At 40.5% G+C, this 1,153,433-nt stretch overlaps 3 protein-coding genes, 2 non-coding genes and 2 pseudogenes across 23 annotated transcripts in view; 5 read left to right on the top strand and 2 right to left on the bottom strand.

Moving 5' to 3' along the window:
* Positions 1 to 29,157: 29,157 nt before the first annotated feature.
* LOC129522610 (U4atac minor spliceosomal RNA) lies at positions 29,158 to 29,291 on the top strand. The gene has a single exon (XR_008666919.1). It is a non-coding gene; the product is annotated as a U4atac minor spliceosomal RNA (small nuclear RNA).
* A 31,441-nt stretch (positions 29,292 to 60,732) lies between these two features.
* On the bottom strand, positions 60,733 to 61,168 carry LOC129522123 (60S ribosomal protein L27-like). The gene has a single exon (XM_055344279.1). The coding sequence runs from the start codon at positions 61,166 to 61,168 to the stop codon at positions 60,836 to 60,838; it is 333 nt and encodes a 110-aa protein (XP_055200254.1). The 3' UTR covers positions 60,733 to 60,835.
* A 226,622-nt stretch (positions 61,169 to 287,790) lies between these two features.
* On the bottom strand, positions 287,791 to 930,494 carry MAGI1 (membrane associated guanylate kinase, WW and PDZ domain containing 1). Of its 14 annotated transcripts, none has more exons than XM_055342847.1 (25): positions 929,500 to 930,494; positions 538,446 to 538,562; positions 414,063 to 414,182; positions 399,856 to 400,062; positions 391,496 to 391,697; positions 384,312 to 384,394; positions 379,336 to 379,371; positions 373,782 to 373,839; positions 371,109 to 371,248; positions 368,468 to 368,560; positions 363,203 to 363,385; positions 362,016 to 362,636; positions 330,509 to 330,540; positions 319,927 to 320,143; positions 315,957 to 316,040; positions 312,980 to 313,071; positions 311,230 to 311,422; positions 307,910 to 308,212; positions 304,654 to 304,857; positions 297,022 to 297,115; positions 296,819 to 296,879; positions 295,740 to 295,883; positions 292,908 to 293,046; positions 290,787 to 290,875; positions 288,657 to 288,848 (listed from the first exon to the last, which is right to left on the bottom strand). In XM_055342847.1, exons 1-25 carry the CDS (start codon positions 929,807 to 929,809, stop codon positions 288,786 to 288,788), a joined length of 3,885 nt encoding a protein of 1,294 aa, XP_055198822.1. In that variant the 5' UTR covers positions 929,810 to 930,494; the 3' UTR covers positions 288,657 to 288,785. The 14 variants fall into 14 exon arrangements, with proteins under 14 accessions (XP_055198809.1, XP_055198812.1, XP_055198814.1 ...); XM_055342848.1 differs by having other exon boundaries at positions 304,654 to 304,854; XM_055342834.1 differs by lacking the exon at positions 290,787 to 290,875 and having other exon boundaries at positions 287,791 to 288,848; positions 379,336 to 379,374.
* LOC129522649 (U2 spliceosomal RNA) lies at positions 563,169 to 563,289 on the top strand (annotated as a pseudogene).
* A 143,241-nt stretch (positions 930,495 to 1,073,735) lies between the features above and the next one.
* Positions 1,073,736 to 1,093,610, top strand: LOC129522124 (40S ribosomal protein S2-like; annotated as a pseudogene).
* LOC129522663 (small nucleolar RNA SNORA64/SNORA10 family) lies at positions 1,092,932 to 1,093,005 on the top strand. Its single transcript, XR_008666955.1, has one exon. It is a non-coding gene; the product is annotated as a small nucleolar RNA SNORA64/SNORA10 family (small nucleolar RNA).
* A 2,847-nt stretch (positions 1,093,611 to 1,096,457) lies between the features above and the next one.
* The window catches only part of SLC25A26 (solute carrier family 25 member 26), a 128,538-nt gene continuing 71,562 nt past the window's right edge, over positions 1,096,458 to 1,153,433 (top strand). For 2 of the 6 annotated variants that reach the window (XM_055342689.1, XM_055342688.1), the window contains exons 1-5: positions 1,096,458 to 1,096,651; positions 1,110,030 to 1,110,186; positions 1,114,956 to 1,115,065; positions 1,128,786 to 1,128,890; positions 1,130,391 to 1,130,438. In XM_055342689.1, the coding sequence (XP_055198664.1) occupies positions 1,096,619 to 1,096,651; positions 1,110,030 to 1,110,186; positions 1,114,956 to 1,115,065; positions 1,128,786 to 1,128,890; positions 1,130,391 to 1,130,438 (453 nt within the window). In that variant the 5' untranslated portion in view covers positions 1,096,458 to 1,096,618. The remainder of the gene's footprint in view (positions 1,096,652 to 1,110,029; positions 1,110,187 to 1,114,955; positions 1,115,066 to 1,128,785; positions 1,128,891 to 1,130,390; positions 1,130,439 to 1,153,433) is intronic. The other 4 variants (XM_055342692.1, XM_055342690.1, XM_055342694.1 and 1 more) reach the window with 4 other exon arrangements.

Below are 1,153,433 nucleotides of genomic sequence, written 5' to 3'. Positions count from 1 at the left end.
TGGGTTATGGGGACTGGGAGATACAGACTTCTAATTATGGAATGAATAAGTCACAAGAATAAAAGTTACAGCATAAGAAATTTGGTCAGTGATATTGCTATAGTGATGTAACAGGACAGATGGTAGCTACACTTGTGGCAAACATAGCATAACTAAAAACTTGTCAAATAGGAAGCTGTACATCTGAAACCAGTGTAACATTGTGTATCAACTATACTCAAATAAAAAAACAACAGAAAAACTCAAAGCAAACAAACAAAATTACATTGAGTCTGTGGATTGATTTGGAGAGTATTGCTATTTTATGATTAAGTCTTCCAACCCATGAACATGGAAAAAATTCTCATGTATTTATGTCTTCTTTAACTTTTTTAGGCAATGCTTTATAGCTCTCAGAGTATAGGTTTTGTATTTCTTTGATAAATTTATTCCTAAATATTTTATTCTTTTTGATGCTAATGTAAATGGAATTTCGTTTCTTAATCTTATTTTTGTTTAGTCCATTACTATTGTATAGAAATCCAACAGACTTTTTTTTCCAATTGACTCCTATATATTGATCCGTGTCCTACAAATTTGCTGAACTCATCTATTAGCTTATATATATATACATTTATATATATATAATTTTTTTTTACTTTTTCTGGTTTTCTCTATATATTAGATCATGCAATCTGCAAACAGTTTGACTTTTTCCATTTCAATTTGGATGCCTTTTTAAAAAAGGAGAGAGAAAGGAAAACCAAGAAACACACTCTAAACTATAGAGAACAAACTGATGGTAACCACAGGGGAGGTGGGTGGGGGAATGGGTTAAATAGGTGATGGGGACTAAGGAGTACACTTGTGCCAAACAACAGGAGTTTTATGGAAGTGTTGAATCACTAAACTGTACACCTAAAACTAATATTACACTGTATCTTAACTAACTGGAATTTAAATTAAAAATTAAAAAAAATAAAATATACCTCATTTAGAGAGAAGAAAAGGAAAAAAATTGGATGCCTCTTATTCATTTTTCTGGTCTAATTTCTCTGACTAAAACCTCAAGCCTATTGTTAAATTAAAGTGGCATAAATGGACATTCTTGTCTTGATATTAGAAAAGTAAAATGTTAGCTATGGGTATATTGTAGATGTCTTTAATCACATTGAGAAAAAATTCCTTATTTCCTTGTTTATTAAGGTTTTTGTTTGTTTGCTTTCAAAAAGGAATTTTGGATTTTGTCAAATGCTTTTTCTGCATTTACTGAAATAATTGTATGCAGGTTTTTTTGCCCCTGGCTCTATTTTTTAAAATTTTTATTTATTTATTCATGAGAGACACAGCAAAAGAGAGAGGCAGAGACACAGGCTGAGGGAGAAGCAGGCTCCCTGCTAGGAACCTGATGTGGAACTCGATCCCAGACCCCAGGATCATGCCCTGGGCCAAAGGCAGATGCTCAACCGCTGAGCCACCCGGGTGTCCCATTGTGTTCTATTGACACAGTATATAACATCATTAATTTTTAAATATTAAGCTAAGTTTGTGTTCCTAGGATAAATCCCATTTTTTGAGAGACTTTGTGAAAAAAAAAGGGTATTAAGCCTTTATTTTTTTTAAGATTTTTTTAATTATTATTATTCATTTGACACAGCAAGAGAAGAGTAGAGGGTCTGAAGGAAAGGGAGAAGCAGATTCCTCACTTTTGTAATTTTTAATTTAAATTCCAGTTAGTTAACATACAGTGTAATATTAGTTTTAGGTGTACAATTTAATGATTCAACACTTCCATAAAACCAATAACTGACATGGAGCTCTAACCAGGACCCTGGGATCATGACCTAAGCTGAAAGCAGACATTTAACCAGCTGAGCCACCTAAGAGTCCCAGTACTGAGTCTTTGCTAGAATTCATCACTGAAGCCATCTGGTCCTTGCCTTTTCTTTGTGGGAATTTGTACACTTACTAATTCAATCTCTTATTATAGGTTTCTTTTTTTTTTTTTTTTTTTTTTTTTTTTTTTTTTTTTATAAATTAATTTTTATTGGTGTTCAATTTACCAACATACAGAATAACACCCAGTGCTCATCCCATCAAGTGTCCCCCTCAGTGCCCGTCACCCATTCACCCCCACCCCCCGCCCTCCTCCCCCTCCACCACCCCTAGTTCATTTCCCAGAGTTAGAAGTCTTTATGTTCTGTCTCCCTTTCTGATATTTCTCACACATTTCTTCTCCCTTCCCTTATATTCCCTTTCGCTATTATTCATATTCCCCAAATGGATGAGAACATACACTGTTTGTCCTTCTCCGGTTACTGTGGCCAAGTTCAAAAAGGGTGTTGCCTGAGTTCTTCTCTGGGATTTTGATGGAATCTTGTCTCACATTTAGATCTTTCATCTATTTTGAGTTTATCTTTGTGTATGGTGCAAGAGAGTGGTCCAGTTTCATTCTTCTGCATGTGGATGTCCAATTTTCCCAGCACCATTTATTGAAGAGACTGTCTTTCTTCTAGTGGATCGTTTTTCCTCCTTTATCGTATATTAGTTGAGCATAAAGTTCAGGGTCCACTTCTGGGTTCTCTGTTCTGTTCCATTGATCTATATGTCTGTTTTTGTGCCAGTACCACACTGTCTTGATGAACACAGCTTTGTAGTACAACCTGAAATCTGGCATTGTGATGCCCCCAGATATGGTTTTCTATTTTTAAAATTCCCCTGGCTGTTTGGGGTCTTTTCTGATTCCACACGAATCTTAAAATAATTTGTTCTAAGTCTCTGAAGAAAGTCCATGGTACTCTGCGCCTTTTGATGGGGTCATTAAGCCCATTCACGTTCAGAGTTACTATTGACAGATATGAGTTTAGTGTCATCATGATATCTATTTAGTCCTTGTTTTTGTGGATTGTTCCACTGACCTTCTTCTTAAAGGGGAGTTTTAAGAGTCCCCCTTAAAATTTCTTGCAGAGCTGGTTTGGAGGTCACATATTCTTTCAGTTCCTGCCTGTCTTGGAAGCTCTTTATCTCTCCTTCCATTTTGAATGAGAGCCTTGCTGGATAAAGTATTCTTGGTTGCATGTTCTTCTCATTTAGGACCCTGAATATATCCTGCCAGCCCTTTCTGGCCTGCCACGTCTCTGTGGAGAGGTCTGCTGTTACCCTAATATTCCTCCCCATGAAAGTCAGGGACTTCTTGTCTCTTGCTGCTTTAAGGATCTTCTCTTTATCTTTGGAATTTGCAAGCTTCACTATTAGATGTCGAGGTGTTGAACGGTTTTTATTGATTTTAGGGGGGGATCTCTCTATTTCCTGGATCTGAATGCCTGTTTCCCTTCCCAGATTGGGAAAGTTTTCAGCTAGGATTTGTTCAAATACATATTCTGGCCCTCTGTCCCTTTCGGCGCCCTCGGGAACCCCAATTAAACGTAGGTTTTTCTTCCTTAGAGTGTCATTTATTTGCTTTAATCTGTCTTCGTGGTTCTTTAATTGTTTATCTCTTTTTTCCTCAGTTTCCCTCTTTGCCATTAACTTGTCTTCTATGTCACTCACTCGTTCTTCCACCTCGTTAACCCTCGTCGTTAGGACTTCTAGTTTGGATTGCATCTCATTCAGTTGATTTTTAATTTCTGCCTGATTGGATCTAAATTCTGCAGTCATGAAGTCTCGTGAGGCCTTAATGCTTTTTTCTAGAGCCACCAGTAGCTGTATAATGGTGCTTCTGAATTGGCTTTCTGACATTGAAGTGTAATCCAGATTTTGTAACTCTGTGGGAGAGAGGGCTGTTTCTGATTCTTTCTTTTGAAGTGAGGTTTTCCTTCTAGTCATTTTGCTCAGTGCAGAGTGGCCAAAAACAAGTTGTATTGGAACACGGGGGAGTATCACTGGTCCGTCCAGCTGGTCTTCTGGGGGAGGGGCCTGTTGCGCTGATTTTCAGGTGTTAGCACTTGGGGGAGCTGCTCTGCCCCTGCCTGCTGCAGGGCTCAGCGGGGGTTGTTTACCCCGCCAGGCCCCAGGAGGAACAGCAGCAGTTGCTACGGCAACTCTGGAAGCCTGGATTCAGCCTCCGCAGGAACTACGGGGCTCGGGGCTCTCGGCTCTCCGTCCGCAGGGCCTGGAGGCTCCGGGGCGGGGCCGCTGATCTGCTCAGCTCGGGGCAGGAGCGTCCTCGCTGTCTCGGGCCCTCCCGGCCTCTGCCTGTCCCGGGGGAGGCCGGATCCTGGGCTGTGTCCCGGCGCCCTGTGCTCCGGGGCCTGCGCTGTGGGATTCGCGCTCCCGCCCCGCAGCCCCCTCCGCGGAGCCGCCGCCCGAGCCCCACCGAGCTGCTCCGGTCGGTCCCCGCCGTGCGCGCTGCAGCCCTTAGGGAGCTCGGAGCACTCTCCCGCGCGCAGGTCGTAGTGTCCCAGCGAGCTCCCTCGCCTGCTCCACTCTGCAGCCCTTTCCGCCCGCCCGGGAAGGTTGGTGCAGCTCCTGCTCCTCCGGGACGGGGCTCTCCTGTCCTGGGGACACTCGCCCCGGCCTCAGCCCGGCTCCTCGCGGGGCCCCTCCCCCTCGGAGGCCTTTTGTTTCTTTATTTCTTTTTCCCCGTCTTCCTACCTTGATAGAAGTGCGAACTTTTCTCACTGTAGCATTCCAGCTGGTCTCGCTTTACATCTCAGGCCGAATTCGTAAATTTTCAGGATGATCTGAAGGTTATCTAGGTAATTTGGTGGGGACAGGTGATTTGGGGACCCTGCTCTTCCGCCATCTTGCCCCTTATTATAGGTTTCTAATCAGATTTCCTATTTCTTATCAGAAAGGGAGACAGAACATGGAAGACTCCTAACTCTAGGAAATGAACTAGGGGTGGTGGAAGGGGAGGAGGGCAGGGGGCTGGGGGTGACTGGGTGGCGGGCACTGAGGGGGGCACTTGACGGGATGAGCACTGGGTGTTATTCTGTATGTTGGCAAATTGAACACCAATAAAAAAAAATTTATTATTAAAAAAAAAGATTTCCTATTTCTTCTTGAGTCCGTTTAGATACATTATATTCTTCTAATAATTTGTCCATTTCATCTTGGTTATCTAATTTGTTGGCATATAGTTTTCCATAATATTATTTTATTATTTTTATTTCTGTAAAGTTATTAGTAATATCCTCTTTTTCATTCTTTACTTAGCAGTTTATGGTCTCTCTCTTTTTTACTGGTCAGACTTAGTAAAGGCTTATCAATTTTGTTATGTTTTTCTAAGAAAGTTGAGTATGTGCACAGTCACCCTAGAATACCAGTGTTTCCATAGGGACTCTCTTTGCCTCTTTCTCTGAGCTTTCTGTTAAACTGCCTCTGTTGGTATCACACCCTGTTGTTTGGCTATACTAATTGTTGACCTATTGTGCTACTGTTTTTGGCAAGGTTCTCAAACATAAATTGCTTCATGGTCTGATACAAATAAATTCAGGCCCCTTTGGAGGAATGTGTCTCAAATGAGTTTTCAGCATTGTTACAGCAGCTTTGGGCTTCAGCAAAACCTAATTCTAACATACCATCCTCAACTCTTGATTTGGTGACTCACAGTCACCCAACTCCTCCCTTTGTAGACAAGGAAATTGAGATACAGAAAATGGAAATACCTTGTCCAAGATCACTTCTGCTACAAAGATCAGGGTTCAGAAGTCGTTGTTTTTTAACTGCATGCCATATTTCCTCCATCTTTTCATGTGAATTCAAGAAAGACATTCATTTTACTATTTTCCTAAGCCAAATCTGAGCAAAAGTTAAATATTTATGGTAGCTTGGTTACAAAACTGGTGGTAGGTCTCCACTTCTCCATGACTTGGTGCCCTCTGCAATGTGACTTTATAGTAAAAATCCTTTTCTTTATTGTCTTAATGTGAGCTGGCATTGTAATTTTCCTTGTCCAATAAAATGTGGTGGAAGTGAGGTGGTCTCAAATCCCAGGCTAAGCCTCAATAAGCCTAATGACTTCAGCTTTCTCTTAAAACTTTGAAATATGGGAACAAGTCAACCATAGACTATTAGAAGACAAAAATTGTGGTCTACTCAATGTATTACCCCAAGGCAAAAACCAGACAACCACTAGAGATGTAAAGGAGGCCATCCTAGACCAGTAAGCTCCATCCTCCTGCTTTCTGGTCACAAGCACCTGAGTAAGCCAGTCAGTATCAGTCAAACGTAGCTCAGATCAGCAGAATGGCCCAGCTGACCTAGAGACCCTGGAACAGTGATAATAAGTGATTGTTGTTCAAACCTTTCAGTTACGAGGAGTTTGTAACAATTGCTCATTGATAAAGCTGCCAAAAAAGAACAGCATCAAAATATGTCATAAATATAAACTGTCTTGAGATTATATGAAATTTGGAAATATTTTTACTTCTGATCTCATCTAAATGTGATACACATAAACTAGTGGTACACAAGATACTTTAAAAATATCATAAAGAAACTTTTAAAATTTTAATAGAGATTGAAAGAAATCACTGGTTTTCTAAGAACAATATTCACTTAAAGCTGTTGCCTTAAATAAACTTTTTAAAGCAGAAAAGCGTTAAAGATAACATGTAAACAATGGCACAGGTGGTAGGCAGAAAAAGCAAAATATGTGAAGCAGCGAAATAAAAGGAATGCCTGAGGTTTGGAAAACATTGCAGCAAGGCAGGTGACCTGAACTTGGCTGTGGCATCTAATGTTTAACCCAAGTGCTATATCTAAGCATTTGGCAATCCTTAGAGAACCCTGGCCTGAAGGGATTTATGTTCTAAGTGTGGGATGAGCATGAGGCATATTGATGTGATGAAGAAAACCATCTTGTCTGATAATCCAGTTTCGTAGACCTAGGTCTATATCTGTATGTGACGAGCATATATACAGACACACATTACTTAGTGTTTACACAGGGTCTTATCTGAGGATCTCATTACCCTTCACAGGCTTTAATTAAACCCCACAATACCCCTGATGAAACAGCTATTATTTTAGATGGGTAAATTGAGACACTTAATCAAGGCTCCTCAAACTGATGAAACAATCTGCCTACAGACAAGCAGGAAATGATCTAAGCTGTGAATAGAAGCTGCTAGTCTTTCTCTTAGGTTCCAACTCTTCCACTTTACTGCAGAGCCTGAGGGAAGAGATGATTACCTCTGTTTTGTTTAACTGTTTCTTAGAGTAGCCTAAGATCTTCTCTCTCCCTGGGCCTTACATTATAGTAGGAAGAACAACTTACTTGCCTTTTTTGCCTGTTTGTTTGTTTTCTTTTTTAAAAAGATTTTATTTATTCATTCATGATAGGCAGAGAGAGAGACAGGCAGAGACACAGGCAGAGGGAGAAGCAGGCTCCATGCCGGGAGCCAGACTCGGGATTCGATCCCGAGACTCCAGGATCATGCCCTGGGCCAAAGGCAGGCACCAAACCGCTGAGCCACCCAGGGATCCCCTGCTTGTATTTTGATAACACAGAAGTTCCTTATCCTTCCCCATGGAGGCTATCCCAAACAAGAGCATTTTTTAGGAGTGTTGTAGAAGGATCTACGTATTGCATTATGATAGACACCAGTATTCTCTGCTTTTAGGGAGCATTTAACTCCTTTATCATAAAATGCTTTGTCAGTGTAAATAAGCTTGAAGCTGCCCATGTTCCCTGTCAGAAGTAATGATCCATGGTCAAGCATTATTCTTGGCTTTGTTAGATTTCCTGGAACCATGAGTTCAAATCCTGCCAGGTCAGTTTAGGCCCTTATCCTTTCAAATTAGATATATGGAGGAGAACACAATTTACCATGCTTAGCTAAGACTTGGGAAAGCAAGAGTCTAATTTAAGTTCTTTAAGAAAACTTGTTGACTTTACCTTGGACCACTAGATCAAAGCTAAATGCTGCTAGGTAAGCAGCCCTTTAAAAGGACTAATAATATTTTCTTTTGGAAAGTTTTGCCACATTCTTTCAATAGAAACTATACGTTGTCTAGGATATCAGATTATTTTTCTTGTATTGTTTATCTTGAACTGTAATACACAGGCATACATGCATTTTGATGGTTCTTATGATGTATTATTTACTTTTATCTTTTGCTAGATGCTCATACTGACCTAGAACCAGTGATGACTCAGAAAGGTACATAGGAAACAGTCACTAGGAGCCACTGAAAGTGTAGGAGGAAGATGGTCCTGATTATGACCTTTCACATCACTTTTGTTGACTTTGGAAAAGTCTCAACTAATCTGTATTTTAGTATCCTCACATAAACTGAGGATGATAATCACTGCCCATTTCATAAGCTACTGTGAACAGAATGTATATGAAAATGTTGTGCAAACTATGGAGAATTATGAAGCTATAACATGTTATTTATGTAATGACTCTTAGTATACTCATTACTTATATGTTACTGTATGTTGTCAAAGTCCATCTGAAAAAACCATGTGCTACTGCTAAATAATTCAAATTCTTCATGTGGTGTTTTATTCAGCACACTACTTTGGTTACAAGTGATAGAAACTTCAACTTACACTGCCTTAAACAGAAAAGGGAACTGAAAGGCTTGCGGCAAGATAAAATTAGAATAATGGAATTATCATTGATTTTTCTATGCGTGTTAATAGCACTGTAGTTATGCTTTAAAAAACCCCTCTGTTGGAAATACAACATATAGTAATTATGGGGAAATGAAATGATGTCTAAGACACTTTCTCTCTTTGTGTCTCTGTGTCAAATTTGGTAATTTTCATGAACATTTCAAAGATTTCATTACTATATTTGTTATGGTGACCTGTGACCAGCGACCTTTGATGTTACTATTGTAATTGTTTGGGGTACCACAAACTGTGTCCATCTGAGATGGTGAACTTAATCTACAAATGTGTGTATTCTGACTATACCACTGACCTGCCATTGCCCTGTCTCTCTCTTTCTCTCTCCTCAGGCCTCCTTATTCTGTAAGATACACAAAAATATTGAAATTAGACCAATTCATAACCCTACAGTGGCCTCTAAGTGTTCAAGTGAAAGGAAGAGTCACATGTCTCTCACTTTAAATCGAGAGCTAAAATGGATTAAGCTTAGTGAGGAAGTCATGTCAAAAGCTGAAGTAGGCCTCTTGCACCAACCAGCCAAGTTGTGAATGCAAAGGAAGAGTTCTTGGAAGAAATTAAAAGTGCTACTCCAGTGAATGCATCAATAAAAAGAAAGTCAAAGAGCCTTATTGCAAATATAGAGAAAGTCTTAGTGGTCTGGATAGAAGATTAAGCCAGCCCCAATGTTCCCTTAAGCCAGAGCCTATCCATAACCAGTGCCAACTCTCTTTAATTCTCTGAAGGCTGCGAGAAATGAGGAAGCTACAGAAGAAAAGTTTAAAGCTAGCACAGGTGGCTCATAAGGTTTCAGGAAAAGTACCATACAAGTACAAAGTGAAGCAGAAAGTGCTGATACAGAAGCAGCAGTAAGTTATCCAGCAGATCTAGAGAAGAGAATTCATGAAGCTGGCTACACTAAACAACATATTTTCAATGTAGATGAAACAGTCTTCTATTGGAAGTAGGTGCCATCTAGGGCTTTCATAGCTAGAGAAGAGAATGCGTAGCTTCAAAGCTTCATAGGACAAACTGACTCTCTTGTTAGGGTCTAAGGCAGCTGATTACTTGAAGTTGAAGCCAATGTTCACTTACCATTCCAAATATCCTAGGACATGAAGAATTATGCCAAATCTACTCTGTCTTTGCTCTATAAATGAAACAACAAAGTCTGGATGACAGCACATATGTTTACAACATGGTTTACTGAACAGTTTAAGCTCATTGTTGAAAGCTATTGCTCAGAAAAAAAAAAGATTCCTTTCAAAATGTTACTGCTGATTGACAATGCACCTCAACATGCAAGAGCTCTGATGGAGATGGACAATGTGATTAATGTTGTTTTCATGCCTGCTAACACAACATCCATTCTGCAGCCCATGAATCAAGGAGTAATTTCAAATTTTAAGCCTTATTATTTAAGAAACACATTTTGTAAGGCTGTAGCTGCCATAGATAGTGATTCCTCTGATGGATCTGGTAAAGTATATTACAAACCTTTGGGAAAGGATTTGCCATTCTAGATGCCATTAAGAACATTTGTGATTCATGGAAAGAGGCCAAATATCAATATTAACAGGAGTTTGGAAGAAGCTGATTTCAGACACCATAGAGGACTTTGAGGGGTTCAAGACTTCAGAGAAGGAATTGCAGATGTGGTAGAAACAGCAAGAGAACTAGAATTAGAAGTGGAACCCGAAGATGGAAGTGAATTGCTGAAATCTTATGATAAAACTTGAATGAATAAAGAGTTGCTTCTCATGGATGACCAAGAGAGTGGTTTCTTGAGATGGGATCTATTCATGGTGAAAATGCTATGAAAATTGCTGACATGACAACTAAGCATTTACAATATTACATCTACTTAGTTGACAGAGCAGCAGCAGGTTTTGAGAGGACTGACTCAAGTTTGGGAAAAAAAAAAGTTATTGCATGCTACAGAGAAATTTGTGAGAGCCAATCGATGTGGCAAATTTCATTATTGTCTTAATTTATGAAATTGCTGCAGCCACCCCAGCTTTCAGGAACCACCACCCCAATCAGCCAGCAGCCATCAGCATTAAAAGACTACAGCACAGTGTCGTCTGACTCACCTTATTGCAATATTCACTTTATTCTGACATGTGTTTTATTGCAGTGTTCTGGAACTGAACTCATGATATCTCTGAGGTATGGCTATATTGCTGAAATGCAGATAATTGCTAAGCCCACATGATAGGCATAAGTCAAAGTGGGAAGTTCATTATGCTGACCTCTCTACTTTTATGTATATTTGAAAATATTGATAATAATTAGTTATAGGTATCAGTTACCACTTCTCTGTCCTCAGCTCTCTTTTCCTCACTTGGCTGTGTCCTCTGAGGTGAGCTCTCTCCTTTGGTGACAAATAGATTCTTGGGGCTGACATCATTCTTACAACTAAAGATCCTTAAGAAACTATGGTACCATTTTTTCCCACTGGCTTCAGCAAAATTCCCAGAAAAGTCTGATTGGGTTAACTTGCGCCACCTCTCCATCTTTGAACTAACCATGGTTGCTTAGGGACAGAGTGTTCTAATGTGGTAGCTTAGAGAATATAAGGCACAATAGTGCAGGGTGACACTGTGCCAGCCAACCTGAGTTCAGATCCTACCTCTGTCACCCACCACGGCTGGACAAATTCTTTTTTTTTTTTTAAGATTTTATTTATTTATTCATGAGAGACACACACAGAGAGAGAAACAGAGACATAGGCAGAGGGAGAAGCAGGCTCCACACAGGGAGCCTGATGTGGGACCGATCCCCAGGACTCCAGCATCACGCCCTGAGCCAGAAGGCAGACGCTTAACCGCTGAGCCACCCAGACATTCCTGGACAAGTTCTTTAAGTTCTCTGGACCTCAGGTTTCTTGTCTATAAAATAAGGATAATAATAAAAGTACCTGCCTCATGCTGTCCTTGTAAGAATCAGAAGATTAGTACATACCAAGTGACTGGAACAGTGCCTGAAATGTAGTGAGTCCATTAATACTAAACAAAAATATAGTATCATTTGCCAATCCTTGTAGTGGTAAAAGTCAAGTCATCCCTATGAGAACCAAATGGGATAGGTTACCATTAGTAAAAGGAAGGTTAGATTCCAGGAGATAGACATATGAGAAAACATACTGGTCGGACAGAAATTCTACAAATCATAAACATCCCACCATCACATACACCTAAGTTCATTGGAGTAGTAAAACTTTCCTTCATAGAGAATTCATAGATAAGCTTCATTCTAAAGCTGGTAAAATGGCTGTAAATGCCAAATTAGAAGGTTGTAAACTAAGGTCCATTTCCTAGATATCATTTAAAACTCCTTCCTAGGAGTATTCATTTACATGCAGACAGAGCATTCATCAACATTAGTCTTATCTATTATTAAAGTGGGCTTGGTGGGACTTTAATTTAACATCCTCTGGCAATTGATCCTTGACTTAGAAAATTGAAGCTTCCAGTCTCCTAAAAAGCCCTTTAATTCAGATATTTCACTAATTCCAATATTGTTATGCTATTTCTGCTGAGAAGCCCATCCTAGATTTTAAGCATATTGAAAGTAAGGACTTCATTATTCATCATTTTATTTTAGCATATCTGGCATAAAGAATTTATTCAAAGATATATTAACTGGCTCTGGTAAATGAGAAAGATACAGCCTATCTCTTTATGGGTCACATGTTTAATAAACAAATAAGACAATATTAAAAAGTACTAAGAATCTGAAAGGAGGCTGTTACAGCTTGAATTCCAGAGAGATATGAGGGCATCTGTATTAGTCCAGAAGGCAAGAATACCCTCCTATGGAAAGGCAGTTAAGTTGAAACTTGAAGGAATTGATTTGGGGGAATTGTTGCAGAAGACTCACTCCAGGCAGAAGGAGCACATGTGTGAGAAGAGCTTAAGGATTAGGAGGATTGCAGTAGTAGAGTGACTTATAGAAAGGAGACTGAGCAAAATATTCTATAAGCTCCTTTAAACAAACTAGTATTTGACCAAGTCAGTCATGGGGCATGTCATAAGGGGTCTGGTCCTTTCTCACCAAGCCTGGAAACATTTAAGTATGATCTAGATGTGCTGGCCATGAAAATTCACCTCTCAGATCTATTGCAGGGAACGCAATTTGTCCTGGGACCTAGCACAGGAAATCTGACCTACCATGCTTTGCGCCGAGGCCATTCTTCCCATTTGCTTCCAGCCAGTGACTGAGCACAGCCAAGACACGGAGGCAGATCTTTTCCTGGGAGATAGGAGCTTTTCTGTTGGGTGCACCTGTGGCTGGAGGATTCCCCGTCAACCACACTGAAGAGCACTGCACTTCCTATGTAGGCTTCCTTCCTTCCCTCTTTTCTCACAGGGTCAGATTGCATGCAGTCTCCCCTGATTCCTCTGGCTCCTTCCTTCACAAGTATTTCCCCCATTATAGTGCTTGCCCATCTAATCCTGTCCTGCTGCCTGCTTTTCAGAGGGCCTAAGCTAATACTCCAGATAACCAAATATGTATCGGAAAGGAGATGGCACAATCATTTAAAAAGAATTTTTTCCAGGTGGCCAGTTAGGCATAGACATGGAATCCCAACAACTATTTAATGAGTTCCTTTGTTAAGTTGGAAGAAATAATCATGGGCCATTTTGTAGAGGGTTTGTAATCCAAGAGATAGGTGGGCAGAGGGATGAAGGGGGAAGACATGTGAGGAAGACAAGTGAGGAGTGAAAAGAAGAAAAAGATGAACAGGCAGATGGGGAGGAGTGGAGGTAGATTCAAAAACAAAGGAAATTTCATGGGGACAAGGGAAGGAAAAATATAATACCCTTATTAATTCTGTTAGAATGACAATCTCTTGTCCTTGAAAGGCCTACTCTTCTATTTAAGAAAAAGGTTTCATTGCTATAAATAGAAGGAAATTTATGCAATCACTTAAATCTAGGACAGAGAGAGGCATTCTTTCAGGAAAAGGATATATAGGAGACCAGCCTTTATATCGTATGGATTTGCAGATTGAAAGAGCCTATTATAAGTAATCCTGCATATAGCTTCTCCAATTAGTATTCTCATTTCTTTGGGTAAGCACCCAGTAATGGAATTAGTGATTATATCATTTTTCTATTTTAATTTTTTTTAATTTAAATTCAATTAATTAACATATTATCAGTTGCAGAGGTAGAGTTCAGTGATTCATCAATCTCATATAATGGTCAATGCTCATTATATCATGTGCCCTTCTTAATGTACATTATCAGTTACTTCAGACCCCAATCTCCTCCCTTATATGCACCCTATGTTTATTGCAGCATTATTTATAATAACAAAGGAATGGAAACAGCCCAAGTATCCTTTCATAGATGAATGAATGAAGAATATGGATGAATATTAGCGATGAGAAAGAATGAGATTTTTGCCATTTGTATAAACATGTATGGACCTAGGGAGGATAATGCTAAGTGAAATATGTCAGAGAAAGACAAATGCTGTATTATTTCACTCATAAGTGGAATTTAAGAAACAAAGGAAAAGAGGACAAACAACAGACTTCTAAATACAGAGAACAAACTGGTGGTTGCCAGAGAGAAGGTGAGTAGGAGGGTGGGGGAAATAGATAAAGGGGATTAAGAGGTACAAACTTCCAGTTATACAATGAATAAGTCACAGAGATGAAAATACAACATTAGGAACATGGCCAGTAAGATTGCAATAATGTTGTTTGGTGACAGATGATGACTATATTTACAGTGAGCTCTAAGTAATGTATAGAATTGTGGAATCATTGTGTTATACACTCTAAACTAATATACACAGTATGTTAATTATAGATATAATACAATCAATATATATAGGCATTTGAGAACCAAAAAAAAAAAAAAGAGCCTAACATTTGGAGTTTAAACTATCTGATTACTTTTTCCAGATGTTATTTCTTTGGAGACCAAGTCACATGGGAACCTCTTTGCCTACCTTCCCTTTCAGGATCCAAATATCCCTCTCCAAATATTCAGAAGCAAAATGTGAAGAAGCTGAAAATGATGACAATCTATGCCTGATGCGAGACCCAAAAAGAAATCTGACCTGGGGAGGTGAGTATAAGGATGTGAAATCTGCACTGCCTGCTGTGCTAACCACACGTGGCTATTTGCATTTATATTTAAGTTTATTATAATAAAATTTTAAAAATTAGTTCCATAGACACACTTGTGACATTTCAAGTACACACTAGCCACTTGTAGCTAGTAGCTTCCATATTAGAGAGCCACATAGAGAATATTTTCATAATCCCAAAAAATTGTTTTGGACAAAGCTGTGTTAAATAGACAAAAGTGCCAATGGGAAAAAGAGATGGAGGGCCAAAAAGTGAGGGTCCAGGAGAGTCTTGCTCTGTGGCAACTGATTCTAGGGTTGGCCCCATGCCATGACCAAAATTCTTGGACATGATAAATACATTAAGAAAATTCCTCCCACAGATTTAACCTGTCATGGAGTCTCTGAGAATGGGATTTTATAACTTGAACCTTAAATTTAAAAGTATTCTCTGTATATGCTAACAAAAAGAAATTTTAACTGACTGTCATGTTTTCCTTCTAGAAGAGTTTCTTGACCTTTGCACTATTGGCCAGAGCATTGTTTGCTGTAGATTAATTTTTTGTTGTGGACTATTCTGTACAGGGTAGGATATTTAGCAGCATCCCTAGATGATATTAGCATCCCCACCTCCCATGGCAACAACTGTAAATGTCTCTAGACGTGGTTCAATGTCCATTGGCAAGAAAAAACCACCCCCCTATTGATCTAGTATATATGGTGTCTGTAATATACTAATAATATATGATATATATACTGTAATATACTGATATGGTCATAGGCCTGGTCAGAGAAGTAATTGCCACCTCCCCACCTAAGCTATAACCAAGCAGTGGCCTATGACTGACCTGGCAAAATAACACTTTGTTTAGAGGAAGCTCATAAAATGATTTTGGCCAGAAGGATGAGCTAACCTCATAATAAGTACTTGAAGAGAGAAACCACCCCTCAAATGCATAATGTGTACCATGACTGAGATTGACTTAACTAGGATGAAGAAATCATATAATTTGCTATGTCTACAGATATGTAAGTAACCCAAATGTGTGTTTCTTTTTTTGGTATCAAAAGATAATTCTAGAATAAAATTCATTGTCACAGTCATTTTAAAGTACATCTACACTGTCAAAAGTCTAAATAACTACATTTTTTACTCTCTAAAAATGGAAGGCACTAAATAATACAGCACTATGTTTTAACCTGAAGATTTTCATACTCAATTCTAACTCAAAAATATATTTCCTGACATCCATGCTTTATAAAATAATTCCCCTGTGATAATTATGTACTTTGAGTAGAATTACCAATGCACCTGTCTTGAATGCTTAATATATTCTATGGCAAGTGCCTTGAGAATTTTCAATTCTGTTGCTGCCAAGAGAAAGAGGTATTAACTATTCAGAATGAGATGATCATATTAGATTTGTGCATAAAGAAAATCACAACTAAGACTTTAAGACTTAAATGGGTTTTTCTCCAGAGCCTACTATGTAGCTACTATTGAAAGAGTATAGATTCTTCTACTCCTGTTTACCAGGTCTCACAGTGCCCCAGCCTAAACTACCTGTTGTGACTTTAGTTCCCTTTCCTTTTTCAGCCTCAAATGGACCCTTAGAGCAACCAGGTATTCCTTTATTTATCACTTTATAATTTCCAAACAGGTGTCTGATCCAGGCATTTTTTTCTCTTCTGAAGCCGAAGTACAACCCTTCATCCTCAAGTCTTGGAGGACACACTGTCTGATTTTATGAAAATGGTGGCCAGCACCCTTGTCCACAGGTCAACCTTGCCTTCTCTTATAGGAAGAGGGATGCTCCTTCTCCTTGGTGTCAATCTTAGGGACAAAATGAACCTCCATGCTGGCCCCTGGAGAGAATGCATTCCTCAGAAGTCCTTCAGATGGAGAGTCAGTTCAAGAAGGGGTAGACCTTTTTGGACCACTCAACATAAAAGCATATCTTTTCATTGTTATTTGCAAAGATGTCAGCTTGAATTGAGAGCTGAGGAGCAAAGTGAGATTTTGATGAGCTGTTGTACTTTCCATTGAGTTGCCTCATCCTCAGTTTATAGCATATCAGATAGTGTCCTAGAAGTTTGTTCTTTCTTTGAAAAAGAAACATCTGATAATGTAAGTAAATGTGCTTATGATAGAATTTGTAATACAGAAATGTATAAAGAAGATATTTGAATCATTAACAATATAACAATAGGTAATGATTATTAAAGAATTACTGTATACCAGTTTCTGTGTTAAGCATTTTATAAACATTATCCTGTCTTTATAATAAGTCAGAGATATCAGCCATTGATATGGGTACACTTTCCTCCAAGCTTTTTTTTGTTTTAAAAAATAGACTTTATTACAACAGTTTTAGATTTATGGGATCTAATTTAGAAATTAAGAAGATAGTATAGAAAATTCCCATGTAACTAAAGCCAACTTACCCTATTATTAACATATTATACTAGTATGACACATTTGTTAGTATGACACATACTAGATACTATTATGATACACACACTAGTATCAGTATTGACACTTTATTATTAATTAAGACCTACAGTTTATTTAGATTTCCTTAATTTTTATGTAAGTTCTTTTTCTGTCCCACTCATTGTACCACATGTTAAAAAGTCATCATGCTTCTTTAGGCTCTTTTTTGGCTACAACAGTTTCTTAGACTTTCTTTGTTTTTGATGACCTTGACAGTTTTGAGAACAACTGGTTAGGTGTATTACAGGATGCCTCTCAACTGGAATTTTCTGAAGATTTTTCTCTTGATGAGACTCAAGTAAGAATTTTTTTTTAAATTGTCATTAGTTGGAGTTGAATTGTATGAATTCTTTTTCTGCTAGTGAGACAATCATATAGTCCTCTTTAATTTGCTTTTGCAGTTAAGTACATTATCAGATTTCAAATGTTATATAGAGTCCTGAGAAAAATCTACTTCATCATAATTTATTTTTGAAGCTGGGCCTATAATTTTCTTTTCTCATACCATCCTTGTCTGGTTTTATTATTGTCTTCATCCATGTTCCTTAGGAAGCAAACTGTGGGATAGAGCTTTATGTGCAAGAACTTTACTCGGGAGGCTCTCATGATCAATTCCTATGGGGGCAAGGACAAGAGTCAGAGCAGAAGTGTAATGCAGCCTCCACAGAGGCCTCAACAATGTAAATAGGATGGTCTTTCCAAGCTGTCCCAATGTAATTCAGTGGGGCAGGGCTCCTGTACCATTGCATCTACTGGTCTTGGATGTGGGCCCAATGGACATTCCTGGAAAGGCACTCAGCTGTGAGTGGCCAGCAGCCACCAATCCCAGCATCTGGGGAAATGTATGCTTTGGTCTTAAAGGGGGGGCCTGGGAAATTTGCCATAGTGTCCACCACAGTAATCAAGAATATGCTTTCCTCAATACAGGATTTGAGGAGGTTTTCCTTCTGTACATTGTTAAACAATTTGCAGAAGCTAGAAGTTATCTATTCTGTTGATGGTGTGGTAAAACTTAAAAACCATCTGGGACATGAGTGGAGGAAGGGAGAGGGAGGAGACTGCATACATGTTTGACTCCCAAATCAAGTATTTTAATAGCTATAAGTTCTTTATTCCCACTCAAATCAACATTGGTAATTTATATTTTTTCTAGAAGAAAACCATAATCTTATGTGTTATCAGATGTATTAGCATATAGTTATTCATAATAACTCGTGATATTTTAAGTCACTACTATTTAATGATGTCCTTTTTTTCTTCAGTTATGTTTTTGTGTGCCTTTCTTCTTTATTGTTTGTCCACTTTATTAACCTTTTCAAAGAATTATACTTTGTTTCTGCAGATGATCTCTATTGCTTGTTTTCTGTTTCACTAATGTTTGCTCCTATTTATTAGCTTCTCTTCTCTTTCTTTGGGTTTACTCTATTCTTTTCTAACTCTTGAGTTTTGGTCTCATTACTTTTCTATTGTTTTTCTTTTTTAATATGCACAATGTGCCCTCTGAGTACTGATTTAGCTGTACTGCATATGTTTTAACTAACTGTAATAGAGATTTTAAGTTGCCCTATACTTTCCTTCCTGCCCTCATTCCTTTAAAAATAAAACAACAACAACAACAACAAAACACTCAATCATTAGGTAAGCATATGGTATCCCAAATAAGGATAATATTTCTTAGCTTCTCTTGCAGCTGCAATGGCTATATTTTGGAAACAGGTAGAGATCAAGGCTCCTAAGACATTATTCTAGGATTTTCTGAGGAATAGGGCCAATCTGTAAGCAGACATGAGTTACAGAAACTCCAGGGTGGTCAGTCATGTAAATGCCTGGTCAGCTTTGTAACCTGTTTGTCAGGCCAAGAGAGTACAAGAAATGGTACTGGCTAGATCCTAGTATTGCTGCAGGTGAGGCCGGAGAAGGTAGACTCTTACCAGCTAAAATTTGCAGAGTCCATTATGAAAAGAGTGTGAGGAATAGATACTGGGAAACTATTGGCAATATCTGCCATAATTCCATACAAACTACAAACACACAGGGGATGAAACCATGTGATCTTGCTTTGAACAATGGAGATGTAAGCACAAGCAATACACATATCTTTCAATTCATATCTTTAAAAAGAATGACCATGCCCTCTTCTTCCATTTTTCTTCTTCCCTATTGGCAAAAGTCAGCAGGATGGCTGAAGCTGGAAGTTACATGGGGCCATGAGATGAAAAGAGCATTTGAGGATGGCAATAAGCTAAAAGGCTCTGAGAAAGACAGGACCTAATTAGAGTTTCCTTGGAAAACTTCTCTAGATTTTCCCTGCCTGAGAAATTGGCATCAAACATGGTCAGGGTGAGTCATAGGAGCTGCTCATCATGGAGTCCAAGTGCCTACTATAAAGGCAGGGAAGGAATAATGCCAGTAGTGATAGGCAAAGCAAATTCTAACTTTACCTGCAATGTTTTATTTTTTACAGATTGATATAGTATTTGCAAAATAAATATTGATTTTATTTATTTAAGATTTTATTTATCTATTTATGAAAGACACAGAGAGAGAGGGAGAGACATAGGCAGAGGGAGAAGCAGGCTCTCCCCTGATCCCAGGACCACAGGGTCACGACCTGAGCAGACGCTCAACCACCCAGGTGCCCCTAAATATTGATTTTTAAAACCTACAAGAAATTTTTTTTTAAATGGAAGAGCAGAATATATTCTGGTTGGCCTGACAGGCTCTGGTTGCATAAGAGCTAAATGTAGCATCCTGGACAGCAGCATGGTGAGTAGTACAGGGTGAGGTTTGAGGGCACCCACAGGGTAGCAGGGTAGTCGCAGCAGTGTGTTTACCAGCTCTGATAGACTTGAATAGATCTGCCCCACCTCTTCCCAGCTTTGAAACTGTAGAGAAACCTCTGTTTTCCCTAACCCATAGGGCTATTCTGAGGTTTTAATGACACTGTAACTATAAAGTACTTTACTATGCCTGGCACATAGTGAGTACTCAATTAGTGACTGCTATTCTTATTTCTAGAACTTTGTATCATTTACCCAGACCTAGAGTCTTCTCCTTGCCAATGTCTCAAGCCCATGAATTTCCTTTCCCTTTTTGCCCTGCCCAACAGGGGAAGACTTGACTTAGGCTTGCCACCAAATTCTAACACTGTCATAAGTTTCTTTAAGCTTAAAGATTCAGCTTCTAAGAAAAAAAGATCAGTTCTCTGTTTTATGGAAGCTTAAGGTTCAAGTTTTTTATAAAATGGGTTTACATTTAATGACAAGTTCCTGTGCTATGAACATGTCATTGTTAATATTTGTTTCTATGGTGAATTGCACTGAACAACAAGGTATTCAGACAACCTGATGTCATGGAGGGAAAAAAGCTTTCTTTACTTCTTATTAATTCTCGACTCCAAGTGCCCTTTGCACCTCTTAGCTCACTATTAGATCAGAGTAGTTATTATTATTACTAAAACATAAGGTTAACATTTCCATCATCACTGGGGTCAAAATTTGCATACTTCTGCATAATTCCTGTGCACAGCTGCTTGTATGCTCTGCCTTTCATCTTAGTTTGCACAATTCATCTGGAATTTCTTAAAACTGGACTATTCATAATAGTCTTGAAAGAACTTCAGGGGGAATGTTGAGTTCAACATTTTAGCAGCATCCTTCACTTAAATAAAAAGCTTCAGAACCTCTTGAAGACATGAACAGTTTTGACTGAAAAATCTAATATCAACCACATGGGCTAAATGATTGCAGAACAAACTTTTTATTGCATTATAAATCTGCCGGAAACAACAACAAAAAGGGTCGTCAATCTCTTCCTTACTTCTTCTTGGCATTTTGAAATTACACTCTTTTCCTTCCTTGTTTCCCAAACAAAACCAGGATATTCAACATTGTCACAAATTCTATTTGTCAGTGATGTTCCTTTGATAAGCTGTTGAAACTTGTAGGCCAGATGAGAAGAAATCACGTAAGAACTCAAGCCATTTTTTTAAATCAAGATTGACTAAGGGACTAAATGACTTCCACTTTATAGTGGAATCAAAAGAAATTGGTCAACAGCCATTATGTGAAAAGAAGGAAAGGCAGCTTAATAGAGTAGCTTAAAAGGAAGGACATTTGAATTGTAGCCTTGACTTTGCCTATAACTTGACACATTTTCTTCAGCATATTGCTCAGCTTTGCATTAGTCAGGCCTCTTGGTTTCAAGTGATAGAACTCAAGCCAAGTGGTAAAAGAACAGTGGAGCAGAGGTAGGACAGAGCCACTAACTGACTCACATAAAAAAGTCAATGAGTATATTGGTTCAGGTGTGGCTGGATGCAGGTACTCAAATGAGGTCATCAAGAACATGTTTCTCCTTATCCCCCACATCCCTTTTCCTGTAGGCTGACTCCACTCATGGGCAGACTTTTCACATCCTGTGCAAAGACGGTTATCAGCAGTTCCAGCTTATGTCTATCAATTCAGCAATCCCACTGGAAAGAGACATTTTCCCTGTTGTTTCCATAAGTCCCATGGTCTTTGGAAAAACTGTGGATTTCAGACCCAACTTTGAACTAATAAAAAATGTAAGTTGGTCAGATCTAGGGTACATGCATCACACCCCAGATGGACTGAAATTTGAGAGGAGGTATTCACTCAATGGAAAATTAGGGCTGTAACCAGAAAATTAGGCCAGGAGATGCATGATAAACAGTGGTCAGGCAAAAAAAAAAAAATAATAAATACACTTCTAGTTCAATCTCTCTTGGATTTCAAGTACTCCAAACATTATATAATTCAGAAGTGATTATGTAAAGTTTTTATTTACTGTAAGGCTCAAACCACAATATTTTTAAGAAACTTCCGAAAAAGAGACGGCTGATTGGAACCCAATATCCATTCTCCCACTCTAACTTTAGTAATAAAACCCCCTAACTTGTGATAGGAGCATAGCAGTCCACAAAAGACTATTATTTCCCAGGCTGTTCAAGTGTAGCCATATGACTGGTGTAGTAGTCTGGATTACGGTTTCCAAAGATATCCAGGTCCTAGTCTCTGAAACATTTGAATGTTCCCTTAGGAGGTAAAAGACTGTAGATGTAACTGAATTAAGGATCTTGAGATGAGAAGACTGTCCTGGATTATCCAGGTGGTTCCTAAAGGCAATCACCAGTGTCCTAATAAAATGTCCTAATAAAACTGGTGCAGCTACTGTGGAAAACAGTATGGAGTTTCCTCAAAAAGTTAAAAAAATAGAACTACCCTACAATCTAGCAATTGCACTACTAGGTATTTACCCAAAGGATACAAAAAATACTAATTTGAAGGGATGCATGTAACATGATTTTTATAGCAGCATTATCAACAATGGCCAAATTCTGGAAAGAGCCAAAATGCCCATCAATGGATGAATGGATAAAGAAGATATATGTAATGGAATATTACTTAGCCATAAAAAGCATGAAAGCTTGCCATTTGCAATGATGTGGATGGACCTGGATAGTATTAGGCTAAGTGAAATATGTCAGTCAGAGAAAGACAAATACCAATGATTTCACTCATATGTGGGATTTAAGAAACAAAACAGATGAACATAGGGGAGAAAGGGGAGAAGCAAACCAGAAAACAGACTCTTAGCTACAGAGAACAAACTGAGAGTTACTGGAGATGAGGTGGGGTGGTGGATGGGTTAAATCAGTGATGGTCATTAAGAGGGCACTTATTGTGGTGAACACTGGATATTGTATGTAAGTGATGAATCACTAAATTCTACACATGAAACTAATATTACACTGTATGTTAAGTAACTAAAATTTAAAACTAAAACTTGAAAAAGAAAAAATAAACAAGCACAAATAAATAAAATAGAGGCAGAGAGAGATCGCATACAGGAGAAGGCAATGTGAGCATGCAGAGATTGGAGTGATGCAGTCATAGCCTAGGAGTCACCAGAAGTGAGAGGATGAAAGGAGATTGTCCCCTAAAGCCTTCAGAAGCAGTGCAGCTGTGTGGATACCTCCATTTCAGCCAGTGAATCTGAGAACCATGAAAGTATAAATTTCCATGGTTTTAAGCTATTAAATTTGTGGAGACTAACAGAGCAGATTAAATTTGTGGTGATGTTACAGCTGCCATAGGTAACTAATAAGATATGAACAGAAATGGAGGTGTCCAGCTTCTGGCTCTTGCCCTTTAAGGGAAAGGTGCTTACCTCCTTCCCCTCTCTCTTTCCCCTGTCCAACTGGCTGCAATGCCAATGTGCTGGTGAGCCATCTTGTACTACCACCCATTCTTGAATAAGGGGAACATGCCAGGAGGGTATAACCACAAGATAGAAGGAGCCTGGATCCCCAATATCTAGTTTGAAATCTCAATTTAAGAGATAAATAAAACTCTGTCTTGTATAAGCCACCATATTCTGGGGATCTCTTATTAAGGCTAATCTATAACCTAACAAAATTACCATTTTTGTCTGCCATGAAACTGCACTCTCAAGACTTCAAACTCCAGGGAGAGTAATTAACTGAAAACCCAGAAGCTACCATCTGAAATCCACTACCACACTTGCACCCAGCCCTCACTTCCCACAAGGTGCTCCCACAATCTGAGTGTGGCCGGGATACTAAAGAAGGTTTATTCTTGGGCGACATGGAGCCCCTTTAACAGCTAACTTTGGCTAAAGGACTCCTCAATGGTTTTATCAAAGCTCTTGAGACGGCACAGCAATCTCAGATGTTGAGTTCCATCAAACTCCCTTTCTCCTCACTTCACTTGGGGGAGATGGTTTTGCCATCCTATGGCACTCCGAATCTTACCAGCTCTTCCCCCATTCTCTCTCCCAGATGTCCCTCCTAATTAAATTCTTGCTCATTTAATCCCATCTTGGCAACTGCTTCTCAGACTAATACACTATCTCTTCACAAAAGTTCCAGAACAATGAGATCCACTGGCAAAGTAAGGAAAAATAAGAATCTTAACAAGTAGTTAAAGCATCTTGTCATAAACATATTTACCCAAGGTAACTGTGAAATGAAGATTTGACAATCTTATACTTTACTTTCCCTAAATAACCTCTTGATCACTTTCAAATTCTCTCCTGCCATTTGGAAATAAATTAGATGGACGACAACATTTTCTCTCAGGATTTGGCAAACTGCGTATTATTGACTATCCCAAATGACTGAATGAAAAATAAAATTCCATCAATTATCTAATTGCTTTATTTAAATATCAAACATCTGGAGTTTGACGATAAGCAGGTTAAGAATTCAGGACGACTAAATTTTTCATTAATCTTTGGCCTGATTTAACCTAGTGTAGATGCAATCTATTAGCTCTGAAGTTCTGCATATTTGCACGCGTGTCTTGGTGTGTGCTAATCGCTTCTCCTGGATGTACAAATGTCCATATAATGTGCATTCTTGCATAACTCCCCCATTGAGAAGTCATTGCTGTATTCCACTTCCATCTATCACCTGCAGCTTTAATTATAACATATTTCTTTCTGCTTAGTATGTTTGTCTTTTGGATTGTCATACTTTTCATATCGAAGGTTTTTTTTTTTAATTTATGAGAGAGAGAGAGAGAGAGAGAGAGAGAGGCAGAGATACAGGCAGAGGGAGAAGCAGGCTCCATGCACCAGGAGCCCGACGTGGGATTTGATCCCGGGTCTCCAGGATTGCGCCCTGGGCCAAAGGCAGGCGCTAAACCGCTGTGCCACCCAGGGATCCCTGTCATACTTTTTATTCATGTTAGTAGTCCCATAATTATTGCTGGCATATCTGTTTTATCACACATTTGCTGAACTGAATCAAATGTGAAAAAGTTGGGAAATGCATGCATTAATACTGCAGGAGACTAAAGTTTCTTCAACAGATTCTGGCACAGGAGTTGGGAACGTCCCTCCTGCAGTGGTTATTGGAATGAGAAAATATGTCATTGAGAGGATCTCAGTAAATGAAATATATATGCTCTTGACAAAGGCCTTGAACACAAAACAGAGAAGATAAAATTGGGAGTGATGAGTTCTAATCCTTCCACATGTGGTATATTTACAAACATGACAACTGAGGCAAGACTTTCAGAGGCATGCGTTACTCATTGTTGGATGCAGAGGGTGAGTGTGTGTTTGTTCCTGGGGGTGAGAGCTGTGCACTGCTTTTCTATCTATTATCAGACAAAAACAAAGTTTTCCTACTACACTTCTGAAAACAGGTTAGAATATCTTACTTTAAATGATTACAGTGGAGAATTGTTAATAACACAGCTTCCACCTAAACGTGTTTAGGTCTCACAGGGTTTTTTTTGTTTGTTTGTTTGGTTGGTTTATTGTTGTTGTTGTTCTTGCTTTAATTAAAAAAAAGACACAATATTGGGTCATGGTAATAAGAAAATATTACTAGAAAAATAATGACTTGTTAGAATGTTGATATATTAGTAACATTAGACTGGGAGGTAGAAAACATGGATTTTAATTTCTACATCTGAATTTGTCACAAAGAGCCATGTAATTTAAAGACCTGGCAATCTAAACTGAGACCTGGCAATCTTATCTATACAAATGAAAGAGTTGAAGTGTTTCAGAAGCTGAAAACTGGTGGATAATGGGCCAATTGCTGTCCAAGGATGTGTTTTCTTTGGCCAGTCAGCATTTTTTTAACTAAATTAGTTGCTTGACTCTAACTCTAGACATTTTGCCAGAAGAAGAAATACAATTTCTGGCTTCTTTTGAAAAATCAAAAGATACAACCAACCTCATCTTCTATTTCCATATGACAACCACTGGGTAAAACCCATATTCCCCAAGTATACCTTTATTCATCTATGTCTGACTATACTTGGCAGACATTTGAATGTGTGACTCCTACACTCGATGATATGAAAGGGCCTATCTAAAAGTCTATAAGCCCAGAATATAATTAAGAGTCTAGAAATAGAGCCATATATTTATAGGCAATTGATGTTCAACAGCGTGTCAAGACAATTCAATGTCTTTCAACAAATGTTCCTGGGACAACTTGATATCTACATGTAACAGAATAAAGTACTCCTTCCTCATACCATACACAAAAGTAAATTCAAAATGTATCACAAATCTTGATGTAAGAGATGAAACTATAAAACCGCCAGAAGAAAATATAGGAGAAAAATTTAATGATCTTAGATTAAGCAAGGTTGTCAAAAGACAAAAGAAAAGTAGATAAATTAAAGTTCCTCAAAAATTTAAAAACTTTTGTGCTATCAAGGATACCATTAAGAATATGAAAAGATAACCTACAGAATGACAGAAAATATTTGCAAATCATATATTTGATAGGATACTCATATATGGAGTATAGAAAAAAACTGTTACGATGCAAAAATAAAATAACAAATAGCCCAATAAGAAAATGATGAGGGATCTGAGTAGACATTTCTCCAAAGAAGATACACCAATGGCCAACAAGCACTGCAAAGATTTCAACATTATTACCTATCAGGGAAATGCAAATAAAAATCATAATGAGGGGTAGCTGAGCAGCTCAGTGTGTTAAATGTCTGCCTTCAGCCCAGGTCATGATCCTGAAGTCCTGGGATTGAGCCCCATGTCAGCTCTCTGCTCAATGAGAAGCCCGCTCCTCCATTCCCCTCTCCCTCTGCAGCTCCCCCTGCTTGTGCTCTTTCTCTCCATCAAATAAATAAACAAAAACTTGGAGGAAAAAAGGAAAGATCTGTGTGACTACAGTGAAAGATGTATCATAGTGAAAGATGACTTCACACCCAATAAAATGTCTATAATCAAATAGATGCTAACAACTGTTGGAAAAGATATGGAGAAATTGGAACCCCCATATGCCATGTAAGAATGCAAAATTTTGTGTCCACTTTGGAAAATGGTCTGGTAGTTCACCAAAAGATTATATTTAGAGTCACTACATGACTCAGCACCTGCACTACTAGAGAAATGAAAATGTATATCCATAATAAAATATGTACATGCATGTTCACAGCAGCATTATTCACTACAGCCAAAGAGTAGAAACATCCAAATGCCCATCAGTTGATTAATGGATACACAAAATGTGGTATTTGGTGGAATATTATGTGACAATAAAAAGGAATGAAGTACTGAAACATGCTACACATGGATCAACCTTTAGAACAGTGTGGTAAGAAAAGAAGTCAGATGCAAAAAATGCCATATATGACACGATCTCATTTACATGAAATGTCCAGAATAGGTAAATGCGTAGAACAGAAAATAGATTGATGGCTGCCAAGAGTTAGGGGTAGGAAGAACAGAGAGTAACAGCTAACAAATATGGGTTTTCTTTTTGGGGTGATAAAAATATTATGAAATTAGGTAGTGGTAATAGGTGTACAGCTGTGTGAATATGCTAAAAATCACTGAATTGTACACTGCAAGAGGATGGATTTTATAATGTATGAATTATATATCTCCATTTTAAAAGTACATGAGCCTGCAGTAGGATCTAAATTTTCATCTCCATTATCCCTGTCAACATTATCTACATCATCAAATTTCCTTCCCCAGTGATAGGCTAACCAGTATAAGCAATCAATTCCATTTTAGCATGAAACAAAGTGAATTATGGCTAATGTTGCAATTAATTTTACTCATGAAAGAATAAGACTTGAGCCTCTTTTTTTTTTTTAAAAAAAGGAAACTTTGAGGAAATTTTTAAGAAATATATATGTCTACCCTTCTTTTGAAGTTTGACATTTTTTGTATTGTTTTTCTCCAATAAACATCTGAACTCTATAGGACACATGAATATCTCTCCTTTTGTTTGCAGGCTCTTTCTAGGCAGGGAAGACATATCCTAATAAATGACGAACTGACTCATTTAAGCTCTAACATCCTGTTGAATAATTACCCTTAAGACTATCAACTCACTGTCTTTTCTGAACTTCAGATCAAGCTGGGGCATCTGGAAAATGGGCAGTACCTACAGAGACTCATTTCAAGCCCCCTTCTTCTCATTCCAGTACTTACAGATGAGAAGAAAATAGCCAATTGTCTTTTAATGGAACTATAAGAAAAGCCAATCTCCAAATTGTAGAGCAATATATCAGCAAGTAAGTTATACCATCCATTTGATATTCTTATTTTTGACCAAGCACAAAAAGTAGTGAATTATGCAACAGTATCCAACCAATCTGGGCAAAATTCAAATATTAAAGGTGAAAACATGTTTGCCCTTTGAAGGGGGTTCCAGTGGAAATGACAGATACAGTTATTTGTGAGCATATAATGAGAAGTGGGAAGAAATGTGTTATTTTTTTAATTGGCTATTTCAATTGGTGGATTAGAAGGAGTGCTGATTCTCTCTCTCTCTCTCTCTTTTTTTTTTTTGGCAGAAAGTTTTCCTTTGTTTAGAAAAACACCTTTATGAATGTCCTCAACCCCCAGCCTAGATAAGACATCCAGAAAGAGAAGAATAAAGTTGATTTAGGGAATAAAATAAAAACGGTTCCTTAAAAAGTAACTTCCCTAATGGTGTTGGGTAAGAGGATGACTTCATATCCATTCCTTGGTCCTGCCCTACGCACTGTGTTTAACTTGTCCTCTGTGGAGGGCAATAAACAGACTCCCTAACCCCCTGGCTTCCAGTTGGGTTCTGCCAATAGGAGGTAACTGCCAAAGACTGGAGAGTGGGAGGGGAGTGAGTACAGGGTGTTTATTCCCTAGGCTCTCTTTATGCTAGGCCTCTGGCTAGCAGATGCTAAGCAACCCTCTGCTCTAGGGTCCCTTCCCCTCAGGGTCCAGAGACTGTTTCTCTGTCCTGGTCCTTCTGGCCCAAAAGCAATGACAGCTCCCTGCTCTTCTCAGCCACAGGGTGCTCCAAAATGCAGTCTGCTATAAGCAACATATATATTCTTGAAAATCATCATGCTACACAAAATTTTGCAAAAACTACCAAGAGGTTTATGGGGAAATGGAAGGCACGCACAGACACAAAATATCTATGACATTTTTAAAACAGGGATCTAATAAAAATAGTTGACAGTGTTACACTTGATTGTGACATGATTAAGAAACACGCAGAGAAATCATCCTTTTCTTGAGGTTGCACTACTGTCCAATGAGCTCCTAGTGAGGGCAGTATTGCTAATGCCTTAACAAGAAACACTCAGAGACGATACATATTTTACCTTGAAAAGACCTTGGAGTTTGCTTGGAAGTACATTTCATGTGGGTTGCAGCTTGGGAACTGTTGCATAGTGGCAGCAGGAAGTGAATCTGAAATGTGAAAAGAAGTTCCTATAGCAGGTGGGAATGGTGTGGCATGTGACAAGGTGGTGAACTGAGATGTAAAGTGGATGTTTAAGGGAAGGAGTGTGCATTTTGTGTGTTTCTCCACTGTTTGGTTCAACTGGGTGCAGATTTCTGCATTCACCAAATGCTTTTCATGGATGTAATCACACATAAGCAAATGCAAAACTAGGTCCAAAATGTTCCAGGAGATACCAACGGCATTGGGATAAATCGGTGTTTTCAAAAGAAGTGTTATAACAGAACTGATTGTACGTAGTTTATTTCCCTACACTTGGCCTATGGCTTTATAAATAAGAGTGCCTTCACTACATTCTTCTCAATGACCACATTTGAGTATGTCTTGTTTCCCAGCCAAATGCAGCGAATTAGGACAGTCTGGGGACAGGAGCTCTAGCAATATGGTGGGAATCCAGAACATGAGACTACAAATACCCTTTAAGAAATTCCTATGGGAAGAAGTAGCCAAGAAACTCAAAGACAATGGAGTGCCTTAATAAAATTCTAGTTACTTCATGTTGTATCCTATTTTGGAGTCCCTGCCACAACCTGCCCCACTTGCCCTTACATGCAACAGCTCTGTGTTAGTGGGCCTTTAGGGAATGGAAAGTGGGAAAATCATATGTAGAACATAAAGATGGGCAGGAAGGACAAGGTCACAATTGCTGAGAGGAAACAACTGAAGCACAAGACCCTTTCCCCAGAATAAATCAAAGAAAAAGCTTGAAAGGCACCAGGCAGTCCATGTTCTGCTAATATGTATGTAGCTCTGTTAAGGGCCATTCACTGATACAGAATTGGACTCCACATATAAGAATAATGAATATAGCTTTTACTTCCACATTTTCCACCAAGAAAAGCCTCTCAACAATATTTTCCATTTCAAAGGCACTTGTTCTGCTAGTAACACAAATTTAGGAGTGAAAATAGTCAATTTTTTTCTCTCTTCAACAAGCCCTTTTTTTTTAACCTGAGTCAGAACATAAATATAACCTAGGCTTTGCCCAACAAAATTACATTAGCCATAGAAACATGCCACATGAAGGGATTATTAATCCTCAAAAAAGTCTTGGCAGAATTTGATGAAAGCTGAAATGTATTTTCACAGATGGTTGTGCTATGGGGTATTTGATTTGAAAAATATTAAACAAAGCAATACCCCATTTCTGTTTTATTCCCTGAAAGCAATTATTACATGAAAAGGTAGACAGACAGGACACAGTTAACAAACAAAGACTAAAGAGTTGTCATCAGCTTAGAAATGTTCTGGAAAATAAATGAGAGCCACTTGCCAATAATATGACTGTAAAATACAGAAATAAAAAATCTATATTGCGAACATACACGTACTTATAGCCCACATCACAGTTTGATGAAGCAAGAGATAAATGGCCCAACATTGATTGTTTTTACAGGAATACGACAACCCTCCAAAGAAGAGAAACAGAACATCTCTCCATTCACATAAAAAGCAAATTACAGATGGGGAAAAAAATTCACTACTCTCAGAGCAAGATTCAATTAAAAAAATATGTCTGGCTTTGACAGGGCAAATTCCAGGCGTAGTATATTTTCATAGAAGTTGGTCCTAGAGGAAAGATTTCAGTGCTACAAAAGCCTATGGAACTTTTCACAGCTTGTCATAATTTCTCTGTAATTCTAAACAAGGATTTCCGCCTCCTTAGCTCATATTTTTCCCCTAACTGATCCTGCAAGGTGGTATTAAGCTTCTGACAGTGTTCTTCCTTTCTGAAAATCACACTGCATAATAGCTGCATGGTAGATATTGAATAATAATGCTGCCTTACAGCAATGTAACATATAGTGCTTTACCAAAGATGGTGTGTGTGTGTGTGTGTGTGTGTGTGTATGAGAATACACATGATTAAATGACAAGATGAAACCATGAGAGAGGCAGCATGTTGTGTCCCGTGCAATGCTCCAAGAACAGCACAACATGATTTAAACAAAACACTACTCTCTAACTCTGGGACATCCATTTCTATCTTCAGAAACATTAGGCAGCAGCTGTTGTCTTTACGTTGTTCAAAGGTTGAAGCCAACACAAAGAATCACTGAAAGTCACAGGATTTTTGAGTCAAAATTTCTGCACACATTCCCTCTGGCTTGTCACCTTTCATCCACTTTGTACAGAGTACCATTAAGAATTTCTAGACATCAAGTTCTGGTTCTTGTTACAATGCTCAGAATGGCTGTCAGTGGACAGGATAAGAACTCCAGTAGTCAGGCTTGAATTGTGCGAATAAATACACCCATTTGGTTGTTATCAAGCTGTTCCATTTGTCTTATCATTTCATTCTTTGGTTGACACTGTGACCCTTGGAAAGCCAAGGAAGGTGTTTCTTCAGTTCTTTACCCTCGACCTCAGGGCAGCATGGCCTTTATTCTCTGTCCCCTTTTGCCCTGTGGAGATAATTGCCTACATTTTGGTGCCTATATTACATATGTTTCAACCTGTTCTCCAAACGTTAACTGTTTGGGATTAAAATAGTTTCTACGAAGCATTTTCAGCCTTTCCTTGAACTCCTGCCAATGTATGGCTCTCCACAGAAAGGAAAATGCTGAGCATTAGAAATGAAGTGAGGATTAGTCAGAGCAGATAATAAATAGCACATTACTGCATGTGGCAGAACCAAAAGAAAAAGAAAAGAAAAAACAACAACTTGTTTGTATTTTAGTAATTTAACCATGACAACCATCTGAGGTCCTGGTAAAGGTAGCAGGAATGTAGGCCTAGGTCAAGAAAGAAGGAAGGACCAGAAGGAAGCAACAGCATGGATATCATATCAGATCATCAATACTATGTATACATCCAAATTATGAAAGGCCATTTAAGTATTCCTGTGGTGCATTGAATGCAAATATTAGTGAAAGTAATAAATGAGGTAATAAATCATGATGATGATAACAAAGCTCGGAGTTGGAATGATGTCTGCAGGATCCAGTCTTCCAAATATTATGTCAATGAAGGGGAAAAGCAAATTCTATCTAGACCTTTTTCAGAGTCTCTGCAGGTTGGATGGAGAGTGGCCTGCCTGCCACTTGGGAAAGGAGTACCTATTGGTAATATAATAACAGACGTTACCACCACAACTAATCTAATCAAAACCAAGAACAAATAGAAATCTATATGAAGCTGATGTACTGCTTTCATCTCCATATTAGAGATGAGAAAATCGAGACGAGAGGTTAAGCAATTTGCCAAAAGACATATAGTTGACAGATGGGGGGAAGCAAAGATTTAAATCAAAGCAGTACAGCTCCTGAGAAAACCAATGCAATGGGCTGGGAATGCTGTGGCCTTTATGCCAAGTACAGGAGGAGGCATTTAGCCAATCACTCATGCTTTCCTTCATACGTTCAACAAATACATAATGGAGACCTACTATATGCCTGGCATTAATGCTAGAGCCTAGGATTTAATGATAAACAAGCAGAAGACCTCCCTACTCTTTTAGAATTTAGCCTAGCTGGGGAGATTGGTGGAAAAATTCAGGCTGTTTATAGAGCTTGGAGGAAAATATATTAAAACGGATGTGTAAGTTTAACATGCCTCAGAATTGCAAAGCGGGTTTATGAAAACACAGATTTCTAAACCTCATCCCCCCCAGTTTCTGATTCAGTAGGTTTGGGTCTAAGCCTAAGAATTTGCATTTCTAACAAGTATCCCAGCTGATAACTGCTGACTTAGGAGCTATACTTTAAGACCACTGTTCTAAGGGTTATTTGGTTGGGAGAGAAATATTCCTTTACGTTGCACTGTGCATCTGTTGGAGGTGATCCTGTGCTTAGAAAGAATAGTCACTGACTATATAGATTCAATTTAAGGCCGGCCAGGAAGGTTCTCTCACACTGCCTTAAAATGTGGACATGCTCCTTAGGATGAGTAACACATCCAGACACCAACAGCCATTCACACATGGGGCTGGAGAAATGAAACATAGATTTGGTAGCTTCTGATACCATTGAGTGGAAAGAAAAAGTAAAATATGAGACCACAGAGTGATGACTTGAATACATTACTGATGAAGTGAAAAGCAACATTTAAGACAGTGACCCTCTAAAGGCATGGGGTGCTAACAGTAAGAAGAATACCACTGCAGGGGATTTTTACCCAGTGGTCCTTGAAACACATCCCAACCTTACAGATGATATGCTATCATTCAATTGATAGGATGATTAAAATCACATCAATTGCATGAGTCTGATTTCAACACGTTTGAAAAAAAAAAGCCTGAGTATTTTTTTTTTTTTTTTGAAACATAGCCTTCTTGTCCATTGGATAGATCCATGGCAAAAGTTTAAAGAAATATTGGGAAAAGGCAATTTCTTTCAAATCCATATGTGGATACAAAGGGCAATATTATCTGTAAGCAGAATAATGATATATATATATATATATAGTGATTTATATTTATATATAGTAATATATATAATATTTATATATAATAATATTTATATTTATATATATATAATTTCTTTTCAAAAGAGAGTTAACAGATTAATGCTACAGGACAGGAGGGCTTCCAATGCAGAAAAGAGGACCACATGAGTTAACATTTGGCTGACCTTTCCACATTAAGTAGAATGAATTTATAACATCGGGGTGCCATTTTATTATGCTCTACAAAAAGTCCTTTGCTAAAGGCACTGAGTAACCTAACTAGTTACATAAATAAATATCCCACCTCAAAGACAAATGCAAGTGATATGGAAAGTCATTTAAGACTTGGTTATCTGTAAAATCAGCATCTGGTTACCCATTGTTTGTCTTGGCCAGACAATTACAAGCTAACTAGTTTTGCCGGTAACCGAGTTTCTAAGATGACAGCCCACAGGCTGAACCTGACTCAGATGTGATTTGTTGACTTGTGGGTTTTGCTCCTTGTTGCTGTGCTCTTAAAAGTTGAACATGAATGGCTGAAATGGAACACTTGCTCTCCTCTTTGCAACCTTGCCTGTCGCTCTATAATATCTTTTGCCTGGATGACAACTTTAATTTGCTGGCAAACCCCCTGAAGAGATTTGAGGGTTTTTACCACTGCTATCTAATTCCAAAATCACTCTTCAACTCTAGCACGACTGTCCTGTTAATTCCAACTACTTCATAATCTTTCTGCATTTCACCAGTGGAAGGACAGGTTTTTCCATAAGAACTGTAATGGTTCCTGGATGAGTGATATAATACTATATAAATCTTTGGGAGGAAGTTAAGTTTCTCAGCAAAAGTGCAGAATTACCTTGTTGTTCATGCTATAGTCTAAATTGTTGATCTGCTTTAGATTGGCTTGGAAATTTTAAGTTGATTAAATGAAATGTCATGACTGGGAAGTATCTCGATTTTAGCAAAATGGGCATATCACCACTAGACATGAATTAGCCTAAAGAATACATCAAGTTTTAGGAGGTTCAGAATGGATTTAAAAAAAAAAAAATTGAGAAGGCTGAGAGAAAGTGAAATGCCCCAAGGCATGTTCATTTTTATTCTGTAATGAATAGGAAATATACTGCAGTAAAAGCAGCATTAATGATTCAAAAACAGCTGGAGATATTGAAACAGAAATTAATCCTACTTACCTAACTCTTGAAACTAGTAAAAGCCAAGGTGGGGTTGAAAACTGGCACCTGAAGGGAAATGGACTATTGGTGCAAAGCTCCTGTGACCAGGCATTTGTAGGCCACTCACACACAAAGCAGAGCCTCTACGTGGCAAATCTCTCTAATTAGAAATAAGTGGGGTGCTGGTTCCTCAGAATCACAGTAAAATCTGAAGTGTGGACACTTTTTAAGGAGAGATAGTAGTATTGCTTTCAAGGGCAAAGACTCACAGCAAATGACTCTTCAAGGACAGGAAGGTCCCACTGCATCTGCTAAAGGGTAAAATCATTTGTAGCTGGCACATTCATTACACACCTGGGGCTGCCACTCAGGTTGTGTCTATCACTGTAAAATAGTTTGATTTTTAAAAACTATATATATCTCTATCTTTTCTAGCCTGTTTATGTGATGGTTTTCTTCAAAAATGGTAGGAAAGAATTTTTTAGCCCAAGCTCTCTCCTGGGTGACAAATTTCATAATACCGGTGTCCACATTGAAGCTGTCACAATGATCTTAAAAGTTCTTAGTTATAATTGGAGAAAAGCTAAAAACTAAAACATGTATGTATGTATGTATGTATGTATGTGTAAAATGTATTCTTGCCATCTTTTATGTTTATGTAACTTTAAATTTTTTATTATGCTTGAGACACTATGTTACATTTATTTCAGGTGTAAACATAGTGATTCAACTTTTCCATATGCTATGCTGTGCTCACCCCAAGTGTAGCTATCATCTGTCACTATCCAACACTATTACAATATCATTGTCTGTATTCCCCATGCTATGCCCTTTATTCCTGTGACTTCTTCACTCCATAACTTGAAACTCATATCTCACTCTCCGTTTTATCCATTTTGCCCATCCACCTCCCCCCTACTCTGGCAACCAACAGTTTGTTCTGTATATTTACAGATCTAAATCTGCTTTGTGTTTGTTTATTCATTTGGTTTTTTTTAGATTTCACATATGAATGAAATTACATGGTATTTGTCATTCTCTTACTTATTTTACCTAGCATAACACTCTGGGTCCTTCCATGTGATTGTAAATGGCACGATCTCATCATTTTTTATGGCTGCATGATATTCTATCATTTTATATATACTACATCTTCCATATCCATTTGCTGTAACTTTCTTGATTGAAAAGACTGAATTCTAGGAGGCAAGTCTGGCCTCCAACTGTTCATTTTGTGTTTTTCTTCCTAAGTGTATTGGGAAGCTATGGGCATCAGGACCAGGGTCTTTACTCACTAATGAATTTGGTGGTGACATTTAAGCTAAGAGAGAATTCATCTGGTAGCTCTGTTTTACAGATGATAGATAGATAGATAAATAGATGATAGATAGATAGATAGATAAATAGATAGATAGATAGATAGATAGATAGATAGATAGATAGATCCCTAAAGCTATTTTGGATGGGAGAACTATATTCATACCCAAACCTATTTCAACATCAACTCTTAACCAAAAGGAGTCTTAATAGAATTTCTAAGACCAAAGCACTTGCTGAATTCCATACCCAATGACTCAAGAATGAAGTGCTTATGAAAGAACAGATTACTTCCGTATGTTTGCAAAGGTCTTTGTGTTTGGTTTGGGTCAATGTACACACAGCTTGCTCAGAGATCCTGAAGAAGACCTTCTGGGGCTCTCTAAAGAGGAAAGAAAAGAACTGACCTCAAGTACATGCTCAGTCCCACACCCTGAATGATAAGCTTTATGTTTGTAATGTGTCACCTTTTCTGTGAGCCTTTGCTGAACACCCTATTTAAAATTCTACTCCTTCCTCATTAATTTCTCTCCTTAGCCTTTATCACTTTGCACTATAAAATTTACTTATTTTATTTTTGTCTTCTTCTACTAGAATATAAGCTTAATGAGGTTAGGAAATTTTGCCTGTTCCTCACTGCTTTATCTCTGATGCCTAGATTGTCCAGGCAGGTGATAAATACACACCAATCAGTGCTGAATAAGTGAACAATTGAATATAAACATCTACACATATAATCCAATTGTCTTGTGTGCCAATGACTCTGCATCGGGAAGACCTGGGCTGGAACACTAACTCTGCCATTTACAAGCTACGTGGCTTTAGACAAGGGACAATCTCTGAGTCTCAGCCTCTTCATCCCTGAAAGACAGATAATGATAGTTCCTTCCCCATAAGATTGTAGTAACAACAACAACAACAACAACAACAACAAAGGACATGTCAGGATGCCCTTTAGCATGGTCTTAGGCACTCTGTAGAGATACTGAAAGTATTGGCTGCTATTACTGCTGCTGTTTTTATTCTTGAACCATAAACTGATGCAGAATACAATCTGCACGTAGACAGAATTCCAAGTCTACATATTTCTTCCCCCATCTTGTCTGAGAACTCTGACATAGAAGTAGAAAGAAACTGATTAGTGAAGAAGCTGCCTTAATCTTGCTCATGTTTTGCAAAACCATCTCCTAGGACTGGGGAGCAAGGAAGGCCTCCTACATGTGACCCACTGAAGGGCAGGGTGCAGCAGCTGGCCTGCCTGCCACTGAGTTGTGTGCTTTGTAAATCAATAGGGCATTTGGGTCTCAGGCTGTCCACTCTGTTACCCTCCTGAAGTCTTAAATACACTTTAAAAGCAATTATTTTGCTCCTAGCTTTGAGAAGGAGGACGTGAAGAGAGGCCTGGCTGAGGCAAAGATCATATTTCAAGGCATGTCAGGGACCAAGATCGATGACGTGCAGATAACAGTGGAAATGGATGTAAAACATAACCTCAGGTAGACTCATGACCAGGCCCACACAGAGTTCTCCCCCTGCTTCAGAATCAAGAGGAAATGGAGCCACAGCATTCAAAACAGGGACAGAGTGCTACAGAATGAAAGAAGTCTCAATGACACCCACTATTCAGAGCTCCTGGGTTAATAGTAAAATCTTAGTACCATGCTGCACTGCGGTTTTGTGCACACAGAGCCTTCCAAATAATGCCTATTTTCTTACTTGGTATTCTCTGTGTTTAAGTGCATTAATATTACCAATAAAGGCTACTTTTTAAAAGGCCTCATTCTGGGGCATCTGGGTGGCTCAGTCAATTGAGCATTTGCCTTTCACACAGATCATGATCCCAGGATCCTGGGATTGGGCCCCACATTGGGCTCCCTGCTCAACAGGGAGCCTGCTTCTCCCTCTCCTCTACTGCTCCCCTGCTTGTGCTTCCTCTCTCTCTCTCTCATTCTCTGTCAAATAAATAAAATATTTTTTAAAATTTTAAAAATACATAAATTAAAAGCTCTCATTCTATGTTTAAGAGCTTGTTTGGTGCCTTGCAACAAGCAGTTGAAATAGGAAGTACTAATTCGTGTGCACATTTCACAGAAGGGGAACTAAAGAAGTTAAGTCACTTTTCTGTGATCGTAAAGCTAGTAAGTAACACAGTCAGAATCAAAACCTAGGTATGATTCTAGCTCCTATATAATTAAACACTCTGCTATGTATTATAACACCACAAACTAAATTAGGTCCCCTATAATGCTCTCATAGCTCCTTTACTTTTCTTCATAGTATGGACTTAAATTTGTAAATAAATATGTAAGTATGTAATTACTTGCCTAATAGGTGACTCAATATTAGACAGCACATCTCTGTTATTATTTTTGGAGATCACTATATTTGCAGCCCAGAGCACAGACAGAAGAGAAGCTCAGAAAATATCTGTTGAATATCTGAGTAAAGATTAAGTGGACATAAATTGAGATTTCAGGTCAAGATGGAAATTCATTTAGTTTTTTAAAATGAAAAAAAAAAACACAACTCATTTATTCAGTGATTTTCAGATACCCTTCTAAGGATAAAATCAATGTGTAAACGTTTCTAATAATCCTTCACATAGATATTCTGCAATAACATGGGAAATTCAAAAAATTCTACAGCTTACTCATTTATTGTTTGACTCTTCCACTAAATGGCTGCTGAGTTGTGTCTATCTTATACCCTCTCACCTCTTTTTCTTCTAGGTCTTCAAAGACACTCACCTAATATTTGTGGCATGAACCAATAAAAAATACTACTGATCAGTTATTGTGATGTTTTAATGAATAAGAATGCTAGCAATGTCCACAATAGCCAAACTGTAGAAAGGGCCCGATGTCATGATAAAGAAGATGCGGTATATATAGAGAAAGAATGGAATACTACTCAGGCATCCAAAAAATGAAATCTGACCATTTGCAACAATGTGGATGGAACTAGAAGGTATTATGCTAAGTGAAATAAGTCAATCAGAGAAAGACAATTATCATATGATCTCATTCATGTGTGGAATTTAAGAAACAAAACAGAGGAGCATAGAGTAAGAAAGCAAAAAATAAAACAAGGCAAAACCAGAGAGGGAGACAAACCATAAGAGACTCTTAATCACAAGAAACAAACTGAAAGTCGCTGGAAGGGAAGGAGGTGGAGGGATGGGGTAGCTGCATGATGGACATTAAGGAGGGCACTTGATGTAAGAGCATTAGGTGTTATATAAGACTGATGAATCACTGAACTCTATGTCTGAAACTAGTAATACACTTATGTTAATTATTGGATTTAATTTTTTAAAGACAATAAAAATTAAAATGCTAGCACCTTTTTAAATGCACATAAATCTTTTCTGACTGATATGACTTTTGAGATTTTCAGCATGAATTACTTTGTGAATTAATAACATACACAACACAACAGAACAATGTCAATCCTCTTCGAGGACAAAACTTTATGGTCATGAACCCACGCAAAAGAGAAAAAGCCTTGCTGTTTTAGTTTGGTTTTCCCAAACAAAGTCGGGAGGTAAACCACAGTTTCTGACCACGTATGTAAACATTTGGAAAACTGGCTGAAATTGCTTACATGTAAACAGCAAGAGATTAATACGATGCTTTTGAAACTGACTTTAATGAGTCCTGAGAGATCTCACCACACAAAAAGCTAAAATCATTGTTCCCAGAAATTAATAAAAGGAAAATAATGTAATAATGCATCATATTTTTCTCTTAGCAAAACAAAACAATAACAAAAACAGCAATAAAATGGACAAAACAAACAGAACACAAAAGAACAAAAGATGCTGGAGGGGAGGAATGGTGATGAAGTAGAAGTATGGAGACACATGATATGAAATAGGACGAAAAGCATTCTGGTTCAATGATAGGAAAATGCTGAATGAAAGATGGGATACAATGAGGGAATGAAAGAATAGAAAGAGAATAGATATAGAAGCAGAGGAATCCAGCTCCCGGCTGGTGAGTCAAATGCCGCAATAATCCCATTTTAATTATACCGTGAGTCTCATCTCTGCTATTTGTTTAATTTTATTCTCCTCAGCAAATACAGAGACAGCTGTTTCCCTTTTGACACAATTATCTTTGTCTAGAAGCTTTCGAAATGTCCCTTTGAAAGGTTTGCAGAACTTACAAGAAGCCTGAACATATTAAGTGGCAGATCTTTTGGATTTTAGACAAGGAAAGCATTTTTTTTTTCAAGGCCGTAAATCTGAAAGCCAGAGTATCAGGGATGATAGAACAAAACACTTTGAAACTCACTTTCAAACTCAAAGTAGGATGAACTGTAGCACTTATTTGGTGTTGGAAGTCAGCAACCTGGACATTAGTTTAATGATACTGTGAGTGAAAAATTGACCCAATGTGTCCACCCATTGGCTGACCAGCAACCAATCAGGCTGTCATTAATGAGAGTTTGATCTGAGATATTCAGAATCTCTAGTCAATTAATGATGGCACTGGAATATAAAGTCAAGTAGATTTTAGGATGAGTGGTGACACTGGCCATGTCAGTAAAGACACCGAAAGAGAAAACTAAGGAAGCTAGTCAAGAGAGAGAAAAAATTAAAAGATTAAAAAAGGGTGATGGGGGGAGACCTGAAGGAGACAATAAGGCTAAATGTGCGGCCTCAGAGATACAGAAGTATCTTCCATCCCTAACCACTTGCCACCTACTATCTCACAAAGATTTGAAATCCAAATTTGTGACATATAGTGGTTAGTATTTCTAAGTACCAATTCAAGGCATTTTCCATACACTGTTTCATTTCATCCTCAAACCACCCTATGAAGAACTATTATAATTCTCATTTTACCGATGACAAGACTGAGGTTTAGAGGGATTTAAGTAATTTGTCCTCCCACATCTCATGATTGGTGACTGGTAGCAAAAGGGTTAAAACTCAGTTCAGTCTGATAAAGCTCACACCCTCAAACCCAACTATATTACTTGTATCCATCAATGACCTTTCCCTTTACTTGCACAAGCTTGAGAGTTTCTCTTTATAGTAATCAGCCACCTCCAATTAGAACAAAAATGCAAAACTTCAAGATGTTGGAAAAGGAGGAAAGCTCACTACATACTGAGGTTATGATATGGGTCAAATCATGTGGCCCAAAAGCCCATTACCAGCTATGGAGACCATGAAAAGATCAATGGTTGCCAGAGGATTGGGGGTAAGAGGGATATATAGAACGCAGACAATTTTTAGGTCAGTGAAACTATTCTGTACAATACTGCAGTGCCGGCTACGTGTCATTATACATTTGTCCAAACCCATAGAATGTCCACCAAGGGTGAACCCTAATGTACACTATGGACTTGTTGATAATGATATGTCAGCACAGGTCCACTGATCACAGTAAGTACACCCTCTGATGAGGGATGTTGCTAGTGGGGTGAGTTGTGGCAGGGAAGGGGGCAGGGGGCATTCAGAAGTCTCTGTACTTTCAACTCAGTTTTTCTGTGAACCCAAAACTACTGTAAAAATGAAGCTTACTAATTTTAGAACATTCTTTTAGGTATAAGGAATCAGCTTTTAAGTATTTTTTTTCTCCCCAACTTTTTCTTTTCCAGATTTTTACACTCCCCAAGTTGATTGATATAAAAGACACTTTTTGCTAAGCTTAGTGTCCTGTTGTTCTCTCCAAAAAGTGTGCTAACACTTTTTAAAAGATATGAAGTAACTTAATATAATTTCTTAAACTGCTTAAGAAAAGGATAGGGAGGGTATATTTTCAGTAATAAAGCAAATGAAGCTGAGGAGTCAGATGCCTATGTTTACTACCAAGTAAAATGTCAGAGGGCGTTTACATTTGCCAAATTCTTTGTGTGTATCTCTAAAGCTGTCCAGATGTATTAGATGAACACAGCATGACAATGGTCATACTCTCTGCTCTATATTTCACTTCTGTATATTGGATTGGCCTGAATATAAATGAAGGCCAGAATGTTCATTTAAATGCAGTACTGGGTGTGCCTTTTGAACAAGCTGTCTAAAAAGGATATCCCTTTCCACACACTTGATTTTCCACATTTTTTTTCCTTTGGCTAGGTAAGGTTTCTGTTGTAAAGAAGTGAAGAGAAATTTGAAGGAAGCTGAGGAGAGGGGAAAGAATATCCGATTTCAGCCTCCCGTAGTCAGATGGCTAGCTTGGGCTAGGCACTGGCCCGATGAAATTGAAAACCATATTATTTACATCACAGGGTAAGTAAGGTAATAATAAGGTTGTAAGTGGGATAGAGATATGGATTATCATTAGAATCTTTAAATGCTTCTGGAATTTGTTGGATGATTCTTGGAAATTGTTTCCAGGAAGAACCACTTTAAACATCACTTTAGTTGAAGGGGAAAAGTGGTTATTTACCATGTACACAGTACTTCCTTTCTCATGTAATGATCTTTTTTTTTTTTTAAGATTTTATTTACTTATTCATGAGAGACACAGAGAGAGAGGCAGAGACATAGGCAGATGGAGAAGCAGGCTCCCTGCATGGAACCGATGTAGGACTTGATCCCCAGACCTGGGATCATGCCTTGAGCTGAAGGCAGAGGCTCAACCACTGAGCCACCCAGGTGTCCCTCATGATAATGATCTTTACAATCTTACTCTCCCACTCTGGATCTTCTGATGAAGAACCTAACAGAAGGTGCAGGACATGAAGCTCTGAAGGTGACTACAATAAAAGAGGCTACCCACTCGCTCTCTACCACAGAATCTTCACCTCAGGCCCCAGTGTGGATGTGGAGCAGGTTCACTCAACAAAAGGGAGGACAATAAGAGAGGTGCTCCTGCACCATAGCTGGGTCCTGGCCTATACACAATAGAGTGCAGAATGGAACCAAATGGGGATAAGTTTACCTCCTTGAACTGGTAAAAATTATAGGTTCTTTGTCCCCATCTCTCATTCTTTTATTTTGTTCCAAACATCAGAGACAAGTTTTTCATAATCTATTTAGAGACATACACACAGTTATATGAAATAACCTTTGTGAAAGAATGGTTTGTAAATGAAAGAGACTTTCAATGGAGAATATGTGGGTCTATTCAATGGTCTCCTCCCTGTTAGCAGGTGAACAGCATATTTCTAAGGAAAGATGCCCAGCCGGAGAACATATGCTACAAACTGTGATAATCAGTTCCTCCTGAAAGGAAATAAAGCCACTAAGCCAAGCCAGGATGTCTTAGCACCAAAGTAGAGAATTTTATAGAATGAGGTATGGCAGCATGATGCTGAGGGGAAAATACGAGAACAGGAGGCAGAGATCATCCACAAACTAGGACCACTAGGCAAGCAGGGCACGTCAAGGCATAGTGACAGAGTGTGCAGGAAAACCCAAAAATGAATAAAGGGTGTCACGGTGAGCAGGGCAGGTAGCTACAGCATCTCCAAGAGCCTATAAGTACTGCAGACACTTTGGCATGAAACTTTTTCATGCCAAAGTGGAGGAGTGGAGAAGGCTCCCAGCAGGCATCACATAGCTCTTGTCATCTAGGGGAGTGGTAATCAGTAGAGGTTTGAACCCTGAGAGATGAGGATTAAGACTAGGAAGACCATGGAATTTATCATCCCAACAAGGTCAGGACAATTTGGAAGTGAAATAAGACACTATTAATAATTATACCAAGCATAAACCAGACTGTCTTGCACAAACTGGGACATGCGGGCTCTCTACCAAAAGCAAACAATGCTTTTCCAAACCATGCCAAACACGAGTTGGCCCTGATCAAGCCACGGAGGCTACAAGTTAGGGCTCTAGAGTCAACTTCCCTGGTCTGAACACAAATGCTGCTGCTTATTAATCATTTGCTCTTGGACAGGTTGTTTAACCACACTGTGCTAAGATTTCCCACTTGTAATAGCAGTATCTGCCTCACAGAGTTGCTGCAGGGATTAAAGGAATTCGTTTTCAAAAGCTGAGCATGGTGTCTGGCACATAGGGGCATCTGGGTGGCTCAGTTGGTTAAGCGGTCATCCCTTGATTTCGGCTCAGGTCATGATCTCAGAGTCGTGAAATCAAGCCCCACATGGGGCTCTGCCCTGAATATGAAGCGTGCTTAAGATTCTTTCTCTTCCCCTACCCCTTTCCCCTCTGCCTGCTTGTGCTCTCTCTCTCTCAAAAAAAAAAAAAGTCACTTAATAATAATGTCATCATCACCATATGAAATATGTGCCAATATATGTAAGGTGCCTGGAACCCCAATATAGAAGCATTTAATTTAAATGCATGAGATAGGAGAAAGGAAAGGTTTCAAAAATTTTCCTAGAAAAAAAGTGATAGAACACTTACTTGATTCAGTATTACAAAAATCTTATTAATTCCAATCTCACTGATTTTCTTAAAAATATCTGTGGCTACCTAAACAAGTGTGAAGTAAAGTGACTGATGCAAAATGTATGATTATCATGTTTGTATAAATGTTCAGTAGTCCAGATTACAGTGGAAAAATCAAACTCTAGTAGAATGACATTTCTATGTCTCAAAGAATTAGCAGTTCTGCATTCATCCTTACATGTTCTACCATTTTGTTAATGCAGGAAACCCTAAATAAGGAAGCAAGGCTTTAGCCAATCTCAGAGTCCCTGACTAACCGGGAAATACATGCAACCTCCCTCTTTCATTTTGGTATTTCAGGACCTCAGTCTGACCTATCACCTTTAGCCTCTTTAATTTATAAGCATTCATTCTGATAACACCAGTTAAATTTCATCCCTGATGATAGGTAGCATTTATTAAGCAATTACTGTATGCCAAATGGAATGCTAAATGTTTCATGTAAATTATTTCACTTAAACTTTGAATGAATCTATGATCTTGGAGGACTCAGTCATCCCCGTTTTATAAGGAAAGGCCCAAGAGAGGTAAATAGTCACCCAGGGTCACTGACCTAGGAATCAAACATAATTCAGTCTTAACCCAAACTCAAGCTCTTAAGCCCTACCGTAGTAACTATACAATTAGCTTCAGTCTTTGTGTTCTCAGGTTATTCACAATGAACAACAGTAGATAGACCTACACAAGTTTTAACTATTTTTCTCCCTGGCCAGTATTTTTGGATTCACAAACATACACCTCTCCCCAACATTGTCATCCCCTCAAGCGATACCCCTCCCCCACCCAATGCCTAGTTTAACCTCACAATGGAAAGTTTTACATAAAATCTGCTGCTCCCTTTACCAATAATTCCCCTGCCTTACAGAATGTTCTCTCCTCCTGCCTTACAGAATGTTCTCTCCCCCTGCCTTGCAGAATGTTCTCTCCCTGGCCACAGAAAGAAGGGATCTGTTTGATTTTAATCACCCTCCTTACAATCCCAGCTTAAGGGGATACAGGTAAAAACAAGAAAAGGAGTCAGCTGAAAAGACAAAGTTCTTGGCTCCAAATTAAAAACAATTCTGAACACTCCATATCTGAAAAACGTGCACATGATCCCTGGGAGGGCTTGGAAAAGAGCTGCCCTCTTACACTAATACATCAACTGTCAGTCTCTTTACACTAGAGGTTTAAAGACACACGCTGTTCTCGTTATGGAAGACGTGTTCTTCAGGGTACATCTGTAGCAACTTACCACTACTTCAAAATCAGTTGCAAATTTCATCTAGGTTTGGAATTCAACATTTATGTATTTCTTAGGCATATAAAATGATCTTAAATGAGAGGATATGTATAAAAACCAGTGAAAAGTTAAAAGTCTGTCTTTTTTTTTTTTTTTTTTTTTTTAAGAAATAGAGTACTAGAGGGGAGAGGCAGAGAAAGGGAGAGAGAGAGAATCCCAAGCAGACTTCATGCTCAGCATGGAGCCTGACACCGGACTCAATCTCACAACCTTTAGACCATGACCTTAGCAGAAATCAAATCAGAGGCTCAACTGCCTAAGCCACCGACACCCCTAAAAGCCTCTTATAAATACAAGTATTGTTGTTATTGGAAGAACATTAGCTATGTAATACAAGTCAATCTCTTATACAGTATACACCCAGAGAAATGGGTTATGCCTTTATTTTTTTAATGTTCTGTTTAAGATTTTTATCGCTTCTTGGCCTTTTGGCTAAGATCAAGTGTAAAAAAAAGTAAGATCAAGTGTAGTACCTGTTCTTATCAATATATTTAAGATTTTTTTTCTATTTAAGATTTCTTTTAATATTTCAAGTTTTTATTTAAATTTTAGTTAGTTAACATATAGAGTAAAATTGGTTTCAGGAGTAGAGGGTTTTTTTTATTTAAATTCAATTTAGTTAACATATACTATATTCTTAGTTTTCAAGGTAGAATTTAGTGATTCATCAGTTTCATATAACACCCAGTACTCCTTACATCATGTGCCCTCCTTAATATCCATCACCCAGTTACACCATCCCACTACCTCCCCTCCAGCAACCCTCAATGTGTTCTCTATAGTTGAGACTATCCTATGGTTTGCTTCCCTCCTTAACTTTCAGTAAATCTGACTTTAAATGAAATGCATTATTTTCATATATTTGTTTTATCCTCTCAGTGTTGACATATTTTAAATTAATGAGTGAATCCATAAGGTACTGAAATGAAGCAGTGTGGTGTCCTCCAAATACAGTCACCAGTTATCTGTAATGCAACTGACTAGGATAAGATATGCAGAAAGTAACTCTTTACTATTACCTCTATGACCTTTTCAGCTCAGGCCACACTAATTTGAACATTTCAATTATTCAGCCAAGTCTGTGCTGAAGCTTTTCTTTCTGTTCTCTGCGGTGAAACTAGTTGTTTAAGCAAATGAAAGTATAAGTAAAATAAGAGCTCAGAGGAGAAAGTTTAAAATTTTTTATAAGTCTTGAATACATTCCCATTCAACAGAACAAGAAATGTAATAATTAAATATAGGCAATCACTTATTATCTAAACTTATATAACTTCTTAAAAAATTCTTTAGTGCTTGCCCAAAGGTTTGCAATATATATATTTGATTAGTCAATCCACCTTCAAATACCAGGAAAGTGCATCACATGGCACGTCAGATGGCATTTAAATTGCTTTTATTATATAATACATGGAAATGAAACTAAATTTGAGCTACAATTCTCTGCATTCCGGTCTATTCTCATTAATTCAGACTGACCACTCACTTTGCCTCCCTTTACTCTTTGAGTCTGGAATATAGGAAATGTTCTGTCTTGATTTGAGTGAGAGTTACACAGGTGAATACATGTGTAAAAATTAATTGTGTCCTTTATTATATATATGTTACACATCAATTTTTTAGAACGTGATACACAGCATAAGTCACCATCAATGTTCTCCCCACAGGCAGTACCACATTACAGAAAATATGGATGGAGCATATTTTGAAGGTTGTCTGGGCTCCTTGTGTCAACACTCAGAGCTCAAGAGTCTGAAGTCTCTGCTGATCAGTTATCATCACTCCAGTCCTAGAATGCCTTTGTTGTTCCAGCCAACCCACTTATAGATATTGTCTACTGTTCAAAAAAAGCCAGACTCAGACCAAGAAAGAGGTATCTTGCCAATGAAACAATAACTTACAGCCCACGTGGCAGCTGGGGGATGGTAGTGGGTATTTCGTATCCTAGTCAGAAAGAATTCCATCTTAATAATGACGGGAAATCCCAGCAAACTGAGAATCATCCACATTCACTTATTCATCAAGCATTTATTCCATGCTCATTATGTGCCAGACTCTATGGAGGAATACACAGTCATTATTCCAAGGAGATCATTATATTTGGGAATAAACAAACAATTACAATGTACCAACCCAATAAGTGTGAGAGAGGGAATTGCAAGTTCTTTCAGTTGCTTAACTAAAAAATCTAGGAATCCTGTGAAGGGGTACAAAGAGTTGTTTAGTACTGACAGAAATATTCTATATTTCTGTATTTAATGGTAGTTTCACAGATGTAAACATCTGTCTACCCTCATCTAGCTGAACACTTTAAATCAATGAAGTTTATTAATAAGTTGATTAAAGTTTAAGTTAATTAGTCCTTTCTCTCATCCCAAGCTTATATGTGTGATCCACCCAACATCTAAAAGCAAGCCCATTCCATCCACTCTTGCCCATCACTACCACTTTTGTCCCTACCACCACCACATGTGGCCTGATGACCATGGTAGCCTCCTGACTAGTCTTCTAATTCTGTTCTTCTGACATAAAACCCATTCTCCACATCTGTTTTATAATGTAAATCTAGATCTTATTTCTTTGTTTGAAACTCTCAAATAGTTTCTAATCACAAATCACACATAGAATAAAACTCAAATTCCTTACCAAGACCTCCAAGATGCTACATCAGGAACTTTAAACCCTTTTGGTCTGAGGACCAAAAGTTACATTCCTAAAGATTAATGAGAAACATCAAAAGCTGAGATAGAGCTACTGACATTTATCATATTACAAATTAAATATGAGATATTTTTATGTCTCTTTTAAAATAACTGTTAATGGTTGCTCTAGAATTTATATTATATTCAAAAAATATTATACCACTTCACATGGCATGCAAGGAAAATTCCTCTCTCCTTTTTGCTATTGTTTCATACATTTTACTCCTCTATGTTTTCCATAAATAAACACATTACAACTTGATTTAGACAATAAGTTATCTTTCAGAGCAATGTAAATGAAGAAAAAGAACTTGATACTTATGTTCACTAATGCCATTTCTTTTTTTTAAGATTTATTTATTTATTTATGAGAACGAGAGAGAGAGAGAGAGAGAGAGAGAGAGAGGTAGAGACACAGGAGGAGGGAGAAGCAGACTCCATGCCGGAAGCCCGATGTGGGACTCCATCCTGGGACTCCAGGATCGCGCCCTGGGCCAAAGGCAGGCCCTAAACCGCTGAGCCACCCACGGATCCCCACTAATGCCATTTCTAGTGCTTTTCATTTCTTCACAGAGAGCCGTTTTTATCTGGAATCAGATTCTTCTGCTTAAGGAACTTCCAGTAACATTTTTTATAAACAGATTCACAGGTAATGAATTCTCTCAGGCTTTATTTGTCTGAAAAAGTCCTTAATTCTTTTTTATTTTTGAATGATAATGTCTGCTGGGTATAGAATTCTGGGATGACATTTGTTTTCAGTGCTTTAGATATAATTTCATTGTCTTCTGCCCTATGGAATTCTGATAAGGAGTCTCTTTTAATTTTTATCTTTGTTTCACTTTATGTAATGTATCTTTTTATTCTTATACTACATTTAAGATTTTCTCTTCATCTTTGGTTTTCAGAAACTTGAGTACAATGTGTCTACATTTTCTACATTTTCGTTTTTTGATTGATTTTGTTTTGTATTCCTACTTGGTGTTCCCTAAGTTTCTTAGATCTATAATTTGGTATCCTTTGTTAATTTTAGAAAATTCTCAGCCATATATTTCTAGTATCTTCAATTTCATTGATTCTTTTCTTTTCTTTTTTTTTTTTTTTTTAAGATTTTGTTTATTTATCCGTAGAGACACAGAGAGAGAGGCAGAAACACAGGCAGAGGGAGAAGCAGGCCCCCTACAGGAAGCCTGACGTGGGACTTGATTCCGGGTCTCCAGGATCACACCCCAGGCTGCAGGCGGCACTAAACCTCAGTGCCACCGGGCTGCCCCATTGATTCTTTTCTAAACTCTATTGATTCTACTGATAAACTTATCAAAGGCATTCTCTGTTTTTCATCTGCAGCATTTCCATGTGATTGTTTCTTATAGTTTCCATTTCTCTTGGGAAGTTCATCATATGATATTGTACATTGTCTATTTTTTTCTACTGGAAACTTTATTTTTTTTTTACAGATTTTATTTATTCATGAGAGACACAGAGAGAGAGGCAGAAACACAGACAGAGGGAGAAGCAGGCTCCATGCAGGGAGCCTGATGTGGGACTTGATCCTGGGACTCCAGGATCACACCCTGAGTCGAAGGCAGAGGCCCAGCCACTGAGCCACCCAGGCATCCCTCTACATATTAATCATATTAATGTTAAATCCCTTTAGATAGTTTCAACTGAAGGACCTGGTTTAGGCTTCATGCCTTTCCCACAGAGGTGGTTGTTCCCCTCTTCCAGGCATGCACAACAAAGGAGCTTTGCCCTGGACTCTAATTCTGCCTCCAGTCTTTCTCATGAGTACCCACTGAGGTCTATGAAAAAGACCCTGTGAGTAGATGTCAAGTCTTCATTAAGAGGCTCCCAGGCTTTTTATACTTCCATATTAGCCATCCCTAGCCTTTATCCCATTTATTAAAAATTTTATCTACCATTTCTCTTATCAGCTTGTATGGTTCATATACCACCTCTCATTGGAGGCACCTGTCTTTATTCAGATTTCAGATAATTTCATTGTCCCAAATCCTCACACATTTGAGGGATTCAAGAAAAATTGTGTGTAGCCTCTGGAAAACTTTCATAGGTTCATGAGATAATGAAGTGAAAAATACAAATAACCCTAAGTATTATTATAAAAATCACTTTAATGTGGCAGACTCTCTGAATGGCTTTGGGCATTCTGCGTAGTCTTTGAGGCTTGATATCCTCCATGGTGCAATCTCACCCACCTTTCTGACATTATCACCAAACACAATCACAGTGCAGTGTAGTTTCTGCACTACAGCCAGTCATGCTGGTTTTTTCATTCTGCCTGCACATCAAGCTCTCTGATGATCTAGATGTTTGGCCTTCACTATTTACCCCATATAAAATGATGTCCTTTGCATCTTTGAAGGACTGACTGCTTGTTATTGTCCAAATTTCACCCTGAAAGTATCTCCTCAAAGAGATTTTCCATGATCACCTCAGTCTAAAGAACCTTTATACACATATCCACTTTAAGACATTTTATATCATATAACACTATTTTCTTCTTTCAAAAATTATTTGGATTCTCCATATTTTTAATTTGCTAATTTTATATCTTTCTCCAAAATGTTGGTGTGTTTGCTACAATATCTAGAGTAACTAGAACAGTCTCTGTTGTATAGTAGTAACTCTTCAAAATGTATGTGAATAAAATGTCTTAGATTATTTTATTGACCAAGCAGTATCATCATTATCAAGCTAATTCTGTCTTTTAAAATTATTAAAAACAGGAAACAACTCCCAAGGGGTTGTTTCACTGGCCAGGTATAGTTAGTATATAGTTGGAAATGTTCTTTGAACTGAGTTGGTTTTTAATCTAGGCCCAGTTGAACTCACTTCAGAGACAGGCTTAGCCACCAGAGACATGGAAGCATGGCTGAGAATCTAAAATATGATTTCAACACATGATAAAGTGAGGCTGTTTCAACAGCGTGGGAGGTGCTATTCCCTAAACAGCCAACACTGGTTTTTCTATATCACACTACCTGGCAAATCATTGTTTTCTTTTCAATAATCTTTGGCTTACCATCCTTAGGCAATGTGAAAAACTAAAAGGGAAACTTTGAGCCAGGAGGCTGGTGGAAATCCCCTGGTTTGAAACTGTGCTCTAACTGGATCCCCAAAATGATATTTTAACAAATAAGGTGTCAGGAGTGAATGTAGACTCCAGAACTGGGAAAAAAAAACATGATTAGGTGTCTGATTAATCTCATGATGCTTTTTCCCCTTATGGAAGACTATGGAAAATTAAAAAAGAAAAAGAAAAAGAAGAAGAAGGAGCACAGCTCTTCTTAAATGTGATTTTTGTCAAGAAATTAAAGGCTGATAATTTGGGGTTTGTTTTTCACAAATTGAATGGAAGCTTTAGAAATAAACTCATACTCAACTCTCCTAATGTAATTGATCACTTTTTCCTCATCTGTCTGATTTCAAATGTATGTTACCAAGTGGCTGAGTCTTTCTTTTAAGGTGTTGATTAGGGCACATAAAGAAGGGTGATTAAAAAGAAAAAAACAAAAGAAGTGATCCATGCCTGCCTTCACTGGTGTAAAAAGTCTTCAGCTTAAGTCCTAGAGAAAGGACATAATATGTTAGGGAATGAATATGGGGCCAAAATCTAACTAATTCTTTCTTATTTATTTATTTATTTATTCATTCATTCATTCATTCATTCATTCATTCATTCATTTATTTCATGCATGCATGCATATTAAGTAATCCAATATACTTAACATTGAGACAAGTGCTGTGCTAAGTGATCAATGGTGAGCAAGACAGAGTTTCTTCCTAATAGGCTTCAGAATGTAGGAAGAAAATGAGGATATAATTATATATGCAGGATACTATACAATGTAAAATGGAATATGCTATGAGGAAAATTAATAATTGGACATATAAGATTATAACTCAGAAGAGAGGGGCACCTGGATGGCTCAGCGGTTGAGCCTCTCTGCCTTTGGCTCAGGTCATGATCCCAGGGTTCTGGGATCAAGTTCTGCATTGGGCTTCCCCCAGAGATCCTGCTTCTCACTCTACCTATGATTCTGCCTCCCTCGCTGTGTCTCTCATGACTAAATAAATAAAATCTTTAAAAAAAAACTCGGAGGAGAGATCAATAGTGGAGATGAAAATTGGTGGGAATCAACATACAGGTGTTTTCTTAAGGCTGTGACGAACAGACTGCTGACCTAAGGTGACAGAATAAGTACAAGACACAAGGAACGAAAGAACACTATGATTTATAGTGCGGTTCAGAGGTGAAGAAGCCAGCAAATAGGGTTAATTTAAAAACATAGGAGAATAATCAGGAAAGGGCCATACCACAGAAACCAAGACAGAGGGTTCAAGGAATGGATATTAATGTTAAACAGTATGGAAAGGTCCAACAAAATGAATACCTAAAATGGGTGTTGAATGAGACAATGTGGAGGTCACTAGTGACCTAAATAAGATCACTTTTTTTGGTGCAATAGAAGCAGAAACCAAATCAAAGCAAGTTGAAGAATAATGGCAATTATCTGGGCCAAGTTGAACTGAACACACATCTAATTCACTTCCTTTCAAAACTTTAGTAAGGCAACAACAGGGTTGTTTTTCTTGTTGTTTTTAAAATATGCAAGCCTAGAAGGATGGAGAGAACTGGAGAAAAGATAACAGCAACACAATTTGGAAGCTTGAAAGCGAGAGATGAGTGGCAACTGGCTTAGCAGATGCAGGAAAATTGAATTCCAAGCTACTCATGAGAAAATCTGAGCACAAACCAACTGACACGGCAGAGTCCTCAACAAACACAGGAATTAGCAATAGCTAGTGACTTTAGAACTAAAGGATTTGGGAAGTTTACTAAAACAAAAAGGACTGGGTCAAAGTTCGAAAAGCAAATGCCTAGATTCTCTCCATTTTACCTTGTTGAGTAACTATCCTTCTGCTCTACTGTAGAAGTCTAGAGGATTTTTCTGTATAGAAAATAAAACAGAAGTTCTCTGGATTAGTTGAGAAAACCAGTGCTTCATGAACACAAGGCAGATTAAATGACCATATGCATATTCAGGGGCACCTGGCTGACTCAATCAGTTAAGCATCAGACTCATGACTCTGGGTCAGGTCATGATCTCATGGGTGTAAGACTGAGCCCAGTCACACTCACTCTCTCTCTCTCTCTCTCTCTCTCTCTCTGTTTCTTTCTCTCTCTCAAATAAATAAATAAATAACCAAATAACCATATGCATATTCAATGCTGAATGAAGAGATTCCCTATCTTTCTTTTCTTTCTTGGCTCCAAGATCACAGGGATCCAGAACCTACTCCTTGAGACTCTTCCCAAGGGAACCTGATCAAGTCAAGGGAAAGAAGACCTAAAGATACTTACATTGAAGATTCATGCAAAAATAACCCACCAGGATGCCCTGAAGTACAGCTCAAAGTTGACAAGTGTAGCCACGCTTTCAGGGTATCCAGTTGGTCAGTGTCCCCAACTCTCAATCATAAGCATATGGTCAAGATATATGGAAGACAGAGACCATTAAAATATATAGGGGAAAAAAGCAACTTAAAGGAAATGGACACTACACAGAAAGTAAACTTCAAAAAATTACCATTTTTAATACCCTCGAAATGATAAAAATAAAATGTGTGTATATATATATATATGAACATATATATGCATTCATAACAAAACAAAATGCTCTTAAAAATTAAATACATGTTAATAAAAATTTAAATATCATGCAGAATTGGAAGACATAATTAAGGGAATCTCTCAGAAAAAAATAGCAAAAATATATATACAGGGGAAAAACAGAAGAGGAAAAAACAAGAAAACTAAGAAAAAATCCAGGAAGTCCAACTTCGAAGAAACAGGAGTGCCATAGATGAAAGAAAGGAGTAGAAGTCTTCAACAAAATAACTCAAGATTTCCTGAAGGACATTAGTAATTAAATTGAAAGGCTCACTGAATGCCAATATTAAAAGATTAAATAAACACATCACTGGGGATAAAGAATCTATGCATTTTCATAAAGAACAGGAAAAAATAATAGGTAAGAAACAAAGCATTAGAAATCAGAATGTCTTTGAACTTCTCAAAGTAGCACCGGAAGCAAGAAAAATTGTTTTCAACCTAGAATTCTGCACTCAGTTAAGCTAGGAGTCAAGAATGAGAATAGGAAGGTCACAATTAAATATGCACATCCTCCAAGAAAGGTACCTTCTGTATAAGCCTTCTTCGAAAGCTACCAAAGGATAAGTTCCATCAAAATTGAGAAAATAAACTAAGAGAGGACTCAATCACAGGAGAGAGACTAAGGAAAGAATCCTGGGATGTCAGGGATGGGAGATTCCAGGGTGACAGCCAAGCACCAAACAAAGAAATCTGTGAGTACAGATTTGTTCAGTGTGACTATGGAAACAGAAATCCTAAGGCTGCCATTACCAAGATACCCACTGCCAGTTTATCCTGAATGAAAGATGGAATGCCCCAGATTCTTAACTGCACTCGGCCAGTGTAAGCAATGTTCTGACGAGTTCCTGCTCCCCTCTGCCCTTGACACATGGATCAGCTGAGGACTTTTCACCATACAAAATAATTCTGCTTTGACATACTCCTTGAAGGGAGGTCATGGTTCACTTAAAAGCAGAATATACAGAGCAGCCCAAATCTGTTGACCATATTTCTACTGATACTAGAATCTGTGCCAATGCTCCAATGTGGGGAGCCCTGCTTTCCTGGCTCTCTGCTAACCTTGTTCACTTATTTTACAGAAGAGACTCTTATAAATTTTTAAGAAAATTAAAGCCAGGCTATGACCCAGAAATGCTATTGGGCCTCTCTTTCCTGAGCCCTTCCTCTAATAATGACAACATTGCCCTTTGCTCAAACAGCAAAGCTTATGTTTGCTTCGGAGTTTTTCAAAACCAAACAACAGGTTACTACACATAAGTGTGATAAATATAAAAGACAATAAGTGGAAAATTAACACAAAAGTCATTATATGCTTACTTTGGGAGCAGGGACCGGGAGAGAGGGGCCAGATTGAGGAAGGTCACATAAGAATATGCTAAGATATGAAAGGTATAGCATTCTACTTCTCAAGTTAGAAAATGGGTATATGGGTGTTTATGGTTTTTTTTTATTCTTTAAACTGTATGCATACACTTTATATACCTTTCCACATATGCAATGTACATTTGAAAGTTTCAAAAATATTTTATCATGAAAAAAAACGAGAGGAAAATTGAGAACTGGAGCTATTACAGTTTGCTTATGAAAGGAAACCAAAAAAATGAGGTAAGAGCTAGCAGAGAAGGTAGAGACAAGCAAAGATTTTATTCTAGTGAGAGATTTGAAAGTATGTTTTCATGATTAAGTTTTTATCTAATAGATATTTTGGTGATGTCGGAAATAACAGGAGCACCAGAGAGGCAAAGACCATTTGTAAACTTCTTGTCTATTGCTCCATAACATAAACCCCTAACCACAGCCATTTGTTCCATTATATGTAATTTACTTGAAAATATTTTAACAGATTTTGTAATATACAGGTGTAAGAGTATAAGTTAAATCTAATCTAGAATCTAAAGTCAGGTAGATTAAATCTGAAGAATACTAATCAGGTTAGTTAACACTTGAAAAACCCTAATAGAAGTCCATAACTGAAGAGTTCTACAGCAAGCATGTGAAGTGTTTCTATGAAAAGTTACACCAAGGTTACATCAATCAGCCTAACAGATGTTAAAAGTAAATTTTTCATTGGTGAAGTGAATGGTATTCAAGATATGTAGTAGATTTCAAATGCTACAGAGGAGCTTTCACCCTTACAAAGGCAGGGTATAAGAATCCGGTAAGCCCAGGGGCCTGACAATGCTACCATAAGAAGAGCATTCATATATTTATACATACATCGTGTACGTAAGATATCATGGCTGTTTCTGCTACCTGATACAATGAGGTCAGTTAATCCTAACCATCAGGGCACACCATATTTGTCTTGGAGTGACTCTTTTACTGAGGATGTTGGCCAGAGAACCTAAAAAAGAAACAGCAACAGGCTTGTTTGTAAACGTTCACACATGGGGCAGAAATTGGTTTGAGCCGTGCTCTCAATAATGCCATACCACCTGATAGAAAAATGTATAAGTAAGTGAAGAGGTATCCACTTCCCACTCAGCTCTTATTGTCAAAGGTCACCAACATTTACTGAATGGTCTTGATAAATGTCAACGAATACGTTAAGTTCATTTGTGATACTTATGCAGCCTACTCGCTGGATAAACCACACTCAGATGCAACTTTCTTTTTGGATTAAGACCTTTCTTTTACTGCCTCTTGCTTAAAATGTCCTGTCTTCTCTTGTACACTAAGCCCACTCATCTTAATACATTATAATTATATAAGTAATTAGATAATCCATACTGTAACAATTCCTGACAACTCAACTGTCTGCTCCTAAGTAGCAGAAACTTTATTGCTCAGTTTTCTTAACTGCAATAACATAATAACAAGAATCATCTCTATCTTTCACTCTTGTACTAACCATGTGCCAGGCACTGCTCTATATGTTTAATGGGTTAACTCCTATAATCTTCACAGTAGCTCTAAATGGCAGGTACCATCAACATCCACATTTTACAGAAGAGGAAACTAAGTTACAGAACAGTTAAGTAAGTTGTTTAAAGTCACTTGGCTGTCATTCAAACCAAGCCAATTGGGGACTGGAACTCAAACACTTAACCACTATTGTGAGACTTCTAACCTGCAGAACTGTAAGATAATAAATTTGTGCTGTTTTAATTCATGAATTTTTGTCATTTTTTTGTTATATCAGCAATAGAAAACTAATACAACTTATATTCCCTCCACACCCATTCAAACCACAGGCACAATTCTTTGCATATACATATTTGCTAAATTTATTACAATTACCAAAAAGGATTTAAGATGTAGAAATCATAAAAATATAGTTATCATATGGAAAAATTACATAAATGTGAACTTCAAAGAGGGAAGGACACAAATCACAGAGACCAGAGAGCTCGATTCTAGACCTCATTTCATCTAGAAGTGCCTGCATGACCTGTTTCTAATTTCTTTGGGCCACAGATCCTATGTCGAAGAATAACGGAGTTGGACCAAGTCATCTTGGACTTTTTTCAGGTATTAGAATGTCCCTCTAAATGTATTTTCTATTTATTTGGATCAAATAATAATGTGTCCAATATTTCTTTGAGGTAGTCAAAATATATCATCAAGAGCAGGGCTTATAATCAGATTCATGATGGAATGCACAAGGAAATACTCAAAGCTGACCTTAAAGGACCACTACCTAATATAAACCCAAGGTTTCCTCCCTCTACTTTAACTGATCCTGCTCAGTGGCTTGCCATTCATCACAGAAACTGATCACACAAACCACAAGGTCGTTGATCATATTTCTTGAGTCTATGCATTTGTATAACCTCATTGTCTCTATAGAGTGCGCAGAATAAGAATTTCTGACAACATCTCTTTCTCTGCTGAAAAATAATAGACGTTTGTATAATACCAATGATACTGGTCTTCTGATGGCCAGCTTAGTGGTTTATAGTTTCCAATAGAATATGCTTTTATGTATTGTCTTTCAAACAGTACTGTTACTGTAAAATATAATGGGAGAGTGTGCTGGGGAGCAGGAAGGGGACAGAGAAGGGATAAGACAGAGGAAATAGAGGTTACAGTTGAGGGGGCTGGGAGATGCTTGAAGCTATTTGGCCTGGTGTCCACAATTGACAAAACCATTTAAATTTTTGTGGGTTTTGCAGCTCCAGCTAGAATTCACTCGAGATAATGAAAAAAATCTATGAAAATTAGATTCAGAGAACTGAGCAAAACAATCATTATGTGCAGAAGACTGGAGTTCTCAGGACCAAACTCTGTTGCAAATGTTTGTGCAGACAATGTAGTTGGAGCACGGTGTACCTTCTGCACAGCCATGGAGAGTAGTCAGTGATGAGCAAAACATCCAGACAAGGAAATCCCTGCAAAGTCACATGAAATTCTTTCCTTAGCAGTGAGATTATATCTAGTTTGAATTGTAGAAAACACGGCCAAGACATTTTTCTTGCTTTGAGTATCTTAGCCTAATGAGGGGATAAGGATATGGGAGGAGAGGAAAACTTTATTAGAGACACAAACATTGTCAGGTGACCAGGCAGAAAAGAGACACAAGATATGTTAACAGAGATTTCTGGGAATGGATCCTTTGAGTATCAAATGAAGCCAAAGTATAGGGCAGGAAGAAAAAGGAAAGAATGACCAAGAAGAAGGGAGAGAACAAAAAGTGATCGAAATTTTGGAGAAAGAGAATAGAAGATACTAACGAGAAAATACAAGAGAGGAAAGGAAATAGGAAACACAGAAGATGGAGGCTTCCTTCTGTCCTTCCAAGGGTAGGGTGGAGATTAGCACATTCCAAACCTGTCTTTAGAGTCTAACCCATCATTGCCTCCACTTTCTTTTCTTAGTTTTTCCTAGGCCACAGGGAAGGGGTGGGGGTGAGGAAGAGAAGCTGACAGAAGAGACCTTCACTCCCATGTTAAGAGGGATACACAACTTGATCTTCTATCCCACCAAGACAGCAAAAAAATGAGGTTTACAACAAAAGGTACTGTTATAAGACAGCACGCAACGGGTCCCCTGAAAGGAAATCAGGGTGCTCTCAGAAAAGGCAAAAGAGAGTCAATGGAAAAAGGCAAAATATATTGACAACAGAAATGATTTTTTGAGTCAGTCCTATCTTACACTGAACTCTAGCCACTCACAAGTTAGTGAGAGAGAACTGATAAGCAAGGATCCTAAAATAAATATTCAAAGGTCTGTTAAAAATGATTTTTTAAAAAAATTTCCCCTGGTTTCATCTCACAGATCAAGACTATTAATAAAAGCTCAACACATTTTTCTTATGCTATATGTTCCTACAATAAATTCCTAGATTAACTGAACTCTTCTTAAAATTCCCATTAAAAACATAAAAACACTGATTTTTCATCCCTTGAAATTAGCTATACTTTTAGTCTTTTTTGTAGCTTTTATATTTATGTTTTCCTGTGTTTTATACTATGCCTACTTTTTAAGAATTAGATATCCTAAATTTTTTCACGCAGAAACAGAGTGATGCTTTTTGCTTTTGGCTCATGACATTAATTTTTTAATCTGAAAAAATTTCTTTCAACACTTTTTCTGCATGATAATGTTATTTAGATATCCCAAAATCTGTCATATTATATTGTTTTACATCTAAAATTATACACAAATGCACTTACAAATGACTACATGACATATATATATATATATATATATATACTGACAGATATATATTCAATACTTACCTTATAGATAAATTTTGCCAGACTCTATGTGAAGTAGATGATTATCAAGATGATTGTCTTATAACTTCAGGATAATTGTATACTTATAAGGACTGATGTCTAGAAATGTTAAATGAAAAAAAAAGATGCACAATATACACAGTTTGACCTTATTAAATAAAAAAAAACATAATTGTAGATGTGTACATTAGTCAGGAGCTGATTGGTTTTGCTGTGGTAACTAATTAACCCTGAAATCCTAGTAATTAAATACAACAAAGGTATGTTTTTCTCATAGTACATGAATCACACAGATGTGCAGGGAGAGCTCTAATCTCCACAATCATTGGAGACCCAGGCTGACAGAGGTTCCACCATTTTGAGTCTGCACTATTTGGAACACGGGGTCTTCTTAATCCTTGCAAGAAAGGAAGAAAGCATAGAGAACACATACTACTATTTTATCCATCAGCCCAGCTGACATATGTCACTTCTGCTTACAACATAAGCCTAAGCTATTCATATGGCCTATCTGAGCTACAAAGGGACTGAAAATGGGAAGAGCACATGGGTATCAGTTAGCAGTAAGTGTTTCTGACACATTATCCAAAATGCGACTAAGAAATTTCAGAAGGAAAAACAATATTTAATGGGTATCTCTGAGAAGGGAAGTCAGATTAGGGAAAGAATGGACACAAATTCCACATTTTATATGATACACTTCCAAAATGTTTGTATTTTTTAAAATTTATTTTTAATGACTGAAAGAAATCTAAAACCGCAGCTTCTGGAAGAACCACTTATTCTTGCCAGTCTTGTACCTCTCCTCGAACTTGACCTTGGCCTCTTGTCAGGCCTTGTGTTTAAGAGCAGAGTCTCTGAAGACATCCTTGTTGACGACAGTTTTGTCCAAAGGGATATCCACAGAGTACCTTGTGGACATGAGGTGATTGTAGTTATAAACTTTCACAAAAGACTTGATCTTTGACCTCTTGGCGATTTTCTTCTTGCCCATGGTAGCTGTCACTTTTCGGGGATAGCGGTCAATTCCGGCCACCAGAGTATGGCTGTAGGGATGGTCTGAGGTGCCATCATGGATGTTCTTTACGATGACAGCTTTGCGTCCGGAGTAGCGTCCAGCCAGGACCAGCACCACCTTCCCGGGTTTCATGAACTTGCCCATCTTGACACCAGCCACTCGAGCCTACAGCCAAAATGTTTGTATTTTAAAGATAAAAAGCTAGATTCACATTGGCTATTAAATAAAATATTTTAGACACTGTTAACGAGTTATTTTATGATAATCCAGTTCAAATGAAACTGGTAAATAAGTGGTTAAAAGACAATATACAAGGAGTTTCCATCAATGGCTCAGCTTCAAGAATGGGTCTAGTTTTCAGGGATCCGCCAGGGTGCTCTATGATTTAGTGGCTGTTGTTTGATCAATGGCTGAAATGATAGAGTGGAGAGCTTGCTGATTAAGTTCATGGATAAAGCTATGTTAACTAAAACTTTGAGAGCCGTGATTAAGATCCAAACTAACCTGTCAGAAGTGAGCTATGGCCAAGTGTGAGGTGTGAGTGTACTTGGGAAGAATGGATCTCTGAAAACAGCAAGGGTCAGACAAAAGTACTTTAGTGCCTCTGGATTCAGTGTAAATCACATGCCAGATGAATGTCTGGAATAAGTGGGGTTACCCCAAGAAGTGTGGCACTACTACAGCATTTCAAATGTTAAGAGAAGACAAGATTGAAAAGACAGGAACATTCAGGGCTTGCTGTATTCTAGATCATTCATTATGAAAGAATATATATTTGCTGAATATGATGGACTATGTCTGTCCATGTACTATGGAGGCAAATAAGGCAGTCATTAATCATGGTCCTCAGGGAGTTTGGAGACTAGCTAATTTCTTTACATTCTTCTCGTTCTTGGTACCTAGCTTGATTGTTCTCTTAAGGTGCTGTTTTTCAAAGTGTGGCCCAGGACCCAGCAGCAACAGACTCTCCTGGGAGCTGATAGGAAATGAAGACTCTGAAGCCCAATTTAAGGCCCACTGAATGAAAATCTGCTTTTCAAACAAGGTTTTCCCACATGGTACATATGAACATTCAAACCTGGGAACAAAGGATCTAAGCTCTATCTACCTACCCTATGAAGGAGAAGAACTCCTCACTTGCTCTGTCTTCTCATCTTTGATGTTGTCTAAAATGAACAGACTAGAGAACAGAGAGGTAGAAGGGGCTGAGCAGATACACATAATGAAGAGATGAGCAGAGGGAGGAAATGCAAAGAGATGCAAAGAGAAAGAGGTGGGCAGGGTGATTCTGTGGGTGCATTTAAGGGGGTGCAAGAAGGGAGAGAGATGGAGGGCAGTTGTAAATAAATATGGAGAGAGATGGGGAAAGCGAATCTGAGGAATAGCTGTGCACCATTCAATGACTGTCCATCAGCCATTTTTTTGAGAGCCTTCAGAAAGATTTGCATTTCTTTTTCACTGTCTTCAGGTATCTTTACTGGTGATTCTTCTATGTGAAACTAGGAGAGAAGGGGCCAGTATGGACCTCAGCTTGAGATGAGTCACATATTTGCGGGCTTTCCTTGACCTTTTTTAGACTGTAGGGTGGGAAAAAAGTTAGAAAGTAACTCATAAAATACATTTTTAAAATAGCTTTCAGATTAGGAAAAACAATAAGAGAAACTCTTCTTGGCTCTTTTGCTCTTTTTGATGCTTGTTTGATTTGAGCTCACAGTTGGGTATTTTTATGACAATAAAAACAAAGAATTTTGTTTTACTTTAAGGATAGTCTCAGACACTGCATTACCTATATGTGATCCTGTTTGACTTAGACATATTACTATGCATTTAACTTTAGCACAATTTCAGAGATCCTTATAAGACTAGGTATGCTTTCTCTCTGAGGTGGTATTTAATTTACCTATGGAAAAAAGCCTTTATAACATACGTACACATATACACACATGCCCCACATATACCATTGATGAGAAGAGTGTTGAACTTCACCAAGATATGGTATAAGTACTTAATTTTTATAAGAGTTATTGTCACTAATTGCTGGCATAGATATGACTAAAGTCCTTCAGATTAAAAATAGAGGAGAGGGATAGAGTGAGGAAGGGAGGCTGCTGATCTGAGTGTTCTTTCCAATGACCTTATCAAGGTTATAATATTTCAAGTGTTTCACAGGTTATAATACAAACATAGTGATGGGAAAAAAAATTATGTTAGGTTGATTGCTACTCTCGAAGCTAACTATGTAAACCTCCAAGACACAGCACTGTGTCTTGTAGCAGACATTTAAATCCTCAGGCCATGCTTCACTGGCCCAGTGTTTTTTGGCTTGTGGTGTTAGCATATGAATTCTAATTACAGTTAATACATTAATCCTAGGTACTGATCTTCAATCCCTCAGCCACCAAATCCATTGCAGAAATTGGCCAAAAGTCAAGGCCAGGGAGTTTTAAGAGAAAATAAAATGCTGAGAGGTACAAATCCTGTTCCTTTTCTGCTTAAATGGTTTCTCATGGCTCTTGGGATTAAGGTCAAAATCTTTAGGATGAATTGCACAGTCCTGTACAACCTGGCAGCTCCTTAGTTCATGCTATACCCACTTCTCCCTTAGCTTATCGCTCTTTAGCAGTACTGGCTTTCTCCCACCATGGGGGTCTTTGTTTAGATGACTGTCCCTTGCCTGCTGCCTTTCTAACTCTCCTTCATCCTTCAAGTTGCAGTGTAAACAGCAAGTCCTCGGGAGAAGTCCACTTTCAACACTCAAAGCAGTTCCCTATGTTATGTGATCATGGAACTCTACCTTTCCCCTAATAACATATACCACAATTGCTGTTATACTATTATATATGCAATTGTTCTTTCTGACTGCCTCCTCCTAGGCTTTAAGCTTCTTAATCCCAGGAGAGTATCTGTCATATACAGACTCCAGAAATATTTGTTAACTGAATGAATGAAGAGATGAGCCAGTTCCATAAGCTTCACTTTACATCTTTATCTGCACTTTATACTTTCTCTGTACATCTCTAATAGCCCCTCTTACCAATATTATAATTTCTTAAACTGTCTCCTCCATTTAATTGTATGATCTTCAGGCAGAGAGTTTTGTCTGCTTCATGTATAGCTCAGGGCTTGGCTCAAATAAGGTAGCTCAAAGATAAACTGCTTGCAGACACATAGGAGGAAAACACGGAGACAGAAGACTGATGACAAGAGGAAGGAAAAAAGGTAGGGATATGGCAAAAAAAGAAAAGGAAAACAACAAAGGGTAGAATTTCTAAGGTCTCAAAAGCTAGTCATTACCTAATTTTTAGGAAGTCCTTAAAATAAGTTAGATGAAATATAAATGCAAGAGAAAATTCATGATTAAAACCTTCCTTTGGAAGAAGAAAAACCTTTTGCAATCCTTTTGGAGTGCATGCCAAACAAATGTGGCATGCTGACAGCATATTATAAATAATACTGATTAAAAAATTGTTTTTATAAAGACAAACAGAAGGCTAAAATTCCTGCTGGTAATATTCAAACCATTAATAATTTTGATTTCAGATTAATACATTTTTGGGGGAAGAATAGAGGACTTCAGAGGGCATTTTAAATAGTTAGAAACCAATGTATTACCACTGGTATTAATGATTCTTGAGAAAATTAATGATGTCACTTGCTTTGAACAATATGAGGACCAGCTGTAAGTGGTACAAAATTAAGACAAATGACTAACTGTTCACATGCAAAACTCAGACTTATTGAGGAGGACTTGCTAGGCAGCCCCAGATTGTGAGACTAAATTATTAGCCCATTTTAACTGAAAGTGTGAAAAGACTTTGCACAAGTACCATTGCAAGATGGGCCTTTGCCAGTGGTCTTGTCCTAAGCTACAAGAACTTCACCCAAAGTGTTGTTATGATGCCACAGCTTTCAACTGTACATTGCAGATATTTTATTGCTGACATTTTGTATTTTTATAAAACATGTTCAAAATGTGTTTGGCTGTACTCAATAAATGGTCCCCTTCAGAAAGTCTCCAACCCTCTTATATTTAATGGGGTTTTTAAAAAATTTTTACACTGTGTGAAGAATTTTTCATTAATACACTTCTGTTGACAATCTTATGCTTTTTGGAGAGAAAATGGAAGCAATTAAACCTCCTATTAAATGCTCCTTCACATTCAAAAAAAAAGATGTTGGAATATCTTTGACAGAATCCGAAGTCAAGTCCAATAAATCTCCAAAATAAAATCAAATCCTATTAATTTTACTTCCAAAATACATTTTTAATTCACTCATTTCCCATTACCTGAGCTACTACAACAATCTTCTATCTGGATTTCCAGCTTGTATCCTTAGTTTCTTCAATCCATCCTCCACATGTCAGCCCAAGGGAACTTTTACAAAACAGATCTGACCTTATCTTCCTTTATTGATTTTCCTTACACTTAGGATAAAGCAAAACTTTTATCCTTAACTAAAATGTCTTTCCATCCTCTCTAAATTCATCTTTTATTACTCTTCATCTATCTTATATATATTTATTTTTATCTTAAAATTTAAGGTTTATTAACACCACACACACATTTACTCTGGTGTCCTCACTCATCTTGAGTCATTTCCTCACAGTAAATGTGGTACTTATCTAGGTAAGGCTCAGCTCCTGTGGGTTTAGAGGTCAGCTGGAGGAGTTTAGATGCTATTTTCAATGAGAGGAGGAGGCATTAGAGGGTCTTAGTTAAGGTATGAACTGATCTGATTTATATTTTTAAAGAGTTCACTCTGGCTCTGTGTGAAGAATGAAATGTAAGGAAGCCAAATGGCAGCAGGTGAGAACCACTCTAACAGACAATAAAGTTTTTAAAACCCAATGCCAAGCTCAGAACTAAAGGGAGAGTGATACTTGGTTGTTGAATGAAATTAACAATGAAGAAGCAATAAACAGTAGCACCAAAGAATGAGTCAAAACCAGGGGTGACTTATAGCCCATAGAAATTCACTCCACATCCATTTGTGACCCTTTGAGTCAGAAATCAGAACCACTGACCACTCCTGTTCTGGATGTCAGCCAGTCATGTGCTCATATTTCAGACAGAGTGCATTTTATGATTAATCTTAATCCTCCTACCTTCCATAGACATAAATCATATAAACGTTGTACTGGAGGAGGAGAAATGGTAAATGATCTCTCCAAACATCCCCTTTAAATTTCTCCTGATGAAAGCAAATTTCCAAACCCATACATTGAAGTGGAAGCTGAAAGGTGGTAAACAAATACCCTACTTTTGTCCATGAGATCTCAGAGGTGACCCCCTTGTCTCTCATCACTGAACAAAGGATATAACACAGACAAGATCTATACTCTCATTCTTGCCTCTACTTCCATCCAACTATAATCCAAAAGCCAGAAGTTGCCCAGGTTAAAATATTAGACTGCTGGTCTCTTCAACTTGAGTCCTCATGCACTTTCTTTTTCTTTTCTGCACCTCATTTTTTTCTCTCTTGACAGGGATGCCTCTCTCTGATTTGCAAATCTCCTTCCAGGGGCTGTCTAAATGGCAAGCTTCTTTGATCTATAGCACAGTCAGAGGTAGGATCTGTATTTCCAACATCCAGCATAGGCTGCCTACTTGTTGATATTAATCTTCTGCCTTTGCCAGGTATAGACAATAGGGGTTGGAGAGTGTTAATCTGAAGATTCACCAGACACCAAGCTATAAATCTGTCTTAGGGTAGGTAGACTTGTGGCATTTTCGATTTGCTCCTCTAAGAAGACTCTAGGCTCTATTTGATCCTCCATTGCCTTTGCCCTGAAATATTGAATTACCCACAACTTTGAAATTTAGTTTCTCCAGAGCATCTCACATCCAGCAAAGCTGAGAACAAAGGCAGCACCCATTCACTTCAGAAACTGAGTCAGAAAACCCAAGGGTAGACATTGTACTGATACGATATTTTGTTGTCTTGAGGTGTTTTGCTTTCCAGTAGAGTAAAGCAAGGGAGATGTTTCTCATTTTATAGCCAAGTCCCTAATGAGCAATGCAGTATTGCTTACTACAGCTGGTTTCAGTATATATGGATGCTTTTTGAAAAAAATCAAACTTAAAGTGAAAATTCTCAATTAGAACTCAAATTAAAGAATACTACCAGAGTACTGTGTACCAGTACATTTTCACCAAAACCAGTTATTAAGTAGCAAACCTGAAAAGTTTCCTTTATACAAATTGATAGGCTGGGCAGGTACACTTACGAAATTAAAGGCAGCATATTTTGTCCATAAGCACAAATGATTAATTATCTCCTGGAAAGGTGATTTCATATTTTTGTGTTGACTTTTGTTTCCCCTGAGATGAACTGGACTGTCAATGTGCGTGACTAGAGACTTAAAGATCATTTTTCCCTCTCTCTCTCTCTCTATCAAAGAAATCTTGGAGATTCTAAATAAGTCACATCCCCTATTTCTACTTGTTCTGGCTTAAGGAAACACCTATCTTTTGATTCTGGTCCTATGGATAAGCTGTCAATTTAAGATACCTTCCAGTGCTACAGCTTTGAAATTAGGCAATTCTCATTGAAGAATTAAAGGAATTCTTTCCTGAATTTCTCTAGTTCCTTTTTACCCTTGGAATGATCCATATGTTGACATCACTAAAAGGGACACCCCAAAGTATATAGAAGGAAATGTTTTATTTCACATTCCAAGAAAGACATGGTTGTGGTAGGAAAGAGTGCCAATATCAAAAGGGCAGCCTTCCACAGGAATGTGAAGTTCTATAAGGGCACAAGTGACCTCTTCACAATCTGTCCTCCACTATGTGCTTTCTATTGGAAGAATTCATCTAGAACTGCTCACTTTGCCCCATCACTTGCTAGAGTTTTTTAACTAATGATTTGGGTCCCCCCCCTTTTTTTTTTTTGTTTACCTATACATGAAGGAGTAGACCCTGAATACTCAATTCAATCTCAGCTGTAATATGCCTCATTTTTTGTGTGTTTCAATCTCCAGGCTAATTCTGTAAGTAATTTGTATTAAGGTAAGCCTAAGTGAGAATTTCGTGAGTTTTATTTACATGGTATATTTACATTCTAACTCAAATTTGGGGCTCTAAAAAGCATGAGAAATAGACTTTTCTATGCACATATGCACACACATAGTTTTATGACTCATTGCATCATGCCAAAATGGTCAGTCCCACCTTATTATATCAGCCCTGGAAATGAAGTCTGACTTTTTCTTTACTGATGAAAGCAGTACTCAAAAAAAGCCTTGTGACCTTAGGATTATAGTCTTATAAGAAATGAACTGTAAACCTATGCACAGAAGAGGCCAGCATCTTGTAAGCCAACAGCAAAGATTTGGGTTGCAATTTTTGCTACAGTGCACTTTGTTGAATAAAATTAGTTCAACATTCCACATCAAATACTCATGCAGATTTCAGCCCTTTTAAAAACTGGTAACCAAGAAACACAGCTTAAGAAATAAACCTCATATACAAAAATAACCTGGGAGGAAAGGAAAACAGTCACATGTTGTAAATATACTTTGATAGTACTGTAAATTGTGAAACAGATTAGTTGAGTATCCAGAAACACACAAAACTGTCCTCTAAATTGTTCTTCTAATGTACCAGCTCCCCATTGACTCATTACCAAATTATTTGCCAGTAAATGAATTTTCTTTTCTTCAAGTGCTTTTGGAGCTAGAAGGAGTTGGCACTGATGAAATGCTTTCTGAAAGGAGAAAGGTTATATCCACATGACCCTGTATTGACTGGTTATAAAGCTGAAAAATTCTGGTGAACCACAAGGAAGTTTCCTCTTTGTGTAAACCAGTGGTTATGAGCCATTTCTTTTGCAATACCCTCTTGACTATTCTGAAATAGAATTCACAGATAATATAACACACCAACCTATCACTAAAATAAATAAATAAATATGAAGGAGAAATATAAAGGAGAAAAGTCACTTGTCATAATATATTACACATTTCAATATCTGCATGTTTGGATACTAAACTACAGTTCATGATAAAGGAGTCAGCTGATTTCATCTGTGCATAGGCACACAAAAGCCACAGGTACTCTCAATCCTTGGAACTAACAAAAATTGGACCTACATATTTCTCACACAACCCCTAAAGGGAGGTGCTTTTACATTAGCTATTACTACATCTTTATTTTTTTATAAATTTATTTTCTATTGGTGTTCAATTTGCCAACATATAGAATAACACCCAGTGCTCCTCCCGTCAAGTGTCCACCTTAGTGCCTGTCACCCAGTCACTCCCACCCCCCGCCCACCTCCCCTTCCACCACCCCTAGTTCGTTTCCCAGAGTTAGGAGTCTTTCATGTTCTGTCTCCCTTTCTGATATTTCCCACTACATCTTTAAATTGTTGGTTTGATAGTCCCTTTTTGATGTTATTGCTTTCTGGTTTGATTAATCATTGGATGAGCCACTGGTGAGAATTTGGAACCACAAACTTTTAAGGTTTTTTTCATCTCTGTTACTAAGTATAATACTCTAAAATTACAATTCTAATGAACAGAGCTCAGAAACTTGCTCAATTTCCATAGCCTGCCCCATGATCACACCTATAAAGGAAAATAGCAAAAACCTAAGGATAAGAGAATAGAATAGTCCCTATTCTCCCTTCTGTTAGATCTCTGAAACTCCAAAAGATGACTTCCTTGTGATATCTGAGTTTGGAGAGCAGCTTGCTAGTGTTCAGAAATGGACAGTATCATTCTTGAGTTTCCATATTGAATTCCATTTATTACTATGGCCTAAAATATTCGAAATCTTCTGTACCTCACCTATGAAGTGGGGATACAATGGTATAAATGCTCTCCCCTACTCTAAAAGGAAATAAGTTCTATTGGGTTTTACTAGGCTTAATACTACCTGAGAAAGAATAAGGAATCATTTCCTTTGGGTGGTTCTCATTAAGTTACCCCAGAATAAAGATCAGTTTTCATTTCTTTTCAGGTAAATCACATAGGCAAAACAAAAAAAGTCAAAACACTCAAATATATCAACCACATATTTCCTTCTTAGACCTGTGATCAGATCCCATACTCAGTAAAGGTATCAATATTATGTACATATATGTGTGTGTTTATCATGGTATGCCATACACATGATCCAGGTATTCAGGTTTTGAACAATTTGCTCTATTTTACTGCTTATTTACAAGAAGATACCTTCCTGTCTCTTGGATAATTTGCCTCCTAAAGAGAACAGATAATTTCCAGGTTTCTATAATTGGCCCTCAAGCAGTCAATAGCTCTCCTCATAATCACAAGAAAGCTGCCACACAGTTCCAAATATCATATGTGGATGAAACAAGATATAGCAAAAAAAAAAAAAAAGTGCCTCTTAATTAAAGAGTGAAATAGAACCTTCTGGAAAAGTTCTTTCTGAGAAGTCCTCTAGACAACCTATCCTCATTCTTTATTGACCAGTTCTAGATTTCATGCTTATTGCTAAAATTATTTCTGAGAGGAATTCCTGATTAGATCAAACAAATAAAGATTCACCCTTTGGTTGGAGAGAAGGTTCTCTTTCCTGAAGGAATTATCAGTGAAGGCGGAGTTCTAAAGAGTAAAGGACATTTTTTTTCTTTTTTGGTAAGCATAGGAAAGAAGGCAAACAATATAGTTTGCTTCTAGGCTGCCCATCATTCTTCTCTCATAGATAAAGAAACTGAGCCTCAAAGAGGTTAAGAAACTTGCTGAAGTTCACACAATTAAAAGTGGCAGAGCAACTTATCTGACTCCATAGTCCAGGATTAACTATCGTTTGATATCTCCTTTTAAATTAGAAGCTATAGGGATGCCTGGGTGGCTCAGTGGTTAAGCGTCTGCCTTCAGCTCAGGGTTATGATCTTGGATGGAGTCCCACATCGGGTTCCCTGCATGGAGTCTGCTTCTCCCTCTGCCTGTGTCTCTGCCTCTCTCTCTCTCTCTCTCTCTCTCTCTCTCTCTCTCTCATGAATAAATAAAGTCTAAATAAATAAATAAATAAATAAATAAATAAGAAGCTATAGTGAAAGAATTAATATAATCAATTTTCAACCCCCATGCCCATAATTACTCATAGTTCTAGCCTTCCTAATAGTTCAATGAGTATAAACATTATTATATCCTATCCTCAGACCTGGAAGTGGGCTGGAGTCATTACCAACATGACTAAATGTCCCTAGATGAATAAATTATAGAAAGAGCTTAAAACTAAAACAAGAGTCCCTTGACTCCCAGGCCAGGTTTCTCACCATAGATAAACAAATTCCTTATCCAGGACACTAACCATTCTTCTATGAAGTTCATCCAAGTAAACTGCTCATGGCTCCCTGGTAAATAATAGGTTATGACATTAACCTAGATAGAAAGAAACTAATCTGATAAAGGAGAAGTATGGTGTGGTTTTTCCACTACAATGGGACAAGTGAGAAGTTATGGATACAAATCACAGTCAAATCAGAGGGCTTTTAGATTCCAACCCCTAGTTACCCCAAGTCCTTCTTATAACCCATGCTATCTTGAAGAAGAAAGGAGTAAGGTATTCTATTCTACTTTGTCCATGGGACAAGATTTCTTATGACTCAATCTGTTGCTTAGTCAATCAAAAAAGCATCTTAGTCTGTTACTCCCATGGAATGAGACAGAATGATGTTGTGGTGGGGGAGAAAGGGAAAACCTAGTCAGGAAAAACAAACCCTACATATCAACTGCTCTAAGTGTGGCCTGTAGTCCAATAACAAAAGTCTTAATTTCAGAGTGTTGATATAAGAGTATCCTAGCTAGCAGGTAAAGTACAACTTCTCTGTGAAAAGAGGGCCCCCCAAATCATTACCTTCTCTTCCCAAGTATCTATTTGACCCTTTCCAAAAGGTCACTGTGCAAGTCTAAAATCTATGATTTGCAGATGGAGATTGGCAGGGTGAACTGAACCACAAGGTCTGTCATTAAACAAAACACAAATGCACTCACCTCTGGTCACCAGTTCAGATTCAGGGCAGCCTACTCCTATGGCTGGAAGGTGAGAGGAACACTTTGGTAACTAAAATGAGTGGGGGATATAAGTTTAATGAGCTGATGACTCTCTAGACTTTCATTTAAGGTATTTGTAAGTTAGACTATTTGTACTGTTCAAAGATGGTATTTGTGTATTAGATATTTTGTGCCGTTACATTAAAGTATGCAGGGACTGACCTTAAGAAGCCACCATAAATCAGATCTTTACTTTCTATCCTTTTTCTTTGTTCAAAGAGGGGGACTTATATCCCATTTACAACACCTCTGCAAAAAATCTACCATGCTGCAGCTTAGCTGTCACTTCTTCAAAGCGACCTTCTTGAACCATTAATCTAAAGTAGCCATCCAACACTTTCTTCAAAGTCCTTGTCTCCAAATGGTTTTCCCTTACATTTATGTTCTATTTCCCCACAACAGAGTATAAACTCTGTGAAAGCAGAGATCCAGTTAGGATGAGCTTCCTCTGCTGATCATAGAAAATCAAAACTAACAGTGGCTTAAACTAGATAAGAATGTATTTCTCTCTCACATACAGGAAGTCCAGAAGTAAGCATTCCAGGGCTGGTCAGGTGGCTACAAGATCTTCAAGGTGCTCAGACTCTTTCAATCTTTCAAATTTCTGCCTTTTTGCTTTCAGCTTCAGTCACTTCTGTGTTTCAACCAGTAGAAAGCATAACTAGGTGAAAAGAGGCAATGCCATCCCTTCCTTTAAATATATACCTGCTTGTATCTCATTGGCCTATACTGAATCACATGGACATAATTTCTACAAGGGAGGCTGGGAAATGTAGTCTTTATTTCTGAACAGGCCCAAAACACCAGAGATTCTATTATTAAAGAAAAAGGGGGAAACTAATACCAGAGTGCAATTAGCAGTTGCAAACATACCTGTCTTATTTGTTGCTCTCTACCTAAGACCTGGCTAATGTTTGCCTATTAAAAAGGTCCAAAAAGCCATCTGATCACTGAAAATGAATGAATGAAAGCATTTCTTGGCTTATACAAAGACCTCCTATTGCTGGTAGGATGAAGACCCAAACTTTAAGATGACCTACAAAGACTTGTATGATCGGAATCCTATAAACCAAGCCAGTCTTCCATCCTTTCACTGTTCCCTCTATCTTTTAGCTCTAATGATATTGACTTTCCTCAGTTCCTGCAACACTCCAGGTCTCTCCAGGTCACTGTACATGCCATTTCCTTTGCCTAAGATGTTCCTCCTCACTCTACCCTACTCTTATCTTATTCCTTTTCTTCTCCAACTTCTAGAAAAGTACTCAAGGTATAGGAGATACTTAGAAACTAGTTCCTGGTTGACTTAACTAACATGTATTTCCTCAGAGAGAGCTCTCTAATTCTCTAGACTGAGCTGGTATCCTCAATATATATTCCATAGCAACTTGAACTTTTCCTTTGTGACACTATGTACTCTTAAAATTATTTATTTAATGACTTATAAGTATTTATTAAGTATCTGCCATCTTCCCTGGAAGAAGACTCTGAAGGGCTAGGATTATATCAGTCTTATTCTCTGCTACATCTCCACAGCATAGAAAAGTATATAGCACATACGTACTTTGTAAATACCTGCTGACTATGGATGAATGCCTAATTTGTGTAAACTACTATGTGCAGCTTTTGCTGAATAAACTAAAATAACTATTCTTTGTTCGCATATAACTAATGTTCTAACAAAGACAAATAAGCATAAATGCACATTCAGGAAAATACTATGCAATAATACCTGATTGGACTAAACAGACATTTAATAAGCATCTGCTTTTTGTAGATGAGTAAAAGTATCACCCTTCAAGGAGCTCACAGTGTAATATGGAGTATGAATTGCTAATCATCTTGCAGTGTTTATTTTCTACTTTTTTCCTTTAATAATAGATTATCCACCAGGAATAGATTATCTATTTCCTTTAATAGATTATCAAAGCATCAGTGGAGCACACGGCTGCCTTGCTAGAAACTACCTTTTGCAGCCTCCCTTTAATCAGGTATGAATGTGTGACCAAAATCTGGCCAAAAGCCTGTGAATATCAGTGATACATGCAACTTCATACTATGATCTTCTAAAGAAGGTGTTTGCCCTTGTCTTCCCTTTTCCCCTCTCCAGGTGGCTGGGAGATAACAATAACTAGAGCCACTTCCTTGGACCTAGAGATAGAGGCTCCATGGTTAGGATGGTATAGCCAATATAGACTGTTCATTGTTTGTTCTCTGAGAGGGAAATAAAACTTTCATCTTATTTAAGCCACTATAATTTGGGGTCTCTCTCTGTTACTGCAAGTTAACTTATATCCAAATGGGGGGCAGACTTAATAGAGTACATTAAGTACAATAATAGAAGTATAGAGGTAGAGCCTAGTCTTACCAAGATATTAACATCTAAGGATGAAATTCCTGAATCATCTAAATCACTTCTAGATCACTCAGAACGCACCATAATAGTCAATGTTTCCCATAGACTTTTAACAATTCAATTTAATTCCTCCAGAGTATGAGGAAATCTTAATTACCTCCTAAACAAGGTGTCAGATATCACTGTACATGTTGTTGAAACCCCTGAAATCATTTACCCATTCTTCCTCCGTGTTTTGCCTTTATATTTGGACAAATTTCATCCACTGCCTAAAGCAACTGGGGCCTCACATCTTGTGTTTGCTTAAAATCATGTAACTCTGGTGGACATATAATGGTCATCCATGGAGGTGGCCTAGAGAATTTAGTGCTTAGCTCTGTGTCTATGAAGTGGAGCATGGGATGTTTTAGAGAAGAGCTTTATAGGATTCCACACAAAAGGTAAAAATTAATCTGTTGGGCAGCCCCGGTAGCTCAGCGGTTTAGCACCGCCTTCAGCCCAGGGCCTGATCCTGGAGACCCAGGATCAAGTCCCACATCGGGCTCCCTGCATGGAGCTTGCTTCTCCCTCTGCCTGTGTCTCTGCTTCTCTTCTCTCTGTGTCTCTCATGAATAAATAAAATAAAATAAAAATGAATCTGTTCATATCTATAATAAGACATGAGATTCAGGATATTTAGCTTATTGGATTTGTTGAGGATCCTGTCTGATTCTACCTTGTATAACTTTATATATCCCATCACTCATGAGTTGCTCTTCAGAAGTTTTGATACATCTCGATGATCATCATCATGAGTGCACCTGTACTGATTAGGTCCCCATTTTTATGAGACATGTAACATATTGTGACACAGGCTTTGTCAAAGCAGTCAGTAGAAAATATTTCATGTTGTCTATAATATGCTACTTACAAGAAAGACCTGTAAACTCCTGATTTATTAGACAAGTCGGCCTTATTTCAATTCCTTCATATAATAATAATCTTTTTAAACCTTCATGAAGATCAAATTATAATTTATATGGCTATGGGTGAATGAGCTATTTGGAAAAGCGTAGCATGCCCCTGCCCTTGAAGGAAACAAAATGTCACCTAAATGGTATTTGTTTTAATTTTTTACTTTAGCATATTCAGTTGGCTTATAATGAGGGTTTACTGCAAGTGAATTCATGTCCTGTTTCAAATCTGCACTGCATTTTCTTTCAAAACAAAATCTCAGAATCTATACCATGTCACACTTTTCTTCTGATATCTTGTGAAGTTGTGGCACTGATAATATGACTTATCTATCTCAACAATCCAATGATCTCCCTGTGATAGATTATCTGCAAAATAGTTTCCCATAGTTCCACCTACCCCTGACACACATGCCAATCTTACCACCAGAATGGGGAGGTGGGAGTCTATTCCCCTTTCCTTGAAACTGGCCTCATGACATACTCAGACCAAAAAATGCAGCAAAAGTGACATTATGTGACTTTTGGGCCTGTACCTTAGAGACTCAGCTGATTTTCCTTTTGCCTTCTTGGGATCCAGCTACCATGTGAAGAAGCATTATCATTGAATGATGAGAGACCATGAAGAGAGAGAAAGAGAGAGTCAATCTGTCCCCTGCTGTTCCATCTACCTAACCTGAGGTTTCAAGGCATGTGTATGAGGCCTTTTGACTCCTCTACCCCCAGTTAAGAGGACCACAGGGAACAGAGACTAGCCAAGCTTTGGCCAATGTGAAGAACTGTGAACAACTAAGTGGATGTGGTTACTTTAAGCCACTGAGTTGTGGGGTGGCTTGCTATATAGCCATGATAAATAAAACAGATGAGGGAACTGAAGCATAAAAGGCCACCACAATTAGTCAAGCAGCAAAGCTGGGATTTGAACCCAGGCAACCCGGCGTCAGAAGCCACACCTTTAATCACTATTCTGTGATGACTGCTTGGCTGTAAACAAAAAGCAAGGCAGAATGAGAAGGTAGATCAAAACCACAGTCTAAGAGGCAGGTATGAATAAACAAAGAGGAAAAGATAATAAACAAAACAAAACAAAACAAAAGATCATGCCAGGGATATGAGATAATAGAATCAAGAAAACTATATAGGAAACAGCATGGTTTTTGACATGTATTTTTGCCCTTTAACCCCTGTGTGGGGCAGGAAATGTTTTACTTAATCTTTAAGCATGTATGCTATCCCTTAGGAATCCCATAAACCAGGCAGCAGTTAAGAGCTTGAACTCTGAGTTCAGTATCTCCAATCTCAAACCCCTTCATCTTTGCTGTGTGCTCTTGTCACACCATTTAAACCTCTGAGTCTTCCTCTATCCATCTGTAAAGAGCCATAATAATTTTGTCTAACTCAAAACTTGTTATAAGGATTAAGTCGAATAATAAATATACTTTTGGTTAAATCTCAGCAAATTCAGAGTTATTATTTGATGAGGACCTACTTCACACTCTGGCCAGAGACATTCTACTGTACATCTTTGGCAGTGTACCTTATTCAGTTTGGTCTCAAATTTTCCACATTCTATTTCTAAATCCATGTGCAGTGGCAGCCACCAGATGTCTGTCCTCCCACATGGCTGTAGGGTAACCTCTCGTCATGCACACACTGCTAAACTGCCATACCTGTTTGGCCTACAGGTTCAGAAAGCTCTATTTTAAGTCCCCAACGGACTGCTGAATCTGAAATCCCCCTAACCAATCCAGGAATCTCATTTCGTATCTCTTGCCATGTTAAACAGTAAATAAATTACCCTCTGATCAAGGCAAAAGCTCTTTCAAAAGGGCCGTCTCTTTCCTTTCTTCTTTTATCATCAATCTTTGTTGCTAGTCAGGTCATTTTTTTATAATGACATCTAAGCTCTCTGCTCCCATGGGCTTCTGATACAGTCTGCTCTCTCTTAGCCTATAATGCTCCTGTCCTCCCTTTCTTTTCCCATTATCTCAAATTCCCCAACCACTAGAGTGATACCAACAAGCTGACAACTCACTTGGCTGCCAGACCTCTTCTAAGGACTATTAATTTGGCTGGTTCAAAAACAACATGCCTTACCACCAGATGCAATTCTTTTCCCTTGCTTTTCATTTTCCAAGCAAGGTGCCTGCAACTTGGAGTGGGTGTGATGGATTGTTTTTTTACTTTAATTCACTCTAGCATGCATGAAGAAAGCATGAGGATCCCAGTTCCCTCGACTGATGTACCAATCTACTCCAGGAGCCTTCATTTTTGTTCCTAATCACATTTAGGAAGATTTGCCCATGATGTACAATATTAGTAATCATCACATTCTGCTTGGGGTGATCTTCTTTCCCTGAGTTTCCTCAGACTCAAGTTGGAGCTTCATCCTCTGAGCTGGGCTGTCTTGAAAACCATTCCTCACTTTTTGATTTCACCAGGCATTTTTTATCTTTTCCTTCTTCTTGGGATATTATGAGAAACTTAACTTTTAGAAGAAACATTCTAAGAGAATCTAGCCCAATCAAGTAACAATGCTTCACATTTCCAAGAGGAAGAAATCATTCCTACAGCACAAAACATCAGTCATTTCCAGCAACAATACTGGTAGCACTTCCAGAGGGTTTCCATAGAGATAGAAAGGACATGTTACTCAGGAAAGGAAAGGGGAATTAAATCCAATGACATTTGCTCACTCTATGAAAACTTGAAAAACAACAGATGAAAAGACAAATCAAAAATCTCTTACAAACCTATTTTCCTCAAACAGATGAGAGAGATGGAGGCCCAGATAGAGATAACCCAACCCTGCCAACTACTGGGATAATAAGGAAAGTCAATGAAAGTATCAGAAAAATAATAAGATATTTTTGTTTCAAAGCCATTTTCCATATTTTTATTACAAAGTACATAGAAATTATAGGGTAGGTCTGGGGATTAAAGGAAAATATTTTCTTTGTTCACAGAATATCAGATGAACAGATCACAAAAAAAATGTGAGGGTCTTCCTTTCTTTGGCATCTGGTGCATGGAAAGCTGGAGCAGAGAAGGAGAGTCAGGTAGAGATTAGGAATCTGGTGATAGAAATGTTGCAGCCTCTTTCTAGTTGAAGATGACTTTCTTAGCAGAAATTCAGCACTCCAGACGTGCCCCTCATGAGGATTCTCATGTCCACCTCACTCCCTCTCTACTGACTTGGCTGTGTACAATGCCCCTTCAGCACAGGTGACATTGTGATGCCTCAGAGGCATTGTTCTTATTAGTCCTTTCTTTAGAATACCTGACATCATCCCTTCTGACAAATTCCTCTACTCCTTGAAATCCTGTTTGACCCACAGAGCCAATTCAAATGTATTTAGTATCTCTATGGACACATCTTTGGTACATCTAGCTACAATTTCTTGCTCCTTCATTAGAATACTATCATCATTAATACAGCTATCACTCATAAAGTTATTTTTTGTGTGTTCTCTTATTAAGCAAACACATTACTCAGGGTACTTTTGGTGCTAATTACTGTCTGCTTGAAGAGGCAGGGAGCATATAGGGAAATGAAACTTGACTCTTAGGGAAATGTCTATCAGAACATTATTGTCATTATCATTATTATCAACAATTATTTAATTGGTGCAGTTGCCCCATGGCTGATACATTCACTGCCCACTGTGCTTTCCTATATTTTCCTGTCCTCTACATAAAAGTAGGCTGCATGACTAGCTCTGACAAGTAGGGTATGAACAGATGTGGCATGTGTCTCTTCCAATCTGAAGCATTTAAGAGGTGAGTAGTGATGATCCCCTTCTTCTAGCTCTCTTTCCTTTTCCTGGAAGGTGTGCATTGAAGTGGCAATGTCACAAGATTGAGGTGACTTGGATCACTGCTGAGCCAGTGAATGGATAGTAGTTGCCCAGGGGAGCCTCTGACTCATAGCAGATTTTGTGTGAATGAGAAATAGGCCCTTGTTGGGCTGAACACCTAACTTTTGGGAGAATTTGTTAGTGTGACACCACCTGTCCAAATCAATACATACCTAAGAGACAGGGGCCCTTATCATCCCCATTTATAAATGAGAAAGCTGGTGCACCAAGACTAAAGCCATGTTTACAAGGTGGGAACAGAACCACATTCCCTCATTTGAATCATCAGATCAAAACCAGACCAACATGGCGCAGTGGAAAAATGTAAAGCTTATTGGCAAAATGATTACTGAGAGAAAGCCACCATTATCACTAATATGAAGATTTACTATTGTACTAAATCTAAATGACAACCAAAAAAATCATGGTAGAAGGGAAAATTGGAATCTTTCATAGAGATACACTGATTCACTAAATTGCTTCACCCTCAATTTTTTTCTTTAATGATTTTAGACATTTGCATGTATTTCATGAATATACCAAGTAAACTCTGAACATCATCTCACCCTAGTGAAACTACTAAATTTTTGTATCAGAGAATTTATTGATATATTCATTCATTCAACATATATTTGTTATTTGTCCATAATATGCTGAGCACTCTGATAGCCACACTGGGTTTAGCAATGAAAGCCAGAGGCATAATCTCTACCCTCGAGGAGTATTTACCTCAAGGAGTCTAGTGGAAATGGGAGGTCATAGGTCATCAGACAGACATGAATGGGTATAAAATTGAAGACAGTGTTCAATGCTCTAAGGAAAGGGAATATGGTTCTATGAAAATATTTGATGATAGAACCTTACATGGATGGGGCCATGGAAGTGTTATTTGAAAATCTGGAACTTGAACAAAATCTAGATGACAAGTCACAGTGTAACATGAAGTCAAGGTGGGAAAAGAGGAGAGCATTCTAGACCAAAGAAACAGCACAGATAAAGGTTCAATTTCAGTAAAGAACACTATGAAGAACTGAGAGTCAGTGTATAGGACCTTGGAAAAGTCATGAAAAACTATTGAAAGATGAGACTCAAAAGGTAAGCAGAGACTAGACAATGGAGAAATTTTAGTCCAGGCTGGGACAGTCTTCTGCTTATTTAGCACCCACATGGCTTGGGTTACATTGCTTGAGGAAAGGCTCTAATTGTTCTCTTAAAATCCTTTTCATTCTTCTCTTAATAAAAGAACACTTGCTTTTTCAGCTGTGTGCAGGTAAAATCCACATTTCCTAGCCCTCTTTACAACTAGTTAAAACCTTGGCCCTAAGTGGTTTATGGGATATAAGCAGTAGTGGTTTGGCAACTTATAGGAAGTTTCTTTAAAAGAGAGAGTGCCCTTTGTGACTCCTTTCTCTTTACTGTTGGCTAAAATACTTATGTAATGGCTAAAAGCGAGCAGCCAGTTTGGACCATGAGATGTACATGAAAAAAGAAACTACATGTGACAGGAAAATAGTATAGAGGAAACCTTGTTCTCTGATGTGACATACTGTCCCTGGATGGACTTCCTCTAGCTTCTTAAATATGAAAAAATAATTTACTTCAACCTTCTTTAAGCCATTGCTGTCTGGGGATTTTTTTCTGTTATTTCCATCTAAATGCAACCTAATCCAGGGCTGCATATTAAATAAACAGTTACTAAACTTCTCTAAAATGCTATTGCATGATTTAGGAAATTGACATAATCATAACAGGAAGATAAATTTTCCCTCAAGAATTCTAAGTGAGGAGGATCAAGGTCCGTATATATTTTAAGCAAAATATTTGAAGGGAAAAATCATATTTTAAGAAGAAATGCTGCATAACAAATTAGGAGATGTCCATTAAGAGGGAATCATTAAAAAAAATTCTTCAAGGCACTGGATACTTCTCAGCAAGTCAGCTTCTTTAAAAACTAAATTGCAGAGAGTAGAAACACATAGCCATCTTCTAACAATCTGAGCAGGTCTGCTCGGACCGTGACAGCTAATGACTAGAGGAGAGCATCCTGCTGCTCAGCCTTCTCTCCACAGCATCATGCCACATAGTGGTGCCTTCACTCCTCCATTGCTTCCTTCTCTTCCAACAGGACCACCCCCTGAGCAACACTAAAGTATCCCTTGGGAGTCCTGAAAACCTGGGTGGCAGCCTTTTGCCACTACCTTTCTCTGTCTTCTCCTGAACTCAAGGAAAGGGCTGTGTCCTGACATTTGCATGGGAATGAGAGCTGCAAGAGTGCCATCACCACTAACAGGAAGGCTCAGCCTGTAGAAGAAGTGGCTTTGTGCTGGTCGCAGCCTCTATGCTTCCTTCACTAGACAAGATCTGCCAGAAAAAAAGGAGAATGAGAAACCAGACTCCTGCTTTTGCAAACCCCATCTTACAGATGAGAAGACCAAGGAATGGTGAGACTAAAGTATTCCAAGGATTCAAACTCAGGTCTCCTCATTCCCAATATAGTGTTCTTCCCATTGCAATGCTGTGCTTCTAGAAGAATGAAGTATAAAATTATATAAGAATGTAGAAAAGCCCCTAATCCTAACAAAATAGGCTCCTATTTCATATTGAATTTGTCCCCCAAAAAAAGATATGTTAAAGTCCTAACCCCAAATCCCTCATAATGTGACCTTATTTGTTAATAGCATTATGGCAGGTGTAATTAGTTGAGATAAGGTAATACTGGAGGAAGATGGACCCCTAATTCAATATGACTGTTGTTCTCATAAGGTGGAAGCCACATGAACACGGAGACATACAGGGAGGACACCATGTCCTGACTAGGATTGAAATGATGCATCTACAAGTCAAGGATGGCAAGGATTGTCAATAAACCACCAGAAGCTAGGAAGAGGCAAGGAGGGGCTCTTACCCATAGGTTTCAGAGGGAGCAGAGCCCTGTGGGCACTAGCCTTCAAAATTGTGAGAAAATAAATATCTGTTGTTCTAAGCCACCAGTTTGTGGTGGTTTATTACAGCCACCCTCAGGAATTAATATAATTCACATTTAGACACATCATCAACAAGAGAGAAGCATACATAGTTTAATGTCTGGTAGAAATAGAAAAGCACCCATGTGGAATTACTTGGCCTCAAGCTGTAACACCAATTCCCTGTGTGACCATGGGCAAGTTAATTCCACTCTCTTTGTCTCCACCTTAGCAACAAAAAAGTAGAGATGGTAATAGTAGCTCCCTTATAGTTTCAACTAAAGGTTAAATCAGGTAATGCAGGTTAAAATACATAGCACAAACAATACAGAGAGCATAATAAGGACTCAAAAATGTTATTATCGCCATTATTATGAATTTTTCAAGGTAGACTTAAACACAAGACAAGGAAGAACAGGAAATTAATTCATAAACTTAACAGAGAGATGGGGGCAAGATGGCGGAAGAGCAGGGTCCCCAAATCACCTGTCCCCACCAAATTACCTAGATAACCTTCAAACCATCCTGAAAATTTACGAATTCGGCCTGAGATGTAAAGAGAGACCAGCTGGAATGCTACAGTGAGAAGAGTCCGCGCTTCTATCAAGGTAGGAAGACGGGGAAAAAGAAATAAAGACACAAAAGGCCTCGGAGGGGGAGGGGCCCCGCGAGGAGCCGGGCTGAGGCCGGGGCGAGTGTCCCCAGGACAGGAGAGCCCCGTCCCGGAGGAGCAGGAGCTGCACCAACCTTCCCGGGCGGGCGGAAAGGGGCTCGCAGGGAGTTGGAGCAGGACCCAGGAGAGCGGGGATGCCCTCGGGCTCCCGGGGACACTAACAGACACCTGCGCCGCCGGGAGAGTGCTCCGAGCTCCCTAAGGGCTGCAGCGCGCACGGAGGGACCGACCGGAGCAGCTCGGAGGGGCTCGGGAGCGGCTCCAGGGAGGGGGCTGCGGGGCGGGAGCGCGAATCCACCAGCGCAGGCCCCGGAGCACAGGGCGCCGGGACACAGCCCAGGATCCGGCCTCCCCCGGGACAGGCAGAGGCCGGGAGGGCCCAGGACAGCGAGGACGCTCCTGCCCCGAGCTGAGCAGATCAGCGGCCCCGCCCCGGAGCCTCCAGGCCCTGCGGACGGAGAGCCGAGAGCCCCGAGCCCCGTAGTTCCTGTGGAGGCTGAATCCAGGCTTCCAGAGTTGCCATAGCAACTGCGGCTGATCCTCCTGGGGCCCCACGGGGTAAACAACCCCCGCTGAGCCCTGCAGCAGGCAGGGGCAGAGCAGCTCCCCCAAGTGCTAACACCTGAGAATCAGCACAGCAGGCCCCTCCCCCAGAAGACCAGCTAGACGGACCAGTGATACTCCCCCGTGTTCCAATACAACTTGTTTTTGGCCACTCTGCACTGAGCAAAATGACTAGAAGGAAAACCTCACCTCAAAAGAAAGAATCAGAAACAGCCCTCTCTCCCACAGAGTTACAAAATCTGGATTACACTTCAATGTCAGAAAGCCAATTCAGAAGCACTATTCTACAGCTACTGGTGGCTCTAGAAAAAAGCATTAAGGAGTCACGAGACTTCATGACTGCAGAATTTAGATCCAATCAGGCAGAAATTAAAAATCAATTGAATGAGATGCAATCCAAACTAGAAGTCCTAACGACGAGGGTTAACGAGGTGGAAGAACGAGTGAGTGACATAGAAGACAAGTTAATGGCAAAGAGGGAAACTGAGGAAAAAAGAGACAATCAATTAAGGGACCATGAAGACAGATTAAGGGAAATAAATGACAATCTAAGGAAGAAAAACCTACGCTTAATTGGGGTTCCCGAGGGCGCCGAAAGGGACAGAGGGCCAGAATATGTATTTGAACAAATCCTAGCTGAAAACTTTCCCAATCTGGGAAGGGAAACAGGCATTCAGATCCAGGAAATAGAGAGATCCCCCCCTAAAATCATAAACTTAACAGAAGTCTCAAGAATCAACCTAATGTTCACGAATATTACGAATGGCCCAATAAGGTAGCTACTAGAGTACATGTTACTATTTAAATTTAAATTAATAATAGGAAACAAAAACTTTAGTTTCTAAGGCACACTAGCCACATTTTAAATGCTTAATAGTCACCTGTGGCTAATTGCACTACTATATTGGCCAGAATAGGATAGAACATTTCTAATATTATAAGAAGTTCTATTGGACAGTAATGTCACCACCCTTGGCTGCATTAAGGCCTAAGGTACAGACTTTGCAGAAACAGAGGCCAAGATGTCAAGGGTGTGTTATTTTCTTTTCAGCTTATAATTTCCAATGCTGTATCAGTAAATGGGCATTTTAAAAAATCCCTTTATAGGTGGCAAACATAAAAGTCAGTTCTTATCACAACTTCAAATAGAATTCATAGAGAATTCATAGCTACCTACAATTTTTCATCTACAGTTGGATATGTTAGAAGCCATGAAATGGAGTGTGTATTAATCATATGATTACCAGGATATGAATAGCTTCCTTAACAGTATCCATAAAAATGGAAAGGCCTTTGAATTTTAGAAACAAGAATTGGTACAAACACATGTAAAATGAGCCCCAAACTCACTCCAGATTAAGAGAGGCCATTCTGGTGTAACATGTTGACCACACAAATACATTTTAAAAGTTCAGCACCTGGGATGGATTAAAAACCACATGGAGGACTATAGCCAAAACAAAGAAAATACAACAATAAGTGATAGAACAGAAATCAAAGTGACAATATAGTTTACAAGTCTCCAGTGAGATGTCGCCTAAAATGCTTTGTTCATTGTAATTGGCCTATCAAGAAGACATTATACAATGAAGGCCCAAGAGACAGCCCACGATGTCTCTAATCTTGATAACATTTCTGGAAGGGGAAAGCACATAATAAGCAAATCATTCCTGTCTCAACTGAGAGGGAAATCAGACTTCAAGAAAAGGCAAATCAAAATAAAGAAAAAATAAGTTTGGTTTCCTACAAATCAGAGAAGACATTGAAAAGGACAAAGTCTTGGACAAAAGCCCAAAACTTTTAAAGAAATCACTTAATCCCAAGAATAATATGGTCATGGTGCAGCTGAGCAGAGGTGTGGATAATATGGACTTTGGGTCCCACTGAGCCTTTTACAGTAAGAGAAAGGGCTGACCAATGAAAGTGATAAGGCACAAATATGTATTGGAAGTAAACCTAAAGGTTTACTGTGGAAGCCCAGTGGCCTTTTATTGTCCAGCCATGCCTTATCTTACAGACATAACCCACCAGCAAGTGAGTTCCTAGTGCAGATTGTGAATACCAGGGGTACCTGCTACAGTTGCCCTGTCAGGACGTCCTCCGCTTTGGGAAATGATCACATCCTTCAGTCTTCTACATCAACTTTTATGGACTCCCCAAGTTCTCTTCTTTCTGTCTCATAACTGTTAGTATGGGAGGAGCATACCTCAGTAAATTTCTTCCATCTATAAAGCCCTCTCTCTGAAAAGGGAAAAAAAAAAAGAAGAAAAAAAAGATTAATGAAAGAGAAGATGATCCATACAAAGGAAGGGGTCAGAGAAAGAACACCTAAAGAAAGAGCCTTACTTAAGAACCTCTTCTCAATACAAAAATCACCATTGCCTCTCTTACAGCTCAAAGAGAAATTGCAGCAATTTCAACACCATGGGAACAACCCATGTTCCACATTCCTTTCCTATTACACCTGTGTGCCACCTGGATAGATGTGCTCATCTTCTTTCCTGAGAAGGTTTCTATACATATCAAGGTAGCTTCAAATTAAAGGCATGCTGCAGGTAGGGAAACATACAATCCAACTCTGAGATGTTCCTAAGGTCAGACGCTGAGCCAGTCCTACCATCATTCAATACCCAGCAGCTAGAATATCCCTTCTATGTATACTGTAGAAACACAAATAATATATTGCATAATATCTTTCTAGACACTTCTTTGTGACATAAAATGTTTTTTTTCCCCTCTACCTGACCAGGAGGTTCTAGCTGGCTGTTCAGCCAGCTAGAAAGTATTTTTTTTAAGATGGTGTATACATGCTGCAAGATAATGACTAAATTCAGTGACAAAGGATGAGGTTAGTAAAAGGCAGTAGTATCAGAAAAGGTTAAAACTTCTATGTAGAAATTCTAAGAACAATGAATAGCTCAATAACCCATCAGAGCCATAGAGTTTGCTGCTTTTGTAGCATATTGGTGATGACATCAGAAGTATGACAGTCCAGTATAAAAGAGATATCAGTTTTAAATCAGCCTGGGCCCCTGTCTCAAAACTTCAGAAGCTATTTCTGGAAGATCTCAACTCCCAGTTCTTCTTTTCTCTTCTGCATGTCTGAATGGCTTCCTGATCCCCACAAGAGGACATCCAAATGAGAATACCTGGGGATTTCATTTGCTACACATAAACCTTATCTGCCAACATGTTATAAAGAGCGGTCCATACAACCAAACTTCATTCATCAGTGATCCACATGAAAGACAAAATCATTGGGTAGATCCAAGGATAAGCATAATTCACTAGCAGTACTAACAAGATAATCCTAAAAATAGCAAAAATTACTGTGTGCTTATGACATACTTGGCTCTTTTCTAAGAAATTTACAAATAAATCTATTAATCCGCACAACATCTCTATGAAGTATGGACTATTTTTATCTCCATTTGATATATATAAGAAACTGAAGCATAATAAGTTAAGTAACTTGCCCAAGATCCCATAATACCCAGGCACAAAATATCCAGAGACTGTGCTCTTGACCACTAACTCTCCTGTTTGCAAAGGGAAATAAATGTAACTACATCCTTGTTTCTCTTAATAAAACACAAGAGAATGAGAGGTAGCATTAGAATGAGAACTTTGAATTCACATGAACATGTTTTTAGAAATGAAATTATCTTCAGATATTAGCACAGAGAGGCACAGATTAATACCAAATGTTTTAAATCTTCTGCACAGCAAAGCAGTCAACAAAACTAAAAAGTGACTTAAAATGGGAGAAAATATTTGAAAATGACATATCTGATAAAGCATTAGTATCTAAAATACATAAAAACTTATAAAACTCAATACCCCCCAAAATGAATAATCCAATTAAAAATGGACAGAACACACACATAGACATTTTTCCAAAGAAGACATCCAGATGGCCAACAAATATGTGAAAAGATGCTCAACATCACTTGCCATCAAGGAAATGCAAACCAAAGCCCACAATGAAACATCACCTCACACCTGTCAGAATGGCTAAAATCAACAACACAAGAAACTACAATTTTCAGTGAGGATATGGAGAAGAGGGAACCCTCCTGCACTATTGGTGGGAATGCAAACTCTGAGAAACAGTATGGAGGTTCCTCAAAAAGTTAAAAATAGAACTACTCTATGATCCAGCAATTAATTGCACTACTAGGTATTTACCCAAAGAATACAAAAATACTAATTCAAAGGGATAGATATACCCAAATATTTATAGCAGCTTTATGTACAGTAGCTAAATTATGGAAACATCTCAAGTGTCCATTGACTGATGAATGGATAAAGAAGAGGTGGGGGATGTGTGTGCGTGGTGTGTGTGTGTGGGTGTATAAAATGAAATAATAAATATTGAAATATATTAGGAATGAAATATTACTCAGCCATACAAAAGAATGAAATCTTGCCAATTGCAATGACATGGATGGTGCTAGAGAGTATTATGCCAAGCAAAATAAATCAGAGAAAGAAAAATACTATATGATTTCATTCATATGTGGAATTTAAGAAACAAAATTTAAAAGCAAAGGGAGAGAAAACAGAGAGAGAGAGAGGCAAACCAAGAAACAGACTCTTAACTATAGAGAACAAACGGACAGTTACCAGAAGGGAGGGGGTGGGTGGTAGCAATTAAGGAGTGCACTCTTGTGATGAGCACCAAGGAATGTATGGAAGTGATGAATCACTCTATCATATACCTGAAACTAATACAACATTGTATGTTAATGACCTGAAATTAAATAAAAACTTTAAAAAATATCAAATGACTTGAGATACCACTTCTACATGTGTATCCTAGCTTTGCAGTCAAGTTCAGTGGAAGGTATAAAGCAGAATTTTTCCAGTGAAAGACTGTAGGCAGTTCTCAATTACATGTGCTATTTAGTCCACATAATATTTTCACATATTTAAAAAATCTGCTGCCAAAATGTAAAAGCTGAACATTTTTACATTTTCATAGGCTTAGGAGATATATCTGCTTTATACTCAGTCCGAAATTTCAGACTTTTCCAAGAGAAGCAGGTTTGTCAATGCCCCCTCATGCAACCCTTAGAGCTAAACTACAGGTCTGTCCTTTAGATAGGAGCATGGACTTGAGTTGGCCAAAAGCACTACCACTCCCTATTGCCTTATACCGGAATATTCTCTCATTTCTATTTCCCATGGCAACTTCATAAAGCATCTGAACTTTTCAGCCCCAATTTAGAGGAAAGGAGAAGATATTAAAGAGGAAAAGATTCTGAACCAAAAGGCAAAATAAAGGAATTCCCCCTCTAGCTGTGGCACTGCTAACACCACCTCATCCCCCCTACACCCACTCTTTAAATGCGAGGCCAGTCTAGATACCAAAATTGCACAGGTTATAAAACTTAGATAGGAGATTGAAGTGGTAAATGTGATGTCACTGCAGTGAGAAATGGCACGGTTATAAAAGCTGCCTAGGACACTCCCTACCTGTGCATAGCGGGACAAAGAAAACTGGCCTGGTGTGGTTATATGGGGGTATTCACACACCTTTGAAGCATGCAGGCAGTTGCCAATGTTGCTTGTCATTGGTGTATTTAGTTTACTCTTCAGATAAGAGGAAATAACTTTTCCTTTCACTCTGCAAAGTTCTAAACTTCCCAATTTCACATCCGGTTCTTTGCTTTTTATTTACTCATGCCTATATGTGCAAATTCATTAATTCATTCAATAAATGAGGATGGAGCTATGGGCACTGTGCCAGGAACTGACATAAATCTAAAGGTGAAACAGTGGGTAAATGGGAACTAAAGCAAGCTTTCACAGATGGCTGTCATTGCAAGGAAGGTTATTTGCAGTATCTGAAGGTCACAGTAATTAGCTGTGGATAACTGATACAACCTTTCTCTGGTGTACATCCCAATTCTTGAAGGAAATTACTGTGTTTCACAAAATACTGAGGATGATGGGCTTTTTATGGAAAAAGCAGAGTCAGAGCTTCACGTTAAGATCAAACATAAGACAAAATCTCAAAGGGTGAGTAGATTGAGGAAGCAGAAAGCTAAAAGCCAAAGTAACTAATAACCTCATCAGAACACACAAGTGGGCTTAAGCACGCATGTCTGCTCTGTGCTCAGTCCCATTTCACAAATAGGAGGGTGCTTATTTCAGTACTCTTTCCAGGGGTCCCCTTGAATTTATAGGGGTTCTAGGAGAAGTAAGGGAAGGTGCACTCATGAATTGTTCCTGCCAGATAGTCCCTGCTAAGGGTACTTCAAATACTCTTTCCTGAAGATTAGACTGTCAGTCAGCTGGAGCTATTGGCATATGCCATGTGAAGTTAGTAATTTTGTGGGAGTGAGCGCTGTGTTAATAAATGTTCTGATCCAGTGCTTCTTGGAGGGCCAATTCACCAAGCACCTCCTCAACAGCTCCTAGGTATTGCCAAATCCCAGAGCCACAGGTTTTAGGCTCCTTTCTCTGTGATTTTCCTCCCATAGATTAACACTCAACTCCCCACCACTGTCAAAGCCTTTGTTTGGCCCACCAGAAAACTATTGCCTTATTTAAAGCAGAATCTAAATTCAGCATGCCAAAATTTAGTTGTCATTCCCTTCAGGAGAGGGTGGGCTTGGTTTTTAAAATAAAATTGTTTAATCTCACATCATGGAAGTGAGGAAATATTTATTTGTCCTCTTTCAGGAAGAAAATCTCACAAATCTCATTCTCAGGTCAGCTGAACAACCTCTTCCAAAGCAAAAGCAGCAACAACAACAAAAGATTTTCCATGTTACAGGGTGGCAAACTTTACCTACAATTCATGTGTACTGTGTATGCAAACTCACCCTAAAGATAAGCTAATGGAGTTAGGAAAATATTCTACCTTTTTTTTTTAACCTCTTTATTTTGTTAGAATACAGTGAAAACTTGAATACAAACCAACAAAGTCTTCTTTGGCCTGTCCCCTGGCCAGGAATAATCATAGGGGTAAAGCAATACATTGAATTCATACATCTGAATCCCAGTTCAGAATTCAATTTAGATACTTAACCACTGTGTGTCCTTGGGCAAGTAACTTAACTTCTAGAAGCCTCTATTTTCTAATCTAGAGAATGGGAGTGATAAAACCATAGTCCTAGGTAACATACCAGGTATCATGTCTGGACAAGCACCCAGCACAGTGCCTGGCAGGGGCAGGACACATAAGTAATAGTAATGTCCCAGCACAGAAGAGACAGTAACTAAAGCCAGAAGAGATGGTTTTCATCTATTACATTAATGTTTAACAACATGCACAAAGAAAGACAGAAGCTTCAGCTGTTAGTACAGCTATGTTTAAAAAAATAATTTTTGGAGAAAAAAATAAGACCAAAGACACATACCTCAAAAATTTCACAAAAACTAAATAAATGGAGAGATAGTCCATGTTGATGGATAGGAAGGCTCAGTACTGTCATGCCAGTTCTTCCCAACTTGATCCATAGATTCAGTGCAATCCCAATAAAAGTCCCAGCAGTTATTTTACGGATATTAACAAACTGATTCTAAAGTTTACATACAGAGGGAAAAGATGCAAAATGACCAACAAATGGAAAGAGAACAAAGTTGGAGGACTGACAGTACCTGACTTCAAGACTTACTATAAAGCTACAATAATTGAAACAGTGTGGTATTGGGAAAAGAGTAAATAAATGGATCAATGAATAGAATGCCCTGAAGTAGACCCACACAAATGTAGTCAATTGATCTTTAACAAGGAGCAAAGGAAATATAATGGAGTAAAAGACAAATGGATCACGAACCTAAATGTAAAATGCAAACTATGGAAGTCCCAGAAGGTAACATAGGAGAAAATCTCGATGACTTTGGTATAGTGATAACTTTTTAGGTACAACATCAAAGGCACAATCCATGAAAGAATTAAAAGTAAAAAAACAAAAAAAAAACAAAAAAAAACTTCTGCTCTGCAAAAGAAAGGGCCAAGGGAAGTAGAAGATGAGCCACAGACAGGGAGAAAGTATTTACAAAAGACACATCTGATGAAGAACTGCTATCCAAAATATACAAAGAACTCTTAAAACTTAATAATAAAAAAAAAAACAGCCCAATTAAAGAATAGGCCAAAGACATTAGCAAACACTTGACCAAAGAAATATGTAGATGGTAAATAAGCATGTGAAAAGATGCTCCATATCCTATGTCATCACACAAATACAAACTGAAGAAACAATGAAATACCACTACACACCTATTAGAATGGCCAAAATCCAGAACATAAAGTACAAACACTTTGGAAGACAGTTTGGTAGGTTCTTGAAAAACTAAACACAATTCTTAGCCTACAATCCAACAATCACATTCCTTGGTATTTAGCCAAAAGGGTTAAAAACCTTATGTCTGCACAAAAACCTGCACCTGGATCTTCATAGCAGCTTTAGTCATAGTTGCCAAAACTTGGAAGCAACCAAGATATCCTTTGGTTCATGCATGGATAAACTGGTCCATCCAGACAACAGAATATTATTCAGCACTAAAAGGAAATGAGCTATGAAGCCATGAAAAGACATGGAGGGAACTTCAATGAGTATTGCCAAGTGAAAGGAGCCAATATGAAAGGCTACATCCTATATCTTTCCAGCTATATGACATTCTGGAAAAGGTAAAACTGCTGAGACAGTAAAAAGATCAGTGGCTCCTGGAAGGAGGCAGGAGGAATAAATAGGCAGAGCCCAGAGAATTTTTAGAGCTATGGAAATATTCTGTGATACCATAATGATGGACACATGTCATTATACATTTGTCCAAATACCAAGAATGAACTATAATGTACTTTATGGACTTTGGGATTATGATGTGCCCATGTAGATTCATCACTTGTAACAAATGTACCAGTTTGATGGGGCATGCTGATAATCAGGTAGCCTGTGCAAATATGGAGGCAGAGATATATGAAATATTTTGTACCTTCCTTTCAACTTTACTTGGAACTTAAAATCTTTAGAAAAAACAGTCTTGGGCAGCCCGGGTGGCTCAGCGGTTTAGTGCTGTCTTCAGTCCAGGTTGTGATCCTGAGGACCTGGGATTGAGTCCTATGTAGGGTTTCCTGCATGAAGCCTGCTTCTTCCTCTCTCTGCCTGTGTCTCTGCCTCTCTCTCTCTCTCTCTCTCTCTCTCTCTGTGTGTGTGTGTGTGTCTCTCATGAATAAATAAATAGCATCTTTAAAAAAACAAAGTCTTAATTTAAAACAAATTAAATTGTTGAGCAACATTGATTCATTCAGCTGGTCTATCTTGAGGAAAAACTTCATACCAGATGAGAACTAAGCACTCTGGGTATAATGGTGAAAAAGATTCAGTTAGTTTCTATTATCATGAAGCTATGGGGAAATAAAGATAAATAAACAAGTAACAATATTAAAGTGGGGTAGTGCTCAGGAAAGTAGAAGATATTCTGGAAGTGTATGCCTAACAAAGACCCCTTTGGGGAAAGCAACTTTCCCAGAGGCAGGGCCACCTGTGCTGAGATCTTAAGGCAGGAAAGAATTAGCAAAGTGAAGAACATGGGTAACAACAAGTACAAAGGTCTGGAAGTAAAAGCAAATGAGCCTTTTCAAAGAACTAAAAAGAAATCGAGGAAGTCATAGAATGCAAAGGAGCCAGCAGGTGTGCTCAGGGGCACAGGGGGAGGTGGTAGTCCAGGCTCAATAGAGGGGATTTAATTCCAAATATAAAGGAAAGCTCTCTATCCTGTTGCATTGACCTATGTGTCTGGTTTTGTGCCAGTACCATACTGTCTTGATGACTACAACTTTGTAATATAGCTTGAAATCCAGAATCATGATGTCTCCAGTTTCATTTTTCTTTTTCAGAATTACTTTAGCTATTCCAGGTCTTCCATGGTTCCATAAAAATTTTAAGATTGTTTGTTGTAGCTCTGTGAAAAATGCTGGTGGCATTTTGATAGGGCTTGCATTAAATGTGTAAATTGGTTTTATAGACATTTTAACAATCTTTGTTTTTCCAGTCCATGAGCATGGAATGCTTTTCCAATTCTTTGTATCCTCTTCAAGTTCTTTCATCAGTATTCTATAGTTTTCAGAGTACAGATCTTTTACTTCTTTAGTTAGGTTTATTCCTAGCTTTCATATTGTTTTGGGTGTGATTGCAAATGAGATCAATTCCTTGATTTCTTTTTCTGCTGCTCTGTTATTGGTGCATAGAAATGTAACAAATTTCTGCACATTGACTTTATATCCTGCAACTTTGCTGAATTCATGTATGGGTTCTAGCATTTTTTGTTAGAGTCTTTCAGGTTTTTATATAGAATAGAGCATCATGTCATCTGCAAGTAGTGAAAGTTTGACTTCTTCCTTGCCAATTAGGATGCCTGTTATTTCTTTTTGTTGTCTGAATGATAAGGCTAAGACTTCCAGGACTATGTTACATAGTAATGGTGACAGTGGACATCCTTGTCTTGTTCCTGAAATGGACCCACAACTATATGGTCAACTAATCTTTGACAAAGCAGAAAAGAATTTCCAATAGAAAAAAAGAGAGTCTCTTCAATAAACGGTGTTGGGTAAAATGGACAACACGTAGAAGAATGAAACTGGACCACTTTCTTACACCATCCACAAAAACAAATTCAAAATGGATGAAAGATCTAAACGTGAGACAGGGAACCATCAAAAACCTAAAACAGAACACAGGCAGAAATTTCTTTCACCTTTGATATAGCAACTTCTTATTAGGCATGTCATCGGAGGCAAGGAAAACAAAAGCAAAAAATGAACTATTGGGATTTCATCAAGATAAAAAGCTTTTGCACAGCAAAGGAAACAATCAATAAAACTAAAAATCAGCCTACAGAATGAGGGAAGATATTTGTAAACAACATATCTGATAAAGGGTTAGTATCCAAAATCTATAAAGAACTTATCAAACTCAACACCCAAAAAATAAACAACCCAGTTAAGAAAGGAGCAGAAGTTGGGTGGCTCAGTCAGTTAAGGGTCTGACTCCTGATTTCAATTCGTGTCATGATCTCAGGGTCCTAGGATCAAGCCCTGTATGGGACTCTGCACTCAGCACGGAGTCTGCTTGAGGATTCTCTCCCTCTGTTTCTCTCTCTCTCTCTCTCTGAAATAAATAAATCTTGAAAGAAAAAAAAGAGAAATGGGTAGAAGAAATAAATATACACTTTTGCAAAGAAGACAGAAGACATAAATATACACTTTTGCAAAGAAGACATCTAACATGTCTGTTAGAAGGCTAACAGACAGATAAAAAGATACTCAACATCATTCATCATCAGAGAAATACAAATCAAAACCATGATGAGATACCATTCACACCTCCAGAATAACTAAAATAACAACACAAGAAATAACAGATGTTGGTGACGATGTGGAGAAAGAGGAACCCTCTTGCACTATTGCTGAGAAGGTAAACTGGTGCACCCATTCTGGAGAACAGTTTAGAAGTTCTTCAAAAATTAAAAATAGAACTACCCTACAATCTAGCATTTGCACTAGTAGGTATTTACCCAAAGGATACAAAAATACAGGCTCGAAGGGGTACATACACCCCAATATTTAGAGCACCAATAGCCAAAGATGGAGAGAGCTCAAATGTCCATCAACTGATGAATTGGCAAAGAAGATGTAGAACATATATACAATGCAATAATACTCAGTCATCAAAAAAGAATGAAATCTTGCCATTTGCAACAATGTGGATGGAGTTAGTGTTTTATGCTAATGATATAAGACAATCAGAGAAAGACAAATACTGTATGATCTCACTCATATGTAGATTTTAAGAAAGAATACAGATGAACATAAGGAAAGGGGGAAATGAGAAAAGGAGAGAGGGAAACAAGCCATAAGTTACACTTAAATGACACTTACCAACAGAGAACAAATGGAGGGTTGATGGAGGGAAGTGGGTGGGGGATGGGCTAGATGGGTGATGGGTGATAGGGACTAAAGAAGGCACTTGTGATGAGCACTGGGTGTTGTACGTAAGTGATGAATAACTGAATTCTACTCCAGAAACCAATATTGCACTATGTTAACTAAAATTTAAATTAAAAAAAATGCAATGGAAAGCTATCAGGGAGATTTCAGCAGGAAAGTGGCTTATTTTAGGGTAGTGTGACTATGGAAGATCACTTCCCCCTTGGTATTTTGATTTTCTAAAATCTCTAATAATGAGTAAGTACTACTTCTGTGATTTAAAAAATTAACAATTTCCTATAAGAAGAAAGAAATACACTAAGCCATACACCAAATAGGCCCTGTTGAGAGAGGAGGTCAGTGATCTGAACATCATTTACATCACCAAGAAAGCAAACCAGCAATGTAGAAATGGAAGAGAATTAAATACAGCATCTCTGGCTCTACACATCAATCAAAAGATTTAGCTCAAGTGATATGCAGACTAGGCTCTAGGCACTTCAACATGAAGTTCTCAGGGATTAATATCTTGAAGATGTCAGAGAAAAAAGCAGGAAGGAAACTTAGAGACGTAAGTGGTTTTCAAACTTAGGAAAAGACTTTTTTTCCTTCTTTAAATGCAGTTATGAACATAAAATACGTAAAAGATCACTTGCAGTTTGAACAGGATGGGAAATGCAGTAGGGAAACTAACTGTGATGACTTGATCTCCTTTATTTCCTAAAGTTAATTCCTCCCCAGGACCTCAAGGCCAGGGCTCCTCAATACAGCTCAAAATGTACCCACCTCTATTCAACATTTAAAAAGCTGCAGCACACAGAGGGGAAGCTGAGCATTTAGTGCTGCAAAGGATTTGTATAAGGGTTAGTATAGACCAGGGGTGAGAACCCAGGTACATGTTCTGCATTCATTCTGGTTTTCTCCATCCAAAAAATGGATAAAAATGTGATTGCCTGTTCAAGGCAAAGAACTGGAGTGACAGCTAGAGCGGGGTATCTCTTTATGGACTTCCTTACCTCACTTCCCAGAAGCCAGTCAGGTCTGCAGGAAGTTACACTCCACCCTCCCAAGGATCTCCTAGGCAGCTCTGTAGTTTGCTTTGGGTTCCAACTCACAGAGCTTAAACAACAACAACAACAACAACAAAAGGGGATCTTACTGGCTCAGTTATGAGGGACGGCTAAGGTCAGTTGTTCCTGGAATGGCTAAGTCTCAAAAGACTCTCATCATTTCTTGGCTGTTTTCCTCTGATCTGCTCCCTAGTGAAGGCAGATTCTCTCTACCACCATGGACACTGACAACTCTGAATTTAAGTTTCCTGACATCTAAGATCCTAAAAATATGTACAACTCTTACCTGATAATTCCAGCAAAAGTTCTCAGGAAGGCTTGACTTAGGACAGATGTCCATATATACCTAAAATAATCTTTGTAATCTGTTGAAGTTGGATTTTTGGATTTGCCTCGCTTGAGTCTGCGCCCACTCCAGGAGCCTCAAAGTACCATCATCCCCACGTAGGGGATTGGGATAAAGACTGGGAATTAGAGGTTGGTTATTCCTACATGGATACTTGGGCTTCTTTTATCTAAGAAAAGGAGCAGGGGATCCCTGGGTGGCGCAGCGGTTTGGCGCCTGCCTTTGGCCCAGGGCGCGATCCTGGAGACCCAGGATCGAATCCCACATCGGGCTCCCGGTGCATGGAGCCTGCTTCTCCCTCTGCCTATGTCTCTGCGCCTCTCTTTCTCTCTCTTCTCTCTCTCTCTCTGTGACTATCATAAATAAATAAATAAATACAATTAAAAAAAAAAAGAAAAAAAGAAAAGGAGCAGGAATGCTTGACCAGCAAATATAAGATATATCCTTGACATTTCATGTCTGTACCAAGTCATTTCCTACTTGCTGAAAGTGGAGCTATTTACGTAAAAGGCCACTCTCAGAGATACACAGAATACCACTTGTCTGTCTACTGTTGTAAAAAGTCAAATATCACATGCAATTCTGATTGAATCAAACCCCAACAAAACTAGGTTGTATCTACTACAACTGAGATAAAATGAAATCAGCTGAATTAAGAGATTTCTATGTTTTACTTGCAGTGAGATTGGTCCCAAACCATTTCTGAAAACCAAATTGTAAAGCTGTACTAGCATTTATTCCTTGTCTCTACAGCAGGTAACTATAGAAAGAAAGAGTACTTGAATGCATATTACTAGATTTATTATATCCACCTTTAGGCTAAATAAAACCATTCAAAGCCTCCAAACAGGACAAGAATTGTACATACCAAATTTTAAGATTTTTTTTTTACAAAGGCCACAGTGGAAAATTATGTGCCTATATGCAATTATGATAAAATTTATGGTTAATTTTTTTAAAGAAATATCATCTTTCAGAGCACAGAAAAATACTTAGCATCTGCATTTGCCTTCTCTGGACCATTGGCATGAGGAATAAGGTCAAACGCATATTTCAGAGCTTAGACATTTCAAGTGTTCTACTCCTTGGGTTTCCAAAATAGCTCTCAGATTTCTTCAAAGGTTTATTCACAAAACAGAGCTAAAATGTAATGAGAAAAGGCTGAAAGAAAAGCTCTAACCCAAAGACATCAGGTGGCTTTTGAGAAGCACTTTAATGACAAAGCTGAAATCGACATCTGTTAGCACCTTTCATAATGCCCCTTGGATAATGCACTGAATCCATTTAACTCTTGGCATCCAACAAGAAGGGATCCTCCAGGTCCAGTAACTATTAGATGCTCTAAACATAAGCCATGGAGTGGCTGTGATGAGAGAAAAACAAAACAAAATGAGGTAAAATGAAACTCACTTCTCTTTGCTCCTCCTGCCCTGGAGGGAAAGATGACGAAATCCACACAGGCTAACTCACTGCACAAGGAAACCGTGGGTAAAGGCCTTAGGTCAACCCAGGACAGGAGAATGACATCTGTTAATGTTTGGGGATGGTAACACTCCCTTGGGACCTTTAGAAACAATGCCAGCTTTGAAACAGTGCTGGTCACTTCTCCTCCCCTTCTCCCCATATAAACAATATCCTTCAAACTTTAATAATAAGAACCAAACCTCATGCCACACTTAACATGGCAACTTAGCCATTCAGTGACTTTGCCGAGGAGAGCCCATTTTTTTTAAAGTAAAAACTTTTCTCTACCAAGCCAGTAGAATACAACAGTTTAAAAAAGACACATAATAAGTAAATTCGAAAAAAATAAGTAAATTCAAGTATTGTATGGCTTGAGGATTGAAATTTTATCTTCTTAAACCCAGTTTGACAGAATCTTTATTCTCATTTGTATTTACTCTGATAGAGAACAATCCAAGTACATCCAAGAGTATGTAAATACATTTCTTTTACCCATAGTAGAACACATGTCTGTAAGTACATCTGTGGGAGAAGTAGCTCTGAGGGAATATTGTGGAACACTGAGGTTTGTGCCTTTATCTCAAGGCCTCTAGTCTTGCTCTTTTAGCTCGTATTTTTTGAGGGCCTATAATACATGCCAGACACTGGGAGTATAAAGATAGCAAAAGTTCACCAGCAGGGAAGTCAGGGAGATAAACACATAAAGAAGTGATTACCATCCATGTGACTATTTAAAGCAATGACCAACAAAGAAAGGAAGGCTAACTTAGGCAAACAAGGCATTATTAGGGAAGGTTCCTTGGGTAGCTATTCTTTGAGGGTTAAGAACTCACTAGGTGGAAAGTAGTGTTGAGTGGAATGGGCGGAACAAAGAGCAGGGAGTATATTCTAGACTAGAAGGCTAGAGAAGACCAGTGGGATCTCATCTCAAATCCCAACTCTAATTGATTGGGCATGACTGTTCGAGGTGTGGCAGGGAAGAAGAATGAAGCTCCATTGAAGACATTATTGAAATCCCACTCTATGATCCACCCCATAATCCACTCAATTTGCCCCTGCCTTGAATTCACCTATGATCTCAGTGGACAGTTCTTTAATAGGCTGACAGCCTCCCATTTCAACCACTTGGAGCTTTCTGCTTATCTGAGAATTTTCTGATTCTTTAAAAGGCCAGGGGCAAAGCAGCCAGGAAGTATGGATGATTTAATGCCTACTTGGGCAATCTTCATCCAATGAGGGAGGAATAGGATTTGGTGTAAAGATATGCAAACTTCCTGTTCCCTTTGTCTCACAGTTCTCAGGTACAAACAATAATCTTCAACGTTTCTCTGATGGGACTGAATCCGGTTGCCCACATTTACATACCCTTTATGGACTTACCTGTCTTCCCTCACTCATTTTCCTCACTCATTCATTGAAGCTTGCAGGGATCACCTTTCACACATTATGCATGAGTTGACTATTGGTTGGTAACAAATTCAGCAGCCCAAAACAACAATAAACATTGATTATCTTTTATAGTTCCTGTCAGGAAACCAAGAGAAGCTTATCTGTGTGGTTCTGGCTCCTGGCTTCTCATGAGGTCTTAGTCAACTGAAGACATGAACTGGAGCTGGAGCATTCACTTCTAATCTGGTTCACTCAGATAGCTACCAAGTTGATGCTGAGTGTTAGGGAGAGGCCTCATCATATCAAATTCTCCATAGGGTTGCTTGAGGGTCCTAATACCATGGCAGCTGGCTGCCCCCAGAAGAAGGAATCCAAGAGAGAGCAAGGCAGTCATTTCAATGTCTTTTATAACTTTGCCTTTGAAGTCACACATTTTTTCTATACTTCACTTCTGCAGTATCCTACTGGTCAAACAGGCCAGCCTTATGCAATATGGGATGGAACTACAGAAGGGCATGGATACACAAGGGAAGCTAGGATCATTGGGGGATATCTTGGAGGCTGGCTGTTGTGTTTTATGTTGGGGTTCAACAGTAAAGTTTATCTCAACCCATTAGTGATGTATGCACTGAATGAGATATGGAAATGTTATCATCCATTCATGCATGCATAGGGACCTGTCACCCTAAAACTCCTGGATTTAATCTCCAAAACTTTTAGAGATTAATTGGATTAATTTGATTAATTCAGAGATTAGTTCAATTATGATCAAGGTCTGAAAAAGCACTCCCATTTTTAATGCATTTGTTCCAAAATGAGGCCAACTCCAATTTCCCACCAATCTAATTCTTCCTTTTGGGATTCAAATTGCTGAGCAGATCTGGAACAATACCATTCCACCTCATTTAGAAACATTTTCAAAACTTTCAGTTGTTTATGACAATGCTGGGCTACTTTGGTTACCAATACAGGTTCACAATTCTAAAGAGATTATTCCTCCTAATTTGTAATTTATATGCGTTCTTTAGCAAAACTAGTCACTAGGAAAAAGCAACAGAAAAACCTAAATTACCCTTCAATATTACCATATTCATAGCTACATGGGAATTCCACAACATAAATCAGATCTAAACAAGTTTTGCCCCCAGATTCCTTAAAATGTAAAAAATGATGTAGATTATTCAGTTTGCAGATGACAGTTCAGAGCCTTCCTCTTTGTCCTCTTGTGACAAACTTAATATAAATATGTCCAAAGTAGAATAATTGTCAAGTAGCAAAAGAGGTTCACCGGGAGAAAGAGTTATACTTGATCTATGTTTCAACCTCTTCCTGAAATAACTTGTCAACCCTTGGCATAAACAATATCCTTAGTATGCTCCCATGGAATATTTAAATTGCAATTCTATTTCACAATTACATTTCCTCAGGTATACATCCTTGGTTATAGCAAGATCATATGAGCAGGTAAGACTTACTAGCAAACTCAGAGCAAAATATAAATACTTGTGCATATGAACACCTAAAAACTAAAGTTTCAAAACTCAAACCGTTAAAATTTCTTATGTGGACCCTCTTTTTAAAGATGCACTTGGTTATTTCTAACTGCATTTAAAAGCATCCCAAAATTAAAAAATAAAAAAATAAAAGCATCCCAGCAGGATATTATCTATTCATAATATATTCTTGTGCATCCCAGAGGTTGGGAATAAAACGTTAACTTTGGAATGTTAGAATAAAATGTGAACATTAAATATATAAAAATATTTACCTAGAGAGAAATGAACCAAACCAACAAAAAATACAAAGGAATGGTTCAGGTCCAAAGTCATCTTCATTGCCAAAAGCTCAACTGCTTTGTTGATTATTATGTTTTATTTTGATACTTGGTAGAGGCGTCTGAGTTTTTCTTTTTCAAGGAGACACCAATCTCTTTTTAATCATTCTCCAACTTAAGAAAAAAAAACCATGCTTAAACTCTGAGAGGTATAGTCTTTATTTAGGATGCCAGGAAGACAGATTTTAATTAATTTAATCACAGTGAAATCTCAACATCTAAAATAATTACCAGTACCTAGCCAAGAAACTATTATCTGTTGAAGGTAATCAGTAAAAGGGAGCCAGACTGGTCAGTTAAGAATCTAACAAAAGCCTTTTTATGGTTGCTGATCAAGAACAAAATCATCAGGCGTGGATTATTCTGCCTTAACTTCCCTTTCTCTTCTTCTCTGCCAACCCAAGTGCAGTGTAAAATGACCAAAGCAACTTGGATGTATTTATGGGTGAATCCCATCTCCATATGGTGCCAGTGAAGAAATCTGTTTTATTTACCTAGTTTATAACAGTGAAATGTGATGCTTATATTTTGTTTAATATGTGTTTGCTGTGTTGCAAAATAGTTTGGCTCTCTTAAAAATATAAGTTAGAAACAACTGGGTTCTGCTGAGTCATTCATACACATAAGCCCTGAGAGCATTAATTGAAAACAGCTGGGGAGTGACTTTTTTCTAATAACAGCTTTATTGAGATATAATTCATCATAAAATTCACCCTTTTAAAATGTACATCTCAGTGTTTTTAGTATATTCACAAAGTTGTGCAACCATCACCACTATCTAATTCCAGAACATTTTTATCACCCCCAAAAGAATCCCCATGTATTAAACACAAAAAGTCACTCCACCTCGTACTCCACTCCACCCCTACTATAATCTACCTTATATCTCCACAAATCTGTCTATGGACATTTCATATAAATGGAATGCTACAATATGTAGCCTTTTGGATGGTCTTCTTTCACTTAGTGATGTTTGGAGGTTCATCCATGTTGTAACATATACCGGTATTCACTCTTTTGTAGCTGAATGATATTCCATTGTATACATATACCAACTTCTTATATATATAGAAAACCTAAAAGCACCACAAAAATTATTAGAATAAATGAATTCTTAAAGCCGCGAGATACAAAATCAACATACAGAAACGATTTGTGTTTCCATATACTAATAATGAGCTATCAGAAAGAGAAATTAAATGATCTTATTACATTTAACCAGAGAGGTGAAAGACCTATAATCTGAAAACTATAAAACATCAATGAAAGAAATTAAAAACAACACAAATAAATGGAAAGATAATAAATACCATGCTTATAGATGAGAAGAATTAATACTGTTAAAATGTCCAGACTACCCAAAGCAATTTACAGATTTAATGCTATGCCCACCAAAACACCAATGACATATTCCCCTGGGTGGTTCAGTTGGGTAAGCATCCAACTCTCAATTTTGGTTCAGGTCATGATCTCAGAGTTGAGATGGAGCCCTGCGTCAGGCGATGCACTTAGCAAGGAGTCTGCTTCTCTCTCTCTTCCTCTCCTCTGTCCCTCCCCTTGCTTGTACATTCTCTCTCTCTTGCTCTCTCATTCTCTAAGTAAATAAACAAAACATCAATTTGAAGAGATCTATGCATCCCTATGTTCATTACAGCATTCTTTATAATAACAAAGAAATGGAAACAACCCAAGTGTACACTGATGGATGAATGGATAAAGAAGTAGTATCAGTATACAAAAGAATACTACTCAGCCATAAAAAGAATAAATCTTTCCATTTGTAACAACATGGATGGACCTAGAGGATATTATACAAAGTGAGATAAGTCAAAAAAAGACAAATACTGTATAATTTTACTTATATGGGAATCTAAAAAACAAAACTGATGAACGAGTGCAACAAAACAGAAACACACTCATAGATACAGGAAACAAACTATTGGTTATCACAGGGAGAAGGGTTTCACAGGTGGGGGAGTGGGGCAGGCAAAATTGGTGAAGGGAATTAAGAGGTACAAACTCCTAGGGATAACAAATACAGTATAGAGAATATAGTCAACAATATTGCAATAACTTTGTATGGTGACAAATGGCAACTAAACTTATTGTGGGGATCATTTCATAATGAGTAAAACAATCAAATCACTATGATATATACTGAAACTAATAGGTTATTATATATTAACTATAATTCAATTTAAAAAAAAAAATGAGTCCGGGGCAGTCGTTGCTGTGATTAACACTGTTAGTTTCCTTCTGACTCAAAGTCTTCCCAGATTTAAAAAACAAAAAAAAGTAAGAAAGAAGAAAGGGAAAATCCTTTTTTTTTTTTTGTTTAGGCTTTACTGTATCAAACTCCTAGAAATAAGTCGTATTTTTTCTGAGTAAATCATGTTAATTCTTATCCCAATTGTCAAATACATATTCCTTTTCCAAACTCCCTTGCAACTAGGAGTGGCTATGTGGCCCGGTTCTGGTAAATAAGACATAAGAGAACATCATTTGAGCTTCTGAAATTCTCTCCACTAATGAAAGGTGACTGTTCTCCCGCATACATCTGCAAAGGATGCTAGGGACATAGCGCCTGAAACTGTGGCAGCCATCTTGTGACCATGAGGTTACCAACACAAGGTAAATGAGTCAGTTCACTCAGGTTGATGGAAAAATCTTGGGCCTTTAATACTATCATTGAGCCACAGAATATTCTTTCAGAACTCTGTGCTAAGTAGTACATGTCACTATGATTTAAAACAAACAAGCCAACTTACAGACAGACCAAATGGTGGAAATTGAATGTGGATTAAGCTTTAAGGGAGTTCCAAAGCCATTTCTCACCTCCAGGGGCTGTCATAGTGCAAGCCTGTTGGTTTTCAAGGCTACTGGGTTCAGGAAGAGAGTGAATTACAACAAGTTTTAAAATGCCATAAATCTTGCTGCTCTTGCCAAGATTCGGCCATTTTTTAAAATAAACCCTTCCTAGATTGTTGCAAGTTTTCAATTAATTCCAGAGATCCCCAAAAGTTGATTTTGACAGTTTTTGGCAGTGTTCTCATTTGTTTTATGGAACAGTGAATTTTTGGAGGTCCTTATTCAACCATTCCAGAAGCTGGCCAAGGGCTCCCTCCCCTTTTTTTGGAGATTCCTAATCCAGAATTTTTAAAAGAATAATCAAAAGTAAGATTTTAGCCAGTTTCCTTGGAGAAAAAAATGTATTTAATAGGAAGCAGGCAAGTGGAGTAGTTGTCAATTCTAAAAAAATAACAAGAAAAATCAATGTGCCCATTAACCTAAATTATTGAAATTTTTTCAAGGGGCACAGCACACTCTTTGTACTGAGTTTCTTGCCCCTTCAACTTATCACTAATTCAGAACCAAACAGGATTGGAAATGATATTTTCATTATACTAAGCATGCGAATGCTTATTTATATTTCTTCATGGCACTTACTAGTGAGAATGAGGAGGGGAGATTCCTGATTTTTGTTACTTTTTCCATGCCCAAAGGATGTGTCAATTGCTGTGCTACCAAAATGAGGCATGTTGTGGCAGCTACCAGAGATGAGGCAACGTGCTGAGAAAATTAAACTCTTTCAGACTTGTCCTAAAAATCTTAACCCTTTATATGATAGTAACACCTCGGAGATTGTCTCCAAATCCACTAGAGGAGACAAAAAAAATGCCAGTGCTAATAGTGATACATACATTATTGCAGTCTGGATTTTATAGGGGTAAAGCGTCTCTCTCTCTTTCTTTCTTTTTGTCTGTCTGTCTTTTAGGATAGCACTTAATACCCAACTTTCAAGGTTATGTGAAATCTAAACATTCGTAGAATATTTCAATATAATTATCGTATTTAATAGCATATTACGTAGCAACTGATGGCCTTGGAGAATTGATTGTTATCACTTTTGAAATTCGTTGGTGATGTTCATAGAGAGAGGGTAGTAGAAGTTACTCCCCTTCAGATATCTCCAAAGAGCAACACTTGCTCCTAAATTTACAGTCCGGGCACCCAAACCAACAGCTGCTTCAGTGTGATGGAAGCAAAGTGAGATTCTCAACTTAGATATCTATAAGCTTTGAGGCAGAATAAAGGTGTACTATGTTCCTTTCTTGATTCAGCTAATTGCTGAATGACATTTTAATAAGCACCTGAGATAGGACAAACCTGCTATTTATATTAAAATCAGCCCCAAGCTGCAGACAAGAATTCTGACTAGAGAATCCAACAGGAACGCCCCGATACCAAAGTGGGGCAAAATGAAAACACTCTAATCACTGTATATCTTTGAAGTCCATAAACAAGGGATAAGAACACTTTCTCCCCTTCTTCTAAGAAGAATCCATTCCAAAGGCTGCAGCAAGGATAATTTCTGTACATGCTGTTAAAATCCTAATTAGAAATTTCAACTTGAAGATTCCAATAGTTCTTTGCTCTCGTTTTATCTGAACTAACATTTTAGACAGTTGGTTTGTGATCTTCCAGAAAACCTTGTTTCAAGATAAGCCCTTTCATCTTTTAAATGGCTTTGGGGCATCCTTCTCAGTGCCAGGAACACAGCCATCCATTTCACAAATGAGGCCAAATGATGACATTACTTGGCCTTCTTTCACAAACATCCTTCCTATCCACAGCAAAGCAGTGAATGTTGCAATGGCATCCGGAGCCTACAAATTGTCTCTGTAAATCTCTACACACAAGGAAACCAATAGATGTTTTTAGAAACTCAGAGTTCCCCTATATACTAATAAGCAGAACACACTGGGGAACAGAATGTGCTGGAGGACTCCACTTCTGTGAAGAGTCTTATTATGATCCCTTGGGCTTTTTTTTAGTTCAAAGACTGAATCCTGAGAAAAGACAATTTTCCTCTGAAACAGGCAAGGTAATCCTTGGCCAATATGACCTTGAACAAATCACCGAAGCCTTATTTGCTTCCATTCTTTATATACAAATAGAATAATAATAGTACCCAGCCCAAAGGATTGCTGAGGCATAGGTTTATTTAAAGCGCCCTACCCCTGTGCTGGCTCCTAATCAACACCCAATAATTGGTAGCTCTGATGATGACAAGAATTGATGACTGGTAAGGAAGAGGACACTGACCACTAGCTGATATTGAAACTTAGCTCAGAAAGTGCCTATTCTGTTGCTCATCTCCTTTCACTCTCCCTTGCAATGTTTCCTTCATCAGCACTCAAAGAGTTCACATCTCCCATAAAGAAAGAGAATCAACAATTTAATAAGTCTAAATGTCAGCAATTGAAAGAAGACTAGAAGAAATAATGAACAAATTACTCAATAGAGAGAATCCAGGTGCTGGAGCATCTATGTGGAGCCACTTTTTGTGGGTGGCCAGAGAAGGAAGGAAGGAAAGAGACCAAGTAAAAAGCAGAAGAAACAGCCCAATGGGAAGCCTACGTGGATAGCTGGTCTTTGTAAAGTCGATTCATGGGCATCACTACAATGTCAGAAGACTGAGCCATAGAACCTTTCCTAGTGTTGTGTAATTACACTATGACACAAAGCAACATAAATGCAGTTCTCCCTTCCAAGCCCCCAGCACTCCTCCTCTTAATTTTGCAGACTGGTTACTCAGTTTTTGGTTAACTAAAAAATTTCTTCCCTGTGCAGAGGTTCACCTATTTATTAATGATAATACAACTCCTCTGAAAAATAAAGAGAAGCATTTAATTCTAATTCATAAGAGAAAGTACATTTATAGCTATTGTAAAGAAAAGTAAGATCTAAGTTTCTAACACTTAAATTCCAAGGTTTTCTTGACAGAGTGGGAAAGGGTTTTTGTTTCTGTTTAATTTCAAAGATGTTGATGTTGACGATTAAAACTATTTTTTTCTGGTTAACATAAGGAATATAAGTAACAAACAGGAGTAATCATATAGAAGTGGAAGCCCAAAGACTTGGATTCAAATTCTACCTCTGCTTGAATGAGCTGTGCTAGGGTAAGGAAGTCATTCAACTTCTCCATGCTCAGTTCCAGAAAATGAGAGCACTTAATAACGTATTTTATTTTGTCCACATGTATTTTAAAATCTTTATACCTGCTTATCATTAAAAAACACAGGCGTATGTTGAGGTAACAGCAAAAGCCCCTGCCAACTCATTACTGACAAATCTCACTACCCAGAGGTAACTGCAAAGAACAGTTCCTATGCACTCATATATATAAGATAAAGACATATATTTCACCAGAAAAAATAATGATTCTACTATATGAACTAATATGCAATTGCTTTTTTATTCCTAACAATATTAAATAAGTTCCATATCAATGAGTCCAGGTAAATGAACGTTATACTTTTTAAATCATATGTAACATTACATTGTACATGGCTTATTTAACTTTTCATCTATTTGGAAATTTAGGTTGTTTCTTTTTTTTTAGCAGATACAAATATGGCAGCAATGAACATTCTTGGACAAATATTTGTGTGCACTAGGCTCTTATGCCTGTTGACAATGGGTATTTTAGAATGCTTCTCCAAGAATAATTCTTTTCTTCATTCCTAAACCATATTTTTTTTTTGGTCTAAAAACATGTTGTAGAGAGCGTTATCAAGTGATTCTGAATGACCTCTCTCTCTCTCTCTCTTAAAGAAATAAAGATGCAAATATAATGACATTTTACTGAAAATCTGACAGAAACCCTAAAGACAAATTTTAGGACTGTGTTGTTTAATATAATCAATAATGGGATACAGTTTAATTTGTCAAGCCCCTCAGAATTTTAAAGAAATATTTGGGACTTGATGAATGAGAATAATAACAAAGTAATGGCATATGGGGGGGTGGATATTAATTACCTAAAGAAAACCATACAGAGCTCAGCTGAGAAGACAAATCTCTTTTCTGACTGACAAAGAGTGAAGAGAATAATTTAACTTCAAAGCCAGAACAAAAAATTCGCTACTCACCATAATTTAGGAGTAAAGATTGACAGTTTGCCACAATAGTTAATCTCCTGACTCACATTCAAGGCATTGACTAAATAGAATACCATCACTTATAGCATGTCCTAAAACTAAAGAAATTTGCTATTGGAGATTTTACAACTTCCTGTGTTTAAGAAAAAAGATCCCTAAAAAAATGAGATGTCATTTTAGTTGTTCAAGTCCCTTTCAACTTAAATACTGCATATTATATCAAGTCAACAGAATATGGTGATTAAAACCAGTAAAATTTACTACAAAGGAAATAGAAAATATGATGGATGGCATGTTTACCCATTTCTGAAGGTGAAGCATCAAGTGGAAGAAGGGAAAGTCATATAAGAATGGCATGCCCACCATCTTGTTTTCTTCCAACACTGCATTTATCCAACATCTATTTATCTTTCACGTGCTTTATTTTTGTTGGGAATATCCGTATTAGAATGAGAAGCATTTTTCTACATGTGAGGGAAGATTTTCAAATTAATAAGTTACCAATGCATCAAAATTTTCGGAAAGGAATAAAAAGAGTACAACGAGAAAATTATCAAACCCAAATCTTTGAATAGACACAATATATATTTTTCGGTTTTTATGGAACCTTCTTGAAAGGTGGTGAAGTGAGTCCAAGAATCATTCTTGTTGAGCCAATTAGTCACCCCAGCTAGTGTTTTTTTCTCTGTAGCTGCATCACTGAGAAATTTCCAAATGTGGCCTATTCAAAGAGCCTAAGGCTGATAGTTTCACAAAAATTACAGTCTTTATGGCTCTGAAATTATTTATATTAATGCACTCTGAAGAAAATATTGAGTCTATTATAAGGCCATATAACAAATAACTGAATTGGAAGTCTTTATGATTTCATAATATTCAACCCATGCTTTCTCAGTATTATGTATACTTGTGAAACAAAAGTATTCTACAGGTTTCTAATATTTTAAGTGTTTCAGAACTATTCCTATTAGTGTGAAATTTCCAACACAGATAAAGAGATATGTTTCTATAAATCTCACAGAAATGCTTATCTTAGACACTAATGTTCCACTTAGAAATATGTCAAAAAAAAAAAAAAAAAAAGAAACATGTCTTTGAGGCATCTGGGTGGCTTAGTCAGTTAGACATCCAGTTCTTGGTTTCAGCTCAGGTCATGATCTCAGGGTCATGAGATTGAGCCCTAGTAGTGTTCTGTGCTCAGCTCACAGTCTGTGTGAGATTCTCTCTCTCTCTCTCTCCCTCTGCCCCGCCTATTGCTCACTCTCTCTCTCCATCCCTCCCTTTAAAAGGAATAAATAGGGGCACCTGGGTGGCCAATTAAGTATCTGACTCTTGTTTTCAGCTCAGTTCGTGAGCTCAGGGTCATGGGATAGACCCTGTTTTCCCAGGGTCCCAGTTAGCTATCCCTCTCCTTCTCCCTCTGCCCTCTTCCCCACTGGTACTTGCATACTCTCTCTCTAAAATAAATTAAATCTTTAAAATAAACACATATATATAAATCTTTAAAGAAGCTTGGATTTTATACAGTGCCCGCTTTCAAGACAACTCTCTTCTGATGTTTTCTGTTATTACCTGCCTGACTTCCATTCACTCATCTTTTGCATCCTCATTTTCCCTGTACCATGCTTTCCATCATCTCAGCAGGATGACGTCCATCATCTCCATAGCTCCAGGAGAGGACAAATGATTCAAGTGTGACCAATCATGGCATCATATCCCTGGGAATATAGTGATTCGTTCAAGGGTGAACAAAGTTCAATCCAGGCTGCTTATAGCCAGTGAGCTTCAATACCAGGATTCCATTTTGGAAGAGAGACTTTTTGTTTCCATGGGGGTTGCTTTTAATTGATGCCTACCTTCTCAAGCAAGCCTTTCCTTATTGAGCTTTTGGCTACCTTCTCAATTTGCTAGGAGCTCTTAGAAAATTAAATCATCTTTAATCTATTCCACTCTTTTTTTTATTATTATTATTTGCTTTCATTATTTCCACTCCCTTCAGGTTCTTTTTTTTTTTTTTTTTTTTCAAATTTTACTCTGGCCAGCCGTCTCCATGTCTTCTTAGTCTTTGGAACTACAGTCCAAGAATCATCCAGAGAACAGAAATTTTTTTTTTTGCTTCACAAGGATCAGGATCTAGGCACCACATGGCATTTAGTTGGAGAGTATTTACATGTTCTTTTTTTTTTAGATTATTTATTTATGATAGACATAGAGAGAGAGAGAGAGAGAGAGAGAGAGAGAGAGAGAGAGGCACAGACACAGGAGGAGGGAGAAGCAGGCTCCATGCCGGGAGCCTGACGTGGGACTCAATCCCGGGACTCCAGTATCGCTCCCTGGGCCAAAGGCAGGCGCTAAACCGCGGAGCCACCCAGGGATCCCCGTATTTACATGTTCTTTACAAAAACAACAAAACAAAAAATAAATGAAACAACTATAATCAAAAAGCAGCCAATCCAGCACTTCTTTTCTTTTTTCTTGAGGCTTAGCTTCACATTCTGCAAAACAAAGCAATTTACTGGCAAAGTGAAGCTCCTGTGTCAGTTACAACTCTTTCTCTTGCATGGGGATAAAAACTCAACTTGAACTGACTAAAATTTTTTTAAAAAGAGAAGTTATTGGCCTCTTTTTCAGAAATGCCCAGGATAGAGGTTGGCTTTGGACATAACTAGATTCCAGGCAAAAGATATTATTAAGACAAATTGTCATTTCCACCCTGTTGGGTATATGGTCAGAAAACTCATGGTGACACTAAAAAATTAGAGTTCACGTACCCCTTGTGGAGAGAAGAAAAGAAAGCACATGCAATCCATTCATTCATTTATCTATCCCTCTTTCTCTCCACACGGTTGTTTCCTGGTTATAAATACATGTCAGATCATGGTGCCCTAGTCATGGAGGCTACAGATCACAAGTCTATGTGACTTTCCAATTCATCTCTCCAAAGTTAACTAATCCAATCATTATGCCTGATTGCAAAAACCCTGAAGAGAGGCTCTCAGGGGGACCATCTGTGTCTACCTGTTATTTGGTCAGAGGAGCCATGAAAACGACTTCTTCTGGGCTGTAAGGCAGAGAGTCTCAGAAAGCTGAAGGGCAAAAGAGAAAACCATAGACCTCTCAAGCATAACACAGTCTCCACCACAATACCTAAACACACTTCAAAGTCACTGAGGGTCTTGCTATTATGCCAACCCATTCTCCCATGTAGTTAGGGATGGAAATGAAGTTGGACAACTTTCTCCTTTCAGGCTAGTCAGAATTCTGACTTCCAGCCTCTCCTACATATTCCTAAAGTGCAAACTTGCTCACAGCCCACTGACCCAGGGAAAGGAAATCTCTCAGAACACTCTAAACACAGATGAGTCCAGTACAACCCCTGGCCAACTCCAGCTGATATTCTAACAAGTACCAGATATGTCAGATACAATGAGTTCAAATGTGGACTCCGTCATTACTGGCTAGGTTGTCCTGGGCAAGTCACTCAACTTCTCCTTGTCACATTTTCTTTGCCTAAAATGTAACTTTCATGGGGATGCCTGGGTGGCTCAATGGTTGAGTGTCTGCCTTCGGCTCAGGGTGTGATCTGGGGTCTGGGGATCGAGTCCTGTATCCTCCTTCTCCCTCTGCCTATGTCTCTGCCTCTCTATGTGTGTCTCTCACAAATAGAATTTTTTTTTTTAAATTATTTAATTATTTATTTATTTATTTATTTATTTATTTATTTATTTATTTATTTATGATAGTCACATAGAGAGAGAGAGAGAGGCAGAGACACAGGCAGAGGGAGAGGCAGGCTCCATGCACCGGGAGCCCGACGTGGGATTCGATCCCGGGTCTCCAGGATCGCGCCCTGGGCCAAAGGCAGGCGCCAAACCGCTGCGCCACCCAGGGATCCCACAAATAGAATTTTTTTAAAAAAAAATGTAACCTTCATGGTCTTTGTGGTCTCTCCTCTATAATATTCTGCAGCGATTTCCACAGTGGGCCCACTGTGCTCTAAATTTTATGCTGTTAATGCTCCAAATTTTCTACTACCAAGGATAACCCAAATTATTATGTGTACCAAAAAAGGAGCATCAGTGTGGAAATACAAATCTGAGTTCTCAACCCAGCCTCAACCCCAGTCATTGTGTCACCTTAAGAAGACACTAAACTTTAGCCCCCAGTCGTCACATTTAAAATGAGGGAATTAGAGTAATTGTCTCCATGTTTCCTTCCAGCATTATTCTAAGAATACTCCTGAAGTGAAACAACTATTTTAAGACTGGATATGAGGCAATTTAAATGTTATCGTCATGGAAAGATTAAGATGTCTTTGTTAAATAAAGGAAGTACCAGGATGCTGTCAAATATGGAATTCTCTTGTATACATGTGGCTAGAGAAAAAATTTAAGACAGCAACTTCTTAGCAACACTTCCGATCAGCTGAGGTACTATCCTGAGAGAATATAGTTCCTCATTAAGATTTCCAGGCCCAGTACAGAAGAGAATATGCAGAACATTTTCCCTTGGCGTATGTTGGTGTGGTGTCTTTTGTGGGTCGGTATTTTTACTCTCTTGATTCCACTTACTGGTTAACTACTAATTGTTTCTTTGGCCTAGTAGTAAGCCCCATTTGTGATTTAGAAGGCCGATTCCAAAGCAATCTTTGTTTTGTTGGAGGCAGAGAAATTGGCTTCCTGAATCGTTTGGCCTTTTGGGTTCTGGAGGAGGCTTAACCTGAGCAGAATATTATATGTCTGAGTAAGGAACCGAGCAGTCCCTGGGCTGCCACAACCATATATCTATGGTATACCAGGAAATATGCTTTTGCTCAAGAATCATTTTCAAGTCACTGCCCAGGCCTTTCCACAGAAGCAAATGCCACTCTGTCATTATTTTCTCCCTGCCCTGTACTCCAGCACAAATACATTTCCCTACAGCATCAAACCCTCTTCTGCAGAGACTCCATCCTGACACCATCCCATCAAAATAACGAACAGAGGACATCTAACTTCAAAGCAAGGACTAATTTTGAGTGTGTGCCCTATTTTGTGAGCCTAATCACATCTTCTGTGTAAAAGGCAAGAAACCAATTAGAAATGCAAAATGCATAGATGGGTATGAATGAGGATGACACATGACACTATAGAGAAATCTGGAGCGCAGGAAAACCATTTGTTAAGCACAGACTACTGGATGAGCTTTAAATGCATCATCAGATTAAATCTGAATAAGAATTTTGGCTAGGAGGTCGCCCAGAATTTCCTCTTTCCTTTTTTTCCTTTTTTCCAGGGTTTCAAAGCAACTTGCCCAAGGCTGATTAGAAAGTAAGTAGCTGAGCTCTGATCCGAACCCAGGTCCATCTCACTTCAAAGCCTATCTATGCTTTTTGCCTTAGCCTCAAAATGCCCCAATGCCATTTGATATAATTGGGAGAGCACGGGCCTCGTTTCCTAATTTAGATTCACACTAATGCATATTGCAGAACGTTTCCTATATAAGGACCAGTGTTTCTTTCTACAGCATTTCCAGAATGCCCCCCGGAAAGTGAAATGAAATTGTCCTGCAAAAAGAAACTCTGAGAGGCCATTTCCATTTTCATACCTTGCTTGCTTGAAAAGGCAGATTACACTGTGCATTCAAAACAAAATAGCTCCCCCTACAGTTTTCGCTGCACCCAAGGTCCTAGGCTTTGCAAAGGAGGAGGAGGGAACCCACGGGTCAGACACTAGGCTGAGCTGCGCGTTGGCTCCTTACCACCAGTCCGTCTGCTTAGAGAGGACCAGCGGGTATTACTCCGCATGAGACGATGTCCCTTTCGCATTTTTCTCAGTTTCAGCAGGATAAATCCATGCCGGCTCAGAGCCTTGCGCTGGTTCTGAGTGGCCCGGCTGCAGCGAGCCTGCTTCCTAGAGGCCGACCTCCCCCCTGACTTGCAGTGCGTCGCTGGCAAAGGCCTTCTGTCCGCCTTCCAAGGCCTGAGATTCCTCTGTGACATCACGAGGCCTCCCTCCCCGGCCCTATTTGGACCAGGGCTCAGCCGTGCGTCAGCATCACCCCGGGACGCGGCCCGCGCGTTCCCACGGGGCTGCAGCGCCCGGGAGCACCGCGGATGATGCCACCCGACGGGAGCTCCCCTGGAGCGTCCTGGGGGGCTGGGGGAGGGCTGGGAACGGCACGAATGTGAAGTAGCCTGATGCCATTTGCTCTCATCATCATGCCTTCTGACGACAGCTGTCTCCCCCGTCTGATTCCCTCGCCTGGAGCATTTCCTAGGGAAAATGGGTGGGAATGATGGGGACAGGGGGACCCTTCAGATGTGCCCATGTGGAACCCACCTAAGTGGATAAATGAAGTAGGTGGGTAATAGTCGGGGCCTCCCGTCCTCCCTCCATCGATGATGTTAAGGATAATCAAATGAGAAAATGCACCTCAAAGGGGGCCCTGTAAAAATTTTAAAACATAGAAATAGTAATAGCTGCTACATCATGATTTCTTCCCACAGGCTAAGCACCGTGTTAACAACTTTACATGTAACATTTCATTTAATTCTCAAAACAGGGGATCCCTGGGTGGCTCAGCAGTTTAGCACCTGCCTTTGGCCCAGGTGTGATCCTGGAGACCCAAGATCAAATCCCACATCAGGCTCCCTGCATGGAACCTGCTTCTCCCTCTTCTCTCTCTCTCTCTCTCTCTCTCTCTCTCTCTCTCTCTCTCTCTCTCTCTCGGTGTTTCTCATGAATAAATAAATAAAATCTTTAAAAAAAAATTCTCAAAACAGGCTTATGAGGTCAGTTCTACTAGACCCATTTTGCAGAGGAGGAAACTAAGAAGTCAAGTAATTTCACCAAGGTTATACAGGTATCTAAGACCAGAGTATAAAATTGAACCTATATCTGTCTGACTCCAAAATCTATGCTCCTAGCACTCTGCAGTACTGCTTCCCCAAAACAGAAATGCCAGTTAAGTAACAACTTACATTAGAAAGCACAATCGGATAAAAATCTTGAAAGAAAGAAAGAAAGAAAGAAAGAAAGAAAGAAAGAAAGAAAGAAAGAAAAGAAAGCACAATCGGACTCCAGAAATGACCATCAAATACTCAGATACTTAAGACAATTGCAATTTTTTTTTTATTCATTTATGATAGTCACACACAGAGAGAGAGAGAGGCGCAGAGACACAGGCAGAGGGAGAAGCAGGCTCCATGCACCGGGAGCCCGACGTGGGACTCGATCCCGGGTCTCCAGGATCGCGCCCTGGGCCAAAGGCAGGCGCCAAACCGCTGCACCACCCAGGGATCCCGACAATTGCAATTTTGAAATGAGCTTGCTTTCCTCGTAAGGGTTCCTGTTCATCAAAAATTTTTCTCTCACTTTGTTGAAGGGATGTGACAGTTAATGTATACAGAATGATCTGTGACCTTATGAGCATTTCCATGCATGCCATTGGATTAGCTACCTCCAGGAATCTGTGAGAAACAGAGGGCTGGCATTATTATTATTCCCACTATCTAGACGAAGCAACCGGCTTAAGGCAATTAAGTGACATGGCCAAGGTCCCAGAGTTTAAAAACAATGCCTCCCGATTCAGTTCACAGCTTTTTCTAGTCCCCAGAGATGCCTGACTTGGGAACAGAGGGTCACTCCAATCTTTCTACCTTGAGCTCAGCCAAACCCAGTCCTCTCCCAGACCCACTCTCCTCCATCTCAGTTAAAGACATAACTGTCTTTTCACCCAGACACCTCCATCTGGGGCCAAGATTAAGTCACTTATTTGTGCTAGTCCTCCCTGCCTACCCACATCTGACAAGTGGCTTCTTCAGAAAATTCCCCAAGTGTTCAGACCAGCTGAAAGTGATGAGCAATGGAGAAAATCACAAGGCAGGAGGGATGGATGGGAGTGTGGCAGACTAAACATCTGGGGATGATACTGCCTAAATTGGTGAACATATTTTAAACAAGGAGCTTAGTTCAAGCCATGGTTACCTCTCCCATGTCAATGGTATCAATGGAATGACCTCCTCAGATTTCCTGTGGCACCCAGTCTGGCCACTCAGGTCCATTTTTACAGTGAAGCAGTGTAATCTTGCAAAAATGCAAGTCCCTTTCCAGCTTTCAGCTTTCTGAATGCTTCCTCCAGCTTTTAGGCTTGAGACACCAAATCTTTAGAATAGTATCTGACCCCGGATATTGGTCCAAATTCTTACATCGCTCCCCCAATATGGTGCCTTTCCACTCCGGTATTCATCTTACTCTCTTTACCCAGTATACGAAAATTCTCTTTACAACTTCCCTGACAATAACCCCCAACCTATGCTTGGGCATCTCCAGGAACAGCCTGGAAAGACAATCATCCCCTTGATAAGTACACCAAGTCATCATTCATGAGCTGAATCCCAGTCAGCTCCTGGAGTCATAGAAATCTGGGTCCAAATACCATTCTATGGCACACTTGGCTGTGTGAGCTCTGTCTCAGAGGCTTGGTTTCCTCATCTGAGAGGTGAGCAACCTCATAAAGCTACTGTAGCAAGTAAATGAGAACACGTGTAGAGTGATTCTAAGTGCCTTCTTGTACACAGTAAGTGTTCAATAAATATTAGTCATCATTGTCATCATCAGCATCATCTCTTTCCCCATGTTCCTTCCAATCACTTGGCTACACACTCCAAGTGTCTTTAACCAACATCCTCCTGCCAAGTTTGTGAGAAGCTTACTGACCAGGACCACAGGTCATGCCCAACTTCCTTCCACTAACCCATGCCCACACCTCATACCCATGCACATAGACCAAAGAGTAAGTTAATTTCCCGGTTCAGTTGCTTTTAGAAATGGATTTCTAACTCAACCTAAGTTTCTACTACATCAACCCTATAGGTGTATAGGGAATTAAAGAGAAGGTAGATGACAAGCTAAGGCCAGGGGCAGCTACATAAGAACTTTCTTTTTAACAGAAGGTTGGAGAGATAAATAACAAAAAACCTGATGCGGTACTCAGATTGTGTTTCAGATTCACAGCAAAAAAAATCAATATGGTCTCTGTCTTTTCTTTCAGGATCCCAAATGCTTCCTACTTCAAAGCATATCATCTGCTTAGTTACTGCCTTTCACAAAGACACAAAGCGAGACATTAATTTGTGTGGCATGAACTGAATTTCCAAAAGGAATATATGGGGAGTGTATACGAGGAGAGTCTGTGGATACCGATGCAGTAAAGCACACCACCTTGCCTGGATGATGTGAGTAATCTTGCTCAGCGGATGTAGGTAGATTCTAGCACTATTTCATCACACTCAAGTCGACAGCAAAAACACCATGCCAGATGCATCATGAAGGAGCATCATATTTGCTTTGTACCCACAGCTGCTTCTAACCATAAAGAAGTGGTTAAAACAAACTGATAAAACTGTGGGCCTGACTATATTGTTTTACCCAAAAACAGCATAGCAACCACAGTGATGAAACAGACAAGAGAGGGAAAAGAAATCAGTCTTTAGGGCATAAATTTAGGTAGTTCACAATCACCGTCCAAAGAACCCAGTTCGTTTTGCCTTATCACCTCAGGAATACAGCCAACTCAGGGCAAAGAGAAGAAGTTAATTTCTCAGCTCCTACTCACATTACCATTGCCTCTCCCTCCTCATCCCATCAGGGTCCCCATCAGGTTTTGCTCTAAGCAAATGAAGCTCATGAGAAAGTTTACTGGAACACCCTTTATCTCCATCTTCATGGCCTCTCATCCTAACCATTTACACCTTTATGTCCTCAAGGCACTAAGCACATTGCTAGATAAAGGGCTGGTACTCTGTTGATTACAAGTGACAGAAAGTAAACTTAAATTGGTTACATTACACTGGAACATTTGGGTTCAGTAATGGGGAAGTCCAGGGTTAAACTGGCCTCAGAGGGAGCTCAGTAACATAGACAACGTGATTACATCTTACCATCCCCTTACATCTCCCAACTCTGAGTCTATCCTCCTTTACTATAGATTGGCTGCTTCTTAGTAGCCAGACTCAGTGATTGGAATGATAAAGAATGCAGAAAACCTCCAGGTTTCTATCCTCTCGGCTTAGTCACTCCAGAGCATCTCTCTATATAAAATTGCAGGAAAGGACTCTGATTGGCCTGAACTAGGTCATGCATTCATTTCTGCAGCGATGGAAACAGCTAACTAGGATTGGCCAGGCCTACTTGTGGGCTCATGCAGGCAGCCACAGGGCTAGGTCTTGTGATTGGCAATTCCTCACAACCAGAACAGTTCCCACAAAAAAGAGGTGTGTTTTGTGTTCCCAGAAGGTGGGTGGAAAAACAAAAATAGCATCTCTTCACCAGCTTATCTCATTAAGGCTTCGTTTTCGGGATAGTCACACACTCTGACCCTCTTGCACTTTAATTGATGACTTTTGTTTCCCATTAAATATTCCCTGTTATAACCCTTATAAAGACAGACTTTTTGGACCACATCTTAAAGCCTCTCTTTACCTCATTTTCATATTTAAAGAAATTCATCCTAGCAACCACAAGTAAATAAAAACAAATTAAATGTTCACTACATTTTGATATGGAAAAATACCAATTCAAGAATCACTCTTGTAACTCCCAGAAAAATATTCTTTCTGAACATACCCTCTTTCTCAAATTCCAAGATACATGAAGGTGGATCTCAAGGTCAGGCACCTGCCCTGCTCTAACACCAACAATTGCTCTCCTAATCTGCCCCACTTTTCTTTTTCTTTTTTTTAATTTTTATTTATTTATGATAGTCACAGAGAGAGAGAGAGGCAGAGACATAGGCAGAGGGAGAAGCAGGCTCCATGCACCGGGAGCCCGACGTGGGATTCGATCCGGGGTCTCCAGGATCGCGCCCTGGGCCAAAGGCAGGCGCTAAACCGCTGCGCCACCCAGGGATCCCTCTGCCCCACTTTTCATTTTCCCCTTAATATATCTATTATTTTCCTCCTACTATCTGTTCTTTGTCCTTTCTAGAATCTCCAGATCTCTAGGTCTCACCATTGGAAGTGAAGTATAATAAAGATCAAGAAGCCAGGGATCATGACAGAAATCTACTTGGTACAATAGGAGAAGTACTGGAACCAAGCTGGCAAAGTCAGGTTTTTCTTCAGCAGGTGATGGAGGGATAGGTCTGTGAATGTTTGCATGTTGATCGATTCTACACTCTTCACTTCAAGTCCAGCCACTCATTTCAGCAACTCACTCAAAACCTGGCAGTTATACAAAGCATGTAACATAGACTATATTCTCATGAAATGTTACACAATAAAAGGCTTTGTAGCTAAATAAGTTTGGAAAATGTTTAATATTATATCCCTTTACTTGAGATGTATGATGCATCTTAAAGACTGTGACAAGTTCTACAATAAAAGAAGATGTTTAACTTATTTTGGTTGGCATTTCAAAAACTAATTTATTGATAAAATTCTTCAAGGTAACACCTATTAACAGTCTTTGGGTTGTACTTTAAGCATTGTAAAGCTATGAGATTTGTGGATAATAATGCCATCTCGGGAGAGCTTCCGTGTTTTTGGAAGGCTCACTCAAGCAGCAAAGCTCTAATGGTGAAGGTGTTAGGCGCATAGCTGGGCAGCATTCCATACTTGGAAACAGGATCCTCTGATAACTAGTGATCATCACCCCTATTTGTCTTAAAACAAAACAATATCTCCATATGACATTGTGGAGATATTGGGCACCATGGGTAGGAGGGAAATATCTGTGAGCCCACTGCAAGGCCTCCTTCCCATAAAACTAGTTTAGGCTTTCACAGCTCCTATTGCACCTTGGGCTTGTTAGCAGTTTCCAATAAAAAGGACCAAGTTTTGTTTATTGGTATTTCAGGAAACTTCTCCAAGCTCCTCCCTTTTTTTTTTAGTCCTCTTAAAAATGCATGTCTTCTATCTTGCCATGTCTGGTTGAGAACGCGTGGCTTTGGACTGGGTTTCTATGTTTCTGCCTAGCCCATAAAATGTAATGTTCTGTTTCAGAGGTCTAGCTCCGACGCCAGATCTAGCCTCACACCGTGAAACTATACGTCAACTTCACCCTCTTAAACTCAGATTCCAGAACCCTAGCTCAAGGATGAACTTCTAACCTACCACTGGTCTGCAAAGGAAATATAAAAATTCTTCTTTAAAACACCTTATACATTTTACCTGGTTCTTTTGTCAGACTCAATGCTTTCTACTTGCACTACAGTTATACATAATATACATGACCTAAATCTCTATGCCACTGCCTCTGAGATCTCAAGCTTCTTGAGGACAAACATGTCTTTTATTTTTTTCACATCTTTCATAATGCCAAGATAAAGCCGACTGCATACAGTAAGTATTTAATGAATGTTTATGGAATCCACAAATAGGAGAATGAATGATCTTTTATAAAACATATGGAATGTTGCTTTTGAGGACCAAGAGAAAAGATAACAGATTTATAAAAGCTATAGATAAAAGTAAGATAACACATCTTGTTAATTTAGGATTCCCTAATTCAAAAGCTGTGTTAATTCCCATAGGGTGGTGATTTTGCTTGCCTCTCTGCACCCCCAGATCCATCTGGTAATGTCTAGAAATATACCTCATTGCCACAACAGGGGTGAGGGGAACAGAACTTTGGCATCTAGTAAGTAGAAGCCCAGAATGCCACTAAATATCTTACAATGCACAGGAGAGCCCCCCACAACAAAGAATCCTGACCCCAAATATCAAGTACCAGTACTAAGAAATCCTGCCTTACAGATCAGGCAAAAAAAAAAAAAAAAAGCCCTTCTTTTCATCGCCCAACAGCAAAAGCTTTTTAAAGTAATTAATAGCCTAAAAAGATCGCAAATAGAATTTAAGCTTTTTCAAGTGCAGAAAGTCACCTGATTTACTTTCCTCAAAGAGTGGTCTTCATTATTATTATGACTATTCCACTCTGTAATCACCCAGAGTGCTTTGCTCATGCTATGTGTTTGACCAATTGCTAAATTGGATTGCTTAAATGCTTTTTCTTCTTAGTGTTGCTTTTGTCTATGTTACAGGGTAGGAACCAAATTTAATTCCCCAGTCATAGGACAAATATTTACCACAAACAATAGCATTCCAACGGTTTGAATCTCTAACTGCCAGAATGGCTTCTAGAAAAGAAATTGTAAGCACAAATGCTCAGTTAGTATTTAAAGATCCAATTGCTCATAAGCCAGACAGTACATGCACAAATTACTGCTTTCTTCACTTGACAACTGCTGTTTTTATCTTGACACATCCACTTAAAAATTATTTCTGACAAGAATCTTAACAGCTTTAAATAAGTCTAATTAAAAGTAATACATTTTTGCTAGAAAAGTGTTTGAAATTATACAGTATTGCACAGTTGACTTTTCAAATCAAGTTACTGAGTGCGCTAGTAAAATGCCAAAAACACCTCCACTGACATATGGCCTCCTATCAAAGGAAAACATTTCTAATATGTGTATGGAAGTTGCTAACTGCAAAGTTATAGGTGGTAAAAAATGCTTAGAACTTTCCTGTGGTGTATCATCGCCATGTCCTCAAACATTACTTTATTTAAATGTGGTAGGCAGCTTCTGATAATGATCACTGGGGTTTCCTATGAGCCCCACCTCCTGGTGCCCACATCTTTGTGTAACCCCTTTGTGTCAGTGTATATCAGACCTTGTGACTTACTCCTAGCAAAATACATATATATATATGTATTTAGCACAGGTGATGGGATGTCATTTCCATGACAGAGTTACAAGAGAGTCTAACTTCCATCTTACTGGCTTTCTCTCTGCTGCTGGTATTTTCTCTCACCTTTTGTGTCCTTACTACCATGTTGTCAGTTGCCCTATGGAGAAGCCCACGTGGCAAGGAACTGAGGGTGGTCCACTGCACAGAAGAAGCTAAAACTCAGTCCAATGACCCAAAAGGAACTGAACCCTCTCAAAAGAAAGTGAATGAGCTTAGAAGTGAATCCCTCCCAGATAAGCCTTGAGATGACTGCAGCCCCGTGATAGACCCAAAGTCAGAGGGCCTTCCTAAGTTCTCCTGGACTCCTGTCCCACAGAAGCTGTGAAATAAATATATTGTTATTTTCAGCTGCTAAGTTTGTGGCAATTTGTCGTAGAGCCATAGGTAACTAATACACAATATAATATGACCTCTAAATCTTTCTCATTCTTTTAAAATCTTTTCATACATGAAAGGTCCACATTTCCTGTTCCTTGATGGATATTTTTTATGGTTCCATCATTAAAAAAAAAAACTCTTTATGCTCTTAAACTAAACTGTTCTCATCCTTACCTCCACACCAGTATTTTGTCCTGATGTCTATATTTTTCAAAAGCTTGCTCCTTTACACTCTTTTCTCCTCTACTCCAAAGCCCAAATGAATGGAACAACACATGCAATCTTGGCCGTCTGGGTTGAGAGCATTGGTGTTATCATTAACTTTTCCATTTTCTTCATTGACAATCCTACACACAGCTGTGATACCCTCAAACTGTGCCTCTTTTCTCCACAAAGGCTCTCACATCCCTCCTTCCTTTATTATTTCCTTATGTTAGAACTGTTATAATTGTCCAAAATAGATTTCTTCTCCAATTCACTTTGTACATACAAAACCAGATTACACCCCCTAAAAATACCACTTCTTTCATTTTACCTGAAACTTTTGCTGAAAAATCATGAGAAGACATGTTCATGTTTGGAGAAGTACCTTTGACCATGACATTCAATCTCAAAGTGCCCCTGGCATGCCCATTTCTATCCCTTTTGTGATCAAGGCCTCATGAAAGCTGGACTTTCAAGGTTCAGTTTTGTCTACGTCTTAGGGTCAAATAAAACAGCACAGCCATTTTGATATAACATATCCATCAAAGCTGCTGTTACAAGTCAGGGTCCCAGGAAGTGGACTGCAAGGTGGAGATAATTACTAGGAGAGAAGATTATTAGGGAGTCCCTCAAGATTGATGGTGGTAGGGAACAGGACTGTGCAGAAGGAGACACTGGGTGACCATGTAATCACTACAAAAGCCTCAGCCTTATTCAGATTAGCTTCTTTAATCACAGAAGCCTAAAGCCTGGGAACAATTCAAAATTGTCCATCAACAAAATCAATTATGGTACATTCAGATGAAGAATACTATGCAGCTAAAAAACAAAAAGCAACAACAAAAAAACTACTGTTTATTCAACAATGTGGATCACTTTTCACAGACATGGCATTAATCAAAAGAAATCAGACACCAACGGGTAGTTACCATATGATTCCAATTCTATGAAGTTCAAATTCAACAAGTTATGAAACTAACCTACTGTGATAGAGATCAAACAGTGGTTTCATCTTAAGGGAGAGGGAGTTACAGACTGAGAAGGTTTAGGACCAAATCTTGGAGCTGTGGGGGTGCTCAGAACATTCAGTCTCAATCTTGGTAGTTGTTATGTAAACATAGATAGATGATGGATAGATAGATAGATAGATAGATAGATAGATAGATAAGAATTCGTCAAACTATGCACTGAGTATTTGCATATTATAATGTGTTCATGGGTTTTTTGTTTTTTATTTATTTACTTGAGAGAAAGAGCACGAGCCAGGGGGAGAGGCAGAGAGACAAGCAGACTCCCCACTGAGCAGGGAGCCTGCCAAAGAGCTTGATCCCAGGACCCTGAGATTGACATGAGCCAAAGGCAGACACTGACTGAGTAACCCAGGTGTCCTGTAGGCACATTTTAAAGGAGAAAAATCAGTATCAGCCAAAACAAAATAACAATTATCTCAGGTGAATATGTCTATCTTCCTCAGCTGCTGCAGTCAACTTTTAAATTTTCAGAACTATAGGGCTATATGTATACCTCTACACATAAAGTATAGGATACCTGTGCCAATACTAAGGAAAGACACTTGTATAATGACAATAGTCATCTCTGGCCACCTCAATTGCATGTAATCTTCATTTCCTCATTTTACCTCTTCTACTGAAAAAAATGAATATCAATTGTTTTTTATGTTAAGGGAATGAGTGATGATTCTTTTAAAATGCATTATAATTTACTGACGGATGAGCTAAACGAGAAAGGCAAAGCTGAAAGTGAGGTTATAAACACCGTAATCACTTAGAGTGTGTGTTAAACAGCGAAGGTGAAGGAGATTATCTTTTTCAGGACAGGAGACTAGAGATCAGTATCGAATGCCAATGGTGAAAAGGTGCCATTTTAAAAACCAGCTGAAAATACCCAAGCTGAAATGATCACATCACAGCCTGAGGGCTGACAAGCAGTTAGGGATTTCTGGCAAGCAGCAGGCAGAGACAGAGGGGCTGTCCCCCCTCACAACAGGGCTCTGAGCTCCCAGAAGCCCAAGAGAGAACCCAGTCCTCTGACAGTGACAGGCTCTTGCCCTGCTGGCAGCCTCAGATGCTGCACAGAGGACAGGCAAGACAGATGCAAAGCAAGAAAGCCTGTTCGTCATTTTCAGATGTAAGAGTAACAGGGACGTCAGCCCTGTTTTCTGGGAATACCCCAAGTAAGCCACAGTGACAGGTAAATAAAAAGGGGTGTGAATTTGTCAGATTCCAAAGGCTTCCAGTCACTCTGACTCAGTGCCTACTGAAATCATTTCACAAGGATCAGACTATTCCCAGATCCCTTTACGTGGAAGCAACACGTTTTCTGCCAGCACAACTCAGGATCCCGAATCCCCAGGGACGGCCAAAGGAACACAAACATTTCAGTGCAGAGTTCTTATAATAAATAGGAGGGAAAGGATTCTTTCTCTCACAAAGAACATTGAAAGCTCACAAAAAGAAAAAAGCTTCAAAAGTTCTTCAACTTTATTTCTAGTAGAACTAAAATACTAATAAAAATAATAACTTGTGGTTTTGGATTAGGGAAGGGACGGGATCCCTGGGTGGCTCAGCGGTTTAGTGCCTGCCTTCAGCCCAGGGAGTGATCCTGGAGTCCCCCACTGGGCTCCCTGCAGGGAGCCTGCTTCTTCTCCCTCTACCTGTGTCTCTGTCTCTGCCTCTGTGTGTGTGTGTGTGTGTGTGTGTGTGTGTCTCATGAATAAATAAATAAAGTCCTAAAAATAAAAAAAATTTTAAAAAAAGATTAAGGAAGGAGACAGAGTAGTGACTACAAAAGAAGCCATTTGCCTTTGTGGAAGCAAAAAATAACCTCGTGGTTAAAAGGACTAGCACTGGCTGCAGGGCCTTGGTCAATTTAGCTCACGAATCAGCTTCTTCCTACATAAAGTAGGGAAAATGATAGCATCCATCTCATAGATTATTGTGAAGAATGAAGGAAATAATGTATGTCGTGTACACTAGTACAATGCCTAGCACTTAGCAAGCACTTGTTAACAACATATACTAGATGATATGTGCTATTGCCATGGGTATAGACCGTTCTCACTATGGCTTCTTTCGACATTTCACTCTAGCTTTATTCCTAGTGTAAACTTTTCTTCCATGCCTCTTATTTTATCATGTCTTCCTAAAATAGACTCTAGCCTTATGAAAAGAACACATGGCAAGAGCTAGCCCAAACCAACTGGCACAAGGTGATGGTAAATACAAATTCCATAGCCATTGCCAACCCTAAGAGATAGGAGCCTAGTGAAGACAATTATAAAAAGTCAGCTTACCTGGTTTTTCCCATTGGAGAGTCATTGGAATCCTGACTCATAAGATCTCTTACGATCCATTTGCCCAAGTATCTACATATTCAAGAATACACATCTGTTTTTTAATCACAAATCAGAGGTTCATAGACAATGATGGACTCCATATTCTATAAGGAAACCTACATTCTATAAAATTGGCAATAAAAGACGGTCTCTAACCACTGCTCACTAAGGAATTGATGACTCTAAAAATAGAGTTGAGGAAACAGTTCCCATTCTATGTCTGGTAACAGAAACTTTCTACTTCCGTTTAGGTATTTGCATAGTATCATAGTGAAAAGGGTGGACTTGGCATCGCATTGCGTAGGATCCTAAACCCAGTGCTTGTACTTGTTAGAGGTGTGACTTGGGCGTGTTATTAACATCTCTGTGCCTCAGTTTTGTCAATAGCAAATGAAGTTAAGAATAGCACCTGTCTCAGTAGATAATTATAAAGCAGTAAATAAACTTATCTACAAAAAGAGAAAGTGATTAGTGCCTGGCACGCAGCAGGTAATCTTCAGCTATTTTTTTTATTAATTAATTTGTTTAAACGATTCCTCCTACTACTTTTTTAATTTATATTCAGCTTAGAAATTTCAAGGTAAATTAAAAGGGAGAATATTAAAAATCATCTGCTATCCGACCTCCCAAGATAACCAGTTACCATTTTGAAATTTTTTTCTTCCAATTTGCTTTTTAAACAGACAATTTTAACTAAAGCTAAAGTGTACAGGGTATCGTGTAACCTAATTTGCTTCCACTTAAGTACCGATTATTGAAATGTCATATTTTTCACCTAATCGTACTTTGTAGAAAAAAATTCTTGTCATTAAATATTCCCTTACAACATTATTGTGCCTAATGCAAGATATTACATTGCCTCAGATTATTTATTTAATCGTGCTGCTATTACTGGATATTTAGAAGGTTTCCAAATGTTTACTGTTTTTTTTTAAAAAAAAAATCATTGAACACCCTTGGAGCTAAGTGCTTATGCAGATCTCTGATGTTTTCCTTAAGGTAAATTCCTAGGAATGGAATTTTCAACGTCCAAGGGGAATAAATGTTATTAAAGCTTTTGGTATATTCAATGGATATCTATTATAATGCATTTTTTTTTCCCAAAATTCTCTTTAAAATTCTGGCTGGAAATCATGCTGCTACAGTTCTTTGTTTCTCTAAGCAACAGGATCCTTTTTCAGTTCTATTGTAAGATCTACATTCTCTTCTGTGTGGCAATAGAAAGAGCTTTTTTTTAAGGCCATCTTGGTTTACGTTTTTAATAGGAAAGGTTTTTAAAGCTCTAATAGAAAAAAAGAATCCTTTCCTGTTGCCCTTAAGCTGGAAATGAATTATGCAAAAATATGATACCCTCAATACTTATTGTGCAACCTCTGGCAAGAACATCCCTAGACCTTCTCTTTTCACTACTTGAAGCTCAGGATTTTGTATAGTTCTCTGTTCACCAGTTTGATGCTCAGCAACAGTGAAGAGCTTCAAACTCCTCATGATGATCTCTCCACTTTCCTTTTTCACTTTCTAAATGAGAATGTTACTTTTTTGTAGGCCAAAAAATTTTTTTCACATGAAATCCCCAAAATTCAATATATTTACAAACCCATGCACATGCCTAATTTCCTCTAGTGGTTTCTCATTGGAATTAGAATAAATCTCAACCCCTCACACTGACATGCAAAACCCACAAAAGACAGCTTCTGGCTATTTCTCTAACTGCTCTGCTATCTCTCTCTCTCTCACACCTACCAAACTTGAGTCACATCAAACCTTTTTTCAAGTCCTTTGACACTCCAAGCACCTTTGGGGCACCTGGGTGGCTCAGTCAGTTGAGCAGCTGCCATGGACTCAGGTTATGATCCCTGGGTCCTGGGATTGAGCCCCATGTTGGGCTCCTTGCTCAGTGGAGAGTCTGCTTCTCCCTCTGCCCCTCCCCATGCTCATGCGCTCACTTGCGCGCTCTCTCTTTCTCCCTTAAATAAATGAAATCTTAAAATGACAACAATAATAACATTCCAATCACCTTCTTAAAGACACTAGGCCCTATGCAGGAGCTGTTCCTTCTGGTTGGAATGCTTTTTTGCTTCTTCTTCTCATTAGATCATAGCTCAAATGACATCTCCCCACAGACCTTCCCTGGCCATTTAACCTCAAGATGCCTCTCATTCACTCTTACATTACCTAGTTTAAATCTCTGCAGTATGCTTGTCATTTTCTGATCTTAAATAATATCAAGGACTTAAACTATTTTGATTTCTGTTCTATCCTTAGGAATTAGTGCCTGGCACACAGTAGCTGCTCAACAAATATCTGTTGGGAAGTTTTGTTGAACTGATTTTGAAAAAATGTGCTTGTCCTATCCTTTTTTGAAACTTCCAGCAAAAGTTGAAGGGAATGTTGTAATAAGAATAAGGTGAATCTCTATAAGAGGACCATCTATTCTTAAAATATATATATATATATATATATATATATATATATATATATATATATATATATAATTTATTTATTCATGACAAACAAGGAGAGAGAGGCAGAAATATAGGCACAGGGAGAAGCAGACTCCCTGCGGTGAGTATGATGCAGGACTCGATCCCAGGACCCCAGGATCACACCCTGAGCCAAGGGAAGATGCTCAACCACTGAGCCACTCAGGCATCTTGAGGAGTATCTATTCTAAAAGTAGCCTTAGGAAACCACTTGCAAGTAGATCTGTAGCATAGAAAAAAAGTTTAGAGGCTTTAAAAGGCACAGAAACCTCCTAATCGTCACAAAGGGATGGAAGGGGGATCCCTGGGTGGCGCAGCGGTTTAGCGCCTGCCTTTGGCCCAGGGAGCGATCCTGGAGACCCGGGATCGAATCCCACGTCGGGCTCCCGGTGCATGGAGCCTGCTTCTCCCTCTGCCTGTGTCTCTGCCTCTCTCTCTCTCTCTCTCTCTCTCTCTCTGTGTGTGACTATCATAAATAAATAAAAATTTTTAAAAAAAGGATGGAAGGAGAGAGGGAATAGGGGCTGGAGTAGAAGAGAGAAAGGAAAGGAAGAGGAGAGATGGGAAAAGAGAAAGGAGGAAGGAGGGAAAGAAAGTCAATTCAAAGTGGATCTTCGAAATAAACAGGTGGCACATATCTTTTTGAATTAGTGTTTTTGAATTCTTTGGATAAATACCCAGGAGTGGAATTACTGTAGCATGTGGTAATTCTATTTTTAATTTTTTGAGGAACCTCCATACTGTTTTCCACAGTGGTTATAAACAGTTTGCATTCCTACCAACAGTGCATGAGGGTTCCTTTTTCTCCACATTCTCACCAATACTTGTTGACTGTCTCTTTTTTTTTTCTTTTTAATTTTAGCCATTCTGACAGGTGAAAGGTATCTCATTGTGGTTTTGGTTTTCATTTCCCTGATGATTAGTGATGTTGAACATCTCTCCATGTGTCTATTGGCCATCTGTAGGTCTTCTTTAGAAAATGTCTATGGAATTTACTCAGCCATAAAAAGAATTTCACATATTGCCATTTGTGAAACATGGATGGACCTAGAGGATATAACACTAAGTGAAATAAATCGGTCAGATAAAGACAAATGCCATATGACCTCACTCATATGTGGAATTTAAGAAACAAGCAAATGAGTAAACAAAAGGGGGGGAAAGAGAGAAAAAAACTCAAAAACCCAGACTCTTACAGAGAACAAGCTGGTGGTTGCCTTAGGGGAGGTTGGTAGGAAGATGGGTGAAATAAAGAGAATTAAGAGCATACTTATCATGATGAGCACTGAAAAATACATAGAATTGTTGAATAACTACACTGTACACCTGAAACTAATATAACACTGCATGTTAATTATACTTAGAAAAAGAAAAAAACAAAACAAAATAAATGGGTCTTTGAAATGCTCTGTGATTGAGTTCTTACTGAGGCACAGGCCATATGTGATAGGCCCAGAGAAAACAAGAATGGTATAGGGCCAGGCAACTAAGGAGAGTTTCAAGGAGGAATTTGAACTGAGCTTGTAGAATTAGGAATGTTTTTTTTTTCTAATAGAGATGAAAAAGAAGGAGAAGAAAATCAAAGCAGACTGAACAAAAGCAAGTAAAATTAAAAGTGCATGACTGGGGGGATCCCTGGGTGGCTCAGTGGTTTAGAGCCTGCCTTCGGCCCAGGACGTGATCCTGGAGTCCCGGGATCAAGTCCCACATCCAGCTCCCTGCAAGGACCCTGCTTCCCCCGCTGCCTGTGTCTCTGCCTCTGTGTGTGTGTGTGTGTGTGTGTGTGTGTGTCTTGTGAATAAATAAATAAAATCTTTTTTTAAAAAGTACATGACTGGTTCTAAGAAATAGAGGTCATTTTGAGGAGCTGGTATGTGAGGTGCAGAGTGAACCCCAACTGCTAGCTTGTATGTCGTAAGCACCTTCATTCCCCATGAGCAGTTGCAAGGCCTGGCCAATTCTGACACGTAGAAAGAAGAGAGGCCAGTTCATGTAGTCCCCATTCTTACTGGTTTCCTCTCTTATTTTTGTTCTTTTTCTTGACATCTTTATTGAAATGAAATACACATGCCACCTAATTCACCCATTTAAGGGCACAAGTCAGTGGCTTTTAGTATGTTCACTGACTTGTGCAACCATCATCACTGTCTAGCTCCAGAACAACTTCATCAACCCAGCAATAAACCTCATAGTCATCAGAAGCCAATTCTCACCCCACCCTCCATCCTGGGGCAAACATGAATCCCTTTCCATCTCTATGGACTTGCCTATGCTGAACATTTCATATAAAAGGAATCTTATGATATACAGTCTGTTCTGACTGGCTCATTTTACTTAACATAATGTTTTCAAGATTCATCCTTACTATATTAGTACTTCATGCTTTTAAATGGCTGAATAATATTGCATTGGGCAGATATACCACATTTTATATACCTATTCATCAGCTGATGGTCACTTGGATTATTTCTACTTTTTGGCTATGTGGGTAATGCTGCTATTAATATTTATGTACAAATATTTCTGTGGACACATATTTTCATTTGTCTTAAGTATATTGGATGGAACAGAATTGTTGGGTCACATGGTCAACTCTACATTTAGCATTCTGAAGATTTGTCTGTTTTCCAAAGCGGCCACACTGCTTTACGTTCCCACCAGCAATATATGAAGCACTAATGCTCTACCTCCTTGCCAACATTTATTATATCCTTCATTTTGATTACAGTCTTCCCAGTGAATGAGAAATGCTATCTCATACTTTTTATTTGCATTTCCCTAATGACTAATGATATTAAGGAACTCTTATTGTGTTTATTGGCTATTTTATTCTCCTCAATCTATTCCCTACACAGTAGGGAAAATGATCATCGTTCACCTATACAAGGTCTCAATATCTCTTTGATTAGAACATTAAAAAGCTACCCCATTACCCTTAAACTAAAATTCAAATCCTTCCCACAATATACTAGGTCCTGCATGATGTTACAACTTGCAAATATTGTATTAATGCCCATGTTTCATTTTTGGGTGTGTGTCAGTCTTTCCAGTTTGGAAGAGCAGAAATCATGTCTGCCTGTCCTCCATGAATCCCCATGCCTAGAACAAAGACTAGCACATGGTAAAACAAATGCTCATCAAATGTATGAATAACTGGGAAACTAAAAGAATAAATGACTCCCCCACAAAAAAGCTAGATAATGCACAGTACTCTGTGGATGAAAAGTGATATAAATGTGTGTCCTTCATTTGCTTAGATGGAATAATAATGGTATATTAATGTCTTTCATAAAAAATATGTACTAGCCCTTCTAGAAGTAGAGAATGTAATGAAAGTAGACATACTTTTTATAGTCAATCCAATTCAATCACGGTCCCTACAGACTGTTGTCTGCTGTTGTGATATTTTCAAACAGCATAACTCATATGCACGTGCTGTACATTTGTCACTCAGCAATATAAAAAAAGAGAGAGAATAAATTAGTCAGGCAACAAGCCTATTACCATTATGCAGATTTATAATGCAGGCTTTATTGCACAGACCGGTACTGATGTATTTATTCTGAATCAGTTAACAATGAATGTGTAACAGCCAAATGAAAGTGTCAGCCGTTCCATTGTGAGTCTGTGTCTTAACACATTCCATGGGTATTGTGATTCTCCCAAAAGTCAGCCTTTGTTCAATAAAACATAAAAGTCATTTTGAACTATGCTACAAGGTTCAAGTTTCTTTGGGATTTTGAGGTTGCTATTGCCACACCCTGAGAAATTAGTTTAAGGTAATTGGAAGTTAATAGAGAAAGAAATTATTCATGCCATATGTTACATAAAATGAAAAACCATCAGTTTGATGGCTTGTGATCTTTGATGTGGAAAGCAACTTTTTTCCTTTGCCTGTCTAAATACATGATTTTGAGAATTAAAAAGAAAACAAAAAAGTAGTTCTCACCTAAGCCTCACTGACCTATTCCTTCTTGGAGCTTACCTTTCTATAATTTATTCCCAAGAACTCATCCTGTACTCTAGTTTTATCTCCTCCATAAAGATTCTGATCAGTCCACTGCATCTCCTAAACCATCTACTTCCTGCTACCTTCTCAGTCACCACCCAGGTTTAAGCTACTCTTACTTCTTTCCTTGTCTCCTCTGTCTCCTTCACTCATGACCCCTCCAGCCACCCTCCACCTACCCACGCAGGCCATGTCACTCTCCACCATTATTGAATGAATTAACCAATAAATGAAAGACTAGCCCATAGGGGGAGAAGTGACAATTCTATAATAATCTCCTCATGTTCATAAAATATTTGTTCATATTCTCAAATCAGCACGTTGATGAGGATGGGTAGGAATATGATCCTAATTTCCATTTCACAAGTGAGACCACGCACCCAGAGTTATACACCTGGTTTGGGAGCAGAGAGAGCCAAGACTCTGACTTGAAATTCTGAATTCTCTGTTCAATATTCTTTCCACAGCCCTGTGTTTTCTATGCTTTCCTGGACACCCTCCCCCTACACACACACACACACACACACACACACACACACACCATTTCAGGTGAAATCTAGGGTACCTAATCTGTTTCAAAATAAATCTAAAAGCTATTTATGTTTTTCTGCCTTCAGACCAAGAAAAGCTATTGCTGGAACATCTGTGATGGCAGAAATATACAAGTGGGAGATTATTTCATTTCCCAGATAGAGCCAATCATGCTGCCCTCAGAACTGCCCAAGAAGAAACTCCCAATAACAGAACATGCACGCAACTGAAATTATCACAAAAGCCATTGAGATAAGAAAGCCATCATCTCCTTTCTAAAGAGATACCTCAAATTAATGTTCAGCTGAGTGTATCTAGAAAATGGGAAAGATTAAAATGCTCCTTGATACTTTTCTTCCTTTCAAGCAAGTTATTAAATGAGACAGAACTCTTTATGAGGCCTATTTTTCTTGTAGTTCACAGAAGCAACTTATAAGATGAGGAAAGGGTACTGATTATGTAGGGCAAAGGACACTGAAGCCAAGAAAGGAGAATGGGGAAATTTTAACAAAAAATAGGAAGGAGAGAATCTGTTATTCTCTCCTACAAAAATACATGTTAGAACAGAAGGTAGGCAGGGTACACAATACCACAAAGACTGTCATTGTGGTATCTTATTTTTTTATGAATCTCTTAACCTCCTTTCTCATCAAGGGCAAGAATGACACCTATATCTTCTGGATAATGTGGTGAGGTAAGCACAAGGGAGAAAACACTTGCATGGGGGAACTTGAAGGAGTTGGTTACCATCTGGCATGGCCTCCAAAACCCTGGTCCTAAAGTAACCTCAAGAACCAATGGGAACTAAAGGAAGATAAAGTAAAATTATCCCAGACCAAGGAGCCAAGTGTGAAAAACAAAAGGGATGAATCAGAGCTTGAGTCAGGATACAGATGAAGTTCAAATCTCTTCCTCTAGACCACTCTCCTTGCTTCCACCAGTGTATAGTTACAATTTCTGCCTCATGGGCACCACACCCCTCCCATTCAGTTCCTCATTTTACCCTTGGGTTCTAAGAATGGGAAGTTGTTTTAAAAAAAAAACAAAAACAAAAACAAAAAACCATTTAAGAGGCCTAGGTAAATGGCTTCAGTGAAGCCCTGATAGCCAGGACCATGTCTCCACCCCATTTCTGTCACTCTATACCCCTCTGTTTTCACCAGATGGAAGGACATCCCTTTCTCTCAGTTCTTCAAAAAAATGTTTATTGCCTCCTCCTGGAATGTTTTTTTTTGTTTTCTTTTGTGTTGTTTTGTTTTTAGTTCTTATCCCTCCTTGGGTGCCTGCCTTGACCCTGTCCCCACTCCTCCTCCCCACCAGACCTGGTTAGTTCACTTCATCTTATGTTTATGATATTTATCACAGACACAAAAATAATTAATGAAGTAATTCTAATTATTTGTTGTTTGTCTTCCCTGTGAGACTAGGCATTCTAAAAGGGCAGGAACATGATCTAATTTTCCTTACTACAAAAACCCAGTGCTTAACTCATTGCTTGGCATATTGTTAAGTCCCTTGGTAAGAAAATGTGTTGTTTCTTTTGCTACCTGTCACCTTTCAAAGTCTCCCCACCACACCATCTTTCTCAAGTTGTAGCCAGTGTATACCGACTTGGAGATGAAACACAGAAGACCAGAAAGAGGTTGTTAAACACTAATGACCAAGAGGCAGTAGGGTGGTCCCTCTTCCAAAAATAATCTATCTTGTTAATATTTACCATCACCCTCTGGGACATAGCCGGAAATTTAGGAATCATTCCTGATGCCTGTCTCTCCCTCACCCTCACATCTAACCCATCACCTAGGACTGTCATTTTTATCTTCTCTACTGCTCTGCCAACCACTCTCCAAGTCCCCTACAGGGCCCGAGTCCAAGCCACTATTCTTTCCCAAGAGCAACTTTCTCCTAGCTGGTCTCACTGCTTCCCTGCTGCTCCTCTGCCTCCACTTAGCAGCCAAAGTGGCTCAGTGTCATATGAAATATCTACCCCACTACAGCCCTATCTTCAGTGACATCCACTGTTCTTAGGACAAAGAACAAAAGCCTTAATTGGTCTATGGTGCCCTGGTATAGCCACTGTGCACGTGACCCACTTTATTTAGAGCCACTTCCCAATGTGCTCGGCCAGCTCCAGATCATCTTCCTGTCCTGTGGCCACACCAAGCCCTTGGTGTCACATGACCTTGCACAAATGCCCCCTCAAGCCACAGTACTCTCTCACCCCCTTCTGTCCCATTAACTCCTGCTCGTTCCTCAGATTCCAGCTCAACTGCTCCACTGGGGACAGCCTTCACTGACCACATCCCCTTCCTGTGTCCAGAGGCAGTTTCTTTCCTTTTCAGGGTTCAGATACGTTTCTAAATGTTTCTAATTATGTACTCATATTTGAGTGCATATTGAGTAATGCCTGTCTTTTGTACAGACTCGAGTTCTTGGACAGCAGAGACTTGATATTTTCATGTTCACCATTACATCCTCAACATGTACACAGTGCCTAGCAAACAGAAGGTACTAAGTAAAGTTTTGTGATGGATGGATGGATGGATGGATGGATAAATGAATAAACGATGGGAGGTGCCATTTGTCCATTGTCTAGGCCGAACATCACAAAACCCCTGCAGAAGCCAAGCAGATAACATAATAATGTGAATTAAGCTGGGGGTTAGTAAAATGGAGTGTTGGAGGAGGCATCGAAATTTAAAATTTTCTTGAAACCCTAGGTTGATCAAATATTTTTTGGCAACTTTTAATGTGGGCCATTTAGGAGACTGTTCCAGGAAGCTCCTCCCTCAAGTCCCACCTATTTACCCTCACAGAGGAAAAAGCGCTTTGTTGCTGACAGGTTACACTCACAGTCTCCCCCCATGACCCCTGCTTTCAGAAAGCAAGCTATTAAGGCTATCCATATAAGCCCAACTCAGAGAAGAAGGCTCTCCCATGCGCTAAAAGCCAGACACCGGGGTTCCCACATCCACTTTTTCTGATTCATTTCATGAAGTTTAAATGACTAAAAGAGGCTTCAAATTTAAACATGTGGTATAAGCCCAGCAATTCATTTTAAAAAGAAAAAAGTTAAACTTTGCAACAATAGCATGAACACAAAAACATTTCCTGGGAGCAAAAGAATTGTGGCTTTGAAATTCTGCCTTTTATCTTCATGGGAAAAGCAAGTGCTTACAAACTGGAAAAAGTAAGTTTCTTCTTGGTGAACTCATAGGACCTTGGATCTTGCTTCTTCGCAACCTCAACTGTTTTACCAATCTATGTCTTGACCACATAGAAATGTTGGACTGAAAAATCAAGGCCATTTCCCCTTATCTTTCTTATTTTTTTTTCTGTGAAGAAGATCCAATATATTCTAGGTTTACATATGATTTTGGAAAAATTTTGCCATTACAAGTCTGTTTTCCTTTAACTGCAAACCATCCGATTCTGATTTTCCCTTGCCATAAATCTGAATTTTACTACATTTTATCTGAGATTCACAACAGATGGGCTATGAACCAAGAAAAATACAATGGGGAGAGGGGAGAAAAAAAATGCAGTGTTGGGTCAAAAGCCACACAGAAGACAGAACAACTCTCAGGTAAGAGATTATGGGGATGGAAGAGGTAGTCCCAAGAAAACAAAAAATGATCTGACAAGTAACTCTAAATGATGAAGAATATTTTCTTAATAAATCTATAGGAACATCTGCATTACCTTTAGTGTTATTGTAACCCAGAAAGAGAGAAGAGAAAGAGATACCTTGGCATTATTTCAACCATATTTTATGTCCCGCCATCAAGGATTTCTGTTCTCTGTATCCTTTTTTGGTCATAAAAGAAGCAATGATTTTCAGCGATGTTAAATCCACCAACTCCCTGCATTGGATTCAACCCTGCATTTTCCCTGAAATGTAAATCACTTGACAAATTTTTAACCAGCCTTGCAAAAAAAATGTCATGGAAACCAATGTCCACTCAAACTCAAATCTAGCCCATCTAAGCCATCTAGGACAAGTGAGAGCAGAGTGAAGTGACCAAAGGAGTATTTTAAGGTTGGTTATGCTAAAATTCATGATTAAATGCAGGAGAGCAATTTATACTATGATACAAAATATCTAAAGAAGTAAAGTTGAATTCATCATATATATATACTATGCCTGCATGATGCCAAAAATTGTACTTGAAAGTCAGACATTAAAACAGCTGTCTTCACATTAGCAACTTGCGATCTCATTTCTGTAGGGTCCTCAGCCTATGAAACTTCTCCGATGTACACTACTACCTTATTTTTTTAATCCCTGAGTAGAAATTCAAGAATTGCTTTTATCTGATGAAAGGATCCCACCTTTCATGAGAAAAACTACTAATAAAACTTGACTTTCGGTCAAAACCAAAACTTCATTTCCAAAAATCTCTAGAACACAGTCTCCTGCAAACTTAACAAAACATTCAGCTTAATGCTTTTGTTGTTGTTGATAGTGTTGTCCTCAATTTTTAGAAAGATTTATCCCTTCTGTATTAAAAGCTCGTTTTGGTCACAAGTAGCAATAATTCCTTGAATGTTGCTGTGAGTTGAGAGAACAAAAATATATTGTGGAACTCAAGTGCAGGAAATAGTTAAGGGAGGATGGGACACAAGAACTAAACAGCCATTTGCTTGATCTCTTCCTCTAGCTGCATGATGTTCTGTATTTCTGTATAGTCGACTTCATTCTGTCTCTGTAAAGCAGCTTTCTCTGTCACTCTAGGCATGTGATGGAAACTGGCCACTCCCACAACTCACAAGTTTGCCGGTTCCAATCCAAATGATGAGAAAGACTACCTTTCCTGACTCACTTTTCAAATGGAATCTAACTACCAATCAGCTTTGAGCAGAGGGGCAAATTTTCATTGTAGAGCAATCTGAAAGTACTCAGATAAATTACATATATGCATTTCCAGTGACCTAGAAATTCTACTCCAAGGAAAATTTCACCCAGGTTCATAAGAAGACACTAATAAGGATGTTCTTTGTACACTGTTTATAGAGGCAAGGCATTGGATGTCCACTACTGGGAGAGGAGATTAAGTAAAATTTAATGGTTCCAAATCACAGAGTACTATGCAGCAGTTACAAGCAAAGGACTGCACACAGGCAGACAGGAGATCTTTGTTGAGTGCAGGTGCTCTCACACACACTGTAGGCCTCATAGGGACACAGTAGAAGTCCCAGAGGGAAGAGCTGCAGAAAGGTGTTAGACACAGTTTCCCTTTATCACAGTATCTCATGTAGAAATGTTCTTGGGCCAGAGCACAGCCAAATGTATCACAGGTTATGCTCCAGGAGGGAGATCTCTCCCTTTTTACAGGGCTTTGAGAGCTGCTTTGCATGAGGCAAAAGAAGGCGAAAGCAACCCATGTATAGGCGCTGGTTTATCATGGGAGTTGCATGCCCATGCTAATGGTATCTGGTGAACCTTTTGTGAAAATGAGGGTGGCTGCAACCTATCCCACTAAGGGACAGGAGAGGAGCACCCAGCCCCAGCCAGCTCTTTTTCAGTTAACAGGAGGAAAACACTGGATCCTGAAGTTGACACAAAATCTTAAATGCACAATGCTTAGTGATAAAGGTAGAAAATAGATTATTCCTAAAATCACAAAAAGTACCATTTGCATAAAAGGGAGTGAGCATGTATAAATGAAATGGAGTGAGTGATGAACAAATAAAACAGAAGATCTTTCACAGAACAAGGATGATAATGTGGCACCAACTGCTGAGTACAATTAACTGAAGCCTTTCTGCTGGGGGCCCAACATAACAAACAATTTTTTTAAATAAATAAGTAAAAGACTTACACAGCTGCAGTTTTAGAAGGGCCAGGGGTCCTGGGCTGAGAAGAAAGACCTGTCACTAATCATTTGTACAGACATTAAATACTGATTCTGAACCAGAAATGAAGGTTGTTTTACAGAAAAACTGGAATGACCTTTTAATAACAGCCTATCTTTGTCACTGGGATATTTTTCACTTACCAGTAGAATGCTAGGAAATAAGATTAACTCTCCTTTCCTTTGAAGGGGTAGTGATGGTGAAATCAAATATCCTCTTGACCTCAAAAATCATATAAATAACAGCTCAGCAATGTAATGCTTCATTGTTGTCAAGGAAAATCTTGTCCATGAGCAGTTAAGCATTTGTTGAGAAAGAGGAACAAGAAAATATCTGGCAAATGTTTTAATCAATCACTACAGCTTAGAAATGTGTCTGAAGGCACATGGCATAAATTGATTTTTAGATTTCTGATCTTAAACTCTTGAGTATGCTCAATATCTGCAAGAACATATCTATTTCAATGCTCATCATTTTTTTTTTTCAAATCAAGTTGAAAAAAAAAAATCAAGTTGAAATGAGTCAAAGGTAGCCTAATGTCAAAGAGTGTACTTGACTAACATGGGACAAGTCAAATTTCCCATGTGGGAAGACAATGACACACTGGATTTTCAGGTATGAATTTTGAATCATACACCAACTTGTATTTCCGACTTTTGCCTTATAGCAACAGACCAGGATTGACAAAGAAAAGGTTTCAGAGTGGGGGGCATGCCAAGTAGAGCCAAGCTGGGGTTGGAAGAGCACTTGAAAACAGGACTGCTTTTTTTCCCTGGAACCTCTTAGGCTCACAGAGAACAGCTGATTGGATCTGTAGGAGAGAGGCCCCTGGCCACTAAGAGGCAGGCAGAAGGTCACTAGTTTAAAGACATACACAATGTCATGGTGACCCCTCCCTTGGGTCTCAGTCTCTACAATTTATAGTTTGGTTGTTTTGTGACCCGGAGGAGTTTATTGAAAACCATTAGTTCTCATTAAAAGACTTTTTTTTTTTAGCTCCAAGTTTTTTATGGTTCATCTCTAGAATTTTTATAAAGGGCACTATGTTTATAAGACATCTCAACACCCAGGAACTTGGCTGAACCAAGGCAACTTTGGGAAGTAGATAACATCTGTTTTTCTATACCAAATCTATCATTCCAGTGCTGCTCTATTATTAAACCCTTCCCTCCCCAACTAGATAGCCCTTTCCCACACCCTGTATTCTTCGTCCTCAAATACTTTTTACTGCCTCCTCCCCTCTTTGGTTTTTGCTAGGAGACCACTGATAATAGAATGAATTCAGTGTAAAAGAGTCAGTAGATGCCAGTCTCCCCATATTCAGGTTCTCAAAGTTAGGGGTATCCCAATGAGTGGACCTGGTATTAAATAGCATCTGCTCTGACAGTTTAGTGTCCACGCCATATTGGTTGTTGAATACTTTACCACCTCGCTGCATGTAGGGCTTCTGCAAGCTCCATGTGCCATTCCTTCTCTTCTCTCCAGTCTCTCTGCTTAGGTACCCCTACCCAAGATTCTATCTCAGTAACCAATGCCAAAGTGAATCACTGTGACCAATGAAAAAATGTGTGGCAACCTGCAGGTGTTTTGTTTTTTTTTTTTTAAATCTTTTTTTTTAACTTATTTTTTATTTATTTATGATAGACATAGAGAGAGAGAGAGAGGCAGAGACACAGGCAGAGGAGAGGGAGAAGCAGGCTCCATGCACCGGGGAGCCTGATGTGGGATTCGATCCCGGGTCTCCAGGATCGCGCCCTGGGCCAAAGGCAGGCGCCAAACCGCTGCGCCACCCAGGGATCCTCTGCAGGTGTTTTGATTCAGAAGAAAATATCTAAGAACCAGAGCCTAAATTGGTATTGCAATGGTTCTCAAGCCTGGTTGCAGATTAAAAAATTGTGTGAAAAACTTTTTTTTTTTTTTTTTTTTTTTTTACAAATACTGATGCCCAGTTCTACCCTATGGCAATTAAATTATATTTCTCATGGATATTGAATGGCATAAATATAAAGGCTCTCCAGGTAATTCTAATATGTAGCCAAGGTTGATAACTACTGGGTTGCTGTTTCCAAGTGGAATACCATATCAGTGCTTCAGGGTCTACAATGCTTGAGCTCAAAAGAAAATTTTACAAAGGAATTCAGGTACTCTATCTTAGTGGAAGAAATATTTTGGATGAGTTTGGATATCACATGATGTAATCAGTTTCTTCTATCTAGGCATGAGATGCCAGCATTTTATCTTGAATTCTCATTGTATTTAACCAACAGGGAAATCAGACTGGCTGAAGACACCGGTGAGAGGTAGTCTAGTACTTGCTGGGGTGTGTCTGATGAAAGCCTTCTCCAGACAGGCAGTTATGTTCATGCATGGAAAAGCAAACTCTATGGTACTGTGCTGTTGAGCATTGAAATTAAAAAAAAAAAAAAAAGCAAAATCTATACCCTTAAGACAATCTACTTCTTCATGCTTGATTTACTCTACTTAAGTTTAGTTCATGCTGGCATTTCTATATTAAATTGTTTTTCCTGCTGTCTTATATTTTAAAGCCCTTTGAAAAGTCCGACATTAAATTGGCCACACAATAGTAAAATTGGGAGAGGCAGACTCCCTCCCACCCTCTTTTGTTAGCATGATTGTTTTTGATTAAGTCAAGTCCAAAATGAAAACCACAGGGGCCTTCCATCACAGACATCTATCATAAGCCATATTGAAGGCATTCTCAAAATCCTATTAGAGGCCCTACCCATGTGGATGCAGAGAAGTCTGCTTGGAAATTCTGATATCTCAGAAAAATTTCTAGGGAGTCAGGTTGGGGATGGGGGTCCAGGCAAGGATCATTAAATTAAATGGTTCAAGATAAAAGAAATGCTTCCTTAAAATAGCACTTCTTTTTCAATTAAAGTTTTTCCAAAATATCACCACAGAATCCAAGTGATTGTTTAATTTTTTATGGGTGCAGTGTTTCTTCTTTCAGTTGCTTTTGTTTATAATTGTATTTCTATCTTGATTTCAATGCCTCCATGCCAAAGATCATATACCATACATAAAGCAAAGTTTTTCCCCAGAGGGCATAGCGGTCAAGGGATCTTTATGTGACACAGAAACTGCCATATATTTTCCTAATCACCAACAATAAAAATAAGAAATGCAGCAATCATTCGGTCTGCTTAGCACAGATGCTTACTGGCAGCGCCTTGTTACCAGGTTTGGCTTATGGAGTCTAGCTCAACCTTCTTTATAAAACAAGCACTCATCGAGTCTTAGTAGGTATTAGGCATGGTTCTCTGTGTTTTCTATCCATTTTCTTGCTTAATTCTCACCGCAGATATTATTCCCTTCATTTTACAAATGAAGAAACTGAGTTCCCAGTAGTCAAGCATACTTGCTCAAGGCCAATATAGATAGTATGCAGCAGACTCAGAGAGGAGAACCCGATTTTCTCCACTAAAAAGCCTATTCATTCTCAGGATCAACTCAGTATTCCCTGTGGGACAGAGATTATTAAACAGAATCTTAAAGCAAAAGCAAGTGTATGCATATCTTCTGTCCTGAATCCTCCCAGGGCCACCTTGGAAGATACTGCAGTGAAGGAGACTGGTTTGGGGGGGGGGGGGGCGGGGATTAAATCATCCATGTCAAGCAGGGTTTCTCTACCTCTTACTATAGAAGTTTTGGGCTGGAAAATTCTTTGTTGTGGGACTGTCCTGTGCTTCATAGGATGTTTAGCATCCCTGTCCTCTGCACACTAGATATCAGGAGCACTCTCCTCCCAGTTGTGATCATCTAAAAAGACTCTAGACATTATAAAATGTCTTCTGGGACAAAATCAACCCTGGCCAAGAATGACTGTCATAGACTAAACTGAGAATGGTGGGGTTTGGAGTTGTACCAGGAGAGCAGCCTGGCCATCCTATCCATTAACAAGAGGCTTTAAATGAGAAGTGGAACCCAAATAGACAGGAGTCAAATCAAAGGTGAATGGGATGCTACTGGGAACAGAGGGGTTTGATTCTCATCTAAGGCATTCGTGTGCCCAGCAGATTGACTGGATTGGAGTCTGCACTTTCCCCCAAGTCAGTGAGTCATCACTTTACAGATAGCTTCTGTTCCCATTCTTCTAGGAGCTGTCCAGTCGGTGTCACCTTGCTATGTCTGGTTTATGTTGCATCCTGATAGATTGATTATCTGCTCTGTACTGTGGTATATGTTTCCCATATCTCAAAAGGAGAACAGAGGGGCACTTGGGTGGCTCAGGGGTTGAGCATCTGCTTTTGGCTCAGGGCCTGATCCTGGGTTCTGGGATCAAATTCCACATCGAGCTCCATGCAGGGAGCCTGCTTCTCTCTCTGCCTATGTCTCTGCCTCTCTATCTCATGAATGAATAAATAAAATTTTTAAAAACTTTTTAAAAAATGGAGAACAGAAAGATGAATGGATAAAGAAGATGTGGTATATGTATTCAATGGAATATTACTCAGCCATTAGAAACGACAAATACCCACCATTTGCTTCGACGTGGATGGAACTGGAGGGTGTTATGCTGAGTAAAGTAAGTAAATCAGAGAAGGACAAACATTATATGTCTCATTCATTTGGGGAATATAAAAAATAGTGAAAGGGAATGGAGGGGAAAGGAGAAAAAATGAGTGGGAAATATCAGAAAGGGAGACAGAACATGAGAGACTCCTAACTCTGGGAAACAAACTAGGGGTGGTAGAAAGGGAGGTGGGCAGGGGGTGGGGGTGACTGAGTGACAGGCACTGAGGGGGGCACTTGATGGGATGAGCACTGGGTGTTATTCTGTATGTTGGCAAATTGAACACCAATAAAAAATAAATTTAAAAAATAAAAAAATGGAGAACAGAAAAGAAAGAAGTAATAGACTCAGCAGAGGTAAAGTCTTGAGGTCAGTGTATAAAATCTTGTTCCTAGTCTGGTTTCCTTCACGGCACAGATTATTCTTATTCTATAAAACATCTGTGTATCTGGATTCCTAGGACTTTTAACCTAGCATTATGCAAAGCACTGAGCTCCCCACCTAAGGAAAAATAGGCAAAATAAGTCACAAAAGTCAGTTCTTTACATCTTGGGATGTTAAACCTTCAGTTAGAATGAAGACCCTGACAAGCTCCACATAAGGAATTTTAACCTGAGCACTGGGCCATGTTAGCAAAACAGAGTAACCATGACATGTATTTAATTTATTTGTTGGTCTTGGTGCCCTGGTTGTCTTTATCTCCCCAAATGTTGGTTCTGGTGGAACTGCAGATACTTTTCAACTCCAGTTCAACACGATACCCGGGATGAATGCAAGCCATTGCATTAACAGCTGATAACAAGCAAAGGAGTGGGCATAGGAATGTTCTTAGATTCCAACGGCATTTTTTCCAGAGCGGCTCTTTCACAAATCCATCTGCAATTTGTTTTCTGTTTCAAATAAGCTCAAGACATCAGGCTCTGCAATATTACACACAACATTGGAAAGCTTTACAGCTTGGTCTTTTCAGGGTCCTTTTGCCTCCTGCCATCCCTGGATGTCACAGGAGGTGTGTTCGCTTCATTGTCATGCAACAGGATGCTACTAAGTTGGCTACCAGCCACTAGAGCCTGGAAATGATATTCACACCACACGAACACTTCTCCCTTGGCACTCTGAGGCCCAAATTGAACCAATGAAATTGTGTGCCTGCTAGAAATAATTCCAGAGGTTTCCCTCAAGTGAACTGAAGCCTGGACCCAAGTGTGGCCTCAAAAAATCTTCCTGCCATTGAACTGAGCCAACAGAATGAGTTATTTCAGGCAGAAGAACCTCCTTTGAGCTCAGGACCTCTCTGCCATTGCCAGATGACTCAGAGGATGAATCTGATTTTTCCTCCTTTCTGCTAATCTTCTTTCTGATGTTCAGGCCATATGCGTGTCTCGCAAACATTTTTATAAGTTGGATGGCAGGGAAAGAAACAAAGCAGCTCATTCTCCCATTCCACCCCTATAGATATCTTCTGTGAAATAAGCCTCAACTAAGAAATCATTGGCTGAAATAGTCACATTGTGACTTTTCCCTATTCAGGATCATGCCATCCTTTAGTTTTATCAATAACTGTGGGTTACCAAGTTCTTACATCCCACCCACCCACCCACCCACCCTGGTGCTTGGCATAGAGGCAGATACATTGGGAGTGCTTGAGGCACATGTAAACCAGAAAAATCCTGCAGTTTGCTATGGCCAGCCAGACTTTACAGAATGGCAGTCAAAGAAGTACGGCCCAGAAATCAAAAGGAATTCAAGTACATGAATCCTTTACCTAGTCACCCAAAGAAATGTCAACTAGGAGCCCCCTAACTGGTCTCTCTGTTTCCTCCCTTACTGTCCTACAGTCTAATTTCCATAAATCATCAAATGGAAATTGGGCCATGTTACCCTTCAGTGTAGAATCATAAAATCCAAAGTTTTATCATGGCCACCTCACACTTCTCATCTCCTCCCTTCACATTCTCAGTGACTCTGACCCAGACCTCTGGTTGTCTTTCTTTTCTTCAAATGTACAGAGCAAGTTCCTCTCCTTACCTGGTTCAGATATCCACTGATCAGGGAGGCCTTTGCTGACTGGCCAGCCAATAAGGTCCTCTTCTAGCCTCTCATCCAGATTTTTCTGTCTCCTTTATCCTTACTTTTTTTTCTTGTTATATTAAATATTAAATGTCCATCAGTTTATTTGCCATCCTCCATAAAAGGTCAATTCTGAGAAAGCAGAGACTTTGTAGGGTGACCAAGGAAAGCTTCTCTGAGGAGGTGACATTTGAGCTGAGACTTTAATGACCCTCAAATGACACAAGGGATCAAGCTAGCAGAAAAGAGCTCCCGTCAGGACATAAACAAAAGATTCTGAGATAGGACTGGGTTTGGCAATTCTGAGAAACAACAGGGAAAAAATATTTAATAATTTTATAATAATTTATTATTGCTGGCTTCTTTTCTTTCTGGAAACAAAAAATGCACTTCTCTTTCTAATGATGTTCATTGAATTTTATAAAATTAGACAAAAGTTTTGTGTTCCTATGGATTTACAAATTCCCTCTTATGAGCACAAACATTCTCTGTAGTAAGAAATGTGGGGCCAATCAGTATTTTATGAAAGACAGTATGTCTGAGGAAAAGAAAGCCTCAATTGCTAATCCATCCCTCTTCTAGCCCCCAGGAAGATTTTTACCTGGACCTTTTAAATGCTTTCTCCCAGTCTAAGTTTGTCTCTAACCCTTTGAGAAAATAGGAATTAAGCAAATGAAGTGTCATCTTGACCAATATCGAAAAGCCTGCCTTACAGAGCAAAGAAGTGAAGGCCTAATTCTCTAGAAGAATTAAAAAAGACAGCCCAGAGGCCTTTCCTCAGAGAGACTAAATGCTAATTCATGGTTACTCTAAGTCTCAGCATTACTGGATTCATTTCCTTTTATTAGAGAGAGATAGTATTAAAGAATCTTTAAAAATGTGCATGAGGGGCAGCCCGGGTGGCTCAGCGGTTTAGCGCCGCCTTCAGCCCAGGGCCTGATCCTCGAGACCCAGGATCGAGTCCCGCATCGGGCTCCCTGCATGGGGCCTGCTTCTCCCTCTGCCTGTGTCTCTGCCTCTCTTTCTCTGTCTCTCATGAATAAAAAAAAAAAATCTTTTAAAAAAATGTGTATGAGTTACACATATCAAAGCTTAGAGTAAGGAATTCCCTGTCAGGAAATACCTTTTGTATAGATGAGAGAATTCAGGCCACATGTTTGTCATTTGATTATGCCAAAAGATCTGGGTTGGTCATGTTTTTAAGGTGATTTGACCTCTTTATGTCCCTCTGAATAAGGAGCCATAGGGGAAACCATAGCCATCTATCACCCAACATACAGAAAGGACCATATAAAATCTTTCACCTCAAGGTGATGGCAACTTATCTGCTGTCTCTCCCACACGTTTGCATTACAATTTCATTTTGCTAAAAATATTATTAAGCATCTGCTATGAACAAGGCTTACTATTCACTGATTAAAATTGACTTGTTTCAGTGATTCTTAATAGGACGAAGCTATTAGAAGTAGGTTGGATGGGGGAGGGTCATAAGTAGTTTGAAAAAAGAATATGGGTAATAACCCTATTACTTTCATGGTATAAACTAAAGAAATTAAAGCTCAACCAAAATCTTCTTGCTTAGAGGCCTTGTGCCAGTTGACCCTAAACCCTGAAGCTCAGTAATTCTACCTCTTTTCCTTGTCCTTCCCCGCTAGAGGATATTCAAGCTTCCTATAGCAGCTGTCTGGTTGTCAACTCCTATGGGCTTCTCAGTCTCTCTTGCATCACCCATATAACCAATTCTCTGCCTTAGATCCCCTTGATTTTAAATATTACCTAGAGTGTCCTGTTTTTCTGGTTGGATCCTAAGTTATACACAGACCATATGCAACATGTCCATGGTCATAGTCAAAAGAGGTAAGGCTGGGTCTGAAATTCAAGTCTGTGTACCTCCAGTAACCACATTCTTTCTACCACTTCTTGCTGCTTGGATAAACTAATTCATTCACCAATATTTAAATAAAATAAATAAATAAATAAATAAATAAATAAATAAATAAATAAATTCACCAATATTTATTGAGCACTCACTCTCTGATGGGCACTGTGCTAGGAAGTAGATAAATAAGATTCTGAAAGCAAGGCTTATGGCTGACAAAGATCTCAGAGGTGGCCCTAGTTTGGACTCTCTGTTTATAGACTAAAGGCATTAAGAGGATTCCCTTTCTAAGGGTCAGCCTGGTTCATTGTTCTCCCTGCATTTATGGCCACATACTCCATAGGAGAACTTCAGTCCTGAGGGGATGCTTCACAGACTTCAATGTCTAAGAACAAATCACAAGAATATCCTAACTTTAGAAAATGACAATATTTATTTACTTCAACTTCAGAAGAGGCGCATATACTCAGAGGCAGTCAGAAAGTATCTGAACCCAATTCTCACCATCCCGATTCACAGATACATCCTGCCTGAGCACAGGTGTGTTCTCCTGTTTGGTTGGGTCCTCACCCTACCTCCCCAATGGATATACACCAGTAAAAGTCTAGCCTCAGCTCTACAAGGTTATGTAATTCAAATTTTGACTGCTCCCATAGAAGGTAACCCCCAGATGATATCATGAAACCAGCTTGCTTTTCTTCCTCTTCCTATATCCTACCAGTAGAGGAATGGGATAATCATAAAGTCCATCTTGCATGTCCCATCTCTTCCTATATCTTATCAGCAGAGGGAGAGTGGAAACATATGGCAGTGACACAGAGGCAGTGGGGAATTACTGAGAAGCCGAGCACATCCATTTTCATGTTTATGGGGCTTAGTCAATCTAGAAGGACTACATCTAGAAGGACTTTGGTAAGATACATATATAGGAGGGCTTTTGTTTTGTATGTGTGAAGCTGAGTGCCTGGTTTTAAGGCTTATGGGTTTTAGATACGAGTTCCTGAATGTATTATACTCCATGCCCAATGTAGCCAAAGAAGATAAAGCAAAGATGACATAACTTGCGTAAAGTCACAATCTAAACTCTTGCAAAAAGAGTTGATAAGGCCAGCCATTAAAGTTTTTCTCAGACAGTAAAGGATATCTGCTTCATTTGGCTTTGCTAATAAAACATTTTAAACCATTTATTTATACATACAGACACATACACACACAATTGTATGTTTAGAAAGCCTCTGGAGATATACTATAAATAATGGCATGAAAGAAGATTAGGCAAACTTAGAAAGCAAAAAACAGTTCAACAATTCAGAATATCTTTTTTCAATAAAAATGCTGATTTACCCAAGAAAACAAGCCCCTAAAGATATTTAGGAGCTTCTGTATGCACAGGAAACACAATGGTCTATAAATGACCAAGCACGCTGCCCTCCCTTCAGTGTGAGGATCACTGAAATCAATAAATTTTTTAAAAGCACACACACATACTTCGATGTGTATGAATTTTCATTAATTTCTTTAAGATTTTATTTATTTATTCATGAGAGGCACAGAGAGAGAGAGAGGCAGAGACACAGGCAGAGGGAGAAACAGGCTTCATGCAGGGAGCCTGAGTGGGACTCGATCCCAGGGTCACCCTAGGCCAAAGTCAGGCGCTAAACTGCTGAGCCACCCAGGGATCCCCCTGAATTTTCATTATTAAATCATATGTTTCTTTGGGATTTGCAGTACTGATTAAGAAAATAAATGTAATTTTTTCTACTCTAGAAATTAAAAACCTCAATCCTTGGATTGATTGAGTGACTTTATCACCTTCCTCTGTCAAACACACTTAGGTCTCAGCCAACTCTTGACCTCATCTGGGAATAACTCATAATAAGTATTGACTCAGACAAATAAAAATTATGTTTTAAAATTTGCATGTGATGGCATAAAAATGTGTCCACAAATTCTTTGATGCTCCTCTCATTAAGAATATAATCTCTTTTTTTAAATTAATTATTTATTTATTCATAGAGACACAGACAGTGGGAGAAGCAGCCCGACATGGGATTCGATCCCGGGTCTCCAGGATCACACCCAGGGCCATAGGCAGCGCTAAACTGCTGCGCCACCAGAGCTGCCCAAGAATATAATCTCATTCCACTCCCCTTTGAACATGACTCCCTTCTAAGGAAGAGAAGACAGTGGACTTCTGTGTGACTTCTGGAGCTGGATCCATAAAATGTACCTGGCTCTTTCTCTCCTCTTGGAGAGACATAGACTCCTCTTTCCTCTCTTCTTAGACATAGACTTCTAGAACCCCAAACCACCATGCAAGAGTCTGGTTACCTTATAACCGCCATACTGGAGACACTATATATATATATATATATATATATATATATATATATATATATATATAGAGAGAGAGAGAGAGAGAGAGAGAGAGAGAGAGATGAGCAAGAAATTCCAGCTGTTTGAGTCTTCCAAGCCCAAACACCAAATATATGAGTGATGATGCCTTTAAATGACCCCAGGTTAGCCACCATCTGTTTTAACTGCTTTAATGACCCCAAGTGGGAAATATCTAGCTCATCCCTATCATCCCACAGGACTGTGAAAGACCTAATATAAATGATTATTAATGTTCTATGCCATCAAATTGGGATGATTTATTTTATAGCAATAAATATCCATAACATCCTGAGAAATAAATTGTTATCTTTCTACATGGTGGATCTCTGGTATTTTTTAGCTGCCTGGTATTTTTTGCCCTTTTAGGAACTCTTCCCCTCCCCAATTCCATGTGATTTTTCTGGAATTGTCTACCAGGTGACTTGGAGTTCTCAGCCCCAGGGACAGATAGTAGCCCGATCTGGCCAATCAGAGTAGCCCACCTTGCAGATAGTGATCAATCCAAGCCAGGAGATGTGTGACCCTGCAGAGCCAATCAGAGACCCATGGGGGAATCAATGCAGACTCTAGAAGAAAGAGATGTTGCCTTTTCTCTGGATTCTCTGGGATGAGATTTTTGCAGACAGGAAGAAGAGAGCTGTCCTAGAAATAAAGATAGGACAAGAGAGTGCAGAGTACAGAGATAGAGGTGTGGAATGCAGAGAGTTTGAGGCAAGGAGACAGAGAGAGCAACTGAGTCATGAGGCCTGAAAAACCTTGCGTGTAGTCATAATGAAGCCAGGTTCTAGTTCCTTAGACTTTTCACACATGGGAATTAATAAACCCTAATTTATGGTTAAGCTAGCTTGAGTTTGGTTTCTGACACTTGCAAAAAAAAAACACTGTTTAATTAAGTATGCTTTTAGAAAGAAGGGGTCAGGAAAGAACTAAAGAGACAGATACAATTTTAGCAGAAATTAATTACAATTATAATTATTCATACAAATGTTACATGCCAATGTTGAAAAACAAAATATGCAATTCATTTTTAATAGACATTAACATACTAAATCCAAGTGAAAATAAAGGAATAAAACTACAAAACTGAAGAGTCAGGATAAAGATTGGAATTTGACTTAATAATTATTTTACTTTAGGATACAAATGTTACTTTAAGATCCAAAACTTAGTAGTTGAAAACATTTATTACCTCAGAGTTTCTATGAGTCAGTTATCCAGGAGCAGCTCAGTATCCAGAGCAGCTCAGTATCCAGAGCAGCTCAGCTCTTGTCTCAGTATTTCTTAGTCTACAATCAAAGTGTCATCCAGAGCTGAGGTCTCATCTGAAGGCTCAAGTGGGGAAGGATCCACTTCCAACCTCACCTATATAAGTTCTAGTAAGATTTATATCCTCATGGGCTATGGGCTGAGAGTCTCAGTTCCTTACTGGATATTGGCAATAGGACACTCTCAGTTCTTTGCCACATGAACGTATCTGAAGGGCAGCTCACAACATGGTAGCTGGCTACTATCAGGATAACCAAATTAGAAAGAAGAGAGTAAGGGCAAGACAGGAGTTATAGTCTTTTAAAAGCTAATCCCAGAAATGACTCATAAGCACTCAGCCTTATTCTACTCTAAAAAGTATGTCACTAGGTTCAGGCCAGTCTTACACGAGGGCATGAATACCAGGAGGCAGGGAGCATTGAGAGCATTTTAGGAGCTAAATATACCTACAGGGAAACTCTCACTCCAAACTGAGAGGTCAAACTTAAAGCCACACATGTCTTATGATAGAGTTGGTACAGAAATTGATGGTGGTCAAAAAATCCTTTTAGGAAATTGAAGGGAAGGATTTTCTAAAAACTAGATCAATTCAGAATTTCCATATATTATAGGATTCTGGTCAACAGTAGTGTCAGAAAGTGAAAATTAGATTGGTCTCCTTTCCTTGTAGTTTATTGGTAAATGGTTGAAGAGTAGGAATGGTGGGTGGTGTTTATGACGATACTAGATCTTCCCCAAGCCTCAGGTATGCCAGCATCAAAAGGTTCTTGGTCTGAAGGAAGATTGGCTTTGGACCAATACTTTCTCACACGTGCCAGAAGAGTTTCTATTATCTGGTCCCACTACTTAATACAGGTATGCTGGGGATCCCTGGGTGGCGCAGTGGTTTGGCGCCTGCCTTTGGCCCAGGGCACGATCCTGGAGACCCGGGATCGAATCCCACGTCGGGCTCCCAGTGCATGGAGCCGGCTTCTCCCTCTGCCTGTGTCTCTGCCTCTCTCTCTCTCTCTCTCTCTCTCTCTCTGTGACTATCATAAATAAATAAAAAATTAAAAAAAAAAGAATACAGGTATGCTTTGGGTCTGCAGGAATGGTAGCTATAGTGCAGAGTAGATGAATCTGATGGAATTAAAAGCTATCTGCTTTTAATCACAAGCTATCTGCTTATCAGAAACACTTGAGTCCTGCCCATTTCAAAAAATATTTCTCCCTTCTTCTTTCTAGCCACTAATTACTCCATAAAATCCTGTTTAGCTATTGTAAATATGTTCCTCCAGCTAAATGAATCTGTAAAACCAAAATGACACCAGTAGAACAGCTTTTGCTAAGCTTTTAAAAGGGACTATCATTACACATATTTTACACAAGGAAAACAATGCAATAATTTGATAAAAATTATTAAATATATAATTTCAAAAGAAGCTTTAGACTCTAGGGTGCTTTAGTCTAAAAATAGTTATACTTTTTTTAGAGAAGCATCTATAAATGGAATTATTCATCATTTAGTTACTTTTTCCTCCACAGAGAGAGGGATATTCTAGATTTTGCATGTTTGCTACTTATTCTTGGATAAGTGCCTCCAATTTTCTCACCTATATAAAGACAATATTAGATTGCCCCTGAAGAACAATGGGCACTAGATGGTAGCCTGCAGATCTCTCTTGCAAGCATATTTTCTGTGTGGGAAGGCCAAAGTTGAGGTAAAGAGTAAAGCAACAACAGAGAATTTTCTCAGCTTGATTCAAGTTGTGTACATGTCAAATTCATTCAAGAACACAAAAAATAACCTGCCATCTACCTATTAAACCAAGATATGTGATCTACAGAGAAATACCATATGTCAGCAGAAAGCTTTGCTATGAAAGTGCTTCCATCATCAAAATACCAATATAATAATTGATACTTTACAGTTGGTTCCGACCTTCAAAATTATAATCAACCCTCTTGATGTTCCTTTCCAAGGTGGGTTTGAACAATTTAAGCACAAAGACTAAGACTTGGAGTTTTCTGTGAGAAGTAGCTTGGATGTTCCTCTCTTTTCCTATGACCTTTAGCTCAAAGAATGCAAGGAAGGTCAGAAAGTGGAGACACTGTCTCCACTCTGTGGTCTCACTCAGTGTGTCCATAAAAGGCACCTCACGTGGGCAGGAGACTACACTGGTTAGAAAAGCTGTCTGGGCTTGTAGCTAGATAAGTAACACCATAGGCACCCAACTCCAGGAACTCCAAAGTGGAAATGGTCCTTGAAGCCATTTTGAAGTGGCCGTTTGAATATACAATTCCACTGGATGCAACTGTGACCAGGAACATGATAACCAAATGCTTGGCTTATTGGTCTTCATTCTTAGATCCTCCAATTTGGATGGAAGAGTCCTATCCTTTCCACCTACCTTTGGGAACACCATGCTTGCCATTTCTATATTCTAGCTCTCCACCTTGTAGGTGGTTCTTAGTTATGAACTACTAAGAACTTCCTATCCGTTTTTTTTTTTTAAGTTTATTTATGATAGAGAGAGAGAGAGGCAGGCAGAGGGAGAAGCAGGCTGCACGCACCGGGAGCCCGACGTGGGACTCGATCCCGGGTCTCCAGGATCGGCCCTGGGCCAAAGGCAGGCGCCAAACCGCTGTGCCACCCAGGGATCCCATCCTATCCGGTTTTAAATTATTTTTAGCAATTTTATCTAAAGCCCCATATTACACATTATGGTTATCTCCAAATATTCATTTCATTTCTCCCCCACTGGGAAGCAGACATACAGTTTGCAAAAATGTACCACATTCCCAAAACCTCTTTCAGGTTAGTTGTGCCGACATCTTTCACTTCCCACAGGAGACAGGCTGGTGGTAAAAATACAGGCTATGGTGTCAGAGAGCCTGAGTTCTCAACTAGTTCTGTGTCTTACTGTCTCTGGTCTTCATTTTCTTCATCTTATCACATTGAGGATAATCATGGTATCCACATTGCAGGCATGTTGCAATGATTAGATGAGATCATCTCAAAATGATCAAAATATAGTATAATACTAGAATATAGTAGGGCTTGATATAAGGCAGTAGGTACCATCATTATATTGGATATACCAAGGTCATGGGAAGTGAGTCTCTACTTTCAGAAACAAAAAACCTCAGAAGGGGGGTCCCTGGGTGGCCCAGCGGTTTGGCCCAGGGCACGATCCTGGAGTCCTGGGATCGAGTCCCACTTCAGGCTCCCTGCATGGAGCCTGCTTCTCCCTCCTCCTGTGTCTCTGCCTCTCTCTCTCTCTCTCTATGTCTATCATAAATAAATAAATAAATAAATAAATAAATAAATAAATAAATCTATCTTTCTATCTATCTTTAAAAAAAAAAAAAGCCCAGAATGCAATACTCTGGGGATACCATTAAGAAATAATAAAAAAAAAAAACTCAGAAGGTAGCAAAGCATTAGATTTCAAATTAGACTATACAAGTTGAGTGAGAAAGAGCTTGAATGGGCCTGTAGCTGGGCAATTGCCTTGTGGGTCCTGTGGTGAGAGTAATGGATGAACAAGGAAAACACCAGCTCCTGGGCCTTTGGAGCTATTCTTCCCCCAACCTCTAGGAGTCAATAAGAAAAAAGTTCTCGTCCTAAGGCCAAAGAAACTTTGGAGTATCAAATACAATCCCCTAAGTTTACAGATGATGAAATGGAAGTCCAGCAAGGCAAAATAACTTGTCCACAGTCATGCAACTGGTTTGTGATAGATGTAGTGATGCAATAAGATCTCCTGACAACCAGGCCAATATTTTTTACCCACCAGCCAGGAATCTAATTAGCTTTTTTTTTAAAAAAAAGATCTTATTTATTTATTTGAGACAGAGAGAAAAGTCAAGAGAGAATGAGGAAGAAAGAGCACGAGCAGGGTGAGGGACAGAGGGAGAAGCAGGCTCTCTGCTGAGCCGGAATCCCAATGTGGGGCTCAATTCTGGGACCCTGGGATGACTTGAGCCAAAGGCAGTTATCAACCAACAGTCACCCAGGTGCCCTAATTACCTTTGGTTGCAATGGTCTCATGAAAGTGTTCAAGATGTCACAAACTGCAAATCAACTTGATGTATCAACAAACCACAAGAAGTAAAAAGAGAAATGTGGACCACAAGTTTATTCCCATCAGTGAGGACAGAAAACAAATATACTAAAATTTCCAAACAATTGAATCATTAAATAGAATGTGTACTTAAACTAGGGCATCAGTCTATATATAAGACAGACTAAACCACAGAACACAAACTGGATATTGGCAGAATAGGGAAAGGTGGGATGTTAACAAAAATGGTCCAAGCTGGGGCGCTTGGATGGTGCCATCAGTTAAGCATTCAACTCTTGATTTTGGCTCAGGTTATGATCTCAGGGTTATGAGATCGAGCCCCATATCAGGTTCCATGCTGGACATGGAGCCTGCTTAGGATTCTCTCTCTCCCTCTCCCTCTCCCCTCACCCCCCATTCTCATGCATGCTCTCTCCCTCACTCTCTCTCTCTAAAAGTAAGGAAAGAAGGAAGTGAAAGAAGGAAGGAAGGAAGGAAGGAAGGAAGGAAGGAAGGGAGGAAGGAAGGAAGGGAGGGAGGGAGGAAGGAAAGAAAAAAAGAAAAGAAAAGAAAAAAGAAAAGAAAAGAAAGAAGGAAGGAAAATGATCCAAGTTAAAGCAGAATTAAAGGTACTCTCATCTACCCCAAATTTACCACTTTGGCCCTTAAAATTGCCACAAGATTTGGGACACAAAGACCTGAATTTCAACTTTCTTCTACTTACTAGCTATGTAACTGGAGCTAGTTACTTAAACTCTCAGAGCTCCAGATTCTGCTTCTATAAACAGGAGATAATAACATCTGACTCACATGGTTGTTTTCATTAAGCATTAGAGAAAAACTGTTGATGATGTCTAGCATGGTGCCTAGCCTATGGTGTTTGGCACTGCTTCTTTCAAACCAGGTATATCCAAAGATATTCATTTTCTGGAAAAGCAGTAATTATCTGTTATGGAGCAGGTCCTTCCTAATTGGGATCTTGTTTTGTTTTGTTTTAATGATTTTTCCAAATTAAATAGAGAGCAAGGAACTTGTTTAGATTACAGGGTCACCACAAAATAGCTGTGACTGTAGATATGACCTATTTTCAAGCTGCCACAGCATAATTGAGAATATTTTCTTTGTCTTGGAAAGAAACCAAAGCTAAAAGCCTCCTCTCCTCTGTTTTGTGGGTCATACCAACCAAAGTAGCCACTTTTGACCACCATGAGGCTGTAGCCCATGCCTCATGCCTGGGATCCCCCTCTAGAAATCTTGCTTACTGACCAGCATTACTGAAGTTTCCTCTAGTTATAATTAAAGGTCCAATAAATGTGATCATAAATGCATTTGTGATGCTATTGATGCAAACTCTAATGCCATCTGTTGGTGATAGGTAGAGTTGATACACTTCTGGTCCAGTACATGGCTTTGTTGAATTGTACAACAATTTGTGGTAGATTGTCTCCAAAACTGGTCACTAACTCCTCTTATCAGAAATACTAAAGGAGGTCCGTTAGGCTGAAAGAAAGTATTCCCAGATAGTAATTAGAATCCATACACAAGGGATGCCTAGGTGGTTCAGTGGTTGAATATCTGCCTTCAGCCCTGGGCATGATCCTGGAGTCCCAGGATCGAGTCCCACATTGGGCTCCCTGCATGCAGTCTGCTTCTCTCTCTGCCTATGTCTCTGCCTCTCTCTCTCTCTGTCTCTCATGAATAAATAAATAAATAAAATGTTTATTAAAAAAATGAATCCATACACAAAAGAGCAAAATATATCCCAGCAAAGATAATAATGTAGTTATAAAAGATTGCATGAATAATTATTTCTTTTACTTTCTTCTCTTAGCTAATTTAAAAATCAGCTATACAAAAAATGTGCATATGCTTTATAGTTAGGCCTGTAACACATAGAAGTGTAAGTGTAGAAGATTAGACATATCACAAAAGTGGTGGGTCGGAGTCAAGCTGTACTAGAATAAGCAAATCACACCAGATGATAATTTGAATTCACAGAAATGAAAAGAACTACAAAATGGTAATAGAAAGGTTAATCTAACAAACTCTATAAATATTTTTTCATCTCCTTTCCCTCTCAAGTTTGTTTACAGACATAAAATTACATAAAGTAATAATTATGACAATGTATAGCTGGGTTTATAAAATGTATAGATGTTATATGTATAATGATAATAGCACAAGTGGGAAGAGGGAACAGAGCTACATAAGAATAATGTCCGTATCTCACTGAAATTACATTTATAACAAATATAGAATAGGCATCTAGGCGGCTCAGTGGGTTAAGCATCCACCTTCAGCTCAGGTCATCATCCTGGGGTCCTTGAATCGAGCCCTATATCAGGCTCCCTGCTCAGTGGAGATCCTGCTTCTCCCTCTCCTCTTGTTCGTGCTTGCTGTCTCTTGTGTGCTCTGTCGGTCTCTCTCTCTCAAATAAATAAATAAATAAATAAATAAATAAATAAAATCTTTAAAAATATAGAGAAATAAATTCTGATAAATTCAGATGTATGTAGTAAGCCCTAAAGCAACCACCAAGAAAACAACCCAAAAATACATAGTGAAAAGATTATTAAAGGAAATAAAATATTTCACTAGAAAATATTCACTTAAAGCAAAAGAAAGAATAGAGGAACCAGGAAAACATGCATTATGTAGAAAATAGAAAGTAAAGTGACACCCATAAATCCCACTATGTGGTGATAACATTAAATGTGAATGGATTAAGCAACCCAATTAAAAGGTAGAGATTGTCAGACTCATACAAGAACAAGACCCAATTGCCTATAGGAGACACACTTTAAATTCAAAGGAGATACAACAGTTATAAACATCTATGCACCTAACAACAGAGCCCTAAAATACAAGAAGCGAAACTGACAGAATTGTAGGAGAAATAGACAATTCAACAACAATAGCTGGGGGTTTCAGTGGTTTACCTTCAATAATGGACATAATATGATATCAACAAGAAAAGAGAAGACTTTAATAACAGGATAAATGAAGTAGACCAACAAAGAACAGAGAAGGTACATTCTTCTCAAGAACACAAAAAATTCTCCAGAATAGATCATATGGTAGGCTACAAAACAAGCCTCAATAAATTCAAAAGAATTGAAATAATACATGGCTTGTTGTCTGACTACAATTGAATGAAATTATAAATCAGTCAATGAAAGAAATTTTGGAAATTCACAAATATGTAGAATTTAAATAACCCTCTCCAAAATAACCGATGGATTAAAGAAGAAATCACAAGTGAAAGGAAATACTTTGTGTTGAATGAAAGTGAAGACATAACACACCCAAACTCATGGTACACAGCTAAGCAGTGTTTAAAGAGAAACTTATAGCTGCAAATGACTATATTTAAAATAAAAAAGATCTGAAACTAACAGCATAGCTTTCTACCTTAAGACATGGGCAGGGGGAGTAAACTAACCCCAAAACAAGCAGAAAGTAGGTAGTAATAAGGATTAGAGGAGAAATTAATGAAATAGAGAATAGAAAATTAATAAAGAAAATCAATGAAACTAAAAACAAGCCAATAATTTCTCCCTCCCTGCATGTACACATAACTCCTCCCATCAACAGGTGGAAGTCTACTTATCCTCCATTTAAACCTGGACTTTCAGGACACCTGGGTAGCTCAGCAGGTAAGCATCTGCCTTTGGCTCAGGGCATGATCCTGGGTCCAGGATCAAGTCCTGCATTAGGTGCCCCGCAGGGAGTCTGCTTCTCCCTCTGCCTATGTCTCTGCCTCTCTCTCTGTGTGTCTCTCATGAATAAATAAATAAAATCTTTTTTAAGAAATAAATAAATAAACTTGGACTTTCATTGCAACTTATACTGACCATATAGGACATAAATGACAGTTAAAGAGGCCACCATGCTACATAAGTCTAGGCTAGCCTGCTGTGAGAAAGATCTCATGTAGAGGCCATGGAGGATAAGAAAACACAAGGTAAAGAATCAAGGCTTCCTAACCCTCTGCCAGCACCAAGACCACACACGTGAGACAGGGCTTCTGGAGCCTTACATCCCAGGCTAGTCATTAGTTGAGTGAAACTTCATGAGATATCTGAGCCAATATCATGTGGAGCAAAATATCACTTGGTCAACCAACCAAAAAAAATAAAGATTATAAATATAAATATAAATATAAATATAAAATAACACATTGTTATATTAAGCCACTAAGCAATATAGACTGAATATAGTTTTTAGGTTGAAAGCTTATACGTAGAACTTCTAGTACACTAATGTTGACTAAATTTCAATCCCATTCCTTTATACTATTGAAGACAAAAGATACATGGTCTTATGTTTCAGTGGTCTTCACACTTCCATAGATCAAACTAGTTGAAAGGTAAGTTTCTCTGGTTGAAGTAAACATGGCAGTGGAAAGCCACTTAGAAACCACCCATTTGCCCTCTCTAATTACCCCTCAGAGTTTCTCACTACTAGAATCTTGGAATAAGCAAATCTTATATCATATGAAGACTCATGATTTCGGCTGATAGTATCATTTTATAGATGAGGCTCAGGAGGATAAAGGGAGCTACTCAAGTCATATACAAAGCTACTGGCTGGGGATCCCTAGGTGGCTCAGCAGTTTAGCACCTGCCTTCAGCCCAGAGCGAGATCCTGGAGTCCCGAGATCGAGTCCCACGTTGAGCTCCCTGCATGGAGCCTGCTTCTCTCTCTGCCTGTGTCTCTGCCTCTGTGTGTGTGTGTGTGTGTGTGTCTTGTGAATAAATAAATGAAATCTTTTTTTTTTTTTTGAAATCTTTTTAAAAAAAAAAAAAGGTTACTGGCTGACTTGCAATCAAAGTCTGGTTTCGTAAGTTTAATTCAGTACTTCATCCTCGACAGCAGGGTTTTCCTGAAAACTATTTTATTTTGTGCTCACTTTGGGGCCATTTCTCATTGCTACAGGCCAGATAGAGTGTAGCAATTTAAGACAAAGACTTTGGAGCTTTATTCCCTTATTAGCTGTGTGACTTTAACCTCTCCTAACCTTTCCCAGCAGTAGAGACCAAAACTGAGAAGTCCACTTCTCTGGGTGATCTGCCAGTTACCTAGTGGCAGGTTGATTACATTGGACTGCCTCTATCATAGAAGGGGCAACATTTTGTTTTTAGTGGCATAGACATTTATTCTAGATGTGGGTTTGTCTTCCTTGAATTCAATGCTTCTGCCAAAACTATCATCTGTAGACTTAAAAAATGCCTTAACCACATGTATACTATCCCACACAGCAGTTCTTCTGATCATGGAACTCACTTCACAGCAAATGAAGTGTAAAAATGGGCCCACACTTATGGAATTTAGTGGTCTTCCCATGTTTCTCACTCGTCTGAATTGGCAAGCTTGTCAGACTGGTGGAATGACCTTTCAAAAATTCAACTACAGCGCCAACTTGCAGAGCTGAGACAAGGTTCACCAGAAGACTATGCTCTGAATTAGCATCTAATATATGGTGTTCTTTCTTCCATAGCCAAGATTTATTGGTCCAGAAATCAAGGGGTAATCCAATAGCAAATATCCCTAGTGATTCCTAGGAAATTTGGGGCTTCCTGTCCCTGAAATCTTATCCTCTGTGGAGCTAGAGACCTTAGTTTCAGAGAGAGGAATGCTTTCACCAGAAAACACAATAATTCCATTAATTGGAAGTTAAGACTGCTACCCAGCCACTTTGGGCTCCTCATGTCTCCAAATTAACAAGGAAGAAGGGAGTTAGAATGGTGGCTAGGGTGACTGATTCTGATAACCAAAGGAAAACTGGACCTCAACTCCACATGGAGGTAAGGAAGGGTATGTCTGAATATAGAAGATCTTTTAGAGTGTCCCATAGTACTACCTTGCTTTGTGGCTTAAGTCAATGGAAAACTATAACAAAGTCAAGCAGGACTGCTAATGGCCTAGTCCCTACAAGAATAAAGGTTTGGGTCATCACACTAAGTGAAGAACCGCAACCAGCTGAATGCTTGATGAGGACAAAGGGAATATGGAATGGATAGTGGTGGAAGATGGTTAAAAATACCAGTTATGACCATAAGACCAGTCAAATAAATAGAAACCATAATTGTCATTAGAAACAATAAAATTGTCATTTTATTACAAATGCAAGCCTACATTGTAAACAAATATCTTTTTCTTCCCCCTCTCATCCCCTTATCATATATTCCAAGATATTTTAAATTCACATTATAGTACTTAAGTATTATTAACTCTACATCATAGTATTTAAGTCACATATCAAGAAGAAAAGGGAACATCACCCTAAGGCGCATGCTTTTTGGATACGCAAAACATAGGTATATTACATTAGACAAGTGTATATCCTTGTTATTGCCTTTATTTGGAAGTTAAATATAGTTTAAGGAAATGTGTCTAGGGGCCAAGTTGACAAGGGGTGGATTGTAATTGTTAATTTTATGTGTCAACTTGGCTATACCATGGTGTCCAGTTTTTGGTCAAACACTAGATGTTGTTGTGAAGGTATTTTTTTACATGTGATTAGCAATTAAATCAATAGACTGAGTAAAGCAGATTACTATCCCTAATGTGGGCCTCATCCAATCAGTTGAAGGCCTTAGGAGAATAAGACTGGAGTTACCAGAGGAAGAAGAAATTCTGCTACCAGGGAGACTTGAGTTGCAAACACCAACTTTTCCCTGAGTCTCTAGCCTGCCAGCCTGCTCTGCAGATTTGGGGCTTGCCAGCCTCCAAAATCTCGTGAGCCGTTTCCTTAAATCCATCTCTCTCTTTCTTTCTCTTTCTCTCTCTTACTTTCCCTCCCTCCCTCCTTCCTTCTCCCTTCTAATAGAATATGATAGATAGATAGATAGATAGATAGATAGATAGATAGATAGATAGATATTCTCCTATTGGTTCTGTTTCTCTGAAGAAACCTGACTAATATAAACACTACATAAGCATGTGCTATTATATTATTACAATATACTTGATTATTTTAGGTATCTTTGTATGGCATCTCAAATTTCCTTTAGACTATAATATCAATTTTTGTCCATGGAACTCTTCAAATCACATTATAGGTATCAATTTCTCTTTACTAAACTGTAACACCTTGGGAACAAAAACTTTGGTATTCATCTTTATATTCCTGTAGCAAACAGTAGATGATCAATAAATACTTTTGAATAAATACATGAAAGAATGGATGGAGAAATTCTTCCTTATAACAGACACAGAAGTCCACTTACTCTTAGTTCGTGTCACACAGGTTCGATCAATTCTGTCAATGTAACTGATGGCTACATGTTGGTTATGCTAAAGGACAAAAAGATTGAAAGCAGCTATTTCAGTGATGAATCACTTACCATAGAATCCATAACTGCCTTGACATTCTTTAGCTAACATTTATTAGCTAAGATTTCCCAAAAGATCTTAATCATAACACAAAAGAAATCTATTCAGGGTGCCAAAGTCAGTTACTACAGTATAAGCTGTCTTCAGGTTGAGGGTGCTTAAGAACTATGAGGGCATGCTTTGAAGAAATGTGAGCAGCTCTCAAGACTTCATGACTTCTCAAAACCAAAGAACCGGAGCCCTTGTGCATCATCCCTCTTTAACTTAATGTGGTGGAATCAACATGGCAAGTGCTTAACTTACTGCAGCCAGGCTACTTTTCATAGTAGCTTGCTCTATCTTTTAATTTTAGCATTTGCTACATTGGTGCAAAACAGAAGACAAGAAGGATATACAGAACAATGAGCATCTACTTCCATGAGTTAATGGAAGTCAATTGCTGGAATCTGAATAGAAACAGTCTTGTAATTATCAATGTAAAAATTGGTAATAATAATGATAAATGATTTTCTAACCAGCAAGGGTGAAATCACTCAACATTCAAAACTGACACATCTTCTCAGCCAGGATTAGAGGCTCAACTTTTTAGCTGTTTTGGAATCTGACACTTCTCCTGCCATTTTAAAGAAATGAGCTTGAGGATTGAAGAAACTTGGCTCATGATGAGTTGTAGAATCCCAGACTCTCAGAAGGTCAAAGCTATAAAAATAATCTACATTCAATCTCTGTAGAGAGTTTGATATGGATCGACATAGAGATATGTTCAAGATAAATTGTCAAGTTGAAAACAATTAGTTGTAAGACAATACATATAGTATCCATTTTTCATAAACAACTGCAAAAATAAAAACAAATAGAAAATACGTTTTCTGGAAAATACGTATTCTCCAAAATAAAATAAATAGAAGATATGTGTTGTGAGTAAATCTAGAAGAAAGTACCTCAAGATATTAACAGTGATTATTTCTGAGAGACTACAGGTATATATAGTGATTATAAAAACAGCACCTATTATTCCCCGTTCCTGTTTGTATGCTGCTTGTAATGTGATTTTACAACTCCTCCCATCAAAATGTGGTATCAGTTTCTCCTCCCCTTGAATCTTGCCTGGCCATGTGACTTGCTTTAGCCAACAGAAGCAACAGGAGTAACGTTGTGACAGTTACAAACCTTGACCTCAAAAGGCTTCCATTTGCTCTTTTAAGGTCCTGCTCAACCACTATGAGAACAAGCCCCAGACCAGTCTGTTGTGGGATAAAAGAGATAGAACCCAAACATCCCATTGCTCTACCTGAAAGCCAGACCCCCAGATTTGCAAATAAGTCTATCCCAGACCAGTCAGCCCCAGCTGGTATAAACCATAGACACATAGACAGGTGAGCAACCTCCAGTGTGATCTCCTAAGCTTGGACCAGATCAGCAAAACTAACTAAACATTTGGAGTCATGAGCAATAAAAACACTTATTATTTCAAGTCACTGGATTTCAGTACAAGTAGTTACATAGCAACAGTTAACTAAAAAATTTGGACACAACCTAATAATATTCTTATAATGTAAGAATTTTACAATGAGCATCTATTACTTTTTTTCACGTATTTTTTAATCAAATGGTGAAATAAAGTTTTTGTTTTCTTTTAAATGTCTAGCCCTTTATTTTTTTTTTAAGATTTTATTTATTTATGAGACACACACACAGAGGCAGAGACACAGGCAGAGGGAGAAGCAGGTTCCATGCAGGGAGCCCAACGTGGGACTTGATCCCCGATCTCCAGGATCACACCCTGGGCCGAAGGCGGCGCTAAACCGCTGAGCCACCTGGGCTGCCCATGTCTAGCCCTTTAAGGAGAAGAAAGCTGAAGTCCTGTAGGGGAATAGCCCAGTAAGGTAGGAACTCTGGATGCAAGGTATAAAAACATAATTCAGAGCTTAAACAAATCAACTAACATACTGATCCTGAGGCCCTGAGTGGGATATTTCTGGTTTCAGTAATGTTTGAGTTTAGGTAATCAAATCCTATTTATCTAGGATATGTTTTTCTCTTCTTGTACACCTTTTCTCTTCTGGTTTGGCTTCATTCTGAGGCAAGTGATTCACAGAGTGAGAAGACAGCCATTCATAGATTTAGTACCTTCCCGTGTGAAAGAGCATTCTTCTTCCCTAAAACCTTCTTCCCTAAAGTCTCAAGGATTCACTCTAATCAGCCAAGTTTGGGTCACAGGCCATCTCTCACTCAATCCCTGTTGTTCTTATTACTCAAGGGTATTCATATCCCACCTCTCAGTCAGGGATGCACACTGACAGGAGAAGGGGCAGTTACTCATAAAAATGGGAGTGCTATTATGCTAAGAAGGAGAAAGTGTGTGTTTGGTAGGGGAAAAAAAAAAAACAAAGGCTCACAACACCCAAGGACACACAACTACTAAGCCAAGTTCCAACTACAACCCTCAGGTCTTCCAAATCCCAGCACCACACTGGAAAAATCCACTCTCCATCCTGGCATTATATGGTATATATGCATCTGTACGCTCACACGCTCCCTCCATCTGGCAAGCAGTCTAAAAACACTATGAAATGTTCTGCTGTTTGAGACCTCGTGACAAAATCCTGTGCTTTTACAAATTAAAGTGAAGTAACTAAAGCCCACTATTGGGAAGCAACACAACTTGTTCATACCTTCAATAACCATCCTGTCACCACCACTATCTGCCTATGTCTCTTATCAGCATGTAAATGAAAAGCAATACAGACACCCTAAAGGAGGGTTAAATTTAATTATCATCCCACAACCTATTTGGCAACCTTCCCAAGCAGAGTGGAAAAGATGCCTTATCACAGCAGACCCAAGGGCGGGGGGACATTATTTGAAATATGGGATGAACTGAGTTCCTGAAAATAAAAGCTCTAAAAGGGTTTTTACTCAGTAACTGTCATGCCTTTCTCCTATTGTTTCAAAATATTTACATACCATCACATTTGCCACAAGCTCTTGTAGCAAAGCCTCCTGACTCACTTTCAAGTAAAAGAAAATTAAGACCCAGAGAGAAACCAACATGCTCAGGGTCACTGTTTAAGTAGACATGTGTCAGCTCTGACCATCCAGGAGTGGAAAGAAATATGACCTACAAAGTAGGAGGTAAAGACATTTTTCTTCCACATATTTTGACATCACATAGACAAAGTTGGTAAATATTGGAAAATATTTGATGTTCTCACCATCCCAAAATAAAATGCCCTCCTCCTCTGATTCATTTGATAATTAATCACGGACTGCCTTCTGGCATTTCTTCTTTGGTTATTTTGAACTGAGAATTAATCTTTATACTTTACTTTTCTCGTGTTTGCCATGTCTCCCAATTAGATTCAGTGCCTTAGGGGCAAGGACTTTATATTAAGCCAGCAAAGATGAGTAGATTGCTTCCTGTGTGCCATCTCCAATCAACTACTCGTAGCTAGTGGGGTGTTGGGAAGTTTGGTGCCAGGGCTCTGTGGGAAAGACAGCTGAGGTTGTTGGTAATGCCTGCAATGGGTTTCATACGGTGGGGTGGGGGTGACTCCAAGTCACCCGGATACTTGTTACCTTGCAATCCCAGGCCTCAGCTCCTTTCTCATTGCACCCCAAAGCTCCATATCTTTCATAAAACATTGATCTGTATTCTTTATCTAAGATTTAAACCTTTGTGTACGTATGGAGAAATAAATGTTAGGTAAGTATCCAATGTATACACAGATAGTTCTTTTTTTTTTTTTTTATAAATTAATTTTTATTGGTGTTCAATTTACCAACATACAGAATAACACCCAGTGCTCATCCCGTCAAGTGTACCCCCCAGTGCCCGTCACCCATTCACCCCCACCCCCCACCCTCCTCCCCCTCCACCACCCCTAGTTCATTTCCCAGAGTTAGAAGTCTTTATGTTCTGTCTCCCTTTCTGATATTTCTCACACATTTCTTCTCCCTTCCCTTATATTCCCTTTCGCTATTATTCATATTCCCCAAATGAATGAGAACATACACCGTTTGTCCTTCTCCGGTTACTGTGGCCAAGTTCAAAAAGGGTGTTGCCTGAGTTCTCCTCTGGGATTTTGATGGAATCTTGTCTCACATTTAGATCTTTCATCTATTTTGAGTTTATCTTTGTGTATGGTGCAAGAGAGTGGTCCAGTTTCATTCTTCTGCATGTGGATGTCCAATTTTCCCAGCACCATTTATTGAAGAGACTGTCTTTCTTCCAGTGGATCGTCTTTCCTCCTTTATCGCATATTAGTTAAGCATAAAGTTCAGGGTCCACTTCTGGGTTCTCTATTCTGTTCCATTGATCTATGTGTCTGTTTTTGTGCCAGTACCACACTGCCTTGATGAACACAGCTTTGTAGTACAACCTGAAATCTGGCATTGTGATGCCCCCAGATATGGTTTTCTTTTTTTAAAATTCCCCTGGCTGTTTGGGGTCTTTTCTGATTCCACACAAATCTTAAAATAATTTGTTCTAAGTCTCTGAAGAAAGTCCATGGTATTTTGATAGGGATTGCATTATACGTGTAAATTGCCCTGGGTAACATTGACATTTTCACAATATTAATTCTGCCAATCCATGAGCATGGAATATTTTTCCATCTCTTTGTGTCTTCCTCAATTTCTTTCAGAAGTGTTCTGTAGTTTTTAGGGTATATTTTGAGAACCATTTGAATGGTAAATGGTTCTCCAACCTTTTATTTTCAGGTTGTAGGTGTCCTTCTGTCTAAAATGAGTCTCTTGTAGACAGCAAATAGATGGGTCCTGTTTTTTTATCCAGTCTGAAACTCTGCGCCTTTTGATGGGGTCATTAAGCCCATTCACGTTCAGAGTTACTTGAACTTCTTCTTAAAGAGGAGTTTTAAGAGTCCCCCTTAAAATTTCTTGCAGAGCTGGTTTGGAGGTCACATATTCTTTCAGTTCCTGCCTGTCTTGGAAGCTCTTTATCTCTCCTTCCATTTTGAATGAGAGCCTTGCTGGATAAAGTATTCTTGGTTGCATGTTCTTCTCATTTAGGACCCTGAATATATCCTGCCAGCCCTTTCTGGCCTGCCACGTCTCTGTGGAGAGGTCTGCTGTTACCCTAATATTCCTCCCCATGAAAGTCAGGGACTTCTTGTCTCTTGCTGCTTTAAGGATCTTCTCTTTATCTTTGGAATTTGCAAGCTTCACTATTAGATGTCGAGGTGTTGAACGGTTTTTATTGATTTTAGGGGGGGATCTCTCTATTTCCTGGATCTGAATGCCTGTTTCCCTTCCCAGATTGGGAAAGTTTTCAGCTAGGATTTGTTCAAATACATATTCTGGCCCTCTGTCCCTTTCGGCGCCCTCGGGAACCCCAATTAAACGTAGGTTTTTCTTCCTCAGGCTGTCGTTTATTTGCCTTAATCTGTCTTCATGGTCCTTCAATTGTTTATCTCTTTTTTCCTCAGTTTCCCTCTTTGCCATTAACTTGTCTTCTATGTCACTCACTCGTTCTTCCACCTCGTTAACCCTCGTCGTTAGGACTTCTAGTTTGGATTGCATCTCATTCAATTGATTTTTAATTTCTGCCTGATTGGATCTAAATTCTGCAGTCATGAAGTCTCGTGAGGCCTTAATGCTTTTTTCTAGAGCCACCAGTAGCTGTATAATGGTGCTTCTGAATTGGCTTTCTGACATTGAAGTGTAATCCAGATTTTGTAACTCTGTGGGAGAGAGGGCTGTTTCTGATTCTTTCTTTTGAGTTGAGGTTTTCCTTCTAGTCATTTTGCTCAGTGCAGAGTGGCCAGAAACAAGTTGTATTGGAACACGGGGGAGTATCACTGGCCCCTCTAGCTGGTCTTCTGGGGGAGGGGCCTGTTGCGTTGATTTTCAGGTGTTAGCACTTGGGGGAGCTGCTCTGCCCCTGCCTGCTGCAGGGCTCAGCGGGGGTTGTTTACCCCGTGAGGCCCCAGGGGGAACAGCAGCAGTTGCTATGGCAACTCTGGAAGCCTGGATTCAGCCTCCACAGGAACTATGGGGCTCGGGGCTCTCAGCTCTCCGTCCGCAGGGCCTGGAGGCTCCGGGGCGGGGCCGCTGATCTGCTCAGCTCGGGGCAGGAGCGTCCTCGCTGTCCTGGGCCCTCCCGGCCTCTGCCTGTCCCGGGGGAGGCCGGATCCTGGGCTGTGTCCCGGCGCCCTGTGCTCCGGGGCCTGCGCTGTGGGATTCGCGCTCCCGCCCCGCAGCCCCCTCCGCGGAGCCGCTCCCGAGCCCCTCCGAGCTGCTCCGGTCGGTCCCGCCGTGCGCGCTGCAGCCCTTAGGGAGCTCGGAGCACTCTCCTGCGCTCGCAGGTGTCTGTTAGTGTCCCCTGGAGCCCGAGGGCATCCCCGCCCTCCCGGGTCCTGCTCCAACTCCCTGCGAGCCCCTTTCCGCCCGCCCGGGAAGGTTGGTGCAGCTCCTGCTCCTCCGGGACGGGGCTCTCCCGTCCTGGGGACACTCGCCCCGGCCTCAGCCCGGCTCCTCGCGGGGCCCCTCCCCCTCGGAGGCCTTTTGTTCCTTTATTTCTTTTTCCCCGTCTTCCTACCTTGATAGAAGCGCGGACTCTTCTCACTGTAGCATTCCAGCTGGTCTCTCTTTACATCTCAGGCCGAATTCGTAAATTTTCAGGATGGTTTGAAGGTTATCTAGGTAATTTGGTGGGGACAGGTGACTCGGGGACCCTGCTCTTCCGCCATCTTGCCCCTCCCCCCCACAGATAGTTTTAAAAAAAAAACTGTTTCCGATCAGAAAGTTACTACGGACTTTACACAGTAAATTTAGAAAATAAAGGGGAAATTACAATAAATATAATAAGATTAAAACTACTATCATGCTACCCAGAGATAACCACTGATAATATTTTGGAGTGCTCTTTACCAGCTAATTTATGTTTCAACTTGGATTCTTCCCTGTGATATTGTGATTTATAATAAAGAAATACAGGGATGCCTGGGTGGCTCAGCGGTTGGGTGCCTGCCTTTGGCTCAGGTCGTGATCCCAGGATCTGGGATGGAGTCCCGTGTTAGGCTCCCTGTGAGGAGCCTCCTTCTCCCTCTGCCTGTGTCTCTGCCTCTCTCTATCTGTGAATAAATAAATAAATCTTTAAAATATATATATATATGTAATAAAGGAATACAGTAGTCCCCCTTATGTGCAGGGAATATATTATAAGACCCCCAGTGGATGCCTGAAACCACAGATGGCCCAAAATCTACATATACTATATTTTTCCTATACACACCTACCTGTTCATAAAGTTTAATTTATAAATTAGGCACAGTAAGAGACTCACAATAAGGACTAAAAGAAACAATTATAACAATACACTGTCGCAAAAAAATTATGTGGTCTTTCTTGAAACATCTAATTGCACTATACTCACCCTCCTCCTGACCAAATGAGAAGATAAAATGCCCACATGGGGAGATAAAGTGAAGTGAATGATGTAGACATGGCAACAGATGTAAGTAACAGTAGGCTTCCATTGACCTTCTGATGGTTCCTCAGAAGGAGGATCACATTAGGCTTCTATTGACCTTCTGACCAGATTCATCAGAAAGAGAACTGTCTGCTTCCAGATTGCTGTTCACCTCAGGTAACTAAAACTGTGGAAAGCAAAACCACAGATAAGGTGGGGGAGACTATCCATATATATTTGATCTCTGTCCTATTTCTGGCACCACTTCTGAAATCCTTGAAATTTCCTGTGATAAGAGCCATAGCTGTGTTTTTGTTATGTTAATAAAGTGACTTTTGGAAAGGTAACTCACAGGCCTGGGCTGGCTGCCTGGGAATCAACCTCATGAGTAGAGGGTTGAAACTTTCCCATCTCATCCCCTCACTTTTGGGAAGCGGAGAGTAACTGGAGATTTAATCAATAACCAATAGCCAATGATCCAATCATGCCTATGTAATGAAGCCTCCATAAAAAAGTCAAAAGGATGGGGTTTAAAGAGCTTCCAGGTTGCCAAACACAGAGAGGCAGTGGAAGAGTAGTATGTCCGAAAAGGGCATGGAAGCTCCCCATTTTTCCTGGGCCTTGCCCTATCCATCTCTTCCATCTGTCTGTTCCTGAGTTATATCTTTGTGTAAGAAACTGGTGATCTAGTAAATAAAATTTTTCTTTGAGTTCTGTGAGCCATTCTAGAAGATTAATCAAACCTGAGGAGAAGGTCATGGGAACCTCCCATCTGTAGCAGCTCTGTCAGAAGCAGGTGACAACATAGGCTTGTGATTGGCATCGGAAGGGAGAGGAGGAGGTCTGTAGGACTGAACTCTTAAACTGTGGGATCTGATGTTATCTCTCTAGGTAGACACTGTCAGAATTGAATTGAACTGTAGGACAGCCAGTTGATGTCAATAGCATTGCATGTTGTCGGTTTAAGGAAGGCCCCTTGCCCCTCCACACACACACACACACTGGAATTGGATTTAGGAACCAAAAAGACTCCCAAATGTGGTTCAGGCCAGTATATATTTTTAGATTGATTTCATCACTTAGCATTGAATCTTGGACATTTTAAATGTAATCATTCTTCCAAAAATTTTTGTTTACTCCAAATATTCCTTTACATGGATTTCCATGTGTTGATCTCTAATTTATTTATTTTGATCTCCAATTTATTTACGGTTCTATTTGTATTAAAGTATATTGGTTTTGATGATTTAAATAACTATAACTTTCCCCATAACAATAGGACTTCTCCCTGCATTATTACATTAAAGGAAACATTTTCAGGAGTTCATCTTCTGAACCGGAAAACATCCTGAATTCAAACCCAGCAAAGATAAGAGTATGGCTTGCCTATACCATTGGAAAAACAAATGATTTTATAAGAAGAGGAGAATAATAGGTTAATGTGTGTCTATTTACATATAGCCTAGAAGCAAATTATGCTTTTTTCTTTAACTGAATTAAGAATGTGCATTAAAGCCATCTAGCTATCTTTCCTCATCCCCCCCTTAACTGTCTTCAGAATCCTCACATCCTTTTTTAGAATGTTTTTAATTGAAATAGAGTTGGCATATTAGTTTCAGATGAATAACAAACTGATATAACATTTATATACATTATGAAATGCTCACCACAATCAATGTAGTGACAATCTCTCAACACGCAAAGTTATTGCAATATTATTGACTATATTCCCTATACTGTACTTTTCATCCCTATGACCTATTTATTATTGATCATAAAAATTGGAAGTTTTTACCTCTTAACCCCCTTCACCTATTTCCTCTATTCCCTCCATCCCCTCTCTCCTGGCAACCACTAGTTTGTTCTCTGTATTTATGAAAATGTTTCTTTTTTCTTATTATTGTTTGTTCATTGGTTTTGCTTTCTCAGATTCCACATATAAGTGAAATCATAAGCTATTTGTCTTTCTCTGTCTCATATTTCATTTAGCACAATGCCCTGTAGGTTCACCCATGTTGTCATGAATGGCAAGATTTTTATTCTTTTTGTGGCCCAGTGTATATATAAATTCCATTCTGTGTATATGTGTTTGTATGTATCACATCTTCTTTACCCATTCGTTTATCGATAGGCACTTAAGTCATTTCCATATCTTAGCTATTATAAATAACTTTACAATAAATATAGGAGACTGATTTTATCTTTCTGAATTAATGTTTGGGTTTTTTTTTTTTTCAGGTAAACACCCAGAAGTGGAATTACTGGATCGCATGGTATTTCTACTTTTAGATTTTTGAGGAACTTCATACTGTTTTCCAAAGTACCTACACCCTTTCACATTCCTATTGAGAGTGCACAAAGATTCCCTTTTCTCCACATCTTCTCTAACCCTTGTTGTTTCTTGTCATTTTGATACTAACCATTCTTTAGAGTCTCCACATCCTTGAAGCCAGGGGGAAAAGAGTCATACCATTAGCAGAGAACTTCATTAATCTCATGGCAGGTAACACAGTCTTCACATTTCATTTAGAGACTGTTCCACAGAAGTTGTCTTTGAGGATAAGATTAAGGAGAAAGAAGAGCCAGCAAAGACTGGAAGATTCTAGCAATTATCGAAGGTAGGTCACTTGTAGGCTTCTTTACTTTTTCATAGACCTAAAAATAAGCTTTAGACCTAACAACTATTTTTTAAGTCACCTAATTTTGATCTATATTAGCAGTTCCTAAATTTAACTGTGCATAATAATTACCTGGGGGCTCATTAAAATTCACATTCCCAGGCCTTACACCAGACCTTCTATATCAGAATTTGGGGGTGAAGAAAAGCTGAAGAATCTGTAATATAAAAGTTCCCCTAGGTGGTTCTGATGCAACCTATGGGAAACCACTGTTTCAAAACAAACAAGTGGAATTGAAAATCTCAGCCAATAACTTGCTATTCAGTCTACTTGATTTGATGTCAAACAAAGTGAATAACTTATCTTGATGTAATAGGCTTCCCCAACCCTCAAGCCAAATAATATATATATTAAACATTAACATTGTGTTCATCTATGTCCTTGGCCAACGGTTTGCAATTCTTTCACTATCAAACTATTGGGCTCTGATAATTGGTCCTCCACACACATCCCAGAAATTTCTATAAAATCCTCAGAAGCCAATGGGCACATCTAAGAAACAAGAAATAACTAAGATTATCAATCTGTTTATATAGATCCAGTCAAGGACAAAGAACACTGATATTTTAGTGACCCTAACTGCTTCTAGGAAGGGGAAAATATACCATGTCTGGTTGACATTTTGAAATACTAAAAATAGGTCAAGGATCTTCATCCACTAATTTCTACTTATGAATCCCTAGCTGGGTTTTTGTTTTGAGGAGATATTTTTTTAATGGGAAAGAAACATATAAGGCATATCCTTACTTAAAAAAATTACAATGTGATGAGGAAAAGTAAAATGATTCCAAATATTATGAAAGGAAGAGTATAAGACATCACATAATCAAGGGGTAAATCTCCAGTACCAGAGGACTTTGGTGAAGAGAAAAACTATGTGAGATTTGGTCTATATAATTACATTAGCCTTGCAGATGGCACCTTGCCTGCAATTGTAGTTTCCTACGATGTCTATTTTTAAATGTCTCATTATAATACCATCTCTGGAGCCTGGATGTGTTAACCATTTGTGTCTGCAGATATATTTGGAGAACTTTTTTGAAAGCCTAATTTCAACCATAAATCAATTACTTAGAACTCTCAACATAAAATCCATTTAAAGAAGGAATTATAATTCCCCCTCTCCTTCTAGCTATACTAAGATAATTTTTCACCCCAGCAATCCAATTCTGAATTGTCCAAAAGACAGCATTTTCAGAAGAGCTGGGCACAAATAATAGAGAGCAGACTTTGATCAGTTGCAGTCAATTCACTGTCATTTCAGAAGAAAACTTCTGTTTTAATGCAATAGAAATGTGAGCATTTAGAAAACAAACACTACTGAGTAGTGCTATATGTAGATACAAATATATTTTAATACTAAATATACCCAGAATATTTTTATTACAGAAAAGGGATTTTATTTAATATACCAGAATATATACCCAGAATATTTTTATTACAGAAAAGGGATTTTATGTCTATAGTTCCACCCACCAGAGAGAAGCACTGTTAATACCTTGATACATAACTTTCCAAATTTTTTCCTGGTATATATCACACACACACACACACACACACACACACACACGCACAGATATGTATATTACAAATATGATAAAATTAAAATATTATAAAATTACATATATTTCTGTAAATAAGAGATCATCCTATACATATTGTAATTTGCTTTTCTTACTCTACACATGAACCTACTTTTCCTACATAAAAAATCTTCATCTATAATATTTTTAGGGGTAAGTTGAATTCTATTATATGGATCTGTGATCATTTCAACCAATGACCTGGAGGGCTCAGCAGTTGAGCATCTGCCTTTGGCTCAGGTCGTGATCCTGGGGTCCTGGGATGGAGTCCTACAAGGGGCCCCCCCCCCGCAGGGAGCCTGCTTCTCCCTCTGCCTATGTCTCTGCCTCTCTCTTTGTGTCCCTCATGAATAAATAAATAAAAACTTTAAAAATAAAAAAGAAAATATTTTCACTAGTATTGGTTATATTCTCAGGACAAATTTCTTATGTGGAATTTGAGGGCCAAATGTGTGCTTGTGATACATATAATACCAAGTAATCCCTAGCCCCAGTCCGGACCTATTTGCCTGAGTTCTGTGCATGAGAAGGGAGTAATTATACCACAAGCCAATCTTTTCTAAATAATATAGATCTCCTCTTCTAACATACATTACAGTGTTAACAGCTGAAAGAACTCTTTCTTATCACAAGTGAGGTTGAGAAGGTCAGTGGGGTGAAAAGGGGGAGAATCCCCACCAGACACATTCCATTCATTCATTCCATAAGCATATATTAATCATCTACTTTGCGCCAGGCACAGTGTATAGTAGTGGGAATTCAAAGTTTACTGACCAATGTTTTGAACAGAGATAATCACAGATTCTCACAAATAACCCTGGAATGATGTGATATGTGCTATATGAGAGTCATATGCAGTATGCCCAGAAAACACAAAGGTCAAGGTGACAGGCTCTACCTGAGAGGTCAGAGTCACAGGTTATAAAGAAGTTTCTTATTCTGATCCTAAGGGAATAAGAGTTTTCCAGGGGAAAGAATAGGGGAGGAACATTGCAGTCAGAGGGGACAGACACACAAAGACTCAGAGGCCTGTGTGAGAATGGCACATTCTGGGAAATGACCAAAAATGATGGCTATGGTAAGGGAACACAGATCCTAGCTAGAGATAGGACATGAGGATGGAAATGTGGCCTGGGTCAGACCTGAAAGTTTCCTAAATGTCATGCTAGGGACCAAGGACATCAAAAGTCTTTTGAGAAATCTTTTATTCTGAGAAAAAAAGTCTTTGAGAAAAAGAATTTTTATCTTTACAGACATGATCTCCTTTGATGAGACAATGAATAGTTCAACATAAGGTTTTGGAGTCATACTTAGCTGGAGATAGTATCTACCTCACAGGATTGTTGAGATGATTAAATAAGTTGACATTTGTAAAAATCTCAGCACAATGCCTAAGCTATACCCTGCACTCAATAGATAGTAGATGTTGTAATAATGAGCATAATACATTGTTATCAATCCCCCCCCCGGCAACCATTTGAAGGATGCATGAGGGGGAAAGAGAGCTCAAAAGGACTAAGTGACTTGCCTAAATTCCAATAGGTGGAGAAGCTTGAGTTCCACATCAAATTATCTGACTCGAAAACCAGTGCTTTTTAATCACAGTGGATAGCCTCCAGAATGTTCGAACTGACCAGTACAGTTTTCCCTGACATTCAGCCCAGATGGAGGTAGGAAAGAAAAATAAAACAGCACATCTCCCTCTCCAACCTCTCCAGGAAAGCCAAACTAAAAGAAAAGCCAAAGTTGGGCTAACTATTAGTCTCGTTTAAAATCATGTCAATAATAAGATTAACACAGCAGTAATAGCAGCAGCATTACCAACCACTACCTTTCACTGAGAATTCATTAGGTGCCAGGACCCACATTTTACATACATTATGCCATGTAACAACCCCCCCAAATTAAGTACTATTCTGCAGATAAACAAACTGTAGACCAGAGAGGTTTAATTTGCCCAAAGCTACAAAAATAGTAAGCAGGAGAGTCAAACGTGAGCTACATCATTCCTAAGCTAGTATTTTTATCCCCTGTAAATCTTTTGTTCAAACAAGGCAGAAAGCTCACCCTTTTAACAAAAAGGAATATTCCATATTTTGACAGGAGCCATAACCAGCTTTGAGACAGGCTTCCCCCCCCCCCGCCCCCCAGAGCTGATACTTACATATTGGGCTCAGGAATCACTAAGCTCTTAGGCCACAGATTGACCATGACATGCTGCATGACCCTTGGAGAAGGATGACCTCCCTTTGGAAGGGCCACTTCAGGGAAAGGCTCTTCGCTACTGTAACAGGCTGATAGGAACATCTGCAACTGAGTTTCACTGCCTGGCAGTGTGTCTAAGGCTGGTGATGAATGGAGGGCAAGAGTGACATTTACTAAATCAGGTTGTATCCTCCATACAGAGGAGTGAAAAACTCCGGTAAGCAGGAGTGATTCACTGAACCTGCTTTGGCAATCTGTGAAGACTTTATTCCAGACTCACAGCAGGGAAAAACATACTTAAATCTTGCCCACGGAGCTCTCCCAGAATGAAATCTATCATATCTCTGTAGGGAAAAAGAGAGGAAATCAGCCCTGCAATTGTGGGCTGTATCCAGCCACCAGTCACTGCTGTCAGTATTCAAAGATCCCCCCTAGATGTGTGATGAGATGCTACCCACCATGTCTGTGCACGCAACACAAAACTGGCTTTTGGGCAGGAAGGCTCCACTGGGCAGTGACCTGCTTTGATGCAGTGGAAACAGTCTCAGTGCCCAGAGGATGAGAGAAGAACTTGGTTTAAAGGCTATAAACTGTCAGGACAAATAAAAGCTGGATTCTAAAAGAGAGAAAACACCGCATCCATTTCACCTCGTGGTCTGCCATTGTCTCCTGAAGCTGAGCGTGTGCTTGCTGGGAGATCCAGGCTCCTGTGCAGTGGAGGCAGGTCAAATACGTGGTGGTACTCATGGGTAGGGAGAGGCAGGAGAGCTTAAACAACTCATTATCACCCCATCCCCTTCTCTAACCTTATTCTTATATGATAATATGAGTCCTAGTAGTTGCTGAGCCCTCACTATGTACCAGAGATCATGCAAGTTCTTCAATTCTAATTCTATTTCTAATTCAATTCTAATTAACTTTGTGAAACAACCCTATAAAATGGGACTATTATTATCCCTACCCTACAGAGGAGGTCATGAGTGCCTTTGCCAGGGTTTATACAAAGCTTTATAACATGACCATGAGGCTTTATCACTTCAAATGCCTACACTTGGTTCTGCTTTCAAAGATCATTTCTAAATTATTATTTGTCCGGAAGGAGTGATTCTGTACCATTATAGATTTCCCAACTCATTTCCTTCACAATATTTATTGTCCTGTCGACATATCTTATTTCTTCTTTGTATACTTATTATTATCCTGTTATCTCCAATAAGCTGTAAGCTCCAAGAAAGCAGGGATCATGTCATGTTCGACAACCCCTCACCAGTATTTAAAACCATGCCTTACAGGTACAGGGCTTTCACGACATATTTGTTGAGGGAAGGGTGTGCCATCAATACTCTTGGTTTAAGTAGGTACATGTGTCATGAGCTTCTCAGAGGTAGGATCCTGAGATGCCATTCATCTTTGTGCTTTACAGTCTATCTCAGGGCCCATAATGAGCATATAATTAATGCTCACTGCCATATAGTATAGTCTTAAAAGCAGGGATTTGATTTTTTTGAGCAGAGAGACCTGAGCTCAATTAATCATAAATTGTGTGACTTTGAGAAAATTAAACAGTCTTCTACCACCATCACAACATGTATAAAATGACAGGATTATGCAGAGACTTATATGATTAAAATCCTGGCATCTAGTCATATCTGAACATTAGTAGTTTAGTTCTTTGTCTTCTTTGTCTGGGGTAATGTCAAGCATATAGCAGACACTTAAAAATGGAGAATGACTGGAGGGAAATTAAAAATCAGTGTTTGAGAGATGGGGCTCCTGAGAGCTCCAGTTCATGTGGCCAAGAGCACCCAGCGCAGAGCTGTGGTTAGCTTAGCCCACTGTAGTTGGCTGAATGATGGGTCTCCTCTCTCCCAAATTCATGTCCACCTATCTGAAAATAGGATCTTTGCAGATGTAATCAGTTAAGAGTATCAAGATAAAAACCTGGGTTTATGGTGGCCCTTCTTCCTTTTAAGAAAAGGAAAGAACACAGAGTAACAGAGAGCAGAACACAAGTCCAAGAAGAGGCAGGGATTACAGTTTTACTGCCAAAGCCATGGAGTACCAAGAGCCATCAGAAACTGGAAGAGGGAAAGACTTTTTCCTCTAGAGCCATTGTAGGAAGTGTAGCTCTGCTGACACCTTGATCTAGACTGCTGGTCTCCCAGAACTATGATAGAACACATTTTAACCTATGTAGTTAGTTTATAATGATTTGTTATGGCAGCCCTAGAAAACTCATACAGTGGTGAATGTAGATACTATTTGAGAACATAGCTTCACTTTAAATGAATAAATAGGCAGACAGATAAGTAAAAATAGAAGCCATTCAGGTACTCTCTTCTGGGAGCAAGCTTAATGAATGAAAGTCTTAATTCATAGACAAGATAAATTAGAGAGTAAGGACCTCCTCGAATTGATTCATCACAGGGTCTCCTTAAAAAACAAGATTCAATTTAGCAAAATGTGTTTACCCACAAATTTTCATCTCACATTTAGTGAGCAAAATAAGATATAATTATAAAATCCATTGCCCTTGAATCAATTACAATCCTTTTCTTCACCTAGTAAAAAAAAGATGACCTGTGTATTTATCAGGCATCTCTCTTTGTGACATTTTTTATGTAAGCAAATTATTTCTATAAAGCATAACATACATACAGGAAAGTACCCCACATATATGTGTATACCTCAATGAATTTTTCAAAATTATTTACCTTCATGTAATTGGGCAAGAAAAAGGATGTAACCAACATTCTAGAAGCTTCCCTCCTGACCTCTCCCAGTTACTACTGCTTCCCCATGAGAGGTAGCCACTATCTTGACCTCTAATGCTTTTGATCAGTTTGGGCTATTTTGACTATATATAATGCATATATATTATGCAGTATTTGCTCTATGCCTGCTTGTTCATCCCACATTATATCTCTGGGACTCATCCATGTTGTATGCCTAGTGGTTTGGGTTTTTTGGATTTCTGTGTAAATGTAATGCAATGTTTTAATCCATTCTAGTGTTGAACAAATTTGGGTTCATTCTAATTTTGCAGCTATTAAATATAGTGCTTCTATGAACATTCTTATATCTGCCTTTACATGTACGATGTACATGTAAATACATTTTTTGGGATATTCAACACATTTAGGGTAAAATTACTGAGTCATCATACATATATACATATATGCATTCAGTTTTCCGACATGCAGTCACTTTTAACCATTTTGGTGGATTTGTAGTGGTATTTCCCTGTAATTTTAATTTGCATTTCTATGGTAATGAATGATGCTGGGCACTTTTCAAATACTTTCAAAGAGTGACCCTCCATTTGGTCATCCTCTTTTGTGAAGTGCCTTACACATCTAGCCATCTAACAAAAAAAATTAGGTTGCCATCTCTAACACATTTTTTTAAAGATTTTTTATTTACTTATTCATGAGAGACACAGAGAGAGGCAGAGATATAGGTAGAGGTAGAAGCAGGCTCACTGTAGGGAGCCTGATGCGGGACTCAATCCCAGGACCCGAGGATCACAACCTGAGCCAAAGGCAGATGCTCAACCACTAAGCCACCCAGGTGCCCCTCTAACACATTTTTAGTTTCAGGTTTTCCACATAAGTATTTTGCAAAGATCACATGATAAAAGTCTTAGCTGGCCTACTGTAAACAAGAGGCCGGCAACGGGAATTCTATTTTGCTAAGTGATCAGACCACCTCTCTTTGTTGCTGGACAGATCAGAACCTTAAACAAACACAAATCAGCTGAGTGTTGAGGCTAGAGGTCCATTTTGGCCACAAAACTGGAGACTACTACTACAAACATGTTATGGAATTCCCCCAATAACCATTGGAGAAGATTTTAAACCCTTAATTTCCAAGTCAGCAGCAATGTCGCTCTCCTTTCTCATAAGTAATTTAAATGCCGCACAAATGATCTGAGGTTCTTATAACCAAATTGATTGAGGACCTCCACAATGCTCATCTTTTTCTCAACTTGTGGGAAACTCATTCATCAGTGATCACGTTATCTTGATAGAGGTGAGGTATTTCCAATGGTAAGCCTCACAATGTTCCTCTATGTCCTTTCTTTTCTGAATAAAGAGAATTGATTGTCTTTCTAATTTTCACTTTGCTTTTAGAGAAAATAGTTTGTTATAAGTGTGATTAGTTGGCTTAGATCTGGCTTCTGTCCTTACCGATGCTCTATTAATCACTGGAATGACCAATTTGAACTAGTTTGTCTTTGTTGATGGTAAAATGATACAATCTTCCAAAATTTGGACTGTGCAAAATGTATCTAAAATAGTAGTTTGAGTTCTCTTAAAGGGTGAAGAAACTTTTGTACTCAATAGAGAGATCACAGTTCCTATTGGCATTTCAGACCTTGAACCCAAAGGCAGCTATGCAGAAAACCCTGGGGGAAAAATCTGCAGAATTGAAAATGCAGTCCTTGGGCATTTTTATTAGGTGAGTTTCCCAAATACCATTTTGAAATGTTACCTGTGAGACACCTCAGAGCAGACTGAGTCTCAGGGAAAACTAGCTATAAATCAGGAAGGGCACATTCTCACCACTTAGCAAGTCAATTCCTGCAATGACAGCAGTAAGTTTCTACCTGGGGTTTCTACCCTGAATCTAGTGCTAGAGGTAACCAAAGAGGGTGATAAATGGCTTTTTTGGTTCTGCTTGCAAAATATATCCTAGTAAAATAACAAAAGATATGCACAAAGATTTGCAGGTGAGGATAGTCATACGAATATTATTTATCATAGTAACATATTGCCAATTACCCAAATACTAAACAATAAAATATTGGAGTTATAGGTTTTCCTTACTTTTGCTTATACATACTTCTATTTTTCCATAATAGCATATATTTCTTGTTTAATTAAAATATGTTTAAAAATCAGTGATATTAAAATTAAGTGAGATAAATAAAAGACTATAGGAGAGCAATTGCAAAGAGGTGTTTCATAATCTTTAATATAAAGCTTTAGGTTGGTGCTGGATGGACCTGAGTTTCCAATTTAAAGTGATTTAAAAAAGGCTTTAGAAAAGGAGGATAATGGGTGGGGGGCACTTGGGTGGCTCAGTTGGTTGGGCATCCAACTCTTGATTTTGGCTCAGGTCATGATTTCAGGTGGTGAGACTGAGCCAGCACAAGGCTCCCTGCTCAGTAGAGAGTCTGCCTGTCTGTCTCCCTCTGTTCCTCACCCTGTCCTCACTTATGCACTGTCTCTCTCTCTCTCTCTCTCTCTCTCTCTCTCTCTCTCAAATAAATAAATAAAAACTTTTAAAAAAATGAATGAGATCATGAGATAATAGCTAAGGCAGCTGGTTTCTACAGGGGCTCTTATTTGATAGAAAATAATAATAATGGACTTGTCCTCAGGTCTAGTGATGGTGACCATTTAAGTGCTATTAGATGTCAGGCCATGTGCCACACCTGATAGTTATTTGTATCACTCAGGCAAAGATGTAAAGCAGGCATGTTCTGTGATCAACACCTCCATCTTTCCTGCAACTCCATCCTTCCTACCTACACTATTTCCCCCCACTCCCAGGCTTCTGAGTTGGGGGTTGAATGCCACCATGCTGCCCTCCTATTCACAAGAATTATTACTTCATCTCTGCTAGTCAGCTGGAGCATTATGGACCTTCTTTCCTGCTTCCCAGTCATGTTATATACAGCAAAGTCATCCTTCCTTCCTTCTACCCCTCCTTCCTTCCTTCCTTTCCTTCCATCCCTTCCTCCTTCCCTCCATCCACCCATCCTTCCCTTCCTCTTTCACAACTGCTTACTTGCCTTACTGGAGTCAAGATCCAACCCAGGCAGGCCAACTCCAAAGTCATGCTCTTCACTTAATCTGCTTTATTATCTTTGGCACACACAAAAGCTTTGATCTATACAGACACGGGTTTAAATCTTTGGGCTGCCAACTTCTAGCTGGATGAGGCCTTGGGCAAATCACTGACCTCCCTATACCATGCTGCCATTATATGTAAACATGAGTTTACTGATAGTAACTGTTTCATAGGCTTAATGTGGGGGCTCAATTAGGACAGTAAAATCTCTTGCATAAAACCTAGCATTCAGACAATTCAGTTGAATTGATTATAATCAAACTAAAATATTAGCCCATCAAATCGGGTTTCTGAAAGAAAAATTTATTAAGTGTTAATTGCAGCATTTGGAAAGTGTCCGAAAACAAACCACATAAAGGGAGTCATTTGGTATGTATATAAACACAGAGTTTCTGTTGAGGTCAATTTGTCCCCAGTCATCCCAAATTATTATTTTATAAAGACCTAATTGAGGGCCTTCTGCTCTGGGAAGTAAGCAATTCCTCTAGCAAATTTTTCTCTGAACTTCCTCTCTCTCTGGAGTATAATCTTCTGTCTCCTTGATTCCTCCCAGTAAGATTTAAAACGGGATATTATAACATCATACTAAAAAACTTGGCACAGTATTTGATAGAAGGACCCTCTGAGATCATCCCTCCTGGAGCTTCTCAATCTTTAATGTACACACCAATAACCTGGGGTTCTTGTTAAAAATGAATCTTTTCATTCAGCAGATTTGGTCTGGGCCTGAGATGCTGCATTTCTAAGAATGCATAGATGCTATGCTGCTGGTTTAAGGCTCATACCTTGAGTAGCACAGCAACAGAGTTCTCACATGTCCCCACAGAGCTGAGATACCATGGAGCTCTTAAAAAACTGATACCTGGTTTTCACCCCCAAAAATTCTGATTGCCCTAATAATGCCTGAAGCCTGGGCAGTGGGTGCTTTTACTGTTAGTGCCCGTACCTACAAGATTCTTAGGTGGAATGGCAGCACATTTATATTGAAGCATTCACAGAAGTGCACAGAATATACTATGATCTCCAGAAACAATGGAGTAGATGTTTACGCATATGACACAGACTGCCTTCTGCCAGGTAAAATCCCCACTCCAGGGCAGCCCAGGTGGCTCAGTGATTTAGTGCCGCCTTCAGCCCAGGGCATGGTCCTGGAGACCCAGGATCAAGTCCCACGTGGAGCTCCTTGCATGGAGCCTGCTTCTCCCTCTGCCTGTGTCTCTGCCTCTCTCTCTCTCTCTCTGTGTCTCTCATGAATAAATAAATAAAATCTTTAAAAAAAAATCCCCACTCCGGGATAACTGCCCCTTCCTCAGTATTTACTCTGCTACCAACTACTTTGGTAGAAGGCACATCTATTTCATTTTACTGTAAGCCAGCCTTCTGGGGCAGATATATCCATTTCACATATGGCTCTCAAAAAATTAAGCAATTTTCCAGGCTAACGTTAATAGTGAGAGGCAAAGCTGAGATTAAAAACTAAGTCTGTCTGATTGCAAGTTTTGGCACTCTGTTTTTTATATTTTTAACAGCTTTATTGAACAATAACTGACATATAATAAACTGCATACTTCAAGGATATGATTCAATGAGTTTTGAAGTGTGTCTACATCTGTGAAATCATGGCCACAATCAAGAAAATGGTTTTGTCTTTCTTAAAACCTTTCCCACGCTTTTTGTCATTCCTCTCTCCCTGAACCCACCCCACCCTGGGGAAACCACCGATCTTTCTGTCCCTACACTCCAGAGTTTTATGTAAATGCAATCATAAACTGTGTATCCTTTTTGGCTGCTTTCTTTTACTCAGCAAATTGATGTTGAGATTCATCCTTGTCATTGGGTTTATCAATGGTTCACTTCTTTTTATTGCTGAGTAATCATCCATGGTATGGTTATACCACTATTTGTTTATCAGTTCATCTGTGGATGAACATACGGATTATTTCCAGTTTGAGATTATTGCAAGTAGCACTGCTATGAGCATTCCTGCAGTATCTTTGTGTGAAAATATGCTTTTATTTCTCTGGGATAAGTACCTGAGAGTGGAGTGGCTGGGTCATATATTAACTGTATTTAACTTTTTTTTTTTGCATTTTTATTGATTGATTGATTGATTGATTGATTGATTTTATTGGAGTTCAATTTGCCAACATATAGCACAACACCCAGTGCTTATCCCGCAAGTGCCCGTCACCCAGTCACCCCAACCCCCCACCCACTTCCCCTTTCACTACCCCTTGTTCATTTCCCAGACTTAGGGGTCTCTCATATTCTATCACCCTCACTGATATTTTCACTCATTTTCTCTCCTGTCCCTTTATTCCCTTTCACAAATTTTTATATTCCTCAAATGAATGAGACCATATAATGATTGTCCTTCTCCGATTGACTTACTTCACTCAGCATAATACCGTCCAGTTCCATCCACTTTGAAGCAAATGGTGGGTATTCATCATTTCTAATGGCTGAGTAATATTCCATTGTATACATAGACCACATCTTCTTTATCCATTCATCTTTCGATGGACACTGAGGCTCCTTCCACAGTTTGGCTATTGTGGACATTGCAGCTAGAAACATCAGGGTGCAGGTGTCCCGGCGTTCTACTGCATCTGTATCTTTGGGGTAAATCCCCAGCAGTGAAATTGCTGGGTCGTAGGGCAGATCTATTTTTAACTCTTTGAGGAACCTCCACACAGTTTTCCAGAGTGGCTGCACCAGTTCACATTCCCACCCACAGTGCAAGATGGTTCCCTTTTCTCCACATCCTCTCCAACATTTGTTGTTTCCTGTCTTGTTAATTTTCTCCATTCTCACTGGTGTGAGGTAGCATCTCATTGTAGTTTTGATTTGTATTTCCCTGATGGCCAGTGATGCAGAGCATTTTCTCATGTGCTTGTTGGCCATGTGTATGTCTTCCTCTGTGAGATTTCTGTTCATGTCTTTTGCCCATTTCATGATGTATTTAACTTTTTGAGGAACTGCCAGATTGCTTTCCAGAGTGGCTGCTCCATTCTCCCTTCTCACCAGTAGGGCATGAGAGGCCTAGTTGCTCCTCGTTCTCACCAGCACTTGGTATAGGTTAGTCCTTTTAATTGTAACAGCCCTGATGGACATGGGGTGATACCATGTTGTATGTAGTTTTGATCTGCATCTCCCCAATAATTAATGATATTAAGCATCTTTCCATATGCAAGCTTTTACATTCAACAGCACTGTTTCTCAAACAAATACAAAATGGGTCATTTTAAATGTAAAGATAAAGTCAGACCCATCTCCAAACTTTAAATAACTTTTATAGTAATAATTATTTTTATTATAATATTAACAAAATACCAGGACAAAACCAGGCAAACGTTTCTTTTACTTATAAATTTCCTATGATGATACAAAATTTAAATCCAAACAAAACTGGGGATCCCTGGGTGGTTCGGCAGTTCAGCACCTGCCTTTGGCCCAGGGCGTGATCCTGGAGTCCCGGGATTGAGTCCTGCATTGGGCTCCCGGCATGGAGCCTGCTTCTCCCTCTGCCTGTGTCTCTGCCTCTCTCTCTGTGTGTGTCTATCATGAATAAATAAATAAAATCTTTAAAGGTTAAAAAAATCCAAACAAAACTAAAAATTTACACTAATATAAATAATAATATGAGAGGTGAAGACTCTGCTGACCCAAAATCCCCACTTGTAAATTCACTTAGTTGTCCATACGGTACTCCATGATATTATGTAGCCTTTTCTGGGCAGGAATTTATAATTTATGGGTAAAGTCTTCCTTTGCTTTTTATCCTGGGACAATCAAAGTAGTTCTTCTTGGGCTCTGACACAGTCATAAACACCAATGCAAATGTGGGCACTGGAACTACATGGCAATACTTGTTTATAAGGAGAACCAGATGACTTAGAACACACTTATATTGTTTTGCTAGATTTTCATCAAAAGGAAAACCACAATATTGAAATACCCTCATAGGAAACAAGTCATCCCCTAACGATAGGGCTATGAATTGCAGGCTTTGGTACACACCCCAGCTAGAAAAGCCCCACACAGTGATATGGTCCCCTGTGCTGTCTTGACTTAACCACACATTCCCTTGTACCCTTGTGCACAAGGAATATTGGGAGTACAATACACTGGGAGAACATTGGGAGTACACTGTCCCACAGTGCTACTGACTCTTCCAACAAAGTATATTCCATTGGGTCACTTTCATTTCTGCTCCCCCACCATTGAAACCCTGCAAGGAAGGCATCACCCCAGATTGCCCATGAGGAAAATGAGGCCAACAACTCTAGGTGAGTCTTCCCATATCCACAAAGCAGAACCTGGTGGGGTCATGACTAAAGCCCATTCTTCCAAGTCTAAATTACATACTTTTTCCTACATCCCATGACTTCGCTGGCATTATTACTAGGAAGAAACATTCTGGAGAACATACAAACCTGGGACTTTTTAAATAGCTCTTCTTATGATCAAACAACCAAATGTTTTCCACCCATTTCATCTCCACTAATCCACAACAGACTCAGTGCTCTTTCCCCTATAATTCATGTCTATTTTTCTTCAATTGTCTCTTTGTCCTCTTCAATAGAAAACACAAAGTCTCAGGCACACAACTGGGTATGACACAATCCAGCTGCCACCCACCACGCAGCTACTGCCCATCATGTAAAAACAGGGATCCCTTCCTCCCTCATTCCTACAAGCAAGACCCTGGTGTCTTGTTTATAATCATGCCAGCTTTCATTACCATCAGGACATTCACAAATGTCATTAAGGATGACACATTTCGTTTCCAGGTGCAATTTTTCAAATAAAACTCACAAAACAATTGCAACAAAACCATGACAACTGCCACCCATTGTTTCATGCCAAGCGTTATGCTAAAAGCTCACACGTGCCTCATCTCCACACCCTGCTCCTATGAGGCAGATACTATCTTACTCCCATTTTGGAGACTGTGAAATGAGTTTAAAGAGTGCCAAGGGTGCACAGCTAATAACTACTGGAGCCAAAATCAAATCCTACTTTTTAAGTGCCAGTAACACATGCATTGCATCATTATGCTAATAGTATATTCGAAAACTCATTCCCAATTTCTCCTAGCTGTAGGGAATAGTTCCTTCAGCTGGACATTCATAGGCTTTCAACTGCCTCTCTTACCCTACTTAGCACTTCTAGCCTCGCACTGTCTTGATTTGTGAGTTGGCCTCACTGTCATTGGGAGTCTCAGACATGGCTCAGCACATTACTATAGCTACAATACACTTTTAGTAAATATCTGCTCATTTGTTTGGCTAGCTGGCTGCACAGGTAGGCTGGTAGACGGAGAGGACCTAGTTGATTTCATCTGCTTAGCATTCTTATTTCTGGAACTGACACCCACTGCCATCACCACATATTCCACCTGTGGTCAGCCATGTTGCCCACTCCCTCACTGTTCACAAGAACAAAACTACTCCAGAATTTCCCTGCAACAGCAATGGACCCAAAAGGGGCAGGTGATCCAAGCAGATGTCTTCCCTGTGCTCATCTATGGACACAGGTAGGGAGAAGTACCTCTTCCTTCTGGGATGACTTAACTGAGACAGTATAACTTTGACATAGTCAAAGCTCATTTTTTCCTTACCTTGAAGGGAGAGCCTGCACATAGGATGAGGGAAACATCATTTGAACCCCTGGATTCAACTAGCCATTGCTCTAACATGAACCTCCACCATGCTTACAGTTAAGTGAGCCATGTTTGGCTTGTACTCATTTTAAGTGTTGGCCAATTTCAAGTATCCTAAAAGATATAAAAAAATCAAAGGCCTCGATAAAGATAGTTTTATTTATACAAATTATAACTCTTTGTATTATCACAAAATTGGTGGTGGTAGATGAGAAAGATAGAGATGATACACAGGTATTATGTAGTCTGTCATCATCCACAAGTCAAATATCATTTAACATACCTTAGGAATCACGGTACTCACAGGAGTTTTCTCCTCTAGTCTCTTACCTGTATTCTTATACGTTTTTTAAAAAGCAATTTATTTTCTCACCTACATGAATAGTCCAGAGGTAAAGCTGATCTCAGAGTAGACTCAAAAACTACCATCAAGGACCTGGGGCCTTCCTATATCTTTGGTTTGGTTCCTCCCTTTATGCTCAGGCTTTACCCTCAGGCTTCACATGTTAGGCCTTGGTGGTTCCCAGCTCTCTCTTCATGGATGCAAAATGGCTGCAGCAGTTCCAGCATCACCTCCTCATTCTGTATGATCCAGAGAAGGAAGAAGAGACTATTCCTGAAGCCCTTACAAGGGAGTTTGGAAGAAGTCAAGCTATCAATCTCCTACAATCATGTAATCCCATGATTAAAAAATGGAAAATTGATTTTTCCCAAAGCAAAACTCATGTATTTTATCATGATGGGAGGGCAGGACATACATACAGATACACATACATATGCAGAGAGCCCTAGACTAACAGACAAAGACACAAAGAGAAAAACATAAGTATGCCAACAATTAACCATTGTTAAATCTAGAAATGAAAGGTATTTGGATATCCACTCCAGGATATAATTTGTCAATAACTATATGTGTCTGTAATTTCCACAATAAAAAGTTGATGGGGAAAAAAGAAGGTATTAAGGCCATTAGTTCTGTCCACCAAGTATTTTTAGCTTTCTGCCCTCAAGTTACATGGTGACTTTATGCTTCCTGGTTCCTTTGAATTTAGATATGGACAAGTGACTTGCTTTGGCCTATGAAAAGTGAGTGAGCATCACCTGAAGAAGCTTTGTAGAGCTATACCTGATTCTCTTCGTTTCATTCCCACCGCTGCAGTAACTAAGGAAGCATATATTGAGATGAAATCTCCCCTAACCAGGGTCTCTGAGAGAATGTCTGAGAACAACCTTCCCAGACAAACCACAGTAGACATGCATCTAAGCAAGAAATAAACCTTTCTTGTTATGCATTACTAAGATATTGGGTTCTGTGCTATAGAAGCAACATCTAGGTCATCCTGAGGGATAAAAAATAGATCCTGTGCAGGAAAAAAAATACTCTATCCTTTAAATAACAGAGAGCTTTAAACATAAAGTTTTAACTCCTAGGCTATTCTTAAATAGGAACTCTCAAGCACACAATCAGAGCCAACTAAAAATACTGATTTTGTTGTTTCAAGTGATCAATTACATTGGTGGCCCAACACCAAACACAGTGTGCTCACTCTTTTAAGATATCTGTACTGTCAAATAATATTGGGAAAATGATTCCAATTGCCATATTCCCTTCTTTCCTATCCACCAAGCAGTATCCCAGTGTCAAAACAGCTGGCAAGAACCTTTGTAAAAGGCTAAAATCCATCCTATTAGCAGATTGTTTGTGACTCAGCAGGCGGGATGCAAGCAGCCAGCACATTATAAGGCAGATCACTACCCATTAATCTAACTGAGACAAAGGAAGGGGACAAATGTACCTGGCTTTCAGGAAGTTTCCAAGAAGAAGTTCTAATAGGCAAGTAGATTCAGCAATACCAACCAGGGAAGTAAATGACTTCTCTTTCCTACTTAGGGGAAATCTTTCTTAACTACTCAAAACCCTTTGCACCAATTCCACAAGCATTACCTGTTGTGGCAAGTGGCACTTGGTAAGTCATATTGGATTTTTTTTTAAGGAGCTCAAGTGACTACTCCAAAGAGAAACCACCTAAAAGTGGAGAAGTCACCTAGAATCCAAACTATTTGGAAAAAAAGACTCTGAGAACAGAGGAAGAATAAGTAAATGGGTTGATGGATAGGTCTGTATTTTTTAGAAGGAAATGATCATAGAATTTTTGGTTAATGACAGTGCGATGTTAGCTGCAACACGGGAGTGGCCCTCACCCACCTTTGAGAGCCCATACCTCTCGGCAACTCCTTTAGCAGCAGCATCTGAAGCCTTCACATTTGTCTATGTTACTTTAGCAGCCATATGATTTGGAGCAAGTTGTTCAAAATTTCTGAGCCTTAGTTTCTCATCTATAAAACAGGAATAAGACTGTTGAAAGATTAAATGAAATCACAAGGTAAAGTGTTTAGCAAGGCCTGGTGCATAGTAAGAGTTCAATAAATGTTTAGTGGCTATAATTACAATGTTTATGTCTTCCTTGGAAGGAACTTGTGTGTCCTTTCCGTGTGTTGGCTAGCCTTTTCCTTTCTAACTCTTCAAGGACTTACATCATTATTTTCTTCCCTCTTTAATTCAAGGACATTGAACTATGTGCCAGGCTCTGTCCTCATAAGTTAGTGACAATGATGAATGAGACAGATTTCCTTGTCCTCAATAGACAATACACAGAATGTAATGTGACCAGAATCTAATGCAAAATGTGGCACCATGGAGGTGGGGCACTGAGTTGGCCTGAGTTCCCATAGTCACAGCCTGAATAGGTGATGTGTGAATCCTCTCTGTAGGTCCAGCTCCATTCCCAACAGGACCTGCAAACGCCATTCTACAGATGCTAGGAAACAAGTAAAATGCCCCATCCAGCTTTCAGGGCTATGAAAATTGGCCTGAAGAAAAGAGGTTCAGGAGGCATGGACCCTAGACACTAAGAGGCATTGGGACAGGATACTTGAGGCAGGCATCGTTTTCTTGCTTGTATTGAAGATATTCATACTAAAAACCATAAGGATAGATCTTCTATTCCAATGACATTAGGGAAAGAATTCCAACTGCTGTGTTTCCTTCTCTCTGCAATTTCTGCACTAGACATTTCTCACTGCATGTTCGTGTTACAAAGCTTCATTGGACAGTCTCCCTACATTTCAAATCTGAATTTATTGCTTCAGCAAAACCTGTACATTATATTAACATGACCATACATCTTGATTTGGCTAGGATAGTTCTACATTATGCCTGTTATTCCAGTGTAATTATTAAAGAATTACCTTTTCCTTTCAAAGGCGTCCCAGCTTGAATGATAAATTAGCAATTACATAATCGACCTAATTTTAGTAAATCTCTCTAAATTTTTAAAAAAATAAGTGTATTTTCATGTTGAAAATACCTTAAAATTGCAAAAGAAGTTGAGCTCATTTTTAACATCATGTATATCACAGATTGAAAGAATCATAGCAATAATAAAATTACTTACCATTTATTAAAAAGTAAATGTGCTAGTCATTATGCTAAGGACTTCCCTCATTTTATTTCATATGTAAGACTTATAGTTTCATTATGACTAGTTTCTACAGGTGTAGAAATGAAGCACACAACAAGGAAAAGATTTTTTGAGGAATCATCAAGGGGTAGGTGGAAATACCCTGCCAAGGGAAAACAAAGTCATGGTAACCAGAGGGAAGAGGGAAGATGCTAGAAGATGAAGCAAGCCAATAGGGACAAAGTCCAGACACTGAAAACAGCTTGATTCAAGGCCAATCATGCTCCTTGACTAGCACCTTGCAGAACTTGAAACACTGACATGCCTCAGCTTTAGAGCTGAATCAGACATTCAGCTGGTCAGATGCCTAAGGAAAGCCCTGAAGTCCACTGACACTGAGATACAAACCTTTGCAATAATTAAGTTTCTTCTCAATTATCTCCCAGACCCCATCTCCAGCTTTTTCTTGCCCTTGCACCATCTCTCTAGAGCCCTCTAGAACATTATCAAATTCCAAATATAAGTATGACTTTTAAAATACAAAGGCCATTAAGAACAGATTCAAGGTGTCATGGCCTGCAATATACCTGATACAGCTTGGTCCTGAGGACTAATTTCTCATCTCTTCCCAGCTTTGTCTTTTGGCTAAATGAAGTATGGTCCATGGATCTGAGCCTTGGAAGATGGGTTCTGATCTTGTCTTTTGCATTATTCACATTCTTACAGCCACTAGCTCAGGATTCTCATTTCCAGCATCATGATTAATTTAATCCTTTCAGGTTTCCACAAGGAATCACATCTTCATGAAGTTTAATTTAATGTAATTTAACGTAACACTGCCCCCTTGTGCCTCACCACATGAGGGGCCTTTTTGGGGGGAAATTATTTTTAATTAAAAATAAAACATATAATTTCAGCACTTTATTAACCATTATGCTGAGGAGGGAAGGGTGTATTTCTTGTTTACCTCCATTCATCATTTAGCCAAGGCTCTTGTTACATTGGTTTCCATCATTGCTAACTGCTGGCCAAGGAAATCAGCTCTAAGGGGCAGACTTCAACATAAATCCACATGTGATTATTTTAAAGTAGCATATGGACGGAAATAGCAAACAATAATCCAGGCTGCCCAGGAATGAGGAGTGCAGGAGAAACTGAGTAAGAAATCAGGAAATGAAAAGAAAGTTATTAAATAGACTTGCCACAGCTGGCTTAGTGATTTCAATAGACTTGGTTAATGGGAAAAACAATCAGAGAGAGCTCTTTAATTGCTTTTCTGCTGAGTTCCTTTCCACATCTCCATGTTTGCAGAGATTAATTAGGAGTTCCAATCACAACCTAAAACTAAACTCAATAAGACAGATCAGAGAATTAAAAAAAAATGGTGGCATGCTCTGGAGATTTCTGAGCAATGCATCTCATAAAATTGATGGTCAGCGCTTCTGGTTTGCAAAAGATTACTTGTAAAGAATAAGTAATGTAAGGGCAGAACCTAATACCAAATAACATACAAATTGCCACTTTGTGAGTCCTACTCCTAGCTCAAAAATCGAGATTTGGTATTTTTCTCTTGATTTGCCACAACTCAGCTCTCTGGGCAAGATATGGATAGGAAAGTGATCCGGAAAACTTTGGATGTTCTATAAATCACCGAAGCAGAGAGGAGGCAGCCAAGTCAACCTCTGAGATAAGGTGATACAGATAGATACTGCATAAAGTAGCCTCTGAAAGTATAATCGTCACTCTTCCAGGGACACAGCTTCTGAGAACTGTTCCATTTCCATTTGGTTTTCAAACTCCAGCACCATCTCTGTGATTATTTCAGAAGATGGACACATTGGCCTGTGATAGATGTCTGAGGACTGAGTACATAGAAGGGATGTCTAAAAAACTAGTCCATATGCATTACCCACCCTTAACTCATCCCCTCCTAGGCCAGACTTTGCTTTCTGATGAGCTCTTTTTACCAAGTTCAGAAGCTCAGAAGCTTTGGCTTTGCGGAGGGCTGTGGACATTCCCCATGTCTGGAACCCCCAGAAGCCCCATTTCCATTTATATTTTATTCCTGAGTTTTGTTTTTGTTTTTAATATTTTGTTTTAAGTGTGCCCCCTGCTGGTCCATGGTTTCACACAGAACCCCATCAGGGTTCTATGACCAACAAACAAAAGTGTTTGGACAGGTTATGATCAGCTCATCTTACTTAGTTTAGCAGGTAGGGACCCGTTTCCCTGAAGAGCTCTCACTCTCCCTGAGGAATCAGACCTTGATGGTGGTAGGGGAGGAGACCAGGGGAAGGAGAGGAGAATCTTTTCCAGTGGGAGGCACAGCAAAGGTGAAAATCAGAATAGAAGAAGGAGTTCAATGTGTTGGGTAGATTTTAAAACATAGTTAAAATCAAATAAGCAGGGAGGAGACTGTCACTAGATGAGACTGGGAAGATCCATCTTGTGACTTTTTCAGGAGAGACTAAGAACTTTTCTCACGTATGTATTAGCAGGCTCCCCGTTCTTGATCCTTGGCATCTCCTTTCCCAAGGCACACAAAGTTCTGCACCCAGCAGCTCCCTCCACCCATCAAGTAACATCTCTACCATGCAGCTAATCAATATGTGTCACACGGAGAAGTGACTACAAAAGCTGATGAGCCACGTAGTTTCTGAAGTCTTTGTAGACTACCGAGCCCATAAACTCTATAGATGGTCTGAGTTCAAATTCAGAGTCTCACCGTGATTTGTAAAGCTTTCCTCACCAGGCTTTTATGAGAATTTAACAACACCGTGAAAGTTCCCAGAATGCCTAGAGTGTCATAGCAAGATAGCTTTCTCTATCTAGCATTTGCGTTTTGATCATGGCATAAAGATTTAGGGCGAAGGAACAAATCCCAGTAGCATTTTAAGTAAAAGGGATTATGCATTTTGTTCACCTTGGAATCACATGCAGATCTCCAGCTTGGCACACCAAAAAGCCAAGTTTACTATCTCATGAAGTAAACTGAGGCACACTTCATAAATCAAGTAGCCTGCCTTGGACAGAAATGACAGTATTTATCTTATCTTGGAGGGGGCACTGAAAGTGTGGGGTTCCTTTGTCTTTTCTAAGTGGCTTATATTTATTTTTGTTAATGAACATGAAAGGCGTTTGCAATTTAAAAAAAAAACATTTTTTTAAATTTAAACTTAAAACTTCATTGAAGGATTCTTCAGTGAATTTTTTAGGACTTGGATATTTGCAATTTTTCTTTACTTGCAAATTTTGAATGTTAAAATTATTTCACTCCCTTTATCATATACTATGCACATTTTTCCTTTGCAGCAGCATTTATTACTATTATATGTAGAGTAATGATCACATTTGCCAAAGAAATCATTAGCTATTACGTATATATAGCACTGAAAGAGACCATATACATGTGGTGGAGTAGGAGAAACAATAGGAAAGGGGCACAGACTGATAAGATCCACAGTTTTAAATCCAGAAGGAGAGAAGAGTCATATCCTTAGATAACAACTGCACAAGGGGAGAAAGAAGAAGTACCATCCAAGAGATAGAGACCGGTGGCTCTTAGCCATCAACGTGCCTCAGAATCACTTGGAGAGTTTCTAAAAATATGCAGATGCCTCTGTTCACCTCTAGAGATCCTGATTCCATGTGTCAGAGACAAATCCCTATATTGTGATTTTGTAAAGGACCCACAAATGATTCTGATGTGTCCAAGGTTGAGAACTACTACAATAGCTAGATAGGTATGGAGATTCAGAAAAGTATGAGGTTATTCGTTCTTGTAGAGAGTGAGAGTGTGGATTTATGGAAGAGATGACATTTTACATGTACATAGTTTTAAGATGAACGTGGGCATAAAACATGTGATGTCATCCATATAGCCAGCTCCAGATAAGCATATAAGTATTGGTCATCCTTAACTGAAGAAACCGGGTAAACATGGTAATTACCCCGCATAGGATATTAGAGATATTCAAAGACAACAACCAAACGCAAGTGTGCAAGAAGGCACCAGATAGTCTACCAAGCAAGAGTAAAGCACTGTTTGATGGATAACGGAAAGGGCTGAAAATACTGTTGCAAGCTTAGAACTCATACAATCCTGTAGTTCTAGAACTACAAAATGACAAAATGGAAAAGCATATCCCATTGTTATTGGAAATGCTACTTTCAGCTGAGAAGAGGGCAGATGAACGATGTGAACATGACGACAACACTGACTACACCATTGTCTTCCTTGACTATCCCAAATTGAAAGAGGGTAGATGCTCTGTCTCCCTAGCCTTCTGCCTTTTTGGGAACATGAGGCAATGCTCCAAACTCTACCATTAAACACTCTATGTTTCTATTTCTTTCCATTTAGCTTCCATCACATTTATGCTTTTATTTGAAGTACTGGAATAACAATGAGCATCTTTGGAATAGTACTAAATTTGGAGATATGTCTAATTTTGATTTAGTGAATTGTATTTATGTAGTTTAAAGTCATTTCCATGTAGTAATGTGAAGGTACTGAGCCAGAGGTCATATGTCAATATAAACTTTTCCTATAGTAAACTACACCACAAATACGTGAAAAAGAAAAAAATTAAAATATTTAGAACCAGAAGCTTATATGTAGAAGATTCTTTCTATAGTTATAGCTTATATACAAAAGTAATACAAATAGAAGTTTGCACGAATTTGACAATATTTTTTAAAACAATGTTTAAATGTATGCTATTGCCACATGTGAACCTGAAACTAACTTTTATAAACCACAAATAATAAAAATTAAATTTTGGTCAAATATGCCAGAGAAAACATTGAATTATCCTTGTATCCTCTCCTTAAAAATAATATGATAAAAGTATCATATGAAAAGTACCAACACCCTTTTTGAACTTGGCCACAGCAATTTCTTGCAAGATACATCCATGAAGGCAAGAGAAACAAAAGCAAAAATGAACTATTGGGACTTCATCAAGATAAAAAGCTTCTCCACAACAAAAGAAACAGTCAACAAAACTAAAAGATAACCTACAGAATGGGAGAAGATATTTGCAAATGACCTATCAGATAAAGGGCTAGTATCCAAGATCTATAAAGAACTTATTAAACTAAACAGCAAAGAAACAAACAATCCAATCATGAAATGGGCAAAAGACATGAACAGAAATCTCACAGAGGAAGACCTACACATGGCCAACAAGCACATGAGAAAATGCTCGGCATCACTGGCCATCAGGGAAATACAAATCAAAGTCACAGTGAGATACCACCTCACACCAGTGAGAATGGTGAACATTAACAAGACAGGAAACAACAAATGTTGGAGAGGATGTGGAGAAAGGGGAACCCTCTTGCACTGTTGGTGGGAATGTGAACTGGTGCAGCCACTCTGGAAAACTGTGTGGAGGTTCCTCAAAGAGTTAAAAATAGACCTGCCCTACGACCCAGCAATTGCACTGTTGGGGATTTACCCCAAAGATTCAGATGCAATGAAACGCCGGGACACCTGCACCCCGATGTTTCTAGCAGCAATGTCCACAATAGCCTAACTGTGGAAGGAGCCTCAGTGTCCATCGAAAGATGAATGGATAAAGATGTGGTTTATGTATACAATGGAATATTACTCAGCCATTAGAAACGACAAATACCCACCATTTGCTTCAACGTGGATGGACCTGGAGGGTATTATGCTGAGTGAAATAAGTCAATCGGAGAAGGACAAACATTATATGGTCTCATTCATTTGAGGAATATAAAAATTAGTGAAAGGGAATAAAGGGAAAGGAGTGAAAATATCAGTGAGGGTGACAAAACATGAGAGACACCTAATCTAGGAAATGAACAAAGGGTAGTGGAAGGGGAGGTGGGCAAGGGGTTGGGGTGACTGGGTGATTGGCACTGAGGGGGGCACTTGGGATGAGCACTGGGTGTTATGCTATATGTTGGCAAATTGAATTCCAATAAAAATAATTTTAATAAAATAAAAGTACCAGGGTTTAATATGCAAAAATAGAAAAGTACCTTAACTATAGAGATGCATCAGGCAGTTAACCAATAAAAGTACATTGCTTTTTCTGGATTCCGTGTGATGTTTGGGGTATTTATCAGCTTTTTGAAATGTATAATGTGTTGTGATTTTTTTCTCATTAAAAAAATCTGTGTTCACATCACTATGAGTTTTTGCCTCTCCTGAAATTCACAACCAAAGAAGCATCAAGCCTTCTAAATGTTGCATCTAGTCCCTAATCAGAGGATGGCAAGAAATACTATGTTTTTTATTTATCACATCAAATTGTCTAATTCCCAGTGGTCAGCTTGTCATGAGATCAGGAAATTCTCAGTCACTATTGGGGCTTCTGGCTACCAGAAACACCAAAGTCCCAGGGTCTTATCCAGCCCCAAGCAAGGAGAGTGATGTGACACTCTGTTCATCTGCTATGGCATCTATGGCACACAACTCCAAGTAGAGATTCTATTACTGCCCTGTTTTGCTGTGTGTATAGCAATCTTAGACAAGTTTTAGAGCCTTGGAGCTTATGGTCCTTTTCCTAGGTTCCCTGTGTAGACATCACTCTTTCCCAACCCAGGAATATAGCATTAGATGGATCTGCCAATCTCAGTCCCCAGTGAGCTTCACCATGTTTAGGAAGCCCAAATTCCTAGAAATACTCCCTTATTCTCTATCCTTGACCTCAGTCTTCCTCTGCCCTAGAAACTCGGACTCTTAGTCTCATCTCTTCTACAAACTTTTTGAAAATGCAAGAATAGTATTGTCTTCAGGCAGCATTGGCTCTCAATCTAGGAGCTAAAAAAACAAAGTCAAAGGAAATATCAAAGACCTGGTGACTTTTCGGGACAGAGAAAAATGGAAAATATAGGGAGAACACTGAGAAAAAAATATATATATATATTCAATTGGTATCTTAAATTGAAAAAATAAATCTGACCACGCCACTCCCTAAACTGTATTTTTTCAGTGGCTTGCCGTCCCTTATTAAATAAAGCATCTATCTATTGCTGACAAGACCACTTATATTTTGCCCTGCTCAATAAACTCCGTAGAAGTGCTTTACAAATTATAACGTGCATCAAATTACCTGAGGGTCTTGATAAATTGTAGATTCTAATTCAGAAGGTCTAGAGTGGGATCTGTGATTCTGCAGTTCTAACAAGTCCAAGTGATGCCCAGGCTCTGACCTCAAGGACCACACTAAAAGTAGCAAGACATCACTGCTTTTTCTTCTGAGCATCCTACGTGTAATACTCTCCCACCACATCACACAATATCATTGTTTCCTAGTGGATATACAATTACCTGCCTTAGAATACCTGGGGCCTTTTCTCAAAGGGCTGGCTTCCTAGATCTCACCCCAGATTTACTGGTTCAGAATCTCTATGATGGGTTCTATCAAGGGCTTTTAACAAGCCCCTTGTTATCCTTCATAGTGTTTAGCAGTCATTGCTCTGACTTCACTCATGATTAACTGCTCAAAGTATTGCTAAGGTACCTTTCACGTTCCTGACCCCAGGCCTTCACAGACACTGTAGCCTTCAGTGTCCTTATCCAGTATCACGTATCACTTTTCACCTGCAGTCTGCACATTTTACCTGCATTATTTCCACTAAACCTTCAGAAGTCTTCTTGGTCCCCAGCCAATCTAGAGTGAGTACACTCCTGTGCTGCTTTCAAGCCTTCTGTGAATACTTTGATACCAGTATTATGGCTACTTCCTCATCTCTCTCACAGCCTGTGAGCTACTTGAGGGCAGGATGTTATATATATATATTCTAGACCTGGCCTCTAAACTGTCCTGCTTGATCCTCCACATTCTTTCTCTTTCTCTATCTGCAGGCTAGGTCATGCTAGGATGCTTCCAAAGCCATGTTCAAGATGGCAGAGCTACAGCATAGATGAAGCCAAGGTCCTTGGATGTGATAGAAGTACCCATTTTCATAGAATCTTTGCATGAATGAACAGTAATATTGCACTGTGTTAAGCCACCAAGATCTCAAGACTACTTTGGTATAGCATGTTATAGACTGACTTCCCCAAATTTGTTTTTTTTTTAATTTTTATTTATTTATGATAGTCACAGAGAGAGAGAGAGAGAGAGGCAGAGACACAGGCAGAGGGAGAAGTAGGCTCCATGCACCGGGAACCCGACGTGGGATTCGATCCTGGGTCTCCAGGATCGCGCCCTGGGCCAAAGGCAGGCGCCAAACTGCTGCACCACCCAGGGATCCCGACTTCCCCAAATTTGTATGTTGAAATCTAATACTCAAAGTGGTGGTACTTGGAGGTGGTACCTTGGGGAAGTGATTAGGTCATGATGGTGGAGCCCTCATGAATGGGATTAATGCCCTAGTAGAAGAGATCAGAGAGCTAGCCCTCTCTCTTGCCACCATGTAAGGATACAAGTTCAGTAGTCTGCAACCCAGAAGAGGGTCCTCAACAAAATTTGACCACACTGGTACCCTGATCTTGCACTTCCAATCTCTATAACTGTAAAAAGTAAATTTCTGTGGTTTTCAAGCCCCGGATCTATGGTATTTTGTTATAGCAGTACATGTAGATTAAGAGATAACACATGGCATCACTTAAACTGGCAAAACAACTAAATTCCTTAAGTGCTGAATCAACCAACCCTGAAGTCCATCTATCTGTATACTTCCTTTTTTTAGGCAAACTTTTTAAATCTTTAAGTCCATTTGAAGTAAGAACTTTTGTTACTTTCATTGTAAAAAAGAAATTCATATCTCTACAGCTCCTACTTTTGTATTTGTATAAACAAACCCATCAAGCTGTTCACAGAACCAAGGCTAGGACCCACTCTGTTAAATAAGTATAGAAGTATAGAAGGATTTTTTTTTTTTCACTCCCCAGGAATGGTCTGCTTTCAAAACCTCGCTTGTGATTTTTCTGCCCCCTATTGGCAAAACCTACATCTGTGGATATTTTTGTTTGATGGGTTCAGTGAATTCTCCTAACCAGCATCCTTTCCCAATCAACCAAGGAGCTAAAGCAATGTGGGATTTAACAGTAGGCATTCTGAAATACTTCTCCAGATAAATCGATTGATCAGAGCTCCTTGAGAAGTCCCCTCAGATCTAACAAAAAACTAGATTTGAGTCTTAAGTCTTGAGTCTTATCTTCTGTGTTCTTGGTTTAGGGGCCTCCTTTAGGAGGAAAGTCTTTGTGACACACTTTTATCTGGCCCTAGACAAAGGACCACAAGCTTGGCCTGTCTCCCACTGCAAGTATTTTATCCTCAGCCTTATGGCTCCCGTGTCCCACCTAGGATTGATGCATCAGAAGATCCACCCACACTCCAAAGGCTACCAGACTACCTCAGTTAATCTTCCTGCAGATACAGCACATGTAGAGAGAAAATGTATAGGATTTACAATGCTATCGATGTGTATAGCATTCATCTACATATCATCCCTTCTCATGGTATTTTCCTTTATGAAATTAAATATTTTTTTCGGAGCTTCAATGCATTCCTAAAACATCTTCTCCTTACTGCCTTCCCACATTAAAGTTCACTACTAACTCTTTTATGAATTCTATTATGGTATCTACTGTCCTTTGACATTGTTCATCAATGCAGCAGGGTCGAGGGGTGCAAGGGGACCTTGGAGCCAGACTACATTGGCTTATTTCTTGGTTCTATCACTTACTAGCTTTGTAACCTTGAACAAAGTAACCTCTCAGGGACTTGATCTCCTCTTCTGTAGAAGGGGATAATAAAATTGACTTCATCAGGTAGTAGTGGACACTAATTGAGGAAGTTCACTTAAAAGAATGCCCAGAACAGAGGCACAGGGGTGGCTCCCTTGGTTAAGCATCCAACTCTTGGTTTCAGTTCAGGTCATGATCTCAGGGTTGTGAGATCAAGCCCTGTGTCTAGCTCTGTGCTGGGTATGGAGCCTGCTTATGGTTCTCTCCCTTTGCCTCTCCCCATTCCTCACCCACACTATGCTCTCCTCTCTTTCCCTCTCTAAAATAAAAGTGCCCAGAACAGTCTAACAGTGTAAGTGCTCAATAAATACCCATGTAGCTATTTGTAAATCTCTCTCAGCTCTTTTTAGGGATAATAAGCCCTTGAGGTGAAGAACAAAATCTTAGCCATCTTGTAATCACAGTGGGAGGCCCTACATAATGTTCTGTATGTGTTGATTGATTGAATGAATGAATGGGAAGTAATTGAAGGAGTTTCTGGCTATGTCTATGGCTAATAAGCAATTATTTAGAGATTCTTCCCACTGAAAATCTTAGCTTTATAGCCAGGGAATTCCAGTCTTTGTGTCATCTGCTATAACCCAAGACAGCTTGGTTTAGTTTTCTCCATACCAGTGAGCTTTCTGATGCCTTTCCTGCTCCTACCTCCATCCCTAACACCTGCACCCTGCTCCCTGGTTGGGGTGAAAACATCCCACCTGTCCAACCCAAGGAAATGGTTAAGTCAGTCGAATCACACTATGAGGTCACTAAAAAGATGGGTTAGATACCTTATCCTTCTATAGAAAGATGTTTGTAATTAACTATTAAATGATAAAATCATGCTATAAAACTGTATTATAGAGCACTCATTTTGGTAAAAATATATTTTATATACTATATGGCCAGACCTGTGATTTTCACCTACATATCAGACCTTTAAAAATGATCCTTGCCCATGCCCACTCTAGACCACTTGAATCAGAATCTCCAGGGGTGAGGTACAGCCATTAGTATTCCTTAAAAGCTCCCCAAGTGATTCTAACGATATAAACTGATATCTTATCAGTGGCTGTCTCTGCCTGGCAGGGCTTTTGGTGTTTTTATTTTCTTCCCTTTGCTTATCTTTTTTTTTTCTCCTATAAACATGTATTCCTTCTGTGATAAGAAAAAAAAAACACATACACAATCAAAGTGAAGGGGGGGAGGGTAGAAGAACAGAGGCAACTTTTAATATAGGCTAGCCCCTTACTGGAAGGGAGGGAGCTGTAACACTTGCATACTGTACTGTTTAAACTGCCATTCCACAGGAACTCATAGGAGGGGCTGGGGGGCAAAAACACACCACCGTACTACAGATCAATGCCAAGCAGTGGAGAGATAATTAAATGATAAGCTGGCAGCCCTAAAACACTGGACTCATTTTTGAAGTTTATTAACCTTCTTGTTGGGTAAAGCCCAGCTTTAACTGTCAATTGTCATCAGAACTTGACTGAAACTTGAAAGAAGACACATGGAATGAATGCACAGGAGTCCCCTGACAGTCCTCAAGACTGTCTGACAATAAAGCAGATGCCAATGGCTACTATATGAACAGATAAATCCAATCCTTTCTGAGGCCCGGAATTTGAAATTAATCTCTGAGTTTCTCTAGGTAACCATAAATTCTAGGAGTAGGATGGGTAGAGAGAACTGAGAAAGCCCACCAAAAAACATGTGTGGGGCTGTGGCAAGAGCACAAGTGGAGGTCCACATACTATAGGTCTATTTTATGAAGCAATCTAACTGTTAAATAAAAGGAGAATGAAGAGACACGGCAACCAAATGTAACATGTAGTCCTGTTCATGACTGGTTCATTCCACTAGAAAAAAGCATTATCTTCTTTTGACTCCTCTTTTTAAACTACTCATGTTCCTGAATGGGATTAACACATTCTATTATCTATGATCCATTCATTCATTTATTTGACAAAATTTTACCCATATACTTAAGAAATATTTTAGCACCTATTATACCTCAGGGACTCTGCTAAACAATAGGGATATGTTGGCAAAAAATAATAATAATAATAATTTTTTTTTGTCTTGCTCCTAGCCCTTCTAGGCTTTTGATCTAGTAAATAAAAAAAGACACAAATCAATCCAAAAGCAAGTAACTATAAAATTCAAATTGTAATAAGTATTGCAAAGAAGAGTTGCTTAGGGGCTTAAGTGTCTCATGTTGGCTCAGGTCATGATCTCAGGGTCCTGGAATTGAACCCCACGTTAGGCTCCCTGCTCAGTGGGGAGTCTGCTTCTCCCCTCCCCCTCCCTCCATTCATACTGGTTCACCCCCTCTCTCTCTTAGATAGATAGATAATATCACAAAGAAATAGATAATGTCACAAAAAATATATAATAGAGGAACAGACTTTGGGGCCAGTGCAGATAAAAGGATAAATGGAATATACATTTACTCAGAATGAAAGAAAGGAAAGACATATAAAATAACTTTATTACGGTGTGTTAAGTCCAATAAGAGTAATGTGAAAAAAATACATTGGGAGATCAAAGAAGGATTTGATCTTAATATAAAAATCAGGATATAAAATAATTGCCACCTGATCCAAATTTTTAAAAATGAGTAGGCAAGGAAGTGTATCCATATCCGAGAGATTCATACAAGTAAAGGCAGTGGTGGTATTAGGATTAGCGGGACAAAGTCTTGTTAAGAAAGAGGTAAATGAGGGCACCTGGGTGGCTCAGTTGTTGAGCATCTGCCTTTGGTTCAGGGTGTGATCCCAGGGTCCTGAGATCGAGTCCCACATGAGGCTTCCCATGGGAGCCTACTTCTCCCTCTGCCTGCATCTCAATCTCTCTCTGTGTGTCTCTCATGAATAAATAAATAAAATCTTAAAAAAAAAAAGAGGTAAATGATGTGATGTGATGAGCCCTGGATGTTATATGCAACTGATGAATTACTGAACTCTACAGCTGAAACTAATGATGTACTATATGTTGGTTAATTTAATTTAAATCTTTGTAAAAGAAAGAGGAAAATGTCACAGTATGCATGCTATACAGGCTCCTGAGAAAGGACAGTAGGAGTTATGGCTTCAGGAACGGATTAGAAGTGCATTGAGAAGGACCAAAAATGTGAAGCTATTAAAAGCTTGTGAACAGTGGAGTTGAATAGCTACTTCTTTGTCTGAAAGGTAATCATAGTCATCTAGAGAACTAAGATTCCAAAATGCAGAAGGAATAAATGAATAAATAATCAAGTCCTACCCCTACAAGGGTAACTGTTAAAGACTCCCTAGAAAAGTCCAAGACAGAATCGAATGTTTATTGCTGAGGTGGCCACCATAGTTTTAAATGACACAAACTCATTTACCCAATAGCCACCCCACTCTCAGAAAGGGCTGAACTGTCCAGACTCCCACCCACAAGGAGCACCAATTTATGTCTAAAGTGAGCCTCTTGGCATCCCTCTCACAGACCTTTTACCACATGAAATGTGGATTGCTGAGGCACCTGGGTAGATCAGATGTTTAAACGTCTACCTTTGAATCAGGTCATGATCCCCAGTTTCTGAGATTGAATTCCATATCTGGCTCCATGCTAAGTGGGGAGTCTGCTCCTCCCTCTCCCTCTCCCTCTTTCCCTCTCTCTTTCTCTCTCTCTGTTAAATTAATTAATTAATTAATATCTTTATAAAAAATAAGAAATGGGAATTGCTGTGAAATGCTGCAAGCTCTATGGTCATTTTATAGAGATAGTTTCTAACTATAAATACAGGAGGAGGCACATCAAAATATATTAATTCACATGCTTTATGAGTCAGAACACTATACTGAAAATGACAGAAATTCAACCATAACTAGTCTAAGCAAAAGGGAATTTATAGGATAATATAACCAAGGAATCCAAAGGTTCAAAGACTCTGGCATAGTTTGAACCAGAGGTTCAAGCAAAATCAAAGAAATCTGTATCACCTTCCATTTCTCAGATCTTCCTGAATCTGTTTGGCTTAGCTGCATTTTCAGATACATCATCTCTTTATGGCAAACCATCACTCGTGGCTTCACATTCATGTCCTGCGTGTTTAGAATTTCCAGTAGTGGAAACAAGCTTTTTTTCACGGCTCTAGCAGAGGAGGCTTGGAGAAGACTCTTACAGAACTGAAATGGATCGAGTATGCATCTAAAACCAATCATAGTGCCTAGAGAGATGGGTTCATCTAATTGGCCAGTTTGGATCAGTGTCTACCATTGAGTAAATTGTTCCACACAGAAAAAAATTAAAAGAAGTTGTGTTTCCATTAGAAACAGGATGATGCAGTACCAAGCAAACAGAAACAACAAACATGATTGATTTTGCAAATTGGCTCATGGTTTTCTGCTCCAATCCCCTTGTAGCCTGCCCTACTGGATGCCAAGATGGGAAAGCTAAAACACACATCCCAGACTCCCTTACAGCTCAGATGTGCACAGGGAAGCTTCTGCCAGCAAACATACTCATGCAAAATTTAGCAGCTTATGTTGTTTATTCTGGCAAGTGAATTCATGGAGGCATTTTGGTGAAATAATTATAGATGGTCCCCAGCTTCATAGGTAGCAAGAGAAAGAATTCAGGGCAAATAATTTGCTAGTAGAGGTCACAATCGAGGCAATTCTTTCTCGGAGTCAACAGCAGTGGTACAACTGTCTAATCATTGCAGAGGTTGTAGCTCCCTTGGAAAAGCACTTCTGTAATGTAGTTTTGGAGAACTTCCATGAAAGCTGAGCCCCCACAGCCTATCCCTTCAGCCCTTCTGAGGATTTTGTAAGCCCCTACATCTTTGTATATTCAATCCCTTTCTTTTTTTAATATATTTATTTGACAGAGATTTTGACATAAGCTGAGTGAGCAACAGAAGGAGAGGGAGAAGCAGATTCCCCATGCAGCAGGGAGCCTGATGTGGGACTCAATCTCAGGACTCTGCCCTGAGCTGAAGGCTTAACCAACTGAGTCACCCAAGTGCTCCTCAATCTCTATTTAAATCAGTTATATTTTATTATCTACAGCTGGACCCTGGCCAATGAATGCAGTAATCCACCATAATTTCTGAATGGTGTTCTATAAGAACTCTTGTTCTGTATTCTTAACATAAATGATGAAATCATGGAATCAAGTTCAGTTATTCAGTTATTATATACCTCTCATGAGCTCATTCCATTACTGATGGGCCTCAGTGGTTTGAGATATACATTTTTATTCTGACATCTTACCACTCACTAATGCTCTCTTCATCCACACCTAACTAGTTAAACTCATCTCTTAAGATGTTAATTTTAATTACTATGGTTTTCAATTCCTGTGTTTGTATTTGATTCCTTTCTTTTTAAAATCTATTGTGTCATTTTCCCAGTCTCCTGACAAGATTTTTAACATTTCAAGCATAGCTAGTTTAAAATGTGTTTGAAGGATGCCTTGTGGTACAGTTGTTGAGCATCTGCCTTTGGTTCATGGCGTGATACCATGGTCCTGGGATTGAGTCCCACGTTGGGCTCCCCGCAGGGAGCCTGCTTCTCCCTCTGCCTATGTCTCTGCCTCTCTCTGTGTCTCTAATGAAAAAATAAATAATTTTTAAAATTTAAATAAATAAATAAATAAAATGTGTTTGATCTTTCCAACATCTAGACAGGACCTATCTTTGTTGTGTCTACTGCTCTGTATTTAGTCGTGGGTAGGGTAGTCTCATATGTGTGATTATCTGTGGCTTTAAATACAATTGCCTATAAATATCAAAGGTGTCCAAAAAATAAATAAATAAAAAAAATCAAAGGTGTCCTCAGAAATAGTTGGAGAACTCAAATCTTGTTACTTTCTTCTAAAGAGGATCTTTATTTTACTTTTGTCAGGCAACTAGAGGCAGTAGAAATCTAGGATCACCTCTCAGGAACCACCCAGATCATGCAAAGATGAGCCGTGGACTCATCAAGAGGCCAGGTTTCCTGGTTCACATTTTTCTTCTTTTCTTTTTTTTTTTTTTTAAGGTTTTACTTATTTATTTGAGAGTGAGTGAGTGAGTAGGTAAGAGAGAGAGAGAAAGAGAGAGAGAGAGAGAGAGAAGGAGCAGGGGGAGGGGCAGAAGAAGAAGCAGACTCCTGGCTGAGCAGGGAGCCTAATGTGGAGGCTGGATCCCGGGACACTGGCATCATGACCTAAGCCAAAGGCAGATCCTTGACCAACTAAGCCACCAAGGCACCTCAAGATCATTTTTAATGGAATGTCCACATTTTATAAAACAAATGTTGTAAGGTGCCTCAGAATGTTTTGGTTCACATTTTTCTAATTGCAGAGTAGCTCTTTACGTTTCCAACACAAACCATAGTGTTTTTACTAGTCCCCTACCCTTGGAGGGTCCTGAACTCTAACTTTGGTCTTTCTGGCCCCATGAGACTGCCAGTACACAAGCCCCCAGGTACACCATTTAGAACCAGCAAGGGCATCCAGGTAAAAGCAGTCAAAAATGTTGGTCTCACTCTCTAGAGTGCTTCTATCTCCTATATCTTGGCCCCAAAATTTCTCATAACCTAGTTAACTCTCCTAAGTCCTCAAACATATTATTCTATATATATAATATTTTCTCCAGATTTCTGGCTGTCATCAGCAAAAGGATTGTTCCAAACTACTATATCTGCCATAATCCAGGGACATATTACTTTTCTGGAATCTAGAGGTAGCTTTTCAAACTCAGTCTAATTCAGGCTATATGGAAACTCAACAGAAAATGAGAAACTTATATAGAACATTCCAACTCTTTCACCCTAAGTGGTAGAAAATCAGCCCAGGTCCACTTAAGGAATGAACCAACCGGGGATCCCTGGGTGCCGCAGCGGTTTGGCGCCTGCCTTTGGCCCAGGGCGCGATCCTGGAGACCCGGGATCGAATCCCACATCGGGCTCCCGGTGCATGGAGCCTGCTTCTCCCTCTGCCTGTGTCTCTGCCCCTCTCTCTCTCTCTGTGACTATCATAAATAAATTTTAAAAAATTTAAAAAAAAAAAAGGGAATGAACCAACCATTTTGAGGAAGTTAATGGCTAAGAACTTTTGTCTTTCCTCAGACAAACTCTCCTATCAAGGAGTGTTCTTTTTATGGGAAGACAGGCAGTTTTCACACGTGAGGCAGCTGCTAGAAATGACTTCATTACAACAACTGCTCTGCTTTCTCCTCACTCTTAACAACCTGAGAGGTTCTGGAATGGTTCTCCCAGGAAGCCTGTGTGTTGTTTTTTTTTTTTTTTTCACCTGTCATATTTCATTTTTAGTCGTCAGGGCAGAAAAGATGTGTTTTGGGTGAAAACAATTTTCTCTCAATGAGTAACAAAAAAAATAAGGAGGGGGTTCAACTCAAACATGTCTTACAGAGAAATTAAATTTTAAAGGAAAAAGAAACTTGGTCATGTTTTATCTGTCTTGTTTTGGGATTTTGCAAACAAACAAACAAGCAAGCAGAAAACACTCCTCCAGAGGAGCTTATGCCTACTTTTATTTTTATTTTTTTTTTTTAAGAATTAACTTTTTTTCATTCTCATATGTGTTTTTTATTTTTATTTATTTTTATTTTTTTAAATTTTTATTTATGATAGTCACAGAGAGAGAGAGAGAGAGAGAGAGAGAGAGAGAGAGGCAGAGACACAGGCAGAGAGAGAAGCAGGCTCCATGCACCGGGAGCCCGACGTGGGATTCGATCCTGGGTCTCCAGGATCGCGCCCTGGGCCAAAGGCAGGCGCCAAACTGCTGCGCCACCCAGGGATCCCCTTATGCCTACTTTTAATACAAAAATCTGACCTAGTATAAGCCCAGGTCTCTTCATAGTCACTTGAGAAATTATTTGCTTCTGTCATGACACTGAAGGGTGATGATCACAGAGCTTAAAGCCATTTGAGCAATGAAAAATCATGAAATAGCACTGAGGGAAGCCCCAGATTTTCTGGTTTAGTGTTATGGGGAAATTTTTTTTTCTTTTTTTTTTTTCCATTCCATTCTATAAGAAATAGTGTCCATCCAGCCTGTTCCTTTGGCGGACAGATTCATCATTGCTGAGGGGTCAGAGAGAGGCTCCCATGGAAGAGTAGGGGCTGTAGTGTTGATTGTATTTATTAAGCAACCAAGGATAAAATATTGGTTGCAGTGTTGCAGAGACTACACAAAATGATCCGTGAAAGGCTGTAACTTTTAACATGTTGGGGGGAGGGCAAGAGACACTGGTCATCAGAATTGCCCAGAAGAAAGAGTTATTATTTGTTGTTAATGAGAGGCCCTATAAATTACTGACATAAAAGTGATATATAGGGCAATGAAACAGTCCAAGGATTAAGAAATTAAAAGTCAAATAAAATGAAAGTTAGATAACATAAATATCTAGACCTTTGAAAGTCAGTTTTTCCATATGAGTGTATGTAATAAAAAAAAATTTTTTCCCCAACAAAAGTAAATTAAAAGTGAGCTCAATGCCCAGCTTTGTCACTCACTAGTGGTATGAGTTTGGGCACATTTCATAGTCTTTCTGCACCTCAGTTTGCTCATCTCTAAAATAGAGTTAATGGTGATTGCATGGAGTAAGCCACCGATATCACTATTGTTGATACTACCACATTATTATTAAGTTAGCTTGCCATGAAATCCAAAATACAAATGACAAAATGAAGTGGCCCCTGTCAAACTGATATTAGCCAAGGAGGAAGAAAGGAGAAAGTACAGTGTTTCAAAGCATTCTGATAAAACATTTTAAAATCAAAATCCACTACTTCATATCCAGTAGTGTTGAGGACAGTGTCTAACATTTCCCTTTGAACTGCTGATTTCAAAAAGAAATATTTTTAAACAAATAAAATAGTAGAAAGCAGATTATATAGACTGAATATGACTAACTTCCAGAGAAACAGAAGTCTGTGTGCCTAGTCAGTTATGCAAAGGTGACTTTGCTCTCAGATTCTTAAGAGAATAAAGAACATGTTGCCTTGGCAGAGAGCTCTTTACACAAGCAACTGTGTATGTTCTCCACCCATTTCTCTTGACATTTCCACCCTCACATTCTTGGCAAAGTCAACATCCACATGCCTCTTGATCTGTATTGTTTGCAAGAATTCTGGTAGCTTAGTCTGCTGGATGAGATACAGTATTGGTTCTCTTCACATGAACATGGCAAGACCTCTTCTTGATTGGAATGAAACTGGAAAGGGCTATTATTGTCTGTATAATTCAAAAAGCCAAGATGTCTATGGGCATCAGCACTGTGGAATTCAGATGCTCAGATGACATCCATTAGGAATTAGTCTTTGTCATGTCTGAACTCTGTTTTCCAAGGTGGTGGCTGGCTCTACTCACATTAGCAAGTTGACAACCAGATGCTGATCTACTAGGTAAGAGAAGCAAAAAGAGAGAAAGTTCCTTTTTTTAATATGTCCATCATATATCTTAAGGCTAATTTTTACTGGATTGACTGAGGTCCAAGACCATGACTGAACCAGTCACTGCACCAAAGGGGAAAAAATATTTAGCCACACCTCAATTACATGCTCATCCCAGATAACAGGGAGTGCGTGTAAATTGTATTCAGACTACCAGTCTAACTGTGGGTACAGCAACCCAAAAGAAAGAGATGTATGCTAGCAGAAGGGATACTGTACATACAGAATAACAATTATTGCATGTACCAGGTTTCCCTGGCTTGGACCCACTCTCTTCTCACACTCCTCTGGACACTCCCTTCCAGTGAAGCCCAGGAGCTATCCTTTCTCACCTCCATCACTCATAAAGGTAATCTTCACTCATCCTGTAAGACTGCTCAATGATTACTTCCATTAAGAAGTCTTCCCTGACTATTCATATCACCATAGTTCCAGGCTGGATTAGGAGATCCCAATGATCATATAATTCCCTTTGCTTCTATCACAGTACTTACACAATCACAGTACTTACACACTTACATGCCTCTGCTCCTTGACCTCTTGAGCACAGAGACTATCTAACTCACTGTCATATCACCTGAAGCATTTCACATATAGTAGGCACTCAGTCCATGCTGAGTGAATAAATCAATGAAAGAAATTTTAACATAAGGTCAGATGCCGAATAATTTTACACATACAAACACAAATGCAAAATACACAGATGGTCTTCAAAATAGCTAACAACCCATAAATTCACAGACCAATCATAAAGGATGCTGGCTCCAGGACTGGGGCAGTGGAAGGGATGCACCTTCCATGACCCAAGTGTTACCACTTCAGCTGCTGGATCATGGTGGAATCAAAGGTTCCAGGGGTGGCAAGAGGAGCACTCAAAGTCATCAGCTATTTACCAAGTACTATGCAAATATTTCAATATTTCATCAGCCAGTAGAATTGTGCCTACCATTAGTAGATACTACCAGCTATCTATGTATATAAGTGTATTTATACGTACAATAGCTAATACACGTGTGTAGGTATGAAATATAAATTTGCATTTTATACATTCTCAGAGCCTAAAATTTCCAGGGGTATTAAGGCAGTTATCCAGACTTCTGAGAGATATACCTTTGCCTGTAAAGACACTATAACTCTCCTTTCCATTATACTTCCCACCAAAGAAGCACCTGCTCTGACTTCAGCTCCCAAAGCAACGGGCCCCCAAAGATCACTTAGAGATGGCTCAGGCATGATTCCAGTCTCAGTGGCACCTGCTCATCTCATAATCAATCCAGTCATTCTTACAGCCTTCCCTCAAACTTACATTCATTTCCTAAAAGAGTTTAAAACCTTCCCCTAAAAAGATGGAACAAACATTAGGAGCCTTAAGTGATCCAAAGGTGACCAGGTCTGGGAAAACCTTCAGGAAAGCTCATTTTGCATTCACAACGGAGGCAGCAGTGGTCAGGTTCTGCTGGTGGGTGAATTTACAACATATAATTCTTTCAGAATGAGATATGCAAATTAAATCAATTAAATCCTGGCTGTGCTTGGCCATTCTAATGCACACACTCATCGCCACATTAATTGAAATGGCGCTGAAGGAGCCTTAAATTCAGGGTAATAAGTTGTGTCTGAGATAATCAACAGGCGATGCATTCATATTAGGGCTGAATAGGAAGAGCTGGTTCTAAATCATTCAGGAATCCAGCACTGCATGTGAGAGAGGCTAGTCATGTGGCACTGATAACCAAAAAGGAGCTCCATTTTTCAATTCTACTGGCAAGAGACACAATTTGTTCAGGAGAGGCGCTATTTTCCCCCACTCTGGACACTGAGCAGTCATGAGGGTGAGAAAGAGCAGTGACTGAGACTTTGCTACATAAGAACTCGAGGGAATGAAATTTCAGAATAAAACCAGACCAATAGCTAGAAGCCAAGCAAGAAAATGACTCTATACATGCACATACCACTTGTAGATCAAGACAGAAAGCTGAGTGTGACTCTGGATTTCTCCCATTCTAACTACCCCTTCCCATGAGCTAATCCATTAGTAGATCCCATTTTTACTGTCTTCTCATTATAGCCCTAGACCATCAGCCTCTCCTGACCTCCATTGGCACCACCACCATAGACCACGCATTACAGTGCTTCCCCTAAACTTTTGTAATTGGTCTCTCATTGGTTTGCTTGACTTCAATCTCTTCTTCTATAGAATCCATATGGGCTTTTATAAGTAAAAATCTGATTCTGTTACCCCTTGCTTTAAAACCCTTCAATGGTTTCCTGTTGTACTTTGAATGAGTTCCAAATTTTGCATCATGGTCCAGTTGGCCAAGCACAATAGGCCCCTTCCTGCTTTTCTGACTCTGTCTGGATGCCCAATCTTCCCACTGCCCCCTCCCACAGTCATCCCCCACTCGTGCATTTTCGCCACACTAGCCACCTTTCAGTTGCTTAAACATACTAAATTCTTTCCTCTCAATGCCATTTCCTCTACCTGAGACATTGTTTACTACTCCTCCCAGCCTCATCCTTGACTTCTTTGTATGGCTGGCTCTTCTGATCTTGCTGGTCTCACCTTAAAGATGACCTCCTCCGTGAGCCTTTCTCTGACTACCTTATCCCAAGAACATTCCTGTTCTGCTTCAAGCCCAGTGCCATGCAATATCATCTCTCCAAAAAGACACTTTGACACCCTCTTCTAGGGATTGCATGTTATCTCCTTTAGCTTGTTTCAAGAAACTGAGAAACAGAAACCCCAATTTTTTACCCTGGCTGTCTCAAGGCTGTAGATGCTGCTACAGTAGCAGTGAGAGATTAAATACTTGGAGATATGCTCCTGCTGGGATCCATTTCCTCTATCAACAGGCACACTCCAAAAGGAATAGCATTTGGATGGCGGGGGACCCACTTGAGCTGATTTGCCTTCAATCCAGTCAACAAGGCAAGGCAATTTAGTCTCACATTTAGTACCACTTACTTTGCTAAGTACATTCTAACAGTTTTAATGACCTAACCTAGGGAGCACTCTGTCTACATATAAGTTGATTGGTTGAGAACTTTGATTTTCCCACTGGAGACTTCACTATTAATCCATGATTTATTAAGCCATTAGTCAAAGATTTCAACACCCCAAACATGCTGTCATTAATACTTAAGCTACCCTCCTATGTCTTGCCCTTCCGTACCACATCTTGGAATGACTTCTGGGAGTTGCTGCCTCTAGATATCTGTCCCAAGAACCACTGGCATCCCCATCTCACCTCATATTCTGCACACAGCTTCAGTCTTGAACTGTGAATTATCTGTCCTCAGAGCCCTTGGCAGAATTGCCACCATAGCCTTAACCAACTTCTAGACTTTTTCATCTGATGCTACACATCTTGGCCCTGTAAGAGCTTTTAATATGCCCTGTGGCAGTTTCCCATTTTTCTCAACTAATTATGAGACTTGATCAGATTCATCTTCTACAAACTCACTCATTTTTGCCATTATGCTTGAGGATATGATGCAAAAGAGGTGACTATATGATGGGTGCCACTTCTCTGCCAAACATGATCCATCAAATTTTTCATTTCTATAGTTGCTTTTAAGTGTATTTTTAAGATAGAATTTTACTTCTTTTTTTGGCATCTTCCTCAGGTTAAAAAAGTGAAGTCTGGGGGAAAAATTAAAATCAACTCATTATTACCACTGCCATATCCTGATAAAAAGATATTTCATCATACTAATTCGAGTAGAGGTAATAAGCATTACTCTAGAACCCAGTTTTCCTACTTCCCTCTTTCTCTTTTTGCCATTTATACCCTATATCAATCAGAATTCCTAGTGCCAGAAACCAAAACCAACTCCCGACGTCTAGAAGTAAAATGGAATTTATTGGATGGAAATTGGAAACTCGCAGAATCAACCAGAGATCCAAAAAAAAAGGATTGGAAAATGTTAAGGACCATGAAACACTGGGAAGCTGGGTTTGGGGAATATTTGGGCAGTTACTACTGCCACAAAACTTAAAAGATAGCTACTTTTACTGCTGCTGCCGCCACCTAAGTGAATGCTAATGGACCCTTATTTTTTCCATCCTCAGCTCAAGATGTAAAATCTTTGGTGCAAGAATATGACAGGTTGAGCTAGCTCACGTGCACATGCCCTGGAAGTCAGGCAATATGGAGAGAGGAAAACTAGCCCCAAGAATGAATGCTATGGTGCATTACAAGCTCCTCTCTTCACAACCCAGGCCTTCATCCCCCAGCAGCTGGGGATGTTGTGCAGACGGCTCTCAGATGAATCCCTCCTAAGTAATCACCTTCCACTGGGAGGAGCTACCTCACCCAAAGTATATTCTCTACAGGGAACATCCTGTATTCAATGGCTGGTGGATATAGGAACACAAAGTCCTGATCCCTGTGCCTCAGTTTGTGACATTTCTGAAGGGCCATCCCAGACTCAGACCTCTGCATGGAGTTGGCTAACGTGTCAATGCAAACTATATCATTGTTCAACTACATCCTCTCCTGGTCTGTTTTCATCACCCCATTAAAGGTGTGGTTCCTAATAATGCTCCTACAAGCAAATAACTATTTCAGGGTCTGTCTTCAACTTATGACAGCCTCCCTCAGCTTCCCTAAGAGAACTGCACTTAATAGGAAAGTCTGTCATAAATAAGACAGGGCATGGATATTAGGTAACCAAAGCAAATGACATATGTTCATGTCATGCCCAAGTATTTTTCATGTCCAGACACTGCCATTAGCAAGTAGTTTACCTTTACAGTTCTGTTTTTTAAATCCTAGAAAATTCCTATGAAATCCGATGAGTTTCCTCACCCTCACTCATCCTTTTCCTTCCCCATGCTGCCTTGTATATCTCACTCCTTCTTGTGTCTATAGCTATATATTTGTATATTTCTTTCAGGGAGGAAGGTAAGGGGAGAGAGAAGAAAGGAGATAGGGGTGGGGGAGAAGGAAGGAGAGGTATAAGATACGATCTTATTTCTGTTTATCCTCATGCTCTTCTCCCTTCCTATCTCTACCAGTATTCTGATTTGTATTTCTGATTTGTAAAACCAATCCCCCACGTATGAAAACCACTTGAATGGTTCAAAGTGCTTTAACTGATCTGATCTCACAAAACTATCACAAAGAAAGTAGTACACCTATTGTTACTCCCATATTACCAATGGTGAGACTTGTCTTGGATATGAGAGTTCATCCAGATTCATTTCTCCATCATGCCCTTTGAGAATCTTCCAACCCACATTGACCTTCTCTAAACTACAGCAGTGACTGGTTTATACACCAAACTCCATTCACAGTGTCAGGTATGATTCTCCTGGTATTCCTTGCATGGACCTGTTTGGTTCCTGCCTGGCATTCTCATTCTCCAATCTACCCTACTCTGCCCCAGGCTAGAGATAAGTTTCCAGAGGGTCAGGGCTCCATCTTGAGGCCTACCAGCACTTGTAAAAGGCTAGAGACCCAGGACCCAGTCCTGGCTTTGGCACTTCCTTGACAGTTGACCTTGAACAAGTTGTTTAACTCTTATGAGCCTTAGATTCCTCATCTATGAAAGGACAGGCACCTACTTTTTTAAATTATTGTGAGATTAAATGTACCATTTGAGAAAACTTCTATCATCAGTCACACAATAGCCACTTAATAAGGGATCGTTTTTCTTTCATTTTCACTTGCACAGTACTAGACACACCACAGGCATTTCATGAATATTTATTAATATACTATTAAAAATTGATGAGGGGCATCTGGCTGGCTCAGTCAGGACAGCATGCAACTCTTGATCTCAGGATTGTGAGTTCAAGCCCCATATACGACATAGAGCTTACTTTAAAAAAAATACAACAAAAGAAATGATGGACATAAAGTATGTAAGGAAATAGAGAGTGGTCTTGAAAACATTTAAAATTGTATTTAGGGCAGCCCGGGTGGCTCAGCGGTTTAGCGTCACCTTCAGTCCAGGGCGTGATCCTGGAGACCCGGGATCGAGTCCCACTCAGGCTCCCTGCATGGAGCCTGTTTCTCCCTCTGCCTGTGTCTCTGCCTCTCTCTCTCTCTCTTTCTCTCTCTCTCTCTCTCTCTCTCTCTCTCTCTCTCTCTCTCTCTGTGTGTGTCTAATGAATAAATAATAAATAAAATCTTAAAAAAAATAAAATAAAATAAAATTGTGTTTAGTGTTTACTGCATGCCATACCTAATATATATTTCAGTCTCATCATCTATTACATAGCACCAGGTAATCCCTCTGCTTTCCCATCAACCATGCATCCAAAGAAATGGCAGTCTGTATGTCTGTTATTGTACAAATCATCACAGCCTGTTAATACATACTGCAATGTACATTTTATTGAAACACGGTATTTTATAAACCAGGAACATGTCTCATCATGAGGATGTGTTAACTTCAGCCCAGAGAATAAGTGATTGTTCAAAGTCACACAGTCAAAAAATAGCAGAATAGGAGCTAAAATCCAGATTTTGTGAGTCCAGAACCAATATTTTTTTTCCTCTAGTTCACAAATGGATAGTGTTATATCATAATCAGCTCACCTTTCTCTCAGATCCATGGGGCAAACTCTGTGTTATACACCAATACCATATGAGATTAATGTTAATTTTACTTGAGAGAACATTTAGAGTCATTTGGTTGCCAGAAATGGAAATCCACTCAGACTACCTTAAATAAAAGGAGTTGGGTTTTTGTGTGTGTGTGTTTTGTTTGCTTGTTTGTTCAAGATCTTAAAATCTCAAGGCTGCTAAGAAACCAAGAACCAAAAAAACTAGCCCAAATCGAGGAAGCCATGTTATCTGTTTGCTTTTCTCCACTCTTCACCACCACATTATCTCCTGGTGTCTCAATTCCCTAGTATGCATGTTCTTCTCAAAGCCATTATTCTCTGCTTCTTTGTAACTGAAGACTGAAACATGACTACCTGAACTTTCTTTTTTTTTTTTTTTTAAATTTTTATTTATTTATGATAGTCAGAGAGAGAGAGAGAGAGAGAGAGAGAGGCAGAGGGAGAAGCAGGCTCCATGCACCGGGAGCCCGATGTGGGATTCGATCCCGGGCCTCCAGGATCGCGCCCCGGGCCAAAGGCTGGCGCTAAACCGCTGCGCCACCCAGGGATCCCCTGAACTTCTTTCTTGCTTCCCACTTCCGACAGCACAAACTAGCTCACTATCATCCTTGTGTCCCAATTCCAAATTCCCAGGTGAGAACATCTGATTAGCTGAGCCCAACCAAGGGGAGGACTCACTTTACTCAGGTGCCTATCCTCACCCAATCTGCTTGGAGTCATGAAGGAGTTTAATTATGTAACATAATGAACGGCAATGAGTTGTGTCTTTGTGTGTGGAGGGGAACACATTACCAGGGAAAGAATAGCCCAGAAGTAGCACTGGAATAACCTTGGATGTTTATATTAATCATCTGGCTTCTCCCAAACATCTCAATGATGGATATCTCCATGTATGCACTATGACCATCAACTACAGAGAGATGTGGACTCAAACAATGCTGCAGTCATGGGGCTGCACCACTCAAATCTCCTTTCAAGAGAGGCACTAGCATCTCAAAGAGATTTGCACTCTTGTGTTCATCACATTTTTCACAAAAGTCACCAGGTGTAATCAACCTAAATATCCATCAAGAGACAAATGAATGAAAAATGTGGTATATACATACAGTGAAATATTATTCAGCCTGAAAAAAAACATGAAATTCTTACACATTCTACAACCTGGATGAACCTTATGCTAAGGTAAATTAAGTCAATCATAAAAAAGATAAATATTGCATGATTCCACTTATATATCTACAGTAGTCAAACTCTTAGAAACAAAAAATAGAAAGGCGATTGCCAGAGGGTATGGAGGGGTGGGATTTGTTCAATGGATATCAAGTTTCTATTTTGCAAGATAAAAAAGTTCTAGAGATCCACCGTAAAACAATGTGCACATAGTTAACATTACTGTAGACTTAAAAATGGTGAAGATGCTGGGCACCTGGGTGGCTCAGTCAGTTAAGCATCTGACTCTTGATTTCAGCTCAGGCCCTGATCTCAGGGTTGTGAGATCGAGCCCTGGGTGGAGCCTGCTCAGGATTCTCTCCCCCCTCACCCATGCATGTTCAATGTCTCTCTCAAAAAAAAAAAAAATGATGAAGATGGTAATTTTATGTTCCATGTTTTTTTACCACAATAGAGAGAGAGAGGGAGAGAGGCACATGGAGTGCAGTTAACTGTGAGTCTCCTATGAGTGTCTTCAGAATTGGCTTCAGTTTTCAGCTCCTTAGACATACCCCAGTCAATGACAAGGCACAAGAATGTCACAGGACTAACCAACACTGGATGCCTCTACAGGTAAGCCTTGTACCAATGCTCTGTTTGGGCTAGCCAAGATTCTCAGAGCTGTCCTACATTCTCACGCTCCCCTACTTTCCTTCCCCCTCACCTTTCATAGATGTCAGCTCTCCTTCATGGTCTGAACGCTTTTCCTGACTATTCTTCCTTCCTTTCACTTGTCTTTCATTGATATTATACCCAATAAATCACTTACATTTCTACCTCTACCTTAGCATCTACTTCCCAAAGAAGCTGCCTGTCATAGATGACTAAAATGTCATACCAAGTTCTTTCACACACCCATGAGAGAAAAGGGAGTGCACATACGTGCATATCCACTATTAAGGAAGCCCCTCTGAAAGCTAACCTGACACCCCAGACAGTTTTAGCTCTTCTCTGTTTCCACTGCATCTTTCATATCTCCATCACATATTACACTCATAGTTGTGTACAAGTCCAGGATCCCACTACAATCTGCTCTTTGAAGGCTACAGGCACACACATCGATTTATTTCAGTATATCCAGCACCTGTCAGGGTACCTGGCAGATAGGACATGTTCAGGAAATATTTGAGGAAGGAAAGAAGAAAAGGCAGGATGGGACAGTACCAGAAGGGTTAAAGGACAGGAACCATTCTTGGTGTATCTCAGCACACAGCTGATGCTCAAAAATGCTCATCCATGAGCTGTACACAGTTGTCTTCCCCTTCCTGTCATCCACCAACAGCATATTTATTAAAAATATGTATTGAGTGCTTACTGTGTGCCAGATGGAGAGCGAATGTCTCCACACACCTTTGGCATGTGGTCTCTGTCCTGAGCATTGAAACACAGGGATATTTGATTCTCCTGTTGTCAGCTGGTATCCATGCTTTCCCCAACTCTGTTTGGCCAACCAAACATCCTGGACACACTGGATTCTGGCAGAAGTGAGGATGGGTAGAGTCAAAGCTCAAGAATATAGACATTGATGTCACTGAAAGTTCTCCCAGGTGATAAAGAGGAACATTCTATTTAATGACCCATTGGTTATTTTCACATACAGCCTGAGCTTTCTCGTCACTGGTTATGTTGACCTTTCTTGAAGCAAAGATTTACACTGTGAGTATATTACCTGTTTCAAATAATCTGTTTATAAATGAAACAGTGCCTTGGTGCGTGGAGAGGTTTGCAGACATGGTGACCTGAACCTTCCTTCTATTTGAGGATTTTACCTCATTTATGTCATGTAAAGCTTTTAGAACAATTATCCCAAACATTACAAAAATCTTGGGACTTTCTTCAAGAACAAATACTACTAAATATAGCCTGATTTCAGCTCGATCTTTAAAAATTTGTTTTGCTGACTCATCCTTGCTCTGGGTGAATTTCTGAGCCCCAGAGTGGAGTGACCAGTAAGTGATGGAGATTACTTCAGTTCAGTGTCCCTTAGCAACCATAATTTCACTTTCCTGTTGCCATAACAACCATAGCATGAATATCAAGGTCATCAAGCCCACTGAGCCTCTCTCAGGAAGCTGACTCCTTCACACTCTCCAGGCTTCTCTTCTCTGTTTGTTCTCATAGGAGATGTTTTATGGGAAATGACATTTGCTTGTCCCTTCCTCCATTCCACATTACTTTAGAAAGCAATCTATTTAAATAAACAAGATACTTCATAATAAAGGAGATGTAAAGACTTTGCCTCAAAGATTGATAGAGCCACTGTAATCTGATATGCAAACTGTGCTATATCTTCAAATGGTTCTGTTAGTTCTTGGTTTTTATTAATGGAGAGACAATATAGAAGGGATGGGGACGGTTTTGAAATTCTGAAAGTCTTGGGTTCTAGCATGACATTTGTCACAATCTCTATATTCAGGTAGGTTCTCTAGCTTGCAGTTTTTTGGGGGAAAAAAAGGAGGTAGGCTGATTGATGATTTCCAAGGTCCCTTTCAGTTCTTGAATTTGTGAATTCACATCTCAGTGCATCCCATTTTGAAAAAGTTTGCTTTTAAGTGGTAAACTGAAGCTAGTCAAGTGGAGGGAGGCTTGTCCACCTCCCATAGAACAATCGGCTTTGTGAAACAAAGGCAAAAGGACCCTCTCAGTATGAGTTTTCGTGCTCATTCCTACATGCGCGTGGTAGAGTTGGCACTCCAGAAATGTTGAATCACCACGAATAATTATGCGACAATGAAACTTTCCCTTTTTTGTGTTCTCTTAAGAATTATAAATAGTTGACATTAAAAATGGCTCTTCGCCTCAGCTCTCACCCCAAAATCAGAGAAATTAGCTGGATATTAGCACTTGGAGATAGTATAATTTCATAGTTCTATTACAGCGCACAAATAAATCTCCCAGCAAAACTGATTTTACTTTTGGGAAAAGAAGGGTCTACTTGGGCCCTTATAAGAACAAGTGATTCTTAGCACATTCCAGATAAACTCTAGTTGCCAAGCTTTCCTAGTCATTATTGTTAATTGCAACCATCTTCTGAAATTCTGTACTGCTCGTCACGCGATGTTTCAGTGTTCATCAAATAAACTTGATTTCAGGACATATGCACTATACTGAACCAAAGACCTCACCCTTTCCCCTTATTTTTTGTTGATAGTTGGAAAAAACATTCCATTAGTTGCGGATAGTTCTTATTCTAGTGTGGCTTTTTCTATCTGCCAAAGTGTTTATGGTATTATATGCTTTTCCTTTTCTTTTTTCCCCCCAAAAGCAGTGCTAGCTGGGACTGATGTTTGAAACGATCATCTGACCCTTTGCTGGTTCTGCCAATCCTTACCCACATCAAAGTCTTAAAGCTTGCTAATCATGGCCTCGCCCCACCACCCCTGCAGCCGGTGTGGACAACTTGAGAAGCTGCTGGAGATAATATGGCACCAAGAAAACCACTTATGTACTTGAAATTTTCTCTCCAGGGAAAAGAAAGGGCACTGCAAGAAAGAAGGGCTGCTTCCTTTTGCCCTTGTTTCATCAGTTCTTTCTCTCGGGAGGAGAAAAAAAAATGACTCTTGGCAAAGGAGGCAAGACACCTGGAAACTAGTCAATGATTTCCTCCTGGAGGCACAGAGATCTGAATAGTGTGTTCAGTAGAATTGGAAGGGGATGACAGACACAGCACAAATAATAAATTCCTTATAAAAAATGCTAATTAGAAACCGGTGCCTGGCACATAGTGGGCACTTAATAAATATCTCCAGGTTGCATACGTGAATCCCAATGTCAGTAATGAGCATGTGCTAAGTGCAGGCAGAAAAAAGTTGCAACACTGAAGAATTAAATCAAAGTCATACACTCATGGATGAGTCATATAATTATATCACACGTTTATCATTAAATGGCAGTTTTGCATTTCACACACTCTCACTGGCACTCAGAATATCCCTATGAGCAGAGGACTTGTCTATTCCCATTTTATAGGAAAAGAAGCTGAGATGGAAATTAGGCAACTTGATGAAAATCATATAGCTCGATGCCTATGGAATTGGTGCTTAAATTTAGTTGTCCTGACTCTCGGCCCTGTGGCTTTACCTGAGGGTAGAAGCTTTTCTACAAAGTGGATGAATTTGGAATTAGAATTCTTTACCTATAAAATACAGTTAAAGCAAAAAAAAAATTTTTTTAAACAAAGGCATCAGTTAGGATTCCTGCCTACAGGCAAGATAAACCAACTGTGACTACCTTCAATGCAGAAGGATGTAAATGGCTCAGGATCAATGGGTGACTGGAAAGGGTCATTTGGGAATGCCAAAGGTTCTGAGAACCGATTTGCTGGAAGCAAGAAGTACAGCAACTCTCTTCAGAAAGAGTCTGGTCAGATCACTGTGGGTGACAGCACTTGTAGTGATTCCACTGCCAACAATGGCCATGAAAATCCTTTCAAACACTTTCTTTATGCTTATATCACTACTTCAAAAATAAAGTCCCAGGAGACAATGTCTGATTGGCTAAGCTCAAGCCACACATCCAACTCCTGGCTCTCCCAGAAAGCAGGTAGAAGGGGGGATATGCCCAACACCTTCCCAACACCCTCCCCAATTTTTGTAGCAGGACAGTGGTACGTGGGAAGCCCACATCCAACAGAGGAGGAGTAATTCTCCAGGAAAAAAAAGCTGATAGTATTAGGAATATGAATGAACTCTGTGCCAAAATGAAAGTCAAGTGCTTGCAATTCCCTGTTATAGATGCCAACCAAAAGAATTTTACTGGGACGCCTGGGTGGCTCAATCAGTTAAAAGTGTCTGCCTTTGGCTCAGGTCATGATCCCAGGGTCTTGGACTCAAGCCCTGCATCAGGCTCCCTGCTGAGCAGGGAGCTTGCTTTCCCCTTTCCTCCCCACTTATGCTATCTCCGTTGCTATCTCTGTCTCTCTCTCAAATAAAAAAATAAAATTGTTAAAAAAAAAAAAAAAAGCGGGGGTGGGGGGAGGTGATGCCTGGGTGGCTTAGCAGTTTACCTCCTGTCTTCAGCTCAGGACATGATCCTAGAGTCCTGGGATCAAGCTCTACATCAGGCTCCCTGCATGGAGCCTGTTTCTCCCTCTGCCTATGTCTCTGCCTCTGTGTGTGTGTGTCGCATGAATAAAGAAATAAAATCTTTAATAAATAAATAAATAATTTTTTTAAAGAAGAAGAATTTTACTAGGAAGTTAAATCATGAACATATAAGACTGGGCCACTTCCCATCACTTGGATACTTCTTGGGGTCCCAGGGTAACATAGCAAAAACACAGCTAGTAGGATACATAGAATCCTACTGTGTGAGATGTGCTGGCATCAGGGAAGGACTCAGATTAACTCATGCTTAAGGAAGCAAGATGCTACAAAGCCTTGCACTGGGTAAGCCCTACTCTGAGCTGTACTGCCTTTCCTAATGCCTTCCTAGCTCCAGGTGCTCTCCTTCACTATTATAAATCGCAGCTCTTAACTATCAGACTTAGAGGTCTGTTGGCACCACACTGAAAAAAATGTAACTTTTGCTTGTCCAGCACCTTTTCATCTTCTTTCCAGAAGTAGCATCTGGGTTCTGGTAGGAGGCACAATATCTCCTCCATACTCAGACCGCATCATGCTGGTGGGGCTGCCCACATTCTGCTGATCCTGGGATGGGCATGACCAAAGCCTGGACAGCTCAAACAATCCTCCCTCCTGGCAGCAGTGATTGGTTCAGGACATGGGCATGTTAACCAAATTGGGCCAATAATTCTCAAGTCTGGGACTTCTGGTGGGAAAATTGAGAAAAAGTAGCTTTTCTATACAGATGACTCAGTGGTGAAGATACCATCCACAACTGGTGGCAGTCTGTTCCCCATAATGTTAATAGATAGCCTATACATGAAGAGAACAGAAACTGAGCTGAGAGAGGGAAAAAGCAGATTCTGATCCACACTGTTTGAAATTTGGAGGCAGTCAGTCTTGTATCCATTCCCAAAGCTACACCTGGATTTGCAATTTTGTGAGTCACTAATTCCCTATTCGTGACTTAGTCCTTTGGAGTTGTATTTCTCTCCATGCTTGTCCTCCACAAATACAAGAACAATAAATCCATCCATTCATTCAGCATATATTTATTGAGTGCCAGGCACTCTGCTAGGTACTGAGGACACTGTAATGTGCAAAACAGACTCGGACTCTACAGTCTGGGGGACACATTAGTCAAGTAAATACACAGATATAAATATGTTTTGAAAAACTGATGAGTGCTAAGAAGGAAAATATAGAGCACTTTGAGACAGTAATAAGGCCAACCTGGCTACTTCCTGGACATGAAAGGGATTAGAAATGTTGACCTGTAAAAAAAAGGGGGGGGGGAATATCAACCTGTAAAAGAGGATGCTGCTGTCAGACAGCAATAGAGGGTTCTCTTCTGGAGACATTAAGGGAAGTGAGAAGATCAAATGAGCGAGGTAAAGCAGTTTGTACCCAATTGTATTTGAGCATCCCTCCCTTTTTTTAATTGTTAAGAACACATAACATGAGCTCTACTGTCTTAAATTTTTAAGTACACAATGCCATATGATTAACCACAGGCACAATGTTGTACAACAGATCTCTAGAACTTGCTCATCTTGCTTGACTGAATGCTTGCACCTACCGAAGAGGCAAGTCTCCATTTCCCCTTCCCTCAGCCCCAGCAACTATCATTCTACTCTCTGCTTCTATGCATTTGACTCGTTTAGATTCCTCACACAGAGCAATGGTGCAGCGTTTGTCCTTCTGTAACTAACTTATTTCACTTAGTGAAATGTCCTCCAATTCATCTGTCATGTATGGTTGGATTTCCCTTTTTTAAGAGCTGAATAACATTCCATTGTATGTATATAACACAGTTTCTTTATCCATTCATCCATGAGGAGCAATAAGGCTGTTTCCACTTTGGACAATTGTGAATAGTATTGCAATAAATGCAGGAGTGCAGGTATCTCTTTAAGATCTTGATTTCAACTCTTTTGGGTCCTTTTAAGGCTTCCCAACATAGACCATGGACACAGAGCTAAGAATAAGAAAATGTAAGTGTTCCAGAGCAGGGAATACAATCTAAACTCCAAAAGAAGAAATTTCAGAGAGAAAATTATAAATGAACCCCAAATTGGTCAGTTTGTTTCCAACAAAAGACTGTGGGCATTTGCCCAGGATATCTTATTTTACCAGTTTTGGGCTAGACCCTGAGGGAGGCCAAAGGAGAACCATAAAACACCCTCATTGTCCTTAAAATGCTCAGTGTGTTTGTACAGAAGAAAGAATAAGAGTACTCAGTTTATCCAAGGGCACAGTGGTGTGAAACCATGTTCAAGGACAGTGATTTTCAGCAGAGAGGAAGGAGATGCTTGATATTTGAAAAAGCATTCAACATCGCACAGACATAAAGCTTATTAAAATGTTTATGGCTGGTGCAGATCCACAGAAGATAGTGAAAAGTACTGGAGGAATATGTGTTTTTAAAAGTTCTAGAAATTCTTCTTCTAAAGGAGAGATTCAGGGCAGGTACAGAAAAGATGGATGGTAGCACTTGTTAGTTATGAGAGCTTGTAGGTCAGATGATCCAGGGTTCAAGTCGCAGCACTGCCTCTCATCAGCTATAACAAATGAGACTCTGGCCATAGGACTTCACTTTTTTGGGTATCAGACACCTCTTTTAAACAAAAGAGATAGCAGTACTGCCACTCTAGGGAGTAGTTGTGATGAGATGGGATAGTTACTGGAAAGGACTTTTGTGTTTTTTGGTACACAGTAAATATTCGATAACTTTTAGCTATTATCATTACTATCATTGTTCTGGGCGTAGATGGATGGGGAAGGTGTTGAAAGATTTGGCTCTTAAAGACTAACATTGTCCTAATTGCTAATAATAATAACTAACTCATACAGAGTATTGATTACATGCCAGACAATTATGCTGAGCTCTTGCCATGTTAATCCTCACTCACCACACAATGGAGAGGACCACATCTAATGGACAACAGCACTGAAGTACAAGAGAAGTTACTGATCTAGGCTCACACAGCTAAGAAGTAGCAAAGCAGAGTTTAATCGTCTTGGGCTGACTCAAAATCCCCTGGCTTTACCACTAGGCAGTCATGCTCAAGGTAGGTTCTTGAGGCTATCTAATCCTCAAATCCTGCATGGATTTTTCCAAAGATTTTATCTCAGAAGCCTCAACCAAGTCTCCTATTCAACAACTTGTGGTAGGCCTATGAATCAGTATACTTAAAGTTCTCCCATGGGGGTTCTGAAGCTCGAAGAAATTTAGAAACCCTAGCTTTAGAGGACCATGATCCTGATGACCCTACCTGGCAGTGGCAGCTATGCCCCAACCACCACCAAAGTCTTCAGAATAGACAGTGCTGCATCTTCCACCAATTTCCGAGACTTTTTTTCCTGCAGTACTAACTCATTTGGGACCACATATAACTCAGCAAGCAGGGATCATTCCAGGTGCCAGTTCCCTGCATCAAAGTCAAGACCTTCCTTTGCCCAGACTTAAGGGCCACTTAAATATTAATTTCAGTTCCATTATAAATCACAAGCTGTAGCTCATGCCCACAGTCCTTTAAAATATTTTGAGCTAACTCAACTGATGAAGTCTGTGACCCAGCTCTCCCTCAACTTACCCCACTCCCTCCTAAAATGTTAGGCTATCCATTAATGACCACCCTGATCCCCCAGATCATGGTTGAGCACCAGCCTCTCAATTACTGCCAAGGAGATAGTGAACACTCTTTATGTGATTTGGAGCCAAAAATCCCAACCATGATTCTCTGGGCAGGCTCAGAGCAGAGGAGTTAACTGCTTAAGTGGTCTTGTTATGTGCTTGGTACAGACTCACTCCAACAAGTAAAAGCTCTACTTGATTTTCTGGAAACATTGAGAGTGAACTTTGTCCCCAATGGGCCATCTTTCCCAAACTGGAAGTTGTTACCTATATTCTGTAAAAAGCACCAGAGCTCAGGGCTGTAAATATGTGCCTGCCAGCTCAGTCCAAAGCTATCACTTTCAGTATGTGACCTCAACAAGTCATCAAAGCGTGTGGAACCCATACCCACAGATTAATAACTCAGGCAAATATACTCAACAGCACTCAACGTCAATGCAAACCCAGTAAATGTTTAATCCAGGCCAGGCATTTATATGCAGTGGAACCATTCAGCTGCTAAACTCTTTCCCCTGTGCTGCTATGATATCCCAGCAGTCATTGCTGCCGCCCGCAGCAGCAATAAACCTTGTTTAGACAAGTGTTTGAAGCACATTGTTCGCACAACAATGGAAAGAGAGACACTGAGCAAAAGCTCCAAGCTTTGACTGATGTGTGATACAGCCTAAGGTGACATATTATAAAATATTTAGTTGAAACAATGCACATAGCTGGAGCTCTTATGCAAATATAAACATAGCATCTTCCTAGCAATTTCCTCATTTTCTGCTGGTGGTTTTTCTGCAATATTGCCTTGACTCCATCCTTCTTGATGGTGTACTTTTGGGGACTTCCTCCACTGTCATTGATGTATTTTCAGTACAGATTTTTAATTCTATTAAAGACAGACCTTAAACTCTGAATCTAGAAGTGATGTCCTTTGAAATACAACAACACCTTATTTTCTGCCCAAGGGAAGGCACAAGTGTAAGCAATGCTATTTTGTGGCAATTAACTTCACTCTGTGAAAGGGGTCTCTTCAGGATGTATGTGGACAAGTGGGAAAGTGAGCACCCTTCCAGCCCCTCACACTTGCACCGCCTGCCCTGGAATATGTATTTATTTTTATTTTGTTAAGATTTTATTTTTAAAATAATCTCCACATCCAACATGGGGCTCAAACTCACAACCCTGAGTTCAAGAGTTGCAAGTCCTACTGACTGAGCCAGCCAGGTATCCCTGGAATATGTATTTAAAACAAATTCTCAGCCTATTAAACACCTCATCCTTGAATTACATACGAAAGGGCAAACCAGGAAATTGAATGGAAGTGGGTAAAACATGGAGAATGTCTAAGATTTTTCTATCCTTATTTGTGATTTCTCTCCGTACATGTGTACAGAGAGAAAAATATAACTGTGCTGTTATTTATGTGTCCTGAAATTTAGACTTTTGTGCCATCAGGGAAAATTATTCTCTTCTGATAAGACTTGTTTCCACATTTTTACAATCTACTCCTTGCCCCTATTTTTATTATTTTTTTTTTGTTTTTGTCTTGTTGTTGTTAATGGCACCTTCAGGATTCACCATGTACAGCTGATTTAATTCTCAATATCATAGTGATTAAACACATTTACTGACAAACATGAGTTGAGCATATCCTCTGTGATGAGGACACAGTCTTTATTCACAAAAAAACTAAAGTAAAGGGATCCCTGGGTGGCGCAGCGGTTTGGCGCCTGCCTTTGGCCCAGGGCGCGATCCTGGAGACCCGGGATCGAATCCCACGTCGGGCTCCCAGTGCATGGAGCCTGCTTCTCCCTCTGCCTGTGTCTCTGCCTCTCTCTCTCTCTCTCTCTCTCTCTGTGACTATCATAAATAAATAAAAATTTAAAAAAAAAACTAAAGTAAAAATAAAAAGGCATTCAGCTCCACCTGCCCTCATCCATCCACAGGAGCAGCATGCCCTTCATGGCAGTCACCAAATCATCACCTGTGGATCACTACTTTCTAAGATGTCATAGCAACCTCCTAGTTTCTGTTGTTTATCTCTTTGGTCTACCTAAAGCCAACAACAATCCTTGAGTTGAAAGCACAGTGGGCCATGGGATCTAAAACCAGAATAAGCGAGATAGAAAAAGGAAAATAAAACTTAACGAACAGTGGGTGGAAGCTTGCCCTACTTCCTCTTTCGTTTCTCAACAGCCTTCCACGTGCATTTGGAGACCCACATGGTACTGGGAAGCTAAGTGCACCCCACATTCTAGCAGGGAGCTTGTGACCTCAGCTAAGCCAACCTACACATTCCATCCTCCAAATCAGTGATTGGTTCAGGAAGAAGGAGATGTTTAAAAAAGGACGTGACTATGAATGGGACAGAGATCCACAATTAACAGTGGCTTACATAAGATCAAGGCTTATTTCTCTCTCACATAAAATTCAAGCTGGCGTAAATATTCTGCTCTGTGCATGCATCAGGGGCACAAGTTCCTTCTATCTTGTAGCTCTTCTATTTCGAGACTTCTGCTCTTGTCTGCACAGGCCCGAGACTGCTTGCAACAAGGAAAGCACCCATGTTTTCTATACGTTAGGACAAAATGCCAAAACTGCACACAATGCTTTCGCTTACATTTCATTGGCTAGAACTCAGTCACGAGGCCACACTAGCAGCAAAGGGAGGTGGAAAATATGTTTTTTTTTTTTTTCAGGCATAGATGTGCCTAGCTAATATTCTATTATGAGGAAAGAAGTGGAGGATGGAAAGTAGAAGTCAACCAGTAGTCTCTTCCTGGCATGTGACCTGAACTATTCCAGATCCTCATGTTTTGGCTTGGAATTCAGGAAAACAGGTGCATATTCTCCCTCTGGACACATGAATGACAGGAGTAATTTTTACAATGGTAAGAAAACCAGTATCAGAATGAAGCTGATGCACAGAAGAGTGCAGAATCAAACAAATCCCAGGGGAAAATATCTAGGTATCTGGTGACATCAGAAAACTCTGGATCAAACCACATCTGAAGCTCTATCTCCAGATTTTCACTTACATCAGCCAGTAAATTCTTCATATTTTCTGAAAAAGCTTGAATTGAGATGTTCTTGTTTGTAATCCAAACATCCTAAGGCTCAGAGAAGGGGACACAGAAGGAGATGAGGATAAAGACTGTGAGGTAAATGGTGAAAGAAGCCAGATGGCCACAAACACAACACCTGGACAAAGGACTTTCAGAAATATGACAAGTACAACTATTTAAAACAGAAGAACTGAATATTAGCAAAAGCAGGGAATGACACAAATGTTATGAAAACTTGTTAGAATAAAGGATAGATGACAAAGCATAGCTCATATTGAGAAGCCAAGAAGTATATTTTAAATAATTCTTTCCCAAACTGCTCTTGTGGATGTGACTGCACCATCACATCACACTCTAATCCGCTCTCTTGCACAGAAAAGCCTGTTGGGTGAGATCATGTCTTGAATATAAAAACCTCACTAGGGGGGCACCTGGGTGGCTCAGTGGTCGAAAATCTGCCTTTGGCTCAGGCCATGATCCTGTGGTCCTGGGATCGAGTCCTGGATCAGGATCCCCTCAGGGAGCCTGCTTCTCCCTCTGCCTATGTCTCCACCTCTCTCTGTGTGTCTCTCATGAATAAATAAATAAACTCTTTAAAAAAACAACAACAAAAACACCTCACTGGGTTAGCAGTTATTATTCCAGGTCAAAGCCTTGGGTAGATAGATGCCCCTGGCCTTGAATCTTCCACAGATTCTATTGTGGTGGTCAATGTGAGGCCTTGAAAATGAATTCTGTAAATCTTCCAAGTACCTACTTTCAGGCTCCTTTAATTCATGGCCCTGGCGATAAGAGCAAGCAATTATGAGCCTTTTGGCCTCTATCGTCCCCTAAGATCATCATCAAGTTATTAAGCAAAACTTAACAACATAAATGACGATTAAATAGACACAATTTTTAGAAAACTATGCAAGGAGTTTGTTTTTCCTAGCAGAGAACTCCAAGTGGAATAAGACATGTTTTGAATAAAAAGGGAATTTAAATGTTGAGAAAAAATAAGAAGGAAGTGATTGTGTTCTTCACAGTCAGAAGTAAATTAGAGGCAGAGTTGGAATTGCAATTCAGATCTACTCACTGGAATAGACATTCCACCCAAAATGCCTTCCATTTTATTGATTTCTAGACTGAGAAGACATATATACTAGGAGTAAGCACTGACAGACATATGCCTTAAAATTGGTATTCTCCTCCTGCAAAAGGTCATTCAGATTCAAAAACAAAGCCAGACACTCCAGTAAATATTTTCATATATAATTTTGCATATGAGACAGGTAGGAGATGAAGCAACGCTGTTAAGAGTGGAGATTATGGAGGAAACTCATCCAGTCATTCCACAAATATTAATTTCTCCTACTGTGTGCCACAAACTACCCTGGGTGCTCAGGATATAGCAGTCAATAAAACAGATAACAGAATCCTGTCCTGAAAGCCCTTAGGTGGGGCTTATAGCTAAGAAGAAAACCATATAAGGGAGCTGAGGAGATCTATGATAGCAGGGGAGGAGGGTTCCTTTTAAGCAGAGTCATCAGGGGAAGACTTTCCAGAAGATGACTGTGTTGGTTGTCTCTTGCTCCATCAAAAATTGCCCCCCCACACTTTACATCTTAAAATTACAAACTTAGTTTCTATGGATTAGGCATCTGAGAGCAGCTTAGATGTGTGGTTTTGACTCAGGGTCTGTCATGAGGAGGCTATTAACTGGGACCACAGGCATGTGAGCCTTGCCTGAACTGGAGAACCTGCTTCCATCCTTGTTGGAGGCCTCAATTTGCTACACTAACTTCTCTGTGTGCTTCTGAGAGCCCTTCACAACATGGCAGTTGGCTTCCCCCAGAGCAAAGGATGAGAGACAGAGAAAGAGACAGAGAGAGAACCCAAAAAGAAAGCCCAAGTTTTTATAACCAGATCCCAGGAGTGACATGCCAGTCTTTCCCCTGCATCTTCCTGGTCTCAGGGATTCAACCTGAAGCATTGTGGACGGTCACTCACAAAGGAGTGAGGAACAGGAGGCCAGCTCACCGGGGACCTTTCTGGAGGCTGGCAAATCCTGACACTGAGTAAATATCTGAAAGAGGTGAGTTGAAATTCACAGAACTTCAGACAAGTCACTTAACTTTTACAAATGTAGCTTTCTCATCTACATACTAGAAATTTTCAAAATATTTGTATTGTAGTCATGTTGAGAAGTCTAAGATGAAGCAAGTCAATTTCTTTAACTCAGTGCCTGGCATTCCATAAATGGGCAATACCCGTTAGCTATGATTACCATTATCATTGCTATTAATGATTGTCACGATCATCCTCATCTTAGAAATAAAGAACTGAGGCTTTAAGATTTAAATACTCACTGATGCTCATGCCCCTGAAACAGATGATAATCACATTCAAGCTTTCCCAAATCCAGTAGCTTCCTTTCTTCACTGAGATGCCTCACCAATACCCAGAAGGAAGCATATGAGTTTTGAAGACTAATCTGAAGCAAGAATTAGAAAATTGGAATGACGTGAGGAAAGAAAGACAAAAGAAGCCTCAAAATGTACCCCACTGACAAGAACCAAAGGGGACCATCAGGAGTGCTTTTAGCTTAAGTGGAAAACCCAGTTCTCTGTGTCTTAAACAAAAAGTATGACAGTAGATAATTGCTAGCTTTGATTATGGCAGTTACCTCTTGGCTTTTTGTCTTTGTGCTTATTGCCCCGTAGTTACAAGATGAGTGTTGTGGCTTCTGGCATCACGACCACAGTTCAGGAAAGGAGAAGGAGGTAGCACCAGCTCTGTTTCCCAAGATGCCTCAGCTGACTTGCACTTTCACCTAATTGTCTAGAGCTGCGTCAACAGCTATTAATGCAAGGTTAGGAGGCAAAGGCATAGCGTAAACCAATCACAATTCACTCCCAGACCTAGACACATTACTACCCAAATAAACAAATAAAATCTGGGCTCTGTTTTAAGGAAGAAGAAATGTCTTTCTTAGGCAACTGAGATTTTCTGCCAGTCAAGTGGATTCCCTCGAGAAGAAGTAACCATCACACATGGTTGTTTGTTCTGCACTTACCAGGTTAAATCCATCCAGAGTAAAATACGTCCATGACAACTGAGAAGTGTTACCATAATTTGCTTGCGTCTACATCAGAGATATGAAAATTGCAGATGAGCCCCTGGGCAAACACCCACCTGAATACTGGAAGCACTTAACCTTGTTTTTGTGGTCTCTCTCACAGGCAGAGAAGAGATAGCTGGCTTTACCTTAGTGAAAGCTCTTAAAGGGCACCAAGCAATAAAACCACCTTGCAACTCAACCAACTATACCCTGACCGCCCTGCCTACTTCTGACCTAACTCTCCCCACCCGCTGTGATCATGCTGCCCACTATGTCCATCCCTGCTAATTCAGGGTACTAGTTATCACCCTCAGTAGGTAGCAACAAATGTTCTCACAATTCTAAACCACAGGTATCATACACATCCTCATCTAGCATAGAATAAATCATTCCTTAAATTATTTTTACAGTTTGATGTTTTTTGTAACTGTTTTCCATTTTCTGGGGGCCAGAGGGACCCCAGACACATTCTACAGTGTACAAGTTCTCAAAAACTAACATACATAACAGACTTGATGAAAAGTAGGACCTTCTCAGATGAGGAAATGAAAGCACAACACAGAAGAATTTTTAAATTAATTCGGAGAAAGCAGAGGATTTTTAAAAAAATCTCCTTACAGTTGAAGTCATGAGGTGATGTGGCAATGTTAGGAAGAACAAAGAAAATCAGAATTTCTGAATTCTAAGCCATGTTTGTCTAGCAAAAAGCTCTGAGGTATGAAGAAATGCATCTATGCTAAGGCTGAGATATTTTCGGCCAACACCCTAAGTTTGGGTGATGGGCATGGGGTTGACCAAAAAATATGGTGTTTTGTGTGGAAGCACTTTCTAGGTAGCTACGTTGTATTGTGTGGTAAGTCTGTGGAAGATGCTACATTGTGCTCTTCACCTCATTTGAGTGCAATCTACCTAGTAGATAATGATGCCGCGATTTTATAGTTGGGGAACTTGGGGATTAGAAGAGCTAAAGTGGAAAAAAAAAAAAAAGAAGAGCTAAAGTGTCTTTGTGTTGTGTGTTGATTATATAAATAAAAAAATAATTGAACTAAGATTCAGGTTTGGATCTATGGCTCTTTCCACCATGAGATTATTGTTTCCAGTTCAGAATCACACAAACACGTGCACTTAATTGCAGTGTCTATATTTATATTCTCTAGCTTGCCTGCTTTTCAAAATATCTCATTGTCTGTCAAATCTGCCCAAAATAATACTTTAGAATCTTTATTTTTTTAAGACTTTTAAAAAGATTTTATTTATTTATTCATGAGAGACACACACACACACACACACAGAGAGAGAGAGAGGCAGAGACACAGGCAGAGAGAGAAGCAGGCTCCACACAGGGAGCCTGATGTGGGACTCAATCCCGGGACTCCAGGATCACACCCCCGGGCAAAGGCAGGCGCTAAACCACTTAGCCACCCAGGGATCCCCAAGAGTTTATTTTTTTTAAGTCATCTCTATACCCAACGTGGAGCTTGACTAACAACCCCAAGATCAAGAGTCACATGCTCTACCCACTGATCCAGCCAGGTTCCTGAATATTTTAGACTCTTTAAACAAAACTCAACAACCTACTCCAGTATCTCTGTCTTCCTCCGTCAAATTCACTATTTTAGAAAGACACACCTGCTCATACACACATGTATATACAGGAACACAGACCATTTGGGATCTTATTCTTTGGGGTGAATAAAGTGGCTGAAACAGAATACAATGAAAAAAATGAAAAGAGCAAAATTGCTGAAGCTACAAAACTTTTAGAAGCCAATAATCTTGGGACAGAGAAGCTTACTGACGTTTTGGATAGATACGGAAATCGAAGAGGTTGGAATTATGATGAGAAAATGATTCTGCCTTTTCAAAATGAGAAGAAGGAGAGAAAAGAGCAGCATAAGCCAGGGAAGTAATTATACTAAGATACATTTAGTCGCAGAAAAAGTTCTTTGATAACCAGAAAATACCACATTATAAAGTGAGAGATTTAATACCCCTAAGTCTATTTCAGATAGAATCTTTCCCATGCTGGAAATAATTGAAAAACAGAGTCATGCCATTGACCACTTTATGGCTTCTTTGATTTCTCCAGGCTGTTTGAAGAGTTGAATTCTGGAAAGGATTTGAAAACTGTGCATACCAACCCTGACCAGCTAATTGCCAATGAAGAAGAATGAATGACTCTGCAATTATATTAAAGGTGAAAGAGGTCCCAGGGAACAATTCTAACCAAAAAAAAAAAAAAATGGACTGACAGAGGATAAAAACATGATTGGTGACAGCCGTGACTATTAAGATGTTGAGCCTGAGTTCAAAGTGAGGACAAGAGCAACTTTATGTTTGACAATCTGTAGACAAGGTCATCACCCTCTACCAAGTACATACCGACTTACTCAGATATGATATTCCATTTCATATATCCTTTCTTCAACCCCCAAAGTTTTATAAATGCTATCAGATCTGTTTACCATGATATGTACCTGAATTTGGCCTTAAGGTTTTGCATCCAAGCCATTAGTTTGGCCATTGTCAAGGTACAGATAGATTTATGACAGAGGAGCACAGATAGACTTACTCTTCTGGAGTGGTAGGTGGTTAGTCACCTTATGGAACTCATTAATCCCCAAAGCTGATAGAGCTCGAAAATAGAGATAGATTGCAAGCAGGTTTTGATAATTCTTGGATGACAGATCATAATGGGTTATTTAAAAAAAAAAAAGAAGTCAAACAATTATCTACTGAGCCTCTATGAAAGTTGCCACATAAAATACAGAACACTCAAATGTGAGTTTCAGATAAAGAATGAGCAATATTGTCATATAAGTATGTCCTATGGAGTATTTGAGACATAGAGTAAAAAAGGTATATATGTAAAATTTAAGTGTGACTGGTTATCCTAATTTGTTTGTTTGTTGCTTGTTTGCTTGTTGTCACTAAATCTGGTAACTCTAATCTCTATTGGTGTCAAGTCCCAATCTCATGTGGGATTAGTTTCTTAATTGTTAAGGGGGAAAAAATGCCTGTCCTAAGATTCATTATGGAAAATCTCTTAAGTCACTCAAAGTAAAAACTACTGGATTTTATATCATGGTACTATTGCTCGGTGATTCCAAAACAGACCATTTTCCCTCAGTGTTGTAAAGTTCTCTAAGTACAAGTTGTTAATATTTCCCAAATGCTTCAACATCCCTGACACATTCCAATGAATAATATTTTCCATTTACTCAAATGCATCAGTTCCATTTTTTTCTCCCTCAAACCCCTTTCTCCTAGAGCTTTCCACCCACTCCACTCCATTCTGGACCTCCTGGTATTCAGCTGACATCCTGGGTCTTTTCCTTTGCAATTCTCCTATTTTGGTACTCCTGAATTCCATATTTGCTTTTGTTGTTGTTGTTCACCCAATTGTTTATAAGAACACGCCCTCCAGAATCTTCCTGGGGAAAGCTGCCCTAAAAGTAAATATGTTGAGTCCTTGCAAATATGACAATGCCATCTGTCCATTTTTCTTTGAAGAACTGAATAGAATCCTAGCTCAAAAATCATTTTCACAGGCGCCTGGGTGGCACAGTTGGTTAAGCATCCAGCTCTTGGTTTCAAGAGAATCTTGAAATCTTGGGGTCGTGGGATCAAGCCCCACATCGGGCTCTGCTCTGTGTGGAGTCTGCTTGAGATTTTTCTCTCCCTCTCCCAGCCTTTCCCACTTGTGCACTCCCTCTCTCTCCCTAATAAATAAATAAGTAAATCTGGGATGCCTGGGTGGCTCAGCAATTGAGCATCTGCCTTTGGCTCAGGGAGTAATCCTTAATCAGGGGATCAAGACCCACATTGGGATCCCCAAAGGGAGCCTGCTTCTCCCTCTGCCTATGTCTCTGCCTCTCTCTCTGTGTCTCTCATAAATAAATAAATAAATAAATAAATAAATAAATAAATAAATAATCTTTTAAAAATAAAATATATATTTAAAACAAAAGAAAATCATTTTCACTCAGAATTTTGTTGCTCCATTGCCTCAGGTTTTCAGTGTTACTAATGATGAGAAATCTTATGCCATCCTGACTCCTACTACTCTACACATGACTTATTTTTTCCCTCTTGAAGCTTTTGGTACTCACTATTCAATCTTTGGGTTCTGAAACCTGGAAATGGTATACTTTTATATGGGTCAGATCTCAGCCCGAGGGCTGGGGACTTCTATGAGTTTCCCAGGGCTGCCGTGACAAAATACTGTGAGCTCGTGGCTTAAAGCAACAGAAATTTCACCTCTGACAGTTCTGGAGGTTAAAAGTTTGAAATAAAAGTGTCAGCAAACTTGGTTTTTCTGGAGGTTCTGAAGGAGAATCTGTTCCATTCCTCTCTTCCAACTTCTAGTGGTTTCTGGAAATCTTTGCTCTTCCTTGGCTTATAACTTAATCACCTCAATTTATGTCTCTGTAGTCACATGGCCTTCTTCTCTGTGTATCTCCTCTGTCTCTCCATGTGGCCTTCTTATAAGAACACAGCAGGCATTGGATTTAGGACACACTGTAAACCAGTATGCCCACATCTTAGCCCACATCTTAGCTTAACTAATCACATCCATTTCTTTTTTAAGATTCATTTATTTATTTGAGAGAAAGGGGAGGCACGGAGGAAGAGGACGGAGAGAATCTCGAGCGGACTCCCTACTGAGCACAGAGCCTGCCATGGGGCTCAATCTCACAATGCTGAGATCCTGACATAAGCCGAAATCAAGAGTTGGACTTTCAGCTGGCTGTGCCACCCAGGTGCTCCTTAATTAATTATATCTTTAATGACTGTTTTTCCAAATGAGGGCACATCCTAGGGTTCCAGATAAACATAAACTTAGGGTGTATGTTATTTAACACAAATAGGGTTCATGGGTCCCTTTTATTCTAGAACTCTCCTTCACTTCCAGATGTTTTTCTTAATTAATTGATGTCTTCCTTCCCTCTCTTTTCTCTGGTTTTGCTCTCTGAAATTTTTGTGATTTGTATCTTGGGCCTAGCGGAATCATCCTCTACTTTTCTCATCTTTTCTCTGCTGACCCTTTTCTTTATTTTTTTTTTTTGTTATATCCTCCTATGCACTTTTAATTTCAGCTCTGTTTCCATTTCATTTCAGCATTGAATCTCCAAACATTCTTTCTCTTCCTGAGATTTTCCCCCTTTTTAATAGCCTCTCGTTCTCATGCCGTGGATGCAATATCTTCTAAAAATCCCTGAGGATATTAACTAGTGGCTGTTGTTGCTGCTGTTAATGTTATGGTTTTTAAACTTTCCTTGGTTCTTGCTTTGTTTCTTTTTTTCCCAGGAAGATGAAAACATCTCTTTGGCAAGCCGAAGTCTTTCCACAAAGATGTAGCATTTCTCTGTTGCCCCTACTAAAAAGTGAGATGCTGTAAAAGGAAATTGAGGTCCCTATGTGTAGGGATGGGGTTGGTTTGGGAGGAGCTGCAGTGCAGGGTGATGACAAAATAAACCACTTCTCACATTCAATTTCTACAGAAAATACATGCTCGGCCTCTTGTCAGGGGTCGTCGCCAACAGAGCAGGGAATCTGACCTCTTGTAGCACCATATAATTTTTTTTCAACCAATTTCCCCTTTTATTCACCCCTGCCCTTGATAATAGCTTGTTGGATGAATTTAGAATTAAAAAAAAAAAAGTAGTTACTATTTTTTAGGGCTTAGTGTGGATCTGGCATGTTAGCCAACTTAACTTCCATTTCTACTATTTGAGACCACCACCAACCAAATGTTCCCCACAAATACTGTTTTTGGAATGATGATAAGAATGACTCAAAGTGTCCTATCTCATACGATATGAAAAGGAAGAGACAGCATTGGCTGATCGTCTGTCAAAGCTATCTTGGAGAATTCTAGAACACATATGGGGTGGAAATACAATAATAATGGGAGTTGAGAAACCCCTAAATGTCCAGGAATGGAATGCGGGCTGGGAAATAATACTGGTGCTGGACTCCAAGTAGCAGGTTGCACAGGATGGGGAGATCTGAGTTTGAGGCCTAGCTCATGTGTCTTCCCATCAGTTCTGGCTCCATTTCTGTCTCATATGGTTGCTCTGAATCTCTCCCTTGCTTGTGATTTTCTGGAGAATGTCACATCACATTAGATACAACCCCAGTGCCTTCACATCACAAAGTGCCTCAGACCAAAGATAATATGTGAGCTCCTCTCCAGATGGTTTAGAAAAGAGTGAGGGGGGAGTGGTGGGCAAGTGGGTTCTCACAGCATCTTTAGAAATTGACTAGATTGGACTTGGGCCATCACAGCTTTGGGGGTTGTTTGTTTGTTTCTTTCTTTTAAACCCTCTGCCCCTGCCCCTGGCCGCGTAAGTAATTTGCTGGCTAGCTTTCTCTCTTCCAGAGTCCCCTCTGCCTCTTTTTCCATGGTGGCTCCTGAAGGTTCTCAGATTCATACTGTGTTATGAGCAGAATTTACTTCTCTTTGTCTAATTTCTTACCTTAAGGACCTGTACAGGGACCACCGTTTTACTGATAAATGACCTATTTATATATTTTGCTAAGCAAAAGGTCAGCCGATCCGGGGCACTTGGGTGGCTCAGTCAGTTGAATGGCCAGCTCTTAATTTCAGCTCAGGTCATGATCTCAGTGTCCTGGGATCCAATCCGCATTGGGCTCCATGCCTAGCATGGATTCTCTCCCTCTGCCCCTCTCTATTCTCTCTCTCTCTTAAAAAAGAGAGAGAAAGAAAGAGAGAGAGAGAGAGAAAGAAACTTTAACTGATCTTCAACAAAGAAATGTTACCACTCCTTAAAGAGACAGATATTACTGTCCATGTTTGACCTGTAAAAACAAGTTTCATCTTTCTCATATCTCTATAGCGTGGTTTGTGGAGATGGATGCGTGTGCACATACACATACATACACTTTGCATGTATATGCATATGTGTGTTAGAAATATATATTATACGCACAAACTTGCATGCATATACATAGAAAGGAGGAGAAATTTGGAATGGTATTTACCAAAACTCTTAATGAAGGAGAATAGAAGCTCTCTCTGAAAGGTGTCATTAAAGAAGAGCTTTGGTTTTCCACATTTTTATAGGGATGTATTACCCAAATAATGAGAAAATAAAAGCAAAAACATCTCCATTTAGAAAACAAGTAAAATGTGTATGTGCCAGATGAGTAATAAACATAAAAAATCTAAATGGGGCCACAGAGAATTTTTTTAAAAGAACAAACAGATATTTATAATGGAGAGAAAGTCATAGGCTTAAAAAATGTATTAAACAGAGAATAACACATCTAAGGTAACATTCCAAAAATAACAAAACAGAGTTCCTAAGTGCATTTCCTGAAGCATGAAAAAATAGAGCTAAAGGTTAACGAAAAGCCAAGGTGAAGGAAGTTAGCTGTTAAAACCTGCAAAATCCATGTAATCTGGAATTGCATTCATTTTAAGGAAGTGGGCGGTTCATACTTCCCCTCCTAATTTACTTCTTCATGGTATCTCTGGTTTCTCCACTGGATTACTCCAGCACAGATCAGTTTCTTTCTGGAAACATGTTAAATAAATTAAGTAAATTAGGCAATTTGGTCGATTTTATGGAGACACGGTGATTATGTATGCAATCCCACATCTAGTATAGACAAAAGTAAAAGTCCAAATTTCACTGCAGTAGTTGCCATATGCTCACTTCATTTCTCCTTAGCACTCTCAAGTTGGTGATACCATTAGAAAAAAAAATATGACCCTCAAGAAGTCAGAAATGATCTCGAATGTTTTAAAAAGAAAGAAAAATAATAGGGCATAAGTCAAATAAATGAGAGAAAAATTCCTGAATGTCTCAGGGTGGGGTTTTTTTTTTTTTTTTCTGACTATAAGAGAAAAAATAATTAAAGATGATTCTTTAAAATGGTGATGAGGTCACAATGACAGCCAGGTTATCTGGACAAGTTCTCCCACTGAAAATGGCTGAAATGGCAGCATTAAACATTTGAAATTATTTTATTTTATTTTATTTATTTTTTTTTTAATTTTTTTTTTTTTTTTTTTTTTATGACAGTCACAGAGAGAGAAGGAGAGAGAGGCAGAGACATAGGCAGATGGAGAAGCAGGCTCCATGCACCGGGAGCCCGATGTGGGATTCGATCCCGGGTCTCCAGGATCGCGCCCTGGGCCAAAGGCAGGCGCCAAACCGCTGCGCCACCCAGGGATCCCCAAATTATTTTATTTTATTTTTTAAATTTTTTAAAGATTTCTTTATTTACTTATTCATGGGAGACAGAGAGAGAGAGGCAGAGAAACAGGCTCCACGCCGGGAGCCTGACGTGGGACCCAGTCCCAGGACCAGAATCACACCCTGAGCCAAAGGCAGACGCTCAACCACTGAGCCACCCAGACGTCCCAAACATTTGAAATTATTTTAACAGCATCAAGGAGCTAACAGAATAGAAAGGGAACACCAAATAAGCACTAATGTAAGAAAGGTGAATGGAAAAGTTCAGAGCTGCGTTCGCTCTGAAAGCCATTTGCCAATGTGTGCTTTGGATGGCCTTGTGGGATGGGGGTACAAGAGCTAAATTATGGGGCCTGCTCCACACTGTGTGTCTGGTGAACCACCTCACATGCACATTAAGCTGAGATCTCAAAGGGCCAGGCTTCAGGGAAAGATAACCAGTCTAGCCACCTACCTCCTTGCACCCTGGCAGTTTTCAGGGAGAGTATGGCACTTTGGCACTGAGCAGAGCCTGAGAAAAGAAAGGGAGGAAAAAAACAGAAATAATTGTCTGTGAAAGTGTGTCAACCATGGATAGGCTTTCTCAAAGATTTATAGCCCCAATTTTGCAGCACCTGACATCCAAAAATATATAAACAATGATTTCAACTTAAAATAGTTTTTCAGGGGTGCCAGTGAAGTGTCCAACTCTTGATTTCAGCTCAGCTCATGATCTCTGGGTTGTGAGACAGAGCCCCGAGTCAGGTTCCACGCTCAGTCCAGAGTCTGCTTGAATTTCTCTCTCTCTTCTCCCTCTGCCTCTGCCCCCACTCACAATCTCTCTCTCTCTCTCTCTCTCTCTCTCTCTCTCTTTTTCTCCCTCTTTCTCTCTCTAAAATCTGGCCAATGAGGTATTAGCTCTGCTGCCACATGAAGTTCCCCACAAGCTCCTTCAGCCTTTGCACTTCCATCTCCTTCCTGCCTGGAATGCAGATATAATTCCTGAATGTGTGGCAGCCTCCTTCTGAGCGCAAAAAGAAAGCCACACCAAAAGGCAAAAAAGGAGCATAGAGGAAGCCTGAGTCTTTGTTCACTGGACTGCCATGTTAACTTAGTACTACCTACTCTCGGAAGAGAGTAGGTGCTCCTGTGAGACAAATAGACCTCTCACTAATTTAAGTTTTATAGATTTTTTTCATTATAAACTATATTAGGGTTCTCTAGAGAAAAAGAACCAACAGGATGTACAGAGAGAGAGAGAGAGAGAGAGAGAGAGAGAGATGTGTTATAATGGATTGGCTTGCATGGTTATGGAGGCTGAGAAGAAACAAGTTCAGCAGTTGGCCAGCTGGAAACTGAGAGGGTTAATTCCAGTCCAACGCCAAATGCCTGAGAACCAGCAGAGCTGATCGTGTAAACTCCAGTCCAAAAGCTGGCAGTCTTGGGACTTAAGAAGAGCCAGTATTTTAATTCAAGTCTAAAGTAGGAAAAGATCTGTCCCAGCTCAACCAGTCAGGCAGGAGTTCCCCTTTCATCACAGGAAGGTCAACCTTTTTGTTCCATTCATATCCTCAGTTGATTGGATTAGGGTCACCCACATTAGGGAGGGCAATCTGCTTTACTTAGTTTACTGATTCAAATAATCATCCTATCCAAAACACACTCAGAGACACACTCAGCATAATGTTTGATCAAATATCTGAGCACCCTGTGGCCCAGTCCAGTTGACACATAAAATTAACCATCACACAACCAGTCAGAGGCAATCCTTAAACCCTGGTCTGGACCATCTCATGGATACCTATAAATAAAACCCAAGGTCTCATTTAAGATTATACTTTTTTATGAGGTGTCCCTACATCTTATAATTTTACATTTAGAATAGTGAATAGTGAAGAAAATTGGCTACTGTGGCTTAAAATGTTGGCTAATCCTCAAAGGATAGCTATAGCAAAACTCTTGGAATAGGTAGAGAAAACACTGCCAGTCCCTTCCCAAGCAATCCTTCATAATTGCTCCCCAAAGAACTCTGAAATCTCCAGCATTCAACCTGGAAAATGAGACATGAGCCACAGATCCCAGCACTGGCCCCAAGAGAGAGAGCAGAACCATGTACCTCATCAGCACTACAAAAGCTTTTATGATGTGAAATTACGTTCTTTTTTGATCATTTTCCCTGATAACTTTTGATTTTGCGTGTAATGAGTATGTAAAGCACAAGCTTATTTGTATATTAGAAATGGTTTCATGTGCCCAAAAGAAAGATCCTAATTTACATGGGACACTTACTCATTTATTTACTTGTTGGATAAATTACTGAGTGCATTCTAAGTGTTAGGCTTTGAGGACACAAAGCCAGGAAACTTGTAAAACATTTAAAGGGTCAGCTCTGTCCTCTAAGAGTTAATAATCCAATATTAACCCTGATATATATGTAAATACCTCATGGCACAGGATAAAAGAGTTAATCCAGAACACTCTCAGACAGAGAAGTATTTATGTCACATACAAATTAGCTTAGCATTGAAGTTAACATTTGCAAATAAGAGTAATTGAAAATGTAATGAAATGAATTTCTACATAACCTTCCAGTTCCAGTACAGCTAAGTGACCCTCAGCAGGTTCCAGAGCCTCTGTGAGCCTTTCTCCCCAAGAAAAACAAAGATAATATCTAACATTGCAGATTCTTTAATGGTTAAATAACAGCTTTTAAAATATGTAGCACAGTGCCCAGCACAGATTAAACAGAAAATGTTCACAGCTGCTTCTACAATTATGACAATTGCCTGAACAATACAAATCTCATTAGAAAAGTCAAGGTTTTGCATACTGCATGTATATTCAAATTTCAGAGACTTACCTTTCTCCCAAGAGTCAGGGTCCCTAAATTGTCCCTAATGACTCAGTTCTCATCAAGGCAAAATGTTTTATTTAAGCAGATAGTATGGAGGCTGAAAGTATAGAAAAAAATTAAGTGATTCTTCAAATCCTTTTTCCAGTCACTAATTAGTTATATATCTGCTTTGTGTTTTCAACTGCCAGTCTTATAAAACCCAATATTCACTTCATCTTCCTTTAAAATAAGCAATTCTAAAGAAAAAGTTACTGAGAAAATCATAAGGAAGAAAGAATACATTTACAGTACTGTATGGTTATTTATAAAAAAAATCCACAGATAAGTGGACCTACATATGCCCAAGAGTCCATTGTGTAATTCTTCAAATATGATTACATGCAATACCCCACTCTCTAATCTTTTCTGTTCCAAAAGCTAACAGTAATTTTCTGAAATGAGATTGTCACTTACCTATTCAAAATTCTTCAAAAACTTAATAAAATAAAATTCTTCAGCACAACCGAAAAGGCCCTTAAAATAGTCTTAATGCTCTAAAGTAAGTAAAATAAAATAAATAAAATAAAATAAAATAATCATGGTCAATATAGTTAAAGGCATTGTAATAGCATTGTATGGTGACAGATGGTAGCCACACTTGTGGGGAGCATAGCAAGATGTTTAGACTTGGCCAATTACTACACAGCATTGTATGTCAACTATACCTGAACTTAAAAAAAAAAAAGTAAAAAATACTTCTATAGTACTCAGCATTATTTTCTAGGTTCTTCTTTAAACACTTTCATATTTCCATTTAACATAATACTGCTTTTATTAATTTGTCCACTCATTCAAAAAATACATGGTGTTAGCACCTACTATGAGCCAGGCAGTGGTCTAAATTAAACATGTTTAATAATATCACTAAAAGGGGCACCTGGGTGGCTCAGTGGTTAAGCATCTGCCTTTGACTCATGTCATGATCCTGGTCCTGGGATCGAGTTCCGTGTCTGGCTCCCCACAGGGAGTCTGCTTCTCCCTCTGTCTAGGTCTCTGCCTCTCTCTGTGTGTCTCTCATACATACATACATACATACATACATACATACATACATACATACATAAAATCACCTACATACACATAGTTTCTAAGCCCATGACCCTAGGTCAAGGCTGTTACTCCACCCATGGCCCACGATGTCTTCCAGACCTTCTCATGTCATGCACTTTCCTAGCCAATGCTAAAGCTCCATTCCTTAAAGACAGCCCATAACATGAGTATCCACTAAACTCCCATCTTTAGTGATAGATTATGGTTCATCAAGATTTTTTTTTTTACTTCTGCTTCCATTCTTTAATCCACAGTCTCTGGAGTTAGTGGGTCTCAGGACAGACAGAAGTATTGATGCTTAATTTTGGTGGCTAGAAAACTCTCCATGTCAAAGTGTGATTGAACGATAAGTCATTCCCCTGACACAAATGAGGTCTGGGGGCAATGTGCTGATGACACATGAAAAGGGGGCTTTCCAGCAAATTCTTTAGAATTTTCATCAACTCAGCAGGTAGGAAAGCTTGAAGATCTGCTCAAAGCCTATGTTTATCAGGGACATATGCGCTAGGATGTGAGCTATCATTTTTCCAAGCAAGATTTTAAATTCCAAGTACTTTCATGTTACAGGACATGAAAGGCTCTGAGTATTCACTGCATGAATTACAGCCGGCCTCTGCATGGGGAACCGGTGGGTAATTCTCTGTACATCAAAGATGTTGCCAACAAGTTCTCCATCTCTTTCTCGACGTTAATGCTGGCCTTGGCTGATCCCCCAGGAAAGACTAGCATAATGTGTTTTTAAACGACCTTTTTTTGCCTTATGTAACATTCACAGATCAGGTATTCAGAAAAACCTTAGCAAATTTCTGGGAAGAGTTGAAAGCATGTATTGTTTCAGATGTTCATCCTCTCGTTCTTGGAGAGAGGAAATAAACACATTTCCAAAAACTTTTTCAGAAGTTCCACAAAACTCTCAGAAAGCTGAGAAATATTGATTCCTCCCAGGCCAGCAGCAGCGTCCCACACGACTGTTTAATGAATAGTGGCAAAAGGTCTATATTGATGTCCTTTCCAGATCGTCTAATTCATACCCAGGAAGGAACTCGCCCAGTGGGGACTTGCCTCTCTGTTTAATCAACCACCAGCATCCTCACAACCCAGGCGTGATGATAAAGCACGTTGCTGGTGTCCCGGGATGGTCAGCAGGTAGGGGTGTCCTGGGTACTCCCAGACTTTGGGATTCTCTGCCTCTCACTCTACCTGTCTCATGCTCGTCTGTCCTTCTCCAAAACAATCTGCTTGATTGAGTGTCTCAGTGTCTCTCTCTCACTCTCTTCCTTCCTTCTAACTTAATTTCTTTATCACTCTGTGTCTCTGTATTCTGCCTCTTCCTTTTTTAAAAAAAGATTTTATTTATTTATTCATGAGAGACACAGAGAAGCAGAGACATAAGCAGAGGAAGAAGCAGGCTCCCCGCATAGCACCTGATGGGGACTCGATCCCAGGACCTAGAATCATGCCCTGAGCCAAAGGCAGACGCTCAACCACTGAGCCATCCAGGTATCTCTTTCTCTGCCTCTTCCTGTTCACAGGTCTCTCTCACTCTCTTGACGTTCTCTCCATGGAGCTTTCCATCCCTCTGTCTTTCTCTGTCCCTCTCTATTTCTCCATCTGTCTCTTTCTCTCTCATCCATGGGCATGCATACACAGACAGTCAATGGCATTATCATCCTGTCTTTATTTTTAACCCCAATAGATAGAGTGTTACATGTCCCCCAGACAATTACAATGAAAAACAAGTTTCTATACAGAGAAATGCCATACATTAGAAAACAAAATTCCAATATAAACAAAAGGGCAGTTCTTCATTATCCTCTGCATCCAAGATTTGACTTAAGGACCCAAAGATGTAATGAAGTCTCCTTCTTGTCACTTAATAATTCAAAATATCCCTAGAGAAACCCTCACATCCATAGGTATATCAATCGTTGGGTGTAGATTGAATAGGTTATATAATTTATGTTTGAATTTACTATTTTTTTCAAATCTGTATAATTCAAATATATGTCATGAACCCCTGAAACTGTAGGCAATTTTCTGCTTATTAGCATTTTTCCAGAAAAAAGTCCATCGCTTTCAACAAGATTTTCAAAGGAGTTCTCATGACAAAAAGAAGGAAAAAGAAATCTAATCACCAATGTGGTTGTCATTTTCAAAAATTATAATTTTTTTAAAGATTTTATTTATTTATTCATGAGACACACACAGAGAGAGGCAGAGACATAAGCAGAGGGAGAAGCAGGCTCCCTACAGGAGCCTGATGCGGGACTGGATCTCAGGACTCCAAATCACGAACTGAGCCGAAGGCAGACAGACACTCAACCACTGAGCCACCCAGGCATCCCAAAAAATTATAATTTTTTTGTAAAGATTTTACTTTTTGTCAATATATACCTTATTAACCAAGAGATGCTAGTAGGCATACACCCACCATCTTATGGAAGTTCACAAAACATTTTAGCAATTAAAACAGTGCAAATAACTGTTTTAGAGGCTCATAAATTCCGCCTACAGGGAACTTTTTCACTTGGTACTGCTGTGATTTTTCAATCTTTTCTGTAACACTCAAGAACTATTTATGACAGAGTCCAAATAAGCTCCATCTCCATAAATTTTTACCTTCCTATTTCCACAAGACTCTTTTCTAGCATAGCTCCTTAACGAGACACTTAGAAGAGAGGTTAAAGACATGATGCATTTAGCAAGTGGTACATTCTCTTCTCTACAATTAGTCCCACAGAGGAGGTGTATTAGAGAAAAGGTTGGGAGGTTATCTATTGTCTTGCCTCTCAATGCAGGATGAGTTTGTGTGTTTGGTTTCAAGTCCCAAAATAATGAAACTATAGAAAATGGGCAAGGTGAATTCAATGTAGATACTTCACTTTACATGCAATTGTCATTTCATTTCTAAAACACTCCTAAAAAGAAACAATTGCTCGGGAAATGAGTATCTGAGCAGAGAATTGAAAACAAAAATGGGATTCTAAGCAAGGAGGCCAGGAAGTAACAGGAGACCACAGAAGACAATATTCTTTACAATGTAAAAGAAGTTTTACAATGCCAAAAGGGCAAACCTCTCACCGTGGACTTCAAGGCCCCCCAGAATGTGGCACTAATATCGCCAATATTTTTCAGCAGCCAGTTTAATCTCTTCCTCTCTCTTGAACCCATGGGAGATTTAAGAACTCTCCATGTCTTTGCTACTGTGGCAAATAGGCTACAAGGTGGTCCTCATGATCTCAGTGTGACTGGTATTCACATCTTTGCATCATTCTATCCCTTTCAGTGTGTGCTTCAAACCAACAAAATATGACAAAGGGATGAGATGTTACTGTCATGATTTGTTATGGTGTGTAGGACTCCATATTGCCAGCAGATTCATTCTGGAACACTTCTTTCTCTGTCTGTCTGTCTCTGTCTGTCTCTCTGTCTGTCTGTCTCCATTGTTGACTCAAAAGAAGCAACTTGCCATGAATCCTACAGCCTCAAGGAAGTGAAATCTGCCAACCTCTTAATAAAACCCAGAAGTGGACTGTTTCCCAGTTGATCCTCTGGTTAGAACCCAGCTCTGGTCAAACCTTGACTGTAGCCTTATGAGATCCTGAGCAGAGAACTGGGCAATCTATGCTCAAATTCCTGACCCACAGAAACTGTGAGATAGTAATTGTGTGTTGTTTTAAGCTGATAAGTTTGTTACACAGCAGAGAAAACTAGTGCAGAAAGTACTGTGCTCTCTTTCTAGAATGTTCTTCCTCCTTCTTTGAATCCTGTCCGTTTGTCAAGAATCAGATCTAAAATGTCTTCTTTCATTCCTCACCTAAAAGCTGACAATTTATCCCAGGGTACCCTTAGTTTGATTTTTAGCCTCTTCTTAATATCCCTTTCCTACGTGGTCTAATTGTCTTGCAGGGACTTCTCTATATGCTTCCATGTAGATCACCATGACTTCACACAAGCATCTATATAACCCACTCCCTATGTCTGAGGAGTTCGTTATGGTTTTTGTAGTCCCACTTCCCTGGGCCCATCGCTCCTCCTACCACTCAATTCTCTTCCTCTTCCCACAAGAAAAGCAATTTCTAGCATCTCTCTGAACTTTAATGACACCCCAGCTTTAGACTTGTGGTTTGGTTTCTTCTCAGCTCTGAACCCAAGCTGATTTCCCCAGATAACCAAACACTCTCTCACAAGCTCCGGAGTGTCCAGGCTTGATTATGGATCTTCCCATCAGCAGGCATAACTCTGTAATCAACTCAACAAGGCTTTTCCCATTGGCACACTGGAGCAAACAGCTCTCAGACCAGAGTCTCATCAGGCACCTGGCCATCTTTTTAAACACTCAATACTTGAATGCAGGAAAAGATGAGCCAGGTTTGAGTCCACATCTAGGTCACAACAGATCTACCTCACTTTATTCCACCTGTACCCACTAAACGTCAGGTGAGTGTACAGTTGGCCTCTAGTGCCCACAGGATATTATCCAGTGCACATTAGGATAGATGGGAGTATAAATTGGGAAAGCCTTTTTTCAGGGAAAATTGGATTATCTATCAAAATATAAGAGTTTATACCCTTTGACCAAGCAATTCCACTCTAAGTGATGTCATAGAAAAATACCCTCACATATATTTGTAGCTGTGAGGGTACAAATGGCCATATATATATACATACATATATATGGCCATTCAATAGAGCATGGTGTTTAGAGTAAAAATTTGGAAAACTGTTGAAGATGGATGAAAGCATTTTTTCCCATACATTCACACTGTGGGGATAAAAGGAGTCCTGAGAATTCCCTATTCATCCTGTTAAGTACAACTAAGAATCCTAGACATTATATATAAAACAAACATAAGGAAATGCTCAAAGGAAGGAAAAGGACAGACCAAGACCAACTAGAAATCTAAAATCAAAGGACATGGTGGTCATTGCCCTGGGCTTGCCTTTTACCTTGTATATCCCCAAATTGGAGCTGAAGAAGTCAACACCCAACTTGAATATGAATGTTTACAACATTCCTAGTAGCCAAAAACTGGGAACAACCAAGATGCCCTTCAATGGGTGAAAAAGTTAAACTATGGTATATCCATATGTGGAATATTACTCAGTGATGAAAAGGAACTATCACTACACACAACTGAATGAACATCCAGAGACTTCCACTGAGGGAAATGAGTCAACCCAGAAAGGTTACATGCTGTACTATCCCATTTCTGTAACATTCTTAAAGTCATAAAACTACAGAAATAGAGAGCAGATAAGTAGTTGCAAGGTTTAAGGAGGGGGCAGGGGCAGGAAGGAAGCAGGAGCAGCTATAACAGGGCAACATGAGGGGTCCTCAGGGCAGTGGGAATGCCTGGACCTTGACTGCATCCATGACACCTTTTTGGTTTTTATGACACTTCAGTGTTACAAGACATTACCATCAGATGACACTGATAAAGGGTACACAAGATCTCTACGTGTGATTTGTTTCTGCATGTGAATCTATAATATCTTGAAATTAAAAGTTTAACTTTTTAAAAAAGGGAATAGTGTCTCTAAGGTCTCCAACATGTATTGCTCAAAATTGTAAGTGTAGAACATTACCTGCAATATAACCTCATTTATATTAACAATATATATTTACAAAGATTTTATTTATTTACTCATGAGAGACACAGAGAGACAGAGGCAGAGAAACAGGCAGAGGAGAAGCAGGCTCTCCGTGGGGAGCCCGAATCAGGACTTGATCCCAAGACCCTGGGATCATGACCTGAGCCAAAGGCAGATGCTCAACCACTGAGCTACCCGGTGCCCCTGTATTGGCAATATTAACTAACTTTTATAGAGAGAACTTGGCCGACAGGCACTGTTCCAAGCCCTTCACTAGCATTTGTTTGCTCACACTTCAGTATAAGCTTATGAGGTAGGCATTGCTGTTACCTACATTCTACAGAGAAGGAAACCAAGCCTCAGAGAAGTTAAAGAGTCCACCCAAGGTCATTTAACATAGGATAAAGCCAAGATTGGAACTCCAGCCACCTGACTGTAGGGTTCATCCCCTATACCACTTACTGCATGTTTCTAGTTATCAGCCTGAAATGGATTTCTAAATGAAAATGAATAGAAAAGGGTCTTTATAGATACATATGACCTGTTGTGTCCTCCTAAGCAAGCTTTATGGGGCGGGTGGGGGATGCTGGCTCTAATGTGTAGCCTTTGCCAGCTTCCATGGTGCAAATAAATAAAGCTTTCATTTAAAGCTACTAATGTGATGTCTCTGAAGACAAAGTTTTTAGGGGCCAGCTTGAGCATATATCACTGTCGTGTCCTGTGTGTCATACAGCAAATCAAAATTATGGTGCCCTCAGGAGAAGCGGAATGAAGGTTAAAAAAAAATAGAGTGATTTATACTTTGTATTAATTAACTGTTTACAATGAGATTACACACACTGCTCATGCATTTTAAAAAATACAAAATAAAAACAATTTAAGGGTATATCCTGTTGTCTTAGAACATAAAATCCTTTATGGCCAAAACCACTTCCAACATATTCCATTGTTCAGAGTATATCAGGGCACCTTTACCCCAAGGAAACTCTCTATGTCCCCTTCTCAGGACATAATGTCTTTTTAGGAGTTTGGCCTTGGCCTGGTTCCTGCTGCAACACCAGTCTCTCATCCCACAAACACTTCAGCCTCAAACTGCTTGCTGTGCATGGTCACATCACTCCATCTTTGTTCATGCTGCTTTGCATTCTGGGGATGCCTTTTGCATATCATTTCCATACTGATGCTCCAGAGTGGACATGAAAACTCCCACTAGACTGTACTCTTTGTGATAGGAAGGGTCGTTTCTTACCCATCTTTTTTCTCATTTAGTCCTCAGAGCAACACTACATGAGAGGTTCATTTATCATCTACATTTTACAAGTAAGAAAACTCTGATTAAGAACTCATTTGATGGCTAAAACCAACAACACAAGAAACAACAGGTGTTGGCAGGAATACAGAGAAAGGGGAACCCTCTTACATTATTGGTAGGAATGCAAACTGGTGCAGCTACTCTGGAGAATATGGAGGCTCTTTTAAAAATTAAAAATAGAGGGCAGCCCCAGTGGCTCAGCAGTTTGGCATCGCCTTTGGTCCGGGGCATGATCCTAGAGACCCGGGATTGGGTCCCGCATTGGGCTCCCAGCTTGGAGCCTGCTTCTCCTTCTGCCTGTGTCTCTGCCTCTCTCTCTCTCTCTCTCTCTTCTGTGTCTCTCATGAATAAATAAATAAAATCTTTTTAAAAAGTAAAAATAGAGCTACCCTATAGTCCAGCAATTTCATTAAAAGATATTTACCCAAAGGATACAAAAATACAGATTTGAAGGGGGACATGCACTCCAATGTTTATAGCAGCATTATCAACAATAGCCAAACTATGGAACAGTCCCAAGTGTCCATCAACTGATGAATGGATAAAGAATGGAATATTCTTTATCCACACACAATAGAATATTACTCAGGCATTAAAAAATAATGAAATCTTGCCATTTGCAGCATTGTGGATAGAGCTAGAGTGTATATACTAAGCAAAATAAGTTAATCAGAGAAAGACAATTATCATATGATCTCACTCATATGTGGAATTTAGGAAAGAACACAGATGAACATATGGGAAGGGTTTAAAACAAAAAAGGAGAGAGGGAAATGAGCCATAAGTGACTCTTAGCAATAGAGAACAGACTGAGGGCTGATGGAAGGAGGTGGGTAGGGGATGAGCTAGATGCATGATGGGTACTAAGGAGGTCACTTGTTGTGATGAGCACTGGGTATTGTATGTAAGTGATGAATCATTAAATTCTATTCCAGAAACCAACATCACATGAACTAATAAAACTTAAGCAAATGAAGAATTCATTTGAGATGTATTAGTTCTCTATTGCTACATTAAATTAAAAAAAAAACTACCTCAAAAGTTAGTAGCATAAAACAATATTTACTATTCATGGTTTCCATGGGTCAGAAAGCTGAGCACCACTGGATCTCTGGCTCACTTCTTTCGAGGCTATAATAAAGAGTCACTAGGGCTGCAGTCCCATCTCAAAGCTGCGCTGGGAAAGGGGCCACTTCCAAGCTCACTCGTGCTGTTGGCAGAACAAGGTTCCTGCAGGCTGTGGGACTGAGGCTCATCCCTTCCTTGCTGACTGTTTCACCTGCTCCTTTGCCACACGGGCCTCCCTATCGGGCCGCTCACAACCTGGCAGCTTGTTGCACCAGAGGGAGCAGGTGAGAGGAAGCAAGGAGAAAAAGTACAAGCAAAAGAAGAAGCCCATCTTCAAAATCTAATGTTGAAAGTGCTATGCCATCACTTTTGCCACATTTTATTCATGAAAGCAAGTCACTAGGCCCAACCTTCACTCAAGGGAAAGAATTACATGAGAGCATTGAAACCAGGAGGTGGGGATGGTGGACCAGGAGGTGGGGATGGTGGGGAGCCATTTAGAAGCTGCCTATATCCAAGGGTGCACAGCTGCAAAGGGACAGACACAGATACGCATAACATTTCCAGTATTTCTACACGAATACACAGCATATGGTAGCCGCCTATGTACGTGGCTGCTGTCCTCCGTCTTGCCATATGCATCCTTTTGATAAATACGTATTGGAAGCCTATGATGTGGTAGACAGTGTCCTGGAAGCTGCAGAACCAGCAGCTAACAAACAGACAAAATGAAAAGTGTAAATGATATCAGATGACAAGGTAAGAGCACAGAGAGACGGTGAGAGAGGGAATGGTCGAAGAAGACCTCTCTGAGAGCGGCCATGAGGAAGTGAGGCAGGAATCCATGTGGGGATGTAGGGAAAGAGAGTTCCAAGCAGAGGGAACAGCAAGTGCAAAGGCCCTGAGGAGGACAAAGCCTGATGCTCAAGGAAGAAAAAGGAGGACAGTTCAGCATGAGGGAAGTGAACAAAACAGAGAGGAAATCAGAGAGGTTGGCAAGGTCTTGCAGACCATCATAAGAAACTTCGGTGTGTCAGGAAGCCATTGGAGGGCTAAAGGATTTCTTTTTAAGACTCAGTCATGTAGGAAGAGACCAAAGTTTTTTTGAGCCCCTTTCTGACCCTCACCATTGTCCTGACTTTGACAGATTTTTTTTCATCTGTTTCAAAGGAAGGAGAATTTATAAATCATCAGCATGTGACACACTCACACGGCAGGGTTCACCACCACGAACCTAGTCTCCTTGCGTTGAAGCCTCTGCTCATTTTCTCCTCTTGGCTTCATTTGGGAGTTCAGCAGACATTGCCAACAAAGGGATATTTTTTCCTCATTCTTTTTCTAAGCGGACGTCCTCATTTTTCCGTGAACAAACACCACCCAGTTTGACTAAGAACACACAAACACTAGCCAGAATGAAGTCCAAAGCCCAGTCAGATGAAAACAAAGATGAGCCATCTGAGCACCTGTGTAAGCAAACATTCCCCCCACCATCCAGTACACACACAGGGAGTCCTTACAGTTTCAGGAGGCTTTGTGCCATATATGTCTTTCTAAAGCTATGCTTCTTGCTTCATCCTCTTCTTTGGATTTGAAGTAAGGAGAGCCACAGGTCTGTTGTTCTACAGTGTAAGTAGAAAGCTGGGTTTCTCAGCTGTGGCACTCAATACTTTGGCCTATACAACTCTTTGCTGTGGGGACTGTCCTGTGACTGGATGTTTAATAGCATCCCTGGCCTCTGCTCACCAGCTGCCAGTAGCACCTCCCCAGTGTGACAGCCGAAAGTGTCTCCAGACATTGCTAAATGTACCCTGGAAGGCAAAATTGTCCCAGTTAAGGACACTTTCTACAAAGGCTCAGGTATATGCCCTGGGGAAGCTACTGATACTCTTTGGCCTTCAGTTGTTTACCTGGAGAGTGGGATGCTATTTGCATGCCTTAGGAGAGGAAATCAGATGATATGATTCTGTGAGATCTCTGCCCAAGATTCATGCTTATGTGCATCTGTGATGCTTAATGAAGCCATTAGATTAGATTGAGAGCATCTCTATGAAACCCTGAGCACTTGAGGAACAGAATGGAATCTTACACAACTCTTTGTACCCATGTCTAGCCTAGCATGTGACATGGAATAGGTCCTCAAGAAATACTAGGTTAATGATAATTACATATTACCCACACTGTTCTTCTCATATTTGACACTACTAGACTTCTCATATTCAGCACACAGTAGGTATGTGTATGACCATACCATAACATAATGGTGTCATGTAATATGGTGAGTTTAAAATTAGGCTCTTTGTTAATTCAAAGACGTTTAAGTTTACCAACTTTATTGGTCACTTACAGTGATCCAAGCACTAGACAGATGGATACACATGAGACATGGGTTACAGTTGCTTATATTTTATAGAAATTAAGTCATTTCTTGCTTAGAGCTCTTCATGAGATGGGTTATACATTTTCCCACCTTCCTGACTGAATCATATGAATAAGTGAATCCAGTGATGGTTCATCTTGATTGCCAACTTGGACACATACTGGCTTCCAGGAGAACTAAGCTAGGAATGATTCCAAGGCCACATTCAAGCTCATGCTTAATGTCTTCCATAGACCCAGTCTGAAGAAATGGCAGCTGACCATGTCTGATTCAACATCATCTTCTTAGTCAAGATTACATTGTAAATATGACCCACCATCTCAGTAAACAATAGCTCCATCATTGCCTTTGCTTGGGCCAAATCCTTGGAAGCATACTGGACTTGTCTTTTGCTCTCACAGGTCACATCCCAATTGTCAGCAAATGCTAATGGCCCTACTAGCAACATACAGCCACTTTCATGGCTCCTATCCTCATGTAAGTCATCATCATCTGTTTCCATCTCTTGGAATGGATGCTCACCCAACTCCTGTTCCTCAAACCTTCCAGAAACCCTCCCAACTCAGAACTTTGAGCCTAGTGCCCCTTATTAGCATGCTTTTTTACCAAGTAAACTCGGCTTTACCCCTCACCTTCTTCACCTTCTCAATGAGGCCTCCCTCTGCCTTCCTATTTACAATTGCAGCTGTCACATCTTTTCCTTCTTCTGATCCCTTTTCCTTGACTTGCACTTGTAATTCACCATCAGTTGACATCCTATATATTTGTATTTCTTATTTATTTAATGGCTACATCCCTCCACTGAACATCCTGCATGAAGACAAAGATTTCTCTCCATTCTGTTCACTGTTATACCCCCAGCACTGAAAACAGTGCAAGCACTTAGTAACTGCTTATAAATATTCATCAGATGAAGAGTAAATAAACAAATAGATGATCAGGGCTATAATTCAATGATATCCAGTGATTGTTGGTATTTGAAGAGCTACTTTATCTCTACACTAAATGACCCTATACTATAACGCTTTGGTTTACTTCACTGTAGTCAATTAGTCTGTTCAGAGCTGTACTAATACATTAGCTTATCAGCCACGTGTAAATTTTTACATTTAAATCTACACTAATGAAAAATAAGTGAAAAATTTAGTTCTTCAGTCACATTAGCCATGTTTCAATATTCAATAGCCCCATGTGGCTGGCGGCTGCCATATTGAATAACACAGGTGCAGAACATTCTCATCATTACAGAAAGTTCTATTGACCAGCACTAGTCTAGAACACCCACTCTGGCTCCCCAAAAGTAAATACTGTAATTAATCTACTGATTTGAGAGGACAAAAAAATCAGCATACTAAAACTATATACAACAAGAGCAAACTATATCTCAGTCAAGGTCTGAAGAATTCTCCCAGGAGACTGAGAGTCTGGACTTCCTGACCCCCAAGGATCTTTTCTTCCTTCATTTTGGCTTTTTGTTGTTGTTTCAAAGCAATGAGTTTGCCAGGTAAATGGCCTACAGATAAGTGAGTTCCTACAGTATCACCTCTACCATATAAAAATTGCCTCCTTAACTCAGAATTCCATTTTGCCAGTCTTTGAAGATAAAGGACACAAGATGCAACTATCAGAAATGAAGCTAGGGTTGGGATAGAGTCTCTTTGTGGCTGGGATTGGAGGAGGGTAAGTGGATGGAAAGAAAGGAAATAGACCAATGAGGAAGGTAGGGGGACAGAACGTTACAACATCAGTAGTAGATGACATCCACAGTGTGGGATAAACAACTAAGAGAAACCTGGTGCAGACTTATTATTTACAGTTTGAGATTCCTGGCAACTCAGCGAGAAGAGGCATGTGAATGTGAATGGCTACCATCAGCTTTTATCTCAGTGGGTCATGAAACCCATGAACTGCTTCATCACTGATACCTCTTGTGCTCTTTAAATAATCCAGCAAGCCACCTGCAGGCATCAGGGTAGGCCAACCTCCCTGGAAAGGAAGTTCCCCTGCCTACCTTCACTGTGTCCTTTCCAGAGGACAAACAGATCTGTCCCTGCTGAGGGAAGTCAGTCATTACAACACTTGTAATGTCCCCTTTACGAACAACCTCAGTCTCTCTCCCTCTTTTTGCTTAAATTATAAACTGCTTTCAGATCCTCTAAGGAACTGAGCCTATCCCTAATTGACAATGAGCCTTGAGATCCCTCAGGGTGAAGATCTGAGGTTGAGTTCAAACGAACTACCAGTTCAACCTGACCTAATTTTAACCTTGCTAAATAATGATAGGGGAAAAATTAAGCAAATTTTTTTTAAAAAATGCTCAAGATGTCTTTTAATTTGCAATTAAAAGTTATATATTTTGAAAAAAGTTATATGTTTTGAAAAACAGACCATGTTTATTCCACTTCTTTTTCTAGTCTGGAGAATAGCTTTGGTATTTCACAAACTGTCCTTGTTGTTTTCTGAAGACCAAATGTTTAACATGGTGACTTTTTACTGCTTAACGTGTGTTTCATGAATAATACAACCGTGTCCTAATCTCATTCATGATTAATTGGTTCTTCCTTTACCTGTGCCTCCGTTCCATATCTCAGGAAGCTGGCCAGTGGATCTTTGAGGATTCTGCATAAGTCTCATTCACCTTTTGTGTTCCATGCAGTGCCTCATAAAGAGTCTGATTGTGAACAAGCATGCAATTCTTCAATGAATGAATGAATGGGAATGAATGAATGATGACAGAGTAACTAGGTGAAGGGTCATCACAGGTGCCTATGGAATGGCCAGGCTTCGCCTGTGTGTCTTCACTTCAAGAATGCTCTCAGGTTCTGCAGCTGGAAACACACTTACCAATGGAACTTGCTTAGTGTATAGGATAACATGACTTGCCCCCAGCTCAGGGGTAATTAGGAACGGACTAAGGAAAGGTACTATGAAAACACCGCAGGGTGGTGTGCAATACAGCTTTCAGACAATGATAAGGACCCAGACAAATGCCATGTCCTTGAAAGGGGAAAAAAAAATACTAACATTAAAAAGTGTGGACTTTGGGACTTTACCCACTTTTTTCAGGCAAAAAGCATTTGGATTAATCAAACATACCAGGAAACAAAGACAAGGAGGGAATGTTCCCTTTTAAACCACACGTTAGCTCTCAGATAACCTTGACTCAAATGGTTCTCATTACTCTTGTGATTTCTAGGTAGCACAGTGAAATGTAGTCTGGGCTCTAACTTAACAGGCCACCAAGCAAATGTAAATGCCAAAATGGCTAATATTGGAGACTCTGCAAAGGTAGAGCAGTGGCAGGGAACCAGTATGATTTTTAAAGTCATACTCTTCGCTCTGCCACATACTGGACCAGACATGGCCGTGAAACCCAGCCAAGTCACCCAACACATTCTGTGCTTCAGTTTTCTCATATGCAAATGGGGATAATAATAGTATCTATCTTGTGCCGTTGCTATTCAGATGGAACAAATTGACCAATGGAAAGCACTGAGAAGAGTGCCAGTCATGTAGTAAATCATTAAAAAGTGATTGGAGAGTGTGATGAGAATGACAATGATGGTGATGTTGGAGAAAGTGTACTCTAGTTATAGATTCCAACCTGGGACATAGCTGGTAATATGGATGGATCTGGATTGTGTTTTTATGTCCTATTACACACTACAGATCAAGGTGTTCCACTGTATTTCCACATAGGCATCCACATGTGAGATGATTCCACAGGACAGATGTTTGGTCCATCACCACAAAAGTGGGAGGCAGCAAAATATAGCATCTTTGAGTCAGATTGGCATGAGCTCTATCAGTTATTATTCATGCAGTGTGGACAAATTAGTCACCTTCATACCGTTTCCTCTTCCACAAAACAGAAATAAAAGCAGTGCTTATTTCTTAGTACTGTGGAGAAGATAAAATAAAATAACACATGTCCACATTTTAGTCTTCGGTGCAGAAAAAGTGTTCAGTAGAAGCTAGCTAGATAATTCACCCTTCTGGTTAAGACGCTGATGGGGAACATCAACCTGCTTCTGTGACTCTATCACAGGACTTTGATTCAAAGAATCATCAACTCTCTGAGCTGGAAGAGGCCTCCAGGATCATTTACCCAAGCTCTTTTCTCTACAGAAGAGAAAATCTGAGGCCCAGAGAGAACAAGTCACTTGTCCAAGTTTACCCATTTAGTAGAGGCCGAACTGGGATTAGAAAGTAGTTCTCCAGGGGCACCTGGTGGCTCAGTCAGTTAAGCATCTACCTTCAGCTCAGGTCATGATCTCAGGGTCCTGGGAGCACCCTCCACCCATCCACTGAGAGTTCCCTGCTCAATGAGGAGTCTGCCTCTCCCTCTCCGGATACCCCTCCGCACTCATGCTCTTTCTCATGTAAATAAAATCTTTCAAAATAAATGGAAGGAAGGAAGGAAGGAAGGAAGGAAGGAAGGAAGGAAGGAAGGAAGGAAGAGGATAGTTCTCCATATTTCCTGGTCTAGGGTTCTTCTAACAACATCTGAACTCACCCGCCAGGAACACAGCCCTCCTCATCCTCAGACACCGTTGCTTGGCTGCATCTCACTGTAGCAGATGCTCTCACTGCCCCTGCATCCCTCAGCATTGTTGCTCAGCCACAGCTTCACTTCTGGTGGGACATCTCTGGGGTAGGCTGTACAGTGTGCCCCAGGGATTCCCCCGGGACTGAGGCCCAGCAGCCCCCACAGGTAGCCTCCTCACTGATGTACTTCATGTCAGCCTTCTTCTTTTCCCTGTCTCACTTCCTCATCACCTTCCCGGTGCTTCCTGGGGTTACCCTACCAATAAACTACTTGCCCTGCATGGTGGGCTTCTGGAGGAATGCAGCCTGAAACACTCACAAATATGATGACTATCTTAGGAGAGGGGAAATGGAGGGGTGTCTCGGCAGCTTAGTTGGTTAAGTGTCTGCCTTCCACTCAGGCCTCAGGTCATGATCTCAGGGTCCCAGGATGGAGCCCCGCTTCCAGCTCCCTGCTCATCAGGGAGTCTGCTTCTCCCTCTGTCCCTCCCCCCACTCGTGTGCTCTCTTGCGCGCTCTCTCATGTGTTCAGTGGCTCTCAAACAAATAAAATCTTAAAAAAAAATACAGGGAAAATGGAGAACTAAAACAATGTTTAAAAAAGTACAAAATAAACACATTGTTTGGAGAGTACACACATACAATCCAGGCATCGCAAAGACTAGAATCGGAAAGTACAGACTGGTCATGGGAGCTCCACAGACTAGAGAAACTCAAGTTTAAGGGCTCTGACACGTCTCTGGGCTGCTGCTTCAGTCAATGTCAAAGCGCTGCACCACAGCACAACACAGAACCTCTCTCCATCAACAAGTACCTCTAGCTCTGCCAACTCAAAATATCCTGCCTGTTTTCCTTTTGCCCTATAGATTTCCCCTCCTCCCTCTGTGTATTCTTCAAACATAAATTCCCAACCTCAGGAAACTCAATCCCCCATTTGCCTCCCCAACACACACATGGTGAGGGAAGTCCTTCCGAGTGTTTCTGCGCTGAAGCTGCAGAGCCAGGAAAGCTGCTTCAACTTCAGGTTTCCATACCCTGATGAAACAGGACAAGCTACTTCACCACGAGGACCTTAGGTTTTCTCACCCATAAAATGGGAGATTAATACTTGCCTCAAAGAAAGTCACAGTGATCAAACAATACAATGTCTGTAAAACGCATTCTGGCGCACAGAATTGCTCAACAAGCAGCAGCAGTCATGAAGCTATGCTGTTGTTGCTGTTGTTGTTATTATGGGAGGAGGTGGCAGTGCTGGGGGTGCTGGGGGTGTGTTGTAACTGGTGTTGGTGGGGTGGTGGGGGAGTTGGTGTTCTTGTTGCTGCTGCTGTTGTTATGTAATGAACTCACTCATTCCCTCCAAAGACTCCTTCCTACCTGAGAGGCAGACTCTCTTCAGTGAAGGATTTCAGAAGCAAGACTTCCTCCCCTTTCATCATGAAAGACTCATTTAGGGTCTTTCTTGGAACAACTGAGGGAGGAGGGAAACAGAAGTTCCTCTAAAAATAGAAACAGCATGCTAACAAACCTGAAGGGAAGAGGCCTTCAAAACAAAACCAAGGACCATGGAAAATTAAAAAAAAAAAAAAAAAAAAAGCTATTGTGACAAAATTTAAAGCTTCCTGCAAAAATGACGCATGGTTCTCTGTTTCTAATTTAAGTTTCAGTGAAGCTTGCTGAAGATCTTGAAGAAATGACGTCATTTCTCCTTAGTCGTCTTTGTAGTCAGGACAAGTCAAACTCACACAGGAAATTCAACAGGGAGCTGAACAGCATGATACCTGTTTCAAAATATGACGACTGTGGAGTCAGAATTCCTCTGTTGTGCACTGAGAGAAGGAAGTATTATTTGTAACCCTACAAAAGCCCATCTAATAGAATGAACATGGTAGAGCAAAAGAAACTAACAAATAAATAACTTCTGTTTTGGGGTAAGTTAAGGCTGTCACAAATAGACCTAAAATGTGGAGTAGCACAACACAATAGAGCCTTAATTTGTGCTGTGTAACAGTTCTGGGTAGGGAAACCAAGTGGCAGGAGGTCTTTCCCATTCAGTCATTTAGGGACCCAGTCTTGTAGAGATTCTACCATCTTCAGTAAGGAATTTCCATGGATGCCTGGGAATTGTCTCCAATTGATCCAGCTGACAGGGAAAAGAGCCTGGAGAAATGTGTGCAGGAGCCTTTTGGGCCAGGGCTGAAGGGACAGCATAGCTTCTACAAACAGCCCATTGGCTAGAACTTGATTTCATGATCTCGTGGTACTTGAAAAGAAGGTAAGAATTTTGGTGCTTAGTCAACAGTTTTTTCCATGGAACTGATCTTGATCCAGATTTTGATTCAAAATCCATGACTTCAAACCCTAGCGGCTAGCTGTGACAAAGTAACTCAAAGCCTCTGAATCAAAATGAAAGACTTGGGATGTTTCTACAACATGGTTGGAGAGTTTGTGAAAGTCTCCTGAGTGACTTCTCAAGCCACACAGTGAGATTCCAGGATGGCTTCTCTGGCCTTTCCCACCAAGTAAGATTCCAACATGGCTGCACAGGAGTGAGTCATTGGTTGAGAATCACTGGATTTGGGCTCTTGACATGGACGGCAGTGTGTGACATCTCAAGTTGCTTGAGGTGGACACAATCTGGCAATAGCAGACCCTTAGGATTGTTTCAGTTCTTCCAACAATTAATAGTCATGCATACAAAAACAACAGGGCAGGTGTTTTCACTAACAAGAATCGGTTGCTGTAGAGGAGAATAGAAACTATAGTCTCTGCTTATCCAGCTCGTCCTTCTCTCACTCTTCTGGTCACAGAACACAAATCTCTGAAACCAACACTGAATGCAAACAGAACCTAAGGAGAGAGGGGGTAGATGTCTGATGACATACTTGAAATCTGGGATTCAAATATTCCTGAAGGCAGCAAATATCTAGATTTTCCAGGACCATAAGCCACTAAGGTTGTTTTTTTGTTTAACTTGTACAATCTGGAATTGGATTTCTGTCATCAGCAACCAAGAGTACCAATGAATACAAATTCTTCAATTATAAATAAACTAGGACAAACAAAAGCTTAGCTTGAACATAAAATAAATTTTTTGGAAGGATCTTGGGGTAAAACACAAAAGCAAAGGAAGAACAGAACAACTGGAGAAGCTTAAAGACAGCAATGCCAGGTACACATTCACCTTCTTTCTGGGATATTGCCAAAATATACTTGGGTCCAGAGGTCTTCCGACTGCAAGAACCACCATATGAGTCTTCAAATGCCTCAGAGAAAAAATTCTCATTGGCCTTACTTGGGTAAAAAATCATCCTTTAACAAGCATTTCTCAACCTTGGAAGTCCTAATATTTGGTCTGGGTAATTCCTTGCTACAGGGATCTGTCTTGTGCATTGTAGGGTATTTATCAGCATCTCAGACTCTACCTACTAAATAGGTAGACATTGCTCCAATGTCCTGCTCCAGACATTTCCCAATGTCCCATGTATAGCAAAATCATCTCTGCCTGAGAATTACTGCCTTAGAACAATTAGCTAGAACCAGGGGCAGGTAACCAACAAGGCCGTTAGGAAATTTGAGGTGAACTCTGCAGCCATCCTAGTTTGTATCTACTAACAAGATTTCTCCCTTGCACTTCAAATTCTTTCTCTCAGGGGCATCTGGCAGGCTTAGTTGGTAGAGCATGTGACATGATTTGGGGGTTGTGAGTTCAAGCCCCATGCTGGGCATAGAGCTTACTTAAAAATAAAAACAAAGACTTACTCTCAGATACCTTCTGGACATCCCCAACTAGATATCATAAAACCCAAACCAAATGTGGTATTTCCTTTTGAGCCTCCTTCCCCTCTTGTTTTTGCTATCTTGATGAACAGTAAAACCATCTGCCCACTCTCCCCAAGCCAGAGGATGCGTATCACCTCAGCTTCTTCATCTCTCCCACCTGACTTCTGTATCAACAAACTCTACCCAGCGTGTCTCAACATTTTCTTCTGTTTGCATGCTAGTTTCCGTAGTTGTAGATCTGGCCCATATCATTGCTGGACTTTGATAATCACCTGCTCACTGGGCTCTCTGCCCGTGCTCCTCTTTACAGTCTTCCAGACAACAGAATGATCTCCCAAAATTGGGTCTCATCCTGGCACTTCCCTGCTCAAAACATTTTGTACTTCTATGTCTTTAAGTGGTCAATCTAACTTTCTAAATTGGTCTACAATCTGTCTTCCCTCCAATTCTTTTTCTCCATTTGATTTTCCTTTCCTCTTTCTTCCCTATTCTTTGTGTTTAAGCCACACCAAAAAAAAAAAAAAGTATTTAAAAAAGATATGCTATGCTTTTCGCTCCCTATCTCTCTCAAAAAAAAAAAAAAAAAAAAAAAAGGTATGCTACACTTTTGCCATGCCTTTATGGCTACTATTGTTCTTCCTTGGAACATACTTTGCTTCTCCTCCAAATAAATTTCTCTTCTTCAAATGTTTCTGGAACAGTCCCTGATACTCTCAGAGAGTTACTTGTTCCCTTCTCTGCATTCTTGCATGCTTTGTGATCCATCTACTGTAATACCTCATTTACAGAGTTGGACTGAACTTGATTGTCTGTTTTCCAGATAAATTCATAGCTTCTCCAGGCAGTGGTGACAACCGCCCAACACGTAATAGAGTACTGGGCACCTAGCACACACATAGGAAAGTTTTGCTGGATAGATTTGTCCACTGAAAGTTTAGGTCTCCATTGAAAGGGTAGCATAAAATCAGTAATCATATAGGCCCTGAAATAAAAAAGAGCCAAGTTCCAGTCTGGGTCTTCCACACACCTGCCGTGTGCTACTGGGTAAGTCACCTTCCTGTCTATGTCAGTTTCTTCATTTGTCACATAGGGATAGACACACCAAGTTCTGCACAGGGCTGTTAGAAAGTTCATTAGATGAGGACTCAATCGGTCACCTCTGTTAAGCACTTACCCCAGTGCCTTTGCAAGCCCTGAATAAATATTAGGTGCTATTATTCTCACCATTGTCACCATTATTATCCATTCATACTCTGCCAAAAGGCATTAAGGCCCTCGGTTGAAAAACCATTACTAACTGTAAGTTGGAAGAGAGCCAGGAAAAACGACACAGATTTGAAGGGATGTGGCTTGCTGACATTATCCAATATAAGCCGTGCAGGCAGTGCTTTAATGAGGCTGAGAGTCAGCAGAATGTCAGACCACTCAGAGGTTCAGGACAACAGACCCCTCATACTGTAGTGGGGCAGCCCATGGGGATGAGAAATCTGGCTTTAATCCTCTACCCAGCCACCCTTGAGTAAACTGATTCCAGGCCTGTTTCCTCGTGTATAAAATGGGCTCAAAATGATCATGTATAGCTCTCAAGGCTATGGGGAATTATAAATGAGACATTTTATTTTCATATTACTTTGCAAATGCAAAGGTGGGGACTATTGTCTTTCAAAGTCAGTTATAATTGCTCTTCATTGGGTTTCCAGCAGAACTGGCTGGCCTGAGGCAATGCGGTGCATGTGCAGGACCAGAGTACTCAGAATCAGCCTAGACACTTGGTCTACCACTCAAATAATTGAGTGCACACAAGGCCACAAGACCGACAGGATCTAAATTAGTGCACACGTCGAAAGGGCACCTGAGATTCCTCAAAGAGTGGCATCTCAGAACCCAGGGAGGGGACACTTAGGATTCAAGGTCACAAGGTAGGTATTAGAAGAAAGCTGATAGAACCCAATCACATGGGATGCCTATGTGGCTCAGCGTTTGGGCGTCTGCCTTTGGCTTAGGGCAGGATCCTGGGTCCAGGGATGGAGTCCCACATTCGGCTCCCCTGAAGGAGCCTGCTTCTCCCCCTATGTCTCTGAGTCTCTCATGAATAAATAAAATCTTAAAAAAAAAAAAAAAAAGAACCAATCATGTTGTCTCTACATGCAAACATAGACACTGGGGCTTTCACAGAAAACAAATACCCCATAGTTGAGATTTTAAGTAAAACTAAAAAGCTCCTACTATGTGTGACTTTATTAGGCACTATACATACTTTATTCTTAATCTTTTCCCAAACTCCAAAATGGTAGGTAGTATAAATCCCATTCTCTGAGGGAAATTAAAGCCCAGAGAGGTTCAGTGATTTAGCCTGAGTCCCCCAGCTCGTACACAGCAGAATAAAATTTGAACCAATGCCTTCCTCCGGAGCTCGAATTCTTTCCATTCTATGACAGCCTGCCTCATGTTCAATATATACTACCTCCTTGAAACATTAATTGCCTTAGTCACTTTCTCCTGGGCTTGGCTAATTTAAATTTTGCAGCCAACACAACAGCTGCTCGAATGTGATTCAAAGAGCTTCAGGGCTTTTCTCAAGTTGAAGACCTCAGAAGGATTATGGAGAGGGAACAAATGCAGCTTGTCTCCTAAGAAAGAGGTAATTCAGACTAAGGGAGGCAGGAATCAGACGAGTCTGCTAGCTATTTCCCCAACCAGAGCCACGAGAGGTCAAGGTTGACAGGAAATCCCAAAAGAGAAACTGAAGTGCTCAGCTACACACTAGGAGGGTTGCCAAGAAATTAATTCATTAAGGACCAGGCTTCAGTGCCATGAGAAGCACAGGGCTCTTGATAAGGGCAGAACATCTGGGATCCTCCATCCTAGAAGGAAGTGGCATCCTCCATTTCCCAACCTCAGTAGTGTCCAGCTGGGGGCTTCCATTCACATCGAGCATCCTCAGGTCACGATCTTTTCCATGGTAACAGCGGCTATTTTACTCAGCATCAGAAATGAGTAGTCAGTGAGGGTGCGCACGCGTGAGTGGGCACGTTTGCCTGCAGGTGGACTCAGGTGCTGAGCTGGAATCAAGGAAAATCCAGAGAAATGGGCAAAGGCCAAGAGAAAATGTCCAATATTAAAAAACAGAAATGCTAAGTTCTTTGAAAAATACAAATTTGAAGTTATTTTAAGGTACAGAAAAATCCAGAAGGGAAACAAATGACTTTTTTCCAAAAAAAAGCTCATGCTTTTGTGAAAACAAAGGACACCATTTTGTGTTCATAAAAAAGAGCCAGGAATCCATGCTGTCTTTAAATTAGGATAATCATTTCAAGTCTTCCTCTATTATTGCCAAGTTGATGCCAAAGGAGACTGGTAATTTTGTCTGGGAGGGAAAAGCTAAGAGGACTGGAGGTTAAGCAAGCAATTAATCCAATATTGACAATGGGGTTTGCTGATAGATGGACTGGTCATGTGTGAGCTGGCTCCCAACTGCCTCACACTTCCACCTAACTTGTATTAGCCATTTTCAGATTAAGAAGAGAAATCAGGAACGTACAAGAAATAAGCATTTGTTAGGGGTCAGAGGATCTGGGTTTTAATGGATCTAGAATTTCTACATATGAGAGGATTACAGTAGAGCATGGGGAGAGTGTGGAAATTGGAAAAGGAAAGCTGAGAAAATTGTTTTAAAGCTCCATTTGCCTAAAAAGCAGAAAGCTGTCCTTGGATTGTATCAATCTGTGTAGTAGCTTAAAGGGACTAATAGACACATGGGCACATTTGCTCCTTGCTCGCCATTTATGACATTGGAGAAGTTAGCTAACCTCTCCAAACCTCAGAGATCTATCATTTATCGGAGACCTACTATGTGCCAGGCATTATCCTAGATAATGAAGAACCAGTGGTAAACCAGACAAAGCTCCTGCCCTAGGGAGCTTTCATATAAGTGGGGATGAGATACAAGAAACATAAATATATGTTTTCTTTTTGATGAACTGAGGGGCATCTAGGGGCTCAGTTGGCTAAGCATCTGACCCTTGATCTCAGCTCAGGTCATGATCTCAGGGTCGTGGAATCTAGCCCCATGTCCAGCTCTGCACTGAAATTGGAGTCTGCTTAAGATTCTCTCCCTCCCTCCCCCTCTGCCTCTCAACCCCTGCTCACATACTCTCTCTTTCCCTAAACATTTTTCTTTAAGTTTTCTCTAAGGAGGAAACAAATGAGCAAAGATTTGAGTGAGCTGGGCTTCTCTAGCACTGCTAACATCGGGGGTCAGATAACTACATATCATAGGGCTGACCTATGTATGTAGGATGTTCAGCACCATCCCTGGCTTCTACCTACCCATTGGATGCCAGTAGCAACCTCCTCCACTGTGACAGACAAATATGTCTCTGGACATTTGCCAAATGTCCTCTGTGGGGCAAAACTGCCCTCAGGTCAGAACTCCTGGAGCAGGGTAACGGAGAGAACAGTGAGGTTGTCCAGGGCCAGATCTTCCAGGCCAAAGGAAGAGCAAGTGCAAAGGCACTGAGGAGGTGGGATAATCCAGTGGTGTGGAAGAAAAGGAAGAAGTCCAGAGGGCTAGCCAGTTGAAGGCTGAAGGCCAAGTCAGAGAAATGACAAGGGGAGATGTCATGTGTTTTCTTAGAGATGACACTGAGAGGTTTGGAATTTGAGGAGCAAGAGAAGCCACAGGTTTGAGCTGGGAAAGGATTTGACCTGATTTAAATCTTGAAAAGATCACTCTGGCTGCTGTGGGGAGCCTGATCCTAGAGGGTAGAATGGAAGCAACGGATGCTCATCACATATAGATGCTCAGGCAATGAATGAGGGGAGATTGCTGGTGCCAGAGACTGTGCTGATGGTGATGGCGCTAGGGATATGCAGAAGTTGCCAGATATTGGTTATATTTCGATGGAAAGAATTCCAGAATTCAATGATGGATTGGATGGAGAAATAAGGGAAAGAGAAACCAAAGAAGTGCTTAGTTAGGGGTGCACTTAGTGGGGCTGCTGCCATTATACTGTGCTGGGGAGGACTGGGCACAACAGGTTTGGGTGGAGCAGTCGACAGTGCCACCTTGCACCTGTTGATCTCGATGCTTCTCCAGCATCCAAGTGTGGGAGGGGGCTTGCACAATGTGTGACATATAGCAGGAGTTCAGCCCATGGTCAAGAAGGAGAGGGGGAAAGCAGACGCAACTGGGCGATCACAGTATAGAATTATCTACCTTACAGAGGCTTAGGAACTGTTCCTTTAGATTATCTATTTCCCTCATACATTCCAATTAGGACAAACTTAAAGAGAACAGTTTATCCATGTCATTTACCCATACCTTTTCATCCTCAACATTTTCTTTTTTTTTTTAATTTTTTAATTTTTTTATTTATTTATGATAGTCACAGAGAGAGAGAGAGAGAGAGAGGCAGAGACATAGGCAGAGGGAGAAGCAGGCTCCATGCACTGGGAGCCCGACGTGGGATTCGATCCCGGGTCTCCAGGATCGCGCCCTGGCCAAAGGCAGGCGCCAAATCGCTGCGCCACCCAGGGATCCCCATCCTCAACATTTTCATGATAAAATGGGTTAAGAGAAGAATTACTTGAGTATCTGGGATCCATCACCTGTGAGAAGCCAGGTTAAATCCTCATAACTGTCCCTCTATTTATTCGTTAGACAGTAAATCAGTAGTAGAGTTAGTTGGAATCAATCTCTTGACTATCTTTTTCTCTATCGTTTCTTATATTCCAAAAAAACATTGCACTCCGGAGAGCAGGATCACAGACTCTGAGATGTTGACTACAGAGAAAAGTGGTTTTCAAGGAGCTTAAGGATGATGCTTATATTTAGAACAAGCTGGGCTCTGTTGTTGAGAAGAGAAATTGCTATTGGTCATTAATTAAATAAACCCCTGCTGCTTCCCTCCGTGGCGCAGGCTGCATGCATGTGTCCATGTGCAAAGCACCTCCACCCAAGTGGGTGGCTGCTATTTGGAGCATATACCTCTGCAACTGCAGAGTTTTGCCTCTTATTTGAAAACTTTTTTTCTCTGCCCTTGCAGTCTTAGTCCATATGGCACATCTCTTCCCATTACTAGCACATGGAAACTTAGTTTTAGATTCTTTGGAGCAGGGTTGGCAAACTTTTTCTATAAAGGGCCACATGGTATATATTTTAGATTTCGCAGGCCCTACAGTCTCTGTTGAAATGTTACGACCCCACCGCTGTGGCACAAAAGCAACCATAGATAACATGCAAACAAATGAGTGTGATATGTTCCCCCCCAAAATTTTATTTACAAAAACTGACCAGAGCTATCAAGCTCTGCTCTGCAGAATTAATCTTTTTCAGATGACACCAAGTCATCTGTAGAGTGACTTTCATGTATACCCTATAGCCCATACTGAGGCATTCATTTAGAATATATCCTCCAAATCTGTTGATAATTTATAGTAACAGGTAGATGGAACTGTAGTATCTTTTCAAGTTTTATATTATAGACTTAAGGATTTGTAATTCCAGTAGAAGAAACATTTGGTAGCATACCAGCTATATCTATTACTACAATGAGACTACATAACAAATCTCCCCAAAACTTAGTAGCTTAAAACAACAACAGCAGTGTATCATTTCTCCAGAGTCACCTGGATGGCTCTGCTAATTGGGCCCGGTTTGCTGATCTTGCCAGGGCTGCTCATGTGTCTGCAGTCAGCTGGGGGTTGGCTGGGGCCGGCCGGTCTCCCATAACCTCGTTGAGGAAAAGTTGGTTCTGCCCCACGTGGTCTCTCATCTTTCAGAGCACTAGCCAGGGCTGGTTCTCTTGGCATGGCTGGAGTCCAAAAGTAAGCAAAGCCAATTATGCAAGAAAACAAGTGATATATGCAAAGCCTCTTGAAACTGAGGCTCTGAACTGTTGTGCCATCATGTCCACTACATTCATTTGGCTGAGACAAGTCACCGAGCTGGCCCAGAATCATACTGAAATGGAACTATAAGGTTTCAGAGCAAAAGAGATGAATACAGAGAGACCAATGCAGCCTCTCTACCACTGTGGACCCTCCAATACCATGTTACTAGTGGCATACTTTCTCAGGACTGGAACACCTCATGGTATCACTTAAGCAGGGGAAGAAGAGTGGGAGAAATCAACTGATTGATTCAAATTCTTTGAAAACTTATGTTCCAATATATCAATTTTTTATGATTTATTTTTTAAAGATTTAAAAAAAATTTTAAGTAATTTCTACACCCAACATGAAGCTCAACCTCACAACTCCAAGATCAAGAGTCATGTACTCTACCAACTGAGCTAGCCAGGCATCCCCCAGTGTATCAAATTTCTGGAATAGCCAAAAGATGGCATTGCTTCTTTCCTCTGTTTAACCATGCTTGTGAGAAGTAATTTCTAATTTCAAGGGTGATCACCATAGGACACACTTTTTCCCAAATTTAGGATTTACCATAGACAAGAAGTCATAAGAAATTAAATGCTAAAAAAAAAAGAAAGAAAAAAGAAATTAAATGCTGTTAAAATACTCTATCTGGGTAGGCAAATAAAAGAAAAAATTCGAAAAACGAAAAGGCTATCATCCGGAAACAGAAACACAAAGCATTGTGCTCCTCACCATCATCCAGACGGCCCTCCTAGGGGCATTGGATGCTTAATTTAGCCATGTGAGTGATCTGGACAAAAATCTTCCACCTGGAAACCAAATCAAAGACGTTTACCTTCCTTGGTAGCAAGCTCCATGGAAACTGTTTTCATTCTACCCCTTTGGTGGCAAATACCAGAAATCAACTTGAGCTGTGTAAGGCATTAAAAACAACACAGCACTATAAGGATGCAGGGTGCTAATCAAAACCCAGGGACAGAGATGCAGCCAGGCTTCAGGAGGAGGCTATAGAAGAGCCCAGAACCAAGATAGTCTTCTGTCTCTTTCACCTCTGCCTCCTTGATAGTCTCTCTCTTCAGACTCGCATCTCCTGTCAGCTAGCTCATGTGTTTAAGAGATATGGGCTGGAAAATGGCTGTCCTGTTATTGCTGTGTTTTCTCTTTCTTAATTCAGACCGAACTAGAATGATTAAACCCTAAGTCCACATTCCTGAGAGTGGATTTTATTGGTCCAACTGGAGTCAGAGGGCCCTCTGATCCAATTGTCTGTGACTAGGGTGAGAGACTATAAACACAGAGCCCAGGGGGTACTCATGCTGCGGCTAAAAGAAGCACTTAAGCTTGCAGGGAGTTACAGACATATCCCCCAAATGCTTATGATAGAAATCCTCCCCAGTGGCACCTGGCTGGCCCAGTCGGTGAAGCATGCAATCTCTAGGTGGTAAGTTAGAACCCCACGTTCGGCATAGAGATTACTTTAAAAAAAAAAAAAAAAGGAAAGAAAAAAGAAATTCTCCCCAGCTTTCGATGAGTTCCACTGAGGAGGAGGAAATAGGTTGACCTTGAGATATTATAAAAAGACATTCATTCAAACTCTCTTGATTCTGTGCAGTCCTTCAATTTTTATGTTCTCTTACTCCTCATGCACTAATGGCTATTAATGACCTAAGCCACCGAGAAAAGATTACTAAGAGTTCACTACTCTCTTAATTTGGCAATCCCCAGCAACAGACCCCGAATCAAGGATTCCAGGGCAAATAGCTTACTTGGGAGGTGATCCCAGATGAAGAAAATGGAGGAGTGAGAAAATGAGACAGAGACCCGAAAGAACCAATGATCGGTTCTGTAGTAGTCACCATATGGTCATTTGCTTAAGTTCCTATTTAATCCTGCTGGGAACTCTAAGAAACAGTGTAGGTCATATACCAAAGGCTTATAACGCATTGGTTGGAGGTCTCTAGGGTTGGGACCTTTAATTCCCTGGTATTTGCCAGACTGTTGCTCACAGTAAGAACAGGCCCCTCCTGGCCAAATAAAGCTCACAGGCACCAAAGGAAGTCCAGCTGCTGTGCGCTGCAGTCACCTGCCATACTCAGTGATGGGTGCAGTGGGTGCAATGAAGTAGGGAGGGACCACTAGGCGGGTCAGTAGGTCTGACCTACTTCTAGAAAGGCCCACACTAGAAGGGGAGCAAGTGTAGGAGCAGGGAGACCAATTAGAAATCTACTACATTAGTCCGGGCTCAAGACATTGGTATGTGGAAAGAGCGGTAGTGGTAAGGATGAAGCGAAGTGGTCAACATGGGTTAGGATTATTCATGGGTTAGAAAGTGACAAGGATGGCGCTAAGATGCCTTTGTTCTGTTTGTTTTTGTTGTTAGGAAGGGGAAGGTATTGTAGGTCAAGCAGCAGCCAAGGCACGCATAGGCACATGCAAGGACATGATGTCTTTTGGACTGGGTGCTTCGGAGCTCTGGGAGATGGGGGTGGGGGTGCGGCTGCTGGAAAGTGAGGTGGGGGTCTGGTCCTGAGGGGTGCACCCCACCCTGTCTTTGGCATTGAGTGGCCATTGGAAGCTTTCACAGGGAAGAGTGACAAGAGCAGAACTGTGTTGTATAAGGTCATTTTGGAAATCGCGGAAAGACGATCAGGGGAAGAGTATAGAGGCAAGGGGTCAGGGTACAAAGCAAACATAATAACCCCGAAGGCAAGCGAGGACAGGAACATTGACAGAGAAGTGAGAAAAGGAAAGATCTGAGAAGCATTTCAGGCTGGCAGAGCAAGAGTCAAAAGAGCCGTGACTGCATGTGGTGCTGAAAGAGAAAGAACTGGTCGACGAAGGCTCTGGGGACGCAGCCAGAGAGGCAAGTCAAAGACAGGTCATTTTCTCTTCCATTGAATTTCCAGATAAAATGCAGTAGGCCCAGTTATGGTTGAATTTCAGGTAAATAACAAATAATTGAAGGGGACAAGTATGTCCCATACAATACTTAGAACCTGTTTCTACCAAAAAGTTATTCATTGTTTATCTGAAATACGAATGTAATGGAGCCTTCCACATTTTTACTTGCAACATTTGAGGACCCTGTTCTTTGAACTGGAGGTGTCCGTGGACATACATCTCAGCCGGAGGGGAGAGGTGGCAGTTAGAAGCGCGAGCCAGAGAACCACATAGAGAGAATGATTCACACCTCTGGTTCTCACACTTGGCTGCAATTTGAAATTATCCAGAGAGCTTTAAAAAAAACACAAAACACTGATGATCAGAGATTCTGATCTAATGAGTCTATGGTGCCATCTGGGCACTGGGATGTTTTAAGCTCCCCCAGGTGATTTTGATATGCAGCAAAGTTTAGGAACCGTCGATTTAAGCCATGGAAATAGATGAAATCACCAAAGTAGAAAAGAACGTGCAAGATGGTCTCCTGGGGAGACCTTGGTGTCTGAAAGGTGCACGGGGACAAGGAGACAACAAGACGGGTGGTGCTCAAGTTGGAGAGGAGGAAGGAAACATCAAAGGCAAAGGTAGAGAGCCTAGGAGGGAGCGGTCAGCTGTGTGAATTCAGGGCCTCAAAAAGGGAAGAGATGAAAAGCAGGATAGGGCACTAGACTCATCTGTTAGGACAGGTGGCGTTTGTGGGCTCAAGGTCACAAGGGGTCAATGTGAAAACCCAGTGGTGGGGGCTGAGGATGGAGCGTGTGAGAGACAGGAAAGCAGATTCACCAATAGACTTGGTGTTCCTAGGCAAACCCGTTCTCTCTTGTCTCTTTATCCGAAGAAAAGAGGCAATGCCACCTTTCCTGCTAGACTCCCAGGAGGACAAAAGCCGATGAAAAAAAAAGAGTACAAGGAAATTTCCTTAAGCTTGAGGTTCTGGGAAGAATACAACATTGACTTTGAAGCAATCAGTCCTAACATTGTTGCCTCCCAGTTCTGTGTCCATGGTGAGGAGAGCAGCTTTTGTGAGCCTCAGTTACTGCATCTGTAAACTGGGGCTAATCATACCTATCTCGATGGCCGTTGTGAGGATTAGATGGGGTGTGAAGTCCCCAGGACAGTGCCTGGCCTGTCTTGGCTTCAATTTTTTTTTTCCAGACTACAGAGGTTATGCAAATATAAGATGAAGGTGACAATGACAGCTGTTACAAGGGAAGAATGAAGCCAACTCCAAAAGGGTTAAAAGAGTCCATACAGAACATGAGCATTTCATAACCCAGGCTGTGGTTTGCTTGGGAGATTTTTAGCAGAGCCTGAGAAGGATGCTTTCCTCCTGCCAAGGGGTGGGGGGGACGTGTCATAGCAGGGAAAGGGGAACACTCAGAATGGATGAATATGAATGAGGAAACACACCATCTCCCTTATTGGTGTTTCAGAGGTAATACTTTCAAGTCTTCCAACACTACTAAGGAATTTTAATTTCCCTTGGGGATGTTTCTCTCCTCCTCTTACCACTAAAAGAGAATCTGAAAATAGCCATCACAAATGAGCTTTGCATCTTTGCACTGTGGACCACCACTGCTTATTCCAATATCCTTCCTCCCAGTGAATTAAGGGCTCTGGCGAGTGAGAAGGCAGGCAGGATCAAAGCCACCAGTAATGGCTAAACTGCGCCTAATTTGCCTACTTGTGATAGTTAGAGCTCAAAGCAGATATATATATATATATTTTTTTTTATCTCTAGAGCACCTTACAAAAGTTAACTAATTAGTCCTCATAATGTCTTTTGAAGTATTATCATTTAACTCAAGGTGAAGCTTCAGTGGGGGGCTGAAATTTAAATCAAGACCACTTGATAATGAGAAGTAATCCCAATGAATATGTAACTGAACCCAGGTTGGCTGGGGAAGGCATGAACCATTCCCCAAGAATCCTGGACGCCTAAAAAATGGAACAGACCGCTTCAGCTGTCACCTGCAAACCATGAAAGGAAACAGTTTACTGACATACTCACCATTTCAAAGAAACATTCAAATTAGCAATTTTGGAGGAGTGCACGCTTACCTAAGAACTACATCTTGGGCCAAAGATGTCGATATTCTTTGAAGTTATCTCTCCAGCTGCAGGACCCCAGTAAATCTTATCCTTTGGCTTAGAGCAGCTTTTCTCAAGCTTGAAACTACTGATGCTCCGGGCTAGATACGTTTTTAATGTGTTTCTTTCTTTTAATGAATTAATTTCGTCGAAAAGTAAACTGCCAACCCAACACACTGCTTGAACTCCCAAACCCAAGATCAAGAGTCAAATGCTCTACCCAATGAGCCAGCCAGGAAGCCCTGGGCTAGTGTTTCTTTGTCGAGGGCTCTGTGTTGTGCATAGCAGAATGTTCAGCAGCAGCCCTGGCACCCACTAGATGCCAGTAGCACTCCACACCCCTCCCCCAGCTGTGACCCTCAAAATGTCTCCAGACATCGCTTACTGTGCCCTGGGGGGGGGGGGGGGCAGGCCAGCTGCTGGGTGAGAACCAGTGGCTTAGAAAAGAGGTCAGAGTATTTTTTTCCAGTACGGCACACATCCAGAGGGCCCTTGTAGATTTAACCAGGAAGGATAACTTGACCTAAATGGACAAAGAAGTCCATAGCATAAGGAGACTTGGGTGTACGTGCACACACAGGGTTCCTAAATGGTGTGCTGAATGGGGAGTGTTGCTTCTTGGCAACTGGAGGCAAAGCCCCCAGGAGAGCTTTGTGGGGGGTGGGGTGGCTGGAACCTGAGCTGGGGGTGTCTCTGCCTGCGGCCTGGAGCATTTTTAGTTTCCCAGGCATCTCACTGGCAATGCTAATTTTCAGGGAAGTCTTGCAGCCCACACAGGACATTTCTGGCCTTGCTTGCCTCCTCCAACTCTGCACCCTCAAATACCAGCTTCTCCCACTTTCTTAGCAGGGAGAGAAGCAGCTGAAAACTCCGTGGGCTTGTGAGAATGAGTAATTGGATATCAGCCGTTTAGAAATCAATCTCTCACTTCCCTACCTTCCATCCTCCCCCCTCTCCATGAACCTCTCCCAGCCTTCCCACAGGCCCCAGAGGCAAAGAAAAATTTTGGTATGGTTTAAACCAAGGGGACAAAATCATGCACTTGAGAGAAGATGTAAAGGAATATATCATATGGCAGATCAAGTGAAAGCGGTTAAATAACGGGTAGTCAGTGCATCCCCGTTATGTTACCGAGTCAACTGTGTACCCCCACTGTTCATGTGTTAAAGCCCGAACCCCGGTGTGGCTGTAATTTAGAGCTAGGGCCGTTAGAAAGGTAAAGGTGAGTGAGGTCATAAAATTAGATAAGACTGCTGTCCTCATATAAGAAGAGGAAGAGACACCAGGAGTGTGTATGTGCAAGGGGAAGACATGTGAGGACACCCCTAGAAGGCGGCCGACTGCGAGCCGGGAACAGAGCTCTCACCAGACGCCCATCCTGGCACCTTGAGGCCGGCCTTCTAGCCTCCACAACAACGACAACATAAGTTGCTGGTGTTTGAGCCACCAGGTCTTATGGCGACCTGAGCAGATTCAGATACTATAGAATAGTTTTCAGTGGTTTAAGAAAAAAAAGAAAGAAAAAAAAGTTATGAGAATTCTCATTGACCTGGTAATAGCTACAAGATGTATTATGTATTAAGTGGGAGAAAACAACACTGCCAAACAATATGTACATTATCAGGCACTTGTTATTCTAGATGAAAACTATGGATACAGGCTTTCAGGCGTTGGCACACATTCTGTGATGTGTCTGGGAGAAGAGCCCCTAACCGGCAGCTAGCTCTGAGAGGAGACGAGGCTAGAAGAGGATTGGAGATGGGTGTGATGAACAGGGGCTTTTCTCTTATACTATCAGGATCTTTTCAACAAAGCTAATGCAGTGTGTATCACTTGTGTCGTAAAACAAATAAAAAATTAAGGATTTTTGTCTCATCTACTTTTCCGGTCTTTTCAAAGTCTGAGTCATGTTCTCAGTGATGCCCACTGCCAACCCCTCCTAAAAGGGGCCTAAGATGGTAGAGAATATGGAATTATTTCTGGTCTGACTTCTATAAATGGACCAGACCATTTCCTACCATTTGAGTATAACCTTCCACGGTGTTGTGGAGGAGGCACACAGGGGAACACCATCTTCCTCAAAATCCAAACCAAAGTTCATTAATAGAAGGACAGTAAAGACATTTTCATTCTCTAGGCATGCGCGTTTGGGATTTCTCATTCAATTCACTTCAGTGGAATTCTGGAAGAGAGAGAAAACAAATGCTTAATAAAAATGAAGAGGGGAACACAAACAATCCAGATGAAATATACCAAAGAAATAAAAATAAACCCCCATGAAATAGATTGTTAAAATAAAACTGAAATAGATTGAGGGGGGGAAAAGACGTTAGAAGCCAGACTGGTGATTTCATGGGGTTCATGACACTGCTCAATAATTTTGTTCATCTATCTGCAGGAAATGTTTTCCTGTGTTACAAGTTTCCAATAACACCTGTCCGTTAGCACAGAGTGACTGGCAGCGGAAGTCTTCCCAGCCCAAGCATGCTTTCTAAACCCCAAGTGCTGGCTTTTGAAGGAAGAATAAATAAAATGCCTGCTCCTTTGTGAAAAGGAGACCAATATGTGATTTTTCCCCCCTTCACATATTTGTATGTTATTCTAGTGGGTTTTAGGATTGTAGAAATGTTGAATGTGGGCCATTTTCACTGTTTTTCGTAGTGGGAAATAATTTAGCAATGGGGGAGATGTGACTTGGTCTTCTATAAAGTGCTCCTCTGTCTTTCTTTTCTCTCCCATTGGGAAAAGGCAGTGGGTCTCTGTCTCTAAGGCTCACAGACCCCTGCCAGGTTTTGCTTCTAGCTCTTCCTTACTTTCCTAGATCGCTAGTCCTGTGGGTCTCAACCCCACTCCTGGAATAAAGCTCCACTCCCTTTGCGAGGAGGCCTTTGCCCAGTCTGGGAGAGCCTTTCAGCCCCTTGCCTTCTTTGCACCATTCAGACCAAGTCCCCTTCTTTAAAGCCCCTCGTGGGCACCACATACACCTCCACAGCTTTTATGACAATTTAACACAATTATTTAATGTCTGTCTGGCTCCATTCTACACTTCAGGAAGTTTGAGGTTTTGTTATATTTGCTTGACCGCCGAGTGCCCAGCACCATGCCTGGAAAATAGTCCTCAGCACATTATCTGCTAACAGACTGCTTTGAACTAAACTGTATTTTCAGGAGGTAATGGAAGGAGTTAAGATCTTACCGAGATATAATATCCAAGGATAAGTTGAGCATCTGCCTCATAAAATTCCTTCTAGAAGAAGTGGTTATAGGGAAGATTGTCAAATTGATGGGTTGGAGAGACATGACATTTTTACTGGTCTTGCCACATTCCACAGCCAATGAAGAAGGATATTACCTAGTTCTAGACTAGGTACCTAGTTCATGACTATTTCAAATACATTTTTAAGTTTCCCCCTGGTCCTGAGTGAGGGTTAGGCATATCAGTGGGGCTGGATCAGTGTTAGATTCTCTTATTGAAGCTCTAATACCAGAGCTTCTAGGTGGATTGCAGTAAGTCCTAGCAGTATTTTCCCCAAGTTGTTGTTCCCCTTAAATTTTAAGGCATGTATGTTGTTTTGGTCATAGGAATGTCCCAGTCCACTTGTTCAGTCATGACACAATTACTCTTCAGCCCCAAAGTTGTCTGCCAAAAGTAGTTGTGTGTGTGTTGGGGGTGGGAGGAACATCATAAATACTTTGGAAGAATTTCTGAGAAAACAATCTTTTGTCCTTACAAATGCTAATCCTTAATTATTTAATATTTTCTCTCTCATTAGATTTTCACATTGAATGTCCAATTTAATAAGAGCATTAAAATAATTCTCAGATGAATTTAAGTGAAAGTACTCTGGCCACATCTTGGTTTGCAGGACGATGCTCTGATCTCATTGAGAATGTTGAAGTCTCTCAATTATCCTTACTAATGAGCAAGTTTAGTGGCAACAGCAATATTGAATAGAATTCACAATCAGTACATATATGTCCATTATTCATATGTCTGGCTAATAATTTCCCAAAATAATGTCCATTATTCACATGTCTGGCTAATAATTTCCCAAAAACTTCTTAGTTTACTTTGGGAAAAGATTCCCTAGCCATCCTTCCTTAAAGCTGCTGCTATATTATTGCAAACTAAAGAAGGCTACCAGTGGAAGCTATGAAGGAGAGAGAAGCAAAGCAGACCCGTTCCATCCCACATAGTCTATGGGGTTAAAGCAGATGAAGAATGTTCTGGCTTCCTGTCAGGAATACCCAAGGATTTTTAAAAAGCCAGGCCACATCCCTGACTAGTTACATGACAACCCTGGGGTGGGTCCAGGTTTCAGCATCTCAAAAGCTCCCAGGTGATTCCAGCGTGTGGTCAAAGCTATCCACAGTTGGCTTGGTGATTACGCTGTGCACGTAGTAACTCTCATGGGATGAGAAAGAGGTCTGGAGCCTGCAAGCACTTTGCTAAAAACAGCTGTTTCCAATGAAAGCATGCAAAGTTTCAATAATATCAATGTCACCAGAAATAAAAAAGAACCACCACTATGTATTCCTTCCAAGAGTATTTAAACTGAACCACCCAAGGGTACCAAGTTTTATAAATAAGGTTGCTCACTGCCTCACTGCTGCATGTATTTTTTTTTTAATTCATAGGGACTAGGAGATTAAATGGAGGTCAACTTCAGAATGTGAAACTACTAAGAGAGAGCAGAATACTTCTACTTCCTGAGAACCTACTATGTGCACCTGCTATAGATATGATCCCGTTCCAGGACATGGGAATTCATCAGAGTTCAGGACAAACACCCTCGTCCTCATGAAGCTTACGTTCAAGACAATGCCAGCTATGTAATTTGCAAGACCCAGTACAAATGGAAAATGTGGCTCTCCCTGTGCAGAAATTACTAAAAATTTAAGATGGTGATGGTGGAACATTACACCAAACACAGGGCCCTTCTAAGTGCAGGGCCCTGTGGAACCAAAGCACAGGTTCCACGTCCACAAAACCAGCCCAGATTCTAGAGGCAGGAAACAGGTGATAAACCAGAAAGATAATAAGTAAGTACTTAAATTATACAAGCTATTAGAAGTAGAAGTGCTTTGGAGGAGGTAAAAAGGAGAGGGGAAATCCAGGGGCAGTTTTACATAGAGAAGCCAGCCATGAATATTTGGGCAAGAGCTTTCCAGGCACATGCTATGGGGATTCGCTAGAGCAAAGGTCCTAGGAAGTGTGGAGTGTGGCTGGAGGGGAACGGTGAGGAAGGGTCACCCAGAAAGGAGATGCTGGACCTCATAGGCTTCGAATGTAGCCTGTTGTCAGGACTTGGACCTTTCGCTTGATGTTTTAAAGGAATCACTCTAGCTGCTGGGTGGAAGAGTCTTAGGTATGCAAGGATAAAGGAAAGGAGAAAAGTAAGAATGTTGCAGTATTCCACGAGAGAAGGGAAAGGGGACTGACTGACAGGAAGAGAATAAATGAGGTATTTGAGATTTTATATATGTTCATATTCTATATTCTGTATGTATATACACAATCATATATATTCTAACATGGAAAACTGTCCACAATATAGAAGATAAAGGTACAGTGCCTAAAATTGTATGTACTTACTGGTCCATTTTTTTGTACAAAAATAAAAGCCCAAACTATAAAAACATATACATATTTATACATAAATAGAAAAAGATCATAAATGTCATGAATAGAGCCGTTCATAATAGTTACTTCTTTGGACTGGGATTGACAGATGGGAAGGAAGGAAGTTGCATTTTATTTTGGCTATTATAGGAATGGTTCCTTTCTCAACACTCAAATGCAGGGAATATCTGGCAAAAACTGTATAATACTTAATTGGGCTCTGTGGCTTGAGAAAAATGTGGTGATTTTTTAAAAATTGTATTTATTTATTCATGAGCGACAGAGAGAGAGAGATAGAGAGAGATAGAGAGAGAGAGGCAGAGACACAGATGGAGAAGCAGCTTCCATGTAGGGAACCCGATGTGGGATTCGATCCCGGGACTCCAAGATCAGGCCCTGGGCTGAAGGCAGGTGCTCAACTGCTGAGCTACCCAGGGATCCCAAATGTGGTGATTCTAAAAAAAAAAAAAAAAAAAGAAAGAAAGGAAGGGAAGAAAGAAAGAAAGAAGGAAGAAAGAAGAAAGAGAAAGAAAGAAAGAGAAAGAGAGAAAGAGAGAAAGAAAGAAAGAAAGAAAGAAAGAAAGAAAGAAAGAAAGAAAGAAAGAAAGAAAGAAAGAAAGAAAGAAGCAAAAACAAGATGACAAGGTTTCAAGGCAGGGTCTGAAGAAAAAAGATGTAGAGAGGTGGGAATCTGTAAACTCAGAAAACCAGGTGGGACGGTGAATGATCGCCTTTACGAGAAGAATCGGTTACAGAGTGTTCTGCAGGTGTTTACAAAGGTTTAGAGAAAAGGGGGTAGAAGGATTTAGGTTGGAAAGAAAATGAATTCTTGTAATAGGATGATAAACACGGGCCTGGGGGCTTTTCGGCTCTGAGAAATCCTGCCTTATCTGGAATGGTTTTGCAGGATAGGAGCTGCTGCCTGGACCGTGCTAGAGCCTCCGGGCGTCACTGCCACCCTTCCTAGACCACTGTCCCTGCTGCTAAGATCCTTCCTGCAGCTCAAGCCTAAGCTGGTCGCTCCCACCCCAGTTCCCCAGCACAGGCCGCTCACCAGGAGCTCTGTTATTCTTCAAAGGCCCCTTGTTGCTCTTAAGTCTAAAATTCGGATCAAACCTGCCCAGCCCCTCAAGGTGCAGCTCCTTCCCTTTTGAACCACACTTCTCTCCCTTGCTTCAGACTATACTGTCTCCCTCTTCCGCCAGTTAACTCCTTCTCCTCCTCCCCAAATTACACATAACCTTCCTGGATTTGGCTACATCCCCTATCAATTACTCTCATAGGTCCTGCACTTCTGCTTGCTGTGTGGTTTATTTGCGTTTGTTTGCCTTTCCCACCCAGCTATCAACTCTGGGGCCCAGGATGCAGGTAGTTCTAGCTTCACCGAGCACCCGGCCCAGAGCTGGTCCTCCAGACGTGTCGGAGGAATAAATGAGTGATAAGCCTTGCTTATTATACAGGTGAGAATTAGCAGCCTGTCTGAGCTATTTTCTCTTCAGCCCTATGATCCTTGGAGATCAGACTTTATTCCCCAAGGGATGAATATATTTAAAAGGACAGTGCTTCTTGGAGTGCCAGGCCGTGCAGATCAAGTTGTTTCCTCAAGGGATGTGACAGTGAAGACTTTCCAGTTACGCAGAGCAGTGATATAGTGGAGGGTAGCAGTCACGTGGGACACCTATTTACTATTGATGCCACCTTGCTTCAAGGCATGTGCTTTCAGGGCACCTGGGTGGCTCAGTGGTTGAGCGTCTCCCTTCGGCTCAGGGCGTGATCCCAGGGCCCTGGGATCGAGACCCACATCGAGTTCCCTGCAGGGAGCCTGCTTCTTTCTCTGCATGTGTCTCTGCCTCTCTCTGTCTCTCATGAATAAATAAATATATATATTTTTAAAAGACATGTTTTCAAAAAGATCTTTGTATTTTCGATCCAGCATTCCTCTAATACTTGTACTAGAGAAGAAAAACCATACTATCAGCTCCTGATGAGGAGCACAAGGTATAAACACATCAATGGGTGGAACTAGTCAAAATTTCCCGCAGGAGGACTGCTCCTGTAAAAAACACCCCAAATAATTGTGTTGGAAAGAGTCCAGTTTTGTCATTTGCTTTCTTAGGAGCTTGTAATGATGCATATTTCAAAAGCCCTAGAATCTGATGGTGCTGAACACCCACAATGCTGATGATGTTGCCTGATTATAAGAAAAATCCCCTTGAGGAACTTGAAAGGGCTCTTCCTTTCAGGATTCATGCAGACCATCAAAAGTGCTCTTGTGTTGCCCGTTGGCAGGAAGAGTCCAGCTATATTATCCAGCTCTAATTGAGTAACGGCACATGCTTTTTAGTGTGACTATGGCAGGCAAAGAACTTGTGGGACATACAGACTTTACAAATAGCTTCCATTATCAGGTAAGCCAGGGACCGTTTTTAGGTGCCATCTTGAACAATAGAGATCCTGGGGGAAGTGAACAGTGTAATTACCATGCTGGTGACAAAATAAAACAAAATACAGCAAAAGGGATGTACTGTAGTATGCAGGGCTATTATTAAACACAATACCTTTGGATGCCCAGAAACTTAGGTTGTATAGGAAAACCCTAACTACTCAGTCATACTACAGCCACAATCCAAAAACTGGGTGAAGGAAGTTGGAAAGTCATCAGAAATGACCTGATCAACCAGGACATGTGGTAAACCACTCCCTAACTGGTTAATCTTTTCATCAGATAGGACTAGTTAAGCACATGTCTAACTCCACGTACATCTCTGTAAATTATGCTTTGAGACTATTTTCGTCTTAACTGTCACAACACAGCATCTCGGTTTTATATTTCAAAACACCTGCAATTAGGCTAGTGCAGTAGCATGAGCCACACCGTTTGTCAACTTTATAATTAAAACAGGTGCCCTTTTCCCCCCATTTTTATAGAGAACATCTATAACATCTTCATTTTCACTGGAAAACAAACTGGAACAATGAAAGAGAACATCCATTGCCAGGCAAAACATCTTCCTCCTCAAAAAAAAAAAAAAAAAAAAAATTTTTTTTTTTTTTTTTAGTGTCATCTACTGAGGATTGTTGATTGCCAGAGGTGTGCTAAGCACTTTGCACTTTATTCTTACCAAATCTGAGATGTGTTTAAGGAGGAGGAAAGTGAGGCCTATAAAGAGGTTAAGGAACTTGCTCAAGATCACACAGGAAGTGATGAAGCATGTAGCTTAGCAGGTCTTGTTTTTTACCCCGGTTCCTTGACACACTATACTGTGCTGTTCAAACTTCAGGTGCATTTGAATTAGCTGGAGATCTTATTAAATGCACATTCTGATGTAGTAGGTCTAGGCTGAGCCTGGGATTCTGCATTTCTAATACCCTTGCTGGTGATGATGAGGCGGGTGGTCCACGGACCACACTTCGAGCAGCAAGGCACTGTACTACTGCTGCGAAGGCATAGTTCCTTATCTTTTGACAGACTGGCATGATGTTGCATTGAGTTGGAGCCAGACACCCTCACTTGATTACTTGACCCTGATACATTTGAGAAAACGCAGAGACAAGAAAGATATCAATCCGGAAGCAATAGTGGTTATGGAATGCATACATTTCCATGTATTTTTACAGTAAAAATGCATTAAAAAATCTTTCACAAAAGAAAACTTAAAAAATACAAGTAGGGTGTTGAGTTCTCCCCCCAACATTCGCTCAGGCATCAACTGTGTAATGGGTGGGAGGGGAATTCTTCAATGGTTTGATTTAATCATACAAAATACTCATCCATCATCTCTCATCAAGACATTTACATGAAGTGGGGGATTAGGGAAAGTAGGCTCACAAGAATCAGTCTCCAATTTAAGGTTACAGTAGTTCAGAGAAAACTATCTTTCTGCTTAATGCATAGTCCCTGTACAGTACAATATTTCCAAAGCAAACGTGATGCGTGGAACTCCGAGTAAACCGCCACATCAAGTCTTCACAGACTGATGGTGGGTAGCACAGAGATTTTAAAATGTCAAATATCACCTCTGACAACAAGAAAGACATTAAGATGTTAACTTCACGATGTACTCCAAGAATCCACCTTGATTTCACTTATTTAAAATTCTGGACCACAAGTGAGAGCATCGATCATTTAACATCACAGATTTTGCTAGAAATAGCAAGAAAACTCCTAGCAGTGGAGCCTGGGGAATAAAATCCCCAAATTGGCTCCTAGGAAACTGATGAAAACGAACGTCATTATTCAGTTGTGTTCTCCCTCAGCCTTACTACCACAGCTCAGTGTGTGTGTGTGGAAAACTCTGGCAATAAAAGTAGCAGTCACAGACCCTCTTCCTCCTTTTCAGCTACCGAATGAACATTGTCTCTCTGTTCCAGGAAAGGAACTGGTTTTGTGCAGGTCCACACAACTACAGGAACTCAGTCTATGTTATGTATCAACCCAGAAGTCAAATAAAGCTATGAACAATGTAATATTTATATATGCATAGTGTTTTATAAAAAGATTGGCCCACATACTGCTTTTCATCAATACAGAAAGAGCATTAAGTCCATAGCACACTGCAAGAAATGAGTGAGGAACGGAGAATGCGAACAAGTGCTTACTAATTCACAAGCAGGCTCACCATGGAGGAAGTGATGATATTCAAACCAACTAAAGCTTTAGAGAATTACTTATATAGTTTCCCATTTTAAAACAGCTTTACATACCTGATTTAGTTTACATTAAAATATATCCCAATGAATCAATTTGTTCCATATTCAGAAATATAAACACATATCACATTCCTCACAGCTAAATTTTTTTGTCATAAATTCTCTTTTATACAAGAAAAAAGGCAACAGTTGTTTTTTTTTTAATTTTTAAAACAGGCTCTATTAATTACAATTTTTAACTCTGTACAGACAATGATTGGCTGGTTTTCTCCATTTTTTTTTCTTTTTCCTTTTGTTTCTTTTTTTTTTTTTAAACAGTACCATGAGAATAACAGTGATTGACTTGCAAAGTTTTGTGTCTGTTAATGGAAAATGCAAAACAGTACTACAGAAATACACAATGCATCGAAAGCAGCGGTTTGCTGTAGTGGTCCAACAGGTACAAGCAAACGTTTGGCTCAGCTAGGCAGTAATCCATTTCAACCACATCCCGGGGCTACAAGCCGACCCAACCACACACCTCCTGAGGGACTGCAAAAGAATGGGTCGTTTGAAAAAGAAAAATTGTTATGCTTTGTTCTGCTGTCCAAAGACTCAAAGGACAGGGTCATGAGGGCAAAGGTTTGCCAACTCGATCTAGAACCACTGGGACTGTGACTTTCCCTTTCAACCATCCTGGAGACCTTTATTATGGTTTCGAAGGGAAATGGCACTTCTAGGAATAAGCACCCCCAACCCTCACTTCTTTAAGTATCAACAGAGAGGTAACTTCCACCAAGGCTCACTCCCTAGTCCCCAGTTCAGCGAAGGGCAACCTTGGGCTTATGCTACAAAAGGAGGAACACACTTTCCGTACTGGGGATTCTCAGGGCTCTCTTGCACGGGGCACATCGTTCCCCATTCCGTCCACTACTCAGCCTCACATCAGACAAGACAACACAGAAGGTGGTCGCTGTCCGTTCCCTCTAGTAGTTGAGCAAAGCTGTGACGGCGCTGCCTTAATGAGATCTTATTAGACGGTGGCGATGCTAATGAACCTGACCCATCTGCGCTTGGGCTACAGTTTGGGTAAACGGCGGCCCACCTCTCCTCTCCGCGCCTTTCTATAGCCAGGGAGAGTCCAAACTGTTTTCTGAACCAACTATGACTCCAGAAGGGCACATTTCCTTGTGCTGTGTAGCTTAGCTATAAATATCCTTCATTTGCAATAGTAGTCTCTTCATACAGTTTCATCTTAGGATCATGGGCAATCCTAATCCATCCCAAAGAGTCCTCAGCTTTTTTACACATATAACTTTTGCCTTTTGCTCTTTTTTCTTTTTTCCTTTTTTAAAGAAAGACTCCTGACTACAGCACTACATCACTACGTGACAATCTACATCAAATCAACTGAATCAAGAATTTCCCTTAGAGAAAATGATCGACAGCCCTATTTAAACCAGGAGAGAAAAAGATTGCCCTCCCCTCCCCCCACCAAAAAAATAAAAATAAAAATAAAAATAAAGGAGGGGGGAGAGGAAACAATTCCGGACAACTCTACAGTTTAACGTAGAAACAAAACTTGTATCCCTCCGGGGCAGCATTTGGCAAATAAATTTCCAAAAAAAAAAAAAAAGTATGCATTTAAAAATACTTTCTTTTAATATTATACATCAGGCACAACACTTTTCATATATATATATGTATATATATACTTTTTTTTTTCTTCTTCTTATAAGATTTCAAATGCATAAAATGTTTGTTGCTATATTCGTCGGATCATCGGGTGTGAGACGCGTCACCAGGTGCGTAAACGAGGATGATCTCAGGTTCGCGACCTCGCTCCCTCGGACACACACGGTCCGTCCAGGCTGGCTGGGCGGCGCGCGGAGGCTCAGATGCTGAGGTCGGTGCTGCACTCCTTGTAGGGCCGCCTCCTGGGCTCGGGGGCCGCGGGTCTGCAGCCCCTGGCGGCGGGGGCGGGGGCGGGGGCGGGAGCGGGGGCGGGCTTGGGCCCCGGCTCGGCCCGCCCCCGGGCGCCCCCTCGCTGCTCCTCGCGGTCGCGGTCGCGGTCCCGGTCCCGGTCCCGGTCCCGCTTCTCCAGGGAGCGCTCGCGCCTGCGCTCGGGGGAGCGCGCGCGCCTGCGCTCGGTGGACTTGGCCCTGCGCTCGGGCGAGCTCCCCCTCCTGCGCTCGGCGGGGCGCGTCTGCTCCAGGAGCCTCTCCAGGGACCTCCTCCGCGGGCCGGGCGAGCCGTCCCTCCTGCGGGCGGGCGAGCGCTCGCGCCTCCGCTCGGGCTTCTCCCTCCGCTCCAGGGTGGTGTCCGCGCTGCGGGTGCCTTCCCGGCGCTGCTTCTCCGGGGACCTCCTCTTGGGGCCGTTGGGCACCAGCCGCTCCGGGGGCGCCTCTCTCCGTCCCTCGGGTGCCCGGTCCTTGGGTCGGCAAGCCCCGCCGTCGGGTCTCCTAGAAGTGCCGTTCCAGGTGTGATGCTCGTTGGGTTGCCTGCTGGACTCTCTGCTGCCTTTTGGGTCTCTCCCGTGTGCCCGCTTTTCCCCATGCTGCGATGATTGGTGAAGGTCGGGTGGGTAACTGGACTCCAATGACGGATGCGGTCGGCGGTCCGGGGGCGCGGCCCTCACTTCCGGAACACCTTGGGGCCCGGCGGCGGCGGCGGGGCCGTGCCGGTCGCTGCTGGGGTCTGCCAAGGCAAAGGAACGAGAGCCACAGTTTGGTATCGGGGGCCTCGGGCTGCTGTCCCCGCTCCCGCGCCTGGGGCCTCATTAGTCACGACAAACAAACAACTGTCAAAGCGCCCAGGACCCAAGCCCACTGGGCCTCGGACTAGTGAAGGCCCAAGCAGAGGTGGCATCTGGCTGCTGCCCGCGGCTGCCCTCAAGACCTAGGTCACTGAGGAGCCACAGCCTGGGTCGCGATTCTAGCCTTTAAACGCACAAAGGCAGACAGTGTATCTAGAAACAGCACAAAGTCCCCACCTTAACTACCTCTTGCTGTTCCCTCCTCACCCACCCCCATCCTCCCCTGCCCACCCTTCTTCCCCGCCCAGCCCCCACCAAAGAAAACATTCTTTTCTTTAAAGAATACTTATTTTAATTCGCTTAAAAATTATTAAGGTTAATGACCTAGAGGGGGGATGAGGGAACTTTCTGGGGGAATGTATAGAGTCTGTATTTTGATCTGGGTAATTAAAGTGAGTGTTGATTCGGAGATTAAAAAAAAAAAAAGCCTGAGCTGTACACTCAGGCTTTAAGCATTTAATGCAAAGTATACTTCTATTTTAAAACACTTTTCTTTAAAAAAAAAAAAAAAAGCATTCCAGGGTGGTGGGCAAAGGGCTGTTTAGAGAGGCCACATGGCCAGATGTTGATGACTGGCAGATGGGACGTGCGCGTGAGGGTCCATTGAACATCCTCTCTACCTTTGTCAATTTTACTTAACACTTTGCTCTAAGTTTGCGTAGGTTTAAGAAACTATTCCCAAAATGTGGAGTTGCCTGACAAGAGGGAGTGGAAGAAAGGTTATCAGGTGCACGTTTGACGTTAGATGGGGTTTAGAGAAAACCTTTCAGAGGGCAGTTTTCCTTATGCTACGCCAGGTATCCCTAACTGCATCCAGGAGCTGAGGACTCACTGCGATGCTTCTTAGGACATTAAGATATCTACAGATTTAAAAGCAGAGAAGCCCATGGGCGCTCCTATTTATCATTAAACTATTTGAAATGACACGGCCAATGTTTTAGGTAGCATCCCGATATTATGAGAGCTCTTTTGAAAGCAGGGATACTCTGCTGCAACCCAACTCAAGAAGTCATACACGTTACATACACTATTTCTGGCCAGACACCTGAAATGGTGTGCTGCCGAGTGGAGGGCAAATGAGGGTGACAGTCCCAGAGACGAAGGAATCACAGGAACTCTTTAAGGATCTTTCATGAGGCATCAAGGTCAACATTAAACAATCTGTTTCATGAATGATCTCCCAAAACCTAGGATGGGTTTTAATAAAAAATAGGCATATAGCCTAGAGCAGCGTTTGTGAATTTTCAGAGAGTAAATATTTTTGGTTGGCTTTGCCAGCTGCAAAGTTTGTGGTAACTACTTAACTGCGACTATAGTGTAAAAGCAGCCCTAGACAATTTATTAAAGAAATGGGCGTGGCTATGTGCCAATAAAACTTTACTTAGAAAAACAGCTTGTCAACAAGCTTTGGCCTGTGGGCTGCAGTTTCCCAAGGGATAGCTGGCTGAGCAGGAAATGTCACTTTTCTGTCCAACAAAGCCTTACCGACCTAGGGCAGGGCTCTGTGATATGAGGTTTGGCTCTTCCTGAATGCTGGGGCCTAGAATTAACACACAGAGGGGCCTACAGAGTCATTTTAAGCTTTGGGTAAGGATAGGTGCTTATTAGATCATGCACATGAATCTAACCTTGGGGCTTCTCACGCCTACTTTTAAGATAAGGGAGAGTAAGACTTCAGTAGGGTCAGTGGTGTACTTACAATTCAAAGAACGCAGGGTGCTCAGAATGAATTGCCAAACATATCAAAATAGAGCTAAGCAGAAGCAATGAGGAAATTAGGCCACAGCACAGAAACACCTAGTATTGATTGAGCTACAAACCGTAGTTTGATTATGGCCCATAAGGTAGAAGCAAGCCTCCCCGAGCTTTTCATTTCTCATACATGCAGCGATATTAGGAGGTATCATCGCTGTAGAAGGGAGGGCCCAGCACCAAGAACAGTCAGAGAGAAAGAGAAAGAGAGAAAGAGAAAAAGTTGAACATTTAGATTCCCTATAACAAAGAAGAAAGAAAAAAAATCTGCATTTGTTAACATAGGGCAAAGAGAGTTTATTTGTCCAGTCAGACAGTCTAAGGCAACACTCAAATAAGGCTGCAGAGACCGCAATCAGAACAGTGACATTTTTTAGACAGCCATATAAGGTGACTCAAGAACCCAGACAATGGATGCATCCTTTTTTCTTTTTTTTTTTTTTCAAACAACTGGAACAATGACAAGCTGGCATAGGAGAGCATTAACAATAAACAACAAAAGAACAAAGTTCCCTCCCTCCCCCACCCAAAGACCGCGGCAGTTAAATTAAGTACAAAAAACTCATTACAAAAATAGCCTCACAGAGAAGCAGGTTCCAATCAAGTCAGAAAAATATTGGAACTTAACATATTATAACCCATTTGTGACTCTAATTGATAGAATTAGAGAGATTTAGTCCAAATGACACATGGAGACATTACAGCAGCACAACTCTGGCATGTTCAACCCTTCTTGGAAAAATGAGTATTTAAAGGATCTTTATTTTTAGCCCAAAGAACATTTGTTAGTGTTGGATTTTCATCCTCAGTGCAACAGACATAGGTTTTGAGAAGGTACACAGGTTACTGACGATGATTCTCAAATGAAATATCACATCCAACAGAAGCATAGGGGAGACAGAAAAGGGAGACAATGTTACACAGTTTCAGTGGCATTGATACACCTACGGTCAGAGGTTTAGTATAGTGCACAGCTGTGGCATCCTAACATCAAAATACCTCCCCTGTGGTTGGCCATGTCTAAAGGGGCCTCATCTGATTTGCCCCATCCCCCCAACTTGGGCCCTTGGATTTTACACTTGTATGTGTGTCCAACACCTGGGAAGGCTGTCCTTCAAATGAGTTATCCTTTTCTTTGAGCTGCATCTTAATTAAGGAGATCTCATCAAGTCCAAAATGCAACTGGGAATTGTGCAGAATGACTTTCAGAAAGGAGGGTGATACAGATTAATCCCTAATAAAGGGAACCAACGTATATGGGGACCATTCAATCACAGTTTCTATAGAAACTTCTGTAGACCTTTGGTTGGGAAGAAAAGCCCTACATCTAGGGCATAGCTTTTTTTTTTTTTTTTTTTAATTTTAAACAAGACTCTCAAATAAATAGGACATAATCATTATAATATACAATATTTTGCCATCAGAACACTAAGCTATGTAAAGATCACTGCTGTTTACTCAAATCATGTCTACACATATGACAAAGGAACTCTATGTATAACCTGGCTTTCCCCATAGGAAAGGTATTAGTAACATGTTTCCCTCATGATGAGCACTGGGAATTGTATTTCATCCTTTTTCATCTAAAAACATATGGCTAATATATCAACAGTTTTGTTTGTTTTATAGTAGTGGGCTCAGGTGGTCTGTCTGGGGGTAGGGACCAACAAGGGGGATGAGGAAGTGTCATATACAGAGCATAGGGGGTGAGCAAGGCCCCCAAGTCATCTCCAAAATTTCACACCTCTTAAGTAAAAACATCAAGTAATCAAAAAAGAAAAGATAAAGGAGAATTGTGCCTCAACATATCACTCAGGAAACCTGCTTTCCTGCTTCTGAAAAGGAGTATAGTCATTTTGTGCTAACAATTGGATCTGAGAAACAGTTTGGCACAGTTCAAGCAAACATTCCTCCGCTCTTGGTTGGACTAGACAAAATGTTCTCTCTGATTATCAGAAAGAGGGCTATAAAGATCTTGTCTTAGGCCAAGCCCCAGTCCACATAAGCAAGCAAAAGGATGAAATGTGTAGAGATTTCAGAACAAGCGAGGCAAATAATCACATGGTGCGAAAGGCTGGTAAGACACTGGTGAATAGGGGAAAACAAAAAGACTTTCCTGCTGCAGTTCTGGAGACAAATTCATGGAGTCATGCCAGGGAAGGAAGGAATGTTTTCATAGTTTGACCCACCATATTCTGGTACTGAGCCGTCTCCCCGCTTCAGAAACAGACGCACCCTGCGGCCACCATTCTTAATTAGTTCTATAGCCCGGGAATGCTTCATGTTTTTGGTGGTCTCACCATTGATCTCTAAAATTTCATCACCAATCTGCCAAAGCAAGAGATAGACAAAATGAGAACATCACCGAGGGTTTGACCAGCTACCAAGGTGCCTTATGATTTCAAATTCTTTCATTTATTGATTTACTAAATATCCGTTGAGTATATTTCCAGAAAATCAGTTGCTTAGGATCCAGCAGTGAAAGAAACAAAATCCCTGCCCTCATGGAGACAACATTCTAATGGAAGGCAATTAATAAGAAAATTAAAGAAATGCATGTATGTTAGAAAGTGTTAAGTGCTAAGGGATAAAAAAATAAAGCAGTAAGGGTAATATTAATTGTTGAGGAAAAGAAGATGTGGTAGGCAGTTTCTAGGATGGCACCCTACCCCCCATCTTCTCCTCCTGTATTCATATCCTGTGTAATCTCCTTCCCTTCATGTGTGTGCTAGAATCAGTGACCTGCTTCTAATAAACAGAGTATGGCAAATGTGATGCAATGTGTCAATCCAAAGATAAGGTTACAAAGTAATTTTGGCTTCTATGTGCCCCTCTTTTGTTGTCTCACTTCTTGCACATAGTGAATTGCCCTACAGAGTCCATAATGAGGAAATGAAGGAGAGCTATGCCCAACAGCCCAAGAGGCACTGAATCCTGCCAACTACCCTATGAGTGAGTGAGCTTAGAAGCAAATGCTTCCCCATGTGAGCTTTCTGATGAGACCATAACCCTGGCTGATACACTGATGTGGCATTTACCTTGTCAGCTACTATTCTAGGCACTAGAGATAAAGGAGTGAACAAGACAGGTAAGATCCTTGCTCTAATGGAGCTCATTTTCCAGAAGGCAGAAGAGGAAAAGCACTGGCTTTGGAGATTAAAGTTTTGAATTTGAGTCCTATCACTTATTAGCTAACTGAACTTGCTCAAACCCTTTAACTTCACGGAACTTACTTTCTCATCTGTAGAAGGAAATGTTAACAACCCATTCCTACCAAAGTAGGAGGACCAAATTGGATAATACATGTAAATATGTCTTGTGAACTATACAGCATAATACAAAATACCATGCTAATGACAGTTCATTCAATCAGAAACCTTTTTCAGTATGCAAAGACATGGAAAAGCATACGCCACATGTTTGACATTTAAACAAAAGGAATACACAGTGTCTTGACTCCTTTGTGCACAAATTGTGCGTAAATGCATAAGATTCAAGAAAGTGGTAATACAGCTTGATTTTGGAAACTGTATGCTAATATGTACCACTTTCCACTACCTTTTTATAGCCATATTCATGGTCTATTTTCTCCATTAAAAAAGAAAACACTCATTAAAAATTCAGTCTGGAGATGCCTGGGTGGCTCAATCGATTAAGCATTTGACTCTTGATTTCAGCTCAGATCAGAGTTGATCCCAGGGTTAGGAGATCGAGCTCTGGGTCCAGCTCTGCGCTCAGCAGGGAGTCTGCTTGAGATGCTCTCCCTCTCCCTCTGCCCTTCCCTAGTTCTTTCTTAATCAATCAATCTTTTGAAAAATTTAATCTGAAGAAACTTAAAAATCAACATTATGCCTTAAGTACAAATATTAAGTTCCCTACTCTAGGTCACTGTTTTTTCCTTTTAGCTCTGGACTGAATTCATGCACTTTTTTTTTCCCTTTCTTGACCTGGCTGTCTTGATTTCTTTTCATTTGTTGCAAATTGCTCCCCACGTATACACCTCAGTCTAAGTGACTGATCTATAATGACAAGATGATTTTTTTTTAAACCACCTAATCTCTGCCAGAAAGTGACATATGCATACACAGTAATAGATATTAGATATCTAAACAGAACAGAGTGATCTTTTGGAACTTGCTTTTTTGTTTTTTGTTGTTGTTTTTTTTTTTTTTTTCGAAGATTTTATTTATTTATGAGAAACAGAGAGAGAGAGAGGCAGAGACACAGGCAGAGGGAGAAGCAGGCTCCATGTAGGGAGCCCGATGTGGAACTCAATCCTAGCACTCCAGGATCATGCCCTGGGCTGAAGGTGGCACTAAATCGCTGAGCCACCCAGGCTGCCCAATGTTTTGGCATTTGTATATTTGAAATTTGCAGCTTTGACTCCTATAGACCAACCATGAATATACATGCCACAGAGATGCTGGTCCTTTACTGAAGCAGAGTTGACCTGCTCCTGAGGCTAGGTGACAGCTGGAGAGTGAATGGAGCTCACCACCCAGAACCTACATGACTACATGCCATTCCTACTCCGTAAGCATTCTGGTATACCCAGGATTTCCTGTGATATGCCTGCCTTATGAGATTAAGTATAAGAACTATGGGAATGGGGGGCACCTGGGTGGCTCAGTGGTTGACTGTCTGCCTTTGGCTCAGGTCGGGATCCTGGGGTCCTAGGATCCCCACAGGGAGCCTGCCTCTCTCTGTGTCTCTCTCATGAATAAGAAAGAAAAAAGAAAAAGAACTATGGGAATAAGATTGAGAAAGTATTTACTTCAATAAATTTATAAGTAATTTCAATCTTTCATTCAACCCTGAAGAGTTAGAAAAGCTCACCTAACTTGAACAGTTAGCACCAACCATGCTTGAGGGAGACATTTACATTAGGGTGGGAATCATGCATTTAGAGTGTCCTGAAAACAGGAGAAAATGCAGTTCTCGAGAATAAGAAGGTTCTAGCCACATAATGTCAAAAAGTCACTGCATATGACTTATTTGCCCAGACTCCTCTTCCTACTTACCCTCATCTTTCCACATCTTTCTGCTGGACCATCCTCTGCTAAGCGCAGAACATAGAGGTCCATGTTATATTCTCGGCCTCCTCGAAGACTAAAGCCAAATCCCTTGGCTCCTCTTTCCAGTTCCACAGTATAAAAATCTTGCTCCTGTTTAAAAAAACAAAATGCTATCATTCAGGAAGAGCATATATGCACACGTATTTCTTCCCACCTCTTCCCAAATATTCTGTCATGGTGATTTGACAAAAAGGCATAGTCTTTATCCTTCTCTTGGTGATTCTCAATTGTTTATATATTCATTCATCTTAGAAGTTTGCAGATGCAGAATTTGAAAACATTCACGAGTGTGCCTGTAGACTGCACACTAACATGCATATATTAAAATTTAATCAGTGAGGCCACAAATTGTATTTATAGCAGGAAGTCATTACACGATACCATTCTGCATAGTGTGGGATGTTCAGCCTCCCTGCCCCAAGCCTGAAAAATGGCAGCAGTGTCCATCACCAGGACACCAACAACGACCTCCTCATATCTGGGGAGTGGCTCCCAACCTGGCTGAAGAGAAGCGTGAATGGATTGCTGAGAGCTCTGAGAAGGCCCAGTCAAAACGAACCAGTTTAACCATTCCCCAGTCTTTCCCAATTTTGCTTCACCTGAATGTTTGTGCATCCCCTACTACCACCTTGTGGGACAGGTGACTGGCTCTACAGGTCTTACCTGAAATTCACAAGTCCACCTTAGCAAAAAAAGACATTTCCTTAGCATAAACACAGTTATGAATACCATGAGTAGATATTAGTGACTTTGCTCTTTCTCTGATTGCCAGTTTTTGAGACAATTATGGTTTTTTGTTTTTTCCCACCTAGAAAAGGATATCTAGGAATATTTTTCAAAGGTAGTAAAATAAAATGTCACTTCCTAGATAATTAAATGTGAGTACATATTTAGTATATCCTCTCACAAAGAGGTTATTTATTTTAATTGAGGGCATCTTATAAAAGATACCTCATAAAAATAGCTTTGGAAAAATGGGAGGAAATGTGCAAAGCAAACAGAGAAAAAAGAAGAATGCCCCTCACCTGTGCTGCCTGGGGTGCTTTGAACTCAAACTGAGATTCCGGCTTTGGTTTGGTGGTATTCCTGCCAAAATGAGAGAAATAAATGTAAAAAAACCATGGAGAAACTGAAAAAATAAATAAATAAGGACGAGTAATCGTCAGGCCAGGAGTTAGTTTTTTGCCCTTAATCCTAACAAAATCAACGAAAGAAAGCTATGTCTAACCTGGTCTCCTGGGTCCCTTGCTGAGAAGGGGTGTGTGTGGTGGTGATGGTGGCAATCTTCTCTGCATTGGTCAGCAGAGTGGCATTTGAAGACTCTGTAGGGAGAGACAGAGCATAACAGAATGAGGGCCCCAGAGAAGAGATCATCAAACCATGCAAGATGTAGAAGTCCCATATCTGAATGACAAGTCTGGTTTCTCTGTCACTGTTTGAAGCAGTTCTGACTTGAATTTCTAAAAAATTAGGACTTTAAAGAATCATTCTAAGCTCTTCTGTAATATGAGGCATGTATGTCCTTATTACCTTCCTCTCAACTGATATCCCCACAAATGAACTAATAAAGAGTTTGCCCCAGAAAATGCTACTCTAAAATTGTAGCCAAGGTAGGTGTCTTTCCCTGCCTTCCTGATACTTAAAAATGGCAGTCCCATCAAGACACTGCACCACACCAATAGTGCTTCTCCCCAGAATTTTACAGGCTGATAGTAAATGTCTCTACTAATGCTTCTTACAATTTATCAGCAATATTTAGTGAGTCTGCTTGGTTTCCTCATGTGAATATTAAAATCTGAAGTATGCTAACATCTTGTTAACTATACATACACACACAATCTCTACCTTCTTCCCCTTTGCTTTTAATGAAGCACAACTGAAAATATAGAGTTCTTCACAGATCTCATCTAGTATCACGGATGAAAAATTAATTTCCAAACTTGGCATTAGTTAGAGCCAGAGTTTGTAAATATAAGTTGTATAAATCATGAAGCCACCCTAATGTAATGAATATGATTACATTCTTATGTAAATTGACTTTCTTCTCCACTAACCACATTCATAAGCAACTTCATTAATCTCTAGAAGTTTGGAGATCCAGAATTTGAAAATGCTCATGAGAATGCCCTATAGACTGCATACCAACATGCATATATTACAATTTAATCATTTATATAGTAATGGCTATATATTCTTTTACTAATTATTTCTCCATTAAGATCAAGACAGTTAGCAAGCAATTATATATATGTGCAAGGTGCACTTTTAATATTTATTTTTAGGTTGACTACTTGGAACTTGGCATAATTTTTCTCATCAAATAAGTACTAAATGTGGTCGTTAGGTTCTACGATTAGCCCATGAATGCCAATTTAATTCATAGTATGCAATGGAGTCTACAAATTTCTAGGAGCCCCGAGGCTCATAGTAGGCATCCTAATGCTTACAGAATACATATATCCACCTATAATGTGTAAGAAAGCTTCAATTGGGAAAATGTTTCCATGGGAACTTAAAGTCTCTGCAAAATGAAAAGGCTGAATTACGATTTTAACAGTTTATATTCCACCTATAAAGCCCATGAGGTTGATAGCTAAGGCACAAGTTTAATAAGAAAATCAAGTACACTGTTTAATAAGAAAATCAAATACACTAGATCAAGTACACCGTAAAGTGAATCCAATTCATGTTACAGGACAAGTTTTCCATGGTCTGTTTTAACCACTGTTTCTACAGATTCTGAGGGAAAGGAACCTGTGGCCAACTGAAGATGAAAAACAATAGGTGAAACAGAGGGCATATTTTGTTTTTCCTCTGAGCATCCTCAGAGCCTTTACTATGCCAATACACCCTGAGCTGGGGAGGTGGTGTTTCTCAGGTTTCTTAGCATAATGGTTAGAAGGTCAGATTCCAGACTCAGATTGTCTGGCTGTGTGTACCCCTAGCTCTGTAATTTACTGGTTGGGACTTATGCAAAGTCACTTAAACTTTCTAAAAGTGAAAGCCTCGGTTTTCTCTTGTACATGTAGGATAACGCAAGTATCTAAGAAAACTTATGTAAAGATTATCTGAAAAGCAAAGTGTATGAGATAGTGCCTGGCACATAAAAACCATACAAAAGATGATTAGCACATTTTTTTTAAATTGGGAGCATGTATTTACTACTGTTATCACAATATTAAAACCATATTATTGGTACATTTTTATGATTGCAGTTACCTAGCACAACCAAGGTGGTAAATCTATGTGATTTCTCATAAAGTATACCCACTGTGTCAGAACTATGGACTAAGAGATTGGACTGCCTATCAATATAATTCACTAGAAGTTTCATCAACCCATGTATTGGTCCTTTAAAAAAATTCACATTGCTTATCATAATTAATTTTATGGAGACTCTCTGGGAAATCACAAGATTGTTCGGGCCATGGGGAAATCATAATCAGGATACGAAAAAGAACGTTTCCTTGTAATTAAAGTGATTATAATTACTGAACTGTGCAGGAGTTCCCCTTTTGAGTTCTTGTGTGTTTTTGGTAGCCAGGGCTTCTCTAGGCAGATCAGATCCCATTCTGAAACAGTTTCTTTATTTCTGCGCTTTCATGATTTGATATGACAGATAATCACTCAATACACATATAAATAGAATTCTTTTATTAATCTTCCGCCTATCCTCCATTTCTATTTTCTGCATATTTATATGCAAATCTGTTTTGGATTGAAGATTAACTTTAAGCATTTAACAAATTAACATTTATATGCAAATGATTATTTGAGTTCACTGAATTTTCCTCCTATTGCTATGTTTCTTAATCTAGGAACAACTACCATTTCTTGGGACTCCTGGGTGGTGCAGTAGTTGAGAATCTGCCTTTGGCTCAGGTAGCAATCCTGGGGTCCTGGGATCGAGTCCTACAAAGGGCTCCCTGTGGGGAGCCTGCCTCTCTCTCTGTCTCTCTCATGAATAAATAAAATCTTTAAAAAAACCAACCATTTCTTGATCATTTACAATGTGCCAAGCTTTGTGCTAAGTTCATTTCCACATGCACTATTTCATTTAATTCTTAAAACTCAATGAAACTGGTGCAATCATTACCCCACTTTACAGATGGAGACACTTAGGCTTAGAAAAGGTAGGTAACATGTCCAAAGTCATCCAGAGTCTTATTTCCATTTACAAGGGAATTCTGTGTTGGTATCAAGGAAATCGTATCTAATTGGTGTGTTCCTTTCAAATAAGCAGTGTGTCTTTATTGTACTGCATAAATACCACCAACTATCACAGCAGAATTAAAAAACAAAATACCCTGCTTTGATTCTAGATTTCATGAGCCATCTTCCAAGTACTTAAAATAATTTTTAGCATACCCTGATTTCCAGGATGCTTTTAAAATATCAATAAAGTTATACCTATTTTATTAAACTTTTAGGTCTTCGTTTAGAATTAAACCGAGGCTTTAGGTGTTGAAATTCTTTCTAGCTTTTTAAAACACAGAGATGAAGCCCATTCTCACAAATCTATAGCTCCATCCCAAAGTAAAACTTGCCCTTGATTAAAAAAAAAAAAAAAAAAGCCTACTCCAGCAACGTGTTATGAATGGATGCCAATGTATTTGACTTTTAAAGCTCAAAGACAGATGGACTATTTGGCTATTTTTATGATAAATTCCAGTAAGTATCCTATTCCTTTATTAATCAGTGTTTACACCTACTTTAGCCCTTTAGAGGAATGAAAATGGATTATTACTACACTTTCCAATGGCAATCATGTCTCAAGCAAAGCATATCTTAGCTCTCAAGGCACTGTCACGGTATTGTGCTAAATCAGGGCACTAACTTCTGACAGGAGCTTCTATCTTGGGTTTCAATATATCTCCATGGCAAGTGATTACAATTCCAACCTAGCCCCCAAGTTAATACCTTTAGCCTCCCTTATGGAATCCATACTACAAAGCCAAATAAATCAACAAAGGATACAATCATTTCTTTCATAAATATTTTAGTGCATAAATACACATGTAATAAATATCTAAAGGAAGTATTTGAAAATTTTAATTCTATAAATATTTGAAGTTTTGCGAGACTCAAAAAATCGTGTTATGGTTGGAATCCTGTTCCTTTCACCCTATCCCTTCGCTAGCCATGATATCCACAGAGCCTTCTATTAAGATATTTATACTATCTTATGCCTTGGCCCAGGAAATAGCAATGGCAACCCACGTTGCCATGCCCTTGCCTACTCTGTAACAAATACCTGGAATCAGAATGATCTGGAGTATAAATTTAAGACCTAATATAAGTAACTGATTTTTAAGCTTATAAATACTTTCATTATCTAGAACTCGATTCATACTGATGGTTCTCTGTCAGTCTGAATAAGCCAAGGGTCGGCCCTGCCTGATTAAAGTCTCATTCCCACCCAGATTTCACAGAGTTTTCTACAGAAGGCAAGTAGTAAGGAAACGTGTGTGGTCTGACTTGTCAATTTCAAGTTCAGATTCAGTATGGTCAGCTCTTTTCTGGGCCTTTCTGTGCTGCCCTTACATATTTATTAGGCCTGGCCCACATCTCATAGGAGAAAATGTTCTGCCCCCACTTGCACCTCCCACGCTGGTCCCAAAGACAGTAAAAGCAGAGATGGGGAGGACCCCCGATCTAGGCCTGTCCATGGTCTGTGAAGGTGGGCCTTCTAGGAACATAACAAGCCAAATAAAGGAAAGTCACGTTTCTGAGTCATCATTGAAGAGGGCTGGTGGGGGGCCAGGGAGGACCCAGAGAAATGGGAGAAGTGAGAGAAAGTACAGACATAAGTAAGTTGGAGAAAGTACCAGGTGAACAATGACACGATAAAATAATCAGGCAGCAGGAGCTAGGGAAAGAAGTGGATCCCGAGTGGGTTCTAAGCACCGCCAAAAGGAGAGCACACTTTCCCACACTCTCAAAGTGCCTCCCGGGGTTTCTGACAACAGTACTCTGGATAATGTGGGTTTCTAAGAACTTCAGTCTCTTCACAAGGACCACAACACAAACTGTCTTTGGGCTACTTGATGAATTAAACATTAGTGCGAAAGGTATGAAGGAGAGCAGAGGTCCCTGAAACATACTCCCCCTTTTTTTCTACAGTCTTCCACGTCTAACACACCCTCCCAGAGAGGAAGTGATCTGCCATGTGTTTCTCTTCATCAGACCTTCCTTAACGGAAGCTCTGTCTTCTAGGTGTTTGCAAACTTCTCTTGGATTGTTCCAGCATCTCTCCAGAAATCGGACTCCCCTGCCTCAATTTTAATTTCCAAGATGACCATTTTTGGCTCCATTAAGAGATGAGCATCACAAATCCACCCTCTGTCAGACCCGATTTCCTTTCCCTGGCTTCTGAAATTTACAAAGTAAATGATGGAAGAGTTTTTTGTTTTGTTTTGTTTTTGCTTTTTAAATCATGGCAAGGACTTGCTGCAGTATCTTGGGATGAAATCACATCCTGGGCAGCACATTGGTCCTCAACTACATTGTATCAGCATTAATGTTTACTTTCTTCTAGCCAAAAAAGTATGTGATGTGTCTACCTGAATTTTATATTTTTTAAGTACTGAAGTTTAAAAAAATGTCTTTATTGACAACTGCTACTGGATAATTCACCTTGCCCTGTATTTTTTGGTGTTCCAAAACTTTTTCACTGTACTTCATTAATACCTAGTATGTGCACAGTAGTATACTTTGCTTCTGCATATTTATAGCTTTCCTGATTTCAAGCTCTTTTTCTAAGCCCTTCCCTCAAGGAGTACATTCTTTCCTTCCTTCCTTTTTTGGACATTATCCTTCCCACATTAAGACTGACCAATACAGACACAGCAAGTCAATGCCTGTGTTGAGTTCTTCTGGATTAGTGTTTTGAAATCTCTGTAGGGGATGCAGATAGATGTACCTAAATTTATATACTACATTTGGCTCTCTCAACCACTTCTCACTTAATTTTTCTGGCTTCCTTCATCTTTTCCATTAGGAACCTATGTCCTATCATCCTGTGATCACATTCCTAAATTGTAATTGCCTTCCAGAGTGGTGAACTGGTGGAATGGACTCCAGACCACATGGTAAATTACTAACCATGTATCTGAGGCAGGGTGAAGTAGATCAGCAATCAAGGAGCTATTTTTTCCTCCACATTTGGTATGGGGTATTTTTGGCTCCGAGAAAATTATCTGTTCTTAGAACCAACAATTTTCAAATATTTATTGTTTGGCTTACAATTTATTTTGTTCTGAAAGGCACAGTTTACAACCCCTTGAATTTTAAACTAATAGGGATCAGTTTCTAACAATTATAAAAATATTCATTTGGTCAATTACTTTCAGATATATCTCTGATTTTCTTATCTTAAGATCAAGGGCACAGAATTGTTAATCCCATTATCTCCTTAAACCACATTTTCTTCTTGAAAAATACTGACTTTCAGAATATATGTTTTAGAACATGTGTAGTAATAACAACAAAAAGACATTGAAACATTTGAGACAAGTATCACTTTCCACCCAAAGGCAAAGTCTGCTTAGAATGAAGTCAGTATTCAGGACTTAATTCTCTAAAGATTCTATACTTAGTGACATTAGAGCATCAACTTCATTTTTATTAAATATGAATAATGAGTGGGGTGCCTGGGTGGTTCAGTCAGTTCAGCACCAGCTCTTGATTTTGGCTCAGGTTATGATCTCAGGATCCTGAGACTGAACCCTGTGTATCAGCTCTGTGCTCAGAGCAATTCACTTGAGATTCTCTCTCCCTCTCCCCTCTGCCTACCGTTCCCCCTCCCCCGACTGGTGGACTCTTGTACTCTCTCCCTCTGAAATAAATCAATCTTTAAAAAGATATGAATAATGTGTATTGGTATTTTCTGCTGTATAATTTTATATTGTGGGGGGCTATCCTGTATACTGCAGGATGTTTAGAAGCATCCCTGGCCTTTACCCACTAAATGTCATTAGCACCACTCCAGACAATGCCAAATGTCTCCTAGGGAAAGAAATACCAGTGGTGTAAAAGAAACAAGATTTGAATTTAACCAATAAAAGAATCAAGCCAACAAACAAGAATAGGCCTAGTTTAATGCAGGTATAACGTATCAAAGGGAGGTTTTATTCTTTCTTCATCCACGTGTAAAAATTAGAGACAAACCCAGTAAGCACAAACCCCCAAGAATCTCTCATTCAACAAAAACCTTTCATATATTCACTTATTCTGGAAAAAAAAAAAGTACTGGCTCTGAATTGTCATAATGTAGGTTTTGTGATGTCACTGTATCATACAGTTAAATTTTACTTTAAAAAAAATTTAATTAATTAAATTTAAAGTAGGCTCCACACCCAAAGTGGGGCTTGAACTCATGACCCTGAGATCAAGATTCACATGCTTTACTGACTGAGCCAGCCAGGTGCCCTTATACAGTTAAAGTTTAGGGTTTTTTTCTTTTTTCTTTTTTTTTTTTTTTCTAAATCTTTAATCATTTCCAGATAGAACATCAGAGGATCTTTACTGCCTGTTTTCAAACTATTCTATCATTTTAAGGACATGGGGACCAAAACCAAAATAAAATGGAGAAAGTTAAGATTTTCTGCAATGTCTGCATGTGCAGTAAGACAGGGTCACAGGGCAAGATGATTAAGTAAAGGGAGGGGAGAGGGGAGGTAAGGTTTAGTAATAATGATGGCTTACACTTGTATGATGGGTATGCTCAGTTAGGGATGGGTAACGCTGCCTCTAAATCAACACTACTCAATTACATGGATCCTAATGAGAGAGACAGATAGAAGAGAAAGAGAGGCACAGAAAGAGCTAGAGAGAACGAGACACAAGAGGTATACTTTACCATCCCCGGGAATGATGCGGAGGGTAACTGTGTTTCCCGCTTCCTTGATTAGGTTGACAATGTCTGAATGGGACTTGTTGGTGATGGAACATCCATTCACTGCCAGGATCCGATCTCCCACTTTCAGCTTGCCACATCGGTCAGCAGGACTCCCCTCAATAATCCGACCTATTTTGTGAGGCATAGCCACACATGCATTGCCTGCTTTGATATTGAGTTTTTATTTTTTTTTTAAGTTACGTGGGAATATAGCAAAGGGAGGAGAAAAAGGGTTGAAAAGGGAAAGAGAAGGTTAAGTGTTAATTAATTAAAGCATTAAGCAAATGTTATTAAAGGAGAGCTCTGTGCCGATGGTCAAAACATTGGCAATACTCAGCGCCTGTGTAGGAGGAGCTGCCGCTGAGCGGTGACTGCTCCTAGCTGAGCTCCCTGCCCCAGCCCAAATGTGGGGGAAACCCCAGCTTCCCTTCTTCGATCAATGACAAAATCTGTGATATTTAGCAGCTTCAGAGATTCTCAAGAGCCCCAAAATAACTCGCCGTTGGCTTATTTTGGGTCTGCAAATGTGAAACCCAGAGCTGGGATGGATGCTTTTACACATTCTGTGTTCGTGTCACTTCATTTTTGCCAGCTGCTGTTTCAGCTTCTGCCAATGTTTTGTTCTTTCTCCATTTAGAAAAAATAATCACTAGGCGTCTGGTGAGGCATGAGAGTCTGCTACCACCAAAACTCCCTCTGCAAACACCTAATGGACAAACACTTAGTCTTTCTGCCTTCCCTCCAGAATGATGAAAGCTTTAGGAAAAAGGCATAATTACAAGACATGAGCCAATAAAGCACCCTACCCTGACACCTATTTTCCCTTCTGTGACCTCTGTTCAGCCAGCCTATCATGTATGCTTTCTGGGTAGGGCCCAAATGGCTCATTAGATCTGATATCTAACTCTTTTCTCACAAAAATCCCCTTAAAGGACTCTGAAAACCTGGTCTCTGCTCAGGCTAAGGACAGCGATCCAAAGCCAGGTTCAAATCCTTCCTCAACCCTTTCCTTTGATCATTTCCTTTCTCATGATCAGTTACTGCACATCTACAATGTGAAAACCAGGAAAAGTGCATTTGAAGAGGGAGGTTTTTTAATGCACTTTGAGGCACCCCGTGTCACAACCACGAGCACTGCTAACTTCTCAAGAGGGGTGGGGAATTGGCTTTGAGTCCTGACATAGGGTCTGCAGTGAAGTGTGTATTTACCTATTGTGGGAATTCATCTTTCTGAGGGCTGTGAAGCAGTTATGCAGGTGAGTCACCTTTTGCAATGGTGATAAAATGAACATGGGAGTCACTGTAACTAACCAAGTGCTACTGTTATCATTTGGACCTTGAGGATAAAATGTGAGGGGAAAGGCATTATAATTTCTTTGAATTTTGACATATTTGCCCAAGTGTGTATCAATGCACATGAGGTCAAGGCCACAGAATTGTAAGGAAGCAAACAGCCCTCTGGAATCCAAAAGGCAAGTCTGGTATACTCTATCTCCATACTCAAATTCAAGGTCCAGATTAAGTTTATCCTATCTCCATGGACAACTCACATGAGAAAGGTATCAAACAGCAGGTATGAGGAAAGCTCTGCACGGTTTGAAACAGAAGTCTCATGCAAGGTATTAGGGAAAGCTGAATTTGTTTACTGTAAGTGCCAGAGGAAAACCATCAAAGACCAAATTGTGAAAATACATTCAATATTCATTAAATAACACATAGCCTCCCCCCTGACAGATCTATTTCACTGTAAAAATGAAACCAAGAATTCTGAAATCATGAATTTTGGATTCATGTACTATCGGGGGTACATAGGGACAATCAAACTGAAGATCTGAAGAAAGCAAAGGGATTTCTTTCCCCCCTCTGCCTTTCTTTATATTGTTAAATTAAGCAGAAAAGTCCCCCAAATCAATTTACAAACAAAACCCAAAAAACCTTGCCTTGACGTCCAGTCATCCATTCATGACATGCTGTGACTTGATTAATGTAGCTCACAAAAGCACGGTTAGTAACGGGTGTTTGTTACTGCAGCCACACATGCATAGACCTGACTGACTCAGTCTCCTAATGAACAGACCTCAGGGGAAATGGCTTTAGCAGGAAGCAACTTCTAGAGACTAAATGAAGATAAAGGGAGTTCTACTGGATCAGGAAGCTGAAGGTATGGAGCACCTCACCTGATCTTGGGTGGCAGTGACATGGGCCCCTGGTCATCAGACTCTTGTGGACAAGTCATTTGGGGATAGAACTGAGTAAATTTCAAAGCCCGCATAGCCCTACCTGCCTCCCCATCCTATTCCGTATTAATGAACACATGTGCTTGGGGGGATTAACAGATGATTTTTTTTATCTAATAAAGAAGATGGATCATTTCTGGAGTACATTTTTAGAATCCATTCTAACAGGAAATAGATTCACAGATTATGACATTCTTAGAATCATGTGGGTCCTGTCTTTGCTAGTACACCCCATCAGTTAGCCTTCTAAAAGGGTGACAAGTGGATTTCTCCACACTCTCCTGAAACCCCCAACATCCGGATGAGATGGGAAAATCAGCCCTGCTGGAATTCAAGGGCAGTGAAGACAAACGGCTCTTCACTTGCAGGTGAGTCCCCTCAGAGACTTAACTAGGTCTTAACTAGATTCTAAAGCAGACAACGGTAAAAGTATTATTGAACATTTACAAATTTCAGATGGGGACAGAGAAAGGACGCAGATAAGGTGCACCGGGCACTTCCTGTAATTACCTTTACTCCTTACACCTGTATTGTTCCCTAGGCATTTTTACAACCATAAGCTTATTCCCCAAACTCTCTGACCCGCTGAGCCTTCCGCTATTAATGATACCCTAACTCGGGACCTCACAAAGGCATTCTTGGCCACGGGATTTCTCACTCACTCTACACTGTCAAGGGGCTGCTCTCCATGGGTCATGCCAATTTCGTTGACGCCTGAGGTTGTGTGCGTGTGAACACGCGTTCTGCATGGAAGCTGCAAGGTTCCAGCCTTCGGGAGGGGAAAAGCTACCGAACACACTCTCCATCCCCGATTAAGGCTTTGATTACCCGAAGCGGAAAGCATGAAGGCATTGCTGCTAATGAGACCTTGGCCAGCTTTCGCTCGCACCACGACCCTGGCGGCCGCACCCTGCACCCCGGGACGCTGGGGGCGGGGCGGGGGTGCAGGGGCGAGGGGGTGCGCCGGGACACTCACTCACCGAAGGTCGTGCCGGCCTCGGGCCTGCTCACCGAGGACACGATGACGAAGCCGAAGCCCTCGTTCTCGCCGCGCCGGATCTCCACGTCGTAGGGCTGCACGGCCTGCACGGCCGTGCTCACCACGCCGCTGCCGCCGCCGCCGCCGCCGCTGCCGATGCCGCTGGTGCTGCCGCTGCCCGAGCTCACCGTGTTCAGCGAGTTCTGGCTGCCCTGCGGGGTGCGCTTCTCCTCCAGCGACGCCGGCTGGTTGCTGCTGTGATGGGAGGAGGCCGGTGACGGCACCTCGTTCTCCGCTTTGGGGGCTGCATGTGAGAGACGGGGGGCGGAGGAGGAGGGGAGGAGGGGGGGGAGGAGGGGGGAAGAGGGAGGAGAGGGGGAGGGAGGAGAGGGAGGGAGAGGGGGAGGGGAGGAGGCGGAGGAGGGAGACGAGGGGCGGGGGAAAGGGGAGGGATATGGAGGAGGGGAAGGGGAGGGGGAGGGAGGGGGCAGGGGGAGGAGGGAAGGGGGGAGGGGAGGGGGAGGAGAGAGGGCGAAGGGAAGAGGGGAGAGGGGAAAAGAGGGAGGGGGAGGAGGGAGGGGGGAGGTGGGAGTGCGGAGAGGAAGGGGAGGTGCGGGGGGAGGGGAGGGTAGAGGTGAGGGGAGGGGAGGAGAGGGAAGAGGGAGGAGTAGAGCCGGGGCGGGGGATCATAGGTGTGGGGTGGATGGAGAGACAGGGCGGGAGCGGTTAGGGCTGGCTGGGCAGGTCGGCGTAGTGCGTTGGAGCTGTGGACGTTCTGTGGCGCGTCGTCTGTGCGTGCTGGCGTTCCGGGTCGTTTTGGTTCTGTCTCGCCTTTCTGTTCCCGCTGTGCTCTCCGTTTTCCTTCGCTGTATTCTCGGGTCGCTTCCTTGGTCCTCGCTTCCTTCGTTTACGCTTCTGTTCTGTAATGCTCCTCGGCTGTCTGTCGGTGGTTGTTCCGCTCGCTGCTCTCTTTTCTCTGTCGCTGTTGTCTCTCTGTGTTCGTTCTTCTCGCTCTCGCTCCCTTCAGCGTCCCTCCCCATCACCCCCCGCCACCCCCCAGTGTGCAGGAGGCTCCAGGCCTCCGGGGGACAGCGAGGACCAGGGAGCCCCAGCTCCTTGTCCCGGGCAGCAGCTGGGGACAGGACCCTGGGGCAAACCCCTCAAGAGCACAGCAGCAGCCTGACTGTCAGCACCGGCTCTCGGGCTCATCGTGGCTGCCAGAGGCGCCCACTCAGAACTCGATCCCGGGGCATGGCCCACAGGACCGCGAGGAGCAGGGCAGGTGTGGCTGCACGGTGAGGACCCCCACCTCCACTTCGGAGCCTCTGGCGCAGGTTCACCTTCTGCTCACCCTCCAGAGTCACCCTTCTGCTCAGCTCTCCAGGCCGCTTTGCTATCCGCTTTTCTATCAGGCAGAGAGGGCTGTGCATGTGGACTTTACCGTTCAAATCACCATATTGTGGGATTCTTGACAACACCCGGCAGAGGTATACTTAGTTTCTCTTCCTACCTTCCAGATGTCGTTGTCTACTCTGATCACACTCCTGGGTACATTAGCCTTCCTCAGAATGCCAGTTTTACTGCCTCATCAGGTGACATAAAGCACACCAAAATAGCCAAAATAATAAGCAGGAGTGACCCACATTTGACGCTACAAACAAAATGTGTGTTCAAGTTTTGGGTAAGATACTTACTCTTGAAGCTTCTCCCTTCATATACTTTTTTATTGTGGTAAAATATATGTAACATAAAATTGACCATCTTAACCATTTTTAAGTTTATAGCTCAGTGGCATTAAGCACAGTGACAGTGCTGTGCAACCATCACCACCATCCATCTTCAGAACCTTTTCGTCTTCCAAAATTGAAGCTCTGTACCCATTAAACACTAACGAACCATTTTGCCCTCCCCAACCGCTGGCAACCACCATTCAGCTTCCTGTTTCTATGAATTTGACTACTCTCGGTCCGTTATATAAGCGGATTCATACAGTCTTTGTCCTTTTGTGAGTGGCTTTCCGCACTTAGTCTAATGTCTCCTTATAGATTTAACATGCCTTTGACTCAAAGCTAAAAACCCCAAATATTTAATATTTAAAAAATAAATCTGAAACAAAAATGCCATTGCTCTATTATTGGGGGTGTGTGTGTGTGTCAGTAACATCGAAACTTTTCATCCCATCTCAAAAGCCATTTCTAACAGACTGCTACAGACTGTGTGGAATATTCTGAGGCCATAAGTGAGCTCTATGGGTATAACCCATGACTGATTAATACCGTTTTCCACGGTTTCAGTACGGTAGGACTCTCCTATTGGAATCTGATATCTTAATTCTATACTTAATTATATGCCATTTAAATGAGTTATACAATTTTTTTTTAACAAGGGGCCAGTTTATTTTATTTGGTAAGTATCTGTTTTACTAACATTAAAGTTCTGAAGAGATGATAATATTTTATGTCATATTTCTTCAGTAATTCAAGTGATTCAACAATCTGCTTTTTCTGCACTCTTTGACTATTTCGAGGCGGGGGCTGGAGACACAGTGAACCACCAATGTGGGTGCTTTCAAGACGGTGGGTGAATGGGAAGGAGATACTTACACAATGAGCTGTCTCAAAATGGCAGATCCTGATACAAAAGTAAACCATGATTCACAAAAGTGGCAAGGAAGGGATGCCAAAATTGGAAGGCAGTTGGAAGAAGGAGGGAATTTCTGAGGGTTCCACGGAGAAGGTTTTATTTGAGTTGAGCTGGAAAGGGTTTGCATGTTTTGATAACTCAAGTACTTTAAAGCTTGTAGACAGGAGGAACGAGTCAAGGATGGCCTAGAACTGGCCAGTTCTACCACCTTCTTACAGGGGAAACAAATTCTGGCTTATTACATATGAAAGGCAACAAAAGAATAAGGTATCACTGACTTTTTTATGAGCTTATTTGGTGGCACAAAACTGATTGTTGTTGTAACTTGAAGCAACAGTTTTCCTGTCTTTTATAATGACCTCTTTTGTTGAGAATTAACATCAAATGAAGAAGGTGACTAAGTTCTGGTTGGCAGAGAGAGAAGGAGAGGTAGGGTATATTCAACTAGTCCTCTTCTAGAAGATTTTGCTGAGCGTGTCTGAATGGCACATTAAAGTACTTTTGAATGACAGTAGTTTTGCTGGATTTAAGAGAAGCAAACCATCTGGAAATTCTGAGCTTAATCACATTTGCAAAGATTTGCTAAAATAGATGCTTGAGGAGGCAGACACAGGAAGGGGGCCCTTTCTGTACATAAAGTGACAATGAACTGTCTAAAGGAATACATGAAAAACATACCTGCAAACACCACTTTACGCCGCACTGTGAGGTTGACGTGGCCTTGCTTGGCAGCTTGTTGCATAAGCTGGACCACCAGCTGGTGTGATTTTCCAATTACTGGTGTCCCATCCACACAGATTAATTCATCCCCAGACCTCAGGCGGCCGTCCGTATCAGCAGCACCCAGTGGTACGATGTGACCGATATAAATCTGTCGAGTAATTGGATGATGGATGAAACGTTGACCTTTTGGTTTACTATTATACTGATGGCCTTCACATTTCTGAGAACAATTCAATTCATTCATTCATGTCTGTATCCATGCCATAAATATTTATTGAGCACCCATTATGTACCAGGCCATTTTGACAGTTCTACAATTCTTAAATGATGGAAAAGTAATGATTTTTTTTTTTCTTAAGTTTACTTGTTTTTTTTAGTAATCTCTACACCCAATGTAGGGCTCTAACTCAATACCCCAAGATCAACAGTTGCATGCTCTTTGGACTGACCCAGTGAGGCGTCCTAAAAGTAACCACCTCTTGTTTGGTTCCTTCGGCTTCATCTGGAGTCTGGTGAGGACTCACTCTTTTTCCCCTTTGCAGAAATAAATCACTTTACTCCTTTGTTTGCAAATCTTTTCTCCTTCTCTGTTTACCTCAGAACCCTCCTTCAGGAAACTCTGGAAATTATAATAGTAATACTACTTTTCTTTAAAGGTCTAGCATTCTGCCTTGCATTAGGGAATGCAAATAAATACTGAATCAAGTAAAGTCTGGTTTGACATTCCATTTCTGTACTTTTAGCACGTGCATGCAGAGCAGTCTTTATATGTAATGTCTTGTTACATTTGCCATTTATTAAACCTGAGCAAAAATATTTGTGCTCTCCTTGCCTTCTCACTAGATGATAATGCTGTAACTACCTTTACGTAGTATTTATAATTTATAAAGAGCTTTGACAAAGGAGTGATTAAGCATGTGGACTTTGAAATCAGACCCTTTCCAGTCCTTCCACTTACGAATGCTATGATCTTGGGCAAGTGGATTAACCCTTTTAAGTCTTTATTTGATCATTTGAAACACAGGAATAAATTCCTGGATTTGATGGAGAAGTGAGAAAATGTAGGTTAAAAGCCACTAGCATCAGGTCTGGCACTTAGGAAGTGCTCAATAGATAACAGTTATTTTTATTATGAGGAAATTAACAGTATTTATCTTTAGTTCTTTCTTCTCCTTTCAAAACATTCCTGCAGTGTTATACTAAGTTTGTTCTAAAGATGAGGGAACTGAGGACCAGGGAAGTTAAATGTCTCCTGACTATTGTTCAGGGTTCTTCTTCTACTTTGGTCAAGACAGTGGTCCTACCTCTTCTGATCTTTCATATCTTGTCAGGTGCTCTCTATGCACCAGCTACTGATGCACAAAGCCCACTCCCTGCTGGCCAATTTAACAAATTTGGCCAGAAGGATCTGGCCCTCATTTTATTAGTTGATGCCTATTATTTTGTTTTTTGTTTTTCATTTCCTTTGATGGAGAGTTCCTGATGCTTTATATGCACATGACTACAACCTTTAAAGAAAGGCACTAGTCACTTCTTCAAGACAAAAAGAGCTCCCCAGAACTCAATGAATAACCCACACCATTTGAAATGAAACAGTCTGCGTTGCACCTAGCTGGACTCAAATCTTGGTGATTTGCTACTGCTGCCAATTTGCTTTGACATTGTAGGAAACAGCCTTGGGGGAAGAGGTAGACAAGAGACTCACAGGTTCTCCTGGTTCATTTCCACCCAGAATCCTAAATCCAAATCCGGTCTCTTTTCTCCAGAGGAAGATGTCCTGTTCTTGGCAGTCTGGAACTGCAGAGAAACAAGAAGGAAGAGGAAGGTGATTTCTCTCAGAAAAGGAATTAAGGTGAACACATAGGAACAATCCTGATGGTGCCTGAGCAGATGACAGCTTTCCAACATGGAAAGAAGCAGAATTATCTGGATGGATGACAAAACAGAGGACGCAAGGTGGAAACAAACAGTGGGACCGGTCATTGAGCCCTAGGTTTCTTCAAAGAACTAATCACTGTTTGATAACTCCTAATCAGGCTCAAGCCAAGCCATTATCCTGGACTAAACCAGAAGTCAGTGTTGACCACTGTCCTTGGTAATGTTGCCAGAGAAATTAAGGAAATTAAAACCATTGTGTGCCAGACTATAAAGTGGGTGCCCACCTCTGAGGAAAGAGCTGATGCTGAGTCACAGTGACCGTGAAAACAGAAGCTCACTCTGAGAAATTAGAAGCCCTGATCCCTGGTCAGTCATCTGATGTTATACCAAGTAGAGTATGAAAGAAAATAGCTTGACTTACAAGAGTTTTCAGTTTTTTAAAAAACGGCACTTTGTTCTCCCTTAATCAAGATCAGCAACCTAATAATTTGATTTTGTTAGATCATTTTTGCCAAAAGTTACTCTTGATCATCCTAATACTTCCTAATATTAAAAAACTTTTACAAAGTTTATTGTGATTTCAATGGCATTACCAAAAAGGAGCCAGCCTTCCATAGTCTCAACATGAATGGTGGTCTGATCTATAAAAATGTTCAACATCAATTTTCCATATTTTCTTATTTTATTCCTGGAATGACTGCTTTGCTCCAAAATTTGCCTATAATATCTTAAAATTGTAAGTATTAACTTATCATCCAATCACTTAATATTGTACTCTTAAAACTCAGTAATGGTCCAAGCTTTAAAGTAAAAATCTCATTTATTAAAAGAAAAGTAATATCTGTAAGACAGTGCTCACTGTACCTGAAACTGTTCTAGGTACCACTCTGTTACTTAACTAAGTTAATAAAAAATTTATTTCTATTTAATTCTTCTTTGTTTTAATGTATGCAAGTGTGTTTTATGGTCTTTAAAATGACACATCTTTTATTTAAAGGAAAAAATGTTTTAGTGGCAGTGAATCCTAAAGGAGATTCTCAAATACTGTTCTACATCCTTTCTAGTTTATTTAATTAGTTGGGCTCCGGATTGAAGGAGTGTGTAGGCCTGAGAGCTTAATTCTCATCTTCTTCAATTCTGTATAGTGGGGTAGGGAAGAAGAAGGCGGCTGTTTAGATTTCAAATTGGCAAGAGTGACTCACCCACTACCTTCAAATGTACAGTGTATGAATAATATACTGAGAGAGAAGAAACTAAATGAACAGGTAAGTACAAGTGAGAGAAGTTTGAATCCAATATTTTTGCCTGAGCTATCTTAATGCCGTGAGCTTTAAATGGTGCTTTATGCTCAATGCTTTTTTATTATAATTGCGGAGGCTAAGCTGCAAGACTCCATGGAACAAGCAGTTAGCTACATCATAGGACTCCCATAAACACAATTTGAGAATGATATTTTCTTGAGCACGCTAAGGTAACAATATTTTCTTTCTTTTCGAGTAGCTGGCTAAAGGGTATTTGCTCTAATAGCCTCACTGAAACAACAAATTAAATCAAGTTGGGTCTCTGTCTTGAGTTCACTCAAGCAGGAGGATTATTTCCAAAATAGACCACGGGTGCTTTCCGGCCAGCTCTGGGTTCCTGGCAGAGTCTGCCTTAAGTCTGCTGAGCCCTTTGCAAACAAGAGAGGGATCTCAGCAGAGACGTCCAGCCTATACCCATTTTTCTCAGCATCATTTAACACAAGAACACGTGCCCTCTCTACAGTGACACCAAATGTAGCAAGTTTCTGCCTTCGCTCATTTAGGTGTCAGCTGTCATGGTACGGGCGGGTGTGGCCAAAAGATTTAGGCTTATCATACAGTTTAGTCCATAGGAAAAAAGCGTTTGTGTCTCTCTGAAAATCAATGGGAAAATTTATTTTAAATAAATGGCAAATTTATTTAAAGAGCTTCCTGTTGAAAAGGAAGGTGCCCAAGGACACTGAGGGGGTGGAAGATGCCAATGATGAGCTAGGAAAACACGGACACAAATATGATACACCAACCCAAACATGTTACAAAGAAAGTCTTTTGGCACTTTGACTTTGGCATTTTAACCATTATATCTTTCCACAAAACAAAATCCATGTACCCAAATATGTAACTTGGATGGTAAGTCAACAGTGAACCGTGTTACAGAATTATAGAATTTCTCTCTTGTGTTCTCTGCTGCCACTTCTTCCCAGGGGCCACTAAAGTTTCTAAACCAGTCCCCCCACCAAATGGTTTATTCTCTTCTTTATTTCAGGCAGATTCTACAAGAATTGAATTTTTTAGGAGGCAGCAGGGAAGAATTATCTTTCTGATATTAATATCACTTATTTTTGGAGACTGAATCAAAATGAACTAAGATAACTTTGTCCAGTTTCCTTCCTTTTTAATCCCTTGCATGGGGGCAATGTCAGCAGTTACCTCCTTTGGTAATGCCAGCGATAACTCAATAAAACTGTCAAAAGACTTCCTTTGATAATTACAGAGAATGGAATCACCAGGTTTGCAGAAAAACCTCCTGGTGTCTCCATTACTACAGACACAAATGCCCAGACTTAGATAAAATGTGCCCATCACTTTTTATTTCATCCTGTCTTTGGTCTATGCTTGGTCAACAGGAGCGCCATAACACTCCTGTTCATGGCAGTTCTCTTTCTTCCCTCCCTTTTCTGACTTTCTCCCCAGCCCCCCCCCCCCCCCCCCCCCCGGGACCAATGACAACATCAAACAGTATGAATAATAATGGAGGAATAAAAGTTTTCAGCGGATCCTTACTCTGACATTCTCCAAAACTCGTAGAATTGATCTCTCTTTCTCTCTCTCCCTTGCTCAATCCCGATGCAGGCGAAGGTGACATAGCTGGAATATTAATTTCACAATTTTGCAAAGCTTAATGTATGTGCTTTCTCTTACTTCATTTTAATTTAGTTTTGATTGATAAGGAACGTGCAGTTAAGCTTTCACAGTAAAGGTCATGGCTGCTGTGGGTTTTAAAAGACTACAGTTTGATTCTAGCTTTTTTTTTCATGGTGCTTTTCTTGTCAAAAAGCTGGTATTTACAGTTGTTCCACTGAGAGTTTCATACAACTACCATTACCATCTTAGACTCTTCATATTCATACCCTAAAGTACACATTTTCGTATGACCTTGTTTTAATCATGTCATGAACTTTGGGTTTGTCTAAATCCTGATTTCCTTTTGGAAAAAAAAAAAGTATACTTTTGTTACTGCCACACTATTTATTTCAAAATGTATCAGATTCCCAATAGAATTCATTCTTGTACTAATAGTACAGGTGAATTCTTGGCAATTCAGTCCTTTTTTTCTTTTTTTTAGAGATAGAGAGAGGGAGAGTGGGGGGGATGGGCAGAGGGAGAGGAAGAGAGAGACTCTCATGCAGGCTCCGAGACACTCTGCTCAGATCCTAATTCAGGACTCGATCTCATGACCCAGGCCAAAATCAAGAGTCAGATGCTTAACCAACTGAGCCATCCAAGCACCTCTGGAGAAGTCTTTTATTTAGAGACATAAATCATTAGATTTGGCCAAGATCTGAACAAAACAAAAATAAGAACTGTCATAACAGCTCTTAACATCTAGAAGCAAAAAAAAAAAAAAAAAAAAAAAAAAAAAAAAAAAAAAAAAAAACCATCTAGAAGCAACCAAGCTCCTTAAACTCACTATAATAAAGGATCCAATTGACCGATTTCAAATGTGTGAGCATGTTTCTCCTGAATAGGACAGGTTTACAATGTTGGTACAACAGCTTTGACTTTTTTCTTTCCAAACTATTTTGTCAACAGGCACTGTTTCAACCGCATACTTTATTTAGACTTTTTGTAGTACACACTGGTGGATACTAGTTGGTCTTCCTGAACATTTACTAATAAGATCGTATCAGGGTCATTTTTAAAGACATGTTATCAAATTGATATGTTGCTAGAGAAAAGACAACATGGCTTTTAAAGGTCTTCCATGCTTGCCTTTGTTTTTAATTATACATTAAAGCCCTTCAAGGGAACTTATTAACATATCTGCAATTAAGATTGATTCATTTTGATACTGGTGTTTTGACAAATGGCCCTATCAAGAATATGGTATTTTGCCCAGCATTTGGACCATGTGAAGGAATCTGATCAGAGACTGTGTTTATCTTCACAATGCCCTTTACAGTAAAATGAAATATAAGAAAAATATGTTTTCAAAATAAAAAGAGGATAACCTGGGTCCAATTAAAGTATTATTCCTGACTTCAACTTCCTTGTTTCTCCTGGAGTATTTTGTTCATTTTAATATGTCTTGGGGGAGGGGCAGGGAATCGCATCTAACAAGGCTACATGCTCTATTTCCCACCCACTCACCCCCTACCCTCCAAGCACCCCACCCCAGGGCAAGATGAGATTAAAAACCACCTAAGGTAATGGGAGAAAAGGACCTGGGATAAAGCAAAATACTGCTTAAGACAAGATTGATGTAGGTTTGTTTGCAGTACTGTGAAAAGAAGAAAATCTGTGACAGAGACCAAATAATTACCACTGGAGGGAGGAGGGAACGTCTCATCATTATGCTCATTGAGTGATGAGAGAGAAATCCATGTGAATCTTAACATCAATTAGGTTGCTACGATCACTCAATTATGGAGCCTCCAATCACCAAAAGAAATTGATTCTCATTTGTGTTGTTAGATCCTGTTCCTTAGATGTTATAGAAAGTGAAGACAAAACTGGCCCCAGTCCACATATTTCAGTCTGATAGTCACTTGAACAATTTAGGTGCTTAAATAAGCATCTGGCTGTGTCGTAAGAGTACACATTTTACTTCTTTTCTTTCTGGCAAAAAGTTTTTGGAAAATTTTATTAAATACCAAATTCTTAAGGAATTTTGCTTCCATCAAGGCACATACGGTATTTGAGCTGGAGTCTCCTGTTAAATGGATGTGTTAGAATTGTCTGTCAATCTCATGCCCCACCAGCACTTCAGAACATGATTTACTTTATCACAAAAAGATTCACACCTGGGAAAGTCATAAATGTATACTGTATTGAGAAAAGCAGGAGCTTGGTCAATAAGGCAATATCTCAGCATCAACTGAAGTTGGGCCATTGATTGGAGAAGCCACATGGTTAGAGAGAAATGTGAAAAAAATGTGAAAATATACCTCTGTGGAAAGCATTTGTTCAATGAAACCACTACAATTAGTTAGAAGTCACAGTGAGAACAGACCCCATGTTCATACTTAGCAACTAATGCTTACAAGGGATGTTCTAAATGGAACTTCATCTCCTCTGACCTGGCCTCAGGCATACCGTAGGGGTCTTCTGAGACCGGGAACTAAATAAATTCCTTCTCAAATTATCTGGCTTTTGTGAGCATAGTCAACCCTTAGCCAAAAGAGCTTATCTAATTCCCCACACTGTTACAGTAAGGAGGCAAGGATATTTCTCCCTGGAGGAGGAAAAGGATGGAGGGACTCCTGAGTGACTTCCAAAATTTTGTAATCATCATGACTCCAGACTTGCCTTGTGCCCCCTAACTGCTGAATTTCACCCAGTAATGTGACCAGTTGTTTTCCTCAGGTAGGGATGCTGGCCTCACTCCCCTGTTTTGCTTGGGTCACAGAGCAGTTGTCCCAGCCAGCAAAGCAAAGGCTTCATAGTCAAGGCTGAGTGGGTGGGCAAGAGGCTGAAGCCAGGGGGGGCTTTGCCTGAGAAACAACCACAGCTGTGGCTATAAAGAAAACTTGTGCTGGGGCTGGGGCTGCCATAAGGAGGATGAACAGAATGATTCTCTTCTCTCTTCCAATATTCATCAGACCCTTCACCAGACTAGGCCTTCTCCCTCATTAAACATTCTCTCCAATCCCATGCCCCAAAGAGAAAATGAAGTGCATGTTCTTCCTCCAGAGTGGCTTCATCCTGACCAATCATACTCATGAGAAAATGTCAGCAATAGCAACTGCCAAAAAAGGGAGTTAGCCTGCGTCCCCTAAGATGAAAGCACCTTGGGAGCTTTCATTGATAATGGTATAGGATAAACGATTATTATTTATCCTGAACAGTCCTTAGAATCATTTCATAACAAAAGGAAAGAAATAAAACATGAAGGCAATATCAGGTTTATAAGAGCCAAAAAATTAGGATGTATGCTAACACTAGTTCATATTTATCGAAATATTGAAGCCAAAGGAACACACTTAACCACAGCATAAATAATTAAAGCACAAATCACTCACTGCTTTCTTTTTTTTTCTTATTAAGGGGAATGTTTAAAAAGACAGATAACAGTAAAAAAAAAAAATTACCAGTATTCTCAAAAACTAGGAGACCAACGAGAAAGCATTTAATTTCTTCTTATTGCTCCTACAATCTAAACCAATCATATTTATGTTCTATTGTACATCAGAGCTGTTTCACGAGAACATGCCACAATCTCTACACGGGGAGGAAGAATTAATGAGACAGCAGCTCTTATCTGCCACTTCTTTTAACTGAAGGGAAAAATAAATCCATTTTAATACAGACCCTTTATTTGACCACCATCCACATCTAGTCCACCCCAAACTGAACACATAATGGATCCTCCACGAACATCCAGCAGATTCTATCACTATTCTGAGAAGCTTTCACCTCTGTGTTTCACCTCTACCCCGTTCATATACTGAAAGTCTATTTTCAAGAAGCCTCAAAAGACAGCTGGAGCCTTGGGCAGGGGTCTCGGGAAGATAGAAGCCAGGGTGCTACTCACGTCGGTTTTCATACATGCTCCTGGACTGGGCCCAGATTTTAAAAGGATCTGGTTTTTTCTGCCCAGAGCTGTCGGTTTGATCTGGAGCTGGAGCCTCTGCAGGTGGGTACTCGGGGAGCACCTGTGTGCTGTGGCTTGGGGAGGCCGTGTGCAGGCTCCGGTGGCTGGAAACGCTGTGCTGAGAACTATTCTGGCTGTCTTTTCTTTCCAGTGGTTGCTGAAAGCAAGCGAGTGAGAGAAGCAAGAAGAAAAGAATGTTATTGGTTCTCTGAGTGGGTGTTTCCATCAGCTTGTTTTTGTTCAGCATGTCTACGCACACATACATAAATATATCAACAACATTTTGGCTTCCATCTTTCTCCAGCTAATGCTGCATGCAGATAAATCCCCAGGTGATTGGCAGACAGAGACAGGGGCGGGCCAGATGGAAAGACATAATCACAAACCATATTGCTCTCTGGGCTGTAGCGGGAAACAAATCCAATTTTCATCATAGGTTCCCAGCTAAGATACCGGGTGCGTGTATTACAAGATGTATCAATTTAGCAACCTTATTTTTGTCACTGATATTGTTTTCAAAGGTCCTAGAGCAAGGGTAAAAGTGGGGAGACCTTAGGAGATTATTGTGATTATTTAGGTGAGAGAGGATGATGGCTTGGCCCAGGGTAATGTGGCAGAGATGGAAACAAGCAGTCAGATTCTGGACATATCCCTGAAGGTCGAGCCTTAACCAAGGGATTGGTTAACAGGTTGTGTGGAAGGTGTAAGAAAAAGGAATCAAGGATGGCTTCAAAGTGGGGGCCGCTGATCCAACTGGAAGACTGAAGTCGCCTTCTATTGATACAACAGAGATAAAGGGGATGATTATTTGGGCGTTTGCAGTTGGAAGAGTTCAGTTCTGGGCTTATAAATTTGAGCTATTAGACATCCATGTGGAGATGTCCAATAAGTAACTGGGTACATTGAGTTTGAAGTTCAGGAAAGAGATAAAACATGTATTAATCACTTCAACATCCTCATATTTTTTGGGCAAATATGTTGAGGCAAAATACGAGGGGTGATTTAAATGTAAGGCTATCACATCCAAAAGAAGTGCGATCAAGGCTGAAAATATTTCTGGGGACTTCCCACTTTCTATCTTTCAGTAATAAAATGCCCAACTTTCACCTAAAGGTTTGCCATAAGTTCTTCTATACTATAAAGAAAACGGATCAGACCTTTCAAAAAATCATGCCTAGCACATTCTATGTGCACTGGTACTTATAAGCATATAAGTAATTATCATATGAAGAGCTTCCATAATTCTTGGCTAATCAATTTTACAGGCATTGCATTTCACCTCTTGATCTCCCGACACTGCTGTTGCTTAAAAACCAAGATCAAACTTTATATATGGGTTGACCTCAAGAGGTCAGCCTTGTTAGATTTGCAACCCATCTAAAGTCCAAGCAATATTCAAAGGGAAAGAGTTTCATTAAATTTCAATAGAATAAGCAGATTCCTGTCCTTAAAATCTGCTCAGCAAAAGACCCTTCCTATTTTATGAAACAGTCTTTGTTTGGATGTTGATCGAATGGAAAGCAAAATCTAGCAGGAGGAAAATACCTGGTGGGATATGAAATAACTTCAGTTCTTATTTTCTTGAATAGAAGATGGTGGTAAGACCAGATGTTTAGTTTCCCCCATTCAAAATAAAACCTCTGGAATCCTGACTCTTACTTAATAGATGCTCTGTCCCTATACTTACCTGCTTAAGAGCATCATAAAAGGGACAAAAATTGCTCCATTCTCTATTACAGAATCTATATGCAATGCTATTTAAGTGGTTTATAAGATCTTTGACCCACAGCATTTCAGTCCCTTAAAGTTGTGGACAGCGTCAAAATCTCTCCTTGGTCTTATAATCGGTTCTATCAGAATCATTCCTGCTGTCTCTCCAGAACGTATGTATCCTTCACCTTTCACTCCCCATCTCCACAGAAATTTTCAAGGTCCCTTTCATTTAAATCTCAGGCTCCTTGACTCCCTCCTCTTCCAATCTTTGCTTTGAAGAAGTGTCTGAAGAGAGCCCAAGGAGGACAAAAGCTTCTTTATGCTTGACTATTACAGATTTGAATATAGATTTTGGCAAGGTTTCAAAGTTGAGGAATATCAGGTATGTACTTACTGAAGGCAAGTAGACCACTTAAAATTGTATTTGGTGTGATGGCAGGAGAAATTTGAGACCCATATTCTAAACTAGCAAAGAGGTCTTGGTAAAACTATGAGAGGTTTAGTTCACTCAGATGCAAGGGGACAATATACTCTGGTGTTGATGCCAGGAACACACACTGAGGTTTGGGCAGGGACAACCACCATTCCTCATGTCACCACTGTTCCCTTTGCAGGATGAAGTGCTCATTTCAGACCAGGATGGTCAGAATTCCAAAGGCTTGGAATAGAACCTGGTCCTGCCAACTTTCAACAGTCCTCTCCAACAGCAAACTTGGCTCTGGGGGCCAGCTATGCAACTTCTGCCCCGAGAAGCTCAATAGCTGCCTTCTTGCTTCCCCTGGAGTCATGCTCAAGACTTTACCAGTCAAAAAATGTTAATGACAGATACATTTCCTGCTCTCTTTTGCATGTGGGTGGAAATTTGTGTTTCTCTTCACTGTGGTCTTTACAAGGGTCTTGATTATAAATAAGCACACGCAGCACCAGCCCATTTTTGGTGTGCACACACACTAGCAGAAAGAAAAAAAAATGGGATTCAGGGTGCCTTTCTAACCCCCTTACACTTCCCTGTATTGCCTACTTTTTATAACATAGAGATAATGCTTGTTATAATCAAGACAGAATTTAAAGCCCTCTCTGTTTTGAAATAAACCTTAGTAAAAAGGAATATTCATGGAGACTTACTATTTTTTACATTTTTTAAAAGATTTTATTTTTAAGTGGTCTCTACACCCAATGTGGGACTTGAACTCACAACCCCGAGACCAAGAGTTGCATGCTCCACTGGCTGAGCCAGCCAGGTGCCCTTCTTTTTCACATTTTGGTCCTGTTTTGTTTTTGTTCTCCTCTCAGGAAAGGAGGAAAAAGGTATTTTAAGTATGAAAGCAAATAATTCAACAGATTAAGGACCTCTGAGCTCACTCAAAGAATTGTATCCTTCCATTCGAATACCCACCTTGGTTCCTCAAGATGAGTAGCAAATGCCAGATTGTGGGATTGGTCCACTATATTCATGGCACAGTTAGTATCGACCCCCGCAGCTTCAGGCTCCTTCGTGTTGAGACCACCCTTCATGAAACCTCACTGGAACCCAGAGTGTGCTGCACAGCAGGGTTATCTATGCAGGTAATGTCATACTCTTCTTTCCCGAGGTTACCCTGTCGTCCCTGGAAACCTAGCTATAACCTGTGCCACTCACCCCCTCTTCCTGAATTGGAGAATAGCTTCTCTCTGGCAACCTTGCTCCACTGACAGAATCTGATAACGGGCTAGACTTTCCTCCTGCAGAGAATGCACATGTGCTTTTACATACAAGTCCATAAATGCATATGCACAGATTCTGTTGTCACCTCATGGCTTCCCAAGACTCTTCGATGGTTGTCCCACTGTAACAAATCTCTGACATGGAGGACCTGGGAATCTTGGGTTTAACGGAAAAGAATGGCGTGGCCATTACCAGGGTGTGCAAATGAAGTCTACCAGAAATGGCTTGGGCCACTTTTCAAATTTTAACACCCTTTCTCACCTCCCAATAAATGACTCACTTTGGTCCAATTTAACACAAAATGACAGAATGTGGAATGAGTCTGTAAAACTGTCTCTGAAACTGTATTTCTGCAGCCCATTTAAATGCCATCTAAACTTTGTTCCTAAATTTGGAAAATAAAAGTAAAGCAGCATCCTGAGAATATGCTCAAAAAACGATGCCGCCACTAAAACTGTCACTAAATGACATATTCTAACCCACACTAATGGGCTAATGCACAATAATCTGGAAGCCATTTGGATTTTCTCCTGATAAGATTTAACCTCACTTTATGTTTCTTCTCAAGTTCAATTATGAAAAGTACTCATTTTGAAGATGCATTCTATTTTTAATATCTTGTACTCTAAGTTTTTTGAAGCTGTGCGCTGTGTCTGTGCAAAAGTTCAAAATGCCTTTCAATTTCTGTGAGAATACTAATTAGCTATGATGTTAGAGCCCAGAACTGTCCAGGAGAAAAGTCATGCTTATGTATCTCTCAAATTAAAGTCAATTTGTCCCCTTTCCTGGATTACCTCTGGGGAAGATCTGGGGCATGGGGCATGACGACAAATTCAATTCTCAACTAGTTATAGCACAGGATCAGATTTGCATCTTTCTCCTCATTTTTCTAGGTGAGAAACTGGCCCAAAGAAAAGTATCTGTAGTTAAAGATACATTTTCAAGTCTGTTATTCTATGCATACCAGTACCGTGTGTAAGCACATAGCACACAAATGATAGAACATCCAGACAAGGCTCCCTTAAGCAACTACCCACATTGCATTTACTCACTCATCCAATAAATACATACTGATGACTTCCTATGAGCCAGATTATCAGGGATACAATGTTTAAGAAAGAAAGAGATGATACTTAGAGAATTTATATTTGTGTATTTAGGGGTGTGTGGGTGATGGATATTAATCAAATAATCATAACAGTTTGATAACAACATATTGCAATATCCTTTAGATAGGTGGTAGGGAGAGGCTTCTAGAAGAACAGGCCATTAATGGAAGTAGCGTGTGCTAAGTCTTCAAGCAAAAATGAGTTTGGAGTGTCTGAAGAATACAGAGAAAGAAGGTAGTGTGACACAGCAAGGGAGTAGAGTGGTGTGAGATGAGCTCAGAGATCAGATACTACAAGGGCTTTTTGAGCTACTTTAAGGAGTCTGGGACTCATTCTTAATTCAGAGGAGAAGAAATTCACTAATGAATTTAAAGTAGAGATATGCTAGGAGCCAAGTGACTTCCAGAAAGTTTGGTCTGATTATTGAGAGGTGAAGAGATTGGTGTGGACAGTAGTTAAAGCAGAGAGCCAGTCAGGAGGCTACTGCACAGTCTATGTGGACCTGAGGTGGTTTACACTAGGGAAGAGCTGTGGTGAAGGGAAGGGACGAGTGAAAGCAAAGACATTTGGTTTCAGATTCAACAGGCATTGCTGAATGACTGAGTGGAGGGCAGGGAAGAGGAGGAGGAGGGGGAGGACCTCTTGGAAACATGGATAGCCACCTCCCAGGCTCTCCAGCTCGAGCGACTAGTTGGAAAGATGTGCTACATATTGAGATGGGTATTTCCAATGCTAGCTCTTATCACTATTTTGATCTTTTTGAAGGGAGATTTTTATTTTTATGTATCAAGGGGTGCCTGGGTGGCTCAGTGGCTGAGTGTCATGATTGGCTCGTGACTCTGGGGTTCTGGGATCGAGTCCTACACTAGGCTTTTGGGAGGTAGCCTGTTTCTCTCCCTGCTTATGTCTCTGCTTCTGTGTATCTTTCATGAATAAATAAAATCTTTAAAAAATAAACAGATAAATATCAAATCAGTTGACCAGGAAGAAAGAAATGGGCTCAATTTTCAAAACTTCATTAAAGTCCTTGGCCACACAGTAGCCACAAACTCATGTCATAAGACCTTTTGATTTAAACTGCACTAATTTCCCAGCATGAAAGACTTCTTAACTATTGACAGGCCAAGGAAATTGGGAAAATGCAATGGTTTTTATAAATGGAAATGGGGGAAAAGAAGTCAACTCATCGGTATTTCACAGAATGATTTCAAAATGAAGGTACTTATAAAGTGAGCTGAAAATATTTGCTCGGAAGAGCAAATGAATACAGACAGCACTTAGGAGCTTAAATGATGAAAAGAATTCATGTGGCTTAAAAATGACAAATCGATCCATTTTAAAGCAAAATTATTTACAGTTCACTTATCTGCCAAGACTGAAGGCCACTGCAGTGATTTACATGGACAACAGGAAAAACTCCAAGTGCTGATGAGATACTAGGCCAATGTCATTAAAGGTTGTGCAAAAATCAGAGACTCAACTCCAAACCAAAGCAGAGGACAGTCCTTGTCTCTTTTATCATTTATAGGAGTTAGGTCAAATAATCTCTTCTAAAAAAGCAGATGAGAGGATTTAATGGAGAAGAAAAGGAAGGCATCGACTGGATATGAAAATTAATGTGGGTTCACACGGAATGTTTTAAAGAAATCTAATACAAAAGCAAAGTATATTTTCTAGATTCCAAGGGATTGAGGGTATGAGTCGCTGTGAGAAGTTGAGGAGCAATAAGATATACCTAAGCAATTGTAATCCTCCTTCCCTCTACTACTCCCTGCTTCTCCTCAGAGACTGCAGGAGCTCTGATGAATTGTACTATTGCCAGGTTGTGGACAAAGGGCTCTGAGGTGCTAAGACAACCACGACAGTCTGAGAAAACAGAATACATAAAACTGGGTGATTCAGGCTGGGGCCACTAGCTGGGCACATTACCAGAGAGATCTCTCTCACACATCTCTTTTAACAACTGGTTGTCAGCAATGTCCTTAGGATCCCTCCCAGCGGAAGGGAACTGAGGACAATGTAACAGAAACCTGTCCCTTTCAGCTTGCTGCACTGGTAAAAAGAACAGGCTTCCTTGGTTTTTCCAATATTTCGTGTCACCTATATAAAAACTGTGTGAGTTTTTTAGTTAACAGGGAAAATTTTGTCTTCTTTGTGAATATGGTATGCTTTCTTTGATCTAACAATAAGGGCAAAGTAGATATGGTTTCCTACATTGCTCAGGCTGCTAGGGGACTTGGAACAATTCCATGGCTCCATCATGGCAACCTTACGTCCTTCCTATGGCTTTGTAGGACTACATAATTTATGTTGTTGTAATTAAGAGCTGAGTGATTTTCATTATGTTTGTCCTTGGTTCTGCATTATCTTTCTGCTTTTTATTTTTATTTTTTTAAGTAGGCTCCATGCGTGGGGCTTGAACTCACAACCCTGAGGTCAAGATCTGACCTGAGATCAAGAGTCAGATGCTTAACTGACTGAGCCACCCAAGTGCCCCAATCTTTCTGCTTTTTGAACTTTTGAAAATTTCAGACTTTATGCCCCCACAAAGAGGATCCATATACAGCAACTGCCTGTTTATATGGCTATTGTTTCTTTCTCTTCAGCTGCATGAAGGCAGGAATGTTTTGTTTTCCATCCTGTTGTATACTGGCACTGGATCCAGCATATAAAAGATACTCAATAAATACATGTCACTGATATAAGTGGGCAAATTTTTTTCACAATTTGATATAAGTCCTTGTTTTGACAGAAGCAATCAAAACATCATTTGTTTGTAAGCTCCATGAAGAAAGGCACCAACCAACTTATTTATCACAGTATTTCCAGTGCCTCACACCAAGCCTGACACTAGATTTTTGATACTAATTGCTAAATAAATGGATGGATGGATGGATGGATAGATGGTTGGATAGATGAAGGAAGGGAGTAAGGGAGGTAACAGTTTGGAAATGAACTAGTGAGAAAACAAAAGTGAATATAGACTTAAAATTTGGGGTTTGATGTATGTTTAGATTTTTAAATTCTTTTTTAAAATTTATTATTATTAGTAGTAGTAATCTCTACACCCAACATGGGGCTTGAACTCACAACCCCAGCGTCAGAAGTTGCACTCTCTACTAACTTAGCCTTCCAGGTGCCCCTAGAGTTTTTAAATTCTTATTTACAAAATCCTCGTGTGTGATTCAGAACTAGAGTCTCAGTTAAGTAAGTTTCCGTCAGGATGATTAAACTGGGCCTCAGAATCCGTTTCCAAGTGAGGTCTAAAACCTGACAGCAAATATGTCTTATTTTTGTCTCTGCTATTTGGCAGAAAAATTCCTAATGTTATGGCTGTCCAGGTATTAAATTAATAGCATTTTATTAAGATACTGCCATTGTTCCCAATGAGTACAGAACCCATAAAATCAACATTTAAACTAAATCTAGTAGGTGAAACTGCTTATTAAGAGTAAGCTATAGAGGCTGCCCAGGAGGGGAAATGAGATCAGAAAATCCTTGTGTTCTAATAAAAACCCAGCTACTTAATTATTGAAAACACTAAAAAAAAAAAAAAAAAAAAAAAAAAAAAAAGTATGAGGGCAAAAGAAAGCTGTCAGTCACACGAGCAAACCAACAAAGTCAGGAGCCTCTCAAAGAAGAGAAGAAACATGGTCCCAGGTTAAGACAGCATATTCACAGAGCTAATGGTCAATCTCAACCTATCACAACCCAGGCACAATCTGCATGCATTCATTACGTAGCCTGCACAACGGACCCTATCTGCCATTATGTGACTGGCTTTCTGGAACCATGACATCCAGCGTCCCCGTGGATTCCCCCCACCCCAGCCCCACCATAGAAATCCCATCCTCAGCTGTCTTTCTGGCAGGACATCATCAAAATTCAAACTGGGGAAGGGAACCAGCTTTCAACCCACCTGTACGGAGCTCCCACGGATCACAGATGTTAGCAATGCTCTACTGGCAACAGCAGACCTTGGCTGAGAGTTCCCAAATTTTGTACAGCAGCTGCCAGAGTGTGCCAGCAATGCTGTGAAACCCATCATCCCTGTCCTGGCACAGAAATCAGGGAGAGATGAGCCCCAGGCTGGGGGCTTGTTCTTTTCTAACCCGGCAACAGACCAGTCTCTTAGCTTGTGGTAATTAAGAGCCAGCAGACTGTGGGCAAAGCAGTTAAGAACGCTTTTTGCCTAGGAATGCAGACGGAGTAATTGGCTTGCCGCTTGCTAATGACACAGCTTCTACAAAAATAAACTGTCATAGGGAATTCTCTTAACTGACTTGGTGAATACAGGCTCTATACCTGTTTGATATCCTTGGAGCTCAGCAGTGAATCCCAAAACACTTTGGCGAAGAAAAGATCCAAATGAAATCCACAAAAATCCTTCTGCAAAGTAAGTTTAAAGGGGATGCAAAACAAACAAACAAAAAAGAACACCTTGCTACTTGAGGTCATGCTCCCTGTGAAAAACCGCTATATCTCCCCCAGTCTGCTCCGTGTTAAGACTCCATTCCTGTGTGGTGTGTAAAATCAGTCCGCACATCACACAGCAAGCATACTTGAGGGTGCAGAAGAAAAAATGCTGGCTAACTGAAGCTCATGTGACACATCTTCCAGATTGGCTTCTATTTTTCTCAAGGCTGAACAGGTTTCTGACTATGACCCAGGGAGGAGGACACACATGTGCCATGTGCGTGCATGCACACACACACACACACGCACTCGCGCACGATGGCATCTCTGGTTCCGATGTGGACACCGACCAGCACTTTTCAGCTTAAACATGAACACAAACTGACAAGGGAAGCAGCCCTGAAGTCACATGCTCCAGTCACCACAGCACTGTGCCACTGGAATCACATCAATTATTGCAGGTTTTTCTCTTTGGACAACTTAGGAGTGGCGCTTAAGAATGCAGGCATCTCCCTCTCTCATCTCCTTAATAAACTTCTGCCTCTCGCCGCCAGGCTTGGAGACAGGTGGAAAAGAATCCAGCTGCAGCCCCTGTGAGCTGCAAAGTTTGAAAGGTTCTCCTTTCCTGGATGGCGGCAAGCTGTAGATTTTTCCCTCTCCCAAATATTCTAAGCCACGTGGAAGTACCCCTCTTTATCCCAATGATAATGAATTGGGAAGCTTCTTTCTCCCGGATCAATTTCACAGGCATTGTAGTTCCAGATTTTGAGTTTTTAAGTAGCATTTTAATTTGTTGTCAGTGCCCTGGGAGCAGAAGCTCACACCACCAAGCAAAACACCATAGCCTCTAAGCTATTAGCTAACATGTCAACTAGGTAATGCATCTTCAGGGAAACCAGATTACAAAGGACAGCAAAACATTGATTTTTTTTTTTTAAAGAATCCTATACCTGCAGCATAATGCTGCTAAAGCTAGCAAAACAACAAAGGACATTTCGACAGCAAGGAAATGTCTTATTCTCAGTGCTGGGGCAGTGAACATTGTTCCATGTGAGCATGGATATAGATACAGGGCAAAGCAATTCTTCTTTAAACCTGCAGGCTTTTTAATTTTGTAAATAATTCATCATCCAATGCATAAGAAAGCTGAGGGAAAGAATCTCCCCAAGTGAATGGATGGAAACACCAGTTAAGAGCAACCCTACTTAGGAAGCAGGTGGAGCTTCCCCCCCCCACCCCAAGGAAACAATAGCATTTGTATCAAGTTAAAACACCTAAGAAACTCCTCCATTTAATGAGAGTTGTCATGCATTTATACAGAGAAGATTCCAAACATGCATTCTTTAACCTGGCTCCTGCAGCCTGCCCACAAATCACTAGACAGTTAAAGATAAACCCAATACCTTCTCTATCAAACAGATCCCCAGAACTTAATAAAATGAGCCCAAGCTACTGTTTCCTCCACTGACTCTAAAACACATTTCATGAAGTCAAGCCAGACAGCGTCTCTTTCTACCACCAGGACCCCCCACCCCCCCACCCTCCCCAAACAAGAACCAAGTAACTGATAAGTCCTTACCGACTTTGGGCTCTTCTTGGGAACTGGCAACCCTGGAAAAAATGCAACAAGGAGGGAAGAGGGGAAGAAATCATTAGCATATAAATGTTACCTTTTTCCTTAAAGAACAATCCCCAGGTGTTTCATGGCAACCTAGCCATCTGCAGAGTTATGTCAGATTTCTCCCCAGCATCGGAGTTACCAGGCTGTTCATATCGAATCAAAGCAGAGGGAGGAGGAGAGCGAGAGGCAGGAGATCTATCTGCATTAGCTATGCTGGCTTGTACTGCAGCAGCCTGGAGGCTGGGAAAAGAAATTCACAGACCTCAGCGGCCTGGGAAATTGAACACTTGGACAGAATCTCAAATGCTCTTCTGGATTAAGAGAGACTTAACTTACAATTAAGTCCAGGATATTTCCTTTCCACACGATCCACTTGTCAATTGAAGCGGACCAATCAGGACAGAGGAAGGGGTGTATATTTAGTTGCAGAGGAGTACATGGTTAAAATTAAATTTTTCTTTCCTTTTTTTTTGGTCGTTTCTTTCCCTTTTTTCCCCCTCTGCTTTTCAGGAGAGGAAATGCCTTCTTTATTTGGATGAGCTGAACACCAAAAAAAAAAAAAAAAAAAAAAGACGGATGCTCTTTTGCCAGCAGGGAACACAAATTGAACTTGGTGTAGGACCCCTTCCAGATCATGGGCACACCTCTCCGTGCATGTCAATCACCCAAGCACACTCCTATTTAGCTTGCTGGAAAGGAAGCTAGCTGGGGTCAGATCCTTAAGGGGAAAGCAGATTGGTGGAGTGAATGAGAAATTTCATGGAGCTGAGTGAAGATGAGAAAGGCAGAGGAGAGAAAGGTATTCACTGATCCTGGCTGGCTCTTCCAGAACCCTCTCCTTCGTGGGAGGGTGAAAGCTGGAAGGGGCTGGTGATTGCCTCACACTTCTCGAAAAGTCAGCAGCGATTAGGGGCAGACGTATGGGAAATCTGCCAACAGGGGAGTGCAGCAAAAGAGGGCTAGAAAGGAAAATAAAAGCATATAATGGTGTTTCAAAGGTAATCATTTCTGCAAGCTGCCCTCTCACTCTTTATTTATTTCTTATTTTTGGTTTGAGCAAGGGTTAGAATGCAAGATGTAGATTCCATCTGCGCTGGGTACAAAAGATATACTTGGGATCGGATGATTTTGCGCCGGCAACTTCAACCTTTTTTAGAAAACGATCCCTATGTAGTGTGATGATTTCAATGCTTTGGGAAGTGACTTGTCAAACCACGAGCTGTGCTAAGTTCAGCACAAGTGAACATGAGGCAATGGAAGTGGATGAGTAGGAGGAAGCCACCAGAGGAGCACTGCTAGTGTGCCCACTGCAAGTGAGGCATGACTTGTCATGGATTCCTCGTCCCCAAAGACACTGGAGACACATTCTGGCAAGGCACATCACATCACCACAACGGGGTCACCACGGTCTGGCCAAGTGGCTCTCGGACTTCTGAGCACATCCGGAGAACATGAAGAACTGTTATAAATCCAGAATCCCAGGCCTGACCCTGAGAGGGACCCAGGAATCTGCAGTATGATAAAATCTTCTGGGAGATTCTGACACAGGAGGTCTGAGGACCACATTTAAGGAGACTATGATGCAGTAGAAAGAATATGACTCTTTCAAGTCAGATGAACTCAGGTAGCCTTCAGTGGGTTGCTTCAGTGCCTCAGTTTATGAAATGGAGATAATCAGACTTACTTCACAGGATTTGGACAATTAAATAGACAACACATTCTGAAAGCCTCATACCCGGCACAGAGTGGACCCCTCAAATGTCAGTCATTTCACCTTACTTTGTGAATTTACGCCATTCAGAAAGGCAGTGGTTATGGTCACCTTCCTCTAACTAGGGAAAGTCACTTGCCTAATACGGTAACATATAGAAAACACTGCAGGGGACATATTTTACCTATGGATGAGAATAACTGTGTTGAACAATTTAGTTGTGTCATTATTCTTTAAAAATTATTAGGTGCTTTTGTGTATTCATTAATGTGATTCCCTGAGGGAATTTTATTAAGTTATATTAGCTTTGGTCACTGTATGCACTTCGGAATTGTTTAATACTACATCTTTGAATTCAAAGGTTTTCCTAATTCAGACTGACCTTCTTAACTAACTAGAGGAAACACCGTTTCACTGTAGTTACCTTTTACCAGACTTGACCTCACTTCACCCAGCGACCCTCTATAAAAATGTGTCAAGAATCCCCAATTAGGTAGGAAGAGTCCAAGAAAATGGCTCTGATCTGTATTCTGCTTACCACTTTTGAAACTGACCATCTTAGATGGCACAGCTGGTTATTTGTCCGACTCTTGGTTTTGGCTCAGGTCATGATCTCAGGGTTGCGAGATCAAGCCCCACATCAGAGTTGGTGCTCAGCGCGGAGTCCACGTGGGATTCTCTCTTCCTCTCCCTCTGCTCCTCCCCACCTCCCTCTCTCTCTGTCTCTCTCAAATGAATACATAAATCTTTAAAAAAACCTCAAAAACCTTGACCATCTTAAATTCCCTCTTAAGATTTCATGTACAAAATAAAGGGTACTTTTCTTTCTCTGTCATAGAGAAACACTTGCCCATTGAAAGGTGCAGGTACAAGGATGCTCACTGCAGTATTGTTGGTAGAAAGGAAACCTGGAAAGGACCAGAGATTCTAAATAAACTGTGGAGCAGCCAACCTATAAGGCAGTCTACAGAGATTAAAAGGAACGAGCTCTATGTGTAACATGTATGGTCTCCAAAACACAAGGGTGAATGCAAGCAGCAGGTTGCAGAACAGCAGGGACAGGACGAGACAGGTGTTAAATACAAACACACGCACTGGGTCCACTCTCCATGACTGTTCACACCAAATGGATAACTGGGCTGTTTCTGGTAGACAAGGAGGGGCAGGGATTGGAGAGATGAGTTTAAGCAGACATGGTCTTAATCTAGAATTCTTTACCAAGAACATATATTCATATCTTGCTGAGGTAATGAAATATTTATCTAAAAATAAACATTAATTAACGACTCTTCCCCTAGTTGTACAAAACCAGCCAGTCGACAGCATACTGGGATCACAGTTATAGTCTGCTTCTTCTGAGGAAGTAGTTCATACAACATTCCAAAAGATCCCAGCTCAATGGACAGCACAAGTATTTTACAAAAAAAGAAATTTAATTTAGAGAGATATTTGTTTCTCTATGCTATCTTCTTTTTAAAAAGCCACCTCTTTTACAAGAACCAAAACTGGCCACAAATTAGTATTCAAAATGTCCAAACTCGAGAGCCTCTACTTGAGTGCTTTTTAAAAAAGAAATCAAGGATTTGCTTTAAGTCCACATAGTCATTAAATCTTAAAATCTAATGAATATGAATGCAGGAACAAAGCTCCTGACTACAATTTATAATATATTTTAGCCAAAACTACTCAGATGGTTTGAAAACAGCTGGGAGACCTAATGGAAAATACTCAGAAAAAGTCACCATTTATCAGATTTTTCCAAGACCTAGATCACTGGATGGGTGATAGAAAGCAGCATGATCCCACACTTCATAGCATGATAATGGTCTTCCCAGGACAGATCACTTTATGTTCGCAGGGGCAGCAGAAAACTTGTGTTGCATACATTGTGTCACATACTACATACTAGGCATATGCGAAGAAACAACACCTGTCTTAATGGGCTCACCTGTTCCCTTCACGGAAAGGAAAGGAAATTCCGAGAAGAGGCAGAAGAAAAAGTCTATGGATGGTACCATCTGCTCTTAGAGCCTAGAAAATAGCAAATGCTATTTCAAAGGGTTCCGGGAAAACTTTTAGGGGAAGGTACAAAGTGTGGATCTAAGCGTGATTTATGGAAGTCAGAAATGTTGGGACCTGAATTTCCAAAGTTCTCTATGAAAAAAATATCCTTTTGGAGAAAACAAATGGCACATTCTCTGCTACTGACTGGAATCTGACCAAATAACATGAAGAGAACTCTTCCCTTTTAAATATCAAGACCATAAACTATGCTACTGAACATGTTCTCATAGAACTAAATGGCAAATGATATTCTTGTTGAAATTTTATAATGGTTGTATGCAACAATTTATATGAAAAAGTAAAAATATAATGGAATATATATGCATTTGGAAGCAAAGTCTGGAACCAAACACTGTTCTTTGGCTCATGGCATCATGGATGGGTTTTATTACCTATTGTAGTAATTTCTACAAGAAAAGCTTTATTTATGACCATACACATAGACACAGATAGATACCACAAAAAACCAAAAGCCTATACTGAGTTTTACTTAAGATGAATGCAGCAAATTTTAGAACATTTAACTGCACTTTTAAATCTCAAGAGCCATCAGTAACCTCTGCATCCTCCAAATTTGCTAACTTTTCTCTCAAAAGAATGTATACATACAATGTACTTAAGTATCCCTGTTGAGATTAAGACTTGTGTTTATTCTGCTGACTAAATGGACATAGGGTAGACATCGATAGCTCAGCTACGCTACGGGGAGGTGGTGGTGGGGGAGCACTGCCTTTTCAGCACTGAGATGAACAAGCCTGAGTTGTGGAAAAGAGATCAGACTTCTTTGGACCTAACTTCCTGCAGGTTAAAGAAATTTTCAACTTCAACTGAAGAATGAAGAAAAATCATGCGAAAGTCTTTGAACAGGTAAATTCTAAAGTTACTACCATAAGCAGAGTAGATCTACAATAATAAAAATGTACCATGCCAACAATTCACATTTTTTCAATGTGATACTCATTCTGCTTTGTACTTGATCCGTAGGCTTGAGCATTTCAATGGAAACATTTTGGCTTCTTCCTTAGCATTCTAACACATGCTATGTCACTAATCCACATGCCATTGGAACACATGGGATTCTTTAGCATTTTGCATTGCAAAATGTTTGATTAAAAACAGCAGTGGTGTTGAAATTGGTAATGCAATGTTCAAGGAGCAGAGAACAGTTACATATATTGAGAGAGAGAGAGAGAGAGACAAAGAGATAGACAGAGAGACTGATGGATTCACTGATTGATTGAGGCAATCAGGTAGATAGTTTATGGACATCACTGAAAGCCACAAAAAGAAGACTGAGAACTTGGTCTGCGGCTACTCATAGATTCCAAACTATGAGTAGAATAAGACTACTCCTGAGCACATGTTCATTTCAGACCCCACTAACTTTCTTATTCTAAAATACATCAATACATAACCCTAAGTGCTGGACTCGAAAATTATAGCCGATTTTAATCCAATAAACTCATCATTAAGAGTTTGTATTCGGGGCGTCTGGATGGCCCAGTCGGGTAAGCGTCTGCCTTCAGCTCAGGTCATGATTTCAGAGTCCCAGGACCAAGCCCCAACCCTGCCCCTTGAGCTCACAGCTCGGCGGGGAGTCTGCTTCTCCCTTTGATCCTCCCCCCGTCTAGTGCACTCTCTCTCTCCCTCCCATGCCCTCTAATAAGTAAATAAAATCTTTTAAAAAAAGAATTTTTTAAAAAGTTTGTATTCAGGAAATAATCAGAGAGGTTGATAGAGATTTATGTAAAAAGATGTTCAACACAGTATCATTTAAAGAAGATAAAAACTGGAAACAATCTGAGCTTTTAAGAACAGAAAGCTGAGTAAACATATTGTTATAGCAACAGGATGAAAAATTATGAACCCATAGAAATAGTGAAGAACATTTAGTGATAGATATAAGATGTGTAAAGAGGGATAGACCTGTACATAGAACATAAGCTCATTGTTAAAAAAAACAGGTATATGTATGTATCACCCACATATATCACACACCTAAAGACTAGAAGAACATGTATTAAAATATTATTTCTAAATGCTAGGATTAATAAGTGATTTACATACAACTATGATTATAAACAGAGAAGCATTACTCATTGTGCTTGGACAATGATATGTATTTATTAGCTTTAGTGCAGTACTAGATTAAAACATAACTGGAGTTTGTTCTAGCTCTCTCTTAGCTCAATGACTACCATTTCTACTCGAGTGTCTGTGCTATAAATTACCAGGCCATGGCCTTGATTGAAAATAGGATAAAAAAAGTTGTTAGAGCCTCTCTCAAGCAAGGCTGCGTAGAAGCACACAATTTCACATATAATTTTAAGCAGTCTCTGAAACCTTGACCAGTAACTTTGAGAAGCCAATTCTACTAAGGTCTACGAACCGCAGATTAAATCTCAACCAAGCACATGGCTGTGGTGTTAGATGCAACTTCTAGGGCAAGGTTGACTTCCACTAAGTGTGCGTCTGTAATAAGGGCAGTGCATATAAAATACTTCATCTGCAAATAGAGAGGATGATGAGAAGGATCAAGCAGAAAGAGAAAAGTTTCATTGTTTGCTTCTTTCTTGGGAAGATGTAAAGGGCACATCTAAAACTTTTTTGAGGAGGGAAATTGCATTAAAGAACTTTGCAAAAAAAAAAAAAAAGGACTTTGCAGAACACTGATATCTATAAGCAAAAAAGCTGCTGCATGAAAGAATTATGTACCTGGTAGGGTAACGCTTTTGTTGGTGGGGGGCAATATGAGGGTGGATCAAAATACAAGAAATGTATGAAGTACAGATGTGGAGGGGTGCAGGAAAGCCCACGCAGAATTGATGATTACTTCACGCAAACCAGTGACTTGAAACAACTAACATTAATGGCCAGAATCCCTTCTTTAAAAAGCTACCTGCATCATATCTACCAATTAGTTTTTTTATTTGTTTGGTTTGTTTAATACAAAACATATAAATCATGATTAAATTTAAACTGTACTTGACAAACCGATAAAATGCTAAGGACAGTCCAGAAACCCGAAAGAAGGTAGGTACATTGAACCCTAACTTTTTCCATTGGGGACAGGAAGGAAATTAGGGAAATTTCACTGCCTCATTTAACGAAACTGTGCTAAGGGCCTGCTATGTGCCAAGAGCTGGCATGAATTAAAGTAATGAATAAGATCTACAAGGACCTATTTTCACAGTGCTCACATTCTGTGGGAAAACAGAGAATATACACCTTCGCAAATAATTTCAGAGGGATAGCTTTGGTGAAGAAGATGAAGCAGGATAATGGCACAGGCTGTGCCTGGGATGCACAGCTACTTTATCCTGGGTGGTCAAGCACATCTTTCTTGAAGAGCCAGTATCTGAGCTAAGACCTGAATCATGAGAAGGCACCATCCATGTGACTACTCACCCATATAAGATTTATTGAGCTCTGTCATATGCCTGCTGAAGCATTACTGAAGAGATAAAGGTAAATCAGACATGGCCCTGACCTGGATGAGTTCATAGCCTGTCTTAAAAAAAAAAAAAAAGCAATATTATAATTGAGCGTGGTCAGTGCTAAGCACCATGATAAAAAGAAACACTATAGCTCCTGGGAACATGAGAAAAGAAAGCTAATCCAATGTGAAGAAGAGGGCGGAGAGGGATGAGCTTAATACTGAAGGAGGGCTGGCATTTAAGCACAGGGTCAGGAGTTGGGAGCAATATGGCATGACTGACGCCTGATGAAAAAATGATGATGAGCTTAAGTTGTTTTTTTTTTTTTAAAGCTAAATCAGTGTGCCAGCATAAACTCAAGGCCAAGTTTCAACTAGAATACATTGTCACTGAAGGACCTTACAAATGCTATATATAACAAAAATGAATCCATAAAACAAAATTTAAAAATGGCCCTCGTTTAAACATGTTTGCTTTTTTTCCCCTCTTCTTCCTCTGGTCAAATACCATGCTCAGCCCTATGGCATAATATTTCAATGCAAATATGATACCAACTGCCAAGAACAAGAGCATCAGACTCAATGTCTCCAAAAAGATGAAGACACTCTTTCCTTTGGGGGACCTAATAATGGTCACTAGGAAATATTGGTCATAATTTAGAGAGATGATTGGGTCTCAAATCTATGGAATGAGTAGCTCCCGATGTGTGTGTCAGTTGGCATTTGGTAAGAAGAACAGAGTCATACAGCTTTACGGCGACAGAAAAGTCAGCCTCGATTACACAGGACATACAGCCTAATAAATATGTCCCAGGGAGAAATAAATAGCTATAATCTGCTGGCTGTTAATAGTTTACAGGGCCTTTCACCTCAAAGTCATAAGCCTTGAACTGGCACAGGTGAGGGAGAGACCCAAAGTCATTAAGATTTTGAGCTACTCAAAAGTACTGTCATCGTACAATTGCTGTGAGAGATAAATGGTCACTTCAGAAATGTTGTCAATGAAACAACACAGATAGTGCTTTTGTTGTCGACTCCCCAAAACATGTGAAATACACCATAAAGGGTCAAAAACTTGGCTTCTCTTCTCATTTGTATAGTACAAGGGGTAGGGTCTTTAAAAGCTAGAGCTGAAAGTAAAATTAACAAGAACTGAGAGCTTGCCTTTGCTGACACACACTTACTCTTCCTAACTGCTATCTGAGTTAAGTACTAGCATCATCCCTACTTTACAGATGAGAAAACTGGGACACTGATGATTCAGTAACATGGCCATGGTCACACAGTCAGCTGAGCAGCGGAGAGGAGCAGTGGCCTAGCGCCAAGATTGTGCTTTTTAACATTGAACTATACAGTCTCCTTCAGAGATGCTTCATCCATTTTGGATCACAGCCCATTCATTATGAAGGGGTGTTTATACATTAAAAAAATGCATTCATAAAGATTTTGCCTACAGCTTCATGAATATCATCCTATAGGCCAACAGTCCATGCTATCTTGAACCCATAATTGTGATGTGGGTTTAGGACAAGAGTTCTCTTTTTAGAGATAGCATGGGAGTCTAGGGATAGCCAATCAGGTTCTTAACATGGTCTCTGATATTTTACCCTAAGTCACTAAGTCACCCTAAGTGACTAATTGACCATTCAGGGCTATGCATACTAAAAAAATAACAAAATGTGTCTCTGAATTGGGGGCAATGAAGCAAGTCTTCAGAGCTATACAAGTAACAGTTTGGCTGACCACCAAGTCCTATGAAGTACAGTTTCCAAAGTGGGGGGAGCTTTCTCTACCTTGCAAATGTAGTCCAACACTACTTAATAACACGATTTTTTTAAAAAATTGGGTGCAAGAAATATGGAATGAGTCAGAAGTAGAGTGAGTTATGGTGTCTTCTTTCCAGAAGGGGAAAGAAAAAGAACTTGTCAACTGAAAAAGACCACTAATTTGTCATGATGTACTATGAGGCCAATCTTTCTTCTCCAGAGAATATTCCTACCCATCTACTTTTTAAAGGTGGAAGGAAGCCAGTTTCTCAAGTGGTTCCAGGGAAGCTCTCTAACTCTCTATGTTAGTTGGAAATATTTGTCATTTGGGTGTGTAGGCATAGGGTCTTATCTTAGTCTACAAATGCTCCTACCTCTGAGGAAGACTACCTGCCAGGATGAGAGCCTGACTTTCCTACCACCTATATTTCAAATTTAATTGCTTTGTGTGTAGATGCTTAATTTAAGGACTGCGCCTGTTACTCATTGCTTTTCTCCCTCTTGCTCACTGAGGTCTCCCCAGGATAGGAAATACTACTTGTAGCTTGGACACTCTAAGGCAGTTCCTCTAACGTTGAAAGTTTGACTTCTAGCTGCTTAGGATGTGTAGGGCACATTATGAAAGAAGAGCTTAAAATAGCTCATTGAAAAACCAATAAGGATTCCTTTTCTGGGCTGCAAACTCAGAATGCTGTGCAGGCCCTTATTTTAAGGCCACTGGCCCCAAAGGGAAACTTATCACTGTAATTGGTGTTGAGAAGTTCTAGGTTAAAAAAATACATGCCAGGATCCTTTTCTTTGGGTTACTGACTTTTAGGATGATTTTTAACCCAGCTGCTTTATTTTTAGCGATGTAAGTAAGGCACAGGACCAACAAAAAGATCCAGGAGAGTATCCTGGATTGTTTTAACCTTACAGGACACTAACCCCTGAAATTTAAGGCCCTTTCTAAGGCTTATCTTTTCTTTTCTACCACATAGGCTTCCAGAATGTATCCTGAACCCAAACATGTTAGTCCATCTTCACTGTCACCAGCTTTTCTTGCCTAGATGACTGTAAGAACCTAAGAATTGGTCTCTGCTTTATTCTTCATCCCCTTTAATCCATTATCCACACAGAGGCCAGAAACATCTTTCTACAGCATAAATCAGATTATATGGTCTGCAGGATACATGTTCTGTGGCTTCCTAACACAGTTTCAATGAAGTACAAGCTGCCCTGCATCCCACAAAGCCTTCCTCAATCTGAGCCAGCCTGCCCTTGTGATTTCATTTCCTACTACTCGTCCCCTTGTCTATGCCCCAGCCAGACCAGCACTCTTCACTTCTGGACTAATTCCTTTCAGTCCCCTGGCTATTTTCACTGGTTGTGCATCCTGCCTGGAACACTGTGCCTGTAGACCTATAGACCTACATTATGTGGCTTCTCATCACTCAAGGCTCTTTTAGGATGTCACTACATCTGAGGAGCACTCCAGGGATCCATGCCATCAGCAGATCCACAGTGAGCCTTCTTTTTTCTTAAGATTTTATTTTTAAGCAATCCTTACACCCAACGTGGGGCTCGAACTCGCAACCCCAAGATCAAGAGTCGCATGCTCTACCAACTAAGCCCCTCCAAGTGCCCCTCCAAGTGAGCCTTCTTACCACATTTTATTCACAAAGCCCAGTTTCTTTGTTTTCATAGACGCTGTGATTCTCTGAGATTATTCTGTTTACTTGTTTATTGTTTATATTGTTAACTGTTATCATTGTCTTACTTATTGTCTCCATTTCAGGGAACTGGTCTAACTGACTCTAGGGCTCATCTCCAGTCCTAAAACAGTATCTGGTCCCCAGTTCGGCAAATACCTTGGGAGTGAATGTGTGAATGTGCAGAGCTTATGAAATGCATTTGTATCTTGAGGGCTGCAGGGAGGGCTGATGAGGCGAAGGAGAGGGGCCGCCTGGTCCTTCTTCTGATCCTCATCATCCCTGCTGTGACTACTTAACAGCTCCTGAAGCTTGGGCTGCTCCTTGATTTACGGGTGAGCTGCCAGGCTCAGCTCAACTCCTGGCTGCCTCCCTCCGTGCGGAGAGCAAGGTTCCGCTGTGCCACCTTGTGTTCTAAATTCCCATCACAACGGATGGCTCCGGTCTCAGAATTCACTGAAGACTCACAAAGAAACCCCAAACCCCACAGCTCTCAGCTGCAGCAAATGGATATGTTCTCAGGGACTCTTCTAGAGTCTCAGTAATTCTTCAGTGAAGGATATCTTCACGTCTTTCCTTAGAAAAGCAACTTTTATGCCCACATGGAGTTTAAAGGCTCCAAATGCCTCCCCCTTCACCACAAAAAAACCAAACAAATACGGATGAAAAAGAACATGTCAGGTCCCTTCCTTGAACTAATTGCATGAATCTCTTGAGCAGTTTTAACAGCCTTATTGGCGTGACAATCACTTTTCGGTCACAGTGTACTTTTGCAAAATGGGAGGGAAATTTTCCCATTTGCTCCATGAGGGTGTCTATAATTTGGTCATTTCAATTAACTTTATTACCAGACTGCTTAATTGTGACTGAAGCCACCCGGCACCATATCAAACTTTACTTCAATCTTTTAAATTTAGGAAACCGTATTAGCTTTAGAAAAGACAGGTCATGGCTAACAATGCCAAGGCGATCCAACTTGGGAGTCCTGCAGCACTGCATTATTCAAACTGTCTGGAAGTCAGGCCTAAAGAGCCATTTACTGAAGGGTCAGGTTTTTCCAAAGAGCAAAGGACATGTGATGAACAGCCCCATTCATCTCCCATGGCGATATTAGATGTCTTTAAAATCCTCTTGCTGAAACAATATCTGAACTGGTCTAAGTGATTATGTGAATTTCAACGAAAAAAAGCTGTTTGCTTGACTTCGTCAATTTCTAATGAATTGCTGCCCCATATAGCTATGGGAAGTAGTGGAAATTGAGGCTTTGCTCAACTCTTAGATTTCAGGTTTCAGTGCGTCAATCCTCATTTTGCCAACTGCATTTGCTTAAAGGCAGAATATGGGAATCTGCTTCACCCACACACACACCTCAGCACACATACTGTCCCACTCAAGATGAATCTCAATTAGAAATAACTTTTATAGGTCAAGTACAGGGAAAATTCAAGAATTGCAAGGCTATTTAATGAAATATTCTATCTGGGAACAAGATGTATCACAGGGCACTGCCTTGGAGGAGTACTTCACATTTATGGGAGGGAAGGGTAAGTAACAGAAATTCACACTGGAGATAAAATACATCCTCACTCAGGCAGTAGTTTCAGGGAGGAAGATATTCAACAAATTTCTCACAGTGGAGACTGAATACCAGCATCCTTTGCTTCCTCTCCTGTCTGATTTTGGCTGGTTCCTATTGCTCTATTAAGGCTTGGTGTCAACTCACATGGAGAACTTAATGCAAGCAAATGCATTAGCAACAGATTTTTTTTAGAGCTATCATAAAGTTTCTGAGACTGCTTTTTTACCCCAAGAAATCGGCCATGGATATTTGGTGGGGGGAGGGGGGCATGCATGGGTTCACCCTATTTTTCTCTTGCTGCTGGGGTTAACATTCTCAGGACAAAAGATTATCATCGAGGAGTATGACAGATAAAGCAGTAATATGTAAAGGCAAGCCCAAGGAGAGTTGTGAATCTATCGTTGGTCTTGAACCCAAAGCTAGCTTCCACCTAAAGTAAGAGGCCATGTAAGCAATGGTCTGAGGAGGGGGAAAGTGCCTACTGCCTTTCCTCTGGTTTGGATTCCAGACCCCCACTCACACATCACTTGAGAGCATGCTCCCTTCTCTCCTGTCTTCCCAGCTCCTGAAGGATTCCTTCCCAGCATCAGTGATTCCTAGATTTGAGATTTTATGAACCACCAAATTTTTGTAAAATAGATGTGAGCAAATGACCACAATTTGCCAATTTCTTACTTTGCAAACTAAGAATATTAAAAATGGGGGTCAAATAATGATCAAATACCATTCCTAAGTAAAAGTAGATTTCAGCAGGAGGAAAAAAAAGAGAAAAAAACACCACCCAGGAAGGACATGATCTCTATGGGAGACTACTGCTTTGCACCTTGGAAAAACTTCGTGACTTGTACTGTTGTCCTGATTTCACAGTTTCTGTCTCATTTCACTGTTTACCAATCATGTCATCACCGATCAGAAGGAACATATCCCGAGCTACGTTTTTCCTTGAGGTTCCTCCTTTTTGCCTTTTTTTTTTTTTTTTTTACCTCTTCTCTATCCCAGAAAATTATGCCAAAAGTATTGTGAAGCATGACCATCTGAGTAACTCCTCCACCTCCTTTCTCTTAAATTCTATCTAATGTGAAGGACCAAGAATACCCTCCATCAGGACAGGGCAGCACTGCAGCTACTATACGCCCTCTTCTTGTTCCATTCACACAACAGTGCTGAGGAAGGTACAATTAAATGGCAATGTAGAGGCCCAAGGACAGTGCCCATGGCTGGCCCAGGATGAACTGCTAGCTAGTGGCAGAGAAGAGGATAGGAGTGTGATTCTGACAACTGGCCAAGCTGCTACTTCCATTACTGAGCAGAAGCAATGACTGAGAAGAAATGGGGAATTCTCATATGAAATTTCTTCCATCCAAGTGCAATGAAAAGTAACCCTAAACTGATTTCATTTGCACTGTAAAAAAAAAAAAAAAAAAAAAAAGAGCATAGCATTTCCAATAGCGAAAACAAGATGGGTGCCAAAGGGATGAAAGGAAGTGCTTCCCAAACAAAGTCGATGTTCCTCTTCAGGGGACACTGGCCAAGTCTGAAGACACTGTTGGATATTACCATGAGGGAGGAGACGGTGCTACTGGCATCAAGTGGGTACAGACCAGGGATGCTGCCAAGAACCCTATGATGCACAGGAAAGAATTATCCAGTCCTTGATCTCAATAGAACAAAGTTTGAGAAATTCTCTTATTAAAAAAAAAAAAATTCTAGGGCGCTTGGGTGGCTCAATCAGTCAGTTAAGGGTCCGACTCTTGGTTTCGGCTCACATCGTGCGTGATCTCAGGGTTGTGAGATTGAGCCCTGAGTCAGGCTCTGTGGGGAGCCTGCTTGAGATTTTCTCTCCCCCACCCTCTTCTCCTCCCCACCTGCTTGCATGTGCTCTCTCTCTTTCTAAAATAAACACATAAATCTTAAAAAAAAAAAAAACAAACAAAAACAAGTTTCTTCCTTTCAATAGCCACATCTAAGTGAAAGTTGCTCTGCAGGGGGGCAAACTACAAAGAAACCCATTAATCAATGGGCAGTTCTGTGATTTTTTTAATGCAATCATTTCCCCCTTTGGTACATGGTATCTGTGGCAAAAGTAATCACAGAGAACATTTAAAAAATTAGAGCCAACATACATATCTATCTAAGGGAGCACTGACCTAATTCCAGCTATCTCCAAATGATTTAAAGAACTGATTAGTGTTTATGCAATTATACAAAAGCTTTTTAAAACACGGCTTTTAAGATGAATACAGCATGTCAGAGCCCTTGAACGTATCAACTGCCAAAATAAAAGTTTAATAAAAACTGAGGTTTGCTGGGCAGCCCAGGTGGCTCAGGGGTTTAGCGCTGCCTTCAGCCTAGGGTGTGATCCTGAAGACCCAGGATCCAGTCCCACATCAGGCTCCCTGCATGGAGCCTCCTTCTCCGTCTACCTGTGTCTCTGCCTCTCTCTCTCTCTCTGTGTCTCTCATGAATGAATGAATGAATTAATGAATGAATGAATAAATCTATCTTAAAACAAACTGAGGTTGTTGAATTAGATGAGTTGGTAGCCAACACAAGGGACAGACAGGGATTCCCTCTGTGATGGAATCTTTTAACTGGTCCATGTTGCAGTTTCCTTGCTATTACAGCTGCTACTCTATGATATAGGGCAAACAACTTTGTCACAAACATTAAAATCACAAAAAAGATATATTAGCATTTTACATGACAAAGGTAATTTATCCTATGAGATTTCTAGAAAAAGAATTAACCATGAGAAAATGGGGAGGGTGTGGCTAACCACAGTGTATTTTAAGTGTTTACTTGCATGTCATTCATCTATAATGAGAGATTAGCACAGTGCTAAAGTTCACTGAATGGAAGGAAGAATGAACAGCATTTACTGCATATGGTGAGAAACAAAAAAACGTTGAGAACATTTGAAACACATAAGAACATGAGTATGAAATAAACCCAAGTAACAACCTGGCACAAAAAAAGACATGTTCCAAGTTGCCAGTAGAAACACAAGATTCCTAAAGACCCAGTGCTATTTTCAAAGACATTAAGATGTTACGAAGATTTCTGAACCCAATAGGATTATGTTCCCAGATAGGGGATGTGATTAATATATCTGAGCAGGGGAAACACCAGGTAAGGGATATATGAGGGAACATTTTTAAAACTGCAGGTGGCAATGCAAAGACAGGCTCAATCAAAACTATGTCAACTACTTAACTCCAGATGGTGGTAAAGAACGTGTGATTTAATTTGAGGAAAATGAAGGAAGGTGGAAAAAATATTACACAGAGTAAACACTGCCTCAGATCACAGTTTTGGAAATGTTCAGAGCTAAAAAATGCTTAGTGCAGAGGCTATGAAGATACCTCTTGCAATAAAGAGAAACTCAATGCAGTGAAGTCACAAAACTATTATCAGAGAAGAGAGAAGCTACCATAATAACATCTCTCACAGCAGAGACTATCCCAAGGAGGTGGTAACTAATAAATTAATTTTCACATGCAACCAAAATAAGATAGTAAGAAAATTAACTCTAAAGTTAAGAAAAAGGCAGCCCGTGTAGCTCAGTGGTTTGGTGCCACCTTCGGCCCAAGGAGTGATCCTGGAGACCCAGGATCGAGTCCTATGTCAGGTTCCCTACATGGGGCCTGCTTCTCCCTTGCCTGTGTCTCTGCCTCTCTCTCTGTGTCTCTCATGAATAAATAAATAAAATCTTTAAAAAAAAATAAAGTTAAAATAAAGTTAAGAAAAAACAGTATGAAAATACCTTATTTCTTTTGTTGGAAAAAAAAAAGTATTAATTAAACCAAAAAGAAAGGAAAGCTAGCCAGTTCCTAGAATTGTGAGATGATGACGGCAAAAAGCAATTTCTAACAAATGTGTCCATGGTAAGCCTTTGCACCTCCATAACTGCCTTCATGCACGCTGTATTTGGGTCTCAAACTCAGCTGCCCATGGGCAACATGCAGGCGCGTGCGAGAGTGTGCCAGTGTGCCAGGCTGGATAGGAGACAAAAAGAAATGGGAGGACTGTGGCAAGGTGGAATTGTTGGTACCAAGTAAATGCATTCAAATTTTTAAAAATTAAAAAAAAAAAAAAAATTTTAAAAAATTTTAAAAGAAACTACTGAAAAATATATGAGTGGGTCAGACTGAGTATTGCCTGTGGACTACTAGTTTACAACTCCAAACACTTCTTATACTTCTGAGCTCTAATCTAGTAGTTCTTGTACAGGGCAAATTTGTCTTGTACATAGACATTTGTCAATATGTAGAAACATTTTTTGTTGTCATAATTTGGGGAGTGGTGAGGTGTTGGAGGGTATGCTGTTGGCATCTATGAGGTAGAGACAAGAGATGCTGTTACACATCCTACAATGGCAGGATGGACTCCAACAACATAGAATTATCCGGCCCAAAACGTTAATGGTGCTGAAGCTGACACACTGCTCTAGCCTCGTATCATGTCTCCTCCACCCTGAGTCACCTGTTACTCACATCTGTGCCACAGATTCAGACTACATGCTACTGTTGGTAAAATTCATGTGTTAATCTTGTCTCCCTAATTACAGTACGAGTACCCTTGTTTTCTCTCTTCTTATCTTAGAGCTTGCACAAAGGATGTGCTCAATTCCTGATTAAGACCAGGAATGAATCAGCTGGGAAGCAGCTTGTCACAAGTATTATTTGAACTATGAAATTCAACAGAGAAGAAAAACAGCTACACACAGCTCACACTCTGAAGCACACTCACTGATATGACAAATGCTTTTCTGCCCTAACTTCGCAATAACTGAACCCCAGACTCCAGAAAATTGCTCGTGAAGAAAAATAATCAATTTTACCTTGATCCCAGAAGCACCATCCCTAGGGTGATGGCTCTGGACATAGACAAAGAAATGGAATCACAATAGATACTATTTTGTTCTGTATTACACAATCATAATAAGTTAAATAGTTAAATGCTATTTACTTTTCAGCTCACTTGGAGGTCACATGGGTATCCCACAATTAACATTTCTGAGAAAAAGCCCTGGATTCCTGAGTTCAAGGCCTACCCACTCTTCCTTCAGTAGTCAAATCCCAGCAAATGGCCTGTCTATCTATCCAAGTGCCCAGGCTAAAACCCAGGAGTCATTTTGGCTCCCTTTCCCTTCCTTCTTCAGGAGAGGTTGGCTTGTGGACTAAACATTACTTTTCTTGGACACAAGTGGTCCATTTGCTTATGTGTCATCTGCTACAGAGACAGAGTAGAGTGGCAGTGACAGATAGTAGAGCCCATGAAGCTACAGTATTTACCATCTGGCTTTTTATAGGAGAAGTCTGTGGACCTCTATTCTGCAGCCCCCTCTCAAGTTCTGTTGACTCTCCTAAAGCCATCCTAAATCCCCTGCTCCCTCTGTCACCACTGGTGTCACTCTGGTCCAAGCTGCCCACATCCTTCTCAAACCACTGCAGTGGCCCTGAGAGGACTCCCTCCTCCACACTTGATCTTCAAGAATATGTTCTATACATATATGCTGAGGGACTGTAAAAAACTGTCAATGAGAGCGTATCCCTTCCCTGCTTCACTGACACTGGCCCTTACACTGAAAATAAAATTTGAACTTCTGGTCCCGGTCTGCAAGGCCATCTCAACCCCCCTCGTTAACCTTCCAGCAGCCGCCCTAGCCTCCATTCTATTTCTTCCTTCGGAGCTTTGCACTAACTGGCCCCTCTTCCTGGAATGGCTGTTCCCTTTGCACTGTGGTTTCCTTGCCTCAAATTTTCTTTCTGTGGTTGCTCAAATTTTCTCACCTAATCAAAAGGACCCCTTTCATTTGGACCCCACCACTCCTGCTCACTACACCTGGTTTTATTTTCTTTATTATCTCTGACTGATAGTTTCCTGTTCATCTGTTTATTTCTGCCCTATCTCTCCTTCCTCTAGAATAAAAGCTTCATGAAATCAGGAGCCTGTTTGTTGGGCTCTATTCCCAGTGCCTAGCAATGTCCCCCTCAGAAGAGAAAACAAAGCAACTGTTTCTCACTCAAATTCATCCTGATTCATCAGTAGAAGTACAGACTGATAATTCTACAGTCTGCTAACTATGCCAAGAATTCTAACTTGAATTTCCTATATTCTTCGAGAAAGCAGAGGGGATGTCCCGATTCCTTAATGAGAATTATAAATCAAATACACATTTGTGATAAATAATGCACAAAAGCAAATAACTCAGTGTATTGAGTTTACCTTCAAGGAGGAGGAGACATTCCTTTACCAAAAAAAAAAAAAAAAAAAAAAAAAAGAGGCAGAAGGTTAGGTGTATCTACCACTGAGCATTATGACTGTAACAGGAATAAAATGGAAACCATTTAATCAAATCTAAAACTGTATAAATGTGAGAGCAAATAAGTGAAGCCTGTTTAGGCTTAAAAATTATAAGACCAAAATTCTGTTAAAAAATTTTAAGTCCAAATCCACAGTTCCTTAAGATGCTGTGGGGCAGCCCAGGTGGCTCAGTGGTTTAGCGCTGTCTTCAGCCCAGGGCGTGATCCTGGAGACCCGGGATCGAGTCCCACATTGGGCTCCCTGCATGAAGCCTGCTTCTCCCTCTGCCTGTGTCTCTGCCTCTCTCTCTCTCTCTGTCGCTCATGAATAAATAAATAAAATCTTAAAAAAAAAAAGATGCTGAAATTGAGAGGTAATTTTTACGCATTGTATAATGAAAGACCAAACCAAAACAGAGACCCTTTTTTATATTTATCTGATCTCTTGCTACATCATCTGGAATATAAATGTGATCTGAATTCTCAAAATATTTGATAACTTTAAACCACACCAATAAATCAAAAGAACAACTTAAAACTGCATTAGTAATAAAGACCAGAAGGCTTCTTAATCACAAACGCGAACGCCCTCTTGTTTAGTACTGTGGAAGGGCTAGGAAGTTTGCTAATTTTAACATGAACAACTTTTAGCAGCTAGGAAGAAATGAGGCAGAGTGCTGGATCTGATAAGACTCGACTTCCGTGGCACCTAGGTGGCTCGGTGGTTGAGCATCTGCCTTCGGCTCAGGGTGTGATCCCGGGGTCCTGGAATTGAGTCCTTGATTGGGCTCGGTGCAGGGAGCCTGCTTCTCCCTCCCTCTGCCTATGTCTTTGCCCCCCTCTCTGTGTCTTTCATGAATAAATAAATAAAATCCTAAAAAAAAGAGGACTCGACTTCCAAAACTATGGGAGAAACTAAGCATCATGGTAAGCAAGGAGGTCAATTACTTTGAGATACTGAATCAAAAACAAGGAGACATCAATATCTTCCCTTTCAAACAATTTTGCCAAACTGTGAAGTTGCTGATAGCTACGTGGCAGATTATACATTATACATTATATATATATATATATATATATATATATATATATATATATATAAGAGTTTAAGGTGAATTTCTCCATGTTTTAAAGTTTCTTCCCCTTTTTGGATTAAGGATACTTTACATTATGAAACAATTTAAACTAAGTTCCTTGGACAATGTCAGTCTACTATTCAAAGATGAGACACTTCTTGGCTAAATGGAGGCCCCGTAATTCCTCTTAAGCCTTGATGAGGCTGACGGAGCAGGATTTAATAAATAGTACCTATTATTACTATTATCTGTATAAAAAAAATCCATTCCTGGGGCACCTGGGTGGCTCAGTCAGTTAAACATCCAACTATTCAGTTTTAGCTCAGGTCATGATCTCAGGGTCATGAGATTAAGCCCCATATCAGGCTCCATGCTCAGCATGGAGTCTGCTTGGGACTTCTTTCTCTCTCCATCTCCCCTTGCTCACATACACACTCTCTCTTCCTCTCTCTAAAATAAATAAAATCTTAAAAAAAAAAAGATATCTATTCCCCATGAACTTGCCTTCAGTTCTATATATTTTTTTTCATTCAAAGGTATGACAATAAAAGAAAGGGCAAAATAAAGCATATTGAACATCCTTTTTTAAGGGTAAAATAAAGCTTGTAGAGCAGAGCTGACCAATGGCCCTTTCTGTGAGGATAAAAATGTTCCATACCTGCACATGTAGCTATTGAGCTCATGAAATGTGGCCAGTTGGGGAAGAACTGAATTTAACATTGTATTTGATTTTAATTAAATATCCACATGTGGCTAGTAACTAGTGAACTGGATGCTAGAGAATAGGCTTAACTGGACCAATATGACTCACTGAAATGATGTTCTAGGATCTTGGCTACGGACATGCCCATCAATGCATTTTCTTGTCATTTAGAGCAGCCGGTGACACAGACTTTTATAGGCAAATAGACTTGGATTGGGATTCAAGCTCTGTCATCTTTTTGCCATGTGGTTACGAGGTGGTGAAACTCCCACTGCCTATCTCCTTAACTGTAATAATATAGACTCAATACAACAACAAAAAATAAAAGGCATCCAAAATGGTAAGGAAGAAGTAAAACTTTCACTATTTGCAGAGGACATCATACTATATACAAAAAATCTGAAAGACTCCATCAAAAAATAGCTAGAACTGATAAAATGATTCAGTAAAGTTGCAAGATACAAAATCAATTGACAGAATTATATTTAATTCCTATACACTAACAATGAAGCAACAGAAAGAGAAATTAAGAAAACAATACCATTTACAATTGTACCAAAAACAATAGCTACCTAGGAATAAAGCTAACCAAAGAGGTAAAGACCTATAATCTGAAAACTATAAAACTATAAAACCCTGATGAAAGATGCTGAAAATAACGTAACAAAATGGAAAGCATTCCATACTCATGGATCAGAAGAACAAATACGGTTAAAATGTCTATATGACCCAAAGCAATCTACACATTTATTATAGTCCCTATCACAAAATCAAAGCATTTTTCATAGAACTAGAAAAATAATTCTAAAACATATATGGAACCACAAAAGATCCTGAATAACCAAAGCAATCTTGAAAAAGAAAAGCAAAGCTGGAGGCATGATTCCAGACTTCAAGCTACATTACAAAGCTGTAGTGATCAGGACAGAATGGTACTGACACAAAAATAGACACAATGGAACAAAAGAGAAAACCTGGAAATGGACTCACAATTATGTGGTCAGCTCATCTTCGACGAAGCAGGAAAAAATATCCACCGGGAAAAATACAGCTTCTTCAACAAATGGTGTTGGGAATACTGACAGCAATATGCAAAAGAATGAAACTGGACCACTTTCTTACAACATACACAAAAATAAATTCAAAATGGATGAAAGACCTAAATGTGAGAACCATAAAAATCCCAGAAGAGAGCATGGGCAGTAACCTCTTTGACATCAGTTGTCACAAGTTTTCTCTAGTTATCTTGAGGCAAGTGAAACAAAAGCAAAAATAAACATTAGAACTATATATCAAGATAAAAAGCTTCTGCACAGAGAAGGAAAGAATCAACAAAACTAAAAGGAAACCTACAGAATGGGTGAAGATATTTGCAAATGACATATGTGATAAAGGGCTAGTATCCAAAATATATAAACTTATAAAACTCAAACCCAAAAAACAAATAATCCAATTAAAAAATGGGCAGAAAACATCAACAGACATTTCACCAAAGAAGACATACAGATGGCCAACGGACACATGAAAATATGCTCAACATCACTCATTGTCAGGGAAATGCAAATCAGAACTACAATGAGATATGGCTAAAATAAAAAAAACCACAAGAAACAAGTGCTGTAGAAGATGTGGAGAAAAAGAACCCTCTTATACTGTTGGTGGGAATGCTAACTGGTACAGGCACAGTGGTAAACAGGATGGAGGCTCCTCAAAAAGTTAAAAATAGATCTACCCTATGATCCAGCAATCACACTACTGGGTATTTACCCAAAGAATACAAAAAACACTAATTCAAGGAGATATATACACCCCTATGTTTATAGCAACATTATCTACAATAGTCAAGATATAGAAGCAGCCTGAGCATGCATCAACTGATGAATGGATAAAAAAAGATGTGGTATCTATATATAGTGGTGCATTATTCAGCCATAAAAAATAAAAGTTGGGCAGCCTGGGTGGCTCAGCGGTTTTGCACTGCCTTCAGCCCAAGGTGTGATACTGAAGACCTGGGATCGAGTCCCACGTCGGGGTCCCTGCATGGAGCCTACTTCTCCCTCTACCTGTGTCTCTGCCTCTCTCTCTCTGTGGGTCTCTCATGAATAAATAATAAAATCTTAAAAAAAAAAAAAGAATGAAAGCTTGCCATTTGAAATGATACAGATGGAGCTAGAAAGAATAATGCTAAGTGAAATAAGTTAGAGAAAGACAAATACAGTATGATTTCACTCATAGGTGGAATTTAAGATGAGCAAAGGGAAAAAGAGAGACAAATTAAGAAACAGCTTCTTAACTAAAGAGAACAAAATGATGGTTACACAAAGGGGAGGTGGGTGGGGGTGGGTTAAACAGGTGATGGGGAATAAGGAGTACACTTGCAATGAGCACCAGGTAATGTAAGGAAGGGTTGAATCACTATATTGTACACTTGAAACTAATATAACACTGTCCATTAACTGGAATTAAAATAAAAACTTAAAAAGTCTTATAAAATTTAAAAAACATAGTGCTCACCTCAGAGAGTTCTCTTGAGGATTAGCATTTACAAAATTGAAGGGCCAGATATGAATTTATATTTTTTCATTTAACATATATGACCTTCTGTATACACACAATGCTCCAGACATGATCTCAGGCGGCATGGATGAAGTAGTGAGTGAGACCAAGTCTCTGCTCTCATGGAGGTCACAAGAAAGTGTGAGTGCCATGAGGGAGAATCACAGAGCAGAGAGGGATGCTAGGGTTCGATGTTATTTTCTACAGGGAGGGGACAGCAGACTTCTTGGAGGATAGAACCTCTGAGCTGAAGCCTGATTTGAGAGAGCCCTGTGGCCCCCTTGAAGATGAGACATTCAGACTGAGGGAAGGGCAAGTGCTAGGGCATTGGCACAGGATCTTGGAGCCGACCCGGGATGATGATAAGTCATTTTGACACGAGGACTGCTGGGATTCAGTTGACTTGCAATCACTCTAGTAGGAGAATGGACCCTAGGAAGCTCTCATATGGGCTGCAAGGCCATAGCCAGGCCAGGCACCATATGATGCATGGCAGAGGCCAGGGACAAAGTGGGAGGTCGACAGAGCTGGGGCTTTTGAGAGGGAGAAGTGACAGAACTTGCTGATGCGAATACACTGAACTCTATCACTATTAGGATATCACTCTGCAACCAACCTGGATTCCCCTTTCAGAGGCCCTGCAGCTCAATATGAAAGATTCTTGCAGTCAAACATTTAAGTGGTGCAATTTGCCATTCATTCTCCAGTCCAAGACCAGAGGGCAAAGAGAAGAGCGGCACCTGATCATCTGGGTTTAACTCGGGCACACAGCTCACTGCAGTTCTAATTATGATGGTTTAGCATCGCTTCAGAAGGAAAAAAAGTACACACAAAGATCTAATGCTAATGATGTGCTCAGATGATGAGATTAGATACTGCTTTTCCTATATGGATCAATGATGATTTAATGAACTAAATATCATCAGTAAATTTTGATGAAAAATTAAGTGGCATCAATTTGCCCACAGACTTCAGACCTTATTCATTACTTTATATGTAAGATATACTCCTTAATAGTTATGGTATTGAAGTCTCTCATCTATAAGCCAAGATGCTGCTTAGCATAGTGGTTAAGAGCCCAGTCTCTAGAATCTAAACTTCTGGGTTCACATCCTGGCTTTGCCACTAACCAGATGTGTGATTCTGGGAAATCACTGTCCTCTCTCCAGGGCTTTGTATCCTCTGCTCCTAAATGGAACTAAGATTTTACTTCCCTCATGGGGCTCTTTTAAATTATGATATATAAAATGTTTAGAGCCAACTTTGCCTGGCACATGGTGGAAGTGTTTACTGCTTTACTATAAGTGGTTTAAACAAGGAAGAGTCTTATACGTATTTTTCCAACCAAACCAGCAATCTCCCCTTTGCTTTATATGAAGCAAATTTAGCTGTGGCATTTCAACACTGAAAGCAAAAATAATTTCTTCATTTGTTTTCCTAGTGGAGGGGCTAACAATCACTGCCTTCGTTTCCCTGAGGACCCTACTCAGAATCACAATGCAAATTAAGGCAGGGCAATGCAGTCACAACAACAGGGTGCAGTGAGGTTTTATTTAAGTGTGTGTCTATGTATTGCCTGTACCATGGTAACAAGCCTGACACATGCGAGCACTCAATCGACGAGAGCAGGAACATGGTCATTACCATCACCACCACCACTTCCATATCTAATTTTTGGCTTTCAATGTCTCTGTGTCATGCTTGTCAAGGTATGAGGCATGACTACGAAGCTGACTACGAATGAGATGGACCTTAGGGAAGATCGAGCAACCTGCTTCTTATACATACAGTAGACTTGAAAAGGAGAATATTATTCAGAAATGAAAATAATTGTTTAGTTTTATAACCCAATTTTCCAAGTGAGATGTCACAGAATCTAAATGGATAAGGTCCATTAAGGGTAGGAGCCTCAGAGTGGTTGCCACTCTAGTTGTACATCAGAATCACCTGTGGAGGGACACCCAGGTGGCTTAGCCGCTGAGCGTCTGTCTTCAACTCAGGTCGTGATCCCCAGGTCCTGGGATCCAGTCCCATATCAGGCTCCAGGAAGGGAGCCTGCTTCTCCCTCTGCCTATGTCTCTGCCTCTGTCTTTGCCCATGGAGCTTCTACAAAAAAACAGAATGCCTGACAGTCATGCCCTGAGATTAATATACCGTACATCTGGATAGAGCTTTTTTTTTTAAGATTTTATTTTATCTTTTGAGAGAGAGAGAGAGAGAGAGAGAATGTGTGTGCTAGCTGGAGGGGTGGGTAGAGGGAGAGGGAGAAGGAGAGTAGGGAACCAGACTCCTCCCACTGAGGACTGAGCCTGACATGGGGCTTGATTCCCTGTGATCATGACCTGAGTCAAAATCAAGAGTCAGACACTTAACCGACTTGGCCACCGAGGCACCACCCTCTTTTTTCTTAAATAAAAAGCCAGCCCTAATTGCTTCTGATATTGGTAACAGCAGTAAAACACTACTGATTTATTGTGATTACTTCTATGCCAGCAATTAGCACAAATGCTATATGATTTTATCTCCATCAGGCACATGCAAATTAAGTATTATTATTCCCATTTTTTCAGATGACTTGCCTAAGGTCACAAAGCAAATAAAACTAGAAGCTGTGATTTAAATTTCCATCATCTGGCTCTAGAATCTTATGCCCTTTTCTTTATATATTTGTTTAAACCGCTTGTTCAAAGGGTGAAAACAGGAATTACCACGTAGGCACTCATGATTCAAGATTAGCTTCCTTTGGAAGACCACTGATCCCCTGGCTAGAAGTAAATGCCCTCATGTTATGATTAGGACTCTCCTTAACTCTTCAAGATCTTATAGAATCTGCTACTAAAGCAATAGTTGCCCAACAAAAATTCCTAGACTCTCTGGCCAAAGCTGTTCTTGGTAATAGAATAGCTTTTGATTATCTTTTAGCTAACGAAGAAGGTGTCTGTTCTATGGCCAGTATCACTTGCTGCACCTGGATTAACACTTCTGCGTTAGCTGAATTCAGCTATGTAAGATTACCAAAAAAAGCCAGTTGCCCTAATAAAATGACTTCTTCACTGGGATCTTGACTTATTTGATTCTGACTGGTTTGGGTCTTAGGGACCATGATTCCAAAGTACATTATAGACATTGCTAATTATCCTGTTTATAATAATCCTAACAGTCTCCCTGGTGCATTATATTCTCTCAGAAGCTTTTTTTTTTTTTTTTCCTCTCAGAAGCTTTAAATGCATGTTTGCAACTGCTAACCACCAAGCAAATAATCTTCCAGTACCGGATCATCAGAAAAGCAACAAAGAGAATGACCAGTTTAAAAAACGTGAACCTGAATTTGTGACCTGTGAATACCACACAGAGATTTAACAAAAAGATGTCACGACCTGTGTGTACCATCACAGAAGATTAGCAAAAACTGTGAGAACTTCAGAACAGTCATTAGGAGTAGGGCTAATGCCTTAAAACTTTGGTCACATCTCTTAGGCTGGGAATCTGATTAAAAGGTGGGAATTGTTAAAAATGAAACTCCAGGGATCCCTGGGTGGCGCAGCGGTTTAGCGCCTGCCTTTGGCCCAGGGCGCGATCCTGGAGACCCGGGATCGAATCCCACGTCGGGCTCCCGGTGCATGGAGCCTGCTTCTCCCTCTGCCTGTGTCTCTGCCTCTCTCTCTCTCTCTGTGACTATCATAAATAAAAAAAATTAAAAAAAAAAATGAAACTCCAGGCCCAAAATGGAGTCATTTATGCTAAGCACCGTATCACCAAACTGAGACTTAAATCTTAGCTACAGTTTTGGCCTCTCCCAGGAATGTAATCTTTAATCACTCCACCTGGAGTTACCTAGTAATTCAGCACTAATAGGGTAACATGCCTGATAGATGCCTGCCTTCCCTTAAAGAAAGGTAACCTTGGGGCGCTCAGTGGTTAAGCGTCTGTCTTGGGTTCAGGTCATGATCCCAGGATCCTGGGATCAAGATTGGGCTCCAAATCGGGCTCCCTGCTCAGTCAGGAGCCTGCTTCTCCCTCTGCCTTCTTCCCCCTGCTTATGTTCCGCTCTTTGTCAAAGAAATGAACAAAATCTTAAAATAAATAAATAAGGTAGTTATAACCAACCTGCTTTTGGTAGTATAACTCCCGTGTCCCACTCTTCTCTGCATATAAAAAAGCCTTCCATTTTTACAGCTCCTCAGAGTTCCTTTCCTTCTGCTACGTGGGATGCCTGATTCATGAATCACCGAAGAAAGCCAATAAAGCCTTTAACATTTACTCAGTTGAATTTTGTTTTTCAACATATTAATGACATCATTTTGTGCATAAAGGTAGAGCCAAAAAGGGTCACTTCTGAAGATGATCTAATTCAAAACATCCATTTCGTTGATAAAGAAATGAGTCTCAGGACAGGAGCAGTAACCTGGACAGACATGTAGAGCAGCTAAGAGTGGAGGTGGACCTAGGGGGTTCCACTTGACACCCCAGTTCAGCTTTCTTTTCAACACACACTATTTCTCAAAAGCAAAACGTATGTTCCCCACTTTCTTAAAGTTTTGCCAAGTCTTGAAACAGAATATTCTGACTCAATACAATATTACATCCTAAAGATATCCCAACTACCAACTGGTGTGAATTAGCCAAATATACCAAATATACTCTGAGGCACAGGTAGTTCCGTTACATATAATATCCACCCCCCCCCCTTTTTTTTTTACAAAAAGCAAGACAAAACAAAACAAACAAAAACCTTTATGGGACAAATGATCTTTTGTCAATAAAAAAAAAAAAAAAAACCAGTATTAAAAAAAATAGTAATCACCTTCTAGCATAATTTTCCAACACCTCAAAAAAGGCCTCTAGATTCACCCCGGTGTCACACAACAGGCATCTGAATGCAAATACTATGTAAAAATAAAATAAATAAAAAGCATTCTTTTGACTGCACAGCAGAGGGAGGAGGAAGAAAGGAAGCACCACGGGAAGATGGGGAGCTAAACCTAGGAAGAAGGTAGTGCCCCATGAAGAACATGACTAACGGACCAGTAGGCAGGGACGTGTTCACAGAGAAGAGACTTGTAAACAAGTCAGTAATGGTCCCAGCTGCCAGGGCATGTGGATGGACAACCCCACCAACTCCATGCCTGATCCAGGAAACTGTCTAATCCCAGAAATTTACAAATGATATTCTAACTTCTACTTGATTTCCAGTTTGGGAAAAAAATACCAAAATTAAAATGTCCCCGATCTTGACAAGAACAGATATCAAAAATGAGGAGATTAAGAATTAAAACAAAATATCGCTGTAGCTGGTTCTGTCCCACAGTAGAAAAGGCCAGTTCTTTAAAGCACAGAAAGCCTCATCCTTGAGATTTGAATCCCAAGACTCACAAGAATCATGAGTTTATCAATCTGCTTACCAGGAGTTTTGACAGAAATGAGATTCATTAGAAAGAATCCGAGAAGTGGCCATTTACTTTCTCATTCAACCTAGATGCTGTCTTTGTTGCTTCACTAAACCTTCTCATTTACACCCCCACCATACAGGAGTGATGATTAAAATGTCAGCCCTAGTTCCAATAGTTAATATATGGCGGAAACAAATATATTTATATGCTTTCTAGAAAGATTAATAGTAGCTGGTGCTAGCCTGCCAAATGCAGATGTACAAACTTTCTATCCAATACATAAATCAAACACAAGGCATATGGTGTATTTTAAAGACTGCTGATGTTAGAGTGATTTTCAATTACTCAGGTTCTGGAATAAACTATGTAGATGTTGACTAATGTGGCAATATATTCTGGGTCTTTCCATATTAATTTAAGTTTATAAAATGTAATGACCTTAACAAAAAGGTCTTAGAAATTAAGAAGAGAGCATGCAAACATATTTGAAATCAAGGGGTATGTTTCTATAATCAGTTGTATGGTAGTTTGGGCATATTCATTACAATATGGCTCCAGTAACTGTGGTAGTTAGTATGTTGTAATGAGACTTTATTTTTTGGTCTCCTTAAAGTGAACCTAATAGAATGAAATGACAAACGAAATGAAGGAGCAAATAAATCAGGTAGGAGAGCAGGGTGGTTTGTGGCCATCAAATGAGCAGTGGCTAAATCAGAAAGGGCCCTGATGGACCAAGAACCATTCAAGTTTTCAAGTTGCTGGCCATAGAAATCAGCGATTATGCAAAATCTAGTGTTATTGAGAAGAAGGTGGGCAGAGCACTGAACAGATTTGAGCTTTACTTCACAGTCATATTTTGGGTTGGCAATTTCCAACCTTTCAAGGACATGGTAAAAGTGAGATAAGAGCATATGCCAATATGAAAGATGCTTTGTAAATTTCCAGCTTATCCATAAGCATCACTTATTGTCCTTGTCATCATCATCACCACCATCACCACCACCACCAGCAACTACCATCATCATTACCACCACCACCACCACCACTATCTTCATCATTCCGAAGCTCAAGTCACTTTCTACTACATCTCAGTCACTGCTGAAAAAACAATGACCTATGCAGTCAAGTGATCCAGGTACAATAAGATTTTTCAAAATGGTATCATAGAAGATAACAAGTTAAAAAATTAAATCTGCACAATGGCTTTTACAACTGTAAAAGCTGAGCATTTCAGTTCACACAGATAGTTGCTTTGAATTTTGTTTTTCCTTCCAATGACCTGAATCATTTTGACCACAGAACACACAACTTCATGAGAGCATGAGAACACAGTTGCTGTAACACACATGAACTCCTCTGTTGCAATGGAACCATGAGGAAATAAAAGGCTAGTTTCTGATCTCTTTTCAGATGGTCAGAGTATGTTGTGCATGAAACAAATTGTGTTGGGAAAAACTGACTGAACAAGATCAATCAAGACCAGTCACAAACACATATCCAGGAGCAAGGCATTTCAACAGTGTGGGAAGTATTTCTCAGTGTGAGATAGTGGGAGTTCTGGTCAGGCAGAGGTAAGCAGTGCAGGCTTGGAAAAGAAGAAAGTCTAACATCTCAAGATTAAGAATCCCTAACTTTTCTGAGATCCTTCACCACTTCATTAAAATGTGGGTATGCTGACATATGTTTCTCATATAATTGGTGGAGAGCTGTTGCTCCTACCAAGTATAAATAATTACATACTCATTCATTCATTATCTTTTCATTCGTGAATGCCTAGCAGGAGTCAGGTATTATGTTAAGTGCGGGGATCCAATGTCAGCAGGTAGACGTGGGCCCTGGGCCCTGCCTACTTTATGGATCTTTTATCTAGTAAAAAAAAGAGCAACAAAGAAACACACAAAACAATGACTTGCAATGATAATAATAATGATGTGATAAAGGCAATGAAAAATGGGGGTGCTGCAGTAAAGACTACAAGGAAGTAGGGGACTACTTTATTTTTATTTATTTTTAAAAAGATTTTTTTTTTTTTAATTTCTTTGAGAAAGAGGCAGAGAGAGCACAAGCAAGGGGGAGGGTCAGAGAAAGAAAGAGACAAGCAGACTCCCTGTTGAGCAGGAAACCTGATGTGGGGCTTGATCCCAGGACCCTGAGACCATGATCTGAGCTGAAGTCAGATGCTTAACCACCCAGGCACCCTGGGGAACTACTTTAAATAAGTAATCAGACAAACCATCACACAGGAGGAGACTTGAATGAGATTTGAGCCAGCCAAGTGAACACCTGGGGAAAGAGCATTCCAAGAAGAGGGAATAGGAAATGCAAAGGCCCTGAGACAACCAGGGCTTGGAGCACTAAAGGCATTTCCAAAAAGAAATCAGGTGGCTGGAGCATAGTGACAAGTGGAGAAGGGTGTGAGATGAAGCTAGAAGAGTGGCGCAGAGCCACATTTTGCATGCACATTATGTAGGCCAGATTCAGGAGAATAAGTATAGAGATTTAAAAATATTAATGGTTTTTTACGTTTTTTAAATATTTTATTTATTTATTTGACAGAGAGAGAGAGAGCACAACCAGGGGAGCTACAGGCAGAGGGAGAGGAAGAAGCAGGCTTCCAGCTAAGCAGGGAGCCTGATGCAGGGCTCATTCCTAGGACCTTGGGATCATGTCCTAAACTGAAGGCAGAGGCTTAACTGACTGAACCACTTAGGTGCCCTTATTAATGGTTTTTTAAAAGCACAATGTGATTTACATTCAAAAGTATCACTCTGGGGGGATGCCTTGGTGGCTCAGTGGCTGAGCGCCTGCCTTTGGCCCAGGGCGTCATCCTGGAGTTTCGGGATCGAGTCCCACGTTGTGCTCCCTGAGTGGAGGCTGCTTCTCTGCCTGTGTCTCTGCCTCTCTCTCTTTGTGTCTCTCATGAATAAATAAAATCTTAAAAAAAAAAAAAGTATCACTCTAGCTGCATGTGTATAACCTAACATACAAACATAACCTTTATTCTATAGAGCCTACCATTTGGTAAAAATAGAAGGAATTTTGAATAGTTTCCAAATATTTAAATAAAAATGATCCTAAAGCGTAGACTAAAAAAAGCCCCCAAAAGCCACCTGAAGTCTGGTAAATTAAACAACCGATTCTGGGTTAAAAAAAAAAAAATCACAGAACACAAGAAAGCTACAACATACCTCCTCGTTGCACCAACAATGTCACCTCACTTCCCTTTGGACATTCGATCAGCATATCCACAACTTGGTTGTGGGTCAGAGCCTGCACGTTCTTTTTATTAACTTCCACTATAAGATCCCCTTCTTTCAGGCCACGGCACCTTGGACTGTCCACAATCTGTTTCACTCTTTGGCCGCCGCCACCGGGACTGTCTGCAATAGTAAACCCAAAGCCCATTGGCCCTTTGACTATATGAACAGTTATGAGTTCCGGCTGAGTGGCTATGGAGGAAGCCAAAGAGACAGTGTCATTGGGGTAACCATGGGAACCGTTTGAAGCCACGTCAGCAGGGCTGCTTGGCCTGGCATCCTTCATGCCATTGACTTTGCCTGTTTTACTGCTGTGACTAGCTGGCGAATCATAGGTCTCTTGCCCATTCACAATAATTGGTTCTTTATCCAAAATGGCCACCGAGGTCACTAAACTCGTATTGGGGTCATCTGGGTCAAAAGGCAACGGGTAACCCCGGCAGAGTTCAAGGTCCACGCTGGCACCAATGGGAATGGACTGAAAGATTTTCACAACTTGTGCATGCGTGTGTCCCAAAACACAGGTGTCGTTCACGCTGACAATGACATCTCCTGCAAAAGATAAGAGTTTGGGGTTAAAAAGGAAAACCAACAGTAGCCAAAAAAATTCTAACAACATGATACTGTAAAATCCTACCAACAGGATGAGAACTGAAACTGGATTTGGGGGTAGTATCACAGGGCCCAAAGAGACTACTTCTATTACTTATTTTAACTGCTAATAAGGCATTCTTTTAGTGTCTAGTGTCTTCCCTGCCTTCCCTGCTAATGAGAATATAATGATCATTGAAAGAACATTGAGATTTCTTAAAAAAAAAAAAAAATTCTCGCTGCAGAAATCCAAGTTTAGAATTCTTCTATTCAGACAGATCTAAGTTTTTAGTAAATTACTGCTTTATGGGTATTTAATAGCATCCTAACAGTACCCCAAAGTTAAAATGGCCCCAAAGTTCTACATTTTTACCAGGGAATGCCTTGATAGAGTGGAGGAATCTGGTTGATGCACACAGCTTTTAAAAGCCATTTAGAAAGTCATGCACCCCTGATGCCGTCTGCTCCTGTCCAGGGGCTGAATGGCAGGAAATGTGGGGGCCACCACGTGGCAGCATCATCTCTACCTGTCTCCATCTTGCCATCCAGTGCGGCAGGACCATCCAGGACCAAGCTCTTGATCTGCAGAAACTCGTCCGGTTCATCCCCTCCAACAACAGTGAAGCCAAAGCCACGACTGCTCTTCCGCAGCTTTGTGTGAATGAACTTGCCTTTCAACTCAGAAGGATTTCGTGTAAAAAAGGGTTTGCCTGGACGAAAACAAGAAAAGCATAAGGAGAGTCCCTGTGAGTGAGAAGGTGAGTCAAATAAGAAATGACACAATTTATGGATAACTTCTCCAAGCTCTTGTACTTAAGGTTTTTAGGAAATTTCCTCTCTTGATTGCACTAATAAGGTTGATCCCTTTGTTTAAAAAGGGGGAGATGGTACCTATTTAGTATGTTTCAGCATGAAGATCCAAGAGAAGGTAGAAGAGAAAAATGGAACTGCTGTCCATCATCTGAAACACTTTTGGTTTCAGATCACATAGTTTGGCAGCAATTGCGCTGTCCTGAGACCCTTCACAGAAGATGAAGTGGGTCTTTGCTTTGTGTCTTCTGTTTTGCTATAGTTTATACTTTGCAATACAACATCCAATGTGTTGCCTTGGGCTTGGCTTCCACTTGCAAAACCAACAGAGCAAAAACTTGTTTCTAATCAAACAGAAAACATATTCTGAGAATACACTGAGGGACGCTTGGATGCTCAGCAGTTGAGCGTCTGCCTTTGGCTCAGGTCATGATCCTGGGGTCCAGAATCGAGTCCCCCATCAGGCTCTCTGTGGGGAGCCTGCTTCTCCCTCTGCCTATGTCTCTGTCTTCTCTCTGTATCTCTCAAGCCCTGATGAATAAAGAAAATACATAGAAAATACTAGGAAACATATGGTCACAAAGAATAATTTGATAAAAATGTAGAATCACTACTTTCAAAATTAGAAGTCATTACTTTGAATTGAATTCTAAATTTATGTCATTTTTTCCTATTAATTTTCATCTTTTAACTATTTGTAAAATAGCCCAGACATGTCCACTACTAAAATTTATTGTCTAAAAAAGTTTAGGATATGTGGTTTAGAATATTTTAAATCCAAAACATTGAGGGACCCGGGTGGCTCAGTTAATTGTCTGCCTTTGGCTCAGGTCATGATCCCGGGGTCCTGGAATTAAGCCCCACATGTAGCTCCCTGCTCAGTGAGGAGCTTGCTTCTCCCTGTCCCTCTGCCTACCACTGCCCCTGCCTATTCCCTCTCTTATAAATAAATAAAATCTTTAAAAAAATACATCTAAACTAAATGAAAAAGTTACTAATAAGCCATACAGCTCCAAATTCAGTTGCCTTATTTAAAATAAATTAATAGCTATACAGCTAAATAATTTCCAAACATACTACCTCTGAATTTTCACTGAATTTTGATATCCACAATAACATTTTGTGCACAAACCAAACATTTTATTTGTGGTTTTGTTAGGCATTTCTCTATAATTGAGACTTATTAGAATTTCTCTGGCTATCCCAAACAGTGGACCTAATTTCACGTTTAGACTTTTTAAACTCTCCTAATTATACTTCCTAACTCCTGCTCTTTATGCCATGGCTTCCCCACCTGCCCTATTTCTTTTCTATCAAAAGTGTTAATCAAAATAAAAACACCCAGGAGAAAAAGTCTCCATGTACCCCTGCACCAGAGCCTGGCACCCAAAAAGAAAAGTTATTTTTGGTTAACTGTAGCTAAAAGGCCTTTTTAAAAAGGTCTCTGGGCACACATACAATTTTTAATTGCATATTTCAAAAGTTTCCGGGTCTTAATAAGGCTCTTTTAAATTGCCCAGACTCTCAGTTCTGCTCACGAGCCTCCCTCTTGCCCGGGCAGTCCCAGGGCTGGTTGGAAGCTTGACAAACTACAGCCCTGTCACTGTGGCTAAAGAAAGGCAAGACTTTGAAGCATTCACCACGCAAGGTTGTCCGCCAAGACATCAGTAAGGTGGTGTTAAGTGCACTCAGGGCTTGTTGGGAGACAGCTGCCACGGCAATTATCAGATGGAAAATTGAGGACGGGAGTGAATAGCCTACATCCTTAAGGCAGGGGCAGCTAGGGAATTCGGACAGTGTGAAGGGAAACACAGTTGAGTTCTGCAGAGACAGCACCAGCAGTCATCTTCACAATGAGGCTTACTCAGAGCATCTGATTAAAACTCGCCATACCGGGATCCCTGGGTGGTGCAGTGGTTTGGCACCTGCCTTTGGCCCAGGGTGCGATCCTGGAGACCCGGTGCATGGAGCCTGCTTCTCCCTCTGCCTGTGTCTCTGCCTCTCTCTCTCTCTGTGACTATCATAAATAAATAAAGAAAAAAAAACCCTCGCAATACCTCCTCCATCACCCCCCACCCCCCGCCCTTTCCTGCTTCATTTCTGTCCCTAGCATTTATCACCATGCAACATAGCATAGGTTGTATGTATTGCTTCGGTGATGTGTCTCCTTCCTGCCCATCCCCGTGCACGGGGGCACCGCATGTGAACACGTGCACAAGCACAGTGATGTAAGCTCCAGAGGATTTCTGCTTGTAGACCTGGTGTGTAGAATTCTACCTGTTTCACTTGATGTGCTCCAAATATTTGTGCTGAATAAATGAGCGAAGGAACAACAGCGCAAAGAAATGAGATTTAACGTGTCTTTGAGAGGGCGGGAAGAGGTGGTTGGGTGTTTAAGCTTCTCACCCTTATTATAGGCAAAGTTAGAAAATGTGAAAATGTGCCTGGCAGTTTAACTGAATGAATTTTTTCAAAGCCATTAGCATATTGTGAACTTAGAATGTTTTCAGCTTAATAGAGACACGAGCAGAGCTTTGAAATGACACCGCTGACTTCCTTTTTTAACGCTTAACTAGGGTGGGAAGATCACAGGGTCTCACATTCATGCACGTTTTATTATGTTTTATGTATGAGTGGTCATCAGTTAATGGAGCTTTGGAAAAGAAGTGCTTTTCTACCTTCAAGCAGTGGCATTTGGAGCTCTCTGCTGCAGCCCTGTGGTACATGTTATTTTCTAAGAGATCCTAGTCTGTGGACAAGTCACCAGTTGTACAATCTTGTTATGTAGGAGAATCGCCTGATCAGCTGTTTTTTATTAAAGGTGCTCATGTCTAGGGCTACTCTAGACTCGTTCAGGGTCCTTTGGGTTCTTACCTAAAATTCTGCTCTTGAATGACCCTTAGGGGCTTGCTTCTTTGCCAGGCTGGCACTATTCTTGGCACCAATGTTTGAATACCGTGGACCAGTGTTGTCCAGTAGCACGTTCTATGACAAAGACGGTGCTCCATATGTGCACTGTCCAAAATGGCAGTCACTAGTCACATGTAGCTCCTGAGCCCTTGATATGTGGCTAGTGGAACTGAAGAACTGAATTTTTAATTTTTTAACTGTAATGAATTTAAATGGCAGCATGTAGCTAGTGGCATCTGTACCGAACAGCACAGGTTTACACTATGCAATGAGGTGTTTCCCCCCAACACAAAAAAAGACAAAAAAACAAATGAACAAAAAGGGGTTTAGCCAGAAATTTAACTGTTTCTAATGACAATTAGGATTCAGATTGGGTACTCTACTACCTACTGGCTGTGTGGCCTTGGGCAAGTCACTAAAGCTCTCTCTGCCTGAGTGTTACATGTGTAAATAGAGATAATGAGGATACCAACCTCACTATTTAGGAGAGTTGTAAGGAATACTCGTGGCAGATAATATAGGTAAAGTGCTTTGCAGGTGTCTGGTAAATAAAAACAGCCCAATAAATGTGTGTTGTTATTTTAGAAGATGGTCATGGTAGTGGAGGGATGGCCACAGAAATCTCTAAAGCACCAGGTGGAATTGGAGAGTTTTCCTAAGAGCAACTCTCTTGAACATTATCATTTGCTGGAATTGGAAGTGCACTCTTGATCAAAGGAAAGTTTCACTGAGCATTGAACATAGTAAAATTAATACCAAACAGTCTAACCAACTTGGCTACTCCACTTCTTCCTGAGAGTACTATAGGATGGTGGATCAGGACACTTCACCAGCAGGCAGAGAAGCCAGACAGCATGAGGTTGCAGAAGGAATTTTATATTTAAAAAATACAGAGGAGACTACAATTATATTGTTATTAATGTTATTATCTGCTATGTTTTATCTTTATTAAAACCATTAGCACCATAAAAATGTGCACCCAAGCCAGGAGAAATTATTTTATATAAACTGGTCATATCACCAATCTCATGATATTATCAGTGAGGAAACAACTTCTTTCTCATGAAAATTGTCATGTAGGAATGAAATTTAGATGAAAGATTTTTTCTACTTTTTATATCTAATACAATAATACTTCTTTAAAAATGTACAGAGAACAAAGATAAATTTTAGTCTTTTTAATGGGTCTGTACCACAAACATTCCCCAATTCTATCATATATAACACCCGTTCTATTTTTCTTATTTAAAAGGAAAACAATAAGCAAAAAACCTTCCCAAATCTTCTCTATCATTTAAGAGTAATGAGGCCTGAAAGTAGCAAGATTCCAGAGATACCAATTTTCAAAAGTGAACCTCTTTGGGGCTCCTACTATTTGTGAATGTAAATGAGCAAGGCCCTATGAAACACTGTAAAACATGCAAAAATGCCAAACTACAGCAAGAAGAGATGAGTATTTAGAATATAAAAATATCAAATAATTTTGTATTTAAAACAAAATCTTAGTCAAAACCAAATATGTTGACAAGGATCTTGAAATATCTCGAGGTGCCTTTTCAAATTATCTTATTTGAGCCCAATACTAAACATCTGTAGTGTCTAAATCAGTGATTTACAACTCTGGGGTCCTCCCCTCCCCACCGGGGCATTGGGCAATGACTGGCACATTTTTAGTGGTCACAACAGGGGAAGGCTGCTACTGGCACCCCGTGTACAGAAGTAAATGATGCTGCTAAACATCTTCTATTGCACAGGGCAGGTTCCACACATGACAGAGAATTATCTAGCCCAAAATGCCAACTGTGCTGAAGCTTAGAAACCCTAATGGCAATTAGTTATCATTTTCAGAGCATTACAATTAGCTGAAGAAATTTACACAAAAAAAAGCTTTCAATTTTCTTGACAAGTTTGATTAACAATACATTTAAAAGTTCTAACATTATGGTTTTCACTATCAAAGGAATGACTTGGGAGCTGAGTTCCTTAAAACAAAACAAAACAAAACAAAACAAAACAAAACAAAACAACTAAATTTTTGAGCTAAACACCTGGTCATTATAAAAACACTTTACCCTGAAGTGGAGCTTCTCTGGCTGGCTCCGGATTGCTTGGAGGGTGGTTTGGAATAACAGGAGGCACAAGCGATGAATGATCTTCTGTCCATTCTATAAGAAAAAGAAACAATTTACTGTTTTCCCGCCAAGCTGCAGGTCAGCTCACTCAGGATCCACCTTCTTAATTATACAATGACCCAAACCAATAAAACCAGGCACAGAGAACTCAGATCAAAAAAAAAAAAAAAAAAAAAATTGGTATCTGATCCCAGTCTTTATTAAGGACATCATGATTCCCTGTGTATCTGTCTCTCTCTCTCTCTCTTAAGGCCTTTGATTGTCTCTTTCCTAAGACCTTTGACTGTCTGTCTCTACCTCCCAAGACCTTTGAAGAAAGAGATATTGTGATATAAACAATAAAAACTTCAATTTTCTCTGGCTAGAGATACCTTAAGTGAGACCAAGTAAAAAATATCGGGAAAGGTAATACAATCAATTGATGCCAGCCCAGTAAGGGAAAAACTTCTCTCATGCAGTTGAGACACAGGCTGAGCTGCTGAAGCCTGCTTGTCTGAGGTGGTAAAGGTGATTTCAGCAGTTTGCTTACGTGCTATCCCCTACCATCTCTCAAACCCGAATGGGACCTATCACCAATACTCCTGTGTCCTAACTGTACTCATACTCACCTTGGAAGCTCAGAAATAACTCACTGTGAGTGGCCCTTGAGATTTACAGTCACTTTCCAGCTAAGCTAATATATTCAACTGTACACCTCCATTCCCCAAACAGCACTTTCTAACACAATAGTTTCACCAGCTTGGAAAAAATATTTTAAGATATTTTTTTAAATAGAAAAGAGATGAAGGTAGAAAGGAGAATTTTTCCAGAGGTGCACACACATACACACACACACACAGATACACACATACACACTCTATCTGAAATACAGTCTAGGGGGTGCCTGGCTGGTTTAGTTGGTAGAGCCTGCAAGTTTTGAACTTAGGATCATGAGTTCTAGCCCCACGTTGGGTGTAGAATTTACTTAAAAAACAAACAAACAAACCAAACAAAAAACACATCAGTAAAATACAATCTATGGCAGTGATTGGTTATCTTTGATTTATAGGCTGAATTTGGCCTTAATGTCCATTTTTATACAGTTTTAAAAAATATTTTATTTATTTATTCATGAGAGAAACAGAGAGAGAGAGGCAGAGACATAGGCAGAGGGAGAAACAGGCTCTATGCAGGGAGCCCGATGCAGAACTCGATCCTAGAACTCCAGGTTCATGCCCTGAGCCAAAGACAAATGCTTAACCACTGAGCCACCCAGGCGTCCCTTTATACAACTTTTGAGACAAGGATGGCTTTTCCATTTTTTAATTACCACAAAAAATTAAAATGGGAAATAATTTGTAATACATGACAATTACATCAAGTTCAAATTTCAGTGTTCATAAAAAATGTTCTATCGGAACACAGCTGCACTTATTAACTTTATATCTTAACTTAATATCTTATTAACAGATATTAAATTAATATATATCTCCTTTCAATATGTTAAGAGCAGAGATGAACAGGTGTAATAGGGACTTTATGAATAGCAAAACCTAAAATATCCACTCACTGGCCATTTACAGAAAGGGTTTCTCAACTTCTACTCAATGGCCTATATTTATTATATTCAATATTACAATAAGGAAAGTATTATATTTGATTTTCATTTGTTTGCTATTTGCATATTATGTTGAAGGAGTATTAAGCCTATCATTTCAAAAGGCTGCAATGAAAAACTAGAAAAACTATTAATAAAGAGATGGTTATTAATAAACAGATCTATTAATTAAAAAGGTGGCTAAATGAAGCAGAGATTCACAAAATGGAAAATTATGCACTTCTTAAAAATAATTGAGTAAATCTATATTAATCAGCTTTGAAATATGTAAGAAATAAACTTAAATGAGAAAATGAAGTCACAAAGCTAATATATGTGTATAATATATATATACACACACATGCACACATACATAAAAGTTATGATCTGATTTTTGTTAGAATATGTATCTATGTGCAATCCTAGAAAGATTCTGCACAGTGTTTATCATTGAGAATGGGACAGGGGCCAGCAGAGAACTTAATGTTCTCTATTCTTGAGCTGTTCATATTTTTATAAAGAGCATGAATTAACTTATAGTTTTTAAAAAGCATTCAAAACTACCAGCTCTTTTTGATTCTTACATGTCATGTTCCTAAAATTAGAACTCCTAATTTTTCCTCCTAGTGGGGGAAAGTTAGAATTATGCAGGAACTCCTCTTAAAGTGCTCAAAGCAGTTTCGATTTAGACACCAGTTGGTATGTAAACATGCTGGGGCAACAGAAAGTCCTCCAGTCTGATGACAGCCTCTTTCTAAATTACAGTGGAGAGTGGGGGGCTTGGGATTGCCCTCCCTCCCCCTCTCCACGCCAGCCTCCCCCCCGCTCCCCCAGCCGATGTCTAGGTTCTGGGCACGGATCTCCAACAGAAGCTCTGCCATCCACCTCCTGCAGGACATCAGGTCTATAGGATGGCAGGAGGATGTGAATACAGAGGCCAGTTCTGACCACACGGGGGTGTCAGCACCCCAAGCTCCTCTGCCCACACATCAAGGGAAAGCCAACCTTCTGGCGGCTGCTGCTGCTGTTGCTGTTGCTGCTGCTGCTGCTGCTGCTGCTGCTGGGGCTGCTGCTGCTGCTCAAGCTGCTTCTTCCGTTTGGCTTCTAGAACTGGGTTCTCATATTGTGTCTTCCGGTTGATGTGGCTGGAGCAGGAGGCAGACAGTATTCAGTTAGGAAACATTTCATCCCACAAGCAAAATGCCAGTCTGGCCAAGGCCCTTGATTAGAACTGAGCCAAGTAGGTGGTCTAAAACGCTAACTATCACATGTCACCATATGCAGTTAGGACGAGGGAAAAGAAATGAATACTTTCCACATACTGACTGCTTAGATGCTACTAGTTTTTCATGCATTTTATTTTAAAATCTTCAGTAAGGGCCAGGAGGTAGGTCCCATTTTAATTCACATTTTGTGTAAGGGAAATAAATTTCTGAGCAGTTAATAACTCACTTAACACAAAATAGCTAGTAAATAATAAAGAGGCATGCAAGCTCAGGTCTGTCTGCTTTCAAATCCCAGGATTTTAACCACTGACTCTTCTAAATGTCCAAGAAAGCACCCTATGGGGAGAGGTACTTTAATTCCACAGAAAGTAGACTGCAGAATTCTTTAAAAATGAGATTAAAGTGGAGATACAATGTTGTGTGTAACAGGTAATGCCAGACTGCTGCATGACTTCCTTCAGCAGTTCACAGAAGCATAAGCACTCACCCAAAGTTCAAAGAAGGGCTCTACCAACATCTGTCAACTATTTTGATCAATAGACATGGAGTCAGGATTAAAAGCATAAGCCTTAGGCAAAAAAACTCCAAATGCAGCTAACCTAAGCAAATGTGATGGTTCAAAGTGACAATGACCTAGATACTTCAGAAGGCTCCAAAACTAATAAGCCCATGGCAAATCAAAAATACACATGCACACATATGAATACCTGTACATACATGGTTTTTTGCCATGGCCTTAGTGTACATGCACATATGTTATACAAACATACATACATTTTTCCCCCCACCAAAATCATACTTCATTAGACGTTCAGGAACATACCTATTATGTGATTACAGTATTCAGAATTCAAAATATTTCTTAAAAGTGGGCTTGTAAAATAGGGTGGATAGACGAATTTCCTTTAATTCCCATGACTAGTTGCTTATTTGCTAATTCTTTTAGGCAATTTCATGCTAAGAAATGGTCTAACATAACAGGCATGTGGAGCTGATAAGACACAGGGAGGAGGACCAGATAGTAAGTAAGGTAACACAAAATTCTCCCCTCAAAACGGGTCTCTTTATCCTACAAAGCTGCAATCTCTTCTTTCTTTTCTCTCAACGCACAAATTAGTTGAGGGAGACCTCAAAATGAACCCTGAATAGACAGGAACCCCACTAAACATGTGAAGGAAAGATGATCTGGGCACACAATGGAATTTTATTTTATGAGTGTCAGAGAAGCAATGGAGCTTGCTTTTCTAATGTCTCAAATCACCAAATCCTTCTCGTTAGGTACAGAGGTAGCAATGTGAATACTGGCCAATGACACTTGCTATATTGAACTCATAATTTTTTATAATAAGATGCTGAGCATTTTACAATTTGCATCATATGTTCTGATTGCCAGGCATTATACTTTTCATTACTAGTAGAGCGAGGGATAGAAAGCTTGCTAGTTATCTTCACTGCACCAGGTAAGATTATGATGATAGAATATTTATATAGCATTTATTTTTTTTCTTAAAAAAAAAAAAAAGATTTTATTTATTTGACACAGAGAGTGCACGAGCACGAGCCAGGGGAGTAGGAGAGGGAGAAGCAGGCTGTCTGCTGAGCAGGGAAGCCCATGCAGGGCTCAATCCCAGGACCCTGGGATCATGAGCTGAGCCAAAGGCAGAAACATAACTGACTGAGCCACCCAGGCACCCCTGTTTTTTTCAAAGAATCTTTTATTAGTTATTTATCATCTTTCTCAGAGGAAGTGAATAGAGCATATCTGCTTCAATGTTCAATATCTTGGGTTTCTCTTCTTTCAGTATCATCCTAACAACAGATGGTTCTAATGGATGGATAAAGTGCCCCATACTAGAATAAGGTACATAACTACAGAGGTCACGAGGATGATTTAAGAGTCTTAAAAATGGAAAATAGGAGTGATGTGGATGGTCCTCAGGCAAGGGAGGCAAAGAAGCATACGAGGTCTTGAGCTTGGCCCAGTTACCTTCTTAATTCTGGTGACATTTCATACATTACTAAAATGTGTCTGGCCCTTTTAGAAAGTCTGAAAAGTTCAGACCTGGCTGGGGCAAAAAGTAGGCAAACAGGCTCTTCTTCAGAAGACAATCCCTACTCATCTGTTTTGCTTTTTTCATTCACTCCTTTATTCAACTAATACTTAGTAAGTAGCTGCCATATGCCAGGGCTGTGTTGGGTCCTGGTAAGCAAGTGGTAGACATAAGACTTAGATCTTGCCCTCATGAATTTTATAATATAATATACGGTCTTCAGATTTGTTGAATATTTTCTCATTCACTGAAATATGCATATATATTTTCATTATAAAATTATGATGCTGCTATTATTAGCATTATAAGTTTGTACCTTATAATGATGACAAACTCTGTTCACCATAAAGTACATAATGGTAGAGAAGTACAAACTAAAACATGGATTAATAACCACTTACTCTACATAGTAGATACCATAGACAGGGTCTTCAATCTTTTCCCAACCAGCAGGCAGTTCTGAAAAATAAAAGAATATTTAGAGCAATGAAAGCATATTCTTCAAGAACCTAAGGATTTTCAACAACCAAGGCAAAAAGAGAAAGGCTCATAAAAATGCCTTAAATCCAATTAAAACTATGGATCCTAAAAACAACAAACTAAAAGGCAGTCTTATTTTTCTACATGAGGAACAATGCTTTACAGATATTTTGCACAAGCTAATAAAACTTAATAAAATGTAGTCCCTGATGCCTTTGTTCCAAATCAACTATTAAATTAGATTTTAATGGCAATAATACAGTTAAAATTCGCCTTGAATGCCTAGTCTATACCTTAAATATTTACAGTTTTCTCATTTTATTTCTGCCTGCTTTACCACACACACACAAATGGATGAAAATTAATGTTTCTTTTCATTTTCAATACAATAGTGCTGGTTTTGCTCTCCCTGGAATAAAACAAAATTTGCATCTTATTTCCTCCTGGTTTCTAATTAAAATGTGAGTAAGTAAAAGATGGAGTTGGGCTTTCAAACTGAATGCACCTATCCCTGGAGGGCAAGATTCAACCAGGCCCACCTTCAGTAACACTTTGCTTGTGAAAGCAGAAACACAGGTCCTGCCATCCGAGAACTCACTAGTTAAGGGGGGGGGGGGGGACTTTATTCCTTTTTTGTGGTGATGTAAACTGGCATTGTGGAATTTGTGTGCCATTCTGAAAACCTAACCTCGCTCTACTGGACTTCACTTTGCAAGGTTTCCTACAAAGGCTGGAATGTTATTAACTAGCTAATAGTGAGTGCAGCCACAACAAGAATCTACTGTGAGAAAGCCCAGTGCACCAGATAATTTGACTTGGTGAAAGCAGAAACCAGGTTGTGTTTTGTGTCATTAAACAATTCTTTCAAGCAGAGCAGCAATTCCTCCACTTAATTTCAAAGCCATGTGGATACAGACACGGTTTCGGCAAGCTTGAATAATGTCATACTCCAAAGTGAATCATTATTCCTAGAAGTCAGCTACTAAGACCAATATGAATGGAATATTACAAACATTTGAAATATCACTTATTTTGAAATACTAGATTATTTTTTTTTTTAATTTGAGGAATCCTAGGGTCACCATTGTCAAAGAATGATTCTTTCATCAAGGCATAGGGCTTGCACGGGCACAAACAGTCCAGTACTGAAACGGAGTCATGCATGTGTACCCAAACACACACAGGCTAATTACTCAAAGTTTATATTTTGCTCAGATTTGGCTGCATATCAAGAGACATTAATTTCATGGTTTTTGCTCCACACGTTATCTATTTGCAAACAAAGAGACAGGTTTTCCCATTTTTCTTCTATTTTTTTTTAAACACTTAGCAGGTTTTAAAGAAGTCTTGAATTCCAGGAGACATAAGCTACTAAAATGCAAGACAGGTCCAATTTGCAGATGTTGATACAACTTGGCATTTTTATCCGCCAAGTCTTACGAACTGATGCAAATCAAATGCCCGGGAAATGGTTTCCTCTTACAAAGCTGGAAATTACCATTTAAATGAAAATGAACCAAGAAAATATTTCCAAGGAGAAATCGAAGATTAAAAAAATGCAAATTGGGGCATGGTCCACCTGTTTGTTCAGGCATGGGGTGGAAGAGTGGGTAAGTATGTGTAAGGGCACCACTCTGTTTAATAGAACCAAATCTTTTCCAAAACTTGCAACCTTGAATATTTGGTCTATCTTTAGATAAAATGGGCACTATAAAGAATTCAACTCATCTGTACACTTATCATGATGAGTACTGAGTACAGCATTTTTGAATCACTATATTATACACTTGAAATTAATAGAACACTGGATGCTAACTCATTCAATCATTGATTTGTCAAACATTTAGAGTGTCTACTGTCTGTCTGAGGGTGTGGTAGATATCAGGGACACAAAGATAATTATGAGTACACAACTAAGCAGACAGTTCAAACACCATACAGTTAGTGCTTTGAGAGAGGTCCGAAGAGGGTAGAGAAAAAGACGCCACCTAGACTCTTGTCCTGTTGTCTAGTTGACAACTTTATACTCTAGAGTTGAAAAATATGGCAGATCAATTGATATTCCTGGACGTTTGTAAATTTAAACATATCTTCTGGGACAGATGAGCAAACTCCCGAAATTTTCCAAGCTAAAAGTCATTTTCAGTTGAAAAGATAGATTTCCCACTTCCAATGTGGTGATTAGCTTAATAATAGGAATTAGTCTCCTAATGCTTAAAATAGAAATGGGTCATCGATTTAAAAAAAGATGTTTATCCTCGAATTTGTCTTTTTGTTCTAAAAAGCTGAGAATGACAGAAAATGCCAGAGCCCAGAAAATAATGGCATTACATTTTTTTTTTTTACTAAACACTTTGATGTTGTCTGAAAGGTCAGCTCCTATGTCTAGCAACTGCTGGACATCAGACCAGAATATACTACCTGTCACAGCTATTATAGCTGAGACCCTTTTGGGGTTGCCCAGACTGGGAACTGAATCTTCACTCTACTACTTCATAGATCTGATGTCGGACTAGTTACTTAGTATCTTGCAACCACATTCTTCACCTGGGCTTACTTCAAGGGTCAACTGTGGATTAAATGAGGATGCCTATAAAACATTTTGCACAGCACCTGGCATATAGGCTCAACAAATGGCAATATTCTAAGAAAGCAGAAAAGGAACAAGATTTATATGGCTTGCTTGCTAGCCAACTCTGCCTTTAAAAATCTCATACTTACTGTCAACACAGAAGCAAATATGAAGTAGTCAAATGTTCTAAGTTCTTTCCAGAAGAGATGTGTTAGCACATAGACTGAGACATGTTCAAAATCACAGATAGATTTCAAAACTGTGACTTAGCCTTGGTGGAGAGGGAACCCCCATTTTCCTCATCTCTACCTCTCTGAGCTGGTGGGAGAACCTAAACACCCTACAGTTCCAAAAGGGAGTACTTTCCAATGCTGGGAAGATGCCTGCAGAGCATGCGAGAAATTCTGCAAACCAAAAGTGCATAATGCAGCTACTGACCCAGCTCAAAAAACAGAGTTCAGAAATGACAACTCTATAATCAAATGATCTGTGCCAACTGCCCTCACCTCTCAGAGGCAGATTACAGACAAGGTTTCCTTGTCACATCTGGAATTTCATTGTTTTCTGAAAACCTGACAGGTGTTATTGTTTGAAATTAGGACCCTCTTGTTAAGAAAATGGGCAGTGAGCTTGTCAATAGAATCTGGAATGAATGCAAGAGAAAATTGTGTGTGTGTGTGTGTGTGTGTGTGTGTGTGTGTATACACTACTCTTTACACAGTGGGTATGTGTGGACAAAAACCGAGAGTCCTATCTACATATACATTCTTCTCTGAACCCATATTAAAGCCAAAAAAGTACCACAAGGAGTATTAAAAAGTTCAACAAGATGGAATTAGCTAATAAATAATAAAACTACTAGAAACATCACTATGTGCTGATTACAGGGACAAATAATAAGACACATTTTCATTAAGCTTCCTCACAAATACTATGGGAGCTCCTCTTTCAGCCTCTCTTGATAGATAAAGGGAAGCTAAGGGAAGCTGAATGTCTTGCCCAAGACACAGAGCCAGTAAACAGGAGAGCCCAGACAAGAAGCCAGGAAGCCTGATCTGACCCTAGAGACAGTTCTACCATGTCACCAAACCATCTCCCAGAATTACCACTATGACCATGAGAAATAATATAAGGAGTCACTAATGCTTATTTTTTTCAATCTTCAACAGCATAGGAAAAGTTCCTACAATATTATAGTTATAGGGAGAAAAATATGGAAACTTTTTTCCTAAAAATGTCAACATTCAAACTTCCATAGAAGTTCCCTGTACACGTATATTATCTCTAAGAGCCACCCACAGATAGCAGTGGTCATTCAAACATTTCAATCACCTAGCAAGAGTGATTTAAATTGGTTCAGTAGGGATACCTGGGTTTAGCAGTTTAGCGCCTGCCTTCAGCCCAGGGAGTGGTCCTGGAATCCTGGGATCGAGTCCCACATTGGGCTCCCTGCATGGAGCCTGCTTCTCTCTCTCTGCCTGTGTCTCTGCCTCTCCGTGTGTGTGTGTGTGTGTGTGTGTGTGTCTGTCTCATGAATAAATAAATAAAATCTTTAAAAGAATAAAAATAAAAAAATAAATTGGTTCAGTAAGTGATTAAGGCACTCATTGTGTGTCTCAAAAACCTAGTTGGCTTTTTCAATTACTTTATCAAGTATTACCAATTAATTTTTTTGATAAAATAAATTTCAAATTGTTCTATGCACAGGATGAATCTCAAGTCCTTACCACAATGACAAGGACAACTTATTAAATACCTTTAAAAAATAAGCGCCATTTAATAGTTATTGACCAATGTTGGCATATCCATCAGTTACAACAGGATACATCCCAAACAGCAAGAACAGAGCTAAATTTCATTACATCATGACTCCAATCAATCATGATTGATTACTAAATAAAACAAAATCAAATGAAAACAATAATCTGTATTATTAAGCATTTATGTTTTTAGTTTTTAAGGCTATCTCAAAAAAGTTAGGTTGATTCAATAATCTCAGGACAGTTCTACTCATATTGATGTTAAACAATCTTCTATCTCAAAAATAAATGATGGTCAATGTTCAATAAGCCAAGACTTTTATATGAAATTTAGCTTGAAAAACTGTGTTTTCCAATCTATCCTTCAGTAAATGCATCAGATGGAATGCAAACTGATTTTAATATTGTTCAAAGCTAAAAGTAAAACTTAGCATAGAACATAATTCAATATATTCCAACAGCAAAGATAAAAGCATTTGGCATTATCTGCAAATATAAATTATTTCTAACTGCAACAATTAGACTTGATTTATATGGATACACACACCCCAAGGAAAATGTTACATATAAGCTCCACATCTGGTTTTCAAGCCATTCACTACATTTACAAAGTCATCGTGTGGCTGGTGACTTAATAACACAAGACTAAGACTTATTAACTATTCAGTTGATCAGGAGAATTACTGTATTGCTATTACTTCTACAAAGATCCTTAAGAGTTTGGAGGGTTTTTATTTTTGTTTTGCTTTGCTTTTCTGTATGACCCCTGTAGATAACCACCTGCACCAAATGAAGAAATGAGGTGGAGGTAAGGTTATACGAGAGACGAAGGCACACAGAAAGCATCTATCCTCTCAAGTCTTTTCCTCAATCTTCAATTCATAAGACTACCTAGCACCAATTTGCTAACCCTCCTTCTAGTCTCAATTCACTCATTTTCTTTGTAGACACAATTTAGTACAACTCTGCATGGTGGCTGCAAGTCAGACACAAGGGTTATAAGATTGACCTTTTATGGATAAGCCGAAATGAAAATCATCATTGAAGAAGTGCAAACTTAAGAAATTGAAGGATTAAGCAATTCGATGGAGACAAAAGCATTCAGGGTGAGTCATGCAGAGGCAGCAGGCTGGGAGGGTTTACCTAGTTCACTGTCCAGCTCCTCGGTGTGGACCCCTTCTTCTCCAAAGGAATAGCAGGAATGAGACAGAAAAGAAAGAGAAAAATTCAGACACCAACACCAAGAAAGAAAACTCCCCTCAGAAAAACAGCAGCAAACACATCACTCTGTTTGTCCTTACCTGCATTGTGGCCTGTCTCACTGGCTTGGCTAGTAAACCAGAGACCTCAGTGTAAATCACAAAACGGTAAGAGCGGATATTGGCAACATAATTATATGGCTCATTTCCTTGCACATCAGAATAGGGTTTGATTGGTTGTAGAAGATGACAAATACCTTTGTGGTTTCAATGTTCTTAAGTGGGAAGTCACTTATTACAGACCTTATTTCGGGCAAACAAAGCTGTTACACCTTTCAATAGGAGACCTTTTAATCCTGCAATAATCCTCTAGTCAGCAAGGCAATTATGCTCACAATTAAAGCATTACTTAACTTGTAAGTAATACTGCTGCCTGAAAAATGGAAGGTGAGGTCAAATTGAGAATGCAGATTGTAAAATGTGCTACACTCCAGGGTCTTACAGAGGGAGTTAGAGAGGAATTATGTCAGCACGTTAGGAAAGCAGGCTTGAAGGCTGCCCTGAAATGAGTATGGGGAGAAATCGTTTAGTTTGTATAGGACTTCTAAGTCAAACAGCTCAGAAATATTAGAATGAAAATGCTCTCTGTAAGTCAGAGGGCAAAAACCAATCAAGATACTTTTCCATTCTTGACCTCCTCCTGCTGTAAGTAAAACATTGTATTATAACAGAACATGGGACAACACATAACAAATCATTTCATGTGTAAAGTCTCTCCAGCTACAGAGCAAGTGGCTGTTCCCTCTGCTGTATGCTCCACGAACACAGAGAATGAAACTGTTTTCACTACTGTAAAATGCTCAGTGCTGAGGAGTTTTTGGCACGTGGTAAGTTCTAAATATTTCTAAATGGATGGATGGATGTCTTGATTATTGACTTTAGTAATCAACATGTCTTGATTTAAAAACGATTCAACTGGGGCAGCCTGGGTGGCTCAGCGGTTTAGCGCCACCTTCAGCCCAGGGCGTGATCCTGGAGACCCGGGGTCGAGTCCCACATCGGGCTCCCTGCATGGAGCCTGCTTCTCCCTCAGCCTGTGTCTCTGCCTCTCTCTCTCTGTCTCTCATGAATAAATAAAATCTTAAAAACAAACCTCAAATTTAAAAAAAAAAAAAAACGATTCAACTGCCAACAATAAGTTTTGGTGTTGGCATTCTCTCTTAAAAATGGAATCTTATTTACATAAAATCTTTCAAGAAAATACCCATTTAGATATTATCAAATAATGTTGGGGGGTGCATGTATTCGTTTCTCCAATAAGTATTTAATGAGAGAGACCTACTATGGACCAGTCACTGTGCAAAGTGACAGACCAAGTATCCTTATGGGGGAGGAGACAAATCTCAAACTCCCATAAATAAAACTATAATTTAAACTGTGATTATTTCTCTAAAGTAACACATATCACAGGGTGACCTAATCATATCTGGGGGCAAGGTCACGGAAAAAGTCCTTGAGCTGTAACCTAAAGGATATGAACAATTTAACAAAGGACTGAAGGTGACAAATAACTGGAATTTAAGCTTTATGACAGCAGGGAATTTTTGACTGCTGTGTTCATTGATACATCTGAAGTTCTTAGGACACACTTGAATATAGAAGGCAATCAATAACTGTGAAATGTAAGAATATTCTAAGAGAGAACCAGTGGGGCTGAAGGGCAGAGTGGAGAGAAACAAGAGTGAGAAAAGTCAGGGGTCAAACCACTTAGGGCTTGGGGACCAGCTAGGGGGAGGGCTGAGTATTAATGGTGCGGACAGATGACCAGTGAATAGGGCTTGAGGGAGTGGTCAGTGATAACGCAATCACAAAGACATTTTAAGACTGCTCTGGGTACACTGTAAAGAGAGTGGGAAAGCGTGTGGGTAAGAGATGAGTGTGACCTCAACTATGATGTGACAAGTGGTGAAGAAAATATTGAATGAATTCCAGAGATATCTGGGAGGCAAAACAAATTCAGAGGGTAGATAGGTGGACATGAATGTCTAGGTAAGTAGCAGGTCAAGGGGGACTGAGGTATGCATGGATTTTACCCTGGACCAAGGTAGGGAACACCTACAGAGGACCAGGTTTTGTGGGGAAAGAGATCATTAGTCGGGTTTTAAGTGGACTGAGTTTGAAGTCTCTTTCAGACAAAAAGCATTATCAACCAGGCAGATTAAAATAGTGGCCTGGAGCCCAAAGGCAAAGTGAAAGATCAAAATCCCAGTTCATCACTTTTTTTGAGTTAGGAAACAGAATATATAGAATTTTTACAATAAGAATGATGCTATATTGTTACATTCCATGTGTCTATGACTTCCAGAAAACAGAAAGACAGAAGCAAGACTGTGACCAACAACATTATTCTTCTTCGCATCATGATGTAAACAACACAAGGCAGATTTGTGTTAAAAGGCAAAAGAAAATGCAGGTGTGGGGACTGATAAATGACAGAGTGGTAACATCTGGTTATATATTTATACTGTTGGTGTATACAGACACACAGACATGCATATAATTTCTAGAAAAAAGGATATGTGAATCTTTTTTTTTAAGATTTTATTTAGTTATCTGAGAGAAAAAGACAGAGACAGCAATAGAGATAGAGAGCATATAAGCAGGAAGCCTGATGTGGGACTCAATTCCAGGACTCTGGGATTATGACCTGAGGCAAAGGCAGATGCATAACCGACTGAGCCACCCAGGTGCCCCAAGGATATGTGAACCCTAACACTGAAGGGATAATTCATAAACCAGCAGTATTTGGTATGAATACATACTTGTTCCAGAGATACTGTCATTAACACAAGAATTCTAAGAATTAAAAATAAGAGTTGACCCTTAAACAATACAAGGGCTAGGTGGTGCTGACTCTCTGCAGTCAAAAATCTGTGTATAACTTTGGACTCCCCCAGAACTTAACTACAAATAGTCTACTGTTGAAGACCTTAGAAATAGCATAGTTGATTAACACATATTTTGTACACTGTAAGTACTGTACACTGTATTCTTACAACAATGCTTAATCTTTCTTAATATTTTTGGTTCTTCACAAAGCTATAAGATTCATTTGCAGGCTTTTCAAATGGTCAGAAACCTCCCCAAATTTTTATAAAATATTTATTGAAAAAAAATCCACATAAAAGTGGACCAATATGGGCAGTCCCCGGTGGCGCAGCAGTTTAGCGCCACCTGCAGCCCGGGGTGTGATCCTGGAGACCTGTTATTGAGTCCCATGTCGGACTTCCTGCATGGAGCCTGCTTCTCCCTCTGCCTGTATCTCTGCCTCTCTCTCTCTCTCTGAATGAATGAATAAATAAATAAATCTTAAAAAAAAAAAAGTGGACCAGTACAGTTCAAAGCTCTGATGTTCAAGGGTCAACTTTACTAGATTTGGTAACAAAAGCATTCAGTAACTCTACTCAACACTTTTACTCAATAAAGTTTCTCTTGGTAAAAGCTACTGGGAGTCTTCTACCATCTATAAAATACATTAATAGGCATTTTCATATGTTCCCAGTGTAATTATAATGGAGACCGACACTGAAGATCCTATGGTAATAAGTCTAAAATGCCTTCACAATCATCAAGCATCAAATAAAGATTAAATTTTGTTCCCTGAAATCTTACGGTTGAATGTATTTTATGTTCTGATCTTTGAAAATTGGTCACTTTTATATTACATATTAAACATAATATTTGAATAGCAGGACAGTTCCTTATCCCTTAAGCATCCAAAATAATGAAGCTGACCACACATTTTCAATTCCTTCTTCAGGAATGAGACTAAGCAACCAAAATAAAATGAGCATTTCAGTCATGCCTCCTTAGTCAGAAGGATTTGTATTTGCATTTGGAGTCAGATAAATACGAACACATAATTCTATGCTCATTTCATGGTATCTGCAATCCATGTACAGCAGAAGGATATAGGAGGACAAGGTTTTGGCAGTATTACACTTTACTGACTGATATTTTCAGACAAACCTCAGGTTTATATATACAACAATTCTGTCCCATAGGACAAATTAATAAAGTTTCATTATCTTACAGTAAAATGCATATTCCATAATTATACCACTAATTCAAATGCCAGAGATGAATAATGAGTAGCAAAACAAACCATTTCCCTTTTAATTCATCCATGTCAAAAAAGTAATTTTGGTAGAATTTGGGATAGACTTTGGTGTACTGAAAAGAAAGAGATTTCTTCTAATTTTTTTTTCATTTTGGAAAAGTAATTAGAAATCCTAAAACCCTGAAATGAAATCTTCAAAATAGTAACTCTCATAGCCAATTGATTCTTTTTTGAGATTAACAGGGAGAGTTGGGCTAAGGGTAACACCTCAGGCTCTTTCTTAGAAGAATGTACTTTTCAGATAATTAGGATACATTTTAAATTACACAGAAATTCCCAAAGAAGTCACAATCTGCTTTCCCTGTGTCAAGTTATGAAACACGCAGAATTCAATAAAAGGTCTTGATTTTTTCCTTTGAGACTTTGTAATATAGGATTAGGATCCAATAGGTAAGTAACCAGAGCATCTTTTTTTCTCTATTCCCAGAAATTTTTCTAGAGTTTTCTCCATGGTCCTGAAGGTAGAGGTTATATCTTCATTGAAATAGTTTGTCTTAAAGCTATTTCTAATGGAGATACTAGCATGAATCTGTATTTATGTGTAAACAAATCATTCTTTTAAAAACAATTCTGATTCCCCTGCTGCTTTTGGAAACTACAGTTCATTTACTAGAAATTGGATTACCTTTTAAAAAACTCAATTGTTAAAACCTGGTTGATCTTGCTCTAAAACCTTAAAATTTACACCTGTGAATGAGCCCCCAGCTCACTTGAACCAAGACCTCTTCCTAGCCCCTTACCATCATCTTCACACTCTTCCAGAGGCTTCTGCTGCTTGTTCAGGCACCGAGGGTCTAACCAAGACGTTGTTTTTGTATTATGGCTGAAATCGAGAAACAAAAACATTTGAAAAGGAAAAAAAAAAAAAAAAAAAAGCAAAAAGCTCAACGGCAAAAGAATCACACATTCTTGAACATCTCCCCTCAACTAGAGCAAAGCTATTTTCCAACAGCAAACCCAACCCAGAAGAAAGCCCAAGTTTAGAGTTAGAAAAGGCTCGGGAAGGGCCTTAGGTAGACTTTTTAACTTATCTAAGGTATAACCATTCCATTACAGAAAGCTTAAAATGTGACACCAGTTTTATTTTTGAAAAATGAGTTTCAAATGATACTCTTTGTCTATACGGTCTCTCCTTGTCTAGACTTATTTTATGTCTTCACCTTTGCAGAAGAGCAAACTACAATTTGCTTTAAATTTGTCTCTGACTTAAACCTTGGATGCTGGAATTCACAAAGAAGGTTGCTATTTCACTCATTATATTACATAAGATTTCCCCTGACACTGTGAAACTACCTCAATTCATGCAATTGGCTCACAGCTGCTAATACCTATCATTAATCACAGCATACTGAATTACGTTGCACACAGAGTAAAGGCAACTTGAAATTACCTATCATAAATAGGACTTGGGCCAAAAAACCTCACAAAGCTTGAAGCAGCTGAACTGTCTGCTTTCTGGAGGGCACAGCCCAACTCCAGATGAAGTGTTTCAACAGATGCTGAGCCAGGCCTTGACGGTCTGAAATTGTACAGCAGTATTCCCAAGATTACTGCCCAGCAACCATGTTAGAAGCATCATGAGAACATCTGGAGGAACTGCCCAGAAAAAGCTCAGTACCCTGGGACAAAGTTCTCCATGACTCCCAGGCCACTCTGTGCAAGTTCTAAGAAGGCCAGTAGTAGTTCAAGCTACAATCAGAAATGAAAATAAGAAATTTAAAAAAAAAAAAATTTTTTTTTTGAGGTTTAGGTAGTAACCTTGTTTTGGGACATCTGAAGTTTAGGTTGTAAACGCTGAAAAACACTGCCACAATTATTTGAGGTTCAAATCTTATTGTCAAAAACACTAATGGTTTCAGTGAAAAACAATACGCAAATGCACATACAAATCACCTCAACTGTATAAAAAGGGGGAAAGAAACTAATGAAAGGTAAAACAGTAACTATCATCACTGATGCTATTTCTTTGTTCACTTACAACTAGCAGAATCTGTTCTTTTACCTGTATGTCACAATTTACAAACCATCACAATAACCCTATGAGGGAAGTATTAATATATTCTAAGATGAGAAAAATGAGGACAGAGGTGAGGAAATTTGTACCAGGCTATTTAGTTGGTACCTAGCAACACTGGCAACCAAACCCAGGAGTCCAACACCAAAACCCATGGTCTGCACTATTCCTAAACCAGCAAGATAGTAAAAATAGTCATTGCTGGGAAGAAGATTATTTATGATTAAAAAAAATACTTTTGATGAGATGAGCACTGGGTGTTACATGTTGGCAAACTGAATTTAAGTAGAATATTTTTTATTTTATTTTTATTTTTTAATTTTTTTTAAAGATTTTATTTACTTATTCATGAGAGAGAGAGAGAGAGAGAGAGAGAGAGAGGCAAAGACACAGGCAGAGGAAGAAGCATGCTCCATGCAGGGAGCCCGATGTGGGACTCGATCCTGGGACTCCAGGATCATGCCCTGGGCCGAAGGCAGGTGCTAAACTGCTGAGCCATCCAGGGATCCCATAAATAAAATATATTTTAAAAAGAAGAGAATTTAAAAAATACTTTTGTATTTTGAGATATTGTAGTTATAAAAAAGAACATAAGAGGGACTCCTGGGTGGCTCAGCGGCTGAATATCTGCCGCTCAGGCTCAGGGCATGATCCTGGAGTCCCGGGATAGAGTCCCACATCGGGCTCCCTGCATGGAGCCTGCCTCTCTCTCTCTGTGTCTCTTGTGAATAAATAAAATCTTTAAAATGAAAAACAACAACAGCAACAAAAGAGTGATCCCACCTGCCCTGTACTCAGATTCCCCCAATGGTAATATCCTACAAAACTAAAGTACAATGTCACAACTGGGATACTGATCTGCATATGGTCAAGAAACAAAACATTTTCATCATCATAAAGATCCTTCATGTTACCCTTTTATAGCCGCACCTGGTTTTCTTCCAATCCCTGCCCCCCAAAACCCTTTTTAAATCCCTGGCAATCACTAACCTATGTTCACCATTTCTATGGTTTTTTCATTGCAAAAATGTTCTATGGAATCAAACATACATAATCTTTGGGGTCTGCTGCTATCTTTCATTCAGCAGAATTCCCATCAAGGTTGTTGCATATATTGATAATTAGTTCTTTTTATTGCAAGTAGTATTTCATGGCATAAATGTACCAGAGTTTACCCACTGAAGGATATGTAGGTTGTTTCCAGATTTTGGCTATTTGGAATAAATCTACTATAAACATTCATGTCCAGTTTTTTTGTGTGAATGTTAAGTGTTCACTTCTCTGGCCAAATGTGCAATTGGTGGGTCATATAGTAGTTGCATGTTTAGTTTTATAAGAAACTCCCCAACTGTTTTCCAGAATACCATACAATTTTACATACCCACCAGTAATGATCTAGTTTGTATCTTTGCCATCATTTACTGTTATTACTATTTTTTTATTTTAGCCATCCTAATAGGCATGTAATGATATCTTTGTAATTTTAATGTGCATTTCCCTAATGGGCTAATGATGGTGAACATTTTTTCATGTGCTTATTTGCCATCTGTATATCGGCTTCAGTGAAATGTCTGTGGTTCACTTTCTAATTGAATTTTTTTAATATTACTGTTGAGTTTTGAGAGCTCTTTATATACTCTAGATAACAATCCATTTTCAGATACGGGGTTTGCAAATATTTTCTCCCAGTCTGTAGTTTGCATTTCATCCTCTTATTGGGGTCTTTCCTGAAGCAAATGTTTTTCATTTTGATGACATCGTATTTATCAATGATTACTTTTAGGGTTTGTATTTTTGATATCAAGTCTTAAAAACAAAAGTCCTTGAGCACCCCATTTATTCCCAAAAAGTATAACTGCATTATGCAATATGCTTTACATTTACAAGTCTGTGATGATCTATTGTGAGTTAACTTTTTGTATAAAGCTGTGACGTTGAGGTTAATTTATTTACTTCTGGCTAAATGCTTAATCTGGTACCACTCCCTTGAAACGGCTATCTTCCCTGCATTAAATTGTTTTGGCATCTTTGTTGAAAATCACTTGCATATATTTGTAGATCTGTTTCTGGGTTTCATTGACCTACGTGCCCATTTCTTCACCAATACCACACAGCCTTTGTTACTAAGGTTCTAGAAGTCTTGATATCCAGTATACTGATTACTCTAACTTTATTTTTTCCTTTCAGGAAGGAATCTGAGAGACTTGACTAGAAAAAGTAATCAGATTAAAAACTGCAGAGCTAAAATCGAACTCCTTGGGAGCTACGACCCGCAGAACCAGCTCATCATCGAGGACCCGTACTACGGCAACGAGTTGGACTTGGAGGCCGTGTACCAGCAGTGCACCAGGTGCTGCTGGGCCTTCCTGGAGAAAGTGCGCTGAGGTTGCGGGCCTGCGCTTCCTGGGGCCCCACACACAATAAAGGGGTTTCCTCCACAAAAACAAAACAAAACAAAACAAAACACCTGTGTGGCTCAGTTGGTTAAGTGTTCTAGGAACACCTGCGTGGCTCAGTTGGTTAAGTGTCTGACTCTTGATCTCAGTTCAGGTTCTCATCTCAAGGTTGTGGGTTAAAACAAAACAGAACAAAACCGCAAAGTTTTCTAGCTATCCTAGTTCCTTTGCCCTTCTACATATTTTAAAATAAACTTATCTATGTTAACAAAAAACCTCACTGAGATTTTGACAGGATTTGCATTAAACCTGTATATTCATTTTGGGAGGGGTGACATCTTTACTACACAATTGAGTCTTTCAATCCATGAATAGGGGACACTTTTCCATTTGTTTAGACTTTCTTGGATTTCTTTCACCAATATTTTGTAGTTTGTAGCATACAACATCCTGTCCATGTTTTGTTAGATTTACATATAAACGGTGTTTTTCTGCAAGTAAATGTGAATTTTATTTTGAATTTTGTTGTCCACATGTTCATATAGATATACATGTGTGCTTATCTTTTGTCTTGTGATCTTGCTGAACTCACTTATTCTAAAACTTTTTTGAACATTTTTTGTGATTTTGTACATTTCTTATGTACACTCATGTAATCTGCATAGAGGGATAGTTTTATTCCTTCTTTTTCAATCTGTAGGTCTTTCATTTCCTTTTCGTGATTTATTATCCTGGCTAGAACTTCCAATATCATGTTGATTAAGAGTGGTGGGAGGCGGGATGCCCAGGTAGCTTAGTTGGTTAAGCGACTGACTCTTGGTTTCAGCTCAGGTTATGATCTCAGGGTTGTAAGATCAAGTCCTAAGTGGGGCTCCAATCTTAGTGTGGAGTCTGCTTGTCCCTCTCCCTCTGGCTTCTCCCCACCTCTAATAAATAAATAAAACCTTAAAAAAAAAAAAAAGAGTGGTGAGAGCTAATATCCTTGGCTAGTTCCCAATCTTGCAGGGGAAGTTTTTTTTTTTTTTATAATCATTAATGGTTTTTTTTTTTTTTTTTGTATTTTACCACTAAGTATAACGTTATTTTTGGTAGATATTATAAAGTCAAGAAAATTCCCCTCTGCTATTTTTATCATGAATGAGTGCTGAATTTTGTCAAGCACTTTTACTGCATTGATGAATGTGATCATGTGATTTTTTTCCTTACTATCTTAATATGGTAGATTATATTTATAAATGTTTCAAATAGTGAACCAATTTTGTATCCCTGGGATAATTCCCACTTGGTCATAGTGTAGAATTCTTTTTCTTTTCTTTTCTTCTTAAAATTGTATGTATTTATTTATTGTGAGAAGATGCCAGTGAGGGAAGGCAAAAGTAAAGAATTTCAAGCAGACTCTGAGATGAGCATGGAGTCCAATGCAGGGCTTGATCCTAGGACCCTGAGATCATGACCTGAGCCGAAACGGAGTCAGATGCTCACCCACTCAGCCGCCCCTGTGCTACAACTCTGTAGTTTCCTTTTTTCTTAGAGTATCTTCGTTTTTGGTAACAAGGTAACAATAGCTTCATACACATATTTGCTAAGTGTTCCTTCCTCCACTTCTATTTTCAGAAGGAGACTGTAGAAGTTTTATTCTTTGAGCCCTTCTCCAGTGAAACCATCTGGGCCTGGAGATTTCTTTTTCACGAGTTTTTAAATGACAAATTCATTTTCCTTAATAGTTATAGAGCTAGTTAAATTATCTATTTCATATTGGATGGGTTGTGGTAGTTCATGCTTCTCACGAAATTGGGCCATTTTATCTAAGTTGTCAAATTTATGTGTGTAGATTTGCTGGCAGCACTTTCTGATTACCTTTTAATGTCTTCAGGGTCTGCAGTGATTCCCTGTTTAAGTCCTAATGCTAGTAATTTGTGTCTTTTTAATTTTTTTTTCTTTGTCAGTTTTGTCTTGTTATTGTTCACTGAACAGCAGACTTTCAATCTATTTGAGTATAACAGATTTGCATATATTTTAATTTATTTTATAGTTTAATTGGCCATTCTGTTTTCCTTTTTTAGTGGTACATAAAAAAACCATGGTAAATCTTAACAGAGAATTTTGATAATAAAGCCAAAGAGCAGCATTTTAAAAATTGACTATTACTCGTTAAAAAGTTATATTATCTTAGAGTTTTTAGAATGGTTACAACTGTGTATTTTTCAATTTTTAGTAAAGGTTATTTACTAAATGTTTACCTTTAACAATGTGCATTATATATACAAATATACACACACAAATAAGATACATATATAGGTTTTTTAATTTTGAAAGACTTTCCATATCTATATACTGTAGTCCCCCTTTATCCACAGGAGCTCAGTTCTAAGACCTCTAGTAGATGCCTGAAACTATAGACAGTACTGAATCTTAAGTGTACTATGTCTTCCCCTAGACATGCATACCTATGACGACATTTAATTTATAAATCAGGCACAGAGATTAACAACAATAACTAATAGTAAAATAAAACAATTATAATAATATAGTATAAAAAAGGTTATATGAATGTAGGCTCTCTCTCTCAAAATACCTTAGTGCACTCTATTCACCTTTCTTCTTATAATGATGTGAATGATAAAATGTCTATATGGTGAGATGAAGTGAGGTGAATGATATAAACATTGTAATGCAGCATTAGGCTAGTACTGATCTTTTGACAATATATCAGGAAGATCCTCTGTTTCCAGAACACAGCTGACCACGAGTAACTAAAACCATGGAAAGTGAGACTGCAGATAAGGGTGGGTGTGGGGGGTGGTCCTGTATCCTCAAATTTTAATCTATGTACTTACACCATGGGGGGAAAGAAAAAAGACTCAAAATGGATCAGAGACCTAAATGTAAAATGTAAACCATAAAATTTCTAGAACAAAGATAGCAGAAAATGACAGCTTTATAACTTTGATTTAAGCAGAAATTTCTCAGCCAGCACACTAAAAGCACAGCCCCCAAAAGAAAAACACTGATAAATCAGACTTCCTCAGAATTAAGAACTTCAGGCTTTTCAAAAGACATAGTCAAGACAATGATAAGAAAACTCAGGCTTGGGGAGAATGTTGACAAACCACAGAGGATAAAGGAATTATATCCAGAATGTAAGAAGAACTCTTAGAACACAACCAAACAATAAAAAACAAAAATTCCCGCCATCCAATTAAGAAAGAATAAGCAGAGGATTTACCTCTTCCTAATGGCTCCATATATTTTATATACTATGCCATTATAGGGATAATGGGATATTTAGGGGAATTATTAACCTTATGTTTCTTCAAGCTCCTCAGATCCAATGATTAAGATGCTATGCTAATTGCTTTTTTGGACAAAGCTGGTTAAATTGCCTAAAAGAATACCATCAAGCAGGTGGTGGGTCCTTTTAGATGTAATTTACCAGTGCGGCCACTAGGGAGCAGGAAGGAAGGGGAGATGACAGAAAAGTAGTACTTCAGGGAGGAGGAATGGTATACTTTACTCTATAAAATAGACTTCTCCATTTTCGGTGTAGGCCATCTCCCAGTTCTCAGGTAGAGGACCTAAATTATCCTCTGCACAAAGAGGTAGGTATTGAGGGAACTTCTGAGAAGCGTCCGTGATGGGAGCAGCGACGATGCTACTATTCACAGGCGGTAGTGCTGCTTCTTGGAGAGTGTGTTCTTCTTGGTCACCAGAATCGGCTGTTAAATTGCAGGGAGATAGAGAAAAGAAATTCATCAATCATATCCCAAGCCAAGGAGTTCACTACTGTTTGTGTCTGTATTCTTAAAAGCCCTCACTCTTTCTTAATTGCTCACCATCAACTCTATTCTGTTTTATTTAGATGGAAATTCTTTCAATAGAAAACATCAAAATGACATACCGCATTTATTAGACCTAAAAATAAAGAAGAGATAAACATGCTCAAATAATGCATTGCTCAAAATCTTGGAAAAGCCAAAAAAGAAACAAATTCATGACTCAAAACCTCAAGTCTCTTGTATTAATAAGGCCATCAAAACACAGAATGAGCCATACTCTTGCTCTTAGGTATCATTTGGCTTCATGATTCAGACGTCCCTGGAGAGCAAGAAGAAAGTCCATGCTGCAAACATAGGTATAGTGGCATCATTATCCATTTTTGTATCAATTATTTAAAACATTTTTGGTAGACAATGGCAAAGATCAAAGACTGGCATATCAAACTGGAAAGTATACAGAACTTTAGAATATAGACACAGCTATACCAATGAGTCAGAGTCGAGCCTCTTTTGGAAAAGTGAGGGGAATGTTCCTGTGAAAACCAAGACAGTTACCCCAGAACAGGATCATGTGGGTGGACTAATTTGACTTGGGCCTTAAAAGAAGACTCTAAGTACATGAATCTCCTTGCCTCCTTATTAACTAGAAACATCAAGAGCTGATGTCATCAAAGTATCCACAAATGGCACTGTTGACATTCTGGCTGAATTTTTATAGAGGCCAAGAATATTAAACATCAGTCTCCATGGGGCTTTAAAACATAATAATCAAGGGTTGTAGTTATTTTCTATCTCCCACAGTAATTCTCCTGTAGACATTTCTGATTTCTGAAAGCAGACTGAGGAATAATAAAAGGGTGTTTTCAAATCTTTCTCCAATGAGTAGCGCTCAATGACACACATTAAGAATGAGGGTAATTCAAAGTTTGGATGGAGGACATGTTAAGCCTATTAAGCACCTCCACCAAAAATCCATCACCATTGCAGGCTGCCATGCATCTCTCTCATCTTTTCCTAGAATCACCTCTCAGACCTCCCTTTAGAAATCCATCCATTCAAAGTCCTCGTGGTCCAGGTGGGGGCTCACTTAAACCCATTCCTAGCCCATGTGGTGGGCCTAAGTCGCACTATCACTTTTGTCTGTGATCAGATAAGGAACATAATCCAAAGCAAACCAGGCATTGAAATTGCCTGCAATTACCCTCCTGATGCTGAAATTATGAATCTGACAGACTCTCATGCCATAGGTGCTGGTGGCCATCTTGACAAGCTTGGCAAGACCTGCCTTAGAATTGAGCCTCCACAGAGGAAAGCAGAAATGAGAGGTAAAGTCACCTCATGCCTTTGATTGAGCCATTGATTCTATGTGCTCCCAACCTCTTCAATTGCTTGATCCCCTAAATTCTTGCTTAAGCCAGTTTGAGTTGGTTTTACAATATGTATCCATGACTGGAGATTAAGAAAGCAACTGGAGGGACACCTGGGTGGCTCAGTGGTTGAGCCTCTACCTTTGGCTCAGGCAGAGATCCTGGAGTTCCAGGATCTAGTCCCACACCGGGCTCCCTGCATGGAGCCTGCTTCTTCCTCTGCCTATGTCTCTGCCTCTCTCTCTCTCTCTCTGTCTCTCATGAATAAATAAAATCTTAAAAAAAAAAAAAAGGCAACTGGGATTTTGAAGTAGAAAAAAGGAAATGAGGCCAACATGGAAGAAATATTTTGAAATTACTATCAATAAAAAATAAATTCAAAGAGAGTCTCCCTTAGTCTCTAGGAGCCAACATTTAATCATTTCTGATATTTTTAGAATGTACACATCTCACATGAAAGGATATATAACAATCACCTGGAAAGACTGCTAAAATGCAGATTCTGACTCCTTACTACAGAGAAAAGATTTGGGAGAAGATTCCAAAAAGTGCATTTTTAAAGCACCTAGTGATGAAGATTCAAGTACCAGAATCATACTTTCAGGAAAGAGATAAAGAATTTTCTAGTGACTCTGTCAGCTTCTAGAAGGGGTTTTGTCCTACTGCCAAGGGGCCAGAGTATGAGACAAACTCCTCCGCCTGCCAGAGGCACAAATGATACATCTAGAATGGGTACTCGAGAGAGAGTGCAGCCTGTCTGAAGGGAGCAAGGAACTCAGTGCCAGGTAATTAGCATCCTGAGGAAAAGTGGACTCAGTATCTCCAGATCTCTGGCTTTTTAAGAGAAGATGGGAATCTGTATATTTAGGTAAAAACTCCAAATATTTCAATCACAATTCCTTAAAAAAAATAAAGCAATATCGCACAACCAAAAAAGAAAAAAAAGAGAGAGATTACTGATTATAAGCACTGACTCAGGATCCAGACTGCTTGACTTTGAAGCCTGGCCTCACCCCCCTTATTAATGTGGGCAACACAATTAACTTGTATATGCTTTGGTTTCCTCATCTATAAAATGGAGATCATCATATCAAGTCCACAGGATTATGGGGAGGACTGCATGAGTAAAGAAGCCAGGACAGTGTCTAGCATATGGTTAACAACATTTGTCAGCTGCCATCATCATCGGTTTCTTCTTCATCAAAGTTATTATGACTAACCTTTGTCTCCAGGTCACATCTGGCCTTTAGGAAACTGGCAGAAAAACGATGAATGTGATATCAGACTACAATCACAGGTTTGCCTATTTCTAGCTGTGTGACTTTGGAACCTTTCTAAGCATCTGTTTCCTCATCTGTAAAGTGGGGAAACAGATGCACATGCCATGAGAACTGAAGGACTAAGGACAAGTAAAATGCTTACCAAAGTGCCTGGCCTTCAGTGTGGGCGTCATGGGTACTCAGGACTGGAACCTACTACTGGAAATGCCAATGTACTAGAGCTAGTGATCATCTCTTAACACGACATTTAAGAGCTAGAGAAGTACCAGGACAATGGATGACATTCGATAATTTTACTAAAGAATTTTAATTAACCCATTTTAATAGAGAATGGATGTAACAGGAAAAAGGCATGGCAATCGGTGGGACATAAATGTGAAATGATGTGGCTTCACACGGAGGATGTATAGTTTAAAAAAAAAAAAAGAGGCCTGCCAGGTCTCTGCTTCAACTATGGGGAGGGAATATTAGCTCACTGGCAAGATATCTAAGTAACTGTAACTTCCTAAAGACAAATGAAAATCTTTCTAGCAACTAGATCTTATTTTGTATTATCCAAATATTTTGTATGCTATATATTTTGTCTTCTTTAAAAAAAATGCTTTATTGAGGTATGACTGACATACTAAAAGCTATAGATATTTTTTATCAAAAGAATTTTTTTAGCTTCACTGACGTATAAGTGACAAAATGGTAAGATATTTAAAGTATACATCATGATGATGATTTGATATGGGTATATATACATTGTCAAAGGATTCCTCCCATCTAATTGATTAACCAAAAACAAAAACAAAAAAAGCCATAGAGATTTAATGTAAACAATTCGACATGTTTGGCTTTCTGTGTCTTCTTTCCAGTTCAACAGAACCTTAAACCATCTTTCTCTCAAAGAAAATAGGAATTCCAACAATGAGATGCTGGGACAAAATACGTACTTAAAAATTCATAGCCCTAATCATGGCTTTGACTTTGACATATACTCTGATTTCAGAAAATTTTTCATTTGATTTCATAAAATCTTTCATGTGATTTACCAAACATTTAAGAGTACTGCCATAACTTTCTTAGAACGGTTGCTAATGGATCCAAACAGGATAGGTAGAATGGATTACTGGAATACAGAATGGACGGGGGAACAAGGAAGCCTGGTTCTCCCACTGTCTAGTAGGGGAGTACACACCATTCCTTGGTGTTCTCACCAGCAAAATGGAGAAGTTAATGCCTAGGTTGCTTAGCTCTCAACATTTCCTGGTGGTTTCTAGGATCTGTGTGAAATTGACTTGTAAACCATAAATGAACATAAATTACTTTTTCACTTAAAGGAAATAAGAAACTCCCAAGCATTTACATATACATACACATACTTGAGGGCTTCCGAAGGGGACTTTGAGAATATAAGGTCATGTCAAAAATACGTTTCTAGAGCCTATTTTATAGGATATCTACTTTTAGATTTAGGTGCATTTCTGACTGCATACAGAGCTAATAAACTCTGTATTTAAAACACAAAGAGCACTCGATAAGCATGCAGGCTCTGAAGTTAGCTTTTGGGGTTTGACACTCACTGGCTTTGTGATCTTGGGCAAGCTATTAGACCTCTCTAGTATATGTGTAAAAAGCTTTACAAAGTGCCGGAGAAACATTAGCTCTTATAGTAATATCATCTCTTCACATTCCAAAGCAATGCTTTATCATTGCCTGCTAATGGAAAAGAAACATCAGCAACCTCATGTTCAAAAATAGGGGAGGCTGCTGAGAGAAGAAAAGAAAAGCCTCAAAATACAATTAAATAACATTTGGTGTCTCTTAGAGGGAGTTAAAGAATGGTGGTTTGTTACAGATTTCCCAAGCTGTCTAAAACAAGGTACTTATACCAATGCTTTTATTTGGTATAAATAACTGTGTGCTTTGGTCAGTGGTATAACTCTACCTTCATGAAGCATGCATGAAGAATGTTCATTCTCAAAGGCTCGTGTAGGCCAATAATTTGGGCACAGTTTGTAAAAGACTGGCCTATTGCTTTGTGCTCAACAGTCAGTACCACAGGGAGTATCTGGGATGACTCTTCATTGCTCAGCTCTTGCCTCAGTCACTGATGACAGAAAAGAATTGAGGCTGTCCCCTGGATGCTTCTTGCCACAGTCTCTTGCTCTTTTGCCTATAAACATTCCCAATATTATTCACACACTTTGTACCTCCTTCAAAAGACAAAAGCAGAAGTCACCTAAGATAGTAGCAACAGCATGTTAATTAAAATATCTCAGTAAATATTTTTATTTTTAGGGATCCCTGGGTGGCGCAGCGGTTTAGTGCCTGCCTTTGGCCCAGGGCGTGATCCTGGAAACCCAGGATCGAATCCCATGTTGGGCTCCCGGTGCATGGAGCCTGCTTCTCCCTCTGCCTATGTCTCTGCCTTTCTCTCTATCATAAATAAATTTAAAAAAATTTTATTTTTAAATTTTTTTTAAGATTTTATTTATTTATTCATGAGAGACATCGAGAGAGAGAGAGAGAGACAGAGAGAGAGAGAGAGAGGCAGAGACACAGGCAGAGAGAGAAGCAGGCTCCATGCAGGGAGCCCAGTGCAGGACTCAATATCAGGACTCCAGGATCACGCCCTGGGCCGAAGGCAGACGCTCAACTGCTGAGCCACCCAGGCGTCCCTCTCAGTAAATATTTTTAATAGCTCCATCATGTTTCTATATGTGGATACAACACTCATTCCTTTATCATAACTCTCCCAACCAGGAGCCAAGACCTCATTATGTTATTGTCACTCTATGCACCAAGTAGCTGGTGGACTGCTACTTAAAGTGGTTCAGAGAGCAAAATGCTTTGACATAGCTAGTTTGATACACATATCATAGGCCGGGTAGTGTCAATTATTTGAAAGAATTTATATGAGTTAGGGTATGACAGGTTGTCAGCTGTCATAGTTGTAGCTTGGTAAGTGAAGATGCCCATCACATGTGTAACTGAAGATAATTTCTCTCTGCATCCTATCAGCTTTCTTGGTGTTAAGGACAGGAAGCGAAAGAAGATAGTCAGCTACCACTTGACTTTTGTGTGGGTGTATGTAGAGCAAATGATCAAACTGATTCTAGCAATGATGACCTGGGCCCCAAAGTTTTTCTTTGATGCCAGAATTTCAAGTGAGCATCTAATGGAGTCAGTTTCTGAGGCAAGCCTTCTAGAGATCAAGATTTATGGTAGCTAGAAACAGGAAGAGCAGTAAAACCTAGAGTCAATAAATCCTACTTTGTTCTTGCTTTATACCAAGAAATCTACTAAATAAAGAGGATAAATAAGGGATACTCATTTCTTGGGGACCATCCAGTCCACATGGCACAGCTATTTCAGTGCACGTCACTCCGAAGGTCTTATTTCTGTGCCCACAACTATGCTTTGGGTTATATTATCATTTGCTATCCTCACTTATTGGAAGATCAAGACATTATAATGTTAGCTACTTTTTAAAAGAAGTATTAGCTCTTTTTCTTCATAATCTGCTTCTCTATCAGCAAGGACTACTATACATGAATCATGTATTTCTAAGTAAATGAAATGAGCTGATCTCAACAAATGCATATGTAAAAGATGGTATATTTCTCCTAGCTATTATGACTATGGGTCAGCCCCTGGCCTAACCATTCTAACTAGAAAATGGAGATTTTCATGGAATCAGATTCTAGAGCTGAAAGGGAGAACTTAGATATGATTTAACCTTACCCATGTACCAAGAAGCTAGGATAACAAACTAGATCTCCCTTTACTCAATGCTTCTTGCAGAAAGATTGGGTTACTATTATGGCAATAAAACCATCAGAAATTATTTTAATTGTCACCTTGAAGAATTTAGGCTTCTGAGCTTAATGAATTAGAAAACTTCAGGAGGCAGCCCGGGTGGGTCAGCAGTTTAGCGCCACCTTCAGCCCAGGGCCTGATCCTAGAGACCCGGGATCGAGTCCCACATCAGGTTTCCTGCATGAAGCCTGCTTCTCCCTCTGCCTGTGTCTCTGCCTCTTTCTCTGTCTTTCATGAATAAATAAATAAAATCTTAAAAAAAAAAAGAAAACTTCAGAGAGGCCTATATGGGTTCTAGGAAGCATTCAACAATACAAGTATTTCCCTAAACATTCTATTAGATTTGCTAATGCAAGGAGGAAAATACAAGCTTAATTCCCCCTTTATTGGAATTTAGTCTAATCAAGTAATGACAGAAGTATGGCGATGTCAGGAAAGTTCACTAAGAGAGAGGAAGTTCTCATATACTGCAAATAGATAATTCCCCCAGAGCTATATGCTAAATTATTGAGGAAACTACTTAAGTAGAAGAAAAATAGAAGAAACAAGCTGTTCTTCAAAGTCACAATACTATAAACTGGAGTGACTCATGTCTTGCGCAGTTGCTATATCTTGAGTCCCTATATAAGGTCAAACCCTCATATAGTGAAAAATATCTCTGAACAGTTCTGGGTCACTACACTAACCCAAGAAATATACACCATAGTCTCTGTGAACGGTACCCCTAGGAATTGTGCAATACTCAACCTGTATAGTCTTACTCAGAGGCACTGTCCTTGAAGATCCCCTCATAAAATATGGTATACCTAAGCTTGGGCATAGATGCCCCTGAATGCATATTTAAACGCATAATGCAAGGAGTATTATATGCTATGTAATATAGAATGCATATGTAAGATATAATCAGGGGATCCCTGGGTGGCTCAGTGGTTTAGTGCCTGCCCTCGGCCCAGGGCGTGATTCCAGAGTCCGGGGATCAAGTCCTGCATCAGGCTCCCTGCATGGAGCTGGCTTCTCCCTCTGCCTGTGTCTCTGCCTCTCTCCGTGTCTTCATGAATAAATAAAATATTTTTAAGAAAAGATATAATCAAGTATCCATTATGTTTCCATCTTTCTCCAGTTAGGGGATATAGAAAAATTGAACAAGTTAACTGACCACTATACAATTCTACTGTAATCTCTATTTACAAAGGTGGAAGATAAAAGGATGCTACTAGCTTTCCATACAGCATCAAAGGCTATTAAACTGTGAAGCAAGTCCTCATATTTCTCTTTATAAGCCATCAGGCATAATTACAGAACAGTGTCAAGACCAAGAAATAAATGAACAAAACACAAATATTCTTAATACATACCATTTTGAAGTGAAGGAAACAATGCTGATTCTTCTTGATTCCCTTCTATAGACATTTCCCTCTAGCATTTTTAAGATATTTGGGAGAAGTTAAAATATTCTTGCAAAGAATCATGAAGATAGATCATGGAAAAGACCACCCCTTCCCCAAGCCTTGCATGGTCAGTTTGAATTTTGTCAACCCTTCCGAATAGTTCTTGAGAAGAGATACCTTTTCCTCGCTCTCTGCAAAACCGTCTCACCGCCCCTTATCCCAAGTCCATCAAGGGGGAAGGTGGTCTGGTCTTTACCTGTAAAGCTACTGTTCATTTCAGGAACGTCATCCTCCTCCTCATTCTCCGCATGGACTATGCCAGCATTTTGCATATCATTGTAGGATTTGGTTCGCTTTGGGGTCGACTGCTTGGAGCCAGACTGAAGGCTTTGCAAGGCATCCGTTGTGATCACTTTCCCACTGACTGGCTGGCTAGGAGGTTTGGGTGTCCCATAATAGTTTCCTAGGTGATGGAGAGACACATTTGCATGTTTTAGAAAGAATACTTTGTGTTTTTTTTTCAAGGCTTCACATGAATCTCTCAGCACATTGGGGAAAAAAAAATTTTTTTAACTAGAAAACCAGAACACACTGTATTTCATTTCTGGAATAGGTTACAAGAGATGTTGTTCCTACCAAGCTAGACATGGTGATTTCAGAAGTCAGGAGGAAAGCTGCATTGTTTAGTTGCAAAGAACCTACTAGTAGTAAAAACAAAGCTGGCTGTAATGAATAGTAAAACTTCCTCCTCATTACATTTGAAATTCAATTGGTCACCTTTTTATATATATGCACCAGAATAATGCTAAACCCAATTTAGAGTTAGCTTCACAGAAAATAAAAAATTCATTACTGCCAGCACCTTTACATGCCTACAAAGTCAAGGTCACCTTCCCTTAATAAGGGGACTCCTTAAGAGGAAACCAGGGCACTATTTAAAAAGGAAGCCGGTGAATACCACGTGGCACCTCTTTAACTGAATGGCAGGCTTGACTCTCAGGGTCATGTGGGGTGGGAGCAAACCCTTGCCAAGTTTTAACAGAAAACTGTGTCAATGGTGGCACGCTGGTCACTCTTTTGGGAAATATCCATTTCACTTTGAGCCACTTTTCCCCCCACATTTGACTCAGTGTACTAAGTGATTCTGAATAGTACCTGGATGGATTTTTAGATTTTATTATTTTAATAAATGTGTATATTTTTAATGTGGATTAAAAAATGTAGCTACAAAGTCATGGTTTTAATATAAAGTTTACTTTTCAAATTAAGTGAAAAAGCAGTACTTTTTAAAAGTGACTTTCTTGTTTTAAAAGTCAGCTATATATAATAAAAAATAAGTAACTGAATAAATAATAGTAATGGCAGTGATTAGAGTTTCCTTTTGAAAACTTAAGTTAAAAAAATAAGTTATTTTAAAGAATATTCCAAGTAAATAATAGATATTATGTTCAGATATGGACAAAACCATAAAGGTGATTCATGAACAGCCAAAGTTTGAAAAATACAGCTCAATAATATGTAGTGACTACATGATAAAAAAAATAGCACTAGAATGCCACTAATCCAATCCCCATCACACATCTTCTAAAGGAAGGCCAGGAAGATAAATTACATTGAGTCCTTCAATAAATCCTAAGCAATGTTTGTAATTCTTTGCTTAGTAAAGCAGAATTTATACCTAATAACAAATCTCGTACACACTGTTTCTTCCCAAGGATTCATCCCACTGTCTAACTTCAGTACATAATTACATAAAGTAGACATTTTATTACACAAGTACAAAAGCAAAAGGAGACAGTAACATATTGCTGTGCATGAGACACACAGGTGGTCAATAACTTGCTTCCATTAAGCCTTTATTTTATAATTAAAATATTTTTATTCATATCATTTTTAAAAAAATTTGTCAAACCACCACACTTACAAATATGCACAACCACCTTCTTTGACAGTGGTGTGACAGTGCAAGTCAGCAGGGAAACTAACCACACAAGTTAAAACCTATAGTAGACTAATGGGTACCATGTTTGAGTCAGAAGGACACCAGAGTAAAACCTGAAAGACATTTTGGAGGTTTGTACTCCACTCAATCATCATAGTTCTTTCACAGAAGATGATGGTATCAGTTTCTTCAAAAAACTTGTCAAGTTTCCAACATAATGGTCTGGGATGGGATATAACCAACCTGAAGAAAGCCATCCCATATATGTTTTTAGAGGCATTTCCACAGAGCTTACATCTAAGGACATCCCACTTCTTTGTTGAAGTTGAAAGCAGGACATAGTGCTGAGTTTTTCATGGACTGAGGACTGTTAATGCAGTTTAGGCAAGTAAAACAGCTATTTAAAAATTCAGCTTCACAGGGAAAAAAAAGAGAGACGAACTCTTAATGAATTTAATTCTAATTCCCTCTGACCACTATTACACCAAAGTATCATGTGCATTTTTGAGTTGCAAGTGAAACAAAGACCAATGTCTACATAAGATGACTTCACCAAAAATATGGAACCAAAGGATGGGTCCCTTTATTTATAATTTTATCATTTTACAAACATTATCATTCACTTTCAGTGCCATTAAACCAAAGCAACATTCAGGAAATTGTTGTCACTTAAAAAAATCAACGAAAATGTAGATACCCTCAGTTTAGGACAAAAATAAATATCGGGAAAAGAAAAGTTCTCCATACATTTGACAACTACATGTGGATTTTCCTCAGTTTTCTTTTTTCTTTATATATATATATATATATATATATATATATATATATATATTAATTTTTATTTATTTATGATAGTCACAGGGAGAGAGAGAGAGAGAGAGGCAGAGACACAGGCAGAGGTAGAAGCAGGCTCCATGCACCGGGAGCCCGACGTGGGATTCGATCCCGGGTCTCCATGATCGTGCCCTGGGCCAAAGGCAGGCGCCAAACCACTGCGCCACCCAGGGATCCCTTTCCTCAGTTTTCAAGTTCAGAATCTTTCTTAATAAATGATGAGCAGATTTCTTAATGCAACTATAAACTCCCTAAAACAATCCACTTACTCGTAGTTGTTTACGGTTTCTGAAAATTAGTTTAAGATTGGAGACCAAAAAAAAAAAAAAAGTACATATTATTAGGCTGAACCACATGCAATGGCTGTTGTAGAAGACAAGCTGTTGTGTAGCAGTAATCTCATCAGGTTAATCTAAGGTACAGGCATGTAGGTGGTGAAGAGACAGTCTGGGCTTCAAATCCTAGCTTCACCACTAACTGGCTCCGTAATCATAGGCATCTAACCATTCAACAAACAAACAAACAAAGAAAAAAAAAAAACCTCTTTGTCCTCTTCTATGAAACTGGGATTCTAAGAATACCTAGTTTCTATCTAGAGCACCTGTTTTGAGGATAAAATGCAATGGTCCATTGAAAGCCTTTAATCCACACTAAAGTCAGCCACTACACTGAACCTTGATAAATGCTACTTAATGTTGATAGTTTCTCTTTCTAATCTTTCAAATGAGCTCATTTCACCATGTTGGAAGGATTAATGAGACAATGTGTCTGAGGTGCCTCCCACAAGATAACTGAATATTATTCCTTTACTCTTGTAAGGGAACAAGCAGCAAAACTTGCCAATGACCAAATAACCTTGGGCAAGTTTTTTTTTTTTTTAACTCTCAGTCTAATACTTCCCCCATGTGACAGAAATGACAGCCCCAGCCTGACTGACTTCACAGGATTATAACTTTCTAGAAGGTATCCTGTAAACTCTAAGGAGTTATAAATGGGAAATGGTATAATTATTCAAATCCCTCCAGCATTTCTTATCTTCCATATTGCCTACAACCTTTAAGGAGAAGTTTATTTCTAGTAGTTCTCTAACTATAGAGGGTTCAACTTGCCTTCAAAGACATTGTCCACCCCCCCACACACACACCGTTTTAAAAAAAAATAACTTGAATTAGTCACTAACATATAAAAATGGAATGTTTCTGATTAAAATCTGGATATACGGAGAAGTGCTGCTTGACAAACTGTAAGTTCTGGTTCCTTAGATTCCGTCTCTCTCAGACAGTGTTGATGACATGTGTGTGACCACAGCCAATTTACCTGGAACACACTACACTCATTGAATTAAGGGTTTTGTTTTAAGATTTTATTTATTTATTTATTTGACAAAGAGAGAGAGCACAAGCAGAGGGATAGGAAGAAGCAGGCTCCTTGCCGACCATAGAGCCTGACATGGATTCTGGGAACATAGCTTGAGCCGAAGGCAGACGCTTAACCTGTTGAGCCACCCAGGTGCCCCTGCATTAAGGATTTCTGCAGAGAACTTGTTCTCCCACCTTTGGTGTGTCCCTGTCCTTGCTAGATGAACATCTTGGCCCCAGTCAAGAAGAGCTTTGCTAAGGCTGCTGTAATGCAAAGGCATGGGCATACAAAGGGGCTTAGACACAGAAGGGAGGGAAGAAAACCTAAAACTTCAAAAATGGCCTTGATAACTCACAGATTGGTCTTAGTGATTTGATTCTGGGTAAATGTGGTTTTGGTCCCTTGGACTCTGGGTGGATGGAGTTATGCTGAAATCCCATGTTGTCTTCACCATGGAAGGATGGGCAGGATGAGTGGTGCATTTGCTACGGGCCAGGCACCATGGGTTCACTGTTTTGACCTGCCCTCTTCACCTTCCACATCTAGCTGCCTGGCCCCTGGGCATGTCCCTTACAACTGCCCTCTGCCAGCAAACTCTCTGCCTTATCAAGCTTCCACGCTGGTCATCATCAGGCCAAGCCTGGCCATGGTAGAGTGCAAACTTACAGAGAGTATATGCAACAGACTTCCTGTGAGGGATACATGGATCACTTGACGATATTAAATAAAAATCAGATGAAGAATTAGAAGTGATTAAAAAATTAACTGGGTTATCACCTAGCAGCCTTTACAGTTTCTAGGAGATGTGAGTCTAACTGTCCTACACTCTCCATGTTAGCTAACACACACTTTCAGAGGTGGCCGGCTCCCTCTCAAGTGGGAATGTGTGTGTCTCTGCGGCTCTTTTCAAAACTGGCTCTACAATAAAACTTAACAGGGATGGTGGCTGGGGAGGGAAGAGAGGGCAAGGGAAGACAGAAGAGGAAGCCACTGCTGGCCTTAATTAACAGGCACAATCTTTGGCCATGACCAAGCCAAAGAAAATATTTTCTGACATGCATTTAAAAATTAATGGGGACTGCAAATCAATTTTTAGAGCTTGATAAAATATTTAAGGAGGACCATAACCCTGAGTTTTAAGCCAGAATGAATCAAATCTACACAGCCTTTCACTCTACAAGTTTAGTATTCATTTATCTCACTGTAGAGCTTTTTTTTTCTTTCTGCCAGCCACTATGCCAGACACTAGAAATAAAATGTAAAAAGGGGATGAAAACATGATCTTCATAAATGCTCTTGTGTGGCATACATCAGTTTTCTTATTTTAAAGATTTTATTTATTTATTTGAGAGCAAGCGAGAGAACATGAGCAGGAGAGAGGGGAAGAGAGAGAAGCAGACTCCTCACTGAGCAGGGAGCCCGACTGGGGTCTCGATACCGAGGACCCCGGGGATCACAACCTGAGCTGAAGGCAGACGCTTAACCCACTGAGCCACCCAGGCGCCCTTACCTCAGTTTTCTTAAATGTCGTACAAACAATAAAGTTCTGTTGGCATGGAGATTCTGACTGAGTGGGTCAGGGTAGGGCCCAAGATTCTGAATTTCTAACAAGTACTCATGGTGCACTAGATCACCATTGCTCTTTAGGAGATGAGGAACACAGAGGCCAAGGCCAGTAGAAATGCCTGCCTTATGAGTCACTGGCTGGTCCAGGTTAAATAAGCACTCAGGTTCTTTGTCCTCCAGTTTATAATTCTATGCAGGAGGTGGGTGGGAGCCGGGACACTTGTCTGTCCACTTCCTATAGAACAAGCTTCTGAAACTAAGAACAAGATGGTAGTGACTACCAATAGCTGGGAATCTATAGTATATGTCTTCAATGGGGCAATATGACCCCCAAGGGGGCAAAAGTCAGTTTGGGGTGTGGCAGGATATAAAAGTCTTATTCTTTTTATGTGTAAAGCACAGATATATATATATATATATAATATCTAAGGCCATAGACATCCAGGATCTCTGTTTTTGCTAGCCTCACAGTCATGCCATTATCATCCACTTGTCCTCAGAGACTATTTCTGACCCCCACCCCCAATTAGATCAAAACTACCCTTAAATGTCCTCAGGGAACCATGTACCTCTCCTTCCCAATGCCTGTTGTTGTAATCATCATATGGTTTAACTGACCGGTATCAGTCTTTACCTCTAGACCACAAGCACCATGAGAGCAGGACAGTCTCTGCTTTTGTACACTACTGCATCTCCAGGCCTAATGCAGTGCCAGCCCATAGAATTAGGAATTCTCTGAGAATGAGGAAATAAACAAGTAGAGACAGCACACAGGAATTCCAGCCGGGGATGCTCCTCCATACCTCTATTGTGGATCTGGTTTTTTAATAGCATGACTCATGGCAGTTTCTTCCCAGTCCATCAATCACATCTCAATGACCTCAGATCTGCACTATTTCACTTTCCACTTGCTTGCTCAGCACATGATGGTATCAGTCCTAAAACGCCCATCGCTTTCTTTTTACTCTTCCCTTTCTTACCTGCTCCACCCTACAGAAACATGATTTGCACGCAAAGGACAATAAGCCACTGTCCTATAATAAGATGTTTGTTCTTGCCACTGCCATTTGGCTTTGAACAGAAGAGGGTAATATAACTTAATAGCTTTGTGACCCTGAGCAAGGTAAGGGACCTCTCTCTTTGTGGCCTCAGTTCTCATGGTATAAAGATAAGAAAAGTACTCATCTAGCAGGTTTTTTCGTGTAGATGAAATTATAGACACTGTGTACAAAGTACTCACCACTGCATTTGGAACAATGTTAGCATGTAATGAACCCTAGCAGTCTTAAGTGGCACCTACTGTTGTAGACCAATAAAAGCTCTAAAATACAGAAGAGGGTGTTGTTATCAAATGTATATTTAAAGAACAATATTAATCAAAATTTACCTTTATTGTGTACCTCTCATGTCACTACCCATACATTCACTTACTATAATCTTTATTAATACTCCTATGGAAAAAGAGACATCAGTATTCCCAGATGACGATGAGATTCACACAATGTGTAAATGGGGACTAGCACTGACATGTCCCCAACACTTATGTTGTTAACTCCAGGAATCTCTGTGGATCTCTAAGCAGGGAATTAAGCGAAACTACCCTGGCACCAGCCTCTTCATCTTCATAGGCAGAGGAACAGCCTATTGCAGCACAGATTCCCTTTGGTTATTCTCATTATCAACAGAGAACATTCCATGGTGGAGTTTGCCAACAGAGCTTATCACAACAGACGGCTTCCAAGGCCTGCCAAAGAACAGGACTCCAGACCGTCTCGTTTTCCTCAATGACAAACAAGAACTCTCTTCACCCCTGCTTTATCTCTGTGTCCCCAAAAAGTATACCCTTGGCAGCTGCTTTTTTCGTAGACCTTCTAGGAAGCAAAAACAATAACATTATTGAATGCTGACATCCCTCTCCTTAATTAACATGCAGAAATATGCAACCCATAACTCGAATTTAAAATGTCACACTGGCACTGCACTTCCATGCTGAGGGAAAACCTTTGCAATGCTCAAAGTGTATAATCAGCCTCTTCTACCCAGAGGCATTTGTAAAACAGGCATGTTTGGAACCACCCCCACTGAATAGTTCATCCCTTGTAAACTCTCTCCTAGAGAAGTCCCAAGGGCTGGCTGAGGCAGCAACCTGTCTCACGGAGTGAAAATGTCAACAAGTAAAAAAAAAAAAAGAAGAAGAAAGAAAAGCAAGGCAAAAAGAGATGGTGCAGCTGATTTATTTTAAGCACCGTATCAAATAAATTTGTTCACTGCCACAATTAGGAATTTGAGCCAAGGAGGAAAGACACATTTATTTCTGTTTTCTTTGCCTTGATGTCAAATCTATCTAATGACAGGAGGAGGCGTTGGTTCAAATTGCAAAGCAGAGATCAATGATGAGCTCCACTAATAGCTTCTATGCTTTGTGAGGGACAATGGTTAGGCTCTTTATGTAGACAGGTAGAGCCACTAACTGGTGGAGTGAATGCAACTCTCAGCATTATAGCTGCTGGGGCACAGGAAGTTTCATTATGCAGCCCCTAGCCCCACCACCAAACCTGGTCCTTTCCCAAGTTCCTTATCTCAGCAAATGGTACCAGCATCCATCTAATTATGTAAGACAGAAACTAGGAGTCATAAAGAAGGACCACGATCACTTGCATCTTCTACCTCCCTCTTATAACTGATACATTTACCAAGTCCAGCTTTTTAATCACATTAATATCTCAAGATGTAGTCATCTCACCACCACCACCACCACAGTCCAAAGCTGACTCCATCTAGGGTTGCCAGATAAAACACAAAACCAGATGTTCTCTATTTTTATTTGTTAAATCTAGCAATCTCACTTCTAGAGTGATTCACTTCAATGATTACTTCTATAGGAAAGCTTTTCCCAACTCCAGAGAGATCAAATCTCCTCAACCTAAAGTCTCCTCTATAGACTCTTGCACACTCACAACTGTACACTTATTTCTGTGACTATTTGAATACTGTGCCTTGTGCACTGTAAGACCCAGGAGGACGATCTGGTTTTGCTCAGCATTTTATGTTTAAAGAAACAACTGAGGAAACCAACTAGTCATACAGTCTACAAAGGAGGTGTCCATTTCCAGGGAGCAGAATGGGAAATATAAGGATTGCAGTCCTGCCTGTGACGTAGCTTGGGCGATGCGCTTTTGTCCAGGCTTTCTCCCAATTCTCTCTAGTGTCTTAGACTAGTCTCTCCCTGAATCTTAGTTCTGTCTTCTGAAGAAATGACTCTACTGCATTTCCAGCTTTAAAATCCTATAACCGGGATCCCTGGGTGGCGCAGCGGTTTAGCGCCTGCCTTTGGCCCAGGGCGCGATCCTGGAGACCCGGGATCGAATCCCACGTTGGGCTCCCTGCATGCAGCCTGCTCTCCCTCTGCCTATGTCTCTGCCTCTCTCTCTCTCTCTCTCTCTGTGTGTGTGTGTGTGACTATCATAAATAAATAAAAAAAAATTAAAAAAAATAAAAATAAAATAAAATGCTATAACCCTGCAACCCTACACTCCATACATATACTGACCCTTAAGGACTTTGCTGATGGTTACCCCACCCTGAGGTTTTATTGCTTCACTCTACTTGTCCACCTTTTCACGCGTCATTGATGTGCCCACAAAAGATCACCACTACTCTGCAGTAACACACTCTTTGAGGGGATTCAAAATTATCCTTTTTTAAAGGAGCTTAACTCTTAAGCATGTGCTTAGCTCTCTACAGTCAGCTGAGAGAGGAGGGCCCATCTGGAGTAGGTGCTCACTATTCCCTGTAGCACCTTTCATTCTCGAGCTGTGCTGTCAAATGTGGCAGCCACCAGATACCTGTGACTATTCAATGTAAAATCAGTTTCAATTAAACTAAATGTAAAATTCGGTTGCTTAGTCACAATAATTACATGCGGCTAGTGGCTGCCATGTTGGACGGCCCAGAATACTGAACAGTTCCATCACCAAAGGAAGTTCTGTTGGCCTTCGCTGGTTCTCAAGCAAGGCATAGTTCTTTGTCTCTCCTTCTCTAGAACTCATGTTCTGACCTTCTCTTGGTTTATCCCACTTGCTATCCCTGGAATCAGGCCTCAATACTAGTACTGACTTCCAAACTGAAATCCTATTCCTCAGTCGTTCATATGAACCCCTGAGGTCCTCTGACAAGCTTCAGTTCAACTGTCACATCTACAAGGGGGTCTACTCTGATGTGAGATGAGATGCAGTACCCTTGCCGTATGCTTCTGGAGCACCCGGTCTCCATTCTCAGAACACATGTGGCTTCTCTTGAAATTGTTTAATTTGCCTCATAATATTGAGGGGCTGCAGAGCACAAACCCTGGAGCCAGGCTGCATGAGTTTGGATCCCAGCTCTATTCCCAGTTCACCATGTGAACTTAGAAAAATAACTGGCCTCTCTGGACCTCATGTTCTTCTTCTATAAAATGGGGAATCAACTGTACCTACCTCATAGGATCGGTGAGTAATTAAGTGAGTGGGTGCATGTAACATACTTTGAAGAGCATCCAGCACATAGGATATGCTGGACAGTGTTGGCAAAAATAAAAAACGAAAACCATAAGCATCTTTAAAGGCAGGGGTGCTTGGTTTTCCGTCCTTTACATAACACCTTTGCCACAGAATAACATCTGATGCAGGAGCCCCTAGGTGGCTCAGCCAGTTAAGGTCTGCCTTTGGTTCAGGTCATGATCCCCGGGGCCTGGAGCCCGGGGATCAAGTCCTGCATTGGGTTCCCTGCTCAGGGGGATCCTGCTTCTCCTTCTCGCTCTGACACTCCCCCTTCTTGTATTCTTTCTCACTCTCTCAAATAAATAAAATCTTAAAAAAAAAAAAAACTAATGCAAAGCAAACGGTCAATAAATACTTACTGAATTGAACTGTGTATGTCCCAACGGGCTTGCTCTAATACTGCACTGCCAGAAACCTCCTGGATAGTCCTATTCAGAGCACTGTAGTGAGGTATTGGTGCAGCGATGCTCACTGCAGCCATGTTTACAAGACACCAAAAATGGGGGAGGGGTGGGAACATCCTGAATGTCCACCTGCAGAGGACTGGTCAGCATACATTGGGATACTTCGTAGCATTTTCAAAGAGTGAGATAGAACTGTATGTGGTAATGCGGAAAAATTTCCAAGATAAGTGAAGTCGGAAGGCTAAGAATAGGGTGAGATAAACATGAGTATGTAGGTACATGCCCTCTGTGTCCCCAAACTTGCCCTGTGTGCAAGTTTTCTGAATCTCTACTCTAGATCCTTTAACGGTGGCTCCCTATGGGGAGGAAGGGAAGGAAAATGGACTTAAATAGGTTTATGTTCTTCACTATAGTATTTCGTCAAGTACATTTATTCCTTTTACCTAAAATGATCAAAGTGGCTTGCCTTAAAGAGTGTGTTGTGGGGGCATTTGCCTGGCTCAGTAGAAGAGCATGCAATGCTTCACCTCAGGGTCATGAGTTTGAGCCCCACACTGGGTGCAGAGAATACTAAAAAAATAAATAAATAAGCTTAAAAAATAAAAAAAATAAAAAAAAAAAGAGTGTTGTTATGCCAGACTTTTCCTCTCTGGAACCAGGACAGGCAAAAAAACAAAACAAAAAAAACGAGCAGAAAATAGGATGGTGAGTACCTGGCAAGTAAATAAAGACATTTTACTGGCAACCGCACTGGTTTACTGACTAGCAGAAGGGGGAGGGAATCCACCAGGGTGGCAATTTCGGACCAGTCGTGTGTGTAAATATAAGAGCTAATGCTGATTGAGAGCTTACATGTGTCAGACACTATGCTCAGCCCTTTCCAATTATTGTCTCATTTAATCCTACCTATGAGGAAGCACTATTATTATCCTCATTTTACCAAAGGGAAAATGGAGACACGGAGCATTAAGCAACTTGCCGGAGGGCACACAGCTCGACAGCAGAAGGGCTGAGATTCCATCTCAGGCAGGGCAGCCGCCCAGCCTGCACGCCCAGCCTGCACGCTCGTTAGTGTCCGACAGACAGCCACCGTCGGGGCCAGTCCAAGGGAGGCAAGGACAGAGGAAGCTCTCTCAAGATCTACCCAGCTCTATTCCTGTGACAGTATCTGGCATTTAATAAAAATTCCATTTTGCTTCCAGCTTATAAGAGTCAACATAATACACTTCAGTTAGTCCCAAAAAAGTATGAGCTGTCTCATATGGTAGGGAAATTATACAGCTAAAAGGTCAAAGGCTGACAAACACTGAACAGTCAAACGGCTGAAAAATGGGATGTATTAATGCTGGGCCTAAGAAAATTTCAACTCCGAAACAACAGAGCAACAGTCACAGAATGACAGTTTTACATGAGGCGATTGGACACTCTGAAAAACGTTTCCCTGTTGCTACCAACCATGGAGTTAGGTTCAAGTATGGACGAGTTATTTCTAAGACTTTTTAGTTACATTCAGGATGTTCTTCTTGGAGTTTTCAGGTAAGAATGTGTGAGATCTGAAAGTCCAACTGAGCTGGGTTTGGTTCCAGGCTCCCACATTTTAGCACCAGCTATACAACCTCGAAAATGTTCCTAAATGCTAGGTCTCAGCAAACCCATCTAAAAATTCAGTGATAAGAGTTACCTCTGTCAATGCAATATAATCAAAAAGGAAACAAAGTAACTCCATCTATAAATCATTTGTAATATAAACAACTGGAGAAAATGAGCTTATCTTCCTTGTTTTCCAGGCAAGTTGTTGTCTACACCACATGCTTTTCTTTTCCAATCCAACACTCTTTGGCATTGCACAACTATTCTCCCCTTCATCCTTTCCAAAAATGCAAATAGTTGTTTTTTATATTAGGGGATTTAAGCTCCCCAGATGGGCATAATAACTGATTTCAAATAAGGACAATCCACTTTCTGCTAATGAAAGAGGATTCACATTTGCCCTCTTCTGGGCCAACTGAATTTTTAGCTAGATTCACATTTGCAAGACAACCTTGAAGACGTTCCTGGTACATCCACTTAGCCCCCTCCCTTCCCTCACCTCACTCCTAGGCCTTAGTTACTTATCCTTTGGATCCCCTCCCACTTCCCCAAACACCAATCGTATCGCAACACTTCACAGAAATGGAGACAACCAATAATTAGCCATACTCGAGGGAAATATTCTTGAATTCACAATCAGAAATTTGATTAACATCTAAACACAGCCCAGGGTATATTCACAATTTGGAAATGAGCAGAAGGTACAAAGATGATGCTCTTCCCTTTCTCCCACCAAAGAATATCAAACCATAATCCATATACCTAAGATCCATGACCATTACCTGTTAGCCACTGCCTGTAACAGGGACTGTTATCATATCAAAGCTTTAATATCCCTAATAAAAGTCTTCTTGGTGTGTACGTTTTGTTTTTAAGTCTACTCTTGAAAATGCCCCTGTGGTTACCAAATAAATCCAAGTTTTATTTATTTATTTTTAAAGATTTCATTTATTCATTCACAAGACACACACACACACACACACACACACACACACAGGCAGGCAGAGGTAGAAGCAGGCTCCATGCTGGGACCCTGACGTGGGACTCAGTCCCAGGACTCCAGGATCACGTCCCGGGGCAAAAGGCAGGTGCTAAACCACTGAGCCACCCAGGGATCCCCTAAATCCAAATTTTAAAAGATCACAAAGACATGCACATAATAATTTGGACAAATCTGACCTAGTTAATAGTATCATATTATGCTCTTCTGTCTCAAGTAATAACACTCAGAAGAGCAATCTAGCTACGCTATTGATTTTAGAAAATGTATGTTGAATTTTTTTCCCTACCTTTGGCTTTGACCTTGACATTCTATTTGTGGAATCTTGTCCTATAGACATATTTTCACTTCTACAAAATGATTTATGTCCATGTTATTCAATGAAGTAGTGTTTTAAAATATTAAAAATATTTATCCAAAGGGAACTAGTTAAATCACAGCTATACTGATACCAAGAGATTACACAGCCTTGTAAAAGACAAAACAGTAATTTCTATTACTGAAATTGCAAAGAACTGTAAGACAGTGTTAAATAAAAGACCAAGGTACCAAAAAGCATGTATTGTATACTACTTTTCGAAAAAAATAGGGAAGAAATAAGAGCACATGCAAAGAACACACATGCACATGTGTCCCTGTAATTACATTAAGAAATTGCAGAAGGAAAATGAAAAAGTAAATGGCACTGGATATAATTTTGAGAGACAGGATTATTTGAAATTAGGCAGATAAAGATAGGTATACGAAAGAAATTTCTTACTACTTTTGAAACATTCTGCTCCCTGAAGCATATACATGTATTATCTACTCAAAAAATACATCAAAAATCAATTAGTCGTAAAAAAAAAAAAAGACATTTCATTGCTTCAAGATTAAAAAAATACCGTAAGGTCACATTTTGTGATTGACCATGATTCTTTTCCCTCTTTTTTCTAATACCATGAAAGCCCATACTAAAACACACACACACACACACACACACACACACACACACACACACACACACACTTCAATTAATAAAGGAGAAAACTCTTGGGGGGGAGGACATTTTAAAAGAGCTCCACAAAGCCTTACTCCATATATTTTATCAGTCATATTAAGGTGAACTGCAATCTCCTATCATGGATTAGACTTCTCTAGTTCACAAAACCCTTTTGCTTCAATCGTTCCGGATCCTCTGAAGTGCCCAGGAGAGAGGCATCCTCACCTCTGTCACATAGACACACTCACCTTCATAGGTGCCGACTTCCAGAAGGGTCCCGCTCTGCTCGAGGTCCAAGAACTCCTTCACAGTCAGAAAGTTATAGTCCACGCCAGGTACTTCTCCTTCTCTGGGAGATCGGGTCGTGCCTACAGCCGACAAGACAAATGCACAGTCGATGAAAACAGGATGCTCCCCATTCAGTCATAATTAGAATAACCTGTTCTGTAGGCTGGAGTTAGGACCTAAAGCTGCCCACCCATCTGCCCAAACAGAGACCCAGCAGAGACAACTTGTTTCTAACAGCACAGCATCCTCACTTCCACCCTCTAGTGCTGGGAACCTTCAAATGGGAGAAAGAACACAAACCAAGTCCAGCTGGGTAGCCTGGGGTGAGTTTTTTATCATTTCTTAAAGTGCACTGAATGAAAAAGGCAAACTGGATTTTATATGGACAACATTCACAACTGGCAGCTTTTAGGACTCCAGTAAATACTAAAAAGTTATCCACCTTAAGCTCACAGCCTAAGGGGCTTATATTTTTTAACACAGGCCTCAAAAATTCTTGCGTTCCAAAGTACATCCGGCAAGTTCCAATGTAATAAGCCCTTTGAAGAAAATGACACCCACTACATAAACACATCACTAGAGAAATGCAATTGCCCAAGATCGGTGGTTGGATATCTCCCAGGGATTAAAATGCCGCCGCTCTACCCGTGTAATTAATATGTTTGATGAAAAGAGGCCACCCATAAGTTCTGATGGGAAAGAAGGAGCACTGAATTGCTTAGAAAATTCTCCCATTGAGTTAATATGGTCATTCTCCCAATGACTAATAAATACAACAATTCTTCTTATGAATAATGTAGGGCCTCTGGAGTATGTAAGTCACCCAGCTCAGGTGCTAGGCGGTAGACAAGTTATTTTAGCCTAATCTCTACCAAAAGCATGGAAGCAATGTAGAAGGAATGTGAATTACACACAAACCAAGAAAACAAACCAAGAAGCAATTATGATAGTGGGTAAGAAGATAGATCTTCTGTTAAATATTATAAAAGACCAAAAAAAGAGCAAAACACATGATTTCTGCTCTTACATTCAAGTTAGGTAATACGATCAACCTAAGTCATTTTGTAAGGTGCTATTACCTGTGGTGCTTTAAGGTCGATGTTTTCCTACATGATAGGCAGGGATTTTTCCATATTCCTAGGAACTTAATAAGCAAGGATTTCCCCCCTAATCCTAGAAACTTTAAAGCAATTCAATAACCAACTCTATGTACCTTGTGGCTCTAATGTTCTCTCATCATTGCCTACGTGAATGGTCATGTCCACACACCTACTGTGGCCACCCAGAATTCTTTAAAGTCAAAAACTCAACACTTGTTGCATATTTACTTCAGGAAAATATATTTTTTAAATTGAGCCTGGTTTTTTTAATATCTGAAATCTGAGTGGGTTTTTTTTTTTTTTTAATATCAGGTCTGACTGTAGAGTCAGACCACTTTAAAAAAAAAAAGATTTATTTGACAGAGACAGAGAGAGCACAAGAAGGGGGAGCGGCACCCAGAAGGAGAGGGAGAAGTAGACTCCCCACTGAGCAGAGAACCGGATGTAGGGCTCGATCCCAAGACCCTGTGCCAAGACCCTGAGCCAAAAGCAGACGCTTAACCGACTGAACCACCCAGACGCCCCTAAATCTGAGTGTCATAAATAGCTGCAAACTGTATGGTTTTATGCAATACAGTATGGTTGTATTGCATACGTTTGCTTATCAGGTCCCACATGCTGGAGCTTTCCAGTAAAGAAGTCTGCTTATGTCCACAAGTCTACTCTTGTACTGTTTCTTGATCTGTTCCCATTTTGGGTTCCCCGGCAGATGATGACAAGTCCTTTCAGGTTAGCTTACAATTTTAAATTGAGATCTCCAATCTCAATCTAAAACAGTTCAAGGCTTGCCTCCCAACAAATTGTGGTCTTGGGCATGTTCCTTAGCTTCTGTTATTACTTGGTTTCCTCATCTGTGAAACAGGGATAATAATGGTACTTACCTACTTACACTATAGGTTTGTTGTGTGTGAATGAATGAAATAAACCATTGAGAAGACATAGCTCAATAATCATCATCACATATTATAGTTTATGTCATTGGTAGAATGAAATGAGTTGATAGAACACTATAATTCGGGGATCCCTGGGTGGCTCAGCAGTTTGGCGTCTGCCTTTGGCCCAGGGTGTGATCCTGGAGTCCCAGGATCGAGTCCCGCATCGGGTTCCCGGCATGGAGCCTGCTTCTGCCTCCTCCTGTGTTGTCTCTGATTCTCTCTCTCTCTCTCTCTATCATAAATAAATAAATAAATCTTAAAAAAAGAACACTATAATTCAAATGTTATGTATATATTTATATGTGTATATGTGTGTATATATTATAGATCTCATTACATCTATCACCATGTTTCATTTTTTTTGATAAATATTTATTGAGGTCTCAATTCATGCCAGGTACCAGTTCAGGCACCAGGGAAACTGGCAAACAAGACAAAGCCTCTACCCTAGTGAAATGTATATTTTACTATGAAAGACAGAAAACAAATGTGTATGTGAGGATAACATATAATTTCAGGTGGAAATAATCTTCCATAGGAAACATAGATTAAAATGCCTGCGACAAATGTAGGCTAAAGGGTTTAAAAGTATCTTGGAAGAAGGAACCACGCCCTGAGAGGAGGAAAGCTATTTTAGATGGGGATTAGGGAAAGCCTGGCTAAGGAGGTGCCACCCAAATGGAGAGGGCTGCCAAAGTGATGGGAAAGCATTCCAGGCAGGCGGAAAGGCCAAAAACTTTGATGCAGGAATAGACTTGGGATATGAGAAGCGCAAAAAGGCCAGAGAACTATGACAGGGTAACAGGGAAGAGGTTAGTTAGGAAAGCTACAGCAAACACTTTATATTTTATTCTAAGGAAGAAGAGAAAGCTACTGGTAAGATTTCAGCAGGGTGGTGCTAGGATTCATTTTACAAAGATAGTGGAGCTTGACAAAGAGGTTTTGGGCAGAGTAATAAGGGGAGACGGGCATGAACAGAAGCAATGAGACCAGGGAGGTGCTTATTATGGTCCATGTGAGAGAAAATCAGGTCATGGACAAGAAGAGTAGGACGGAGGCAGTGAGAAGCAATCAGATTTCTATCATACGTTGTGAATATTTCAAATAGCTGTGACACAGTCCATAGCACAGACATATTAAACTCATCAAGCCACATGAAGTCTATATTTTGAAGACAGAGCTTACTGATGGGAGTGGATGGAGTGTGTAAGAAAAACAGAGGGATAAAGACTGACAGCCCATTCTTTGCCCTGGGCAAATGGCCTTGTGTCCTTTACAGAGATCAAGAAGTGGGGGGGAGGGGGGGGGTTGGTGGTGGTTCTCAGGGGAAAAACATTAAGAGTTCATCCTGGGACGTGTAAAGTTTGAGTTGCCTGTTAGACACCTAGATGTGGAGGGCTCTGGACGACTCACCAGGTAAGCCTGAAGAACACAGTGGAGACTGGGAAATAAAATTGAGAGTGATCAATAAACCACTGGCATCTGAAGGCAAGAGAGAGATAATCTTGGGGGAGAGGGGAGTATACAAAAAGATGCCAAAAGGTTTGGGTTGAACACTAAAACTCTGTAATTTCTAGAACTGAGAAAACAAGGCAGATCCTCAAAGGAGACTAAGAGGTAGCCCGTCAGCAAGGCAGGAGCAAAGGAAGAGGGTATAATGTCTTGGAACCAAGTGAAAAAAAACTAGACTGTTACTGGGAAAACACAGTCTATAGCATATTGCAAAATCTCAGCGTGGGGCAAGGATAGAAACTCTTTGAAACTTGCTGCAAAGGGATCTGTCCCAAATGCATTCTATATGGCAACTCTTAGCCTCCATGCCAAAATTCCATTAACTTCATCTATCCCCATATCCTATCCCCATCCCCTCAAAAAAGATGAGGATAAATAAAACCAGTGCAAAATGTGTTGGGGTTTTCAGAGTCTTCCTTGAAACCAGACAATGGTGGGATTTTTTTCCCCCGCTTCTTGAGCCACCTCTTCCTCCCTGAGTCTTTCAACCATGTTTTGAGAACCAATCTGTCAGAGTCACTCTAAAGGCAACAGTCACCCTTGATTCTTAATTTCCTGAAAGGATCCAAAATTATGAAGCACTTCCAAAAAAATGCTACATTTTAGAGGAAAGATGGAACCAGTGGATTCGATTTTGCCATGTAAATAAATATGTTTGGTGGCCTTTGAGCTGCAGGGGAAGGAGGTGGGGGGCGGGCTAGTCTCCACCCACAAAACCTTCAGGGTTTATTACCCAGACAAAACCTTCCTACTCTGCAGGCAGGCAGGAGGTTTACTCCCAGTTACCCTCTAAGCAACCCGCCCTGGGTCTGGGCCAACATGACCAGGCTCCATTCAGTGACGCTGGGAGAAAAGGGCAGGGGAGGGGACCCCGCCTCCTCTTTTCTTCTAGCAGAATGACAGGCTGCCGGCTGGACACACGCCTGGCAGATGGCATTTCAAAGGGTTTTCAGGAGCCATCTGGGGTGGGTACAATTATTACAAACCACGCTTCTAACAAAGCCAGAAGGGTTACTTCCTGGCAGAAGAGAAGTAAAACAAATTCTATCATGTTCCTCAGGGACAGCATATAAAAAAAAAAATAATAATCACCAGGCTGACAAACTGGGGTTTTCTGCAGCCTACAACACTGCCTTTCTGCTTGCCTAGCCAGAAATCGGGCCAACAATATCTTCCAGTTATTAGCTTTAAGCAAATATGCACAGTGCTCACCTCCTTGCCTTCAAAAAACAAACACACAAACAAAAAAACAGGAGTGAGAGATGATCAAACAGTAGGAAAGGAGTAACAGCAACCATCTACTGGATACTTAATTATGTCCCAGGCAAGGTGTTAAGCACTAAAGCAATACTACTGTATTTAATTGTTACAAGAAATGTAAAAGTAAGGACTATAATTATACTTATTTTATTGCTGGAGGAAGCTGAGAGTCAGAGAAGGAAAAGTAACTGCCCAAGGTCACATAACAAGTAAAGCGGGGCAGAGCTTCGGTCTCTTAGAAAAAAAATATCTTTAGATATATGCGGCAGCAGGGATTTTAGCAAAAACAAAACGAAAAGAACAAAACAAAAGCAGTCCTCCAAAATTAAAAACTGAGTGCCCATACATATGGGAATGATTGAGTGAAATATGGTAGATTCACCCTCAGGAAAATTTTTTCACTATGTTAAGAACAGTGAGATCTACACACAGTTACCAGAAGGAATGTCTATGATGTTCAGCTGAGTGATACAAACAAGTAAGTTACAGAATCATATGTAAAATATGGCTGCATTTTATTGAAAAACGGTAAAGGAAGCCCTATGGATGCTGCATATTTTTTGAGTTAATAAACAGTTCAGTGACTGGAATAATACTAAATCCTTAGCAGTGGTAACCTTCGGAGGGTGGGCTTAGAAATGGGAAGAGACAAAATGATAGTCTTTAAACACCTCTCAGACTTTGAATCATACCAATGGGTATGTAGCTGTTCTGGCATTTTATAAATTGAATAAGATGATTATTTCAGGAATCTTGAACAATTTGATTCTCAGGTATCCTATTCAAATATCTTCCGTATTAACTTAGTCCTTGCAAAAACACGCATATATAGGCGTGTATAGGAATATAGACTCCAAGGGAATCAAACAATATGTTCCAAGGTTTCCCAGGTCATAGAAATCCAGCAGCAGAGTCAACACCATTGCCTTTGGCTAATGAATAGAAATAAACTACGTATCAGAGCACCTGGGTGCCTCCATCAGCTAAGCATCCAACTCTTGATTTTGTTCAAGTCATGATCTTAGGGTCCTGGGATCAAGTCCCTTGTTGGGCTCTATACTCAGTGAGGAGTCTACCTGAGGACTCCTCTCTCTATCTCTCTTCTCTCTCCTTCTGCCCCTCCCCCTGCTCACACACACTCTAAAATAAATCATCTTTAAAAAAAAAAAGAAATATACTACATATAAAGTTGAAAAGGTGATACTATTTTTCTGCCTGACTTTGTTTTTTAAACCTCAATGTGGGGCACCTGGGTGGCTCACTTGGTTAAGCAGCCGACTCTTGATGTAGGCTCAGGTCACCATTTCAAGAGTTCTGGGACTGAGTCCTGCATCATGCTCTGGGTTCAGCAGCATGTATCCTTGAGGATTCTCTCTCTCCCTGTCTCTCTCCCTCTGCCCCTCCACTGTTCATGCACTCTCTTTCTTGCTCTCTCAAATAAATAAATAAATACATCTTTATTAAAAACAAAACAAAAAACACCTGGAATGCCTGGGTGGCTCAGCGGTTGAACGCCTGCCTTCTGCCCAAGGTGTGATCCTGGAGTCCCAGGATCAAGTCCCACATCGGGCTCCCTGCATGGAGCCTGCTTCTCCCTCTGCCTGTGTCTCTGCCTCTCTCTCTCTGTGTCTCTCATGAATAAATAAAATCTTTAAAAAAAAAAAACCTCAATCTGTTCATCATTTTAACAGTCCTTTTCAAGTGTTAAGATGCCTATAAGATTTCACCAGGTATAGTCAATACTATCAACCCTTTCTACCACCAGATCATAACTTAACAAATTAATTTGAGCTACGCCCTACTGAATGTCTTAGTATGAATTAGCAATGCCCCCAAAAGTTCGCCTTTTAAAGCTTGAGTGGCTGCTTGCTTCCTATGCACATTTTATGGTTCATAAACTTTTAGTATACCTGGCTTGGTTGACCCTTGCTGAGGGAAATCAGAAAGTGACCTTCCTTTATCAACTCAGCTCTATAAACCATGGCTATAGGAAGAGAAGTAGATTCGGAGCTCATTAGCTCTTTCTTCTTAATCTGAAAAACTCTCCTGAAATATCCAATTGAGGCAGCAAACAAAATCTTAGGGATGGAACACGATATGCCAGTTCTTCCTGCTATGTGTTCCCAGTACCATCAGGCATTTGGGCAAGCTGTCACTCAGCACCTGTCCAAAAGGTATCAAGGCCAGATTGCTAATAGAAGAATCATTACCCTACTAAGATTAAATTGTTAATAGTCGATGGTTTCACCTGCTGTTAAATTAATCTGGGTCGTGCTCATCAAAATCTAATAATGAGACTTCAAAAACTTATAGTCCCTTCAACTACCTCCAATGTTAAGGAAGAATCATTCTGTATAATAAAGCAATTATGTGCATTGCTTGAAATTTGTTAGATATCCAGGACAGCCTCATGCTGTTCATTTTTTCAGCTGAGCTGATGGAGATGGAGCAGAGTTGAATTTATTGTTCCTACAAATTCTCTTGGTCACCTACCCACATAAGTTTTGCCATATTTCAGGACGTGCAGTACTATTTACTCAACCTTTTCCTTCAAATCAAACTTAAAAAAAAATGCAACTATATTCATGTAACAAAGAAATGCTTAACTGCTACACAATTACTAGAAAAGTTTATAAAAATCCTACAATATCAAAAGCTGGCAAAAGTATGGAGTAACTAGAACTTTCATACATTGTTGTAAGGCTGCAAAATGGTATAGCCACCAGGAAAAGAATTTTGGCATTTTGTTACAAAACTAAACATAAATTCGCCATATGATCCAACAATCATGGAAAGGAGACAGACTAATATACCCTTGAGAAGGGTATGAATCTTTTCATGCCCAAAATGGATTTAGAAACAACATATCCATGAATGCAGACCACAGCCTTCCATGTTTTAAGACTTCAAACACAAGTAATTTTTCTATGGTGCCTCAAATGTGGCAATAGGCACCCAAATGTATCTTTAGAATGCGTACTCCATGTTATCTTCCTGGATTTTTCAATAAAAACCACTCACTTTTATCGAAGCTTTTGTATCACCAACACTGCTAGTTAACATGAAGTATCCAAAAAAGTCCTGGAGACAGAAGTCAAACTGATCTTTTCTCATGAAAGAATGTGCATTCGTTTAAAAGGAGTCCACCTGGCTTCATCCTTGTGTTCTTTCAAATCTACATTTCTTGGGAAGAGACTGAGGAAGCATACTAAAGCTAGGTCATAGGTTAGGACCACTGAAAGTAGCTCCGAATTAAGGAATAAAGAACACAAATATCAATGGCTGCTATTTATTGAGCACTTACTATGTGCCAGGGAATTGCTAAGTATGTGCTTCACTGAGGAGAGTATCCTAATGCTGGGATAAGAGCAAAGTTTGTTAGAGCTGCTCCCCCACCACTGTACCAGGCCGGCACTTTCTAATGCATGCTTGCAGTCTTTCATTCTCCTAACAATTATTTTTAAAGCGCTGGATAATCCGTCAGGTGATAGGAATGAGCAAGACCCTGAGAAAGCTTAAAGTTTGTGGGGGAAAAAAACAATAAATGATATGAAGGAGAAACTGAAGGTGGTTCAGAGTCCTTCTACCAAAGGGACCTACCCAAAAAGGGGGGGGGGAGCAGCCTAAAAATGAGAACATCCAGAGATGAAAGGTAGAAGAGTATGTTAAAGAATAGGAAAAAATTACAACGTGACAGGAGGAGAACATTTGTATGAGGTAGTCACAGAGCCTTGGGAAGTACTGCAAGTATTCTGTGGCTCTTACTGGGTGTGTGAGCCTGAAGGGGGGGGGCAGGGAGGAGGGGTAGGAGAGGATAAAGACCCAAAATACTGATGGTCTCAGATATGACAGCTCAGCACACTCAGAAATGGAATGGTCAAGGAATGAAACTGTCAGCTAGTAGCAGTGAGCAACACAGACACACGTACACACACACAGCAGCTGTGCTGTGTCTTCAGCACAACAAAGTTGGCTTCAAAGAGCCCAGCATCTGATTGGCCCTGTGTCCAATCCAACTCGATGCCTCCTTATAAACAACTAAAAGGGACCTGACTGGTAACATCCCTGTAGGATATTATAAAATAAGAAATAAAAAACCTAATAATCTTAGGAGGACAGGGACCAAAATTTTGAAGCTGCTGATGCATTATTTAATGCTCTACAAGTTGCCACTCACTCCTTCACTTCAAAGGAAGCCTTAGTGAGGAAAGAAGGTCATACACACTGTATGATGGCTGTTTTTACGTGTCAACCTGACTGGGTTACAAAATGCCTGCTTACCTAGCAGAACATTATTTCTTGCTGTGTCTGTGAGAGTGTTTCCTAAAGAGAGTAGCATGAAGAAGACTACTGTCACCAAGTGTAGGTGGGCACCATCCAATCTACTGGGGCTCTAAGTAGAACAAGAAGGCAGAGGAAGGGCAAATTTACTCTGCTTGAGCTGAGACATCCATCTTCTCCTGTGTTCAGACTATGGGGTGGGTAGGGTTCTGGTTTCTGAGCTTTCTGAGTCAGACCAGGACTTACAGCTTCGGCTACTCTGGTTCATCAGACCTTAGCACTCAGACAGGATCACACTACAAATTTTCCTGATTCTCCAGTATACAAAGGGCAGACTGTAGGACTTCTAGTCCTCCATAATTGCATGCATGAGCCAATTCCTATAATAAAGATCATTCTCCCTCTCTCCACATACTCTCCTCCTCCCCTACCCCACCTCTTCTGGTTCTCTGGAGAACCTTAATACACAGGTCAATGCAAATTGATCCTTTCGAGAAGCACCATTTTGACTAATTGGGCGTTCCCTCCCTCTAAATCTTTCAACCATCATAACAAAGGTCAGAAATAATGCCCTCATCTTTCTATCCTGATCATAACAAAGAATACTCAGTAATTATGTCTTGAATGGAATACTGCCAAGCTGCACAACAGTAGGTGTGTAAAGACAATCATTGTCATGCCATGAACAACTCACAGGCTCGGTATCAGAAGATCCCTTCAGGTTCCATCTTGCATTTAGGAACACCATGTGATGGGGGCACAAGAATCTTATTTAAGAATCACACCTAAAACACTGCGAATAAATAAGGACTTGGCATTTGTTCCACTCTGATGATTTGAAAAAGTGGCCTAGATACCAGAGATGGGAAGCATCTGATCTGGTTTTTGTGATCTTACTTCTAGCTTTACTCTCTACAACTGTGACTTAGATGAAAAGAAACAGGTTTTGAGTGTCTGATCCAGGTGAATCACCAAGATGAAGACAGCTTAACAGCAACTGCTCAAATTGCCCATGCATCCTCTTCCTAGAGGCCAGGTCCTCTGTTATCAGAAGTCTGAACAGGTCACCTCTCAAGGAGATCCACACGACATCAAGGATGAATGTGGACCCTGCAGACTGCTGAGTACATCACATTACAATACAGAAAAAGGATATAGATTTGCCTATGGAGGCTTCTGGCAAGCAACAGACTCCCAATAATAAACAAAGGCAGCAATTTTTCAAAAGGAAGGAACTTGGTATAAGAATCGGGTTCTAGTTCCAGCTCTGCCACTAAAGTAAAATTTGTGACTGACCTTCAAAAAAATCCCTTTTAAGGCAGCCAATAAAACCTATAAAACAAGGAGGATAACTATTGCCAGACTACATGTTACAGGATTTGTGTCCTCTTAATGCCTGTGGTTCTTGGTCAGGCCACTTCGAAGAATGAAGAGATAGACAACATGAAAAGTAGTGGGCAGCAAAGCAGGTAAGTAAGTACCATTATCATCCCCACCACACAGATAAGAAAACTTACAGAGAGAGATTTGGGGACTTGCCAAAAATAACATAGCTGGTAAATGGCAGAGGCAAGGTTTGAACCCATGATCTTATGGCCACAGAGCAGTGGAAGCTCCTAAACGCAAGGAAGATACTGGGGTGAGGAAACAAACTGGTAGGGGGAGACAGGTGACTCTTAATAGCTCTCTACCTGGGGATGAATAAATCATTACTTGTCCTCATGTAAGAAAGCTGATGGCGTTTCAGTGTGGGGGGAGAGTGCTTCTCCCTCATGACTTCTTTGATCCCAAACCAGAGTTCTCTGAAACTATGTCTTACTACTTTTAACTAGAATAATGAGGTAAATTAGGCCACAACCCAGTGAACAGGGAAATCAGGTAATAACTTGAAAAGAGATATTAACCATTCTTCCTCTTTTACGCGGGGGAGGGAACTCTGGAACTATAAATTCATGGAAACCCTGCATTCATTAAAAACAGTAAAGTGAAAATTCTCAAGCTGTCAGAGATTCACTTTAAACATTCAGCATTCAGGAAATAAAGGACAAAAATCTCCAATACTAGATGCACGCTTATCAAAAATCAACTTTTGAGGATTATCTCGAGGCATTTTTGTTCAGAAAGGAATTCTGCAAATCAGTAATGCTATATCCTAGTACTAAAGGTTGTCTGTGATAAAAGGGGATTACATCAGACAGACTTTCTCCATTATGACAGGTAATACTTTTTACTTTCTCTGAATTAATGACAGCAATTGTCTGTATGAGACGGAATGAACGAATTCCAACAATCTCCACCAGATAATTTCAAAAGCAAATGTGAAAGAAAATTATTATTTTGTTGAAAAGCTCTAATTAATTAAAAATATCAAGTTTCCAGAAATTAGATGACTTTGTAAGTCCACAGCTGAATGTTTCTAATATGTGGCAGCTTCCTTTCTTTTGCTTAAAACAACATCAAGAGTGACTGTTAATGGGCATGTGGTTTCTTTTTGGAAGTAAATGAGAATATTCTAAAATATTCTAAAATCAGACAGTTACATTGGTTGCACAATTTTAGGAACACAATAAAAATGCTGAATTGTGTACTTTAAAGGATGAATTAAAAAAAATAAAGGATGAATTTTATGGAAACAGCACTGTGTATCAATAAAGCTGTTAAAATCGCCCTACAGAGATACAAAATAGTCTCTGTCCTCAAGGATATTACAATTTAGTACAGGAGTTGTTATACTTCCATGAACAATATGTGCATTCTGTAACAATTTAACAGCTGCTTCCAGAAGTCCTCCCAAGATATGAACCAAGAGCAAGTATGAGATCAGAAATTTCTGACCATGTTATGTCATTTTCCTAAAAACTGCAGGCATCTAAAGTTCACCCAGAACAACAGAAAGAAACTCTTATAAGAACTAAAATCAGACTTGTCAGTTCAAATTCCAGCTCTAATATTTACAAACTGTGCAACCATAACCAAGTGAAATATTTTGGGCCTTGGTGTCCTCATCTGTAAAATGGGAGGAATAATAATACCTGCCTAATAAGGATGTGTAAGGATTATAGAAGACAACACACAAAAAATGGTTAGCTGGTTGTAATATGAATTCAACAAACACTGGCCATCACGAGAGAAGCGTCATCACTGTCAACAGTGTAACACACTCTGCTTATAAAAGGAAATAGCTGTGAAAGAAAGAAAAGAAATGAACTTTTGATCATTCATAAACTGCTAACATGGAACTCAGGTTTTCTATACATAATGTTGGATGCATTTCTCCCCAGAGAGGCGTTTTCCTCCTACTTTCACAAAACTTTCTGTCCTTAATCACCATCTTTTAAAACCTCTCATATGAATGTACATAACTTCCAACTGCAACTTGTTGGAATATCTTTTGATAAGAAATCACAAAGTGGAGGTGCCCGGGTGGCTCAGTGGGTTAAGCAGCTGCCTTCAACTAAGGTCATGATCCTGGGGTCCTGGGATACAACCCACAACAGGCATCCTGCTCAGCAGAAAATTGGCTTCTCCCCCCCGACCCCCCACCCATACCCGGCTCATCCTCTCTCTCACTCTCAAATAAATAGAATCTTAAAAAAGAGAGAGACAGAGAGAGAGAGAAAGAAATCACAAAGTCAACACTTTTGTAAATATCATAAATTTCATCAATCATTTATCACTAAATACCAGCATCTCCCTGTGAGAAAATGCCTATTTACTGGAAGACAGTGTAGGAATTGGAGGAGCTCAAGTCCCTAATTCCAAGTTATCATGTAATTGTTCAGATGATTAACTGCTTCTAATTGGAAAGATGTAATATTTACTTCTGGAACAAATACTACATGGCTGAATATAAAGAGAGAAATCAATTGATACTTAGTACCAAAACAGAGCAATTCTAAAAGCAACTCAAGATGGATATAATAAAAGAGAGGTTTGCATTGACTTAATAAATACATTGGTTCTCAGTTGACATAGGCATGATAGTTCTCAAAGTCTTTATAAATTGTCAGCCAACTAGTCCTCACCATGTATGTTTTACTTTGGCTCCCATCAAGTATACAAACTGCTATGTCAAAGCAAACAAAGGGAATATTGTGTAGTGTGGGATATGACATGTCTTTTAAGAAAAGACAGGAGTTAGTTATCATATTAAGTCAGTACCAAAGATACTCTTTTTCTGATCTCATACTCGCTCTTGGTTCATATCTTGGGAGGACTCCTGGAAGCAGCTGTTAAATTGTTACAGAATGCACATATTGTTCATGGAAATATAACAACTCCTGTACTAAATTGTAATATCCTTGAGGACAGAGACTACTTTGTATCTCTGTATCTCAGTAGGGTAATTTTAACAGCTTTATTGATACACAGTGCTGTTTCCATAAAATTCATCCCTTTAAAGTGCACAATTCAGCATTTTTATTGTGTTCCTAAAACTGCAACCAATGTAACTGTCTGATTTTAGAATATTTTAAAATATTCTCATTTACTTATGTTTTCCTTACCAAAACACACAAGAGTACAGCCTTTACAGTATAAAGGAAATCATAGTGGGAACAGTACAATTTCTAGGATATTTCAGCACAGTATTGAAGGGTTACTTGGCAGAGAACATAAAAACTGGTGATTTCTTTCTATTTTTTAACACATGCCTCCCCCCAGCCTGTTTTTAATACCAGCATTCATGTTGTAAGGGCTTTGCTGACAGCCAAAACTCTTAACACTCAGAGATTGCCTTGAGTAAAGACTAAAAACACGAGCATGTGAACATCACTCAAGGGTGGGTTCCCAGGCAGCTGAATTCACTCTTGGGATGCTGCTACTGTTCATAAGACACTTATGCTGCTCCCTCATTAATGATGACATCAGCAGATTCCCAGAAAACTGAATTACTGCTTTGACTTCTTCCCAGCCTGGGACTATCCATTACTTTATCTAATGCTTGCCAATTATCTTCATAACTATAAGTCACCATCCAAAAAAAAAAAAAAAAAAAAAAAGACTTGGAGCAACTGCAAAATGATCTAGAGCCAGCTGATTAACTGTTATTGCCCTCATTTTGATTAGTTCACTTCTCAATGAGCAATTATATCCTCATATTATGTAGTGCCTCTCTTACCACAACTCTGCTTCATTTTATGTTACAGACTACACTTCCTAGATAGTTGAGTCATATAAATTATTGTTCACTCTTAAGCCAAATTAGGTACCTTGCAGAGGTGAAATTAAAAACAAGTATTAATGCTGCTAAACATTTGCTTGGAAAATGTAGGCAGCAATGAGTGTATGCCTGTGCTGATGGGCTAAATTGAAAAATCCCGTCTTCACCCATACTTACTTTAAAAAGAATTATTTCATTATATTACTTTGTGAGGTATCAAAGGTATTCTTAGAAAAATGGCCAGTTTGGGAATGCCTAAGTGGCTCAGTGGTTGAACATCTGCCTTAGGCTCAGGGCGTGATCCCAGAGTTCCAGGATACAGTCGCATACTGGGCTCCCCTCGAGGAGCCTGCTTCTCCTTCTGCCTATATTTCTGCCTCTTTCTCTGTGTCTCTCATGAATAAATAAAATCTTTAAAAAAAGAAAAAGAAAAGAAAAATGGGAAAATAAATAAATAAATAAATAAAAAGAAAAATGGCCAATTTTTAAAAAGTAAAATCAAGTAGAAATCTTCATGATTATAAGTTACTTAGAATAATTACTACATAAAACAATATTCTATGCTAATAGAAACTGGCTCTTTTCAAACATCTTTATTTCAGAGATGTGAGGTGTGTGAGTGGGCTGCCTTCTAAGATGGCTACATCATTTTAAGCCTACAAGATTCTCCTTAACCCAAGAATGCAAATTATGCCCTTGTCAGCTATTCAACTGAACCCACTGTGAGTCCAGATCAAATCAAATCAAGGATCAAATCAATGACTTTTATCAGAGACAGAAATTTTAAAATCAATTCATGACAGTTTAATGACATCTTAGTTGTGACATATGAACAATCTCTTAGAAAAAATGGAGTTGTTTTACTTGTTTATGTTTTATTTTACACACAGTAATTAAATGGCGTATCACATGATGCTTACTGGTCCTCACCCTTGGGTTTCATCTAATTCGTCATCCCTGTCAAGAGAGCCTGCTGATCAAGGGCAAAGCGAGGGTAGAGGCAATCTTTATTTCCTTCAGTTGGCAGCAGGGTATAACTGCCATTAGCTTCCTGTCAGCAGGTGAAGACCTGGTGATGTGATAGATGATCCTGGAGCTCTTACAAGCAGTTTTCACCACACACTTGCCTCTTAACCTATTTACCCAGAAGTTATACTCTCATCTTATGGGAAAACCACATTTTTGCCCAGAGGGAAAAAAGAGTCAAAGTCTTTAATAAATCCAGAAGCTACCACCATGGCCTTCCACAGCCTTGGCTTCTCAAAACCAAACCCAAAAAAAAAAAAAAAAAAAAAAAAAAAATTAAAGGGTATTTAATTGAGCCACCTGGGAAATCCAGAAAGCTGCTTCTACCCTCAACTTGTAATACATGTTATATCTGAAAAGAGTAATAAGAGATTAAAGCTCTTCATTTTAAAAGACTTTTACAACATTTTGTACAAGAAGATTTTTGTTTTATGCAGGTAAAACAGGAAATGAGGCACTTAAAAGACTGATTTTCTACATCTTTCAGTGAATACCAACTAAAGTCAGTTAATGACATTTACCCAAAATAAATGGAAATGGAAGAGGGAAGATTCACAGAATAGGTCTTGATCAAATTTTGAGTAGAAGTGGCTAACTTTAAAATTAATAACTGTGAATACCTTATTTCTCTCTTCAGACATAAAAAGTGTCTACTATAAAAATTCTAGAACCCATAAAGGAGCACAGAGAAGAAAACAAGCATCCCATAATCCAGATATGAATACCATTAGTAGTGAAGGACCCCAAGCCTCTAGTCACCACTGCAGTCCCAGGGATGGAGGCCTGGAATCATGAGGGACATTCTCTGTCCTGAATCACTGCAGGCGTCACTACAATCTACACTCAACAACCACAGGCTAGTACTGCACAAGAACGCAGTGGTAGCTTTCTACAACCATATTTGGATACCTGCCACCCACGTGCTGCAGGTCACACAAATCCTGAAAACGAGAGTGACACAACAAAATTTATTGGAGAAAGTAGTACTGATTGATGCAAAATTCAGAAATCTTTACATGGGGTCAAGGGACTGGAACTATAAAACTTCCAAAATTTATCAAAAGCAAGAGAAGGAGAAAGCAACAGTAATAGCAAGTAACAGATCTATTGTTATCACAGCCACAACTGAATATTTATTCAGCACTTACCATATGTCAGGCACTGCCCAAGTACTTTACATTCTTTGCCCCTCAAATCTCAACATAATCATGAGCATAGTATTAAGATCCCCACCTCTGAAATCCGGAAACAGGAAAGGGTGTATTTACTTGCCTAAGATCATCACACAGTTAGAGAGGGGACTTTTGCCCTCTTAATTCAGGGATTAAAACCCCAGATTTTCTGAATCTGGAGCCTAATCTCTTAAATTTAATACCACATGCTTCATGTCATACTCTGTATCTCCTTATTCTTAGAAAACACCAGGCAGGATCCTGCCTCAGGGCCTTTGCACTTATTATAACTCATTCCCATCCCATCCCTACCACACTTTTGTCCCAGCAGCCACCTTCACCAGAGAGCCTCATCGCTGCCCTCAAACCTCCTTCAAGCATATGCTCAAATGTCACTGCTATGGACTGAACTGCATCCCCCTCAAACTCATACGGTAAAGCCCTAATCCCCAGTGGGATGGTATTTGCACGTGGGGACTCTAGGAAGCAATTAAGTTTAGATGGGATCATGAGTGTCAAGCCCTCGTGATATCATTGCCTTAATAGGACAAGACACCTGTAAGAACTCTTGTTCTCCTTCTCTCTCAGGTTCTCTCTCCCACCACCACCCCTTCTCAAGTTTCCCCCGAGTCTCACATCCCCCTGCCCCAGATTTCAGCCTAAAGGCCACTTTGTAACTGAATCTTTCCCTGGCTCTAAAGTAGATTCTCGTTAATTCTCCTTCACAGACCACTGCATATTTCCTTCATGGCACTCTCCACAATCTGTAACAACTTATGTTAGCTGTACACGGATTTGTTGTCTGTTTGACCACGGCATCAAACACTTAAAGGACTAGGGTCACATCTGTGTCACCCTATCCTCAGTGCTCAGCACACCTTGGCATGCAGTAGCGGCAGTTAATCGTTGAAAGAAAGGTACACTGAGGCTTAACTAATATCACACGATAAGTCCTTTGAATGATTCTGAAAAATGAAAAGTAGAAGGAGATGGGAATTAGTGACCTCAGTGAAATCCTGTATCCTGGGGCTCTTCAATGTGACTTGGAGTCCCAAACAGCTGTTTGTTAAACCAGATTTAATCCCATAGCATTACGAAGCATTAAGTTATATTCACAAATTAAAATACATCATAAACATCAATACCATGAAAATTGAAACATGAGTTGAAATCAAACTCCTCTGTCTTCAACAAATACTTACTAGACATCTACTATGTGCCAAGTATTATTCGAGATATGAGGATACAGCAAAAAATAAACCAGTCTCGGGATCCCTGGGTGGCGCAGCGGCTTGGTGCCTGCCAAGCCCAGGGCGGGATCCTGGAGACCTAGGATCGAATCCCACGTCGGGCTCCCGATGCATGGAGCCTGCTTCTCCCTCTGCCTGTGTCTCTGCCTCTCTATCTCTGTGACTATCATAAATTAAAAAATAAAAATAAAAAAAAAAAATTTAAAAAAAAAAATAAATAAACCAGTCTCTGTCCTCATGGAGTTTATACCCTAATGAGTAGAGATACACGATAATTAAGCTGATAAATACGAAGTACGTCATTCAGCGTAAGTGAGGAAAAAGAATAAGAATGGTAAGAAATCCTGGGTGGTATAAGTGGAGTTACAAGTTTCTGTCGTTTGGGAATGCCTCACTGAGAAGGTTCATGTGCAGAGGTGTACAGGACGTGAGGGCAGGAGTGATACAGAAAACCCAGAGCGTTCTAGGCATACAGCTCGTAACAGTAAATGGAAATGACCTGAGGCAGTAATGTACTTGGTCCCTATATTACAGTATGGAGCAGAGACAGTGAAACGTTAGATCAGAGATATGAGGAAGACCAGGCAACAAGCAGATGCTGGTCACCATAAAGACTTTGGCTGTTACCATGAATGAATGGAATACCATAGGAGGTTTTACACCAGCAGTGTCATGAGACTTCACAGACTTCACTTTTAAAGAGATCACTCTGCCTACTGAGTTGAAAACAAACTCCATGATGGACTAGAAGAGAAAGAGGAACAATAGTTAAGAGGGTATTATAGTAACTTAAGTGATAGATTGTGATTGGGTGAAAGAGCCACTAATCCCTCCCATTCAAACATGGAATCCAATTCTCCCCTCGAATGTGAATCTGCTTAGTGACTTGCTGGGCCAGGGGAATACAGAAGAGATGCTGTGTTATGCCTGCAGCTTCTGATTTAGTTTCTCAGAATATGGCAGCTTGGGCCAGCCGTAAGGGAATAGCTCTGTTCCTAAGCATTTATTTGCGAGACATTATATTAAGAACCTGAGCTTGGGAGTCAGAAATATTTGTATTTGAACTCAGCTATATCACTTAACAGGTGACCGCAGGCTAAGAGCTTGATTTTTCTGAATCTCAGTTCTCTCATCTGCAAAGGAGATTAATAACAGGGCCTCCTTCCTTGACATATTGTTAGGTTATGCTGAGATAATGTATGTAAAATACTTGGCCAGTGCTTGCCACATAATAAGTACTCCTAAACAAAACAAAACAAAATTAAGCTAGCAAAAGGATTGATTTGTCACTTTTTTTTTTTTTTTTTTAAAGGCAGGGTACCATTGAACATTCTGGAAATGGAAACTTCTGTGGCAGGACTCCCTGATTTCCATTACATTAAAAGCCCAGATGCAAAAGGAATTAGTCTCAAGGGAATAAACAACCACAGTTGACTACCCATCTTGTAAGAATGAACAGTGTCTATGAAGACGTCATATGATTATCTGCCAGGTTGCTTTTCAGGAGACTCTCATGACCAGTGAAGCATGGCAGTAATGGAATGACCCTACTAAATAGAACTGACTCTCAGCATAAGAGCTTTCCCAAATTTTAAGACCATCACATCTATTTGGGCAGAGAGTTCAGCCAACTCAGTGGATGGCAAACTATTATAACATCAATTTATTAGAACCTGTAAATTTATGAAAAAAAGATGATTTTATTATTGTATCCAAAATCATGCTGCTGATAATGGGTGCAAATTCTATGATAAAACCCTAGACGGGAGATGTAAGGTCTACCACAGAGTGGAAGGACTCCAAACACAGGAATCACTTTACCACTTTATGAACTTGGGCTTGATAACAGATCGCTGTTTGAGATACATCCTATTTCCATTTTATTACAGAGATTACACTGAATAGAGAGCTGATTTTAAGAGGAAAACTCTTTCTGTGGCATTGAGCCAGAAGCAATAAAATTCTGACCTAACAGCTATAACAAAACAGAGAAACCTACTGCCATATATTTTTATATTAAAAAAGCAGCCAGCAAGATACATCCCTGGATGGACACTGGAAAGGAATGTTGCTTAAAAAAAATATCAATATGCCACAATTTAGGAGAAAGTACAACAGATGTTTAGAACTGGTTTAATAAATATTTAAATGTGCATACCGACATGCCATTAGTTTGTGAAATATAGGTTTCGGAAAATATTGACTTGAGGCCTGTATTACTTACAGAGTAAATACAAAGTACAATGAATATTCATGAACAATGAGAATTCACTGTTTTAATGTAAATATGCATACCTGAGTTCTGGAGTGATTAGCTTCCTATTTGGTGGTTGCTGGATTATGTATGATAAATGTTATACCCCTTACCATATGTTAATGAGTAATTTCAAGCACAAGAGCTTTTATGAAGAGCTAAGTTCTTATTTCAAACTGCAAAATGTTGAAATGCATTACAAAGTCATTACTGCCTAAGAGTCATAAACATCATTTTTACCAAGAAGCCACCATTTATCTACAGAAGCATAAACCAAAGTTTTTTGTTTTTTTTTTTTTAATTTAAAACTGGTAATGGCTCTCAATCTAACTGCTTTTTTCAATAGGATGGAATGTCTCTGGGATGTGTTACTCTATCAATAATTTCCACTGTTCTTTACAGTGACACAAGCTTAAGGCGGCAATGGGTACAGACAGGTAGCAATAAGGAGACCTACTATGACAGAGGAAGAAAAGACCCTTTTTCACTGTCAAATGGTCTTCTTCAAGAACAGTGCTTTCTCCCCCCAGGGTAGCCTCCAAATGTTAACAAAATAGGAAAGAAGAGATCTAAGTCAAATAAATTTGGAAGGCAACTGGGTTTCAACCAATTGAAAAGAATTCTTTCTGCAAGACTCCTTTAAAGTCTTTAATATGCTCATACTCTTTGTTGAGTTTCCAGAAAGGATAAACTATGCTGTGTTTACCCAGTTCTTTCTTCATTGGGCTTTTCACAGGACTCATGCTCCTTGGTGCACACTTTGAAAAACACCTACACAGGCTGGTGAGATTTGAGTACCATTTTCTTTATCTCCTAGGCAGCTTACTCATGGTTACTCATTATCAATAAAAGATCCAGGTTCTTTTTTTGTTTGTTTGTTTTTCTCTTCCACATAGAGCCAAGTTTCAGATGAAATCTCACAATGCTTAAGAGACAAGACACAACTTCTGGACCCAGGAAACAATAGCAGCAAATTGAAATCTAATTATATCAGCCACCTGTTTGAAGTCCTGCAATGGCTTTCCAAAGTCTACAAAATCCTTTTTTTAAAAAAATATTTTATTTATTTATTCATGAGAGACACAGAGAGAGGCAGAGACATAGGCAGAGGGAGAAGAAGCAGGCTCCATGCAGGAGCCCGATGTGGGACTTGATCCCAGAACTCTGGGATCACGTCCTGAGCTGAAGGCACACACTCAACCGCTGAGCCACCCAGGCGACCCGATAAAAATCCAATTTTTAAAAGAGTTCCTGGTAGTTTTTCCATGACCTACTTCTGCTGTCCTCTCTGGTCATTCCTGTCACCACTCAGGATCTCGGTTTTGGTACTCTCATTTCCCTGCAACTCCCCCCTAAGTAAATGACCTAAAGGCAGAGAGCTCTCAGCTAATTTAGCTGAAGGTGGTACCTACCATGACTGTCTACACTTGGAGACCTGACTCCACCCTGTTATTCCTCTATCAGAAAACACATATGCCACAAAGTTCCTGCTAGACTCCCTCATGTTCTCCTGGTTTTAGGCTCAGCTTAGACATCACTTCTTCTGGGAAACCTTGCCTGATACACAAAGGCTGGCCTGGGTATCATTACTATGGGTTCTCATAGCATCCACCCCCACCCCATCCCCACAACACAGGCCTTACCATTCTCCATTAAAATGACTTGTTTACTTGTTTCCTCAACCAGCCTATCTATTCCCTGGGGACTGATGACAGGGTCTGGGCGCACACATATCATATTTAGTAAAGAATCTTTTAGACCATAATCAATCAATAAAGTATATGTCGCCACTCAGAATGTATGATAGTGCACAGCGGTAATGACCAAATTGTTGATGAACCAAAGCATACCCATCACTTAAGAGGCCGGGCGTGTTTAATGAGACAACACTCTGGGTTAGGCCACTGTGGACATCCAAGAGAGAATTAGAGTGTAGTCATGATAAACACATTAAATAGAAGTAAATGTATTGAGTGAAAAAAAGTGAAGGAAGGAAAAGAAAAAAAAAAACACAGAAAGAAGCAAGATTAAAAAGTGTCATTGTTTCTCCATTTAAATGAACTTTTGGGGGCACCTGGGTGGCTCAGTTGTTGAGGAACTGCCTTTGGCTCAGGTAGTGATCGTGGGGCCCTAGAATCAAGTTCTGCATCTGGCTCCCTGCAGGGAGCCTGCTTCTCCCTCTGCCTATGTCTCTGCCTCTCTCTGTGTGTGTCTCTCCTGAATGAATAAATAAATAATCTTTAGAAAAAAAAGACTATTAAAAAAAATAAAGAAACAATGAAGAAAGGGGAGAAAAAGAAGAAAAGGAAAGTTGATTTTGGTCTTTGGGATAGTTCTGTTATTCTATAGCAACCTTTGCAACTAAAATTGTAATCCATACTCTCAAACCACAAAGCTCGGAATACAGAGGAAACCAATAATATTGCCCACTGGAAATATCTGATGTATTCTACATGGAGACATTGGGGTCTATTACACATTTCATAGGAAGAAAAACCAAGGTGCCACAATGAGGCAGATGGGCTTTTTCTAATCAGCACCTCAATAAACTGTCCTGAGAATTCTAAGAGATAACAAATAGCAAATTTCTTGCGCAAGGGGCGTGGCACTTCACAGGACTTAATGAACCTTATGCACAAAGTTCTATTACTTTGTTTCTGCTTACAGAAAAGTGATAGGCACGCAGCTGTATTTTGTCCTATTTCCAGAGTAAAAGCTGAGGCATTTCGGAGCATGGTTCAGTCCATGGCTGGCCTTGCTAGAATGGAATGGGGTCAGGTAAAAGAGGGTCACTGAAAAAGTGAGCAAATGCCGTGTGCTCCACTGTGTCAACGCATCCTGGTCTGCTGTGTGAATGTGAAAGCCACGGCTAGTATCATGTCAATGTGTAGTTCTTACTGTAGAACTAAGTTGAGCCAAACAATAGATCATGGCGAGTGGATATTTGGAAGTTAGGCCATGCAGAATTCCTTGTGGTCACCCTTATTCTAACTGTTTCAGTAATGTGGGGCTGTCTCTGGAGGTCGGAGCTTAGCTATGAGGTTTTGGCTGTGATCCAGAAAAATGTAACAGGACAAGTGGCAGTGTTCCCAGCCCGGCCCATTAATAATCTGCAAACTGTGCCCTTCAGATCAAGCACTCAGGACCACAGGTCAGGGAGGTACAGCCTCACATATGTCTTCCAGAAACAATTACTTTAAAATGCACGTTCATTTGTGCTGCTCATGAGAAATGTTTATCCTTTCCCTCAGCCCCACCTCTCTCAGACATAAACACCTACTTGGAGCTGCATGTCCACCAAAATTTGAAGATTCTCCTCTCCCTACAAGGAGTCCATGGTTCCCTTTCCAACTTACAGCTATCAATCAACAAGTTCCCCAGATGTGGCCATCCCTTTACTCTGACATCAAAGCTGCCACCCTGACATCAAAGCTGCCTCATTTGTGAACACCTTCCTGGGAAAATTCCAACATGTGCTGAACAGAGTATCTTCCTCAAATTGGCAACTCCAATCACAAACTTCATCAACTCTCAATAGGATTTCCCTCCCTTTCCTCTTAAAGTATTTTAGAACAAAGGGTAGTATCTGCTATAGTGAGATAATCTACAAACAACTGGCTTACCCCTGGAATACTTTTAAAATTTGCAGAACTAAGGTAAATACAGGATACCCAAAGATTCTGTTTCTACTAAAGGATCAACAGTAATCTGATAAAGAGAAATACTGAGTACAGAATACTGAGTTTTCAAGTCCATTAAAGTAGATAGTACAGAGACAAGTAACACAACATCTTAACTTACAACATTCTCTACTGTCTAAAATAAGTCTATGTGTTCCACTATATTATCTTTTGCGACTAGTATCATGGAATATTCCAATCACAGATACAAAGAATCTCTAATGTGTAAAAATGTATGAAAAAGCAAAAGAACAAAACAATGATCTTGTCACTAACAGCAGAATGTGCCTACTTCTTAACATCCTCAGGTTCAATGATGTGAATCCAACTCCACATTACACATTCACTGAACACCTACTATGTTCAATCACCATGCTCAGTGTAAGTGAAGCAAACATAGTCTCCTGTCCTCCACATGCTCACTCCCCTGGGGGCCCCAGTGACTTTACTGAATCACAGTGAGGGGCGGGGGTTAGAGGGGGGAGGAGGTACAGGAGGAGAGGACAGTTTTTTTTTAAAGTATGTACAGAAAAAAGGCTTCCTAATCTTTGCAAAAGCAACAAAGACTCTTTTGTTGCATATAATTAGTTTCCCCAAAAATGATTCTTACATTCTCCATTTTCATCATAATTTATATTATCCTAATTAATTAGACTTGCAAGTTACTAATACCTATTGTGCTTTTCCACTTCAGTGACAGAATGGGAGATTTGATTCCTTTTTTTTTTTTTGCCCTGCCCTCCTTGATGTTCATTCAGTACACTGTGAAGGTGTTGTTGACATCGTTGCCATCTTTTGTCAAGATAGCTGCCCAGATTAAGGTAACTTGGGAAGTGATTGCCTGTAAAACAAATGGGGCATCACTGAAATGGCTACTTCTTGCTTCTATATCATTTGAAACTCAACAAAGCCAGGGAGATGGGTCCCTGGAGCATATCTCTAGTAAAAGCTCCAGCTCTTACTAGCAACAGACGTCATGCAGTAATTATGCTACCAAGCTGTCCAGAATTTCTTATCTGCATGCAAATTAGTTCATATGCGGTACAGCTGCTATGATGACAGTATTAAAACAAGAATCTGATAATGACACTATCCTCTTCATGGAAACACGGTTCAATCACTCTAATAACCCACTGTATATACCTAAAATCGCTCACCAACCAAAGAGCCTAATTGAGAGCTGATCCAGGACCCTGTACTGACCCAATCCACATTGCTTTAAATAAATACAAGAGTAGCCAAGAGGGGACTTTCGGGCTACCTTTTACAGACCTGACACTTGCAGTGCAGAGATGGAAGTGCTCACTCAACTGACAACATGGATAATTGGGTGATGAAATATTCCCACAATCCTCTAAAGGTTAAAAAATTAAATGGCCATCAAACCCACAGCTCTTGGCTCCTCGCTTTGCCATCAATGATTAACATTAAGTCCTGGGACTTGCAAAGGCTACCAGCAGGCAGGAGTGGGAAAAGAGAAAAAAAAATTTCGAGCCCTTAATTCCAGGCCTAAAACACATGCATAAAGCCAAGACTGTAAGCTTTAAACCACTTAAAATGGTCATTATATTTCAGGAAGGCTAATCTTCACACATACTCTCTTTTCCTCTGGTATTTTCTAGATTTCACCAACAGTCATGCTAAATCACCACTCTGGAGCTGAAGCTGCAAAGGTAAAGTACCCACTCCCTGGACATCCCAGCAGCTCCTTTCAGGGAAACCCAAAGTCCCAGTGGTCCTAGGCACTTGCACAGCCTGCTGTGCTTGGGTTGTTACCATAAAGACACCGAGCAGTGTCTTACTTGTCGATGTTTACAATATTGTTTTCACAGTTAATTCTATTTCAAAGAGATTATAAATATCAACTGGAAATTTTATAAAAAGTGATGTTCACATAAAATAATTTTTAGGGGACCTGGGTGGTTTAGTAGGTTAAGCCTCCAAATCTTGATTTTGGCTCAGGTCATGAGATCGAGCCCGGCATGGAATCTCCTTGAGATTCTCTTTCTCTTCCTTTCCCTCTGCCCCTCCTCCTGCTCATGCGCACTCTCTCCCCATCTCTTTAAAAAAATAAAATCTTTAAAAGATTTTGTATTAAATTTAAAAAATCATTTTTATAGGCTGCCTTTCTTTTGTTAACTAAAAGGATACAGAGACTTTATAGGAGGACCATATAAGTCTTAATTCAAAACTGCTTATTAATTCCTCCTTGCTCCTCTTCTACCATTTAACATCAATGAAAAACTGAAACACCTTGAGAATGTGAATTTTTGGAAACTTAGATGGTTTTATTTTTTTTTCTTAGATGGTTTTAAATTAAACAATCTAAACTTAGATTCTCTTTTAAACATAAATACCATAACTTCCCCTTACTTTTACTCCATGTCAATGGATATAGGTTCACCAAATAGCACAAAATTCATGTTTCTTCACAAATGATTACTTAAAAGTGGTGTCATTGCCATTACACACAGTGTTACTTTACATAGCGAAAATTTTTCATTCACTCGTTGACCAGATGTAAGACATCATGGTGGGGCCAGGCCCCAAGGTCATCAAAGGTGAGTAAGAAGAAGGGGGCTGGGCACTCAGACACTACACCTCTCTGTGAGGCACTAGACAGGTTACACAACCATCTCACCTCAATTTCTGAATCAACAATATGGAGAAAACCCCCCTCATGACAAAGGGCTGTTGCCATTATTTAAATCTGGTAAGGAGTTAAGCACTTCACACAGGGCCTGGAGGAGGGCAAATGCTCAGCAAATGTCAACTCCCATTTCCTTTCCCACTTTCCAAGGTATAAATGTAACCACTGCGCCAATATGTTACTTTTGGCTATTCAAAAACTGCCATTACTTAATGTCTAATTAGAATGCATTATTTTCCAGGAAAAAATCCTGGCATTTCTGTTCCCATTTTAAAAGTAAAAGGTTTTTAAGTGTTTGTGTGTGTGTGTACACACATACACATATATTTTATAGTGGGCAAAATATACATAACATAAAATTGACCAATTGAACCATTTTAAACTGTACAATTCAGAGGTGTTTACATTACAATGCTACAATCATCACCACCATGTAGTTCTAAAACATCTCCATCACCCCAAACAAACTCCGTATCCATTAAGCTTGCACATCCTATTCCCCCCTGGTCCCAGCTCCTGGCAACCGATGGATTTGCCTCTTCTGGGTATTTCATATAAATGGAACCATTTGATATGGGGCCCTTTGTGTTTGGCCTCTTTAATGTACTGTTCTCAAGCCTCATTTGTGTAGAGTATATCAATATTTCATTCCTTTTCATACCAAATAATATTTCAATTATATGGATATACCATTTGGTTTATCCATTTCATCAGTTGATGGACATCTGGGATGTTTCCACCTTTGGGCTACTGTGAATAGTGTGCTGCCATAAACATTCACGTACAAATTTTTGGACATCTGTTTTCAATCATTTTGAGTATCTATATCTAAGAATGGAATAGGTTTTGAGGATTTTGAACATATGTACACACATATGTATTATAGACACATAAAACACACATATACACATGTATAGTACATACATAGTACACAGATATAATCAACAAGTGGCTGCACTAAACACACATACACACAGCAAATAAGCTTTTGCTATATACCTTTCTGATCGAGGTCTTTCTTTCTCCATCGTTAGCTGATCTTGACCCTTCCTACCTTCACATTTGAAATCTATTAAACAACTTTACATCCTCTTCACATCCCACCCACTTATGTATTATCTCTATATGCATGAGAGTGCCAACACTTAGGTGTTAAGTGTTAGCTGAAAAAACGAGTATATGAAGCTATACCTTGCATACAGTGAGCATCTGAGGGACATCTGCTCCTTAATCACATCCAAGGTTAAAACAAAGAAGGGCATACTCCATGTTCAGAGTGCAACCTTAAATGTTCAGGGTGCTATCTATTCAAAGTGAATATCTGCTACCAATGTCATTCATATTGTCGAATTACCTTTTCATCACAAACTCTACAATGGTACAGCACAGTAGTTAAAAATATAGGCTTGGAGGCGGACCAGCAGTGGATTCTCCGCTTGCCATGTTACTGTTTACCATTCGTATCAGCTTCTACTTGCCCAATAAAACAAGGAGAAAAGTCCCTACAGCTTCAAGTTGCCAAGAGAACTGAATGACAAAATCCATGTAAAATACTTAAGGTGTCTGGCACTTCAAAGGGATTGCAATTTAAGATAGTGCAATCAAGGGTACCTCTTACCATTAATTAAGTAGGTTCCAAATAGGAACTAAATCCCTCTTCTTACCCTAAACTCTCTTAGGGCGTACCAAAATTTCTGGGAAAACCAATTCCAGATGATCCAATCCAGACCCATGGCTTTACACGTACATACAGATGAATCTCAAATTTATAGCTAGAGTTGCAGTCTGAGATACAGACTTGCCTTTTATCCAACTGCCTATGTGAAATTTCCACTTAGATCTCTCAGAGACAGCTTAGAACCAATGTAGCATGCTTAAGGTATTACTGGGATAGGCATATAACAGGAACATTCTATACTATACATGCAACTTTATATGAGCCTTAAACTAGTTCAGAATTTAAAGTTACTAGTATAATGTGAAAATTAACATGGCCCAAACTCAACCATTGCAGATTCGCTCTCCAGCCCCAATCTCCCTTACCATGTCCATAAATGGACTGTGGTGGACTCAACACTCAGATGAAGCACTTAGGCATCACCCTCTTGTGGTACAGAGCAGCACTGGGAGCTAAAGTGCCAATTTTAGATCATGGCTTCTCCAATTTCTACCCCAGTGACCTTGGGCAAGTTACTTGACCTTCCCATATTTCAGTTTCCTTATCCATAAAGTGAGAATAAATAGCACCCGTGACATGGAGCTACTATGAAGGTCGAACGAGTGAGTCAGTACACTGAAGTGCATCAAATGCTGCACAAGTTTCCAGTAAGTCATTACCTATTATTGTTATTACTTTCCCTTTGCCTTACACCCACCCTCGACATGTAGTCTAAACCTGACCTCCTCTTGCTCTCTCTCCACTGCCAACAACTCTAGTATAACTCACTACCATCAATTCCCATAAATCTGCATATGGCCCTATAACTTGTCTGCTCACATTCTTGCTCTCCGACAGTTCATTTTCCATAGCAGTCAGAGTAAAACTCTCTAAAACCTAAATCAAATCACCTTCTCTTCTACTCCAATGATTTCCATTCAGAGCTGCAATGACTTCCCATTGAGAGCAAAATTAAAAGAAACCAAATCCTCACGATGACCTAAAACGTCCTATGTGAACCCACTCCTGCTTTCCTCTCTGACCCAGCTGCCTGTACTCTTTCTACTAGCTGCCAGCCACAGTGGCTTTGAATATATCAGAGCTTTTGCACTTACTAATTGCAGCAGGGATTGCTACTTGACCCTCAATATCCATTCTCCCATTCTTCCTTAGTGTTAGAACTCCCAATTTCTCATGATTACATGATGTCCTAATACAGAGGCGACATTTCCAGCCTGCCTTGTTGGGGGGTGTAGGTGGGGGGGGGGTTGGCGAGAATAGCTAAGGGAATACATTCTACCAACAAAATCAAAGCAAAAATATCGGGGCATCTGGGTGTCTCAGTCAGTTAAGTGTCTGCCTTCAGCTCAGTCGTGATCCCAGGGTCCTAGGATGGAGCCCTACATTGGACTTCTTGCTCAGCAGAGAGCCTGCTTCTCCTTTTTCCTTTGCCTGCCGTTCCCCCCCATTTGTGCTATCAAATAAATAAAATCTTTAAAAAACAAAAACAAAGCAAAAATATCATGTGCAAAATTCAAGAAAAGTCCTGAAAAGGCATATCCCTCTTCAGCAATTCCTTGGTCAGACTGGTTCCAAAGCCAACATGGTGGCTGAGGCTTAGAAAGTCATTCTGGGGACGCCTGGGTGGCTTAGCAGTTGGGCATCTGCCTTCCAGCTCAGGGCATGATCCTGGAGTCTGGGGATCGAGTCCCACATTGTGCTCCCTGCATGGAGCCTGCTTCTGCCTCTCTCTCTCTCTCTCTCTCTCTCTCCCTCTTTCTCTCTGTGCCTCTCATGAATGAATGAATGAATGAATGAATGAATAAATAAATAAATAAATAAATAAATAAATAAATAAATAAATGAAATAGAATAGAATAGAATAGAATATTAAAAAAAAAAAAAAAAAGAAAGTCATTCTGAAGCACAAGTTTGGAAAAGCAACAAGACAGAAGGAGCCAAAAGCTGTAGTGGGCAAAGCAAAAAATAGAAGCAATCTGGGTCCAGGTGATCATCAAGCTCTAGGTTACTAACCTCTGTGTTACTAACACAAGAGAGAAACAGACAATATACTCCCACTTTGTTTAAGCTACTTTAATGAGTTCTCTCCTCATTTCTTTATAGACTGATTTCCTCCACAGATCCCTACATGGCTGTCATTTCTTATCAGTCCAGTGTCCCCTCCAATGGCACCATCTCAGGAAGCCTTCCTTGACCACCCTGGTTCAGCAGGACCCTTTCCCTCTCCCAGTGTCTCCTGTCACACAGCTCTTTGCTTTCTTCTTTGTAGCACCCAACAGCACAAGGATTTATTTCCTTCTTTTTTTTTTAATTTTTATTTATTTATGATAGAGAGAGAGAGAGAGAGAGAGAGAGAGAGAGAGAGGCAGAGACAGAGGGAGAAGCAGGCTCCATGCACCGGGAGCCTGACGTGGGATTCGATCCCGGGTCTCCAGGATCGCGCCCTGGGCCAAAGGCAGGCGCCAAACTGCTGCGCCACCCAGGGATCCCGATTTATTTCCTTCTTTATTGTCTATCTCTCCTTCCACCAATGGTAATCTTTTGGGGGCTCTTCTCTACCCTCTCTCCCCAGCATTTAGAATGGCTCGTGGCTCCAAAAGGAATGAAATACATATCTGACATACAAATGTGTAAATGGCTTGGTTTTGTGTTTCTTCCAAATACTGTGACTTTCTTTCTCAACTCAAATTAGTGAATTCAATTACACATTTATCGAGCACCTACTTTGATGGAGACACTGGGGTAGACACTGGAGAGACAAAAATAAATGAGGCAGTGTCACTGCCCCCAGGGGCTTCAGAGGGTGACAATAATGAATTCCACATATCTTAACATACCATTAGATATTCAAGGAATAAAAAAGGAAGTTGATGGCAGCTTTGCTTTGTATATATTTAGAAGCTGAGACTTTACCCATTATTTTCATTTTTGGAACCAGTTTTGAAACACAATGCAATCATTACTTTAGTGTTTAGACTATCACAAAAGATGGACACTTTCCAAAAGAGCTTCAAAATGTCATTAAACACCCAGTTATTGACAATTCTGTCATTGTACCATCCTCCCTTCAAAATCACTTTCTAGCATTCAGAGACTTTGAGGACCCCCTCGCCCCCGGAACAATAACAAGTAGGAGTCTATCAAGTCCTTGTAGCAAGACCAAGCACTCCCATGGGGGCGGGGGAACTCCTAACAGATCTCCTCCATGAAAACATTTTCTGTGCCCTTGAATATGGACTTACCCACATGGTTACAACAATTTCTCAGCCTAATTCTATTTAAGGTGGGAGCCTTGGAAATTAAACATGCAAAGTGCTGTGAAACCACCCCAAGAATTATGTCCATCCAATCCAAAATTCTCCACTACTATCCAAGACCTCATGTGAAGTTCAGACTTGGACTGTTCTATAAAAAGCAGAATCACTAAGTGATATAGAATATAATTTAAAAGCAGATCATATTTTAGAGTTCAAAGGCAGTATTGTTAAGAGCATGGGATTGAGAAAGAGAAAGTCCAGGGTATGAAGACTGGCCTGAGGCACGTGACTTGGGCAGGTGTCTTAATAACCAACCAGCCCAAGCCTGTTCCCTGGGAGCTGATGTGACAAACAAATGGTATCAGAATGGAAATCACAATGCCTGGCATAAATGCTCACTACGATGCCAGCAAGAACAATGACGATGACGGCAAGAGTAAGCCAGGATTTGAACCCAGGTCTGACAGTCTCCCAAACTCAATCTCATTTCACTAGTTAAGTTTTCTCATTCTTGGTCACCAATTGAGAGCATCTACAGGAGTCTCCAGCTCTGAATTTTAAGCTACAGAGCCTCTGGGGGGTGAGTTTGTTCAACCCCATCACCATGGCAGGTAATTTGTGCAGCAGAAAGAACAGAGACTGAATGGAGAGGAAGTGCCAACTCTCCATGTGGGGGACAAGGCACCATATGGCCCTGCAATTAGGGAGGAAGAAGACTGCCAAGGGCAAAAATAACCCTGGCAAAATCCACTGTGGCTTGTAGGAAATGTCAGCCCAGGTCAGTTTCTTCTTGGTGTCATTCCTTACCATGAATTTGAAAAGGATTTCAAAGATGAGAAGGAAGTCTTATAATAGTGGGTATTTCTAAGGCCAGGTCATTAAAACAATGTTCCCTTTTCCTAAGAGCCTGGTACATGAGCAACTCTTCAAAGTGAAGATCTGCTTCCAGAGGAGATCATGGTTCACTTTGAGGAAGCTTAACAACCTCCTTCTCCCTTCCTGCAAAAGAAGGCAGGTGAACTAGATGAGAGGCGTTGTCTCCTGCAGCTCTGAAACAAGCCTGGGAGTGCAGTCCGGGTGCTGCAAACAACAACAGAGAGATGAGGAAGGAAGCTAATGGTCTCATCCTACCAGTACCTGTGCTGAAGTTTACATTCAAAGGTAAGAGGTAGGCAGCACTGAAATAGCATCAGGTTGTATTAACACCTCAACCGTATTTCTCTTATACACCGGTTAATTTCCAGGACAGCAAAGAACACGGTCACCCTTTCCAACCAGAAAGTAACACAAATGTTCACTCTCTCTCTCTTTTAACGGAGTAAAATAATCAGTGACGTTCAAATACCATCATTCATTCCGCTGAAAGCTATTTTATACACTTGCCTGCAAGGGTTGATTCAAAGAAAAACGGCTGAGGCCTGTATTTGGCAAAGTGAAAATTAATATTTCTTAAAATAGAGATCAGTTAGGTAATCTCTATCTTCATTATGACACCTCAGTATTTTTTTCCTGACAGCTTGTAGTCAAAATCACCCTTGATTGCTGCTTCTCTGGTTAAATAGCAGCTGAGGAAGCTGGCTTGGATTCAAGGACCATGTGGAATTTTTAAAAAATACATAACAAGCACTCGAATCACACCCACGTGGTGAGCTGCTCACACCAAGAGGGGCACATGGAAACTAGAAACAAATGAAAAAGGGCAATGCATGCCTCAGCTCCTCCTCACCCAGATCTCACTCCCACTGTGAGGAATGGCATGGACTACATAATTTATAGGCTTTCCTATATATATAAATATCTGTTGTTTTCCTGTATTAATATTACTCACTTTGTGTTTGATATATACTCATTTCTTTGCTATACATCATTATTTTTGTTCTCATCTTATCTCCCTCACTGAGCTCTAAGTCTTGTGAAGCCAGGATACATCTTGGTATCATAACTGTGGGCACACTGTAGGTTTTTAGCTTCTGGTGCTTTCTACAGAGAAGGTTCTCAGGAGCCTTGCACTGGAGAATGTAAGTGGGGAATAAAGTGACAACTAGTAAAATAGTTTTTTTTTTTTTTAATATATATAAAAAACCTGAAAATATTGCTACAACTTCCCCTTCCTAGGAGTATCTACAAAAAGGATGATGAGCTTTCTGGCTGGCCCTTATGAAGGTAAAATGAGTCAAAAAGGAATCTAGCACCTTCTCAAAGGAGTTACTCCTTTTAATAGGATAGAGTGACATTTATGCTGGAAATGTACTGTTTTGGTTGATCTGGTCTCCATTTCTCACTTTTTAAAAATATTTTATTTATTTATTTGACACACAGAGAGAGAAAATAAGCACAAGCAGTGGAAGTGGCAGAGGGAGAAACAGGCTTCCCAAGGAGCAGGGAGCCCGCTGCGGGGCTCAATCTCAGGACCCTCGGATCATGACCTGAGCTAAAGGCAGATGTTTTAACCGACTGAGGCGCACAGGCATCTCCATTCCTCATTTTGTGGTAACCAGCTACCAGCTCCAGAAGTCAGCATGGTCTGGTTATGCTCTAGCCAAAGTGACCAGGGATGGTCATATGACCCAGGTTCATCCAGACTGGACTCAATCTTGGGATGCTGGCTGTTGCTGCTAAGAAAAAAGAAGATCACTTTTCCTTTTTTCCTTTTTAAAGATTTTATTTATTTATTCATGAGTGACACAGACACAGGCAGAGCGAGAAGCAGGCTCCATGCAGGGAGCCCAAAGTGGGACTCAATCCCAGGACTCCAGGATCACGCCCTGGGCCGAAGGCAGTGCTAAACTGCTGAGCCACCCAGGCTGTCCAAAAGATAACTTTTCATGGATGTTGCTATAAACTGCAAAGATGGGAGTTTAAAGATGCTAGGGATGGTCCCATGCCCACCAGAGCTGAGTCTGTGAATAAAACCAACAAAGCAAAAGGCAGAGCTGAGATACAGGGACAGGTTCACAACAACCTTTGGATACCTGGATCCACCCATGCCAGGCTCTCTTTGGAATTTTTCATATGTAAACCAATAAATTCTTTCTTCCGTGTGAGGCAGTTTTGAATTCAGATTCTGACTACTGGAATGAAAAGAGTTCTAAGTGAAGTATGGGTTACTGAGGATCAACACAGGTTTGCCAGATTCTGATCCTTCAGGGTATATCCCCAACTCCCCATCATCTGCCATCATCTCCCATTCATTCCATGAAATTCTAGAGGCACTCCACTAAATACTGTCATGCACATTTATAGACCATGTACATTTATTCCAACAAGCCTTTGCTCCTATTACTCCTTCCCTAAGAGATCCTTCCTCCCTTTGTCTGCCTGACAAACTACTATTGATACTTACAAGACCCATTCCCTGGTGGTAGCCATTCCCAACACTCACAAGCAGAAACAACCATATCCTTCACTGTGTTCCCCTTGACTTTTTCCCATGATTGAAAGCATCTTATGGCATTTGCCACTTTGGATTACTGTTATTAGTTTATTTGTTTCCCCCATGCTCGAACATCCCTATTCAATAACTTCTCTGTTTTTGTCTCCTCAGAGCTTAACATCCAATAAGCGATTATGGAAAGGAGGAGGGAACAAAAGGGGACACAGAGAAGAGGGGTGTTTTCTGAATGCAAGTTTCCAGGACCTGATTATATCTTGTAATAAAAGCAAAAATTTAAACTAGAATTAGTTATTTCCAAAATAACCTCCCAACCTTTTACCTTACGTTGAAACATCACTACATTATTAAATGAATTCAAAGAAACAAACCCTGTTAAACTGACAGTCAAATTAGGATTCCAGGTTCTCCTTAAAACCCTTGAAAGAAAGGTCAATGTTTAAAGACAGAATGAAGTTGCTGATCTTTCAAATGTGATCACAACTGTTCTCTCCCTTTGCCATTTTCCCTAATCTACAGGTTGGCACATAAAGATGAAATCAGAAATCAGAATTATGGGAATCAAGAAAGCAATGGCCTCAAGACCTCCACATTCTCAATACAGTCAATAAAATGGCTTTAACTAGGACAGGCTCAATGGGAAACTCCTTGGGCAGACTCAAAGTACACACCACGCTTTCAGTGGAGCAATAAAACACTATCTTTCCTTCTCTCTCTCTCATCCAAAAATATTTGTCTTGTGTGTTATATTTTCTGAAATACACATATCTAGAAATCGCCTACATGTAGAGTCATACCAAGTTAGACTGGGTTTAACTGCAATTATTATGAAAGCTCTTCGATATCTGGAAAATAAAGTACTAGGGCTATTTAATTACAGCCTGAATGTCATTATCTTCCACTGCTAAGATCTGCTAGATGCTGGACTACCATCTAACTCTCATAAAGCAAGATTCATATCAGACCAGAGGGATGTGTGAAGGGCAGCAGTCCAACCCACAGTGGCCACTTTCTCTCCATTTGGTCCTCAGTATTTTTCTTTTATGAAACAAGACACACGCACTAAGTACCGTCCAACAGAAAACCTTCTTCCCAACAATATTGCCAAGGGGACAGCTGAAATGGATATCCCCACTCTCTAGAGAACAAGAAAAACAATTAAAAAAAAAAAAAAAAAAGGATGCCTGTGTCCTTTTAACCTGTATCCACATTTGTGATGGCGGGCCAAAGCATATGTGCTCAATAACGGGGGTGTAAGGAAACATATGTTAAATAACTCGCTACAGCACCACTCAGATCAAAAGCAGAGCAAGTCTTTCCAGGCTATTCCTAGACACAAAGGGAGCGGGCTTCCTTTGCACTTAGGCAGACTTGTACAACTAGTTAGCATATGAAGAGAGCCCCGTGCCTGTACCCACTTTCTGGAAACAAAAGCCGTCTGTCATCAATATACAGAGTTTACATACCAATGGTTTCTAATTAACCTTTCACCAGGAGTTTTGACCACAAGTGCCTTTTCCTTCTTAACCTCAGCAACCTAAGGACCAACTCTAGACTTCTTAGTCTTGGCCACTGATGGCTGACAAGGGGCTTTACACAAAGTTTGGATGTGGGAATCAGCTCTGCTACTGAGGAGCTGTGTGAACTTAGTATAGTAACTTCACCTCTCTCGCTCCCTGTATGCTTACTTCCACAGCAAAGGTATAAGAGCTCTCCCATGGGAGCAATGGAAATATTAGATTAAATAACATATGGAGGGACACCAGGGTGGCTCAGCAGTTAAGCATCTGCCTTTGGTTCAGGGCATGATCCCAGATCCCCGGGATCGAGTCCCAAATTGGGCTCCTTGCATGGAACCTGCTTCTCCCTCTGCCTGTGTCTCTGCCCACCTCTGTGTTTCTCATGAATAAATAAATAAAATCTATTAAAACATATAAAAAAATAACATATGGAAAATCTCTGTCACCGAGATGGGCTCAAAGGGAGCATCACCAACCACACACAGTGACAACCAGTAGTTAGATGTGCAGGACCATCTAAACTATGATGAATATTCTGGATCAACCATCACATCCAATAAATAGGAGATAAACTGCTCCTTAATTTATATTTGTGTTCCTGGACCATTCTATCCAAAGTAACTACAAACCCCTCAACCACACCCCACCCCCACCCCACCGTCTCCTTGCCCTGCTTTATTATTTTCCATCAAAGCATATATCATCACTCCCTGGCATTTTACATTTTTTCCCCTCGTATCCGCACGCCATGACGTAAGCTTGGTTGAGCTCATTGCTAGACCTCCAGTGCCCATAACAACACTGCCTGGCAAAAAAGAGCCCCCGGATAAATATTTGCAGGATGATAGGATGAAAATAAGCAAAACAAAAACAAAATTTAAAAATTTTTAAAAAGCCAGAAAAAAATAAGCGTTTCACATTTTTATATTTGTTTTGGGGAGAGAGCTGTATTTTTTAAAACTGCAAGTTGCTTTAAATCTGAAACAGGATTATCATGGATCTCGGCAACGCACATTCACCGGATGGCACATTTAACGAAGCTGCCTGAGAGATGCTGAGGGGGAGGCAAGCTTCTGCCCATACAGAGGTTTTAGGAGAATGAGGTGCACCCATGCACAATAATTTCTGCTCTGCAGACTGTTCCTGTCCCTTCCTCCACCTGGTGACAGCCAACGCAGCCATGTCGGTAAAATGTAACAGGGAAGAAGAAAACAGATGTGCTGAGTAGGGCATGGCTGAGTGGACTTCAGGGCTCCCTGCAGTGCTGCCAGCCCTGGTTCCCAACTGCTCCCTGAGTCTGGATGGTTATTAATACCAACAGTATTTTTTGAGAAATAATCAGGCTAAACATATTAAAGAACTTTTTACAAGTATATACTTTTTTCTAGGGCAAAACGACAACAGAAATTGGAACCTGTGTTAAAACATGAAGATGTTAAAAAAAAAAAACCATGAAGATGTTTATCACAGCTCCTTAAAAAGGAAAAACTCATCATTTTACAGAGGATTATTAATGAGCAACTTTCTACTCTCGTGTCACAAGATATTACTTAATAATAAAAATATGTTATTTGAGGAAAATCAGATTTTTTTTAACATTTTGTTTATGTATTGAGAGGCACAGAGAGAGGCAGAGACACAGGCAGAGGGAGAAGCAGGCTCCATGCAGGGAGCCTGATGCAGCACCCAGTCCTGGGACCGTGGGATCATGCCCTGAGCCAAAGGCAGACGTTCAACTGCTGAGCTGACCAGGCATTCCGTGGAAAATCAGATTTATATGTGGATATATTTATGATCACAGGGTAAGTGAAAAAAGCAGGAGATAAAACTACATAAACAAGATAATCCTGGGGTGCCTGGATGGCTCAGTCAATTTGGTGTCCGACTCTTGATTTCGGCTTGGGTCATGATATCAGGGGTTTGTGAGACTGAGCCCCAAGTCAGGCTCTGCAGTGGTCATGGAGTCCCCTTAGGATTCTCTCTCTCCCTCTGACTCACTCGTGCTCTCTATCCAAAAAGAAAAAGATAATCCCGATGATCTTCGGGGTATGTGTTTTCTCTATAAAAGAAAATGTATTATATACACACATGAAAAGATGACAACAGAAGTAGATGTAACAATAGATATATACAGGTACTATGTCAGAATGTTTACAATGACTATTTCTGCGTTATGAAATTAGAATTTTCCTTTTATTCTTTTTTTTTTAAGATTTTATTTATTTATGCATGAGAGACATAGAGGCAGAGACACTGGCAGAGGGAGAAGCAGGCTCCATGCAGGGAGCCCGATGCGGGACTCGATCCCAGATCTCCAGGACCACACCCCAGGCTGCAGGCGGCGCTAAACCGCTGAGCCACCCGGGCTGCCCAATTTTCCTTTTATTCTTAATACCTTTTTATACTTTTCAGATTGTCTATAATCACTATTTTAAAATTAAAATACTGTATGTTATTTTAAAATATTACTCAAAGACTGATGAAAATTCTCATTTGTAAGCAACTAAATATAATATGAAGCATTTTATATTTAGTTGCTTACAAATTTGTAATTGAATGAGTTGGTATATTAATCATTACACTGATAGAATGTACACCATGGGGAACATGGGAGTGGCTCAGTATGAGGGTATTGCAAGGAACTTTTAATAGGAATTGGGCATGAATCAGGGGACTACAGGTGAGGGAAGGCTCAAGAAAGCAGAGCTTCCTTCTGGACTTGATGCTGTTTGGAAGCAGTGGTAGTTCTATCCTTGCCAAGAGCTAACAAATCGTACCTCAAATGCAGGAGGAACAAAGCAACACTATACTAGAATGGCAGAAATAACGCAGCACCAGTCAGTTGTATTAAGAGGAAAGGAAAGTATTGGGTCATTTTTGTGGTCTGGACAATGTTTATGTTTTTGTCTGTGCTAAGATATGATTACAAGTGGTCTTGTCCTGATCCCTGACCGAGGCCAAACTGATAGTAGCAGGCCAGCTCCAAAATGTCAAGGAATATATATGGTGTCAGGAACACGAAGGAAAAAACCCACAATTAGTGTTATCTCTGATGATAACCACAATGCAAACCTGATGAGGTTATTTTATAAGTAACACATGTAAGTGTGACGTACAAGTTACAAACTGCCACGCATGTGAATATGTGGCTAACGTCTTCACCACCACTGTCCACTATATCAGTCTCTTCCAGGTCATAAGAGTTAGTATCGTGGGGCGCCTGGGTGGCTCAGTCAGAAGTGCATGAGACTCTTGAACTCAGGATTGTGAGTTTGAGCTCCATGTGGGGTATAGAGATTTCTTAAATAAATAAAACTTAAAAAAAAAAGTTGGTATCTTTTTGGAGGGCTGCCACAGAAACTAGTGCATTAAGTTTTAATTCCCCAAGATGGTCAAGGATGATAGAAAGAGACCCAGATCTTAGGAATGGACACATACTAAAACTTCTACACACAAATTTTAATTACAGAGTTCTTTTAAACTCTTTGTCATTCTTTAAAAATCCACTTAAAAACTTGTAACATCTATCCCAGAACATAGTAACTTAAAAAAAAATCTTATAAATTGAAAAGTAGGCAAGGAAAAAGTAGGCAAAGGTAAAGTGGCATAAAGTGAACTTACAGTGATTCAGCCAAAACACAACAAAAGACAATGCAAATTCCATGTACGATTAACACCTGGGATCTATATATGATATGATAAAGATAACATTTTAAAAATGTATCGACAGAGAATTCCTAGTAGCTTCTTCCTCTTTCTCATGAACCATCTTGCAGTTTGGAGACTACCTGCGTTATGGACCTATACGAGAGGTCAGAATTCTGGAAGGGTGTGTAATATGCTTCTCCCAGCCTAGGAAGTACCCACCTCAAAGCAAAAATTGCTTACTTTGAGACATGCCCTTATTGCTACAAAATTATAAATTCTTAGATGACTCACACTGTACCCATTCATGCATTTAAAAATATCTAGGGAGTTCCTGAGAGGGATACTCTGTCCAGGGCATGGGAGGTCCATAAAGACTACTCCAATGGATGACAACAGGGTCTTCCTAATGAACAATGTCATAGGCAGGGGGATACACCACTTATTATACAGAAATTCCATCTAGTTGACACTCTCATCCTTTCCAAAATGAATTTATGCTCATCACCATATCGAAGGGTTGCAGGTATTTTAACAAGACAAAGAAATTCAACAGCCATTAGTAAAGGGTTAAGGGGGAGGCTGAGTGACATATAATAAATTTTAAATCCAAACTCAGGTAAATCAGGTCCTCTAGGCTTTTTTGTTTTTAATATTTTTAAAAGATTTTATGTATTTATTTGTGAGAGAGAACATGCATGAGCAGGGAGGAGGGGCAGAGAGAGGGAGCAGACTCCCTGCTGAGCCAGGAGCCCTACTGGGAGGAGCAGGGGGCTGGATCCCAAAACCCTGGGATCATCACCTGAGACAAAGGCAGGCGCTTAACTTTCTGAGCCACTCAGGGGCCCCTAAACGTTTTTATTCTTATTTAGTACATGCACATAGTGGGGTATGGAACAACAACAACAACAACAACAACAAAATCACCCAACCAACCAACCTACCCACCCACACAAAACCCCCTCCTAACCCCAGACTTCCCATTTCTCCCCAGAGATAGCCATTGCTTTCTATACACGTGCACATACACATATTCATTCATTTAAAAACATGCAGAGCACTGAACTATAGATTCTGTCCAATACCTTTGTCTGACTAAACAGTATTCATTCATGCAATCCTTTATTGAGCAACTATTAAGTAGCAGGCACAGTTCTAAGAGATTCTGAAAAGATGAGGAAAAGAGACGAAGTCCGGGGATCCCTGGGTGGCGCAGCGGTTTGGGCGCCTGCCTTTGGCCCAGGGCGCGATCCTGGAGACCCGGGATCGAATCCCACGTCAGGCTACCGGCGCATGGAGCCTGCTTCTCCCTCTGCCTGTGACTCTGCCTCTCTGTCTCTCTCTGTGTGACTATCATGAATAATTAAATAAAATATTTAAAAAAAAAAAAAAAAGAGACGAAGTCCTTGCCTTCATGGAGCTGGTATCTCCATGCATATCAGCATATAAACACCACTTCATTATTTCAGGAACTATACATTCATCCTATCGTAAATATATGCAGTAATTTCTTTCATTGCTCTTTTATTGATGGGCATTTAGGTATGTGTCCAGTTAACACATTCTTTTTTTAATATAAACAATGGGCTTACAGCATCCTTTTCATTTATAAACAAATATTTTGGCCAAACTAAACAGCTGTTTAAAACATGTTAACCAATGTCAACATTGTATTTTGAAAATGTTTCATTCAGTGACTTCTTTCCACTAACCAACCTCCATAAAACCATACTGGAGAAGATATTCATTTTATAATTGTTTAACTAAATTAAGATTCCAGGCAATTGTTCATAACAGTTTAACAAAATATGTTACAGTTTTTTTAAAGCCTATGAAGAAAGTAAATGTCACAGTCAATCCATTTTATTCCTGTTGCAACTGTTAGGTGTAGTGCTAATTCTTCCAGCTGGTTTTCAGACAGTTTTAAAATTAAATGTGAAGTTTCCCTAACCCTTAAAAGTCAGCGACTGCTTTGCCAAGAGAAACAGGACTCTTCCCAAACAATTCACTAAGTTCTTAGCATGTCAAATGTAGATTGGATGAGCTACATGTATGGGGCGGGGGACGGAGGAGGGTTGGGTTGCAGGTAGGTAAGCACATGCACACATGAACATGAGTGTGGGTATACAAGTGTGCAATCTCTAAGCTAAGATTTGCAGAAGATTTATGATGCACTACAGCCTAAGGGAGAATTGCTGAACCATACTAATTCAAGATACTACAAAATAAAAACAAACCCAATACAGGACCCTGTATCGATCTACAAAGAATTAAGCCCAGCAGGAACATTTCCTGAACCCTGTGTGTGCCAGCCCATGTGCTATTTTAAGTACAGTTCTCATTTGGTTGCAGAACAACCCACATTATAGATGTGAAAACTGAGACTTATAGAGGTCCAGGTATTTTGTCAACTTCATTCAGCCCCTAATGGCTAAAGTTGACCACGAATGCAGATAGCCTCTGTTTTAAAACCTATAACTGGTTATGCCACTATGCTCTTGCAACTCCAAAATACATCTACTAAAAGCTATTTGTAAATTATGTGCTAGGCATTTTATATTCATTACTATGTAGCGTACCATTTAGGATTTATACATATAAACTCACAAATTCTGTAAATGCCGGTTCCGAGATTCAACCCAAATCTGACTCCACAGTGAATGTTCTTCTATCCACCTCCTGGTGCCCCAGGAACGGTATCATGGAGAAGTTTTACTGTCCACCTTCTGCCAAAAGGCAAGGTATGAACGGCTCTGGAGGGATATTGCCTAGATCACATCCCACCACCGCCTTGTGGTTGCTGTGGACACTGGGCACATTAACCTTCCTGCGCTTGTTTATGTTAAATGGGGTCTCTTGGTGGCTCTATGTACTGAAGAGTCCAATACACGAAAACAGCTGAGAACAGGCATCTGGCCAGGTGCTTGGACACTCCTTGCACCTCACTGTTACAGGCATCCCGCCTGCCCATTACTCATTCTATCGCCGCTATCTTCACATATGTTCTATTCTATATACAAACCACCACAAGCGCAGCTCAGGGCACAGCCTCAGGTCAAAACACACCACATGGGGTAGAAAAGGCCACCTACGAAGCTTCATTACTAGGAAAAAATTAAGGACAGCACTCAACTGAAGAGTAAGAGGAATAAATGAGCAACTCCCAAACTCTTATTCCTGAGCATCTCAAGCAAGGTCTCCAACAAACCCTCCCACCCCCCACCCCCACCCCCACCCCAGGGTACAATCCCTACAGCCCACAGACGCAGATCCGCTGTGGTCCGTTGTAAGAAACTGCTCTGGCAGACAGGCATGATTGCCAAGACTTGCATTTCCTGTGCGCGGGCAGGGAAGCCATGGAAACTGGAGGCTTGGGGCATCTGGGGGCATCCCAGGTGAAATGGAGCCCTCCCCTCTGCCGGGCAACCTTTTGCTCACAGATGAGGGATCCCAGCAGGGGAGAGGAGGAGGAGGCAGCTGACAAACGGCAAGCCGAGGAGATCTGGGGTGCCCTACTACCCCTCCTTCTGCGCGGGGGACCTCCAACAGGCTACGGGGTGGGGGCAGGAAGATGGCTCCACGATGGGGCGCTACACAAAAGGGCCTCCTCTTCAGTCCTTCCCCGTGTTCTCCAGCTGAGCCCAGTTTTCTGCAAACACCGCTCGGAACGAAGCTCGAAATCCAGGCTACCGGAGGGATGGGGGATTGGGGGGTGGGGGGGAACAGTTCATTAAGTGGCAGCGGGGACGGCGGGAATGGAGGCGGGGAGGGGGGAGGGGGGAGGGGGAGGGGGAGGGCCCCGCCCTGAGGCCGGCGGGAGCGCCCCACGGCATCCCCTGCCCCCATCCCCGCCCTCCCAGCAAGCGGGCCGCGGGCCTCCGGCCACCTGCCCCCGCGCGCGGGCCTCGCAGCTCGGCTGTGCGCGCGGGGATGCGGGCGCGGAAAACATGGCTGGTGGGAGCACCGGCGGGAGCATCCGCGGGAGCACGGGAGGGAGCACCACGAGCCGGGGAGCATCGGCGGGTGCACCGGAGGGAGCACGGCGGGGGGGGGGAAGCATCTGCGGGCGCATCAGCGGGAGCACCGGAGGGAGCACAGGAGGAGCATCGGCGGGTGCATCAGCGGGAGCACCGGCGGGGGCACCGCAGGGAACACGGGGGGGGGGGGGGAAGCATCGGCGGGAGCATCGGCGGGAGCACCAGCGGGCGCCTCTCGGGGGATGCGGCCGCGGAACTTGGACGCCAGGCCCGGGGCACGTGCAGCGCGTTCCCGCCGCTCCCCGGCGCGCTGCCGCCGCCCGCCCCGGGCCTGCCCCCCTCTCCCGCCGCTTCCTCGTCTCCCCGCTGCCCTCGTCCTCCTCGCCGCGCCGCCTCCTTCCAGCCTCCCGGACCCCCCCCACCCCCCCCCCCGCCATCCCCCCCCCCTGCTGTCACTTGCAAGCCCAAGGACAAACCCCGCCCGCCGTCCTGCCAGCGCGCGGTTACCTGCGGGCCCCGAGCGGCCCCGAGCGGCCCCGAGGTCCGCCGCGGTCACTGGCGGCGCCCAAGAGCGCGCTCGGCCGCCGCCCGCCGCATCCCCGCGCGTCTGAGCGGCCCGGCGGCAGCTGCTCCTTTTATGGGGCGGGCGGCGGAGGCTGCGCGGCGTCCCCGGCCCTGGCTCCGGCCGCCGGCGTCAATGCGCTCTATTCACTCCCGGGGGCCCTCCCGGAGTGCGCGGCCTCCCGCCCGCCGGGGTCCACCAGGCCCCGGGGGGGTGGGGGTGGAGGCTGAACTCGGCGCGCAGCCCCCCCCCCCCCCCCCCGCCAAGCGGGGCAGGGTCACGTGGTCCGACCCCGGGTCCCCTAGGGGTTGCAACCACCCCGGCAAAGGATGCGCGGATGCAGGTCCAACAGGAGAGTCGCATTTACTTTAAAATCCAGCAGGAGTGGAGCTGAACTTTCCATCATCATTCCCGTCACCATCATTATTATTTTACTTATAATGACAATTATTCAATAGCACCTGCCGTTTGACTAAGTGATTACTAGGCGCCAAATTATGCTCTGCTACCGTCCCCACCTTGGGTAACACAAACCCAATCATATCTTCACGCCCCTGGAAATCTATATTGGTGCTAATCCCTAGACTAAAACGCTAACCACCTTGGCTTAGCATTCAAGGTTCCTTAAAAAAATCTATCCTGGCCCTACCCTTCAGTCCAAAAGCTGGTGCATGTCACCCTCATGCAACCCTAGAAAGGCGGAACTATGTGTCTCCCCTTGGAAAGATAAGAAAGTCCTGGCTTAGAGATGTTAAGCCACTGCCAAAGGTCACTCAGCTAAGAAGTGCTTGGGGCGATGTGCCAAGCCAGTCCAAGTGCAAAGTCCTAGATCTTGATCTCCTCATGCTATTGCCTTTTAAGACCAAGAGGGCATGTTTTTTTTTAATTTTGGAAGATACTTCATTTCTTCTTTGGCAAGGATAGAATTAAAAAAAAAATGGAACACCCCCCCCATCTTGGCCAAAAAAAAAAAAAATATCCAGTAGAGCCCCCTTTGAACCTGTCACCTCAGGCCACCTCTTCCTTTTGATTCATCTAAAATTTTAATTCTAATTTCAGGCAGACCAGGCAATAGTGAATGGGGCATTAATAAAAAACAATCAATTTAACTACCTTGGGACTGGCCCCCAGTGTGCTGACATCACTGCCTGGGATAGCAAATCATCCCCCAGAGAAGCAGCCAAAAAGCAATTATATGATATACTTTACATAATATCAAAGTGATTTTTCCATATGAATTATAGAGGCAGAGGACAACAAAATCCACAATGTAGGTCTGAAGCAGACCTCAAGGGTGTGGAAATGCATTAGGCAAATGAGCAAGTAATGTTACATTTGCTAGTATCTTTTTTTTTTCTTTTTAAAGCAACCAAGGGGTAGGGGGGTGGAATTTAAAATGAGGGGTTCCCCAAAGCTAAGCTGGTACAATTTCCTTATGCAGAGCTTATCAGAGAACTAAATAAGCCTGATTCTGATAAGATGCCGAAAAGAAATGTCTAGGTTAGTAGCTCCGAAAAGGTGGGAGCGGCGGGGGTGGTTGATATACTCCTGTTGAAGTCAAAGTTATTTTCAATTCTGAATAATTATATTAGGTCATTCAATGTGTGGAATGGAGTGTCTGTAGTACACGGTGTTCCTGCTGAGAGGGTTCTCAAAGGCTCTGTGTTAGGAGGCAGAAAGCCTGTAATTAGAAGCGATGAAGCACCCACCTCTTCATGAAGAGGACTGGAGTACAGCTTGCCCAGGTAATAGGGCTCTGAGGTGCACACAGCAGCATGCCTGACTGCCTGCATGTCCCTACTTCCCAACATTACCATTTAACTATACCAAGTTTTATGTGCTTCAAAGGAGATGGGGGGAAAAAAGAATTAAAAGCAAAAGGAAACAAACAAAAAAGCCACTTGATAGGACTCTAAAAAATGTGATTTACAGAAAGAAATATTTGAACCCACATCCAAAAGAAGTTTGCCTCAAAACATGGGGGTGGAGACATGGCTTATCCTTTGAAGCAGCCAGCAAAATTCCTAACCACGCTCAGATTCTGAGCTACACAACTTTTCATTTCCTTCGCACTCGTGGTAGATTTTCTTAGAAGCCCTCTCAATGCTGCCGGTAAATGCCACTGGGAACAAGAAAATGAGGACATGGTGGTGATGTCACCATCCTTTTGTCTATCTCCACTCGTATATATGAAAATGGGCTTCTTTAGAGGCAGTCTAGCCTTTGAGTCCTGATCCTCTGAATTGCTTACTTTGGTAAGAGCCTGTGAAAACTGAAATTTGCATTTGCCTATAGAGGTAGTATGGCACATTGAAATCAATTCTGTAGCTACTCTTAAATCTCAACCAGATGCACATGTCAGGCCTTGGTAAGGATTATGAATTGATTGTGTATTAATAGTTTTGTGTGATATGCTGACCAATTTAAGATTCTTGTTTACAGATGGTAAATGAGAAATTTCTTAGAGACAGGAAACTACATCTTCATACGATTTGGGGTTTTGCTCATCCATTCAGTACAACAATACATCTCAGGTAAGTTTAGTCCTTGCCTTAGACATAAACAAGCGGTTCTTGATACTCAATTGGAAGAAAAAAGAAAAGGGAAGAAAAGAAAAGAAGAAAAGAAATACTTTCATTATATTTCACTCAACTGCACCATCACCATTCTACCTCAAACAATAATACTAGGTATTGGGTTCTTTTTTTTTCCAAGCCCGTCAAAATGGATGACAAAATTGAGTCTGATTTAATCTCTCTACCTGCTATGCCTGCTTTAACAATATTAAGTCATACATTTAGGGCTTGAGTAGCTAGAGGCAGTTTCTACATTAAACCCAACTGGCCACCCAGAACTCATTTTCTCCGTAGTAGGTATCAGCCTTGTCCTACATTTTGTGTGGTTGGTATTTATTTTTTTAAGTGCAAACATCATGGCTCTAACAACAAACAGAATTAATTCATTTTGGCTTTGAAATCTTTTTCTTGAAATACAACATCTTTTTCTCTTTTATTCATTCAACACACATTTTTAGAATGCTTCCTGGTGTTGTGTTCATTATTCTGAGCACTGGAAATGCAATAGTAAATAGACAAAAGGCCCTGTCTTCATGTGGTTATTTACCTGTACCTGACTAGAATCCTAACATTCAGTATTGAAAACCTATTGAGAGCTGACCCACAATTAATAACCCTAATAATGAGATACTGTATCAGGAAACTCCAATGAATGAATAAACCCAGAGGAGTTTTCCCTGGCTTTAGGATAGGCTATGTATTTGTTTCTCTTGACTTTCTAATTGGTTTTTAATATAAGGCTACACATTGAAAGAGATGTTCACTGTTTAGACCTTGGACTTTGAAGTTTACCCATCCTGTGTTGGTTATCCCCAGTCATCACTGTAACCATGGGCAAGTCACTCAATCCCACTAACTCTCGGTTAATTCATTTGGACTTTTTAATGGGGACAATAAGATAGGAATAATAAAATTAAATGAGATAATATAGGAAAATCATTTGGTCTATAACAGTGTTTCTCAAACTTTTTTCATTATTGTTCCCACCAATGAGCCTTTTTAAGACTTTTTTCTCCCCCCAATCAACTACCCTTCCCTTGAAATTTAAATTCTGCAGATATCCTGTATGTCTGTTTATGTATAAAGTACAGATAAGCCCTACAATACCTAAAAGGAGTAAGATCCACACCCTGCCCAGAGCCAGTGTTTGCCCTTTAGAGGTATCGGTCCTCATTGGGAAAGCATGGCCTAAAGTCTGACATGTAGTGCTTGTTAAATATTAGCAAATAGAAAAGTCATAGTAAGAAAAATAAAATCAACATGAGACCCTGTATCTCCAAACTAGAGAAGGACGTAAAGTCTGGTAAAATGATGGTATGAGGCACATCAATTCTGGCACCCGGGAAGCTAGAGCCTGAGCATCTGGAGGCTGGGGTTGGACCTGCATCAAGAAGGCCAGCTTGCTACTGGGAGAAAGGCAAGACCAGCAGCAAGAGAGCTGGACACAGAGTGACAATAGCTCTTAATAGTCAGCTAAGGGTACCCATCACTTGCAAAAGCAAAGAAGACCCAAGACAACACCCAAACATATTTGCACACAGGTCTCCTTGCCTGAAAAGTCTTCTCTTCTGTCCCTCTGGGTCTCACTGTTCCACCAAGCCTACCAAAAGCTGATCTTCCTTCCTGAAGTCTTTAGCAGCCCTCAGTCAGATAAACCTAAACGGAAGGACAGTCTACAAAATAACTGTCCACAGTTCTTCAAAAGTGTCAAGTTCAAGGGCACCTGGGTGGCTCAGTTAGTTAAGCATCTGTCTTTGGCTCAGGTCAAGATCCCAGGGTCCTTGCTCAGCGGGGAGTTCACTTCTACCTCTCCCTCTGCTCTCTCTCTCTCTCTCTAGCACTCACTCTCTAATAAATAAATAAAATCTTTTAGGGCAGCCCGGGTGGCTCAGTGGTTTGGCGCCACCTTCAGCCCAGGGCATGATCCTGTGTCTCTGACTCTCTCTCTCTCTCTCTCTCTCTCTCTCTCTCTCTCTCTCTCTCTGTGTGTGTGTGTGTTTCTCATGAATAAATAAATAAAATCTTTAAAAGAAAAAAAAAGTTTAAAAAAAACTATCAAGTTCATAAAGGACAAGGAGAGACTGAAGAACCATCCCAAATTGGAGGAGACATGACAACTAAATACAATGTAGGATACTAGACTGGATCATGAAAGAGAAAAAGACATTAGTAGGGGGGAAAAGAGTGAAATCCAAATAGTCCTGAGTTTAGTTAACAGTGTTGACCCAATATTAATTTCTTGCCTTTGATCACTATACCATGGTTATGTAACATGTTAACATTAGTGGATGCTGGGTGGAGGATATATAGGAATACCCCCCATGCTGTTTTTTGCAACAATTCTCCAAGTCTAAATTATTTCAAAACAAAAAGTTAAAAAATACAAGTGTTTTGTTCATTCATTTTTGTAATACGTGTATCCTGAGGGTCAACCCCCATGTTGGCCCTTCTAATGGCTTAGATGTTAGCAATGAACATCATAGATAACATTATCTTCTAGGTATTTCTCTCCTCCTCAGAATACCTATGGACCTTATCTTGCCTACTACTGTCATGCCACATTCATGTCCCCCAGGGTGGGAGTATAAATTGTTCATGGTCTGGGTATAGGTCTTGCCCTCTACCTTTCACCCAGGGGAGAGGATGGGAGAGGAGAGCTCCTAAGTCTGTTGCCTGGCTCATAAACATGCCTGTCATAGGGTACCCAGATCTTTGACAGGTGAGAGTAGGTGCCATTTTTTAAAATATGGAAGCCCTGACACAGAGCTTAGAACAAAGCAGGTGTTCAATCAACATATTTATTGTCTACAATACAAGAGTGGTCAGCTCTTGGTCCCTTTAGACTCTCAAATGCTTTAACTTTCATACTTAATTCTTCGACAAATAAAAGTACATGGTATATGTGTGTTTGTGTGCATAAGAAAGATAGCATGAGACTTTGTTAATGAATTAGTTTTGGAGGTAGTGGAAAGGAGGAATACAGACCTGAACCAAAACATCCTCACACTTCAAAAACTAATTAAGCTGGGATTTAAAAGATTTCAACAACTTGCTCTAGAAGACAAGAATGATAATCAAAAGAGAAACACCAAGAATTCCCTGTCATACTTTGCTAGACTTTAGCTATTCACACTAAATTAAAACAAAAAACAAAACCTGTCATATGGTCCTAAAAATGCAGCATGCTTTTGGGAATCAGAGTGGAACTACCTTTTTCTTGGCAAGGACCTCCCAGTGACATACTTTCTCACTGCATGCAATGATATCTCTAAGTTTAAGGTCATTTTTGTCATGTATTCCATGTACCTAGTCCTCTTCCAGGGATCACTCTATTAGTGAATGTCACCTCCGTACATCCCATTCTAGAGGCTAGAACCTCAGCAATTATCCTGAATAACCCCTTTACTGTATCTCTAAGTTCTGACAGATTTTCTTCCTGAATACATTTCATGTCCATCTACTATTGTCCCTACTGCCCAATGTTCTCATCCACCACAAACTTTAGCCTGGACAACTATAATAGCTTCCGAACTGGCTTCCCTGCCTATAATCCATTCTGCTCACAGCAGGAAGAGAGATCTTCAAAGAGGGGAGGGGAGGAGAAGGAAATCTGATTATGTCTTTCACCTGCTTATGTCTCTGAAGAACAAAACCTTTAATTTGACCTAAAAAGACATGTATGGTTTGGTCCTTGCCAACTTCTTCAGCATTATCATTTAGCTTAGGATCCCCAGCTCTTCCACTCTATCCACGTTGGCCATCATTCACTGTTTTAAAATATACCATGCTCGGGGATCCCTGGGTGGCTCAGAGGCTTAGCGCCTGCCTTTGACCCAGAGCGTGATCCTGGAGACCCGGGATCGAGTCCCACATCAGGCTCCCTGCATGGAGCCTGCTTCTCCTTCTGCCTGTGTCTCTGCCTCTCTCTCTCTCTCTCTCTCTCTCTCTCTGTGTGTGCGTCTATCATGAATAAATAAATAAAATCTTTACACACACACACACACACACACACACATACACACACACCATGGTCTGGATGCCTGGGTGGCTCAGCGGTTGAGCCTCTGTCTTGGGCTCAGGGCATGATCCCGGGTCCTGGGGTGAGTCTCATCTGGCTTCCTGTGGGGAGCCTGTTTCTCCCTTTGCCTATGTCTCTGTCTCCCTCTGTCATGAATAAATAATCTTTAAAAAACAAAAATAAAAAATAAAAATAAATAAATAAATAAAATCTTTAAAACAAAAAGGATCCAAAAGGAACAAATTATACACATACAATATACTAGATAGCTCAAATCCTTTCCATAATAGATGAAGGTTAAAAAAAAAAGTCACGTAACAATAAAAATAACAATACTCTCCTTGGGGTTCACTGTCTTTAGTGAACTCACAAATAAAGAACCAACTTTAATATCTCCTCGAAAATATCTCCTCCAGAAATTGAGCGTTTGAGGAAATGGCCAGAAAGGTTTTTTATGTCACTTACCATTATAAAATATAGTTTCCAAAGTAAAGGACTGCATATTCTTTACATGTTTCTTTGCCATTGCTTCTTATCAGGGTTCATGATGAAGAAGCTATTTTTGACCTCTACTTCCAGCCTACTTTATACAAACCTACTTGAAATTTTGAGGGATACTTCTATGCAATTGGCTGATTCTGCATTACTTTCAGTTTTCAAAATACAAATGATCTACATGAAAATCTTTATCTACATACAACCTTAAATTCACTTGTACTTCAATTCCTTTTCCCTTTTGTTTCTGTTGCATTGTTTTTATCCCTAAGATTCCTATGGTGCTTGCTTAGTGTATGTCTGGTGCTGTGATTTAATCCAGGGCTTCTTTTAATCTGCCCCAAAACCCCACAAAAGAGGGATTTTATTCTTCCTTTTCATAGATCAGAAAATGGAGGCTTAGAGAGTATACAACACTTGTCCAAGTTCACATGTCTCATGGGCAATGAAGCAAGATTTAAATCAAATCTGAATGTTTCGGCAATCTCATTCCTGGGTATATATATCCAAAGGAAATGAAATCAGTATCTCAAAATGATATCTGCACACCCATGTTCATTGTAGCATTATACATAACAGCCAAGATATGGAAACAACTTAAGTACCCACCATGGATGAATCAATAAAGAAAATGTGGCATGTGTGTATACAATTATATAGCAGGATTTCCTTCTTTCTATGACTGAATAATATTCCATAACAGGATATTTCAGTGCTCCGTATGTGATGACATGGATGAACCTGGAGAACATTATGCTATGTGAAATGACCCAGACGGCAAAATACAAATATCATATTATCTCCTCTGCATGTGGAATCTAAAATAGTCACTCACATAGAACCAGAGAGTAGAAGAGGGCTGGGAGGTGGGGCAGAGGGAGAGGAAGATGGAGGCTCTTAAGCAGATTCCATGCCCAACGCAGAGCCCAATGTGGGGCTCGATCTCACAAAACTGAGATCAGGACCCGAGCTGAAATCAAGAGTCAAGGCTTAACCACCTGAGCCATTCAGGTGGCACAACTGCTAGACCAAGTTCTAAAGATAGTTTCGGATGCTAAAGGAGCCAGCCACCTGCAATTAATTTAATAGGATTAAAGGAAATGTGAACTGTGTCTTACCCCTACATTACCAGGCACAGAAAAATGGGTCCCTGCAAGAAACAGTACCACAAAGGAAACATTAAAGCCACCAAATGAAACCTATCTTATACAAAGCCAGAATGATGAGGCTTGCCTATGTGGGACAGTTTCCCACTATGGCACCCGCTCAAGACGGAGATACATGTAGCAAATCTCCAAGCACTCAGGAAGTCCGGGATGCTGGGTGATTAATCCAGACAGAAACTACAGAAGTCACTGATTTGAACATCAAAAGTAGGTGACTCACAGAGTTAAATTTTTGCATCGGTACAAATGAAGCCCACGTTGTGAAAATATTCTAGTCAGTGCATCCTTCCTGTAGTAATTCTCATTGACACAAGTATGGCAGATATGTAGAGAAAAGGTAAAAACAAGCTATTCAGGACACTTCAATGTTAGACCTGGTGCTTTCCCTATTTCATTAATGGACTCTATATCTGAGGGTCTTATTAAGACTTTATACCTCCAAGTAGAAAAAGCTTTTATAAATCTTCAAACACTACTAAGAAAACTTGGAAACTATAACAATGATTTTTTTTCCCTATCAACAACACTCCCCTATTTGGCAGAGCTTTGAGTTATACAGAAGAGATCATTTTGTTAAAGCATTTTGAGAGCTTTTTCCCCCTCCGTATTTGTATTCAACTCTCTTATCTTCAGTACCAGGGCACTCAGATTATCTATGACTAGGGCAAGTAAAAAGCAGAGACTCCAGCCAGACCAAGGTGGAGGGTACTAGTAAAGGTTTGAGCCTTAAGAAAGAATCTATGAACTCAGAAAAATTCAAAAAGTTCTACTTTACATATTTTTACAAAGAAAAAAAAACCACCAGACAGAAACATCCAAACTAAAAAAGCAAAATTCAAGGATGTGCTTAGCATGGCTTGAAGCCAAAGGACAGTCAAATGTTTAGGAACTGGTTCTGGAGGATCCACTAACCCCATAAAATCACAGGCAAACTATGGGAATATGGCCTCCTGGGCACTCTTTGTTGGAGAAGGTTGATAGATTTCATTGTACTATAAAAGACATGGGACATCCCCCAACAAAAAAAGAATGAAGTTCTGGTTTCCTCTAGAACAGACTCAGAATCTTTGGATGCTCCAGGTACCTGCGTGGCTCAGTTGGTTAAGCAACAACTCTTGATTTCAGCTCAGGTCATGATCTCAGGGTCATGAGATCCAGCCCTGTGCTGGGCTCAGTGAGGGGTCTGCTGGAGATTCTTTCCTCTCCTATTCCCCACTACCCCCAACCTGAGCTCCCACTCTCTCTCTCTTAAATAAATAGATAGATAGATAGATAGATAGATAGATAGATAGATAGATAGATAGATAGTCTTAAAAAACAAAGAATCAGGATGTTGAAGATAACAGGGCCTTTAGATATAATTTTTGTCAAGTAGCTCATTTTACACACACCCAAACTAAGACACACAGATGGGATGTTTACTACTTTCACTTAAAGAAGCTGAGTTTTCCACTTTTTAAATCAAGCCACTGCTTTACAAAACCTGATTAATATATTTAGACTCCACTGGCCAAACCATAGCTGAACAGATACACCTACCTCAGTTCTAACAAGCAATCACATGCACTTAACATACTTCTTAGAAAATAAAATCATAAAACATACCAAGTTTAATCAAATTTAAGGTACCAATTGTAATTTACAAAGCAATAAGGCAGAAAAAATACTGCCAATTAAATCACAACATGCTACTGATGGTAAAATGCATTTCAATTTCTGAGATGTTAAAACGTGAAAAACTATGCACTTTAGAGCTGATGAAAAACAATACTGCCAAAAAGTAATGCTTTGATTTATACACCTCTTGAGGGTGCCTGGGTGGCTCAGTCAGTTAAGCGTCTAACTCTGGCTGAGGTCATAAATCCAGGGTCCTGGGATCAAGCCCCACATCGGGCTTCCTGCTCAGCGGAGAGTCTGCTTCTTTCTCTCAAATAAATAAATAAAATCTTTTTTAAAAATATATATGGCTCTTGAAGGAACAGAATGTAGTAAACTTTCTTTTGTAATAATTAACAGGTAAGAAAGAGCCCATCGATCATCTCCTACATGAAAAGCTCTCTTTCCAACATGTCTGAAACTGGCAAATGATGAGTTAATCAAGAGTTGCACAAAAGAAGAAATCATGCAAAATTATTCATACATACTTAAAGTATCTTATTTTAACACAACAGTGTTCATTTTTCCATCTATCTTTTAAAGTAGATTGAGAAAAAAATTTTTAAGTCTATGTTCCTGGTCTAGGATCCTATAGGATCTTTCTTGCTATAAACTATACTTATCATTTAGCATCTATGATTTTCAATTTAGGTTCATTTGAAATGGAGTGATAATGTAAAGATACTTGCAAAGCAATTTGAACGCTTTAGTTTTTTTTATGACTTCTCTTTAAATTTTATAGTCCTTACCTACACCTAATTTAATAGCAGCTTTTGAGCAACCAAACTTTACTGAGTCTTTCTAAAGGATTCACAAAAGTTCTCAAGGAAATAGCAACTCTCTTTTTCCACATTTATATGTCATTGGTTTAAGTAATATTTACTTAAATTATTATTATCAACAGTAACAACATAGAACAGGCATAAGCAGGTTTAGGAATAAACAAGAGACAGCTGGAACATCACACGTAGCAAGGGAAGTATCAAATACACCCCAGCTTCCATGGTGGCACCCACTGATGCGGTCTCCAGGTATTCAAGCTCCTGTGTAGTTCCCTCCCACGTGGCATAGGGCTGATGGGATACTGCAGTAATGGAGGGTGATTTCTGAGGATAGGTGGTAAAAGATACTCCAACTTCCCACTTTTTCTCTCCTTGGTTTCCTATTCATGGGAAGCTAGCTACCATGTCATGAGTTCACTCAAGGAACCCTATGGAGAAATGCACATGGCCCTTGTGCCAACAACAAGTATGAAATAACCAGGCATGTGAGTGAGACACCAGGGAAGTGGATCATCCAGCCCCAAGCAAGCCTTTTAGAAGACAATGACAAGCTAGGCTGACGTCTCTATTGCAATCTCAGGAGGGACCAAAGCCCATCACCACCCAGCTAAGCTACTTCCAGATTCCTGATACACAGAAACTATATGAGGTAACACATGCTTATTAATTTGGGATAGTTTGTCACATATTCAAATATAGCAGCCTACAAGCTGATGTGGGCAGTAAGCAGGCTGAGGTTACTTTTTCAGAATGAACAAGTTGGTTAAGTGGAGGTTCCTTCATAGAAGTTATCTGGATTTCTATACTACTGGAGATTACCAAATATCCCTTGTATGTGAGGTTGTTGCCATTCCTAATTCCCCAGTTAGGTACTAAACCAAAGATGGGGGATCCCTGGGTGGCACAGAGGTTTGGCGCCTGCCTTTGGCCCAGGGCGCGATCCTGGAGACCCAGGATCGAATCCCACGTCGGGCTCCCAGTGCATGGAGCCTGCTTCTCCCTCTGCCTGTGTCTCTGCCTCTCTCTCTCTCTGTGACTATCATAAAAAAAAAAAAAAATTAAACCAAAGATGGGTAATGAATTAAGAGAGTGAGTTAATGGCACCAGCCAGCAACAGGGCTATCAGCAACAAACTACCAGTGCTTACCCAACAGGGTTGGGTAAAAGATGAATAAGCTCCATACACAAATGGAAGTTCAGAAGAAAAAGGGACACGGTAAGACCAAACACACCGTTGTACACATAGTCTTCATTGAGGACAAGCCAGGACCTCCAGCCAGACATCCCATTTCAACACCTGCTGTGTATTCCAGCCCAGAACCTTAGTCCCATCTGCTTTCCTACCTTCTTCTACTGCATCAATGGTCTACAAAAAGGAGTGATCAGCCTTTGGAATTGTCAGCTCCAAATGGTAGTTCTCAGAGGCCCACATGAAATGTTTCAGAACCAAACAAAACTGGGGGCAGAAGAAACATGGGAAGAAGGATCCAGAAACTACATACACTGCAAAATATTCAATCCAGTCCATCTTTGTATGTTAAACAAAAATCAATTAGCAGAAACTACTGACATTCTATTTAAGTCCCATGGCCAGGACTTAGCTAAATAAATCCATTCTGTGAAATTTAACAGTAGGCTAATGTATTTTATGAGCATGTATTAGGTGAAACAGGTTTTTAAGACCTCAAAATTCATAAAAGGCAAGGCTGGGTATTTGGTTGACAATAACAAAAACAGAAGCCATGGTTTTCATGCGACCTGAATATACTGTATTTCTTACCTAAATGAGTAATTTCTTACCTTACAAAGGCAATATTATCATGCCAGTTTTACAGACCAGGAAACAGCTCATGAAGATTAAGAATTTTTTTTAAAAGATTTTATTTATTCATGAGAGACACACACACAGAGAGAGGCAGAGACACAGGCAGAGGGAGAAGCAGGCTCCAAGCAGGGAGCCCGATGTGGGATTCGATCCCGGGACTCTAGAATCACGCCCTGGGCTAAAGGCAGGTGCTTAACCGCTGAGCCACCCAGGGATCCCCCGAAGATTAAGAATTTAACCAAAATTGCATAGCCAGCCTATCTTTGGTGTACCCATTTTTTTCCTACTATATACTAAGAAGGGGTAGCTGATGCATGGATGATTTCTCTTTATCTTTTCTCTCTTGATGGTACTGGTCAGAGCAGGGGATTTCAAGTGGCTCACTCTCTAAGATGGTTATATTCCCTCTAACTGTCTGCTAACTTCAGGTGAAAGGACACCAGAGAGGTCGCAGGGAGAAGGGAAGAGGGAAATCAGAGCTAAACTCCAGCTCAAAATTAGAAACCTAATTTTGGTAAAAACACAGATAATTGACTCTTCAGTCCCTCACCCTCCAAGACCAGAATCATTAGGACACCAGAGAAGGTAGTATTAGGAACTCAAACCTCAACCTCACCTCCTACAAGTTGTGTGATCCTAGCTAAGTCAGACAAGAATGACATTACCCAGTTGTCACAAAGATTAAATGAGATGGTCTATAAAGTAGTTGCAAACAGCAAAGCACTCATTACACAAATGGTACTGATCACTAAAACTGTCAGTCCTTATGTGTGTAAGTTTTGCGATCATTCCAACTTGGGTTTGAACCCAGACTTAGCTACTTATTAGCTGGGTGGCCTTTGGTGAGGTATGCCACACTAAGACTCAACGATTTCATCAGTAAAATGGGGTTAACAATTGTGCCAACTCACTGAGCTGTCATCTGGAGTTGTTATGAATTCAATACAACGATTGCTAACTAAAGGTATTGAATGCTTACTTCTATCACACCACTACGCCAAGCTTTATATTCATATTATCATAGTTGTAAGCCTTCACAGTTATCTTCTTACTCTCAAAGGTAGGTACTGATGCATGGTCCTTAAGTACTTAGTAAATGCAGCTTCTAGCAACAGCACATATAAGCAAGCACTACCACAACTATAGGCTGAGCTCCTGGGGAACATGACCCTGGCCCCACTAGCCAAAGGGACCACCCAACATCCTGCTTTTACCCTTTGCCATTCCTTCCCTCTTATCAAAGCCACTCTCCTGACGAGGTCATTAAAAATCAAATGAAATGGAATGCAGGGCTGGCAAGTGACCTCAAGAATCCTGGGCCAGCTTCCTCGCCTCTAGGCAAGGCTACAAAAATAGATAACAAATCTTTTAAGGGGACAAAAAAAAAAAAAAAAAGGCAGAACAAATCTATTTTAAAGACTCTTTCCTTCCTTTTACAATCACAATGTGCTTCGTAAGTGCCCTGATTTTGTATTTCCACTGCCATAGTCTGCCCCTGCATCTGGCCGCCTTCCACATCTAATTCTGATTTTTCTTGTTCGCTGAATAGATCTAGCCAAGGCAAAGAGACAATTAGATGGCAGAAGAATGAATGAGATTTAAAAAAAAAGATTCCTTATAAATAACTCCCTGTAAAAATCTTGAAATAACCGTGGAGAAGAACTGTCATCCTATCTACAAAACTAACAACATGAAGACCACCCCCACTCCAAAATAAATAAATAAATAAATAAAAAAGTGGACCATGTAATGGCTATCCTAGAATCCCCTGGGAAATTCAAAAACAGGAACAATCTCAATCTCATGTTCAATAATAATTTAAAGATTTGTTTAATATTTTGATGATTGAACAGTATTCTAACCTGTAGCCAGTCTTTAGCAGAGGGACTACTTGTCAAAAATGCTCTTAAAGTGCATCACTAATGTTTTATCATCATTAAATGCCTATGAGAGAATAAGTTTACTGGTCCCTCACTGCCATCCACCTCATCAATGGCAGAAGCACATGCATTTCCAAAGATTCCTGACCAAGTGAGACGACTAATAAAGACAGATGAGCCAGTAGGCTACATATCCAGAGTACTGGTTCCCCAGAGAACGTAAGAACAACAGACCTTCACTGAAGGCCAGCTCAACTGCCAAGATATTGTGGAAATTATCCATTCCTCCCAAATCTGGATACTTACCAACAGATACCAACACAAACCCACATGCACATGTACAAATATGCATGTACAGACACACACCTTCAGGGACAAGCAATTCACTAAACACTTAAGCACATCTCCAGTGACAGATGAGAAAAGAAAAAGTGCGTGATTTAAGACAGCTTTTCCCTTTTTTTCTTTTTTTAAAAATATTTCATTTATTTATTTATGAGAGACACACAGAGAAAGGCAGAGACACAGGCAAAGGGAGAAGCAGGCTCCATGCAGGGTGTCTGACACGGGACTCGATCCTGGGACTCCAGGATCACACCCTGGGCCAAAGGCAGCCGCTCAACCGCTGAGCCACCCAGGTGTCCCTTTCCCTTTTTTCCAATTAACAGATGCTGTGTCCTATATCAGATGCAGGCAAACTCTATTAGAAGATAAATATTTTTATCAATAGCCTATCATATTCCTTGCTGTTAACACATAATTAAGTAGCTAAATCTTGCATGCAGTATTAATGAGAAAGTATGTAGGAATGTGCATGGACAACCAATATTTCACAAGGCTTTAGGAATAGTTTAAAAAAGAAAATCATGTAGTGGCCATTTGGGTTCATGGCTGTTAGGTCAATGTGTTTGGGCTGACAATATCTCGGATCCTCACCTTGTTTGGCTTAACAATGTGTTTCAGTCTGGACAACGCTATTCTCATTAAGAAACAATCATGGAACAATCTACATGCCCATAGTGGGGCAGGCAGAAGTTAAGTGAAAACCTATCACACAACAGATTCAGAGGGAGCCCACAGCAATTATTTGGCCATTACAGGTACTGGGAGAGAAAAATGTCATGACATTTTAAGTAGAATAAAAGGACAAAAAGCAATTTGGTTAATGTAGCTATACATGTTACATATCTACATACATCATCTCTATGCTCACAGAAAAAAAGACAGGAGGGAATCCCTGGGTGGCTCAGAGGTTTAGCATCTACCTTCAGCCCAGTGTGTGATCCTAGAGTCCCAGGATCAAGGCCTGTATAGGCTCCCTGCATGGAGCCTGCTTCTCTCTCTCTGCCTATGTCTCTGCCTCTCTCTCTCTCTCTCTCTGTGTGTGTCTCTCATGAATAAATAAATAAAATCTTTAAGAAAAAAAAGACAGGAAAGATACCAACATCAGATCATTAACAGTGACTAAGTAGTGGGTTTCAAGGTGATTCCCACCCCCATTTTGCATATCTGTATTTTTCCCCCACAATTAACACAATGGCTCTCTGTGATAGTTACATTAACTGCAAATGGTAGCAAAGGGAGAAAGTACACACTTCATAATAACCTGGGGGAAATTGTTTTCAAAGTCACTTGAGGCTTTAGCTAATTTGGCTGGTTAACGCAGAGGTCAGTTTTCCCAAGTCAGTTACTGAGTATTGTTTGTCTGGGGATCTGGATCGTATGCTTGTGCAAGAACTGACGCATTTGGCAAAAAGCTGCCCAAGTATGATACAGATAGCCTTAATTAGCAGTGCTTCTCCTAGAGCATGCAAAATTGACAGGGCTTCTGAGATGTCAAAAGAGGCCCAGGAGGCTGATAATTTTTAAGGCTTCTAGTACAAAATTTCCAGGCATGGTTACAAAAAAAATTGTGGTTTATCTTTAGATATATTATATAAAATCTTGCGAAGATACCTATATGGCTCTATGTCACCTTTCATTTGTAGATAGTCAAAGGTCTAAATTGGAGGCCATTTTTTTTGCTCCACAACCACCTTGATGCTGTGGTGGAAATGTGTAATATGGAAATGGAAATGTGTAATATGTGGAAATGTGGAAATGTGTAATATGTTACCCTGCCCCTCTCAAATAAAAAGTGCCTCTATAGGACAGCTACTAAAATTTACGACAATTTTTTAAAAACTTCTGAAATGCTCTACTCCTAAAAGCATTTGGTGGAAATCCCTGCAACTGTGTCCTTTACCATTTCATTAAATCTAATTGACTAATTAAAGAAGAGAAGAAGAGAAGGAGGGGAAGCAATAGACTGCTGAAATATATTCCACTGCCATGTGATACTGACATTTATTTTTTTAAATTTTTATTTATTTATTATTATTATTAAAAACTTTATTTATTTGAGAGAGAGAGAGAGAGAGCACAAGAAGAGGAAGGGGCAGAGGGAGAGGGAGAAGCAAACTCCCCGCTGAACAGGGAGCCCGATGTGGGGCTTGATCCCAGGACCCTGAGATCTGTGACCTAAGCCAAAAGCAGATGCCTAACCGACTGAGCCACCTAGGTGCCCCGACATTTAATTTACACTGAACATGGATTCTAGCAAATCTCTTTAGGAATGGAATGTTTCCTTCAAAGGGATGCCAGGATAGAAGCCCTGATATCAGCATCCATGTCAATACCAACAGAGAGACATTTAAAAGCTATGTCCTGGGTAGCCCAGGTGGCCCAGAGAGTTAGCGCCACCTTTGGCCCTGGGTGTGATCCTGGAGACCTGGGATCGAATCCCACGTCAGGCTCCCTACATGGAGCCTGCTTCTCCCTCTGCCTGTGTCTCTGCCTCTCTCTCTCTCTCTGTGTCTGTCATGAATAAATAAAATCTTTAATATAAATAAATAAATAAAAGCATCGTCTTGTGGGAAACTATTTACCAGGGAAAGGGGACACTAGAGGGGTAATTAAGATGAAAGACTGGAAGTGCTCAACACCCACCCTGAGACCAACTTCAGAAATTCTCACACACCTGAGTAGAGCAGACACTACAGTTGAGGGTACTCTAGAGGAATCATCCCCCCACCTACAGCCCATCTCTTCCCCAGTTCACATTCCAAGCTTTGTGGTAATAAAAACAATATAATTTTTGACTAGGAAAACATGCATTTTCCCCTCTTTTTGGTTGTTCACGGGAGCTTAGAGAGCCCCTGTTATATCCATTCGAACAATCTGGGTGATATGCTATTATGGTTTGTCAGATAAACCCTTGTTTGTAATCAAACTGAGGCACAGAATGGAGTCATCTTTGTGAGATGCCAAGTCAGGCAGCCACTGCAGAGGAGTAGGGGGCTCTGACTCCATTACACCCAGGCTCCACTCATGTAGGCTGGCTTGCCATTAGATTTAATTCCAACGGCAGTGTGCTGGATAAAAAGGAATGCCCAACTCAGGACTTAAATGTATTCATTCATTCTACACCTATTGGGCTCCTTCCTTGGGCAAAGCTCTGTGCTATACATTGGATCCCAAGGGAGGAGGACTGCTGCCAACTTTGCTTTAAGAATTGAACAACACTACTGGCACAAAAACAGACACATGGATCAGTGGAGCAGAGTGGAGAACCCAGAAGTGGACCCTGAACTTTATGGTCAACTAATATTCAATGGAGGAAGAGGGACGATCCACTGGAGGAAAGACAGTCTCTTCAATGGATGGTGCTGGGAGGATTGGACATCCACATGCAAAAGAGTGAGGCTGGACCACTCTCTTGCACCATACACAAAGATAAACTCAAAATGGATGAAAGATCTAAATGTGAGACAAGATTCCATCAAAATCCTAGAGGAGAGCACAGGCAACACCCTTTCTGAACTTGGCCACAGTAACTTCTTGCAAGATACATCCACGAAAGCAAAAGAAACAAAAGCAAAAATGAACTATTGGGACTTCATCGAGATAAGAAGCTTTTTTTTTTTTTAATTTTTATTTATTTATGATAGTCACAGAGAGAGAAAGAGAGAGAGGCAGAGACATAGGCAGAGGGAGAAGCAGGCTCCATGCACGGGGAGCCCGATGTGGGATTCGATCCAGGGTCTCCAGGATCGCGCTCTGGGCCAAAGGCAGGCGCCAAACCGCTGTGCCACCCAGGGATCCCGAGATAAGAAGCTTTTGCACAGCAAAGGATACAGTCAACAAAACTCAAAGACAACCTACAGAATGGGAGAAGATATTTGCAAATGACGTATCAGATAAAGGGCTAGTTTCCAAGATCTATAAAGAACTTATTAAACTCAACACCAAAGAAACAAACAATCCAATCATGAAATGGGCAAAAGACATGAACAGAAATCTCACAGAGGAAGACATAGACATGGCCAACATGCACATGAGAAAATGCTCCACATCACTTGCCATCAGGGAAATACAAATCAAAACCACAATGAGATACCACCTCACACCAGTGAGAATGGGGAAAATTAACAAGGCAGGAAACAACAAATGTTGGAGAGGATGTGGAGAAAAGGGAGCCCTCTTGCACTGTTGGTGGGAGTGTGAACTGGTGCAGCCACTTTGGAAAATTGTGTGGAGGTTCCTCAAAGAGTTAAACATAGACCTGCCCTACGACCCAGCAATTGCACTGTTAGGGATTTACCCCAAAGATTCAGATGCAATGAAACGCCGGGACACCTGCACCCCGATGTTTCTAGCAGCAATGTCCACAATAGCCAAACTGTGGAAGGAGCCTCGGTGCCCATCGAAAGATGAATGGATAAAGAAGATGTGGTTTATGTATACAATGGAATATTACTCAGCCATTAGAAACGACAAATACCCACCATTTGCTTCAACGTGGATGGACCTGGAGGGTATTATGCTGAGTGAAGTAAGTCAATCGGAGAAGGACAAACAGTGTATGTTCTCATTCATTTGGGGAATATGAATAATAGTGAAAGGGAATATAAGGGAAGGGAGAAGAAATGTGTGGGAGATATCAGAAAGGGACACAGAACATAAAGACTTCTAACTCTGGGAAATGAACTGGGGGTGGTGGAGGGGGAGGAGGCCGGGGGGTGGGGGTGAATGGGTGACGGGCACTGGGGGGGACACTTGACGGGATAAGCACTGGGTGTTATTCTGTATGTTGGTAAATTGAACACCAATAAAAATTAATTTATTAAAAAAAAAGAATTGAACCACACTGAGTATGAAATATAAGTGCAAGGTGTCTTGAAAAGTCTCTGATAATGCTCCATAAATTTCACTTACAGAATTAGCCAAGCCTTTAAGTAGAAAGAGGCCTGTCCCATTAGGGTGATTTCCAGGATTACTTTATCCTCTACACTTCAAGGTTTCTATGACCTAGAGCAATGAGTTAATAATAATGTCAATGTGTAATTTTATTACCCATATAGTGCCACTGACACAAAATGGCAGCCCATGTGCTAAACACAGCCAGCTGGGATTTTTTTTTTGTCCAGCTCACACACTACTTTCAGTGCTTTTAAAAAAATTGGTTGCCAAACAACCCAAATTATCTTTCCATGGATGAATGGATAAACAAAATGTTGAATACACCTATAATAGAGTATTATTTAGCCTTAAAGAAGAGGGAAATTCTGACACATGCTACAGGATGCTTGAACCTTGAGGACACTTTGCTAAGTAAAATAAACTGGTTATAAAAAGATGAATTTTACATGATTCCATTTATCTGAGATACCCAGAGTACTCAAATTCATACAGACAAAAAGTAGAATAGTGGTTGTCAGTGGTTAGGGTAGAGGTGGGGAGATAGGTAGAGAGTTTGGGTTTTGCAAGATGAAAAGAGTTCTGGAGATGGTACAACCATGTAAATGTACTTCACAATACTGTACATCTATGGTAAATATGATGTGACTGGATTGTACACTAAATAGATTAAGATGGCAAATTTTATGTCCTATGTGTTTGAGCACAATTGAAAACAAGTAATTACCATGATGTAAAAATGGGGACAATTCACAGAAAACAAATACAGATTTCCAGTTTATCTCAAAAAATGGAGAAGACCTGATAACACAGGGCCTGCCCCACTGCCTGGCATAGACGGCTAGAACAGAGAGCAGTGATATTCCCTCGTGTGCTCCAGTTCTCCCAAGTCCCTGCCATCCGTGTCGTCAATCTACACAGTGCATTTCATTTATTTCTGTCCAGAGTTCCCAACAAGGGTATGGAGAGTGCTCATGGTATGAATTATGACTCATAGTCCCAGTCCTAGCCATAGCAACTTAGCAATAGGCATTAGAGCTGGGTGTGGCAAGAGAAAAGACACCACGTCCTATCCTGGTCAGTATACTAGGGATGCATGATTTCTGAATACAGGAAGCCTAAAACTAGATGGATGGAAGTAAGAGAGGCACTATGTACCACAACTAGAACTAAGACCAATATACTGAGACTCAATAGTGATGAAAACCATCAGCTTGTACAGCTCAATACAGTCCATCTCATTGTAGGAGTGAATGCAACCCTCCACTCTCCCAACACTGGAATGGCCAGTCTCTGAGTAGAGGTTCTGGACTTCATGCTGTCCAGAGCCCTCATCTCAGAGTCAGTTCACAGTGATGGTCCTGGGAGCCACAAGCAATTCGAAGATCCTTCTCCTCCATGGTGACTAATGGAACTGTAGGCACACACCTAGAGATAATGTCCATTTCATTTTATGTTGTAGCATCTTTTGTTATACTGAATAATTCTGTAATACCAGAAGTCATATGAAAAGATTACTTCTGGGCAGTTTCCATTTATTTTATGTCTAATCGTGGAGAGTGAATATAAAATGTTCTGTAGGGATCCCTGGGTGGCTCAGCGGTTTAGCGCCTGCCTTTGGCCCATAGCGTGATCCTGTTGTCCTGGGATTGAGTCCCACATCGGGCTCCCTGCATGGAGCCTGCTTCTCCCTCTGCCTGTGTCTCTGCACCTCTCTCTCTCTCTCTCTCTCTCTCTCTGTGTGTGTGTGTGTGTGTGTCTGTGTCTCTCATGAATAAATAAATGAAATCTTAAAAAAAATAAAATAAAATGTTCTGTAGGTCTTAGACACTTAAGATTTTTTTAAAAAAGATTTTATTTATTTATTCATGAGAAACACACGGGGCGGGGGGAGGCAGAGACATAGGCAAAGGGAGAAGTAGGCTCCATTGCAGGGAGCCCAATGTGGGACTCGATCTTGGGTCTCCAGGATCAGGCCCTGGGCTGAAGGTGGCGCTAAACGGCTGAGCCACAGGGGCTGCCCGACACTTAAGACTTAACGGAAGGGTAATGCTCAACCTTCACTGCAACCAGGAAGCTTGGAGAAAATGTGTGGATATGATTTTGGCTGTCACATAATCAGGACTGGGTGCGCTACCACCATTTAATGTGTAAAGGCAGGAATGTTAACGGATCTCTGATACCTGGGATAATGTCCCACAATGGAACCATCTCACTCAGATGGTCAATAAAGTCCTTAATTTAAAGAAAAAACACTGCGGGGGGTGCCTGGGTGGTTCAGTGAGTTAAGCATCTGCCTTCGGCTCAGGTCAGGATCTCAGGGTCCTGAGATGGAGCCCTGGGTTGAGCTCCCTCCTCAGTGGGGAATCTGCTTCTTCCTCTGCCCCCTGCTCCAACCCCACCCCCACTCATGCATTCATGAGTTCTATCTCTCTCACTTGTAAATAAATTAACAAAGCAAAACATACAGCAGTATGTTAGCTACCTGCCACCTACAGGCCATTCAGCATGTGACCCAGGATACAGAACTCATGCACCAACGTCACAATACCAGAGCTGGAGTCCGAAGGCCTGGCTGCAAATATGAATATTTTATATTCACCTGCAAGCCCGTAACATTTTTGAATCACAGTTTCCACATCTGTAAGGTGAGGCCAGTGACCCTTGTCCACTTGTAAAGTTTTCTGGAGATTCAAAGATAAAACATTAATATCAAAGAGGTATTTTTTAACTATGAAGGAAAGGACACATTTGAAGGGTTATTTTTTGAAAAACCTTATGAAAATTACCCAAATGTCCATCAATGGATGAATGGATTAAAATATCAGATTTTATATATAATGAGAACATTATTCAGCCTTTAAAAAGCAAGGAAATTCTGATATATGTTAACAAACAATGAAACTTGAAGGCGTTTTGCTTAGCAAAATAAGCCAAATACAAAGGACAAATAGATAATTCCACTTAAATGAGGTACCTTGCAGAGTCAAAATCACAGAGACAGAAAGAAGGCACATGTTGACCTGCATCTGAGGGTGAGGGAAACAGGGAAGTATTGTTTAATGAATGTAACAGTTACAGTTTGAGAAAATGAGAAAATTTTGGAGACAATGGTTGCACAACAGCAGGAATGCACTTCATGCAACTAAATTGTACATTTAAAAATGGTTAAAATGGTAAATTTTGTCACATATTATTTTACCAAAATAAAAGTTAAAAAAAGAAACATTCCTCTTTATAAAAATGAATATGTGCATTGTGGAAATCAGAATTCTAAGGCAGATAAGTAAAAGAAAATATAAATCCATTTGTAACAGAAATAACCACATTCAAAAAAAAAAAAAAGAAAACAAAAGAAATAACCACATTCATTATTTTGGTTTATATCCTCCCAGGATATTTTCTTTTAAAGATCCTTTAACGATGAAAAATGTTCAAGAAAACATTATCTGGCGAATGTTGACTCAACACTATTTTTACAAAATACTGAGTTGTTGGTGGGGGGCACCTAAGGGAGTGTTGTCGGTAAAGTATGCTACTCTTGATCTCAGGGGTTGTAAGTTTAAGCCCCACACTGGGTGCAGAGATTACTTAAAAATAAAACCTTTGGAAAAAAAAAAAAAACAGAAAACACAATAAGGAATGAATAGAGACTAAACAACTATTTTTCCCATTACCCCACTCTTTTTCTGACTGTCTAGTTGTTTTGGATTTCTTTTAGACTCCATGGTTCAAAGAACTACTTTAAAAAAGCAAGCAAACCAAGCTGTCAACTACTGAATAACAAGTTCAATTTTGCCAATGATATCTGTAGAAAAGTGGGTTTCAGTGTTTTTAAAACTCAGATGCATTTACTAATTTGTTACCTCAAAGAGAACAAAGAAAGGTCATCTCTTTTTCCAGAAACCTATGAACCAGTTTGCTTTTTATTGTTTTTCATTAAAATTTTAAACATGAAATATGTTCTTGCAAATGAAAAACCCAAATGCACCTGCCCACATTAGGGATTAATTGCTTGGAAAATTCTATTTTAAAAATCACCATGGTTGAAACTAAGGAGCATTCCACCCCACCCTTTACTCAAGTGTATGCAAATTACTTCAAATAATTTTCTACCAAGGCAATATAAAATATACAACATGAATTTATTCTCAAATTTTGAATTCAGTGAAAGGTAGAAGAAAATAGGAGTTTTTTAAATGGTTTTGAAAATCATGAATGCATATACTGAAGGCCTATCACTCAAAGAAAAGTACATAGTGTTATTTATAAAAGCATCCAAATGATCTTCAATTGAATCTATAGCTAAAACTTCAGAAGAATGGGGCTCCTGGTTGCCTCAATTGGTTGACCATGTGACTCTTGATCTCAGGGTTGTGAGTTCAAGCCCCATGTGGGGTGTAGAGATTACTTAAAAAAATTTTCAGGGGAATTCCTGGGTGGCTCAGCGGTTTGGCACCTGCCTTTGGCCCAGGGTGTGATCCTGGAATCCTGGGATCAAGTCCCACGTCGGGCTCCCTGTGTCTCTCATGAATAAATAAATTAAATGTTTTTAAAAAAATAAAAATAAAAATAAAATAAAATAAAATAATTTTGTCTATTTAGACAATTATACCCAACTTCACAAGAAAAGATTAAAAAATACAAGTCCTAGGGATGCCTGGGTGGCTCAGCGGTTTAGCCTCTGCCTTTGGCTCAGGGCGTGATCTCGAATTACCCGGATAGAGTCCCACATCGGATTCCTTGCTTGGAGCCTGCTTCTCCTCCCTCTGCCTGTGTGTCTGCCTATCTTTGTGTCTCTCATGAATAAATAAATAAAATCTTTAAAAAAATAAAATTAAAATAAAATAAAAAATACAAGTCCTATTTTTTGGGTGGGTAAAAAGAAAAAATATAGCATCTATGCACAAGTGGGGGAAAAACATTTAAAAGAAAGCAATAGGGAGGAATTATCCTTTAACAGAGAAGTGGTATAAAAAACATGTTAACAAATTAATTTTATTTAGCTTTGATTAACAAGAGTGAGGCAGATCCAGTTTAGAGTACTGAACACTTATTATATGCCAGGCACACTTTACAAGTAATAAGCTTATCAATGTCAGTCTATAAGGAGGGCACCATTATTATCTCTTTTTTTTTTTTTTAATTTATGATAGTCACAGAGAGAGAGAGACAGAGAGAGAGAGAGAGGCAGAGACACAGGCACAGGGAGAAGCAGGCTCCATGCACCGGGAGCCCGACGTGGGACTCGATCCCGGGTCTCCAGGATCGCGCCCTGGGCCAAAGGCAGGCGCCAAACCACTGCGCCACCCAGGGATCCCCTATCCTTTCTTTTTAAAGATTTTATTTATTTATTCATGAGAGACACACAGAAAGGCAGAAACAGAGGCAGAGAGAGAAGCAGGCTCCTCACAGGGAGCCCGATGTGGGACTTGATCCCAGATCACAACCTGAGCTGAAGGCAGATGCTCAACTGCTGAGCCACCCAGGCATCCCCAAAATTATCTTATTTTTATGGGTAAGTAAATTAAGACACAAAGCAGTTAAAGAATGATCCAAGTCACATGACTTTAAGTGAGGAGAGTGAGATTTGCATACTGGGCTAAGAGAACCCGTAATACAAATGTAACAAGCTAAGAATAAGCTAACATGTTCTAGAGGGACAGAGAGAAAGCCAACATTGCTAGCATGTAATACGTGGCACAAAATAAAGGGATGCTAGACAAATAGCTGGAGAGTTTTTGCTAACCACTCCAGGGGAAGAGTAGAAGACTAAACAAGGTCATGAATGCCTGTCCTTCAAAGTGACTAAGCAGAAGTAAGAAATGACTTGTCAAAGATGAAGACAGGACTTAGACATTGAGTGTAAAAGTAAACTAGATATCTCAAGTTTCTTTGATCCTATAAATAGTACCAGCAGGAGCAGTGGTAGTAGAGATTACCATTTACTGAAAATGTTCTATATTCTAGTTTCCTTACATAAGCCTTTATCCTTATAACAAAATTGTCCAGTGGGTCTTATCATGTCCATTTAAACACAGAAAAATTAAAGACCCATAGTAAGACAGTAACAGGACCAGGATTCCAAGACAGATCTGTCTAGTTACAAAAACCTATGCCTACTACACTACTTTCCTTTCCAACCTTCAGCAACCTGACCATAGGAACATTTGATCTGTTCAACAGGTTTTAGGAAGGATCAAACTCTTGCCAAAAAAAACCAGACTGTTTCTCTCCAACTTACGCAGTTCCCAGAAGTGTAGCCTATCCATGAATTTAACTGTAGGCTTATACATTTTTTTTCACAGTTAAAAAAAAAAAAAAGCAAACGTTGCAGATATATGAAGGCAAACTTAATTATTCTTTCCCTATCCCCCCCAAAGCCATGTCTAAAATAACAATGTAAATACCCCAGTTTTTATATTTACTCCTTTCATATAAAACTATATAAACGTAAGTGTATACACATACATAAGGGTATGTTTCTTTTCATCAAAGTAGAATCAAACTATATATTGTTGAATATCTCACATGAACATTGATATAAAAATTCTAAATAAAATATAAACAAATCAAATCCAATAACAAGAAGAATAATATGTCATGACTAAGTAGGGCTTATCCTAGTAATACAAGATTGGTCTAATAGAAAATCAAAATACTTTGCCATAGTTAAATTTAAAAAGAAAAACTATATGATCAACTCAATAGACATAGAGAAAGCATTTGACAAACTCTAACATCAATTCCTAATAAAAATCCTTGGCTAACTATAAATAAGCAGGAACTCCTTCAACCTTATAAAGGGGATCTATGAGAAATCTACATCATACTTAATGGTGAAAGAACCATCAAGATAAGAAGAGATGCTCTACCCATTTCTATTCAACATTTTAACTAAATGTGCTAGTCAGCACTGTAAAGCAAGGAAAGGAAATAAAAGGCATCCAGATTGGAAAAGGACAATGTAAAACTATTTTTTCTCAGACGGCATGATTAGTCAAATCGGGGAATGGCAAACTTCAACAGTTTTTTGTAAATTAAGTTTTATTGGAACACAGCCACACTCATTCACTTATATACTATCTATGGTTTGCTTTCCCCTACATTGGGGAAAAGTTGAGAAACTGCCAAACCATACGACTCACAAGCCTAAAATATACTATCTGGCTTCTTAAGAAAAAGTCTTCTGACTCCTGATCTATGTAGAAAGTCTGATAAAATCTACAATGAACCTATGAGAACTAACAGGCAAGTTTAGAGGCGTTGCCTCTTTGAATACAAAAATAACAGGTCAAATGAATTATATTTCGATATACTTGTAATTTATAGCCAAAGTAAAAATTCTAAATACCATTTTTAATAGCACCAAAAAAAGAGAAATACTCAGAGATGCATCTAACTAGAAGATGTGAATGAACTTTATAAAATCTATATAAGTGTATTATGAGAAATTTTTAAAGATTCATGGTCAATACCTGTATATCATCAAAACATTTTAAGTATCAATCCTTCCCAAACTAATCTATATCTATATATTCAATGCAATCACAGTTGGAATCCCACCATACAGTTTTGCAGAAATAAACAAACTCTTCCATCAAAAAATGTAACAATCATCAAACCCATTAAATGATACCTTTTAAGCATCCTAACACTGGTTATCTGGAAATTGAGCTCCAGGACACTGGGATAATCAAACATAGCAACACCAATTATCATGATCACTGTAACACACCAGCATGACACCAGTGATGATCTATGAAAATTCCATACAGACATTGCTAATCAATCATAGTATTCCTCCTCTCTGAGTCGGGATAAAGGGCTTCCAGTCCTAGTACCCTGGCTAAAAAGTCAACACTGTTTGCCATTCTGGAAGTTTATTGGATGCTGCTGACTGAAGTAGATATATTTTCGTATCTTCATCTTTTTGCCTGGCTTTCTCTGTGCCATTTTACTGCTTTGCCCAAATCACAGAAAACGTGTCTTGTATTGTTGTCTACCCTTAGTCTTGCACTTGAATATGTTTACAATGTTCTCCTTTAAGAACCAATATAGGGGAGGCACCTGGGTGGCTGAGTCAGTTAAGCATCTGCCTTCAGCTCAGGGTCCTGGGAGAGAGCCCCAGTCAGGTTCCGTGCTCAGCGGGGAACCTTCAGCTTCTCCCTCTCCCCTGGCCCTCCCCCTACCTCAGCTTGTGCTCTCTCTCTTAAATAAATAAATAAAATCTTAAAAAAAAAAAAAAAAGACAATATAAGGCTAATGTATTCTAGAAAGCTTCCTATTGACTAAGCCCATGTCATGATAAGTTTGACTTTCTCGGGGATCCCTGGGTGGCGCAGCGGTTTGGTGCCTGCCTTTGGCCCAGGGCGCGATCCTGGAGACCCGGAATCGAATCCCACGTCGGGCTCCCGGTGCATGGAGCCTGCTTCTCCCTGTGCCTGTGTCTCTGCCTCTCTCTCTCTCTGTGACTATCATAAATAAATTTAAAAAAAAAAAAGTTTGACTTTCTCTGAGTCCTTTCAACATTAGATTCCGTGCTAGACAATGTTGTATTTTGTTATCTGCTGCTAGGGTTATTCTCTGAGCCCCACTTTGCTCCCTGGTAAAACGGTAGAACTGCTACCTATATTGCAGAGTTGTTGTGGGGGACAGAGAAGACGTTTGGTCACCACTGGGAAGTAAGCTCCGCAAATCCTGGGATTTTCTCTAATTTGTACATCACTGTAACCCTGGCACCTAAAATCCTCCCAAGTGCATACTAAGTGTTCAATAAATAGCTATTTAATAAATATATAAAGTCTTTCATATAACATGGCACATTAAAAAGGGGTTCAATTTGTTCACACAGTTACTCTTCTAGAAGAATTGAGCTTCTGGAAGACTGTCCCCTGAGTGCTCTTTTGTCTCCTGGAATCCTATTTCACTCAAGGCTTCTGAAGTTATATATTAAAGGAAATATCAAAACTGGAGCTGAACTATGGATGAAGCAGATGAGGCACAATCCTAAGGAAGTGCCAAAAACAAAACAAACAAACAAAAAACAAAGCCTCAGTAATCAAGAGAAATACTATTTTCACACCATATTTTCAAAAGTCAAATTTAATGCAAAAAAAAAAAAAACCCATGATGGACAAAATATCAGTTTCATTTGTTTTGTTTTTATAGTGTCAAGCTTTTATTTAAATTCCAGTTAGTTAACATTCAGTGTAATATTAGTTTCAGGTGTTGAATTAGTGATTTATCATTTAGGCACACACCCAGTGCACATCACAAGTGCCCTCCTTAATCCCCATAATCCTCCACTCACCCCCCTCCAGCAACCCTCAGTTTGTTCTCTATAGTTAAGAGTTTGTTTTTGGGTTTGCCTCTCTTCCCCCCACCCCCTTCCCATATGTTCATCTGTTTTGTTTCTTAAATTCCACATATAAGTGAGATCATATGGTATTTGCCTTTCTCTGACTGACTTATTTCACTTAGCACAATACTCTCCAGCTCCAACTATGTTATTGCAAATAGCAGGATTTCATTCTTTTTTATGGCTTAGTAATCTTCTAGTGTGTGTGTGTGTGTCTGTATCTCACAACTTCTTCATCCAAAAACATCAGTTTTCAATAAAGACAACTTCAATTACCAGTGCCATACTAAGCCATATTAAAGCTTGAGGCAAACACACACACACACACACACACACACACAAAAAAAAAAGCACCCCCCAATCCTATCTTTATTTAAAATGATTTTAATCTTTTAAAAGATACACATTAAAATATTATTTCTCTTGATTACTACATTGTTTAGCACCTTCTTAAATTCTGTGCCCCAGCAGAGTCCCTCACTTGCTTCACCTAACGCCGGCCCTGCGGGACAGCTTACGTTGCCTTTAAAAAAAATCCCACGGATTGTCCACATAAAACAATATTCTCCTCTCAATAAATTCAACTCAGTCCATTTGTCTTTAGTGTTCGAACAGCTCCCTGTTTCTTCAGATGAGCCCTGGATGAAGAAGTCATAGGAGCCGTGCTATGCACAATACGTGCCTTCAAGAAGCAGAGTCTCACGCTCAGTTCAGGGGGGGCACTGAGGCTGTAGGAGGTTCTCTCCCAGGAAGAGAGGACAGCAGGTTCATGTGTCCCATGTCACCAGGACTCCAGGCATAGCTGGTGGGCCTAACTGCACTATTTCGTCTATGCTTGTTCTTGTTTATGGTCTTTCTCTCTCTCTCCCTGTCTCTCTATCTCTTGGTCTGTCTCTCTCTCTTACACACACATTTGACTTGTGCAGTTTGAATGCATAAGTAATGAGATTCTTCTGGAAATGCATTACTGCCTGCCCCATGGCTCTCGCCAGCACGCCTGCCTGTTGACCAACTGTCTATCCCCAGGAGCCTCAGCTCCCACAAATCACTAGTGACTTCCTCCAGCCGCCAAGACAAAGGCGACTCTGGCAGCCAGGCTATGTATTTCTTTTGCTTTCCCTAAGTACCCATACCATGTTGCTTTCCACAAATTCACAGTTTTATCCCAAGATGAAATCGCACAACTTCTGCCAGGAATCGCACGCAGAAACATGGTTCTGTTTTGTTTCTGGACATACTGTATTTGATAAAATTAGAAGGAAGTCACCATATCAACATTTTCACACAAGAAGAAAGGAGAAAAAAAAAAAGAGGAAAGTAAAACTCAACCAGCTATGAGATCCAGTACAGAGAAGATACAAAAAGACATCTCTTGAAGGTTCCAAATCTTGAGGTGCAAAATAGCCTCTTCTATTCTTTATTCCTATTTGTGGCACCTAGCCAGTCACCAACTAATATGAGAGCTGGATGCCAATTCCATTAAACATATTTAAGCTTAGATGGAGAAACAGTCATGGAGGGAAAATGAAATCTCCCTGGGCCAAGTCTCTCAGTAAGAACAGACATTTCCTGCAAGCTCTCTGAAATCAGCTCTATTTTTTGGGTCACTGATACAAAATATGGACTTGGCACTAGGCCTCTCATGGCAAAAGGGAGGCTGGATAATTACGTTCATGTAAATATTCACGAGGTGAACATACCTGAAATTCAAATCAGGCATTGTTTAACACCACCAAAGCCTGTGTAAATTCTGGAGTCACTGCATTTTAGGCTCCACCAGTTCAGCCCTGGTATTTTCCAAATGAGGTAACAGAGGGTTAGCAAAACCAGGTGACGTGTCTTAGATAATACTGACAGCAGGTGTGATCCCCCACCACCCTGCCCCACACCAAAGTTTCTGCCAAGGAACCATGATGACCATGATGTTTTCTGCTGCCCTGTGGGAGGACCGTTGAAGCCCAAGTTTGGCACATGTTCAGGCCCTATGTAGTCCCTCCTCCTGGTGAGGATATACTATAAGCACATTCCTCAAGTGGCTACAGAGTCACATCATCACAAATGCCCACTCTTCTGAGCCTCTATTAGGGAGAAACATGGATGGAGAGGGATTCATAAAAACCTCACTTAGTACAAGTGCATTAAAAAAAAACCAATGAAGCTGGACAAGTTGACTTGCATTCTTTCTTCATTAATTAATGTATCGTCTTTCCTAATTATAACTTGATAACGATCTCACAAGGCTATTAGCTCAAAGCTGCAAAGTCTCTTCTGTCGTGTTCATTAGTCTATCCCCTGTCCAAGTCTAAATCTAACACTGAGTAAACATTTCTTGATAAATGAAAAAAAAATAAAAGAAGAAAAATGGATTTGTTCATAAATCCCAAAAACATGGTAAAATGTTTTAAACACAGCAAAATTCTCCCATGATTTCATAACATAGAGATGGTGGCTTTTAGGTTCTGGGATATTCTGTTCAGAAAGTATTCCATACGTGTACATACAAGTTTTCAATCTAATTTGAGATTAAACCATATATAGAATTTTGTATCCTAGCTTTTTGCCAACTAACATCATATCTTGTTAATTTTAGCCTTCCCTTCCGTTCTCTCTTCTGCAACTCAAGTGAGCTGGCAGCTAAAGACACCAGAAGTGAGTAAAACGATACACAGTGATCCAAAGTCAAACATCAAGAGTTCTTCCTGGAGTTTAAAATTTTGGTGGAATAAAAAGAATCCTTCTGAACCAGTTCATCCTTGCACTTAACATAGGTCATTGTTTTAAATCAATAAATAAAGCAAATACCAGGATCATTATAGTAGTATTAAACTTTGTGTGTTTTCTGCACAGAAAGGATATTTATCTTTCCACCAAAGAACGGATAAGGAAACGAATTAAATGACAATAAAAATGATGTGGCTGAGAACAATCTTCAGTATCAGATTACTCAAGCACCTCTGAATTCTAAAGGTTGACAAGACGTTTCCGTAAGAATCACAGATTTTTTTTCCAACTGTTCCAAAATGTGCACATTGATTTTTTTTTAAGATTTTATTTATTTATTCATGAGAAACATAGAGAGAGGCAGAGACACAGGCAGTGGGAGAAGCAGGCTCCATGCAGGGAGCCCGACACGGGACTCGATCCCAGGACCCCAGGATCACATCCTGAGCCAAAGTCAGACGCTCAACCGCTGAGCCACCCAGGTGTCCCTGCACACTGGCTTCTAAACATTCATTGTGCATTTCAATTCAGCAGACTTGCCCACCGATATCTCTGCTTAGGTAGCTAGTAGGCAGTGAGACCCAAAATATCCAAAGCTGAATTACAATCTTCCCCATCAAACCTGCAACCTGCCTCATCTCAGTAAATGAGGACTCCAGCTTTCCTTGTGGCTCTGGGCAAAAACCATGATGTCATCCTTCTCTCTTCTCTTCCTCTCACACCTCCTATCAAACCTCAGCCTTCAGAATAGACCCAGAATCCGACCATTTCCTGCACATCCCAGGCAAGCTTCCATCACCGCTCACCTCGATAACGGCATGAGCCTGCCAACTGGTCTTCTGGCATCCAAGCCTGCCTCCTTGTAGTCTAATATCCACAGAGCATCTAGAAATGTCCTGTGAAATGTTAAGTCAACAAAGGGGCAGCATGAGGGAGGTTTTTGGAATGACTGTATCTTGACTGTGATGGTTACAAGACTGTGTGCCTTTGTTAAGGCTCAAATAACTGTCCGCCAATCAGGGATATTTTTACTGTGTATTTAAAAAAATGTTCAACGAAAAATATAAGTCAGACCACAGAAGATCTCTGCTCTAAACCCTGTATTATAAAAATGAAGTTCCCACAGGTCATCTGGTGGCTCAGTCCCTTAAGCATCTGACTCTTGATTTCAGCTCAGGTCATGATCTCAGAGTCCCAGGATCAAGTCCGGCATTGGGCTCCACAATCAGCAGGGAGTCCTGCTTGAGGATCCTTTCCCTCTCCCTCTGCCCCTCCCCTCGTTCACATGCTCTCTCTCTCTCTCTCTCTACTTCTCTCTCGCTCTCTAAAATAAAATAAATCTGGGATCCCTGGGTGGCTCAGCAGTTTAGCGCCTGCCTTCGGTCCAGGGCGTGATCCTGGAGACCTGGGATTGAGTCCCACATTGGGCTCCCCATAGGGAGCCTGCTTCTCCCTCTGCCTGTGTCTCTGCCTCTCTCTCTGTGTGTCTCTCGTGAATAAATAAATAAAATCTTTAAAAAAATAAGTAAATAGGGATCCCTGGGTGGCGCAGCGGTTTGGTGCCTGCCTTTGGCCCAGGGCGTGATCCTGGAGACCCAGGATCGAATCCCATGTCGGGCTCCCGGTGCATGGAGCCTGCTTCTCCCTCCTCTGTGTCTCTGCCTCTCTCTCTCTCTCTCTCTCTGTGACTATCATAAATAAATAAAAATTTAAAAAAAGAGTAGAACCACCTTATTTATTAAAAAAAATAAGTAAATAAAAATAAAATAAATCTGAAAAAATAAAATAAAAATGATGTTTATGTTCCCACAACATCCAATTCCCTATTACCTCTTTGACTTAATCTTCTGATAGTCTTTCTTCCCCTTTATACACTTTGGTCCAACCACACTGGATCCCCTTGCTGCTGTTTAAACAAGTTAGGCATGCTCCTGACTTAGTGACTTTGCACTGGCTGTTCCTTTTACCTGGAATGTTTCCCTCCCCCCCCCACCCCTTCCCACCACAGATACTCGCAACATTTCCAATACCTCTTACCTGGCTTTACTTCTCTTTTTCCTTTCTTAGTTCTTATCAATTTCAGATATATACTGTATCACCAACTTCTATTTCATGGCCATTGTCCGACTCTGCATTACTCACCCCCTAGATGGAATCTAAGCTCTTTAAGAATAGCAATCTTGGGGATCCCTAGGTGGCGCAGCGGTTTGGCGCCTGCCTTTGGCCCAGGGCGCGATCCTGGAAACCCGGGATCGAATCCCACATCGGGCTCCCAGTGCATGGAGCCTGCTTCTCCCTCTGCCTATGTCTCTGCCTCTCTCTCTTTCTCTCTCTGTGACTATCATAAATAAATAAAAAAAAAAAAAAATTAAAAAAAAAAAAAAAATAAAAGTTTAAAAAAAAAAAAAAAAAAAAAAGAATAGCAATCTTCCCTCTGTGGGGGAACATATACTAATATATCCCCAACACTTAGAAAAGTGCCTAGAACACAGTAGGTCTTTAATAAATATCTGTTGAATAAATGATACACAATTGATTCCTACCATATATAAGGCATTGCACTAGCCTCTATGGTAGGTTCAACACATAATAGGATAGTTATTCTGCTAAATAAGTAGGTTGAGCTACAAAATCTCAGGTCTCCCTGTGGCTCACAAATTCATTCCAGATGAGTGTTTTAAATTATATTACAGGTTCTAAGAGAATGTAAACTCCTTAAAGACCGGGATTTTAAGCTGTTTTCTTGCTGCTCTATCCCTGGCTGTAGAACTGTATGTGGCACATAGTAAGCACTCACTATTTGGTGAGTGAGCAAGCTCTCTGTGGACAAGAAATCTAGGTCTTATTTATTCTGAGTTTCTGATTATACCCAGCACATAGAAGGAACACCAGGCAGATGAGACTTTCAGCCTGTTCTCACAGTCAGATTAAAAAAAAAAAAAAAAAATCATAGTTGGCCACATTACACACAAGCCTCCCTCAAAATTCTTGGGAATATTAGCTAAAAGGATGATTTTAAATATGTCACAGAAACACTTAACTTCAGGTGGCAGCCTTTTGGAATTCCTATTAAGTGTATCACATCAGAGGCTCACCAACGTGGACATACATGAGGATTCTGAGCATGAAAATGAGGTCAAATCAAACTTTTGAAGAAGGCAAGCTTCTCCAGAAAAACTGCTGGGGTTTTCCCTCGCTTTCTGACCTTGTTACCTCATTTCTCTATCCTGAACTTCCCACCAAGACCACCGTGAGCCCAATTACCCAGACAAGAAACCCCAGCCATCATGTACCCTAAGCCCCTCTGATCTGCCCCCAACTCCCCCCAGGCTTTGCTGTACAAACGAGAATTTTCCAAACATGGATACACCTCTTTTGCAAGTGACCACAAGACAGGAATTCAGCTTCCACAACCTTTGGGATCACGGTTCCTTTGTCACACTCAGTCTTTGAGCGCTAATAGAGACATGATGTGAACCACACATGGAATTTTATTTATCTTTTTTTATTTTTTTAAAGATTTTATTTATTTATTCATGAGAGACACCGAGAGGGAGAAGCAGGCCCCATGCAGGGAGCCCGATGTGGGACTTGATCCTGGGACTCCAGGATCACACCCTGGGCCCAAGGCAGATGCTCAACTGCTGAGCCACCCAGGGATCCCCTACACACGTAATTTTAAATCACATATGTTGACACGGAAGCAAGTAGAAAGAAACAAGACAAAGTAATTTCATAAGATATCTGCTCTACCTTATGAAATATGGTAGCATGCATTTCATATGGTATGAAATATGAAATAAACATATCAAACTACTACAATTTCAATACACAATCAATAAAAAGTTATTAAGATATCTCACCTTCTTTTTTTCGTACTAAACCTTCAAAAATGTGGTGTATACTTTACTTCAGCAGCACGTCTCCATCCAGACTGGCCACATTAGAGATGGCCTAGGAAGCACGTGTGATTGGTGGCCGCCGTCCCGAGAGCACAAGGCTCAGTCTTAAGCTCTGTCTCCTTCGGGATGCCATTGTTGCTCTCAGACCAACACCACTGAAAGATCTTGTAACCAATGTTAAAATGTCTTCTAACCTATCATGACATCACTTTCATTATTCTCAGCTCCAAAGCACGATTCTTGCAAGGCAGTTCAATGAGGCGATGTCACAGTGAGAATGGGCTGCCAAGTATGAGAGAGCTGGCCTGCCTCTGTTAGTCGGAAATAATAGGTGTGTGTGTCTCTGACCTCTCACTAGGGCCTGTTTTGTTGAATTCCACGGACTTTCAAGTGTGTTATAGGGGTGTTTCTTATGACAGGGCAAGTGTGTGCTGACTGCAATGTCTGTTTGAAATAGCTATGCCAACAACAACTTCCAAAACAATTACAAACTGCACAGCAACAGAAAGGACGCTGAGAGCGGGAGAAAGTTCAAGGGCATTTACCTTCTCATTAGAAGTGTGCCCTGCAGGTCAGCTCTTCGTGTTCGAATAGGTATAACCAAGATGAGGTTTAAGAAGAACCAGCCTCTGTAAGAACTCAAAGGAATATTCGAACCGAGTTTTGAACGATGAAGAACTAAAAACACATTCAGGTTGGATAGTAATTCACCAGGTAAGAGAGTTTCTTTGAAAATCCGTACCAAGAGCTTTGTCATTTTCTCCCTGAGGATGAAATTATTGCTTCTACTGGCCTCTCAAAGGTGAAACGGATTACCAGAATATGAAAGGCAATTCAATTTGGAGAACTTTCCACAGTGACAGTGGTGTAAAGTTCCTACCTAGATGGAACATGAAATAATTAACACATCACAGAGCACCTAGACTCTGACATTCTCAACTCCTATTTCCATATTGATGGCCTCAAAAAGCTGCTTTTGCAAAAGAAGGCAAAGTGGCTTAAAGTTAACTTTCTCCCTTTCAGGGGAAGGTTGGTTTCCAAGTATCGCTCAGCCTACAGAAAGAGACGTTCTGACCCAGTTCTAAGAGCTGACTCAGCAGAGTCCAGCTGGAACAGTGCTTTCAGGAGACCAGTCCTGGAATCGGTGAGGTTCTGAGAGTGCCCTGCCAAAGTCAGCGATATCTTCAAATTGGGGTCAGGTCATAGGAGCCCAGATGCTGTATCTACAGGCCCTCTTTCTTGAAGAAAGGCAAGACCAGCCTGTATTACACCCACAATACTAACACCAGCCAAGAAATAATTGGCAGCAACCTCCAGTAGAACAGGGTTTGTTTGGCAGAGCTGAGACGCCAATGATTTACTCTGCAATTACTTACAGATATCACACTCAAGTGGAAGAGAAACCTAAAAATGAGTCATGGTTCACAGCCCCTTTGGCCTTTAAAAAAGAATATACAAAAGCAGAAAGAAAAAAAAAAAGGAAAATATAGATCATCCCAAATCCTTACACCCTCTGGCCTCCCTAAAAATAAATTTGAAGTGTGTAGATAAAAAGTTATCAATAACTGCGGTACTAAAATAAATGGGAAATATAACTAAGGTACAATTCAACAAATACTTCTAGATTCAGGGCAGTGGATCACAAAACTCTTTTGGTAATATTCTTGGCAGGTCAACCATAAATACTATATGCATGCTTTCCTTCATTCATGTATTCATTCATTCATGCAACCAGTTCATTCAAGCCTTTCATGCACTGGGTACTATAGACACTGAGGTTAAAAAGGTAAATGAATGTAACAAGGAACTGCCTACATAAATTTACCTGAATCAGTAATACTGACAATATTTGTGATAAGATTTATCATTTAGTGAATGCCTACCAAGTGTTAGGTTCTATGCAAGGCACGCATTTAATCACAACTATCAACAGTTAGGCATTAAGACCATTTTATATATGAAGTAACCAAGTTTTACAGAAGTCAAATGACTTGCCAAAATGACCCGGACAGTCAATGACAAGAGCCAAGCTGTCCCAGATTTGTCTGACTCCTACCATAAGCTTGATGTTTAAAACAAGAGGTTTACAAATAACGTTTGAAAATACCATCTTGGTTTTTTTCTTTCGTTTGTTATTTTTTTTTAAAAATCAGGCAAACCAATAGTGAACAGCGCTGCGTGATACTTTGTATGTTTCATTAACATTTATGACTGAAAAAAATCCCCCATTTCAAAAACCGTTGGAGGACAGTTCACCAAAGATGACACACGGATGTCAAAAAAGCACACAAAAACATGTTCCACATTCTTAATCATTCGGAAAATGCAAGTTAAAATCACAATGAAATACCACCACAAGGATCACTGGGTGGCTCAGCGGTTTGGCACCTGCCTTCGGCCTGGGGCGTGGTCCTGGAGTCCTGAGTCCCACATTGGGCTCCCTGCATGGAGCCTGCTTCTCCCTCTGCCTCTGTCTCTGCCTCTCTCTCTGTGTGTCTTTCATGAATGAATAAATAAAATCTTTTAAAAAATAAAGAAAAGAAAAAGAAATACCACCACACTATTAGAAAGTCTAGAGTCTAAAAAAATCTTTTTTTTTTTAATTTGACAATACCAAATACTGGTGAAGATGCAGAGCAACTGAAATACTTACACACTGCCAAGGGAGAACACAAAATGGTATAGCTTTCTGGGAAGGAGTTTGACAGTTTCTTACAAAGTTAAACATACTCCCCACATAACCCAGAGAAGCTCCCTCTTGGCTATGACTCAAGCAAAATGGAAATCTATGTTTACTCAAAACCTCTCCACTACACATCTGATTCTCTGGGATGCTCAGCCTATTGTCTTCCCCTCTTGGAAAGTTCCTTTAGTGACTTTATTCATAATCCCCCCAAACTGGAAATAATCTGCCCTATGACTAATGAAGGAATAAATATAGTATGGTACATGTATACAATGGAATTCTATGCAGCAAATACAAAAGAATAAATCAACGATACAAGCAACAATCTAGATGAATCTGAAATCCATTTAGTTAAGTAAAAAAAAGCTAAATCCAAAAGATTCATTACGTGATTCCGTTTTGATGACATTCGGAAAACCAAAATTATCAGGAACAGAAGATATATGTGATTGCCTGAGGGCTGGGAAAGGGGTTGAAAACAAAATGGCTATAGAAAAGAATTTGAGGGGGTGGTGACAAAACTATTCTGTATCTTGAATGGCCTGATGGGTCACATGATTGTACGTATTTGTTAAAACTCAGAGAAATGTATAGCAAAGAGTGAATTTTATTGTAAGGTCAAATGTGAATAAAATTCACTTCAAAAAATTGTGATTTAAATATGTGAAATTAGACACCTCTGACACATACATTAAAATACTTGAAATTTATCTAGATTAAAGCCACCTCAATCTACAAGAAGCTTTCTTAATGACAAAATGTTGGAACATACATATTTTCAAACTGGCAAGTAACAGACTTTTTTTTTTTTTAACACCTTCTCTCTGGTTGGCAAGCAGAACATTTCGCTCCAACACCTTCACTCTGCGTGCTGGAAAATGCAAACATGGTGCAGGGAAGCTTCTGGGATGGGGGATGCAGGTTTCTCCTCAGCCTGCAGTAAGTCACAAAATCTGCTGTAGCTAATGTGTGTCTTTATAGAGGAGAAACTGCCCAGAAGCTGTGATTTTCCAAAGGCTTGCTGGCTTCCCATTAAGGAAGACACACCATAAAAATAACCTGGTCAATTGCCCTGGGAGTTTCCAACCCAATCTACCGCTGGGTAAGTGCTCTGCTATCAAAATCATGGCTTACGTCCTCTGACATCCTTTGTCATTCCCCAAGAAGAGATCCTGGAGCCCCAAATCCCTCTTTACTTTGCTGGGTTTTTTTTTTTTTTTTTTTTTTTTTTACTATCAATGGAATATTACCGTGCCCTCGATTCCGCTTCCTTGTGTGACATTTATAACACGAAGAAACCAAACAGAAGCACTCAATCAGTGAGTAATTTTACAAAGTGTCTGGCAAGCCAGAGAGAAACTCACCTTGGCAATGTTGGGGGAGCAATGCTCCTGGATCTTAATTCTCCCGCACACACTTGGTTCTCTCCCTGGGGCTCATTCTCTTGCCTGCCTGAGATACTCCTTCCATGAACAGCCCCCAGACTCTCGCTCATCTGCCTACCAAAGATTTGCTAAAAACCCCTATTACAAGCAATTCAAAGCATGAAATGAAAATTGATGCTTTCAACTCCTGTAAAGTTGAAAACGGAAAGCTGCCAAAGACTCTGTGTCCCTTCATTTTCCCTGTCAGTTTTCACGAATACAGATAGCGGTTATGAGAAAAGAATGTGGACAGTGGCAAAGCATTCCTCCCTAAATTTGACCCCATTAAGGCAGAGCTTTTGCAGTAAAAGCCAGGTCTGGTAAGGTTACATTAATAGCAAAAAGAAAAACTTCAGAATTGATGCTCACCAAAGTAAAGATGGCAAGCAACTCTCTGCATTTAAAAGTGCATTAGAACAATGAATTACTATGCTCTTGAATGGGAATCAAATCACATTGTTCCAACCTGGACAACACAAATGAAAGTCTCCCCTCTCCACTGGTGAGATGGGCAGTTCAAGTTCTATCTCTATGCGGTTTAGATACCTGTAAAATAAGCCAATGGAGCAGGAATAAAATGCCAGAGTTCTCTTGCAATATTATGCTCCAGGATTGCAGGAATTAGAAAATTAGGGCAACGTACTGTATGTCTTCCTCTATCAAAATATAACTTCCATGAGGGCAATCATTGCATCCTTGGTCCCTGGAAAAGTGTCTGGCATATACAAAGTGCTCATTTAAACGTTAGTTGAGGGCAGCCCCAGTAGCTCAGCGGTTTAGTGCTGCCTTCAGCCTGGGGTGTGATCCTGGAGACCCGGGATTGAGTCCCATGTCAGGCTCCCTGCATGGAGCCTGCTTCTCCCTCTGCCTGTGTCTCTGCCTCTCTCTCTCTCTCTCTCTCTCTCTCTCTCTCTCTCTCTCTCTATCATGAATAAATAAATAAAATCTTTTTTTAAAAAAAGAAAAAATTAATGTTAGTTGAATGACTGAATGACATTAGAGGCAGGGTAAGTTTCCTCTGCTCTATCATTTGACTATCAGCTTCTGTAACTAAGAAAATAAATTGTGTACACCTCATTTGTGATTTCACGGTAGACCTAGTAGGCACACAAAACTGTATGAGATACTGGACTTATCTGTGAACTTACGTTCTACAGAAGGAAAGAAATGTGTACTTGAGAAAAGAACCACAGAGGCAATAAAGACTTTCCACTGTCGCTATACAAGGGTGCAGAGTACACAGCTTGTAGTCTGCAGGGAAGGCTTCTTGAAGTATGTGCACATGAAGCCAAGTCTTGACTGGTCAAGAAAGATTAAAAACAGTAGAAATGGACACTCATTTCCAGAACAGGGTAGTAGATGGGGCAGAGGGATAAGGGGTTTCCCAACTTCTACATATTAACAAAATACTATGAAAACTGGTACAAGCTTGCCAGGTTGAACACACATCTATGCCACTCCCTGGCTCATTTATCCCACATTGTCCTGGGCATCTCCACTTAGATGTCCCTTTTGACCTTCCAGTCTCCCTGGTCACTCATTGCCAGACCCCGCCTGCCACCTCAGATGCCATCTCTCCCTTTCATCTCCCCCCACCCCCTCGCCCGGTCCATCACTCATCACTCTGTCATGAATACCCCTTGGGTCTCTCCCCTCCTCCTTTCCCTTAACTTCAACTTTTCCTTAGACCACAGCTTTCCTCTTGGCCCCTCTGCATTAATTTCATCCCCTAAATCAAGGATCGACAAACTTTTTCAGCAAAGGGACAGAGAGTAATAGTTTAGGCTTTGGAGGCCACAGAATCTCTGTCTCGGGACACCCGGCTGGCTCAGTGGTTGAGCGTCTGCCTTCGGCTCAGGTCATGATCCCGGTCTGGGGATCAAGTCCTACATTGGGCTCCCCTCAGGGAGCCTGCTTCTCCCTCTGCCTGTGTCTCTACCTCTCTCTCTCTGTGTCTCTCATGAATAAATAAATAAATAAATAAAATAAAAAGGATCTCTGTCTCAATTATTCAATATGCCATCGTAGCAGAAAAGCAGCCACAAACCATACCTAAACAAAGGTCTGTGTCCCAATAAAACTTTTTAAATAAAAACAGGCAGTGGTCTGGGGACCATAGTTTAACGACCCCTGCCTTAGAAGGTTACTAGAATGGTTTTTGACAAATACAAAAAGACCATGTTATGATCCTGCCTAAGCTCTTCTACTCCCACCGCCCTCAGGACAAATTCCAGGTTCCATGGCAGGACAAGCAAGGGCCTCTATGTGTCTCCCCCTGCCTGTCCCTCCCAACTCTTCCCTGACCTAAATCCTGGATAAAGCAGGCCTATGTCTCTGTGCCCCAATCTTTACATATTTCTTTAATCCACATGATGCTGGACTATCCCTGGCCATCTGTGTGTCTCCCACCATTGCCAATGGACCCTCTATGAGAGTAAAGGCTGTGTTCTGTACATCTTTGCATCCTCCGGACCTAACATGATATACAGGACATAGCTGGGTCACAGCAACTATTTGTTTGATTTTTAGTAAAAAAGAAAAAAACCAAAAATCCCAACTTGGTGCTCATTTGACATTGTATAACTTTGAAGAAACTGGAATAGACTCAATGTTCTAACTACCTAGCTTCTGCCAATGATCTTAATTCAACACGTGCTATTAAAAGGTGTCCAAATGTCAGAAGGAATTGTTCTTTCTCAGGGTGATATAATTCAAAATTTCCCCTTTTAAAGGAGATGTACTTTAAAACTGCTACTTAGCTGTCTCCCCATTAGTCTTTAATTAGCTGCTTGAACAATGCTGAGTATGTTACATCCTCTCGCAGGGAGCTAAGTCCTCAAGCAATTAGTTTGTCTTACCAAACATGACCTGCATCACACTGTACCCACAATGGGCAAAACAACAGAAAACTCTTATGTCTTCTAGAAGCTGGATGGACTCTGAGGCCAGAAGACATATGAGCTTGAAGGAAAAGCTATCATGGATGAAACTGGCAAAACCTAAAAAGACTATTTTCAGTTTTTGTAAAGAAGAAGAGAAACGGATACTCTTGCATACGCTGATGGAAATGTAAATTATACCATTGTGGGATAGGGGGTAGAGTAATGTGGAAGTATTTCTGAGCTAAAATGCACATATTCTTAAATTCAGGTCGTCTGGGTGGCTCAGTGATTAAGCGTCTGCCTTCGGCTAGGGTCGTGATCCTGGAGTCCTGGGATAGAGTTCCGCATTGGGTTCCCTGTGTGGAGCCTGCTTCTCCCTCTGCCTGTGTCTCTGCTTCTCTCTGTGTCTCTCATGAATAAATAAATAAAATCTTTTAAAAATAAATAAATAAATAATTCAGTGAGGACACCTTTAGGAGTTTAACTCCTGGAAAGATGCACAATTGGATACCTACGTATATGTGCAAGGATGCTTCTGTCAGCATCATCTCTAGCATTCTCAAACTGAGGAAGAAAGATGAAATTCATGGTATAGCCATGCCCACTGCCTTCCTGACAACCCGCTTCCTTTTTTTTTTTTTTAAAGATTTTATTTATTTACTCATAGAGACAGAGAGAGAGAGGCAGAGACACAGGCAGAGGGAGAAGCAGGCTCCATGCAGAGAGCCTGACGTGGGACTCATCCAGGGTCTCCAGGATCATGCCCTGGGCTGCAGGCGGCGCTAAACCGCTGCGCCACCGGGGCTACCCTGACAACCCGCTTCCACGTCTAGGAGACAACTCAAACTTAATCAAGAATGAATCACCAGGGGAGCCTGGGTGGCTCATTGGTTTAGCGCTGCTTTTAGCCCAGGGTGTGATCCTGGAGACCGGGAATTGAGTGCCACGTTGGGCTCCCTGCATGGAGCCTGCTTCTCCCTCTGCCTGTGTCTCTGACTCTCTCTCTCTCTCTGTGTTTCTCATGAATAAATAAATAAAACCTTAAAAAAAAAAAAAAGAATGAATCACCAATCTTAAACCATAAGAAGTCACAGGCCCAGCTTCCCCCATGCACCAAAGGGCAGCGCCATCCTTCTACCTGTTGGGGTTTTATAAAAACTTGGGTGTCATTCTCAACTCCTCTCTTTCTCACATCCCTCATCTAATCCATCAGATAATTCTGCGTAAACTTCCAGAATATATCCAACCACACCTGGTCTGGCCACCATCAACTAGCACTAGGATTTCCAGTAACAGCTTCCTAACTGTGCTCTCTGCTTCCACCCCTCCGTTTGCCCTTAAAACATTACCTAAAGAAAGACTTTTCAGGGGATCTCTGGTGGCTCAGCGGTTTAGCGCCTGCCTTTGGCCCAGGGTGTGATCCTGGAGTCCCCGGATCAAGTCTCATGTCAGGCTCCCTGCATGGGGCCTGCTTCTCCCTCTGCCTGTGTCTCTGCCTCTCTCTCTCTCTCTCTCTCTCTCTCTCTCTCTCTCTGTCTCTTTCTGTCTCTCATGAATAAATAAATAAAATATTAAAAAAAAAAGAAAGACTTTTCAAATACTGAGGTGTGTCATCATCTCAAACAAGACGCTGCAATGACTCCCATTTCACTAGGAGTAAAAGGGTTAAAATGGTCTAAAATGCTTGGCATGATCTGTCTGTGTTCCTTGACACTCTTACACTCTCCCTTCCTCTCCCTTCCAGAGTTCTAGCCATTGCACTCCTGATTCCTTCCAATCACTCTGAACTCCTTGGTGTTCCTCAGACAAAGCAGGTACCACTTTTGCCACAGGGCCTTTGCACGGGTCCTTTGTAATTCAACCACAGGGCCCTTCTACTTGACTGAGTGACACACTCATTCAAGTTTCTGCTTAAATACTACTTCCCCAGTGAGATCTTCTCTGACCACCCTATTTAAAATTGCAATGTACCCCATGACTCCACAGTCCTGACCACATTTCTTGTTTGGCTCCCCTCCAGTATCACTTACCATCTTCTAATACACAAAATAATATACTTGTTTAGTACATCTACTATCTAGTGTCTCCTTGACTAGAACATAAACCCATGAGGGATCTTTACCTGTTTTGGTCAATAATATCCCAAGCACCTGAAACAGCCCCTAGCACATAAAGGTTGCTAAATAAATATTTGCTGAATGAATAAACAGGTCTTGGAGTTTTGTGAGAACAAAATGAGCAAGCCTTAGCAAATAGCCACCTAATCAATAGGTTCTAGTTCTTATTACAAAAAAATGAAGTGGGTATACACATACTGATGTGGAAAGCTGCCAACTGGGAGACCAATAAGAATGAATCTAGTCTACTTACTATATGAAGAGAACTGGGATGTGTCCATATATATTAATGTAGAGAGGTTTGGAGAAAACCAAATTAAATCTATATATAATACTTTTGAAAAGTGGGACTGAGGAGTGAATGAGGGCTGGTGTGCAATTCTCTACCGTATTGTTCCACTGGGCTGGACTTTTATGCAAGCAATCAAGCAAACTTCAATTTTGCCAACCACGGGCATTTTTAGGAACAAACTCCTCGCAGATGAAAGGACTCATTTTAACTAATTATTTCAACCTTATTCCCTAATTGCTGAACTTATTAGGACTAAATTAACATTGATTTGAATACAAGCTCCAGGAGGGTAAGGTACGTTTGCTCTGTTCACTGAGCTATCCCTGATACACAGAAAGTGCCCGGTACACGGCAGGCATTCAGATATTTATAAAGTAACTTCTACCAATATGAGATCACCTCCAGGTAAGAATGTAAGTAGTCAATCAGAAGGCCCAGAAAGCTACAGAAAGAAATAGCAAAGGCCTCCATAAACTGGAGTATTAAGCCTCATTAAAAAGAGTTCAACATTTTAGACTTTTTTTGCTTTCCTTTTCGTTCTCTATTTACAATCATTATGTATTTCTAAAGCAACTGTCTTTGGCACTGCTCCACAATTAATTAGAAAATTATGGCACTTACTATCTTATAGGCAAGTTACTTCATATAGCTGTTGTCAAATTTGTAGATTCCCACTGATCTAATCTTGATTGCAGCAAAAAAAAAATATATATATATAGAGAGAGAGAGACCCAGTGCAATAATTCAGACCCACAGCCCACTAAGGGGGAAAGGTAGTAGAAAAACGACATTCCTTAATCAAGAGAATGACATCAACTTTTAAGATCAATTAAACTGTGAGTAAAGGGGTGTCTGGGTGGCTCAGTTGGTTAAGCACTGACTTTTGGTTTCAGCTCAGTCCATGATCTCGGGATTGTGAGATGGAGCCCTAAATTGGGCTCTGCACTGGGCACAGAGCCTAAGCTTAAAATTCTCTTGTCTTCTTCCCTTTCCCCCTCACCCTCTCTAAAACAAACAAACAAACAAACAAAAAAAACACTGTGATAAAAATCTAGATGCTTTTTTAAGTTCATGAGAACTACAGGATACATTATCTGGTTTGTGGAAAACAATGTGTGTGTGTGTGTGTGTGTGTGTGTTTTAAGATTTTATTTATTAAAAAAAAATTTTATTTATTTATTCATGAGAGACACAGAGAGAGAGAATGAGAGAGAGGCAGAGACACAGACAGAGGGAGAAGCAGGCTCCATGCAGGGAGCCTGATGTGGGACTTGATCCCGGGACTCAGGATCACGCCCTGAGCCAAAGGCAGGTGCTAAACCGCTGAGCCACCCAGGGATTCCCGTGTTTCGTTTTGTTTTTTTAAGATTTTATTTATTTATTCAAGAGAGACACGGAGAGAGAGGGAGAGACACAGGCAGAGAGACACAGGCTCCTCCTCAAGGAGCCCGATGTGGGACTGGATCCCTGATCCTGGGATCACACCCTGAGCTGAAGGCAGACGCCCAACCGCTGAGCCACCCAGGTGTCCTAAAGAATATGTGTTATTAAATACAAGAAGAAAATGTGTTTCCTTTTTTCACTTTTAAAATGATTTTTCAAAGGAGTGCTTGGGTGGCTCAGTCAGTTAAGCATCCAACTCTTGATTTTGGCTCAGGTCATGATCTCAGGATCCTGAGATCCAGCACAGTGTCAGGCTCTGCACTCAGAGGAGAATCTACTTCTCTCCTTCTCCCTCTGCCTTCCCTCCTCCATGCTTTCTCTCTCTCTCTCTCTGTCTCTCAATAAAGAAATATTTTTAAAAAATGATTGTTCATGGAGCTGTACTTTTTGTTCTATTTTGGTAATGGCAACTTGACTATAGTGAAATAGCTCAATTTTTTTAATGGCCAAAAAGTAATGGCCAAAGTTTTTGTTGTATCCACACATTCAAGTATGTACTGAACAACATAATTATGCACTACCAAGCACTGTACTTGGAACTGGGATATAGGAGAAATAGCAAAACACAGAGTAAATGCATTACACTGGCTGCCCGTTTAGGTCAGATAACCTCAAATGTTAAAACTTTAAAATTCTTTTCATTTAAGAACGTTCAGCCTAGTGATTCATTTTCAAGCTCAATCCCTCTCCTTTGCTCTAAAGCTTAAGATCTTCTTAACATCTTAGTAAAAGTTAGGTAATATTTTCCCCAATTCCCCAATTCTGTTTTTTCACTTGAATCTGACATCCAATTGAAACTTTAAGGGATATCATCACCTCATTGGAAAAAGGAGTAAAAATCAGCAAAGACAGGGGTACCTGGGTGGCTCAGTCAGTTGAGTGAGTGGACTCTTGACTTCTGCTCAGGTCATGATCTCTAGGTCTGAGGATAGAGTCCTCCATGGGGCCTCTGTTTGTCCCTCTCCCTCTGCCCCCTCCCCAAAATAAATAAATCTTAAAAAAAAAATATCAGCAGACAGTTCAAGGCTTGTATGGGGGGAAAAAAACAAAGAGATACCTAGATAGTATTCATTCATCAACTCACTAGACTAGAGGGGAATGAATGGATTTAATGCTTTTATTTTTGTTGTTATTGTTGTTTTTGTCTTTTAAGTGAGATCTGCACACAATGTGGGGCTTGCACTCAGGACCCAGAGATTAGGAGTCCCAGGCTCCACCAACTGAGCCCACCAGGCACCCCAATTTAGTGCTATCGTTATCAATACAGAACTGTATGTCAGAGAGGTTTACCTATTTGAAGGCACATAATTTTCCAAGCTACGAGGATCCTAAATTAATCACGGAGATGTGCCAGAAGCCAACAATGGCAGAAACTTGTCAAGACCTGGTAAGCAAGGAAAGGCAAGCAAGATCTTTGTACTTGGTGTGTGTAACAATTTAAAAACCTAAAAGTCAGCCAGGGCAAGCCTGCTGACAGACACAACCATCAGCAGAGTTACTGAATTAATGGTTGGCATTGCTGTCTTTTCTTCCCACTAGATTTCTCAAAAATTGCTATGACAGTTTTTCTGGTGCCAGAGGGTGTCAGTATGACTGCAAGGGATGTGCTTACATTCAAATATTTGGGGTCTGATTATCAACATAAGACTTTCTAAAAAAAAAAAAAAAAAAGAAAGAAGAAAGAAAGAAAGAAAGAAAGAAAAAAGGAAAAAATTACAAACATACTGAGAAAATGGTGCTTACCCAACTATATGGTTTGTGCATGAGACAGCAATGGCAAAGAAAAAAAAATATTTGGAGAGGGGCACCTGACTGGCTTAGTCCTAAAGCGTGTGACTCTTGATCTCAGGATCCTGAGTTCAAGCCCCAAGTTAGGTGTAGAGGTTATTTAAAAACATTTTTAAGTAATATCAGGGGCACCTGGGTGGCTCAGTGTCTTCCTTTGGCTCAGGTCATGATCTCTGGGTGTGGGATCAAGTCCTGCATTAGGCTCTCCGCAGGGAGCCTGCTTCTCCCTCTGCCTTATGTCTCTGCCTCTCTGTGTGTGTCTCTCATGAATAAATAAATAAAATCTTAAAAAAAAAAACCAAGACATTTTTAAACATCTTTGGAGTATTTTGCTTGGTGTGGGGGGAATCTTTTTATTTCATTTTTCCTAATACTATCGTTTCTCCTTTAACTGTATAAATCCTTTCCCCTTTAGCTACAGATCCCAAATTCTTTGTCCTACAGCAATTTTGGTAAGTCAACATTAGCAAAATCCATGGGTTTACATACTTATTGGGATCATTAAATCAGCAATTTCAGTTGGTATCACATTATCTGCTTTATATGCAGGGCATAGGGTCAAACAAATTAATAAGGATAAGTTTTCAGTAACGGTGTTAGTTAATGGCAGTGGTTAGCTCTTTTGTGAGTATGCAGATCTCATTCTCTCCTCTTTCTCCTCCCTTCTACCCACATCCATATGCCAAGAGTAAATGGAAAACAAGGGGGAGAAGAGTGTCTCATCAGAAGCCTCCGGTAAATGTGTCTTAATAATATAGCAAGTATAAGTCATTGCTTCAATGGTGCCTTTAGTGCATGGGCATAGTTTCTCTTCTTATCATGAGAGTGTCAAACACCTACGATTGTTTGTCTCAAAACAGTCCCAGGTATCAGAAGAAAATACAGTGGCTCAAACAGGTCCTTGCAATTAATGAAAAGCTGTTACCTGCAAGTTTTTCAAGAACCTGGGTTCCATGGGTTGATACAACTAGCAGACACACCATGGACTGCATTACATACTTGCGTCTTCTGGCCACTTAACTTAAGAGGCAGTGAGGCTCTGGTCACCCCTGGGGTAGGTCCTGTAATAAACACAACTGCCCATGCTTTGGCTCCTCAAGGACCAGCAGGTAAGCCTCAAGTCTAAATGTAATAACAGACCCATTTGATAGCCATAATTAAGTGAAATGAACCACAGGTTGAGCCCACATCTCTTTATTACAAGAACAGCAAGATCCAAATATTTTTTTAAATGCTGCTACAAAAGTACACGTTGAAATATGCAGCTTTAAAAATAAACTACATAGGACTATAAACAAGTAGCCTTCAGTGTTGAACTAGGCAGGGTTGGGTAGGGTGGGTGTCAGGGATTAGAGAGGAGTGTCCTCAGCAGGGAATTTTCTTCTTGGCCCAGCCCCTTCTCCTAAAACCAGATGGGGAAAGGCTTCCGGAGCCAAGAGCAGGCAGCTTCTGTTTCCTCAGTTGAGAAATGGAAGAATCAAGTCCCTGTTGATACCATTAATCGGCTGAAGCTTTCAACAGCACTACAATTCATTGGCAAGTGATGAGCAGCGTCTTGTTGATGAGATACAGTGCAAGTTAAATCACAAAAAGAACCTAAGAGCATATCCAATCAATACTTGAGGGCTTCCAAAGTTATCATAAAACACCAATTTCAAGCTGAAATAGCCTTACAGATGACAAAAGGCAAGCTTTTCTCAACTAACAGATGCATTTAGTTTCCCAGAACCAGAAAGACAATATGTTATTCTGCGGGTTACCAAGTGCATATACACCGGTTTAGGTGTACTGTGTCCATACACACACTTAAATACCTGTCATACAGAAAAGTCATCGTGACCTCATGCAAAAGCTTCCAGTTTTATCTGAACCCCAACAAATACATCTGAACCTCTTGAAAGCACTCAACACTTCCTCAAGAGAAGTAGTAAAACAAGCAAACGGACAACAACAAAACCCAGCAAGGGTTATAGTATAGTGTCCTGCCTGATTCTCAATGGACAGGAGCCCTGGACCGAGTGTACTCCAGGAAAGAGAAAAGGACACTACATACCTAATTGTCGTAAATATGCTACAGATGCCCTGGAATAATTTGACTCAGGCACAGGTCCACTCCCTTTGTGCAGGAGACAAAGTCTATGTACCAACAGCACAGACATGCAGCTTCCTTGCATCCAGGTACCCCGTTCAGTTAGATTCAAGACTTGGGAAGAGGAAGGGAGGGAGGGACAGGCTTCCTGCCTCTTTAAAAATCCCCCAGCCTTCCTGGCTTGGCCCATTCACTGACAAGAACCAGAGAGTGAGACCAGCCTCCCTGCTCCCAAGCACTCAGCACGCCAGACTCTAGATTCCGCTTTCTATTTTCTGGATGCCCACAGACATGCATATCTTACCTAGATGAGACAGTGCTCTGACACCCACATGTTAATTTCCAGGAAGCCAACTTAAAAAGCCTTCTGCAGGTACATTCTTTCTTTTAAAAATGGGGTGTGGGGGGAGCTGGAGTGGGAGGAGGGAATCACAGCTTTTTCCTCCTTTATTTATTTTCCCGGGAGCTTGCAAAACCCTCCAAAGTGCAAAGGCATGCGCCCACCGCGCAGGGGGAGAAGCAGCTCGCTCTCCCCCCCCCCCCCCAACGCCAGGGCGCCGGAACAATGCAGCAACATACATTTACCAACACCTGCTGGAGCCTATTAATATGCACGGGGACGTATTGATTCCCCCCCCTCCTCCCTTCCCCTGCCCTGCACACTGAGCAGGCTTTCATCTCCTCCTTTACCATCCATCAGGAACTCATTTCGCCGGCCCCCTCCCCCTCCCCCCCCCCCAGTCCCCATTCAGCCGAGCCCCTCGCTCTGCAAGCCCAGGCTGACGAGCACACTTTGGAATGCACTTCATTAAAATTTAGCTGCCCGATTCCAACCTGCAATGCGGAGGAGGCGATACAAAGCGCGCGCCACACTTCCTCCAGCATCCCCTTCAAAAGCCCCATTGTTCGCCAGGCATCTGCTCCGGAGCCCTGCCTCTCCCTACCCACTGACCCCTGATTTTTCTGCTCTCCCCTCCCCCGCCCACCCTGCCCGGCCAAACGGGCCTGCCCGGTGAATTAAACCGCAGCCGCAGCCATCTGGCCCTCCCGGGCTGGCCCGCTTCCTCCCCGCCCCTCCTCCCCGGTCCACACACCACACACACGGCATCTTCACCTCCATGGATGTTCCCACAACCCAAGCGCAAACCTGGGGCGCGGGGCGCCTCCCGCCGCCTGCCTGGCCCCAGGCTTCCTCCAGCGGCCGGGCGTTCGAATCCAGGGGTGGGCTGGGGGCGTTGAGGAGGCGATGGAGGCCACTTGTACTTGCCTGCAAACCCCAGCCCAATCGTCAAGATTAATCCTTCCCTTTGTGAGCCTGAAAGAGCCTCCCACCACGCTGGTCCTCAGCTCTGCAGCGGCTGTAAAGAGAGGCGGGGGTGTGTGTGGGGGGGTGGGATCCGAACCCCTTCCTAGGCGAGCTGGGGGCGCCTCGGCCACCTGACCACAGAGCGATTTTGCGAGGGAAGAAGGCGCTGGCGGCAGGAGCAGCAGCTGACGGTGCGAGAAGCGAGAGAAGATGCCCAGGCTTGCGCCTTTTATATTACTGGCGACATTTCTAACACATGACAACAATTTCCATCTGTATTTAAGCCGGGAGTGTGAAAAAAGAGCATTACATCACAGAGCCCTGGTTCCTAGAGGCTGCCGGATAACTAGGCCAGGAAGATTAGGGCCGCACCTGCGGAGCGGGCGGGAGCCCGGCCAGGCGGGCACTGCCTCTCCCACCAGGCGGGTCAGGTCCCCGTGGCCCGCGCCTGCTGGTCCTGGGGGGAGCCCCGGGCCACGGAAAGGCGGGAAATGGGGCTGATCCGCTTGCAAACCGCAGGAGGCTGAGTAGATGGGTGAGTGAAGGCGAGGGGAAGGAAGGTGGGTGACTCTCGCGGCTAGGGATGCAACCCTGACTTCCCAAGAGCAAAGGGCACAAGGCTTCCAAGCACCTTCCGGGGGGGACCCATGGCTGCCCGTGGGCCTCTGCCCCAACTGGCGAGGGGACTGCAAAGACAATAACTCTCATGTTTAAAACAATAGCTTTCCTTGGAGGGAGAGGCTTCGAATATCAATTTGAAGGATCCACTTTCAAGGAACAGACACTTGAAGAATCAAGGGTAGAATCGGGTTCGGAATCAAGCGCCTTCCTTACCGCTTATCTCTGTGTCATTCAAACTCACTCTTTAAAACCCAGTGGTATTATCTCTACTCTGTTTCTGATAGCGCATCCCTCCTCCGCGCCTTCCGCCCTCCTTAGTGAGAAAACTTTGGAGGGACCCTTGGCTTTGCAGAGGCGAGCTCTCTTTGGCACCCTCAGTCCTTGGCAACTGATGAACCCACTCCTTGTCCTACAGCATTCGGCCCACAGACTATCAGGGAGAGAGTCAGGCCGCCGCCTGCCTCTCCCCACCCCAGGTGTGACTTAGCCACGTGCAACCTTTCTCCAAGGAGTCATTACTGCTATTTGGGCAGCAGGAGATGGCGGGGCTGGAGCATGTGTGGACATGAAGAATGACGAGAAAATAGGGAAGGGGGTGGGAGGAAGGAAGGAAGCAAGGGTCATTTCTCTTCCTGGAGTAGGTGGGGAGGAGAAGGATGATGTAGAACCTAGACCGAAAATGGGTGGATGACCAGACTTCCAGGGGTGGCAAGGCAGCTTTTTTTTTTTAATGAGTTTGTTTATTTATTTATTCATGAGAGACAGAGACAGAGAGAGAGGCAGAGACACAGGCAGAGGGAGAAGCAGGCTCCATGCAGGGAGCCCGATGTGGGACTCGATCCCGGGACTCTAGGATCACACCCTGGGCCAAAGGCAGACGCTTAACCGCTGAGCCACCCAGGCGGCCCTATGGCAAGGCAGCCTTAAGGAGAGAGAGGAAAAGGTGATAAGGCAGCAGAAGCATTCAAATAACAACGCAAAATAGATCTTTCCCTCAAAGCATTCTCAGCTGGATTTCACAGCAGAGGAGAAAACAAAATCTGTTCCTTCACATTTGCTCCTCAGTAAACGTTTGGTTATTGTGCGCATGTATGTCTGACTGTTCCCCGCACAATCCACGGTGTGGAAGGACTGCGTTTCAGGTGCTCCTTGTCCTCCTTTCGGGTCACTCACAAGGGCCAAAAGACTCAACTCGGAAGTCAGACTCTCAGGTCTAGCGCTATCTTTCCACTTTCCTGCTGTGTGGCTGTGGGTAAGCTACTTGTCAACGCTGTGTGGTTTCTCCACGTCTAAAACGATAGGACAAAAACTACCCAATTGTTGTGAGGCTAATATATATACCAGGTGCCAGGCCCAGTTCACCAATACATAAAAGGGGCTCACAAACTGTCACCTATCCTGACTACCATTATTATTATGATGACTTTTTTTTTCAAAGATTTTATTTATTTATTCATGGGGGGGGGGGGGGAGGCAGAGACAAAGGCAAAGGGAGAAGCAGGCTCCATGCAGGGAGCCCGATGTGGGACTCGATCCCGGGACTCCAGGATCACGCCCTGGGCCGAAGGCAGGCGCTAAACCACTGAGCCACCCAGGGATCCCCTATTATTATGACTTTATCTCTGTGTAAAGTGTCTCCACAAAATGAAAGCCTCCATCTTCTACTTCAGCTGGGACCTGCAAACTGGAACGGCTCCCAGGGCTTCAGCTAGCAGAACGCACAGAGCAGTGCCTGCCCCTGGACATCACACGACCGGTCAGAAAAGGTGAATGAGGGTGCCTGGATGGCTCAGTCAGTTGAGCATCCCTTCAGCTCAGGTCATGATCCCGGGTCCTGGGATCGAGCCCCAGTTCTGGCACCCTGCTCTGCAGAGAGTCTGCTTCTCCCTCTCCCTCTTCCTGCCATTTGCCCTGCTTGTGCTTTCTGTCAGATAAGTAAATAAAATCTTTAAAACAAAGAAAAAGTGAATGAGATGCCTTGAAAGAAAAACAGATTCTCTTGCTTCATTCTTGTTTCACATCTACTTCTAGGAACGTAAAAAAGCCTTGAGAGGGGACTGTGAAATATTAGCTTACGTTTTCAGTTTTAGAGAAACAATGAACTTTAGGGAACAGATTCTTTATCAACCGTGTACATAATATGTGTGAAACATTACATCATTTCCCCTCCTCATCATCATCAAAAAAGAGAAAAGGGAAAAAAGAAAAGCAGATTCTACATAAAACTTTCAAAAGCCGTTAGCCACAACCTCGTGTGAAAAAAAAATGGAATTTGTATTTTATTAGTTTTCCACAAGAAAATGATTGTGCGGTACAAATTAAACTGCTCTTTCACAAGGAAACTGCACAGAGACTGCATCGAAGGAACAAGAAATACAAAAGGCATCCTCTTTATGAAGGAAAGAAAAGAACTTTTATTCACTAAGTATTCAAGGATATAGCTTTCCAATCTTCAATGGGGGAGAAAAATAGCCCTCATTTGGTTTGGAAATACCCCTTAACAATAACAAATTATTTTCAATCAGAGCTCCAAAGAGCAGGTTTCTCTCTATATAGATGAAGCACAAGGAGAAGATTCCATGAAAACCCACTTGGTTTTTATCTGAGTACACACTTGATCTAAAAAAAATGAAGCCCTCTGAGCTTGTGTGGTCTCCAGCAGAAGCCAGAAAAGATGTTTCATTGCATTTCTTCTAAATTTTCTTTTGAGGGATGCCTGGATGGCTCACTGGTTTGAGCATCTGCCTTTGGCTCAGGTCATGATCCTGGGATCCTGGGATTGAGTCCTGCACTGGGCTCCCCGCAGGGAGCCTGTTTCTCCCACTGCCTATGTCTCTGCCTCTCCCTCTCTGTCTCTCATGAATAAATAAGTAAATAATCTAAAAAAATTTAAAAATTCTCTTTTGTCACACACAACAAATTAAAACCCACAGGTCCTGGCTAGCAAGCCTTCCTTCATGGGCATGTGACTTCTAAACTTTCACATCAAGCTATTCAGTGTCTTAAGGGCACAGTTTAGAATGGCAATGAGGGGCAAACACTTCATTACTTGCAATTTTTAACAACTGAGAAGAGAGCCAATAATTTTCTTCACTGATTATATTCAAAGCAATCAGAGAAATGATTAGGAGTGGGAGAAATAAATGCCATGTAAAAGTGACCATGTGGGAGGGCATGGAAGGTTACGGTAAAGAGAGTGGGATCTGGGGCCAGACTAGCTGGGTTCAAAACCCACTTCTAGCTTTTCCTTGGTGTGAATCATTGGGTAATAGATTTTACCTTGCAATATCTCTACTTTCTCACTGTAAAATGGAAATAGAGTTCCTGACTTTTAGGATTGTTAGAAAGATTAAGTGAGTACTTACCAGGCAAGGCACAGAGAAAAGTGGTCAGTAAGTGTTGGCTGTGACTACCACATCAACCACTTCAAAAACTTAGGTGTGGATTTCCTCTAAAAAGCCTGCTCTGCCTATGTCTTCCCACAAATATCTACTGAGCACATACCAAGTACAGAACACTGCTGGATGTCATAAGGAGGCATAATAATACATTTAAAGGGCTGAAAAAAAGGTTTTATGGTTATTTTTTAATAGAAATGCCCTTTGGATAAAATTATATTGAACTGACATCACACAGGCCACATTCATTGAGTAAAATGCAATAAAAATTGAAATTGATAGAAAAAAGAAGGCAAAACTTAGCAACAATAATAATAATAAAATAAAATCTGTGGGAAGGGCCCAAATTCCTACACAAAAGAAAATTATAGCCTTCAATGCATTTATTAGAGAATAAGAGAGACAGAAAACAAGTGAATTATGCTTTCTACTCATGAAGTTATAGAAAAAAAATGAAATAAGCTAAAACTAAAAGAAAGGTAGGAAATTCAACAAATGGTGCTGGGACAATTATCCACATAAAAATAAACTGGGTTGGAAACCTACTTGCTATCGTGTACAAAAATTAACTCAAATTGATTATAAAACTAAATTTAAAATCTAAAACTATGAAACTCTTAGAAGAAAACATAGAAATGATACTGAAAGCACAAGCAACAAAAGAATAGATAAGTTATACTGTATCAAAATTTTAAAAAAAATTGTGATAAAAACAATACTAAAAAAAACAAAAAACAATACTAACCAGTAAAGGTTATAAATACTATAAATACTAACCATATTACCAAATGATAATCCACAAAATGGGAGAGAATATTTGTGAATCACATAACTGATAAAGGCTTATATCTATTGGACGCCTGGGTGACTCAGCGGTTAAGCGTCTACCTTCAGCTCAGGGCGTGATCCTGGAGCGCTGGGAACAAGTGCCACATTGGACTCCTTGCATGGATCCTGCTTCTCCCTCTGCCTATGTCTCTGCCTCTCTTTATCTGTGTCTCTCATGAATAAATAAATAAAATCTTAAAAAAAAAAGGCTTGTATCTAGAATATAAAAAGAACCCCTTCACAATAAAAGCACAAATAATCCCATTCAAGATGGGCAAAAGACTTGAATAGACATTTCTCCAAAGACAGATGGACAATAAGCATTTGAGAAGATGTACACAATCGCTACCCATTTGTGAAATCCAAATCCAAACCAAAATAATATTCACTAGGGCAACGATCATTATAAAGTCAAGGACTAGTGAGGACCCAGCAGCAACTCTACTCCTAGGTGTATCGCCAGGAGAATTGAAAAGATACGTCTACACAAAACCCTATACCTGAATGTTCCTCAAAGTGTTATTCATAATAGGAAAGGATTAGAAATAACCCAAATGTCCATCAACAAACAAATGAATCAACAAATGTGCTGTATTCATATAGCAGAATACTATTTGGCAATAAAAAAGAAATGAAGTATTAATAAGCGTTAGGACATGAATGTACCTCGAAAGCATTATGCTAAGTTAAAGAAGCCAGACACAAAGTGCTATACACTGCATGATTCTACTGATGTGAAGTAACCAAAACAGGCAAATTCATAGATAGAAAGTAAATTACTGGTTACCTAGGGCTATGGAAGTTTACACAAAGTGAGGCATCAGTGTTCAAAGGTGCAGGATTCCTTCTGGAGTGATAAAGACAGTCTAAAATTAGGTTGTGGTGACAGTTGTACAAATGTGAATATACTAAAAAACAGTGAATTGTTAAAAATGGGCTAACGTATGTGAATTATAAAATGTAGAAAGAAGAAATAATGAAATTAAAGTAAAAATATAGATAGAAACCTGTAGGCAATAAAGAAAAAAGAAAATCAAGAGAAGAGATTGTTTCAATAAGGACTAATAAAATAGAAAAACCTTGGGGTGCCTGGGTGGCTCAGTTGTTTAAATTTCCGACTTTTGGTTTGGGCTCAGGTTGAGATCTCAAGGTTATGAGATCAAGCCCCAAGTTTGACTCCACACTGGGCATGAAGTCTGCTTATGATTCTCTCTCTCCCTCTCCCTCTGCACTCCTGCCCCCGCTCATGTTCTCTCTTTCTTAAAAAAGAAAGAAAAAGAAAGAAAGAAGAAAGAAAGAAAGAAAGAAAGAAAGAAAGAAAGAAAGAAAGAAAGAAAGAAAGAAAAAAAGAAAGAAGGAAAATGAAAAGCCTCTGGCAAATATGAATATGTGGCAGAGAACTCACAGATACTCAACTTTAGAATAAAAAAGGAGGCATTACAAATATACAAGAGATTTATTTTCATGCATTAGAGATGCATAAGAAAATACTATGTACAGTTTCATACCAGTTAATTTAAAAATCTGGAAAGAATGGATCATTTTCTAGGGTAATAAATTAAGGAAACTACCTAAAGAAGTAGTAGGAATCCTGAGTAGAGCAATGATTGTAACTAAAATGAATTGAAGATAAAGGATTACCTCCTTCCTCCTTTTCCTAGTTCCTATGAAGAAAAAAAGTCTCAGCCCAGGATATTTTATGGATGGATTTTACCAAGTCTTTAAGAAGAATGTGGCACCCTTTATGTTAATCTAAACATATATTCTCTCTCTACTACATACTATTGATTTTCTATGGGTTCATACATATTTATGAATGATTAGAAGAAGATCTCAGAGGAATATTTTTAAGCGATGATTTACGGATACCTTTGGGGAAGACAAAAGAAAACAGCATCAGCATAGGATGGTCATAGAGGACAATGGAATTCATTGTAAGGCTTTTGTTTTTAACAAATGATTGATATGTATTGCTTACATAAGAGAAAAATTAATTTGACAATTATTTGGCATGAAAAAAATCAGGTATTCACTAGCGACTTGTATTAAATTTTCTGTCTGGTTCACTGAAGCATGGAGGGTAGGTTAGAGGAAAGCAGTACTACCACCTAACAGCAGTGATCCTAATTGTAGGCTGAACCTTTAAGGTAGTGTGTGTGTGTCTCTCTCTCTCTCTCTCTCCTTCTCTTTTTTTTTTTTTTCTTAAGAGGGAGGAGGAAGGGAAGGGCATAAGTAAAGGGAGACAGAGAGTCTTAAGCAAGCTCTGTGCTCAATGCAGAGCCAGACTCCAGGCTTGATCTCAGGACCCTGTGATCCTGACCTGAGCCGAAATCAAGAGTCAGATACTTAACTCTTAATTGACTGAGGCGCCCAGGTGCCCTGGAACTACAGACTCCTAAATGATGGACTCGAAAGCCTAAATATAAAGATAAAACACACGTAACAAATAGAAATAGCCTTATAATTCTTATAATACCAAAACAACCTTAGCTCGAAGTTATCATCAATTATATCTTTGAATTAACAGCCCTTCAGGGGGAAAAAAAAAACTACCATATTAAATATGTACATTTATGTTCAACAATACCCAAATGCAGAGACATATTTAGATTCATATTTATACTTATCTAAGAATCAAGAAATAATGGTGTTATATGACCACAAGAGACCATGATAAAAATGAAAAACACTCTTCAAATTCAGTGCACTTTAAGGTGCATTGTTTAGATTCTGCAGCAACGTTCTGCCCGGGAAATGATGTTTGGTTACACTGACATTAGTTTATAAAGATTATTGAAGAAATAACAAAAGGTTTTTGGTTATTAAAGAAAATACTGTGTGTTAGGAAGGAAAACAAAAGTGCCTCAATAAATTTGATGCTTTTGAAATTAACCAAGGGGACTGAACATAAGATCAACATGTAACAGAAGAATGATATCGCAGTTCCTACTGGTGATATTTCTTTGTGGCTTATCAAATATGACGATTTGCATATATCAGAGATGAATCATAAATTGCTTCTCTTTGGGTATATAAATCTCTTTGGGTATTTTCCTTATAATAACCCTTGACTTCTACCATTAAAAAAACAAAAACAAACCAAAAAACAGACCAGCTTGAGATGCTGTTTTCCAGCTGGATTTTAATTTTTTTTTTAAAGATTTTATTTATTTATTCATGAGACACAGAGACACAGACAGAGGGAGAAGCAGGCTCCATACTTGGAGCCGGATGTGGGACTCGATCCTGGGTCTCCAGGATCATGCCCTGGGCTGAAGGCAGGCGCCAAAACTCTGAGCCACCCAGGCTGCCCACTGGATTTTAATTTGAATTGCCATGGCAGTGTGAGGAATCTCCCCTTTATGAAGAAACAACTCCGATGACAATTCCCTGGCTTTTGTTAGTCAACTGGGGAACCAAATAGCAAATGGGAAATAAATAGAATTCCTCTGACTGTAAATTTCAACAAGAAATGGAAATTCAGCACACGTGGAACATTCTTACAGAGTCGCTTTTCTAGCATTACTTCTCTTCAAGGTGTGAAAGATGACCATCTTCTTGGATAAGACCCAAGTGAGCTTTTTTACAGGTTTTCCAAGAAAATGAAAAAAAGCAAGCTTCCAGCGGTTACGCCTAAAAATGGCTCATGCAATGAAAACATGCAATTTAAGAGAGCTAATGCGAGAAAAAATGGTCTGCAATGGTACCATCAAAGATGGAAGTTCCAGGAACTTCAAACTCTTATTGCAAAAGAGGTGCTGTCAAAATCGACTCTTTAAATTTGTATGACTTGATCTCTCTTCAAATGATCTGTTTTATGAGACCACATCTCTCTGTCCTGAAAACTGTGGCTTACAATGAACCTATGGGATCATCCTTTGTCTTTGACTTTCACTGGCTGCAGGACACAAATGAGGACTCCCAAGTATATTCATCCATGTGCATGATAGAACTTTTCACTACACTCATATACCAGCCAAATAAGCTGCTGAGTAAATCTGTCACAATGATTAAACAAAGGAGGCATGAAATACAGATCTGATACTTGCCAGGGAGTGTGATGTGAAAGGTAATGGTGCTTCTTGGGGCCATGTACCACCATAGGGAGTGCTCATCTTCCTGCAGCTATACAAAGACTCAGTGATGGATAGCCCTAAAAGTGGCAATAGGGCAAAACTTGTAGGCCAACTAAAATCCATTCTGGGGTGCCTGTCCCACCTTTAGAGCATGCTGCAGGGCTTTTAGCAGATCACAGTTAATGAAGAGGAAAGAACAAATAACTCTACACTATGCACTTACCATTTGAAGGTGCCAATCAGTGTGCCTTATGTTGGTCAATTATAATTGTCCAACACAGCCTAAATGGGGGGTTAGTTATACAGCAGATATAGCTGAACAGTAATTACTCTCATAAATATCAAGCATTTTGGTGGTGGAGTTAGAGACAAATTGCAATAAAACCCGTTTTTACCCACAACACAGTGATGAGGTCTAGCAAGTCCTACTGTGTGGCAGGGAGAACCCTTCCTCCTCCTCTGTACCATGCCACTCTGCTCACTATAGTTCTCATAGAAAGGGACACAGAGTGTGAATCTCTACTCATCAGACACATGGTTATACTTCCATAGCTGGACCACCTACTATGTGTGGGGCCTCCCTTGGTGTTATTTATGTATTATGTCACTTACCTCTTACCACAATTCTATGGGGATGATATTCATGTTCTAATTTTATAAACCAGGGGGATCCCTGGGTGGCTCAGCGGTTTAGAGCCTGCCTTTGGCCCAGGGCCTGATCCTGGAGACCAGGGATCGAGTCTCACATCAGGCTCCCTGCATGGAGCCTGTTTCTCCCTCTGCCTGTGTCTCTGCCTCTCTCTCTCTCTCTCTCTCTCTCTCTCTCTCTCAGGAATAAATAAATAAAATCTTTAAAAAAATTTTTAAAAAAATAATTTTATAAACCAGGAAACTGCAGGGAAGTAACTTATCCAAGATCATGAAGCCACAGAACACAGAGGCTAGGAGTCAAACCCAGTTCTCTATATACCCCCAAGCCTGTGTTTACACAGCAAGCAGAACACAGTGTCTTTAAGTGCCCTAAGAGCTGAAAGAGGTTGCCTCTCTGGCAGTTCTCCGGAAACCCAGGTTCTGGACAATGCCATTATGGATGCTTAGGGCAAGTTCCAGTGATGGCCCGTGACACTCTGATTTATTTTCCACCTGATTTCCATGTATTTCAGAGATACATTCAATCATGGTAATAAAACTCATTGTAATATGGCTTGGGCTGTCCAGTTCATCCCCAACATACAGGAATCCAGTGTCCAATTCATCCCCAACATATAGGAATCCAGTGTACAAATGGACATCCTACACTGGTTCTCCCAAAGCAGAGCATTCTTTGCACCTTTCTTATTTCCCTTTCATGCCATAGTCACACTACTCCTTGACATTGACATTGCCTCTGCCCCCTGAAGCAAGCTTTTCACTAGGGCTGGCAATATTATCTGTTAACAGAAGTGGCATATTCAGCATTTTCAGGATTCTTACCATCACCACCAGCACTATCACTATGACCATGATCCATTCCAGCACCCTTCACATGTGAAGTGCTTCCACAAGACTGAGGCTATGCTAGGCTTCACAACAACTTTATAAGGGAGGTTCAAGATACCTATTCTGCAAAGTGGGGAAACTAAGTCTCCGAAAAGTTAACTGACAAGAGAGGAAGAAGAAATAAAAGATATACTCCCCACTAGTACCCAGGGCATATAGATTTCTATCATTGGGTCTATCTCTACATTCTGGTTCTCATTTTTTCCTAGATGCAAGGACAAAATCCTTAGGAGGACAGATATGACCTCTAGTTTTCCTTTGTAAAAGATGAGTCACTTCGACCTACTGTGTATTATACACATGGCCACTGTTTTTCTTTTTGTACTACAAGTATAAAAAAGAGAAGAGGACACAGGAAAAGTGAAGGAAGAAAAAATATTAGAATATCTTAATGGGCTAGTCATGATAATGAGAATTGACAGGACACCCCCACACATACCCCATTTAGATACTAGTCACTCATGCCCTCTCTGTGCTTGGAACTATATGCTTAGTGATTAACATACATTTCCTTCTGTCATGCTCACCACAACCTATAAAGAGGTATTACTGGCTCCGTCCTATAGAGGAAGGTCAGGCAACCTATCCAAGCACAGCTAATAAGCAGCTGAGTTGGATTTTTAAAACCCAGCTCTTTCTACGAATCAGCAAGAAAAAAACAAACAACCCAATTAAAAAGAAAAATGGTAAAATACTTGAGTAGGAACTTCACAAAAAAGGATATCCTACTAGACAGCATGCATTTGAAAAGGTGCTCAGTATTATTCTACATCAGGAAAATGCAAATTAGAATCACAATGACATACTGATGCACATCTACCAGGACCAGGAAAAATCAAGAGGACTAACAATAGTAAATGTTGGCGAGGATGAGGAGCAATTGGAACCCTCACACATGTGGAATGCAAATTGATACAAACACTTTGGAAACTATTTGGCAATATCTGTTGCAGCTCAACATATGCCTACATCCTGATCCAGCAATTTCGTTCCTAGGTGGGAATTGAGTACATATGTCCACTGGTGTAAGAATGTTCCCACAGCAGTAGCTAAAAACTGGAGACAATTCAAATTCACAGAAGAATGGATAAATAGATCAGGGTATATTCACACAATGCAAGACTACACAGCAATAAAAAAAAAAAATCGAAGTGCAGACAATATGGATGAATCTCACAGAAGGAATGCTAGCAAAAAGAATAAGAACAAAAGAATACATGTTGTATGATTCCATTTACATGATGTTCAAGAGCAGGTAAAATTAATCTGGGGTAATAAATCAGAATTACAGTTACCTTTGGAAGGGAGGACGAGTATTCAATGGGAGGCACCAGGAGGGAGCCTGGTGGAATGCTTAATGGGTTCTATATATTGTTTTGGGTAATGGTTACATGGATGCGTGTGTGTGTGTGTGTGTGTGCGCGCGCAGGTGGGTGCACGTCTGTGTGTGTGTGTGTGTTTCTGCACAAAATCATCAAGCTTAGTTAGTTAAGCATCTGCCTTCAGTTCAGGTCATGATCCGGGGTCCTGGAATTAAGCCCTGCATCAGGCTTTTTGCTCTGTGGGCAGTGTGCTTCTCCCTCTCCCTCTGCCTACTGTTCCCCCACTTGTGCTCTCTGTCATCTGTCAAATAAATAAATAAAATCTTCAAAAAAAAAAAAAAAAACAAACCATCAAGCTATACACTTAAAGTTTATATCACATTGTATGTATTTTTATTTTATTTATTTATTTTTTTAGAGTTGGGGGAGGAGCAGGGGGGGAGAGTGAGAATCCCAAGTAGGCTCCATGACCAGCACAGAGCCCTGACAAAGGGCTTAATCTCACAACCTCGAGATGGTGACCTGAGCTGAAACCAAGAGTCAGACCCTTAGCTGACCGAGCCACTCAGGCATCCCTTAATATTTTTTTAAAAAAGGTCTCTGATAGAACCCAAATATGCTGCCTGTAATAACTGTCAAAACTGTCATGCCGTAATGCCAGGATCTAAACAAGTGGCAGAAATGGATCTGTTTGTGGTGGAAAAAAAGGACATGGAAGGTGGGAAGGAAACAAAGAACAGAGGGAGGGAGAGAGAAGGTTTATAAGCTATGCCAGGCCAGGCCGCTACAGCATGTAATAGGAATTCAGAACAAAACAGCAAGTATTAAATCGACAAGTTATTTTTTTCAACTACTCAATATTAGCAATATGATATTTTTCAGTTATATCTGATAGGTTGTTTCTCAATGTTTAACTGATCCACATCTACAGTGACCTGAGAAGGTACAAAATCCCTCCACAGGCCTCCCAACGACAATGGGTTTGCATGGGGTGCCCAACTCCAGCACGTTGAAGGAGGCTGAGGCCCACCTTTCCACAGGTGGCCTATGGGGGGACTAGGCCAGGCAGCAAACATGAAACTCAGTCAAATCTCTATTGGCTACAAACAGTTCTATCCACTAGGAGGAAACACGTGAGATTCCTGGAATTAGCTATAACCCTCCAAGCAATACTGCCATAACTTAGGCTGAATTTCCCTCCACTTGGTAGTTTATATGATGTCTCATTTCCGAGTTATATTATACATTTAAAGAGTATTTTATCTATAGCTCAGACAACATTTTTTTTTCTAAAATGCCATTGAAAAAGATGTGGTATGGCCCCTCCCCCAACAGAATCACTAGTTAAGGGAAATTGAGACTACAAAACCATTTAGAGATGGAAAGAAGAAACCTGCATCCCTCAAATCAATTAATGGTGCAAACTAGCTCCTAATAATCCTGTAAGATCTGTTTGTAATGATCTCATCTCATGAGATGGGAAATGAGAAAAATGTCAAGTTCATTTAAGCATAACAACTACACTGATTTTACTTCTAGTGTAACCAAATTTTGTCTCACTTTTCAATGCAAAACACTTAAGACAATAACAAGGCCTCACTTCTAGTAGGCAGGTCATGAGGGTAGAGAAGCCCCAACCAGAGATATGGCAACCTCAGAAGAAATGGTCCAAAGAATAAAGAGTTTTCCTCTGAACGACTGAAGCTGAAGAGAAATACAATGAGAAGGCTGTACCCTGATAAAACTGAGGTTCTGGTAGGACCCATCTTGTTTGCTTAGATAGTCCCTGTATGAAGTCACTTACTCTGCTTAGACTTTTTCCATCAACAAACAATAGGAAGCTGTATCTGAAACAGCCAAGCCTTTATCCAAAGGCATCATCCCTTAGCCTTCCATACCTATCAAAGTTGCCACGGAATGGAAAAGCTAAATCATTTGCCCTAAGACTCCATGAGGGGCCTTGAATCTAGACTTTTGTTCTCTTCAAATAAAGTTATGTCTATAGTTGTAAAGATACACTAAAAGGAATGAGAGATATTTAAATATAGTGTTTATTACCATACTACACTGTCCTTAGTGTACCTGGAGTTAATATTTTATGCATCTTGCAATTAGTGAATAGCACAATTATACCACATTGCTATGTGGATGTTAAAAGCATTAATTAAGTACAAACATTAAAACCATGTCCTAACTTTTGCTGGAGTATTGTTTTTTGTTGTTGGTGGTATTGTTTTTAAATATTTTAGAAGTCAGAAATATACATGGTCTCTCAATCCTTAAGAGGTTCTGAAGAGGGATGCCTGGGTGGCTCAGTGGTTGAGCGTCTGCCTTTGGCTCAGGGCATGATCCTGGACTCCCAGGATCGAGTCCCACAACAGGCTCCCTGCATGGAGTCTGCTTCTCCCTCTGCTTCTGCCTCTCTCTCTCTCGAATAAATAAATAGAATCTTAAAAAAAAAAAAAAAAAAAAAGAGGTTCTAAGGAGCAAGCACTGTCCAAAAAAGACCACATTACCTTGGGACTGGGCTTGGGAGATTAGGATGGTTAATGTGTCTATTTCGTTCCTAATAAACAGATTCCTTTTAAAATGAGGAATTAGAGCAACCGGAGTGGTTCAGTGGTTTAGCACCTGCCTTCAGCCCAGAGTGTGATCCTGGAGACCCGGGATCGAGTCCCACGTCAGGCTCCCTGCATGGGGCCTGCTTCTCCCTCTGCCTGTGTCTCTGCCTCTCTCTCTCAATCTCTCTCTCTGTCTCTAATAAATAAATAAAATCTTTAAAAAATGAGGAATTAAGCTTAGAGATGTTAAGTAGAGTCACTTGACCACAGTCACACAAATAGATGTTTCTCCCGGGAAAAAAGGATGCTCTGCTTTTTCTTCTGCTTCTCCCTTGGTATTTACCTCAGTTCCTCATCACACCCACTCATTGGTGTCCTGGTGTCCATTCTTCCATGTCATATTGTCCTGGGCTTACTAAACCAAGGGATTTACTTTATTCAATTACAGCTGCCTCTTGTTTGTCTTCCCCACTATACTATAAACTCTCTTAGAACAGGAAATGTAACCAGTTTACTCCTAACTGCTGAACACCTAACAATGTGACCTGCTCACGATGGCATTCGATACATGTTTGTTGAATGGACAGAGAAGTGGAGTAAGTGGAGGTTGGTTGGTTGAGTAGATGGATCACTGGATTGATGGAAGGGAAAATTAAAGAAATAATAGCTACTATCCAATAAGATCCAATTCTAATACTGTCTCCATCCTTCAATCAGCTGAATTAAAAATGAAGAGATTGTGTAACTGGACTGGATTAGGTTTCTGGCATTAAAGTATACAGTGGATATTTTCCTCACTGGAGTAACCATATTTGCAAAGCATGGTTGGGACATGTACCTCCCAGATGAATGGCAATTTGATCTTTCAGGCTTTATGTCTCCCTGAGTATCTACTACTGGTACTTAGCCAGTGCATAAAGCACGTAGGCAGAGTACTTCCCACCACTGAGGGCCCCATGCACATAGATTGCAAACTGAATAGTGCCCCCTGGAATCAATATAATGGGGTGCTTTTTATTTGTTTTTTTTAAGATTTTATTTATTCATGAGAGACACAGAGAGAGAGAGAGGCAGAGACATAGGCAGAGGGATAAGCACGCTCCCTGTGGGGGGCCTGATGTGGGACTCAATCCCAGGACCACAGGATCACGACCTGAGCCAAAGGCAGATGTTCAACCACTGAGCAACCCAGGCACCCTAATGTGGCGCTTTGATGGGATCCCACCTCACCAAGAAAAGGAATATGCTTAATTACTGATTCTCTCTCCTCTTATTTTTTTTAATTTTATTTATTTATTTATGAGAGAGAGAGAGAGAGAGAGAGAGAGAGAGACATAGGCAGAGGGAAAAGCAGGCTCCATGCAGGAAGACCGATGTGGGCCTCAATCCTGAGACTCTGGGATCACGACCTGAGCCAAAGGCAGACACTCAACCACTGAGCCACCCAGGCATCCCCCTCTAATTTTTTTTTTTTTAAACATTCTGTAGTGCTATAAGTAACAGGCAATATAAGCCACTGGTTAGGAGTGAAACTTCTAGAAAAACACAGCACAGCTTTACCACTTATTAGCTATGACATCTTGAGAAGTTATTTCACTTTGAAGAAAGAATAACACCTCACCCATGGCAAGTGTTCAATATATGCCCATAATAATAATAATTTCATTATAATTTTGTATTGATCCAGAATCTCATTAGCAGGTATTTAGAATCCATTTAAAATAATTTTCTAAATATGCTCAGTGGGTGTATATGCATCTAAGCATGTAGATGCACACATACATAGTCTGAGCAAAGAAAACATGATGATTGCTAGTGGGACTTGGAGTATTCATCTTCACAGCCTGGGTTCCAGTCTCTTCACAAATGGAAGGCAAGACACTTAATCTTAGTAAGCCTCAGTTTTCTCATCTGTAAAGAAAATTGGGGTGCCTGGGTGGCTCAGTCAGGTAAGTATCAGACACCTGATTTTGACTCAGGTCATGATCTCTGGATCATGGGATCCAGCCTCACAAACGGCTCTGTGCCAGGCATCAAGCCTCCTTAAGATTCTCTCTCTCTCCTTCTGCCGCTTTCCCCACCCACCCCACCATCCTCCTGCATGCATACACAATCTCTTTCTCTCTCCCTCAAAAAAAAAAAAAAAAAATCTGTAAAGGAGAATAATAGTAGTACATCCTTCCTAGGATCTCCACAAAGATTAAATGAGAAACTATAAAGAAAGCACATAGCATATACTTGGCATTCCAGAAGTGTTAAATTTTTGTCTTAATACATGTGTGCACAGTGTCTTCCAGGTTAGTCTCTATATACTGCAATACACAAGGTCTAACAAAGTACTAACAGATTCTCAATTCTGGGGTAAAAACACTGACATTTATAAGGAGAAAAAAAAAAACAAAACATAACATTCATATATAATCAGTTCCCTTTTCCCAACTATATTGGTTGCTTTTTTAACTTCTTGAGGGCCATGGGTCTATTTTAAAAATACTTTATGTGGGAATTATTTCAAATTTAAAGAAAGTTACAAGAATAAGAATAATACAAAGAACACTGTATACACTTTACTCAGTATATTATTAATATTTAAACCTACTGGCTTGTCATCTATTCTTTCTCCCTTTCTCCCAACACATAATATATTTTTAATAGTTTTAAATGTTGTGTACCCATTTGAGATTAAGGTACATTCAGTATGGCCCCCCACCCCTAAATACGTTAGAGTGTACTTCCTAAAAATAGGGACATATAATTTATTAATTTTTAAAAGATTTATTTATTCATAATAGACAGAGAGAGAGAGAGAGAGAGAGAGAGAGAGAGAGGCAGAGACACAGGCAGAGGGAGAAGCAGGCTCCATGCAAGGACGTGGGATTCGATCCCGGTCTCCAAGGATTGTGCCCCGGGCCAAAGGCAGGCGCCAAACCGCTGGGCCATCCAGGGATCCCCAATTTATTAATTTTAAATACAAGAGGAAAATATGTCCCTGAGCAGTTAATAAGTCCAGTTTATTCATATTATGGTTGAAATAATACAAGTGACATTTTCTTGTTTAAATTTAAGGTCATCATTTTGGGTAGGTCATTTAGATAAGCCCGGCATAACCGGTTAAGTATCCTCACTTGGACCTTGGTGTAAATGCACATAATCCATTACAGAAGCTGGAATATTTATTTGTACATATTTTTACTAACATGTCTGATACAAGGAGGTTTCTTTAAAAATATATGTACTTCATTCTCTTGACCCATGATTCTTAGGAAGCGTAAATTTGATAAAAACCTTCTCTTAAAATAATAAATGGTAAAAATAATGTGAAAACTTCCATGTCCCTACATAAATTGCTGTGGAAATTGCTTTATAATTGCAACACATCTTGATGAAAAATCTCAGCCAGAATTATAAAGCAATTAAATAAATTAACATGTCTGCCAAATAGATATATTAGTATCCTACACCCAGCCAAGGACTAATCCATATGGTATTAAGAGAAGACTCTTTCAAATCCAATAGGTTAATTTAAAATGTGGTTTTTAAGGTGATGCACCCAGAAAATAAACCAAGAACTTGGACTCTTGGGAGCAGTTGAAACTGGAATGAATCTGGGTTCCATCATTATTAAACTGCATCCTTGAATGCTTGAGTCACTTACCTAAGCTCTCCACACCTCAACTGCCACACTCACAATAGAAAGATGAAAACATCATACTTGTCAGGTTTGGAGGGGGCTAAAAGAAACAATACTTGTAAATCACTGAGCACAGTGACTGGTACGTATAGTAACACTGGATTAATGATAGAGGTTATTAATAAGCAGTAAGGCTGGCCTAACATATTTTCATAAGAAGATTATCAATAATATCAACTCTAATTAAACTTAAATCTAAACTCCTGTGGTTTTCCTTTTTCCTACACCCTTGAGAACCTTACAATAAAGAACATGAGTCATGCCATGTTTATATGAGGCTATTAATGGACACGTATAAATCAAGTCCAGTGTGAGGAGCCTTTAAGTTTGTAGTTTCTCTTTCCTTTTTTTCATCCAATAGGACTCCATCCACATGGCAAATATACGATGATGATTAGGGTTAACAACACATAATAAGAAATACAGAGAAAGAAAACACTGGGGAATTAGCTGATGTTGGGAATGTGCAGAGAATGCTGTTTCAAGCATGCCTATTATTGGCTAAATCATCCAATTATTAATCTTCAGTATGTTTTCGTCTAGCGTTCAGTGTTGGGTTGTTACTCAACCAATGTCAGAAAATCTTTTTTTTTTAAATTTTTTTAAAAAGATGTTATTTATTTATTCATGAGAGACACAGAGAGAGAGGCAGAGACACAGGCAGAGGGAGAAGCAGGCTCCATGCAGGGAGGCCGACGTGGGACTCGATCCTGGGTCTCCAGGATCACACTCTAGGCTGCAGGCGGTGCTAAACCGCTGTGCCACTAGGGCTGCCCAATTTTTTTTTTTTTTTAAAGATTTTAAGTACTCTTTATGCCCAGTGTGGAGCTCAAACTTACAATCCCAAGATCAAGAGCTACATGCTCTACTGACTAAACCAGCCAGGCACCCCTGGAAATTTATTTTTAAAAACTTAGCTTGTGTTATCCAGAAAAGAATTCCATAAGTTATCACAATCATTTAAAAAGATAATCATAGGGATCCCTGGGTGGCGCAGCGGTTTGGCGCCTGCCTTTGGCCCAGGGCGCGATCCTGGAGACCCGGGATCGAATCCCACGTCGGGCTCCCGGTGCATGGAGCCTGCTTCCCCCCGCCTATGTCTCTGCCTCTCTCTCTCTCTCTCTCTCTCTCTCTGTGTGTGTGAATATCATAAATAAATAAAAATGTTTAAAAAAAGATAATCATATAAAAAAAAGATAATCATATAAACAAGGCCCAAAGCTTAATAAGAACCTGCAAAGAGGGCAGCTCAGGTGGCTCAGCGGTTTAGCGCCGCTTTCATCCCAGGGCGTGATCCTGGAGTTCCAGGATCCAGGGACTCGGGCTCCCTGCAATGGAGCCTGCTTCTCCCTCTGCCTGTGTCTCTGCCTCTCTCTCTCTCTCTGTCTCTCTCTGCCTCTCTCTCTCTCTCTGTCTGTCTCTCATGAATAAATAAATAAAATCTTAAAAATAAAAAAGAACCTGCAAAGAAAAAAGGGAGAATGCTGGACTGGATAAGTCATGTTAAAAATGAGAAGGAAAGGGTATGAGAGAAAGAAGCTTGTCCCCAACAGAGGATTTCTGGCGGACCTCTGAAGTGTCATAGACACTGCTGGGTATTCAGGTACTTCTCATAAATACCAAAAAAGGTAGTGAGAGGGGTGCCTGGGTGGCTCAGTCGGTTAAAGTATCTGCTTCAGCTCAGGTCATGATCCCAAGGTCCTGGGATTGAACCCCACATCAGGCTTCCTGCTCAGCAGAGAGCCTGTTGCTTCTTCTCCCTCTCCCTCTGCCATTCCCCCTGCTTGTGCTCCTTCTCTGTCATATAAATAAATAAAAATCTTAAAAAAAAAAAAAAAAGTAGCGAGAAAGTGGAGCTCCAGAAAGCCTGGGTAACCTGCCCAGGTTGACAAAAGTGTTAAGTGGCAGAGCCTGCCAGCAAGCCCCTCATACCTGAATGTTCTAACCCCGAGGAGAAGAGAACTGTCCTATTCATGAATGACCAGGTCCTTCTCATGAATTTGCTGATGGAACAGCTCTCCTCTCCTGTGGTAAGGAGAAGCAGAATAGATGCCACACTAGTGGTTTCAATGCTCCTTGAGGGGCACTCCAGGAATGAGAAGTGGTGTTTTGTTTTGGGTTGTCACAAACCTGTGGTGTGCACCTGGCTTTTATCAGACAGGTGTTATCAAAGTAACAAAGAACATATCCACTTCCCTCACAGCCCTTCAACTCCCCACCAGACATTCATGTTGATGAAAATTTGTTTATAATTACCTGAACCTAGATTCTTTTTTTTTTGAACCTAGATTCTAACTCCAAATTACATCTAAACAAAAGTATGTTTTCTAGTCCCATTCTCTTTTTAATTTGCCATAGCGCTCTTTGCCTAGACTATAGCATTACTTTGTTAAATACAAATCCTATCCCAGCTTATACTTGGTAGAATTGAACTATATATGAGAAGTGATACAGCAGCAAGCACGGGGGATAGGTCCCTTGATACAGTCTTGTGTTTAAAGTGTTTTCTGTGCATAGAACACTGTGTTAACCACTATAAAAAGTACAAAAACACATCAAAAGCCTAAGAATCCATCCCTACTCATGAACCGGCTTTGTCTGGTCTGCTTTGCCAGACTTCCCATTTGATAGGCTATTTCTAGCAGCACTACATTTTAAAGTCACCTGCTAAAAGATACATAATATGGAAGATAGAGGACCCTATGCCACAGTATGAATGATTCACTTCTTCATTCCTATTCTTGGCTTCTTTGAGGACAACCCAATAGTTAACCAATGTAGAACAAATAAGTTGTTTTTTTTTTTTAATTTAAGTTTTATTAAATGTGGTTGATTTTTTTAAAGCAAGCTCTATACCCAACAGGAAGCTTAAACTCACGACCCTTCATGAATTCTCATAACTTATGAGATCAAGAGTCCTACATTCCACTGACTGAGCCGGCCTGGCACAAATAAGTTGGTGTTTAAAAAAAAGATTTATTTACTGTTTTAGAGAGAGAGACCACGGGAGCAGGGGGCAGAGGGAAAGGAAGAGAGAATCTCAGCAGACTCCCTCTGCTGAGCACAGAGCCTGACACAGGGCTTGATCTCACACCACCAAAATCAGGACCTGCGCTGAAACCAAGGTCATGGTTGGCTCAACTGGCTGAGTCAACTAGGTATCCCTGGAACAAATTAGTTTTGACAGAGGTGGAAGGAAAGGTGGAGTGCAGGCTGTACCGGGATAGCCAATGAGTGGGAGGGGTCCCCAGACTGCAGACCACTGGGAATACATGGGAAAATACAATACCAATGAGTAAAAGGTAAGGAAGGGGGAAAGACTTGATAAGTGATGGAGAAGAGATGAGGGCAGATACGGATTGTATATAGCCAGCAAACCTTTGCAAACAAATAGAAAAGAGGCAAGGTTTACCAGTCCAACGGGCTTGAGTTCAGATGACTACATTCTGTGTGTCCTCAATGAGGCCAGCATGAGAGACAACACATACTCGAGCACCACGGCAGAGCACCTTATACACAGCAGGAGTCCACAAACAAGAGAGCTGCTATGGGTGTTAGTTACCAGCCACATTTCCACAAGAGATCAGGCTTAGTAAAGCCTGAAACAATCCTTTTTTATTTGAGACAGCACTTACTTTGGTTATAGGACAAGGGCAATAAACACGGTGAGAAAGTTTCCCGTAACTCTTACCTGAACAGTCTCGGGGATGCTTCCAAAACTATCTGGTTCATGAATTATGACCTGATGCATTCCACTTGTGTCAAACAAAACCTGAACACAGAGATGCACATTCCAGGAGAGAAGGAATTCTTCAACACTCAGATCTTTGTCCTGGCTTCTTGCGGATAAATTGGTCTAGTTAATATCATCAGCTTAAATTGCAGAATGGTGGCGCAGCCCCAGGGGGTCAGCCGTTTAGCACCGCCTTCGGCCCAGGATCCAGTCCTGGAGACCCGGGATCGTGATCTTGGAGACCCGGGATCAATTCCCACATCGGGCTCCCTGCATGGAGCCTGCTTCTCTCTCTGCCTGTGTCTCTGCCTCTCTGCCTCCCTCTCTCTCTCTCTGTCTCTCATGAATAAATAAATAAAATCTTTTTAAAAAAATGCAGAATGGTTTGATTCTGGGCAAGAAGTAATGCAGATGGCTGTGCTTAAGAGACACTCATAGGTTCAAAGAATCTATGATGTCGCAGTCTCATTCGAGATAACAACGATGCCAACTGTTAACAGATGCTAAGGTGCCTGTTTAAATATGGCACCTCTACAAAGAAAGACCGGGGTCACCTATGTTTACCACATCAAATTTAAAGTGTCTTATAGATCAAACAGTTTTAATCTCTTTGTAAACTTCTTTAAGTCACTGATCAACGCCTCTTACACAAGATACAATGGTTTTGGTATCAGTGAGAGCCTTGATCAACACTGTTAAGGAACAGGGGCACCTGGATGGCTCACAGTCAGTTTGAGCATCTGACTCTTGATTTTGGCTCAGGCCATGATCTCAAGGTCCTGGGATCAGGCTCCATGCTCAGCAGAGAGTCTGCTTGACATTCTGTCTTCCTCGCCCTCTGCCCCTCCTGGAGATTTCTCTCTCTCTCTCTCTCTCTCAAAAGTAAATAATAAATCTTTCTTTAAAATATACACAAAGTGTTAAAGTACAGAACAAAACTATTTCAGGACACCTGGGTGGCTCAGGGGTTGAGCATCTGCCTTTGGCTCAGGGTGTGATCCCGGGGTCCTGGGATTGAGTCCCACATCAGGCTCCCTGCATGGAGCCTGCTTCTCCCTCTGCCTGTGTCTCTGCCTCTCTCTCTGTGAGTCTCTCATGAATAAATAAATAAAATCTTCAAAAAGTCCCCCCTCCCCCCCAAAAAACAAAACTATTTCATTCCTCTTTCAGATGACCTTTGCTTGAAAAGAAAGATGAATCCCTTATGATTGAAACCAGAAAAGGGAGACAGAATGGGAGGGGTAGTGTTCAGCATTCCACGGAACCAGTACTACTGGATGAGTTGTATCTCGCTTTGACAGCAGCAGTATAGTAAATGACAAGCCCTGTCAGGTAACACATTTATCTTCACTGGGAAAGCGGCTATGCCAAAGCAAGAATCTCAGATGTTGTCACATCAGCCAGGACAAGAAGTCATAAAGCAGAAGGCTATCAATGCGGGAGGGACACTGTTATCTAGACTGTAATTAGGAGGAGCTGAGAATGGGTATACTCCAGCTCCAAGCGTGTAGGAGCCTTGACTCTTTCCTCTGGGTCTGGATTACCAGCCAAGTAATCAGTGGAGTCCTTATCAGCCATCTCGGGGCTCAAGTCTCTGAGCAGCCTTTTATTCTGAAAGCTTTATGGCAAAAGCAGCTCTGCTTTTTCTGCTAAACATTAAGTAGGTGAGAAAAAAAATAAAACCAGAAAAATAAAGAGCAACTTCATCCATTTCTTCATTTGTTCATTCATTCAAGCATTTATTCTATGCTCCAGGCCCTAAGCTAGGTGTGGGCTGGTCACTGAGGAAAATACAGTCCCTGACTTTGCAACAGTCAGATTCTAACAGGACAGGCAGACACTGCAAGTGGGCACAGGTGCTAGAAGCGGGTCACGGCCGGTAGCTGTGGCAGTAGTGAAGAGGGCAAAAGGCCCAATCTGTGGAGGAGGTGGCATCTGGGTTAGAGCTTAAAAGAAGTCTGTGTGCTGGTCAAATGGCAAGGTAGGGCAAGAGGAGGGAACAGTATGCACCCACTCAGGAGAAGGCAACAGGTATGTCTGGGAATAGATGAAATTTGCATGACTGAAGCATCAAAGGGCACTGGGCATGTATAAGAATTTGAGGGGCAGGAGACAAGACCATCATGCAGATGGTTCTAAGGAATGAGAGAAGTGAGCAACACAGATGATGTGTACCTGGATTTCTTTTTTTTTTTTTTTAAGTTTTTTAAATTTATTTATTTATGATAGTCACAGAGAGAGAGAGAGAGAGAGAGAGAGAGAGAGAGAGAGAGAGAGAGGCAGAGACATAGGCAGAGGGAGAAGCAGGCTCCATGCACCGGGAGCCCGACGTGGGATTCGATCCCGGGTCTCCAGGATCACGCCCTGAGCCAAAGGCAGGCGCCAAACCGCTGCGCCACCCAGGGATCCCTGTACCTGGATTTCAAATCCATTTATTTAGAGCTGGTTTTCCACAGGTATATTAAGAAGAGATTCAGTGAAGAGTAAGATAAACCAAGATATCCCAAAAAATCCTATAATGTTTTATTGAAAGCTGAGTTACCATTAAAGAATTAGGAAAATTCTATGGCACCTATCAGTGAATTACTTGAAAATCAGAGAAAAGATACTTATCTTTAAGGTATGGTGCATTACATAGCCCCCGCTGCCATTAAGACCCCCTGATTTACATAGCTACAACTATAAAACTCAGCAATGAGAAACCTTTTTTGCTTCCTTCCCTCTCAATCGTCCATGTCATACTGCTCTAATCACACCACTATTAATGATGCCCGGCACAAGAGTCAGAACTGGTTTAACTCTGACCGTGCTACCTGTTAACCTGTGTGACCCTCAGCAAGCTATTAACCTCTCTGAGCCTCTGTTTCCTCTAACAGACCCATCTCTTAGGGACACTGTTGTCATTTGGGGAGACAAGCTTGAAATAGGTCTTTCTATTTCCATTTTAATAAACAGTAAACGAGGGATGCCTGGGTGGCTCAGCAGTTAAGCGCCTGCCTTCAGCTTGGGGCGTGATCCTGGAGTCCTAGGACCAAGCTCCACATCAGGTTCCCCTCAGGGAGCCTGCTTCTCCCTCTGCCTATGTCTCTTCCTGAATAAATAAATAAAATCTTTTTCTTAAAAAAAAAAAAAAAAAAAGTAAACGGGACTCAGAGAGGTTACATGACTTGCACCAGACCACACAGCTAGAGAAAAGCCCTCAGACCTCACACCAGGGCTTCTGACTCACTCTGCAATCCAGTTCTCTTTCTGTCACAATTATGGTTTGGGTTTTTTAATTTTGTTTTTTTTTTTTGGTGATGATTTTCAATGGTAAATGTAATTAAATTTCAACTCTGATGACCTTTTTCACACTGTGGAAATAATAAAATTTTTTGAATAAAGACAAAATAAAAGGGGAGTGAAGCATAATAAGAACTGTAGCAAAAATAGCACTGGATGAACACTTTGAATGGGTGGATTGCATGGTGTGTGAATTGTATCTCAATAAAGCTGTTAAAAATAAGAAAAATTAAAATAGTACTGGGTGAGAAGTGAAGTGAGCAATGTGGCATTTAGGAGTGGTAGGATTTTGAGGAAGTCACATTTGCTGCTCCATTTCCTTACCTGTAAAATCGAGGTACTATTACCTGCACAGTCTGTGCCAAGGAATTAACATAAGATGGGATCTTAAATGATAAAATACATTGTGATGCTATGATGACACTAAAAAATAACTTGAGGGGGGAAGGGAGGGTAAAAAAATATCTTGAGGGGTGCTTGGGTGGGTGGCTCAGTCTGTTAGGCATTTGCTTTGGGCACAGGTCATGATCCTGGGATCCTGGGATTGAGCCCTGTCTCAGGCTCCCTGCTCAGCAGGGAGTCTGCATCACCCTCTCCCTCTCCCCCTCCCCCCTGCTTGTGCTTGCTCTCTTTGTCAAATAAATAAAATCTCAGAAAAAAGAACTTGAAATAAAATTTTAAAAAAAGAACTCGAGAACAAAGGGGCTTTATTTATTAATTTCCAGTGACACATGAACCTCCTAAAATGTATAAGAAAAGACGTCTACCCCAACTCTCAAACACCTGTTCATGAGGTCATCCCTTCTCAAAATACTGAAAGTCACTAAAATATCAGCAGCAGGAAGTTCTGGAAAACACAGATTACATGAGCTTGCTTCCCTGTGGCACCGTTACAACATAATCAGAAGGATGTATTTTCCAAATGAAGGGCTTCCTAATCTGTTGGCACAAAAGGTCGGGAGAAAGTTCTGCTTTACCAATCACATGGGCTGAAGAATCAAAATAAACACAAGCATAGCTTGAGTTGTCCCAAGCCTATATCAGAATCCCAAGTCACCCCTGGTCTGCTCATGTTCAAAGGTACCCACGCTGCGCCAGACTCAGAAACAGACCTCTTCTGAAATTCCCTTCCCATTTTATGAAGGAAATGTAAAATGAAATGCTACTTGTTTTCTCTTTCAGGAGAAAGACCATTTCTACTTTCTCAATTCCTGACTTAGGGTTTCATAGAAATGAAATATTAATACCAAGGGCTTTATACATGCAAAGACAAAACATGATTTTCCACTGTTTTTAAAAGGCTGAGGTCATTTTTGCCCCAATTCCTATATAGTGGTAAGCTTAAAATCAAGCCATTTAGCTCACAGTCAGGTCCTATAAATCAGTGGAAAAAATAAATGGGAAAGCATGCCAAAACGTAACCATAGTAACACCACAGATGCGTCAAGAAATGGTGTGCTCATTTGCTTCATTCCCCATTTCTTAAATTGGAATCTAAGTAGGGGAAAAATTACACAGAGAACACTCATGATTCTGCAAGTACCAAATTCTGCAAAACTACATTCAAACTGCCATCCCAGAACTTCAGAACAGCTATGATACAGCTACAGGAGCAGCCCTGGATGGGGAGAGTCCAGAAGACCCAGATCTGAGTTATCAGTGACTTGATGTCCCCATGACTTGTTTCCCCATTTGTAAATTGGGTATGAAAAATCCCAACCTCAAAGAGTTATTCAAAGAGTATATCAGAGTCAGAACAACGGTGGACTCAGGAGACCACAAGTCCTGGTCACCTTCAGACTTGCTTTTTACTGGCTTACCTTGGTGCCCTGGGTTCTTGATCCATAAAAAGAATGATAATCCCTTCACAATCCATGCGATTTACATGAGGAATTATTATTAATCCAAGTGTAAAGAATTATTAGTAGGATATAAGGCTACAGTGTTGGATTCCAATGCTGAAAGACTAAAAGAACTGAGGCCCAGAGATTCACATGAATGCATTTATCACAACATTTTCTTGTTCAAATGTAGCTCTGCCTCTCAGCAGAAAGAGACAACCTTGGGGCACCGTCCCAAGTTCCTTACCCTCTGGAGCCTTGGTTATATTAATAAGTAAAATGAAGAGCAAAGGGCTGTTCTAAAAGCGTATCTTTAAAAGTCCCAGCCTAGACTTCTGGCCTAAGTCCCTGAAGATCTATGGTGCCTTACGTTAAGTTCTGTTTATCATTCTGCAGTAATATCAGGAAATATTAGCACTCCAGCACACCATTAGCACCATTTTTTAAAAATACTTAAAAAAAAAAAAGGAAAAAGAAAGCCATTATAGCAAACAAATCACAGTAATAAGCAGGGTACCTTCAACTCCAAATGATTCCTCTCATTTTTGCTAGTTAAAAGATGTTATTGCTAAAAAAATAAAATTTCAAGTTTTGAAGGAAGTGGTAATAAAAGTAAAATGCCAAGTACTAAAACCAAAACCATTCTTTCTTCTTAATTTTAAATAAAATGAAATAATTGTAACTCCCCACCCCCCACCCCCAGGTTTCCTTATATTTAGCTGTGTAGGGATGTAGCTTGATAAAGCACGGTAATCTTTCCCTGCAATTTTACCGGCCCCATAGACTGACTTCCTCCTTCTCTTCCTCCTTTCATCCTTCCTTCCCTCAATATAAAAACCTTCCTTTCACAGTCCCTGTTCTATGTCTCACTTTTTCAGATTTGGTCTGATCTAATGGGTTTGTGAGATTTGACTTTTTAATTGGTGGAAACCATTTCCTCAAATGAAATTGTGCATGAAATCCAGATCTATGAATTGGGTCATATTGGGGAAGAAGAGAGGGTCCACCGAGGCATCCACTCTGCCGAGAGGCCATAAAGAACTAACTCCCTGATCTCTGCAGAAGCCAATCTGAAAGCTTCTGGCCTGGTCCACCCCATTAATAACAGTGATAGTAAACATTTATGCAGGCTTACACCATGCCCATGGTTTGCAAAATGCACTTACGTGCCTCCTCCCATGGGCTCCTCCTAGCAGTCCTATTGAATTAGTAACATTCAGACACCCTTTCCACTGATGTGAAAACCGGCCCTTACAAAGGACAACTAATTTACCTGGCATTATAAGCAAGTGGCAGAGCCAGAACCCGAAAGTCAAGTAATTTACCTTGTGCTATGCTATATGCCCCATGGTCATTTATGATTCCCTGGACTTAGGGAGTCACTAATGTGATCAAGCCGAACAGTGTTCCAGAACCAGCTTGTGAGCTCTTCTGGCTCCCCCAACTTTGCACGCATCCACCCACCAGTTAGATGCCCTGAACTGGCTACTTACAAGGCACAGCATGGCGGTAAAGGTTATCCCTTATGGTCTGCTGGAGCTCATGATCAGGAGACCCTTTCTGGAATCGCTGATTGAGAAAATGTCGCAGATCCTTGTTCAGCTTTCCTCCTGTAAGCAATATATAAAATAGAAAGAACACATCAACATTTGGGCTTCTGAGAGACTGAGCAGCTGGAGAGCTGTGTGTAGGAATGCCACCTGAAGCCATTCTAGCCAGTCCACCTCAGTCATTAGGAGAACTCCAGGTTTTCCTGAACACTAGAAAGCTCAAATAACAAAGAATTTAATCTTGGCTATTACATTTAAAATACGTGCTGCAGGGGAACCCCGGGTGGCGCAGCGGTTTAGCGCCTGCCTTTGGCCCAGGGCGCGATCCTGGAGACCCAGGATCGAGTCCCACATCGGGCTCCAGGTGCATGGAGCCTGCTTCTCCCTCTGCATGTGTCTCTGCCTCTCTCTCTCTCTCTGTGACTATCATAAATAAATAAAAATTAAAAAAAAAAAACGCTTAAAAAAAATACGTGCTGCAGACACTTGCAAACACTTAATAAAGAGAAAGTAGGGGCACTCGGGTGTTTCAGTGATTGAGCGTCTGCCTTTGACTCAACTCAGGTCATGATCCCGGGGTCCTGAGATTGGGTCCCAACACCAGGCTCCCAGTAGGGAGCCTGCTTCTCCTTCTGCCTATGTCTCTCATGTATAACGAAATAAACTCTTTTCAAAAATAAAATAAAATAAAATAAAAATAAAATAAAGAGAGTAAAATGGCTGAAATCTTAAAGAAAACAATGTATACAATGTTCTTTGACCAGGGATCCAATTGTAGAAAGGTACCCTATGAATATACTTGCAGGGATGCCTGGGTGGCTCAGTGGTTGAGCATCTGCCTTCAGCCCAGGCCGTGATCCTGGAGACCCAGGATCGAGTCCCGCATCGGGCTCTCTGCATGAAGCCTGCTTCTCCCTCTTCTAGTGCCTCTGCCCCTCTCTCTGTGTCTCTCATAAATAAATAAATAAAATCTTAAAAAAAAAAAAAGAATATACTTGCAAAAATCTGCAACATCTCCAGTATTGCTAATTGCAGCATTTTTATAACAGCAAATAAACAAAAAACCTGGAGAAAACCATGAGGGATCAACTAAGTAAAGCACAGTTCATTCATATCGTAACTACTCCAAGAAAGCTAGACCTGCATGTGTTGGTGTCAAAGGAAAATATGCAGAGTAGTGCAGACTGTCTGATTCCTTTTGTGTAAAAAGGAATAAAGAAAAGGAGAGACACTGCATTGATGTAAGGAATCATCACAAAGTTTTAACGTCACTTTCCTCTGGGTAGAAGGACATAGCTTGGGAAGTAAGGGTGAAGATGTCCCTCTTCATTCTATAGACAGAGATACAGAGATTTTACTATGCTGTGTTGGTTTCCAAACACTAGATACATACTGCTTTTTCATTGTTGTTGTACAAGCAACAGTTACCTGAGTGAGTCTGTGTATTTCTTTGTAATTCTCTACATTAACAAAACAACAGCTAAAAATATTACTGTTACAGAAATAATGTCACAGAAAGGAGAAGGTAACCAAATGTTCTTTTTAAATTACAAACACAAATTATAGTCTACAGGATCAACAGAAGGCTTGTAGATCAACTTAGCTCACATTTATTCTTAATGGAGAAAGATGGTTCAGTGACAGCTAAAAATAACCAGGCTAAACTCGTCCTTCCATTTTTAGACCAGATAAAAATTAGGTAAGCGCATTTCTAGCCTTAGAGAAACAATGTAGCAATGCAGTATCTATGTGAGCCACAAAAATTCACGTCTTCAGATGATAACTTCCCCATGGTCAAAAAGAGTCAATCATGAGAATGACAGTGATGGTTAAGATGATGATATGTCTCATGCAGGGCAGGAAACTAAAAATCTTTATTTAAATACCATGTTCAAAACAAGATTCCCTATTACAGATGATCATTTTAGAAGAGACTAACAAAACCCAAAAGGAAAACAAATATATTCGAGTCAACTTTAGGTCATTTAAATAAATATTCAATTACTCATCAAATATTTGGTGAATAAAAAAGACAAACATCCATCTATTCACTGACCACTCTTCCCCCCAATGGGCACAAGATCTGAACAACTTACAAAATAATATATTTGAGTGACCGTTAACCACATGAAAAGATAGTCAATATCATTAATTATCAGAGAAAGGTAAATAAAAGCCACAGTACAATCCTACTATATAACTACTAGAATGACAAAAATTTAAAAGACTGACAGTATCAACTGTTAGCAAGATGTAGAAAAAAAGGAATTCTTACGCACTGTCAGTGGGTGTATAAAACAGTTCATTCTCAGGGTGCCTGAGTGGCTCAGTCAGTTAAGTGTCTGCCTTTGGCTCAGGTCATGATCTCAGCCTCCTGGGATTGAGTCCCAAGTTGGGCTCCCTACTCAGTGGGGAGCCTGCTTCTCCCTCTGACCCTCCCCCTGCTTGTGCACATACGCGTTCTCTCTCTCTCTCTCCCCCTCTCAAATAAATAAATAAAATCTTTTAAAAAATGTTTTAAATGGTTCATTCTCTTGGGAAAAGAATTTAGCAGACTCTTACAATGCTAAACCTTCACTAACAAAATGACCCAGCATTTCAAATCTTATTTATGCAAAAAAAAAAAATTAAAATAAGTGCACACACATACACACACACAAAGCTTGTGGATGAATCTTCACAGGAACTTCATTCACTATATAATAGTCTAAACTTAGAAAAAATGCAAATGTCCATCAACAGATAAACAGGTAAGCAAACTACTATATTCAAATAGGATGCTACACAACAATTAATGGAAACAAATTACTAACACATACAGTAATATTCATGCATCTAAAACAGAATACTGAACAAAAGAAGCTAGACACAAAAGGCAACATTCTGTATGATTCCATTTATATAAAAAGTTTAGAACAATCTAAACTATAGCGACAAAAAGGTTAGTGGTGGGACTCCCTGGTGGCTCAGCGGTTTAGTGTCTGCCTTTGGCCCAGGGCCTGATCCTGGAGTCCCAGGATCAAGTCCTGCGTCAGGCTCCCTGCATGGAGCCTGCTTCTCCCTCTGCCTGTGTCTTTGCCTCTCTGTGTGTGTGTGTGTCTCTCATGAATAAATAAATAGAAATCTTTAAAAAAACAAAACAAACAAACAAAAAAAAAACAAAAAGGTTAGTGGTTACCTGAGGCTGAGGGCAGGCAGAGACAGACTGCAAAGGTACACAGGGGAGTAAGATTTGGGATTCCACCAATGTCAATTTTCTGCCTTTGTGACTGCACTATACTTATGTAACAGGTTATCAATGAGAGGAAACTGAGTGAAGGGTACAGGGGATCTCTATACTATTTTTTATACCTTCCTGAGAGCCTAGAGATAAAAAGATTTTTTAAAGATGGAACACAAGGGAAGTTTCTTTTTTTAAAGATTTTATTTATTTATTCATGAGAAACAGAGAGAGAGAGAGAGAGAGAGAGACAGAGAACAGGCAGAGGGAGAAGCAGGCTCCACTCAGGGAGCCCGACGTGGGACTCGATACTGGGTCCCCCGGATCACACCCCGGGCTGCAGGTGGCGCTAAACTGCTGTGCCACCGGGGCTGCCCACAAGGGAAGTTTTTGGAGTAGATGCCAATACAGAAAATCTGAATTGGGACAGTGATAATATGGGTTTATACATTTATCAAAACTTAGGAAACTGTGTGTGTGTGTGTGTGTGTGTGTGTGTGTGTGTGTGTGTGTGTAATTTATAGTATGTATATGACACTATTCTAAAACGGACTTCAAATGTCTAAAAATACATAATTAAAGAATGACTATGTCATAGGCATTGTTTTTATTATTTTTTTTAAAGACTATTTATTTATTTACTCAGGAGAGGCACACAGAGAGAGGCAGAGACATAGGCAGAGGGAGAAGCAGGTTCCCCGAGGCGAGCCTGAATGTGGGACTCGATTCCAGGATCCCAGGACCCTGGATCAGGATCTGAGCCAAAGGCAGAGGCTCAACCACTGAGCCACCCAGGCATCCCATAGGCACTGTTTTAAATGCTTAATTATCAATTTCCCTTTGAAGAGATGAACTAAAAGAAAAATAGAGTAAATCTTGGTAGCAGTTAAGACTAAAGCTTGGGTTTAAAGTCTGGCTCCACTATTTATTAGCTAGTGAATCCAGGCACATTGATTCATATCTGAATCTCATCTGCAAAAATAGAGCACTGATAAAACAGTAGCTTTTTTTTTTAAAGATTTTTATTTATTTATTTATTCATGAGAGACACAGGAGAGAGAAGAGAGAGAGAGAGAGAGAGAGAGAGGAGAGAGAGGCAGAGACACAGGCAGAGGGAGAAGCAGGCTCCATGCAGGGAGTCCACCACTGTACTGGATCCTGGGTCTCCAGGATCATGCCCTGGGCTAAAAGCAGTGCTAAACCACTGAGCCAACAGGGTTACCCAAAGCAGTAGCTTTGCTACAAAATTGTCACGAGGATTAAATGAGGTTCCAGTGGTGCCTGCAAAGAAAAAGCATTCAATCACTCAATGAAAGATGGAAATTGTCATGACAATGTAGAGTGGACAACTGTTGAGGTGAGGAGGGATAGACCTGAAGTTAGTTCAAAGATGGGCTCTACTCTTTTTGAAAATGCATATAAGCGTAAAATCCATTCTATTACTTAGAAAAAGCTGTACACAAAATGCGGGCATAGGGAAATTTGGATTAAAAGATATTTCTAGAGTTTCTGGAAGGGAATAAAAACTCTGCTTCTGCTAAAATTGTCTAGACATATGTAAATTGGTTAGCATTTAGTGCATACTTATTTTTGGCATTGTGCTGGAGTTGAAATGAACCTAACTGGTAAATCATTGATATTTAATAGTCACACCTATCACCTCTATCTCTAGGTATAAGGTACCCTGGAATTTGACCAAAAGAATAACAATGTTTAAAAAAATTTAAAAAAATAAAAAAAAAAGAATAACAATGTTTACCAGCAAAATCTTCATTGTTTAGGACCTAGAGTTTATACTCCCCTTAGGAGGCCCAAGTTGTATACGTTAGAAAGACACTGAGCCATGAGTAGAAAAGATGTTAATGGGATCCAAATATACTGCTTGGGTCAAAAGCAACATCTCAAAGAAGATTCAGGATACAGTATCTCTTTACCCTATATAGAATACAGGTGTTTACACATTCTTATGGATTACAAGCAGGTACCTATCAAGATAAACCAGGAGCTTATAGATTAGAAGGCATTCTCAAGACATAGGCACTCTTGGTTTACACTTGAGCTTTACGTTAAAACTAGCCAAGCTAGCTAAAGTTTATGATCATCAAACTAAAACTCCTCTCTACTGCAGATGTGCAAAAGGGCAGGGTTAACTATGCTGCCGGTTAACATTTACTCTGTGTTCTGTGACATTTGTAAGCGAAAAGCCTCAACCTTCCCATTACATTAAGAATACTGTACTTTTTGGCATCTAATCTCAAATTAATTGCCAATTATTCCAGGGTTATGTCTATAAATCTTCTCCTAATTGTCAAGGCAGTGAGCCAATGAAATAATAAATTGCTAGAGAAAGAGTTTGTCATACCATCTTCACTTTCTTTGAAATACAAGATTCGTTTTTGCAAATGGAAAAGAAAACATAGGTCAGAAATATATGGAACTTTTTCTAAGGAAAGGATTCAGATCTTATTTTAGGACAATTTTATAATTTCATTGACAATAATGAAGCTTACTCTCTGTCCTGGATTTGCCATTATTTTCTATTTTCATATCAATGTATCTGAAATTCTGTCTCTTTTAAATTTACAACAATAATTGCTGCTTTTCCCATTCACATTAGTTTATAGAAACTTAACCATATCAACTGATGTAATTTTTGCTAGTTATTTTATTTTTTTCTATTTTTTTTTAAATTTTTATTTATTTATGTATGATAGTCACAGAGAGAGAAAGAGGCAGAGACACAGGCAGAGGGAGAAGCAGCCTCCATGCACCGGGAGCCCGACGTGGGATTCGATCCCGGGTTTCCAGGATCGCACCCTGGGCCAAAGGCAGGCGCCAAACCACTGCACCACCCAGGGATCCCTTTGCTAATTATTTTAAATGTTGTATAATATTCCACTTAAAAAAATTTTATTGGGCAGCCCCAGTACCTCAGCAGTTTAGCATTGCTTTCATCCAGGGTGTGATCCTGGAGACCTGGGATCGAGTCCCAACTCGAGCTCCCTGCCTGGAGCCTGCTTCTCCCTCTGCCTGTGTGTCTCTGCCTCTCTGTGTCTCTCATGAATAAATAAAATAAAATCTTAAAAAAAAAATATCCCTTGTAGGGAATTAGGCTATTTTCAATGTTGTTGTCAATACAGTAATGCTATAATAAATGTCACTATAATTTTTTTATTTTCAAATGTGTGTATATACAGGAAAAAACATAGTATATATACATGGGTCAGTACTACTCACAGTTGTAGGCATCACTAGAGGTCTTGGAATATATCCCCCACAGATAAGGGGGGACAATAGTGTTAGTGACAACTGAGCATTCTATCATACACACACACACACACACACACACACACACATCTCATATATTTATTTCATGTATGTCTCATATACTATATTTTTTCTTTTACATTTCCTCTTCTGTAACCTGCCTATTCATATTCATATATTCATTGTACATTTTTCTAATGAGCCATCCTGTTACTTTTGGTTAGATGTTCGTTATACATTCTGGATATGATTCCTTTATCAGTTACTTAAATTGCAAATTTTGATTACTGCTTAAACATGAAATGATCCCTTAAACATAACTGTGTAGTTTTTCCAAACTTTCTACTCACATGCTAGATAGCTTTCTGCCAAATCAACTAGAAGCATCATTTTCAAAGTGATGGCTTATGAGGGGACTCTGCTTGGTCTCATCTCTATCTCCTAGAGTACAGATCCCAAGGGAAGATACTAGTCAATAGAAATAATCTTCACAGTCAAGAAATTAGGTGTCCAGAGCTATTACTTTTGAGTTCTCTTGATTCATCCATTTCTATCCAACCAAGGAGGCAAAACATAACTCTCTCTGTGTCGTGTAAGCTCCAGAACATCTACCTCGAGAAGGTCAAAGAACAGTATTTCATTACAACTAGAATTTCGACTTTAATACATTTCAAATTTTCATTGCCCAGGAAAACTTGTGTAAGGATATTAAATTAATCGCACTTTCAGGTGATAATGGTTAGCACACAATTTCTTCAAGGAATGATTATAGTTGTAGGGAAGATATATTTATTAAAGCAACACAAATGGTTTGTATTGCAGTGAGTTATTACAGGAAAAAAATCTGTGTCAGTTTAGCAGTTTTACATTTATAAAGGATAGGGCTTTTTATAAAAAAAAAAAAAACACCAAAATTATAAATTGAAATACATATCAGCTAGTTTTATTGTCACTTAAACTTACAATCTGAAATACACTTAATGAATTTTGTCTGAAAAAGATTTTGCAATGCGTTTCTAATACATTTTTCCTAACACTTTTCTTACTGTACAAAAAATATGAATTACGGGGGAGTTAGTATTTAATGGGTCCAGAGTTTCAGCTGAAGATGAAAAAGTTCTGTAGGTGGATGGTAGTGAGGGTTGCGCAACAGTGTGAATGTACTTAATGCCACTGAACTGCATACTTTACATGCTGAAAATGATAAATTTTGTTATATATATTTTACCACAATAAAAAGGTAAAATAGAATTATGAAAATACACAAAAGTATGACAAAGAAAGTTAAAAATCAACTGAACTTCGTTTGTATCACCATTCATGCTAGTACTGAATGCCCTGTGTACGTACACATAAACATACACACAGATAAACTTATATAATACACATTTGAGGAGATTCATTCACTCATTCAATAAATATTTAGTAACTACCTACAGCCAGAAAAATCTGTGGGCCTGACAACACAGAGAAGGGACTGACACACGTGTTTTAGGAAAACTGCACAGGGCTGGCCTCTAGGCAGAGGTCATTGTTAAGATGAGAAGTAAAAGGAAGATAAGAAGCACGTTAGCTCTGCCAAGTGTGGGGTAACCAGTGCTCTAGGCAGAAGATGCTGCATGTGCAAATGTCCAGAAATAGAAAAGAGGCTGGCATATTAGAAAAAGAGTATGGAGCTTGGATAGGGATGGCACACACTGAGGTTAAAAAGAGAAGCTGGGGCAGATCATTCCGTGCCTCACAGGCCATGATAAGGAGTTTGCATTTTATTCCAAACTCAGTAGGAATGCAATGAAGTGATGTCATTCAGGGAGCTAAGGAAGGCCTGGTCTGAATTCTGAGATCCCTCTTGCAGCTGGGTAGTAGTAGGTCAGGCAGAGAGGGAGGTGGCAGGGTGCAGCCAATGTTGCTGATGACACAAGACTGGAAGTGGCCTAGACAAAGGAAATGGATGAGAAGATGGAGGGCAGGAGGGCAGAGAGGAGATGTCATTTCAAGCTGGAACTGAAGGTTTGTTCAAGTGATGAGGGAAGATAACAAATGCAAGAGAGGATTCAAAAGTGTCTCCAGTGTCTGAGCTTAACTGTTGATGACCATGTGGGAATAGAATACAAAGTTCCATCACATACCTACTAAATAGATACGGGGGCACCTGGGTAGCTCAGGCAGTTAAGCATCTGCCTTTGGCTCAGGTCATAATCCCGGGATCCTGGGATGGAAACCCAAGTCGGGCACCCTGCTCAGCAGGGGGTCTGCTTCTCCCTTTCCCCATTGTTTGTGGCTGTGCTTTCTCTCTCCCAAAAAGATAAATAAAATCTTTAAAAAAAATAATGAGATGCAGAGGATCATGCCCTATATGTGGATTTATATCTAAATGTTCTAACAAATAATTCACAAACATTTCCAACCTACTAGCAGTGCTCAAAAAAAGTTTTAATAATTCATAGTATTTCATCATCTCATTCCATCACAATCTATTACCTATTACCAATTAGTAAGCAAATGAATTGTTTCTACTGTGATTATCTTCCTTGGATAAATCTATCTGTATTTATTTTCTCACAATCCTTGCAATGGAAATACTAGGACAAAAGCATACAAATGATACAAATTCTCCCCCAAAAGACTATATCAGTTTCCCCTTATCCAGTTTGATTTTAAATGGCCCCAAAATAGTAATGTGGAATCATCATATTATCAGTATTATGTTATCAGACATTTTGATTGCTTTCCTTTAAAAAAATTATTTTAAACAATGCTGTAATGGAAAAACCTTGAATATGTATGTTTGCTGAAATCTACTGGAAGTGGAATTACTAGAATAATGAGAATGAATATTATTTTATAGATTCTTAGTAACATATTAACAAATTGCTTCCCAGAAAAACTTCTACTAAAGTCTAGAACAAGTAACATATAACTAATCTGACAATTCCAGTGTCAAAATGAGGATCATTTTTCCCCTTCTAGTATGCATTTTTGTTTTGTTTTTAAAATAGTCTCCACACCCTACATGGGACTCAAATTTACAACCCTGAAATCAAGAGCTGCACTTGATGGGATGAGCACTGGGTGTTATACTATATGTAGGAAAATTGAATTTAAATTTTTTAAAACATGTAGGATGCCTGGGTAACTCAGCGGTTGAATGTCTGTCTTCAGCTCAGGAAGTGATCCCGGGGTCCTGGGATCAAGTCCCACATCAGGCTCCTGCATGGAGGCTGTTTCTTCTCCCTCTGCCTATGTCTCTGCCTCTCTCTGCGTCTCTCATGAGTAAATAAATAAAATCTTTAAAAAATAAATAAATAAAAATAAATTTTAAAAAATGTAAAAGAAGCATTAAAAAAGTTAAGCCAAAAAAAAAAGAGCCACAGCTCTAGCAACTGAGCTAGCCACACATCCTTAAGTATGCATTTTTAAAAATTTTCCACCAATAATTCAAACATGCCAACATCATATTATACAAGCAACATGGATGGTAAAAATATGTTTCATTTTGAGAAACTGCTGGTTGCAATGAGAAAATTTATGTGGAGAATGGCCTGTGGCAAAATAATGGATGAATTCCATTATCATATGCATTTAAGTAAAATGAAGAAACAAACAAAACCCTTTGCTTCTACACACACACAGATTGAGAACACTCAGTGTACCAGTTCTTACAGAATTACTTCCAAACCTGCTTCTTCCAAATGACATGCAAGCATTGGTTACAATGAAGGATCAGCAAAATTTTTCTATAAAGTGGCAAGGCTCAGAAAGCACGTATTTTCCACCTTTGGAAGCACCTGTGGACTCTGTCCAACTATAAAGTTTGCTTTTATAGTATGAAAGCAGTCATAGATTATATGTAAAGAAGGTTTTTTCCAATAAAACTTTATTTACCAAAAAGGGCAGCAGATTTGGCAGATTTGGCCCTTCGACCAGTCTGCTAACTCCTCACCTAGATGCTGGTCCAGGTGAGCTACTCTTCTTATATAATTCTTAGGGTAGAGGGCATTGATTATCTACAAGGGTAGCCATTGCAGGATAACCCAGAAACCTGCATTTCTGGGCTCCACCTAAAACTTACTGAATTAGAAATTCTTAGGGTCCAGTTCAGCAATCCATGTTTTAATAAACCTTTCAGATGATTCTAAGACGTGCTGAAATTTGTGACCAATGGTCACTAAACCAAAGCAAAGCTCCCCTAACAAAGTGTTGGGAACCAGGCTCTGAAAATGGGCCTATTTCCCTATTGTCACCAATGGTCTCCATCTCTCTGCAAACCACAAGTGCTGTTAGTCCTCCCAGGCTAATAATAACACTTTACAATAACAAGCACAACACAAATGACTCCAGGAAGGTGGATGTCATCAAACGTGCAGAGATTGAGTCCATTCCCCTAGTGACACAAAGACAGTTGTTATTTCAGTCCTGTTTCTGTAAAACTTAAGAAGAAGATGATGATGATGATGATGAAGGAGGAGGAGGAGGAGGAATAGAAGAAGAAAGAGAAGGGAAGGGGAAGGGGAGAGGGAAGGGGAGAGGGAAGGGGAGGAGGGAAGGGAGGAAAGGGAAGGGGGGAAGGGAAGGGAAGGGAAGGGAAGGGAAGGGAAGGGAAGGGAAGGGAAGGGAAGGGAAGGGAAGGGAAGGGGAAGGGAAGGGAAGGGAAGGGAAGGGAAGGGAAAGAAAAATGAAACAAAGGAAAGGAAAGGAAAGGAAAGGAAAGGAAAGGAAAGGAAAGGAAAGGAAAGGAAAGGAAAGGAAAGGAAAGGAAAGGAAAGGAAAGGAAAAAAGAAGCTGCAGGATAGATTTGTGAATGTGGATAAAGCTCTATAAACTACTATTTACATTTAACTCCCCACATGGATGAGCACAAAACATTTTGCTAGCACTTCAGGACATCTACTTTATTATTATTTCCTGCCTGTATTCTCTCTTTTTCTCCTGGTGAATCTTTTTATAACAAATTTCATCCCACAGTGAGAAAAGGCTTGAATTAAGCATGGAAAGAAAAGTACAGTTTAAATTCCATCATCTCTATTTTTTCATTATTTCCAGCCTTTTGTGCTTCTTATATTTATTTCAGTTAAACTAGTGTAGTAGAGTAACATCTGTTCAGAAAAAAAATAAAAGATTTACATATGGAAAGGCAAAAGACAATGTTGCTCTGTTGGCAAAGTAATACAGCTGACATGAGCTAATCAACAGCAAGGCTGAAGTCAGATGTTTCCACGCTCAGAACCTTGAGTGGAATCTGAAGACATTTTTGCGTTCTTCAAGAAGACACTTTATTCTTTTTTTAAAGACTTTATTTTTTTTAAGATTTTAAAAAATTTATTCATAAGAGACAGAGAAAGAGAGAGAGGCAGGGACACAGGCAGAGGGAGAAGCAGGCTCCATGCAGGGAGCCTGATGCAGGACTCAATCCCAGGATCCCGGGATCACGACCTGAGCCAAAGGCAGGTGCTCAACCACTGACCCAGCCAGACATACCTTAAGACTTTATTTTTAAGTAATCTCTACACTCAATGTGAGGATTGAACTTCTAACTCCAGATCAGGAGTCGCGCGTGCTCTTTGGACTGGTGTGCCAAGAAGACACTAAATTCTTAAGAAGATACTTCATTGGGATCTAACTGAATCAGCTCAGGTGACCTGCTGGACTCAAGTGATGCCAGTGAACATTAAGTGAGCACTTTCGACGGGCCAAATACAGTGCTAAACCATAACTTTACAATCCTCATCCCAACCCGGTGAGGTTGGTTCTATTTCTAATCCCATTTTACAGAAGAATAAACTGAGGTTCACAGACAGCCCCACCACTCAGATAATTGGGCACAAATTGCCCCTATGTGCATCTCAACATAAAAACCAAGACTGGGGCGCCTGGGTGGCTCAGCGGTTGAGCATCCGCCTTCGGTTCAGGGCATGATCCCAGAGTCCTGGGATCGAGTCTCTCATCGGGCTCCTCTCGGGGAGCCTGCTCCTCCCTCTGCTTATGGTCTCTTCCTCTCTCTGTGTCTCTCATCAATAAATAAATAAAATCTTTAAATAAATACATACCAAAGACTGACTTCCCATCTAAACAATCACACAGTTGTTCCAACATCCTCTCAACGTTCAACATTATGTAGAAACCAAGAAAGTGACATCTGAGCAGCACTGACTTCCAAAGAACATTCAGCCAGGGAGTCCAAGCAAAGTTTCTTTCCAGGAACCAGAACCTGTCCTCTTGGCTCTTAGGACACTGTTGATTAGTAAGGTATTTTAAATGCTTTTATGCAAATGCAAACTGAGATCCCATCAGCATCCCAAGGCTTGGAACATCCATAGTAATTAGCACAGCTCTGCCCCTACCCAGTGAGACTTTGAGCCTTTGCCCAATTTAGTCTCAGACAGGAATGGATAATCTGGGTCACAAACTATATCCTAATATGGTCTGCTATCATTCACGCACCAAAAGGCTGGGGCCAGAGTTCCAGGGGCTCTGACCTATATTAAGAAATCTCATACAAAACACGGTTACAGTTGAGCATGCCACTCCAATTTCTGCTGGATCAGGAGGACAGAGACCACCAGCAACATCCCATCATTTCATGGGTCTGAAAAAGGTGAGACCGTTTCCCATAAGCCACGCGTCCCTGTGAGTATTCTTTGCACAGCACCCCTCTTTAAATATTTTTCAAAGCTGGAGACAGGTTTTCCTTGTAATGCCTGGGTGGCTCAGCAGTTGAGCAACTGCCTTTGGCTCGGGGCATGATCCCCGGGTTCTAGGATCGAGTCCCACATTGGGCTCCCTGCGAGGAGCCTGCTGCTCCCTCTGCCTGTGTCTCTGCTTCTCCCTGTGTGTGTCTCTCATGAATAAATAAATAAATCTTAAAAAAAAAAAAAAAGCTAGGAACAAAAGAGTAAATCACAAGTATATGGTCTGAGACAGGTGAGAATGGAAAGGAAAACACGTCAGGCTGCCAGGCATCAGTAGGATTCTAGAATATACGTAGGCAAAACTTTTCCATGAGGTCATACAGTAAATTCCTTAGGCTTTGCAGATTGTAAGGCCTATGCACCAATTCCTCTGCTTTTTTTAGCAGGAAAAGACACCAAGTAATGACTGCATAGCTGTGTTCTTATAAAACTTCATCACAAAAACAAGCAGCAGGCTAGATTTGGCCCTAAGCTGTAGTTTGTCACTCCCCGTTCTAGAGGATTATGTCTCTCTCATAAAACATGTTACACTTTCCTAAGACTGGCAGAGGTGTGCGGATTTATGCACCTGTGCCTGCCGAGGTAACTCTGGGTATGTGAAACATTCCCTCAGAAATGGAGTAGGAAGGGAAGCCATGGGTCTGTGCAGATGGGACTATCACAAAAATGCTCAACAGGTGAAAGCTACCCATCCCACATCCTCTATAAAGTAGAATAATTTCACATATTTATTTATTTATTTTAATTTTTATTTATTTATGATAGTCACAGAGAGAGAGAGAGAGAGAGAGAGAGAGAGAGAGGCAGACACACAGGCAGAGGGAGAAGCAGGCTCCATGCACCGGGAGCCCGATGTGGGATTCGATCCCGGGTCTCCAGGATCGCGCCCTGGGCCAAAGGCAGGCGCCAAACCGCTGCGCCACCCAGGGATCCCTAATTTCACATATTTAAAGACCTGGCTAGCCTTCAGAGAAAGTTATCAAATGACTCCTGGAATAAAATCTGTTACTTGGGGATCCCTGGGTGGCTCAGTGGTTTAGCTCCTGCCTTCAGCCCAGGGCATAATCCTGGAGTCCTGGGATCGAGTCCCACATCAGGCTCCCTGCATGGAGCCTGCTTCTCCCTCTGCCTGTGTCTCTGCCTCTCTCTCTCTCTCTCTGTGTGTCTCTCATGAATAAATAAATAAAATCTTCAAAAAAATACAGAATAGGAAAAATGCATAGATTATAAACATAGATTTCCTTTCGATGATTGTAAATTTCATGCTTTTTCATAAATTACCTTTCTGATCATTACCTCACTCAATCCTTATACAACCCGGAGTGGTGGTAGAGGCGGGGGGGGGGGGGGGAGGTGGCATCATCCCCACTTTAAAACACATGGGAAAGACTCCTGGTGCACGGCTAGAACCAGATGTTCTAATGCCAAAGTTCTACGCTTTCCTGTCTCCACCTTTGTGACTCCAAATGAGGTACTCATTCACTCACCCAAAGAGTGAAACTTTGTTTTATTAGAACTGTATACTGAGAAGCACCTGAGTGACTGCATCACTTAAGCCTCTGATTCTTGATTTTGGCTCAGGTCATCATCTTGGAAGGTCCTGAGATGGAGCCCTGCATTGGCTCTGTGCTCGGCAGGGAGTCTGCTTGCTCTTCTCCCTCTGTTCCTCCCACTGCATGCTTTCTCTCTCTCTTTCTCTCTCTCTCTCAAATCAATCAATAAAATCTTAAAAAAAAAAAAAGTCTGTATACTGATATTCTTCACAACTGTCAATGTCATGGAAAAAACAAGGGAAGATTAAGACGTGGTACAGGTAGAGGAGTCTGAGACATGGAGGCTAAATGTAACATAGTATCCTACATGGGACTCAGAGTCATAAAGGATGCTAGTGGGGAAAAAGAAAAATGGGGAAATCTGAATTAAGATTGGAGGTAATGTTCCAATGGAACAAATGGATCATGGTTATACGAGATGTTAGCATTAGGGAAAATTTCACGAGGTTCAGGAACTCTCCGTACTGTCTTTGCAAACATTTTATGTATCTCAAATATTCCAAAATGGAGTTTATTTCTAAAAAATATATACAGCGTACCATTATATGGAATATGACTGTGCACATGGCTCTTGGCTATTTTATATGTTGCAAATCTATTCAGGTAAGAATTCTTAAGAGATTTCCCTTTCTGGGTTGACCACAGCTCCCATTTTCAGAATGCAGTAGTAGTAGACCTGGTTAAAAAAATATTTGGAAGCATTCATTCTTACTTCATAGGCCGGTCACCAGAGATTTTTAATCTCCATAATTCTGTAAGCAATGAGCACTTTCACACTCAACTATTTTCATTCCATCTCACTGTAGTCTTTCGGCTGTTATTCAACAGTGATTATAAATAATAGGGCTATAAAAGCCATTCAATAATTAGGACACTCACTGGCCATATGCCCACCTCAACAATGGAAGGTGATTTATGTAAGGCAACCCCATCACATCTGCCAGCCTCTGACAGGCTCTCTAGTTGCACATTAACATTGCTCTTAATGGCCATCTTTTTCTTGACTAGAAAACAGATTGACAAGCCAAAGTTTTCAAGCTTTTGAAGTTTTATATACAAAGAAAGAAAAACAAACTCAACAAACCATTTCCTGCCTTGGGATTTCACATACCCAGAGAATGGTGGGGGGGGGGGGGGGGAGTATAGAACGTAAACTCCGTCAGGTCCAAGTCTTGCCCATTGTCACATAATGGGAAAGACCTAATGAAATCCAAGAACAAAAGACTTAGCCAACCGAATCTCATCCACTCAACTCATGAGACTTCACTATAGTACACAAGCATAAGCCTATTTAGAATTCATCAACTGTTTCTGAACAGTAGTACCACTAGCACTGTGGGCAAGACAATTTGTTGTTGCTGGGGTTTACCCTCTGGACATCAGCATCCCCGTTCTTGGCAGTTCACAGATAAAATCTGAAATTTTCCCCAGTCACTATACCAACCCAGGCAGGACAGTCCCATCCCAGGGAGACAAGTAAATGAATATCAATCAGAGACAGTTCATGTTTAACTATAGAATTTTTTTTTTCCATTTAGATCCAAGAGCATATTAGAAAAGAAAAATGCAAAAAGGACCATGTTGGGGATGGTTCCAAACTGCTAATATTATATGTGTGATACAGTCATGCGTACATAAGCATACATGTCTTCTAGGGTAGGGCTGCTCACCAAGTGGCAGCAGAGCTCAGAACTAAAATCAGAGGTTTGAGCTCATCTTCACGTGACTCAGCAGAGGCCCTCCCTCTCTGACAAGTATCACTACAGAGGCCCTCCATCAGCATGTCTCCCATTGCTTTGCCTTATTGCATTCATAGCCATATCATTCTTTGAAACGATTTATCTTCCTTTTTCTTTATTAATGGTTACCTCGGCCACCATGAGTTTCTAGGAGAGCTGAGCCCATCTCTGCGTAGAGGAGAAGTTGTCATAGACTTAGCAAACCTTTTGAGACACAGTAACTAACTCAATTAAATTAAGAAATGAAGGATAATACTAGTTAAAATTACACAAGTGGTAGCTAAACCAGAACCAGGGAGACAGGGACACCTGGGTGGCTCAGTGGTTGAGCATCTGCCTTTGGTTCAGAGTCCTGGGACAGACACCTGCATCAGGCTCCCCATGGGGAGCCTGCTTCTCCCTCTGCCTGTGTGTCTGCCTCTCTATCTCTGTGTGTGTCTCTCATGAATAAACAAATAAAATCTTTTAAAAAATTTTATAAAGAACCAAGCAGACAGATGCTCCCATTTTGACTTTGACATTAGTTACCTCTGTTCTTGGGCAATTTCCTAAATCACTCAATCTCAGTTTCCTTATCAAGAAAGTGAGTATAGGGATCCCTGGGTGGCGCAGTGGTTTGGCGCCTGCCTTTGGCCCAAGGCGCGATCCTGGAGACCCGGGATCGAATCCCACATCGGGCTCCCGGTGCATGGAGCCTGCTTCTCCCTCTGCCTGTGTCTCTGCCTCTCTCTCTTTCTCTCTCTGTGACTATCATAAATAAATAAAAATTTAAAAAAAATTTTTTTTTAAAAAAGAAAGTGAGTATAGGGGTGCCTACATGGCTCAGTTGGTTGAGTGGCTGCCTTTGGTTCAGGTCATGATCCTAGGGTCATGGGATCGAGCCCCACATCAGGTTCCCTGCTCAGTGGAGAGCCTGCTTCTCCCTCTTCCACCCCCCAGCTTGTGCTCTCTCTCCCCTAATTTTTAAAAATTAAAAAAAAAAGGAAGAGAAAGCTCTGATGTGTCTTCCTCTTAGAAAGAAAGAAAGAAAGAAAGAAAGAAAGAAAGAAAGAAAGAAAGAAAGAAAGAAAGAAAGAAAGGATAATGAGAGCACCTAATCCAAACAGGATTGTCCTGAGGAACACATGAGCACATGCAATGTAATGCTCGATAGATAAACGGTAGCTACCCCTCCCATCATCATCTGGCTTGAAAGAAACATTATTTCAAAAATACCTTTCATGGAATTCTGTTTGTTCTTGAGAAGTGCAATTTTTTTTAAGATTCATGATTACAACTAAATGTATAAAACAAACAAGTGAAACAAGCCAGCCTTCCCATCTTGCTAGACTGCAAACTAATTAAAACCTATGTGTTATCCCCAGATTGCTTGCACACTCCTACTTCTGTACATAGCACATTGTATGGCTGAAGGTGTGTGAGCAAAGGACAGGATTTCCAGGTTGGTATGAATGACAACAGTACAAAGTACCAAACAACTACCTTCCACCCTGAAGCTCAGCACCAGACATCAGAGAATCTGGTGTTCGTTTTTTATCTCTCCATTTCTTTTTTTAAAAGATTTTATTTATTTATTTATTCATGAGAGACACAGAGAGAGAGAGGCAGAGAGATAGGCAGAGGGAGAAGCAGGCTCCATGCAGGGACTCGACCCCGGACTCAGGATCACTCCCTGAGCCAAAGGCAGATGCTCAACCGCTGAGCCACCCAGGCGTCCCAGTCCCAACCTTTCTAACCCAGAAACACCTTCTCCCTTGGTTGTCCTCCTCCAAAATTAATCTGGCTGAGCCTTTCAGAAACAGTGACCAAACATCCTCCAGGCTAATCAACTCAGCAGTAATTCTAACAGGCGCCTGCTACACACAAACCTGTTACGGCTTGTCTGCTTCACTGTGTGGAGGCAACGCTAACAGAGTTAAAACAGTTCAAAGTTGAGGGTTTACTCACAATAGGGATTTTAGCTGCGGAATTCTCTGTTTCTCCTATAAACACATCACTAACAAACATGCTCGCCCCACTTCTAAGATAAACATTTTTAACACTGCAACAAAGATGCCAAATGAGCCAATAAACCCAATTACTGACTGCCATTCTCAGGCAAGCAAACTCCTGACACTCCACAGTTACCAAAACATTGAAGAGGATCCAACATTTGTCAGACCAACAAACTGAACCATCCCAACACCTCAGCCTTTGGAAACCTCTGATACCCTCCTTTTCATTGCTTGATTTCAGACCTGTCCTTAGGAGAGGGAAATTTATCTTTAGAAATTAAGATGACTTTGGGCATCCCCGGTGGCCCAGCAGTTTGGCACCTGCTTTTGGCCCAGGGCATAATCCTGGAGTCCCGGGATCCAGTCCCATGTCGGGACTCTCTCCATGCAGGGAGCCTGCTTCTCCCTCTGCCTGTGTCTCTGCCTCTCTCCCCCACCCCTCTCTCTGTGTCTCTCATGAATAAATAAATACTTTAAAAAAAAAAGAAATTAAGATGACTTTAAGTAAATATTGCCATGCCTTTTCAAACTCCCCTATACCCTAGAGGGATGCCAAATCACAACTGAGAATTCTAGCTTGGTAGTAGGCCTGTATTAAAATTAGGTAATTATGGGGACACCTGGGTGGTTCACTGATTGAGCATCTGCCTTTGGGTCAGGGCATGATCCTGAGGTCCTGGGCTTGAGTCCTGCATTGGGCTCCCCACAGGGAGCCTGCGTCTCCCTCTACCTATGACTCTGCCTCTCTCTGTGTATCTCTCATGAATAAATAAATAAAATCTAAATGAATGAATGAATGAACGAACAAATGAATGAATAGATAATGATAGATTGATTGATTGATTGATTAATATTAATTAGGTGATGCTGATTGGGAGTTATAATGAGAACCCGAAGGAATTCAGTTTGCTGGGCTTCCCTCACAAGTCCCTAACAGCAAAAGCAGAGAGCTACATTCTCTTTAGGTTGTCGAATGTTCTTCAATAACAGGCAACCAGCCAGGAGTATTCAGAATTTAAGCGGTAGCTGAGCATTTTCTCAAAAGGACCCGAACCTTGCTGAATGTCAGAATCACTTGCAGACACATCTGAAATAATTCTGGTGCCTCAGCCTCCACATCAGACAAATTAAGTGTCTAGAGGGAGTGACTAGGCATTGCTATTCACTTTCACCCCCCCTCATCCCTCACCCCACCCAGGCTCAGGGATCCCAATGTGTAGCCAGGGTTCGAAGTCCAACCCAGTTCTCTGATCCTGATCTTCAGGGGACTCACCAATTGTGAGACTATCTATGCAGAACCTTCTGTTTATAGAGCATCCTCCATCCTCTAGGATCTCCTAAGATGAAGTACTTTGAGCTTCAAAGTAGAAATGTAAGGCTCTGAACCAGTAGCAGTGTGGGATGGGCTGGAGGAATGAACATCAAGGAGAAAGGGAGGTAAAAAAAAAAAACCCTCTCACACCCTCTTAAAGTCACAGCTCTGGGAATTTAAATTGCATTTCTGCCTGCCCTGACTGAGGAAGCAAACTCAAATTAGGTGGGTAGAAAATTCATCTCAAAGGATCAGGGGACTCCGGGTGACCCGTACTTTGATGTCTCTCACTGCAGCTCAGTACACTTTTCGCTTTCACACCTATTCTTGAGAAAAGTCATGAGTTACTTATATTTAGTTTGAAGAACATACATCAAATAGCAAGGGTGGGATAGGGGCTAGGGGCACCAAGGTTTCTGCTCAGCTGTGATGGATGACAAAGTGCAAGGTGAGAAAGGGCGTGCTCATGGCACAAATGCAGGGCTTTCCCACACTGAAATGAAAACACTGATGTCTTCAAAGTGGCACAGGAGGACTCCTGAAGTGGGATAAAGCACCAACACACTTAGAAAGATCTAGAGAAGATGAAAGAACAAAAGAAGTCTCCCCCAAATTAAACACAACTCAAATGTGACTGCTGTGAACCAGGTAATTATTCTGTTGATGGGATTCCACACTCACATGAACACTGAAACACATGCTCCCTTCAAAGGTTTCCTCAAGCTCCAGCACCAATTGATACTTTGAGTCACTTTCATTTCCATATCAAGCCCTTTACTGCTCATGGGAACAACCGATTTCATTTAATGAGATATTATTCCACCACTGGTCAAGGATACAGGAGCTACTACGATCGTGCCCTCTCTCCAAAAGGCTCCCAGGAAATGAGTGAACAGGCTTCAAAAATGTTCCATCACCAAACTAAAAATAATAAAGGCCAGCAGAAAACCCTGTCTTCATCCAGATACCAGAATATTCCATAAAGTGCTTCTAGAGTAGCTTATCTTGACATCTACCCTATCTATAACCTTGATATGTAGGCTTTATTTATATGTACTGAAATCACACTGTTATCTTTAAAATTCAAGCTAAATCAAATTACAAAAGTAAAGCAATAACACTTTCCTTCCTTTTTCTTGTTAAAAGATGACTAGCTTAACATTTGCTTTTCTCCCCATAATTAGAAAGATTCTGGAAAGAGAAAATGTAGTCAAACAGGTTTGAGCAAAAAGTAGCTTTAAAAGTCTGATATAGGAAAGAGTAGCAATGAATAAAAGCTCCATCTCTCACTTGATAGGTATTACCTGCCTGAAAATTAAAACACACTTGGTGCTATCTCTAGAGAAGACCTTCTGTTCCAAAATGAGGGTCTAATGTTTGAATTGTGCAAGCCAAATCAGCTTGAAAAAACAGAAGGCTCTGCTAAGCTTTAGCAGAACAAGCCCTAACAGAATATGCCAAGGAATACGTTTGACAAAACAGAAGTAGAAAAATATTTTCAAAATCAGTTCTTGGCTTAAATATAGCATTTGGCACCTCAAGTAAACACAGAAAAAAACTAACTGGGTGGTGCCATGTGACTCTCTGAACTACAGCAGGCCAGATGGTGGGATAGGTTATTCATTTCTCAGCTCCTCACACTCTTTGCCTGCCCATTAGTGACTTCACAGTTCAGGGTCCCTTAGAAGAGCTGAAAAGAGAAGAATTAGATAAAGGTGTATCATCAGTTTTGTTAGTGACTATTACCCCCTTTAAAATCATGCTGATGGCAAACGTCTTATGCCAATTCAACAGCTCTCATTATTAAATGTTCTGGATCATAGAGCCAAGTCAATGTCTCACCTGCTGTCTATAAAAAGTAAAGGGGTTAACACTTACTCTGGGAAGATGGGGCAGATGTACGTTTCCCTATTCCTCCCACTAAGTACAACAACAGACCTTGGATATCATCTAGAAAACAAATAAGAAGTCTCTGAAATGTAAACAGAGGAAGGCCAGACCAGCCAGGAACCTTAGGACAGACCTTTGCATGGAAATGAGTTCCATGAGTTTTCCCTATGCCTCATATATCCCAGAATTGGAGCTGAAGAAGCCAACAACCAGTAAGTGATGATAGGTACAAACAAGAAAAGTCCAACAAAAGCCTACTCTCTCTAGCTGAAGAACTGGGAAAGAAGTAGTCAAGCAAGACAGAAAACTGTTAGACAATAACTGCTCTAGCTCAAACATCACAGGGAAACCAAACAAAATAAAAACCTAGGGTCCCAGCAACACGCAATCCAGAAATGACCAAGTTGAAACCCTGGACTTCTACCTTCCCTATTCTATGATGGTAGACCCCAATCTTTTCTCCCTATGCCAGGGTGATGCCAGAGAACACTGAGAGAGAGAATTTTCAAACCCTCTGGGCTAAAATGAATCCTTTCACCACCCTACTCTGTCCCTTCCCCATATGTGGAAACCCCACATAAGCCAAAACTCCTGTCCCACACAGAAGTAATAAAAAGCCGCTGCCCAAATCAAGTGTCATGGAAGAATAAAGACCCTTGATGTCTACCTGGCTGCAGCCATAACAAGGTGTCATCCATAATTCCCCTGCCAAACCAGTATCAAACCAAACTAAGTAAAAGAGAAAATTTAAATAAGATTCTGAGTCTGATAACAAAATATCCAAAATGTCCAGATATTTTTAAAAGATTTTTTTTTATTCGTTCATTAGAGACACACACAGAGAGAGGCAGAGAAACAGGCAGAGGGAGAAGCAGGCTCCATGCAGGGAGGCCGACGTGGGACTTGATCCCGGGTCTCCAGGATCATACCCGGGCTGAAGGCAGGCACTAAACCGCTGAGCTACCCAGGGATCCCCCCCAAAATGTCCATATTTTAATTGAAAATCACTCGTATCAAGCACCCAACAAAAATCTCAATAAGAATAAAAAAGATAATAAATACCCCAACACTGAAATGACAGAGATGTGAGAATCCTCTGACAAAAATTTGAAAGCATGCATTATAAAAATAATTCAAAAGCCAATTACAAACACACCTGAGTCATATGAAAAACCATAAAATCTCAAAAAAATGGTGAAGTATAGAAAGGTAAAACAAATAAGAATTTTAGAAGTAAAAATTACAATCAGTGAATAGGCTCAACAGCATAATGTAGGAGGGATAGAAGAAATAATTAATCAACTTGAAGGTAAAGCATTAGAAATTATCCATTCTGGAAAAGAGAGAAAATGACTAGAAAAACATAAACAGAACCTTGGGAACCTACAGGACTCTAATAAGAAATCTAATGTTTGCAACACTGGAGTCCTGAAAGAAAAGAGAAAGGGCAGCAATAAAAACTTACTTAAGAAATAATGACTGGAAAAAAAAAAAAAAAGAAAGAAATCATGACTGAAAACCTCCTCAATTTAGCAAAACATATAAATGTACAGACTCAAGAAACTGAGCAAATCCAAAAACAGAATAAAGTTTGAAAAATCCACACCAGGGACACCCAGGGGCTCAGCTAAAGTGCTGAGCCACCAGGGCTTCACTGAAACTTAAACTTAAAAAAAAAAAGAAAGAAAGAAAAATCCACACCAAAACACTTCATAATTAAATTTTTGAACTAAAGGAAAAGCAAAATGTTAAAATAAGTTAATGAAATAACACCTCACATAGAGGAGAAGAATAATTGGAACGATGTGATTTTTCCATCAGAAACTATGGAAAGTAGAAAGAGGCAGACCATTTTTCAAGCGGTGAGAAAAAAAAAAAAGAACTCAAAATTCTTTATCAGGTAAAACATGTTTCACAAATGAAGTACAAATCAAGACATTCTCAGATAAAGGAAAAGAGACTGTTCACAGCTACAAAAGTTTTCTATACAGAAAAAAGTTATAAAGGAGAAATTTTTTAAAAAGATTTTATTTATTTATTCATGAGAGACACACAGAGAGAGAGAGGCAGAGACACAGGCAGAGGGAGAAGCAGGCTCCATGCAGGGAGCCCAATGCGAGACTCGATCCCCATTCCCCAGGATCACACCCGGGGCCGCCGAAAGCGGTGTTAAACCAGTAAGCCACTGGGGCTGCCCATAAAGGAGAAATTTTAGAGTAAGAGTAAAGAAGAAAAGACAATGGACAGAACAAATAGATGTATGAATAAAATATATAGTTTTAGCTCCCTTAAGTTTTCTAAAAAAAGCATAACACTGTCTTGATGTGGGTCTAAGTGTACAAGGAGGAAATATTTAAGACAAATGATATTATTACAAAGAATGTAATCGGAGGCAAAGTTGCAAAAATTTCACTCGCTTGAATGGTAAAATGACAACAACAATAGATTGTGATTAAACATATATAATATAGGGGCACCTGGGTGGCTCAGTGGTTGAGCATCTGCCTTCAGCTCGGGTTGTGATCCTGGGGTTCTGGGATGGAGTCCCGTATTGGGCTCCCCGCAGGGAGCCTGTTTCTCCTTCTGCCTATGTCTCTGCCTCTCTCTGTGTCCCATGAATGAATAAATAAAATCTTTTAAAAAATAAATATATAATATAAATGAAAAAATATATAACTACATGTATATGTGTATGTATATATACAGCAACCAAAGTCTATAAAAAGAGATACAAAAATATTAGAGATAAATCAAAACAAAATGCTTTTAAAATGTTCAAATAGCCCTCATGAAAGCAGGAATAAGAAAACAAATCAGATAGAGAGACCAAATACAAAATTTTTAAAAAGTCACACTTAAACTCTAAAATGTCAGTAATTACATTAAATGTAAACGGTCCAACTATATCAATTAAAAGACAGACATTAGCAGAGTAGATGAACAAACATAACCTATATTCTATCTATAAGAAACTCACTTCAAATACAATAACATGGGTATGTATCGCTTCTCGGCCTTTTGGCTAAGATCAAGTGTAGTATCTGTTCTTATCAGTTTAACAATAACATGGGTATGTAAAAAAGATGTAAAAGAATGGAAAAAATATATATCATGCAAACATTAATCAAAAGAAAGTAGAGTTGTTATATAAATATCAGATAAAGTAGAACTGAGAGCAAAGAAAGTTAACACAGAGAGAAACATGTTATGACAAAAGGGTCAAACCACCATGACAATCCTAAAAGTATATGTACCAAACAAGAGTTTTAGGATACATAAAGCAAAAATTGATAGGGCTGAAAGGAGAAAGAAACAAAAGCACAATTATAGTTGGAGACTTCAACATTACTCTCTCAACAGAAGAATTAGACAGAAAATCAGCAAAATGAAGAAAAACTCACCTTCAAACACAGGATCATTGGGCATTTACAGAACATCTTACAACAGCAGGATGCACATTCTTTTCAAATATACATGGAACACATACCATGGCAGGCCATTGTGTAGATGATAAAACAAACCTCAATACATTTTAAATAATTGAAATCATACAGGGTATTCTCTAACCACAATGGAATCAAATTTGAAATCAACAAAAGAAAGATCAAGGAAAACCTCTAAACACTGAAAACTAAAAATACACTTCTTTTTTCAAGTAGGTTCCATGCTGGGGTCTGAACCCATGATCCTGAGCTAAAGAGTGGCATGCTTAACCAACGGAGCTACCCACAGGCCCCTAACAATACACTTCTCAAAAAACAAGAACAAAACAAAACAAAACAAAACAAAAAAAAAAAACATGGGTTGAAGAGAATATCTCAAGGGAAATGAAATACATTAAACTGATCATAAATAAAAATAAAATATATCAAAATTTGGGGACATAGCTAAAGCAGTGCTGAGATGAAAATTTACAGCAGTAAAGGATTGTATTAGAAAAAAGTTTCAAATCAAAATCTGTTATTACGGGATGCCTGAGCGGCTCAGTGGTTGAGCATCTGCCTTCAACTCAGGGCATGATCCTGGAGTCCTGGATCGAGTCCCACATTGGGCTCCCTGCGTGGAGCCTGCTTGTCCCTCTGCCTGTGTCTCTGCCTCTCTCTTTCTGTATGTCTCTCATGAATAAATAAATAAAATCTTTTTTAAAAAATCTGTTATTACCTCAAGCATCTAAAAAAAGAAATCAAAAATAAATCCAAGAGAAGGAAAAGCATAAATAACAGCAATCAATGGAATTAAAAACAGAAAAACAACAAAGAAAAATCAATGAAACAAAGAGCTACTTCTTTGAAAAGAACAACTGACACATCTCTAACAAGATTCACCCCTGCTACGCAAAAAAAGAGGCATGAATTGTCAATAGCAAGAAATAAACAGAAGATATCTCTAATGACCTTTCATACATCTAGAGGACAAGAGAATACTATAAACAGCTCTATAGAGGTATAAATGGCAATTTAGATTACATGAACAAATATCTTGAAAAATGGAAACTACCACAACATAATTTGGATTAGCCTGTAACTATTATAGAAATTGAATTTGCAAACTAAAAACCCAAGATGGTGGGCAGCCTGGGTGGCTCAGCAAGTTTAACGCCACCTTCAGGCCAGGGCATAATCCTGGAGGCCAGGGATCCAGTCCCAAGTCAGGCTCCCTGCATGGAGCCTGCTTCTCCCTCTGCCTGTGTCTCTGCCTCTCTCTCTCTGTGACTCTCATGAATAAATAAATAAAACCTTTAAAAATAAAAATAAAAACCCAAGATGGAAATCTCCTAGCCCACACTGTTTTGCTGGAGAATCCTACCAAATGTTCAAAGAATTAATATCAATTCTACAGTCTCATGCAGAAAACTGAAAAGAGAGAAACATCTCCCAATTTATTTTATGAAGCTAGTATTATTCTGATATCAAAACAAAACAAAGGCAACGTACCAACAAAGACCAATATCTCTCATAAACAAGACAAAATAATAGTTCAGAAGTTCTCATCTGAGGAGGAACCAAAGCAGCTCAGTTGCACTGTGGAGATAAGGTCAAGTAGCCAGTACAGTCAATCTCCTTTCACATCCTGCTATGCGTCCTCATTTGTGCCAGGATACAGATCTGGCAGTTAGGACCCAGTGCCCACCGGAAATGCTCAGAGCTCTGCTTATGATAGTGGTTAGCGGGTTCCCTGGATGCTGTAGTCTATGTACTTGCACATTAAGCCCACTTTTTTGGCCACAAAGGATAAGCAATACCAGACAATGAAATCATTTGCTCATCAGTGAGTCAACTCTTAAATTCTTTGCTTCTTCCTTTTTCTCTCTGCAGGCAGACATCCCAGGCATGCCATCCTTGTAAATGGCACCAAGAAAACACAACCAGATTTTCAATGACTCCGAGACAATCTTTTTCACATATTTGAAAGCAACAATATGCTTCACTCAACCTCAAAGTTAATTCTCCAAATGATTTATACTAAAAGCCAACTTCCCCTCCCCCCCATTTGAAAATGACATTTTAGATGAAGTTTTCAGCCTATCTTTAGAGAATGTAGTGCTCCAGTTCAAACGTGTTCTGGGAATATTTATATGTAAACATCTAACAACCTATCTTCTTTAACTATTACAGTGGTGGTGAGAGAAAACAAATGTTTTAATTAAAGAGAGAATGCCAAGTTGGCTGAACAATATCTACTTCCAAACTTCAACAATTATTTATATACATGCCATCCAAAGTTAAAACTAAATGTGTCCTATTATTGTTTCTATACTAGTCAAACTCATGCTGTGAAGTCATCATTTAAATACCTTAAAATTCTAATTATCAAAGGGTAGATACATATTTATACTCTTCTAAGAGGAGTGGCTCAGTGGGTTAAGCATCTGCCTTTGGTTCAGGTCATGATCCTGGGGTCCTGGGATCGAGCTCAGCAGGGAGCCTGCTTCTCCCTCCTCTGCTTCCCATGCTTGTGCACTCTCTATGTCAAATAAATAAAATATTTACAAAAAAATCTTCTAAGAAAATTTTTTACTTCTAAATATGAAGTCACCTGCCATTACTTAAATATTTCAAAAAGAAAGTAGGATGCATAGTCATTCAAGGGAATAACAGAAGAAATAAAATCATAACACATGGAAAAAATAAAATATTACTTTAATTCAGGGCTCTCAACCTTATCACAATTGATGTATGGAACCAGATTTTGTTCTTGTTAGGAGCAGGGGGCTGTGCTGTGTATTGTAAGATGTTTAGCAGTATCCCTGGTCTCTATCAACTAGAAGCGAGGTGCCAATACTCATTTCTTGCCAGCTCTGAAAACAAAAAAACATTTCCAGACATTGTCAAATGTCACCTGGGAAATAAAGTATCCTCGGTTGAGAAGCACTGCTTTAACGTAAGCATTCAGCAGCCTCGTTGAATCCTGAGAATAGCTGAACTCTCTCTTCACCTCTGTGGGTTCAGTGTCTTGCTAACCCAACAGAATGATTGCCATCATTTTGCTTCTTGACCCCATTTTAGGAATCATCTAAGTCTTAGCATATCCATACAAGGCCATACATGAAGAGCCCCAGCTTTAGAGGGACTGAAATAATAGTGGTAACTGGTCACTTTTTTTCTAGAGAATGAAAATATACTTCTGAAGTCTGAAGCCCATGACTAGAATTACTATGAAGTGTAACTAAAGAAGTCACTATGTCTACAAATGTGGCAAGTAGGCTATAGTCCTGGCTTATGTTACCATAAAAAATACGAACCCCCATTAATCTAAATTGCTGGAATACAGGAAATGTGAGTAGAAATCCACCAGGTGAGTTAACTCACCCAACAAGCATCAAAGGTCACCAGTGTTTTCAAAATAATATCAGAGGTATACAACCCTGGACATCAATATATTTTTTTTATTTTGTTTTTTTTTTTTTTATTTCTTTTCTTCTCTTTTCTTTTCTTCCCAATGGAAATTTGCATGAAACTCAAAAGTTGGGGAGGACGACAAAATACCTTTTTGTACCTCAAAGTCATCTTTGTCTCCCTCTATCTTTACTACCTCACATCACACCAATCAATTCCATGCCTCATGGTTCTGGAACAGGCCCACTTCTTCCCACCACACCTCTCCTTGCTGGACTATTACAGACAAACGCCTTCTAGCCAGTCACCCGCCTTTTAGTTTTGGCCTCTTCCATAGGACATAAAGCAATCTTTCAAAACCACAAGTCTAATTACCTTTCTCTGGCTTGTATTCCTTCATGGGCTTCCTAATGTGCTTAAATGAAATTCAAGTGCTTTCAGGTCTCAGTGTTATCTGGGCCATGATTTAAGGTTAGATGAGGGGAAGGGAGAGACACGTAAAACAATGTCATGTGTAATGAAATCATATCTTATTCTGGGCTTAGTACTAAAAGCGTCAAAGAAGCCAGACCACTGATACTCCAAACTATATATAAAACTCCCCCTAAACTGCCAGGGCCTGGATTTTTGGAAGTTCAAAGGCCAAGCATCAACCTTTCTAGTTTCTCTCTGAATGTCTATGTGCCTTTCCTTTCCCTGATACAGTGAGAGCGAGCTAAGCCAGGGCTAGTATAAATCTGGCAGGAGTAGAGATTGGGAAGTTACTTTATTTACACTGTGACTCCATTATATAAAACATAGCTCCAACTGTGTTCAAAATATACATACACATACTCATTATATTTCCATGGGGTGGCAGGAGAAGGAGGGGCTGTTATACACAGAGTTATACAAGGCGAATGAACTAGAAAGAGTCATACGGTAACAGCAATATCTCTGGATAGTGAGATTAGAAATGATTAATTGGGTTCTTAATACTTCCATGGTTTCTGTCATCAATAATGCAATAAGAAAAATAAATAAAAACTCTAAAAGTTTACTTCTTTTTTAAAAAGATTTTATTTATTTATTTGAGATAGAGAGTGAGAGGGAGAAGCAGGCTCCCCACTGAGCAGGGAGCCTGACACAGGGCTTGATCCCAGGGCTTGAGCTGAAGGCAGACATTTAACCAACTGAGCCATCCAGATGCCCCTAAAAGGATACTTCTTTAAAAAATTATATATACGTGTGCCTAGATATAGAACAGATGGCAAAGGTAGCATCAAATTGTTTTGGAATGGAAAGATTTACCATTTGTCCTTTTCTTCTAAGGCTATAGATCTTTGTGAGCACAGAATGGAAATTGTTATTTGGTGCTTTCACAAATTATCTCCCCAAATCAATCATCTCTAAGGTTTTTAACATACACAAAGAAAAATACACAAAACTGAGGGCTCAGAAATGTACAGTAAAATCCCTAACTGGGGAACGCCTGGGTGGCTCAGTGGTTGAGTGTCTGCCTTTGGCTCAGGTTGTGATCCCGGGGTACTGGAATCGAGTCCCGCATCGGGCTCTCTTAAGGGAGCCTGCTTCACCCTCTGCCTCTGTCTCTGCCTCTGTCTCTGCCTCTCTCATGAATAAATAAATAAAACATTTTTTAAAAAATCCTTAACTGGTTGCAGTAGACAGTCAGCATATGTTAAAGGCGTAGAGAGCTCGGTATAATGCTAACCCAGCCTGAATGTAAACAAAGGGAGAAGTATAATTTTGAAGTGTGGCCACCATATAATATTCAGTGGAAAGGTTTTCCTGCCACTTTCAAATCAAACATTCCATGAATAGTAAAAGTTTCAAATTCACAGGTTCATTCAACACATACTACTGAATTCCGTTCTCTGTGCTAGTAAAACAGAAGCAGTGACTACCTACTTCATGCACCAAAGAAGGTCTTCTTCACTATAGGTGTAGTTAAATACTAAGTTGCTAAATCGTATCTACTCTTACCTCTATTTACCCAAAAGCCACAGTATGAGTCTTGGCTAGGGTATGAAACGAACATCACTGTAGGGACCACGGATTGCTCCGTCTCCTGCCCACTGCATTTCTATTCCTAAATTTTTGAGTGTTGGATCTCAAATATTAAGAATATAAGCTACATTGACTTTATTGGACAGTTATTTTAGAAATGTGAAATCTTAAGCGTAGATTGCTCACAGACTATATACATTTTGCAATTGTCAAATAACTTACGATTAAACATGAAAATGCCTCTTGCTATCACCCCATTTCTTTCATATCAATTTCAAGAGATGAAAATTGTCTCCTGCCTTGGAACAGCAAACCCAGTTCCAATCGTCACAGGGGCCTTTAAAAGTGCCCTCTATTACCGATAATATATTTCTAACCATAATGAAGGCCAGTGGTGGGGAGTGGAGGGTGCAGGAGGTAGGGATGTGGGGGGTCTCATTCTATTACCTGGCACTCTAGCACTGTGCCTGGGAACACAGACACAGGGAGGAGAAAAGAGGAGACAACATTTCACTGCCTGCAGTTCCAGATAGCAATGGAAGACACTTCACTGAGAATCCAGAAAGGCTTAAAAAACACAGACAGTGATGCACTAGTGAAAAGGAAACAAAATCTATATTCAGCTGCATGAAGCGTGGTACAGATTATTCCATACACAACCAACTGTGACTTCAGAAACAGAACCAGTTCAAACACCAGCAAAACACAGATAAGAAAACAGAGCTTTTCTGTTCCTCCTTCTACTGAAGGCACAAAGGAATTCACACAGATTTATTAATTCAAAGAGTTTTTCCAGTTTGCTCACTCGGACACATGGAGGAGAACTCTTGACTTTTTGTCATCCATCACATGGTGACCACAATTTATTATGGGACTGTGCTAGGCGCTGGCACACATTATTTAGTTCAATCCTCACCATGATAATGATAATGAGAATTATCATTTTCTCTGGTCTAGAAACGAGAAAACGATGTAAGACAAGTTGAGAAATTTGTCCAAGTTCATACAAGCTTAGTAAGAGGCAGAAATCGGACTGGAACGTGGGCAGCTGAATTCCACTGTCTGGCGCTGCTGCATTCTCTGAGAAAAGTCTTCTTATTGAACAAAGAAAGAATTTTCCTCGGTTTTTTGTTTTATGTTTTGAGTCTCTTTTCAAAGCTCTAGGTTCTACCTGGAGTTCAACACAGAAAGCTCTGTGTCAAAGACTTGAGAGCTGTCTGGGCATAACAGTGTGGGTCCCCTCTGGAACCATTCCATATTGTTCTATATGTTATGTTATGCTCAACAGTAAGTATAATCTTTTCTTTCCAGATTTCAGTTGTGTAATAGAAATACAATCCTCTAATGTCACCAAGTCTGCATCAGGGAAAGAGAAATGAAGTTTCATGACTAGTTTAAAAAAATATCCCTCAGTATCAGCAAGGAAATTTCAGGCCATATATTGACAAAATTCTTTCTTCTTTTTTTTTAAAGATTTTATTTCTTTACTTGAGAGAGAAACGGAGTGAGAGAAAGAGCATGAGTGGGGGAGAGGAGAGGGAGAGACAGACCCCCCACTGAGCAGGGAGCCCAACGTGGATCTCGATCCCAGGACCTGGGGATTATAACCTGAGCTGAAGGTAGATGCTTGACCGACTGAGCCACCCAAGTGCCCCAAAATCCCTTCTTCTTAATCAAAAGTTAAAAAATGTTGCATCCATCTCAGAGCCCATGTGCCTTGATGCATTTTATGGTCCTTTAAGCCTACATGTGACACTGAACACAGCAAGGGTCTGTTCTGCTTGGGTCTTCCAGTTGGCTTCCCAGGAGGCTTCATATTGGAAATTAGGTAAAATCCTGGTGTCAATATTCAAAGTATATCTCAGATCCAAAGGGAGTCAATTCCATATGCCAAACCATCATTAAATACAAAAAAACATATCTTTAAAGCATGCAGCTATGTAGAGATTTTCATAGAAACCAAAGGTCAACCAGGCTGTTGAAATAGGGTAGGTTTCAAGACAAGGCCATTCCCCACTGCAAGCCCTCTTTAACAAAGATGTTTCCTTTAACAGAGGTGTTTATTTGAGGAAAAAGTACAGTTTGCTCTTTAAATAAACTAGTTGCATGCAACTTTACACATTCCTTGCTCCTGTATATACAAGACAGAAGGCTCTTTCCCTCACTATTCTTAATCCAAAGGCATACCTTCTATTTGTTCTATCTGGGAGGCAGTAGTAGCACAGGCTCTAGAGTTTGAATCCCAGCCACACGCTCACACTACACCTTGGGCAAGATACTTAGTCTGCCTCTGGCTGGGTTTCCTTCTCTTTAAGTTGGTGACAACAACAGTATTTACCTCCTAGATATGGTGTGGGGTTTGAAGGTGGGGATCTATAAAGTTCTTATCACACTACTCGGCAGGGGGTATGTATCCCAAAACACAAGCTATTGATATCATTATCCTTAGCTTCATTATCATCATATTTGTAACTGTGCTTCTTGTTTGGTATCCCCAGATAGATCCTGTGCTTGCAGTAGAACATAATAGATATTGTTTCATTTATCCCCATCTTTTGTTAGATAGCCCCTCTTCATTTTTTCCCCCTGGAATAAAGAAGTTTGTGCTAGAAGATTCCAGTGTCCTTTTGCCTTTAGTGGTGACCTTAACCTATAAGCCTCTTTTCTATTTCATAACATTTGATATGCATAAGATTTGGAATTGAACACTGCTTAAAAATATTATTCTATATTTAATGATAGTTTGGCTTCAAACTGAACTTTGAAAATGTATTTGCCTTCTCTTTCCTCTAATACTGTCTGTAAGCCCCAAGATTCCAGCTTGCTAGCACCAAATCAAAGTACTAAACAAATGAATTCTTTGGGACCACTCTTCTCAAATGTTAATGTGCCTCTCAATCATCTAGGGCCTGGGTGAAAATGCTGATTCTGGTTCTCTAAGACTGAAGTAAACCCTGAAGTTCTGCATTTCTAACAAGCTCCTAGGTGATGCCGGTGCTGCTGGTCCATGGGCCACACTTTGAGTAGCAAAGCTAGAGGACACAAGTTATCCAACATTCTCTCTCTCTTTTTTAAAAATCCAACTCTGGTTTGTTTTTTTTTTTTAATCAGCTCACAAGCCACTTTTTGCCTGCCTACTCAGAGGAAATTTCTGTCCAAAGCCAAAACTAAATAAAATACCAAAAAAGCACAAAAATGTGCTGGGTCTAAATCTAAGGGCTCTCTCGCCCGGTGCTTTGATATGACTCCATCAGGCTGAAGACACAATGATACTAGAGATCAACCAGCACTTATAGCCACACCTCCTTTCTTTAAGGATTAATGATAGTTGCTCCGTTTTTATGAGTTTCATGCCAGTCCTTTATATTCCCCTGATCCCACCCATCACCAGGTAGGTCCTATTTTTATTTCTATTTTGTAGAAAAGCAAAGTAAGGCTCAGCCAGATTATGTAACTTGACTAATATCACCCAGATAGGAATTACAGAGTCTGCCTTACTTCCAAGCCCATGCTTGTAACTACTCTGCTATGATGTACAATTATTCCAGAACTTCTAGCTCTGCTTATGGAGAAAAACAGCACCAAACTACTCCCTGTGCCAGGGATGCCAGCCTCCGGTCCCACATTTCCCAGCCCCAAATCTACACAAGAGTAGACAGTGAAGGAAGCAGGTGTCCAGGGTTTGCTGTAGTCTCTCCACATGTGAGATCCTGCCTGCGGTCTACAGCCTGCCCACTACAATACTGAAAAGACACAAATTATAAGTTGGCCACACCGAAATCACTCAGCTCTCCAATTTAACTGGTACTTATAAAATAACTCCTCTATGCTGTGTTGTGGGGTAAACACAAGGAAGAGACAGTGTAGTTTCAACCTACAATGGAACTCAGTATTTTCAGTGATGCAAGACTTCATTGATTTTATTCATTTATTCCACAAATATTCACTCAGTGACCGCCCCCTGTTACCCACTCTGTAGAATACTAGGGGTGTGAAGGGGAACATGTGGAACAAGGCTTCACCCTCTCTGACTTCACAGTCAAGCAGTGGAGACATACATTAAATGTGCAATTACACAAATATTCACAACTGTGATGAATGCAATAAGGATCATGGACAAGATGCTCCAAGAGACTTGGCTTAGTCTATGAGCATGGGAATAACTTCCTAGAAAACTTAGACAAGGTTAGGATAAATACTCAAACACCCACATTTATTAATGTTTTGGGGAGGGACTGGCTACACAAAGCATCTATCCCTAGACAGCTCTGCTATCAACACATTCCTTGGGAACAAAGAACATTATTGTCTTTTGCAAAAAGCTTCCAGATCTCATTAGGGGAAAATGGGCCAGATTTCTACTCTTATCATATGATTACTTCAGCCATGCTTAAAATCACAGAAAGCTGGAGTGTCAGAAAGTTTCCTGACATCTGTCTTCTAATGATTCTTTCCACTTTCAGATTAAACAAATTTGGCTATAATGAAACAAGATGAACAGGGAACATCATCTCGATGGGAGGCCATGATGTCTCGTCTTCCATAATAAGCTATTACAACACGTTGGAATCATCCATACGATGCCAAAGGACCAATTATTACTAGAATTTAATTCTGGGAATAAGATTGGTAGGGAGAAAAGCATCAAGTTCAAACAAAAATACACTCATCAAACTGGCACCTCGTAGGCACTTCATACAGAACACTGAACTACACCCCAGGATTCCAGCATGAATACTCATTTTCTGAAGTAAATGAGGCACCCTTCAGGACACGGAGTCATCTTTCCTGACATTATTTTAGAGCTCTAGAAAGTAAAAAACAAATTGAAAAGCCCAAATGCATACCCTTATGCACATTTGCTCACAGGATGGTTTGCAACTAGATTAATTGTGAGGATATATCCCCCCAGGGGGTAAAACCAGCCTTCTTCCATCCCTGTCTAGAATCTCCAATGAGTGAGAAGCAAAGCAAATGTCAAACAACACCTCCATTATCATATGTAAATTACAGAAGAAATGATTTCCTGTCAACAAAATGAATGCTGTATGTTGTTTTGGAAGTGGCATCTTATTAAACACACAATTCATTTTCATATTTAAACAAGAACAAATTCAGTGGAAAACAGCCATTTAAAATGACATCATGGTTTTTCAAGAAAAAAGCTTGGAAATTAACATTCTAAAATATATAGCGCAACACAAACCACAGTAACACATTGATGACCAGTAGGCCCTGTTGCAAAAAACTGGTATCAAAACTGAGCTCAGGTCAAGACATTTGAGTTGGAATCCCCACCCTGCTCCTTTTAAGATGGAAGATCTTGGACAGTGGAACAATGGATGTAATGTAAAGCGCATAAAGTTCATGGTGTGGCACCTGGCACTAGTTTTTACCTGTTATCACCATCCTCATAATAATCTTTTGTGTATATCTTTAGTGCTGCTACCAAGAAAGAAGGCCACTGACATTCTAAAAAAAAAAAAAAAAAAAAAAAAAAAAGCAGGAATTACCAAGAACTCTACTATCAAATTCAGGATAAAGGCTCAAAAAGAACAAACCAAAAGGTAAATTATAAGGGAAAAAAAATAATCAGAAAACTGGATCCACTCCCTCTCCACCAATCCATGAAGCCAAATTGTTTATAACTGACATGCAAATGGGTAGCCCAGACTGGTTTCACCTGAAAAAGTACTTGTCTAAATCAGGGACTAACAAACATTTTCTGTAAAAGGCCAGACTGTAATTATTTTAGGCTTTGCAGACCATTCGGACTCTGTAGCAACTACTCAAATCAGCTGTTCAGCATGAAAGCAGCCACGGACAACGAGTAGATGAATAAGCATGGATATATTCCAATTAAACTTCACTGAAACAGGTAGTGTACCCATTCCTGATCTATACAGAAGTTTGAGAAGTCAGTATGGTAGATTTTTGTTTTTTTCAAGTAAACTCTACACCCAACATGGGGCTCGAACTCACGACCCCAAGATCGAGTCACCTAGAAATCATTCCACCAAATGAGCTGGCCAGACACCCCAATGATAGTTTTTTTTTTTTTATGATAGTCACAGAGAGAGAGAGAGAGAGAGAGAGAGAGAGGCAGAGACAGAAGCAGGCTCCATGCATCGGGAGCCCGATGTGGGATTCGATCCAGGGTCACCAGGATCACGCCCTGGGCCAAAGGCAGGCGCTAAACCGCTGCGCCACCCAGGGATCCCCAGATAGGTTTGGTTTTGTTTGTTGTTTTTCTAGCAGATGGTTTTCTGTCCACTTCCTGAAATTCCCTGACAACTGAGGGCAGGGAATGAACAGCAGAGCAGAGGGGTAGGGTACAGGGCCGGGTTCTGAAGAACCTGTTCCAAAGAGCACCAACCTGTGCTGAGCACATAGTGGGAGCTCAGTACATATTTCTGAGATGCTTTATTTCTTTTAAAAAGAGCCAGGCACCTGGATGACTCAGTCGGTTAAGCATTTTCAGCTCAGGTCACAATCTCAAAGTCCAGAGATGGAGCCCCTGGAGGGCTCCCAGCATGGAGCCTGCTTAAGATTCTTTCTCTCTCTCTCTCTCCATCTGCTCCCCCCTCTCTTCCACTGTACTAAGAAATAAATAAATAAGAGGCAAAGTGACAGAATGAGATTGAAACAGGTGCAAATACAAATGACTTTAAGATAGCAATGTCAACATCTGTGAAATCTGGGAAGTGGCAGTCTTGAGTTGGTTATCTGTGCTTCTCAGAGTACTGGAGGTAAAGGAACAGGGCCTTTAACTTCCACATCGCTGCAGACTGATACTTTTATATATAAAACAAAGACCACAGCATTGGGCAATTGCTATAAAAATGTCTCAACTCTTACTCCCATTTTCTCTATGGGCCTCCTTCTGGACTGATAACAGTTTGCAGACTGGTACCTGTCCTCAGACCACACTTTGAGCCCTGGGGATACTATTTTCTGGGGGGGTAACTTCCCCCTTGTTTTTGAAATATGGCACAACTGAAAATTTTAAAACAATAAAATCAGGAAGGAAGAGATGAACTGAAGACTGAATCTGAACATTTGGAGGCCATGAAGCCAATCTGCTGACATGCCAACCAAAAAGGGGAGGCATGTGAAGCTTCTTTCATTCAAGAGGTATCTGCTATGGGCCAGGTAAGTACCTGTTCCTGGGCCAAGGCCTCAGGAGTGTAAGTCACAGTGCCTGCTGCCTTCAGGGAGCTTTCAGTTTGGTTGAGGGTTTTTCACACTGACACTGCTGACATTTTCAGCTGGACAGTTCTTTGCTGTGCGCGGCCATCCTGTCCTATACTGTGTAGTATGCTTAGCAGCATCCTGGCTTCTATCTACTACATGCCAGTTACACCTACTCCAGTTGAGAAAACCTAAAAAGCCCTCTAGACATTGCCAGATGCCCCCTGAGCATCAAAATGACTTCCACTGTGAACCACTGGCCCAAAGTAAAGACTAATTACAGTGAACAAGAACTATAATATGCCAAACAGTGCAGGAAGGGGTCTGTGAAAAAACAAAAATTCCAACTATGTGGTAGCAATGCCTGTCAGGAAAACGGTGGACTACATTTATCCTGCTCCATGACATTCCCACAGTTCTCAATTGTGTTGGGTTTTAGAACTGACCAGATTCCATCACCTGTGGTATATCATGGAAGGTTCACAATAGCCCTGCCAAGGAATTACTGCATTTGCACTACATAGAAGAAAAAACAGAGGTGATATCATTATCACCACCAATAACACAAAAGGTAACATTTACTGAGTACATATATACATAATCTATTATTCTAAGACCATTTTCGCATTTAATGCTCATTACAATCCTATTAGGGAACATCTAATATTGCCACATTTTACAGACAAAAAACTGAGGTTAAGAGATATTAAATAACATGTCCAAGGTCACAGCACCGTTAAGCAGAAGAGGGATTTAAATTTTACCACACTATAGTGGTTCCTGAATCAAGCTTCATACATAGATACACAGTCGATCCTCATCATTCATGGAGTATGCATTTACAAACTCACTTCCCCTCTGCAATGTATTTGTTTTTTTTTTAAGATTTTATTTACTTATTCATGAGACACACACACACACAGAGAGAGAGAGAGAGAGAGAGAGAGAGAGAGAGAGAGAGAGAGAGGCAGAGATACAGGCAGAGGGAGAAGCAGGCTCCAAGCAGGGAGCCTGACGTGGGACTTGATCCCGAGTATTCAGGATCATACCCCAGGCTGATGGCAGTGCTAAACCACTGAGCCACCTGGGCTGCCCCTGCAGTGTATTTGTAAACTGAAAGTTAACACTCGCCACACTTCTGCAGACATGTATTTGCATACATGCATAGACTGGTGAGACATTCTGGTCACCCAATGTGCATGTTATCAGAAGGGACCAAATAGGGTGATGCTCGGCCTCATCTTTCACTTTTTTTTTTAAGATTATTTATTTATTTATTCATAGAGACACAGGCAGAGGGAGAAGCAGGCTCCATGCAGAGAGCCCGACGTGGGACTCAATCCAGGGTCTCCAGGATCATGCCCTGGGCCTCAGGCGGCGCTAAACCGCTGTGCCACCGTGCTGCCCTCATCTTTCACTCTTGATGTATAAACAAGTGCCCTTTTCATGGTCTATTTACTGCCATATTTTCACATGTTTGTGTTTGGGTGATTTTTCTATTTTAGATGACCATCAAGCACGAAAGTGTTGTCTAGTATTCTTATGTGCAAGAGGGCTGTGTTTTCCTTACATAGAAAACACACAAAGGATAAGCTTTGTTCAGGCATACATTAAAGCGCTGTTGGCCAAGACATCAATGTAAATAAACCAACAGGATGATACACCCAGAAAAAGGAAGAGAAAATTCATCAATCTATACATGTGGCCAATCCATAAAGTGCTAAAGATCACACATTGGATGAAGGATGAAGCTATGGGGAAAAAAAATCAGAAAAGTGGCTGAATATGTGGATTCTTGAGATGACAACCAAATATATATATATATATTACAGTGGTCCCTGTTCTTTTGTGACTAAAAGCCAAAAACATTTATAGTCACATTACCTGGGTCAGGAAAATGTTAAATCTTTCTCATTCACTGTTTTATTTTAAAGATATACTACATATATGATTTGTAAAGGAATAGATATTAAGTATCTGAAATAGAACCACAATAAAACAAGATTATGTACTGAGTGAATGATGAAAATGTTATGCCCCTATTACCCCTTGGAACAATGGCTCAGAATCTGCTAATTCAGCATGCATGACAACTCTACAGTGTGAATAAAGACATTGTACCTGGATTACTCTTAGAAATCCCATATTTCTGGGTTTCACTTCATAGCTCCTGAATTAAACTTTTCAGCAGTGGAACCTAGAAAACAATGTTTTAAAGCTCTTCATCCATAAACCTGTGTTTAATTAATCATTGTGATAGATGATGTTCTCTCACAAAACTTAACTATCCATCCTCACTTTTGGCATCACCTCAAATTTGATTTGTATGGCATGGAGAGGGGCCCACAGTCCTACAGGGCTCGTGCTGTACAATGATTTGGTTTATATTTTTGCTTATAGGCAACAATTTCCCTAAACCATTAGACAAAAAAAAATTTCCAATCACCCTTCATATGGTTATTCAAAAAGTAACCTCACACATATTCTAGCCAGAAGTCTACCCACTGAGGCAGAAGCCTTTCTATAACTAACTATAGTGACAGTAATTGTGCTGATCAATACACAGTAGGAGTTTGTCACTGACTATCACTGTCCTTAAATTTTAATTTCCCACGTCTTTGAAACTTTCCATTTATGTGTATGTTTACCACAGACTATCACACTGCTAACCAGAGCAATGTTTTAGCATTGAGTATCTAGAACAATGTTTAGCAATGAAAGATAATCAGAGGGGTACTTGGGTGTCTCAGTGGTTGAGCACCTGCTCAGGTCGTGGTCAGAGTCCTGGGATCAAGCCTGCTTCTCATCTCTGTGTGTCTCATGAATAAATAAATAAAGTATTAAAAAAAAAAGAAGAAAAGAAAGATAATCAGAGACACTCACATGACTATGAATAGTGAGTTGGAAATAGAATTTCTGGGATCCCTGGGTGGCGCAGTGGTTTGGCGCCTGCCTTTGGCCCAGGGCGCGATCCTGGAGACTCGGGATCGAATCCCACATCGGGCTCCCGGTGCATGGAGCCTGCTTCTCCCTCTGCCTGTGTCTCTGCCTCTCTCTCTCTCTCTGTGACTATCATAAATAAATAAAAAAAAAAAATTAAAAAAAAAAAAAAGGAAATAGAATTTCTTAAGAGAACAAAGACTGGCTCCAGGTGGGATCTTAGGGTCACCCCCAAACGTCCAACAATGTGTATCTCTAATATAGAATTCCCAGAGGCTACTCAGCTGAACAAAGGTCACGTAAAATGCTTTTAAAAAAAAATTATATGGCAGGTGAGTCTGGAAAAGACTGGATAAAACTTTGTAGACATTCAATCACATATTCAATCTGAGAAACCCGGAAGGGAAGAGAGGAATGAAACATGTCTAAAATACGTTTCAGTGAGCAGTTCCCTGATGGAGTTGACGATGGATTTCTTTTAAATGCCTATAAATTCCAGGGAACAATGTTGAGAAATGTTTGAATATCTTGGTGGCCGAGGCCACAGGGAAAGACAGAAAAATCCAGCACTATGTTCCTTCAGTGCACTGACAGATCCTCACTCTCGCTTCTTCAGTATGAGGGGGCATTCCAGATCAATCACCACACAGCTTTTGCCCCCGCCACTGGAAATTCAAAAACTGCACCATTTGCTGCATGACCACAGGTAAGAGCCATCGTTAGGAGGAGATGCACACTGGGCCTCATGAAACGCTTCTGCATGACAATATCCATCCTGAACTAGACCAGAGGACCCAGTTAAGCCTTTTAGAATCACCTACAATTATCCCACTGAAAGGGACAAGCATGAGAAAAGAATGTTCTCATCCAATAAAAATAGCTGTGTCCTGTTTGTTCACAGTGAGTAAAAACGGCTTCCTTCTCCCTACAAGAAAAGTAGGAGAAAAAAGTAGGAGAAGAGAGGAGAAAAGTCTTCAAATTGTGACATTTTCATTTTCAAAAGGCCTTTATCTCAATTATTTGGTGACATTAGAAGGGCCTCTAGGAAGAAGGGAGCATGGAGCTAGGCTTCAGGTATCAATTCAAAAATGGATTAAGTGAGACCAGGGTATGCAGGTATATGTGCTGGCTGGGCTGACAGGAGGGGCATGCTTCGATGTAGTTTGAAGAAAATGAACAAATGTAACAGGGAGAAGAGTCTGATTCATCAGAATTCCACGGTGGCCGATTCCTGTGAGAAACGCAGCCAGAAGATAAAACTTAATTATACTTTCTGAGGCCACTAGAGACGTTCTTGCAGGAGGAGTGTGATGCAGGGGAGGGAAGGACTGCATGTGTGGGAGAAGAGAGAGAGCCAGGAGGAAGGAGTGAATTTTCAGAAGTAATTTCAGGGGGACACCCGGGAGGCTCAGTCGGTGAGGCATCTGCCTTCAGCTCAGGTCATGATCCTGGGGTCCTGGGATGGAGCCCCACATCGGGTTCCCTGCTCAGCAAGGAGTCTGCTTCTCCCTCTGCCCCTGTCCTCCCTCCCCCACCCCCGCCGCCTTACCCCCCCTGCCAGCCCGCTTGTGCTGTCTCTCTCTAGCTCTGCTCTCTCTCAAATAATAAAATCTTCAAGGGGGGGGGGGAGTAATTTTGGGCACTCATGGAAAATTTTAATTAGTAACAGAGATCTTAAAGTAATAATGCTATAATGTTGAAAGACAATATGAATTCTGATCCCAGGTTGCCTGGATCCCCATCCCAACTCTCCCATCACTCAGTGTGACCTGGGCTGCTTGCTTAAATTCTCTATGCCTCAGGTTTTTCATGTGCAAAATGGAGATGTTAATAGTACATCTACCTCCAAAGGGTTGACATGAAATTTAAATGAGCATTTAAAGCACTTACCACTTGGCACAGTACCTGGCACATGCAAGCACTATTAAGCAGTCATGTTGCCAGAGCTGGCTCATACTGTCTCATGAGATCCAAATCCTTCCCAATTCCATCTTCAGTGATATCAGCCATTGTTCACCAAAGCCACAGGCACTTGTTAAACATTCATTGAGAGTCAGTTGTTAAAAATGTATGACATATCATACACACACACACACACACACACACACACGTGTTTAAGTGTGTACATATACACGTGTATACGGGCAGGCATATATACAAATGTGTTTGCCATCATTATTATCATTACTACGATTTTTTTAAGTGTGACTCAACCAGAGACTGAATCTTTTTTTTTTTTTAAACAAACTCTACACCCAACATGGGGCTCAAATTCGTGGCCCCTAGATCAAGAGTTGCATGTTCTAGGGACTGAGCCAGCCCGGTGCCCCCAAAGAGACTGAATCTTGAATTCCTGGCTTTGATATAGATTACATGAAAAATCTGAGGTTGCTCCAAATTGCAAATGTTTATGGGGTGCCAGCAACAAGTGTGACACAGGTGTCACTGGGGCTACAAAAAATCATGGTGAAGGGCCTTGCCCGCGTAAGGAGCATACAACCTAGCTATGATTTTTTGCAAAAATAATAGCTGAAGTAAGACCCAAACTCACCCCATTTCACCTGCACCATTACCTCCTACTCATTTCCCACAGGAAAGGAAGAACAAGTAGGAATCTGGCACCAAATAGTTAGTGGGCACTGCTTTCCTTGGAGCCACTAGAGCTTGTCTGATCTTACTCCCTGTGCCCAGAAATCTCAGCTAATGTGTACAAATACAGCCATTGCCCTGAAGCTGTATTTGCTGTTCATCTCTCCTACTACACATACACAAAAAACCCAAGCCACACCTACATTTACATTTTTTCAAATTAATAAAAATCTACAAACATGTATCAGCCCTTAGAATGTGTCAAAGTGCTTTTAGTAACTTTCTACCTTTGGAAGCTATTCATTCACTGTTTTTAGCCACATCCTATCATACATCAAAATTGAAAGTCAGGGGCTCCTGGGTAGCTCAGTTGGTTAAGAGTCTGCCTTTCAGCTCAGGTCATGATCTCAGAGTCCTGGGATTGAGTCCCATGTTAGGATTCCTGCTCAGTGGGGAGTCTGTTTCTCCCTCCCTCCTCTGCCCTTCCCCTCTGCTAGTGCTCAGACTCTCTCTCTCTCTCTCTCTTTCTCAAAATAAATAAATAAAATCTTTAAGAAAAAACTGAAAGTCAGACTGTAATGAGAGTTAATTATAACACCTAATGTTTATTGAGAATTAACCATCAGCCATGCACATTCCTCTAAGTACTTTCCAATACTCCATTACACTTAACTCCTCATAACCCTGTGACATATCCTGTTAATATTCCCATTTTACAGACGTGAAGACTAAGCTTTAAAAGATTACACAACCTGCCTAGGCTCACAGAGCTGGAGTGAACTAAAATTTGATCTGGAGTTTGAGAAACTCTGGGACTATAAGTCAGATGCTTCTCCATCTCTGCACCACTGGCATTTGGGGCTAGGTAATTCCCTGCTCTGCAATGCTATGTGTTACATATGTTTAACATATCTCTGGCCTCTATCAAGTAGGTATCAGGAGCAAGTCCCATTTTTTAAAAAAAGATTTATTTAATTGTGTGACAGAGAGAGAGAGAACATGGGGAGGAATGGGCAGAGGGAGAGGGAGAAAGAGAGGATGTCCAACAGACACAGTGTTGAGCACAGAGCCTGATGCAGGGCTCCTACAGAGCCTGAATCTTAAGGTCACAACCTGAGCTGAAATCCAGAATCAGATGCCTAAGTGACTGAGCCACTCAGGCGCCCTAGCAATTCCCATTTGTAACAATTAAGTGTCTCCAGTAAGAAGCAAACTCATTCATATGAGTTTGCCAAAATCCCCTTTGGACCAAAAATCATCCCTGGTTGAGAACTACTTCTATAAAAATTAAGAGAAATAGAGTAGAGGAATTCCAAAATCTGGCTATATATTAGAAATGCCTAAAGGATACATTCAAAAATAAGATTAAAAATGCAGATGCCAGGCTCTACCACTGATTCAGAAAATTAGAATTTATAGGGGCCCAGGATAATAGTCCTGGAAAAACTATTAGGGGAAACAGCTGAACACCAATTAGTCACGTCATCTTGGGAAATTACTCGCCTTTTCTGTGCCTCAAATCCCTTATCTATAAATTGAATGGACAAGGCTAGACTATATGTAAGACCTCTCCACGGCTGGCTAACAATCCATTTTGTGAAATCACGTGACACCCATCGCTTTTCTCCTTGACAGGCTTCCATTCCACACTGCACACAGCAGCCCAAATCCTCAAAGGAAGAAGTATGTACAACTCCAATCTTTATATGACTATGCAACAATCTTGCCAAGGACAGATCCTTGACAGAAATACAATCTATTCCTTATAGACACAATCCAGTGCAGAATCACTGCTAGGAAAAGGCTGATTTCCACTTCACACTGAAGAGAGTAAAAACTTAATCCCAAATGAGAAATGGGATTAGGCAAAATGTTTGCTGCATCCATGAGAAAAAAAAAATCTCCCAAACCAGGATCACCATAATGTGTATTCACTAGAAATCTATGACTTGAAGTGACACCAGAAAATGTGTTCATGCTTTCAGATTCATGAACTGCATTTGTGTTATTTATGTAATAAAGTGTAAAAGAAAAACATGGAAATTTTCTATACCCTAGATATGCAGGATTTCATCTGAAAATCCCACATCCAATTCCCAACTGGACAGAATTCATTCCATGACAAGTAAGAACTTTAGAGAATCAAACCATTATTGCAATACCTGTATATACTAGTTAAGCCCAAAATGAGAAAATTGCTGATGACCCAAAGCAACAGCTTAAAAGAAGACATTTTCCTTTGCTTTTACCAATTTGTGAATAATCTGCAGGTTACATCAGTTCAGGTCACTTCTACTTTACATGCCTGTTTGTAAAAATGAAATGAAAATGGTTACATTGGAAAGTGTCTGGAGTTGTTTAAGCAAAAATGAGAATAACTATTCTTCAAGAAGGAGAGGGAAAAAATTCCTTACAAGAATGTTGAACGGAAGGGCGTCGTAGGGGACAGCGGGAAATTTCCTGGATTAGGAGTTCATGATATAGCCTTCCGCCCAGAAATTGTATGTTATCAATTAAATGAGAGATGACCTGATAACACTAAATCAACTTATGAGACACTGATCACGCAGTAAACAGATCTATAGCTGTTATTTCAAATCACCCTTTTAAATGTGTACTACCAGTACACTCTAGGAAGGGCAGGGCTACTTAATATTAAAGTGTTAACAAAATTATTCCAACTTTCTGGGTGAGTATGGAATTACAGAAGAAGGGAATCTATTGATATTAAGTGATATACCACTAGGCTATGATCAAGAATGAAAAATTGTTTTCTTCTATCCCAGCTTCTCATTTGATGTGTTAGATGGGTTCTGAGAAGGCGGGTGCTAAAGAATACTTGTGTCCAAGCCCAACAGGGCATCACCTAGATGACTCCTACTGCCATCTGTCGGTGGCAGGCAGGATTGAACTTTTACTTAGGCTTGCAGGATTCTTTGTTCACATTGGATCAAAGTTCCTTAATTGAGTATCTATGTTTTCATGTGTCTGTTAGTCATGTAGATGTGTTCTTTGGAAAAGTATTCATTTCTTCTGCCCATTTCTTAACTGGGTTATTTGTTTTTTTGGGTGTTGAGTTTGATAAGTTCTTTGCAGAGACTAACCCTTTATCAGATACATCGTTTGCAAATATCTTCTCCCGTTCCATAGGCTGCCTTTTAGTTTTGTTTGTTGTTTCCTTTGCTGTGCAGAAGCTTTTTATCTTGATGAAGTCCCAACAGTTCATTTTTGCTTTTGCTTCCCTTGCTTGTGGTGATGTGTCTAATAAGAAGTTGCTATGGCTGAGGTCAAAGAGGCTTCTGCCTGTGTTCTCCTCTAGGATTTTGATGGCCTCCTGTCTCACATTTAGGACTTTCATCCATCAGGGAAATACAAATCAAAACCATGATGAGATACGAACTCACACCTGTCAGAATGCTTAAAATTAACAACACAAAAAACCATAGGTGTTGGCAAGGATGTGGAGAAAGGGGAATCCTCATGCACTGTGGGTGGGAATGTAAACTGGTACAGCCACTCTGAAGAACAGTTTGGAGGTTCCTCAAAAGTTAAAAAAATACTACTTTATGATCTAGCAATTGCACTACTAGGTAGTTAACCCCAAGGATACAAAAATACAGACCCGAAGGGGTACATGCACCTTAATGTTTATAGTAGAATTATCAACAATAGCCAAACTATGGAGAGAGAGCCCAAATGTTCACTGACTGATGAATGGATAAAAAAGATGTAGCATACACACACACACACACACACACACACACACACAGACTATTACTCTGCCATCAAAAAGAATGAAATCCTGCCATTTGCAACAACATGGATGGAACTAGAGGGCATTATGCTAAGTGAAATAAGTCTGTTAGAGAAAGAAATACCATATGTGGAATTTAAGAAAGAAAACAGATGAGCATATGGGAAAGGGGAAAAGAAAAAAAAAAAGGAGAGAGAGAAACAAGCCACAAGTGGCTCTTAACAATAGAGAACAAACTGAGGGCTGATAGAGGGAGGTTGGTAGGGGATGAGTTAGATGGGTGATGGGTACTAAAGAGGGCACTTGATGTGATGAGCACTGGGTGTTGTACGTAAGTAAATTCTTGTATGTAAGTGAATGTAAGTTTGTAAGTCACTGAATTCTACTCCAGAAATCAATATTGCACTGTATGTTAACTAAAATTTAAATTAAAAAAACCCCAAAGTTCCTTAATTGGATTTTACAAATGGAAGAACATCCCTAGACCATTCTTAATGGTATATTGCAGATATTCTGAAATATTTCTCATGATTTTATCCCTTATATGACCAGACAATAAATGAATTCTCTGAAGGGATCTGGAGGTAAAACCTAAAACAATTGCCTCAAATTTCCTGATGCCTCATATTTTATCTTAAAATTTCATATGACTTTGCATGGTACACTAGAGTAATCCATGTCCGGTTCTACGTAAAAATGTTTAAAGAGTGTTTATACTTTAACCGCTTACGTTTTACCACCAAATATTCAGGCTAAACTGAGGATTCATTTGAGAACACCATAGTTAGCTAGCCCAGCACCTGGCTTCGGGTTATCCTGGATATTTACAACCTCCAGAAATACTCTTGCCCCATTTTAAGAAAAACAAGCATGGGGGATACCTGGGTAGCTCAGCGGCTTAGCGCCTGCCTTGAGCCCAGGGCTCCCTCCATGGAGCCTGCTTCTCCCTCTGCCTGTGTCTCTGCCTCTGTGTTTGTGTGTGTCTCTAATGAATAAATAAAATCTTTAAACACTGAGCCTCATTTTCCTTATGTGTAATGTAAGGATCTTGAACAGGAACTCTTAGGGTGCTTCCAGCGCTGGTCACCTCGGCAACAATGGCCATCAGACCTGCAAAGGCAAGCTCTACTCTTCTCCCTGCTAGTGAGCCACAGGTGCACACTGTTAAAAAATGGGATTTTTAAAAAAATAATTAATGTGCTTTTATTTCTCTCCTAACTTTTAAAATGTGAACATTCTCGGGATCCCTGGGTGGCGCAGCGGTTTGGCGCCTGCCTTTGGCCCAGGGCGCGATCCTGGAGACCCGGGATCGAATCCCACATCGGGCTCCCGGTGCATGGAGCCTGCTTCTCCCTCTGCCTGTGTCTCTGCCTCTCTCTCTCTCTCTGTGACTATCATAAATAAATAAAAATTAAAAAAAAATTTAAAAAAATAAATAAATAAAATAAAATGTGAACATTCTGTAATTTAGACACGGCCTTTACTTTCAGGTGACTTCTTCATTGGGTCTCAGTTCCCTTCTAAACAACAAACTTTTATTCCAGAAGGCAGTTAGCTTTTCATCATTCTTTCTGTCTACGTAACATCCAAGGACAAACCCCATAGGCACAAGTATATGTACCCAATAGTCACCAACAATCTGAATTACGTTCATCTTAAGTGCTGGAGCCGGGGTAACTCCAACGACCCCGCGATCAAGGTCAGAAAAATGAAATAATTCTAATATTTTATATAATATAAAATTAAATTAATAAAACATTGTAAATAGGCATTCCCTATCTCGTATATATTCCTAAAGGCTTTTTATTCAAGCTCGCAAAATACAAGCTCTCCCCGATTCTTCTCATTAGCAAAATGGGGAAATACTTTACATGTGGGGTCACCTCATATTTACACACATTGTAACTCAATATCTACACACCTCATATCTACACACGTTGTAACTCAATAAGGATAGACTTAGAAGGGCATCTGGCTAGCTCACTTGGAAGAGTGTGCAACTTTTGAGGTCAGGGTGGTAAGTTTGAGCCCCATGTTGGGTTGTGCAGAGATTACTAAAAAATTTATTTTTTTTTTAAAGATTTTATTTTTTTATTCATGAGAGACACACAGAGAGAGAGAAAGGTAGAGACACACACAGGCAGAGGGAGAAGCAGGCTCCACGCAGGGAGCCCGATGCAGGACTTGATCCCAGGACTCCAGGATCACACCCTGGGCTGAAGGCAGGCACCAAACCGCTGAGCCACCCAGGGATCCCCTAAAAAAATTTTTAAAGGATAGACTTAAGAGCTCAAGAGTGGAGCAAAAGTTGATGCTGAAGACTCAAGCAATGATCACATCAAAAGAGGTCTCAAAGAAAGAATTCTAAAAACTCAATGATAAGAAAACAACCCAATTAACAATGGACCAAAGACCTTAACAAACACATCAGAAGGCAAATAAGCAAATAAAAGGTGCTCCACATCATGTGTTGTCACGGAAATGCAAATCAAAACAAGAAGACACCTGTTAGAATGGTCACAGTCTAGAACACTGACAAGTTCAACTGCTGGCAAGGATGTGAAACAGCAGGAATTCGTTTTTTGTTTTGTTTTAAGATTTGTTTAAGATTTTATTTACTTATTCATGAGAGGCACAAAGGCAGAGAGAGAGAGATGCAGAGGCAAGAAGGCTCCATGATGCAAGGAGCCCAATAGGGACTCAATCCTGGAATCCCAGGATCACGCCCTTAGCTGAAGGCAGATGCTCAACCACTGGGCCACCCAGGCGTCCGGCAACAGGAACTCTTATTCATTGCTCATAGGAATGAAAAGCAGTATACCCAGTTTGGAAGACAGTTTGGAGGTTTCTTGCAAAACTAAACATACTGTTACCATAGTATCAGCAATCACACTCCTTGGTATTCACCCAAAGGAGGTGAAAAATTTTGTCCACACAAAACTCTGCACAGATGTTTATGGCAGCTTTATTTGTAGCCACCACATCATGGAAGGAACCAAGATGTCCTTCAGTAGATAAATGGATAAATAACCTGTGGTACCTCCAGACAGTAGAATATTATTCAGTGTAAAAAGGAATGTGCCATCAAACAACTAAACGAAAAGAAGGAATGAGTTATCGAGCCATGAAAAAATATGGAGGAACCTTAAACGCATAGGACTACGTGAAAGAAATCAATCTGAAAGGTTACATCCTCTATGATTCCAACTATAAGACATTCTGGAAAACACAAAACCAGGGAGACAAAGGATCAGTGGTTGTCAGGGGTTGGGGTTGAGGGGAAGTATAAACAGGCAGAGCACACAGGATTTCTAGGGCAGTGAAAACATTCTCAACACTTCTACAATGATGCATGCATGTCATCACACGTTTGTCCAGACCCACAGAATGTACAGCACCAAGAGCGAGCCCCAACATACACTACGGACTCTGGGTGGTAAGGACATGTCAATGCAGGCTCACCAATTGTAACAGGTGTCCCACCCTGGTAGGGGATGCTGAGGGTGGGGGAGGCTTTTTTACATGAGGGGGTGGGGAAGATACAGGAACTCTGTCTTCCTCTCAATTTTGCTGTGAACCCAAAACTGTTCAAAAAAAGAAACTCTTCACAAAATGGGTGTGTATGTAAAGAAGAAAGATTGTTCAGCAGCTTCGGTTTTCCCACATGGTGGCCTGTGGATTCTTCACACTCTGACAAGCCCAACAAGATAATGCGCCAGCACAGAGAAGCCTGATGAGCATGAGCCTTCCGCTAATATTCTCGCAAACCCTGAAGAATGCAAGCCTCCAAATGTATTTTCTTTTTCTTTTTTTTTTTTTGTAAAGACTTTATCTATTCATTCATGAGAGACACAGAGAGAGAGAGGCAGAGACACAGGGAGAGGGAGAAGCAGGCTCCATGCAGGGAGCCCGATGCGGGACTCGATCCCGGGACTCCAGGATCACACCGAGCTGAAAGCAGACGCTCAACTGTTGAGCTACCCAGGCGTCCCTCAAATGTATTTTTTTTTAATTTTTTATTTATTTTTGATAGTCACAGAGAGAGAGAGAGAGGGGCGCAGAGACATAGGCAGAGGGAGAAGCAGGCTCCATGCACCGGGAGCCCGATGTGGGATTCGATCCTGGATCTCCAGGATCGCGCCCTGGGCCAAAGGCAGGCGCCAAACCGCTGCGCCACCCAGGGATCCCCCTCAAATGTATTTTTAAGAACAAAACGAGTCACTGTATTTCTCCCCTCTGATCGCAGACACTCCCAGTCCCTCAAGGTGCCAATGAAACTCTACATATGGCAACTCTATTTTCAGGAAAAAGTGCAATGTGTAAGAAGAGACTGTGTATCACCAGTCTAATCCCTTCCGTCCCGCTTTCATAGACACAATTCAGCCTCCCCTCGTTCTACAGCAGCTATTTCCAGACAAGCTCCAACACCACCTTTCCCCTAAAGTGACCACCAGAAAACCCCGAAAACACAAACCAGAATCCCAGTGTGCCTTTCGCCTGTTCGGTATTCCCTCTCCAGCCCTGCTCCAGGTGTTCTGCAGTTAGAAGTTGGCCCCCTCGTGCACCCTGCTGTATAATTCACACTCTGGTACACTTCCCAGTAGATCAGCAGTCTAAATTTGTACTACCACAAAAGCTTCAAGCGATTAATCAGTTGCAAATCAAATATTAAAAATGAGGATTAATCTCATCACTGCAGCCTGACAGATGCATTTAGTGTTAATAAATAAACTTCAAACTTCCTGCAGACACTGTAAAGTGCATTCCCAATTTGCTCTCGCTCCTGGTTCCTAATAAGGAGGAGGGGGAGAGCTCCATTGATATTCTACGGCTGCACTACACAAGTATTAAAGCAGCCGGCTCGGCTGTATCGCGGAAGAGGAAAGAATCAGAAATTAGAGGGGGCGAACATTCTGACTCGATGCTCTCTGATCCCCCTAACGAACCTTCAACCGCACCATCAGTCTCGATCACATCATGTGGGCAGGGAGATTCATGAGGCCAAATAAAAATACGATTATAATATTCAGGGACATGTGCGATCGAAGGATAGATGATAAACCCCATATGTTTGGAGTTTGCAGTATAATTTAAAACAGCAACATACCGGCCTTAAAAATGAAACCCCCATGGCCTCCACACTTCAAGGATCATGGAAAGACGCTTGGTAAGAATAAACCAATTCAGAAAACTTGCCGTCATCAGTTTCAAAGTAACTTCTGCCTAAGTGCAAATGGCAATTTAAAAACAGGGGCTAAAGTGCCAGAAAAATACATGAACCGTTAGCAAGAACACATTAGAGCACACATAAGAAAGTTACATACTGTATACCTGAAACTCATCATAGGATATTATGCATCAATTATACTTCAATTTTTTTAAAGTTATGTGTTGTGGAATGTGTAAAAAATAAGCAGAGGTGAACTCAAGTGAACGCATATACCATTGCAGCACAGGGAATTCAATGGTGTATTAAAAACAAAACAAAAATCAAACCCATCAGGGACCAAGTATTACTTAACCCCAAAAGTGAAGAAAAGTACAGTAAAAAGATCTGCTGGGGTCTGAACAACACATATTCCTGCCACACTTTCAGTATAGCATGACGACATTTACAGCATTATATTTAATAGTGAATTGTAGGAACTGCGTGACAGCAGTTGTAATTACAAAATGATGCTATATCTATACAAAGAAATTCTACATAACCATTAGAAAGGACAAGACCTACACACAATAATGAGAGGAAAATTATAATGGACAGGATGGAAGCTATCGTCACATTTTTATAAAATGTATACATGTACATGTATATATTTGTCTATATTTAAAGTAAGAAGCACGAGAGAAAGACATACAGCAACCAATTACAGGTGGTTAGCTCTGAGGAAAGAAATTGGAGCAGAGGTTCCATTTTTACTCTATAAATTTCTGAAATCTCAGATTTTTTTAAATGAACATATTTTCTTTGTAAATATATATATGAAGGATAAAGGGGGGAAAATCTGAATTAAAAAGACAGAATGGGAACCAGCGCAGAGAGGTCATCCAGGGAAGGCTATGGCCATCACCTCCATCAAAGACAACGCTCCTTTTTCTGAAGACTCTGGGGAACACGAGGGCAGAGCTCCTGGATAATCTAGTCAATTGCTAAACAACCTCATCGGTGAACATGCCTTTTATCTAGGCCCTTCTCCTCATTCTCAGCTCAGGGCCAATCCTTTTCTACTTTCCTCAGGAGCTACAGAAAACAGATGGTCACATCATCCTTTGAAATTATTAATGAATCACACAAAACCAACAGCATTTTTCCGGAGGGACAGTATTGTGTTTGACAATACAGAGTGACATATCCCAGTTTGCTCTTCACATGGAAACTCAACAGACGTCATTACTAATGAGCTAGTCAAAGGCGCTCTATCAGATATATTTAATTTAATAAAAACAAGTATTAATTCAGTGTCTCCCATGCACTTGGTATTTTATTATGAGTTGTGGAGGGTCCTTTAGAAATGTAAAATTTCATGGTTGGGAGGAAGAAAATGATAACAAGGGGATAAATAATTCAGAGTACTTTATGATTAATTAGGAGAATGGGGCAGCCTGGGTGGGTGGCTCAGTGGTTTAGCACCACCTTCAGCCCAGGGCATGATCCTGGAGTCCTGGGATTGAGTCCCATGTCGGGCTCCCTGCATGGAGCCTGCTTGCATTGAACCTCTGTCTATGTCTCTGCTCTCTCTCTATCTCATGAATAAATAAAATCTTAAAAAAAATAATTAGGAGAATGTACTCATTTTTACTACTACTACTAGTACTACTACTATTAGTATTATCTTTTTTTAAATTTTATTTAAAAATAATACTTTATTCATGAGAATAAATATTTTATTTATTCATTCATGAGAATAAATAAATATTTTATTTATTTATTCATGAGAGACACAGAGGGAGAGACACAGGCAGAGGGAGAAGCAGGCTCCATGCAGAGAGCTTGACGTGGGACTCGATCCTGTGTCTCCAGGATCACGCCCCGGGCTGAAGGCGGCGCTAAACTGCTGAGCCACCCAGGCTGCCCTACTATTAGTATTATCAAAGTATGAACAAGATGTTTAGAGTTGAGCCTTGGATAAACAGGGTGCAGAGAACTTTCAGGACTTTTTCAAAATTTACTATTTTGTTTTGCCTTTCTTTTTAAAATCTTTATTTTTTAAGATTTTATTTGTTTATTCATGAGAGACACAGAGAGAGAGGGAGGCAGAGATACAGGCAGAGGGGGAAGGAAGCTCCACGCAGGGAGCCGGACATGGGACTCGATCCCAGGTCTCCAGGGTCACGCCCTGGGCTGAAGGCAGGCCCTAAACTGCTGCGCCACCCAGGGATCCCCCCCTTTTTAAAATCTTTTGATATTTACTATCTGCGAGCAAAGGTCCAGCAAGCTTTGAAAAGAAGAACCTGGGAAGTGGGCTGGGGCGAACAGTAAGTCTAAGAAATTTCTGCAGTCATTGAGGCACCCTGCGGAAAAGCTGGGCTGGGGGCAGTGGCCCAAATGTATCAATGAAGATCTGACCTGGTTTGAAGACAGACCAACAAGGTTTGGGTGTCCATGACAAAAGGTCATGTTTTGGTCCATTACAGAAACAGCGAAGGAAAATGTTAGATTGGAGAAGGTTGCTTAAGGTAATGGAGAAGAAACCATGTCAAGAAGAGCAAACAGGAAGGCAGTTTAAAAATGCAAAATGAGTCTCAGGTACCTGGGTGGTTGAGTTGGCGAAGTGGCCGACTCTTGATTTAGGCTCGGGTCATGATCTCAGGGTCATGGGATTGAGCCCTACATGGGACTCCGTGCTCAGTGAAGAGTCTGCTTCAGATTCTCTCTCTCTCTCCTTCTCCCTCTGTCCCTCCCCCTGCTAGCTCACTCCCTCTCTCTCCCTCTCTCTGTCCCTCAAATAAATAAATCTTTAAAAAATTTCAAAATGGAGGGAGCCAGGCTCATTCAGTTGGTAAAGCATGCTACTTGATCTCAGGGTCATGAGTTCAAGCCCCACATTGGGTATTGAGCTTATTTTTTTTTTTTTTGGAAGATTTTATTTATTTATTCATGAGAAACACACAGAGAGGGGCAGAGACACAGGTAGAGAGAGAAGCAGGCTCCTTGTGGGGAGCCCGATTCAGGACTCAATCCCAGGACCCCAGGATCATGACCTGAGCCAAAGGCAGATGCTCAACCACTGAGCTGTACAGATGCCCAGAGTATTGAGTTTTAAAAAAAAAAAGTCAAATGGGACGCAGATTTATCCCTTGGGAGAGGGAATCACAACTGAGTGTTGACTCTTCCCTTTCTACACCTTACAACTTTCTGCAGTTAGTGTCAAAGTGTGGGTGGGGGGGTGACTTCTCTACTTCTCTCACTCATTCCTATGTCTCACTCTTTGTACCCACGTCAAAAGGTACAACCCTTCAAATGCCAAGTGACCCATTTCTGCCTAATCCAAATCTGCAAAGGTGTGAACTACAGAACAAAACATCAGAGAACATGTCACTTGTCAGAACAAAGGTTCAAAATTCTATGAACAGTTGGTAAGCTATGTGTGTCCCCTTCCTATTAAAAACATTAGTTACTCATACTGCAAAGTCAGAGTATTTTTGTGTTTTAAGGAACCACTGTGTGGACCAAGAAATGAAATCAAAGTCTTCCTTGCTAACAAAATAAAAGTGAGTGTTACATGAGCTCAAATAACAACATAATGGGATTAAGGGAAACATACAGAGGTCCTCTGGTCCTAAGTAGAGGGAGTGGATAATCCACACGTCCTTGTGTCCACTCTATGTTCTTGGACTTTAAAAAGACTCTGGGAAGCACAGGCATATTGGGTTACACTGTCACTGACCTACGGCTTGCTTTGCTATGTTGGCAGCTCAGGACCATCTTGGGTTTTTTTTCCTTCTTTTGCTCCCAGTGCTGTTTCGTTTTCCAGATTTTCATTAGCCTCTTGTGCTAACACTGTGAACAAGAAAACCGTCAAGTGGTGTAGTATCTCTTTCCTACCCTGAAACTCAACAGGCCTCTGAAAATCTGCAAAATTCCACACATACTTATTCTGTGAATTTTGAGAATCTCTTCAACTTGTCCCTTTTACTTCTAAGATAGCTATTTTCTATCCTCATTGACACCCAAATGAATAATTAAGAGCCATCCAATCTTCCACAGTGCATAATGGCCTAAGTGGTGACAGGACTCTTTTTTTATATCCATGTTTCACTTGCTCTGGTTTTCCTCTGCAATCACGTTGCCTAATTTCTCATTAGCTAAGCATATCTGTGGACAAACAAAACAGTTTTTCCCTAGACCGTGTCATTTCTGCAGTGAAGGCTTTCCATTTACCCTGCCAACATCCTTTAGCTCAAAGATATGAACGTGGTATACTCAACTGTCTCCAATATTCTGCACTTGCATTGTGTTTGACACATAAATTACACAGAATGAGCCAGGTCTTAAAATCTAACTTGCAGGGATGACTTCATCGTAGGACCATCCCTGTACAGGCAACCAAGGTGATAAGAGCTGTAGAGTTCATGTTTCCCTGGAGATTCTTTGATAAATCTTACTATTTCTTTAAGACCATTCCCACAGCTTAACGAAAGTCTCCCTTGGACTAATCAGAAAACTCATAAAACTGAAAAGAGAACAACAGCTCCTGGGTGGCTCAGTCAGTTAAGTATTCAACTCTTGATTTTGGATCAGATTGTGATCTTGGGGTGGTGGGGTCAAGCCTCACGTCAGGCTCAGTGCAGAGTCTGCTTGAGATTATCTTTCTCCTTCGCTTTCTGCCCCTTCCCTGGCTTGCACATTCTTCCTCTCGTTCCCTCCCTCCCTCTCGCTCTGTCTCAAATAAATACATTCATACATACATAAAAAGAAAAAGAAAAAAGAACAAACCCAAAGCACAGCCCCAGACATCCTTCAGACGGTTGCACATTACCTACCTGTATAGGTGACACAAGGCTCACAACCAGGTAACATCTCTATTTTTGGCCAGCAGTTCTCAAACCCCACTGACTATCCACAAGGGATGGAGGGGGAATGTCACAGGAAACTAAATCACCGAGTGTTCAGGTTTGCAAATTATTTTCTACTTTTCCTATAAAGTAGAATGAATTGGGGGCATTCTTATTAAAAAGGTCCACGCAGATCTGCGTTCTAATAGGTCTTGAGTTCAATGAGAAATGTGTGAATTTATAACTAAAATGTCAAGTGTTCCACAGAGTCCTTATTTATGTTGGAACCCATAGTAACAAACAGACACTAATGAAATTTTTTAAGATCTCAATTTAATTTTCTTCTAAAATGAATTTTACATATATTGCTGATATCATTACTTACATGCCTAAAAAATACTGCTAAAAATTTTAGAGCTTACAATGGTGATGTTACTCTAATTTTTGCCATGGAAAGGTATCAACATGTCACACATTCTTTAGAGGCAGAAGAATGACCAGGCCCCAGGATGACTGATCAAGAGCAAAAGATAGGTGTAGCTTTTAAAAAAATCCTTCATTGCTCCCTCTTCCCTCTACCCACCCGAAAGAAAAGTACTGTAATGGTTGGAGAGGAGGAAGAGCATGTTAGTGGTCTCCAGACCAGGTGGTGTTTCATACTGTTGTCTGAGTCCGGGGCCGTGGAATCTTTCCGATCTCCATAGCTTCAAAGAGATTCTTGGGCCATAGCAGGGTTAAGGCTGTTATAGGACAAGGGCAGGCCCAGATGACATAGATATTATGGCCTTCTTTCTTCTCCTGAGAAGTGGGATGAAAGGCAGACAGAGCCTAGTTCCCATCCTGATCCCAAAGTGTTCTCCCCTTTAAATATGGGTAAGAAAGCTAGAATGGCATCCTAGAGAAAAAGGCCTTACATCTCAACATTTTTCTTTATATGCTTTCTATTCTCTCATGAAATTAGGTAGGATAAGCTATGAAGTATCTCCCTTGGATACCTCAAACTCCCCTTGGCCAAGACAGACCAGTGGACAGTTGCCTAAGGTAGCTCTCCACCAACCATTTTTTTTTTTGAAAGATTTTATTTATTTACTCATGAGAGACACAGGATGAGAGAGAGAGGCAGAGACACAGGCAGAGGGAGAAGCAGACTCCATGCAGGGAGCCTGATGTGGGACTCGATCCCGGTTCTCCAAGATCATGCCCTGGGCCGAAGGCGGCGCTAAACCGCTAAGCCACCGGGGCTGCCCTCCACCAACAATTTAGGCAAACTTATGCTGTTACTCATTCCTTCTTTTGGATTTGTCTCTGAGTGTGCTAAGACTACAGTTACCAAATAATTTACCATCCAAGCAGGACAATTCTTGAGGGCCGAAGGGAGTATTTTAATAAGTATAGTGAGGGACATACACTAGAATTGTCCCAGGCAAACCAGGAAATTATGGTATGAGTTTTCTCATAACAGATTGGAAAGATTAGATATTCAAGTTTGAACTTTGGGAAGGATAAAGGATTGGTTTGGGCCTACACTGGTTTTTAAGCAGTTTTGGTTCACTGACAGGGCTCACGAAAGGAGTTCTCCATAAGTCCATAGGTCCAGATGTGCTTAATCAAAATCTGTGGTGGGGTCTGGGGACAAAGCATCTATACTTTGATTCATCATTCTGCACACATGTCTCAGGAACTTTGAGAACAGAACTTAGGTGTTCCTTAGCTTATAGGCTAAAACACTATTAAAGACACTTAAGGACATCCACTCCATTATTTATGACATTAAGAATAATTCTAAATCACTGTCTCTGAATTTATTCCTTCTCTTTTCCAAAGGCTTTGTTCTTACTCATAACCCACAATCTAGAAGCATCTATCCCAAACAAGCCATTCCCACAGAATTCCTTGAAAGTAACAAAGGACCTATACGACTCTGAAAGATAAAATCATTATTTTACCCTGCCCATATTTTTGAATGTGAGTTAGAGACTTTTCACTGTAAATGAACAACCCAAACATTTTTAAGAAAAAGACTCTTCATATGTTTATATACCCAACTGGGACAGACATTACAATTTACACTATCATTTTGCTGTCACAGTGTTTGGAAACATTTTCTGAAGAAGATAACTCCAAAAAACTTTCTGTTTAAATAAGCACCGCAGACCCTCTGCACTTATATTTATGCTCAAGTTCACTAAGACTCCAATGCAAAGCCATCCTGCTTTTTTTTTTTTTTTTTTTTTTGCCATCCTGCTTTTGAACAGAACACTGGTAGATGGCCAGTGAATAATTTCCATCCCTTGTCCCCCATCCACAATCATGTAGATTAATCTGAACAAAACAAAAAGAATTTAAAGATTAGATGATGCCCATGTGAGTACATGATGTAAAAGCAAAACAAGTCCATGGCAAGGTATTATGAGTTTGGCAGGGTTAGGTGGACATAAATACAATCACACACATCTACAAATTTAATTTTTAGGGAACTCAGAGAAAAAAGAAAGAAAGAAAGAAAGATAAACCCCCTGGGAAGAGAAAATGTTCCCTTAGTAAATGTTAAAAAGAAAACCACGAGCCCCATTAGAATGGCATTCCTTAGGCTGAGTCCAAAAACCCGGGCTTGATGCCTAATCTAACTGCAGTTTCAACCTCTCCTCCAAAATGTAGTCTTAACAGCCCAATCAGGAATCTTCACATCCAATGAATCTGCCCCACAGGCTTTCTCCATCCCCAAAATAAGATGAAGTAATCTATATGACAGACTTCTTGCTCTTTTCCCTAAGGGAAAGCCACCAGAGCAATCATTTCCTTTCGCTAAAAGCTTTTTTTGCCCCACCTTCTTTCCTATTAAAACCTTCCATTTTGTACAACTCCTCAGCACTCCCTTCTCCTTGCTAGATGGGATGCTGCCCAATTCATGAATCCTTTAATAAAGAAAATTAGATCTTCAAATTTACTCAATCGAATTTTGTTCTTTAACAGTAAAACAAAATATTCTCTTGGAGGGATACTTGGGTAATGAGTCCAGGATTGAAAATGAATGCAAAACCAGAAAAGAAGATCCAACCACAGCAAGGAGTCTGACAAAAACAATTCTGCCAAAGAAGAATAAAGAGGGAGGGATCACTCTACCCAGTATTAAGGCTTATTACACAGCTTCAATAATCAAGACAGTATGGTAGTGGCAGAGGGATAGACACATAAATCAATGGAACAGAATACAGAACACAGAAAGAGACCTCACAAACATGCCTGATTTTTGACAGAGTTGCAAAAAGCAGTCCATAGAGGAAGGACAGGCTTTTCAACAAATGGTGCTGGAAGAAGTGGGCATCCATATGCAAAAGAAAAAAATGAATATTGACCTAAACGTCATACCTCTTACAAAAATCTTATTCAAAACAGACCATGATGGGCACTTGGTGGCATAGCTGGTTAAGTGTCTGCCTTCTGGCTTAGATCAGGATCTGCTTTGGCTCCCTGCTTAGTGGGTAGTCTGCTGCTCCCTCTGCCCCTCCCCGAGCTTGTGCCTATGTGCTCTCTCTCTCCCCACTTCTCTCTTTTTTTTTGGGGGGGGTAAATAAATTCTTAAAAAAAAAAAACCAGACCATGAACTTAAATGGAGAATGTAAAACTATAAAACTTTAAGGGATTAAAAAAAAAAAAGAAAATTTTGTAGGATTGAGGGCTAATGTTATCAGAGTTATCATGCTTGACACTAAAGGCATGATACACAGAAGGAAAACTTGATCATTTGAACCTTGTCAAATTAAAAATTTCTGCTTAATGAAAGCCCATGTATATGTGCTGCCGAAGCGAGCACTCAATGAAAGCCCATGTAGAGAGAATGAGAAAAACAACATCCAGCCTGGGAGATTAGATCTGCAAATCGTATATGTGACAAAGGACTATCCAGAACATATAAAAAACTCTCAAACCTCAAGATTTTTTAAAATCCAATTAGAATATGGGCAAAAAATGGGCACCTGGCTGGCTCAGTTGGAGGAGTGTGCAACTCTCAATCTTGAGGTTGTGAGTTTAAGCCCCTCATAGGGTAGGGAGATTACCTAAAAATAAAATCTTTAAAAAAAAAAAAAAAGGAGGGGGGGGGCAAAAAACCCGAACAGACATCTGACTGAAAAGGATGTGCAGATGGCAAGTACACAAAAAAATGCTCAACATTATTATTACGTATGCATGTATTATTTTGTATCAACATTATTGCATTCAGAAAAAGCAAATTTAAACGACAGTGAGATCACTTCACACCTATCAGAACGAAGAAAATGAAAATAGTGACAACACCATATGCTAGTGAGGATATGAAAAAACTGGATTATGCTTATGTATTGCTGGTGAGAATATAAAATGGTATAGCCACTCTGGAAAACAATTTGTCAGTTTTTTATAAAACTAAACATTTGACCAGCAATTATACTCCTATGAATTTATCCCCCCCAAAAAAGGGAAAATCTTTATTCAGAAAGGGGGAAAAAAAACAACACTAGAAACCCATTTGCGAATGTTCATGGCAGCTTTATTTCTAATAGCCAAAAACCTAATTCAGCCAAGACACCATTCAACAGGTGAGTAGTTAAACACACTGGGGTGTGTGTGTGTGTGTGTGATGACACACCCAACTCAGCAATGAAAAAGGGACAGACCATTGATACTGGCAACAACTTGGATAAATCTCCAGAGTCAGTCCCAATTCCAAAGGGTTAACAGGTATTATTACTCCATTAACATCAAACTTTTGAATGACAAAATTTTAGAAATTCAGAACAGATTGCCAAGGAGGCAAGAAAGAGGTAAGCGTGACTGTAAAAAGACAGTCACAGTGACACTTTGTAATGTGGAAACTGTTCAGGATCTGGAGCTTGGAGGTGGACATACAAACTTATGCAGGTGATAACAGTGCCCAGAAGTAAACATACACCCATATAAATGAGTACAAGTAAAATCGGAGAAATCCAAATAAGACAAACTATATCAATTTCAATATCCTGGATGCAATATTATACTATAGTTTTGTAAAATGTTACCTTGCGAGGAAACCGGCAAAGGGTACAAGGGATCTTACTGATGCTGCACAATTGCATGCGAATATACAGTTACCTAGTATATTTTTGAAATAGGAAACATCATAACAGGGTATACTTTCTAATTTTAAGTAAAAACACTAGCACACAAAACTAGTGAAACTATTCTAATTTTGTTAAAATGTAAGCATGTGCTTATGTATTTCTACATTTAAAAATAGATTGGAGGGGCGCCTGGCTGGCTCAGTGGGTTGCGAGGCCAACTCATGGTTTCAGCTCGGGTCATGGTCTCAGGCCCGTGTTGGACTCTGTGCTGAGCATGGAGTGCTTGTCCCTCTGCCTCTGCTCTGCTTCCTCTCTCTACCTCCCTCCCTCAAATAAATAAATAAAATCTTTTAAAAAATTACTTGTATTTTCTTCTAATACTTGTCATTTCTAGGTGCTGGTTTTACAGATAGTTATTTACTTTTCAATTAGGGTAAGGAGTTTTCAACATTTTTCTCAAGTTTTTATTTTTTTATTTTTAAAAAATTTTTTTTATTTATTCATGATAGACATAGAGAGAGAGAGAGAGAGAGAGGCAGAGACACAGGAGGAGGGAGAAACAGGCTCCATGCAGGGAACCCAACGTGGGACTCGATCCTGGGACTCCAGGATTGTGCCCTGGGCCAAAGGCAGGCGCTAAACCGCTGAGCCACCCAGGGATCCTCAAGTTTTTAATTTATTTTTCAAGTGGTCTATAACAAACATATTTTTATGCTCCAGTAGTATTAAAAATACTTGATATCGAAAGGAGAAAAAAAATCACCCATATCGTATATATTTCTTACCAAACAATATCAAAGCACACAGCTTCTCTGAGGGTTAAAATATTTTATGTTAAGCGATTTTAGGTGGGAATGTTGAATTTAGAAATGATTATCCCTGGACTAGAAATGCCTCTTGTGATATAATTAATGAAACATATTCATATATTCTACATACTCATATTTTTACTCAGCCAATCCCGTCTTCTCTTAGAGAGGCTTTCAGTAGAACTATAAAATGCCAAGGGAGAGGATTATGCAGTCCTGAAAAACAGCTTTCTTACTTTCTGGTGTCAGGAGAAGTCTGACCAGACTGACACTCGAAATACAGGACCACTGGGAGAGGTAGAAGCAGCTGGAAAAACAATTGAGCCTGTGGTTACTAGTGTAAAAAGGAGCAAGAGACCCAATGGAGTCACATGTGTGAAACCTCACGTCAGCAAACTAAGACTTCATCCCTAACACAGTTGCAACTTTAACCTCTCCCAGGAACTAGTCACCTTTAACCAGTCAACATGGACTTACCTGATCAGCACGGTGAGGTCATTCCCGATGGGAACCCTTCCACCTGCACAGAGAGGTTACCTAAGCCAGAAACAATCCACTCTCTGTTTATAAGCTTTTTTCCCATCCCCTCCCTGTCTTTAAAAACTTTCCCTTTCCTGTAGCTCTTAGGAGTTCCTTTCTATCGGATGCTGCCCGATTCGTGAATCACTGAATAAAGCCAATTTGATCTTTAAATTTACTCAGTGGAATCTCTGTGTTTTTTTTTCACAGTAGGAAGTTAGACTCACTTTTTTTTCCCAAAAACTCTCTCCATTTGCTTCAGATTCTTCCCCGGCCTGCATTTAACACCCTCTCTCAACACAGTACAAAACAAATCTGTCTGCTGCAAATATGGCCCTAGCAACTTTTTCCCCAATTACTAGGGTAACAAAGTGAACAGCAGAGAAAACACCTCCAAAAAGAATGTGCCACACTGCGGTCACGTGCTGTGCAATGACTGCGACTATTTCCTTTGAGCCCTGGTTTGTAGGACAGCTTGCCTAAAGAAACTTTAGAGTCGAAACACACCTATGAACCCCCCTGTGACCTCTTCCCATTTGTTGGTCTCTGGGTTCAGAAGTTCTCAACAGATGGCACCTCCTCCCAGCAGGATATATCTGGGGGTGTTTTCTGAATACAGAGACAAAGGGAGCAATTGAAAGGCAAAACCAGGACTCAGTGGGCAAGGGGTCTCCAAGTTTTGTGTTATGGCATATGTAACTGAGGACTGCCCCAGTGGTCAGCAAATGGAATGCCAAGCATCTAAGCCTAGAACCTTCCTCTGGTTCACATAAATGCAAAGCATTTTTAAATGTATTTTTAATATAAGCCGCACGCAAAATTCTGCAGAATGAGAAGAAAATGCTACTTTGGTTTGTTGGGAACTTTGCTAAGGATGGTTAACCATTTCAGAAAGCTGCATCACCGGCAGCAATGCTACTTCTAATTTTCAATAGCCCATTCAATCTGTCTGTAGCAGTGAGTTTTATAGCTGAAGCATTCACAGGGGTTCCGCGTATAAGGGCAAGCACCTGATAGTTCCTTGTGTCCTCTAGAGCCTTACTATTCAAAGTGGGGTCTAAGACCAGTAGTACTGACTTCAATGGGGAGTTTGCTAGAAATGTAGTATCTCAGCTCTGCTCGCTGTCAACTGGAATCTGCATTTAACAAGACTCCCAACAGAAGCACAGCTCTAGTGAACTCAAGTCCAAGAGTATATTATACATATGGCAATAAGCATCATTTATTAGAAATTCTTTCCTTTGATTTTTTTTTCTGTGGTTAGTTAGGTCACTACAGGACTTAGAGAATTGGATATATTAAAGGATGCATTAGGGCAGCCTGGGTGGCTTAGCGGTTTAGCGCCGCCTGTGGCCTGGGGCATGATCCTGGAGACCCGGGACTGAGTCCCACATTGGGCTCCTTGCACGGAGCCTGCTTCTCCCTCTGCCTGTGTCTCTGCCTCTCTGTGTTTCTCATGAATAATTAATAAAATCTTTTTTTTAAAAAAAGATGCATTATCCATTAACTTCATTTGAGGATAATAAGGAGAACACTAAAAATATTTATTATCAAACAAGAAGTCACTGGGTTGAGAAGCCCAAAGTAAGAAATAAGTTACACACTGCCAGTTCTGTTTGTTGTCAGGTTTTTCTACATTAACTCCAGCTCCAGAAAAAAAAAATAGTCAAATTGCAGCTGACTACAAAGGAAACAAATATGATTTTCCTGGACTGATCTTTGTGCCCCAAATTGTCCTTATAGAGGCAATGTGGTGCTATGTCACCAAAATGTGGCATCAAGTGCAATATGCCATTCACAAATGTAAACATGTGGAAACATATATTCCCTCTGAGGCCCAGACATCAATGCCTTTAAGGGAAAAACAAATAATCTATGATCCCTTCTCCTGAACAGTCTTATTACTTGATAAATAAGTCCACACCTAGTGCTCTCACAGGGAAATATCTCTGCTTTTATCACAGAAATGCCTGTTTTGAACTGAAGTAAAAACAAGATTGGATGGTCCCAGAATACTGTCAAAGGGACCTGAGCTCCATGTTCCCAACTGCCAAATTGTCCCACAAGCAGCTCAAACGAGCATTTGACTTTCAAAATCATACTCAAGTATCTTCACCTCAACCTGTTTTTTCTCTTTTGCTCTGTTCCTTCAGTAATGACACTGCCCCCTCCCCCAAAAGTAAACCGACCCAAGCTCTTGGTTCTACAATCATGAAAAAGAAATCATTGAGGGGGCACCTGGGTGGCTCAGTGATTGAGCATCTGCCTTTGGCTCAAGTCGTGATCCCAAGGTCCAGGGATAGAGTCCCACATCAGGCTCCCTACAGGGAGCCTGCTTCTCCCTCTGTCTGTATCTCTTTGTCTCTCATAAGTAAATAAATAAAATCTTAAAAAAAAAAAAAGAAAAGAAAAAAAATCACTGAGAATTCACCATGTGCCAGGCCCTGGTGACAACAAGATGAAAGACAGTCTCCCTGGTAGAGAAGCTCATGAACAAGGAAATCCACAGTGTGTAAAGCCATCCTTGAATCCTGCCTCTTACTAGCTTCCCACGTTGACTGAACTGTCAGGACCTGTTCATTTTATTTTTCAGGCATCTCTTACATTTTTTTACTCCATCAGCACCTAATTATCTAACAAACGTAATCAGTTGCAGCTTCACTAACTAGAAGCTCAATTAACTGAAATCTTTTTCGTCCAAATTACAGGAAAAGAGGTTTCCATAAACCAATAAACTAAAGGCAGGCGAATGGCATATCCATTATTTTTACATGCCAGGCATACATTCTGCTTCTTTGGGTCACAGCACTGTCATTTTCTTCTAGGAATGCATATCCCATGGCCCTTCTCTGGCTCAGTTCCTGTGGTTTCCACTAGGTTGACCCTATTCCCTGGCATAAGAAAAGCACACTATCTAGCTTTGCCTGTCACAGGTCTAAGAGAAGGTGGGAAGAAGGGAATCACAGGACCCAAATCAAAATCAACTGAGATTTAAATCTGGAACTTTGTTGGAAGAATGGCAAGGAGAAGTCCAATTTCTACTGCTAATGCTAAGTGAGTAGACCTATTGGAGTCCATTTGCTCACACAGGCAAAGATCTTCCTTGAGAGTCAAATGACTGGTGAGGAAAAGGGAATCCAGCTGACAGAGCAGATCTGAATCCTGTTGACACATTCTTAGTAAATCCTTCTCCGGATACTTTTGCCCTGTTTTTTGCCAAAGGTGACTGGAGTTAGCTTTCTGACAATAGCAACAAAAAAATACAAATGCTTCAAGTTTTATTTCATTTCATTTATTTTTATTTAGTTTTATTTCATTTTAATTGCCAAATTTAGTTTAAAAAAAAAAGACTTCCAACCAAATCTATAAAACTTTAATCACTATAGGGGTCTATGTTAAAAATGGATCCTTGTTAGGACACCTGTGAAATCCCATGATACAATACTAGGGTATCCTATATGGGAAGAGATGAAATTTTGATAAGTATACCCCCCCCTTACAAAAACAGCAAAACATGTGAACTAACTTTGGACTGTCCAGAAAGACCATTCTCAAAGAGTGTTTCTCAAGACACCAGTCCCTTAAGAAAAAGAGTTTGGGGGCAAATGTGTGTGCTAGCCTGCCTACTATGTTCACTACTTAGAAATCAGGGTGTCTAATTAGCCTTTTAAGGGCACTGGAACTTACGTATTTAAGAAACCTGCTTCCCAGTGTTCTCTGACCTCCTAAGTTTCTTTTATTATTATAACTTTTATTTATTTATTTTTAGCAACAGCTAGTAACATTTCACTAGGAAGTCACTGCACTCCAGGATCTACTAGCACCGTCACTATTCCTGCTCTTGCCAGGTTGCTGTTGTATGGGTACAATGTAAGAACCTTGATTTTCAAAACCTAACAGAATGTAAATCTCACTCTCTCAGCATATCTCACAATAATACATTTCCAGAAGTTATGCTGTCAGCACTGTGTTACAGTTATTAATCTTGTATTTGGAGCTGTTGGGGCTATTTGTGCTCGTGTGTAAGCAAAAAGAAAGGTATGTGTAACTGAAATCACCCCAGAAAATAAGTGTTTAAACCAATCCCAACTTAATTACTTTCTCAAAGAAGCTAAGACTGCTTTCTATGACAAATTGTACTTGATTTAATAATCAAAGTGTTACATTTCTGAACAGAATAAAATTCAGGTTATAGCTAATTACTCCAGAGTTGAAATTTAAAATTCTGTATTTGTGATTTAATCACATGACCCTAACACTATTTGAGCTGAAACGAGTAGATAAGTCTAGGCAGAGAAGATTTATTTTTAATGTAATCTGGGTATTCCTGGATCAGATATGCCTACTCAGAAACAGTGAAAAATAGAGCTCAAAGAATAAACTCAATGTTAGAACATGTGATACAAATGCATGTTTTAAATGTTTCAATGGTCAACAAAGTATGGTATCATTCATTCATACTTGTATGCATATTCATTTATTTAATAGATTGCTAATGGCCTATCCTGGGCTGAGTGCTATGTTAGGTGAGAGGAAGAGAGTGGTGAGCAAAATCAGACTTCTTCTTTCTCTCAGGTTACTGGCTGAATTGTGCTCCCACTTCCAACCCTGTAAATTCATATGTTGAAGTCTTAACCCTCAGTTTCTCAGAATGTGACTGTATTTGGAGACAGGGTCTTTAAATAAGTAAGTTAAAATGAGGTCATCAGGGTAAGCCTCACTCCAATACGCCTGGTGTCCTTCCTTATAAGAAGAGAAAATTAGAACATAGACATTCACAGAGGCAAGACCATGTGGAGACTCAGAAAACAGTCATCTACAAGCCAAGAAAGGAAGTCTCAGAAGGAACCAACCTGCTGATACCTTGATCTTGGAGTTATAGCCTCCAGAATTGTGAGAAAATAAATTTCTGTTGGTTAAGCCACCTAATCTGTGATGCCTTGTCATGACAGACCTAACAAATTAATACATTTATAAAGATTAAACTCTGGGCTCAAATTGTGGCTTAGTAGGTTGGGCATCCAACTCTTGGCTTTGGCTCAAGTCATGATCTTAGGGTCGTGAGATCAAGCGCCAAGTGGGACTCTGCACTTGGAGGGGAATCTGCTTGGGATGCTCTCTTTCTCTCTCTTTCTGCCCCTCCCCATGGTCCCACATACTCTTTCTCTAAAATAAATAAATACATATTTTTAAAAAGTAAAGCTTAAACTCCATCTGAAGAGCCAGACTTTTTTTTTTTTAAGATTTTGTTTATTTATTCATGAAAGACACAGAAAGAGGGAGAGACACAGGCAGAGGGAGAAGCAGGCTCCATGCAGGGAGCCCGACCTGGAACTCGATCCTGGGTCTCCAAGATCACACCCTGGGCTAAAGGCGGCACTAAACTGCTGAGCCACCCAGGCTGCCCCTGGAGAGCCAGACTTTGATCAAGTAATCACACAAATAAACACAGACCTGTAGCTCTGACTTGGTGCAGTGTGACCCAACAAAAGGAGCTGTAAAAGAAGAGAATGACCTAGTAGGGAAGACCAAGAAGGCCTTCCTTCCCCAAGAAAGCATACCTGAACTGAGATGGAAAGGAAAGGAGGTAACAAGGTGAGAAGGGACAGGACATACCTTCTAGGCAGAAAAACCAGGATGTGCAAAGGCCCTGTGGAATATATGTGGGACCAATGGCAAGCAGAATGGTGAAGGAGCAGAAAGCAAGGAAGTGCCATAGGAGATATGTTGCTGGCAGATAGTAAAAGGCCAAGCCACATTGTTCAAGATAAGGAAGGAGTTATTGGGATGCCTCGATGGCTCAGCAGTTGAGAATCTGCCTTTGGCTCAGGATGTGGTCCTGGAGTCCTGGGATTGAGTCCCACATCGGGCTCCCTGCATGGAGCCTGCTTCTCCCTCTGCCTATGTCTGTCTGTCTGTCTCTCTCTCTCTCCTGAATAAATAAATATTTTTTAAAAAAAGGAAGGAGTTATTATTACAATCATATTCCAAGGGTCTATGAATCTAGATGGAAAAAGCTACATTCTGATTTTCACTAACTGTTAACTAAAACTCAGCATTTCCATCTACTATGAATCTTGATAACAGATTTTGAAAATATTATAGCAATATCTGCGACTTTTTCAGCAATAGAAATTAGAAGTATTTTCAGATCATGTTAGGGTTTTTGCAGACACCTTGAAATGTATTTGTGTTCATTACTATTTTGAAATTATTAAGTTATTATGCTTTGTTACATAACCCATTTAAAGAAGCTCATATGTTACTCCTATGATCCATGTAGCACATATTTATTAAAAAATATTTGGCTAACTGTATGTGAATATAATTGTTTCCTTTGTTATGTTATTTCATGCAGATAAAAATAGTATTCTGAGAAGGTCTCATAGGCTTTACCAGACTGTCAGGAGGGTCCAGGCACAGAAATTTAGGACCTCTTAAGGTTCCTGTTTTGTTTTTATTCGAAGATGAATTACTAGTGTGCCACTTAGGTAAGTTTTTTAACACCTCTAAGCCTTGGTTCTCTCATTAGTGAAATGGGGATTGATAATATTCTCTCTATCCAGTACAGCGGATCAAATGAGTTGATACATACAAAATGTTTAAATGGTGCTCGGACTTAGGAATGCTTAATAAATAGCAGATACTGTTTTATTATTGATGAAAATGCATTGTGGTGTTTTAAGTTGAGGGAGTGATGATGGTCAAGTTTACGCTTTGAAGATCATTCTGGCTCTAACACAGAATACTTGAAAGGGGTCAGAGTGGTGACCAAAATAGAGAATAGCAAGAGCAGTGCCACATTTGAAGAATATCCTAACCTAATATGAAACTTTTTAGTAGAGGAAACCATTTTTCAAATCAGATCTTAAGTAGAAGGCAGATACATAAATCACAGAAGCAGAACCACTCCTACTGAAGCTGGGTGTGGAGTCCAGAATCACATTAGCTCAGCATTTCTCTTTCCTCCCAATCAATTTGGACACACTTATAAGAAACTCCTAAATCTACAGAGACCATAATTTGAAAACTGGTCATGGTTATTTTCTTACAGGGTACTCCTGTTATTCTGTGTTGTCAAAACCACTAACTAACCCCAGGTTCTCACAAACTGTAGGATCATCCATTTTTCAATTTCCCTACAGGTTAAGTTTCACTTCATTTATTCAAAAGTATGTGTTCAGTGTTCAGTGTGTGCCAGGCACTGTTTTAGACAGTGAAGACACAGCTGTACTTATAGCATTAAACAAAAAATATTGGGAGCTGAGGAGAATAGACAGAAAATTAACAAAATAAAAAAACGGTACTTAGAGATGATCATGATATAGATTAACATTTATATGGCCATGACATAGTAGCTGATAACAAGCATATCTTACTTCTTGGCATCCCAGCCTAATGTTCAGAATATTCTAAACCAGCTCCCTGAATGTGTCATAACATTCATTGCTTTTTTTTTTTCATAAAAGGACATCACTATTTGCTTATCCTATCTTTTTTTTTAAAAGATTTTATTTATTTATTCATGATAGACACAGAGAGAGAGAGAGAGGCAGAGACACAGGCAGAGGGAGAAGCAGGCTCCATGCTGGGAACCCGATGTGGGACTCGATCCCGGGACCCCAGGATTGTGCCCTGGGCCAAAGGCAGGCACTAAACCACTGAGCCACCCAGGGATCCTGCTTATCCTATATTTATATTATTTATTTTTTAAAAAAGATTTAGTTGAGAGAGAGAGAAAGAGAGCAGTGGGAAGGGGCAGAGGCAGAGGGAGAGAGAGAGAATCCTGAGTAGACTCCCTGCCGAGCTCAGAGGCCCTATAAGGGATCATGACTTGAGCTGAAATCAAGAGCCAGATGCTCAACCGACTGAGCCACCCACTCAGAGCTGGAGACCAAGCTGGAGACTGAGGAGAAAACTAGATATTGAGGGAAAAGTAGAACACATAGACAATGAAGTATACTATTTGAGAAAAAAATAAAAGCCTATAGTGGTCTTGACTTCAGCAACATAATTTTATATAGTCCATATAACCCTATGAGATGAGTATCATCATCATCATCATCATCATCATCATCATCATCATCATCATCACTGTGCTCACTTTGAATATATGGGGGTTAAGAATCTAAAAATGTTGAGACTTGCCTAAGATCATGCAATCTTTAAATACAGAAATAAGGGATCCCTGGGTGGCGCAGCGGTTTGGCGCCTGCCTTTGGCCCAGGGCGTGATCCTGGAGACCCAGGATCGAATCCCACATCGGGCTCCCGGTGCATGGAGTCTGCTTCTCCCTCTGCCTATGTCTCTGCCTCTCTCTCTCTGTGTGTGTGTGTGTGTGTGTAACTATCATAAATAAATTAAAAATAAATAAATAAATACATACATACATACATACATACATACATACATACAGAAATAAGACGTGGACCCTGGAACATGAAAAATAGCACACAGGTTGGCCATGCTTCCAAAGAAGCCAAGCAAGATTCTGAAGACACAGATAATTAGAAGAAGAGTGAGAGAATGCTTATCATAATTTCTGGAGGATTTGCAGAATTTTATTAAAAATATTTTATTTACTTATTCATGAGACAGAGAGAGAGAGAGAGGCAGAGACACAGGCAGAGGGAGAAGCAGGCTCCATGCAGGAGGCCCGATGTAGGACTCGATCCCAGGACCCTGGGATCACACCCTAGGCCAATCAACCACTGAGCCATGCAGGTGCCCAGATTTGTTGAATTATTCAAAATGTTGACTCCCTGACATCGAAGGGGAATCAAGGTGAGTCTTCCTGGAAGACCCACAGAAGACCTGATCCAAGAAGACCAACAGGTATTGATTGTGCTTTGACAGGAGGTCCATATTCAGAGCATTTACAGGATGGAAAAATGGGTTAAAAATTTTTAACAGAACTTTTTCATCATCAGAAAACCATAAAGACATAAATTAGTCTTGCTCCATTGTGAAATGGAGCCAGATAACTAAGCAAACGGAAAACAAGAGATATTAAGAATCTTATCTCCTGGGGAATCCCTGGGTGGCTCCGCGGTTTAGAGCCTGCCTTCATCCCAGAGCGTGATCCTGGAGACCCAGGATCGAGTCCCACATCGGGCTCCCTGCATGGAGCCTGCTTCTCCCTCTGCCTGTGTCTCTGCCTCTCTCTCTCTCTGTGTCTCTCATGAATGAATAAATAAAATCTTAAAAAAAAAAAAAGAATCTTATCTCCTATACTCTAATATATTCAAACTATCTTTATTTTTTTTATTATTTAAACAGTAGCAACTGCAGTTATTCTGCTGATATAAACACTTAATGTGTGTCCAGCAGCACACTAAGTGGCATGTTCTTGGGCAGCCCATCTTCCCATGTCATGGTTTCCTCAACAGGAAGAAGAGGACAGAAGTGTCTATCTCACCATCTATGGTGAGGATTAAATGAAAGGGCATGTAAACAGTGCTTCCAGAAAATGCCTGGCAGATAGTAAGTGCTCAAAGTATGAACTGTTCCATCACGACTACCCTGGGTTCATCCTCAAAGTGAAAGGTAGGTTTAATCAAATTATTTCACAGACACATAAATCAAAGCTTGCTGAGCTATCCTCAGGAGTTGGAGGGCGAAAAGGACTCACTGTCAAGACACTTGATTAACACAGATACTGACAACATCAGTTGATTCTGGCTGAGTTTTCTGCTCTTGCCCACCCTAGAAACTCTTCTGCTGCAAATACAGCTGCCCTATCACGTCGCCCCATCTCAGCTCCTGGGACTAACCCTCAGCTGCACTTCTCAAAGCAAGACCTTCTAATGGGCAATAAAACAAGTGTGGGCTAAAGCAGAAATCTATTATTTACAACCAAAGACCTGCATGACAAAATACTGCAATTACTACTCACTACTATGGCCGGATGATTCTCTGAACAGATAAAATAATTGGTTTCCTTTATGTTTTATTTTTTCCTATGAGTGATTTTTTTCTGTGTGTACATTTTAGAAACCACTATATCAGGATTCCAAATGAGAAATTTCTGTTATATATAAGGTTGCCTGTGCTCAAAGAGAAATTCAGCAAATTAGGTAGATATTTATTACAAAAAATAATTATGGAAGAAGAGAGGGAAGGGGGAAGGTCCCCAAACTAATAAGCTTACATAATAAATACATAATTGCCATATGAAATCCATTCTAAAATATTCCCCTAGATAATCCTCTTTAAAAAGGTAACAGGTGGCTAAGAGATAACTGCCTTAGAGAAAGGAAGACAAGATGGAATGGGTACAGGAGAAGGGAGGTATTTAGGGTCGGAGAATGTTAAGAGAAAGCCCAGAACTAGTTCCAGCATCAGTCCCATCAAGCAACACAGAGACTTGCCAATGGTGTCATAGGGAGAGCACTGCAGAGCTCACACTCCACAAGGACTATAAAAGATGTGTGAACCAAGACAAGACAGGAAATGTGCCCTGGACACACTCCCTGCAGGGACTTTGTACCACTGTCCCTCTGCTTGGAATGCCTTGCCCCATTACTGAAATGCCAAGTCCTCATTTTTCAGGTCTCAATCACGTCATTTTTCTTCACAGCCCTTATGATCTGACACTGTCAAGTTCATTTACTCATAGACTTTTTGTTTGCCTCACAGTACACAATATATATTGTGGATGACTGAATGAATCTGGAGCAGATTCCCAGACCTCTTGTAAGGATAGATAAGGCTGAGATCTCATTTCAAGTGCAGCATCGTACAGCTCAGTTCTGGCTGCACACTGTGTTGGGAGGTCATCCCAGTCAATAGACCAGTGGGAAGGGGCTCTGTAATCGATTTATGAGGTCTGCCACGAGTATGGCAACATGTATGTGCAGGTTTCACTCACCCATGCATGGCTCATCCTACATGACCTAGGACTCTTTCCCAGTTTCCACTCTATTTAAGCAGTCAGAATGTTCCTCCTTCTGAAGGCAAGGCAAGTCCCATGACTGCACTTCTTAAAACCCTACAATGACACTCCTTCTCACTTGGAATCAAATCAAGCAGCCATTCATTATCCACCTCCTCTTTTACCCAATGCGTTCCAACTGAACTGGCCTCCTTGCCCGTTCTTCACAATGCAACCAGGACTCTCCTGCCTCCCTGTCACAAAAGCATTTTTCCTCCATCAGAAAGACTCTCTTCCCTCAATACCCCAGAGCAGAGATCTCTTACTTCCTGTGGGTTGAATTTTCACTCTATCCAAATACCCACCCTTGCTCACTCTGTAAAATAGTCCTTCCTCATTATCACTTTCCATAATTTCACCCAGCTTTATTCTTCTTTAGAACATTTTCTACTTGACATGTACAAGGAACGCTTAAACAGCAGAGGGGATAGAAGCACCGACCCAAACATGCACAAAAGTCCACGTATTAACTTTGACTCCCCAAAACTTTACTGCCTACCGTCGACTGGAAGTCCTACCAATAACATAGACAGCTGATTAACAACGTGTATTTGATGTGTTATATGCATTACATACTAAATTCTTACAATAAAGTAAGCTAGAGAAAATATTAAGAAAATCATAAGGAAGAGAAAATACATTTATAATACTATATATCATATTTATTGAAAAAAAAAATCCAGGGATCAGTGGACCTGTGCAGTTCAAGCCTGTGTTGTTCAAGGAGCACCTTTACTTATTTATTGTCCATTTCCTCCCTCCACTCATTACCATGTCTTATCCTTTACCTAAACCCTGTGTGTGTGTGTGTGTTAGGGAGAGGGGTGAACGTCCTGACCCCTCAGGGTCCTTCTGGCTGGACTAAGACTCCAATTGACATTAAACAGATGAACAGGAGAAAATATTTAATAGCATACCTGCAAGGAATCCACACAGAAATGGAAATTCCAAAAACAGGCAAAATGAGGTATACATGTCATTCTGACCTAAGGACAGGGTGGTGGGCCTGGGACGTTAGAGGAAAGGAATGCAAGTTACAGGAAGATGAAAACAGAGTAAATATTTCCTAAACAAATGTTTGGTGGGCTACTCAGAAATAATGGGACAAAGAAAGGATTTCAATTAATCAGGCCTTGTTAGGTTTGCCCCTAGACATACCACAACTAGTCTATATCATAATGTCATTATCTATGATGATAGCTCTCTTCCTGAAGCAGGTTCTCTATTCAAATTTTTTTTTTCAGGAGTTGATGGGGGAAGTAAAAAGTTTTTCTTGAATCTGCTGAGTGGATTCCTTTTTAACTCAAAGTCATCTTCAGGCCAAAGTGGTCCATCTTGGAGTGGCCTGCTGGTGGCCCCTACAATCTTAGCACAGAAGGAATTTTGTCCTATTTATTTATGGAGCATCCACTAAGAACAAAACTTGGTACATAAGGAGTCCCCCATAAAATACGTGTTGAATGAATGACTGAGTTAATTTCCAGGGGTGATTTAAATGATTAAGGCTTATTTTCATCTAAAGAACAACTTACCTACCCAATAAAACATGTCCATATGAGCCTCCTATCTTGCTACCCTCCTGCCAGGTAGGAGGGCACTCAAGTTCAATCTCCCATTTGAAACAACTGTGGTGAAAAGCCAAAGAGAAATACACACTTGGATTCTCAGCAAAGAGCAATGTATCTCATCATGAAATACACGTAATAAAGAAACAAGAGGGGGGAAAACTCTCCTGCAGGCCCTTTGCAAATCTTCCCTAAAGTAGTGGTTCTCATAATGTGATCCATGAACTCAGCACCAGAACGCCACCAGCTCTTGCTAGAAATGCAAATGCTTGGGTGCCATCCTAGATCCTCTGAAGCAAACACTTCGAAGGTGAGGACCCACAAACCTGTGTTTTTACAAGCCTTCCAAAGGACTGATGCTCATTTGATGCCCTGAACAAAGACATGATATTTGAGAAATTTATATAAATGTCTGTGTGTGTGCTTAAAGATTTTATTTATTTCACAGAGAGAGAGGGTACGCATGCACAAGCAGAGGGAGCAGAAAAGGGAGAAGCAGACTCTCCACAGAGCAGGAGCCTGATGCGGGCCTCAATCCCAAGGTCCTGAGATCATGACCTGAACAGAGGCTTAGCCAACTGAGCCACCCAGGTGCTCCTAAATATATTTTTTAAATCAAGCTTTGTATTCCAGGGCTGCCCTGGACTACTTATACATAAAACTGAACAACCACATCTGATTTCATCCTAATGTTGTAATTGTTTTAGGGAGCAGTTCTGATTATCACCAGGAATCTGCAAATTAAAAAAAAAAAATGGCAGGAAAATGCCCTATAAGAAACCCTCAAAGGATAGAAAATGTGAATGTGTAACAGCTCTACATCCAGAAATTTCACAAAATGCCTTTACCTGAAGCTGTTTCTTTAATTGCTTCTAATGAAGTCGATGCATGTGTTAATTAACTATTAAATGCAAATGCGAGTACTTATAAGATGCATCATAGCTCTTCAGAGCACCAAAGAACTCGGTCACTCCCCAAGTCTAGAGAACACGGATGGCTGGGTTCCCAAGTCACTAAGTCAACATCCCCTTCTTAATGCACACAGGCACTCATTACCATATTTTGGAGTTGAAAACTATGCACATAATATGGCTCAAGGACAGTTTATATAAACAAATTAGCAATATTAATTGCTGGGTTTGTGCTGTTACATACATATTGTTTTATTTTTACAATAGCCCTAGGAAATTAAGATCTATCCCCAGTTATAAGAAACTGAGGTCCCAAAAGACAAAGTAACTTATCTAAAATTGCACAATTCATAAGAATAAAGCCTGAACTGAATCCAAGTAGCTTTCAATGCAAGCCTTACTTTTTTTATTTTTTTCCTACCACACATATGGCTCCCTTGAGCTTCCAAGATAGGCTCCAAATAAAGGCACTTTTACTATAAGACTGAGAAAGATATGCCTAGGAAGGCCTTGAACACAAACTTCATTTACCAAGAAATGGTCTCTGGTGGATCCAGATCTTCCCCTTTTTCCTTCATGGATGCTCTGAATCACAGCTGTAACTTTCTAACAAAAAGATATGTGAATCACAGAAAGTCAATATGAGCAAAAGAATTCCAAAAAAGGGGGGGTAAATATTAAGAAATGTCTGCACTGGTAGCCATGATAAAATTTTAATTTGAACATTTTCTAAGACCAGATTTCGGCTTATCAAGCACTATGCAAATCATATGCAGAGTTCACACAATGCCTGCATATATTCCCCCAGCCTGTCTGTTTTCCTCCCTGCTCTCCCGAGGATGTGGCCCTTGGGAAATCCAAGCAGAAACAACAGAGCTCTGATAGGCCTCTTGGCTCAGCGCTCTGGATGGAACATTTACTGTAGTGGAGATGACAAATCCGAGGCAAGTTTCTGATCAGTATTCGGTACAGATGTTCACCGGCGAGCCCACTGGTCTCTTACAAAGGCAGCATTAAATCCAAACATCAAGAAGAATTTGTATACAAATATTTTTTAAGTGTCAGATTAAAAACCCTCAGTCCAGTTAGAGTCAGAGGCAGACTCTTGCCACCCTGCCTCTTTAAAAATCAACACACACACACTCCCCAAACCATCTCTTTGGATGCACTCATTAGATAGAAATGTTTTTCACAATTGAACTCAGTGCCTTTGAAATGAGGATATAATGGAAACCAAAGAAAGCCCAATGCCACCATAGCCTTCTGGGCCACTGCTATAATTTGTCACAGAGCAATCTACAGGCTATCCCAAGAGACATTTCACCCATGAAGCTCCTCTCATTTCCAAGGATTACCAAGGCCTCTCCTGCATGGCCTTTTCATTTATTCTTTCATCACTCTTGGTTTTCCTACATTTATCCCCTTTCCATTCTTCAAGATTCAGCTTAAATGTCACCCACTCTGAAAGGCCTTCCCTAGATCAAGACCACCCCATCATTTGCTAGAAAAATACTTCAACCACCTATAATTATTTTAGTTCTCTTATCCATCTCTTCCAGAATCTCAACTCCTTAAAAGCAGGGACCTTGTTTGTGCTGGCACAGAGGGTATCTTCAAAGCCTTGGTCTTTAACTGCATGCTTGCCAAAGAAATGAATAAATAAGCACTTCCCTTTTGTACTAAAAGCTTGGGCTCTACATATACTGGAAAAACTTTATTCCTTAGATCCCCAAACCACAGGGCTTCCTCACTCTTAACAATGATGGAGGGCACTTACCTTATAGAATGCTTCCAAGCAGAATCTGGAGCAGAGACTCTGGGGCGAGGGGCAGCCCATGCTCCAAATTCAGGAACTCCACAGCACACTTGCAAATCTGCCTCAAGCCTCTAGATATGATGTGCTTCCCCCTACCATGCAGGCAGAGGGGAGCTGGCCTTCAGTCTTTGTTGCGGTGCATGTTGGATGACTAGGAAATCAGAAGATGAGCAAATCTGACAGCTGCTCCAGTGTTAAGTGAGCCCTCCACCAGGAGGGCGTTTGCTGAACCCAGGAGTGGGCATGGGTAAGGACCTATGACTGGTGAGTCAATTATCTATCCAAAGGCTAGCAAGACTGACCGGGACAACTTTTCTCACTGATTAGAATAAAGACCCAATAAAAACTTGTCCAAGAAAATTTAAATACACACTTGGTGCCCTTTTTCATTTCATTAGATACAGTGTCCTTAGGCAGTTCTATCCAAACCAAGGGCTTCAATTATCTTGATGCCAAGGAGTCCTCCAGGCTGGACTTTTCTTCTAAGCTTCCTCACTTACAAACACACCATATAGCCAACCAACCCCTGGACACTGCTACTTGGATATCTTGCAGGTTTCTCAAACTCAAAACATGCAAAACTTGTCTACGGTCGTACTGATAGAAAGTGACAGGTTGATTTCAGGTTTCTATGACACCAAAGAATACACATAGTCTTTTCCCCTTGTTTTTTTTTTTTTTTTAATATTTATTTATTTATTTATTCACGAGAGACACAGAGAGAGAAATAGAGGAAGAGAAACAGGCAGAGGGAGAAGCAGGCTCCATGCAGGGAGCCTAACATGGGATTCAATCCTGGGTCTACAGGATCACACCCTGGGCTGAAGGCAGCACTAAACCACTGAGCCACCAGGGCTGCCCTCTTTTCCCCTTGTTGACGGGGATACCTGTAGGAAGGTGGAAGGGAAGGTATGACTGTACTGATTTGCTTGGGTCAATGGACCTCAGGTAAATGAGTTCTAGAGCAGACATGGTGAAGACTGCCAATAAAATGCCACCCAACTTCCCATCAACCTGGGAATCATTAACTTCAGTGTTAGCTATGGATTTCTTAGACAATGATGGGCTTAGAGTCATTTCAAGACATTTAACTGACTACATTTTGGTGAGTTTGGGGAGAAGTTGGTACCACGTGCACAGCTCTTTAATGCTCACTTTGTTTTGTAAGAGTCTCAGACAACAAAGGATCTTCCAGCACAGAGGATGAGGAGGGATAGAAGAAGCAAGGGGGCTGCCGGTCCACTGTTTTCTTTTACTCATTTACTCATCCTCATAGGAAAATACCACGTCTCAAGCAACGTTGTCCAAGTCCAGCTGGCTATATGCTCTACCTCATTTCATTTATGTTTAGTTCACCAACACAAATAGGTTTTGTTAGCCTCATCCCTGAACAGAACTCTGTTGTCCTTAGGAGACACACTTCATTTGCAGTTTGTTTGCAAGCTTCAAATCTTTCTCATTTTCTTAGACACAGTTGCCACCCAACAAGCAAGCACCGGCCCAGGTATCAACTCAGTCCGTTTGCCCAGGGACACTCATCCATCCTCAGCAGTAGGAGGCTCCAACCAGAAGGGCTCTCCCTAAAATGCCTCATTTCCACACACTTCCTCGGGATGTTCCATACATTAACCCTTGTCAAGTTTCTCCTGCCCTTGATCTTCTCAGGTTCTAATTCTCTTTGTCCAGACAGATTATTCTGAATTGGCCTTTTTTTTTATTTTCCTTATCTAACTTGGCACCAAGAATTTGCACATTTGACAAAAGAGTCAATGGGGTTTATGTGGTTTTTAAATTTAGGAATGCTATTCTAGGTCAGTTTTCTTTTTTCTATAGTCCTCTTCATCTGTTCCTGGGAATTCCTGTGCATTGCAATGCATTACTCTACAGAGATCCATTTTTTAATGGTACAAGGAGCATCAGTGTTAACACTTTGTAGAAATGTGCCTGTATGGTGAGCTAAATATTTCTCCTCCACGTGAGTTGTACGCTAGACCCCATCTCATTCCATTCTGCAGACATGTACTGTGGGCTATTTCTCATATTTACCTGCCTTTTCCAATCCTCCCTCTTTTCCTTTTAGACTCAAAACAAGGCTTTCTAAAGCTGCACAAACTCCATTGTGGCTTTCTCAAATCCCCAATCAATTAAAAATGGCTCTGCCTGGCTGAATTTTCGGAGACCTCTGCTGAGGTTAAGGATCAGCCACAACTCATCTCATATTACTTGCACACAAATACTGGGTAGGACACTGATGCAGAGAATTTCAGGAGATTTTATAAAAACTCTCATTCTCATGGTATTAAGTCAAGCTACGTTCTTATCAAGGTCTATGTGAAGAGATGATTTCTAAGCTTACATTTGGATAATAAAGTGTTATTTTAAGTAATTTAAATTTTTTTAGAGTGTGTTAAGTGAATATTTTTTTCTTTTTTTTTTTCTTTTTTTTTTTTTATTTTACGATAGTCACAGAGAGAGAGAGAGAGGCAGAGACACAGGCAGAGTGAGAAGCAGGCTCCATGCACCGGGAGCCCGATATGGGATTTGATCCTGGGTCTCCAGGATCGCGCCCTGGGCCAAAGGCAGGCGCCAAACCGCTGCGCCACCCAGGGATCCCGAATATTTTTTTTCTGCCCCATGAAATGTCACAAAGTGATTGGCATTCAGTGGCACACCAAGGCCAGCTAGGAAGTATTTTTCCAATTTACCAAAATTCTAACTTAAGGGAAAGGGGTCTTGGTAAACTGCGAAGATGAGTCATACTAATGACACCTAATCCTTAAGATGCAATTGTGTGTATACACTGAATTGGATTTAAATAATTTTATGTTATGTGAATTTTTGCTCGATTTTTAAAAATCACAAATGTGCAACGTACAAAGTCTAAACAAACTGATGATGCTGCTGTTTTATTCACATGAGGATCAGCCTATGACTATCACAATCACAGAACCTGCATGTATAGCTTTGAATCATGCTCCCAACCTAAATCATAATAGGTCTGAAACACCTTCACACTCTCTCAATGATTAGACCTTAACTGGTCTCATCCCAAATACTATTTGTATGTGGAAAGAGGATTTCAAAATCAAATGACTACTGAACTTTAAGCTAACTAATGCGGAATGAACCTTCACATTTCTTATTCAGACAGGGCTAACATACAGATTTAGAACTATTTAACTTCTCAATACAGGATCTAATAGGGGGTTAGCATTGATATTCTTATTGATTAACAAAGGAAAATTCTTGTGGTGGAGAGATTGTTCCTTATCTGCAGTATATTTCTGTGGATGAATTGTAGTTTTAGCATAAAACCTTATCCTGAGTCCATGAGTTAACAAATTCTTCACTAAAAATACAAACTCCGACTATGTAACAATATGCCTTTCATCGTTTTCTATTTAACAATTCAAGAGGTCCAAACTGAGTTCCTCAAACAAATGTTTTTCTGATAGATGTCATGAAAATATTAGCACTTTTGCTATGTTTTGTCAAGGAAACCATTAATAGATGGTACATAGGAAGCTTACATTCCTCCTTGCTTTGCAGATGGGATTTAAAACAATATAGTATTTATCAAATTGATGGCTCTGTCTGAAAAGACCAAAATTTATGTTAGTTTGTTGTGTTTTGTTTTTTTTTTTTTTAATGCTCTGAAATAGCAAACCATGGCAACTGCTGACATGAATGAGCAAAATCTAAGCAGCATTTTTTAAAGCCTCACTGGACTATTTAGCTACTGTTCCAGAAAGAATAAGGAGCCATACTAAAGCCTCTGTCTTCCATGTAATTATCCAAGCTCCATTTGCTGATTAAAAAATTGTGTACTGAGCACCTCTTAGGTGCCAAGCATAGTGCTACAAATGGAGAAGCTGTCAAATATGAGCCAAGGTCCCCTGTTTCCACAAGTTGGGAAACAGACAGCATTACAGTAGAATCTGCCAAGTGATGAGAGCCAAGAGAAGCTTGGGGTATTAGGAAGAAACCTGGTATAGCCTTGCATGGCCAAGAGAAGCTTGGGGTGTTAGGAAGAAGCCTGGTATAGCCTTGCATGGCCAAGAGAAGCTTGAGGTATTAGGAAGTAACCTGGTATATAGCCTTGCATGAATTGAAAGATGATGAGGATCCAGGAATGAGAGGAAAAGGGGAGATTCTAGATGGAGGAAATGGAAATGCAAAGATCCTACGACAAAGTAGGTCAGACAGCTCTACTGCCTTTCTATTGCTTACAGTAGAATGGATGGGTGGGTGGGAAAAGCAGGATCTGATGGAACTTCAAAAGCAGGAAAGGGCCGAGTACCACAGGGCCCTAGTGACCATGATAATGAGTTTCTGCATTTTATTTTCATTTCAACATGAAGACACTGACGGCCCTTATTCAGGATGTTCAATTTGCTTTAAATCCAGTCCTGTAATTCCATCTTCACTAGATGTAAACAAAAATACCCAAAGGATTGCCCTCTCTCTCCTCCAAAAAAACTTCCCTACCAAAACCACCTGTGGGTTTCATTCATCATTCCAAGTGAACCACTGTCTCAACATGGCAGCAGGATAAACTGAAAGCTTGGCAAAGGATTTGAGGAGTTGACAGCTCATTGATCAAACATGAAATATTTGCCATAGTTACTGTACATGGCATAGGAAGACCTATCCCAAAAGCATGACCAAACCTGAGATGTAGGAAACTTTTCTTCACTGCTGATTGGCAGGGCTCCCAAGGCATAACTTTCAAACTGAACCTTCCCATTTCACACCTTCCAAATTAAATATTTCATTACTCATATGTTTTGGGGTTGATGCTGTGCCACATGGAAGCACTTTGTAAATAACCAAAATAAGCACTCAAGATGGCAAAGGCATCCCTGGAGAAGAGAGAGGTATTAAAGTCACAAAGATAAAAGATATTTCACTAGCCATGGATTTCAAATTTCCCTCTCTCAGTAAAGCCTTTAAACCTCCATCAATAGCTGAACCAGAGGAAATCAAGTCAATAAAATATTGACAATTAGAAGGCCTATAAAAACCCAAAGTTGCGGCCATGGAAATCCAACATGAAGCTTGTTTGTGATTGTGTGAAAAATAAAGAAACCAATAGGTACAAAGAATCAAGCAACATTTCACAAAGTATCAGTGGACACATAAAGGATTTCATCATCAAAGAGTACAGAATTGGACACATTTTACATATAGTCTAATTATCAAAATATCAACCCTGTAAATGTAACCGACTTTCTATAAGTTGAAAAATAATCTTTAGAACCAGTCTGACAAAACCAATGCTCTCTCAGAATTAAATATTCTCCAACCTGAGGTTCAAGAATGCTCCAACCATTAACAGATGAGAGTCAATCTGGCTTTTCCTCCCTCTAAAATAAAAAATAATTTTAAAAATCCCACTTAAAATATGAAAATTGAAAAAAAAAAAGTAGGTGAAGATAGTGAGGGTCAGAAGAGGAAGGAAAAAAAAAGAGGAGGAAGGTCAGCTTTCACTGAAATAAGTATCATCTGGTTACTTGCATGTCAATGTGAGGAGTCTGGGCAGAGCCCTTCTATCCCCATGGGAAGAGAGATAATGTGGTCAGAGGAGCAGCCATGGGTGTTCACTGATGGAGGAAAAGAGTCGCCTCATATGTGGAGTAAGACTGGCGAAGAGATGCCAGTCTCTCATTAATTCAGAAAAGCTTCATCTTCTTAAATTTGTGAAGAAGTGTTCAATCATTTCCTCTAATTAGGGCTTAAGTAAACAGTGAGGCTGGTAAGTGGATTATTTGTAGTGCAGAGAAGAGAAAAAAGTAGAAGGAAGATAACTCCAGAGAAGAAGGGAGGGGAGAAGAGTAGAAGGATGGGAGTAGGGAAGAAGGAAGGGAAGAAATAAGAGAAAAGGAAGAGAAGATAAAGCAAAGAGGAGAAACAGCCAGAAAATAGCATTCCATTCCTTCTGGCAGCTTCTCAAGAGACCTTGCCATTCATGTCAATTAGCCTTTTCTTTATACTCTCTTCTTCCCCACTAAACACCAAGGTATCTGAAAAATATGAGCAGTGGGGAAGAAGGGGAGATCCAGCACAAGGAAAGAGAGTAATTTCCAACCCACTGGCCCTGTCTGTCAAAGCTCTACAGAATCTGTGGCCTTACAGAGGAAAATCTGCAGTTTTCTAAGAATTAACAAATTGTTTTAATTTAACTAAACCCCAGAAGATGAAACACACACACACACACACACACAACACACACACACGCACAAACACACCTCAACTTTTGCAAGACAGAAATTAAGTTTAAAACTAGTCAGTCATTTTCAAATAGAGAGAGAGAGAGAGAGATACTATACATAATAGATCTCTGTCCTTTTTGTGGGAGAAGAATGTGCTCTGCATTCACATCACTATCTCTCCGTTTTTTTTTTCCAAGTATGAAAAGGGATGAGAAAAAGAATATGCAGCCTGACACATTTCTTAAACCAATCTCTGAGGCAGAGGCGGTTAGTGACATGCCAAAAATGAAAACCTTCTATCTCTTTGTTTCCAGTCTAATGCTTAGCGCACTGGATTACAGAGTTCTCAAAAGTTTCAAGAAAACTCATCCTTGAAGCTGTGTCTTTTGCCAAGTCTCTGTCTCTAAAAGTGAGATGATTGATCCACCTCTATCTCTCCTTCTGAGGTCTCTTTCCATCTGTAAGAGCTACTGGAAAAACAAACAAACAGATGGGAGGACAAAATATTTAACCCTCTTTTAGGAACACCAGAGGTGAGTTCTGTGAAAACAAGTCTTCTTACCATATTTCCTTGCCAATATGTACTTTTAGCAAGACCAGCTGCAAGTAATACCTTCCTTTGGATATTGTATCCATCAGATACGCACATGAGCATGCTGATACCCAATTTTGCCACTTCGATCAGCAAATCAGAACGGTGCTTATTTCAGGTGTTGCATGTAACAGGTTAAAAATTCACCATATGCTTTTGGCAAGCAATATGAAAAGAATATGAAAGGCTCCAATTTACTTACGGCATTAGCTTCCATATTAATTGAGACACTAATTGTAATTGGTGTAAATCAGAGCGTACTTGATACACTCCCACCTAGGAATACCTGGTGTACTTTAAGCTATGAGGAATAGCTGTGTCCGAAACCAGTAACCTTATGATCAAAGCTACTCCCAAAAGCCTGCTTGAGGAGGAAATAGGAAACTGCGGCACATAAAAGCCTAAGTTTCGCCTTTTGAAAGTTCTCTTTTGTAAATCACTTTGTCATTAAAGAAAGTATGCTAAGAACTCATTGCCCAAGATTTCATAAGCTTTCTAAGGCTTGGTTTAGAAAAGCAAAATGCTACAGAAAGGAGACCTGTAAGGTATAACTGAAAAGATGAAGGCTTAAAGCAGGGAGGTTTAGAAGATCCTTTTTTTTTTTCCACTTAAGATTTTTAGAGAGACTAGGTTACCCAAGGTCATATAATGAATTAAGTGTAGCAGCAAAACTTGAACCAATGTCTTCTAATTTCCAGTCAGGCACTCCTTTCAACCACAGGCTTCCTGACCAACAGCTCCATCCTGATTATGTTCTTTCTGGATGTCCACAGACACAGCCCTTCTTGGAATCCTACCTCCCTGCCATCTCTCTGACTGTTTCTTTTTCTCCTTGCTCACTCTCCTAGCTCTATCCCCTAAATATGGTGTGATGATTAATTTTATGTGTCAACTTGACTGGGCAAAGGGATGCTCAGAGAGCTGGGAAAACATTACTTCTGAGTGTGTCAACAAGGGTGTTTCCACAAAAAAAAAAAATAGTATTTGATTCAGGAAACTGAGTAAAAAAGATGTGTCCTCGCCAATGTAGGTGGGCATCATCCAATCTGTTGAGAGTCTGAATAGAACAAAAAAAGGCACATTCGTTTTCTCTCGTCCTGAGCCAGGATGTCCATCTGCTCTTGCCTTTGGGCATCACACGCCTGGTTCTTGGGCCTTTGGACTCCGGGACTTACCCCAGTGGATGCCCTAGTTCTTAGATCTTCAGACTCAGGCTGCATTACACCATTTGTTTCCTAGTTCTCCAACTTGCAGACAACAGATCAAGCAAGTTCTCAGCCTCCATAGCTACATGAGACAACTGCTTATAATAAATGTCCATTTTCATGACCTCTATGTAGATAATTTTCAAGTGACTGAACTTCCAGCACCACATTCACTCAACAGATATTCACCAAATGCCAACTTTGTTCGTATCACGGTATTAAGTTTCAGGGAACGATACTAGAAATTAGAGAAGACAAGTCCCTGCCCTCATGGAACCTGCAGTCTTACAGGGGAGAAACAATTACTATAAACTCCATAATGTCATGGTCTTGGAACGAACAGATTCTTTATGAGTATATAGCTAGAATCAATCTGAAAATGACTTCCAGGGCTGCCCCGGTGGCGCAGCGGTTTAGCGCCGCCTGCAGCGTGGGATGTGATCCTGGAGACCCGGGATCAAGTCCCACATCGGGCTCCCTGCATGGAGCCTGCTTCTCCCTCTGCCTGTGTCTCTGCCTGTCTGCCTGCCTCTCTCTCTGTCTCTGCCTCTGAATAAATAAAGAATAAAAATAAATAAAAATTTGAAAATGACTTCCAGAGGAAAAGAGGTTGGAAGCTAGATATCTCTGAATATACTTTACATTGGAGGTTTTACTTGGAGACCATGTAAACATCTACTTAAATGTAAAACAAAACTGAATTAAAAGGCAGCCCCTAAAAATAAAGAGTATCCCAAACAATCTAAAACTTGGCAATTTGAGTTTATATCCATAGCAAGGTAATTCAACAGAAAAAAGCTCTATAAAAAATACTTTAAATATTCATATCCCTAGTATGAGGTTGTGTCGCTCTAAGATTCTTTTGTTGAAGTCCTAACTCCCAGTACCTCAGAATACCACTGGACTGGGAGACAGGGCCTGTAAGGAGGAGGCAAGGTAAAATGAGGTCATATGGGTGGCCTGTAATCCAATATGACTGGTGTCCTTATGTAAAGAAAAGATTAGGATATAGAAGGTCATGCACAGAGAACAGACCATGTGAGGACACCCAGGGACAAAGCAGTCACTTGCAAGCCAAGGAGAGGTCTCAGAAGAAACCAAATCTACTGATACCTTGACCTTGAACTGCTATCCTCTAGAACTGTGAAAAAACAAATCTGTGTTATTTAAGCCACCCAGGCCATGGTATTTTGTTATGGCAGCCCAAGCAAACTAATACCATCCCTGTACTTAAGACTCTCAGAGCACACCCCCTTCATGGCCTTGTCATATTGCAATTGACTTTCAGTGGTGTGATTTTCGATCCCCCAGTCTATACACTCCATGATGACAGAAAGAAGGTAGAATTGGCAGCTGTAGTGACTTATAAATGCAACGTGAAAATTCACTCACCCTCCTTCCGCTGAAAGTTAGGGTCTATGTCCCTCACCTTCACCACGGGCTTTTGGACAACATGACCACCAGGAACCAGGACACGGGAGACGCGATGCTGTGCCGGTTTTCAGGCTGAGGGCTTACGAGACTTCTAGTTCCTGTCTCCTGGATACCCGCTCTTGGACCCTAGCCACCATTCGGAGAGAAAAGCAGGCCATGTGGAGAGGCCACGAGCATGCGTTCCGGCTGACAAGCCCAGCCGAGGGCCCAGCTCATCGCCAGCAGCCAACGCCAGCCCTGCGAGTTAGGAATCCTGCGGGATGGAACCAGGGGCGGCCACCACCTGACCTGCGACCACATGATAGACCACTAGCCACAGCAGCCCTAGAATATGAGAGATAACAATAAAACTGCCATTTTAAGACACTATGTTTGGGGATGGTTCGTTATGCAGCAATGGGTCACCTGAACAGCACCCTCTAAATACGTGCTCGATGGAATTCTTTCTGGGCTATTTCTACAAATGTCCATAAGTGCTTTGGGATGTCTCTGGGACCCTGAGCAGGTGAGCACCGTTCACCTAATGGTAAGCTCTCCAATGAATGTCCGTTCATGAAAGTCAGAATTAGACAAATAACCCTACTGACACTTGACCCCAAAGAGAGCCAAGTCACTCAAAAATGCAAGAATGAGAGAAGTTGTAGAGACAAAAACAGCATTTCAGGACCCATTTCTTCGGCTTCTGAGTAAGGTTCTGTCCACGGTCATTGGCTGCAGACAGTGTTCACAAAGATTTTGATAATGTTGTGATGCAGCATCACCCTGCCTTCTGCTCCCTCTACCAGTCACCCCAACCCTATGAAAGCTGCAACTATCACCATGGAAACGAGCCTGGGAAGAAGCTCAACATTCTTGGTCAAACCCTCTATGCCGTCAGCCACAGGGAATGCTGGAAGGAGAGCTTGTATTTAAGTAAAAACAGTTTTTTTATGATTCTGAGAGACACTCATTCCCTTCTCCCTTATTTTCTCCCTACTAGGATACAAGAGAGATTCAAACAAAAAAAAAAAAAGAAAGAAAAGAAAGAAATGAAATTTTCACTTCTAACTGACTTCCAAAATAATATTGAGGACCTACCTTGTGGGGACTATGAAACAAGCCATAGAACTCTAAGCCACAAGGATTTTTGAGCATTGGGCTGATTCCACCACCAGTGAAGGACAGCAATTAATATAAGCTAAATTAATATAAATTAAAAATAAATTAATATAAGTTAAATATAAGCTTTCAGACAGACCTCAGTTCAAGTCCTGATCCCATTACTCAGCAGCTGAGAAAATCCATTCATTTATTTATCTATCTATTCACTCAACGAAAGTATTTTGTGTACCTTAATATTAGCTCATGGATGTTTTGCAAAACACGGAGAAAACCTTAAGGTGCAAAATAGACATGGTCCTGGAATATGTACTTCATGCCTACCACATACCAGCAGGCACTGACCTAGCTGCTGGGAAAACAAAGGTGAACAAAATCAACTCCTTGGCTTTAAAGAGCTTTAATTTTAGCAGGGGAGACACAGTAAAAAAAAAAATTTTTTAATTTTTTGACTATTGTTATAAGAGCCATGAAAGAGAAACATGGGAGGCTAAAACAGAAAAAAAAAAAATCAAGTCTTTTGTAAATTTATTTATTCATGAGAGACACACAGAGACACAGTCAGAGGAAGGAGCAGGCTCCATGCAGAAGCCCGATGTGGGACTCGATCCCGGGACTCCAGGATCAAGACCTGAGCCAAAGGCAGACGCTTAACCGGTGAGCCACCCAGGTGTCCCAAAAATTGAGTCTTGAAAAGAGACAGAGAATGAGAGAGAGAGAGAGAGAGAGAGAGAGGCAAACCAAGAAGCTGATTCTTAATGATAAAGAACTGCTGGTTACCAGAGAAGAGGTGGGTAGGAGCGATGGGGATGAAGGTGGGTGCTTATGATGAGCACCAGCTGATATATGGAAGTACTGAATCACTACATCATACACGAGAAACTAATATTACACTGTATGTTAACTGGAATTAATTAAAACTTTAAAAAAAAAAAGGAAGCAAGAAAGAAATAAGAATCTTACTTTAAGGGAAGTAATCAGAGCAGGAAATCGTGTTTAAATTCTTTAAGTCATCTTAGGTTCCCTGTCTGGAAACAGGCATGCCACTACACTGGCTTGTTGCAAATGACCCCATGCAAAGCATGTGTATCACACTTGCCATGCAGGGATGTTCAGTAAACAGCAGCCAGTGTTGTCATTACTATCATCTATGAAAGCATACTGGGTGATCCGAGAGAGTGCAACCCACCATGGGTCCTGAGCCCGCTTGTCCCTAGTAAGCAGGCTAAGTCTTTCCCCCAGCCATCGCTGAGCAATCTTTTTTTTTTTTTAAGATTTATTTATTTATTCATTCAGAGAGAGCGAGAGAGAGGCAGAGACACAGGCAGAAGGAGAAGCAGGCTCCATGCAGGAAGCCTGATGTGGGACTCGATCCCGGGTCTCCAGGATCACACCCCGGGCTGCAGGCGATGCTAAACCATTGCGCCACCGGGGCTGCCCAATCTTGAGGGATAAAATCACATCTCCCCCCAGGGCAAAGAGGTTTGCCACAAAGTAGACAGGCTCCCCAAACTCAGGGTTCCTCAACTTCGATGGAATCCCAGGATCCAGAGTATCCAGATTTCCCTTGAAATCTACCCCTTGGGATTTGGGGAGCTTGGAGAATACTGACACAAACATAATGCTCATGCTGTTTGCTGTGCCAGGAGTGCTGAAGCCCTTTACGGCCGACCCAAGAGTCACATGATGTTTGCCAGCATGCACAAAGTGGTAATTAACAGGCAAATGTATTAGCTGGTAAGAAGGGTAAAATCCCAAACCCTGACACTGTCTCCCCAAGAATCACCAGTGACCTTTAACTTTGTTTAAAACAGGCAAGTCTTCAGTAACTTCACCCTTGACACGGTAGTTTCTTTTGATGACAGTTCTTAGGTACCATCATGAAACACACTCACGTAGACAGACACACAACAACACCAATCCAAATCATTCCAAATTTCTGTAGACTACTACCACTGAGCCTGGTAGTTTCTTTCGTTCTTCATCACTGGAGAACTATTACAGGTACTTATGTGTTCTCCCAGAAAGTCAGAAAGAGGAAGGGCAACACAAAAAAAACCTTTAAAATCAGCATACAAGACAAAGGATGGTAACAAAGATGCAAGATGCAAAAAAAGAAAGAGAAAAAAAAGAGATGGCTAAGCGATCATAAAGCAAAGAAGGTGGCCAATTTGCAAATATTATATAGTATATAGATTTGCTCTCAAAATGGAGACCTATCTAGGAAGAAAAATGATCTCATATTAAGTAAGCTTTAATCAGCAATGCTTTGCACAAAGGCATTCAGTCAAGGGCACACCACTTTTAGCAGATGATAAAAATGGTGTGTAATAATCTTCTGTATCCCAAGTAAAAGTAAAAACTGCACGGGCGGCAGTTATCATTTCAGCAGGGTCACAAAGGTTTTCTTGGTCCCCTTAAAGCACTTTCTTCCTTCTCTCCAGGCCAATTTATTTTAAAAGCCAAGATGTAAGTTGAATTTGCTAACTCTCGTTATGTATGGCAAAAGCTCAGAATCTGAAATGCATTTTTAATTGAGTATACTGCTGAGAGTTTGGAAATTCCGACTGAACCAGCATTTGTCTATTTCCTATTAAATGAAAAAAAGCAACATGGCCTTCCTTCCTCATTATCACATACTCCTAGGAGTCATATGCACATTCCAGGGAATGAAACAGCAGGTACAAAGACATGCATACACATACAAACCACAGTTTCAGAACCACATCTTGTTTGTTTAAAATAAGAAATCACTTGGGGAAAGGAAGCAGATTTATCACTTCACCCAGGCACTAGCCATGCTGTGGAATTATTTCATGTCAAGGATAATCGCATCAATGAAATATTTATGTATACTCATTATAAGAAAACACTCTGTTTTATACCCAAGATTTTGTGCTGCTTAAGTAAAAAAAAAGCAGGAATAGTTTAGGTTGCAGAATTCATTGTGGCCTGGATTTAAAAGTAAACCAGCCAGGACAGTTCCCTTATCAATGGAGATGTCCTCTGAGCAACCAGAGGTGCTGGAAGCAGTTTGTTAGAATGTTCAAAAGTTCTGTGTTACAATTAAAGGCACCGGAGATTGAGGTCTCTCTCTTCTCTAAGGCCTCTGAAAACAAAGCAAAATAAAAAATGGATTCCAAGAGACCATTTTCTAAACTAAATCACTCACGCTCCCTTGGACTGTTTTAAATTAAAAGCATCCTCCGGTCCTCATCTCTGGGGCTGCCAGGTCAGATACCATCTTCCCAGGAGTGATGCACTGCATCAGATGCAGGACCAGCCTGCAAATCGGGGAGAGTCTCTTAGGACACAGAAGGCATCACAGGGACTGCCAGATACGCTACGGGCCAGTGAATTGTAATCCCAAAGAGATTTGTGTAATCTCCGTTAGAAAACCTGCACACTCCAGAATACACAAGGCTAAGAACATGATATATTGTATTTTGAGAAACTGCCCTGAGAGGGAAAACAAAAAGAATATATTCTTCTCTACCCAGGATTGATTTATCAGTCACTTACCTCAATGTGCAACGCCCAAAAAACAAAGGGAAGAAAGCACAGCAATTAGGCCAACACAAAGACAGACTATCTTATTTCACAGAGTGGTAGGAACAGTGGGGAGCTGCTGTTCCTTCCTTGCTACCTGATTCTAAAATCCCCAGCTCTTTAAAATCACTTAATTGCTGCTCTTTGCAGGGAATGTTTACTTCTTTTCTCTGCATTCTCTTTCTCAGAGTTCTGCTTAACAATTCATGTGGTAGAGTCTCTAAAAACTCTTCTTCATGGGACGCAAGACAAATGGAAAGGATAAACCTATATGCCTTGAGTCCATGTGGAGGCTTTGTGTAAGGGAATGGGGAGTTAAATTAAAAAGGGGGGGGGGATTCTATTAACCATAGTATGATTGAGAAGAGGTTTTGCATACTAGGTCTCAAACCCTTTAGGGATAACTCTTGGTTGCAAGAGTGGAATGACTTGAAACAAGACTTGAAAGTCGTGTTAGTTCGACCAAAACAGAAATTAATCAGTGAATGTGGTAGGCAGAAAAATGGCCACCCCAAAGATGTCCATGTCGTACTCCCCAAACTCATGCATATGTCACCTTACATGGCAAAGGCATTCTACAGATGTGGTTAAGTGAAGGCCCTTGAAATGGAGAGGACTATTTTGGACTATTTTGAGGAGCCAATCTAGTCACATGGATTTCTTTCTTTCTTTCTTTTCTTTTTTTTTTTTTTTTGAGATTTGTTTATTTATTCCTGAGAGACACAGAGAGAGAGAGAGGCAGAGACACAGGCAGAGGGAGAAGCAGGCTCCATGCAGGGAGCCCGACATGGGACTCAATCCCAGGACCCCGGGACCACACCCTGAACCGAAGGCAGCCACTCAACCGCTGAACCACCCAGGTGTCCTGATTTTTTTGTTTTTGTGTATACATCTATTCTCCAACACCACACAATATTAGGTTCAATGTACTACATAGCGATTCAACTTCTCTATATACTATGCTATGCTCACAAGTGTAGCTACCATCTGCCACCATAAACACTATTACAATATCCCTGGCAATATTCCCTATGCTGTGCCCTTTATTCCCATGACTTCATTCTTGAAGTCTGTATTTCCTTCACACTTGAAGTCTGTATTTCCCATTCCCCTTTGCCCATTTTGCCAATCCCCCTGCTCCCCTCTGACAACCCTCAGTTTGTTCTATTTAGAGATCTGATTCTTCTTTCTGTTTCTTCATTTGTTTTATTTTTTAGATTCCACATATAAGTGAAATCATATGTATTTTCTTTCTCTGACTTATTTCACTTAGCATAATACCTTCTAGGTCTACCCATGTTGTTGCAAATGCCAAGATCTCATCTTTTTATGGCTGCATAATATTCCATTACACACATATTCACTACATCTTCTTGATCCATTCATATATTGATAGACGAGTTATTTTCATATTTTGGCCACTGTAAATAATTCGATAAACACAGAAGTGCATATTATTTTTCGGAACTAGTGTTTTCATTTTGAGTAAGTACACCGCAGTAGAATTACTGGATCATGTGGCATTACTATTTTTAATTTTTTTTTAATTTTTATTTATTTATGATAGTCACACACAGAGAGAGAGAGAGAGAGAGAGAGAGAGAGAGACATAGGCAGAGGGAGAAGCAGGCTCCATGCACCGGGAGCCCGACGTGGGATTCGAGCCCAGGTCTCCAGGATCGCGCCCTGGGCCAAAGGCAGGCGCTAAACCACTGCGCCACCCAGGGAATCCCTATTTTTAATTTTTTTGAGAAACCTCCACAATTTATTCCACAACGGCTGTACCAATTTACTTTCCCATCAACAGTGCACAAGAGTTCCTTTTTCTCCACATCCTTGCTAAAACTTGTTGCTTCTTTTCTTATTTTAACCATACTGATAGGTGTGAGGTAATAACTCACTGTGGCTTTGATTTGTATTTTCCTGATGACTGGTGAGGTTGAGCATTTTTTCATGTATCTCTTGGTCATTTGTATGCCTTCTTTGAGAAAATGTCTATATTGGATCCTCTACTCATTTTTCAATCTAATTCAGTTTTGGGGGTGTTGAATTATATAACTTCTTCATATATTTTGGATATTAGCCCCCTATTGGATATATCATTTGCAAATATCTTCTTCCATTCAGCAGGTTGCCTTTTTGTTTTGTTGACTGTTTCCTTTGTTGTGCAAAAGCTTTTCATTTTGAAACAGTCCCAACAGTTTAATTTTACTTTTATTTCCCCTGAACTAGGAGACATAACTAGAAATATGTTTCTACAACTGAGGTAAGAGAAATTATAGCCTATGTTCTCTTTTAGATGGTTTCAGGTCTCATATTTAGGTCCCTAATCTATCTTGAGTTTATTTTTATGCATGGTGTTGAAAAGTGGTCCACTTTCAATCTTTTGCATGAAGTTCTCCAGTTTTCCCAAAACCATTTGTTGAAGTGACTGTCTTTTCTCCCACTACATTTCTTGCCTCCTTTGTCATAGATTAATTGACTATAGAAGCATGGGTTTATTTCTGGGCTCTCTATCCTGTCCCATTGATCTGTGTGTCTATTTTTTAAATTAATTTATTTTACAGAGAGAGAGAGCGCGCACAAGCAAGAGGGAGTGATCAGAGACAGAGGGAAACAGACTCCCCACTGAGCAGGGAGACCAACGTGTAAAGCTCCATCCTAGGACCCTGAGATCATGACCTGAGCCAAAATCAAGAATTAGACACTTAACTGACTAGGCTGCTGAGGTGCTTTAATATATGTATCCATTTTTGTGCCAGTACCATACTGTTTCGATTACTACAGCTCTGTACTACATCTTGAAATCTGGAATTGTGATACCTGCAGCTTTGTTCTGTTTCAAGATTGCTTTGGCTACTTAGGGTCTTTTGTGGTCCCATACAAATTGTAGTACTATTTGCTCTACTTCTGTGAAAAATGCTGTTGGTAAACTGATAGAAATTGCATTGAATCTGTACTATCTACTGCACTATTGCTTTGTGTACTATGCATTGACTCTGTACTATGTACTGTACTATTGCTTTGGGTACTATGGACATTTTAACAATGTTAATTCTTCCAATCTGTGATCATGGAGTATCGCTCCATTTGTTTGAGTGATCTTCAACTTCTTTCATTGAAATACTCTAGTTTTTAGAGTATAGGTCTTTCACCTCTTTGGTTAAATTTATTCCTGGGCATTTTATTCTTTTTTGGTGCAATTGTAAATGAAATTGTTTTCTTAATTTTTCCTCTTGTTTCACTATTAGTATAAGATGCTATTGACTTCTGGGTATTAAGTTTGTATCCTGCAACCTCACTGAATTCATTACTTTTAATAATTTTTTGATGGAGTCTTCATGGTTTTCTACAAAGAGGGTCATGTCATCTGCAAATAGTGACAGCTTAATTTCTTCCTTACCAATATGCATGCCTTTTATTTCTTTTCCTTGTCTGATTGCTTTGGCTAGAAATTTCAGCACTATGTTGAACAAAAGTGAAAGTGGCTATTTGTCTTGCTCCTGATATCAGAGGAAAAGCTCTCCATTTTCATCACTGAGGATGTCGTTAGCTTTGAGTTTTTCATATAGAGCCCTTCTTAGGTTGAGGTATGTTCCCTCTAAACCCACATCATTGAGAGTTTTTATCATCAATGATGCTGAATTTTGTCAAATACTTTTTCTGCATCTGCTGAGACGATCATAAGTTTTTTTCCTTTGTTTTGTTGATATGATGTATCATGGTGATTGATTTACAACTAGTGAACCATCCTTATGTCTGGGGAATATATCTACTTGATCGTGGGTGAATGGTCCTTTTAATGTATTTTTGAATGTGGTACTCACATGAGTCCTTAAAAGAGGAAAAGTTTTCCTTTCATAAAAATATAACAATAGAAGCAGGTCAAACAGACAGCAGGAATAGAAAACTAATAAACTACAAATAATTAAACAGTTAGAGTTGACTTCAAATCCAGTGAGACCTAGTTGCTTAACCACTAGTTCTCAGCTGAAAACAAGGTTGTCCCTCAGAGGACATTGGTAATACCTAGAAATTTGTCTGGTTATTATAACTGGGGAGTTGAGGATGGTGCTACTGGCATCTACTAAGTAGAGGCTGCTTAACATCCTACATTACATAAGACAGTGTCCCACAACAAAGAATTATCCATCCCAAAATGTCAATAGTTCTCGGTCTTCAACACCTTTTGTCTTTATATCTTGGCTTGGCTTGGCTTTATTCTCAGGTAAGATCTCCTCACATGGTAACAACATGGCTGCAAACAGCTTCAAGCATACAACTTTCAATCTCAGAAATCCCTTCTTTAATAGATCTGGCAAAAGTCCTTGGATTAATTCTGACTGACTCAGCTAGGATCACTCCCTGACTCCTAAACTAATCAGTTATCCTTAGGATGGAACACTAGCCTGATTGGCTAAGCTTGGTCACATGCCCTCTCCTGAGGGCCAAAGAGGCTGAATCAGCTTCAGCTCCACACAAATCATAAGCCAAAAGCAGAGGGTGGTTACCAGAAGGAAACAATGTAAGAGAGTTGGGTTTTTTTTTTTAAGTGTCTGTTACTGCAGTAGACCATCTGACCAAAAGAACAATGAGTTCTTATGGAAGGTTTTGTGAATACTTACAATAACAACTATCTTCCATACACAGGTCTCTGTACCTTCAACTCTCCTCTTGGGACTCTTGAATTGACTAATCTATGACTCTAACTATTCAAGGTGTTTTTCAAGAGATCACAATGACACATAACTGATAGACTCTGCTATCTGAGGTTAATATGACATGAGTTCGGTCTATACAAAGTGTTTCTAAGAATGCTATGACCAAGCACTTATTTCTATAATGGAAGAAATAAGCTCTAATGAATTGCCAAAAGCATTATACCTGGATCCAAAAAAACGCATCCTAAAATGATTGAAAAAAAAGATTACTGTGAGAAGCTGATGCAATTCTCTTCATGGTACATGTTTCTAGAACCAATCTTTGATCAGTCATATCAATAGACAGAAGAAAGAGAAATGACCTCAATGCCTCAATCCAAGCCCTGGAATGTTGAGCCTTTGCTTTATCTTTTTACATCTACTTTTCCTATTACCCGTTCTCTGCAAAGCAGAGGCAGGTCACTTTAGTTAAGCACTAGTGATGTGCCATGCCTTCAAATCTTTTCACATTTTCAAAACTGTGGTATAAATAGTCAAAGTGACCTGTGATCAAGAATGATGTAAGTTTCTGAACACATACCGAAGTCAAATTCCTGCAGGTTTCACGGACAAACATGATAGATGATCACAGAAATTGATATCACACTAAGAAGGACAACATAAAAAGTAAGATGAATAAAATCCTCTTTTTTTCATATCAATCTCCCAGAAACAACGTATTTGTCATGTTTGTATTCAAGTTTCCCAAGTCAGATATCACTAGGCATCCTTTACAAATTTACATCTCTTCCTTCAAACCAGGACACGGTATTTTTCCTTCCTTTCTTTGCTTCTCCTTCTTTCCTTCTTCCAAAAACCACCAAGAAATATTTTAATTCCTTCTCCTGCCCTTTCTCTGCTCCTTCCTTTCTTTGCTTCTCCTTCTTTCCTTCTTCCAAAAACCACCAAGAAATATTTTAATTCCTTCTCCCTGCCCTTTCTCTGCTCCTCACTCCACCCTTCATGCTGGCTTTCAGAATATTCACCAAGTAGCATACAACTCTGCAAAGAAAAGGTCACAGAGCAAGTGCACTAAATTGCTAGATACTGAAAATGGTTTTCTAAAAATCATTTGAAAAATAACTTTTAAAACAAAATATTATATATTAAGAAAGAAAAAGCAGAAGACACAGATAAATACAAAGAATTCCACAAATAGTAGTCTACTTACATAAAGATACCCAGTATAAACATATTGCTATAGGTTAGTTTTAACTGTATATCATACATGTACACATATATGTGTATAAGATATATTCAGTACATACACATACATAAATGGACTTACTATATCTAATTCCACTTTTGTAAAGCAGAGAAAGCATACTACATTTAATGTACATATTAAATTTAAAAATCAGTGGAATATTATGTTTTGTAACTTGCTCCATACAACTTAACACTACACATCATGAACACTGTTCTATACCAATGAATATTCATCTATGACATCATTGTTAATATTTAGTATTTTATTAAAGATGTACCATAATTTACCTATTCAGTCCTTTATTCTTATACACTTAGGTTTTTGCTAATTTTATAATTTTAGCATCAAAATTTTTTTTTAAGATTTTATTTATTTATTCATGAGAGACACACAGAGAGAGGCAGAGAAACAGGCTGAGGGAGAAGCAGGCTCCATGCAGAGTGCCTGATGCAGGACCCCAGGATCATGCCCTGAGCTGAAGGCAGACATTCAACCACTGAGCCACCCAGGCGTCCCTGTAGCATCAAATTTTAAAATGCTACTATTGAGACAGACAAAACTAAATGCAGCTTCCTAACTTTCTATAGTTTATTTAGCCGACCTGAGGAATTCTCCTCCTCACCTGTAGCTGAATAGTATTAATGTACTGTTAACAGTACTCCAATTTTTCCAGTGTAAATGTAGTCCTTGGGTAAAGGCATCAGAATGGGAGCTCCACGAAGGCAGAGATTTTGGTCACTTTTACCTACTGCTGCATTCACAAGGATATAGAGCAGGTTCTGGGACATGATGAACATATAATAAATATATCTTCAATGCAAGGATCCATCTCCCTCATGAGAATGCCTACTCCACCCTTCCTTTTCTCCCCATCCCTGCTAACCTCCAAGCCAACAGGCAGGTATACACGAGGCTTACACAATCCCATGGCACTGGGGAGTGGGGACCTGTGCTGGCCACTGAGTCCTCTGCCCCATGCTGTGAAGCACCTTACCTACCAGCTTACTCAGTGTTCCATGGGCACTGGACACTGAGGCTGGCCCTGGGTGACTATTCTCTGTTCTCTAAGCTCAGACTGAGCCCACATCTTCCTTTCTCAGGGCCTTCCTGCCTGAACTCCTTCATATTATGATGAACCATCTAGGCCTTGGTCCTATCCTCCAACCAATCCATGTCTCGGCCTATCTGGCCCATCCCTCCCCCCGAGATGGTACAGGCCACTGTACCCCAGGCTCACTAAGGCATCCCCCATAGCAAATTGGCTGGTTCTCTACTCAGATATGTATCCATCCCCCTGAGGAATGTGTCACAACTTTTCTTTCACAGGAGGTGGGAGGTCAAGAAGCTCGGGATTGATAGGATCTCTCAGCCTCTCTCTCTCCCTGTCTGAGCCCAGTGTATTGCTTTTCTTATTATGATACTGCCAACCTGTCTTGCATGGGTGAACCCTGTATTATAGCCTTCCCAGGGTTCTAGGCATTGTGAGGCTAAAAAACCCTGCTGCTGTCAGCTAAGATGTCCAATAAAACCCCAAATACACCATCATTGGAATTCTGACTTGGAGAAAGGAAGACACAGATAGATACGCTGACTGCCCTCCCCTTCCATCTTCTCCTTTCCCACACTCTACTATGCCTTGAAGGGCTGGGCTCATCTTAGTCCACCTCCTCTGTAGCAGGGATTGACCTTCCCATGATGTATCATCCAAACCAGAACGCATCGGAGAGTGAATAATTAGGCCAGGACAATGGACATGAACTGGAACTGTCCCAGGCAAGCTAGTAAGTGTGGTCACCCTGGTTATACTAAACCCGACACTCAAACCCAACGGACCTAGTTCTTGATATGCTAATGGAGGCTTAAGGGATTTAGAAAATCTTATTTGGTAGACAAAAAGTTGAACACTGATTTTTCCTGCCGTCCTGCTTCAAGAATACTAATCTCCTGAAGCAAACAACTGCCTCTGGGTGACAGGGAAGGTGGACACACACACATACACATATACACACACACACACAAATATAAGACAGAAAAGCATATTAATGAACCCAAAATGATTCACCCTCTTATTTATGCTATATTAAACAATGTAGCAAGGAACATCCATGTACACTTGCTCGTTGAATTTCTTACTTTTTGGTTCTGTTGGTTTTTGTTATTGTGTTTAAAGGAAGTGGGATTACAAAAGACTTGAAAATTACTGAAGAGGCCTAAGGTAAAATAAAGCCTACACTGAAAGCCTACTAAACAACTTGTTAATTTCCCACCAGCCATGGTGTTTCTCAACTCTGGGCTTTTGCTCATGCTGTGTCTGCTTCCTGAAACGCCCTCACTGAAACCATCTCACTCTGCCCTAAAAGTTCCTGCCCTCCACCCTCTCCCCCCATCTCCCCACTCACAGTCGGTGTTCCCTCCATAGGACTCGCCTGTGTAGTGCCTAATGAAAGCACTTTCCACAAGTTGAGAACTACGTCAATCAGTTTGTACAATGATCTTGAGAAGGAAATAGAGTAGCCTTATTTTGCAAATTAGGAAACTGAATTTAGTTAAGCTGTGGTACATGCATTCTAACCCAGGTGTCCTCATCAGAGTCCACCCTACCTGGTCCTTTCTGAGGTGCCTGTTTGATTATTTTTAAGGGTTAAGTGCCACACTGAATATAACAACTCTTGCAAACATTTGTGGGGCTGGATGAATGCAACAAACTACCTTGGACCCATTTTCCTTCTATTTGGATGCTAAACTCTCTGATAATGAAGACTAGATTTTATCTAAATTCCAAAATGTTAGCATGACATGAAAAGCCTCAAGAAATTCTTACTAAATGCTAGCAGAAGTCTCACATGGACAAACACAATTCAGCCCTCCAGATGGTCACATTTCTGGAAAGGAACAGGGACCATCACCATGTAAGTTTCCAAGCCTCTTCTGTTTCTAGAATTGGATACCTATTGGGGTGGCGGGGGTGGGGTGACACTTGAATAGTATCTTTGACTTTATAGATGCAGGGAGAAGGTATCCACTGTTATAAAAGGGGTTGTAAAAGAGAGTTTGGAACTCAGAGATGTCTGAACAGGCACAATGACAGGAGGACATCCCTGATGGAATGGTGTTGTCTGGAATGCGGGCACTGGTCAGTTGAAGATGTCAGGGAGGACACCAAGGCTAAAACTACCTTCGAGTCTACACTAGTGACCAGTCCTCAGCAAAACCTAGATGGATTGAGAGGCGGGACAATTCGGGACAGAATCTACTTAGTAGTGAACTCCCTTATAGCACTACAGATATAACAAGGAGAGAAACTGTGTGAGTGTGGGTGGGTATGTGCGAGGGAAAAAAAAGCTACATCACCAAAAGCTTTATTATTGGATGGTTCGTGCAGAACATCCAACATCCAATGTTTCTCCAACCCAAGGTGGCTTCAAAGGAAAGCTCAGAATCTCCAGATGGCAGAAACAGGAGGGGTCCTATCTTGGCACATCTGAATGTTCTCAAAGTTTCTGGATCCCTTTACACTCTTCAAAATTAGTCTCCCAAGCCCTTTTCCATGCTCACAGAGTTTCTCATGAAGGGAACCAGATTCTGTAGATGCCACACTTGTAACATACCAGTAACTTCAGCCATCATAGGTAATAAATACTGGGATCTCTAGCTCTTCAACACATATCTCCTCTTTAAGGACGGCTTTCTCATTAATGTTGGGAAGCTGACAACAACAACAACAAAAGGATGACAAAACTAGTGATTCTGACATGAGAAATGCACATCATAATCGCAGTTTGGGTGAAGAACTTAGGCTAAAGTGAGAACAACGAAATCTTAATCACATAGGAGGGCCTCATTAGAACCTCGAGGATTTCATCTTCCGAGATGCACTGTGAATGTCAGCGAACTTTGTGCGCAAAATTAGCATGTTTTTGGATTAGGAAAAGTGAGAATTACCTAGATGTATCTGTGAACGTATCTATTATAAAAATCCCATCTTTTGCAGACATGCCATCATTCCAAACACAGCAATTTGATCCTCCAACTGAAGCATCAACAATTAGAAGCCTGCACAGACAGGTTTAATTAGCCTGAACACTGTGTATCTTTGAAAAGACAATACACATATTTAGAGCTTTCTTCCACCCTGACCAGGCTTTATAAAAGCACATGTGTTTGTACATAAACTCACTCACATTGTCCTGTCAAAATTATGATGTAGTGGTGGAGAGGGATGCTAAGAGAAGTGGTTACCATAGCAACAAAAATCGCCACCACACTGGAGACGTCTGAGTGATTCTATCTCATCTCTCAGGTTCTTGCCAGAATGACTTGCTCAAGTTATCCATCAGCCATCCAGAACTAAATCCTTCAGGCAAAGGACTCAGATTGTTCTCAATCACCTGAGTACGGCCCTAACTGCCAAGTCTTTGGGTAATGAATTTTGCTGCTTCTCTGGCTCAGATCAATCAGGACTGCCCACTAGACTGGATGCTATCTGAGAGGAGGGTTTTTTTTCCCGTCTTCTTCTTTGTTGAATCTCCATTGCCTAGGATAATTCCCGGCATATAATAGGCACCCAATAAATATTTGTTAAATAAACGAATGAATGATCACTATAAAACACATAGCACTTATGAAACAGCTCAAATCTCCATACTTTATTTTTTTTACAAGATTCACTTTATTTTATTTTAATTAATTCATTTTGTTTAGGTTAGCTCTATATCCAATGTGGGGCTTGAACTCAAGACCCCAAGATCAAGAGTCACAGGTTCTACCCACTGAGCCAGCCAGGTGCCCCTCTGTACTTTATTTAAGGTCACAAGACTGAGGACTGGTCAGAAAAAATTTACCTCTTCTCTCTGCTTTGAAGAACTCCAAATAAGATTCCTATGCAACACGGGTTGATTCTTTCTCCCTTCTGGTTATCATTAGGTCATTCAATTGAGACAGGACAGTGCAATAGTTAAGTGTGTAGATTCTGAAAACAACAAGTCTAGGTTTGAATCCTGGTTCTATCATGGCATGACTTTAAGGGGACCACTTCATCTCTGTGTCCTCAGTGTCTCCATCTGAAAAGTTGAGTAACAGCACCTACCTTGAATGTTAGCCTTCATGTGTAACTGGGTGCACCCTACAGATAAAAGGGCAAATAGCCACCAGTTCTTATGACTGCACAGAAGGCAAAATGACAATCATCAGATACACTTCTACTGTCTGAACTATGCAAAAGCTGGTATACATTTTCCTACAGTTAGGAAGTGGGTTTAGAAACTCTACCAAATTCTTGTGGATCACACCACAATAAATAGATTTACATCTCCATCAGCTATTCAAAAACTAAGGCTGGAAAGCAAACAGGCAGGCTAGCTTTCTGAACCCCCTCAGAAAAGAAGAAATACAAGGGATGTCAGTGAGACAAAGTTAAGGGGGCTGAAAACCAGGAATTAGCAAATCTTCTCCTTCATGTTCTGCCCAGATTCCAGAATGAATGGCAGTACACTTCATTCCATCCAACTGAAAAAATGGAAGCAGGGCAGACCGGGTGGCTCAACAGTTTAGCACCGCTTTCAGCCCCGGGCCTGATCCTGGAGACCTGGGATCGAGACCCACGTCAGTCTCCCTGCATGGAGCCTGCTTCTCTGTCTGCCCGTGTCTCTGCCTCTCTCTCTCTCTCTCTCTGTCTCTCATGAATAAATAAATAAATAATCTTAAAAAAAAAAAAAGAAAAAGAAAAAATGGAAGCAGTACAAGTCAATGATCACAGACAAAAGATCAGGAAGTGAGGAGTCTGAGACTCTCCAAGCTGGATGTTCTGATACTAGAAAAGTCTGTGCACTGTAAAAAAAAAAAGTGGAAACTCAACCTCTCAGAAAACTTGACACAGGTTATTTAATTAGCAATAAAAATAATGGTAAGAAAAGGAAAAAAGAAACTTATTCAAAGGGTTAATACTCTAGTTGCTTTTCAGATACTTTCCAAAGTCACTTTAGCAGGGGAAAAGTGATTTATATGAACATATTCTTGGCAAAAAGAGTATAGTAGAAGAATATAAAGTTATGCAAAAACTTGTTGAGATTAAATGAATTACTGCTGCATATAAATCAGTCTTTTTTAAAGAAGCTACACAGTATAAAATAGACATAGTCTCATAGTTGATTAGATTTACACTTCCATCTTATTTAAACTGTGCCACCTGGAGAATAAAATAATTCAATGCTTTCTTTATAAAACACCCTGGCTTAATATTTCACAATGAAAAACCTTACTTTTGAACTGAATTATGCTGAAATGGGAGTCTAGGATAATAGAATATTCAGTGTCTGGGATGCTAGCCATTCAATCTGGAAAAAAATGCTGAGTCTCTGACATTGGTTAACTAGTGCAATGAACATTTTCCTACTGTTGGGAAGTGGATTTAGAAACTCTACCAAGCTTTGATAATCATGCCATAAAGCAGGCATATACTGCCATGTTTTCTTGTCAGAGCACCAAGTTTCTGCCACATTCAGAAAGCCCAGATATCTTTGAATAATGCCATTCTCTGTTCACAGATGATATCTCGACAAGAGCCAGAGAGAATTACAGTCTTCTATACACACTGATCTGAAAGGAAACTGTAATTCTCTAGACTATCATCCATAAATGGGCATGAATGAGAAATGAGAAGCACAGCTTCTCAATCACTGTTCCTAGAGAGACTAATGCCCTTGGCCCCCAGGGCCCTGGGTGGGGACATGGGCAACTGTTACCCAGGATGATCTCATCCTACATGCACCTTGTCACGTCTCTAAATTGCCTCCAAAGGGCCATGCAAATATCACCATTGTCCATTTCAGCCATGACTGGAAAAGATGGGAGACAAATGGAGAGGACAGAGTTTTGCACAACATTAAGAAGAATCTGGATGAAAGCAAAACACATGGGGATAGAGAAGAGTCTGTGGCCTGTAAGTATAGTAATAGTGAGACAAATAAGAGGTTTCTCCACCTCAAAAAAAATTAATATGTTCATGGAATATGCTAAAGGAATATGATATTGCCGTATTTCAATATATTTGACAGCACACTCATTTTAATGGAGTTTCAGGGGATTACAAATGTGTAGAATCCAGTCTGGGAATGACTGCTTTAAGCATTTGACTTCTGTCACCTGATGAAGGGTCTTCAGAGGCATTTGAGTTGCATCTGAATTATTTTTATTTTTTAAATTTTATTTATTTATTTAAAGAGACAGAGAGTGTGTGAGCAGGGCAGGGATGAAGAGAGAAAGAGAGAGAGAATCCCAAACAGACTCTATGCAGAGCAGAGCCTGACTTGGCCTTATCTCACAAACCTGAGATCATGACCTGAAACGAAATCAAGAGTTGGATGTTTAATCAACTAAGCCACTCAGGCTCCCCACATCTGAATTATTTTTAAAAAATAACTTAAAAAGGGGGATCCCTGGGTGGTGCAGCGGTTTGGCACCTGCCTTTGGCCCAGGGCGTGATCCTCGAGACCCGGGATCGAATCCCACATCGGGCTCCCAGTGCATGGAGCCTGCTTCTCCCTCTGCCTGTGTCTCTGCTTCTCTCTCTCTCTGTGACTATCATTAAAAAAAAAAAAAAAAAAAAAAAAAAAAAAACCTTAAAAAGAAAGGGGGAATTATTCCAGATGGAGTTCCTAATAAGGTAGGTACTTCAGGAAAAAAAGGACTGTACGTGATCTAGGAGAAGGGAATAATGACAAATTTGGATGACATAAATTAATTCTGCCATTTGACTTCTAAAATATTCCAGGTGTATTTGTACACTGTGTATTTCTTTTCATTTCATTTCATTCGAGGAACTTATAGTGACTACTATGTACTCTAGGCACTGAGGAATCCAGTTCCCCTTAGAGAGACAGACAAGACAGATGAACAAGGTAGGCAACATCAAACTTCCATCTTCTTAAAGAGAGACAGATTAAAAGCAATATTGATATAAAAAATAAATTCAGGGACGCCTGGGTGGCTCAGCCTTCAGCTCAGGGAGTGATCCTGGGGTCCTGGGATCGAGTCCCACATTGGGCTCCCTGTATGGAGCCTGCTTCTCCCTCTGCCTGTATCTCTGCATCTCTCTTTCTGTGTTTCTCATGAATAAATAAATAAAACCTTTAAAAAAATTCAGAAGTGAAATTATGTTATACTTATAAGTGTGGTATGTCAACCTATATAATGTGACAAAGACTGGGGGTGGCTACTCTTAGGAGGTAACAAAGGAACTGAGTCTGGGACTATGAGAAGTCAGACAAGCAAAGACCTGGGAAAACAGATTTCATCACCAGCCAAATGACAGGTACAAATGCTTTGTGACAGCCCTGAACTGTTGTGGGGTGGTGGTGTCACACAACTCCAAACCATAGCAGCTAGAGAGCCTTTTGAGAGAGAAATGGTGGCAAAGGATAACTCTGCAAACACAGGAGTGAACAGATCACGTGGACCACGGAGCCCACTGATTGTAAAGAATGTGGATGTTCATCTAAAGGAAGTAGCTTTTAGCAGAAAAATGCCACAATAGGATTTCTGTTGTTAAAAAGGGGAGCTGCTCTGCGGAAAACACTGAAGACTAAAGAAAAGCCCAAAGAAGTGGAGCAGAGTAGTTCACACCTAAACACAGTAGTTACCTCCTCAAACCTCAGGGCCCCACATTCCAAATGCTGAAGGAATGAGTCAAACTTGATGATCACCAAAGCTAAGGACTAAACAGATGTTCTGTCTCAGGGAGACACTTTTACCTTTCAAACGAAAGTGTTAGAAGAGTTACAGTCATCCCAAAGAAATGATGCAAAGAAAAAACATATTTGCTTCAACATTATTTCATTTAGGGCAACATTATTCTTAATGACCTTCTTTGAAACTTGAAGGGAAAAAAAACTTGAGGATAAAACTTTTTAACTACATACACATATTCTTCTGGCAGAACTCAAGCATATATTGAAGCCAATCATTTTTTAAAATGGTAAGGCTTTACCTTGATTCTTAATTGGTATCCCGCGACATCTCCACACAAAATGATAACTTACCATGTTTACAAACTCTTGAAATGAAAAAGAAATGACATACAATAAAACCTGATTAATTCTGACCTTATTAAATCATATTTTGTGAAAATGTGGACCTGGGTAACCTGAATCTGTATCCTGCTTTACCCCATTTAAAAAAGAAAAAAAAATCTGTTCTACAAATCAGTAATTAACAAGACGGGGGGGGGGGGGGGGCGGGCAGTATTCAATCTGAAAGGAACAAACAAAATAGAAATATATTTATACAAAACCACAACACCGGGGCAGCCCCGGTGGCTCAGCGGTTTAGCACCGCCTTCAGCCAGGGCATGATCCTGGGGACCCAGGATCGAGTCCCACATCGGGCTCCCTGCATGGAGCCTGCTCCTCCCTCAGCCTGTGTCTCTGCCTCTCTCTCTCTCTCTCTCTCTCTCTCTGTCTCTGTCTCTGTCTCTCATGAATAAATAAATAAAATCTTTAAAAAAAAACCACAACACCAATTACAAATTGCTTATCTACTCATTATAGCAAGCCAGCTAGAGATCTCCACTACATTTTTACCCTCCTTTGAGGTTAACTGCACCTATATCTTAACAAATAAATGTATTCATTGAAAAATACTTCCTACTTCAAAGTTTTCAGTAATTCCAGCTAACCTTATAATAGCAATTAGTATAAAAGTTTGAGGTGGGCTAGACTCACATGAAATCAGAGTGCTTTCACATTCTGGATATATAACACTATGTACAAGTGATAATACTAAATGGACGTCTTTTCTCCAGTCATTATAGATTTAGTTTTATCTGAATTTAAAAGTAGATCTACCTCCAGTCATTTGGGTTTAGAAATGACGCTGAATCCAACTCAGAGAGGAGTTATTGCTAATTCTGCTTTATTTAAACAAAACAACTGTCCAGCAAGGCCAAATTCCTTGAGCAAACCTGCGTTTGCTCTCCCTGGAACTCATCTTTCAGGGCCCCATCATCAACGAAAGTGAACTCTACCTCCTGACCTTTTCAGCTGCTCCGGGAATGTAGCCATAACCAGAGTCTCCTGGGAGAAGCTCTAAAGAAGTCTACTGTAAATACAGTACCGCAGTCTAAGCAGTGGACTGGACTAGATGTTAAAACAACAGTTAGCAACAAAAGACAGCAACACTAAAATCACCATGTAATGCAATCCTGCTAGCTCTGATCTTTGGCTATACAGTAGTACAGTATGACTTAATTAAATAAGAAATGCTGCATTATTTTCTTTCTGTTACCAAACACTTTGGGGCCTCGTGTTCAATTAAAAATTAAAACTTGGCCACGTATACCAAGAGTCTAATTAGATTTCTCAACATCTGTCTTTCATTCTAGGCCAAAAGGAAATAATATTTACAGAAGAACAGATTGAGACAAAATATACTGCTGCCTTTTCATCTGGTTGAATTGATGAACATCTCCATTACATAATTTGCCTTTTAGGTGGTTTATCAGTTAGGAATGCTTCTGGCTGCAAATAAGAGAATACCAAGTAATGGTGACTTAAATAATTACTGGTTTACTTTTCTCATAGAAATGGAGGGAGGTGGTCCCAGAGATCCATTCTGCCATTCAACAATGCTATCCAAGACACAGTTCTCTCCTTCTATTCCACCATCCTCTCAGCATGTTTTCCAGACTGTCACCTCATTATTACAAGATGGCTGCTGTACTTCTAAGCAATATATCCTCACTCAAAGCAGGAAGCAAGACAGAGGCAAAAGGATTTATCTTCATGGGTGACTTGTCATTTTTATTCAGGAAGGAAATCACTCCCACTTCTAAAAATTCCTCATTGGCCAGAATTGGCTCACATGTACAACTCTAGACCAATCAGTGCTGAAGCAGAATGGGCTGACCAGACCAGCTGATACCAATCACAATTCATCAAGCGTGACTCTGGACAGGCCTGCTTTGCCCAAGGTCAAGTAACTGTATCGGCTAAACACAAAATCAGGGTTCTGTTAGTAAGAACAGGGGAGACAGCTGCTGAAAGGCCACGTTTCACAAAATGGAAATATCTATGAAGAAACAAACAAATGGCCATTAAAAAAGAAAAGCAATAAATAGCATATATTGTTTTCTCTAAAGCCTAAATATTGTGGGAAGCTGAAGTGTTGCCAGAGCTGGAGCATAGAATGAGTGATTATGTAACTATACTCCTTGGATTGTTTGTGATCTTTATTTTTAATATGAAAGGTGGTCATCCCCAAACCGAGTTTTCCCATATCCACTAAAAGGAAGTAAGGTGACTCAAGTCACTTCTGGAAATATCTTCCAGCCACAAAATTCAGTGATTGGATAACTCAAAAAGCAACCACAGGGTAATGGGATATTTCATCCAGTTTCCCTGGAAGGTGATTTAAATGTCCATTTTTTTTAAGATTTTATTTATTTATTCATAAGAGACAGAGAGAGAGAGAGGCAGAAACACAGGCAGAGGGAAAAGCAGGCTCCATGCAGGGAGCCCGATGTGGGACTTGATCCCGAGACTCCAGGATCATGCCCTGGGCCGAAGGTGGCGCTAAACCACTGAGCCACCCAGGGATCCCCTTAAATGTCCATTTTCAATGTTTAACATATACCCCAATGATATAATGGGTAGTATATAAAGAAAAGGTAATTAAAAATATTCTCATGAACGAAATTTGTCCTCAGAGTGTGACTGCTCCAAAGAAAATATCAAGATGTTTGTTTGCCAAGTCAGACACACATACGAGTAATTTCCATGTTATAGCTAAAAACACCATTGCACAGCCAACCTTAACATTTGCCTGCAGTCTGGCTAAAATTGAATTCTAGCAGCATATAAAGAAGTTTACATTATCACGCATAAATTAGCAATTCTTAGTGCTTTAAATAGTAAATGGCACTTCTTAAAACTCAGCCAATAAGCAAACCGTGCATATTTATGCCCAGGAACTAAGAACTGACATGGAGATGAATGTTAAATGTTGACAATAGGCAAAAATGTTACATAAGGTGTAATCTCCATTCTTGCTAAGTTTACAAGCACAGGGCAAAACGAGTCTCCAAATTTTAGAAACTGCCAAATGCAACCCTGTTGGCAATGATTATTCAGGGTTCAAATATATATAATGTTAAGATGATAATTAAATGTCACAATTAGGGGCACCTGGGTGGCTCATTTGGTTAAACATCCAACTCTTGGTTTTAGCTTAGGTCATGATCTCAGGATCATGAGATCGATCCCTGCCTCTGGCTTCTCACTCAGCTTGGAGTCTACTTGTCCCTCTCCCTCTTTTCCTCCTCCACCCCATGGCTCCTGTGTGCCTCTCTCTCTGATAGATAGATGATAGATAGATAGATAGATAGATAGATAGATAGATAGATAGATAAAATCTTTTTTTTAAGTCACAATTAGGAACGCCTGAGGGGCTCAGCGATTGAGCAGCTACCTTTAGCTCAGGGCGTGATCCCGCAGTCCCAGGATTGGGTTCTGCATTCAGGTTCCCCACAGGGAGCTGGCTTCTCTCTCGCTGTCTCTGCCTCTCTTTCTGTGTGTCTCTCATGAATAAATAAATAAAATCTTAAAAAAATAAAATAAAAAGTCACAATTTAACCAATTCTATAATGAGTCTCGTGAAAAATCCTACCCTTTGAAATTATATTGCTTCCTGGTAGGAAATAACCATGTAAACCAATTAAACAAATTAGTTCTTGCTAACCTACTGAGGAATTAAATGAAGCCACAAACCTAAGAGAGACAACAGAATCAAGAAAGGTAAAGCTCTGGCCTCTCTTTCAGTATCTCTAGGTTAGGATTACAGACCAGTGGGTTTGGCAGGCAAACAAAACACATGTGCAGGAGTATTTGGCTACTTTGTTACAAAAGACCCCCAAACCTGCAAATACTTGTACTCACACACTTCTTATTTGATGGATTCCAAGGAAGACTAATAAACAATGTCGAACAGCGAATAATACTTCCATCCCTAAATCCATCACAGGATTTGCCATGAGAGAAATCAGGAAGAAGCAGAGGTTTTTAAATTTTTCCAAACCAGCATCCTTGTCTCAGACTCAAACATCAAGCTGCTCTCTATTGCCCTCTAGAGGATCTCAATCTTACAGCAGGAAAAGAAAAAAGGTGGCTAAACTTCCATGTCATCACACACTTCTTCACATATTTCTGATGATTTAGAAAACAAGGGTGTAAGATTGATTTAAAATGAGGAATTATTGTATATAATATTCAGAACTCTTTAGAGACTTATGTTTCTACATTTCAACTATCATCAAAAAACCACACAAAATCTTGCCACAGACTATACATCTCAACTAAGAATAACTAATCCATCCCCCAGAGCCCCCAGGTCTGGTCTACTTTCTGGAGTTTACATGTCCATTAACTGAAGGGGTTAGATGATATGTCTCTAAGTTTAAAAAACAATGACTTGATGATTTTCAAATTTATTGATTAGAAACCCAAATGAGTGAAATAAGCTATGTTAGTATAATGCATTAGGGAATGGTGAAGACTGTAGCAAACTGGGGATCTCACATCTGCTAAGGGGGTAAAGATCTACTTAGTTCTTGGTGACTATGTGGAATCAAGGTTGCAAAATCAACTAATTTTTTTTTTAAAAAGAAAAGCCCGGGATCCCTGGATGGCGCAGCAGTTTGGCGCCTGCCTTTGGCCCAGGGCCGATTCTGGAGACCCCGGATCGAATCCCACGTCGGGCTCCCGGTGCATGGAGCCTGCTTCTCCCTCTGTCTCTGTCTCTGACTCTCTCTCTCTCTCTCTCTCTCTGTGTGTGACTATCATAAAAAATAAATTAAATAAAATTAAAAAAGAAAAGCCCAAAAACAGTTTTATGAAAAATCTCCATATTAGATATTTCAATTACGTCAAAACACTTTACTGGGAAAAGGAAATCATGACAATAGATAGCAGTTAGCCAACCATAGCAGACATCTCTGCTAGGAGATCATCTGTGGATGGCACCTGCAAACCAACAAGAAGAAAAAAAAGAGAAGGAAAATTCATCCATCTCTCCTACAATGAGATTCATCCTATCAAAAAACCATCTGGTTAATAGGGACAGATGTAGCAGATGTGGTAATTTGAAGACTGCTTAAATCTTTAGCCAGTCCCTTCCTTGGGTGTTTCATCTTAATTTGGAAACAAAGTGGCTTTATATGGCATATTAAAGTATAAATAAATCATTCCAATAGTCTGGGCTATTTTTTTCCCCTCATGGCTCAGTCCAAAAACTCAGAAGACAGATGGACAGTCCCAAGGAAGAAACAGAGACAATGGAATAGCCTTCATATTTGTAGGAGACATATCACTATTGCTGTTAGGAATCCTCTCCCAGGAAACAGCAGTACAAGTCTGGTTAAACAGAAAAGTTACAGCCTTAATTCCCACAGTTACTTTCCCCCATCTTGGGTCAAACTTAAATTCTTTAAAATCTACTCTTCTATCAGAATCATGGCCCTTCTTCCTTATATCCATTTATCTTTTTCAAAAATAAAAACAAACTCCCCATCCATTTTCTCCATAGCTGGCAGACCAAAGGATGTAGAACAGATCCAGTAAATGAGGATTAGCTGGCAAGATGCCAACTCATTTTCATTTGCAGGTTAAATACATTGTATTATCTATATAACCTTTGCTATCATTAGTCAAATCTCTATTTCAGCAGCATTAAAAACTCCTTAGTGACTCTTCCCAACTCAAGTATATGACCTTTGAAAATTCCTGAAGGAAGCAGAGTTCCTAAAATCTAATTAAAAGGACCCAATCCCTTTGAATATTTTTAGGCATTTATTTGAGATTCCCAGGGGCTAAACTGAGTATCATATCTGGATTTACAGCTCTGGAAAAGAGAGAGACTAAAAGAGCAAGAGAGTGAGAGAGAACAAATCCTAAAATTATTCTACCGATCACTGCAATTCACAGGAGAGTTCTTCTCTATATATTAAAGAATGTATGTCCCTGTGCATATAATTTACTTGAAAACCTGGCCAAATCATTATTGATTATTTAATAATAAATTATTCCTGAAGGAGATACAAAGTTAAATTTAAAGACCGTGGATGTCATTTAACCTCCCAAGATTTCCTCAGATCCCTATGGAATGGTGCTATATTCCTAGCATTTAATTTCTTCCTTGAAAATGAATGAATGACAGCCCTGCAGACTGCTTTGTTTAAAATTTTCTATCGATTGCTGTCTGCAAGCGTTCTAATAATAGGCAAACGGAAGCAGAATTTATGTACTGTTTTGGTCTCTCATTTTAAAAGTAGATAAAACCCATTTAAAAATTTTTCTAAGGACAGGAGGTCTATAGGAAATATAAATATTTGAAGTGGTACCTAAGGTTATATAAAACAGTAAGAAGTAGCACAGGGGCCAATAAAAAGTATAAGATCAGTGAGGTTCCATGGATTTGCCATATTGTGTGTACATTATGAGTGATAGTCCTTGGTAATGCTGCCCAAAGGTCAAGGGCAATCTGAAGACTCAGCTGATGCTCAGACAGAGCACAATGTGGTTATCCACAGCTCTTGTTAAGGATCATTCCAACCCAGGGAAACTTCCTGAGCTGGAGTGAAAACACAACCCCCAATCCCCAGAACAGTAAATCAATGATGATTATTATCAACAGCCTACCAAAGACTTGAAAAAAAAAAAAAAAAAGCAACACATGATGACCACAGAAGCTCCACAATTAAAAAAATCTCTACTAATCCTCACTTCAACAAAAGAAATTAGACATTTTCATACAAATAGTTTAATAACGAGAACTGCCATCATCCATTCAGTGTTAAGAATGTGCCAGCACTTTATAGGCATGATGCCCACACGATGTCTTGGTGAGACTGCTGCTCTTAAACCCACAGTCAGATTTCATAATGCCCATAAAAGTGGCCCAATCAAGGTCATACCACTAGTGAATACTCAAGTTGTAAGTGAACCCCACGTCTTTACCCCCCAAAGCCATTATTGTGTTTTTTTTTTTTAAAAAGGTTATTTATTTATTTAAGAGAGAGAGAGAGAGCAAGTGCAGGAGAGAGAGCTCAAGCAAGGTGAGGAGCATAGGTGAGGAGCATAGAGCAAAGCAGGCTTCCCACTGAGCAGGAAGCCTGATGTAAGACTCAATCCCAGGACTCCCAGATTATGACCTGAGCAGAATATAGATGCTTAACTGAGCCACCCAGATGCCCCCAAAGTCATTATTCTTACCTAAAATTCTCCATCAATTATTTTTCTTTACTTTTTTTATTTATTCATGAGACACACAGAGAGACAGAGAGGCAGGCTCCAGGCAGGGAGCCCGACCTGGGACTCGATCCCAGGTCTCCAGGGTCACACCCTGGGGCGAAGGCAGGCACCAAACCGCTGAGCCATCCAGGCTGCCCTCTCCATCAATTAAAATGCCCAGATAACAAATTTTCAGGAATCACACCTTTAACATGAATTCAAAGAGGAAACGGTTGGTCATCTACCCCTCATTCTCTGTTCCTATCATTCGACTCTTCTATGGTTTTACATGGGTCTTAACCACAAGAGGACTTTCATCCTATGGTTCTATTTCAAATCTAAAAGAAAAGTTACCAGAAACAGCAGCAGCCTCACCTATCTGGGATTTTCTGGGGATGGTTTTTAATCAACAGGGCTGATTACCTTGCTACCTCATGTGTTTTCACCCTTTTAATGAATCCATTCTACACAAATTCTCCTAAGATTTGTTGCCTGATATCCCTTAGATTCTGATGAGCTGATGAATTTCTCTATCTCCACATCTACAAAATCCTATAGCATTTGCCCTCCAATCAGAATGCAGAAAACAGACTGAAGAATCTGCCATTAATTGAAGAAACCTGCTGATCGACACTATGTCTGGGTGATGTTTGCAAACAAACTCTGAAACATCTGCCCACATAAAAGTTTGAAAACAGATATGAAAATTAGCTTTTAGAGAGAGGGGGTAAAATGGGAAGTATGGCGAAGTAGGCACTATTTTATCCACCATTGAAAAAACAATCCTATATCCTTTCTATATACAAAGGTATCCCCACATATTCCTGGCTGCTCCATACATACAGGCATACAGGCATGATTCACACCATCCTCCTATTAACACTTCAATTTTCTTCAGATCATGTATTAAAACAAAAAATATGTCTTTATTTCTGTGGTAAAAATATTCATATCCAAGCATAAAAGTTCTATCCTTTCAAAACCTACTCATTTATGCACCTGCAAATCAAGATTCTACTATGTAGCTAGTATACAAGAAGGAGACAGTCTGGAAGATTCCTAGAGTTTGTCCATCCAGGGCTTCATTTTCCATCATCCCCCTTGTAAGTCAAGCAAGAAAAATGTTTCTGAAGCAATCATAGTCTCTGACAGTATTTATAAAGTCTAAAACACATTTCCACTAGTCTCATTTGTTAAAATCAGGGCTTTTTTGTATCTAGGATATACTTAGTATATACTTTTTTATGTTTTGTTCTCAAATCTTGAGTAGGATACATTTTAATACAAGAAAAGAAAGTCTGAGGAGAATTAATTTACACATCAAAAAGACATATTCACCAAGACACCGTTATTGTACCTGGGCTTTGTCCTTCTACTTCTTAAAAAATGAGACTTCATGCTCCTTTATCAGAATTCTGGTAAGGAGATGCACTTGAGTTGGTTGGTGGTTTTTTTTGGTTTTTTTTTACAACTCTTTCAAATTGTTCATTACAGAAACAATATGAGTTTGAGCTGAGCAGGTCCACTTATACATGGTTTGTTCATTTTTTCCAGAGTACATTACTGGAAATGTGGTTCTCCTTCTTATGATTTTCTAATAACATTTTCTTTTCTCAAATTAATATTAAGAATATAGTATATAATGCATATAACATACAAAAAAGTATTAATTAACCATTTATGGTACCTGTATGGCTTCTGGTTAACAGCAGGCTATTACTAAGTTCTGGGGAAGTCAAAGGTTAGATTCACAATTTTGATTGGAGGAGAAAGAGGGTCGTGCACCCCTAACCCCCAATGTTCAAGAGTCAACTGTATTAAAAATCAGTTTTTAGGAGAGGTAAAAAACATCTCGAGTATTGAATGACAAAGAAAGGAGAGAGCTGACTTTGGAAAAGGTTTACAATATTTTGTTGATGGCAAGGTTACCTTCAGATTGCTTTCAGGTGTCAGGCTTGAATGTCCTATATCAGAGAATGCTGGGACTCAACGAATGGTCTAGAATCAGAGATCATCATGCAGCCCAGTGTTTCCCAAAATACACCCCTCCAGAACCAGCTTGCACAGATCAGGTGATGTGACTCTACTCCACAAGCCCCATGACTGGCTTCCGCTCCCTCAGAGGGCCCAGAAGCGTCACTGGTGCATAGTGAGTGCTCAAGAATTAGGAAATGGAGACGTCAATGTAAACAGGAGCAGGCTGAGAAAGATCACAATGGTTCTGGGTCTTTAATGGATGTATCTGATTAGAATGAAATCTTATGCAGCTGACAGTGTTGATGGAACGGTACCAATGGGATGGGAAATGTATGCATGGAAGAAGGTTGATCAAAACCTTTAAGATGAAAAAAAAACAAAACAAAACCAAACCTTTAAGATGCAGAGTTTGCTATACTCTATCTCCTTCACTTCCTAATGAGAAAGACTATCAAGAAATTTTAAAACATTTTACTAAAGTGAGGAAAATGTGCCCACGTATTAAGAATGAAATCTCTAAAGAATGGGATTATGGCTGATTTCTTTTTAAACATTTTTTTAAATTGTAGTTCTATATATATATATATAGTAACCATTTTAGTCATTTTTAAGTATGTAATTGGGTGGCATTTCCAATGTCATACAACTATCACCACTATCAATTTCCAAAACTCTTTTAATTATATCTCAATAAAACACAGAGGGAAAAAACATTTCCATCACCTCAAACAGAAATTGTATAATTAATTTTTTTAAGACTTATTTATTTATGATAGAGAGAGACACACAGAGAGAGGCAGAGACACAGGCAGAGGGAGAAGCAGGCTCCACGCCGGCAGCCTGACGTGAGACCCAATCCCGGGACTCCAGAATCGCGCCCTGGATCAAAGGCAGACGCTAAACTGCTGCGCCACCCGGGGATCCCCAGAAATTCTATAATTATTAAGCAACAGTTTTACATTCTGTTCCTCTTCTAAACCCTGGTAACCTCTAGTCCACTTTCTGTACATTCTAGAGATTTCATATAAGTACATTTCTTAGTACATATAGTACATTTCTGTACATTCTAGAGATTTCATATAAGTGGAATCCTAGGAGAAGCCCAGGTGGCTTAGCGGTTTGGCACCTGCCTTCAGCCCCGGACGTGATCCTGGAGTTCCAGGGTCGGGTCCCACATCTACCTCCACTGCTTCTCCCTCTGCCTGTGTCTCTGCCTCTCTCTCTCTGTCTCTCATGAATAAATAAATAAATAAAATCTTTAAAAAAAAAAGGTAGAATCCTATAACATTGGTCCCTTTGTGTCTGGCTTAATTAATTAGTATAATATTTTCAAGGTTCATTTACAGGATTTTTAAAATATATTTTTGTACATCTGATTCTTTTTTTACATAATGGAAATGTTATATATAGGAAATCATTAGGCTTTGTGTTTTAAGTAATGAGAGAGATAAAGTGAACAGAAGAGAAAAGGAAGTCATCCGAAGTGAGAAGAACAGGGCAGGCAAAGGTGCAGATGGCAGATGATACATGGTGCAGCATCTCCACAGCAGCATCTCCACAGCGCTGTGTGCAGCGGTGCTAATGATCAGTGGTCAGTAAGTCTGAATGCTCCTGTGAAATCAGCCTAACAGAGAATATATATAAAACCCAAAGTATCTTGCAAAGCTCTCACCACAAGATCCGCTCCACCGGCAAAAGCACAAAGTATATTACTTACAATTGAAGCCCTAATACTGCAGGCAAGCATATTTTGCATGATTTGTCAGGTTACAAATGAACACAAGAAGACAGCATCTGTCAAGTTCCATAGGAAACCAGGCAGAACCAAATGTTATTCCTTACCTGAAAAACATAAACACATAACACATATTAAAATTCAATTGGCATAATTTTATATCTTTCTTAGTATTTTAAGCCACATGTTTAATCAATTATTCATTCTTCTCATGGCAGGCTGGCAATAGCAACTGGATATTGAATTCTTAATTCAATGCACATTTTTCCCCCCTAATTCAAGATTGTTTTGATGTAAACACTCCCATCTCAGATGTACGTTTGGTAATGCTCCTAATGCAAGTATATGAAATCACTGTATCAAACATAACCTAGAGTTGACAGCAATTATTAACAGTGCAATTAGTCATTTTCAGGACACAATAATTACATAATCAAATGGACTCTCAACTCCCACTTGAAATCCTATCCAGCCCCTGCATCCGTCTATTTGCTGGTTGAATATCCATCCATTCACTCAGCACGACATGTAATGAGCACAAACTATGTCTGTTGATGATACACATAGAAAAAGCATGATTCCAGTCTAATGCAGAAATAAATTATGTCCAAGCTTCTTCTCTCCTTATTAGTAAACTCCTGAGAAAAAAAATTACATTAGTTTCTACTTCTTCTGCTCAGTCATTGATTCAATAAGTATATCCATAACATCTGTGCTGGGGATACACCATGCAACAGAGAACAGAGCTCTACTTCCTGCCCTCAGGGAACTTCCAGTCTAGTAGCAAATACATTACAAGTGTGCACGGTTGGAGAGTAGAACACAGAGATGTAGTCTGAGGTGAAAGAAGGCCTTCTTGATGACACACATCTAAACTAAAACCTCAAGAATGAGCAGTTGTTAAAGGAAGTATCACTTTGGTAAATAGAAGTAGTATTCAAAGTGTGGCCAGGGAACCCCTGAGGACTCCTGATCCTTCCAGAGGATCCGCAAGTTCAAACGATTTCTTTGTAACACCAGCACAAACATGCCTTTTTACCCTCATTTCATTTTCTTCTGAGTATACAGTGGTATTTCCCAGAGACTATGTGACTAGTGGCACCACAACAGATTGAAGGCAGAAGCAATTATGAGAATCCAGCTGCCTTCTATTAAACTAGATCATAAAGAAATTGGCAAAATTGTGAAGAAATGCTATTAATAGTTTTTAATTTCTCAGTTTTAAATTCTAGAAAAATAAATACACATGAAACAAAAGCCCTTTAGTGTTCTCCAATATATTTACAATTGTAAAGGCATAACCTCTGAAGTTTAGATAAATAACACATTGATAGTGGTTAGTCAATTGTAACAAATGTACATACTAACACAAGATCACTGCAGAATGAGTGAAGAAAAACATATGTGGGAATTCTGTGTGTCTTCTGTGCATTTTTTTCTGTAAACTTAACATTGCTCTAGGACACCTGGCTGGCTCGCCCAATAGAACATGTGACTCTTAATTTCAGGGACTTAAGTTTGAGCCCCAGGTTGGGCATGGAGCCTACTTAAAATTTAAAAATAAATAAACTGTTCTAAAAACCAAAGTCTATTAAAAAAGAGAGAGTATAAAAGAGCCAAAAAGTTTGAGAACCACTGGCCTATAGAAAAGCAAAACTGAAGCTCATGAGAGAGATGCAGAGAGAAACCAGTGAGCAGAGCACCAGGTGAGAAAGTAAGAGGTAATGGTAACTAGAACAAAGGTGTAGCTCCAAAGAAAACTGTTACCAAGATAATGCTCACAGCATGCCTGCCGGAAAAAGGACTCTCTTTCTCCTATTATGATAGCCAAAAGGAACCAAGAAAACGTAAAAGTCTCAAAGACAAGCAAGCTGCAACCAAGACCTGCATGCATCTTAGCAGAATTTAGACATGAAGGGTTTTCAGGTTTGCTCTTAAAGATTAAAATTGAGATTCTGCTGTTATTTTAACACACACCAGGTAACTCAAAAAGTGTCCTCAAACAGTCACTGAGCAGAATTGCACGAAGTCAGCGCGTGTTTACAAAAGTTACTTCTCCTGTGGCAGAGAAGGAACCGAAGCTATGGGTGCAGACATTCCATTCTCAAGTTCAAGCCTTCTGCAGATGATTAATGCAAGACCCAGATAAGGTATGAGCCTTTGGAACTTCTGGTTCTCTTCTGGGTTAGGGTTTTTAAAAACTGAGCAGTGCAGGATATAAGGGAAATGCAATTATGTATCATTTCAGACACAGGATGATACATATTTATAGCTACTGCCAAGTACTGGTTCATAGTAAAAGACCTGCCAGGTTTCCCTATTCATTCTTACAACTGACATTATAGCTACTGCCTCCCAAAACTGGTATCAAGGGCCTGGTGATCAAGGTGGAGGAACCAAGAGAAAAAAAGACCACAGTTATAGAGTTTGATATATGTTACGAGAGAGAGAAAGGAAGAATGCCATAAATGCCCAAAGGAAGGACGGGAGGATGGGGATGCTATCCAAATTGAGGCCTGATTGACAAGCATGGTTTGGGCAAGTGAAGAGTAGAGGATAGAACGCATAACATTGTTGAGACCAAGGGGACCACATGTGGCCAAGAGCAGAAGCAACACAGGATCCCAAAGCATCCCTAGGAAGAGGGACTACATTAGAAGCAGGAGAATAGACAGGTTGGACTATGGCAGTCCAGATGGCATCCCTAACTGGGCCAGCAGCAGGGTGAGAGGAGACAGGTTCCCAGGTATTTCGAAATTGCGCTGATGGAGCTCTGGTGACACCTGGATGCATGGGATGAAAGAGAGGAGCACAGCATGAACAACCAATGTTCTATGTGGAAGAGCTGACAGGCTTCTAAGACTCAGTCAACTAAGAGGGGAAGGTGCCAGCAAACCCTAGTGGCCACAATTAAATAAAAGAATCCTCAGTGTCTCTAAGCGCCTGAAAAATGCAATTTGTAAAAGTTGTTGTTAGTCACTATTATCATAGCTGTCCTTACTACTGAGCATCAGGCCAAATCAATCAGATGAATTGGATTCTATTCTATGTAAAACGTGACCAAAATCAGCTGTAAAACTGCACGGTTGGCCAATCCTCTATTATGCGAGTGAGGGTGAAGGTTATATCCAGGAAGAGCTATTACTGAACCAAATGGTGGCCTCCACTTACATTCTACAATACTGATTTCAAAATGCAAGTTCTGTTTTAATGTCCTCAGGCAAAGTTCAGGTGATACAAACAGAGCACACACTCTTTCCACCTGCTCCGTAACCTTAGGGTGAGCATTTCAAGTCCAGACAGTGATGCAGTGGAGACGGGCTGAGGAAGACTGTACCACAAATGACGAAAATCCAGCCTCCCGAGGCCAAGGCTCTGTTAAGGGCAGGCAGAAAAAGAAGGGGTCCAACGGTTGCCACCATAGTGGGATACATGCCACAGATTCCAATCAGAAGGTCTAGGGGATCCCTGGGTGGCTCAGCGGTTTGGTGCCTGCCTTCGGCCCAGGGCATGGTCCTGGGGACCCGGAATTGGGTCCCACATCGGGCTCCCTGCATGGAGCCTGCTTCTCCCTCTGCCTGTGTCTCTGCCTTTCTGTCTCTGTGTGTGTGTCTCTCAAGAATAAATAAATAAAATATTTTTTAAAAAAGAAAAAGAAGAAGGTTAAAAGCCTGCACACAAACACCAAACAAGATGAGTGGCTATCTGCAAAATGATGATTGGGGACAGTAGATCAACAGCCTGTGATACTGCAAAGTGTGCTTATGGAGGCAGGGACAGAAATCTGAAGATCCTGAAGGGCACGTAGAGGCAAGGTGCATATGTACCAAAAAGGCTGCACCCAGGTGCCTGGGTGACTCAGTCGCTTGGGCATCTGCCTTCGGCTCAGGTCATAATCTCAGGGTCCTGGAATCCAGCTCCCCCACCCACCCACTGAGAGCTCCCTGCTCAGCAATGAGTCTGCTTCTCCCTTTCCATCTACCCCTCCCCCCTGCTCCTTCTCTCTCTCTCTCTCTCTCTCTCTCTCTCAAAAATAAATAGTTTTTTTTTAAAAAATAGGCTAGGAAAATACTTTTTTTTCTTAAGATTTATTTATTTACTTACTTGAGAGAGAGGGGCAGACAGCAACAGGGATCGTGAGAGAGAGCATTAGCAGGAAGAAAGGGGGAAACAGTCTCCCTGCTGAGCAGGGAGCCCCAGCCAGGACTCAATCCCAGGACATCATGACCTGAGCCAAAGGTAGATGCTTAACTGACTGAGCTACACAGGTACCTCATCCATTTATTTTATAATCAAGAATTTATTTATTTATTTATTTATTTATTTATTTATTTATTTATTTATTTATTTATTTATTTTTAAAGTTTTTATTTATTCACTCATGAGAGAGAGAGGGGGGCAGAGATACAGGCAGAGGGATAAGCAGGCTCCATGCAGAGAGCCCGATATGGGACTCGATCCCGGGTCTCCAGGATCAGGCCCTGGGCTGAAGGCGGCGCCAAACCACTGAACCACCTGGGCTGCCCTGTAATTCAGATTTTATTGTTAATTAGTCTCTACACTCGATGTAGGGCTCAAATTTACAAGCATGAGATCAAGAGTCACATGCTCTCCCGACCATGCCAGCCAGGTGCCCGAAAATAGGCTTTTCAAAAGGGGATTGAGGAACTGGATTTATAACTAGGGAGGTAAGAGAGAGACCTTTACTATGCCTTCTCATGTAGAGCTGCAGCTCCCTCCAACACAAAATCTGGTATTAAAAATCAATTAACAAACTAGATGAATGACAGAATGAGTCATAAAGTTTATAAAAGACCTGCCAGCATGGGTCCCCTAAACTGTGATTTATTTAACAACTGCTGGTTTATACACATCATAGAAATCTACACAACATAGTCAGTGACTTTGAGAAGCATAATCAGTTCAAAATTTGCTAGGCAGATTAGAATTTCACCAAGTGGGGGTCAATGGACAGCCTCCATCTCTCTCCCTTGAGGTATTTGAGAGAAACACACACTTTTTTTTTCTAAATTTTTTTTTTTAATTTTTATTTACTTAGGATAGTCACAGAGAGAGAGAGAGAGAGGCAGAGACACAGGCAGAGGGAGAAGCAGGGAGCCCGATGTGGGATTCGATCCCGGGTCTCCAGGATCGCGCCTGGGCCAAAGGCAGGCGCCAAGCCGCTGCGCCACCCAGGGATCCCGAAACACACACTTTTTAAGGCTCAAATTAAGACCCCTCCCATTAGAATCTTTGGGTCATAGGAATGGGAAATTTTCACAAGCCTCCTGCACAGTATTATACATAAAACACAATTTGAAAACCACCAGGGGGGAAAGCAAGGAGATCTTAAAAGAAGGACTCTTACGTACTCAACTGCTCTCAGTACAAGAGATAAAATGCACGACTACTTGGAATTTTACTAAGCCAAAGAATTTTACAATAGGAAGTATCATTGGACATTAAAATGAGTTTCCAAGAAGCTTATAAAAATCTCTGAAACTTCCTTTACACAAGATGCAACGCTCTCAGTTTCCACATCCTTAAAACTGGGGTTAAAAATAACGTCATACATTTACTTTGAGGACTGACCTTGCTGACGCCTTTACTAGGCACAGTGCCAGGCACATAGAAAGTGCCTGATGAGTATAAGCTATAATTATTTGGTTACAACATCTGATTATTATTATTTTTTTTTTGCAACAACCAATTAAAATGGTATAAACAGTCCTGCATTCAAAAGAGGAGAACAGCATTGATTACCCTTTGGCCCTTAAATTTGCCCTAAACTCCTCAGTCTCCAAAGTCAAAGCAAGGCTTCGGTAGGTTGACATCTCAAGAAACAAACTGTCCTGCCCCCTGCTGGCCAAGGAAGGATTCACAGAGGGAGGGAGAAGGGAGCCAGTTGGAGCATCAGAGCCAGGCCAGAGTGGGTTCACGGTGTGGCAGGGTCAGCTCGACAGAACAAACGGTGTCTCTGTTTGTCTAGTTTGATGACTCTTTTCAATCTAAGATTATGATGTCGCACTGACCTCCAGAGAAAAGGGCACTGTTCTACACGGCTCTGATAAGCTGCCTTCGGAAAAAAAACACTTTCTAGAGGCTAGTAGTCCTTCTTATGAAGAGGACAAGACAATGATCATGCCATTGAATAGTGGCTGTAGGAAAGAGACAGAGATGACAAAGGCAGTTTCCAAATGTCACATGTGGACAGCACGTGTGGAAGGATGTGTGTGTGTGTTTGTATATGCATGCGTATATTAGACATATTTTTCCCTAATTGAAATACAAATTCTATTACGTTTATGCAACCCTTTTATAGTTTAGAAGATGTATAATATTTAGAGTCAAAAGACTTGCTCACCAACCAGTTGTTTTTAATATTTCTCTGTTCTGTTCAGCCTTTTACAAATACAGAATTCTTTATGGAAGGATATTTTTTTAAGGATTTATCGTTAAAGATACTTAAAGGTAATCTTTAAGACTTGGATTCAAAACCCAAGTTTTACCATTTCCTTTCATACAGTGTTAGGCAAGTCGCTTAACCTCTGAATTCAATTTTCTCCTATTAAGATAGGAAATGCCTTCTCAGATTTCTTATGAGGAGTAAATGAATTATGTACAGAAAAGTGCTTTACAAATGGCAGCAAATCACATAAATGTAATTTAAAGGCTAAATTAATCATGGAATTTGTCCAAAGTAATGGTTGCTCTCCACAAAATTTTAGAAATGATCTTACAAAGTTAGAATTCCAGGGACACCTGGGTGGCTCATAGTTGAATGTCTGCCTTCAGCTCAGGCCCTGATCCTGGGATCAGGGATCGAGTCCCACATCAGGCTCCCCACGGGGAGCCTGCTTCTCCCTCTGCCTATGTCTCTGCCTCTCTCTGTGTCTCTCATGAGTAAATAAATAAAATCTTTTAAAAAAAAAAAAGTTACAATTACAAGCCCCAAACATAGGATTCTTAAGCACACAGAACCATGCTACTGTGGGGATGAATCTTGCAAGCATCCATCTTTGGTTGGGAACAAGCACCTATTTTTGGATGTATCCCTGTGTTGACAAAGGTGCTCTCCTTCATTAAATGTCTGCTAGGCTCCTCAGAGCCTTCTTTTGGACTAGACCTCCATGTTGGTCCCTGTCTTATCTTTGGCCTGCCCAGTGCCGTTCTGGCAAAGAATCCCTAGGTCGCTCACCACCCTTGATATTTGATTGCCTTGACCTGCCTTCAGCCAGAGTCCTATTGATTCAGCTAGAATCTCCCTACTCTTGATGTTCTTTCTCTCTTAGGAATTTTCAATCCACTGTTCCCCCTACTCTGCTCATTGGTTATATAAATTCCCACTTGTCCTTCCTGTAGTTGGAGTTGAGCCCAATCTCTCACCCTTACTGAAAACACTTACTGTAATCGTCCTGAACAAAGTCTTCCTCAAGTTTTTAACAAGTGTCAGCATCATTTTTTTTTCTTTGACAATATGTCACAGGGAAATAAGGAGAGAAAGCATGAGCTGATGCCATAGGGCGGAGACAAGGATGGCAGAAACAGACATAAGAACATCAGGAAAAGCCACCATATCAGGGGAATGAGTGCCTGAGAACTACAGGGGAGCAGCTTTTCTCACAAACATACACACACACACACACACACACACATGCATGCATGCACGCATACACACACACACTCTCTCTCTCTCAGTGGAGTCAAGAGGCCTAAACTGTCCAGGCTCATTGGAATTTGCAGCAGCCCAGACACACTGCCAATGAGAAAAAACAAGAGAGAGCACTAATGGGAAGCATGCTTACGTGAATTATCTGAGTCATCCCAGAAAACCTAACTTGGTGTTGTGGTAAACAAAGAGGCCAGCAGACTGAGGTGCCCATAAAGCCTTCACCTCCATAAGCTACCTAAAACCTAAGTCTGCAATGCCTCAAGGTTCAGAAACTGAAACCAAGGGACACACGGCCCACCAGGCTTTCCTCAACAAGACAAGTGCTTAAGTTACAGCCAATCAAACAACTTCCTTGTTTTGCTCCTGTCCCTTCTTTGGAAAAGCATCTCCTATAGCTCCCAATGGAGTGTTCATAAGCACACCCAGATTGGCTATGACCAAATCAAATCAATTTTTGCTCAAATAAACTCTTAAAAAATTGTAATGTGCTTCTGTTTATCCTTTAACATAAGTATGATCACTATCCCCATTTTATTTCTGAAATAACTAACAATTACAAAAGTAATCTTTTTTTTAAAAAAAGATTTTATTTATTTATTCATGAGAGACACAGAGAGAGAGGGGCAGAGACACTGGCAGAGGGAGAGGGAGAAGCAGGCTCCATGCAGGGAGCCCGAAGCGGGACTCGATCCCGGGTCTCCAGGATCAGGCCCTGGGCTGAAGGCAGCGCCAAACCACTGAGCCACCCGGGCTGCCCACAAAAGTAATCTATATCAAGTTACAGAGCTCAAAAGTGGCAGAGCCTGGAATGGAACCCAGGCAGTTGGATTCCCAAGCCCATTCTTACCACTACTACACAAAGGTGACTTCCTGGGAGCAATATTCAGGAGGAAGGAGAAAAGGAAATCTGCAATTCTAGGAGAAGCAGGGAGGACCCAGCACTAGAGAACCCCCATCTCAACAGCACAGGCATAAGAACCGCCCCCATGAACGTGGGCAATCTTTGAATAGACAACGTCTAACAGAATGTATTAGTTTGTCCTTCACACTACTTACAACCACACATCCTTCTCATATTCTCTTTTGAATTGAATATTTCCCTGAGAGAATCTTCTTCCCCTAATGCCATTCACTGTTCATTTGAAATCTAGCACAAAATAGCTACTGCTATAATACAGTAACTTTTTACTAATTATTTTAAAGCCTAAAAGCAAAACCCAAATTCCCTATGTATCATTAAGAAACAGAATCTTGATCGCCACCACAAAGACTGAGCCAAGCAAATATGCCAGGATCTAATGTAAAAACAATGGCACATGAAAAATTCATTCCTATTCCCATTCAAGTGACAGTTGCAAGAGGGGGAAAAAAAGAGCTAATTAGTGACAAAATGAAAAAATTAAGTATTTAAAACATCTCTCAAAGACTTATTAATATTCAGGGTAGATGAAAACACATTCACCCCATTTTATGCTCACTCACTGGTTCTGGTTCTCAGATTTTTACCCTCATCATCATTTTTCAAGAGCAAGAAAGTAATTTCACAAGCTCCCCAAACACCATTTTGTTAGATGTATTATTTCACAATGTACTTGTTGATAACGGTGAGTTTACCATTCTATAAGCACCACTATAAAAGGCAGGGCTTTAAGAAAACCAGTTTTGTATAAAGTGGTTGTTCCCCCTCAAAGATAGTATGAATTCCATGCAAGTGGAAGGAAACAAAATGTTGAAGAAGCTCCATCAGGTTGTAAATTCTTTATTCCCATTATTTGAAACCAAATGTGCCTAGTTACAGATAAACACATGGCAAATTACTAGTCAACCAATTTGGAAGCTCAACTTGGAGTACTGATCAGTTGACTACTATTTTAAAAGGCGGTGGGGGGGGGACCATTTAAACACCTATTACACCTCCAAGACACAGGGTATTCACATTATCTCAATTTTTTTCACCCATTTTCCCCTCCCCTTCCCCTCCTCCTTCTAGCAACCTATTGTATATACTGTTTCTAAGAGTACAGGTTTTAAATTTCACATATAAGCATGATCATACAGGATTTGTCTTTCTCTATTTCACATGGTATCATACCCTCAAAGCCCATCCATGTTGTCACAAATGGCAGGATTTTCTTGTGTTTATGGCTGAGTAGTATTCCATGGGGTGTGTGTGTGTGTGTGTGTGTGTGTATCATATTTCTTTATAATTTCATCCATCCATGATGAACACTTAGGTTGCTTCCATGTCTTGGCTATTGTAAATGTTGCTGCATGAGCACGGCAGTGAATAAGTCTTTTCGAGACAATGGCTTCATTCTTGTTGGACAAATACCCAGACACAAAAGTCAGACTGCTGGATCATACAGCAGTTCTATTTTTAGTTTCTTGGAAGATCTCCACAGTATTTTCCACAGTAGCTTCATCAATTTACAAATTAACTCAGTTAATGTTGTAACAATTCACCCAAGGAGGTAGTTATGCCCTTTTGACAATTAAAGAAAAAGAGCTTTGAAAAGTTAAGTAATTAAAAAAAAAAAAGTTAATTTGACTGGGTTCATGGTCATTTCTGCCCAGGTCCAGCCTTACTCTTTGCCCTATACCTATGGTCTCTGATATTAGCATATTTGCACAAACAGGTGTTTATCCTAAATTTCAAAACCACCATTTTGTGTTGTCATGCAGGAGGCAGAAAAAGAGTGTGGGCGGTATTAGAATTATGTTCTTCCATATAGTCTGTGATAGGATCCAGCATGAGGTGACAGAAATTTACATACAGGCATATAAAATGAATGCCTTCTAAGAAAATGTAAATGAGACCCAAAGATACAACTATATATATTTATGGCCTTCGGGAAGGTTAATGTAATGCTTTAATATTTTCTCATGTGAATAATGAAATTAACTTCCCACAATCAAGTTAGTCTAAAAAAATTAAGGCAACAGCTATTCTGCAAAGTTACCATAATTATTAAAATAAAATCTCATTAACCCTCTGCCAACTTATTTCAGACAGCACCAATTTGAGAAAACCATTACCCCAGAGGCAACTTCATGCATTATTATGCTATAATACAAGTAATGAATAATCTGAACCTGGATAATTCAAAATCTGTCATTTCTGATGTCTTACATGTTAAATTCGTATAGTGTTACCATTATCACTTTTCCACCTGTGAATAAGCCCTGAACTACTTTCAGCTTTCACAATGAAAGACTCCAAAGATATTCTAAACCTAGAAACATCTACACAATATTCATGTGGTTAATAAACATTAACTTGGGCAGTACAGGGGATGCTCGTGGAGCTTTTCCTGTCCTTCCAACTGAGTTTCCTCTCTACCCCCACCTGCTGAAAAGGAAAATGACAATCTGTAGTCTTTCTCCATTGGATACTTGAGGGAAAGAAGGAATTAGAATGGAGGCTGCATTCCACTGGGGGAACGTGATCCACGGGGAAGAAATGGTGCACGCTTTTGTGCAGCACAGCTCAGGAACTGAAAGGGCAGTACATGATGGTTTGAATGACAGCAATGTTGTCAAGTGTTGTGGAGTAAATAGAAGCCAGAAGACTTCAGTAAGAGTAGTCACGGAGGTGGTGATTTGGGACCACCTACAGTATCTCATAAAAATACACGTAGAGGTCAAAATTCTTGGTGGGAGCATGGAGCTGCTGGTTGGTTCAGTTGGTAGAACAGGAGGCTCTTCATCTCGGGGGTGTGGGTTTGAGCCTCACATTTTGTGTAGAGATTACCCAAAAATACAATCTTAAAAAAGTTCTTGTTGGGACCATGCTTCTTTAAATGCAATGCTACTTAAAGACTGGACAGCAAGAGCATGGCCTTATAAATATTACATGTCTGTCCCAACCTCCGGCACCTGCTGTCAAGCCTTTCATAAGTATCTATGTTCATCCTGAGATATGTCCTTTGCCCACTCTACATGTTCTGAGGTAAATTATGGTGGCATACTCTCTCTCTGTAAACTACATTTCTGAAAAATTATGGTCATATTCCCAAATGACACATTCTGAGGTCACTGGTAGCTATTCTTATCTTCAACACAGAATACTTGGAGAACAGCAGTAAAATGAAAGCTACGCACAGTGCCTACACTCCAATCTTAACTAAAAATAATATACACAAACATAATCATCATACAAATCAGAGACAGAACTCTATTATCAACCCTTGATGGAAAATAGAATTTATTTGATAATAAGGAACTTACGTCTGAATCTGCACACAGAAGGCCAAATTTGAAGGCATTTCAGTTTAAAAAAAAAAAAACAAACCCTCTAAAACCATAATGAATAATGAAATAATTCTATTTCAGGTGCTTAAAGAGATACACTTCAGAATCTCATAATGTATCATAGCTTTGGGTGGTTACCTTTTTGAATGCAAAGTTTTAAAAAATCACTTAAAACCCCTTCTCCAATTATGTAGCTTTCCATTTGCTATTTTTTAGCAGTAACTTGGAGAGAAAAACCTATTTGATTGTGTCTCTTTTAATCTCCACTAAGCTTGAGCTCACAACAAGCCCTGATTTATAACCGCTCTGAAGCTGGGGGGTGGGGGGACGGAGAAAGATTACAGAAAAGAGACCTTCTGAAACATAAAAGCAAAGAGACTCCACTACATCCACATAAACCTGTTGATTTTTTTTTAATGTAGTGTAAATTATATTTCTATAAATAAAACTCTACCCTCCTAGTGACTGAACCATCTTCTCATTATACAGGACCAACTCACTACTTCAGTTTTAGGTTTCTCTGCCACCTGATCCATAATGAACTCCATAATGAATTATTTCAGAAATTATAAGGGCGGCGGGGGGGGGGGGGAACGGGACGACTCATTTCTAGTCCCTCTAGTTTAGAAACTGTGATTTTCATCTCTGAAACAGAAAGCAAAATACACTTGACTTCTAACTAAATGAATCACCTAATTTCCTTTGAACAAAAGAGATAGGCATTCTGTTCCAGGGAGATACTTCAGAGCAGTTCTTCTCTTGCCAGAAACTTCTCTTGGGAAGAGCTGGCTTGAGAGGCCTGTTGTGTGATGTCTCAGCACCCTGCACACGCAGAGCTGGAAGGCACTTGAACCCCTAGAGCCTGGATAAGTGGGTTCTAACCAAAAAAAGGACACTTGCTGACTTCAAGAGTGCACTGACTCTCGAGAAGATCAATCTCCCCATCCTAGTTGAGTCTCTTAGGCAAATAACGACCATCTAAAATGGAATTGTTGAACCAATCACCTTCCATGTTAAGACAACAATCTAGAGGGGCACCTGGGTGGCTCAGATGGTTAAGCATCTGCTTTTGGCTCAGGTCCTGATCTCAGGGTCCTGGAATAGAACCCCATGTCAGGTTCCCTGCTCCGTGGGGAGTCATCTTCTCCCTCTCCCTCTGCTTCTGTCCCTTCCATTAGTGCTCTCTCTCTTAAACAAATAAAATCAGAAAGGAAGGAAGGAAGGAAGGAAGGAAGGAAGGAAGGAAGGAAGGAAGGAAGGAAGGAAGGAAGGAAGGAAGGAAGAAAGAAAGAAAGAAAGAAAGAAAGAAAGAAAGAAAGAAAGAAAGAAAGAAAGAAAGAAAGAAAGAAAGAAAGAAAGAAGAAAGAAAGAAGAGGAGAGGAGAGAACAGGAGAGGGGAGGGGAGGGGAATAAGACTTATTTTTTTACCCTTTTTTTTTAATTTTTATTTATTTATGATAGTCACACACACAGAGAGAGAGGCAGAGACATAGGCAGAGGGAGAAGCAGGCTCCATGCACCAGGAGCCCGACGTGGGATTCGATCCTGGGTCTCCAGGATCGCGCCCTGGCCAAAGGTAGGCGCCAAACCGCTGCGCCACCCAGGAATCCCGGGAATAAGACTTATAAATAAAACAAAGGGATGGGGGAAAAAGGGTATTTATCCTTTCCAAAGATGCTTCTTCCTATTGGTTTTCTTATATTCCAAACTTTTCAAACATGAGACAGCCAGTCTATCTCACTTCATTTTTCTTCTGATCACATGAAGTTCATTCCCAAGAAAGGCACTCTTGAAATGCATGGAGGTGGGGGGTGGACAAAAGAAAAAAAGAAAAAAGAAAAAACAATCTCCTCTGTCTTCAGTGAGCCAGATTTTGCAAACTATCCACATGGGTCCATGATCACATTTTATCCAGTCGGTGGTATATGTCTTTTTAAATGATTTAGTTACCAACATATAATCCCAGAACAATGCTTCTCAACAGGGTGGTATTGCTCCCCAAAGGACATGTGGCAAAGTCTGGAGACATTTTTTGCTGTCACAACTTGGGGGATGCTGCTGGCATCTGATGGATAGAGGTCAAGGATATTGCTAAACATTCTACAATGCACAAACCCACCATAACAACAAGTCCCTGGCCTTTATGTCCACAGGGTCCAGGTTGAGAAACACTACACTAGAGAAATCAATGACCATATTTGTGCTGCCATTACTCACTGAGAGCAACGTTTCTCAAAAGGGTAAACTTTCCTGTGTCTCTGCCTCTGTGTGTGTGTGTGTGTGTGTGTGTCTCTCATGAATAAAAAAATTAAATCTTTTAAAAAAAATTCTTCAATGACTCCAACATACCCTGACAAGAAGTCTGAAAAAATAGGCAAATATTTACTTAATACCTGCATTTAAAAAATAATACACTCAGTGAATAGATACACATGTGAATGTAAGAATTCACACTATTTTTTTTTTAAGAATTTTATTTATTTGACAGAGAGAGAGAACAAGCAGAGGGAGAGGCAGACTGCCTGCTGAACAAGAAACCCAATGCAATGTGGGGGCTCGACCCCAGGACCATGATCTGAGCCGAAGGCAGATGCTTAAATGACTGAACCACTGAGGCACCTCTGTAAATCCATTTTAAGTCTATCTAATACTGGCAAGTGTTCTTATATGTTACCTCGTATCTTATATACAGAAACCTTACTGCAGCCCCCCAAAAAAGCATCATGCCCACTATGGAGAAAGGAAGCTGAGTATGAAGGAAGTAAAGCCATTTGTCTGGATTCTCCCAGCACATACCCAGGAAAACAGAGCTCAGTCTCATCTCTAACCTTGCTGTCCTTCCTCCTACTACAATGATGTTCCCTTCCAGGATGGTTTTATAAATACCAAACTGAGCTGTTAAGACTGTAACCACCAATGTCAAACATTCACAGATGTTACTTAGCCTGTGCAAGCCTCAGTTTCCTTACCTGAAAAATGGGGATGTATTGAGAGGAGTACATGAGATAAGGCTCCTCTGGTCCATACTTAGTACCAGAGGAGCTCTCAAGAACAAGTAGCTGCTGTGGTTATTCTTGCTGTGAGCCCCCAAGCCACTATGTGTAATAATAGCAGAATCATATTTGAACAAGCAACCAAAATGTTGAGAGAGCTCAGCCAACACAAGAAAAAAATTTTAAGAGTTTATTTATTAATCTGAGAGGTGAGGGAGAGAGAACTAGCAGGGGAGGGACAGTGGGAGAGAGAATCCCAAGCAGACTCCCTGCTGAGCCCAGAACCTGACTCAAGGCTCAATCTCATGACCCTGAGATCATGACTTGAGCCAAAATCAAGAGTGGGGAGATGAACCCACTGAGACACCCAGGCACCCCCAACATAAGAAGTATTTATTAAAAAATACTATCCAAGCAAGCAGAAGAACACAGGGAGTAGGAAAGCTGCTCTCAGGTGATAATGGGTACACTGTCAAACAGAAGTCTTTGGCATTCATCGGTATTTCCTTTTCTGCCATTAAAGACACAAAGCCATGAGGCAAAGTTATGGCTAACATATGTGTGGAGATCTCTAGTCCAGAAAAACTAAGTCCAAATCCCCTTACTTAAAGGAAGAGCAAGTAGGTTAAACAGGCTCAAAATGGAGGTCATTTTGATGTGAGTGCCATGGCACTGAAATAAAACCTCCGGTCCTAGAAACAGACAGCCTGGATTCAAATCTTGCCTCACCCATTTACTAGCTCTGACCAGTAGAACATTACGTAACACTGCTAACCTTGCACTTCTTTGGTAAACATGGAGATTACCAGAGTACCTCTTTTCATAGCACTGTTTAGAAATTCAAGTGATATAGGACCCTGGGTGGCTCAGTGGTTGAGTGTCTGCCTTTGGCTCAGGGCGTGATCCTGGTGTCCCGGGATCAGGTTCTGCATCAGGCTCCCTCTGGGGAGCTTCTCCCTCTGCCTATGTCTCTGCATCTCTCTGTGTGTCTCTCATGAATAAAAATAAAATATTAAAAAAAAGAAATTCAAGTGATATAATGCATGCCAAACTCTTAAAAAGAGGGTCCCATATACTGAATACATAGACTGATTTTCATCATCATGACTCTTGTTGTTGCGGTTATCAACACCAGCAGCAACATCTGTAATGCCCAGCTCTATACTTTGCTCACAGAAAGCTCACAATAAATGTCTGATTAACAATTGCAAACTTTTAAGAATTGTTTACTGTCTACCAGACAATGCTCTATCAGCTAGTTGCTATTATTGCCCTCTACTTTAAAGAAGGAAGAAACTGGACACCAGAGAGGTTAAGAAACTTGCCCAAGGTCACACAGCTAGCAAGTAGCAGAGCTGAGATCGGAGCCCAGGATTGAGCCTCAGAGCTTGCATCCTTAGCTACCATACAACACGGCTTTTTAACCCTGGAAAAGTAAAAGTGGGATTGAGAAATTTCTTGAAATCAGGGATCCCAGTCACTGAAAAAGATATTTAAGGATGAAAGGATAGAGTGTTTCCACATGATAGATGCAGCAAAATAACATAGGAGACTTGAAACCCTCAACTCATCCAGACTCTTATGGGGCAAGTCCAATTTCCAGAGTGTCCCTGAGATGTAGAAGGGAAAAGATGGTATGTTTTGGCAGGGGGAACAGCTTTCAGGTATTACAACTCCATAGCCATACAACTTCACTGTCTGATCACAAACTAAATTCAGAGACATGATTATTTGATACAAAATCGTGGGGGTGCCTCGGTGGCTCAGCGGTTGAGCATCTGCCTTTGGCTCAGGTCATGAACCCGGGATCAGGAATCGAGTCCCCCATCAGGCTTCCCATGGGGAGCCTGCTTCTCCCTCTGCAGGTGCCTCTGCCTCTCTCTCTGTGTCTCTCCTGAATAAATAAATAAAATCTTAAAAAAAAAAAATCGTAACAGGAGACTCTTATACAGCTGGAGAAGGTAAATGGAGCCAAGTTAAGAACACAGCTCAACATTTTTATGAAGACTAAATCATATTTCTAATAGGCCTAGGAGTAGTCTTGTCCTAAGGACTCTACAGAACTAGAGCAAAATATCCAGTCCCAGCCTCGTTAAGCCATTTCCTATAGTAATTACATGAGGTTTCATTTCTAACCACTCAAAACGCTTTTATGTTTGTCTCTTTTCTAGTGGCAAAGGCAGAGAGGTTAAGAGGAGAGAGCCATTTTGTTTCAGACAAGCCACAAAGCGAATACGGAATGCCACAAAAGAAGTCTTTATTCTGTCAGCCAGCCTGCTCCTCATTAACCAGCCGAAAATGAGCCTGGAATGCACAATTTCGTGGTAATCACAGAAAACAGATGCCCATGATGGCTGCAGGTAAAAACCGATTGTTTCTGCCTCTCAGTACCACTTGGTAGGAATGTGATCTGTCTCAACTGCACTCATTCCTTCCAGGGCTGCTGGTCTTCCAAGTGTTTGTGAAAATAAGTCAGGTGGTGGTGGGAGAAGGGCCTGGGGGGAGGGGGGCTGGCGGGTGGGACCAGTGCTACGGGAAATGAAAAATGATCTTGACATGATAAAGAGCTGCATTTTCCATCTTGTTCTAAATGGGCCTAGACAGACAACAGGAAGACTATTTAACTCTTCAGGGTCCACACCTCAATAAAGCATACTGGCAGGTGAACCCAGGTTTTAGGAGGTCACCAGGACAGTGGTGGTGGAGGGGGGTGGATGTCCCCTTTTCCTTTACAGAAACTATCCTTTATCCAGTGCTCCTATAATACCCAGAACGTTTGCATTTCAAAAGGTAGAAATCACTTCAAATACCCAGGTCCTTTCAGGCAGGCAGTTCAGGAAGGATCACAGCTCAAATGGTTCCCCTTTTTCCCTCTGCAACAAAAGCCACAGCTGTCCTGAGAGGGGGTTTCCATTGGCAGCTCCTTGACCTTCCACTTCTCTCTTCTCCAAATCAGAAATTCTGGACAGCGGTTGCAGACCTCTGATGATGGAAAAAGGACACATGCGGCGGAGCGGACTCTGGGGCACCTATTTATTCCCCAAAAACTGGCCTCTCCGAGCAATCTCATTATGGCACAGCAGATGGACAAGTAAGGTAGAGAGAGAGGGAGGGGGAAATAACACAGGAAGCAAAAATGCACGGCTCTCAGAAGGACACCATTATTTTACTTTATAATAATCCCAAGAAAAGAGTGCACCACTCATTGCTCATTTATTCCTTCACTGGAGAATCCGGAACAGGGCTCTGGGGAAACAAGAATGTTATCAGTCCCTCTTTCCTGCATTTAGAAAAAGAGATAGAGCAGCATTCTCTGTATGGTGTTAATGTATGTATCACTCTACCACCTCCATAATGTGGTCTAAATGCAGGCATAAATGTACATACAAAGAGATTCATTGCGGCACAATTTGGAATGGGAAAATGGAAACAACATCTATTCCCCAAAGTAGGCGTGGTTCGATAAATGATGCAAGAGCCATACAATGGAATATACGCAGTCCTTTCAAAGAAAAATGCAGAGCTAAGCAAGGTGATGGTGACAATATTTGTACCCTACTCACTGCTCATTAGTCACTTGTCATGTATTAGTTCATTTGAGCATCATAACAACTCCAGAAAACTGATGAGCAAAGAAACAAAGTTACCTGCCCAATCACACAGCTATGAAGTGCAATAGCTGGAGTTCCAATCCAGGCCTGCCTGGCTTCCAACTCTATGCTCCTAAGCATTATTCCACAGTAATGGTAAAAACAAACAAACAAACAAACCAAAAAACAGCACAGTTTCCTTGTTGGGCATGTATGCATATTCCATGTTATATTTTATTTTATTTTAGGATTTTATTTATTTATTCAGGAGAGACAGAGAGAGAGAGAGAGAGAGAGAGAGAGGCAAAGACAGAGGCAGAAGGAAAAGCAGGCTCTGTGCAGGGATCCCCTTGTGGGACTTGACCCTGGGATCACGGGATCATACCCTGAGCCAAAGGCAGACACTCAACCACTGAGCCACCCAGGCGTCCCTCCATGTTATATTTTAAAACAGGTATTTCTTAAGAAAAAAAAAAATCTCCTGATTATTAACAATGGTTATAATTGCGTATTAAGAAGATCTTCCTCTTCTTTTTTATAAGGAGCATGAAATAGTTATATATGCTTAGCAGAATTTCTAGCTCCCTCCCCCTAAAAAATGTCAGAGATGTCCAAATGGTACTGAATTTTCAAGAGAGTCTCAGGTAAACATTTAATGCAAGCCAGTATAATACTACTTATTAGTGTAATTCATTCTCTCTCTCTGCTTCTTCCCCACTACCCTGCTCCCTCCCCTCACTAATCAAAAAGGAAAGGAAAATCTGAATGTCTAGCTTTGACATTGCAATGGTTGCCGAAGTTCTATTTTACTAAATTTGGTGTATTTCCAAAACAACGAACACTTTAAAAGAAGAAAGGAAATGTCAGCTTTATTTAGCTTGGTTCTTCACTTTTTACTCTAAGTTCAATTTGCCCTAAAGTTTTGAAGAAGGCCTAACAACAGACACCTTTTAGAAAGATCACTTAACTTGATAGAGTTGCTTAGAGGAAAAATGTATCAAAAGCCCTACATTTTGCAGACAGCAGACATTTACTATAATCAGCTGAAAGAAAGAAAGAAAGAAGAAAGAAAGAAAGAAAGAAAGAAAGAAAGAGAAAGAAAAAAAGAGCATCATCTTTAGGATATAGTGAGGAAAAACAGTGTCATTGAATATAACTTTTAAAAGGAATTTAGAAATTAATTTGTTTCTGGGGTAAGCATACATGTGTACACACAGCTTCTGTATATGCCTTGGCCTGCTGATTTCTTCTTGACAGCTAAAAACAGTACTTTTTGATTTGTCTATTTTCACGTCCTTTTTATTTGCCTCACAAAGTGACAGGGCAACAGACTCTGTACTATTTCCTTAGAGTTTCACCAGTGAGCCAAGAATATGGCAGAAAAACGGGCACTTATTCTTCAAAAGCATTTTAGGTACTAAATTAAGTCAACCAAACAGTGAGGTGGATTTCATAAAAGGTACACAATGTACACCTATTGTAGAGGTCAACAGATAGCCCCCAATGTGGTGTCCTTAGTCCAACATACTAAGCAACTAACAACCGACTTGCCTGTTCCTTTTAAAAAGTATAATATATGAGAACAATTCCTGTAAAATGAAACTCTTTGGGTGCCTATATCCCATTTATAGCTCTGGTGTTAAGAGAATGGACTAATACTAAGTGTAAAGACTATCCAACCAATAACAGGATTGCAAATTAGGTGGCCCTGATTTTTATTTAGCATAGTGCCACGTATGGCTCTATCTCAACAATTGGTGGTAGTGATGTGGTGGTGGTGGTGGTGGTGGTGGTGGTAGTGAAACTATAGACTTAGTAATATTTGAGTGCTTATTAAGCACAAAAAATAGATTGCAGTAGTTTGAGTGTATTCGAACTATTGCCAATTAGTGCTCTTAACCTTAGAAAGTGTATATTACTAACTCTTATTTTGTATAATAAAGAAAAATTTAATTTTAAGATATTTAGGGAATCTACCCAAAGTCATTCAGCTGGAAAGTTGCAAGAGTCAGGATTCAAGCCAAAGACAGCTTAACACCAAATCCACTAAGCTATTGTGCTTGTCCTCCATCCCCAAAAAGTTGTCTGGAAAAGTTTTGAGATGGTCTTTAGAAATATCCAACTAGAGGCTACATAGCCTTTTGGTATTAATTGTGTAGAGAATTTAATCACTGGCTGGGGAATGCCAGTGATTCCTTCCCTATGAAATCAATTCAGGTTTTCCATATGCAAGTCAATGAACAATCTTCAACATGGGTGGACATTCAGATTTTCTGTCCTGCTCTACTGCACTTCTAAGCAGGGCAATGATCCTTCCTGTACAATAATCACATTTCTGCAAAACCTGCCTAAATGGCTAATATGTGCATGACCCTGATCATATAACCAAAATATTTGCTCCCCTTAACTAAATAATTTAATTTGACCATTTCAACCCTCAGTCCCATCTGTGGCTTTCTTCTTGCTACTTTATTAAATTGAGATGAATAGGCAGGGCTGAACTATGCCTAACATTTTCCTGCTTGTTTAATTAACAGCTATGGATATTTGCATTTGCCTTCCTAACATATTTAGTACTAATTAAACTCACAGATTCAGCACAGCTTTTTCTACAAGGCATAGCACAAGTTAACAAATTAATCCTCAGAACACTTCCTTTGGGTACTAGGGGATACCTGCTCCAACTCAGGTTGTGCTCTTAATGACCTTTGGTTGCATTCAATGTAGTATATTCTCTAGAAGAAGGGAGTAGGAGTCCTGCTCTGCTGGCCAATAGTTAGAATACACTCAAACTAATGCAATCCATTTTGGGTGTCCAATTTTAAGAGGAACATAAAATTAATTGTGTCCAAATGTGATACGAATGACAGAGATTTGAAACCGGATTAAAAGGAAGTCTACAGTTGCTTCAAGCAGCACATACACGCACATACACACACACACACACACACACACACACATAGTCAAACAGTGTTCCTTAAATTAGCTCAAGATAGGAGTTTAATGGGAAACACCAAAAGAAAAAGGTATGGGGGGAGGGGGTCTCATAAGTCAAATAGTTGGAATTGATATGTTACATTTACCTTCCTCTTACAGTTTTTTTTTTTTAAAGATCTTATTTATTTATCTGAGAGAGTGAGCACATGAGTGGGGGAGGTAGAAGCCAACACCCGGTGAGGAGGCAGCCTGACATGGGGCTTGATCCCAGGACCCTGGGATCATGACCTGAGTCAAAGGCAGACGCTTAACCCACTGAGCCACCCAGGTGCCTCCCTCTTGGAGTTTAAAAAGATATTCACATTCTAATAAGTATGTTTAGGGAATAGATGCTCAAGTTTCTTCACAGGGTCTAAACATCAATGATCTATCATTTTCACCATGGTTGGCAACCAATCACCAGCAAGAGCTTTAGAGACAGAAGAAAATAACAAACTGGAGATCTCTTGGTAAAATAGAGAATATGGGGAATATGGCCTGCTGATATTAAAAAAAAGAAAGAAAAGAAAAATCTTCATCATGGCCATTACACTGGTGGAGTAACACAAAACACACTAGCCTGAGGGTAAAGATGCTTGGGCTCTAGTCCAACCTGGTTGGTAACAGACCACCATCTTGGGTAAGTCAGATCCATCACTTCTATAAGTATTTGGTCTAGATTATCTAGCCAGGATGGCAGAATGATGGTGCGAAAAATCACCAGCACACATATTCTGTTTGGCCAGCATGCACTCCAGATCCCCACAGCTTGTTACCTCCGGCTTACCAAATAATCACCTATTCACAAACTTAGCATTTCTGTCTGACCCATGTGTGATCCCTAAGTCATAGAATATTTCTTCCAGATCCAAAAATAATCATGCTTTCTCTTTCTGAGTCACCCACAGTTTGGGTTATTTTTTAATACTTTCCTCAAACTATTCTGAAAATCCTTGTTATCCTAAATTGGAGAGTATTTTTACAGCATTAGAAAGCACAAAGCCATCCACTTCCTCCACCAAGGAAAATACCCCCCAGAAAGAAGCTCTGACAACAGAAGACCAAGCATCCTCTTCCTACTGGAAATCAACTGCAGAAAAAAAAGTATTTAAGGATGCTGGTTTCACAGTATCAAATCCAAGAACTGGTAAAACAAAGGTCACTTGCTCAATCAGGTTTTTTAATCTTTTTGGTTTTGGGTTGTTTTTGGTGTTTTGTTGTTGTTGTTGTTTTGCTTTACTATAGCATGTACACACACACACACAGAGCTACTGGGGGAAAAAAAACTATTGAAATCAAACAGCATAAAGTTAGAATACTTCCTGAAAAACTAATCACTCCTGCAGGGTGCACATAATAAAGCCAGCTGTGGGATAGAATGCCTTTACTCATACCTATTAAATAAATGACAAAGACGAAATGCAGCAAAAAAAAAAAAAAAAAAAAAACGGAGGCCCATTTTATCCAGTTAAGGTAGAGCACACAGAAGTGTGGGTTTGAACCTTCTTAGAGTTTAATTTTTAACATCTCTGCTTTAGACAACTCTACAGTGGCATTACTTAAAAGAAATCATTATCTTTTGGAAAATGTGAGAAACATGTTTTAAAAAGATAAAAACTGTGCCACACAGAGAATAATACTTTCCCCTTTCAACTCCAGGGACAAGGCGAATTTTCCAGTGCCATCTTACTGTAGCCTACTGGGATCCTGAAAAAGCAGATCTATCCAAAATCAGTGCTAAGAACTCCTTGAAACTTAAAACCAGCATATAACCTCTTGGTGACTTAAATGGATGTATTTCAGTTTTAAAGCCAATGACTCCTTAACAAGAAGCAGTGCCTTGAAATTAAATTTGCAAAACACAAACTCAATATTTGCTTTTTTCACTGAAGAAAAGAAATAGGAAAACACTCTTTAAAAGTTGTAAATCTGGGGGCGCCTGGCTGGCTTAGCTGGTAGAGCATGTCATTCTTGATCTTGGTGTTGTGAGTTCAAGCCTCACGTTGAGTGGAGAGCTCTCTTAAAAATAAAATCTTGACACACACACAAAATAAATAAAATGAAATAAATTCTTTAAAAAACAAAGTTGTCCATCTTTTATTCTGATGACAAAAGGTCAAATAATTACTTATGTGTACCTAATCCTAAACATGTATATATAGAGATGACTTTGTTTCCTTTTGATCTTTTTACAAAAATGGGTTCACCCTGGAGATGCCCTTGGTTTAGCTGCTCAAAGCGCATCAGCATCACATGGAGCTTATTAAAAATACACAATCTCATGCCCCACCCCAGGAACAAGTTTCATTTTAAGGATATTTGGGGCAGGAGTGCAGGGTTGTAAAAAAATGAAAGTCAGAGAAGCCCTAGGCTGTAAAATGGTTAATAAAACACCAATCCCTATTCTTCAGTCAGAAGGTCCAGATCCAGAGTGGGTAATACACATCTCTGGACAACAACAAAAATATGCAGGTGCCTTGTTTTAGACTTGTAAAGTGTCTACATAACAATGTCTTTAAAAACGGTGTGCTCTGCTTTATTGAGAGCACATCCACAGACAATAACATGTCTTATTTACCTCTGAACTGCTGTGAAAAGAGAAGCACAATAAAAAAAAAAAAAAAAAAAAAAAAAACCTAGTGCCAAACCACAGTAAGCAATTATTTGATTTTACTATCCATCTCATTTAATCTTGGTGCAATAAATTCCATACCCCTAAAAAAATAAAATAAAATAAATAAATTCCATACCCCTGTTTGACCTGTGAGGAAACAGAAGCATAGTGAGGTTAAAAGCCCTCTTTCAGGGCAGTGCAGGATGGTGGGGAACAGCTTGGCCATGTTGCATTACTTGTCCAATAAAGTGCCTCAAACATCTCCAATGAGATGGCCTTTCCTGTCACAAACTCTAATGAAAGTCACTGTATCCAACAGGGACCTTGGGCAACGATGTTCATGTCCAAAATTCGCCATCAAAGTCTCAACTTGCAGATTTATGTGCCACTTGGGAGACTGCCACCCTGGGCCCTTGACACTATTATAGCTTTCATGCATCCTATTATTGAGGATGTAAGGAAGGTGAGGGAAGCTGAAGAAAATACATCACTAGGCAAACTGCTCCCTCTCTCTTCCACAAGCTTGTTCTAATCTCCTGCCTGCAGAAATACAACCCCCAGGACAAGACCTCTGAAGCCATCACCATTTTCTGGAGATTGTATAGCTGCTGCCAGTTCCCAAGAAGAGTGCCTCTGAGAAAACTAGAATTGGGATTCCCAGTCCCTATAAGGAATGTGCTCAAGCACTATTAGTGTTAAGGGTAAAATGCTAACATGCATTCATCTCTGCCCTTTTTGTTACCCTGGGACAGTACCTGGTGAATTTAATCTCCGATCCATCTTGCCGGGTGTAAAAAAGAAATAGAACTGAGAGAAAGCCCGCTGGTCAGCCCTTGTTCTGATCCTGCCCGGTAGCCCCAGACAGGGCAAGTCAGCCCATGTGCCTCAGGTCACTCTTATGTAAAAGACATAGACTCGTCAACTATTTCTCAAAGTGGGGTACACTTCACACCGAGGGTCAGGGGAAGAGGTAAGAGAGATGCTTTTGACAGGTAATGAGCATCAGGAAAAACAACTTCTCAGGTGGCAGAGCACCTAGAGATAAGCATTTATTCAAAGAACACGGATAAATATGGAGAGATTCCATTACATGCTAAATAGGAAGAAAATCTGATAACTAATATAAAATCAGAACTATCAGATTCCATATCTGCAATTAGGAAAAAAATACCGGCTACCAAAAGAAGGTAGAATCAGCCTTTTTCAAATATGCTAAATGATTTACTATTAACTCATAATGTTTCATTTTCTGCTAGCATTCGAAAGTACGTAAGTTAGAGTAAACACCAAAATGTTAAGGCACATTGATAAAAGGGAAAGCTTAATGGATGTGATTTTTTTTACATTGTTTTATACTAGTTCAGCCCAAGTCATGAATCCCCAAGGCTGGCTGGAATGTGCCATGAGAACCAGGAACCAGATGGCATCTGAAGTCCATTTTATGATTCCCTATCATGTAAGATCTTAATTTATGGTTGTGAATATCTAGAAAGAATCTAACTCAAAAAAAAAAAAAAAAAAGAATCTAACTCACTGGGCCTGACTCCTTCCCTGCAGGGATCAATTTTTTCTTTCCTTATCAAAATAGGCTCTATGGTTCTATGCTCAAAGGTCTACCCATTACTACTGACAGACTGAGGAAGCTTATTCCCTCTTCATCTCTTCTGCCCAGACTTCCTGAGACTCTGGCAGAGTTGTCCATCTCAAAATCCTGCCATTCCTGCCACTAATCAACCATGAGATAAGCAGAGTACCCAACTGTGCCAACTGAGGTATATTCAGAGAATAAGGATGCTGGTAGGGAGGGGTACCTCCTTCCTCAAGATCTTCGGGTATGAGAATTAAACCAGGAGCTGTCACCTGGAGAACACTTTCCTGGGATTAAAACAAACAGAGAGGGGGCAGCTGGGTGGCTCAGTGGTTGAGCTGCTGCCTTCTGTTGAGGGCTTGATCCCAGGCTCCTGGGATTAAGTTCCACATCAGGGTCCCCGCAGGGAGCCTGCTTCTCCCTCTGCCTATGTCTCTGCCTCTCTCCCTGTGTCTCTCATGAATGAATAAATAAAATCTTTAAAAATAATAATAAATAATACAAGAATAATAAAAATTAAATAAAACAAGCAGGGAACTACACAGGAACAGAGACAAGATTACTGATGAGTCCTGAGTAAAACCTTCCAAACCAGGAAGCTAGCAAATCTCAGAGAAACCAGGGGTGGTATCTGGAAATCAGTCTGTATGGGACAAGACATGTTTTCTGGGACCTGGTTTTATGACCCACTTCCTGATTAATGAACAGGATGGTAGGGATTTCTTATCTTGCAGGATGACAGAAAAGATGAACAAAAAGCAGTAAACAATGTGAGAATTTAGGAAGAGGAAACAATGTGCGATGGTAGGAATTGGAAGGTCATGAGATATGCAGAACCGGGTTAAGATCCAAACTGCCTCCTACCAGCCATTGCCTCCTTTACTCAAAAAACAAACAAACAAAACCCTATTGAATCTTTTAAGACTTAGTTTCCTCATGCGTTAAAAGGGAAAAGTCTACCTGCCTGGCAGGGCTATTGTAAGAAATAAATGAAATCATATGTAGGAAGTTTTCAGAAAAGTATCTGGCACAGAGTTGTTCTCCATAAATGTTAGCTGTTATTACTTTACTCCCATAAAATGTAAAGTTGAAGAGAAAATATGAACTCTCAAGTTCTCACTGACCCTGAATCACTAGGACCACGGAACAACATATTAAAACAATAGCCAACCCCTCGAAGAGATGAGTCACCTAAAGGGGTGGAGGGTGGATCACCGGCAAACAAACTTCAAATATTCTGGCACCAGATGGAGCAACGTCATTGTGATGGTTTAAAGTCAGCCACCCTCTTGGAAAGTTCCACAAGCAGCGATGCTGGTAGGCTGGTAGACGAGCCTTGGAATTCTGAGTTGCGATCACCTCTGAATTTGCTCTATGATCTAGAAGTTCACAAGACTGCCTTCTGGAGAATACGGAGAATTCAGGGGGAAAATATAACCATATCCTAATTTGCCATTCTCGGGTCTCTGCCTTGACTAGGCTGGTTATGCCTTAATTACACTGAAGTCATTAATTTTAACGACATTTTTATAATTAGATACAAAGATTAGAATTTTTTATATCCTTTTGTACTTTCCTTTTAGTATGAATTCCTTGTGGTTGCTGAACGAGTTACAAATTAGAATAATTTCTTCCAAAGAACAAAGAAAAGGAAGAGTTCACAGGAAGAGAGAAAATACCAAAGGACAAATAGCTCTGTTGCAGAAATTACACACTACAGAATCCGCAAATGTAACCAACCCAATCATTAAGTGGCACATGGACATTTGTTTCCATAGCCCCAGATTTTCTAGCTAATAAACAAAAGTAAAAAATCAGTATATAATAACATTTTTTTCATATTGGATGAAACTTTCACTGCTATGAATTTCTATTTACAACATAAAATTCCAGCTGAACCACATGTATTCCCTACAAACTCAAGAGTCTGTGGAGCTATTCTTGACCTTGACATTCATCTGCCCCTGCTTCTAAGGGAAAGAGCACGTTTAATATATTTTCCCCATTCAGTAATGAACAATTACATGGAATTTAAAGATCACCAGTGACATTTTGTAAGGGACAGAAGAAATTCAACCAAAGGGCCAACTGGTGTTGAGCATACATTCTGTATCTAAGAAAGGTGCCAGGACTCCAGTCCACTTGGGCGAGCAGGGAGACAGTACCAAGAAGTCAGCCTTTGGAACCAGATAAGCCAGAGTTTCACCACTGTCTCTCATACTGATTAACTACAGGAATCAATTACTTAGCCTTCCTAAGTTTCAGTTTCCTGGTTTATAAAGTTGGGATAATAATATTCGCATCAGCATAAGTGAAAATATAAATAAATAATTCTACAATGAAGTTCATGGTACCTGGCACACAGTAAGAGCTCAACAATAGTAACTATAATTTCATTACTATTATCATTCTTCTTATCCAAAGGAGCCACATTAATGTAACATACAGATTTATTTTATTTTTAAAAAGGTTTTATTTATTTGTTTATTTGAGAGAGACAGCAGAGGGAAGAGCAGATGGAGAGGAACAAGCAGACTCCATGCTGAGCACAGAGTTCAACACGGAGCTCGATCTTACGACCCTGAGATCATGACCTGAGCTGATATCAAGAGTCAGATGCCTAACCAACTGAGCTACTCAGGCACCCCAGATCTATTCATCTTAAATGCATTTTTTTTCATTTTCTGGGATCTCGTGATATAACACAAAATATTCCCTTTCCCCACTACCTGCAAAAGTACTGCTGCTTACTTTCATGAACAATGATAAATATTACAACAGATAGCATCTTATAACAGAGGAAACAAGGGTGCCTGGGTGGCTCAGTTAGTTAGGTGCCGCCTTCGGCTCAGGTCATGATCCTGGAGCCCCAGGATCGAGCCCATCAGGCTCCGTGTTTGAAAAGGGGCCTGCTTCTCCCTTTCTCCCTGCTTGTGCTCTTTTTCTCTCTCTTATACTCTTTCTCTCAAATAAATAAACAAAACTTTTTAGAAAATAATAATAGATATAACATATCTGTATGTGAATGGATACTCTGTAATAATCTACACCAAAGTGTTCACTGTGGTTATAAGGAGTGGTTTGACTACAGATCTTTCGAGCAGCATGTTCTAGTTGTTGTTTGATGAACTCTGAAATAAATTGAACAAACTTTGCTCCCATAAAAGAAATAAAACATGAACCACCAACTTACAGCATGTCCAAAATCTCATGGACTACATTATGTGAATGCATTTTGATTTGAACACCCTTACCATCTATCTACAGTTTCAATTTTTACCAGTTCCTTGAAATATAAATACTAATTTGCCTGTCTTCCCCACAGGTGGTACAGAAAGAATAAAAGAAATCAATGCAGCATTCTTTACTACATGCAGCATGACACACGACTGGCAGTAGACAGCTGTGTTTTTCATGGCTTCTGAATGTCTTACCTTCCATTAATTAAATCCTACTCTCAACTTTTTTTTAATGAAAAGCCACACAAACATTAACGTCAACAAAAGTAATGAAGCGAAAGAAGGTAAGCTGTATTTCCAAAAATTTTTTCAAGGTCCCGGAATCCCAGAAAACACAATTTTTTAAATGGTTATGCTTATTTAAACACACACACACACACACACGCAATCTCCTTGTCAAACATATTAAATTATAAATTGGACATCAGTTTTGTAAAGACTGACTTCTAAATTATAATAGAACACATCTGGGGTGATTTTTGACTCTCTTCGAATATTTGGTTTTCTTGGCAGCTGCAGGAAATCTCTGGGCAGACACACCACTACAATAATTAATGCCAGCTTTCAGGCATCATAATGAAAAAAAATTCATGACAGCAACAAAAAAATGGTACCCTTCCCCCCAAAAAAATAACCATGGATTTAATGTAAAACATGAATCCATGAGGCCTCTAGCCTAGAGCAGCTGAAAGACATTTGTGTGATTCATGAACAAAGAATCATTCAAACTCTTCCATTAGACCTTTTCTGCATTTCAGCTACATTTATGTCCATCGTTTGCTGTTTCATTCATACCCTGGTTATATCTGTGCCCAATTTTACTCCTGACTTGTATCTCTGGTTCCAATAAGACCTTTACATTCTCCTTGCTTTTAATTTTCCTACAGTCCCTGAAGGACATGCCTGAGCCTAGCACAGTGCCTGGGACACAGCAGATGTTCAACAAAAAGCTATGGGTCGACAGAGTGGATGATGAGTTAAGTGTGAATAGATCAAAAATGTAGAAACAAAGAGCAAACATCAAAAATTGGAAGACTTTTCTGATTCTAAAATTACTTCATATATTAAAGCAAATATTCTACTTTTTTCTTCCATTTTTCCCAGTTTTATTGAAATATAATTGACACACAAGAGCATATAAGTTTAAGTCGGTTAGTGTAACAGTCTGCATTATACATATTGTAAAGTTATGACTGCAATAAACTTAGTGAGCACCCATCATCTCATATAGATATAATAAAAAGGAAAAAATATTTTTCCTTGTGATGAGAACTCTTGGGATATACTCTCTCACCCTTTATAAATATCATACAGCAGTGTTACGTATAGTTACCATATTGTACATTCCATCCCTAATAGTTACTTATCTTATAACTGGAAGTTTGTACCTTTTGATCCCTTTCATCCAATCTGCCCTTCGCCGACCCTCCAACTCTGGTAGCCACTATCTAATCCCTTTACCTACAAGTTGTTTTTATTTTTAAAAGTAAGTAAGATGATATAGTATTTCTTTTTCTCTCTAACTTATTTCACTTATCATAATCCATTCTAGGTCCATCCATGATGTTGTAAATGGCAATTTCAGCATTTTTATGGCTGAGTAATATTCCATTCATCTGCCAATGGACACTTGAGTTGTTTCCATTATTATAAACAATGCATATACAAACATGGGGGTGCCGATATCTTTATAAGTTAGTGTTTTCATTTCCTTTAACTATATTCCCAGAAGTGGAATTATTGGATCACATGGTAGTTCTATTTTCAAGCTTTTGAGGATCTCTATATTCTATCATTTAGAAGTAACCATGAATAGATAATATGCTCCATTCTTGTATGACCTGAGGGAAATTCCTTAGCCTCTGGACTTCATTTCCTCATTGGTAAACTAGACAGAGTTATATTATTATATCTGCCTCAGGAAGGTGTTATGGGGGCTAACTTGTTACTGCTTAAAAGTACTTAGCAGAGTAAATGAAACAGAATAAATGCTACAAGGCAAGGACAGGGAATAAGAAAGAGCCAATGAGCATTATCATTATTTTATTAAAACACAGGGGTCAAAAAAAAAAAAAAAAACCACAGGGGTCACACTTAGCATAAATACCAAGTAGATTTGAAAACCATGTTCAATCTTGGGGCGCCGTGGTGCCACAGTCAGCTGGGAGGCCAACTCTTGGTTTCCACTCAGGTCATGATCTCAGGGTTGTGGGATCAAGCCCCCTCTACACTTAGCAGGGAGTCTGTTTGTCCCTCTCCCTCTTCATTTGTCCCTCCCCCACCACATTCTGTGCATGCATGCAAGCTCTCTCTCAAATAAATAAAATATTTTTTTAAAAAAAGAAATGTATGATCAGTCTCCTAACAGATGAAGAACAAATGTACACACCTGGCTTCAAATCCTGCCTGTTTGATTGGTGTGTTGTATAATCTCTGGACCTCTGTGTAAACAATATTTAAATGCAGATGATAATAATTCCCAGCTTATAAATTTTTTCTAAAGATTGGTAACATCTATAAAGAACTTAGCAAGATGCCTGACAGTTAATTATACATACATTTTAACTAACACTACCATTGCTATCTTAAATAGCAATTTAAGGGTCTGGTAACATCATAACAAGTAGGTACTGTATAATAATTTGTATGTTGCATATTATTTATTCATGTATTAATACTTATTGGGGAGAAAATACTTATACTTATACATGACACTAGGGAATTTTAGATGGCATATTCTGCAAAGCCCCACAACAGCCATGTAGAACACAGTCTATGGAACTTCCATTTTAAAAAATTAATTTAAAGGGGTACCTGGGGGACATAGTCAGCTGAGTGTCAGACTCTTGGTTTCCACTCAGGTTATGATCTCTTGGTCCTGGGACTGAGCCCTGCATCAGGCTCTGCACTCAATCTGTTTGAGATTTTCTCTCCCTTCTATCTACCCCCCTCACTCACTCTCTCTCTCAAATAAATAAATCTCTTTTAAAAATTAAAAGAAAAGCTCTTGAGAAGCATAGGAGGGATAAAAGAAAGGTAACATTTGTTGAATATCCAGCATATTTCATGTCTCATAGACAGCTCTGTACATATACGTCCTGATTTCATCCGCATTACTATATACCAAGAAAATTAAGATGATCACATTACCTGCACAAGTCAGGAAAGCAGCAGTTAAAATCTTACCAAAACCACACAGGTTACAAAGCCACAATTCAAACTCTGATCTACCTGGCCTTATGCCTATCTCTCTAAAATTTGCTTAACCAGAAAAGACAAAAATGAATAAAGCCAGCCAAAATGTATCTTCATTTTTAGCAATTTTTAAAAAGACAACTCTCAGCTCCTCTCAGGCAGCTATTAACAAATACCCCAAGAATCCAGTGTATTCAAAACATTCTCTATTGGTGGTATTTTTTTTTCTATTGGTGGTATTTATACCCCAAGGGAACACCGTCAATGTCCAGAGACATTAATAGTCATCACAAGCAGAAAGCTGCTGCTGGGGTCTAAAGGTAGAGGTCAGCGATGCAGCTAAATATGCTACAAAACAAAGAACAGCCCTCCACAACAATGGATTATCCAGTCCAAAACTCCAACAGTGGTGAGGTTTAAAAAAAAAAAAAAAAACAAAAAAAAAAACACACTGTATTAACCAATAAAATGAGAATTTTCTGAGTTTCGAAAACATTGTCCTGTATCTGGTCATGTTCTAGAATTCCACAAGAATAGTCACTGAGCATGTTCACTTTTTTCCTCTGTGTGAAGGTCAGGCTTCAACACGCATCACTGCCTACATGACCCCTCCATCACTCCTCTGCTGGCCTCAGTCAACATTCATGCCAGTGGCCCTCTTCTCCATGGAGAAGTGAACAAATGGACCAATGCTAGTCTCCAGTTGACACAGAAGGATCCTATTAGCTTCTGGAAGGGCTCAGTCAAGGAAAGAAGAGTCAAGAGCAGCTCTTACAGATGTCATAAAGCATCACACTCGAGATTTTTCCTGATGTAAGACATCTTCAACCCACGCAATGTGTTCTCCTTTACCTGTACTTTCTGACATAAGGAACTGGAAAATCATTTAAAATTAAACTTTGAAAAGGTGAAACTGAATCTCCTTTCTAAGAGCAGAAACTGTATAGTCATCTGATAGATTTATCTCTTAATTTGATACCCTCTGCCCCTTCCCCAAAATATTCAATTTAAATTTATTACTTAGATGAATATTCTGTGGGAACACAAGCCTTTTTTTAAAGTCACAGTCTAATGAACTTACACCACAGGGGAAAAGGTCTTGATTCCTTAAGATCTCCAAAAAAGATCTATCTTTTGAAATGACAAGCAGGTTGTTAAGCCTAGGCAGTAGCAACTCTTACCTTTTTCTTACTGGTGAGATGATCTGTTACTGATTACCTGTGAAGGGGTCTTGAACTATCAAGCAAACAAAGCAGTTAAGGGGGGGGGATGACAACTGTGACACATTTGACTAATCTGAAAAGGTGGAGGTGCCTTTTGAGATCATGCTGTCAACTTAATGTGTCTCATGAAGATTCCAGAAGAAGGAAAGGCGGTTTACTCAAAGGTATCACCAAATACGCAGGCGGGAGGGCAACAATACTTCCCCTCTAAACATACTGATATATTTAAACCAGTACTTAATTCTAAAATTACAAACTTGTCCTAAAGACATGCAAAAGTGAAGATTTAAAAAAAATTTTTTTTAATTTTATTTGAGAGAGCGCAAGTTGGTGGGGGCGGGGAGCAGAGGAAGAGAGAGAGAGAAGCAGAATACACATCAAGCAGGGAGTCCGATGTGGGGCTCGATCTCAGGAACACAGGATCATGACCCGAGCAGAATGCAAACGCTTAACCCACCCAGCCACCCAGGCGCCTCACAAAACCAAAGATTTAAAGTAAGCATTCTATAACCACAATACCGAGGAGATTGAAAAGGGTAAGCAACCAGATCTGAACCTATTGAAGAGTCTTGGAGGGCTCATCTGTGCCTTTAGTCGCAGAAAGTTTTAATACTCAGACTCAAGAGGACACATGGTAAGAAACTTAAAAGCTGAATTACAGTTTCCTCTTTGAGGGAAGAATCTAGTTTTTTTAAAAAGATTCTAACATTTAAAATAAATCTTTAAGTGGATCACTTGGATGAATAAACCCAGTGCATATTTTAAAAGCATGTGTGGATTTGTTTATAAGAATTTAGAAAAATTCAGGAAGGATGGAAACCAACTTATTACAAGTGGCTCACAGAAGGGGGCTGATGAGAGAGAAAACGAATGTAGCCCACCTGGGGCAGAAGGAGGTATTAGCATTGCTAGTACTTTTTAAGAAGTATGGCTGACTTTTACCTTTTTTTTTTTTTTAGTCTTTTTCAGTTTTTATGTTTCAGTACTTCCGTATTTTGTTTTTCTAAGTTTAGAAGAAAATCAGAACAGTACCTGCTAATAGCATCCTCAAAAACAAACACTGGTACACCATAAGATATTTCATAGCACTCATCAAGCACTTCTACGTGCCAGCCACCAAGGCTAAGGAATTTATTTAATCATCTGGGCATTTGATGGTTTCATCTTCCTGATGGCCTTATATCCCAGATCAGGGAATAGACTAGTATGTGGGTTGTTGGTTTTTTTTTTTTTTTCTAACTGAATAGTTTGTTTCACAGAAATAGGTTCATTAAAAGAATTATTATACAAATTATATAGCAACTGCAGCTTTTCAAAGACCAAGGATATAATGAAATTGACTTGACATTAAACTCATATTATAGATAATTCAGTTGCATCTCATGACTGAGAGGCTGTTACAGAATCATAACTGCTCCGGGGCCGATTTTGGCAATATTTGTAATAACAACAGCGAGCAAGAAAGCGACTTGCTAACAGTGCTAGCTCAATTCTGATTCATCTCCATCCCCCTGCCCCTCCTTCTGAGGCTTCAAAAACATGGTTGAGGTGGCTTTCCTGGGGTCCCAGGCCAGTGGGAGGCAAACCATCCTACTGAAGAGCCTCTTAAATGCAAATATAAGACTGTTCTGTAAAAACAGACACATGGGGAAAGAGCATTTTTCTGGGTAGACAGGTAGATTTCACTGTCTCATGGAGTTGGAATGGGATGTATTTCACATCGGTGCAACACATGTCCCAAATCCAGAATCCAAGGCTATCCAAGTGAAATACTCCATAGTCACAGTTGGCAGAAATTATACTGCTATTCTGCTCCCCCTGCACAAAGATGTCTACAAGCTATTCCCCAGAACCTTATGAATATGCTACATGGCAATGGAGAATTAAGGATGCTAATTCCAAGTACATTAAAATAGTGAGATTATCCTGGGTGATCCATGTGAACCAAATCTGCACCCCAAGGGCCCTTAAAAATGGAAGACAAAGTGACAAGAAGAACCAGAGGGGGATGTGGCTAGGGAAGAAAGGCAGACAAAGACGCCACATTGCTGGCTTTAATGATATAAGAAAGGAGCCTCTAGAAGTTGGAAACATCATTGAAGCAAATTTTCCCACACAGCCTCTAGGAATGAACAGAGCACAGTCAACAATTTGATTTTAGCCCAGTGAGATCCATCAGACTTCTAACCCACAGAACTGTAATAAATAATACATTTGTATGTTTTAAGATAGTTTGTGATAATTTTTTAGAGCAGTAAAAAGAAGACTAGTACAGGGGGTAACTACTGAGTTTTTTCAAAACCAGAAGATTAAAAATAATTACATGGATTTTGTTTTTTAACATCACAAGTTAGGTGAAAGAGGTTCACCTTCACTGATATATGACAGATAAACTGGACTACATCAAAATTGAAAACTTGTGTTATAAGGGCTACTATCAAAAAAGTGAAAAGACAGGCTACAGAATGGGGGAAATATTTGCCAAAGCAACTGTTTGAAAAGCATCTATTATCCAGAACACATATTTTTTAAAGTTCTTACAACTCAACAATAAAAAGACAGCCCAATTACAAACAGATCAAGAATTTTAGTAGGTATTTTCTTAAAGAAGATATATACAAGAGGCCAATAAGTACATGAGAAGATGTTCAACATCATCACCCATTAGGGAAATACGAATCAAAACCACAATGAGATACCACCTCGGGATCCCTGGGTGGCGCAGCGGTTTGGCGCCTGCCTTTGGCCCAGGGCGCGATCCTGGAGACCCAGGATCGAATCCCACATCGGGTTCCCGGTGCATGGAGCCTGCTTCTCCCTCTGCCTGTGTCTCTGCCTCTCTCTGTCTCTCTGTGACTATCATAAATAAATAAAAATTAAAAAAAAAAAGAGAGATACCACCTCACACCCACTAGGATAGCATAAATAAAATAGCACAATAACATGTTTGGGTGGGGATGTGGAGAAATTGGAACATTCATGGATCAGCCATTTTGAAGAACAGTTTGGTAATTCTTCAAAAAGTTAACTGTAAAGTCACCATATGACCCAGCAATTCCACTCCTTGATATACACACAGGAGAAATGAAAACACAGGTACATACAGAAACTTGTATATAAATGTTCAAAGCAGCCTTATTCTTAAGAGTCAAAAGTGTAAAAAAAATAAAATAAAAAGAGTCAAAAGTGTAAATAACTCAAGTGTCCATCAACAGATGAATGGATAAAAAAAAAGTGGTACATCCATACAATTAAATATTATTTGGCAATAGAAAGGAATAAAGTATGGATAATCTTAAAACATGGATGAATCGAAAACAAGAAAAGTGACTGGTAGCCAGTCACAAAAGACCACATGTTCTCAGAGTCCATTCATATGAAATGTCCCAAATAGGCAAATTGATACATACAGAAAGTAGGTGAGTGATTTCCTGGGACTTGGAGGTACAGGGAAGGATGGAGCAGGGAGTGACTACTATTGGGTACAGAATTCGTCTTGGAAGGGACAAAAAATGTCTAAAATTATATTGTGGCAATTCTGGGAACTATTACAAACACTGAATTCTACATGGTATATGAATGAATTGTATGGCATATTAACTACATATCAATAAAGCTGTCGCCAGTGTGATTTAACCTCTACACTCACATGCATTCATGAATTGCTACAGTTTTTATATGAGGAAGCAGGTATTTTGAGAAATAATTGTAAACCGACCATGGTCAACCACAAGAGGGCGCGCTGCTCACAGCTACAGAACCAGGAGACTACCTGAGTACTATTTCTCAGTTTGATTTTATTCTCTCTTTTTAAGTTGGGGCAGGCGGCAGGGAATTAGTATGTTTCGCCTCATCCATTTAAGCCAACAGTGTGACCAAAATTGACAACAGGCTGAGAAAGTCATGACAAACAGAGATAAAAAGTAAATGTTTAAACTTCAATAATACAGAAACTACAGAAGACACTGCATTGCACTCATTTTCTTTCCCTTCTTGTCACACAACGGATTATACAAAGTTATTTATTTAGCATAAAATTCGCCAGATAAGAGAAATCATTACACAATGAGAAATGTGTTATAAATACTTGGGCTCTGGTTCTTTGCTCTCCATGTCCAGCCCCAGAACAAAGCCTCATATAAATGGTACTCAATAAACATTTATTAAATGAATCAGATAAATGAATAGACAAGTTCATTCTACACTTCTTAAATTTCAGGAAAAAAATGTTTATCTACTATGCTTTGGAAACCAGATCAAAATATTTCCCTTGATCCATAACACAAATGAATAAAACATTACACAGTCATGTCACTGAATAAATATCTCCCAAATGAGTTCACAGAGACATTCTGTGGTGTCAAGGATAATTCCTCTGGCCAAGGCATCCTTTAATATTGACAGACACAGCTCTCCTAATGCATCATTTTTGGTCTTCCTATTTAAAGTTCTTTAATCAATGCACCTCTTAATAAACCACAAGCACAGAACATTTCATTAGAAGAAACCACATTCTACTCCATCCATCTCATATTTCAAATGATCTGACATCAGAACAGCATCTGTAATAGTAATAAAACCAGCTATCTATCCTCTCCAGAAGCCATATACAAAAATTGCAAAAATTCTATAGCACTCTTAGCTCAGTCACAATAAAAATTATACGTGATTTTTAGACAGATTTTTCATTTGGGGTTAACAAATGGGTGAAGAAAGTGCTGCTGCACACACAGGCCATAATCATCTTTAAGGCACCTTGAGTTTATCAGGCACTGGAGCATTTTCATAGCAACACACTCTACAAGAAACCGGATCACCAAACGATAAACTCAACTTGAAAAGTCCTCCTCTGCCATTTTTTAGCGCATAGTCTACTGTCAAAACAAAGATGTTATGCTTAGCCAGTTCTAGGCAGCCCAGAAACTTTAAATAGAAAACCAAAACACGTTGTACTTGAGCGACAAGGGAACCAACTCTCACACATCACTCATTTATATACCTAAAAATTATTCCATGTAACTAACTAGAGACTATACGAGGTGCCTGGAAATATGACAGCAAACAGGGCACATTCCCTGTCCTCTAAGAGCTCAGGGCCTGGTAGACCAGATGGACAGATACAAATGGCACTAACAAAAAAGAGTGGAATGTCAGGGGTAAGCACGTGGTGTTATGGGAATGCAGGGGTTCCACACCTAATTTAAATTTGGGTGGTTAGTAATAGCTATAAATGGATGTGATAATACAGCTGAAGCTTATGAGCAGGAGGTAGCCAATGAAGTAAATAAAAAAGCAGCACCCCAGATGGAAGGAAATGCCTGTGCAAAGGTCTGGAAGCAGGAGAGCTTAGGAAATTCAAGAAATAAGACAGAGTTCAATACAGTAGAAGCAGAGTACGGAACAAAGAGGGGTTAAGGAGGCAAAGGCAGGCCAATCATGAAAGATGCTCATTTAGGCTAGATCCTTAGGGAGCCATCTCTGCAATGGCCTGCAAGTCTGGAGGCTGCATTCCCACTCCACACACACACATTCTAGTCTCTCTTAAATTTCCTAGAGGTCAAACCAGAAACGCTAAAAAGTGATCAACCCACATGGTCACTCAACTGTGCCCAAGCAAGTTCACAGGAAACAAGTGGGAGAACTTTTCCAAAAGTGCATTTGAGCAAGATTCACAAGTCAGGTGTAGGTTAAAAGCATATTAAAGTTTTACAAAGAGTTTTCAGAGGTAGGTGTTCTCATCTCAAACTTACAAATAATATGGCTGAGATTCAAAAACGAGAATGGACTAGCCAAGACTATGAACTCGGCAACAAGACTTGGACAGGAACCCTGGTTCTCTTATTGGTTGTTTGTTTGCTACTATAACAGCTGCTTCCCTCTGTGAACAAGTTGCTAGCACGTACATAAGTTATGACCACTCTTCCCTAAGCAAGCATTTCCAGTGATAAAATTCCAAGCTATTTTAGGGAGCTGCTTTTTCAGTTGGCTGTACCTGGATTCATTCCTCATAGGCCCTAGTACCAGCTACGTGTAGGGGTTAATGGTCTATGGACCACTAAGACAGAGTTTCAGGGTTGGCGTGCATTCAAGACCCTCTGTTGTAATAAAATCAATTCTACAGGAATCCTCTCTAAATGAGTTCTGGGGTGCCTGGCTGGCTCAGTCAGGGGAGAGTATGACTCTTGATCTCAGGGTTGCAGCTTCAAGCCTCACACTGGTTTTGGAGGTTACTTTAAAGAAAATAAAATATTCTTTACAAATGAGCTCTACTTTGCATTTTTCTTTGTATCACTACTCTCACTAAACTGAAGCATCTCAGAAAGTAAATCAATATTCAGAGTCAGGGTAACCTGAAAGGAAAATCGCATTCATCTCAGATGTCTTATACAATGACATGTGTGGGTTGCTCAGTGAGAATAAAAGGAAAATTTTTAAAGGTTGTTTTATTTCCCAAGCACCAAACCAATTGAAAATTAGGAAGGAAGGAAGGAAGGAAGGAAGGAAGGAAGGAAGGAAGGAAGGAAGGAAGGAAGGAAGGAAGGAAGGAAGAAGGAGAGAAGAGAAGAGAAGAGAAGAGAAGAGAAGAGAAGAGAAGAGAAGAGAAGAGAAGAGAAGAGAAGAGAAGAAAAAAAAAGAAAAGAAAAGAAAAGAGCAACATAACAAAACCATGATCAAAAACCTCCTGTCCGTGGGCAAGGAGAGGCACCAGTGAGGCTGTACCGGCCCTGTGGCGATCTTCCCTCACCCCTGTTCTAGAAGGATGCTTCATCTTCCTCAATTTTTGAGCTCCCGCAGGCTAACCAAAGCCCTCTGAAGTCAGACTGCAGCCAAGCGATTGGTACAGATGCTAAAATATCTTCCTGTATAGTCACAAGTCACAGAATATTTTGCTTAGCTGTAAGACTCCTTAGTTCCACAAAATATTGAGTATTAGTTAATCCTTCGTCCAAACCTAAAAGGTGTCATTAACTCATTCCCACTTTACCCCTGAAGCAAATTAAAATCAGTGAAGTCGGGTAACTTAAAGTCAACTAGTCAGTCTGAGGAAAATTCAGAAATCAAACCCAAATCTCTGAGTCCTAACAGTCACTTTTATCATTTTGCATACAAGGTACTTCCATACTTCAATCTCTCAGATCACTGTGGAGAGGATCACAAAGTTTACTGTTAAAAAAGTCCTTGAATAATATATAGTCTCAATAATTTCATCAAATTTTCCTGTCTTTGTTCTATTTTCCCAAAAAGGAAGCATCATGCACACAAAGGAAAATCTTCAAGTCCTCAAGATGATGTTCTTTCCAGAACACTCTGAACAAGAAATATTATTATTAGAAGCATAATCATATGTAGTCCTTCTTAATGTAATAAATATGTTGCATGCCTTCCATTTCAGAACTTGCTGGGTCAAGATGAACTAAAAGAAAGATTATTCTTTTTAAAAAGCAAATAAGTATCTGGGAAGCAAACTAGTTCTAATGTTCCTAAGAGCCAAAACAAACTTATGCTTCCCCTCAATTTCACCAAACCCAACATTTAAAATTCAAGATGTGTTATCATGATGAGCACTGGGTAATGTACAGAATTGCTGAATCACTATATCCTATACCTAAACTAATACAACACTGTATGTTAGCTATACTGCAATTAAAATTTTAAAATTTAGGGATTGCTGGGTGACTCAGCAGTTTAACACCTGCCTATTGGCCCAGGGCGCAATCCTGGAGTCCCGGAATCGAGTCCCACATGGGGCTCCCGGCATGGAGCCTGATTCTCCCTCTGCCTGTGTCTCTGCCTCTCTCTCTGTGTATGTCTATCATGAAAAAATAAAAAATAAAATCTTAAAATTTTTTTTTAATTTAAAATACTAAAAATAAAAATGCAGCATTCAAAATTAAGAACAACAACAACAAGGCAACTGCACCGTAATAAGGAAAAAGAAAAACAAAACAGGTTTTGTTTGACCTTTTGATCTTACTGCCTTCTTAATTACAACAGTTCACATAATTGGGGACAAATAAAGGAAAAAGACAAGGAAGCCCATTGAGGCCTCCCTGGAAAATATGTCCTCAGCAGAGCTCTGCCTAAATTAGTCTTTTATTAACACAGGCTCAGCAAGTTTCTTTTCTTTTCTTTTTTTTAAGATTTTATTTATTTATTCATGAGACACAGAGAGACAGAGAGAGAGAGGCAGAGACACAGGCAGAGGGAGAAGCAGGCTCCATGCCCAGAGTCTGACTTGGGACTCGATCTCAGCTCTCCGGGATCACAGCCGCAGGCAGAAGGCGGCACTAAACCTCTGGGCCACTGGGGCTCCCAGCTCAGCAAGTTTCTAATCCAACCCTATGATGTCTAATAATGGTCCTCCTTTGGACTAAAAGCCAAAATGGGTAGCCATTCTAATGGTTAAGCAGAAGATATGAAAGTCAGACAAAAACATACCCTATTTTTTTGCCAAAACACATAAAGTTAGATCTCAACTGATTAACATCTGACCTGCCCTGTTAAATGGACTACAAGATAAAAATTGTTAAGCGTAAGCTAATACAGTAGGAAATGGTAACCTGGACTCAAAGCATCATGATGCTTCAACCTAAAAATCTCAGCCTCCCGGGGGAAGACAGAAGAACCATTCAATTCTATGACGATAAGAAGTATCATAAAACGGTGTTCGAATCCACATGCTAACATGCAATCCTCTTGCAACAGACAGCCTCACTGTGTTGGCCATTCGTTCCTCCATGACTGTCCTTCTGTGAGGAACATGGGATCTACCCATCACAGCTGACTGACTCAAGCAGAGCCCATCAGTCTGTCTCCCACTATTCAGAATTGAGACACAAATTCTAGGTATTTAGGGCAGCCCCAGTGGCGCAGTGGTTTAGCGCCGCCTGTAGCCCAGGGCGTGATCCTGGAGACCCTGGATCGAGTCCCACATCAGGCTCCCTGCATGGAGCCTGCTCCTCCCTCTGCCTGTGTCTCTGCCTCTCTCTCTCTCTGTCTCTATAAATAAATAAATAAAATCTTTAAAAAAAAAAACAAACAAATTCTAGGTATTTGGTATGGCCCTGTTGCTGAAACATCCCATAAAGCCAGCCTGCCATGGCCTTTTTTCCATGTACATGTGATAATAAAGAAAGCCATTTGCAGGGGAAGAAAAATAAAGTGGATGCAAAAAGAAAACCTTGGCTATGCCTCATGAGTTTGATTATTCATTATACACAAAAGCTGAAGTGATTATTTGCTGGTGATTTTTGAACTTCAGGGAAAAAAATTTAAACCCTCCATCTCAGAGATACAAACCAAGCCTAATTAGAACGGACAATACAAGCCATTACACAGCTTCAATGGTCTCTCAAGTTTTCAAAAGAAAGAGTGGAGATAGATAAACACTGTAGCACAGACAACACTAAAAAAAAAAAATTTAAAAATTAAAAATCCCTTAGGAAAGCTTTAATAGGGACAAGGTGCATTGAGAGAATCTAGGATTAACAGCATTATTCTAGAAAAGCTTTTTAATTACTCTGATAAATGCCTGGCAATTGCTGCTTCTGATTAAACAGATTTAAAATAAAAACAAAACAGAAACCTGGTTTCTGTAAATATTAATATTTTAACTGGTATTTTTTACATTTTCAGCTTTGAAACATCTGGTTTCACATTTTAGTCGGAATAGAGACACAGGCAAAACAACAAGTGTCTACTGGAGTTTATTCAGTATGTTGGAAAATTACGCAGCACCATGGCCAAGTGCATCCTTGAACTGGGAGAACCTATAATGGTTTGTGGACAGTATATATACCTCTTGAGCTACAGCTGCTGAAAGGGGTAGAACACAGCTGAATTTCTAGAACACATCTTCAACTCCTCGCCTTATAAACAGAGCCCCAGACGCTTTGAACAAGGACCTCACCACTCTTCCCTGCCCTTCTACCTCACAGGAAACATAAGTCACGAGAACCCATGGGGCAGACCTCATTCTGAAACACATCAAAGATGCCACTCTGAACTCCCAAAGAAAGACTTCAGCAGTAGGACTCACATCAAGATGGGTGTACAGCTCTGCAGTTCTTGCCTCTCTATCTTGGCTTTGGAAGAACGCCTTGGGTTTCTTTAAACTCTACAGACTCATGCTGATTGCAGTCAAAATAAATATTCCCAAGATCTAAGGCAACCCTCATTGCAAACTGAGGTCTCCTTTAATTAAAGGAATTTCCAGTAATGCTACGGCTACATTAAAAGGGCAGTTCACAAGTCAGTGGACTATACTTTTAAATGGATATCAACACCCATAGTTATATGTTGTTTAAAAGTAGATTCTTTTGGCCAGGGCTTCAAGAGTCTTTGGAAATGCTGTAGCATATTATACATTTTCCCCTAGATTATTAATACTACCCAATGCTTTACATCTAAATGGTCTAGTAGTTAAAAAAAAATCAGCTGTATTATCTGGATGCACAAGTAACACACTGTTCAAAAATAATTGCATAACCATCTTTCCCAATTTTTTGATACTCTGAATGAAGATGCAGGCTTCTTAATGCCAGGTCTACCACTTAACTGTGTGATCTTAGGTATGTTACTTGATCTTCTGATGCTTCAGTTTCCTTATTTGTAAATATAGATACTAATGATGCCTGTCCCAATTAGGGTTCTAGGGGAGAATAGATGACTTCATCATGGAAAGCAGAGAGAACAATGCCCAGCACACAGTAAGCCCTTCATAAGTGTTAATCATCATCATCATTAATTTTCACTCTTCACAATGAAAGGCACCATAGTTGTTCAATGTCAGAGTACACAAAATCAGGAGGGTAGAGTGTTAAATACAATCAATGCTTCATTACCACAGGGTCACTTAAAACTGAAGAGTATTCTTTGGTAATTCTGAATTTCTTCTTATCCCCAGGAGATAGAGGGAAATCTCGCAAGAGACCATTCCTCGGGTGTCAACTAGTCCAAAACACCACTATCACAGTCTTATCATCCAGCCAGCAGCCCAGTGAACAGGAGGTCGATGAGGCAAAGCAGAATAGCCCAAAAAGAACTGAAATGCATCCACTTTAATAGGTACTCCCATCATGGGAAATGTTTTTTAATTAGGGAGAAAAAACTGTCATACAAGAAACTGCCATCTTGGCAATACATCCCATATTGTCTCTGGGAGGAGCAATATTAATAAAAACCTTAAATAAAAAAATAAAAAATTAAAATGTATCCATTCCTATGGTTTCCAAGTATTTTGATGTTCTTAGACTCTCCCAGGAACTAATCGGCATTTTACTCTTGTATTTACTTCCTTTGTCTCAAAACAAATTTGTTACAAAGCTCTTTGTCTTTTCTTGGAGGCAAGAGGGTATATAACCCCAGGTATCTCTCTCTGGAAGTTCTTATTTAATTCTTCTTCTTGGTCACCTTTTCTTTGCACACTGCCAAATAACACTGGTTTCTATTTCAGATGTTTATGAAAAAGAGAGATAAAGAACAACTCTGGGTAAACTTCTCCTAGGCTTACACTGTGAATCTAAGGTTTCCAGTGGAATATTCATTTCTGAAATGGCAAGAAAAAAAAAAAAACACAGAAAGTCAGGGGGAGAAATGAGATTTCAAAAACAGCAGGCATTTAGAATTCAGTTATACAAAAACACTGATGCAATCAGTACCAATGGCTTGAGTATTTCTAGATCTAACAAATGTACCTTCATAGTTAAAAACAACAACAAATATCTAAAGCTTTGAACTGGTAAAAGTAGCTAGGTCTTGAGATCAGATACAAAGTCATAAGGTTCTAGATAAATGCCAGATCTTAGCGCCCATCAAGATGACTACCAAATTTGTGGGGGGAAATCTCTTCACTTGGATCACTAAGCAGACATAGCATCTTAGGCTACATGGCAGGAGAAAGCTCCACATTATCAAGGTACATGTCTGGTGTCTGTCCCCCCGGCAGCCCGCCTCATTTTCTAACAACTCCCACCTACCACTCATCCTACACTCCAGTCTAATTGCTCCCAACTTTTCCAAATACGTAAATAGGTTTTAAAGTATACTGGAACCTAACGTGATAGTAATTACATGAAGAGGAAGAAGAGGAGGAAGAAGAGGAAGAGGAAAGTAGAAGGAGGAGGAGGAAGAAGAAGAAGAAACATATCAACCAAAATTGAGAAGAAATTCACTAAAAGACTTATGCTATTAACCTCCAAAGCATCTGTATTCATTTAAAAATAGTCAATTCATTAAAATCTATTTGAGTCTTACTCTGTGCTAGGCAGTGTTTGCAGAACTGGAGATACAAACTGTGCCCTAGAAAACTTTCTCTTCTGCTTCTCTCTTACTCCCTCTCAGACAAGGTCTGAACAAAATGGTTCCTCCTGATAGGGCAAGTCTAAATCCTCTTTGGTTGAGGGAAGGAGAGAAGATAAGGAGATGGAGGCAAGTCTTCCTTTCTCATTGGGGTTTTAATTTTTGACCTTAGGAATGGATTCATGAATTACTCATGTAATTAAAAATAACAGGAAGAGGGTGGGTGAAGCATTTAAGAGATGTCTAGGAAAATCTAAAAGTCCTCTGCAGTTACCTTAAGACCGCCTAAGAATATGAGATACTACACAACCCCACATTGCACATGGGGATCAGAAACCACAGACTCTACCCAATTGTTCATAACAATGAGAATTAGTAAAATGATGCCAATCCTTAGGCAAGGACCATCTTTCTCTTGTCCATCCCTGTAACCTCAAGTACAAAATACTTGGCAGTCAACCAACACTCAAATGAGTAATTATTCAAATGCTGACTGAGAGAATGGGGGCCCCGAGAAAATGGTGTCTCCTGTCTCAAGTATAATGCCTGGTCATTTTTTCTTCTGTGGTGACTCCAGTGTATTCTCCAAGACTCCCATAAAAGGAGGACCTCGTGTGTGTGTGTGTGTGTGTGTGTGTGTGTGTGTGTGTTGTGCTTCACTGACATCTAACTTACCCATACTGAAAAGCATAGGTTTCAACTCTACACTGATGGATACACCCACATAACCATCAAGCAGATGAAAGTAAAGAAGGTTCCAGTACCCCAACAGACTCCTTCAATACCACCTCTTTTCATTCTTTTTACCACAACTTCACTCACTTTTTGTTTTGTTTATTTTTCTATTTGCAAAGTGAAAGAGGTTCTGAATAAGACAACAGCTAAGAAGTTCATTTTTTACTTAAAGAAACCAAAAATCTCTAATCTAATAAAGTGATATAGACAAAAAGTAGTATGAGAAATCTAGCAGTATTCTATAAGAAAATGAAAATTTAACACTGAACTAAAATGATTTTGGTGACATTTATTGTAAAGTGCATTAAGGATATGAAAATATATGTGAAAATATATTAAAGGTTTCTTACCTTTCTTTTTTTATTTTTTTTTAAATTTTTTTTTATTTTTTATTTATTTATGATAGTCACAGAGAGAGAGAGAGGCAGAGACACAGGCAGAGGGAGAAGCAGGCTCCATGCACCGGGAGCCCGATGTGGGATTCGATCCCGGGTCTCCAGGATCACACCCTGGGCCAAAGGCAGGCGCCAAACCGCTGAGCCACCCAGGGATCCCTAAAGGTTTCTTACCTTTATTCTCAATACTATACTCGATGCTTAAATAATTTTAATTTACATGTTTACTGACTATAAATAAAAGATTCACTCAAGAAATAGATGTGACACGATGTGCCCCTCAAAATTCTCATCTTGTAATTGTTCCCTTCTTGAAACCTTGTTCCATCCATCATTTGAGAATGTCATAAGGCAAAATAATTTGTTAAATAAATTTTGCAATGGACAAAATACCTCAGACCTTTTCTTACACAGGAAACATGAGAGCTTCCAAAGGAAAAAAAAAAAAAAAAGTCACCAAGGTCCATAGAGACTTCTTAAACCTTTAAGGCAATAATGATAAATTAACAAGAATCTAGTACAAACTATTTGGGGCATCTCTAAAATCCACTCTCCATCTCTCTCTGGGACAACTCCAAGAACATTCAAGTCCCATTTTAACATTCAAGAACTATGAAAAACAAACACTTGTCTTATCAATGTAGAAGCCCAGAGAAGTATCACACCATTAGCTCCTCAACACAGCCTGGCACAGACTCTGCTTGGCACAGAACACAAATAAGAAAAACAGAAAGTTCCAGAGAATTCATCATTTTGCAAAACAGAATTTTTCAGATAGCTTAGTAAAAGGGACACGGTAATGCCAGAACTTTAAAACAGAGGAACAATTTCTAGATGACATCACTGACTGGTGTGGACAATTTATTTATATCAAGGTTTTGCAACCTTGACACCATTAATACTTGGGAACAGCTATTTCTCTTTTATGAGGGGCTATTCTGGGCATTGCAGGATATATAGCAGCATCCCTGATCACTGCCCAGTAGATGCCAGTAGCATATCCTCCTATAGTCACAACCAAAAACAAAACAAAAAAACTCCAGACATTGCCAACGTCCCCTGGGAGGTGAAGTAACCTCTGGCTGAGAACCACTGATTTATAATGATGACACTGATGATGATGGTGATGGTAGTGGTGGTGGTAAAAATGATAGCAATAATAATAATAATAAAGCAACCTCTACCTGTTCACAGCGTTCTATATTGGCTGTTGCACTGAGAATTTTATACATGCTTCATTCTATACAGCAACCCTGAGATAAGTACTATAGTTTTTTACATTTTACAGATAACAGAACTGAGGTTCAGAAAAGTTAACTGTCCTCTTACAGGTCACACAGTAAGAGGCTGACCCGAGGTTTACATCTAAGCCTAACTTTTAAATTTATAATATCAACCAGTGTACTATATATTGCCATCTCCACATAGAATTATGAGAGTGCTCTTTGAACAGAGTACCAGGCTATTCCAAACAAGTAAATGTACAACATGGTAGCCAAAGGATACAGACCATGTGCAGTGGCAGAGAAAGCAGGCCGCCAATGGACAGCAAAATCTCATGTGGCTTCTTTCGGTAACATATGCTTTATATAGGATCTCAATACTCCTCAGAGCAATCTCTCAAGATAGATACCAGTATTCCCATGTTATAGGTAAGAAAACTGAGTACCAAGAGATTGAGTAAATGATCCATGGTCAAATAGTTGGCTTTCCAGATGGAGTCATGGTTTAAAGTAAGATTGGTCTCATGACTGAACCTCAATTGCTTGGAGCACAATGATTTTATGGGTTGAGCAACAATAATGAAGAGCCAGCATGCCAACATACTATTAGCAGTAACTGACACGGGCTAAATGCTCTTGGGTCCCACTGCATGGTGAGACTTTCATAAGACCAAGTGAACTCTACCCTCATGCTCCAATCACCTCGCAAACTGGAAACTCTTCCTGTGTCCTATCACTCTGGATCTACTTATATCCTATATGGGTCTTGGCTCTTGGCTTTTTATATCTTATTTAAGTAGATCCAGATTTTTTTTATATTGGTAAGTGAATTGTCCCTTCTCAAAAATATTGAATTCACAGCTGAAGCTCAGTTGGGAATGTGAGGTACATGGACAATGTATCTCATGGATAATCCAAAGGGGAAAGGAAAGAAACAAAAGGAGATTTATGGTGGGAAAATGAGAGCAATACCCAAAGTGGGAATAATCTAAAGTACAGATATTTAATCTGAGAGAAATATTTGGATACTGGGAATTCCAAAAGAGAACTGAGACCATGATTATGGTCCAGAAGGACCCATGGGCTGTTATTAAGAAATGCATTTACATTGAAATACAATGCTACATACACACACGCATACACCAGAGCGGTGTAAAAATACTATTTGAGGTTTCACACAGCACTCCCATCACAGACAGTGATGATATGCTCTAATAGCTGGGATAATTGACCACGCTGGGACCCTAAGCTTGTTTCTGGACACTTCAGCAGCCCACATGGAACAGATAAATTTAAATGTAAGGCCATTAGGACACAGGAACAATTGTCACCATCTCCAAGGGGAGGTTAAATAAGTAGGTGAGAGAATTTTGTACAAACGTTTACCAGGATCACAGAAATACAGTTCTCAGATGTCATCCATTTTATGTTCCTTTGCAATATGGAAATAATAGGGCTCAGGCAAATCAAACAACTGGAGGCAATAAAGGTGGCAGAGACAGACATCAATGGACACTGAAGAGACATCATTAAATTAAAGAACAATTCAAATCAGAGGTCTTTCAGAAACACTTTGCACTGGGCTGTTCACTTTGTTCCACTTAGTCCCATCATCCAGTAGAAATCGTGAACAATCCAAAAACCCTTTTAGTTATGATGGCAAACCCAACTCTAGGTAAAAATGGGATGCTCTTGTTTTCTGACCTACTCACACACCTAGCCTTGGAGCCTGGAAACGAATAAAAAGGCCAGCATTTGCCTGGAGGAAAATGGAGGAAAAGTGGTAACTGGTGACCGCAGCAATGGAGAATGGATGCCATGCAGGCAAGAACAGATATGCTGGCATTCACATCAGTCTTCTTGTGCATATATAATGGCGAACATGTCCCACTTCCACTTTCTAGAAAACTTCAGTCAGGTTTCAAAGCTTACCCAGGTCCCTTTCTTCTCTCCTGCCCTACTACACACTCATTTCTTGAAGTTTCCCTCCCCTCCTCACCCACACACATTCCTCACTATTCTCTCATTTGCAATCATTTCAGGATCTCCTCTTTTCCCAAGTACTTCTGATTTCATCTATAGCAGAAACCCGAGCCAGTACATGATTTCATTCATCAAAAGGTGCCACCAGCATCATCCTTGCCTGTAACACCCCATGTTAGGGAAAAACATCACAACTTGAAGGCATGGATGCTATCAATAAAACTACAGATACTGTGGCACTTTCGGGGATACCAAGAGGACTTTTCTTCCTCATGGCCTTGAAATCATGCCACAGAGATAGAGAAGGCCTCTGACATCTACCCTGCAGGAGACTCACTCTCTTTTATCTAATCTTTACCCCATTCACCTAAAAGGCCAATTAGTGTGCCAGTGATGCCTCTACTTGGAAAAGTAATATTTCCAAAAGGTTATTTCAAGACAGACTGTTAAATGAAACATGAGTAATTCCATTAGAGTGTTGATTAGGAACACAAGTCAGAAACTGCTCCAGACAAGAAACTAGTAACTACAACAACAAATGGAAAATGAACTCCAGCTTGGCTCCCCAGAGAGAATCAAATGAATTGTCGGGTATTTGCCTTCTCTAATTTCCGAGGATCCAGCGAAGGTTCCCTCTCTGTCAGTGATATTAAAGAGTTGGTCTCAGGGGAAGAGGAAGGCAGCCCTCTGTTGGAGTTCTTGCATTCCTCCATCAGCCAAAGGGGGGGATAGGCCAATCTCAACATATGGAAAGGAACGGATTCCTCTCCACTTTGACAAACTCCAGGAAATACAAGTTCAAATCCTTCTCCTCGGCTACTTACACAACATAAACACATACACTCACAAGTTCAAGAACATACAACCACGCATTGAGTCAAACTGCAGGATACCTCACAAATACTGTTACCCATGGAAGGACATATCAGCTTTCTTAGGAAATACTTGTTCAAGTTCTTTTCTTATAGCTTACAGATTTTTTTAAGGTCAACCATGACATCTGTCTTCAAGTTTCAGTGGTATCCCCCATGCCCCAAAACTCTCTCAATCCACACCTCTGAATTTGGTGACAAAACACTTCACATGCTTTAGACGAAACTCAAACCTCTGGCATGGAGACTTTCTATTGACACATTTCAGTAGACTGGAATGGTCACAGATTTCCCCTGCATGGCTTCCTCCTTCCAGAGAAATATAGATGCTGCCTCTGCTGTGACCCCACAGACCCCCCATACCTCTCATTCCCAGAGACACCTGTCTATTGCCGTACCTGTCTTATATTCCAAAATGGGCTATGATGCATTTGGGAAAAAATTAAAACTCACCATTTGCCAGGCCCTCATGACATCGGCTCACTTGCACCACAATCTGCCTTGCCCATTGTAAGCCGGCAATGCAACACTGCCTTTCTCTCTACCTGGAAAGGTCTTTGTCCAGTTCTTTCCATTCTTGTAGTCTCAGTTGCAAGTGTCATTTTGTCAGAGAGGTCTTTCCCATGGCCTAGAAAAACTACTATGGAAAATAGTCCTAAAAAAAAAAAAAAAAAAAAAAAGGAAAATAGTCCTATTGCCTCCTCAGTTCCACTGACTGTAAACTACAACCCATTTATGGCCTTTGTGGCACCTACATACCTGGTAATTGTGTTTGCTTTGCTATTTGCATATGCATTCAGTCTCCCTCCCCTTTCTCTTCCAAGAAACTGTGTATTTCAGGATGGCACCAGGCAATACCCTTATCACCTTGTAAATACCTAGCATACAAGTAAGCAACTGTTTGGGGAATTAACCTACTGGTTTAAAACAAGGGATTGATAAATAACTTAATGAACAGCTACCTATTGTCTTAGACAGCTGTAATTGTCATAATAAAATACCATAGAATGGATGGCTTAAACAAGAGAAATTTCTCATGGTTCCAAAGGCTGAGAAGTCCAAGGTGAAGGTGTAAACTAACTCAGTTCCTGGTAAGAGCTGTCCTCCTAGCTTTCAGATGGGGGCCTTATCACAGTGTCCTTACATGGTGAAGACAGAGAGAAGGCTCTGGTTTCTCTTTCCCTTCTTAGGAGGACACTAATTCCATTAAGGGGATTCCATGCTCATGACCTCATCTAAACCAAATCACCTCCCAAAGGCTCCTCCTCCAAAAACCATCACATTAGGAGTTAAGGCTTCAACACATAAATCTGGAGGGACAGAAACATTCAGTCCATAACACATATGGACAAAGGAAAGAAAGATTTTTCTTCTCAACAGATAACTGATGTTTAGCTACTAGAAACTAACTGCAGAAAATACATATTTATATGGGAAAACAAAACACTGCCACACATTCATTATTTATCGCTTGTAATTTCACAAAAGAATCACAACCCCATAATATTTGTTGAGCATTTATTGTTATGGGAACTTTTTTCATCTTATTCAGCCCCCACAGACATGACCAAATGATTAAATCTACATTTGCTAACGTTTTCCGGTTAGAGTCTAGGAGATTAATGTCTAAATCCTGGGTTGCTTTTTTCTTATTACATTGGACATCTTTTGGATTGTCTGCCAAGCCCAGAAGCCAACCCTCTTCTTGGGAAGCTTCCTGCCAGATCTCCATGGGGGGCCCTAGGCAGCCACGATTGGGCTAGGAGTCCAAGCTCCACTCATTGGCCAAGGGCAGTCATATGACCCAAGCTTGGCAAAGCAGACTCTTTCCAGGGAATGTGGAACTGTGACTGAGAGCCAGCTAGCCAGCCTCCGTGGGTGGCTGTAGAAGGAGTGAGGGGTTATTCGTGTTTTATTCCACATGAAAGTTGCTCTACAAAGAAAAAGAATGTAGCAAAGAACAAAAAAGCAGAAACAAAGGGAAAAATAAAGTGCTGATGGCTTTCCAGGTCCCAATTCCAGCCCATTCCCAAGTACCAGCTCATTCCTGACCCTGAAAGTAAAAAAGAGACCCCTGTATCATAAAGACTCCCTCTTTTTCTTCTTTTTACTTAAGTCAGCTTCGATGCTAGTTACCTCGTGTACTGTAATCTCATATGTATGCTGTAATTCACTGAGAATATGAAAATCTTCTGTATATTTGCATACGCCCATGTGTGAGCAGGCATATACGCAGCTATAAACACCAAACTATTTCTCCCACAGAAACTCTGGGGGAAAAGAGGTAATCTCATGATCTCTGAATTAATCCACCCTGAAACTGATCTGCGTATCCTTACAACTCAAAGCCAAGCTATCCAAAGAGCTTTCAGGAAACATATTCCTAATCAAATGATAACTTAAGTGGAGAGGGAAAAATAATAATGTGTCCCAAGCTGGCTATTCTTATCACATCTCTGACTCAGTGTAAGTACAATGAAAAAGTTGGCACAGTGGTGACTGGGTAGCTAAGTCAGTTAAGCATCTGATTCTTGATTTCGGCTTAGGTCACAATCTCAGGATTGGGAGATGAAGGCCTGCGTGGGACTCCATGCTCAGTCTGGAGTCTGCTTGGGATTCTTTCTCTCCTCCTCTCTTTGCCCCCTCCCTGCTCTTTAAAATAAATAAATAAAATCTTTTAAAAAAAGAAAAAGGTTGGCACCAAGTGGGTGTTCCAGAAATGTTCATCGCTGTTATTGCTGCTATGATTATCACTTACTTGCTTCTGACCCAGTGTTCCCCAGTGGAACTGGCAAGGGGAGGGGACACACACTGCTAGGACCCTAAAAACATCTTCCCTGAGCAAGGATTGATTAAAATTGCAGGATAACTCTAAGAGTTAGCAATGAAATGTGGCACTCTACGTTCCAAAGGAATTCAAGATGATGAAAAATTAACAACATAAGTGACTGGCTAGTCTTGGTTTACATTTTTTATTTATTTTTTTAAGAAGATATTACTTATTTATTCCTGAGAGACACAGAGAGAGAGGCAGAGACATAGGCAGAGGGAGAAGCAGGCTCCCTGCAGGGAACCTGATGTAGGACTCGATCTCACAATCCCAAGATCATGACCTGAGACAAAAGCAGATGCTTAACCACTGAGCAACCTGGGTATCCTTGGTTTACATTTTTTAAAAGAAAACTTTGTAAATGTGTATCTATTAAAAACAATACAAAAAACATATAGTCACATTGGCATTTGAGAAAATGAAAGCATCTTCTTTCTTTGGCAAGAATCCAGAAGGAACAAGACGTCGGGATGGCATTTGCACACACACTGAGACCCCTTTTCAAGCTGCCTTCTCTGAATCTCACCAAGTCTCACACTCACATTCCTTCCAGCACCTTCATGGATCTAGCATGGGCTGAGTGAGACCTGTAACAGCTGAGGGTCCTTTGAGTGTTCACTATCCACCTGCTCCATGAAATCCTACTGCAAAACATGACTACCCTCAAACAAAAGCAGACGTAGGGCCATGGAGGGGAACAAAGGGAAAAGGAAAGTGATAAGATTTCATGATCCCCTGCACTAACAGCTAAACAAATCAAATTGAAACAATGAGATTCTTTTGAGACCTATGGGACTGGCAATTGCTCAGAAAAAAATATATACTACATAGTGATGGTGAGGATGTAGAAGAAGAGCCAACCCAGACTTGACTGGTGGGAGATACCTTGTTTCAACCTATCATAGGAAGTGTTGGCCAATTCCCATGTCTCTCAAAAACACGCGGTCTTTGACCTAGCAATCCCACTGTTAGAAACTTATCCCACAGAAATAATCAGAAAGATGCAGAGTGCATAGGGTAAACAGGAGTTCTGAACAAAGAAGATGAAAAAAATGAGCTTCTAATAGAGAAAAAATGTCATCAATCTGAAGGTTCCATAATAATGGAGTGGTTTTCTGGAAACAACATACACTTAGGGATGCCTGGGTGGCTCAGCGATTTAGTGCCTGCCTTCCACCCAGGGAGTGATCTTGAAGTCCCGGGATCGAGTCCCACATCTGGCTCCCTGCATGGGGCCTGCTTCTCCCTCTGCCTGTGTCTCTGCCTCACTCTCATTCTATCTCTGTGTCATGAATGAATAAATAAAATCTTAAAAAAAAAAAAAAGAACATAGATTTAAGTCCAGGGTTCTTCAAATCTTGTTCTGAAAAGCTCCAGGAGTGCTCACATATCTAAAGGTCCCCTGAGAGGCAACCAGGGAATTTCAGTGGCTGGGTTTCTTCCCGGTTCATCCCAAATTTAACCTGCATTACACACAGTACACATCCTCCTAAAATGAAGTGTCATGAAATGGTTCTACCGCTTAAGAAACAAAAATAATGGTTGGACAATAAGGACTAATACACAACCATTACAAATCAGGTTATATATAAATATATCCAAACTAAAAAGGGTAATTAGGTCCCAAGTACCTAGGACATTCCAGCGAAGGTTGAGTCTTTAACACCTACTACTTAAGAGGCATAGACTGTCCTGCCACACACCATACATATAAATTCTTAATAATGGTGTAACCTTCTTTTAATTACATCTGCATGAGGCAGTAATGATAAAATCTCAGGTTTTTAAAAATATTTTGTTTATTCATGAGAGACAGAGAGAGAGAAGCTGAGACATAGGCAGAGGGAGAAGCTGGCTCCCTGTGGGGAGCCTAATGCAGGACTTGATCCTAGGACCCCGGGATCACACCCTGAGTCAAAGGTAGACGCTCAACCACTTAGCCACCCAGACGTCCCTAAAATCTCGTTCTTAAGATAGTGATGAAATTTAATTGAGAAGATGCATTTAAAAGTGTTTCACTTCCATGCCTGGTACAAGATATTCCATGATGGAAGTTCTTTTGATATACATCAGCCTAAAGCTTAGAAGTTCACATGGAGCCAGGATTTAGCCCTACTTCCAATTCATGCAGGACTCGAAACCATCACCAGGTCAGAACTCCTAGGGCATCCATAAAACCAAATCTTTTAGCTGGTAAAAGATGACTGCTCCCACAAAGGACTCCAGTCTTTGAACTGTACAGTTTCGGGGGGCAGGGGGTTGCAGCTAAGGAAGTAAGCACTTCATTTCTTAAGCAATTGCATAACCCTAATTACAACCCCAACAGGACACTCCCGTTTCCCACAACCACAGTACTACTCAAAGAACACTCAGAGCAACACTGAAACCTTTTATGGAGAAGAGTATGACTGTCGTGTTTTTATGACTTTGAGAAATGGTGCTAATTCAGGTCTCATTTCTGTAGTGATTTGATCATTTTAAAACACAGACATAAAATGGCTCATTTATATAACCACTTGCTAAGAGCTTTGGCATTTTAATAGGTGCCTTAAGAAAACACACCTTTTGAAAGAAAAACTAATGTCTACAGAGAGGAAAAGGATGAATGAAGTTCATAAAATATAACTGCATTTAGTTTCGATTTGGGAAAACTGCAAGATCATCCACTTGGGAAACAACCCACAGATCCACTGACATACTGCTAAGTCCTCAGCCAGCTGCTGCCCTTATCTCAAGGGTTCCAGGAGCCAACAGCATAGCACAGACTTGGTATCTGCCCCTCACTCACAACCTCCCCTTCGAAACTTGTGGTGGTCTCAGTGACTCAAGGAACTAGACAGAGTTTCTCTTAAGACTACTGCACACGGCAGTCTTGGAATGAGATGATCTGGCCTCCTCCAACTGGTTGTTGATTGCTCTGAAGAAGGAAGCTACCACAAGCCCTGCTCATTTCTCAAGACAGAACACCTGCTAAGAGCATTCAAATTCAATCCTGCTTAGCATTTTGTATATATCTCCCCAAATTTTGCCATAAAATGATATGCTTTTTTAAAAGCCTCATATTATTTGAGCTTTGCATATCAGATGTTAACATATTTTATATCTGAATTTAATTTAATTTAGAAATGCTTTGCAGTAAATTATACTTAGCTAATTGCAAGTGTGAATGCCTCCATAGTTTGAAGTGATTTATCATGTTTTGAAGGGCACGTGCAAAAAGGAAACATCATCTGTGGCTCTACATTTACCTTTTTAATACCATAATGGTAAAGCCTGGGCATGGTACCAATTGGGGGAAAAAATAAAGCTTTGTCTGGTAAATTAAATTGTCTGTTGATAAAAACCAAAACACTAATTGATATACTTCTCAGTAACCCAGGGCTATATTTGAACTTGTATTTTCCAAAATGAAGCTAGGTTAACAACTGAGGAGCTCTGTGAAAAGAGACAAAGCAAGTGATCGATGACACTGAAAATGCGTCATATGTGCTCAGTGCTTTGAGGACACAATTCTTCCGGATTGTTCCTATTCTACTCTCTATTATCTAAGTAATAAGTACTGTTCTGGCCTTAGTAAATTCGATTTTTATGACAGTAATGAAAAGGAGGAGTCTGCCCATGTTTTCAGGCTAATGACACAGCAAATGTAATAGGACAAGACACAACGGTCTAATAAAAAAGAAAAACAAATCTTAAAAGATATTTGGACTATGACAATGGCCTAAAATAGCCATTTGCAATGCAAACGACCATGCTATCTCTTAATTGTTCCTTTCTAGTTACATGGCGAAAGCCAAAAGATGGAACACATTAACTGCAAAGAATAACTAAGTGAAATTAGGAGTCTTTCTTCCCTTTTCCAAATAGAATTTAAAAGACTTGCAGTCTTTTTTTTTTTTTTTTAACACAATATTCTATACTACTCAAACACTGCCCTGGTCTTGAAAATATTGGTTAATTAATCCCCCATGGGTTATACATTTTTCTACCTAACCATGCACTGTACTATTTTGTACTTGTACTTCTTTTTTTTTTTAATTTTTATTATTTATTTATTTATGATAGTCAGAGAGAGAGAGAGAGAGAGAGAGAGAGAGAGAGAGAGAGGGGCAGAGACACAGGCAGAGGGAGAAGCAGGCTCCATGCACCGGGAGCCCGACGTGGGATTCGATCCCGGGTCTCCAGGATCGCGCCCTGGGCCAAAGGCAGGTGCTAAACCGCTGCGCCACCCAGGGATCCCTGTACTTGTACTTCTATCTCCACATTTCATTCAACAAGGATTTATTGAGGTTCCATTGCTGAGCACCATACCAGATGCTGACTATCTGACTGAACATGGTTAAGTTTAGTGGTCCAATGGGACAATATATAATATAGATTTACAGCTGAATAAAGTGATGATAAGTGCTGATCAGTACACAGAGCTATCAATACAACATGCAGAAGGAGTATCCAGCCTAGACATGGGTGTGGGAAAAGGTTTTCCAGAAGGACCTGAAGAATGAATCCAAACTGGCCAACAGAAGCAGCAGAGAAGCAGAGGGTAGGGAAAGTTGGGCCAGTGCATGGCTGGCCCAAGAAATAACAGGAACAACAGCTGAGTGGGAGGCACAGCACTGCAATGAAGGCGATGCCAGGGTTTAGTAAACTCAAGGGGAGGGGAATGGGTTCAAGACAGGGCCGGGGGAGTGGGTACCTGGGTGGCACAGTTGGTTGAGCTTCTGTCTCTTGGTTTCATCTCTGGTTGTGACCTCAGGGCCCTGGGATCCAGCCCCAGGTTGGGCTCTGCGCTTAGCACAAGTCTGCTTAAGATTCTCTTTCCCTGGGGATACCTGGGTGGGTCAGCAGTTTAGCGCCACCTTTGGCCAGGGGCATGATCCTGGGGGCCCGGGATGAGTCCCACGTTGGGCTCCTGGCATGGAGCCTGCTTCTCCCTCTGCCTGTGTCTCTGCCTCTCTCTCTCTCTCTCTCTCTCTCAAATAATTAATTAATTAATTAATTAATTAATCTTTTAAAAAAAAGATTCTCTTTCCCTGTTCCTCTGCCCCTTCCCCTCCCTCTCTTTCTGGCTCTCTCTCTCTCTCTCTAATAAATAAACCTTAAAAAAAAAAAAAAAAAAAAGATGAGGTCAGAAAATGAGCCAGAGGTAACCACCAAAGGGTTTATACATCTTGTTAAGGAGTTTCACCTTTTATCCTGACAGCAAGTGGAGCCTGATCCCAGTTTCATTCGAAAAACATCGCTAGCCTTGGAAGAGAGGATATTGGAATTTGAAGGAAGGCAGAATGCAGGAGCCTCCCAAAGCAGATGGCCTCCCCGGATGCAGTTTAACAGGCCTCAATGCAAGATCAATAACGCTGATTCAATTTAATTCACGCTGGAAAACATATCCATTTGCCCATTCACTCAGAAAAAAATGTTTCTATCATTCTTTACTAACAATGTATATGTTCCCCAACACGAGAATATGGGATTTGAGCTGTGTTTTATTACTGCATTAGCTTGCCCTGATTTGTATGCATTCCATCTCCCTTCCACCAGCCTCACATTGGTCGTCCTAAAGATCAATGGACTCAACTACACAGAGGAAGATCAGAGTTAGAGATACACGGATCTTCCCCTGAAGTCAACTCATTTTTAGAATATGTGATTCCATCACATGGAGTGATAGACTCCACCCCAGCATTAATACAATAAAAAGCAAAGGTCAAGAATAAGGACAGCATGGGTAGACAGCTCACCCACTGAGAAACTGTTGGACAGAATTACGTATCTGCACATTAAGCAAATACACTGCTTTCCACAGGTACGTATCCCAAGAAACTTCCCAATGGACAACAGTGGGCATCAATATGGCAGTTTATCAATCACCTGACTGACCTTTAAACAGACTTACTAGACTATCCAACAATCAACACCTAAACAGAAACAAATCTTTACCGCTGTGCAAGCAAGTATTTCAAAGTAAGGGGGGAAAAACCCACCATACTTGAAGATAGTGTTACCATAGCAATTTTTTTTCTGCCTTTCAATTTCTATTATATACAATTACCGTTTCCTGAGAGATTCTCAGAGATGATTCCCTAGTGCTTTTGTCACAAAAGAAGAGTTTGGTTTTAAGATTTTATTTATTTATTCATAAGAGACCTAGAGAGAGAGAGGCAGAGACATAGGCAGAGAGAGAAGCAGGCTCCCTGTAGGGAGCCCGATGTGGGACTCGATCCCAGGACTGCAGGACCACAATCTGAGCCAAAGGCAGATGCTCAACCACTGAGCCATCCAGGTACCCCAGAGAAGAGTTTAGGAAGCCTGCTCATTATTATTTGAGATTTCTCCAGCATCTTCTTGCTGTTTACAGCCAATCTGTGATCACTTGCCGTCCCAGTTACATCTGCGGTGTCCTCTTCCATGTCAAGGGGCCCATGTGTAGCAGGAAAGTGATGGGATAGTGCTCTCATCTGCTTCCATTAAGGAGTACAACTTCCACTCTAATTCAGAAACACATTATTCAGGGGTCCCTAACCTTTGAGGTCAAAAGCCTATGGAGTCATGACTCCTTCAAATCACAACATCTTGAATCTAACTTGTGAAGTTCATTCACAGACCCCCAAATATATCTAGACCAGTGAGAATTCTTTGGGTTCCAAGAAACAGGAAATCTAAGTCACACGAACTCAAGCCACCCAACCTTCCAGGATCTATTGTCTTGCAGAAATAATGCTTAAGGTGTTACTGCATAACATGGCACAACTGGAATCAGAAAGTACAGTCTGTATCATCAAGACTGTTTCTTTCATCTCTGTGGGCTTCATTCTTAGGACCCATGTAACATTGACATAAGTGGCCAGCAGCTACAGGCCAACTGCATCACCAGTTCAAGTATGAAGGACAGGTGATGGTACTCTTTTTCCTACCACATCAATACTCACAGTATCAGTTCTACTGATTTCTGATCAGGTCACATGCCCATCTGTGAATCAACCACCATAGCCGGGAAAATGGGATTTTTTGATTGCTCACTCTTGTGCCACAATGCCACCCAGGAGAAATAGGCAGAGGAAATGGTGGTGGTGGTGGTGGTGGTGGTGGTAGTGGTGGGTAGTAGTTAAAAGAAAATCTAAAAGGCAGGGACGTGGGTGCTAATTATAAACTGATCTACATCCTGAATTTAAGTAGACTTATCTTTTGCATTAGAATCAGAGAATCACAAAATCTCAGAACTCAAGGAAACAAACATAGTGAACTAGAACAGTAGTTCTCAAAGTATGGACATGGACTCCTGGGCATAGCCCTGGGGTCCTTCTCTGGACATGCCAGGACTGGTTCATTCCCCTGTACTGTTCAGGCACTGAGGGTTCCTGTACTTCAGCCACAGGGTATATAGTTATAGGACTAGTATCTTGCCCAAGACTATAAGCTTCATGTAGGCGACTCCCACATTGGTACCATTCCCCACTGTTGCACATCTAGCACACTTCCTGAAGTTAATAAGTGTTTCTTGAATGAGAAATTAAATAAATAGCAACATAACTAAAACAACTAAATACTTTCTTGGATACTTACCTGCAAATGCTCTTTCTTACCAATGAACCACTAAAGAAATTCTCAATCCAACCTTCTCAGCAAAGATATTACATAATAAGGGACCCAATTCTTATTCGCCCACATGGAGCATAGACAGATATCAAAATAATGAATAAAAATCATTCACAACCTACAGCAAATGCCAAACCAAAAAAAAGCAACATAATCACAATACAATCTGTCATTATTTGCTTGGGAAAGGGTTTTCTCTGTGCCCCTGTGACTTAACATATTTAGACTGAGCACAATTTAAGGACAAGCCCCTAAAACCCACCAGAGGGCAAAATTAGAAGATACTTAACAATGAGGAAACAGCTCCTATTAAGGCATGTTCCAGGGGAACAATGGCTTACATAAATAAACCTTGAGACAAACATTCTTTTGTAGAATTTCTTTTCTACATGTCAAGGCAACCATTTCCATCTGACCAAATCACTACTTTTCATTCACACAAAGAAAGAAGATATCAAGTGTCTATGTGCACCTACCAACTTAAAGGAAATACAGAAAGCAAAGGAACATGTAAACACATAAAAAGACACAAGAATGGAATCAGCTAATCCACACTATGGGAAACTATAGGACAATCCAATTTCTTCAAAAATAAATTAGAGAGAGGGGGAAGGAATGGGGTGGGGATGCAGGATGGAGCAGTGGGAATAGAAAAGAAACTAAACAGATAGAAAGAAACAAAAGATAGGGAGCCTATTTGGCTCCGCTCCGTCAGTAGAGCATATAACTCGATCTCAGGGTTGTTCAGGAAGTTCAAAAGACTGCAGGTAGTACTCTGGGGACATAGATCGAAACCCGGTGGGGACGGAGCCTACTCTGTGCCTGCCATATAGAAGGCCGAATAGACGTCTTTTTGCAATGAATGGGTGTTGAATAAATAGGAGAATCTGTGTATGCTAGGTCTGTTTCAGGTCACTGATTCATACTTAGGGAGAGACATTAATCCAGGGAATGGTTCTCTGAACAAGTCCTGGGAAAATGTATCCTAAGTTATTTTTTTTTAAGATTTATTTATTTATAAATAAATATGTTTATTTATGCCATGTTGGAGGGCAGCCCCGGTGGCACAGCAGTTTAGCGCCGCCTGCAGCCCGGGGTGTGATCCTGGGGACCCTGGATCAAGTCCCACGTCGGGCTCCCTACAGGGAGCCTGCTTCTCCCTCTGCCTGTGCCTCTGCCCCTCTCTCTCTCTCTGTGTCTCTATGAATAAATAAATAAAATCTTTAAAAAATAATAAATAAAACCATGTTGCGCATGGAGCCTACTTAAAAAAAAGATCAGTCAAAATACATCAATAAATATCTCAATACATGGACTTTGATTAATTGATTAATTAATTTATATTTAGAGTGCGCATGAGTGGGGGGAGGAGGAGAGAGAGAATCTCAAGCAGGCTCCACACTCAGCACGCAACCCCTCTAAGGGGGCTCCATCTCATGACCCTGAGATCATGACCTGAGCTGAAATCAAGAGGCAGACACTTAACTAACTGAGGCACCCACATGCCCCACCTGGACCTTATTTAGATTCTTATACCATCGAAGAGAAAAAAGATTTTGTGGCATTTGATCATTAGTAATATGAATATTGACTAGATATTTGATGACTAAGATATTACCATTGTTTTAACTTAAAAAAATTTAATTACTTTAAAAAATCTCTCTCCCAGCACACTTTGAATACATATATACCAAGTGATAGAACATCTATGAATTGCTTCAAAATAAAACAGGAAAGAGGAAAGGATTGAGAGTATATAGTGGCATACTGGGCTTCCTTATATTTTTGTTCTTTCTATGTTCCATTTTAGTCTCTGGAAACAAGAGGGGAAAACAGGCTTCACAAAAGCATGGGTCTTAACCATCTTGTAGGTCCTGTTCCCAGGCCCAAGCACAGTTCCTGATTTAAAAAAGGGGGTTCAATCAGTGAAGTGCAACTGAGAAGGGAAAAAAAAAAGGCTCCATAAGTATCTGTTGAAGGAAGGAGAGGACACTCCCACTACATCCAGTCCATTTAGTTCCTATTATTCATTTCACCAATCTAAAGGTAGAAGGAGCAATGTAGAATACCATCTAAAGCTCAATAAAACCTTCCTCAGGCTGCTTCTGCTAACATCACACACACTGCTGTGGTCAGCAGCAGCTTCACCTCCTCCTCCTCTCTGTCACTACTGTTAAACCTCTAGGTGGCTTCTCCTGTGGTGCTGACAGCTCAAGACCCACATAATTGCCATTTTTATGGGAATGGAATAAAAGTGAGAAAATAAACCCTATCCAAAGCGACCTGCTTATTTCTTTTTAAAACAGTGGATACTTACTGGGCCTGCACTATGTGTCAGAACTGATCTAAGTACTGGGGATGCTTCCTGCACTAACACCTTTAGTGGTGGACACCGGCCTAGCACACCCTTCTCCAATCTCACCACATGAGGTTGGGGCTCGGCGGGGACCCCTCACCCCTGTCACTGCCCGTGTCTGTGTCCCCAGGTGTCCACAGTCTGGCTCGTGGCCGAGTCGGTGGCACCGTGTCCCTAGGCTAGGTCTAGATCTCAACTCGTAGGGCACACACGCATCAACCTTGTACTCCTGTGAAAGTGCTGTTCACGCATCATGTGTCATGGTTTCCTTGCTGCCCGGGCCCCTCCCTGTCGTGCGAAGGTGGGCGCCCCAAAGCCGTGCAGGGCCTGGAGGCGGCGATGCATGTGATGGGACTCTGCATGGATAGTACAGTCGTAGAGATGTCTTCCACGTAAATTATGTGTTGGCGCATAGCACATACTCAATAAATATTTTTAAAGAAAAAAAAAAGGTACACTGAGAGTACACTGAGCTCTAGAATTTACAAGACCAGGTATGAATCCTGGTATTACCACTTCCCAGACACTGGACATCACAGGCGTTAGTTGAACTCTCTTCACCTCAGTGTCTTCACTGATAAACCAGAGAACAAGAAAAAATCTACTTCTTAGAGTTGCTGTTGGTACTAAATCAAGTGCTTATCACAATGCCCAGTATTGAACACTCATTAAAATTACTGAATGCTGCATCAAATTTTTTTTCATAGGAAAAAATTTAAATTATTTGTTTTAATTAAAAGAGGATTAGAAGTTTTTGGCCAAGGGCACCATATGTCCCTACACCCTTGCAAATGTAATCAGACATGATTTGAGAAATACCTGTCTTGCCTTTTCCCCTAAGCTTGTTGGGATCTTGGATAGAGAAGTATTCACTCAAAGGTGCAGATGTGCAAATATTTGCACTTATTTCACCTCACATCGGAAACCTTTCCAACTCCTTGGTGGCTAAGAACAATTTCAGGAGTTTCAAAGCAATAGGTCTTATCATGCCCTTGCTGCCACAAGGGGAAATAAACGTATCCACTACAGGGATGGAAGAAAGCAAAAAGGCCCAGTGGGGTTCTAGAGCCCTAGGTAAGTTTCCAAACTCCAAGGTGTTTAAAAAAAAAAAAAAAACATATGACCATGAAGGAGACCTAAATAAACTGCACAGAAAAGCCAAGGGTTTTTATGGAAGGGTTTCGCGAAAGGTCCATTATCTTAAAAAATAAATCAGTCCTTCGCTCTCAGCTGACCGATCCATTTTCCACCCATTAATGATCATTAACAAAGATAGTGGACACAACCACCTTCCACTTCCTCCTGAAAGAGCCACCTAAATACCTTTCAACCCTCAATGTACATTTTGGGTTACAGATTTTTATTCAGGAAGGCATAATACTAAAGCCATGGTTTTTCTCTTGTCTATCAATAATTTAAACTCCTAGTAAGATTACAGGCAATATCGCTTGCTGCAAAATGCCATGATTATTTCTCCACCCAAATATCTTGTGCTACTCAACACCAACCAATTTGTGGGGAAATTTAAAATATAAAAAATTAAATGGACACTAAATACTACAGGTGGCTTCCAACAGGAGCAAGACCTGTAACACCTAAGCCCACATCCCACCAGACATACACACACAGAAGGCTTAATATAAAGAGGAACAGTACCATCTTTCAACAGCACCAAGGCACATAATCCACTTTAAAGAGAATACAGGTTAAGATCTTTAAAAGATAATCTATTGAAAAATCAAAGCCTGAGTTAGTTTTTGTAAAAAAGTGAGATAAGAATTAAATAGGAAAGAAGTTTTACGGCTGGTCAATTAAATATTTTTGGCAAGGGCACATATTTTCTTTAACCCCCAAACGAGGGGGGGCTCTTATCATGTTTATAATCTGTGAAGCATTTAAACAATATGAAGTAGCATTAAAGTCAATGTTAAAACTTTCACCGTACAGAGGAGTGCCAAGGCTGGCTACACTGCTCACAAGAGCATCTCTTCCCAAATCCTTCTTCAATGACTTCAATTTGTACCTGGGTTTCAGCCATTGTAGGGTATATTTACACGGTAGAAATTTGAGAAATGCTAAAAATCAGTAGAACCGGTTTTTTGTTAAACACTTATTAGCTACACTACTGAAGTTTAAATGTCCCTCAAAAAGGGAGGGTTAAATAAATAACTACACAATTGTACAAGGCATTCCAAAACACCTTGGAAGCTAGTATGTATAAACTATAAATTTATTAATGATAAAAGATTTCACAGCACTTTTAAGTAAAATTAGACATTTCATAGGTGGTCAGCAGTTTAGGGCCTGCTTCCGGCCCAGGCGTGATCCTGGAGTCCCGGGACTGAAGTCCCACATCGGCTCCCTGCATGGAGCCTGCTTCTCTCTCTGCCTGTGTCCTACTGGCCTCTCTCTCTCTCTCTCTCTCTCTGTGTGTGGTGTCACTCAAGAATAAAAAACTTAAAATCTTTTTTTTTAAAGATTTTTAGTTATTTATTCATGAGAGACACACACAGAGAGGCAGAGGGAGAAGCAGGCTCCATGCAGGGAGCGTGATGTGGGACTCCATCCCGGGTCTCCAGGATCAGGCCCTGGGCTGAAGGCAGCACTAAACCTCTGAGCCACCTGGGCTGCCCAAATAAAATCTTTTTAAAAAAATTACATTTAATTTAAAAGTTACATACATATATACAAACACATGTATTTTATATGTATGATGCCATTTCAATAAAATATATTTATGTACCTGTACACATGTACAGGGAAAAAATCTAGAAACATACACATCAAAATGATAGAAACACATTATTAATGGATGGTAGGATTATGAGTAAGTTCTAACTTGTTGATCTTTCCTAAAGTTTCCAAAGTTTTTTTTAGAATAAATAGCTATGATTTCATAATGGGAAGGGGATCACAACAAAACTTAAATAAAAAGAAATTATTATACTAACATGGGCATATGCATTTCAATGCTAGCATGATGAGCTACTTCTAGATGAAGATGCTTAGGATAAGATGTAGAGGGGAGTATTATTTTTAAAATGTGCTGAAATGAATTAGTTAGCAGAGTTCTATGTAAATTCTCAAAAGTTGTTCTTGCCTAAATGAGCCTTCTGCTTGTGGGCTAATTACATATGGCCACCCAGTCTGATGAAACTTTGAAAAATAAATTAATATATAATTAAGAACACTATCTTTCTTAGTGACCCTTCCTATCATTACACACAGTGGTCTACGTCATTCAACACTTGGTACATTTTGTGCCCAATCCAAAAGACCAGAACAACCGGACATCTATCAGCAGGAATTTTTTTTTTAATTATCTCTCTAATTATACTCAGGGCATCGTTTTGAGATGTCAACACTTTTGCCATTGGGAAGCTCTACTAATGTCAGATCCTCCAGAATTCCTTTGCAGTAGATTTTAAAGATGGAAAACATGACCAACTTCCCATTTCAAATTTTGAGGTTTTTCCCAGCACCCTTCAAACATGTTATCAACGATAATATTAGTGAGAGGAGTAAGAAAGCCTTTAAAAAGGAGTAAGAGGAGGGATCCCTGGGTGGCGCAGCGGTTTAGCGCCTGCCTTTGGCCCAGGGCGTGATCCTGGAGACCCAGGATCGAATCCCACATCGGGCTCCCGGTGCATGGAGCCTGCTTCTCTCTCTCTCTCTCTCTCTCTCTCTGTGTGTGTGTGTGTGTGACTATCATAAATAAATAAAATTTAAAAAAAAAGGAGTAAGAGGAAATTAATCCATTCTATTAGCCCTGCCCTTAGTGTTACAGGATTTGTATCCTATTAATGCCCATGCCGTTTGGAAGAATGAAAAGGTAGACCAGACGAAGAGTAGTAGGCAGCAAAGCAGCGTTTACTGAGCAAGAACATAAAGGTCCCAGAGACGGACAGAGGCTGAGAGGGCTACCCCTGGAGATTATAACTTTAGGAGTTTATATTAGCTCCTTTGCAGGACAATCTTAAACAATCCGGGTGTGCTGAGTCATGCCAATCAGGGCTTTGGTCACCTGACTACCTATTAGGTTAATGTCTCGGTGTTGATGGTCTTTTCTTGGTGACATCTGGGGGCTTATGTCTTAGCTGTCTCTTGCCCATAATATTGACAAACGCTTTGTGATTAACTGTCTTACGTTAGGACGTTTTACAGGAGTCATTTCTGCAAGGGCTGCAAAGCAGAATGTTGGTGTGTTCCTGTCTAAGCTACAGAACGAGATGCTACTGCAGCTTTATTTTAGCTCTCCTAACTCCGTATTTTCTTGTTGGGGACCCTGGCCCCAGCTACCTATTAGCACCATCTCCCATATTGGGGTTCACTTGCCATATTCCTGGGGAACCATCTGACTAAAGGCTTCAAAATTAGGTTTTGCTTATTCTTATTCAAGTTTTTCAGATTTGTTCAGTTTTTCATGACTTTGAGAGTTCTGAGGAGTACAAGTCAGGTATTTTATTAAAAACAAAACAAAAACAAAAACAAAAAAAAAACCACACAAACAAAAAACCCCACAATTTGGGTTTGTCTGATGTTTTCTCAAAAATACCAAAGGATAAGATGCCCTTCTGGTTGCATCATGTTAGGCATACATGATGTCAATATGGCTAATTACTGATGATGTTGACCTTGAATTACTTAGTTAAGGTTGTATCTGTCAGGTCTTCTCCACTATATAGTCGTTATTATTTTCCATTCTCCATTCCTTGGAAAGGAGTCACTAAACCAACTCCGCACTTCAGAGGAAGCAAATTAAGCCCCGCCTTCTGGAGGTAAAAGTATCAGTACGGAGTACTTGGGAATTCAGTAAAGAAGATTTGAGTCTCCTTTCTACTTACCTATCTATTTCGTCATTTAACTATTATTAATCATTTTCTTCTTTGGGCCATAATCCAGTACTATTCTTTATTTTGTTGCTTTTTCTATTTTCAGCCTACACCAAAATATGAGAAATTGAGATATAGGATTTTCTCATGCATTCAAAGTGCACGTTCAGCTATGTTAGAAATATTTCATTTCTCTCAAATTTATAGGTTCTCAGCTTCAATGGTTGCCCCATAGTTCTAGGATTCTAAAATTTGCTACACAAATGTCTGCATTTCCAGGGTCACCACACTATAGAGTGCCAGGGGGTACTAATCACAAAACAATTTTTTAAAAATTAAGGATTTCCTTCCTCTAGTCCCAAGGAACCTGCTACTGATTATAAACCTCAGTCTTTATCACTAACTATTCGGTAGCTCTCTTTGTTGACCCTTCCTCTCCCTAATACAGGCAAAACAGCAGTATTCATGACCAAGAGCCTTACCAGACTTTAGAAAGTTAATGCTGAGTTGGAAAATAAGACAGCAAGTGGGGAAGACATGAAGAAGACAAGTACTTCCATTTATCAATTGATTTACCATATGTCAGGCACAGAACAAAGAATATTAATTTTTTTAAGTATCTCTCAAAGCTCAAAACTCCCTTCAGGAGACAATATTATCTATCATATGGAATTTATTCAGCAAAATGAGATAATGCCAAAGTCACACACAACTGGTTAGTTAGCCATGGACTAAAATCACCCTGTTCCAAAGCCCTTTCTCTTATGCATTAGACTTTTCTGCTTCCAAGGAGGCCTGGTCTTAACCTTAAAATGCCTTTGACCTAGGATGGTTGAGTCCAGATAGTCACATGCAGACTTGTCAGATGCAGTTTTACTTCTAGTGCTACTCATCTGCACTCCCTCCACCACAGGCTACATTTCTAACTCCCAAGTTACACACTGTTGGCACGGAGAAAGTTATATAAGATCGCTGACATAATTATTTCAGAGAAGGGATAAGCTTTCTCCTGTCTCATTTCAGCACTCAGAAGTACAGTTCTACTCTACTTACATTGATGCCAACATGTAAGTTATTTTATCACCAAATACTTTCGCCTGCCTGCAGTACAATTTTTTAAAAAAGAGTCATGTATAAAAATAAATAGCATCTTTTCATCTATCATGACAATGGTGATCCAAAAATTTCCCTGAGTATTCCCTTCCAGATAAACCAGTAACCACTCACTTATACAAAGTGCACGTTCAACTAGAGTTGGCTTCAGAATATATTAATTAACATAGCTTCATTCTGCAGTGACAAGAGCCCATCTGCTTTCTTGGCACCAAAGAAGAGATGGATTGCAAGTCAGCTTCAGGGAGACCAGAGCCTGAAATATTTCTATGTGCACATCAATCTGGAAAGTTCTTATCTAGCCCTATTTTTTACTGTTAGCTCAAAGCATCCTAACAGATCTCTTCAGCAGGCCAGAGGAAGACTGCTTATTCATCAAGTTCTATCACAAACAGGGTGAACAGCAAGCACCCAGCATCATAGTCTAACTCTGGAGTTCAACATTTATAAGAGAGAGGAAGCCAATCCCACAACAAAATTTTCGCCATCAAATCTTTTTAAAAAAAAAAACATATATTTATTGAGGGATCCTTGGATGGCTCAGCAGTTTAGTGCCTGCCTTTGGCCCAGGGCACGATCCTGGAGACCCAGGATTGAGTCTCACATCGGGCTCCCTGCATGGAGCCTGCGTCTCCCTCTGTCTGTGTCTCTGCCTCTGTGTGTGTGTGTGTGTGTGTGTGTGTCATGAATAAATAAATAAAATTTAAAAAAACACATGTATTTATTCATTCATTCATTAGGAGGGAGAGAGAAGAGGGAGGGGCAAAATGCCAAGCAGACTTTGCGCTGAGCTTGGAGCTTAATGCAGGTCTCAACCTCACACCCCTGAGATCATGACCCAAGAGGAAACCAAGAGTCAGACACTCAATGGAATGAGCCACCCAGGTGCCCCACCATCAAATTTTAATGTAAACACTTCTCTAGACCTAAAACAAGCTATGTGTTATCGTTGTTCTTTGGGGTAATATGATCTATAATCTATGGCTACATCTCTTTAGATAGAACTTCCTGAAAGAGTAAGCACTAAGATGGAGCATGAGAAGAAATTGGGTAAGTACCATGCATGTGGATGCCTAGTTAATGATTAATGGTGCACTCTCCAAATTACAAGGGCAGGAATCTAAGCCCATTAATATGATTTCGAATTTAAAATCAGAGTGGATAGTCTGTGGTAGGCAGAATCATGGTCCCCAAAAGATGTCCACATTCTGACTCCCAGTGAATACCCCACAAAAGGACTTTGCAGGTACGACCAAGGATATGGACCTCGATATGTGGAGATTATCCTGAATTATTGCATAAACCTATTCTAGTCACTTGAGTACTTAAGAACTGAGAAACTTTCCTGGTCAGAGAGATGAGACCTAAGGAGGAAAGATTCTAATAGTGGCAAATACTCAACCCACTGCTGCTGGCTTTAAAGTTGGACATGATGGCCACTAACTAAGGAATATGGGTGGCCTCTAGAAGCGGAGAACAGCTCTCAGTAAGAAAATGGGGATCTCCCTATTATAATCACAACAAACTGAATTTTGCCAACAACCCAAAGGAACAAGGAAACAGGTCTTCCCCTAGAGCCTCCAGAAAGGAATGCAGCCCTGCCAATACCTTGATTCTAGCCCCATAAGACCTGTGTCAGACTTCTGACCTGCAAAAACAAAATAAATTTGTGTTAAGACTAAGTTTGTGGCAATCCGTTACAGCAGCAATAGAAAATTAACATATAGGCTCAAGCAAAATGAACCCCATTTCTGAACATCTTAGGCTCTCAGTCTTAAAATCAAAAGGAACAGAGTTCACTGTTTACAAACGTGCTTTAGGAAGAGTTGCTGCAGAATCACATTTGCAACCCCACAGACAGCTGTTGGTGTTGGGCAAAGTCTCCAAGAGATTATTACCAAAGATATTAAATCATCCCAGTCTATTCTAAAAGGCAAAGATAATTAACTTTGATCAATAATTCCAAGCTTAAAAAAAAATAATCCCAAGCTTTTTTTCAAGTATAAGCTTATAAAATGGCAAAAAAAAAAAAAAAGAAAATTTGGCACAGACCTTCTACATGAACAGTTGTTTTTTCAGTAAGTGTGGAATGATAAACTACATAATCTCCAAATCTACTCTGAATTCAATATCTACATACAGGTGAAAAATTGTATTCCAGACACACGTGAGACAATCAAATATGGATCCAAACATCCTTCTGGACCCTGACCACCAGCACTGCCTAGACCCATAATATGGAAACCAGTGTCATACTAAGGAAACCATTGGATCTTGGCACACACTGTCACTGTACCTTTGCTTGAGACATCACAGTTTTTCTACTTTCTATCTTAAGGATGAGTATGAACATATTTTTAACATTTTAAGGATTTTTAAACCTTTTAATTTTAAAGATTTTTTTTAATAATCACAAATCCACCAGAGGCTACTACTGTAAAAGAATGACTATCAAAAAAAGCTTCTTCCTCCCTCAAAAGCCTACAGTAGTAGCTATAGTTGCCATGGTTCAGATTATCACCAACACATGACGCTGAACCATGACTCCAATGGAAGTTTACAAGGAAAATATAAAAGAAATTTTAAAAGGGAAATGGATTCAATCATTTTTCAAAATATTAAACCACAGAGGCACCTTGGTGGCTCAGTGGGTTGAGCATCTGACTCTTGGTCTCAGCTCAGGTCCTGATCTCAGAGTTGTTAGTCCAAGCCCCACATTGGGTTCCATGCTGGGTGTGGAGCCTACTAAAAAAAAAATAAATTAAAAAATTAAATAAATACTAAACCACAAAAAAACAGTACTTGGGAGAATATGCTGCCAATCACATTTTCTCTCGGTAGAAATGACTTCCCCCAGACTACCATGCTAGGCTTTGTATCAGACTCTTTATCAATTCAGTCTCCCACGGGCTACAGCCAAATGATTCAAGGCTGACCTACACTATTGATCAATTGCCAATATGGTTTATAATTAACACTATTATATTATGCAATCCTTTAAAAATAATCAAGTGTCCATATGACTAAACATTGGAACACTTACCCAAAGCTTATCAAGGTTCAATATTAGGGGGTAATTAAAATACAGAGATGACAATACTTCCATTGTTTATCATGAATCCTACATGTGACAAGTAATGATGATAAATGAAAAGGTTTCTATTATTGAACTGAAGCAAATAAGCCTATAAAATGGGGAGTGGGGGTGACATTTGATGGTTTTAGAAAGCTACGTGGTATCTTTAAAAACTAAACACTAGACTTGCATTTAGATTCTATGAATAATCGGCTGTGCATCTTTAGGCAAGTAATTGGACCTCTCTGAGCTGAAGTGATTTCCCCTCTCATTTGTGAAATGAGGGAGCTGGTCTGCATTTAACTCTACATTCTAAATTCATGAATGCTATGTGGACTAACATTGCCCAAATTTGACCTTTAGTTCCTTACTTCTGACACCGAGCTAGAAGTCAGCACACTGCTTTGAATCTTGCCCCTGATTTAATAACCTCTAGCAAGTATGTTCCTCAACAAGCTTCAGTTTTTCCTTTGCTAAACACTTCCTATTCTAATTGTAAGGTAAAGAAAAGCCACTTGGGGAGATACTTCTATATAACCAAGTAGCATTACTGCTTATAAAAACGAAAACAAGCATAAAATAAAACTCAAAGCCAGTTGAGTTAGATTTCCTTTATATTTTTAAGAAGGGGGGGAATGTGTGGAGGGGAAAAGAATAAAGATAAAACATCTCATTGTAACCAAGTACACTGTTGAACTTGACATTCTTCTTCCAAAGTACACAAAATGGAACACTTAATCCATAAAATAGATTTGAAGAATGGCTTCTGACCCTTGACAGTTGGCATGGAACCATAATAAAGAATGCCAAGTTTTTGAACAAAAAAAAAAGAAGCAAAGAACTAAATGACTCCTGGTCTTTGGATTCAGGCAGGAAAGACAAAACAAAACAAAACAAAATTCCACAAAGATTTTTGGCAAGAATTTAAAAAGCACCTACTGGAGAAAACCTACTCACATGAATATGTGTCAGATAATATGCCATACTGACATGTGTCAGATAATATGCCACACTGAACTATACTGACTTAAAAACAAGAAGGGAAAGGTGGCAGGTATTCAAAATCTTTACTGCAGATAATGAAACTGAAAAAGGTAAATCCAAAACATGCCCCTACATATGTGAGACACAAGGTTACAGTGAGGAGAATACCATCAGAATTCTAATGAACATACTTTATCCACGCCTAGACTTACTGAATTGTGAGGCATAATTGTGGAGGACTTGCTTTTAATATCGTGCCAATGCTCCCTTGCAAGACTTCATTCTGTCATTTATCAAGAGGTCTTTACCATTTTGTTGTCATCACTCCCAGTGCCATTTGGTCTCTGATGTTCCCAACCATCCCTCTTCTCAAGAGCACCTCTCTTGTCTACCCATGGACGGATGTTTAAGCATGGCTAGAAAGAGAACAATTATAGAGCCTTCGGCACACGCCATATGGCAGATCCATTAACCACCACATTTAATTGGCAGAATTGACGTCTCCCAACTCAGTGCCTGCAAAAGCAGCTGGTTCTGTATTGTCCTTGTACCTTATAAGTTGGTTAAGCCGTTTAAAACTTATGCCAAGGGAGGAGCTGAGAAAGATTCTTCAAAACAATAGTGAACGACTTTCACTGTGCTTTTAGCACATATAATAAAACTAAACACATTGAAAATAAAACTCTCATGGATTGGGAAATCACAAAAATAAAAAGCTTACAGGCAGTTCTTCATAACCCAAATGCTATCAACTCTCTGAATGAGTGTTCCATGCTCATCTGCCTTGTAGGTTGCCTCTACCAGATTCCTCCATCCTTATCAGGTGAAGAGTCACTCATCCTTCGAGACTCTTGGATAAAGCTACAGCTCCTTTCCCCATGCCACAAAAGTGCCCATTAGCTTTTGTTCCAGCAATTTCCATGTGCTTTGTAGTTGTTCCTTTTTTTTTTTCTTTCTGGCCATCTCTCACAGAAGACCTGAGCTTCGTGTTCATTTCTTCCCCTCCACAGCCTAGTCCCATCCAAGACACACAAGAGATACTTAGTATTCATATCCATGACCATCAAGTTATTAAGCAAGTCATCTGCCTTACATGTAGCCATTAGGGTCTCTATCCACTTTGGTGAAAATGGCACACCATTACGGATACTGCTGGGTATGTAAGTCTGGTTATTTCTATGCAATGTGGGGGAGGCTTGAGCCCTCCTTACCGCTTTCACTCAGTATATGACTGTGTCAAGGGAACAGCTTATATGTGTGTTATTATTATTGTGGTGGTCCTTAACATCCTCCCAACAAGGCTACAGCTGTGTTGTTCTCATTCCCATTCTTAGGGAGTAGATACTAGGACCTGGGAGGGCGAATGATTTTTCCAATGTCTCCTAATAAGAAAATCAGTGTCAGAGCAAGGACTGGAACCCAGATCTACCCAACTTCTAAAACTCATACTTTACAAACCTCCAAGCTACCCAACAGCATATGCACATCTCCAACTGAAAAGAGAAAGACCAAAAAATTTGAGGATGACCTTTCACATAATGCACCTTTATATATTCAGGTGTCTACTTATGAGCACAACCACTACTGGTAACCATTTACCTATTTGCAAGTTTTTGCTATGCTGTATGACATAAAGAATCTTTATTCTTAAATTCCAGACTGAAGTGAGATTTTTACTTCATCATTACAATGAGCTTTAGGGAACTCACAAGCTTTTTCCACAAGTTAAGCCTGCAGGCTTCTGAAAGCTTTTGAGCATGTTCAACCTACTTCAATCCAAGCTCCCACAAGAGTTCCCATACTTGGGTAAACAAATATATGAAACCAAAGGTTATCTAAACAGAAAAAGGGTAGTTCTTTTTCTGTCATTGGCATGCAGGAAAGAGCTTGCTTACTAACTTTCACAAGTTCCCTGGTGGCTTTCTGCAGTAGTGAGAATATCCTTAGATAACAAGCACATGTGGCTAGCTAGGTGATAGAAATCTACAATCCATTCAACAAATTCTTACTCAGCATCATCTGTCCTAAGGCCTGGGGAAACTGTGATGAACTCAAAACACGTCATTCTTGCCTGTCTGGAGCTCATTATTGTGTGTACCAGTGACTCGTGAATAAATAAACAAATAAAAAGCAACTTCAGATATTGAGGACTCAGAAGAAAATAATGGGGTGATACAAAATTTGAGGAGTGGAGAAGACAGAAAGATGGTAACAAGAAGAGGCCATGTGGAGGTTACTATAGTTAGGTAATTACAGAAGTTTCTGAGCTGCTGTTGAATTCAGAGCTCAGAAGGAATAGCCAGGAAAAAAATCTGATGGAAGACCATTCTAGACAGAAACCACACAAAGTCTAAATGGGCTTAATATGTTCAAGAACAATAGAGGAAGCCCAAGAGTATGGAGCCATCTTTCTCTTCATGATCTCTGTTTTGATTCCATGGTCATTGAAGATCATATCCTGTATGATTTCAAATCTTTCAGATTTAGTGAGGCTGGTTTTGTGGTTCAGGATATGGGCTTCTGTGACATATAATCTATGGGTGCTTGAAAAGAAACGGTGTATTCTATAAATGTCAATTAGATCATAATGATTGATGGTGTTGCTGAGTTCTTTTATATCTTTGCTGGTCTGCTCTCTAGTTGTTCTCTCAACTGCAGAGAGAAGGGTGTTAAATTTGAACTATGGATTTGTCTCTTTCTCCTTTCCTCTCTACCAGTTTTTCTTTCACACAGTACACAGCTCTACTGTTTGGTGCAAAGATATTTAGAATCATCAACTTGGTGGAAATGACTCTTTCATGATCATAAAATGTGTCCCCCTCCCCAGTTACTTATCTGCTCTGAAGTCAACTTTCTCTGATATTAATATATCCACTTTTTCTTTCTTTTGGTTAATCTTCCAGAATATACCTTGCTCCATCCATCCTTTTACCTTTTATCCTTGAACCAGCCTACATCATTTTATTTAAAGTCAGTTTCTTGAAGACAGTGAATAGATGAGTCGTGTTTTCATTCCACTATGCCAGCCTTCAAACTGGTGACCTTAGACCATCAGCATTTAATGAAATCATTGATGTGCTATGGCTCAAGTATACCATATTATTTTTTGTGTGTTCCATTTGTTCCCTGTTTTCTTTCCTCCCTTTTCTTTTTCTTACCTTCGTGTGGTTTACCTGAACACTTTTTACAATTCCATTTCAATTTGTCTATAGTATTTTGGGGTGTATCGCTTTGGTACAATATTTATTTTATTTTTGTCCAGGGACTTAGGTGCAAAATACGATGTAACTACTCACTTCAAGGAAATAAGAGAATACAGTAATATCATAAAGATATTTAAAAATTCATTGGTTCTGATGTATCTGGCAGAGAAAACAGTGTCAGAAGGGACTCTTAATAGCAATGACAAATGTATCAGCAAGTAATTTCTATCATTATATCAAGCAATTGGAGAAAAGATTCCCTTTAAGCCCAAAGCCAAGGCATTATCTAATTCCATGAATCTGCACTTCCTGAGTATCTGATTCTTACCACTTTAACAAACAGAACTCATAAGTATGATAAGGGCCATTCATGGTAAGCCAATATTTGAAAATGGATGACTGTGTATAAGAAATTAATAACTCTGTCTGGTGTATTTACTCTCATTGCCAAACAACATTTGCATCAATATTACATTTTTTATAGTGAAATCTGAGAAATCCAAACTATTTAAATGTAAATAAGAACGTTCTTATTTTACACTAAGTATTTATAAGCCATTATCTGGCAGATTTAATGACTTACATTTATAATTTTAGCACCCACTGCACCATATATAGACTCTTCTGCCCTGTGCTTGCAACCAGAATGCAGCCCTTCTGTTCAGCCACCCTGTTTCTCCCTTACAGATTACATTAGGCTTCTTGTTTTCCTGCTCTAATTATAAGACTGGTGTCTCATGTAGACGAGAGTAGAACTGAAGTCCCCATCACTGCAAACAATCTGGGTGAGGCTTGCTCCATCCTAGGACCCAGCATCAGGATAGGCAAGTTTGCTGGCTTTTGCCATGCTTCTCCCTCTGCCTGTGTCTCTGCCTTCTCTCTGTGCCTCTCGTGAATAAATAAATAAAATCTTAAAAAAAAAAAAAAAGGAGGTAAAAAGTACGGCATATAACACGATGAAGTCGAGGAAAGACAATCTTTTCACTAGCACTTCCCCACAAATACATGCAAGATGACTATCAGGAGAGTGAACAGCTCTATCCACTGAAAAACTGAGTGGTAACAAAGAAAGTCATCTAATTCTGCAGGCATAGGGTGATGCCCCTGGAGTTTTTCTAGTTTCATAAAGGATCCCTTCAACAAAGGATCTCCTTGCCTTCGCTGGCTTAGTGACAGGGACAGCAACGAAAGGTCAAAGAGAAGGAAGTTCAAAATGAAGACTGGGGGATGGGGGTGCCTGAGTGGCTCAGTCGGTTAAACATCTGCATTCAGCTCAGGTCATGATCTCAGAGTCCTGGGATCGAACCCTGTGTCAGGCTCCCCACTTCTCCCTCTGCCTCTGCTGCTCCCCCTGTTTGTGCTCTCTTGCTCTCGCTCTCTTGCTCTCTCAAATAAATAAATAAAATCTTAAAAGGTGGAAGGCACTTGGGTGGCTCAGTGGTTGAGCATCTGCCTTCAGTTCAGGGCATGATTCCAAGGCCCTGGATGAGTCCTGCATCAGGCTCCCCACAGGGAGCCTGCTTCTCCCTCTGCCTATGTCTCTGCCTCTCTCTGTGTATCTCTCATGAATAAATAAATAAAATCTTAAAAAAAAAAAAAGATGATGACTGAATCACATCGGTTTCCTTGTGAAGCACTAAGATACTTCAGGTCCAAAGAGAACAGGCAGGATAGGAGAACCAATTTGGGCCACAAATAATCGCAGGCAAAAGGTAGTTTCAAAGCAGATGTGTGCCTCCCTAGCCTTGCCACCTCCATCCTGAGCCCTCTGTAGTCTCTGCGGCAGCTGGCTGAACAGCCCCTCAGGTCAGCGCCAGCTGGAGCTTCCACGCCTGCTAAGGGTAAGAAGATAGGGCACAACCCTGAAATGGTAAGGGCTGGGGGTTTGGGGGAGTACAATGGCCTTCCAGAGGTAGGACAGGGCTCCTGGATGTCTCCCGGAGGCCACATTCTCTGATGCCCATACACCTGCAGGGTCAGACCCCCATTCTATCTATCCCTCCAGCTCATCACAAGGGAATCCCACAACTAGTATATGCCTTCGTCCTTTGCTTATATAAAATATCCAGCCAGTGCAACCAGCTGCTCACCCAAGCTCCAGCCAAACTCCTGCTGCTTGCTAACAGTGAGCATTTTACCTATGATACAAAAACCACATATGAATATAAAGCACAGAGCAACTCTGATTGGTTTTCTTATGCTTATGCTATACTTTTTTCCCCTCTAGCTTCACAGGAATTTTTTTTTAAAGATTTTATTTAAGGGGCAGCCCTGGTGGCACAGCGGTTTAGTGCTGCCTGCAGCCCAGGGTGTAATCCTGGAGACCCGGGATCGAGTCTGACGGGCTCCCTGCATGGAACCTGCTTCTACCTCGGCCTGTGTCTCTGCCTCTGTTTGTCTCTCATGAATAAATAAATACAATCTTTTAAAAATAAATAAATAAATGATTGTATTTATTTATTCACGGAAGACACACACAGAGGGGAATGGCAGAGTCACAGGCAGAGGGAGAAGCAGGCTCCATACAGGGAGCCCGACATGGGACTCGATCCCCGGTCTCCAGGATCACATCCTGGGCTGAAGGCGGCGCTAAAGCACTGAGCCACCCAGACTGCCCAGGAATGGTTTTTGTCAGCATTCTACTCTATGTTGATCTTCTGTGCCTCCTATTATGTCGGGTTCTGTAAAGGCATAACCCCAATCTTGCACTTTGTTTGGGTTTTTCAAACTCAGGCCACTGACATTTGGGGCTGGATAATTCTTTATTGTGATGGGCTATGCTGTGCATGTTTAATGGCATCCCTGGCCTCTAAGGGTAGCACCTTCCACCACCACCAATTGTGACCTTCAAAACTTCCTCCAGACTTGATAAAATATGCTCCCTTGGGGGCAGGGGTTGTTTTCACATTTGTGGAACAAATGACCCCTATTACTACTGGCCTGAAATGAGTCAACTCAAAATGCCTGAGGGACAGGTTCATTATCTAGTTTAAGAATAAAGACACACAAAAAAGCCAATCCCAGTAATGAAATATTTAGATAGCTAAATATTTAAATATCAGTGTGAGCATTTTTATCATTCCACCTTTCCATTTCCTGTTCCAGACCTCTCCCCATAGCAGGGTTTTGCTTCAATCAAATTTTTATTGCCATTTCTCTAACATCAAAACAGATGTCACAGCCCTGAGTTATAGAGCTGTTTCCTTTAGAGCAGGAAGCAGCTGATTTTCCCTCCTGGGTGTCTTAAGAGATAGCAAATAAACAATAGCACCTTTTTGCAACACCACAATTTATACTCCAGTAAGGGAGGAGGTATAAAAGGTTATTTAATCAAGTAAACAAATTCACACCTGTTTTCTCTCGCTCTCCTTTTGGTGCTCTCTAGAATTTTATAAATGTGTAGTTTGAACCTAATATTGTTTCCTGCCAAAAGAAGTATTTGGACTACAGCGAAATGCCTCTCTGTAATTCCTTCCTTCCTTCTAACGAGGTTCAGAGCCCACAGAGATTCCCAGGGGCAAAATCATGGAGACCAACTGTTCCTGATTTACTTCCTTATGCACCTTACTTTTCCCTGCTTACTCCTGGACCAAGAAATATGATGTTCACACAGGGAGGTGGGAGCTTTTTTGTGAAACTGTCCTCTGTCTCCTTACCACAGCTGAAAAATTGAAAGATGTCTTCTGTATCAGGAAAACTCTATCCAAGGCCCTTATATTACTGGGCTAAGTAGCCTTACAATGGCTCTCAGTGATCATCACACCCTCCTGGTGCTCATGCCCTTAAATAATCCTTTTCCTATGAGTGTGAGACATTATGGCTCATTTCTACCTAAAGGAAATGGGCAGAAGTGATGAGATACCATTTCAAAGGTAAGGTTTAAAACGACTATGTCTTGTGTCTTAAGTTCTCTCTCTCTCTTACCTTCTCTGGGATCCTTTACTCTGGGAGAGGCCAAGTGCCATACTGTGTAGCCACTGTGTGAAGAGGTCTCTGTGGTGAGGGACCACGGCTTGCCAACCATGAAAGTGATCTTGGAAGAAGAGCACCCCCACCAGCCCAGTCAAACCTCAGATGAGCCAGCAATCCCACCTGACACTATGATTACAACCTCCTCAGAAATCTTGAGCCAAAGTTCCCAAGATAAGCTGTGCTCAGATTACCCACAGAAACTGAAGAGCAGATATTTACTGTTGTAAGCTGAAGTGGAGGTAACTTGTTACACTACCATGGATACCTAATATACCTTCTCAGCTGGACATATCTACAGCCAACAAAATACATAATCAATGGCCATTTAGCTCATTCATGTACAAAGAGCATGCGATTTCAGAGGATCCCCTGCTCCAGCTATCCTCATTAGGTGAAGGAAATAAGTCATCACCATGACTTCGACTGTGTGGAATGTTTTTCATGTTGAAGCAATCAAACTGTAGTGAAAGAAAGAGATAGTAAGGTTGAGATTTTTGGTCAGTGTTTTTTTTTCTTTTCTCTCTGTCTCTCTGTCTCTCTGTCTCTCTCTCTCTCTCTCTTTAGAGTTTATTTATCTATTGACTTAGAAAGTGAGAGCTCACAAGGAGAGGAGGGGCACAGGGAGAAGGAGAGAGAACCCCTCAAGCAGTCTCCACACTCAGTGTGGAGCCCAATGAGGGGCTTGATCCCATGACCCTGAGATCATGATCTGAGAAGTCAGGTCTTTAACCAACTGAGCTACTCAGGTGCCCCTTTGGTAAGATTTGAATGCTAGCCACAGAGAAGTTCTGAGAAAAGAGATACTCAGAGTAAAAAGTGTTTAAGAACGCAAGCTATACCCTCTTCTTGGAAAATCTGAAGATTTCTTAGCCTATTAAAAGCTCTGAGAAATCCCGCAACAAAACTCTGCTTCAATTCAATCTTTTATTAAGATCCTACTGAAGTAACATTCTGAATGACATACTAGGGAGAACAAGGGTCCAGAACACCAGTTCTCAAAGTGCAGCTTGAAATGGAAGTGAAAACCCAATTCACACAAGCCTTGAGTCTTATTTTATAGTGTGTTTCCCAATGCAAATCAGATCCTTCTCTAAAAGCATGAAAATCCAATTTCTAATGAAGTAATTTTAATTATGATTTACCAATCTTCCTCCAAAGTACAGGCCAGGGCACCATGAGATCACGATCAGTTCAGATTTAAAGGTTAGGGAGACCTCCACATTCTTTTTTTTTTTTACCTGCCAAGTGGAATTTTGAAGGATATACAGCATAGTAGTTAAGATGATGAGTCCTGGAGTAACTCTGAACTTGATTTCTGGCTCCATTACTTACAACACATGTCAATTAACCTTGCTGAGCTTCACTATCTTTATCTGTAAAATAGGGATAAAAATACCTAGCTCGTTGGATGACAGGAGAGAATTTATGTTTAGTTTTGGCACAGTTTCTGGCATGGAATAGGCACCCAATAAATGCCACCTACTGCTACTGTGATCACCATCCAATGCATCCAATCTTAAAATAACCAATATAAGTTTCTAACAGACTCCCATCATCTCAACACATCTCAACCACATCATTCACAACTGCACAGATTTCTTGTCCTTGTTATGCCTTTGCATTGCCAGGATAAAGAATCTGAGGTTTTCACTTCACTCTCAAGGGACGATTCTTAGCTCTTCACCCCCACCTGTTTCAACCACATCTGTCACAACCTTCTCAGGTTCCAAACTGCAGACAGTGCCACAACCACCACCTCATTTCTAGAAGTGGCACTGTCACTTACAAAAGGTAAGCTTTGCTGTTTTGCTTCCATCAAAGATGAAAAGTAGGCAGATAGATGACCAGGCTAAAAAAAAAGCTTAAATCTTCCTTTCATAAAATTTGGGCATCAGAGCTACAAACCAGTAGGAACACTGCCACATTTAGTACTTGAGATGGTCAGTTTGGAACCCAGGGAAATGGACCTGGCATGTGGGCACGCACACCAAGCAAGGGGAGGGGAGATAAGGCAGCTATAAATGCAGCACCCGCCAGCCCCATCCTCACACTCACAAGGCAGCGGTTATGCAAAAGTGCTAATTTCAAGATGCTCACTAGAATCTCTAACTTCGATTAGAGGCTGCTTGAAAACTAGTGTCATTCTGGGATACAAGACCTAATGTGATGTAGTCTCAGGGAAATAATAGCTGGAGAGGGAAATGTCACCTCAGACTCTCACACTGCAGCTCTACAGCAACATCTAAGTCTCTGGAAGCCCCTGGGCCTTTGAGTGACCTTAACAAGGCACTTAACCTCCCCAAGCAACATTTCCTCATTTGCAAAATGGAATCCTGGTCTGGATCTTCTAGGCTTTTAAGAGGTCAACGATGCTTTGCCACCAAGGGTGCAGTACGGCAGTGATTTTGGGATGGGTCCTCCAGCTCCAGGAGAGGCCTTTGATCAATCCTAAGTAGCCAACTGGCTCAAAGTACTGATATTCATGGTGACCAATATGTTTTGAGCATTTAGTCTGTAAAAAATATGTGTTTTTTGTTTCTAGCCTCATAACAACCCCAAAGTAGGTTCTGTTATTATCCCCACGACAGATGGGATAACTGTAGGGCTGAGAGACTAAGCAAGACAGCCAGGAAATGCTGGTGCTAGGATTCAAATCCAGGCAGTCTGACTGCAGGGCCTCAGGCCGTCACCATTATACCACATTGCCTCCCCAAGGAAGCATTTAATACATATTTGTGAAAGGATGGATGGGTTGACAAATACAAATATCTTGCATTTTCACCCTCTGGGACTTTCTTTCTCCCCTTCCAAACCAAAGGGAAAACACTGATTTGTTCTCCCTTCAGATCCCAGAAGTAGAAGCGTCTTCCTAAAAACCAAGCTAATTTGTTTATACTGATTTTAAGACAATTATTTCCTGACCCAAATTTTTACTACCCTGAGGGTAAGTACTTATTTAAACACTACCACATAATGAAATAACAGTGCAAAATACAACAGCTCTTCACAGCAGGCAATTTTTTTTCTTTGTAAATAGAGAAATTCTATAGGCCAAAAAAGTGTAGCATGACAAATCACAAATCAGAGACAGAGGCTTCTACAAGAGGATTTAGAGCTCAAGAATTTCAATGTACTTAATAACATTACATCTGAGGCAGATGGCTGAATGGCTTAAGAAATCCCAATTGCTAAGGGTATCCCGGATGGGATGGAGATTCCCTAGCTGCGTTTGTATTTCTTTTCTCTAGATTAGAAAATGGCTGGCACCACCTGGTGGTTCTTTTTTCCCCTCTCAAGTCCCCTTGAACCATAAAACTAAGATCTAGATGATATTCTTGTTGTCAAAGTTAACCACGTAAGAAAGCAGGCAAACTTTGCTGTCTTATTCAGATTATTTCAACTAAAATGCTGAACAAATTTAGTATTTCTCCATATGGAGAAATTCTCATCTCTATTCTCTTAAATATAGAAGTTATAAGGAAACATAGGGATTCACAATCCCCAAGACTCATACCTAGTTCCATTTGAGCAACCCTGCCTGACCTTATACAACATAGAGAACTATCCATATCATTCATTCACTCACTCATTCATTCATGCTGAGGATAAAGAGATGATTGTGTATAAGTTAAATGTGCTTTTGATGATCTAACTCCAATAGATACTGGGCTCTTCACCATTTTACACGTGAGGACACCAAGGCTCAGTCTAAATTAGGAACATGTCCCCGAACTAGTAAATTACAGACGTGGGATTTCTAAATGCAGTTTTATCTGTTCTCATAGTCCTCACTGTACCACCATTTGTTTTGCCATGACTAGATGATGCTGATTAATCCTAACATATTTGCATGAAAATGGAAAAGCCCCACTTTGAAACCTCATTAAACTAATATAAATTATGCTGAAATTTTCCTTTGCTGGAAATCCTACCAAGTCAAGATGCAGTTGTACTGGACACATAACAAGTGCTCAAACGTTTGCTAATTAGTTTTCAAGTTCAGTTGACCCTGGGTAGCTCTGAAGCATTAAATGCTTTTCACAGACAGAAGCACAAAGGAGACAGACAGAGGGTCAGAATTACCCAAAGGATAAGATGGGCATTTGTCAAACTTGCAGCCAGCATCAAGGAGAAGAAACAGGTCAGAAGGAATCCACTTATCCCACCATGTGTCTCTAGGCTCCTAGAAGTATGTACGATGACTGTGGGACCTGTGTGTTATCTTGGACGAAATTCCAGGTAGAGAAAACCAAATGGGAAGCACATGGGAGAGTTAAAAAGGTGAGCAAACAGGGGGGATCCCTGGGTGGCTCAGCGGTTAGTGCCTGCCTTCGGCCCAGGGCGTGATCCTGGAGTCCCGGGATCAAGTCCCACATCGGGCTCCCTGCATGGAGCCTGCTTCTCCCTCTGCCTGTGTCTCTGCCTCTCTCTCTCTCTCATGAATAAATAAATAAAATCTTTTTTAAAAAAGAGTGAGCAAACAAGCCACATGACCTGGAATGTTTCATGTCCCATGTTAGTTCTGGACAATTTTAATAAGATGCTCACTCTGACCTCCTATGGACTGGGAATCCACAACAGCACTGCAATACATTTACTCCTAGCCCCATGGACCCATTATTGCTCAGCTTTGGATAATTCGACACTTAAAACAGCTGACAGGCAATCCTTAATTAAAATGAACTGAAAATAACTTGAGGCACAGTGTGGACATAGAAAATGACTGGGTTTTTTTTTTTTTGGTAGTTACCCAACTTACCCAATTTTCTGTGTATGTGTTTTCCTTCTAGGTGCAGTTTTTATTGAAGGGGAAAAAGTGACCTCGGAATTTATTAAGAGATGAAAATCTATCGTGAAGAGAGGAAGGATGGCAGCAGTAATAAATGAAATAATGCTGTTAAGATGTCCATAAGTATTCAGTGAATGATTGATTTTTTTTTTTTTAAGAAACAAGCATTTCTTCTAGACAGGTACAAAATGATTAAACAGTACTCCAGGAGTACTTTGGAGATATATTTTTTCTTTACACCTAATAAGGAACTTAACTGAACTGAAATATATATCAATAAAAAATCTTTTCCTTTTTTCCAAGGTTACACTAAAGATTTGATGTTGGTATTTGGGAACCTAAAGAAATTTAACTCCAAAAAACCAGCCCTCCCTTTGAGATTCAACTTCAAACTAGAAAATTTCTCAGCAATGCAGGTATATAAGCTACTTTATGGTAGAGCACAAAGCATGAATATAAGTCAATTTATCAATTATGCACCACTGTGGTTCACAGTCACATCATATTTTTCTTCTAAATAACTGATGTGAGAAGTGAAATAAAATATCATCAGCCAAAACCATTTGGATACCCTGTTTCTTTATAAAAATAACGCTAACTTAAAGATAACCACGTGGGGAATGTTCTAAGAATTTCAACCAGTGTGCTTGTGTCATGCTATACTTTTCGGTGCATTTCCAGTATACAATCTAAGATGACCAACTAGTCCCATTTTGCCTAAGACTTTCCCAATTTTAGCACCAAAACTCCTGTAAACCCAGGAAAGTACTCGGTCCCAGGCCAACCTAGACAGTCTACAACTGTCTTAGTTCTAAGAACATTCCACATCCCCAGGAGTACTCTCAATCCAGGACAAACAAGGTGGGCTGGTCACCCTAATACAGAGACATCCTTGAAGTGTCAAATAAGCAAGACAAATCTTCCTGCAGTATAAAGATACAGGGGGTACTTTACATCACCTAAAAGAGTTTGGTATTAAAACAAAGATATATAATAGAATACTACATATACTGCAGATGAATTTTCAGGAAAAAAATGCAAGCAATCCAGGTAATGTTGAACCTTCTGTCCTGTTTTCACAGGGGTACACAGGTGGAAATCATATCTAATATCAAACTTTTTTTTTAATATGAAACTCTTACATGATGTAAAAGAGTCATCCTCAAACAGGCTTGAGTGATGGAATGCAGATATACCACACCACCCAACTGGCTGAAACACACAGGCCCATCGGGCGACCCACTGGAAATATCCAGAGCCCTAACTGACCAAGAGACTACATACAACTAGGTACCCTTACCAAGAAAGGGAGAAGTCTATACATTGTCATGCCTCCTCACCTTCCCCCTTTAAAAAAGGCCCCCACCCACTGACTCTCTCCTCCGTTATCCAGCTGCCACTCCCTGGAGGTGCATTCCATAGACTGCTATCACCTTTGTTCTGTCTCAGGGGAATCCTTTCACCTGATCCTCGCCCCACATCTGGGGACCCCATCTGATCGGCAGACACCCCATGTAGGCACCACAGAAAGGATGGACCGATGAGTAAGAATGGAGGAAAAAAGCCACTGACCTAAAAACACCTGGGGACAAAGTTCATTTCCTTACCTCTACTTGCTACAAGCAAGTCTTCTGGGCCCCAGTCATGTTTCCTTTATTTCAAAACACTGCCCCTAGAAGGCAGGGACTTTGTTTTGCTCACTACTGTGCGTCTCGTACCTAGAACTATACCTGACACACAAGATCACAAGATAGGTTTTTTTTAATGGGTTTTCTCTAAGCCAGGCATGAAACTAATGTCCATGTTAGCAGATCACAGAAGTGGAAGTGCTTGCAAATTTTTTTTTAACACTGTCTTTTTTCCTTAATATTTTACTTTTAAGGGACGCCTGGGTGGCTCAGTGGTTGGGCAACTGCCTTGGGCTCAGGTCGTGATCCTGAGTCCAGGCATCGAGTCCCATATCGGGCTCCCTGTAAGGAATCTGTTTCTCCCTCTGTCTCTGCTCCTCTGTGTCTCTTATGAATAAATAAATAAAATCTTAAAAAAAAAAAAAAAGATCTTACTTTTAAGTCATCTCTACACCCAACATGGGGCTCAAACTCACAATCCTGAGATCAAGAGTTGCACACTCCACTGAGCCAGCCAGCAGCCCCTACAAAGCTCTTTATTACCTTATTTTCTTCCATTCGGTGAGCTATGGATATTATGTTGTTGCCTTATTTGGATTTTGATGGTTAGTGGTGATATACTTGTAAACTTGAGTGGGGGAAAAATCTGTTAGGCTAAATTTTATGTATCAGTGTATATGTGCATGTGTAGACAAATAACAGACATAGATGGCCACATATGATTGGGAATATTTTCTAAAATATATCGACAGAAATCAAATATTTACACTCACTAAGGTAAAACCAAAGTTAGGGGCACCTGTGTGGCTCAGGGGTTGAGCATCTTGCCTTTGGCTCAGGTCAGGGTCCTGGGATGGAGTCCCGCATCAAGCTCCCTGCAGGGACCCTGCTTCTGCCTCTGCCTATGTCTCTGCCTCCCTCTGGTGTCTCTCATGAATAAATGAAATCTTTAAAAAAAATAATTAAAAAATAAAAATAAAATAAAACCAAGTTTAATCAAAAAAGTTTGAAGACATAAGCATCATAAGGAGGAAGAGACTACAATTCTAATCTCCAAGAAGAAAAGGAACAGCGCAAGAATTTGAGAGAAATGTGGATGACTGCCAAATGCTGAGACTATATGGGGAAGGTCTTTAAGTGGGGATAACAGAATTCACTGAGCCAGGAGAGGGCTCCAGAGCACTAGGGCACAAGGCAAGCCTGGCATTCTTCTACCTGGTGGGGGTGGGACTAGCCTACACACCAAGTGTCTGTGGGACAACACTGCCTATATCTGCATCTTTTCGGGCATATCCTATGGAAGAAATCCTGGCCAAGGGTATTCTGGTGACTTCCACAAGGTGATATCGCATCTAGTAACTCGAACAGCCTACTGTCTGAGGAGCTCTCTGCCCCTGGCCACCAACAGATTTGCACCTACCCACAAAAGGAAGAGGATAGCGAACTAACATTTTGAACTTTTTACCACTGCCCAACTTCATGTTTAGGATGATGGGTCAAAATGTAAACCTCTACCTAATAGGTTTTTTAAAAATTAGACATGTATGTATACACATACATCCATTACTATAAAAAAATGTTAGAAGACATGTCTGACAACCACCACCAGCATCCTTTATTGATTCATAACTCGAGATTTAAAAGGGAGTCTTGTGGTGTTTATGACACTCTCTAAATAGCCCAACTCAACACAGAGGTAGTAAACAGATCAATGGAAATTGTAAACACTGCCTTGCTTTGTGATATGAATAGTTTTATAAGTGCATATTTATTGCATTGATAAGTGAGTTCCTCACAGGGTGAAGTCTTCCCTCACTCTTCAGTACTACCCTGTGCTGATAAAATTTTTAACACAAGTTCCATCCCTCAAATGCTGCGGTATCAAAAGTCAAAAACACCACACTCCCTCTCCACTGCTGGGAAGTTCTGATAGATCAAACCCTTAACTCATTTCTCTGCTCAACCCACACAGTTTCCCCATCAACATAATCTTACAGAAACATACAGTGAAATTCTAGATCAATAATAAATCTTAAGATGTTTCCAAAGAGGGCAACCAGATGACAAGGAATCAAAAGCAGTCTCTATCTACACAAGACCACATTTTATTAAGTTATTTTAAAATGCTCTCTGCCTGATGCATTTTGTTGCTAACACTGAAAGCGGCAAGAGAAAATGGTCTCCTCGAACCCTCAGAAATAGACACCAAAAAAGAATGGTTATGTAAAAATTCTAAAATTTTATTAAAAATAATTATTTATGGGTGCCTGGGTGGCTCAGTCAGTTAAGCGACTGCCTTTGGCTCAGGTCATGATCCCTGGGTCCTGGGATCGAGCCCCATATCAGCTCCCTGCTCGGCGAGGAGTCTGCTTCTCCCTCTGCCCATCCCCCTGCTCACTCTCCCTCTCAAATAAATAAATAAAATCTTCATTAAAAATTTTAGAAATAATTATTTAAGCAGACAGAAACAAACATAAGCAAATGCAACATACTTTCTCTTTTTCACTTTAGTGTTTTGCCATGCCGGTAACTTGGGCAGTACTTTGCATATACAAAAAAAAAATTGACCTTTGAGTAAATGACTGAATGATGACCACTCTCAGAAAGCTTAAATCCTTATAGCAGCAGCTCCACAATCACCATCTCCATACGTTTTGTATGAAGAGCACACCAAATAAACAAAAGTGGTTTCAAAGCCCAGAGTTTTTGAAAAACCATCCTTTCTGCAAAATTGGTCACTTCCAAATATATTCATAAAAAAAGCTCAAAGCTCGTCTTACAAATACCACTCCAGGGCCCTGTTGGGAGGCATGTGCACAAAATGTCCCACTAGCGGAGCTCAGGGCTGCTCCGTCTCCAGGCTCATCTGGTCCCCCCCCCCCCCCGTAACCCACAGTTACCACACAACTCCCAGGTGACAAGCCTTGACAAATGATCACACCACTGAAAAAGGAAATACCTAAGAGCCCGCAACTGAGGGAGAGGTAGGGCACCTTGGAGATACGAACATCCTCCTCTGATGAGGGCCTGGAGACGCAAACGTCTACAGGGACCAGGAAGTAACATAAATAAGCACATCTGTCGGGCATTGTATACGAGAGGATAGTGCTGACTGTCGCTAGAGAGGGTATGTCAGACCTCAAGGACAAAAATGAGTAGTTAAGCTCTGTGTCAGTAAAAGAAAACCTGCCCAAATTCATGGGGGATGAGTTCACAACCTCTAAAACGGATATATAGATATGCAGTGGTGCCAGGCTGCAAGGTGCCCATCCAGTGCTCACTCTTCTCTTTGTGCTGGTGGGTGGCAGCCCAATTTCACCCCAGGGCAGTGTGTCCAGCCCAGAAACCACAGGTCCTAGCCTCCCTTGCAGGGAGGCCCAGCCAGTCAGGTGCCAGTAGAGCCCGTGCATGTAACTTCCAGAACAGTTTTTTGTTTTTTTTTTTAAAGATTTTATTTATTTATTCATGAGAAACACAGAGAGGAGAGGGAGAGAACCAGAGACAGGGAGAGGGACAAGAAGGCTCCATGCAGGGTCTCGATTCTGGGTCTCCGGGATCATGCCTTGGGATGAAGGCGGTGCTAAACCGCTGAGCCGCTGAGCCACCCGGGCTGCCCTCCAAAACAGTTTCTTAAAAGAAGACAGACAGCTGTCATTTGATCGTATCCCCTTTCTCTCACTCTTACTTCTTCCCACCTGGAACTCTATCTAGAAGCCCTACTGGAGGGGAGGACAAAGGCCTGATGTAGGATGGAAAAGAGAGAAAACTTGTGATGTTGTCATAGGCTTTAGGTGCACTGGACTATCTTCTCCCAAGCTTTTCACTTCCTGGGAGAAAAACCAATGTGGCTTAGGCTACAATTTTAGGGTCTCCGCATTATCATTCCAGTGCAATTCCTAAATGATACATAGGCCTACATGCTTTTCTTTTTTTTAAAGATTTTATTTATTTATTCATGAGAGACAGAGAGAGAGGCAGAGACATAGGCAGAGGGAGAAGCAGGCTCCAATGCAGGGATCCCAATGTGGGACTCAATCCCAGGACTCCAGGATCACGCCTTGGGCTGAAGGCAGGTGCTTTAGCCGCCAAGCCACCCAGGGATCCTGGCCTATATGCTTCTAAGATCAATCAGAATATTGATAGAAATGAAAGCAATGAAGGCACAGTGAAAGGCAAACCAGTCTGGTGGCTTTGGAATCTTGGGTATAGATATGACCAACCAATGGCTCTGCCATGTTCTAGGGAGCTGGCCCGCCTGGGGCAAGCTTCTTAACCTGGCAGGCCTCAGTTGTGCCATGGAGGCTCTAGTAGTAACCACCTCCCAAGAGGAACCCAAGGATCACATTGAACTATTTACCTGAGGCACTCAGCACCCCAGCCAGCATACAGGACGGGCTCAGTAAAAGATGGCCTTAGGAGGAGGAACCCATGTGAGTCCACGAGATGGAAAATGGTTTGTGAAACGTTTGCTCTGAGACCTGTAGGCAAGAGGAGCCCAAGGGCACTAAAGAACTGGAAGAAACATAATCAAATAAAGGAAGCCAGAAGGGGGCAGATGACACATGTAAACTTTTAAGAACCAAGCCTAAAGAGCCATTACCCCCAGCAGGTTCACCAGCTTAGGCCAGGAGATGTAGGACAGGTTAAGCCTAGCACATGTGGAGTGACATCCCTTCCCTCATCCCTTACTGACATATACGCACTCAATAATTCTTGCACTTTGTTCATGTAAGGGACAGTCACTGGGAGCTTCTCAGGGGCAAGCAGCCCTCGTTCAGCACTGAACATTTGATAGTGAGCAGGTACATGTGCTGAAAAGGCTATTGTGATACAAGGATTAGGGTTTTCTTACTGATTTTTTTTTTTTGAGACAGAGAGCGAGCAGAGGAGGGGCAGAGGCAGAGGGAGAGAATTCTAAGCAGACTCCACGCCCAGCTCAAACAACATGGGGCTCGATCCCATGACCCTGAGATCATGATCTGAGCTGAAATCAAGAGTCTGACGCTCAACCAAATGAGCCACTCAGACACCCCTACTGTAGTTAATTTTAATTAACTTATATGTCCCATTAAATAGCCATACGTAGCTAATGGTTACCACACTGGATGGTGCAGGTCTAGGCATGTCTGAGATGCAGCCCTCAGGTTTGGAAGAAGACAAGGACAAGCAAGGAAAATGGAAGACGATGGAGGAATGGACTGCCAGACTTAGCTCAACACTCCCCTATATACTCATAACTCTCTGGGCCAATTAAATATAGCTCATGTCTCAAGCCTCTCCATTCCTACCTCCTCCAATCCTGTAACATGCCCTCTCAGGTGGCAGAAGTTAAAAATGAATGGCAGAGGGACACCTGGGTGGCTCAGCGGTTGAGTGTCTGCCCTCAGCTCAGGGTGTGATCTCCAGATCCTGGGATGGAGTTCCCCATCGGGTACCCCACAGGGAGTCTGCTTCTCCCTCTGCATGTGTCTCTGCCTCTCTCTCTCTCTTCTCTCTCTCTCTCTCTCTCTCTCTCGTTCTCTCAGGAATAAATAAATATTTTTTAAAAAAAGATGAATGGCAGATTGTTATGAACACTGGAGGTCCTACTCATTCAAGTGTCCGCCACAGCACTGAGTCAATGAACTCAGCTACCCAAGCCAATTCGGTCCAGACTGCATGCTGCCTGGTACTGTTTCCTTCCCATGCGTGCTGGCACAGAGAATGACATAGTCACCTTGCATCAGGTGAAAGAATGCTGCAGTACCACAGAAAACAAGGAATCTAAGAGAACACCAGGCTTTACCCGTCTCCATTCTAACAGATCTCAGATGAGTACGGATGTCATGTGCTAAACATTTGTGTCAACAGCACTTTTTCAAGAGGTCATAATGTCCTCATTACGTGACACCTGGGCCACAGAAGCTGGGAGCTTATAATCTCCCTCCCAATTGTAAAGCTGGACTGGCTCTCACTGCAGTCAGCAGCATGAAGGAAAAGTACCTTCTTTTTCCAGGGGAGTTTTGGAGCAGCCTCAAAATCTACAAGACATCTAATGGAGGGGAACTCAAACCGCCCCTGGGGCTGCACTTCTTTTTCTCTCAACTGAGTGACATATTGGAAGGTGTCAACCAGCTACCAGAAACTCAGCAATCACGTGTAAACCAGGATAACCTGACTGCCCTGTTCACTGGACAGGATTCAGCCAGCCCAAAGAGGTAATGGGGCTTAGCGGGGCTTATGGCCACTGTACACACACGCACTACACCTGACAGATAGGAAGTCTTGTTTCTCAATGGGAGTTGGCCTTTCTTCAGAGGGTCGGTTGATAAGTCATGGTCAGCGGCATTCAGAATAGAAAACAGCTAGTCGGGCATCCCGGGTGGCCCAGCGGTTTGGACGTGATCCTGGAGATCCAGGTCGAGTCCCTCGTGGGATAGAGTCCCACGTTGGGCTCCCCATGGGGAGCCTGCTTCTCCCTCTGCCTGTGTGTGTGTCTATGAATGAATAAATACAATCTTTTAAAGTAATAAAATAAAATTTAAAAAAAAGAAAAGAGCTAGTCTGAGGACTGGCAAGTGGTCTCCTGAAAGGAGGTAACACAAGAGCACTCACAAACTCAAGGCTTAAGGCTGTTTTAGATTTGGGGCTCCTGGCTGGCTCCCTCTGCCTCTGCCTATCCCCGCTGCTTAGGCTATCTGTCACAAATGAATAAAATCTTTAAAAAAAAATAAAATAAAAATAAGGCTGTTGGCGCACCAGTCAATTAAGCATCCAACTCTTGGTTTTGTCCTAGGGTCCTGTGATCTAGCCCTGGGTGGGGCTCCAGGCTCAGTAGGGAGTCTCCTGAAGATTCTTTCCCTCTCTTTCTCCTCCTCCCTCTGCCCCTCCCACCACACAAAGAGGGCTCTCTCTCTCTCTCTAATAAATAAATCTTTAAAAAAAATAGAACTGTGTTAGACTTTATGAACAAAACACCAAACAATGTCACATAATCTATGATTTTGGATATATCCTATTTTTCACATTTTAACAACTTAAAAATGAATGCAATGGTGTAATTATCACCCTACGGTTGTTTGCAAATCAGTACCCTTTCTGGGCTATCTCTAATTTACACCTGTTAATCCTCTCATTGCTCTGAGCACAGCAGATATCTCCATCCCCAATTCATATGGGAGGAAACAAGAATCAAGGGTCAAGGCAAGTCCCAGGAGCTATGACTTCCCACGAGGGATATTTGCTTCATCACACTGCAGGGAGTTGGTCAGCAAGACTGTGGTTTTTGGCTTTTTTCCTGAGTATTTCTTCCAGAAAAGAATCTACAGGGGAGCAGTTTGTAACACCCCCAAACACTCCTCTGGCAAAGGATTATCCTGAGCAGATTATTTTTAAGAAATAGCAGATAAAAAGTTCTGAAAACTAAGTGGAAGTCAATCTTTTGTAAGGGATATTTACATTTATAAGGGAAATCTCTATTCAGAGTTATGTCTCTCTCTCTGTACCAGGAAGCGAGGAATGGCTAAGTCTCTAGAAATTCTAATCAATGAAGAAGGCCAGGGACTTAAATCTGCATAACAATGTTATCCTTGTTTACGGCGTTCCTCCTCCGGGTACCTCCCACAACTGGCTTCCCCTTCCCCCAACATCTTTCTTTTGTCTTTAGCCGGAGAGGGCATTTAAGGTGCTGGCTGGCATTTTAGGGAGTTATTTAATTTTCCTGGGTCTCCTTTTTTGTAAACAAAATACATACGTGCTATTCTTTTTCTCCTGTTAATCTGTTTTTTATTGTAGGAGATTTTAGCCAAGAACCTAGACGGGAAGAGGAAAAATTATTTTTCTCCCCCACAAACCTAAACTGGTATAAATCAGGGACACTCCTTTCAGGAAATCCTGACTACTGCTCTGCACTAGGAAGCTAGTTAGGTGGTGCTATAGTCAGCCACCCACAAAGATGAGACAGATTGAGACAGTTCCTGCTTCACCGGTATGCCATTCTTTTTTGGGGAGGTGGGGCACAAACCTGAAAACACCCTTAGGCATTTTAAAAGGAGATAGAAAGGAAAGGCAGGAGGGAATTGGCCTCAGGACAACATTTCAGTGACTAATAAAGATCCCTGTGTGGTGCCTGGCTGGCTCAGTCCCTACTGCATGTGAGTCTGAATCTCCAGGTCGTGAGTTCAGGTCCCATATCGGGTGTTGAAAAAAAAATCATCAAACCCTACTGTTTTCAACAATACTAATTCTAAAATGGGGATAACAAACATAATGTTTCAATAATGGCTTAAGCATAAATATGATCCTTACTATAGAACAAAAATTCATGACACAGAAGCTTCCAGATGACTTCAGAAAGAACTCACTGCTCCATGTTGACATGATATGAATCGATGTTATAATTTGCAGAGTTCAACAGTGTGATTAGGAAAAAGTTCTGTGACTCACATCTAGAACACAGGCCAGCTGTTACAGAGAGAATACATCAATGGGTCTCTGCTGCATTCAACTAATTTTTAATCTTATAGATTTGTGAGAATGCTTGGCTGGGTAATGCTATTAAAATTTTTGAAAAGATGAGAACCAGGATTTACAAAGTTCTAATAAGAGAAAACTAAATCACTGCTTCCTCCCAGCAGGAACTGAAAATTCCTTTACCTTGAATTCATTTGTACTCTTTATCTCTTCCTGGGATATAACTGTAACTATCTCTGTCCTCTGGGAAGAGGAAAGGGGAACGAGGACTGCATTGTGACCCTAAACCTCTGCTTTTTAAAACCACTAAGGGCGTGCTCTTCTTATTTCTGCAAGAAACTCCTCATCTGTGATAACATGGCATGAGACGATGCTGCAATTTTCAAGAATTATTTTATGCAAATATATCTCCAACTGCATATGAATTAAAATAGGAATAAATCAAAGCCTATTTTCTCATTGACTTATATTATTATTTCCGAGTTAATGCATGTTCACTTGTGAATCAGCTAACACCAAATTTCTCTGCATCCCCCATGAATACAGCTGGAGTCTTCTGACTTACACAGCAAGAAATTCTTAGCACAGGCAGGAGGATATCAACTATATACTGGATGCTGGCTATGTGCCAGGTGGTTGGTTCTCTGGCTTAAATATGGCACTTTATTTAGTTCTTATTCCAGAAATTGTAGGCACATGCTGACAGAACCACCTTTCCCTCCCTCCACACTAACTCAAATGAGGGAGAAGTCCTCGGGGGAGGCCACAGGGATCTCTGGGTACTAATCTTTTAACAGGAGCCAAGAGTATTTGCCATGGTAATGGCATCTTCAGCCAGGTGCCACAGGGAAGGTCCCTCTAGGATCCTGTCACAAGCTTGCCCTCCCTAAGGGCAGCTAGGGCCACTGAAGGGAAGTCCTCTTGGGCTAAAAACAGGATGTGTACTATGGTAGGCTTACAGTGAAAACTGTTCCCCCTTCTTCCCTTTTGGTCAACTCCTTTAAGAAATGAAACTGTCCTTTCTAGGTTGGTATGACAAATACACTCTTTGAGCCATTTCAAAGTAGCAAACAATCGTTACTTTCCCTTCATTTCTCATTTCCTCTAAAGTAACACAGAATTCAAATAAATGTGACACATGTTGTCATTTTAATGACGGTTGGCATGTCTGAGGATGTGGCACGGTCACAGCATGCCCTGTGACCATCGGGCGGTGTCACCTTTATTTTAAAAGCAACAGGAAGCAAGCTCCCCTTACTATAGTTTTTTCAGCTACAGAGAAAGACCTGACTACAATCTCTCTATGCTGCTCCTTGTTTTCAAAGATTTCTCCAATAAGCTATATTCCTTATCACAAGTCACATAGGACAAACCCGGAGAATGAACATATTCCTTGCAAATATATTACCTGCCAATACCATGTTTTTCAGGGCTTTTTTTTTTTAAAAAAAGATTTGTTTGTTTTTAAGACTTTATTTATTTATTCATGAGAGAAACCAAGAAAGAGACACAAAGACATAGGCAGAGGGAGAAGCAGGCTCCCTGCGGGCAGGTGGATGGGGAACTCAATCCCAGGACCACGGGATCATGACCTGGGCCAAAGGCAGATGCTCAACCACTGAGCCACCCAAGTGCCCTTATTTATTTGAGAGAGAGAGAGAGAGAGAGAGAGAGAGAGAGAATGTAGTGGGGAAGGGGAGAGGAAGTGAGAATCTCCAAGCAGACTCCATGCTGAGCACAGAGCCCCATGCATGGGTTCAATCTCAAGACTCTGAGATCACAACTGATGTAGGACAAGAAAGAATAAAAAAAAAATTTTTTTTTTTTTAAAAAGTACAAGAAAGAATTCTTGAGACATCTTTGTTACAAAAAGGTGATTTTATTAAAGTGCGAGGACAGGACCCTTGGGCAGAAAGAGTTGCACTGGGGTCATGAGTGGCCCATTATATACTTTCAAGTGGGAAGGGATCCTTTAAGTCCTTAATTTTGGAAGCAAAGTATCCAGGACCTTGAGGGGGCTAACTATTCTTAGGAAAAGATCATTTATTACTGTCTAATAAAACCAGAGTCATGAGACCCTTCAAATGTTTATCAGTGGGTCATATGCTTGGGGGATGATTGCCAACATGTATCTTGGGTGATAGAAATAAAAGAAGTCTTCAAAGGAATATTTATATGTTAAAGTAGACTTACAAGGCCCTGGGGGTTGGACCAAGATTGCTTTTGCCCTTAGCAAAGTATCAACATGGAGGAAGTTGAGTCCCTAGAGGAATGTCACTCTGCCTGCTTCAAGGATTTGTCAGTGGGCTGTAAGTAGTAAGGAAACTTAATAATTTCTTTTCTGCCTTTGTTTGCCACATCAACGACCTGAGCTAAAACAAAGAGTCAGTTGCCCAACCAACTATGCCACCCAAGTGTCCCAGCTTTTTTGTTTTTATCCTAAGTATTTCATAGACCAGGTATGTACTCTCCTGTGCAGCAACCACCCCACCAGTCCTGACACCCAGCCAGATCAGTGTCACTCTTATATCACCTCCCTGTGTTTGCCACCCCCATTTTGTATGTTCAAATATAAAAATAACAAAACAACACAAAAATTATATCACCTCTATTCTAACCCCTCTGGTATAAAACACCCAGAAACAAGATGATAATACCTTAATAGGGGAAACAGACTCCAGAATAGTTCATCATAAATAAATAGCATTAACCATACAGCATGAACAAAGAGGGAAAATGAATTCTGCCCAAAGAATTTACAGAAAATTTCAAAGTGAGGGGCCATCTGCTCTCAGCCTGGAAGGTGAGTGGGAGCTTGTAGAGGGGAGACAAAACATTCAAACAAGGACAAAACTACATGAGTCAAGGCCTAAGTCACAGGGACTGTGCCCACCTAAACTGTATATCTAACTTTACTTTAACAACCAGTACAGAGCAACCAATAAAAACTATTATGAAGCATTTATCAAGATGTTAACAGGCATGTGCAAACCACATGCTAAATCAGGGCCAGGCACTGGGAGATGGCCCAAAGGTCACACATGCGATACTGGGTCTAGAGAAACTGGCACCACTAGGCTCCCAAGTCTGACACATGATTCATCTCTTATTCCTCTCTTTTCCTTAGTCTATGAGGTGCTGGCCACCTCATTTCAGACATGGCTCCTTTGTTCCCTCCCACATTTCCAGAAAGGGATGCTTCACAAGAGTCAGCTCACAGTGGTTAAATCCTGGACCTTCCCATCCTCAGCAAGTTACACCTCAGCTCAGGTTTTTCTCCTGGAAAATGAGGAGATAGCTGCACCTATCCCCCAGGGCTGATGCTTCTGAAGCACTTAACACCTCCTGCCACAGAGGGAGCACTCAGTAAAGGCTAACCTGAATTACTCATGCCTTCACCCTGCTCCCCTTTCCCTCCCTGTCTCTGGGCTCCCCCTCCTCTAGATCATTCTTAATATCATCACCACCACAACTCACTTGTCCAAAACAGCAAGCAGGGTCAGCTATGTGGTTTCTCTTTATCATGGGCAACACATCTATACTTCATTCTGCAGGTGCCCCCGTGCAGCTTGGTGGGGCCAGTAAACTGAATTCTAGCTAATAAATTTGTGCAGAGTGATAGAAAGCCATTTCTCAGCCTGACGTATAAAAAAAATTTCATGATACTCCATGTTCTCTCCTCTTCCATCAGCTTATTGCAGATATGTAAAGTGACGTGGAAGCCACATGTTGAAAATGGCAGAGGAAAAAATTAGACGGGCCTAGGGCCCTGAATCACTATTTGGAAGAGAGTAACCTGCCAGTTAGAAACAATCCTTCTAGACATTTGTGAAGAAGAAATCAGCTTCTGTTACATGAAGATACAGAGGCTCCGGAGTTCATCAGTTCAGCAGCTAACATTACCCTGACATAATAAAATTTGAGACTACTCTCTCCCCATCACGCACAACATGAAACCTGACTTTAAAGAATGGGATCAGGGTCTCCCCAGTCCAACCCCAAAATACTCTCCAAGCCCATATCCCACTAAAAGCCAATAATGTGCCCACTACTTTCCGTAAGTACCAGGCATCACCAGACCTCCTCAATCCTTGACATCTGTACCCTTAGAATTCCTTCTATCAGACGGTCCCAAATTCTTTATTTGACAAAATTCTGATTAGCTGTCAAGGATGAGTTCATTCACCACCTCCTTTGAGAAGCCCATGTGGAGCTGGTCACCATGTACTCTGGCTCCAAGAAAAACAAGAACAGACTAGGTTCACTCCTTCAGTATAGGAATACTATTTATTAAATAGCAAATTACCTCTGCATGTCCACATATCCTATGTGCTTCTGGAGAATAGAGGCTAAGAGCTCTTCAACTTCACATTCTCATCCCTTAACACACTAGCTGGCATACGTAGGGACTCAGTAAGTGTTATATGAATAAATTCATAAATGCAAAAAGTAACAAGGGCATATTCTAGGGATCAGATGGTAGTATGCCCCAGTGCACCTGTTTGGTCTCAATATCCCAAAAGGGTAGCCACTTCCGTAGTGTAATTCCTTGGCAGGTCAGTTACCTTTGTGTATATATGGCCCAGTCTAATATTTGCAGGTTTAGAACACTGAATACACCTCTCTCTCTCTCTCTCTCTCTCTCTCTCTCTCTCTCTCTCTCTCTCATGAAAAAAAAAATAAAATCTTAAAAAAAAAAAAAAAACCCACACTGAATACCAGGGAGCCATACAAGAATGCTGGTAAACTCAGGCAAATCCACTCCACTGCTACACCAGAAACTCAAATCCTCTAATCCAGCCATCAAAATGAATGAAAACTCAGGAATAATCTAAATGTTCTCTTTGACCTCAATAAAACTGGGGGGAAAATTAGCGCCCCAAATAATTTGTTACATAATGTATAACATATCCACAAATGGAATATTCTAGAAGTATAAAAACTGATACAGACCCACTTTTCCCATTGCAATTCAACCTCTACATCGTAATCCTCAGAATACCACAGTGGTAAACCCTATTCTTGAGGATCAGGACCCCTCTGCTGTACTCAAGTAACTTTCCTTTGGTGTTCTGTCACGTTCACTGGTATGATTATTTGATTACAGTCTGTATCTCCCACAAGTACTAAGTGAATGACAGTGGAAAAAAATGTCTTTTACAATTTTTAAACAAGTTACCAAAGATGAATGAAATTTCAACAAATATTGACATGAAAAAATAATGTGCAGGCACCTAGGTGGCTCAGTTGGTAGGGCATCTGTCTTCACCTTGGGTCATGATCCTGGGTCCCTGGGCTCCAGCCCAGGCTCCCTGCTCAGCAGGGAGTCTTCTTCTCCCTGTCCACCCCACTTGTGCTCTGTCACTATGTCTCTCAAATAAAATCTTTAATAAGAAAAAAAGAATGTGGATTTTTAAAAAAGATTACATAATTGCATGTTCAGCATAATCCTATTTTATGAAGGAAAAATGTCATACTCAGCTGCACATGCCCCACACACACACACACAGGAAACTCTGGAAGGTGCTTCACCAAGAGGTCAAAATATGAATTTTCTAGCAAAGGTTAAAAGATCTGTGTGGGGTGATGCTGACTTCATTCTCAAGACTCTAGGCTCTTCTTTCTCTTTGGTGCAGTTCAGGGAAGTTTGCCCCTGAGTAATGGTCAGAATGGACAGCTTCCGTGAGCAGGAGGAGGAGGTAGCCTACTTGTCTGCCTTGTTCACCAACTATGAAAGCAACAGCTGTGATAGGAAAGTGAAGATGGACCATTCCAGCCACCATCAGCCACAGCGAGATGTCAGAGCCCAGGGCACATGCAGAGTGCTAGACCAGCCACATCTGGCACTGCAGAGCAAGCTGCATATCAGAATTGAGAAAAATAGGCCTTTTCATTCTAGTTTCCCAGCTTGAGCCGATTCACCATGGAGAGGAGAAGATGAAGAATGAAGGAGGCAAAAATACTCTGCGTCCTTATCCTGTCATGTCCCTGCAGAATGTCTGGGGGAGAACCAGGTAGCTTTCCATGGTGATTTACTGGAAATACTGGACTAATGTGAAAGTCCCACCTACTCAGTCACTGTTCAAACTACAGGCTCAATATGGATATTTTACTAAAGCTGCAAAAAATAGAAAAATCAAGATTTTTTTTTATTTGGAAGGCTGGCAGGGATTAAGGAATACATACAATTGTTCATCATTATCATAATGGTAGACATAAGCAGCACTTCCCTTCGATACTTTGGATAAGTACACCTGGAATTTTGTCATACACATATGTAGAAAAAGATATGTATGGTAATGTTTATTAAAAAATCAAAAACAGGACAAACGGAGCCAGTATAGGCTTATATTCTTTGCCCTTTGATGGAACCATTTTCTCCTTGAAAATCTATCAAACAAATCATTTAGGATATATGCCAATATGAAAATCTGGAAATATCCTACACTGTGACTAAGGAACTAATGGTACACCAAAAAGCAGAGAACTCTAAGCTTTTAAAACCGCAAATGCAGCTGTGAATGTAGAAAGATGTTCATGATACAATATTAAGAGAAAAACAAGTTTTGAAACACTATTATTTGATTAAATTTTTAGAACACAATATACTTTAATATAAAGGTAATGTGAATATATTAAAATATAGATTTTATCTTTATATAAAATATATTTTATAACATTAATGAAAGTATACTACAAAAGGAAAGAGAAGTTGTGGTTAGGAGGGATTATTGATGTGGCTGTCTTCCATCTTTTTTTAATTTTCTATTTTTTTCTTTAAAAATGTGATGAACAATTTTTTATAAAGATTCATTTATTTATTTGAGAGGTAGACAGAGAGCACCCACCCCATGTGGGTGGAGCAGAGGGAGAGGGAGAAAGACTCTAAAGCCAAAACTCCACTGAGTGTGGAACCCAATGCAGGGGTCAATCCCACAACCACGAGATCTCAATCTGAGCTGAAACCAAGAGTTGAACGCTTAACCGACTGAGCTACCCAGGAGCACAGAAATGAACAATTCTTTTAAATTTTAAAAAAGGCAGGAACCAGAGCACCGGCTGGTTCAGTCAGTAGAGCGTGCAATTCTTGATATCAGGGAAGTAGGTTCAAGCTCCACATTTGGTATAGAGATTACTTAGAAATAAAATCTTTATTTGTTTTAAAGATTTTATTTATTTATTCATGAGACAGAGAAAGAGGCAGAGACACAGGCAGAGGGAGAAGCAGGCTTCCTGCAAGGAGTCCGATGTGGGACTCAATTTGGGATATCGGGATCACGGCCTGAACCAAAGGCAGATGCTCAACCACTGAGCAACTCAGGTGTCCTGAAATAAAATATTTAAAAAAAAAAAAAAAAGGGTGGTAAGGAAGAAAGGAAACTATAAAGGGAAAAGGGAGTAAGAACCCTAAGCTGGGATTTAGAAGAGCCAGCTGAGAAACCAGGTCCCATGAGAATAACCTGTGTAATTTGGGCTCAGAACCCAAGGAACATAAAGAGATACTGGGTATGGTTTGCGTGTTCACAGAGCCAAGACAGTATTTGCACCCTGGGCATCCCCTCTAAACCTTTCCCCTCAGGAACGCCTGGATGGCTCAGCAATTGAGGGTCTTGCACTTCCTTGGTAAAAGTGGAGATTCCCAGAGTACCTCCTTTCATAGCATTGTGTAGAAATTCAAGTGATATAGGACCCTGGGTGGCTCAGTGGTTGAGCATCTGCTTTTGGCTCAGGGCGAGATCCCGGGGTCTGGGATCAAGTCTCACATCTGGCTCCCCACAGGGAGCCTGCTTCTCCCTCTGCCTCTGTCTCTGCCTGTCCATCTCTCATGAAAAAATAAAATCTTTAAAAAAAAAAAGGAAAGGAAAACATGATGTCAAGTGAGAGAAGCTGAATAGAAAAGACCACATAAGGATCCCTGGGTGGCTCAGCAGTTTGGTGCCTGCCTTTGGACCAGGGCACGGTCCTGGGGTCCCAGGATGGAGTCCCGCATTGGGCTCACGGCATGGAGCCTGCTTCTCCCTCTGCCTGTGTCTCTGCCTCTTTCTCTATCATGAATAAATTTTTTTTTAAAAATTTTTTTAAAAAGAAAAGACCACATATTCTACGTTTCCATCTATATGAAATGCCCAGAATAGGCAAATCCATAGAGAGAGGAAATGAATTAGTGCCTCTTAGGAGGCAAGGAGTTGAGGGGAGCAGGAGAAGTGCCATGAATGGTTATGGGATTTCCTTTTGTGGGGAGGAAATTGTTCTAGACCTAAACGGTCGTGTTGGTTGCACAATGGAATGTACTAAATGTCACTGAATTATATACATTAAAATGATTAAAATGGTGAATTTTATGTTGTCTAAATTTTACCTAAATTTAAAAAAATACTCTGGCAGCATTAAAAAACTGTGATTATACTATAATTATATAGAATGTGCTGGAGTAGACAACATAATGTAGAAAGCAAAAGAATTAACTATTCCATGAAAACCAGTGCTCAGTACAGCACCTTGCTGCAGAGCATGGACTTTCATAACTGGCAGCTCTAGAACCAAAGCCTTGCGTGTCACATCACAGTTACATATCCTTTTTCTTTTTAAGATTTTATTTATTTATTCATGATAGACAGAGAGAGAGAGAGAGAGAGAGAGAGGCCCCACTCTGGGAGCCCGACTCAGGACTCGATCCTGGGACTCCAGGACCGCACCCTGGGCCAAAGGCAGGCGCCAAACCGCTGAGCCACCCAGGGATCCCCACGGTTACATATCCTTAGGTAAGTTTTATACCCTGCCTGAGACTCACTGTCCTCATTCATAAACTGCGTATTACTGCCATTGGCATGGTGAAATGCTTTTTCTATTAGTTGTCACGTAGTGTAAAAGTGATGAGAAGGAGGATGAATGCATACTTCCTCCTCTTTTTCCTTTGTATCTGTACTGAGTGTTGCTAACCTACCTGGTGATCATTACATTAAAAGCAAAATGACCAGGGCCCTTGGTTGAGCATCATGATTCTGGGGTCGTGGAAGGAGTCTCGCATTAGGATCCCCATGGGGAGCCTGCTTCTCCCTCTGCCTATGTCTCTGCCTCTCTCTGTCTCTCATGAATAAATAAATAAACAATTAAAAAAAAAAAAAACCCTTTCCAAAAAAAAAAAAAAAACTTTCCCCTCTACAAGTGCCCCTCCCTGCCTCTCCATTCCCTCCAGGTGTGTAAACATTACTTCTTTCTAAGGTTGGCTGTTTTCTCAGGGTGGAGTGCTACCATGTTCATCAAATGAACTAGAAAAATGACCTAACTTGCTTACCAATTGTGAAAGAGGCTAGGTAGTCAGCACAACAGGTGAGAGGGTGGGACATTATGGAACAGTCCATGATGGGGATTGTGGCCAACCAGCAGGATGGGCAGCGAGCCACTCAAGGGCTCCTAGCTCTCACCAGGCAGGACCGAAGACCAAGAGTGTCTACCCATCTTCAGATCTTTTCAAGGATCAACTGAAAACTCAGATTTCTGGGATGTTTGAAGTGGCCATTACTAAACGGGTGCACCCTTGGGTGAGTTATTTAGGTAGCTTGTGGGTTGTTGTGATAGTTAAATGGCAATCAGTACAAAGTGCTTAGAAAGTTCCCCAGCCCAGGCACCTGGGTGGCTCAGTGGTTGAGCATCTGCTTTTGGCTCAGGTCATGATCACAGGGTCTGGGGATCAAGTCGCACATCAGGCTCCCCACAGAGTGCCTGCTTTTCACTCTGCCTATATATCTGCCTCTCTCTCTCTCTTTCCCTCTATCATGAATAAATACAATATTTTAAAAATCAAAGAATGAAAGTTACCCAGCCCAAGGTGAGGCCTGCGTGTTAATCCTTATCCAATCAACACCCCCCACCGGCTATCCTGACCGACCACTACCTGATGGTGACAAAGCTCCCTGAGGACAGGGCCTATGACGCCACTAGCTTTGTCTGCCTGGCCACAGGCATGACAGTGGATAGCAGGAGGCACACTGCTGGCACCAGTGTTTCCTGAATGCATGAATCAATCAGGTAATAATTCCTAAATAGTTAGGATCCACCAAGTCCTGTTTGCATCACCAGCCCAGACCCACCCAGCATCAAGGGCATGAATAAGCTCCACAGGAAGCAGCAACTGGTCAGGCTACCCTGCAGGCGGCCCCCGAGCCTCTGCCTTTTACTTGCGCTTTTGGAATTCTGTTCTGGTTGGAGACTTGGGGTATGGCAAGGGTGGGCAAGAGGAAAACAGATGGCTGTCCCAGGGGTGACTCCATGTAACTGCTGATCTATCAGGAGTCTAGAAGCCACTCCTCCCTGCCCTGCCATTTGTTTATGAATCTCCCTGCTGAGAAAAATCACTGTAGGTTTTTTTGGTCCATATGCTGTTCTGGAAAGTTGGCCCTGTGTCAGAAGAAGTGGGAAATGCCAGTGGCTTCCTACCACAGGCATCTCACCTGGCCCAGGCCTGGGAGTCTTTGTGCAAAGAATTGTTACCTCAGCCATCAGGCCCGTAAGCCCTACCTTGAGGCCAAACCTCAAATCATCCCACAGACCAGGATATACAATAGCAACCACTGGTAGGACGTGTGTCAGACTCCACACTCTACAATGTTCACCATCCTTATACCAACCCAACAACAAGCCATTCGGGGCTTAATATTCCCATTTTACCGAGGAGTAAAGCACATCTCCAAGAACTGAAGGAACACGCCAAACATCAAATGGTAGCACTCAGATTCCAAAGGGAACTTGACCCCAAAGACAAGGCCCTTAATCACTTCGTCATTTAACTTCCCAGAGACAGTCTCCATACTGTGGGAAAACCTGTCAGGCTGTCCATGTATCAGCCACAGGGCCCCCCACACACAGTGCACTTAGCATCTATCACTTGGAGAGCATTCAGGGACATCCAGTCTTTCCTCCTCCAAACGCCACTGGAAATCGGTCCACACCATTCACTTGAGCAGTTAATCATTTCCGGAGGACTGAGCTCCCTCAAAAAAAACTACAAACCAAAAAACAAAAAACAAAAAAAAAACAAAACAAACAAAAAACAAAACTACGAACCATCAAGGGGCCTGGGTGACAGGATGGACCATACTGCCATCACCCAGCTTGACAAAGACTTGTTGAGTTCTTAAACCCTTTTAGCTAGATTATAGAACAGAATGGCTTTTTAAATATTTTTGCATGTTTTACTGAATTCTTGACTTCTCCATGAGCCCACTCTGACTATCCCACTTAATACTATAATCTACTAGGGCACCCAGATGGCTAAGTTGTTTAAGAATCTGCCTTCATGGGGGCAGGCCCGGGTGGCTCAACAGTTTAGCACCGTCTTCAGCCCAAGGCGTGATCCTGGAGTCCTGGGATCAAGTACCACGTCGGGCTCCCTGCCTGGAGCCTACTTCTCCCTCTGCCTGTGTCTCTGCCTCTCTCTCTCTCATGAATAAATAAAATCTTTAAAAAAAAAAAAAAAGAATCTGCCTTCATCTCAGGTCATGATCTGGAGGTTCTGAGATCAAGCCCTCTGCCCAGTGGGGAGCCTGCTTCTCCCTCTCCCTCTGCCTGCCACTCCCCCTTGCTTGTGCTCTGACAAATAAATGAAATCTTTAAAATAAAAATTAAATACTATAATCTACTACACCCCGGGCATTTTCAATGCCCTGACCCTACTCTTTTTCCAGAACCCTTATTATCAACTTCTAATATACTTCATAATTACCAATTGATAGCTTACCAACTGTCTTACCCTACCTGCTTACCCTTGCTAGACTACAGTACCCAAAGGCAAGACTATTTGTCTGTTTCTTTAACCAATATACTCTTAGGGCTGCAACAGAGCCTGGCATGGAGAAGCATTCAATATATATCTCTAACCGTGCTGGGCAGAAATGAAGGTTCTCACTGTTTGATACCTCAAATTCCTCCTCTTCAATTTAGCAGTTCTAGTACTGCCGGCTCCATGCACTGTCATGAGAAAGCAAGGGCGAGAGACATATGCGGAGCTTTGGTATAACGCGTGGCACACGGTGAGCATTCAGTACCTCTTGCCATCACCTCTTGCCTATTCTTTTACCCATAAAATGAAATCTGTGCTGTATTCTGTACCAGGCTTCATAGACTGAGCCACTAACTGCTATTCTTGCCATGAGTCAAGCCATTTCTGAGGTTGGGAGAGGCATTCTTCATTACGTACAATGCCTCTTAGAAAGAGCTATTTATTCTAACAAGGATGCTGAGCATTTATTTCTTTATACTGTAGACAGAAGTCTAAAATGTTGACAAATGTCTGTAATGATCGGTAAACAAATATGGAAAGGAGGGACTGGATTGAATTTAATAGGCTGCCTGAACCCTGAAATAAACAAATAAATAAATATATATATATAATACATAATTATTATATAATATTATATAATATTATTAAATAATAATATATATTATTATATAATAATTATGTATTATATATATATATAATTTATATTACTTGGATAGTAATAAAGAAAAACTCTGTAACAATCAAGTGCAAGCATATTCCTTTTACTGGCTTTGCAGCTCTGCGTTTTTAGAAATGGAAGGTTTGCAGCAACGCTGCATGAGGCAAGTCTATGGGTGCCATTTTTCCAACAGCCACTCCCTCCCTTCGTGTCACCTGTGTCATATTTCTGTAATTTCTTGCATATTTCGAACTTCTTCATTATTTTTATATTTGTTATGGTGACCTGTGATCAATGATTATGATTCACTGAAAACTCAGGTGATTACACTTTTTAGCAATAAAGTGTTTTTTAATTAAGGTCTTTACATTGTTTTTTTAGACATAATGCTATTGCACACTCAGTAGATTACAGTATAGTATACACAGAACTTTTATATGCACTGGGAAACCAAGAAAAAACTTACATTTGACTTGCTCTATTATGATACTTACTTTATTGGAGTGATCTGGAGCTGAACACACAATATGTCTAATGAACATGCAATGTGTCAAACGTATGCTTGTATTCACATTCTGATCTTCCCACAAGACCCTGATCTTCCAGAGGGTGAGGCAATATCTCAATGCATCTTTATACCTCCTGGCCCCAGCAAGATGACTGGACTGAAGCAGCCCTGAGGTGGCGGTGCAGGGGGAAAGGGGAGGGAAGAAAGGGAGAGAGTAAGGATGTCTAGGGAGGACAGGAGGGAAAGAGGGTGGAAAGGTGACAGGAAGGAGGAGGAGAGGAAAGGAAGGGAGAACAGGATTGTGTGCATAACGGAGACTGCCATTTTAGTAAAAAAATAAAGAAATAGGGATCCCTGGGTGGCGCAGCGGTTTGGCGCCTGCCTTTGGCCCAGGGCGCGGTCCTGGACACCCGGGATCGAATCCCACGTCGGGCTCCCGGTGCATGGAGCCTGCTTCTCCCTCTGCCTGTGTCTCTGCCTCTCTCTCTCTCTCTCTGTGACTATCATAAATAAATAAAAATTTAAAAAAAAATAAAGAAATAAAAAGTCTGTGGTCTTTATGCTTTTATACCTTCCTATAGGTGTGAAGAGATGATCATCCTGGTAACACTGGATGCCTGGGGTGGGACTCACAAGGTTTGAGACTGGAGGGGGAGAGAATGTCAGAACTTTTTCTTCAAGCACTTGTGTCATGCCTGACTGGCTCTGCTATGGGGACTGTGTGACACAGAGGATCCATCCCGCTGAGAGCACAGCACTGAGAGAAAAGAACACGGCAACTGCAGCAGGCAAAGGGGACAAAATAATTAGGGGACCCTGGTACTTCCCAGTAGGCAAGTACTTGATCTTCGGGGGGGGGGGGGGGGACGGACGGACAAGTGGCCACCAGCCAAACCAGCACAGCCTGAAAGAAATATGGCAGGTGGAGTAAGGTGCAGAGAGGAATAAGGAAGACCCTTTCACCTGGGACCAGACTCATGAACAGGACAGGACAAAGGACTTCAGACATTAGTGGTGGATCTGGGCTACTCAGCACCACCTCAATGCAACATTTTCTAGTGAGTGCTGGGAAAGAAACTCAAAGCCTTGCCTTGAAGACAAGGCTATATATATGGGAAGGGATTGCCACCCTTCCTTTTTCCTTCACCCCAGTGAATCAGTGATCCTTCTTGAACTATTCCAGAAAATCCTGGATGAATCACTCTTGCATATGTGATCCAGCAATATCCACAGTAGTTCCCACGTGTTTATGTCTATAAGCAAGAACATTCTCTTTCATGTCAGGTCTACCTCCCAGAGTCTCTGCAATCAACACGCTGCAATCACAGTTCTCGTTCTACTTACTAACTTACCAGCTGGGGGACCTGGAGGGCTCCTGGAACCTGGTCTCTTCAGACCTCCAGCTTCCTAACTGGGAAAACTAGGAAAGTAACAGTACAGAGCTCATGGGTTGCTATCAGCATTAAATTAGTTAATTCCATTGGCACAGTGATTAGTACATAAGAAGCTCTTGATAAAAAGTTGTTTCAGACCGTGCTTCATATACTGCACACAATCACCCTATGATCCAAGTGTTTATATTATTAGTTCCATTTTACAAAAACGTGTCTCAGGAGTGAAGTAAACTTCCCAAAGCTAAATAGCTAGGACATATATGGCAGAGCCAGAGTTTTGAATCCAGATTGAAAACTCATGTTCCCAATTCATAATTATATTCTCTCCAGGTCTTCCCACTTCTTTCACTATCTTGCTTTAATATATTTTACCCCATACCTCTATTCCTTTATTCCTCTATCGATTCCTCTTCTACTGTCCTCTTTCTGGCCTACACATATCTAAGGATGCAAACACATACTCTGAGCCAAAGAGCTCAAACATGAGATGTAAAAAGGAAAAGAAGATCAAAAATCAGACTCCATTTGGCTGTGTCTTCTACCAACCATCCAACCCAATTTCTCCACACCTATGTAAATACACAAAAGAAATAAGCGTTTGTGTCTACTAAAACACTCCGACAAGAATAAATACAGAATTTTTATTGAAAATAACCCCAAACTACAAACTACCCAGATGCCTTTGAATAGAAGAATGAATAAATCTACTATGGAATTTGCATACAATAGAATATTACACAAGCAATAGTAAATGACTATAAGACATACAACAAAAAGGATATATCTCACAAATATTCTGTTAAACAGGTTAAACCAGTCATAAAAGAATATACAGTATACAGTTTTTGCTTATTTGAAATTCAAGAGCCGGCAAAAAAAAATGTATGGTAATAGAAGCCAGCACGGCAGTGACCTCTTTAGAGAGAGCACCAAGTAGAAAGAAGCACCAAGGAACCTATGGGGATACTTCTACATTTCAATCTGGGGGATGGCTTCAGGTTCAAAGGTCACAGAGCTGTATTTAATATTACTGCACTTTCTATATCTTGTGTATTCTAGTGTTCAATAAAAAATTTTTAAAAGAACAAAAGGTAATAAAAATATCTGAATTCATTTCATGGCCAAAGTCTCCAGGGTTCTGGGGCAGCAGCCAACATGGTGGGCTTTGGTGCTATTCAAAGAGAAGTGCTGACTTGCCTCTTAGCTGAGACCTGAGACAACCTTATTTGTGGAAATGAGAATGGTGTAGATCAGGGCACATCCAACGGGGTCACAGCCAAATTCATCTGCTGTTCTCTGCATCTCTTGGCCCCGAAGCAAGCTCTCAGGCTTGCAGAGATCTGCAGCAAAAACTGAAACACAGCTCATCCACAGCTGGCTTGTTTATGCTTATTCTACATCATGTTCTTTTGGTAACCCTCAAAATTAATTCCTATTTCACATTTCCTGGCACATTTGATGGATTTTTGTTGGTATATTATGATACTCTGGTTCTCTATCTCCCCCTTATTTGACCTGGAATGCATTCTTGCAAGATACTGATTCCCTTGGACAACAAAAGTTTCAGACAAAAGGGGTTGTTGGAACCATTCATTTTATTATCAGGCACAGTATTACATCAGTCACCTAAATTTTGTAGGAAGTAAGGACAGCATGACAGTATGTCAAAATTCTTCTAGATATGGTTTTCGACAATGGTACCAAGACAATTAAATGGGAAAAGAAGAGTCTTCTCAAGAAATGGTGATGGGACAATTTTATATCTACATGCAAAAAGGACAAAGTTGGAACCTTTCCTGACACTACACACAAAATTAGCTCAAAATGTATCACAGAGGTGAATATAAGACTTAAAACCATAAAACTCTTGGGGTACCTGGCTGACTCAGAAGAGCATGTGACTCTTGATCTCAGGGTTTTCAGTTTGAGCCCCATATTAGGGGTAGAGATTACTTAAATAAATAAAACTTGTGATGCCTGGGTAGCTCAGGGTTTGAGTGTCTGCCTTTAGCTCAGCGAGTAATCCCAGGATCCAAGATTGAGTCCCACATCCGGCTCCCTGCAAGGAGCCTGCTTCTTCCTCTGCCTATGTCTCTGTCTCTCATGAATAAATAAATAAATCTTTAAGAATGAATGAATGAATAATAAATAAATAAATAATAATAAATAAATAAATAAATAAATAAATAAATAAATCTCTTTTAAAAACTATAAAATTCTTAGAGTAGTAAATCTTCACAGCTGTTGTGTTGGGCAAAGCGTTCTTAAACATGAACCTAAAGCACAAACACAAACTAAAAGTTACAGAGAGTTTTGTACTATGAATGAGACCATCTCAAGAATTAAAATATGCCTCCACAGAATGGGAGAAGATATTTGCAAATTAAAAACCAATAAGAGACTTCTGTCCATAACACCAAAAGAACTGTTATGACTCAATAACAGAAATAACAGTTTAAAAATAGGGAAAGCATCTGAATAGATATTTCTCCAAAAAAGATACACAAATGGCCAATAAGCCCAGGAGAAGATGCTCAAGATCATTAACTACCAGGGAAATACAAACCAAAACCACAGTGAGATACCACTTCATACACTTGAGATCAGTGTACTTCATACACTTGAAGTATTAATACATGTTGGCGGTGATGTGACAAAATTGGATCCTTCATACACTGCTGGTGAGAATGTAAAATAGTGCAGCTGCTCTGGAAAGCAGTCTGGCAATTCCTCCAAAAGTTAAACATAGAGTTTCCATATGAACCAGCAATTCCACTCTCAGGTATATCCTCCCCATCAAAAAAATTAAAACATATGTCCACTCAAAACTTTATACATAAATATTCATAGCAACAGCATTCATAATAGCCCCAAAGTAGATACAACCAAAATGTCCACCAACTGGTGGAATGGATAAACAAAATGTATATCTATGTTATGAAATACTGTTCAGCCATAAAAAGGAATGGAGTGCTGATAAATGCCACAACATGGATGAACTGCATAAACATTATGCTAAGTAAAAGAAGCATTCACAGAGGACCTCATATTGTAGGTTCCATTTATATGAAATATCCAGAACAAGCAAATCTATACACAGTGTTGATTTGTAGTTGCCTAGGGCTGAGGTTTAGGAGAGTCATCATGAACAGGTACAGGCTTTATCTGGAGATGATGAAAATGTTAAATTAGATTTGGCTGATGGGGGGCAGCCCGGGTGGCTCAGCGGATTAGCACCGCCTTAGGCCCAGGGCCTGATCCTGGAGACCGGGGATCGAGTCCCAGGTTGGGCTCCCTGCATGGAGCCTGCTTCTACCTCTGCCTGTGTCTCTGCCCCCCCCTCTATGAATAAATGAATAAATTTAAAAAAAAAGATTTGGCTGATGGTTACATAATTCTGTGACTATATTAGAACTAGTGAACTATAAACTTTAAGTGGGTAAATAGTATGGTATATGAACTATATCTCCATAGAGCTGTTATATATTTTGTAAAAGAAAGAAATGAGGAAAAGGGAGAAGAAATGGCTATGACATTAAATAATAAAAAACAAAATAAAAAACCTCACAGGCCACTGAAGCTTTATGAGCAGAAGACTACGACTTCAGTTAGTGGTGCAAAGACCTAGGGCTGACTCTCCTCTGATCTAACCAGCCCTGTGACTTTGGGAAAGGCACATCTCCTCTGGGTCTCCTTGTGAAATGAAGAGTTATGTCTCACTTCTCCTCTACCTCTATTCTTTCCTGATTCTTAAAAATGCATTACAGATCCTCAGATAACATGATAAGGAAGAGGAAAAAGATAAAGAGTAACTAAAACGGATCAACCTTTTACTTCATGCCACTGCCTTACAATTATTAGCCCATTCAATTCTTTTAGTATATGTTTCTATATAAGGAGCACCATTCAATTCTCCCAGGAATCTTGTGGAATACATAATACTCTCCCCATTCCACAGAAGAGTCCAGAGGGGAAGGCATAAGACACTTTGCCTTTCAAAGATATTATGAAGGGAAATTCTAGGATGACAACTGTGGAAAGGACATAGACAGGACCCAGTCTGACTTAGAGCAGGAAAACAATAGTAGAGGACTTCAATAATTATTTTTTAAAAAGGAACTGATGGATTATTTGAGTGGTCTGGCTATGTTAGGAGCATTTTGCAGTTCTTCTTGAAAGTCTGAGGACACTTTGGAGATGGCCACAAAAACAAAAACAAAAAACTTAAAGCAACAGAAAAACAAAGTCTGGTATCATTAGTGTTCAATAGAAAGCAATATGATTATATACTATGTGGCTCAACTATGAATGTTAATCCAAAAATGCTGATATGCTGACACTGATATGTAGATATTAAGAAGACAGAAGAAAGAAAACAAGTTTTAATTGGAGTGAGAAAATTAAGTCCTTAACTTCCTTACTAGGGAAAAGGGTAATGATAGAATACCCACATTTGAAACTGCAAGAAGTAGGAACACAAACATGATTTCTAAATCTGGAAGGAAGTATGAGAAGAAACAGCTTATAGAGTCAAGTATGGTCCCTCTCCGGGGTCCTATCGAAAGGTGGGGAGGGTGATACTAGGAACACCTATGTTTTTTATCAATCAAAGTACTTTTTGAGCATCTTAAAATTATCTAATGTATGACTTTAGAGTCTTTAATAAAAATTAAGTTAAAACCAAATGAAAATCTTATTCAAGTTTGAGCTGGGATTCAAACGTTGGTGGAAGTCCAAAATCCAAGTGACGACCAACATATTCTGTGATCTCACCTATGGGACTTTGCTCCCATGGAATTTACATAAAATGCTCTTGACAAGGTCTTAGAAAACACCTTTATATATTAAGACATTTTTTACATAGTCACTAATATGAGTTCATTCATTCCAGAAAAGCGATGGAGCCCTCAGCTCAACTCCTACCAACATTTAACTGGGATGAGTAACACCAGTCATTAAGGCAGAGCCAGAAACACTGGCAGTGTCCCTGCAAGTATGAGCAGCTCTCAAAAGCCTGCAGATATTTTAATGTGTTTTTCTCTCCTTCCACCTATGGGGACAGGTTCCCCAGAGACTACCTTTGCTTGAATCTAGCTGCAGAGAGCACATCTCATCCTTGAAGAAAGTGCCTTAGCTTTCAGGCATGGAATTAATAAGGTGGATAAATACTTTCACCTGAAACAGCCACCAACACAGTCACCTGGATTTTTCAGTTAATTAATCTTTAAATGCTTTCTGGTCATCAGGAAAAAAACAAACAAACAAACAAACAAAATCCCTGATAACTTTCAAGAATAGCACAGCCCACGACAAAACAGGACCATGGTACATCACACAAAGCCACTCTGGCTTTTGACGAAATCTTTAACCTAACAGAACCTTCAGGCTTCATGTCAACAGTTTGGATACACAAATGTAGGTCCATTCTTTAGCTGTCCCAAAATAAAGAGAAAAATCATCATTCTCTCCAGTCCTAAAATAAGTGTTTATTATACCCCAAAATTAAAAGGAAGAAATTAAAGGACAAATCCAAGAGACAAAATGGATAGGTTTCCTCCCATCGTGGCATATTACGTTTGTGACAGTTTAAATATTATACTTCGCTTTGAGGCTGTCAGCTTATTTACAAATAGCTCAGAGCCCTGCTCCTCATCACAGCCCCAAGGAAGGCTGCCTGGATTGATTTAATGACCAGCTCTGACCAGAACTTGCCTCCAATTTATCTATGTAACAGGTGGGCGGGTGAGGGAGGAGCAGGGGGTGGGAATGTTTTTTCCATAGGAGAGGTTCCTCCTCTAAGCTTCATCATTCACCCTATCTGAGCAACCTTCACCTGCCACTGTGGCTAGGGCTCTTCCAGTTAGATGATGGAGTGATCAAGGTCTATGCAGGTCTGGCTTTGGCATGGCTTCCATGCCATCAAACCACCTTTAAAAAAAAAAAAAAAAAAAGCTCCTCAGTAAACAAGAGTATCCCCACCAGGCAGACCCACAGCCTAATTGGGGGTGAGTCAGCTCATCAATGCACAGGAGATTTTGGCTGAAACCTTACTGAACATTTCTCAACTTGTTGATGTTAAGCCAGAAATTAAGATGGAACCACAGGAAGAATAGAAGTAATTTAAGTTCACTGAGAGTTCCAGGCTCCAAAGCTAAACTCCCCATTGCTTTGAAGGACTGTGGAAGAGCGAACCCACCTCCAGCTGCAGCACACAGAATTTCAAGATAGGAGTCAAGGCTTTCTGCAGAGAGAAGTTATGGCCACCTGCATTATGGAAGAAGCAGGTCCCCTTTGTGAGTAAAACCAGCTTGTGATCATGTTATTACAGTCTGAATAAATATTACAATGTACCAAGGGACATGATGCACCAAGCTTCACATGTTCTAATAGCCCTAGGCAACCAGACTGCCTGTGTCCCCATCCAAGTTCCCCTCCATGCAGGCTATGTGTCCACAGGCAAATTTCTTAACCTCTCTGTGCTCAGTCATCTGTGATTTGGAAATAATCATGATTCCTACAACTTAGAGGGGAGTTAAAATGTTAGAAGGAGATAATCTGGGTAAAACCTACTACATATAAAACACTGAGATTGTAGTAATAGAAGAAATGGTTGTTTTTCTGCAAATGCTCTATCCTTGAGTTATAGTTGCTTGAAATAGTTGCTTTTCTTTTCTTTTTACTTTCTGTTTTTTTAAAGACTTTGAGAGAGTGAGAGAGAGAGAGCACATAAATGGGAGGAAAGGCAGAGAGGGAGAAGACTCCCTGCTGATCAGGGAGCCAAACATGGGGCTCAAACCCTGGACCCCAAGATCATGACCTGAGGTGAAGGCAGACACTTAACCAACTGAGCCACCCAGGCACCCAGAATGGTTGTTTTTCTTATTTTTGGCATCACCCTAGTAGTAAGCAGTCAGTGACCTATGGTGTGCCATTGTGGGCTGTGTATATTCAACATTTCACACTTCCTGTTAGGAGAGACTCTCCATGTCAAAATTAAGCAAAAACATCAGAAATTTCGAAATGGTAGCATAGAAAGAGAGCTATGTATTGGCAGGACAGTTGTTAATAAGAAATACGGTTGAACAGTCCCAAAACAAGAGCCCTTAATACAGACAGGGCGGAAGGACCAGCATATCAAATGGCCGTGTCATATAATAAGCATCACACACTTCACTTTTGAGGAGGTGATGAACAGTGGACAACCGTGGACCAGAGAGCCAGTCCTTGCTAACACACCAGAGCGTTAAAGGCAAGGAAGAAATGGCCTTGATTTTTCTCCATTAGAAAATCATAGCAAACTCACTGCACTGAGGGTAAAATTCAAAGAAAGAGTTGTAACCTCCTGGGTTTAAAAAAAAGGGGGGGGGGTTAAGACAGTACTCTAGGCCAGGGACACATTTTAACAAAGCCACATCACTTTCAACTTTTACATTTTTATGGCAAATAAAATGACTTTGGGACTGATTTTAGCTCTTGTTTTGCACCCTAATCGCTATAACAGCAAGGATCGAGTCTTATTCATGGCTATACACTCAGTATGTAGAACAATGCCTGGCACATAATAGGTAGATAATAAATATTTGCTGAATGCATAAATCATTTATCTAAATCTCTTAACGGGCAAACACTAAGGACTCAGTAAATAAACGGATGCCTGATTATCATTACTATTTTTCTCTACAGAAAGATCAATCTATTTTTTGGATCCCCACAATTTGCAAGTCTTAAATGCAAAGTTCATACTAAGTACTTCATGAATAAACAAAGAAAAAAATATTTGCCACAATTTCCCATTATGACAGATGCCTACTGTCATAAATGAGGACTTAAATGAAACTAAAATCATACACACACAGGCAGAAACACAAACTCTGCAATTTTCTGTATATATATTGAACATTTCTTTCCTAGAGAAGACAAAAGAATCCACATAGTAGAAAAGGTAATTAACCAGTGACTTTTTTTTTTTTTTATTACAACCTGGAAGCTCATCACTGGTATTCCTCTTTTCCACCCAAAAAGCAAACTCCTTGAGGGTAAAAACTGGAGAAAAGATTAAATCCAAGATTGCTATTTCCAGTAAGCCGGGGGGGGGTGGGGGGGGGGGGGAGGACACAGATGAATGCTAAGGATGAGATTTTAGAGTTGATTACAGACTTCTTTTGAGGATGGCTAATAAAATTTTAACAAAAAGGAGATGCTTCTCCCTTGCCAATTTTTTCACCCATGCTCCTGTCTTCATTTAAAAAATTGACAGAACTGGGGGGTCCCTGGGTGGCTCAGCAGTTTAGTGCCTGCCTTCAGCCCAGGGCATGATCCTGGAGACCTGGGATTGAGTCCCATGTCGGGCTCCCTGTATGGAGCCTGCTTCTTAATCTGCTGCTGTCTCTGCCTCTCTCTCTGTGTGTGTCTCTCATGAATAAATAAATAAAACCTTTAAAAAAATTGACAGAACTTCGTAACTAAACAATATCAAAGATTATCTACTGTCCCAATGTCATATTTTAGCAATGGAGTAAAAGCAGAGGTGTGGCAATTTCATGAGAAAACAAAATTACGTTGTCATATTCACTGTTCTCAGAACATAACATAATTAACATAAACTGACCTTAGATCTGGACAAGCCATTACTACCCTGTATAAATGTGCAATTTTGCTTTACTGCTTTTTTATACCCTTAAATTCTATCTTCCCTGTAACTTGACATCTCTCATAGGAATTCATGTACAAGAAGGTCTTTCAGCAGGTACAAGTGAACCAGGATTCCCAAATCCACATGGAGGAAGTGGTAAAGACCTAAACCATGAGATCAAGATCAATGGGTAAAACATGGTTGCCTGCCATCACTATTCCCCCAAATCAAGTAGGTCCAACACAATCTGATGAAGTCCTGGCTTCTATGCCTGGAGTGATCCAACCAGGGCTCAAGCATTTGTGGCTACACCACATGCTCTATGATATAAGTACATATCTCATCTATTTTATTTTTTTAAGTAAGCTCCATGCCCAGTGTGGGGCTTGAACTCATGACCCTGAGATCAAGAATTGTGTGTTCTAGTGACTAAGCCAGCCAGGTGTCCCTCATCTATTAAACTAAAGCCAGATAGACCCTAAAACATGTTCTCAGTCAAAAGGCCACAGAGAGGACAATAACATCTCCCTAATTCCTCAGTGACATTTTCCCTGGTTCCTAGAAAGAAAGGAAACAACACAAGATTACATTTTTCATACGAATGAGTGATCAAGAACAAAGTGGCATCCATAGAATTTTAGATTTTTAGGGAAGAGTCATTCAAGGTCATATGCACCTTTCTGTGACACATAAACTCATGTCCAGAGCAGTGAGCAATATCCCAGAGATAGGAGCCAATTCAGATCTCCCAGTTCCCAAACCTATGATGTTTCTACTACCCTGACTGAAGAGATAGTTACATGAGTGCTCCAGAGCTGCAGAAACATAGCCATGATTTGTCATGCCTGCCACCTTCCCTGCCATACTAAATCAGTTTGTCTTTCAAGGCCAAATTAAATGTAACCTCCTCCAGGGGGTCTACCTTATCTTCCTCCTGCCCAGATGAGATCAATCACTTCTTATTCTATGTCAACAATTCAGCCCTTTCCTTGACCTGTCGATTATCTTTGGTTCACTCGATCCTGTAATAAATTTTATCACTCACCTCCCTTCTCTTCCTCTGGACTGGAAGCTCCCTGATGGCTGGGTTCATCTTTCTAGTCTCCCATTCTCTCCCCTTCATCCCCAGTCTCCTACACCCTGCACATTTCTACACAGTCATTAAAATGTTAATTTACCCAACAAATATTTACCAAGCTCCTACTTCATATGCTGAGGATGTAACAACGACAAAGACAGAAACTGAACTTCCACCAATGCAGTCTTCACTCTTAAATGGGAAAAGTCACATCAAAGAATTATTCAAATACTGATGGGTGGTATGGAATCATAAGGTGAAATACGTATTTAAGTGAGGAGGAATGCTTGCAGTAAGCAAGAAGTAAGGGCCACTCCCCTTGAAAGAGGATCTCCATATGGTCATGCACATTTGGGAATGTTTTAAATGTTTTGGATCAGCAGTACAATGTATTCAATCCAACGAGTTCAATGACCATGACTCCACCAACAAGAAAAGTATGTTTGGGGAAGTACAGTCAACAGCAATGATTCAAAGTCAAGCTTTGACCTTTGGTGACCAAAAGAAGGAGGGAAAACTGGAATAAGATTTTGGAGGAGACTTTTAAAGAACACAACCAAAGTCAAATGAGGAAGGATTAGAGTAGTGAATGTGCAAAGTGTTCCCCAAGGAAGAGTTTTACGCTGAGATCTCTGAGATCTAAACTATGACTATGACTCAGATAGGTGGGTTGAAGAGGATGTGAGCCAGAAAAGATGTAGATCCTCTCAGGAGTAAGGAACAGCAGATTTGTCAAACCTGGAGTCAAGATTATGAATAACGAGCACACTGTAGGCGTCTAATAGTTGTGAAAGAAACCAATTTTTAGTTTCCTTCACCCCTTCTTCTTTCACCACTACGCTCCACATATAGCAGCCTGATCCTGCCTGGCAGATGTGTCAATTCCTCCCAAATACCATTCCAAACAGTCTCCCAGGAAGCAACACACATAAATTTAAAATCACTCTCTTATCTTAAAGGACAAGATGATCTCAGCGTAAAAATTGCACAGAAGGATTTAGGGAACTTGTGTTTTAATGCCAGTTTTGTTGTTAATTTACCAGGTGGCCTTTGACAAGTTGATAAACGACCTTATGTCTTCACTTCTCTGTCTATAAAATGATTATCCAGAATGACCCTGTTTCTTAAAGACACTGGAATTTTATGAGATCTGAAAGGATGTACCAGAGAATCTGCTTGAAAGTGATTCAGCAATATACTCAACTAAAAAAATTGTTTAGGGGCACCTGAGTGGCTCAGTCAGTTAAGCATCTGCCTTTGGCTCAGGTCATGATCCCAGGGTCCTAGGATTAAGCCCCACGTCAGGCTCCCTGCTCAGCAGGGAGTCTGTCTCTCCTTCTCCATCTATCTCTCCTAAATCTCATGCTCTCTCTCTCATCTCTCAGATAAATAAAAACTGTTTAAAAAGTTGTTTTAAAGTACTTAAAATTTGCTTAATTTGTTGATGTCGAGGAATTTTATTCCAAAAGATCGTGTCTTTTTTTTTATCTAAGTAGTTTAAAATCTCTGCTAGAGCATTTACCTTAATTGGAAAAATAATAATGGTCCAATTCTCAAGTCATGCAACAACTGAAAACTTGAAAGTAACACACTACTGGCCCAATGATCATGACCCCATGCTTTAGAACTCCAGAGTACAATGGTAACAAGAGTTGCACAGAGCTATGCTTTGAAAATGGAAGGTGGCATTTAGGATCTATCCTCCACCACCTTACTAGCTAAGTAGCATGACTATGGGCCTTAACCATTCCAACACATACCATGTAGAAAATGGAGCTCAAGACTGCAGACAATTCCATGATATATAAACAAAGCTTAGCATAGTATATGGCTCGTTCTAGATGTTCAAAAAGTGGTAATCACCTTAACCTTAGAAATGAAAACAAGATAGGCTGCTTTGAGGACCCATGACCATTGATTCAGCACCCACCATAAGCATAGATCTCACTGGGCCAGGAAACGGAGTCAAAAGTAAGAATAATATTCAAAACCCCTAACATATATTAACTCACTGGATTCTCCCAATATCCATATGAGTACTATCACTGTCTCCCATTTTATAAGTGAAGGAATTATTGACAGGGTCATTTACTTGAAGGAACATCTGGTCAACCCAAGCAGTCAAAAGCCCAGAGCCTGCAGTCTTGATCACTATGCTACAATGGCCCCTCCATAGAAAAAAGGAGTCCCTCTAATACTGTTGAGCATGAGAATACTAAATCAAAGTAATTTCTTGGGAAAATTATTTTGATCCTATTAACAAAACTCCTTAAAAGGAGGAGACTAAAATCATAGAAACCAGGTAAACCCCATAGAGAAATTCACAAGAAAGGGAAAGTAATAACATGAGTAGTACCAACCTTTCCTAACACTTACCAGATTCAAACACATAATGTAAAACATCTGGGGAAATCAAGTCTAGCTATTTTCTGGGAAAACTGGGTCCTTTGACCAACTTGTAATCAAGAGTGTTATTATCAGGCTTCCACCAAGAACTTGAAAGAAGTGGAGGGGGAGGCAGAGAATAAAACTGTTCTTCTTGGCCAATGGCTGTGAAAAGCCATTTAATAGTAGGAACATGAGATTGTCTCTAATGTGTACTGAAGAATTCAGAAGCACTCAAAATCTAATCCAGGTGGTCTGGTTGTGATCCTAGGAAGACAGAATCAGCATGTAATAAGCTCATCTCACATTTGCAGTAAAGTTCATTAAATGATTGTACTTAGCCTTAAGAAAGTCTAGGTATACAGGAGGTGTTCTCAAATTTATGGTGGAGGGCCTCAGCTCCTGGCATCTGAATTCATCTAGGGACTTTAAGTCAGGTAGGTGACAGAGGAAGCTCAGAATTCTTTCCCTTACCTAAGCAGACAGTGGTCAAGAAGTCATGAGGGCCTCTGGAAATTACGCAAAGGAAGTGCCAGAGGTTAGTACCCATCAAGGCACTGCCAAAAGGAGATCATGTTTCAATCATGGGTCATACAACCAATTTACCCCATTCACCAAGTAACCATTCTGTTTGAGAAAATTGTGACTTCCTACATTGGCTTGCCAAGAAAAAACGAATGCATTAAAATGCTACAATAAGCATTCTACTCCAATGGTTAAGATTTGTTTATTTTTAAAAAAATAAATCCATAAGATGATCATTCTAATTTGCATGTCGTTCTCTGTGAGGTGAATTAATGAGTTTGATCCTGGCACTTGGGTAAATACCCTTGGGAAGCCATATGGCTGCTATGCAAGTTTCCCTTAACCATATGAGGTATACATTTCAGATAGGCTTTTTGTTAGCAACAGAAACCAACTCTAGTTAACTTGAAAGACAAAAGAAAGGGGCACCAAACCACTGAGCCATTTGGGGATCCCCAATAAATAATATCTTAAAAAAAAGAAGTTTATTATGTAGCCACAAAATAAAGGAAAAAACAGAAGCCTTACAAAGGACAAAAACCAAAGTTAACTCTCTAAAGATCAAGGCACCAGGAGCTACCAGTCTTTTCTTACCTCTAAGCAAACAGTTCTGACATCACTGTTCCATATTCAACTTCAGGAAGAGTGTGTCTGATTGACTGGCTTAAATTACATGTTCTCTTATTGCTAGACAGAGAGCCTTGGTTGACCATCCCATTAAGATTGAAATATTTATTTTTTGGATATTAACTCCTTTTTGGATGTAAGATTTGTAAATATCTTCTCCCACTAAATAGGCTGCCTTTTTGTTCTGTTGATGGTTTCCTTCACATGTAAAAGATTTTCTAGTTTGATGTAATCCCATTTGTTTAGCTCAGTGCAATATTATTTACAAAAACCAAGATTAGGAAGCAATCTATGAATGGAAGAATCTATGTTAGGAAGCAACAAATGAATGGATAGAGACGATGTGGTGTATATATACACACAATGGAGTATTGCTTAGCCATATAAAGGAATGAAATCTTGCCATTTGTGACAACATGGATGGATCCATGCTATGTGAATTAAGTCAGGCAGAGAAAGACAAATGACAACTGATTTCATTTACATGAGGAATCTAACAAGAAACAGACAAAATAAAACTCATAAATAACACGGAACCGAGGGGAGGGGTATGAGGTAGGCAAAAAATGGTAAGAAGACTAAAAGATACAAACTCACAGTTATAAAATAAGTTATGAGGATATAATGTAGAGCATAGGGAATATAGCCAATAACATTGTAATAACTTTGTATGGTGACAGATGGTAACTAGTCTTTTATGGAGATCATTCTGTAATGTAGAAAAATATTAAATCACTATGATATACACCTGAAACTAATAGAATATTGTAAGACAATTATCCTCAATTAAAAAAAAAAAAGACAGAAAATTTCCCCAATTGGGAGAGTAAGGGTGGGGGGGAGTTGGGAGGAAAAGGAAAAGGAGGGGAAGGAAAGAAAGAAAACAAGAAAAGAAAATGTGTGCTGAAAAATACACTGGTGCATCTCACAAGCAATTCAGTAGTCTACAACAGCAAATTACAAAATTGTTTCTCTTCCCAATTTCTTTAACATCCCAATCACTTAGTGGGTCGAGCCCCAAGAAAAGAGTTGAAATGCAGGCTAGAAGTCAACCCTCATGAAAAGAGCACAATTAAAACACATGTATTAAAAATGAATTGAAAAGTCTGCAAAAACCATTTAAAAGAAAAGATTTCAAGTATTTCATTACACAATATTTATTGTACTTGCATTATGTATTACCTAAACAAGTCACAGTGTTTCAAAAAACATATGCATGTAAAAGATGCACTAGAAACCTTTTGCCTAAAAGAAGTAAAATCAAGTAATTGTGAAGTGTGGCCCTCAAGAATGGAGAGTATCTCTTACAAGTGGGTTGGGTCATAGCAAAGAACTTAATCCGTGTTAGACAAATAATTCTTTGCAACAATTATAACAAAGACTTCATTTTGGAATTCCACTGAAACTGGCAATTTGCTCTAAGATTCTATTTCTGAAAGACCACCCAGTTTACGTGGAATGTGTCAATTACTGAATAACCAATATTCACACTTTTCAAAAGATATTCTTTGAGAGTTGTTGCATTAAAGATTAGCATCAGAATATTCAGTGGTGAGACAAGATACATTCCAGAACTGCCACTGCTCTAACCCCCTCCCTGTCTCCCACTCTCAGAACAAGAAAGGACACCTGCCACAATACCAAGGGTTTACTTTGGGTTTTGTGTATACATGAATTGCCCATGGGCATTTGGTAAATTGTGACTCCCCAAATAAACTGATGGGGCCAGTACATTTCCTGTTCATCAGAAAGAAATAAGCTTTTCAGTCTTAATTCCTCAGTCTACCAAAAAGAAAAAGAAAAGAATTCTTTCAGAATTGTGCCCTAATCAGGCAAGAGGAGAGAGAGAGAGACAGAGAGAGAGAGAGAGAGAGAGAGAGAGGAGAGAGAGAGAGAGAGAGAAAGAGATTCTAGGAGAAAAGTAAGATAGAGAAAAGAACGAGAATGAAAAAGGGAGGACAGAGAAAAGACACCAACCAAACATTAAAGAGCTCTAAAGGTGATGGTCAATTAATGCAATTCTGAATTCACGATGCAACAGAAAAAAATACACCCACATAGTCTACCATCCTCCTCTCCCCACCACCCTGCCATCTGCTGCCTATCCTTAGATACAAAAGGGAGCTAATGACCCAACATACAGAATATGAGGTATCTAAGTACAGACTTACTACCAAATGAATAAATAAGTTATACCACATGGGGTGGAAAAAGAGAGAACTTGTCTACACTACCACATAGGAACACACAAAATAGGTATAAACAATGAACAAAAGTACTTTCCTCAAAGGATTAAAGGACATAGCTCCAAAGTTTGGAATACAAAATTTTTTAAAGATTTAGTTAGTTAGTTAGTTAGTTAGTTAGTTAGTTAGTTAGTTAGTTAGTTGAGAAAGAGAGTCCAGGGATGGGGCAGAAGGAGAGGGAGAGAGAAACTCAACAGACTCCACAATGAGTGCAGAGCCAACACGGGGCTCAATCCCATGACCTCGAGATCACAATCTGAGCCAAAACCAAGAATTGGGTACTCAACCAATCATGACTCAACCAACTATGACACCCAGGAGCCCCAGGATAAAATTTAAAGAGAGAAAATTTAAGACAACTTGAATCAATTCCCTGACTGATAAAATACTGATCAAACAACTAATCTTGTTACCCAATTAACAAATATTTAAGTAAAAGATAAAACTCCCGAGATATGCAGAATATAATGAAATTTGTATTAACACGATGTGTAACAAAAAACTTTAAAATAGTGTAAATCCCATTGTCAAGCAATTCTGCATGCAAAAGTATTTGTCTCAGGAAATATTCAAATAGATAACATTATATATACACAAAGATATTCATCACAGCATTATTTATAAAAGCAGAAGTTCAGACACAACCTAAATATTCAACAAAAGAACTTATTAACTCAGTTATAAAACATCTATAAAATGAGTATCGGGATAGTGGGTACAAAATGGTATTCAGAGGTATTATAAACATCATTCCCTATTTTTTTAATTTATTTATTTATGACAGTCACACAGAGAGAGAGAGAGAGAGGCAGAGACACAGGCAGAGGGAGAAGCAGGCTCCATGCACCGGGAGCCTGACGTGGGATTCGATCCCGGGTATCCAGGATCGCGCCCTGGGCCAAAGGCAGGCGCCAAACCGCTGCGCCACCCAGGGATCCCCATCATTCCCTATTAAATCTACGTCATGTGAGAAAAAAATTCAGGCTATAACTTAAAATCTATGGGATAAATGCTCATGAACTGTAGGTGCCATATGTAGGTGTGTATGTAAATACACACACACACACACACACACACACACATATACATACCTTCATATATATAATGCTATTTAAAAATCAAGTGTATGGGACGCCTGGGTAGCTCAGTGGTTGAGCATCTGCCTTGGGCTCAGGACATGATTCCAGGGTCCCAGGATGGAGTCCCCTATAGGGCTACCAGCGGGGGGGCTGTTTCTCCCTCTGCCTATGTCTCTGCCTGTTTCTGTGTCCCTCATGAGTAAATTAAAAAATAAAATCTTTTTTTTTAAATCAAGTGTATGGTATTATAGCTTTATATAGATTTTCTAACTATAGCAAACAAGTTAGATAAGTTAAAGCAAAAACAACAAGGATAATGTGCTATACTTACAAAAAGGTTAGAACTGTAATGGATCCTTTTATTAGATTGAGAAATGAACTATTATATTCTAAATCTTTTTTTACAAAATTCCATTACCAAATAAAATCTTGCTTCACATCTGTTCTGCAGAATATTCATATGTAAAGGACCCATTATTAGCAAAATCATGATATAGTTTTGGTCAAACTACATAAACCAATAAAAATAAGGAAATATTTAAATGGAAAACTACTCTTTTTAACTTGAATTTGGTACATCAATGGGATTCTCACTTCATCTCAAATAAACATTTATGTCCCAAGCTTCCTTTTAAGCAAAATGAGAGTCATACCCTTCACTAAAGACTGAATTGCCTCCTAAAATGCATCTTCCCCTTCCTCCAAATTCTCAGCTGAGCATATGGTGGCCCTGATTACAGCACTACATCTGGTTATGACCATATGAATGAGGACTGGCTAATGAGATGTGAGCAGAAGTGAAGTGTGTAATTTCCAAGACTTGTCTGTAAAGACAACAGACCTCCCCTTGTCCCTTTCCCACTGACAGGAATGCCAGGCATAATGGCAGAGCAATAAATAGAGTGGAACACAAGTTCCCATCCCCACAGAACCACATTAGCCCTGGACTCTTCTAGGGCTGGACTGTCATGTAAGACAGAAATGAACACGAAAGATAGATAGTGAAGCCACTGTGATCTGGTGGCTTCTGTTAATGTACTTTGGCTGATACACAGAAAACATGAATACAGTTGAACCATTCAAGTCTCCAACCTGACCTTCTACACCTCTTCTCCCAAAACCATTTCACAATGGGACTATGCCACTTGTCACTCCTTAATCACTTACGAAAACAGAGTACCTAGTTAATATCAAGGGCTTCTGTGCAAATATACAGAGTACCAGGTGTAGTTACAATAAAATGTTGACAAAGGATAATCTAATTCAAGGATGCCTGGGTGGCTCAGCAATTGAGCCTCTGCCTTTGGCTCAGGGCCTGATCCTCAAGTCCCAGGATGGAGTCCCACATCAAGCTACCTGCATGGGGCCTGCTTCTCCCTCTGCCTATATCTCTGCCTCTCTCTGTGTCTCTCATGAATAAATAAATAAAATCTTAAAAAAAAAAAAGATAATCTAATTCAAATGCAAGATTTTCAGAGAGAAGTAAAATAAGCCTAGATATCCACCATCTAGATAAGAAAAAAATAATCCAAATATCATATGCATGTTTTATATATTGTGGAAGAATTGAAAAAATACATCTCAAATTGGCTACCTCTGAGGGATTGGAGTTTGGGTTAGGGACAGAGGCAGATCACAAAAATAATGTAGTTTTCTTTCCATTCTTGAGTTCAGCTCAGGTCATCATCTCAGGGTGGTGGGATGGAGCCCAATGGGCACCATGCTCAATGGGGAGTCTGCTTCTCCCCCCACCTCTGCCCCAACCTCAGTCCCCTCTCCCTTTTCGTACACGTGTGTGCACAAGCGCATACACACACTCTCTCTCTCAAAAAAGAAATAAGTAAAATAAAATAAAAACTACAAAAATAAAGGACATATTAGAACACTGTGACACTGGAACAAAAAAAGGCAAGGGCAGGGAGAGGCACTATAATCGCCATCTATGAATAAAACCTCAGTCGTCTGAATAAAAGTTAATAAACCTAACTTTTACTACATACAAAAAACTATAGCACACCCCAAAACTTAAGTCTATCTCTTGACCTTCCTTGCCTTTAAAGGATAACACAATATTCTCTTAGAAACAGTAAACAGAAAAAGGAAAATTAATGCAAAATTAAGGAGACAGAAGAATAAACATTCTAGGTCTGGTTAAGACATTAATAATCGGGATCCCTGGGTGGCGCAGCGGTTTGGCGCCTGCCTTTGGCCCAGGGCGCGATCCTGGAGACCCAGGATCGAATCCCACATCGGGCTCCCGGTGCATGGAGCCTGCTCCTCCCTCTGTGTCTCTGCCTCTCTCTCTCTCTCTCTCTCTCTCTCTCTCTCTCTCTCTCTCCTCCGTGACTATCATAAATAAATAAATAAAAATTTAAAAAAAAAGACATTAATAATCAAGGGCCACCACTGGCATCTGAGGCAGAGCATTTTCCAACTGGATGTTCAGTCAGTTCATCTGTGTGCTTCAGTCAATGCCTGAAGGCTACCAAGACCTCCCAAGGACGTGGTGGGGAGCCCATGACCCAACTTGGGCATTGATAACATCATTCACGGCAAAGTACTTATTCCTACCTCAGAACAGCACAGCTACACTACACTGAATGATAATGCCCATCACACAGTAATGTCACATATACTGAATATTAGCATATACTAGAGCCTGTATAATACAGTGGCAGTAACCGACTATATCATTCAGGCCACAAGTAGTTCAGCATCTTGTATTTTATGGAGAACATGCCATCAAACAAGTACTTCTTTAGATCAGCAACACCCAATTTTTATAAAAGGTACCCAGATAATTAGATAAATCACATTCTCATTACTGCAAAAACAATTCTCACTACCCAGTCTCATGGTAAAAGAATAGCCACCTGTGTATGAAACATTAAGTTTCCTCAGAAAAAAAGTACTCCTAATCTTTATGGGACTTATAATCTAAGGAGCTATATTAAGCGTCTAGAAGCCATCTCAACAATTTTACAAAAATCCAAAGGTTTGTTTGAGCAGTGGTGGAGAAAGAAAAAAAGTTTATCTTTTGTCTCCACGGTCAGAACCACGGGAAGTGTTGAGCATACAGCAGAAACTAGGTAAATGTCTAGTGCTGGCAAGAAAATTGTTCGAGACCCAGTGTAACCCTCGAGGTCCAAATGAGGGGCACCTGGGTGGCTCAGTGGTTGAGTGTCTGTCTTTGGCACAGGGTGTGATCCTCAGGTCCTGGGATCTAGTCCCACATCAGTCTCCCCACTGGGAGTCTGCTTCTCCCTCTGCCTCTCTCTGTGTCTCTCATGAATAAATAAATAAAATCTTTAAAAGAAAATAAAAAAGGTCCAAATGAACTCCTATGAGGCTAAGTTGAGAAAAAAGAAAAACCAAGTGTATCTTGTGAATTACTATGGGCAGAAATCAAGAAAATAAAATTATTCAAGTAGTAAATAGGAAAATGAAGACTGTGAAATCAGTTTTAGAAACCACAAACCAGAAAACCAATTCACAACAGTCTTAAATGCATACACACACACAGATAATAAATTTTAAAACACTAAAACAATATTCTTGATGATTAAAAAAACCTCAAAAATTATATACTGATTATAAAGAACTAAAAGCCTTTAATCACCCCATCTAAAAGAAACAAGAAAACATAAAGACTGCCCAAGATGCTCAAGATATTCCAATCTAATGCTCCCCATAAGCTGTCGGTCACAAAATCTGATAGAAAACAGTTATTCCGGGGCAGCCCCGGTGGCGCAGCGGTTTAGCGCCGCCTTCAGCCCAGGGCCTGATCCTGGAGACCGGGGATCGAGTACCACGTCGGGCTCCCTGCATGGAGCCTGCTTCTCCCTCTGCCTGTGTCTGCCTCCCTCTGTCTCTCTGTGTGTGTGTGTGTGTGTGTGTGTGTGTGTGTGTATGTTTCTCATGAACAAATAAATAAAATCTTTAAAAAAAAAGAAAACAGTTATTCCTAGGCATATGGGATTCTATTTGAACATCCAAGAATTATTTGTATACTAAAAAAATAATGTGACTACAATATAGATATTAGACATACATATACACACACACACATAACATAGAAAAGGCATTACCGGATTCATAGGTTTTTTCCAAAACAAACAGATCCTGAAAGTACAAGTAATATTAACTAATCCTGAGTGTCTGAAATTTTTTGAAATATAGACTCTGCAGGAACCCTTATCCCGAGTGGTCTTTCAGCTGGCCTAGATAATACAGCGCCTGAGAGATGGAAACAGTGATTAAATTAGTCCTAGGTCAGAGTAAGATGTCTGTATTAACTTACCAATGGCCACAATCATCTAATATGTATTGGAAAATGTGTGAAAGGAGAAGAGAAAGATCCATCAATTTAAAAACGCAAGAATTCTCTTTTACTGCTACTGTTTTGAGGTTCAGTTGGTGCTGCCAGTTTGGAATCAGCACAGAGAGATTTTCCTCTTTTGGACTTTGCAATATACTCATTACTTTCAGGCCAGAGCGCTAATTCTTTGTCCTTTTAGCTCTTCAACTATCCAATGAGTCATGTTGATGACCCCTCTTGCATACTATTAGTGACTTCCAACAAATTCTAAACTTATGCCAAACAACTTTTATATACATGCGATGCAGAGGAGTAAGAAAACAAGCCAAGAAAAACCACTGATGGACTCTCCATTTTGTTAATGTTTGCCCTGGAATTCACAGAACAGGCAACATTCTATTTCCCATATGATGAAAGAGCATATTATTGAAAAGTTACTCCACAGCAAATATTGGAATACCACTTTTCTGAATTTCATCTTGCTTAAGCTAGTATATGAAACACGGTTGTGAATAATCTAACCAGTGGGAGAGCCAGATATCAAAAACAAAAATTATCAATGAGCTAGGAAAGATAATTTTCTCTGAGAAAGGTGATGAAACAGCAACATGCTTTCAGCGCTAGCACACACGTAATTACAGTCACTAGAAATAAGAAATTAAGATTTGCACTGCCAAGTTGTTCACATTTTTGAAAACCCAGATTTTCAACAATAGAGGGTTGTTTGAATAACGAATGAAGTAAGCCACAGAATAAAGTCCTACATGACTATAAAAACGATGTTGTAGAAGATCATATATTGACAGGAAAGATGGTCAGGAATCATAAAATAAAAAAGGGAGATGGAACAGTACCTAAGGAATGAATTTGTTTTTGTTTAAAAGTAAATGAACCTATGTTATAATGGGTGCTTATTACACATAGATTTTAAAACACCAAAAAGAAACGTAGTGCCATACCAGCATTTCTCAAAGTAAACTCCAGGGAATACTAGTTCCCTGGCACTTTAATAAAGGCTAAAATGGGAGAGAGAGACAGGGCTAGAAGTCTCCTGGAGGTCAGATGCTAGCTCATGTGTATTTAGGCTTTCTAGAATATATGCAGCATTTTCGAAAACTGTTCACCAATAGAATTCTTGTTTTTGTGTCTCTTTAACAGAATTCTTCTAAAGAACATCTTGATAGGATAATAATCAAAGGCATGCTTTCTTAAATGCTGAAACAACGTGTTCACAATGATCTTTACTGAGCGATAAAATACGATAATTGTAGTTTTATCAATCAACTTCTATCACTTTTGAAGAAAAAAAGGCACATTATTTTTTAAATGACTACAAAAACTTCTGAATCATCACTCAAAACAGAATTGTAAGACTGATTAATTTCTAACTGGCAATAAAACTTTACTTGAAGACTGAACAAAAATGTGTGAAGAGTTAATAACCTCACACTGGAATTAAAGAATCTTTTATTACCCATTTTCCTAATGAGACATTGTCAATAAAATAATAGGGTTTTTTTTTTAAGATTTTATTATTAATGAGAGGCACACAGAGAGAAAGGCAGAGACAGAGGCAGAGAGAGAAGCAGGCTCCCTACGGAGAGCCCAGTGTGGGACTCGATCTGGGACCACGGGATCATGCCCTACGCTGAAGGCAGATGCTCAACCACTGAACCACCCAGGCGTCCCAAAATGATACTGTTTTGAATAATTCAAACTATCTCATTCACATTTCTTCCTTTTAAGATTTATTTATTTATCTCAGAAAGACAGACAGACAGAAAGAGAGAGAGTATACACAGGGGAGGGGGTGCAGATGGAGGCAGAGAAGGAGACTCCTCGCTGAGCAGGGAGGCTGATGTATGGCTTGATCCCAGGACCCTGGTATGACAGGAGCCCAAGTCCAGCACTTAACTGACAGCCACCCAGGTGCCCTTCCCATTTATATTTCTTAATAACTTAGTGGAAGAGTATGAGAAATGCCTCCCTGAGTTTCACATAAGTTGAGGAAAAGAACATCAGAAAAACAGCAACCTCATGATGAAATATCTATATTCTGATTTTGTAATATGTAAGAGAAGGAGTAGAAGGTGAAGTCGGACATGAAGATTAGCTCCTAGTTAACAATCCTTAAATCCATCCCTCTATGATATGTCATGTGGGGATATAAATATGCAGGAAGACACATCTACTCTCAAAGAACTCATGGTCTTTGAGTAAGGGGGGGTGGGAGGAGGAGATATACTTTAATAAAGATATGTGTGGTGTACAACTGAAGCACAGAAAGGGCGTCAAACGTAGGGGAAAAAGGGATGCAGGAGGATTTGGAACAAGTTGTCAGGTAAGGCTTCCTACAGGAGGTGCCAGCTAGGCTGACATCAAAAGCCTGAGCAGAATGTGAATTTCCTGGCATCTGTCCACAAGGGATATGTATGGAGATGTTCACACATGTATATGGATGTTCACTGCAGTGCTCCTTATGAAAGACAAATGTAGAAGCAGCTTTATAGCCTTCACCAGGTTGCAATCCTAATGCCCATTCACACTGTTCATAGAAAAAAAGAGTCATGAAAGTTGGCAACATTAGGTCAGGTCCCAGCCCTCACTGACATTTAAAACTCACTGTATGCCCTCTGATGCACACAGACACACAGACACATACAGACACACACACACACACATATGCACTCACACGCAAACATCATGCCAGAAGTGCAGCCTGTGTCTCAAGTTCACCAAATTTACATCTGAACAAGACCCAACAGAGATCCAAGGACCAATATTTGAGAACCAACTTCCCAAAAGACCAAAGGACTTGCAAACATTCAAACTTCAACACTATATGCAACCCAAACAGGAGGTAAAGCAGAATCACCTAGCCAAGAACTATAGTTTGAAATAAACACAAGACAGTGGCCACCCACTCCTAAATGTTCACATTGAAGGCCACTGAAGTTGAGGAATTTGCCCAAGGCCATTCATAAGGTTGCAACTGCAACCTAACTCTCAGTTTTAGAACTACCCCAGCAAGCTACACCAACTGACCTCCTCCCACTATATTTGTTAACAATTAGTTGAAACACTACAAATAAACTAAGAAAGAAAACAGAATGAAATTTATCACTTGGACTGTTTAAACAACAAAATCTCTTATAATGCATTTATAATTTTTAAACATTGATTTGTTCTTTAAAAATAAGGCAGACAATTATAATGACAAGAAATAATTTATTGAGCTTGTATCCTAAATCTGGCAATATAACAGTCCCTAGCATCCACTATTAGCCAACCATTGAACTAGGCCATAGGGGAGTATAATCAATAGCACCATTAAAGCTCAAATTTTAGGGCAGCCCTGGTGGCTTAGGGGTTTAGCACCGCCTTCCGCCCAGGGCCTGATCCTGGAGACCCAGAATCAAGTCCCATGTCAGGCTCCCTGCAGGGAGTCTACTTCTCACTCTGCCTATATTTCTGCTTCTCTGCGTCTCTCATGAATAAATAAATAAAACCTTTAAAAAAAAAAGTTCAAATTTTAAAACTATAGAAAGATGAAGTAAACTAAACCTAAGACAAGCCTAGGCCACTAGAGCATTAAGATCCAGTAAATTAAAATATTAAATTAAGAGACAGAAGTATTCATTGCTTTATAATGATATATGTATATACACACACACAATATATATACATTATATATAACATATATATACAATATATAAAATATATAATGATTTATATTATATATACATTATAATGACATATATACAATATAATATATAATGATTTATATTATATATACAATATTATATATAATGATATATATACAATATATATACAATATTATATATAACATCAGGGTTACTTTTCCTCATTATGTAGCAGAAGACAATGTGATGCACAATGTAACCAATGATGACAAACCCAACTATAAGTCAAAGTACTCAGCAACACACAGTCCTGGGTAATTCTCTTTTTTTTTTTTTAAGATTATTTATTTATTATTTATTCATGAGAGACAGAGAGAGAGAAACGCAGAGACATAGGTAGAGAGAAGCAGGCTCCCTGTGGGGACCCTGATGTGGAACTCAATCCCAGGACCCGGGCATCACGACCTGAGCATAAGGCAGACACTCAACCACTGAGCCACCCAGGTGTCCCAAGTCCTGGGAAGTTCTAAGACTAATATAAACCCATGTTGTTGTAGTTGAAATTTGTGACAAGTAACTAGTTATAACAAGATTATGGCAAACAATGAGATACACACACACACAAACACACAGTAATGTAAACAGATTCTTTATATAGAAAACTCATTATAAGTTATTCATTATACAGAAAACACACTGTCTTTAATTAGAGTCACTAACATAGTTATTCTCAATCTAATTATCATATAACATACAACATGAAGACTCCCAGTCACAGCCAGATGGGTGGCCAGTGGGTAAACTCCCTCCAGATTCAGTGACCCTAACTACAAAGCTATTTTTCTTTAATTAGCTTACAGGAAAAAAAAAAAATCTCAATCCGTGTTGCTGCTGAGCCTCAAAAGGCTTGGGTAGTTGAGAGGAAACTCATTAACTTGCTTACAATAGTCCATGCCCCAAAAAAGAAAGGAAAAAGCATAACTTTTTAATGAAAAATATTGAGATTAAAATAAAAGGAGAAACAGATTTTATTTAACTGGCTTATCAACATTTATACACACTCCCTGGTTTCTTTTTTCAGGAATCGTTAGAGAACTACAGAAACAAACTTACAGAACGTAACTTAAAAGAGCATACCTAAACATTACAATAAATATAAATACTATACTAACTTTTTTTAAGTCTTTTTTTTTCTTTGAAGATTTTATTTTTATTTATTTGACAGAGCATAAGCAGGGGGAGCAGCAGACAGAGGGAGAGGGAGAAGCAGCATGCTCCCCAATGAGCAGGGAGCCTGATGGGGGGGCTCAAACCCAGAACCCCAGGGGCCTCTTAAGTCTTAACTAATAGGCTTTACATGCCTTTTCTTACTGTCTCCCAGAGAAGTCTAATCATAAGACATATCTGGGGTACTTAAAAATCACAGAAACCCTGGAAATACAGATTCTGTCACTCTGGGATGGGGCCCAATATTTTAACAAATGCTCTAGGGGGATTCTTATAATCAGGCAAGTTTGGGAAATAGTGGGTTATTCCATGAAATCCTCCTAAGAACCCTAGGAAGTCAGACCACCCATTTGATAACTACCTTCATTTAATCATTTGACAAGAGAAGAAAAAAAGGCATAGAGGTCACCAAGCTACTGGAAGGGAGAGGCAAGAAACAAACACAAATGTGAGCTCAGACACTAGCTTATAGCCTCAAAGTAAAACTGCCTAAGGCCAACTTCCTCTCTCCCCAAGTAATGCAACAGAGAAGGATATACACAAACCCCCCCTTCAGTGACAGCAAAGACTTAGTAACACACCATTAGTTCCTCCATGTCTGCTCAGAGTATCTAAGTCAAAGACATTGGTAAAAAGCCTGTAGTGCAGCTCCTGGTATGCAATATGAATAAAGTAAGATTTCCTTCCTACCTCCCATTCTTCAAATACCCTTTTTCTACTGACGTTCGCTATTAGAATATTTATGCCTCCTTCCATCAATGGAAGCCAAAAGTTCCTTGACATATACAATCTTGGTAAAATATATAAAATAGGGGCACCTGGGGGCTCAGTCAGTTAAGCATATGGCTCAGGTCCTGGTATCAGGGTCCTGGGATGAGCCCATGTAGAGCCACACCTGGGGCTCCTTGCTCAGTGGGGAGCCTGCTTCTTTCTCTCCCTCTGGCCCTCCTCCCTGTTCTCGCTCGCGCGCGCGCGCGCGCTCTCTCTCTCTCTCTCTCTCTCTCTCTCTCTCTCTCACATAAATCAATCAATCAATAAAATCTTCTTAAAAATATGTGTATTTATGTAAAATAAATGTCTGGCAAATAGTAGATAACAGATTTATTTTTAGTTTTTTTATTTATTTCATGAAAATCACATTCAAACATTGACATCCAAAAGCCCCACCAGTTTCTTGCCTAGAGAAAGGTACTTACACAAAATTTCATTTATTCACTTAAAAATCATAATACAATGAACATAAGTCTCTCCATACATCCTCAGTTTCCAACAATATAAGTTAAAAGAAAATGACGACAACTAACATTTACAGAGTACCTCACAAGTATTAAATCACTGTTTCTCATAATAATAAGTTTAAGAGGGAGGTACTATAGGCCCCATTTAAAGTTAAGAGTGAAAAAAAAAAAAAAACACAGAGAAGTTAAATATCTTGCCCAAGGTCACATAGCCATCAAGCCTAGAAAGATATTACTGTTTCATTTGAATCTCATAATGAACTTGTTATGCTTATCTACTGCTACATAACAAATGATCCCAAAATATCATGGCTTAAGATAAACAACTCTAGATTTTAAAAGTTCTCACAACAAGAAAAAAAATTCAACCATCTATAGTGATGTATGTTAACTAGACTATATGTGGTAATGGTCTCACGATATACACAAACAGGAAATCATTACACTGTCCATCTGAAACTAAAACAATGTTCTATGTCAGTGACATGTCACTAGAAAAAAGACGATAATGTGGCTGGCTCAGTCACAGAGCATGCAACTCTTAATCTCAAGGTTTTGAGTTCAAGCCCCACATTGAGCATAGTTCACTTAAAAAAAGAAAAGAAAAAAGACAACAATAATTCTATCTTTCACAATTTCTGTGAGTCAAGATTTTATACAGAACACGATGGAAATGTCTTCTCTCTGTTTCTTGACTTCAGGAGCTTCCTCTGGGTAGATGAAGGTAACACCACAGTTAGGGACTTGAATCATCTGGGACCTCAGTTGAGGCTGTCCACTGCAACACCCACGAACACTTGGCGTTCATGGTAGCTGCCTGAGTTTCTCACAGCCTATCAGCTGGTTTCCAAAATCATATCCCAAGACTAGCACATGGAAGCTCTATCATTTTTGATGACCACATCTTGGCATTTCCACAGTACCACTTCCACCCTAAGCACAAAGTGATGCAAAGTGATGCAAAGAGAAGGTACACCGACACAAAACCCCCTACCTCCCAAAGGAAGAAGGGTCCAAGTCACAATGTAAGAAGAATATGGGAGATAACACTGCAATTTCTCCCACAATCCCTAATACACATGAATATTAAGATTTCTAACAGTGAAAAAAATAGAGTTTTAGAAAGGTTATGTGAATTGCCCAAAGTCACACAATTAATACCAAATGGTACAAAGAGGTTAAAACAGGCCTATGTGACTTCCATAAGTTGTGATTTCCATTATACCATACTAGTAAAACATGCCGTTAATACTGTGCTGTTCTTTGGTGAAAGCTGGGACCCATATATTTTTTTATAAGGTTTTTTTTTTTTTTAATAATCTCTACACCCAACATGAGGGCTTGAACTTATGATCAGAATCGAGAGTCAGACCAAGAATTGCAAACTTTTCAGGCTGAGCTAGCCAGGTGCCTCTTTGCTTGCTTGCTTTAAAGAAAGAAATCATCCCATGAAATTTTTGGCAAAACGGTATCCAAACACAAATTAAATTTCAGATTTTGGAAAGGTAGCAATCTTGATTGGAAATCCTATTGTAAAGTATTCTTAGCCTCAGCAATGATGCTGAATGCCGTGGTTTGTTTTGGGGGGATTTTGTCTGTTTGTTTTTTAGTTGAGGATTAGTATAAGAAAAAAAATGAACATATTGTGCAGAGATTCCTTGAGAAGAGGAACCGCCTAGGTCAGTGGTGTAAACCATCCAATAAAGCCAAAATAAGGCATAGCCAAACAACACAGAACCCAACAAGCCACAAACTCCATCTGATGTCAAGTCCAAAAGGAGAGTTTTGTCACCATCATCAGTGGCCTTGCAAGTGCCAATCCCAGCTATGAGTGTCTTGTCTGGCATGAGAAATTTCACAACATATCTTTATTGCAGGCTGAGCCTGCTTGCATCATCTAGATTTATTGCCTTATGAAAACCTGCCATGTGAATGTTTACTGTTGTCATGGAACCTTCACATGAGACCAAAATAACACACACCCATCACTGTGACATTTCCAAACAGGACTGAACAATAACAAGGACTGGAAATGGTGACACTTAATAATGTTATTAATTGAAAAAAAAAATCAAGACATCTCATTTTTAGCTATTTGTATCATGGAAGACTTAGCAATATGTACATGATCTTGTCAAACTTGACAATAAATCCATTAGTCCCTCATTTCATGATGGGGTTGAGTAAAATGCCAGGTGTAAAAGATACCATACCTCTTCCACAGATGTGTCTTGTAAGTGGGCAGTGCCAGCAGCACTTACTCCGTAGATGGGTTCATAGCTAGTAGAATAGGCAGAATGCCTTATTGAAAACTTCAGTACCTCAGGGCACCTGGACAGCTCAGTTGGTTAAGCATCGGATGCTTGGTTTCAGCTCAGGTCATGATCTCCTGGGTCAGGGATAGAGCCCCGCATAGGACTCTGCACTCAGCCTGACTGGTACAGTCCGTTGAGCCTCCAACTCTTGGTTTTGGCTGAGGCTGTGATCTCAGGGTCATGAGCTCAAGCCCAGTATCGGGTTCAATGCTCAGCAAGAGTATGCTTAGGATTCTCCCTCCCACTCCCTCTGCCCCTCCCACTGGTTCTTGCGTGCACATGCTCTTGCATACAATCCCTCTCTCACACACACAAATAAATACATTTTTTAAATCTTTAAAATAAAAAATGAAATAAAAATATAGAAAAATTCAGTACCTCTTTGTCAATCCCTTTTCTCTGCACTGGATGCTTTAACTGAGACATTAAAGAACAAAATGTGAGGGCAACTGGCTGGCTCAGTCACTGGAGCACACAACTCTTGATCTCAGAGTCATGAGTTCAAGCTCGCATTGGATACTGAGATTAAAAAAAAAAAGCTAACATGATATATGCATAGGATTTGCTGATCTGGGTTTGCATAAGTGGTATCTTGAGGGTTCAGAATCAAACTGCCACCTCAGAGTCAGAGGCCAGAATTCTCAAAATTACTATCATTCATTCCAGAAGGCAAAGCACAGCAGCCACTACCTTTGTCTGCACACAGTAATCAAATTTTTTCTTTCCAAACCCCTACAAAGAATCTTGATATGATTAATGACCACTTATCCTGCAGCTTTTTTTTAAAGGGATAACTTGAGCTAAATTAATTACAGTTTAAAGTGCCAAGTGCATGGTTAATGGCTAAAATCAAAGTCATCTAGATGGTGAAGCCTCATCGAAAATTAAGCCAAATTACCCTCCATATTAATATTGAAAAACAATGCGTATCAATGCCATCGATACACTTCTAAACATCTTTATCCTCTAAAAGGACTTCTCAATAATCAAACTATGTTTGGCATTAAGCTCAAAAGAATATCCAACCATAGCAATTAATATCTCCCTAGAACCAATGAATTATTCAGCATTTACCTAGCTGCCTCAGAAGCTGGTTGCTTTGCAATGGAAGCACTTACTTTTGCGCTCCTCCAGGGTGGAGAGGAACACTGACTCACTACTAGTGCATGCCTGCAACACTCAGAAGGGATAATCCAAGAGGTTAAGATCAGTAACACCCAGGAGCCCAGCTGAGGAAGCCCCAGCCAGATCACATTTGTACCAGCTGTGATATTTTTCACCCTAAAGGCAATGGCCAATGGCCATAGGCCAATGTTGCAACAGATCTCAAAATCAGGGACAAGTAAAAGACGTGGATAAGGAAAAAAAACGGAGTCCTCATCAAAACTAAAACCACCAGAATGTCAACTAATAATCATAATAACAATAAGCAGCAACAGTAGTCACAACAATAAAAGCACAACCATGCCCAGAGCTGATGGGAAGCTCTCAACAGAGGACACTTTGGTTAAATGCGATTTCAAAAAACAAAACCTTAGAAAAACCTTGGATTCAGCAATTCCACATTTGGGAAGCACTTCCAGGAAAATCATTAATCATGCGGGCAAAGATTTGGCTACAAGGATGTTCATCACAGAGTTGTTTAAAACACAAAAAACTGGAAATAACCAAGATAACTGGAAATAAGTTAAAAGTTACATTAATAATGTCATATAATGCAATACTAAGCAAACCTTTTTTTTTAAGATTGATTGATTGATTGATTGATTGATTGATGAGAGAGAGAGAGAGAGAGAGACACAGGAGGAGGGAGAAGCAGGCTCATGCTGGGAGCCTGATGTGGGACTCGATCCCGGACTCCAGGATCGTGCCCCGGGCCACAGGCAGGCACTAAACCACTGAGCCACCCAGGGATCCCCCTAAGCAAACCTTTAAAATGACAGTGCGAAATCCTGTGGGCTTGTGTTTTTTTGACAAAACAATACATGCATGACTTATTAGGAAGTAAAAATTCAAGTAGCAAAGTGTATTACAATTCGATATAAATTTTAACTTTACCCACATATGCACAATATATCTAGAATAATGTATCCTGAAAGGATACTATTGGTTATATTTGACTGGTGGGATTATATGCAATTGTGGGAGGTCTGTTCATTCTAATATTTCTGTAATAAACATGTATCACTCTTGCATTAGAAAATTAATGAATAGCATTTAAGCACTTCCCCAACATTCTACCACATGAGCCACTTTTAAAGGCATACTGTTTTCAGAAAAGACAAATATTTGCTCCCTAAATTAACTTGTAGCCTAAATCCAAATATTTAATTCAAGATATACCCATAAATAGCTCTTACTCTCTGTAGAATACTTTAGAATAAATGCTCGAGGTAAAATGAACGTCTTGCAGAAACAGAAAATGCATTCACACTGTGAAATCCACAGCAACAGGATCTGGCTCCATGAAAATAGCCATCAGAGGTAGGAAATCCACAATTATGGAGTTCCATTTCCTCTCCATAATTCTTTCTGATAACATGTACCTTTATGGTCATTCATCTGAAGAAAATCAGGCTTACCATGACATGAAAACAGGTCACAGAAACACAGAAGAATGTCAACCTCAGGAAAAAACGAGATCTATTCGGGAGTGTTCATGGATAGTAGAACTGTGACCCATGCCAAAAACTACCATCCCTTTTGACATGACTGCATTAAAATCTTTTATAGACAACAGTAGAGGAATAAAATGAAGAGGGCTGGAAACAGAAGGAACAATTACAAGCTCTCATTTTTTATGCTGGAAAATTCATTTATAGCAAGGACCTTGGCATCAGTGTTAATTCTGCGTACGTACACGAAAGACCCCACAGAGATTTTTAATATAATTTCTAATACACTTCGGCTAACTTGCTTACATTTTGAATTAGACTTGCAAAGGGGGATTAAAATTAAAAATGGATTAAGGAATGCGAATTAAAACAAACTCTGCTTGATGCATTAAATTTTCCAGATACCATAGAAGTCTTTGTCAAGTCCAAAATGAGAGTGCTAAAATGGCCTCATATCCGTGGAAATCCACATCTTGTTCCCAAAGAAAAACAGAAATGAATGTTTATCACATATCTTGGAGTGAATCACATGTACACTTAGATCAAAGAGAATAATTAAGGTTGAAAAAAGAATTTCAGATCAGCTTTCACATTATTGTGTGCCCCATGATTATAATCACCTGGACCAACATTATAATGAGTTTTCCATCTTACTGGGAAATTTTGCTCTGCATGTCTTTGGGACAAGGGATGGGCAGTATGTACCCAGTCATTATACCTTGGATATTACTGTAAAAAGATGCATTTCTTACTCTAATCTTTCATATGTCAGGCTTCATTGAATTCATTAACATTTTAAATCACCCCAAACAGGACAAAAGGTTTAACTCAAACATCACTAATCAACCTTTTTTTTTCTTTACTAACCAACCTTCAAAATAACTTCTCACTCACTACAATGAACATAATGAGTGAGAGGTAGACAGAAAACAGGTTGTAACTGGGAAGAGGAAATGAAGGTGTAGATAAGAATAAAATGAGGCATTTATGTATTAGTCGTCTAGTATTAGACTAGAAATAGGATTTAGCATACAGTAGGCACTCAATAAAAACTTACTAATAGTATACTGGACACAATTACTTTGCTGTATCTGGCTGTCCAACACCATGCATATAAATACTAATCACAATTTGACTAGGTTCTATTGAAGCTGGAGTTGAGATGGGGAGAGTTAATAAGGGGTCCAACAAACAAGCAAAATATCCAACTGTGGAGAACACAACTGGGTTCCCTGGCAAATACTCTGTGCCCCCCCCTACACACTTATCTAGCCATTGTCTCACTCCAATCTATTGGTTAAAACAGACACGCTTCCAGCCACCCTATTTGCATGAAATTCCATTGCATTGGCCCCAGTTTATTGACCCAGACCCTTATGAACCAATCATGGTCCTTCTCCCTGAAATGTACAACAAGGACCAAGAGATTCCAGCCCTGGTCTGCCTGAGCCTGGGAGAGGAAGAAATATATGCAGAGAGTTGTGGGTGGAGACTTGTGGGTAGACGGTCTCTGCTCAGGAAGGTAGATCAGTCTATTTTAAGAGAAGAATAGAAAAATGAAGCAATGGCATATGGGGGGGGGGGACATCTACAGAGAAACCTGATGAAGTTCAAAGTCCTGCGTGCCAGGGTGTTTCTGAGGCTTGACGAAATCCCTTAACTTGGGTACTCTCAGGTCCCTTATACCCTTAAAGCATACTCCTTCTTCTTTTTTTTCTTATTATTATTATTTTTGCTCACGAGCACTTACTACTTGCAACTCTGTATCCTACATCAAAGACTCGGTAACAAAAATAATCAACAGACAAGAAAGAAAAAGATAAGGCCACAGACAGCGAGGGGCACGTAAGCCAGGGTGGTGCTTGCACAGATGAAGAGTCTCACCGCACAGGGCCAGCTCGGAGACGGGGGAGCTGGGAGAAAGCGCATGAATTACAGCTCTGCTCAGCCTCTGTGGAATGGAGAGGGAAGCACAGGGACTAAATTAGCTAGAGATATCAGCGTTGTTTTCACAGTGTTTTAGTATCTGTGAATACCACATTCTTTTCCTTTCTTGTACAGGCTTGTTTGAAACTCTGGCAAAATGCTGCACAGGGGAAGCAATTGAAAGTTGGCTAAGATGAAGTTCTGTGATTTCAATTAAAAACATTCTCTCACTCGCTGCTTGCCACCGCTGTGGAAAATAAAGAACTGCGATGGCAAGAGGCTTTTTTTTTTTCCTATTGAAAAATATTTCTGTTAAGTTTCAGAATGGTGCAAATCGTTTATCTACATACACAAATAACTTCTGTTCGAGCTATACCAGGGCTCCGGTCCAATCCCCCATTTCTGGGAAAACAGCAAATTTTGTATAGACTAATTCTACTGTTCTCATTTCTTAAGCAACCTCCACGATTTTGCATTTATGTATCCAAGAATGCCTAAAAATTCCCATAAATGCCTGCTATCCCACCGAGTTCCAATAATTATCGCTTTTGCCAGTGTTCATTCTGCTTCAGAAGCTACCCACCAGGGCTCAAAATTCATTATTTTTAAAAAGCACCATTTTCACTATACAAAAAGAACTACCAAGACTTTCTCCCCTAAAGGACAGCACACTTAATTTTTCCCCATGATACTAAACACTAAAGAATGCAATCATAAAATCTCTTTGTGAAAGTCCTCTGATACGAATTAATGATAACTTTTAATATAGCAATACAGAGCATAAGGATCTGGATTTACTTCTGCTTGCTGAAAAGTCATACAAGGATGGTAAGTTAGTCCCATACAAACAGAAGGAAGGCAAAGGAGGAAAAGTAGGAGAGTTCCCTCTCCTTCAACATCTCTCTGAGCCTTGTCTTCACAGAGAACTTGGTCTCTGGAACACCACTCCTACCTCCAGAGTCTCCAACAAGGACAGAAGCCACAGACTGCCACCCATCTAAATGGAAGTCTACCTTCAAAGAGTGGAATAGAAGCAAAAGAGCTAAGATGGCTCCTTCACAATGAAATTCCAAGCAATACAAGAAGAGAGAGCCCACAGAGGCTGACTTCAGAAGGCAGAGGACAGCTCTGGCCCCCTGAAGATGTCACAAGTCAACCCCCACATGGAGACATTCACTCCTGCAGGAAGCACCCATGGCTCTGCTGTAGTCACAAGCAGAAGGGCTGAGTTTTAGCTGTGAAGAAACACAGCTTGGATTCTCTTACCTGTACCAGCCTGCGGCTCCCTCCCCCTTATTCCAATTTGGGAGACACAGCCAGGGCTCTCCCAGTAACTCTGCAAATGGGGCGGGACTGCCTGAGTTTCTGCTTGCACCTGAGTGCAAGAAACTGCGCATGCTCCCCACCAGGGAGAAGCACTGGGCAGGCACGCACGCTCTCAGCTCAAACAAGAGAGTAAGACCAGTCCAGCAGCACTGACCTTCCAACATTGCTATTAACCTCAGGAAACATAAGAGAAAATTAAAATTGCCCTAAGGAGCTTTAAGAGAATCAGAAATTAAAGATGAAACGAAGAGAACAAAAGGGAGGCCATGGGCATCTGGAAATGGCTGAAACAAGGCCACAGGGTCAATTGGGTTAAAAAAAAAAAAAAACAATGATGTTTATCCACATTTAGCAAGAGATCCTTAGCTTGAAGTCTTGAGGTGTTGGAGGAGCAATGAGTAAGAGCTAAGGGATGGGACTGGGTTCGCATGCCCATGATGCCATTTCCTAGCTGGGTGTGACCTTGGGCAAGTCATTTCTCCTCTTTAGGGTGCAGTTTCCACATCTACAAAACAGGAATAATTGTAGTTCCCACCCCATAGGGTGGAGTGAGCATGGGATTCCTAGCACACAGAAAGTACTCATGAAATGTCATGATTAAGCGTCATACAAATGAGAGACTTTACACACACAAATATACACCCTTTCCCCAGAGATCAGTTTCCTCAAGAGAGAGAAAAGAAGGTATTTCCTGAAAGGTTTTTGCTGTAACCTTTGTATTCCTTGTCAGTTGGTTTGCTTTAATCAAAGTTCCTAAGTGGGCCATTTTTTATAAATGGCCCAATTTTCAATTTGCCTATAATCGAGCACAGAAAATCATTTTAAATTCCTTGAAACCACGTAAATCTCAGGAGTTAGAAAGGAGCACAGAAAACTTCATCTTTGGGGAAGTCATCTGGACTGTACAACTTTTTGATTCAGCTCGTACCTTTCCAACTAACACCAGACAGAGCAGCAACACCACACATTGGTGGCAGATACTGCTATAAACTATGGAGCTGGCATGAAGGGCAGCTGGCAAGGGCCAGAGTGGCTGGAACTACCTCATTTTCTGTTTTGCCTGCTTCACCCAAAATCAGATTCTCAGGAGTAAAAGGCAAAATGTGGCCACCCAATCTCAAGGCCCTTCTCACCTACCACATCTCAGTCTCTGAAATGTCAAAGTGGTGATGGGAAGCCCACTGCCTGTTTAAAACCCCAGAATGGAGGCACCTGGGTGGCTCAGGGGTTAAGTGTCTGCTTTTGGCTTGGTTGGTGACCCCGGGGTTCTGGAATCGAGTCCCACATCAGGATCCTCTCAGGGAGCCTGCTCCTCCCTCTGCCTAGGTCTCTGCCTGTGTCTCTCATGAATAAATAAAATCTTAAAACAAAACAAAAAAACAGGATAGCCTGCGTGGCTCAGAGGTTTAGCATTTGCCTTCAGCCCAGGGTGTGATCCTGGAGACCAGGGACCAAGTCCCACGTCTGGCTCTTTGCATGGAGCCTGCTTCTCCCTCAGCCTGTGTCTCTGCCTCTGTGTGTGTGTGTCTCTCTCATGAATAAATAAATAAAATCTTAAAAAAAAATAAATAAAAAACACAGAATCTCACTACAGCTGGCCACTGCCCTTGTAATAAAATCCAAACCCCTTAGCATGGCCTTCAGGGGTTTTAGAAGCACTGGATGCTCCTCCCAGGCCACTTCCCACCACTCTCCTTGAGCCCACCCTCATCCAATCTTCCAAATCCTGCCCACTTCTAGGACTTCATTTCCACCATCCTTAAGTCCAGAATGTCCTTTCTCTGTTATTCCAATCTCTAGCTCCTTGTCATTCTCTTAGACCACCTGCCCTAATACAAGTCCCCTAAGCATTCAGTCTACAGCCTGTTCTACAGCCAGTGACCCCACCCTACTAGACTGGAAGCTCAGTGAGGACAGGCCCATGTGCTGATACCTATGAATAGAAAGGCCCTGGCACCTGCAAAAGGTGGAAGATAATGCTCAAGCTTAACTCCCCATTACTACAAACACAGGGGCTTTAAAAAAAATACTTTAGAAAGAGAAAAATACACTAATATGCAGTATGATCCTGAGCATGGGCATTTCTTTAAAAACTCCACCAGGTCAGTCTCTTGTGCAATCAGGGTTGAAAAACACCACTTTATTTTTTTCTTTTTTAGATTTTATTTATTCATTTATTTGAGAGAGAGACAGAGAGAGAGAGAGAGAGCAGGGAGGAGGAGTAGAGGGAGAGGGAGAAGCAGACTCCTCACTGAGCAGAGAGCTCAATGTGGGGCTCAATCCCAAGACCCTGGGATCATGACCTGAGCTGAAAGCAGACACTTAACTAACTGAGCCACACAGGTACCCAAAAACCACCGCTTTAGAGCACTGCTCTTCATACCATTTGTGGGGAAGCACCATTTGTTTCTTATTTCCAAAAGTATCAAAAATACAAGTAAAAATAAATTACTAGAAAAATAAAAGGAAAACACATAATACAAGCCTCAAATTTTGTTTTATTATTAAACTTGACAGAAGTACAACTGCTCTGTGAAATTATTGAATTTCTAAATGCTTACCCTCAATTTCTGCATTTACACCCATAATGCACTAGTAACAAAAACAGTTTGCACCTCCATTGGTCTACATTGGACATTCAGGATATCAATGCCCAGAGAGTGCAGAAAAAGGGCAAAATACAGTCTAAGAACTTAGTTGGGGAACCGCACACCATTCAAATTATACTACACAGCAGTAAACAATTACATATCCAAACAAGGGAGCATGCCATAAAGATCAGGACAGACTTGTCATGTAACAGATTTTGTGCTGCTTCTGGACACAGGGAAAGAATTTTCTCAGAGTTTAAAGAATGTTGGAAGAATGGAATTTCTGGGATGTTTTATGCACAATTAAAATATCCTTTTCTTAAAAATATAACCTGCTTTTGTCCACTTGGGGTTTGGGGGGTTTTGTGGGGAGGGGGTAACATTTCTGTATCTGAACATGTGTTTTGCATTACCTAAGAATGTTGAGGTGTGTCATCTTTCCCCAAAAACATGTTATCATGATGGCACACACTGAAAATGACAGCACTTAAAAATAAAGAGAATTTATCACTTGCAGTAGGACTAAACTAAGAAGGGGCGACTCACTGCATATAAGCTATTCAAGGGGAGAAGAGATCCAGGTGGGTCAGAAGAGCAGGTGAATGAAACACTTCAGGTAGAAGGAAGCACTAGGGTGGGACTTAAGGGGCATTAGGGTTAGATGGAGAGATTGAGGAAAGGAGAGACTGCAGCACAAAGATGGCCAGTTGTAGCACAAGGTCCATTCTTTCCTGCCCTTTTTTTCTTTTTTAAGATTTATTTTTTATTTGAGAGAGAGAGAGGGAAAAGGAGGAGAAGCTGGGATCCCTGGGTGGCTCGGTGGTTTAGAGCCTACTTTGGCCCAGGGCGTGATCCTGGGCTCCCAGAATCGAATCCCACATCAGGCTCCCTACATGGAGCTTGCTTCTCCCTCTGCCTGTGTCTCTGCCTGCCTCTCTCTCTGTGTGTCTCTCATGAATAAGTGAATAAAATCTTTAAAAAAAAAAAAAAAAGGAGAAGCAGACCCCCCACTGAGGAGGGAGCCCCACGTGGGGCTAGACCCCATGATCCTAAGATCATGCCCCAAGCCGAAGGCAGACACTTAAACGACTAAGCCACCCAGGTGCCCCCCTTCCTGCCATGAGTGTCCATCAAAGCCAATGCTTCTACTAAACTCTCAAGGGAAATACCAAAGACAAAGAAAAACTTTAATATGATCTAAGCCAAAGTCCACGGTCTTCCTAGTAAGTTTTTATACAGAATTTGATAATGTACTTCTGCACCTGAAGAATGGTGGGGAAAAAATGAGATTTCCAATGCCTCTAGCATTGATGCACAAATTCAGTGAGAATCACCTTGCCTCTTAAAAAAAAAAAAAAAAAAAAAACTACCCAGAAGCTCCTCTTAATGAAAGTTAAGGATTTTTAAAAAGAAATAGCTTCATTACAAAAATAAAATTAGTTCTGCTCTACTGACTAAAGACAGCCCTCAATTAGATTCTTTAAGTGGTCAAGAATATTATTTCTTAGGTCCTTTTGGTTGCAAATATGACATGATATGTAATATTAATAACAATGAACAGTTTATTTATTGTCATTCACATTGATCTCTCAGATAATACTAACAGTTGGGTATCATCATCTTTCTACAGACTGAGGCATAATGAGTTGACATTACCTCAGGTTGTCAGTGACAAAACTAAGATTCAAACTCACATCTCTGGTGCCAGGTCCTTTGAAGGTCACCACTTGGGAAATGCTTTCACTCCTGCTTCCTCTCTAGATCCTCAGCCAGTCAAGCTCTGGCTATTGCAATGTAAGTAAATTTGAAAAAAGAGGACCCATTAAAAGCAAAAGCAGCTATTATTTTTAAATCTGAAATATTCTGCTCTTTGGATATGACTAATCAAAAAGTTCAACATTTTTCAGGGTGAAGAGATCAGAGGACCTGGTGTTTCACATTGCCCAGCCCTGAATGCTCATTTAAAATCACCATTAATCCTTCGAGGTAACTTCACTTCAATGTCCTTGGAGCAGGTTTCAAGTTATTCCTTCTCCACCCCAATTACCTTCCTCAAACCTCCAGGGCTTTTTCAGACTTGTTCCTGTTTCTGGGACTTGACTCTTGCCATGCCCTCTGCAAGAAACACTCTGCCCCAAATCCATATGCCTGGCTTGACCCTGTATTTTGTGTCCCAATTCAAACATCACCACCTCCAGAAGGCCCATCACATGTCCCCCACCCACCCACCCTCTCTCCCTCTCTGGGCTTCCCCAGTTTTACCCTCTTGCTGGGGCTCTTCGCTGAGATTCTTATTCATTCATGCAAACTCCACATGAGCACAGCTCAAAAAGAGAAAAAGAATCAACATTAACACAGAAAAAATAAACCAGATGCCACACATATCATAAACAAACACACCCGGAGGGGAAGTTCCTAGTAAATAAATTCAAAATAAGGAGACTAAATATTGACTATTTTGCTAGCTCACATACAGCACATAGTAAGAAACATTTAAACATGGTACTCATAGGAAATGTTCACCAAACAACAGAACTCCAACCTCTTCCTCCTGCTATTCAACACTCTTCCCTCCACCAACCTTGTCCACAATGATCCTTGACATTTCTAAAATGAACAACTTTTTAAACTGTGGCTACAAATTATCTCCTGGACCACACCCTCTTGGAACCAGTTAGTTTCTAGAAATCAGTGAAGGAAAAAGTGATAACTAAGCTGTGCAACAGAAAATATATAAAGTCTCCCTAGGCAGCTTCCCCTCCGGAAAGCTTGGATCTGACTTTCCAACAGACCCAACCGGGCTACGTTCCAGTGGCCTTATCATGGCAGGATTCTCTTGGTCATTAACCATAAACCATCATGGGTCCCTCGTTTCCCTCTGCAACCCAGTAGGGCTGGGACTCAGAAGCTGGTTCACTCCCAGCATGTTATGCTGATGCAAAACACTTTTTTAATAAAAGTGGTAAGTTTATGATTTATTTAAGTTTATGATTTAAAAATATAGAGGATGACTTCCAGCTGTGAGAAAATAGTCCGTTTTCTAGGCCTTTTATAATGCCAACCCCACGCACAAATGGGAGTCAAGTTAAAGTGTGCCTATTTCCAAGGAGAGTATATGAATTCTTATTATGGGATACTTTCTTCTCACAGTTCCTCCCCTCTCAAGAATCCCTTCAAGTTGTATTCACACATACAAAATCTCTCTTCCTGCACTGACACCATCAACAAAGGGCCTGTGTCACAACTATTTCCTACAACCCACTTCTTCTCAAATTAGCTGCTGTCAGCTTTATTTCAGGGATTTGGGGATCCCTAGTGAGATAAGCAAACCCAGATTAAATCTACACAATGCTGGTTCATAACCATATGTCTGTGTTCGGATACAGTTATACTGAATAACTCAATGTAAAACAATATTATTTGTAGTTTTTGCTATTAAACTAAAGACTTAATGGAGTAGCTTTGTTAAGAGACAGATGTAACTGGAAAAGTCAAATCTGGGGATGCCTTCATCCCCATGAAAAGAATACACCAGTTATTTCAAAGCAAATACATGGAAAATGACAATAAATACCATATACTGAAAACACACAATGTCTCAAACGCATATTCCAAGGAAAAATAAACACGCTTCAAAATGAATCAGTAAAAACAAAATATGTCACCACTTGTATCTTTTTTAATATATCAAAGCAGTTCCTTGGCAGGCCAATGCTAAAAATTAATATGATCAGGGACGTGGAAGTGTGATATAGCTGGGAAGAATGATAAAAACTAATCTAAGAATCACTACTACTTTTTAAAGTTACTTATTTAGGATATCTCATTGTAAAAAAAAACAGAAGTAACCCACAACCTCCACCAAAATCCTACAATGGCTTCCCATTACCCTTCGGACACAATCTCAAACTATTCCCCGCAACTTTACTTCCCAGCATCCTCCTGGCACAAAGACCTTGATCTAGTCAAATCTCTGCTTATCATCCAACCAACACTACGGATGGATTTCTACTTCCAGGTTTCTCCTACATGGTGGACTTTTGCCATTGCATCTACTTCCCCTGCCCTCAGAAGGAGCAATCCTGTTTTGCTGAAGAAAAGAGCTCCTTCTTCACTGGCTATGATTTATTGGTATCACCAGTCAAGGTACTCTGTGTGGGCATTTCTCCAAACTAAGGCATTTGTTTGTGAAATTGTTGTTGTTTTAAGTAATCTCTATGCCCAACATAGGGATCAAACTCACAACTCTGAGATCAAGAGTGGCACGCTGCACTGACTGAACCCAGGCTCCCCAAACTGGGCCATCTGGACATTTGTTCACAGAATTTGAATCTCAAAAAGAAAAAGATTGAAAATGGTTGATTCAGCCTCCAGGGGGCACTCAACAAAGGTAGTTCATCAGTACCCTCCATCCAACAGTCCTGGAGCTGATGGGTATTCACCCTTCTGACTCAATTTTTCAGGTGTCCCTCAGACACCTGAGCTACCCCATGTCTCTGCTCTTTGTTTTTAATGAATTTACTTTCTACTTCAGGTAGATTCAGGATAGACTTTCTGCTGCTTGCAACCCAAGTATCCTAACTCATATGCTTACCAAGGTAATTCCTGTACCTTGGTACCAAATCCACTCTATGATTATTTTCAAGACCCTCAAAATCACCACTCCAACACCATGACCATCTCTCCTCAAAGCTTTTATAAGTCCTATCATAGACTCTTATTTTTCACTTGCCATGCTTCTCCAAATAAAATATAAATCATGGGGTACCTGGGTGGCTCAGTGGTTGGGCATCTGCCTTCAGCTCAGAGCATGATCCTGTAATGCCTGAATCGAGTCCCACATCAGGCTCCCTGCATGGAGCCTGCTTCTCCCTCTGCCTATGTCTCTGCCTCTCTCTATCTCTGTCTCTCATGAATAAATAAATAAAATCTTTAAAAAATACAAATAAAATATAAAATCATAATGTTGTATGCCATTGACATGTGATTTTCCAGCATCAAATCTGCCACCTGGAAGGTGACAAAATTCGCTACCTACCATTACTAAGTGCTTCCTATGTGTATGGCACTGTGCTAAGGGACTTCCCATTCATTGTTGAATTTAATCCCCACAAATCACAGCAATCCTCCTCATCTGTGGTTTCACTTTGCAGTTTCAGTTACTCATGATCACCAGAGGTCCAGAAGTCCAGAATAAATGATCCTCCTTCTGCTGAATCATGACAAATTCAAAAGTAGCTTAATACTACGTCACAATGCCTACATCATTAACCTCACCTCATCTCATCATGCAGGCATTTTATCATCTTACAACATTACAAGAAGTGTCAGTACAGTAAGATATGAGAGAGAGACCATATTCATATAACTTCTATTACAGTAGTGTTATAATTGCTCTATTTAATTAGTTCTTATTGTTAATCTCTTACTGTGCCTAATTTATAAATTACACTTTATCATAAGTGTGTAGTTATAGCAAAAAACATAGGGTTTGGCACTAGCCACAGTTTCAGACGTCCACCAGGAGTACACAAGGGGGTTAGTTTTGGGAATGAAGACCTGCCACTAGAAAACCTAATCCACTAAATTAACTCACCAGGAGACCCTGAACAAGAGACTGACTCTCTTAGAAAGTTTCCTTAATAAAATGGGGAAATACATTTTTTTTTGTATTTATCTCACAAGATCATTACGCAAATCAAAGAAATCATTTCTGTGAAAAAGATTTACCACTGTAACAAGATACTAACAAATATACCCAGAGGAGGCAGAGCAGGCCAAGCATCTGAGTCTATAGTTAGACACGTTTGTCCAACAAGCTATAAATTGCAGCATCAGCTACAAGTCACCAAAATAGAAAGAAACACGGTCCCTGTATTCCCAAGCAACCCACCAGACATCATGAAGAATGACATCAACTCATATTTATTCTGATTGTTTTAAATACTACCAACCCATGAAATTGAATTCTTCATTAATAGTTGTTTCATATTTGACTGGCGCTTCACAAAATAAAGCCACTACAGTGGAACTGGGATTAAGCGCCCCCACCTTCCCACAAATAGTCAAAAACATAAGGTTCCATGTTTTTACACAATTTCAACAGAGTGGCTCAAAGTATATTCTGTAGATACCTAAAAGGTATTGGAAGATAGAAATAAGGTATACAGAAACAGGTTCTAGAGGGGGTTCTGTGGTCAACTAAGTTTGGGCAACACTGTGTTAGGCAAAACAAAATATGTTCCTTGAATACAGTACTGCTTGGAATTTTTAACAAGTTGTGTAGTTCAGATCCCTACACAGGTGTTGGAATATGAAGCATTTCTGAAGCTTACTTGTACAGAGCATCCTATGGGCAAGTGTTCCATGGGATACACACTGAAAACGTGGCAGGAGACATTTAATGACAGAAATACAGGGGTACCTGGATGGCTCAGTCGTTTAAGGTGCCAACTGTTGGTTTCAGCTCTGGTCATGATCTCAGGGTCCTGGGATTGAGCCCTGAGTGGGGCTCCACACTCAGCAGGGAGTCTGCTTGAGATCCTCTCCCTCTGCCCTCCTCCCTCCACTCTTTCTTTCTCTCAAATAAATAAATCTTAAAAAAAAAATTAAAAAAGACATACATCTCATAGGAATTCCTTCAGAGCATACTGCATTTTGAGAAGCAATGTACACAAATAGTTGTGTGCAGGAATTCCACCACTGATCCAGTGCCTTATGTTCTCTGGTTCTTAGTCAAGGAGTCCTAAATCTCTTGAATATTCCTGATAATCTAGAAGACACTCACCTGGGGCCAGAAGGTCATTTGTCCACAGCTGAAGAGTCAATTAGTAAAGAAGGAATGAGGGAGGGGAGGAAGAAAAGAATCATTGGAGTCTCTTTTCCTACTAATGCTGATTAACAACTAACTTGCTTTCATTTTTTTTCAATAGAGTTCATGTAATTTTTTTACCGTTTTATCTTTTTTAAGTTAGTTATTTGAGAGAGAGCAGGGGGAGGAGTAGAGCGAGAGGGATAAGCAGGCTTCCCACTGAGCATGGAGAACGATTTGGGGCTCAATTTCATGACCCCTGAGATCACGACCTAAGCTGAAATCAAGAATTGCACGCTCATCCAAAACTGAGCCATCCAGGCACACCTAAGATTTTCTTCTTAAGTTAACTCTACACCAAGTGTGGGACTCAATCTCAAGACTCTGAAAACACGACCTGAGCCAAATCAAGAGTTGCATACTCCACAGGCTCATTCACGCAGGCGCCCCAGATTTCCACATATGATAAAAATCGCCTCGGGATACTATTAACCTCAACCAAAGATAAGTCTTCAGAAGACCATATGACTCTATCCACAAGTCAGCAGACATACATTCAGCAAACACAAATGAGGTAGGGAATTCTACTAACAAAGGCCCTTCTGTGAAAAATGTTAAAAGTGAATTGGTAATAAAGCCAACCCACTGTTTTATACTGAGCAGTGTAAACACCAGCAATGTTTACCTCAGGGCAAAAATCGATATGTTGTTAATTAATCTGCACCCCCAAAAGAACACATCCTCACTGGGATACTTCCTGGTTTAATGGTTTCTGGAAGCACAAATTCAAATGCCATCATGGGCCATGTAGAAAACTTTAATGAGTGAAGCAGGCAGAGCCTAAGAAATTAGGGAGTTAAGGGAACTAAGAGGCAATCTGAGAATACAAGCCAAACTCAAGACATTTGTGCTCGGTTCAATTAAAACACAGCACTGGCGCCCCTCCCTCCCCGCAACCCAACAAAACAAAACAGGTGCAGTCCAAATTCAGTTCACAGGCTGCCAGTTTGAGACCTCTGGGACAGCCACCAACCTTAAGAGGATCTGAACCTGGACTTCGACAAATGCCTGATGAGCACATAAAAATTTACAAATCACCAATTTGAGAATATCATCAACCCAGATGTGTCAAATAAATTTGCTTATACTGGATGAATATTCGCAGGTGTATGTACAAATGTAATACACTTTCAATACTGTACAACTGAGCTGAATGTCTTACAAGTAAAGTAACCCACTGAGTGACCTTGGGCAAGGTATGCCACCTCTCTGGGCCTCAGTCTCTCACATGTATAAAATGAAGATGATAATACCAGCCCCTTTTGGTAATGAAGGTTATACAAGAATAATACATTTATAAAACACTCTCAGCATATAGCAGGCGCTTGATTAAATGGTAGTTAACTTTTATTACCATGTATATTTTGGTAACTATCCTAAGTGGTGTTTAGAACAATTTATGTAAGGACAGAGTGAATTTCATAGGCAAGCTGTCATGTAAATGATGCTGATCAGGCCTTGGAAAATGCTCCAATTGTGTGACCCATCTCAGCCACCTTCCAGAAGCCACATAAAGATCCTGGCGCCATCTCATGGAAATGCTCAGAGCCCAGGAGACGACAACAACAACAACAACAACAAACGTACTGGTATTCAAATTTGAACAACAGCTTGAACACATTTAGCATTAATTCTGTTAAATATTTTTAAACACTCAAAAGAGCAAATCCAAACACACAAGATGCTGATACAAATCTCCCTGCCAAACACCTTGCACTGTACATAGTCATTTGCCCTCCACAATTCACACCCATTAATGTGACTATTCTTGCCTCCTCTTCAAGCAGATGATCTTCATACTTGCCCTTTTTTCAGCACTGAACGCTCTCCCTACAAAAAATTTAAATTCCAACTTCTTGGGTCGTTTTTCTTCTTTTTTTAATCCCTGAAGAAACTGGACGGGGAAGAGGAAAAATGATGAAGTAATAACACGCAGGTGCTTCCTACCTAATTAAATGAGAAGTTTATAGCTGCACTGGTAGTGAATCATCCCTGTGGGTTATCCACGTGTATCCTTCAAGTGGCACGTAGCTCCATCAAGAGCCATATTCCATATGCTTTCCTGAAAACTGCCTTCTCCTAGCTTGGTAAAATGATGACTATCAGGTAACTAATGGTATTTTCTGCTTCCTTGTTTTCCTCCCCATGGACATCCCAGTCCATTTGTATTTCCTTAATTCTAAAAATAATTAAGTAACCTTCAAGCAAGAGGCTCAAAGCTTAGTAAATCATGCTTTGAGTTATATTGAATCAAAGTATACTGTCAGTAGAGAAAAGGCTAGATGCAAACTTGTGTCCAGTGTTACCATTTGGATCATATATATACATCCATGTATTTCACATACTCCCTGTCACTGCCTCTAGGAAAGTCCATGATGCAGGTGAAGGGAAGCCAGCTCAAATACTCATTGTAGACCCTTTTTATCTTTTGAAAACTGTGCACCTAATGAATATAGTAATGGCCCTAAAAATGTACCTTTGGGTTTTTTAATTTATCTGGACTGCCAAGTGTTTTCTTACATTTCAAATGACTCATGTCAAAAGTGTTTAATCTGTTTGTATTTTTTTTTATTTTATTTTGAAAGAGAGAGTGCATGTGAACACATGTGAGCAGAAGAAGGGGAGAGGGAGAGAAAAAAATCTTCAACAGGCTTCACACCCAGTGCAGAGCCCAATGTAGGGCTCAATCTCACGAGCTCATATCCTGAGCCAAAATTAAGAATTGGACACTTAACTGACTGAGCCACACAGGTACAACTGTTTTTATTTCTTAAACATATCCACGGATTTTTCTTTGTTTTGTTTGTATGGGTTTTTTTTTTGGGGGGGGGGGGGAGTGTTGGTTGAGTTTTGTTTCTATTTTTTGTTTTTTTGCATATGAACTGAAAAATATCTACATCAGACCATTAACTTTAAGGATGTGTTACCTGGAGCTGGAAGTTTTGCTTTTTTCTCTAAACTTCTGCAATAATATTCCTTTTCAAATGAAAAACTAAAAAAATTCAAAGAAAAACAACATTGAGACACCACTGCATAGCCATTAGCATGGTCAAAATCCAGAACACTGATAGCACCAGACGCTAGTGAGGATGCAGAACAGGAGCTCTCCCTCATTCTGCTGGGAAAAGAAAATGGTACAAACTCCTTGGAAGACATTTTGACAGTTTCTTACAAAATCAAACATAGTCTTACCATACAATCACACTCCCTGGTATTTACCCAAAGGAGCTGAAAAACTTAAATCCACACAAAAACCCACACACAGTTTATTCACAATTCCAGAGACATAGAAGCAACCAAGATGTTCTTCAATAGGTAAATGGATAAACTGTGGTCCATCCAGACCATGGACTATCATTCAGCACTACAAAGGAATGAGCTATCAATCCGTGAAAAAAAAAACATGGAGGAACCTTAATTGCACAGGAAGTCAATCTGAAAAAACTATATACTATGTAACTCCAACTATGCAGCATTCTAGAAAAGGCAAAATTATGGAGAAAGTAAAAAGATCAGTGGCTGCCAGGGGCTGGGGAGAGGAAGGGATGAATAAGAAGAACACAGAATCACTGAGTCAGTGACAATACTCTATATGATGCTCAAATGATGGTTTTATATCATACATTTAAACCAAACCAATAGAACGTTCAACATCAAGAATGAACCCCCATGTAAACTATGGACTCTGATGATAATAATGTGTCAATATAGGGTCATCATTTGTAACAAATGTACCACTCTGGTAGGGGATGCTGATAACTAAGGAGGCTGTACGTGCGTGCAGGCAAGGTCTACCAGAAACCTCTATACTTTACTCACAATTTTGCTGTGTACTGCTATAAAAACTACAGTCTACTTTAAAAAAGCTACACAGAATAAGACTGGATTATTTTTATGATGACAAAGAGAGAGGTTATATACTGAGGTAGAGTCAGAATCATTACAAATAAATTCCTATCCTTAAACATTTTTATTAAATGCCCAGAAGGAGACTTGTAATTTTAAAAAGAATTTTAATATTTATAACTGGTTAACTTTCTGGACTCTTTATCTTTGTTGATCTTGATTACAAATCTGGAGTTGAAAATGTTCACCTGCATATTGCACTCTTTTTAGGATCTATGGAAATATCAAGCTCCATAATATTCAACTGATTTCTCTTACTAAAAAATGAGTTATTTCATCCTATTGTTTGGTGGCTAAACATGTCAAGTTAAAATTAATTTTACCTTAAAATCAGAATATTTAAAATATTCTTCTCTTTTTCAAATTGTCCCACTAATGAGGTACCTAAGTGGCTCTGTCAGTTGAGCATCCAACTCTTGGTTTTGGCTCAAGTTGCAGTCTCAGGGTCCTAGGATTGAGTTTGCTTCTCTCCCTCCCTCTCCCTTTCTCTTTCTCCCCTCTGCTCCTCCCTTGCTCATGTGCATACTCTCTTTCTTTCTCTCTAAAATAAATAGATAAATCTTTTAAAAAAATAAAAATAAAAAACAAACTGTCACACTAATAAACAAAATGCAAGGTAAGGAGAATGATTATAAAAAGTGCTTAAGCATTAAACTGCATCCCAGGGATGCCTGGGTGGTGCAGTCAGCTAGGTGTCCAACTCTTGGTTTAGGCTCAGGTAGTGATCTTAGGGTCATGAGATCTAGCCCCACAGTGGGCAGTGAATGCAGAGTCAGCATGAGATTCTCTCTCCCACTCATGCTCTCTCTCTTTAAAATAAATAAATCTTTTAAGGCAAAAAAAAAAAAAAAAGAGTTAAACTGCACCCCAAAGACACCCATTTTTTATTAAAGGAGGCTAATAATCTTCATTTTCCAAAAAAATAAAACCAAAGCAAAATGAGAACTAGCTGCAAAGGTATAAGATTTGAGTCCCTTATTATTCTGGCAGACAATAGTGTGTCTACTGGGGTGCACTGGCACATGGAATCAGGCAATATAGTAAACATTGATTGGAGACTGTCTTCATGACTGTTGCTCAACAGAATTTTGTCAGCTTTTCCTTTGGAGAAGAGTGAATTAATGCCACTAAATTAGATTTTTCTTTCCATCCAGGAGATAAAATGCTGACTTCTCATTCTGAAACTATATATGTAAGAACAACTTGATTTTCCATTCCTTAACGTTGCTTACACAAGAGGTGTTCAGGATGGAACTTGGATATATTCTCATTCATACTCCTTCTCTCTCTCCACATTTCAATCTCTCTTAGGTCTCCAAGCCCTCAACCCTCTCATTATGCCAAATTAGAAAAAGGTGATTTTCTTCCATCTGAGGCTTTGTTAACAATGACCACTAAGTACTACTCATTTTCCTCATATACACTCTTAGCTTTTCCCTAATATCCAGCTAGTACTTTGTATATCAAACTCTATTTTTAGCCAAATATCACAGACCTTCAATCATCTCGTCCCTTTCAATTTTTCAATCATAACCCACTGGCTATTAACTAAGGATTCCTGGAAATTCAGAAATGAAAGAGATCTCAGGTCCAACCCCTCATCCAACATGAATCAAATCACAACTTCTGTTTGGTACAACCAACCCTAGGCTTGGAGAGAGCACATATGTCAATGAATGGAACATCTTTCTAGGTGGCCACATCTTATTTTAGGGAGCTTCACATGTCACCAATTGCTCCCATAGCTCTGTTCACATTTCTTTGGGCCACAGAAAACAAAGAGAGCTTCAATTCCACTTAGCCCTCCATCCTCTTATAGGGATGGTCTCCACATTCATTCTGCTGTTTTAATTTATTTCAACTAAATACCCCAGACCGTGTCCTCATTTTCACTAAGATCTTTGTAATTGTCATTAAAGACACAATGATATTCAAGAACAAGTGGCTTTAAAATTACCTTCCTTTTAGCTTTAAGCAGTGTGGAACAGAACATATTGGATCTTCAATCAAATTCTGTCACATACAAACGCTGTATGAATTTCTAATCCTGAGCCATGTCTTTTTAAGGCTGCAGTACATGGTAAAGGTCAGGTAAAACCTAATCTCTCCTCTCTTGGAATCAATCACCTTAAGGCATTCCATATTTATAAACTTCTTTCTCTCCTGGGACTTAAAAAATATTTTTTAAAACAATTACAGTATAATTAAATTTAGCCCATTTTGTCCTTTCTCAGAGAGATTCTCAACATTTATTCCATTTCACATTTCAGAAGAAAATGAAAATTAACTAAATTGAATTATCCCTCATGATTATTTATACATGGGTTTTAATTTATATTACAACATTTACATTTGCTAAGTACAAAATGGAACTAGGTTGCAATTTTACACTTATAATCTACTCCATTGCCAAATAAGTTCAGCTCAAATTATAATTGCATAGAAAATGCAAACATATGATTTTGACTTTTATTACCATTTCAACCCACTACGGAAATTATTTAACATGGTTTTGCCAAGTTGGAAGAACCCTACCACACAATATTTGTTCAAGCCAATGTGCAATCAAAAAAAAAAAAAACCTGATTTGAAAATAATTTTTTTTTTAAGATTTTATTTATTTATTCATGAGAGACACACAGAGAGAGGCAGAGACAGAGGCATAGGCAGAGGCAGAGGGAGAAGCAGACTCCCTGCAGGGAGCCTGATGCAGTACTGGATCCCAGGATCATGACCTGAGACAAAGGCAGATGCTCAACCACTGAGCCACCCAGGCGCTCCTGAAAAGGATTTTCTTAATGCACTTTGTTTTAACATTGACTTACATGTTTCTTAAGAACTTTACCAATATATTGGAGTAATCATCAATTAATACAAAGGTTTTTATCTCTCTTGTAACCCAGTCCTCCTCAAGGAGTGATCCTTCTGCCCAAGAAAAATCAATCAAAATGACTGATCATTAGCTACAGATGTGTAATAAAAATTAAGGAAGCACACCCCCCCAAAAAAATAATAAAATTAAAGCACCAAAGAAAATCAGAATTGATTTGGAATTCAGAGAAATTTTTAGGTTCAGGGTAGGTATGAAGGAAAGAAATAATAATGAGTGCATTAAATGCTTTTACCATGTGCAGGCTAGGTTTTACACAGTTTATCTGCATCGTTTCATTTAATCCTGAAAACCTCCTAAAACACAGATACTGTAAGTAGCCCCCTTTTAAAGAAAATGAGACTCTAAGAGATGACATGACATGCACAGGGTCACACAAAGAACAATGGAGCATAGACCTAACGCACAGATTAGTAGCCTATGAGTTGAACCTTCATGTACTGGGTTAAAGAGTGTCCCCATTCCCCCAAAATTCATATCCACCTGAGCCTCAGGTGACCTCATTTAGAGACTGAATCTTTGCAGGTATTATTATTTAAGATGAGGTCATACTGGCCTATGTCCAGTAGAACTAGTGTCCTTGAAAGAAAAGAGAGGACACACAGATACACAAGCAAAGACAACCATGTGAAGAAGGCTAGGAATCAGGGAATTCCAAGGAATGCCAGCAACCAAGGAAGAGATAAGAAAGAGTTCTTCCCCCAGAGCCTTCAAAGGAAGCATAGCTTTGCAGACAGATCTTAGACTTCTGGCTTCCAGAACTATGGGAGACTGCATTTCTCTTGTTATAAGCCTCCCCGCTTTATGGTAGTTTGTTATGGTAGCCCTTGGAAACCAATACACCTGGGAAGAGAATGTAATGTAATGATTCAATGCAGTGTTGCATCCCAAAGAAAATCTGTGAACAGAGAAACACTAATGGAAACCAGCATGTCAAAAGATCACCAGGTTAGGATCAAATAATACACACTGGTGTATTCCTAGCCCCTCCCAATGGTCACTGGAAGCTCCAGCTTGCAGCTATGTCTATTATGAGCTCTGATAGCATTGCACATAATGGGGAAACATAACATTTTTTCTTGATAGCAGGAACATCTGGTTATCCAAACACAAGAGACTCACAACAGAGATTTGCAAAATGTAGCCTCCCTAAAGGCTGAGAAGTGCGTAGATAAAACTTGATTATTCCATATCAACTTGGAAGTTTGATTCTAAGACCCCAGGTTCATGTGCCCTAGCAAAATATTTCTGATTCTTCCATGTAAGATCTAAGCTTGCTTTTTCCTTCCATTTGTAGTTATCCACCCACCCATGCATGACAACTGTGAAGCCTGCATTCAAAGAACATCATAAGGGGCAGCACGGGTGGCTCAGCGGTTTAGCACTGCCTTTGGCCCAGGGCCTGATCCTGGAGACCCAGGATCGAGTCCCACGTCAGGTTCCCTGCATGGAGCCTGCTTCTCCCTCTAAAAAAACAAAAACAAAGAACATCATAAACAACAAACATCATAAAGAGCCTACTAGGTACCTGACATTTTGTTCATTCTTAGAGATACTATAGTAAATACGACAAATACAGGCCCATCCCTTAGGGAGTTTATCCTTTAGCGAGAATAGGAGACATTCAACAAGTCATTTTAAATGGGAGGAGAGGGATCCCTGGGTGGCGCAGCGGTTTGGCGCCTGCCTTTGGCCCAGGCGCGATCCTGGAGACCCGGGATCGAATCCCACGTCGGGCTCCCGGTGCATGGAGCCTGCTTCTCCCTCTGCCTGTGTCTCTGCCTCTCTCTCTCTCTCTGTGACTATCATAAATAAATAAAAATTTTAAAAAAAATAAAAAATAAAAAATAAATGGGAGGAGAGTCACCAAGAAGACATGAAGGATGTTATAGGAAATATGAAATTAGGGGGGGTCAGGCATGTGCAACTGTTCAAGCTGTGCACTGCACAAGGGCACCTGGCCAAGGAACATGCAGGGGCTAAAATACATTCCTTTCCATATGTACAATCTAACTAGAAGAGTGTTATTATCTTATTTGCACAAAAAAGCCATTTGAACTAGGATTGACCCTGAAGCTGTAAAGGACAAGGGTCAGATCTCATAGGCAGTATTAATGAATTTGTATTTTATATTAAAAGTAATGGGAAATAACTGTAGAGTTTTTAAAATATTAGAATCAGCTGTCTAGGGGAGCAGAGGCAGTAATTTATCCAACATGATTTCATCACTTGTGTAATACTGAAATAATTCAAAGAAATATATAAATAATTGAAACTAAGACCATCTGTAAAAATGCCACTTTGGCTCTTTACCAATTGATGTGCATTTAAAACCTTGATGTAAAATGTAAGTTTTTTTTTTTCATTCTTTTAACTTAGGGAGGATTTCAATGGTTTATTAATGCTCTTTCACTCGACTAAAGTGGGATCACAGGCTCCATTCAAACCTGTCTTGCCTTTCCACCTACCAAGTTCTTGCCTTCCAGAGAACCTAGTAAAATGCTCAAATGACAAAGGGTCTGTCTGTAGAAAGGAGATCTGTTCTCCCCATCCATGAGACTGTGATGTCGGATAATTAAACCTGCCACTTCAAGATAGATGAGTTTCCATCTCAAGAATTTCTAGTATCACATCAAGCAAGACTATCACAGGGAGACAAATCTATATAACATGGGGATTCTCAGAGAAGCCATCATTTCCCGAACAGAAACCAGAGTGAGGCCATCCTACCTCCGCAATTATCGACCTTTGAGTCAGTTTGCTCAGAGCGTAGGAACAAGTTCCCACTGGCCCAATCACACAAGGCACATCTCAAAACCAATCTCTGTTTGGATGAGTTTATGGAACCCCACAAACTACACCTCAAGCTTCAATGTCCTCATAAATCAAATGAGAATGAATAGACATGGGGACCGTTCCAAGGATTTACAAGTTAATACACGGAAAAAGTGCTCAGAACTGTATCAGGCACATAGTAAGTGCACATAAACATGAACTGCTACTATTATTTTCATTTTTAGGGCATCATAATAGATTTCCATACATAAAACCCACTGAGAAGACATGCAGATAGATAAATCTGTTCACCTTTATGGATTTGTCTTTCCCAAACTTACCTGGCCACTGGATCCTTTTATCTCCCCATAAAACCTCTTCTATCACTAGGGGAACTAAAGCTCTACATAGCTCATCACAGGATATGGTGCTCTGAGCCACATGTCTCTGCCTTATTTATTTCCATTGCTCATCCAGTAATCCTGAAGGAGACTTTATTTATAATTTAACCATGAGATGGCAAAAGAAGAAAAGGCAGACACATAGTGAAGCCACCTTTGCATTTCTGGTCCCTCAATCAGTGAATTGTCCTTGATACTTCCTTTGGAATTTAATTCCAAAGTAATAAAAGGCCTCAGTCCAGGTGGTGTTTTTATGTGTTATTTATACATAAGAAATTGGCTGAAAGGTCAAGTGAAATGACAATAAAGGGCACCTTGCCCGGACTTAGTGCAAAAAAGTCCACCTTGACCCCACAAGGACAATTATAAACAACCCAGGCCATTGAAAACATGATGCCCCAATGCAGTGCTGGGAGAAAAATGACCACAACACGGCTAATTTATCCCTTTTTCTAGGGACATAACCTAGAACATTAAATAACACTTCTTTAACAACCAGAAACACATTTGTTAGACCGATAGTGACGAAGAACCTTGATGTCTTAAAAAAAAATAAAAATAGCTCACACTTACACAGGCGGAACTATCCTTTATGTATTAACACAATTACCTTTGAGGTAAAATACTTTAAAAAAAAAAAAGATTTTATTTTTAAGTCATCTCTACACCCAACGTGGAGCTCAAACTCACAACCTAGAGATCAAGAGTCACACTCCACCAACTGAGCCAGTTGGGCACCTCAATTCTTTTATTAAGTAAGCTCTATGCCCAACATGGGGTTCAAATTCACAACCCGAAGATCAAGAGTTGCATGCTCTATAGACCAAGCCACCAGGTGCCCCAAGGTAAATACTTTTATACCCATTTTTTCAGATGAGCAAATTAAAGCATTAAGCATAAAGTATCTTACCCAAGACCACACAACTAGTAAAAGAGGGATTCAAATCAAGAATCTGGTTCCAGAGGTCATGCTCTAATGAGGTATTTTTTTTTAAGTTTTAAAAATTTGTTGCTTATTTTATGACTTGGGCTGATAAAGGATTTACAGCTACTTCTGACCCTGCAAATTTATTTAGATAAATATTAAACTCAGACATTGAAGAGCCACCTTCATGATGTGTCACACTGAAAAACACCTGTTATTTATTTCATATGTCTTTATTAAATAAACACATTTTTAACATCTCTAGATGACAAGTGAAAGGAAATTTTATTTCATTATTATAAGAGGAAAACAAGTATCATCTACTCCAAGCAAAAGGGAGCCCTAAAGAGATATATATCAATAAATGAATGTTATTAATTTCTAGCTTAAAAATGTCATGTACAGAGGGTTCAAGACTTAAGTTCTCTCTTTCTCTTTCTCTTTTCTGAAAAGGTAGATCAGCAACTGCTAAAAGATAGCAAAGACTCAAGGGCACCAAAATGAGACCGCATCTCAAGACAGTCAGATCCACTGAGGGGGAGTGACCATCTTACCTTAATATTCATGGCTAATCCTTTCATGGATCAAGGGTGGTCCCACATTCTGAAAAAAAAAACTGCTTCAAAGAGCATTAAGAACTAGAGATGTCACAAATACAGATTTATTTGCCAATAAATCAAGTTGCCCCTATGAATTTTCTACATAATGAGAAACCACAGAGATAAATGTAAAGTACTACTTCTAGATTCAATCCATCAATGGTAAAATGATATGCTGAGGGAAACCAGGCTCGGCTGACAGGTGTTCCTGCAGAAAGGGACTTGTGGTTTAGACATGACCACAAGAGCAACCCCAGCCAGGAATGTGACATGGGTCCAAGTAGAGGGAAGGGCCTCAGGCTGCGATTCTAACTTGTTAGAGACCAAATCAAGGGAAGAAAGGAAGCCAAGTCTGCGCTGTGAGCCACACCAGGCCACAGGAAATGCGACTGAACACAGCAGGTCCTTTCCACAACAGACAGTCAGTACTGGTAAAAGGTCTGAAAAATGAAGTCATTTTAGGAATCTTACCACCCTATTTAAAACTGTAACAAAGTTCCTTCCAGTATACATAACACCCCCTACTCTGTTTTACTCTTTTTCATAGCATTTTTACCTCCTAACGTACAACGATCATTGCTTTTATATGAATTTATGGTCTATCTCTCTACATGAGAATGAAGATATTTGACTGTTTTGATGCTTACTGCCTAGGCCAGTGCCTGACGCATAACAGATGCTCAGTAACCTGAATGAATTACTGAATTATTTCATAAGAATTGTGGATGCTCACAACCAGAAAGGAGAAAGCTTGGATGAAATGCAATGCAGGTTTTAAAACATTTGAATAATTATTTAGATCTCACAGTAATTAAAAATGCAGACCCTGGAAAGAATGACACAGGTTTGAATCTCAGACCTGCTGCGTATAAGCAATACACTCTGAGTATGGGGATGACCTCAATTTTCAGAGATACCTAAAGAGATTGAGAACCCAGACACTTGAGAATAGAGATTATATTCAAATAAGAGGGTAACAGCATTTATTTCCCAAGATTACTGGAGTAGTGAAGCAAGATAATGTGTATAAAAGAGCATTTAAAACTCCAGATCTCAATGAACCATTATCTATCCTCATTTATGGTTTTTCTTAAGATTTTATTTATTTATTCATGAGAGACAGAGAGAGAGAGAGAGAGAGAGAGAGAGAGAGAGAGAGAGGCAGAGACACAGGCAGAGGGAGAAGCTGGCTCCATGCCCGGAGCCCGATGTGGGACTTGATCCCGGGTCTCCAGGATCACGCCCTGGGCCAAGGGCAGGCACCAAACCGCTGAGCCACCCAGGGATCCCATATGGTTTTTATTAGTAGTCATGACACCTCACTGCCTATGGAGCTCCATGATGGCAGAAGCCACTGGTATGCACACCAAAAAGCCAGCTGTGTGGAATCCCTCCCAAGTTTGTGTTCAGTGCCTTGACATTAGTCACTTATTATTGGCCTTGGTGGGAGTATTTACAAAAGGGAAACTACAAATTGGCAAACTACAAATTAATGTTCCCTCGCCAGAGCAAGTTAACCATTAACCAGCACAACACCGATTACACTTGAGAACAGAGTTAAGAGCAACAGCAATGTAAGGACAAACCTACAGGTGAGAGAGTTCTTCACATTGGAACCATAAGCATGTTTTTTTTTTTAATTTTTATTTATTTATGATAGTCTCAGAGAGAGAGAGAGGCAGAGACACAGGCAGAGGGAGAAGCAGGCTCCATGCACCGGGAGCCCGATGTGGGATTCGATCCTGGGTCTCCAGGATCGCACCCTGGGCCAAAGGCAGGCGCCAAACCGCTGCGCCACCCAGAGATCCCCATAAGCATGTTTAAACAGAAACTGGACATCACCCGTCAGGAGTCCATGACATGTAATTAATGCCCCTTTTTTCCCACTGGACTCTAAGGACAGGAACCTGAATTGCCTACAACTCCCCTTTCCCAAACTGCTGCTGTAGCAAGCATGATGCATATAGTGGCTGGGTTCTATCATTCCCTTCTACCCTCATGACTCTTAAATTCTATAACACATGTTATACTACACGAGGCCTAATTTCCATGGTTCTGATTACTAGAGAAAATGGATCAATGCCTTCTCTTAAGTATGAAAGGTGTAGCTACTCCTTCTAAAATCTACCTATCAAATAAAAATGCAACAATGGGAGCTATCACATAAAGACAACCACACTTTAGAGTGTGTTCTTATCATTCCAGCCTCCAAGCAAAACAATGAAATCATTTTGTTCTTCAAATGGATCCTGAAAATGACTGAAACAGCTTTAATTAATGATGTCATTAGCATGAGTTTCCAGAGATACCAAGATAATGAGTGGGTGGGACATGAGTTATCAATGATGCCTTTCAATGTATTCAATGAAAAAAACGCCTGACAGTCAAACTGTTTGTGGGGCATTGTCCTTCAACCCATCCATACTTTGTTCACCTTTCTCCTCAATGTAACCAACAATTCATTTCATACAGAATCCACTCCCCAACGGACAAAAACCCAGCCACCACACAGAGAACATAGATGAAATAAAAATATTTATATCAAAAATTCAATGTAATCCATATAGGACACGGGATAATTCTACCTCAAGTAACTGACAGCTTTCTATGTTACAAATATAAAGGTGAAAAATTAAATCCCCACACACAAGATACCACAAACCAGGAAGCCTCAGAGCAAACCATCTCAGGGTAATAATTGAGGGTGAGAAGCTGGACACACCAAAAGGCTGTAGAATAGGAAGAAAGTTTGGTCAGAAATCCCACGTTCTAGTCCATTCTTTGAGGTACTAATGAATAGCTATTGACTTTGGCCAAGCAATTAGGCAAGCGGTGGTATCCTTCAATCAACAGAAAAGGAAAATACTTTCCTTGTGTACCTCACACCTACCCTAGAAGAGCAAATCACTTAAAATATGAGAATGTAAGTTCTTTAAAAACAAACTCTGAATAACAAAAAAGTATATGGTACTGGTATCTAACATAGTCATCAGTTTTTTCCAACTGCATTTTGGTCTTCACTATTAACTTCTCTGAGCCACACAGACTCAGAGTATTTATCAAAAAGACTGCTTGCATTTTTATGCTCTTTGACTTCTTTTCAAGTTATATTAAAGTGTAAAAAAGGGGTTATGCATTTTTACCCAGGACATATAAAAATCTGCCATTACATGTAGATTTGAACCCAATTCTGCATTGGATACAGGGAAAATCCCCCACTTTAGCTTTCTTACAATTGATATTTCATTGCACTATAACTAGAGTTAAGTACATACTCTCATAAAAAAACTTTTGACATAGGATGCTTGGGTGGCTCAGTGTCTGCCTTTGGCTCAGGGCATAATCCCAGGACTCTGGGATCGAGTCCCACATCAGGCTTCCTTCATGAAGCCTGCTTCTCCCTCTGCCTATGTCTCTGTCTCTCTCTCTGTGTGTGTCTCTTATGAATAAATAAATAAATCTTAAAAAAAAAAACTTTGACAGTAATTAAATTGTATTTTAAAAGACATTCTCATTGGAAATACCACCACATATAAGAATATTCCATTAAAACTTGAAGTATCCAAATATTCTAGAAAATAAACAAGAGAAATCAAGAGATTGAGAAGTCAAGCATTTTGGAATAGAAAGAAACCCCTCATTAAATTATCTTTTTGCGGGCACAAACTGTTATAAACAGGTCAAAATAATCCCACTAACTTTTTTTTCAGCTAAGAATGCCTCCAACTTTTAATCTGATTGGTACCTCATTTTTGTATGTGTGTTCTCATTTTCTCTTCCTTTTTTCTTAAAACAACTGAAAACCCTTGTTGGACACCTGTGGATTACACTCTTTCCAATTACTTCATTATACTGTTCAAGGAGGAAGTATTTCAGACATCCTGACCCTAAAAGTGGTATGTGGTAAATAAAGACATCAGAATTGCCACTTGTATTCAGCCCAAATTCAAAGACAATGCTTGAGTTTACACTGACCAGAAGATGGACATTTGCTATGACTCGCTGTAGTTTTTCAAATGCATATTTACAGGCGATGATTTGGAATAGACATGAACAATGACTTTCTTTATAGATGTCATACAAATACTATAGAGGCCAAGAACAAGCTGCCTCAAGATGGGTCACCATGGCATGAAGACTGAGTTAAAAGAAACAATCGAACCCAGCAGATTCAGGAAAAGCTCTTTACCTCCCCTCTCCACTGCCTAAAAAAGAATTTAAATAATTTGCTCTAGGAAGAGAGCTCTCAGCACCTTACTAAGAACTAGGTATGGTAGACAGGGAGGAAGCACGAAAGGCCTGTTTGATCAAAGTCCTCTAAGTCCCATTGTTTCTGAGTGGCCCAACAAGCATCTGCTTACCAAACATTTACTCTTTTCCATCTTCCTGTGAATTGCATTCCTTCCCTTTGAAGTTCCAGACCCCTAGCCCCTTCTTCTTAGGTCAGAATGACATTTATACCTCATTATGCCTGTCTTTGGGGTTTCCACGTCGGTGTGGATTCTCCATACGTACACACACTATTAAATTTTATTTTCTCCTGTTAATCTGTCTCATGTCAATTCGATTCTCAGTCCAGCTAGTAGAACCTCGAGGCATAGGATATTCTTGCCGACAGTACATTACCAAGATAGTGTCTGAATTTGCCTTTTAGGATGTATACTAAGGCACTACGTTACCCAAAAACACTAAAGCTCTTGATAGTAAAATTTATAAGTCAGGATCTAAGTGGGGAACAACAGAGAAGAGGAAAAATCACATAGTTTTATCATCAATTGCTGCTTTGTGGAACAATGGGTTCAGAATTTGCTGCCTCATAAAGCTAAGATAATACATTATGTTCTCTAAAACTGGTTCTCTCTTATGGTAGCACACGCCCTTAAAGTATCTGTTCCATGGGTTCCTCCTTTTGAACCTGATCTTCCCCTTTGGGATATTCCCCTCTGCAAACAAAGACCATCAAGAGGACTGTGCTCCTGACACCCCTGGAGTCCCTCCCAACTGGCGATAGCTGATTTGCCCCAGGAATGGAAGGCAGTGTGGGGCTCTACCAATCGAATTCTCTCTTTGGAGGGAACTGCAACAAAGAACCTCTGTGTGACTCAAATTGCATGCTGATAAATTAGGGGGCTATAGGGCTCCCAAATACCACCTTGTCAGTGGAAAATCAGAAAAAGATTATCTGGAATGAAAGACATTCAGAGCAAAGAAGAGATGAAGTCCTTGCAAGTATCTATTCCAGCTCCAGACATTTCCTGAGGCCCCATTCCCATCTTACCCTGGGATTTCAGGAGACATTCCTTTTTCCAATAGAATAAATTCTCCTTCCTGCTATGCTACCTGTTACTTGCAACCAAGTAACCGGATCCAAAATTAAGTTTAGGCAAAGCACTGGGCAATATTATTCTATACCAGGCATCACTGAGTTAACATTTCTATCTTTTCAAAATTTTGATCTTATGAGGTATGGATGATACGAAAACAATACAATCACATCTGCCTCTGAGTAGCACCTAACGAAAAATTCCACTGAAAACTAGACAGCCAGCAAAGGCTATATTTACACATCTCTCAGTACAAGTTACACTGTGTAAATATGTATGACTGGAAGGGTGTCCATCAGGGGTAAACTCAGTGCACTTAAAAACTCCATGTTCATTTCGTGGGAGTCCCAAGAAAATATAAAATGGTTAACATGGAAGTTCTCTATTTCTGTGTAACAACTCCCATGTGTAAGAGCTTCAAACAATAAGAACGTATTATCTTAGACAGTTTCTGCAGGTCAGGAATTTGGAAGTTTAGCAAGGTGGTTCTTGCACTCAGGATGTTGGCCAGGGCTACAAGCTTGATCAAGTCTAGAGGATCTGCTTCTAAGATGCTTCCTCATATGGCTGTTGGCAAGAGATCTAGGTTCCCCACCATGTGGCCCATTCCAGATGGCTGCTTGCATATCCTAACAGGGCAGCTGGATTACCCCAGAGCAAGTAATCAAAAAAGGCAAAGTGAGGGCATCTGGGTGGCTCACTCAGTTAACTATCCAACCCAGACGGATTTCAGCTCAGGTCTTGATTCCAGGGTGGTGAGTTCAAGCCCCACTCCACCCCCAAAAAAAAGGCAAAGCAGAAGCAGAAGCCCCTATGTCTTTTAAGACCTACCTTTGGGAGTGACACCTTGTCACTTCTATGAAATCATATTGGCCCAAATATCAGTCCTACTTAGTGTGAGAGGGCACTATTATAAGGGCATGAATACAAGGAGGTGAGAATTGTGGAGGTAGGGAGGGCATCTTGGAGTAGAGCTACCATAACAGGCTATAGCAGAATATATTCCCCTTTGAAACTCTTAACACCAAATATAGTGCTTAGAAGAAAAAAAAAGAAGGAAGGCATCTTGGATAAGCCAATGTTTATTAGTTATTTATGATAGTGAAGAAAATGAATTGGGTATAAAACATGCTCCTACTCCTTCCAAGAGTTGAGTCTAGGCAAGAAACTGAGACCTACATGTGGAATAATTAATTAGAAAGCAACTAGGTTGACAATCTGATTCTGAATGCAGTACAGGTTCAGAAAAATAAGGAATAATAGGGTGGATGAATTAAGGGAAGGTCTTTGTCCATGCTTTACAAACAAAGGCTTAGCTTCAGTTAGTATCTTTCTTTTTTAAAAAAAAAAAGATAGCACGCATGTGCATGCAAACAAGGGGCTGGGGGAAGCAGAGGGAGAGAGAATATCTTAACAGGCTTTACAACCAGCATGGAGTCCAAAGGGGGCTCAATCCCTGGATCTTGGGGTCACAACCTGAGACAAAATCAAGAGTCCGTGCTTAACCACCTGAGCCTCCCAGGCACCGTTAAGTTAACACTTTAGCCACCTACTTTATATAATACAGGTAGAAATTCTTTCAAATATTCTCTGATGTTAATTTAAGCAAGTGATTTGCCAGGTCTAATGGATCAGTTAGTCTAAGAAAAAGGCTGGCAACCTTTTTCAGAGTTGAGCTTCTGACTTGATTGCCACTCAGGTCGTGATCTCAGTGTCAAGGGATTGAGCCCCCACCCCTGCTCTGTGCTCAGCAGAGTTGGCCTGTCTCCCTTCCTTTGCTCCTCATCTGCTCCTGTGCACTAGAGCTCTTCTCTCTCAAATAAATGAAATATTTAAAAAAAAAAAAAAAGGCTTGCAACCTAATTATAACCAAGTCCCTCTTCTTTTGAGTTTTTTTTTAAGATTTTATTAATTTATTTGAGAGAGTGGGCAAGGGGGATGGGCAGAGGGAGAAGCAGACTTCCTGCTGAGCAGGGAGCCCCACAGCGGGGCAATCCCAGACCCCAAGATCATGACCTGAGATGAAGGCAGACACTTAACCAACGGAGCCAGTCAGGCGCCCTTTGAGCTACTTTCTTGATGCTAGATTGCTGGGCTGACAGAAAAGACTCTTTTTTTTTAAGATTTTATTTATTTATTCATGAGAGAGAGAGAGAGAGAGGCAGAGACACAGGCAGAGGGAGAAGCAGGCTCTATATGCAGGGAGCCCGATGTGGGACTCGCTCCTGGGACCCCAGGGTCACACCCTGGGCAAAGGCAGACACGCTTAACTGCTGAGCCACCCAGGCGTCCCACAGAAAAGATTTTTCACGAAAAGGAAGTCAAGGGGTATTCCAAAGGGGAACATCAAAATTATCTTGTGAGCAAACTCCAATAAGGAATCTGCACCAATTTGATCTTCGTTCTACAAGTGTTTATGTAACACCAGCTATTATAAGCCACTCACTGTACTGGGTACTAGACACACAGTGAGAATAAGACAGCTATCAGTCCTGCTACCTACAGTTTTTCAGTTTATATTAGGCAAGCCCCCCCCCAAAAAAAAAAAGAATTTTTTTTTTAATTCTCATAAAGGAATGATGAGTGCTACTATGACAAGGAAAACAAAGGGAACAATTAGATCAAAGAGGAGAAATGGTATTTCCCTAAATCTAGGATATGGGCAAAGAAGGACAACCTGATTAAATGACAGTGAAGCTAAAATCTGAAGTCTGTGTAGGAGTTGGGGGGGGGGGGATTATATAGGCAAGAAGGAATATTCTAGGTAGAGATAAATACATGTTTTCAGGCCAAAAACTAGAGAACATGATGAATTTAAGGAATTGAAAGAAGTTTAGTGACTAGAATATACAGTGAAAGGAGGTAAGTGGAAATAGGAGAGAGGAATATTTTTGGCTGATTGAATTCTGCAACAAATCCCAGAAAGAAGTGGAGTCTGTCTCCTTGCCTTTGAATGCTAGCTGGCCTGGCAACTTGCTTTGACCAATTAAATGTGCTGACAGTGGCACTGTGTGACCTCTACAGCTTGGGCATCAAGAGACCTTGCCTGCCCACCTTCCCTCTATTGAAATGCCATTCCTAAAACCTCCAGGTACAGAAGCCAGTCTAGCCTGATGGAGGACAGGAGCCCATGTGGAAGAGAACCAATACGCCCCCACTGCCCAAACACATAAGGGAGACCACCTCGGCCCTTCAAACCCACTCTCCCTTCCAGTTGGACACAAGACATGAGTGAGCCCATGTGAAAGCAGCCCAAGAATTATCTAGCTAACCCAAACATCATGAGAAATAACAGATTATTGGAGTTTGTGGGTTTTTGTTGTTTTTTTTTTTTTTGAAGCCACTAAACTGTGGCAGTTTTGTCAGGCAACAAATAGAAACAGGCCAGATCATATGGCTCCAGGTTAAGGACACTGCTCTTTATCCTGAGATCAATGGAGAGCCACGGAAGGGTTTTATGAATGGAATAACATAAGCCTAATCCATTAGTACCACAGACACAGTACCTAGGCCAAAAAGCTCTCCAAAAGCCTAAAAAAATCTCATAAACATGGTGGCTGGAAGGGGATGGTTTAAGAAACACAAAACAAAAGTGACAGAATCAGAATGCACTCGTGTTTTACTAGATGACTGCAATCCATAGCAGGTCAACTGCAAACCAATTCCTGTGTGGTAACATATATTCTTTTTCATCTAGAAATATTGAATTCAAGTGTTTGAATTAAAAATCAGACATTTTTATTTGTTTGATTAGTCATGGAGAGGGGACTCTCCCTATCTTTAAAAGGCAAAGATGGAAACAGAAGAGCTCAGGGACGCCTGGATGGCTCAGCGGTTTAGGGCTGCCTTCAGCCCAGGGCGTGATCCTGGAGACCTGGGATCGAGTCCCATATCGGGTTCCCTTTATGGAGCCTGCTTCTGACTGTGTCTCTGCCTCTCTCTCTGCTCTGTGTGTCTCTCATGAATAAGTAAATAAAATCTTAAAAAAAAAAAAAAAAAAAGCTCAGAAGTGAGTAGCAAGAAACCGACAAAAAGACTCACTGCAGCAGTAGGTTGATCAGTACAGCAAAGAAGAAAGTATATTTGCCTTGTAAGCCAAAAATATAATAAAGAAAATTCAGCAAAATTTCAGTGTAACTACTTTTTTAAAAAGTCTCTATCTAATTTTCTCTAGACAATATCTTTCATCCTGATGATGGGCAAGTTTATGCAGCTTCCCCAAAATCAAACCCTATACCAGTGTGGCTATAGCACCGAGAAAATCTCATTAGGAAAGTCAACTGGCAAAAAGAGGAAGATTTATATTCTGAAATCTAAATTATAATAGCCAGGGGCACCTGGGTGGCTCAGATGGTTAAGCGTCAGCCTTCAATTTAGGTCAAGTTCCTGGGGTCCAGAGATAGAGCCCAGAATCATCAGGCTCGCTCAGGGGGGAGCCTGCTTCTCCCTCTCCCTCTGCCTCTCCCCTGCTTGTGCTCTGTTTCTCTCTCAAATGAATAAACAAAATCTTCAAAACTTAAATAAATTCTAATAACCAGTTTTACTACTGTTTGAGATTTCCAAGAGCTGTCAAGAGAATGGCAAGCCAGACAAATTCCTTGAAAATGCTTTCAACCAATTTGGAGACCCCAGCCAGCCCCTCCTTGTCACATCTCCCTTGCCCTTTTCCCTCAAATTACTAAGACTTGCTGGCTTTGTCTGTTTTGAATGGCAGTGCACAGTGTCCAACTAAGGAAATCCCCTCCTTCCCCAGCTGGCTCACCAGGAAATTGTTTGGAAGTCAGCTTTTTCCTGGAGGTAGCCGACTGCCCACAGGGAGAGAGGGAGGATGTCTCTGCAGCTGAGAGCACTCCCCTGGCTAGCCAATTCAAGGACAATTCATGTGGTCTGACCACATGGCCACAGGCAGTCTTTGTAGCATGAGGCACCTGAGTACACTGTGTGCTTGCTATGTGGCTTGCTTTGGACAAGCATAAACCACAGCTCACTATCCCTCACCTGCAAGCAGAATTTTTTAGGCCACACCTTTTGTTTTATTTTATTGTTTTCTAAACTTCTGACAAATGAGGGATCCCTGGGTGGCGCAGCAGTTTGGCGCCTGCCTTTGGCCCAGGGCGCGATTCTGGAGACCCGGGATCGAGTCCCACGTCGGGCTACCGGTGCATGGAGCCTGCTTCTCCCTCTGCCTGTGACTCTGCCTCTCTGTCTCTCTCTGTGTGACTATCATGAATAATTAAATAAAATCTTTAAAAAAAATAAAAATAAAAAATAAACTTCTGACAAATGGGAGAGCTACTGCAAAAGGTGATGTTTATCTAAGAAAGGAGAAGAGACTTAAAGGGAGAAGATAATTAAACTATCTCAAAATTAAATAAGATTTTTACCTAAAGGACACTCTTCTGATTACTTTAGCCCAAAGAGTTACAAATAGGCTCAGTCAGGCTATCAATCAATTCAAGGAAACACAAAAAAATAGCAATTCTTCTATGTTTTATTTAATTTTATTTAATGTATTCAGCATTTTGGTTTTTCCATTTTGTTTTATTTTTTACAAAAAGAGCAGCTGTCAGAAGCAAAAGAATACAGACACAGTAATATTCTTCCAAGGACGAAATATTTAACCACATACCCTGACCTCAAGAAGTATATTCCATATTTTGTTAAAAAAAGAAGTATATTCCATATTAAATGTCAGTATCATCATCCTTCCTCTCAAGTTCAAATACGTACAAGGAAAACAAACTTCTGGCCACTGAGGATTTTTTTCAACTATCCAAGTTACAAATAAAAATAGAGTTGCCATGAGAAAAAATGAACTATTCCTCTCAATTTAGCTTAGTTCACTTACATCTGACTCAGAGGGGAAATTCTGAAGCATGCTTCTTTAACAAAGGCTCTGTTCTCAACTGATTCAGGTACTAACTACACAAAGGCTGGGAGTGGACAAGATGACCAGCCTCTGGATGCCCCTTTCAGTCTTTTGATGACATCATTCACCTGACAACCTCCCCACTATTCACATTCACTGACACCTTTCCCTTTTCTGCATTTAGACAGGACAATTTGAAGCCCAGAAAGACAGAAATCAAAAGTCACAAGTATGCATCCCTTGAATGCAGATGACTTCTAATGAATATAGGTGGACATCCTAATTATCTAGGGCCTGGAGATGTACTTGTTCCTTGATGTCACAGTGACATAAGATTTATTTATAGTTTTCCTAAGACTCATGAAACATTTCCTGAAATGAGACCATGTCACTGAAATCATTTTACCGTGGGAGGCAGGGAAAGCAGGGGGTGGGGGAAACCAGTCCTCAAAGGCAGGAACAAAGTTCTGCCTACTGTCTTTGTAGCTGAGGGCTGAGCATGTTTTTTTTTACTGAGGATGCAATCATGTAGGTAAACAGCAAAAACCCTCCTCTGATGTTATATCCTGTCCTGTTTAACTCATTAATTTAAGAGACCCTAAGTCACTAGAGTAAACACTAGCATTAGTAATTCTTTTGTGACCGCCCCTCAAATCATTTCATTATGGCTATGTAGCTAGAAAGAAAAATGCAAACCAGTCTGCTAATATGTTAAACTAACACAGATCACACATCCAGTGGTGTACTCAGATCATCAATGAAATACACTCTTTTGAACTTGCGGCCTCACAGCTGGACATGAAGAGTCTTTTTATTTATTTCCCTTTTTTTTAATTGCCTTTTCCAAGTCCTGCAGATTTCCACATGTCTATTATTATGGGCAGGAAAACCAATCTCATAGCAAATTGTATAATCTTTATTATTTAAAAACATACAAATTATGTTTTACCACCAAGCTCATTATTTCATACTCTTTCATGTTCACACTGGGGGGTTGGGGGGGGCAGATATCAACAACCAAACAGATCACCAATGCTAATTCTGGACAAATTCTAAAAAGTTAAATGTAGACAGCTACAAATGATATTGAATTACTCACAGACAGACTTGATAACAAAAATGTATCCCAAAGAAACACTGTCAAGTGGTCGTGAAGATGGTTCATTTTCTAACTTCAGAGAAAATATTTCAATGATGGATGTTGAATTATGAGCCCACCTGAATTATGTCAGTAGGAGTGACACAGGCTACATGAAATACCATCTCCTACATCCCCATCACTCAGACCATGTCTTATCTTCCCTAGAATGTGTCCTCTGCACCTAAGACCCTATGAGAAATAAAAGGGTGATTGATTTGGGGAGTGAAAGACAAGCAAGCACGGTATCAAGTAGTTTGGAGATAATGAGGATTTGGAAACAAAACTGACATTCCTTATATTCTTTGCACGTAAGTAAGCAGATCATGGCCACTTGATAAATGGTCATTCATGATATTACTAAGTTTCTGGATCATTTTATAGTCTCTGGGGATAAAGGAAGGATAAAATGAGAAAGAAGAATCTTAAGAGACAAAAATGAAAAGATCAGGGGAGAATCTTGAAGTATCAGGGTGGTAGAGGCTGCAAGTTATCTAAATGTTGTCTATTCTACATCTCTGTCCCTAAGTAAGAGAACTTCTATATCACTGGCAACCAGATGGGAGGTCTTAGGTTAGGCAAACAGCAGGGAGGGAAGGTCTGAAAGCACCAGAATACATTCAGAAAGTTCTCCAAACCTCACTTCTCTTTATCACAAGCAAAGCAGAGCTCACAAAGAACGTAACTTAGGAATGGCCAAACAATGTATTATTTAAGCCATGCTTCATCAAGAAATTAGAGAAGTTACTATACTGCTGAGATCCTTTCCCCATCTTTAAAAAGGTGACATTTTTATTTTACTGGATATTATGAATAAGCAAAACAATACATGTGAACCATTTGTTGGTTACACTGCCCAACCCAGAGACAACCTGAGACATACTAACCATGATTTACTTTGTTCACAGAATGTTTCTCTGGAAGAGCTTCTGACAACTCGCAAACTCCAAAGCCCCCTCTTACTCCAAAATTCAACAGTTCAAGAAAATCTAAGTACCACAGTTCTTCTGGCAACAGACATCATCTTTTGCCTCTTGTCTCTTCTCCAGCTTCCCCATAAAACATCTGTAATGTTTTCATGTGGTCATGAGAAGAGATCTGAGAGAAATAATGTTAAGGGAATCAAGTCACAAAGAACTCAAAATCTACTGCCCTTAATTTAAACCAAGATGGTTGAGGGACGGACAGTTGTACCAAACGGCTCCAAAGCAGGCTTGCTTAACCAACCTTGGCAGGGTTCACATTTGTGGGTGAGTAATTTTTTTGTGGGGGCAACTGTGCTGTATGTTATAGGACATTTAAGCAGTATCCCTCACCTCTCCACTCGACATGTCAACAGCGCCCTCCCGGTTGTGACAACCAAAAATGCGTCCAGACATTGCCAGATGTCCCCAAGGGATGATGCTAACCCTACTGAGAACCACACTACACTAAAACCACTGAAATGAGAACCACAGCTTTGAAGTCTGAAGCCCTTGGGTGTGGCTGCTCTCATAAGTGAATAAAATAACCTCTTCAGAAATAAAAATGGTTTCCCAGTGGCTCTGGAGGAATTAAAGGAAGATGATTAACTTTCTTAGAAAATACCATTTTTCTAGGGGAGAGAGAAACCTTTCCTTCTACCCTTCATGATTCTTGGCTGGTGCTCTGTAACAAAACATAAACAACAGAAACACATTCAGACTTATTTAATATAACTTTTGCATGACCACCCATAGTCTTCATAAGGAAATAAGACCCAAGAAGTGGTTAAACCTGAGTATTTCTTACACTGGCCTTGATGAAGAGTGGAAAGTTATGGGCAAACATGACAGGATATGAGCTAAGGGTGGTAAACTGGCGGAAACTTAGGAAGGCCTGTTAATTTGAATTTCTCTTATGTCTTAGGAAATAAGGGTGATCCTTTCTTCTAGGTATAAGAAGGGCATCTGTCATATGAATGTCATTATCAACTGTATCAGGGAAAGTCACAGCATCCCTCCTGCACTTGCCATTTCTCAAACTCCTTAAACTTAAAATATGCACTATGCCAAGGTGTCATATTTTGGGGAAGTGGGTCTTGAAACCCATCACCTTCCACACCTGTGGCTGGGAGCCTCACCACTCAGCATGTTGCTAGATACACAGTACAGTCTGTGACAAGTGTTACTTTTACAAATGGTTTATACCATCTGTAGGAAAGATAGAAGAAAACCAGCAAAAGGAGTAATCCTGACACTAGAGAAATGCCCACTTATAAAACAAAAATATTCCTTTTAGTGGATGATTTGCCATTACACGCAGTGGCCAGATGCCATAAATGAGCAAATAATATCTGAAGACATTTTATCCATGTTCCAGAGAACTGTTATCTTTTAAAAGCCCTCAAACAGACAGATGATCCTTCTAGGATCTGAACATAATTTGATTTGTCCCCAAGCCCCATTGCCATGGGGCCAGAAAGAACATTTGGCATGATCCTAACTCTAATATAATATGGTTGGCTTCTCTTCCCCTTTTGGTCTTTAATTACCATTATTAAATGTGAGGTCAAAGTTATGTATATGAATTATTACTGTCACTTTCTGATTTTACAGTTAACTTACTATAAAGAATGCTAGCAAGTACTTTACTTTCCCATCCATAAAATGGGGATAATCAGAGCACATATACCTGCAGGGTTGTTATGAGGTTCATATTTGTAAAACGATCACAATAGTGTTGGCACATATTAAGTACTAATATGTTCTTGTTAAATAAAATTAATATTGCTCTGTTATTTGAACAAGAAATAATGTTAATGTTTTCATTCTTCATATTAAATTGTGCTTTTTTTGTGCCATTTTGGTTTTCTTTTAGTGGGAGGAGACACACAAAGAATCTTGTGAAATGTACCCTTCTGGGTACCTAGGTGGCTCGGTGGCTTGAGTGTCCAACTCTTGATTTCAACTCGGGTCATGGTCTTGGTGTCTTGGGATAGTACCCAGAGTTGGGATCCCTGCACAGCAGGGAATCTGCTTGAGATTCTCCCTTTGCTTCTGCCCCCACTCTCCTACACTCCACACCCCTCTCCCCACACACACTCTCTCATGCTCTCTCTGAAATATATAAATAAATCATAAAAAAAGAAATGAAGTGTAGACATCTGCCTCTGAGCTCTCAGAACACACACACACTTTAAAAACAAGTTTTACAGGAAACACAAATCATGTTTTTATGTATATGTAATATATGTAAATTCTGGTCATACACTAATTCCATGACCCAAACCATGAATTTTGTACTACTGGTTTGAAAAACACTACTTTAGGCGAATATTGCTCAGAGACTGTTCTGGAGAAAAATTTCAAGAGATATTAAGGAAAGGATTCTGAATTAAAATTAATTGGGGAAACAGTTTATTTTGTATATTCAAATAACAAGGTTTAAGAAATGTATTAATTATGTAGAACTCAAAAGGCCCCAAACTTACATGGGAATTGGGATCTTCCTTACTTCTACTGTAAAAGATGAGTGTCACGTAGTGTGAGGAATCATAGCTAATTTTTGTATTTCTCAAGGGCAGCCTGGGTAGCTCAGCGGTTTAGGGCTGCCTTCGGCCCAGGGCATGATCCTCGAGATCTGGGACCAAGTCCCACATCGGGCTCCCTACATGGAGCCTGCTTCTCCCTCTGCCTGTGTCTCTGCCTCTCTGTGTGTGTGTGTCTCTCATGAATATATAAATAAAATCTTTAAAAAAAAAATTTTTTTTTTTTTATTTCTCAAATGAAAGGGGAAAAAAACTTCCTAGGGAGAGAAACATTCTTCTTGCCTTCTTACCTAGCTCTCCTGCCTAACTCAAAGGAAGTAATTAGGAATCCTCGGTCATCCCCAGTAAGTAGTTTTGCAATTTCTTTAGTAATATTTAATGAAATGTGACCTGGAATGGTTTTTCCTTAAAAAGGAATTTACTAGGTAAGCAAGTAAGACAGCAGAGATTGAAAGTGCTATATAAATGCTAATAGCTTCCAAAACTCTTTTTATTTTTCGTCTCATTCACCCATTTATCCAGTCATCTATTAAATATTTATTGACCATCTACTCCATGCCAGACACTGTACTAGGTGCCAGAAATATTCTGGGGTGGGGGAGGGGGGCGGGCATTTTTCCCCATTTTACTGAAGCATCACTGACACGTAAGATTGAATTCATTTAAGATGTACAACATAATGATTATATGTACATATGGCAAAACGATCACCACAATAAGTTAATATCCATCACCATACACAGTTCACAAATTTAATAAATAAAGTTGGGGTGGCTGGGCAGCTTAGTTGGTTAGGGGGTGGACCTTGATTTTGGCTCAGGTCATGATCTCAGGGTCCTGGGATTGAGCCCCACATTGAGCTATCTGCTCAGTGTGGAGTCTGCTTCTCCCTCTCCCTACTCCCAGCCTGCACGTATGTTCTCTCTCAAATAAATAAGTAAAACCTTTTTAAAAATAAATAAAGCCTTATAAATAAATAGCAATTTTAAAGCCATGAAGGGAACCCTTTAGATCTTGTTATCTCCTTTCTGCTAGAAACTTCTAGAAAGAAACCCCAACTCACAGAAAGAATAGCTATACATGACTAAATGACTCCCTGCAGCATTAAAGAATAATGAGGTGGGGGAGGAGGACTCCAACAAGAGGGAAATAGGTATACGGCGCATTTCAATTTTGTCAGATAACATTAAAGTGTATTGTATAACTGGATGGGGGTGCCTGGCTAGCTCAGTCAGTAAACCTTGCCACACTTGACACTGGGGTTGTGAGTTCAAGTCCCACATTGGGTGTGGAGCCTACTGGAAAAAAAAGGAGGGGGGAGAAGAAGCAGCAGCAGTAGCAGCAGCAGTGAATCAAGAAAAAAAAATTAATGTATAACTGGGCAAATATGTTATGTAATACTGCTATGGTGAGGTGAGGAGTATAGATGGCTAGGCTAGGAGAACTGAACCTAAAATTTTCCTGTACAATGTATATGAAAAGCAACAAGGAAAGTGGAAATCCTTAGTGTGTTAGCACAGCAGTTATCAGATTTTAGGGCACACAGAAATCTGCTGGAGAAGCCTGTTTTAAAATGCAGATTCTGGGATCCCTGGGTAGCGCAGCGGTTTGGCGCCTGCCTTTGGCCCAGGGCGCGATCCTGGAGACCCGGGATCGAATCCCACGTCGGGCTCCCGGTGCATGGAGCCTGCTTCTCCCTCTGCCTGTGTCTCTGCCTCTCTCTCTCTCTGTGTGTGACTATCATAAATAAATAAAAAAAATTAAAAAAAAAATAAAATGCAGATTCTGGGGATACCTGGGTGGCTCAACGGTTTAGCGCCTGTCTTTGGCCCAGGGTGCAATCCTGGAGGCCAGGGAACGAGTCCCGCATCGGGCTCCCTGTATGGAGCCTGCTTCTCCCTCTGCCTGTGTCTCTGCCCCTCTCTCTCTCTCTCTCTCTCTCTCTCTCTCTCTCATGAATAAATAATAAATAAAATCTTTTTAAAAAATAAAATAAAATGCAGATTCTCCTGCCTCTCTCCTAGACATTCTGATTCACAGAGAGTGCCTGAGAGCCTGCATTTGTAATGACCACCCAAGAGCTTCCAAGGCCTGTGGTCTATGGACCATATGTACCTGCATTCAATGAAAATTTACTGGCTACCTACATGTCAAATCCTGCTCTAGGTGCTAAATCCGAGCAGTAAATAAAACCACACTTGAGGAACAGCCATTTGGATAGTAGTAATTTTTTTTTTGATTCTTTACATTTAAAATGACATTTCTCAAAAGAATTTGAAAAAATAATTCAACAGCCAAAATTTCCCCGCCTAATTTATTTTTTACATAAGAGGAAAAACACATGAGACAGCTCTGACCTTCAGGTCAGCCTCTGGCATGGACACTGGAAGGGAGTGGTATTAGCTGGCCACACAGGGCTAGCCACCACCTGGAGAGGGGCTCCACAAAGGAGGCCCTTAGCATTTCCTGCCATTCCTGTATGCCCTTCCCAGAGAATGAAGGGAGATTGCTGGAAACCAGAAATGGTGGTTGCAGAGAGAAAAAAAAAGAATGTGTCACCTCATTTCTTAAGAAACACAAATTAAGGAACTTTTAGAAATTCCAATTCTTCTCTGCCTCCTTCAAGATTTTGATGCTGACCTCTGAACTCTGTGCCAGGTAGAATGTGCTCCCTGCCTTTTCTGCATTTTATCATTGATTTCCTCATCTGGCGTATTTAAACTTCACTACATCCTGTTTTGGTCTCCCCCCCGCCCCCCCCCGCCCTCTTTGGGTACAAATTTCAGCAAGTTTCTCCAGGTTACAGGAAGGCAGAGCCAAGGGTGGAATGAAATTTAGCATGGGTGGGGGCAGCCACCAATGGGGACAACTCAATCCTATTTGTCTTGGCAAGGCATTCAGTAAGCTGTCGGTTATGTCATTTGCCCACAAGTGGGCAGGCCTCGCTGTTTTGCAGTCATCCATTTCCCAAAAATGGTATCCTGACCACACATAAACACAAGGACACGGACACGGACACACACAAAGACATATACAGCAGCACACTGCACCCCTGGCCAGCTTTGGCTCCAGAATAAGTAGGACCATGTACAAAGGAATGAAAAACAGAAAAGATACAATCCATGTGGAAAAAGAAAAAAACATGTAAGAATTTTAAATACTAAAATATTTGTTCACCTACAGAGTGTGAAAGTAGAATAAAAAGCGGATAGCCGGAAAATTTTATCTAGCAAATGAGGTTATACAACACAGTTTTGAAGTTAAATCTAAAATGACAAAACCATGAAAGCTAAGCACTACCCCAAATTCCACTGCTAAAGTGTTTCATCTCAGGTATTTTATATGAATTAATTTTAATTTACAGCTAAATGTCAAGGAAAATTGGTTTGTTTTCTATATTGTGTTATGTTTGGTGCCCTAAGGCCTTTAGGCCCCAAGTAACTTATAAATAAATAACACTTTATCCCGATTGTTATGTAAAATAATTCCCCAGTTTATGCTTCCTGCATTCCCTAAAGAAAACTCCAATCCTGGTGTTGCAAGGGAATTAGATCTGTAAACCCCAGCAAACAGTTCCTGAAAGCAGACTAAAAAATTGGTAAGATAACAGGCCTGTGTCCTTTTATATTTCTTGTTTTATTTATACAAACTTTGGGATTCAAATTTGTAAACAGAACATGCAATGGCATAAATATCTCCTAAATACAATTAAGGACACAGAAAAATCATATGATTGACCTAAGATGGGGGGTTGGGGAGAATAAACAACAGCATTTCTCTTAGTTCTGCCATCAAATAACTTGTGAGGGTTAAAAGCCCCATGTTTATATCTTAAAATCATCAAATGACTACATTGAGATAGTTACCATGAAATCATTATGCTCAAATTACACTAATTATAAATTGCACATTTCTGATTAACTGTTGAAGCTTTTAAGTGAAAGCTTTAATCAGCAATAGCTTTTTAAAAATACTTCCAATGCGTGTTCTGACAATGTTGAACTTTATCTGAGCCCCATGCTCAAGGGAAAGAGCCCCGTTCAAGGCACACTACCCCCCTTTTGTGACCCTTCTGTGTTCAGAGCAAAGACTCCATGCAAAGGACCACTCTGTCCTGGAATATGCTGGGATGAGACCCACCTCCCATTTTCTTTAATGATTCCCTTGTTTTATAAAACCCTAAGTTTTCTCTCTCTACTTTGAGACTTTCCTCACTAATGCAAGTTCTCTCTATTGCAACAGTCTGAATAAAATGCCAGGTGCATTGGCTCTTTCATTATAATAGAGTCCAACTTGCCCAAGTGGGGTTCATGGTAACTGACATGGGAAACAAAGGCAAAGGAAAAAAATTAAATTTCCTTACTATTTACACTCCATAAACAAGTCCTCGAAACAGGCAGAGTGACATTTCCTCTAGGAACTCAGCTGCCTTGACGTTAATACTTTGCTAAGGGCAAAAGCCAATCATAGCCCGACCCCCCAGGATCCAGTAAGTCTATTCCAACATATAAAAATTATTTTGGAAATTTTCTTTATCACTAAAATCCCACCCCCCGCCCCCCACAAGATACATGTTCACAAGCATCCCTTAAGCGTATGATCCATTGACATATATCCAAAGGGTCTCATGACAAGGTTTCATTAGACAGCAATAAATGACCCTTTCCCCAACAATAACTAGCCCTCTCAAGGTCCTGGAAACCTTGTTTACAAAATTCCTTAAAGATTTATGCTACCCCTAACACCTTCCTAACTTGAAAATATATAATCACCACCCCTCACAACCCTATTGCAGCTCTTTCTGTCATGGGTCCCGTCCCCATGCTTTAATAAAAACCACCTTTTCACACCAAAGATGTGTCAAGAATTCTTTCTTGGCCATTGGCTATGGACCCCCACATCTCTCCTACATCAGTAACTTTGAGATGAGACTAAAATCATTTGGTCAGCCTCACTCTCTCTTAGCAGTCATTGAGAAAACAAAGCCTACTCAGTATGAGGACGATGGTACAGATACACTGCCCATGTTCATGCAGCTCAAAAGCAAAATGACCGCAGTGAATCATTCACACTCCTCCAACTGCCCACTCATGATCCGAGAAGATGACTAGAGCTGACTGAATGAAGCCCAGAGAGAACCATATGTAAAGAAAGCAACTGTCACTCCTTCAAGTTTGTCCTCAGCAGACCTATCATTTGGTATTCTTCAAAGCATTTATCACTTCCTGCGCATACTTCCATTGCAGCCGTGATGACATTCAGCTATAAATTTTTATTCACTCAACTCATTAAAATGCAAGTGTGCATGTGTCACATCAGATACGTTCCCAACACCTGCATAATAAACCCAAGCACACTCTGGGCCCGTTGTGTTGGCTGCTCTATTCTAGGATAGTGCTTGACACATAGTAAGCACCCACTAAACCTTGGCTGAATGAATCAATAAATGCCAACTGCTATTTCTGTTGTTATCACTACTACTTGGCAGGAAATGACTACGTTTCTGTTTGGTATAGAATTTTTAAAACCAAAACAGAATCCACTGACAAATGTACCTTCCCCATCTCAATCAACCATTGGACATGTCCAAGCTTATGGCTTCATTTGACCAAGTCTACAACTTTTCAAGAGCAGGAAATGCACCTTGTATGCTCCTTCAGAAGGATGAGCGCAGTATAATATTCAACATTCAGGCCCAGGGTTCAGCTGAGGTATGAGACAGACAGGCTTCCAAGTTTCTAAGATCCCAAACAGTTCAACATTCTATCCAAAGTGCCAAACGCATCAGGAAGTCACTCATTTGCAGAATTCACTTACTGACAGTAGCTGATGGCCCTTTCGTATCTACTAAACCCCCAAATAATTCAACTTTTCTCTCGGAAACAGTAAATTAGATCAGGCCTGGTCACTATGTTGGTTCATAATTTTTTTTCCAGAACTTAACAATTTCCAGCAAATGAAACGAAAAAGCCACATCCGGTATCAAAAATGAGACACGCACGTGAGGATATGAAAGTACAGCAAGACCGCCCAAGTACATAGCTTAGAGTTGGCTGCAACTACCTAGCGTAACTGCAGACATCCACTCCTGGAAGGGAAAAGATCTAACAACAGTAGCCAGCAGTGGGAAACACGTAGCCCGGCTCAACTCTGCGGTAAAGGTACTCCACACGGATCTGCACCTTCTCTCAAGGATCCAGAAAACTAAAAACCACCAGAGTTGTGCCTGTCCTAGCAGGGGAATAACAGCCTGAGAAGGTAAACTGTGAATCCAGGAAGCAGGGGCTAAAATAAAAGATTAAATTGATTCCTGCAAGACACCACAGGAGGGGGAAAAATACAAACAGCTACTAAAAATCCAAATGTAAATTAAATCCCATTGTTAGGCCAAAGAATTGCTCAAGGGGAAAAAAATTAGACTCTTTTTCTCTCCCAGAATTTGTAAATCCCCCTTTAACAGGCTGGAATGGAAATTACAAAATTCCACCCCCAGGGGATCTACAAAAGTCACCACTGAAATGGAAATACCTCTTGTAAGTCACACAAAGCCCCAGCCAGAGCTCTGCCTTCAGTGTTGTCACTACAGCAGTGAGGGTCTACTCAAGGACAGGTGGAGGGATGAGGAGAACCTGAAGGAAAGAGGGTCTCAAACCAGGATTTGAGTCACTAAACAAAGTAAAAGAAGAGCAAATGCTATCCTAATGAAATCTTCCCTAGTGCCCTATTCATGTTTCTCCCTCTCAAGGTTCTGTGTACAGCCAGATTGGAGCTGGGCTGCCTGGCACAGTTTCTCCTTCATTGACTGCAATTTAAATGACAATGTAGTTAATGGAAACATTTTCATTGTATTCCGACCTGAGTCTACTTTTCCAACAAAATCCTGTTAAACATATACAGAGATCAAGTATTTCCAATGAAATTGCAGTATCCAAAGTGATCTAAGCACAAAATATACACCTAATTTCAAAGATGGGATGAAGAAAAAAATGTAGAATATCTCATTAGTAACTTGATATTGACTACCTACCCGTTGAAATGATAGTATTTTGAACAGATTTCATTAAATAGATCACAATTATTTTAATTAATTACAATTGAATTTTTATTTATTACAATAAGATTACATTGTTCTATATGTTGGCTAACAGTTTAAATAAAAAGTATTTCCTTTTTAAAAAATAAATAAAATAAGATTATACTATTAATACACACTAAGCTTGTTCCATCTTATTCCTTTTATAGTAGCTACTAGAAAAATTTAAATCACATGCGGTTCACATTATATTTAGACTGGATAGCTCTGGAGTTTCAAATCAGTTTATATGTTCAGCTTTAAAACTCCCTCTTCATCTTTTTTCGTGTCTGGCCTCCTCTGGCAGTCAGATGAAGTCTACAGGCCCTTCTGAGAATGATGGAATGATGTTTATAAATGAGTAGAATAAAATGTGCAAGAGGACGCAGGAAATCAATTATGCTGAAACATACTAACAGAATACTGTAAAAATACATTTAGGTTTTTTTTCTTAATGAAGGCACTGAATAGGAAATAAATAGTGGTGAGTCCAATAACTACTGTAATTTCTCCATAATGATACACATAAATGAAACCAGAATGCCATATCAAAATATCTGAGATTTCCACTGATGACAAAGCCACGGGTACCATTCTGCTGCTGTGTGTCATTGCCCACACGGTAACCGGAGGAAATGCTTTCATTCAGTTAGTGGTAAGGAGGGAAAAAGTAGATGTGATCTTTAGTCTACCAAAGGTGTACGGGTCCCCGACTTCTATCCAGAGATTCCAGGTTAAGAACGCTGTTTTAATACCTGATGAATTCCTGAGTCTGTTTGCCAAAGACGATCCCATTCTAGGATGTCATTTCACCTTGGCTCATTCCTGTTAATTTGGAGTTCATGACTCACAATTCCTGTTTTGACTACGACCAAACCAATATTATAAGGAAGCGCTTGCACTTGTTTTTTTCCGATACTTTTGCTCTCCAAAGGGAACAGGAAAAGCAGAAAAGGAATATATACTTAAAGGGGGGGGGGGATCTTAACTATGTACCAAAAAAAACCCAATTCTTTTAAGTTAATGATTCATTTCTGTGTCAGAATATTCAGCAACCAGAAAGACCACATAAATTTCAGCGACACTTCATATAAATGTTCTCCATATCTCCCAGTCTGTTTTTATTTACAACACTCACTGTGTCCTACGTACTGTTCAAAGGACTACAGATATTAACTCCTTAATCCTTAATACAATCCTATGAGTTGAGTGCCATTAGTATTATACTCTTTTTACATATGAGAAAACTGAGCCTCGGAGGTTAAGTAACTTGCCCAAGGTCACACAGCTGGGCTTCTGACAGAGACCAACTGTCTATGATGTCTATGACAAGGTAACGGAACCCCAAGACTCTAGTCACTGCAAGTGAACAAAGGTCATCACCTTACCACCTTCATTCCCGGCTTCCAAATCACTCACTGAAAAATCAAAGCTAGATGAGGTAAGGAAGACCAGTATGTATCTTCCGGCCTACTCACAAGCAGTTTTCAAAATTAAAACAAATGGCTTTCTTTGTGAGGGAAAACAAAGCTCCTCAGTATCTTAGGGCAATGAATGCTACTAGGCCTGGCATTTTTTCCACTCTTATCTAAACTATGTTCCAGGAGAATCTAGGCCTAGCGATAAGCCAAGTTTCGACTTCACCACATCAGCTTAACAGCGATTACACACACACTCGAGACTTAACCAGCAAGAGAAGGACACAGAAACCTAGGGACCTCGGGGTCCAGTCACTGTTGACACTCCGTTGCCAGAGCAAGGTAAACTCAAGAGCTCAGCAGTGAAACCAGCCCTACAGGTGTATCCAGGGAGGCAGGTTTACAGAGCCACATTCTTGCCTTCTGTGAACAAATGAAGGATTGTCTCCACGCTGTGCTGGGCTCAACAGGGCCAGATAAGCCTCCCTCACACAATAATCTCAATACAGAAACATGTCAGCTGGCTGCCACTCTGTAACAGCTAAGGTAAAAGGGCTTTGAATGCCTACCAGGAAAACAAAGAGGAAAGTAATGTTACAGAAACATTTATTTAGAAAAACAATGCTCATTTGGTAAAGCTTACCTACAGCAAGAATCTTTAGGGTAGATACAATCAGTAAACATTTATGGCTACAAAACTGTATGCTACCTTTTAAAAGGTCTCCTGGACCAATTTAAAAGCCTCATCTCGGCTGTGTGAACTGCCATCCCCTTTCTGAAATGATAGAGTCCCAGTGGTCGCTATAATATTAAATAAAATGACCTCATTTCCTCCAGAGAAATATTTTTACCTCAACCCCCACACTCTGGCACTCAAATACACAGGACTCTAATATCAAGGGGCAAAAAGTCAGACCTAATAGGCCTGGATCGTTCTCAGATTAACAACCTTGGGGGAATAATCCTATAAGAAAATATTTTCAAGATTTGGGGTAATAACATTTTTGGACCAGATGAAATTTGTTAGAGTTTGCACTTTTGTTTCTAAAAACTTCTGAAGTCATTTGTTTCCCACAGTTTTTCTCAGAAGCTACTTTGTGGGAAAGAAAGCCAGTTCCTAGGCAGCAAGCCAGCTCAAACCGGGTTGCTCTGAAAGAAAGCCAGCCCCCGCTGAGGCTGGGCTAAATGGCCAGCTCTCACCACGGTGGTTAATTTTTGACCCAGGTAGAGCCATAGGTATGGACATGGAAAACACTTATAACACAGCATATTGTGCCACAGGCAAGACACAGAGAGTGGATTGCAGGATCCCAGTCCTCTTGCTTCAAATTACATACGAAGAGTTAAGCCAAACTGCAAAAAACGGTTATCTATAGAGAGAAAAATGAGGGGTGGGGTGCGTGGTTTGGAGGAACAGTGGGAAATGGCCATCCAGGGATTAAGGACACAGAACCTGGAACTACACTACCTCCTGTCCAAACCCCAACCCTGCCACTAATTACCTGAGTAATCTACAACAGTCGCATCACTTAAACACTCTCTGCCTCAGTGTCTTCATCTGTACATGGGAGCACACACCCCAGAGGCTGCTGTAAGGACCAACGAATGGACGTAGGCCAGGCACTTGGGCGCAATCTTCACATTTTATTTCACAACACTTGTCATTTTTAACATAACCCTCGCAATAAATGCTAGGACTGCTGCCTCCGTGGAGAGAGGAAAGAAGTGAGTCTTGGAGAATTGAAGGAACTTGCTCCAAACTGGACAACTAAAAAGAAAGGGGTTGTCTGGGTGGCTCGGTCAGGAGGGCCTACAACTCTGGATCTCAGGGTCGTGAGCTCCAGCCTCACACTGGGCATAGAGAATTAGTTTAAAAAGATTTTTATAATGTACTTAAAAATATATAACTAAAAAGAAACTACGTACAAGGATGCACACCTTTCTGTGAACACAAGAGCCCCACCGTGTTAATCTCCCTCTCTTGTCTGGCTCTTCTTTGCTTACTTTCTCCTTCAAAAAAAAAGGGGGGTAGGAAAAGTCAAGAAAAGATGTATATACTTCATTTAACAAATGGAAGTGACTTCAGTGACAAAATTCAAGTCAAACTCTGGGAAGCTGTGTGCTAAGGGGCTCCCCAGCCCCTACCCTCCTGGCCTGGCTCATTCTCATTCTCCATTAGGTTGGAGAAGAGTCTGGCCGAGCAGGGCACATGACACAGATTGAAGCCATGCTCACAGCAAAGCCACCAACAAAGCCACCAGGGAGGAAGCTCCTCGGGCCTTAGGGGTGTCTCGTTAGGCCCAGGAGGGGTGGCATGAGAAATCTGGGTGCCCTTGGGGATTGGGGGGGGGGGATGCAAACAGCTATCATTCCCCTCCATTTCTTCCTTCTTGAAATGCTCACAACTTCCCTTAAAAGAAACACTGATTTTGTGGTTCGTCACCTTCTGCACATTGCTTTTTCATTTCTGGGACTGCGCCGGCGCTCTTTCAAATATCAGAATGACGGCCACTGGTCTTTTAAAATGCCACCCTCGGTCACCCTGCATGGCGGAAAAGGAAACATCGCTGGCTGGCTTGCTGCCATCACAATATTTACCATTGCTGGAGTGTTTCGTTTGTTTTTGGTGGAGGATGCAGAGGGTTGACAAACGAAAAACAAAACTCCTCTGTGTCAAAACCCAAGCTGAGGATGATTTCCTTCTCCGGCTGCCCTCGTGTCAACTGCTCACAAATCCAGCGCAGCCCTAGGCTGGAGAAGTGTTTATGGCCCTGCTGAGCAGTAAACATGCCATCCTTCAAAACAACACACGGAGCCACCCGCACATGAAACCAACCAGGTGGTTCCAGAAGGGATATATTAGGTTTTGACGTCGAACGCTCTGAGTGAAATAACTTTGTTTCCCCTAAAAAAAGATAAACAAAAATAAATATAGGAGTGTTCCAAAGCAATGCAGCCAGCCACTTCTTCCTATGACTCACAGCAACCTCATAACTTCTTTTGTTATGTCAACTATGAGCCGGGAACCATGTGCTTTTTGGTGGATTGATTCATACATTCTTGAGAGCGGCTCTGGGAGGAATTTAAAATTACTCCCATTTTGCAGATGAAGAGACTGAGACTCACAGAGGTGGAATAGCTATGTAAATTCACACAGTTTGCCACTGGCTCTGAGATCCTGGTTGTCAGGTTCTGGAGACTAAGTCAGGTCCAAGACGCGGGCCCCACATTCAGTTAAGGCTTCAAGAGGTCACCCTGTAGCCCTTCACTCAGGATTGAAGCTAAATGCTGTTGAAGCATTTCAACAAAACACCCAGACGCCATAATGATCAACTTAAAACATTTAAAGCAGGCATATTCTAAATGTCTGAAATTAAAAGACTGCTAATACCAAGAGCTGATGAGAGTGTTAAGCAAAGGAAATTCATATACTGCCGTTCAAAATGTAAACTGGAGCAAGCACCTTGCAGTGCTACCTGGAACCATCTAGTGGAACAAGATAAATGCATATTCTATGCCTCAATCCTGCATTTCCACTCCAGCTACCCCCCAGAGAAATCAAGTACATTTCATGTATACCAAAAGACATGAATGGCCATAATGACAGTAACATTATTCATAATCCCAAATTATAAGCAACACAAATATCATAAAAAGTGGAATACATGGGATGCCTGAGTGGCTCAGAGGTTGAGCGACTGCCTTCAGCTCAGGGTGTGATCTGGGAATCTGGGATTGAGTCCCGCACTGGGCTCCTAGCCTGGAGCCTGCTTCTTCCTCTGCCTGTATCTCTGCCTCTCTCTGTGTCTCTCATGAATAAATAAATAAAAATCTTAAAAAAAAAAAAAAACAAGTGGAATACATGTTGGTATCTTCAAGCTACATATAATGCTATACAAAAATGCAAATGAATGAACTACTGATATATGCAACATGGACAAAGCCGAAGCATAGCATGGAAGAAGAGATGAGGCCAGGTACAAAGACTAAAAATGCTGAACGAACCCACAACGTCCCCAAAACAGTAAGACTCATCAGTGGGACACAGGTCAGGACAGTGAAGTTCCCTTTGGGGAGGAGACAGTGAACCCAAAAGGTGGCTTCTTGGTTGCCAAAGTCTTCTAGATCCGGACTGGGCTGGATTACTTAGGTGTGTTGAGTTTTTGATATCTCATCTATTATATACTTAGGATTTATGAAATTTTTAGATTTCCTCCTTCTCCCTCCTTTCCAAAACACACAAACAAAAAAAAAAAATTCGTAAAACCCTGAAATCTAAACCAGGCTTTTAAGACATGCACAGGAAAATACAGGTACAACAGAAGACATTCTAAACCTAACTCAATATTCTTAACATTCAGGAGCAACACCATGGGAAAATCACCTCAGCAGTATTTTAAACTGTTTATATTCAATAAAGACCTGCTCATTGTGGCATCAAAGAGACACATGTACAACCCATCTCAAAAAGAGGCATAGACATACAATGCCTAGCATTTGAAAGTAGAACTCTCATGTTGCAATGATAAAGTCATTTACTCTTTTGGCATAAAATACTCTGAGGTAGGGTAAAAACTGAACATCCTCTGCAGTGGTTACTTAGGGAAACAGGGGCTAGAGCTTGTCCTTAAATGTCCTCCTCCATGGGGATAAATGGACGTCCAACAGTCCTACAGAAGACAACAGGACTCTACATAATATGACCGAGATATGTGAGGTAAAAAGCCAACACCCTTGGTCCTAGGGAACAAAAATACACATTCTGTCCCTTGGCCAGTGTGCAAAGAATTCTAGTGCCTCTCACATCTGCCAAAGCACAAATAAAGTTTCAAACTCTCCAGAAGCCTCTGAGGGAAGGCACAGTAGCTCCAAAGATGTACAACCTGGGACTCTCCAGTCCCTTCTTTTGGATACCTCCTAAAAATATTCCAGACTTGGGGTGCTTGGGTGGCTCAGTAGGTTAAGTATCTGAGGCTTGGTTTCAGCTCAGGTTGTGATCTTGGAGTCGTGGGATTGAGCCCCGTGTTGAGCTCCACACTTGGCACAGAGTCTGCTTGAGATTCTTTTCCTCTCCCTCCCCCCTCATCTCTCTCTCTCTCTCTCTCTAATAAATAAATAAAATCTTTTTTAAAAATATTCTAGACTCACTTCAAGCACATGGCTTCTAAGCTTCCCCTGACCTCCATTGTGTTGGAGTTGAGTCCCTTCATTTTCTCCCTTAGAATGCTACTTCTTATTCAAACTTATCTGCACAATTATTTCATTTACCACAAAGAACATCACTTTTCTGCCCATCTGCAATTCCCCAGGGCTAACCAAGACATCTGCAGATAGCAGGTACTTAATAACATCTTAACACAAAAATGTATAAATTCTTTCTCAATACCAACAATAACAACATAAGCAAATATGTTTGTGTTCTTCTCAAACCGGCAACGCCAGCCTGGTGCGTTTCAGGAGTGATCTAAATTCACCCCAGATGGGCTTTTAGACAGTCAAGCTGGTTTTTCTTTGAGCCTGGATTCCCCATGTGGAAAAGCTCCCAGAAAGGCTTGCCTAGATACAGAGAAAGTGATGTCTACACAATTCTGCTTCAGCCTTCTGCTGGGAAAACCTCCAGCTATTTCACTGAACTTCATATAACCAAGTCATAGTTCACATTTCACAGATTCCTCATGAGGGTTCTGACATCTTTGGAGAGGAGAGCTGGGGGAAGGGTGGGCAGACATCTGTCTTTAGAGTGGTTTCTAATAAACCGGTAAGTACAAACAATTCTAAGAAGACTAGGATGTCACTGGTCCCTGTGGTCACCAAACAAAAAGGAGGTCTGTCCTATGGAATGACTCTAAAGAAGTGAAAAAGTACTTAATCGTGATTTAATTACAATATTTTACCCTGGAATCACAGAGGAGAAAATCACCCAGGTTTGAAGCTGGAATTACAGGTCTCATTGTCCACACAAATATACACAAGGTTGCCCTTGAGAAGAACTATGTAGAGATGGTGTCTGGGTAGCCTTCACCCATTTCATTTCTCCCACTTCTCAATATAACTTCCCCCATCTTGGTTTCCATTTAATTTTCCATCCTTCCTCCTATGTGGCTGCAAGGGGAAATATTCTGAGAAAGAAGTTTAAATCTGCCAGTTACATGCACTCCTTCCTTGTCTATTAATAACCCACCACTCTTATTGACTTTCCCTACCTTGTCTCTAAGCTATAAGCTCTTAGCAGAGAGGGACTCTTCTTTTCTTTCTTTAAGGATTTTATTTATTTATTCATGAGAGACACAGAGGGGGAAGGAGATGTAGACAGAGGGAGAAGCAGGCTCCCCACAGGGAGCCCGATGAGAGACTCTATCCCGGAACCCGGGATCACAACCTGAGCCAAAGGCAGAAGCTCAACCGCTGAGCTACCCAGGTGTCCTGGAACTCATCTTTTCCATGCTATAGGTAGCACAGAGCATAGGCCAGCCCAACGTGGCACACGTACAAATAATGGGAGACCAAATGGGTGAATAAGTGAATCAGGTTCCTCTTATACTTTGCAATAACATGAAATCCCAGAATAACCTTTTGAGATTCCAAGACACTATGCTTCCAGACGAGGAGAGGCAGGGATATTTTTGTTTCCCTCTGGTATATCCCTACATCAGCCTATTTCCACTGGCTGAGATCAGTCAGAAGCAGGACAAACAGGAAATGAACTGGTGTCTGTACAGTAAAAAAATATATATATATATATTCAACACAAATCTACAGAAATCCAAGTCACCTTGACCTTGGTACTACTTACCCAGCGTGCACTTACCCTTTCCTCTTTGAATTCCTTCAGGGATTCAACCCATTCCTTCTTAACAGTTACTACGGTTATGTTTAACCAAAGTTCTCTAAGCAACACACGTGCATAAGTGAACTATATGCACTGTCAGGACAGAATAAGTGTCATGAATCTTGAAGATTCCTTACGTAAATTAACAAAAAAATTAATAAATAATAAAACCAAAAAAAATCCTTTGAATATTTTGTGCATTCTACATGGCTGGCTAACACGGCAGAAATACCTTTGGATACAAGCGACCCTCGCTATCTCGGGAAATAGTATTAAGATCGAACACTTTTGTAAACACCAACGAGATAAGGAAGGCCTGGTGCATAGACAGTGCCTCCAAAGGCACTCCTACAGAACAGGTATCCTCATTACCAACACAGTCAGAAGCCAAACTGAGAGTACAGAACTGTATCTGTTCATGTCACTCTACGTGTTTCAAAAAACAAGCTTTCCTACAAAGACAGCCTCCATTCCTCTTGCCCCCAATCTTCCTGTCAGGCTTCCCTTTATAAAGTTTCTGCCTGATAAACATCATGAATGTTCTATTGTACTAAGAAGAAAGAAGCTTACATCAAATTGCCTGGTTGGAGCTGAACGCTTGGGAACCACCTGAGCAATCAACTAAATTATTTGGAAAAGATTATTTCTCCAAGTGGGACAGTTTCCATGATTTGAATTGGCATAATACTCATCAAGAGGTTGTTTTTCTTTTACTAATTCTCTCATATCAGTAGTTTCAGGATAAGAAGTAAGCATATTTAAAGCATGTTTGTTCTCATGGACATTGAACTGTATCAGTCAAGTGTATTCAAGTTTTCCCCGGGGTTGGTTTTACACACACACACACACACACACACACACACAATGTACTTTCCAATTCAGTTGTTGAAGAAGAGAGCTTTGTTACATCAAAACATTGATTAAAAAGTCACTATATAATCAGGGCGCCTGGGTGGCTCAGTGGATTAAGCATCTGCCTTCAGCTCAGGTCATGGTCTCAGGGTCCAGGGATCAAGTCCTGCTCAGCGGGGAAGAGTCTGCTTCTCCTTCTCCCTCTGACCCCTTCTACTGCTGTGCACACTCTTTCTCTCTTTCAAATAAAAAAAAATTTAACTCTTTTTTTAAAATGTCATGACATAATGGGCAGAGAAATTAGATTTCATCTCATGAGTAGGCTAAAAAAAGAACACTCAAAGAATATCATTTTTTTTAAAAAAATACTGTGTATAAAATAATGAAGTAGTTTGTTCCCAGAGTTAAATAATGACAACCCAATGTATGCCCAATGAATAGGCATTTCATAACTTTTCCATAATAATTATCTTATAATTTTAAGAAGAGTCTATGCCAAGTTTTCTTTCACAGACTATTTTATTTAAATCTCACAATCCTAAAATGGGGGAAGGGGAGATAATTCCCTAAGGGCAGAGAGCTTAGCTTGTTTTTTTCATCTGTTTATCTCAAGATAGAGCACAGCACCAGGCATACAGTAAGTATTTAAGAGAATCTCTTGATGGAAAAAAAAAAGAAAAGAAAAAATCTCTTGATGGAAGGTTAACATTTTTTCATGTGCTAGATAAATGTAGCTCATAAAACTCAAGCAACTTGTCCCAGACCACAGGTTGGTAAGTGAATAAGCCACAGTTCCACTGAAGGGCTGTGGGATTTCCAAAACCTGACATGTAACCACTCTGTGAGTACAGTCCTTCTAAGGGGGTTAACATTAATCCTTAGCACATCACATCCCTACAAGGCAGCCACGAGATCCCATCTTGCAGATTGAGAAACAGATACAATTTTCACACATTAACCCAGTACTGTCCCTACCATGTCTTTCCCTACCCTTTCTCTGTCTCTTTCCCAGTGTCCCTCTACCCCTAGTAATTACCTTAGGGTCACAGATCCATGGGGAAATGGATCTAAATGGGGAAATGGTCTAAAAACCATCAGGACTTGAGAGAAGCCAACCCCTGGGGGCTGATACCTCAGCCCCTAACTGCTAGAGGAAGTTATTTCCATTCTTTTATCAGAATCAGACACTAGCAGCAGAAACAATGGGTTGAAAAAGGGAAGATAGGCTCATCTTGATATCCCAACAGGGCCTAATATCCCTGTGTCAGGGAGTGAATCAAAGGGAACTCTTCATAAAGCAGGAGCTTAAATCACTGGCTCCTCTCTTACCAAGAGATATGAAGAAAGGAGTTATCCTTTAGACTCCTATACATCTCCCAGTTTCCCCCAGCTCCCAAACACACTCAATCATTTGCTCCTATTCTCAGGGCTCCATGAATCACCAACGAGCTCTACCTGAGGACCTACCTGGTTCTCTTTCCAAGGTAAGGATCTTGTCCTTACCTTTCCTCCTTTCCAAACTTAAGGTTATTTAGCACTAACTCAGCTCAGACAGATCTTTTGAGCAGATGCACACCTATATCTCCTTAAACAGAATCCCTTAGGATCATGCAGATCCTCAGGCTTACCCTGAATTCACTTTTTGGCACTCCCTAAGGATGCCCCTTTGTGATGTTCCTGACTTCTGAAGCCACTCTAAGTCTAAAAGATATATGGTACCCATTTCTTGGATATCTGACCACAATTTAAAAAAAAAAAAAAAAAAAACAGCATTTCAATGAGAAGCTGGAAATAGTCTGCATTCAACTCACCTATTCTGGGTGCTGATGATACCAAGGACGGTTGCACGAAAACAAACAAGTTTGGCCAAAGCCCCAAGGCATAATTAGCCTTGCTTTAAACCCTTCCAAGGAAGCCAGGACCTACAGAGTCTATTTTTCTTAGCCAAGCAACAGATGCGGAGTGTACATGATTTTCCAAGCATCTTCAACACAGATACAACTACCGGATACCTGTTCCCTCTGCCCAGAGCATCCACTGTTGGTGGGGGCTAGACGGACAACCCTGAGGATCATTTGGTGTTTTAAAAAGGCTCTATCGAGGAGCGCCTGGGTGGGTCAGTCAGTTGAGCATCCAGCTCTTGATTTGGGCTCAGGTCATGGTCTCCTGGGTGGAGCCTCACATCAGGCTCAGCAGGCAGGGAGGATTTGCTTTCTTCCTCTGCCTCTGCTCCTCCCCCTACTCTCCATGCACACTCTCTAATAGATACATCTTTTTAGAGACAAAAAGTCTCTATCATTTCCATCCCATCATTATGACTTCTACAACATCTGAGAACCATTCACTGTACAATTCCATTTTAGTTTTTTTTTTAAAGCAGTTCTTCTGCATATAATTAAATGTATTTTAAATGGAAACTTTCTATCACTCCCGTAAGTAGACATATAGAATCAGCTGCCAGAAGAATCAGATAACTCCAAAAGCAAATACAATGAAAGCAAAATGATGACATTAAAAACTATGGCCTCTCAATCAGAAAGGAAGGTTAGCGAATATGCAGGGCGGAATGTGCTTTCATGGAAAGGGGGAAAGGACTGAATCAGAATTGAGGCAGGAGCTCCAGTGAGAAAAGCTGAGGGATTTATTTCCACCTCTTCTTTGCTGCCTGAGGTACACACAGTAGATAGCTTCCTAAAGGCTGTTTCTCAGGTACAGATGCTATCAGGGTGACAACTTTCAACGTCACACGACCAACTGAGGAAAGGCTTCCTCTCCAAACACCCAGGTCCACGGGAGAGTCGGGAGTCATACTGATTTCCATTTTCTGCCCTTCTTTTCACAAACAATTTTCAATAGCAGACTAGGGGAAAGAAACTTCTAGCATCTGAGATGTTTAAGAGTTGACAAATGACGACAAGGCCAGAAAACCCCAAGGTAATTCCTACACAAGCGAGGTCACCCAGAACTCCAGATAGCAAGAGGACCCAGAATTGGAAATGCTAATGGCAAGGAAAGTATTTCAACAAGATACAAAAAATAGCAGGGTATTCTTTCTTCTGCATGACTGACCTTTGACAGCTCAAGGTCATACTGAAGTGATAAAAGCTTAGGTACTGGTACCTGTTTTCTAAGTTGAGATGATGGTATTTTTTCCTGACCATGGAAATTTCTGCCACCTTCTACAATCCTGGAATTCATCTTGTGATTAAAAGAAAAAGGGCAGGGGCACCTTGGGGGCTCTGTCAAGTGAACATCAGACTCTTGATTTCAGCTTAGGTCATGATCTCAGGGTCTTCACTTGATCTTAGCCAAAAGGCCGAGAAACGATATGATCTCAGGGTCTTGGAATCGAGCCCAGAATCGGGCTACTTGCTCAGCTTGAGAATTCTCTCTCCCTCCCCATCTGCCCCTTCCCCTCATATACTCTAAAATAAATAAATAAATCTTTAAAAAAGAAAAAAAATAAATAAAAATAAAAAATAAAAAAGAGAGAGAGAGCGTGCGCGCACAAAGCCAGGAGGTTATAACCACTGAAGTACAATAGACTTGTGATTAAATTCCATTGCTGCCACATACAAAGCCTCAGTTTACTCATCTGCAAATGGGAATAATCTCCTTAGGTTGTTCTGAGAATCAAATGAGGCAATATACATAAACTGTCTGGCACATACCAGACACAGTTGCTCCTCCCTAAACTTCATGAAATTTATTACCTTTAAAGATAAAAATATTTTTAAAAATCCATGAAATTGAAAAGGATTTATGTACCAAATGCTTAATATCTTGTAGCCATACTGGTGTAAATGCTGTAGATGTACCGATTCATTTAATCCCACAAAAGCTCATGAAGGCACCACTACTATTATTTCCATCTTATAGATGAGTTCACTGAGGCAAAGAGAGGCTTAGTAGCTTGCCCAAGGTCACAGGGTTAGTCAACAGCAGTGCCAGGCTTGCAATCCAGGCAGTCTGGCTCCACAGATCACACTCCTAACAAGCCGTGCTGCCTCTGAAGTGCCAGAGAGGGATCATGAAACGAGCCCCAAACTATGAATACAGGGACAGCTATGCAATAAATCAAATACAATAAAATGTTTATGGCAGAATCAATTAGCGGGCATACAGGTGTTCATGATAAAATTCTTTCAGTTGTGCTGTGTGTTTAAAATTTTTATAATAAAATGTTGGGAGGAGAGCAAGGAAGAGCCCAGAATGTCATTTCCTGCTCAAAAATAGAAGAGCACCAGAGAGGATTTGCCAACAATGCCACGGTGAAAGGATTTTTTTTTTTTAAAGTGTCCCAGTTAAACTCCACAGAACAGAGAATCAAGTTACAGGTGACCCCAACTGGGGTCAAAAGCTGGGAAAGATACAGGAGCAAGTGGGATGAAAACCTGGGTCCCCTGCCAGAGTAGTTAGAGAAACCATCTCCCGGTTGAAAGCGTTAATGGAAATGCCAGACTAAAGCAGTCATCTGGAAACCGTTGCTTGACACTGTACATGCAAACAGATACCACATCTTCTGAAATGGCAAGAATGCAAGGGTCCAGCCATGCCTATCTTTAAGTACTGGCAAGCACCCAAGACAAGTGAACAGATACCGACTTCTCAGGCACTACAGATGAGGACCAGCTCTTAAAAGCCTCCCAGGGAATGAAGGATGGAAAGGACGAGAAAGGGGAACTCCCCAGGATGAGGCTGAGCCAACACCTAAGGGGTGGGGGAAGGGGGAACTGGTATCCAGCACTGCAAACCCCCACCAGGGAGGAAATTCTCAGTGCTCACAAGGAGGGCAGGTTTGTATCTTTCAAGAATGGTCCTGCAATTTGTGTTCTACATACTTGGATGTGAGCCCTTCCACTGAAGGCGTCCCAACTGCTAGACTGGGTCTGGGGGTAGGAAGGGAAGTTGGAGAGAGAAATGAAAAGGAAAGGATGGTGAGGAAAGAAGGGGATGGAATTTTAGGCATGTCCATATGCAGCTGGGAAAAACAGAAAATGGTGCATCTTTTTGGAAGGGCAATTTGGCAATATATAACAAAACATAAAATGCGTCTACCTTTTGAACCAGAAAACTATTGTGATTTTATTTTACAAATACAATTATATGTACATAAAGATCAAGGTACAAGGAAGGATATCTTACTCACTGCAGCATGATTTGTAAAAACAAAAGGCTGGAAAGAACCTTAATGTTCATCAGCAGGGGACCAGTTAAATAAATTATGTATGGAACACTGACAAGAAGGCAAACTCCAAGTCGCTGAAAAGCATGAAACCAATCTCAGCCCTAATATAAAAAGAACTCCAAAAGAGAGGTGCAAATATTAGTTGTAAGTAACAAGGAACAAAAGCTGGTATGTACAAATCACCAAAAAATACATCAGTGTGTACATGTGTATATGTATACAAAGACACCATATATTATAAATACATGATATATATATATACACACACATGCACACTTTTCTATATATATTTTCTTGCACATATCTTTTTTAAAAGGAAGGAGGGCAATGGAAGAGGAAAAGGAATATGCTTATATAGTATAAACAATTTCTAGAACAAGATACCATTGGGGAACCCGGGTGGCTCAGTCGGTTGAGCATCCAACTCTTGATTTCCACTGGGATCATGATCTCAGGGTCTTGAGATCAAGCCCTGCATTTAGGCTCTGACACAGCACGGAGTCAGCCTGAGATTCTCTCCTTTCCCTTCCATCCCTCCCCAACTCGCTCTGGGAGAAATGGAGGAGTCTGGAGATCAGAGACTTTTCACTCTCTACCCTTTCTACTGTTTGAATTTTTTATTCATCTCTATTCTTTTTCCACTTTAAATGAAAGGAAATAAATATGAATTTTTTAAGGAAAACATTTTATTATTTTATTTCTTTAAACATATTGGTTTCATAGCCACCATGGATATTCTAATTTTATTTATTTATTCATGAGAGACACACAGAGAGAGGAATAGACACAAGCAGAGGGAGAAGCAGGCTCCTCACAGGGAGCCCAGTGTGGAACTTGATCCCGCGACCAGGATCACGCCCTGAGCCAAAGGCAGACGCTCAACCGCTGAGCCACCCAGGTATCCCAACCATGGATATTCTAAACCAGACCACCGAAATGACATTTTTTTTAATGATTTCACAGTACATTTATTGTATTGTTTGTAAATTCGTACTGAATTATTTCCTAGGGGACATGATAATTAGTAGCCTATCCTAAAATGCTTTACATAAATTTATGTCGGATTTTAAAGTTCTTATTGGTATGCATTAATTCTTCATGATTAAAATCTCCAAGACAAGGAGGTATCACTCCCATTGACATTCTTCAAGGATTTCTTGAGTGATAAAATCAAAGACTTGAGCTATCTTGATTTTTAGAAATCATGCAATTCATACAGTTTGCAAGTGATTAAAAGTTACTCTCCTTTAAAATCACAGGCCCAGGATCCCTGGGTGGCGCAGCGGTTTGGCGCCTGCCTTTGGCCCAGGGCGCGATCCTGGAGACCCGGGATGGAATCCCACGTGGGGCTCCCGGTGCATGGAGCCTGCTTCTTCCTCTGCCTGTGTCTCTGCCTCTCTCTCTCTGTGTGTGTGACTATCATAAATAAATGAATGAATGAATGAATGAATGTTTAAAATAAAATAAAATCACAGGCCCTCTGAAGATACATGGAGGGCTTTCAGTCCCTACAGGTGATGCAGTGCAGAAAACCCTCAGATGCTGCCTCTGCATGCTGAGATAAGATTTTGAAAAGGCCAGTGCGCCTGGGTGATGCAGTCGGTTGAGTGGCCCATGCTTGGTTTAGGCTCAAGTCATGATCTCCAGGACCTGAGACTGAGGCCCCCGCCAGGCTCCACAATCAGTACAGAGTCTCCCATAAGACTTTTCTCCCTCTGCTCCCCCACCAGCCCAGGGCACAAGCACGTGCTCTCTCTTTCTCAAATAAATAAATAAAATCTTTAAAAAAAAAAAAGATTTTGGAGAGGCATTTTATTAAAGCCTTTTTTACTGAAGCCCTTTTTACCGAAGCCCTTTGGCATCCACCAACAACATACAGGACTATCACCAGTCACAAGGCCACCAGTAAAATATGATGAGGCTCCACTGCTTGTTTGAAATATTTGATTCACAGGAAATGTACAGTTTATTTGAAGTTGAATCCCCATACCTCTGCTTGCTGGCAGGACATGACATTCTGAGTATGTGATGGACATTTCATCGGACTGCTTTGAACATAATACCCAGTTTACACAGGATATAAGAAAAAGAACTAAAAGAAGAAATTGCTGAATAACTCGCTGTATTATGAACATCTCAAAATAATTCAAGTGAAAGAGTAAAGTTTTATAATACTGAGGTCCTTTCTCAAAAGCCAAGCAAAGGGAAAAGGCTGGTCTCAGGCACACAGGAACAGGAGACTGGACCCACATCAGAATCTCTCCGTCTGTACATTTTCCCTCATTGCACACCAGCTTCTTCTGAATGCTGGAGGTGAAACCTCTCAGTCCCCAGCACTTATCTGTAACCAATTTACCAGGAGCAGGAACATATCTCAAATTTCCAATCCTTAGCGTTTGAGACCATATAGTTCTTTGTTTGCATGGCCCTGTGCATTGCAGAATATTTAGTAGCATCCCCAGCTTTGACCCACTAGATGAGATGTGCCAGTAACACCTCCCTCTCTCCCAAGCTGTGACAATCAAAATACCTCCAGACATTGTCAAATGCCTCCTAGAGGTAAAAGTGCCACTGACCTAGAAAAAACTCAATCAATTGTTCAACTTACCCTCCCTAAGTGTTGAGAAACAGCACTGATTAGCTGGCTTGTTGCGCAAACATGGACAAATAGACTATGGCAAACTTGCACTCACAAGGTGACCCCTTCCTAGTCTTGCGGTTTAAGAGAGGTTTCCAGAAAGAGAAAGTTGTCAATCACAATCACTGCTACTATACTCTCTGTACTACACCACCTATACTCTCTAAGTCAGTGCTGTCTGATACAATAGTCAACAGCCACAGGTGGTGACCTGAAATGCAGCTACTGCAACTGAAGAACTGCAGTTTTCATTTTTATTTCACTTTAAGTTCTATTTAAACAGCCACGTGTAACTATTGGCTACCAAACAGGGCAGCATAATTCTAAGTATTGAGAGATTTCAGGTTCCTTTACAACAGCCCCTGGCACATAGTAGGTGCTTAACAAGTATTTATTGAATTAATGAATAAATGAATGGACAAGGTTGGCCCCAGGATCTGATGTGAAAAAGATTATTAGACAAAGTCAGATTGCTCCAGCCATATGAAAAACGGAAACACAGCAATAAAGAATCAGGGAAGTAGAAATAATCCAAGTATCCATTAATGGATGAATAGATAAATGAAATGGGGAGGGGGTGTATATGTGTGTGTATAAAATGGAATATATTATTCAACCCTAAAAAGGTAAGAAATTTTGACACATGCTCCAACAGGGGTCAATCTTGAAGACATTATGCTAAGTGAAATTAGCCAGTTACAAGAGGATAACTATTGCACAGTTCTACTTAAAGAGATACCTAAGGTAGTCAAATTCATAGACACACAGAGTAGAAAGGCAGTCCAGGGGAGGGGGAAGAGGGAGTAAGTGTTTACTGAGTACAGAGTTTCAGTTTAGAAAGCTGAAAAAATTCCGGGGGTGGATAATGGGGATACCTGGATCACAATGTGCATGTAATTAATGGCACAGAAAGAAATGGTAGAAATGGCAATTTTTACATTATATATATTTTATAATGAAAGAGAGAAGAGCAGAGCAGAGAAGGAAAGGAGAGAGAGGAAGCAAGGGAAGCAGGGAGGGAGAGAGGGAAGAACCAGGAAAGCTTAATACAGTATGGTAGACTGAATCATTGCCCATGATGCATGTTGTCTCTGTATTAAAATTATATGTCCGTGCTCTTTGCCATGTAACTTTGCAGTTTCTTCCAATATGGATAGAGCATACTTGCCTGCACCATTAATGTAAAGTTTGGCCATACAACCTACTTTGGCCAGGCGTAATATGATACAAGCAGAGACTTCAACTGTGCTTTTGAAGTGTGTCTTGGCCTCTTAAACTCTGGTGATTCGCCATTGTAAGAATATGTCAGAGTAGCTGCTAGTCAGAGAAGAAAGAGGAAATACAATAAACCCAACCTCAACCCCAATCTCCAGAGACAAGACCAACCAACCCACAGCCTGACATAAAGCCACTGTATAAACCTGTGATTGAGAAAAGGGCAACCTTGTTGGAGGCTGCAAGTTTGGGAGGCAGTTTGTCACACAGCACATTAATAGCAAGAGGTACCTGACACAATGAGTTTCAATGGTCATGGCTTTTTCCACCACGAGAATCATCAAAGCATAATGAATATTGTAGGCGGAAGCCACAAAAGTGCTTCAGGATCAGCTGCCTTCTAGAATTATAGATACATCAGTTCTGTTAAATATAATGCCCTGAACTATGAACTGTTAGGAATCATTATTTAAAAGGCCCACTAGGCATCAGAACCTGGAAGAAGGTGAGTCCAATGTGGAATTCTGCTACATTCCTTAAAGGCCTGTGGCTTATGGTTTTAAATGGTGTAGAATCTGAGGAAAACAAATCTTGGCACCTCTCATAACTCATCATCATCCCAGAAGACCATCTCATTTCAAAAGGATCCAACTTGAAACGCTCCCTGAAGCACTTCAGGCCTCACTCAGCATTCTCCTTCTAAAATTTCTACTTTCCGCAGTCCCTGGCAGTCATTTTGAGAGAGCGGCCAATATACTCTACTATCTGAGACCCTTCACCCAGGGAGGAAATAAAATTTGCATCCAAGTCAAGCACATGTTTTTATGCAATTCAAAGGAACTAAACCATAAACAATCAGACAACTCACAGAAGCCCTGTCATCATGACAAAGATTCATGAAGACGACTCAGGCACACCATCTCTTCTGAAAGACACGGATGCCTTCCTGCACCCTGCTGAAAGGAAGCCATCCCAGCTTCTTGCCTGATGTGCTTCCTTGGGCTTTAACAGGCTGCATGCCCTTCTCTGGCATCACTTCACCCCTACATCAAATGACCAAAGATGGAGAGTGGTTTAGAGTTCTTTTTCCTCCAGAGCAAACGTCTCACCCTGTTATGTCCCAAGCTCAATATAGTTTCCTCTGGGCACATTCAATCATGATGCCACATCCAGCAGGAATGAGAAGGAATCCAAGGGCAAATGGGAAAAGACTCTATCCAGGGGATGAGAGGGATAGCAGCCAGGAAAAGACTGATTTTAGGGGAAGGGAGGGAAGTTATTTGAGGCTTTCTGAGGTTCAAGTGCTCTATCTGTGCTGCCTAACCAATCCCTAATTCTGCATATCACACACCAAAGCAGTTCCCATTCCTCATCTGAAAAAGTGACAAGGGCATAAAGCAGCAGATTAGGATGAGCACACAGACCGGCAGCAAAGAAGTATAAGAGAAAAGATCGTTAAAAGAAAGATTTATGACATACGCCATTGTTTTAAATTCAAAGTATTAACAAATGCCAAAAGCACAGGGAATATAAATACTTGAGAAAGAAATTCACCAACCAATGAAATTTTGCTGGCAATTTTAAACATGTTCTGCTGCATAACATTCCATTACCCTATGTGTGTGTCGTATGCATTTGATGTACACATTTGTTGCTCCTTTCAGTTAACTTATAAAGAGTTAATTAAGTAGGTATTCCTTTTCACTCAGTTTCTATTATGTAACTTCCCAGGCTGTCAACACCACTTGACCTTCACTTGGCTAGAATCATTTCTGTTCCCTAATCTTTATTTAAAGTTTCTGGTCAGCCTGAAATCTCATGTTTTCTTGCTAAAATAATTATGAAACCTCTGAAAGGTTCAGAGTGGGTGACAAAGGCTGCCAATGATGATGGCAATGATGAAGAGGAAAGGGAAAAAATAAATCAAGAAAAGCGACCCAACAGTCAACATTAAGTATGTGAATACAGTTTTCTGAAGAAAAAAAAAATGTAAGAGACTTGTCCTCTCCCCAGAAGATATTAGTCCACTCATCTCTGCTCTTTATCCTAACAGTGACAGAAATATAATGAGAGGAAGTAAATCTTCAGGAGACCTCTAATCTAGTAGATTCTCTCTTTCCCCATGCCACCCCCAAATTTAGCACCTTTATGAAGGAAGAACCAGAAAGTTCTTTTGGGTTGCACAGGAATTGATAAGATACCCCATCTAAAGTTCTGACTGTAAGTAAGTAGGTAGGTAGGTAGGTAGATAGTTCTGACTGTTGCAGTCCCCATGATATTTTAATTAAAAAAAAAAATCAAGGTTTGGCCAAATTTGTAAGATTTTATTTATTTATTCATGAGAGACACAGAGAGAGAGAGGCAGAGGAGACACAGGCAGAGGGAGAAGCACACTCCATGCAGGGAGCCCAACATGGGATTCGAACCCGGGTCTCCAGGATCACACCCTGGGCTGAAGGCGGTGCTAAACCACTGAGCCACCAGGGCTGCCCCAAACCTTGCTTTAAATGTCTCTGTTGATAGATACATCACAAACATTATAACTGAGTATATCCTGGAAAAACTATAAACTCCTGAAACATGCAGCATGTTACTATCAATACACAAGCATATGTACATTTGAGTATGGCACAATAAGATCTTAAGATCTGGGTTTGAAACTCACCTTCAACCTTTATGGACTTTTGGATTTTTGTACTAATTAACTGTTCTAAACCTTAGTTTCATTACCCATAAAAAAAGAATAGTAATAATTCTTTGTATTAATAGAAGAAATGTACATAAATTGCTTACCACAGAAGCTTCACAGAGAAGGCATTCTATCAATATTAGTATTTACTATTATGTATTGATTTGGCTCAAATCAGATTTTCTTTCTTGAATTGCTTAGAACTTTTTTATTTATGGAACAATTCACATAATGAGGAAAAAAATATATACAATGAATGTGAGGAATCCACGCAAAGCATTATACAACTTATAAATACTGATGCCATAAAAAGCATTTTGCATTAATTTCATCTAAAATCCATTTTTATAGTGTAAACCAAATGTGATTTAAATTGATGCTTATTTTTCCCTGTTCTGAATTAGCATAAAGAACACTAAAAAAGAGATACGGAAAAATAAGAACTTTCTTTAAATGTTTACTTTTAAAGCTCACATTTAAAAACTAAATAAAATAGGGCAGGCCAGGTGGCTCAGCGGTTTAGCGCCGCCTTCAGCCCAGGGCGTGATCCTGGGGACCCAGGATTGAGTCCCAGGTCGGGCTCCCTGCATGGAGCAAGCTTCTCCCTCTGCCTGTGTCTCTGCCCCTCTCTCTCTCTCTCTCTCTCTCTGTCTCTCATGAATAAATAAATAAAATCTTTAAAAAATAAATAAATAAACAAACTCAAATTTAATCCTAAGGAAGTGGCAAGGTAGCATTCAACTATAGTTTTGCTAGAGAAAACAAGGTATCCTGTTCCTTGAAAACGTGAATTGTGGCATTCATCTTAGCATCCTCATCACCAGCACAGTGCCTAGGACAGAACAGGGCTCAAACATCTATTGAAAGCATAAAGAGTGGGATGGATGGATGGATAAAGTGGGTGGATAGGTGCATAACTGGGCAGGTGAATGGGTAGGTAGGTGGATGGACGGGTAGATGAATGGGTGCATACGTTAGCCAATTTAATGTTATCAGTTTGTATAAGTTACCTACTGCTATGTAACAAATGCCCCAAACTTACTGACTTCAAACAACATACATTTATTATCTCACAGTTAGTGGGTTAGATAACTGCAGTCATCTGCAGCATGACAAGGTCTGAAGGATACTCTTCCAAGTTCACTCACATGGCTATGGCAAGGGGCTCAGTTCCTTACCGCATGGGTCTCTCTGTAGGTCTGCTTACAGTGGATTTCCCCAGAATGAGGAATCCAACAGAGAGGGAAAGAGAAAGAACGCCAGGATGGAAGGCAAACTTTTATAATCTAATCTTGGAAGTGATAGACCATCACAGACCAACCCTGACAGTGCGGAAGAAAACAGGGTAAGAGTGTAGATACCAGGAATCATTACATCATGGAGATGGTAAACTCTGAAATCATCAAATTTTGTAAATCCCGCAGCCAAGCTCAGACAGTGACAAATTAACACAGCAACATAGGCAGGTATTTTTGCACATTTGTAAAAATACACAAATCATTCAGGTTGTGTTGCTAGGGTAAAAAGGGATGTATCTTTAAATAAGAAAAGGTAACTAACTATGAGAAATATCAATGCTGATTTTCTTCTTGATCCAAAAATGATTGAAATACTCTTGCTGCCTAACTTTCAACTCATAGCTATCGTGATTTTCACTCTAAAAATTCAGGACTTGACTCAGCAAACACATCAGTGCCCAGAAGGCAGATTTCCAAAATCACATCTCTCCCTTTCTGGAGCACATGCTGGTTCTAAATGAAAGAGAAGTTCAGACCACAAAATGGTCTCTCATCTCCAGCCCTCACACAAACACGTTGCATTTTTCATACAGCATCAAACAGAATCAAACACTTCTCTAGAATGCCTTATTATCCAAGTCTGATTTGGAAGGCTGATTTTTACATCACCAAAAGCTTTGTGTTGATTTCTGTTTCTGCATCTGTTATCAAACGTCACTCAAACTTGGATTTTAATTAAGTCATAACTGACAGATGTTGACTCTCCTGAGTCTGAGCTCTTCCGTGACTGAATCAAGTCCTTGGATATCCATATTTGGCACATTCTTCCTCGTTTTAAACGTTTCCAGAGGATGGTGGCAGCGGCCAGCATGTATTAATATAAAGAACTTCCAATTATGTTTTTAGGCTGGAATGAAGGAGAAACAAGTGCCAGGCTGAACTCAGGAACTGCTGAATGATGGAGAGGATCTCTATCCCCAAGAGCAGTCTTTATTTATGGCTGTTTCCTATCCCGGTGCGTTCACAATTACCCTTTGCAAAGGCTTCCACTCCAAGTGCTATGAAGCCAAGAGCATTTGGTAAACTCAGTAGTGTCTCTGTATGGATTGTCACTCCAGGCTGCTCCTCCGAGTCAGCCCATATGTGACACTAGATGATACTGTGAGAGCTGCTGAGTCACAAGATACTCGCAACTAAAGTAAATCATCACCAACACCATCAACGATAGAATTTATTGTGTGTGTGACTACTTTTTAAACGGGGGGGGGGGGGGGGTGTCATGCAAAATTTATGTAAAAGACCTTTCTCATCAGGGATTTATCGCTGGTAAAAAAAATTTTGACCATGTTCTAGAGTTACTCTTGCATTTGACTTTGTTACTCTATTGAACTAAACTCTATTACATACAAAAATCAATAAAAACTTACGTAGCTCGGAGGACGGGTAAACCATGATGATGCATTACAAGCTATGCAGCGAGATCCTCACTTAGTAGAAGCTTTATTCCCTGCCCTAATTCAAATTACACATTTTTACACTTGCTTTTGTTTGAAAGAAGCAAAGGCGGGGAGGCTTCCTCAAACACCACCTTCATGCTCAGTGGTATCCCTCACAGGTATTTTGAAGCAGAAATCCGTTTGACTATTTCAAGTTAACAAGAAATGGAAACCACTGCAGGAAGCAATCTTTCAAGTTCTAATTCCAGGAAACCAAAATGTCAATTAAAGTGCTTAACCTTGGGCCTCACAGTGATGCTCAATAGCTGCTTGGCAGTGCTGGTGGCATTACAGGGCTCCTTTTCATTTAATTTGTGCATCTCAGCATGGGAAAGGAGATCAGAGGTTCTTCATAGAGTCTGACCCTTGGCCCCCCAAAACTCACCCCCACAAATGGCATACTCGGACAGCTATCAACATTACTTCCAGGGACATCGTCACCCTCAACCTGCAGGCATTCCACTTGACATCATCCTGAGAGCACACACAGGTAGAGAGGATCCAGAGTGGCTTTTTTAAGATTTTATTTTTATTTATTCATGAGAATACACAGAGTGAGAGAGAGAGAGAGAGAGAGAGAGAGAGAGAGAGAGAGAGAGGCAGAGACACAGGCAGAGGGAGAAGCAGGCTCCATGCAGGGAGCCCGACGTGAGACTCGATCCTGGGTCTCCAGGATCACACTCTGGGCTGAAGGCAGCGCTAAGCAGCTGAGCCACCCAGGCTGCCCTAGAGTGGCTTTTTATTTATTATTTTTTTTTAAAGATTTTATTCATTTATTCATGAGATACACATGCAGGGGGGGGGGGCAGGGACACAGGCAGAGGGAGAAACAGGCTCCATGCAGGGAGCCCGACGCGGGATTCGATCCAGGGACTCCAGGATCACACCCTGCGCTGAAAGCAGGCGCCAAACCGCTGAGCCACCCAGGGATCCCCTAGAGTGGCTTTTTAAAACCACACTGTAGGGGATCCCTGGGTGCCTTAGCGGTTTGGCACCTGCCTTTGGCCCAGGGCGCGATCCTGGAGTCCCGGAATCGAGTCCCGCGTCGGGCTCCCAGCATGGAGCCTGCTTCTCCCTCTGCCTGTGTCTCTGCCTCTCTCTCTCTCTCTCTCTCTCTCTCTCTCATAAATAAATAAATAAATCTTTAAAAAAATAAAAAATAATAAAACCACACTGTATCACTGTTCAGTTGAAGACTATCTTTACAATAAAATTCAAGTTCACCTGTAAGGTCTACAAAACTCTACATTATCTGGCCTCTGGCTGGCCTTCAAGCCACCATCCATCAGTGTGCCACTGGAGCCACCGTGGTCTCCCAGCTCTTCCTCAAACTCACTAAAGGTCTTCTCCACCCCAGGGGCTTCACTGGCTCCCTCTGCCCCCAAATCATCGTGAGGCAGACTCCTCGGGATCCAGACCTCATCTCAAAGATCAAGTTCTACAGGAGGCCTTCTTGACCAGCCTATCTAATGTTGCATCCCATAATCCTCTGTTGCTCTTCCAGTTATTTTTGTCTGCATTCATTAACATGTCTATCACCTGACATATGGGTGTACATAAGAATATAAGGTCCATAATAATAGTAGTTCATAAAAATTAGGGCTTATAATGTGTATTTAACTTACTAAGGCCAGGCATATTTCTAAGTACCTTTGTTCTCACAAAAACAATTTGGCAGGTACCAGTATTATCCTCATCTTATAAATGTGAACACTAAAGCACAGAAAGGTTAAATAATTCACCCAAGACACGCAGCTATTCAGTAAAGCCAGGATTCAAATCCAGAAGTGTGTGGCTCTAGAATCCATGCTCTTAATCATCACACCCTGCTGCCTTCCCATCAGAAGAGGGACCCTCTCTGCTCTACTCAGTGCTGAATCTCCCAGAGCCTGGAATGCTTAACAAAGAGAGCTAGAGGGGCTCCTGGGTGGCTCAGTTAGGTATCTGCCTTCTGCTCAAGTCATGATCCTAGGATCCTAAGATTGAGCCCAGCATCAGGCTCCCTGCTCAGCGGGGAGTCTGCCTCTCCCTGTCCCTCCCCACACTCAGGGTTGTGTGCGCACTCTCTCTCTCTCTCTCTGAAGTGAATGAATGAATGAATGAATGAATGAATGAATGAAACTTAGAGAAAGAGAGCTAGAAGAGGAGGGCTAACTCATGGCCTACTCCAGATCATCTGCCTTTTCTCTTATCACCTCCAAATCCTTATAACTCCGGGATCCTATCCTCCACCCCACCAATGTACTCAGTTTCTTCACTCCAAGTGTGATGTGAAAACATACAACACGAGCGGCTCTGCTGTACACTTCTTCATTCACAAGGCAATGATTTTAAGAATCCAGTAAACTGGGATCCCTGGGTGGCGCAGCGGTTTGGCGCCTGCCTTTGGCCCAGGGCGCGATCCTGGAGACCCGGAGACCCGGATCGAATCCCACGTCGGGCTCCCGGTGCATGGAGCCTGCTTCTCCCTCTGCCTATGTCTTTGCCTCTCTCTGTGTGACTATCATAAATAAATAATTAAAAAAAAAAAAGATTCCAGGAAACTGGGCAGCCTGGGTGGCTCAGCAGTTTAGCACCGCCTTCAGCCCAGGGCCTGATCCTGGGGTCCCAGAATTGAGTACCCCGTTGGGCTCCCTGCATGGAGCCTGCTTCTCCCTCTGCCTGTATCTCTGCCTCTCTGTCTCTCATGAATAAATAAAATCTTTAAAAGAAAAAAAAAAAAGAATCCAGGAAACAGCTTTCTTCATTCAGAGCCCAAATATCCACTTGACTCACTCAATTCTTTTTTTTAAATTCCAGAAAAAGGAGTCAAGTTAGAACAGCCAATTTTATGCCACAGAGATCTCAAGATCTCTGTGACAATAAATAAGAATTGAACATTAAACCCAACTTATTTTTTTTACAACAATTTATTAAACAAGGCAAACCACAGCCTACAAGCCTTTGTGGCTACCCCCAGCTTCTATTAGGGCCATAGTATTTCTATCTTTAAGAGATCACATTCCTAGGTCTGGGAAGTAGCCTGTTGCTTCATCAAGACACTATCCAACAAAAACCTTCCTAGCGGTTAGGTTTAGTTTTCTTCAGGAGCAGTTGGCGGAGAGCTCACTGGGACACGTGGTTTCAACTATTTTTCCTCAAAGCAAGGTAGCCCAGCAACCCAAAGGAAACTTGACTAACTTCTGTGGGGATGTGCTTGTACAACTCCTGGCTCTCTGCACCTCTCTTTGACTACAGCCTTCACATACCCAGAGAAATCAGGGCAAAAACGGATGTCTCTTCTGTAATATTCTTTCTCTTCCCCATTCCTCATTTTGTTTTCAGAGTACAAGTCAGCATTAGGAACTGGGAACTATACCTCACCTGCCTAAAGAGCTCAACTGATAAATTTGATACAGGGCCCAAAGGAGTTCTTCGTAAGTCAACAGCTTATATGTTATGAAGACATGCCAATGACTCCAATGTCTGGCACTGCATAGCTCAGACAGTTCAAGCACCAGGCCATGAGACCAAGGATATACAATTAGTCTCCTTACAAACGGTGAGCTCAGCAATATCCCAGGATCCAGCTGCACCCCTGGCCCCAGAGAGTCATCCTGAAAGTATGCGCTGGTGACTGAAGAGGAACTGGTCAGCACAAACTGATGGCCATTCCTGAAAAAGCTGCCAAGCCCATGGCCCTGGTGACCTGAGTGACTAGCTACCAGGACTGGGATTAGAGCAAGAGCAGTGAGGTGGGGCCACACAGGTGCAGGGTTGGCTCCTGGGTTAAAGAGTTGATATTTTGAAAAACAAAAATTAAATAAAGTTGAGGGGTGTCTGGGTGGCTCAGTCAGTTAACCATTTGCTTTCAGCTCAGGTCATGGTCTTGGGGTCCTGGGATCGAGCCCCACACTGGGCCCCCTACTCAGCAGGGAGTCTGCTCCTCCCTCTCCCTCTGCCCCTCCCCTGTGCTTGTGTACGCACACCTCTCTCTTTCTCTCTCTCTCTCCTTCTCTCTAGGTCTCAAATAAATAAGTGAAATCTTTTAAAAAATAAAAATTTAAAAAATAAGGTTGATATTCTCCATCATGAATTCTTTTCACGAATTTTCACTTCCTAAAATATTGCATTAAACTGTTTTTTACCTTGATTACTGAAGCTGTTACTGCCCTTAAATGTTGTGCCCAAGGCAAGTGCCTCACCTGCCTCTCCCTTGTCCCTGCCCCGACATCCCGCCTCTATGGAGTCACTGCTTACATCTTAAACTTCGTGTGCCAATTAATTTACTCATCTCTGCTGTGTCATTTGATTTAATCCTCGTAAACTTTATAAGAGAGGCACTGCTATTGTCTCCATCTTACTCAGGGTTCTAATGCACAAGACAGCTTGCAAAACTGGCCCAAGGTGCACACCAGTAATAGCAGAGTCCAAGGACACCGTTCCCAAAGTAGCCACAGTAGAATATGTAGCCACACTTGGTATCCAGGACAGGTAAACTTAAAACCCCCTCCTTGATTATACGGCCTGCCTTCACTCAAAAGCAAAGGCAGCTAATGAATACAACATATTTCTCAAAGTATCAGCCCCAAAACAGCTTGAAAAAAGAAATAGCTTGTTGGACAATCCTCGCTAAACTTAAGAAATGTGACGCTTATCCTTAGAAGAATATTCAAACAAGCTTCTAAGGTTCCAAATGATGTTTGAAATGTGATTAATGAACCACATGAGAAAACAATCTCAGTTTCCCACCTGAGCCAGAACCAAACTTGCTGCAATTCTGGTAAGGCAGGCACAGACAAAAAAAGAAATCAAGTGCATTAAAGGTGAAAGGACCAGGGATGGGTGCACTTGCACCTGGGGAACATTAAAGCAAGAGCTAATTTTAGGATTGGCTGGCCGGTTCGAATCCCTTTACCTTAATTACATACTTTTGCTAACAGAACTTAGAGATTGGCCCTGATTCAGATCCGAGAGACAAATTCAGGTGCATACCCCCAACTCATCTATGGATAAAATTAGTATAGGTTGTAAATGTATTTATAGAATCTATTTCTTCAGCTGCACCTAAGGATCTCTGCAAATATTAACTCTTGTAAAGATAAGGCAATCATTTGTTTTTAAGTTAACTGAATACAGGTAAGATCTAGACCACATCAATAAAAAAAACAATGTACTGTATGATGAATAGTAAGCAGGTTTCATTTCATGTGCCAATTCCAATACATTACGAACAATTTTGCAGGGACAGCTGGGTGGTTGGGCATTTGCCTTGGACTTAGGTCATGATCCCCAGGTCCTGGGATCGAGTCCCACATCAGACTCCTGGCAGGGAGCCTGCTTCTCCCTCTGCCTATGTCTCTGCCTCTCTCTGTGTGTCTATACACAAATAAAATATTTTTTAAAATAATAATTTTGCAAACCAATACCTTTGATGGGAAAATGTGCCATGATTGCTTAGCTCTAACCACTGTGGGCATGGGGAGGCAATGACCAATGATAGCTATCAAACTTGCTCCACATATCCTAAATGCTTGTCTTGAATTGATTATCTAAAAGCCAAGAGGGGCACCTCGGTGGCTCAGTTGAGCCTCAACTCTTGATTTTGGCTCAGGCAATGATCTCAGAGTCGTGGGATGGAGCCCTGCATCAGGTTCTCCACTCAACAGAGTCGGCTTCTCTCCTCCTCCCTCTCCCTTTGCCCTTCCCCTGCTTTCTCTCTAAAATAAGTGAGTAGGGATCCCTGGGTGGCACAGCGGTTTGGCGCCTGCCTTTGACCCAGGGCGCGATCCTGGAGACCCGGGATCAAATCCCACATCGGGCTCCCGGTACATGGAGCCTGCTTCTCCCTCTGCCTGTGTCTCTCTCTCTCTCTCTCTCTCTCTCTCTCTCTCTCTCTCTCTCTCTATTTATGATAGTCACAGAGAGAGAATGTATAAATAAAATAAAATAAAATAAGTGAGTAAATCTTAAATCTTAAACACCCACACACATACACAGAAATTAAAAGTCAATGGAGGATAAGAATCTATGAACTAGGGTAAACATCTGTGCATTTAATACATTCTTGACTAACAGCTCTAGACTAAGTCATGGAGCATGTCCAAAATGGGCTCTATTTTAATTTTTACTTTTATTGTTTCAATTTTCCATTTCCAGTTCTCCTAAATCTTCTGCAATGCAGCTTTCCTTTTCACCTGCATTCAGAGATGCAAAAACTTTGAGCCAACGTGGGTGGATCCTAACTCACTGTTTTAACTCCCCACCCTCTTGTGACCACAGACCCCATTGTTCTGGGACAAAATGATATTTCCTTCAAATAGGTAGTAAACAAACAATCAAATACTGGAAATGAAGTTTATTTTAGCCTCCCCAAGTACAAGGGGTAAAAAAGCAAGGGACTCCTGAGATAGTTTATTAGTCTTATAGTCCAAAAACTTTTGATTCCATCGAATCCTTTGTTTTTGTTTTAAGATTTATTTATTCATGAGACACAGAGAGAGAGAGGCAGAGACATAGGCAGAGGGAGAAGCAAGCTCCTCACAGGAAGACCAAAGCGGGACTCAATCCAGGATCCCGGGATCATGCCTAAGCCAAAGGCAAATGCTCACTGCTGAGCCACTCAGGTGTCCCTCCATCGAATCCTCTGTAATGTGATAACTATAGAAATTTTTAGGGAGGCGTGGGACAGACACGCACTTCCACCTTTTCCTGATTGCTTATTACATACATTTCCAACAAAAAGGAGCCTATATACACATCACTTAGCTCCAACCAGCTATTGAGACTATACCTGCATATGACCAAAACAGGCTACCAAATTGGCCACTGTGGTCATTTTGGCCATTCATGAACAAGATCTCAACTTAAATGCTATCTCCTACAGGAAACCCTCCTTGACCTGCCACCTCCTTATCAAATGATATAAAGAACAACCCAACATATGTTCCTGAAACACTCGAAACTCCATCCAATAGGCAGCATGCTTCTAGTTACATGCGCAGGATGAGAGCATGGCTATCTAATTCATCATGGAACTCGACAGGCTAGCAGAGCCTTTTGAAAGTCACACATGCTCAACAAATGAGGACATGATGGGATGGCCATCACCACTAAAAGTGGGGTTAAAGGGCTACTGCAGAGAATAGGACTCGCAGTTAAAATGCCTGGGGCCTCAACTCCACTGGAAACCATGAGCAAGAATTTACACTCGGTCCTCAGGTTGTTCTATCTGCAAACGAAGGTAAGGCCTCTCCTCTACTCTAGGATACCACATTAATCTGAGAAAAAGAATTATATTTTGAACACAAAACTATTCTAAAACATTTTTTAAGGAAAAGACAGGTATAAACAAGCAAACTGGCCATCAGTTTCATTAAGCACCTCTACCTCCTCCCCATATGAAAGAGTTTTTTAAGAATATGTAAATACTAGGGGTGCCTGGCTGGCTCAGTCAGGAGAACATGTGACTCTCGATCTAGGGGTCATGAGTTCAAGCCCCATGTTGGGTGTAGAGATTACTAAAATGAAACAAAAAAAAAAAGATAAGTAAACTTCAACAACAACAAAAAAAGAAAGCAAATGCTAAGTTTAAAGGTCCATGAACACAAAACCACATCTTTGTGTTAACCACTAGGTCCTCAGTAGCTGGCACACTCCTTTTGAAGAAGGCACTCGATATTTGATGAATCAGGGAGCAAGTGAATGAAAGGATGATAAAATTAATAACAAAGAAGTAATAATGACAACGTACAGACGACACCCTGGCTGCCAGGTACTTCTCAAAGTACTTTTATGCATTAACTTTTCAACCCTCTCACCAACCTATAAACTATACCTAGGGTACTTACCTTCTGGGGCTAGCGCCATCACTACTCCTCTTTTACCAATCCCGAAAACTAAGAGAGATGTTATATGATCTGGCAAAGTTAAGCTACATAGGAAATGCACCCAACTAACACTCCATCCATTCTCAGAGTGCTGGGTGAGGCATTAATGAAGAAGAGGATGGTTGGGTAAGAGGGGGGACCCAAGAAATGGCCACCAAACCCTTCAATATGATTTAACAGACACAATATTCATCTAAAAAAGAAAAGGTATTTACAGAAAAGCCTGTAAATTTGGAATCACACCGTCTAACCATGTTTTCTGTTCAGATTCCTTTAACTCAGATGATGTGAGCAAATTTTAAGAGATGAAAAACCCCCGAAGTGCAACGCTCACCAGTAGTTTTAAAGGCATTTCGCAGAGACCTCAGAGAAGCGCACGGCACTCAACATTATTTGGAGACACAGACTTTAATTTTCACAACTTCAAAGGGGAGCACAAGTAAACACGGTTCACAGATCATAACTACTGAAGCAGAAAGTGAGACAAGGGAAGTAAGTAGTAAGTCCACATAATAAAGAAAAGCGAAGCAAATGTTTATGCCAGAGAGCAAACAAGCTTTTCTTTATGATATATCCCGGATTCTTCCTCTTTTCTAAGAAACTCCATGCATGAGAATGTCTATGTTCTTTGCTACTAAAACTTTCTTTTTAAGTTTTTATGAGACAAAAATTGAACTCTCAGGGCCTATCAAGAGGGCTTCTGAGAGCTTTCAGCCCCAGGGCATGTGAGTCACAGAAAGCTTCAGGTTCCTGGCCTGTCTCATGCTGAGCTTAGACACCCGGGGACTATGCTCTATTGATTGGATCGAAATTACTCTGCAGTCATTACAACTTTACACATAAGCCCCATTACCAGACCACACATCCTCCAAGACATGGACAGTATTTTTTACACACCCATAATTATGTAATGATGGTGGTCACTCCACACGGCATAGTATATATGCATTAAAAGCACTAAATGAGGGACGCCTGCGTGGCTCAGCGGTTGAGCATCTGCCTTGGGCTCAGGTTGTGATCCCGGAGTCCCCAGGATCGAGTCCCACAACGAGTCCCACATCGAGCTCCTTTTGAGGAGCTTGCTTCTTCCTCTGCCTATGTCTCTGCCTCTCTCTGTGTCTCTCATGGATAAATAAATAAAATCTTGGGGAAAAAAAAACACACGAATTGATTAGGCATAAATATTTAAAATATACCATAATTTTTATAACCACGTTTTGGCATTTCTTCCTATTGTGAATGGACTGTGGACGTTGCCCCAGTGTCTCTCGACTTCTGCACGTGACAAAGTATGAGGCATCTCATTGGCAGGAAGGAGAAAGGTCACCAAGGATATGTTTTTTTTTTTTTTAAGATGTACCTTGCATATGAATATCTAGCACAAGACAAGGAGCATGCGGCTCACCCAAATTTAGCCCTAGACGAAAGCAGAGGGTCAAAGTTAAACTCCAGGCCAGTCTGACGCTGAAGTGATCATGAAAACCTTCTCCCTAAGTCAAGATCTCCTCCCAAAGCCTTTAGGGAAAGGACCAGATGCCCAGGGGACTGGGCCAAGAGATGCAGGCACTTGTCTTCAGATTAAATCTACCTCCAGCCAAAACCGTACTGCAGGAAAAATATCCCTTTGTTTGCTTTTTTTAAGATTTTATTTATTTATCCATGAGAGACACAGAGAGAGGCAGAGACATAGGCAGAGGGAGAAGCAGGCTCCCCTGGTGAGCCTGATGCAGGACTCCATCCCAGGAACCCCTGGGATCAGGCCCTGAGCCAAAGGCAGAAGTTCAACCACTGCGGCACCCAGGTGCCCCTGTTTGCTTATTTTAAATTACATAATTAAGGTTTCGACTCCAGCAAGTACAGAACGGGGCTGTACTGTAGGGGTGCTTGAACAGTGGGCAGGCTCTGAAGGCAGCCAGAGGCCCCCACTTATGAAACCAGGGCCAAGCGCTAAGTTATTCATAAAACACATGTATACCATCTCTGGAGTAACTTAGTACACACCATATCTCACATAATATTTACAAATATGTAGGGGGCTTTCATGATCCCAATCTTATGGATGATCAAACTGAAGCTCAAAGAGGCTAAGCAGTTTGTCAAAGGTCCGTTGGATTAGCCAAGATGATAACAGGAAGTCAGCATAATTCTAAGATCATCCTCTTAAAGGCCCTGTTTTACCAACCCCTCCCCCAAAGGCAAACTGCACGCTGTCAGGTTCACCCACCTGCTAGAGCAACATTGTCCAATAGCACTTTCAGGGATGACTGAAATGTTCCATAGAGATGCTATCCAATATGGCAGACACCTGCCATGGGTAGCTACCGAGCTCTTAAAATGTGGCTAATGTGACTATGGAAGTAAATTTGTATTTTTATTTTACTATAATTCATTTGCTTGTAATTATCTACATTTAAATAGCATAAACATAAGGCAGGGTAAGCTCTAGAGACCATGACCCATAGAGGGCTGGCACTGGTAACTGAGCACTGAGTGGCACTCAGGCCAGAGCTCTTTCCACATTATCAAACATCAGGAGTCCTGTGTACCAACTACTTCTCTGACCCACACTCATCATTTAACCAGCCTGAACCTCAACTACTAATTAGCAACTCTGTGCTAATTCATAACAATTTCCACATGTTACCCTATTCGTCTTCATATACCCTATATTATTAGAATCCACGAAATGTGGCTCAGAGAGGCTAAGCAATTTGCCCTTGGGACACAGCTAATAAATGGCAGGAGCCAGGATTCAAGACACTTGCCTTCTGACACCCATCCTACAGCTGGCCCTTCACCTGCCAGCACCATTTACTCATGTCCAATAAAGAAAATTCCTTTCCCAATTACCTCATAGTGTTATAAAGGTAAAATGAGATCATGGAACTGAAAATGTACTGAAGATATAAGACAGGTGTAAGTTATTATCTACATACTGTTTGAAGTTTGAAAAACAAAACCAAAAACTTATCAACTTTTCAGATTAGTGGGGACTTAGAACATTCCAATCAAGTAAGAAACCTAAATCAGTAAGTAAGAGAAATATTCAGGAAACTCTCCAAATCACTCAAATCTACACTCATCCTGAAATTCAAGGTAATCATTTAGGTCTATGAGATTCCTTTTTTTTTTTTTTTCCAGCCTAGAATTCCCAGAAGCCAGAGTGGCCAGCTATTTTCGAGAAGAAGGCTAAATCAGGCATAATTGTGTTCTTGACAATGTCAGCAGCTAACTGCAGTAAAGGAGAAATCCAGACCACACCCCTAAATTCAGTGGGAGATGGAGAGGGTGGATGTCTCTCTTCACCCATGTAACTCCATCTGAACTGTCAGCATCTCCTGTAAAGCAAGATCTCTACCAATAATGTGGAAATGTTCAAGTTCCAAGGACACTACCCATAAGTAAGGGCAAATCCAGAGCAAACTCACTGTGGCAAAAAGAAAACAAATACAATGAGATACAGTGAAAGGGAGTCTAACCTCTAGGCACCATAATCAGACCAGCTTGTGTTTTTTGTTTTAGTTGTAATTAGCAGTCACTGTTCAGTTCAAGCATTAAGACAAGCCCAGCTGTCCCATTCTGAGAATTATGAGCAGTCCAAGAGTGAAGAAAATATGGGGTAGATTCTATAATTATAACTACCAAGAAGTTGTTTTTTAAAATCACCACCAATAGGGGCACCTGGGTCGCTCAGTGGGCTAATAAGCATCTGCCTTCAGCTCAGGTCGTGATCCCAGGATCCTGGAATTGAGTCCTGCGTGGGGCTCAGTAATCAGTGGGGGAAGCCTGCTTCTCCCTCTGGCTCTGCAGTTCCCCCTGCTTGTGCTGTATGTCAAATAAATAAAATTAAAAAGTTTAAAAAAAAATAAAGACAAAGGCAGGAAAATATATATACATTTGCATTTTACCATATTCTAGGCTCAGTGTTTTTCAGTTTCAGCTATACATTAGACACATCTGAGAAACTCTTTAAAAAAACTCTCTATACGTATATTCCCCCGAAATTTTGGCTTAATTGGTGAATCTTGTAACATTGCTTTTTGAAAACACCTTCCCACATGAATCTAATGTAATGCTTCAGCTAAGAACCACCGCTGTAGGTCAAAGGTACCAATAACATATGGGCAAGGAATGCTAAGTGAAATGATATTGTCATACCATGCACAATTTTTTTAATTTCTTCATGAGAGAGAAAAAGAGACATAGGCAGAGGAAGAAGCAGGCTCCCTATAGGGAGCCTGATGCAGAACTTGATCTCAGGACCCTGGGATCACAACCTGAGCCAAAGGCAGACGTTTGAACACCAAGCCACCAAGGTGCCCCACAAAAAAAATTTTTAAGATTTTATTCATTCAGTTGAGAGAGAATGCAGAAGCAGGGGAAGGGACAGAAGGAGAAGTAGCCTTCCTGCTGAGCAGGGAGCCCAAAGCGGGGCTCGATACCAGGACCCTAGGAACACATCCCAAGCTGAAGGCAGACGCTTAAAGACCAAGCCACCCAGGTGCCCCATATACAATTTTTTTTTTAAATGTTAACCGTTGTATGTTCGTTTTAATAAGTATTTAGAAAAAGTTAGCTGTCATATAAACCTGATGATTTTACATATTTTTACACTAAAGTTTAAAAAGCTTGTGACTGAGGGACGCCTGGGTGGTTTAGCAGTTGAGCGTCTGCCTTCAGCTCAGCGCATGATCCCAGGATCCGGGATCGAATCCCACATCAGGCTCCCTGCATAGAGCCTGCTTCTCCCTCTGCCTGTGTCTCTGCCTCTCTCTCTCTCTCATGAACGAATAAATAAAATCTTTAAAAAATTAAAATTAAAAGCTTGTGATTGAAAGAAAAATATAAGTAAAGGTACAGGTGGTACACAGGAATAAATTACAAAAGTAGTTCCAGAATGACCAAAGTCTAGATATCTGATGATAAAAGCTGAGGAAGATCTTGGAAGGGGGTGAGGAGGAAGAGGAAGGCATAGGAGAAGGAACTGCCAGGATCTGTGGAGTGAGCTGAGGTGGGGAAGAGGAAGAGTTAACAAAAGTCAACCATGACTAAGTGCAAGATAATGAAGTCAAGTTCTCTATCTTGCTCCAAGTACTATACATACCTGATAGGTGTTCAGTAAACCTTCCACCATGGGCAGAAATGGAAAAGGTCAAGATTAAGGAGGTTACTAATGAAACACCAACCTTTTTTTTTTTTTTTTTTTTTTTGGAAACATCAACCTTTAAATCAAGAGCTCCAGCTTCTTCCCTTAGGCAGATCAACAACAACAACAAAAAAAAAATCTACAAGTTCCTAGAGGATGATACTGCCTAACATGGCTACCTGCCAAACACTGGCCCCATGGTAAAGGAGACTCTCTCTAGCCAATGCTTCTTTTTAAAAATTTTAAGATTTTATTTATATATTTGAGAGACAGAGGCAGAGAATGGGAGGTGGGGAAGAGCAGAAGGAGAGGGAGAGGCAGGCTCTCTGTGAAGCAGAGAGCCTCATGCAGGGCTCAATCCTGGGACTCAAGGATCATGACCTGAGCCAAAGGCAGAAGCTTAAACCACTGAGCCACCCAGGTGCCCTTCACCAACTTCTAAAACCACATGAGCATAGCTGTCAGGCCATTCTCCAACACACGCTTCAAGTTTCATTGTTTAAATTCAGTTCCTGCTATGGCCCTATGTTCTTTGAGCCAGTTTCCCTCCTGATTACTATGAACTCAATACAACGTGTTTCTGAAGCCCACGTGTGGTAAACTGGACCATGTATTCTCAAAACAGAACTCCCAACCATACTTATTTATCTTCACTCATATTTGCCAAAGTGCAGAAGAAGAATATAGATGGTATACAGGAAAAGAAATAATAATGAATCACATTTTGAAAGACTTATTTCCTTTCTTATTCTTTCCACCCTTCAGATTTTGGATCTCAGAAGGTCACAGTTTGGAACTACTGGAGGTTTTTCCACTTAACAGTAGTTAATTGCACTCTTAAGGAAAGGACAACAGGACTCGGGTTCATAAGCTTGTATTTATGAATAGAGCATTAGGTTTCCACTTTTTGTGATATAAAATTTGCTCTAAAAATACAACTTTTTAAAAGGGAAATAGCTATTGGAGGAAAGGCCAATGGTCCAGTAATAATATGTGAATATGGCAAAAAGCATGATTTTGCCACCTTTGAGGACTACTGCTTCAGATCCTGTGTTTTTTTCTTTAAAGATTTTATTTATTTGACAGAGAGAAAGCACACGCACAGGTAGACGGCAGACAGAGAGAGAAGCAGATTTCCCACTAAGCAGGAAGCCCGATAACAGTGACCTGAGCCGAAAGCAGACGCTTAACTGACTGAGCCACCCAGGTGCCCCCCAGATCCCATGTTTTAGTCATCTTCTTCAATAGCATTCTAAAAGTGTTTCTCTACTGCTTCAGTGTATTTACAAAATGTAGGTGTTGGAAATGCAGAACTAGACATTACTTTTTCTCATTCCCAGGAAACTGCAGAAATAACTTGGATGAGCTAATCCTAGCAGACTGTCTCCTAGCCTGCTTCTGGTGCAATGAAATTCAAATATTTACCAACCATACCTGCACTTAAGACTTTGCTCTGAGTGACCAAATAGAAGTCCTGGTGTAGACTCTTTATTGCTTCAATTCTTCCCTAAGTGGTATGTTGACATCAGTTTAAAAAAACATAGCCCAATGCCATGGCAGGGTGTTTGGCACAGAAGGATTTAGATGCCAGAGCAATGTGAAGTTTGATCGTGGGCAAGTTAATTAACCTCATCAAACCTCTAGTAAGTTCTAAGTTCTAAGAGGAGTAAATGAAATAATGCACAGAAGACGCCTCGCACTGACATAAACTAGACACTTCATAATGTCCACTCTCATTCCCTCTCTTGAGGGAGTTATGCAGTTAAGGAAATAGCACCTCACCAATATACCGACAAAGACACTCACTCCGTTAATAATTTAGGACAAGTATTTACTCTCCTTCCCCAGGTCCTTCATTCTCTATAATGAAATAACATGGATTGAGTGCAATTTGTCCTGAAGAAAACTGAGCAAAAACGGAGAACAGCTTTGCGATCAGGTTCACTTTACAGCAGTAGTAATTGTGTCTTGTCCATCCAAAAGTGGTCCCTTCTCTTTCAGACCCCAGCTTTGCCTTCCCTTCAAGACCAGCACCATCTAAATGGAACTTTCCAGGGGCCCTCCCAAGCACAGGTTTAACGTGCCAAGGCACCACCTGGGGATCTGGTTAAAATGCAGATTCTCATCCAATAGGTGTGGGAAGAAAACTGAGATTCCATACTTAATAAGCTCTCAGGAGACGCTGAAGCTGCTGTTTGGTCCACGGAAAGCATTTTAAGTGACAAAACCCTAAAAAACACCAACACCTTCCAGATCCAGCAAGGAGAACAAAGGAAGGAAGGGCATAGACATTAGGAGGACTTCGCAGATTCCCTCCTCTTTCCAAGAGTCTGGCCAACATTCCAGCTTTATTTCCAGATGTTCCAGGCAGGGAACGAAATGTCTAACAGAACATCCCAACATCCCATTTAATGGAGAACCACTGTGACAGGCCTCATGAAGTTGGTTATCATGACACGTTACTAATTTGCTTACTTCTCATGATTTTACCAGCAACCCATCTGATGCTTTCCCCACTGACGCTTTAAACTGACAGGTCTGCCATTACCCTGCATAGTGTGGCCCTACGTCAGCAGAAGAACAAGAAACCATGGAGCTAGAGACTGGTGAGTGGCCATAGGAATCCACAGGCAGTTAGGAGAACCAGGGAGCCCTTACTGAACACCTAATGATCAAAAGTAACTCACATCCAAATAGATTTCACGCTTACTCATGCAACAAATGCTTGCAAGGCACTAGAGTGCAAGAACTGTGGGCCAAGCACTGTTCTAGGTTCCATGGACTGAACTTAAAAACTTGTTCACCACGATAGCCTTTTCACTTTTGACACACTTCATTTTTTTTCATTGAATTCAATGAAATTTGATCACAACAGGCCTGTGAGTTAGGCACTTGAAATAATATCGCATCAGACCCTGTGCTACATCATTCATCATCTTAATTTTCAGACTCCAAGGTAAACATCCATAGTTAAGAGATCATATACACATACACACACGCTCTCCAGCTGTACTTAAGTAAACTCCCAAGTAGGGATCCCTGGGTGGCGCAGCGGTTTGGCGCCTGCCTTTGGCCCAGGGCCCGATCCTGGAGACCCGGGATCGAGTCCCACATCAGGCTCCTGGTGCATGGAGCCTGCTTCTCCCTCTGCCTGTGTCTCTGCCTCTCTCTCTCTCTCTCTCTCTCTCTCTCTCTCTCTCTCTCTCTCTGTGTGTGACTATCATAAATAAATAAAAAATTAAAAAAAAAAAAAGTAAACTCCCAAGTAACACAGCTAGTAATCGCCAACACCTTGGAAATGTAACAAAATCCCACCTGACTGCAAGATCCACGCTCTTAATCTACAGCCTGTGTTCCCTCCTCATAGGAGAAAAGCAATTCCCTACCTGCCCTCAAGTTTATCATCTCATAAAAAACAGAGAACAACCCACAGCTGGGAGGCAGTTAAACAAACATAAAAGTTACCAATGGTAAGCCTAAGTGAACGCTCGCAACACAAAATGCTCTAGAACTCAGCACCCAGTAGGAAGCCAACTGTCCTTCCCAAATATTTTTAACTTGGAAACATTTCTTAAGTATCTTTTTTTCCAAAGCATCTGGGTGGCTCAATTAAGTGGCCAGCCGACTCTTGGTTTCGGCTCAGGTCATGGTCTTGGGGTCCTGGAATGGAGCTCATGTCAGGCTCCGTGCTCAGTGGAGAGTCTACTCAAGGATTCTGTCCCTCTCACTCTGCCCCTTCTCTTGCTCTCTAAAATAAATCTTTAAAAAAATATATATCTTTCTTCCAACCCCTATACTAAGCTCCTTGAGATAGACTATCCCAGTGAGGGACTCACGTTTGATGTTACATATCTTCTGAATGCATTTGTTTCAATTACCCATTTTATACCAAACTACCCAGAGCTTAGTGGCTTAGAAGAAACAACCATTTCATTATTTCTCACCATTCTGTGAATTCAGAATCTGAACAGCAAACAGCAGGATCTTGGCTCTCTGTGGTATCTGCGGAGGCTACAGCACTCAAGACTCCTTCCACACTCACCAGTCTGGGGTCCCCACTAGAATGGCTGAGGCAGCTGAGTCTGATAGGCTTAGAAAGGAGTGGTCAGGTGCTAAATATAAGGGCCAAAGAGTCCTCAGACAAGAAGCTCCTTCACCAACGTATAAATTTTAGGGAGCAAGAACACGGTCTTGCTCCCCACTAACCCCCAATGCTCATGCACTACAGTCCCCAAACACGTTAAGGAACTGTGACCCTCTAACGAGTCCCTTAGCTTCAACATCTCTCTGGTGCAGGCAGTAGAAACACATTTCCATAAAGGTGCTGAGATAAGCAGCAATGTAAAAAACAAATGCAATACTGTCTCAGGATGGATGTGCTACTGGACAGAAGGTGCCAGTCCAGAGGGGTTTGGCCATAGTCAATAATTACAGTAAGTCATTAGTAGGTATGTGGCTTGAGTCCCAACGCAGGGAGCCGAGAAATAATAAGACAGACTTAGTTCCACTGCAAGCTCCAGTTTATTAGAAATTGAAAATATTTTTTAAACACTACAGCTGAAAGAAACCAGGGACACACGCTTTGTGCCCATTTTCCCTGCAGAGATTTACAGCTCCCTTAAAGGTTTATTTCAGGGGTCCTGGGAGGCTTAGTTGGTTAAACACCTGCCTTCAGCTCAGGTCATGGTCCTGGAGTCTTTGGATTGAGCCCCATAGCAGGCTCCCTACTCAGCGGGGAGTCTGCTTCTCCCTTTCCCTGTGCCTCTCCCCCCACTCTTTCTCTCTCGCTCTCAAATAAAATCTTAAAAAAAAAAAAAAAAAAAAGGTTTATCCTAGATAGGGGTCAGATCTAAAGTGAGTCACCAGGCTCCAAACAATGAATTCAAATCCTACTCCAGCTATAGTCAGGGAAGGAGAGGAAATGAAGGAACCAGCAAGCACATTCCTAAACTGGCCAATTTAACAACCTGCCATAATCTCTTCCAGCTGAGAGTGCACGGCTCTGCTGACCCTTTATTCCCATTAGTAAGTACTTAGGTGCATGCGTTTCCATAGTACTCAACATCTATCTAAATCCACACTCTGGGAATCCTGGGAATAGATACCGACACAGGTTTGTGCAATGATTCAAAAGGCTCTTTTTCTGCTTTCTAAAAAAATAAATAAATAAACCAGTTCTAAGAATTTGGGACCCAGACCATACAAGTGTGGAATGGAATCTAGCACCTACCACTCACTGGGCCACTACTGAACTTCTCTGAGCCTCTGTTTCCTCACCTGTAATATGGAAATAATAATAGCACCCATCTCATAGGATGGTGAGAATTAAAAAAAAAAACATAAAAATGGTATCATGTCAGTCAAGCACTTTGCCCAGGACATGGGACCCCCTGAGCTTTCAATAATTGATAGCTACTATTATAGCTTGTCTTTTTATACCGCACCTAACCCTAAATTAACAGACACTTCATTTTTTTTAAGTCTCATAATTCCACCCCATTCAAGTCTAACTGAATTTAAAATATACACCAAAAACTAAAAAAGAGATACAGACGCAGCTGCCAAATGGCAAGTAAAAAGCCGTAATTTTCCATCATTGGAATATATTTAGTGATAACTATAAATGAAAAACTAAGAAAAAAAAATCCCAACTTAACGTCACCCTCCCAGTCTGACAGTCTGAAAACCAAAAATGAAGTTCCGCTAGATTCCTGTAGCCTTGCTCCTTTCCACTCCCGCCTGCCAGGGCCGGGTGAAGTCCCACATTTCCTGCGCTGAACAGGGAATGCTCTGCCAGGTAAAGCGAGAGACACTCAGGCTCCTGCTGGACAGCTGGGACAAGGAACTAGGAACTTAGGAAGCTTGATGCCATTCCTTCTCCTTACTCCCAACGACATCGGTGCCCAGAACTGTGAGGGGACCCCAGCTAGCACGGGTAAAAGGCTCAACCACCCAACGATTCACAAGCCTGCATCTTAAGCACCTGCTATTTAGCTGTACACGGTATCAAATGGCATCATCTCCAAAACACACCTTGTTGGGTGTCCTGCTCCCAATTTCTCACACCTGAAAGGGAACTCCCCTGCTGACTCAATTTGCTTAGGTGGAACTGGAAATTTAATTGGGATATATAGTTTTTTTAGATTTTCTTCAGGTTACACTGCCACCAGCACTTTACACTTCCTAGAATAGTTTGGGCTCTAAGGAGTACTTACAAATGTGTATTTGTACGCACCTCTGGTTTGAAGGACACGGTCTGCCAGCACACTTCCTCACTTACACTCGCCAGCATACGTGAAACTTCATACAAGATCCAAACCACTAAAACCTCTACCAACTTATCCACAGACCAAAGTTCAGATGTGCCAAGATTTATAAAACTATAGCAATGTCACACTTAGAGTATCAGCCCGACAGAACCCAATAAAAATGACAAAATATAGGGACGCCTGGGTGGCTCAGTGGTTGAGTGTCTGCCTTCGGCCCAGGACATAATCCTAGAGTCCTGGGATTCAGTACCACATGGGGCTCCCTGCATGGAGCCTGCTTCTCCCTCTGCCTGTGTCTGTGCCTCTCTCTCCCTCTCTCTCTTCTCTCTCTCTCTCTCATGAATAAATAAATAAATAAAATCTTAAAAAAGACAAAATATAGATGCTACATTTCAAGCAGTCATTCTACATTACCCTACCCACTATCTGAAATTATTTTAACTCTTTGTATTTATGATCTTTTCCATCTACCTCCACCCCCAGAACAAGAATGTAAGACCCATGGGACCTAGGCCTTCATCAGTCTTGTTCACCAGAGTAACTCTAGTCGCACAAGGCAGAGCAATTGGTAGCTGTGGTGGATTTCATTGTTTTTTGGCAAATATTCTCTCCCTCCTCCTCCTCCTCCAACCTACATGGGAGTAATTTACACCATTAATGTGCATTGGGTATGTGCTGAAATGACGGGGTCATGTCAGTTCAAAAACCAGGCTCGTCTGTGCTTGTTCCTGCTTGCCCCTCTAGGAACTTTGATTTTTGCCATAAAAAGAACCTGCCCCCAGGGGTGCCTGGATGACTCAGTCAGTTAATATCTAACTCTTGATTTCAACTCATATCATATCTAACTCATGATTTCAGGGTCGGGAGATCAAGCTCTACGTCAGGCTCTGCACTCAGCACAGAGTCTGCTGGAGATTCTCACTCTCCCTCTACTCTGCCCCTCTCTCTGCTCTGCTCTGCTCTGCTGGTGCTCTCCCTTTCTATGATGAATGAATGAATGAATGAATGAATCCCACCCCCAGATAACCACTGCCGCCTCCAGCTTGGGCCCCAGAATGAGACATCTAGAACAGAACTCCCCAAACAACTTGCAGACCTGAGAGCATGAAAATAAATATGTCAAAAGACACAGACTTTTGGGTGACTTTGTTACACAGCATTCTTGTGTCAACAGATGACTGATATAGCAAGGCTATCAATATATATTTGTTAAATTATCAAATGAAAAACTTTCACTATACTTATTACTTTCAAAGATTCATTAATTGTGACAATTCTGCAAGACCTCAAGTTTTAAGCCTGATTTTTGCTTTGAAATGTACTCCTTTGTGTAATAAGGAATATATATTCAGATATTGGGACTTAGGAGACCAAGACTAATGTTTTAGGCCCTCCTTATTTAACCAGAGCCAAAAGATAATGAACACTTCTTCCATTTGTAGATTGTACTCTGAAACCACTGATGGGATTTTTTTTACCCTCTCCTGTCCTAATACCGTGGTGAAAGCTTCAAGCTCACAAGACACCAATTTTTATAGGGTAGTATTCCTTTCATCTAGTCCAAAAAGCCTTGAAGCTCATAAAATTGAGGCTGTAAACTTTTAAGGCATATAGCTTCATAGGGTTACTATTGATGTATTTCCATTACTTTAAACATTTAATGTAAGTAGTTTTACAATTCACTTAAATATTGTATTTACAATTACTTCCTTTCTTAACAGAGAAAAGAATCACATCTAAATGGGGGTGAAACCATGTCACATAAGTACTTTTTCATTCTGACCCTTTATCACGCAAGCCAATGGCTATAAAAGAAATCTCTTTTTAATGAAATTACAATTTCAAGAGAGGGTGGAGAACAGACAGGAGACAGGACCAATAAAATATGAAACCAATATGTTCCCCATCTATGGTATTGATATGCTTAATTTGAATGTGCCAAGCATATGAAATGACAAAATTTCATATGTGCAGATGGTTATAATCTATCAAGGCCTTCCCCCACCCCCTCCAAGTGTGAAAAAATATGGGAGAAGCACCTAACAGAGTATCCAGGCCTTATGGTGAATATATGGTGAAATATTCAGTGGAAAAAAAAAGTCTATTTTTAACATGTATTTTAATGACCTAAAATTCTGATAAATCCAAAATGCATTCCAGGCCCCTTTGGGAAGTCCACCTTCTATGTCAGAAAGCTCAAATCACTTTTTGATACATGGCAGTAATGCTGATTCACTCCTTTCTTTTTAACAAGTTTCTAATTTCCTTTTTAAGCACTGATAGGATAGACTAGTGGTCCACAATCCTTTTGCTGTCGAGATCTATGTGCATCATGTTTCACAAATACAGCCCAATCATGAGAAGTCTGTGCTCCCCCACTGCACATATGAACTAATAATGAGTAACTTATCTGCCCTCAGGATAGCCAGTGTAACCAACAGAGTTGAGCCAGTTCCATCTAAAAGCAACAAAACTTGACATTTTACTTAACCTCTGTAACCATATCTTTAAAAAAAGTACTCTTCTTGTCCAGTAGGTTTTATTCTCTTTTAATACTGAAAAACACTTGAGATTCCCTCCTCAAAGGCCTTTTAAGGACTTCAAAAGAGACTTAAGAAACCGGGTTGGGATCCAGTGTCGAGTTTTAATCCTGATTTCCCCTTTCTCTTTTTTCCATCCCAATTACATTTCCTTACTGAAATAAAAGTAGGTTTAAAAAACAATAAGACTGAGACAAAAATACTCCCAGTACACACACTGCGATGCTTCTAGCCTAGTTATTTATCAACTGTCAATAATGCACATGATGGGCCTTGTGGGGAATGAAACCTAAGGCCATCTAAAAGCACCAGACAAGGGCAGCCCAGGTGGCTCAGCAGTTTAGCACCACCTTCAGCGCAGGGCGTATCCTGGAGACCTGGGATGGAGTCCCACGTTGGGCTCCCGGCATGGAGCCTGCTTCTCCCTCTGCCTGTGTCTCTGCCTCTCTCTCTCTCTCTGTGTGTCTCTCATGAATAAATAAATAAAATCTTTCAAAAATAAAAAGCACCAGACAAGATGAAAGGTGTTCCAAATCAGAGTATCTGAATAATAATGCAGGCGGGCTGAGAACACGTTTTAACCCTCATGCATCCTCTAGAGAGGAAGGACTCTGCACAAGGGGCTAGACCCAAACTAGGTCCTTAATGAAGGTTTACTCCCTGTCAGCAAGACAGCAATTCCCTGTATCATAGGCTAAATCTTTCATAGCAGGCTTTTATAAAAAGACAGCAATTATTTATTCGCCCAGTACACCCATGTGAAGGAGTATCCACTGCAGGCTAAGTCCAATCTAAAGTGCTTCATACCCCATTATTTCATTTGATCATCCCAAGGATCCAGTGAGCAAGAAAGAAATTAAAGGTCCAAGAGTTGCAGTCAGCATGTGGTAAGACAGTATGAAGATACCTTGTCCTGACACCGGGGATGATAAAGTGAAAAAAAAAATAGGATTATTTCCTTCAAGGGTCCTGCTATCATACAGAGGTCCCAAAAAGGTTTTCAGGCAATAAATGAAAGTAGTTAAGAACTGAGAATCAAGTGAAGGGTGTCTAGAGGAGGTCCCTAGGCTGGTACTGGGGGGAGAGGTTCCCAAGCCCTGGGTATTTGAGCTCAGTCTTGAAGAACAAATAAGGGTTGGTTTGATTGGGATGGGATGGGGGTAGCAGAGACAAGGAGAGATGAAGACCTTCCAGGAAGAAAGAAATCATCTCCATGGGGCTTTCAACAAAGAAAATTTTGAAATCAACTTTGAATATTCAAGGAACGTATAGAACAGCTCAAGACCATCGTGATTATGTGCCAGGCATTGTCATAAATGCCTGACGGGCAGGGTCTCTCTGAACCCTCATAATTGAAGGAGGTAGATTCTCTCATTATTCCTACTTTATAGAAGGGAAAATGGAGGCTCAGAGAGCTTAAATAACATGGCAAGTAAGTGATTAGACTTCATTTTTATAGATTGCAGAAACTTTCATCGTCAGGCCCTTAAAGATTGCTCCTCTCTGCCCTTCAGGTTTTGCCTCCTGTCCAGTTCCTAAAAATGCGCCTGCCAAATCAAAAACAAGCAGTCTGAAGACAAATGGAAAATTTTGGCCATCTGTGCCAATTTTAATGAAATAATTGCTTGCCCATAGGCCAAGCTGTGAAAGCCGTTAGAAAAAGCTGGACATTGAAAGATTTAATGCATACAGAACAAAAAGCTCCCAGTACAATGACTGTCAAGGTCCAAATCTTCCCCTGGCCTAGGTACTTGTTCCCAAAAGAAAGCTGAGGTTTGAGAAACCACTTCCCACCCCATACCTCACAGGCCCCTGTGTGTCAGAGCCTCTGAGGCCATTTCACATGGATTGCTGCCTCCCCTTCACAGGGTGAGGCTCGTAAACAAACACAAATGGCCAGCCCAGAAAGCTCTTGCCAGTAAAGGGACCTCTCCGTTCTCCTCAGACAAAACATTAACTTCAATAAGTAGCTTAGAAAGAAAGCATTTTTAATTGGCATTTTTGGAAACAAAGGGCAAATCTGCAGGAGAGAGAAAATACGTCTGGCTGGGGAAGTAAGAACTGACTATATTAGACGTCTCTACTATAAAGAATTCCCTAAGCTACCAACTTTCATCACTTGACATTTTGTTTCCTCTTCACGTGAGCAGATGGGACGGGAGACAACACTATAGCTCGGGTTTTTTGTTTGTTTGTTTGTTTTTGGTTTTGTAAAGGATGCAAGTTCAAGGTTAGAATAACAGCCCAGGTTAAAGACACTGTGGAGAGAGAAAGAAGATGTGTGTCTTCTCCCAAGACTCACCTGTCCCATGGGGACTGTTTTTCAAAAGCACTGTTGCTCATGCTCTGCACTTCAAAGTTAGCCTCCCCTGTTTTCAGGTACAGGAGACATGGGAAGGCTCACTTGCCCCGGTAGGTAAATGACATCTAATGGCAGACACTACCAGGAGACTTGGTACAGGGCTGCAATTAACAGGAAACACACAGGGCAGCCTGGGTGGCTCAGCGGTCTAGCGCCGCCTTCGGCCCGGGGTGTGATCCTGGAGACCCCAGATGGAGTCCCAGGTCGGGCTCCCTGCATGGAGCCTGCTTCTCCCTCTGCCTGTGTCTCTGCCTCTCTCTCTCTCTCTCTCTCTCTCTCTCTCTCTTTCTCTCATGAATAAATAAATAAAATCTTTAAATAAATAAACAAATGGAAACACACACATACACACACAGAGAAGATATTGGATCAGGATTCATAGATAAGGCAAAATGTCCCTCGAGCCCCTTTGACCTGTCTGCCACGAACATATGGAAGGAGAAACGGTAACTCTGATGATGTCTGCAAAAGTGTAAAGACCAACAGGATGGTCGGTGGCAAACTGTAAGGCCCTCTCCCCCTCGAACGGCAACATCACAGGAGGGCCATAAAGTCTAATCCAAACTCTCCTTTTTTCTGCCTTTCTCTCTTTCCTCGCCAGCCATTCCCACTGTGTACAAAGACCAGGACAGACTGCGGGAGTGGTGGTCCAGCCACAGGGCAAGTGTTGATATGCCTGTCAATTCCTAAGGCTCAAACGGGGCAGACACAAAAGAACACAATTCCTATATTGGAGAAAAGGGGAAATCGACTGTCATATCATTTGTTACCATCACTTATAGACAAATACAATTTCCTTTTTTTTTTTCTTTTAAGATTTTATTTATTCCAAAAGGAGAAAGATGGGGGATCCCTGGGTGGCTCAGCAGTTTGGCACCTGCCTTCAGCCTGGGGCATATCCTAAAGACAGACCTGAGATCAAGTCCCACGTTGGGCTCCCTGCATGAAGCCTGCTTCTCCCTCTGCCTCTCTCTCTCTGTCTTATGAATAAATAAAATCTTTTTAAAAAATAACAAAAAGGAGAAAGAAAGAGAGCATGAGCAGGGAGAGGGATGGAGGGAGGAGTGGGAGAGAGAGTGAATCTCAAGCAGACTCCACACTGAACCAGAACCTGGATGCAGGCTCAATCTATGACCCTGAGATCATGACCTGAGCAGAAACCAAGAGTCAGACACTTAATCAACTGAGATGCCCTGACAGATACAATTTTCTAAACATGTTCATTCATTCCTGTACTAGGAAAGAAAGGAACACATTCATCCCCATACATCTCCTATGAATACAAAGATCCTTCATGGACACAACATCCAGCTTCAGGCCACTTCCACTTGAAGGAGAGCGTGGTATTCCAGAAAGAGCACTGGCCTGAGAGCCCTGAGACCGGAAGGCCAGTCTCTGCTCTCCCACATCCTAGCTACATGACATCGGTTAAGTCACTTCTCTCAATGCATCGGTATCTTTCTGTCACAGAAAATTAACAGATGAGGTAAGTACGAAGGTCCCTCGTAGCCCCAAGACTCTTGACCAGAAAATGTTCTACTACCAAATATTTGCCAAATCTGGTTTAGAACAATTATCTTCATAGGAAGATAGTAACTTGAAACCAGGAACACAACAGGTCCTGTGGGATGTCAGGAAACCAAATGCTTTCAAGGCCCAAGCTAGGGAGAAGCCTCACCTGTTCTGAAGGCTCGCTAACCTGGTAACTGCCTGGAGCAGATGCTCACTTTTTGTTTGTTTCTAAAAAAGAACAGTATCAAGAGAAGGTAAGTACATCCCAGTAGTCTACTTCTACCTTCTTTTAAATGTCACCATGCTTGGGATCCCTGGGTGGCGCAGCGGTTTAGCGCCTGCCTTTAGCCCAGGGCGTGATCCTGGAGACCCGGGATCGAATCCCACGTCAGGCTCCTGGTGCATGGGGCCTGCTTCTCCCTCTGCCTATGTCTCTGCCTCTCTCTCTCTGTGTGTGACTATCATAAATAAATAAAAATTAAAATAAATAAATAAATAAATGTGACCATGCTTTATACTTGGGGGGTGGGGGGCAACCTAAAACAATTTATAAGGTGATGCTTTATGCTCCCAAAAAAGAAATGTGGGGGGGGGGCGGGGGGAATCCTATTCACATATCATTTGAAGGGAATGCCTTTTTCCTATCTCCTCTCCCTAGTTACTAATGCTCCTCCAGAACAAACCACCCCCAATCATTTTATTATGCCCACAGATTCTGGGGGTCAGGCATTCAGGTGGGGGCACCATGGAACTGGTAGGATGCCACAATTCCTGGGGCCTCAGCGGGAGGTGACCTGACAGCTGGGGTCTAGGATGTCTGGAGCCATCTTCGCTCACGTGTCTGGAGGCGGACATCGGCTGTCAGCTGGGAACTCCTACACAAGGCCCCTCCTGTAGTCTCCCTACAGTGGCTAGTTCGGGTTTCCTCACAGCATGGGTGGCTGCATCCCAAGAGCAAGCACCCCAAGAGTGGGAGGCAAGATCACACAGCATTTTTCATCTTGCCTCAAAAATCACAGGAGTGTGACTTCCATTGTGCTCTGTTGGTGGAAATGGTCATAAAGGTCTGGCCAGGTTCAAGAGGAGAAGATATGGATGCCCCCTCCATACTCTGGCAAAGTCAAGGTCTTCTAAGATGAGCATGTGGGATGGGAAATAGTTTTGCAGCCATCTGTGGACAGTGCAATCTGCTACACTGAAAAAAAAAAAAAAATCCCACAAACAGAAAATAAAAAATCTGGGTCTCGGGCATCTTTAACCATTGGAGTTTTAAAGCAAACACTTTGATAGGCAAAAGATCATAGCCAAGAGCTAGAGGAATGGGATTTTAGCCACAGAAGCCCCCCAAGCCCCAAGTAAAGCCATTGACTACAAACACTAATCCCGATAACAATTAGCAGGGTCCTCAAGACATAATCCCGATAACAATTAGCAGGGTCCTCAAGACATACTGTACACCTTTGCTGTTTTATTACAGCTTGGTTCCTTCTGTATCCCGTTGACATTTGATTTAAATGTTCAAAAGTATTAAAACATCTGCTGAATTACAATTCCAAAGTTCAGATGACATTGAGATGAAATCTATGAAACTACGAATTCACCATGTTAAATAGGTTTTTTATTTTTAATGGAATACAGACAGCCGCTGTTTCTAAAGCAGCCGCATACGCAAAGCCGTGGGTTGGGTTTAATTTGGAGCTGATGTGACCTATGGATCTTTGGACATGTTGCAAGGGAGACCTCAGCCTTCAATAATGCAGCATCTCGTAGCAGTCCTGATCTCTGGGACGGCAGGGGAGGGGAGGCAGAGATGATTGACCATGAATATTATATAGCTCGATTTTCAGTATCTTGTACTTCCCCTTCTTAAATCTAAAAACCAGACTCCAGCCTCTTCTTCCATTTTAAGGATGTAATAGGCCCACCTCCTAGGTTTTTCATTCCATCATTAACCAGGACCACCATCACTATCAGGTATTTTATCAGTAACTGTCCCACCTCGGTTGTTCGGTAATTATTATTCAGAGCCTCTCTGCCTCTCCTCACCCACTAACAGAATCTTTGGCATTGCCCGTTAGGTGCTAACCCCATTCCTAAATCATCCACCCTGTCCCCTTGTCTTAATATGAGACAATCAGTGTATATGAGTGGAGGGCAGGAAAGCAAAGGGAGATTAGAAGGTAGCAACTAGGGGCACCTGGGTGGCTCAGTTGTTGAGCATCTGCCTTCAGCTCAGGGCATGATCCCAGGGTCCTGGGATTGAGTTCTGTGTCAAGCTCCCCACAGGGAGCCTGCTCCTCCCTCGGCCTAGGTCTCTGCCTGCCCCTCTCTCTCTCTCTCTCTCTCTCTCTCTCTCTCTCTCTCATCTCTCATGAATAAATTAATAAAATAATTTTTAAAAAGGAAAGAAAGTAGCAACTAGAAGATAAATTAAATGAAAGGACAGAAGAGACCCTTAAGGTGGAAGGGTGGCGTGACGTCCAGGGTGGGATGTGGTAAAGAGCAATGGACTTGCAATGAGGACACCATCGAGGCATCTATCGGGTACTTAGAACTAGATTACAGAGGAAAAGGCAAGACTCTATGTGTTGTAGAAGAGAACTGAGTCCCTCTAACTGTTCTTCAAGAGATAAAAGACTGGAATCAATTCTACTGTTGGCTCCTGGGCTCCATTTCCCTGGATGCACTCCAGGACTTGGTCACTTAGGATCTCTGGATTTCCTGGAGTTCCATACAGCTGAGAAAAATGAGGTGCAGAGAGGTCAGGAGCGGGTAAAGCAACAAGTCAATGCTGCCTGTCACTAAAGTTTGTGATTGGCCACTGCATCACGCTGCCAGGTAAACAGAAATCTATGGATTCATTGAGTCCCTTATCCTCAATTGCTCATGAGGCCTGACCAGTGCCTGAGAAATCAGCAGCTAGCAGCACGGCACCAATGCAGTCCAGCTCTGATGGGGGTGATGAAAAGAAGGAGGGACTCAAATGCAGAAATGTGCAGAGATAGGAACAACGGTGTAGATCCTGGGACAAATTCCTAACTGCATCCAAAGAAGCTGCTGTCAGGAAGGTCTGTGGTTGCCCTGTTTCAGAGGAAACATTACAGGGCCATTTAGCAAGGGTCCTGGGATGGCGAGATGGATGAGCTTCATACAAAAGAGAAAATAAACTGCAGAGGGAAAAACGAGAAGGGAAAGAGGACTAATTGTGACAAGCCATGGGTGGCGGTAACTGCCGTATCCACTGCCCCTTCCTCAAGAGCAGAAAGAATAAAAGGCACAAAATGGGGGGGTGGGGGGCAAAGCCACAGCCATACCTGTTCTCCGGATCTCCACTGGCTCCACAGACTGTGACCATCATCAGCACCACCCGGGACCTTGCTCCAGATGCCCAACCAGGGCCTCCTGATGCAGAATCCACATCTCCAGCCAAGTGGCATGCATGTTCAACCCGTGGATTTACTATGCTGGGCTCTGCACCATTTGGTGAAGCTGGATAGTTTGGTCTTGTCTTCATCTCTTCCTTCAGCTCATCTCCAACTTCTGAGCACCCACTACGTGCAGGTACCATTCCCAGCAGGTACTAGGGATACGGTGGTGATGTAGAGAACAGCGATACTCCTGGCTCTCATGTGGCTTACACTTGAGTACTGAGGGGATACAACCCATACAATCATCGATACATGTAAAAGTACCACCGTGTGATGAGTACTGCAAAGGGGAAACTTGTGGTCTTATGAGAGCATAACACAAGGGGATCAGAGCCTGTCAGAGGAGGCTCCCTGGAGAAAGTGATGATAAAATTGAGATCTGCACAATGAGCAGACACTAGGCACTAGATACTAACGTAACCTGGGTATGGAGGGAAAGGAATAGCATCCAAGCAGAGAGGAAAGGCATATGCAAAGACCCTGTGGCAAGAAGCACCGCACATTCAATAACAACAGGAAACTGCATGTACAAAATAGGACTGCCAAGGGAAGCAGTGGCCAAACCATGCAGGCTCTTGCAGTTCCATAAAGAATTTGATTCTAAGAACCGAGGGAAGCCCCCTGACAGGTTTTAAACTAGTTAGAAAAAATGGAGGGTGGGGTGGGGTAAAGAAGAAATGGGTAGATCTAAGGATTTTACTAAGGAAGCAAGAGTCAGTGAGACCCCAGACAACCCAGTTTGTACAATTTAACTTCCCTTGCTTGTGATCCTAAGCTGTATCTGGCCTCCCACCAAACCCACAAAGACAAAACGAGTCCTTTTCCTACCAAAAAAATAGGCAAGCAGTACCCCAGTGATAAAGCAGATAGACTATATACACACAGCTAGAGAATAAGCCTGGATGACTGTCCAAGGATGTTGAGAGTGCTGAATAGTACTGAAGACTCTGAGTAGTAAAGAATATCTGAATTCAGACCTGGTTCTACCACTACCAGGGCAACGTAACTTCTTTGAGTCTTCTTTATTCAAAGGGGTAATAATGTCCACATCACAAGGATACTGATAAAGTCAAGTCTACAAGCCTTGCATGTGGCACTTAATACACAGTAGGTATTCAATGAAAGATATTTTCATATACTGCTGTTGTTCTACCCTTATGTGCAGATCAACTCTTGAGGCTAAACCAAATGGTTTCTTTGTTTAAAAATGGCATGTAGAGGGATCCCTGGGTGGCGCAGCGGTTTGGCGCCTGCCTTTGGCCTAGGGCGCGATCCTGGAGACCCGGGATCGAATCCCACGTCGGGCTCCCAGTGCATGGAGCCTGCTTCTCCCTCTGCCTATGTCTCTGCCTCTCTCTCTCTCTCTCTCTCTCTCTCTCTCTCTCTCTCTGTGTGTGTGTGTGTGTCTCATAATAAATTTTAAAAATCTTTTTTTAAAAATGGCATGTAGCAAATACTTAAGATACAGTGCTAAGCCCTCACCTCACCTTTATTATTTCTTAAGGTCATCACAATAATTCTATGGAGTGGTTACCACTATCAACCCCATTTTACAGTGAGCTGCAGAGAGGATGCAAGGCTTTTCGGGCACGAAGTGTGAGCCCAGGTTCTAAGCAGGCTTCCATGACCCCTCAGGGCTCCCAAATGGGAATTAACCTTGTAAGCAATAAGTTGGCAATTCACAAAGGTCTCCCTCACTCACTGGGAAGCTCCTCTGAAGCCTGGGACTCTTGGCAAGGTATTCACTGATCCTCAGCAAGGCCTGTTGCACTCAAATTCAGGCCCCCAAGTAAAAGCTTGAATGAAGGAAACTGTCCACTTAAAGAATCTGGCCCTCAAAATCAAGTGAATGGTAAGAAAGGCTAAAACAGGTGTACTTCCCAGGAGTTAAAGCCTTTCTAGTGAAGAGAGGCTTCCTTGGGCTTGGCTGGATTCCAGTGCCCTTAGTACACCTACCTACCTGAAAATCCCTAAAGACTCAGTTTTGATATAAAACATAACCCCTGGTTCTAAATTTCCTATTTGGGGGATTTGGAGGAATTGCATAATCCCTGCTTTATTTCAACCATGAACTGAATGAACTGCTTTATTTTCCAAAATTTTTGCACACCACACTCACTACCAGCTTGGTATTTACAAAGCACCTTTGCCCTCCGGATTTCCAAACAGTGATAAAAGCTCAGAGGAAATATTTTATGGCTGGTCCTATTCTAGTGCTGTAGGGGGTGTGCAGAATGCCAGCCAGCTGTAAGCAAAGGTCCAGGGCCTAAAAGCTCTCTTGGCGGAAGCCAAGTGTTACACGTGGTATTTAAATGGTAAGGGGCCTGTTGAGTCAAATGCTTCCCCAGGGACTTGGAGAGACACCAATTTGCTCAAATTCACCCCTGGCTGGGAACATAATAGAGGGCTAGAGTTCAGGCTTCTGTTCTGGCTGATGATTCATTTAGGACAAATGATTTTACCTTTCCTTTCAACCCCCTGTGACAAAAGGTATGTTGGAGAAAGCCAATTCAGCAGACTTCAAGGGTGTCCCCACACTGCAGCAGACGTAAAGCCACATGGAAAATGAAAGGGACCGCCAAGGTATTCTTTTCGATGGCAACTAACATTCTAACAGTCCTAGAGCAGCAAAACTGTGGGTTTGAGAACTAGTCACACGTGATTTCAAATCCAAACGCATCCACTTCCCAGATGCGTGTTGTTGGTCAAGATACTGAATAAAGTGGCACTTATTAAATTAGTACACACACACACTCACCTGCACTCCATGCTCATATACAGTGCACACTGTGCTAGACCTCCCTCCAGATCTCTCTGCAGTGCTTGTCTTGACTACAGAGAGCCACCTTCCCCAAAGTCGCATCCACTTTCCAGAAGAGCCGCTTCCAATGGCCACTGAACATGGGGATGTGGGCTGGGGGGAACAACTCTGTCTTCTAACTCAAGACAATGCTGCAAAACCATCTCAACTTCGGAGCTACCTGTGGGTCAGCTGGGGCGTTCACTAAGCATTAATGACTCACAACCTAACTTTGCCTTCAGCCATCCCACCATAGGAATAGACCTCTAGAGCGGCGCCTGGGTGGCTCAGTCAATTGGGCACCTGCCTTTGTCTCAGGTCCTGATCCCAGGGTCCTGGGATGGAGCCTGCACTGGGGCTCAGCAGGAAGTCTGCTTTTCCCTCTCCCTCTCCTACTCCCCCTGCATGTGCTTGCTCTCTGTCAAATAAATAAATAAAATCTTAAAAAAAAGGGGGGGGAGTGGACCCCTAGAGTATTTCCTAACACGAGTCCTGGGTGGTAATTTCTGTCCAACTAGGAGAACAGACAGTGAACTATGACCAGTTCACAGTACTATAATATTTGGTTTGTCATTTTTACAAAGTTAAGTGAAATGCAAATATGAAAAAAAAAAAACCACCCTTTCTAAAGCTAACTTTTCTAAAAGGCTAATATGATACTAAACAGACACTCAACATTCCCTTTAACCTTAGTCCTGACTCCCCCTACATCACACAAACTGGTTCACATCAGATTTGCTTTTGTCGTTTTCATTAAGATAAAGAGCAAAGTGGAAATTTGAAAGTTATATCTTTAAAAAAAAAAAAAGACTTTATTTTTTCATGAGAGACACAGAGGCAGAGACATTGGCAGAGGGAGAAGCAGGCTCCCTGTGGGGAGCCTGACATGGGACTCAATACCAGGACCCCCGGGATCATGACCTGAGCCAGAGGCAGACACTCAACCGCTGAGCCACCCAGGTGTTCCAGTTATATCCTTTCAATCAAAAAAGAATGACAGGGACTGACACAATCTATAGTCAGCTAACCTGAAACAGTGAACTCTAAAATGTAGACCAGCTTTAATCTGTCAAAACTTAGACAAAATTTCTCATGGATAAGTGAGAAATTAATAGCTTAGAAATATTTTTTTAACAGAGGGTAACATAGAAGAAATTACACTGCGATCCATAACAGTTTGCTAGATAAAATATAATTTATACTATTAAACATTCGTTCCAAGTTTTTCTTATGAATATGAGAAGAGATAGTATTAAAAGTTGCCTCTCACCAGCCTTGCCTGGAAACACAAAGACACTGAGGTTCAGTAAAAAACAGGTAATTACAAAGAGCAGAAGTGGAAATGGATGAGAGAGAAGACTAGATGGCAAGACCTTGTTAACTCACTTTAAGAGGATTTCCCAAAAATGAGCCATTAACTGGCTGAGCAACAGCCTGTACAGTCTTTAAGAAGAAACGCATGGCACGAAGGGGCCTGGGTGGTGCAGTCAGTTAAGCATCCGACTCTGATTTCAGCTCGTCATGATCTCAGAGTCATGAGATCGAGCTTTGTGTCAGACTCCATCCTAGGACATCTAACCCACTTAGGATTCCCCCCTCCTTCTACCTCTGTACCCCCGCCCCCACCACCACCACCAAAAGGAAAAAAGAAATGCGTGGCATAAAAGCCAAATATCACTGGAATAATTTCACAACATGCTCTAAGTAGCATTTTTTTAAAAACCTCTTACTGTGAATGGAGTCACGCAGAATTCATTAATAAGAGCCTTCATGGTCAGAGCACATCCCTGATCAAGCAGGCAAAGAGGAACAGAGGATGAGTGAGATTGATAAACTAAGAAATGTTATGCTAGTTCAATATTTTCAGCATTTCCACTAGAGGCATCATTAACCAGTATGATTCTCAACTACTCGTTCCTGATTCCCCAGGTTATAAACAATAACGGCATGTGAAGAAAATGTCACCTGTCAAGTAGGAGAGCCTCTACCTTGGCTTGCGCCACTTCTTAACTTTTGAGTTGTCTGAATTCTATGGTGTTCTTCGATTTTGGCGTATATCATTCTCAACCTGGATCTATTCTGCCCTCCAAGGGACTTTTAGCAATATCAAAAGAATATTCTTTGGTTATTACAACAGGGAGTGAGGGGCTCATAACCATCTAATGAGTAGAGAGCCCAAGAATGTTACATAAACATCTTACAACGCCCACCAGAGCCTCGAACAGCAAAGAGCTAACCAGCACAAAATGTCAACAGCACCAAGGTTAAGAAACTCCAGGGGAGTGGACGGCACACTGATACTGCAAACCAAAGGTCAAGATCCCAGTTTGAGTCCCCTGTACCTTGGTCAGATACATACTAGCCTTTCTCAGCCTCAATTTCCATGTGTATAAAATGGGCTGATAATACTCTGGAAGAGTTTGGGTGAAAACTAAATGAGAGAACAGATGAGGAATGACCTAGCACAGTGCTTGGCACATCAAAGATGCCTGTGACGTCTGGTAAATGTGAATCACTGCTCTGTTTCAACTCTAGCGATTTCCCACCCATCCCCATTTCCTCTAGGATCCTATGGGGAAGCAAAGAAAAGAGGAGCCCAGCCAACTCTAAAGCCCACTCTAGGTCAATAGTTTACATGGAGCTCCTTTAATAATTTTGACTTCTATTGTGTCTAAATTTATGTTTGAGGAACCTGGGGGTGGGGAAGCCTGCAACTTTTACATTTTTTTAAAAGGTGTGTTGTTTTTCCAAAGGAGGATTTCAATTCAATAGCCTAGGAGCCAAATCAAAGAAGGAAATGCAAAAATCCCCAGTAGGTCTCGGAAAAGCTTGTTAGTGGCATATGTTAATTAATGCACACTTTCCTCAGGCCATGAATACCTTCACAGAGTTAACTGGAGACCTATATAAGTAAAACTAAGTAAATGCTCCGATATCTGATGAAATGAAAAAAGATAATGTCTTCCTTGCTAATGACCCTGCTTGGTGGCTCAGCTGTAAACCACTACCTAATGTATGAAGGCGGTAATCCTCAATTTACCTTAGGAAAACAATACCTGCCTGCTGTAAGCAATGCCAAGTCACTTACGTAAGAGGTAGCTTCTTGTTGCTCTTACCCCACTTCCAATCCTCAGAGGAAGGTTAGGGTAACTTACAATTCATTGTCCAAGCCAGGACACCGATGACTGAAAGAGGGTACTATTAATAATTACACCAGGACAACAGGTACAGACCAGGTATTTCTCAAGCACCCTGGGACATACGACCACCACTCTGGTAGCCTTAGGTTCTATGTGGTTCCAGACATTCTTACTTTTTAACGCACAAACACACCCACTCAGGTCAGCTATAAACAAGTCATACAAACGGGGTGATCCTATACATACTGTTGTATCTCTTGCATTTTTTTATTTAATGGATTCTGGTGTGTTTACATGTCAGAGCACAGAGAGCCACTTCCGTTTTTTTCAATTGACTATACAGAATATGCCACTTGGAGGTGGTGCCATAATTTTTCAATCACCCACAACACCTAGAGGTCAACCTCAGATTTTTGTCATTATGTGCAGAGGGCTAGAGAATAGAACTTCTATGAGTTTGAGTATTTCCAGAGAATGGGCTTCAAGCGGTGAGGAAGCTAGGTCCAAATGTTGCCCCTTATGATGGGCTCTTCCCCAACACTCTCCGCAAAGTCTTTATCAAGTCGTATCAAGACCAAAAGTTAATGAACACTTCTGAATTTCTGCCAGGCTTGATAAAGGGAGCATGCTAGCTCATTCCATTCTTGCCTTGCATGTTCTCTTAACTCCAGACAGTCTGGGCCGTGGGCGTACTTGGAAATTTCCTGCTCTAGGCCTTTGCTCCTGCTGTTCCCTCCACTTACAATAACATTCCACACCATCGCTATAAATATCCTACTCATGACAAATACAACCTCCTCCTCAGGCCTGTCCCAAGCCGGACTACAAACTGTCTTCACATCATCCCTTCCTCCTGGGGATGCCCATATAACACTGTTTATTCCCCCCGCTGCAACCCACCCCACAATCTGAATCAGGTCCACAGTCACTCCTAAATCATGGGGACACATCGTGGGGACTTAGACACAAGTGGTTATAGGCATGTACAGGCACAAAATCACACAGACATAGCCTGACCCAATTTCCAGGCCTTAATTTCCTTATCTGTAAAATGGGAATTTTAAAATAGAACCTACCCTAAATACTTATATTGTTATAGGATGTTGAAAATTATATGAGAAAATGTATAGAAAGCCATTAACATAGAGGAGACGATAAGGGAATGCTAACAGTGTATTACAGTGTTCATAGGACTGATCCTTTGAGGGCATATTTCATTCATGAAAATCCAGCACATTAATTTGTACAAAGAAATCACAGAATACATGTGTTTGTTGAATGCGGTGTTTAATCACAGCTGCTCACTGGATCAAATCATAATAATAATGGAAGTTACTATGTATTAAGTGCTTACTATATACTAAGTATTCTTTAGAATAATGTCTCATGCATAATCTCCTTTGAGCCTCACAAACAATTCTAGGAGGTAGGAACTAAACAAATAAGAAAACTGAGGTGTGAAGAGGTTACAAATCTTACCCAAGGCCAGAGGGGACAGGAGGTTCAGACCCACAGCTCCCTCACTCCAGAGTCCTACCCTTAACACATTCTGGAATCTGTGCCCCTAAGCTGTACCCCATGCTGATCAAGCATCATGTTCATGAGAGAAGTAGTAACAGAGTTCTAAAAACTCCCACTCTTTCTCACAAACAAAATCTTTCGTAGAATATAAATACCTTTTATAGGCGTGGGCCTGGGGGGATTCCTGGGTGGTTCAGTGGTTTGGTGCCTGCCTTTGGTCTAGGGCATGATCCTGGAGTCCCGGGATGGAGTCCCTCTGCCTGTGTCTCTGTCTCTTTCTCTCTCTCTGTCTCTCATGAATAAATGAATAAAATCTTTAAAAAAAAAATATATATATATATATATAGGCATGGGCCTGGATTTTCAAAGGGGGTTAAACCCTGCTGCTTAGTGCAATTACTACCCTTATTCATCCAGCCCTCTACTATATCTCTCTTCCAATGAAACCAAATCTTTCCTTTAAAAATAAAATGAGGGATCCCTGGGTGGCGCAGCGGTTTAGCCCCTGCCTTTGGCCCAGGGCGCGATCCTGGAGACCCAGGATCGAATCCCACATCGGGCTCCCGGTACATGGAGCCTGCTTCTCCCTCTGCCTGTGTCTCTGCCTCTCTCTCTCTCTCTCTCTCTCTCTCTGTGACTATCATAAATAAATAAAAATTTAAAAAAAAATAAAATAAATAAAAAAATAAAAATAAAATGAGCACAGAGGGCAGAGACAGATAAAACAATCTAACAGAGGAAGAATGCCAGGTCTCTAAGGCAAGGCCCAGTGAAGGCTTCTTCTGGATCCTGCATCCTGGACCTGACCCACATGGAAGCCTTCAGATCCAAGCAAAGTGTCCTACTGCAAAGTGCTGCTCTGAACAGGAAACATGACTAGGCACTGCGGCAGTTAGGACAGTTCAAAAGTGAGCCTTGCACACAAGCACCAGGTCAGAAACTTCATGCCCCACAGTGGATTACTGCATATTCTCAGCCCAGGGCCACTATTGTTGGCACTGAAGGAGCAGAGAGACCATGTCTTCATGACAGCCTGCTTGGGCTTGGTAGACACACAATTCATAAATGTTCACTGAGTGGTGCCCAGATGGCTCAGTCAGAAGAGCATCCAACTCTCAATTTTAGAGTCATGAGTTTGAGCCCCCTCTTGGGTGTAGAGATTAAATAAATATTTTTTTAAATCTTTAAAAAATTAAAATTAAAAAAATGTTCACCGAATTCTAGGGGTTGGCCTTCACATGTGTAAATACAGCACTCCGCTCTTTCTACAGGTGAAGAAACTGAGGCATAAGCATTATAAAGCAAGAGTCCTGAATGATTAGAAAGAAGAAATAAGGGACGCCTGGGTGGCTCAGTGGTTGAGCATCTGCCTTTGGCTCAGGGCATGATCCTGGAGTCCCATGTCGGGCTCCCTGCATGGAGCCTGCTTCCCCCGTTGCCTGTGTCAATGCCCTCTCTGTGTCTCTCACGAATAAATAAATAAAATCTTTATAAAAAAAAAAAAGAAAGAAAGAAAGAAAGAAAGAAAGAAAGAAAGAAAGAAAGAAAGAAAGAAAGAAAGAAAGAAAGAAGGCAGCCCAGGTGGCTCAGCAGTTTAGCGCCGCCTTCAGCCCAGGGCCTGATCCTGGAGACCCGGGATCGAGTCCCACATCAGGCTCCCTGCATGGAGCCTGCTTCTCCCTCTGCCTGTGTCTCTGCCTCTCTCTCTCTCTCTCTCTCTCTCTCTCTCTCTCTCTCTCTCATGAATAAATAAATAAAATCTTTTAAAAAAAGAAAGAAGAAATAAAGTGAGACAGCCAGGAAGTACAATGTTTTCCTGACAAAGCCACACCAATTTGTGGCACCATTTGCCGGGCTTCCCCTAACTGCCCCTGTCCTATGTCCATGGTCTTTCTTGATAGGGGAAAAATGTGAAAGAAAAGACATCATATACGTGTACTAACTGATAAATGGAGGTAGCTGTGGTCAATCAAAATCAGCTCAGGAGGGGCACGTGGATGGCTCAGTTGGTTGAGCGTCTGCCCTAAGTTCAGGTCACTATCCCAGGGTCCTAGGATGGAGCCCCACGTGGGGCTCCCTGCTCAGTGGGGAATCTGCTTTTCCCTCTCCCTTTGCTACTCCCCCTGCTTGTGCTTGCTTGCTCTCTCCCTGTCTCTATCAAAAAAATAAATAAGAATCTTAAAGAAAAAAAAATCAGTTCAGAATGTAGCATAAAAGACCTAGATATAAACGGCTCAGCTGACCTTGGCCCTGCAAGCAACCACCTCCCAGTGCAGGTAAGAGCATCCATCATTCCTGACCCGAGAACCTGGTCTATCCTAGCTCTGCCTTTAACAGCAGCGCCAGAGAACATCTCGACTTCTCTGCACATCAATGTCTTCTTCTGTAAAATGGGAATGAGTACAGCACCTACACTTCATGGAGTCCTTTGAGGAGTAAATGAGTTAATAGACAGCCCTTACAGCAACGCATAGCACACAATAAGGGCTTTTAAGGACTAAAGGAGATAAAATTATACAAAAATTTCTATAAGCAATAAATGTCTAGTGCCTCCCCTTTGATAGAATTCACACCTGGAATAATCAACAGATAGGAAAACTGAACAAACCAGGCAATTACCCTGGTATAAAGTTTACTGGAAAGTGCCTGTATGCATTTGCTATCTTCTACTGTTATACCAATCATTCTAGAATTCTAAAGATCCAGGAATCATTTAATTGCTCTATAATAATTTGTAGCTTCCTACAGAGTGGTGACTAAATCCTACTTTAAGCAAGAAATCTAAGGGAAATAACATGAAGACATAAAGAGTATAGAATGTGTTTCCATCAAAGCTGCTGCATATAATTTGGTCCAACAAATTCAGCTCCATAAAATCTAAGAGGAGGTGGTAGTGCCAAGAAAGAAGATTAAAACCCAGAGTGTTAAACAGAAGTGTTTTGAGTCAATTACGCAGTCAATTCGGCGCCTCCGCAAACCTAAAATCAAAAGTTATCAGATTCAAAAGAGGAAAACTGACAAACTTAATGTAATAATAACTACCGTTTATCCAGCGTTGCCTTTGCTCTATGTTTCATGCTGAGAGCTTCGCTGCCACATTGCCCGTCATCCTTGCAACAACCAGACAAGGTGTAAAATCACGTACCCAAGGCCACGGAGCAAGTAAAGCAGAGAAACTGGATTTGAACCGGCCCATCTGAAATGCAAAGCCTGTGAGCCTGGAGCATATGGCCTCCAACCCAGAAAGGTGGGAAGCTGGCCAGAGCAGGGCTGCTGGTGGGACCGACGCCCCTAAGGCTGGACGACCAGCACGCATACCGGTACTTCGCAGAATGCTCTGTGTGCCACAGAGATGACGAGGACACATTCTGGCAAAACTCCATCAAGGCAACGTAGTTCCCATCCTCAGAGCTGGAGAAGACTGGCCAGTGGTACTCCGACAGCCCCGGGAAGGGTCAGGCCAGGCTGCCGCAGGGGAAGAACGCAGAAGGGAGGAAGCCAAAGGCCTCAAGAAGTCCTGACTGCACCTGCTTCTGAAGGCAGCAGGAAGACGGTCAGGTGGAAACAACCCCCAAGCGTTCGCTGATGGATGAAAGGATGAAACAAAACGGGGTCTGTCCACACGATGGAATATTACTCAGCCTGTAGGAGGAAGGAGGTTCTGACAAGTGCTAGAACATGAACAAACCCCGAGGGCACCGCGTTGTGTGAAACAGGCTCATCACAAGAGGACAAATACCATAATGGTTCCACTCACATGAGGCACCCAGAGTGGTCGGATTTATCAGGATGAAAGTCGAATGGTGGTTGCCAGGGGCTGGGGGAAAGGGGAAGGGCCAATTACTGCTCAGTGGGAACAAGGTTTCAACAGAAGAAGAAAAAGTTCTGGAGATGGATGCCGGTTGCACAACAGGGTAAATGTGTGTAATGCCACTGAGCCAGACATTTAAAAACTGGCTAAGATGGCAAATCGTATGTGACGTCAATGTTACCACAATCTCTGCTAGGTTGAATACAACTGTGTTAGGTCTCTAAGCACGCCCAGAACTTAGGGGCTGTGTCGGAGGAGAAAGTTGTATCCATCGGTGCCGGAAGGTACAGGCACTTAAGTCTGGACCTGCACACGGTGCATCCACACACAGACAAACGGAGAAGCTCACAGCTGGGGGCACCTGGGTGGCTCAGGGGTTGAACATGTGCCTTTGGCTCTGGTTGTGAACCCAGGGTCCTGGGATTGAGTCCCGCATCAGGCTCCCCGTGGGGAACCTGCTTCTCCTCCCTCTGCCTATGTCTCTGCCTCTCTCTTTCTCTTTCTCATGAATAAATAGTCTTTAAAAAAGAAAAAAAAAAAGAGAGAGAGAGAGAGAAGCTCACGGCTGCAACAGGCCAGCCTTGCTGCAAGCCCCCTGACCCCAGGGCATAGAAACTGCAGCCTGCCCAGGTGCCAGGATGAGGCCCCAGCTTCCAGCTTTTCTCAGACCACGCTCCAGCAAGTTCCATGCTCCAAATTCACACAACGGAGCAGGAGAGTCTAAAGGGACTCCCATCACAAGATACAAAGGCGCTAATGCAGCATCCCAGGGAGAGCCTAGAGCATTGCCAAGCATGAAGAAGCTCCTCACTGTCACTTCATCAGCTCAGTAACCTGGCACTAGCAACAACTTCTAAAGCTTCAGTGCCATCACCTGTAAAATGGGAGGATGGAACAACACTTCACAGCTCTCCCCAAGGATTAAAGACCATGCACATGTGGCCTTTAGAGCATAGCATGACCTGACAAGCACTCATCTGCTATTGTTGGCACCGTGGGTTTTAGTCTTCTTTCCCTGGTTTTCACTTCCATCCTTGGAGCCCAACAGGCAGAGCATATGACAAGTGGGGAGGTGAGGGCTCAAGCCACAGGGATCAGTTTAGGGACTGTGACTCAGCATATAGCATGTGGCATTCCTCTGGGTCTCTCTCTACTTGGCTGTAAGTACGCAGGAATGTGACCCCCTTTTTCCAGTCACCCATCAGCAGAGTCCATTGTAAGGCCAAAGCCTGCACAATTAGGAGAGCAGCCCTGAAGAGATCAAGTCTGTGCCTTACAATATCTAGGTCCTGTCTTCATATAACCCACACTCATCTCTCCAGGCCATTCTGGAATGGTGTCTGCCCAAAAGAGATTATTTTCTAGTTTGAACAAAGTCACAATATGGGCTAGTGGCAGCTCTGAAGCAAATGAGGGAAACAGGACCCATGCCCTGATCAAACCATACCTGAAGCTCCTACCTTCATCTGAAATTCTTAAATTATATGCATCAGCTAATCCCCTTTGTTGCTTAAGCCATCTGAGTTGTTTTTTATTACTTATAACCAAAAGCATCAAGGTGATAAAATGGTTTCTGCCATCCCAGGGTAACTCAGAGTCTCCCTCTCTGGATAAAATACTCAAATTGAAATGATTTGTTCAACCATCCCAATATATAAAGTGCTGGAGACAGAGCAGCCCACAGAAAAAACATCATCCCCAGCCTCAAAGAACATAATCTGTTCCATATAAAGTACTTTAAGAGAATTAGCACATTGCCATAAACTGAGGCTCTTTACAAAAAATGTCATCAGGGCACCTTGGTGGCTCCGTCAGTTAAGCATCTGCCTTTGGCTCAGGTCATGATCCCCAAGTCCCAGGATCAAGCCCCACTTTGGGCTCTCTGCTCAGAAGTAAATCTACTTCTCCCTCTCCCCCTCACTCCACTCATGCTCCTTCACTCTCTTTCACTCTCTCAAATAAATAAATAAAATCTTTTTTAAAAATGTCATCAGGGATCCCCGGGTGACTCAGCAGTTAAGCCTCTGCCTTTGGCTCAGGGTATGATCCAAGTCTAGGGATTAAGTCCCACATCAGGCTTCCTGCGAGGAGCCTGCTTCTCCCTCTGTCTGTCTCTCTGTCTCTCAAGAATAAATAAATAAAATCTTTTTTTAAAAAAATCTCATCGGTAAACACAGTGACCCAAATCATCAAAGTACACTTCAAAACTACTTATCCCAAGTTTCCACATTTAACAAGCATCAACCCAAAGTGTCACTCTGGCCTCTTCCTCTTGGAGCAAGTCGATGTGACACCAAAGCACCATGACTATCGTCACCATTTGTAAGGGTATCATCTCCTGCACTGTTCAATCTGGTAGATAGTAGCCACATGTGACCACTTAGAGTTAGATTTAAATTAATTACAATTAAATGAAATGCAAGTTTTCCTTTTCACCATATGGCTAGTGACATGGAGCCACACTCACCGCATTACAAGCATACAATCTCCACAAGTGGCAGGTGGATACTACACTGGGTATCGTGGATAAACAACATTTTTGTCACTGCACACATTTCTGCTGGAGAGTGCCATCTTTCCTCCAGAGCTCCCTTTCTATTTTAACATGGTAACTGCAGTGCTGGGGAAGAGGTCTCTCTCAATTATCTGACTGATGCTGGAATCCTGAAGCAAGAAAATGACTTTCCACAAACACATATACACACAGCCAGTGGTTGCCACCTTAGAAGAACTCTCAGCTCAAATAACTCAATTAGTCTTTCTATTCTTGATTCCCTTCCCTAGTCAACGTTCATTCGAGAGTAGAATGGGGTCTGTTACCAACATGTATTAGGCAACTGGAATTGAAAAGGTCAGTGTTTTAGAGCCACGAGCCTCCAACTTTGGACTTCCCAAAAACAGCCAGAATTTGTATAAATGCTGTGGATTCACAGGGCCCACCCCCCAGGATTCTGAATGCAGAGGTAATCCCCACATTAAATAAACACCCTGGATGTTTCTTAATCAGTGGCAGTCCTATGGACCGTACTTCAGAGTTGGGGCATCCAGACTCCACTGGGCAGGAAGACATGACTCAGAATCACTAATGAAGTCAACCCCAGATGTCCAAAGCTTGAAACTCTCCCAGGTAATTCTGATGCATTTTCCATTCACCCAAACCCAATTTATGGGCTACTGTTGCCAAAGCTGATCATTTTCCCCAAGCAGCTCTGCCTGCAATCTGTTAGCAGCCATCAGGTGAATAGAAGTGCCTGGTAACAGGTGCAAAGGGCTATAAATTCCACTTCTGCACCCCCAGTCCCCCACAGACTTTTTCTTGATGTCTCTTTTCCCTCAGGAATTCAGGCAATAGGGGGACTCACCAGGTTTTATTAAATCCCTGGAGTAGGCTCCCTCTACCAAAAAAAGACTCCAAGAGTAAAAAACAACTTATCATTACCATTAATGCCCTCTTCCCACAAACATCTTCCTTAGAGATAATTATTTCACATGGAAGAGCTTAAGCTTACTTTTTTTTTTCTTTTAAGTAACCTCTACCCCCAACATGGAACTCAAACTCATGACCCAGGGACCGAGGTTCACATGCTCTACTGACTGAGCCAGCCAGGTGCCCATTGAGCTTATATTTTTAGGTAAAAAGTATCAGAAACTGACTCACATTGCTTACGAAAGCCAGGGCCTTTCTTCCTTATGGTAGTATTTCCCACAGACTTAGAAATAGGCAATGGCTATGTGAATTTTTCCTTTGCTGGGCATCCTGTCTGACTTTTCTTATAAATAATGCCATAACACAGGTAATATGTCAATATTGAGATAACACTGTACTTTCAATCTACACTATGGAGGTACCCAACTAAGACTGTGCACTATGATATCATCCAATATGGCTAGAGACGCTCCTTCACTTGACCAAAGACTAAAGCTCAGGAATCTTGTCAAGGATTACCGAGCCTAAAACATCACGGAATATAAGCTTTTCCAGCCACATCTTAACCTTGAACATTTTAAAGTAGAAAGGAGAGGCGGCTCGGTGGCTCAGGGGAACCTGGGTGGCTCAGTCATTTAAGCATCTGCCTTTGGCTAAGGTCATAAGTCTGGGATGGAGCCCCTAATTGGTCTCCTTGCTCAGCAGGGAGTCTGCTTCTCCATCTCCCTCTGCTGCTTCCCTTATGCTTATGCTCCTTCCCTCTTTCCCTCTCCCTCTCTCCCTCTCTCTCTCTCTCTCTCTCTCTCTCTCTCTCTATATATATATATATATATATATATATATATATCATATTAATAAATAAAATCTTTAAAAATAAATAAAGTAGAAAGGAACCCAAATTTCATGCCAATTTGGGAGAATTCTGGATGCCCCCAAAAGTACCATAACGCAGGAAGTGGATCAGTGCTTATAGTAGTCTCAAGATGAAAACTCTCCTTAATTCTCTCTCCCATCCCAAGTCCTGGATGACATAGAGAATAACATAAGATTTGAATCCTAGGCAAGCTATTAGAATGTTCTTATTCTGAATCAGTTATGGAGAGAAGGAAGGGGACAAGGGAAGGAGAGAAGAAACACAGTCCAAATCCAAACCTAGCAAAATCTGAACTCCATCTTGGGCTTTTGCTGCCAACGTTACAGTTTTCGTTTTATAAAGGTCTTCCCTTGCTTTGCTCTTTGACAGAAAAACTGCATTGACCGAAGTTGTAACCTGAATTACCTAAATAATTACCCCTTCCCCATCCTTGCACAGCAAACCTGGTGCCTGACATGAATTATGCAATGCAGAACAATCCATTATGCAGGCAGAAAAGCAAGAAGGGCTGCCTTTGTTTTCAAAAAACAAAATTCTACCATATAACCTTGGCCCTGAAGAACGGATACCCACTGGTCTTAGAGGTTAATCGTATTCTAAAACCATCTACTCTTGGAATAAAGGGCAAGGTCCTAATTTATCTGTAGAATGTCCAAGAAAGTTGTGGTATTGAGGACTTTCCTGCTATATTTAAAACCTAGAGGAATACATGATTCATTCGGTTTTTTATTTGTAAGACCACACATTTCACAGTAAGGTCATCTCAGAGTAGAGCACATATACCATTCCCAGTACATATTCATATAAATGTCATCATCAAGGGGCACCTGGGTGGCTCAGTGGTTGAGCGTCTGCCTTTGGCTCAGGACAAGATCCCGGGGTCCTGGGATCGGTCCTGCATCGGGCTCCCCGCATGGAGCCTGCTTCTCCCTCTGCCTCTATCTCTGCCTCCCTCTCTCTGTGTCTCTCATGAATAAATAATGTTTTTTTAAATGTCATCATCAAGAGGCCATTTTGCACCGAGTTCAAAGACTCAGCAGACCAGGACCCTGAGACAAAATACTCCAAAAATTATGATCAGCTGTCAAAATATACCCTCTCCCCAGCTCCTCACAACTGGAAGGGGGGAGCTGTCACCAGCCGAGCCTCCAACAAACACAAGCAGACCACAGTGACAAACTGGACCACTTCTGGAACTTATTATTCACTTCAACACATACTTATTGACCCTCACTGTGAATTGGTCACTATCCTGGGCCCTGAAAATACAGACAGGAGTAAGAAATGAGATTATGGCTCTTAAACAAATAAAGTGTGAAAGACATCAAGTGAGAGAAACAAACACATAAACATGGGGCTGCAAGCTCAACGCCCCTACCAAATATGGCTCCCAGATGTGTTTTGTTTGGTTCATCCATGCTTTTGGAAGAGCTCTGAACCAACAGTTTTAGATTGTCAAAGTGCGTTTTTTAACAATTCAAGCTTCTGGAGTCTCTTGAAAATTTGAAAAATCTGGCATCACTAGCCAATGCTCCCAACATGTCAGCAATAGGCTGAAGCTAAGTCACAACCACTCCCTCTGCACAAATTGTGTCCTTCTAGTTTACCCCAGTCCTCAGCCGCCCCTAATGCCCTCTGAAATACCCACTCAGCATTTGCATTTTTGAGTACTATTATTCAAAAATAATAATAGTCCCAGTGCTAGGTAGTATGTGTTATAACTGAGGTAAGTGAAGAAATACAGGACTCCCACATACCGGCACCAGGGATACAACAAGTTGATATGCTCTCTGAGTCTTAAGAAGATAAAGTTCAAGGGTGCCTAGGTGGCTTAGTCAGTTAGGCGTCCAACTCTTGTTTCAGCTTAGATCATGATCTTGAAGTCCTAAGATTGAGCCCCAAGTCAAGCTCCACACTCAGTGCAGAGTCTGCTTGAGATTCTCTCTCCCTCTCCCTCTGCCCTTCCTCCTGCGCTCTCTCTCGCTCTCTCTCTCTCTCTCTCTCTCTCTCAAATAAATATTTTTTTAAGATTTTATTTATTTATGCATGAGAGACATAGAGAGAGAGGCAGAGACACAGGCAGAGGGAGAAGCAGGCTCCACTCCATGTAGGGAGCCTGACATGGGACTTGATCCCAGGTCTCCAGGATCCCACCCTGGGCTGAAGGCGGTGCTAAACCGCTGAGCCACCAGGGCTGCCCTCAAATAAATATTTTTAATAAATAAATAAGAGGATAAAATTCATGTGAGCCGAGTTCTAGGCATCTATGCAAGGAAAATATCCGAAGTAGTTCACCAAAATGTTAAGTATAAGGATATTCATCAATGTGTTGTGTAAAACAGGAAGGGAGAGCAACCTAAATGTTCAATGTTTATCCTCAGAGCATGGTTTAATATAGCACAACCTGAAATTATTCTACAGCCACTGAAATGACAAAACAGATATATTTGTAGTATAGAAAAAACATCTATGATATACTGTTAGGCGCACACACACACACAAAAAAATCCACAAACAGCATATGTTGTATTAGCCAATTTTTATAAGAAAAAGACCCTCCTGGGCAGCCCAGGTGGCTCAGAGGTTTAGTGCCACCTTCAGTCCAGGGCATGATCCCAGAGACCCAGGATCGAGTCCCGCATCAGGCTCCCTGTGTGTTGCCTGCTTCTCCCTCTGCCTGAGACTCTGCCTCTCTCTCTCTCTCTCTCTCTCTCTCTCTGTCTCTCATGAATAAATAAATAAAATCTTAAAAAAAAAAAAGACCCTCCTAAAAAACCTACCAAAAAAACTGTGTGTGTGTGTGTGTGTGTGTGTTTGGATAAAAATAGAGTATGAACACAGATCCCTGGGTGGCTCAGCAGTGTAGCGCCTGCCTTCTGCCCAGGGCATGATCCTGGAGACCCAGTTTCGAATCCTGCATCGGGCTCCCTGCATGGAGCCTGCTTCTCCCCCTGCCTGTGTCTCTGCTTCTCTCTGTGTGTCTCTCATGAATAAATAAAATCTTTAAAAAAAATAGAGTATGAACATGTGTATTTCTCTGAGTGGGATTACAGACAATGTAGATACATTTTCCTTTCATATTCACATCTTTCTGAATTGTACACATTGTTTAAATGAGGAAAAAATAAATTTCACAGGGGAAAAAAACATAAGCTGTGGAAGCACACACTAACTATAAATAGTGATTGACAGTTCTACAAGGTTACAATAATATTTGAGTTTTTAAAAGACTAGAAACCAAGATCTAGATGCCAATGCTTAGTTTAAAAAAAAAAAAAACCCACATGCTCAAACACCAAGGAAAGTTCTTTTTTAACAACTTGATCTGGAGTTTTGAATTCTTAACCAAGTCACACAGACTTAAACAGGCTGATAGTTAGAGGAGGAAATGGGCATGCTCTCTCCCTATCAGATGTAAATTCTAACGTTTGGCCAAGAGTCCAGGTGGTAAAATACTGACTCTATTTAAATCAAGCCAAAGTGATGCCTTCCGTGGCCACATTACATAAGCAACAGGCACAATCACTGCACACATCTGGTCAGAATACAGGCCCTCTAAGACCTTCAACACAATTAATTCAATATTTTCTCTACGGTTCAAAATGCTACAACAACTGGCAGAGAACCATCTTAAATCATCACGGAAAAATCAGACATATGGCTAAGTATATTTAATATGCCTTAAAAATAAGCCACGGATTTTCTAGCCAACAAGATCTTAGGCAAGACTTTTCTTTATTTATTTAAAAGTTATGCTTACTCGTTACCCTCAAAAGATTTCAATTGAACAGATATTTCTTGAGCACCTACAGAGGACAGAGATTACAAACAGAGAGAAAATAGGGACGCTGCCTTCAAGAATTCAAGACACATGCAATCCAGTATGAGAGACAGGGAAATCTACAATTACAAGACACTATTGTCTTGAAATTATGATGTATGTAGGGGAAAAAAAGAGGGCACGGAGGAGGAAGGATTGAATCAACGGTGTTGGGGGAGGGAGAACAGGGCAAACAGAGGAAGGCGAATGAGTAGAAGAGCTTAACAATATGGAGCGGTAGGTTCTGTTCTGGCCCATTCACACTTTGGGAATCCATTTCTATTCCTAGGCCAATTGCCAGCGGGGTCACTAAGCATACTGTACACTCTCAGGCAGCAATGGTACAGCCTAAAAGAGGTGAGGTGCATCCACAGTGATCCCCACCTCCCTCAGTTAAAGGGCAGAGGGGCTCCTGGCTACAAAGTCAACACATTTCTAGTGTGTTAAACACAGGATAAGAATTTTGGAAGCGCGCAGACCTGACCTTGAATCTCACCTGCATCAGGTGCCTGGGGGTGAGGGTAAATTACTTGACCTCTCCAGCTAATTTTCTCATGGCGAAAATGAGAATGACATCATCTACCCAGGCAAAACCCTAACCTGGGTCTCAGCTACCTAGCAGAAGATCAATAAGCAACAGTTATGATTAGTTTATTCCTCCTAATTCAGATGCCCAGTCTCTACCCTGAAGTTATACATTAGAGCAGAGTTTCTCAACCTCAGCCCTATGGCCATTTGGGGCTGGATAATTCTCTCTTGATTGGGGGGGGACTGTAATGTACACTGTAGATGTTCAGCAGCCTCTCTGGCCTCTACTCCCTAAGTGCCGCTAGCACTCCTCCATCCTGAGTCGTACAACCAAATATGTTCCCAGGCACTCCCAAATGTCCCCCGAGCCCCGAGGGGCAAAACCACCCTCAGTTTTAAATCACCTCTATAGAGGAACTCACCCACAGGTGTCCATTTCCCAACTGAAAATCATCACAGCTGCTATTATGTAGGTATTTGGTAAGCCCTGCCTATGGGACCAAGCAGAGGATTGTGTTCTGGGTACATTTTCCCATTTAATCCTCACAACCAGCCAATGTGGTAGGTATTATTCTCATTTCCAACTGGGAAAAGTGAAGCGGCAGTGCCTGGATTTGAACCCAACCAGCCTGACTCCAAACCCTTATAATCCCAAGTCCCACTGCTTCCCTTGCCATTCGTGATTGGAGAATCCAGATACAGTGCCAGGAAGGTCAGAGGACCTCAGGGTCAAGTTCTCAAGGATCATTCTGCCTGGGACCTCCAGGAAATAGAGAGATGACTTCCCCTTCCTCTATACCTTTATGCAACATGGGACCTAATGACAATAATTAGAATCAATATGTCACCACCAGTGTGACAAGGTGAGAGAAGTTCTACCAACAGACAGTGACGTCCAGAATTTCCTTCTCACTTGTCAGAACTAATCCAACCACAGCCTTTTCAAAAAAGTGGCATCTGAAACATGCAGAAAAATGAGGCCTTTTTCTAGACTTTAAAAAGCTCTCCAGGAAACTATCCCACAATTTTTATCTCTCAAGAGATTCTTTCTTCTCTCTGGACTGCTTTCAAATGAGGAACATTAGAAAAATAACAGAAGCCAACATATATTGAGCACTCACTATGTGCCAGGCCCTATGCCATGTGGTTTCCTAAAACCTCCTCATTTTGTTCTGCCATCAACTCTAGAAAGGAGGTATCGTTATTATCCCCATTTTCAGATGGGGAAGCCCTGACACAAAGAGGTGAAGTGCCTTGCCCTGAGTCACCTGGCTAATAACTTTAAAAATCTGGCTTCTAAATCCTGGCCGGCTTAAATCCAAAACCTATACATCTATTATACATCAATAAATTGGTATCTTCAGGTTCTCTTACAAGCACCACTATCATCCTGTTAACACTGTATATAGCAATAATTCTGAAATATGGCTTATAACCAGGGCATAATCGCCTTTTAATTGCCCCATCATGCCGCTGTCCATAAAGAGAGCTTAGAGTCTTGCCTCATGACAAGCTCAAAGATTAGCCTTATTATGAAAAACATAACTGTGTCCCATTAAAGGTGCACACAAATGCCTCTGATGGCAATAATGGTGGGGTTGACACCTGAGCCGTGAGAATGTAATTCTCTTCTGTAATTCTTTCTCATGACACTGGAGGTGGTAACAGAAAAAGTCTATTCACACAGAGGGCAGTGCCCAGAAGAACTTCTCACAATCCATTTGGAGGTGAGAAGAGTTTGCCAAGTTCCCTGACATTCTCAGGTGCTGCCCGAAACCCCGTCACATGAAGACCATATGAAACTGGCTGCCGATGCTGCCTTCAGGAATATTCCTCCATCAATCAGCTAAGCTCTACTCAGCCACACTCACAGACTGCAAAATGACAAACCCTCATCAAGGTTAATGTGATCCATCATGAATTACCCACAGTTTCAGAGACTTTCAAATATGGGAATTTTCAGAGGCAAATGAGCTCAGGAGAAATTTCTCATTCTCAATTTGACAGCAGACGTTCAACAAATACTTGAGCAACGACTATGTACCAGGCACTACTCTCGGTACTTGGAGATGCAGCAGCAAACAGATCAACAACATCCCTGCCCTCTCGGAGCTTCTATTCTAGGAGAGACAAAATAAGGATTTTACTTATTTTGAAATGATCTATCTGAAATGGAGTGGAAATAAAGCAGAGAAAGGTTACAGGGGATGACAAATGACAGTGGAGTTACAGCTTTCAATAATGAAGTCAAAGAAGGTGTCACTGAGAAGGTGACATTTGGGAAAGACTTGAAGTTCATGAGGGAGCAGGCCTTCTAGCTGTCGAGGTGGGGAGTGGCAGGCCATGGATGGGGAGAGTAAAGAACTTCAATGGGCCAGATAGGATGGGGGGGGGGGCTTGTGAGTTACTGTGAGGATGTCGGTTTTCACTGTGAGATAAGGACCAAAGAAATGATTATAAGTAATGGATTACAAAAAAATTTTTAAAAAAAGTAATGGATTACATCAGTCTTTAATTACTTAGCCATAAAAAGAGAAGAGAATTATTTAATCGTAAAAAACACTGTTCAAATTCCCTCTTCTAATTTTGCGATGAGCCTTCAAGAAAGGTTAGCATCCAGAATATACAGGACACTCCCTAGAACACTTTACTATAGTCAAGCAGCCATCAATATGATAGGCATGGCCTTGAGATTGTGGGAGTTCAGCTGTGGAAACACCAAAACAAATTCACAAGAAATACTATACTGATGCAGACATCCATAGGGGTGCAGTACAGCAAAGCTCTAGTGTTTACGAGGGGTTTTTCAAGGTTATAGATCTCACATAGAAGCTGCATAAAGACAGGCAAGAATGCAGTAACCTACTTTTTTAGGATGTGAATGTCAGCCCTTAACGAATTTGACAGCCCTTATTCTCAGTGTAAACAAAATCAGTATATCCTGTTACACATATATACAAACTCAAGGAAGAGACCACTAACATCAGAGACCGGTGTTTTGCATTAAATAACCATCGTTTATAAAGCAACATCCTTCATGTAAACCCTTGTGGTAAGGAGATGTCAGAATGTTTTCTCTTATAAACCACTTAATTCCCCTTGGTGGATATCATCAATTCTGCTATCCTAAACTAGCTGGGTAATGAATGCCAATAAATGTAGTAAGCCAACAGTATGCCATTGCATCATAAGGTCAAGTTAATCTGTTTTTAAATAACACAGCCATTGGCGAAGGGTGGCCACTGGAAACAATGGACAAGTTGGGTTGCCTGTCCTTGCATTATTTTTTTCTAAAAGCTGTGGAATGTTCCACAGTGTAACCTAAAAATATCCTTCGGAAAGTGGTCTCTTAGCATGAAGAACAAAAAGACTGATTTTGAAAGTTTAAGTCAAAGAAAAAAAGACACATAAACACAAAGCACAATTTAAGAGCAAGAGAGGACAAAAATCAGACTGTTTTCTGAAGCGACGACCTGATTTGCTGCTAGCTGGAAAAACCATACAGAGGGACAATGCTACAAGAAAACGGAGGTAAGGCGTCATTCTTACGGATGCTGACATAGAACAGATCGCACATCAACAGAAAACAGAAAAGCACCCCCCACCATCCTGCCTGCTCAGCATCTGAAATTTCCCTTCTTCAACTCCAGTAAGAGTCAACAGGCAGAAATATTTCAATATAATTCATTAAGCCTTGTCGGTCATTTATTTATTTATATATCAGTATAAATGATTAGACATGAGGAATCAGCTGATTGGAAGATCTGGTGAAGGGAAAATGAACATATGAGGATCCTATATCAGGAGAAATAAAAGACGAATAGGGAGGAAAGGGGGAAGGATGTAGATGGCCTGGTCTGCACTTATCTTAGGAATGAGAAGCAACAAAGTAAAATTCATTCATCTGTCTGCCAAATTGTAATGAGTACCAAGGTTTTGCCAGGTACTGTTTTATTTATTTTTTGAATATTTTATTTATCTATTTGAGAGAGAACAGAGCACGCGAGAGAAAGAGCGAGCGCACACAAGCAAGGGGGAGGGGTAAAGGGAGAGGGAGAAGCAGGCTCCCCGCTGAGCAGGGAGCCCAATGTGGTATTTGATCCAGGGACCCTGGGATTGGGACATGAACCAAGACCTGAACCGAAGGCAAAAACTTAGCAGACTGAGCCAGGCAGGCGCCCTGCTGGTACTATTTTAGGCCAGAGGAAATGTGAACAAGTGAGAAAAGCTTCTTGTTTTCACAGACCTTTCATTTTCAGGGGAGGAGAGACAGACAAAAAAGAAGAAACAAGGGGCCCCGGGCTGGCTCAGTGGGTAAAATATGCGCCTCTTGATCCCAGGGTGTCAGGAGTTCGAATCTCATGCTGGGCGTAGAGATGACTTCAAAAAGATAAATTAACTTGAGGCACCTGGGTGGCTCAGTGGTTGAGCGTCTGCCGTCCTCTCAGGGTGTGATCCCACGGTCCTGGGATCGAGTCCCACATCGGGCTGCCCACAGAGAGCCTGCTTCTCCCTCTGCCTGTGTCTCTGCCTCTCTGTGTTTCTCATAAGTAATAAAATCTTTAAAAATAAAATTAATTAAAAAAAGAAGAAATGGGGCAGCCTGGTACCCAAGCGGTTTAGCGCCGCCTTCAGCTCAGGGCCTGATCCTGGAGACCCGGAATGGAGTCCCAAGTCAGGCTCCCTGCATGGGGCCTGCTTCTCCCTCTGCCTGTGTCTCTGCCTCTCTCTCTCTCTTCTCCCTCTCTCTCTCTGTCTCTCATGAATAAATAAATAAAATCTTTAAAAAAAAAAAAAAGAAGAAGAAGAAGAAGAAGAAATGGTGACAAGGCCATGAAGTCACAAAGCAGGATGAAGGGACAGCATACGACTCAGGAGTTGTCTTACAGGGGGTCAGTGGTGTGCAGGGACTAGCTCACACTGGCTCTTCCCCACTCCAGATACACTACAGATCCACAGGTGGCCTCCCCCAGAGCCAGTTGTTAACTATTTAGCAGTACACTACCTGATGACCTTCTCTCTGAAGGGACACTAGAGAAAAGAATCAATCTTGTGGCCATCTGGGGAGAAGAATAAGCAAACCCAGAGGCCCTGAAGCAGAATTCAAGGGATGCCAAGAAAGACAAGGCCCTGTTTTATTTTTTTTTTACGATTTTATTTATTCATGGGAGACACAAAAGCCAGAGAAGGCAGGTCTCCCTGCAGGGAGACCGATGTGGGACTCGATCCCAGGACGCCGGGATCACACCCTGAGAGGAAGGCAGACGCTCAACTGCTGAGCCACCCAGGGGTCCCTTCCTTCCTCCTCCCTCCCTCCCTCCCTTCCTTTTCCTTCCTTCCTTTCTTTCTCTTTCCTACCAATAGAAAGATTGCCAATGTACAGTATTTGCTAAGACTGCCTTATCTACCATTCCTGGTTCCACTCACCTGTTCCCAAGGCCCTGTGTTTTAAAGTGAGAACTGCTTTGTTACAGAGCTGTCACAGTATATTTCAATTGGTCAAAATAAACACCCAACATCACAACAAAACACAAAAAAGCACAAAGAACTATATTCCCTTGTATGTGGTCATAATTCCCTCATTATGGTGAGGGAAAGGGTCTGGTGGTAGTGGTGTGATTTTTAAGTTGTGTCTTATTTATTTCCCCGGTTCTGTCAAATGGGGACAGTTTCAGCTTCCAGGTAATTTGCAAATCCACAGACTTCACCTACAAAAATCTGTAAGCATGACCTACAATATTACCACTCTGGGAAACTACAGTCACACCATTTTCAACTTTTGGAGTTGGGGTTACTCATGGAATTGCAGCATTTTATGAGTGCAAAGGACCGAAAGGGCACGCCCATTTTATTTCTGGCATGAACAAATGAAGAGACATTGGCCCAAAGAGGGTGACTTGCCAGGGAGAACAGCACTAGCCGACAAAGCTTGTTCTAGAAACCCATGTGGCCTGTGTCATGGGTCATATTCTCAATGTGTCTATACCTTAGGGCAGTGATTCTCAAGACCGAGCCCAGGCCTTAGAATCACCCGAGGGCTTGTTTAAAAATGCTCCACAGGCTTCACCTCTAGAGTTTCAGAGTTTTGGAATCAGGAGGGCTGGGGTGAGGTCGAGGAATGTACATGTCTAACCAGTTCCCAGGTGACTATGGCCACGGGTCTTTGGGTCCTACTCTGAGACACGCTGACCCAGGAAACAGGAGCAGGGGCTTTTGGAATGCAACACCGTGACTTCCAGCTAGACTTCTACCACTTGCATGACTCTTGGAAAGAGTACTCAAACTCTGAGGACCTCAGTTTCTGACATCTGCATCCAGCTGCGAGAAATAAAAAACAAAAGGTCCATAAAGTACTAGCTTCGCCAAGGGCCTGGCACATTCTGAAGCAAGCGCTTAGCTTTTATCCTATAGCAAAGTTTCCTTAATTACTTTTTTCTTTTTCCACATATACTAGGATGGCTACCATCCAAACAGCAGAAAAGATGAAAGACTGGCAAAAATGTGGAGCAAGTGGAATATTTTTGGCACCTATATTCATAGTAGCGAAAAACAGTAAATAGTCCAAATATCCACTGACGAGCAAAAATATTTAAAAACTGATATGTAGGGGGCAGCCCGGGTGGCTCAGCGGTTTAATGCTGCCTTCAGCCCAGGGCGTGATCCTGGAGACCCAGGATCGAATCCCACATCAGGCTCCCTGCATGGAGCCTGCTTCTCCCTCTGCCTGTGTCTCTGTCTCTCTCTCTCTCTTTCTCTCTGTGTGTGTTCTCATGAATAAATAAATAAAATCTTTTTAAAATATAAAAATAAAAAAGTAAAAACTAATATGTATACCTACAATGGAATATTACTCAACACTAAAAAAGAACAATGAGGGATGCCTGGGTGGCTCAGCGGTTTAGCGCCTGCCTTCTGTCCAGGGTGTGATCCTGGGGTCCCGGGATCGAGTCCCACGTCAGGCTCCCTGCATGGAGCCTGCTCCTCTCTCTGCCTGTGTCTCTGCCTCTCTGTCTCTGTGTCTCTCATGAATAAATAAAGAAGATCTTTAAAAACATAAAATAGAACAATGAGGAGTGCCCAGCTGGCTCAGTCGGTAGAGTATGTGACTCTATAAGCTGGAGCCCCACAATGGGTAGAGAGATTACTTAAAAATAAAATATTTAGGGATCCCTGGGTGGCACAGCGGTTTGGCACCTGCCTTTGGCCCAGGGCGCGATCCTGGAGACCCAGGATCGAATCCCACATCGGGCTCCCGGTGCATGGAGCCTGCTTCTCCCTCTGCCTATGTCTCTGCCTCTCTCTCTCTCTCTCTGTGTGACTATCATAAATAAATAAAAATTTAAAAAAAATAAAATAAAATATATATACATAAACTTAAAAAGAACAGTGACACAATATGAAATTCCAAAATATTTTGTTGAGTACAAATGAGTACATACGGCATTATTTCAATTATACAAACTTCAGTAATAGACAAAATTAATCCTCGGTGAAAGAAATCAGACAGCCTTTGCCTCTGCAGGATGGGTGGGGAACTGACTGCAAAGGGACAGGAGGGAAATTTCTAAAGTAATGGAAACATTCTATATCTTGATTCGAGTGAAGATAAAATGAACATATACATTTGTCAAAACTTATCAAACTATATAGTGAAGATCCGAGCTTTCACTACAAGTAAATATATACTTACAAAGTATAAAGTATATGTTATGTTATATATGCAAAATAACATTTTATGTAACATACATATGTATCTGTAGTTTTTTTAGGCACTTTGTGACAAAAGACTGTCTTCTCCATCTAAAATGAACCAAGTCTGATCTGATAGATCCATTTAGCTTGGTTCCTTCACAATCTAGTCCTGCTTCATATAATACCATTTGCTACAGACTATTTTAGTCTGTGCATCTTCCCAGGGAGCTGCCATGAAATAGAAACAGCAGAATCTTCTCCCACAAGAAGACCGTGACATTTCCATACAGACGGCACCCAAAGTGCCCTGTGTCCCTGGGAGTGGCCAGCTCAGGGTGCAGATAACACGAACGTAACACTTTCCTTTACCACGTACCAAGGATGAGCCTATCTAATATGATTAAAACACAGTAATGAAGACACAGTAAGAGCAATTGTCATATACTTTAAATCCTATTCTTGCTATGAAGAGAAGACTAGTGAAATGCTTTCTAGTGCCATGTTTCTAAAATGAAGATGTTGGAAGAACTGTCCCCATGTAATTATTACATAAAATAGTAGCTTTCACACTGCGGTAGATTCCATCCACATCTTTATGCTATTCTGAGTAGATCAAGTAGATTTACACACACACACACACACACCACACACACACACAAATGCACCTGCTGGGAACAATCCTGTGCAGTACACAGAATGGTTCTGGATAAAGGGAAATAACACTTTGGAGACACTACAGTTTCCTTTCCATCCAGGAGTGTCCGATTCCAAACACACTTGATGATCTGACCCACCCTTCCTCGGTTCCATGATGAAGCAGCCCTGGCACAATGCCTCTTGGACCTTCGCTTATTGGTGGATAGAAGAGTTTCAGCCACAGACAGTATACCACACATTAAGAACAGGACTATACAGGACCCACTAAGCAGATAATAGGTGGATAGGTACCCCTGCCTGTCCCTCCGCCAACCCTTTCTCCAAAACGCCCCTGCGCTGAAACCTGTGGGTGCTCCATCAAATGCCTTGACAGAGTGTTTCCTCTACAGTTCTATCAAGTCCTAACAATCCAGGTACTGGCATTGAATTCTAATCCAGGTTCCTAACACTAAAAGCTAGGTTTAGAAATAAATCACCAGTCAAATTCAATTAACCATAATAACAGCTCATCTTTATTGGGCATTTACTATATGGCAGGCCCTGTTCTGTACACTTTCCAGTTATTAGCTAATGTAATACCCAAATGAAAGCCAGGTTACAGATGAGGACACACTCTCAGGTGAAGGAGGTGTTAGACCTCAAGCAAAGCCTGAGGAGATACACAATGAATAAGGCACAGCCTCTCTGCAATAAGCTTACCACCTTGGATGGAAATGAGAGGAGGGACCTAACTCATAGCTCAGAATAAGTTAAAAAAAAAACTACAAAGTACACACACTGAGGGGAGCCCAAAAGAAGAAAGGTTTATTCAGCATGGTGGGATGTTGGAGGGCTTCCTGGAAGAGGTGTCCAACTGGAAGATGAGGACATAAATAGTGGGAGCTTTTCATAACTGTCAGTCCATTGCTCCCCAAACTACCAGAAGGCCTGACTGCTCCTTCTGCCCCCTCCAGTTTCATCTGGAACAGGCCTGTTTCCAAGGACCTGCTCAGCCCAGCCCAGCCCTCCTTTCCTTTAACACATTCCTCCAGCTGCTGCTAGCCTTCTAGGCCCTCAGGCACATATGGGAACTTTTCACCACGCTCAACTCTGCGACCCCCCTTGGTGCTTTCATGGGGGAGAACCAGTGTGGTGGCACTTGGTGGTACAAGTGATCCTTTACCGGAATCAAGTCCTCTGTTGGACTGATCTGGGGACAGCCCCTTGCCTGCACCAAACGGAGACTGGAGGGACTCCCCAACACACCAGTGGTCATTAGAGCGGTGGGCACTCCTCTACAGGCTTCTAAGAGAGGAATCTGCCTTCATTCCTTCCCAGAAATCAAGCCCTCCAGTTCAGGAGGGTCATCCCACCACCACCACCACCACCCCCCCACACACACACACACACACACTCACCTCTTCCCACCGGGCTTGCATTAAGGACTCAAACCCTCGCTTTTGGATATCTGTGTGATCTTGGGCAAGTAACTTATCCAATGCCAGTCCCAGTTTCCTCACCTGTAACCCGGGGTTTTACAAATTCACCTCGCTCTCAGAACTGTCAATCAGAACAAAACAGCCAAGGAAAGTATGCCACACAGAGCCCGGCACGCAGTGAGCCAACAGTGAAGAGTAGCTACCACTGTCATTATCAACGATAAGGATGATAGTGGTGCTGGAGGCAGCATGAACTTGGGCTTCATTCGCGCCGACCGAAAATACTCCTTCTTTCCCTCCCCCCACGCCTGAGGCTGGGCCACACGACCGAGACACATGCGTCATCCAGCTCTGGGGTGAATGCAGGATCTTCAGGCGGCGGGGCGTGCACAGGAACCGCAGGGCGGTCATGCCCCAACCCACCTGGAGGGATGCCGGGTGAAGCTGATTCCTCGTCCGTAACCACAGACCCCTCGTTCATACCCATTCTCGGGGTCTGGAAACGGAGAAGGGGCCCAAGAACGCAGCGGCTGAGCCAGCTGCATCGGATGCATCGCTCCCCAGGGGAGCCCCGGAGCCCGTCCACTTTGACACCCTGCCTCAGTTTCCCAACTCCCGCAGGCGAAGCTGCGCCTCGCTTGGTGGCTGGGATAACAGGTTGGCAAGCAAGCCAGGCCTGGGGAAAGTCTCCCCGCTTGCGGGCGCAAACCCAACCCCCCCCCCAACACCACCACCACCTCTTTCCAACGCAGGTGGGCACACGACCCACAACCTCTCAACAACTTTGCTTATTTCACCACCGCAGGGCGCACGGCCCCAACTTCCCCTCCTAGCTGCGCTCGCAGGAGGAACGCGGGAAATCGAGATGCGGCGGCTGGGGCGGGGGGGGGGGGGTGGGGGGGACCCCGCAGGCCGCTCCCCGGTTTGCAGGCACCTCCCGGAGGCGCGTCCCGTCTTACCTTGTCTGACGGCTTTGAAGGTGACGGCCTCCTTGCAGCTGTCGATGACTCCCAGCACGTCGTAGCGGGGCAAGCCGGACACCCGGATCCCCTGCACCTCCAGGAGCAGCTCCCCTTCGCCCAGCCGAGGGCCCTCGCCGCCGCCGGGAAGCCCCTTCGGAGCTTCGGCCACCGCTCCGACGTACGGAAACTCCCCATTCTCCGCGCCCCCCAGCACCGTCACCCCCAGCTCACCCTGGGGTCCCCGCCTCACGGTGCATTCGTGAATCCTGCTAGTCCAGTGGTTCTTCTTCTGGATCACTCTCGACATGATGGGTTGCACCTCTCCTTACCACCACCACCACCCCCCCAACACACACACACACAAAAATAATAAGAATGCAATGAGAGACAGGTGCCCCCCACCGCACAAGCCCCCAGGCCCCCGCTGGTTCATGGGAGAGACATCTCCCCCAAAATAACGCCACGGGAGAGAGAAACTCGGCAGCCTCGCTCCCCTGCACACACTCGCGCACTCAAGCCATCATAAAACAAACTTTCTGGGCTCCCCCGCGAGCCCTGCACAGGCGCCCGCGAGCTTTGTTTGCATTCCGGGGCTCCTCGGTCCACGCTCCGGCGCCCGAACGTTCTCCCCGGGACCAGAGTCCACTCTGCGCCGCTTGGGTGTTTTTTTTTTTTTCTTTTTTCCTTTTTTTTTTTTTTCCTCCTCCCTTCCTTCCTTTCTTGCCTCTTGGAAATGCGGTGTCTCCTCTCCGCCTCCCGCCTGGCTCGCCTGTCCTCGCTGGCGGGCTGTTCCTGAGGGTGAGGGCAGCCCTTGCAGCCAGTTGCTGGGAGCCCTGGAGACGCGGTTGCAGAGCGGGGGTGGGGGGGGCCCAGGAGGGAAGCGCCTGCGGCCCCTTTAAGCAGATACAAAGGCTCGGCTTGTTTTGTTACAGTTCATTCTATTCCGCGCCGCCGAGCGCAGCGGCCGGCGAGAGGAGACGCGCGCGCATGCGCCCCGCGGCCTCCTGCCGGCCGGCCCGGCCCCGCCTCCCCCTCCCGGAGGGAGAGATTCCAGTGTGCTTCCCGCTGGGTCCTAAAGCCGCCCCTCCAGACGGCGACTTCGCCCCCCGCCCCCTTCCGCGCACCCGTCTTGCTCCTCCTTTTCTTTCCTGGCCCTAGAGCCAGCGTATCCCTTGGGGATGCGGGGATGCGCACGTGCTTTTTTTTTTTTTTTCCTCCCACTCTTTGCAACTTTTGAAATAGGGGCGACCTCGCCGTTGGCGTTTTAAAACCCTTTCCAACAGGTGGGGGTTGGGGAGCTCACCCTCACACCCTCACCCTCGCGCTCGCAGTCACGCACACACGCACGCGCTCACGCCGGCCTCGGCCTCTCACCGCCCTCGGCCAGTGGCTGGCCACGCTGTCGGCCACCCTGCCCCCAGCCCCCGCGGCACTTCCCTGCAAGCACCCGGAGCTCGACCCGACCCGCCCCGACCCGCCCGGACCCGGAGGCGCGCGCCTGCTCTTCGCCAGCCTGCGCGCACCGGTGTGGGTCCTGGACCCGGGACTGCCAGCATCTCTGCAGACCCTGGGTCCCCTGGTACACCCCCCCACACCTGGGATCCCTGGGAACTTTGAGATCCCCTTAAACTTTGGAGCCAACTTTTTAAGACACGAGGGAAAACTATAGGCACAGGAAAGAAGCCAAATGGCTGGAGGGGGGCTCAGGTCTTCAACCTAAAAGGGACCTAGCTTTTTCACCGCCTTTTAACAGCAAAGACTCCTGGAGCCAGTCCTATGCCCCAGGCTCAAGTTCCTGGCTGAGCCCTGAATCCTTCCTTCCGACCCGCCCTGGGGCCAGGAGATGAGGATCACCCACGGGTCTCGGATCTGCACGCGCGCCCAGGCGCCCGCGGGGGCGAGGGCGGGGGCGGGGGCTAAGCAGCCACGTCCCGGAATGCACACCCCCGGGAGCTGTGCCGCCCTGGGGTGCGGACCGAGCTAGGGCCTGTCCCCGCTGGATTGAGGAATGAGCTCTCAGGGGTCTCCAACAGAAAGAATACCCTGCACGGGGAAGGCTGTCCTACCCAAATAACACCCAAATCCAGAGTCTCCTAAGCCATCTCTTTTTCTCAGTGATTTATAACATATATGTTCATCTTGGGTCACAGAAGAGGTTCCAAGGGCAAAGCAAGGGAGGGGGACGCAGAAAGGATGGGATGCTGCAGAAGTCGAGGTTGAAAGCCGGGCTATGGTGTTTAGGTTCCCACGGGTCCAGTCTCTACGTGACCTTGAGCAAGCCCCAAGACCCCTCAGAGCCTTCCTCTCTCCCCTGTTAAGTGTAACAATACCTTGCAAGGTTCTTGGGAGTATTATTACATGGGAGAACACTTGTAAAGTGCCCAGCTTGTAAAGCGAATACTTGTAAAGTCGCATGTAATAAAAACTTGTATTAGTAGTAGTAGTATTGGGGAAAACAATTAGGAAATCATTTGGGGGGTCTCAAGTAAGAGGACGATGATGATTCCTCCTCTTCTTTCTATAGCTTAAAAATATATAGGCACACACTTAAATGTTTTGGAAACACTCTTTGTAGGTCACTCTTCTAAGCTATTAAAAATAAGGGAAGAATGTTGATGCTTCTCTCCTGGGTATCAGAACTGAAAATCCCATTGTCCAGTATTTGTGGAAGAAACAAGTGGCCAATTTTTCCTGGCTCTTCTTAATGAGGGAAACTTCATCTCCACTCTCTTTACAAAGAAGCAGTTTGTCTCAAACTTAGCTGGATCAGAATGAGTGGGAGCTTCAAAACTTTATTCCCAAGCCCAGACACAGATCCACCTAATCAGAATCTTAGGAATGGGCTCTTGCCTCTAGACTTTTAAGATCCCCCCCCCCCCCCCCCGGCCAAGTGGTGCTGGTACACAACACTGAGGACTACAAGTCTAGCATCTTGGTTCCTGAGCATTTTTAAAACACAACCTTTTGGATAAAAAAAACTAGGGTCCACACCATCCTCTAGAGTGTAACCTCCAGGAGGGCCTGGAACTTTGGCAGTTTGGTTTGCTAACATGTCCCCAGTTCCCAGCATGTATTGTACCTAGTTAATTCTCAAAGGATTCCTTGAATGAATCTCCCCACAGAAATGGACGTTTTTGCATACCACCTTAAAGTGGAGTCACAGATGCCCCTACAAATCACTGGTAAGCTTGACCTTGTGTTTCCCCCTCCTCCCTACTCCATATTTTAGTAGTCTGATCTCTTGCCAAGAATGCCCCACCTGCCTGGAATCAATGACTCCTACCTCCCCATTCAACTCTCACTCCCACCTGGAGCCTTCTAAAGGAAGGCTGAGACCAAGTGGTCTGCAGATCCTCCCAGTGCAGCAATATCATCTTCCCTCTCTAGGATTCCAGGTATCTCTGCCGCCAAGAGGGGAAAGGACCAAGAATTTAGCATCCCTCAGATTTCAGATGTGGAATAAACCCCAGAAAAGAAGAGATACCTGAGAGTACAGAGGGCAGAATGGAGAGAGGTATAGAAAGACACATTATAAATCCAGGAACATAAGTAACTTGAACCTCCAAAGCAGCTAAAACCACCAATTTCCAGGTACTAAGTTTATGATGTTCCCAAACTTTCTGCTCCTCATATGACCTTTTATATCTCTGCTGTTACATCTGGTCCAGTTCCAATGTCCCAGTCTGGAAGCAGGGCAGAAATCAGATCTATCCTATCCAAACTTTGAGTCCTCAGCATGTAAACCCATGCCTTACTTGGAGTGTACCCCATACACACTTGCTGAATGAGTACACGAATGCATGGATAAAGTATGACATTAACCTGGGGTACCTGGCTGGCTCAGTCAGTAGAGCATATGACTCTTGATCTTAGGGTTGTGGGTTCGAGCTCCACAATGGGTGTAGAGATTGCTTAAAAAAAAAAAAAGTGTGACATTAAACTATAAGTATATGTGTGACCTTTGACACAAAACCCATTTAGTTTTGGTAGCTAGAATTAAGTTACTTATAGATTGCTTTCTTAAAAAAGCTTATAGTTATCTTGAAGTAGATTTTTCTTGAATAGAGGTTCAAGAAACCTCTATTCTTTTTTCACTTCTTTCACTTATGCTATGACTTTGGCAATATATTCCAATGGAGAAAATAATATCATAAAATATCTAACTTTGAGACTTACCATATGTGCCAGGATCTTTCTGTATATTGTTTTTTTTTTTTAATCATCACAACTGTGTGAGGGAGATATGACTTGGATTTTACATGAATGACCTTGACTTTACAATTGGGGAACAAAACAAGTAAAGAAACCTGCTCCCAAGCATGGAAGTGACAAAGCTAGGATATGAATCCAGGGGCATAACCCAAAGTCCACACACAGAACAACCGCGCTGTGAGAGTGTAGGATGTGGCCATCTGCCATTTAGTATATTTAAGTAATAGCATTTTTTTTTTTTTTGGCTCCTGAATTTGCCACATAGTGTGTGACCCTAATTAAGTCACCCTCCTATCTTTTCCCTGTAATCTGATGGAATATGGTGTTCCACTATGGAATCCAACCCCCGGTTCCCCATCCATGGACTCAAAATGAATAATACACTGGGATGTAAAGAGGATTAATTTGCAAACATTTCTAAATTGTTTGGAGATCTGTGGGCTGTGGTACAGGTGACGTGCCAAACATCCTTTTACTGCTATTGCACAAGCATTTTAACAATGAAATCTTAATAAGCACAATATATTCAGATGGGAAGTAAACTGTAACACGATAAACTCTATGCAAATTAAGATCTTATTTTCATATAACTGATTCCACTAAAGGGAAAGAAAAAAAAACCCCACAAAGATAATATGTGCGTCTTTTTTCTCTCTCCCAAATACGTTTCTTCCCAAAGAAATTTATCATAGCAGTCTAAAGTGGCATTTTACTTCATTTTTCTGATAATGTGAGGATGGAAAATGAGTTGGTCAAGCTCTGGGGCAAAGGAGGACATATAAATCAGTTATCTTTTAATTTCTGAAGAATGCCATCAAGAGGCATAAATTAGAGATATCAAGATAAATACTCTGTATTCAATAAGGTAACTGACTCCATACGGGTGATTTAGAGCAGAGGATCAGCAGAGGAGGTTGAAGCCATTAGTTGAGAAAGAAGGGAAATGGCAATGAGAGCCATTTTCTTAGTCATCTGTGGGAGGCACTTTTATGATATACTTGATAACTTGTTCTTTTCCTCATGGGGAGGCAGATGGGTGGTCTTCTCTGATCCTAGTATTATTTCCTTCAGTACTTCCAGATGGGCAAGAGTAAATAAAATGTTAATTCTTAGGCCTTTCAAAATATCACACATGAACTATTCTTTTAATACCCCAAAAGAAATCCTGGAAGAAGGTCTAATCTTGCTACTGTTGCAGTTTGTTTCCATGTGAAAAATAACTGATAACTACAAAATTTGAAATATGATGTTGGGTTTGAGGAACCCAGAGAAACCCAAAAATGTGTCATGAGACTCTCTCCTGAAATTTCACAAATGGTTCCACTATATAAAACACAAAGTATCATCCTACCTAATTCCCCTGACAACACACCTGATGGTATTGTTAATTTTCTTGGGAACAGGATATTTGCATTCTTTGATAACAGACGTTTTATCTCCTTTCTATTTCCTACCGACTCTGAAAATATAGTCATTTGAATATGGTAGATGCTTAAATAATACAGGATTTTGTTATTGAAGTTGTTTGCGCTCTATATTTCTTGTTTTAGATCTTTAACAATTTACTGTGCTAAAACAGAACTGAGAGAAGAGGAAAACATACTTTGAAACCTAGGGTAGGATGCCCATATTTTTTTGTAAACTAATGTTTCTGTCTTTTGACATCACTTTGTTTTTAAGACTTATTTATTATTAAAAAAAAGACTTATTTATTATTTTTGGGACGCCTGGGTGGCTCAGCAGTTGAGCATCTGCCTGCGGCTCAGGGTGTGATCCTGGAATCCCAGGATCGTTTCCCATATCAGGCTTCCTGCGTGGAGCCTACTTCTCCCTCTTCCTCTGTCTCTGTCTCTGCCTCTCTCTCTCTCTTTCTCTCTCTCTCTCTCTGAGTCTCCCATGAATAAATAAAAAAAATATTTTAAAAAGAGATTTATTATTTTTAAAGAGTATTTATTTGAGAGAGAAAGCATGGGGGGAGGTGGAGAAAGGCAGAGGGAGAGGGAGAATCAGACTCCCCCTGAACAGGAAACCTGAGGTGGGGCTCAATCTCAGGACCCTGGGATCATGACCTGAACAGAAGGTAAATGCTCAACCAACTGAACCACCCAGGTGCCCCTATTTATTTATTTATTTATTTATTTATTTATTTATTTATTTATTTAGAGCATATGTGTGAGTGCATAAGCATGAGGGGGAGAGAGGGGCAGAGGGAGAGAATCTTTTTTTTTTTTCTAAGATTTTATTTATTTATTCATGAGAGACACACAGAGAGAGAGAGGCAGAGACACAGGCAGAGGGAGAAGCAGGCTCTATGCAGGGAACCCGACGTGGGACTCTATTCCAGGTCTCCAGGATCATGCCCTGGGCTGAAGGCAGCGCTAAACCTATGAGTCACCCAGGCTGCCCAGAGGGAGAGAATCTAAGCTGACTCTGCACTAAGCATATAGCCCAACACAAGGCTTGATCTCATGACCTGAACTGAAACCAAGAGTGGGATGCTCAACTGACTAAGCCACCCAGGTGCCCACCCCATGGGATGCCCATATTTTTAAAAAATACTCCAGTAATATTTGTTTTTGTAGAACAATTTAAAAAATATTAAAAAGGCAGAATTAAATTAAGTCATTTGAAATCGTCCCAAGAGTTAATATTTTTCATTTGAGTGTGTCTTCTCCTGGACTTTAGCCAATACAAACATACTGATAATACACATACATGTGTGCACATACAGAATCTACCCCTCTTATTTTTTAAGATTTTATTTATGTATTCATTCATGAGAGACACACAGAGCGAGAGGCAGAGATATAGGCAGAGAGAGAAGCAGGCTCCCAATGGGGAGCCCGATGAGGGACTCAATCCTAGGACCCCAGGATGACGCCCTGAACCAAAGGCAGACGTTCAATACTGACCCACCCAGGTGCCCCAGAGTCTACCCTCTTAGGTTCTATCTCTTTCCACTCTGAATTTATAATTATTTTATGGAATAAAGTAATCCTTTTTATGCCTTTTCACTCACCAATATGCTGTCAACTTCCTATTTGTAAACATAAACCCATAGTTACCACTTTAGCAGCTCAACAATATTTATTTTTCAATATTTTATTCTGTCAATGTTCCAAAAGGTATTTAACCAATGCCCTGTTACTGATCCTTTAAGATTCTGAGTGGGGCTAAAGTCATCATTTGTATTAGAATGTCTCGGTTGCCAGTGGCAGAAACCCAGTTGAACTAGCTCAAGCAAAAACTATAAGTGAATTAGCCCATGTAACTTGCAAGACCAGAGGTGAAACTAGTTTTCAGCACAGCCAGCTGAAGAGGCTGGAAGCCATGCTCTTGGCATTCTCTCCCTCGGTCTCTTGGCTCTGCTTTCCTCCATTGCCTTCAGCCTCTCCAACCACATCCAGATTGGCCTTCTCCAGACAGCCAGGAAACAGCTTTCACTATGCAAACTTAGCAATCCCAGAAGAAAGGAGATTTTCAGTAACAGATGGAAAAAGCAATCAGGGAAATTTCAGTTTGTATTAAAGCTTTCAGTTTCAATTGTTCAAAGTACAGGTAAAGTCTACCTCCCTTGCAGTGGCTTTGGCAATAAACACAAGTCCATCACAAACATCATTAGCTGCCTGTCAAGCCTGGCCAGGGTCTATGTTTAGACCTTGGGACTAAAGAAATCCCATCAAGTTGGGTTCCTCTGTAGACTGCTATCATGATCCCCTTTTCTAGTGACCTCAGACATCCAAGAATTCGAATAGGAATTTTATTCCAACCCAACTGCAGTGGTTGGTCCTGAAGCTGGCAACAGTGCAGGATGGAACCCTTTGCAAAGGAAGCCTGTCAGATGTAAGACTTGTTTAATATAGATGAATTGTTAAGCTACCTAACATCAGTTTCAAATGCTCTGAAATGAGTTTTTCTGGGGCAAAACTAAAAAAAGAATTATATATTCCAAGATGGCCATGACGGTTCATTCATTCATTCATTCATTCATTCAACAAATGTTGATTGATTAAATACTTATTTTGTCAACCCTTCTAGGCACTAATGATACAGAACTAAATGATACACTTTTTTTTTTTCCTTAGAGGAAGCGTGCCTCCTAACTGGATACTGGAACAAGAAAACAGACAAGGGCACCTGGCTGACTCAGTAGGTAGAGCCTACATCTCTGGATCTTAGGGGCTGTGAATTCAAGCCCCATACTGGTATAGAATTTACTTTGAAAAGAAAATTAAAAGAGAAGAGCAAAGAAAAGAGAGAAAAAGAAAAGAAACAAACCAGTTCAATAGTGTTTAGTAAGTTTAGTTACAGGGAGCTCAGGGTGATCCTGAAGGACATTTTTTTTTCTTTTTTTCTTTTTTTTTAAATTTTTTTAAAATTTTTATTTATTTATGATAGTCACAGAGAGAGAGAGAGAGAGAGAGAGAGGCGCAGAGACATAGGCAGAGGGAGAAGCAGGCTCCATGCACTGGGAGCCTGAGGTGGGATTCGATCCTGGGTCTCCAGGATCGTGCCCTGGGCCAAAGGCAGGTGCCAAACCGCTGCGCCACCCAGGGATCCCTTTTTTTCTTTTTTTAAGTGAGGGGGCAGTTGGAGGGAATGAAGGAGAGAGAAAGAGAGAGAGAGAGAATCCTAAACAGGTTCCACACGCAGCACAGGCTGGAGCCTAGTGCATTACTTGATCCTACAACTCTGAGATCACGACCTGAGCAGAAACCAAGATTTGGAGATTTAACCAACTAAGCCACCCAGGCGCCCCCTGAAGGAGATTTTAAAAGGGAGGATTGTGATTTGTAAACATGGCTTTGGAAATTAAAGGTGCCATTGTTAGGAGAACTTCTTGCCTCCTCCCCCTCTAATTTATTTTAATGGTATTTTAAGAACTGAAAGACAAAGTCCAGTTTTATGATCACATTATGGTATGTAAAGGTGTGTTTTATGGAGCCATTCATAGAGTTCTCAGATAGCTACAGTCACCCACAATGCGAATATATAGTTCTATAAAGCACAACTCTGACTTGCCACAAAGCTGATCCAGCAAACACTAGGTGGGGTTTGAGAAGATGACTCAGGATAATGAAGCAATCTGGCATCTAAGCAACCTTGCTCCTTGAACTGTGCCATCTTTGGAAAATTGTTCCCCAGGAAATCTTGTAGCTAGAAGAATGAAGACCCAAAAAATGTTATTATTCCCGTTCCAAATTTAGCACGTTCCTAGAATTTTAAACTCATTTTTATGGACTGTTGCCCAGGTAAGGGGAGCCTTAGCCAAACCCAGAGTGGTTATGAGCAACACCCTCCTCCCCAGGGAGTCAGTGCCCAAATTTGGAGTCTTTGCATCCAGAACATTTCTAGCATTAACTGGCTGAGAAATTCAGCATGCCTGAGTTTGGGTACCCCAAGGATTTTACATGCAGCAGTGAACTGCTGAATTAAGCTAAGTGTTGGAAGACACTGCAGTTTTAATTATTAAGTTAGCCCTCTGCTTTAGCGAATGCACAAGCTGGCATATGCTTGGGAATGTTTCCCCTTCCAAACTCACAGCATCTGCATTTTTCAGATATTTGACCTTGATCTTGTGACCTTTCCTCTAGAATCCTGAGAGTTCTGGGAACACTCACAGAGCTGAGTGATGGGAGCAGAAACTAGACAGCAAATCATTTTTTGTTTTCTTTTTTTTTTCCCATTTAAATCCTGTGTTACCCCATTTCACAGTAGACCCAATTTCCCCTTCAGTTATTAATTTTATGTTAACATATCACCTCAAGCTGACTTTACTTTTTTAATTGACATCACTAAAGCCCAAAACTATTAAAGCTATACGATCCACTTGCTAAGGCAAGCTGGCATTTCCTGATGCTTCTCTAGGCTAGGGTTTTCAAACTTTTTTGAATGTTGTTCAAATAAGAAGTGCATTTTGTTTCTCTATCTAGCACACATACACATGTATACATATGATTGAAACAAAAGTTTCACAAAACTATATTTCTCCCTTCTGCATAGGATGCCCTATGTAAGGGGAATATGGCCCACAGCCAGATCTACCCTTTAACCTTTCCCTGCATCACCAATGAGCTAAAGACTGTCTTACATGTATAAATGACTGAAAAACAAATGAAAAGAATAACATCTATATTGAGGCATATTTACAAAATGTCATGAACCCTTAATCTTTGCATTTATTATCTCATTACATCTTTATACTAATTTGTCTTTGTGCTAATCAAAATCATGGCCATAATAGAAATGGTTAACATAATAGAAATTAGTTAACAGTTTTTGAATTTTGAGTGTGCTGGGCATTTTGGTAAATCTATTTTTATTTATTTTTTTTTAAGATTTTAGTTATTTGACAGAGAGAGACAGAGCAGAATGGCAGAATGGCAGGAAGAGGGAGAGAGAGAAGCAGGCCCTCCTCTAAGCAGTGAGCCTGATGCAGGGCTTGATTCCAGGACACCAGGATCATGACCTGAGCCAAACGCAGACACTTAACCGACTGAGCCACCCAGGTGGCCTGGTAAATGCTTTAGATGTTGCATTTATTTAATCTTCTCTACTCTATGAGGCAGGGAGTATTAGTATTCCCATTCTACAGATGAAGAAACCGAGGCTTAAACAGGCTAGGTAACTTGCACAGGTTCACACAACTAGGAAGTGTCAGTTAGGATTTGATCTTAGGCTTCTCTGCTTCCAGATCTGTGGTTTTTACTGCTCTTGGTGTTTGTAGCTTCTTAACCACAACTTGACACATAGGATGGGCCCGACACATATTTGAAGAATTAATGAATACACACATGAATGGATGAAGGATACAGGGATAGAATGATGATTTCTTACGATTCTAACCAACTATGGGGACACAGATAAATTGATTCCTCTGTGCTTTAAAAAGCAAGCAAACAGGGCACATGGGAGGCTTAGTTGGTTAAGCATCTGACTTCCACTCAAGTCATGATCTCAGGGTCCTAAGATCGAGCCCTTATTCAGGCTCCACTCTCTCTCTCTCTTTTTCTCTCTCTCTCTTTCTCTGCCCTTCCCCCTGCTTGCACTCACATGCGCGCACACACACACTCCCTCTCTAAAAATAAATAAACAAGCAAAGTAAATGTCTCATTTATTGAGTGCCAAAAAGTGCATGTAAGTGCTTTCAATACCCTATCTCATTTGACACTCATAATGACACTAGGAAGCAAGAAAAGACTGAGGTTCAGAGAGGTTAAGTACCTTGCTAAGATAAAACAACCAGTATTCACGGGACACCTGTGTGGCTCAGCGGTTGAGGGTCTGCCTTTGGCTCAGGGCATGATCCTGGGGTCCTGGAATCAAGTCCCACATTCTGGCTTCCTGGATAGAGCCTGCTTCTCCCTCTGCCTGTGTCTGTGTCTTTCATGAATAAATAAATGAAACCTTTAAAATAAAGCACCAGTATTCAGACCTGATGTGACAAACATCATATTTTTAATCACAATGCCATGTGCCTCTATTTATTAATTTCTTGGTTTTTTTTAAGTGTATTTGTTTAAGTAATCTCTACAGCCAACATGGGGCTTGAATTCACAAGGCTTGAATTCATGGGGCTTGAATTCACAGCCAGCTAGGCACCCCCATTTATTATTATTTTTTAAAGATCTTATTTATTCATAGAGACAGAGAGAGAGAGAGAGAGAGAGAGAGAGAGAGGCAGAGACACAGGCAGAGGGAGGAGAAGCAGGCATCATACAGAGAGCCTGACGTGGGACTCAATCCAGGGCCTCCAGGATCACGCCCTGGGCTGCAGGCAGCACTAAACCGCAGCGCCACCGGGGCTGCCCCCATTTATTAATTTTTTTTTAATTTTTATTTATTTATGATAGTCACAGAGAGAGAGAGAGAGGCAGAGACACAGGCAGAGGGAGAAGCAGGCTCCATGCACTGGGAGCCCGATGTGGGATTTGATCCCGGGTCTCCAGGATCACGCCCTGGGCCAAAGGCAGGGGCCAAACCGCTGCGCCACCCAGGGATCCCCATTTATTAATTTTTAACGCCACTGTAATACCCCATGGTTTTTCAGGCAAATAAACAATGCATCACAGGCTTCATTAATAACTGTAATGTTTTATAATCACATATTTCTCTATCAAAAAATTCAAAACCCAAAGTGGAAGAAGTAGAGGAAGTATAGAGATGTCTTTTAGTACATTTGATATAAAGATTGTGTTATTAAAATGCTGTTGCATAATCTTTGCAAATTTTCTATATATCTAAAATGATTCTAAAATTAACAGTTTGAAAAAATTTAAATTAACAGGTTTGAGGTGCCTGGGTGGCTCAGTAAGTAGGTTAAGCATCTGACTTAGGCTCAGGTCATAGTCTCAGGGTCCTGGGATTGAGCCCCACCTCAGGTTCCCATTCAGCAAGGAGTTTGTCCCTCTGCCTCTACCCCAGCTCGTTCTCTCTCTTTCTTTCTCTCTCACTTTCTCTCAAATAAATAAACAAACGTTTTACAAAAAAATAAAATTAAATTAACAGTTTATTTTTAAAAAACCACTGGGGCACATGAAAAATGTTTAATTCATCATTAGGAAAATGCAAACCAAAACCGCAATGAGGGACACCTGGGTGGCTCAGAGGTTTAGCGACACCTTCAGCCCAGGGTTTGATCCTGAGTGCCGGGATCGAGTCCCACATCGGGCTCCCTGTGAGGAGCCTGCTTCTCCCTCTGCGTATCTCTGCCTCTCTCTGGGTCTGTCATGAATAAATAAAAATCTTAAAAAAACAAAACAAAACAAACCCACAATGAGACAGATACTATCATACACCCACCAGGATGGGTATAGTTGTGGTTTTTTTTAATTATTTTTTTTATTTTTTTATGGAAAATAACAAATGAAGATGTGTGGAAATCTGAACACTTAAAAAAAAAAAAAAAAGAAATCCGAACACTTATACGTTGCTGGTGGGACTCTCAATGATGTAGACACTGTGCAAAACGGTTTAATGTTTCCCTCAGTAAGTTAAACAGAGTTACCATATGACTCAACAATTCCACTCGTAGGTATATATGACCCAAAAGAATTGAAAATAAATGTACAAACAAAAACCTGTACGTGAATGTTCATAGCAGCATTCACAATAGCCAAAGGTGGAAACCACCCAAATGTCTGTCGACAGATGAATGGATAAACAATGTGGTCATCCATACAATGTAATACTATGCAGCTATAAAGAGAAACAAAATACTGATACATGCTATAACATGCAAGAACCTTGAAAACTTGATGTCAAGGGATGGCTGGGTGGCTCAATGGTTGAGCACTTGCCCTCAGCTCAGGTCGTGATCCCAGGGTTCTAGGACCGAGTCCTGCATCAGGCAGGGAGCCTACTTCTCCCACTGTCTATGTCTCTGCCTCTCTCTATGTGTCTCTCATGAATAAATAAATAAAATCTTTAAAACAACAAAAAAGAAAACATGATGTCAAGTGAGAGAAGCTGAATAGAAAAGACCACATATTCTATGTTTCCATCTATATGAAATGCCCAGAATAGGCAAATCCATAGAGAGAGGAAATGAATTAGTGGTTCTTAGAAGGCAAGGAGTTGAGGGGAGCAGGAGAAGTGCCATGAATGGTTATGGGATTTCCTTTTGTGGGGAGGAAAATGTTCTAGACCTAAATAGTCGTGTTGGTTGCACAATGTACTAAATGTCACTGAATTATATACATTAAAATGTTTAAAATGGTGAATTTTATGTTGTCTAAATTTTACCTAAATTTAAAAAAATACTCTGACAGCATTAAAAAAAACTGTGATTATACTATAATTATAAAGAATGTGCTGGAGCAGACAACATAATGTAGAAAGCAAAAGAATTAACTATTCCATGAAAACCAGTGCTCGGTACAGCCCCTTGCTGTAGAGCATGGACTTTCATAATTGGCAGCTCTAGAACTAAAGCCTTGTGTGTCACATCACGGTTACATATACTTTTTTTTTTAAGATTTTATTTATTTATTCATGATAGACATAGAGAGAGAGAGAGAGGCCCCACACCGGGAGCCCGACTCAGGACTCGATCCTGGGACTCCAGGACCGCACCCTGGGCCAAAGGCAGGCACCAAACCGCTGAGCCACACAGGGATCCCCACGGTTACATATCCTTAGGTAAGTTTTATACCCTGCCTGAGACTCACTGTCCTCATTCATAAACTGTGTATTACTGCCATTGGCATGGTGAAATGCTTTTTCTATTAGTTGTCACTTAGTGTAAAAGTGATAATGATGAGGAGGATGAATGCATACTTCCTCCTCTTTTTCCTTTGTATCTGTTCTGAGTATTGCTAACCTACCTGGTGATCATTACATTAAAAGCAAAATGATCTGGTTTTGGGGAGATAACAATCACATTTTTATATCTACATGTGGCTTTCTACATCCTAGGATAAGTATCCTGTGAACAGGTCTTTATAACGTAGTTTCCAAAGAAGAATAACAATCCACTATAACTATTATTTGGGGCTATGTTGAAATTTAGGCTAAATTGCTATTACTAAAATTTCTAGAGTGGTCCCAACCTATTATTAAGTAAGAATAATCATGTTATCTAGGAATTGATGGAAAAGACTCTAAGAAGAAAAAAGATATCTACTTTTCCTTCCCTTCCCCTTGAGGATAACTAAGCTGTCACTGTGAATATCAAGACTGCTATTTCTTCTTCTATTTGCATATGGCATCCTCCCAGGTAATTTATGGAGCAAATCTTGACACAGCTCCTGCAGAAAGCCTATAGCTCCTTAAGTGTCACCAGTAACAGAAAGGCCAAAACATTTAAAGAAGCAGAGGGAATTCATCTCCCAAAAGGTTCAAACACAAGACTCTCTGCCCTCCACCATACAAATTCTTCCACCCACACAACTCAGCCTTGTAAGGAAGACAATGACACTTCTAGAACCCTGCCCTCTAGCCTCTGCTCCTTTTCCTCTCTGGCTCTCCAGGGAGTTGAGGAATGCTGGAAAGAGCTGCAGGGTTTGGCTCTCAGTTGGTCAACCCCGATGCTGATTTCTCTATGGGACATTTTCCATCTCCGTTCTTGGCGTTGAGCTGCAGCAAGACAAGAGTTGCCAGCTGAGTGAATATTCGTCCAAGGTCTCCAGGAGGGGTGGGAGGCGGGGGAGTCAGATGGATATCTGACGAGGGAAGGATTGAGCAGAGTTCCCATCCCTGCTCACACATTCTGGTCTTCCTAACAACGGTAATGAAGTTTGACTGCCCTATGGGATTAAAGCCATCAAAATAGCTGAACCCCTCTTTCTTATTCTGTATTCTTTATCTGACTCCTCCAACAAGGTGGAATGTCCTGTCTTCATTTTAGTGGCACCTATACTTTTTTCAGGCATTTGTTCCTTCCAAAATATTTCCTGAGTGCCTACTATGGACCGACAATTTGCTAAGTGCTGGGTACTGATTCAGCCTTTTATTCAAGAAATATTGATTGTGCGCCTAACACACATCAGGCATTTGACCTACGAGGGAAGAAGTGAGCAAGTAAGTGGACAGAGGCTCCATCCTCATGGAGCTTACATTTTAGTGGAGTGGTATAAAAATGAGAATATAGTCTGTGAGTAGCATAGGTGCTATGCAATGTGGGAAGAGGCGACCGTGAGGCCCGGGTCGGGGATTGCTCTTATGTATAAGGGAGTCCAGGAGGCCTCCTGGCTAAATTTGTATTTGAGCAGAATCCTGACAGAATGAGACACAGGACCAAGAGGATGGCCTGGAGACAGTGTTCCAGACAGAGGGAACAGCAGGGGCAGAGCCCCGAGGTGGGAGGGTGCTTGGTGTGGCAGGGAAATACAATAGACCGTGCTTCATGGAATGAAAACTTCATGGAATGTAGGGCATAGGAATCAAATATTCCTTTGTCTAAATCCGAGGGGACCTATGTGCCAAAAAGAATACAGTGATGGGGCTGGAAGATCCCACAAAGACACCTGATCAAAGTTGAGGGAAGGATTGCTTTAGGGAATATGGTTTCTTTTTTTTTGTTTGTTTGTTTAAGATTTTATTTATTTATTTATTGATGAGAGACACACAGAGAGAGAGAGGCAGAGACACAGGTAGAGGGAGAAGCAGGCCGTCAGCGCGTGGAGGACTCAATTCCGGGACCACAGGATCATGACCTGAGCCGAAGGCAGACACTTAACTGCTGAGCCACCCAGGTGTCCCCAACAATGTGGATTAAACTGAAATGCAAAGAAGGAGACGTTAACTTAGTGAAGAGGACTAAGACTCTGGGGTGTTAGGGACGGTATTTCCCGTACAGGGAGCAGTGAGTATTCAAAGGGGTGGAAGGGAACAGGGTTAGTTCAAAGAAATAAAATATCCAGGGGTCTGCCTTGCAGAGAATGAAAAGGAACGCATCCTTGATAAGCTGGAAGATGTGAGTGGGGGACAAATCAGCCAGGTTCTCTACAGTTTGTAATTGCTTAATCGTTGAAGGAACTATGCTTACTGTCTGCTTTCCCTGCTGGAGCAAGTTCCAGAGGGCTGGGACCCTGTCTTGTTCACTACTGGGTCCCCAGCTCAGGCCCAGGATGTGGCCCACAGCTCGGGTTTGTATTTACCGACTGGCTGGCTTGCTTGCTGACATCTCCAGCCATCTAAAAACAAACCAGCCTCAAGAGTGAAACTGCAGCCTACATTTTGTGCACAGCTGGCTCTGCTAGATTCAGGGTTTAGAAAAGGCCAAGCCAACTCGGCAGTATTCAGAGCTGTGATTTCTGTTTCAAAATCATAGACAGAAACTGACCATGACATTGGACAACTCCTCCCACTGAGAAGCAAAATCCAAATGGCACTTTAAAAAAAAAAAAAAAGAATGATTTTATTTATTCATTTGAGAGTGAGAGAGAGAGAGCAAGCACGAGGGGGGGGAGGGGCAGAGGGAGAAGGAGAAGCAGACTCCCTTGAGCAGAGACCCCAACATGGGGCTCAATCCAAGGACCCTGGGATCATGACCTGAGCTGAGGGCAGATGCTTATCCAACTGAGCCCAGGCGCCCCTAAATGGCACTTTTCTACCTTAGTCATACTGAGGTGGGGCAGAGGTTTCATCTCGACTTGGCCATCATGCTCTTCTCGGATGGATGCTCATTTACACAGTGTTAAAGAGTACAAGTGTCAGATATGGGGGATCCCTGGGTGGCTCAGTGGTTTGGCGCCTGCCTTTGGCCCAGGGCGCAGTCCTGGGGCCCCGGGATCAAGTCCCGCGTCGGGCTCCCGGCGTGGAGCCTGCTTCTTCCTCTGCCTGTGTCTCTGCCTCTCTCTCTCTCTATGTCTATCATGAATAAATAAATAAAATCTTAAAAAAAAGTGTCAGATATGAAAACAATACTGTCCTTTTATTTCAGGATCATGTGTGGTATTACTTAAGCTACCTGAAACCCACCCGGTAGACTGATTGCCAAGACATCTTCACTGTAAGGGAATAAAAAGTGTAACAACTCTGTGGGACAAGGTGCAGAGATGTAGCCAAGCCCTCATTGTGTAAGCCTGAAGGTTAACCTTTTGGAGACCATTCCTCATACCTGTCTCTTCAGCCTCCATTTCTCCCTTGCCTCCTTCCCAGAAGCCCTCAACTTCCATTTCAGCAGAGCTGTGGTTCTGAGGGAGTGAATGCCATCCTCCCTAGGGCAGGCGCAGGTAACCCAGGTACAGCCTATAGGTCCACTTGGCTCACCTGGCTACGGTTGCTGGTACAGGGCTTCACACGGGCCCCCAGGCCTTGCATATGCAACGCGAAGACAGATGTTCCCTTCCATCTGAGCTGTGTGGTTGTGTTGCAGATACCAGTCCTGGAACAGCAGTGCACGTTTTTGCACCAACCTGCTGTGCCCCTCTGGGGCCAGTGCTCATTCAGAGGAGGCCAGAGGTGACAGGTTAAAAGGAAAGAGCAGTGCAGCCCCCAAAACACTGTGGACCTTGCAATCAAATCACATCTGAATTCTGTCCTGTTTTTGGACTCTTCCATTAGGTAAATCCATACATTCTGTTTATTGTTTAAACTGAGACTTCTGTAATCGGTGGCTCATCGTAGATGATAAAGGTGATGAAAATCCAGAAACAATTTTCTGCCCTCTAAAAATATGGCTGCCTGGAAGAAATCAGAATATGGTGAAACTTCTGCAAATCCATCTTCTCTTAATTTTTTTCGGTGAGATCTTCCAAGAGTTAATGCCTTAAATATGTTTATGAAATTTTGAATAAGTAAAAATGCATGTATTTTCTTTTAAAATGCCAGTAGTAGGGCACCTGGGTGGCTCAGTCGGTTAAGCATCTGCTTTCGCTCAGGTCATGATCTCAGGGTCCTGGGATTGCTTCTGGGGAGAATCTGCTTCTCCCTCTCCCTCTGCCCTTCCCTCCACACCCCCACCCCACTCATGCTCTCCTTCTCTCTCTCTCTCTCTCTCTCAAATAGACAAAATCTTTTTTAAAAATGCCAACAGTATGAAAGGTATACAGTGAAAGGAGAGTCTCCATCCTCCCATCTCAGCTCCCCTCCCCAAAGGAAACATTTTAACTACACTTTTTAACTTACTGTGTATACTTCCTAAGAGATTCTGTACATAGAGCTCCCTTTTTGTTTACAAAATGGTGTTTTGTGCTGTCAGCCTTTGGCTTAGAAACATATCTCAGAGTTTGTTCCCTATCAGAAAATATTTCAGCTGCTTCTTATGTAAGGCAACATGGCAAAGAATTCTTGGTTCATTTCATTGTCACCTGCAAACAGGGAGTACTTAAGCTTGTTTAATCAGCATAGTGAAGCAATAATAGCAAACACCTTCACAGGCTTCTGAGGAAATCCATTTAAAATTATTAAACAGCGCCAAACTATCCCATGTTTCGGTTTTGTAACTTATTAAACCAATCTCCTATAGAGAGTCATTTAGGTTGTAACCTTTAGCTGTCAACAAATGTTATGTATGCTCCTTTGTTGGAAAACTGCATAAAATGTCCTAAACAATAGTCTGTATAAATAGACGCTGTTGAACCAAAAGTTTTAAATTTAAGACCCTGAACAATAGAATTCAAAATCTGGTTTTGTTGGGCTTTTTTTTTTTTTTTTTTTTGGCATTTAACCCTCCCCCCCTACAAATAGATGGACTGCTTTTTCTCATTCATTGGCCCACTCATTCATTTATTCAACAAATATTTATTAAGTACTCACTCCTTGCCAGGGAATATTTTGGGTTCTTACCTCAAAGGCCTAACAACTAACATATGTTCATTTGAGAAGAAGGGAGGAAAGTCCAATGAATATACAGTCCTCTGTGGTCATTTAGATACTCTAATATCTAAGGGATTTTGGTTTTAACAGCTTCACACTTAACTTCAGTACAAACCAACTCAGTCTTGGGGGCATCTGGGTGGCTCAGTCGATTAAGCATCTGCCTTTGGCTCAGGTCATGATGCCAGAGTCCCCAGACAGAGGCTGGCATTGGGCTACCTGGTCAGCGGGGAGTCTGCCTCTCTCTCTCTGCCCCTCACCTTGCTCGTGCTCTCTCACTCTCTGTCTCAAATAAATAGAACATTAAAAACAAAATAAAACAAAGTAACTCAGTCTTGGACCTGAAGAGGTCATTTCTGTGCTAGATAATTTTTTTAAGATTTTATTTATTTATTCATTCATTCATTCTTTCATTCATTCATTCATTCATTCATGAGAGACACAGAGGGAGAAGTAGGCTCCTCACAGGGAGTCTGATGTGGGACTCGATCCCCAGACTCAGGATTACACACTGAGCCGAAGGCAGATGCTCAACCCCTGAGCCACCCAGGCGTCCCAGTGCTGGATAATTTCTAAGTGAGAAAAGCAAGGAACCAATAGTGCCTTCTAAAGAGAACTTTACTTCCACAAGATCCTTTACTTCAAGAAACGGCTCCAGGCCATTTGTTGGCTCTTGCTTTCCCCACCAAGGCTGATTGGATCAGGGGAAGAAGACATGGACTTAAAGGCAGCCACTTTATAAGTTGACTGGTGGCCTATGAGCTGGCCTGGCTCTAGAGCTTTGCCCAAAAGGAATGATGGTAACAACATTGCACCAATCAGATTCTCTCTTTGATTTGAGCTGCAGAGAAAATAGAATAAATGTTTAGCTAAGGAAGCATAACCCAAAAGAGAGTAGTGGCTGAGTCATGTAACTGTTGGGGTCTTGTAGTCAATGTTTTCAAACCCTATGGTTTCAAACCCTGTGGTTACCCAGAGCTAACCAAGTCAAGAATTTACCTTAATTTTAGGGCAACAGTTCTCAAACTTGAGCAGACAATCCTTGCCTCTGGACTATTTCATTAAGTAAGGCCATATGTCCTGTTTATTGTTTACATTGAAACTTCTGTTATTGGTTAACACATAATCATCCTACATGGTAGGGTCCATGAAATTCAGAAATAGTTTTCTGTTCTCACCTGGAGGGCCTGTGAAAACACAGAAGATTGTTCCACCACCAGAATCTCTCATTCAGTGGATCTAGGGGTTGGTGCCAAGAATTTACATTTCCAACAAATTGCTAGTTGGTGCTGATGCTGGGATTCCAAGGACCACAATTTGAGAACCACTACTCTAGAGAAATCTACCCATTCAAGTCTCTGTGAAGCATAAGGGACCTGTTCTTTTTTTTTTTTTTTTTTTTTTTTTTTTTTTTTTAACGGTCCTGTTCTTACTGTTAGGCTGGAGTGTTCCATTTTCTGAATCCCTGTGATACCATTGTACCACAAAGCTGGTATTCCTGATTGCTTATAACATCTCCATATTATTTGAGCTAATGCAAATGAATCCTTACCACAATATGAGCCTAACAACTAGAATACAGTCACATCTATCGTATATTGAGCCCTCATTCTGTACAGATAGGAATCATTCAATAAATGATAACTAGATGTTCTCTCAGGAATTGCAATGAATCTTATAAATATTCTATCCCTAAATTTGTCATTGCAATATTATTTTGTATTTTTCTTTTTAAAAATGTTTAATTTCCTCTTGATTCTTACCATCAAGTATATAAGAAGCAATTTTGTCTCAGCATTTGCAATTTTCTCTACAGGTGCAATGTTCCATTCCATCATATCCTCAAACATACTAAAACTCTGAGAAAATAAGGAGCATTGCTCACAAAATCAGACTGAATTCTTCCTGTGACCTAGATATACTGTTTCTGACCAATTAGTATGTTATTAAAATGTCTTACCTATGAGGAAATCTGAGATCACATTTATTACAAATGGAAGTAGGAAGACCTGTTAGAAGTTAGTGTATATAAGGCCTTATCCTTATAATCTCAGGTCTCATTCTTTACTTTCTATTTATGTCTTTTTTCAAACTTTAAAAGGAAATATTTATTTTATGATTACTAGACTCTGAACTTCATGAGATCGGCAAGCAGATCCATTTGCCCATCAATTTTTCCTCAATGCCTAAAAGACATAACAGGTGTACAGTAAATATTGGTGGATGTTTTGGACTTGATGTTTGTATTCCCTCAAAATCCTATCCCCAATGTGATGGAATTCAGAGGTGGAGACTTTGGGAGCTAATTAGGTCATGGGGTAGAGCCCCCATGAATGTAATTGGCATCCTGATAAGAAGAGGCTTGATTGCTCCCTTGCCCACTTACTACCATGTGAGGATACAATGGGAAGAGGGCAGTTTATGGCCCAGAAAGGGGCACTCATCAGAACCCGACCATTGCTGGCACCCTGGTCTTGAACACCCAGCTTCCACGACTGTGAGAAATAAATTTCTGTTATTTATAAGCCACCCAATTTATGGTACTTTGGTTCAGTAGCCCAAGCAAGACCAAGGCTGGAATTGAATTCATCAGGCCATATATCCATTATTAAAATGTACTAAGTCAAGAGTAGTTTATATAACAAAACTAAACTAAAAACATGGACATAAAGTAAAATAATATATTGAAAATACAAAAGCTCATTTCGTAATCCAGTGCAAAGGAAGGAGAAGCAACATGGCTAGGAATTTCTTTATTCATTCTACTGATAGGAATACTACCTGTGGCCAAGGGCAAGTCATTTAGTCTGTTTCATCAGTGAAGTGAGGCAACCACCTTCACAGACTTCTGAGGAAATAATCCATTTAAAATGATTGTGTTCTACATACTGTAAAAGAAATATAAGAGAACCCATAATAAAAACGACAGTCTGATACACCAAAATGGCTCCTTTCATCTCAAGACCTTGAGGCATTTTGCAAATGATAATTATCTCTTACATCATCCCCTCTGAGGTAAGAATTATTTTCCCCATTTATAACTGAGCCTACATAAAATTATTTCTCCCAGAGTCCCAAGTCATGACGGCTCTTTGAATCCCTCACCTCCTGAGATGCGTGTAAGTTAGCACATAAATCACGTTGTTAAAGAAAACTTTACATCAGGGCAGAGTTAATGTTTGAGCTATCAGGAGACTAAGCTCATTAGAGATTTTAGATTTCAAGTAGAAATTCCCCAATGATGAGCGGAAATGGGAACTGCCTGGCAGATTTTCAAGACAAAAATCGTCTCAGTTCTACTTCATATTTTAATGACATTTTCAATATTTGAATGGCCTAAGAGATGAATTGACTTCAGAACACATTCTGAAAATGTAGGTGACCTGGAGCCAAAATAAAGAATATCTGACCAAGTATACATTCTCAAAGGAATGATAATAAAATCCTAGACTGGGAGAATGTTCCATTTTATTGCCCAAATCCATAGAAATTCACCATGGCGGATCAAACTTTTAATATCTGGTCACAACAGGACATCATTCTTAATGATACCCAGCTGCAGAGAGTATGTGCTTGGAATTTTCATCCTTACCTTTGTGCTGTGACAGATCTTACATTTAGACGTACAAAATTTTAAACTTTATTCGCAAAGAATTACAGGTATCAAGAAGAAGTCATAGGATGCACAAAATACTGCATATATCCCTTACCTAGATTCACCAATTGTTAATGTTTTGCCCATTTACTTGTCATTTTCATATGTAAAATTTTCTCCCTAGCCATCTGCAGCTAAGTTGCATTCATCATGCTGCCTTATCCTTAAATTCCTCAATGTGTATTTTCTAGGAACTAGGGCATTCTCTTACATAACCACACTAGAGTTCCCACCTTCAGGTAATTAAACATTGATCAACATTTTTATTTAATCCACTGTTCACATTCCAATTTTGTTGACCCATCCATTTTAAGGACCTTTATTGCATTTTTCTCCGGTACAGCATTCAGACCAAAATTGCACATTACATTTTGTTACTGTCTCCTTTAATTTCGATCAGTTCTTCAGCCTTTCTTAACTTTCATGACAATGACATTTTTTTTTAAAGATTTTATTTAGTCGAGAGAGAGAGAGAGAGAGAGAGAGAGAGAGAGAGAGGCAGAGATGTAGGCAGAGGGAGAAGCAGGCTCCATGCAGGGAGCCCGACGCGGGACTCGATCCAGGGTCTCCAGGATCACGCCCTGGGCCGAAGGTGGCGCTAAACCGCTGAGCCACCCGGGCTGCCCAACATTGACATTTTTGAAGAACACAAGTCCATTTTTAAATAGATTACAAATAAACAAATTTTTGAAAAATGTAGCTTTTGTGGTTCTTGTTACTGCATCTTTGTTCACTCCTTCTCTTTACACTAAATTTAGGATGCTCCAAACTCATTAACTTACATTCTGCTAAGTTGAAATTTGTGAAGTTTTTGAAATGTTCTCTGTCAGCTGAACTTGCTAAGCAATTCTTAAAAGCTAAAGGGTTGTAAGGATGGCCATTTAGCTTAGTTAAGGAAATCAATAGTGCCCTGCTTAGGTACTGTTTACAAACAAGGGAGGAGTTCATTGCAAATAGCAGTATACTATTATTACGTAGTTACCAAATGTCGGGATCAAATGGGGGGGGGGACTGAGTTTCTGTTTACTTGTACACAGAGCCATGTTTCAACTGGAGACAAGATGATTGATGCTCATAGAGAAGGAATTAGCCTACAAGTCACCCAGTTAGTAAGCAGCCTATCAGGGGTTTGAATAGGTCTCTAAGTCCTACCCTGGCTAGGCCTACTGTGTGCCAGATTGGTTTGCATGGTGTGTGTCCTAACAGTGCTGGATTTCTAGGAGGCAAATTATATGTGCTCACACACAAGCCAAGTGACCTCACTAAAAAACGATTGTTTATGAATTAAAAACTGCTATTTTAAGGAGATCAACAATGAAGTATTGTGGGAAAAGTAGAATTTTGGTCTTCTTTTCACTTGTCTTAAGGTGGTTTTTTATTTTGAAAGTAGTAGGTGGGGTGTGAGAAGTAATCATCATAATCTTTCCAATGCTCAGAGCCTCGTAAAGTTCTAAATCCAGGTTTGGGTCCTTTAAAAATAATAAAACATCATTTTACTTAAAAATATTCTTTTTATTATTTTAGAGAAAGCTTCCCCCACACTGAGTTAATGAATTTTTCCTGCAAAATACAGTCATGAGAGACTTTGCTTTAGAATTCCCTGACTCAGAGCACTTATGGAACCATTAGAACAGCTCCAGAGATAAAGAGAATTGCCTGATAGAAAAATACACATTTCTGTTAAGAGAAAGTTACAGTGTAGTTTGCAGGATAGCCTCCCTTTCGGATTTGTCATTGTTTTTCTTTGGTCAGCTAAGGATTAAATTCTTTCTTCATATTCAGATAAAGTGCCCATCTGGACACTTAATAGCCCACTCTACTTATAGTTGATTTTTATTTCTTTAAATGTTTGTTGGTTTGTTTTTTACTGAGGTCCATAGAGGGATACATTTTGGGGAGAGTCTGTTAAGAGTATGAAAGGAATTATATTGTCTTAAGGAAGGATCATGAAATGGTCCAGCGGCTCATACTTTAAACATTCCTTTTTTATTTTTTAATTTTTTTTAATAAAGATTGTATTTATTTATTCATGAGAGACACAGAAAGAGAGGCAGAGACACAGGCAGAGGGAGAGGCAGGCTCCATGCAGCGAGCTCAATGTGGGATTCAATCCCGGGAATCCGGAATCAGGCCCTGAGCCAGAGGCAGATGCTCAACTGCTGAGCCACCCAGGCGTCTCTACATGTGTGATTTAAGTATCCATAAGTATGATTGATTTCATTTAAGTTATATGAATTTTCTCCTAATTGTCCTGGCCTCAAAAATTATGGGAAAGAGAAGAAGACATAAGCCTCCTTTTGCACTTTATCTATATAAACAGATGAATGAGTGTGGTATAATAAACATGTGCATGTTTACAATAACTGTCATGATGCTGTCCTGAGTGGCTGGTGGACAGGCCAGGTGGTGGTAGCAAGTGCCCCTAGTAACTACTGAGCAGTTGCTATTTGCAGGCATAGAGGGAAGCAATTCACTTTCATTTAATCCTCACCTAAAACCTCAGCGACAGTGATTGTTACGATCAATTTTGTAAAAAAATATATCTATTTATTTTTTAAAGAAAGCTCTTTGCCCTATGTTGGGCTTAAACTTACAGCCCTGAGATCAAGAGTTGCATGCTGTATGGACTGAGCCAACCAGCGCCCCTGTTATAATCAGTTTTACAAATGAAGACCGTGAGGCTCAGAAAGGCTGAGAATGAGTGAAAGCTCCACAGCCAATGTTTCCCTTTAATGTGTCTCTAGAGGCTGCACAGATCTCACTGGCAGTCATCAGGAGGGTGAATTGGAAGGGGATTGAATGGTTCTGCAAACTAGGGAAGGACCTATTGCAGTAGTCCGGATAAGAGGTAATGACAACTGGAACTGAAATTTTTTAATTCCTTTTTTTTTTTAAATCCATTCTCCCACCCTCCACCCCCTACCACTAGCAACCACTATTCTATTCTCCGTATTTATGATCATGGTGTTTGTGTGTGGGGTGTGTGTCTTAGACTCCATATATAAAAGCTATCATATAGTATTTGCCTTTCTCTGCCTGACTTATTTCACTTGCCATGATATCCCTGAGGTCCATCCACATTCTTGCAAATGTCACGATTTCATTCTTCTTTATACATTCATCCTGTCACGGTCACTTAGGTTGTTTCTATGTCTGGGTATCATAAATAATTGCAATGAACATGGGGGTGCAAAATTTTTTTTGGTGGTGTGTTTTATTTCTTTGGATAAATATTCAGAAATGAAACTGCCGGATCATATGGTAGTTATATTTTTAATTTTTTGAGGAACTTCTATAGTATTTTCCAGAGTGGATACACTGATTTACATTCCCACCAATACTGCACAAAGATCCTCTTCTCCACATCCTCACCAACACTTGTTATGTTTTCTGTTACTTGCTTTTCTTGCCTTTCTGTTACTAGCTTTTCTCAAGAGATGTGAGGTGATATCTCATTGTGGTTGTGATTTGTATTTTCCTGATGATTAGTGATGTTGAGTACTTTTTCATGTACCTGTAAGTCTTTTTTAGAAAAATGTCTATTCAGATCGTCTACTCATTTGTCAATCAGATAATTTGTTTTTTTGCTATTGATATTTGTGAGTTCTTTATATATTTTGAATATTAAACCCTTAACAGATATCTGATTTGCAAATATTTTCTCCCATTCATTTTTTTTATTTTATTTTTTTATTTTCTCCCATTCAGTAGGTTGCCTTTTTATTTTATTGGTCTCCTTTGTTGTTGTTGTTGTTGTTTTTAAAAACCTCAGCTTAAAAAAATAAATAAAAACCTCAGCTTAGTTTTTTTTTTTAAGATTTTATTTATTTATGAGAGACACAGAGAGAGAGAGAAAGAGAGAGAGAGAGAGAGGCAGAGACACAGGCAGAGGGAGAAGCAGGCTCCATGCAGGGAGCCTGACATGGGACTCCATCCCAGGTCTCCAGTATCATACCCTGGGCTGAAGGTGGTGCTAAACTGCTGAGCCACCCGGGCTGCCCTGGTCTCCTTTGTTGAGCAGAAATTTTTCTGTATGATGTAGTACATTTATTCATTTTTGCTTTTGTTGCTTTTGCTTTTACTTTGTTGTTGTTGTTGCTCTTTTTGTTGTTTTTTGTTGTTGCTTTTGCTTTTAGTGTCAGATTGAAAAAATCATTGCTGAAGCCTATGTCAAGGAGTTTACTGCCTATGTTTTCTTTCAGGAGTTTTATGGTTTCATGTCTTACATTCAAGTCTATAATCCATTTTGAGATAATTTTTGTGTATGGTGTAAGATAGGGACCCAGTTTTATTTTTTTGCAAATGGATTCCAGTTTTCCCAGCACTATTCATTGAAGAGACTGTCCTTTCCTCTTTGTATAGTCTTGGATCCATTGTAAATTAATTGATCATATACACATGGGTTTATTTCTCTATTTTGATCCAGTTATCTACATTTCTGTTTTTATGCCAATAAAATACTTTTTTAAAATTACTGTGGGCTTTATAATATAGTTTGAAATCAGGAAGAACAATGTCTCCATTTTGTTCTTCTTTCTGAAGATTCCTTTGGCTATTTGGGGTCTTTAGTGGTTCCATAGAAATTTTAGGATTATTTATTCTATTTTCTTGACAAATACCATTGGAATTAAAAAAAATTATTTACTTATTCATGAGACACACACACACAGAGAGAGAGGCAGAGACACAGGCAGAGGGAGAAGCAGGCTCCATTTAGGGAGCCCGACATGGGACTTGATCCCGGGACTCCAGGATCAGGCCCTGGGCTGAAGGTGGTGCTAAACCGCTGAGCCACCCGGGCTGCCCCCACTGGAATTTTGTTAGGGATTGCATTGAATCTATAGATTGCTTTGGGTAGTATGGAGATTTTAACAATATTCCTTCAATCCATGAGTACAGAATATATTTCCATTTATTTGTGTCTTCAATTTCTTTCATGAATATCTTAAGCTTTTTAATGCATAAATATTTCACTTCTTTGGTTAAATTTATTCCTATTCCTATTTTTGATGCAATTTTAAAGGAGATTGTTTTAATTTCTCTTTCTGGTGAGTCATTATTAGAACAGAGAAATGCAACTGATTTTGTGCATTGGTGTTGTATCCTGCAACTTCACTGAATTCATTTATTAGTTCTAATGGTTTTTTGATGGGGTCTTTAGAGTTTTTATACATCATGTCACGTCATCTGCAAATAGTCAGTTTTACTTGTTTCTTTTCAGTTTGGATGCTTTTTATTTCTTTTTCTTGCCTAATTGCTCTGGTTAGGATTCCCAACATCCTGTTGAATAAAAGTGGTGAGAGTAGGCACCATTGTCTTGTTCCTAATCTTAAATTTTTTTTTAATTTTTATTTATTTATGATAGTCACACAGAGAGAGAGAGAGACAGAGACATAGGCAGAGGGAGAAGCAGGCTTCATGGGATTCGATCCCGGGTCTCCAGGATCACGCCCTGGGCCAAAGGCAGGCGCCAAACCACTGCACCACCCAGGGATCCCTTGTTCCTGATCTTAGAGGAAAAGCTTTCAGCTTTTCACCATTGAGTATGATGTTAGCTGTGGGCTTGTCATATATGGCCTTTATTATGTTAAAGTATGCTCCCCTCCATATGCACTTTGTGAAAATTTTTACACAAATGGATGTTATGGACTAGAATTTTGAGGGTGAGTGGATGGAGATGCTCAGGTCTTTTTTTTCTTTTAAGATTTTATTTATTTATTAATGAGAGATACAGAGAGAGAGTGAGAGAGAGCGAGAGAGAGCAGCAGAGACACAGGCAGAGGGAGAAGCAGGCTCCATGCAGGAAGCCTGACATGGGACTCAGTCCCTGGTCTCCAGGATCAGGCCCTGGGCTGAAGCCACGGGGGCTGCCCAGATGCCCAGGTCTTTTTTTTTTTTTTTTTTTTATGCTCAGGTCTTAATAATGGATTTCATAGGTACATGTGGGAGAGGGTAGTAATGAGGATAAACCCTGAATTTTTCCCTGGCATGGTATGAAATATAATTTGGTCTTTGTCCCTGTTTCTGGCACAGAGCTGCTAAAACCTTTGGAATTTCCAAAGTGATGAGAGCAAACAAAGATGTCTTTTATTATATTGAAGTGACGATTTTTGGATCCACCTAAGGATGAGGGCTGCTTGTTAGGGGAGGGGACCATGTGATTAGAGGGTTGAAACTTTCAGTCCCATCCCCTTACCTCTTGGGAGGGAATAGGTTGAATCAGTATGCCTATGTAGTAGAACCACCATGAAACCCCAGAAGGATGGGGTTCAGAGAGCTTCTGGGTTAAGGAACACATGGAGGTGCTGAGAGACTGACTGACCTGGAACGGGCCTGAAAGCTCCCATCCTTTCTCCAAGCCTTGCCCTATGCATCTCTTCCATCTGGCTGTTCCTGAGTTATATCCTTTTATAATAAGCCTGCAGCCTAGTAAGTAAAATGTTTCTCTGACTTCTGTGGACATCTCTAACAAATCAATCTAACCCAAGAAGGAGATCACAGGAACCTCTGGTTTGTAGCCAGTTGGGGACAACCTGGACTTTGATTGGCATCTTGAGTTGGAGGGTGACATTAGAACCTACACTGTGTAACTGGTCAGTCAGAAGCACAGGTTTGTGGCTGGCATAGGAAGTGGAAGGGAGGTTCGCAGTCTTGTGGGAATGAATCCTTAACTTGTGGAATATGATGCTGTCTCCTGGTAGATAGTGTTGAATTTGAGATTTGAGTTGAATTGAGTTGAATTTTAAGGCACCCAGTTAATGTCCAAGAATTGCTTAGTAATGTGGGTGGACCCTCCCCTCTACATACACACTCATACATTGGAATTGAGTCCAGGAACCCAAAAACACATGGCAAGAGTAGATGGTAGTGGAGGAGCTCTGAAGGAAAAGATCCGTCAAACCCTAGTCATCTGATTCCTTGTTGGAGGAAAGCCGGTCAGAATTAGCGGAAGGTCAGAATGATGATATATTTTAAAGGAAACAATTTCGTTATTTTGAGGAAGAGGAACCAGGCTATAGAATTTTCCCCTTGTCTGCACCAGGCACTTGTTTAAATTATTTATTTATTTATTTATGATAGTCATACAGAGAGAGAGAGAGAGAGAGAGAGAGAGAGAGAGAGAGGCAGAGACACAGGCAGAGGGAGAAGCAGGCTCCATGCACTGGGAGCCCATCGTGGGATTCGATCCCGGGTCTCCAGGATCGTGCCCTGGGCCAAAGGCAGGCGCCAAACCGCTGCGCCACCCAGGGATCCCTTGTTTAATAAAGAACTAGAAATAAGGACACCTGGGTGGCTCAGCGGTTGAGCATCTGCCTTCGGCTCAGGGCGTGATCCCAGGATCCTGAGATCGAGTCTGGAGCCCGGCTTCCCGCAGGGAGCCTGCTTCTCCCTCTGCCTGTGTCTCTGCCTCTGTGTGTGTGTGTGTGTGTTTCTCCTTAATAAATAAATAAAATATTAAAAAAAAAGAATTAGAAATAGTTTGTAATTCACAAATTGGCTGGACTGCAAGTGGTGCTTCTCAAGTGTTTGAAGGTGATTAAAGGCAGTTTGTTTTTCTAAGCAGTTTAAAAATTCCCTCTGGAAATCTTGTTAAACTCTTCATTTGCTTTCCAAACTCTTTCTCTTTAAAAAGAGGAAAACATAAACTTCCATTGAGCCTTTGTCCCAATTAATGATGCTTTACACAATTTTGAGTAAATATTGACCTGCTGCATTAGCCTTCGTCTTCCTCCATGATCAATAGAGGCACTTTACACCAAGCGCCCAAAGCTATCTGGTTGCTATCAGTGATTATTTTAACGACTGTTCCAGGGAGTATTTTGCATTCTGTGGAATAGACTGGTCAGTGTGGGGTGGGGGTAGGACGCAGAGTCTCATAGCCTGCCTTGCCTGCGAACCAAGCAGCAGATCATGGGACTAGGTAGTGGTGGAACTGTTTTCTCTCATCTCTGTTGAACACCTGCACATGCCAGATTTCTGCATACACCATCTTCTTTAGTCCTCACAACTACCAGACATGGAATATTTTATTCTGTCCATTTTGCAAGTGAGAGAACCAAAACTTTACATCTAACAGTCTGCTGACCATCTTTCTCCAGATATCCCTCAAGCAACCAGCCAAATATTATGTTCTTGACCTCTTCCTTTTATTTATTTATTTTTTTAAAGATTTTCTTTATCTATTCATGAGAGACGCAGAGAGAGAGAGAGGCCGAGACACAGGCAGGGGGAGGAGCAGACTCCATGCAGGGAGCCCGACGTGGGACTCAATCCTGGGTCTCCAGGATCACGCCCTGGACTGAAGGCAGCGCTAAACCACTGAGCCACCGGGGCTGCCCAACCTCATCCTTTTAATTGACATCAGTGGCATCCATCTATGATTAGAAATCTAAGCTCATTCTGATACCTTCTTCCCCCCTCTCTTTTTTATTTTACTTTGTACATTCTGTTACTTGCCACAGCGTAATGGTTTCACTTCTACGTATTTCTGTATTCATTTTTTTATACAATTTTTTAAAAATTTAAGTAATCCCTACACCCCACGTGGGGCTCAAACTTACAACCCTGACATCAAGAGTCCCATGCTCTACCAACTGAACCAGCCAGGTGCATCTGTATTCATTTTTTTTAAATCCTCTATATTAGTTTCTTATGGCTGCTGTAGCAGATCATACACACACACAAAAAGTAGTGGCTTAAAACCACACAAATGTATTCTCTTACAATTTTGGAGACCAGAGGGATCCCTGGGTGGCGCAGTGGTTTAGCGCCTGCCTTTGGCCCAGGGCACAATCCTGGAGACCCGGGATCGAATCCCACGTCCGGCTCTTGGTGCATGGAGCCTGCTTCTCCCTCTGCCTATATCTCTGCCTCTCTCTCTCTCTCTCTGTGACTATCATAAATAAATAAAAATTAAAAACAAAAAAAATTTTTGGAGACCAGAAATCTGAAATGAGTCTTCTAGATCTAAAATCAAGGTGCCAGGGGTGCCTGGCTGGCTCAGTCTGTGGAGCACGTACCTTGATTTCAGTGTTGTAAGTTCGAGTCCCATGTTGGGTGTAGAGATTACTTACAAATAAAATCCTTATTTTTTTTTTTTTTAAATCAAGATGCCAGTAGGGCTGGTTGCTTCTGGAGGCCCTAGGACAGAATCCATTTCCCGTCTTTCCAGTTTCAGGAAGACAGCAGCATTACTTGGTTTATGGCTGATTCCTCCAAACATATTATCTTTTCCCTCCCCACATCATAGTCAGGTGGTCTTCTTTCTCTTCTGCAGTTAAATTCCCTCTCCCTGGGATCCCTGGGTGGCGCAGCGGTTTAGCACCTGCCTTTGGCCCAGGGCCCGATCCTGGTGACCCGGGATCGAATCCCACATCGGGCTCCCGATGCATGGAGCCTGCTTCTCCCTCTGCCTGTGTCTCTGCCTCTCTCTCTCTCGCTGTGACTATCATAAATAAATAAATAATTAATTAAAAAAAAATAAATTCCCTCTCCCCTTCCCTAGTAGGATTCTGTGATTACATTTAGGGCCCACTCAGATAACCCAGGATAATCTCCCCTGTCAAGATCTTTTTTTTTTTTTTTAATATTTTATTTATTCATGAGAGACACACACACAGAGAGGCAGAGACACAGGCAGAGGGAGAAGCAGGCTTCCTGCAGGGAGCCCAATGCAATGTGGGATTCTATCCTGGGACTCCAGGATCACACCCTGGACTGAAGGCGGCGCTAAACTGCTGAGCCACCCAGGCTGCCCAAGATCTGTAATCACACCGGCAGAGTCCTTTCCACCATGTCAGGTAACACTCACAGGTTCAAGGAATTAGGATGTGGAAATCTTAGGAGGCTGTCTTTCAGTTCACCTCACCTCTTAGGCTGGCTCCCTCGTCCTCATCTCTCACCCAACTGATCTCTCCACCTTTAGTATATTCCATTCTTCTTCCCTGCCATCCATGACTTAAAGCACTGGTTCCCAAAGCAGGTAAATTGAACCTCAGGAAAGCTGTTAAAAATACAGATGCCTGAAGTGCCTGGGTGGCTCAATTGATTAGGTGTCTGGCTCTTGATTTAGCTGAGGTCATGAACTTGGTTGGTGGGATCGAGCCCTGTGTTGGGCTCCACTCTCAGCAGGAAGTCTGCTTGAGATCTTCTCTCCCCATTTCTATCCGTGCTCTCATTCTCTCTCTCTCTCTCTCTCTCTCTCTCATTAAATAATGAATAAATAATAATAAATAAATAAATAAATAAATAAATAAATAAATCTTTTTAAAAACAATACAGATGCCTGAGCATTACCTCTGGAGATTCTGAATCAGAACGAGTATCTATATTTTATAAATGCACCACCATACTGATTTAAATAAGTAGATGAACAAAGACTCCTATTTTGATGACAGCTCTAAAATTTCTAAATTGGGAAAACTCAGGAGTTGGTTTGGGGGAGTGACCCCCCTGGGAGATTTCCCTGAGCATGTGTTTGCACAGCAAATGTGATGCTTTTGAATTGATTGCATGTTACAGATCAATGAAAATAGCAGAATTTCTAAAGATGTTTTTTATGCAGATATTACATTGGATTTTTTAAAACTCTTTTTTAAAAATCATTTTTATATTAGAAGTGCCTTTGTGGGAGGCTTTATGACGGAGGTTATAGCATAGAGGAGTAATGCTGAAATCTTTCTTGTTTATGCCTTACCTTACACCCTATAGTTTCCAGGTCATTCTGATGCCCAGTGAATTTAGGAACCTCTGATTCTGACCATAAACTTCATAAAAGCAAGGACTATCTCATTCTGTATTTAATCCCCATCTCCTGGGACATTGGCACAGAGTTGCATGCAATTCACGTATACTAAATAAATGATTCAGTGAATTAATAATGGAATAAATGCTAGTACAAAAGAGTTTGTTGAGGAGCCCCTGGGTGGCTCTTGATTTTGGCTTAGGTCATAGTCTCAGGGTTATGAGATCAAGTACCATATCTGGCTCCATGCTGGGCAGGGATTCTGCTTAGGATTATCTCTCTCCCTCTGCCCCTGTCCCTACTCCCTGACTCTGTTCACGTCCATGCACATGCACTCCCTCTCTAAAAAAAAAAAAAAAAAAACGAAAGAAAACAAGAGTTTGATGAGTCATGACTACCAGATAACCTACTTTCATGAGAAACTGAGGCAAGGGATTAAACAAGGAGCACAAAGAACCAGGTTCAGAAGTCAAGGTGAGCATCACTTGCTCTTGAAGAGCACTACCAGTGCTGGTTGTTGGTGTATGTTTAGAGTGCACACAAGCACTTCTGGGAAGTGAAAAGGCCAGCAGAGTATGTTAGTTGTATCTGTCTGGATAGAAGGGATAATAGCTACCATCTACATGGCACTTACTATGGGCCAGGCCCTGTATATATATCAGCACATATGTGTATCATCTCATTTAACTTTCACAAGAACCCATTTGTGAGCTAATAGTTGATAAATCTTTGGATGTTTTCCAGTTTTTTGCTCTTATGAATAATGTTGCTATGAACATTCATGTACAAGGTTTTGTGTGGACATATGTTTTCACTTCTCTTGGGCACATGCCTAGAAATGTAATTGCTCCATTGTATGGTAACTTTATTTAATTTTGCTTATGTTTAATTTTTAAGAAACTATGGCCTGACGTTTAAGCCAAGATCAGACAGCTTGGAAAAGAAAGAACCTAAGGAGAGGGAAGGGACAGTGTTCTAAGCCATGGGGAAAGCACTAGTTTCTTTGTTCCATATGTGGCACCTATAAAGTAACAATTATTGTATTTTGTATCTTAAACCCAAGGCTAAATAGTGTTATCAAAGGGAAACTGTCAGTTTCTCAAAGGTGATAAATGTGCCTACATCATAGCAAAGTTGCCGCTTCTCAGTTTTTTTATTTTTTAAAACATTATTTATTTATTTATTCATGACACACACACCCCACACACAGAGAGAGAGAGAGAGAGAGGCAGAGACACAGGCAGAGGGAGAAGCAGGCTCCATGCAGGAAGCCTGATGAAGGACTTGAACCTGGGACCCCAGGATCATGCCCTGGGCTGAAGGTGGTGCTAAACTGCTGAGCCACCCAGGCTGCCCATCTCATTTTTTTTTTTTTTAAGATTTTATTTATTTATTCATGAGAGACACACAGAGAGAAAGAGGCACAGACACAGGCAGAGGGAGAAGCAGATTACATGCAGGGAGCCCAACATGGGACTCAATCCCAGGTCTCCAGGATCATGCCCTGGGCCAAAGGCAGGCACTAAACCGCTGAGCCACCCAGGGATCCTCAGTTTTTTAAAAAAGACATTTTATTTTAATTACAATCTACCTCCAGCATGAGGCTTGAACACATGACCCCAATATCAAGAAATGCATGCTCTACCTACCCAGCCAGCCAGGCACCCCTCAGTTTGAATTGAACTATTCTTAAGAAATCACACACACACACACACACACACACACCCAAACAAACAAACAAACAAACAAGGAAAACACCATAACTAAAAACAAACCAACCAAAGAAACAAAAAGCCAAACTCTGGCTCTGATAACCTGGTATGAGAAGGGCATCTGCCAGCAGAAAGTATCTATGCCATTCCTTATATTCTGTCTTTTTCTATGTTTCAGCAAGTTAATCTCTTCCCAGGCACAGCAATAATATTTGCAGAGTCTGAAAGTCACAGCTCTGTTTGCACTGCTTCCCAGAAGACAAATGGTGTTCAGCAAAATGCAGGAAAATAATCATACCCGAGCCATATTTCTCCAATATGCTTTTCTCCTTTTTGTCAGAATTAGTCAAAGTTGTTTTGAGTGAGTGTGTGTTTTCCCTGTCTGTGTGTTTTTCAGTGCAAGACAGAGCAAGTATTCATGCCTCCAGTTCAGCCAATCAGAAGAACACACGATAGATACATCGGTTAATCCAAGGTGACCTGCTGGTTTCAACTTTGTTTGCAAAGGCAGCTGCAGCACGACCATGGAGGCAATTACGACATTACAAACCATAGACATAAAGTTGGAGAGATGATTTCTAAAAGGCCCAAAGAGGGTTTTTACTTCTTAGGCTTATGACCAGAAGTTCATGGCACATTAAGTTTTCCATTTGAAAGCAAAGAGAATCCCTTGCCACAACTTCTAATTTCTAAAAGTGATTGGAGAGAGAAAATGTCAGGATTTCTCTGGGTGAAAAGTATTCTCCAAGTGTAGTGATAGAACACCAGTTATTCTCTGTCCTTTAGGATTGAGGAGGAGGTAGGGATTGGTAGTCTACCTGGACAGAGGTCATTAGTGACCCTTTTGCCCATCATCTACCTAACATTCTTGCTCATAACTTTTGCAAATGACACCTTGATTTTCTTTTGTGAAACAATGCCATTCTTAGGTTCATGTACTTTGGTCGATCTGACACCATTTCTCTTTCCCAGGGATAGGCACATGATCCAGACGTGGCCAAGGGAGCAGTGCACATCCCCGATCAGTGATTGGTTCAGGAATGGGCCTGTGAACCCGCTGGGGATCATGAGAAGCCTGGAGTTTTTGCTGAGACAGTCAGGAAAGATGTGCCCTCTTTCATCTGGGTTGTTAGGCTCGGTTGTTAGGCTGGGAGAATTTGAGTCTAGAGCTGTTGCTGAATCTCTTCTCTGGCTGCAAGGAGGGCTCCTATCTATAATAACAGACAATGTAGTCAGTAGAGAAGAAAGTAGAACCCAGAAATGGAGGAAGACAAGTTACCATGGCATCATCCCAGCACCCAGAGCTCGCTATGCTGAAGCCTATACAGACCCCCAACTAGTCCACTGTATGAACCATTATGTTCTTTTGTGTGTCTTCAGATGGAAGGAGGGTTTTGCTTCATGTAATCAAAACAAATTTTTTGACTGATTTAGGGGTCACCCAAAGCTGTGTTTAGTACTGGAAGAAAAGAGATTTTTTTCTCCCTTTAACACGACTCAGAATCAACACAGGAATTTGAAAATAGTCTCAGCATGTGAAGATGGTTTTAGCATAATTGCTTTATCTGTACAAGGGTGCCATACATGGAAATCTCAGCAAATTAAAATCGGAAGAAACTTGAAATGTTTGTGACCTAAAAAGGTGAAGTGACCATCCCAGGACCATGTGTTGTGGTACAATTGAAGTGCCGTGGTGTCAGAGCCTTCTACTCTTTTTCATTATCTTTTAGTGAAATGAATTTAAAAACTTAAGATCCTACACGTAAGTAGATTGTAATATCACTTACTGGATAGAGGTCAGCTTTTTTTTTTTTTTAAGATTTTATTTATTTCTTCATAAGATACACAGAAAGAGAGAGGCAGAGACACAGGCAGAGGGAGAAGCAGGCTCCATGCAGGGAGCTCGATGCAGAACTTGGTCCCAGGACCTCAGGACCATGACCTGAGTCGAAGGCAGCCGCTCAACCACTGAGCCACCCAGGTGTCCTTAGAGATCAGCTTTTTAGAATAAGTGAAATAGAGTAAATAACTTCAGAATATATCATGTATAAGAAGAGTGAGTTATATTTTGTAAAGTCTTACTTCGGTTGTATATAAAAATAAGTATATATCCATATACATAAAATCAATATGATGAGTCTGACATGGACAATGTACTGTCAGTGTGGTTCTTGGTCAGAGTTTGAAAGCCTCTTTACTGCATGCTTAGATTTCTTTTGAGCACGTTCACATGTGAAAGTAGGAAGGAAAGTGTTTTTTTTTTATAACAGGAAAGTGTCACCAGGCATCCCACTCAAGCTAGCTAGCCCCTTCTGGATGGCATAAATTCTAACGAAGGTTCTGAGGCTGAGTTACAAGCACATTTTCCCTGTTTGTCTTCCACATCACTGAGCTACCAGTAACAAGAGCATTCTTTTGGAACGCTTTTGGAATTCTTTGGGGGATGAAAGTGCTGCATAAAATCAAGCCTGGTCTGTTTATGGATGTAATTCCCTGTGCCCGGAGATCAGGACAAGCACTGCGGTCTGAATTACACTGCATCTGATTCTCATTAACTGCCCGTGATTTCCCCCCTGGATCTGGCTTCTCTGCCCTCTCTGAATTACTGCGCACATGGCTGGCTTCCGCAGATTGCTCAGCCCCGGTCATCTGCAATCGAGTCCGCTGCTCTGTTGTAACCCACGCTGCAATTTGAGCGGGCCCGTATCAGGAGTCTTCTGGACATAAAAATTCTGTCTAATGATTAAAGAAACTCCCTGAGCTGAATGCTGCTGACTTTACAGAGTTTATTACCAAAGACTGTGGAGAAGGGGTAGATTTGATTTCTTAGTCTTCGAGAAAGAAAACTGGACAATAAATGTTTATTACCCAAACTTGGCCAGCAAGCAAGGCCTATCTTGATCCCTTTTTAATACTAGATGAGTGTGGCACACACTTTCTCAACCTAATAAATACAGATGTAGTGCCTACTATATGCCAGGCATGTCCCCAGGGCTTAACGATTATTAACTCATGCAAACTTTGTAATAACTGTTTGTCAGGGTGAGCAAAGTTGTGCTGCAGTAATAAACAGCTCTCAGATCTCAGCATTTACAACTACAGGTGTTTATTTCTTCCTCTCACTCAGGTCTCCCTGGGGTTGGTGCGTGTATAGGTGGAGGGCTCTGCTCCATGTTGTCCTCTCAGGTACCCTGACTGCACCTGGCAAATCGCAGGCCACTGTGGCAGGGAAACAGAAGGCAGGCAGGAGTTGTTTGTTTTGTTTCTGTTTTTTTTTAATTTTTAAAATTTCCCCATTTGTCTCCATTTGATTATAAATAGTGCATCAGTTCTTTACCAGTTTCTTTTTTGTTCTTTTAAGATTTTATTTATTTATTCATGAGAGACAGAGAGAGAGAGGCAGAGAACCAGGCAGAGGGAGAAGCAGGCTCCCCACCAGGAACCTGATGTGGGACTCGGTCCTGGGACTCCAGGATCATGCCCCAGGCCGAAGGCAGACGCTCAAACGCTGAGCCATCCAGGGATCCCAGTGCACCAGTTCTTAAAGGATTCTACCTGGAAATGGTACATTTCTTCTGCTCACATTTTCATTGACTAAACCAAGTGGGAGGACTCACTTAACTTGAGAAGGACAAGGAAGTGCTATCCTGTCATGTTTCTGGAAGAAAGGGAAGCAGAATTATTCATTGAAAAATAAAAATGACCATTGTGGGGTTCCTGGCTGGCTCAGTCTATAGAGCATGTGACTCATGATCTCTGGGATGTGAGTTCAAGCACCATGTTAGGCATAGAGCTTACTTAAAAAGTAAATAAATACGTAGATTTTTTTTTAAATGACTGTTGCAACTATTCTCTGAAGAATGTACTTTTACAATTCCTTTTTTATGGATGAGAAAACTGAAACACAGAGAGTTTCCAAAACTTGTCCTAAGTCACAAAACTAGTAAATGGAGTAGGGTTACCAGGTTTTTGTTTTTTTTTTAAGATTTTATTTATTTATTCATGAGAGACACAGAGAGAGAGAGAGAGGCAGAGACACAGGCAGAGGCAGAAGCAGGCTCCATGCGGGGAGCCCAATGTGGGACTCCATCCCAGGTCTCCAGGATCACACCCTGCCCTGAAGGCGGCGCTAAACCGCTGAGCCACCCAGGGATCCCCAAGGGTTACCAGGTTTAGCAGAGAAAACCACAGGATGCTCAGTCACATTTGAATTTCAGACACATACATAATTTGTAGTATAAATAAATCTGATATGCAGATTTGGAACATATTTTTCCAAAAAAATATATTTGTTGTGCATCTGAAATTTAAATTTAACCAGGTGTCCTATATTTTATCTGGCTACCCTAAAATGGAGCAGTCAGGATTTGAACCCAAGTATTCTGGCCCCAGAGATGAATATTCTATTCAGTGCCAATCTCCTGCTTCTATGATTCTCTGTTGTTCCTCTGCCAGGGTTAATTTTTTTCTCCTTAACCATATGAATAAGGCTGAAAGCTAACTTGAAGACTTCTCTATCAAAGAAAAAAACAGCATTCTAGAAACATTATTTCCCTGGTAGTTTCTACTAGAGTCCTAGGAGTCGTGGGCGCCCAGAGGGTGAGGGTGACAGAGACAGAAGGGGGTGCGGTGTAGGAGAATAGGAGGGAATGAGAATCTGTCCACTTTCAGACATATCTAGTGATATGCCCCCTGATGTTCTTAGCTAATGGAAGAAAATGTGGGACAGATAATCAAAATGACAGCTATTCCCTAAAACTTTCCTAGGTGACTTTGAAATGTGGCATATTGCCTTTTTAATTATGAAGCACTTAGGCTGATAATGAAATTAGTTTGCATTCTCCAGCCACAATAATTGAGGATACAGGCTTGAAGAGTTGGATTCACATGAGTGGTAGGTTAGCAGGCTTATGATTGTGCATGTGGGCGGGTGTAGGCTTGAAAGAGGTGTATAAGCCAGACTACAACTCCAGAGTTTTCAACATATTCCCAGGAGGTGGATAGTTGGTATGCAAATATGCAAATAATTAAGTGTGGATCAAAATCCTAGCTGATACATGATTGACTTTTAATAAATACTTATTCATTGCCTGGCATATAATGAAAATAGATGTCTGTTGAATCAATAAATGATTGTCACCCTATAAAAAAAGATGCCTTTATTTGCCCTATTTTAGAAATGAGGAGCTGGAAGCTTACTTTTTATGTTATGTTATGTTATGTTATGTTATGTTATTTATTTATTTATTAAAGATTTTATTTATTCCTGAGAGACAGAGAGAGGCAGAGACACAGGCAGAGGCAGAAGCAGTTTCCCTGTGGGGATCCCAATGTGGCACTTGTTCCCAGGACCCAAGGATTATGACCTGAGCCAAAGGTGGATGCTCAACCACTGAGTCACCCAGGTGCCCCAGGAACTGGAAGTTTAAAGGGGCTAAATGACCATCTATTAAAGTCAGGCTAACTTGTGAAGAGCGTTTGGTCAAGGCAAGAACTTGGATTTATGGAAAGGATAGTTTTGCAAAGTGCTGCATTACTATTCAATTTCTTTTGGCTTTCTAAGGCCTTGCCATAAGCAGGCAAACCTGATGACTCATCACCCCTATTAGCAGTAATAACAAACAAACAATTAGGAAGCATTGATGATAGTGCCTGAGCCCTTGGATTAAAAAAAAAAAAAAAAGGCAAGTACAGAAGATGAGCATTTCCTTTCTGGTAAGTGGTCTGAGTTTCCCTCTCCTAATCCTTTGCAAAAGAAGACCAAATCTGTCCCAAAACAGTTTTATTTATTTTTTTTAACATTTTAAAAAATTTATTCATGAGAGACAGAGAGGCAGAGACACAGGCAGAGGGAGAAGCAAGTTCCATGCAGGGAGACTGGTGTAGGACTTGATCCTGGGTCTCCAGGATCACACCCTGGGCCAAAGGCAGCGCCAAACCGCTGAGCCACCCAGGCTGCCCCCCAAGACAGTTTTTTTTTTAAAGATTTATTTATTTATTTATTCATTCATTGATTCATTCATTCATTCTTGAGAGACACACACACACACACACACACACAGAGAGAGAGAGAGAGAGAGAGAGGCAGAGACACAGGCAAAGGGAGAATCAGGCTCCATGCAGGGAGCCCGATGTGGGACTCGATCCCAGGACTCCAGGATCATGCCCTGGGCCGAAGGGAGGTGTTCAACCACTGAGCCACCCAGGCGTCCCTCCAGACAGTTTTAAAGCAAAGGATTTCTTGTGGTTTGATGATCCCACCAACTGATCTACCTTTCTATAAATCTTGCCTTGGGAAAACACAAACTGAGTGATCCTTGTTCTAAGAATAACTGCAGCATGCAAGAGCACCATGCTTTGTCTTGCTACCTTGCTTACAGCTCAAAGAAACTACCTTCTCAGTGAGGCCAATATAGGCTAATTTCAGTTCTGAGCAATGTGGAGACCCCTTAGTAGCCTCTCATTCTGTGCCTTGGTGCAAGAGCCAGGGGAAAGGAAAGTAAAGGCAAGTCTGAAGAAGTGGTTCTTTATCAGAAAACCATTCAGCATTGATGTGTGACCTGGGCTATTTAATATCGTTTGGCCAGGCACTAGAGGTGTATCAGTAAGCTGGACACACGTACCTTAAAGACTTTGCCAGAGTAACAGAAAAATAACACTCTACATTAATTTCTATTGAGAACACTGACTTTTGTCATTACTATATCCCAGGTCCTGTCCTATGTTCTTTATAATCGTTTTTTATAACCCTCAAAGCAGTCTTAAGGACTATTCTAACACCGCCAGTGGGGTATACTGCTTGGTAAGCCCCTTTAGAAAACTAGTGCTCTCCCAAGGTGAACACGTGCAAGCCCTGCGACCCAGCAATTGTACTCTTCAGTAAGTACCCAAAGGAGATGTGTCCAGGTGCTTACCAAAAGACATGTCTAGAATGCTCACGGTAGCATGGTTAATGACAGTTCCAAGGAAGGAACTACCCAAATGCCCATCAGCTTCTTGATGGGTAAATTAATTGTGGCATATTCACACTTGCAGCTGTGCAAATGGACATCTGCAACCACATACAGGAGTGTATTTCAGAAACATAATGTTGAGCAGAAGCAGCCAGACACAAGAGGCATACTGTAGGATTCTATTTTTATGAAGTTCAAAAATAGGTAAAACTCCTCCGTTAGACAGCAGTTAGTGGTTACCTATAGAGGATGGTGATATGGGAAACAAAGGGAGAAGAAAAATTATTGAATTTCCTTACTACCTACAGCCCTTTGACAAGGCAGAGTGACATTGCTCTAGGGACTCAACTGTTTGGATGTTGACCATTTTGCTAAGGGCAAAAGGCAATCTTAGCCCAACCCCCAGAATCCTGTACGTGTACTTTAACATACAAAAATTCCTTTGGAGACTTCCTTTATCTCTATGGCTCCCCCCTCCAAGATAAATGTTAGCAGTCATCCCCTAAGCATATGATCCATTAACACACATCTGAAGGGTCTCATGACTAAGGCTTCATTAGACAGTTATAAATAACCTTTCCTAACAATAGCTAGTAGCCCCCTCTATGTCCTGGAAACCTTGCTTCCAGAATTCCTTAGAGACTATGCTCTCCCTAACCCCCTCCCAACTTGAAAATATATAATGGGCCACTCCCCATGACCTCAGTGCAGCTTTTTCTGCCCACAAGTCCTGTCCCCATGCTTTAATAAAACCACCTTTTTGTGAGGCATCTGGGTGGCTCAGTGGTTGAGCATCTGCTTCTGGCTCAGTAAGTGATCCCGGAGTCCTGGGATTGACTCCTGCATCAGGCTCCCTGGGGGGAGCCTGCTTCTCCCTCTGCCTGTGTCTCTGCCTCTGTCTCTGTGTCTCTCATGAATGAATGAATGAATGAATGAATGAATAAATAAATAAATAATAAATAAATAAATAAATCTTTAAAAAAAATCACCTTTTTGTTCCAAAGATGTCTCAAGAATTCTTTCCTGGGGATCCCTGGGTGGCGCAGCAGTTTGGCGCCTGCCTTTGGCCCAGGGCACGATCCTGGAGACCCGGGATCAAATCCCACGTCGGGCTCCTGGTGCACGGAGCCTGCTTCTCCCTCTGCCTGTGTCTCTGCCTCTCTCTCTCTCTCTCTCTGTGTGTGTGACTATCATAAATAAATAAAAAAATTAAAAAAAAAAAACAAAAAAACCCCCAAAACTTTAAAAAAAAAAAAAAAAAGAATTCTTTCCTGGCCGTGGGCTCCAGACCTCACCAACATTCCAAAAGTCCTTCATTTGGCAACGACAGAGGGACCCCTTTCACTCTTAGCTTTCTTTCTGTTCTCACCTTGACTTAATAAACTATCACTCTATCCTTTTGTGTCCATGAGATTCCTTCTTCGACTCCACAGGACAAGAACCCTGCAACCCTGCAACAATGGTGTGGTGGACAGAATCCTAAGGTAGCCACATTATCTCTGCCAGTGGTGCTCCTCCCTTGTATAATTCCTGCCCCCTGAATACAAGTGGAACCTGTGATTTGATAGAGTAGCCCGGCTGTAATTCAGATTTCTAATCACTTAGATTGTCCTGGATGGGCCTGACCTAATCGGATAGGCTCTTAAAAGGGCATTTAGAGGTCAGAGACAGAAGTCAGAGAGCCATGCTATGGCCGGCCTGGAAGGAAGCAACAGTCTGAACTGCCACGGAGGCAGGAGAAATGGAGACTGGTATCTGGCCAACAAGTAACCAAAAGTGGCGACCTCAGTTGTACAGTCGTGGGGAACTGCTCCTGCCAACATCCTGAATGAGCTCAAGCCTCAGGTGAGACGCAAGTCCTGGCTGACACCTTGATGATCACTTTGTGAGATCTGAGCAGAGGACCTAGCTAAGCCATGCTCAGACCCACGACTTCTGGACACCGAGACAATGAATCCATGTTGTTTTAATCCACTAAATCTGTTTGTGACATGGCAATAGAGAACTAATACAGACAGAATGTAGGGACTGGAAGGCAACTACTGAGGCACTGAGGGGGCTCTGTTTCCTGATCTAGGTGATGCCATATTTCTAATTTGTGAAGATTCATTGTCCTTTACACTTAGGTTATGTATGATTTTTCTCTATGTTTAGGATGCTTGATACAAAATATCAATACAATATCATGAGGTATTCATAAAATGATACAATCTTATGAAGTAAAAATTTTATTTAGGCAGAGAGCTCCTGTCTGCATGGAGCCAGACACAGGACTTGATCCCAGGGCCCTGAGATCATGACCTGAGTGGAAATCAAGAGTCAGAAGCTTAATTGACTGAGCCATTCAGGTGCCCCTATATATTTTTTAAAGTGGGCTCCATGCCCAGCGTGGAGCCCAACACGGGGCCAAAACTCATGACATTGAGATCAAGAACTGAGCTGAGATCAAGAGTTGGAGGCTCAATCGACTGAGCCACCCAGGTGAGCCCTACAGTAAGTTGTATATTATGATTTCTTTTTTAAAAAAATGTTTTATTTATTTATTCATGAAAGACAGAGAGAGAGAGAGAGAGAGAGGCAGAGACACAGGCAGAGGGAGAAGCAGGCTCCATGTAGGTAGCCTGACGTGGGACTCGATCCTGGGTCTCCAGGGTCAGGCCCTGGGCTGAAGGCGGTGCTAAACTGCTGAGCCCCCAGGCTGCCCTGATTTCTATTTTACAGGTAAGGAAATGGAAGCCCAGAGACACACACATACCTTAGGGTACCTGATTACTCTGTGCTGTGATGTTCATACTGTAGCCTGTCCTTCTTGTTGATGGGTAGGCAATAAAAATATCCCCTTGGTGGTGCTGCTGCAAAAATGGGGCTGGGGGGCACCTGGGTGGCTCAGCTGGTTAAGGATTGGACTCGTGATTTTGGCTCAGGTCAGGATCCTAGGGTCGTGAGATGGAGCCCCATGTCAGGCTCCATGCTCAGTGGGGACTCTGCTTGAGAGTCAGTGCTCCTCTCCCTTTGCCCCTCCCCCACTGACTCTCTCTTTCAAATAAATAATTTAACAAAAAAATGGGGCCGGGGTGGGGAGAGGAGCAATAACTCTTCAGAATTTGTCACGCCTTTGAGATATGTCATTTTATTATTCAGAGAAGCTTGCTAGTAATTCCAGTCATACATTTCTGATAAGTGTGGGCTTTTATTGCCAGCTCACTGGTGCTCCTTTTTCCAGGGACAAGCAAAATTGTAGCTGCTGGAGATTCTGACTTTTGACCCCTCCTGTCAACAGTGGAGAATGAAAGATAAGGATGAGAGGTGAGAGTTCACTCATGGTGTGTTTGTTCAGGAAAAGACACCCATTTTTTTTATAGCATTTAATTTTATTTTATTATTTTACTTTTTTAAGTAGGCTTCATGCCCAATATGGGGCTTGAACTCAAGACTCTGAGATTAGGAGTTGTATGCTCTAACAACTAAGCTAGCCAGGTGCCCCAAAAAGGTATCTCTTAAAGCAGGGATTTCTTGAAACAAACCAAACCCCACAACAATAGCCTTTTAAAGTTTACTGATATAACACACAATCATTGTCACAGAATCAAACAACTTTAAAAATTAAAAACCTATGAATTAAAGACTGTCTTCCCCAAAATAACCATTGTTAACTTTTGGGCATGTCTTTCCTTTGTTTGGGTTTTTGTTGTTGTTGCTGTTCTTGTTTCATGATTTAAGGATCTGTCTGAGCTAAAAAAGCAAGTGGAAAGTTATCCCAAAACAGAACTGCCTTTCCTATTATTATGCAGAAAGATGGCACATGGATATCTAACACCACAATGTCCAGTATATTTAGTCACAAGCCATACTGAGATGTGCTACGGAAAATATATGGAGGATTTCAAAGACTTAGGGGAAAAAAAGATTATAAATATCTTAGTGGTATTGTATTGATTATATGTTAAAATTATAATCTTTTGTATATATTTGGTTAAGGAAAATACATTATTTCTAGAAATTTTTTCCTTTTTTTTGTTTGAATATAATTGAATACTAAAATAAAATTTTATCTGTGGCTTGTATTCTATTTCCATTGGATAGGCTAATCTAGCATATTGTAGGTTTTCACAAAAGAGAACCCCCGCGGGGAGCCTGCTTCTCCCTCTGCCTATGTCTCTGCCTCTCTCTGTGTGTCTCTCATGAATAAATAAATAAAAATCTTTTTAAAAAATTAAGTTTATTTAATTTGAAGTAATCTCTTCACCCAACATGGGGCCCAAATTTATGACCCAGAGATCAAGAGTTGCATGCTTTTCCAACCAGGAACCCCTATTCATTTCTTAATAATCTTTTTTTCTGATTATAAAGACAGCATAATATAGTTTTTTAAAAAGTCAGAAATACAGACAAGAATGAATTAGAAAGCAAAAGCTCTCTCATAATCTGAATCATCATTTTTGTTAATATTATGAACTATTGGGCAGCCTGGGTGGTTTAGCACCACCTTCAGCCCAGGGTGTGATCCTGGGGACCCAGGATAGAGTCCCACTTTGGGCTCCCTGCATGGAGCTTGCTTCTCCCTCTGCCTGTGTCTCTGCCTCTGTGTGTGTGTGTGTGTGTGTGTGTGTGGTGAGTCTCTCATGAATAAATAAATAACATTTTTAAAAAAATTATGAACCATTATACACATACAAACTGTAGTCTGTTTTATAAACATTTTTTCCACTAAATCTATCATTGATTTCTTTCTATTATAATATATAGGTAGATATTTCATTATATGAAAAATTAATGTTCAATATGATATATACATATATATTTAATATATTTAAAATTTTTATTTATTTATCTGACAGAGAGAGAGATCATGCAAGTAGGCAGAGTGGCAGGCAGAGGGAGAGGGAGAAGCAGGCTCCCCACTGAGCAGGGAGCCCAATGCAGAGCTTGATTCCAGAACCCTGAGATCGTGACCTGAGCTGAAGGCAGACGCTTAAGTGACTGAGCCACCCAGGCACCCCTATGATACATTTTTTTATGAGGAAAGAATTACAGTATCATCTACTAGAATTCTAATACTACTTTTATCATTAATTCATAGAAATTTTAGGATGTAAACTCTTTTTTAAAAAATATTTTATTTATTTATTTGAGGGAGAGAAAGAGAGAGCATGAGTAGGGACAGAGGCAAAGGGAGGGGGGAAGCAGATTCCCTGCTGAGCAGGGAGCCTGACACAGAGCTTGATCCTGAGACTCCAGGATCCCGACCTGAAGGCAGGTGCCCAGGCACCGCTGGATGTTAACTCTTTAATGAGAGCCTGGAAATTAGTAGGTGTTCGGCTGCTGTTATTAACTGAATTGGAAGAAAGATTCAGTGCCATCTACACAACTTTATTCTAGTAGGATTACATGGTTTTATTAGAAATATAAAGCCATTCTGTATTCAGGAATCATGCTTTGATGTATAAATATATACTTCTAGGGACTTAAGACACATAAATTAACATTCTATAGTATACAGTTCTTTATGAGGTTTGAAAAAGAAAAGGGCAAAGTGTCACCTACTGGAGCACAGTGAAAATGTTCTTAGAAGGGCTTGACTTGCAGTTTCTCCCGGAGTTTGGGGAGCCTAGAACCTGACTTACATGGAAAGCCTACAATAAAGGTTAGAGGCTAAGAGACCATCCCTTCTAGGGAAGTATAGATGAGCCAAGAGTGTGGATGCTCCATTGGCTTTAGTAAACTTATTTGAATCTCCTTAAAGAATCCCACCCTGAAGAAGAGAGTGGCTGAAGTGGCATGATGGGCTGTGCCACCAGAACACGCCAGGGTGGGGGGACACATAAGCTGTGAGTGATTCAGTAAACAGGACACTATCATCAGTCCCTAGTTTTGGGGTGGGGAGGGTGGAAGTGAGCTTTAAAGACCTTAAAACAGCCCCATAAGGGAAGGAGCCAGTGTTTGGGATTTTATGTCACCAGTTCCGTAAGGCCATATTGTTCCCTTCCATAAACTCTTCTCTCTGTCCTGGTCCCAGCTCTGTAGAGTTCAGAAGTAGCCGAGAGTGGTGACAGTTGGAGGCAGCACAGAGAGAAACAATAAATCATTCTGATTTCCCCATCTGGGGTTAGGGCTGAGCCTCTTAGGGAGAAAAGTTTGAATTGTATGAGAAACTGAAGTTTTGATATTAAAACTATATTGGACATCTTAAAACCAAAAATGAGATTTTTTTTCATGCTTGGATGTTCCTAAACAAGCCATAGAATCTGCCCTAGATAATGACCTGAGGTAGGGGAGGAAAAAAAAAATGTAGAGAAGATGGGAAGATAGCAAAACGAATTTGCTTCCTTCTTTGTCTTACCAAATCCAATTCATTGACTTAGACGGTTTTCACCCTAAATCTTCATGCTTGTGTAAGCTGTATCTGAGTTTCTAACAACCAGAGATAACCTGATTGATTGACACAATGGTCATATGTGACTTGTTAGTTGGGGCTCCGGTGAAGATTCTCCACTAGAACCAGATGGTTGTCTTTTGACTAAACCGAGGACTGATCCACGGGTCAGCAGCACCAGTGTCACCTGGGAGCTGTTAGAAACGCAGAATTGGAGGCTCCCTCTCAGACCTACATAACATGAACCTGTCTTTTAATAAGATCCCCAGGTGATTCATATGCACATTATAGTTTGAGAAGCATTGATTAGCAAACTCAGTATGTTTTGGATTATGTACTAGACAGGGAATTGCTTATTTTGATCTCAGGGTTGTGGGATAACGAGTTAGAAGGAGCTTAGAATTAGGAGAGCTGGCCCTGGCTCTGTTACACTGGGCAAATCTTTTCTAGGACTTTCCTGCTTTCTCATAGTTGTTTGATCAGACATATTGTAAGGTCCCATCTGGCTCTGACATTCTGTAATTCTAAGAGATTTCAGTTGAAGCCAAGGAAAAAATAAAACCCAGTTGAAATTTAATAAACATTGTAATAAATTGATGAAAGAGCCACTGAGGCTTTACCATGTCGGTGTGTAACAGTGATGGAGTGTATTGTCCACCCATCTGAGCTCATCACACAGTCCTTTGTGCTAGCCCACATGAGAAGTAATTTCCTGTTTAATAACAATTATCCCTTCTTCACTGAGGAGGAAGCATATTTGATGGGAAAAGAAGATTATTGCTAAAACAAAATGATATTTAGAGTGGCAGGCTGCCAGGAGCTTCTGAATCCTTTGTATTGGAGTGATTAGTAAATTCTTTATTTGAAAAACAGAGCTAACGAGGATCATTATGGTATGGAAGGGTTTCTTTTGAAGGAGAATAGTTCTGTTGAAAAAACCATGCTTGCACACGCACACACACAAAACAAGCTCGTACTTGACCTTCTGAGTGCAAGTCATGTTGGTGTAGATGAAGGACAATACCAGGGTTCAGGACTTAGGAATGTGGTTGAGGTCCACCATCCATTCACTGCGAGACTGTGGTAATCTCCCTCCCCTTCTGTGGTTCAGTCCTGTTATCTGAAATGTGATCGGATTGGACTATTCCATTCTGCCCGTTGCTGCTCCTTTTTTTTTTGTCCCTAAAGATTTTATTTATTTATTCATGAGAGACACAGAGAGAGGCAGAGACAGGCAGAGGGAGAAGCAGGCTCCATGCGGGGAGCCCGATGCGGGACTCGATCCTAGGATCAGAGCCGAAGGCAGATGCTCAACCACTGAGCCACCCAGCTGCCTCTCATTGCTCCTCTTTAATAGAGTCACCTGGAACTTTCAGCTGAGAAGTACAGCAAAACCTCAGGCAACCACACAGGGTAAGAGTTGGTCAATTAGTAATGTCTGCTCTGGGCAAGGCAACGGGAAGGGACATAGTTCTGTTTGTTTGCAAATTCCTTGGCTAGTGGCTCTTGGAGGAATACTGACAGCTTTAAATATTTCCTCCTGGAAACATTTATAAAAGGGTCTTATTACAGGGTAAAACAAAAGAGAAATAGACTGACTAGGTTTGCTATGGCTATTTTGGAATCTTTTTGTTTGTTTCTTTAAAGATTTTATTTATTTATTCATGAGAGACACAGAGAGAGAGGCAGAGACGGGGCAGAAGGAGAAGCAGACTCTCAGTAGGGAGCCTGATGCAGGACTCGAACCCTGGAACCCAGGACCAAGACCTGAAGACAGATGCCCAACCACCGAGCCACCCAGGTGCCCCTATTTTGGAGTCTTTTAAAAGCCTGGAGTGTATGTGTGTTCTGCTTGTGATAGCAATGTGGAGGACAAGCTCTGAGGAAAAGAAAAACGGGCCTGGATTTGAAAGAAATTCGGTGTGAGATATCTGATAGGTTGAAAATGATTTATGCAACAGCCTTCTGTTTTGTTAGAACATGGATTGTTGTTCCATTCAGGGTCCTTTATATGAAACAGATGCCCAATCTATAAATCAGGCACCCTGGAGTAGGGAGATGGCATTTTTGTATAAATTATTGTGGATCTGGGAAGTATAAGTGTGGATGAACAAATTTTTATTGGTTTCTTGGCCTAGAAGTAATTTTATCAGTCATCTGACTGGGGTGATTCCCCCCCACCCCATTCTTCCTAGGGGGTTGGTGGTGAAGAAAGAGTTGAAAGTTCTGGGGAGAAACGTGTTCTTTGCCCTAACAGGTTTGACAAAATAGGGTAGCTAAGTGCCTCCTTCCCAGCCTGCAGAGAGAATTTTGCTGTTTTATTTGGCTTTTAGTTGCAAATGTAAATCCTCCCAAGGAACCTGGATCAAAGTATGCCATCAAGTTCAGAGAAGGAATACATTTATAGTCCTTTCCCCCCTCCCCCCTCTTAGGTCACTGAGCTCTTCCTTCAGTGGTCTACTTTCTACTTCCCATTTTAACAATGAAAATTTCATTATTTTCCTGTCACCCTTGGTCCTTTGATAGTTTTAGATGGAGTCAGTTAGTGATCATTCTTTCCATACTTGAAAGCAGCAAGCTCATCCATTTATTAATGGGTTCAGTAAAAACTAGGCATTTAACTCCCTGTCTGAGGGTCTGACACCCGGCCACCTAGTGACAGTGTTGCCGAAGACCTGGCCTATCCTCAAGGTCACAATCCAGCATGGGGCCATAAATACATTTAAGATGACAGAGAATTCAGATATGGGTTCTCTCACTGATTTTGGAATTGCTTATTCATTTTAGAAGATGTTAAGGATTTTCTTTTCTTTCTTCCTTCTTCTTTCTTTCTTTCTTTCTTTCTTTCTTTCTTTCTTCTTTCTTTCTTTCTTTCTTTCTTTCTTTCTTTCTTTCTTTCGATTTTACTTATTTATTCATGAGAGACAGAGAGAGAGAGAAGCAGAGACACAGGCAGAGGGAGAAGCAGGCTCCCCACGAGGAACCTGATTTGGGACTCGATCCTGGTCTGAAAGCAGTTGCTCAACCATTGAGCCACCCAGGTGCCCCTTTACTTTATTACTTTTTAAAGATTTTAATTATTTATTTGAGGGAGGGAGAGAGAGGGGTGGGGAGGAGGGGAGAGGGAGATACGGACTCCCCGCTGAGCAGGGATTCCCAACATAGGCCTCAATCCCAGTCGCCTAGGATCATGACCTGAGCCAAAGGCATGTTGAGAACCCAACCAACTGAGTCACCCAGGAGCCCCCATTTTCTTTATTTTGATTATATTCTTTGACTTGGTCCTAGCTACACATGGCTCAAAAATAAAACTGAAATCAAAAGAAGTCTTGTTCTAACTCCCAACCCCACCCACCTTTCCCCACCTTCACCCTTCTATTTTTTTAAAAAAATTTATGTATTTATTCATGAGACACACAGGCTGAGGGAGAAGCGGGCTCCATGCAAGATCCTGATGCAGGACTCGATCCCAGAACTCCAGGATCACGTCCTGAGCCAAAGGCAGACACTCAACCGCTGAGCCACCCAGGCGTCCCAACCTCTACCCTTCTATGTGTAACCACTTTGACTAGTTTCTTATTGAACCTGTTGGTGTTCATTTTCGGGCAAATATAAACAACTATAAATTACCATCTTATTTCTCTCCTTTTTACATTGAAATTAGGGTACTGACCATGTGGAGTGTTTTGCATTCTGCCTTTTTCACTGAGCAGTTTCCCTGAGGTTGGGCCAGAGAGTTGCATTCTCTTTTTCACAGCTGTGTAATATTGTGTCCAAGTGCCGTGGTTGATTTACCTGCTCCTCTCAAGACGCACACTTGGTTATTTGCAGCCTCTTGCTCATGCATGCACACAGCTCCGCAATCAATAATGGGGTTAGTCTGTCACTTTACTTCATGCTGGCTTAAGTGTAGCAGTAAAGCTAATTCTCAGGAGTGAAATTGCCGAGTAAGAAAGTAAATGCATTTATAATTTTGATAGAGATTGCCAATGAGCTCCCCCAAGGGTTGTACCATGTTGCGTTCTTGCCAGCGTTGTAGGAGAGTGCCTAATTCCACTATTTATTACAGAACGTGTTGTAAAATTTTTGAATTGGATCTTTGCCAACTCGATAGGTGAAAAATGATATCCTTGTACAGTTTTGACTTGCATTTTTCTTATTACAAGTGAGGTCAAACATCTTCTCAGATGGGAAAGAGCCGTTTGTATTTATTTTTCTGTGACCTCTTTGTGGATGTTTCTTGCTCCTATTTCTCTTGCCTTGATGATGTTTTTCTTCCAAAATTTCTAATTGGAAACTTTATTCTTATTCACAAATACCTATCCTAAGGATCTGAGCTAACTCCTCTTTATAAGTATACTCATTTAATCCTTATAGCAAGCCCGGGAGTCCGGTATTACCATCCCATCTTCAGAATAAGGAAACTGGGCTTTGGAACCACCAGTAAGAGGCAAAATTCATGTTCAGATCTGAGTTCCTCTTACTCTGAAACCCTTCCCTCTTCATCACCCAGTGTTACTATTTTCCTCAGGCAGAGACCAGAGTTATCTAATGCAAACTGACTTTCTTTTCCCAAGCACACAAGACGACAGAGGAGGGTTTGGCTGAGATCGTGCGGGGTGGCATGTCATAGCCCAGCTGGGATTATAGACATGCCCTGCGTTGTCCACCTAGTGAATAATCCATAGAGAGATTGATTGTACACCACCTTCCCTGCCTTCCCACAAAGCCTTGCTGTGATGCCTCTGAAGCCAAGAGGAACCAGAAATGACAAGTGGCTGAAATTACCCAGGAAAAGGATCACATCAAGTCAGGCATCAAAGATTATGTGTGGCCACTGTGACTAAGCACAGAAATCACACTTTTTAAAAACTTTGGTTAAATTTAAAAAAAAAATTTTTAAAGGATTTTATTTATCCATTTGAAAGAGAGAGAGAGAGAGAACAAGCAGGGGGAAAGGGCAGGGAGAGGGAGAAGCAGATTCCCCACTGCCTGACGCAAGGCTCAGTCCCAGAGACCCTGAGATAAGGACCTGCACCAAGAGTAGACATCTAACCAACTGAGCCACCCAGGTGCCTCAGAAACCTACTTAATCAAGAAAGACTTCCTATTAGGAACCTAGAAAATGTGAAGTATCATAGCTTCTTCTGCCTCTGCTGTTCAAGAGGTGGCTTCAGGGAACCTTGGGTTACAGGCTGTCTGGAGCCCCTCACCTAGTTCTTTCTAAAATACCTGGGCCAGCAGCTGGAGCCCTGGACTTCTCTGGAAGGATCTGTCCTTTTCTGTTGGAAGTTGCTGGTACCGTGGATGAACACTAGAGCTGGCTCCAAAAGATAATCAGAGATAGAACTGCAGTTCACCTTTGACATTTGACAAATCTGCAAGATTCACTGAAAGCGCATTACCAAATGATTAAAATCCCGGGTTCTGCCCCCTGAGAATACATGTGTGAGGACATTACATTTACTCGTTGAATAATGTAATCACCTCATTTGCCTGCCAGTTCAAGAATATAGCCAAGATGCTCTTTTTCACTCTATTTACCAATTGCATTCTAAAAGCCATCCTCTTCATGGCAAGTTTCCCCATTTTCATTCACTTTAGTTTATTGTGACTTGATAAAACTTGAATCCGCTGGATTTAAACTTAATTAAAGCTACGGTCCTGTTTTTCAGCAAAGCAGCAGGCATGCATGAAGGCGTGTACTAACAAGGTTCAGGAGATGCCTCCTGGAACACAGACTGATCACTCACACACAGGAGGGGAGTGCAAACTGGTTTGGATGTGCCTGAGCCTTGTTTTTCTTCTTTTTAAAATTTGAGTATAGTTGCCATGCAATGTTGCATTAGTTTCTGGTGTACAACATAGTGATTCAACAAGTTTATACATTCTGTGGTTTTGCTGAGCATTTAATTCAAGTTTTTATTGGTATACAGAGGTGCTGGGGTGCCTGGGTGGCTCAGTCATGAACCCAGGATCCTGGGATGGAGTCCCCATGGTGGGCTCCCTGCTCAGTGGGGAGTCTGCTTCTCTCTCCCTCTGCCTTCCCCACGCCCCCCACACCTTCGTGCAAGTGCATGCACTCTCTCAGATAAATAAAATATATATATAAAAAAGGATACAGAAGTCCAGCATTTCCACTGAATGTGTATGTTCAGAAGTAGAAAAAATCCTGGAAATGGATTTTTTTTGTGTGTTCCTTCCTGATGTTTCACCTTTGATGTCATAGGAGAGCTGGTGTCGTTTAACGAAGAAGGTATCTGAATGGTAGCCATGCCATAGAGCGGAGTTTAGCAAACTTTTCTGCAAAGGGCCAGATAGTAAATACTCCAGGGTTTTAATGTCTCTTTCACAACTACTCACCTTTGCCATTGAAATGCAGAAGCAGCCATAGCTAACACAGAAATGAATGGAGTGACTTTGTGCTAATAAAACTTTATTTTTTAAAAAAAGCAGACAGTGGGCAGAACTTGGCTTTAAAACCATACTTGACTTGGCTTTAAAACCATACTTAAGGGCAGCCCTGGTGCCGCCTTCAGCCCAGGGTATGATCCTGGAGACCTGGAATCGAGTCCCATGCCAGGCTCCCTGCATGGAGCCTGCTTCTCCCTCTGCCTGTGTCTCTACCTCTGTCTCTCTCTGTCTCTCATGAATGAATGAATGAATGAATGAATGAATGAATAAATAAATAAATAAAATCTTAAAAAAATCAAATAAAATAAAACCATACTTAAGCTTGCATAGAGCTAAGCATAAGTGCACTTTCTTCCCTAATTAGGAATCCTACATAGGGCAGTGCTTTCAAGTTATAAGAATTTACAAATATGATTGCCTCTAGCCACAAATTAGAACTAGACACTACTAAGAAGACCATGGAGGTGGATCATCCACCAATTCTTTATTTTCATCATTCTTCTTGTTCTTGTCCCCCTTTATGTATGAATCACTTATTTATCAGAGTTTCCTGTCATATGTGCCTCTGTCTTTCCTGTTTGTCTACTTTCCCCCTGACCCTGGAGACAGTTTGAGGGAGGGGTTGGGAGTTTGGGCTCAGGCTTGCTCATACCTGGGTTTAAATCTTGGCTGTCGTGTTTTTTAGAAGGTGCTCGACTACTGGGTTTGCTTGTTTTTCTTTTGAATGAGACTTCAGATAGATAATCCATAAAGCCACTGTGATGTTCATAAATGAGTATGAATGAAGCTTCACAAATTAATACTTGAAGAGTGCTTTTAAAATAAATATATAAAGAAGTCTAAATTTTTACGCGTTTGTAGTCTCTGCCATTTTCCTTGTAGTCTCTATTCATTCTCTCTTATATTAATTAAGCCCTGAATTTCTTCCAGACTTCGATATATGATAAGATTGAAAGCAGAGATGTCCTCAGAAGAGAGTAAGTATGTTGGTTACTATTAAGCTTGAATGTCAGTGTCACAAAAACTCAAAATACCAGTGGCTACGCAAGACCAGCTGGTGCAGCATGACACTAGGATCCAGGCCCCTTCTTGCTTGTGCACCCCACATCTTTGCTATGATCCAACATGGCAGCTCTGGCTTGGTTGGCAGTTCATCAGTCAGAAAGGTCAGGGCAAAAAGAGCAAGGAGCGGGAGGCTTTGCAAAATCCATCCCGGGTTCCTCAGATACTCTGCATCACATACACCTGCTTTACTTTCTCCACTAACTCTAACCATCTAATGTCTTTGTGTCTTCATTGTTTATTGTCTGTTTGTCCTAATAGAATATAAGCTTCAGGAGTTTGGGGACTTTGTTTTATTTGCCTGTGCTTCCCCCATACCTGATACAATGGCTGGCATTTGTAGATGCACATTAAATATTTTTAGGATGAATTCCAGAATAAAATTATTTCATTTTGACATGCTGAAAGGATTAATCTTTGTATGCCTCAGAGTGCTTTATGCGTAACAGGTCCTCCATGCAAATACCTGGAGTGAACACCTGAACAATAAACAGAGTATCAGTCAGCTTGGATTAATGCCAGATAATAAGAGTTAACTATGATTACATACTGAAAAATATGCAAAGCGTTTTACATGCTTCACCTCATTTACTACCTCTTCTAAACCCAAGTAATGGGTGGTGGTGGTGGTCTCATTTTAATGATAATGAAATGAGATTTCATGGAAGTTAAGTAACTTGTTCAAGGTCATGCCACTGACAACAATAAAGCCAGGAATTGGCCCTGGTGTATGGGATTTGAACGTCTGTAGACTTAAGCACCAGATCACATTGGCCCCAGAAGAGATAGCTAATCTACGAGGATAGATTGAGATGATTTTTGGATTCCCGGATTAATTGGAATAAGAGATCTTTGAGGTGCCATAGACCCATCTCTAATAAGTACAGCAAAGAGATACAAAGAAAGCACTTCATGAAGGAATTACTTAGTCATTGTCCATTGACTTGACAGTGAGCCTGTCTGAACTTGCTCTATTATTTTATTATGATTAGTGAACAGCATTAAACTTAAATTCAAGAGAAAGTTAATGAAGTCCAAAAGTTATCAAAAGGAGAAAAATGCATCAAGCTGATGAAAAGCTCAGGACTTTGAAGGACTTCTTCCAAACCTTTGAAGTCACATTTCTTCATAAAGGGCTAAGTGGCCAAACTTTTCTTTAATTGGGCTTTGTGTGCGTGTGTATGTGTGTGTGTATGTGTGTGCAGCTAAAAATCATGACTACCTATAGGCTTCAACAACTATACCTATAGAATGAGATGGAATTCATTTTTCAAAGATGTAAGTCCAAATTGTTCTGTTTGAGGCAGTCCAGGACTTAGAAGCAGACACATGTGGCTTTGAAATGTTGGCTTTGCCAGTTTCTACCTGGTTTTCCAGTTTGGGCTGGTTGTGAAGAAAGCTCCTATGGTCCTTCTCCTGCATGTCCATGCACATCTCTCTCTTGGAATTCCTAGGAGTGAAATTGCAAAAGCCCATAGGATAAGTTTTGCTTTAGAAGATACTGTCAAGGGATCCCTGGGTGGCGCCGCGGTTTAGCGCCTGCCTTTGGCCCAGGGCGCGATCCTGGAGACCCGGGATCGAATCCCACGTCGGGCTCCGGGTGCATGGAGCCTGCTTCTCCCTCTGCCCCCTCTCTCTCTCTCTCTCTCTCTCTCTCTCTGACTATTATAAATAAATAAAAAAGAAAAGAAGATACTGTCAAACAGTATCTCAAGTGTTTGTACCAATTTATACTCCTACCTACCAGTAATGTGTGAATTTCCAGTTGCTCCACAGCCTTACAGTGCTTGATACTGTCAGCCTTTTAAGTTTCCTTAAAAGTAAAGAAGGAAAAAAGAAAAACTCGCATGACATAAATTCTTCTCCTTGAGCCTCAGGAGAAATTTCTAAAGCATGGAATACCCTAGAAGAAAGAAAGAAAGGAAGAAAGAAAAAGAAAAGAAAGAAAGAAAGAGAAAGAAAGAAAGGAAAGAAAGAAAGAAGAAAGAAAGAAAGAAAGAAAGAAAGAGAAAAAAAGAAAAGTCACATTTCCAACACACCTAACAAGTTATTCATGGCAGTGGTGAATAATTCAGTTCAATAGAAAAGTATAAGAAACAATTACTGGTCTAGATTCAGCGTAGCTGACAATTTGTTGCCTTGTACTCAAAAGCCAAGTCTTCTCTTCCTCCACACTCACAGTGCTTCAAGTGTGCTCAGCACCCATCCTTCAGGAAGGCAAACCTATCTCCAGCTCAAGAGGGAATCCTGATTGACCAGTCTAAGCTAATCAAAGTTTTTCCTATTCCTGTCCTGAGTAATAAGCTGAAGAATGAGCATGTGACACTGGTCTGGCCAATGGGGAAAGATATGTGGGGCAAAAGGATAGCTCCTAGGAAAGGTGTCTTACTATTAAGAAAGAGATTTCAAAAGAAATTGTCCCTTTTTGCTTCTGCATGTGGTATATCTGGATGGATATGGAACTGCAACAGTCACCTGACTGCCAGGATAACGATGAAGCATACACAAGAAAGAATTACAGGAAATGGAGGTGGAGCCTATGTTCTGGAAATTGCTCTAAGTTTATGTATAGTAATAAACACATTTATTGTTTAAGATCGTTTTGGCTGGGTTTTTCTGGTACTGGCCACTGTCACCAAAAACTCTGATGTTGGACTGTGTTCAAATAACAAAGGGGGAAATTGAGCTCTTACTCATCCCTTGTAAATATAAACCTCCTCTTTGCTCAATCTTTAGAGTACATTAGGCTCACCTGGCAGGCTTATTAAAATGGGCTACTAGGGGACGCCTGGGTGGCTCAGCGGTTGAGCATCTGTCTGCCTTTGGCTCAGGGCCTGATCCCGGGGGTCTAGGATTGGGTCCCCGTATCGGGCTCCCTGCTGGGAGCCTGCTTCTCCCTCTGCCTATGTCTTTGCCTCACTCTCTGTGTCTCTCAAAAATAAATAAGCAAAATCTTTCAAAAAAAAAAAATAAAATGGGCTACTGGGATCCACTACAAAAGTTTCTGATTCAGTAGGTCTGGGGTAAGGTTAGGAATTTGCATTTTCCCAAATGATGCTGATACAGCTGGTCCAGGGCCCACACTTTGAGAACCACTGTTCTAGAATATAGATACCATCTTCATGTATTTAGAGACATGCTTTTAAAAAACTCACATCTTTCATGGACTTCTTTTTCATGATAAGGAATACAAATCTTTTTTCATCACTTTGAGTGACTACCTAGTATTATATTGTGTGGATATACCAGGATTTGTAAAACCACGTTACTAATCATCTGTTATTTGGGGGTTTTATGATATCATGTTAACACAAACAATCCTGCCATAAACATCACTTTATAGTAATCCCTACTAACCATTTAGTAATGTCCTTAAGGTAAATTCCTAGAAGTACAATTGCTGAACAAAGGGAGATGTCTGATTTTTTTTCCTTCTCAGAACATGTTCATAATCCTTGTAATCTCTTCTTCCAGACACGTTGTCCTTAGGTTTAGGAATTTTGCCGGAGGACTTTTGGTTCATCCTGCCTCAGCAGGCTGGGACCTTAGCCATTGGCCTTCCAGTGGTCTTTCTTTTATATTAAAGGTGTTGAACAGAAAAGGCCATGGTACTGCCAGACACAAGCTATTATATTCCTAGGGGTTAATTTACTAATTTTTACTAGGAGAAGTAAAGGGAGGCCTGAGAGCTTCTTAAGTCTGTCTTTCTATATATCATGCTTTTTATCTTTATCATATCTTTATTTGAGAATAAAGGAAACTCACCGCTCAATGCTCCACATATTGATGCTTGTATTTGAATGTCATCTGTCAATCTTCTTAGACATAAAAAAAAAAAAAAAGGTCACCCTAAGAGGGGAAAACCTGGGCCCAAGTTTTGGCTCTGATGCCTGGCCATGGAAGCATGTATTTTTATTTTTTTAAAAGATATTATTTATTCATTCATGAGAGACACACAGAGAGAGAGAGGCAGAGAGAGAAGCAGTCTCCATGCAGGGAGCCCAATGTGGGACTCGATCCCAGGACTTCAGGATCATGCCCTGGACTGAAGGCAGGCGCCAAACCGCTGAGCCACCCAGGGTTCCCGAAGCATGTATTTCAGATGTAAACGCCTTCCTAAATCAGAGTAGCACCTTTATAGTTCATCGGGGTTGTGTAGTATAATTCAAGGGAAGAGGGCTCACCAGAGGGTAGCTGGCAAACAAAACGCAGATAATACCTGATTAGTACTGTTCTCGGCTTAAGTTCTTTAGAAAGTATAGCCTAAAGCAAAGATTGAAGCATGCAACATATTTTTATTTTAAGTATAGGAGTTTATTTCTTTCTCACTTAAAAACTCAGTGTTGGGGATGCCTGGATGGCTTGGTTGGTTAAGCATCTTACTTCGGCTCAGGTTGTCATCTTAGTGTCCTTGGATCCTGCCCCGCTCAGGGTCCCTGCTCAGTGGGGAGTCTGCTTCTCCCTCTTCCTCTGCCCCTCCCCATTTGTGCTTTCTCTCTCTCAAATACATAGATAAATTTTTTTAAAAGATTTTATTTATTCATAAAAGAGAGAGAGAGACAGAGACATAGGCAGAGGGAGAAGCAGGCTCCCTCCAGAAAGCCTGATGTGGGACTTGATCCCAGGACTCTGGGATCATCACCTGAGCCAAAGGCAGATGCTCAACCACTGAGCCACCCAGGTGCCCCAAATAGATAAAATCTTAAAAAAAAAAAAAAACCCTCAGTGTAAGATGGTTCTATACTGGCATAGTAGCTCAAGCAATCATTGATTTGTAGCCTCCAAGACTGCTCTCGTTATTGCTGCTTCCAGGGTGGTAGAGGAAAGGATGATGGAGACAGAGAGAAAGGTGGCAGGAAAGGAAGTGTGTATTCAGTTGTTTTAAGGGCAAGACTTGAAGTTTGCATATACCACTTCAGGTCACATCCCATTGGCAAGGAGTTAGCCGCACCCAGCTGCAAAGGTTTGGTCTCCAGCTGTGCAGCCATGGGAAAGGCACTGAAACTCTGATTTGGGAGATTCAAACCCAGGGAAGTAAGGGTGAGGAAAAAGGAAGCCCCACAAAGAAAGATGTGGAACCCTGTGATGCTATATCTTATGAGCCAGTCATAAGGAGACACGTGGACTATGCATCAGGCTCAATTGCTTTGCTCGCAGTACTCTGCTGCTAGGATTTCAAGAAGGAAGTACAATTGGAAGTAGCCCATGGAAGAGAGAAAGGAAGGGGAATTTATCTTTCCCTCTCCCTCCCAACTTCTATTTCCTATTGGTCAAGGCTTACCCTTCTGGGGAACTAATTCTCTTCTCTTTCTGTTGTACAATCCAACCCCTTGGCAACTGCTTGGGAAGCAGATTCCTTGCCCCCGAAGTAGAAGGTTGATCCCATGTGAATGAGGCACTGCCCAGATAGGGAAAAAGTCATTTAGGAGAATCTGACAGTATGTATAGGATCTGTGTTCTAGCATATTACTTATGGTCATTTGGAGTAGAAAGTAAAGGGGACTTTGTTGAAAACTTTTCTAACTGAAGTCCATTGAAGTTCTGAGCCTGTTGGTCAGTGCCTTACATGATGAACTTATTGGTCAGAGGCTGGTAGGGAGAAGGTAGTCTCTCTTTTTTTCTTTCTTTCTTTCTTTCTTTCTTTCTTTCTTTCTTTCTTTCTTTCAGAGAGAGAGAGAGAGAGCGCACAAGCAGGGGGAGCAGCAGGCAGAGGGAGAGAGAGAAGCAGCCTCCTCACTGGGTGCAGAGCCCGATGTAGGGCTTGATCTCATGACTGTGAGATTGTGATCTGAGCCAAAATTAAGAGTCAGACACCAAACCAATTGAGCCCCCCAGGTGTCCCTATCTTGAACATACTTAGAATACTTAGACTCTTAGTTTTATTTTCTGTACATGGGGGAATTATAACAGCATCTAGTATTCTAACAGCATCTGTTACTACACTACTATCCACCTTACAGGGCTATCATGAGAGCTAAGTGAGACAAGACATGCCAAGCTCCTGGCCCATAATGCACTCTCAATAAATGGCAGAAGCTATCACAGTCATCATCATCACCATTTTATTGTGTGGGTCACTATTGCTCCATCTGCTGACAAATTGTTCTGTCTTCTTTTAACATTTGAGGGGTTTTAGTGATCCTTCACCTCAGTAAAGGGATAATGGCAGTTGTCGTAAGGCATGGAGTCATGCAAGGGTGGTGCCTCAGTGTCAATCCTTTAATTGTTGGTTTGTGACAGATTGTACAGCCATCATGTTAAACTTCCTTTTCAAGATATTTTAACTCTTACATTAAAGCATAAGTGCGTTTACCTCAAGTTTATCTCCCTTTTTTTTTTTTTAAGATTTTATTTATTCATGAGAGACACAGAGAGAGCCAGAGGCAGAGACATAGGCAGAGGGAGAAGCAGGCTCCATGCAGGGAGCCCGATGCAGGACCCAATCCCGGGACCCCAGAATCACGTCCTGGGCCAAAGGCAGGTGCTAAACCACTGAGCCACCCAGGGATCCCCTATCTCCCATTGTTTTGATGTGAAGTCTTATAAATAGTGCTTAGGATTGTTGAAAATCTTGTGGCAATTCCCCATCTCACCTGCCCATGGAAAGATTTTCCTTGTCCTTGGAAGCTTTCTGATGCTCTGGTTCTAAAGGATCATATGTAACATTCAGATTCTATTCTTTATCTAACTTAAAAAACAAAACAAATAAAAAAGCCTCGTACCTCAAGTTAACAGAGTTTGTTAGGGGAATAATGCTGTGGACTTGCTAATTGCTAGCAGGCGTCATTAATCAATTTGTTTACACTTGGCTTACTATGATTTGGCACTTATAAAATCTATTCATTGGTTTCTCACAGAAACCTAGGGCTTATCCCAAAAATTCAGCAGCTGTGTAACTAAGAACATTAGGGCTCTCTCTTCATATTTTGGAGCATGTATCAGCATGGGGGCTCCATACGCCCTCCACCTCAAGATAGATGTATTATTGATGGAATGTATGTCCCATAAAGTAAAGTGTCAGATTTTCTTTTAAAAAAAAGATTTTATTTTTTTATTTATGAGAGACACACACACACACACAGAGAGAGAGAGAGAGAGAGAGAGAGAGAGAGGCAGAGACACAAGGAGAGGGAGAAGCAGGCTCCCTACAGGGAGTCCGATGTGGGACTCAATCCCCAGACCCCGGGACCATGCTGAGCCACCCAGGCGTCCCAAAGTGTCATATTTTCTTGACTCAGCAATTCTTAGCTGCAAAGACAATAATTTATCTGGTCAACGCCAGCCTCCAAATGAGAAGGAAGAAAAGAAAGAGAATTAGGAAGATTCATCCATCATAGACTCTCTCATATTAACTCTCCAACAAGCTTTGGGGTTTTTTTTGTTTGTTTGTTTTTTTTAATGTTTTCACTTATTTATTCACGAGAGACACACGGAACGAGGCAGAGACATAGGCAGAGGGAGAAGCAGGCTCCCTGCAGGGCACCCCTCTCCAACAAGCTTTGGATCTGACCTTTCTAGCTCTTGACCCTCAAAGAAGACAAAAATGAAACCAGAGTGAGTCATGGGAAAAGGATCCTGGGGAAGATGATGTTTGAGATGGAGACTGCTGTGGACAAATGAACAAGCTTCTACTTAACTCTGATCACTCCTCCAGGCTCAGTTCCTCCCCCTCCCTCCAGTCCACACACTCTGATCTCCTTACGATTCCTCAAATATGCAAGTTCTTCCACGATTCTGAGTGTCAGAATAGGAAGAAATGTCAGACATAGTTAAGTGAATTTTTTTTTTAAATTTTTATTTATTTATGATAGTCACAGAGAGAGAGGCAGAGACATAGGCAGATGGAGAAGCAGGCTCCATGCACCGGGAGCCCGATGTGGGATTCGATCCCGGGTCTCCAGGATCGCGCCCTGGGCCAAAGGCAGGCGCCAAACGGCTGCGCCACCCAGGGATCCCTAAGTGAATTTTTTTTTTTTTTTTTTTTAGACCAGGCTTTCTGGAGTCCTGGGATTTTCTTGGAGGCCCCCTTGGAGTCTCACAGCGGTAGAGGACAATAGTGAGGAAAAGGAGGCTGAAAAGACAGGAATCGGGAACTTCCTCCTCTAATTCAGTCAGATCAGCTCCATCTTGTGCTTTCTATAGTTTCAGAACCAAGTTACCTATTGCTCAATATTCATACCCACTTCTCCCTTCCTACCCCCTGATTTTGTGTGCAGTGGCAATGGGCCTGACTCCAAGCTGTGGAGTATGATGAAAGTTATTCACAATAATCCTGTCCCTCAATTCCTCAGTCTTGTTGGCAGCTGTGGCTTGGCATAGGACCCAGTGTTGGCCCATGACACATGAGAAGTCCCTGATGCTCAAAGTTTTGGGAAACTTTGACCTCCTTATTAAAAATGGACCTACATGGCTGGTACTGACCTTCCCTTCTTCCTTCTTCCTCCTTTCAATGCCAATGCCACGTCTGCCATTATGTCAGAAGCCTTGTGACCGTGAGTATGATAGGAATGCCTGAAATTACGGAAACATTGAACCTGACTTCCGTGAGCCACTGAACCAATTCCAGCAACCATCTAGCTCCAGAATTCTTGCCACATGAAGAAAGGAACCCACTATTGCCTAAGCTACTTCAATTGGGCTTTTGTCACTTGCATCCCCCCAAAAAAGCATTGTTAGCAAATATATACATTTTTTGCTTCTAGATAATATTTTGTTTAGATCAAGGATTTTGAGGCTAAAAATAATTTGTGATATGATCTTGTTCCATCATCTAGTTTTCAAGAAAATAGTAACAGTTTTAATTGGGTATAAATAATTACCTCAAAACAGTGGTTTGGGGCACTGGGGTGGCTCAGTCTATTGGGCATCTGCCTTTGGCTCCGGTCATGATCTTGGGGTCCCGGGATCAAGCCCCATGTTGGGCTCTGTGCTTAGTGAGAAATCTGATTTTGCCTTTGCCTCTGCCTCTGCCTCTCCCCACACCTTGTGCTGTCTCTCATTCTCCCTCTTAAATAAATAAATCTTAAAAAAAAAAAAAAAGTAATGGCTTAAAACTATAGGCCTTTTGTTATTTTTTCCCAGTTCTGTGAGTGGCCTCAGCTCAGCTGGGCAGTTCTTCCGTGACTTGTGATATCCCCTGGTGCTAGAGTTATCTGGGGGTTCAATAGGCTCACAGGAATAGCTGGAAGGCTGGGCTCAGCTGAGGCACTTGGCCTTTCTGTCTGTCTCTCTCTTTTTAATTTCAGAGCATCTCCTTGTCCATACGTCCTTTCCATGTAGCCTGTCAATTTGGGTTCGTTAGCCAGATAGCTGACTTCATTTCTTATGTGGCATCTCAGAGCTGCCCAAAGTACATAAGCAGAAGCCACCAGGCTCTCCTAAGGCACAATGTCACATTTGTGCATTCCACTGGTTCAAGTGAGTCATGGGGCCATTTAGATTCAAGAGTGGAGAACTACATGAGGGTGTGAATACCCGGAGGTGTGTTTTATTGGGGACAATCTTTGCAGATTAGCTACTACAGAAACTGAGACCCACACTGTGAAAGCTGGTTGTCTAAGCTGCTAGAGCCATAACTATTTAATTTAGAAGATCATTGAAGGAATGAGAGACCCACACAGGATGGGGCCGGGGGAGGATGGGGAGAGAAAGTATTTAGCGCTAGCCTAGAATTTTTTACTCTTAGCATCCTTGTCATTGGGGGCCAGATAATTCTTTGTTGTGGGACTGCTGTCCTGTGCATTGTAGGGTGTTTAGCAGCATTGCTGGCCTCTACCTACTAGACACTAGTAGCACCCCTCCCAGGTTGTGACAATCAAAAATGCGTGCAGACGTTGCCAAATTTATCTCCAAATTTACCCCTGGAGATAAAAGAGCCATAGTTGACAACAACTATGGCCCTAACCTTATTTAAAGGTTCTGTTACTTCACAGAAATCCAGCTGGGCTGGAGACCCTGATCTTACATGTGGGCCAATGGAGCATATTTATATTCTTAAAATTTTCCAGTGGGAAATGTCTCTATGTAATAGAAAAAAATAGCATAATCAATTTCACACTTTGGGTCACTTGTTCTATGTAGAGACTTTACTTTGGATAAAGGCTTTTTAATTTTAGCTATAAATTCACCAAGGAATATTTTAAAGATTATACCCCCAGGAGAAGTCTGAACTAGTATCCTCCTCCACTGCCAGTACACAGTACTAAGCAATTCCCCTGCTATTTTTTCTTTTGCTTCTGCCAAGAGCTGTCCACAAATAGGTAGGTCTTAAAACCATGGACAATGGGGCGCCTGAGTAGTTCAGTCAGTTGAGCATCTGACATTGGCTCAGGTCATGATCTCTAAGTCCTGGGATCAAGCCCTGTGTTGGACTCTGCACTCAGTGGGGAATCCGCTTCTCCCTCTTCCTCTGCCTCTCCCCCCACTTGTTCTCCCACTTGTGCGCGTGCTCTCTCAAATAAATAAATAAGATCTTAAAAACAAAAACGACCACAGGACAGGGTGAGATCAGCTGGAGAAGGAGGTAAATGAAAAAAGAAAAGGTGGTGGTCTAGGCCAGGATCCACCCCCACCCTGAGTAGACAGAAAAGGAACATTCTTAAGTAGATAGAAAAGGAAGAAAAACAGGAAAATGTTACACATACACCCATATCTACAAATATATACAACTGGGCGGGAAGGGGTTGCGCCTGGCTGGTTCAGTCGGTAGAGCATGCAACTCTTCATCTTGGGGTCGTGAGTTCAAGCCCCACATTGGGTCTAGAGCTTACTTCAAACAAATACATAAATACAATTTAAAACATACAAATATACAACTAGCGACCACCCTTATAGCCCAAACTCCAAGAAATTATTCAAACTTGGCAATCCTAAACTATTTGCCCTGCCCTGCCCTGCTGTCCCTGCAGAAACTGCTTGTAAAACCTCTGACCTAGATTTTTTTCCTTCTTCCCGTCTCCTTCCCCTGACCAAAGCCTGGTGCTCCTCACATGGCCCTGTGTAGCCTGTCATGCATCCTGCTTCTAGGATCTGTGAGTATATCAAACCTTGTTTTTCTGAGGGTTTCCTGTGCCTCTTCTTGCAGCCACTCCTTACCCCCCATCACATAAAAGAACACAGATCATGGGTACATTCTGATGGTACAACCAACAAGATTTCCTGGTGGATAGGGTATGAAAATTGACACAAAGAGAGGGGGCAAGGTTTTTGGCCAGAGCAACTGGACAGAAGAAGCTGAAACTTGCTGAGATACAGGAGAGTGCATGTAGAACAAGCCACTGTGGCATGGAGGAACATGAGTCAAGCTTAGTCATTTAAAAAAAAATAAAAAAGATTTATTTATTTATTTTTAGAGAGAGAGAGCGTGCAAGGGATAGGGGCAGAGGGAGAGGGAGAGAATCTTAAACAGACTGTGCCAAGGGCAGAGCCCCACACAGGACTCAATCTCATGACCCTGAGATCATGATCTGAGCCAAAACCAAGAGTCAAATGCTTAACCGACTGAGCCACCCAGGCGCCCCTGAGGTTTAGCCATGTTAATGTAACATTTCCCCTAGACATCCAAGAGGAGACATCGAATAGGTGGTTGAATGAGTAGGTCTGGAGTTCAGGAGAAGTCTGGGCTAGAGACAGGATTTGGGAATTATTGCTGTAGAGAGATGTATAAAGCCATAGGACTGAAAGAAATTACCATGGGGGTGCCTGGCTGGCTCAGTCAGCAGAGCAGGTAACTCTTGATCTCAGAGTCATGAATTCAAGCCCCATGTTGGTTGCAGAGATTACTTAAAAAAAAAAAATTTACCAGGGCAGTGAGCAGGAAAGAGCAGAGAATCAAAATCTGAGCCCTGGGACCATCAAACTTGAAAGTAAAAAATTGGTGTCAATGTTGTGTGTGGGTGTGTTTAAATACATATATATATATATATATATATATATATATATATATATATATTTCTTTAAATATATATATTTGAGAATAAATGTATATAAATATATATTTAAATATATATATTTGAGAATAAATGTATATAAATATATATTTAAATATATATATTTGAGAATAAATATATATTTAAATATATATATATTTGAGAATAAATATATATTTAAATATATATATTTGAGAATAAATATATATTTAAATATATATATTTGAGAATAAATATATATATAAATATGTATATTTGAGAGGAAGAGCTAGTGGGGAGAGAGAGCAGAGGGTGGGAGAGAATCTCAAGCAGACACCCCGCTGAGCAGTGAGCCAACACAGGACTCGATCTCAGGACACTGAAATCATGACCTCAGCTGAAACCAAGAGTGGGATGCTTAGCCAACTGAGCCACGGAGGTGACCTGGTCCCAGTGGCTCATCTGCATTGGCTAATTCTGTGATCTTCATGGGGCTGCTAAGTTTCTTAGTCTTTCCCAAATCTACAAATTCAATGTAATTATTCATCATTAATTAATTATTCATCATTCGAATCAAATCGTTACGGTTCTAATCGTCTATGCTGCATAACAAACTTCACTGAAACACAGAGCCATAAAACACCATTTTATTATAGTTCTTGATTTGTGGGTAGAGAGTATGGGCTGGGCTGTGTGATTCTTCCAAGGCTTTTCGAGTAGCTGGAGGTCTATCGGTGGTATTGAGCTGCTGGATAGACTAATATAGTTGCCCCTTGAACTACATGGGGGTGAGGGATTAGTCGAAAATCCATGTATGAATTTCGACTCCTCTAGAACTTAACTACTAATGGCCTACTATTGACCAGAATCTTTACTGATGACAAAAAAACCGATTAGCACAAATTTTGTTTGTTACACATGTTATACACTGTATTCTTACAATAAAGTAGAGAAAAGAATATGTTACGGGAAACCATAAGGAAAATACATTTATATTACTGCAGTGTATTTATTGAAAATAACCCATGCGTAAGTGGATCCGAGCCATTCCAACCCGTGTCGTTCGAGGGTCAACTGTGTATTTAGTGAGGAGGGATGTGAACTGAATCTTGCAGCCAAGCGTTTAGAGCAGATGGAAGAAGTTACGCTGTGTTGTTCAGGAAGAGAGGGTTGGATATTCCTGGAGAGCAGCCTTCAGCCTTCTGGGCTCCCCCAGGCTGTTGCAGAAGTTGGAGGGAAATGGCCAGAAGTTTGGTAAATTGCAGCATAAATAAGAAGAGACAATGTTACTAATGTAAGAGGAAACAGAATCCCATCGGAGTGTGGGCTTTCCTCTCCCTCATGGCTCTCATTTCATCTAAAACTTGAGCCTTGACCTCGTGAGCTACAGATCCTTGTGCTGGAAGCTGCTGTTCTACACGCTTCTCTGGGAATGTTTTCCAGACTTTCACAGGCACAAGTGCTTCTTTCGTCTGCTGTGTCCCTGCCATGTTTTGTACCCATAGGAGGTACAAGGAAAACTTGCACAGAGATAAAGACTGCAGACAAGGAGCAACTTGAGTGCATAATGTGGATATGTGCTCTGGGCGAGGACAGGCTTCACAAGAAATGACCTTGGAAGAAAGTGAAAACATATAAAAAGTGGGAAAAGAAATCCTTTCTTAATAGAATGTTGCCATTGCAGCTATACTCAAGAGGCACAGAAGGAATCAAGTGTTGAAAGCTTCATAAGTAAAACTTTATGATAAACAGCACGAGAAGTCATCTTTTAGTCAGGCATCAATCACTCTTCTGACCTAAGAAAAGAAAGATCTGGTTTTCATTTATATATACACACCTGTTGTGTGCATGCGTGTGTGTATAATGTTCTGAAGTTTCCGTATTTAACATTTTTATGATCCATTATATCCTTACAGGAAAGTGTACAATTCATATGTGTGCTGTTCAATGAATCTTCATTTTCATAAATTGTTCATATCCAGTGGTCGGCACCTACCTCTGCAAACAGAACATTATTGGCACCTGGATATTCCTCTCTTGCCCAAATCCAGTTATTATCCACCCCTTCCCCAAGTAGTAACTCTCCTGACTTCTAGCAGCATGGATGGGTTTTGATTGTTCTTGAACTTCCCTGCAAATGGAATTACATTTTGATTCTCGTCTTTTTTCCCATAATATGTCAGTGAGATTAGTGTTCATTGTTGCTTGTGTTGGCTATTCATCCTCATTGGGGTGTATTCCATACTACGTTCATGCTACAATTTATCCATTTCGCTATTGATGGATATTTGGGAAGTTTCCAGTTTGAGGCTCTTAGGAACAGCATTACTATGAACATTCTAGCATGAGTTTTGGCACACATGTATATGTATTCCTGTTGGGTCACGATGTGGTTCTTGTTTGTGAATCTGTGGACTTGGTCATATTTGTTCAAAATTGATGTTGCAAAAGTATTTTGCACATTGTTGGGAGTCACACATATTGGTTTTCTTTTTATTTTATTTAATTTTCTTTATTTACTTGAGAGAGAGAAAGAAAGCGGGGGGGGGGGGAGTAGATTTCCCACCGAGGAAGGACTCTAACTTGGGACTGGATCCCAGGATCCCTGGGATCATGACCTGAGTTGAAGGCAGACACTTAACTGACTGAGCCACCCAGGTGCCCCCACATGTTGGATTTCACTGATACTCGATACACTTTCTAAAAGAGTATACAATGATTCAGCATTAAAATGAAAAGTCATTATATCCACAAGTTCTTGGGGATACAGAAACAGAGTAGCAGGGTACAAATGGTTTTATTGAAACAGATACTCATCTAGGGAGGAATACATCAATTCTCCTAAATGTTTGTGGAAGGAACCTAAGAAGACAGACACTCTCAAGGAGATGAAGCTGCCAATTATTCTTGACTTCGTGTTCTTTTTCAGACACGTGCAAGAGCATTTCCTATCACACCACCAAGCCACGTAGCTGAAGGTGGGAGAAACCGCCAAATTCCTTGAAACAGATGAAAGAAATTTCAGAGCGTGAGAAGCTGATATGTCTTTTTCTTTTTTAGATTTTATTTATTTATTCATGAGAGACACAGAGAGAGAGAGAGAGAGGCAGAGACACAGGCAGAGGGAGAAGCAGGCCCCCTGCAAGGAGCCTGATGTGGGACTTGATCCTGGGTCTCCAGGATCATGCCCTGGGCCAAAGGCAGGTGATAAACTGCTGAGCCACCCAGCGATCCCCCTGATATGTCTTTTTCACGTGTCATGCAGGACTGTCCTTAAGGCCTGGTGTCATAGTGAAATTGGCAGCATTTAAACATTTTTTTCTTGGAGGTAGAGAAGTAACAACGCATTACAAACAGTAGTGTCTTCTATTTGATGAAATACGGAAATTAGAATGCTAATATTAAAGCTGTAATTTATTGGCCCAAGCCTTGCACTCAGCAATTCACTAACATGCTCTCATTTAATTTGGTCTTCGCAGCAGCCCTACTCAGTAGATCATATTTTTAGCCCTGGAGAAATTAGGCCCCTTGCGCGCCGCTGCGTTAGCAGGAAGCGGTGGCCGGGGCCCAGCCCCAGGTGTGCAAACGCGGAGTGCTGAGTGTGCCCAGGGCTGGGGAGGAGGAGGTTTTCCAGCTCTCTCCTTGGGGGATAGATTCATCCGAGGTGAAGAGGGGCAGGAAGCGCATTTTGGCACCGCGTCTAGGCTGCGTTCTCTGTTCCGGCTTTAACCACAGCTGCGGCTGGGATGCAAGCGCTCCCGGTCATCTATTACCTGCGTCCCCTGGAAGCATTGCCTGCGTCTTCCCGCTTCAACGTTATCCCCGCTGCAATCTGTCCTCCGTGCAGCCGCTGGAGCGAGCACTGAGAACCTAAGTCGGAAAGTGTCATGGGGCGCCTGGGTGGCTCAGGGGTTCAGCACCTGCCTTTGGCTCAGGTTGTGATCCCAGAGTCCTGGGATCGAGTCCCACATCAGGTTCCCAACAGGGAGCCTGCTTCTCCTTCTGCTTATGCTCTCTTCCTCTCTCTGTGTCTCTCATCAATCAATAAATAAAATCTTAAAAAAAAAAAAAAAAAAGAACATGTCACTCTTCCACCGCAAATCCTCACCTGGGGTAAGAGCTGAAATCGTCGGCATCCCCCCAGCCTTCCGGCCAAGGGACCTGTCACCATCTGACTCCATCCCTGACCTCTTCTCCCACCTGGCTCCAGCAGGGCTGGCCTCCTGACGCCCCTTTCTCAGCTCCCGTCCCCCCAGGAGTAGACTTGGGGTTGAAGATCTGCGTGTCAATCATTTATCTGGAATGTGAAGGAAATACCCCTAGTTCATTGAGGAGGGAACACAGGAAGAAAAGGGGGGCTCTTCCCAGGGCGTGACCCTGGAGACCTGGGATAGAGTCCCGCATCCGGCTCCCTGCGAGGAGCCTGCTACTCCCTCTGCCTGTGTCTCTGCCTCTCATTCTCTCTCATGAATAAATAAATAAAATCTTTAAAAAGGGGGGGTGCTCTTTTCTTCTTTTTAATTTTTTAAAGGGGCACCTGGGTGGTTCAGCTGTTGAGCATCTGCCTTTGGCCCAGGGTGTGATCCTGGAGTCCCTGGATCCAGTCCTGCATCAGGCTCCCTGTATGGAGCCTGCTTCTCCCTCTGCCTGTGTCTCTGCCTCTCTGTGTGTGTCTCTTGTGAATAAATAAATAAAATCTTTAAAAGAAAAATATTTTATTTATTTGAGAGAGAGAGAGAGAGGGCATGCACAAGCAGGGCGGTGCAGAGGGACACGGAGAAGCAAGTGCCCAGCTAGCAGGGACTCCCACCCAGGGCTGATCCCAGGACCCTGCGATCACCACCCTAGCTGAAGGCACACGTTTAATGGACTGAGCGACCTAGGGAGGCTCCTAATAAAAGTGTGCTACTAAGCCAGCTACCACTCTGAGCCAGATACCAATTTCACTGGCAAAATCTGGGAGCCAGTGTAGAATAGGCACCTCAGCGTTGGCCCTCCAGACAGGCTCGGGCCTGGGGTGTTCATCCAGCAGCTCTCTCCTGCCCCCAGTCCTTCTTAATCTCACCACTACCAGCCAGCTGCCTGTGTGAGCAGAGCAGGCTTCAGCAGCCCAGAGAAAGCCCACAGGCAAAAAAGATGCGGATGCTGGTAATTTGACACTTGACATCGGGTTGGCACTGAGATGGTAAAGCCTAAGACACGTGTAGTGTCCACTACAGGCCCATGCATTTGCTGATTCCACTGCCTGGGCCATTTAGTCCCTCTGATACTCGCAGGTGACTCTTTCAGGTCTATGCTCAGATAATCCCGCAGGGAGGCCTTTTCAGATCACCTTCTTTTGTTTTTAAGATTTTATTTATTTATTTGGGAGAGAGTGAGCAACGAGAGAGAGAGAGAGAGAGAGAGAGAGAGAGAGAGAGAGAACAAACAAGGGGAGGGGCAGAGGGAGAGGGACAGTCTCCTGACATGGGGCTCGATCCCAGGACCCTGGGATCATGACCTGAGCCAAAGGCAGACAATCAACTGAACCACCCGGGTGCCCCCATCGCCTTCTTTGAATTGTTCCCCCAACTTCTTCTTTTTTTTTGTTCCCCCAACTTGTAATATGCATTTGTTTTTCTTTTCCCTCACCATATAAAGGTATCAGGAGGGCAGGGATTTGGGTCTATTATGCCTGCTGATTTATCCCCAACACCCAGCATGGTGTCTGGTACATGGTAGGAGTTTAAGAAATATTAAGTGGATGAATGAAGGGTCATTAAAAAAAAAAAAATCTCTGGATGCCTGGGTTGCTCAGTCAGTTGAGCATCTGACTCTTGGCTTCAGCTCAGGTCATGATCCCAGGGCTGAAAGATAGATCCCCATGCAGTACTCTGTGCTCAGCAGGGAGTCTGCTCAAAATTCTCTCTCTCCCTCTGACCCTCCCCCTGCTCTTATTCACCCTCTCTCTCCTTCTCAAAATAAATAAGTAAATCTTCCAAAAAAAATCTCTATTTGTCTCCTGTGTTTGTTTGTCAATTGACTTACAATCCCCAGGGTTGAGAGCTATGATTAATTGGCATCTACAAAGGCCAACATACACCTATTAGGACCTGTTACGAATGGCTTTAAATGACCTGCCTTCTCTCTTTCATAAATGTCCAACATCTACCATTTGCCAGGCACCGTTCAAAGCACTGAGAGCACTGCTATATATCGCTAGGAATGACTTTGGGCAGGAAGTGACTGAAACATCAAAAGCAATGGCTTATACCAAGTAAGGGTTTTATTTTTCCCACATAATTAGAAGTCTAGACATAGGCAGTGTAGTGCTCGTTCCTACAGTGGCTCAAAGAGGCCATCGGGGACCCTGTCTGCTTCCACCTTCTTATGGTCCCAAGCTTGCCGCTCCCATTTTAGCAGTGTCTGCATTCCAGGCAGGGAGCAGGGAATGACAGAGGGGAAAAATGTGTGTTCCCGAGGACTCCTCACCTGATGACCATACTTTGCCAAAAAGCTCCACTCAGCAATTCCTGTTTCTATCTCCCTACCCACATCTTGGCTGTCTAGCAGCAAGGGAGCTAAGAAATGTAACATTTTTTGTTTGTTTGCTTTGTTTTCTTTGGTGTGCCACTTGCTTCTGGAAAACGAAATCAGGAAGAAGGGCAAAATTAAATGCATCCTTGAGTCAGCGACTAGCAATACCTGCTACCACAAGACCAAAAAGGACCATGCTCTTGGGGTGTCATTGTAGTGCATGCAAACAGAACACCAGGGTGCAAACATGCACCCGCTCTACATACAACCCCGCTTGGAAAAAATGACAAAAAGCCGAGAGAGCTGTGAAAAGTAGTAAAATAAGGGGAAGAGTTAGTGACTTGGATTCTACATTATACCAAGAAGTCAAGGAAGCAGCTCTCCCAGAGAGGTAGCATTGCAGCTGAACTCTGTATGACCAAACAGAGGCCATCTTGCCAAGATCAATTGCAATTTTACTGATTCTTTGTCAGTTATAATTTAATCTGGGACAAGAAAGAAATGTAATCATGTCTGCCCAGTTCTATAAAATCCAGTTTTCAAAAAAAAAAAATCCAGTTTTCAAGATGTGGGATAAATCTTATTTTTCCTAAATGTTCTCTGAAAGTTGTGATGGAGGTCTTTTCTCCCTTTGTGCTTCTGTGCTTTTTTATCTTCTGGCCTCTTCTCTCCCTCACACATGGCAAAAGTTGACATTGTTCCTTGGTTATAAGGGTAAGTGATCACGGGAGGCAGACATGGGTGAGAGTGTTTGGATTTTTTTATTTTTATTTTTATTTATTTATGATAGTCACACACAGAGAGAGAGAGAGGCAGAGACACAGGCAGAGGGAGAAGCAGGCTCCATGCACCGGGAGCCTGATGTGGGATTCAATCCCGGGTCTCCAGGATCGCACCCTGGGCCAAAGGCAGGCACCAAACCGCTGCGCCACCCAGGGATCCCCTGTTTGGATTTTTTTAAAGACTGCCAAAGCCTAATGGCAAAAAAATAAAATAAAATAATCAGCAAAATAAGCCAGATGTGGGCAATTTATAAAAGGGAGGATAATTCTAGAGAAATTATCTTCAACCCGTAAGCCAATTTTTAATAACCGTAGGTGTTATTAAAGAAGATGCATTTGAGAGCTCCGTATTTTGGCTTCCAGAGGCTATCTGTGGTGATGGGCAAAACTCTGTGCAGCTACATTCTAATTCACACATGGCCTTAGAAGATCTCTCTTGTGCTCATATGTTATGAATCAGTTGTTACATACGAATGTGATTTCTACATCTAGAAGGTTTCCTGGTCACAAGGAGGGATTCAGATGTTATTGGATTTATTTTTTCTTGTGACTCTGCTGATGTATGGTCTCTTGCTGAATTCTTTCCCCCCAGTACCTTTAGCTTTAATTAGCTATCCTTTATCTAATATGTGCAACAGACAGAAAGACCTTTGTGCAAGCTGACAACTATGGCTCCCAAAAATCTGGCTAGCCCCAAGTCAGCAGGTGAATACAAGCCCACTTTCAAGAGAATCAACAGGGAGGAGGTTAGGAAAATGTCAGTGAACATTGTGGATACGAAGCGGATATAACATAGTATCTTACACTACATTTATGAATAACCTTTCATGTTCAATGTAGAAATGGTTAAAACATCTTCCATCACATGTCATTTTTAGGCTGTGGTGTTTTGTTTTCCCCCTTTTACTTCGAAGATAAAGTACTCTTTCACCCCAGATATTACCAAGACCACACCAACGATTCAGTACTTCCACAATACTGTCACATCCAGGTGATATTTCATTCTTTGTATGGATACTTCAGTACTAAGTAAATGCTGCCTAAATGGAAAACCCTTTCCTTGTAATTGTAAGAAATCTGTATTATAATAGATTCAAACATGAACATCTTTTTTTAAAAAAGATTTTATTTATTTATTCATGAGAGACACACAGAGAGGCAGAGACACAGGCAGAGGGAGAAGCAGGCTCCATGCAGGGAGCCTAATGTGGGACTCGATCCCAGGACCCCGGGATCATGACCTGAGCCAAAGGCAGACACTCAACCATTGAGCCACACAGGTGCCCCGTGAACATATTTATTACATATATATATATTTTTTTTTGGTAATGATCATCCCTTTATGGGATGTCCCTGTTGCTTACACTGCTGCCCTTGCAACTGTTGGTAATAAAATCCTATGTTCTTTACTTCTGAATTTTACAGCTTGTTCATGTAATAATTCCACATATGGAATAAACATGTAGTATGAAAGATTCGGATAACCAAAATTGTTTTAAAATGTTACTTGAGGGTCGCCTGGGTGTCCTAATCAATTAAATGTCTGACTTTTGGTTTCGGCTCAGGTTGTAATCTCAGGATCATGAGACTGAGCCCTGCATCATGAGCATAGAGCCTGCTGAAGACTTTATCTTCCTCTCTTTTTGCAACCCCCACCCAATAAATCTTAAAAAAAAAAAGTCATTTAAATGGTTTAAATAAACTAGTATGTCAATATAAAGGAATCATTTGCAATCATCAGCAGGCATGTTCTTAAAATAGTTATAAGAAATGATGTTAATATCATTCATTATCATCATGAATAAAAATAAGAATATAGAATAATGTAATTCCTGGATGATTCCAACTTTGTTAAATTGCATTAAAAAACTGGAAAACAGAAGTGCCTCGTTGGCTCAGTCGGCTAGGCATCTGGCTGTTGATTTTGGCTCAGGTGATGATCTCAGTATCGTAGGATCAAGCCCTGGGTCCAGCTCCCTTCTCAGTGTGGACTCTGGTTCTCCTTCTCCCTTGCCCTCTGTACCTCCCTACCCTGTTTTTCTCTCCCTTTCCCTCTCAGATAAATAAATAAATAAATAAAATCTTAAAAACAAACAAACCTAGAAAATGACATGTCTAAGGATTACTCATTATGTGATAGGAAATTGAGTAATTTTTACATTCTTATTTTGCATTTTTTTGTACAGTTTGAATTATTTTTATAACAAACCTGTAAAATCAACCTGAAAAGCAATACAAAATTATTTTTCAGTTAGGAGGCAATGCATGAGGGACATCAGCTTAGGAGCTGAATAGATGTGGGTATTAATCCAACTGACCATTTATTACATTCACAACCTACACCTCTCTAAGCTTCAGTGTCTTTCTTTTCTAAGTGAAAGATGAAGAGAGGGATAGATGGTTCTCCAAAGCCATGCCACTTTCCAAATAAAGATGAAGGGTTGAAATGATGGTTGTTAGGGGTGCCTGGCTGGCTTGGTCAGTAGAGCGTGTGACTTTGATCCCGGGGGTTGTAAGTTTTAGCCCCACATTGGGTGTAGAGATTACTTAAAAACAAAATCTTTTTTTTTTTTTTTAAGAAAAAAATGGCGGTTGTTAGAATCATGATGAGAGGTGTTGAGGGCATCTATGAGAAAGCACATCAAGAGATGAGAGGCACAGAGAAGATGGTCAAAGTGAAGCCTTCCTGACGTCCATATTTCCTAAACGGCATGAACACAGGCTAGCCAGCCCTGTTTTCAACAGCCCTTAGAACCTTGGTACCCTCCTTTGATAAGTCAGGAATGAAAATGCCTACTATGTACAGATCAAGAGAGGATGCCGGTAAAATATTAACACTTTGTAGGCACTCAAACGGAATAGTTACACTCTCACATTGGCCTCTGTCACTCAGAATTAGAAGGAAAGAAGCACCAGAATGTTACATTTACTGTCTGTGCTCAGATTACAGCTTGATATTTAGAAGTCTAGTTCAGCAGACTTCCCTCCAGTTGGAAAACAAAACAGGGATAACTGGCTTGACTTTGTCTTTTTATCTCTTTCCATTTAAACACAGATATCCTGTTGTGATAGCCTTTGACACTTTATTACATGGCTATGGTAAATAACAACTGCCCCATTTTGTAATGTCATTCTGGTTAAACGGTGCCATTAATTACTGAACATAAAAGTTGAAGTTTTTGTGAATAGAAGGAAATGTCATTTGGATTCCTTTGCTTTGTTCACTAAATTTATTTGAGGGCTTGGGTGGTTTAAATAGCTAAGAGACAAGCTTTCAGTTGTTGGTCTGTCACTGAGAACTGCCCCTATTCTGACAATAGGAACCAACTAACTTGGGGGCAGTGGGGAAGTGTCAAAAGACTTTCAGAGCTTCATTGGAAATCTGAGTTCACAATGGCTTTAAAAAATTGAATGTGATTAAGAAATCAGCTTCTAAATACTCACAAACTACTTTATTTGTTTGGAAAATACACCTGAATTTCCTTTTTTATTGTCTAAAATTACACTCTTTGTTGCTGAACTGGTGTTTCAGAACTTACGAAGAAACAAGTTAAAAATCATGTAGGCCTCTTTCAAGAAAATCTTAGGAATTATTTTATCACAAATTTCTGTATCGATCAGGACATTGAGTTAAAAATTTGTTGTCTTTCATGTTTGACAGCGTCCTTCTCTGTTACTTTCTTAAATAGGGAAAAGCCTGTAATTATATAATTCAAATTTTACTGAAATTTGTTTTAATTTTTTCTATTATTAACTCTTTTTTTTTCTTAACTTACACTTTCATTTCAGAAATTATTTTTATTTCAGGTTGATTTTCAATTTCTTCCTAATCTTTTAAAACTTGGCTTTAGTAAAATATGAATAAACATTGTAATCTGCTAGATAATAGAATACTAAAATTTTAGAATTGGAAGGGGCCTTCTCTGTTCCATCTTTGTCATGAATGAGATGATTAACACTGGGGATATTTTATCTTATTTTATTATTTTATTTTTATTTTATTATATTTTATTTTTTGAAGATTTTATTTATTTATTCATGAGAGACAGAGAGAGAGAGAGAGAGGCAGAGACACAGGCTGAGGGAGAAGCAGGCTCCATGCAGGGAGCCCGACATGGGACTCGATCCCAGGTCTCCAGGATCAGGCCCTGGACTGAAGGCAGCGCTAAACCGCTGAGCCACTTGGGCTGCCCTATTTTATCTTATTTTAAAGATTATTTAGGAGAGAGAGAGACAGAGAAAGAGAGAGAGAGACAGAGAGAGAGAGAGAGGAGAGAGAGAGAGAGAGAGAGATACTGAGATTGAGCACACACACCAGCAAGGAGAGGGAGAGAGGGAGAGGGTGAATCCCAAGCAGACTCCATGCTGAGCGCAGGGCCTGACTCGGGATCAATCTCACAACCCTGAGGTCATGACCTAAGCTGAAATCAAGAGTTGGATGCTTAACTGACTGAGTCACCCAGGGGCCCAACACTAGTGATATTTTAAATGAAAACAATTTTTTTCTACTTGGTTTATTTTGTATCATAAATATGCTATTTTAAAAAATGGTGTTCACTTCTGCAAATCAGGTCTTGACCTAGTGTAAGGAAAAATTTAAGACTTTGAAATAAACAAAGGGATGAATGGGTATTCTTTCAGTGGAATACTGAAGTTACTGGATATCATGTAATCTTACAGGAATACACATCTTTGTCTTTGACTATATATAAGTCTGTTGAGATAAAAGTTAACTTGAAAACTCTTTTGGGATAAATTTCTGCATTAACCAGAATAATTCAGAAGTTGATGAGAAAGCTGTAATAATGCAAATAATTCTTGTCCATAGACATGCAAAGAAATTTTGTCCTGGTGATTTTTCTCTTCTGTTTGTAAATTTACTTTGGCATTCCCATCTATGTGTCTCTCTGTTCTTTGACTTCTCCTTTTTAAGAAACATTTTATTTTTATGTAATCTCTACACCCCACATGGGGCTTGAACTCACAACCCTGAATTCAAGAGTCACATGTTCTACTGACTGACCCAGCCAGATGCTCTGAGTTTTCCTTTGAAAGAACTGTGACATTTCACTGATTCTCCCTGGTAATGAGTTACATGAAATATTCACCAGGTATTCGTTTTATATTTATATGAGTCATGATTTTACCTTTTGGGAGAAATTATCCTTTAACCTAAGTTTTTTTTTTTTTTTTAAGATTTTTAAAGATTCTTTTAAAGATTTTATTTATTTATTCATGAGAGAGAGAGAGAGAGAGAGAGAGAGGCAGAGACACAGGCAGAGGGAGAAGCAGGTTCCATGCAGGGAGCCTGACATGGGACTCGATCCCGGGTCTCCAGGATCACACCCTGGGCTGAAGGCAGCACTAAACTGCTGAGCCACCCAGGGATCCCCATAACCTAAGGTATTATGCAAATGACTACTGCATACTGGAAAACCACTCATCCCTCTCCCTAGGCTTATAGATGAAAGCATTGAAGCTCAGAAAAACTCAGGGTATATTATGTAATAAACTGCTGAGCTGGATTTGAATTCATGTCCATTTGGTTCCTAAACTGATGATTAAGGGAAACAAACAAACTCCTTACATTGTCTCCTCATTGAGAAAAATATTTTTATTCTTTTTTTTTTTTAAAGATTTATGTATTTGAGAGGAAGAGAGAGAGAGAGAGCAGGAGAGGGAGAGACTCTCAAGCAGACTCCCCACTGCACATGGAGCTGGACACAGGGTTTAATCCCATGACCCTGAGATCATGACCTGAGCCAACAATCAAGAGTTGGACACTCAACCCACTGAGCCATCCAGGTGCCCCTACATTTTTTTAAAATTTGTTTTTCATGTTTCAGTTGATGCTGATATTTCAAAGTAATTACTTGTTATCAAAAACAAAACAAAACAAACTAGCATACTCCCATGATTTTGAGATTCATGGTTGCAAAATTAGATTTATATTGTCTTTGACCTCAGCCTTGTCCTTCTAACTGCTAGGTTCCCCTGTTCTGCTTCAGCTGGAGTATTTTTCTTGGTTTTGCATCAAATAATCATATTTCTCAAAGCCTTGATTGGTATTATTTGAGATATTCACTAAATTGCACACAAAGTTCATCCCCCTTTGAGTCCCCCTTCAGACCTTCTGATTATGTGAAGAAGACCTCAGTGAGGTGATAATTTGTCTTTAACATCTTTCTTATACTTGCTACTCTGCTTTTTTTTTAATTTTTAAAATGAATTTATTTGAGAGAGATAGCATGAGTGAGAGAGCACAAGTGGGGGTAGGGCAGATGGACAAGCAGACTTCCTGCTGAGCACAGAGCCCAATGCTAGGCTTGATCCCAGGATCCCGAGATCATGATCTGAGCCAATGTCAAATGCTTAACCGACTGAGCCACCCAGGCACCCTGCTACTCTGCTTTTTTTTTTTTTATTTTTTTATTGGAGTTCAATTTGCCAACATAGAGCATAATACACAGTGCTCATCTTGCCATCTATTCTGTTTTTTTTTTTTTTTAAGATTTTTATGTATTTATTCATAGACTCAGAGAGAGAGGGGCAGAGACACAGGCAGAGGGAGAGGGAGAAGCAGGCTCCATGCAGGGAGCCCGATGTGGGACTCGATCTCGGGTCTCCAGGATCACACCCCAGGCTACAGGCGGCACCAAACCGCTGTGCCACCGGGGCTGCCCTATTCTGCTTTTTATAACAAAGAGTTTCAGAATCCTCCCAGCAAAGTCAGAATATATGTATATTTTTGTTTTTTACCGTGCTAATTCAATGCTTATCTTTTATTTATGCAAAATAAATTTGTTTTGCATTTACATTAGTAATATAAAGCTGCTTTTAAGATAAATTTCAGTTGGGTTTCCCCTGGCTCATTTGGAAGAGCATGCAATTTTTGACCTCGGGGTCATGAGTTTGAGCCCCATGTTGGGTGTAGAGATTACTAAAAAAAAGATAAATTTCAGTTAAAAATAGGTGGGCCTAAAGAAAAGATTGATTAAAAAAAAAAAGAAAGAGGGATTCCTGGGTGGCGCAGCGGTTTGGCGCCTGCCTTTGGCCCAGGGCGCGATCCTGGAGACCCGGGATCGAATCCCACGTCAGGCTCCCGGTGCATGGAGCCTGCTTCTCTGCTTCTCCCTCTGCCTGTGTCTCTGCCTCTCTCTCTCTCTCTCTCTCTCTCTCTCTCTCTCTGTGTGTGTGTGTGACTATCATAAATAAATTTAAAAAAAGGAAAAAAAAAAGAAAGAAAGAAAAGATTGATTAAATAACTCAGATAATAGTTATGCGCTAGCAGATGGCAAAAATTATGACTCTTAGGATGACTCAAATTTGGGAAGGAGGAGAATCTTTGGAAGTGAAAATCCAGAGCTATTCCAGTCAACCATGTAATAGTTACGTCGCTCTGGGGCACTTACCGATAGGAACTTAATGGTCAAACTGAAGATAATACTATGTATCTCAGAGTCATCCAACAATACAAGTCACTGGACCGACAATAAGGAAATAAAGTGATATAGGTGACTCTAAGCTTCCTGAGGTCATGGAGTATATGTAGCTTATCGTTTTATCCTTAGTTTCTCAGATGGTCCTTAGCACATGGGATTCATAACAGCTCACTTCCTGTAGTGCTACTTAGTGTGGCCACATGAACTCTTCCTATGGTATTATAAAGCAGAGGATATAATATATAAATACGCAAAGTATGTATAAGCATTTACAACCTTTAAATTTCCCCTGTGATTATCAAAGCCATATACATTAGGTATATACATTGCATAGAGCACACGCATTCAAAACATAGAAATATATGATAAAGTGTGAAGCAGGAGTGCCTGGCTGGCTCCATCAGTAGTGCCTGTGACTCTTGATCTCTGGGTCATACATTGGAGCTCCACCTTGCGGGTAGAGGTTACTTAAAAAAAAAAAGCCTGGAAACAAAAGCTTTATATACTCGAGATACTACTGTATATGCAATTTTCTAACCTATTATTTTCGATTACCAGTAGATCATAATCCTTTCTCCTTAGCATTCAAAACTCTTTCATTTGGCATGATGTTTTATGTTTGACCGTCATTTGGGGCCTTCCTTCCTTCCTCATCCATTGTGGAATCTGCCAACAAGAACATCACCCTGTAAACTCTTTGGTAAAATGTTCCCCAATAATTAGGCAATTTGGGTAGAGGGAGCATGCTGTTGGAGAGCAGATAGGAAAAAAGAAGCAGGTGAAGAAGGGAGGTGAGTAGGGAAAGAGGCACTGGAGACAGTCACCTTCACAAACTGCATAGGGAAGTCTTTTTTTTTTTTTTTTTATGCATAGGGAAGTCTTGAACAGGGAGGTGGTTCCCTTTGGCAGAACCTGGAACCCACCCATTAATCTTGCACTCCCTCTGCTGGTTTCTCAGAACACATCCACAGTGTCATTAATGCGAGCAGCGGCGACACAGGAGCTGGGGCGTTGTGAAAATCATCTGTGATGGACAGATAAGAGCAACAGCATCCTTTAGACAATTTTTGTATGATCAGAGTTTAGATCAATGTTGATGGTTGTGCTTCTGAAACAATGTAGAATCCAAGGCCTGCCTGCCTTTCCCCGGTCCCATTCTTTTTCTCTGCCCCAGGAGACGGAGATTCTAAGGGTCTCAGCTTTTCTTTTCTTTTTAAAGATTTTATTTATTTATTTATTTATTTATTTATTTATTTATTTATTTATCTATTTATTTATTTATTTATTTGAAACACACAGAAAGTGGCAGAGACATAGGCAGAGGGAGAAGCAGGCTCCCTCTGGGGAGCCTGATGTGGAACTCGATCTCAGGACCTGGGGATGACCACCTGAGCCGAAGGCAGATGCTCGACCACTGAGCCACCCAGGTGCCCCTCAGCTTTTCTTTTTTTCTTTTTTTTTTCCCCTCAGCTTGTCTATTCAAGATTCTTCTTAGTCTCCTGACAGGGCTCTGGTGATCTCTTTGGTTGTTTCTCTTAACTGTATTTTGCTGTGGCTTTCTCTCCTTTTTCAGTCTCTGCCACTCCCTGCTTCCTGGCTGTTGTCATTTATGAATGAAACACTAATGGTAAAACCCTGCCTTTACCTTGCAAAGCAGTGCTCTGTTAGCTCCTCTGATTATGCAGCCTCTTATTTCTCCATTTGTGCTTAATTCACAGCTGTAAAAAGCTTTTCAAAATAGGTGTGTGCTCTACTTGACAGTTGTGATAAAACAATGCCTCCAATAAGGAGAAAGCAAGACACATTGGCAATTTCCTCTTCCATAATTTATAGTCATTTAGCTTCTCCCCCTCCCTCCCCAGGAGATAAGAATTTCTTTGGGAACAGTTTTCTTTTAATAGCACCATCTGAAGCAGCAAACATTTCTTGTGCAGTCATTAGCGCTCCTAGCCTACAAAACAGTGACTGAAGATTGAATTAGAATTTAGAGAAGAAGCTGCTTGCATCACATAAATAAACAATGAAGGCCTCTGCCATTTTATCACATAACTTAAATAAGCAGTACAGATGGTCAGTGCTGTGTTGCACACGCATAACCTATTTAAAAGTGCACATTATAGGGTCAGAGGCATTGATGTACTCACAGCCATTCATTCACTCTCCTTGAGTTACTTCTTTTACACCAAATGCCAAAGCCGTGCGTCAAGCAAATTGCTGCAAGCAGTAATGCAGACAATGAGAAGATAAGAAAATTGTTGAATGATGAGAGGACAAATAATAAATTAGTTTAAGGATTTATGGCCCCAAGTGTAACCTAATATATGTTACTTGCCACTAATCCTTCTCACTGAGGTCCAAGTAACAAAAACAAACAATAAACAAACAAAAAAGGAAACCCAAAACCCTCAGATTCCTTTAGGCACACACAAAATGTAATTTATTATCTTACTGCTTCATGTCATTGAGAAGTTCAGAGCTTCTAGTATAGCTGGTTCAAGATGCTCGGGTAGGAATGTCAGGTCTCTCTTTCATGTTGGCTTCATTTGCAGCATGCTGGCACTGCTGGTGTTCACTGATTCTCTCTGTGTGCATAATAATCCCTTCAATTCCAATGGAAAAATACTTTGTCCTAATTGTTCTGGCAAAAGATCAGGGATTACATCTCTTTGGCCAGTTTTGAGTATGTGCATTTTCTGAACTGATCATTGTGTCCATAGGGATGTGGATTAAGTCATGGGCTCATCCTGTGAGCCATGAGTGTGTGTAGGGGTTGGGGGCAGGTGGTGGGCTTGTGGATAGCACCACCAAAACAACTCTCCAGGAGGGGAGATGAGCAGCCCCCCAAAGGAAAATCTACATGCCAATAATAGAAGATGGTGGAATGGATGCTAAGTAAGCAAAAATGAGATGTCTAATCCTTCAACCACACCATTTAGAAAAGGAGCATTCACTAGAATCTAGAATGAACTAGAATCTTCAAATGAACTCAATTAACACATACAATAGATCCTACAGTAAACCCTGAAAATGTCTTTAACATCTATTAATTCCCCTGAAGTTCCAGTTCCCATTATGTATTAGGGGGCTGAACTGACAAAAGTTCTTCGTAAGTTAAAACAATCTCACTGGCACCTTTTTCATGCTACCAGTCAATGCTTGCCAACTTTTACGTTTCCCTTTTTCCTCAAATGGCAGAAGAAAGTCTTACTGTATCACATCCCTCAAATTGTGGAATGGAACAAAACATATGGCAGCCCTTCTAAGAATCATGGTGCTGAAAGGGTCAAGTGCATGTAAAAGGCATGGCTGAACTAACAGATTCCAGACTGCTAAGCCCCTGCCACCACTTTAGAAACGTTGCTTTCTTTTAACTTGTACTTGGAACCATTTACTGTGGTTATTCTGGTGGTGCCACAATCTCTCTGGAATTTCTTACTAGATAACAGACTACAATCCTAAAAGGAACTATTGTTTTACTTCAGTATGAAAATAGGACAAACGCACACACACACACACACACACACACACAAGAGGACATATAAACCCACTGAAATCTGAATGAGCCAGAAGGACTATTATCAACAACAATTTCCTGGTTGTGATATTATCCTATAGTTTTTCAAAATGTTAGCATGGGGGGGACACTGGGTAAAAGGAATAGGGGATCTCTCTATAATATTTTACAATTGCACATGCACCTACCACTATCTCAAAAATAATATTTTTTAAATAAAATGCATAAGACCAGGGCACCTGGTTGATGCAGTAGATTAAGTGTTCACTTTTTGATTTCAGCTCAGGTCATGATCTCAGGGTCTTGAGATTGAGGCCCGCATCAGGCTCTGAGCTCAGTGAACTCCTCTCCTCTGTGCCCACATGCACTTTTGAGCTCTCTCTCACAAATACATGAATCTTTAAAAACATAGCATAAGCCCAACAACACAAAAACAATACCCAAATAAGTAGTAATAGGGTTAGCACTATGATGATAATAGTGTCCTGTGTAGGACACTTCCCTTCAAATACTTGCTTCCCTTTTGTTGGAAGCAAGTATTTGAAATGCTTTTCTAAATAATGTTGTAAATACATTCTTATCTTTATACAGACTCAAAAGCTTTGGGCTGAAATTGTTGAAGCCCTAGACTAGGTTAAGACTCAATTGTGGAAAGAGTTCTGAAACAAGTTTTGTAAGTATGTATTCATTCCGCAAGTATTTAGTTTTTCAGTTTTCTTTTTTTAAGTTGAGGTAAAATTCATATAACATGAAATTAATAATTTTAAAATTTATAATTAGCTATTTAATTTTTTTTTTTTAGTTTTATTTAAGTAATCTCTAGTCAATATGGGGCTTGAACTCATGACCTGGAGATTAAGAGTTGCATGTTCCCCTGACTGAACCAGCAAGGTGCCCCTAAAGATTTTATTTTATTTTATTTTATTTTTTTTAAGATTTTATTTTGAAGTAATCTCCACATCCAATGTGGGGCTTAAACTCTCAACCCCAACATCAAGAGTGGCATGCTCCATCAACTGAGCCTTTTAGATGCCCCATAATAACCATTTTGTTATTTTTTTAATTAAAAAAATTTTTTTTTATTTATTGGACAGAGAGGCCACAAGCACGGGGTATAGTGGCAAGCAGAAGGAGAGGGAGACACAGTTCCCGACTGAGTTGGGAGTCCGATGTGGGGCTTGGTCCAGGACCCTCAGATCATGATCTAGCCAAAGGAAGATGCTCAACCAACTAATCCACCCAGGTGCCCTCATAACTAACCATTTTAGAGTGAACAATTCAGCAGCATTTAGTACATTCCTCGTGTTGTGCAACCACTATCTCTATCTAGTCCAAGCAGTAGTGTATCACCCCCATGTAAAATCCTATACACATTATACAGCCTCTTCTTCCTCTCTTGATGCTTCTGGCCTCTGGCAACTACAAATTTGCTTCCTATCTTTAGGAATTTTGCCTTTTCTTGATATTTCATATAAATGGCATTATACAATATGTGATCTTTTGCATCTGGCTTGTTTAACTTAATATTTTGCTAAGGAAAATGTTCATCTGTGTTGTAGGACATATCAGTACTTCATTCCTTTTCACGGCTGAATAATATTCCATTGTATGGATATAGCACATTTCTTTTGTCCATTCATCAGTTCATGGGCATTCAGGTTCTTTCCACCTTTTGGCTATTATAAGTAGTGTTGCTCTAGCACTTATATACAAATATTTGTTCAATCCTTTTCATTATATACCTGGGAATAAAATATAAAATAAAATATCATACAATAATCCTTTTTTTTTTAAAAGATTTTACTTATTTATTCATAGAGAGAGAGAGAGAGAGAGAGGCAGAGACACAGACAGAGGGAGAAGCAGGCTCCATGCAGGGAGCCCGATGTGGGACTCAATCCCGGGTCTCCAGGATCACACCCCAGACTGCAGGTGGCACCAAACCGCTGCGCCACCAGGGCTGCCCTCATACAGTAATCCTATAGTTAACTTTAACACATATTTATTGGGATAATATAATATAATATAATATAATATAATATAATATAATATAAATATTCCCTGTAGTGCTGGTAACACAATATAGAGAGAAGATCCTTGTTCTCCTAGGGCTTATACTCTAATAGCAAAGAGACAGTAAAAAATAACATAAGTTGAAAAGTGAAAATACAGGTCTTCTTGGTAAAAACAAACAAACAAAAATTAAAAAAAAAAAGCCAAACAACTATTAAAAATTTCATGATAGCAGGAGACTGGGTAGATCATCTGGTTGGATGTTTGCCTTCAGCTTAGCATCCTGGGATCAAGCCCCGCATCAGGCTCCCTGCTCAGTAGGGAGTCTGCTTCTCCCTCTCCCTCTGCTGCTCCCCTCTGTTTGTGCTCTCTCCTTCTCTCTTTCTGTCAAATAAAATTTTAAAATCTCTAAAAAATTTTAAATTAAAAAAAGGTTCATGATGGCAACAGGAGAGCATTAAACCCCACGTAGGGTGCTTCAGAGTGTGGAGCTCTGAGAGACTACATGTCACTCACCCTGAAAGCAATGCTGACGGTAAGAATAGAAAAGGGTGATTTGCCAACCACCCGCAAATACACATAACAGGGTAACTTGCCAGAGATCAACTGGAAATGCATGAGGTAATTTGGATAGGTGGTTGGGAGGGTCATATTCAAACTCAGACCTGGATGATACAAAAAAACAAACAAACAAAAAAAACAGCTGTATCAAGGTCTATGGGCAGAATATCCAAGCAGAGTGGACAGTTTGAGCAAAACCCTGGAGATGTGAATGCACTTGGTGTGGTTGAGAAAACAAAACGACAAAACAAGGCCAGTGTGGCTGGAGCCTGGTTATCCTTAGCCTCTAAGTGTGCTTTCTAATATTACATTTCTTGAAGAAGGCATCCAACTCTTTACATTTCTAATCAACATGAATTTGAGGGTATTCTTTGGAATGAAGCTAGTGAAACTGTCTTCGTAACTTCAAGCCTGGACCCAGGCTCTCAATGAGCAGGACATAGCACGCTGAGGTTCCCCAGGTGCTTACCCGGTGAGTCCCAGATTTTGCCTGATGTGTACAATTTATTCTGCTTCAACTGAGAACATATTTGTAGGAGTAGTATGGTAGGAATGCTGAGCTGAAGGATGGCTGGATGCAGAGTGTGTGGAGGACAATATGATGCTAATAAATGATAAGAAGCATACCATCATGTCAACACAGTGCCCCAGGCTGTCTTCTGGGATCTACAGAGAATGTGGGTTTCTGAGAGCAAAGTCCTGGAAGTGAAGGAGGCTGACATGAGGCCAGGAAAATAGAAGGATTATTTGAGCACATTCTCATAGACGCCACCAGTGTTCAACTGGAGTCAACACCGTGTTCCCTTCACTGCTGACTGTCTGTCTCACCATCTTTTCCTCCCTTTAAGCATGTCTTCAAAAGGTCTAATCTTCCTCAAGTTCTGGGAACTGGAGAAAATGTGTCGGACACTTCTCCAGCCAGTTTGCAAAGACTGTAGAGGTTCAAGAATCAGCTGTCTTGTTAACCTAGTAGTTTTCTTTGCAACTGGGGAAGGCCAACCCCAAGAAATTGGGCTTACAACATGCCAACACTTGTCTGGAGCCGTGAGGTGAGTCACAGAGATGATGCAGTCCAGGAGGATTCCCTTAGGAATCACTGTAAAATTAATGATTCAGAAAACTGAATTAATGAGGCTGGAGACTGTCTCTTAGCAAGGGGGAAAAAAAATCTATATTTGCCATGTCTTCCCTAAGCGGTATTAGAAACTGTGAGAGAAGGGCAATAAATTTCATTTTAAGGAGAAGGTAAAGATACCCGATCATGGAAGTGGTTGAGCAGGTCTGAACGCTCCATGAGGTTTATGTGAGTAAACATTTCTCACAAATATGGTCATAGTCTGTTTAAACGACATTGTCTTAGTTGGGGCTGCTGTGACAAACCATCATAGATGTGGTGGCTTAAGTGGAAAACATTTCTCACAGTTCTGGAGGCTCAAGAGTGAGATCAGGGTGCCAGTGTGGTTGGGTTCTGGTGAACACCCTCGACAAGGCTGCAGACTGTCAGCTTCTCATTGTACCCTCACATGGCAAAAAGACAATGAGAGAGATCTCTGGGGTCCCTTTTGTAAGGGCATGGACCCCTTTCTCCAGGGCTCCGCCATCATGAACTAATTACCTCTCAAAGCCCCCCGCCTAATACCAACATGTTGAAGGTTAGGATTTCAACATATGAATTTTGGGGGTCACAGACATTCATGACCTTTTAGACCATAGTCAGGTTCGGCATGGCCTTCATGTTCATTGCATTCGTGGCACTACCCATCAGTGAGAACATTTGTGAGTGGTCAGTCATGCCTGGGGTCCAGCTCTAAGACAATTTTGGGCAGGATACGGAGTCCCAAATCCTTCCTGTTTAACAGGCATTGCTGAATCAGCATGTTGTTTAGATTGTACAATATATAACTTTTGTGTTTTTTTAAAATACTCATTATCACTGGGCAATTTTTTTTTAATTCTTTCTAAGTGAAGTACCCAGGGAAAATGTTATATTCTCGTTTAGAACTAAATATAACACCTCCATATGGAAATAGAAATTAGAAAATGTTCTATCTCATTTCAATTCTTTTTTTCCTCTACTGTGATACCATAAGAAATTCACAGGAAACCAGTCAAATCAAAAAATATTTCCCCCATTGATTTTTCCTGACCTGAGTAGAATCTGAAAGTTCAGTCACTTTTCATGAGAGTGAACTCTGAAAATAATCATTTTGTAATTGTTTTAGAAAAGGGGAAGTTATAGTAATCATCATAATAATATTCTACTACCATAAAGTTTATTTTTATTTGATTAAAGCTGAATGAGAAAACATTACCTTCCTAATTACCTGTCTTAACAGGAAAGGTAAACTATTTTACACTTTTTTTTTGCTTTTGAGAATTTTTCATTTAAGCATCTGAGAATGTTAGATGTTTAAACATCTAAGAATGTTTAACTTCTGTTAAAAAAAATCCGTATAGGGGATCCCTGGGTGGCGCAGCGGTTTGGCGCCTGCCTTTGGCCCAGGCGCGATCCTGGAGACCTGGGATCGAATCCCACGTCGGGCTCCCGATGCATGGAGCCTGCTTCTCCCTCTGCCTGTGTCTCTGCCTCTCTCTCTCTGTGACTATCATAAATAAATAAATAAAAATTAAAAAAAAAAGAAATTAAAAAAATAAAAAAATAAAAAAAATAAAAAAATCCGTATATATATTTACATCCAAAGAATAACATGAAGGGGTATATCCCCAAATGTGAATAATCATCACATCGAGGGGTAAGATTAGGTATAATTTTTCTTTTTTGTATTTTCATATTCTACAATGATATATATTTGTTTAATAATATGGGAGGGGAAAGAAAACAAATGTAGGCAGACTATGGGTCAGAGTCTTGGCTCTACACAGATGGTATGCTCAGGACCCCAATGGAGTTTAAGCACTCTGTGGAGAGAAGTGGGCAGGGTGAAGGAACCAACAGGCCATGTGAAGCACCCAAGGACTAGCACAGCAGGAAGCCATTGCCAGCCTTACAAAAGGCTGAAGGGATGGCAACCTGACTCTAACGCCTGCGGAGAGCTTGAGACTGATAGGACCTCAGAAAGGACCTCAAGGCAGAGATGGAGTAGGGGGAGACAGTTACCTAGCCTCCTTTCTTCCCCCATCTGAGCCCATGCAGCCCAGGTCAGGCACTCCTAAGAGATGGGTCTCAAGACACAGAGCAGGGCAGAGAGCAGAGGAGAGTGAATGTGCTGGAGCAAATGGAGAAGCAGGCATGCAGGCAACCCTGTTCTAAAGATACGCCATCTGCTGTAGGCTATCGCTTTGTTTGTTTCCACCATTTTGGAAAAAAGTTATTTTGCTTTTTTATCCATAATTTTCTTCTTCTTGGCTCTTCATGGAATTGAAATAAATTTTGTGTGTCTGTGTCAGAAACCGTGATGGAGCCTTTATTTTTATTATTATTATTTTTATTTTTTTTTTCTTGTGATGGAGCCTTTAATCAAGGGTACCTGTTTCCCTTGCCATGTGGTGGGCATGTGGCCCGGAGCAGGCCGTTAGGGTGCTTCCTGTCCCTGGACACAGGGATGAGGGGACCTGCTGTTGGGGTCGCTCACGGTCCTTCTCCAAAGACCAGTGTGAACACTGGGCGATAGAGGAGCTTTCTCCTTCTCAAATCAAGAACTCTAAAGACAAAATCTGGAGCTCTCTGTGGCTACCTTTTCCACCATCTAGAGAGCCTTTGGTGGATGCTGCCAACAGGGAGAGAGAGAACAAAGAGGTGAAGGAAGAACACAAATACCCGAAGGCATCCTTTAGGTCCTGAGCCCAGTACCACCTGCAGCCAGCAAACCCTGGGACATCTCCATTTTATGTTTAACTGTTCTTTTCTGCTTACGTTACTCTGAGGTGTATTTCTCACACTTGAATCTGGAAGAGTCCTGAGAAATGGAATCTCCAATAAGGAAGATGAGGGTGATAACAGCTACTGTTCATTGTGTTCTTACCTATGTTTTCACTTATTCCTTTAATAATCCTTTGAGGAAAATATTATTATTGCCATTTCCCAGGGAAACAAAGTGAGGTGCCGAGAAGTTAAGTAATTTGCTAATGTCACGAAGGGACTAAATGGTCAGTCAAATGCTTGTTGACTCAAATGCAAAACCCATGTTTGTTTAAGATTTTATTTTATTTTATTTCTTAAAGGATTATATTTATTTATTCATGAGTGACACACAGAGAGAGAAAGGCAGAGACACAGGCAGAGGGAGAAGCAGGCTCCATGCAGGGAGCCCGACGTGGGACTTGATCCCAGGTCTCCAGGATCACACCCGCAGGCCAAAGGCAGCACTAAACTGCTGAGCCACCTGGGCTGCCCAGATTTTATTTTATTAAAAAAAAAGATTTTATTTTATTTTTTAAGTAGGCTCCCTGGTTGACATGGAGTCTAACATGGGGCTTGAATTCACAACCCTGAGATTAAGACCTGGATTTAGATCAAGAGTATCAAGAGTCAGACACTTAACTGACTAACCACACAGTGCCCCAGATTTTATTTTTTCTCTTAAATGCTCTCTACACCCAAGGTAGGGCTCAGACTCACAAACCTGAGATCAAGAGTTGTATGCTCTAGGGGTGCTTGGGTGGCTCAGTTACTTTGGTGTTCAACTCTTGATTTCGGCTCAGGTTGTAATCTCAGAGCCCTGGGATCAAGCCCTGCATACCCTCAGCACTGAGTCTCCTTGTCCCTCTCCCTCTGCTCCTCCTCTCACATGCGCGCACACACACACACACACACACACACACACACACACTCCCTCTCAAATAAATAAATAAATAAATAAATAAATAAATAAATAAATAAATCTTAAAAAAAAAAAGAGTTGCATACTCTGCTATCTGAGCTAGCCAGGCATCCTGCAGAACCCCTGTTCTTTTCTTTCTTTCTTTCTTTCTTTCTTTCTTTCTTTCTTTCTTTCTTTCTTTCTTTCTTTCTTTCAGATTTTATTTATTTATTAGAGAGAGAGTGAGAGAGAGCATGAGCAGGGTGGAGAGGCAGAGGGAGGGAGAGAAGGAGACTCCTGGCTAAGCAGGGATCCCGATGCCAGGCTTGATCCCCAGGACCTTGGGATCATGACCTAAGCCAAATGTAGACATTTAAGCTACTGAGCCAACCAGGCACCCTCACAGAACCCATGTTCTTAATAAAGCAGCGGTGTAATCGATCAGCTGGGCTAGAGCACTTTTATAATGACACTGGACTGATTAACCTAAACCAGGGCTGGCTCAGGCAAGCTGGGCCATCTACTTCTCCATTCTGTCCCCCTTGGTTTACTGCTGAGGAAACTGAGATATAGCCAGGCTAAGTAATTTATCCAAGGTCACATGCTAGCCCACATTACAGCTCTGTAGCTGGGGAGGAAAAGGATTAGGGAAGGTGACAATCAGCCACAGCTGTGTCTAGTCTGTGACCCAACTGTGAGGCTTTTCAAGGCCCCATAGCCTCCTCTTTCACAGATCAATACTAAGGCACAGGAGAGCAAAGTGCAGCCTTTGACAAAGGCCTGCCTCCAAGTCTTTAAAGCAAAGGGACTTGATGTACAAAGGTGAATTGGTTAAAAGGTACTTATTGAGTAGCTTGCATAACAAAAATATGAACTTTAAAAAACATATGACATCTGGAAAAGCTGCAGTTAATAGGGTGAATTTGAGACTGTCTTGGAAACTTTGAGATAGTAGTAAATGAGGACTTCTCCTTTGCTCCATCCACTCACAAAACCCTCTGGATTGTCTGGTAGTTATTTAATATTTAATAGATCCTTTGTTTTAGATTGCAGTAGCTCGTGGTGGGAACCAGTGGCTCACACCGCCTTCTCTCTGGGTGTGTGTATGTTTGTGTGTTTGCACACACACACGTGTGTGTGTGGACGGGGTGGAGGAAACATGGCACATGCCTTGTACTGTGCTGTGTACTTACAGGGTCACCTCTCTCACACACCCCTAGGAAGCTGGTATTATTATCTTCTTTTAACTAAGCTGGGCCATTCATCCGATGGGTCTTTATTACTTCTTTCTTTGGGCCAGAGTATCTGGTAGAGTGCTGAAAGTGGAGTCATGATGACACTGTGGTCACTGTCATTGTGGCACTCAAAGCAAAGAAGGTGTAGAAACTGAATTAATGCGAGTCAGCCAGACCAACTGCTCCATTCTGCCTGTCAGCCGCAAATAATAAGCATGTGTGAACGTGCTAAACTACACTGGTCTACTCTGCTGGGTTATGAGGCAAGAGGAAAGAGACGAGCGAAAAGTGTTGGGAGAAGATTGTACATCATTCTGAATCAATAAGCTGTGCCATGCTGGAAAGCACTATATTTAAAATGCATCAGTGACTATCTACAGAGCTTGGAAACCACCAGCAGATTGAAAAGGAATCCTATGGAATGGGACAAAGGATTGCAAACCATATATCCAATGAGAGATTCATCTCTAAAATATATAAGGAGCTCCTACAACTCGATAGCAAAAAAATAATAACCAGATTAAAGGGGCTAAGATCTTAAAAAGACATTTCTCCAATGAAGACATACAAAGGGCCAACACGGATATGAAAAATGCTCAACATTACTAAATATTAGGGAAGTGTTAATCAAAACCAGAAGGAGATAGCACCTCATATTTGTCAGGATGGCTATCATCAAAATAGACAAGTGGTAGTGAAGAGGTGGAGAAATTGGAACCCTTGCATGCTGTTAATAGAAATGCAAAATGGTGCAACCACTGTGGAAAACAGTATGATAGTTCCTCAAAAATATTAAAAATAGAACTACCTTATGTTCCAGCAACCCCATCTCTGGGTATTTATCCAAAAGAATTGCAGTCAGGATCTGGAAGAGATATTAGGATTCCCACGTTCACTGCAGCACTATTCACAATAGCCAAGTTGTGGAAATGAGCTAAAAGTCCACTGACAGATGAATGGGTAAAGAAAATGTGGTGTGTACCTAAAAAGAATGAAATCCTGCAACACGTAACCACATGGATGAACCCTGAGGACATTATCATAGGTGAAATAAGCCAGTCACAGAAAGACAAATACTACATGATTCTGCTTATTTCAGGTACCTAAAATAGTCTGAGTCATAGAATCACAGTGAGATAGTGGTTGCCAGGAGCTAGAGGGAGAGGGAAATGGCGATGTAAAAATCAACGGGCATAAAGTTTCAGGTGATGAAGATGAATATGCTCTAGAGCCCTGCCGTACAATGTTGTCAACATATGGTCAATGAAGATATATGCTAAAGAATTTAGCCACCCAAATAAAATAAAAATTAAGATAAAATAAAATGCATCAGTGGTTTTGTATTAGTTTGAGGATTAAGGGGTATAACTCCCAGCATGGGTTTTAAATTGTTGTACTATCTGGCCATTGGCTACTTCTCCAAGCTCATCGCACACCTTCCTATTTCCAGCAGCTCTGCATGCTGGGCTTTCTATCCTCTGGCAGCTCATTGAGTTCACCCTGCCTTTTCTCGCATGGATGGGCTTATGCAGTGTCCTTTCTTCCTGCTCTGGGTATTCACTTTACCTGTCTCCCCTTCTCAGCTCACCCTTCAGATCTCCTTGGCCAGCCTTGCCTTACCACCCTGATCAGATCACATCTCCCCCATGTACCTCTCCAGGGTAGCACTTATATAACTGATACCTTCTCATTCTTCTCTAAGATTAGTTAGTATCTGTGTTCTCAACTAGGCAGTGAGCCACTTAAGCTCAGAGACTGACTCTTCTCTCTTCTTTGCTCACTTTTTAATATTTTTGTTAAATTTGTAAACATAGTACTAAATAAGTATTTGTTGATTGAATGAAAGGATGAATGAATCGATGAAGTTGAGGTGTTGGTTCCTAAAGGCAGAGCATCTAACCTATTGGAGAAGTCAAGTAACTGTGCTTGTTTTTTTTGGTTTTGTTTTGTTTTGCTTTGTTTTGCATATCATTATCTATCACCTACCCCAGTGCTTGAGAGACAAGTTATCTAAGCCAGTGCTTCTAAAACCTTTATTCATCAAGTCACTTAGGGGTCTTCTTATAGTGCAGCAACTATAAAAAGGGGTCTTCTTCTTCTTCTTCTTTTAAAGATTTTATTTATTTATAAGAGAGAGAGAGCACATGCAAGCAGGGGGAAGAGCAGATAGAGAGGGACAAGCAGACTCTGCATTGAGCAAAGAGCTTAAAATGGGGCTTTAGCTCACGACCCTGAGATCATGACCTGAGCCTAAATCAAGAGTTGGACACTTAACCAAATGAGCCACCCAGGCACCCCAAGGTGCTTTGGGTTATAACAGAAAACCCAGCTCAATGGCCTATTTAAAAAATAAAGATGTTGTATTTTCATATAACTGAAGAGGACTATGGAAGGATAGAGCTCAGGTACAATTTGACCAAGGTTCCAATTTCTCTGTGATTTTTCTTGGTGCTGCCTTCTTTGCTGTCTTTCCATCCTTTGATTCACTTCCTCAGTGGAAGCAAAATGACTGCAGCCTTTTCAGCTCTCATATCTCTATATTGGACCATCCAGCAGAAAAGAGGTTATCTGTCTCCCCAGCCATCCTTATAAATTCTGTTCTCTTTTTTCAAAAAAAGATTTTATTTATTTATTTATGAGAGATACACAGAGAGAGGCAGAGACATAGGCAGAGGGAGAAGCAGGCTCCTCACAGGGTGCCTGATGTGGGACTCGATCCTGGACCTTGGGATCATGCCCTGAGTCAAAGGCAGACGCTCAACCACTGAGCCACACAGTTGTCCCATAAGTTCTGTTCTTAATTCTAGTTGGATCAACTTACGTTATATGTGGGGTAGGTGGGAAGAATTTATAATGCATTTGGTTGAAGTTGTCCATTTGTTAGCTTCCGAAGAGGTGACTAGTGTTGTCCTATTTGGGTGCCTGGTCCTGATGGTACATAGGTTCTCAAACTATCCCATCCGTGTGGCTTGAGTTTTGTACTTTCTATGAAGTCACAAACATATACTGGATCATTGCCTCCAAATGTCTACCTAGAGCAGTGTTCTCATCTCAGGTACATTAGAATTACTTGGGAAACTTCAAAACCATAGTTGCCTAGGTTCCACCCTAGATTAAACACATAAGAATTTTTTTGGAGGTAAGGTCCAATAAATAAATTTTGACAAAGATCCTTGAGGGATTCTAATGTGAAGCAGGTTGGAAACCACTTACCTAGAGCAGTGCTTCTCAGTGGGGGTAAGGAGGAGGAGTTTGCCCCCAGGGGACACTTGTCAATGCTAAGAACAAATGGCTGGAGAGTAGTTACTTCTGGTATCTAGTGGAATGGTGCTAAACATCTTATAATGCACAAAATAAAGCCCCGCCCCAACATATGTACATAAAATTACCTGGCCCAACTGTTAATAGTATTAACATGGAGAGCCATTGACCTAGAGAAGCAAGATGTTAGAATGGATGATTTATTAGCAGCATATTCTGACATACTGGTAGGGAAACGTATAGCATAAAATAAGCAATTTTCGGTAGCCCCGGTGGCTCAGCGGTTTAGCGCCACCTGCAGCCCAGGGTGTGATCCTGGAGAACCTGGATTGAATCCCAGGTCAGGCTCCCTGCATGGAGCCTGCTTCTTCCTCTGCTTGTGTCTCTGCCTCTCTCTCCTCTCTGTGTATTCTCATGAAAAAATAAATAAAATCTTTTAAAAAAATAAGCAATTTTCAAGAAATAACAAGAAGGCATGTTTAAAATGAAAGTTCTGGGGGACACCTGGGTGGCTCAGTCAGTTGAGTGTCCAACTCTTGATTTTGGCTCAGATCATGATCTCAGGGTTGTGAGATTAACCCCTCTGTCAGGCTCCGCACTCGACACGGAGTTGGCTTGGAATTCTCTCTCCCTCTGCCTCTGCTCCACTCCCTGTTGCACTCTCTCTTTCAAAGTAAATAAATAAAATCTTAAAATAAAAAAAAAAAAAGAAAAGAAAAATTCAGGGTTTCATGCCCTGAAACATCTTTTTTTTTTTTTTGTCACGAAAAGTGTTCTTTTTCCCCCATCACTTATTCGACCCTCTTCCCCATCTCCTCCTCTCTGGTAACCATGAATTTGTTCTCTGTACTTAAGAGTCTGTTTCTTGAATTGTCTTTGTATTTTTTTTCCTTTGCTCATTCATTTTGTTTCTTAAATTCCATACATGAGTGAGATTATATGGTATTTGTCTTTTTCTGACTTGCTCACTTAGCATAGTATACTGTAGCTCCATCTACATCACTGCAAATGGCAAGATTTCGTTCTTTTTAATGACTGAATAATATTCCTCTCTCTGTGTGTGGGGGGCATCTTTATCCATTCATCATTCAGTGGACACTGGGGATGTTTCCATTTCTTGGCTATTATAAATAATGCTGCAATATACATTGTGGTGCACTCAAATTTGTGTTTTTGTATTCTTTGGGTAAATACCCAGTAGTTCATACCCTGTAGTCCTGATTCGTCCAGTTTGGAGTGGGGCCTAGTCATCTTAACATTCATTTTGGTAAAGTTGATTAGAGTGCAGGTGTTCCACAGACTGTGCTTTGAGAAATGCACATGGAGAATCCCCAGTGTGTGCTCTCAGGTAGGAGCCCAGCCTGAGCACAGAAATAGCCTCAAGAGAGGTGACATCTGCAATCTGTGAGTGATGTGAGGTAAACAGGGAGGAAAATGAGCCCACCCCCCGATCGCCACCCACCCTGGGGGGTGTACAGTTTAGTTGAGGCCTTGAATGTAATAATTGTCAGGAGCCTTGTCCCAGCTTCAATGGGCATGGTCTCCCTGGGGCGCCTAAGTATGCAGTGGGGATCTCAGACCCTGGGAGGTTTGGTGAAGGGACTGCTTCACAAACTTCAGCCTTGGGGGGCCCTCCAGGCTTCCATCGGGTCCTGCACTGCAAGTAAACCCACTGAAAACCGCACTCTAGCAGCTTCAGCCGAGAGCTGACTTCTCTCTTTGCCTCTTCTCTTTGCTGCTTGCATTGTTTTGGCAGAGTTTATCCTAAAAATAGCCCCACTGAGCCCCGCCTGGGGGCCTATTGCCTTGAGCTTCTGCAGGGTTGTACAGTGTGTTTGTTAGGTTCTTGCACACTCACCATCTCACCGAAGAGACAACATTTCATAGGAGGAGAAGGGAAAATGGGGTTCTGGAGACTAGAGGCAGCAGTGGAGTCCTGGCTCTGCCCGGACCAGCCTCCCTGCCTCTGGATAAGTCACTTAACCCTTTTGGGGTTCAGTTTTACAGACTCGCCCAAGAAAAAAGGCATATTCTCAGACCAGGCCCATGGAATCAGCCTGAGGGCAAATCAGATAGAATATATATCAGCTATTTGCTGAAGGACAGTATGAGAGTTCCTCATTCTGAGCACTGTGGTCCCCTTAGTATCAATGATGAGGTCAGTATCTGTGCACCCCAAGACATTCCTGATACATATCAGGCAGTGTCTGATGCAAAGTTGAACTCACTGTTTCTATTCTTTTTTCATTTTTTAAAACTTAACTCCTTTTTTAAGGATTTTATTTATTTATTCATGAGAGACACACACACAGAGAGAGAGAGAGAGAGAGAGAGAGAGAGAATGAGGCAGAGACATAGGCAGAGGGAGAAGCAGGCTCCATGCAGGGAGCCTGATGTGGGACTCGATCCTGGGACTCCAGGATCATGCCCTGGGCCAAAAGCAGTTGCCCAACCACTGAGCCACCCAGGCGTCCCCACTGTTTCTATTCTTGTCTTAAAAAAAAAAAATTCATGAGAGACACACAGAGAGAGGCAGAGACGTTGGCAGAAGGAGAAGCAGGTTCCCTGTGGGGAGCTTGATGTGGGACTCGATCCCAGAACCCCGGGATCAGGGCCTGAGCCGAAGGCAGATGCTCAACCACTGAGCCACCCAGGTGCCCCTCTCTTCCTGTCTTAATTCGATTCATCTCTATCTCCTGCTAGAATTCCTCAAGGGCAGGGAAAGTGCCCACTTTTTTGCACACCTCTTTGCCTCTGGTGTCTAGTCCAGTACCTGGCCCAATAAATATTTGTTGAGTGAGTAAGGGAATAAATGAAAAATGAATTCAAGTCAACAGAGGTTTTGAGGATGCCTGCTATATGCTAGGGCTTTGTAGTCAGGAATTATTTGTATGCAAGAAATATAAACCCAGGGGACGCCTGGGTGGCTCAGAGATTTAGTGCCTGCCTTCAGCCCAGGGCGTGATCCTGGAGTTCCGGGATCGTGTTCCATATCTGGCTCCCTGCATGGAGCCTGCTTCTCCCTCTGCCTATGTCTCTGCCTCTCTCTCTGTGTCTCGCATAAATAAATAAATAAATAAATAAATAAATAAATAAATAAATATCTTAAAAAAAAAAAGAAAGAAATAGAAACCCAGCCAAAGATACAACCAAGGTTCTTTTTTTTTTTTTTTATAACCAAGTTTCTTTAAAAAAAAAAAAAAGATTTTATTTATTTGTATGAAAAAGAGCATGAGCTGGGTGGAGAGGGAAAGGGAGAAGCAGGCTCCCCACTGAGCAGGGGGTCCACCACAGGATCCACAGCAGGACCATGTGAGCTGAAGGCAGATGCTCAACCAACAGCCACCCCAGGTACCCTATCACCAAGATTCTTTTTTTTTTTTAATTTTTAAAGATTTTATTCATTTATTCATGAAAGACACACACACACAGAGGGAGAGAGAAAAAGAGGCAGAGACACAGGCAGAGGGCGAAGCAGGCCCCATGCAGGGAGCCCGACATGGGACTCCATCCCACGTCTCCAGGATCACACCCTGGGCTGAAGGCGGCACTAAACCCCTGAGCCACCTGGGCTGCCCTATAACCAAGGTTCTCATCAAGGAAGTATGGCCAGGTCTTCAAGGACTCGGTGAGTGCTGAAAAATCAGCACACTAGGATCGGCCAGTCCACCTGCCTGGACTCCATCTCTTTCTTTCTCTACTGCCATCCTCTCTCATCTCCTCACTTCCTCTCTGCAGGTAGTTTTATGCTCTTGACTGCATACTGGCTCCTTCTGCTTTGATCATACTTGAGACCAGAACACTCCGGCCTCTCTTATTAGCAAGAGACTCAGGGCCAAACCCAAATTTCCAAGAAAGAAATGATGAATGTCTTAGTTAGAGAAGGAGTCCACCCCAGGTCCAATCAGCGATGATATCATGAGGTGATGTCAGACTGGGAGGCCCTCCAGCCTGCCTCCCATTGTGTAGGAGACCCAGGAAGTAGGTGCTGACAGGAAGGGCATGGACAGGTTTCCCCAGGAAGTGAGAGTGGAGGCTGAGAGGTCATCACGGGTAGAGGCTTGTCTAGAACAGAGGCACTATGCTGAGTCCTGGGGTGAGCACCACTCATTTATTCCAGAACTATTCATTCAATGCCTACTTTGTGCCAAGCGCTGTTCCAGATGCTGAGGATACAGCAGAGGCAAGAAAGACAGATAAGAACCATGCCCTCCTGGAAGCCTCATTCCATACTACAAACAATTCTACATTATAGCAAATAAGAACATGAGCAAGATAACTGCAAATAGTGGTAAGTACATGGAGAAATTGGCAATTTGATATAAGGTGATGGGTCGAGAGATGGGAAAGTTATTTTCAAATTGCCATTTAGAGTGTCCTGTTCTGTCAACTGGCTAAAAATACTAAAAATAGTGCTCAGATCTGGTTGTTTTGTTTATAAAGGAGGAAGTGAAATAGAGTTCAGAATGTTCTTTGCAGTTCTCCATCTGCTTGTCATGTGGGGGGACAAAGCATCTAGCTTAGGCTGGATTAGGGACAGTCAGGCCCTGGAGTCACCATTTCTAACCGTCTTTTGGAATTTATTAATGCAGTCCTGAGTGGCTCAGGACATGCCACATTCCAAGAGCCACTTGCCTCTGCTTGATTGATTTGGGGGCCTGCCTAAAACAGGCTTCAGGGAGGGACGCCTGGGTGGCTCAGCGGTTGAGCGGCCTTTGGCTCAGGGCATGGTCCCGGGTTCAGGGATTGTGTACTGCATGGGGTCCCTGCAAGGAGCCTGCTTCTCCCTCTGCCTATATCTCTGCCTCTCTCTCTCTCTGTGTGTATCTCTCATGAATAAATAAAATCTTAAAAAAAAAAAAAAACAGACTTCAGGGGAAATAGAGGGGATGTGGCAGGCGAGCAGACTCACCTAATTACCTCAGTGTCAGTCCTCTCAGACTTTTCCCACTAATCTTCTGTAGAAAGCCTGCTGCAAAGGGCAGGGCTGTTCTCCAGCCATTTTCAGAAATAACAACAAGCTAAGTTTTACTGAGTGCTTAGTATATGTTAGGCAGGGTTCTAAAGCTCTACGTGTAGTAACTTAATTCATTTCTGTAATTCTACTACGAGGTAGGTACTACTAGTATCCTCATAATACAGGTGAGGAGGTCAAGGCCAAAAAGTTTATAAAGCTTGCTTGAAGTCATATGATCGAACTAGACTTCAAATCTTGGTGTTTTGGCTTCAAAAAACCGTGGTGTTGTTTTTTGTTGTTGTTGTTTTTATGAATAATGCCCAGTTCTAGCTGATTCAGATCTGTCTCTGGCTTCTCTCAAAGTTAGTATTAAATCAACTAAATGACTACATCATGCTTACTGTCTTCATTGAATTTTCTACTAAATAAGTGCCATATGCATATCCAATATCTTTCAAAGCTCCTATTCAAATACAGAAAAAGAGAGTGAAAAATCTTGAACTTTAGGTCCAACATAGAACGATTCATGTTTATGTGAGTTTGGCTGTGTTTTGTTTATTTATTTATTTATTTTTTTTGGCAACTCTTCCATCAAACCATAATAGTCTGATACCCAGTGAGGGGAGGAAGTATTGTTTGACACTTGTCTTCATTGAAACACAGATTGATTGGTTCCAGAGATTTGCCTTACAAATGTAGAGACTGGGAAAGTATTAAGATACTAAGACAAAGAGAAGCTCCACAGAAAGTTTCAGGCATCAGTAAGCAGGTGGGGCAGTAGAGGGGGGCAGGGCTTTTAGAAGCTTCTAACTACAATCCTCAGTAAGTGTAGTGGAATGTATCAGCTGAACCCACGTCTGATTTACTAGAAGAAATTGGAGAGGTCGTGATTTTCTTTTTCCTATTTCTCAGCTTAAAAAAAAATTAAATTGAGGATCCCTGGGTGGCTCAGTGGTTTAGCTCCTACCTTCAGCCCAGGGCCTGATCCTGGAGACCCGGAATTGAGTCCCACATCAGGCTCCTTGCATGGAGCCTGCTTCTCCCTCTGCCTGTGTCTCTGCCTCTCTCTCTCTCTCTCTCTCTCTCTCTCTCTCTCTCTCATGAATAAATAAATACAATCTTTTTAAAAAAATTAAATTGAGATGTAATTCATATACTACAAAATTAACCTTTCAAAGTCTAGTATATTCACTGTTGTACAACCAAAACCGTGATCTAATTCTAGAACATCCTCTTCACTTCAAAAGGATGCCCATATCTATTAGCAATCAGTTTCAGTTTCCCTTTTCCTTAATCCCTGGCAACTACTGGTCTACTTTGTTTCTGAATTTACCCATTCTTGACATTTCATATGAATAGAATCAGGCCATATGTGTCTTTGTGTTTGGCTTCTTCCACTAAGCACCCTATATTTAAATTTTATCCATGTTGTAGGATGTTTCTGTATGGGCTTCATTCCTTTTTATAAGTTAATAAAATTCCGTTGTATAGATAGACCCTGTTTTATGTATCCATCCATCATTTGATGGGCATTTGGGTTGCTTTCATTGCTTGACTATCAGGACAAATACTGCTATCAACACGTATGTACTAGTTTTATGTGGATTTTTAATTATTTTTGTTATATTTTAATTTAATTATTTTTAATTCTCTCAAGTACACACCTAGAGTGGAATTATGAGGTCATATGGTAACTCCATGTTTAATATCTCGAGGAGCTGCCAAACTCTTTCCCAAAGTGGTGCATCATTTATGTATACAGTAGCGTGTGAGAGTTCTGGTTTCCCCACAACCTCACCAATGCTTGCTGTCATCCTTCTTTCTGGTTATAGGCTGGAGATTCTTATAGATATTTGGTTTGCAAATGGTTCTATTAGGTGGCTTTGGTTTTATTGGCTGAAGGAAAGTGAGGATTTATTTATGTATTTGTATGTGGAGAGGCAGGGAGAAAGGAGAGAAGAGGACAATAGAGAGTTTTGTCACCCAACATTGTCTAATGAATTTATCTTGAGACTCAGGGAAGAGAGGAGATGGCTCAGAACCCAAGAAATTCCTGAAAGAGCTTATAAGACTGTGCCCTACCAGGATGCCTTGGGGCCCAGGGACCAGGTTCATCAGTGTGAGGATGTCTCCCCACTAATTGATGCTGGGATATTGGACAGCAGGGAGAGGGGCTGAGGGATACCAACCTGGTGGTGGTATATTGACAATGTTAATCGAGGGCACTTGGGAGGAAGCAGAGTCTGGAAGCTGTCCTCAAATAGCTAATGGCAGTGACTTCCACAAGGGGGCCAGGGTACAAGAATCTATTGTGACAGGGCAAGGCTCAAGTCCTGCCTTAGGAGGTCAGAGTCAACATGACCTGGGAGTGAAACTGACCCAGAGGTGGGCAAACATGAGTGCCATTTACACATGGCCCTGCCTCAAAGGCCCTGTGTAAACCCACATATTTTTACTTTTTGCGTTCTAGGGAATTCTAGGCCTGACAGGTATCTATAGCTTTGACCCTAGTGAAGAAAGGGAAGGTAGAAACATCCGTGACCTTTTAAATGCTCATTTTTCTACCCAGCCTGGTGTTTCTCATTACTGTTTTACAGACTGGAAGGAAATGGATTTTGTGCCATGTAAATTATTTTGAGTTTATGGTCTCTGGCTAGAAAGCCAGGGTTGTTCCTCAGAGGATATTTTATGCCAGTCCATTAGCATGAGCTCCTTATTGATGAACCAATAAAGCATGACCTGCCTGAGCCTTGTAATGGAATCTCCCAGATCATAATTAATATTCAGGTAAAGCGCCACCACATTAATCTGCTTTCCCTCCCATGGTAATTGGTGTTTAATTTTTATTTCATTAACCAGGATTGGTAAATCTTGGGAGATTCTGGTTTTGGGCATTTACTCTAAAGAGGCTCCTATGTCCTTTATTGATACTTCTCGGTACACAAGGAAGCCTATGATGCCTTAACTTGCTATGTACTTTAAACTTTAAGAAGCCCTTCTATGATCTCACTTGGGCCCCATGCCTACTCTGAAAGTCAGAGTAACGGAGATATCACAAAACCCCATTTTAACTCATGAGGACACGTGAAGGCTCAGGAGCAGTCGCAAGTGGCAAAACGTGAATCTTGTCCTGATTCTCTCAACTCTACACAAGTCCTGTGCTGCATTTATAAAATCTTCATAATGAAATTTATAAGGTGGTTTTATTGACTTGATTTATCAAATTAGTTCTGTCTTCCATCTCTCCTCCGCCCCACAAAACCAGTGGGTAAATATACTACTTCAGAAGCCAGTGCTTAGAGCTAAAACGCTGTCAGGATGACTGATCTATTCACTTAAAATAAAATAAAGTTCTGCCCAAGCAAAACAATTTTAAAAATCAGATACAAATGAGCAAGGGGATGCATTTATTCCCCAAACACTTGGCCTCTCCTCCCCTCCAAAACCATAAAATCAATTCTCTTACATGCACAATAGTCTGTGACAAACTTGAATTGGCATATTGGGTTAATAAACTATTATGAAAATCAATAGTAATTAAAGGGAACACTTAGCTGACAAAGTTGATAAAACTGAATGTATTTGTGAGCTCTTCATTTTCTTTCCCCCCTTAATTGTTACCTCTGGCTGTCACAGCTTTTAATTGTTTGCTATCCAAATATCAAAAAAGCTGAACTAGTGAGGGTATTCCTGGATAATTTCAATTACTAAAAGCAGGAATTGGTATTCCCTTTCTTTCTTTCTTTTTTTTTTGGGGGGGGGTTTATTTATTTATTCGTGAGAGACTCACAGAGAGAGGCAGAGGGAGAAGCAGTCTCCCTGCAGGGAGCCTGATGCAGGACTCAATCCCAGGGCCCTGGGATCACAACCTGAGCCAAAGGCAGATGCTCAACCACTGAGCCACCCAGGCATCCTGGTATTGCCTTTCTTTAAAAGAACTTCACTAAGCTTGGATTTATCCTCTAAACTCTGTCAATAAGCACTGTGATTGATGGTAACATGGAAAATGGTGACCAGTTGCTTTCCTATGGAATCAGTATAAATGGATTTGGGGTGTAGCAGGATGTACCAAGTTTAGATATTTGACAATTTCTTTTTTTTTATTTGACAATTTCTTGATTGTAGATTCCTAATTACTGGAAGAATCTTTCTTTTCTCTTCTATCTTCCCCTTCCTTACTCTTGTGGGAAATGTGTTGTAGAAATGGCAAGACACAGAACCAAGATATATAATGGAAAACCCACCAGAAAATTTACTTTCACTGCTAATGTTTCCAGAGCCAAATTTGGGAGACATCTGAAATCTGTGACTTCATAGGTCTAGTGAAGGATAGATGCTTTTATTAGAGTTCAGGGAATTTAGGTAAACTGCCTAGAAAGATGCAGCTCCAAATCCAGGCCTATTCTTCAATGAGAATTTTTGTTGGCCTAAATTATCTGGATAACTGACATAATACTTTTTCATTCATATCCATCCACCTATAGAAAACATACTCCATATCATCTATAAGCCTATAGGGAATCAGGTCAGTCTTGATCATGCAGGGACACACAATCTCTGACCTCAAGACTTTCAGTCATCTACTCCTCAAGACATCTCATCAACCAACACAAACCCACATATTAAAAAGGAGGCAGAGTGTAGAGTCCATAGCAGCAGTCTTCCTGTTAGCAAGAATGACAGGGGGAAGCTAGTTGCAGTGGTTAGTTAAAAGGACATGGTAAGTGGTCTCCTGCTGGGTGGCATAGGGGAGCTTAACAAGAACGACCACCCTGCCATTTCCTGGTGGTGGAGAAGGATACACCATCAATGAGATCGATGTTTCTAAACTGGGATGACAGTGACATCATGCTCACCAACCAATACATTGCAGAGATGGTGTGACATGTGACTGATACCCACCAGTGCTCCATTGGTGCTGTTCTGGAGATCCTATCCTGGGAGCATCCCTATGATGCTGCCAAGGACTCCATCCTGTGCAAGGCCGGGGACATGTTCATGGGCCCTCCCCACAGCCATGCAGCCTCTCCCCACACTTGCCATCAGTCCTTCTCTAAGTTTTGAGCCCTGGATTTCCAATTCCCTACCCCATCCCACTCCACTGAGAGGATAGGTGAGGTAGGAGCTTCCAGGTTGCTTGGCTTTGCCATTACAGTCAAGGCTGGTTAGGGAACAGGAAGCCTGAATGTCTTCTCTTCACTGCCTCTTCTCTGTGTTGTTATATTGCATCATTGTTGGTGTTAAAGTAAAGTAATATTTTCATTTCTCTCCCCCTCACCAAAAAAAAAAAAAAAAAAAAAAAAGAAAACGTCAAAAGGAGACAATACCATACAATAAGTATTTTGAAAAGAGAAATAAAGGATGGTGTGAGAAGGTGATGGCTGGTCTCTGGGAGTTCATAGCAGACTTCTTAGAGTGTATTAATTTGCTCGCGCTGCCATAACACTATGACAAGACACCCCAAAGACAGGGTGGGGGCAGGGGTGATTAAACAACAGATACTTACTTTCTCACAGTTCTGGAGTCTCAAAACCTAAGATCAAGGTGCGGGCAAATTGAATTCTCCTAAGGCCTTTCTTTTTGGCTTGCAGACAGCTGTCTTCACATGGTCCTCCCTCCACATATTAGATCCTAATCTCTTCTTAGAAGGCCACCAGTCACATTGGATTATGATCTCAAGTCCCCTGAATTACCACCTTTAAGGCCTTATCTCCAAATACACTCTGAGGTACTAGGGGTTAGGGGTCCAACATATGGATTTAAAGGGGACACAGTTTAGTCTGTAACACAGGGAAAGTGGGATCCCTGGGTGGCGCAGCGGTTTGGCGCCTGCCTTTGGCCCGGGGCACGATTCTGGAGACCCCGGATTGAATCCCACATCGGGCTCCCGGTGCATGGAGCCTGCTTCTCCCTCTGCCTATGTCTCTGCCTCTTTCTCTCTCTCTCTGTGTGACTATCATAAAATAAATAAAAATTAAAAAAAAAAGAATCTATACTTTAAAAAAAAAACAACACAGGGAAAGTGACCTTCAATGTGGGACTTGAAGCAAAAGTAGAATTTACTCAAGTCAGGCACCACGGAAGAGGGAGAACATTCTGTGTCAAGGGTAACCCATACATCAAAGCCTGGAGGCAAGAGAAAGTGGCATGTGTGGCACACAGCAAGCTCTCTGGGATGGCTAGAGCCTAGATGGGTCATGCAAAGCAACAAAATCTAAGGCTGAGCATAAGGAGGGCTGGATTGTGGTGGTCCTTGCCACCCAAGTTATGGTTGGGACAAGGAGGCACTTGGAAGAATTTTAGGCAAGGGACTGAGGATCGGATTTGCATTCATCTAATATCTCAAGGCCGCTGATGGGTGCCTGAACACATAGCAGGAACCCTCCATAAGCTGGCAGTAGGCTGTTCCCCTGTCACAGAGAGACCGAGGGGCCGAGGATGACCATCCTCCTTGCATACCTGGGTGCAGTTAAGGAAGCTTTTTCCTGTAGGTGATCTTTTTGGATCCTGCCAACTCCATGCTGGGGACACCAGGGCTCAGAGAGGTCAAGGGAGTTGCTGGAGGAAGGTCACAAAGCTAGCATGCGGCAAGCCTGGACTGGAGCTCTAGGCTTTCTATCTCTTTGCTCCAGCCCTTTTGAGGAAATCAGCCTTCTTTCTGAGTGATGAACAGCATTCTCTAGCCTCTCTTCCAAGAAGCCCTGCAGCACATAGTTCTTTGTGGTCTACTCGACATCCTTGTTAAAATGTTCACTCTTTCAAGGAGGAAAAAAATCTGTCATTTGAGAGGCATTTACTGCCATAATTACAGCCACCATTTGGCGAAGTTGAGTGAGAAAACCCCAGTGACTTAAAAGACAAACCACCATATGCCACAATCTGTCAGGGGCCAGCATTTGACAGAAAACAGTTTGATGGAAAGTTTTCTGTTGTATTTTCAAAAGAGAACAGGCATGTTACAGGGAATCACACTGATACAATGATAGAGTTTGCTCATTACTGGGTTGTGTTTTTTCAGCCACTTTTATGTGCTATCTTCTCATCTCCCCCTGCCCCCCACCCTGTCCTTTATCAAAATCTATGCCCCAAAGGGCTGCAGCCTCCCTGAGCTTTCTGGGTACCATTAGCAAGATCACACTTCTTTTCTTTTTCATCTTTGTCATCTGGCCCTCTGTGGTCCCCAGGACTGTTTTGTCCAAAACCTAGACTAAGAAACTCTTCTCATTATGCTCCACTAACTTCTCCATGCCAAAAAGAACCAGAAGAGGTGGCTGGTGGTGGTGATGATCTTTGAGTACTGCCGGCTTGTGACCCAGCTGAGATTTCTACAGTGCCTACCTCTCTCCCCTTCCTTTGTCCTTTGGGTCCCATCTAGCCTTCTCAAGGCCCCACTATCTCCAAGGCCACTTGGCCTTGACAGGAGTCTGACTAAACCCTATTATTTGACCTGAAGTTTAGCCTAATAAGTAATCCACACTAGAAATTAATATCCTAAGCATCATTTATACTAGTGTGTCTCAACTAGTGTGAGGGATTTTTGTCCCTCAGGAACATTTGAAAATGTTTGGGAACATTTTTGATTATCACAAGGTGAGGGAAGGGTGTCAGTAACATCTAATGGGCAGAGGCCAGGGATGCTGCTAAACACCTTACAATTCTCAGGACCGCACCCCTGCCCCCAATCAGAAAACTCTCTGGCCCCACATGTCAGTGGTGCTGAAGTTAGGAAACTATGATCTAGACAAGCACTAATACCTAAGACTTTATTCTATGCCAAACCCTATGGTAGAAATGAGGGATTCTGTGAGAAACATATTGTTGCCCCTCAGTCTAGAGGCATTATATATAACTTAGAATGTTTTCAGTTACAAGTAACAAAATGCCCAAAGAAGGGCTTAAAGATAGTTGTAAGTTTCCCATGTAAAAAAATCTGGAAGTAGATTGTTTGGGGATTGGTTAACTGAACAGTTCAACAATTTCAGATGTCTGGCTGGGTCAGCTTCTCCACAATCTTTCTGGTTTTCCCCTCAGGGTTGCAAAAGGCTGTCACCCTGCCATTCTCATCAGACAACCCTCAAGGCAGGACAGATGAGAGGCATAAGGATCTCCCCTCATGAATCCATTCTTATGAGGGAGAAAAATTATTTCCAGAAGCTCCCCAAGACCCTCATATGCTTCATGCCAAAATTGGGATACCTGCCTGTCTTTAAACCCTGCAGAGAAAGTTGGGAATGGGATTAGTATGAGTGGCTTAGACCAGGACTCAGCACACTTTTTTTTGGTAAAGTGCTATGTAGCACATATTTTAGACTTTGTGTATAATATATGATCTGTGGTTCACATTCTTCTAGTTTTAATTTTTATAACCTTTAAAAATGTTAAAACTATTCTTAGCTCATGGGTTGTAGAAAAACAGGCCATGGACCACAGTTTGCTGATCCCTGGAAAAAGTGCTTTCCAATACCTGTACAAAATCAGGATTCAATTAGCAAGGAGGATGTGGATAATGGCTGTTGGTAGGCAGATAACTGTGTCTGCCATGGAAAGGTGCAAGTACGATGTAATTGTAATACAGTGGTACAAGTGCTATAAGAATTCATGCAAGAAGCTGTGGTAGCCAGCCTCAGAGATAATCCTCCATGGTCCATGGCTCCTAGTCTTCATACTCTTGTATCAGGTTGGTTTGTTGGGCTAATGGAAGAGACAGTATATGACTTTAGAGTCCAGGTCATAAAACACATTGCAACCTCTACTTCACTCTCTTGGAGTGCCCATGCTGGGGGAAGCCAGCTGCTATATTTTAAGATACTCAACTGCTGAGAGGCCCACATAGTGAGGAACTGAGACTTTCCACCCACAACCAGCACCAGCTTGCCTGCCATGTGAATGAACCACCTTGCAAGCAGCTCCTCCAGCTCCAGACAAGTCTACAGTTGACTGAAGCTTGGGCTGGTACCTTGACTGCAACCTCATGAGGGAGGTTGAGCCAGAACTTCTCAGCTCAGCTGCTTCTGAAATCCTGCAAAATAATCCCTATTTGTTTCAGGTTCCTTAGTTTGGGGCAGATTTATTATGCAGCCACAGACAACAAATTCACAGGCATCTAGGAGGAGGGATGGCAATGTCTTGTTGTTAAGACTCTTAGTATGGAGTTTTCAAATATTAGTTTAGACAGTAAGGTGCGGCAGAGGGGGGATGCAACAGAATTCGATTTAGGAAACCTGGAACCTCCAGTTCATTTGTGAACTTGGGGCACACTGACTCACTTCTTTGGACAGCATAAGCAAATCCTGGGGAAGAAAAATGAGAGAACTATCAAAAGTTTGTGAAATAACTTATATATTGTGATGCAAGGCTCAGTTCTATTTTCTCTGTGGTAGTAAATAATGTATCTTTCTTTCCTATCCACCTTGAAAACAAAAATGCAGAAAAACCCATGGCAGCAGGTGAGGGCGGGCAGATTATAAGTGTCCGACGTCAGGAAAAGAGACTATGCAGGGAGTAGTTGGTTCAGAACCAAGGACAGTAGCCTACATTCCTCTACCACTTCCCCCCACAGAACACTTGGGGCTTGATATGCATTTTATGGCATCCATTCTTTGATATATAAAATTAGAAGAGTTGAATCATATGCTATTTAAAACTCAGCTCTGATCTGTAAATTCATGATTCCAGGTTATGTGCACAGCTCTCAAATCCCTGTCAAATCCCCTGTTCAGTTTCTGCCAATGCAGAAGGTCAGTTCTGTCTCTTAGATGGACATAGCATTAAAGGTGATATATTGAACTCACATCAATTTACTGAGGAAACGAGGACAAGCAAAGGGTGCTAATTTATTTCTTTTTATTCAGCTCACATTTACTGCTGTTTGCTATCATTTGCCAAGCCCTGCAGGGGATAAAGGAGGGAAGTCACAGATTCTTTCTACAAAAAGTCTGCAGTCTAGAGGGGAAATGACAAGGACTCAAATAACTCTCCTTTCTGCATTTCTCCTTCCTCCTTTATATATGCACTGTACTCATCTCCTTAAATAAGACTGACTCTCAGAGAATGATCTTATAACAGACATTTTTACTTTGGTGTGGGTTTAACTCACTGTGTTACTGTGCACTTTAAACCTCATCTATCTTATGGAATGGGAGATTTAATCATCTGTTAAAGAAATTTATTTTATTTATTTATTATTTTTTTGTTAAATAAATTGTTTAAATTTTTAAAAAATATTCCCATCATCACCAGACATCTTTTAGTTTGGTCAAGTCCACTGTTAAAATTTCTTCATCTGCAAAATGAGGCTAACAATATCGACACTGCCTATTTGTTTTTGTTTTGTTTGGTTTGTTGGAGAGAGGGAGAGAGAGAGAGAAAGAGAGAGAGAGAGAGAGAGAGAGAGAGAGAAAGAGTGAGCAGCACTCAAGTGGGGTGGGAGGGGCAGAGGGAGAGGGAGAGAGAATTTTAAGCAGGCTCCGTGCCCAGAACAGCACCTGTGGGAGGGCTCAATCTCACGACCCTGAGATCATGACCTGAGCTGAAATCAAGAGTCTGGAAGTTTAACCAACTAAGCCACCCATATTCCCCAACATTGCCTATTTGTAGCTTTTGCCAGCTTGGCATTCCTCATTCCAGGGCTGAGACGGTAACCCTGTGATTCCATGTGGCTATGATTGGACTGTCAATCAAATCTACTTCCTGGCCACTGGAGTAGCCATAGCTCCACCATTCATAGAGATTGGTTCAAGGGGTGGGTACAAGGCCAAAGCAGGATCACTTAAAATCTCTACACATGATATGATTACTGCCTTATCTGGAATTACAGTCTACAAGGATGATGTAAGCTTTAGCTGCTTGTAGGAAGCCATCTACAAAAGGAGAAGATGGTGCTAAAATGTTGAAAAAAATGAAGTTAAGATACAGAGAGGGAAGGAGCAAGAGAAAATGAGAGAGAATAATGAGAGAGGTAGAGTAGTTTGGCTTCTGGATCTAGCCAGGCCTGAACATAGCACATTTTATATAAGCTGATGTATTCTCTTTTATGCTTAAGCACGTTTAAGATAGTTTCTTTCATTTATAGCCTAAAAGAATCCTTACATGCTAATTATAAGAGTTATTATGAGGACCAAGTAAAATATTTGAAAGCCCTTCATCAAACACAAAATATAAAAACTGCAGGGTGCCTGGGTGGCACAGTCAGTTAAGCATCAGACTCTTGATATTGGCTCAGGTCATGATCTCAGGGTTGTGAGATGAAGCCCCATGTCAGCCTCTGTAATGGATGTGGAGCCTGCTTAAGATTCTCTCTCTCCTCTCTCTGCTCCCTCCCTCACCCCCTGCTCTCTTAAAAAAAAAAAAAGGAAGAAAAAAAGAAAAAGTATAAAAACTGAGGTAACGTTCTCTGAATTAACCCTTTAATCTCACCATACATTTCCAAGTTCTACTGCATTCAATTGTGTCCTACAGCCTGATGATCTGATGATGGGGCAAATCTTCAATTTTCCTTCTTTTGACATTAAGCTAGTGTGTTTTATTTATTAAATTTCTCCGTGAACTAAATAAATAACCTGAAAAGATCTCCATGTTCTTTCAACATGGGTTAAAAATGCAGAGCTACTCAAAGTTAAGTGCAACCAGCTTTTGGCATTACTTGGTAACAAGAACCTTAAGGGAATCATTGTCCCCTTGATGTTTTGCTTAAATCGCTGTTGAATGGTTACTGCTCTGGGGGATAGAATCCTCCACCATCCACTGCCCTTGATTCCATCTGCACTAAGATGAATCCATCACAGTGGCATTCCTGAAATTCTGAGGCAGGGCAAAAACTTTGGCAGGTGTTTTCTCCAATTAATTTCTCTTTCCCCACCTTCTCTCTCTCTCTCTCTCTCTCTCTCTCTCTCTCTCTCTCTCTCCTGTAGGAGGCAGAGGCAATTTAGAAAAAACTTAACTGTTCCAATGGATTTTTAGGAAGTCCATTGGAGTCTTGACTTATAGTCAGAATTGTAATTAGTTTTATTTTTGCCTCCAAACTTAAAATATCTCTGCTGGAAACATGGAACTTGGCCTTTTCTCCAAAAGTACGTACATATTTGGAACACGATTTAGACATGTTGCAGATGTGAGGGTTGAAGTGAGGGCTGAAGTGGGGTCTCAAAATTTGGTGGATTTGAGCTTCCAGCTGATACAGGTGGTTTTGAGCCCTCCAGAAGCCATTGAGCTCAGGAATTCCTAAAAACTAATCTAGGGGTGCTTGGGTGGCTCATTTGGTTAAGCAAATGACTCTTGATTTCAGCTTAGGTCATGATGTTATGGGTCATGAGACTGAGCCCTGTGTGGGGCTCCACATTCAGCATGGAGTCTGCTTGAGATTCTATCTCCCTCTGCCTCTGTATCTCCCCCCATTCATGTGGTCTTTAAATAAACAAACAAAATCTTTTAAAAAATTGATCTATAGCTCATAGGCTTTCTGATAAGGAATTTAATAACTGAAAAAAATGCTGGTTTCCTAGTTTTCATTATTATTACACATAGAGTCTTTTCCTAAAAAAACCTATTAATTACTAAGAGATTACTGATGCTTATTCAAATTTGACATCCAGGGATGCCTGGGTGGCTCAGTGGTTAAGCGTCTGCCTTCAGCTTGGGCTTGATCCTGGAGTCCTGGGATTGAGTCCCACATCGGGCTCCCTGCTATGGAGCCTCCTTCTTCCTCTGTCTATGTCTCTGCCTCACTCCTTCTCTGTGTCTCTCATGAATAAATAAAATCTTAAAAAAAAAACAAATTTGACATCCAGAAACTGAATTTAGTGTGCTATCACAGTTACTGAGGCCTCAGATTCAGTGTTAGTTGACCCTGTGCCAGCTGTACCCATCCTGTCTCTATTCCTCCTTATTCCAGGAAGATCAAGCTCATCACCTAATTTGGGCCTTTGGATTTGCTATTTCCTCTGCCTTGGAATGCAACTTCTTAATTTTTCACACATTTGTTTCCATATTGCCACTCAGGTATCAGCCCAAATGACTCCTCAGGGATGCCTTCCCTGCTCATCTCATTAAAGTAGCCACCTACCAGTCACTCTCGGTCACCTTATCCTACTTTGTTTCTACATTGCTTTTTATGCTTATTGCCAGTCTCATCCCTGGAATTTCTCTAAGAAAAAGGGCCTTGTTCATCTCTTTCATATCTATATCACCAGCTTCTAGAAACTATACCAAATGCATGGTGGACACTCAGTAAGTATTTGCTAGATGAAAAAATCTGGCTTCCATGCAACTTTACATAATTGCCTGCAGATATTAGATTCCTCCTGGACATTGGGAGGAAGGAGTGTGGGTAGATTATGGTGTTTTTTTGCTGCACTAAAAGAATGTTTGCAGGCTTTTTATTTCTTTTTAAGATTTTGTTTTTAAGTAATCTCTATACCCAATGTGGGGGTCAAACTTACAATCCTGAGATCAAGAGTTGCACACTTCACCAACCAAGCCAGCCAGGCACCCTGATTGTATGCTTTCTAAAAGGCTTAGAGTCACTAATCAAGAAGGGTTCTTTACTGGAGGGGTGCCTGGCTGACTCAGTTGGAAGAACATGTGATTCTTGATCCTGCGGTTGTGGGTTCAAGCCCCAGGTTGGGTGAAGAGATTACTTATATGAAAATAGAACTTAATAAAGAGGGCTCTTCACTGGAATTCATAGATGGGTTCTAGAGGCCTGTGAATCTTCTGAAATTTTATACATATTTTCCTACAAAGAAATGAAATAATGTTCTTGTTCCTAGTGGGATGGGAAGCACTGTCTAAAGCTGACTTGCCACTAATTTAGACTGAGTCCAACCCAGTTCACCACACCAAAGCACACACCTGGGCAAGCAGCATTTTTGCCTTTCCAGCTCAGGCATTCTACATTCACACTCCAAGCAAGTTGCAAATTGAGTACTCTTATTTGCCTCTATGGGCTTTTAAAAACTGATTGTATATGAAAGAAATACTTAAAACTACTGAAGTTCCAAGGAATTTTGTGGACAGAAGTGCAAAAATAAAGCAGAAAACATGTTTTGAAAACTCTGATAACTTCTTTGTTGCCCCAAACTCTATGCGTTTGTACTATAGATATGTTGAAGCACTTCAGTGTAGTTCACTTCTACTGTCAATATTATGGATGTCTCAGATTTCAGGCTCTGGAGTCAGGTGGGTTTCTGTTCAAATCCAGGCGCAACTACTCTGTGTGATCCTGCACAGGCTACTCTTCAGTTACAGCATCACAAAATGGTACACTAGCCTTGGAGGGTTGAACGGGGGTATTATATGTGAAGCACTGTTCTTGCTACTTCATATATATTTGCTCAGTAACATAACATAACATAACGTGTAATCTTCATATGAATTTGTAAGGTAGGTCATTTAAAAATCATTGCCATTTTATAGAGTGGAAGACTGAGACACAGAGGACAATGACACACAGTTATTAAATGTCTCATACATATATAATTCCACATGGCCTGACAGATAGTGGGCATGTCATATGGTCTCTGGAGTTGCTGAAATTACTATATGAAAAGATGAATGCGGTATCTGGAGCCCAGCACAGAGCAAGCATTGAATAGAGGTGACTGTTTCCTTGAGAGCAGTTCTCCTTGTTGAAATAGTTGGCATCAGAGCTACCCTACATATAGCCCAGTCCCAGAGGACATTATGAATATTCTATTTTTGTGGACCGAAATGCAATACAGGTAAACCCAACCTAGACTGCAAGATGTTTGTGAAACATGTCTCTGTTACTAGGTGACAGTGACAAGTGCAGCCCAAAGTGTGATGTGTAGTCTTCAGGGCAGCGGTTGTGGGGTCCTCACATCTAGCTGTGTGGCATGACTTTGAATATGGTCTGACTACTTGTTCTGGTCAGGTTCTTTAGTCATCCCTGCAATTATTCAATACTCTTTTAAAAAAGATTTTATTTATTCATAAAAGTCACACAGAGAGAGGCAGAGACATAGGCAGAGGGAGAAGCAGACTCCCCATGGGGAGCCTGATGCAGGACTCGATTGCAGTACCCTGGGATCATGCCCTGAGACGAAGGCATATGCTCAACCACTGAGGCACCCAGGTGCCCCTATTCAATATTCTTTTAGTAAACATTCCCCGCCTTATTTTTGTTCACTGTATTCTATTGCTTGCAACTAAGGACTCTTGAGATTTTCATTGCATTTGAAAATTCGTCAAACATTTCTAGAGTAGCTACTCTCTGACAGGATCTGGGTACAGCAAGAGCCACAGAGAAACGTTCCTGCTCTCAAGGAGCTTATCTGAAAATCAGCCTTACTCTTCCTTTCCTTCTTTCCTGCCAGGGGTCATTCTGCTGGTAAACTAGCTCCAGCTCCTTCAACCTTTCCTAAGTGATAAGTTTTAGTTCTGATACCATCCTGGTCCCCGCCCCTGATGCTTGACACAGAATATTTGTAGGGAATCTTACATAGAGAGTACCAGGGACTCAATCAAATTGGATTAAGTCCATATACATATATATATATATATATATATATATATATATATATATATATGTATTGGTTCAGGAAACTGAACATTTTAGGGCCTGTCACCATCAGGCTGGCCAGTGGCTCTGCACTTAGTGTGCTCAGATTGCCATAACAAATAGTACATACTAGGGTCTCAGACAGATATTTACTGCCTCTGTTTTGAAGGCTAGAAGTTCCAGATGAAGGTGTGGGCAGGGCTGGTTCCCTCTGGGGCTGTGAGGGAAAATCTGTTCCATGCCTCTCCTAGCTTCTAGTGGTTTGCTCACAATCCTTGGTATTCCTTGAAATGAGCCTGCTTAAAATATTAAGTAGCAGAAAATAGAATGCCTCCATCCAGCATTCCACAAAATGAGACTGATTTAATTCTTCCATGATAGAAGGTTCCTGGCTGAGGAACAGCTATCCTCAAAAAACCTGGGGTCTTCCCAAACTCCTCGGCAGAAAGAAGCAGTACTTCCAAAGTTGCATCTAAGTTACGGAGCCCAGAGCACTCACATCTCCCCATTTACGCATTTATATCCACATTTCCATTTTGAACCAAACTTCCTGGAAGCTCACTCACTCATGTGACAAGGTTCTCACGAGAAAAGACACTGTGCCTTGAGCACTTATTAATATTCATCATTATTTCTAAATGAAGACCAAAATGAGATGATGTTGTCAGGCTTATAAAAATGCATTATGAAAAGTCACCAAATATTGCTATGCAGAGGATGCGCCTAAAGCCTTAAAGTACACTCAGTACATTCTGGTCCTACTTAGAATCACACTTTCATTGATCCAGAGGGCGAGTAGAGCTCCAGGTGAGTATATATAGTAAATAAAGCACAATGGATACACTGAGCATTAAGATTATTGGCAAATCTGGCTTTTGATAATAGACCTGGTTCTAACCCCAGCTCCAGCCCTTGTACTCTCTGGGTAAGTAACTGAACTCCTGGAAGCATCAGCTTACCCATCTGCAATATGGAAACAATATGCCTCACTCATAAGGTGGTTTTGAGGATCAAATAGTTAACCTATGAAATCATATTGCAGAGCACCTGTCTATAGTATACACACAGCAAAATGGCAATCACTGTGAAGTTAAACAACTTTGTCTTTTAATAATTAGAAAACCATAAGTGTACTGGATCCTTTGGCTTGAATATGATCTTGACGTAAATGGAATCTCTGAAAAACCACACCTGGAGAGTTTTTTTCTTTAAATCTCAAAAGAGGTACCCTATCACATTGCAAAAGGAGTGTTTTATTGTGTATGTAGTCTGCAGTAGATGACTAAGTTATATCTCTAACAGTTTTGAAAAGCCATCCATGCATACATACAGTGCAGAGTTCTTCCTTTCTTTCTTTCTTTTTTTTTTTTTTTCCAGTGCAGAGTTCTTTAAGAAAAAAAACTGGAGCAAATATTCTGGCATCTTCCATCAAAACCAAGAAAAGTGTTGAGATGTTATATAAGCGTAAAGGACTAGGGATGATGGACGCTGTTACAGCCAGAAGGGGGGAAACAGAGAGGGAGTTTGTAGATGGTGGCATCCTTTTGGAGTGACAGTTCTGGTTTCCTATAATACGCTGCTATAATATAAATTCAGAGGACATCTTGGAGCCCAGTAAATCAAAATTACATTTGAACCTTATTGATTAAATAAAAATATCAAATCAGTCTTCTCCTGAAACCTATTTGCAGTTACAGGATATTACCTGAATTTTGACACCACTGAGGGAAAAAAATGCCAACTAAAAACAAGGTGCTAGAGTTTAGAAGGTCTTAGACTTTTGTATCTACTTGATTCACCTTTTCAAAGTCTAATGTCACATTACACTTAGCTAGTAAAGTAAGCGGTATTACTGTGGACAGGAATCAAAGGATGCCTTATATTGTCTTTTTTCTTAAAGTCCCTCATAATTTTGTAGGACCTAATGAGGATTTCAATTTTGGTCACCTTAATTGTGTGCAGAAGGAGTAAGAGGTGTTAAGATGGGGGTAAAGGGGAAGATGCTAAGAAATCCACCCCCCCTTACCCAAAAAACATGCAAGGAAAAAGAGGTGTCTAGTCTCTTTATTGCCAGATAGTTGACCCTATTATTCTGATGATTAATGACCTGAGATCTCCTTCTAGCCCTATAACTTTGTAATTCCAAGAATAAAGTCTCTCTCTAGCTATCAAGGCAATTAAGGTAAGGATCACACTCAGGTAAAAGTGAGATTATGGCCAGAGTCATCCAGATAATTACTATAATCCTCTGCTTCCCTTTGGCATTGGAAGCCTGGAATGTTTAATCAAAAGAAAGACCCTTTTGTTTTTTTTATTTTTTTTGTTTTTTTATTTTTTATTTATGATAGTCACACAGAGAGAGAGAGAGGCAGAGACATAGGCAGAGGGAGAAGCAGGCTCCATGCACCGGGAGCCTGACGTGGAATTCGATCCCGTGTCTCCAGGATCGCGCCCTGGGCCAAAGGCAGGCGCCAAACCGCTGCGCCACCCAGGGATCCCAAGAAAGACCCTTTTGAGTGAGCGAATGGATGGTTCGTTGGATTCACTGAGAACCACAGACACGCTGGGTACCACATGAATGTCAGCTGATGGGGTGTCTGCCTTGCAGAATTTGGAAAGTGCTCACATAGTTGGAGTGAACACAGTAGAGAGCCTTATAGGTTTGGGTAATCTTAGCGATAATGACAAGTAACAAGAAGGCTCTGAACAAAGAAGTTATTCCAAAAACCACCTTTGCACATAAGAAACACAGGAGGCGCCTAGCAAAATTGTTGAGATAGAGAAACTTTTGTTCAGCAACAATTTACAACACTTTAGTTCTACCCTCTCTCCTTTTGAAGCTATTCCCCTTCCTTGTAAGCATCTCTTCTCCCCTCCAACTCACCCTGAATACCCGCTCTTGCCTTTTGGTCCTACTTATGCTATGGAACCTTCTTTCTCAGATGTGCCCTCTCCTGTCTTATGATTGCTCAGGGGATAGGAATGAGTAGGATGATTCGGATTCATTTCAAACAAGGAGTCACCATCTTTGAAGTCACTTACCACCTATAGCCCAAAAAGCAATACTTGTCTTTCTTTATATTATATATATTTTATATATATATATATTCCTTATGTCCTTTATATGGATTTTATTTATTCATGAGAGACATAGAAAGAGGCAGAGACACAGGCAGAGGGAGAAGCAGGCTTACTGCAGGGGGCTGGGGAGCCCGATGTCGGACTCAATCCCAGGACGTGGAGATCATGACCTGAGCCAAAAGCAGATGCTCAACCACTGAGCCACCGAGGCATCCGAAATACCCATCTTTACCACTTTCTTCCCCATGCTTGGAATGAAAAAACAGCTGTCCCATAGTGTGAGGAAGTCAACAATATTTTCCTTGCTGCCTGTACTGATTGCAGTTAAAGGGCAGGGGCCACAGCTATTTCTAAAACTTTAGTACATAGCAGTTGCTCAGCAAATGTACTCAGAACCATGGACCCCACCTTGTGCCTGAATTTTCTGAGGCAACTCTTGAGAATAGGAAAATATACTTTTCTTGTCATTTGTTGAATTTGAGGAAGGATACTAATCCCAATCTGTGCGGTCAAATTGGATTCATTTATAAGGAAGAAAGGCCTGCCAGTAACTGTTGTGTAGCAGATAGTTGGCCCATGCTAAAGGCCAACAGTTCCAGGCATGCTCTGACCCATCCTGGCTGGCCACATCCCACTGATGTGTGCTCTGCGTAACCTTCTTGTTCTGCATCAGAGTCTCTTCTGATGCCCCCTGGCGCACGGAAGGTGTAGCTCAAAAGCATGGGCCATTTTCAATCAATGGGGCAGTGGAGCTTGTGGGCTTGCGGATGAATCCTCTAGCCTGCCTTCCTTTAGACAGAAAATTATAGGCAGCATTTCATATGCTTTTCTTTTCTTTCTTTCTTTCTTTTTTTCTTTCTTTGAGAGAGAGAGACAGAGAGAGAGAGAGAGAGAGAGAGCATAAGCAGGGTGAGGGACAGAGGGAGAAGCAGACTCTCTGCTGAGCAGGGAGCCCAAGCTGGCGCTCCATCCCAGGATTCTAGGATCATGACCTGAGCCAAAGGCAGATAGATGCTCAACTGATTGAGCCACCCAGGTACCCCTCATGGGCTTTTCAAGACGGCCTAGTGAAAAAAAAAAAAAAAGACGGCCTAGTGGAATGGAGCCCCTGATGACTAGCCCTGCCAATGCCAGTTTCAGTAAGGCACAGTTATAGTGGCTTTCCAACCCCTACTTCCTTACTCTTTTGTTTCCTGGGATTCTCCCAATAGATTGCTTATACTCAAGACCTTGTCTTAGGGGTTCCCAAAGAAATAAATCAAGGGAGTGGCATTTTCTGATAATATTCTGTCCCGTGTTTGGACTATAAGTGTCCCTCAATTACTTTGACTCATTAAAGTTATGATATGTCTTATCCTAATTAAAGTAAGAAATGTAAATTTTTAAATGAGTAATATATATGTTTAAAATGCCAGCAAGTAACATAGGAGAAAAGCCTTCAAGAAAGCATAATGAGAATGAAAAATAAGTTGAAGAATGATTCATTAAGACGCTTATTTAATTGCATAAAGTCATACAAAGTGACATCTCATGTCATTGATGGCTACATATATTTGTGGCTGAAGGACACATTCTGGATTTGTGGTGATAGACTCGGAGGAAGTAAACCAGAAAATGGGGCTTCTAAGTGGTTTGCAGAGGATTTCAACTCTATCTGTAACTTTTTTTTTTTAAGATTTTATTTATTTATTCATGAGAGACACAGAGAGAGACAGAGACACAGGCAGAGGGAGAAGCAGGCCCCATGCAGGGAGCCCGAAGCGGGACTTGATCCCAGGTCTCCAGGATCACACCCTGGGCCAAAGGCAGCGCTAAACCGCTGAACCACCCAGGCTGCCCACTATCTGTAACTTTTGTCGTATATTTTATTCTTGAATTTTTATTTAGTTAAAAAATATTTTATTGTCAAGTAACATCCATACCCAATGTGGGGCTCAAATTCATAACCCTGATCAAGAGTTGCACACACTACCAACTGAGCCGGCCAGGAGCCCCTGTCATATATTTTAAAGAAAATATTTGAAGAAAATGTTACAAAATGTTAACTTGTTCATTTGGGTTGGAAAGTATGAAGGCATTTGTTATATTATTCGCTGTCACACATTTAAAATGTTTCCCAAACTCAAAAAAAGCAATTTTAAATGTTTTAATAAAACCCAATGAATTCAAAGCCTTGAAAAATAACAGATGACCTATACAAACTCAGTCCCAAACCATAATAGGTATTGCCAATTTGAAATATGTTCTTCCAGATGTTTTTTTCTAAATGAATATCATTGACTTGAAATGTAACTTTTAGTCTCGCTGTCTCCTCAGAGCTTAGAACTTCTCTTATTGACTAGGGTAACTAGGGAGAAAGTATTGATAAGAGAAAAAATTTAAAAATATATTAATTTTTTTCCCATAAAGTGTGAGATTAACACTAGGAGATGAAATATGGGGTGTGACATTTCATGGTCACACAGACAGGGTTCCCAATGTAAAGAATGTTTGTTCTTGCCCCAGATATCTGAACACCCAATCCAGAATTTTTATCAGGATTAAATCAAGTTCAACCATAGTTCTATCTTTCCTCTGCCACCCATCTATAAAAACTATAACATACAAGCTTTATTCTATCTGCCATAAGAACTTTCAGCTACTGGGCTATTTTTTTTTCTCTTTATGATTACAAATAGCCTTCACTAAATCTGCAAACAACCTACAGTTTGGAATCTCGTGCATGGCTGCAACTTGGTATTATTTAATATTATTTTTATTAATACATGTGTTGGGAGACAAGAGAACATTTTGATAAATACTCATGAAATGTGCCAGATCGATGCATATTTAGAGTATCTATTTGCACAAAGCAATAACGTGAACATATGGCTCACAAGTTCTGAAGCCTGATACTGTTAGATAGATTGATGCTGGTAATTTATCATGTGCCACTAGAAGCAAGAGAGGTGGATTGTAAAACCCTTTAATGGCTTCTGGCATCTAGGCAACAAACCTTTCTGGCCTTTCTCTCTTTGCCCACAGACTCATCAGCATCTCTGTGTAGTAAGATTCAAGGATGAAGTCAATATGGAACTTCTCTAAGTTTTCAGGAACAGACCAAGGGCTTGGTTATAAGCAGATCTAAACACAAAACACTACAGAGATAAACACCCCGATTCATTTTCCTCTGAGTTTTTTTTTTTTTTTTAAGGGACCTACAGCTTTGCATCCTGCAAATTGTTCTCTTTGTTTCTCTTCTCCCCAAACCCCGACCGGGAACCAGGAATAATAGCTTCTAAGGGCTGAGGGGAGATGGTGGGGAGTAGGCGGCAAAGCTATGGGAGTGATTTGAAAACTCTTGACTCCTTCAGACCCGCCAGCACCAGAAACTATAAATAGGAACGCTTGGCAAGAAGGGCAGAAGGGACAGACCTTCGAATGCTCTCGAGCAAGAGGGAGAGAGCAGGGATATCTTAAATATTTGGTACAAAGCCACTTCATTTCTTTACAGCAGAGCTGCGTGGTCTTATGGGAGAGCATTTATCTGAGCAGGATTCAGAGCTGAGAAATTTTGCTGCAGTGGCTGCTGTTGATCTGATGGGATTCTTAAAAATCCTTCTTTGCAGGGGGCGGAAAAGTGGACAACCTTTTTATCTGGAGGAATATTTGTCTATTACATGTCTCTTAGGGACTGAATGATGCCCCACCACCAATCCATATATTGATACTCCAAACCCCAATGTCAGATACGGCCTTTCAGGAGGTAATTAGTGTTTGATGGGCTCCTAAGGGTGAGGCCCTCATAAGAAGAGGAAGAGACACCAGAGATCCCACTCTCTTACCTGGAGCACAGGGAAAAGGCTACATGAAGACACAGTAAGAGGGCGAAGTTCTGCAAGCTGGGACGTGAGGCCACGCCAGGACACATCCTTGTCAGTGCCTTGATCTCAGACATCTAGCCTCCAGAACTGTGAGAAAAGACATTTCTGCTACATAAGCCACCCAGTCTGTGGTTTTCAATTAGGGCTGCCTGAGGGGACATAGTCAATGTTGCTTAATGGTGGGAGGCAGATTTCTCCCTTCCTTCATTCCTTCCTTCCTTCCTTCCTTCCTTCCTTCCTTCCTTCCTTCCTTCTCTTTCTTTCTTTCTTTCTTTCTTTCTTCTTTCTTTCTTTCTTTCTTTCTTTCTTTCTTTCTTTCTTTCTTTCTTTCTTTCTTTCTTTCTTTCTTTCTTTCTTTCTTCTTTCTTTCGAGACACAGAGAGACAGAGACATAGGCAGAGGAAGAAGCAGGTTCCCTGTGGGGAGCCCGATGCGGGACTCAATCCCAGGACCCCAGGATCATGCCCTGAGCCAAAGGCAGCCACTCAATCACTGAGCCACCCGGGTGCCCCAGGAGGCAGATTTCATTTCATTTGGGTCTATGAAAGGCACCAGATACATATCAAGGTGTGAGTGGTAGCAGAGTGGTTAAGGGAATTGGCTGTGGGGCTGGACAGGCCTTGTTCAAATCCCAGTTGACCACTTACTAGGCGTGTGACCTCTGGCAAATGACTGTCCCTCAGTAGGTTTCTTCATGTGTAGAAGAGGAATAAGAATAGTTCATACTGCAAGATTGTTGTGAATTGTTTATACTGCACTGATGCGTGTGGGGCTTGCTGCAGTAGCTGGCAAATGGTACTCTGCAAAATGCTAGCTCTCACACCGAGGCGGAGGGCCTCATTTGTGTGGAGTTGGTTCCGCTTCCCAAGTACTTGCATAACAATCATTACATTTGATTTTTATAGCAATCTTATGAGATTCGTTGGGAAGGAAATATTACACCCACTTGAGGAAAGAGGAAACCCAAATTCAGAGAGGCCAAGAAACCTGCTCAAGCTCAAATTTCTAATAAATCTAATAAATCAAGGAGGCCTAGGCTTCCATTGAAGGTCCCCTGACTCCCAGCTCAGTGCTCTCCTCACTAAATTTGTTGTCTGAATTCCTCTCTGCACCACCCCCTTCCCCTTTCTTCTTGTCCTTTTTTTCTCCTCACCAAATACACACCAAGTTTCTATCATGTTCCAGGCATTTCCCTTTCTTCCCTTGGACTCCTGTGTTTCTTTTCTCTTCATTCTTTGGGACCTGGATGCTGTGTGTGTGTGTGTGTGTGTGTGTGTGTGTGTATGCATACGTGTGCACCTGCCTGGGAGTGTGCATGTGTGTCCATGCTCTCCCATCCTGGGCTGTCCTTCTCACTGGGGATGACCCTCTGCCATGTGTCTCTTCTCCTTACCTGCCAGTTTTTTTAGCTCAAAGAAGTCAGCACTCAGCTTTCAAGGGCATATTATAAATAGAGCCTTAACAGCCAACTCTCTTTCCTTATCTGAAAATTGACACCAAGCACAGGCAACCGGGACAAAAAAGAAACAGAACAGGGTCAGTGGTGGAGCAGATAATCAATATCTTTAAGTGATATGAGAGCAGAGAATCCCAAAGGGACGGTGGGAGGAGACCTGAAAATGACAGCCTGAGAAAGCCCGCTGGGCTCTTCCAGGGAGGGAGGGATGGGGCATTGTTTCAAATAGCAGGTTCCATATTACATTTGTTGTTGTTGTTGTTTTAATTATAAAAAATCTAATTGGTTTTATTCAGTGATCCACGAATGGGGTGGTATCCCATCTCACAAGTAGACAGGTGCTCCCCATATTATAATTTTTATATTTGGAAAAAAACAAAAAAAAAAAAACCAAAAAAAATCCCTTATTCTCACAGTACAAATGACTAAAATTAAAACTGTAGAATCTTGACCCCCTGAAGCTATGTAGGAGTTGCAGCAGGTCCCAACGGGACAGGAGGTGGGCTCTGAATTGTGAGGTGAGATCATTACTCTGCAGTTTTGGCCATTTGGGACATGAATTCTAAAAGCGGAGAAATGCTTTAATGCAGAGTCTTCAGAAGGGAAGCAGGGCCGGGCATTTGGAAGGAGTCAGTGCCGGAAAGATTGCCATAGAGTTTAAAAAAGACCATCAAATCCAACTCCTTTGTTTTACAGAGGAGGTGGCTGAGGTGTTGAGAGAAGTCACTGGCATGAGGGCTAATAGTCGTCCTCACCCAGCACTTGCTTTGACCTGAAAGGGGGGACGGGGTAGGGGGGATATAGTGAAAGACCAGAGACTCTCTAAAGAAATAATCTTCTAAGTCTCATAGAGAATTAAAATGTGTCTTTAGGAAGCTGGGACTGATCCCAGGTTGCTGGCTCACTGATCCTGAAAGATGAGGCTAAAAGGGCTGTAGGAACATAAAAGCGGACTCCTCCTGCTGTTCTAAGTGCTTCTATGAGTCTTCAGGTAGGTCCTTCCAAAGACCTGAAGTAGTGGGTTGGACAGGAAGGGAGGTGGACAATTCTGAAGCTGCTGTTGGCTTCTGTGCAAGTAAAAAATGCCTCTTTAGGGAATAGAGGTTTGTTTGTTTTTTAATGATTTGTTCATTTATTAGAGAGAGAGAGCGTACATAAGCAGGGAGAGGGGCAGGAGAGAGGGAGAGAGGAAGTAGACTCCCTGCTGAGCAGGGAGCCTGACATGGGGCTCCATCTCCCAGACCAGGAGATCATGACCTGAGCCATAACCAAGAGCTGGATGCTCAATGGCGCCCAGAGAATAGTTTTTATCTGTCCTGCACAATGAACCACCCCAAAAGCGATGGGACCTTCATCCTCACACTCACCTTGACTATGGCCCACACTCTGACTGTTAGCCTGATGCTGAGCCTAATTCTTTCTTTGACCCTTACGTAAAGCCTGTCTCTGATCTTCACCATTTATGAGCCTGATATGGCAACCCTCATCAAGACCTTGACCCTGATTTTGAGCCTCACATCGAACCACTCTCAACTTGACTTTGACTCTGGTTTTCATTCTGATAGAACATGAACTAATCCTTCACCCTGTCCTACTATTACCTTAATTCAGCCTGATGCTTGCCCAGATTTTGGCCCTGACTCTGACATTGACATGGACTGACTCACCTTTACCCTCATGTTGAGTTTGTCCTCTATATGGACTCTGACCCAGATGCTGATCCTAATCTTGACCCTGGAAACTTACCTTATCCCAACTTTCACCCTGGCCTTCACCATATCCCTGTACTTGACTATGGCCCTCACACTGACACTGACCCTTATCCTGGTGATGGTTCTAAATCTTATCCTCACACTTCCTCCGAACCTGATCCTAATCCTCACCGTGATACAAAAACTCAGATCCTGAACTCGAGCCTCACCAAGATCTTAACCCTGACCTTGACTTAGATACTCAAAATTCTCTTCCTGCCTGAACTCTGACCCTTAACTTGAATGTCACACTGACTCTCACCATAATCCTGAGTCCAACCATAAATTTGATGCTGAATAAGCTCCTGATCTTGAACTTGGCTCTCACTCTGACCTTACCTTCATCCTGAATCTTACCCTCACTCTGTCTTTGAACCTTACTTTGAACATGACACGGATCTAACCTTCTCCCTGACCTTCATTTCGACCCTAGCTCTTACCTTCATCCTACCAAGACTCATACTGACAAATCCTTATACTCACTCTAATTCTGACACTGACCTTTATTCTCACTTTGACCCTAATTTGACCAATACCCTTATTAGACCTTTACTCTACCTTTCACAGTGATCTTGAACCTGACCTTGAATCTTACCCTCACTTTGACCCTAATAGTAATACTGACTCTGTCAACCTAATTTTTACTCTGAAAACCTCACCCTGAATCTCTCCCTAATCTTTACCCTAATTATAAAATGACATTGTCACTGACCCTCATCCTTTTGTATAATTTGACTCTGATCATAACCCTCACATTCACTCACATTCTGAACCTGACCTTACCCTGTTCCTTACCTCCTATTCCTGGTACCCTGACCCCTCACTTTTATCCTTTTTGGAACTTGCACTAACCTTATCCTTACCTTGATCCTAATCCTAAGTCTCAGGCTGACTTTGTCCCAAAAGTTGACCTGGTGCTGATTTTCAATCTGACCTCTACTATCAGCCTTATCTCACATTCTCCTTGATCATCTCCTCAAACTGACTTTGACGTCACCCTAACACTGGCTCTGACTTTCCCACACCTGAGCCTTACCAGAACTTGATTCTCAACTTGCCCCCAGCTTTAACCTGACCCTAATTATCATTATTATTTTTAAAGATTTTATTTATTTATTCATGACACACACACACACACACACACACACACAGAGGCAGAGACACAGGCAGAGGGAGAAGCAGGCTCCATGCAGGGAGCCTGATGTTGGACCCAATCCCGGGATCACGCCCTGGGCTGAAGGCAGTGCTAAACCGCTGAGCCACCTGGGCTGCCCTAACCTGACCCTAATTATCACCTTATCTTGAAAACCTTGAACCAATCATCCTGAAGCAGACCCTGACCATACACTTCTCTTAAACTGACTCAGATCCTGAACTTGGCCCTACTTGGCCTTACCTGATCCTGTTACTCTGATTTTCATCATGTTCTCAAGCTGACAGTACCCTTACTCTGACTAGTTGCTTCTCTCTTTGACTTGCCCTTAACCCTGACCCTCTCCCTGAATTTTTATTCTCACCATGTCTATAACCTTGACCCTGACCCACACATGTACATGGAAACATCCTTCATTAAACATTTATTAAATCTTAACCCCGACCTACAGCCTCATTCTGATCTTACCCTGACTCTGACCCTAACATTGACATTTACGCTGATCCAGACCCTCACTCTGACTATGCACTTGATTTTCACCCTCACTTTAGTCTGAATCTCATCCTTATATTCATCTGACTCTGACCCTGATGCCTGGCTTGAAATTGATTCCAAGCTCCCTTTTATCCTTAACTTAAGCCTCACTTCTAACTCTGAAGATTAACCTGACCATGTTGTCACCCTGACACTCACCATTATCCTGATCCTCACACGATGCCAACTCTGGCCTCCAGTGACCTTTACCTTGGCCATCACCTTGATTACGAACTGCATGTTAATCTTCCCTGAGACTTATCCTGACCATGACCGTTACTTTGACCCTCACCCTAAATGTGACTCTCATCTTGAGACTGACTGGATTCTAGCTGAACCTGATCCTGAACACCACAATGATCCAACTTTCACCTCCGCCCTGAACTTATCCCTCACCATATGCCTGATGCTGGCCCTCAAAATGACCCAGACCCTTATGCTGTCTCTGACCTTTACTATTATCATGACTTTCACCTTTGCCCAAAACCTACTTTCATGACTAAATTTGAGCCTAAAACTCAACTGACCTCAAATTTTACCATTACCTATCCCTCACCATCACCTTATTGCTGACTCTAACCTGCATCCTTAATCTTATTCTGACCCTCACCATGTCCATGACTCTTCACTTGACCCTAACCCTTTTTCTGACTCTATCCCTCACCATGATCCTGATGCTGACCCTTACCTGAAACTTCAATCTTATTCAGACTTAGATCCTCACCCTCACTGTGTCCCTGAGCTTGCACTAGACCTTAACTTTCACTAGGAACTTGAACCTCAACCTCAATATGACCATCATCCTGATTCTGACCCTGATGCCAACTCTAACTGTGACTATTTCCCTGAATCAGACTTTGAATCTGATTCTCACTCTGATCCTAATACTCATATTTACCTTTTCATGACCCTTATCTTCAATGCGATATTGACTGTGATGTCACCCTGACACTGTATCTGACTTCCTTACTCCTCAAACATCACCCTGTTTTTGATGATCAACCTGACCATGACCCTATTCGTTATTCTGACACTGACCAATACCCTGACTTCAACCTTTATGCTACTCTCACTCTGAACCTGACCTTCATCCTGTGTGACCCTGAAACTCAACATGACCCTAATCCTGAACATACCTTGATTCTTACCTCACACTGACACTTAATCTGATTAGAATTCTCATCCCAACCCAGGTCCTCATGCTGTTCCTTCTTATGAATAATGATTATTACCCAGCCTCATCTTTATTTTCACCTTAACCCTAATCCTAGCTTTGACCCTGACCCTGAGCTTCATTCATATGTTTACCCTCGCTCTTAGCCTGACCTCACATGGAGCCTCATCCTGACTCTGACAATGACTTTGATCCTCAACCTGACCCTCATTGTGACCATCACCTTGACACTGATCCTTAAATCTACAGCTACCCTCACTTGATTCTGTACCAGACCTTCTCTTCTCCTTCATCTGGACACTAACCGCCTCACGGACCCTGACCCTTTACTTGATCCTAACATACACTCTGACCCAGATCCTTTTTTTTTTTTTTTTTTTTTAAGATTTTAGCTGTAAGTAATCTCTACATCCAACATGGGGCTCAAACCCACAACCCTGCGATGAAGAGTCATACACTCCACTAACTAAGCCAGCCAAGCACCCTTCACTCTGACCCAGATCTTGATCCTAACACTGATCTGGATCCCTACTATGATCCTAAAGCTCACATGACCCTGACCCTCAATCTTACTCAATGACCCTCTCCAACCCTCAATGTGATTCTGATTCTCATAATGGTTCTGACCCTTAAAATGACCTAAGTATTACCACATTGAGTTTGAACATGAAATCTTGTACATTTACAAGCTAGTTTCAACTAGATTTCTTATAACTAGCAATAAGAACATACTTTAAAAAATCTATGTATAATTCTGAACTTGCTTACATTTGTATGCATGTTTTTAAGCATGCTGCTTTGACTGGTATTAATATGGTCTACTTCAAAGTAAGAAAGTGCAGTTGAGGAGAACATGTGGTTCTCATTGATTTGCCTCAGATAAAGCATGGGTTAATTCTAGCAGTCAGTAAAAAATTTCTGTAGAAACTAATGTCTGATTTCTCCTTTATTGCTAGTCTGTTCAAGCAAATATGATTTTCAAGGATATTTGCTTTAAATCACAATAAGAAGTTACTGTATACAGAACAATGTGTAAATTTGAATTCATTTTCACATATATAGCTTGGATTCCTCTTGTTCTAACTCACAGGAAGAAAATGCAGTGAATACACAGATGAACGCAGATAAATGTATCTGAGGTTTTCTTGGTCATACCTTACATACATCTCTATGTAGGCAAACAGAAGTAGAATTGAAAAAAATTTGTACTAGTGCAAAGAAGCTCAGTCTCAGACATTTCTCTTAAAAGAAACTCCTTAGTGCTTCATAGAGTAAATAAAGATGAACACAAGCGTGGATGAATGTGTGCCATTCATCTCCAAGGCACATACTTACCGTGGGGTATGGTAAATGAGGAAGAATCTAAGAGCAGTGATGAAAAGAATCTGTACTAATATAAACAAGCTCAGTCTCAGACATTCTTGCAAAAATAACCCCTTATTGTTTCTGCAAGTAAAGCAAGATAAACACAAGGGTAGAAAACACATTTAAAAACACATTGTTATAACAAAGAGAAAAGAAGATAAAAATATACTGTTTACTAAATGTAATTTTAATTGACTCTTTGTTTTTTAAATGTCAGTGGATTAGCAAAATATGCAAATAATTTTGGATAGCAATACATATAAATTTGTATTTGCGTCCTCAAAGCTTTTTTTTTTTTTTCCAAAGCTTTTGATCAATGTGAAGTAAATGCTCATCAAAAAATTACCTGGTGGTTTTCAACTTTCTGCCCTCTAGCTATCTCTTACATCTAGAGCAAAAAAAGAAAAGAATAATACAAAAGGTATTTGGGGGATCCCTGGGTGGCAGAGCAGTTTGGCACCTGCCTTTGGCCCAGGGTGCGATCCTGGAGACCCGGGATCGAGTCCCACGTCGGGCTCCTGGTGCATGGAGCCTGCTTCTCCCTCTGCCTGTGTCTCTGCCTCTCTCTCTTTCTCTCTCTGTGACTATCATAAATAAATAAAAATTAAAAAAAAAGGTATTTGGTATAGGTAGTTGATTATACTGGGTACAAGCACTGCAGAGAGATACAGATGTGTGTGTATAGGATATGACTTTCTGTTTACTTTTAACAGTTATGCAGTTCATTCACATAATAAATTTAAGATTATATATTGTTTTATTTATTATATTGTCAATCATGTTTTAAAGCTATCATTTAAATTATCTATATGTTTTATATCTCTATATATCTTTTTAAAAAAGTAAATTCTATGCTCAGTGTGGGGCTTGAACTCACAACTTCAAGATCAAGAGTTGCAATGCTCTGGGCAGCCCAGGTGGCTCAGCAGTTTAGTGCCGCCTTCAGCCCAGGGTGTGATCCTGGAGACCCGGGATTGAGTCCGACGTCGGGCTCCCTGCATGGAGCCTGCTTCTCCCTCTGCCTATGTCTGTTCCTCTCTCTCTCTCTTTGTGTGTCTCTCATGAATAAATAAATAAAATCTTAAAAAAAAAAAAAAAGAGTTGCATGCTCTACCGACAATGTAGGTCTTCATGCAGACAATTTGTTACATAAGTAATGTGCCAAAAAAAATAAAATGATAATTTGGGCCTTTTGTGTAAAATGACTTATTTTATGCCTAGATCAGAAGTTCTTTTTTGTCACCAGCTATTAACTGTTCTTTTAATATTAATGCTCATGCTTTTTGCATACCCTTCAACCATTTTCTTAGTAATTTTCTAGGCCACCCTTGATCTACTTTTATTTATTTATTTGTTTGTTTGTTTGTTAGTTTAGGTTTTATTTATTTATTTGAGAGAGGGAGAATGCACACTGTGGAATGGGCAGTGGGAGAAGCAGCTCCCTGCCAAGCAGGGAGCCAGATGTGGGACTTGATCCTGGGACTCCAGATCATGACCTGAGCTGAAGGCAGATGCTTAACCAACTGAGCCACCAAAGTGCCCCTAGTTGTATTTATTTAAAGTTAAAAATGCTATCACAGAGTTAAATTAACCCTTTAGACATAGACAATTTCCAGAAATTAAATTACTTCATATGCCGTTGCCAGCTCACAAAAAAATAAAAGTGCAAATATTTATACTGATAGTAAATGTGCTTTTGAGGTAGTCCACAAATTCAGAATCATTCAGAAACAAAGGTGTTTCTAACCTTGAAAAACCTATATAAATTGGACATTAAAGAACTTTTAGATGCTTTGCTATTATCTAAGAAAATAGCTATAATAAAAATAAAAGGTCAAAGGCAAAGACCTATAATTTGACAGTAATGCTTCGGCTGACCATTATGTTAAACAATGTTAACCGAGATAAATACCTTATAATCACACAGACAAGAACACTCTTGGAGAAATTCAAAGATGCTGTTACCATCTGTCTGAAAGAAGTCTCTAATTCAGTTTCGGATGCTCCCTGCACCTCAGGATGGCTGATTATACCAAAACATTTGAAAAATGGAGTTTAGCAAAAATTCTTCATGATATTACCCATAAAACAAAGATAAATCAGAAATAATATTCAATTAACACTGGTGGCCTCGTTTTAGGTGTAGATGCCACAGATGTTTTCAAAGCAAGTCTTACATGGCAACCACACAATCCTGATAAAATGGACAGGGTGGGTCACAGACAGGTGTCCTGTGGACACCTCCAAATGGACTTCATACTAACACTTTCTATGGTGATTTAGAAATATGTTTTGTTCATTGTGTGTTTACTTCCAGGGTGCAGTGAAATTTTACCCTGTTGTAAAGCTATTCCCATACTTGGGGAGGAGGTAATGGCTTAGTTTTGCTTTCCCACCTGGTAAATTTTCATTTACCTCTCTAATGACAGAGACATTCATTTTACTAGTACTTGGGTTAAGTACTTTTATGTGGAAACTTCACTGTCCTTGTCATATCCAAGTCCTCAAGAAATATAAAGAGAACAGAGCATTTATTTATTTATTTAAAATATTTTATTTATTTATTCACGAGAGACCCACAGAGAAAGGCAGAGACATAGGCAGAGGGAGAAGCAGGCTCCATGCAAAGAGCTGGACGTGAGACTTGATCCCTGGTCTCCAGGATCACACCCTGCGCTGAAGGCAGATGCTCAAGCACTGAGATACGCAAGTGTCCCGAGAACATGATTTTAAAGTAAAATTAACAAGGCTCTCAAAGATCCTTGAACTCCCATCAGCTTTGCAATTTGTAAGATCAACCCTTTCTGGGGCTCACTGATTTTCGCCTTCCTGTGCAGGGGCGAAAGTTCCTCCAAGGGCCAGGTGGTCGTACCCGGTGGCCTACCTGTGGCCCAGCCCTGCCTCCCTTGGAGGAAGAGAGAGAGAGCATGACCCAGGGATGGGTTGCAAGTTTTCCACCACCCAGCATCTTTTTGCAATTTATTTTTTTTTTTTTAAGATTTTATTTATTGGGGGATCCCTGGGTGGCGCAGCGGTTTGGCGCCTGCCTTTGGCCCAGGGCGCGATCCTGGAGACCCGGGATCGAGTCCCACGTCGGGCTCCCGGTGCATGGAGCCTGCTTCTCCCTCTGCCTGTGTCTCTGCCTCTCTCTCTCTGTGTGACTATCCTAAGTAAATAAAAATTAAAAAAAAAAAAAAAAAAAAAAGAAAGATTTTATTTATTTATTCATGAGACACAGGCAGAGACACAAGCAGGCTCCATGCAGGGAGCCTGATGTGGGATCAATCCCGGGTCTCCTGGATCAGGCCCTGGGCGGGAGGCAGGCGCTAAACCGCTGAGCCACCCAGGGATACCTCCTTTTGCAATTTAATTGTTTTGGCCCAAGTCACCCTCCCCCTGCTCCTCAAGGCATGCTCGCTGGCAGGCGGTTGGCAAAGTGTGCAGCGGGGAGCCCCACTCCTGTGAGCCGGGGGCGGGCAGGGCCCCCCCGCAATCCCCCCGGCTGCCCGTTACCGACCTGCCAGCGAGCGCCAGGGCTAGCGGGAGATGGGGGGCATCCTCCTCTTTCCTCCAAAGGAGGAAGGACACAGGGGGCAGCGACCGGGCTCTCTGACTTGCTTTTTCAAGAGCGCGCGCTTGCGCTGGGCAGGCCCGAGGGCGCGCGCTGCAAGCGCTGCAGCGGCTCGGCGTCTCCACCTGCTGGGGAGACCTGACCTCCCTGCTTGCAGGGAGACCTGACTGCGCTGCGGCCGTGTTAGACCAGAACACGAGTAGGTCAGGCCTCTCGAATAGTTGAGGGCTGTGCAAAAAAGCATTGAGAATGAACGATGATTTGGTGACGAAAGGAACTGCTGTGGATCTGGCCGTAAAATAACTCAGGGACTTTTCTTTGAAAAACCGAAATAAAAAAAAAATCCAAAAAAAAAAAGAAGAAGAAAAGAAAGAAGAAGAAGAAAGAAGAAGAAGAAGAAGAAGAAGAAGAAGAAGAAGAAGAAGAAGAAGAAGAAGAAGAAGAAGAAGAAAAGAAGAAGAAGAAGAAGATTGAATAAATTGGGCTTGTTACTGGTTGCACTGGGGGAGAATGCAACTGGGAACCATAGGATGTCTCAGTTAGAGGGCATTAGAAAGTACCCATTGTAGAATTTGGTCTTTAATCAGGCGATTTTAGGAGGGCCTAAGGAAGTGGGGGTTTGCTCTAGATTGAGTGTTATTAGAAAGCGGGGCCAATTCAATGACTGGGTACTTTGTGGATACACAAACACATACTTAGGTAATTTAAAGTTTTTAACTATAAAGTTTAAAAGATAGTTTATCAGTATATTAAATAAAGCAATATATATGATTTTAAATTACTATGTGAACTCACTGCAACAACTTTCTAAAATTTAGCAGTAAAAAATCAAGTAGAAGCTCTCTGTAATTTTTGTACCCACCATAATCAACTATCTATATTATCTTTAATTGAAGAAATCATTCTTTTCTTTCTTTTTTCTATAGACATAAGTGACACCTAGAGGCCAGAAAGTTAAAGACCATCCAGGTAATATTTTGAGCACTAGCTCATATTAATTAAAATTTTTGAGGAGGTAAGTAAGAACATATATGTATTATCATCCAGAGGCATTTGCATATAAGACATAAGGGGTCAATTAAAATATGTAGATAGTTCTCTTTTTTTTAAGATTTTATTTATTTATTCATGAGAGGCAGAGAGAGAGAGAGAGAGACAGAGACACAGGCAGAGGGAGGAGCAGACTCCATGCAGGGAGCCCAATGTAGGACTGGACACCGAGTCTCCAGGATCACACCCTGGGCTGAAGGCGGTCCTAAACTGCTGAGCCACCCAGGCTGACCCAGTAGTCCTCTTTTTTTCTGCACGTAAGACTGTGCCTTTAAAATGAGTGTGTTTTGCTTTCCTGATGTTTATTTCAATTTAGGGGGCAATGAGAACTTTCTTATGAAAGCAATATCAGAGACAGAGCCAGTTTGCACGAATATGAATTGTTTGCAATACTATTTCTTGTTTGCCTAAACTGAGACCTATGTAAGATTTCTGTGAAGAAAACCCCCCCAAAAGCTCAGAAACATTCTTTACCCCAAGTTCTCTGTCTTCCTATGAGTTACAACAAGATAAGAGGAATTTACACTGTATATGTGAAAATGAGAACATACATACACATTATTCTCACACTAACCTCTCACTGCAAATTAAGCCAATACAGTTGAACGTTGTATGTTTGTGTACCAGACAAGCAGTGAAGAAGAAACCAAGCTCAAAACCAAACATCTGCCTCTAAAGAGAATTTTTTGTTAGATTTATTTATTTGAGAGAGAGAGAGAGAAAGAGAGAGAGTAAGCAGGGGAAAGGGACAGAGGGAGAGAAAGAATCTCAAGTAGACTCCCTGCTGAGCATGGATCCTGACTGATGGACTCAGGACTCCATCCCCTGACCTCGAGATGATGACCCCAAGACCACAACCTGAGCTCAAGTAAAGAGTTGGACACTCAACTGACTGAGCCACCCAGGCACCCCATAAAGAGAATTTTTTATGATGGTTACAATTAACAGTTAATGTTGAACCCACGCACCACCTGAGGTAAATCAATGAGAACCACATATTCATCTCAACCGTTCTTTCTCATTTTGAGGTGGATCATATTAACACAAATCAAAACAATATATTTGAAAACATGCGGTTCAAGTATAAGTTCAGAAGTATACACAGTTTTCAAAAATACATTCTAGAAACTAGAATGTAAGTATATGAGATTTCATATTCAGACTCATGATGATGATGATGAGGTTCACATCAGAGCCAGAGGTCATAACAGAAATCAGGGTCAGTGCCAGGCTCTGGTCAGGATTAGGGTATTGATCCAGTATTTCATGACAATAGGAAGTGTTAAGTTCAGGATGAAAGTAGGATTCAGGTCAGGGTCAGAATATCAATGAGGGTAATGGCCAAGTTTTATGTCAGAGAGAAGGTAATGGACAAGTGGAGGATGATCATTAAGGATAAGTGTCATGCTCAATGTGAGCATCATGGTCACAGTAAGGGTCAGGATCAGTGTCAGGATCAAGGTCAAAGTGTATGTCAGGGTCAAAATGAGGATCAAAGTCAGTGAAGGGTTTATTGTCAGAGTGAGATCAAGGGAGAGTCAGGTACAATGTCAGGGTTAGTGTCAGAGTGAAGGTAAAGTCAGAGTCAGGATAAGGGTGAGTAGACTACTTATTATGGGTAGCCAGGTGATACTCAAGGTCAGGTTAAGAATCAAGATTACTCTTATTTATTTATTAGAGAGAGAGAGAGAATCATAAGCAGGCTCCACACCCAGTGTAGAGGCTGACATGGGGCTTGATCTCACGACCCTCAGATCATGACCTGAGCCAAAACCGAGAGTTGGATGCTTAAATGACTGAGCCCCCCAGGCACCGGAAGAATCAAGGTTACTCTTAGTGTCACTGTTAAGAGTCAGGGTCCGAGTGAGGACCAAATAAGGATCAAATTATGGGTGAGGATTAGTGTCAGTTTTTAGGAACAAGGTCCTTTAAGATCAAGGACAAGGTGAAATGTGGAGTCAATGTTTGGGAGAGAGTCAAGGTGAGGGTCAAGGTCATTCAATATGAGTGTGAGATAAGAGTCAAGGTATAATCAGAATCAGGGGCAGAGAGTCATGATCAGAGTCAACGTTTGGTTAAGGTCAGGTTCAGGGTTAGGGTCGGCATTGTCGTCAAGATTTGGGCATTGGAAAGGTTCAGGGTCGGGTTGAGTGTCAGTCAAGTAAGGTACAAAGGGTCAAGAGGTCAGAGACAGTGTCAGGGCAATGTCACGGTCAGAGTCAGATTGAGCATGAGGGTCCTGGAGAAGGTAAAAGTGATGGTCAGGGTGAGAGTCTGATGCAGCATCAAGGTTAGGGTGAATGTCAGATCATGATAAGGGTAAGGATCATGTTGAGAGTCAGTGTCAAGTCAGCTCAGGGTGAGGGTGATGATTAGGTTCAGATGATAGTTAAAGTAAGAATCATAGTCAGGGAGAAGCTTAGAGTCAACATGAGTGTGAGAGTCAGAGTGAAGGCGGAGCCAAGGTAAGAGTCAGTGTCACAATGTGCCATTGTAAAAGCAAGAGTGTCAGTGTCAGGATAAGGATGAGGACCAGTTTCAGCTTCAGGATTAGCAACTGGACAAAAAGTGAGGGTCAAGAGAAAGAAGTAGGATAAACAAAAGATTAAGCTGCAATTGAAGGTCAGGATCAAATGCAGAGTCAGGGACATATGAAGGGTAAGACTGAAGTTGAGGGTGCATGTGGTGGTCGGTGTCAGGAAAATGGTAAGGAATAGGATCAGGGTGAGCGTGAGGGTCAGATGAGTTTTTTTTTGTTTTGTTTTTTATTTATGATAGTCACACAGAATGAGAGAGAGAGGCAGAGACACAGGCAGAGGGAGAAGCAGGCTCCATGCACCGGGAGCCTGACGTGGGATTCGATCCTGGGTCTCCAGGATCGCACCCTGGGCCAAAGGCAGGCGCCAAACCGCTGCGCCACCCAGGGATCCCGAGTCAGATGAGTTTTAAGGCCAAGTACAACGTCAGGATGAATGTGATGGTAAAGCTCTAGGTTAGGGTCAAGGTCCTGTGAGGTAATTGGGGGAATTGTGAGGATCACTGGGAAGGTCAGGTACACAGTGAGGATCAGAGTCAGATTCAGAGTAAAGATCAGTGTAAGGGTAGGCATCACATACACAGTACGGATAAGGTCAGGATGAAGGTAAGGATGTTAGGGTTAGGCCATGGTGAAGTTCAGGCTCAGGCTTAGTATAATGGTCGTCATCAAATTGAATGTTATAATAAGAGTCAGGGTCATTATGAGTGTAAGGGTCAGTATAAAGGGTCAGGGTTAGGATAAGTGTCAGGGTTAGCTTCAAGGTCAGATCAATATCAGGTGGAGGGTCAGCTGCTTGTATCAGGGAGGATCAGAGTTAGGGTTAGCTTCAGGTTAAGGATAAGAATGGGTTGGTGTCATCATCAGAATGAGCAACAGAGTCAAGGTCAATGTGAGAGTAGGTTTCAGACTTTGGTGAGAGTCAAAGTCAGATGTAGGGTGAAGGTAAGACTCTGAGTTAGGGAAAGTATAGGCCAGAGTCAGGGTGAGTGTCAGTGTCAGTTTCATGGTCAGAGATAAGGTCAGTGTGAGGTTGAAGATTAAGATCAGGGTCAAGTACAGGATGAGGGGTAGGTTCTACGTTAGGGTTTGTGTGAGAGTAAGAATTAAGCTTATAGGAATGCTAAGTTTGAGAGTGAAATTCAGGGAGATCAGAGTTAGACTGATGCTGAAGTTCAGGTCTAGGTCAGCATGAGGGTCAGAATAAGGGTCAAGGTCTGAAATGGACGCAGATAGAGGTAGGGTAAAAGGTGATTGTCAGTGTCAAGATAGGGCTGAGTGAAAAAAAAAAAGATAGGGCTGAGTGGATATATTTCAGGGACAGTGTTAGCTTGATAGTCAGGGTCAGTATCTAGTTGAAGGTCAAGATCAGGGCCAGTGTCATGGTGAAAGTCAATATGAAGGTTAGGGTTGGGTAAGGTTCAGAGTTTAGTTTAGGATCAGGGTCAACATCAGGATATTTTCAAGATAGGGTGCTAGCCAAAGTCAGGTTCTGGGCATGTCAGGTTACAAGTTGATCCTTAAACTCAACCTGATACTCTGTATGCCAACTTTGAGTTTGAATCTTACCATGTCTATGAATATGACTCTTACCTAATTGTGATTCTCATCCTTATCAGGGCACTGCAGATTCACATGGTCCCTCACCATGATATTTTTTTTTTTTAAAGATTTTATTTACCCATGAGACACACACACACACACACACACACGACACAGAGAGAGAGAGAGAGAGAGAGAGAGAGAGAGGCAGAGACACAGGCAGAGAGCCTGATGTGGGACTTGATCCTGAGACTCCAGGATCACACCGTGGGCCAAAGGCAGACACTTAACTAATGACCCACTCAGGCATCCCTCCCTTCACCATGATCTTGACCATGAATTTTAGACTCACCTTTTTAAAAAAAAATATTTTATTTATTTATTTGAGAGAGAGAAAGAGTGCACAAGTAGGGAGAGGAGCAGAGAGAGAGGGAGAGGCAGACTCCTGTTGAGCAGGGAGCCTGATGCAGGGCTCAGGACCTGAGCCAAAGGTGGACACTTAACCAACTGAGATACCAAGGTGCCTCTAGACTCACCTTTTTGTTTTCTTTTAAAGATTTTATTTATTTGAGACAGAGAGAACACAAACAGGAGAAAGGGGAGGAGAGAGAGGAGAAGCAGACTCTCCACTGGGCAGGGAGCCTGATCCTTACCCTACTTCTGATATTTAATCTCAACGTTACCCTTAACCTGACTCTGACCTTCACTAGACTCTCTTACCCTCACCAACACTCTGACATTTATGCTGACCCTGACCTTGAATCGACCTTCATTCTCATACTTTTTCTGACTTACTACTATATGTCATCCTCTCGCTAATCTTCACCTTCATTCTGTGATGACCATTACATTGACTCTTACTATGACCCTGCCCCTTTCTCTGATCCCAAACTGACATATGCATTCACATTAACTATAAACCTGACTCCAACATTCAACTGACCCTGACACTAAGCCCGAGTTAGACCCTGATCTTCACAGTCACTGTACCAAGTCTGAATGTTACCCTACCTCTACCTTGACCCTGACTCTGATCCTGACACTCTGTCCCTAATGCTCACACTTATCTTCACTGTGATTCTTACACTGACCTTGTTCATGAAATTGACCTAGAACTTCACCTGACCTAACTTTCACCTTGACACTTACCTTGATATTCAACTTTATCCTTACGCTGAACCTGTCCTCACTCTGACCTTCACCCTAGCTATGATATAGACCCTGAATCTCACTAGGTCCTAAACCTGACCCTCATAGTGTTCCTAACTATGACCTTTATCCTGACCCTGGCATTCATGTAGACCCTTATGCAGACTCTGATCTTGAACCTGATGCTGAACCTGACCCTACTCTCAAATTGACTCTGACACTGACTATCATTCTGATCCTGAGCCTGAATCAGAATTGATACAGCCAGAATTGACTCTACCTTGTCCCTGACCTAGTCACCCTTTAAAAGGCCCCACTCTTCAAACTGATTCTGTCACCCTAACACTCTCTGACCTCCTCACCCATGAGAAGTTACCCTGAAATTGACCTTCAACCAGATTTAATCCCTGGTTGACAATCCTAAATTTGGCTTTGAGGTGTTCTTAACCTTTACACTTCCTTTGGCCCTGTCCTGAAACCTACCCTGCACAGAGCTTCATCTGAGCTTTCACCTAATCTTTACCCTCAAAGAATGCTGACCCACACCAGGATCCTTGCCCTTTCCCTTAACCTGATCTGACTTTCACACTGACCCTCATTTGAATGTGACCCTGATCTTCTTTTCAAACCTTATAATCACCCTGACTTTCACCTTGAACCAGACCTTTACGCTAACCCTGATTTTTATCCTTACCCTGAACCTGGCTGTGCCCAAAAGCCACTCTACTCTGAATGTGTTTTACCATACATACTACCCTTATATTGATCCTAATCCTGAACTTGACCCTGAAACTTACCTGACTCCAACCCTCCCCCTTACCTTCAACATGACCATACTCTTTCTTTGTTATGCAACCTGACCATCAACCAGACCCTTTCCCTAAAATGTACACTCATTCTTACTCTGGTACTGACCATCATTTCTCTCCGATTCAAATGGTCCGTCACACTTATTGTGACACACAAGGTGAATCTGACCTTGACCTTCTCCTGAACTTCACCCCCATCTTTACCCTCACCATGTTTATAACGTTGATTTTTTTTTTTACAACCTTGATTTTTACCCACACTGACCTAGAACCACCCTCCACCTCAAAATATGCACGGGACACTTGACCTTGAGATTCAACTCTATCTATACCTCCCTTATCTTTCACCATGAACCCGATATTGACCCTTACCCTCACCATGACTCTCATCCTTACCGTCATCCAGACCGTTGTCTTTACCCTGCTCTTGACTCTGACCTTCACTGTGGTCTGAATCTCATTGTCATGTGGGCCTGACTCTGATTCTGGTGTTCGTCTCAATATTGATTCTAACCTTTACCCTTATTCTTAAGTGGACTTTGACTCTAAGGCTTACCTGACATTGTTGGTCACAGAGGCTCATTCTGACCCTAACCAAGATCCTTCCTGATTCTGACATTGAAGTTTGCCCTGAGCCTAACCTTGATGTGAGCCTGCTACTGATACTCACATAGACCCTGACTTTTCCTTTGATCCTCAGCTAGATTTTTGCCCTCACACTGAAGCTGAGCCTGACTCTGAATCTGAACCTAAATTTAAACTTCACCATGGCTAAACCCTGACACTCACCCTCATGCTCATGTAGACTCTAACCTATCCCTCACTATATCCCTGACATCTGCCTTCACATTCACCTTGACACTGAACTTCACCCTGAATCTGACCCTGATGTGTACGTGACTTTCACTGACCCTCATTGTTACTATGACCTTGACCTTGACCTAGAACTTTACCCTCATTCTCATCCTGACCCTGCCCTTGACCCAAAAACTCACCAGACACTAATGCTCTTACCTGATCCTATACCTTACTATGATCCTGATACTGACCCTCATTCTTAATATCTTTTTTTAAAATTTATTCATTCATGAGAGACACACACACACACAGAGGCAGAGACATAGGCAGAGGGAGAAGCGGCTCCATGTAGGTTGGGCTGATCCTGAGTCTCCAGGATCAAACCCTGGGCCAAAGGCAGAAGAAGCTCAACTGCTGAGCCACTTAGGCATCCCTTAATATCTTTTTTAAAAAATATTTATTTATTTATTTATTTATTTATTTATTTATTTATTTATTTATTTGAGAGGGAGATGAGAGGAGCAGGGGAGGGAGAGAGAATCAGAAATAGCCTCCCTGAACATGGGGTTTGATCTTTTGACCGTGAGATCACAGCCAAAGCTGAAACCAAGAGTCGGATGCTTTACTGACTGTTGCCATCCAGGTGTCTTGCTCAACTTCATTCTGACCAGACCCTCACCTTCTAAGTGTCCCTGATAGTTCACTTGACCCTGACCTGTATTCTGATTCTGACTCTGATGTTCACCCTGATCTTTAATCTGTCCTAACTCTCATCTTTACTATGAACCTGACTTTGATCCTGAATCTGACATTAATACTTAACATTTACTTTCACAGTGGTCCTCACCTTGATTCTTCCCTCTCTCTGACCCTTACACTCATTTGGATCCTGACCTTCTCCCTGACTGTTGCCTAACCTTTCCCCTACCTGAACGTGATCATTATTCTAATCTTGACCCTGACCCTGGAGCTGATTGTCAAAGTGATCCCCATGACTCTGATCTTCACCTTGACTGTGGCCCTAAATTAGACCCTGCACCTGACCTTACTCTGATCTTTTTTTTTTTTATGATTTTTATTTCTCTATTTGAGAGAGAGAGAAAGAGAGAGAGAACAAGAGCTGAGGGGAGAAATAGAGGGAAAGGGACAAGCAGACTCCATGCTGAGTGCAGAGCTAGACAAAGGGCTCCATCTCACGACCCTGAGATCATGACCTGAGCGAAATCAAGGGTCACATGCTCAACTGAATGAGCCACCCAGGTGACCCTCCCCCAAATCCTGATCTTTATATTCATCCTTATTCTTCATATGACTCTTACCTTCAGATTTGAGTCTGGCCCATTTGTAACCCTGACACTGCCTCTGAATCCCCTGCCTCTCCTACCATACCCTATACTTGACAATGAACTTGATTTTACCCCCGACCGTCACCCTGAACCTGGCCAATACCCTAACTTTAACCATGATGCTCACTCTGGCTTTGACCCTATTCTCATCCTGAACCTGGCTCTCATCATACTTTTGCCTTGAACTAAATCACACATTACCCTGACCATGAACTAAATCTCACATGAACTTTTCTTTTTTTTAAAAAAATTTTTATTTATTTATGATAGTCACACAGAGAGAGAGAGAGAGAGGCAGAGAGAGAGAAGCAGGCTCCATGCACCGTGAGCCTGACGTGGGATTCGATCCCGGGTCTCCAGGATCGCGCCCTGGGCCAAAGGCAGGCGCCAAACCACTGCGCCACCCAGGGATCCCTCACATGAACTTTTCACAGGGGCTCTGAATATGACCATGACCCTCACCTGACTCTAACTCTCACTGCTACCTGCCCTGAACTCTTATTCTCACCCTGATCCTCACTCTCACTTTGATTCTAATCCTGACCCTTATCCTGATGCTGAAATTGACCTTGAACATCATCTACACCTTGACTATCCAGGAGAGTAAAAGCAGAAGCAAACAGCAGCTGCTGTAAAGCTATGAGCTTCCTATAAAAGCTTGTTTAAGAAAGAAAAAGGGGCACCTGACTGGCTCAGTCAGAAGAGCAGGTGACTTTTGACCTCAGGGCTGTAAGTTCAAGTCATCCGTTGTGTGTAGAAATTACTTAAAAATAAAATCTTTAAAAAGAAAGGAAGAAAAAAAGTATTGGCCAGGTTGACTTCAATAAAGGTATTTGAGTGCTTGCTAAACCCTGAGAATCACCTCAGTCTTCACCAGTTAGGATTTCCACAGCCCTTCCTCCCAAAGTTCTAATTTCACCTCATGTAATCATTTATATCATCAGGCTTCAGAAAAACCATTAAGATATCTTATTTTGAGAAGAGAAAAGATATAGAGGACAGAATTTTGCTAAATTAGCTGGCTTATTTATTTATTTATTTATTTATTTCTTGAGAAAGAGAGTGGGGAGGGCCAGAGAAAGAGAGGGAGAGAAAAAATCCCAAGCAGACTCCAGGCCAAGTGCAGAAGCCCACCTGGGGCTCACTTCAGAACCCTGAGATCATGACCTGAGCCAAAATCAAGTCAGTTGAACAGTTAAAGAGTGTATATATTAAATTGTATTTAACTAGTAACATAATAGTAGATGTCTCCTTAAATGGCTTAATTCTATAAAAGTTTTACAATACAATTCATAAAAATTTGATGTTAATTAAATTGTGATTTCCGGATTCTTAACTAACTTTAAAAGCTTAATTAATAGGGCAGCCTGGGTGGCTCAGCAGTTTAGCGCCCCCTTCAGTCCAGGGTGTGATCCTGGAGACCCAGGATCAAGTGCCACGTTGGGCTCCCTGCATGGAACCTGCTTCTCCCTCTGCCTCTCTCTCTCTCTCTCTCTCTCTCTGTGTCTCTCATGAATAAATAAAATCTTTTTTTAAAAAGCTTAATTAATAAATAATTTAATCATATTTAATGTTTAATTAATAACCTTTAAATGTATGAATCTTTCTAAAAGAAAAAATGCAAAGACTGCTGTCTAAATAGAATCTTAATTTCCCTTTATTTCTTAAAATGTCAGTAGATTAGTAAAATATGACAATGGCTTTGAATTCTAATACATATAATTGGTTTTGCTTTTTTTTCAAATTGTAAAGTAGTAGGAGATAAGTGCTCATAAAATGTTCCCAGGATAGGTTTTTTTTTTTAATTATTTATTTATTTATTTTTAAAATTGGATATATTTAAATTAAAAAATCCAAGCACAATCCATCTATTTCTCTCATCTCCCCAACCCCTACCTCTGGCAATGACTGACATATTCTCTGCATCTATGAGTTTGCATATAAATATATATAATTTTTGGAAGATTTTATTTATTTATTATTTGAGAGAAAGAGAGTGAGCAAGAGTAAGAGAGAGATAGAGAGAGCACAAGCTGGGTGAGGGGCAGAAGCAGAGGGAGAAGCAGGCTCCCCACTGAGCAGGACTCAATCCCAGGACCCTAGGATCATGACCTGAACTGAAGGCAGACGCTTAGCAAACTGAGCCACCCAGGTGCCTCAATGTTTACTTATTTATATTAAGATTCCATGTATAAGAAAGATCATGTGGTATTTACCTTTGACTCAATTCACTTAGCATAATGCTCTCAAGGCCCATCCTTGTTGTCACAAAAGGCAAGATTTCTTTCTTTTTTTTTATGGCTGAATAACATTCCATAGAATATATCACGCCACAATTTCTTTATCCATTCATTCATCAATGGATATTTATGTTGTTTCAAGATCTTGGCTATATATCATTAATCTTCAGGGAAATGGAAACCAAAACCACAAGGAGGCAGAGCACCTGGGTGGTGCATCTGGTTAAGCATCTGACTCTGGTTTCCACTCAGGTCCCACTCTCAGTGTCCTCAGAACCCTGCCTCAGGCTCTGTGCTTAGCACAGAGTCTGCTTAAGACTCTTTTTCCCTCTCCCTTTGCCTATTTCTCTCTCAAATAAATAAATAAAATCTTTAAAAACAAAAACCCACAGTGAGGTGTCATCCTCCAGCTGTCAGAATGGCTGGTATCAAAAAGACTAAAAATAAGTGTTGTCGAGATAAATACCTAGGAGTGCAATTGCTGGGTCGTGGGGTAGTTCTACTTTTAACTTTTTGAGCAACTTTCACACTGTTTTTCAGAGTGGCTGCACCAATCTGCTTTCCCACTGACAGTGTAAGAGGGGTCCCTTATCCAGTATTTGATTTGAAAATATCTTCTCCCATTCAGTAGGTTACCTTTCCATTTTGTTGATGGTTTTCTTTGCTGTGAAGACTTTTAGTTTGAGGTAGTTCTACTTATTCATTTTTGTTTTTGGTGTCAGATTTAAAGAAATAATTGCCAAGACCTACGTCAAATAGCTTATTGTCCATTTTTAATTCTAGGCATTTCATGGTTTCAGGTCTTACATCTAAATCTTTAATCCATTTTGAGTTAATTTTTGGGTATTGTGTAAGGTAGGAGTCTAGATTCATTCTTTTGCACTTGGCTGTCCAGTTTCCCCAACACCATTTGTTGAAGAGATTGTCTTTCTTTCCTCACTGTTTATTGTTACCTCCTTTGCTGTAAGTTCATTGACCATGTAAGCATAGGTTAATTTCTGGGCTTTCTATTTTGTTCCATTGATCTACCTGTCGGCTTTTGTAACAGTCTCCCACTGTTTTTATTACTATAGCTTTGTAATTTAGTTTGAACTCAGGGAACAGGACAGGTTTTTACTTTCTATCTTCTGGGTGTCTCTTGTGTCTGAAGAAAAGAAAGAAAAAGTTGATTACTTTAAAGATGGCAGTTACTTGTAACATTCTTACATACAGTTCACTACTTTGAGAGCATTTGGCACAGCGGTGCCACACTCGAAGGTTGTCTTGATCACCTGCCATAGTGAGCTCAGGCTCTGGTAGTCCATAATATTACTCTGAGTTCACCTGTTTATGATTCCATATCCCTCATTATACTGGAGCATTATGGTGGCAGGGAATGAAACCCAATCATGTGTGTAACCCATATCTAATTTAGAACCTGGCACATAGCAGTCATGCAGCATGTTGGAAAGAAGAGGGAAATGAATACTGTACCTAGTTTATTTCCTTTGTTCCCCTTTATCTGAATTTGTTTAAAAAATGAGACAATTCACCTAATGATGTGGTGCTAGAATTCCTGGCCTTACAGCATGAAGATTACATGAAAATATAAAGAAGAGGGATTCCTGGGTGGCTCAGCGGTTTGGTGCCTGCCTTTGGCCCAGGGCGCGATCCTGGAGTCCCGGGGATCGAGTCCCGCGTCGGGCTCCCAGTGTGGAGCCTGCTTCTCCCTCTGCCTGTGTCTTTGCCTCTCTCTCTCTTGCTCTCTCTGTGTGTCTATCATAAATAAATAAATAAATCTTTAAAAAAAAAAAGAAAGAAAATATCAAGAAGAGTTATTGGATGGAGTTTGTGGCCAAAAATACCCATACTGTTTACACCTGGGGGTTCATCCTTTTGGATTTTTAGAGTTTTCTGTTTTAAAAGCACCTATTAAAATGTCGATAGGTCATGACAGGATTTTGTCTGTCTCATTCACCAGTCTATCATGCCATCAAGGACATTGTTTTTATTTTTATTTATTTATTTTTTAAAAATATTATCTATTTATTTATTCATGAGAGACAGAGAGAGAGAGAGGGGCGCGGGGGAAGAGACCCAGGCAGAGGGAGAAACAGGCCCCATGCAGGGAGCCCGATGTGGGACTCTGGGGAATCCGGGATCAGGCCCTGAGCCAGAGGCAGCCTCTCAACCGCTGAGCCACCCGGGCTGCCCAAGGACATTGTTTTTAATCACAATATTCCACATCAAACTAATGACTGGAACACCATAGGAGTTCAGTAGAGATTACTTGAAGAAATGACTTTCTTTTACCAACTCTGGCTCTTGTTGGCTGCTGGCAGCAGTTAAGGAGTTAAGGAGTGTGGTAGTCTTTCAGCAAAAGATTAGTGATGTCTACTGTGTGCACAATAATGCAAAGTAAGGGCTTTTGTAATATGTTTACCATGAATGTATTAAGCCACTCTTAGCTGTCAGCTAACACTTAGCTGTCAGCTAACACTTTATTTTCCATCTAACATTTTAGACAGTTGACTGCGAAGAGGAAGACTATGGTACTAGAAGGTAGGAAAGAGTATTGACCAGGAAAGACTAAAAGGGTTTGAGATGGAAATGAGAATTCTAGAAAACAGATTCTGCAGCTTCTGTATCTGGCTAGGTACCTTGGTGGAAAAGGAATAATTTCAAGCTTCTCTTATTTGCTAGTTTTTGTTTGTTTGTTTTAGTTTTCCCACAAATTTAAAGGTTAGGTTGTGCAGTGCAACAGTATTTTTAACATTTTGCTAATTGAATGAAGCTAGTGATGTGCAACAAAAAGATTTTCATGTTTATTTACTGAGATTGTGCATGCACTGTGTTAATTTCACACTCTTTGCACATGTATTTTTCCTGAATTAGAGAGAGGGAGAGAGAAAGAGAAAGAGAGAGGGAGCGAGAGAGAGAGCGCATTGTTGAAGTTCAGAGATAAAGGAATAATTTTAAAGAACAAAGAAATGGATTTATAATTCCCTGTCCCCAGAGTTTCATATCTTTCTCTGGTTAGGAAGCAGATGTACTCATAATTTTTCTAAAGCTAGATTATCTCAAGGCTTTATGTCCAAAATCAGACTGGAGGTATTTGCAGGTTTTTTATTAAGAGCTTGGAGAGAATTTGAGGGATGGAGGAGGCATTTTATTGCACAAACACAAAGGTTCTTCTACTTCTCCCTGCTTGAAATTACAATGTGAATGGTGTCACTGCTGTATAAAGCTACATTCATTTGCATCTGGAACGGAGTGTGCTTTGATGAGTTTGTGAGGGACAATCAAGTTTTCTGTCACCTTGTCACACATGGAGTTTGAGGTATTAGAACAGAGGGGCTGTGTCACATTAGCACAGAGGGGCTACAGCCTCAGTTTCCCACCAATCCTTGAGACCATTCTAGTCTAGTTCGAGGCTCTTTCATTCTCAGCGTGGTCCCAACAGTTCAAGGTTTTACTGCACACGAGGCAAGTACAACCTTCCCCATGTATCTTAATTTGTCTTTTGTAATGAGACAGTACTCAGGGAAGACAGACTCTGAATTCATTTTAAAGGCACATCTGGGTTCAGCCTTGGGCCTGATGTTAACATTTACTTGAAATACTCTACACGGTTCTTTGATGAATAAGAACACAGTGCATATAAAACAATTGCCCTCATCTCCAAATTCCCGCCCAAAGCAGTTGACATATGCTGTGAACTTTCATGTAAACAAACGCAGAGTTAAAACCAAGTTGCTTTTTTTTTTTCAAATTGCAAATGAATCTCACTGTTTATTGCCGAATATTTGGGAAAGAAGATAGACACACGATATAGATTTTAGAAATACATTTCTCAATTTTACATCTTTTTTTTTAAGTCATTTTGTTTTTTTTTTTTTTAATTTTTATTTATTTATGATAGTCACAGTGAGAGAGAGAGAGAGAGGCAGAGACACAGGCAGAGGGAGAAGCAGGCTCCATGCACCGGGAGCCTGAGGCGGGACTCGATCCCGGGCCTCCAGGATCGCGCCCTGGGCCAAAGGCAGACGCCAAACCGCCGCGCCACCCAGGGATCCCTCAATTTTACATCTTGATTGTAAGTCCTGTCCCAATTTTCTTGTCTGTTTCAGCAGTCTTTTAGAAAACTATTTAATTAATTAACTAGTTAATTAATTAATCTATTTATTTGAGGGAGAGAGAGATCAAGGGGGCAAGAAGAGCGGAGGGGGAAGGGAGGAGAAGGACAAGCAGACTCTGCATTGAGGACAGAACTAGACACAGGACTCAATCTCATGATCCTGAGATCATGACTGGAGCCAAAACCAAGAGTTGAATTTCTAACTGACTAAGCCACCCAGGTGCCCCTCGAAAATGAGGAGACACAGGCAGAAAAGGACAGCACAATTGATCATCTATTATTGCTCTTGATCCATTGTTAAAACAGCCTGTTAACAAGAGAGAAATAGTTCTGCCTGGTGTTCATAAACTAGAAATTCATTCTATGTAAGTGTGAAGTAGGTACACCATGGGTATTCGTGTAAGCACAGAGTTCTCTGAGTACTTAATGAGGGTAACTTAGATATTGTAAGGGAAAAGACTATAACTGAAACACTCTGGAGAAGTTACTTCTGAGGGATTAGTTAATGGCATTCTTTCATTTTTGAGAGTTATTTTAAATTATTCTTTCCCCATATTTACTAAAACAAAAATGTTTCTTCTTTGAGCTTCTCATTTCTGCAAGCAACATACAGTGTTACCAGCTGTTGCAAACTAGTCAATCTATTGTCCATAAGGTCACAGCCAAACTGATTGCCCATTGCCCTGGTTGGATTCAACTGTGTTTCTGAGCGAGCTCATTTCTTGAAAGGAAATCATGGCAGGGCAATGGCAGTGAACTCTGGGAGGGATGGGGATCATGGAAATCAGGATGAAGATCACTCCATGGGGTCCATATGTTCTCTTGCCAGGAACACATACTCCAAATTGACATCCTTTGTCTGCCAGCTGTCTGAAATATAGGAGGAATAGTTCTCTGGGGGAAGGGCAGCCCGAAGATTTCAATAGTGTTACTAATCCTCTAGTATTGGTCTCCAAGAATGTCAGATGTCCTCTGCCCCTCCTTAATGCACATAAGCTTCATTACAGAACTGAAGATGCCCTTGTGTCAGTTTCCTTCATTCTCTTCCTCCATTCCTCTCTCCTATCTTCCCTTCATTCCAACATTTGAGCTCAACTATGTGTCTGGCACTGAGTACACAGTTGTGAACTTGATAGACATTGTCCCTGTGTTAATGGATCTTATAATCTAGTGTGGGAGAAAGATGTTAAATGAGTATACACATACATAATTACAAGTTGTAATGGGTGCTGAGGAAAAAGTATGATGGTATGGGAGAAAACTGCTGGGAGTTGGGTGATGAAAGGGAGAAGGCAATCTCTAAGGAAACCACATTAACTGAGTCCCCAGAGAAAGCCATGTAAGAAGGAGAAATGTCAGTGTGGGGGTTAAGCGTGTGCAAAGGCCCTGAGACTGAACGTATGGCTAAGATCAACTCATCTGAGGCACCAAAAGCCCCCAGTGTTGCTAAAGCTTCACTAGCAGTGAAAGGTGGCTGGCAGGCCATGAAGTTGAAGCACTAGTTAGGGGACAGATCATTCAGGCTAAAGGGAAAAATATAAAATGTCTGTTGAGAAATAAAACTTGCAAGAGGAACAAAAGTAAGAATTAATAGAGGATGTAGGATTGTGCCTGACTGACACATTGCTCTGCAGGTGGTATTGTGTTCTCTCATAAATTATTTGGGGGAACTGTGGCCATTTTGCAGTGTTAGCAGCATTGCATCTGAGAAATGACAAAGGTATAAACTCACTTTTTTCATGAGTCTTTGAACTCTAAACAGGTTCAGCTAGGGAAGATCAAAAAGATTAATGCTTGGCCTGTAGCATTAAGCCCAAAGCGTTCATTTAGGACGCCTGCTGCTAGCTCAAAACAATAAAAGGTTGTGCCCTTTTGAATTCATGGCTGCTGTTTGTTTGGCAGAAGGTAATAAATAAAAAGACCATGGCGCCTTGGAGCTCTTTGGAAGGCTTGCAATAAGGAAGGTAGAAGGTATAAAATAGCAGATTGAGTCAGGAGAGGCACCTGATGATGGAGTTGGTGAATGGAAATTTGAAATAATAAATATCATTCTTTAAAAGAATTTCCACAATCAGGGGCTCTGTGTTGTGTGATACAGTGCTCCCCTCATTGCCGTGTCCCCTCTCCTCTGGAACTCCAGCGACTCCGACCCCTGAGGCAAAAATGGCATTGATGGGTAGGGAGCACTTTGATTATTGGTTGATTAAAAACTGTTTTGCATCAGCATTTTTTTAATGAGACTGAGTTGCATTTCATCTTTGAAATGGAATATATTAAATGTGTTCTACCTCCTATGAAGAAGTGTCTTGCTTATGGTAGTAAAATATACATAACATGAAAATGACCCTTTTAACCACTTTAAGCATGTAGATCAGTGGCATTAAGTACATTCACACTGTTGTGCAACCATCACCACCATCCATCTCTAGGACTTTTTCATCTTCCCCTACTGAAATGATGTACCCATTCAACACTAACTACCCATCTCCCTCGGCCCCTTCTAGCTCCAACTACCATTCTCCTTTCCTTATCAATTTGACTGCTCTAGGCACCTCTTAGAAGCAAAAGGATATAGCATTTGTCCTTTTCTGACTGGCTTATTTCACTAACATAATGTCTGCGAGCTTCGTCGGTGCTGTACCATGTGTCAGAATTTACTTCTTTTTTAAGGCTGAATAATATCCTCTTGTACATTTATACCACAATTTGGTTATCTGTTCATCTGCCAACAGACATTTGGGTTGGGGAAAAAGTGTCTTAATATCAACATGATCTTTGTTTTCTTTTTTTTTAATTTTTTTTTAAAGATTTTATTTATTCATTCATGATAGTCACACAGAGAGAGACAGAGAGGCAGAGACACAGGCAGAGGGAGAAGCAGGCTCCATGCACCGGGAGCCCGATGTGGGATTCGATCCTGGGTCTCCAGGATCACGCCCCCGGCCAAAGGCAGGCGCCAAACCGCTGTGCCACGCAGGGATCCCCTGATCTTTGTTTTCTTATCTCACTTTTTTCTTTAATCTCCCTTTTCCTCTTCTCATTTCTTTCCCCCATCCCTTCCCTCTCCTTGTCTTCCCTCCCTATCTCTCTCTCTTGCCATAAGGAAGATAGAATTTGACTAAATAGTATTACCATTGGGAATCTTGAGGAATAGTGCAGTGACTTCCTTTTTTATTATAGTAGACTTTTCTTAAAAAAAGATTTTATTTATTTATTCATGAGAGACACACACAGAGAGAGAGAGGCAGAGACACAGGCAGAGGGAGAGGCAGGCTCCATGCAGGTAGCCCAACATGGGACTCGATCCCGGGTCTCCAGGATCACACCCTGGGCTGAAGGTGGCACTAAACCACTGAGCCACCCAGGCTGCCCGATAGTAGACTTTTTAAAAAAAGATTTTATTTATTTATTTGAGAGAGAGCAAGGAGAGAGAGCACAAGTGGGGTGAGGGGCAGAAGGAGAAGCAGACTCCTCACTGAGTGGGGGATGTAAGGATAGGTTCTAGAGTCCCTGAGCTGAAGGCAGACACCCCAGTAGAGTTTTTTAAAGAGCAATTTTATACAGCAAAATTGACCAAAAAAAAAAAAAAAAGCACAGAGTTCCCATAGACTCTCTGCACCCCTCCCCAGCCTATCGGTGTCACCACCAGAGTGGTATCATTGTTAAAATTGATAAAGCTTCAGTGAAACATCATGATCTTCCCAAATCCATGGTTTACACTGGCTACATCCCTCTTGGCATTGTACATTCCAGGGGTTTGAACAAATGTATTATGACATGTATCCGTCATTATCATACTAATTTATTTCACTGCCCTAAAAATCCTCTGCGCTCTATTCATTCCTCTCTCCCACCAAGCTCTGACAACCACTGATCTTTTTCTTTTGTCTTCATAGTTTTCCCTTTTGCACAATGTCATGTAGTTGGAATCTTACGGCATGTAGCCTTTTCAGATTGGCTTTATTCACTTAGTAATGGGCATTCAAGCTTCCTCCATGGCTTTTCATGGCTTGATAGCTCATTTCTTTTTAGTGCTGAATGATATTCCATTGTCTGGATGGACCAAAGTTTCCTTATCCACTCACCTACTGAAGGACATCTTGGTTGCTTCCAAGTTTTGGCACTTGTGCATAAAACTGCTATAAACACTCACGTGCAGGTTTTTGTGTGGACATATGTTGTCCACTAATTTAAGTAAATACCAAGGAGTGCAACTAGCAGATCATGTGTTAAGACTGTGTTTAGCTTTGTAAGAAACTGCCAAACTGTTTTCCCACGTGGCAATGAATTCCTTTGGGTTTGCTGTTTTCCTTTAAGAAACCAGGAGTCCAGGCTCAATTACCATACCTAAAGTTAAAGGTGACAGTTTGGATTAAGTGGGAAAGTAAGTGGGGAATTGTTAGTCATCTCATAGGGCCTGATATAAAGTGACTGCAATTTCTTTTACTCATGTGGAGCTGTCTAGGGGAACCGGACAGGGGCATGTGGAGTCAGGAGAAGGTTTTTATAACTGGTTCAGCCATTAATGAGCCAAGATACCATTTTAAAAATTATTTATTTATTTATTCATTAGAGATACACAGAGAGAGGCAGAGACATAGGCAGAGGGAGAAGCAGGCTCCCTGCGGGGAGCCCTATGTGGACACGATCCCAGGACACCGGGATGACGACCTGAGCCAAAGGCAGATGCTCAACCACTGAGCCACCCAGGCAACCCCCAAGAAATAATTTTTGGAGGTGATTTGCAGAGAGAAGGGAGAGGAGAGATGGGGTGTCTCTGAAGAATTAGGTAATGGTTTGCATCAAAGATAAATGAGAAATTGAGTAAGAGGCAGGCTTCTTAAACTAGCAGATTGTAAGAATCATGGAACCATGACAAAAAATGAAGTTGGTTGGGTGAGATATTTATAGGGGAAAAAAGGACATTATGCACACACAGTAGGTGCTTATATATTACTTGCTTGATGGAATTAATTGGAGGAATAATGAAAGTTGTGCTTAGTTGAAACTATGGTTTAATGGTGAACATTTTTCTTTAATTTTTGTCTAATGGGGAGATCATGAACCCCATTTATGTTTTCCCATTATTTCCTATACTACAAAGAAAAAAAGTAGCTCAATTTGCCCTTGAATATAACAATTGTGAATGGCTGAGAAAAATCATTTGCTGTCCTCATCTGTGTCACAGGGGTGACCTGTAATTCTTTGTTGCCTCTTCAACAGAGAGGAACAATTACAGTCAGGGCACTTCTGGGTCCTATTTCAGTGTGACAGGCTTGCCAAACTGATGGGCAGTAAATGCACAAGGCAAAAGGTTTTAAGATAATTTCCATGTCCAATAGAGTGGAGATCTTTGTCAGAGAATGCAGAAATTAGCTGAACAAATTTCATCCTGATTATTTTTATACATGTCTTGGAATCCTAGCCAGAGCTTCACATTGGGTTAGATATTGAACAAAATCCAATTATGGCAGATAATTGATTCATTTTTCATAAAGTCTACTAAGGTTTATATCAAGGAAAAATGTAAAAAATTTTTTTTATTTTTTTATTTATGATAGTCACACACACACACACACACACACAGAGAGAGAGAGAGGCAGAGACACAGGCAGAGGGAGAAGCAGGCTCCATGCACCAGGAGCCCGACGTGGGATTCGATCCCGGGTCTCCAGGATCGCGCCCTGGGCCAAAGGCAGGTGCCAAACTGCTGCACCACCCAGGGATCCCGAAAAATGTAAAAAATTAAGCAATGTCATGTGAGTGGCTGTCAGCTGGATATAGGTTAGCAACAAAAGATTCATATGATGGTAATAGTCTTAGCAATAGTAATTATTCATTAGAAATTGCCAATAATGCAAAGAGAAAACAGATCATTACTAATGTACCCAACAATAACCAGTCATCCTACAGATACATTTGCAAATTATATTTTGCCTCTAAGATTGCCCCCAGTGATTCCTACTGCATATATACATTTCCTGTGTAATCCCCTCTTCCTGAGCACAGGCTGGCAAAGTTGTTGGGATATCACCACAAAAATTAGATTACCAAATTTGTGGCTTCCATCCTGGGTGTTCTCCTTTACTCTTTCTTGCTTGCTCCCTCTGATAAAAGCCAGGGGCCATGTTGCAAGCTCCCATATGGAAAGGGCAGTGTGGCAAGGAACTGAGGAAGGCCTCCAGGCAATAGATAGTGAAGACAGTGAAGATAGACAGTGAAGCCTTTGGTCCAACATCTTGCAAGGAACTGAATCTTGCCAACACCCATGTGAGTGAGCTTGGAAGTGGATCCTCTCCCACTTGAGCCATCAGATGAGATTGCAGCCCTGGCTGGCAGCATGACTATAGTCTCCTAGAGACTTCAAGCTAGCCTGTGCATAGGTAGGCAATATCCAGATATTGGACCCAAAGAAACTCTAAGATAGTAAGTGTTTGTTGTTTTAAGCTGCCAAGTGTTGGGGTGGTTTGTTATGGAGCAATAGATAACTAATATGTATATGTTTACAAAAATTGGATTATGTTGTCTTTTGTCAGTCAGAGTTTTATCAGCAAATAGAAGGCACTCAATTGGGATTTTTAAAAAGATTTTATTTATTTATTTGAGATAAAGATACAGAGATAGCAACCAAGATAGCACAAGTGGGGAGGAGAGGGAGAAGCAGGCTCTCACTGAGCAGGGAGCCTGATGAGTCCATCCCAGGACCTGGGATCATGACCTGAGCCAAAGGCAGACACTTAACTGACTGAGTCATCCAGGTGCCCCTCAATTGGGATTTTTGAGGAGAGCTGTGGGCAGTGCTAAGAAAATCAATTACGTATGAAAGAGGAGGCTGGGGCTTACAATAGTGAAAAGCCATTATCATCTTTAGCCCTGAGGAAGGAAGGAAAGGAAAATGTGTTATAAGAGGTCAAAAAGAGGGAAGCCACACAGGGGAAGCTCTTATGGGAGCAGATTTGTCAAGGGACACACCACCTGACAAAATTGGGTCAAGGCCGCTAGGGAGCAAGGAAGAAACACTCTGACCTCTTTTTTTTTGCCATCCTCAGATTTGCCCATGACTGTCATTGGCCAACCACAAATGGAAGCCAGAAGGCAGTTCCTAGGGGTCAGCTCCCTAGGACACAGAACAAGGCAGAGAAAGCAGAGAATAGATCTGCTGAAGCATAAAGAGAAAAACCAGCATATGCCTATGTTCTTGTGCAATTATTTTTATGTTTATCATCTTTCTGTATCATTAAGATTCTTCTACATCATGGTTTTAAATAGCTACATATGGGCACTATTACAAATTGTCTCAGTCACATACCGATGAACATTTTTGGATGTACAAAAATTTTTCCTTTTGGTATGATAAGCAGAGATGAATATCCTTATAGTCCTACTTCTATGGATTTAAGAAAATGGTTTCTTAGAGCATAATGCAAGAAGTAGAGATGATTAAGGACAAAGAACATTTTTTGTAGGCTTTTGATATAACTTGCCATATTGCTCACCAGAAATATTGCTCTACCCTCCTTCTAGAAAAAAATATCTTTGCCTATTTGATAAGATTTAAAAATATGCTTTATGATGTACCTGGGTAGCTCAGTCAATTGAGCATCTGACTCTAAGTTTTGGCCTGGGTCATGAGATCAAGCCCCATGGCAAGCTCTGTGGTCAGTGTGGAGTCTGTTTAAGATTCTCTATCACCCTCTGCCTGCCCCCCCCCCCACCACTCATGCTCTCTCTTTTTAAAAAAAATAAAAATAAAAAACATATGCTTTAATGGGGTGCCTGGCTGGCTCATTAGAGCATGTAACTCCTAACCTTGGGGTTATAAGTTTGAGCTCAATATTGAGTGTAAAGGGGCACCTGGGTGGCTCAGCAGTTGAGCAGCTACCTTTGGCTCAGGTCATGATCCTGGGGTCCTGGGATTGAGTCCCGCATCAGGCTCCCCACGGGAGCCTGCTTCTCCCTCTGCCTGTGTCTCTGCCTTTCTCTCCGTTTCTCTCATTAATAAATAAATAAAATCTTTAAAAAAAATATTGAGTCAAAAGATTACTTAAAAAATCTTTACAAAAATATGCCTTATTTGTTTTAATTTTGTTGTTACTAATGAATTTAAAATACTTTTTTAACATGTTAATTAGCTGCTTGTATTTCTTTGTGACTTTTGCCCCTTTTTTTTCCCTATTGGTATCAGTCTTATTGATTTATAGGATGTATTTAATGTTAATTCATTTTTGTCATATATACTATAGATATTTTTCTTAAAAAAGTCATGCATAGGGACACCTGGATGGCTCAGCAGTTGAGCGTCTGCCTTTGGCTCAGGGCATGATCCTGGAATTCTGGGATTGAGTCCCCCATCAGGCCTCCTGCATGGAGCCTGCTTCTCCCTCTGCCTCTGTCTCTGCCTCTGTGCGTCTCTCATGAATAAATAAATGAAATCTTTTTTAAAAAGTCATGCAAAGAACTTGTTTCTTTATATGAAGAATATTAAAATGTTGACCTTATTTTAGTGTTTTAATAGTTCAATTACGTCAAGTAAAAGTTTTAATCCATTTGGAACAGTATTTGGATGTAAAGTATGACACAGGGTTATAAAACATTATTTTCTTCTAAATGACTACCAGATTGTCTCAAACCATTTATTGAAAGGACCATCTTGTTTTCTTCTCACTGATTTAAAATAGAAAGACAGAAGCCATCTGACAAGTATACCCTTGATTCTATAACTTACAGGAAAATGGGCCTTTAAAACAGGCCTTTTATATTTTTTGTTGGACTTCCTTTCCATTATATGTATTTGCTATCCTTTGCAGACAGGTTAAAATACCTCTGTAAATATTTTTTTACTGAAAATGATTTTGTTACTTTACTTTTCCATGAAGATTAATAACAGGAGCCTGGAACTTGGGCCTTGTCCTGACTGAAGATGACATCCTTTACTTCCTCTAAGCTACACTTTATCCATTTTTTAAAATAATTAAAAAAATTTTATTTATTTATTCATGAGAGACAGAGAGAGAGAGAGAGAGAGAGAGAGAGAGAGAGAGAGAGAGAGGCAAAGACACAGGCAGAGGGAGAAGCAGGCTCCCTGCAGGGAGCCCAACGTGGGACTCGATGGTCTCCAGATCACGCCCTGGGCTGAAGGTGGCACCAAACTGCTGAGCCACCCGGGCTGCCCTAATCTATTTGTTGATGTATGTTTTTTGACTTACTGGGAATTTTTATAAATACTATTGAGATTTTAGAACTTGTTTAAAAGTGAATTTGGTTTCCAGTGGTAGATTTAATTGAAGAAGACAGTGCTATAATTTCTAATATTTAATGCAAGTCAGTGCCTGCTTCATTTCCTGATTTATTTATTTACATATTTATTTATTTGGTACTATCTACAGTAGAATCCAATGCAGCACTCGAGTTCATATCCTGAGATCAAGACCTGAGCTGAGATGGAGTCAGATGCCTAACCGACTGAGCCACCCAGGCGCCCCTCCTGCATCTTTTAAAATTGAAGATTTGAGGACATTCTGTGCCTGCAATGTGGTAAAAATATTTATGCATTGAAATACTCCATTTAAAAGGCATGCACAAGTGGTGACAGATTTTTTTGCTAGAATTTTTTCTTTGTTTTTTGATAGAGAGCATGAGTGGGGGAGGGCTGAGGAAAGAGGGAGAGAGAGAATTGGAAGCAGGTTCCACACTCAGCATGGAGCCCATAGTGGGGCTCAATGCAGGGCTTGACCCGGGGCTGGATCTCATGTCTTGGAGATCATGCCCTGAGCCGAAACTAAGAATTGGATGCTTAAACGACTGAGCCACCTAGGTGCCCCTGTACTAGCATTTCTTGAAAAGGAGGTCCCAGGTCATGTTGTAGGATCTGTATTCCCTAAAGGGCATCTAGTGGAAATATTTGATGAAGCTTTACCTTTGTAAAAAGGAGATAATATAATATATATTTTTTGATTCTGGAAGGCATCCAATGAATTGTATTACCTTCCAAGTTACCAGAAAATGGTATCAACATAATTTCTTCTTACATAGTTAAAGACAGTCATTACTTTGAAAAGGAAGAGTTTCCCCTTAATTTTAGAACCAACAAAATATTATCTCAAAATCAAAATCCATAGTCTGGGTTAAATTCTCTCTTGGAGAAGAGTTTTACCTGAAACTTCCAAGATCATTAGTAACTGGATAACATCTCTTTTCTCTGGGGGAGATATATGTTATCTATCACCAAGTGCTTGTGCATCTCAATAATTTATCAGTCTCAATGGCATTCAGAATCTACAATATTAATAGGAAAATACTGAATAAATTTAATAGTTTCTACATGCCAGGCACTGGACTGTGTACTTTTCATGAATATATTATTCAATCATCACCATACTGTGAGACAAATATGATATTTTAATCAGTTTTTGAGGTATAACTTACAGTAAAATGCATCCATTTAAATTGTGCAATCCAAGGCATTTTTGTAAATGTATACACCCAAGCAGTGGCCATCACAATAATTATATAGAACATCTCTATCACTGCAAAGTGTTCTTTTGTGCCCCCTTTTATAAATATATACCATATATATTATATAAATATATAATCAATCCCTTGCCTTTACCCCAGTGTCTGGAAACCACTGGTCTGTTTTGTCACTATAATTTTGCCTTTTCTGGATTTTCATATAAGTGGAATTACAAAGTATGTACTTTTTAAAATTTGACTTTTTTCACTTAGCATAATGCTTTGAGATTAACCTATATTTTTGCATGTGTCAGTAATTCATTTCTTTTTATTTATGAGTAATATTCCATTGTCTGGATGTAACATATGATGTTTATCCATTCACTAGCTGATAGATATTTGGGTTGTTTCCAGTTTCTGCCTATTATGGATAAAGCTGCTGTGAACAATAATGGACACATGTTTTCATTTTTCTTGAGTAAATACCTAAGAGAGGCATAGGAAAGCTTGGGAATGGGGGACAGAAAGCATTTGGGGCGGATTTAATTACAGGCCAAGAAATTGTAAGAAAACAATAAAAACAAATGGGGAGAGAGAGAAAGATGCTCCTCAGGATTTCAGATTGGTCTCATGGTGGCCACTCTTTCCTTGAGGGGTGCACTAGGTCCTGGGTGGTGATTATGGATGCTGTGTAAGTCAGTGGACCACCAACCATCTCAGGCTCTTTACAGGCATTTGTTGTCATTGGAGATTACAGTGGAGACATTGGTGTGAGTGTTCAGTGCTCAGAGGAGGTAGCTACTGCCATCTGTGAGGCCACCATCCTGGCCAGGATGAGTTGAACAACACATTGTTCACAATGTGAACGACACATTGTTCTCATGTGGAGAGGCTACTGTGGGAACAAGAGCAGCAAGCACCACACTGTCTTAAGCAAAGTGACCAGCTGCTGTGGCTCTGTGCTGGTGCGTTTCACCCTTGCCTCCAGAGGTACTGGCATGGGTCTCAGCCCCTGTGCCCAAGGAGCTACCAATGATGGCCAGCATTGGTAACTGCTATAACTCAGCCAGAGGCTGCACTGCCACTCTGGGCAATTTTGCCAAGGCTACTTTTCATGCCACTTCCAAGACCTACAGCTGTCTCATCCCTGACCTCTGGAGAGAGACGGTGTTTACCAAGTTTCCCCTGTCAGGAATTCACTGATGCTCTTATAAATACCCACATCGGTCTCGATGCAGAGGACCTAGGCTCCAGCTGTGGCTGCCAAATAGTTTCATACAAGAAAATTAAATTAAAGGCAGATTAAAAAAACAATAAAATATATATACATAAAAATAAGAGGGGCACTGGTTTCTGTAGTGGTCGTACTAGTTCTAGATGCTCTTCATCCCTGCCAAAAACACTTGGCCTTTTGGGCCTTTTTTATGGTAGTGGCTCTAAGGAACATGTCATATCTCATCACAGTTTTCACTTGCATATCTCTGATGTGGTGTCCAGTTTCCATGGTGACACCCAGTGATTCTCACCTCCTGGTGGTCATGCCTTTGTTTTGTCCAATCCCATAAAAGGTAGGGATGACCTGTGTAACAAATGGCTGTTGCAGGAATGACAACTGAATGGCTTCTGAGGCTAGGTCATAGAAAACATTATAGTTTCTGTGTTAGTCTCTCTTAGACCACTCACTCTGGAAAAATTTAGCTGCCATATTATGAGGACAATCAAGCAATCCTATGGAGAGGTCTGTGTTGCAAGGAACTGAGGCCGCATGCCAATAGCTAGCACTAATTTACCAGTAATGGGAGTGAGCCATTTTGTAAGTGGATCCGCTAAAGCCAGTCAAGTCTTTTGTTATAGCCCTAGCAGATAATTGATGGCACACTCACGAGGGACACTCTGGGACTGAACCACTCAGCTAAGCCATTCTTGGATTCCTGTCCTACAGAAACTGTGTGAGGTAATAAAAGTTTATTGTTGTTCTAAGTTTTGGGGTAGTTTGTTACCCAGCAATAGGTAAGCCGTACCAGATTTTGGTACTTGAAAATGAGGTGCTGCTGTAGCAAACATTTAAACCAGAGGAGTGGCTTTGTCACCAGGCAGTAGACAAAATATGGAAGGACTTTGATGAAAGCATTAGTGCAAGCCTACTGATAGAAACTTGATGGTCTTTGAGGAGCCTTCTGGCAAGGGGTTGTGGGTTAATAGAGTTGGCATAATTCTAAGATGGCTCTTAAATTCCTGCCCTGTAATTCATGTGTTTTGCACAATTACTTCTCTTGAGTGAGTGTTAGCATGATGAAATATAACTTCCATGATTATGTTGCATTATATGGCCAAAAAAAAAAAAGAAGTTTTACAGACATAGTTAAGGTCCCTAATCATTGAATTAATCAAAAGAGAAATTATCCTGGGGACCTGACTCAGTCATATAAGCTCTTAAAAGAGCAAATGACAAAAAAAAAAAAAAAAAGAGCAAATGACATGTAAGTGGTTCTTCTGCTGGTTTGGGAGGAGTGAGCCAACATATTTTGAGATGGCCTATGGATTGTGACGTGGTAAACAGGACCAATGTTCTGCAGGTGGCAGAGGGAAAGGTGTTGTTGGTAAAGGGAATAACATACGTAAAATATGGAGGCCTGAAGGTGTATGGTCTGTCTGTGCATAGCCTAGCCAGTAGAATGAGTGACAGAACACACTATCTGGGAAGTCAGTACCATGCTAAGGACTTGGACTATCTGTCACACGTGCAGCAAAAGGGAGGAATTTAAAGCAGGGAAGGGACATTACCATCATCTTTAGAGAGCACTTCCTAAGAACCAGGACCTAAGTTGAGAACGAGTTTGCATTATCTCACTGAATCTGTAATAGTACCTAATGAAGCAGTTACTATTATTCCCACTTCACAATGGAGGAAACTCGATCTTGGAGAAGTCATGCCCAAATCTAATAGGTGAAGTGCAGAATTTGAAACTCTTAAACGTATGCAGGCTAATCATTTCTAGATCACACGTCTAGATGAGAATAAAGATTTTAGCGATGGCATGAAAAATCAATTGAAGAAAGGCAGACAAAAAGCCTGCTAAGGCTGTTGCAAAGATTTTGAGGAAAGACAATGAAGAAGGGAAAAAAACAAAGACGATGAAGACACTAAGAAAAATTACAAGTCTTGCTCTGCTATGTTCTCTGTAGCTTTGGGTTTGCTAATGAACCCCTTGGAAGCATTGGGATCCTTTGTAAAGTGAGAATGGTAATGGTGCTTCCTTTAAAGGTGGTTGTGAGTAGTAAATGTGAAAATGTCTATCAATCGTTTAACACCATGTAGAGATGCAGTTGGCCCCTCACATAAGGAAATACAGAAGGTAATTTAGTAAATATAAAGGCAGGTCCACTCCAAGAAACTGTTCCTAAGTACTTAGTAAAGTGGTCTTCTAGGTAGGTGTGCACACTGATACTACAGCGAAAAAGATGAGCAAGTAAATAATTTGAAAAGCAAATAATATTAAGTGCAGTAACTGCCAGTAAGAAGTGGAGGATGCAGGCAGCCCAGGTGGCTCAGTGGTTTAGTGCTGCCTTCAGCCCAGGGCATGATCCTGGAGACCCAGGATCAAGTCCCACATTGGGCTCCCTGCATGGAACCTGCTTCTCCCTCTGCCTGTGTCTGTGTCTCTCATGAATAAATAAATAAAATCTTTTTTTTTTTTTAAAAGTGGAGGATGCTAATTTAGCTGGAGTAAAGAAACTTTTAAAGTCTTTTTCTACATTTTTATTTAACAATCTTCTGATGTTGAGTCTGTTTTATATAGATCTGGACAAAATTTGTACACCCAAAACCAAGAGGGGGAAAAAAAAAAAAGAAGAAGTAACTGGAAAGCACCAGCCTAGTCCCCTGAATTAGTCCTGCCGCTCGAAGGCCCCGCCCCCCACTAAGCCACGCCCCCTTGGAGGTTTACACTTTGGCTTCTGCCCGCCTTCACCACCGAGGCTCATTTGCTCGCGAGAGTTCATTCGTCTAAGGTGCTGCAGGGACGGGAGGCAGAGAAGAGTCGCGAGACTTGGCTCGACCGCATCCCGCCTCCGACTCCTCCCCTCCTTCCCAGCGTTCCTTTGGGCCCCCCCCCGTCTCCTCCTCGGGTTGCACGTGCAGTTGTTGTGGTTCCGTCTCACGTGACCGCGGAAGCGCCGCAGCTACGGGCCCGCCTCCAAGATGGCGGCGCCCAGTGAATGGGGTTGCGACCTGCTTCTGCTCAGCCTCGATTTATAACCGTGGAGGGTCTGCGGGACCATGGAGAGGCCCGGATTCACGGCTTCGCTGGTGGTGAGTGCTGGGTGGTGCGGTGGGGCGCTCGGGGTGCCTGCAGCCCGCAGCGGCTTCCGTGCCCGAGCGCTCTCTTCCGGTTTTGCGCGTTGAACTGCCCTGGGTCGCTGGTCGCCGGGCAGGTGTGGGAGGGAGCGTGCGGCTCCTGGGCCCCCGCCAGGCGTGGTGTCAAGGTTGTGTTATTCCTCCCTGGAGAACAGGAGGAGATGGGGAGGGGGGGAGGCGGGGTGCTTGACAGCCTTCCGCAAGACGGTTTACCTAAAAAAAAAAAAAAAAAAAATTAAAATAAAAAATAAAAGCTTCAGTTATATACTGTTCTCCATACCATGGAGAACTTGGGAATTAAATGCATAGAACAAAACCAAAAACGCTTACATCGCTCAGACTCCTCCCTGTCCAGGACTGTGGGTTCCATTTAGCATTATCTGTTTTCACTCTCTGAAAATGACATATCTGTTCATGCAATATATAATTAGTCTGCTTATTATTATTATTATTTTTTAATCTTTCAAGCATTCTTGTAGGTTGTAGGTATAGTGATAAGCACAGATAGTTACGGAGCCAGTAAGATGATAGCGTTTAATTCCTTAGGAAACGACGAAGAATCAATAAGTTTTCACATCCAAAAAAAAAAAAAAAAAGAAAAAAGAAAAACCCCAAGAATAAAAATTTGCGTGATATTTTGCAAAAAATAAGCCTCTGTTAGAGCAGGTGCAGTAGGCATATTGGTCGCGGGGTAGGATCCCCGACTGGGGATCATGACCTGAGCGAAGACAGATGGTTAACGGACTGAGCCACCCAGGTGCCCCCCAAATGCTTTTTTTTTTTTTTTTAAAAAGGCTCCCACTGGGAGGAATGGAAGCTCAGTGGGATTTCATTTAATTATCAAACGTTTGTTGTTGCAGGTGTTGGAGATACTATGGTGAACAAGACAGACCCGCTTACACGAGTCAGGTGGTGGAGGGAGAATAGCAAAGTTAACTGTTAGGATACATGATGTGAGGGCTAGTTTCAGGTTATTATGGAAATATATGCAAAGGGGGTGTCTTAGCCACACTTGTGGGGTGTGGCGGTTTTAAATGTAGGTTTGTCGAGACTTGTGCAAGGTAGGTTTTAAGGATACAAAGAGATGCGTTATCACTTTGAAGTTTTCCTCTCTAGACAGTGAGACAGCAGTGGTAGTTTTGACAGTTAACATTACTCTGTCAGGAACTGGGGTAAGCTCTTTACATACATCAATTCTGACAACTAAGTCATATCCTAGTTTTCCAATGAGGAACTGAGGTATAGAGAGGTTAGGGAATTTCTCCAAAGTGAGATCTATTTCACGTGTGTAAGTGTTGGAGCTCGGATTCCAATCCAGGTGGTGTAAGGTGGGATTCCATGCCCATAAATACTCCTTGATACTGTCTCTGAAGTCAGCAGCAGTAGCTGTTGCTAAAAACAGAACAGTGCCAGAGTTAATGAGCAGTAGTTTAAACATTTTTTAACTGGGATCCCCGAATGGCTCAGCGGTTTAGTGCCTGCCTTTGGCCCAGGGCGTGGTCCTGGAGTCCCGGGATGGAGTCCCATGTCAGGCTCCCTGTGAGCCTGCTTCTCTCTCCGCCTATGTCTCTGCCTCTCTCTCTCTGTCTCTCTCATGAATAAATACATAAAATCTTTAAAAAAAATAATTTTTTAACATATGAGTGCCTGGGTGGCCCAGTCAGTTGGGCACCTGCCTTTGGCTCAGGTCATGATCAAGCAGGGAGCCTGCTTCTCCCTCTTCCCCTGCCTGTCCTCTCTTCCCGTCAACTAAAATCTTAAAAAAATTTATTAAAGTATGATACAAATGCCTAAAAATATATTTTTTCCATTGTAGTTACACAAGATAAAGTTAGGATCAGTATGTAGAAGTTTTGAGGAAGTTAGATTTCTTTCCAGCTAAAGAAGAAGGATTTTATTCATTAAGCACATAGTTTATCTGCCATGTATTCTGTCCACCAGGCACTCTGATAGTCCTTGGACTTATGGTGGTAAACAAACCAAACTGAAAAGTGCTAAGTGCTATTTAAGAAATGAACTAGGGGCACCTGGTTGGTTGTGTCTGACTTCGGCACAAGGCATGATCTCGGGGTCCTGGGATCTGGCCCTGCATCCGGCTTCCCACTCAGTGGGGGTCTGCTTGTCCCTCCTTGACGCCCCCCCCCCCATGTTCTCTCTCTCTTAAATAAATAAAATATTTTAAAAAGTTATAAAAAAGTAGAAATGAACTGTAGTGGGGTAATATTGGAGAACCTATGCTAGATGGAGTGATCAAGAAAGCCCCCAAGGAGGTGACAGCAAACTAAGACATAAAATATAAGAAAGCACAAGACATTTTGCTGAGCAGAGGAGAAACTTCAGAGGGAGCAGCATGAAGGAAAACCCTCAGATGGAAAGAAATGAGGGTGTTAAAGTGGTGGCTGAGGCCTAGTGGGAAAGGGTAGTGGCAGGGGGTTATATCGGAGAGGTAGAGAAAGTCAGCTGAGGTGAATCTTTGTGGGCCATGGAAAGGATTTTGAATTTTATGTGAAGCATAATGGAAGCCATTATTACAAAGTTGTTCAGCAGTAGAGTGGGCCTTTTTTTGGGGGGGATTGGAAGTGTCTTTGAGGCAGGCTGAACACTCCTTGGGGAGCTCCTTTTGCTTAACACTGTTTTACCAGGGCCTGACATTATATAGGTACTCAGCCTTATGTTTTGAAGGAATGAAATGAAAGTCTAAATGATTGCTGGTCTTGAAATTCAGATTCTGAGTATTAAACGAGACTGTCAGATACGCAATACAGAACCTGGCATTTAGCAGATATTTTAATACTCCCTTCCTAAAGCTTCATGAGGAGGATTGAGGGTTGTAGAGTAAGGGAAGAGTCACTGGGATATTAGTGTTCATTTGGAGCAGAGTAGGCTTTTCAGAAGAGAAAAACCTCAGAGTACAGTGACTGGTACATACTTTCAGGAAAGCAGTGTGGAACTAAGTGTTAGTAACCTAAAGATGTTCATAACATTTAACTCAGTGAAGATAATCGAAAGCCACTTAAAAGTGAAATACAGGAATGATTAGGTAAACTGTAATAGATGCATTTCATCAACTATTCAGGGGCCGTTAACAACAGTGCTATAACGTGGAAAATACTTAATACAACACTACACTACTACTAACGCTAGGTACATCTGTTCATGTTTAATTAAAACATTCACTGTTCTCATTAAAAAGGGACTATTGAAAAGAAGGGACTATTGAAATTTCTAATACAAAATAGTTTTGAAGTAGCATTACTTTTCCAGTTTTTTTAAAATATAAAAATCTTTATATTTTTAAAACATCACATCCTGTACTACATCTCTTTTCCTTCTTGCCTGACTCTTCTCTCCCCTTCAATACTTAACTATTTCATTGTCCTTGTAGTTCATGAATTCATCTGGCTTGTTACTTGGATGAAACCAAAAATATCCTACTCTAGTTACTTTTAACCAGTCCTTGTTTACAAGAAAAAGAACCTTGGCAAGTGTGGACTTTACGCAGTGTAGAGTATGGGCAGTCCTTTGCGTGGTAGCCTGGGTTGTCAAAATGTGCAAGTGGAAACCTTGCAGAGTGGTCTTTATAACTGAACTGATGAGAAAGTGTATGATCCTTTAATGACCTCTAAAAATTCTTGTCAGTGTTAAATGACAGACTCTTACTGTTCATCAGAAATGTATAGAAAAGTGAAAAAAATAGTAAAGCTAATATTGAGAGCGTTGTAATTTAAAGCATCAGAAACCAAGGATTTATTTCTTTGTGAAGAATGTGTTAAAAGTAATTTGACCAGTGCTGGTCTTCTAGTCAGATAATTTACAGTACAGAACAAGCATCTCTTTTATGCCTTAGCCACGTGTCATAATATTTACTAAGTTTGGATCAACTTCCAACATTTTATCCTGTGTGCTTTATTTATTTTTTTTAAGATTTTATTTATTTATTCATGAGAGATTCAGAGACACAGGCAGAGAGAGAAGCAGGCTCCATGCAGGGAGCCTGACGTGGGACTCAATCCTAGGAGTCCAGGATCACGCCTTGGGCCAAAGGCAGGCACTCAACCCCTGAGCCACCCTGGCGTCCCATCCTGTGTGCTTTCAACGTTAGGAAATACCTCTGAGAGTTCATTTAGTGGGAATACTTTTGCTGGCATCCCTTCCTCTGGGACATCTTCATCCTCTAGAGTATCTCGGACACCAGTGTCCCTATTCCCATGGCTGGCTGTATCTTGTAAATTTATATTTGATTTTCACTTTCAGTGTTACCACTTTTCATTTATTTGCTGCACTTTCATCTTTGTTGGCCAGTTCACTCTTTTGATTATCTATTTTTGGAAAACATCTCTGTGTTTACTGTAATTTCATCTATGGTGTTGGTAACTTGTGTTACTTGTGGGAATTGAAATTCATGCATGTTGTTACGGTGTAGCGCAAGGACTGTTTGCTTGACTCTTTTCTTTTTAAATTGTGGTTTAGTGAGGTGGTTCTGAAAAAGCTTTTTCATAATCTTCATGTAGTAGTATCTTCTCACTGGGCCCGACCTCCTGCTGAGAACCCCTGGCAGAGTATGACTTGAGGGGAATGGCGGGGGTTATAGTTGCTAGGGCTTGTTAGGTGGGGTGAGAAAACAGAAGAAAAGAATGAAGTATTGGACATACTTCAAAGGAAGTTTTTGATGTTCTTTGCCACATATTTTTCCTTTCTGGAAATTGCCTCCTACTCTTAAATTTGGTGTAAAGGGAGGTTACTATCCAGTGATGAAGTATTATCTCCAGATCTGTGAGGAATTGGGAATTATGCTTCCACATTCTCTAGGTTGCTTTTGTGACTTTTTTCTTTTCGGCATTTAAGTCAGAGCAAGCAGGTCTTTTTTGCTCATTTTTGTGTTGAGCAGTCACTTAGACACAAGTATATTCTGAATATTGATCAGTTAGTGGAGCATGCAAGGCACCCTTGGAGACCACCAGTTATCTAGGACCACAGTTGAGAACCGCTGCTGCGATGGAGGCCTTTTTTCTTGTCTCGAGTACTAAAAGATGGGACCACTTTTCTTTTCTCATTTTTCTTTCGGTATAAGTGGGGTTGCTGGGAGAGTTTTAGTATTTGGTAATTGTAAAAGACTTGTTAATGTGCTTTTGTTACCACTTCCCAAATAAATGCTACATGTAGAAATAAAAATTTAATACTGAAAATTTATAAAGATTTTGAGTAGTATTAGTGAAATGTCAAATACAGAAAAGATAAAAATTGCACCCATAGCTTTTCCACCTCCACAAATTAGGTATCTTTTACCCGTTCAACAAGACATACTTGTCAGCCTTTGGGACTTGGAAAGATTGCTTTGAAGCCCTCCTGAGTTTGCAGTCAAGTAGGAGGCAGACCTTAAAAGGAAGATAAAAATTAGCTGTGTAGTGGCAAGGAGTGATTAAAAAGTAACCATTTACTGAGCATTTTAACATGTGCTTATGTAATTTTTTGATAGCCCAAGTCCTATAGTTACAGTTTTGTATTTTGCTTCTAAAAAATTCACCCAGGGCAGCCCGTGTGGCTCAGTGGTTTAGCACGGTCTTCGGCCCAGGGTGTGATCCTGGAGACTCGGGATCGAGTTCCACGTCACTCTCTCTCTCTCTGTCTCATGAATAAATAAATCTAAAAAATAAAAATAAAAAAAATTCACCCATAAATTCAAATCTAATGTTCATAAAGAAATTTGAATATAAATATTCCTCAAGGGCAGCACTGGTGGCTCAGCGGTTTAGTGCCACCTTCAGCCCAGGGCGGGATCCTGGAGACCCGGGACTGAGTCCCATGTCAGGCTCCCTGCATGGAGTGGAGCCTGCTTCTCCCTCTGCCTGTGTCTCTGCCTCTCTATGTCTCTCATGCATAAATAAATAAAATCTTTAAAAAAAATATTCCTCAAGTTTTCTAAGTTGGTGCTGACTTGTTCCTGCCATGCATTGCATGATTTGGCTTTGTGTAGAGTGTGTCCACAGGCAATTCTTGTCCAGAGAGCTGAGTTGGAGGAGACATTTAAATCATAATTACTAATGAAAGACTTGAATTTATGTATTCTCTCTATAAATTTATGAAATTTATTACATGAACATATTCTTCCATCTTTGTTAAGTCTTTTTTTATGGCTTCTAATATTGTCACGTTACAAATACTGCATCAGGATACTTTGTAGGATATTTAAAGTAACACACTAAAAATAATAATTCATGCTTAATGATAAGTGATTGAGGCTGGTGTTTTGCTGTTTTTACTGGTATTTCCAGTTTTTTATTACAAACAAGCATATAACAGGGTTATTAATTATATTTAATTCTCATTTAATCTCAGTTGTGAAAAACTCTATGAAGTACAGGTACTATTTTCCCCATTTCATGTATGAAGAACTATAGACTTAGGGTGAAATAGCTCTGCTAAGGAGATGCAGTTGAGATTGAAGCTAGGTCTGTCTGATGTCAGAACTATGTTTTCAGGCAATATTTAATCTGTACGAATTTCTGAAGAAATGGAAGGATACTCAAGTCAAATTTTAGAACCATTACTGTGTTCTTGAGAATAGCCTCACTAAACAAAAATGAAGTGACACAGCCTTTTCCATCAGGAGCTAATGATAAACAGGATTTCTGGAGAAGTCACCCTAAGTAGACCACAGAGCTGTCAGTGTCAGTGTGGAATGCCTGCAAGTATAGTAGTAGATAGATAGTGCTGGCTTTCTGTTGTCACAAGTGCTCCAGCAAACCACAACAGGAACAATCAGTGAGTGATTTACTCTTTTTCTTTGGAAGATGTGATCTTTTGATAAAGTTCTCATCATCTCGCGTTTCCTTTTGGTTCAAACCAGCAAACAGGTGCAGAAGCCCTGCAGCTTAGGAAGTTCTGGGTTAGATATTTAGGAGGGCAAAGGTGACTGACCCCGCTTCTGGTCTAAAGGATCTTAATGTCAGGTCAGACATAATGGTTAGCTAGTACTGAAAGTGAATATAGACGGAGTTAGATGGGGAAGTCAAGGAAGTAGCACTTAATTCTGACTGGGAGCTTGTGAAGGACTTTAGGAGGGATGTGGCATTTGGTCACAGCCTTCATAGTGGACAGGACTTTGGCAGGTGTGTACGTACGTACGTACAGTGGCGGGGGAGTAGGTGGTCTGCTGTAGACAGGAGACAATGGGGATAGGAGGGACATCCCACATTGAAAGAAAAACTCAAGCAGGAGGGCAGAAGTGAGAAGTATAAGGACAGGTTCAGGAAACAGATTGGATGGGGCTCACAGTCCACAAGAATATGAAAAATGAAGCCAGGTACATCGTAGTGTAGGGCTCATGGGTCAAGGCTCTTGTTACCCTGTAGGTGCTGCCTATATACCACATGCAACCAGGGAATTAAGGTTTTTTTTTTTTTTTTTTGTGGAGCAGTATTCATTTTGACAAGCTTCACTTTTATATGTTTATAATACTCATTACAAGACCAAAATAGTACAAAAATTAGCAAGATACTACTCATCCCAAATTTCTTTCCATAGAGGAAGTAACTTGTAGCACTTCAGTGTGTATGGTTCTAGACTTCTAGTTATGCATATATATACAAATCAATACACATTTCTTTGAAAGGTGAGATCATATGGGATATATTGTTTGATAGCTTATTTGATTAATTTAAAAATATAACCTATGTTTCTGTGCCAGTGTGTTCAGATTGACCTCATTCTTTTAAAGGTTGTGTAGAAAAAAAAATACATAAAGGTTGTGTAGCAATCCATTACTCAGAGATAACATAATTTATCTAACAAGTCCCCAAGGATGGACCATTAGGTTATTTCCAGTTTTTTACTGTTAAATAATGCTGTAGTAAACCATCTTGTATATTTATGCACTTAATTCTGTGGAAGAAATATTTAGAAATAAAATCATGGGATCAGGGGCTTTATAATTTAAAATTTTCATTTTGCCAAATTGTCCTTCAGAAGACTATAATAAGGGGATCCCTGGATGGCTCAGAGGTTTAGTGCCTGCCTTTGGCCCAGGATATGATCCTGGGGTCCTGGGATCGAGTCCCACATCAGGCTCCCTGCATGGAACCTGCTTCTCCCTCTGTCTGTGTCTCTGCCTCTCTCTCTCTCTCTCTCTCTCTCTCTCTCTCTTGAATAAATAAATAAAATCTTTTTTTTTTAAAAAAAAGAAGACTATAATAACTTGTTTCCCTTAATAGTGCCCATACCTATTCTTCATATTTTTAGCCTTTTTTGATTCATGGGGAAAAGTTTTAACTTGTTTTTATTTGATCATTAATGATGGGGAAACATATTTGTAATTTTGTTGGCTGTTTATATTTTTCTTTTGGGAATTGTGTGGTCCTGTATTATGCAATTTGTTTTTAATTTGATATACCTTTTGAAGGTTGATTTATAGTAGCTTCTAACATGGGTGATAGATAACTTATTAGGGCCATTGATTCAGTCATTGATTTTTTAAAAATTTTATTTATTTGAGAGCGAGCGAGGGAGAGTGCGAGCTGGGGGCAGGGAAAAGGAGAAGCAAGCTCCCCTCTGATCAGGGAGTCAGATGTGGGGCTGGATCCCAGGACCCTAGGATCATGACTTGAGCCAAAGGCAGACGTTTAACAGACCGAGCCACCAGGTGCCTCTCAGTCATTTTTTTTTAACTTCAATATTTAAAAAATTGTTATAGTTGCTGGCTTTTTTAAAAAATAATTTATTTTTTATTGGTGTTCAATTTGCCAACATACAGAATAACACCCAGTGCTCATCCCGTCAAGCGCGCCCCTCAGTGCCCGTCACCCAGTCACCCCCACCCCCCGCCCTCCTCCCCTTCCACCACCCCTAGTTTGTTTCCCAGAGTTAGGAGTCTTTATGTTCTGTCTCCCTTTCTGATATTTCCCACACATTTCTTCTCCCTTCCCTTCTATTCCCTTTCACTATTATTTATATTCCCCAGTGAATGAGACCATATAATGTTTGTCCTTCTCTGATTGACTCATTTCACTCAGCATAACACCCTCCAGTTCCATCCACGTTGAAGCAAATGGTGGGTATTTGTCGTTTCTAATGGCTGAGTAATATTCCATTGTATACATAAACCACATCTTCTTTATCCATTCATCTTTCGATGGACACCGAGGCTCCTTCCACAGTTTGGCTATTGTGGACATTGCTGCTAGAAACATCGGGGGTGCAGGTGTCCCGGCGTTTCACTGCATCTGTATCTTTGGGGTAAATCCCCAACAGTGTAATTGCTGGGTCGTAGGGCAGGTCTATTTTTAACTCTTTGAGCAACCTCCACACAGTTTTCCAGAGCGGCTGCACCATTTCACATTCCCACCAACAGTGCAAGAGGGTTATTGCGTGGGATGCATGAGTGGCTCAGCAGTTGAGTGTCTGCCTTTGGCTCAGGCGTGATCCCAGTTCGGGGATCGAGTCCCACATCGGGCTCCCTGCATGGAGCCTGCTTATCCCTCTGCCTGTCTCTGCCTTTCTCTCTGTGTCTCTCCTGAATAAATAAATAACAGTTTTTAAAAAAATAGTTATTGCATGCCTACTGTGTACTGATGCTGGGAACATACTGGTTAGCAAAATAGATATGGATCTTAGAGTCTGATGGGACTGTAGAATTAAAAAATTGTGATTAGCATGTGCAAACAAGAGGGTCTAAGCCTAGACTGGCAGATTTGGGAGCATCTGTACAGTCCTAGAAATGAGTAAGATCAGATGATTTGGAGGAAAAGCGAGCAATGAGGTGGCAAGGAGGTGCCAAGCAGAGGGCAGTGGCAGTGGAGTTGAGCGGTAGATGGGGTCCTGAACTTTCAGAACCTTGTAGGCTGTCTGATGATTTTGTCCTTTATTCTTAGGGCTCTTGGAAGATTTGGGAGACTTACAGGCTGGAGAGTGGCTAGATGAAATTGAAATTTGCGTTTCATGAAAATGATGCTGCCATTAGTGTGTAGGGGCCAGGAGCACTGGCAGGAGAGTGAATCAAGGTGGGGAAGAAGACAGGGATGCCAGGAAACAGGCAGCACTTGGCAGAGTCACTAGTGACTGCTTTGTTGTAGAGAAGACCAAGGAGGGATGTTCCTCAGGGAAGCCTTAGCGTTGTTTAAGCCAGTGGCCTGTGATGATTTTGTTTAAATTAGACAGGTAGTCTGGTTTTATCCTGTAGCTGAGCAGCAGTTTTTTTCCGTTATTTTGCCAGCCTTCTTTTGAAAAAGAAAGGTTTAATAGTACGCAGTCTTGAATTTTGAGAGAGAGAGAGAGAGAGGCAGAGACACAAGCAGGCTCCATGCACTGGGAGCCCGACGTGGGATTCGATCCCGGGTCTCCAGGATCGCGCCCTGGACCAAAGGCAGGCGCCAAACCGCTGCGCCACCCAGGGATCCCCCCAGAGTAGTTTCAAAGCACTCATTAGATACTTCCTTTCTACATCCTGTAGCACTTTACATTTATTAAGTTAGAGGCATATTTTATATCAAAGTTTCAATAAATTGTTATGTGAGGCTTGCTGGTTATCTGAGATATGTTCTGTATATTTGGCTTTTGTCTAGTTCTTTACTTACAATTTTCAGTGTAAGCTACCACAAATCTTGAAACTAATTATTTGCCTGATGACAGAGTTAGAGTCAGAGAGAGCAAGCCAGAGCAAGTGCATGCGAGCAGGGAGGAACACGGGGAAGGAGAGGGAGAAAGAATCTGAAGCTGACTAGGAGTTCAGCCCAAAGCCTGACTCAGGGCTTGATCCCAGGACCCCTGAGATCATGACCTGAGCTGGAACCAAGAGCCAGAGGCTTTACTGAGCCACTCAGGCACCCTTTCCCTACCTTTTTGATAAATGATCATAAATAAAACAAGTTTCTCAGACCAAAGAATAAAAGAATTTGACGGAGTTCCTTATATTCAACTGATGTTAGCTTATGCATTTTGAATATAATTATGTGCATAACAGTATTACATGTAAAATTAGCAGTCCCAAAAGTTTTTGTTTAAATCTTAAATATGTTGATGTGTGGCTAAAATATATCAGTATTTTCTTCTTTTTCCTATTTTTTATTAGCTGTTCTGTTCAATTTTTTTCAGTCTCATGAATTTAAGTGACATTTGAGTTACAGAAGTTTGAAATCTGCAAGAGCAATTAGTAACTTCTGATTCGTGTTTTACTAGATAAACAGATTGAATCTGGTTATTTTATTCTCTGAAGGTAAGAATTCTGATGAAAGAAGGGTTAGAGAATCAATGCATGCAAAGTAGCCAAATAGATTAAAAGACTAATTAACTTATTGATTAAAATTTAGCAGTAGATAGCATCTCTCTGAACCCTCTCTTAAGATTAAAGAGAAAATTAGAATGAAATGCAGCATATTTATAAAGAATCTAGTCCTATCAGACTTCTCCAGTGGGATTTTTGTTTTCCTTGTGTTTTGAAAAAATGAAGAGGCATGAGCAATATTTTATGTACTGAATTTTACAAAATCCTTTAAAAATAATTGAGAAGAATATTGAAAAAGATTGACTCTTTTTTTTTTTTTAAACTTTCCTACTTTACTTACGAACGTATTCCAATGACTTAGAAAAGGCTGTCTTTATTTCCAGAAAGAAATCCCAGTTGTCATTCTTTGTAGTTTTCTTCTGGCATATCTCTGTGTTGTTTTGGTGACATCTTTTTAGGTCATTCGCAGAGTAGACCTTTGTGGTCTTTCAGGTTCCAAAGGTTTCATGTCTCTCAGGCCGATCACATAGTACAGTATTAATATTTATGGCAATGTACTTTCCTGCTTCTATTAAAATAGTTTTTAATTATGTACCTGTCCTAGTTCATTACTGGATTTCTCATCAGAGTAATTTCATTGTTCCGGTGAACTCTTGCACTGGTTTTATGGTGAGTGGTAAGTAGAGCAGAGTGTTTGCTATGTACTAAGCTTTGTACTACCAGAGCATTTTGTGTACCCAAAGGATGGAAACAGTACATCATTTTGAACTTTGCCTGTATGTTTGAATAATACTGATTTTCTTTTTCTGTATCTTAGTTTTTAATATGTAGTTTTAATATATATATATTTTTTACCTTTTGAATAGATAATACATTCATGTTCAAAATCCAAAAGATGAGAAAAGTTAGTGATTCATTAAAATTATTTTATAGCAACCATATTGAGAGTCTTTTTCTCTTTGTAATTCTTCTTTTTTCCCATTTTTTTTTACTTATTTTAAAAATTATCTGGGATCCCTGGGTGGCGCAGCGGTTTGACGCCTGCCTTTGGCCCAGGGCGCGATCCTGGAGACCCGGGATCGAATCCCACGTCGGGCTCTCGGTGCATGGAGCCTGCTTCTCCCTCTGCCTGTGTCTCTGCCTCTCTCTCTCTCTGTGACTATCATAAGTAAATAAAAATTTAAAAAAAAAATTCTAAAAAAAAATTATCAAGGAATTTTTAAATATACATAAAGGAGAGTGAATACCACAGGAGTCCTTAGATGTATGGATCTTAAAATACAGATCTAGATTCCCAAGGACCATTACCTATCTCAGGGTGAAAGTCTTTCCCCAAAAAAGTCTTCAGTTTTACTATGCATTTGTTAAAAAGACAAAAATACAACAATTTGGTTGATATGGAAAGATCAGCAAGATAAATTAAGTAATAAAAGTGATGTGCAGTACAGTACATATTGTATATACCTTTAAAAAATATATGTATTTACATTTGTTTATATATACCTAGAGTAACTTCAGAAGGATACAGTAAGCAACTGGCAGAAGTTGTTACCTGAGTTATTATACTAGGGAAAGAGACTTTGAACTCTTAACCTGAGATTGCTTGCTTATTTTTGAACCATGTGGAAATATTAAAAATTTAATTTGATTCATTTTATTTTTTTTTTTTTTTTTTTTTTTTTTAAATTTTTATTTATTTATGATAGAGAGAGAGAGAGAGAGAGAGAGAGGCAGAGACACAGGCAGAGGGAGAAGCAGGCTCCATGCACCGGGAGCCCGACGTGGGATTCGATCCCGGGTCTCCAGGATCGCGCCCTGGGCCAAAGGCAGGCGCCAAACCGCTGCGCCACCCAGGGATCCCAATTTGATTCATTTTAAAAATAAAAATGTACTTAAATTACAATTTAAGAATATAGCACAACAATGGTTATTTCCCCAGGAAAATCTATAAAATTAGGTAGAAGTTCCTTTGACTTTGCCAAATAAGCTGTGGACTGATCAGTATGAGAAATAGGCTTTAAAAATTACTTTTTTCTTATCCTTACCCCCAAATGGAAGAGAGCTTATTCAGTTGTAACCTCCTTTCTTTTCTTTCTTTCTTTCTTTTTTTTTTTAAAGGCTGGTGGGGTAGCAGGTGTTGCTGTTGACTTGATATTATTTCCTCTGGATACCATTAAAACCAGGCTGCAGAGTCCACAAGGATTTAATAAGGCTGGTGGTTTTCGTGGAATATATGCTGGTGTTCCTTCTGCTGCTATTGGATCCTTTCCTAATGGTAAAAATTATATTGATATTCTCATTGCCAGAAAGCCAAGATAATGAGATTTATCTCCAGGATGGTATATGATGTTAACCCCACATAGAATTGCTCATGTGTTGTAGCTTATCTCTTGAATTTATTTTCTATTCATTAACCCATTGCTTTTGTATTAGCTAGTGCTGGAGATCCCATTCCACTGTATTGTCAACAATATATGCAATCTTTCTAAAATGGTTTTTCTTGTTAAAATTTGCAGTTAGAATATTGAAAATGTTGTTCTAATATTGGTTGTCATACCTCAGAACAGTGGTTCTCACCCTTGTCCACACATTGGAATCTCTTGGGAAGCTTTAAAAAAATACTGATGCCTGTATCAGCTCCCTAAGTTTAATTGGTCTGGGCTTTGCCTGGGTATCAGGGGGTTTAGTCACTTCCTAGGTGATTACAGTATGAGGCTGAGTTTAATAACTACTGCCTTGGAGATTCTTTTGGAGCACATGAACCTAAGAGGCCTTAAACCTTTTCTGTCTTAACTAAATTGCTCTTAGATGATGCAGCCAACTCCACTAACCTCCTCTTGGATATCTCCTTTAGGTGTCTTGCTTTTGTTGTAGTTTGGAGTCACATTATATGATTTATGGCGCTCTTATGTTGTAATCCATATAATCTGTTTTATTTAATCCATTTGTTGATGTACTTTTTTCAGATACTTATCTCATTTTGCTTACTGATGCTTTCATTGGCACTCTGAAGCAAACCAAACAAACAACCACCACACACACACACACACACACACACTCTCTCTCTCTCTCTCTCTCTCTCTCTCTCTCTCTCTCACACACACACACACACACACACAAAATTATAGAACCTCTGTTCTAGGAGATTCTTTTTTTTTTTTTAAGATTTTATTTTATTTATTCATGACAGACAGAGGGAGAGAGAGAGGCAGAGACACAGGCAGAGGGAGAAGCAGGCTCCACTCAGGGAGTATGACCTGGGACTCTATCCTGGGTATCCAGGATCATACCCCAGGCTGAAGGCAGAGCCAAACTGCTGGACCATCAGGGCTGCCCTCTAGGAGATTCTTAAACTCTGGAATTTGATTTCTTTTTTCTTGGGATAATTCCTGAGTAATTCTTTCATGTTCACCTGACATTTAAATACTCATTTATGTTCATCCAGAACATAGTATTCACATAAAGATTGGTAGTACAGAGAGAAAATAGTGTTTTGCTTGTTTGGTTTTTCTCTCTTCTTCCCCCTCCCCTAGTAGCCCTTAGAACAGCAAACTGGCTTTGAAGTTATCCTTCAATTTTGATTTGTCTAAATACTTTTAGTAATTGTAGCAAGTTACTAGTGAGCACCTCTGTCAGGTATAGTTCTTCATGGGGGAGAGATGCAGCTGATCCTAGATTTTTTTTTTAAAGATTTTACTTATTTATTCATGAGAGACACAGAGAGGAGAGAGAGAAAGAGAGAGAGAGAGAGAGAGAGAGAGAGAGAGAGAGAGAGAGAGAAGCAGGCTCCATGCAGGGAGCCTGACGTGGGACTTGATCCCGGGTCTCCAAGATCAGGCCCTGGGCTGAAGGTGGCACTAAACCGCTGAGCCACCCGGGCTGCCCCCTAGATTTTTTTTTTAAGGTTTTATTTATTTATTCATGAGAGACAGAGAGAGAGAGAGAGAGGCAGAGACACAGTCAGAGGGAGAAGCAGGCTCCATGCAGGGAGCCCGATGTGGGACTCAATCCCCGGACTTCAGGACCATGCCCTGGGCCGAAGACAGGTACTAAACTGCTGAGCCACCCAGGGATCCCCAGTGATCCTAGATTTGATCATAGTGTGTCACCTGAAGAGGTTAAAAAAGTCCTGATGGGGATCCCTGGGTGGCTCAGCGGTTTGGCACCTACCTTCAGCCCAGGTCACGATCCTGGAGTCCTGGGATGGAGTCCTGAGTCGGGTTCCCGGCATGGAGCCTGCTTCTCTCTCTTCCTGTGTCTCTGCCAATCCCTCTCTCCCTCTCTCTCTCTCTATCATGAATAAGTAAATAAATCTTAAAAAAGAAAAAAGTCCCGATGCCTGTGTTGCACTTTCAGAGATGTGATTTCACTGATCTCAAGTGTGGCCTGGGCATTGGAGTTAAAAAAACAAAAACAAAAACTTTTTATGGTATTTCCTTGATCATTCTAAAAGTTCTTTTTCTCTTACAAATTTCACAGAGGAATTAGTGTTGGTAGATGGTAGTATTAGCAATAGTCCATGGAGTACATGGTGCTTTTAGGCTCACAGGACTGTTTTAGATTCTTGCCAGCGGGATTTAATGTACATGTGGTTTTGAACTTTTGCATTTGTGAGAAAATGCTTTTCTTGCTCTACTTCTGTTTTTTTTTTTTTCCCCATCCACAGAACATCAGCAGATATATGATGCTGGGTAGATAGTCAAAGTCCCTGTATTTCAGAAATGGCCTTTTTGTTATTTTCTGTAAATTTTGGTTGAATAGAAGTTTCCTACGTGGCACCTTTTTTTTTTTTTCTTCTTTAACTCTTTGTTAAGGTTCTAGTCCGGGTACAATACACCAATGTAACATTCCGTGGCTGTAGACTTTTCTGAGAACATATAGTGGTCCCCCCTTATCCGTGGTTTTGCTTTCAGCGGTTCACTTACCTGTGATGAATTGTGGCCCAGAAGCAGCTGATCCTCCTTCTGATGCATCATCAGAAGTCAGTAGTAGCCTAATACTATGTCACATACCTACATCATTCATCTTACTTCATCTCATCACATAGGCCTTTTATCATCTCCCATCATCACAAGAAAAAGGGTGAATACAGTATCGATATTTTTGAGAGACCACATTCACATAACTTTTATTACAGTGTATTGTTATAGTTCTATTTTATTATTATTGTTGTCCATCTCTTACTTTGCCTAAATGATAAATTAAACTTTGGCATAGATATTTATGTCCAGGAGAAAATGTATGTATAGGGTGTACTATCCATCATGTCAATCTCGTGCTGGGGCCCTCCCTTGTGGATAAGGGGAGACTGCAGTATTCTGCAGTGGTGAAGACTTGGGGAAGAAGAGGACTAAGGGTTGAAAAAGGAGGAGACAGAAGACCCCTATTCAGGTTCTTTACTTCGATTTAGAAGGGAATGTAGAAAAACCATAGGTTTTTGTTTTTAAAAAGCTAGAAGAGATCTAGGTATCAGCCCAATTTCTGTTCTTTGTTGTAACTTGTCCAGAGCCTCACTTGGAACCTCTTGTGACATCATTTCTAATTAGTTGGGTTTTCTTGGGTGTCATCTGGAGAATTTGGGGATTTACATTTCATTTTGTTTTGTTTTTTGTTTAAGTAGGCTCTACACCCAGCGTGGAGCCCAAAGTGGGGCTTGAACTCTTGACTTTAGATCAAGACCTGAGATCAAGAGTTGGTGCCCGTAGGATTTATATTTCTTTTTCTTTTTTTTTTTTTTTTTAAGATTTTTATCTATCTATTCATGAGAGACACACAGAGAGGGCAGAGACATAGGCAGAGGGAGAAGCAGGCTCCCGGCAGGGAGCTTGATGTGGGACTCGATCCTGGGACTCCAGGATCATGCCCCAGCCGAAGGCAGATAGATGCTGAACTGCTGAGTCACCCAGGCATCCCAGGATTTACATTTCTAGAAGATTTTGTGTATCACAAAAGTGGCAATATAATCTGAGCAGATTGAAATGGTTAACCAGGAAAACCTAGGAACTTGTAGCACTTTCTTCCTTCCCTGTGGTTTGGGTGGGAGGGTGAAATGTGTAACAGGTGGAACTTACTGCTGATTGCAGTTAAGGAAATTCTAACTGTACGTTTAGTGAGTGTGCTGAAGTAAGGAAAGACTTATTGAGAACCAATGTGGGATTAAGGACCTATGTTAATTATGTAAAACTGTTTGCATTGGTCATTACTCCTTCAGGGAGAGGAGTCCTCATTTGGCCCAGTGTTTCTATTTGTTAGCAGCCTGAGGAGAGTTTAAAGGTTTGTTGACTTTAACAATGTAGAACTGATTTTTCAGTATGAAGCTCTTTTTCTAAGTGTTTTAGACTTTACTATGATTTTGTTCAAACGTCCTTCAAAAGATGAATTTGTCTTTCATTTATCTTTCATGCCTTATCTTTTAAGAAAGTGATAAACATCTTTTGATTAACAGTACATGGCAGGTTTTAAAGCTGTCTTGTGCCTAAGATAAGTTTGTGGTGATAGTGGGAGCTTTTTTGAGATTTGATTTCCAGTTGTAATTAAATAGTTGATTATTTCCTTGATGTAAAGGTGAGATGATATAACAAAAAGTAGCCATAGTTATTTTGAGTGAACAGCAATAAAACATTATCAAATAGATATTTTATTTAAAGTATATATTTTCAGTCTTAACCTCTTTATAAATCAGCGTAGCTGATTGTTCTGTTTTATGTAACGGTAATTAGGATCACAGAAATTTGTATCTTATTCTAGAATGGTTACTAAAAAAATATCAAGTGACTTATTACTACAAAATGATGAATGCTAGGTTCGCTGTTAGGCTTTCTCAGAACTAGGATCATGTCTTCTGCATTTTTATAAATCCAGGATTGGGCATATAATATGGGCTAAGTAAATTCTGCAAGAGTGGGGCAGGGAGGAAGAGTATGTGTTCACCTATTATCGTTATCTCTTACAATTTAATAATTATTGTTGTAAATTTTTTTGAGACACCTATTAACAATTTGAATATATAAACTTTTTGAAAGACTGGCTTGTTTTAAATTTCAGCTGCTGCTTTTTTTATCACCTATGAATATGTGAAATGGTTTTTGCATACTGATTCATCTTCATATTTAATGCCTGTGAAGCATATGTTGGCTGCCTCTGCTGGAGAAGTGGTAAGTAACAAGTTATGTGTGTAAAATACTTACAGAAACCATGCATATATCTTTGGTGCAGATAATACTTTGATTTTTAAAAGACAATTCTTATAAGTTATGAAAGTCTAAAACACCAATAAATGTAAATGGATTAAATACGATAGTTAAAGATAGAGTCTAGATAGAATGAAAGAAAAATCCAGCAATATTGCTATTTTCAAGAGACAGCCTAAAACATATTTATACAGAAAGAATGAAATTAAAAAGATGGAAGTAGATATCCATGCATATTGTGATGGCTTTGTGTTGTGTCAACATAACTGAGCTGGAACTCTATTTCCTAGAACTCCCTTTCCAGGATCATTCTAGGTTATGCTGGCTATAAGATAAACTAGCACAAGATTTGAAAGGTGGAAGTGAAGCAATAGTTGTGTTGATGCTTACAAGGTTGGTGTTAGAATCTGGTCTACAGCCTCTCCAGTTCCTACTGGATCATCTCCTTCAGCTTCTCTAAATTCTGAGACAGATGTGTGGGCTCTACAGTGAAGAATGCTAGTTTATACTACAAGTCACCCACATCAGTGAGGTTGGTGAGAAACAGATGGGTCAGTTTATCCTTTGTCCTTCCCCATTTCACATCATTTCATCCTTCCCCCTGCCTGCCCTCTGATTTCTGTCCTAACGCTAGATGTAGAAGTGACTATTCTACATAACCTGCTTAATCAGCTCCCACAGTTTACACCTATAATAATTCTTTATTCTTATCATTGAAGAAGAGCTGATAGAGTTATGTTAGTGTCAGGCAAAAAAATCACTGAAAGCCAAAAACCAAAGAGACTGTCATATAGTGATATAAGGAATAATTCTCTTGGGAGATGCAATAAACTTGATATAATCTCAAAATATAGAGGAGAGATTGCCAGAAGAACAAGGAGAAATGACTAGAAATGTAATTTTTTAAAATTTAATTTTTCCCATCATGATAATTGTACTCTTTAATCCCATCCCCTATTTCACCCATCCTCCCACCCACCAAAACTATAATTTTTGTTGGAGATGTTAACTTCTATCTGTAAAAATCTTAAGACCAGACAGGCAGAAACATTTATTGAGACCATAGAAGATTTGAACAAGAGAATGACAAGATGGGGCTAATGGATATGTGTAGAGCTCTGCACCTAAGAGTTGAAGATTATTTACTTTTTTCTAGCATACTTGGACATGAATAAAAATGTATGAACCAGTAGTACAACAAAGTGAATTTCAACAAGTAGTGTAAAGACAAGGTTGTACAGATCATTTGGTGTCTGATCTTGTAGAATAAACTTGGAAAGCAATGACAAGATAGGCAGTCCCTCTCTCAATACTATTGTGTTGATATCTGTGTCTGTCCTTATGTCGGTACCACATAGTCTGGATTACTGCAGTTTTGTGCTAAGTTTGGAAATCAGTAAGTACGAGTTTTCCACCTTTGTTCTTTTCTATCAAGATTGTTTTGCCAATTCTGGTCTCTTGCATTTTCATGTGAATTTTAGAATCAGCTTATCAATGTCTGTAAAAAAGGCAACTTAGATTGTGATAGGGATCACATCAAATCTGCAAATCAATTTTGGAGACAGTTGCTATATTAAAAATACTGAGTTTTCTGATGTATAAATATATGGTGTTTTTCTACTTATTTAGGTATTACTGAATTTTCTAAACAGTGTTTTGTAGTTTCAGAATATAAGTTTTATACTCCTCTTGGTAATTTATTCAATTTATTCTTTTTGGTGCTATTCTAAATGGAAATTTTTTAAAAATTTCATTTTTGGGGCACCTGGGTGACTTGGTTGAGTGTCTGCCTGAGTGTCTGCCTTCATGATCCTGGAGTCCTTTAATGGAGCCCCATATTGGGCTGCCTGCACAGTGGGGGGTCTGCTCTTCCCTTTGCCTCTCTGTACCTCACATCCCCTCCTTGTGTTCTCTCTCTTGCTTGCTCATTCTCTCAAATAAATAAATAAAATCTTTTAAAAATAAAATTTCATTTTCCATTAGTTCATTGCTACATGTAGAAATGATTTTGTTTTCATATATTGATCTTGTATCTTGTAACTCTGGGGAACTCATTAATCAATTCTAAAGCTGTTTAGTGGATTCCTTAGGATTTTCTATACATGAGGTCATATTCTCTGCAAATAGAGGTAGTTATACTTCTTTCTTTTCAGTGTCTATGCCTTCTATTTTATTACTATTTTTTGCCTAATTGACCTGACTAGAATAGAAGCTCTAGTACAGTGTAGAATAGGAGTGGCGGGAGTGTGAGTCCTTACGTTTTTTTCTGATCTCAGGAAGGAGGTCTTAGTGTTCCACTATTAAGTATGATGTTAGCTGTGAGGTTTTCATAGATGTTCTTTATCAAGTTGAGGAAGTTGCCTTCTGTTCCTAGTTTGTTGGATGATTTTTTTTTTTTTTACATTGTGAAGGTTGCATTTTGTCCATGTTTCTGTTCATCTATTGAGGTAATCATGAGACTTTTGTTTTTTACTTTGCTGATATGGTGTATTACATTAATTGGTTTTCAAACATTAAACCACTCTTGCATTATTGGAATAAATCTCACTTGATCGTTGTATATAATACTTTTTACTTAGGGCTAGGTTTTATTTACTGAGGACTTCTGTTTCTTTATTCATAAAAGTCTATACCTTTTATTGAGTCTTGCTAGTTTTGGTATCAAGGTAGAACTGGCCTCATAGCAGGAATTGGGAAATGTTAAGATAATTTAAAAGAAAGTTATTTTAAAGATACATAGTCAAGTTAATTATATCATTTTAGTTGATGAAAACAGATTATATCTGGGAAATCCAGTAGAAAAGGAATTATGGGCAAAAGTCTGTTATACAGAAAAGCAGTATCCCTCTGTGTGATAATATGAATTGTTGAGGTTATGATGTTTGATAAAGACAAAAGATGATCTCTGCTCTTCTTTGTTATTTTTGTGTCTTAAAAAATTATTTTCTTGTATTTAGTATATATAAAACCTCATACTTTTTCATTAGTGTAAAATGAGTTTTTTTAAGAATTTTAATTCTAGTATAGTTAACATACAGTGTCATATTAGTTTCAGATGTATAATACTCGGGCTTCCCAAGGGGAGCCTGCTTCTCCCTCTGCCATTTACTCTCTCATGAATAAATAAATAAAATCTTTAAAAAAATGATTTTTCAGAACCCAAATTAAGTCTGGATTTTTTAAAAAATTGCTTTCATGATTTATTGAAGTTACAAAAGTGATGGGACCAGCAGTGAGTGTATTGATTTCTGAGAGGCAGGGAACACAAGTGGTAATTCTTTCATGAGCCATGGACCCCTTTAGGAATCTAATGATTGGCTGTCTCTCCAGGAAATTGAATGCATGAACATTTTGCATAGAATTTCTGGACATTTTCATTCCCTCTACTCTTACTCGAAGTAGGAACTCCCGTGCTTGAAGTGTACTGGAAAATTAGCTTAAACTGCAATTTAAAAGCAATTTATACTTAATTTAAAAACAATCCTTTAACCTATTATCCCAGGTTTAGATTTTTTTTCTGTGATTATGTTCTGATTTTAGAACCTCATTATATGCTGTATTTTTTGAGTATATAAAAGAATAACAAGTTATGAGAGTTTCAGTGTCTCTCAGAATGTGAAACTGTCCTTGTGACAGCTCTTGCCTCATTATTTTAGAATTGCATGTTGGTTAAGCTGAAATATTCTCATAAATTCAGTATTTAGTTTATATTTTATAGCATTTTGCTGAAAACAGGCAGCAAAAAGAACTTGGCCTCTTATTTCATCTCACATGGGGCCATCTTGCCTGAAAGCTAATTTGCCATGTCAAAGGATAGGCTTTCTTAAAATTTTTTTTAAAGATTTTATTTATTTATTCATGAGAGACACAGAGAGAGGCAGAGACATGGGCAGAGGGAGAAGCAGGCTCCCCTCAGGAAGCCCCATGGTAGACTCAATCCCAGGACCGTGGGATTATGACCTGAGCCAAAGGAAGACACTGAATCACTGAACCACCCAGGTGCTCTGGTTTTCTTCAATTTGAACACTGAAGCCTTTGTCATTGTGTTCTTTGTGTGAACTCTAGGGTGTAGGAGCTGGGGTAGGTAGATGTGAGCTAGGAAACAAGTGTTTATACCCTAGAGATAAACAGTTCTGGGACAGTCATATTTTTATTACGTCTCTCAGGATTTCTGTGGTCCTTTAGATGGTAAGGCCTAATGTCAGATACCTTTTTATAGTTTCTGTGGTCCCTGGAGAACTTTAAAAAGAGAAGCAATCAGTAGCGGGTATGTAGATTGACTTCACAGGTGAGACTTATCTTGATGGTATTTGATTGATTTTAAATTTAGTTTAAATTTTGTTACAGTGTCCTATGTTGAAAAGATTTTTAGAGTGTGTGGAAATGTTGATTATGATGCTCCAGTTATCTTTGTACTTTTTTTTTTTAAGATTTTAATTATTCATTTGAGATAGCACAAATGGGGGCAGAGAGAGAGGGAGAAGCAGGCTCCCCACTTAGCGGGGAGCCCGATATGGGACTCGATCCCAGAACCCTGAGATCATGACCTGAACCAAAGTCAGATGCTTAACCAACTTTAAAAAAAAAAAAAAGATTTTATGTATTTATTCATGAGAGACACAGGCAGAGGGGAAGCAAGCTCCCTACAGGGAACCTGATGTGGGACTCGATCCTGGATTCTGGGATCAGGCCCCGAGCCAAAGGCGGATGCCCAACTGCTGTGCCACCCAAGCGTCCCTTTTTTTTTTTTTTAAGATTTTATTTATTTATTAGAGAGAGAGAGAGAGAGAGAGAGCACGGGCAAGAGAGCACATGCATGAGTGGAGGGAGGGGCAGAGGTTCCCTGTTCAGAAGTTCCCTACAGGGGGTTTGATTGCAGGATCATGGGATCATGACCTGAGCCAAAGGCAGATGCTCGGACTGAACCACCTGGGTACCCCACTATCTTTATACTTTCTTAAAAATACTTACCAAAGCCATTCAGTATCTATTTTCTCAATAAATGCTTAGGAAATGTATATACTGCCTTCCTATTTTAGTACCTTGTTTCAGATTCATGGATCGAAGATCTTTGGTTTCAGATTCATACAGGTGTGGTTGCTAGAAATAAGAGAAAGAAATAGGAGAACTTAGGAGAAGCAATTTTCATGGGTAAAATAAAGAGCAATGGGAAACATTTAAAGCTGTCAATGGTCAGAAAGGTTTAGAGACCTAGAGAAAATAAGAAATAGTTTCGTTCCCTCATTGTTCTGTAACACATACTTTGATAGAAGATTGCTAATTTGCAAATAGATTCTTAGAAACAATAACATATTGTTGTTGTTGATATCCTTTGTGTCCACAATTACTTTGTTGTACCACTTCTAAGTATATGAAAGAAAGAAAAGCACAGTGCCCTAATAACCATCCCCTGTAGCAGCACCTTGATTAAAACTTAATGATGAATCAATAAAACTACAATTACAACCTTCTACCTTATGTTTGTAATTTGGAATACAGTAAAATCAATCAAATAAGATTTAATATGTAACAACAGTAAGATAGTCTTTTGTGCCATTTTTATTAGGAAGTTTGCTGCACCAAATCTCTAAATCCCTGCCTCAATTATTTTGCAGCTCAGCTTTCATCAGACACAGAAGAAGCCCTGTGAGAAGTAGAATCTGTAATTAGATCAGAAGGGTTGGGGGCAGGTTTACTCTAATACAGCAGATGCTGTAACATTACAGCTATAGTGATGTTTTAAGTCTTTAAGATTTTACTTTTCCCAGGTCTTATCCTACTTTTGGCTTAAGTTCATATTGTTTGCAGAAATAAAAGAACATTGACATTTCTTTGCAGCCTAATGCAGCCACTCTGAATTTAATGTGTGCATGGGTGACAGATGTGTGGATGTCCCTATATACATAGATGCAGGTTGATTATCCTTTTTGGCCACATTCTAATTTGGGATTGAGAAAGCTAGGAAATAAATCATATTATGTTTTGTAGATACTTTTCTGACAGCTTCTAATAGTAGTTCTCCAAGTGCAGCCCAGAGAGCACCTACTTTAGATTCAGTTGCCTGGGCAGGTTACAAATGATGATTTTTGGAGATGGCACCCGGAACCCTGCATTTTATTTTATTTTTTAAAAAGATTTTTATTTGAGAGTGGGAGAGAGAGAACAAGCAGTGGGGAGGGGTGGGGGTAGAGAGAGGGAGAGACAGATGCAGACTCCCTGCTGAGCATAGAGCCCAATGTGGGACTTGATCTAGGACCCTGAGATCATGACCTGAGCTGAAGGCAGATGCTGGATTGACTGAGCCACCCAGGAGCCCTGGAACCCTGCATTTTAAACAAAATTCCTAGGTATTCTGGTACTCAGTGATATTTAAGCACCACTGATTTAGAGTTATCAAAAATTTAAATGTATATTCCACTACTAAATGTTTTTACTGAATTGGTTCAGCAGTCCCACACTGAGGAATATGTTAGCTTAGTGGCTCAAGGAGTGCCATATACTGATCAGAAGTGCAATTCCTTTTGTCTTCCTCAGAATTATATACTTTTAGATCTACTAAAAGGCCTGGTTTAATAAAGACTGGCTAGTTCTGAGGGTGGCAGTGCACTCAGACATGTCGATTTGGATTTTGGAAATAAAGTGAGGGTGGCACCAAGATCTGACATTTCCTTCAAGGCCCATGCCATCTAAGATGCCTTGAAAACAAAGGCAATTTATGTTGTTTAGCTTATCTACCAACTGACAAGGTCCTTGGACCTTCTATGTGCTGTAGTCCATACAGGGCTCATTGGTTATAAGCATATGGATTAAGTACATCATTAGCACCTCATTTTTTTTCCAGCTTTCCCACTGAATTGGCTATTTGGAAGTTCATGCCTTGGTTCAGTGAGGAGTGTTTGTCAGCAACAAAACACATGTTAGTTACCATTGTGTTTTCCCAAGTGGGACTTAGGTCATTTTTGATTATGTTGTTAATATGTTTTAAAATACATTTATAGGGGCACCTGTCTGGCTATGTCAGGGGAGCATGCAACTCTTGATCTCAGGTTGGTCAGTTCGAGCCCACAAAGGATATAGAGATTTCTTTAAAAAAAATTAAGGATCTCCTGAGTGGATCATCTGATTAAGCATCCAGCTCTTGGTTTTGGCTCAGGTCATGGTCTCAGAGTTGTGAAATCAAGTCCCATGTCACGCTCCTCACTCAGCAGGGAGTCTGCTTGAGATTCTCTCCCTCTTCCCCTCCTCTTCCCCTTCCACTCCCCACTTATACACTCTCTCTCAAATAAATAAATCTTTATAAAAAGACCCTGAATTCCTTAAAGAAATTTTTATATGTATTTATAGTGGTTTCTTTTTAAGATTTTATTTATTCATGAGAGACACACAGAGGCAGAGACATAGGCAGAGGGAGAAGCAGGCTCCCTGCTGGGAGCCTGATGTGGGACTCAATCCCAGGACCTGGGAACACAACCTGAGCTGAAGGCAGATGCTCAACTGCTGAGCCACCCAGGCATCCCGTTGTGCACATATTTAAACTCTCTGACAGTCTTCTGAGTTCAGTCAGCTAAGCACACCCTACTTTTCAGCTGTCTCAGCCATATGAGCCTGAGTGAAAGTGAATGTGCAGAGCAGGGAGGAAGAGGGGGATAGGACCTGAGAGTCTGTCTGGCCATGGCATGGCCCATGTCTGGTGATGATCCTGCTTAAAGTATAAGCATGAATGTACAAAGAAATTTTTCAGGGAGGCTTTATAAAGAATAGTTTTTCCCACCATCCCTCCAGTTTTTCTTTTTTTAAGATTTTATTTATTTATTTTAAAGAGCAAGAGAGGAGTGAGAGACTGTGAGCAGGGAGAGGGATAAAGAGAGAGGGTGAGAATCTTAAGCAGAGTGTGGGGCTTGATGTGAGGCTTGATCCCAAGACCCCGAGATCATGCCCTGAGCTGAAATTAAGAGTTGGCTGCCCAACCAACTGAGCCACCCAGGCTCCCCCATCCCACTAATTTCTTAATGACTTCCTTCTTTAACACATTTCAGTTTGTTTTCTGTTTTATAGATTTTCTTTTCTTTCCCTGTTATAGTATGCAGCATTAGTTCAGATAATATTGATTCATCATCTAGGAGAGTGTATTTCATTGACTATCTTGTTTAATTAGTGGTCAAGAGGGAAGGGAAGCTCTGTTGGCTTTTTATTTAAGAGCAGCATCAGTTTTTGGAACACAAATTAAGTTCAGTTTTATAGAAATAGTGAACAAGATTTTCATGTAAGATGATGAAGTTGAAATAGTTTCAAGCCACAAGAGTGTTACTTGGTCAGTTATTGCCATTACAGTGTAAGGAGGAAAACCAAATACTTCTCTCCAAGGACCAAACTAGTGATGATAGGATTAGTTACTTCTGAGCAAGTCTGCATTTGACAAACCTTTACATTTTCAGATGCTATTTTGTTAAAATTAGGGTTCTTGGTGGCATAATGAATTAAATGCCACTATTACAAAATTGCTTTGATTTGTAATTGTATACTTTTCAATATTTGAGTGCCTATTCTCTGTCGGACACTGTGATGGGTGCTTAAAAACACAGAATAAGAAATTTTGATTCCTGTCCTTGGGGAACGTATAAATAAATTGGATACATTTATTATAGAACTAGAGAATACATGAGGATTTCTGTAACGAGGTAGCATATGGATCATAGATGGCAAGTAACACAGATCAGAGTTGGAACTCTGACTTGTCACGTAGCTTATTTGCTGTGTGTCCGTAGACTATTTACTTAACCTCACTGTGTTGCTGTTTTCCTTAACCAAAAAAAAAAAAAAAAACAGGATTAATGCGCCTCACTCACAGTTCTTCTAAGGATTAAGCGATACATCACTTAAAAAGTGCTCAGCCTAGCATCTAGTCCAGTAAATATTGGTTCCAGTCCATGTCACACAAAGTGCAGGATATAGCACAATTTTAGAGTTTTAGAGTTTGGAGAAGGAATCACTTCAGAAGATGATGAAAATTCAGAGAATTTCAGTGACTCGTTCAAGGTTTCCCAGCTGCTGTGGACCGTAAAACACTATTGTAGAATGAATGGTTAGACAGACACTTCTCTGCATACTTCCAGGAGCACTTTCGTCTTTTACTTTTCATAATATTTTAAAAATGGCAAAAGTGGTGCAGAATTGGCAACGAGATGTGTATTACTCTGGTAATATTGTGAATTCTGAACACTTTGTTTTGTTTTTTAAAGATTTTATTAAGTAATCTCTATACCCAGTGGGGCTCGAACTGACAACCCAAGATCAAGAGTTGCATGGTCCACTGACTCAGCCGGTCATATGCCCCGTTGTGGGTTTCTTAAAAAAAGAAAAGGTTAGAGTTCTAAAATGTGCTGTTGGTTACTATGGTAGACAAAGAAATGGTCCCCTAAAGATATCCTCGACCCTAAAATCTGTGAATATGTTATCTAGCATGGCAAAAAGGACTTAGCAGACAAAATCAAGTTAAGGATCTTGAGATGGGAAGATTTTCCTGGATTATCTAGGTGAGCCCAGTGTAATTATAAACATCCTTACAAGAGGAATGCAGGGAAGCTGAGGAGAGAGGCTTTAAGATGCTGTGCTCTGTCTTAGAGAGGGACCACAAACCACAGAATGCGGGTAGCCTCTAAAAATGAGGGAATAGATGCTCCCTTAGAGCCTCCAGAAGGAATACCACCTGGCTGACAATTTGGTTTCAGCTCAGTAAGACCTCCAGAATTTTACGAGTAAATTTGTGTTATTTTAAGCCTCTTACTGTGTGGTAATTTGTTAGAGCAGCAATAGGCAACTAATATAGTTAGCATTAGATGTCAGTCTCCTCCACTATCAGATTTTATGTGTGTTGAAGTCTACACCTCTGTCCATGGGGTTTTTGTCACCTCCTGTGAAACCACGGCTCATTTCTGTTATGGAAAGGAACAAAAGTGAAAAAGCCATTTAAGGCTAAAGTTTTGTGTAGAATTGTGTGAACAACCTTCACAGACAAAGCCTAAAAGATGATGTAATTATTTTTGTTGAAAATATTATTAACCTGATAATCCAGACTTCTGCCTAGAGTCTGGATTATCAAGGATAGTAGTTTTGTCAGAGACAAGACTAACAAAAATGAAAAATTTTTATTCTAGTGTCTATTGGCTGTTTATGTGAGTGGAAAGAGTCTAGATGTAAGAAATGTATTATGGGGGGACGCCTGGGTGGCTCAGTGGTTGAGTGCCTGCCTTCAGCCCAGGGTGTGATCCTGGGGTCCTGGGATCGAGTCCCATGTTGGGCTCCCTGCATGGAGCCTGCTTCTCCCTCTGCCTGTGTCTCTGCCCCTATCTTGTGTCTCTCATGAATAAATAAAATCTTAAAAAAAAGAAATGTATTATGAATTTAGGTGCCCCATCAGTGGATAAAATTTAAACTCTAAGGATGGTAAATCAGGAGTTAGAAAATTGCTGTTAGGATTATTTTATTGGCAGCTGTGATTCCATTAGTAACCAGGAGATGGCAGAGTTGACACACAGATGAGCTGTTCCATCCTAGAGGTTTTGATTTTAAATGGTCTAGAAAGGTACGTTAGGTATTCTTAATTTGGAAACCTGCTTCCCAGAATTTTGAGAATTGTACAAAGAAGGTGAAATAAAATACAACTAAGTAAGTTGTGCATTTCAGAAATTTTCAGGGTGTTGAGGTTCCTCTCCCTCTTACTCATTTATCACATTGAAGTTTACTCTGCAAAGCCCAAAGCAGCCTTTGCTTTGAATGTGATTAAAGTTTGGCTGTACTCCCCTTATTTAGGTTTCTCTGTTGAGCTTACTGTAGGTTTGCCTGCCTAAACATGAAGAATTAGCTCATACTGAACTTTGAAACTTTAATTTCATTGGGTGTACATATATATGATAGACCTTTGATGAGAAATAATTCTCGAGATGATAACCAAAAGATATGGGTTTCACCCTTACTTCCTAACCCAAGTAGTTCTTGACCCTCCCTAACCTTTGTCTCAGATTGATATGTATTTAATCATGCTGACAATTGGCTTCTAGTATCGGAGGCCTATTAACAGGCTGTTGATTAGGTTTCACCAAGAAAAATAAAAATCAGATAGGTTACTGTGAGCTGTTTTGGCCTGGTTGGGGAAAGGATGTTAATGGAAGACACTATTGGTGATGCCCAGTGACCTTGAAGAGCATTTCAAGAGTGAGGACAGGGGTGCCTGAGTGGCTGAGTCTGTTAAACATCTGCCTTTGGCTCAAGGTTCTGGGATTGAGCCCTGAATTGGGCCTGCTCGGTGGGGAGCCCATTTTTCCCTCTCTCTCTGCCTCTCCCCTGACTCCTGTGCCTGCACACATCCTCTCTCAAATGGATACATCTTAAAAAAAAAAAAAGAAAAAAGATAAGTGAGACAGTGACAGGTTGGCTGTGTAGAAGGTAGGTGGCTGTGGCAATGAAAGAACCAGAAAGAACCAAAGATTTAGCAGCATCTCTCTCCCTCCCTCTTCCTCCTCTGCCCTCATACCTTTTATCAAACGGGAGGGTGAAGTTCACTGTAATTTTTCCCCTTTTTACACATTTAGTCTTAGCACCCATAGTTTTGTATCTTGGTGGTTAGTAAATGCTAGGTGGAGACATTCAGGTCTCCATTGTAAAAAACAATTCAAGTTAAACACGTCAAGTAAGTTTTTATTTACGTCAAAGAAAGAAAAACCTTGACAGCTTCATTATCAATTTTTAATCTGAAGTTTGTCATGCTTTTTGGTATGTTTAATTCTAATGAAGCCAATATTACATTTTAATGCTGACAAAAGATGGGAACATATATTTTCTTTATGTAAAATCTTAGTCATTTTGTCTTCTGATAGACCTCTGACACACAAAACACTCTTGGGTTTAATGAAAATGCCACCATTCCTGTGTCATGGAATCATACTGAACCCTAGATTTGTGAGGAGAGAATGCTCTAAAGAATGGATTTACCAAGAGACCCACAGATAACATTATTTCCTTTCATGGAATCACAATCCTGTAACATGTTTTTGTTCTTGTGCAGTGAAATACCCTGTTGTGGCTCAGATTCAAATCCAAGAAAGATCAGAGTTAATAGAAAACCAAATTGAAGGCAGTGGAGTCACTGGAAGAAATAGACAGTGGCCTCTCTCTTATGCCAAAATTGCCATGCCGTGCAAGTCAGGAAGCCGTGCTGGGGTGCTTTGTACCTCTTCAGTTAGCGAGATTGTTTTTCATCTGAGAACCTTTTCAAAGATTTTGTTTTGCTTCTGTATTTTTAAGAAATAAAAATATAATGTAAGAACATGAAGGGTTATGAAGCATGAAGTTCCATAAATATTTATACCAAGCCACACAAGGAGACAATTCCTATTTTCTTGACATATTGGGGTTGTATTTCACTCTTGACCTCTTGAATTGAAAAATACAAGGAGTTAGTGAGCCTTTTTCCTTCTTTTCTCTTTTCTTTTTTATTTATTTTCATTTCTTTAATGAGTTTTAGATGGTAGGAGCTATCCTTTTAGGTTCATGTAAGTTTCAATGATCTTTATTTTCTGTCCTTGTTTATAAGTATGACTTTAAAAGTTTGCACACTTATCAAGAGTAACATGATTTATGCCCGGTTTTAGGTCTTAGTGGTAAGGTGTTTAATTTGTTTTTTGCATGTGTGATTATCTCTAAATTAAAAATAAGTATTTGTCAAGGCTAATAAGTAGGATTGCATTGAAAAGCATATTTTAAAATTATTTTTAAAGATTTTATTTTTTTTATTAGAGTGAGAGAAGGAGAACATGATTTGGGGGAGGGTTACAGGGAGAGGGAGAAACAGACTCACCGCAGAGTGGGGAGCCCAATGTGAGGCTCAGTCTCTGGACCCTGAGATCATAACCTGAGCCAAAATCAGATGCTCAATTGCTTGAGCTACCTACACTCCAAAAAGCGTTTTTTTTAAATTAGCCCTTTCATTTTATTTTCTCCCTCAATTAAAATCTTTGGTCCATAGCAGATATATTTACTCTTTGATATTATGTTAAAGAAAGTAATCAAGTAGTAACACCTGTTGGTTTTAGAGAATTTAGAAATGCTGGTAGGCAGAAAAGAAGTAGCAAAATTACTTGTAATCCCACTTTGTGTATGTGGGCAGGGGGCTGTCTAGGGTGCTGGGGTTGGGAACTAGTTGAAGCTGGGGTGGTTAGTAGGATAGAAGATGAGGTGTAATCAGCTGACGAGCAGTCTTGGATCTATTGCTGTGTGCATTATTGACAGTAAAGGAAAAGCCCTTTTGATTCCTTCTTTCAACCTATTTGAAATGGCTGTCATGTGAACACTAGATGATGCTGTTCTAGCTGTTGGGGATTCAGAATAAGTTAGTAAATAAGCAAAGTGTTTCTTGCCATTGAGGCCCTCATAGAGAGGAGAGATGGACTTAGAACAAAGTATGAGGATCGATAACAGGCAAGACAAGGGAGGGGAGGTTCTGGGCTGACAAAATAATGCATGTCCATTAAGAGTCCAAGTTTTTTAGGTTGAAAAAAATACCTTTTGATGTCTTGCACTGAGCATGTACGTTATCCCTTTTTAACTATAATTTTTTGCTTATGAAGAAAATTTCAATTTTCACAGCAGTTACTTCTTTTTTAGGATATAATTAAATTATATATTTTAGGTTGCCTGCCTGATTCGAGTTCCTTCAGAAGTGGTTAAGCAGAGGGCACAGGTATCTGCTTCTTCAAGAACATTTCAGATTTTCTCTAACATCTTATATACAGAGGTGAGATGTATTTTTAAACTATTTTTCTTTATTGAGAAAGGTTTTATAGTAATTAATATGAATACTGTGATTTTTCAGAAGTCTTAGAAGAGACCATAAAGCTCAATTTAATGCCCAATCACAGCAACTTTTTATACTAACGATATCTCTGCCTTTCCGTTTTCAAATTTAATTTTAAATTTTTTTCCCCAAATTTCTAAACAACACATACTGAGTTGTGTATATGTCCTACATTGTAATTGTCCTGTACTAGTTTCAGAATCAGACATTGAATAAATTGTGAAAATATGGAGTGAATAAAGCTGTCATATTAAAATGTTACTACAAATTAGAGGACCCGAGGAAGAGAAGTATAAGAATGGACATAGAGGGACGCCTGGGTGGCTCAGTGGTTGAGTGTCTGCCTTCGGCTCAGGGCGTGATCCTGGAGTTCTGGGATCGAGTCCCACGTCGGGCTCCCTGCATGGAGCCTACTTCTCCCTCTGCCTGTGTCTCTGCCTTCTCTCTGTGTCGCTCATGAATAAATAAATAAAATCTTAAAAAAATGGATATAGAGACTAGCATTATAACATTTATATTAAAATTAATTCCTTTGGGATCCCTGGGTGGCGCAGCGGTTTGGCGCCTGCCTTTGGCCCAGGGCGCGATCCTGGAGACCCGGGATCGAATCCCACGTCGGGCTCCCGGTACATGGAGCCTGCTTCTCCCTCTGCCTGTGTCTCTGCCTCTCTCTCTCTCTCTCTCATAAATAAATAAAAATTAAAAAAAAATTAAAAAAAAATAAAATTAATTCCTTTTTTACTTGTTAATGTTATGGGTCAGAAGTTAATCTTGCTGTCCATGTCACTAGGGACCATCGAACTGCTCTTTGTATTCTTTACAGAAGCCTTTCTTTTTTTTTTTAATAGTAATTAGTCATGTGGAAATTTTCAATGTGTCTAGGTTTTAGAAAACATTTTTCTTAATGGTCCCTTTGTCACTTAGGTGAGGAGATACTGAGTATTTAATCATAGGACCATGAGAGCAACTCAGTAAAGGGACCCTGTTGTTAGTCAGGTGGACAGTTAAATAAATCAGGGCTTGTCCAGAGATATTTATTACCATGGAGAGATTATTAATGAATTTCTGATGTCTTCTGATTGAAACTATGAAATATAATTCTATCTTTATTTGAAAGGATGATTGGCATTTGGTGCATTTGCTTTTCGGAATATTTTTATATAAAACACCTCAAGTATAATTTTCAGGAGCAGAAATTTTGAAAACAATTGAAGTGGTCAGTTTGATTATTTTAGAGATGTTCCTATTTTAAGGGGAGCTGACCTGAGCCTTATTTACTTTAGTTCGGTTTGTAACCTTTAACGTCTTATTGGAACTGTGCTCATTGTGAATGTTTTAAAACTCTGACTTCAGAAAAGGTAAATTTGCCTTTCTCAGAATGTCATTCCAAACTTTATGTTATTCTGACTTTCTGAGCTCTTGGTCTTTTGTTTGTTTCAGGGCATCCAAGGATTGTATCGAGGCTATAAAAGCACAGTTTTAAGAGAGGTAACTCACTTAATTTCCAGTATTGAAGTATGAAAGAATGCTATGCCTTGTTGAGTAAATTTATTCAGAGAAATTTTTATTCAAAAAATTAAAAAGGGGAATTATGATCACTTTTTGAAACACTGTTTAGTCTTATCCTGGTTCTTAGCCCTGATGAATGGGCAGAATGGGTTTGCTGGAAGAATTGTCCCCCAGATGAGAATGGCACTCATCCTGTGCTTCATTGTTGCTAGAGTGGCCAAATGTTTTCGGCTGAAATAGTAAGAAACAACTACTAAGGGTAACGTACCAAGTTAATAATTATCAGAATACACAAAATTAATGAAAAATTGGTAATGAAAGAAGCACTTGAAGAGACAAGTGTCTCAGAAGTCTGTATCATGCAGTCAACTCTTGCCTTCCTCATAACAAGATATGATGAGCTGGGAAATTCCATCTGGACTGGAGTGCTGGCCGTGCTTGCCACGCAGTATGCCCCCAGCAGCCACTTAACCTTTTGTGACTTCTAACTCTGAAATTCTGGGATCCATTACATTTCTTCTTCTTTTAGTTGAAAAAGCAAAGTGATTTTAGTATATTCTTATGGGAAGTGTGTTTTAATTTTTACCTCACGTAGAGGATGATATTTTGAAGTTCAAAAGTTGATTTATACAAGATTTATGACAAGTCTTTGGTTTGGGATATAATTTTCTTTCTTCCTTTCTTTCTTGCTTTATTGAGGTGTAATTGACAACTAAAATAGTAAGATATTCAAAGTGTACAGTGTGATGATTTGATGTATACATATATACATTGTGAAAAGGATTGGGACAGATTTTCTATTAAATAAAATACAAAGAGGAATCTGCATACCTATGCTCTGTATTCTTTTTTTCTATTTGGAATTCCCTAGGTGCTAAAATGTTTGCATTCATAAAAATGTTTTTAATGTAAATAAACATTGCTATAATTAGTAGAACATTGAAATTGTTTGAAGTCCCTAATTTTATTCCCAGGTTGTTTTTGTTTTGTTTTTTACTATAGACTACAGTCTCTTTTATGAAACACCAACACTGGTACATGTTATTTGAAGCTTTGATTTCTGCAATGTAACAGCCTTTAGGGTAGTGTGGTGTAGTTAATGTAGATCTTTGAAAAACTTATTTTGAAGGAAAACTGAATGTTTCAAAATTAGTTTGTGTGATGGTGAACTTCTGTTTTTCAAAAATATCACCCATACTATATCTTCATTCTGTACTTATTTTCTAACTCACTAAACATGTGTGATTTACTCAAGATTTCACTAGGGTACAGCAAACCAGGGGTGGGGGGACACTGAACCTTTTTTATTTTTCTGAGAGATGCTGAATAAATGAATATATTTATGTGCCAGGCAATACTGGTTTTGCATACAAACAGATAAAACACATGGTTACAACTGCATTCTATTCTTTTAAAAATTTGTTTTGACATATGTCACACTAATAATTAATTTCTAGGCTTCAGATTTTGCAAATAGTATGACCCTACCGAGATGACTTTGTTTACTGAAAATGGCAGTGCTTTGTTGGAAATTTAATTGGGGTCTTCTGCATTATGCGTATTCATAAAAGATCCTTCAGAACTGATTTTAGTTGAAATATTGCTTTTGTACAGATTCTCTGATAGAACGAGAGAAGAATTATCACTGAATGAAACATAGCTTCTTTTCAGAATGAGAAATATAAGACGTGATATATCTACTTTAAACAAAATTTTTACATTACATAGTTTCAATTCCTACATTATTCTGACACCAATATAAAATCTTTTTGCCAAGAGCTTGTCTGATTGTTTCAATAAGAAAATACATTGAAGCCTTAGTGAGAATCACCAGGAAACTCATATGGTTATTCTGTGTACAATTTTTCCTTTAAAACAAGTTTTATCTCCCTAGTGGTAGCCTATTAGAATGATATTGAAGTTTGAATCCATGCATTATAAGATAGATTATGTCTGTTCTTTAGATTTTGTGAATGCCGTCCTTTTTTTTTCTTTTTTTCTAACTGTGTTTGATGTTTTTGGAGATTGAGTGTTTATCCCTTATGTTCTCTTAAATTATTTTAGTTACTGTGAATTTTAGATGGAGTCTAAGCAAGGTCAACAGATTATACCTCATCCCTTCAGTATTCGTTTGTCTCATGATCTTGGCCAAATTAGATGCGGCCAAGCACTGTGCTGGAGTAGTGTCATTGTAATAAGATGGAAATGGGGAGCAAAACCACAGCTGCTTTCCTAGTCAGACTAATTTCAGAATGTCCACTGTCCTGAAAGTTCTATGGAGAGCAGCCTAATGATCTTCTTTGTGAATTAAAAGGACTTCTAAAGAGGAAGAAAGCTGAGAAAGGCAAGTTGTTTCAAAAGAAGTAAGAATGAGTTAAGCTCTGCAAATGTATTTTATCCATAGATTCTCCTTAGCATCATTTTAAAAGTGCTTACTCTGTGTTGGACACCATGCAGAACATTTTTGCCCTCAAGGATTTATGTTCTTGTGGGAAAATGACTAGGAATAGATAACTTTATAGTGCTCTGGTGATACATAGGTACAAAATGTGGCTGGGGTATAGAGGAAGCAGTGCTTGAATGGTACTTAGTATTTGTTGCATTGATATAAATGAAATATTGACTTAATTCTCAAAGGGGTGGCAATTAGAAATAGTCAAGGAGACAGGCAGTGGCAGATGTAACGTTATGAGCAAAGGCACAAGGGTGTAAAAGCACCTGTATACCTTGCTTAGCTCAGCAGCATTGGGGTTTTCATGCCTACGGAAGAGGCAAGAGCGATTTCCCTCTACCTCAGTCCAAGTGAGGATGCTGCAGGGAGGCACTCAACCAGGTAGGGTATTTGCAAGAAGAGATTGAGCCTCCCTGTAGCTGGATCCCTGCCAGGGGACTGTAGTACAGCACGTGCGAGTAAGCCTTGGAAGAGCCTAGCATGTGTCCCCCAGAATTTGGAGGCTAAGTTACTGGTGTTTGACTCTTGTCTGCATAAGTCTGATGGTAAGATGGCGGTTGGAGCTGCCTCAGTGGCAGGGAAGATGTTGCCATTGTGATCATGAATGACTCCAGACTTCTTTTTGGTAGATAAGAGTAGCTGCTATGGAGAAGTAAGATGGGTAAGGATTATCTCCTTTCTCTCCCCACAGCTTTGCTGCCAGGCTTCAATGAAAGCAGCTCTCCCACCAAACTCTGTTACACATGCAGTCAAAATCAAGCAGACCAAACAGATCACTCAACCTGTTCTATAAGTTCATTGAAGCCTTGGATCTGTCCCTTTAGGGCCTCCAAATTACCACGGATTGAAAAGTTCACTTCCAGGTAGCTTTTCCATTGTAGTTACCCTTCTTGTCTATTTTAGACAGTAGAATTCCCCTCATGCAGTGGCTGGAAATGGGTACCTTTAGGAATCAAGCCTCAGGATTATCCTTCAGTGTCTACCCCAGCTCTGTTGTCTGCTCCCTCAGTTTCTCTCCCCCTCAAACTCTTTTTTTTTTTTTTAAGATTTTATGTATTTATTCATGAGAGACACATAGAGGGGCAGAGACACAGGCAGAGGGAGAAGCAGTCTCCATGCAGGGAGCCCGACGTGCGACTTGATCCCGGAACTCCAGGATCACGCCCCGGGCCAAAGGCAGTGCTAAACTGCTGAGCCAGTCGGGCTGCCTTGCGCCTCAAACTCTTGATGTTATATAAATCTGTGTGTTTTACCAGAGACATAGGTGTTCATGTCATAGGTGTTCATTTGTTTGTTTCTTTAGCAAAATATTTTCGGGGTGACTTTTAATTACTTTGTAAAGATGACCATCTCAATTTTATGCTTGCATAGTACTCCAGTGTATACATGAGCCATTGGTTTCTTGTTGGTGGACATATAAACATGTTGCAGTGAATGTTCTTGTTCTTATGTCATTTTGTATATGGTTGAGGATGTTTGTAGATTAAATACCCAGAGTGAGATTGCTTGGCTAAAGGTGTATTACATTGGTAATTTTGATACATATGGCCAGTTTGCCCTTCGTGGAAATACCAGTCGACACTGTTTTTTTTTTTTTTTTTAAGACTTTATTTATTTATTAGTACAAGCAGAGGGGAGAAGGAGAAACAGGCCTCCCTACTGATCAGGGAACCCAGGGCAGGGCTTGATTCCAGGACTCTGTCTGTTGAGGCAGACACTTAACCGACTGAGCCACTCAGGCACCCCCCAGTCGACACTTCTGTTAGCAATTTAGGAACTCTTTTCCTCTGCCTTACCAACGGTGCTAGCAGTCTGAGAGGTGAAAGCTAGTTTCAATATAGTTTTAAATCTGAGACTGGGCATGTGAACATATATCCAAAAACTATTTTATTTCCTTTACTGTGAACTGGTTGTTTGAATTAAAGTCCTGGTGAGAATGAGATGGAGAGATCCATCCATGTGCTTTCTAGAGAGCCTGTCATGTGGGATGTGTTTAGTATGCTTAGCAACTGGGAGGGCTTTTGACAGGAAATAACACCTAAGTGTGAAAGGCACCTCTGCCCGGAACCAGCTTCCTGCTCTTGGCAAGTTACTTAACCTCTCTGAGCCCAAGTTTGCCCATATGCTCTAAGAACTTTGCATAGACTATTCTCATTGAACTCTCTCAGCAGTCTTACGAAAGAAGTATTATAGCAATATGGTCTGCTAGGGGACTCAGATGAAGAAACCTGACTCTAGGTTGTGAGGTCCTTGAACAGCCATACAAACCTTGATCTGTCTGTGTTTAAACATCCGAATGCCATTTCATGATGATGAGTAATGATTGTGTTTGAATTAGAGGCCAGCTGTTGGTATTACTTTTAAAGCTTTTCAGCCACAATTGGAGAATGTCTTTTAGAGAGGAATTTTCTATTCAGTTAACAAAATGCAACCTGCAACTGATTTTAAAAATATTCACTGGCTACTTCTGTAGGAAAAACAGCATATTGGTTATAATAATAGAGTTGCCCTTACTGGTGTTTTAGTTGGTCAAAATTAGTAATGTAAATATGTTGGGAACTTTTTTTTTTGATTGTTCTCTTTTGGGTCACATTGTTAATTTGCTGGAATTTATTTCCCAAGTAAGATTATACATGTAGAGAAAGGCTTTCTTACTGAGATTGCAACACTTGAATGTTTTCCATTGAAAGATGTTTTGAAGCATCTGTAGCTAGAACTTCTGTTACTTATTTACCATACTTCAGCCTGTGTACTATTTCCTTTCATTATAGTAAAAAGAAAACAAACAAACAAACAAAAAAAAAAAAACCAAACCCAGCACTATCTGATAAGAAAGAATTTTTTCTCCTGGTGTCACTGCTGTGTATCTGTCTCTCTGCATATGTTTATATTAAATTGTTTTCTTTAATTTCCTTCTTTCTCTTGTGGTTTGTCGTTAACCTTTTCTTTCTGTTTGGCTTCATACAATTATGCCTTGTGTAGTTAGATACCATATAAATTTGCCTTGAAAAGAGCTATTGGATTTTTGCCTCTCTGTAGCATGCACAGGCTTGTAGCATAACATAATGCCTTCCACAAAATTAGCACTCAGTAAATATTTGTTGATGTTTCATTCCTTTAAGTCTGATTAATTTTTATTCAGATGCTGCTAGCCATGATTGACCACTTTAGAATGCTGAGGCAGCTCTAGGGGGACTGGGAATTAGGCAGGGTGGTGGCTCAGCCTTTTGATACACTCCATTATAAGACCTTTGCTTTAGATAACTGACCAAGTACATATATAGATTTCTAAGATTTCATTCTTCTTAAACCTTGAAAGAATCATTTTAAGCCTGGTTTTATCACAAAAGTAGGGATTGCTGTAATAATTTACTTATTTTCTATATCCTCGTAATTCCACCAAAAAGGAAAAAGATGATTATAAATCTTTTCAAACTTTGAATGTGAAATTGTTTTTCGCTTAAAATCCAATGCAAACATATTGAACCCTGTTTTAATCCTACATAATTCATTTTATTAACTATGACCAAACAGAACATCTGTTAAAATTCCATAATGTTAGCTTCATGGGAAAAGAAAAAAAAATCTGTTTGCTTTTGGAATTTTTCCATTGTTTTATTGTCCAGGCTCTCAGTAAATGTGTAACGGGATGTTCTTATTAATGGGAATATTAAACAAATGAAAATGAGATACCCCCTTTAATCACAGAGGTTTATAAAATGAGTCACTTAATTGCATTTACAGTATCATAACTTTATACTGTAGAGATGTTCTATGGAGAAGGAGTGATGGTTCATTCTTTGAGAACCTAAAGTTGTTACTCCTCAGATATGAATTTTAGCCTGCAATTTTTCATCATCTCTTAAATAAACAAACATTTTTAGAAAGAACCATTTAGTAAAATTATCTTAATATAGAAAAATTACTCTAGCCCTTCAGTGCATATTTTCTCATGTTTTGTTTACAAGAAACCAGCTGCTATTTACTTTTCTCATTCTTTGGATGCATTTCCTTTGCTCTGTGCAGTTTTGAAAATGCTGCCTATTTCCATTGTTGCAAGATGGCGATGCTGTCTTGAAGGGACACCAGTTCCTGTGGATAGGTTTTACCCACTCTTCTATGTACACACATAAGAAAGCTACTGGTTAAAGGTAGAAATGATCTCATAGCTCTTCTTCATTTTAAATGTTAGCATCAGGGATCCCTGGGTGGCACAGCGGTTTGGCGCCTGCCTTTGGCCCAGGGCGCGATCCTGGAGACCCGGGATCGGGTCCCACGTCGGGCTCCCGGTGCATGGAGCCTGCTTCTCCCTCTGCCTATGTCTCTGCCTCTCTCTCTCTCTCTCTCTCTGTGACTATCATAAATAAATTAAAAAAAAATAAATGTTAGCATCATAAACCATTATGTTGAAGTACCTCTCTCTCTCTCTGTTGTTTGTATTTTTCATCCTATATGAAACATCCTCTTCATCTCTGTAATCAGTGTAGATTGCATTTAAGCTGCAAACAAGAGAAAATCTGGTGCCATTGGCTGTAGCAGGCAAGGGTTTTTCCCCCCTCCCTGTGTAACAAGAAAGATGTAGTCATTTGAGTCTGAGGCTGATGCTGGTTAAATGAGAGCATATACAGGAAACAGGCTCTTTCATTCTGCTTGGTTAACTTTAATACTCTGGCTGCTTTACTCATGGTCACAAAACGGCTGCTCCATTTTAGGCATCATGGTCCTCTTCCAAGCCTGAAGAATGGGGAAGGGCTGGAGATAGTACTAGCTTGTCACTCTGTGTACCTGGGAAACAAAAGCTTTCTTGTACCAGGTGTCTTAGTGCCTTCCTGAGTTGAATGGGGAGTAGGAAGTTAAGTATGTATGGAGCTTTTCAGTGTAGGCAGTGAAGCCTGGCAAATGGGGTTGGGACTGCTGTTCCTGAGTCACCCTGTAGTGTCTGCCATATTCTGGCTACCCATGCTTTTCTAGCTCAAGTTCCATTTCTTCAGAAAGGAAACCATATTATATACCTCACTTCATCCCATTCTCTGGTACCCTCTTGAGGATATCCAGAGCACTTGTCTGTTCTTTAAACCGTAATATCTGTTCTTTTTGTTGCCTTTGTATTTTTGGGCACCAGTATGGAAACTTTTCTTTAAAAATCACTTGGTGGTTCCTTTGTAATTCTGAATTGTAATTATTCTGAAAGTGGGAGTTTACTTCAAAATTACTAATTTTTTACACAGTTTTGATTTTAAAGATCGCAGAATACCTTTTTTTTTTTTTTTAAGATTTATTTATTTGAGAGAGAGAGCACAAGTGGACTGAGGGGCAGAGGGAGAAACAGACTTGCCACTGAACAGGGAGCCTGATGCAGGGCTTGATCTTGTACTCAGGGGATCCCAGGATCATGACCTGAGCCGAAGGCAGACACTTAAACAACTGAGCCACCCAGGCACCCCTAATTTTAAAGTTAAGATCTCAGAATACCTCTGTTGATATATGTAGACATTTTTCTTAAAAATATACATAAATCACAATTGAAATAATGGCTAGTGCTTGCTAAGTACTTACCCTGTTCTACTTAAGGTACTAAGTTCTTCACGTATAGTACTTCATAGAATCCTCTCAATAACCTGAAATATCCCTATTTTATAGAAACTGAGGTTTGGTAAGGTTGTGGTTCACTCAAAGTCTTGGATCCAGTAAGGAAGGGAACTGAAGACTCCTGAGCCCATGATCTGAATCCCTGTGGTCACCTGTACATTTTGCATTTTATGTGCAAATAAATTTTTCTAGGGAGGAACATATTTCAAATTAGTGATATCTTTCTTCAATTCTTATACCTTTAAGTAGGCATTAGTGCTAGGAGTTTGGGGAAAAATATGTGCTTAGCAACGAGGAGTCTACATGAACATATTTCAAATTAGTGGTATCTTTCTTCAATTCTTATACCTTTAAGTAGGCATTAGTGCTAGGAGTTTGGGGAAAAATATGTTCTTAGCAACGAGGAGTCTACATGACTTTATTTTTTTATTTTTTTATGATAGGCACACAGTGAGAGAGAGAGAGAGGCAGAGGCATAGGCAGAGGGAGAAGCAGGCTCCATGCACCGGGAGCCCAACGTGGGATTCGATCCTGGGTCTCCAGGATCGCGCCCTGGGCCAAAGGCAGGCGCTAAACTACTGCACCACCCAGGGATCCCCTCTACATGACTTTAAAAGAAAAGTTAGAGTATATAAACCTAGAGAATCTGCTTCAATAGAGATGCTCATGAAGGACAGTGGCTCACAAGTGCATATTATCCCATATGTTTGTGTGATTAGCTCTTATCCGATAGGCGGTACTTCACATGTTGCTTCTCTGAGGGGTCTACTGTGACCTCTTTAGCTAAAACACTCTTGCCCCGGCCCCAGGCACTCATTTGGTACCCTAGCTTTGCACTCTTATCTAAAATAATCTTTTCTTGTTTATACACTTATTACCTGCTTCCCTCCCCAAATAAAAATATATGCACTGTGAGCATATATTAACTTCTTTCTGTTAGCTCAACACCTACAGGAATGCTTGACATTGTAGCACACTCAGAAAATATTTAATGGACAAATCAATGACTTAATCATATTTGCTTCTTAGAAGTAGACTAGTTTTAAAGTACTTAGATATTGAAAATCTCTAGCAGATGCTTAGGCTAAGTTGGATTTGGCAAGAATTATGGAATCATCACTTAATTCCCAAGCAAGGTAGTGTTTTTCTGTCATGTAAACTTGCTGCACTTCAAATGAAGTTAATTTTTTCCTTTTACCATATTTCCTGGTATATGGTGCCTTCCACAAATAGTCTGTTATGATTTTGTCATTTCTAGTTAAGGATTATTCCTATGAATGTTTCATATATTTAAAACATTTTTTCAAATGATGTAAGAAAATAGCAAGCAACTTATTCATGAAGAAAATCTTTCATCATATATAGGCACATTACATACACTGAACACTGTGGGTCAGAAATTATTCTTGAGATTGTGAGTAGTGTATAATATCTTACTGTCTGAACAAACATTATTTTATAAGGAGAATTAAGAAACAAAAGAAAACCAAGTTTGAAGGAAAAATTTAGAATTTTTTGTGTGTAATTCAAGTATTGTGTTTGAAGGGGATCATTTAAAGGACCTTTTGAAAATGATTGTGTGTTTGACTACTTGGTTGCACATTACCTTAGGATTATATAATGTTAATAGTCACAATTTTAATTCTGATCATTTACTTCACATATATTTTTCTAAGCCTTAGCTAAAACTCTAGGATGTTTGCCCTGTTTTATAGATCAGTAGTCTGAGGCTTGGGAAGATAAGCAGTGCAGATAGTATGTGGCAGGACTGGAAGCAGAAGCCATGCCTTTGTGATCCAAAGCCTGCGTTTGTTACACCCTGCCTCTTGCTCATGTTTTGCAGATAAATCCACTGTTCTTTCCTCTTGGAATTTTTCAGTAGATCAGAAAAATAAAGTGATTTGAACCAAATCTGTTGACTTGAAATGGAGCACTATTTCTGAGGGTTAGGATTCTGAAATGTAGAAATGGAGCCATATATTCAAGTAGAACACAACCAGATGTTTCTAAACTAGAATTAATATGATTTCAGCATCCTTCCTCCAGGCTTTGTGAAGATGGCTTAAAAATGCTTTGGCTGCTTTTAGACTCTGTCCTCTTCTCTGTGGGCTTCAACATGTGTTCTGAAAAACAACACAGTAGTGGGAAAAAGCTGATCATCTTTGGCATTGAAATGGTTTTGGTATTAGGCTAAGTAATTAATAGATAATTTATTGACTAATGGAGAAGGGGAAAGTGGTGAGAGAGAAGACTGTTTCTTTTCCTTTGAGAAAATACTTGGCTTTTTAAATGGAATTTGCTGATACAGACGTTGAACTAAAATAATACACTAGAGGGTGCACAATGCCTGTGTTTTACATGTTAGTGGCAGACACTTCCATTTATGATCTTGAAAAACTCTTGAAGTGATTGCTTTGGTACCTTTAAAAATGGTTCGAGTTAAGAAATGAAACGCCAATGTAATAAGTAGTATTTTCCAATCCAAGGTTCCTAAATAAATAAATTTATCTTTTGGTAAATGTATGCACAAATTTTTATTTGGGTTCGAATTTTAAAATTTTTTGTCATGGAAAAATGTCAAGGTACACAAAAATAGATCAGTAAAATGAATCTCTCTGGGCCTGTCACTCAGTTGCAACAAGTATCAACTCTTGGCCAATATTGTTTCATCTCTACTCAGAACCACACCCCTCCCCCACTTACATTATTTTGATGCAAATATTACATATTACCTTATTTTATCCAAAAATCCTTCACTGGGTGCATCTCTAAAAAGTAACAACAGGTGGCTATATTGTTAAATGTAACCAGAATGCTAGAACTAACTATGTCTGGGGAGGAGTATAAAGTGAGAAAACCACATATTTCATTCCAAAGATTCAATAGATTTCATCTAAGGCTAACAAATTAAGAAACATGCTTAAGTATATTGTCCAGAAATATGGATGTTGGTATATATTTAACCAGAAATGAAAGCCAGTCACAAAGTGTTTCCTCCAAGATATTTATCAACTGCAAAGGGGAAAATAGTAACTTTACAGGTGGAAAGACTGACTGATGCTACCTTCAAGTGATCAAGGTTAACATCATCACTAATAAGATGTATTAACATCCTACATCCTCAACATGAGGTACCAGGAAGGACACAATATCACTGCTTTGATCTTCTTGCCCAAAAATGCATAATCTGAACCTGATCATAAGAAAACATCAGACAAACTGAAACTGAGAGACTTTGTACAAAATTGTGAAGGTCATGAAAAATAAAGATGAATAATAAAGATGTCACATGTAGCAGGAGACACATGGATGCAGTGTGGGATGCTGTCTTGATTCTGAATAGGAAGGATATTATGAAAACTGATAAAATTCAAGTAAGGTGTAGCACTTAGCTACTAGTGTTGCTGCAGTACTGGTAGCTGGTTTTGATATCATACTCTGGTTATTTAAGTTGTTAACAGGGGAAGCTGGCTGTGGGGTATACGTGAACTCCCTGTGCTATGTTAGTGACTCGTATTAAAGTCTGTAGATTATTTGGAAAAAAAATAGCTGAAAAACAAAGAATGCCAGAAGACATTATATGAAATACTTTATTTTTAAAATGATCTTCTAAAATAAGGACAAATTAAACTTAAAACTTATGTTTTCAGTTTTTAATTTTTATCCAAGTAATGTTAGTGAAATTAGTAACAAGTCCAACAGTGTGGAACATAAGCTGAGAAGCAACGGTTTCCTGTCTTCCTTCTCCATTCCCATCTCACTCTCTAGAGCTAACCTCTTTTAACGGTTTCTGTGTTTAGTTCATCTTATTACATCCATATTTCTGGACAATATATTTAAACATGTTTCTTAATTTGTTAGCCTTAGATGAAATCTATTGAATCTTTGGAATGAAATATGTGGTTTTGCTCACTTTATGCTCCTCCCCAGACGTGCTCGTTCTAGCATTCTGGTTACATAAATTTCATAACTTTGGTCATTTTAGAAATTTTAAGTCATGTATTTGTGTCTGCATTTTTTATCCTACAAACTTTCATCATCTTGTAACTTTCTGTTTACGAATTGAGGCTGTTCACTTCTTTTTCCTGCCTAACCCTCTTTGATTTTAGATTAATCCCACTTTCTGGAATGTTTCTCCCACTACACTTAATTTTGTCGGGTTGCCTGTCAGGTTTACCCTGTCCTTAATCTACAGTCACTTCTTCCATGATTTTTTCTGGATTGATTTTCAGAGTTGAACACGGTGAGCTAGTGTTGGTACTGAGATCTCATGAACAGTCACCCGGCCAAGTAGTGAGGTGGGGTTGTATAGCTGACCTTCAGATAACTCTGGTGTGAAGCTCAACTACTCAACTACTGACAGCCTGCTGTTGACCAGGAGCCTTACTGATAACATAGTCAGTTAACACATATCTTATGTGTTATGTGTTTTATATGCTGCATTTTTACGAGAAAGTAAACTAGAAAAAAGAAAATGTTATTAAGAAAATTGGAAGGTTGAGAAAATACATTTAAAGTACTATACTGTATTTATATATATTAAAAAATCTGCATTAAGTGGGACCAATGCAGTTCAAACTGTGTTGTTCAAGGGTCAATTGCATTTCCTTTTGTGTTGGTCTTGTGTCACACTGAAAGACAGATTTCAAGTAGACTTTCTGCACTCCATCAGTCGCTAAAGTTTATTTCATATTTTAATTTGTTGAACATTTGGGGCATGAACTTTCTATTTTTCTCCTTGAAGTTTCTAATTGTTTTTGGGGGGATGCATTATTTACCTTTTTCATATGTTCAAGTGGGACAACCTCAAAACTCTTTTTATTTTTTGTACTGACTTTCTTTTTCTCTTGGGTATCTTGGACTCTTCCATCATTGTGTTCTCATCTGGTGTGGTCAGTCACTATGTCTGGCCTTTCACTGCCTTCCTGGGGTGGGTTTGATACTTCCTGGAGGTCTTAAGAGTGTAGTCTGGGTGTGGGCTTTGGAGCTAGACTGCTTGGGTTCTACCATAGCTCTGCCCCTGACAAGCTTACGTCTCTGGTCCCTTACTATCCTCTATCCTCATCTACTTAAAGGCATAATGAATTAAGGATTTGGTTTATTTGTTTAAGGCCTTTATTTTATCCTGATTTTTTTGTTTTTGCCATGTAACTTTCTTTAGTACCTAATAAAATTTACAAAGCTACTACCTAACAGTATTTGGTGATAATCATTCATAAGGATTCTTTGGCCCTAAGTGTGTTTCCTCAATTCTTTTTTTCAGTAGGAGGGAATTATATCATTGAATTAGGATTCTTAGAGAAGTATTTTGATCTTTTTTTTATTTTTTATTTTTGATCTTACTTTATATTTGGGAAATAAGTGGTTATGTTTGTATGTAGTAGTCTTTTAAACTGATACCAAGTATTCTAGTAAAACTCCCTTATAGTTAGATCCACATGCTGTGAATCTTCCCTGTTGTCTGTGAATTATTCCATACTTCTGTTTGGAAGAATGGAATATTAACCAAGTTAAGAATCACTTTGGAGGGGCTCCCGGGTCGCTCAGTTGTTTAATTGTCCGAGTCTTGGTTTCGGCTCAGGTCATGATCTCATGGGTCGTGGGATTGAGTGCTGTGTGGGGCTCTGTGCTCAGTGGGGAGTCTGCTTGAAGATTTTCTTTCTTTGCTCCTCCCTCCACTTATGTACACACATGCTGTCACACTCATTTGCTCTCTCTCTCTAAATAAATCTTTTTAAAAAATCACTTTGGAATGAAGTTTATTGTTCTTTATGGGGCAAATTAAGTATGTCTTTGGCCTGGTAGGAGATATCAGTAATGTCTGCGTAGAGGAGGCTGTGATATGTGTTCTCTTGAGCAACCAAGATCTTATGAAAGTTACACTTTTTGCCAATTATCTGTTGGTTCACAGAGTTGTTTACAGAGGTTCTTTTCTTCATCCTTACGGACGTTGAATGTGAATTTGAAAAAAGTGCATGTTGTTTAGAACACATCTCAACCGTTAACTTTTTATCAAGTGAACACATGAAACAAAGGGCCTGGAACAAGTATAGTAACTTCTTGGTAAGTAGTGACTTCTTACTGTCTTGTAAGCCATTTTATGAACTAACAGATATTCGCCTATTTAATACCACTGAGAAAACAGGTACTTGGTGATGTAAGTAACTTGATCTATATAAAATAATTGTTCATAGAGGGCACAGTTGGGCTCTGAATTCTTTGAACACTTACGCTCTTTTCATAACGAAGTATATATTTCCTTTTCTTTGTTGGAAGTATGAATGAATAGGTTTTAAAGTGAATGATAGCACCTTTTTCTTTTTCCCCTTCCCATTTTTTCTTTTGAAAAACAATTTACAGAAAAGCTAAGATATATATTCTTTTCCCAGAATTCAGTGATGAACATTTTGCCTTATCTGCTTTATCTCTTTTTTTATTTTTTCCTGAAACATTTTAAGAAGGTAACAGATACCTGATACTTCATCATTAAATATTATATGTCTTCTATGAATGGAGTCATGTGTGACCTCAGGTTGTGAGCTCAAACTCCATGTTGGGCTCCATACTGGATGTGGAGCTTGCTTAAGAGTCTCTCTCCCTTTTCCTCTGTCCTTCCCCCTCCTGTAAAAAAAAAAAAAAAAGAATGGAGTTATGGTTCTCTCTTTTTAAAATTTTGTTTATTTGAGGGATAAAGGAAGAGACAAAGGGATAGAGGAAGAGAGGGAATCTCAAGCTGATTCTGCACTGAGCATGGAACCCAATGTTGGGATCGACATCACGACCCTGGGATCTTGACCTGGGCTGAAATCAAGAGTTGATGAAGCTAAGAGTTGGTGAAGCTAAGTTTAGTCATTAGATTAAGTTAGTGTTTTCTAGTTTTCTGTACTCTAAAGGTTCAGTTCTTTTTTGTTACTAAGAAGTAATTAATCTATGGGGTGATATTTTGAGACTATGTGATTATCCTGTTCCCCAATAATCTTTCACCCAATAGTTATAATGTCTTTGGATACTTCTGCCTGAAGCATTTATTACATTGGTGATTGCAAAATGATGATTTTCCTAATACTATCATTTTTCTCTGAATTTGTTAGCTGGCAGTCTTCGGTAATGAAGCTTTTCTCTGCTACTCCTCTTTTGCTCCTCACTCCAGGTCCAGCCCTTTTTAAAAATAGTCATATGGACTCATGGATTTTTTTTTTAAACTGCTCCATCGAGGTATAGCATGTAGCATACAAGTCACTCATATAAAGTGAGAATTCATTGGATTCTATTATATTCATAGATCACACAGTCATGGATTCTTTTTTATTCAATAACTATAAGCCACTAGCATTATTCTTTTCTATGCTCAAACTGTCCCAAATTTGGCCAGTGGGAGCCTCTTTAAGCTCACTGCTCTGTTCTCAGGACATTTCCCTGATTATCTTTTTTTTTTTTAACTAAAAAAGAAGATTTTATTTATTATTCATGAGAGACACAGACATAGGCAGAGGGAGAAGCAGGCTCTCCACAGGGAGCCCAATGTGGGACTTGATCCTGGAACCCAGGATCACACCCTGAGCCAAAAGCAAATGCTCAGCCTCTGAGCCACCCAGGCGTCCCCCTGTTAATCTTGAAGAACTTCCTCATTGTTGTAACAGGGTGTCCTGATCCTGTTACGGGCCCCCTCTCTAAGGACCCCTTGATTGCTTTTAGTAGGGAGAGATATTTAGAAACCAAGATGTTGGCTTTAGGTGTATTATTGCATCTAGGCATTTTTATTGGACAAAAAGTTTTTTTTTTAATGAAATACATTGTTTTTATACCCCCTTCCTGCTTCCCTATATTTATTTCAGACAACAAATAGTTAGTTTACTTTTTAAGTTACCATATTGTTAAATTTGACTATTTTGGTATAAAATTGACTATTTTTGGAGGTATAAATTTGAATACATGTGTCCATTCATATAACCAACCAGCACAATCAGAATGCAAAACATTTCCGTCATCCCCTAAACTCTCTTGTCCTATCCCTGTTTTGTAGTCCCTTCCAGGTCCTTACTTGTAACCCCTGGCAGTGACTGATATGTTTCCCATCACTGTAGTTTTTTCTTGGTGAGAATGCTATTTGAATGGAATCATACAGTATACAACATGCTCTATGCCTTTGAGATTCAGGCCAATCATTGCATGTATCTGTAGTTTGTTCTTTTTTAATTATTCTCTTGTTTGGATACTCCACAGTTTATCTATTGACACTTGAATTCTTTCCAGTTTGGGGCTGTTATGAAAAGAATAGCTATAAATATTTTTGTATAGGTTTTTGTTTGAACAGTAGTTTCATTTCTCTAGGGTAGATAATCATGAATGGGATTGCTGGTAAATCAGAAATAGGATCCATAGTAAGTTTTTGGTAACTTTATGAGAAGTTTATGTAGTGACTGTACAGCTTTGCATTCCTACTAGTAATACATGCTCTAAGTCATCAGCACTTGTTTTGGACAGGATTTTGCCCATTCTTGTAGGTGCATAATATCTCATACTGGTTTTAATTTTCATTTAATGATATTTAACATCTTTTCATGTGCATATTTTCTGTCCTTAGATATTCTTTGTTGAAGTATCTTTTCAAGGTTTTTCGCCCATTTTTTAGTTGAATTGTTTCTTACTGTAATGCTTTGAAAAGTACTTTATATTCAGGATGCTTGTACTTTATCACTTGTTATTTGCAGATATTTTCTGATCATCTGTAGCTTGTGTTTTCATTCCCCGAACCGTATTCTTCATAAAATAAAAGCTTTTAAATTTCGACAAAGTCCAGTTTATCAATTTTTTCTTTTATAAATTGTGCTTTGGGTGTCAGGACTTAGAACTCTCCCCAACTCCAGGTCATGAAGGTTTTCTCCTGTGTTTTATTTTACAAGTTTTATAGTTTTATATTTGACATTGACATGTATGATCTATTTTGAGTTGATTTTTATTTAAGGGATGAGGTTCACATCAGTGTTTGTTATTTTGCATATGGATGTCCTATTCCAGCAGCATTTGTTGAACACTGTCTATTCTCCATTGGAATGCTTTTGCACCTTTGTGAAAAATTGGTTGGCCGTATTTGTGTGGATCTGTATCTGGAACAAATTTGTATTGGTTCCTTCCTATGTGTCAGGAAAGTCTTTGTTTTTCTTTTCCCACTCAGGTATTTGTATTTTTTGACCATCCCAGTCTTGAAAGATGATGTTTTGATTTTTGAAGACATTTCCCTTTGTTTCTTTCTTTAACAGAGAGGAAGAGCTGTTTTAGAAAACCCCCGAAACCTACATGTCTTCCATCATTTTTTTTTCTCCCTAAAACATTGTCTAAAAGAAAACCCAAATAAACTGTTAGGAATGACTAAGAACTTTCCAAAACTTAAGTTGTTTTTTTTCCCCCTTTTTCTTCCATTTTTCTAAGAACGAACTACTTTGTCTTAAATTAATCTACCTTTAATATGTATGCATCAGTGGAATAGAAGCTCACTTCTCTTTCAACTCTGATTTAGCAGATAGTTTCCCTTCCTTACATAGATTGGACCACTGTTTTTTTTTTTATTGCTGTTACATTGCCACACAGTATAAATAATCTTGACATTTATTATGGGAAGAAGGCAAAGGTGCTGTGTATTTTATTTTGTCCAAGCATGAAGCATCTTTCTTTGAGAGTTGTCCTCTTTACAACGTCCTGCAAAATACAAGACCTCACATGACTAAGATAACTTGGTGATTTTTGGTGAAGATAAACCTAGAACCTGGCTATGTGACTCTTGGTCTAGCACTGCTGTCCTAGAATGGCCAGTCTGCAAACCTCAGAGTTAACATGAAAATTTTAATGTGAAAGACATCCCAGAAATTTTCTTTGTACTCTGCAGTTCAAAAGAAGTTCATTGTGGCTGTGAGAAAAATAGTTACTCAGTGGTTTTTAGCTTACCTAAAATGTACAGAGTGCATGTAGGGTACAGAGATATGGAATTAGAGTGTTTGGGTAAGACGGAAGAGACCAAAGATTCTACCTTTTGAGGGCTTTTGTTTACTTGTGTGTAGAAGGACTTTATGCATTTGTGAAGCAGCTCATGGGTAGTTGAAAATACCTGTGAAATTGCTAAAGTACTTGCAAATGTAGAAATAATTGATAATCAGGGAGTGAATCGCTGTCTCTGAATGAGTTCATTTCCAGTAATCCTTTTATAAAACTTAGAAAAAGGAAGAGGAGTATAATGGAGTTGATGTGTCGATATTGGGAAGCATTTAATAAAAAGTGTGCTGACTGCCTTGTAAAGATTATTTTTTACCTTTTACTTCAAGTGGAACTGAAACACTGAGTTTGGACTTGTAATCACATGTGGCAAGCCCCCTTTGGGGTTGGGATCTTTGTTCATTCCCTTTTTTTTTTTTCCCTTAACAACTAACCCTTGCCTCAAGTTAGAGGGGGGAAAATAGAATTGCAAGACAAGGTGGAATTTGCTTGGAAAGCTCTGTGTAATGTTCTCATGTAAATGAAAGGAATGAGTCTTCTTAAAGCATCAACACTATTAAATAGAAGAATTAAAAAAAAATCAATCTGGTAGTAAGCCAAAAAGAAAGCATGGAGGTATTAGCTCATTAACACTCTCCATTTAATACACAGTAACCTATTTACTGTGAACGTTTCATTGATTACCTGAAGTAAATGTTAGGAAAATCTGGGTAGCAAATGTGTCCATGAGGCTCAAATATGTGAATAGTACAGGAATACGCTTTGCTCTTGGCTCTGAATGTGTGGGATTTCACTTGAAAAATCTTGAATGAACTTAACTCTTGTTGCAGTTAAAAAAAAAAGCTAATCTCTTATCAGGAACACTTCAATTCTTTATGTTGAAATAAAGTTAGATATATGTTGAACTTGTTTAAAAAAATGGATACAGAAAAAAAATGTTGTGGAATTCATTTCATGCAAATGAAAAACCAAAAACCATTTACAACTCATTTCATAGCTTAAAGAGTATTTAGTAGGTGCCACTCATTTTTGGAACTTCTTGAGACATTATTCAACCTATGTGACTTTGTTAGCTTGGGCTAGCCTTTGCATTTTTCCAAATTTGCTTGTGTATGCGTTTTTAAAACTAGTTTTAATATTCTAGTTCTTAAAATAAGAATTGGAACCATCAAATTTGGCAAGCGTTAAGCATGCTAATTAGTTCAACATACTGACCAATTCTCTGAATTATTAGTTCAAAGAAGCATGTGGACAAGGATGAAATTAGATTTGGACATTTTTCACTCTAGTTGTTTTAGGATACTCAGGGTTGCTTTGATCTGTAAATAACAGATGCTTTTTCACGCATGGTTCAGGATACATCAAACATGTCTGAAACTTTGTCTCAGATTTAAGACTCATCATTCTTATTCTGAATTGGGTATACACACTTGTAAGTGTACAGCAACTTTAGAAAAGCTTTTTTTGAGTTTGTGTTTGATAGTTAAAGCTCGAATATTTTATTTGTCATATAATGTATGCACAGGCTTTATTATTTTTTTACAAACTGACATAAATAGTAATAAGCAAATGCATAAAATTTACTTTATTGCTAAAATAGATTCACTTATTCACATGTCAGATTTAGGAGCAAAAGCCTTGGCAGTTATGAAAGCGTAAAAAGTATGAGTGTGTGACTATGCATACGTGCACACACATATATTGCTTATATGTGTATGTAGTATATACATATAATTATATATGTTTAGCTGTGATAAAGATAAATATTTTTATTAGCTAAATATTCTGTTTAACTTTAGTAACTAATAACTGGAATTGAGAGCAAGCCTACTAGTCTGCATAAAACATTGTTTTTAACTTAGGTTTCATAATTTACTACCTCTTTTGGCTTTTATGTGACAATTTAATATCATTGGGAATACATTTTGTAAGGAATGACATTCAGTGAATGGAGGACAGGATGAGAAATATGAAGGACTAAGATGGTAAGACCTGAGAAGCCCTTGGAGTCCCCATTTTCCACAGTCCCTGATCAGAAGGCTGGCTCGCAGGCCTTGTTCCAGCACAGTGTAACATAAAAGGTCATGATAAAGTCCAGGAAATGTCCTCTACTTCATAAAGCTGCTTGTCCAGAAATAATAGAAATTCTGAATAATAATTAGACAGTATTGCATATTTTCTTTAGTAAAGTGATTTTTTTTCCCTTTGGTTATTAACATAAAGTTTTACAAGACATTTCATTTGTGACTTTTATCTAAATAGTACCATAACAGTAGTTTCTTTACTATATCATGCATTAGGATACCCGAGTTCTAGTTGTAATTATGCCTCTTATCATCTTGTGCCTTTTGAGGTTGCTTAACCTCCTAGGGCGTTTTTTTGTTGTTTTTTTGTTTTGTTTTGTTTTTTTGTTTTTTCATTTTTAAAATGGTTGGCAATGTTGTAGGCCAAATCTGGACCACAGCCTGTTTTTGTAATAAAGTTTTATTGGCACACAGCCATTCTCATTCGTGTATGTCTCATCTGTGCTGCTTTCACACTACAGTGGCAGGGGTGAGTAGTTGTGACAGACATTGTATGGCTCTCAAAGGTTAAAATATTAATTACCTGACTCTTGACAGAATCTTTAACTAGATCATGTGTAATCTGCCTGGCTTAAATTTTCTCTGTGCCAACTCCTTTTAAATTCTAAGGCTAAAAGATATATCATATACCATGTTTCAGTGTTCATTTTCCCCTTTACTCGCTTAGCTAATTATCAAGAGAAAGAAAATACTGGCTGGATCATTGGCTCTCAGAGTATGGTCTCCATTTCCGTAGCAGCAGCAATACCTGGGAGATATTTAGAAATACAAATTCTAAGAATTGAAACTGGAGGGATAGGGCACAGAACTGTGTTTTATAAGGTCTCCAGGTGATTTTGATGGTCACTAAAGTGTGAGAACTATTGGACTGGGTGATACTAAGTTCACTTAAAAGATTTTCTTGTTCTGTTTTGAAGTAAAGAAAAACTTAAATTCTACAACTGTTTAATAAATTAGGAGAAAAATGTTGGATATTACTACAGAAAACAGTGGCTAATATTTTATCTTTTTTTTCTTCAGTAAAACCTTTTGTCAAAAATTGTGTACAAATTTTAAAAAATATTTTATTTATTTAGTTTAGAGAGAGAGTTGCATGCACATATATGAGCAGGAGGAAAGATAGAGGGAGAGAGAGAATCTCAAGCAGACTCCCCATTGAGCATGGAGCCTGCCTTCGGGCTTGACTCTACAACCTGAGACCATGACCTGAGCTAAAACCAAGAGTCAGATGCTTAGCCACTTGAGCCACCCAGGCACCCCATGTATAAATTTTTAATATAATGACAGATATATTAAAGATAGGTCAGTGTCACCTTCAGCATGATTTTTTTTAAAAAGTAAGCAATATGATTGATTTCTTCATGGGATTTTCTTTTTTAGGTGGGGGATTGTGGTGTCTTAAAACTAATGATTTGAAATAGTTTTCAGAATAAAAGAAATCTATCAACAGTTGTTTTTGCTTGTAAAGTAAATGGGTTAAGAAAGGGCATTTAAGGAATACAGTAGCCTGTCTGCTATGGCTGCCTTTCTTTCCCATTTTAAGTGAGATCAGTGTTGAATTGACTTTTTTTTCATTGTGAACAGCCACTAGAAATGAGCACCATTCCGACAACTCATCTACATTAGGAAAGGTCACAAACATAGTGCTTTGTATTAAATCTCAAAAAGAGGAGTAGCAAAATTGCACATGTCAAGAAAGCATTACAGGATGACGCTGTTATTTCGAGAATTGCTTTCATCTTTGAGATATCTCACACCTGCTTCATTTGGCACAGAACGTTTCATCTCATGAATTCCCCCCCCCCCCCGCCACCCGCCGAATCCAGAAGTACATAGATAAAGCACAGTAAAAGTGAAAACTTTTAACATAAAAACTTACTTAAGTGCAATCTAAAAATTCAGGGTATGTATAACCTGAACTTCCTATAAACCACCTTCATTTTGTTGAAAAGAAACCCATGGTTTGATGTACAACATGTGTACACGGACACTATATATACATTTATATACATTGGCGTGTGTGTGAATACGTATAAACACATTTTCATTATATATATTTTAAACAATGCATATTACAAATTTTACTTATATAATCGCCTAATACTGTTTTTTTTAGTTCTTCTAAGATCTATTATCCCTTGGACACTGATACACTTCTATAGGGTGAATTTACTATGCTGGTTGCTTTTACTTTCCTTTTTAAATGCACCAAAAATATAAAGTAAGTCGGGGGAAAAGTGTGTGTGTGTGTGTGTGTGTGTGTGTGTGTGTGTGTGTGTGTATGTATTTGACCATCGTTTATTATAGAGTAAGAGTTAAATGTCTTCAAATAGTAACATGATAAATCTTGTGAAGTCTTTTTTTTTCTTTATATAAACAAGTTTGGATTTTTAGGTTGTAGGTGGTTTTTGTTTTTGCTCTCTTACTAAACATCATGATTGTTTGAATGTCTTGTAACTCCTTGAGCACCTTCCTCTAAGAGGCTAGCAGTTTTTGATAAGGGGAATATTTATTCTAGTTTTTCAAGGAGGTGGAATCAGACTTCTTTTTCACATTTTATGGATGACACATTTGGCTATTCCTGGGCAAAATCCAGTTAAAAATAATAGCATTTAATATTTAATAAAATACCAGGCTTTTTGAACCATCTGGAACTTTATTTTCTTTGCACGCAGCATCTGAGTTTCAGCTGTTAGCATTTCTCCTTTGCTCTGGGAAGGGTCAATTGCTTTTAAAGTCTTTGATGCTTGCTGTGTCAGCCCTTTTCATATTTTCAAAATGCCCGTGTAAAAGGGCTTTTCATCCATTCATGCTGATAATTCTTTTGAACTTGAGGTTTGAACCAAACTAATCAAATTTAAT

This window comes from Nyctereutes procyonoides, unplaced genomic scaffold (assembly GCF_905146905.1).
Source record: "Nyctereutes procyonoides isolate TBG_1078 unplaced genomic scaffold, NYPRO_anot_genome, whole genome shotgun sequence".
NCBI classification, from domain to species: Eukaryota; Metazoa; Chordata; class Mammalia; order Carnivora; family Canidae; genus Nyctereutes; species Nyctereutes procyonoides.
Note: the sequence above shows the minus strand (reverse complement) of the source record. Positions and strands in the feature narration are given on the sequence as shown.

Coding starts and splice junctions, on each gene's coding strand:
- MAGI1 (XM_055342834.1), bottom strand. CDS start 929,809: ATGTCGAGAGTGATCCAGAAGAAGAACCACTGGACTAGCAGGATTCAC. Junction 400,063..414,062: donor GGAAGTCGGCACCTATGAAG/GTGAGTGTGTCT, acceptor TCCATCACCTAG/GAAACTATTATGGGACACCC. Junction 295,884..296,818: donor AAGCACCCCAGGCAGCACAG/GTGAGGGGCATT, acceptor TTTTTTAAACAG/GAGCAAGATTTTTATACTGT.
- LOC129522123 (XM_055344279.1), bottom strand. CDS start 61,168: ATGGGCAAGTTCATGAAACCCGGGAAGGTGGTGCTGGTCCTGGCTGGA.